Source organism: Cardiocondyla obscurior, linkage group LG08 (genome assembly GCF_019399895.1).
Source record: "Cardiocondyla obscurior isolate alpha-2009 linkage group LG08, Cobs3.1, whole genome shotgun sequence".
Classification (NCBI taxonomy): Eukaryota; Metazoa; Arthropoda; class Insecta; order Hymenoptera; family Formicidae; genus Cardiocondyla; species Cardiocondyla obscurior.
This window is the reverse complement of record NC_091871.1, coordinates 3,127,810-4,281,242: the sequence shown is the minus strand read 5'-3', so window position 1 is coordinate 4,281,242 and position 1,153,433 is coordinate 3,127,810. Positions and strand designations below refer to the sequence as shown.

The 1,153,433-nt window shown below is 45.2% G+C and overlaps 45 protein-coding genes, 6 long non-coding RNA genes and 1 pseudogene across 103 annotated transcripts; 28 read left to right on the top strand and 24 right to left on the bottom strand.

Annotated features, from left to right (window-relative positions):
- Positions 1-38,625: 38,625 nt before the first annotated feature.
- On the top strand, positions 38,626-54,593 carry LOC139104690 (uncharacterized). The gene is made up of 4 exons (XM_070660326.1): positions 38,626-39,108; positions 39,233-39,449; positions 39,562-39,592; positions 53,497-54,593. Exons 1-4 carry the CDS (start codon positions 39,047-39,049, stop codon positions 53,625-53,627), a joined length of 441 nt encoding a protein of 146 aa, XP_070516427.1. The 5' UTR covers positions 38,626-39,046; the 3' UTR covers positions 53,628-54,593.
- A 1,379-nt stretch (positions 54,594-55,972) lies between these two features.
- Positions 55,973-119,773, top strand: LOC139105126 (protein groucho). 5 transcript variants are annotated; one of them, XM_070661045.1, is made up of 13 exons: positions 55,973-57,208; positions 70,739-70,836; positions 74,377-74,440; positions 79,679-79,723; positions 94,175-94,312; positions 97,911-98,184; positions 101,709-101,734; positions 114,886-115,005; positions 115,084-115,366; positions 115,460-115,718; positions 116,220-116,495; positions 116,812-117,415; positions 117,536-119,773. In XM_070661045.1, exons 1-13 carry the CDS (start codon positions 57,149-57,151, stop codon positions 117,641-117,643), a joined length of 2,355 nt encoding a protein of 784 aa, XP_070517146.1. In that variant the 5' UTR covers positions 55,973-57,148; the 3' UTR covers positions 117,644-119,773. The 5 variants fall into 5 exon arrangements, with proteins under 5 accessions (XP_070517146.1, XP_070517145.1, XP_070517144.1 ...); XM_070661044.1 differs by lacking the exon at positions 74,377-74,440 and adding an exon at positions 72,498-72,561 and having other exon boundaries at positions 97,905-98,184; XM_070661043.1 differs by having other exon boundaries at positions 55,974-57,208; positions 97,905-98,184.
- A 540-nt stretch (positions 119,774-120,313) lies between these two features.
- Positions 120,314-124,765, top strand: Mbd-like (methyl-CpG-binding domain protein 3). Of its 5 annotated transcripts, XR_011546134.1 has the most exons (7): positions 120,407-120,676; positions 120,858-121,029; positions 121,340-121,393; positions 121,773-122,018; positions 122,129-122,995; positions 123,138-123,297; positions 123,363-124,764. XR_011546134.1 is itself a non-coding variant. In XM_070661049.1 (5 exons), the coding sequence occupies exons 1-5, from the start codon at positions 120,549-120,551 to the stop codon at positions 122,225-122,227; spliced, it is 687 nt and encodes a 228-aa protein (XP_070517150.1). In that variant the 5' UTR covers positions 120,314-120,548; the 3' UTR covers positions 122,228-123,044. The 5 variants fall into 5 exon arrangements, 3 of the variants coding, with proteins under 3 accessions (XP_070517150.1, XP_070517149.1, XP_070517151.1); XR_011546133.1 differs by having other exon boundaries at positions 123,138-124,765; XM_070661049.1 differs by lacking the exons at positions 123,138-123,297; positions 123,363-124,764 and having other exon boundaries at positions 120,314-120,676; positions 120,870-121,029; positions 122,129-123,044.
- A 5,020-nt stretch (positions 124,766-129,785) lies between these two features.
- LOC139105100 (RNA-binding protein MEX3B-like) lies at positions 129,786-165,333 on the top strand. The gene is made up of 2 exons (XM_070660999.1): positions 129,786-131,376; positions 157,925-165,333. Exons 1-2 carry the CDS (start codon positions 131,079-131,081, stop codon positions 158,908-158,910), a joined length of 1,284 nt encoding a protein of 427 aa, XP_070517100.1. The 5' UTR covers positions 129,786-131,078; the 3' UTR covers positions 158,911-165,333.
- A 41,848-nt stretch (positions 165,334-207,181) lies between these two features.
- On the top strand, positions 207,182-209,256 carry Kdsr (3-ketodihydrosphingosine reductase). The gene is made up of 5 exons (XM_070661183.1): positions 207,182-207,342; positions 207,429-207,592; positions 207,667-208,096; positions 208,188-208,429; positions 208,505-209,256. Exons 2-5 carry the CDS (start codon positions 207,482-207,484, stop codon positions 208,721-208,723), a joined length of 1,002 nt encoding a protein of 333 aa, XP_070517284.1. The 5' UTR covers positions 207,182-207,342; positions 207,429-207,481; the 3' UTR covers positions 208,724-209,256.
- On the bottom strand, positions 209,250-226,273 carry LOC139105200 (neurotrimin). The gene is made up of 5 exons (XM_070661184.1): positions 223,964-226,273; positions 218,559-218,710; positions 216,500-216,707; positions 216,135-216,431; positions 209,250-215,787 (listed from the first exon to the last, which is right to left on the bottom strand). The coding sequence occupies exons 1-5, from the start codon at positions 224,031-224,033 to the stop codon at positions 215,603-215,605; spliced, it is 912 nt and encodes a 303-aa protein (XP_070517285.1). The 5' UTR covers positions 224,034-226,273; the 3' UTR covers positions 209,250-215,602.
- Positions 226,274-241,243: 14,970 nt separating this feature from the next.
- Positions 241,244-243,353, bottom strand: LOC139104572 (uncharacterized). Its single transcript, XR_011546053.1, has 2 exons — positions 241,581-243,353; positions 241,244-241,287 (listed from the first exon to the last, which is right to left on the bottom strand). It is a non-coding gene; the product is annotated as an uncharacterized lncRNA (long non-coding RNA).
- Positions 243,354-258,759: 15,406 nt separating this feature from the next.
- Positions 258,760-277,456, bottom strand: LOC139105132 (unconventional myosin-IXa). 6 transcript variants are annotated; one of them, XM_070661057.1, is made up of 15 exons: positions 276,891-277,456; positions 274,918-275,815; positions 274,545-274,849; positions 273,841-274,458; positions 273,474-273,772; positions 273,158-273,417; positions 272,746-273,053; positions 272,325-272,662; positions 272,173-272,233; positions 270,928-271,254; positions 269,137-270,048; positions 268,985-269,065; positions 266,675-268,917; positions 265,599-266,606; positions 258,760-265,377 (listed from the first exon to the last, which is right to left on the bottom strand). In XM_070661057.1, exons 3-15 carry the CDS (start codon positions 274,835-274,837, stop codon positions 265,280-265,282), a joined length of 6,846 nt encoding a protein of 2,281 aa, XP_070517158.1. In that variant the 5' UTR covers positions 274,838-274,849; positions 274,918-275,815; positions 276,891-277,456; the 3' UTR covers positions 258,760-265,279. The 6 variants fall into 6 exon arrangements, with proteins under 6 accessions (XP_070517158.1, XP_070517159.1, XP_070517160.1 ...); XM_070661058.1 differs by lacking the exon at positions 276,891-277,456 and adding an exon at positions 276,369-276,528; XM_070661059.1 differs by lacking the exon at positions 276,891-277,456 and adding an exon at positions 276,005-276,330.
- Positions 277,457-284,155: 6,699 nt separating this feature from the next.
- On the top strand, positions 284,156-341,480 carry LOC139104579 (uncharacterized). Of its 2 annotated transcripts, none has more exons than XM_070660146.1 (16): positions 284,156-285,149; positions 296,925-296,954; positions 298,655-298,757; positions 299,526-299,754; positions 308,928-309,051; positions 321,086-321,205; positions 322,818-322,987; positions 323,254-323,447; positions 323,694-323,786; positions 324,455-324,585; positions 325,161-325,350; positions 325,431-325,628; positions 325,841-327,871; positions 327,978-328,078; positions 328,165-328,367; positions 337,202-341,480. In XM_070660146.1, exons 1-16 carry the CDS (start codon positions 285,128-285,130, stop codon positions 337,289-337,291), a joined length of 4,029 nt encoding a protein of 1,342 aa, XP_070516247.1. In that variant the 5' UTR covers positions 284,156-285,127; the 3' UTR covers positions 337,292-341,480. The 2 variants fall into 2 exon arrangements, with proteins under 2 accessions (XP_070516247.1, XP_070516248.1); XM_070660147.1 differs by having other exon boundaries at positions 284,157-285,149; positions 323,694-323,726.
- Positions 341,481-347,155: 5,675 nt separating this feature from the next.
- Positions 347,156-442,665, top strand: Unc-13 (unc-13). Of its 12 annotated transcripts, none has more exons than XM_070660131.1 (22): positions 347,158-347,976; positions 349,777-350,753; positions 380,053-386,018; positions 399,302-399,345; positions 401,837-401,927; positions 405,131-405,139; positions 408,008-408,082; positions 410,556-410,775; positions 412,664-412,784; positions 415,557-415,663; positions 425,184-425,325; positions 425,622-426,068; positions 426,246-426,396; positions 429,219-429,953; positions 430,039-430,260; positions 430,344-430,796; positions 430,864-430,995; positions 431,090-431,315; positions 431,582-431,731; positions 432,716-432,820; positions 432,931-433,093; positions 433,180-442,665. In XM_070660131.1, the coding sequence occupies exons 3-22, from the start codon at positions 380,538-380,540 to the stop codon at positions 433,475-433,477; spliced, it is 9,372 nt and encodes a 3,123-aa protein (XP_070516232.1). In that variant the 5' UTR covers positions 347,158-347,976; positions 349,777-350,753; positions 380,053-380,537; the 3' UTR covers positions 433,478-442,665. The 12 variants fall into 12 exon arrangements, with proteins under 12 accessions (XP_070516237.1, XP_070516238.1, XP_070516232.1 ...); XM_070660130.1 differs by having other exon boundaries at positions 347,158-348,020; XM_070660132.1 differs by having other exon boundaries at positions 347,159-347,817.
- Positions 442,666-442,997: 332 nt separating this feature from the next.
- Positions 442,998-443,550, bottom strand: LOC139104587 (uncharacterized). The gene is made up of 2 exons (XR_011546054.1): positions 443,412-443,550; positions 442,998-443,159 (listed from the first exon to the last, which is right to left on the bottom strand). It is a non-coding gene; the product is annotated as an uncharacterized lncRNA (long non-coding RNA).
- A 113-nt stretch (positions 443,551-443,663) lies between these two features.
- On the top strand, positions 443,664-444,593 carry Mrpl27 (mitochondrial ribosomal protein L27). The gene is made up of 4 exons (XM_070660157.1): positions 443,664-443,770; positions 443,882-443,963; positions 444,127-444,296; positions 444,372-444,593. The coding sequence occupies exons 2-4, from the start codon at positions 443,882-443,884 to the stop codon at positions 444,573-444,575; spliced, it is 456 nt and encodes a 151-aa protein (XP_070516258.1). The 5' UTR covers positions 443,664-443,770; the 3' UTR covers positions 444,576-444,593.
- Positions 444,496-446,671, bottom strand: Tsen34 (tRNA splicing endonuclease subunit 34). The gene is made up of 7 exons (XM_070660148.1): positions 446,308-446,671; positions 446,157-446,226; positions 445,908-446,086; positions 445,561-445,832; positions 445,266-445,476; positions 445,037-445,198; positions 444,496-444,965 (listed from the first exon to the last, which is right to left on the bottom strand). The coding sequence occupies exons 3-7, from the start codon at positions 445,972-445,974 to the stop codon at positions 444,757-444,759; spliced, it is 921 nt and encodes a 306-aa protein (XP_070516249.1). The 5' UTR covers positions 445,975-446,086; positions 446,157-446,226; positions 446,308-446,671; the 3' UTR covers positions 444,496-444,756.
- Positions 446,672-446,837: 166 nt separating this feature from the next.
- Mtl (Rac family small GTPase Mtl) lies at positions 446,838-451,196 on the top strand. Its single transcript, XM_070660156.1, has 4 exons — positions 446,838-447,052; positions 447,621-447,746; positions 448,212-448,548; positions 448,625-451,196. Exons 2-4 carry the CDS (start codon positions 447,631-447,633, stop codon positions 448,757-448,759), a joined length of 588 nt encoding a protein of 195 aa, XP_070516257.1. The 5' UTR covers positions 446,838-447,052; positions 447,621-447,630; the 3' UTR covers positions 448,760-451,196.
- A 1,555-nt stretch (positions 451,197-452,751) lies between these two features.
- LOC139104586 (single-pass membrane and coiled-coil domain-containing protein 4 homolog) lies at positions 452,752-454,060 on the bottom strand. The gene is made up of 2 exons (XM_070660158.1): positions 453,883-454,060; positions 452,752-453,591 (listed from the first exon to the last, which is right to left on the bottom strand). Exon 2 carries the CDS (start codon positions 453,582-453,584, stop codon positions 453,405-453,407), a length of 180 nt encoding a protein of 59 aa, XP_070516259.1. The 5' UTR covers positions 453,585-453,591; positions 453,883-454,060; the 3' UTR covers positions 452,752-453,404.
- Positions 454,061-454,325: 265 nt separating this feature from the next.
- LOC139104578 (protein suppressor 2 of zeste) lies at positions 454,326-461,719 on the top strand. Of its 2 annotated transcripts, none has more exons than XM_070660145.1 (5): positions 454,326-454,676; positions 455,363-455,484; positions 455,615-455,767; positions 455,861-456,225; positions 456,307-461,719. In XM_070660145.1, the coding sequence occupies exons 2-5, from the start codon at positions 455,364-455,366 to the stop codon at positions 460,009-460,011; spliced, it is 4,344 nt and encodes a 1,447-aa protein (XP_070516246.1). In that variant the 5' UTR covers positions 454,326-454,676; position 455,363; the 3' UTR covers positions 460,012-461,719. The 2 variants fall into 2 exon arrangements, with proteins under 2 accessions (XP_070516246.1, XP_070516245.1); XM_070660144.1 differs by having other exon boundaries at positions 454,326-454,814.
- LOC139104583 (COMM domain-containing protein 3) lies at positions 460,797-464,294 on the bottom strand. 2 transcript variants are annotated; one of them, XM_070660153.1, is made up of 5 exons: positions 464,149-464,289; positions 463,865-464,017; positions 463,522-463,755; positions 463,170-463,441; positions 460,797-463,006 (listed from the first exon to the last, which is right to left on the bottom strand). In XM_070660153.1, the coding sequence occupies exons 3-5, from the start codon at positions 463,670-463,672 to the stop codon at positions 462,839-462,841; spliced, it is 591 nt and encodes a 196-aa protein (XP_070516254.1). In that variant the 5' UTR covers positions 463,673-463,755; positions 463,865-464,017; positions 464,149-464,289; the 3' UTR covers positions 460,797-462,838. The 2 variants fall into 2 exon arrangements, with proteins under 2 accessions (XP_070516254.1, XP_070516255.1); XM_070660154.1 differs by lacking the exon at positions 463,865-464,017 and having other exon boundaries at positions 464,149-464,294.
- Positions 464,290-466,726, top strand: LOC139104581 (transmembrane ascorbate-dependent reductase CYB561). 4 transcript variants are annotated; one of them, XM_070660150.1, is made up of 5 exons: positions 464,290-464,389; positions 465,067-465,291; positions 465,365-465,573; positions 465,817-465,974; positions 466,046-466,726. In XM_070660150.1, the coding sequence occupies exons 2-5, from the start codon at positions 465,069-465,071 to the stop codon at positions 466,197-466,199; spliced, it is 744 nt and encodes a 247-aa protein (XP_070516251.1). In that variant the 5' UTR covers positions 464,290-464,389; positions 465,067-465,068; the 3' UTR covers positions 466,200-466,726. The 4 variants fall into 4 exon arrangements, with proteins under 4 accessions (XP_070516251.1, XP_070516253.1, XP_070516250.1 ...); XM_070660152.1 differs by having other exon boundaries at positions 464,356-464,423; XM_070660149.1 differs by lacking the exon at positions 464,290-464,389 and adding an exon at positions 464,454-464,938.
- Positions 466,727-471,360: 4,634 nt separating this feature from the next.
- LOC139105094 (chitinase-3-like protein 2) lies at positions 471,361-474,355 on the top strand. The gene is made up of 6 exons (XM_070660992.1): positions 471,361-471,645; positions 471,980-472,246; positions 472,361-472,642; positions 472,726-472,962; positions 473,045-473,468; positions 473,551-474,355. Exons 1-6 carry the CDS (start codon positions 471,587-471,589, stop codon positions 473,698-473,700), a joined length of 1,419 nt encoding a protein of 472 aa, XP_070517093.1. The 5' UTR covers positions 471,361-471,586; the 3' UTR covers positions 473,701-474,355.
- A 101-nt stretch (positions 474,356-474,456) lies between these two features.
- Srp54k (signal recognition particle 54k) lies at positions 474,457-477,813 on the bottom strand. The gene is made up of 9 exons (XM_070660991.1): positions 477,254-477,813; positions 476,703-476,879; positions 476,382-476,611; positions 476,145-476,295; positions 475,919-476,067; positions 475,496-475,757; positions 475,313-475,421; positions 474,974-475,240; positions 474,457-474,845 (listed from the first exon to the last, which is right to left on the bottom strand). Exons 1-9 carry the CDS (start codon positions 477,329-477,331, stop codon positions 474,751-474,753), a joined length of 1,518 nt encoding a protein of 505 aa, XP_070517092.1. The 5' UTR covers positions 477,332-477,813; the 3' UTR covers positions 474,457-474,750.
- Positions 477,814-478,003: 190 nt separating this feature from the next.
- Pmp34 (Peroxisomal Membrane Protein 34) lies at positions 478,004-481,800 on the top strand. The gene is made up of 9 exons (XM_070660993.1): positions 478,004-478,656; positions 479,041-479,283; positions 479,370-479,430; positions 479,822-479,888; positions 480,117-480,265; positions 480,635-480,748; positions 481,012-481,259; positions 481,358-481,425; positions 481,512-481,800. Exons 2-9 carry the CDS (start codon positions 479,215-479,217, stop codon positions 481,654-481,656), a joined length of 921 nt encoding a protein of 306 aa, XP_070517094.1. The 5' UTR covers positions 478,004-478,656; positions 479,041-479,214; the 3' UTR covers positions 481,657-481,800.
- A 301-nt stretch (positions 481,801-482,101) lies between these two features.
- On the top strand, positions 482,102-483,002 carry Snapin (SNAP associated protein). The gene is made up of 2 exons (XM_070660997.1): positions 482,102-482,495; positions 482,690-483,002. Exons 1-2 carry the CDS (start codon positions 482,344-482,346, stop codon positions 483,000-483,002), a joined length of 465 nt encoding a protein of 154 aa, XP_070517098.1. The 5' UTR covers positions 482,102-482,343.
- Positions 483,003-483,107: 105 nt separating this feature from the next.
- On the top strand, positions 483,108-483,949 carry Hemk2 (HemK methyltransferase 2). The gene has a single exon (XM_070660994.1). The coding sequence runs from the start codon at positions 483,108-483,110 to the stop codon at positions 483,753-483,755; it is 648 nt and encodes a 215-aa protein (XP_070517095.1). The 3' UTR covers positions 483,756-483,949.
- Positions 483,950-483,991: 42 nt separating this feature from the next.
- Positions 483,992-491,520, bottom strand: LOC139105099 (uncharacterized). The gene is made up of 9 exons (XM_070660998.1): positions 489,462-491,520; positions 489,203-489,310; positions 486,765-487,181; positions 486,351-486,647; positions 486,135-486,265; positions 485,886-486,044; positions 485,472-485,741; positions 485,040-485,291; positions 483,992-484,904 (listed from the first exon to the last, which is right to left on the bottom strand). Exons 1-9 carry the CDS (start codon positions 489,568-489,570, stop codon positions 484,566-484,568), a joined length of 2,082 nt encoding a protein of 693 aa, XP_070517099.1. The 5' UTR covers positions 489,571-491,520; the 3' UTR covers positions 483,992-484,565.
- Positions 491,521-501,957: 10,437 nt separating this feature from the next.
- Positions 501,958-506,939, top strand: LOC139104857 (uncharacterized). Its single transcript, XM_070660586.1, has 4 exons — positions 501,958-503,181; positions 504,896-505,192; positions 505,534-505,955; positions 506,050-506,939. The coding sequence occupies exons 1-4, from the start codon at positions 502,857-502,859 to the stop codon at positions 506,296-506,298; spliced, it is 1,293 nt and encodes a 430-aa protein (XP_070516687.1). The 5' UTR covers positions 501,958-502,856; the 3' UTR covers positions 506,299-506,939.
- Positions 506,940-507,210: 271 nt separating this feature from the next.
- Positions 507,211-551,185, bottom strand: LOC139105097 (frequenin-2). The gene is made up of 8 exons (XM_070660996.1): positions 551,036-551,185; positions 547,577-548,401; positions 524,097-524,121; positions 523,781-523,829; positions 523,443-523,532; positions 522,734-522,812; positions 521,886-521,974; positions 507,211-520,050 (listed from the first exon to the last, which is right to left on the bottom strand). The coding sequence occupies exons 2-8, from the start codon at positions 547,638-547,640 to the stop codon at positions 519,883-519,885; spliced, it is 564 nt and encodes a 187-aa protein (XP_070517097.1). The 5' UTR covers positions 547,641-548,401; positions 551,036-551,185; the 3' UTR covers positions 507,211-519,882.
- Positions 551,186-557,800: 6,615 nt separating this feature from the next.
- LOC139105106 (probable G-protein coupled receptor B0563.6) lies at positions 557,801-590,859 on the bottom strand. The gene is made up of 6 exons (XM_070661009.1): positions 590,664-590,859; positions 578,063-578,876; positions 562,894-563,043; positions 562,099-562,349; positions 561,455-561,742; positions 557,801-561,090 (listed from the first exon to the last, which is right to left on the bottom strand). Exons 2-6 carry the CDS (start codon positions 578,277-578,279, stop codon positions 560,836-560,838), a joined length of 1,161 nt encoding a protein of 386 aa, XP_070517110.1. The 5' UTR covers positions 578,280-578,876; positions 590,664-590,859; the 3' UTR covers positions 557,801-560,835.
- On the top strand, positions 571,402-610,486 carry LOC139105108 (alpha-tocopherol transfer protein-like). Of its 3 annotated transcripts, XM_070661014.1 has the most exons (8): positions 571,402-572,480; positions 572,610-572,650; positions 608,461-608,685; positions 608,862-609,021; positions 609,106-609,167; positions 609,288-609,481; positions 609,749-609,962; positions 610,051-610,486. In XM_070661014.1, the coding sequence occupies exons 3-8, from the start codon at positions 608,511-608,513 to the stop codon at positions 610,254-610,256; spliced, it is 1,011 nt and encodes a 336-aa protein (XP_070517115.1). In that variant the 5' UTR covers positions 571,402-572,480; positions 572,610-572,650; positions 608,461-608,510; the 3' UTR covers positions 610,257-610,486. The 3 variants fall into 3 exon arrangements, with proteins under 3 accessions (XP_070517115.1, XP_070517114.1, XP_070517113.1); XM_070661013.1 differs by lacking the exons at positions 571,402-572,480; positions 572,610-572,650 and adding an exon at positions 605,575-606,103; XM_070661012.1 differs by lacking the exons at positions 571,402-572,480; positions 572,610-572,650 and adding an exon at positions 605,576-606,195.
- On the bottom strand, positions 594,370-600,890 carry LOC139105104 (protein GPR107). The gene is made up of 10 exons (XM_070661006.1): positions 600,658-600,890; positions 599,887-600,027; positions 599,055-599,212; positions 598,815-598,966; positions 597,374-597,606; positions 597,158-597,291; positions 596,812-597,079; positions 596,349-596,621; positions 596,111-596,283; positions 594,370-595,926 (listed from the first exon to the last, which is right to left on the bottom strand). The coding sequence occupies exons 1-10, from the start codon at positions 600,751-600,753 to the stop codon at positions 595,782-595,784; spliced, it is 1,773 nt and encodes a 590-aa protein (XP_070517107.1). The 5' UTR covers positions 600,754-600,890; the 3' UTR covers positions 594,370-595,781.
- Positions 610,317-612,571, bottom strand: LOC139105105 (U2 small nuclear ribonucleoprotein auxiliary factor 35 kDa subunit-related protein 2). Its single transcript, XM_070661008.1, has 4 exons — positions 612,320-612,571; positions 611,889-612,190; positions 611,222-611,752; positions 610,317-611,130 (listed from the first exon to the last, which is right to left on the bottom strand). The coding sequence occupies exons 1-4, from the start codon at positions 612,569-612,571 to the stop codon at positions 610,752-610,754; spliced, it is 1,464 nt and encodes a 487-aa protein (XP_070517109.1). The 3' UTR covers positions 610,317-610,751.
- A 146-nt stretch (positions 612,572-612,717) lies between these two features.
- Wus (TM2 and DnaJ domain-containing protein wurst) lies at positions 612,718-616,620 on the top strand. 2 transcript variants are annotated; one of them, XM_070661010.1, is made up of 7 exons: positions 612,718-612,895; positions 613,036-613,215; positions 613,468-614,005; positions 614,275-614,422; positions 614,857-615,221; positions 615,279-615,386; positions 615,457-616,620. In XM_070661010.1, exons 3-7 carry the CDS (start codon positions 613,733-613,735, stop codon positions 615,667-615,669), a joined length of 1,107 nt encoding a protein of 368 aa, XP_070517111.1. In that variant the 5' UTR covers positions 612,718-612,895; positions 613,036-613,215; positions 613,468-613,732; the 3' UTR covers positions 615,670-616,620. The 2 variants fall into 2 exon arrangements, with proteins under 2 accessions (XP_070517111.1, XP_070517112.1); XM_070661011.1 differs by having other exon boundaries at positions 613,048-614,005.
- On the bottom strand, positions 615,752-632,388 carry LOC139105101 (uncharacterized). Of its 2 annotated transcripts, none has more exons than XM_070661000.1 (10): positions 632,298-632,388; positions 628,317-628,976; positions 626,702-627,077; positions 624,722-625,141; positions 623,698-623,885; positions 618,523-618,652; positions 617,361-617,501; positions 617,008-617,192; positions 616,709-616,920; positions 615,752-616,442 (listed from the first exon to the last, which is right to left on the bottom strand). In XM_070661000.1, exons 2-10 carry the CDS (start codon positions 628,446-628,448, stop codon positions 616,319-616,321), a joined length of 1,908 nt encoding a protein of 635 aa, XP_070517101.1. In that variant the 5' UTR covers positions 628,449-628,976; positions 632,298-632,388; the 3' UTR covers positions 615,752-616,318. The 2 variants fall into 2 exon arrangements, with proteins under 2 accessions (XP_070517101.1, XP_070517102.1); XM_070661001.1 differs by lacking the exon at positions 632,298-632,388 and having other exon boundaries at positions 628,317-628,495; positions 628,840-629,959.
- Positions 632,389-636,513: 4,125 nt separating this feature from the next.
- Positions 636,514-643,979, bottom strand: Metro (membrane palmitoylated protein 7-like protein metro). 4 transcript variants are annotated; one of them, XM_070661002.1, is made up of 11 exons: positions 643,332-643,979; positions 642,242-642,528; positions 641,852-641,983; positions 641,345-641,371; positions 639,995-640,162; positions 639,806-639,877; positions 639,608-639,732; positions 639,382-639,518; positions 638,400-638,702; positions 637,876-638,219; positions 636,514-637,763 (listed from the first exon to the last, which is right to left on the bottom strand). In XM_070661002.1, exons 1-11 carry the CDS (start codon positions 643,372-643,374, stop codon positions 637,587-637,589), a joined length of 1,815 nt encoding a protein of 604 aa, XP_070517103.1. In that variant the 5' UTR covers positions 643,375-643,979; the 3' UTR covers positions 636,514-637,586. The 4 variants fall into 4 exon arrangements, with proteins under 4 accessions (XP_070517103.1, XP_070517105.1, XP_070517104.1 ...); XM_070661004.1 differs by having other exon boundaries at positions 638,400-638,576; positions 643,332-643,977; XM_070661003.1 differs by lacking the exon at positions 641,345-641,371 and having other exon boundaries at positions 643,332-643,978.
- A 1,073-nt stretch (positions 643,980-645,052) lies between these two features.
- LOC139104531 (protein bric-a-brac 1) lies at positions 645,053-992,424 on the top strand. 2 transcript variants are annotated; one of them, XM_070660049.1, is made up of 10 exons: positions 645,053-645,201; positions 646,146-646,199; positions 671,690-671,808; positions 703,553-703,669; positions 723,629-724,798; positions 972,288-972,345; positions 982,248-982,428; positions 984,162-984,247; positions 985,323-985,559; positions 985,914-992,424. In XM_070660049.1, exons 5-10 carry the CDS (start codon positions 723,836-723,838, stop codon positions 986,423-986,425), a joined length of 2,037 nt encoding a protein of 678 aa, XP_070516150.1. In that variant the 5' UTR covers positions 645,053-645,201; positions 646,146-646,199; positions 671,690-671,808; positions 703,553-703,669; positions 723,629-723,835; the 3' UTR covers positions 986,426-992,424. The 2 variants fall into 2 exon arrangements, with proteins under 2 accessions (XP_070516150.1, XP_070516151.1); XM_070660050.1 differs by lacking the exons at positions 645,053-645,201; positions 646,146-646,199; positions 671,690-671,808; positions 703,553-703,669 and having other exon boundaries at positions 722,843-724,798; positions 982,251-982,428.
- A 1,526-nt stretch (positions 992,425-993,950) lies between these two features.
- Positions 993,951-999,574, bottom strand: Nucb1 (Nucleobindin 1). 3 transcript variants are annotated; one of them, XM_070660051.1, is made up of 11 exons: positions 999,418-999,573; positions 997,826-997,952; positions 997,650-997,766; positions 997,084-997,305; positions 996,891-996,996; positions 996,723-996,799; positions 996,506-996,608; positions 996,210-996,390; positions 995,946-996,102; positions 995,472-995,519; positions 993,951-995,357 (listed from the first exon to the last, which is right to left on the bottom strand). In XM_070660051.1, the coding sequence occupies exons 2-11, from the start codon at positions 997,946-997,948 to the stop codon at positions 994,845-994,847; spliced, it is 1,647 nt and encodes a 548-aa protein (XP_070516152.1). In that variant the 5' UTR covers positions 997,949-997,952; positions 999,418-999,573; the 3' UTR covers positions 993,951-994,844. The 3 variants fall into 3 exon arrangements, with proteins under 3 accessions (XP_070516152.1, XP_070516153.1, XP_070516154.1); XM_070660052.1 differs by having other exon boundaries at positions 996,900-996,996; XM_070660053.1 differs by lacking the exon at positions 995,472-995,519 and having other exon boundaries at positions 999,418-999,574.
- Positions 999,575-1,006,711: 7,137 nt separating this feature from the next.
- Positions 1,006,712-1,016,953, top strand: LOC139104535 (twisted gastrulation protein homolog 1-A). 2 transcript variants are annotated; one of them, XM_070660056.1, is made up of 4 exons: positions 1,006,712-1,007,966; positions 1,014,130-1,014,353; positions 1,014,587-1,014,793; positions 1,015,072-1,016,953. In XM_070660056.1, exons 2-4 carry the CDS (start codon positions 1,014,131-1,014,133, stop codon positions 1,015,380-1,015,382), a joined length of 741 nt encoding a protein of 246 aa, XP_070516157.1. In that variant the 5' UTR covers positions 1,006,712-1,007,966; position 1,014,130; the 3' UTR covers positions 1,015,383-1,016,953. The 2 variants fall into 2 exon arrangements, with proteins under 2 accessions (XP_070516157.1, XP_070516158.1); XM_070660057.1 differs by lacking the exon at positions 1,006,712-1,007,966 and having other exon boundaries at positions 1,008,146-1,014,353.
- Positions 1,016,048-1,021,291, bottom strand: LOC139104533 (uncharacterized). Of its 2 annotated transcripts, none has more exons than XM_070660054.1 (10): positions 1,020,811-1,021,291; positions 1,020,439-1,020,727; positions 1,020,149-1,020,370; positions 1,019,985-1,020,060; positions 1,019,669-1,019,847; positions 1,019,333-1,019,585; positions 1,018,692-1,018,913; positions 1,018,519-1,018,599; positions 1,018,295-1,018,392; positions 1,016,048-1,017,778 (listed from the first exon to the last, which is right to left on the bottom strand). In XM_070660054.1, exons 2-10 carry the CDS (start codon positions 1,020,538-1,020,540, stop codon positions 1,017,674-1,017,676), a joined length of 1,338 nt encoding a protein of 445 aa, XP_070516155.1. In that variant the 5' UTR covers positions 1,020,541-1,020,727; positions 1,020,811-1,021,291; the 3' UTR covers positions 1,016,048-1,017,673. The 2 variants fall into 2 exon arrangements, with proteins under 2 accessions (XP_070516155.1, XP_070516156.1); XM_070660055.1 differs by having other exon boundaries at positions 1,018,295-1,018,386; positions 1,020,811-1,021,287.
- A 9,989-nt stretch (positions 1,021,292-1,031,280) lies between these two features.
- On the bottom strand, positions 1,031,281-1,051,938 carry LOC139104537 (uncharacterized). Its single transcript, XR_011546046.1, has 3 exons — positions 1,051,839-1,051,938; positions 1,033,195-1,033,344; positions 1,031,281-1,033,079 (listed from the first exon to the last, which is right to left on the bottom strand). It is a non-coding gene; the product is annotated as an uncharacterized lncRNA (long non-coding RNA).
- On the top strand, positions 1,036,415-1,046,819 carry Fw (CUB and Sushi multiple domains furrowed). The gene is made up of 22 exons (XM_070660508.1): positions 1,036,415-1,036,478; positions 1,036,583-1,036,700; positions 1,038,500-1,038,558; positions 1,039,483-1,039,692; positions 1,039,979-1,040,074; positions 1,040,342-1,040,464; positions 1,040,576-1,040,739; positions 1,040,848-1,040,974; positions 1,041,656-1,041,805; positions 1,041,962-1,042,138; positions 1,042,391-1,042,570; positions 1,042,847-1,042,965; positions 1,043,110-1,043,344; positions 1,043,475-1,043,648; positions 1,043,978-1,044,157; positions 1,044,338-1,044,583; positions 1,044,732-1,044,911; positions 1,045,088-1,045,261; positions 1,045,475-1,045,654; positions 1,045,842-1,045,950; positions 1,046,036-1,046,218; positions 1,046,311-1,046,819. Exons 1-22 carry the CDS (start codon positions 1,036,415-1,036,417, stop codon positions 1,046,411-1,046,413), a joined length of 3,351 nt encoding a protein of 1,116 aa, XP_070516609.1. The 3' UTR covers positions 1,046,414-1,046,819.
- Sqh (myosin regulatory light chain sqh) lies at positions 1,047,732-1,050,942 on the top strand. 2 transcript variants are annotated; one of them, XM_070660058.1, is made up of 4 exons: positions 1,047,732-1,047,875; positions 1,049,669-1,049,882; positions 1,049,997-1,050,210; positions 1,050,438-1,050,942. In XM_070660058.1, exons 2-4 carry the CDS (start codon positions 1,049,693-1,049,695, stop codon positions 1,050,556-1,050,558), a joined length of 525 nt encoding a protein of 174 aa, XP_070516159.1. In that variant the 5' UTR covers positions 1,047,732-1,047,875; positions 1,049,669-1,049,692; the 3' UTR covers positions 1,050,559-1,050,942. The 2 variants fall into 2 exon arrangements, with proteins under 2 accessions (XP_070516159.1, XP_070516161.1); XM_070660060.1 differs by having other exon boundaries at positions 1,047,738-1,047,871.
- Positions 1,051,939-1,053,843: 1,905 nt separating the features above from the next.
- LOC139104924 (uncharacterized) lies at positions 1,053,844-1,108,511 on the top strand. 4 transcript variants are annotated; one of them, XM_070660700.1, is made up of 7 exons: positions 1,053,844-1,054,818; positions 1,074,543-1,074,612; positions 1,077,948-1,078,360; positions 1,082,712-1,082,852; positions 1,094,225-1,094,407; positions 1,105,126-1,105,402; positions 1,105,541-1,108,511. In XM_070660700.1, the coding sequence occupies exons 3-7, from the start codon at positions 1,077,966-1,077,968 to the stop codon at positions 1,105,667-1,105,669; spliced, it is 1,125 nt and encodes a 374-aa protein (XP_070516801.1). In that variant the 5' UTR covers positions 1,053,844-1,054,818; positions 1,074,543-1,074,612; positions 1,077,948-1,077,965; the 3' UTR covers positions 1,105,670-1,108,511. The 4 variants fall into 4 exon arrangements, with proteins under 4 accessions (XP_070516801.1, XP_070516802.1, XP_070516803.1 ...); XM_070660701.1 differs by having other exon boundaries at positions 1,074,543-1,074,616; XM_070660702.1 differs by lacking the exons at positions 1,053,844-1,054,818; positions 1,074,543-1,074,612 and adding an exon at positions 1,075,940-1,076,258.
- Positions 1,095,743-1,102,207, top strand: LOC139104931 (uncharacterized; annotated as a pseudogene).
- A 173-nt stretch (positions 1,108,512-1,108,684) lies between the features above and the next one.
- Positions 1,108,685-1,109,643, bottom strand: LOC139104935 (uncharacterized). The gene is made up of 2 exons (XR_011546103.1): positions 1,109,482-1,109,643; positions 1,108,685-1,109,295 (listed from the first exon to the last, which is right to left on the bottom strand). It is a non-coding gene; the product is annotated as an uncharacterized lncRNA (long non-coding RNA).
- A 538-nt stretch (positions 1,109,644-1,110,181) lies between these two features.
- On the bottom strand, positions 1,110,182-1,113,415 carry LOC139104933 (uncharacterized). The gene is made up of 3 exons (XR_011546101.1): positions 1,112,836-1,113,415; positions 1,112,416-1,112,560; positions 1,110,182-1,112,023 (listed from the first exon to the last, which is right to left on the bottom strand). It is a non-coding gene; the product is annotated as an uncharacterized lncRNA (long non-coding RNA).
- A 623-nt stretch (positions 1,113,416-1,114,038) lies between these two features.
- On the top strand, positions 1,114,039-1,115,378 carry LOC139104856 (uncharacterized). The gene is made up of 3 exons (XM_070660585.1): positions 1,114,039-1,114,143; positions 1,114,365-1,114,651; positions 1,115,174-1,115,378. Exons 1-3 carry the CDS (start codon positions 1,114,039-1,114,041, stop codon positions 1,115,376-1,115,378), a joined length of 597 nt encoding a protein of 198 aa, XP_070516686.1.
- On the bottom strand, positions 1,115,372-1,117,180 carry LOC139104930 (5-hydroxyisourate hydrolase 2-like). Of its 2 annotated transcripts, XR_011546100.1 has the most exons (4): positions 1,117,044-1,117,180; positions 1,116,681-1,116,823; positions 1,115,679-1,116,189; positions 1,115,372-1,115,474 (listed from the first exon to the last, which is right to left on the bottom strand). XR_011546100.1 is itself a non-coding variant. In XM_070660718.1 (3 exons), the coding sequence occupies exons 2-3, from the start codon at positions 1,116,821-1,116,823 to the stop codon at positions 1,115,964-1,115,966; spliced, it is 369 nt and encodes a 122-aa protein (XP_070516819.1). In that variant the 5' UTR covers positions 1,117,044-1,117,180; the 3' UTR covers positions 1,115,372-1,115,963. The 2 variants fall into 2 exon arrangements, 1 of the variants encoding a protein (XP_070516819.1); XM_070660718.1 differs by having other exon boundaries at positions 1,115,372-1,116,189.
- A 368-nt stretch (positions 1,117,181-1,117,548) lies between these two features.
- On the bottom strand, positions 1,117,549-1,121,693 carry LOC139104921 (MATH and LRR domain-containing protein PFE0570w-like). Of its 2 annotated transcripts, none has more exons than XM_070660694.1 (7): positions 1,121,186-1,121,693; positions 1,119,887-1,120,164; positions 1,119,543-1,119,764; positions 1,119,198-1,119,416; positions 1,118,469-1,118,918; positions 1,118,236-1,118,396; positions 1,117,549-1,118,055 (listed from the first exon to the last, which is right to left on the bottom strand). In XM_070660694.1, the coding sequence occupies exons 1-7, from the start codon at positions 1,121,514-1,121,516 to the stop codon at positions 1,117,830-1,117,832; spliced, it is 1,887 nt and encodes a 628-aa protein (XP_070516795.1). In that variant the 5' UTR covers positions 1,121,517-1,121,693; the 3' UTR covers positions 1,117,549-1,117,829. The 2 variants fall into 2 exon arrangements, with proteins under 2 accessions (XP_070516795.1, XP_070516796.1); XM_070660695.1 differs by having other exon boundaries at positions 1,118,469-1,118,915.
- A 110-nt stretch (positions 1,121,694-1,121,803) lies between these two features.
- Positions 1,121,804-1,126,121, top strand: LOC139104920 (ladinin-1-like). The gene is made up of 3 exons (XM_070660693.1): positions 1,121,804-1,121,936; positions 1,122,886-1,123,204; positions 1,123,697-1,126,121. Exon 3 carries the CDS (start codon positions 1,123,775-1,123,777, stop codon positions 1,125,743-1,125,745), a length of 1,971 nt encoding a protein of 656 aa, XP_070516794.1. The 5' UTR covers positions 1,121,804-1,121,936; positions 1,122,886-1,123,204; positions 1,123,697-1,123,774; the 3' UTR covers positions 1,125,746-1,126,121.
- A 1,170-nt stretch (positions 1,126,122-1,127,291) lies between these two features.
- LOC139104925 (mitochondrial carrier homolog 2) lies at positions 1,127,292-1,130,057 on the top strand. 4 transcript variants are annotated; one of them, XM_070660708.1, is made up of 9 exons: positions 1,127,292-1,127,827; positions 1,127,912-1,128,045; positions 1,128,153-1,128,237; positions 1,128,330-1,128,498; positions 1,128,559-1,128,690; positions 1,128,807-1,128,993; positions 1,129,097-1,129,164; positions 1,129,359-1,129,558; positions 1,129,658-1,130,057. In XM_070660708.1, the coding sequence occupies exons 1-8, from the start codon at positions 1,127,806-1,127,808 to the stop codon at positions 1,129,519-1,129,521; spliced, it is 960 nt and encodes a 319-aa protein (XP_070516809.1). In that variant the 5' UTR covers positions 1,127,292-1,127,805; the 3' UTR covers positions 1,129,522-1,129,558; positions 1,129,658-1,130,057. The 4 variants fall into 4 exon arrangements, with proteins under 4 accessions (XP_070516809.1, XP_070516808.1, XP_070516806.1 ...); XM_070660705.1 differs by having other exon boundaries at positions 1,127,317-1,127,827; positions 1,129,354-1,129,558; XM_070660707.1 differs by having other exon boundaries at positions 1,127,294-1,127,827; positions 1,129,359-1,130,057.
- Positions 1,130,058-1,133,308: 3,251 nt separating this feature from the next.
- On the bottom strand, positions 1,133,309-1,138,487 carry Rn-tre (Related to the N terminus of tre oncogene). Its single transcript, XM_070660696.1, has 8 exons — positions 1,138,218-1,138,487; positions 1,137,783-1,138,021; positions 1,137,322-1,137,645; positions 1,137,041-1,137,228; positions 1,136,595-1,136,755; positions 1,135,969-1,136,289; positions 1,135,416-1,135,551; positions 1,133,309-1,134,411 (listed from the first exon to the last, which is right to left on the bottom strand). The coding sequence occupies exons 2-8, from the start codon at positions 1,137,932-1,137,934 to the stop codon at positions 1,133,969-1,133,971; spliced, it is 1,725 nt and encodes a 574-aa protein (XP_070516797.1). The 5' UTR covers positions 1,137,935-1,138,021; positions 1,138,218-1,138,487; the 3' UTR covers positions 1,133,309-1,133,968.
- A 622-nt stretch (positions 1,138,488-1,139,109) lies between these two features.
- On the bottom strand, positions 1,139,110-1,149,912 carry Nuf (rab11 family-interacting protein nuf). Of its 2 annotated transcripts, XM_070660698.1 has the most exons (9): positions 1,149,521-1,149,912; positions 1,148,467-1,148,541; positions 1,147,598-1,147,636; positions 1,146,679-1,146,793; positions 1,141,245-1,141,409; positions 1,140,687-1,141,056; positions 1,140,351-1,140,496; positions 1,140,191-1,140,235; positions 1,139,110-1,140,105 (listed from the first exon to the last, which is right to left on the bottom strand). In XM_070660698.1, exons 1-9 carry the CDS (start codon positions 1,149,910-1,149,912, stop codon positions 1,139,983-1,139,985), a joined length of 1,470 nt encoding a protein of 489 aa, XP_070516799.1. In that variant the 3' UTR covers positions 1,139,110-1,139,982. The 2 variants fall into 2 exon arrangements, with proteins under 2 accessions (XP_070516799.1, XP_070516800.1); XM_070660699.1 differs by lacking the exons at positions 1,146,679-1,146,793; positions 1,147,598-1,147,636; positions 1,148,467-1,148,541; positions 1,149,521-1,149,912 and adding an exon at positions 1,146,009-1,146,657.
- LOC139104934 (uncharacterized) lies at positions 1,141,673-1,150,417 on the top strand. The gene is made up of 6 exons (XR_011546102.1): positions 1,141,673-1,141,970; positions 1,142,244-1,142,371; positions 1,145,971-1,146,111; positions 1,147,161-1,147,262; positions 1,149,488-1,150,179; positions 1,150,251-1,150,417. It is a non-coding gene; the product is annotated as an uncharacterized lncRNA (long non-coding RNA).
- The last annotated feature ends 3,016 nt before the right edge of the window (positions 1,150,418-1,153,433 follow it).

The following is a 1,153,433-nucleotide window of genomic DNA, read 5'->3' as shown; positions in this document are numbered from 1 at the left end:
GCGAAACGAGGAAGGAAGAGGGTACCCGCCACCGACGCTACAAAATTCTCGGATGTTACCCCGTCGTTAGCCTGCGGTTTTCGGTTCTCGTGGCTCGGCGGGCGCGACGGGTCGGAATGCCGGCGCGACTCCAAAAATTCCGCCGCTCGGCTACTTTATCCTACCTGCCTGCCTACGTCGACCGGGAAAAACGGGACTGGAGAGGCAGCGTCGAAGGATATTTCGCGATACTTTACGAGACACGCTCGGACTCCGCCCGAGATCGCGATCTCGCGAAAATTTTTTTTTTCACCGAGCTTGCGAGCCGGTTCAACGCGAAACCGTCGACAGTAATTTTGATAAAAATTCAGAGAGTTGGGTAATAAAAAAGGAAAAAAAAAAACAACGGACAGTTTTGCGATAAATGATTAACATTGTCGCGCCCGGTGGATTGAAATTTAAGAAGGTTAATTTTTTTTTTTTTTTTTTTTTATTCGATATTTCCTCGGGCTGGCTGCGCCAGCACACATCGTTATTTTCTGTCGGACACGATCGCGCCTCGCGTCGGAGAACTAACGCGATTACGATATGCGATAATGCGATTACGATTCGCATAAACTCGGCGGCGATATCGTTCCCTGTTCGTTGCGAGTGCACGCAACGGCGGCATTTATTTACTCGCGGTCGGCTTTCGATTCTCACGGCGGCCCGGTCTCGTAAAATCGCACGGGGCATCAATCGGCCAGCGGACGGGGGAGATGGACGCTTAACGAGCGTTTCTAAAAGCCTTCGCGGTAGAGAGACGTTTCCGCCGGCCGTGTATGGACGTCGAATTAGCGTGGTTAAGGCGTTTCGCAGGTGAATCGCTACCGAGCCGGAGCGATTCGCGCAGAGAAAGCCTCCTTCCGCGAGCGTCGATCCGCGAGATCGGTCGGATCCGCGATTTCCTTCTCTACGCCGATCGCGCGTGGACGATCGAGGCGAACAAAGGGGTCAATTTGTCTTGCTTTCCCGAAACGATATTCCCGAAGGGAATCGTATGTCTAAGTTAATCTCAATTGTAAATTAAGTCACGGGAGAAAAAAAAATAAAGAAGAAATCTCTTCCGGCCCACAAAGAAAAAAAGAAAAAAAAAAAGAAGAGAGAGAAAGAGAGCGAGAAAAAAAGAAGTTATTTTTATTTTTGTTATATTTTATCTTGTTGCACAGTCATAAAAAGTATTATAAATGTGCGGTTTTCGTTTTCTAATTAAATTAACTCGGTGGGATTTTTGCCGACGTTCAGGCTGTAAATATTAACGCTTGGTTGTCGCTGAAACAAGCGGGACGCAGCGGGGAACGGACGACGAATGGGACACGTTGTCTAAAATCCGAACTATTCCGCTAAAAGCGGCACGTCTGCTCGCTTTATCGATACATCGTTTATCTGCTACGACCAGCCGTATATTTCTCGCGAGTCCATCCTCTTCGTTGGCTCTTCTATCTATCGGTCGGTTAGTGATTTTGAACGTCGACGACAAGGGTGAAAAGGAGAAATGGGCCCTCTCTTTCTATCTCGCCGAGCTGAAACGGGAACCGGACCGAAGGGGGACGGGGGTGGTCGAGGGTTAGAGTTAGAGATGGGAGGACAGGCGCCGTCCGTCGGAGATACGGCGGGACGATCGTTGCTTTCGGACAAATTATTAATCCCCGAGTCTTGACCTTTTTCGCCTCTTAATCCGGATAAAGAGAGATATCTCGCGCCCGGAGGACAAAAGGAAGAGCACGCCACCCCGAGACCCTTCAGTTCTTCCCTTTGCGCACCCTCCCAGTCCCTCTAGCTTGTTCGCTCCTCTCGCTCTCTATTTTTCTTTATCCGTTCCGCCCCAGTCTTCCCCTTGCTCCCGCTGGCATTCCTTTTTCCTGCATCTCGCGCGGAAACATCTCGAGACGGTATATCGCGTTTATCCGCCGCAATTTATCGCCCCCGCCCTCGGCACCCCCGCGAATTCAGCATCCCTAGCTTTTTATTCTCCCGTGTACACGCTTACCTCTCTCCGCGCCTCTTTACACCGTGTACTCGAAGGCAAAAAGTTTCAAACCTTCAGCCGCGTTGCACTCGGGACCCCGCCATCGTTGTCCGCGTAGACGCGTATAATCTCGTATAAAGAGCCGCGCTAATTAAGATCCCTTTTGGCGGCTCCGCGCCTCCTCGACTTCGCCGAGACGCAGGGAGGCGAGCGTTCGTGTCGTTGTTTCTCGAATCTAATCGCCGAGCTATACGTCCACGAGCCGCGTGTAACGGGCTTGTTCCACGGATTGTTTCGCTTCCTCGCCTTCTCGTTCTCGGGGGAGCGCCGCGCGCGTACGCGCGCACGTGCGGCATACCGCGCGCGTGATTAGAACCGGGAGGTGAGATGCGAGGGCCCACTTGACGAGCGAGGAAACTTCTCTGCGCCGCGAAATAAATTATTCGGGCCGCGATTGAAATTAAGCGAGTGATTTAATCGACGCGCGCCGCGACTCGACCGAATTCTTTTCGCCGCGACGAATAGTTTTGCGCGTTGAAAACCGCCGGCGAGCTAATTACCCGACCACCTTGAGCTCTCGCGATTACGTCTTGCCACCTCCCGATAACGCGTTCCCGTTTCCACGAGCGACGAATTGTCGCGAACACCGTTCCGCCCGCTTCGCGAGCTCAATAGCGGCGAGTATCTCCCCGATAATCGCGACTGCCGACGTTCAGCGGTGACTTAACGGCGATCCCAGGCCTCGTTGCGACATCGAACGTACGTACGTTGCTCTTGCATCGCGACAATACGATCGGCCCGACAATAGAGAGTTCGGCCGCCAGCGAGGGAGCAGTTTATTGGCGTCTTGGGACGCGGATTTCCCTCCCGAATACAAAACTCGATAGGTACACCGAAGGACAAATATCGCGTTTTTTACGGCGACAGCGGCTAGTGTACGTAACCCTAGGCCGCAAAGGCAGGAGATGAAAAAACGGGAGGGAAAATCTTCGGCAATCCGGCCGGCGCGGTACATACATGCGGCACACGTGAAACTCTACGCACACGACGCTAAAGTCATGTTCACTAGCTGCCGTCGATGCAGTAAACGCCATATCAGCCTTCCATTGTACACATTTTTAAGGTCGTGAGCGGGATAAAACAGCGTGAGGAGTCGAAGTTGCAACGGAGCACGTGCTTCGTGCAGCCGCAGAAAGAAAAGGGAAAGAAAGAATGAAAACAGAGAAATAGAAGATCGAAATTCTTCCACTTGACTCGAGCGGCAGATAAAACAGATAGATATTTCTGAAATTGTCAAGCGCTCCCGTGTATCTCGAGCGTGTTTTAACGCGACACGCGATTTCCGCGTCGGGGAAACTCCGACTCTTTGCCGCGCGCTCTAATTTCAAAACGTCCGGGACGATTCGCCGGCGACATTTCCTTCTAGTATCGGTTTTAAGAGAGGACGCGGAGGCGACTGGGTGCTCGGGTACGTGCGGGATCGCGGTGAATGTCGGCCCTAGGGAGCCAGTTGGCAATTTCGAGTTTGGCGAGATCGCCGCAGGGCGAGAGAGACGAGGGCGGGGAAAGGGACAGACGGACACAGTACCCGTGTAACTGGTGGCGTTGTCGAGAGGAGGACGGCGGGCGGCGGTGACAGCGACTGCAGCAGTCGCTACTGGGACGATTCGACGGTCAACCGGTCGGCCAACTTCGCTGGCGAACGCTAATAACCGCCAGCTTCGCGACTGCGGCTGCGGCTGCGGCCGCCGCTGTGGCTGCGCCCGCCATACGAGGCTGCCGATGCACGCCGCGGAACCAGAACCGTCGGCAGCGGCGTGCGGGAGGTGCCAAAGATCATTTACCACAAAATGGAATTCCCGAGCCGGAAAAAAAAGAAAAAAAAAACGCGGCAAGCAGAGAAATTTTTTCGCGAAAAAATTCGACATACCGTCGCGACGCGCGGAGGCTCGTCTCCCGAAAATATTCGCCGCTCTTGAAATATCTGTGTACGTTTCGCGAAGGTATATATGTGTACGTATATATATTTGGTGCATTTCTCGCTGGAATAAAACACGTAAATTGTACGGAAAAAGAAATAAAGTATAAGGGACAACGTCGCTCGCGTTTTATCGATAAGTAATCCTCCGCGGATGCGCGAGCTATTTTCGCTCGCAATCCAAGTTACAATTCCATTTTTCGCAAAAGTTTTCCACACCGCTCGCTGTTTGCTCGTCGCGAGAGACACACGCTCGCGCATACGTGGAACAATAGAGTCCGCCCTCTTTCCGTACCTCTCTCGCAATTTCCTCTGGAGCGAATGGAAAAACGGGAATCAGGATTGCGCATGAAAAAGCACCGTATTTTTAAACGTGAAATTGACGCGTTTTACGTTATACATTACGCGGCTGCGAGGACCTCTTAAAAATTCCTCCCGTTATTATAACAATTTAATTCTAATTATAAGCGTGGAATTAAAGTTCGTACGGTAGCTCCCGATGCGTTTTTCACGGAGAGGCGAGAGGTCAGTCTATGACGTTTACCAACTTCGCGAATACCGAACCCTTGAATCATTAAATGATAAAAAAAAAAGAAGAAAAAAAGAAGAAGAAAAGAAAAAGAAAAGAAAACGTTTGGCGGCGAAGTCGCTACGATCCTGGATGTAACCCATTACCGCGATGCGCGCGGACACTTTCATCTCTCTCCACTGCCACGTGCATCCGCGTGCTCTCTCGCTTCCTGTTTCTCCCGCGTCGGCTCTCGTCAGACGGGGTGGCAGATAACATTGCTGCATGACACCGCCGCCTCTTGGTACAACTACTCGAGTACCGGAGAGCGGTGGATACCCTACCTACCTATCTACCTACCTACCTACCTACCTACCTATCTACCCACGGGGCCACACAGTCAAAGCATTCACTCTCTCGCTCTCTCATATATATACGCGCACACGAGCATGCGAGCCCGACACCGCTAACAGAACGTCCATAACTGCAACGGAGCGGCGGCGTCGCGCCGAGAGCTCTGCGCGCAGTGCATTAGGACTGGGTTACGACAGTAAATTTTCACTACCGTGCGGAGTTCTAATGGCCGGGTATGCAGCTGGTTTCAGTGGCCTCGAATCGTTCTCTCCCTTCCTTCTCTCTCTCTCTCTTTCTCTTTCGCGCGGTCTATCCTCCCGTTTGCCCGTGCCATCTCGCTCGGAGGCGCGCGGAAAAGCAAGACGGATAACCGAGAGACGCCCGAAGGGAAGAAAGAGACCGAGGGGAAAACAAGTTGTTCGCGGTTCTTCGGCGCGGGAAACGCTCGGCCTCGCCGAGATCCCTTTAATATCGTCCGCGTGTACCGGCGCGATGAAGCGTGGAAGCGGACGCGTCGAAAGAGACACGAGCGAGTCGCGATCTGTCATCGCGTTCCACTCGGCAGCCACGATCGCGCGGGATGTTAATTATAGCCGCGTTTCGGCCAAATAATCGGTCAAGCGCGCCCGAGGGGACGGGAGGGAAAGTTGCGAAACGAAGACGTTCGGCGGGGGCGGACAACTCGCGCGCGATAGCGCAACGGCCACGCGATAACGAGCCAAGTATCGCGCTACGTCGCGAAAGAGGAGAGAAAAGGGAAGACGCGGGGAAAGGGAGAGAGACGCGTTTTTACGACGAGTCAGCGCGAACGATCCGCGACGTATCTACTGCTCGGGGGCACGATAACGACGGTCGATTCGCGCCGCTGCCGGTCGTCCCGCTGACGCTTTCCAGAGCTGTTGAATTCGAAATCGCGGGTCTTCAGAACAAACAGCGGGGTTCAGCCGCGGCTCCAGACGGTCCATCCAGCGCGTTAACGGCCGGTTTGTCGTCACTCGCCCCGACAACGAGCGTTTGGGAATGCCCGGACTGACTTGCGAGTAACGGCGAGATCGGCGGGGCGTGAGGAAAAATGGGAAACAATTGCGACAGCTGAGCGGAGGGTCGTCATCGTCGACGCGTATGATTAATGACCGTGCTAAGTCAGCCAGACACAAAGTTCGCTTTCCTGCGGTCGTTACGACGCTTTCGGCAATTATCGGTTCTATCAGCTGATCGGAAGAGAGATAGCGAGGGTGGACGATGGGAAATCTAAATTCGTTGGAGGCTGCGATTTATAAACACGCAAGCGTTGTTAAAAAGCGTCTTGAAAGTGATAGAACAGGGCGCCCCGGCGAGACCGATATCGTTGGAACCGAGTTAGGCAGAGAGATAAAGAGAGAGGAAAAGAGAAGAGACGCGAGAACGGGAGAGCCACCCGGACTTTGTTAAGCCATAATAGCGCAGCCCGCAGGGAGGACAGAAGTCTGGAAAGACTCCTCCGTCTGGTCCATTCGCCCCCGTCGCGAGCAACGAAAAAAGCTCAGCCGAGAGCACCGACGAGTAGACATACCCCTACGTACTCTCCTTTCTCTCCTCTTGAGTTTTGTTTTTCCGGTCCCCCGAGAGATACCGGACACACACATAGGCCGGGCTAAGAGATGAAGGAGGAGAGCGAGAGCGAGGGGAAGAGAGAGAAAACGAGGCTCTGGCGTGGGTGGCCAATAGTTTTGCCCCCTCGGCTGGAGTCCACGCGGACTGAACGAGCAAACGTCACATGCCTGTTGCAGTGCTACGGCACAGCTCGAAGCGGTTCCGTGGAGCGTTTCGATTGGTCGAGGTCGCGTTTCCATTGGCTGTTTTTAAAAGCGGCGGCGCATCACGCGGAAAGAGGGGCACCGTTGCTTAAGAACCGGGACGATCGATTGGACAAGTCGGGTATGCGGCGTGCGCGATTGGTCGCGCTAGTCCACGCGGATTTTTCGCCGGGGCCCCGGAGGTGCCGAGGAGAGCGGGGGTCACGCTCGGGCCACCCCGACGGTAAGGTCGTCGGGGTGGAAAACGCTCAAATGGGGTGGTTTAACGCGAAGCTCGGTGCCAGAAGGACCCGCTACCGTGAGGGTCTCCGCGCCTCAACCCCGCTTGTCCTGTCGCCCCCTCCCCCCTCCCGTTGTCCCCTGGCCCCTCAACCGTTCCCCGCCGCTCTTCTTTCCCTTCCGGATTCGTGGGGGGCTCCGAGCTCGTCGAAACAACGTAACGACCAGCGAAATTAGGTAATTCGGCCTCGTAATAATGCGTCGCTGCGCCACCGTCCTTACCCCCTATCCTCTTTTCTCCTCCTCGCGCTTACCCGGTAATGAATCGGGCACGATGGAAATTAGGGGCTCGCCGGACGCCTCTCTCGCTTTCTCGCTTTCCTTCTCGCGTCGTACCCTCTGCTCCCGTTACCGGTCCGGGTTTCTTCGATGTTTGTTAAACGCGCCGGGGGCCGCGGGAGGTGTAATCAGTACCGCGAATTCAGACGAGTTTCGAACTTTCGAACCGGAATCTTATCTCGCCTCGCGATCGCCCGGCTGTTTATTACGAGCGGCTCGCTCGCGCGGCCGTCCCGTCGATTACACAAAGCGCCAAGCGAGCGCGTCCACGCGATCGACGATTCGGGGCCCTCGGCTCATTGCCGGTTGAGCGCAAAACGAACGCCACCGGGACCAGATCTGTTCCCGCCGCCTATCCCGCGAGTGCCTCGTCCGTCCGTCTCGCTTCGACGATCGCGGAGCAACCGACACGAAGAAGAGCGAAGAGATGCGTGGAACGCGGGCGTGAATTACAGTTGCTTTCGGAACGATCGAGTCAATTATAACATGCACACGTCCGAATTGCTCTCACCCGCGGTAGATTAATCGGTCGTTTTTCTTATCGCCCGCCTTCCCTCCGTACGCGCGAGATACTTCGTCGCTTCGCGGTCCGCTAGGTATCGCGGGATTTACGGGAGGGTTACCACGGTGTACCCTGTCATCCCCCCCGTTGGTGGCGCGTGTCCAAAGTTCTCCAGCGTCTCGCTCTTGCGGCGCGAAGCGAAACGCGGTCGGGCCGAAAAAAGTTTATCGCAAAATGGCTGCTGCCCGTATTTACGTGATTCGGGGGCGGAGGCTTTTTCCGAGCTTCCTCTGCCGGCTATATACCGCCGCCGTCGCCGCGACTCGACTCGGGGTAGTGCAACGGCGCGGGGGTTGAAACGACCCAACTGCCGAGAAAGCTTTTGCATAATAAAACAGCCTGTACTTTCTCCTACTCCCGACTCGCCTCCGTTCACCCGCATCCCCATTCCCCATCCCGACGACGCTACCATAGCTACCGACCTTCGTTCTCTCTTTCTCTTTCTCTCTCTCTCTCACCTTCCCCCCTAGCTCTCATCTTCTTTACGCCCGTCTCTCTTTCGTTTCGTCTCTCTCCTTTTCGCTTTTTTCCTATTTTCTCTTACGTGTCCTCTCCCTTTGACCCGCGAGAAGAAAAAGTATTGGTATGGCGCACCTGTGTGCCTGCCGCTGGTCAGATCGTAAAAAAGGGGGAGAAACGTCGATTCCGAGCGTGGAAAAGGGGGGCTGCGACGGCCGTGGAAAATGGCGTCAGTTTCCTATGCGTTTTCCGGCTGCATCGCGGCGGGCGGGCAAGGGCGGGAAAGGGGGGAGACAAACCGCCGGAAAAAACTGTTACGGCAGCAACAGCGGCGAGAGAGCGGATCATTTCGACGTTATAATATCCGACGAGATTAACATTACCTGCCCTTCGCGCTAGCGCGGCTTTTTTACCGGTCATAAATATTCCGTTTTAAAAAAGCTCCGCCGTGATTTTTCATGCGCGGCCCCGCTCGTGTTTCCCGGGTTACGCGCCTAATATAGAGGTTTTCATTCGGCCGTTGGGAAAAAGGGACGGAGAGAGCCGCCGCTTGTACGCGCATCGTATAAATTTAAAGGTACACGCGACAGACCGCGCGAATTACGTAGCGACGGCCGTATGCGTTTTTATTCCGCTTAATTCGTTCGGGATCGCGGGCGAGAACCGCATAATTGTGTCGCGCGCAGCGTCTGGATAATGCAGAAACGACAGCTCGCGCGCGCGGGCAACACGGAACACACGGTCCAGCTACCAGAGAGTATTACGGCGCGCGGTGGTTTATTATAGCGTTAATTTGAGCTTAAGAGGAATCGGGAGACAAAATCACCGCGTGCTAAACGGCTGCCGGCCAGCGCGGCGAAATGCACGGAAAATAAAAGCGAAACGTTCGACATCGTCATCGTGACGCCGATGCGAAACGGATAATCCGGGAGGCTGCCCGGAGGATTTTCGATCCGTGAATAAATAAGCAAATAAACAAACAGATAAATAGAATAATTTAAAAAAGAGGGATTAACAATGGATTGAAATTAGCGGGAATGTATGTTAATTCGGACATTCGCCATAATTCGCTCGGCCAAGACTATTACCCCGTTCAACAATCGCCGAACAACCGTCTCGTTGGTAATTGATCTCGGAATACTACCAGATTTCATGAATCTTGTCTCGGGCGAGAGAGGGAGAAAGAGAGAGAGAGAGAGAGAGAGAACGCGCCGTGGTGCTCGTATGCGTGTGTGCGTGGGATCCAACGCTAACTCATCGTTATCGCGAAACGGTTGGCCATTATTTTGTCCGATGATGCCGCGCAACTATCTCTCTCCCGCCCCCTTCCTATCTCTCTCTTTGTAATATTCTTGCTCGTGCGTGTGCGTGCCTCTCGGTTCCAGCGGGAGCGTGTGTACACCACGGTGGTTAATTTCCAGTCAAATTTCATTACTTGACCGCGGCGAGCGGGTAGATGGCCCGTGTGCGCGCCCTCGTCCTCGCCCCGGTGAACGCGAGCGGGGGGTGGCGGCCAACATTATTGTTGCACAGTTGTCCACTGTCAGGACCGTAAAATGGAGACGCGAGGCCGTGGTATTATTAATGATCGCGACCCCCGACTCTCTCGCGTCTTTGCGCTCCCTTTTGCACCGGCCGCTTCCACCGGTCGCGCGAATTAAATCCGATGACGCGCGAAACCCTCAATTACCGGCGCAAACGTGTTAAACAATGGCGAGGACGATTAGCCGGAACGAAGGGAGAAGATGACTTCGATGAAGAACGTAAAAATTAGGCCAGATACCGCGATGCGGTGTCGAAATGATAACGCAGCAAAAACGTCCTCGCGTTAGGAGATACGCGATCGAATCGTCATCTTAGGCACGCTGATCGTCGGTTTGGCCAGCGTAATTTTGTTACGATCAAACGTGCATTTCCGCGACACCCGTGCGCATCGCGAATGATAACAAAGGTAGCAGCGGGGCGGTCTCGTCGCGTTGTGATTGTCGGGCGGGCCGTATAAAAGCCGAGCGCACGGCTGGCAGGCCGCGAAATGCCGGTCGCCCGGTAATAATTTAACTGGGAGTCGAATTAGAACTGGGATAACAACGGTTTCCGGACGAGCCCGTCCACAAATACGCCATACACAGCCGCATACGCGCGTCGGATCTTTCGAAACATTTATACGCCGCTGTATACGTTCATTACGATTGTAATCGATCGACCGTCACTCTCGTTCTCTCTCCTGCCTCGCTCCCGTACGCCACCATTCCGCGATACCGTTTAATAAATATCAATTTAGTTCCGAAGGCGATTTTCATACTACACCGGCAGTGATTATCGATACCTCTCGGCCCCGGTGTTCCTTTTCGAGGAGAATCATTTTAATTCGCGCGTCAGCGCTGTTTTAACGCGCGCAAACTTGGTTTGCTAGCGCAAACCCCTTCGCGGCACTCCCCTCCTGCTTACGTCATTCATCATCGGGATATTAATTACGAATTAATAGCGCACCTCTAATCGGGTGATAATACGGCGAAATTATGCCGTTAATCACGCGTGCGTTAGCGATAGAACTTTCGACTATGGAAATCACCTCGCGATTGAAATCGATTCCAGAAAGGGGCACAGAAAATGTAAACGAATCGATCTCGCAAAGAGCAAGAATGGGGTTCGTAAGTCACCGAGCTACTCGAGGTAATTAGCGCACGACAATTCGCGTCCAAACAGAATCCATTACGACGGGCAACCAAGTTTTCCGCCCTCTCGAAACGACCTTTTTACCGCGCGTCGTCCGCAGCCTCTCCCTCGTTTCTGCTTCGACGAGAGCTTACCCCGCGGCGGTCTCGCAGACACGAGTGTCGTTCGCGCAAAATTTATTAACGACGATCGAAGCCGCGTTTTCGGAAACGAACATAGCAAAACGCCGACGGAGAAGAGAACGCGACGGATCTTCGGCTCGGGGTGTTCCTGTTTTTTCGCTCGTACGTTTCTTCTATCGGGTCCTTGCTCTCGTTTCTTACCTTTTCTCACCCCGGGGGTCTCGCGCGGCCATTTCACAAACCTCGCGCACTCCTCTCGAATTAAGTGAAATCGGCCTGGAGGAAGAACGCCCGTGCCGGGGTTCTAAGTCGAGGAAGAGAAGAAAAAAAAAAAAAAAAAGAGGGGAAGGGGACGAGAGGTAGAGACGAGAGCTAAAAGAAGGAGGAAAGCAATCTTTCGGCCCCGGCGTTTCCAATCGACTTCATTCTTCCGCGCGCCGATGTTCCCCTCCCGTGGCTCCGGGCGTTTTCTCACGCGAAAACATTTCTACCGTCGTATTTCTAGAAAGGGAAGCGTGTAAATAGCGAGGATGACGCGGCGCTCTCCTACTTAGTGATCGGACTCGCAGTAATTTACCGTCAAATACCGGCCCCTTTCCCGTAATTCCTCGTCGGGCGCTTTCGGGCAGCAGCAATTTCCGATAGCTCGCCGATAAATCATCGAAACATCGACGGCGGGGCGACGGGTCGCCGCTTATTTTCCGCGATGTATAATTTTTTTTTTTTTTTCTTACAGTCGAAAGTGGAGATTTAAAAACGCGAGAGTGCTCGTCTCTAAAAATCCACAGCGATCGGCGCGCTATTTGTAGCCAAGGTTCTCGTCAGGGTTCGTTCGGAGGGTGCAAGTCGAAAAGTACGTTTGGGTACGTCGATGCTATTTGCTCGAAAGTTTTTGGCTTTCCTGTCGAAAGAGGGGCAAGGTATCGCGTGCGTCGGACATATTCAAATACGGCGACGAGCGGGCCGCTGTTATCGCGGCCCTTCCGGCTTCGTGGAAGCCGCGCGAGAGGTCGAAATCTCGAATTAATTAGACGGCGTTACATAATTCATGACACGACCGAGCCGCGGTCCGGTTTTTTACATAATGCGTGCGCCGATCTTTTCTCGGAGGTGTCCGGCCGGCAACCGAGCGGAAGATTGTTTTTCGCACGCACGAGTTGCCCCGACGCACGCGAGACTCGCTCGGCATCTCCCTCGTCCCTCCCATCCGTTACCTGCCATTTTATCTCAAAGATCATATTCACGACGAGTCGACTGCATGTTGCCGAGGAAAACAGAGAGAAAGGGAGTGGGTGAGAAAAAGAGAGCCCTCGCGGCAAATATTTGACGGTAATCTTTCCGCTGTAAATCTGCCTATCTTCCGAGATCCGTGTTTTGGTTTCGGGACGGTAAACGCGCCTCGCGCGGAGAGACGCGTCGGTGAAGCACGAGTGGCGGCGGCGTATTGTGTGTCACCCTCTGTGTAGCCGAGATAATCGATGAATGATTATCCAATCGTGGCTAATGCGGAAACTATCCGTTTAATTACGTTTAGTACCTCGGACCCACGTCGCAATCCGTTGGCTTCGAGCTATACGCGCGCCGGCTCGTCAACGTAGGCCGAAAGAGGGGTGGCGGTTGTATCCCCTTTCGCGTATGCGGCAGTCCATGATAGTGGTAGGTAACACGCTTGTACGCTTGTACGTGTCTGTCGGAAGCGGAAGGCGAACGGACAGGGGGGGTTCGGGACGACCAAGTGGGATACGCGGGACAGGGGGTGCCAACGGGGGTGGATGGGATGCGAGGATGGCGCACATTGGCTTTGCTGGCGCGCTACGAGCAACGAGGGAGGCGGCGCGGATAGCTTTGGAAAGGGGGTTGGCTACCTCATAGCCAGAATTGAGCCGCGACCGCCTAACTGACGTAATCAAGTGTTCGCCAGTGGTACTCAAACGCGCTCGAGCGTGCCTTTTCGCGACGCGCTATTATCTAGCTGTTGAAACTCGGTAGCGGTTTATACATACCGTTAAAAAAAAAAAAAAGAGAGAAAAAAAAAGAGTAATCTATGTATGTTGCGCTCATATTAATGTACGCAGACACGTGAAATCGGCTTGACGCTGAAGAGAATTCAAAAATGCACGACGGGATAAAACGAAAATGACGCGGAAGGGCTCGCGAGATAAAGCCAAACGTGCCGTCTTTGCACGCGCTCGATCTCTCGACGGTGCGAAGAGACGTGGCTGCGATTTCGCGTGGTTATTAGTTAAGCTTAATTGTTTCTGTCGGACAGGCGTCGGTCGCCGTGTTTACAAGGTGTACTCGCGTGGCTCGCGGCGGCGTGAAACGCGCCGAGAAACACGCGCGTCCGCGGGCTGACTAGCGCGCGACACGTCCAGGGAAGAGGGCAAGGGGAGAGAGAACATGATCGTTGCGAATAGGCCGCGGATGAATGCGACGCGTATCGACACTCGTGTGCAGTACACGCGCCTGGCGTGGGTGGATGGACCGCGTGCTCGCATTCGACGTGTCTCGCGTCGCGACGATGTAACGTGTTCATTTCGGTGTCGTGGCCGCTGTTGGTCGCGGCCCCGATAACGCCGATCGACTTTTTGCCGCGGCCGATACTGCCGAACGTATTCGCGCCTGAAACGATTTTCCGCGAGTGAAAGCTGGGACTTTAAGATCATCAAAATTGCATAAACAATTGTAAACATCGATCTAAACGGAGCCGTTATAATTCCGGTCATTATAATAATTGCTTTGCATTAATCCCCCTATTATTCTATATTATCATAGTATCAATTCAGTCTTGTTAACGACGACGGGCGCTCGAAAGTGGTCCATCACGGAGACGCGTCTCATTGCACTTAACCGGGGAGAAGAAAGAAACGTTCGGCGATATGAGCGCGGGGATCCGCCGTCGATGGCTATCGTTAGGCGTCCTCGAGGAAACGCGCGCGGCTGGATATACATATCGGGACTGATATAAATAGCGGCGTGTGTGCGTTGCGTGTGTCGCCGTATCTCCCCTGCGTCGCGCCTCCCCGAGTAAACGAGCCTCCCGCGGAGCTCCCGTCGGTCACGGGCATTGAAATAAACAAACAAGCATTGGGAGCAATATCCCGCTCTGTCAATATTTGCTCGACGGTTAGTCGACTCGCGAGAGAGACGTGGAGGGAAAAGGAGAGAGGCAGAGAGAGGAGAGATTCCGCTTCCTCCGCGTTGTCGACATCTCTCCGCCCCCGCCTTTCTTCTTCCTGCCGCCGCGTTTCTCGATGTGTACCGGCACCTCCGTCTCGAAGCAACACACCCGCTTCCACCATCCGCAGAGGCCCGAGGGCTCGAGACTCTGCCGATGGTGGCGGTCGCGGCGGGGACGGGGAGGGCAGAGTAAACGGTAATGTAAACGTCGCGTTTACATTTACGTGTTTGCCGAGTAACTCAAATATTTCGTGCAGCCTGAGTGTCCTTTTCTCCATGTGTGAAAGTCTACGGATGCGCGCGACGGTTTCGCGGCGTGCAACGTTCGGTGCGAGAAAGAGGGAAAATCGCGCGACCCTCCTCTGGCTTTCCTCTTACATGTTCCCGCTTATTTATCTTCCGTTAAATAGCGCATCGTTCGCCTTCGCTCACTCCCTATCTTTTTCGGCTCGGCAAAAAGTAATTTAGGTATCGATGTCCCCGAGACTCGCGCGGCCCTCCTCCCTTTATGAATCCGAGGCTAAATCCTTGGTGGAAAATTCGAAGTTTTTCATTAACGTCTCTACTCCCGGGGCGGGAAAGTTTCGGCTCGCGGAGTGCCCGACGGCGCGGCGCATATTTCATATATTATTTTGCGCGACAAGGAGGTTGACGGCCTGCCTGCGTGGGGGATGTAGACACGTACGGTACCACCGCGGTGTCTCGGGCGAACGTCACCGCCGGCGGCTGTTTGCGCAACCCTCTTTCACGTTACACCCTGCGGCCCTCCATCGCCGCTCGAACAAAGAACCGTGCCCTGCCTCGCCGCGCCGAGAGCGCCTCCGGCGTTAATATTTTAAGCACACTTTTCTTCCACCGTGCACCCCTCGCGTCTTCGCCCCTTCTGGTCTTTTCGCTTTTCCCGTTCGTCGTTCTCCTTCCCGCCGAGAAGCCGCCACGGAAGGAAAGTACAGGCGGCGGTTCGTGCGCTCGCTCACTTCCCCGACCTGAAAGCACCGTCGTCGCGATGGTGCATGGCCGACGACGAGGGCAGCAAGGGGCGAGCCGGGGGATGAAAAGAGCCGGGCGAGATAGACGATCGGGGAGAAAAAGAGGGACTGAATTTTGCAAGGCAAATTAAGTGTGCGGTTTTACGACAGCGGCTTTCACACCGTCGCCCGCCCTTCCCTCGCGCTACCTCGTCTCGCCCTGCACCTGTGAACCCGAAGGGGATGTTTAAAGGGAACTACCCCTCGTGCCTCTCCTCGTCCGCCTGCCGCGCCCTAGGGCGTCCTTCTTGCAGACAACATTTTTGCGTCCCGCACCCGCCCGAAGATGTTCCCCGATTAATCGCGGAGAACAAGCGAAAGGGGAGACAGAAAGCGCACGACCCCCCGCGCATTATTATTACTCCGAAGGATCTCGCGGGTTCTTCTAAGGGAAATGCAATCTCCTCAAAGGAAATTCCACTTGTCCGTGATTGATTTCGGCCTACGGGGGCTCCGAAAAGTAAACGGTCCGTTAAGCTATATTAAGTTATCGCGACGTTCTTGCGTGATTCGACTAATCATCGCGAGTTACCGGCCACCCCCCCGAACGCCCCAAGCCGATTCGATCGGAGGAGGAAAAATCAACCTTCCGCGCTCACCGATCGATAAGCACGTTTACGTTGACGTCAAATATAGCTCGGCGGCACGAGAAGTTGTCCGGTGCTCTGACGTCCGTGTTGCGGTCATACGTATAAATAAATCGCGAGCGCGATTAAGAAGTCATACGTGGGGGAGAGAAAGAAGAGTCGCTTCTCGTTCAAAGTTTTACGACTTCTCCGCACGGCAGTTCTTCTTCCGTGCCACGTCACCGTCTTCCGCCGTCAATATCAGGGGGGAGGATCGGCAATATTCGCGAATCTCTGAGTGAGTCACGGCGCGCCCTGCGAAAAGTTTCAGCAAAGTCTCGAGGCCTCGAGGAGTAACGCGATGTTATCCTGGAGAAGGAAAGCACCGAGGGAGAGAATATCCTTATTGTATATTTCGCTTTCGACGCGCGATCGCGATCCGCGCCCAGGTCCCGTTGATTTTCGCGGCGACGCGACGGTGAGAAAAGACGGCGATATCGCGGCTCGATGGTAACGTTTTCTCGCAGGAAAGTTCGGCGAAGATCGAGATGGAATCGCGGTCGCGCAAGTACGCGTATATCAAAGGCGGCGTATTTCCTATCGTTTCCGTTATCGTTCGTTCCCTTGTCGCGGATATAGTTTCTGGATAGCGCGCGTTCCGAGGTCGTTGAACCAGCGGGATCCTGCCGACGACGAGTTCACTTTCGATCTCTCGAGCTGTCTGTCCGCTCGGGAGGGCTATAGCACGCGCGGTCGTTCAAAACTCAACCGACGTCGCTCATTAAACTATCACAAGTTCCAGGTCTGAAAGCACAGCTGCGGTAATGTAACTCGCCGTTGCGGCCGTGACATTTTATCATTAAAAAAAGATCTCTTAAAGGTAACGTGCCACGCGGTGATGTAAAGCCGCGTTTTCTTTTTTTTTTCTTTTTTTTTCCTCTCCTCCCTAGCTCAAGAAATTTTATTCTCGTGCACACTACGAGCTCGACGATATTCACACGCGTGCAACAATACCTGTTGTCAAACTTCGAATAAAAATTCTAAAAAATTCTTTTCAAGAACCAACTTTTTTTTTCTAATAAAAGAAAAAAATAAGAAATATTAATTTTAAAGAAATTCGTAAAATAAACTGAAATTGCGAACTGCGGAACAGGTAGCGCGTGGTCCATTTGACAAGCTTGCGCGATCGGGCGATTATCTGATGTTTCGCGTGGAGCTAGTGCATCGTGGGAAACCGAGGGCGTTATTTTTTGCCGAGGTTCACGCGGTTTTGTCGATCGACGAATTTCCGGCGCGACTATGTTTGATAAATCCGCTTGTAACCCTTCGCGCGTGTCTTCTCTTTGATTTCTACGAGAGGGAGAGAGCGACGCAGCTTCTGGTTCTTGCGCCTCCCGTTTTGAATCGCGTCGACCGAACGACAAAACCCGGGCTTGGCGTATGTACACCGCGTCGTAATCTGCTCGCGTGGGTACATATCGCGGCGGAAAACACGCCGGAGGATCCGGGGTGTGCGATATCCGGTCGCTTTCGCGCTTCGACGCGCTCGTTCCCTCGCGCGGCGCAGTTTTCATGTCCGGCGTCGCAAATGTTGTGAGACGATTTTTAAAAACGTGTTTTTTTTATATATATATATGTTTTCTCGTCTAAAACGTCGCACGATATTCGCGTGGGCTCTGAGGTTTTATCATAAACTATAACAAAAATTTTTCGCAATTTCAACGAAGGTTTTTTTTTTGTTTTCCTGTGAAGTATATAGACGAAAGCGACATGAAAACGTGATACGCGCATACAAAAACGCGTTTAGAGGTAAAAATATTCGCGCCGCCGTGATAGGAAATCCAGTTAAATGCAAAAACATTTCGGGACGCGCGGCAGTTTTCCCGGTGTACCAAATCATTTAATGCGTAGACGCCGCGGTGGAAATTTGGAACGATCTCGCGCGTAGCATAACGTTCAGACGCAACGAAAGAGATTCCGATCGTCAAAAGGCGGGCGAGGTTTGAAATCGATAAGCGCGCATTGTTCGGATAAAAATGTCAATATTCGCGCGCCAGCAGTTTGCTTTACACGGACAACGTTCGTTTCGTTGATTGTACAAAGTAATTCGGTTGGTTTAACCGGCGTGCAAATCAACAGCTTTTTTTTTTTCGGACTTCCCCTCTTTGAACGGACAATCGGTCGACGAGCCGGTCTAGCGTCAGATTGTTCGGCGTCACGATTCGCTACCAGTGTATCCGGCTGTCCGGTAATTAATTGCTCGCAATCAATAGCGCTTTAATATTAAGAGTCACGCGAGCCACGCCGGCTGCCGATGCGCACAGATACTCGTGATAAACGACGCTGCGGTCGAAACAGGCTCGAAACCGATTCGCAAAAAATTTACGAGCCCTGCCTTGTTGCTGCCGCACGTTATCAAACGCTAATTCGAGTAAACGAGATTTCCAGCCCACCCTCCCGACTGCTATCGGTCCCTGCCTGATCTCGAGGAAAGTAGAGCGGCGTTGAGAGCCACTGCAGCGAAAGAAGGGGTGCAAAATATTTAGATCCGATCATAAGTGCCCACGCTTTCGCCTAGAGACCGTCCTAACAGCCCTTGTTTACGTTTACAGCTTTGGGTTTGACGATCGCGTGTTACGTGCTCGTTCGCCCCATGCATATGCACGTGCACTTACACACGTGCATGCACGCGTTGCACACACGACCCTAATGCAGAAGAGAAGCGAATAAGAGAGAGAGAGAGCGCGGGGAGAAAGGGAGAGCGAGAGAGACGAATTTCGCCACTACGTGCGTGTAGATACCAATCTCGGTAGCAGGGGTTGAAATCGGCCGCGGTAACCTAACCCCATAAACTCTCTACGAGCCGCCGCCCTTCTCTCGGAACTTAATTCGTCGAGGGTCGGCGAAGAGCTGGGCGAGAGATTCAGGGGCGAGAAGAAGAGAGAGAGAGAGAGAGAAGCGGAACAAAGGGACGAGGGTGGCGGCAAAAGGAGAGAGGGTGCGAGAGGGTCGCGCGTTTATGGGGTGAGTTTCACGCGATGGCCATCGCCATTTATTGCCAATTTGCTAAATGAAACGTGCCGCGCGTACATCGTACGATTATTAGTACCCTCTGTCGTGTAGTCTCCCCCGCCAATCCGAACAGACTCGAAACGCGCGCCTATCGACTCCGCCGATTGTCGAGGATGAAATCGTGGATGTGTATGTTTTACCCGTCACCCCGCTAGTTTAGAGCATTAGGGTGGATCCGGAGATCCGAAACCGACGTAATCCCGACGCGATTAGGAAGGGGGCCCCGCGACCAGACGGATCGTTCGTTCGCCGCGTTTGGATTTGTAGCGTCGTGCCCATCGGGGATTTTAATTTCTATTAAAATTCTCTCGGTCAATTACGTGCATTGCAGGGCGCGAAAATATCCGTCCGTGCAAGAGGGAACAAAGGGTGAACGGGAGGGGGGTGAAAAGAAGTACGTGCGAAGGCGCCCCGGGCGAGAGGAGGAAGGACCGACGGTTTGAGTTTAGAACGGGAACAGACGCGGGGACGAGTCATAATAAAAAGATTTATTCGGCTTTTATCCCGGAGTTATTCAGCTCTTTCCGCCTGAGCCTGCGAGCCCGCGCTTTTTTTTCTCGCTCTCTTTCTCTCTTCCCGTCTTTTCTTTCTTCTTTATAAGTCTCCTCGGGCGGAGCAACCCGAGCAAGGAGCCCGAGAAGATGAGACGGAGATAAAGGAGGAAGAGGGGCAAAGCCAGAGGGTCCTGATTAAAATATACGAGCCGCAGCCTCACGGATTTCTTCTTATAACCCCGGGTCCTTATATATCCCTCCCTTTCGTTTGCGCGGAGGGATAACCGGGGCCGCGCATTCAGGGAATTCGAAATGAAGCCCCGCGCCATCGCGAATTCACGCGCCGCGTTCCGGCACGAGGCGCGGAATTGGACCGAGCGTATATATTTTACGTGCCGGATTGGAGAGGGTCGAATACCGGATATATCGGGATTATGGCCCCGTACCTACGTACGCCGCGTCAAGACGGCCGATACGCGTAAACGCACCCGGTTGCAGCGTAAATCCGCTTGCGACGGCGAGGTCCGCCTATGAGGTCCACCGGTGCCGCACAAATGACGTATGCCTAATCGAGAGGAAGATTAACGAGCGAACGTGCATGGAACGCATATGCATCGGGGATTTACGAAAGGGCCCCGCGAGTCCGTCGTTTAATTTGCACCGCTGCCGATAAATCGCAATTAGCGTCGATCACTTATTACTGGCCGTTCGCGACGCGGATTATTATTTGCCGATGTCTCGGTTGTTTCTGCATGAGATATCAATCGGTTACTCAATATTCAATCAGCATTTCAAGCTCGGCTGCACGTCCCGCTCGGTCTGCAGTCACGTTACCGATTTTGTCGACGCCAGAGAGTCCGGATAGCGTAACAAGCGTCACGTTTGCCTCGACTGCCATAACTTCGCTGCCACCGACCGGATCACCGGATCGGGAGATGCAGGTGACACCGCACCGAGTTTTACGATCGGCGACAAGAAGCGATCAGCGACGGAAATTACTCGCGTACGAGCGAAACCGTAAAATTGTCGTCGTCTCGCGGTCCCTTGTCGGATCTTGTTTCACGTCCCGTCACCTAATCGTCGTCATCGAGACTGATTGTCACGACAAAGCGGTACATATTTAAAAAAAAAAGTTTTTCTCCGAATTAAATAACTACGATCCATTAATAATGTGACGTCTGTTCAAAGCGATAAAAAATTAAATATAATCTATTAAACATTTGCACGTTGACTTAAAACCAATTAAATAATCATGTGATAAAATAATTTCTCGAATCTTATCGCAAACAATATCGATTCGCGATCGACTAACTGTGTAGGTACGGTACAAGAAACGAATGCATTAAATGGTAATGACTCACGTTACAAACGAGTCGAATTATAAATTAATAGGCACTCGCCAAGCCAGAACAAACTTCACCCAGATCTTTGTCGTAACAATGTTGTAACCGCGCCAAAGTTTGGCGTGTCGTGATTAACGACGGTCGTCGAGAAATCATACGAGGTCCGACGCGAGTGATGGATCTGCCGTACAACAGACATCGCTGTCAGAATAAATTTTTTATTATCTCAATACGCGTCTTTATGAGTTTCCATGTCGGCATAAATTTTTCGTTATACCGCCAACGTTATCGGAAAAGGGGATAGAGAGAGCGAACGCGAAAGACAGAGTAAATGTTATTTTTAACACAAGACATTAGAGATCATACATATATTTTCGGTATAAAATATTTTAATGTAATTGACGTACAGCGCATTAACTCCGAAATAATCTATGTAAAGGGTTCTTTTGTTTCGCAACGAATAACGTGACTCGCGCAATTATATTTAATAATTCTTTTTAGCTAAAGTAATCAATCAGCCACGCGAATTTTCATTAAAAAAAGATTTAATAATGTTGCGAGTAACGGAGTAGAAATATGCTATTAATAATTAAGATCGGGCCGGTTGACGTTGATAGACGTTGTCAACATTTGTTGTTTAACGCACACCAACGTCTACGCTCGGAAAGCAAAAGACAAAGCCGTAGAACCGGGAGTAATCAACGTCATCTGGACCGCGGAAATCAATAACAGGTGACAGATCGATACGCGTGTAACCGGTCAGATCTCGGTGACCAAATTCTACGCGGTAATTTCAGGATAATTATCGGCTAATTTGTACTATTCGAGAGCTCGCGTAACTTGGCCGCCCTCGCGTATTAAAGTTGGAAAAAAAAACTTCTCCAAGCGCTGTAATTAATCCTGGGAGTTGAAGTATTGTGGTTGCGGGACACCCTGTATACAATGTGGCGGCGTATGCACGAAACCGATATACACCCGGACAGTGGTCGGTGTGTGTATCGGTGTTTATGGCGATAACTCCGGGGTCCGCGCGCGATAACGATCCGCGATATACCCTCTAAACGTCGCTTCGATACGCGGCGGTTTTGTGTTTCGTAAAACATTATCGCTCGTGTTACCGATGCCGATGCTAATCAATTACCAGCTTGACCAGCGCCGCGTAATTGTACCTACAAGCACCGCTGCGCCCGCTCGTTTATTTCAGACGTCCAATTCCATCGAGGCCTTCTTCCACGTATCGCAACGAGATAGCGGAAATCTCGAAATAAGATTCTCTCTCATTAAGGCAACGCGACACTGCCCGCTTAGCCGTGCGCCCGGTAACTTCGCGGCAGCTACAATTTCAGTTTTAACAACGAGCTCCCAGGAATTAAAACGTCAACGAAGTCGAATGTGCCGAGCGCGCAGCTTTCTCGGATGCGAGAAAACACCGGCGGCGCTGAAGGGGAACGAGAACGAAAACGAAGCTAGAAACGGACGACGTTAAGATATGCGCGAACGTCAGTTATTAAATCGCGGAGGATTGAAAAATCTACGATCCGGGAAACGAGGTACGTAGCGTCCCCAGACTAGCGTCACCTAGCACCGCGTCTTGTTTATCATCGCAGTCATATCGGAGGTAGAATGGAGGCGCGCGCGTTTCGCCGGGGACTCAAAAGAGAAGAGACTCCTCTTCCACGGAGCGGAGGTCGCGCAGTCGTAACGTAATTACGGGCGCGCTTAATTTGTTTGAAGTACATTGCGAAGTACGACGCGACGCGGCGGAGGTGTTAATGGCAACGCGAGACCCCATCCACTTGCACCGCGAAGCTTGTCTAGCCTCCCCCCGACTCTTTCTGCCAGTTGCAGGATGCTGCGACGCGACTATAAGCTGCCTCTCGCAAATTGCGAAAAGCGAGGGCAAAACTCGGCGCGAGGAGGAACGGGGAGGGGGAGGGGAGGGCACGGTCGCTATCTGGCGCGATGAAAGGCTGCGTCGGATACAGGATGCCACGGCGCATACAAATGCTGTAATTAATTCTTGATTCGGAAAAAAAAAAAAAAATGACAAAATATGCGACGCAAGACGCGTCGCGAGGATCGCGAGGTCGCAGGCCCGAGCTACGAGCGCACGATCTTTGTACGCTATAAAATTAATAATGAACGGATAAGTCGCTAATGAAAGGAAATCTGATTCGCAAGAATTGAATTCGATTTTCATCGGCGTCTTCGGCAAACAGATTTCCGCCGGGTCGTAATTGTAAACACGTGGGTATTTATAGTATCAATAAGGAGGGCGTAAAATATGATCGACGTTCGTCCGACCGGCCGTTAAATAATATCGTGCAAACGGATACGCAACCGTACGTGTTCATTGTTATTTAACATCGGTCGGCACCAATAACACGAATGGACGTAATGCGCCCGGTTCGCGCACCACCCGCACAAAATTGTCCAATACGTGAAATATAATATTCCCGATAGAAATAATGGAGAACGCGTGAATCGTTAATACAAATAAAGTAATCGCTTATATAAATCAACGACCCTTCCGCTTCTCTCCGCCTCCCGCAGCGATTCTGCCCGTTAATTCCGAATTGTCGTGAATTCGCGTGCTGCGTGCCAATCTTTTGACATAACAGTATTCGCGGGACGGAGAGGGATAAAAAAAAAAGAATAATTAAAACATCATGTGATAAGCTCGCGCCTCGTGCTCGCAATAATTAGTTAATCGCGTTCGTTACCGCGCGCCCGAATAATCTCCATGAAGGAAGTCATGCCCGGAACTCGGGCGTCACTTCCGCCGCGGAAACTCTGATACATCGCGCGCCTCGTATCTCAGATGCGCGCAACATTGCTTTCGGATTACGAGGCACTAGGAGTGCAATAGCAGCTCGCCCGCGCGCGCGGAGCTACGAGAGTTAGAGGAATCAAAAGAGAAGGTGGAGGAGAGAACGCGGAGAATAAACTGGATGAGGACTCGTGGATGTGCACTTACATAACCGCACATGTACGCGGATATATCGCAGTAACGCAGGTCGGTTGCCTTTAGCCATATCGCCAGCGACAGTTTGGCCAGCCAGCGAGTTGATCTCGTTGGTGTTGGGGTGCGTTGACGTGGATGTTACAACGAAGAGAGAGAGAGAGAGAGAGGGGGGGGAGAAAACGAGAGAGAGAGAAAGAGAGAGAGAGAACGAGAGAGCGAACGGGCGAAAAGAGCGATAGTAGGCAGAGCGGTGGAGTTTCGAAAGGGACGAAAGGGGAAGAGGGTTCGTAGCCAGAGGGGCCGCTCGAGCGAGTCTGTTAATTGGACCAATTACAGTAATTACTGAAAGTTTCGGTGCGGGCTGCGAGGGAGCGAGACGGGGAGATGGGACCGTAATACGGCACCACGACGAGCACACGATTGCGACCACCGCCGTCGCCGTCGCCGACGCTCTCGCGTTCTCTCACTTCCCTCTGTTAACGCCGCACACCGATATCACACACCGTCGTTACCCCTCGACGCCCACCGCCCGCGACATGACACAGAGCCGGGTATTAGCGATGACGCGTACTGGAGGGTACTTGCGGCTGGATACGCTTGTTTTCGTATTTAACCCCTCGATGTCCCCGCCGCACACTTTGACCCTCCTCGTTTCTCCTCGCCTTTCGTTCCCCCGTCTACGTTATCAACCTCCATTAGGAGTAGCCGTACACGAAAGTGGCTCTGATCGAATTAGCGATTATCATTCGACGTTCGAGGGAGGCCTTTCGAAACGAGGATTCGAGGGTCGCTGATATTTGTCGCGAGTGGCCGTAAAAGTGTATTGGGAATAAAAAGTTACGTTCGCGAGAAAAATCATGCAAATGAGAAAAAAACGTTCTGTAGACGCGAGATCGTCGATGAGAAAGGAGAAGGACAGACGACCGGCAAAGTGTGTCGGATTTCGTGGAGGTTGCTGTCCGAATCACCGGGGGTGATAAAAACTAAATGAGGAACAAAGCCTGCGCCTTTGGCGATCGAGAGCGGAAAATACAGCTGCGGGAGAAACGATGGGGCGATTGAAGACGTGCCGGGAATAATGGTGGCGGAATTACGCGCTCGGCAACAGCTCGAGAGGGGAAAAAGGCTACGCGATAGATAGAAACGCGGGGAGGACAGGGACGAGGTAGAAAAGGGCCGGCAAGAAAATGGAGAGAAATTAATTTATAGGGCCTACACAGGTAATTAAGTTTTCAGAAGGCCCCGGCAGCCTGAGCCCTACCGTTAAAGTCGGCAATCCTGCGTCCCCTATTCTTCCGACCGGCGGGAATTATTTTCGCCTCTTTTTCCTACTGAAATTTAGACGTTCGTTCCGTCGCCGCCGCCTGCTCGCGACGACAATGGGGTGGACCGCTCTCCCCTTTCCCTCCTACCGTCGCGGTAAATCACGTTCCGTTCGGATCGAAGGAACCGCTCGGATCGCGGAGCTCGTTGATTTTTATTGCCGTCGTGCCACGATTTATTTTACTTCGTTACCACCGTATCGAGAGGCTGCACTCGCCTTTCGGGGTCGCGCGGGACGGAGGGGGCGCGAAAAAATCTGTTATATCCGCCGGCCACGCGAGACTTCTTTGCGATGATAATCTGGGAAAACGGTGTTGCCGCCCGCATTGCGAGGGCTGCGCGCGCCAAGGGATAACTTATCCTTATCTCACCCTTCGACGGTACCATCTCGTCCACGACGTCGAGGGCAGAGAGGGCAGGGCATATATCGCGACGCCCTTTACCGATAACGCTCCCCCGGGCCGCGTGTCGATGATGTTCTATTTCCGTGTTGCGTGACACCGCGAACTCGCGTGTCAAAAGTCACCCACGTCGACGCTCGCGACAGGAATCTTTCAACTCCTCGAATTAAATTGCGCCAAGACCTCTCTTATCTTTTAGACTAACTAAGGACGTTACTTTTTGATACTACGAACGCGCGGAGATGGGCCTACTGTGACACGAATGAGAAGCCAAGCGATTGTAAAATGCGAGGGAGGCAGAGTGAGAACTACCTGACTTCGTTTATGTTCATTTTTCGCATATTTCTATACACTTGAACGCGTTATAAACTATATCTATAATTCTTTCACCAAAATTATTATGTAAAACTGTTTTTTTTTTATGTACTAGAGGAAAGAAGAAATATACTATGCTTCGCGTGCGCTATTTTTTGGAAGGTTTGGAATGCGCGTCATTATAATTGGGAACATTTATTAATTATAGTCGACGATGTATTGCCAGTTTAAGAGATTCAGTTACAAATCACAAAGAAAAATTATGCGACTTACCAATCTGCACCTCAGCGGAGTTGAAAAATTCTGCCGGTGACTGTAACAAAATAAAAAATATTAATGTAGGCATATTATTATTAAAATTAATATAAAGATAAAGTTTTATTTTTATAATGATTTTCTAAAAAAAAAAATTTATATTTACCTAATAGTTGCTCCGCCGATGCAGGATGCCCGTCCCGGGCCTGCTCCTCCTCTCAGATGGGACGTGTCGAGTCATCCTTCCGCGGCACAAGTCATTCGCGCACACCCCGACCGTGATTTTATAATCGCGAAAATTACTCAGTGATCACTCTCGCGCGTTCCATACTCGGCACTCGCGTTTAGAAGTAAATCGTATGTCGAAAAACTACGCCCGAATACTCAGCGGAACTCCCGGTACGACCGACGAACCGCAGCCGGTTCGTATGATTCTTAATATCGGCGGTGACGACACTCGTTGACGACAGCGGATGCAACTGCGTTGATCTGTAACATAAAGAAATATAAAGTTTAATTGTAGTTATCGGAAGGGTTTTCGTTAAATGGAAGTGCGAATTACTTTCGGTACGGAGACATGTGCTTGCTGTGCCGTGCGTAGTACGAGTGTGCTCGCGCGACCGCTGGAGAAGGACAAAGCGAGAGTGGGAGTAGTGGGAGTATATACCTAGCGCGAGCCACGTACGCTCACGCTCGCTTATCACCCCCCTTCCCCCCGGCTACCTATCCATTACTCTTGTTCGATATAGTTACAATATTTAATTAGTATATTCAGGCAAAGACGGTACTTCCACCGAGTCGTCCTCAATCTCGACACAAAAAAATAGCGCATGCGAAGCGCTTTGCAATGTAATATATTTAATCCGGACGCGACTGGATTTCGATATATCGTTGAATATCCAAAAGCTTAAGAACCGCGAGGGAAGATTTTACGCGTTGTTTCAAAGGCTGCCAGTAACATACGCGTCCTGAATCGCGTATGCCTGCGAGTACGCAAACGATTTATACCAATTTGCCCAATAATTGTTGCCGTTATGTTAATTTGCAATCAGCGACGCCGCGCGCTTCGTGCTCGCACGCGTGACATGCAAATGCAGTCTGGTGCGTGCGCGAAACGCGGCCTGCGAGAGAGAAGCGCGGATGCAGAGGCGGAATATGAGCGTGCGAATTGTCGGAGCGTGACAGTGAACGCGGGCGGCGAGGAGACGGAAGTTAACCGGCGACGACGAGATTGGGCTCGTCGAGATGCATCTCGCTCAGCTGACAAACCGGACGGCGCGTCGAGATAAGCGAACGCACTTGAGATCGATTGTTTTGACTTCTCAAAGAACTTAGTTATCAGGTAAAATCGTCCGTTTTTATCTACTTGAAAAAAAAAAAGAAACATAGATGGACGTATGATCGCTCGGTAGATAAGTTTCTCGGAGAATTGGAATAGCCCGGCCTCAATTCCGGAAATATAAATTTCCCGAACTTCTCAAATCACAGCTGGAGAACAGGCTCGTTAATCCCTTGAGTTCCAGACGAACGATACCTCGGATACGAGGCTCTCGCGAAGCGCTGACCGCGAAGAGCACTCTCGTGACAGCATTCGCGACTTCGTTGCACCGTCCCTCTCGTTTTTCCGTGTGCTCGCGAGCCGATCGAGTGCGGATATCCAAGTTTACACCCTAGTAAAAGTTTCATAGCCATATTCCACATCCACACGTCGTTAATTTTAGCGCGAGCGAGCGGGCGTTTTATTTTTACCGACTGACCTCAACGCGATCGTTAAACCGTAGCGGATGTTTTCCCAACTTACCGTACTCTTTTTCTTTTTCAATCTTTCCCCACCCGATATCGCGACTGTATACCTCTTTCGCCATCGCGGGCGATTACGTGGCGGATCGGGATGAACTTGCGGGATGATCTCGAGTCGCGTTCCGTTCATTCTTTTTCGAGCGTAATCTTTCGAATAAAATCGTGTAAAAAAAAAAAAAAAGATGTGTGCTCCGCGCCGATATGGATATAGTAACTTTGAGAGAGCGGACGATTGCGAGATTCGGTCGATTGACATGGAGGTCGATAGCGGGCGTGTCGCCAGGGATGGCAACGTGTCAATTCCGAGGAAACAGGTGCTCAACGCCTCTGTGACAGCATGTTCGAGTTCTATCGGGTTCGCTGCGGCCAACGGAGATCGCGATGGAGGGCGCAGGGTGGCAGGGGTGAGTCCGGGGGAACGAGAGAGAAGGTGAACTCTGTGCGCGGAGAAGCGCGACGCCGACACCACCGTCGACGTCGACGCCGGCCCGCTGGATTTCAGGGTGGTAGGGGGCTAACACGGGGATCGCGTGTTGAACATACACACAGTTAGCACCGCGCTCGAGGGGGTTAGTCCGGGAGTAATGTCGGCTTGCCGGATGTTGGCAAGGGTTGTTAATAGGCCACCACGGTCCCTGGTTCCGCCCGTCCGCCTCCTCTCACCCTGTCTCTCTTCCCCCGTGCTTACTCTTCCTCATCCTCGTCCTCGTCCTCATTGGATCCCGTCGCCCGCCGGCGACCCCGCACCGCCGCACCCTCGTGATTGTATCAACAGCCTCATCAGGCTCATCCCTCTAAACCTACTCTGCGCGACCGTTGCACCTCTCGACCGCCACCTATCGTCCTCGACCCTCGGAATTTAGCGCGCGCGTCCGCGCACGTACAACAGTTAGGGCCAAATCAACGAATGAATTCACCGAGATGTCGACCCACCGATGATTCGAATAGAGGTTTAGGGTAGGTCGGAGAAGCCCCCACCGATGACGTTGTCGGGAAATTAAGAAAACACGGGTCGACCCGCATATGCGATTTAACGCGACTGCCAAGCGTATCCGAGAGCACCCCAGCGGACAAAGCGCGAGGGGTGCATATAACGAAAAGAGGGGCCCCACATGCTCGTGTGGACGCAAACTACGCGCCACCGCGGAGATAATGGATATGAGAACTCGTAGCGCTCAATTTTCGAAGGGGAGACTCACCCCGAAGAGAATCAAGAGCGCAAGGGTGAGAGGATTCACTTTCTATTTTGTATACTTTGCCGCTCCCGTATCCCGAGTTGCATTTGCCAGCCCTCGGAATTTCCACGTGAGAGAAGTTTCGGTAAAGTAATTTCGAGACGGACCGGTGAGCTCGAGAGAGGAAGGGAGAGAGGGACGCTAACGCCGATGTAAAAGTTGCTCCGGCCTCGCTAATGGTGGCGGGATGGTTTTCGAGCTTTACGTATTCGTTGCGCGCGCAATATTTGTGCATAAAATTAATAAAACGCACTCGAAAGTGCTCGTAACGCGAGTACGGTTACGTTTGTATTCATTAAAATAATTAATTAAAATAATGTAACGAACGAGAGACGTGGTCCGCAAACATCAACGAGATTAATATCAAATATAAACATCGGGCGATATCTCGAAAACGTGCGTGCGTTTCGATCACGTACGGTACGCACCCGCTCGCAGTCGTGAATTTTATTGCGCCCGCCGCCGCCACCCCCGTCAATCGTCCTTTCGCTCGACCGCAGATATGTATCCAACCAATCGAGGGCGAGGCTCATGTACGGCGGCCCTCCGACAGACCGGAAATGGTTGCCACGCGACAAATTGGCCGGCGATTGGCACTCGAAAGGGAGAAACGGCTACGACGGCCGGGCCTCTTCCTTTCTCGATCTTCCCCGTCGTCTCAATTAAATTTCTCCCCCTGTAATCACCGTCGTAATGAACGAAACGTCCCTCGCCGAGATGCCTTCTTACTTCGAGCGTTATACCCGCTGCCGTACGTGTCTCGACGATATTGGAAACGCTTTTTCGCCCGGCGCGCGGTTTAACAAAATCGACGTGTACGCACGTAAATGCCGGCCGCGTGCTGGCACGCCCGCATTGTTCGGGAATATTTTTTTTTCCCCCTTTTATCGCCCATACTGGCTGCAGGTATTATTGTGTTTGTCGTTCCCGGTATACACACGTGCATATTGACTGATTGCAGCGATTTAAAATCATACTCGTTTAAATATTGCGTGCGTGCGCGTGGCATAGCGCGCGCCTCGTCGATTTCGAGATATACGTACTCGCGCTGGTGAATATTTATATTGATAATAATTTTTGAAAACTCTGTAAAGGGAAAAGCAAAAAAAATAAAAAAAAGATTTTAAAAATACCGAATTTTCTCTTTTCACTCCTTCGCAAGATTTTCCGTCCTCTCGCGCAGTTTCCACCCTACAATTCCGGATGAGAGATTTATTTCCTTCGTGGACTGTACCCCCAGCCTCCCCTAGTTTCTTCCCCCGAAACCGGTACATCGGCACTATAGTGCACGAGGTAATGAAGTGGCAACACGGCGTTTCCAGGGGTCGAGAACGGGGGTGAGATTGATACCTCCAGTCACGTCGGACGGCAGGAAGGGATGAGGTGTCGAGAAACTGGATCGACGACGCGCGGGGGAGAACAAGCGAAGAAGAGAGCGAAGTGGAGAGAAAATGCCAATATCAGGACGGAGATAGAAATGGCGTGAAAAGCTCGGGGAAGTTGATTTCAACATCGGAGAGACGAGGAGAGCCGAACGTAGAGCGAACGGTGAGAAAAAGAGAGAAAAATAAAGAGAAGCGTGAAAGTTTTGGTCGGTTAGATGCTCCCCAAACGACGCGACGTCCGCTCGTTAATTTAAGAAATTAGAAAGAGCCGGATCGCTTCCCGCGTGTCGTGATCTTAATTGAAACTCCAAAACGAATATAAACGCAACTGTGCCATTTACTTATTCATTCGTTCAATGATTAACGGCGCATTAACGAAATAGTTGGCACTGAGTAAGTTACGCATTTTTGATTTGATTGACTGTGCCGCTCTTTATCGGCGTAATTCGTTACGTGTGCTTAATGTTCGCTAATGAACGACATGTATCTCGAGACAATAAAGAGAACACTCCGCAGTGAAGCCAGCGCTCCGCTGCATTGTTCGATCCGGCCCCGTCGAAATCGTTGCATTCGAGCCTCGAAAGAAGTTGAGAGGGACTTGGGCACGTGTACGGCGCGAGGGGGGGCGAGAGGGAAGCTGCAAATGAATTTTTCCCGAGCGGGCGAGCGTACAAGCGCACTCGACTCGGCCGAGTCGGCTGCCTATCTGGTACCAGCACAACGCGCGGAGTGGCCTTTCGTCCTCGAAAAGATGTTAAGAGCCTCTCGAGAGTGACAATGCGCCGTGGCGCCAGATACGACGGCGATAAGCCGGAGTTTCGAAAAGAGGAACGGGGCCCCGGCGGTCCCCTCGAAATCTTCGGTCAATATTGAGTAAACGAGAACGACAATTCTCGTCTCCGTTACACGGGTTGCGCGGAGAACGAGGGGGAGGGCTAATGATCGCGGATAATTGCTTTTTCCGCCGCCGCCGTATCCTTTCGCCGTCGTTTTACGCGAACGGCCGCAAACGTTACGCTTCCACGTCCGATAGTATTTGTTATTGAAACGTATCCCGTATAAAACGCGAGCGAAATTCAATTTTTTTCCACAGGCCAAAATATATTCCCATTCGTTTCCCCCCGCGCGCGCACTTTTTCCCCTCATCCCTTTTTTTTTCGCCCCCGCTGCCCTCGCCCCGATCACCCGCCACCCCTGTCCCCCGCCCTTCTCGCAGTCCCGTGCGTTCAACGCAATTAGTCCGGGAAGTTATTAAATTGCACGCGACTCGATACGATGTGACACAAAATTGCAAGCGGCAAACGCTTTGGAGTATTCATTAAATTTTGTCGCGCGCAAAACGTATTTGCGAAACAAATTAAAAACAAACAATCCCGCTCGCGGTGAGTATCGCGATACTGAACGCGGAAACGACTTTTTCCCTTCCTCTCTTTCTATCTTCCCGGCTCTTTCAATAAGTGTCTAGCGTGCCGTGAGCGACAGTACTATAAGTTCCGTTAATAAATTGACGGAAGATCGAGGCGCGTTAATTACTGTGTAAATTTTTTTTCACGGTTACGCCCGTGGATGTTTACGTGCGCCAAATACCTCGGCGTCTTGTTTATTGCGCAACATGACAATTGCATTCTCAATACTTGCAAGTACGTACTGCACGGTTCTTATCGACCCGAATTGAACTCGCGGCCGGCACGAGTCAGCGGCGATGAAAGGATCTCCCGATCGTAATGCGCTGCACCGGCGAGCACGTACGGACGCTGTAACGGTACGGCGATAATGACTCATTAATGCGCGAGATATTTACGCGCCCGAGCTCGCGGCGAGGAAAATGCGGGGCGCAGAGGGAGACAGGCTAGAGTTCAGGCGGCACTCGAGGATTGATTATCTCGCGCTGTTACAGTCACCTGCAGGCGCAGACGATGTTTATAACTACTACGTGTCCCGCGTGCGTGCGGGCGGCGAGGAGGGTAACTGCATGGAGGCAGGAATGAAGTATTATCGTCGGCAAATATTTATGTCACGCCAGGCTTTGAATCGCTTCCTCTCCCCCCTCTCCCCGCGGCATCGTCAACGGTGTAGGAGACGCTATTTGCTCGTTAGATTAGGCCGTCGCGCGAAATTTTCGCGACGCGTCGTTAGGCGCCGCGTAATAATAACCGTTTTGCGTGCGCGTCAACAGCGCCGTTTGCGTAAAGTCATCACGGGGTGCATGGAACGCTCGGCGACGCGCTGTTTACCTTTATCGACACGTCATCGATGCGAGCAAGCGCCGGAAAAGAGGTACGCGGAACGATTTTCTATTTTTCATTTTTTTTATTTTATTTTTTATTTTTGCGATGAAAAGAGAGAAGGGGTGGAAAGCGGCTGTCGCATGGCGAAATATCGGAACGTACGTCGGCCAGTGTATTAGGCGATACTGGTAGCCTTGGTACAGTTCGAATGCATGTTTTACGATGTTTAGATTGTTTATTACATATATGCAATAAAGATTTGCCGGTGTTTGGCGCAACGGTTATTTACCGTCGACGGGAACACTCGGCGCAGCGCGTTATCGCGAGCGCCGGTTGACGCTTTGGAAATTAATACGCCGATATCACATATTAATTCGGCGCGATCGATAATACATGCACGCGGCGAAACGGTAAGCGACCCAGTCGGATAAAGCCGACGACCGTGTGTATTTTTAATGACGCGCGCACTCGAAAGCGTAACGGACTCGAACGACGTCTAATAAAGGCCTGCTATTACGGGCCAATTGCTCAGTCATCGTTAAGGTTAAAAGTCCACGAGAGCGGTTTCGGTGCTTTCGAAAGGAAAGAGAAGGGAGGCGATAATTCGCAAATGAGCTCGCTACGACCGGAACGGCGTCGTCGTTCAGCTGCGAAATACTTTATACTCCGTTCAAAAATCAGTTTCGTCGCGCGTTCCGAAAGAAATCCGCATCGTTAGCGCGTTAGAGATTCCGCTGATAAATACATAAATCACGCGAGTGGTGTTAAGCTCCCCAGCGGAGCCGAGAGACGTTTTCTCGTTTGAATAAATTACCCGGGGAGAAGATTATCGCGCGTTAGAGAGGCGAGAATCCGCGGACGCGTCTACAATAGAGTGAATAGACACCTGCGATCCCGTTTAAGCCGACGATGAGGGGAAGCGCCGCGTAAGGCGAGAACGCGCGCTTCCTTCGGTCTCTACCTGCGCGTTTTGCAGAGCGCCTTGAAACGCGCCTTGAAAGGCGGGAATTATTTTCGCGAGTCCCAGGCGGTGGCTGGAGGCGAGCCTCCCTTTGTAGGCCTTCTTTCGCGCGGCAGGCAGGTGCTCGATCGGCCGTGGCCGCGCTCGAGTTCTCTCTCTACCCGCAGCCTCCGTCGCAGAAAAACGTCTCCATTCGGCGCGACGCGTTTTAATCCGCCGGCGTGTTCCCCTTTTATCGTATAGAGTCCCAGCCGGCGATTCGCCTTACCCGATCGAGACGGAGCCGGTTATCGATCGCGAAATGTTGTTGCGCGAGATTACGATTGAATCGCGCGATCCATTCCTCTCGCGGTCTCTTCCGCTCGTCTCCTTCATCTCTCCCTCTCTCTCTTCCATCGGCGATGCCAATCGGAGGCTCGCATGTACAATTACATCGCCGTTAAAAACTTTATCGCCTCTCGCGAACGAAATCGCGCGGGTGCATTAATGTGGCCCGGGGGGTCGTTAACCCAGAGCGCTCACGCTAATGGCGTCGTCGATTATAAAATTATTTTAATTCATGGATATGTTATTACGAGGGGGTGTGCTGTCTATAAAAAAAAATAAAGAAAAAACACGATGCCTGCGCGCTCGACCGGAGATCTCGTGCGTGGAAACATTAATAACGATTAATTAAAGGGCGTGTAAAATTTTCGACGGTATTTTCCGGTGTGTACGTTTCTCTCCCGAAAAGACGCGAAAACTCGCTCGGTCGGCGTTTTTGCGGCCGCGTGTACGCGACCACGATTCACTTTCCTCGTCGAGCGCAGCCTCACCTTTTTCGCTTCCCTAGTCCCCTTCGTCTCTTCAACCTTCTTGTTCCCCGGGCCCCCGTAACCTACCCTTCGCGAGACAGAAAACGGAGCTAAACAGTCCTGTGTTTGTGGTAGGGCGGTCGGGTAATAAATCGCTCGACGAGCTGGTGGAAGCCGATCCTGACCCGACGAGAAAAGAGAACATGGCTCGAAAAAGAAGCGGGCGAAAAGGAACAAAGGGAGAAAGGGAGCGAAGGGGGGCAGAAGCTCGCACGAGCTCGTGCAACGCGGCGGGAAGGAGAAAGAACGCTCGAAGGGAACGAGAATGGAAAGGATTCGGAGTACTTGTATCTTGTTACCCTGTTTGTTACGGAGAAGACTCGAGAGGCTGCGGGGGTAAGCAGAAATCGGTTTTTAGAGACCGAAGTCCCAACAATGAGGACAAACGAAACGAGGCGCGGGGAAAGAGAATATCCAGACCGTATCCTTCTGTCTTCCACTTTTTCCCTTGCGCGCCGAAGTCCAAATTCACGGGAAAAACATTCGTCCCGGAGAGAAATCCGTTTCTCGCCTCGCGGCGTCGATCGTGCATTCAGCGTGTCCCGCGGGTTGACGAAAGTACAAAAAAGGAAGAAGAAAGGGCACACGTACGCGTATCTCTATCCGCAAACACACGCGCGGCGCGCAGAGTAATTTCCAAGCTAAACAAGTTCTCGAGTCGCAGAAATTCCACGTGCTCTTATCGCGCGTTACATTATCGCCGCACTCCTATATCTGGCGCTTATCTGCTACGCGAGTGAGTTCCACGATTCAAGTCCGACGCAAATACGGCGATTCGATAAACAAATCGACGCGTTTCGATCGTCCCGTATCTCGCGCACGATAACTGGCTCTCGGAACGACATGTAGACGCGGTGCGGCCGGGGAGGTAGATGGAAACCGCGTTCTTTTTCACCGCGATGAAGTCAACCCTTCCCGTTCTATCTCGAGTGTACGCGACTCCGCGTACGTATCGCGGTGATAAGCCAGGCGAGGGGGATTACGCAAAACAAATTGACGGCGGCAATAATTGCGACTTGAATGACCCGACCAGCCGTTCTATTACGAAACCACTTACAGTCCCGATCGGCGGCAGTCTTCGGTTGGCAAATTCACGAAACAAGCCTGCCGTTGGTGTGCGACGAGGCGATAGCCGTCTTGTCTCTTGATTGCGACGCGAGGACCCTCGCAACTCCGGTTTCCGATCGACTTTCCGCATGTTGGCGACGTCAGAAAGTTTTGCGACTGCTTCGACCGTTCGCCGCCCGAACGTATAATATATTAATAGAATAGACGGCGTAAAAAGCGGAGCCGACACGGCTAGGGAAGCCTCCTCCGAATCGCGGAAAGCCCGCTATTGTTTGTTCCGCTTGCATAGCGACAGTAAGCCGATTTTGAAATTTTCCCCTCCTCCTTCCCCTCCTCACGGCGGAAACTCATGTTTCCGATCTCGAAATCGTAGTTTCATAATAAATGCCGCGGCGCGTTTACCGGGGTATTGAACAATTTACACATCGTCTCGCGCGCGCATATTAACCTGCAGCGACACAACCAATGTAATGCGTGTATATTCAATAACAATTTCGTTATTGATTCAAGGGGGAGAGGGCGAGAGTGAAGAGACGCAAGCGGCGGGAAAAAAAAAATCCCCTCGAAAGCACCGAATTGCGCAATTTTGCGGAACCATTGCGCAGCGATACGTGAACCAATCATATTTTTTCAACGGAATGTAAACGAATGTGTCGTCGCATTTATGTAGCGGACGTGTTCGGAAGCGGCGATTTACAACGGCGGAATGCGTGCGCGGTAAAGAAGCGGCGCCCTTTTTTTTTTTTTTTTTCCCCAACCAAGCGCGCAGAAGATATCTTTTCCCTCGATTATAATCAGGGCGGCGGGAGGAAGGAAAGGGGATTACGGATAAAAGACGCCACCGTCAGCAATAAAGAAGTAGCTGTATAATCTCATCTGAGCCGAGGGTATAATGTACTTACAATTAGGTATCCCTTCACGTTGTATTTGCTTTCATTGCTCTTTCTCGCTTTCTCTCCTTTCCTGCCGCCACCCGTTCTCCCTCGCGCTCTTACTCCAAACAAATTTCGCCTTCTCTCTCTTTCACGCTCGTCGACCACCCCATATATCCCTCTGCCATTTATGCTTTAATCAGCGACGCAGTCGAGGTTAAGGGATCTACCCTGATGCGATGGCCCCCCTAGGAACTTCTATCGTCTCTTTTCCCCTACTGTGTATGTACATATATGTTGAAACGGGCTTACGTCGGGCATACTTTTTTAAATATAAAATCAAAAGAAAAGAAAAAAGAAAAAAAAAATTGAGGATGAAAATTACATCGACGGTCTAACAGGTCAGACAGGTCGGATTCCGTTTCTCGGGGTGGAAATTATTTCCTTGCTCTCGTTAGAAAAACTCGGGATAAGAGAGGAAAGTGTTTCGTCCCTCCCCAGGAAGAATAAATAAACGCGAAACGACGAAGGGGACTGATGGAGTGGCGTCCGAGAGAAATCAGTTATTATAATTAAACCGTCCCGATTATTATCCCGGTTGCGTTTACCGTCGAGGCGAATCGATCGGCAGATCGGCGCGCGTTCGACACGCCCATTAATTCGCTCTCGAGCACGTAAGTGGATCTTTTAGCTCCTCCAGCCGAACACGATCGGCACGATCCCCGATCTCGCCGTCCCGTACAAACGTCTTGCCATCGCGAGGAACGATCGCTCGGCAGTTTTGCATCCGGTATCGTCACGCGGGATTAGCAACTGTACGACGACGGCATCGTCGTGTAATTACCCCGTTTTCCATGCTCGAACGGGCGCGTCTAGCTCTTTTCCCTCGGCCCCTAGGTACGCCGTCGAAGATGCGCTCTTCGTCTCTCGGCGACGACGACGATTCTCCCGACCAGTGCCCGGGTAATACACCGCTCGCCGTGGGTCACGCTTCGGCCGTTTCGGTCATTTCGCCACGCTTGGCGGCGCAATAAATCATCTCGCGGAACCGTTCGACCGGAAACCGATTTCGTACGCCCCGGACTTGTCGTTGTCGACGACGTCGCCGGTGGCAGCGGCGTCGATACGCTCAGCTTTAACGATACCTGCTCTTTTAATTATCGCGAGTCGCGATTACGCTCGGGCTTTCCCAACGGGGCTCCTTATCACGACGGAAGATAGAAATGTGGTTTTTACGTTGTGCGAAGAGCACTGCGCGCAGGTAAAACATTCGAATAACTAAGCGGACTTGGGCTTTTCATTTCCGAATTATCGAAAGAAACGGACACAAAACAGAGTAATAAATGATTGATAAAATATTTAATTAAACTCACCGTCGTCTGAATCTCAAGCTGTCTCGTCCGATGCCTCTCAAGCTGCCTCGTCCGATGCCTCTCAAGCTACCTCGTCCGATGCCTCTCAAGCTGCTTCGTCCGATGTTCCTCAAGCTGCCTCGTCCGATGCCTTTGACACTGCGGCCTCCTCCTGCCTCCGTTGTTGCACAGGTACACACGCACTCGCGAATTATGGTTCTGATTGTCTACGCACTGTTCGCCGCGAAAATCGAGCGGCCCGTTTATCGTGGCACTACGGCACTCCCGAAATTAATCGTCCCTCCCGCCGACCGATCGCGAAGAACTCAATTAAGTGATGACAAAATGGCTTCTCATTAAGCCGTGCCTGCATTAGTCGCGAACGTCGCGACGTACCCCGTTGTCGGATTAATGCAAAACGGCCCTTGTGCGAATTAATCGGCGACTCTCGACGGTCAATGTCTCGATTAATACCTCGAGCTGGCGAGAAATATCGTGCTAAACGTGACGTACGCGTCTCACAGCTGCCGTGGCGAAGGTTATCGGGATAGCCGAGAGAAATAATTACCTTACGACGTAAATCACGGAGGAGCGACGAGCCGCGGCTCCCGGTACCCACAGCCATGTTCTTTTCGACTAGCGTCTCTTGTGAAGTTGGTCGTGGCACGCGCCGTGGCGAGCTTCGGAACGCAAAGTGAGATCCCGAGTCGCGTCGCGCGGACGATCCGGTGAGTACTAACGAACAGGACGAATCTGCGAGCCCGTCGATTTCGGTTAAAGGCGCGTGGAAAATAATCGCAGGACGGCCCTCGCCGCCCGCTCGCCGCTGAAAAAAACGTCAACATCTATCGAGGTTCGAGCGAGGCACGACCGATGCCCGATGACTTTGTTTTTCTGCACTGTTATGAAATCCGAGCGCCCGACTTACACAGATGCTTTTTTCCGAATCCGGTGGGCGACGCATCCTTGACGACTTCGGCTGGCAAATATTTTTGAGTCCGATTGTAAGTCGCGAGCATCGAGAATTTTCCCTCGTTCGGCTCCGCGGCCCACTAGTCACGAAGCCAGTCGATGGTGATCGAAGCGTCGCCGAGTCACCCGAGCGAAGATGTCGCTAAACGGCTGACGTTGCCGCGAAGAATACTAATTGCGCGACACCACGGGGGGGAGCGGAGGCGTCTGGAACTTAGGCTTCAGCACGAACGGGACGTGCAAATGGCGGGGAGCTCATCGGGATCGCGCAACCCGGGGGACGTCGGCGTACGGTACGTGCTTTTGGAAGCTTCCCACTGTGTGTCTGGACCATACCTCGTCGCGGCTGGTCGTCGCGGCCGCTCGGCGTGTACGAGATGTCCCGCACCCGAGACGTCGGACGGATCTCATTGACCGATACTCGAACGATCGAAAAAAGGTGAGTCATTCAGACAGCCATTATGCCGTTGAGTGAGAAAGTACGATACGCGACCGATTTTCGTGATTCTGACCGAGAGATCACCGACGCTTTATTTTTTCTCGCTACAGCTTTTCGTTTGCAGGTGTTTCGGAAATGAAGGCTCGGAACGGACTTCGCGCGGCTCGTCCTTGGTGATTACGCTTCGTCATTTCATCGCAGCTGTAACGAGAATCAGAGCGGCGTTGGATTGGAATATTCGCAAGTGTTGGTGCAGCACAGGAGCGACGACGAAGAAAAATGATTGTGAGAGGAGGAAGCGGCCTAGGACAGGCATCGGGCGGCAGCAGATCATCTCTACGGTAAGTAATACATTATTTAAATCATTGCGTCCGTATTCGATGCACCGACGATTATTTTTGAGCAACTGATTGCTTTGGACCGCCTCTCTAATTTGAATTAATGTATTTACAGATCAGCGTGATTTGCAGTTCTACGTGCTTCGGTGAGTGACGAATTTTCAATTGAGGAAAATTGACGATATAACTTCCTGCGAGAGAAGCGTATATGTACTGGATGCTGCTTTCCTGAACTTCCCGTTTTTGTTTTGAGAAGATAACTTCTGCAAAATGTATTTGACCACCGAGCGAGAAATAATTCTTCCGTTTCTGATTCCGCGCGAAACGACCGCGAAGCTAACTTCCTGGCCGTCCGCCAAAGATCACCGAGGAACAGCGCGGTTTACTCCCCCGCCCCTTTTATTCGTCGAGCATCTTGTCAAACGTAATGTTCGTCGAACGACAAACGCGAGAATTTCTCAAACCGAAATGCCTTTCCCATCCAGCGAACGCAAACAAAATTACCACGTAAAAAGTATCTCATTTTATTTTTGCATTAACACAAATTGTCCAGAAATGTTGTTTCCATTAGTTAGGTTTCGCTTCGGTTATCTCTCAAGTAAATTGAGACCTGAAGGGGCTCGTCGTACTTACGTCAGTTTAGCAGAGATGAACTCGAACAATTTCTTACTAATTTACCTCGAGAGTTAAAATCGCGTGCTCGACTAGACAGCGAAACATTCATCGGAAATGTAATACTCGCAAAACATATATTCTGGTTGTTGGCCATTGTACCCATTCGATAGTTATCCGCCGGTTCGCTGCATAAACCCTTCCCATCGCCGATGATAAATTTCAAGCCACACATACCGAGCGGAGTATAGGTTTACGGTCTTTGTATACGCGCGAGGATTGAAAGAAGCGCGAGTGCGCCTTTTTGTCGGCGAAGGGCTCGACGAAGGGGTGCGGATCAAGGCGAAATACCGAAAGCGGCGAGAGGCGACGAACAAGAAAAGCGGTGCACTCGATCGTAAAAACTTCTCGGCGCCGCTTTGATTTTTCCCCCTGTCCCTTTCACAAACGCGCGGGGCAGATTTTCCGAAGCGTTTAAAGCGGCCTTGAGTTGGCGACGGCTCGCTCATGCATGTCTGAATGTTTAATAAAGAAATTCGGGAACCGCGTCCTCAAATTAGCCGCCGGAAATTGCGACGTCCGACGTCATTTATTTAGAGTATCGTGCTCGCGTTGTACACTGAAAAGCAAGTATGGTGTTTGCTGCGGCGACGGCGGCTGGCGTGGTGTGCGTCGAGTCTCACACGAAGCGCACATGTAGATGTATCGCGGAGCGCCGGCCGTCGAGGACTGAAGGGGAACGCGCCCACCACTACTTCGTTCTCGAGCCGTGGCAGAGGTGGGGAGAGGAAGAGTCACCTACGCTAGCCGCCGTCCCCGCAACAACGCCTGATCTGCCTTTCAGAGTACGTAAACACGAGACGTGTGCAGGAAGGCGTTCGAACAAGAGCAGGCGGGTGTCTTTAACGATCGGCAGTCGCTTAAGATTTACAAATATAACACGGATCGCGCGACGCGAAATAGGGGAGACGGAGAAAGGAGACTGCGGACGAGTGAAACGAGTGGTACGAACAACGTGGTCCTCGTCTCGGCGGCGGCGACGATTGCGTCGGCCGGTCGAAGCGAAACCAGCCGGACGATTAAAACCGCCGCCACGGCCGAGACGCACCGCGCCGCGTCTCGTCTCGTCTCGTCTCGTCTCGTCTCGTTTCGCCTCGTCTCACCTCGCCGATGGGTAGCGGTGGTCCGAGAGCTCTTCCCGAGGGTTAATTAAAACCTCTCTAATTATTTATAAACAGTCATTTCTTTTTGCCGCCTGATAATAAACGCGTAATGCCTGCGCCGCCAGCGGATTGGACCGTACGCGGCAACGGCGCGGCTCGATTGGTGGAGGCTGCCGACGATCTCGTTCGAGTCCACGCGGACTTGGACCCCTCCGTTCATACTCCTCGCTCTCTCGCACTCTCTTGCAGCGCTCAGGCGTCGCTTTCGCTCTCGTCTCTCGCTGCTCGTAGACGAGCGCTCGAGCGGGCTCGGTCTACCGGCGCGTAATCTGTAAATCCTCGAGCGTGGAAGAGAGAGCGAGACAGAGAGAAGGAGATGGAAAGAGGGTGTACAAGTCCGGTAAGTTGCTCGAACGAAATCCTCGTTTTCTTACTTCTCTCCACCTCCTCTCTTACTCTCCGCTGCTTCACTTCCTTCCTTCGCGGTGCTCACCCCGACCCCCGTCTCCGTCCCCGTGTCCCGCCGCACAGCGGCGGCGGATTCTTCCGTCCTTCCGTTGCGCGCGCTTCGCGACCAGACCCTCTTCACTTCTTCATCCTCCGCGAGCACGATTCCCACCCTCCTCGGGCTTGTACTCTATCTCTCGACTTTGAGAGAGTAAGCAGTGGCGACGACGACGGTGGCGGTGCCCACTCAAAGCAGGAAGAAGTAGGGGATTTCTTTCAGCACCGACAAAAACTTCGCCTCTCTGCCCAATATTGATTCGCGCTCTAATCCGCCGAGAAAGAGAGACTTCTTCCCGCGCCTCCCTCGTGGGGTTCTCCCTCTTCTTCTTTCTCTACGGTTTTCCGTCGCCGTCGTCGTCGTCGTCGTCGTCGTTTTCGTCGTCTCCTTACGTCGTCGACAAAATAAACCGTCGCCGATAGCCTGCGGTATAAGTAATAACCCCGCTTGAACGAGAGAAAGAGAGATGGTATCGGTAGGAACGGCATCTGGCGAAAGGACGTGTGCAACGACAAGGGGGCCTCTCGAGGGAGGAAATACAACGCCGTAATTTAGTAGTTATGGATATCGGCCCGATATCCGAACCCGGGCGACCTTAATTCGATAGGATCGCAAGGGCCAGACTTTTTCAATTAGTGCCGTGTCCCTTTGTTCTGTGCCCGAGAGTATTTATCCCGCGCTTTTATTCCCATTCATTCCGCCAGGATATACCTTACCGCGTTACTCGTTAGTCGGCAGGGAAAAATAATGAGTTTTCTAAACTGCAAGAGTAGATTCGTGAAAAAAAAAAAAAAAAATCTCGGGCGGATCTTACATCTTTGTACCCCAAGCGAAACAAAATTTCTTCAACGCTCGCGAACGATGTTTATTATATTTAGCCTGTTGGCGTTTTATAAAACTTGGCTAATAATCCTCGGCTGCGATCTACGCCGGCCTATTAAGACGGGGCGATACAAATTGCGCGGTCCAATTGAATAATCCATGAGAATCGCATCTCTCTTCCGAGAGCTCTCGTCGTAACTCTCGCAGCTGGTAATACAAATTTAAGGGAACGCCAGCGGCGTCTCGTCGTTCATTCACGACGAGGGGAGGCGAGGCAAGATGCAGCGGCGGGAAGAAGGTGGCAAGAAAGAAAGGAGGCGAAAGGAGGAAATGGAAAAGGATCGTGGTACGCGCAAGCAATGAAAAATAATAGCGGGGCACCGCCCTTGTCGTTTTCCTCTTACATCCCGACGAGAGAAGAGAGGAGCGGGAGGGGGAGGGAGGAAAAAAACTGTAAAAGAGCAGGAGAGACACGGAGAAAGGGAGGAAAGCTCGGCGCCCGTGCCCTTTAATCTTCGCCTTTAAGTCACGAACCGTTTCGCGACTTTAGCGCGAAATGAAAAATTCATTTCTACCAAGACGATGACACGAGATATGCCGCTTTCCTCCCGCTCCCTCCGTCTCCTTCTTCTCTCATTTCTTCCATCGTTTTTCCAGCCGCTTCTTAATGTTCCGCCTGTCACTGTCGTGGAATTCATTACGGCGGAGTCGCGAGAGCACGAACGATCATCTGGAAACTCGTTCGATTCGCGTAATTCGTGAAGGCTCAATTTCCATGCGAGCGAGCTCTCCTCGTCGTCGTCGCCGATAATGGCGCACGTTCCATTTCCCTTGAGGGGGAAGAAAAAACGCTCCCGAAAAGGGGCAGGGGGAATATCTCAAATGTCCGCGGAGTCGCTGGTGATTTAGACGTTTCAGGGAATAAGGAGTTACACCCTTATCGGCCTTTCTCGCGATCCGCTTTACGTAAGAGGGCTGACGCTAATTATTTCCCACGCGGAGGCGATCGCTTCGTGCCTCGCGATTTTATCGCGTACCTGAATCGCTATATTTTCCTCGGCGCGACCACCGCGGCGTACGTATTACACATGCACACGTGTGCGCCACTGCGCCACTCTTTCGCTATGCACACACGTCGCGATTTGCATGCGACGGACGGCGTTATGCGCCAGATAACGAGCGTATTGCAGCGGGCGTCGCATACGCGAGCATTAATATAACGCGACCGCCGCGATATGCACCGCGGCATGGAGGTCGATTCGTGTCGACTTTTGCACGCAGGAAAGTTTAACACGCGGCCGTACAGAGAAAGATCTGCATTCACGTAGACGTGCGACGTAGGTATTCCAACCGAATCGCGCGCGCCTATCGCGATATAATCTCGCTCATAATCATTCTTTCTGTCGTTGAAGCACGCGAGGTGTTGAGAAAAGAGGGTATAAATAAAGGATAAACCGAAGTGGGATAGAATAGGGACGTGTTGTATAGAAATAAAAAAAAAAAAATCAGAAGTCCGAGATATAAAAAGGAGACGATACCAACTTTCACGCTTTGTCTGACGCGGGAGAGAAAAAAAAACAAAAAAAAAAAGTTATCCACGGGAATAGATTTAGGTGAGAAATGAGGTGGCCGAGGGCAGAAGCGGAGAGTAGAATATTGTATTATTTGCAAATTGATCGCGGTAGAGACAGCAAGGGCGGGGGGAAAGAAGGGTGGAGGAGAGAAGGGCGGAGAGGTAGAATGTTGAGACGGACGACTAACAATCGTGTCAGAGAGGCGAAATAATTAGTGCCGGTCTGAACCCGCCGCCTGATCGTCCGCTGCGAGTTGCACGCTCGCACGGCGCTGTCTTATGCAGATGCAGATTCCAGGCGGAACGTATTAACGTCAGGTACCTACAAACTTGCCCTCGCCACCGCGCGCGCGTACCTTCGCGCGTGCATATGGCTTTAATGGATGTAATACATAACCGCGCGCGCCCGTCTACTCGGCGAGAGGGTATCGATACCGGCACGTACGTATCCACGTACACACGCGCGTCCGCCCGTGTGTGGGTATCTTTGACGTTTCTCTAATAACTCCGCGAGCAAGAAGGGGTGGGGAGGGGGGGACTATATCGAGTCGCGTCGTGTAAAGCGATTGCTTGGTCGGATCGCCGCCGGCGGGGCCGAACAGACCGGCGGACCGTTTAATTTCCAGGTTACGAGCCGCGGCGCTGTACTTACTAAATTTCACGGATCATTAGTAGCCGAGTTATAATTAGGAGGTGATTCTCTCTCGTCGAGCGCTCGCGCATGTTATTATTAGCCCCAGTATAGGCACACGTGCGTACGCGCCGTGCTGCGCGCGCTTCGTGATTTCATCGCGTAAACTCGATATCGGGACGCGAGATGCACCTCGGAAAGCGCGCGAATTAAAGGAAGAGTACCTTCGCTTAAGATAATAGTTATTACGCGGAGAAGGCTTGCCTTTCCCCCTTTCTCTCTCCTTCTCTCTTTCACTCTCTCTCTCTCTCTCTCTCTCTCTCGCTTTGTATTTCCGTTGCGCGAGCATCCTCCGCTTGCGGTTAACCCGGACCTCGCACCTCTCGCCGCCGTTCTGAAAACCGTTTCTAAACGCGAGGGCGTGTGTACGCGCCAGTATCGAATTTCGATTCCAATGCTCGATTGCCCGCACACTCCTCGACATCCCCAACTTGGCGACTAGAGTTTCTCGAGAATCTCTCGTTATTTACTGTCATCCGGTCCGGCTACTTCTTCCTTTCTCTCTCCGCTTGTGTTTCCGTCCCTCCCGCGCGTGACAGAATCGACCGGACAACCGATACCCACCGCTGAGAGACCGAGGCAGGCCGACGACCGCTGAGATAAAGATTCGGCCGAAAGCAGTTTCCACTTTTCTACAGATGTCATATTATGCTCAATTTAACGAGGACTTTTTCATAGAAATGCGACGAAGGAAAACGTACCTTTTTGCAAGAGAGATTTACGAAATTCCATCTACGCGTGACGTGCAATAATAATTTGGTGGACGTGCATGCTTTAAGAGACGGGGCGACGTAAGGGTCTCGAATGATGTATTTCGCGAAACAATTACGAGAATTTCTCAATTAACCGTTTTTCTCGGTAGGGCCGGGTTGAGGTACCGTTCTCAAATTCCTCCGGTGCGTTTTAACGGATATTTATCGGCTCTTGCGTCGAGAGGCGTTACGCATCAGCGGAGCGACCCTTCCTGCCGCTCGATCGGAGATAAACGGCGCATTGTCTCAATACTCCGCCCGGCAGGATAGCCGGTCGTTCATCGCTAGGTAACGATCGTTCTTACGGACGCGCCTCGTATGCAGATGGGCGAAGCGCGCGAGTGTGCACGAGATAGGCCATTATGCTCGCCCGGAGGAGCTCGCCGGTGAAGCGTAGGTCCGTCGCCGCTGCCTACGCTAGGCTCTGTATTATTATTTCAAGTGACAAGCCATTGTCGCGACGAGAGCGGACGTTTTCTGATCGTTATCGCGCGCGCAAAGCGAAAGTGCCACCGACAGGCGGACGACAGTCGTACCGCGGAAAGTCAGTAGCGCGTTAAACGGTCCCTGTCATCCCAGAATGCAGATGTTTGCACGCGGACTCGAGGCGCGCTCCTTGGCGAATCGATAATTACAAATAATTCGGCCACACATATTGTATCGATTCCGAAGTAAACGATGGACGAACTGGCGGGGGGAGGGAAGTACTTTTTAATATCAAACGAAAGTAGCCACGTGTTAGAGAAACGTGAGGGTCAGAAACTCAACGAATTAAACGCGATGCAGGTAATTACGTGTATTCTTCGCGAAGTTTTTGCGAATGCATAAAATGGCCGGATAAGCTAATTTGCGCGAACCGATAGTTTTAATCAGTACATTTAATTACATTTCGGCGTTCCAACGACGGGAGCTTCGCTATCTACGCACTGCGTGGCTCGAGTGGCTCGACCTTCGACAGACCCATGCGGTATGTGTCGTAGCACGAGGCACGTACTCCGCTCGCGCTCGAGCGCCCGACCTTTGTTTGTGTACATTCATATCTCGGCTGCATACCTCAAAGCGGTTTAACGCGTTAAAAAATAAAACTTAAACACCAAATTTTATTTCGTGTATTATTCCGGATTTCGCATTGAATATTATTACAATGCAGTACGAATTCGTAATTGGTGAACGCGTCGCGGTGCTCGCCGATTAGATTCAGCCACTTGTAATAGTTTTCGTAATCAACTTTAAGAATTGAAGCTAATTAATGCCCGAATGTATATTTAAATTACGTTTAAGAGGAACGAGACGCGTTTAAAGTAAGACATAAAATATCTACGCATATTTGTAGTTTGATAAAATATATTAAACGCACGACGATTCTTTTAAACGTTGAAGAAGCAAGAGTAAACGGACGCTTCGCACGCGCGCTTTGTGAAATCTGGTGAAATAAAAATAACGGAGAGTCTTTTAGTTACGAAATAGCTGTTATTTCGATCGGAGGAAGCGACGCGTTATCTCGACCGTGCGATATGACTCGCTCGAATCCGGCGAATGTCCATCGAGGATGAGACTTTGACGAAACCTTAGTCGTTAAAGAGGCGGCGGCACTCAATTGCGAAAAAGGTGGACAATCTGTTAGCGAATAGATTGTCGGCGAGGAGAAAGGCAGCGGAGAGAGAAAGAGGGGTGGGGAGGGGAAGGAGGAGAGAGCGGAGAAAGAACTTGCGGAAAAAAGTAAATTAGCGGGCTTACGTTACTCGGCAGCGTCCATTACGCTTGCGGGGCTGTTATTAAGTCACCGCCCGTCGCGATGCGATGGTTACAGATGACTTCCCGCGCTCGTGGATAATAATGACGCCACGACTTGGATCGGGATAATAATAGCGCGTTATAGACCGTACGATGGTTAACTGGGGAAAAAGGTGAGGGGGAGTCGCAGGGAAAAGTAAGAGCACGCCGGGGGACGGGGTACCACGAGTTGGAATCATGTTGCTAACGTCGAACCGTGGAGTGAAGTCGATGGCTCGAGAGGACGAGGCGGGGAGACCGATGCTCGATGACGCGGCAGTCACGGTCCCCTCAATCGGAGCGATTTGTTTACTCCGTAAACACGAGTTCGATCGAAGAGGGTCCGCCGTCTGTCGCGTACAGTGACGTTCGTTTGCGATTTTACAAGTGCTAATTGTCAGCGCCAGTTGCTAAACTTTACATAATGGAACTCTTCCTGTCTCGCGGAAAAAAATTTTTTTACACCTCGCGGTTTTAGAAGCATCTCTTATTGAGGGGGGGGAAGTCGCGCGGCTCTTTTGATGCAGATTGATAATTAAATAAAAAAAAAAAAAAGAAAAAGAAACGTGTCGCAGAATTTTAATCGTAGTCGTGTATTTTGTTTTTCTTTGCGACGTTCAGCTCTAGATTAGTCGAAGAATTCATGCGCGAAGCAATTCTACCGCCGCTCGTAACCTAACCGTGCAAATAAGCGCCGCATGAATTTTTAATTAGGTGTGTGCGTGCATTTGCGATAACACACGCTATATAACGCGCTGTTACGTTGGTGAATACAAATGTTTAACGGGAGTAGCCATCGATAAACGATCACCGGCGTCGTTTGCGTCTTTAATGTCGTAACATTGCGGGTACGAGGCCGGCCAACGTCGACAGGCTGCCGACGCAGCTTTCGAACGGATAATTATTCGTCACGCATGCCCGGCCACATTAATCGTCCCGCGCCTTACGGCTTTTGACCGGCTTACGACCTCGTGCACACAGGCCGGGGATGCATGTCTCTCGAGCTCGAATCGCAAAAGCGGATTACGTACTCTCTCAGGCAATACATAATTCGTGCTCTTGACTGTCTCGGGGCTAAGCCACGTCGATTATATTTGCGTATAACTCGCTCGAAGATATAACTTCCGGCGTTTTTGGCATCGGTCGGTTCGCTCGCTCATAATCACGAGCTGCAATAGTACGCGTAACAAGCGAGTCTCCGGGGTAGACTCGAGGTCTCAACGTATATCGACGACGAGTCGTCTAGTTGCTTAGTCGCCGCTGCCGCCGCAATTGCGTCTAATTAGCCGCTCGACCGCGCACGGAATTGAATTTCAATCGTCGTAATTCGCCGATTCGCTTCGTGCGTGCGTGCGTGCAAGGAGCGCGGCACAGCTTAAAAGTACCGTGGAGAGCGGTGAAATAGAGGTACGGAAGAAAGACGGGCGAGAGCGAAGGAACAAACGTACGGATTCGGAGAGGTGCACGGCGAAGAAAGAGCGAATCTCGTCGTTGACTCGCCGGCCTTTTACGGTTTCCCCTCCGGCGTAGGTCGTTGCAGTCGCGATTGCGATTACACCGCGGGGCCTCGGCTGTTGGTTGTGAGATGCGTGCGAGGGAACGCGGCCCGTAATCGCGAGCCTCGACTAATTAAACGTCGACGAGCGATCGTTAACAATCCGCCGCGCCTCGTCATTAAAGATCGCGCTGGAATCTCTCGAAGCGTGTCACGGTTGCTCGCGCCGTCGGGTCCGATAGGTGTTCGCCGATTCAGCGAGGTAGTGCGTATCGCGCCCGTCAGGATTAACACGCTCGTAAACGTGTACGTATTACGCGGCGAATGCGCCGGAACGCGATACGTCAATTCGATGCAAATATGACATTGTTACATCGCGAGATTAGGGGAACGGGATTTCTCTCGAGATCAAGCCGCCGCTCGGGCCAATAAAAAGGCAACTCGGGGATGTTGAGTCGAGGGACAGATCGGAGGACCGGGCCGACCTGCGTGGAACGTGAACCTAATCTCGGTAACAACAGCACGGCGGCAACAAGGGACAACGGAGGCAGGGGGTAGGTGGCTGGTGGTCACGGTGCGACGCAACGGGGGTTCGTCGATAGATTTATTTAAGGGCGTGTATTCGACGGGAGATACAATAGCGAAACGACGCGACGCTAGGCACGGAGGAAGGAAGGAAGACAGAGAGAGTGAAAGGGAAAAGACACGGACGAGGGGACGATCGGTGAAGCATCGGGTCGTGCCTGTACGAGCTTTATGGCCGACATCTGCGGCCAGTTTTGACCCCCTGGTTTGGCGTGACGAAACGCCGAGCGGTACATAGGGTAGGGACAGTTTAAGGGCACTAACTGGCCGTGGGGTGAGCGTCGCGCTGTCGCCATCGCTCTTAGCTGCCGCTGAAGAGCCGGAGAGGACGTGGCGAGGCACACGAGAGAGTTGCGCGGCAAATCGACCGTTAAAAACCTTCCACGGCCTGCGAGTATAATTCTGTTAGTCGTTTTCGCTCCCTTCGCCTCGCATTGCTCAGCCACAGCGCGAAGACCGTGACGATTATGACTGCCGTAACGAAATCGCTCTCTTTGCCGTCACCACGTCGTCGTAGTCGTCGTCGTTGTCGCCGTCGTCTTCGTCGTCCTCGTCCTCCTCGTCCTCGCTCTCGTTCTTCTCGGCGACACTGTCCTCCTCGCCGTTCTTTTTCTCTCGGCTCGAGTGTGCACAGGCGACACGATCGCCCGTTCGTTTCCCGCGCGAAAAAGCCAGTTCTCTACTTTGGCGAAGCGTGTATCGAGATTTTCGTTTGCTCGACAAATCGTTCGCGCACAGTTGTTTATAAATCTCTTTCAAAATCGGCGTGTAAACCCAGATTAGTTCCCACAGAAATATCTCGGCACTTCGGAGATATCGATAATTTTTTTATGATCGTTGCAACATAGATAACAGTCGCAGACTAACCGGGGGAAAAATCGATCGGCCCGCTTAACAATGTATAAGTGACCCCGATACGACAGAGCAGCCGTCTTACCGGAGGATCTTAAATTACCCCACGGCACTAATATCTCGTTAGTTAATTTAGACTCTCGCGACTGACCTAAAATCGAATTTTAACCCAAGCCGCGACGTCCATTTTAATCAATTAAGTCTCGCTCCAATTTAAACGCGCTCTATTACGCGCTTAGCCGCGGGCGTCTTGGTCGCGGCTATAATAATGCTTTCTCTTTCGCGCTGACATTAATATTGCGCGCTCTGTAATTTCTTCTTCCTGCTGCTATTAAAGTTGAAATGACGGTAAATTTCTCCCTTTTTTCTGTTCTCTCTTTCTCTCTCTCTCTTTCTTTCTTCGTCTTCTCCTCTTTTTTTTTTTTTTTTATACAGTTACCGAGAATACACTTTGTTTCTTCACAAAAGGTTTCAATTAAGGAAGTTACCCCGGCCGGTGAAAAATGTCTAGTCGCGGTTGCCGGGCCCCGTGTATAGCTTTACAAATGTGCATTACGCGGCTCTCCGCGAGTGCATGGCAAATGCGTTGCCGGCAATGCACACCGAGAGACCACTATATTCGAGCACGCGTTACACGCTGCGAGTACACGTGTACCACGTCCTGTATGCGGCGGGATGTGGGCCAATGGCGTCGGGCACAAGGGCGAAGCGGTGTTATTTGATTATCGCGCCCACGGCGTCGCCCGGGCGACCGATTCGGATAAAGGACGCGGGCCGACGATGAGGAATCATTACCGAGGACGCGTTTACATCGGCTGTTTGCGCCGATGCAAAATTCAGGCCGGCGTTATGAGCGCGCGGATGAAGATCGAGTCGGTCGGGCAAGGTTCCTCCACCTGCGTGTTTGCAGCCTCTCGTCGCCGAAACGAAATAAAAACGCGATCGGCAGCACGTCGCGATCATTACACCGTCCGAGGAGCTCTCATGCGAGAGCTATCGTGGCCTCGATCGCGAATGAAAATTAATGGTCCGAGCCCCTCCCTGGCAAATTTCACCACCGCGCGTAAGAGTCGCGGGAAGACGGGACATTCCCACGCCAGTGCCCCGCGCCGCTGTAAAGCAGGTAATAATGCTCGGCTTGTCCAGTCTCATTAATTAATCCTCGACCGTGGAGAAAGAAAAAGAAGCGCCGGGGCGAGATGCGCGGAGTGGGAAGCAGCGAGGCGAGGGAGAGACGGTACTTCTCGGGATATCTGGTCGGGCCTGATCCATAAATACACTTCGCCGTGTTAATTCCGTGTGCCGACCGAGGGGCCGAGCAACTACCGGTATTAACCGAGTCCACGACACGCGGTTACACCACGAAGAGTAGTCGGAAGACGCAACAGCGGCGGGGACCAGAGGGGGATAATCTCGAGCGCGGCCGTCCTACGTTCGCTGCAATTTGTCTTCGGGCGTTGGATAAAACGTCAACGGCGGTGTGTTATTTGTAATTTGGATAACGGTACACCGCTGCCAGAATCGCGGAAGGCATTTGTCAGCCGCGTCCTAGAGTCGCGCGGCTCTCAGGCGAAACGTGTACGCACGTGTACTCGCACGTCCACAATCGACTTAATATTCCGCCGAAAACGCCGGCTCGTCTCCTTTAGCGAGTTTTTGCGGCGAGGTATTAATCAAAATTCCGCTTCGTTCCGCTCCTGTCGGCCGTGTTAGCGTTACTTAATGAAATTCGCGACAAGGTCAACGATTTGATTAGAGACAACACAAAAGGTACGAGATTATGTTTAAATCCTCGGTGTCTGTTACATTGACGCGAGAAAATAATCACGGCAGAGACATACGATTTTTGCATCCGTTATTAATACATCGACAATCATTTCGGCAATCAATTAACGCACGGCAATCATTCATCAGTCTTTGCGTTAACTTTTTTTTTTTTTCTCCTCTCGTATCCCAATACATGATCTGTTAATTATTCGCTGCGACGATAATTAAAATTGATTCCTCGATGCGTATCGCGGAGCGAAGCAGTTGTTTGGCGCATTTGCATAATGGAAAAGTGTCGGAACAATAAAATTCCACGTTCCATTAAGCTCCGTGTGTGCGAGCGCCGTTAGTAGCGACGGTGATTCGGCATTTAGTTATTTTCAATCTGGCCGCGCGTGTGCGTGCCCGCCGCCGTTTCAGAAGTAAAAATATTAACGAGAGTGCTCTCACGGAGCGCCCCGTCATCCTTGCAAATTCCCGCGTCGCCAAGATCGTGGACCGCGGAGTCGTATCTCGTATTTCAGAACGAAGAAAATCGGGGAGGTTCTCTCGGCGGTGATAACGATCAATTAAAATAGCCGGTGGACGGTCACGGTCTCCAATTATCGCGCGAATTATCTCGCCCGAGGTAGCGCGAGACGCCGAGAGGGTCGTTCGGTTTCCGCGAAGGGTTCACATTTTCTCGGGGACGGGGGAAGAATGCTCTCGCGAGCGCAATTCGACTAGTCCGCTGGGCCGTTTCGAGAGAGTTGTACGCGGCGGAGGAAGCCGGTACAGCGGCTGGGTGACCGTCGTGGTCGCCGCGGGTTGAGAGCACCGGCGTGGGTAACCGCGACGACCGCAGCGACCGGTTCGTAGCCGCCTGCCGGCGCGGTACGGTACGGTACGGTACGGTAGAGCGTCGTCTCGCTCGTCGGTGCTTTTCGCAGTATATCGCGCCCTTCCTCTCGCATTCCTTCGTCTTCGTCGTGCTCCCGCGGCGCGGCTATGCGCCTCGCGGCTTCCTTCCAATTCTCCTCGACCATTCCGGCGAGCCGAGCCGGGTCTGAGTCGAACCGAACCGCGTCGGGGACACGTAGAGGCATCCACGTTGCGAGCGAACACGCAAACTGGTAGGCAGCCGGGCGAGGCGAGGTGAGGCGAGGGCGACTTCGCGTAAACCGCAGCCGACCAAGCGCGACCGACAGCTTCGCCAACACTCCACGGCACTACCTTATATTCCTTCTCGCCCCGTGAAAACAAGATAAAGAGCCGGCCGGCGAGCGAAAGAGCGCGCGATTGTGGGCGCTCGACTATGGGGATAGACTCGTCCGGCGCGCAATGCGTTGAATTGCGCAAAAAGCGCGTGGTTCCCGCGATAAATGGAACTGCAAACCATCGTACGTACATACTCGCGCGCGTCGCGCTTTGTCGCGTATTTATTATATTTCATTAAGGGAAATCTCTCTCTTTGCTTTCAGGCTCTCGCGTACGTCGGGACGTGTCAGAGGTGCACGGAGGGACGAAGCGTCGTGCATACGCGTACGCGTATTACCCATCCCGCGTTCCGCGGAGCATGACAATGGGCTTTTCTAATCCTCCTTTGGATTAAGGGTCGAAAGCGGGGATGGTTGCACAGCGCGGCGCGGTGAGGCGTGCAGCAGGCAGCGATGGAGCGTATGGCGCGGCAGGCAGGACTAAAGAGCGAAAGAGAGAGAGAGAGAAAGAGAGCGAGCTCCAGGTAATGGGATCGACGTTTCGTTATGTTACTTTTCCATTCTCATCCTCGGCCTCTATACTCTAGTCGTCCCGGCCTCCTTTCCCGACCCATCCCACGCAACCCTGACTGCACCCAGCCTTCGGTGTCTCGGTTCGTAGGATCCATCCAACAGCGCCCTCCATCTCCGCCACCTCATCCTCCTGCCTCCCTCGGGTCCGTGTTTTTCCTCGTGTGGCCCCCTATTTTTCATGTTTCGCTGCGGCTTCGCGTAGCACCTTTATTCAGTATAGGTACGTTCTCTCGCGGAGGCTGAAGGGGGGAAAACAGCGAGCGAACGATCCACGCGGACAGTACATCCGCGCGTCATTTGAAAAAGTCGCCACGCGATTGGTCGAGGTCGCGTTTTCATTCGACTCTTTGCCAGCATCGTGTCGATCGGCCGCGCCAGACAGCGCCGCGATTGGCCAAGTGTCGGCTAGGTAGACGCCGATTGGACGAGGTTGCGATCACGACAGCAGTATCCGCGTGGAGTCAGTGCCTTTACGAGGCGAGCGGACGATAGCGGCAATCAAGTAGGAAACTGCTTGGGACTGTGTGCCGCGCGATATTCACATAGGGGCACCCCCTTAGCACACACAATCGCGCGTACAGGATGGTACTCGCTACACACTCTCTCACACGCGTACACGTGTACACACACGTACGATCGCGTACACGGCTATACATATATATTCCGGTTATATCGCGTACGTGTAGGCGCGCGCGCGTGTACGTATCCTCCCCCTCTCTCGCTCTGTCGCTTTATGCGAAGCTACGTTGTATAGGGGTTGGGAAAACGGGTGGAGGCGCCATATTTGTGGTAGTGTGGGAAGTGAGGGAAATCACGAGTGGCGAGAGAGGCAGCCGGTCGACAAGCGGGGAAACGAGGCGCGGGGAAAAGCGCGACGGGGGGAGGGAACGGGAGCGCGGGCAGAGGGGAGCGAAAGGGAGTTTACGCGGACATCCGTGTCAGCCCGGTGACGGCCATTTTGCGAAAAACTTTCGATTTGTTTGCACACGCCGTAGCGAACCCGGAGGAACGACTAATACCGACGCGTATGCTCGGCATACCGCGCCTCACCCTCTTCCCGCCTCGCCGTCTATCCTCGTTTTATACCGCGAGGCCGCGTATCCGTTTGCGACCGACAACTTTTCGGTGCCCGGCGGACCCGGGCGTCGTCCTCCGCTTCGAGACGCCGAAAAAATCCAGTCTACTTACTCGTCGAGTGGAGTACCTCGACAGCGCCGGAATAACGACGCCGACGCGGGCAACGTAGTTTTTATTAGTCACCGTCTCTCACGGGATTGATACGCCGAATCGCTTGGATTCCGAAGTGCGATCGAGCGCGAATATTTGTTTGCGCGCGGTTCCGCGACGTTGTCGTCGAAGCGATAATGCCTTCGCGCAGACCGTGGCGAAAAAAAGAAGAAGAAAAAAAAAAGCAGACGGCCGGTAATCGATGTCGATAAAGCGCCGATGAGTAAGAGGGAAAAGAGCGCCGAGTCACCTTTTTGTACGTGTCCGCTGAGGAGAAAAAAAAAGGGAGAACGAATTAGGACCGCGACGCATTTCGCAATATCGTCGCGATGTCAAAATGCCGGCCGTCGCGGAGTCGAGACGAAACGCGAAATCCATGGGATACCAGGCCGCTTTAATGACAATATAATTCCATTCCGTTGAAATTGCCGTTCATCGCCGGCGAGCGGGCGCGTAAAGACGGATCGTAAAGATCCGCGCGCGGCGGATCGAAAATCACGAGCGAGTGAGAGTTCCACGTCGGAAAGGAGCTCGATAAAACGGATCGACCATACGTAAGAGAATAGCGACAGGGCAAGGGGAGGGAGGAGGGAAGAAGACGGATGGAGGTTCGTAAGAGGGGCGCGTAGAGCAACGTTTTAACGAGCCGTGATTTTCGTGCTCGCCTTTTCGAGATCCTTACGTAACGCGACTTAATTGCGAAGGAGCTATCGCGCCGGTTAATACGAGCGTGGAAGAGACGAGAGACATTCGAGGGGATGCTTGGCGGCTTTAAACGCGAAGTAGCGGGACCGATGGGCCGCGGTGGGACGAGGGGCGCTGCAGCGAACGACGAGGGAGGTGAGGAACTCGGAGCGAAGTCGTTCCAGGGGGCGCGCGGAGCGAGAGGAGAAGGGCGTGAGTGGGGAGAACGTAGTCAGCCACCATTGGCCGCTCGTCAGTCGCTCGGTGGCCGTTGTGAGGTTCGTTTGCGTATCTGACCGCGCGCGTTCTACGACGACGCTCGTCGAGATTTCTCGCGAGGAACTCGCGCGAAGTGAGCTATCGCTCCCGCGATCCATCTTCTCGTCGTGGCGTCCGGGATTCGCGTCCACGGTGAACAACGAAGTGTGCCGAGTGTGCCAGCGTGTGTGATCGCGCGTCAGTGTTGCCCGCGACGACACCGCCATCGTCATCGAGGAGAAAGAAGCAGCGGCGGAAGTGAATAACGCGGTCGTGACAAACGCGCGTGTGTGCATCGCTCGCGAAGAAACGGGCGCCCCTCGAGGAGGCCTCCCGAGTGCGTTTTCTCGGAGAGCAACGGCGACGCAACGACGCGCGACTTGGCCTGCCTTACCGACCGAAAAAAAAGGACGAGCGGCCGTCTCTCGCGTTTGCGGGACACAAAGAAAGGTGCGGGCTACAGCCACCGAGGAGATCGAGCTGCCTTCTCGTTCGACGCGTATCGTCGCGCGTCGTGCGTGACTCCGAATGACCGCGACGGCCAGCCTCACCTGACCCGGTGGACCGAGGGCGAGAAAGAGAGAGCGAGAGAGAGGAGAGAGGCCGCTACCGACCACTGCCCCGCGCGAGAGTGCAGGAGAGAAGCGTAACGCGTCCGAGCGGCTTGTGGCTTCCGCGCGCGCCCCGATGAGACGGTAGTGACGAATGGATTGGTGGCGACCGCCGATGGATTTTCGGCGGGGAAACGGCCTGTTGCGAATCACGCTCGCGTCGCACCGGAACGTAGCACGTCGTCGTGGGACGGCACGCCATCGCCGCGAGTGTCGAGCGTCCTTCTCGTAGCGGACGAGCCAGCCGCGTCGCGAGCCTGCCCCGAGGAGCCCTGGGGCCTTTTCCCTTCCCCGGTAAACACCGCTTTCGTTATCAGTTGCTTGTTCTCTGTTGTGCCGTTTGTTGTTTGGTGTTGTTTCCCGCGGGACGGCCCGGGCCGAAGTTAAGTGCCGCGTGTGTGACATGACGCGTCTCTATTGAGAAGCATCGGGGAGTCAGCGTTTTCCGCCAGTCAGCGAGAGATCGAGATAGTGAAAGCGAAGGAGTGCGCGAGATCACGTCGCACAGCCTCCGCGTGTACCTTGGTGGCCGCGTCGACCGGGAAAACCACGCGTCAGGAAGGATGTATCCCAGCGCCGGAATCAACGCAGCCGCCGTGGCCGCCGCCGCTGCCAGGCATCCGGTGAGCAGCTATTATCAATAACATAATAATAATAATAATTATAACTCGGTTGTTTATTCGCGTCCCGATAACGGCGGTGGCATTCGGCGGCAGATAAACTGCGCGAGCCGCAATTGTGTAACCATTAAACAACCATCGGGTTTAATCGATGGAAATTCTCAGCCCGAATAAATTAGGTTGGATACGCGCGCGCCTACGCCAGCGGGTTGCTTTCCACCCTCTTCCCACCCTCGTCAGAACGCGATAACGTAGTTGACGACACGACATGCATTTCGCAATTCGCCTTTCACATGCCGGGATAGCCAGAGATGGTGTCGACAGATTTTACTTGACGAAACGACCGCTCTTGTAATTTTTTTTTTTGTTCTTTTTTTTTTTTCTTTTCTTTTAATCACAAATCCCCGATCTATCTCGCGACAGGTCGTACGATAAAGCGCGGGCCGTTCAGATTCACATCGGCATTCTGCATCACCGTTGATCTCCGAATATAATACCGAATTACTTGCTTGATCTCTGCTATTTTTTTTTTTTTTTTTAATTTGAGCTTCTCGCAACACGATCCGCCGTCGGCGACGCTTCTCGAGTTTCGTCGCGCCCGGCATTCCGACGCTTCGGCCGCGCGTCCAATTCCGGATCCCGCGGAAACCGTCGGTGTTGCGTGCCGCGTGCGGAAAATGCGGAACGGATTCCGGGGCGGCGCGACCACGTGGCGTCGCCGGACGCACGTGTGCCGTCGTCAGGTCCGAAAGCTCCCCGATCTCCAGTCGAATACATTCACTTTAAATATCGCCGAATTTAATGTGCGGTATGGTCGCGCGCTCGCCTTGGAACCGGGTGCAAAAATTCGGCACGTCGCAGCCGTTGATCCGTGAACCGTGTGAGCGGTTCATCGTTCGTGTCGCGGTGGACCCGGCGCGTTTAACGGCCCGCTCGAGATAATGGCGACCTCGTCGTCGCGCACGACTCGTGTCCAGCCCTCGAAGTCGCTTGGCAGTCCCGTCACGTTCGCGCCGTTTCTCGGTTTTCTTTCCCGCTCGTCGGCATATAACGTCCGTCCGTCCATTACACAGGATATTAACGCCTCTCGGGTATATTTTTTTTTTGTTTCGCGCGGCGAAAAGAAAAAAGCGCCCGGACAAACAATTTTTTTTCGCGAGCCGTTAATCGAGTCGGTCAGTCGAACGTAACGCGAACGTGAGTCATAGATAATGGCACCGCACGCGTTTTGCTTGATCGTCGCGAGCGGCAATTGTGACGCGCGAAATGTTTTGTGCCGGTGTCGTTAACCTGAGAAAAGGGGTTTAACTGGCGGGCGTAATGAGAGCCTCGGGAAAAAGGCCCGGTCCTTAATAACAATAGTAATAATTATGGGCGGTGCGCCGCCGGATGTGGTCAGGTAGCAAGCGTGCGGAAAAGGCCCCTAAAAGGAACAGGGTTAATCTATCGTGCATGCGATCTGCTATATTCATGCGCTCGACGTGCAGAAAAATATACGCGTTGAACATTGTTCTCAATTAATATAACCCTCTTCGATTCAACGATCTCGAATCGAATCTCGTCAAAAATTAATGTATCGGCATATTAATTTGCACTCGAGTCGCCCGAGTGATTTCGATCCTTTCCGCTGAATATTACGACCGATTAAACGCGTTGAAGCCGCCACGTGTTCGGGACTCGAGTTCACGAGGGTCGTTTCCTGCGCCTAACGAGCATACTCCTCGGCATTTCTCCTGGGGGTCTGTATCCGTTCCCAAAATTTTTTCACGCAAACACACCGACCCCGGTAATCGAATATCGCGAGAGCAAGTCCGAAGGGGCGACGAGCGATCCGTAACTCCGTAACTCCCTGGAAAGGACGGGCAGGCGGACGGTGGTGCGAAGTGTTAACGTTAGTTAGCAGGGTACACGTAGCAAACGTCAACGGACAGACGGGCGTCGCTACGTACATCCGTACACACGCGCGTCGTAGAGACCGTAGCTCGCCGCCGGGTTTACTGCTGCCTCCTGTAAACTGCACGGCGCACGTTTGCGCAGGACCCCCAATTCGGTAAATATTGATACTTTTAATCGGCCTGTTTGCGCCGACACGCTGTTCAAACGCGTCCAAATGTGCACAGCTGAAAAAACCGGCGCGCAACCGGTCGTGTCCCGTTCGCCCTCCGCGCGCCTACGTCTTCGCATTTAATTTCGTCTAGTCGAGACGCGACGAGACTTCTTAATTAGTCGTATGTTAATCGCGGATGGTGCAATACTCGTAAGAGATCGCGCGTACCACGGGAAGCCCGAACGTCTCGCGTTAACAATCGCGCTACTCGTGTTCAACGCTCGAAGCGGAAGGTGTCTGGCGAGTCACGCGATTTTGGAGGGCGTCGCCGGTGTTGAAAATTCGCATTCTGGCTTTTTGAGGCGACAGATGAGTATGTATTAACGTTCGTATTAAAATCACGAGGTCAAAGCCGACGCGGGTTACTGGAATCACGGTCTCGCATCGACGAGCGGGCGCGCGCGCGCCCGTCGCTCGGAAATATGGAATCACGGTGATATCTTGAGCGTCACGTCGTCCATTATGCCGATGCGGCCAGTAAATTTCACGCATTATACTCCCATTATGCGTTTCCTGACCGAGCCGGATCGCGGGATCTCGTGCTCTCGCCCCGACGTAATTACACGGTGCCGCGCCGCCGAACGGACAGGAGGAACTCCGCGGCGGGATACCGCGGGACGCGGGCCGCGTTGCGGCTTCGCGTGTTGCGCGCCGGCCGGCAGCGACGGTTTTAATTTCCCGCTTTCCTCGCCCTCTTTCACCTCCCCGCGCTTTGCGGCGCATCTGCCGACGCGAGCGCGTAACGCGCCGGGCGTTTACTGATTTTATCGCGAGACGTCTGTATTTACTTTTAGATACAATTACACGTTAATGCGCGGCGACCGGCGTAGGAAGCGCTTTCGCGTGATACACGCGATCGATGACGAGTCGAGCGAGAGATATACCCCCTTTTTTTCCGCCCCGGCCTCCCCTCGCTGGCCGATCAACACGCTCGATACCGATCCCGTCCCCGCACCTTTTTGTCCCGCGTCTCTTCGCGCCGGGCGATACGTTTTACGACGTAATAAATAATAATCGCCGCCGCTGATGCGCGTACTCGAGGAAAAAAGAAACATGTGTAATGATTAAATATCTCACCGGAGTGTGTAATTAGTTGTTTGCGACCGATACGGTCCCCGGTGGAGATCTCCGGTGTGTCCAGTTTCGTCACAGGTGTTCGGCGAACGAAACGAGCCTCGCGTATACCTCTGTCCCTACTTATCGAAGTAATCTTCACGGTATTACAATAATCGGACGGTAGTCGGAAGGATATTTATCCCCCAATATCCCTCGCGATGTCGTAAATCGGCCCGTTAAGAGCTCGAAGGAAGGCGGAGGGAGCTTTACCTATAGATTCCTACGATCACTTCAAATTCGAAGCCTCCAGCCTCGCTCCGTTTTGACCTGAACGCGGATTTCTATTCGTGCCAGCGAGGGTACGATTTTATCGCCGGCTTTGCCGTTCAAAAACGAGCGGGATTTTCTCTTTAAGGAGGAATTCACTTCACACTTGTTGTAAAAGCGATGTTTGAATGGCCGGTGGCCCGCTGCAGTTTCGCGGATACGCATAAAGTGGCGAATACGGTTTGTGTACCTGAGTCGGCGAATAAAAAGAGAAAGAATCCCGGAGAAAAAGAAGAGAAACTCGGGGAGAAATCCCCGCGGGCCTATTCGTACATGAGAATGGCACTAATTGGCATTAGATCTGGCGGTTTGTCAAGTTGTCTCTCTACCTCCTTTTTTTTTTTTTTTTTTTTTTTTTTCTTCTTTCTTTCTTCTTTTTTTCTTTTTGTTCCCTTTTTGTCTCCCGCTGCTTGGCACACTACGGAACACCTAGTGTCCGAGATTTCTGTTTCGTAATCACGCGTGTCTCCACCTTTGTTCGTTCTTTCTTCCTCGTCTCGACTCTCGATAGAAAGTTTAGGGGTTTCTGCCCGACAAATTACGAGCTGAAAAATCAATAGGGTCCGCTGGGCGAGGTAAAGAAGCGATAGCGTGTAATTGCCCCATTCATTTGGGTAACGATTCAAGAATAATATTTGACGCTTATTGTCGGAGAGCAATCATAATTTCTTTCCCGTGCTCGCATAGAAAACTCGCTTAATATTGAAATCTTATCTTTACCGTCGCACTTCCCGTTGTGTGTTTACGGATTTTACGGCTAATTTCGAATTAACTCTTCCTTAATATTGTCGAAAGTAGGCATTATTTATTGCGACTTTCCAGTGCTTAGCATCACGAGTTTTACAACCGAATGCTGAAACCGTGGAAGTTGCCCAGGTTCATGTGAAATTAACTGGAGAATTATCATTTTATATGTTTCTTCTTGGAGAGTTTGTCTTTTCTTAGATTGTGCATTGCGTATTTACGCGAAGGGAGGGAAAAATGCTCGAGAAATAAATTTTCTGAGAACACGCGCGGGTCGAGGAAAGTGCGCGGTTGGATTGACGCGTAGCTCGCCGGGCTGTTATACAATAGTTATCCGTTATCAGCGTCTTTTGACCTCGCGGTTCGATTTCTCAACGGACGGGAGCGCGAGAGTGACGGACAGGCGGCTAGGGAACGGGGAGGGGAACGGAAGAGAGGTCGTGACCGTGCGACGACACTGTCCTCTTTCTCTCCCCGATCATCCTACGACACGAACGACCGAGGAATCGGCACGTAAACGCCGACGGAATTATTCACCGCTAATGGGAAGATGAATACCGTGGATAAATTTGAGGCCGGGTACCACTACCTGGTCATTAGACGTTCGCTACGGATTATCTCGGAATAATCGAGTTTATTAGCGAGCGTGTTTCTCTCCGATTCTCCATCTCCCTTCCCGGTTTGTCTACTCCTTTCGCCACCGACACAATGCGTTTCCGAAACGCGAGTGGCGCGTAAGTGGCGAGTAAATTCGCCCTTATTACAGATCTGAACGAATCCCGCAAAATTGCAGGCCGTCGTAAGTGGACTTTATCGGAAAAACTCGAGGACTCGGTCGAGTATTGTTTGCCCGCGACCCCCGCGGGATAATTGAAACGAGCTGCCGTCGCTCGATCTCGTATGAGCGGCGGGAAATTAGCAGTGCCATTTTCAAGAACGTTAACGCGAAGCTCGTTCGGAGAGCCGTAAATCGTGCCGTGTATAATGAATAACGTCGGTGGGAACCCTAAGCGCGTTCGAGCGACCCTCGCGTCTCTTCCCGCATCTTCTCCCCTGTCACGTAGCACACGAGTGGACGAGCATCCCTATTATTTTCCACGAGATCGTCCGTGACCACCCCGATCGTCGTGGGGTTCCCTTCTCGTGATCGCCCGTAATTTTTCGGCGAGAGGCAAGGCGCTCGGCCCCTCGAGGGCTTCCGGGCGTTAAGCCGAATTAACATAAGAGAGTGTGTGCAAACACGGAGAGTCAGCGGAGCGAGGTGGAAGGCAGCGCGAGAGACACGGCCGGGCGAGGGGCGAGGGACGGGTGAACCGAACGGATGGAGGAGAGGGAACACGATGGGAACACGTGTCCCACACGGAGATAGTTAATTACTCGTTTGTGCCGGGTCGGAGTCATCTGGAGGAGAGATGGGACGGGACGAGACGGAACGGGACGGAGTGGTATCGCGCGGAGCGCGGAACGGAGAAAGAAGACGTTGAGCGGAAACAGGAGAGCGCGCGTATATGCACGCGCGCAGGAATGAGAGAGAGCGAGACCGAGTGCATTCCTGTTTCATCGGACCGTTGAGACCCGTGCTTGTCACGGAGGTGAGGGCGGGGCGCGGTTGCGGTGGCTGTGCGCGCGAGGGGGAGGACGAAAAACGAGGATGAGGTTAATGGTATACACGCCGGCTACCGTATATACTACCGTCTCGAGCGCGGCTACCATCGTTTGGTCTTTCCCTTTTTTCCCGCACTTCCCCGAGAAGCTCCTCGCTTCTCACTTTCTCCATTTAACGTCTCTTACCGATGCACGCAGCGGCTTCGCGTATTTTACATAATTGAGATAATACCGGCGGCGTCGTCGCTGTCGGCGGACGGCGCGGTAAAAATTATCTTCCGTTTCAGGGTGGGAGGAGGGGAGAAAAGAAGAGCGACGGTTCTCGCTGCGGAAAGAGTACGGTTTCTCCGCCGATATATGAGGCGCTAAGAAATAGGAGAAGTGGCTGCGCGTGTATCGCGTAGATAAAATAGAAGGATAAAATCGGACTGCAGTAGGGATCTACATTAGCCGTTGCTTGTTCGCTAGATAAAGGCCGGCTATACTCTTAAAAACGCCCGGTCGACCGTCGAAGAGATAGCTCCGATAATGGCTTGACAACCCAGAGACACGAGGGAGACATTCTTTTCTCCTCCCTATTCGACCGCCTCGCGTTCATTTCGTTTTTCGACTCGCACTCGATAGTAGGAGCGAGGAAACGAGTCCCGCGACAATTCTTTTTCTCCGTATCTTTTCTTGTCGTTGTATCGTCGTAAAGAAAAAAAAAATAGAGGAAAAAAAAAATAACAACAGCTAATACGAAAAACGCAGTTGGTTCATAAGCCTGTTCTGTAATCGTTTCGAGTGAATAAAAAGAATATTTCTCGCATCTCCTACGATCGCACATGATGGCATTATTGCGACAATTTTTTTTTTTATTTTTAGAACGTACATTTCTCGTCGTTAAACTCCTTCCTTTATTTATAGCTCTTTTTCCCGCAATTTTCGCGCTCTTCGCGAAACGTTTTATCTTCATGTTTTCGCCACGAACTATCGACTGTCATTTTCAATTCGCCCGGCGATGCACGTTATGACTCAGCGCGATTCTGCATTTATGATCCGCAAAACGGATGGCCGGATTGGGCAGGGGCGAGGGAGACAGGGGGATGCTCAGAAGAGCGGCGCCGATTAGAATCGCAATTTAGATGCTCTCGAGAGATGTGGCCGCGTGCTCGGATTTCATTGCCCCGATGCACACTCCCTCGTCGCACGAGGGGGAGGCAGACAACAACAAGGGGTGCCGCGCTCACCCTTCGCCCTCCTTTCTCTTGGTTGTCGGCGTGGATAACGAGATTATCGTAGAAGGGAGTGGTAAGAGAGTGGCGGCCGTCCTCGTCCTTAGAAATTTCATTTTGACGTTACGCCGTGATGCGCGCCGTAAAAAAAGATGAAGAGGAAAGGAGGGTAAGAGAAACGGCGGTGTCGGAGGCTCGAAAGGGACGACATTGTCGCGAATGTCGAAAGAGGCAGGTACAATTCCGTCAGGTCCTCGGTCTCGTCCTGACTCCCGCGTTCAGTTTGCCGGTAATTATAACATATTCCCTCGATCTCCCTTTAATCCCCGAGGGAGACGACCCTCGCGCTACAGATTCCCCATTGAATATCCGCGCGACGCCCTCAAGGGCCGTTGACGCTGCGAAAGGCGTCGTGTCATCGCGATAGAGTAGGAAGATCGTCATTCGACAATCGTCAGACCGTTATTAAAAAGTTTCTAGGGACCGGCGTGCGATATTAAAGTCGCGGTGTTAATTTATCTATTGCGTTTTTTTCGTATGCGTGCCAGAGACGGCCGTTCCTACGACGTTAACGATTCCAGACGTGTGTTTTGCAAGCGCTGATGGAATCACTTTACGAAAAAAAATTGCAGAGTATGTATGAGAAAGAGGGAAAGAGAGTGAGGTAGAAAGAGAAAAGAAGTGACGAGCCATTTACGTAAGGGTGAAGCCGCTCTGCTGGGAGAAGCCGCTCGTAAAAGGGCGTCACCGTGAACGCCGGGCAGGGGGCTAGGGAGGAGAGGGTGAGAACGGGGTTTATGACTGTAACAGATTAGGTGACCGAACTGCCAGGGTGGCTCCCGCCGTGCTTCCTATTATCGCCAGAGCTTTTGTAACACCGTCGCTTTTGTCGATGCCCCTCTCGCCTTCACCGGCAACCGAGCGTTACCAGACGGCGAAAGGGAGACGAGGAGACAGGAGAACGAGGATAGCGAGCGGTCGTTCCAGGGAGAACTGGGAGAGAGACGGTGGTAGAGCGGGCCGCGACAGTTGGCCGATATTTGAGCTCCCTTTGTGCCGCTAAAGTACCACGCGCGGCTCATTCGCGCAGTTCGACGGAGTTTTCTCGTCGCGCTTTCATCCACCGTCGTAGTTTTTCTTCTCGCTCGAATCTCTTCCATTCTCCGTCTCTCATTTCCTCTCTCCCTTTTTCAACGAGGTCGAGATCCATGGTCGAGGGTAGGAAACGCGGAGAAGGAAAAGACACGAAGCTCTCTTTTTCTCTCTTCCAGATTCAACCAGTAATTACCTGGTCTACTCGGAACGGCCGAATCATAGCCCCTCGGTCCTTTTGTTTGCCCGCGGCTTCTGTTCACTTAATCCTTATTTCTACCATTTTTTGTACGTCCCTTTTTTTTCCTTCCCCCCCCCTCTCCGCCCCTCTCACAGTCTCTCGTCCGTCTGTTATCTCGTGTTTCACCTCGAACCTGTCACGTCTGACATTTCTTTTTATGGCCCTCGCGATGCAGCATCCGTCAAGTATACGGTATAACAGCGGTTCTTAACCTCTTGACTTCTGTGTGCACGCCCATTGAATCACCGCCGACGGAGATGCCGTAGGCGCGCGTATCGCTCGCAGCGGCATATCTCCGTGGGCATTTTTTATCGTTACATTAATTTATCGTCGCAGACGCGGTAACTTTGCGATTTAATTTCATCATTTTCGCGCGTTTTGTCTATCTCCTTTTTTTTTCCCCCCACTCCTACGTAACTCGATTTCTCGCACAATAGCGAACTGTCGACTGTCCGAAAGAGAGAGAGTGAAAGAGGGACGGTCACTTTGCTGCGCTCGCCAGCGGCTAAACAGAGTCTATAAACGTCAACGTCCGCGCGTTATTAAGTTAAGTCTCCCGTGCAGCGATCTCTGGCGCGCACAGCTGGCCTGTCGTCGTCCTCGCGATCGTGGTTACCGCGCATGCATGCGAGATGCCATGCAAAGCGCTCGTGTAAATACATTCGCGCTCTCGAGAGCGGGCGGAGAGAGACGGAGGCGAACAAAGGGGAACCGCGCACAGATACGGGATGAGAGACGGGAATGCCGCGCGTATCCAGCGGCGTGCCGGTGCGACGTTATTTTACGAGAGCGCGTCGATCATATCGCCTTAATTGTCCGATGGGTTAAACTGTCCGCACAGGGCCGCTCTTATCGAGGCGATCTGCTCGAACGCGCGCCGCCCCGTGTCGGCACGTAACAGAAAATCATGCGTTACGGCGCGTCAGCTGTTTTCCGAGTCTGAAATTCATAGATAAAGTTCTCTTTTGGATCTTATTTCTAGTCTTTTTTATATTTTTTTTTTTTTTAATTTCTTGTGCCGCGAGCAACGCACGTACGCGCGCCGGGATCGTGACATTCGCGCGAGGATTGCGCGAAATAGGTGGATATAACACGCCGGTAATAGTTAACGAGAATAGAACAAAATGCATGAGCCGCGGCGGCACACCGCAATTTCAGCATACCAAAGAATTACGGGCGCGAGAATCGTCGTCTCCCCGTCCCGTCTCGTCTCGTCTCGTTTCGCGATAGAGAGACTCGCTTTCGCGCGCGCTATCATTATTCTATGCATTATTTATGTCATTCCCCGTGTGCCAAGTACAATGTGGGTCTACGAATCAAAATGCATTGCTTATGCAAATAGCGGTCGTGCCCCGCAGTCTCGGGATGAATTCGCAGTCTGCTACGGGGAATAATCATAATGATCAATAAGATACAACCGCTCGTACGCCCGCTTCTCTCTCGCTCTCGCTCGTTCGCGCGCTCGTTCATTTCCCCTCTCTCCCTCTACACCTCATGCAAATCTTGAAGCGTATTGTCTGGTGATATTAAGGGAATTGTTATCGCGTTGCATAATTTCGGTATTCGATCGTGCTTAGGTTTGCTCGGGCTCGCTTGCAACGACAATCAGTTTGTCGTACACCCGATATCGATTTCCGGTATTGTTTTTCGCCTAATTTCCCGTGAAAATTGCAGGAGTTACGTAACGCCGGCTCGTTATCGTCGCCGTTTGCGATTTACGCCGCGCGCGCGATTTTACGGCCCCGCTGTTCAGGGAATCCGAATCGCGGCGGTGATTTAAGTCCCGTTGTAAGATAAATCGCGTTTTTGCCCGGCGCGATATTTCGATGATATTTCGCAACCGGAGGCTCTCCACGGAATAACGGAAGGTGGTGGAGAGAGGTTCGCTTATAGGGCGAACGCGGTCGGTTCTGGTCGTCGGGTGGTTTTGGAATCCGCGCCACGAGTCGGTGGTTTTGCGGTGCGGCGAAAACCGCCGACCCTCTCGAAGCTCTTCCCTGCCGTTCTCCCTGTTTGCGTCGTCCTTTCGCGTAATCCCACCGTGGTTTAGCGAGTTTCTCACGAGGGTCTCTAAGTAAAGCGGACGAGTGCGCGCACTGGCCAACCGATTCTCGAAACTGTCGTTCCTTTGATTAGCGCGTTGTATCAGGTACTCCAATTGACAGAGATTTAGGGGACAGTCGTTTATCTCGAACGTCGAACTAAAAAAAGCGCCGGTTAGAAAGAAATCTCTTCGGAGTTACTTCTCCTCGGAGAAGGCGAGTTCTCCTGAGATTTACGTAATGGCACCTTTGAAGTTTCAACCTTTTGGCCTCGAAACTAATCTAAATTTTTAATTACTTTACGTAAGCGAGGAGTGAATTTGAAATGCTCAGGTAGCGTGATACATACGCAAACGACCACGTGATACGCGCCGGTTTGATTTCCGTTTCGACCCCGTTATGAGCGCGATTCCCAAGTTTCACCGTAGACGACCGAGATGAGCAAGTGTTCTTGGCACTTGGGCGCACGCGTGCCTTGTGTTTGGTTATGGGCTTGATCACAGGCGGGGACATCGCAGAGAGCAGTTAACCTGTCCGATAATACGTGCCGATAATCAGGCATCTAGTGGATGACGGACGGCGGGATCGATGGAGCTAACGTAATTAGACGCAGTGATACGCGCCACTTAAGCGTACTTGAGTGGCTGCAAACGCAACTGATTGGTCCAGTTGCTATTAGCGTTAGGACGTAACGCGGCGCGACCGAGTTGTTGTCTCCTCGCCTCTCGTTCCCTTTGACGGTCGAAGAGACGGGGGTGACCGTAAACGACGACGTCGCCCCATCGTCGGGCTTTAACGAACGCCCATTGAGCTCCTCCTCGCTCCATTGAGTTGTTCGCGATAATATACTGCGAAACGGTAATCCGGTATCTGCCGGGATGTATTAAATGTCGCGCGAGACTCGAAAACCAATAAAAGCGCGATCGGTGCCGATCGTTGCGCTTTAATGCCAATTCTTGTTCGTCGTTATCCGGCCCCGGCTATCGTTTTCACGGGGGTTTGTCGGCCCGATAACGCGCTATTTGAATACCGCGCGCGCTGTATTGCGATGGCTCTCGATCGCGCGGAATAAAAAGCGCGCCGTCGAAAGAGGAACCGAGAGCGATGACGCAGGGGGGGAGGGGAGGCTATCGGATAATTAAATCGGCCGCGGCACGTAAAGGACACTGATTGACGTGCGCGACGGCTACGTTCTCTCATTATTATTCGTCGAAACGACATAATTCGCGCGCTTCGCTTTTCGACGAACGGGCGCTAGAACGCGCACCGCGCCGCTGCTTTCCCGTCTCCGCTCGTTTACGCGAAAGGCCATCCGCTATCGTCATCCCGGTCGGTGGACTTTCGAGAGTGAATAATTCAAGAAAATACCGGCAAGACGCTGCCCGGCGTCGTGTTTTCGACATATCGGATACATTAATCACGACATTTCCATATATTAGATAAATTGTGCCACGTCGATAAGCATAATTTGCAGCGATTACGCGTGCGGCGGGCCGTCAAATATAAATTCATTTTACGGTATATCGCGCGGCATCGACTCTTCTTAACGGGGCTTCTCGCGAAATGTCAGGCGGCACGTCTGACGTCCGCTACTTTGTTCCACCCGGCGAAAGCTGATAAATTAATTGGATTGCCCGTCCGCCGTGACTCGTCGCATACAAATCGGATTGGCGATCCCGTTCGCCGGCGATCAGCTGTTCGGCAATTTGCATCTTAGTCCATTCCTTCGGTCTCACTAATGCGGCAGGCGAGAGGAAGCGTTACGTCGCGTTTAAAAGTAATTTGCATGCGTCTGTGCACATATGTTCGCGAGTAACGAGCGAGCGAGATTCCGAGGCTGAGCCGTTTAAAGATAATGCATGGCCCGCCGCGTAAATCTTCGGCGTAATTCAAACGTGACCGATTGATAATGCGTCGGCAAGAAGCCTTCCGCGAAGCCGTAAAGATTAATAAAATACGTTACGACTGTGAGACCTACCGAATATTATTTATGAAGATTAGCTGTCGTTCTTCAAATGCCTCTCAGTTGTTAACAAAACGCTTCTAAGCGCATACGTCTAAAAATCAATCACGAGAAATCTAACCAAGCCGCAATTTTACGGAGCTAGACAATTAATAAACTCGCGAGGGAGAAGCACTCGAGCGTTCGACCGTGTCGTGTGCAAACGGATCGGGTGTCGCGCTTGTGAACCTATTAGCCGCGGGAGTTTGATCTTTATTCCGCGAGTTTCGGCACGATTTTCATTACGCGATCGCCGCCGGGCGGCGAGTCGTCGACAGCCCGCCGCACGGGAACATCGCGATTCCGGCATTCCTCACCCGCCGCGGAATCTAGATCGTAACCGACGCGGGGGAGAGAACGATCGGACGGCTGGGAAAAGAGAGAAGCAGGAGGGGGCGGTGGGAACTATATTCCGGCTTTTACGAGGCCGTAGTGGCGTATCCGTTTTGCGGGGCACGACGTGCAAAACGATCGATAACACGCTCGTAACGTTATTACCAACAGGTATACGGAGGCGGGTAGCGCCGGTAGTACCGGCAATAATGTGGCTTTTACGTTCGCGGACGCTGATACAGCGACCGCCAAAATCACCCGGCTTCCGCTACAGCGTGTTCCGCGACGAGGGAAAGTGACGCGTTCTGAAATGTCCGATTAATCGACAGAAATACCTACGGGTTTACAGGGACTCGAATTTCATCGAGAGTTATCGCGCGTTACACTGATGTAAAATTATAAATTCGACTTGGAGCTCGGGGAACGCGCGGTGATAAACGCATACTTTCGACCAAGCGGCATTAAAGTGAAAATTTCCTTTTTCAGATGAGAAATTAACTGACTGAAATGAAATAAATTTGGCGTGTTATTCCGCATTTAATGTTTATTACATTGCACGCCGTACGCATAACGCGATGAAATCCGCATCAAAATACACGTGATAGAATTATTGAATCAATTAAACCGATTTATATTGTTGTCATTATGCGTCGCAAAGCTACGGTGCGATTCGAAATCCATTCGCGAATCATTCTTGCTTCTTTAACGTTAAAAAATATATGTATAAAGAAAGAAAACTGTTTTATTAATTTAATAATTTGTGTTTGCAGGGTCCACCGCAGCCTGGGCAGCCATTCAAATTTTCGGTCGGCGAGTCCTGCGATCGCATAAAGGAGGAATTCAACTTTCTGCAAGCTCAGTATCACAGGTATCGCTCTTTTCGCATTTACAAACCTGTCCTTGCAGTCAATTAAAGATGTACGCCGAACTTTAATCAATATTAATGAAGACACGGCAAATGTGTCCATTGCAATTTTGTAGTTAAAAAATTTATCGAAAAGTCAATCATTCGTAAACGTACATCTTTATTACCTGCTGTGTTCCCGACATTAATATTCATATTTTTTTTATTCTTCGATTTATCGACATTTTTTTTCTATATCGACTATCAGAGTAACAGTAAAGTATACTGTCGCGGAAATTTAATAATATTGTTGATACAATTTGTCCCAAAGCTTATCAACGATTTTATCAGTGTCTTTTGTTTTTATTTATTTAATTTTTTAATTGTCTTCCAATTCCTCGACGAGAACGTATATTTCGACGTGGACAGCGCGACGTGAACTCTATTCCGCGGTCAGTAGTTTGTCGAACGGAGTAAACAATTTGCGTCCGTGGACACCGTAGGGCCCGTATCCGTTAAGCGCTCGTGCAAATACCACGTGGGCGCGCACGCGAAGCGTACAAGCTGATGTACGGACGTAGGCGGATAATTGTTCGGCCGACCGGAAGTCGTGCACACCGAAGTATGCGCCGCGGTCTCGAGAGGAAACACAAATCCCATTTCGGACAGGGCGCGTTATCACTATGTGCGGTGTACGTGTCCGAGATCGCGCGGTCCACGGCAGATTTGAAAACGCCGGAGCGTTAATCTTACTTTTTTTTTTATTCAACATGTCAAACTCGCGTCTCAGAATTGCAAACAGATAGTCGGTGTTATTCCTACCTCTTTCCCTATTTTATTTTTTTTTTCGCGCAGGTGTCGACGGTACAAAAGAAAAATAATTACAACGTCGGGGCACGTTTAAACGAGCGGAATCCTCTCGCTTAGAACGACGCTCGTAAATTACGCCGATTGAGATATTAATCGCGAAAAATTCATTCGGCCGCGTGAAACAACGCGCTATCTCGGCCACGTGTTGGCAGGCGCGCGCATTCAAGCGCGCAACGTGATTCCCGATAAATCGTCCCGTAAATCGTCGACGCGGCGTCAATCAGAAATAATTAATCGACTTTCTGGTTGGCGCGAGTATTGCCGTTTTGCGTAACGAGAGTCGCCACTTGCGCGATCGTTAATGCCGCGCTAATTTATCGCCTTATAGGCGAGATTGCGCCGCGCGGTACGCGTAGCGGCGCGCCTTTTGCGAATATTAAACACGCCGCGTCGGAAATTACAGCGTTCTATCATTTCCCCCGAGCCGAATTAAATCGCCCCCACGTCCCGTTAACGCGACTTCGGGATCTCTCCTCTCTAAAAACAAAAGGGAAAGAAGTCCGCTCGCCCGCCTGGAGCCCGGGAACTTTATTACTGCGTTTTCCACGCGCAACTCGACGGCGAAATCGACGTATAAACCGTCTTTACTCCGTTCGTTATCGTTGAAGCTTTTACAGTTGTACCGTCCCGCTTATTTTCTCTCGTTTCGTGATATATGGCGCGCGGTGTACGACGTGGCGTATTTTTGTTCTCTTTTTTTTTTTTTTTTCCAACTTAATGCGTCGCGACGAAGAACGACGAGCGGAGGGACAATGGCTCCGACGATTTCGAGGGCTGGTGGATATTAATGCTCTGTTCTTGTTCTTCTTACACAGCCTTAAATTGGAGTGCGAGAAACTGGCCAGTGAAAAAATAGAGATACAGAGGCATTACGTGATGGTAAGCCGGGAAAAAGGATAAAAACCTAGAAAGGGGCAGCGCGTTACTCACACATACACCTACATACATACACGCGTGCACACACGGTGCGCAAAAGCCATACGAATCATCCCGCCGTTGTTCCGAGATTAAAATGCATTCGTTTCCGTCGCGCTCGAATTCGAGAGATATCGCCCGGTCGCGCCCGAGCTGTTTCAATTCTCGCGAAATTGCGAGGAACTCCGAAAGGAAAGGAGATTATTAAAAAACCAATTTGACTTTATCGAAATAAATTTTTGCTGCGGCGGTGGCGGTGACGGTGACTGTAACGCTTTTATGACACGCGACGGTACAGTTAAAAGGAAAACGGCACGGATCTTCAAAGTGATGTCGGAGGTAAAATTCCAGAAGGGTTGGGAAGAGAGAAAAAAAAAAGCAACCCGGGGGGAAATTATAGTCGCGACCGCGAGCATGGCGGTCGCGCGCCGAAAATACCAGGGAACACAGGGAGAAATGCGAATCACGGGAAGAGAGGAAAAAAAAGACAGATAGATAGAGAGAGAGAAAGAGAGAGAAACACGGGGTGCACCCCGCACTCGTTATCGTAGGTATACAGTCACGGAGGAACGGCGGCGGTAACACGGCGCGATGCACTCGAGCGTTACGGGCACATACGAACGCATTCATTCGCCGCGGTACAAGCGGTTTTGTCGACCGCGCCGTCGCCGCAAGATTATTTTCCCGCGGCCCCCGGGCCGCTAAACAAAAATACAGCGCGGGCTTGTCGTCGTTAAAAAAGTTATCGTCGCCGCGCCTTTGTCTCTCCGACGTCGCTGTCGGGTAACGCGGTGGCGGCCGAGTGAATATTAATACGCGCTTTAACACGTCCGGGAAAAGCGCGACGCGACGAGAATTAACTCTTAATGAACCTGCGCAGTGCCGATCCTCGTATTGATTTCGTATCAACTTTCTTTTTGAACGGCGCGCGCGGTGCTCGAAAACGCATTTTCTGACGGTTACACGGTTAACTCTATCTCTCTCTATCTTGCGCTCGCGGGGAAAATAATTAATTATCGTTCTCGATGATGAACAGTTTTGTTGTTCAATATTTCGCTACAAGTGGTAACCACCTAACGCGCTTGCGATTGTTCGTATTTGCATACGATTTCCTTGTTAATTGAACGCGATGTAAATTCCACGAATGCGTTTTTATGAATTATTCGCTCGGAGTCGCGACGCTCCCAATATTCTCCACGGTCCACTTGGCAAACACGAAATTCACACACCATGTAAAACACATACTCGCATACACACACATACGCGATGGCCAGTATATAACAATTATTATCAATGTTTGTTGCGGCTGCACTAATTGTGTGTTTTTAATGGCTTGGCTGTGCACCACCCCTCCGCAATATCCCTCAATTTGGAGGCGTGATAAAAACGAATCGGTTTGGAAGGTGAAAAAAAAAACGAAAAAAAAAAAAAAAAAGGGAAATACGCGCTGAAAAATCCGGGACAGATTAGCGAATCGTTACACGACCGAATTGACGCGCGTTTCGAACGCGATAACGCCCTCGTTCGCCACGGAGCCGAAATCACAGACCCTCGACTCGTTGACGGCCTGATAATCTCGTTTAGCGGCGTTATTATTCCCCAATGTCAGCGAAAACGCGCCGCGAGGTCCCTCTGCGCCCTCCGGTCAAATGCGACAAAAGAGGACTCTCCCCTTCTTTATTTTGTCCTCTCCCCCTGACCCTCCCCACAGCTTTTGAATGTCGCCTGCACTTACTAATGTTTAGCTTACACGTGCGATTTCCTGCTTGTTCTGTCCAGTATTAAGTTGGAGCTGGAGAAACTCGCCCAGGAGAAGACGGAGATGCAGCGCCATTACGTCATGGTGAGTTCACACAAGCTTACGAGACGACCTTCTACCGCGGAACCTGTCGACGGCAGTCACGCCGAGCGTGTTAACGGTTTATCGACGCGGATCGGGAACCCTCGTCCGTCAAATTGCGATGCGAATGCAATGCCGAGACATGTCTGAAATGCGCGGGTCTTATCTCGCGCGTTTATCGCTTTAATGGAACTTGAATTACGTGCCCGAATTAGACGTGCGTCATTTCCGGTGGTTCAATTTGCGATGTATAAAAATGATGCACGTCGTCTGTCCCGCGGCGTACGAAAGCGGCGAAATAATTTAGGGCCGAGTCGCACGCGCCGTTCCTTCGCGGCTTCTTTTTCCAGTCTTGCTTTTCGGCCTCGTCCCGCGAGAGTACACGCGAACGCCGCCGAGAGCCACGGCTTACTTTCGCCCGTAGATCTTCGTTATCGCGATACACCGTCGGGCGCGTGTATGCATCTTCATTAAGCCGCGCGAAGCGCAAAGAGGCGCGCACCGCTTTCTTCGTGGGAGGTCGAAGGTCGCTGAGGGTACCGGTTTTAATTCTACGCCAGTTGTACCGACGTCCCGCTGGATCTCGCGATCTCTTCGAGCTATCTATCTCGACAGTGCGTTCACGCATAATGCGATAATTTCCAGGCTACGCCGCTTGTACCCAAAGAAGGACCTGAATTTTTTTTTCCTCTCTCTTCGAGATTAAGGCGCGGTCACTTCCTAGGTCTATAAATTCACCGCGAAGATATTCGTCCCGATCTGGCGAAGTTCGCTCGCAGAAATCTCGATCGCGCGACTTTTCAAAGCCGTAAGCTCGCGGTCCGTTGCCCAAAGTTCGTCGGGCGTGCATTATAGGCCGGCGATAATTTATAGGCCGCAGGCCGCGGGGTCGATGCAAATAGCCTCATATAAAATGCGCGTCGCTCGCTCTCGCGTGGACGTGGCACTTCCGCCGATTCACGCCGGCACGAAGATTAATCGCGCGATCGTCTCACGTACGTAGCGTGCACGTCGTGCAAGGAGCGCGCTTATCTCGCCGGTTCAGGTATGCACTCTCGGCTCTCCCGATCGATCTTCTCGCGCCATATCCTTTGTTCCGCGCGTGCATATCGACCGATTGGCGGCCCGCGCCTCGCGCGTATGACAGGTTTAAATGTACACATCATACTTTATTCCACTTTCGTTCCGATGCGGCGCGCCGGCCGCGCTTATTGTTCTGCCAGCTGCGCGGTAACGAACGCCGGCGCGAAACATAGCGAAACCGCGGAATGCACTTAATCAAATTTCGATCGGCGAGCACGAAAGCATATTTATTGCGCTATCGTCCTATCGTGCCGTTTTATCATTGATGATTGATTACCGACGTAACAAGAATTTATCGTAGTATCGGGTTCAGGTCGGCGTTAGCAACAGGTATTCGCGTACTGCCGGCTAAGCGCCGGGTTTCGAGCGAGTCATCGATTTCTGTGCCTCGATCGTACACACTTGCGAACTCATTCGTTGACGAATTCGTGATAGCGCTGAATAAAATATCGTCGCGGTCTTGTCGCTATGATCACCGTTAGCTTGCTCGTGCAACTCGCGAACAACGTGATTCTCTTCGTTACTAAAAAAAAAAAATAAAAAAAAAAATAAAAAAAAAAACCGATAGCCGATCTCGGTTCCCGTGTACGGTCTATCGCGAGGCACGATGACCAGGATAAATCTCGGGCGCGCGTATAAAGCCAATCCCGGAATTCTCCGACCCTTGTCGAATTTTCCGCGTGATGCCGCGAGGGCTCGGCGTTCACCAGCGGGAATCTCCCGGGACTCGTTATCGATGGAGGCCATCGCGGCCGTCGTGTTTGTGTCGAGCCGTAGGACGCCCGGGTACGACGTCGTTATACCACCGGGCGTAGTCACCCAGCCGCGTCACGGCCTTTACGACTCTTTCATGTAATTGTCGAGCTCGTGAACTTTTACGAGCACGCGAGTACGCCGGGCCGGCCGCCGAGGCGCACTTTATTCCGTCGCTCTCGCGATGGTGCCTGGTCGATGCATTTCCGCGCGAGGACGCGCTCCACTTCGTTCTTTTGCTCCGCGGTACCTTCGCCGTTCGACAAAAATCCGAAACGTTTCTGGTAATGCGAAAATAGCGTCTGAAGGGTACGCGCTTGCTCGCCCGCGAATTGATTCTCCTGGCGGAGGCTCGATTTGCCGAGTCATTTCGTAATGCGAATACACGAGCGTGAACACAAGCTATCGCAGTCGTACACGTGGGCCCGTGGTATGTTCTCGATTAAGCCGATTCAACCGCGGAGTAACGAGGTTGCGTCGAGGACGAAATTTGCAGATCGTACGCGATCGAAGAGGCGTCGCCGTCGTCGGAACGCGGAGTACGCTTGGAAGGGATTCTCATCGAGACGACGATGAAAGGCACGACGAGTATCTTTCTCTTTTTCTCTTCGCGAAAGGGGCGAGCCAGCGCGTTTTGTAGGGTAGATACCGATCGTGATCGATATCGTTCGGCTGCTCGTGAATTGAAAAGAGATTGCGCCATCCCGGAGTCGTTTTCGCGATCCAATCGGTCACGATTAGAGGACGACTATCCGCCAAGTAAATTCTCAGCTAATAATTCAACCCGAATCTTTCGCCAACTGTTTTTACGAATAAGAGCGAATTTTATACGAAGACAGATAAAAATTCAATTTACTTCCGAGCCGCGGAAAAAAAAAAGAGAAAAGGAAAAAAAAGAGCTTACCGCATCGGAAAGCATTAAAATGCCATCCTCTCAATTTGCAACGTAAAAGGACGCAGCGTTTATAAGATGCCGATGTTATAAAGTATTCGTAATCACGGTGTATCGAATTTCCGCGGTTTTCCTCTATTATCGTAACCGATTGTCGCCGTGTTCCTTCTCTCGTATTAGACGTCTCGACCGCGAGAGTAGCGTTTCCAGTCTCGTGATAATTAAGATCCTGATCTCCCGTCTCTGAGGGTTTCCCTCCCTCGGCGGTCTATTAATTAAAAACCAATTGCTCCGTCGAACGGTCTCCGGCGACGAGACCGATCTCCGTGTATCTTCTTAACTACCTTTCTCCTTCTGTCCGCGAATCCGTCGGATGTCGAGGTGAGGGGAAACTTGTTCTTCCGTCGAGCTGTTTTACACGCAAAATGATAAAAAACGATTCGTAATTAGTTTCTTTGACGGGCGGAAAATTCAATGATAAAAAAAAAAATAGAGTGCATTATTGGTAAATTTTTCATCGCTCTTCCTTTATTTTGCCCTCGACGTTTTAATAAAGTTGATGTATTTAAACATAATTAAATTTCACTATGTGCCAACATAAGCGAGCTTTCAGCGAAATTATTATTTTCGCAAGAACAGAACCGATTGAAATATACATTTCGCGATTTATTGATAATGCTCGCGAGCGGCGAATGTAATAAAAATATCGGCGGATTAATTTATATTTAAAAGCGGGAGCGCCCGCGCGCGGGCGCGGAGCCGAATTTCTACATTTATATTTTCTATATATACATTGTAGCGTTTGCAATTTACAAAATAATCGTAATTTCGAAGATAAACCGCGCCGAATGAATATCGAATTATTAAAACAAACGGGTTTAATTAATCGCAGCCTGTCCAGAGCAGGTTCGTAAAATATTCATCTGGACGAATTTGCCCCGCGTTTGAAGTATTAACGATAATTCCGCGGTATTGCGAAATAAATATTGCCGATGCCGTTGAAATCGTAACGCCGGGGAACCGTCGCGTCGCGAAAGCGCGAGGACTGTCTTCGTCGACCGCGACTCGCGACACGTCTGTTGCGTTTATTACGTTACCCGTTCCCCGCGGGCACGCGGCGAGAAAAACTGCAAACCGACTGTCGTAGCCGCGCGCCGATATATTAAAACGCGGTTTAGTGCTCACTTTACGACCGCCGGGCAATAAAGCCCGTTTCACAACGGTCGTTGATTCCGCCGGGTATAATGCGGCGACTATATTCAAGACGCTCGTTAAAATCGCGGACTGCCGGATTTTCTCTCTTTTTGTTCCCCTTCCCCCTCGGCGGGGCTTCATTACGCCACCCCGTTCCGTATCGCGTCGGCGTGGAAATCCCGCGCGCGGAAACGGAAACGCACAGACGGGACCGCCGCTGCGGCGCGTTTACGTTAATATGTAAAGCGCCGTTTCGCCGCCGAGCTCTCACGTTTGCCGATCCGAAATCTCATGCGTGCGAAATGAGAACCGCTGTTCGGTAAGCGAATTAGTTAAAGCCAGTCCGGGGCTGAGTCTTGTACACACGATGTAGAAACGATGTTACGAGAAACCGGTCTTTGGTCGACACGCATACGCACACGTGCACCCGATGGTGCACGTACAAGCCTTTTCTCCCTGCCCGGGGAAGAGGTGGAGAAGGAGGAGGGACCGCGCGCTCCTTTCTCATCCTCGTCTTCGTTTTTCTCATTTTCTCGGCGCGCTTATCCCTCTTACCGACTGACTGCGGTCTCGCATTACGGCTCAATTTGGTCCGCTTTTCGTAATCTCGTAATCTCATTTGATCGATATAATCTCAAACCCGCAATCGGCGAGGCAGACCCCTTAAGGATCTACCACGAGGATGCGCCCCCTTGGCCGTCATTACGGATTCAAGCGGCATCTTGGTTCGCGAAACTCGATAATTCGATTAATTCCGCGAAGCCGGCTCTAGCGTTTTATTCTACGCGATATATTTATACGGCGATTTCAATTATTTCTGCCCGCGGATCGTTAGGTGCGAAAATAATACGGCGAACAGGCCGGAGGATCTTTCCGCCGCCGCCGCCGTCGTCGCGGCGAAAGATAAAATCGATGCTTTCACACGAGGCTCGCGAATATCGCGTGCACGCGGCATTGCACTCGCCGCGCAAATTTAATCGAATTTTCCCCAGCCTTGCGCGCGAGAGTATAAACGGGAAATTTTACGCGGTAACGTCTTCGGGATAGGATAAAATGACAACGCCCGTAACGTAAATACGAAAATTGGATTTCGCGCGGGGAAGCAACCTTCCGGCAAAGTTCAGCTTTTGCATGCGAGAGTCGGCGTTGCGCTGCTAAGTTTCACGCACGCATCACCTTACGCTTAACGTCGACGTGGCTTCGTTAACGGAACGCATATAACGACGCAGCTACGCAATGCCACGCTTACACTAACTCCGCGCTAACATCGTCATTTATGTGATCGCGCACTAATCTTCCTGTTTCATTTACTTTTGCAGTATTACGAGATGTCTTACGGACTCAACGTGGAGATGCACAAACAGGTGAGTGAGCGCCTTGGATTATTTAAAGTATTCTGAAAATGCGGCGGGGAACGATGATCACCGTGATCGATATGCGCGAACGTCAGTCGGCGGGTGTGTGATTTATTAATCGCTCGGTTGGCACGTTGCGCGCAGCTTCGGGCTTTAATCCAAAATTAAAGGGCCGAACACGAGGAGAAAGCCCCCGATTACGGGGTGTTTGCGACCCTCCGGGATCTTAGCTATTGAATAAATATGTAAACAAGGTAATAACATGCAAATAGCAGCGCGGCTCGGGAGGTTGCCGCGTTGCCCTCCCGCGCAAAATCTTATGCGGTAAAAAAAAAAAAAAAAAAAAAAAAAAGTCTTGGCTCGCGGACTTTTATTAAGAACCACCGAAATTATCGTGCTTTCAGAAAGCACTCGGGGAAGGGAATGAGACGGAGTTTTTTACTTTTTTACGCGTTGCGCTTACAAATCAAATAACATTCGTGCTTTTCTTTTTTTTTTTTTCTTTTTTTATTCCGCGTCGTCAAACGTATTATTTCCGAACGGAGATCCATTTCGAGAATCTCCATTACAAAGATTTTGTAATCAAGCTCCTTTCGCATCCCATCCATATTCAGCGTGCCGAGCGCTTGGGCCGTTTGAATTTTTTATTTTCTCGTACGTGCGCCCATTGATGGGGCAGGCAGGCCGCGGTCGAAGCGCCGTCGGTTTCATCTTCCTTTGGGTACGTCTCTCCGCTTCTTTCTTTTTACGACGAGAGAAAGGTGGTGCCCGGTCGAATAATTTAGGGTCGACGAGTCTCGCTGGTCTCTCGCGAGAGAAAAGAAGAAACGCTAATCGATCGGCCGCGGGACTCCCTCTCTTAATTACAGGACGCGCCCGGTCGAAGTCGTCCGTCCCTCCCTCCGGGTTCGGCGCGATCTTATGCAGAAAATCTCGACGAGGAAGTCGCGCACTTCCTCCCACTGTTATCCGCGGAATGGATTTTCGATCCACCGCGCTTGCGGCGGGTCGGAGGGATATTCCCCCGCCGTCTCGAAACCGACGTACAAGTGAACTCGACGAGTTATCGACGAGCGGGCGATATCGACGACGTAGCTCTCGAGTGTCCTACAGAGGAGGCATTCTGTACACGCCACCGAACAGGAATCTCGATCGCGAATTCCGTGGAATAAATGGCGATCCCTCCTTTCTTCGCCTACTTCGATATTCTCGCCCTTCATCGACGTCTCTCCATAATCCATCCTGGACGTGGGCGCGCTGCGACGAGCGGCGCTCACGTTTATTGAATATTTAGCAGCTAAGCCCGTTATTTCCTTCGCCCGCCCCGCGCCTCCGTTCGCTCTCTCTCCGTGTCCCCCGTTCATTCTTTCTACGTTTCTCCCTTTTCCGGCAGGATGCGCCCCCCACAAATCGTGAATAAGACTCCGCCGGTAGCGACGCAAGTCAGGTAGCGGCTCGCTTATCTCTTTTTCCTGAGCGGACAGGTATTCAACCGGGTAATGGTGTTGACGTATCTGCAAGTATTTCAATCGTAACGTCGCAGTAGGGATTGAACGAATAAACCGAGTACTTTTTTTTTTTTTTTTTTAATTATTAATTTGCATGTCGTACGGTTCGTTGAAAAGTCGAGTGAAGCCGACGTTCGGGAAAGCATCGAGTTGGAGGAGAGAAAATATCGCGACGTAAAAGTGCGCGGATGAAAAGGAAGTTAGGAGAGCTCTCCTTCAGTCGACCGACCGGCAATTTTTCCGTATGATCGAAACGCGGATTTCCGCTCGCGAGGCTTACAGAGAGAACTTACATATTAAGGTCGAATGAGAAGCATAACTCTTTCGAGACCGCCCGGCAGTGAGGACATTCCTCGTCGTGATGGAGGAGGAGGAACAAGTCGCGGGATATGTGCCGCGCGCGAGATGCGATGTCGGCGCGATGGAAATATAAATTCCGATAGGAAATCGCAATACGATCGTGTCGTATACGCCGCTTTATGTCCCTCCCGGTGTCCTCGAGATAAGCACTCGGCCGGCGCGCTGAAATACGACGTTACGGTCTTGGGCGCGTTTTTCTGGATCGGAATGACGATTATTATCCGTCTTCACTTTTAATTCGGCCACGATTTATCGCCTCCCATAGCTCGGGGGGAGGGGCAGGATTTATTATTGCGGGGGCGCATTATCGCGCGCGATTTACACGCCCGCGCGCGTAGCCGCGTGTCCTCGTATTTATAAAATCGACACTCGGCCTCTTGCCACGCGGTGTCCGGCGATTAATGACGCGTCCCGCGCGTTTATGACGAGACCGGGCGTTGTCGCGTTCGCGCGAGCGCGTCGATGAAAATAAAACGAGGGGGGAAAAAGAGGGAGGCGAATGAATAACGGATCCGGCGACGCGAGAGGGCGAAATATCGCGAGCGCCCGGGAATTATCTGGTGTTACATTAACGTCGACGGCGACCGGTCCGGCAAGTGTCCACGCAGCGTGCGCGTCCGTTCGCTCGCTCTTTCTGTCTCTCTCTCTTTTCCCTCTCCGCTTCCCTCCCCTTCTCTCTGGAGGTTATTAACGTCGCTAATTCTCGGCAATTACTGTCATCATCGTCAGCCGTCTCTGACCGCAACCGAGCTGTTACGTTTTCCTGTTACACCTGTACGATAATCATTGTCAGCCGGAATCGCGCCCGCCGGATGGTTTATGGGTGTATCGCGGCGGCTGCGTAAACGCCCACGCTGGACCAAGTTCTTCGATATCGACCGCGTAATGCGCTAATTGATAAGACATTTCGCGTCGTCGGTTTCCAAACGGAGAAACGTTATCGTAGACGTGTCGATGCGTCTTCGCGCGACAGCGCAACCCTCCTTATCGCTGTTCCCGGCGTCGAAGATCGCGGATGCTGGGTCGGGGAATGCGCGGTAGTTTGATTCTGACCCGTTTCGCAGTGCACCAATGGCCACGCGGTCGCACGCGTTTCCCCGGCGTTTTTATTTGCAGGAAGCGACGCGTATTGTAAACGCTTTCAGGCATTACTCTCGATTTTACTAACGCTATTACCGGCGATTCCGCAGCTGCACGTACGTGTCGGGGCAGTCGGAAAATTCACGCATGAAAAGTATGGGCGGCCACCGCGAGTGATTCGATTTCGTTGTTTTGTTCGATTCGCTGGCTCGCTCCCCCTCGCGCGCGCGGCACCCTGCCTCACCCTCTCGGCGCCCGTCTCCCGCCCCCTTCTGGTTGTCTCTCTATATCCATCCCATATACAGCGCGCTCATTATTCATTTATCGGTTTAACGAGCACGTCCGCGATAAAGCGTCGCGAAATATCGATATCGGATGGTCAATACCCGCTCGGCTCGCTCGGTCCCTTGTTCGGCGCGTGCACCACCTTTCACTCGGAAAAACAAAAGATCGCGGCCGATCGCGATACCGCCGGACCGCTCGTTATCGTGACAGCGGCGAGAGGGAGTTGTCGCGCGTTCTCGAGATCTCGTCGGACAAAACGAAACGTTTAACATTCGCAAAATTGTACGTCACCAACATTTTTTATCGAGGGCGTCGGGCGTCGCGTCTGGGGTAAGGGGTGGGCGGAGGGGAAAAAAATACGCGACGCTCGAGGAATCTCGTTGGGCGCTTCATGAATAACTTCTCAAAAGCGTCCGGCAGCCCCGTCATCCCTCGCTCGCGCGGGAGAAGAGAGGAGAGACGGAGAGTGACTGCGCGAAATGTGTGCGCGGTCGTCGCTTTTTTTCCCCGTTTTTATTGTGTCTGCAGTGCCACTGGTTTGATCGGTCGGGCCGCGCCAGGTAGAGGCGGAGGAGCAGATGGTGATTGAGAGGGAAGCGGGCGCGGGGCGCAAGGGCGGCGAAGGGAGAAAGCGCGCGCGCGCGGCGGGGGTGGCCGTGGGCAGAAGGGAGAAAAAAGAGGGCGAGTCCAGGCCGTCGCAACGAGTGGAGGAACGGAACGAATGGGACGTTGGTGTCAGGCGGGGGGGTACAACGGGGGGTAGAACCAGGGTGCATGCCGGAAGGGGGAAACCCGGGAACAGCCGCCGTTGGGGGTGGACGGGTGGCGGTGGTTGACGGTGGGGACGCGTTGGCGGTAGCTCGGCGTTCGGGGGGAGAGTAAGGGGGGCGGGCGGCGGCGGGAAAAAGCGAAGAGCAAAATTTGCTATCGGAAAAATCGAGCTCTCCACGCCACCGCCGCCGACCTCTCTACACACCGGTGCTCCTCGCTTTTTCTCCCTCGACCTCGCCCAACCACGAGTCGCGATCCCTTCCGACCTCGTCGCCGACCCTCTTTCCCCCCTGCGAGGGCCCCCGGGACGAGAGGCGTGTACGTTGCGTCGGTGTGAGTTTGACACGCGTTCGTGTGTGCAGTGCGGCTTGGCGGAGAGCGATTCGCAATATGTGCACAATAAAATATACACAGAAATGTGTATGCTCGCGCTCTCCCGCGTCTACACGTCTCCTTTTTCTCGGTGTCGCGAAAGCAAGCTCTCCACGTAGGAATCCGCGATATCGACGAGGGCTCCGTGTACCTTGATGTACGTCTTTCACTCTCGCGATCCCTCGACGCGATAAGTTCTTTCAACCGGCACCGCGGCTCGAATCCTTCCTCTTTTGCCTTTCTCGCGGACAATATGAGCGCACCCCGGGGGTAAAAAGGATGTTCGAAGACGTCGCGACCGGCGGGGGGTGATTTCGTCCGCGGCGAATGGGCCTCCACCGACACGCCGGATTAAAGTGGTCTAGTCTGAGGCGTCTTATTGAAAACGAAATTCACTTCCCGTATGCGATCCGAATTTTTTACCCCGAAACGTAGTCCTTTCCTTTTTCGCGATACCCGCGATCTTAATCGACGTTAACCGGATTGTCTATCCTGTACGAGCAGTTCGCGTAAAAATTTCCCACGCGCACTCGCGCCAGTAATATCCGAGGTTATCGCGGTTACACGCGATACGCGACCGCGGGCGGTCATGAATTTTTATCACTTCTCCTTTTCCTCCGTCGTGCCTTCGTGCTTATGGCGGATTCAAGGCTCTAGGAGCTCGAACGAAACACGAGGAATACGCTTAATTCTCGCGTCTCCAAACGGGCACTTAAATTTCTCGCAGTAAAACTCGCGCCGCTGCAGGGAATAGCCGTGCCGTTAACTCGGCCGAGGGAGAAAAGGCTCTCTTCGACGGAGGGAGAGAGACGGGGAGATGCCATCGAGGTCTCCCGCGGGATTTAAGATCTACGTAGACCCTCTCGCGGCCCCTCGCTTCCTCTTCTCTTTCCCCGCAAAGGCGGAGGAGGGCGTAACTACTTACTACTAGCTCCTGATGTCGGTGGCGGCGCGGTCGGGATCGCTTTTATCACTCGTACATCTTTTACGACTGGTCCCCGCTTTTCTCGCCGTTCTTCCTCTTCTTCTCGCGCCCTTTCCGTCCCTCCCCCGTCTTCCGCGGTGTGTTTTCCGTGCCGTTGCGAGCGCTGTATTTAAACCGCGAGTCGTAAAGCTCGCCCGGCGCGTGTGTACATCGCGCCGCGACGCAGGTGCAGCGCAATGGGTGGTCCGACGTTAGAAAACTCACCGCCATTATTATCGTCTCGAGCTTTTAAGATTCCACCTCTCGCGAGAACCGCTATCTTTATTTGGGCCCGGCCGGTGGACGCGTGACGAGTCCCCGCGCATCTCTTCCCCTTCGTCGCGAGCGGATTACACGTCGGAAGACGACCGCGCGTCTCGGAATTTAGTCGACGAGGCGATCGTAATGAGGCCAAACACGTTTGGCAATCAAACATATTTGTTAGTTAAACATGTTTGGTAATTAAACACACGTCGGTATTTACGTGGACGTTGAGGTGTTCCTGATATCGCGAGGTAAGCGCGCGCGAGATAAGAAACTTCGCCGACCCGGCGTCGGCTCCTCGCGCACAAAAGTAGCATATCGGTGCGCGAATCTAATTTGCGCCCCGCGGGTTATAGATTGGCGACGTTACGCCTTCCTCGCGGCCACATTTACGGCGCCCTACAGCCGAAGCGGCGGCGCCCGAACCCTTCCCCGTCGGCTTTATGCAGCCGAGCTCCCGGCACTTTTATCGACGCTGGGGCGTTAGCATTATGTCAGCTATCAACGAGGGGTGGAACGAACACCCTCGAGCCCTCTTGTGCTTAGGGGTGTCATTAAGAGATCGCTCCCTTTGCCTGCTTTATTACACTACGTATAAAGCGTGCATGTGTGCGCGTACGACGTATGTATCACGTTACTCTATCACTTTCGTGCCTCGGTCTCAGCGGGTTAGAATATCGAAGGAAGAATTAAAAAAAGAAAAGACGAAAAAGGTAAATCATAAAATTCTTTATTTTTACGATAATCTTGCGTTGCGTCTCGATTCCCTCTCGAAACATTTTCTACCTGACTGACGCGGATGCAAATTTTGCGGATTCCCCGCAGGCTTCGCGGGTTGCATTTCGGATTCGTCCGCTTGGTACACAGAATTCATCTGCTTAGGTACACAATGTGCTTTATCTCGGCGTAGTTTATTCATTCACCCCTTGGTGTTTACAGCGCGGCCGCGTTAAACCGCGCGATTTCGGAGTCTCTCGCGCTGCGGAAAGAGTCAGCGGGGCGGGCGGGGGAGGAGGGCAAGAGGGAGGGCGAGAGCGAGGCATAAAGGAAACTGGCGCGGTTAATCGCCGTATCATATGACTGAGTAATTGAGTCTGCGAATTGCCGGAGGCAGGTTCCACCGAGCTCCGCTCGGTCTTCATCTCGCAATTAGCGTTAAGTTAATTGTACTTCCTGCACGGGGAGCTAACCCTCCCGCCTCTCCCTTCATGGTTGGACGGTCGGCGGGCGGTGTGGGAGGGTGCCGAGGAAGGTCTTGTTTTCTCCCGGCATTCGCCGGAGAATTACGAGGGTTGCCCGGCGACGATAATTTTCTTGGTGTTTCGGCGGGTGTGCCGAGGGCGGTCGTAAAGTCAAGTCGGCAATGCGGATTGCCGTCGACGTCGTCGTCGTCGTCGTAGTCGTAGTCGTTGTTGACGACGTCGTGGCGAATGCATTCGAGGCCCGAGGCGCCCAAGCGTCACGGTAGAGAAGTGCCAAGACACTGGCTGGTGAAGTGAAGAGAAGTGTGCGCGAGGCAAGGGGAGACTTTTAACGAGGCGTCTTAACGGCGTCCGCAGGTTAGGGCGAGACCCCTGCTCGCTGCCACAGCACTAATTTGCTCGCTTTACGCCGCGACGGATGTCATTCAGTCCCGTTCTCGAGTTCGCGCTGATTACCGTAGTCGCGTTTACGTTTCGAGACGACTGTCGTCTCGCGTGACGAAGCGATCTCGCTCGCGCAATCCGATTGTAAATAAAAATATCGACAAAAATCTTATTTTCATCCACCCTCGCTCGGAGATTAAACGTTAATCGTAAATGTCGAAACGAGGCCGATCGCAAAGTCAAAAGACACAGATTGGTCAGTCCGGGGAACGAAGACAACCACGAAATTCGCTTCGTATCAATAATAGCGAGCTGTTAGAGAGGATGCTGTACACACAGCGAGACTCGTACTCGAAAGGGTGGGAGAGGAGGAGGAGGTCGGTCGGCCTCGGCGGCTAGTCCGTTAATGTTTAGCGCAATCAGCGATAATGGCGGTCTATGGCGCGTTTAATCAAGGCAGTAGCCCGTTGCGGCTTGCGGTTCGAAAGCGGACTGCCCCTCGGCAGGGTGTAAAGGAAAGGGTCGGCGGCGGCGGAGGGCGAGGGGTCGAGTGACCGAGAGAGAGGAAGAGCGCAGTGCACTAACGACGGAGCGGAGAGGATAGGACATATCAGGTGGGCTTAGTGGTCTCTGCCGGCTCCACATCGCTTCGACCAGAGAGTGACCATCGTATATATACGCTCACAGAGCCACGCGAATACGTTGCTGCGGTCGAGATTATCAACTATGCCTCGTTCTCGCCCCTCTCTTCCTCTTTCTCGCGAACGCGCGCAAAATTTTTTTTTTTTTTTTACAACGCAAGATCAGGTGACCAACCGTCGAGATAAATAATCACACGAAAGATTAATTTCGTGGCTTAAACAGTATCCCGTGTCGCTGTAAAACGACTCTCACTCCGTGATCGACGGCGATAACAATTGTAATAATCAGCGGTCAGTTGCGCGAAGATTTGAAGAAATTTAAAGAACCAGCGGCACTCGAGGCCTTAAGTTCCTCGAAAAGCGGCTTCCGTCGCGATTATCCGAGAGCAGCGTCTTTCTAGCAGATCGATCGTACATCCCTTTTCACAGTCGAGTCAAAGTTCGCCGTTATTATTACCTGTCTGCCGATGTTATCGCGCGCATGCTGGGGGAGACGGGTGCTCTGCACGTTTAATATCCTGAGTGCCGCTAATTTGTCGACCGTAACCCACTGACACTCGTTGATCGATCGCTTTGCCAAGCCGTTCGGTCGTCTGTAAGCGTCATCTCGCGCGGCAGGAGAGCGCGAACTAAGAAGTCGGATAATTAGATACGTGACAAGTGTTTCTTCTGGCCGGCTGACGCAAACTCGCTACGAGTTTCCGCATTCTTCAAATATTCGTTTTGACGCCACGTAGGGAGCGACGGCGGCATAAGTGCCGGGTAAACCACTTGCGCGCGGTTACTTCGTTATTCCGTGAATCACTGAAGGATCGGTGATCTCCCCGCCCGTTCTCTTTTACGGCTCGAAAACGTGTCTGGAAACGACTCCGGCCACCCGGTAGATCCGCGGTATCGCACGAGATCAGGACACTCGAAGAGCAAGGAGGGTGAGTAGGGAGAGAGACGGGAAGGATGGATGGAAGCTCGAGTGCTGAGACAGCACTCCGACGTTCAAACATCCAAACATCTCGATCTTTCGGGGTCGGGCCGTCTGTGTCGGGTCTCCGCCTTGCCGAGCTGCTGCTGCTTCTGCTGCGACTCGAGTACCACTTATCCTTCTCTCCAGTTTCCCCTTTCCCCGTCCCTTTCTTCGTTTCATCTCTCGTCGGAGATCTCTAACCAGAACCGAGGTCCTTTCCGTTCTCACCCTCTCGTTTTCTCTCTCTCTTTCTCTCTCTCTCTCTCTCAGTTTGCCTCTCTGGTATCCCGACATTTCTAGCGCAACGATGTAGCTGGTGACGGCAATACCGACTGCTAGTGACAACAACGACTTCTCTCTTTCTTTCTCTCTCTCTCTCTCTCTTGGGTCACATATACCCGCTCGCGTGCACACACATATGTATTCTGTAGCGTGCTTCGTGTTCCACGTTTCACGTACGCTTCGTACACACGAGCTGCGGATGTTCTCCGAATTGCGGCTACTCCAAGTCACCCCTCGGCCACCCTCGTTGCGCGACCACGACGAACCCCGAATTGATTGTAGCCTGTTTACCCTCGAACGTTCGGTGCACAATGCTCACCCTCTCGAGCCTCCGTCGTCTCGTCGATTGCCCTCTGTGTTTTCGGAGATTGGCTCGAGCTGTGCTCGCAGGGACCCGTCTGCACATATCCCGTTCGTGCGCGACAATCCGATAACGAGGCGGAATTTCGTATATTTCACGATCTACGGACCGAAATCAAATGAATCCCGGCTGCATTAAATCGAAAACCCCTTACCGCGAGGGAAAAATTGAATTCCGCTCGAATTGCACTGGATTTATCACCGCGCGGGCAATTGTTGTTACAATACGTTGAAGCGCGATCGAAGCCGGGAACCGCATCATCGCGACAGGCAATTGCGCGCCCTTCAACTCGCGGTGCAACAACCACCAGTGTACTGTGCAGTCAACGTATCATCGTCATTCGTAACCCGTTCGTTTCGATAACCCGTTTAACGGCGATTCGAGTTATTCGAGTTGGCCATTTTGCGTCGCCGTGATTCTCTCTTTCTCTCGATTTTTTTGGTGTTTTTTTTTGTTTTTTTTTTTTTTAAATTCGCGAACGAGATCATGCGTGCCGCATCGCTTTGCAGAGGCCGCGCGTGTGCGCCGACGTCGAGAAACGTGCGAAGCGTATAAAATTTCATCGGCGAGCTCTCGGGCGCGTCTACCGCGGAAAATTAACCGAATGAAAATGGCGAGCTCCAATATTTATACAAGCAATTTCAGGCGTTGCTACTCTGCGGCCGTTCCGCGACGCGTTTGCTTCGCGCTTGCTTTTGCACGCGTTGCTCACGCGGGGCCTCCCCGGGCAAACACCGCGTGCGCGTGTTTGTCACGCGCGACGCAGGGGAATCGTTGCCGGAATGATGCTGCGAGAGAACTTTTTTTTTTCTTTTTTTTTTTGCCCTCTTTTATTTTTACCTTGTAGTTCGCGCGCGTTCTGATCGACCTCGCGATTTGACGGATATTTTCGACGAGTCGCGCGCGATATCAACGAATAAACGACGAGGCAGAAGGCCCTCGTTTCGCGGCGCGTCAAACCTCCGCCTGTTACCGGCGTTTGACCTATTTGTCAGTTAGCCTCGTGCACCGCCGACGACAATACGGACGCGCGCGATAGACGGAACGAGAGACAAGGGGGGCCGCGTTATCGATTCTTTTCACGTCGCCGGTGCGACGAGCGCGACGGAGGGACAGGACCGCCGGTAGATACGCGTCGTCTGGTTTCGCGACGCGATGAAAAGTACCTGACGCGACGTCACACGCGGGACCGAAAATTGATTTGATCTAACATCGAGTGTAGCGGGTCGCGGCGATTCGCAACGTCAACGAGCACAATGGAGTTTTCGGCCCTTCGTATAACCTTAACGGACGCTTTATCCGCGCCCTCCTCCCTCATCGCCTCTAAATCCACTCGCCCGCGTTCGCGCACACACGGCGGTCCAACCGTGTGTACACAGATGTGCGCGCGTACACACGGCCGCATCCGGTATTCTCCGCAAGCCGCGGGGTATTGCAATCACGCGGACGTTAGCCGGGCTTTGCAGGCCGAGCGAGCGAGAACCACCGCCGGTGTGCAGGGGCTTACCAGAAACCAAGGGAGTTAGCCGAACACGCCAGTTTATTTGCTCGCGCAGCATAATACCACCAAAGTCCGACGAGCAGCCGTTGGTTTACTCGTTAGCGCAAGTAACGGCTTCCGGTTAGTCGGCAGAGGTTGGCGGCGAGCATGGCTTTGTTGCCACAAACTCTCAATTTCTCTCTATCGCACCCACCCCTCTTTCTCTCTCTCTTATAATACTGGATGCTGACTCTTCGATTAAACATTTTCCAGCGTGGCGCGGAGGATAAAGTTCACCGCGCCGCGCAGAGATGTTCGCGTATACCCGCGCAATAGGAGATAAGAGATCGCGCTTCGATATTCGGTGCATAATACAGAACGCAGTCGGATTCACGGAGGCCCATCTCCCGAGGCAGCTTCGAGTATCGGATTATCGGTAGTATCGGGCCGGGCCGGGGCGGTGAAAGAGCATTCGGTTCACGTCACCGTTTTACAAGCGTGGAATTTTATCGACGGTACTCGGGCGCTTTGCATTTTCATGCCGTGAACGTTGCTGCCTGCTTTTAGACGTACGTTACCGTGCCGTTGTTTGTATGTATGAGAGAGAAAGCGTCTCTCGGTGAGTGCCTGATTCCTTTTGAGACACACACGTACCTCGTAGCCGCGTGTCCAGGTGTGCGTGCACGTGTATGCGCGAGCGCGCGACAACGGCGGTTGCCGCATGTGTATATAGAATAAGAGAGATGGCACTTTGCGAGAGCTTCTTGCGGTTTTCGCGATATTACCGTACCGAGGCATCTGCGTCTTCCGTTTCAGCGCACGTTCGCGACCGCCCGTAATGTCGCGGAGCAGCGCGGATATGAAAAATAAAAATAAAGGTACCGGGAGTATCGGGGGACTTAGAGAATTGCGCGCACCCCGCTCGTGTAAGGCTATCTCGTTTGTAGGCGACCGGTCATCACCGCTGAAAATCTCGCGGCGCTCCCGATACCTCGAACGGAGCAGGTAACAACGCCCGGCGCGAGTGCTATTTTAAGAAAAAAAGCCATTCATACTTCGTGAAAGACTCGACCTGGGAGTAGAGCAATCTTCGTCGGTCCAATTTGGCACCGCGGGGGAGAGAAAAATTCATTCTCCAGGCGAGATTTTCATCTCTCCCCCGTGCGAAATCCAGGCCAACGAAAGCGCCGTGGCCAAAACTCGGTTTCCTCTACTTCTGCCATTTCTCTCTTTCTTCTCGGAGGGGGAGGCGGGAGAGAGCGCAGTGGCCGGAGCATCCGAGCCATTCATTATTTTCTTGGTTACCTCTCACCCGGGGAAAACTTCTTGGCAACGCAATTACGTTCGCGACGACCCCCAGCCCCCGTCGTCGTCCCGACCTCCCTCGAGCCGCTACCATTTCTCGCCCACAATGTCCTTCTCCATTCCACCACTCGCTCGAAATCTTCTGGTACTACCGCCGCAAACTGCCGTGCAGTGCGCCAAGTAGATGAGACTTCGCACCGCACGTTGCGAAACACTCGGCGTGTTATCCTCGCGAACAATGCCAGTCGCGTTTGCGTTTCATCGCGATAACGAGCCCCGCGTCTCGCCGAGATGTCAATCATTAAACACGGCTAACGCGTTTTGTTATTTATTATTATTAATATTTTTTTTTTTTTAATCGGGGGCGGAGAGAAAAAGATCTTACACGCATTTTTATCAGAAGCTATTATGCTGTCTCGTAAATTAATTAAAAAGAAAAAAAATTATATATTTATACGGTATATCTAATTGGTAATCTGCAAGTGAATCCGCGTGTTGAATATTATTTTTATGAATTTCTCTTTTATTCGTGCACCCTTTTCAATGAGCCCGTACGTGCACATGCACAAAATGTACTTTTAAAATTCCGATGTTCCATAAAATTGCACGCTCTGCGCGCGGCGTATCGCGCGCCTTTTACACACCGCATAAACCTCTTTCCTCTCGTACACGATGTCTCGCGGATATAGCTCGACTCATTTTCGCGTACATTATAATTAGCGGCTTAATAACTAGCACTCGGAGGGCGACGAGTAATTAAAACAGGTCCTCCTCTTTGCGTTCCCTCTTTCATCTTCGTTCCACGTATACATACGTAACACACGTATATAATCTCATTCTCTCTTCCCTCTCTATTTCTCTCTCTCTCTCTCTTTCCTTTTCCGCTCATTCGCCGAGACGATCACGGGCGGGAACTTGCCAAGAATTTCAGTGGCCTGGCGATATTTCAATTAGCATCCGAGACTCGTTTAAGCAGCGGTGAAAACGCGTTGACGGAAGCCCCACGTTTATAATAACCGCGAATTCACCGAGACTTATATTTTCGGGGACGCTCACAAGTTATCAGGGGAATGCGGCAAAAGGGCAGGAGAAGGGAGGAGGAGGGTTAACAGAAAGGCACGTAGAAACCGGCGGTTTGCTTCCTGTTTCACGACGAATCGGCGGCTTCCGCTTCCGCGTCTCTCGAGCGTGCGAATTCTGCGCGTCGGCGGGGAAACGAGCGTCGGGGGCCGCCGCTTTGTCGAGGTAATTAAGTGATTTCATTTTCTCGACGAAAGCATTGAAAATGGTCCGCGCTCCGTTCCGTGCGCTGCCTGTTGATTCCGCGATAATTAAACGGAGTTTCGCGCTGCGCGGTGTTGCCCGTGTGAATAATTATGCCGCGTTATCCGGCCTGGCGCGTAGATTGTGCGCGATTATTTAATAACAAGCCTGGTGCCCGCTTTAATGTTCGGCAAAAAATTAGTAGATTAGAAAAAGTATTCGGGAACGCGGGTGAAAAATTACAGCACGCGTAAAAATGAGATTTGGGGGATGGGTGACGTATCCATTACTGAGAAAGGATCCCTTAAAGTGACGTAAAAAAAAGAAAGAAAGAGAAATAAAAAAAGAACAGAAATACCGTTCCTGCGACATTAAGTATGTCGGAATAAGTCAGGGGATAGGGAGAGCGAGTGAAGTAACGGCGGGAGTGCCTGCGCCACTGTGGCAATCTTGCCTGGATTTAATTTAATTCCCGGCAGTCTCTTCCAGCCGGAGGGCGTCGTAAACACCCTCGGTCGGTTATGCCGCACCTGCATCTTCACTCGTTTCCTTCGCGAGGGCGCGTTAAGCTGGCCCTTACCTTTCTTAACGATCCGGAACAAGCCGCCCGAGGGCCTCCGCCGACTACAGCGGCATAGTGTCAGATCGAACACCCTTCTGCTGTAATACGTGGCTCATCGAGGGGGAAATATTGAGCGCTTAACGAAATATCCTTCATTGGCTTATTTTATTTCTTCTTTATTTTCTCTTAACAGCTTTCTAACCGAGCAAGAGGGAATACTACCGTTGTAGCACCGTCGAATTTTATAAATGCGCGGAGGGAAAGTCGATCACGGTGGTTATAAATTTATTTCCAAGTTCCATCGTTCTTAATAATGATTATATATAGATATTAGATCTGCAATAATATATTTAATAAAATAATAATGCAATAATGTTCTTTTTTTTCTAATCGTTGCTGCTATTTTTTTTTTCAGACGGAAATAGCAAAGAGGTTGAACGCGATCGTCGTTCAGATTCTGCCGTTTCTCTCGCAAGAGCATCAGCAGCAAGTAGCTTCGGCACTCGACAGGGCCAAACAAGTGACCATGACCGAGCTGAACACCATCATCGGGGTGAGTACACGCCAATGGCGCAGCTTGTTACAGAGATGGATTTGCCGTCGCCGCGAGTATCGCCGCGCCCGCGATTCGATCGAACACGTAGCGAACCGATTCACGTGCGCCCCCGGCGTGAAAAGCATTTCGCGGGAAGCGGAGAACCCCTGCAGGGCACGCTACGTTGGCAGCCGGTGTACGTCCGAGGAATCCGAAAGCGGACGGGACGGATACGATCCTGGCGAATCCCGAATCCTCCTCAATATTGCTCGAGCACTCAATTTCCTCCCTATTAAGCCACCGGCTTCTCCGACTCCCTCGTTTCGTTCGCTGCCTCTGCTGCTCCGTTCCCGACCCCCGTCGCCCCTCGCCTCCGTCCCCTTGATCCCCGCCGCTCTCTCGGCACCTATACCTTGCTCCTCGCGCGTGCTTTCTCGCTCTCGCACGCTGAATCTTATCCGGAGTCTTCCCGCCCGGTTACCCAAGCCGTCGGGGGTAGGTTATAGTGTTACGGTTCACGAGCGCCGACTAATCAGCATTCCAGCCACCCCTTCGTCTCCGAGCCTTCCTTCCCACGCAACCCACGGAGAAACTTCCACGGATCTGCGACGTTGTCGGGGTACGTGCGGCAAATCCTTAGTAGGATTCCGGAATGCCGCTCGTCTTAGTTTACTCTCTTCTCTTAAATCCCACCAGCTATGCCGGATGGATCGAATCGAACAAGCCACGGCGGATTCGCCGGTCGATTTCGCGGATAGATAAACCTAGGAAACGTAATCGTTTCGCGGATTATTTCGCATCGCGATATAGATATCGCGGTAGATTAGCTTTACCGGGAGAAATCTCTCTCTTTCTCTCTCTCTCTCTCTCTCTCCTTCCGCTTTTGCTGCATAATAGCTACTCGAAACTGTTGTTATAACTTCCTACGAATATACAGACGGCGAACAGGATATCAGCGGTTGTAAGGCTTCGACCCGCGAATGATATTGGCTTACACGTCTACGCGATAGACTCTTGCATCTGCATTGATCGCAATTCTCCTCGTGGCGGACTGCTTACTTCAGCCAAAATACGCTTACCGAGTATGTCAACGATACGCAGTATAAGAAGGTTAAGACGATCCCCTTTAGATCTCTCGGTCGTAACTTGGCGTCTGGTCGAGTCAGCAAGGCGGCAATGCTGAAAACTGCTGAGGACGAGCACTTGGCAACCGATGCAGGTGCCGCGCGATAGTTTTCGCACGAAGATTAAGACGCGGTGACTTCGCATCCGGAAATAACGAGGAGGGTTGAGACCCTTCAGTTTCAAAAGAAGTTTTTCGCGAGCGGTATATATGTATAAAAAAAATGAAAAAAAAAAAAAAAAAAAGAAGCTTTACCTTTAATTTCAGAAACGAAAGATATTTCGAAACGTTTCACGCGATTCTTTTAACTCAGGAAAAATTTTCGCACTCTTGAACGTGTATTCACGTTCGTACTTTCTTGCTCGTTGGCGCAAACTTAAATTAAAAAAAAAAAAAAAAAAAAAAGAGAGAGAGAGAAAAAAATGCACACTTCTAAACATCCCTCGTGCAATTCATTCGGGTCGCGACGTCAAAGCGTTTCTCCGTCGTCGCGGTATTATAGGGAATCTCGGCACGAGGACGAGAGTGGTTTCCCGGAGCTGGTAAGAGGGTAACATTCCGCGTGGAAGTCGGATTCGTGAGGATAGCAGGCTCCTCGGGGTCAGGATTATTATCGCTATCAAGAGTGGAAACTCCGGAGCGTTTCCTAGGGGCTTCCAACTTCCTCGAATCACCGATCTCGTAGAAGCATGGCTTCGTGGACCGTAGAGCCATTTTCCGTTTTTCATCTTTCCTCGGTTAGCGTTTCCTCTCTTTCTCTGTCTCTTTTTTTCCTTCCCTGGCTTCTTATCTCCGTCCCGCTTCCTCTCTTTTCGCGCAATCCTCTTCGCACAAACTCAGCGTCGGCACGCTTGCACACGTTTCCTCCGTTTGTATATTTTGTGGGTGGCTCCGTTCAGACAGTCGACGCTCGACGCGAGGTTATTATATCGTTAAGCCATTTAATTATCTCGGCAAACTACTCCCCGGAATATATATTCGCCCCAGTCTGCCTTAACGAGTGTACATGGTTACAGGCGGATGTGGGTGTACTGTGCTCTCCTCTCGCACTCGCTGTCTGCGCCCAGCATCCTTCCTTCTTCTTCTCATCTCTCTTTCTCGTGATTACCTACTCTCCGCCAGTCTCGCCTGCGCACCATGATCCGCGAACCGTTAAAACGGCGTTGAACAGATCCACAATTTGTCTGGCGGCTTGGTCCAACTAACGAGGAAACTACGGGCGAGATACGCTTAAGATTTCCGCGAAACTTTTCGCCGCCGCTCGCTCGTTCGTTCGTTCGTTCGCCCGTGGAACGCGTAAGTCTTTCCACTTGTTTCGCAGCCTTTGATTTACCCGGGCGAGGTCGAACGCGGAGGTTACTCAAACTTGCCGGAGTTTACTCGGCAATTTGTATGCTTTGCTAATGGAAAGTTGCCTCCGTTGACTGTAACGAAGTGTATTTTCGCGTCGGCAGCGGCAGCGGCTGTCGGTGGCTGGCAGTAGCAAGAGAAGAAGAGAGAAAGAGTTAGGTGTGAGAGAGAGAGAATGAAAAAAGAGAGAAAGAGAGAGAGAGGGTCGGGGGAGAACGCGCGATCGTGACTGGAATTAAGCGGAGCGATTTTTCCAGCGAATTATCGTTGCGTTGCTTTTTGTTCGCCCCCTCGCTGTTTCCCTGTCTCCTCTCGCAGAAACGAAATTGTTTGATCAATTATGACGGGTGAGAGGAAGAGAGAGATAGAGAGGAGAGGTGCACCGTGGCGTGCTTTTAAATCCACGCGCGCTCGCTCGCGAACGCGATTTTATTTGCTTATGCATTTGTCCGCGCTGGAAACGTGAGTTCACGTTCGGCAAACAGACTCTCCTAACGAAGCTGCGGCAGCGTACACACCACACCACCGTGCTAAACCGATAGCCCGTAAAAATCATTTCCGAACTTCTATTGGGCTTGGCGGTCTCCTCTTTCGGTTTCCTCTCTTTTTCTCTCTTACCCGCTGCAGCCCTACCGGCCACCGCGATAATATCGACGCGCTATTAAAGTTTTCCCTCACACCACCTGTCCCGTTCAATTCCAATCTGCCGCGCTCTTAACGATGATCGCCTCGATTCTCGTGCATCGCGTTCTTTTTTTTTTCTCTCTCTCCTTCCCCTCTCTTTCTCTCACTTTTTTTTTCCTCACGTCTTTCGCGGAATAATACCCGCTCGCTTTTATCTGGTAATTACAGCGGAAATACTTGAGAGGCACCGTTACGCGCTTTCGAGCCCGTTAATTGCCTCGGCACTTATTTAATCTAATCTACGGAACTTATCGAGAGATCCGTGCGATATGTTATTCGCGCCGAGCCTCACGTATCGAACGTGCGTACGCGCAAAACACGTAATCTAGCACCGCGACGACGCCTCGGGACGCGTATCGATGCGCGGCCGACGTATCTAGCGCGAGATAACAATCGTTACGACGCGAGTTGCGCAAGCAATGTTATCGACACGTGGAATTTTTGTTCCCGCAGCAACAGAGGCCTGATCTGCCGAGGCTTCTGCAGCAGATGCACGCTCAACAGCTGCCGCCGGGAACAGCGATGGGGCCGCATCCTGGCATACCTGGACTTCCTGGATTGGGACCGGGCGCGGGCATACCGGTGCCCACTTCGGCGTCCGCGGCGCTTCTCGGCCTGGGCCTCCCTCCGGGTGCCGCGGCCACCCCCGCCGGCGGTGCCGCACATCCGTTGTCGATGCTGACGAAGCCGGAACTTCATCGTGGTCAGCCCGACGATCTCAAACCTAATGGCGGTATGTCACATTAATTAAAAATTTTTTTTTTAATTATTACATATATATATTTATTAGATATAAAAAAAAAGAAAGACGGAGTTTGACAAAGTAAGAGAGCGTCTTCTTCGTAAGTTTTTTATTTTTTTTTTCTTTTATCACGCGCTTAACATGTGTATACCCACGTCTCCCTCGACGAGCGTGTCAGGCCGATAGGAGAGATTCTATTCGTGGAAGTCCGTCGATCCCGGTGCCCCGACAGTCTCGCGCACTCAGCAGAGCTTGCCCGTGGATATTTCGCGCGCCAAACGATCCGTTTGACCGTCTCTCGTTCGCGGAACGGTTGCTCAGCTCTAGACTCGCCTCGTGTTTCGCGTAACTTGGCTACCTGCTGTTCCAATCGCTTATCTTTGCCGCTGCGAGAGCGGACCGGTAACCGATCCTCATGAGACCGATACGTTGTTGTTTCGCCACCCTCACCGTGACTCGTAATCTCATCGATGATTCAGCGATATACGCAGCGACGATGAACGTAAACACGATTAATCCGTTGAGAGCTCGTTGGCGTAATGGATGAAAACGTGAGAGCGTTTTAAGATGGGGGAGAGAGAGAGAGAGAGACCACTTGAAGAGAATATGCGATGAAACCGCTCCAAAGTCGCTGAAATTAAGCAGAACCTTTCGTGCTATTTTAAGTGCGGTCTGGAACGAACGAGCCGATGATGCAAACGACCGTGCTTAAACCCAAGAGAAGCTCCTGAAACTCTCGATCTTGACCTCGAGAATCCTCTCTGGTCTTGGTCCTCGCTCTCTCTCTCTCTCTTACTCTCTCTCTCTCTTTCTCTCTCTATCTTTCCCGCTTTCTCTCGCTTATCTTTTCTCCCCTACGTCTATCTTTCTCGTTGGCACGTCACGCGACTGCAAGATCTTCGCGCTCTCGGGGGCCTCACGTACCGCTGACGAAGACGCGCCGGGACTCCTTCAAACTCCACCCTCTCTCCCCCGCGTACGTCTTTCATTTCTCTCCTCTCTCGCCCTTATTCTCGCGCTTCTCTAGCTTTCCTCCGATGTCTCGCTCTAGCCGCAGCCATCTCTCGAGAGAGCACTCAGAATCTCCTCTCGACACGAGTGTACTTTCACAACCCTTCCTCCACCCCTTTCCCTTCCCCGCTGCCCTTACTCGCTGTCTCTATTCCCTGATGGCCTCCACTCTGACCCTGCCTATCTTTTCTCTCGACTTGCACTCAACTACGTTACTCGGGCCGGATATGTAGCCTCCGGCTAGTTAGTTTCGCGCCTTGTTTTGCATTTTCCGACCGGATACAGAAAACTTACTCGCAATTCCGTTGTCTCCAGCGCGGTCGTCGTCTTCGAGAAGGCGCCGTCTTAGAAAATTATCGGTGCCGCGAAATGATTCTCCGATTTGTCGACGCGACTATTTAATAACGCGAGAGAGGCTGCATATTATTTCGGACGTGCTCTTTCCGACTGCGTCTCTGCCATAACGTAAACTGCTTGTCCTCTTTTTCTCGTCGAAGCACGAGCACACGCTCGCTTCGCTTGAAGCAAAGGAGGCGTGAAAAAGCGCAGTCAAAAAGAACAGATCCGCTGCAGTCTACATTGTCAACGATCGCAGACACTCTTTTGAAAAGAGATTCCGCCACGAACCGGGAGACGTGTAACGGCCCCAGTATTTCTGTCGTGACAACTGAAACTTCTTTTCTCCTTTCCGGAACATTGCCCGGAGCGAATTGTTTCTACCAGCGCGCGGCGGCCCCGCGTTCTCGTTTTGTTCTTCTCTCCGACGGTTTTTCCGCGTTTCTTCCTAAAACGACTCTATCCACGGACGTATCCGCCGCAATATCTGCCACCGAGCGACTCCATGACTCCCGCGATTCCACCTCTTTTTATTCGCCGCGCAACGAGCTGCGGCTTTATGCTCGATTAGAAACCAATGTCTCAGCCTGCGTTAAGCGTTGCTAATGGCGGCATTGAACCTCGCGCGATTCACTCGACTCAATCTCCGTGTCGGCTCCTTTCCTTCCCCCTGAACAGCAAGAGGCTACGATTTTAATACGAGACGGATTCCCGCTGAATAACTCGAACGCTCGGTAACGAGCCACTCCGCTTGATAATTTTCTGAGTAACGGGCGAGCCTGTCCTCCAGTACTTTCAGTAAGCTCGTCCCAAGATGGGAGATGCGAGCACGCGAGTCCTTAAAACGTCTCTCGGAAACGCTCGACGACCTCTTCGCGCTTTAGTAGAAAATTATGCGCGCTCTTCCGCGTCCGTTTACGAGCGCGCGCGGGCGGTAGTAGTACGGGCGAGGGTGGAGAAAAGAGTTTCCTGGCCGGATAGCAGGAAGGATAAAAGGGGGATGACGGGCATTAGCGAGCTCTATAGCTCCGGCGCGTGGAGAAGGAAGATACCTCTCGTTCTCTTCTATCTCCCGAAAGTGTTCCGCTTTTGCACGCGTCTGCTCGATAACGACGTGAACGTGTATCCAGGATTTTAACCCCTGAAACGACCCGACTCTCGGCCTCCTCTCTCTTGCATTTTACGTCGGCCACACCGGGCGGCGGCGCGGAAAAATACGAGACGAGAGAGCTTTTTTTTTTTTTTCTTCGGCCCAATAAAGGCTTTCCCCGGCTATCATTCCCGTTATTTCAACGGACTACAGGGACTATAATAGTAAAATTACTCGTTCACCGCGATGTAAATGGCCGATGATACTTGAGAATATTCGAACAGAAGGGAATTAAGGTTTCATCGTGCGACGAAAACGCGTGTTTTATCATCGCGACTTATTACTGGAGAAAAGACATTCCGATATATCGCTCCGATATCAAGACCTTCACCCGCCTCCTTCTCGGGCGCGCGGCGCCGCGTCAATAAAAATATTTTATTTCCGCGGTGGTTAATGCCGCGAGAGAGAAAAGGGAGGCAATTTATGACGGTCCCGGTGCACCGGGAACATAAACGGCTCGTGTAATTCTTACTTTCGCAGCGGGGCGGGTAACGGTAGGAAAAAGATATCGTTAAGATATTTCCTACGAGACCGAAGTGTACCGAGCGGCCGAGGGTGAGACGTTGGGGAAGCTGGGGAGGGGAAAGGGAAATCGAGCGAGGGCAAACTATGAACTCGGCTTCTCGAGGACAAAGCTTTTCCGTCTGGATTTTCTCCGCTCCCTATTCCAGCCGGCTTTTCTTTTTCCCCGATCCCTCTTTCTCACCCCCGCCTTTCGGAAATCCTTGAGAAGTTCAGCCGGTCTCGCGCCCTTCTTCCTTCCCTTTTATCTGCTTCTTCCCGCGAAAAAGATTCCGTCGACATACCGCCGACCCGCTACTCCCTTCAACGCTGCAATAATAATGAAAAACATTCATAGCGCTCGTTCTATCGTGGAAATAGATCTGTCGGCGGTGATTCTCGTAACGCAGATTGCCGCGTCGAAAGTATGGAGAGAGGGAATCTAGCTAGGCGTACATCTCGATCACTTTGATCTTGCACGATTGATTGATGTGAGATTTTTGCTCTTCTGTTACAGGTCTTAATCCAGCCGAGGAGAGGCATGTGAGTATCATTTTCGAGTACATAGCGGTTTCTCATTACCCGTCGCGATTGAGGGAAGACCGCTGACACCGTCGGGCGCGTAAAATTTCACCTCATAAAGGGGATTAGATCGTCGCTTACGCGCGATGTATTATTGGATGATAGCGGGAGGTAGAGGAATACGAGGGCGAAAGAGGGAATTAGCGCGATACGCGATAGCACGGAGAAAAAGAAGGACCGGTGAGGGGGAGGGTTTGAGGGGGATGTCGGGGGTAGAGATGGTGACGAAGGTGGAGGAAGCGCGGAATGGACGTAAAAGCCTGAACACCGGAACACAGGGCCGTAAAAAGCTCGTCGTCAAAAGCACTCCCTTCCGCTTTCATCGACCACTCGGCGCTCGCGCTCTTTCATCCCGTTTTTCCTCTACCTCTCTTTCTCTCCCTCGCTCTCACTCTCGGCCTCTCTATTCCTCCGCGCTTCTCTTCTTCTTCGATAACATAAAGCGTCCGCTGGTTGCGGCGCGCGCGTTTATTAAAAGCGCTTCGGAGAGGAAAAAAGCCTCGAGAGCGCTCGAGGGCACCGCCGTTCGCGCTCTCCGCCTCTCAGGTCTCTTGAGTGTCCTGCGAGATCGGTCCTGCCGATCGCATCGATCGCTCGGCAAAAGGCTCGCGCGAGAAAGGAGAATCGATCAGCCGCGGTCGGAACTTCCGCGCCCGCCCTTCTCCCTCTTTCTCTTCCTCTCTCTTTTTTTTTTTTTTTTTTCCTCGTTCCAGGATGAATATCGATGTGCGCAGTTAGCCCGGGCGTCGATTAAACGGTCCCGCGCGTCGTAACAGCGTTCCCGCATTAACCGATGCGATGCGGCGAAACGAATGGGCGATTAAGGTTTCACACTCGTTGAAAAATTCGCGAACCGCTTGGCGAATCGAGAAAAACACAGTTTGATATTTGATTTCGTGAATATTTTCGCGCCCGGGCGAGCGATGATTTTTTGGTTATTAATCCTCTTTCGTTCGTGGTAAAATTTACCGTGTTGTGAACGAGAAAGAGAGCGAGAGAATGAAAGAGAAGGGGTGGGGAGGAGAATGCAGGAAGAGAGCGAAGCGGACCGCCGAGTTGTAACTCGTTCGATTCGATAGCGATGGCGCCCGCGGCACGCTGCCAGCCCGATAATTAGTGCCCGTTTAATATGCACAATTATTACGGATTGATAATCGGGGCTGCGCGTCCATTACATCGGTATGGAGATAGATGGTAATAGGTTGCTATCGATATTAGCTCTCCTCTTTCGCCCACCACGTACCCATCCTCTCTCATCTGCATCGCTTCCACCCCTCTGGCTCTTCCCTGTGAATTCTCTTCCGTTTATCTCCCCCGTTCGCTTCAACCAAGTACCTTCCACAGTTTCAAACTGCGACCCTGAGGCCTGTGAAATTGAAATATGAATGCTAATGGGGTTACTCACCCCGGTATCATGTAGTGTTACTGATTGCTGAAAAAGTGTGTCCCTCTTATTATCACTCTTCTTTTTTTTTTTTTTTTTTTTTTTTTATCTCTACATAATTTTTTTTTTTCTTTTACTTAACGCGTTTTTGCTCGTCTCAAGGATAGCGTCAATCGATCGATCTCTTCGACGCCGGGTTTTTTTTTCTGCTCAGTTGTGAATTAATTTTAAAACGCGTACTGTCGTCTTGAAAACTCGCCACGTCTCTTATTCTGTCAAGACGTTTTCGCTGCATGTATACCGTATTGATCGAGGGTCCGATCTCGGCGTGAAGGCGTTCTATCGCCTTCTTTTTAACGGAAGGAAGTTCCAAGCCATCGAACAAATTGACGCCGTACTTACCGAGTTCCGAGGAGCGAAGAATTACGTTCCCATCGATCCGCTTTCTCGCGTCACTTTGAATTTATACGTCCTCTCCGCGGCGCAACGTGCGGCAGGCTGCATGATAAAACTTCTATTCCGCTCGGCGGGTCGTTACCCAACTACATTTTCATGTTCTTCCTTGCGCCCCCTTTTCCCCGTGCAATCCGATCTCGTGATTGGATCGACGGGGAGGAACGCGACTTCGCGGAAAATGGGCAAACCATCGTGGGAGGCTGGATAGGGAAAAAGGAAAAAAAAAAATCTCGAGGAAGGGAACGTTATACGTATGTACAGAGAGAGAGAGAGAGAGAGAGGGGGAGAGAAACGAGAAGAGAAGAAAGAAAGGGCGGCAGGGTGGCATCTCAAACCGAAAACCGACGACAGGCGGAGAGAATGCAAGTCGTTATTATTCGCGCGCCAGTAAAGTCCTCCCCTTTCATTCCTGGGAGCTTTACCTCTCGCATCCCCCGCATTATTCTTCTTTCTCTCGTACGCGCGGCACCTTTCCGTTTTCCGGATTTTTCACGACCCGGGGAGCGTCTCCCCTTACGCGTTGCGGCAAAAACCCGGGAGCTTTTCGAGGATGCGGGAAGGAAGCCAACGGTGCCTATGGCTCGACGTTGTCGTCGGGCACGAAAAAGAGTAAAAGACGATGAACGACCGAGCTACTCTGCTACTCGACAGTCTCTTGCAGTCTTTCTTTCTTTTTTTTCTTTTTTTTTTCTTTTTTTTTCTCGGTCGAGGCGTCGACTCATAACAAATTCATAAAATATCTTGAAGCAGCTGGCCCCCCCGCGACATAAGAAAGTGAAGGTTCCGCAAGAATGAGAGGGATAATACACGACAACGAGATTTTAATTTATTGCTATTGCTTCGCGCAGACGGGTCGAAAAAACGGGCGTTTCCGGCTATTATCTGGTCCTCTTCCCACGCGTGGATGCAAGCGCGAGTTTAATTGAATTGCTCGATGCTTACGCCTCGTTTCGGATAGCTCGCGGTAAATTGTCGCGGAAGCTGGCGGTCTCGATAGAGACGAGGAGGATACTCTAGGGCCGTTAATGTTGATTCACCTCGCTGTAATGTGGACGCATTTTCGCGAAAATTGCCGCGACTGCAGAGTCAGATAAACGTTGCTGTGCCCGCGGTTCTTTTGCGCTGCCGTTTTTTGCCTCCGCGTTTGCGGATAAATAAATACCTACATTTTCGTCGAGAAATATTTGACAAATGGTTGCAAGAATAACGAACAGCTGCGATCGTGACAAGAGGAATATTTTATAATTCAATGACATTGCATTTGTTAATTAAGAATGACACTTTTTATAATTTTTTGTATATAACGTCAAATATCGGCGCGAATGTGCAGCAATGTGTACGTACGGGCATTTCTCGTCACCTGTTCAAAAAACAATGACGTCGATGCGCCGTGCCGAATGTTAATCGTGATCAAAAATCGTTCGGGGCAAACGGGGGTGGAAAAAAAAAATCGCCTCGCGTTCTCGGTGCCTGGCGGACTGGGGTATCGCGACCGCATCGGCGATCCTGATATTGCGGGAACAGAAACGATTTTAAACGTTTAATCGAAATCGATTCCGTTATTTACCGTGTGTATAATCCCTCGCGCCATCGCGATGCTGCGGCGGCGAGTGCACGTTCGGCTGCTCCGTGAGTTGAAAATCGGCTTCGAATCGAGACGCCTGCGATATCGATTGTCCGTCCCCTCTCGCCCCCTGTCTCCCTTTCGCGACCCCTCGCACGTCTCCTCGCTTTTTCCTTGGTTCAGCCATTTTCCGGCAGTTCGTTCTCCATTGGTCGCGGAGCTCGCGGTCGCGTTACTCTTTTTCCAACTTTTACGCCATCCTCTCGTCTCTCCCCCTCGCTACTCGGCCTCTTCCATCCTATCATCCCCTACCCGCCTTTTTAATCCCATCACAGAGTCGAGCGCGCACCAACGAGGCTGTCGCCGGAGGTCGGTAAATTAAATCTCGAATAAAGTGCAAATAAACGAGCAAGGGGTAGAGAGAGAGGGCGGGAGGGAGAGAACAGGAGAGAGGGGCGTTACCCGGGTGGTGGTCGAAAGTGCGGTACAAAAAAGCGACAGGGTGAGAGCGAAAAAAAGCCGAGAGGAAGGAAAAAGAGAGGCTAGAGAGGGAGAGAACACAGAGAAAGAACTAGCACGAGTACGAAGCCAAGAGAAAGAGAGAGAAAGAGAGACAGAGAGAGATAAAAGAGCGAACTGACGCGCGAGAGTGTAATTTATTTTAATTAGAGTGGCTGCATTATGTAAGCGGGTGAAGCGCCGATGAAAGGGTTTGAAAGGGTCGAGAGATCCTGACACCGACCCCCCGACCAACATCCCCCTTCCACTAACACCCTGTCTCTGCTGTCTACCCCGGGAACAGACTAATTCTCTCTCATCCAGGGCTGTGAGGATTGCGGGAGAGCATTTCGAAAAGTTGGCGACGAGATTCGCCGGTGTCGTCACGGTGATTTCGCGTGCGCAACGTTCGCTTTATGATTCCGACGCGTTCTACAAACGACGCTCTGCGCGTACGACTGGTCAGGGAGTCTCGAGACAGGTTTACATTTACGTGAGAGAGGTTTGGAACTTTGCGTTGAAATCTTTTTATTAGATACGCGACCTGAAAGTTTGATTATAACTCATGTTGGGCGGACACAAGCTGGGAAGGAGTACAGGGGATGATTCAACGCGCAGGGTACACGAGGTGCGACTTACGCTCTTGAATTTCTCACCCCCTTGGCGGGCAAAGTAGAGAACCAGCCAACCCTCCTGCTTTACCGACGCCTCTGATCTCGTTAGGAACGCATTAATTAATTTACAAGATGGCGGCGGTGGCGACGACGACGGTATAAGAGAGCAAGAGCCTCGTTGTACCGCGGAGGGGTGGAAGAGTGGTGACTAGGGGGTTGGGCGAGGGTTACTGCACGGCACGTTTTAATTACTAATTGAAACGTTCTCCTACCACCTTCCACCGCGCCGATCCCGTAATTCCGTTTCCACGTTGCTGTCACTTTCACCCCTACCTTTAGCTCTAACGGTTCTCCAGCTCTTCGTGTTCTCGCGATTTTCTCCCTCTATCTCGCTCTCTGTCTTAATATCCGCTTTTTCTCTCTCGGGGATACTTAATATTTTTAAATACTTTACATACTTTGCCTCCATCCCCGATATTACGCTCTTCCTTGATCTTTCCCTCGCGCGCGGGGTGGATGCTTCTGACGCAGGAATTTACGAGATGGTGAATCTGCGGCTTTCACAAATTAATTAATTAAAAATATCCTGGTGCCTTAACAACGCCTTGCTGCAGCCGCTTCGCGGCTTTATTTTACCGCCTCTCTCGCTTGGCCCTTTCTCGAAGTACTCACTTTTTCGCGTAAAAAATCTTGTAGAGTCATCGGTCGAAAAAAAGTCAAATTCGTTGCGATTTTGTAAAAGATAAAGACCGACTTCCTTATCTCTTCCGCATATTGACCGGCATGAGAAATCGAATCCTGATTTCTTGCACGATAAACCGGAGATGCTAATTGATCGTTACGCTATCGTGAACTTATTATGTTTTGCGCGCAGTTTTTTTATCGGAGTATAAATTCCCGCTTTGCGGGACCGTGACGGGACGCTAATCACGTTGCGTAATAAATATGGGAACACATTTAATTACTCTAAGTATCAATTATCATAATTAGAGGTACACGCGATGATACGGTAATTACGCTCTTACGAAAGTGACGGTAGCAAAAACGCGAACATGGCACTTCGCAACGCGTCCCAGTTTCACAGTCGATTGGCGGCGAACTTAATCGTCAGAGAGAGAGAGAGAGGGAGAGAGAAAAACGAAAAAAGTTACGTATGTATATAAAGACTGCGTCTCGCGCGCGCAGCGATAGCAATCAGAGCACGACGGATCGGCGGTTTTATAGACATTGCGCGGCCCGCAGCGATCGATGACGATTCCGCGAAACGGAATAAAACGTCCCTCCGATATTTATTACACAGGTTGCGATCGGAGGCAATTTTAGCAGCTCGGCCTCACCGGCGAGTCGCTCGGTTCGCGGTTCTTTACGATCGATTCTCCCTATATTTACGCCCCGTTGTTTGCCCTCGCGTTACGGACCCGTCGCGAATTCCTCGCGGCCGCAGTCGCCCGGCGAGAAATTAACCCGCGGAGAGCTTTTCGCTATTTCCTTTCGTCCCCGCCGACTTTTCGTCCGCGAATTAAAAAGCCCCTGGGCCGCCGTCCGGCGGAATTTATCGCGAAAGTTACACAAGAAATCTCCGCGTTTGTTTTTTTTTTCAGCATTTTTACTCCACGCGCTTTCGTTTTTCAACGTCCACCGATACGCGCGCTCTTAAGGGAGGCCCCGGTCTCGCGTTCCTCCGAAACGCGAAGGCGCGTTTTTCACTATTGGTAGCAGGCGCAACGGCCGACCAGGCTTTTTAATAATACGCCGACCGGTAATTAACCCGGTAATTTAATGAGACGACCGTGAAGTACCGCGCGCAGCGGACGGCCGGCGCAAAGATCGACCGTTCCGTAATTACGTTTGCGTGTATATTTCACAATATAATCGGCCGACTGTGCCGCGCGCGCTTTTCCACCGCGTCGTGAAACGCTTTTTCCGCGACGACGGGAATGAAAAAGGGACGGGAAGGAAAAAAAAAAAAAAAAAACAAGCCCTCGAGGGAAAGAGGAAAAGGGACGAGAGAAAGAGAGAGAGCAGAGGCGGAAGAGAAGAGCGGTGCCGCGAAAGCGTGGATTTGTTATTAAAACGTCCCGGTGGAAATAACGGGCGGGCGGCGCGACGGATGCAGTTTGCAAACGAGGACGCGAGATACGTAGCGTGGGATCATTATTTTATTCCAACATAACGTCCGTTACATAACGCGTCCGATGCTGCGAGCTCGCGAGGGAGAAAAAATCTGTAAAATTCGTGAGCGCCTCTCGAGCGGCGCTCTCTCGGCGCCGTGTGCGCGTTTCTTGTTGGAAATTCGTGCAAATAAATAATACGAGAGGGAGAGAGAGAGAATACCGCGGCGCGTATAATTCGGCTTTGCATTTCGAAGAGAAAATCTAATATCGTTTCGACGCGCGTTTGCCATTCCGATCGGGCGCGCCGCATTCCGTTTCGAAACTTTCCGATCTAACGGCGTGCACGTGGCCGCTTTTTGGCGAGCGTTCAAGGGGACGGCGCACCGCGGGAGAACGTTTAACCCGCTAACGTAGGAAGCCAATGAGGCTGCCGCGCGCTCTCGTCTTCCCGGTGGAAGATACTGCCGCTATAAATCAGACGGGTCGATCGGCGGCCAACCGGTCCCGCGTCGTCTTCTCTCCTTTCTGCTCTTCCGTCTCGCCTCCTGCCGGCAGCGCGGCTCGACGACGGCCATTAACTCTCCTTTTTGCGATGTGTAATGACCTTAAAGCGCCCATGGTTTACGAAGCCATTCGTTAAGAAGGGGGCTGCCCCCTCCGCGTTGGTAATCGCGCGAGAATGCACCTCCGCGGGCATTGTTGCGTACGATCCTTTTTTTTTTTTTTTTCTTTTTTCTCCCTTCCTTCCGCTCGTCTCTTCTCATCAGCTTACCTCGGCGGGCATCTGTTCGTCTCGCGCCTCTCCCCTGTCTCTCCCCCTCGGCGCTTTTTCTCCTCTTTCTTATTCCGACGTGCGGAAGGTGAGAGCGCAGCGAGGAGACGACGACGACGACGACGGCTCGACGCGAGTGGAGTGGAGTGGAAAGGGCGAGATAATAGAGGAAGCTCTGGTACACCGTCAGGCGTGCACGAGCGAAATAAAGCGACGATCGGGATGCACCACGGGCTTTTCAATTACCCCATAGCCTCCGCCTCTCTCGCCGTTCTCCTCCGTCTGTTTTGCTTCCTCCTGCTTCTCCCTGACGGGGCGATAAAAATGTTTCCTCGTTCCCTCCTCCCGCCGTGGATAACGCGCAGGCACTTTATGGCAGGCTATTCTGTTTGCCCCTTATTTCTCCGATCTGCTCTCGGACGATCGGCCCTTTCCCCTTCGCCGTTTCTCGCTGTCTTTTACCCCCGTATCACCCCTCGCGTTTTTTTTGTTTTTTTTTCGTTTCCTCTCGCTCTTCTCAGCCTCGTAAAGTACCGCTCGCGTTCCGGCGAACCTGACCGACAACGGAGTTGCATAGGCATTCTCTCTGCAAAATCGCACGTACACGCTCGACATCTGAGCCGGATGCTCGAGTGGGCAATTCATTCGCGTGGCGTTGGCATCTATCGTCAACACCGCTCTCGACCGTAATTAAAGACGTAATTAAAAGCAGCCGCAGTCGCGCGTGTAAAAGTTCGGCGGAACCTGAGCTCTCGTCGAAGAGTCGATCGTCGGCTACATGACGTTCTCCAAAAACGCTCTGTCGGATTTTCTAGAGTTACAGTATTGAAAAAATAATAATAAAAAAAATTAATAAAATAAAAAAACAAATAAACGTGAAAAAAAAATGTGTTGCCTCCGCAGTTCTCGTCGGGACGAAAAGCCGCGAGTTCGGCGCGATAACGATAACTGTTGCGTTATCGATCACGCGGCGGTGTACACGCGCGGAGAGGAAGGAACGGCGACGAGAGACGGTGGTGTGTACGCAGGGACGACGGGTCCACACGCGCGTTGCCGCATAAAATTGCAGAGCCCGGCAGCGGCGCCGAGATAGCTGCAAACAGACGCGGGTTAATTTAAAAATGCAAATTCCGCCACGGGTCTCTCTCTCTGCCGTGCCGAGGGCGGACACGGCTCGGGGTGGAGGAGAAGAAAGGGAAAAGGGGCGCAGGCAGGGAGAGGAAGAGAAAAAAAAAAAAAAAAAAAAAAAGCGCGGCGCTAGAAAACACGGCGAGTAACGTGCTGAGAGAAAGGGAATTTCGCTATTTACGGTGCCGTCATAAATCATAGCGTTGTGAATGTCCATCCGATTCGCGGCGCCGCGTGCGAGCTTTATTTGTACGTTGTCCAATTTGAGCGGGTCCGATCGTGAGATAGCGACCACTCTTCCGCCGAAAAATTCGACGGGGGACAATCCCGTGGTTAGCGGCACGGTGAACCGGCGGCAGAGTTTGTATGAATTAATAAACGACGAAAAAAAAAAAAAGGAAAAAAGTCTGCGTGAGGTGTGTACCGTGCCTGGCGCTTTCATGATTAAAATTCGCGCAAGTATAATTTAAACGAAATCCTCTAGCTGGAAAGATATCCAGTTTCCCCGTGTGTGCGTGCGTGTGGAAACGCAATATCGCCGAGCGGCTTGTTTTCGTCGTGGCGGGCCAGGTATCGATTCCGATAAAGCCGCGTACCAGGAAAAAAAAAAAAAAAAGAACCGCGGGGTGAAACACGCCGATATCTCCGCGCGGCCGCGGCGGTGATAAAAATTCGCGCGCGCACTAATTGCCGGTATGACGAATGCACCAGCTGACCCAGTGACACGTACGCGCTGAATTCCGCGAGCCGATTACCGCCGCCGTCCCGCGACGCGGTCATAAAAAATTCCATGCATTCGCGAGTAAGCTGCGACGGCCAGCGAGCGTCCGGCTCCAAAATTACTGCTCGCCGTTCGGGCCATGAATCTTCCCAGTGGCACGCGAAAGCGATCTCAGCTAATTGAATTAACTGTCCGACGAGCGGAAACGAAAATCGCGATCGGGCATCGAATATTCAGGAGCCATTAGTCTCCGAAGAGTACGAAATCGCGGGACAAGTGTCAGGGTGATTTAATGCCGCGGACATTTATCTGTTTGGAAATCAAGTTTGAAGACTTGATCGCGCCCGAGCTTGTCTAGGATCCTACGTGACACTGTCGCGATAGACCGTCTCGAGTGGAAAGGTAAATACTGCAAGACCGATAAGTATCGTCGGGAACGACTTGCACGATTGTCGCCGGTCCCAAAGTCGAAACGCGGAGCATTGTCTTTGCGTGTCTGCCGTGTCTGTCGGAGGTTCGTCGACGCGAGACGCATTAGTCGGACGTTTCCGCGTCGCGGCGCAAAGCCCCGCAATGTCCGTCAACCACGAGCATTCCCCGCAGTCAACGGGGTATCGAGCCGCGTCGATCCGTACGGAATCTCAAGTTCTCAACGTCTCCGACGTGTTCCTTCGAGAGGGCGAGTGACGAAGACACTGAGAGCCACTGGGTGCAATCTTGTACCAGCTGGGGTTTGCGGGGTCTTGGGAGACGCGACTTCGGCTCGTAACCTTCTCTCTCTCTCTCAGGGTCCTAGCCACGACGACGACGACGACGATGGTGGAGTGAGGAATAGGGAAACAGGCACCACAGGCAGGCAGGCGGACGAGGGGGGAGGGAGGGTGGTTAGGTTGGTCGACGTAGGGTGAGAGTGCACGAGTGGCAGCAGCGGCAAAGGGTGAGAGACGACATAGAAAAGAGAGGAGGAGATAGAAGGAGCCGGAGAGAAAGAGACGGAGAAGGACAGGGTGGGTGGTCGGTCGGTGGCTTGGGATATATCCGTAAGGTTAGGGTGGTTGAGTTGAGACGAGGCGCCGTGGCGAAGGAGTCGCTCACTCACTTACCACCCTCATGGCTGCGACCGCCAACCCCAATACCATGCACACGGCCAAAGCCGTCCCCCGTCCGTCTCCCTTCCATCGTCCCGCTCGCCCGTCTCACCCTCGAAAGAGCCACCCCTTTCTGTACTTCGGTGCCTGCTGCTGCTTGCCAAGTTGCTTGCCTGCCTGCCTGCCTGCTTGCTTGCTTGCGGACCAAGTCGTCCCTAACACTACAAAGTCTATATATCTACGGTATACCCGCAACTCCTCCTACATTCCGCCGCCTCCTTCACCTCCTCTATCTCCCTCGTCTTCCCCTGAGAGGTACCAACCCCCATATTGATCGTGGCACGAATCCTCTTTGTGGGAGAGGGTGATATGGATAGCCGACGGGATAGGTGTAAGTAAACTTACGTGAATGGAAGGCGGGCCGCGTGTATATCGTTTCTTCGCGGAGGTACCTATATATTCGCGTATCTCGTACACATATACGTGCACATATACGTGCGTACACTAATGCAACACGAGAAGGCAACGAGAAAGCAAGGGAAAACAGAAACGGAAAGCTCTTGCGAAACGACATTGCGAGCTATCGGCGTCTCTCGCGATGGGGTGGGGGGGGGGCGAAAGGATGCGCTTACCCTCGAAAGACGAGACTTCCGGGTACATACTTACTGGCGGTATCGACTGCGGACAAGAGATGGTGTGTGTTTCCACATGATTTTCCAGGGAACTAAATCCAGTCGCGATTTCCTCGTGGAATCGTTTTACTGTAGTTGCCAAACTCCATCCACCAGGATTGCATTTCTATCTCAATAATACCGTGTGCGCACCGATAATTATTAAATTAGCTTATTACATTTCGCAATATTCGCAAATAGTTCTGCAAATCTCTCTCTCTCTCTTTCTTTTTTTTTTCTTTTTTTTTTTTTAATTAGAATTTATCGCGCGTGGAGATTGAAATTATTCAGCCGACGCGACGATAACAAAAGCTCGTCGAGAAATGTTTATCTTAAAATCGTTAACAGAGTTTATTTAAATTTTAAGATTTTAGTCATAAAAGCGCACTTTATTTTCTAGCGTGTCAAGCGCTGTTTTCTCGCCAGATTATTCTCTTCTCACAATACGACAGTCGTCTCATCCGCCTCAGTGGACTCTAGTCGGATAAGCAGTGACCGACCGTTTCCGGATAACGAGAGGACGTCTTTTCGGAGGAAAAAGATCCCTCTTTCTCTCTGCCGGGATTCTTTCGCGAACTCGAAAGAGCGGCATGTAATACGGCTCCCGAGGGATCCTTTTCTTACCGGGAATCTTTCATGACGTGAGCTGAGCGCGTGTTTGCGAGACTTCCCGCCCGCGCGCATCTCCCCCCTCCGGCCCGGCTTTTGTCTTCGCTTCTCTTTCCGCCGCTACATCGTCGGCAGAACACGCTTCAGCTCGATTTTTCCGCACCCTCTCGCCGACACGTCTCTCCCCCGAGCAATTTCTCGACAGCGTCTGACAAGACGCGAAACCGCTTATCCGCCTCCGCGCGGCATGTAATTTCGCACGTTAATCGCCCGGAGATACTCGCGCGAACACATTCGTATATCTCAAGATCCCTTTTATTTCTTTCGACCCCCGGAGGGTTTCGGTCGACGGGCAAAGGGGGAGGGGGCGGAGAGAGTGATACCGAGGCGTCGAAGTAATGGACCGAGAGAGCGAGAGAGCTAGCGGAGATAGGCGAGGGACGAGGGGTAATTGAGAGAAGAGGAGATTTACTTCGACACCGGCGGCAGCGGCTGCAAGGGGACGCGACAGGGTGGTTTACGAGTTTGCAAAGATGGGGTGCACGCGCAAAGGGGCTACCGCGTTTATACTATACACCGAGGTATGTCGCGATGCCCCGTGCCGGCGACGGAACTGCCGCTCGTAAAGCTTCCGGTCGATGATACTCCGGCGATCCCGAGCGAGCGTTTTGCGCGAAACGCGCCTCTTCGCGTTTTATAGAGATTGTCGGCGCCGATCATCTCTTCTCGATTTTACACGATCGAGGCAAGGTCGGAGCGGCGATAAGCAATCTCCGCGCTGTTTATCGACGTCTACGCTATTCTTATCTCGCGTCGACATTCCTCATATTAAAACTCTAAAGTCTTCTTCAGCTGATTAGATTCTCGGACAGGAGAACAAAAAAAAAAGAAAAAAAAAAGAAAAACTCGTGTAAGCGATTATTGAAGAGGTGCGATAAAATAAAAGCACGAGGTCGGAAAAACCGCCGGTGACGCTCTCGGCTTTGGAAATGCAGGCCGATATTTTTCCCGGCTCTCGTGCATAATACGGTAGGGAAAAAAGAAAGGGCAGGATTCGACGATCCGTTCTATTATTCTTCGTTCGCTTCAGAGCGAAATGGAGGTCGTACGGGCCGGGAGGGATAAGTAATTCCGTCGATGCCTCTTCCATCGGCCCGACAGGAAGGTCGTTTTATTTAATCGCGAAGGAGGTTGGAAGGAATTTAGTCGTTCTACCCTCCATCCGTCGACCAACCCCTTCCCCCGTTCGGTCGCAAGAAGTCCTTTGTTCCCGATACTTTTCCAGTGGAAATCTATCGAAAAGGTGAACTCCGACGCGACCCGTAAAAATCTCGAACGAATAAATCTTGCGAATCTCCGTGATCGGATTAACCGCGCTAAACGAGATCTTATCTTTCGCGTTGATAAGGAGATCGTGAAATTCGCCAAGTTCACGTTGAACGGCAGCGTTAAAGATCTCAAATGCTGAATGCCGGCTGTTTTTTTTGTTGCAGAGAAATTCGATATCGCCCGCGGAAAGGGAGAAGTACAGACCACGCAGCACTCCCGATCCTCAGCACGAACACATTCTCGGGAAAAAGATGAAGAAAGAGCAGGACAAAGACATAGGCCATGTAAGTATCTAAGATTAGTGCTTCATGCTCCGCGAGCCGCTGTCCACCTTAACAAGCCGTGCGTGTTTTCCCCGACAGCAAAGCGATGGTGAAAAGAGCGACCAAGATCTGGTGGTCGACGACGCGAGCGAAGGCCCGACCAGTCCGGCCGCGAATGGAACGGCTTCGCCGCGAGAAAACGGCCTCGACAAGCTGGGCCCATCCTCGGTGCCTATGAGCGGTCAAGTAAAGAAAGAAGTGCCGCCACCGTCACCTAGAAGCGGTACCAGCAGTAACGCGAGCACACCCTCGGCGAAGAAAATGGAGGAGCGCGAAAAGCCAACGACGCCGATCTCGAAACCGGTCACACCGACGTCAGCAGGTACGTGAGACTCGAGATTTCTCGGGCACGAATAAACTTAATGAAGAGGAAAAACGTTCCGGAAGTAATCGAATTTGATCGGTGATATTGTAGGCAGCAGTTCCGGCTCCGGTGGTCTGAAACCGTCGAGTTCCAGCAAACCGTTGGTCTCGGCTTCAGTGGTCGGCCCTTATCCGCCGCACTATCCGCCACCACATCATCCGCCCGCGGGACCTCACGTGGACATGCTGGGTTATCCCCCGGCAGCGCTCAACGGCGGTTACCCCACGAGACCACCCCTTCAGCAGCTTTACGATCCTCATGGCAGCATGAGGGCACCGCTCGGACCGATCATTCCTCCCGGTGGTAAACCGTGAGTGCTCGTTTCTTTTTCTAATTCGCTGTTATTTATCTTGCCGCGTTATCAGCGTGTTATAAGCTATTTCTCGAAGAGATGTAGTAATCGTATTTCATTACCTGATCTTAATGTTATATCATGTGAATAAACAGTGAATATCAGTACTGAATCACGTGTTAAATTCAAAGAGGAATATCAGTAGCAGTTTCTCTATTAGTTCAGAATCGGCACTCGATCTGCGAGCATTTCAAATACGACTGATAACATAAATATTTCTGTACAGAGACACATTATTACTGATTAATCGTTATAATATATTTCGATACTTGTGATTGGCGAGTGTAATTAATGTTTTATTTATCTAAACTTTTCTCTCGGTTTTATCTTCACTTATTTTTTTGCTTTCCATTGAACATTGATATAGTGACTGTTAAATATGATTCTCTCTCTAATTTATTTCTTATGCGATGTTATATTTTTATCTTGTTACTTTAATGAGCTCTTTTTTCGTAGCAGTGCATATAGTTTCCACGTGTCCAGTGAAGGCCAAATGCAGCCAGTACCATTCCCGCAGGATGCTCTTATTGGTCCAGGCATTCCCCGACATGCTCGTCAAATAAACACTTTAACTCATGGCGAGGTAGTTTGTGCCGTGACAATCTCTAATCCAACCAAATACGTCTACACAGGCGGTAAGGGCTGCGTCAAAGTGTGGGATATCAGTCAGGGAGGCAGCGCTAGCGCGAAACCTGTCTCTCAGCTCGATTGCCTGCAACGGGACAACTATATCAGGTCAGTGATGGTAACACGTGTCTTCATTCGCAATTCGTGACACATTAACTCCCGAACGCTATATGCGGTCGATGTAATTAATTTCTGACTCTGAATTCTGGATGACATTTAGTCGTGTCCGCCGGCTGTATATCACGCCGAAGCAGCGCGGCATCGATTTATTGCATGCATTTTCCGTATGCATTTACTGTCCCCCGTCGCGTACCGTGAAACCGCGCGCGTTCGCGCGGCCGTGGTAATTATTTAAAAGCGTGCATAAGTGGCGGTGTTTAATAGAATTAATATAACGCGACGTTCATTGTTCATGTCATTACAGGTCGGTGAAACTACTACCTGACGGAAGAACTTTAATTGTGGGTGGCGAGGCGAGTAATCTTAGCATCTGGGATCTGGCAAGTCCAACACCGAGAATCAAAGCTGAACTGACTTCTTCAGCACCGGCGTGCTACGCTCTGGCCATCTCGCCGGACTCGAAAGTCTGCTTCAGTTGTTGCAGCGATGGTAACATCGCCGTGTGGGACTTACAGAATCAGACGCTGGTTAGACAATTCCAAGGTCACACGGACGGCGCTTCGTGCATCGACATCTCTGCCGACGGTTCGAAATTGTGGACAGGCGGTCTCGATAATACGGTGCGCTCCTGGGACCTTAGAGAAGGCAGGCAGCTGCAACAGCACGACTTCACCTCACAGATATTCTCATTGGGATACTGCCCGACTGGCGAATGGTTGGCTGTAGGCATGGAAAATTCAAACGTCGAAGTGCTCCATGCGACGAAGCCCGACAAGTACCAGTTGCATCTGCACGAATCTTGCGTGCTGTCGTTACGTTTTGCCTCGTGCGGCAAGTGGTTCGTCTCCACTGGAAAGGATAATTTACTTAATGCGTGGCGCACGCCATACGGTGCCTCGATTTTCCAGGTTGGTTGTTATCACATATTATCGCGAATTACTGATTTTATCTTCAACGCCAATTTTACCCGCGTAATTCGTAGTTATCGTATTTCTGCAACGTTGTAAATGTTTCCTTTCTCTTTTCAGTCGAAAGAGTCATCTTCGGTGCTTAGCTGCGATATTTCTACGGACGACAAATACATCGTGACCGGGTCTGGCGACAAAAAAGCAACAGTTTACGAAGTGATGTATTAACATATTGGCTCAAGATGCACTTCGACATACAACATCGATTGACGTTCTTTGTGACATTAAGTGTGATTGACTCATGACGGAGGAATTGAAAAAAAAAGAAAATTAATTTTTTTTACTCCTTAAGTGTGACTTTGAACGAACCACACGGTGAATTATGAAGTTTCAATAAAAACTGATAAGACTTGGTCGAAATGTGCTACGACGATCGCTACATTCGACAAAAACCGAATTAAATTTTACATTTCTGGAATCTCAAAAAAAAAAGAAACTAAATTATATTCGAGGGATAGTATATGAATTATGGGGATATAAATATATATAAAGATTACAGCATTTAGCTGTATAAGATTGTATAGAGTCTATAACCGTAAGTAGGATGAAGTGAATGAAGTGTGAAAAAAAAGAGAGAGTGAAAGAGACAAATGTCTGTACGTATCGTCTGTCTGTATTTAGCGTGGGAGGCGATAATGAAGTCGCTTGTGTAATATGTTACTGATGTAATATAGAATCTTTATAATTAGATCCTTTTGCACGTGATCATGAAAGAAGTGAAGCGAAGAATCGAGCGCATTTCGTCGGGCGAGGTCGTTCTCTCGCGATATTAATATAATATATTAATATACAGGGTACCCCAAGATCCTCTTTCAACCGCTCGTAAAATGTTAAAACTAATCGAGATGAGCATAAAAGATATCCGTTTAGCAACATTTGCAATAGTAATCCAAATACGAATTTTTAAAACAGAGTGAAACGAAAACACCTGTATAATTTAATATATTATACTGCGTTATATATTATTATTAATTAATATTGCGACTACGGAACGAACGCTACGGCGAAATACCTGAATACGTACGGAATGCTGATCTAGTGTTGTAGATTTGTCAAAGTAGGGATGTATGTTGTGTCGCAGAATTATATATAATATATTGCACACATTTAGGCAGAACGTTTACGTCATGTAGCGAAGAAACTATAGGGCTATGAGAAACCGATAAGTATCGATGACGCTAACCAGCCGTTGAACGTCGCGTCCGTTCGGTATCGAAGCCAGTGATGTGATGATCTTTGACATTTCTACTACCGATGAGAGGAATAATTTGTACTTATTACACTTTCAGTTTTAAATACAATTCTTTTATAATTATATGGCACTGTTGTGTATGCCGTTAAGACTTTATTGTAATTGAGATTTTATAAAAAAATGCGTCGAGGGAGGGCGATAATGAAGCAAAGAGGAAGGGCGAAAGATACTTTTTGATCTTTTGCAATATTACGAAACTGGCTTTCATACGCCTATTACGAGCGGTGTCGAATATAAATAGGAAACGCTATAAGTTGCGCCGAACGCGCAATCGGATTCTTGATACAATGTACATTGTTTGCGAGTCATGACTGCCATAATAGGCATATACATACTACGCACACGCATATACACGTAACAAACACGAGCGAGCGGACCACGTTCGTGGGCGGATTTTGCAGAATATTCGATAAAGTATTTTTGTGACTATTCATCGTGAGACCCTAGGCATAACCATCGAGCAATTCGGTCGAGCGTGATCGACCACGCGCCGCGCGTCTGCATCGACGATTGCAGAAACGAGACGATAATGTAAAATGAGGCGAGGCACACTTGGATTCTTACACCATCCTTCCGGTGCAGGTTACAAAGCCGGAGGTGTGTGCATCTGGACTTTTAGGGTACTAGCTAGCGCATTATTATTCGGAGGCCGTATGGTGAAAGCGGGTGATGCGTAATGGAGATTTATATTTTGTTACAGGAAGGCACATACATACACACACACACGTTAACATCCGCTGTGACCGTTCGAAACTTAATGCCACGATAATAACTGCCGCGATAAGAACTCTGCACTGTAACGTGGCTCAGCGCATTCATTCCGCTTATGGGAATCACGTCAGACTCTCGATTTTGGACGATCACAGCCCCCCCGTTCATATAGACCAATAGAAACAACGATACCTCAAGAAGACTCAATAGTTAATTATCTCTAACTCATCGACTTGTACAGAATCGATATTCTTTTACAGTTGAATAACACACGCACCGTGAAAAAGAAAGCATTACGCGAGACAAAAAAAAAAAATAATATGGTCGCATAGCCACTGACAATGATTGTACCCCTGCCTCTCCCTTCACTACCCCGTTTCCCCAGCCCCCGATTCGAAACCGTACCGTAATACCGTACCGTTGAATTTGCGTCTCCGTGCTCGCATTTTGCACTCCGCGAAAGCGTACGTAAGCCGCCGTGGGAGAGAACATACGTTCGTAATAAACGGAAGACAGGCAGCGTTAATCTTTTTCCAAGCACTGTTCAAGTTGTTCCTATAGCTACGCGAAAATTGTTTCTTTCGGCAATTAAATCCTCTATATCTATATACAAGGATTTTTATATCATTGCTGCGCCCCGATCCTCCCAGTCTTTGTGACACGTAAGTGAAATATCTCACAAAATACCTTAATAAAAAAAGAAAAAAAAAAGTCGAAGAATACAGTAGCGAGATTGAGGAATGTAAGTTAAATTGAAGATCAATATTAAATTAAAAAATTGTTTTAAAACTTTGTTTCAAATAAGATAATATTTTTTAATTCTTATCTCAGGTTTCATAAACGTAAAGCGAATGGGAACGAAGTGGTCGGGATGTCGTGCCGTTTAAAGTTTAATTACAATTCCAAGTGTTAATTTTGTTTCGCGTCGGAGTTGCGTGCTCTGTTTAACGTCAGGTGCTGCGCCCTACTGACATATCGTCCAACTCCGCAGACGCCTCAATATGGCCGACAGTGAAGCCACGGCGCCCATCAGCGCCTACGGTCGCGATACGTTCGCGGTAATTAACTTAGAAGATTTTCGTGCGACGCGAGAACCGGAGACCCGCAACGATGAACATGTCTGTGGAGAAAAAGAAATATCCCTCGGCGCTGCCGATCAACTGGCCGGCGCGTGAGGAACCGTCGAGGAAGAGCCAGAATCAGTTGGCGTCCACGGGCAAAGTTGACTACTACTACAAGTAAGTTGACCAAAACCCTCGACGGAGGTTCGTACGATTTCAGGCAGGGCTTTCGCGCGACGCGTCTTCGGCGAGGACACGCTTGAGACCGGAGATAGTTTTCACAAACACGAACGAGTTGCATTTTCACAGCTCTCGGTCAGCTTTTTTTCTTGAGCTAACGACGCGGCTTTGTTTTCAGCCGCGGTGTCAGGATTAATGACGCTTCGCTGCTGCAACCGATTCGACAAACAGCGTCGATTTTCAAGCAGCCGGTGACGCTGTATAAAACGCAGGAGGGAAGAGTGAAGGACGGGAGTGGCGGTGGGAAGCACGGCAATCAGGGCAGCTGTCAAGAGGGCAAGCCGAAGCAGGTTAGTGACTACAGCTGATCAGACGTAAGTTAAATGAACTGTCACAGTTTGATGTTTCGATAAGTCAAACTTTCTTTTTCAACACTCTTCTACTTTGCCTAGTCACTTTGGTGATATCTAGTAGTTGCGCACTTGTACTTTAATAAATATATTTATTCATTGTCTCCTATATTATCCTGTGTACGGAGACTTTTTCTAATCCCTGTATTCTGCCTGTGAAATAAATTTTGCCCACTCACACCCATTCACTTGTAATGCTCTCTTTGTTAGCTATCCTTGTAAATTCACAACTGTCAAATCGTTGCTTTAGGACGGAGCCGATAAAACTGACGGCAAGTATGGCTCCCAAGATAAGCCTAAGCAGGTAACTCTGAATATGCAATCATGAAACCATCAATAAGTTTTCTTTTTTTTTTTTTTTCTGTCTCTTTTTGTTTCCATGACCAACATTATTTATCGTTAGTTCTTGACTGTGAAAGGTATCTGTTTAATATTTAAAAACAATTGACAAAAAAAAAATCTTTTCTTGGTGTTGCACTTATTTATAGTTAGCCCCATTATTGTTAGACCAGGATTATAAGATAATTGGTGGCGGTTGGTGGTGGTTAATAAAGATTCAATAAAAACATTTTTTACTTTTAATGTAATAAATTATTTATTTGTAGCTTATATAATTTTTTTAGTACAGAAATAGGTCTAAGTAAGATGGTCAATAAATAGTAATCGAAATATAAATTTTTCAGCTATTCTGGGAAAAACGTTTGGAAGGTTTACGAGCGTGCGATCCTGACGGTTATGAATTCGACGCGATGGATCTGCCAAAGAACTTGAAACCAGTTGGACCGTACATCACAGAGGAAACATTGCTTCAAAGTGTTGCCACTGCATTGCATGTATCTACTCAGCCGGTCACAGGACAAACGGGATCAAAAACGGCTTTAGAAAAGAATCCTGGAGTGTTTCTTAATCCTGACCAGCCACTTGTACAGGTAAAGTAGACATGATTGACTGTTAATTGGCGTCGAGGATGCCCTGTAAAATAATATTAATACTATTAACACCAGTGTTATGGATTTGTAACATTTAATTAATGTTTAAGGCGGTCTCGATAGCGGACGAGGATATAAGGAGACAAGAAGATCGAGTAGCTGTTGCGAGAAAAAAATTACAAGACGCTCTACGTGCTCTTCAAACTTAAATTATTGAAATTTTATGCATATACATCACTTGCTCATCTCTTTTAGTTTTAAGTTCGTTATAAATTATATCTCATACCATTTTTGTAATAAATGTTTTTATAGAAAAAGAAAAAAAAAAAATTATAATCTAATCAGGCTGCAAGAATGTGATTATGTATTTAAAACATATTAATTATTGGTTTTAAGAGAATCGCGCGCGTGCTGAAAACTTTTCGCTGAACAGGGCCACTATAATAGTTTATATAATTCACATTGCCATCTGTCTAACATTTTTTATGACACATAGGAAATTGAGCTGACAATGTACAAATGAAAATCTATCTTTTCAGAGATTTGATAAATGTCGACAGATGGCAAAAATGCTGCGATGATTCAAACCAGTTTCCCCATTTAAAAAAAAGTGTATCGGTCATCATTCTTTAATACTCTTATTTTTGAAACATAACACAGTTCATTCAAAATTGATATTATTCATTCAATGAATGAAAAATGAAGTTAACAAAATGTTTTCATTAATTATGCAAATTTCCACGGTCAGTTTAGTCCAAACAAAGCCCCAAGGGAATTGACTGGTCTTGAAATATCGTTTCGAATTTGAATGTAGCATGCCATCGCTGTGAGAAAATATGTTTTTATGGTTTAATAAAACCTCTGCTAGGCCACTGTTTGTAGGAAAAAGTGAAGAAAGAATCTATTGAAAGTGTTCGAAAATTATTCCACTGAGAGTTTCCACATCGAATTAACTTTGGCTGTTAAAACTTCTTAAGGTATTCTCATCATAATAAATCTTAGTCAAAACTTTCCTTTTTTTATTTATTTTTTTTTTTATTTTTGAAATCTATTATTTCGATGACATGTATAAAGTGAAAATACTTTTTCGCTTTGTTTTTAATACCTTTGTCCTTTCAGAAAAATCTCCGAATTGAAAACTGATCTCTGAATAATGCTTTTTCAAAAGAACAATAAGAAAAAGAGAATTAGTTATTTCTGGATATTCCGGGCATTCTACAGCTGCAGGCTACGACCATACGATGGCCCCATGGTGCAAAAAATAAAAAATAAAAAAACAGTAAGGAAACCTTTATGGATCTTAGCTGAAGATCAATGGTTAACTGAAGACTTATTTTCTTCTAGAAGGACTTCTTACTTTTGAATGATTCTCAAAACTGTTTTCCGAAGACTTTGTTCTACACGAAACTATTTTCCAATCGTGTCCTGTTGAGAGTACCGTGTGCTACTTAGTGTTCGAGGCCGTGGTGTGCATTGTGCCGAGTGCAGTTGTGTATCGAATGCCGCCTAAGGCCCTCTGGGAATCGGTACGTGCCCAGGGTCCCTCGCACAAAAGAATGCCCGGGCAGGTATACAGGCAGGCGTCGGTTTTCAGGTAAGCGCAAGCGGGGTACCAGGTGGTAACCTCTTTTTTTTTCCCGCTGTGCCCCCGTCCCTCCGGCCCTCCCCGACACCTCTCCACCTTCGGCTAACAGCTGTTTCCCTCCGCGGTAAGGGTCGCTCTCCCTCATTGTCAACCCGGCCGAACAGCCGTTCTCGCCCTACGTTGTCGTGCACGCGGGCACATGTCCCAGTTTAAATCGTTATAACTCGTCGAACACATGACTCGGCCGACGGTCCATCCGGTCCGATCGACGATGTCGTGAGTACCGGCCGACGACGCCTCGCAACCGGAATCCAACGAGCCGAACGCCTCCTGCATCCCGCCGTCCCGGAGTCCGCATCTCGGGCGATCGATAGCGCTATCGCGTGTTCTTTGTAATAATTTATGCGCACGGGGACACATGCGGCCCGCGAGAAAAACGCAGGCGGGAGGCAACAATAGCACCGCGTTCCCCCGAAGACGCGCAAAAATCGTAACGGTCCACCCGTGATTAATAACCGGCGCTGCGAATAATCGCAGTCGAATGACGCATTCGTCCCTGCTGTTTTGCGGAAAATCTCACAAGTCCGAATCCGCGGAGAGTTATTCTAGGACGTCGCTCAAGATGTACAGAATGTAATTTAATTACACACATATATATCCGTGCATATATTTTAATGAATGTCGCGCGCGTAAATGTAAATGCGGATATCACGCGACGAATGAGGAATTGAAATCGCCAAGGGACACATCCCGAAATAATCTAACCCGCCGCCCACGTCCCGCGTGCGCGTGCATAATTCACGCTCGGGTTTTTGCATCGGTAGCTTGACGCCGCGCTTTAACGTCGGCGTATTTAATGCCGCGGTCTCTCGCGGGCATTCGGCCGCGGGGCAGCTTTTTGACGGGCGTGCCTAACACGAGCGGCCGATCCGCGCCCCGGCGGCGGCGTCACATCGCGTGTGAAGACCTTATCTGGAGCACCATCGAAGATTACATCCTCTCCGCTGTCTTGGACGTAATACAGCCGACGTATAAATAGACGCTCCTCTACGGCGCGTTATCGATCTCCCGTGCCGGCAGTATATTCGACCATCGGAAGTTGACCGACTTGACTATACTATTTGTATCGGGGTTACTGGCCGCAAAGTATTTCGGATTTATCTCCTCCGCGGGGAGACGGCGCGCGACCTCGGGTCCCTCGATTGACAATCGCGCGGCGAAAGTCGGCGCCGAGTAGGAAAACGCCGCGAATAGGCGAGGGCCTCGCGAACGAGAACGGCGGAGGAGGAGACCGCTGGTCCATCCAGGCGTTTCGCCGCGGAAGAACAACCGAGGGACCTTCGACTCCCAACAACGGCCGCTACACGTAATCGACGTCGACAAACTTTCTCTCTCGCGAATATGCCGGTGAGATGACGGGGACCAGGCGCGCCTATAACCTGATCGCGCTCTTTCCGTTTTCACCGGTGGTTCTCCACCCGGTCGTCATCGCGTTTCCGTTTTCAACGCGCCCGCGCCGTTTCAGCCGCAACAAAGCGCCGCGATAATTACGTAAAACGCAAAACGGGGCCCATTGTACGATGGAGAAAGAAGATGTATTTTTAGCCAGGTTCTCCGATCTAGACTTTCGTCGATCGACTCACGCGCGCACGATCAGGTTCCCTTGCGATATAACGATGCAAATTATGTGCATCTCTTTGACTTCCTTGACGCGCCTGCGAATTGTGTAATATTTTTCTGTACGACCGGGCGCGGAACAACGTTCGCAAAAAGCAACTATTTTCGCCGACGACTTGCGTCAGGCGGACGAGATCGCTTTCAGCGTCTTCGGATAATCGCCGGCTGGAATTTCCGTGCTTCCGTTCTGCGTAAGAAGACATGCGGGCACAGCCGATAGATCTGTCTTTCCGAAATTAACCTGACTACGGTTTCCGCTCGGACCATTGTTCGTTTACGCGAGGAAGAAGGAAGAAAAAAAAAGGACGGTTTGGTTATACCGTATGTATCGAATCGCCCAAAGAGCGAACTCACCCTTCGGCGTGTCTTCGTCGCTTCTTCCTTTGTACCATCGTGCGGTTAATCACTTTGAAGACTTCACAGATAGAAAATGGAATCGCAAGAATAACCTTTTCCGACAACTAGGATAATAACAATAGTCCACGATAAGATAAATTGTTTCAGATTTATTTTCCCATCTGTGCAGTACCTAGGTAGAGAAACATGATAGTGCAACAACAAAGACGAATCTGAGAGAGAAAAAGAAAGAAAGAAAGAGAGAGAAAGAGCCAGGTGCACGATGAATAATATTAATAAATCTGTTCTAATTATGTAAGAACCCGAGATGTTGCTTGCGCTCGTTGAATTTGTAATATTTATTTACGGTTTGTCTCGGCGAATTCATTATTTAAACTCTGCCGTTTGGTGAAAAATCTTTTCGCGAAACAGCACCTACGACGCCTCGAGCATACCTGGTCGAGAAAAAGAAAATTCCTCTTCGGCTTCCAGGCCGAAGTTTACAAAGGACTCGCACTGCCGTTCAACAATACAGCCACGGGGGGTCCGGCCGGAGTTGCATTCTCGTAAAACGTAGGAAAGACAGTGAGGAATTTTTCCGTTTGCGGAGAAAGGCTTCGTCACGTCCGGGGACGAGTAAATCTTGCATCGGGCCTCTAAAATACTTCCGCTGTATTGCCAGGGCCATGCATCCTTTAACGGGCCGTGGCGATTTTTACTTTTGCGAGAGGGATAGAAAGCGAGAGGGCCGCAACTTGCACGGGCTCTTACGAGACGGCAAAATGGAGTTTGGATTTATTATTCAAGTAGTTTTCTCAGCTGTAAGGGATCTCGGTGCAGCCCTCGTGCAGCGGCGTATCTTATTTGCGTTACGAGATGAAACGGCACGGCTGCGTGAAGCCTTCGCGGGAGAGGAGAGAAGTTGAATTCTAATAATTGACAAGTGTTGCGTCCGCGATAAAAGAACAAAGTTCCGCGAATGGATCCGCGTGGTAGTATATTTAGAAACGCGCTTTATTCGCGTTATCGCCGGGCGTACGTGCGGTTCTCGGCCGTTGCGGTCTCGGCGGTCGTAAGGACATCTCTGCCTCCCGCGTGCACGGGCGCGGGAGTCCGCGAGATTTTGCGGGCAACCGGACATCGGCAGGCTGATCGATACGTGGCCACATTGCGCGATAATTCCCTGGCATTGTAGTCCACCCGGAGCGGCCTCGGGGCAGCGCGATCACGTCTAGCTATTCGATGGTATTGTAATAGCCGCTCAATTGTAGATACAGCTTCACTGTATTTCTTGGGACGTTCGGACAGACTAATCCGTCGATTTCACCTGGCTCGAGCACGCCGAATCGATATTAGACCGGACTGGAAGTTCTCTCTCGTTTCTACGGTTCGCGTCGCGGCGATTTACGCCGCCCGGCGTCGTCATCGTCGCCGACTCAGAGGCCAGCAATGCGGCTCGCCGGCGTTGCTACACCCCGGCTGATCGAAATCGAAAGAAATATCCTCTCCGGTGCTCTCAGGCGAAGCACCGTACCTTACACACGCGCGTACATGCACGCGCGGTGCGTCTATCCGCGCTGCACATCGGCGCGCCACGGGAGTCGCCGGGGTTTCGCCAAAGCGACGACAATGATCGCAACGCGGACGGCAACCGGTTGCACGCTATAAAAATACGACGAACGACGCGGAACACCGAGGAGAAGAGTCGGTTTAACGCCGGCCAGACGCGGCGACGTCCCTCTCGACGCCGAGGACCAGCCGCAGCATCCCTTAGACGCTGGACACCAAAGACGGTCCCGTGGGAGTCGCGTTCTAAGCGGTAAGACGTGTCCGCGTGAAATTTCCCGTCGTTCTTGTCCATCGTTGAGTTTCGACAACTTTACGATTCTAATAAATTAATAATTTAATTATTTTAATAAAATTTTCTTAATCCTTGATCAGATAAAGCGCGATAATCTTTACCTCTTTTTTTTTTTACTTTAATTTATTACCGCGATTATTGCCAGTCGGGAAGATTTTATTGATAATTTCTGTCACCTTGATTAATCGACGCTCTGATTGTGTGATTGTTTTTCAGGAGTAATTCGCCTTGCCGTATATGCTTCACGTTTCGTCGCTTCGAGAGAAGAGAGACTGTGGAGACGACGACGGTTTTGTAAAATCATACGTGCGATAACACCGAGGTATTTACGAGCGAGTCGAGAGCACGAGCAGTCGGCAGGTGCTCGTGGGCAAAAGGTGGTCGGTTGTCCCGAGACAGCCTTGAAGGTAGAAAAGGAGAGATCGCCCGGCGATGTGCACGGGTCGTTGCTTTCGGCATGCGATGAGAAACAAAATTAGTCGCTCGCACCTCTGAGCGAATTCATCGTCGAGCCACGGCCGGGCCGCTGCCGCGGCCTCGTCTCGCTCTCCCGTGCGAAATGGGAAAGTCTCTCCCCTCGCGCAGATTACGTGATACGACGAGACGCCTTTTTGCGAGCCGCCGCCAGCCGATACGTGGAAAACAATGAGTCGCGCGGGTACGCTCGTGGATCCGCGCCGGCGGGCGCCCGCCGTTCCTGTGTCTGTCCTCGAGAAATGGAGGACACGGGGGCCGATCCGGCGTTGGGCCTGGCCGACTAAAAATCGAGCAATCGAGCGGCCGAGAGTGCTCGGTCGGCGAGAGGACGAAGGGTCGTCGGCAGAGAACAATGGATCACGTTTGCGCCTCCGGTTCAAGGTCCGCGCGAAGCGAGGCGAGCGCCCGTCCGTGCTCGCGTCCAGATCGGTTTAGGAGAGACGGAATCCTCTTTTCACTCTTACTTAACGAAACCGCTAGTCGGGCAGGTGGCCGGTGGTCCGAACCTTTCGTGATTCGCGAATTACGACCGGGCCAGCAGGGTGAGCGCGGGAGGGGGAGGGGAGGGGGACCGACGATTACACCGGGCCGACGGGCATTCGCTCGGCCTTGTCCACGTCGACGTGGACGAGCGTGCCGCCGCGGGCTCGTCACCCGATAAATTCCGATTACTCGCAGTTACACATCCCGCGGTATCGATTGTCGTCCATCTTTAGGAGAGAATTCCACACGTCGTGTGACAGAACCGCGTCCGTACCATGTGTGCCACGTGAATATTTCACGAAATACAGATTTCGGGAGGGAGGAAGGTAAAAGGGGAATGATTGTAAAATAGATCGCGGGCGAGGACTTAAATTAACCGGAGATTGGAAATTCGAAATCAGAAATATATCTCTTATATATAGCGTTCGGTGCAGCGCCCGTTTTAGAGGAATTCAGCCTGGAAACGGGGAACGCGTAAGGACCCCGGCGACTAAAGGGGAATTAAATCAGCGAGCGATCGCGAACGTTCAGGTGAAGCTGGAAGGAGGGAAGAAAGCGCGGTTGGGCGGAGGTTCAAGGGCGATAATCGAGGGGACTCGTTGCGACAAGTCGCGGTATTCTCGTTCGCGGATAAGTCGGCTAGGTGAATCGCGGGGGCGACGGATGCGGATTTCTCCGCGTGCTTTCCCCGGTGAGAATGTTCGGCAATCAATGCGACGGCCGTATCGAAGCGATACGAGCGCGGGATTTATTTACGATCTAAACGCGAGTCACCCGTCGGATTTATAAGCGTCTTTTCCCTCGCGTTTATCTCGCCGCTAAAGCGGAGAGATAACCGCGCGCGGAAAAGCGTCGGCGCACCTCGGATCGTGCGCGAGGTCCGCTGCCGGCCGGGGAGGAGAGAAGAGAAGAAAGAGCGTTATACGATCCGCCTAGGTCGGTGCACTTTGACCCGTTCGACATTCGCAGGGAAAATCATATATCGCCGAACGACGTTTACCTCACCGGCGGGTCTCGGGTACGTTGGAGACGTTACGTTAACGTTCGGTCGTGCTCCACGAAATGTTTCGCGATGAAGTTACGAAATCGGGGAAGCGAGAGATCGGTACGCGAGAAATGCACCCTCGGTGTCGAAAATCGGTCGTTGGGAGAAAATTCGCGGTCTTATTGCGCTGAACCGAAGACACGGCGCTTTTTCCGTCAGCTCTCTTGCGGCACCGGGAAAATTGTAAAACGCGCGGGGGTGCCTCGGCGGCGTTTCTACGGGAAAAACGCGGCGGGCACGGGTGAGCGGAAGGGGTTGCGTGGTGTGTGGAATCGGGAACGGGAGTGAACGCATCCGTAGCGGCGAAGGAGCCTCGGCAGCGCGGCCGGCGCGCTGGCTAGCTCGCTCGCACGCTCGCGTTTGCTACGCGATCAGGTCGCTCGCTTGCTCGTGTTGCGTCGCGTCGCGTTACATTACGTTGCGGCGAGCGATTTTCGTTCGGGCCGCTAGAGGCACCAGCGGCGGTGTACCGCGCGCCGAGAGTGGGAAAGGGTGGCGTGTCCCACGTGACCATCGCCGGCCAATTGGGCGCGCGCATAGCCGGCGTCCGGCACATGGCGGCGCGCCGGCTTCGACAGCCGCAGTCGCAGTACGTCGCAGTCAGTCGCAGTGGTAACACGAGCGAGAGGGTAGTTGCACGCCGCCTGCCTTCGAAAGGAAAGATCGTGGTAAAGAGAGGCGCAACCGGAGAGAGCGAGAGAGAGTGAGAACGAGCCGCGGGACAGACGGAGGGAGCGAGGCGGTGAGGATCACGGGAAAGAGAAAGAAGGGAGCGGAAACAGAGCGGACGAGCACGCGCGCGCGCCCCTTGCCTCGTTTTCAGTGTTTCGGTCTCGCGCGACGACTCGACCTCTCGGACGGCCAAGTCAGTCGGGCCGGTGACAAGGCAGCCGAACAACGCGCGACACACGAATCGTTGTTACGTCGTCCGATAGTCGGAGAGAGAGACAGAGAGAGACAGCGGGATAAGTGAGCGAGCTAGAAACATCGCGACGGAGAAGAAGTGGAAGTAGAGAAACGAACGAACGAAAGCATCGGTCCAAGACCAAAGCGGTTGCACGAGTAACACGCGAGAGTGGCCACCGGGGACCGCGCGCTACGACACGAACCCGCACAAACTAGCCACACGCGCGTTTCAGAGCCGACGAGCAAGTGGGGATATCGCGAGGACCATTTTCGTTGCCGGTCACCGCGCGGCCACGCACGACGCACGGCCGGCGTGAGTTTCTGGAAGCCCCAAGAAGTACGCGCGTCGTACTCTCCTCACCTTCGCTCGTGAGAAGGGACAGCACGTTGCGGCCGGAAGAGCTAACGGTCCAACGAAATCGAACGTCATCGCTTCCGCGCGTGGTGTGTCGAAGACAGTCTCCGAGATTTTTTTACGCGTACGCATAGTCGCAGCAGTGTAGCGCCCACCGCGCACGATCGTAACCGGTGGGAAGTTATCGTCCGTCGTCGTCGAGGCGGCGCGTACCACAACCGCTCGATCAGGAGAGGATCGCTGTGAACGTCGCGCGCTCTAGTGCTACGTTTCCCACGAACGTCGTCCAGCGTCCAGTGTACGCGCGCGAGAAGTACGAGAATTCAACCAGCGAAATGCCGACGAGCCTGTTCAGCGAGATGGACCGCGGTACGAGTGGCGGCGGCGCCGGGGTTTCCTTCGAGGACCAGCGCGCCCTGCAGCTCGCCTTTGAGTTGTCGATGCTCGGCATCCCGGAGGGTTCGTCTGGATGCCCGGGCGCCGGTACCGGCAACGGCACCACCAATGATCCGGATCCTCTGCAGGCCGCGCCGGCCGTCTTCGAGGAAGCGCGCTCGAAGAAGAGCCAGAACATGACCGAGTGCGTACCGGTGCCCAGCAGCGAACACGTGGCGGAGATCGTCGGCCGACAGGGTAAGTTTCGCTACTGCTTTACTTTCCGTTCGCGAGATCTCACGTTTCTCTTTTCGCGCCTTTTTATTTTTTTTTTATCTCCTCTCTTCGCTCGTCTGTCTCTCGCGCGGTTAAGAGCCGTCGTTATCGGCCACGCGGCCTGGCCGCTATGCTCAAATCTCCCGGAACAAGTAAAACAGATAAGATCTCAATCCTGGAAAAAAAAAAAAAAATAGAATCGCCGGAGCGCGTGTGGGCGTTCGATTTATTGCGGGCCCTCGTAGTAGGCGCTTTTCGGCGTTTAAACGACACCGTGAAACCGGCCTGAGTCCCTCAGCGCACTTCTGAAAATCGCGTCGCGACGTTGAGCGGCGTCCTTTTTCTTTTTTTTTTTTTTTTCCTCTTCTCTCCTTTCTGTCGGCCCCTCTCCCCTCGCGCGTCGGCGGAGTCGCGCGATTATAGCGCCACTGACAGTTCATTGGCACGGCCGTAAGCGCGTCGCGCGAAACTTGATACCGGCCACGATAAAGCAATTAGACCAATTTACGTACGAATTTCCGCGCGCGCGCGCGCGTGTGGACCGGGACGGAGTTCCGCTCTCCCCGCGCCTGTCGTAGGTCGCGGTCGCTACGGCTCCGTGCCCTTTTCCCTCCTTGTTCTGCTCACCGTTCCGCTGCCCGGCGACCGGACCAACGCTCTCTCGCAATAAATAAAGACGGCGCGTTACATTCTGCGCCGTGCGACCGACGACTCCCGGTCTCAACCTTGAAGCGATCGACCACCGTTCCGCGAAACGGCCAGCACGTCCTAGCGCTTCTTTCATCCGCGTCGACGTCCTCTCGGCCCTTCATTTCCGCCGCATTGCCCTTCGAAATGAAATCCGTCCGTAAAGCGACCGGAAATGCGCCGGTTTTTAATTTTTAATCGGGCAGAGCGAAATTATTAACGACTATGGACGCATCGTCTCAGGATCGCTAAATGCCAAAAATGTCGAGGAGCCTCTCGTTGCTGGCGCTATATTCGCCGGGCTTCATTAACCTTCGCGGTGTTTATCTCGCGCGATCGGCGTTATTTACGCGATCGAGATCGGAAGATCGCGGGTCTTCGTCTACTACGGGCAGGAGGCGTCTCGTTGATAAGACCGGGCCGTTCTATCTTTAATCGGACGGCGCGCGACAAGCATCTTTCCTTCATTTATCGAGCGATTAATCTGGCCGCGACGAGGTGGAGGCGGCGTCGGGAGGGGCAAGACGCGACCCCATTGTCGAATGACGGCGTTTGAGCTCGCGCGCGCGTCTCGCCGGAATGTTTAGAAATTCAAACAGCGGCGCGGCACGTGGCCTTGCCATTTAAATCTTAACGTCTGTCAGCGGCGATTGTGCGCCGATCAATACCGTTCGGAGAAGCGACGGCACGGCGACCACGACCCCGTGTAACGTGCACGTGTACGTGTAAGTTTGCGTGCGCGCGTGTGTGCGCGCACATCTCGCGCCCGGTTTTGCGAATCTGCCGCCGATCGATTGAATTCGAGGAACGGGCTGCGAGCGGAATAAAACGGACCGCCGGCAATCGGAGACGGCGCTTCCCGTTGCGCCGCGAAGGAAGGAAGCGGGCACGGCTTCGCGGTCATCGTCCACGACCGCAGCTGATACAATACTACGGAGCCCCGAGGCTCACATTGTCGCGACGTCGGAATAATCCCGGACGCTTGAAATTCTCGCCTCGGAGAGACCACGCCGCCGTACGTGCCCGGTGGCTCTCCCTTCCGCGCGCGTGCTTTTCAATCGACCGTTTTATCGCGTGAGAACCGCGCCCCTCGCCGGCGAAACGTCGCCCCGTCTGTTTCGAGAGCGCGGTCTTTGGACTTGTTTCATCACGCCGCCGGTCCGGGAAATTTTTGTGCGCGACGACGCGATCATTGATCGGCTTTTTCGTGAATGAGACATCGGTCACTTTTTTTTTTTTTTTTCTTTTTCGTTTTTATTTTTTTTTTCCTATCCCGCACGTGGACGCGCGCGAGTAGGCTCGACTCCCTCGAGACTCGCTCGAAAAATCAACGAACTTCCGGGAGACTGAATTACGCGACTCGCGTATCTCTGGCCCGGTTTCTGCGATAGGAGATGCTGCCGCGGCTCGCAGATAGAGCCGTGTGATCCCCTCGGCCAGGCCGCGTTCGCCGCGAAACCAGTTTCATGTACCTGGCGTGAATCACCGGCCGTGGAACGCGAGAGTTCCCGTGCACGCGTGGTCGAAGCGAGATTCTATTCCCTTCGAAATGACGACTCGCGGCGATTCGGCGACGAGCGTCTGACAAGTTTGATACGCCGTTCCATCGCGAGGATGTAGCTATTTGTTGATCATTTTCGTTCGCCGCGCCTCTCCTCGCATTATCTCTCTCGGTTCTTCGTTCCCTCGCGATTGGCCGTTGTTGTCGACTCCTCTCTCTTTCTCTCTCTCTGTTCCGCGCTGTCGATTACAGACGTCTCTCTTTCTCGCACGCTCGCGGCTCTCCTGGACCGGAAGTAGTAATGAGTGCTTGTGTCGCCAGACCCATAGCCTCGCGTAGCATCGTGGCCGGCGATGACGTTACTTTGGAAATATCACGGCCGGTTATCCAGGTCGTTAACTTGTGCACCGCGTGACTTCGAGAGGGAACTTGATTCACGAGGGGAATAAATAAGAAAAAAAAAAAAAACGGGGGGAGGGAAATATATGTGTAATTGCAGCTTCCAGGAATTGTGAGAGCGCGAGGAGCGATCCCGGCATGGAGTCGCTTATTTGTTTTTCTTCAATTCCGACATTTCTGTGCGTCTTATTTTCCATGCCTCGCGGTCAGTAGAACCTCATCAAAATTCTCGAAACGAAATTACAATATAAATTACATCGGGCAATAAAGAATCGCGCTGCCCATTTTCAATTCTATCGCAGCGTTCCTCGTTTTTGTAAAATAAAAAAACAAAATTTATATTTAAAAAAAGATTCAAGCCTCAGCGCCCTAAATAATTTTACAAACCTCGTTGCCGCGGCCGATGATAAGTTTCAAAGCGCCGAAAGGAATCGACGAAAAGTGCGGCGATGTGTGCGTAACGTTTTTCTCTCACCGAGTCGGTGGAAATTCAAACAAAATGGGAGAGACGAGAGGGACAGGGAGGCGCGGCCTCCGGCGCGCATTGTTCACGAGCACGTGCCGCGTTGTCGTGGTCCCGCGCGATCCCGCGGCGGACCAAGATCTTCCACAGAAACGGAGGATTTGCGTGTCACCGAATGAAATCGTGTTAATGGGCGCCGCGTAGTCGTTAACGCGTCCCCGCGAAGAACAGCGGGGAACGGGAGACTTGACGGAAAGATAGACACGGGGGATCCTTTTCTTTTTCTTTTTTTTTTTTTTACGAGTTAGGCGCACTCGGATAAAGCACACCGGTAACGTACACACGAATCCGAGACTCTGACCTCGCGCTCCAACTATGATCTCTCTTCTCTCGTGAAATATCGCAATCTTATCAGCGGAAATATATGTATCTTAGAGATAATATTTGTCGAGCGTTACCGTTATTTCCCTTTTTTTTTTCTAGTTAGAATTGTCGATGCGTTATACATACGCGACCGAGACAATGTTGCCCTTATTCTATATCTAAACTTTTTACGTTCTTCCACGCGAGACGTAACGAGTGACTAATGCAAGACGAGATACGGCAGTTAATAAAAACTATTATGCTTCTCTGAAATTTTCTTTTATTCGGCCGTGGCGTACAGACGCACGGCGCGGATTTTGGATTCCTTTTTCGCGGCACTATTTTTAGAATCGCGAATCATCGAGTGAAAAGGGAACTTTCTTATATTTTCTAGATAATCACGCGACTAACGGCCGAGAACGTAGCGGGGCTCATTTGCATTAATGAAGAGCGGCTAACGCATCGCACGAGATTCTATTATTTTTTTTTTTCTTTTTTTGATCGTTTATTTTTACGTGACGGGAACACGGCCGACCGTCCGCGTCAATCACTTTTTGCCGACGAGCGAGCTGCTTTTTATATTAATTTAAAATAAATAAATGATTATTAAGTTAAAAACGCTGTCGGTTTTGCAGCGCCGGTGGGTTTCTGGAAAAGTGTGGGAGAGTGCAGTTCCCGAATACGTTCCGCGTGTTCCTCGATGGTTTTCAAAAGCCCTGCGATCCGCCCCGGCCGCAGAAATGACGGGCAAAATGAAGCGTTTCCGGCCGTGAAAGCAGAAACTTCGTCCGGGAGAAAGGGCCGGGTTACGCGAACATTATTACGCGCGTGTTTTCAGTTGCACGGACGCGCCGATATTTCGTTACGTTACCCGACTGTCCGAAATCCGGTCAGTCTTTTTCTCTCTCTATCTTTTTCACGACTTTTATTTACGAGGACGCGCGTCCGTCCGTCTGTCCGTCTGTCCGTCTGTCCTCTCGTCGCGTCGTTCCTTCCAGTTTAATTTGCGGGCGAAGATGTCGAAACTTCCCGCGCTTTCTCCGGCGAACCTTATGCTCGGGCATGCCGACCCGTTTCTTTCCGAAGATGATCTGCGAGGTTTTGCACGCGCGAAAATTCTCCTCGTCGAAGTAGCCAATAGGTCGGAATTTATTATTAAAAAAATAAAAGTATATATGTATATGTCTTTATTTTTCGTAACGAGATTAGAACAAAGTGGCAGGGATTACATCGATACAATTCGTCGAGCGTGGGTTTCCGTTTTGGAGAATAGTTTTAATATTTTTTGCTTATACTACGATCGCGGCGTGAAAATTGCGCCTGGGCTTTCGAGATCAGCTTTTCGAGGACTGTCGTGCGGCCGCTCCCGAGGCGCAACTGCGGGATTCTTTTTTTTTTCACCGCAGGCTCCGGCTTCCTCTCTCGTATCTCGCACAAAAAGATCGGTCGGGCGCGCAACGCCGCGGCACATCTCGAGAATGGAAGTTCCTCGGAAGAAAAAACGAGAAACTGCGGCGCGATGGCCAGGCCCAGGGTGGCGTGATGGTGGTGCCTCGGCGCTGCCGGTGCCGGTGTCGGCGATGATGATGGTGGTGGTTGATGCCTTTGTTGGTCTCCGAAGCAGCTGCCGACCCACACCGGGCCTTTCCGTTCTCATGCTCGAAACTCGATCGACACTCGACCCGCGGGAACAAGAAAGACGAAAAGAAAAAGAGAGAAAGAGAGAGGGGTAGACGATAGGTAGGTCGAAGAGGAAGCGCCGGTCGCGACGAGAGAGAGATCGTGATCGAGAGAGCAGACGCGAGAGGGACAGAGAAGATGCGATCAGCCGAATTCGTTTGAGAGCCGCTGTGGGTCTCGACGTGTTGCCCCCGTCTAGCAGATGTTTATGGCGCATTGCCTGAAATGAGCGGTTTTTCTCGTTTTCTATTTATTTTGTCTGCCATGTGTGCGCGGACTACCCCTCCGGACTTCGCCGACCGGAGATCCTCTCGTCTACCGAACTTCCCTCCGGGATCCTCGAAATTTTCCTCCCGCCGTTGGATGCTATTTTTCGAGCGCCTAGTTATCGTCTAGAATGACAAACGACGCGGCGAGATTAACGGGCTCGTAATACGCGTGCCGTAACTGCCATTGATACCTAATGCGTCAGCAACGAATATGCTTGCAACGATTTAACAAGAATGAAACGATTAACGGAATTCAGGCGGAACGGCGCGATAAAGAAATTTTATTGCTCTTAATTATGCAGGCGGCGTAACGATTGCTACCGTTGAAGATTTAATCGACACGGACATATCGTATACGCGGCGCTGAAATGGATATTTCGACGAGGTCGGTCATGTGTGAAATACGTGGATTTCCGCCGGCTATTATTTCATGTACACTCAAAGCGAACCGTTTGTCGAGTCAAATTATATCGCGCGCGGCTCTTATCACTCTTACTCCGAGCAAGCCAATACAAATTAAATCCCGCGTATCAGGCCACCCACCGTCACCGCGCATCTATCATCCTTGAGCAATTTCGGGCTTTAATAATCGCCTGGTCCCTTGGCCCCCGTGCTTTTGAAGGCACCAGAGGTGTGGAGGGTATCCGAATTCTTGACGCGAAGACGAGTACCGCGAGATGACAACGGAAGAGCGCGGGTCACGCTTCCTCTCGGTCCAGCCGGCGCCGATGAATAGCGGGGGCCGTTAATTAATGACCGGAAAGTTTGGCGAGTCGAGTCAGACGTGTGTGTAAACTCCGCCGATGTCGTCGATCAATTTCCGCCGCGGCCCGATTACCGTGTCCCGCGGGAGACAACGGGGACGGGGATAGAATTTCGCGCGGAGCGCACGATGTGCGCCAGAGCCGCTTCATCGGAAGTGCCGGGCGACGTCTTTGTTGCGCGCTGCCAAGCGGTGCGGGACCAGTATTCGAGGATACGCACCGGGGTATCGAATATCCGAGAGAGCGACGAGCACACGACCGGCCGTTCGCGGCGGGCGAGATCTCGCCTAAGAACCATCCTCGGCTCTTCTGCCCACCGTCGCCACGTCCTGCCTCTCCTTGGGGTTCCTGCGGAGCTTCTCCTTTGTCAGATTCTCGGGGCCCTAGTCTCTCCGCGTTTCCTTTTCCTCTCTTTATTGCGAGGAATACACAAGCCTGTGTCCAGGACGCTGCACCCGCGCGGCGTTGCATATCGTCTCCGCGGTCCCCGTGCCTTTGCGGTTCAAAGGAACGCGCGACAAAGTAATTCCCCGACTCCCGCCGGAACGTTTCGATGCGACCATTCGGCACAAATCTTGGTATCGCGTAAGCTTGCGTACTTGCCGGCAAAGGAATGCGGGTCTCTCGACGTTTCGAGTCGCACGACTTTTGTTCGCGCGCGTATCTCGCCCGATATTTCCACGCAAGGTTAGCGCGTTATAAAAACATTTTATACGTCGAATACTGCGTCGAAATAATTATTTAAATTTATTTTAATTACATTGCAATTAAATTACAATACATTAAATATTACGATCGATACGTCGCGGTAGGTGATGTATCAAAGTCGTGAGAAGCAGGACGCGTAATTTACATTCGTCGCTGATAACTTTTGATACTTGATACCCCGCGGAGGAGAAATACTCTTGCATTCCGCAGTCGCTAATTAGCCATGATAATCACGCCGGCGCGGGGGCAATTTTTTTTTTACGATCCGCCGAAACTTACAAGCTCGCGTGAGATCGAACAGTGCAAAAAACGGATCGGCCGAAGTTTGAAGTGTGCGCACGGGAACGGGTTCCGGCACAGTTCGTGTGTGAAAAAAGTGTCATTCGAGCGTAAAGGGAACTCTTCTCTTTTTTACAACGGTGCACATCCTCTCTGCGCGGCACGCACGAGTATCCGATTATTCCGAAGACCGAGCGTACCAAGAGGAAGTGGTTCGCACAACCCACCCACTTCTCTCTCTCTCTCTCCATCTCTCTCTCTTGCGTACGCGCATGTACATTGCAGCTCCGCGATGCGAGCGTGAGCGTGTATTATGCACGGACGCGCGGGCGGTCGAGTCTCTCGCTCCATTTGGCCAATCCGCATCCCGTGCACTCCGCTCGCAACAATGCGCTCGACGTGGCACTTCCGTCCGGACGAGGAAAGCACCGAGTGCCTCTGTGAAGCTCGCCTCGCTTCTCGGAGGTTCCGCTTAACGCGTCAATCGACCGCGCGTTCTCGGCATGCTCGAAGAAAAGCGCGGTTCCCTTTCGATAAAGACATATCGCCTTCCCGCGACGTGCATTCGATATGGATTTGCAATACTTGGCTAGCGTAAAATTAAAAATTGATCGATCGTTCAACCGAAGTCCGATGGGGGGTTTCGCGGGCGCATCTCCGGCCGGGTTCAAGGAAAAGCCTCGACCTCGCTCGCCGACCTCTCTCTCTTTCTCTTTCTCTCTCTCCCTCGCCGCTCTTGGTCGGAAATCGAGTCGCGAATGTCGGCTAAGCCGGGCACGTAAAGAGAGCCTTCGCGCGGCACGACGAACTGTGACGTAGTCGGCGGTGCGTATCCTAGGTCAAGTTTCAAGAGTGACTAGTACGCTGGGCCGGTCGTATCTTTCTCTAGCCGGGTAGCTTCATCCTTTCGCTGCTCGGCTCTCGATTAACGACGTGTGCATGCATGCGTGCGTGCGTGCGTGCGTGTGCCGCGGAGGAACATGCGCGCAGCGAGACGCAGTTCGCCTCCTCTCCGTCTCTCTCACTTTTTCCCCAGCTATGTTCCCCACGACTATGTTCTCCGTTCTCTTTTCTCGTATCGCGCGTCTTCCCACTCGCGACCCGGTCGGTCGGTCGGTCCCTGTCGCACAGTCATCCGTTCACTCTCGATCTCGAGATGAGGCCAATCGGCTGTCCCAAGCCCTTTTTTTTTCTTTTTTTTTTTCTTTTTCTCTCTTCATTCTTTCACCTCGCCGACGCGCGCCGTCCTAGTTTAACGAAATCATACGTCGGGGGGGCAGCGACGTGAAACCGAATCAGTTCCCGAAGGTCGGCTGCTCAGCAATTAAGGGCCAGACGAGTGAAAAAAACGCTTTCCTGCCGGTTTATTCATTCGTTTATTTAATTTCTATATAGATTTACATTTCGGCGAGATGCTCCCAGCGCACGCGCGAGCTGTTACGAGATTACTCGCTGCTCCTACCCTATTTATAGCTTTAATTAATAAAAGTAAATAGCGCCGGGAACGAGCGGCGTTGTCGAGAATTTAGATGAGGTCACCGAAAAGACCCTTTGTCCGTAAATATCACGAGAAAGCTGTCGCCGGCACTCGCGTGCGTGGCACGTGCTGCGTGGCGGCCAGCGTTAGACACGTTAGCCGGGTCTTTAAGACTTTTGTCGCCGTTACGCAATCGCAAAAGCCGCGGAAAGGGAAAGCGACGACGGCGGCGGCATTCTGGTACCTCTAACGAGAGATGCACGGCGATTCGAGAGAGAATGACTGCGAGAAAAGGTGACGAATCGCGGCACTGACCCACTTCCGCTCCGTGCAACGTGTCGTTGTTCATTTTTTTTTTTTTTTTCCTTCTCCGCGGATAGGTGAATCTTTAGACCGCGTCTTTGTGCGAAAGAAGCGACCGGTTGTGCACATTTTTTTTCCCCAATATTCTGCCCCGCTGAGAATGAGTGCAACGAGTAAAAAGAGACGCCGGCGAACGTCCGCTTCGCGTTCGGTCGAATAGTTGTCCTCGCGAGGCCAACGACGCGCGACTCTTTACCGAACGATTCAAAAGTGCGACGACCGTGCCGCAATTTCTGCTCTTTTTCGCTCGCCTCTCCGTCGACGACGACTTGGCTGCGCAGCGGCGGCCGCGCACATACGCACATGTATATATTATGCGGCTGACGATAAGCGCGACTGTAAAGCCGAGCCTCGTTCCAATTATTCAGAGAGAAACTTTCGCTCCCGCGGTATTATTGGGACATGTAACGCGATCGGTATTAAGTTGGCCTCTACGCTCGACGTAATATTTTGTTGCCGGCCATCCTCGTTTTAATTTAATTACTTATTTGTCTATTTGTGCTAATTTTATACCACGAGAAGGAGACTCGCCGAGAGATGCATACTGTCGTCCAGAAAAAAGAAAAGAAAAAGAAAAAAAAAAAGGGATCTTGTTTGCTCCGAATGTCGGCTGCTGACCTCCTCGAATCGAATATGCCGTAACGTTCTTAACGACGTCGCCGTTCATTAACGTAAAGGTAGAACGCGCGCGATGCGGGCCAGGAAAAAAGAAGCGCTAACCCTGATTCATCGCTAATTGTTAGACGCTAATGACATTAGAGCGGCACGTCATCCGTGGTTGCGCCACGTGTTTCGCCGCCCACACGTGTCGTTCGCGATGAGATTGCCTATGAATTGAGAGAGATTATTCAAATTTAAATTTTAATACCTTCCCCCCCGGTTATGAATGGAATGGAGGCGAAGCAGGCGGTATATGCAGTCGGTGATGCCGCGATGTGAGAATTGACCTTCGGCGCGGAAGAGTCGCGCAACGGTAACGAAATCAAGTAAAATTAATATTTAATAAGGTTTGCGATTCGAAGGCTTTTGATAAGATTACACCATCTGAGCGTTCTTTTTACCGAAAAAAAAAATTTAGATTATTAAACAGGGGCATTTCGCCTTGCTTTTGTCCCTCGTACAATTCCGCGGAACGAGATTTAACAGCCTGTTGGAGAAGTATTATTCACAACGGTGTCGAAAATCTTTCCAGTCTCTGAGGTATCCGAGTGATATTTCGCCCGGGCGAGCCGAGGAGCGCGTCCGCGTCGGTGACCTCAAACTCGATTGGCGGCGAGGAATCGAGAGAAATATCGTGTCGAAATTCGCTTTTTCTCGGAACGAAGATCGAGCCGGGGCTCTTACGCGGACGGTCTATCCTAACCGACAGGTTAACGAAAAGCACGAGAGGAGGCAGAGATCGCGCGGGCGATGGGAGTGATAACGAGAGAGGAGCGGAGGCGCCTAATAGTTCGCGATTCGGCGACGTCGATTCTCGTAGACAACAAAGAGTCCCGGCGACGAGTGCGTGGTGAGGGGGAGGGGAAGGAGGGTTCTCAACCTCCGCTGCGTGCGGTGACCGCGCGGCGAAACTCGAGTCCCGGGCCCCGTGGACCTCGCATACCCGTTCCTTTGTCCGGCTTCTTTTGAAGAACCGCCGCGAAGGAGAGCAGCTCGCCTTGAGACAAAGCGCACGCACCTACCGACGCGAAAGCACGCGTGGGGGGTGCGCTACCTTACTACCCTCTTTGCCTCGCCGTGCCCCGCGTGCTGCCGATGCCCTGTCTCGAGTGTCTTTCTTCTCCGTATTGACCTCGCTATCTTCTCTCGCTCTCTCTATTATTATGTTTTTGCGATTTATTTGTGTCTGCATCGCGGTCAATTTTTAATTTTTTTCTTTTTTTTTTTTCTTTTTTTCCCTCCCGCCTACCTTTCTCCGCCTTCTTCTCGAGGAAGAAGGAGTCGTCGGCCTCGCGCTCTCCCGCGCACACCAATCCGCAGGTGCACCGGGGCCTCGCGAACTTTGTTCTTTCGAGAAGGAGAGAGAGAGATAACGGCGCACCTGCACGCGCGTGCCCATCTTTTGTCAACGTCATTCGCGCTGGAAAGCGACGCATCGGTTAATCGGCCGCGTTAAGCGACAAGGTGTACGAACGCACGTGCCGCCGGTTCCTTCGGACAACGCGAGCAGACAGGTGCCCGATGTAATTAAGCCCGACGAACCAGGTTTGTCCCTTCGCCGCGGTACCGCTCCCCGCACGCTTCGCGTTCCAACGCATCCGAAATATTTTACTCCGCCTCGATCCACCGCGTGTCCTATTCATTTTATTTTATTTTATTTTATTTTCTTTCCCTTCTAATCTACCAACGCGTCGCGCATTGGAACGGGTCGTAAAATCGGCGCGCTCTCCGGCTTCAAGTTCTACGCAATGGTTTTTCTTTTAAATACCCAGAACGGGCGAGCCTTGGATTCTCGCGCGTGTCGCGCAGCGTCGGGGACCGAGATTTTTATCTCGGGTTTTGAGAACCGTTACCGTTCTCGCGCCGCTGATTCCTACGTTGAAAGAGAAAGCGTCGGATAGAGCGGTCAGGCCGTCCTCCACAGGTAGCCGCTGAAAGTGGTGCACGTCCTTCCGTCGAGGCAAGGGGGCGATTTTCGACATTATTGTGCGCCGAGGATACGCTCGTCCCGCGGCGTCCTTCCGGACCTGACCTCGTCCTCCACCGGTCTGTCGGCGTTATAATATCTGTCCTTTCGGCCGGGGGCGAGTCTGCTCCTCGCCTATACCTGCGTTTCACGACGCTTCTCGCTCTTCGTGCGGAACGCTCCGAACGATAATGGCCCGTGTCTAACAGCTGCGGCCGGCAAAAAGTACTTTGACGGAATTTTCCAGCCCGCTCTCTCGCCGCTCTATCTCCGCGAAATCTTTTTACGTGTTAAACTTCACTCCTCTCCGGATTTCTTCTCGAGATCTAATCGCGGGACTTAACAGTTTCACGGGTCAAGAAACCTCGCGTTATCGGCTTCGAGTACATTAGACATTTATGGAGGAGGGACAAAAACGGAAATCGATGTGTTATACCGTATTTTTGAGGATACGTTACGATACCGCCGGCGCGAGGGACCCTCGGAAGTACGCAGGTGGATATCCGCGGTAATATTGCGGGATAAAGTTTCCGGTAGACAAGGGGACGTCGGACCGCGACACTTCCGGCCGATGACGGAGGAGGGCTTATTAGAAGGTGTGAGGGGAGAAAAGAAATTGGACGGCGCGGTCGCCGCCGCGACCATTAGCCGCGGCGCTAGACGATGGCAGGACGAAAGAACGGAAGGTGCCCGGATCGTGCCTCGAATCCGAAAGCTCGTCAGACTCGTGCCTCTCGCCGTACCTTCGCCGGCCGAGCGGCTCGTTTCCGAGAAATTCCGTCGATTGACTTGGCAAGAAACGCGTTTTTTTTTTTTTTTTTTTTTTTTGGTACTCGCCCGATCCGACGTTTATTAATACCTAATCCGGCGGTTTTAATCTCTCTCCCGGGAATACGGGAAATTTACGGAGGTGCGAAAAGGATACGGCCGCGGGTCCCAGCGCGAAGTAGGAGCAGGTTTTCTTGTCGAATTTCTCGCGGTATCTTTATGTCACATCTTTTTGTCCCAGGAATGTGTTGCGTTTCGATCTGGCTAACAAGCCGCTAACCCAAAGCAGATTACGAGCCTCTTCATTTACATCTGACCGGCGTGGGTGGTACGAGGGAGACAAGTGTCGGTGGGAAGGAAAGCGAAAATCTGACTTAGCCGGCCGGTCTCACTCGCGCTGTCTTATCTCGCTCAAATAATCCTATTATCAAAGGTCTCCCGCGCTCGCGTTTCGCAGCTCTGGCCCGTCGTCGTTTCGTCACCAGCTCGTCCCGTCCGCCGTTTGTCGTTCGCGTTGAGCACCGCTGGGGTCTCAAATCGTTGAACCACGGAGTGGTTCAGTGGCTCCAAGGCCGGCGGAAACCACGGGTGGGATGTGCGGGGCAGAACGGCCCTTCTTCGACTGGAATCGTTTCTCTCTCCCGCGCGGCGCATCTTCTTTCGTCGACCTCTGCCTCCGTCGTGCAGCCTTCGCGGTTCTCGCGGTGAAGGCACGGGCGGAATAAGACGAAGACGACGAGGTTTAAACCGACCAGAAGGTGGACGACGCGAGGCAGGAGGCAGACAACGACGAAGTCGAAGAGGCACCCGGGATTGGTTCTCGCGAGCGACCGAAATTGTACCGCGCGCTGGACCCGTCGTCGCCTCGTCTCGACGCTCGGCGTCGAGACGGGCGTCTCTCGTCCCTGTCGAATCACCGGCGAAGTCCGCAGTTCGTTTGCGGAAAATGCAACGCGCCCTCCCACGTGTCTACGACCTTTAATGCTGCGGTAATCGCGTCGTATATCACGCCGATGGTGAAACTTTCGTTATTGGAGCGCGCGGTGTTCAATCGATTATTCAATTATTCGGTAGCTTAATGATAGCCATGATCGAAGCGTTTCCGTTGTTTCAGCAGTGACGCCTGCCCGCTCGTCTCGCCTCGCGCGAATAGAGTTGTTCGTGTAAAGAACCCTGTCAGAGCGATTAGAGCTCAACTAGACGTAACGAGTTGAACGTGATTTGCGCTTCGCGCCGCGATATTGATTCTAGTCATTCGAAAGTTGTATCGCACGCTCTGTGCGGCCGCTCTTCGGTGAGCCGCGTTTCTTTGTAACGTCGGCGTGCGTGCCGTTGCCGGCGTCTACGGTCGGGTCCCAGGTCTCCCGCCGGTGTCTCCTCCTCTCGAACGACCCAGACCCCATTTTAGGAATGAAATTTGCGAGATCGCCGAAGCCCATCTCGCTGAACGTGCCGCCAATTTCGGCGAGGTGGAATTCGCGGAATTCCAGAGTGGACGAGGCCGGTAGTTCCTCCCAAGAATCCCGCGGGACTGATAAGAACGCCGATAAGAATTTCGCTCGTCTCGATCTCCCGGGATTTCTTGCGAGGACCGTGGACTCGAGGGATCCTCGAGTCGCGGCAGGAACGACGCTCTTAATTTCCTCCGCGCGGCGTGATATCTTGCTTCGCGGAGTTATCGCGTGCCGCCGATAATCGCGCGCGGGATTCCGCGTCTCCCGGCCCCCTGTATCAATAGTGATTAATTTCAGGCTTACGCCACGCCCGGAGGCGATCGCGCCGACCGAGAGGCCGCCGCTCGCGCCTCGTTGACAAGTTGAAAGCGGTTTCGATTCAAGTCGAAAGCGATTACGAGCGTTAGGCACGCAATTAGAAATCGTTGCGTTGGCCAACGCGCGTCTTATTACTGGACGCCTTTAACTCTGGTATTGTGCAACTCGTGCCGTTCGGCGACCGCGTTGGTAGCCCAGCCCGTCTCGTCTGCGGGATAGGTGAAATCATATCTGAATTCCACCGCCCGTTCTCCCCCGGTCTCTTGCTTCTTGAAGAAGCGACGGTTCGCGTGTTTAAATTATTAAAAACTTCGGCTACATAATTTTTCTCGTTTGGGGCACTTGCAAGAGATCGTGATAAATTTTGGAGAGATCGTCACGTTCCGAACTTTTATACCCGGTATATTTGGGTGATTGGCTTCCTTCCATTTGGTCCTTCGCGGAGGCTGCGGCGGAAACTCATTTCGCCGATGGTTCGCGAGAGAAAAATTCATAAACGAGGTCGGCCGCGCGAGGTCGCCCGTCGATCGACCAATCAGTCGGGTGTCAAAATACGAAGCTGCACGCCAGCTGCCGCGTCCCCGCGTGCGAAGCCGTTTAAAAGCGAAACGATATACGCGCCTTCACTTTCCGTATCGGCGATTTCCTGTTTATCTTTCGCGGATTGATATCGCGCACGTCAAATATTTGATTTGCCTCGGGATGCCACCGGCCGGCAGCGTTCCCGACGAAAGTAAATTACCCGTGAAGTTAATTTAAGCTCGCAAGTAACGCGCGATAAACATTCGCGACTTTGTCACGCGCGGGGCGATCTATTCGTCCCTTTTTCACCGTGGACGGAGGCATCGATCAACGCCGTTTGCGAGCGGCCGGCTCGGCTTCGCTCGCTGACGCGAAGAGAGACAATCGATAGCCGCGTTATAAATATGTCGGGGTAGCAGAGACGACCACGTATTGACAATTATTTTTACGCCGCAAAGATGCGGCTCTCTGGCGCGCGCGCGTCTCCGATTTTCTTTATATCGTGCTATCGATCTCCTCGCGTAAGTGCAAGGAACCGTGGCGCAGTTGCGGGCGCGTGTTTACGCTCGGCTCGCGGCCGCTCGTCGGATTTTGCAACGGACTCAAGGATGCGAGCCTCTTCAAGGCTTTGTCTGCCCGACGTCTGGACTCCGCGCGGACCGTGCGAAGCACGCCGATCGCGAGAGAATAGCCGCTAAAAAAAAAAAAGGAAAAAAAAACGCGTTAAAATTGATTTCCTAATCGCGTGATTAACCGGGTATCTATCGCTGGCATATTCCGACAATAAAATTGCCGCATATATCATGTTTGGACGCAGTGTGAACCGCGAGACCGCTCCGAGAAAAACATTAAGACCCGACTTATCGATAGCGTGTATCGAGTGCGATACACTGTGCACTTGAGATTTTGGTTTGGCATCGATGTTTACCCGCTGTGCGTTTCTCACGACTCGGCCGATTTTACGTCGGAGTCGTAGAACTCGCGGCGCGCGGGATAAAGAAACTCGACGTCGCGCCGGCGAGACGTCATTGTCGAGGCACGCGCTCTCGCTCGCCTCGAAGTCGGCCCCGTGCACTCCGCGGGAGCTGCAGCCGCGGTCCTCCGGAAAAATCGCTTATGCACGCGTGCTAATTGCGGTTCTCACGAGCGGGCGTGACGCAAGTAGGCTTGTCCCGACCTAGCATTTTAATTTTTTTATTTTTTTTTCTCTTCGAAAAAAAGTAGATTTTAACGATTCCTGCGTGGATCCCTCACGCATTTATTTTTCAAATTTTTTTTTTGTGTTTATATGATTCGCGTTCTAAAATACAGCTACAAAATCTCTCGATGATAACGGACCACTTCGGTGGAAATGTCAATTTCCCTCTCGTTGAGAAGCCTCCCGTTCGCGAGCGAGGACCGGTGAAACTTCGGCGGTGCAATCGAAATATCGACGGGCGCAGTCTCATCGAACTTTTTTCTTTTTTTTTTCCAACTCGCCGAAATTGTGCCAGGTCGAGTGGCCGAACGATTTCAGGTAGCATCGAGATTCGACGGCTCGCTGAGAGATCCGAGATAAATGGTCGAACAATCGCGTCTCTTTTTGTCTCCTCTTCTCGCTACTTATCTTTCTCCCTTCGGTGGAGCTTACCGAGAGTGGAGGAAAAAAACTGGGAAAAATATTTGAGGATGTAGCTCATCCGCCCACAATAGTCGAGCGTTTTCCCGAGCGTTTACAAAACGCGAACGTTTTCCTTCGACCAGCCTCTGCCCCGGTGGTTCCTCGAGCGTACCGCGCGATTTTCTTTAGGAAATACAAATGGTCTAGATTGACCTGGACTAGGTCTCCGAATCCCTGAATAAGTTCCCATGGAAACCATACATTGGCATAGAGGGACGGGGTCAGTCTTTCCTAGGCGGACGCACACCGGCGTGCATCGCACGTGCGTGTGTATCGTGGCAAAAGAAGAAAAACGGGCTCTTTTGGAGGCCAAAGCTAGTCAAAGAACGCGAAATTATTTGTGAGAGAAGTCTTGCGGGGTCGCGTAATCATTCGCGATGCACCGATTCGCGCAGTAACCCAATAGAGTTTTCCTGTTGACCTGGTCGAGAGGATGTCATGCCGGTAGATAAACTCCGAAAGCGTGCGCAGCTTCCAGACGTGTTCGCGCGACGAGTTGAATGGGCGGATAATGAAATGGGCGCGTATCGCGCTTATCGCACGTGCGAGATACGTGGGCTCAGTCTCGCGCCGCAAGTCGCGGGTAATCAAATGAATTATTGACCACGAAGCGACAATCGGCCCGATCTAATTGGCGTCTTAATCATGCCAGACGACTCTCGGCGCGGCAAATAGAGCGAAAAACGCGAACGTTTCGCCCGGGCTTCACGCGTTACGATCGAACGTGTATGTAATTTATACATATATATACATGTATATATATGTATATGTATATATTACGTAATGACGGCGTGTAATATGGTCGCGGATGATTCACTGTTAGGTCAATATCTCAGGCTGGAAACACCGGTCGAGCCTGTTACACGGCGAGGGCTGTTCCCGAGTGATCGATAAGCCACGCGTGTCTCGTCGCCGGCGTGCGTACGCACGTCGGGTGCACGTGTGGGTGCATGTGCGCGTTAGTGTGCGCCGTCATAAGGGATCGTCGGTTAGGGTTAGTAGACGGCGGCAACGAGGGTTAGGCGACGCGGGATGATAACCCTCGGTTGCGTATACGCGAATAATTAATTCAATTCTCAATACGCTCTCGCCGTTTTGACAAGCTAATGGCGTTTCCCAGCATTTAAGAGCGTAAAGTGTCTCGCAAGGTTTTTCTTTTCTTTTTTTTTTAATTTTTTTTAATTTTAATTTTACCGTTGCACTATCGATAATGCGAGGCGGTCGTAGAAGCAATTAGCACGATGCGCGCCGGATATTTTCTTCGAAATAATCGGCATTTATTCTTTCACCGATAAACCGGTAAGTTGCTGTTATCGCGCTTCAAAATTATCGCGTGTATCTTCGTCCTTAGTAAATAAAATAATTTTTTTACGACGTTCGAGTGCGACGAATAATCGACGTCGACTCATTGGTTCGTGCTGAACAAAAATATCTTTCCCGATATATCCCGTTTTTTTTTTTGTCAAAAAAAGTTTCTAGTACACATTTTTTATCGCCTGCCTTAATATTATAATTGCACCTCTCGGCGCGTACTTGTTCTCAGATTGACAGCGTTTTTATCTTTTTATTTTTCACGCGTACGAATTAGAATATCTCGTACGAAAAATCGAGTAATGCGATGAGGAGATATTCCCATTGTCGTGTTATATCTTCGTTCGCGATTAGAAAACTTGCCTCGAGTCTACCTTCCCCGCTGTGCCTTTCGTGTGAGTCAGAATGATAACGCTCGAAAAGGGGGACAGAACTATCACGAAACTACACGTTTACGTGCGAAGTGTTCTCGACACACTCGCTACACGCTTTTGCTCACGGTCCCGCGTGCTCCGCGAATGTGTAACACGCTCGCTCATTTGAATTCCCGGTAGCGTAAAGACCCAACGAGTCAGCTGCGCATTATATTAATTTTTTCCAGCCACGATATACCGTGATTCAGTACGCCAAGACGATAATTAATACAGTCTGGCCGGCAATTGCCCAATATCGATCTCTCTTCGCGGACGGGAAGGTCGAGAGCGAAATAAATCGCTTTACGGGTGACCGCGTTGCGTCGACAAAGCGTAATAAATTATTTAAAAAAAAATAATAAAAAAAATAAAAAAATAGATAAAAAATTAAATTAAAAGAAGTTATTCCGTGCATCAAAGAAATAAGGACATTTATCTAGATAACGACGCCTCTGTTCATGCGCTATCGAATATCGCAACGCATAGATATATTTGATACCGCAATATCTGAGGAAGTCTCGCGTCAGTGATGGATTACCAAGAACCGAGTTTGCCGGAGGGACTATAATTGGGCGTATAGTAATAATGAATATGTAAAATGGTCGCGGGCGAGGTATCGATTATTGTCGAAGAGGAAATGCAGGTGTCGGGCCGCAGTGAAGCGATTTCTTTGCGATTTTCAAACGAGGAAACGCTCGAAATGAGGGGAGAGGGCGGGGTATGTCGTCGAGTTTCTCTCTCGTGCCTCGCCCCGACTCGCTCGATGAATGGACGTACTATGCGCTCGTAACGCATCCGCGTGGTGTGTGCTACGCCGCCGCGGGACGAGAGACGACGGGATCGAGAAGTGGAGGGAAAAGATATGCAGCGCAACGTGGGCCGACATTAAATTGGCTCACCCACGCGTGACTTTCTAACGTAGCTTGCGTTTCCCAATTCACCGAGCTCTTATCGTCCGAATTGCGTGCGCGAATGCTAAATTCCTTCCTCTTAGACCTTATCACCGCGCGTTTTTAAACCGCGAGATTCCGCGGCCCGTGGAAAATCCGCGAGGACGCGTACTCGATTGTACTAGCTTTCAGACACAGCGAAGGACACGTCTTCCTTTCGATGATGAAACTGACCGTCAATTTAAATCGGGTTTAGGTCATGTTTTTCTGTTTTTCTTCGCCCGCATATTATAGCGAATATTGTGCCAAATATTCCCGTCGATATACCGTAACTGGTGGACACGCTGCGGTATTAATCAATTAGATGAATCGTTTATAATTTACGTTTACATTTCAGGAAATGACATTTAACGAGAAACGATTAAAATACCACGTTGGGTATGTTAATATATTCATAGTATTTCGTTAATGAAGATTATTAAATATAAAGACAATTTCTTTAACGTATGAAGAAGTATGAATAAATGACGCGCGCGCACTGTAATGTTTAGTATTGTAAATTCTCTCGGAGATTTTTTATCTTTCCTCCCTACATTGCGCTTCTCCCTCGTCTCCTCTTCGACCCCCGATCGCCGTCTCTTTTCCCGTCCACCACAACTCGCGATAACTGGCTATCGCGTTACATTTGAACGTCTTGCTGCGGTCTAATTAAAGACGGACGAGCGGCTGCAAACGCGAGATTAATTCACGAACTGTCTCTGTCTTTTCGCTACGAATCTCGCGGTTCTCGCGACGTCTCGCTAATTCATCCTCGATCTCTTTTTCACGAAATGCCTTTCGCCGTTTCCTCAAAGAGAGCGGTCGATCTCGCGCGCCGCATAAATTGCGTATCGGTGGCCTTGTTCCTTTAACGAGGTGACCCGACGTTTCCCCCCCAGCCTCCCCCCACGCTTCCCGTCGAAATAAATTTCGCATTCGGTCGGGACAGGATCGTCAATGTCGGCGTCCGACCGGGCGAGATGGAGCAGCATTTTATGCATGAACGCGCGTCGTCTTTTTTAACCGTGGATCTAAAATATTCTTCAAGTTCGATCGACCTCGCGCGCGATTACCTCTGTATAAATGTGGCCCTGTAAAAGAGTTGAGCGAACGTACGGCCGCGTAAAATCGTTCCCTTCCACCAGGGATTTCGTAATCGCCGCGGTTAGGTACGCGCTATTCGCGTTTTCGGGTCCAGAGCGGTCTCCTCCGAATCGGCACGCGCTTCCTCGCGCGAGTTCTCTCGCCGTTCTCGGGGAAATAAACGGGGCGCGTTAATTGATTCCGCTTTTCAATATTATTTTCTCGGGCGCGCAAATAGGAAGTCTGAGGGCTCGGAAGGGCGAGAAGGCAGGAACGACCGGCGGCGTGACCGATGCCCACACGCTTGAATTTATGAAAACGGCACCGAGAGGCACATAAATTAGCGAGGCGGCGGGGAAACGTGAGAATAATCTCGCGCTTCTACTCATCGCCGGTCGAAGCAGGAAATGCTAGTCGTGCACTGGGAGCCACGGCGATCTTTACGCCGCTCGTGGCGTTAAGTTATTTTTTTAGGACGATTATTTATGGGCCTCGGTGCAACGCCAATTCCTCGCGCAATTTTTTTTTTTTTTTTTGACGCTGGGCTCGAGGGGGTCCTCTTCGTCGCGTACCCCGCACTCGTGGCGAATCCTTCTCTCGGGCGGGCGCGACTACGCTTCGCCGGGGTTGATTTTCACTCGATGAATATAAATCCCACGTGGATATTACGCGGGTTATCGCGCGTACAAGAACCGAGGTCGAGAGCGGCGCGGCTCTCCGCTGGAGGCGGACGGGAGGCTGTAATAATCTGGTGGCGTGTGTGTTGGCAAGGTGAAGAAAGAGAGAGAGAAAGACAGAGAAAGAGGACGAGATAAGAAATATGAGGAGGAGATACACGGAGAAATCGCGAGGAGCGCGGTAGAAAACGGCGGTCGCGACAGAAACGAGAGTCGCGATTGGGAATTGAATCGGACAAAGAGACATTGGCGTCGATTTCCTCCCGGCGCTGTCCGGGTGAGAGGCTACCGCGGAAAAATATATCGCTCCCTCGGAAATTTACTTTTCTCTTTGCCGCGCGGCGAAGCGCGACGGATCTGGAGCACCACCTTTACGTATTGTCTCTCGCTTCTCTCGGTACGGTCGATCGGCCGGTGCTAAACCGCGTATAACCGATCCCGGAGCGTTTCCTTCACGGCCGGAGTGCTTTTCCCGCGTGTCGTCCGCTCCCTCGCAGAGGCGAGTTTGAGGTAGGTCGATCGACGGAGTGACTCACCCTTTGGACTCGGGCGAAGCGGGACTCTGGGCGGAGTGGCTTCCACGGTGGGCAAGCGCATCCCATTATATCCGCTGCGGCTCGTTAATATCGTGACATCCAATATCGCGTAATTATATACGTACTCCGTTGGCCGCATAAGTCCCGAACGGCGGCGGTGCACGCGCGCAAACCGATAATGAATCATCGAGCAGAGTAAACGCGCCCGCTGCGCCGTTTCCTTTCCGTAATAATATTTGCGCGCCTCTGTAAAATAAATTTCATAACTCGGTTCGTCCCGTGGTGCGGGAATGAAATTTTGCTTTTATCGCTTTTTATCGAGGCTGGTAAGAGAGATATATATCGCTCGATATGCTCGCGGAGAGACACGATCTCGCGCGCCTTTGTCGTCCCGGTATGGCTCGAGGGTGTCCTTACTCTCTCTTCAAGGATCATCGTCTCTCCGCATTTCCATAGAAGATTAACGGCCTGGCACAATCTACATTTTTCATCGTGAGATCGCCGACCGGACCTCTCATCGGGAGTCTTCTACGTACGGACGAACATATTATTGTGAGAATTGCCGCTCGAGTCCGAGGGAAAAGAATGCACGGCGTGCGCGGACCAGAAGGAGAAGCGGAAGAGAAAGACGGAGAAAGAGAGAGAAAAAGAGAGAGAAAGAGAGTAGGAGGGGGAGAACAAACGCCGTTGGGCCGCGGTGTCAGTGGAGTTCAATCTTAATATAGTATGACCTCCACTGCCGTTCGAGACAGTGTCGGACGCGACGGCAGTTGCAACTGCGAGCGAGCGAGTTGCGAGCGAGAGAAAGGCAAAATCCCGGGGTCCGCCGGAGGAAGAGAGAAAGAGAGAGAGAGAGGCATGGTGACGGAGCGAGAGTGATTAAAGAAGAAAGGAGAAGGACGCGAAAAGACGCGGTGGGTAGAGAAGAGAGGCAGAGACGTGCTGGTGAACGCGTGCGTGCGTTGCACCTTATTCCCCAGTCCGATGAGTGAGCCTCGCCTCGGTTATTTCAGAGACATCAGTTTCGAGAGAGAAAGAGGAGAGAGGATGCGGAGAGAATGCACGCGACGAGAGAGACGATGCGTGCGCGTGTATGCTTAGTTGAGAGTGTCATCGATCTATTTCGAGAGGAGGCTGGAATTTCTGGCCTTCGCGAGGGGTCAGCAGAGGTGAGAGGGGTAGAGGAGAGCGAACAGAGAGGGCGAGAGGGACCGAGAAAGAGAGAAAGAGGAAATCTCTCTCGCGTAGGGGGAGAGAAAGGAGGAAAAAAGACGAGGCGACGATGGACGGATGGACGGTGCGGGTCGTTACCACACCTGCGCGCGCACTCGGCGATCTGGATTGCCCGATGGTCAACGCACGAATGACTGCGTGTTCCTACGTCCTCCTTCGCCCGAGCTACCCAAAGAAGGAGACGGAGAAAGAGGGAAAATTGCAGCTGCAAGCTGTCTTGCCGAGGGAACGTCACTTCATTCACACAGTCTGCTTCCTCTTTTTTTTTTTTTTCTTTTTTTTTAAATTCTTTTTCGGGCAATAGAAAATTTTAATTGTTGGTTCGATGCATTTCATATATATTGATGCAATATTGATTTATATATTTGTGTTGGAAGAAACTGCGGTCTCGAATAATTTACATACATATATCTTTCTGAATAAGGTCTCTCATCTTGGTACCGCTTTGTTGTTTTCGTCGCGAATGCCGATACGAAGTTTCGGGAGTTTCTCAGGTGCGATATGAGAAGCGGGAAGACGAGGGGATGATGATTAATCGCCTCCAGCGAGATAAGTCCGCACGGGTAAGGGGGAGTATTTGTACGGAGGCGGCGGCGAGTTATCGGCGAGTTATTGGAGTTTTCTCGACTGTGTAGCTCGCGCGCGCGTGTCGAGTGGAGTTACGTTAGAAGGGGGCGACGGCGGGAAGAGGAAAGGGATGGCACGCGGGAGGAAGAGGCGGCAGATCTAACGATATGGTGGGGCGGAAGGGAAGGGAGAGTGGCGGTGGTGCAGCTCGGCCGTTGCATTGTGGGGGTGTTGGCCTTCAACTTGACGGCGCAGTTTCACTGACCTGCCTGAGAAACCCGCCAGCTCCATGCGCCGAGAGGACCTACGGACGCATCCACGACGCCAAAGGGTACCGCTACTTAAGAGTCCATCGAGCCCTAAACAAACCCTGCTGTCGCCGAACGGCCGAGGAAGCCACGCATTCGAGATGTTAACTTTGTAGCTTCCCGATGCAGTCCGGTGGCCCGGCGCACGTAAAATGAGACTTGCCTTTCCGAAGGAAATTTTTTTTACGAATTTCTTCGGAGGAGATAAAGTACAAATTTGTCACAGACATCCGGTTAAAATATTAATTCCGAAAAATAAAAAAAAAAAGAAAAATATAATTATTAGAATTACGAATAAACAGTACATAATTTCTCTCTCTTTTTCTCGATGATTTAATTAATAAAACTTAATTAAAAAAAAAAAAAACTGTTTTCTCGTGTTTTAAAATAATTGTGAAATCTTTCAAGTAAATCTTTGAGAAACGGGGCATCTCTTCGTGGCGTATTTGGTGGGCGCAATTAAAGCAAAGACGAGCAGATGGCCCATGAATGTTTCTGTCGGAACTTTCCTCCGTCGAAACCTATTACTTTGGCCTTTCCGAGAAGTACAGTAACAATAAGAACTGAGCCGAGAAATTTATTCGAGCGCTTTGTAACAATTTCAAATAATAATTAGGTCTTATAGGCATTATTAATTTCAGAATAATACAAATAAAAATTAGCAAGTAGGGAAAGAATTCCGATATAGGGAACGGCGCAAGGACAAATTTAGAAACGTCGACGCAGTCTATATATTTGACGCCCTATGCACTCGAGTTACACGGAGCGTCTATAATGCAGCCGTGAGGCGCGTGGAAGCCTGTAACTATTGATCCTGCAGCCTTTGGGGAGCCGCCGCTGGTGCCACCGTCGTTGTCGTTGGTGCTGCTGCTGCTGATTTTAGCAACGTCATTCAGACGCGTGATGTATCGTGGGAATGGAGAGACGCAACTCCATCGAATAGCATTCGTTCATGATTGTACTCGCATCCGGCATTCAGACGGTGTCCCGTGTGCATCAGTCACGAATGACGGGCCCGTCTTTCGCGGACAGAAAAAATGAATTTGCAGTCACCCGCGCGATTATGCCCTAACGACGACGGATTCTCGTCGCCAATCGTGTTCGCGCAAATTGAAATGACTAGTTGTTGCGTACTTTCTTTGCGCGCTCGACTCGAAGGCCGGGATTCAAATCCGGATTCGCTGGCCTACGATACCGCGGGTACGTACGATGGCCACGGCGCGGTGGATCAAGAAAGGCCCCGACCGAAAGGCCCCGGACTCGTTCCTTTCGATCCTCTTCTCGTTCTCTCGCGTCCCTTAGACGAGGCGAACAAAGCAAAGGGTCCCCGGTGCAAGCAGCGTTCTCTCTGACGGACGGGGCCTTCTTTCTTTCTTTCACCTCTCTTTCCCTCCGCCTTTTCGCCTTCTCGCTCTTTCCTTACTTCTTCTTTTCCCTATCTCTTCGTCTCGCCTCACCTTGGCCGCGGCCCTTCAACTGTCTACGACCCACGCCCCACCGCCTCCTCTTTCTCCGTTTGTACCACCACCATTGGTACCATCGCCAACCACCATCGCCACCTTCCTCGAGGCTCTACGAGAGCACGGCAACCTTCCTCGCCTTGGCGGGTCTTCGCTCTCCTGCCGCGCGTGTATACCTGTGCACGAGTTCGTCGTCTCGCACGCATGCACGCACGCGTACGCGAGCGCGCGCGCACCCGGGTATTCTCCGATTCACCTCGTCCACCTGCCTCTATCTCGACGCCGAGTTATTTAGCCGAATCGAAGTCGCTCCGATTCGCCCTAGGTAAATTTCCGGAATAAGAAGGAACGAGAGAAGCCTCTGAGGAGCGGAAACTCGGCTGGCGAACGCGCGGTTAATTGCACCCGAACATTATAGCCTGGAGGTGTAAAAGTTTCACCCCGACGCGAGAGAACGTCGGAATAATTCGAAATAACGTCGAGGAAAAAAATAAAAAAATATGCTTTACAGATATTTAATTTAATTATATACGCAAATTTCTTTGTACATTTTGCGCGAGTTGCTTGACTGTTCACAGTCACGTACTCTCCTTTCGTTCCGTATCGACATTGGGATTATGCGTCGCGGTGCACGACGGCCCTGAAGAAGCGGAAATACCGTCCGTGACATTGCTGCGATGCATGTCGCGCGCTTACGCAAAGATACACGTCTAGGCCTGGGGCACCCCGCGCCGGCATTCTATCGCGCGCGAACAAAATCATTCCGGAGAATTTATTCGTGGCCTTGCTCTTGTCCTCACGCTCTTTTACCCTGAATTCCGCCTCGTCACGTTTCGCTTTCTTGCGTCGCACGGTGCACGCGCGCTCGAACACGCGCTGGAAAACGCAAAATTTGATCGCGGGCAACGCGAAGGGAGAAATAGAGACAATTGTATAATAGCGCTGGTCGGGAAAAAGAGAGAACGAGAGACAGGGAGAGAGTGAGACGAAAAAGCTGTGCGTGGTATGCGATGCAACGTACGTTCGCCTTCTCTCCTTCCATCGCGACGAAGGAGAGAGTGAACTGAATGAAAGGGAGGTTTGAAGGGGGCCGGGGGAGATGGGACGGGGGGAGAGAGGAGGACGCAGCGAGTTCGTGGAGGATAGAGACGGAGAAAGAGAAACGGAAGGTTCCCAGGATGAGCGCGAGAAGGAAACTACGGTTAAGAGCCAGGAGCGCGAAGAGGAGGGGAGGAGTGGTTCACCTGCATTGCTAGCATTGCGCTGGCTCAAGGCCAAAGAGTCTGCGAGACCGAGGTCCAGACCGGGTCGGGACCTCCTTCCTTCCAGTTTCCTGCACCCTGCTCTCTCTCACCGCGCCGCGTTCGCCTGCATCGCGCGGCGTGCCTACTCGGAGACCTCTCCTTTTCTCTCCTCTCCGCGCTCACCACCGCGTTGTATCCCTCTATGCGCAAACAATTGCATCATGGACGTGCTGCTACTTTTGAAGGTTCACGGCGCGAGCCGGGGGGGAGGGCCCGGTGAGAAATAAAGAAGTCGCGCGGCGCGCAAACGAGAGCGCGCGGTAAATAAGCGTAGTAATTGCGATCGTGTACTTCTTTGTTACGGCGATAAAAATTGATATTTTTATTTAAAAGAATTTTAAGAGATATTTAACGTTTGAGTGGGAAAGTATCGATGCAAAATTAACGAGTTTTTTCGTTTTTTTACAGGCTGCAAGATCAAAGCTCTACGAGCGAAGACGAACACCTACATCAAAACACCGGTGCGCGGCGAAGAACCCGTCTTCGTGGTGACCGGTCGCAAGGAGGACGTAGCCCGTGCGAAGCGTGAGATTCTCTCCGCCGCGGAGCACTTTTCGCAGATTCGCGCATCACGCAAGAGTTCCCTGGGCACTCTCCTAGGCGCGCCACCTGGGCCACCGGCGACGGTGCCCGGTCACATAACGATTCAGGTACGAGTGCCCTACAGAGTAGTGGGTCTGGTCGTGGGCCCTAAGGGCGCGACCATCAAACGAATTCAGCATCAAACGCATACCTATATCGTGACACCCAGTCGCGACAAGGAGCCCGTATTCGAGGTGACAGGACTGCCGGAAAGCGTCGAGGCGGCTAGACGCGAAATACAAGCTCACATCACCCTGCGAACCGGCACCGCGCCCGGCGTCGTAGACGATACCGATCTGCTAGGCGCCCTTTGCCGCGGCGGTCTCGGCTCGGTTCTCGGTATACAAGGTATCGATCAGCCAGGATCCAACAGCTCCAGCAGCTCGAACGGAGCGTTCTCGAGCAGTGCCAGCTGCAGCAGCTCGTCCAGCAGCTCCGCCGGGATGGGAATGAACGACCTCGTCGCCATTTGGAACAATTTAGAGAGGGATGAGGGACTCGGCGAGTCGCCATCGTTCGAGTCGCAGCCAACTTCGACGTCGTCGATCTGGTCGTTCCCGAGTGTCGCGCTACCTTCGAGGCCGTCGCCGCCGGCGACGGCGAGCCCGGCGTCGCCCACAGATTCGCTTCTGGGCGGCGCACGGCGGGACTGCGTCGTATGTGGCGACAAGGAAGTCACCGCGGCGTTGGTACCCTGCGGACACAATCTTTTCTGCATGGATTGCGGCAATCGGGTCTGCGAGAGCCCGGATCCAAGCTGCCCGGTATGCGCACGACGTGTCCTGCAGGTGCTCCGTATTTTCTCCTCCTAAGAGGGGCCCCGCCGAGCCGCCGCCCGTCAGTCTCCCGTGTCGCGACGTCCGGTGTACGCAGCGGCTGGATCAGCACCTCCGACCGCTCTTCGAGTATACGGCTAATAACGCAGTTCCAGTGGGCGCACGACGACTCTGTTGGAGAAGAGCATTTGGCGCTCGCGCGACAACGACGATGCTTGCGCGATCAATCCTCTCGGCAGTTCTCAAAGTTGGCCTTTTTCCCTTCGCTGTCGTCGTTGTCGCCCATCATCGTCGGCCATCGTTATCACCATCTCACCCGTGGCCCGGTGTGGCACCGTCGTCGTCGCCGCCAGGGGACCGAACGCGCACAAAAATCTCAATTCCACGGCTGCCAATAATCTCTTTTACGCGACGGGGATTCGCCTCGACGAGTCGATCGTTCGGGGCCGATCGTCGAGTCCGTCGAGTTCCCGTTCACCGGATACAACGAAGCCAGCTTTTAAGTTCTACGAGATATATATTTAAAGAGACAGAGATAGGGATGGAAACACTCACACCTACGTCATCGTCATCGCTTGCTCCCTCGTCCAACTTTCCTCCCGCTGTACCCCCCGCATTTGCCTCTTCTCCTATTTCCTCTCCTCTCCCGCCGTCCCTTGACGCTTGCATAGATTGGGCTCGCAGCTCGTCGAGTACTCTAATAAACCACGAGATATGGGAGAGACGGTACGGGGACGCCGAACGAGTAAAACTCGTCGTACCGTCCGCAGTAACATGCGAGAGATATAAAAAAGCCTTCTCTATTGCCCGCAAAAGATCGACGCTGCAATAATGCGACTGATATTTCTAGTAGCGAGACTGATGGTTACCGAGACGCTACTCTCTTTTCTTTCCATCGCGGAGGCTGCGGTCCGAAATTAATCGATCAAGTCGCGGACCGATCATCCTCACCGCCGAATCTTTTTAGCCACGTTATCGCTGGCGTTTTGCTCTTACCTAAGAAACTCTCTGCTCGTTCCTGAGATTTTCCCTGGGTCGAACGTTTGCTGGGAACGGAGGCGGCTTCTCTAGCATGATCAATCTTAGAGCTTTTATCGAATTTTTCTTTCCGTAGCTTTTTTTATTTTTTTAACGACCATACTCGAATAACGAATGCCGTTTGAAATCGTGTTCGAAGAAATAACTTTCAATTTTTTTTTTTTTTTTTTTGAATGCTTCCGAGCTTTCCGATCAAAGCATGCTTTCGCGCGTATCTTCGACTCATTGTCAGTCTTTTTTATCGGTGATGAACGAAGGAGAAGATACGTGTTTAAAATTTTTATTTGTCTAATCCTACGATGCTTGATTTTGTGCCAAAAGGGCTAGACAAAAGGGAAGGTATCTCCGATCATTTCGCGGATACCTTCGCGATTTTCGCGAGATCTCGCGTGTTTTTTTTTTCTTTCCTGTTTTCCTCGGAAGAAAAAAAAAAAAAAAAATTGAGGAAAAGGGCGCGATATATTTTTGATCTCAGCGTTTACTCGAAACGCGCGTAGAAAGTGTTAAGTTCATCGATCCGGAAAGGGGGGTTTTCCGTTGCCGAGTGTACAATTACTCGACGAACCTGCGAGCTGCGCGGTGTCGCTAGCGCGACAGCGAAGATTACCGAGAATTATCTACACGTACACGGGGGACACACGTACACGCATACCACACCACCGGACACACTGATAGATGATCTCGCACAGACATCCTACACGTGAAAAAGAGAGGGAAAAGAGAGGGTCACGGGCCCCTCGATTCGCCACGAAATGACGTAGTGAATATATAGCGGACGGCGCGTTCGTTCCACCCGGCTTCCCTCGCCATTAGAGTATTATCTTAAAATATCTCTTTATATAAGGTGAAATAGCAATGGATAAAAAAGAAAAAAAAAACAAACATAATAGCTCTAATATATTATAAATGTAAATGGGTGTGCGTGTACACCTACACGCGCGCGTATAGGTGTACACGGACACGCGACGTCAGAAAGTCTGACAGAGAGTGGCGCGAAAGCGACGAGAGAATGTGATAACGCGTGAATGAACGAGATATGCAAGCGGCGAATGATATTTTGTCGACGGAATCTAGAATTTTGTATCTTTCGCGTATCTCGCGCGACGGGACGACGGGTGGTCCATCGCCGCGACACCGCAATTAGGGGGGGGGGGGAAACGAGTTATCGATACACTACCTAGGAATGTGCCACATGGCGCTTAGAGAGAATGGAAAATTGCAGAAAATTTATGCTGATAAAAAGAAAAAAAAAAGAGAGACTAGGGGGAGAGAATAGAACGCGGCGCGGTAAGTCGAGGGGCCGCGCGTCCGCTCTCGGGCAGGAAGAACGGGCGCAAAAAACGGGGTCGGTCGATGGCGCCCCGGCAGTTTTCTTGCGGGGCTGGTGTTTTCCAGCTCGCGATAATCGAGCGGGTCGCGCTTAAACTTTCAACGACTACGAACGACACTCGTTTCACGTTAAGGATCGACGACGCATACGTAGCGATGTCTTCTTTTAATTTTTTCGTTCGGAAAGACATAATCACATATTATCGCTATATTACCCCGCATAAGTATAAATATATATCTATATATATATATGTATGTATATCACATGGATGTATATCGGACCCCGCGTCCGTCATATACGTTCATATTAGTCTATATACATATACGATAACGCCACTGTACCGCTTCCTCTCCGAGATCGCTGGGAGGAAGGACGGAAGCGCCAAACATCTCGTTACCTTAGCGAGGTGGTCGGAATTGCGACTTCGTTCTGTCCCTTTCCCGTTCTCGCGGACTGGCATCGCGCTTTTCGCAAAGGGCGATCTTAAGGGCTCTCCGTTAGACGCGAGGGTGCGGCAGAAAAAAAAAGAAAACCGTGATGCCCGTCCTTCGCATGCAGCACGAGAGGGAGCTCGGTACGTGTCCCTACGACCCCGTTTCTGCATATATAATCTCGTTTCGAAGAAGGACGATAAGGGGAAAGAAGCTAATCAAACGGGGGCTTTGCAACGGCGGCCCTAAACGCGCGTGACAGGAGAGAACGAATGTACTTCGAAATATTTACTTGAACAACTGAACGCGATATAGCTTAGACTGTTAGCTGCAGAGAGGTGACACCACTATTCTTCCGCGCATTTCCGTTTTCTCTCGCTTCGACATCGTTGTTTATTCCACCTTCCGCCTTTCACACCCCCGCCGACTTTATTTCCCTCGACTTATCCACCTGTTCCACCCCCGGTTTCCCTCTCCCCCAGGTCTCCTACGTCGTCTGCATTTCTATTTTCTTATCAAAAGTTCTTGTCAATCGTTGCCATTTTTTAAACGAATATATGCTCAAAGTCGCAGCTCCGAATAAGTCGAAATATATAATACATATTACATATATTATATATAAATATATATATTATATATATTTAAGCCGCCCATCTCGTGATGGACGTCGATATGAAGATGAAGAGTGAATATTTTTTCGATTTTTCTGAACAGGAGTCACTCGGCCTTTTGTTTATTTTTTTATTTCTTTACTATTACTATTAATTTTCCTTTTTGATTCCTCGTCGCGCGGAAATGTCTCCGTTCGCCGCGTGCCGCTTAGTTTCGCGTTTCTCCACTCGAGTTCCTTTTATCTCCCGTATGTACCCGCCGCAATCCTCGCTCTCTTTCACGCGCTGCCCCCCAGCACGCGTGGGACACGAGCGAGGAGTTCGCGGGCTTCACTCACGCACCCGCTCCGCACGCGCTGTAGACGCACGCTAAAAATAAAATTCGCGTACGCACGGGCTCCGAAGAGCGCACGAAAGACACGCGCGGGCGACATTTGTATATTATTATTATTTGTTGTATAACCGTAACACGAGCGGACAGCTTCACAAACACACGTACACACGTACACGCGCATCGCACACACCCACGCGTGACACACGAGAGACACACCAGTGACACGTTGATGCATAACAGAATCGTATATTTATATATTATAATAATCGAGACGTAAAGAGAGAGAAAGAAGTTTATTTTATATTTAAGTTCGAAGTAAAATAAATTCTATATTTTTTCTATGTTAAGTATAAAGGAAAACAAAAAAAAAATGAGAGAGAGAGGGAGAGACAGAAAGAAAGAGATGTGGTAAAATGGTGATGTGGACGTACACACATACACACACATATATATATACATATATATAAATTATTATATTATTATATATATATATATACACACGTAATATAAAATATATTTATAGGTATTCTCTTTAGCATCTACGTTCCGAAAGACGCCGCGCGGCCGCGAGCGCGGAGAAAAAAAGCGTGGCAGGCGGCTGGCGTACACGTGCGTATATATTGTAGACCGTGTCAGATAATCTCTCATTAACTTTGCTATTATAAGTCTGAGAACCCGTTCTGGATCTCGCGGGCGTGCGCGAGATTCGGGAGGCGATGATGAAGGGAGGAAAGGGCGGTAAAACGGGGCGAAGAGAGACGGACAAGCCCGCCGGCGAAGCGGAGGTTTTTCCAGCGGGGAAAAAAAAAATCACTCCTAGAGATAAAGAGATAGAGCGGGGAGGGAATCTCATCAATTCCACGTGTGCACACTATGCGTGCGTTTATACATTTCGATTAAATCACTGAGCGTATGGAGAGAAAAAGATATTACAATAATATATGATTAAATTAGCGATCGCGAGAAAGAGAGAGAAAGAGATAAAATGAGACGCCGGCATTTCACGGCGAAAAGTGCGTTCTTTGTGGGCGCGCGAAGAGAGAAACACACGCGGGCAAAAAGAGAGAGAGAGAGAGAAACGGGCGTGAGAATTTTCAGAGGTGAAATGTTGCAGGCTGGAATTAAAAAAAAAGAAAAAGACGGAAGGTGTAGCGAAGGAAACGAAAGCAGGTTGAACCGGGATAGAGAAAGAGGGACGTGTAGAACGTAGGGTGCAGGGTGTAGGGTGTAGGGTGGTTGCCAGAACCCGGGGTGACGCCAAAGTCAATCGGAGGAAGCGGCGCGCGCGTGGGCTTGGAGCTTGAGAGGGGACGCGGAAGACGGATCAAGGTTTTTCCCTTTTCTTGTCTTGTTTTTACGGTCGGATGCTGACCGATGGCGCGGAGTTCGAGAGTTTCGAGCGTCGAGAGACGCGTGAGGCGTTTGAAAAATTCCGGCACGAGTGGTACGCTATAAATCGCGGAAAAATTCTATCTCTCGTGTCGTTATTATCGAGTGGTGCTGATAGAAACGTATCGGAATGCAAAAAAATCGGTCCGTCCGTTGTGAAAATCAGCGCGTTTAAAAACAATTTTTGATCGTGTCTCTGTCGCGCGCTGATAAACCGAGGCTTTTCGAGGGACGCGTCGTTACTCAGTCTTCCTTACGATCGGTCCTCGAGCCACGTCCCGGCCGTCTTCGAGAGCACTCTCGAACGGCGGAAAGAAGGTTCGGGTTCAAACGGTTTGGCCAATATCCACGGGGGTGAACGGAAAGGAATAACATCGCGGGAGCCTCGTCGAGAACCTCCGCTAGACTTCGGGACAATCCTGGTGTAATTAACACCCTAGCGAAAAAAAAAAAGAAAAAAAATATATACACGTACACACGCGCACAGGCATAGTCTAAGGTGGTCTTCATACTTTGGCCGAGGTTCCGACACCGCGGGATCATCGGGTGTTATCGTTTTCTCGCGATCAGGCTTCATCGTGCGTACACGTGCTCATACATGTATACGTATCTCTTTCCCGGCTTGGGTTAAAGTTGATATTCGGTCCTGAATCGTTCACGATCATAACGTCTCGATCGACAAAACGCGTGATCCTGTACGAGCTCCCGTTTGTTCGTCGCGTGAACGTAGGGCATCTATGATTGTCGCTTCATCCGCCATTTAACACCGCAACAAAGAAACGAGGGACACACGTAATTCGCGTATAATATAACATAGTGCCATACGTAAATCAAAAGCTGACCGCGCGCGCCGATAAGTGATAATAAATGAGCGGATAGTTTAGCCAGTCGTCAGTGGTAACAAGCGCGAGTTAGAGGAGAATCTCCGCTGCTATTTCGCGGTTGTTTCGAAAGAAAGAAGAGAATTTTTACATCGCTCTCGCCTATTCAAGCGAGGACCGCTCCTCTTTTCGCGCATTTACGTACGTTCATACGTACGCCCGGTACTCGCTCTTTGCGAGATAGACACTCGCGCGTTTGATGCTGTCGAGACACGCACTCTCGAACATACCGATAATACGATTAAAAAAGGACGTGGCGCGTCTAGTTTTAGAAGCGTTCTGTAACGAGTAATTCTTAACTGATAAGACGTCGCGTTACGTGAGATTTTAATAAATATAAAATATTTAAACTTTAATGATTATAATATAGCCCATTGGCTGTGACCGATAACTGCCATTTTCTTAATTGAGAAATAAAGGGAAAAATGAAAAAAAAAAAAAAAAAGTAATAAACGCGAAAGCGATAAAGTAGTAAGAGGTACCGTACTCGGGCCGCAAATATACACGATTATATGCACATACACTTGCGTGAGAAGCGAATGGCACACACACTTACATACATACATACACACGCATTATGTAAAGTACGTTATAGGGACACGAGATAACTCTCGCGCTTTTACGATCTTCGCGGAGAGGAGAAGGCGTGGAGAACGCTTCGCGACGCGAACGCGACGAATATGTCGAGCAGGATAACAAGTGGAGGGCAAACGATGAGCGTATCAAGGATAGTTTAACGGAGGTCAGTTTATCGGTGATAAGGGAGGGGAGGGAAGGGAGAAAAATGATTACCGTATATTGAGAAAGTACCGCGCGAGAAAACGTCTGTCGACCCCTCTCGGCTTCGATCCAGTAGCAACCCCTATTCACCCTCGCGTACGTTATAAATTCGAGTAAGGTAATAAAGCAAAGCATATTGTTAAGGATGTAAATGAGAGAAAGAAAGAAAGAAAAAAAAAAAACCGCAGACGTAACACACATTTTAAACACGACGATACATATCTCCAAGTATAATAATTAAATGTAAGGAAGATTATATAACTTTAGTAGAGACGGCAGAGTAATAATGGAATTTACAAAAGAGAGATGATAATTTAACTAGAAATATATCGATGGATATAAATAGATAAAAATATATATATATATAAAATATATATATATATATATTATATATATAGAAAGAGGAAAGAGAAAAAGAATAATAATCGTTGTTGCTTGATTTACTCTATTTACTATATTATTATATTCTATTAAATAGGTATATATAGCTGATGATTAATATTATATTAATACTAATTATATTAAAATTATTATTATTAATGAGTTTTTATTGCTTCAATGCTTTTTTATCACATGGATATATTATTAACGTAATTATTATTATTATTATTGGTCTATATATAGTATATATTTCATGTAGTTTTTGTTTGTGCGTGGCACGTCGCGCAGTTTTTTCGGAGAGAATTTCATAGAACGACCGACGATCTTTTAGCGAAATTGTTTTATTCGTTAGCTTTTTCGCGTTCTCATTACGCCCTCATCTCGCCCGTTTTCTCATTCGTACGTCTTTCCGGCGCATTTTTCTCGCTGCGGGAGAAAGAATCGAACGTTTCTCTCAGCCCCGCCGCCCGTTTCGTTCCTCTTCCTGATCTCCTTCGTTTCTCTTCCCCGTTTTCTACTTTGTCGTTTTCGTGGCTTGCGCGAGCTATCGACCGGTGACGATGGATAGTGATTGGACATGAGTGAGAACGTTTTTCAATATCCCTAATATATTACCTATACGTATATTACATAAAAATATGATATAACACGCAGCATGTATACACATCCCACGATAAATAACGGCGTGCGCACACGTGAACGCATTTCCACGTCGCGATCACCGTCCCTAATGGGGGGAATCACGCGCGTTCAAGAGCACCTTTTTACGATCACTATGATTATCGTTATTTGGGGGCGTCGTCGCGACTCATTTAGGCCGCTAAACTCGGTGTATGCTCAGCGGGCTCTAAAATAATCGCGGATCGTGCGCGTCGCCCGGTGAGATTTGAGGATAGGGCGGCCGCTCATGAACGCGCGTGACCCGCGTTTCCTTTTAATTACTTACCACGTATCTACTTAATTATCTTAAAGAGCGTAAGCTGGGGAAAGGGGCCGGACGGGGCCACGTTCGCGTCAAGAGTGCGTGTGTTTCTCGGTCAACGCGAGTCCCGTCGATTCGCGATCATTCTTATCGTCGCTGCCACCCGAACCGACGATAGCGCAGCAATCGGTTCAGATTCGCGGTGCTCGACGTTCGGCTGCGTTATTTCAGAGCTTTCCGCCTGCAAACTCGATCTCAGAAAATTCCACGCGAGACTGGTGGACCTTTGAGGCTCTCTCTTTCTCGATTCGCTCTTGCTTCTTCAATGTGATTTCGTGTACGCGATGTCGCGTTAATTGGCGTAACGTCTTTTTTTTTCCCCATTTTTTTTTCGCGCGCTCGTGTTAATGCGACATCTCTTCATTCCTTTTCTCGCGCCTCGTTCGTTGTATTATTTACTCGTTTCGCGCTTTTCTCGTCTAGAATTTTGCGCCGATCTTCGTCGTTTTTTTTTTGTTGTTTTACATCTTTATAAAGAAATATATAAGTTAATTATCGCGCGAGGTAAAAGATCAGGGGGGTTGCACTCTTTTCTCAGGGTTACGCAGGCGTGTGGGAGGTTTTAAAGGCAATAGGCTGTGTGACGCGAGGTACGGTAATGCGAAACTTTGTAACGCGCAATCCGAGGGAGGCAACCACTTCTGAAACTATAGAAATCAGTATTTCAGAAAAAAAAAAGATATATGAATACGTATATTGCTATTATTAATATTATTGTAATTGATATATTCTTATTGTCGTATACAACTAAAGGTAGAAAAAAATGTCTAAGCCTTGTTCCTCCGACGAGCGGACATAAAGCATGAGGATGAAATTACGCTGCACCGAAAAGTCGTGCAAAACAAATCAGTTTGTCGATTTTATTATAGTGAGATATTAGCTTTGATTATAGTGAGATGGGGAAAACGACTAAGACAAGTGTTGAGATACATTTGACTGAATAAGCATTTGAAAATAGAAGAGGAGCGAAACATTTGAGAGGAACAAAAAAGAGAGGAGGAAAAACTGAGAGAGAGAGATATATATATATAATTTTTTTTGTCTCAAAACTGACATTAGGAAAATTTTTATGACACTTTAATTATCTTTAATTATACATTATGCATGAAATATATAAACGTATTATTGTAGTTATTATCGCATTATTATGATTATAATTATTATATTATTATATCATATATCATATATATTGAATGTTGTGCTCAGTGTTTATTTCGTGGCCCCTGCAATGCGACGATGCGGGGGCTCGACGGGAGGGAGAGAGAATGAAGATCTTTTTTATCAGAGAGATTCTTAATATATGTAACGCGAAGATATTTTATGTTCGATGTTTTAATTTCAGTTTAATCGTGTATCATTTAAGTCTGTGTAAACTATTATTGCGCTAGTATTCCCGGTTCGCTTTTCGTCCGCGCTTTCATTGTTCCCCTATCTATCTCTCTCTGTCAATTCCCTGCCCTGTACATTAATTCACCCGCACCAATTTTTCCTCCACTCCTTTTTTTTCTTTTTATATTTTTTTTTTATTGTTTATATTTTTTTTCTCGAACCACCTCACGTCGACGGAAAGTCAAGTCGTCGTGAATCGACGAGTGCGTGCGTCAATCGTTTCATCGCGGCCGGATGATGCGGAAGAGAGAAGAAATGCACTATCGCAAATTGTCTGGGCATTAGTCGTGGATTGCGAAACCAAGAGATTTCGCTTCTCTTCCCTTCGTCGTTTTAGGTGGTCTCGAGAAAAAGAACGATAGAGATAGAGAGAGATAGAAAAAGAGAGAAAGAAGAAAAAAAAAATTAAGTCACACACATCTCACAAGGGAGCCCAGGTATCTCGCGCCGTCACATTGTCGAACGACGCCACCGCTCGCTCCTCGACGATAGCTATAATCAATCTCTCCTTGTAATAATGTTAATTAAAGCAGCAATAATCCACGGTGGCGTCAAGTGCGCCGCGTGACGGCAAGAGCACCCCAGTCTCCTTTCCCCCCCTTCTCCTCCACGATTCGCGTACAACGTATATGCGAGAGAGGCAAGGGCGACCATTTCCGCGGCCGATGGCCCTTGATTTCTAATTGAGAACTGTTAGGGAGCGCAAAACGAGCGACATTTGTTTCCTCGCCCGTGCGGGTGTATGCTGTACGCGTATCGATGATATTAAATGATCCTGAGCCTGCATTTCTATCCCGCTCCGCCGTATACAAACGAAACATACACTCTTCCCGTACACGATCGCGGCAAGACACATTCATACACACACACACACGACATATATGTATACTAATTAAATCTATAACTACTATTATTCCGGATACATTAGATCCTAAACGCCACAAGCGTGCGCGCGCGCATGCAGTGGTGAGAGAATGACAGAGACATGCGAGAATTATTTTTTAGAATACTGTATTCAAATCAATACGAGAGAGAAAGAGAGACAGAATGAAAGTGATGAGAGAGAGAGATAAAGAGCGAGAGAGCGAGAGAAAGAAAGAGCGTGAGAGAGGACGAGAGAGAGAGAGTGAGAGAAAGAGAGAAGTTGAACGAGATAAATTATAAAAGCAGCAAGGTTATTATTTTCTATATTTTTTTATGTAATTTTGTGGACACGCGATAATATATTACTATTATTATTATATTATGAATATTTTAATATATAATATGATTTTTATATAATGTGTACTTATGTTTTCTTTCCTGTGTTCTTGTCCGGTTGCTTGGAGCTTTGTGTTTGGTTAATCGGTCGCTACTTTTCGAGTATTAGAATCGTCTAATTACTATTCTTTCCTCGTTAAGATAATCGAACGACGATTTGAAGCAATCAAACACACCGCGCACAACCGACTGTCCTGTATTAATCAATATTATATATATATATATGTATGTAATTCATATATACATACAAGATATATGAATATATATATGTATATATATATATATATATATATATAAATATGTATAATTATATATGTATAATTCATCATATTACTATTACGTTTCTTATTGTCTTTTACGATAATTATTATTATTTCTATTATTACCGCTACGACAAATACGTTATACAGGATGTTCCATAGCTATCTCTACTCCTTCAGGAAATTTTCAACTGTACGCGACTTCTCGTTAAAGCAAAAAAAAAAAAAGAAAGAAGAAAAAGGGTGAACTGTCAACGTTCGCAACTTCCCGTAACGAAAACCAGCCGTAGCTTCTCGATTATTTTCCGATCGAGGAAGAGAACAGTGATAGAAGTGTAGCTCTGGGGCAGCTTGTACAATTGCGATCATCGTTCACGAAAGAAATGTCTGCAATGAAATAGCATCGGACTATCGCATGTTTTATCCGGAGCAATTTCCCTCCCCTTTCTTTTTCCCTTCAAGTTTATACTTTATATTTATACGCGTTAACGAACATGATATTGCGACGAGCATTGTTTCTCAATAATATTCGCCGTCTCACGTGTCAGTGGCGCCGGATGTCGTTTCACGCGCATTACTGATACACTCATCGACCATCGCTCTATCGTCAAAATACATTTATTTTTATACGATACGAATTACACGTTGTTCATTGTAACGACGAGCCGCAATGTGTAGACTGCATTTTACTTCGTGCGAATGGCGGACTTCGTGACAACTCAAACGACGAGCAAAATGGAAAGAGAGCGAGAGAAAGAGAGAGAAAGGGAGAGAAAGAGAGCGAGAGAGAAAAAGAGAGAAAGAGAGTGTGTGTGTGCCGTTTAATATACATATGTATTTAAGGATTCCTACGCAAACCCGTACCAAAAATATTTTATTAAAAAGGAGGAATATATGAGTCTAGGAACGACGCGTGCATATATACCTACTGGACAAACAAATTTAATAAAATGTTACGTGATTTTTATACATTAAAATCTAATTTTTAATTATTTTTTCTACGTCTCGCGTTATCCGCACCTCTGTTGATCGTTACCTCTTCTTTTATCTACCTCCCTTTTTACGTATATCTTCTCACTTCTCGAGCACGTATCTTTTATAAGTTTTTACACATTTTTATATTGAATTATTTTGTTACGTTTAAAAAAAAAAATATTCTTTTTATGTAACGCCTCGCATTTTATATTTTATTAAGTGCACGTGCGATTTCGGGGTTTATCGTCGTCAGTTACTCGCGCGTACATAATTCAGCGGTGCGTTATGAATACGTGGGGGATATGGGGGTGGAAACATCCGTGGTTTCCACTTGCCCGTTTCCCGATCCCGCTCGGGCGGTCGCGTGCTGAACGGTGATCGGTCGGCGGAACGGTACGCAGCAACGTGCCACGAAAATCTGTCTCGTCCACCCCTTGGGCGTCTCGGGCCGCACAAGGGCTGTTGCCCGTTGGGATGGCAACGTCGCATTGCAGCGTAGGGGTTGCGGTCGATGCCGTCCTCGTGATGGTGGCCGAGGTTACCGTTTCACGGCCCGATTCTTCACGGCTCTCCGATCCTTCGTATATCGGGATTATTACTTGCGGAGGCTCGCGTTCTGGTCGTTCATACCTCTCTACGGGCACGTTTCTACGACTTCTTTTTCCGCGGTTCTTCCCCTCTGCGGGACCGCGCGCATCTCTTTCCGAGATCTCTTTGGTCCAGGATTCTCGACGGCTGAGAAGTATCCTTGAGTTAGATATATCTCCAGCGCGCTTTCCGGAAGGAATAAAAGTTCTCCAGCGCCATCGCGCGCGTTTACGACACGGGACACGGCGCAGAAAAGCTTCCGCGTGCATTTTAAATTACCGTGAGTCATATTCCGTTGCATCAAATCGCGCGATGATAGCAGTGCGGCGTACTTTGTCCAATATACAACAGTCGCCGGCTCGCCGCCACCGCCACCGCCACCTCGTGCTTCCTCTTTCTCTCTTCGCTGTTCTCCAACCCCCGCAACATTTCGCGCGCTCTCTCGTCAGCCTCTATTGCTCCGCAGTAGATCGATAGCTGGAACGGCGCTCGCCTTTCGTACGGTTCGCGCTCTGATGTATGTATAGGCCGGCATACGTCGTCGCTGGAAAATCGCAGCAAACGCTCCGCCGCGAGGGGTTGAAAAAGAGCGCGAGAGGGTGAGACGGGGTGAGAAAGAGAGAGAGAGAGAGAGAGAGAGATAGATAGAGGACGGTTGCCTCGAGGCCGATTTCAGGCTCGTATATTGCTTTAACTATGCCACGTGGTCGTCGCGTTGATCGTCACGATCTGTCGAAGGACTCGTCTAGTTGGTCTTGTAACATTTTATCTTTTTCCGACGAGGATCTCGATGTTGGAGAATCAGATAAAAACCCGGGAAGAGTCGTCCTCGCTGTTATCAATTTATGCATTTTATTGAAATCGAATCGGGGGTTTATTTGAATGTCGAAGGAGCGTCCCGGCTAAATTGTATCTCGCGAATTTAATTTGCCTGCCGAATCGATCTCTCCGTCGCGAAGTGGTTTTCTTGCTTCAAATTTCCCTAATTACGACAGTTTCGTCCCGGAACAATTAGAGTCGCGCCGAGGAGGAAGCACGAGAGAAACACGATATTCGAGAGGCGGCTTCGAGTGCTGAGCGGCTCTGTAGGGATCTTCATCGATCGATGCCCTTAGTTTTCTTTTGGGAAGTTTTTCGGAGGTAGGAGAACGACGGGTGTACGAACCACTTTGGCGAGAGCCGCTGTGCAATAAACGTACTTGGCTCGAAATTAATTAACGAAACCTCAAATCACGTTAATCTTGAATATCTTCCGAAGCGTCGAAGTTTTTTTTTCCGATCGATAGAACGAAGGAAGTATTCGGCGATCACGATTTGCGGGAGAAAACTTAAAGATGAATGAGCACGAAATCCTTGCTCTCGGTATGAATTTTTTCGAACGTTCCATAACTTACATACGCGCCATAAAAAGACTAAGATTTTTTTTTTTCTTGAAATTTGTCGATTTCGAAATTGTTTTCCGCCACCTCTTTTCTCTCCATTCTCTTCTCTTTTTATCTTTCTCTCTTTCTCTCTCTCTCTCTCTCGCCCTCTTTGTCTGCACTGCGCCGCCTTCGACACTCTTTCTCTTTCCTCTCTCGGTCGATAGCTCGTTGGGGTCGCGGAGACGCGGCGACGCCCTGCCCGTCCATCCCCCTTACGACTTGCCACCAGGGGGTCTCAACCTTGATCAAAATATTTTGTGATCTCATTGCCAGACAGCCGTAACGGTCGCACGACGCTGCAGCTGGCTCGGCACCGCCGCTATTCGCTTATATTATTGATTATCTCGACGGCTCGAACACCGAATATCACGCGACGATAAGCGCGCCCGGTCGTGACGCTCTCGAGGCGCTCTCGAGGCCGATATCTCGTTCGCGTAAAGAATTGCCGAGTGTTATCTCATCGCCAGAAGCCGCGGCTACTTCCAATCTTTCTCGGGCTCCTTTTTCAGTTTCGCAACCTCGGCTACGCTCCTAAGTTTCGCCGCTAGATTCGTTTTGCACGGCGATACTGCGACGCGGATCGATGGTACGAATATAAACAGCTCTCGGCTAGTCGGGGGGAAATTTCTTCTTTTTTTTTTTTTTTTATAACGCAGTAGCTAGTTAAACGGACTCCGATAGTTTTCAAGACGAGCTGTCAATACTTCTTACTTTGTATTTACGGTGAATTTTAAGTCCCTTTTTACCCAGACGAGGCTAACAGTTCGCGTAGGCGGCTGGTAACACTAGCGTGTATTTCAAATGCACTTTAAGGGTGAGGCGTGTCGTATGCATATGACGTTCGATAATAGATATCTGTCGCCAGTGATTCTCAAGCTATTACGTGCGGTGGGAAGCAATGCGGTTGCAAACGCGATATGTTTATCGTCCCGCAATGCCGCGCGTTGCGACCAATCCCCATTTCCTTTGATTTAAGGAGGATGAAAAATGAAACAGACAATTCTGATTTATTACCAGGGAAAAACGTTTATTTTGTTCAAATTAATCATCCCGCAAAGGTGGAAAATGTGCCATTGCGCTGATTTATTTTGCACGGAAGGATTGCCGGAAGATCGTTCGAAGGAACAGGCTGCTCTCTCTCATTTAGTTGTAAACGGCCGACACATGTATGTCCGCGAGTATCATTAGATAAATACGACTTAGTTCCCGAATACGCAATTCATTTCACTTGTGTAGAACAATCGCGTGTGGTTTTGAAGCCGGGGAAAAAATGGGAAAAAAAAAAAGAAAAAAAAAATTAATTGGGCGGAGATGAAAGACCTGGTCTTTTAGTGGCAGCGCAGCCAGAGATATCCGAAAGGTGCAGTAAAACTACACACATAGAAGTAAGCGAGTATAAAAATATATGAGTATATTATCCACATATACATATATGATGTATGTACATTCTAAGGCGCGTATTTGCATAGATATTTATATATTATATATATATATATTATACATATATATATGATGCAAAAATTATTATATACGATAGTATAGAGCCACAACCTCTGATAAGAGAATGGGGGTTTTTTCTATTTTATTATGATAGTGATTCTTAGGTGGTAGAGCATTTTATCTATGCGACACGTTTCGACGGGAAGATGAAAAATGAAAATTATATCCCTTATATCTTACGCATATTATTACTGTATCTGTCGAAGTATGAAACACGCGTACATACATGCATATACATATACATATTCATATATACACGCGCGTATATATATATAATATATATGAATATAATTTTAAATATATATTATATATATGAACATATAGACGTTTGGAGAAATGTCACGTAAAATCTTAAAGGATGTGGGTTTTGCAAATTGTGACCGCATCGCGATAATTCAAAATAATATATAAAAACTTACAGAAGATGTTATTGAGAAAAATATTTAATGGGAGAGGCGGGGGTGAGAAAGCTTAAAGTGTCGGGGGGAGGGGGGAAAGGAAGAAGAGAAAAGTATGGATTAAAGAAGAAATCGGCAGCACACGCGGAAGCACGTAACCGAAGAAAGTGATTATTAAAACCAAAACTGGTGGGAAATCCGGTGAAAGCGAGAGGGAAAGAGGAAAGGAAAAGGAGCAGGAGAGAGAAAGAGAAAGAGACACGAAATATAATGATAAAGAATAATTAATTTTGTACTTTTTTGTGCGCGTTGCGAAATGCTCAAACAAAGAGAAATCTTATCTAACGTAATTAATAAAAAACTGGCGCGTATGTGGCTGATATATATTTGGGCGCACGATTCATGTTGGGGCTCAACGAGAAACGCGACGCTCGACGTCTTGATGGACGATAAATAATGATAGGTCGCGATGCCGCGAGTGAGATGAAATTCGACGATAATGCGTCGCTGATTAAGCGTCCAGCCGTGGGCGAAAAGGGCTCGCGGTCGGTGTACCGCGAATTTGACGATTGCTTCTAGTGATCGCGCGGGCTATGCCGTTTCAGTTTGCGATTGCGAAGTATCCGATGTGTATAATTGATTGCAAAAAAAAATCCCTTGGAGGTGGCTGGCCCGATGGAGATCCGGACAGTACCGCAAACCAGGGCAGGGACAAACCTTTGTTTCCCGATGTTACAAAGATATACGTTTTTATCGATGTAACAACGCACAAGCTATTACCAATATTTTTAGAATGCTAGCGGCCGTCTGAGAACTTCTTTTCGAGCGATACTTTCCAGCACGCCAACCGTCGCTTGGCTGTTGAGCCAAAGATCGAGAGAGTGCAAGCGGAATGGGAAATCGAGTAGAGATAAAATAGAAAAGGGCGAAGATGGAAAGTAACATGAATTGTGCGACGAATGCGAAAAAGGCGGAGGAGAAGCTGGCGGAAAGGAAAAAGAAAAAAAAAAAATTTATTGATACAAAATATTAATACCTAAATGCCCGGTTTATTTTTATATTTATTTTTCGATCTATATGAAACGTTATAAAAGTTTAAAATGATATTTAAATTTAAATATATATGACGATAAATACTATATACTTATGCTCTGTGTATGATATATATAAAAAAAAAAATATATATATATATATTGTAATAATAGATGATTATATAATTATATTGTCGACGGTACGGTGCATCGTATTCGCAGATTGTACGATGCTCTATTGCAGATTAATATTTATTATTCACGCAACATCTCCGCGCCTCAGCCCCTCCCCCCGCCCTACGTGAGAAGAAACGGAAGTGTGTGCTCTATAAGTCTACCACAATTTAATTACCTCCCTCTTAAAAACTCCAAGTACGAATTATACGAACATCGACTCGCTCGTGCATAACATCCCTGTCATAAACCCTCTGTACTACTAGCTCATAAATTCTAGTTTTGACGTAAACGCAGGTACCACGTATATATATATTTATATCAGTGTAGCGTATGTTAGCCTTTAATGGCGACAAGTAAGATGGGACACCATAGATTTTTAATTAGCGTTACGAGTCTATCGCGGGACGCTTTTCAAGGGTGATCGACTAGAGCGTGGTGTCGTAGCTGAGATACGCGGCGAAAAACGTCATCGAAATACACGCGTATGCGTAAAGATGACAGATTGGGAGCGGACGCATGAGTACAAAGGGGTGCAGAATGACGATTCCTCCCTTACCGAATCTTTTGTATCTTTTTCGGTAGCTTTCTCACTGGAATCCGGAATAAAATAGGCAAGAAGTAAGGACACGAGAGGGAAGTGAGACGGCTACGATGGCCACGGTACTCTACTTCGGCGTCCCGCGAGCGCACCATTTAAGCGAGCAATTGAAAGAATACACGAAGGAAATCTCATACTGCCCAACGCTCCTATAGCCTAGTTACTTAAGTGCGGCTGCGTAACGTGAGAGGAAGAGCCTCCGCGTGATGCAAAGGTAGCGTGTACTTGTAACAAATCTATTATATTTCATAGCCGACGTATTTGACTGTAGCCGGGAAGATATCTCATTGTCGGCCGTGTTGTGTGTGTTACTGTCTATTATCGGCAATGTGCGTGCGTGCGTGCGTGTATGTATGTTTTTTATGTGTGCGTGTGTGTGGATTACGGGCAACAGAGTTAAGAAAAAAAAAAAAAAAAAATTGAACGACAGGATAGACTGCGACAGCCAAAATAAGACGCGTCTGAGATATAATAATCGTCACATTCGATCACTTTTTATCTCATCGATCTCAATCATTTGCGAATAACAGGTTTGCTCATTCGGTCACTTCGCGTTTAATTGCCTGAGAGAGGAACGGCTGAAAAGACGACGGGCTCGCGGAGAAGTGATATGTACTTATGCACACACATACACACATATAGTATATTATATAATATACATATTATATATGCAGGATGTTTCAGGCTCCTCGCGTTTCTTCCCTTTGCGGACTCTTTGACAAATCTACAGTGACAGCTACTTTTCCGTGACAGTTTTGCCGTGACAAATATTTCCTCACGCGACTGCTCGCTTCTCAAATTAGCATTTATATACAAAATAAAATAAAAATTAAATTGCTACTGCCTCGCGTTTTCGAAAACTCTCGGATTTAACAGGAAATTTATACGATATTGTCGAATGAAATAAACGTAACCCGTGGAGTCGCGTGAAGAACCCGCGAGTGAAGGAGCCATAGACAGCCGAGACACCCTGCTTACATACATATATTTATCGTTATTCATGTATAAATATATATATATATATATATTTATTTATTTACATACGTATTGATATATAATGATATGTACTTTACGAGATATCGCATAGCTTTCTGACTGATTATTCGTAACGCGAAGAAAAAAAAAAAGAAAAAAAAAACGAAGAGGAATATCGCAGGAGAGATACAATACGGAAAGTAGGTACACCATTATATCTCCACCTTTCCTACACACAGTGCAACGTGAACGGGCAGCAACATCTTGGTAAACGTACGCCACGTTGTGTCGAATTAACAAACAAACGCGTATCAGGTCCGCGGTTAATCTCGCGGTCGCAAGGATCCGCGAAGACTCTGCAGAATCCCAAGACCCTCCCCAACGTCCGATCCGCGATAACACGTCATCGGCTGCAGTGAGGAAGCGCGTCCCATGAAAGGCGAAATAGCTTAAATGCAGTCCTGCGTGCCATTGGAACGAAAAAGAGCGAGAAAGAAAGAACGAGAGAGATAAAAGAAGAAGAAAAAAAGGGGAAAAATAAAAAAATAAAAAAACAAGAAAAAGGCAAAGAAAAGCTCCGTTCACACTAGCGGGACAATTCGTTGGCATCGTTCGAATCATTTTGACGCGTCCGGACCAATGTCGAAGAAGTATTATTTAACGATAGGTTTCCAATAGCCAAAGTGCTGAAATAATGATATATATATTTTTGTAAAGACACTATAGGATATTATACAAATGTCAGACGATATAAGGATAAATAATGATAATTCAGTGTTAACGGTGATTCGTTCAGCGATTTGTTGAGAGAAACGAAACGCGGAAGGAAATCCAGGGGGGGTTGCAGGAAAGGGGAAAGTACGAGAGAAGAGCAGAGGGTACGAAAGATAGAAAAATTGAGGAAAGGACGAAGATACGTTTCCAGCGTGAATCTCGATGCGGCAACGATCTCGTAAACGGAGGGACGATTCGGGCAAATTCAATTAAAGGGATCGGTGTTTAAACCACCGCGGAACGCAGAGCGGAAATTTTCGCGAAACGTTGCTATTACGGCAGGGTGCGAGGACCTCGCGAGACATCTGCGACACGATCGTCGTCAAGCGATTTCACGCGTTCCCGGAAAGCTCCTGTCCGCCTGTCGGCCGCCGGGCTTTCCGAGCTTTGGACACGCGCGGGCGGATGCGACTCGAGGGATTTACTGCGAGATAACGCCTCCGTTTGCGTTTACCGCGTTTACTCTGCGCAATGAGTGATTAAGGCCTAAGAAAATTCAACGGGAGAGACACAATGCGTGCGTACGCACGTACACGCTCCACGCCGGTTGCACGGATACATTACGTACACGTACACACCCGCATACACACGGTCGTGCACACGTTTATATTAAACGCATACAGAAACATGAAACTAGGTACCACACCCACACGTGAAAATTAATATATAAATAGTTATACATATATTAATAGTACTTAATACACTAATAATCTCTATAATTTTTACGTATGTTACGTGATGTCATTGTCTACACTAATTATCTAATGAGATCTCCCGCCTCCCCTTTTTACCCATGTGAATATCCCTTCGAGCCCCGGACGTCCGTAACTAGCAGCCCCACTTCTCCCCGATTTTCCCGTCCTGAAAAAACCCCGTCACATAATCTCTACCACGTTTTCTCTCGGCTCTTAGATAAGGCCGGCGCGTCTTCAATACGGAATTACAAAGCAATAAAGTAAATGAGACTATTTAAGAGGTACGCAAGGCGTGTGAATGTGGGAAAGATCAAGGAGAAAAAAAAAATAGCAACGTTGATCTCTCTTTTTTTTATTTTATTTTAGAGTGAGTGATACAACGCGATCGCCACTTGACGGTAATTGCGATTGCGAATTTCTCGTGTCTTTTTCCTCGCTATCTTGATCTCCGCCACTCTGTCCTCTCTCTTTTTCCTCTCCTTAATAATAATTAAAATTTAATTTCTTCCATCGAGCGCATCTCCTATTTTTGGACCGGCATTTCTTTCCGGAAGTGAAATCCATGATCACTTTTACTATTTCTTTACACAGTTATGTGCATCTTTTCGATCATCAGTTTCTCGCTTAGAATCGTGCACTTGACTCTCCGCACGCATTGCGGTATGAAATCGTCGCAGAGAGGTCAAAGTTTAATGAAAACTCTAGACGAGATAACGAGATTCGCATCGCTCCTGGTACCATTTTTCCTGCTTCAGCTTTCCTTAATTCCCCTTTCGGACGTTTCGGAGAGCCAACCACGGCATTCGCAAAAAAATCGAGCGCCCGAGATAAAGAGAGAAGTAGATTGCTCGTTCGGCAAAACTTTTCTTATTTAACACCGTTTCAAGCTTCTTCCTTTTCAAATGTTTGCATGTATAACGCGATATATAGACTGGAACAAGACTATGATGTCGTAATATTTTTCTAATTTATCAAAAATTTTATATTAAAGAGTAAAAAAAAAATATATATATATATATGACGTACATATGCATTTACGAGATATGCCATATGGCAAGTATAAATATTTTATAAAAAATTTCGTAGTGAATCGCGAGAAATTTGCAATAGATTTTGAGAACGAGTCTATAATAAATATTTCATAAAGAACTGCATAAAATCGCATATCCTGCCTATAATAATTAACGCACGTGTTACAATTTGAACGATAGTGTCATATATATATGTATATATATATTGATAATATATTTATAAACTGCTTTATGTATATGTAGGATCTATAATACCTATATCGAAAGAAAATATATATTATCTTCTACAATACGGTGTGATGTCATTTTCTTTTTCTTTTTTTTTTATATTATTTTCGTCGACGATCTATCGACGCAATCTATTTCTCTCGATCGCCGAGCCGATTTTTCTGCGAGAGATGGGAGATCGGGAAAAGCGAGGAAGTCTGATACGTTAAAAAAAAAGGATGTAACGAAAAGAAATATCGCAGAACACGGCAAGAGAATGATAACGGAACTAAGTATTATATACGTATATTTCTCTAAAGATTAGTAGGATGTTAACGCAAAAGACTATCTACGTAATGTGAGGACGGACAAAGGGAGGAAGGGAAATGATACAAGAGAGATTTTAAGAAGCTAACAATATTTAAAACAAAACAAAAAAAAAGAGAAAAAAAAAACAGAAGCAGATTTTATCTAGTTTTCGATGATATTTCATAGCGGGCTCGCGAAACGACGAGAGCGGCAAAATAACGCGTCTAACAGAGAAAAAGAGAAAGAGGAAGAGAGATGGAGAGGCCCGGAGATGGAATATCGATGTGCATTTCGGAAATGTATGTGAAATCCGACGCTCGGTTTCGGCGTCGCGACGACACGGCAGGAATATAGCCCGGCGGGCGCGACGACCGAAACGGCGACAAGAAAGAGAGGCGAGAGAATGCGCGAAAATCAATGGGAAAAAATGTACGAAGGGAAAAGAAGAAAAGGAAAAAAAAAATCCACTCTCGAGAGATCCCGACCCGCGCCAATCCTCCCTCCCCCGATTCGTTCGTTCCACCCCGTTAAATATACTATATATGCGATTTTAGGAATATTATCATATGTAGAAATATGATAATCTGTACGTACATATATATTTTTTTGGATCGCCAGTTCCTGACACACAACTAAAGATCTCTCTGGCCTAGTAGGTAGATCTCATTCGGACAAGTTCCCACCCGTTTTGATTCCACCTGCCCGCCCATCCTCGCACCGTTTCGCCCCCGATTTTCGTTTTTGATTAATCGCCACTTTAATCGGGATCGCTATCACTTAGGAGCATACTAATCGAGTCCCTGGTATCGGTTGGGATATTTCCGGATACGCGCGCCGGAGATTTCGACGCGGAAGCTCGTTCGATCGGCGGAGAGCTTCGAGTGTTTACTTTTTAAACGGGGATGCGTTTATCGTGGCGCGCGTACTGATCGTCGTTATCCTCAAGCTGCTTTGACAAGCTGGAGATAAACCGATATAGAAACGGACGGATCTCGCGAAAGGTGCATTTCGCGAAAAATCGATACTATTGCTCAGCCCTGCATCGATTAATTCGAGCTTGAGCACCGCTGAGCGCGAAACCCTTCGAGCAGCCGAGGGTGCTCAATCGCGAGTTTTCACCCCCTTTTCACGTCGGACTCGTCCTCTCTCGGCTTCTCGACACTTTGGGTTGAACGCGAAGAGTAAAACGCGCGCGATAATAAGAATCTGCGACGAGGCAATCAGTGAAGTAGACGGGAGAGTATAAAGAGAGAAAGAAAAGAAAAATAAGATGTGCGAGAGCCGCGAGAGAGGACCGAGTAGGTGGAACGTCACAAAAAGTCGGTGCCAAACTCTTTTTAACGTTAACGAGAGGCAACTGAAGGGTGTATCCTAAATCACGCAGCGCGCGGTGACGATTCACCATGCTCAAAACGAGGAAAGAACGATTGTAAAGGCGCACAACGCTCAGGATGTTAATCGTACGTCTGAGAGAAATGGATTTATGAGTAAGACACGTGTATTCGGTGTAAGCGATAACTATTAATATCCCGCAGTAAGCGAATATATTAATCTCTATGTAATGGGACGTAAGTAAGGGAAACGGGCGTGAAATCCGCGCACTGAAAAAGGCGTAGGAAGGAACGGAGGATACCGTTTGCCAATAGATCCTTGTAACACGTGTTAAGGAGTAGCGGTAACCCCTCCCCCGCGAACTCGGGGCACTTCTTTTATCGCATGGAATAGACTGATAATCATTAACGAGTCGAATCGGCGATTCGTTAAAGGCCACGAGGTTTAAAAAAAAAAAAAAGAAAAAATTGTTAAAAAGCGAAAAAAAAAGACAAAATGAAAATAAAAACGTCGCCGACGATCGGATAAGTATTTTTATCAAATTTTGTAACGATGAAAGAGAGAGATGAGCCCACACGGCACAAAATGAGGACACGGGTTCCTCCAATTCTCTCCCCCTCCTCCCCCTCTCCGCTAATCCTTGTTCCCCAAACGATCGAGCGTATCATCCATTCGTCTCAAATCGATCCTCTTCGATTCTCATTAACGCGCGAGTGTCATCTCCGGTACGCGGTGACCGGAAATGACGCGTCGTTGTGCGAACTCAGCAATATTTGCACCCTTCTTCCCTCTCCCACGATCCTCCTTCCTCGTCTTGTTAACTCCTCTCCTCTGATATCTGTAATCCACGTTTTATCGCGCATTCGTATCATAGTAAGCGAGTATTTTCGACTTGAGAGTCGCTCGCCCTGCGAGCGGCGGTCTGTTTCTCTCAGCCCTGCGACCGACTGATGTACTTCGGTGTGCGCGGCCGATCGGCGATAATTGGCGAACGGAAGTACCTTCTCGGCACCGAGTCAGTACCTGGACTGTCACGTTGCTCGCGTATATCGCGAAGACTCGTTTCGGCGAAATCCTACAAAGCGTGTCCATTACCGTGCAATTAACGGCCGCGTAATTAATGATCGTTGACTTGAAGCGGGAAACGAGATCAATTGTCGGTACAAGGAAGCAAAGTCCAATAAAAAGACAGTATTATAAAGAGATAAAAAAAAGAAAAAAATAATAAAAAAAAAAGAGAGAAAATAAATAGGTAAAAGTCTCCCCTCCCGTACGCTGTTGAATCTCATAAAATTAAGAAATATATAAAGAAACGCCTCTATAGCCATTTTTATAAATGTTGTGAAATATGTTGTAAAATTTATAAAGAGTCTAAAAGTGTAAAAGGAGAATTCCTTTTAGTTTTATGACTATTGCGCGTTCACTCTCGTTTCCCTCGTTCGAATCAGCGATTTGGCGAACAAATACAGAGATACGTAAGCTTTTTTTTTCTTTCTTTTTCCCCTCGACGGCGGGGATCACCGCGACTCGATCCCCGCGAATTCACACGCGGCTCCGTAAGGGTACGTTCCGTTCTTCCGCAAGTCGATCTCAAGCGCGTCCGAATCTCTCATCCCGATCGGTGTTATCGGTGTTGCGCCGACGGCGGCGGCGGTGGCGGCGCAATGTTTGTATTGACCACTCGGGTCGAGCACGTGCCGTGACCTTTGAACATCGTCGGCACGTGGCTGTTACGATTGTAGCGCGGCCGAATGACGCAGATCTTGTCCAGATGTGAGATCACTTACCGCGCTCTCCGTGCACCTGGTCGCCGAACCTAATAGTAGCGAGGGTCAGGGATTCTCGCCGCCGCCGCCGCCGTCGTCATCGTGGCAACGTCACCCGTATCGCCAACGACGTGTGCGCGTAACGAGCGCTTCGCGGATCGTCGGACCGAGAGGAGAGATTGACCCGGCGCGAATACGCACGCACGTGCGTCCGGACGCTTCATTCCGGTCGCTCGATCCCAGTCGAGTATTCATCGCGACTCGTGCTTCCGGTTTAATTAAAAGAGATGCTCAAAGCTATTTTTTTCGCGACGCCGGTCTCTCGCCGCGTCTCGGGGGACAAATCGTAGGATAAATCACGGCCGCCGAGCGTACCCGGCGCCCTAACTTGCGTATTCTTGGCAGCCGGCCGAACATCTCCGCTCGGTCCAGATCGCACACATCCTCATATTCCTTCGGTGTTTTATATATCTGTCTGTTTGTTCGTCTGCCTGTCTGGCTGTCTGTCTGTCTGTTTGTCTGTAAAAGTGTTAAAGACTGTACCGCAAATGTGTTTTAGGCGGTTAAACGTGTTTTTCTTAGTAAGGGCTAAGAGTTTCGTCCTCGAAACGTGAGCGTGCGTCTCCGTGCACGAAAGATTATTGCCGCTCGAGGAAACGGGAAGGAGAGTGGACACGGCTGAACTGAACGAAATTCGGGCCGGCTTTCACATCACGAGTTTATATTCGCGAGAAATCTATTTTTGCAATATTATCACCATCGTACAAGACATCTCGACTTGAAGGAGCAATCCGTGATCCACTCACGTGAGCGAGTAACGCTCACGCCGCTTTTGCTTTTTTTTTGCATCCTCGAGCGGTCTAAGCGTATGTAAGTGTGCACTTGCGACAGACCTAGATTAACATTCTCGATGGAAACGCGACGCTCCGTACGAATATGGAGAATTGGAAAGTTTGGCGCAAAGTTAAATTAACGTGATTTTATTTTCAGTTATCTATCGAGTTAAAAAAATTTTTTATTGCGGTGTAAAAAAAAAAAAAGAAAGAAAAAAAGCCAAGCGATTTCGTGTCAGTCATCGCGCAATAAGTACGCGATGACGGATCGTTCTTCCTCTTTGGTCGAGGAAGATGGGCCGATTGCGAATCGCTGAAACGCGACAGGAGGTCCGCGGGTGTTCGACGCCGCGGATTTTCTTTAATCCAGGCCTGTCCGCAGAGAGAATATGTGCGCTGTGCGAATCGTGCGAGTGTCGGGGCAGGTCAGGATCGGTAAAACGGCAGTGCCCTTCTATCGATCACCACCACGGGAGTCCTCTTGTGCTCGAGGCACTCGTTAGAGACGGCCGTCCTCTCTTTCCCATCAAAGGACGGTGGTCTCCCTCGCCCTCCCCCTTTCCCTCCCCTCGCGCCTGCAGAAAAGGATGATCAAAGGCGGGATTATGCGCCGAGAAAAAGTACGCTTGAATTAATCTGAATAATTATCTCGCGATGTCGGGGCCGCGTCGAGCCGATTTGAATGCTCGCCTTTCTTAACTTTCGATTCCGCTGTCGGCGCATGCGAGGCGCATCGGCGGGCGAGCGTCATCGACCGCATACGCCGTTTGTTCGCACTCCCTTTTTCCCTTTTTATTTCTTTTTCCTCCTACGCCTCTACTAGCGAGAAAAACACCCTGCCCCGTAGCTCGCGCGCTACTTCGCGACGGATACTTGCATCGGCACTGCATTTCTCGAGAGACGATATACGTCGAGTCAAACGTGTTCCAGGAGACGGTTAGTCGCTCGTGCCGTCGCTAAAAAAATTGTTACTTAAGCAAAAGTATGCGTGCATGATCGTGCGAAAAGGGCGAGAGAGAGATAGAGAGAAAGAGAGTAAGTGCGAGAGAACGAGAAAGATGGAGAAATAGAAATATGTATATGATACCGAATGGCAGAAAGGATGCGCGACGAGCTTAAGTGTAATACGTACGCGAAACTCGGTACTCGACATGTGTACGTGCATTCTAACGAACATCAGATATACTATGCATGTGCGAATGATAACGGAGAGAAAGGGAGAGAGAAAGGGAAATAACACGGTTAATCCCAATCTATCAGGGTTTCACGTATATATTTAATGATATGAAAGAGGATAAATTAAATAAAAATGGATGAGAATTATATATATAGATATAAATATATGAAATATATATAAATAAATATGAAAAATTATATATATACATACATACACTTATACATATATATGTATATATATTATAAAATACATTATATTAATAAATAATATCATATTTAACGTTCGTGTATTCATTTATCCTCGATTCCTCTCTTCTTTTTGCATGCGAAAATATTAAATATCAGCTGAATACTTTTTCTTATATTTCCTTATATTTTGCATTTAGAAAATCATAGATCCAAGTGATTCTTTCTCGTGGCACAGCCGAGGGGCAGCGTTTCGAAAATGCGTCTGGTTTCGAGTTACTTTGACTACTGAAAGAACGTTGGCTTAACGAAATTGGGCGATCAGGCTGTCTATATTTCGTTGAATGCAGAAAACACGTCGTATCAGCGCAATTTCCTTTCCGCGAGCGACGCGATGGAGAATCACTGGCAGGGGTGCAACAAACTCCGTCTGTAGGGGGTCGAAGCACTCGATCGGTCGGTGCGTTTCCCGGCCGGGTTGAGAGTCGCTGGCCCGGCGTTCTCGGTGCAACAAACGACGGACGGCTAGACGGCGGGGGTTGCGGAACGATTGGAGGGTACGGTACGATTGGAGGAACCGCGTACGCGGGGGGGTAGTTTTCGGATGGAGACGGAACTCCGTTTCGCTCGCTCCCCGCGCCCGTCTCTCTCCTCTGTCTGCGCGTCCGTACCTCCTGCTTTTTCCTTCCTTCTGCATCTTTCCGCCCTTCCGCCCTTTCCTCTTCCCCCCTCATCCCTTCTCACCCGCCCGACGCGTTTGTGTATGCGTTCCCGTCGGTGGTGGCGCGAATCTCTGTCTGGTCTGGCAGCGGAGGTTTCGTTGTCATGACGACGAACCCAGGAAACCCAGCCGCACTCTCACACCCCCTTTCGCTCTTTCGCGGTTCTCTTTTCATTCTCTCCTCTCTCTCGCTTCCTTTCTCTCTCTCGTATGTATGTTTATCATTATCCTTTTCCATCCTCATCGACGATTTTCCGGCCCGTTCGCAGATACATTCTTTCTCTCGCTCATTTTACGTTCTCTCTCTCTCTCTCTCTCTCTCTTCCTCTGTTTGTCTTTCTCTTTCTCTCTCTCGCTACTCTGCAGCCACGCCAATTTCTGCCACCCGCCTGTGGCTTCTACGCGCGCTTTTGTGCGCGCGTATTCGCGCTCCATACATCTATCACGTGCTCGCAGCGTATATATATATGCACGACTCTGCAGACTGCCGCCCGGTTCATCCACCTCCTCGGTTCTGTCCCTGGCTGCTGCACCCTGCCATCCCCTGTCTGCGAGGGTGGTAGCCCCCGGCCCTACGCTATGCGCGATCCCTGAGCCGGCCCGAGTCTGAGAATTACGGAAACGAGAAGGAGAACTGAAGAACAGGATGAGGAAAAGGATTCGACTTCGAGTGCGAGGAAATTGGAAGCACAAAGGTGACGAAATGTAACAAGAACGTATTATTTCGTGAGAATTTCTTTCTCCGTACGACACGCCGATTAATTTTATCCAGCCCCGTCTTCAAAGAATTTACATTGATCGATCGTACTTTCTATGTGCAGCCGTGCAAACGATACATGTCGCGCAAGAGACTCGTTCTGAGATCCGTAAATCGGTTTCGCGAATTCTTCTCGCGCTCGCACAAGTGCGGACGTAAGATATTATCTGCATTGCGATCAGCGTCCCGTTTCGGCTGCTCCATTTTCATCATCATGAATGAGCGCGTAGAAATTATTTTGTCAATTTGCAACAGAGGGCCAAATCGTGCTGGGATTATGTCGGTTTCAATTTCTGGCTTGCGGTTTCAGTAGCCTGTTTACGTCGGTTGATTTCGGTAACAACAGATAGTGGCCGTGTGTCGCATATTGCGCGCGAATCCCTCCCCCGCTGTTTATTGCGAGCAACTTGGACACGGCTTCGCTTATAACTGTCCCAACGATAATTCAATTCTTTTCTTTCCCTTTCTTTGCTGCCCGGCAACGATTCGCTCGACCGTTTTCTCTACCGTTCGTTTCAGATTTCTCCGTTTTCCGCGTCCCGTTGCCTCCGGCGCGACATACGTATCGGAAGGAGGGTGGCCGCTCCATTTTGCGGATCCGCACTGAAAACCGCAGTCGTTCCGGAGGGATGGAAAAGGGCGAGCGAGGGGCCTCGGTCTGTGCCACGGGCCCTGCGGGGCCAAAATTGCTCAGGTATAGAGTTGATTACGCGGGAGTGGCAATTTTGACTCGTAAATGGCCGGACCTTTTAGGGGATGTATTCTCGAATAACGTGTTTTCTCGCTGTTTATATCTTGATAGACAAATTGATCGATGACAATAAAAGTGGCCAAGTGTAAAATAAAACGTCAATAATTAATGGATAGCGAACAGCAGTTATAAATAATAATCGCTTAAAAGCTAACGTTCAGCCACAAACGGGGCGATTAAGTAAAGTTTAACTATCGCGTCCTTATTTGCGGGAAAATTCTTTCGGGACTGTCTGTTTTTTTTTTCCTTTTTTTTTATTGCAACAACTCGTGATATCGATTAGCGAATTACTGGTAATTTCTATGCGAACGACCGGACGGCTTGCTCGTAAATATCACGGGCGTCCACCGGAGAGGGAGTTCCGACGAGAGAGGCTGTGTAAGAGGGGTAGCTGCGGGGTGGTAATAGAGGGTGCGGAGGCCGAGAGGAGAGAGAACGTCGGTCGCGTCGTTTCGAACCCTTCGCAACGGGACCTCGTGAATTATTTCACCTCTCTCTCGGTCTCTCTTTACTTCTCTCTTCTCCCCAATGGACGTCGGCAGTTCAGGTAGGTATATTCGGGATTAATTAGCGCATACATGCACACGCGAGGTCCGATCAACGGAGGGCACTAAAAGGAACGCTAATTGCAAAATACGACATTGTTGACGCGGCCTTCCTTCTGAGATAATAGTCACTTCTCGCCTCGTTTTCATAATTAATTGCACACACGTAAAGAAATATCTCACCCACCCTCCTTTTTATCCCCCTTCCCGTCAGGAGTTTCTTCCAAGATGCACCCTTTTTTAATAACGCCGAACACGCAGAATTGCTTCTTTCGTAATGCAAATATTGGTTATAAGATTTAAATAGAAATTGCCGTTTTAGTTTCGGTAATCGCAATTGCGAAGCATCAAAAAGTTCACGGGACTGGATAATTGGTAATTATACCGTTTACCATGATTTATTTACAGAATTCTCCCAATTTCCGGATTTCCTTGAAATTTGTTCTACGTAGTTCAAATCCATAACATTTTCAGCGTCGCAATTACTCGTCTGGCTCGCTCGCTATTTAAATTACATGCGTAATCTGCCCTTTTGGAAATCTACACCGTTCACAAATATCATATAACACAATTCGCATACAGCCGCAGCGCGAGAGACGGGAATACGTGATGTAGTTGTCGATATTACGTCAGAACGAGAGGCAGGAAGAGACGCGATCGAGAGACAGAAACAGAGAACGAGAAGAGAAACAGAAAGAAGAGAAGAAAGGAAGGAGAAGGAAGGTATGCCGCTGGATGAAACGGGGTGCCATCGTGGATCTCGGTATCAGCATCCAGGCATTCCCCTTTATCCCCTTGCGCCGGTACTTCCTTTCAACCCCAGCACTACGCGAGCACCATCGCCCTTTCTCCATAACATTATCCATCAGCAATTTTTTTTTTCTTCAGCCATCGAAGCTAAAATGGATGGACGCTCTCGTGGCAACATTTTCTGTTTTTACAGCACGTCGCGTACGGCATATAAAATATTTAATTAAGAAAATTACATTTTTATTATCAATGTAACGAATATTTTCCTTTATTCGCGTATGGAAAAAGTATATCAACAATAAATTACATTTGTTTTTTTTTTACGTTATATTTAAAGCTCAATCTTTAATTGCAGAGTAAAAAAAAAAGAAAATAGCAAGAAGAAATGTAGAAAAGAAATATATGCTCTGAGTTTTCTTCAAATCGTTCTTCTAAGGTCCCTCGCTCGAGAAACACGGATCGGCACTACCCCTATATTTCTAACCCTCCGCCGTCGTAACGCCCCTCTCATTCTTGTGTCCAACGCTAGACTGCTAAATATTTCAAGTAGCATTTCCGACTCCCAGATACAAACGCGCCATCCGAGACGAGAACGATAAAATTAATAGATTGTACGCAATATCCCTATATTTAACCCCTTTGCTGATGATATGTTTTAGAAACCTAGCCTGCTTTTAAATTAAAGAATTTATCATGTTTTATTGTACACGTATCTCGCGTGTACACCTTCCGCAATAAACTTGTAAGAATATTAAGAAAAATTTTCTCTTTAGAAGGAAAAAAAAATATATATATACAAAGTCACAAGAAATAAGTAAACGTATCGGGAAATATGAAAAACGAATGAACAAAATTGTGAAATGTTTGCGCCTCAAACAAGATAAGCGAATTAATATCGTCTCGGGTCCGTTATAAATATTACTTTGGTTTACCCCGCCCGTTTTGGAAACGTTTCGTATAAATCATTCGCAATAATTTTTCTTTCCGTCCGAATTGTATAAGCCCGTAGAACGAGAAAATTCCGTGAAGGATTTTACTCGGCGCCTTCTTCATCCGGCGGCGACAGCAAAGGCGCCGAAGAAAATAACATAGGTCTGCCGAGCGGGCGAGCGCACCGAGCGAGGGTTGCAGGGTGCTTCTTCTGCACCGCGGGGTAGGGATAATAAGGAGCAGGTGGAGGCGCGTGCTCGTTTATACAGTCGGCACCCGTGCCACGTGGGACCGCTGGTGGGGCTGGAAGAGACTGGTGTACGTCGAAGGGAACGATGACTAAAGAATGGTGTCGTAAGAGAGACGACGCACTGGTCCACGATCTATCCGTGACGTTGTATAATGATCTTCTTTACCGCGACGAGTATCAACCGTGCGTACGCATAAAGATGCGTATATAGACTTGGCGAACGAACACCGAACTTACAGCTAACGCGAATATTCATGAGCAAATCACTGACTAAAAAAATAAAAAAAAAATACAATAAAATAAAATAATACACCGAGAAATGACTGCGGCCGCTGCGTTCGTTCTAAGCGCTATTTTTTTTTAATTAATTTAATTCGTGCGCGTCATTGTAATTGAGTAATTTATGGTTCAATGTATTATTCAGCGCGTATTTTTTATATATAGATACTTCCCCGTCAAGTTTCTCTTTTTTTTAATTACATTACTGCATAAAGTATTTCAGTTTAATAAGAAATATTTTTCGTCGTGTTACGCAATTCTGTAAATAGTTTTTCGTTATAATTTTCGCGCTTTTTGCATGTGCACTTACTTAAAAGTAATTATTTCTTACACGACGGCTTCTGTATAAATAACGCGGACGACTGCAGCCGTCATTGCTCGCTAAAGCGGTCGCCACGTGTCGGCCGGCGTGTCCTGTGCCGGATCGCGTCGGGCTAACACACTAATTATAATAATGAAAGGTGGAGAGACACGGGAGAAATGCAGCACCTGCTACGCACCGGCACCCGCATGTGGCCAAAGAGGCGATGACCATCGCAACAACAACGTGACGCGCGCCTTCCATCTTCACCTCTCGTGCAAAGCGAAGGGAACAAGGAGACGAGAAGAGAGGAGAAAAAGAGAGCGGCTTCTCCTCGACCCTCGAAACCTGGTCGGCCGTCGGGGAAGGAGGGCGGGGTAGGGCAGGTGTCTTGGCCGTCTGGCAGCTGCCTCCCACCTGGGACGAGTTGGACGCGCGAGCTGTTGTTACTCATTCTCGCTCGCGCGGTTACGTGCGAGTGCACGGTGCACGAGTACCGATGTGTCACGCCGGCATTTCGACAACAGGTATGCACGTATTCGTGAGCGAGCGCGGTATAATTCGGAGCGCACCACCTGGCTGATGCCGCTAGCCGCGGATCCCGGGACCGGAGCCGAACCCTTTCTCTCCCGCTTTCTTTCCTCTTCGCGCGCGGATCCTGGATATTTTTCGCCGCATGTTGCGGTAAAGAAAAAAAGGAACATCAGGCCGAAGAAAAGACACGGAGAGGAAACCGAGGAGTCGGCTCCAAACACCTAAGTCGCGGCCGAATGAAATAATGCCCGTGCACTTAATACCGTGGACGAGGATAATCGCAATTTCGTTGTCGAGAGCGGCAGAGGAGTGGACGGTAATAAAGTTACACGCAATTTATTGGACATAACGCGCCAAGGAACTAACGGAGAATTTCATTAGCGTGCGAGAGAGGTGCGCGACGGTTGCGGCAATTTACGACCCCCTTTTTTTTATTTTTTATTTTTTTTTTTCCTTCGCCCGCTCGCGCAAACCCGCGATCGCGCAGCCAAGATTACTAAGAAAGTATGCGAAAATACATAGAACAACGATTAAGCCTGACTCGCCCTAATAACAGGTCTCATTAATCGCTTTGGGTGTATTTGAGTTGAACCGTCGCGTTTTCTCCCTTTCATTGCGCCGATGTTTACGGCGCCGGCCACGTCAACGGGATTAATACCGATATCGCGCAACGCGGGGTTCATCGAGTACGCGACGGACTCGGGGCCGTAGTCAATTTAACGGGTGCCGCGTGACAGCCCTTCAGCTTTTCGCCACGGTGTCCTCTGATCGATTCTTTGAATTCTCCGCCACGTTGAATTTTGCCGAATACGCGCGCGGACCGCAAAACCAATCGCTTCGAGCCGGCCGGCCGTCGAAAGGCGGCCCCTCTCCCTTTCTATCGGAGAAACGCTTCGATTTCATGGGTTTTCAATTTCGTTTCCGGAAAACTTTTTAATTTGCACGCTCTCGGTGCCTTACGGTTTCACCGAGCAGCGCGCTGAGCCCCGATCGATCTCGGGAGGGATGCACGCCGACGCCGGCCACGCGCATCCGCATCTGCATTTCCATTTTGATCGCTCTTCCCTCGAACTGACCGTCCGAAAGTTCGTTGATTTACACACGCCGCTTGGACACGCGCGCTGGAGAGTTGTGCATGCTAAATATGTACGCGCGTACATGTCGTTGCCCGCTTTCACGAGGGGATGAAATCGATACGAATCCTGACGCGCGTATTGGCGAATCGACGCGCCATCGCCGTCGGCCGTCGATGCCTGATTCCCTTCTTCAGCGTACGTTAACTCATCCGCTTTTCGGTTTTTACGAGAGTATTAGCGATCGTAGGGCGCGATCGAACTAATTCTCCTTACAGGCCCCTTTTACGAGCTCCTCTCGTTAAGTCACGATCGGCGCTAGATAGCAATCAGGAAACGATAGAATAAATTAAAAAGAAATATCTACTCTTTATACGTGATTACATTTCGTAACGAACCGAAGCTAGACTCCCTCGAAGGATCGCTATCTATGTCCCGTGAAATGAGTTGCGTAAGTTTTCACGCCGCGTTATCACTCCGCCTACCTTATCATCGTTTATACTTACGCACCGGCGTCGTGTACGGGAAGAGTGAGCGACATTCTCATTACTGTTTCGCGGCGCGAACACGACGCGGGATCTCACCCGCGCGTTCATCGAGATGACGATTAAGCGTGCGTACGTGTACTTAGGCAGATGGAAACCAGTCCCTCGGGTTCCTATAATCCTTGAAAAGAAAAATGAGAGGAAAAAGAGTCTCGCGTATCACCCGCTCGCGCGTTGCCGAGAATACGCGTTATGGCGGGCCTGCGATGCGCTCCGTTTCGATCTGCTCTCTCGTTAATGCCGATAAAAAGAGAATTCGATACAGACACTCGCCCGCTGCGCTTCTCCACGCGGCGATCAGCGTCGGCTTCCGCTCAGATGTGAAATCGGTAATGAAATTAAATATTTATGACGCACGAGCATCACGTAGACATATCCGAACGCACCGGGGTCGAATCGAAGAGTATCAATCGAAGGATAGTGGTCATCTATTATTTTTTTCGGTCTATTTATTATTTACTCGTGTGCCGATGAGGTTCCTCAGCCGAGGCACGATCGGTCTCTATAATATAATCGGCCCTCACGTACTAGTTATATTCGTCGTCAACGAACCCACCAGATCAAATAAAAAGTTCTGTCGGAGCGAAATTCGCATGAGCGACCCCGTCGCTTAATTCGCAGCTCTATCGCGCCGTGAATGACCTCTCTATTCGCGAAAATACAATGGAGGCACCTTGCGCGACCCGCGCGCATAAAAATCGCACGTCGCGACAGAATTGCGCGGTCCCGATTCATCTTCCGTCATCCTCTCGGATTGCGTTCCGTGAATTATGACGCCGCGCTCTCTCCCAGGCCTGTCGCGCGGGAGCGGATGAGTAACGACTAATGATAATGCAATAATTATCGCTCTCGCAGCCGCATAACGGAGCCGGAGGAGCTCATCTCAAGCGCTCGAAAAGTCACGGGTGGTCAGCGGCGCGATCGGGTGTGGTCGTAATAATCATTTCACTGCGTTTGAGTAAATCACAGTGCGTGCGTTTACCATACTTGACATTTTAAATGCAAAAAGAACGGCTCAAGTGGCATCTCGATGCTGTAATCGGTCATAAATTAATTAATTTCACGACATGAAAATCAGACTCGCGCTAATTGCTAATATTTTATCCGGATATGTTAATGAATTCGATAGACCGTCGCCGGTTTGTAGTTTCTCGTCGCCTGCGACGTGAAATTTTGCACCCTCCCGGCTTCACAAGGTGGAACTCTTCTATTATTTTGGAGGAGAGAAACGTCGAACAAAGGGAACGGTTTGAAAACGGTACCCGTAGCGAAATTGCGGACTTCTTGTTGCTCGCGATGCACGGACTTGCCCCGCCACCGCGGGAATTCTGATCGGCCTTCTGGCTACGGAGTTCTGCGGGTAACACGAGTTGGAGAATCTCCCAAGAACTCGGTCCCGTCGGTCTCAAACTTCACTTTCGTCTATAGACTATAGCGTGGCTTGCAGGAAGAGTTTCGCGGAATAATGTCGTGTACTGGAAAAGAATCAATTTTCTTTTCTGGCACGTAACATTATTCTGCGTAAAGAAAACTGAGAGAAGAAACGAAGGCTTTTCTGAATACTTTTCGCTAATGTCAATTAAAAATGTATAAAGCACGAAACTTCGCGGAAATTTGAAATATAAAGTAGCAGACTAAATTCATTAATGTGCGAGTAGCTGAATATGTGTTGATTTCTTTTTTCGATCTTCCGAATGATTAATAAAGTAAGGTGCCTGCGGCCGGCTTGTCCTTGACGAATAAACGCGAGCACGTAGTTGTAAGGTGGGCATGAGTTCACCAGCAAACGGTATAGTTTATATTTCTGTACGTATGTCAATGCGCGTGAGATCAAAAATGCGCGAGTAAACATATATAACGGGTGGACGCGCGTAAATCGATGCTTCGCCCGTACCGATCCACGTATCGAAGAAAAAAGCGCATATCCATCCGTGTCGGTCAGTGCCCAGTGACTTCACCTGTACCATATAGACTCTGGCCGCATATCGATGCCGATGCGTGTGTAGATTGAGCGTGCAGGTAGAAACGTAGATCAGCCGTGCGAGAGGGAACGGGACGGATAAGTAGAGAGAGAGAAGGAAAGGAAAATAGAGACAGGCGGGCTGAATGAGGAAGGAAGAGAAAGAGAGAAGGAGAATGCCTGGAAGGTTGGATCGTTCGCTGCCGGTAGCAACGACCCTGGATGCATCGACTCCTGGGGTTGTTCGGTGGTAAGGGAAGCGGATAGACGGAGAGAATGAGATGACAAGAGACGAAGGGAGACAGGCATAATCGGCGAGAGGGTGTGTTGAGAAGCACGGCGAGAGAGAGAGAGAGAGAGAGAGAGAGATAGAGAGAAAGGGAGGGAAAGGGAGTAGCGGAGGAAGAGCGAAAAGGGAGCAAATGAGGGAGAGCGGGAGCGGTAAAGGTGCTGGAAACTGGGGAGTCACCCTTCGTACTCCTATCGCTCTCGCTCTCACGATCACGTCGCTTACGGTATCTCCTTTTCCGCCACCCAGTCGCTATTCCTCCGCTTTCCTTTCTCTCTTTCTCCTTCTTCCTCCGCCCTTCCCTCCACACATCCCTTTCAGCTAGATTCCCCTCTGCCGCCACGATATCTCTCTGTCTCGCTCGCCCTGTCGGCTCTTCGGCTCTTCACGCTATTGATCCCGCAGCATCCACCGCGAAATAACGACGTAGGCCCCTGTTTCTCTTGTTTCCCTCTTCCTCTCTCTTTCTCCTTAAGTATCTTTTTCTATCGGTCTATTTGTTTCCTTCTCTTTTTCATTCTCTTTCTCTGCCGTTCCCGTCTTTCTCCGGCCGCTGAAACGTTCCAGCACACCCCATAGGGACGGTGAAGAAGATGCAGCGTACCTGCGACCAAACCTCCGTCGCGATTTTCCTCAAGAACGAGGAATTTGTCTGCGCGCATATTTCCCCGCATGGCGTTTCGAAAATATTCAGATAAAAAGCGCTTTCATCTGGATCTATCATCTTCAAATCAGTCGGGAAGGAATTAAAATTTTACGTGCTCCACAAAACTACCGAAAGTCTCGTTGGCTACATTATCTAAACCAATTAAAATATTTTTAGTTGAAAATTAAAAAAAAAACAAAAAAAACTGGACGTTCTAGTTCGTTCAGAGAAAATTGAAAAATTTATCTGTTTCAAGAAGGTTGACATTTCCCGCGAATTCTCTACGACAAAATTACACTCTATAATTCAGGATGGAATTCATAACGAGGGACTTGCTAGAAGTGAAATGTAAGTCTGACATCCAGATCACGGAAAATTTAACGTACTTGCGTCAAGATGACTCGAATTTCAACAAATCGGATTTTGAAGAATCGACAGTCATTGAAGATTAAATTTCACTGCGAACGGTGGAATTTCAGAATTATGTACATTTTTCGTAATAAAAAAATTATTTGGAAAACATCGAGTGCAAAAAAAAAAAAATTTTAGCGTTGCTGGAAACCTTTGCGAACGTCCGCATTTAATTTAAAGTCCAAAATTTGAAAATATTGCACAGTGTCCACAAGCCACGACCGCGAAGTTTCATGGAGCTTATTAACTTCTCATCACCGTTACCGCGCGGAGGCAACCGGTAATATTTCTCGCGTCGATAATGATCGGCAGTAATTTCTTTCCGGCAGCGCCGCTTTTCTCTTTCTCTGTCATTTCTAACCCCCGGCTTTCAGTTCGACGGTTCCGCGGAAGACGGATGGCGGAGCGTATTTCTCGCGCGAGGCGGTACCTGCCGGAGGAAGACGAATGCGAGAAACGACGTTTCGTTTCTCGACGCGCGAAACGCCGTCCGAGAGAAAAGGAATTACTTTCCGGAACGAATGCCCCGGCGTGCGTACGCGCGCGACGATTTTCGGCGGGCCAGGTGGCGGTGATTCCGAAGAAAAGAAGGGACGAAAGAGGGTGGGAAAGGGCGCGGTGGAATGAAGCAGGGGCAAAAGACTCGGCCGGTCGGGGCCGAATTATTCTCATGATGGGTACGGTTGTCCTGGTTTCGCCCGTTAACGAATTAGCATAACAGGGAATCGGCCTGACTCGAACTCGGCTCGATTCTCCGAGTCAACCCCATCGGAAAACCCCCTGCTAAGACCGTCTCGAGTGCCTGCGGAGAATAGGCGTCGACGGAAGCCGGCTTCCGACGTTGAATGTTGCGTAGTTTGTGACGAGAATTGGATTCTGCGGGATATTGACTTAGATCTTAAAGGGCGTATCGAATTGTCCAGTTAATTGTCGCAGTTTGATCGAAAAGCTTCGCCGCTGCGCGCGTTAATTGAACGATGTAAAATCTGTTTCCGCCGGCAGTACCGATGCCGCGTATCTTTCTTTCGCCCGAGTATATACACGAGAGAAATGTTACATAAGGAGATAATTTGTAATTAAAGAAGTGTTAAATTACGAGTCACCGTAAAAGTCAAGAAAACTCACTTGAAATAAAGCTGTCATTATAACGCCGTTTTCGTGTTTCTTTTCTAATTTATTATTCTCATTAAAAGCGCCCATTGATTTATTCCTTTATATAATGATTTATCTCGGAAACGATTCCTATCGCAAATTACTGTTGTCGTTCGATGAATGCGAAGTCCGTGGCATTCACTCGGCGGCTCTTGCAACGCTTTACTCTTTCTTTAATTTTTTTTTGCGTTCGTAAGTACGTGTAAACAGGCTCTGCTTCTTTTTAATTCGTAACACGACGCGGTTTTACTTTCGAGCGAGTTTTTTGACCGACAAAAACCAACCCCACCTCAGGGTCGAGAAGGGATTTGTTCTCTTGAAGTCGCGGCCCGAGGGGTTGAATAATTCCGAGCTGCGACGCGGTAGCGCTACATGCACATTCGCGATGTGCTTAGACCTTCTGTGAATAAGACATTCTTCTATACCGTTCCTATTCTTCGTAATAAATAGCGTTTAAAATACAATGAATATTGACCACCAAAAAAATTTGATTTAATTTAAAACTGAGATTCTTATAAAAGCGATAAATATTAAGATTGATATACAGTTGATAACAATAATTAACTGCGCGATTAATACTATAAATAATATATGCGTTAAACTAGTTTGATTAGAAAGAGTCTCCATTGATGGTATATTTGTGAATGCTGTTCATTCACGAGGGTTGTAACGCGATAGCAATTCAGTTGTAATCTATGAGTGATCGAGCATAAATGCGTTCGCCAGTTGCAAATGTTTAATCTGGCCGGCAGTCCCCGTCGGCGGGAACACCAGTGGAGATTCTCTCGCCGGAATCCCGGCCGTTCGCACAAGACACTCCGCGATGCGTAAACGGTGGTCCAGGTGATTTGTGAGAGGTGGATAATGGGTATCCCGGGCTCTGGTTGCTGCTGCACCCTCATCGGCAATGCCGGGGTGGTGGTCGTGGCGGCAGCGGCGGCGGTAAGAGAGACAGAGGGAACGACGAAGCGGAGAGACGAGGATAACGCGGGAGAGGGCGGTGAACGCTCGCCGACGGGGGTGGCGGACGTCGAGGGTAGATCATCGCAGGGCTGGCTGCAGGGACCGGCGGCAGCGGCGTCGGCGGCGGGCTTCTACGGTATAACCAGGAGTGTACCCACGACGGTGCACCGGGGGGTGGTTTCCTCTCTCTGCTCGCTCGGGTCAGTGCCCTCCCGTAACATTGAACCGCCCCGCGGTGCAGTCAGGGCCGAGCGAAGGGCGCGTGCGTCGCCGTACAACCCCTCTGACATCCCGGCGCACCAACGTCCCGGCCAGTCGACAATCCTCGTCGTCTCTCTCTCTCTCTCTACTCCTCTACTCTCTGTCTCTACTCCTCGCATCCACCCTCATCGCGGTGCGACACGGCGTACGCCCCTGCCGGCGTTTCAATGCTTTAATTTTTTTTCCACCCCTTCTTGAGCCCGTTCACCGCCAGTTTCCGTTTTAGATCTCCGTCCGCCGCCAAAACATTGTTTTCCGCCCCCTCTTTATTCTACCCTCCGATCGGTAAGCACGATTATCTTTAAAATTGAGTCGCGGGACCCCGTTATTCCGGAGACGCTCCAACTCCGCGACATGAGAGATGCTGCGACCAGGACATTGCACCTTGCTCCGCGAAGGATAATGTATCTACTTGCGCGGTAGTGTGGGAAATCAATGAGAGATTACCTTCTTTCATCCCTTTATCTTTCTCCCTGTCTCTCTATTTCCGACAAACGCAAAGATAAATATAACGCATTTTGTTGATAATTAAAATAATTCAAATAATTATAGAATAATTAATATATATTCATTCATTAGCTAGTACTCATTACGTTTGTCTCATTGATTTTAAGCATAATTATTTCTGTCCAGCAAAGTGTACAGATTCACAACACAATGTAAAGCTCTAAGGCTTTAGATCTGTGAGTAACCGAGTTTGTGTGTAACATTTTGAGTTCTATAGACGACTGTAAAGATGTGTATACACTTAACAAACGAACACAGCAACTGCGACATTTCTCGGTGTGTCGTTGGTATATTATTTTTGCAGTGATTGATTTGATTATGAATGTTCGCGTTCGCTGTTCGTTTGCTAGGTGTATACACATCTTAAAACTGCTAGACGTACAGCCAGTTGAAGTTAAACTTACTACTGTAACGGCTGCATATTTTATTTTAATTAAATATGAATCTATCTTTTTTTTTTTTTTCTTAATGAACGTGGTCACGACGGTAAACTCGAAACTTTGGTAAGAGGCTCGATTAATGTACCTGTAGGGAATACGTTTTTGTCGCCATTCAACGAATCAAATTTGGAATTTTATGACATTTAAGGTGCAACGAACTCAGACGGCGAATCCGAAGTAGAAAAACCAACAGTATATTTTCGGCAAGCGCTGTCGATGATAAACTAATAAACTATAAGTAGACGCGAGGCAATCGATGCGAAATCGAGCTTAAAAGCGACGCGGCAAATTGCACGTTAATTGGCTAATGCGCGCATGATCGGCGGTGGCGCGGCGGAGACCGCAAAAATTAAATGAGATTGTTGTCGCGGGGAAAGTTTAATTGGAAACTGTGCCGTGCCCGCACGCGAATCATTTCACCGCGGTTGTCGGTGCATCGAAATCATTTCGAATAAACAGAGCGTCAGTCGGCTGCGCGGTACACTTGGGACCGTGGTTCAGCTCGAAAAGTTTCAAACTTCATTAGAATCAGGCGTTGTTCTCGCAACGCGGTGGATCCACATCACCGCGAGAGGCAGGCGAGAGGGAAGAGAGCAAAAGAGAGAGATAGAGAGAGAGAGGGAGGGTAGGAGAAAGACTCATGCAACCTCGACTACGACGGTGCGCTGAACTCTCCCTCGATTGTTCCGTTGACGTATCTTGAAGTGGAAAAAGGGGACGCACCGCACACGAGGAATACACGAGAGGCGTGAAATGGCCTCATTTCGCAGCCCGAAGAACCGCCGATGTAGCATACGTATATCGCCTCTTCTCGTTCGCGAGCATTAGATGCGAAGGCATATTTACTGCCGGGGGAACTTTTGTGCTTTTCGAGGCCGTGCACAGCCTCCGGAGCCGCGCGATGCAACGATCAATTAACCACGCCGTTTCTTATTTCGCTTAAATGCGCCTCGCAATACTCGCACCCTGTTCTATAAACCAGCTTGGGCTCGAGTTCTATCACGCGCGGATATTTATATCGAATTTTTGCGAAAACAAATATTTTTCCAATACTCCTTGATTATTTGCCGATTTCGCGGATCGAAAATATACCACGAGATATTTTTGCAGCAAACGGATGAAAATTAAATTAAGTCTAGTCACTTTATTATTATTAAAATATCAAAAATGTATACATTATAGCGTTATATTTCTTATATATAAAAGTGATTAATAATTTAATTAAACTGGCATTCCGAATTTAGAGAATAGCTGGCGAATTTTACACGAATAGTCCAGCTTTTCAAATAAAGCTTTGCTATAAATCGCGCAAAACCGCGAATTATACGGAATATCTATTTTCTAGAGGCTGTTCGAATCGATACGTAGAACGAGGTGAGTGTTTCAGAAAAATGACTCTCGCGGTGGACGTTCTAGAGGTGTGTAGGGCACTACTGCAGAGAAAGCCGAGTACTAGAATAGTACCCCATAAAGCATTTATGCGTGTTCGAGTGCTGGAATAGACCGCGTGCCGTCAACGAACATTCGAATTCTTCTTTACACCGCGACTTTTTACGCAGCGTGCATCGCGAGATCGCGATCTCATCTTTTCAACCGCGAATTAAATTTCGTCCGTGAACAATTACGCCTACCTTCTCGTTAACGTCGGTCGGGTCATCGTATTTCACGGAGAAATCGTGAAAACTCCACGACGTGCACGCGGGAGCGAAATCGCATTCCCTTCAATCTTCCCGATCCGGATATCCCGTAAATAAATCGGATTTCGGCCCCCAAGCTTTTTCGACGATGGACGGAATATGAATAAAAGAGTACTCGCGCTTTCAGCATCGGTAAATATGCGAGGCGTGCGTTTCCCCGCGCGTAAAATAATTCTGCGCCGTGAGTTCTACGCGTGAGCAAGAAGCGGCATACCCGCGGCGCCTTCCGTTGCACGGATCATCTTTTTCTCTCATCTCCGAAAGCTTCGCGTGACGTTCATTACGTATGTCGCGAGTGACTCGGGTGTAAAATGCATTCGCGCTGAATCTCCATCGCTCTCCGCGACCGCGCTCGTTCATTTACGATTCCGCGCGCTGGGACTCGCCTCAGTATTTTTCCCCAAGATTACGACGATGCGATTTCGCGGAAAATCCGCGAGTCCAACGAGAGGGTAGTCGCGTTCTCTCGCGTGCGTGGGGAGTGTCGGCGGCGGTGACGGCGGCGGCGGCTCGCGCAAACGGGGGTGGTCGAGACGTCGAGAGGGTTCGCCAACACACCGTGCAACGAATGGAGATCGATTCCGAGTCTGGGTCAGGCGAGGGCGTTCACCCCCCGGTGCAGCCCGGGAGACACGGAATCCAGGATCGTAGCTAGGCTATCACGGCAGGCGGGGGTACTGGCCGGGGGTTGGGGCCTGGGGGTTGCGAGGGAAGAGGGTGCACCGGCTCGGGACACTCCCTACAGTTGGGTGCAATGTACGCTCGCTCTCCTCTGTGTCCAAAATCGCGGCTCCGGACTGCCGCAGCCTCTGCAGCCTCGCGACGAGGTCCGCGATGACGCTCCCGTCGCAGCCCCCGTTGACTATTTCCGAATGATTTAACGCGAGCATCCCTCCCGAAAGAGGACTCGGGCCCGATCAAGACTACCGCACTCGGACGGCCGTATATCTTCCGCTTATCTGAGATTACTTCCTGTTTAAATTACGTTTCTTTGGTCGCGGAAGAAAATTGAAACTTCTCTTTCGACTTCATACGTTTCCGCAATAGATTGATGCTTATGTGCTATAGCGATATGCGATACACTGCTACGTAGCGTAAAATTCACGCTAAGATGCGATCTTCATAATTATCAACCGATCAAATCGCGGGATGTAAAAGCAGCTTCGACGATATTACTTAATTGACGCGTATGCCGTGTTTATTAAACCTACAGTTCACTGCGTTTACGCAGAAACGCGCATCGCCGCGGTTTCGAAAATTAATCTTTCTCGAATATTTGCATCACCGTACCATTTCGCGATGTCATTCGGCTTATTCGCGTCGATATTCCTGCCATGGTCGCAACGTAACGAAACTACGCGTTGAATCCGTCGAGTTTTGTTTATTTGAAGAATCGCCGCGCGGCAGCGCGAGCGTGTCCTTCGTATCTTCCGCTTTAACCTGGCTACCAGGAGCGAGTCCCAGGACGAGGTGAACGATCGACAGGGTGGTGGTACGTGACCTTTTGCGCGAAGGATAACGGCGGGGACGAGGTGGGGGGAGGTGGCGGTTTGCACTATGGTAACACGGGGGTGAATGCACGTACTCCAGGGGGCTTATCCTGCAACTTTTCGACGCATGCGTTTCGTATTCCGGAAATTTTCGCAATGCATGACGTCACGGGCGTCGCGCCGGTCTCGCGTTCCCTCTGTCCCTCTCTCCCTCTCTCTCCCTCTCTCTTTCTCTATTACTTTTATTAATTATAGTTTTAATTGCATAGTTTTTTTAACGTAGTATAATATTATGTCTGTTAGTTTGCACAGTATATTTAATATAGCAATATTATATAATATTACATATTATATAAAATAGGAATAACGCTACTTTTGCCTGATATCGTTTATGCGCAAGTTGAAAAATTAATATATACCTCATTGTTTAATTTCCGCGCTTGAAAGGATTTACTTTAAAGCGTAATATAAATAGCATTTTCCTCTTTCTTCTTTTCCCCTCTTTATTTCTCTTTCTATGCGTTCGATTGCAATCAACAAAAAGCGTACTTCGCGGATAATCGATGCAGTTTTTGCGATACCGGACATACACAGCGCGCGCGTCGTTTACTCTTACTTCTACGGCACGAAACGAGCCAGACGAGAGAATTAGTATCGCGGTGAAGTGGCAACGGTCGGGTAACAGTGAAATCTCTACATCTTTTTTTTTAAATTGGGATATATTAAATGGCAATAGCGTTACGCTCACCGCGGTAACATGATCGTCGGACCGTGTGAATCCTGCAGCGGATTATTATACGTTAACCGTAATAGATTATGAGCCGAAATCGTTGAGGTCACGTCGCGGCTTTTGTACCGTAATGAATTTTGGCTGCACTGATGGCCGTCGCCTGCGGATGCGTGTGGCCACGCATGCACGCGCAAATGTATGTATGTCCCGCCCAAAATCGCAATAACTTTTTACGAAATAAATATTCCTGTATTTTCTTGTTCTAATTTCTAACACGCGAATGCAGATCTCTCTCGGTGGAGCGCTGTTTTGCTGCCATTAGGCCGGCACTCGGTGATCGAAGAAGCGTGAGCAAGCAGCAAGGGTGGCGAGGGGTAGTTTCGTCCCTTGGTACCTATTCGTATGCAACCAGAATAGCATCGGGCGTGTAGGGATCGATGCGTGCAATATGTATCGGGTTCTCGCCCGGCGTTCCCGCTTTCTTCGTTTTTATATGTATTATGCGTAATCGCGAGAGAAAAATAAAACTTTGCGGAGAAAAATAAAATCGCCGATAATTTCCGCGTTAGAATCGTTCCCACGAGCAGTTTCCGAGAGGAATTTAGCTTGCGAGCTGAGAAACGGCCGATAACGCAGTCGGTGGCGATATCAGTCCGATATCCGTGGCGGTAAACCCGGCAGAACCTACTCTCGAGTTTATGCGCAGTTTTTATTTCGTCACGATAAAATACGCGAGTAACGAAAAAAAAAGAAAAAAAAAAAAGAAGAAGAACTGTTATCTGTCCGTTACCATCGATAAATTTTATTTATTAACGAGCGGAAAAAAGTGGGATTTTTTATGCCAAGTGGAGATCGACGTAAACGAAAGAATAGAACGAGATAAAATATAGAAATGCGAGTTATTGTGTCGCTAAATTATATGCAATTCCACTATTGTGGAAAACTCTATCCTCATGCATGGAAGGAATACCGATGACATATTTTTATAATTCAATAATTTGAAAAATTTAATGTGTATTAATCCCCCCTCAGCAATATTGTGTCAGAGTAAGAAACGATGTTTAAAAATAAAAAGCGATACGGTGAAATGTTGTTGAAGAATCCCAATTTTGGGTTAATTTAATTTCACTTTAACTGGGCTAATTTTATTTTGCCTCAAATCACCGTTTTATTGTTGATAATATTAATCTGCAATAAAAGCAGTGAAAATTGAATCTACAGTTAAATAATATATTGTAAATCGAAAAGATTTTAATTTAGAAAATAATCGATAAAGGATATATACATATATATTGCGCGTAAACAGTATGTTAAATAGAATATTCATATTAAAATAAAAGAATAACATGTAGGCATGTTAATTAATATAAAAAAGACATTTCATTTTAGATTATTATGCCATTACAAAGGAAGAAATATTCATATAATATAAAACTTTTTTCATTTTACTGTTCAGAACTTTTGTCAGAGAAACAGCCGAGGAAATTATTACATGTCTGTAATAATAAAACGGTGATTGAGTGATTTCAAATGTTAATAATTACTCTGCAATGCAAAATCATCAAAAGTGCCAGTACTGCCTAATTATTTCTTGCAAATAATTTCTAAGCTTTCGATAATGCAATAGTAAAGTCAGACAAACTTATCTAACGCTGATAGATTTCATATTCGAGAGTATGATAACTTTCCAAGCTTGATAAGGAACGTATTGCAAACTAAAGTGTGCTGACTTGACGATTGCAGATATCGTGATGATCGTAAACTGTATTCACCGTAGGTAGAGAAAAGCTGGTCTGTACTGGAGGATGATTCTCTCTGTAACTTGTCCGACGAAACTTTTTTTACTTACATATAATTTTGTATATTTACAATGTTAACTTAAACGAGTCATAAGTAGAATCATCCTTCAGTGGACCAGTCCTGAGGGTAACTGCTATATAAAAATGATTTGTCATTATTCAATGCATTGAAATGTATCCCCTGATAATTTCAATTGATTATTCTATTTAGCTAATTGTTAGATTCTCTACCTCGATGAAAAGAAATAAAATTTCTTACTTACCGATTCGATGCGCAGCGGGTGGAATTATGCGGCAACGTAGCTACGATGATACTGTAATAAAAAAGTGTACAATTTAAATTAAAATAATATTCAAAATAATAAATACTTTAGAAATAAAAAAAGATGTATTAATTATATAAAAAGGGAATGTGATCCTTACCTCAAAGTTCCTCTATCATCGCTTGATGCCTCCTAGGCTCTGCCATCCTATGCGATCCTTCAGGTTCTGGATCTCCGTCCAAGTCCAGGAGGTCCAGGATTCTTCAAATGTTAGAGCTCTCAGATTCAGGATAACCCTTGGCATGAATTTGGTCCATCGTACAATTAGACACTTCACTCGCAACGCGATGCTGTTAATCAAACGCGGCGTCGTTTCTTGCGCTTTCCGTTACAACGCGAGTCGATTCAACGTCACCGTTTAAACTCTACGATCCTTGTGCGCGAACGAAGAGTGCGTAGAGTCACTGAGGAAACGCACTTGTTAACGAAGTACTCGAATCATTTCGCGATCACTTTTTATTCGACTTTCGTAGTTAAACGGAAGATGGTGGCTGCATCTCTCTCTTTCTCGCGATTCGTCTCTCTCTTTCTATCTTACCCGGCTCGGTTTCTCGATCTAATCCAGCGCCCGGAACACCCGAATCGAAATGCCCAGACCGACGTACACCCGTTCCGGAAGGAAGACGACGTCCCGCAGCATCCACGGTGCAAAGAAGCTCGTGCGACGAACAGGTGATTGTCGCGACTGCTTTCTCTCTCTTTCTAGCGATCAGCCCCTCTCTCTCTATCTAACCCGGCTCGGTTTTTCGATTTAACCCGGCGCCCGGAACATCCGAATCGAAATGCCCAGACCGACATATACCTGCTCCGGAAGTAAGACAGCGTCCCGCAGTATCCCCGATGCCGAAAAACTTATTCGAATTACTTGATTAAACGAGTGCCGGACGGGCGCGAAAGAAAGACGGTGACCGCGGCGGCCGTGATTTTCTCGGGCTCGTGAATCGATCTTTTTTCGAACTTAATTCGGTTTCAGTATCTAACCCGGCACCCGAAACACCCAAATCATAATGCTTATATTAATGTATACCTTTTCCGGCAGAAGAACGTGAGTTTAGTACGCGTTTGTTTTATCGGCGGTGTTTGATCGACGACCTCGGCGAATTCAACGATCTTCTCTGTTAGAGCACAAACTAGCCGTTCGTGGCAGTAGCGTACGGAAGATGAACTGTCACATGACCGATGGTGGCGGTGCGACGGTGGCGTGACGACTGTGTCGACACATCAAAGTATCTAAAAAAGTGTAGAAGAAGCCGGGTAAGCCAGGAGGGAATGCTGAAATAGTTCGATGTTTTCTGCCGTGCTTGCGTGGTTCTACATACCGAGGTATATCTGTTTTTGCTTAACTTTTGTCGCTTTGATAAATATGAAACAAAGATATTTATTTAGCGTATGATATTCGTTGTTTGTAGCATTACCTTTACGTTGAATACGCCGATAATTTTCGAGAAAAGATACCGTTATCATGCTTCTTTGGCTTAGCCTGGCAATTATCGCAATCTATGCGTTTATCGTGGTGTACGAGTCTTTCTTCAGGACAAACAGAATAAAGGATATTAAAAATAAGCACGTTGTCGTAAGTCACTTAATTTTGAAGAATTTTGTCGAATGTTAGATATCTTTTAATTGATTTTGTGATTATTTTGGCAGGTGACCGGTGGCTCAAGTGGCATCGGAAAATGCATGGCTATTCTTGCAGCAAAGAGAGGAGCGAATGTCACAATAATTGCGAGGAATTTACAGAATTTGGAGAAGGCCAAGCATGAAATACTGCAAGCATGCAAGGACAGAGATGTGCCAAGGGTAGAATGTCTGTCATTAGACATTGGGATTAATTATGAAACTGTTGAGAAAGCACTGGCCGATTTGGAAAATGTTATGGGTCCAATTTTCATGCTTATAAATTGTGCCGGTTTGGCAATTGCTGGCAAGATAGAAGACACCACTGCAGAAAGTCTGGATAAAATGTTACGCACTAATTTCTTAGGCACATATTATTGCACTAAAGCAGTGACACCAAGGATGAAAGCTTCCAAGGAAGGTGTGATTGTGCTTGTATCATCACAAGCAGGTCTTCTAGGTATTTGCATTAATAATTTGTAAATTCAGCATATATTATTTATAATTTTATAATTATACTTTTATTAAAAAAAAAAAATAATGTTATACAGGTATCTTCGGGTATACCGCTTACAGTAGTACAAAGTTTGCACTGCGAGGCCTAGCAGAGAGCTTAGCAATGGAACTGCAACCGCACGGCATTTCTGTTACTTTGTCTTTGCCACCAGACACAGACACGCCTGGGTTTGCTATTGAGGAGTTGTCCAAACCGATGGAAACAAAAGCCATATCGCAAGTGGCAACCTTGGTTCAGCCCGAAGTTGTTGCAAAGAAAACTTTGGAAGATGCATTGGTTGGTGTCTGAAAATTAATATATTTAAAGTTTTTTTCACATGGCAGCTTTTATTAAATAATACATGTGTTCTAGGCAAGGAAGTTCTTCTCCACTGTGGGCTTGGAAGGTTTTATAATGACTACGTTGTGCGCGGGAATGTCACCAGTGGATTTATTTTGTCAACTGTTTGTGCAAGTGTTGTTGATGGGACCATTGAGACTTGTTGGTGCAGTTTACCTTTTCTTCTTCCAAAGAGTTATCGCGAAGTATAAGGACTATATGAATCCTGAGACTTCAAAGAAAGCTAAGTGAAAAAAACATGACTTTCTTTTAATATATTCTGTGATTTTCGGCTAAAAGATAATGCGATATTTCCATTTGAAGTTAAAAACATTTATTCTGTAATATAGTTTTATACGAAAAGTATAAAACAAAAAAAAATTGATTTTAAACTTGTCTCAAGACAGCTATTTGCTGTTATCTGTTTGACGGGAACAAGTTTACTTCGTAATAATTTTTATCAAATATATTTATATAATATAGAGGGCATTTCAAAACACTCTTGACAAGTTTCGTAAGAATTATACAACGATGTAGTTAGTTTTTATTTTCTTTTTCGTTCAACTTCTTCTCGTTGTCAAAAGCATTCTGAGACAGTTCGTATAGTGACATACAAGTGATTGATAGGGTTATCTTTATGGTATAATATAATAAGTTGTGTGTAAGAAGATAAAGACGTATGTCAGATTAATTTTATATACATATGCAATATATAGTGCCTCTTTTTCTACATGCAATAATGTTTGAAAAAGGAGCGACAGAAATAAAAGACCTCCTCAACGGTTTGGCTTACTTTTATTAGGTATTCCGTAAGTTCATAGTATAATGTTTTTTTTTTTCTTTTATTAAGCTTTTATGGTTCTTACACACATAGAACGGGACTGCTCTTCGTCCCGTTTCTCGCCACAATAAGTTAAAAACGGAACCGCTGAAACTGGTATGCAAAGAGTACTCCCGTGACGTGGACGGGGCCTTATTCAACGTCGATCGCGCTTGCATGCTTGTGCCCAGTCTCTGGTAAAAAGTCAAGCTTATGCTCGACGTGAATAACGAATAAATTTCTTCTCACGTTTTCCATCTAAAGTCCAGTGAATGGCATTGTGCAGCCGTGATCGGACGTCGAAAAGGCGTGTCGCGCGTCCAGCTTCCAAAAAACGAGACTAAACTTATGCGTAGAAACGGCGGTCAACGAAGATTTGTCTCTCGAAATTGCGAGTTCGGTAATGATGGGTTTAACATTGATTTATTATCTCGTTCTCGCTCCCTTTCTTTCTTTCCCTTTCTCACTCGCACACTCGCGTTCTTTCGTTCGTGCATTTCACACGCATATTTTAAACTTTCGCTCCGCTTATCCTCTTTTTATCACTCGCTCTAACATCCTTCGTTTTATTTTTTTATTTATTTATTTATTTTTTTTTTTTGGCATCATCTCGTAGATTCATCAAAGTCCACTTTTCTCTCGTTAAAGCGCTCGAGGTACAGACGCGAATCCACGAGACGAGGCTTGCCTCGAGGAATATTTCCAGAGTGTTTTCTTGTTTATTTCTCTTTTAACTTACACTTAATTTTTTTTTCTTTTTAACTTAATCATCCGCTTATCCGCGCGCTCGACAAATTTCGCGTCCTTCTTCCTCTCGCGAGTTTTTGCCCGCGACTTTCCGCGGCTCACCCTTCGCGGCGAAGGGCAGCCGTAAATCACCTTCGTCGAACGTTCGAATCGGCAGACGTGTTGCGTTAAGTGATTAATTAGACCCCTTACTATAGTGTGATCTGTCGCGTGCCGTCAACGAAACGCCCGTAACGTAGGATCCCGGCTTTCATCATTAATAGGACGTAGTCGAACTCGGTCGCTCGCAATGGACTTATCGAGACACCTGATTTATACGATGTCGATCGCACGCATTAGTCCGACAATGCAATATAAATAATTACCCGGTAACTTTAGTGGGATCGAATGTAATAATCTCGTTACTCGTCGAGCCTCTTGAATTGTACGTTCGGGAGCTCCGACGCTCGCGTGCAACAAATCGCGTGATAACGCGCGGCGCGGTTATCGCGAATGTCATTAGCGAACCGCGTCGCTGGCCGCCGTCTCGAGGGTGCCGATCGACGACAAACGGGTCCTCCAATACGCCCTTTGTACCCTTCACCGTCGGAAGGAAAGATATCCCCCCGGTAACAGCTGGCTCGCTTCGTTTACTCGGCGCGCCGCGTGCACATCCTTTAACTCGTGCGTGCGTAAAAATAAACGGAAACTTTGGTAGGCTATATTCGCGACAGGTGAGATTCGTTCCTCGGTGGAGGCGAAAGCGGTGGAGGGCCAAAAGTCACAAACGGTCGTGTGTATCCTCCGCGCCCTGGTATTTCGCGTCTACCATCTCGTCTGAAAAGTTTCTCGATAACACTTTGCCGCTCGTCTCGAAATTCTTTTCCGGTGACCCGTTTCTCAATCCCTTTCTTTCTCAGAGCTGCGTAATTGATTTCCGGGATGCTCTCTCGTCTTCACAAAGAATTTGTCGGGACCGTTCGACGGCGCGGCAACACAGATAGATCACGTCGGAATTGGAATTCCCGCGAGCCGATAGAGATCTATTTCTGGGTCACCGCGTCTTACTCCGTCTTTCATCTCTCCGGCGCCGACGTACGGCGGGCATCGTATCGCTCGTATCTCTCACATATACCCTATCTAGTTCGGAAAGAACACCTAGCTGGTGTTATCTACGCGTAAGAGCACATCGACGTACTGTCAGGACGGTCACAGGCATCACTCTCGAAACAAAGTGTTAATCTCCGGTGATTCGTTATCACGAGTCTCCGCGCGCGTTTTTCGCGTTCGATCGCTCATTATATTAATCAGGGAGGGTTCTTTAAAACTCCCGAACTGCTGCTGACAATCGTATCGTAACTCGCGCTCTACTTCGCGTATCCGGCATGCGAAGCGCGGTCCGGGAGTTTTAATGCGGCGATCGGGGTACTTGCGAGAGGGTGTTCCCGGCAAGTTTTACTTGCCCCGTTCCCCCGCGACGTTCTTCGACAAAAAAGAAATCGTGAATAAAGACGAACAAGCCCGGCGTCGGCAACGTCGAACAGAAAGTAAGTGTACGCAACACTTGAAAGCTACGAGATAGATTTTGGTACAAAAATTTTAATGCTGTTCCTACGACGTTAGAATTAGATCGTACGACGACGTTTCTCGACTGGGTTCTTTTTATTTATTATTATTTTTTATTTTTTTCGCCGTCCCGCCGTCTCTCCTGCTATCTCGTCTTTAAATTACTTCTCCTTTCTCGCGGTGAAATAAAAGGGCGATGAGGACGAGCGCGGTGTTCCTTCTTCCACCTCGCGAGGAGGAGGCCCGCGTTAAGAGAAGAGAAATGAGGGTGGCGAAGTACTACAATTGTGTCCGCGGCCCCGCGGGGCTGTTTTCAGCCCTTTTCGTTGCTTCAGAGGTGGGCCTCGCGAGGCGCGGGAAGAAGAAACCACAGAAACGATATAAAGAAGGCGACGTCCCCGATCGACCTTTTGTTTTTTAATCTTAAAATGTGTCATTCGACCAACGCCTTAGTATACGTCAGTCCAACGAAATTATCTCGTTACATGCGCGTGTGCGGTGTATGTATCGTGTGTATGTATGTGTGTGTAAGCTGAGAGGCAGATGTGGCATTTGTCGCCGCGGAAAATGCCATATCTGCTTCTCAGGGTACGTATGCGTATGTGGCTTATTTTCTCTCGCTTTCTTATCTCCTTTCGTACGGTCGCTTTCATCGTTTTCTCTATTTCACTTTCGCTCTTTCTTGTTACTCGTTCGCACAAAAAGAACAGATTTACACAGCACGAAGCACCAAACGTGCCGCTCGCATCCGCGGTCACGCAACACGCACGCACACAGCCGCTCGCGCATTCGCCCCGCCTGGCTATTAATGTCCGACGATATATTTGCATTTATATCCGTTAGTTCGCTTAATTGCTAGGCGTTAATTAGTGTTACATCTAGTCGCGTGTGTGGCCGGCCCGTGCTATCCACGAGCGCGCTTATCACGAGGGAAAACGCGCGCGCTCCGCTTCCATTCCCCCCCTAAAAGCGAACTCGGACGTGCCCGGCGAGATGTCCTCCTCCGTTCCCGGTCCACGTGGCCCTCGCGACAGACCCATGCGAGTTCGCTATGATTCGCAAACGCGCGACTAAAGTGCGACGGATGCTGCGACGGAGGTCTCTGTACCAAATCGCGTCACGGACGATTCGAGCGTCCGAGCGGTAGACGTTTCGTTCGAAACGGGAATTCGGACGATATCAAGGAACATCGTATACGTTAATGCGCGAACGTCTCCTCCGTAACGGGGGTAGGAAGTCCTCTCACCCGCCTCTCGATGCCGTGCATGATTACCGGAGCCGGTTAGCACGGGCGGCCAGACTCATTTCCAATGCGCGTGTTTTTACGATCCGAAAAATTACACAGTAACGTTAGTTAGTTTATTTTTTTTTCCCCCTTGTTTCTTTAGCGTAACACGTACGGCATATCATTAATTAACGTTACGTTATTTATACGCTATGTTACGTTATTTACAATCACATGAATCGTAGATATTCTAACGAATCGTTCGTCTCCTGCCGCTGTCCTCGTGGTGTATTTTCCTCCTTTTCTCCCCATCTTATCCCTTCCGCTCTTCTTTTTTTGTATCATATACCTCGTACCTCTTCCGGATATTCCCTTAAGAATTTTCTCAACGAGAACGTACGTGCCCTAGTCACTTTTATATGCGCCCCTCGTTCGTGCGAGCTGAAACTTGTTCAATATTCAACACCCATGTGCAACGTATTTGCGCGCGTACACATATACATATATATATATATTTTTCTGTCCGTTTGTATATATATATATATTTTATATATATATTTATATATATATAATATTATAAAAAACAGTATATTCCCTCCCGTTCCCTCTAGTATTTGCGAGAAGAAAGTAAATTCGCGGGGGGCGCGCGGGCGCCCACCGGAAAGCCGTACGTTCATTCGCTAAATTATACAACCGATCATGCTCGGAGGCGGCACGCCGCGGGCCAGGACCGTCGCGGAGATATCTGCGTTATCAAAAAGTATCTGTCGAAAGTATTTGTATTATTTTACGACGAGAGACGCTCGGCGATTCACGAGTAAAAAAGCAATATCGAAGGAGGAGTGAAATTTTAAGCGCGTGTAAACTTTGATGCGTATGCATGTAAATTTTATACAAAGAAAATATCCTCCTCTCTTTCAACCTCATCGTTCAACGTGAATAAACGTCTAATAGAAAACAGTCGCGTCTTTGCGAAAGTTAGAGGTGAATAAAAAACGACGATTATCGGCAGTAGTAAATTTGTTCTTTTTTTCCTTTTTTTTTCTTTTTTTTTCAGAGCAAAATGAGCGTACGAATTTCTGCTATGTTTTCTAAAGGTCCATTGAGTTTTCATAAAAAACACGGTACATCCGAAATCGCGAATAAACGATCGGGCAGTGAAAGATGCGTTGGTTCGGTTGGCCCGCGTCGCGGTGAGACAGCCCGTGCATGTGCGGACGTATGATATATTTTGATCGACGTGTGTATACTCAATGCGCATTAATTACCAAAATTTTTCATCGCGGATCGTCTCGAGACACCTGTCGCCTATTGAACGGTCGTGGTCGCGTATTTATGGAGGCAGTGACAATTCCCGTCGCGATATCCCGCCTCATTTTGGCGCGATCAATGCGCCTCCCAGATAAAAATGGTTCGTAAATTTATTCAGACTACTTGTGTTAAATTTAATATGGCGCTGGGAGTGTCAGAATATCGTGACTACGAGTTTGATATGAGCAAAATGTTACTTGATATGAATTTCTTTTTTTTTATCGGATCAGTTGTTATCTTCACGTTATTATTACGATAATAGCGATATTGTTTTTTTTTTAGTTGTTTCGAGCTCTTCGCTTCTTTTTTCCGCGTATTTTTTTTTACACGATTTCCAGAGCGGACTCACCGACTGGTAAACTAAAAAGATTCTAATTGTTTCCGGCGCATATCGACGTGTCGTCTCAGCGACGACGGCCGAGATCGCTCGGTCTCAGGACGATCCCAGATCACGCGGTAGACGTCAAGTATAGACACGTTTTGTTGTAATCGGTCGCTATCGAATATAATTAATTACATCGCATTTCGAAAATTCATCGAACAAGTTTCAATTCTATTCGAGCGGCGCGGACGAAGTTCTTCCTGCTTCTTTTTCTTTTTTCCTAGTCTCGTAGCAGTTCTTTCTCTATGTCGACGTACGTCGACGTTTTCTCTATCATTCTTGTTCTTTCTCTCTCCTTTCTCTTACCACCGTTTCTTCCCTTTCTGTATTTCTCGTTATCGCTTTCTTGTTCCTGTAAACGGGTGCTACGAAACCACCCAACGCCCTCGCGACAGGATCTCGCGGTCGCGATCGTTTATCGGGCGCTTCTTCGAAATTTCGTTTCATCTTATCGGGCTAAACTAACGGGAAATGCGTGAAACATGTTTGCGAATATAAAATGGAACGCAAATGTGACGTTTTTGAATGGAGATAATTATAAAATATTCGCTGGAACAATTCAACAGTTGTGAGAATGGATATTTTGCTTCGATGAAATTTCTATTAGATGTAGATTAATTAATTGGAATGGAAACTGTCAATTCGTTTACGGGTTTTCGATTTTGAAAATTTCCAAGACGTTCACGGACCACCCGTTGTTCAAGCTCGACCTAATTTATATTTCCGACTACGTCGAAAAATTTCGCAACTCTTCCAGCACGTATAGCTCTCGCAGCAATTTAACAAGAATTCATATAATAAACTAATTCCTAATTTCTAACGGCCGGATCACTGTCTCGATAATCGAGACGAACCTCTAACTCTTAACTTCACGCTCGCGGAGAAAAACCATACTACCTCCGGGATCATTATTCTCTTCTCCGATCTTTCTCTATTGTATTACCCTCTATCTTCCTAATCCTCTCATCCTCGCCCCCTTTTTGTCCTTGATCTCTGAAAATCGGTCCGCAACGTTGAGGATCTCTTCTCTCGAGGTAGTCGGGGTCTCGTAGCAGGAGATAATCGATTATACGCGTATACCATCCTCGCGGTCTTGCCTGATTATCGTTCCGTCGCCAAGTAAGATGGATTTTTCGAGTAGAGAACCATAAGGATCAGAAGAACGAGGACGAACAGGCGGCTGCCGTGACTCGAGTACAGTGTCACCACTCCCGCCAGCCACCACAAAGTAGGACAGCCGCCTGGCGCTGAGCTGATGCCTCTTTGTATCGCCGCGGGGTGTTCCCCTAGAAAATTATAGAACATATTTGCATCTAATAAAATAGCGATAAGCGAGATTAGATACGTCGCGACAAAAAAAAAAAAAAAAAAGAAAGAAAAACTGATTTCGTGGCCGCGTCCATGTGTTGTTGCACGGGTTACTTATCAAGTGCATCTCTTGCAAAAGTCCGCGGTGAAAAAAAAAAAAAGAAGGGGCACGATATCTCGCGGACACTGAATTACATGTAACGGAAGTTCACGAGTGGATGGGAGAAAAGTTTGAAGCTGGCTCCCGCATTTTAATTTTAATTTTTAAAAACTTTTACTTTTCCCCCCGTCCTCTCCCCGCGAAGTAATAAAATGCTTCACTCACCGTTTAACACATGCAGTTGCACGCTCGCGCTATCCAAGTTGCTCGGACTGCAAGTATAGTTACCCGAGTCCTCCCGTCTCGCGTTGTGAATCACGAGGCTGCTCACCGTGTCCTGGTCCATCCTTTTCGTCTGAATGTCGATCTTGTTCAGTTGATAATTAAGAACGCGATCGCCCTCGTGATACCAGAAGACGTAGAACGGGCCCTCGAGAGACTGCTTTATCACGCATCGTATAGCAACTGTACTTCCGGTCTTCACGTACATGTCGCGGTCCCCCAAGATCTCGATCTTTGGCACTGCAACACAATACGGTATTGTTTCGCGTTCGACGGACAATCGACATAACGCTATTCCCGACGCTCACCGACGATGTTGAGCTTGATGATGTGACTCTTTTTTGGGTCGGTCGAGATTTGGCACTCGTACTCGCCTTCGTCGCGCGCTTGGACGTATTTCACCTGCAGCGTCCACGTATCCGCCTCCCCGAAAATCGCTTGGAACCTTTCGTCCGGTATGAACATTGTTCTATCCACCGAGAGGATATGCGAGTCTCTTCTTCTGATCCAGGAAACCTTCGAATAACCATAGTGAATTGTTTCTATTCGCTCTAAAAAAATTTGTCAAAATCTCCTCGCGCGCGAGACCTCTTTTTATAGTTTTTATATTTTTTACTTTAATCTGGGTAGACGTTGATTTTGAATTTTATTAATTTACATAACCATTTGTCGTCTGTTTCCTCTCTCTTTATTACGAAGCACTGCTGAAGCATTTTTTTTAATATAGCAGAGAAGTTTTATATCTTGTCATTTATTCATCGTTCTCTCTAATCGTGTTAGCTTTACGTCAAAACCATCGCGATTATTGCGGACCCATTATTTGCGCTAAGTGAACATCGAGAGAGACGGATGAAATTGGGGCGCGCAAAAAGGACGAGCTCGTCGAGTACGAGAGACAGGAGCGAGATACAGAAAAAAGAAAAAAAAAAACTCTGGCGAAAAAATAAGAAAGGGTATATATTCGGTCCGTTCCGATTCCGAGCGATCAATCTTCCGCCCTCCTTCCCTCGTCGCAGTTAATTTATCGTTCATCGACCGGACGGCTCGCGCGCGCCCGACGGAAATCTAGATGGTGCCGCGAGCCACGTCGGCCTGGGCCCGTGCTGCGTCGAAAGAAGGCGAGGTACGAATACATTTAATTCGCCGGCCGATAAGGATCGAAAGGCGGCGACGGTGGTCCCTCAAGTACGCGCCGGGATTATACGCGCGGGTCGCGTGCTACCGGATACTTAGTTCCTGACCAGCGACGACGACAGGCCGGGTTACCCCCGCGCGTGGTTCGGGGTACGACGAATACGTCTGCGGGGTTCGTTAACGAGAGACACGAGGGGAGCCCGGAGCTTCGAGCTTTCGCGCGTGCCGGCGGTAATTTTATTACGCGCGCTGGACGGCGGCCGACGTTCCGCGAAACCGCCCTTACGCCGGTTTCCGATTACCGATTTCACGAACGGAGAGAGAAACCGAGTGAAACGCGAATCATTAGAAGGCGTTTTATTAGTGGAGTAAATTGATCCGATGAAGAGGGAACGATCGTAGTTAACAGCTCGTGACGCGCGGCCGGGTTATCTGTCGCGGACAGCTATCCGACACGCGGGAAATGGGATGGGAATGGTTTCGCGATAACGATTGAAATATACTAGTTACGACGCTTTATCGTCTATCCGGCGAAACTCATTGATAGAAGCGATCACGGAGCCGGCCAAGGCCGCGGCGATTTTACGTCGGCGGGGTGGAATGATTGATAACGGAAATAACTCGCTACTTCGCTTTGACGTACCGATAGTTCCCTCGTTAATAATAAAATACCGCCGAGCGTTTGCGTGTAAATAAATTTGGCTTGTCCGCGCGTTAACGACGGCGGGGCGGCAATCATGAGATTACAGGCGGCGGCGGCGGCGGCGGCGGCGGTTATCTTTTCCCGGACTCGCGCCCGGCTTGTAACAATTTCTCCCTGTTTTTTTAACGTCACCGTTGTGTCAAATGATGTCCCATTGTCGCTACTGTCACATAGAAATTTGGCCATTACTCGTTACTTGACAAATAAGCGCGTTAATAAATCAAGCTGTCAATACATGTAACGCGTAAGGTAACACACTTCTGTCAAAGATGCGGGGGACGATTGTGACAAGGACAAATTAGGTCTCCAATCGACGGCGCGATGACAGGTGTATCGATACGTGTGAGATACCTTTACGTAAGACTCGAGAGTGAATAACAATAGGAGACGTGTAGGATAATTAAAAGGTAGCGAATGTCTCTTGTACTCCGAAAAGAAAACTCTCGCTTTTTTTTTTTTTTTTTTTACGAGCTTTACCGTCTTCTTTTCTAGATCGAGATTATAATTGAACGGTATTACATTTAACTTACTGATTTGTTACCAAGCTGCCGCACTTTGCACGGTAGGTAAGCATGAGTGCCCAGCTGCGCCGTGATGTTCGTTGGTGTGTTCGAGTCGAAGTAAGGCCCCGTGTAAATCCCGTCGAATCTCTTCACCAGCGAATGAGATCTCGTACTCACCCCTGAAAAAGCGTGTTTAGAAAAGTATCTCGCGTGTGCAGCGACGGTGACCGTTAACGTGTAATCACGGGGACGCAGGGAAAACGGCGCAATGCGGAGAATGCAATAACGATATGAAAATGCACGTGTTCTTTTTTTTTTTTTTTTTTCTCTCCCACTGAAAGCCATCGCGGATACGTGAGACGCGCGAATTATCGCCGGGATGCGTCCTAGACACGTTCGGGTAACACGCCTGGCGTCGCCGCATCGTCGGCACGTTATGCGGTGAATTAACATGGAGGAGGCGACGTTAGCCGTCGCAATGGAATAATAAGGCGGGCCCGGGTCTTGAGCAGGGGCTATTTCACATTTGTATGCCGCATTCGTTCGCTCGCGACGCTATTCGGAATAAATCCTATCGCGGAGGACACCCTGTCGAGGCGCCGTGCCCAGGGGAAATGGATACTAATCTCGGGGATTTCGATCTGGGAAATCTAAAGGCAGATCAGCATTCAACGGGGGCGAGGCGGGCGTTATTCCAACGACCTTGACGATATCACATTCGATCTCGTGCCGGATCGGTGGCGAACAAAATCCCGCAGCCGTTCATCCGGATTTGCGCGGGCCGCTGCGGCGGCCGTAACTTAAGGGGCGCGGCCGCGCAGCCCGTCGGCTAAATGTGAAAAATGAAATCCTCAATTAGGGCGAGGGGATATTTTGCGCGGAGTTAAATCGGGAGTAAACGTTCATGACCGGCGCGTAAATTAATAAATTGCCGGCGTAAGAAGTTTCTCCCGCAGCGGCTATATTTTTTAGCAGCCCTCTTATCACGCTCTTTACCCTTTATCGCGATCCGGTGATTAAATGCGACTGATTATTTTCCTAATTAGAGGAGTTGTGTTTATAGCTGACGCTGTTAATTTCTCGTAGGCGCTTGAGTAGTTACGTAAGAAGCAAGAGCATACGTCGCGCTATCAAGATTCGCCGAAACTTTGACAAACGACAAAGCTGGTGATAATTACGCTTAATTAAGATCAACAGCGTGATAAACGCGCGGCGTGATAAGGAGTAAATATGAAATCGCCTGTATATGACGCAAGCTCTCGTTCCACGCGGTGCAGCTTATCGCGCATCGATTGTTCTACTTACGCGCAAGAAAATCACAGCCGTTGCAACGGCACTAATTATTGTTTCAGTCAACCTAAACGCGGGGTAATGAATCACGAATTAATCTCGACGGCGAATCGACGACTAGAGTAAACAATCGTGATAGAAACTTTCGCCGATCTCTTATTTTCTCCTCCGAAAAGCTCTCAATTTCTTTCCGAGCAAAACTCAAGGAATCAGATTTGCAAATTGAAATCTTTTTCACATTTACCGTTTTTCTTTTTTTAATTCTTATCGCGAGAATTTGCGTAACGCGACGAGAGCGCTGGTGATTCTGATTCTCTATCGGCCGCGATAAAAACGTCTTCTTCCATTCCGGATTCGAAAATCATATCGTCCCAGAAACGTCGTAACTGTATCTCGGTGATTCCGCGGCCGACAAATCCATCCGGCTGACACGTTTCCGCGCGAATCGGGAAAACTAGATTGGCAATCAGCGTGCGGCTACGAGTGGTGTATTGTCAAATGTGTCGGAGATACGAATTCGTGTCTGGGTGAGGGGGAGACAGGCGCTACCGGTCCTCCGCCCGTACAAGTCGATCCTCTTGATCTTGAGGGATGTGAAATCTGCGCAGCTGCGCGCACGCGCTTCTGTCAGTCTGTGGAGGTTGTGCCACCGAGCCGAGATCATTTGCCTACCGCGAAAAGGGGCACAAATAGGGCGCCCTGCTAGATACTGCCTACGCCGCCCCAAACCTATTTTTCATGCCGACGTGCGGCGAGTTGCGCAAAGGTCGCCCCGATTCGTTCCCCAGGGGTGCGTAATACCGTCGCGTTTATCTCGGGATTAAATCAGGCGAACGCACCGCTCAGGGCCGAGGGGGCAGAATGACGCGTTTGATCGCGCGGAGATGTACGTCCATGTGAAGCATGTGATTTCGCAACGTAACGCACCGAGGCGGGCTCATTGATGAACAACCGAAGGTGCCTTGCGTTTATCGTTGAGACGTCGAGCACAAATACGACGGCGACGAGCGGACGAGTGGCTGCATTATTCATGCCGACGTTTTGTAAGTCGGTATACGTCCACCCCTCTTCCTCTCCCCCCCAAGTAACTCCCAAGGGGTGCGCGGAAATCACGTTCGTCCCAGAGATTCCGATAAAAGCTGCAAAGCTGAACGACGACACGATGTTCCCCGCTGTGTATTATTTAAGGGAACGCTGAGAAAGAAATAGGCCGTTCACCGCTTCGAAGGCATAAATCATTACGAGCGTAGCGAGACAAATCGTTTCGATTATCGTTTCTACCGAGGTACCGCTTCACGCGAAGCATCTTGAGCAGTGTTAAAAAAAAAGAAGAAAAAAAAAAGAAAAAAATTAATAAATAAAACTGAACGGCATCTTCACGGAGATTCTTTCGCCAAGTATGAAAACTATTATAAAAATCCGGGAAAGTATTGCTTTATAAATCTATTCCGCTTCACGCAGCAATAAGTCGCGATAAGGTGCCTCCCCGCCGCGTAATCGAGCGTGATGGAACGTGATCGTGGGTTCGGCGGGGAGAGCAGGAAGAAGTAAATTTCTCGGAAACAGAAGGCGGATCTAAAATCGTATATTTCCCGAGAGACAATGCCACCCGATGTGTGGAAGAGACTCGAGCCGCGTCCGGCAGGGCTGCTGTTTCCTTTCCCACTTTGTCAGAACGGCACGTACACGCATGCTCGTGCAGCTTTACGACGTCATCGTGCGCTAAACTGCCACATAAATCCCGGTTTTTTAGCTGCTGAAGGTTTATTCTCCGCCGGCGTGATATGATTTTGTAACAATCTTTAGAGAACGGCATCGCGTCAAAATAAACTCCACTCACACGTGGCTCGCTCTGATTCCTCTTTCCTCGCGATAAGATTCTATCTAAAGACACGAAGCTATTTACCGTAATTTTATTACTTCCTTTTGCGTATGTATAACTTCGTTGCTCTTAAAATTGATACAAAACGTATTTCCGAGAACGAAACGGAAGACGTCGATTTATTTTAGTATTTTGCGAGAAGTGCAATTTCCTGGACGCTTTCAGGGACATCCGCGGCCACGGCTGAATTCGCGCCACGTTCCGTAAATCTATTTCGTGCGCTCAGAAATCTTCATAAGCGTAATGAGCGCGATTTGGCGCGGAAACCGTATTCCAGAGATAGTATTGCCTCGCGTCGAGTCAAGCCGCCGGCAGCCGCGTCGAACTTCTCTACGTCTGGGCGAACGAACGGAACGGGCTAATCACCGCGGTTGGGTGTAATCAACGGTTGTACAATGCACCCTCGCGCCTACCTCTTACGTGAATGTGCGAGCGGTACGCGGATCGAAAGTGCATAATGTATCGGTGAGAGTGGTGTCGGGATAAACCCGCTATTACCGGGTTCTGAAACCGCGAACTTCTCGTAGCGGCTCTCAAGAGCAGAGATAGTAGTCGAGAGCAGTTAGCGTACTTTCCAAGTGGTTCACCGCCGGCGGGGGAGGACGAGAACGGGTAGAACTACGTCGATTCTTAGGCGAGATCCCATCGGGCAATTATTCGACGAGCTGCCGCGAGTAGCCGACTGCACTCGCTAACATTTGTAGCGAGCGGTCTTTCCACGCGGCTACGAACGCGAACGATTTCGACGGCGATAATCCGATTTGATCGGCGCTTGCGGATTTTCCGCCCGCGCTCCGCTGCGCTCACAATTGATTCACGCCTCGTCGCGGGGATAGACTCGCGAGTTTCGTCCCTTCAAGCGACCCGAAACGCGTCAGATATTTCTTTGCCGAGTTATCGCGTCGTCGCGGTTAATCGCTGATACGCTTAGCGAAATCGTATATTCGCGACGTCTATTCAATCGCGACGGAGAATCGCTTTCAGAAAGTAATCCCACTGTTGGCTTCTCTTCCCGTCGGAATAAAGGCTCGCTCTCGCACTCCCGCTGGAAAGGAGAGCTTATCTCTCCGTGGTTCATAATAGACCGAATTCTACAATCAGAAGCAAGTTACATTCGACGATAGGGAGGGAACAGTTCTTCCGAGAATTCGTGTTTCTTGCAGGCTATTCATGGAGGTTTTTTCTTTCCGAAAGATTGAATCGAAACTCATGTTTAAAGAAGAGATGCAAAAATCGCCGGGTTTCTTTTTGCGAGAGACGTCTCGACGATAAACCGGGTTATCTCGCGAACAGCTCGTACTCCCAGAATGCATGAACGCATCCTCCAGAACGACGTCGTGACGCTCCTGTTTTACGGAGCGGACTTTAAAGCACGACCGCATCGCGTTGATGCAACCGCGCGAGATGAAATCGATAGACACGTCCCTGAACGACGCCACGAAGGAGGAAAGGGGGACGGCGTTTCATCTCCCTTCTCGCCTTCGTCTCTTGATGACGGAATCATCGAGACGACACGCTGCTGATCCTGCACGGACGCAGGGCGGAGAAGACGCGGACAAAGAGTAGGTTGAGAGCGCGAAGGGGACAACGCGAGAAAGGGCGAGATAAAGTAAAAGAGACGGAGGTAGAAAGAAGGGGTGAAGAGGAGAGAGAAAAGAGCGGAGCCAGAGAAAGAGACGGAGACAGCGGAATGGAGGGAGGCACAATGCTGCGGCGCGACAAACAAGGGTGGCGCTGGATACGGTCCTGGACCGGGATCGGAGGTTGCCTCTTTCACCCCTCGGCCGCCTCCGTCCTTTTTGGTCCTTATCTATTCTCGCGTACTCTAGATCCTCTCCCCTTCTCCCCTTATCCCTCGTGCGATCGTGACAGCTCGCATCCGCCGTCGGTGCTCGCGACAGCGGGAGAAACGTGTACACGAGCACGCGAGATACGTGGGTCTGTAAGTGCGGGGCGCGCGAGAGAAACATGTATGCAACGTACTGCTACACCCCAAAATCTGATCGATCCATTCGCGGCACGAGTCTCAGGGAGCCGCGCCTCCCCGCAGACCGTGCGATGATGTCAATGGCTTGATCGCCACTCGCCTGTCTACGGATAACGCGCGAATCGGATAACCGCTATTTACAGCATCCCCCTCTCCCTCGAAAGCGTCTTCTACGGAGGGTTGATCTAGTATCTCGGCGCCGCCATCTGTCTCGCGAATCCGCGCCGTGGAAATGTAGACGTTTCGACGCGATCTCGGCGCAAAGAGACTTACCGGTAATGCCTAGTAGGATCCAGCACACGAGGCATAGGACGTAGTAGTTGACGTAGGAGGACCTCCTCATGGTGATCACGACGACGACAACAACAACGGCGACGACGACGACGACGTAACTGTCCCCGACGACGGGTCCACTGACATCTCATAGAACACCGCGACGCACCTCTTTCCTCCTCTCGGCGCTCTTCCACTTAATAATCCTCCGTAGCTGTCCCGTTCATCCTCCAGGAGCAGCCGGTGCTACCAGGACTCGCGCATACTCCCGCGTAACCCGTCGCTGCAACCCCCTCGTTGCAACCCCCCGTTGCGTTCTTGTTGTGCATCCACCGATTTTCCTCGCTCTCTCTTTCTTTCTTTCCTCGCTACCTTCTGCGTCCTCTTTCTTCCAGCACTGTATCACATTATCTCGTCGTTGAATACTCGCGAACGTAGGTAGCGGAACGAGGCCGAGTTACGGACTAAATCTGGGCGGTCTCGCGCGCGAGGTTTCACCGTGCACCCCCCGAGGATACCCGGGCCTACTCGCGAGGGGTGCCGATGAAATTCTTTTTTATTACTCCGGAAGAAGACGCCAAGTGTCGCGCGCACCAAGGTCACCAAGTGGTCTGCTTGCGTTCAATCGGGGCCACCCCTCTCCCCACCTCCCTTTCTTTTACCCCGCGGTTAGGTGCCCCGTTGTGCGTTGTGTTACTCGACTCTGGATCGGTCGGTCTGTACTGTGATACGCGACCGGGTTTTCCCGCACTCGGCTCGTCCGCGGTTCGTCGTCCCGGGCGAAGCTCTGAAACCGCCGGGCCTCCGGTGGCACTGCCCGCGCCCGCCCGGGGATTCCGCGCAGGCGTGCTCTCTCTCCTCTACTCCACCGGCGATCAGTCAGCCTCCTCCTTCCTCGAGGCCTTCTGCCTTTTCCGCTGCGCGCCTTCCGTCCCCGCGCTACGGCTTTGCGCGCTCCGCTCCTCTTCGCGTCGCGCCACGTCGCGCAGCTCTGCCGTTCTGAATTTTTCTTTCCGCATTCCTCGAGTCCCCTTCATATTTCTCGACTTCTTTCTTGCTTTCTTCCATTGCCCTTCGCCTGCCCACCGCTCGTACGTGCTTTATACGGCGGGGAGGCTTCGCAATTGCTACTCGTCCCGCAAGCACAGACAAATTTCACGCTTCTTACACGACATCGTCATCCTCCGTATACCTCCCTGCCGGGGGTTGTACGGCACGCGACTTCGAACTCTGCGGCGTCTCCTGTCTCCTGCCAGCCGTCTGGAGAAACTTTAAACATCGCGTTTTATTTTACCGTGGCCGCGTGTCAGGTCGCGCACCGGAGCGTTCCCCAACCTCGTCAACGATCATCACGCGCACGTTAATAATCGTTGAAGATCCCCGATGCTCCGCGATCGCTTGCATCGCTTTAATTTATCCACTCTTGGGTTCCCTGCAATTTCGGGCAATTTTAAATATTAAAGTCGCCTTATTTCGCTTTCTCTCGTAACGCGCAGATTTCAACCGCGGCGCGACCTCGTCTAAATGAATTCTTCGAGTCCCTTTCGGGCACTCGGTTTCCTTAATTTCTCGCGAGCGTATATATAATGTTTAACCCTTAGACGCGCTCGAGTTTTCCTTCCCACATTTATACGACTGAAAAGTCTCTCGGTTGAGGCAGCTTTTCCCGCAAAGCGCGAGTGAGTAATGAGAAAGGGATCTCTTTGCAGCGCGAGATATAAATTATGGTTACGCATTCTCGGTGATATAATTACGTTTGCGGGAAATTAAATTTTTCAGAAGCATTCCGTATAATTGGATATGTATTCGTATAATGCGTTAAACAATGCCTCGCGAGTATCCGCGGCTCAGGTACCTATACAATATGCAATGCTGAAATTGAGGTAGACCGCCTGGAACGGAATGGCGGAAATGTATTTGAGTCTCCCCCGTTTCACCGCGAAGATCCAGCACGCTTCATCGTGGACAAATGTTAAGCCGCTTACGGTATGAATCTTATCCCCGGAGACTGATGTGGCGGTGGGCTCGGTTATTTAATAGGGAAAAAAAAAAAAAAAAATGCCACCATCCCTTTTGTTCGTGCTCCCCTTCAACGTGACGGACCGTTCCGTATCAGTATCAGTCTCTCTCTCTCTCTCTCTCTCTCTCTCTCTCTCTCTCTCTCTCTCTCTCCCTTCGAGACGTTTAGACAATACAACGCTGTCCCCCTGATCTTGTTCTACTTTAATTCAACTAAGTTTAATAGCGCTGAAAACTTCCCTCCGCCGTTTTATCCCGCATACTGCAAGTGATATCATATATTCTCATCGCGCTAGAATTTTTTTTTTTTTTTTTTTTTATACATTCTACTCGCGTTATCAACGAAATAATATATTGTTTTCGTTAACAGATAAATAAATATTCGGTTCACTGATTCCTCGACTTTTTATCCCAGCGGGAGCGCGCACATCGTTTCCTACTTCCAACGTTATCTATAGACGAATATCGCCACTAACTTTCATGTTCGCTCACCAAAATTAACCGCCGTCGTCTTCGGAAGTAAGTTTTCGTATCACGCTGAGTTTACGGGACACCGACGTAATTTGCATGAACGACGGTATTTGGTAAATTATATAACTTTTCTCCCCGATGATCGACCGATCCTATTCGCGTCTTCGTCCTTTTACTTCGGGACTTCCTTATCTCCTCGTCTGCATTTCCCCTTTACTTACAAGTATTTAGAAAATAAACATTAACTTACTTTTACTATTTTTTTTCTTCTTTTTTCTGAAGCGTTTATTTGACTAAAAGAGCTCGAGTGGAAATTTATCTAACTAATTCGATTTTGCAGTTAGTGGTTAGATCGCGCAGATTAAATATATTTCTTAACTATCTTTAAAAAATAAAGTTGTTATTTAGAAAAAAAGAACCAAAATCTATTTAGTATCGGTCGTCGAGTCACTGTCTAGCGCGGACCATGTATCTAAATAGATATCTTTTTTTTTCGCCGCGTACTTGTTTACTGTTGTGTTCTAAGAATACGCAATTCTCGCTCGACTGCCGAATTCACCTGACAAACCGGTTCTTGCCGTCCGCCACCGCGCGTCCTCCACCTTGCGAACTCGAAACGCGAAGATCTGCCGGCCGATGTAAACACACGCACACTACCGCGGCGATCGGCGGGCCCGGCGACCAGCAGTCTGGGCAGTCGAGCGCGCGTTAGATAGGTCAAGACGCGTAGTAAAACTAGTACGCGATGAAAAACGTTTAAATATCTAGTACGTTTTAAGTGTTACATTTCTGGCTCAGTGCTGAACAGTTTTGCTAGACATCCTCGAGATGAACCACGAATTGGCTAGCTAATTATTAGGTAACGGTGGAAATCAATTTCTATTCGGGAAATAAATGAAAAAGAGTTATCTCATCGACCGAGGTCGGATAAAATCACTTATTACGTAATTTATATCAATACATAGATGGTCTTTTTATTGTCGAAGCGGAGAAAGCCGCCGCACATCAAATAAATTATATCAACGTTTTCGTCGAATTTTGCCACGAGATCACCCGATTGCCGATCGAAGCGGACGGGAGCTGATCGGCTGTCCGTTCATCTTTGCGGCTCTCCACTTCATCTCCAGGCAGGGTTGTGTCGCCGTAGGAAAGTCCTACGCTTTTCACGGAGCATCGACCCTGGCTTTAACGTTAACGTTGATCGGCCTGGGAGCTGTGCATCCCTCGGTCGTTGGGATCGCGCCGATAAACTTCACACGCTACAAACTATCGCAGAATCGACAAAAAGTCATGGCTCGCTCGTGCGATTATTCATTTTTTACCGTTACACCAAGTTCTTCTTACTCTCTCTCTCACTTTTTTTCCATCTCTCGCTCGGACGTCCCGCTTTTGTGCCGCTTTTGCGCCGATGAAACTTTCAGATCCGCGCAGCGCTAAAATCGTTGCGCGAGAGAGCTAACGGCGCGAAGTAAAGGGAGCCCCGAGAGGGCCATTAATAAAACGTCATTCGCTCTTAAGCGATTTTCCGGATTTTCTCTCTTGGTAGGACGCTCGCGAGAATCCTTCGCCGTTCCTATCTCCTGCTAGGCCGCGCTTTGCGGCTCAAATTCCTACCCCTTGAAAGTTAGAGGAGAAAATACCCTATATCGTCGCTGCAACCCCGCCGCACGAGTCTTTACAGGTACCTTCGTTCGTGCGTGATGCAACACGCGGGGGCAAACAGCTTCGAGTGCATGTGTGCACGATGGGGGGAGTTTCGGTCATGCAGCGCAGGTACAAGGGGAGAAAAGTTTTATAAAATATATGAGCGTAAAGCGTCACACGCAGCAGCAGGTGCATCGGAGTGCATACTGTCGCGTTCCACTCCGTCGCGAGAGCCAGTCGCTCTTTTATTTTCGCGCGAGCGTTGAATCTCCTTCCGCGCCGCGGTTCATCGCACCCTCCCGACGTGGGCGAAGTTTATCTTTTATCAGGAATAATTCCCGCGACGAAAAGCGCGCGCGACCTTTTCGTAGACGTGGATTGATAACGGTGTCGATACCGCGGCTAGAAAACTTTCTTCGCGTCTCCGTCGAGCCGCCTGCTCGCGCGACAGAAAACATTATTGACAACCGGCGTCGCGACGGGATGAAAATACGTCGCGGGGCTGGAAATATCGCTGTGCGCCCTAGGGCGCGAGACTTTCTAATTCGCGGAGCGCCCGGGGAAGAAGAATCGTTATGCTTCGCTGTTATCAGTAGTCGCTTCCGCTATGAAACATATCCAGCGCATCGGCGGCGAAGAGAAAACGCGCGCCGGCTTTAATAATGAGTCGAGACTTTTTGCAAATAAATATTTTCCTAGCATCCTCATTAACGCCGGCACGTGTCCGTGGAGCTTCCCCGTCGGTGGAAGAGTTTTTGCCGCGGGCTCGGCTAACCGCGTAGCGTTACGTAGCGCACGTGATTCCGGGATAATTGGATAACACATGGTGGAACACAAAACTTTTGACGCACCTTGCGCATCTTCCATCCCCGACTTCGCCGGCCGCCCCTCGCGCTTCCTTCTTTGTTCTATCCATTTCCGCGGAAAGTTAATTTGCAGAAAGCTCGCGGGAGACACGTAGAATAAATACATTCTTCCCGTTTTAACGGCGCGACGGCTCGCGCAGGCACGCCATATCGGTGTCGTTTGTCATGCACGAAGCGCGGAGCAACGACGTTATCGCGTTCGCGATTAATACCCCTGACAAATCGAGGCGCAAAAAGGAAAAGAAACGGCGGAAGCTCAGCGGACTCGCGGAGAAAGGCGCCGGAGAGAGGAGCACGGGGAAACCGTGTGTCCTGTCCCCGTTTCGCGAGAAGTTATCGACGCGCGACCCACGCCTTGAAATTACGCCACCGTTTATAGGACGATGGTGCACTGTGCGCCTCTTTCACAATTTTACGCCTGCCGCGGGGACTGAAATTCGGGCGAAACTGCATGTAGGGTAAAGCGGTGTGCGGTAAAATCGAACGGCATCCTTTCGCCCCCTCGCCTGCATTCGACGTGAAAAAGCGAAAAAAAAAAACGGGAAAAGGATGAGGTAGGGAAAGGAGTAGGAAAATCCTGTGGGATAAAAGTGGCCGGTCAAAGTCCTGGCGAGTCACGGGCAAGATGTCGTCGCGGTTTGTAACGTATTACTTTTTCTTCCTACGTGGGCGAGTGATTGTCGGTGCTGGAGGCTGCAGCGGGCGGACACGCTCCATTTGACTCGGCTATCCGGTTTTACCCTACTTTCTCCTATTATCCTCCAAACGCGCCGCGTTCATTTTCGACGAATTTCCCGGAAACGCGCACTTGGCTATGGGGAGTTTACCCGTGGCTAAATCGTGCCGCCGCTGGGTAGAGAAACCGGGTCACTGTTACGCGCGGACGTTTATTCATCGGGCGAAACAAGTGGCAGGAAGGAGCCGCCGTGAGCGCGATAAGACGGGAGAAACGTAGAAAGCGAGACTGTGGCCATGCATAAAGGTTTGAAGGAAGGAAAGTCAAAGCGCGCCCCGGAATCTTTTGGGTAGCGCCATTCTAATTGGGGCGGCCGTTAATTAAGATGCGCGCGCTCGCGCGCTCCCGTTCAGGCAAAGACGTCGTCGACGACGTCGTCGCCGTCGTTGTCGTCGTCGTCGCGACACAGCGCGGCGACTCGACGGGACTTTGTTCGCGAAAATAATGATCTTTCCATTATCCGGCGCTCCGCTGTCCGTCCTTTCCCAACCATTGTCCTCTTCATCGTCCACGTTATCGTCTTTATTGTCCCGGCCGACGTTTCTGCTCTCTCCTTTTTTTTTTCCCCTCATCCGCGGGGCCGTATTCCAGAATAAACGGAAAAGGCGCGCGATGAAAAATGCTTCGGAGATTACGAATAAAGGCAGGGGCGCCAGATTATTTTGAACCGCCGCGTTACTTTTCGCCGTCGTTAAATTCCGTCCCGTCGTCCGCGTTTCCATCGCTCGACCGTTCCGCGGGCGCGGCGTTAATTATCGTACGATCGGCGTGACATTTACGTCTATTTACGGAGCCCGGCTACACGTGTTCGACACCGCCGGCGCGGCGAGAGGTATTGTTACTGAAAAAATTAACTGAACTATAATTAGCGCGAGGCGGCGAGCGATATTGCGTTCAAGTAACAATTGTCCGCGTGGCAAAATAAATTCTTTAAGTCGGCGCCGTTATTGATGTCGCATCAGCGCGACGACGATTCCGCGCCCGTCAAAGTGGCAATAATACTCTCCGGAGTCAACGGCTGGGCGATGGAGGATGCGAGCGGAGGTATAATTTTCGCGATGAGTCGTTCCAAAATGGCTGGGCTTGACATTATATTGACGTACCGGACGTGAGCTGTCGGGCCTAATTTTCACGCTTTACGGCTCGTTTATCGTCATATTGCGCCGCACACGGGTTCGATATATTTTATGGCCGCGTATAGGAAAGAAGGGCGCAGAGCTCACCCCGAAGCACTTCCCCTTTAAAACGCAGCGTGCGAACGCAACCATGCTGAAAATTAATCACACGTTAAAATGCCGCGATCCATCAAGGTCAGCTGTGCTGCTTCTGAAAACGAGCGAGAGATTATTAAAGCGCACCGGAGGGCGGGAGGCGAAGGCTCACTATTGCATCTGTAACGTAAAACGTCTCGCGATGACATCTTGTTATATCGGGAGGCAAAACGAAGAAGGGAATTGTTTCTCAGTCCCGTCGGAGTTACGCCGATCCGTCATCAAATAATACGACTCGATTGGAAATATCGCGCTAATGAGACGCGAAGAGACGCGTCCGAAAGATGATTAATGAAACTCGCCCGTCCCGACGGATGAAACTTCTCGGCCGGGGTTCGTGCAAAAAGGGTTTCGCATTACTGTCGCTCGGCGACAGTAACGAAGTAAAACACGCGCCTCGCTGTTTAAGCTGCGTTGTCATGATCATTAAGTGATTGAAAACGGTCTTGCGCCGTGGCCTGTTAATTACAAAAGCGCGTATCTTTTGTTTTTTTTTTATCTGCTGGCGAGGTCGATTCACGCGGCGCAAAAATTGCAACGCGCGCTTAAAAAAAGAACAAAAAAAAAGGAGAAAGGGTGCGAGAATTTTAGATTGAATTGCACACGAGAGAAGTTCGTGGAGGTTCGTTCGTGGCGCGGATAAGGATTAAAAATGCCCCCGGATCGACTTGCAGACTTTCCGGATTCGTTTGTTGTTCCGCCGCCGCCAGCCGGCACGCGGTGACTCGATGCGAGGCTTAATTATCGCGCCTCACGCAAACTTCTCATTACCGCGCGCGCCGTACTCTCGAGTGTGTCGACGGGTGTGCAATTCGAAGACAGCGATACAGCACATTGGGAGCGCATCGGGACTCATTAGTTGGGGTGGGGCTGTGCCTTACGGGAAATTAAGCGGACCCCGAGACTCCGGGTTAACAAAGCGAAGTCCGCCCCCGGCGAACTAGATATCGCTAATCGCTAAACTCTGATAATCTCGTCTCTCTCGGGCAAAATTGCAGCCACCCTCGAACTGCACGAAAATTCCACCCGCGCTCATTTTAAAGTTACGAAGATTTAATCCCGAAGCTTTGAACTTCGTTGCTACTTTCTACGCGATTTGCATAGCAGGTTTACGACAGATTAGTTTCAATGTCGTCGACGGAGTCACGCCCTTTGCCCTCCTGCCGACGTGCGGACGAACGTGGGACGGAACGCGGACACGACTTCTGGCTTTTCTCTGGCGAAAAATTCCGCGTCATTTTTCTTCGTGACGGAAGCCGACCGTACCGCGGACCGCCGTGGGCTCCGCGTAGATAAGCCTCGGATCGATGAAGTCGTTAACGGCATCGACGGCCGGGCCCATCCTTTAACGCGTCATTAGGATTAGGATCACTCTTGTTATCCCGTTTCCGCCATAGTAACGCGATACTTCCCCAAGATCATGTTCTCAAGGGATATCTACCGGAGAATCTCTGCTCAATTGCTATCCCCGAAGAGATCACGACGGTTAAGTGTAACCAGCTATGAAATAAAAATCTTTCGTCATCGCATATAATTTTTATAGAACGTTTTAAAAATATTTTTTCTCCTTACATATATCTCATATCATATATAAAACATATAAATGCATAATTTTTTAAAATTGCGAACGATGTGCGCAAGATATTTTATAAATATCGTAGATCTGAAATATTTTTACGTTTTTTGGTTAAGTAACTATATCGCAATATTATATGCGCTCAGAATAGCCCAGGAAATATCCATCTTTTATGGACATTTATTCCCTTCAAGATATATTTTAATTATAAATGTACTCGCAACAATGTTAATCGGAAGTTAATATTAGTTCGCTTGGAAGAGATTTGCCAAGAGATTTTAAAGCGCTTTTAATACCGTGTAAAACAAGCGTTCCCTCGCGCTTTCGCGGGATTAAGCGATTCCTCTATTTACCTTTTGTTAACGATTATTGGAAATTGGAACAGAGCGGATAAATGGAGTGATAATACGACAAGGTTGCGCGGCGCGGATTGTCAATACGTCGTGCGTTTCGGGATAAGATTTAGCGTGCTCCGTTGCGTTTGCACAAATGCACTAATCGTACGGCATCATAAAGCCGGATGTATAAGTGTCTGTGAAGCAAGCACGACATTCTACAAATATAAAAAAGAAACTAAAAGTTTTAATAGCACTTTGTATAGTTCTACAGTTCCTGATAAAAATTAAAAAGAGTTCCGCGTTTTTTGTATTAAAAAATAAAAATTGAAAAAATGCCGCGCTGGATTCGCGAAATTAGCACGGCATTTTTTCAATTTTTATTTTTTAATACGAAAAACGCGAAACTCTTTATAATTTTTATCAGGAACTGTAGAACTATACAAAGTGCTATTAAAACTTTTAGTTTTTTTTTTATATTTGTAGAATATCGTGCTAGCTTCACAGACACGTTAACGTATCAAGGCTTGACGTCGATGTCGATAAAACGCCGAAAATCGTTATTTTTGATACGCGTGACGGAAAAATTTGCCTTCTCAACACATTAATGCGCCGTTATCCGACGTCGTCTCGCGTCGAAAACCGCAATTGACTCCGGCTGCGACGCAGTTGCACCATTGATGAGGGTTAATTATCTTCACGCCGCGCCGCGATCTTCTCGCAGTCGGATTTAATATCCCGGTGCGGATGCGGTGCAGCTGCAGAACGATCTAATTCCCGGGGACCGACGCAGTACGTATTGTTAACGCGAGGACAACACCGCAACCGCATACGTACATAGGAAGTGCGTTACGTACTTTGTGTACCTTGGCGGGCGGGATCCGCCAAGACTCTCCTTAATCCCTCAGGCTCGTCGTCGCGGGTCGGTTAATGAAAGCAACGCGGTTAAATGCATGCCGCTTTAAATGCTACGTCGCGCTCTGTCTTCTCCCCGAATCCGGAGACACAACCACGACATTACGCAAATACGCCCGCGTACCGAGATCAAATGGGGGACGTTCTCTTGAACGTATCGCGCCCGCGGGCAAGCCTTGGGAAACAAAAAAAAAAGAAAAAAAAAATGAACGTTATAATTTACCCCGAGAAACCTCGAGGAACTTTGATCCTTTATTCGCAAACTGTAAATAAGAGTTGTATAAATCAAATTTACTCTTCTTGCCTCGTGGCCGCTCGACCCCGGGGGCGGAAAAAAAATTGGAGTTTATAATTTGCGCGGCTTTAAAAAAAAAAAAAAAAAGTTCGCGGTTTTATCCCGTGAAAAAGCTTTAAAGTTACCTTGGAAATATTTAATTAGCCAACAGAGTTTATCCCGAACCTATATAATTTGCGAACGCGTGAGAGGAAAACTCGAATTGACGCCGTCAATGCGTGTCTCTGTCATCCGCACCGCGCGCTGTATTATCAATCTGTCGTAGACATTTACTCGAACTTGATCCTCGCATAAAAAAATAAGAGCGCCGTAAAGGCGCCCGTAACGCGTGTTCGATGAAAAACAGCTCTCTCAAAACCACAGGGAAGCGAGCAATCACGGGCGCATTTCTCGGTGCGTTTATGAGCGCGTATACACGCATTACCGAGGCACGAAACTCTATCCGGTTCTACTTTTATTTTCCTTTTCTCTCCTTCGTTTTTATTTTTTTCTCTTCCTTTCCTCTGTTCCTTCCTTTATCTGAATAATTTTTCGAAGTGGAATCGACGTGTCGCGTCGGCAAAATTCGTGCACATGTTGCATTTCGCATACAAAACGCCACTGTTACAAATACCTTCTTGCAGCAACGCTTTTCTAAATCGATCTCCGTAAAATATATGTATATATATATCATCATCATCTAAATGATTAAGATAATCGATGAGCGTTAATTAAATCGTATAAATCAGTCGCTGGTTAAACAAAAATAGATGCTTTCAGCGCGAGAAATTGACGGTGACGTTTATATCCATTTGACCGATAGAAGATTACGATTTATTTTGGCGTTATTTTTGATTATAAAAAACATCCAAAAACAGACAAATTTATTAAAGTACAATTTTTTTTTTTTTGTTAGTTTAAATCGAGTAGATTAGAAGTCATCGAACTTCGTCAAAATTATGTTTTCCCATCGCGAATATTATTTTTGAAAGACCGATTCTGGTCAGTATCTATTTTCCGATGAGCGGGTTAAACGGCATCACGAAGCGAAATATATTCCAATTTCGCCAGGACTGTTTCCCGTAATGCAAGTAGTTAGTAGAAAGTTAATGTACGGCGCACACTCGAGAATTTACTTCGCGTTCTGGTTTCTCCACGCTAACCATTTATCCTGCTTTAAGGGGTTTGGAAGGGGAAGAGGAGGTCCGCGGTTTAAGGGAAAGTGGATTACCGGAAGTCCCGCTACGACCGTCCCGTTCCGGTCCAATCTCGGCTAAATTCGATCACTGGCTATTCGCGGAACGATAAGGGACGATTCAACGATATAGCTTGCCTTTCGGGAGTGTCGCTTTCTTATCTACTGCCTTTCTCTTCTCTATTTTCCTCCGCTCTTATTCCGCGCGGCCGAGAAGCCGAGAAGCAGCGACGTTATTTCCGCGACGACAGTAACGATGCTAGGAGCAGTCAAATAAAAATCAGTGCTTTCGTTAGCGCGAGACACATCGGGGGAGAACGTACGTATACCCCATGTATCGGAGAAGGAGAGTTACTCGTAACTTTATTCCGCCTCAGCAGCGGTCGTCGCAGAAAAATGGTTTATCGAAGTGCTAGGACACGCCGCGATCAATATCGTCCTTGCAAATCCGATCGTTCGACCGCGACGAATAAGTCGGAAATAGAAAAATCGCTGCGAGATCCATTCGGCCATGCAGACGCTACTCCGCGGTAAATCTATACAGTTCCGGTGCTCGCGAGGAACATGCCGTTCCGTTTCGTCTCGCGACGTTATCGCGCGATTGTTAAAAAAAAAAAAAATTTTATCTCCCATTTCGCGCGCAATGAGGCAGCGGCAGCGGGAAACTGTCGGCAATAGTTCTCGTGCGAACGGAGCGGAATCGTATTGTATCGCCGAGACACAGATGCGAGAAACGCCATGCGTCTGGGTGAATTATTTCTCCCTAACTTGCCCGCGTTGCTTATGCCGGCGCAATTTTAGTTAGCGTCTATTAATGTATATTTAGTGTAAGTAGACTTTGTAATAAGGTGACGTAATCCGACTAAAATAGTCCTCAGTGTACGTACTGCATCCTGCCAGAGTTATAACTAATATTCCGCTCCGTAATTATCATCCTCGCAATCATGTAGCTAATGCGTCTTATGCTGTACCATTATAAATACGCCTGCGAAAGCAAGACGTATTTTTAATACCTTAAAGAATTCTTGTTAAACGTCCGTTACGCGTGATTGCGTTACACACAGGTTACATTTTTAATATACGTGTAGATACTTTTTCTTATTTCTACAGAGAGAAAGATAAAGAGAGAAAGAGAAAAAAATGTTATCTCTTTGAAATTTAATTACCACAAGCGTATGTTTCTAGCGTTTTAAAATGGCTTTTAGACGTTTATATGTCGGCCCAATTATCCCGTGGAGGAGCGAGAGTAACTTTAAACGAGCAAACACGACGAGCTGTGTAAGAATAAGCCACAGGATGTTTCTCCGGCCTGTCGGATTTCGCACGTGAGCCTTACGCGCGGGGATACTTTTTGAACTCATTTTAATGGCCAGGGGTTGAAAGTAGGGTTGAAGTGCCTTCTGCTATTAGCGGGTGGGCGATTAATGATTGGGCTGTGCGAACGGAACATCTGCCTGCGAAATGGCGAGCTTACCGTGGAAATCGTTTAATCCTGTGTGTATCTTATCAGCTAAAGTGCTAACGTAGCCACCGTTTGTTCCGCTTTAAGCGTACGTTAAAAACACCGAAACAGGCATCTCGGAAATTCAACGGAAACTCCTGCCAATTTTTTTTTTTTCTCTCGGTAACTAGAAATGTCTGGCAGGTCTTTTTATTTTTATATAAAAAAAAAGAGAGAAAAAAAAAGAGGGAGCGAAGAAAGAACACAGAGAGTTTGGCACGGAGCGAGTTTCAAACCTTCTCCCTCCCCCGCTGTCGCGCGCAAGTTACTTTCAAAGATGTGCAAATTGCTCCGTTAATCCTAATCGCGGCGTATAACCGGCGTCTCCTCCGGGCGCTTCAATTTTGATCCCGCCTAAACGCGACCTGATTTGCACTGGCACGTATAAAGCACTGTGCACGTGGAAACGCAGAACTTATGTACACACCGCGCTGTGTGAGCACCGAGCATACACTTGCGTATAAACAGACGTGTGTGCTTGCGTGCGGACGTGGAAATCGGTCGCGATGAAATGACTTTGGGGATACATTTCGGGATGCCGTTGAAACGCAAAGTGATAAATTCGGGCGACGCGCGCGAGGCCGTAAGAAAACCGGCGGCGATCAGCGCAAGCCGTCCGTACTGGAATTTATTACCTGCGATCCTTCAATTTCGGAATTAACTCGTCGCGATTTAATTTCGCCACGCCTCTAATTTCTCTCGACGGTGAAATTCCCGCGACGCTCGGGCGAAATGCGAAATGTCGTTTGCCAACGGTTTGCGTATTCGCGAGCCGCGTGACGCTCGATCGGGCGCATATCGCGGCACGAGAAGTGCCGTGGATCCCAAATGGACCTGTAATCGACCGGTCTCGTCTGATGCATCGCGGACACTCGAAACACAATCGGGCGGGAATTATTGCGAGCGCACTAATGCCCAAGGATTGCTCACAATAGAATTAATGCGGTACAACGACGCGGAATTCCGCGGACTCGGCGTTAATTATACATCGTAGTGTAATATAATACGTAGTATATTAAATGATACAGACTGCGTGTATTATAATACACTACGTGTATTATAATTAAGGCGGATATAGTTAACGAACGCTTGAATGCCCCGTCTGTATCCATCTTATTTCGATCCCATTGATCCGACGATATAAACGGTATCCGGGCCAAAGAACTCACGGAGGCAAGACCGCCCGGTATCGGTCCGCCTGCCAATTGTAAGAAAGCTTCCCGACCTCTCCTCGTAATTCTCTCATCGTCCCGCCGTCTTGCAGCTGAATTTAAAGGACCACGTCGGGAGCATAAAGAAGTTCCGCGGCTCCCGCCGTGCCTCATCCGCGAAATATTTCACGCGGAATGGTATTCGTAGCAGTTACGGGCGGACTGCTTTACATAATAAAATTTAACGAGAGCAAATGGACGACAACCTTCCAGTCGTTTAAGAAATTAATCTCGTTTCTCTCCATATATATTTTTTTCTTTCTTATATTCGCGCGTGCTTACGTCATCGGATCGTCTCGCGCGAAATCCTCCGCTATATCGCGCGCGAGCGGCGCGACAAAAATGCAGATTGGTTGTAAAATACAAGGACGTAATTCCTGCGTCGGGCGGGCGGGACGGTGGTTTCCCATCCCTTCGTGAAAAATCTGACATTATAATGAGTTCCGCGGACTACCGCGCTGCGGGGATTACGTCGCGGGGAAAGTTTCCGAGGGTTCTCCTTCTCGCGCTACACGTGTAGCACGTGCTAACGACCCCTGGAATTTTTCTTGCGCTTGACGCGCGCGCGCACGTACGGTGTTTCGTCTTTTATTAAAGCCGGCGGATGGAGAAGTCGAAGATAGAGAGGAGGCGACCGACTGGCGTGCCGGTGAGAATACGTTCGGCAGTTTCTACCCGAGTTTATGGACACCGCCAACTTTATACGTGGCCGCTGTTCTCCGTCTGTCGGCGGTGCCCCGCGTCTCGAACTTCATCCCCGACGATATCCGCGAATATTTACTTAATCCGCCAGCTTTCTGGCGTCGATGGCGCGCGGTTACATATTTACATATGACCTATACATATTCACAACGGGGAATAGCTCGCGTGACTGCTGATAGCGGCGGTGTGTGATTAAACCGAGTAACATATTCCACATGTTACACGGCGTACAACATATCATATTCGCAGTTACGCAAAGGACCTCTCTGCATTACTTACGCCCGAGTGTAAATGTAAATCTTTCACCCTCCCCCTGCTCAATATTATTTCCGTCTCTTTCGCATCGGTTTTTCCGCGGGATCGAAAGTGCACTTTGTTAGTGAAGTATCGCCGAGGAAAGCAAGATGGAAGACGCGCCACTTGACTGGAGCCGTGTCCATCCGCCCTTGCCCCGCCAACTTTTACGTTCCACTTCCCACCCCGCCGGGAAGAAATTCTCAGTGGGAAAGCGGCTGCCACTTTTTCCATCTCGAGGACGCTTCACCTTGATCCAGGTAACCCCCGCGAAGAGTGGCTCTGATCGATGGATTTGAGCTCTCGACTACCACGAGCGCACCCCTCGAAGAAAGCTTAAGTTCGCGCGCGCGCAGCCCCTGCGAAATTTACGATCCTTTCGTTCCTTATATCTGCGACATTTATTTCGAACAACTCTTTCCGACGGTCGGAATAGGTATTTTTGTTCCGCCTGCTTGTCCGACAAAACCGCGGGCGAGCGATTTTCCTTTGAGCCTGAAAATGAATAGGGTCCACGCTTTCAATTCGCTCCAACTTCGCGATCTTGTTCCTGATCATCGCGAAAGTCTTAAGAAAGGAAGGTAAAAAAATCTGCGGCAGCTCTCGTAAAGAGGTAAAGGGAGGAAGGGGGCTTCCTTTGCCTCGTGGAATTCCGCTTATGTTCTTAGTTTCGGCAAAGTTGGCGTAAACAGTTTTGCTAAATGGACCGTAACTCATCGAACGTGGACTTTCTGCATGGCGTGCCGTGCAAAAAGTTCTTTAAGCCGCGAGCCCGGGAGTATATTGCATAACTTGAATTTTTGTATCCCAGGCAGCGGCGCCCGCGAAGTTAACGCGAAACGCGCGAAACTTACAGCTCTCGCGAGTTTACCTCGACCGGGGCTCTTTTTGTTTTACCTCGGCGCGCCGTGGAAATTTTTATGTTCCACGCATGGGTCCGAGACGCGGAGCGAAACGTTCCCGTTTCCGCAGCTTAACTTTCTGGTTTCACTTCAACGAATTAACCTGATTTTTCCGATAACAGGTTTCGTCTCGTAAAAAACCTTTCCTCCTAAAAAAAAAAAAAAAAAACTCTTTGAGACTCAATGACAACGTAACTAGCATCTCGCGCCTTTCATTTCCGTAAGAAATTTCGAACAAAGCGGAAGCTTCCGCGCAAGGAAAAGAAACTTGAATTTCCGCGGCGCGATAAAGTCTCCACACGTTTGCGTCAATTTCGACCGATAATCGTCGACACGCTAAAAAGGCTTTTTATGCAAGCTCGCCGCACGCTCATCGTCGTCGCCGTCATCATCGTCGCCGGCGCATTTGCATCGTCGTAAAGTCTCGGAGGAATATCATTAGGACCGCGGTCGTTCCCATCGACCCGTGAAAATCACCGCTCAAACGTATCGGCCACTAAAACAGTACGCGGCAACACCAGACGCGATAACGGCGTTTCTATTCTTCAGTGATTTATCTTTATCTTTTTCTTTGCTCGCGAAGGTTTCGACACGACGACGTTCTCGGCGCGCCAGCTGAAAACCGCGTGCATTTAAGCCGCAGATTTGAATTTGCGAGGAAAACCCGCTTCTCCACTGCGTCGTTTTATATTATTTCTGTTGCACGCTGCGGTCGTGGGATGGTAATAAAGGCATAAAAAGGAACCGCGATAATTTTATCAGATGCACAGATCGATAAGCACGTCGAAAAAATGTGGTCGGTTTCAGTTTAATTTAAAATATCTTTCGAGCTACCAATGTGCGTTTTAAAAATCACATATATCACATATTACTGCTCGTAATAGCTGGCAGTAATAAAACCGAACTGAGATTTAAAGACAACTATTTTAATTACTCACAGATATAGTTAACGTTAATTATAATAATCCACATCTTTCGCTCCTTCACGAGAACATATGTAGGGCAGACGGTCAGCCAACCAGAATCCCCATCGAATACATAAAACATATCCGGGCGCCGAGTACGAAGCGTGGACGTGCACGCGCTCGTTCTGTTACGTATGAATGTACTTAAGTAAATGCGGTAGGCCCTCAAGTACGGGTTTCATCGCAGCTCTCAGGCAACGCGAACAGATATAAACCTCTTCGGTAATTGTACGGCAAATTTCCCGAGCGTTTGCAACAGCTACAAGGAAGATTTATGAGGATTTTCTCTTTTTTTTTTTTCTTTTTCTCTTCTTTTTTTTTGTATACTAGATGAAACTATGCGCGCGCTATTTTTTAAGAGACCCCAATTACAAACCACGAAAAAATGAATTATACGACTCACCAATCTGCATGAACGTCAGCGGAGTTGTAGAGTTCTGCCGGTGACTGTAACATAAAATGGAAAATATTAATGTTTATGCCAGTATATTAGTTAATAAAATTAATAAAAAAAAAGTAAAAGTTTTTTTCTAATAAAGATTTTATTGAATAGTTTCGGCGTGCGACACTTTTCGGCAGAGTGTTAGTAAGATAATTTGTAACAAATAAATGAAAAAAATTAAATTGTAGAGATCTCAATAATTATTTAGAAAAAAAATTATATTGCCTCTAATTTTTTAACTAATTACCAGAAAATTAACTTTTAAAAACGGTAAAGATAAAAAAAAATTGATTCTTACCAGTGGGTTGCTCCGCCGATGGTCGATGCCTTTCCTAGGCCCTCCTTCTCCTCTCAGCACTGACTACTCCAACGGGGATGTCAGTTTGGTGCTTTTTCGACGAAAGTCTTTCTCTGAATTTTTATCTGAAACAAAAAAAGTTATATTTTATTAGTAAAAATTACGAAAATTAAACGTACAAGTAACGCAGTTGCGTACGTTTCACGTTTTTTTCACGTATTTTTCAAAAAATTCCAGTTGCAAATTAATTTTTTAAGATAGGAAACTAAATGAATTTTAGTTGTTTAAAGAACCGCACTCGAATCGCAACGGTAATTACAAATGCTGGCGGTTCATGGTTCATCGATCAGCGATCATTACAATAAACAAAGGCGCGCCGCCGCAAATTAGCGTCGGTCTGCCGGTGGAAATTCGGGGAGCGATTTTGCCTCATGAATTTCAATGCGGGACCGGCAGTGAGAGCTAGATTAAGATCAGTCGAAATCGGCGGTCGAAATCAACGAAATTGCTAGACTTGGAACAATTTGCTTATTTATGTAGTCTGATAGAATATTTGCAATGTAATGATATCTGCAATGCGTAGTATTTACAGCCGCGGAGCGCGCTCGATTTATTTCTTTCATGCTGCACAGCGATCAATATTTAAAAAAAAAATGAAAAAAATAAGAACGTACTTAAATGCGAGATGAGGCAACATATTTGTAAGGAGTTGCAAATGGAGCAGGTGAAATAATTGTTCGCGCCGGAAAAGGGCTTTATTTAAATAGCCGCCGAGATCTGTTACGTTGATCGGCGAAACAATGACAGATCGTTCGGGCCGGCCTTTTTCCACATAGGCACGTCGCAGACATTAATTACGGAATATTCCCGGGGAAAATCGAAGGTGCGCAAGTGCCACGTTGGATGTTATATAAACAACGGGGTGAGCGAGCACTTGGCTGCATCCCCGAGAGAACTTTCTGTGCGTCTCGTTGTAATAACTCTATTTATTGCAGTAATAACTGCTACCACCTACGTACTAGTTGCCTTCTTGCTAGCGTACAGACGCGGCGGTGGTGAGGGGCGGCCGGGGGTATCGGAACAATCCTCTTATCTGCACAAACGCGAGCTCGACGATATTCGGCCCCGTTAAGCACGCGGTCGAAATACGAGAAAGGTCGATGATACTCAGGCGCTGCGATCCGTATTTGTACTTCGTAATTGTGCGATCGATCGCGAGCTCCCGATCCTTACGGGAGGCCCAGGCATAATAGCGCCCTCGCGTACCCTATATATCAACCGTACGTGTCTAAGTAAGCGATCCAGGATCGCGGTTTGACCGACGGGCGTCGGTCGCGCGCCAGGGATATTCCGCACGAAGGGGCACAACTTTGAGACAACGCTTGAGGATAATTTGATGGATTGGAAACGCGCACGCACGCAATGGACACCGAGGGCACGACAACCCGCTTATTTTTCACCGGGACCAGGCAGCGCAACCGTTTTCCCCGCCGGGGCCGTTTCTCGATTTTATTTTACCACCCCCTTTTCCCGATTCAGACGTTCCGGCCGACGCGAAAAATATCGAGATAGACGCCGAGTGCGCTCGAGCCTCTCTCCGACGTTGTAATTGAATGCACGTTGATTGATGGCTGTTTTAAACAAAAGCAAAACATTATAACTATCACATCGGAAGAGCGGACAGGTGAAAAGCGAGAAGTTGCGAACGTGCATAAGCGAACGGTCGACTCGCGCTCCGGATTGAAGGGACGCGCGGTGTTCCTCGTTCGATCGAGGGGAGCAAAAGGCAAGTCGATGTGTCGACACAAGTATATTTCTGCGTCGCGACGAGCTATGGTGCATAAGGTGGCATTATTTAAGGCCGCGTAAATAATTGCTGAGTAATAATGCTCCAGTTGTGGGTTTAATCTCACACGGCACATCTCGGGAGACGGTGGTGTTTTTATACCCCCAATTCGCACCCCCTCATACATCCCGATTTTGCAGGCAAGCTCACGAAGGCTGAACAGGAATACATTAGGCAGATCTATTTTTCGTGTCGGACAACGGCACGATGTAATTATCTCGCGATCAACACGGTAATTTTAATTCCTGTAATAGTGAGCTTTTAATAATGAGTTTATCGACCACGGTGCGCAGCGTCGTCACGCCACTTTGCCTTCGAAAAAAAGAAAAAAGAAAAAAAAAAAGGAAAATACGCGATTCACTGGCAGCGCGAATATAGGTACGGCACAACGTGCATTATCCGACTGTTTCGCGTTTACCTTTCGCGTCGATACGGATCTCTCGACGTCGGAACAACTCCTGGAAGTCTCTGCTTCCGGGAAACTGCCGATTCTTATCCGAATGAGGGTGGATTATGGCCACCATTTCGTCGACGCGCGGCCTATAAGGCATCGCTGGTATCGGTGTGACGTTTATTAAAGCGTTACGACGCAACTTTATTGCGTCACCGCGGTCGCGTCTCTCTGATTTTTATTGTCAATTTATACCGCCCCGCTGTATGCAAATGGTGCGCCAATACCGAACGTGACGGGGTATCGAATTCACCGAACTCGTTGCGATTGTCGCAAACGGGGGAGCGTCGACCGGCTCCGCAAGAATGTCTACTCCGCCGACGGGAATTAATGCGCCAATTAACCGCGCGCTCTCATTATTCCGCGAATGCCCGGCCGATGAAAAACTCGCCGCGGCGAAGTATCGTTAGAAGCGAAGTACAACGCCGTTATCCACAAATTGCTTCATCGTACGCGGTGCACGCTCTCTTCGCGAGACTACCAAAGTGATATTAAAACTTTTTTATTTATGGATTTTCAGTAAATCTCTCTCTTTCTCCTTTCCTCCCTCTCTCTCTTTCTCGAACGCCTACCTACGTGTTCAAATTAACATTTTACTACTTCGAGAGGCAGTTCCAAGTCCTCGGGCTCGGAAGATGTAAGTGAAAATAAAAAGGAGCCCCGCCAAGTTATTTTTCTTCGTTTCGCGAATCTGCCAGGTTACCTGAGAATCAATCAACGGTGGAATACGAAAAACTCCGCTGGCGGTATATCGTGGCTACGTCGCCTCGTCGGCGCATTGTCGTCGCGTTCATCGATCCCTTCGACAGAAATTGGGCTAACCGGCCAGTCGTGACGTCACTCGGCAACCTTGATTATTCCTCGTTCCCGAGCAATTATTCGTGCGACGTGCTTCCCTTCATCTTCCCCCTTCCTTCCGTCATTTCCACGTCCCTTCTCACCGTCTCTTCGTCTTATTATACGCGACGTAACCGCGATTCAGAATAACGACCACGTGGCGCGCACTCGTTATTCTTCACCAGTCGTGATGCGTGAATCGTTAACGAGGGAAACACGGAATGGTCCGCGATAGGTATTCATTAGTCACCATTACCGCAAACAGAGCGCACGTGCTTTTTTTCTTTTTCTTTTTTTTTTTTTTTTTTTGCGAGGCCATATTACGAGTCCCCGCGAACAATTTCAGGCACGCAAGGTGACAAGACATTATCCGTGTCGAATTATCCATCGCGAGACAATCGAGCGTAATTAAACGTCATATATCCCATCTCGTTTATCTTCGTCGTCGAGTGAAGCTCGCATAAATAATTTTATATCTGTCCCAACTTGTCGCATTACAGAAATTAGAGTTCGATGAACTAAGGATCATTCGCGGCTATTTGCGTCACATCCAAACGCGCGCGGTTCGGTTCTCCACTTATCTATTCATAGATGTAGTCTATGAATGGGTAAATAAAGTCGTTAATCGAAGGGGCGGTATATCACAGTCGATCGACCACAAATTTGCAAATGTATAAATTATTTAGACGCCGAGCCGTCCGTAGGACCAAATTGACCTTACATACATAAATACAAGTTAATTTGTGTGCTCGTGATAACGTGCATGTTTGAATTTAATATTGAACAGGGCGGTCCCTTACGCGCGGGTGATATTGTTTTACTTTTGCGTATTAAGGTGTGTATGCACTTAGCGAACGAGCACAACGGCCGCGAACATTTCTCGGTGAAGTGTGTCATCGGTGTGTTAATTTTTTTTACTGATTTATTTATTTGCGATCATTGCGCGATTGTTCGATGTTTGTTCGCAAAGTGCACACACCTTTACACTAATTAGCTAAATGTTAACCATCGACGGACAAAAATAATATTCGCCGGGTGCAAAAGAGCCGTTTAAGAGCTTTTGTAACGTTCTTGTCTCACGCCATCTCAGGCGAGATTTTCGTATTCTAAATCGCCGCGACAATTACGTCGTTAGGCCCGTACAGTTCAATTAGGTTTAGCTCGCGACGACGAGATGGCCAATTAGGCGCGGGGAGGATTTAATTGCGTCGGCGCACACTACTTGAATCAGACAAGGCCGGCGACGAGTCCGATGGTTCTCATGTATAAGCATCCCGGAGGAGGTTCGCCAGAGCCTCTATAGAACGCGCTCGTTATCAAACAATATTCACGGTGGTTATCGTTGCGTACACAAAACGCATTTCGCATTGCTGCCGGCGGGCCGGCGGACTTTACGCAGACCCGTAGTACTCGCGCTCACCCGCCGAGCGGGGTTACGTAGCTTTCTCGCAGCTTTATCGCGGCTTCTTCGCGTTATACCGACGATGTGAAAAAAGAAATTTAATCGAAATTACTTTGCGAGACGCCGCCGACGGAGCGAAAGTTTTCGACCTGTCCCGTATATACGCCGAATACTAATGACACCGCCGTCTCCCGCGCGGCCGTTTATCCCCCTTCGGGGGATGATGCTCTGCTCTGTTCGTGGCCCCGTGTAACCACCGGCGCGTCTATTCTCAACGGCGCCTCAGGTCGTAATTAGTTTGTGGCTTAGCTCGGGCCCCGTCATCCCCCTTTGCATTCGTCCGACGAAAGAGGGATGACGCAAGCCTGGCTCGCTGGCTGACGGACTAGTTGGCTGGCTGGGCACCTGGCCGGGATAGCTCGAATGCGGTTTCGGTACGTGGAGAAGATTACGAACGAGGTCTCGGCAACGAGCAGCCTGAAGTTTAACGTCGTTCCGGTTAAGTTTTATGTTCGCGGAAATCGCCGTTAGATATTAACGAACGGGCCGGAGACGTGCGCCAGCCGTCGGTACGAGAATCGACGCCATAAATATCAACGAGCACGAATTCCTCGTGGAGTAAATAGCGCTTGGCGCTCTCGTAAAAATCCAATCGCGCGCGGCGGTGAAGATATAAACGTTTCGCCGAGATCGCGGCCGTGCGAATCGGATACATCGGACGATGATATAGGAAACAACCGCCACCGTCGTACCGAGTATTCATCGCGCGTTTCGCGAGCGTGAAAGATTAAAAACGGCAGGGCGAAGCATCGCTCGCGGGGCATCGGCGGGGGCAAGTTCGGCGGGCAAAAGAACGCTGACAAGACGAATGGCTCCGTTCCCGCGTTAGAGGGAACGTGACGTTTAAAGGTTGCCTCTTGGCGTTTCGCGCGCGTATATAAACTTACAACGGATGATAATTTTCCGCGAGAAAATAAATCTTGCCGGGGCATAAAATTACCTTCGCGCGCGCGAAAGATAAGCACTTATCTACAACACCCCCGTTCGGGTGCGAAAAAAGATGAACGATGCGAAATGATACATTGGAGAGGTATACTTCGCGCGCGATCACGTCTGCGGGCTCCGAGCGCGGCGATGCGTCTCTATATTTTTCGAGAGAATGGATATTAAAAAGTTCGAAGCCCATCCCGCCGGCAGATTTCGGCGTCGCGCGGCCCACGTCGGCGAAAACGTCGGCGAATCGAACAAAAGTATCCCCGGATACTGCCGGTATTCCCCGGAGAACGCCGAGTAAATTGATTCCGAAATGCAACGACATTTCCCGTTATCCCGCGCGGCCCTTTTTCCTCTGTAGCCCCGCGATCGCATCCCGTCGACTCTTCCGCCCCGGCTCCCTTTTTTTCCCTCCGTGCGAATGCACGACGCGAGATAGAACAACCCCGGTACCTAGTGGATTCTCGCGAGAAAACACCCGCACGGGAGGGGAAGGGGGATCTAACGATTACATCCTGCACCACCAATCTCTACCTATCTCCATTTATTTTCCGCGTAAGGGTAAGAGACTCGCGCGGATCGTGCTGCAGCGGCCAGGCGACACACAGCCATCTCCGGCGGCGATCTAGCGGGTTTCCACCGCCCTCTACCTCCCGTTCTAACGCAAAACAGGGTGAAACTTTCCCGTCCTGGGAACGAGGGCGACGCGGACGGCGAGCAGACGGGAGAGAGGCGGAGAGGGCGCCGGGGAAGAGAAGTCGAAGGTGTGGTGGCTAAAGGGTAAAGGGAAACGACGCTCGAGTTTGGCGGCGAACGAAGGAAAGCGCCGGGGGTGGAGTCCGGCACGGGGTTATATTCATAGCGACAGCGCCAGATGTGCAGTAACGGGGCGCCTGGACGCTGAACGTCTCACTGCTCCTCCAGAAGGACGATATTTATCGTATCCTCGAACCACGTTGCCCGTATTCGGTTCTATGCATCTGCGAAGTACCTGCAATCACGTCGCGTTCATCTCGGCACGACGAGAGCGATCCTGTCTTCCATTCCCTTCTCGATAGCCCCGCGAAATTCTCAGGCAGTGATTATTCGCACTGACTTTCGATATCGAGCGAATAGCGTCGGAACGATCGCTCTCTCCTTTACCTCTAGCTCTCTTTCTCTAACGCAGCGTCACAAATGTCGCCACGACGATGCCGCAGCAGCAGAAACTTTGACTCTCTTCGACAAATGGACGACTATTGTTCCCAGTATTATCGTTGTCGAAGAGATCTTTTCGGAGAGAGAGAGAGACACACTAGGCGAGTCTCGGATCTCAGTTTTGAAAAGCTCCTAAACGGAATAAGGTACTAACCCGTTGCCCAAGCCCTTCGTTCCTCCCGGCGAGAAGGATAAAACTTGTCGCCGAAATAGTCGCTCAAAAACATCTTCCACAGACGGAGAATTGCAGTTGCATGCAGTTTCGGCGTCTTTTTCCGTTGAAAACTGTTTCGGAAACGTGATGCGAAAGAGACGGAAAGAGGGAGAGAACGAGAGAGCTTTAAAAGCTTCTGAGAAAGAAGCGCCTTTTTATTTTTTCGATACACGTGTTTATATCAACCATTTTTGTTTGGTTTAAAGGGATAAAAGTATTTAGCCGCCCAACACTCGCTCTAAATCGCAAGCGGTCCATGTAACGCAACGCGCGGCGATGCGTAAAGGCGCGGAAAACATTCGTTGCGCAATGAGATAGTCACGGAGGAACAAATTGGGAATATTCCGCGTTTCTCTCTCTCTCTCTCTTTCTCTCTCGATCGCGCGCATTGCGTGGTATCGCGGCGTATTATTGAATATATGCGTCCCGGCTCATGTAGGTCAATTTGTTATGCATGTCGAGAAATTAACTCAAATAAATTAACGGTATTTACCGCAGCGCAGCGCCCGACGTAATGACATGAAATGAAACGGCTATTAATGGATAAGTATTGACACACAATTGAGCGATCAATTTGCCGTATTATTATACATTTGCGCGAGATGTTATCTTTAACAAAAAGCTCTTCGAAGAGGGGGTGGCGATGCCGGCCGTCGGCACGGTCAGGAGATAACGATGCCGAGGGTACGTCGGGCCTTAATAAATCCGGGATCCCGTGTACAATTTTCCGTCGTGCATAACGACCGGGTGTTACACGCCCGCCTGACTTCGTACACACGCCGAGAAGACGCGAGAGTAAATCGATAACGGCGACAAATTCGGAACGTGCACGATTACCCGCATACGTGCCCGACTCAAAATTTCCGAATGCCTACCGCACGAGATTCAATATTAAATTTCTCCGGAATTAGTTCTCGAAAGGGATAATCCACCCGACTGGAGGAGGGATCCTCGGTTTAACCCTCGGTATTCGCGGAGTAGCGCTAATGGGGGTAATCGTCCTGAATAGCGCGAAGCCGACGGCGACGCGGATATTATATTAATATCGATAGAGTGTCGCCCGCGAACGATCCGGGGTTGTTCGGGTACGTCGGCGATTACGCGAGCGTTCATTTCCGTTTCCGTTTCAAACGACACGTCGATATCCGCCGGGAATTTCACATTGAAGAAAATCGCGGGACGAATTGCCGCGCGGTATAGAATTCATTACGAGCGAGACGAGATAATTAAAAGAAATGCTCGGGGAAAAACGTCGCTGCGCGAGCTGTACCGGCATGCAAAGGAAACACAAGAGAGAGAAAGAAAGAAACACGTTTCGCGAGAGACGTAATTAGCGCGCAAGGTATCTGTTAAAATTTTTCAATCTCTCCTCTCGTCCCGAACCGCGCACTCGGCAAGTGCATAGGTATGCGTGTCGCGTGCAGTCACCCGTAAAACGCCGTAATTGGCGCGATCCGCGGCGCGATAGCAAGTTTGCATCTCGCGAATGAGATTATTATTAAATCGAGTTCTCCACAGCCGCTGGGGCCCCCGGCGTCGTTGCGCTACTACCAGCCGCAAAGGGTGCAATGACGCCGCACGCACGCGTGATGCACGCGTGCACGCGATTGCAGGTAGCTGCCGCGGGTGCACGGGGAGGGAGAGGAGAACGGAGAAGAAAGTCAGCTTCCCGGGACCACGTCTGACTCCGGCGGGGTGCCTCGCAGTTGCGCGACGCAGCTGCCGCGCGAGATCTCCTTTCTCTCCCGTGAACGTTAGGATAACGTAGCGCCGGGGCCGCGGTTATATCGGATTTCTCATCCCCCGCCGCCAACCCCCCGGGCGAAGTTCGCTTCGATGCCCGCGTCGTAAACAAGCCGTACAGACCGCACACGTCGCGCGGAGGATGAAGCGCCTACCTGGGTGGTTGAGGAAACGGAAGGAAAAACCGCGAGACTTAGAGGGTGAGGCGATCGGCCGGGACATTTTCGTCGGATTTTCTCCTTCCGTTCGTTCCTCCCTCGCGCGGGACTTGCCTTACCTCCCTGCCTCCTTCGTGCACGATCTTGATTGCAACACCCCCCGTACGCGGTCACGCTGGTTATTGGGCAATTTTCGAGGGGATATTTTCCACGAACTACTGGCTGCCCTTTTTTTTTTTTTTTTTTTCTTTTACGCGCGATCTTTCACGTCCCGAAAACCACAGCGGAAGTAACGCGACGACGGTGGAACAAAACTTAATTGCCCGGTGAGTCGTTCGAGATGTTAAAGGGGCGAAATTTGGGGTGATCGTAATAAGGGATTCAGCCGACAGATAATTGCATCGTTCGCGATAACACGGCGATCCGCGTTAACATGGGGACGTGGAGATAATCGAAGTACTCTCCATTTTGATTAATTGTCCGTATAATAAATTCATTATGGGCGCGATGTCGCGTTATACTTGTATAAAAAATGCATCGGGTTACTCCACGTCTCTCTCCGTCGACGGCGAGGCTTATCGGCGGATCGCTCACGACAGCGATGACAAATGCGAATGTGTTTTTGCGAAGGGACGAGAGAGGAGTAGTGAGGGGGGCATCTATATGCGGGGCAGTTATGTAAAGTGGAACGGCGGAAGTGGGAAAATATTGCGGGGGTGCTGGTCACGATGAGAGAGAAATTACCCACGGACAGACGTAAACGGGTTTAAGAGAAAAAGAGAGGAGAGAGAGAGAAAACGCGACGATACCGCGGATTATTATTTAATTCGTTTCCCCGTATCGGGGGTGGGTTAATTAATTAACATTATTTATGACGTTAATTTTGCGGCAGGATATCGCTTTCGCGAGCTAATATCGTCGTAATGATATTATTGCCTTTCGCGGGGACCGAGCTTTCGCGTTTTTGTTTCGGCGCGGCGGAAATTGCGCGGGGATAGAAAAGCGAGAGGGAAAAATTGCCAGGGGATGGACTCTCTCGTCGGTCTCTTTTTCGTGATAGCTTTGAAATCTTGCTTCGAAATTCCGCGCGTTATTTCGTTGCGGCTCGCCGGCAAAGGATTCAACGGACAACGAAAGGGGGGAAAAAGAGAGGAGGCGAGAGCGGACTTTTCAGGTGGCGTGTGTCATTCACCGCGTTTGTTATTTAATAACCGCGTTCGGCTGAGCCCTCGTCGAATGACCGCGGCACAATGGCGAGTATAGACATTTTTAAGAGCGGCAAGGGAATTTCCCGGCACCCCGCACTCTCTCTCGCGTGACGTATCCAGCAAAGTTTTAATAATTTCCCGCATACGTCCTCGGTCGCGTCACCGCAAGCTCGTGGCCGGCTCTTCTCTCCTTTCTCTCTTCTCCGCTCCCTTTGCTGTTCTTTTTTTTTTCGTTTTTTTTTTCTTTCCTTTGCTTTCTCTCTTCTCTTTTATTAAGCGGCGCTACTTCGTTCGCACGTGTACCGTAAGATAACGCGTTTTTGCCCGTACGATATTTCTCCATTGGACTGCTAAATTTCACCGTTCTCCGCGGGGAACGTGCGCGCGGACGGTTAAATATTATTTCGCGGCCGGGTATTGAACGTCGGTGAAATATTTTTCCTCCGCGTCGCCTTCCTCGCGAGATCGCCAAGCTGTTCTCGTTCCCGAAGGCATCGATTACGCATCTCGGCCCGGTTTTCTTTTTCGTCCCACCCTCTTTTACTCCATCGCGGATCTGGAATATCGCACGTTGATTGTAGCACGGCCGAGTGAGCAATTTTGCTCGACTAATGCGCGGACAACTGAATTAAAAACTTCGTGCGCGTATGCTTTTTCTCGTTTAGACAGATAAAGAGAGATTCAGACGCTCGTTCTGCGAAACGTTGGCTCAATCGCGAGCTATACTACTGATCGATGCTCGCGATTGCACCGAACTTGAATCGAGATTGCATTTTTTGTCTCCGTTACGCCGAGAATCCCTATCACCTCGGAAGCGCCCTTATTATATCACGCGCCATGTCGCCCTTCGATCTGCGAAGTTTTAATGAGAGAATAGCGGTATATTTTCTCAAGTGCCGGCTATAAACCGGAGAAGCGCTGTAACCAGATGGGAGAAATTGCAGTACTAGCAATTTGCGAATAGTATGCGAACAAGAGACCCCGAGGACGTTTACCAACGAGAGAAGGAATAAGATGTTCGATTCCGAATCGCTGGCCGCGACGTTTGCCCCGGGCGAAATTACGTTGTCGGAGAAACCGGCCGTGAGATCACATCTCGCGATTGTTAACTTTATACGTGGGGGAGGAGGCAATGTGTGTTCTCATACGGCGTGCACGTACGTTTGTATCGCGGAAATCAAGCGTGTATGCGCGACAGTTACAACGCGCGAGGGAGATATAAGGTCTACAACATATTTTTGAGAAAATGTGGCATCTAAATGTCGCGTCAAGCCGTCGCGACGCGGTGAAGGACGACGTGACAGAGGTGAATCACGTCTGATCGAAATGGTATTACAGCACGCGCGACGTGTGTATGTACACGTCTTGCCTTTGACAGCTGTCGAGACGGAAGCCGACTGCGGAGTGGAATTGACTTTGGTTGGCGAGGGGCTCTTTCACAGGGTGAAAATTCTTAAGCCGCGACGACGATAAGCGGCGCGGCCCCGCTTCGACGCGACGCGGCGCGACGCTGGACCGTCCGCTATTAACAGAAACCTCGCCGTCGTCGCGAAACTCGCGCAATTTTCGAAAAAGGAAAAACGTGTTCGCCAGATCCACCAGCTCGGCTACTCGAGCACGAGCCAAATGTAATGAGCGAGACTTGCGAATTACTGCGCCATCAAATGTGTGCCCGGATATACCCCGTTTCATACCCAATTTATGCTTTCGAAGTTCTCTCTTATTCTCTCCCTTCGTGATGTGACGAGTCTTAATTTCGACTCTCTGTAATTATCGAATTATCTCAACTACGCAATCTAGGCTGTATTTAGATTGTTAGGGAGAATTGTTCCCAGACACAAATAGTTATCTTCCGCGTATAGACTTAACACCGTCCTGTATAATTATAATTTTACATACGTCGCGTATAAAGGGGGAAAGGGGAAATAAAACCACGGGTACTAATTCTTCCGAAACGAATTCCCGCGCGCAACGGAAGAAATCAGGAGCGATTCTTAAATACCTTTAACGACGTCGATATGCTAAAATAATTTCCACGAGTACGAGAAGTACTCCGCCCGCTCGTCCAGGGGACGAATTTATTTAGCGACGTTTGTCACTGCGCTCGATCGATCCTAGCTTAAGGTAAAGCCCTGCCGTGTGCGCGGAGGAGACCATTGCTCGCGCTCGCTCTCGAAGATTTATAGTGTTATCGAGCAGAGGTTTCACGGGATTTCGGAAACTCTTCCGAGTGCGGTGGGGTAGTCTTAAACCTTTTGCCGCTTCGCGTTGCCGTGACAGGATCCGCTCGAATTCGACGCCGATCTCTCCCGGCGAGGATCGCAGCGAGTCGTGGCTCCAAGTCCTGCCCTCCGGCTCTTCGAAGATCTCCGAAACGAGTTGGACTAGAGGAAATCTCGCGGTTTGACAAACTCCACTTCAGTGCACGTCCAGACGACGTATACTAGGAAATATATCTTGCCGCGAATTGAATCGATTCGATCATTAATTAATTTAGGAATGTACGACAAAAACGTTTATATCGCCGCTTTTCCTTTCGCGTGATGCTAACTCGATTTGACACTTTCATTGTGTTGCCTCGGTATTAATTCTCGCTCCCATTATTTCTTGGTGCTCATAGGATTACAAAGTATTTTCAATGTATCTCGGCGCGGGTCAATTATATTTTCTCACGAATGTATTTAGTTCCGATGGCATTCGATACACTTTAATAGAATTGCGATTGTCAATTCCGAAAACAGCGATGTAATAAAAAATTTCTACAATTCTATTTCGATACTTGCGATATCGATTTTACATGCAGGTATCATAATTACTGCGGTAGGAGTTGCCAGGGCGAAATTGTACGTCTCTCGCAGGAAGGAACAATTCGTGGCTCTCTCTGAAAACGGTCGATTAAAATTTTGCCAACGCAGAGCGAATATAACATTTTGGGGGGAGGAAAAAAAATGGAAAATTGCGTTACTAGCATATAGGTATATATATACCGATATATTCCGCACGCCGTAAAACATTTATCTTTCGGTAAAGCGGGTTTCTATAACATTTAGGATGCGGCCCAACTTTTATTTCTCTTTCCTTGCATAGAAGACCGGTATATGCAGACGTAAAGCGAGATCGATCCCGCTCGACCTAAACTTCCATCCTACTTTTCGGTTTATTTCTCGAAATCCATCGTAACTTGACACAAAACGGAACGCTGCTTCGACGGGGCGGCATCGCGCACTCGGCGAAGGCAGGAAATAAATAATCGGATCTCTCTTCTCTTTGACATGAGACCGACATTCGATAATCGGATATCGCGGTGGAGAGAGAGACGGGTGGCGCGCGGAAAGCGAGGAAAGAGAGAAGGAACGGCGGAGATCAGTTCGACCCGATTTTGACGGTGGATAGCAGACGAAATTAAACGAAAGTCTAAGCTCCGCGTATCCGTAATTAATTTGTCGACGCGACGCCGACGCGGCCTTACGGAAGGAACGGTCCCGGGAAAGAGCAAGGATCTTCTCCACTTCCGTTCTCTCTTGCCTCTCTCGGAACCCACTCATCCCGGACTTCTCTCCGCCCTCCTTCCGCGCCTCGTTCCGCGGACTGGGTCGCTCTTTTCCTCACGGACCATCGGCGAAGTTCGTTCGTGGAGTTTAACCAGAGCTCGGCGCTATCGACCTGACGAGCAACCTCGGCGTCTGCGTCGACATCTGCGTCGCGCAGACGCCCCGCCGCTACGGGGGCCGGGTTCACCAATCGATTTCAGATTTTCCAGCATAACGAGGCCGACTGCTGCCCAAAAATTCCGCCACATGCATACACACCGCCGTCCTCAAACGGTGTCTGTCCATCGCCGCGTTTCTAACCGCGTCTCTATCGTCGCTCTTCGCACGCGATCGATGGGAGAAAGTGATTTTTCTTAAAGACGTTAGTAATAAAAAGAAAAATTGTGCTTCCATCGATTATTTTTAGATTCACCTTTTACGACCGTGCCTCAATATTCATTTTGTTATATCTGTCGGGTTTAATATGCAAATAGATTGTTAATTTTTTAGCTTTTAGTAATTCTGAAAAATGAATATCTCTCAGCTTTTGACAATTATTTTTACATATTTTACTCCGTGCATTTAATATTCTCGTCGCACGAGTAATTATTTCGTTGAAATTAATTTTTTGCACTTTTCCCAAAGCTACAGCCGTATTATTTTTCAGAGACATTTAACCAGCCGCTTTCCCTTTTACTCTTTCGCGCGTTTTTCAACCAGACCTCATATGATGATAGTAACTATTTGATTGTTGCCAACGAGACGGCTAACCTTTGATCAATTTTTAACAAGTTTGCCTGGAAGCCGGCCGGCCAAAAGTTTCCGCGCACACAGGAATCCCTCGCTTCTGGTTTTCATTCTATTCTCTCCATTCTTTATTACCCGTCGCCTCGAAATAGCCGAAAAAATTTGCGAGTGATATTTTATCGAAAATACCTCGGGGGAGAAGAAAAAAAAAATTTGTTCTATAAAAATAATCGACTGTAGTAACACGCTGACCAAGAATAAACTGCTAAATATCCTGCATTTTTATCGTCTACTTTATTTTGCACCTTACTCTTTAAAATCCATTGGAAACGGGACAATTACGATCAGACTGTGCCTCGCGCCCGCACCATCCGACGTGGTCCGAGATGAAAATAAACGAGTCGCCGCTCTTATTCCACGTGTTAAATTTCTCGAAATAAAATGATACACTTCTCTCGCTGAATAATCGCGTGGGAACGGGGGAGAGAAATTCATCGACCTAATTGGGACGTTGGGAATGATGCGACGCACAGTGGATTTCATCCGGCGGCGTTTCGATTCCGCCGCCCTGTCGTCGGATGCAAATTTTGCGGAATGGAAAGTCATCCGAACTGCAATCCGATAGACGATAGACGGATACGTAAACAACGGGCACGACCGGCTCCTCGTAAATACTGACATTTCCCTCCGCTTATTTTCTCTCGGCGAATATCGACGTATTCCGATTTGCGATCCATCAGGATACTAGACTCTTCCGCTCTACATTCGAGATTTTGCAAGCGTGATGTAGCCGACGTCAATCGAAGCTTTCCTGGAGTACGAAGTTCCCTCCCATCCCTCCCTCACCTCTCCTTTCTCGTTTTCGTTCTTTTATTATTATCTTTTTGTGAAAGGAGTCGTTCCTACGCAAATAAAAGTGCGCGCTAATATTACTACAAAAAAAGCTTACAGCCTCCATTATTCAGGAGACACCTGGGCGCAATCGTTCTCTTTATCCAAGGGACGTCGTCCTAATTTCCCAAATCAATCGTTAATTTTTATTGACTCGCCGAGGGCAACGACTGAAGGATCCGGGAGGCCCGGCCCGGCTCGGATCGTAGGAAGGCGGAAAATTCAATTCGATTCGATTAGCGGAGCCCGGAAGAACAATCATGATCGTGCCGTGAATTCGCAAAAGCGGTCAGATGCCGCTACGCGATAATTGCCGCTTTCGCGAATCTGGCTTTTTATTTTCGTAACCGACCGGGAAAGCGGGGCTGGGTCAAAAACCCTATCGACGCGCCGAGGAAGTTGGTTGATAATAATTTATGTTGCGGCGCGTAACGAGCGAAAACCGTGCGCTCGTCACCCCGCACGTCTGGGCTTTCGATTATAAAAGCGCCGAGCATTGAGACCATCGCGCGCCGGAGACTGTCGATATTTCCAATATCACGTCCACGTCGAGTCGGTCTCTATTTACACGTCCGTCGCGGTACAATTTGTAAGGTGCAAATTCGCTTAGATCTGCCCGTGACGCGGCACGTCATCAAGCGCGCGTCACGCGCCTCTGGAGCTAATCGACGAAGGGTCGGGCATGCTCGTTTAGCAAATTGGGTTGAATTTAAATTTGCTTTCTTTACGACCCGTATCAGATCTCTTCCTCGCCAATTATCTCGCGCGTGTTTTTCGGGAAAAAAGAAAAAAAAAAGAGAGAAAAAAAAAAGAAAAAAGTAATAAGAGTAACAAGTGCCTAATCGTCCGGCAGAAAGCAGCTGTTCAAATCCTTCGTAGAAGAATGGGAGGGAAATGGCCGGAAAAACCAAAAGTCTCGTCTGTGCCAATAAAAAGGGATCAACCTGCGCGCACGAGTCGATCGGGGTGAACCGAAGGGACCAAAAAGGGCGGCGCACGTAAAGGAAAGAAGCGGAGACCATTTTTCGGAAGGATTTATCGCCCTCAGATTGTACATATATGTGCGAGAACGCGCGCGCCCGTGAATTCGAACAGCTAAATCACCGGAATTTCATTTCTGTCCGCCGGCCGGGGAGCATTACCGTTCGTTCTGTCGTCGTCGAGGAGGGATTTTGGTTCCGGAACGGGGGTGCTCGCTCAGAATTTCATCCATCCCACGGCCGCAAGCCACCCTCAGGAATCACGGGGGCGACCTTAATTGGACGGCGGAAGCTCGCCGATAGATGTAAATAGCGCCGACGAAAGTAAAAAGGAGTCGTTATTTGAAGACTACTTATTAATTCATTTCACTTTGATGCCCCCAGTCCTGCGATTGTTCGGAACGTTCTCTTCGAAAAAATTATGTCGCGGTTGCGTAACAAATAGGCGGATTCGCCGGAACTGTTTGCTGGGATTAATTAAGCACGTGTCACTTTGCGGGGTGAGAAGTGCCTCATTGCCGATCATTGCGCCGGCATAAAATTGACGATTACATGAATAGTCTCGAAATTTCAATAGGCGCAAACGAACGGGCGCAGGCGGCATCTAATTAGGCAATAAATGTCGTCGCGGAGAGAGCGATCACAGTAGGCAATTTATCTGTGCTAATTCACAATCGCTATTTGATGGAAATCCTAATTAGATCATACGATACGCGTTAGCTTAATAGCGGGCTTGATAATAACGAATTCGACGTGCCGAATGTTCGGCGACCCCTTTTCACCTCCGGGCAAACGAATTACGAGTGCTTTCATATCGCATTTAATAATAACGATTAACGTTACGGCGGCAAAACGCGCGGCGCGGCATCGCTTCGTCCTGCCAATTTATTTGCCCGATTACTACCTAGGTACCTGAAAAGAGAAAACAATTTTTTTTGCTTTTATCTTTTTTTTTTTTACAGACATGTGGTATATAGAGATATAAGGTAGATACTTATTATTTACTGTCAGGTATGCTGTACATAATATTTAATTTGTCTTACAAATATTATATAAAATTACAATCGATCACGAAGAAGTAGATCTCGCGCGCCGTCATTCCCACGCCAAGTGATACACGACCTTACACGCCACTGGCGTGAATACACATTCGGAAGCACACACGCACACAGGCATACCAGAGAAACGAGACAGACTCGTCAATTAAATCGGTAAATCGTCGAACTCGGATAAAGGAGAAGAGATAAAAGAAACGTACGCGCGCATAAGTGATTAGCGCAATTAACGAGGCCGCGTTCGCGCACCCGACAAGAATGCCGCTCCTCGACACCGCCCTTTAATCTTCGTTTAGTTTTGATCTGCGATTGAACGTTCATCGCCACGTCGAATCGGAGGCGATCGCTACGTTTTTACCCCCGGCCGCGAAACCGGAGATCAATCATCTTCCTCCGTCAACGCGAAAAAAGGAAACGAGGAGGCCGCGCAGGGATCAACCCTTGTCCTCCTCCTTTTCTTCCCCTTTCACCTTTCCTCCACCGTCTCTCTTTGTCTTAACGTTCGGTTGTAAGGTTTTCCGTCGCGAAACGACTGGTTCGACGTACGCTTCGCCGTCGACACCGTCGTTTAGCGACGGTCCCCGACCCTTATCTTCGGCACGTCCGAGTCAAGGCGGGCACCGACTCTTCGCGCGGGGGTTCTTATTTGACGAAAGACAAAGCCCCTGGAGCCCTTTGTCCCTCGCGGAAATTATTATCCCCGGAGATAAACACTCGTACACACCGCCGATTGATCCTGAAGTATCGATTTCCGAACAATTACGCGTGATCGCATACGCGTCGATTTACGGGGTCACCGCACTACGCGTCGTTGATACTCCGGGATGAAAAAAAAAAAAAAAAAGGGAAAAAGAGATCAGCGTTACGCTTCGTAAACCGCCTCTACCGTCCCCGTCGGATTTCCATCATCCCTCCCTGCGCGCAATCTATTTCATAGTGTCCCACCCCGCTGGCGATTCTCGGTTATTAGAGTGCAAATGGTTATTAGTAATCGAACGTAAAAAAAAAAATGAGAAGACGGACGAAAGACGGGTTAAAAAAGAGAAAATCGGGGTGCCAACACGTAATCCAACCTTTGAGGAATCAACGGGACCTACCAAGACGATTTGATTCGCGAACCCGCGTTAAAGCGAGGGAGAGAACACGGAGAGGAAAAAAAAAAAAAAGAAAAATTACAAGGGACGAACGAGAGAAGGGCGGGAGAGAGAAAGAGACAGAAGTCTATTGAGCTATAACGAGTCGAGTGGACGAGTTCCGCTTTCTCTCTCCCTGCGCGTTGCACCTCTCGTGAAATCGTTCCGCCGCCGTATAAATAAAAAGTCTATAATCTCCATCGTGCACGTGCATCGCGTCGTTTCCCGTTCGAGTCTGCCGTCGCGCGAGAAATGACGCCAAAGTCCGTCGAGCATCTCTGCGAACGTCTACAACACACATATACACAGCATATGCACACACTTGACACATACATATGTCATATATATACATATTTTTGTGTGCATAAGATATATATATATACATAAGATGTGTGTGTATATATATATATATATATATATCTTTTAAGCATACACGCGTTCGAAGAAAAATAAATGTTATATGTATACATATATTCCAAGTGGAGTGCGTAGATCTTATTTAGCAAGCGGAGTCGTATTCGATGTTCCCTTAGCGGAAATTAATATCCGGAATCGCGCCGAGATTATACACGTATGCACACGTCAACACTGAAAATTTATAAATAACTGCAACGAACAATTATAACGGGTTGCGATGGCCCGATGGAAATTTTCGCTAAGGAAGATTCGTTCGTTCAATATTAATGTACTACTATTAGTGTACACTCTGGCTATACACATATATATAAATTTAACGAGCAGGATGTGCGTGTGGTGTCTAACATCTCGCTACGCCTCTAAACAATTTTGATTTTAATTTTTATTTAACTTTAGACGGATTATAATCAAAAATACACTTTAAGCCTTAGGAAAGTCGATCTTTCATAAGCACGACGCATACACGAAAAAAAAAATATATATATATATATATAAGTATATAAATATTATAGAAAATATATATATATATATATATTTCCCCGATAAAAAACATTCTATACGGTGATATCTGTGACTCGAAGAACTAGCAGACGTCCTGCTCACTGTCGCTCTTAGATTTACGTCAAGATACAAACAGGGAAGAGCATTAATGTCGCGAGTATCTCAATGATCATTGAGAACTACACTATTCTCTCCACTTGCCTCTCTTGCTTCTCTCTTGCCTGAATCGCTATTCTTTTTAAAACCCGCATCGACTGTTGTAACGCTTTCATTTCAGCGTTTTAGACTTTTTAGAGTTTCGAGAGCACAGAGAATATTCTCGTCATCGATCGGTGGATGGCTGGTGCCAGCGGGAGAAAAGCGGGCGCAGCTTTGAACGATCGGCAAACGGGAATCGAACGCGAATCATATACGCGCGCACGTTTGACACATCACGCGTATATTTTTTTTTTTTTTACCTATATTGATAATAAGCGTATTTCGAAAAAATTCGGCCGAGTAACGAGCACCGATCTCGGTTCGGCTTTCCACGTTTGCGGATGCGCTCGCCGCCGTCTCGATTCCTAAGAAGATTATATTTCGCAGCCAAGAGAGACCGCACGAGAGCGCGAGAGAGCGATGGGAGAGAAAAGAGCGCGAGAATCGCAGTTGCTGCACGGGATGTGTTCGGAGATTGCGACTTTTCTGCGGAACGATATTGTCATGAAGAATTGTTGCGCTCTGCCCTTACGGCACTACTAACCGATGCCGCCCTTCGCGTCGCGGACAGGGAGTGCGCCCCGCCCGCTGCGAAAATCCCGAACGGAGAAATCACGGCGACGAGTATATTTGGTGCGGGATCTTAATTACATTTAATTAAGAAGTGGGAGAGCGCGGCGCGTCCCTTGCGGGTTTTATTGCGGTGTTTCATTATGCGAAACGGCAAGCCGTTCGAGATTTTCGCCTCGCAAATGAGGAACGACGAGAGAAATCTCATTTCTTCGCGATCGGCATGTCGCGGCCTTCGCTCGTCTCGCGCGAGCGGATCACAAGAGCGAAAGCACTTTCCACAGTAAAGAAGCGTATGTGCTTGTGTAGATGATTTACTTTACATATACAACGATAATTTCTTTTTTTTCTTCTTTTTTTTTTTTTTTTTTTTTTACCTTACGCGACTAACCCAGTTCTGTGTTACATCGAAGAGTAATCTGTAGATTTACAATATCTATTATTAAACGCCCTGTCCACTGTCTAATAAAATTGTCGAAGAATATAGATTGTTCGGTTATTATTCACAGGATAGACGGGAAATGAATCAACAATTCGATATATCTCGATGTCGCAACAACGGACTAGCCGAAAATAAAAATAAAAAAAAAAGAATAATAAAAAAAAAACTTAGTGAAATCGAGCGTTGAGTCAACCGCGTGTCGGGAAACACTTCAATGAAACAACAGTCGCAATATTAAAATAAAAAGAACCTCTCTTAAACGTATCGCACACCGGTAGAAACCGGTGTGCTAAAATTCGCGATTAATGTATGTATTAACGCAGGACGACACACTAGAACCCTTATTCGGTGGACGTAACAAAAATATATATATATATATATATATATATATGTATATATATATATAGGTATCTTTTATAGTATATGAATTTTTTTTTTTAATATATTTTCGTTAAAATCGTTCCGCTTCGCTTGAAGTCATTTGTGCACCGAGAGCACGATGTCATGGCTTTGTAGATGAGAAAGGTAACGTTACATTTACATAACACTACGGTTTATCCCCCCACGCAAAGTGAAGACGATTTCATAACGATTCATCTTAGCTACACACCTTCCGTAAAACTTATCGATTGTAAAAAGGCAAATTTAAAGTCGTCTCGTTATCCGAGACCGTCTAAAAACGACCGAGGCTCGATTTGACGTGACGATAATCGCTTAGGACACTCATCATCGACCGAGCCCATTACTCTTAAAAAAACGAACGTAAACGCGAAGATGAGTCTACGCGAGTTGCGAAGAAGAAAAAATAAACGTTCTGGAAGAACGGAATAGTTTCTCTTTCTTGGTTTTCTTTTCCCTTTCCCTTTGTAATTATTCGACTTAATCCTAAAAGTTATCCGGATGAAAGTCGCGCGTGGTCCAGTACTCAAAGACGGGATTCAATTGAATGGAAAAAAGAAGTTTTTATTCGCGTCATCGATTGCCGATACGCGAAACTTAAAATATTCACTTGCTGTACAAACGTAACTGTCGATCTAGTCGAGAGAGGACGGAAATATAAGTTTCATTCTTTTAAAGTATTACGCGAAGGCAATTTAAAAATATAGGACACTTCGGTATTAAAAAGCGGACGATGCACGTAAAGTAAAAAAAAAAAAGACAAAAAAAAATTGTCGGATTGACGTAAATACAAGAATGAAAAATAACCGCGCGTAAGAGTCTTTGGTGATTGGATGCAACAGAATGTCTGATGTGCGCGATCAGAAATAATGAATAAAAAATTTATATAGGTCATCCTCGTAGCCGTAATGATAAATTCTTTATCCAGTCGCTGTATCCTGTATTATAACGGGGAGTATCGTTATGTTCGATCGCTAACCGAGGCTGGGAAATAAAATAAAAAGGACTCGATTCAGACCAATTCTATCCGGGATCATCATCAGGCGTAACTATTAATTCGCGAGGGAATTCAATTAAGTTCGCGGTACGTAAGTGGAGAGTTGATCTGATTATCCTTATTGGATAGAGACTTCTATTACTCGAGATCGAAATCTCTTTCACCCCTTTCCTTTCGCATTGTCGATTTTCCTCGACCGTTAGGCTACTACTCTGTGCACGAAGTGGCATGAGTTACGAATTCGTACGAGTCGACGAAGAAGACGGCGTAGCAAAAAGTGGAAATAAAGAAAAGAATCAATAAAGATCGAAGATACACCGAATAACATACATATATGTATTATATATATATTATAAATTAAAACAAAGTTTCTAAAAATGCAATAAATTCCGAGCGAAGAAGTTTGATTAGTCTCGCGCACGAATTTGTTATGTACATAAGTACTCGTGTGTAATGTATGCGTTTAATTTACATGCGCACACACCTCTCATAGATGCATCTAACATGAGAAAAAAGCGCGTTAAGTAAAAATCGATTCAGTGGAGAAACTAAAACCGGTAGAGACCCGACAACGATGTGATTACCCCTACAACGAATATCGACAGTAGAAATATAATTTGTTTTTTATTACTTTTTATTATTTTTTTTTTTTAAAACGTCTCTCGCGTAAATTCAACAATAATAATAGATCATTACGAAATTTGTTATATTGCATAATATGTACAAACTATGTTTTGGTTTTCTCTTTCCCTCCTGGTCGTCCCTTAAATTCCTGCATTCTAAACCTAACGTTTCTAATCATCGTCAGATATACGAAATACAATAAAATCATCTGGCAGGAATTCAAAGTAGCCGATTACCAATTATCTTCAAATGTGACAAGTAGATCCTTTGGGAAGAAATGATTTTTAAAGTGGCAGATCTACTTACGCTAAGCGAATTATTATAAAGGAACAGCACATTTATACACCACTGAAAGATTCTCCGTAAAAAAAAATCGTTTACTGAGAATTTGCAACATGGTGCAACAATAAATTACATTTTTATGAACATAAATTTGTAAAAACAATTCGGTATGACTCCCTCATCACTTTGACAAGCGGATTATTTCTTAAAATTTATATATATATATGTACCTTGTATATATACATTTTAAGAGGAATACACGCTTTTCGTTAAATACTTTCTAGTTTTTTTTCTGTGCTTTCAACTCTTATATATAAAATGTGTAAAGCGGCGCATTAGTGTTTCTTTTAGAATCTATAGATGAACGAAACGTTGCGCCTAAATACTTCGACAGTCTTCAAAGAAAGGAATGCATTGCGAATAAAATGATGCGACTAAGTTAAAATTTGTGCGGATTCCTTTTTTTTCCTAATATATTGTATGAAATAGTTTTAAATATCTCTACTGACTTTGATAAAAGAATGGAATTATTTCAGTCGCACAATTAAACTTTTTTTTTTATGGAGTCAACAAATTACAAGAGCTATTTATAATGCGTTCCAACCACCAATGCGTTTCAACACATCAACAATCAGCTGAATTGACCCGCAATTAAAATTATAATTATAATAATTATAATAATTAATTATAACAATTATTTATATAATTATATATTATATATATTATACATTATAAATTATATAATTATATAATATTTATATAATTAATTATAACAATTATAACAATTATAATAATTAATAATTCTCTGCCCTAATATGATATTTCGCATCATCTGATTACTATAATCATTCAGAATGCGCATTAACGTTATTCGTGGACGCTATTTATACCATTACCATGTCGTCGTCCATATTGATTATCGTCGGAAACGAATTATCTGCTGAACTTTGCCTTTGAACGGGTTTCTTCCTTACGAGTCCGTCTGTGATTAATGAAAGTACAAGATTATAAACTGAGGAATCTAGAAATCGACCTATAACTATCTTTAAGTATCCATGATTATTTGACAATTTAAAGAATTGTTTTTCAAATTAATAAAGTAATTAAAACGCTCAGTTATAAATATTTGCCAATATATAGATTCCTTGAGAAATCGTTGATCAAATTGCAGTTATATATAATTGATTCTTAGAAAGTACTTACCAGCAGATGGGAGTAGATCGTCGAGAGATCCATCGTCTAGATCTGTAGCTGACAAGAGGAGATCGTCATCCGAAGAAGCCCTCGTCAAACTGGGTAAAGTAGATGTCAAGAGGGCCTTTTCCTTCTGAATTTCTTGTATATGATCGACGAGTAACGCTTCCTCTTCGTCTCCTCGATCCCTGTCGCGATCCATCGCAGCTGCCCGTCCCGCGGCACTCGAGGCGGCCACGTTCAATTCTTCTGGGCTGAAGATCTTGGACGAACGTAAACTGGAGAGTCGGTGAGTTGCTGTGTGACAGGCTGACTCAAGAGTATTTATATCCGCTAGCGTTGCTCGAACTACTCTCAACTTTTCCTGCACGATCGTTTCGACACAACGCGTCTGCCTGCCCACATCTTGAAGAGAATCTTGCGCGGGCAATGTCCTGTTCGTTCTGAGAATGCACGGTGCAAAAACGATGGCCAAAGCTGACGGTGACATTCTATTGTCCACTTCATGTCGTGCTACTCGCGCCAAATGGACAATTAAGCGTTCCATTAAATCGTAATTTGGTTTCGGCAATTTCTTTAATATTGCGAAGAGCGTGCTAATTCGATCGTGCGGATCCGTTAAATTCGCTGCGTGTAGGAAGTCGTCATAATACTCGTAAGTCAAAAGCGGCTCTGGCATGTCTCTGAAGAAACTCTTCAATACTGCCGCTAGGACATGCACCTGATAGTTCTCGAAATCCACTTTCTCTAAATCACCCTCATCCATTTTCATTTTGAGTTCTCTCACTTTAGAACTGACACCGCTCTTCCTGTATATACCCTCCGTATAGAGACCATGCATCTCGATAGTTGTAATCAAACGATCTACTACGAGTGGTACTTTACCATCGCCACAATCTAACTTGTACAACGGCACACCGAATACTTTGCGCGAATTCATTTCGGACAGAGAACCATCTTTGCCGCACTCTGCTGATGCCTTCATGTAGCATTTTTTGTGACATGTTAATTTACAATCTGAAAACACAATATATAATTATATACATATATAATTAATTATAATTATTTAAAAAAAAATTACTTACTTTGGCAAACGAGTCCTCGCTCAATAGGCCACATGAAGAAGGACGTGCAGACTTCGCAAGCGGTGGGTATGTTAATAATAGTCAATTGAAACATGTGACTGCCATGCCGTATGGGCTCTTCCTGCTTCCGTTTCTTTTCTTTTTTCCGTTTACTCTTGCTTTGCTTTTCGGGAGCTTCAGTTTTAACCATCGCCATAAATTCGTTCATAAAACCTCTGAATGCATTCACGCCCATTGTTACAGGGAAATCTTCCCTCGTGTTCTCTTGCTTGCAAACAGTTTCCATAACGTGAAGAAAATTGGCGATCAAATCAGTATACTTGATATTGCCTTCCACGCCTTGCTGTATGGCGACGCTATACGTAATTACCAGGTCGTCCTTGAACTTTCTAAGCGCATGCTTAAAAACACGATCCACTTCGCTCGGTTTCCGACCCTCTTCTTGACTCTCCATTTTATAAATCTTCTTGGTGATAAAGTCTTGCATCAACGCTAACTCCTTGGCATCAGAAATGATCTTATCTGTGCTGTCGGAGAAGGCTGAAGTGCCGGTTAAACTGAATTTAGATGTGACCGTTTGTTTTGTAGTATCATACGGTGTGCGCGGAGGTTTTCTTTTCCGTCTACTCGGTGTATTAGCTAATAAACACGGCATTTTTAGTACTCCACCGTTTTGAATACATTTGACGTGATACAATTGCTTGCAGTCGATACATTTATAGCCTTGCGTCACAAACGCGTCCATTTTTTCATGGCAACACACGCATACGTCATCCTTCGCAAATCTTGCAACTTTTCGAAAACGATGGCCGGCCAAAGTGAACAGATTACCTTTCCACTCAAGAAGATTCATACCAGGCGCAAGTTTCAGATCGTTCGAGCTGGTGTCCTGTCCTATTTTATCCTCACTTAAACCCGAGATTTTCGTCGCTGGATCAGAATTTCTTCTTCGCAAATCGAGAGTTGTTATCGCGTTAGATCTCATGCGTTTACCAGGCTGCTGTACTTTGTACGTAGCTTCATTTTTGTTAATAGGCCAATCCGTAACAGATCGAGACGTAGTTTCGTGTGGATAATCTTTTCGGTACCATACATTCGTCGTTTTATTCAAGTCACTTTCTTTAATCGTACCAAGAAGAAGATTTCGCGTTTCTGTGTTAGTTTCGACTACGCTCTCGCCCATAGATCGACACTGAACTTCTCTCGAAGGTCTATTCCGCCTTGCGTTTCTCACTGGTACATCCGGTTCGTATTTTTCTTTTGAACGAGAAATCTTTTCCTTTGGTGATGATCCTCTTAATAAATTGCTCTTTAAAGTACTGTCATCGTTGACATCCGTGACTTTCATCCCAGTATCTCCTTCCGAATTTTGTCGCCGCAAGTAACTAAGATCTTTAACATTTTTTGTGGATCCAGGTTTGGTATGATCTCGCTTTGTCGGCGATATTGGAATATTTTCCATTCGGTCATTGCCTATGCTGTTATCATTCAGTCCGCGTTGTTGTTTATTACTCGCCAAGCTCTCCATCTGAACGAAACGATCGCTTGTGTCGAGTTTAACATTATAATTCGCCGCTTCGTTGGGCTTCTCCTGTCGGGTTTGTTCGAAAACGTTATCCGTCACATTTTTATAATAAGAAACGTTCGGAGAACGGGTAACTGTTGCTTTCTGAGGTACCGACATAAAATAATCGCTGTAATTTGCGGGCGAATAATCCACTCTACGACGCCAGATATCCGAACTCGGACTGTGCGTCAGATTTACGTTGGTAGAATGATACTTTATCTCACGCGGGCTGACGAACGGCGGGCTTGTGTTGAAAACAGGCGGAGCACTTTGCACGGCACTCGGTGTTTCGCTTTCAGTCTCACCGTCACTATATCCTGTCGAAGAACTGTCAGTTCTTCTACTCACTGAGGAAAGTCGACTGGACGCATTCAATAAATTTATATTCGATGCGACCGCTGGCGAATGATCACCACGTTTCGTCCTTGTACTCGGCACGGGCCTCGAGCCAGAATTCTCTTGCGATTCAGAACTGTTGATGCTAGCTTGAGATTCGTAACTCCTCAGACTGGTCAAACTCTCGAGACTACTTTTACGGTCCGCAAGTTCATCGTAATGATACGTTTCCGTATTTTTCAACGGCACGTCGTGCAAAATTCGTTTGTTCGGAGTAAGCTTTCGTTTGGAATACAAAATATTTGTATCCAAAGTGTTGTCTCGATATGCATTATCACCTCTGTAAAAAAAAAATTAATAATTTTTTGCAAAAGTTTTGATAGTAAAATTAAAAATTCGATATCTACCTTGTTGACGTGAGTCGATTTTGAGATTCTATTTTTCGAGGCGATTCGCCATATTCCGTCAGACTTCTATCTTCCACAAATCTGTAGATTAAAATAAAATAATATAAAATCGTTATCTATATCGTGTTATAATATGTACACATTATACTTACTCTTCGCTATCTTTGGCGCATACTTTATCATACATAAGTTCTTTATGTTCTTGAATCTTTTTGACTTCTTGAATTTTATCTGGTAAAGCTCTTTTTCGTTTTCTTAATTCAGTAAGTTTTTTTCTAGCATTATTTCCTCTGACATATGCTTGGAAGGTAATTACGCACGATTTTAATTTTTTAAACCAATTATGCTGTTTGTACGCTCTCCAGGCAGTTTGTATATGCAATGCAGCTTCAGATCGTGCACGAAGAACCTGAGCTAAGCGCTGCGCTGAGACCATCCTCCAGAAAGATTGTATTTGTACAATAGCATTCTTTAATCTAAGGAATTTTCTCCTTTCCAGACAAGCCCGGAACCATTTTTGTATCGTAGTAATGCTCGTTATGATTTGTTGATGGAGCTCAATATCTAATTTGATCTTTTCAGACTCTCTGAGGAAAACCTTGGTAGTACCCAACTGATAATTATCTCTATTGAGATTGAGAGTCAGTAAGAAATCCCTTACGTCAGATTGTGAGCTCAGAAGACCCTTGGGAAGTAGCATTCGATATAGTTGTATAAATTCCTCGTACGTTAATCGCACGTTGAAACCGGCCTGTCTTATTCTGACAGTTTCCAACATGCCTGTGTAACGCAATTGTCGTTGTACCGTTTCTTCATCAAATTCATTCGGCACTTTATTAGCGTTGCTCTTAATACATCTGATGAAGAAAGGATTTGCCTGATTCAAAGTATCCATCAGACTGTGCAAACTCTGCTGGAATTGTGCAGAGACGGTCATAGGCTGTTTTCTGGCTTTTCCCGGTCCAGTACCGTAACTCTGAGTTCTTCCTGCGAGTGTCTTCACTGTTTGTAGATTTTTCAGGCCCTTCTTGCCGCGTTCCCTCGGCCGAAACGATTTATTTTTCCTGCAAACATTTTGATCCAAATAATTTATAACATTCGATATTGTGTTGATGTACATTCGTTCTCCTGTTATTACGATTTATCAACATTATTATATATACAAATATATAATGTCTGTACAAATGACATGATACTTAATAATAATTTTATATATATACAGGAGAAGGAATTACAATCTAATTACGTGTCTACTAGCAGTGTTTTTTGTATTGAAAATGTATGAAATGTTTATCGAATATACAAAATGTATTTAATATATGAATTATAAAATAAATAGAAAATTGGTATGGTATATGACTATACTACAAGTAGAAGTAGGTAAGAAAAAACATACAGCAAGCTTAAAGATAGTATCTAGAAATATTTTAGATGAATGTTATGATATATATAAAATATCACTATGAAATCATATTACTTTTAATCTGCAATTATTTTTTAAATTAACTTAAATTATTCTATGTTACATTTGTAACCCGCGCTATAAATGGTTCATGGCCGTAAAAGTTGCAATTACGATAAACACAATTTCTTTAAAAAAAGTTTTTTTTTTTTAATTGCAAAACACTCAGCATGCAGCAGTCATCATTAAATATCAAGAACAACTGTAAAGTTGATTATAAATTACAAATAATGAAAAATAGTTCTGTGATGTATGATTTTTTTTAATGACTAAAAAAATGCAGTGGTATGTTATTAAGATCGTTCGATAAAGCCACGGAACAACGTCAACTATTAACTTACGAAAATCATCTATAAAAAGGAAACCCATCACCACCCGGTATTGCTATAGAGCACTAATTCTTGGTTTATTCAGACCAGAAATTTTTTTATAGCTTAAATTATAAGTTATTAAATGAATATCGAATATATACGTTACATACATGACTATCTGATTAGCGCGTTCCATCACGTTTGCTTCGTCTTTTGGAAGCACCCTCTCTAGCGGTGTATGAGTATCTCGCCTGAATTTATTATTACTATGGGACTGGTCTTCCCTGCCCCGCAATATGTAAACACCTTTCATTGATGTAACGTTTGACGGGTGTTGCGTCTGATTAATGTTTCTAAATTGTGGCCACGATAGACGATTGTTGTTTAAATTGTCATTTTCGGTTTGTATAGAAGATAATGTGGCAGAAGGAGTAGCCGATGATATACATATACTGCGTTGCTTCTGATAACTTGGTGGGCGAGTATGTTTGTGTGAACTGAAAAATTTTCTAGTTCTTAATTATCTCGTCAATCGACGATATTCCTTACGATTAGCTAATTATTTTATATAAATCATTAAGTACTTATTTTTAATACGCTTTTTTTTCGGTTACATGTACCGAACTTTGTACATGACGTCTTTGGAAAATGTTCCATCGACTGATGAATGATATTGAAATGTAGAAAAAAATATGAGATGACTGATATGAACAGTATGAAAGAAAATTCAGTTTTGCGTCATAAATCATGCTTAAATACAGTAACAAGAACATTGTACAATGATAGAATATAATTGTATGGAAATGTCATGAAAATGCATTCTAGTTGTAGCTAATACGAGGGATGCAAACATAAACGGAAATAAACTCTGTATACACACACAATTGGAAATATGGATTTACAAATTTACTCAGAGTATTTTACGTTTTTGTCAAAATTATTTAAGATTGGCTGTCACAGAAACATTAATATGCATTGATTTTTGTTGTAAATCCATGGGATGTATCAACAAAATACAACATTTGCGAGAATTACACATACAGTGGATCAAAAGACCACTTACGCAATTCGGTTAATAGTTAGATTGACTGTCGACAACGTCACAAGATGGCTACAAAGGGATAAAAAACATATGGCCAATATAAATATAATAGATTAATCTTACTTCATAAATACCGAAATTCTATTAGAGTGTGATGCATGTATTATTGACGCACAACGTAGATTCATACTAAATAAGACAATATGCAAACATGTCCAAAAAAACAAGCGCAACAAGCACTTTCTTCTCACACATTTGTCAATTTAATATTATATTGCTTTGTTACAAGTTACAGACAGAAGCATTTTATATTTTTTATTACCGTTAATAAAAACATCATTTAATTAAAAAGCTAAAAAAATTTTAGTGTTACCTTATTAAATTCTCGTTGGGTGTTCTATATCTGTTTTGTACAGACGCCTTGTTTCCATCAACTGAAAAAAGAAGCACATATTTTTTAATTAATTTTTTTGCACTAATCGATACATAAAAAAATATTCAAACTTGTTACAATTTAATATTTACCTCTACCATGCCTGTGTGCTCGACCGGCTTCTTGAAATGCAAAATGAGCGCGAAAGAAGGCTCGCAATATAGCCCATCTGAATACGGCAACCGGATCGGCACCAACTAATTCCCGCACGAAGGCAAGAGAGGAATTTTTCAATACTCCAACCACGCCATCGGGCCGCATTAAATCTAAATTCTTTTCTCTCATATTAGCAGCTTGGTACTTGACCGCACCGGCGTAATGACGCACAACAAATGTTGCTTCTCGACGCTGCGGCGCTTCATAAAATGGATTTTCTTTATGCACAGTGTTAAATTTCTGTAATAATGTCTCATTCGTTGCACCGGGGAAGCTGTAAGATAAAATCAAACATACGTAGATTATATTTTATAAATTCATAAAAAAATATATGTATATTTAAGCAACAATACTAACTTGCACTGATCATCAAGAAGACATAAGAGACCATTCGGTTTCCCTTCAATGAGATTGAGACATCCAGAATTGTCGCTGTATCCTATATCTGTCCATCTAATTCCCTGTTTTCTGTATTCTCGTTGTTCGTATTGGAAAACATGTTGATTAAAATAATGTTGCAATTGTTCATTTGCGTAATTGATACACAACTGCTCGAAACTATTGCACGTTTTAAAATCTTCGAAACCAAATATGTCTAATACACCTATACTATTGCCTTGATGATCTCTGAGGGTATCTTTTTTAGAAAGCAGGGCATGATTCACCTAATAAAAACGATATGCGTTATTTCACGTATCATGCAGTTAATAATCGTAATATATATATATATATATATATATATATATATATATATAAGTTCTTTTATTACCTGCAGCACAATCCAATCAAATAAAGCTCCGTACAGACACTTTGCCATAGCATCGCGTGCCGCAATCGCTTCGGGAAGTCTATAGTTAATAACTAAAGTCTCTCCAGAAGCTCTCGCACGTTTGGCAGTGAGTGCAGCCAACAGAGTTTCTTGCTTTACTCGAAGAAGTTCTGATATCAATGCAACTACTTCTGGATTTTTAACGCCTACAGCTTCATCGTGATGGTGATATGATTTTCTCGGATGAAATTCAACATTACCTAAATTAAAAATGGAGAGTTATTTTAATAACACGTATGGATAATTTAATAATTACCTAACAAAAGGACTGCCGACAGAACTGCGAAGAGTCTCCTTTGTTTCTCTGTCGTGAAGCCCACCATTTCCATAGACTGTTTTAATCTCGAGAATTCGTGTCGCTCGTCAATATTTTCCAGTCCGTAGCAGCCGCTTTTATTTAAGTAATTATACCGATCACAACTTTCCAAGTGCAATAGCTGTTTTTCTTGCTCATTTGCGCCAGCCAACAAATAATAAAACACGTGATAATTTCGTTCATTCCGTCCTTGAGAAACAATTCTTGATTTCTCCAGAAGGTATTTTTGAACCACAGCACTAAAAATGTAGATAAGTTATTTATGTTTCACCATTTATATTTAAAATGTTATTATTGTAAAACATACCCGTGAACCATTCCATTTTCTTTATAATTTACTTGAATAAATTTTCCAAAGCGACTACTGTTGTTGTTATGGGCCGTTTTTGCATTACCGAATGCTTCCAGAACAGGACCAGCGCTGAGTATGGTTTGTTCCACACCGCTGCCATGCGAACCCTTCTGACTAAGTGCCGTTAAATGATGCAACAAAAAATTTGTTGATTCTGTTTTACCAGAACCGCTTTCACCACTAATAACGATACATTGATTCTTCTTCTCCTTAAGCATACAATGATAAGCTGCATCGGCTATGGCAAATATATGAGGAGGAATGTCTGGACCCAATCTTCTGTTTTGATATAATTTGACATATTTCGGATTATAGATGGGGTAAAATTTGAATGGATTCAAGGCAATTAAGATGCTGCCGACATAGGTGTATATGTTGCCAGCCAAAAACCTTGCCCTCAAATTATCCAATAGCGTTTGCTCATTCAGATCTGGAAGTTGACATAGATCTGGATATTCCTTGTCTCGCGGTTGATAAAGGAATCTATTAAAATAGTCCTTTAGAAGTTGAGGATCCATAGGAAATCTACTGTCAGACCATAAATAGTCTGGTTGCTTTTTCCGCAGGTAAAATCTAAAAAAAAAAAAAATTTTCGTAAAAAATTATTTTATATAAAGCAGATAATAACAAAACATAATTATTAAATCCAAATAATAGACCTGTAGTATTCTTGTTGAGTATCATTTTTCGGCCACAGTAACATGAGTGCTACGGGACACTCGGCGGGGCCAAGTCTTCTTTCCTTACATTCTTGCCCAACGGAATTTCCTACCACTTCTGCTAACTCATAGCCATTCGAAACGGTAGTGTCCACCAGTCCGAGTCTTTCAATAATACACTCCACTATCTCGGCTGACGAAGTTTGTTTCGTGGCTTTTATGGAAAGCGCCTCATATTCAGGGCTCCATTCACCCACAAATACTTGCACTACTCCAGATCCACTGTTGTCCATTTTTTTTTAACCCTAAAATTGTGATATCAACGATAAGCAAATAATTTATTGCACAAATCAAGTAGTTCTAAGCAGCATACCTTGTACGGAAGAGGGTTAGCAAATATATCCTCTGTCATCTATGTAATATTTCAGATACGTTGCTTCTCCTTCTTCTTGTTCACTCGTTATGTACAACCATTGATACAAGCGTTTAAAATAATTATTATACATTTTGTTTTACAAGCTTGCAACGATAAAACGTCAGTGTTTATGATTATTTTACACGCGTTTAAACTTTACTATACTTTTGATGCAATTTGGATTGTTTATTTTTGTCAGATACACTTGCCAGTTGGCTAGATTTCAAGAGGTAATAAATTTTATATGTATCACTTAAAGTTTTAAAAATAAATTCATTTGATATAAAATAAAATGCTTTTTGCGTTTTACGTAGTCATGAATCATATCAATAAGAAATTGTAAAGCCCTTCCAAATTATTTCTAAATTTGTTCCGATATATCTTTCTCAATATGTAGAGTATTCCAACTGTTAATTATTATTAATGTAATAAAATAGAGTCATTAGAATGATTTCTCTTTTTTTCTTGTTTTCAAATAGATTTATACATTCAGTCAATCTGATAGGTCCTTGTTCCTGATTTGTTCATTAAGAGTCAGAGTATTTTTAGAGTCGTAGAGTAGCCTGTTTTATTCGAATATCATGCGTTCAACACGGACTGTCCAATGGTACCTTCTCGACGGCATTAAATTATTATCACAACATTCACTGAACAGATGACAAGCGTGGGTGCGCTATTGTTGGTAGGCAGTAACTTAGTTTCCTTGTTTTGACAAAAATCCAAGGTCTTCAGCGTATTGTTAAATATTCTCGAGTACCTCTTGAGTATTTCAGCATATTTATTGCAGTAGTTTTACAGTTGCGGTATCGTTTCCATTGCACAAAGTTTCTTTTTCTACATCAGAAGCGCGTTTTATCTGAAAAAAATATATAACGCATTAATTAAAGGAGGGGAAGCACACGACGTAGCGACGGTACGCGTGCACGCGTGTAAAATAAAGCGATCTCGGGTTTACGACGCGACCCGCTTAGGCGTGCGATGTAACGTGAATGAATGGAACAGGTGCGTTTCTATTTTAACGCGAGCACATCAAGATAGAACGCACATCGCGAACCGCGTGGGAGGCTGACAGCTATTAGAACGGCTATTAAAAGCGGCGAGGAATAATCGAACGCCCTTTCTCCCCGATCGCCCTCGAAGAGTTCGAGGTGACGGCCACTGCGCGTAGACCGTCGCGACTGCTCGCGTTTTCGGCCCGTCGTATGCACGCACGCACGCACGCACGTGTCGCGCGCCGCGAACTCAATGATGCACGACCGTCTGATGTAAAAATATCTCTTCTTCTCCGCTCCAGGTGGGTTTTTTTATTTTTTTTTCCAGCAAAGTGCACGCGCGCACGCAAATAGCCGCGCCGTCGCGCGCGCAAGGAAAATACTGGAGCAGCCTGCCAGGAATACACGGAGGTGTACCGTCGCGGTCCAGGGCACTCCCGGCCAGATCGGCGAGACGGATTGATCGGCGCCTCACGCGCGTACACACGCACACGCTCTTACAAAGGAATGCCGCGAGCGGTATTTAGCGCGTTTCCGCGATACCGCGACCGCGCGTTTCCTCGCACGGGCGAGCGGCAGGATAGGAGGGGAGGGGCAGTCGACGGCCGTGTGACATTTAGACGCACACACACGCGCACGTATGGGGATCCCGTGGCGGGTCACGGACCCGCGGCCGATCAACGAACAATAAACTGGCCTCGCACGCGAGAACTTCAAGCGAGCCGACGGTGCGATAAGACCACTCGCCGGAATCGCGCCGCGAGACGGCTTCTGGAGCGGAGGCTCTGAATCACGGGGCGCGCGGTATCACCGCGTAGGAATGCATCGTTGTGAGAGGCATGCGTGAGCGAGCGCCTGCGTGCGCGCTTGCCCGCTCGCGTGCACGCGGGTCACTCGCTCGGCCCCCCTCGCTGATACTTTCGCATCCGTTCGCATTACCTCCAACGTCGGGGGTCCACGTCGCGACGCATCGTCGTTCACCAGGAGCAGCGAAGCCCGCGCGGCGCGCTCGGGCATGCTGCCGCGGGTCTCGGTGAGCCCGCGCGCGCGCGCGTGTGTAGAACAGGAACTCGCCGCCGCCGCCGCTGCCCTATCTTGTCCTGGGTTGTCGTGATGTCTGACCGTGCTACCGTCTCTCCCTTCTCGCATCCGCGGGATGCCTCACGTCGCGGACCCGATCGCGCCCGCACCGCGACCGGCCGCGGTCCAGCTTCTTTCGCGGCGACTGTCCTCGGTCCACGCGCCTCGCTCCTGCTCCGTTTTCACCGCGCGACGACTCGCGGCCCGGCCGACGCTCCGGACGACAATACGGAACGGGCTGCTGACACTTGGCCGCGGTAAACACGCGCGCCGTCCGCGCTCACGTCCCCGATCGGGGCCCCGTCGGATCGATCCCGCAGCACCGGTCTGGCGAAGGGCCGCGCGGACGCGAACTCCCGCGGCGTATTCTACCTGCCGGCGGCACCCTCGCGCGAGATAGCACGCACACCCGCCGCGGTGGTATTTCACACGCACAGTCACCGTACACACGGCACGACGGGGGCCCTTGCCCAGGTTTATCGTCCTTCGTCACCGCACGGGATCCTGCGTCCCGATACGTCCACCATTTCGATTTTCGCGGTCACGTGGTGCGCGCCGGCGGTCACCAATTGGTCCCGCTGACCACGGAGACGTCTGTTACTAGTTTGCCGACGCACCACGGTAAAGGCGTATGCGGCGCATCCTTTCGGCAACGTGGACAAACCTCTCATTCAGTAACAAGAAGGAGATTTATCAGATGGCGTAATAATACAAAAATTGTTCGAGAAAATATTATATTATATTATATTGATTCTTTGTAGCTGCATCAGCCTGTTTTATTGAAAATTGATTTTTGATCAAAGCATGACGTTCGCCTGTACAGATATTGTCAAATTAATTCTGTCAAATAAATGATAAAAATTATCACTTATTTTGAGGATTAAAATCGCTGGATATTATTGGGAATGAGTGCTAAATTATCGAAAAGCATTGCTTTTAAATTGGAAAATTGTACAACAGCATTCTCTTCCGTTTTCGTGAACATTCAAACCGGATTTAGTTATCTGTCGAGATCGGCTGACGCTACGATTGACCGTCAGAGGGTGCGGCCAGTAATGGACTGCTACGCGCGAAGCTGACGGCTGCAGGAAGCGAGGCTCCATCGAAAATGGTATATTCTTGCTCTTATTAAACAATTGTAGACTCTATTTTGCAAAATTATTCGCATACGCGAGGCATCTTCGCATTGAGCGAGTAAAAATCTATCGAGAGAAGCGCACCCGCCGCGCTCTTCGACCGCTAGATCGATCGTCTCTCGCGTCTCTCTCTTTCCCCCTTTTTTCTAATATGTCTGCCAGAAGTATCGAGAATCCCGGGAACAGGTAGCCGGCACGGCTGAAACTTTAGCATTCGATTGCGCAAATTTAAACGGGCGCTTTCTGCATCCGGCGAGGTAGCTTTGCGACGTTGGCCTGGCTTGCCTGGCTCATGCATTTTTCACAAATGAAATCGAGCGAGACGCGGCTGGACAACGGTAAGTTGAGATGACCGTTGATCGAGGGACGGGGGGAGGGGGGGGGTGATTTTTGCGATGCCGTTCGATAGTGCGCGATCCCGTGTCGGCGAGATGCTTCGTTTCTAACGTGTGTCGCGAGGGCCGGCTGATCGGGCGGAGATCATTAATCATGCATCGCCGACAATGACGCGATGATCAAGCGGGGCAAATTTCGCGACCGCCTTCACTTCGGAAAGTTCGTCAAGTGCTGGCGCTCGCGGGAGGACGCGTAAGCTGCGCTCGCATTAGTCGCGCGTCGTTACGTTAGTTTTTACAAGTTTATTAATATTTATTTGTATTTTTCAGGATTCCCGCCTCGATCCATCGTCGGGCTCCAGCCGCAGCACCGGAAAGCGCGCGGCAGGTAATTTAACTCGTGATCGATGCCGGGTGGACGTTACGACGCCGCGATTACCTTCGTTGTCGGGATAGGCATCTCGGGATATAGTAACGGAATGCCACACGCCCCAGTATTAATGGTCCGCGTGTAACACGGAGAATTTCGGTATCGGCGTTTCTCCCCGGCCGGCGTGTCTGCATTAACGGAAGCGGCGCGTCGGTGTAGCTGATCAATACGGCTTACGACCACTGGCACATTTTGCACCGGTAAGTCGCGTTTTTTTTGCATTAAAAAGCGCATTGCCTGCATTATTCAAATGTTTTCCCGTCAAAGACGTCGTGATCGATTAAACTGACCGTGACTATTTGCAGGTGGCTCTCAGCGTATTCCTTCCCACAGAGTTCCCGACGGTTTTGCGGAATCGCCGAAATTCATCGCACCTGAAGCCAGATAACGTACCTGAAGAATCTTACAAGCTTCATCGCCAACGTCAATGAGGATTTCTATCGAAAAATTGCGTATCCCTTCCTACAGAGTTCCCGACGGTTTTGCGGAATCGCCGAAATTTATCGCACCTGAAGCCAGGTAACGTACCTGAAGAATCTTACAAGCTTCATCGCCAACGTTAATGAGGATTTCTATCGAAAAATTGTGAGACACGGTGCATTTAATATTTTATCGTACTGTGAAATTAGAGAGGTCAAATATTGTCGAAAATCGAGGAATGCATTTTTCCTCTGACAATGAGTTTTGGAATTTATAATCGTAAAAAATAATTTTTCAGAAAATGAGGAAATGTTTTACAGCTCTTAAATTTCCTCGGGCATTCGTAAAAAAAATTAATTAACATCCCTGTCTCATGTTTTTCGTAGAAATTTACAGTGGCAACAAAAATAACACTTTAAAAGAGCTTAAAAAAATATGCGCATAGGAATTACAATGTTATGGGCTTTCGATATTTAATGCGATCAATTGGAGAGTGAATAGTGGTGGAATTGGCGTGTAAAAACAATTTGACGGCTCGCACGTGTCTCTGGAAAGATTATTCGACCTCGCGAACATTTCATAGGACGTTTCAATTAATCGTGAATTCTATGGTTGACACGCCGTCCCGTGACATAAATCGGGTTGCATTATCGCAAATAATTGTATCGATTCCGGGAGATAGGCGGCCCGGCGACATCCGGGGGACGTGTGGATTAGTAAATGGCATTTATAACAATCTGATAAATATGTTGCACGTATTACATGGCGAGGTCGCAACCACTCATGCACGCGTATAGCAAATATCGCAATTTGTGCTCGTGTTCACTGAGAAACATTCACTTTTATGCATCGTACGCAGGCTCGAATTCCATATTATTTCTATCCTCTTCGTTTATCTCTTCCTACGTCGTTTCCTTTCACGACTGCAACTCGTGAAATCGGAAATACTTGAAACCCCGCGATCCCCGAGCTAAACCATTTTCTAAGCGGATGCTGCGCGCTGTTTCTTCACTTTTTTTTTTTTTTTTCTATAAAAAGTTTAACTTCACGACGCTATCCCCCGGTGTTACGATTGCGAACGCACGGAGAATTGTGGCTATTTAATAGTCTCGTAATGCAATTTCTCTTTGAATTACGTATTGATCGCGAGTAATTGCGGGATAAAATTTTTTTAATAGCAGGGTATTTGAGCGCTTCGAGGCATCATTCGTGATGTAGAAAAAGACGTCATGTAGACTCGCGATATGTCAAAGCTATACGCGAACTATAATCTTGCCACGTGTGTGGTAATCGTTATTGATAAAGACATTATCATCTGCGTCCATAGACGTGATACGCGAATCAGTAGAATGTACCGAGGCTCTCTGCAAAGTTTTAGTATTTTCAAAAAGCTTTCTTTTTTTTTCGAAACTAGCTTTCATTGTTATCGAAATGACAGTCGCTGGTTGCACGAAGCGTGGAATAAAAAGCTATCAATACGAGAGCGGCGCGCGCCTCGATATCCGAAGGAGAACATCGATGCATTTCTTATTGATAACTATGAAGCATGAAAGACTATTTATATCCAAGCCTAATGAAATCACTCTACGTCAAATCGACGTTGACGAAGTCGTCTTGGATCCTAAAGACGAGTCAATACCGTGGACTCTTCTTCTACATATAAAATCTGTTTATCAGATCGCATGCAAATACTATCATTATTTCATTTATAGTTCATTATCTAAACTACCTAAAGTAGAAACAATCTTTATGAGAAAATAATGAAAATAATCAGGTAGAGATATTCTCCTTGGAATGTAATTTACGAAATACATGCAAAGAGCGACTGATATATAACAGTATTTTTCGGATTTCGGAAAAGTAGACCAGATATTTCCCATTCAAGAGCTCTCCCGCAAATTTTTATCGAAATCGAAATGCAATAATGATCTGAATAAAATATAATATATAGGTCTATTCTATTCCGAGATCTTTCGACGGGCGTAACAAGCGAAACGCGTAGATTTTATATTTTCCAAGAGGTTTGCGAAATTCGTGGGGCGAGTGCGCAGTTTATTTTCTCGATATTTGCGTGTTGCGCGCTAGCGAGATTTACTTTTTATTGGGTCGACGCGCTGTAATGCAGCGTGACTGCTTACTTGCGCCGCACCGTACGCCGAGTTCTCGCAAATACGTTTACCGTCCGGAATAAGGGGCGGATTGAAAAATTAATTAAAAGATCGAATATCTTTGCAACGAAACGCGCCACATTTCTTACGCAACAATTACGGGGCAACATTGTTCAGCGGTGGCGTTTACGGGGGGGAGTCCGAATACCAGACATTGCGTGCACCTCGGCTCGTTCAACTCCGCATTTACGACCTTTCCTCACGCTAACGAGAAAACAGTTTACACAGGCATTCTAATGAACCAATTTTCCATTTGAAATACTAACGCTCGGGGTACCATGGGTTTAGCTAATTTCGAGGGAAGCCCGCGAGCAGGCTGTAACGTACTATTTGTTTCCAGAGGCCGCGTATTGTTTGTAGAGTAAAATTATTTCGGGCAGGTATTGTATATTATTGGGAATATGGACCGGCGAATTTTTTAATCGTACAAACTGGATCGTAAACGAACGGCAACATGAGATGGGATTTCAGTTTCCTTTTTATAGCCTCCCGCGATGGCGAAGGGATAACGTTTATTCGAAGTAACTAGAGAGATCGCCATCGCCTCGTAAAGTAATCACGGATGGCGGTGTAGGCAGCTGTTATCGAAATTAGGCATCTTACAGGGAGACTAATCTCCTCTCCCTCTCTGTCTTCCTCCCGCGGCGTTATAGCTGCGCGAAAACGAGTCCCGTTGCGCTCGCGACGTGAACTCGCTCCGGAAATTCAAGCGAAACCCGACAGCATCGCTAATTAGGATCACTTAGCTTGCACGGGCGCGAAGCGGCCGCGGAGATCGACCCGACTTCCGAGAGGTGGGCCTCTCAGCCTTTCCGCGTTATGGGAAAAAAAAAAAAAAGAAAAAGAAAAACACGCGCGGCCGAATGCCGTAAATTTATGCGATGTAATTTCGAGAAAAATGCATGAGGTATCTCGCTGGACGTTTTAAAAATTCACCGAAGGAATTTTTCGATCGCGTAAAAGCGGCACATTTGTTCGAGCGTCATGCGAACACCACCGGTGTGTCCAGCCCGATGTATTCCGAGTGACCGCTCGCGAAACGCTTTGAGGCCGCAACCCAGGGATCTTTGAAGACGTTGCACCCCTGGAACGACCGAACGCGTCGTCGAAAAAGGCAGCTCTGCACCGGCGACGGGGAAGGGTGGTCGGACCACGGGGGACCGGCGCGCGAGCGGCTCTGCACCCCCGAGAGGGGGTTGCTCCGGTGGCGAGGTTCACGGTGACTCTCGGGCGCCTCCGACGTCGCTCGGAACTGGCCGGCTTTATCAGCGCCGGCGCTATCACCCCTTTGACGTAGCAAAATGGCGGCGGCGTGTCGGAGGCGTCTCCGTTCGCACAGTGCTCGACGTCGCGCAGTCCGCGTATGTTCGTAATAACGTTCCGGCAGATCAACGTCGGCGTCGGTGTCGAGTCGAGCGGCGTATCGCACGCGATCGCGGCACCGGACTCCGATTACGCGCGTGTGCCAAGGTACTTCCTTCCGGTAACGCTTGCACGTCGCTGACGCACGTTACTACTACCCTTCTCCCCCCTCCCGTGCACGACGGAGCGAAGTCGAGTGCACGGCGTGCGGGTTACGCGGTCGACACGGAAACGGCGTGAGGAGCATCGAGCAAAGGGCGCCTTGGAACGAGGGGAGGGGAGGGGAAAGGGAAGAAGAGAGAGAGAACGGTACACTGTGTATACGTGAGATATTCTTCAAGAGTGACGCCGCGTGCTTCTTCCGATCTTAGCCCCTCATCCCCTTCTTCCTTTCTCCTTTTTCTCCCTTTTTCTCTCTCTCTTTCTCTCTTTTTCTGCCACCCGTCGCTCCGAGTTCAGCCCCGGAGTCCGCGGTTTCCCTCGTTTCTCACCCTATTTTTTCCCGTTCGACTTTCCGCTGCCTCTTCCGGGTTTCTCTCCCTTTTCTCATTGTCTCTCTTTTTGTCTCTCTTTCTCTCTCTCTCTGTCTTACGTGGCCGGCGCTCTTTCACGGCACTGTGGTGAAATGCGCGTGACCGGTCGCGCCTCGGAACGACGGCGACGACGTGTCTGGCGTCGTTGGAGGTGCACGTTCCCCTGACGAGCACGAGAGACGCGCGACAGCGACTCGGCACATCCCCCGCAGTCCTCGCTACTATGATAATAACGAGAAGCACGGTGACGGCGGCGGCGGCGACGACGACGACGACGACGACGACGACGACGACGGCGACACGGTGGCCGCTTCTCCTGAAGCGAGAGACGCTCGGTCGAACCTACCACAACGTTGGTGAAGAACGGCGATCGACGGCAGACCTACATAGCGACCCTATTGTCTCGGCAATGTTGTCTCGCGATTGCAACTGTCGCATACACGGCAACAGTAACGGCATCAGCATTCTCAACATCATCGAGCTACAGTGGATCAGCGGTAGCTGCACAGCGATCGCCTCGGTGCTGCTGCGTTATTACTATTATTACATCCAGAGCATCTCTACCATTGGCATTCTAGCCTCGTTTCTCGCCGGCGACGACGACGATTCGATAGCGGTAGGAGTTCTGGGCAAGCGGGACGACGCGGACGGTAACGAGGCATCAGCGAGCAGCGGCGATCGTTTTTTTAACCGCCGGGACGGACTCGCATATTGTTGCGCGTGACCAAGAGCCCTGACACCACTAGCCGAATTCACGATACGTAGAGAGTGATGAGTCTAGAGATGATTAACGAGGCGGCGCGTGTATATTAATTCGTGGACCGACCTCTCGCGACAAAGTGACGACCGGTTGCGAGCCAATCTGTGGTAATAACGCTTACAACAGTCATTCCGCGCGTCGATCGATCGTCATTGCGCGCCGGTATACAGAGAAAACAGTGTTACAGGGAAGCACATAGGAACTCGTGTCACGTACGGTCATCGGCCAGTGTACACACCGGGTGTGGGGGGGGTGGGAGGTGGTAGACTAGGGTATAGGAACGACGGGGAGAAGGAGCCAGGTGTCGCCGATCCAGATAAACCGCTGTATCGCGATAAGATATGGATGGACGTTACATTTCGCCGCGGCCAACCTGTAACAGACTGTAAACAGGATTTTCGCCGGGAAGAAAGGAAAATTAGAAAAAAAAAAAAAAAAAAAAAAAAAAGGGCAAACGTATTCTGGACGCCCGTTAACCTTACCCTCGAGCTTTTGACTCGCGCGTAACGAGCGTGTACGCCGCGACCATAAGCACATATTTTACACACATACATACATATACACGTGCATGCACACACTCATACAGGTACACCTATGTACGTGCGGCTGCGACACGTATCTCGCGCTTGTATATTGTACGTGATAGAGACGTATAGTGATCAAAGAGCAGGGAGATAAAGAGAAACGGAAGACAGAGAAAAGGAAAGAGAGAGGAGAGGAGTGAGACGAAGAGATAGAGGTAGAGAATAAGAGAGAGAAAAAGGATTATTAGTGAAGACGCGCGGATAGTAGCCCTATCGTATACGAGACAGTGTATCTATATGAACCGGCGTGTTTCTCCATAAAGCAGCGTAACTTCTGCACGGATCTCTACATGCCGTATTGAGTGCATCGCGCGGCCAATTAGGGACAACTCGAGAGATTGAACCAAGCAAACGGAGTTCCTCCGACCATGTCGCTACTCAGCGTAACGGGTGAGTTGGTGCACTTATTCAGCTTTCCCCGAAAACTTACGATTTATCGGACTGTCGACACGATGTAGCACGGAATTAATTAACGAAACATCTGCCGGTGCATCTGCAATCGCGCCGCAGCGAAGCAATCTGAGTCTCGAGCGGAATTTCTTAAAGTTTAAGCTCTTTGAAAAAGCTTGAAATTATTATTATTGTTCTCTATATATAGCTGCTGCGAATTTTACTCTTAAAAAAAAAGAAGAAAAATTTTTTTTAATTTTAAATGAAAATTGTTTGAAATAACAGCTATCTAATGGAAGAGAAAAAAAGTAAAGGGTCGTTAAACTTGCATGTGAGAACTTAGACGCGATTGGAAATCACATCGAAAATTTGTCGCTAAAAGCTCTACTGTTCGGAGTTTCGAAACGTGCGATACAGCGCTATTAGATTCTCGTACAAAAAGCGGCAGCTGGCTGGAAATAGTTTGGACTTCTTTACGAGCTTTTCGTCCGAGATAAAAACTTCTTCGTTGTAAAAAAAAAAATAAATAAATAAAAAATAATAATAATTCGAAGAGAATTTTCTGACCTCTGCCGGATTTGCGTGATGCGAGGAAAAAAGGGGGAAAAAAAGGGGGGAAATTCCAAAAGCGTACCGCGTAATATCAATCATCGCTGCGCGATGGGGCGAGCACGCGAGAGGGGTGAGGGGTGAGTTAGGCGCGACGCGTGATGTAATTAGTGCTAATGAAATCGCTAATCGCGTTAATTGGACACGCGGCTGGCGATGGCATGCCGCTGCGGCGGACATTAAGTATCGCGAAAAAGTTGCCGCTTAGAATTCTCGCCGGCGCTATTCTCGCCGGACGGGGTGGCGCGATGCATTTAACTTTCAGCCGGTGCCGCGGAGAAATTACAAATGCTGCAGGTGGATCATAATCTACCGGCAGTACGACGTGATACTGTTGCACGAAACGCAAATCGATCGGCCGCCTTTACCGTTATCGCGCATCTCTCGTTCTCATTGTCTCCCGCGTATCGCCCTCGATTATCGACTTAGGAGCGTGATTTATACAGCGTCTTGCGTCTCGCGGATGCATATACACGTACGCCACTAAATATGGACGCACGTACCTTAGAATCGATATCGAAACGTCATTGCGATAGCACGTAACTGTAACTTGATTTCATGATGGATGCAGGACGGTTATATCCATCATAACTTAATACCACCGCGGATATCTGCTGTTCTAGGCGGAAAATATAGGCGCGGCTGGCCAAGAAATATGATCGCGCATAAAGCGATTTCGAAAGCGGAAGCTTACTGTTTCGCGAATAACTGCGCGCGCGATACCGAAATCTGACTTGACGTTGCGAAATAATCCAGGGCTCGCGGAGGAACCGCTGGGGAGAGTATATACTACAGTAGTAGATACGTATAGAAACTTCCTATGTTTTTACATACATCGTGCCCCTGCGGACTTTTTTAAAGACCCGGAAAAGAATATAATTTCTAATATATGCGTTTCGCTAACTCGTGACCTGTTACATCGGAGATTGCGCGATTAAAAACGCCAGGAATTGTCAACAAACGATTGTCGGGATTTTCTGATTTTTCAGCACTCGCGTTTACTAGTTTAAAAAAAGCGTCGACATTTCCATTCTTGACTTCGTCAAATGGGCGCTGCGCATTTTCAAATGTTACCTCGTTCGACACGTTTTTCCGGCAGGTTTAAAACCCGACTCCGGTAGAAATAGTATTGTGTTACCTCGCGATATATCTTTCTCGGTGTTACACGCCACGGGCTTCAACATGCATTGTTCGCGCGTGGATCCAGACGGAAATATTTCCTCTCCCGAGTCCCGACTTTCTCCCGGGCGCTTTTCGCGGAGCGGAGTGTTCGGACGAGATAGCTGACGTCGTCTGGGCGAGAGGACCGTTCGAGAGAGAGGTGGGCGCTCAGAGATATATCGTTCGACAATAACGAGAAATAATGCTCGGCGTTGCCGTCTCGCCGTCCTTATCCCGCGTGTATTCATAAATATCGCCATCACGTCGACGGCAATGCGCAATATACCTGCGCAACATGTCTATACATTATACGACACGACGGCAAGGCGAGCAGGTACAACCACCTGACTCAGGTGCGCTCAGGTGGCTTCCTCCAGGCTTGTGTATATGCGTGACACGCCTAACCCGTATATCAGGGCGCGCGGGCGAATAAGACTCGTCCATGACTATGAGACACGAAGAGTATAGTGCAATGGTTGACCCCGGTTACGCGGGGTCATTCCCTCCTTCAGCTACCGCCGCTTCAACCCCACTCGCCGCCCGCTACCGCGCCACCCTCTGCCGTAGCTCTTTTTTGCCATCCCCCTGCCGTCCCTCTCGCTCTCCGCTACCCTACCGCCGCCCTTTTCGTCCTCTGCCTTCGTCTTCCTAACCGCGGCCCGCTACTATCGCAACCACTACGCGATTCACTTCCTCTCTGCCGTCCTCGGTTACCCTGCTCGTCGAGTGAACGACGAGCAGCGATGTATCTACCAGGTGGTACGACCTATGTAAGCTCTCTTGTATATATACTACCGGCTCGGGCCAACTTGGATTTTCCCGCTGCCCGTGAGTCAAGAGACGAAGTTAAGCACGGAAAACCAATGTTGTACATCGTAGCGATTGTTGTTCGCTGGGGGGGTCTCTTCGTGCCTCTCGTGCTCTTGGCGCGTTTGGAAGACAAGCGGATTACAAAGAACCCCGGGCACCGTATCGTCAGGAAAAGGCGGCAATTTGCGTGCGGAAATAGCGAACGGACTTAACTCGCCGTTGGGTACGATTAAAGCGAGCTCGCGCTTTCCATAAGGCTAATTTATCTCTCTTTAATTTTAGATTTAGATCTTCAACGGTTTGATTAAAACGACTCGTTCGTTCCGGAGTTATCTTTGAAGAGCAAATCGCTCGGAAAAGTATTCGTGGGTATTTGAGAATGCGAACGTTCTTAAAATATTTGAGGAATGATTTACAAGACATACATTTGCACCATGTACATACGTAGAAGAAGAGAGAAAGAGAGATGTAAATTCTTTTTAGAAAGAAAAATTCGCGGGCATTTGCGTAAGAAAAAGTATCGTCGTAAAAACTACAACGATAGCATCGGACAAGAAGTGATAGCGTAAAAGGCAGCGAGAGGAAGTCTGCGAGGAGCAAGAAGTGATTGAAGAGTGCTGTCACGTGAAAAAGAAGCTCTTTTCGCTCTTCAGGCTCAATCCACTCAGACTTCCTTTATACTTATAATTATCTTTACTGCCACTCATGAACAGTTCGTCGCGGCAACTTTTTACGCATCTTCTCCATATTTTTTTTTTTTTTTTGAAAGCTTTCGTTTGAGGAAATGTTAAAATTTTATTTCCATCTTAATTTTTGTTTCTCGTCTGAGAGAAAAAAAATGCGAGAGGACGAAAAAAAAAAGGTGAAAACGCTTTTCGCAGTAATAAGTGAGATTCAAGACGTTGGAAATGTTGTAAAAGCTTCGGCGAAATTGAGAAGGGCTTTAGGATAATTTTTTTTCGGTGCGCTTTTAATGCGACAGCGTTGTCATTCTAAATCTCCTCATTATGTATTATCCTTCTTCAGCAAAAATATAACGGTTTCAACGATAACTCCTTCGCAGAGACCTACTTTCCTTCTATCGTTTTCCACGCTGGCATATTTGTGGGGCCGCATATTTGTACGCTACGTCTCATCGCCGTGATGCCAGAAGTGTATTGTCGTTAATGGAGATGAAATGCTCGCAATAACAACGACAATGCGTTTCATTCGCGTTATCGCGGACTTACATTTCTCGCGCAAAGCCGTACGCGCCGCGATACTGATTGGGATAGTAATATTTTCCTTTGCGAAAACAAAAAATCTGAAAGAAGTCAAGCCTCGCCACATACCCCAGCTTTTTCGCAAAGCTATTTCTTTATATAAGATCGAGTTTTACATAATAATGCCGTGCTTTTCCGGCTTTGATTTCTGACGTACAAAATCGGAAAAGCACAAAACTGATTTTTATCAATTTGATGTACGATGTCCGATAACAAGGAGTGATTCACCTTAAAATAACTTCCTCAGAATTTTCGTGGAGAGAAGTATCGGAATATTTTTCGCGAAACTTTTTCCTGTCTCGCTATAAATAGCCAAATCTCATGTAAGTTATCAGTTCGAGCACGTATGTAGAGATATGCATTATATTTCGTATGCACGAGAAATATTATGTGTATATATATATAACTGCGGCAGGATAAAAATTTTCACCCGGCAAAAATTCCTGTAAAATGTTGATTTTCGCGAAAACGCCGATGCAAAATGACTCCTCGCGTTACTTGCATTACCTCGTCCCTTCGATTTCCCTGAATGAGGACCTTTCGGTGGATTTGCGGTAGTCTGGGCGCACTTTAAGCCGCATCCGTGCGTACATAGACGAGCGTGCGGGAAAAATTTTTCTCGGGAAGAGGTAGAAAGAACGTTATCAGGCACCCGGAAGCCACCCTCTCGCAAACCATTCGTAAACGAAGGTTGATCTTATCCGCGTTCCGAAACGAGATCTTCCGAGCTACTCCTCGAGACTGACACCTCTTAAAACATTTCACTCGTCTCATGCATTTATCGCGATGCACAAACTTTTAAAAATAACAAGCTGCAAACAACGGGCACGTATACGTATATATATATATATATATATATATATATATATATATATATATATATATATTTTCCCTGATGTAGACGCGGAAAGTTTATTCAACGAGTAGATAATAGTTATTTTAATATTCGGATAACAATAGCTCTCAAGTGACACATACGTGACACTCGCTATATATAAATTACGAGATGGGTGTATCAGTCTGGACAGTTTACAAGCGAAATAGAAGCGTAAGAAATGCGGCGAGTTGTCGCGGCGAAAGTTTCCCCGTCATTGTACCGGTACTTCAGGGTGGGAGAAAATTATAGCGACTAGCTGAAACTTGGACGTCGTTCAAGATCGTGGACGATGAGGCGAAGATATATGTTGCGATGTTAACGGCATGCCGAGATTTCAAGCAATTAACCGCGGTTTACATTTACACGGGCAGTCAAGCTAATCTCTTCTTCCAAGTAGTTGCTACAACGCTTTTAGGAAGGCAATCGTACATTTTAACGGCAAACATTTGTTCTATCGATCAACCCTTTTAAATGAGCCACAGCGACGGACGAGAGTTACTTCCCCGTAAACGTGTGTAATTTTTGATTCTCTTGAAACTTTTCCCCGTGTAAACGCCATATTCTGCGTGACGCCGTCGTCGATTATCGGCGCTGAAAAAACGACGAGTTATTTTTTGCCCGCGTTCGTCGCACTTCGGTGAACGAGAACCACTTTTCCGAGTCGATGAAGGTTTAGTTTATCGAACGAAAAATTTCACGACGTGTTAAACGGTTAGCAGGCCGGCTACTGTGCTACTTTTCTCGCTCTTTTCTCTCTCTCTTTCTCTATCACTCGGCGACCAGCGTCCCGTGTGATATTTTCGAAAGCTCGTCTCCTGACCCTTCGAACTTTTAAGTTCTCTCAGTGCAGTTTATTCAATGAGCGAAGGACGAGAGACGGTGTAAAGAAATTTCAAGGGACATTTCAAAGGTTACTGCAATAGCGACAGCTCGCCATATTCCTGACGACGATATTCCGTTTTTTTACGCTTTTTGAAGAACAGCGAACTCGGCCGAAATAAACTTCACGAATGCTTTGATCGGCCTTTCTATAGAGAGCCGCCAGCACTTTGTATACAGCGACGTCGATATACCGCGATTGATCGCAAGAGAGTGGATGCCTCAAACGGGCGTCTATTGCTATGAGAAAGGACGATGGCTGGCGCGCGAAGAACTTCCAAACTCGCTGGCGTACGATTTACGCCATGTAGGAACGTACCTCGCGGTATTTACGAGCTTCTGCTATAATCCTGCCCGGCGCAATTCTCCTTTGTCCAGTGCTTTACATGGAGTTTCGCATAAAGATCTCATTATTGCAAGTTCATTTCTAAACCGGGGCGCCTATACTGATCCCGAACTTTCGCATTCTCAAATTCTGCGAGCAACCTGCGCGAAGTTACCTTTTCGCGAAATGAATTATTGCGCAAATTTCGTATTATTACTTGTGTTACGTTATTCAAGAACACAACTGCAAATATTAACCAAAGGAAATGTATGTATCTCGAGGATCTAAGGATTCCTGACGTTCGAATTCTTTAAAATCTTTTAACTCATTAATCATTATGTGCGAATTTACTGATACCACTCGACGTAATCCATCTCCATTTTCTATCGTTTGTCGTGGTACGGCTAGCACGTACAGAAGGGATCGAAATCCAATACAGGGCTTTCCCCGACTCTCGGGAGCACGGGAAGTTTACAGAGGAGCTGCCTGGCGCATCGGGATATCGGCAACGTCATAATAAATAGGGGTCCTTGAACCTCTCGCGCCGCGGGTAGAGAGAAATGCAATACCTCCAACTATCGGGCAGAGTTGCGAGTTTTTAACACGCGGGAAAAGTTCGCCATTCTCTGTCACTCGTCGTCGTCTGTCGCCCGGGTGTCCCTTTTTTTCTCGATCGGGGAATTAACGACGCGCCCCGTCGGCGCGGGGGAAACTTGCCGCCGTTAAACCGATCTTATCGATTTCAATGGGAGACGGTAGCCGTTTTGCTGGCAGGTTCGCCGAGTACAATGCGAACTTTATAATGCGCATTATCATTGCCGCATTAATACCGGCGTCGCCGGTATAAACGCCACGGCTGTGATCCCCCGCTGACGACAGAAACTTTCCGCCTGTCGCTTCCGCCGCGAATCGCATGGGGTAGATATTAATAATTCGTCGTCCTGCCGGATACCGGCGTCGCTCGTTTTGCCGCCCGCTCCCTGACGTCATGGCCATGCCATGATCCTGTCTCCAGCCCTCCCGCCGCCTCTCACCTCTTACAGTGAATTTTCATCCGCCGCGGTGGCGCGGCATTTCCATTAAGTGGCCACACGCCACCATTGTCGAACGGTTATAGGTTTCACGGGGGTGGACGCGCCCGACGAAAATTTCATGGCAGAAGAAACGTGCACAGAGGCGTACACGCGCGTTGCCCACGGAGTTAATTATGCGCGAAAACAATATTATCGAAGGAATTATCGGATGCAGGACCCCAAAGTTTAGAGAGTGCGCGGCGAAGCCGCTGCTGATCATCGCTTTTCCGCAGGGTTAATGCGCCGCGTGGAATAAATCATTAATAGGAATGACCTGCTCTCGGATTTTGCAGGCAAGCGGGAATAATATAGAGAGGTGGCTCGAAAACGGATTATTAATTTCTCGATTTGACACATCGATAAGCAGGATTATCGGCTGCTAATTAATCGGGCATAAATACTTCTTATTAGGAAGCAAACGCAACAAAGATGCGCGAAGCGCGCGCTCTGTGATGCTTAGCGTTAGTAAAATTTTACATTAGTTTGAAGTTCATTAACGTGCAATCTAATTGCATCTCGCGATTCTGCCGCTAATAACTCTCGGGACTTTCCGCGTAGAAGAAAAAAAAAAAGAAAAAAAAAATGTTACATCGCGATAAGTAAGCTGCCTTCAGCATAAATATTGCAGCATTTGTAACGTTATTATCTTACCGGCTGCATCAGTAATTAAAGCAAAATTTACATTAATCCAAGACGGATAACAAGTTTCTAGGAATGCAATACGCTTGGACGAGTTTGAATTTGTTCATTACTGAAAATCTAGACAGCTCATTCGTCCAAGACAATACAAGTTACTTGTAAGAAGGAGAGATTGATTAATATTTGTTTTAATTAAAAACGTTTCCCGCTGTTACATTAGCGCTTTATCCGTCTGTATAACTTGTAGTTTTTATCGATGGTAAATGTAGCAGCTTACAAAGGCTTTAGGTCGACTCCAAGCAACGTCAGTCGGCGTCTCGTCATTTTGGAAACGAAACCCCGGCTGTTAGACTCGCGTTATAGTTCCTGAGAAAAACGATCTTCTATCTCGAAGCTATCTTTACTCGTTATTTTCGTTCCTAAAGTGCTGATAGCCCGATATCAGCCCGTACGAGTTAATTTAAAACTTTTATCTTCCAACGAGCGAGAAAGAGGAGTATATTTTATTCTGGCTTTTAGTTTTATGTGTTTGCGGAAATAAAGGACAGAATTAATAATACCGGGCGATGATTAAATTCTCCTAAATTCATCGCATTATCAATGGCCATATGCTCGCGACAGTGGGATTCTGGAAAATCCGCTGTATGATTATCACGTGCGTGGTTTATCTTATCACCCTCGTGTTCTCGGAGCACCGGAACACCGCAAATGCTTTCAAATCTGATTTATGGTGATGATCATTCTTTCTCACTCTTTTAAAATGTTCGATAAAGCCTCTCCTCCGTGTACTCGGGGGGCCCCCTGAATTTTATCGAAAATGTATAATCGATAATTCGTGGACCGGAATTGGCGCGGTGATTCATATGTTGACGATGATGCATACGATATTTCATGCATAACGCGAACCTTTCGATTTACTGTACGGAATACCGTGAAAATATCTCTTTCGAGCGCATATCAAAAGCAGCCTGACAATTTATTAAACTTTCCCTCTCCCTTCCTTCGCTTTTTCTCTCTCTCTCCCTCTTTTTCTTTCTCTCTCGCTCTATGTTTCTGCCTCCATTAATTGATTTCGTACAGCTCGAAACGCTTTCCGATTTGCTTCATTAAACATCTCGCATTTGCGTCAGCTGCGCATGTACTTTCAACCTAGGTAGAGATTGGTGAGGGTTAATCGACTTTGTACTGCCGTTCCACTTCTTTCCTAAAAGTTTTTTTTTTCCTCGTGCACCCCCTTCTGCGATCTTTAATTATACATTCAGAAGAGATCTCATTACGACACGCCGCGAAAGAAAATGATTAATTGAATGTAACTGGCGTAGGTGCATACATTACGAGGCACCGCTCGCGACCTATTATACACGTTACATCGATTGCACTTCGCGCAAACGCACACGAGCGAGTGAGTAAATAGCTAAATAAATACGAACATTAACTTATGCAGACATCGTGAAATTTCTCTGTCAAATTCTAAGACGTACCGATATACGGGCACACTCTCGTGCGATATATTAATTCTATTTCAAATTAACCTAATATTTCGTAACGAAATAATAATGGGTGATCGATAACGCAAAGTCAACCTTCTTTCAAAGAGCGATATGAAGTGCGAATACTCCTGCGAGAGCACCTCGAGTGAATATTTCCCGGGAAATATCCCGGAGACAGCCTGAAAATGGTTTTCGAGAGGTGGAGAATGTTCCGCATCGAAGTAAAAACTATTTTATGTTAGAAATATTCCGCGATGGTTAGGTGTTTACTCGAATGTGCCGTAGAGAGCGCAGTTACAAGGGATAGAGCCGAAGGCCCGTCGGCCGACTCACGTGTTGGGGAAAAAAAATACGTAGGACGGAATTGGCGCGTTAGGAGGAAAATATACGTCGGTCGTCCGACAGAGCCTGATCGACGCGACGCCTTGATGAGGGCGCGATAAGATATCGCGTTCACGCGTGCCGCGTAAATATTGCCTCTAATACCGGGACTGGACTATAAATAACGCGCGCCCGGCTTTCCACCCCGTTTACCCTCTTTCCCCGGTCTGTCGTCGCGTCCGCCGCTATCGTTCTGCATCCACTTGCGCGACGGCATCGTAACCGAAGGAAACTGCCGCGGGATGAAAAGTAAGCGGCGTGTCACGTATACACGCGCGTTACTTCGCGCGTGTATATGCTGCACAAAGGCACGTTTGTGCCGGGAAAGCACGGCGTAGGGACGAGTTCCGTATACGCGCGCGCGCGTGTGCGACACGATACCGCGGTCTTGGCACGTATTCACACGCCAGGCGCCCATTGTCTCGAGTTATTCGAAGGTAAAAGATCGCAACTGAAGCGTTAAAGCTGACGTCATTGTTTCACTTTTCTTTCGTCGCGCGCATGCATCGGCCTACGCGCGCGTGCATATAGCGCACGTGAGGCCGCAGCATCCCTCTCCCTCGTGTGAGGCATCGGCGCCCCGAGCTATCAATTCCGCGCGATAAAACTCCGATATAACGCCCTTCGTTTTACAATACTTTTGCGCCATTGCAACGTTCTTTCCGTCGCTCTCCTCTCGCGTCGATGCCGTTAACGACAGATCGCGGCGATACCGAGGCTTCCGGATGTGACCAGCTGCCGGAAACCCGCCTGCGCCTCGTTAGAATTAACGCAATTATTCTAAATATATCGATGCCGCACACGTGCGCGCGATATATATTTGCGTTTCGCCGCGAAGCCGTTCTAAAAGTCGATTTGATGATATCGCTATTCCTTCGCAGTTTTCTTACCGCACGTCGAACCTTGACTGGCCTGCTGCCAGGCCGCGAGCATACGGCTCGCTGTTTAATTATTTTTAAACGAACGAGAAGGGATTTGAAAAGGTTACTTAGCTGCATAGAGAAAAAAATTTTCGTATGCACACTTCTTAAGCACCCCCCCCCCTTTTTTTTTTCCTACGAGAAGAGGATGTAGCAGTCGATTTCTCATTCCTTCGACGTTACACGTCGCTCGTGGCGTACTCTTCTGTTCGCGTGACATCAGCGTTAGCTCATCCCTGCGACCGACAGTTTTATAACGGTGACGAGAATACGCCCGCGTCCGCAGGCTCTCTCCCATTAATTAATCGCGCGCGATGCGTGCAAAATAGAAAGGCGCGTCTGTCGGCCGGGGAAAAATACCCCGTCGCGAGCGAGGTGAAAAAGTCCTCTTATGAACTGTGACCTGCGGATACATGGCTGACCCGTTTCATTATCCCCGCTGTGTACCTTCCTTTCCCCTCGATCTTTCGCAGCGTACGCGGTCCCGGCCGTTGGATGCTGCGGCGTCACCCCTCGCGGTAACGAGATTAATTCTAAGGGTAGTTACTCACTCGTATGGAGCCCGGTGCTCGTGTAGACGCTGCCTGGCATTTATTAGCACAGGTCAACGCTTCAAATCGCTACCGGCACACGGCGGAGCCGCGCTCTACTTGCACGTATATACGATCGCTCAAGTCGGCGTATACATACGCACGTTCTTATAGACAAGGTCGTTCCGTGACCTATCCGCGAGACCGGTTATTAAAAAAAAGGAACTGTCAAACGCCGGCGGATTGTAATGCTCGTTCCGTTTCACTTATCCGCGTTAGCTAAATCCGTAGCGCATTTGCGGAATACGACCTTTATAAAAAATTGACGGGAAAGTCGATAGTAGCGCGATACATTTTGCAGCAAGAGGACATAACGCGCGAATTAAAATTCTTTTTCCCCCTCGGCGAAAATATTCCATTTGGAAGTCTACGCACGTGCGCCAGGTGATTACCGGCGCACTGTGGGCTTTACATCGCTCGACCTATACGTCTATTTAAATCTGATTAAACGCGACCGATCACCGCGATCACGTACTCCGAGATAATTCGCGCTATAATGCCCCGTAAATAGATACGCCGTCAATGTAAATGACTTTTGATACGCGCACATACATGACAAACGCAGTCACACGAGAAGATTAACCCGTTCCGTTGCTGGTTTACACCGATGCACCTGTGTGCGTATTTTGTCAAGGTCTACGATCTTTGAAATCAGACTCATATTGCTGAAATATTAATACACGTATTATCGTTTATGTACTTTTTTTTTATAGACTCGCAATGTATAATAATCTTTTCTCTGTTTTTTATCTGTTGCAGTGAAGAAGGCGCGGTTCGTCTGCGAGGATGGTTCGTATTCTGGAAAAATGGGAAACTATTGCGACGGGAGATGAAAGTCTCGTTCACGCAACCCGTCGATTTGTTTCCCCAAATCGTAGTCTTCTTTAATTACCAAATTAATACGAGCGAAATACTGACACGTGCGGAAACCGAGCGTGGGAAATTGAGGCCGAGACAAGCCGCAGAACCGAGGTCTTTATTCACGCTTCGCTTCTAAAGTCCGCGGACAATTTATTGCACTTTGCGATTGGAATAGTTCCAAGTTTCGGATTATGCGATCGTTCAGGCGGAATATCGTGACGTTCCGATTATGCCGAAATAATTTTTTCGCGCGGAGATGTAACGTATTCTCGCGAAGTATCGTGAAATATGTCGAATTTAAATAAATCTAAGACGATGCCGGGCACGTGTGAACCCTCGTCATGTTTTTTTTCTTTTTTTTCTTTTTTTTCTCTCTCTCTCTCTCTCTCCAAACTTTCCTAACGGGGAAAAAAAAGTAAACCGATAATTTCAATAACATCGGCAAAACTTTGGATTTATGTCATTCATTGCGTTTCCTATGATGGCGAACGTAATCTTGACAGTTTTCGCTCGTACACTCATATTATGCCTTTTTCAAATATTCATTCACGCGTGCGTCATTGTGCAGAATGGACTTATGAAGAGCATTATTTCATACAATTGTTACAAGAATTGTAAAGCGCGACGATAACGTCCACATACGCGAACGTGAATGCTGTTTGGCTTTATGAATTTATTTACTTAATGGTTCGGTTACGCTTATTCATATTAACTTCCTTTATCGAGAACACATTTAGTCTCATCGTAATTGGTCATACATTTTTGCATTCGCTGTGTTATCTAGCGCCTCTCACCTATAAGAGCACCTTACGGTTTATTCTCATGCGAACGACATTCGATTTGTTCCATATCTGGTAAATTTCTCAGGTCAAGAGGGAACCGCGCGTTATTTTCGCTAAAATCTATTTATGGCGCATCTAATTTTTTATTAATAACTACTCTCTCTCTCTCTCTCTCTCTCTCTCTCTCTCTCTCTCTCTCACTCACTCACTCACTTACTCGCTCGATGGTTAGATGCTATCAGAGATGAACCGCGGAATGTGAGTGTATTTTGCCGACTGCTTCAAAAACACAATTTTCGTGGCTCGCGAAGTAAAATGTCGAGGGTGACGCACCACCGTGCCTGAAACATCGTGTCGCGGATCGTAAAATCTCGTTCCTCCTTTTTGCACGACTTATCGAAGACGTGCAGCTGAGAATATACAGGACGTGCCTGTGGTGTGGGCGGAACTTATTGGACTTTAACAGTTTGTTCCTTTCTCGTGCGCCCATTCTCGAACACATAAAACGCGCGAGAATGTCATCAGGATCGCTATTAAATTGAGGATAAAATGGTCTTATTCGCTCACATTACACGTTTATAGGAAACTAAAATCACGATATATTTTTTTTGTTTTTCTTTCTTTTTTTTCGTTTTTTCTTTTTTTTTTTTTACTGGAATACAACTCATACGTTTTAAACGATTCCATTAAAAACGATAAGCACGAATTACTCGATCAAAATGTGTTTCGATATAACGCTTTATTTATAAAATAACGTATTTCGCTCGTATATTGAGGACTCGCGCTCTTTGAATGTACATCACATTTCGACGGGCCGATTAAAAACTGGACTGTACCGAATTTCAGCGGATCAGTTCAATTCTTACGTCACGCTGAAGCTGCAAAATGTGAAGTCAACGACAGTCACTGTGAAAGGGGCCAATCCATGCTGGGAACAAGACTTCCTCTTGTAAGTTGTCGATAATTAATTTTACGCGAACGCCCGCCAGACAGGCAGCAGTTTGAGGGACTCGTTAAAAAAAATGTCGTTAAGTTAAACGAGTTTCTAGCAATTCGAAAATTCTCCGCGCCGTTACTACGGCGTAATCACGCTTCGAAAACACACCGAACTATCGCGTGCGCACCGACACTAAAATATCTAGGACGGCCGGTAATTTGTGCGCATCTAGAGGAGTTTGAGACTAATCATACTCTTATTTAACGGGACTCTATCTCGGCTAGGACAAAGTAAATCCTGTCGACCGATCCGCGAATTTACCGACCGGAGGCGGGAATTTCGCGAATATTTCTAGCGTACCTCATAGAAGCAGAAACGTACTACTTTTTCGCAGCCCGATATTATTAACTCCGGTCTGGCAAGCCGGGCTGTTTGAAACGAAGGACTTTGGTCCATTATGGTCTTTGTTTTTTTAAATAAACTATTAAATGGATTGCTAGAAAAAGAAAAAAAAATGTAAAGAAACGCTAAAGTAAAAATTGGCTCGTGAATTAAAACGGATTGTTTTGTTGTGCAATTTCGACTTGCTGTACGTGAAGATGTATTGTTCTCGATCTTGGCTCGCGTAACGCTTAACGCCAGCAAATTCTCCACTAACGTCTCGCTATTAAATTTCATTTAATCTGCTTTGTACGGAAAGCGTAGCCGTTTACTTTGCTTCGTGACGTAATATTTCTTCGCGGTCCCGCAAAAGGTTAATGGAACTTGTTTGTTACGCAGCGAAACGAATGACATGAATGCCGGGCTCGTGGTGGAGGTATGGTGCAAGGGATTCTTGTGGGACCGCTTTCTGGGCTACTACTACATCCCGCTGTCAGAGGTGTCCTACATGAATGAGGTAACGAGAAATCAGTGCAACTTAAGTACAACCGAGGATCGACAATCGAAACAGAACACCGATATGTGTGACACCAACAGTAACACACAGCCAGACATCGTCACTGACACGGTACACTTATTCAATACATTCGCTCTACACCGCGTTATTACACCCGCTCGCTTGTATATATATATATATATATATATATATATTTTTTTTTTTTTGCGACGTTAAAGCAAGTAGAAAATATTAAAAGTGATCAAAACGTTTAATAATATTGCACAAATGCTGCCTCGCGACAGCAATAAATATTTCTTGTAGTCTGCCATAATTTGAAAAAATCGAGAGCTATTTCGCGTCGTTCAATGTTTATTTCTTTCGTCGCGAAACCTGGAAATTGACTATTTTTAAAAACACGTCGTTATCGATCACGCCAGCGCCGATTACGATTAACGAGTGACTTTTTTAGGCATCTAGCGCGCAACAATCTTTCGCAGAATCCGTTTATTATCCGCCAGATGCGCCTTCGTCGATTCTCCCTTCGTTTTTCGTATTACTTCGCGCGAAATGAAATCCGACGTGAGCTTGCACGTCGAACGGAGCCAACGGCCACTTGGCACGCTACTCAGTCATCCGTCAATTTTTGGCAGAATAAATGGATAATTTTCGATCGCGCGTTATTTTTCCGTGGCCGTCGTCGCGACTTCTCATTATCGCCGGTATGAAAATTCTCTGTATGATTTTTTCCCTTTTTTTTTGCGTTCCATAAATTTATAAATACATAAAACGCTATAAATTTAGAAATGCGGAACAGGTTATAAACACAGGGAATGCGACACAATCAATCGACGTCACGTCCAATACGTAACCGATTGCGAGGTCAATTCGACTAATATATTACACCGCGCGTGATATAAATTGAATTCGCGAGGGTGACGCAGCCGTGATATGTGCCGGTTTAGTTCGTTGTGCGTTTTCGCGAACGCAATCACACGCGAATGTGGAGTGCGCCCTGCGCTCGAAGAATACGGTGATTAACGATAGCGCGTAATTTACGTTGCTGACGTGAGAAACTAGTTGCGACAGCAGTGATAGCAATTTGTCTCTCTTTCTTCCCTGCCCACCCGTTCTCTTTCTCTCTAAGATACATTTACGATGCATATTGCGCTCATAATTAGTGCGCATAATTAGATATTAATAGCAGCCGCGGGGGGACCCAATTTCTCTTATCGCCGGCTCCATCGGGCATGCTCTCAGGCTCTTGAAACGTAAGTTACCGGAACTTCGGGATGTCGATTCGCGTAACGCAAATTACATTTTACTTGGCGACTCATACGATAAATTGATATACTCGGATAGGCATTCTCCGGTTTCGTCTCTCATACGAGACGTAACGAGGAATTTGAGAAAGATCGAAATTGAGATTCTTTCTTTTTTTTTTCTTTCTTTCTTTTTGCCGTTGCCGCTGCGGTACGCCCTTTACGGTTTACTAATCTATCTATATTTTTTCCTGCGATTCCTTTTCATTATCTTTCCGACTTCAATTGCGAAGCATTCCGTTGAATGCACTTTTCCACGATGACAAAAGTGAATTTTTGCTAATTAGATTGCCCGAATGCTCCGTCTCGGGGATACAAGAATGGGAAAAAAAAAGTAAGGTATTCATTCGGCGAAATCGCCCTGTCCCTAGAATAATAATTCTCTAGAACGTTCAGTCATTCTTTTCAATGACCAGGAGTCACTCATGCGCGACTCGGAAACGAAGAAGCAATTCTCTTTTTCCTCTACTTCTATTTTTTTTTGGTTGTTATTCAAATTCTCAGAAGACTGCCTTTAAACTCGATTTCTTGTTGTTCTCCTTGTGACGGCACGATTTCATTATATTACTATAAATTGGATACATTTTTTTTTTCCCGTGAAAGAGTATTTTGGTTGATACGCGAAATAGTTTTGCGATTGTTTCATTAAAATGCATATTTCGGCGAAGATTTTAATGAGCCAGGTAATTTGCGAAAGAATCTCCGTCAGAAAATATAAAATATAAAACTCCAGTGTGCCCGTGTAGCATCAACAAACAACTAAAATTGGACGACCGAGGCTCTGATCTAGTCCGTTTTCTTCTTCCGCACGAAATGCATTTGCAGCATTTTTCAGGGGAAAACGATCAAATCGAATTAAAGTGTAGATATTAGATAATTCTGTCACGTATGGGAGGGTAATTTCATTTACCGATACCGGTCTTTGCGAGTGTCTTTTTTAGATTACTAGAATAAACCATGCGCACGTTTCGCGTGCGCTATTTTTCGAAAAGTCCTAATTCGTGCGCGTCATTATAATTCCGTAATTTATGATCGACGACGTGTTATCGGTTAAAGAGACCCAATTACTAACTACAAAAAAATAAAATCATGCGACTTACCAATCGGCATGAGCGTCAGCGGAGTTGAAGAATTCTGCCGGTGACTGTAACATAAAAAGGAAAATATTAATGTTGACATGCCAGTTAGTTAATAAGATTAATAAAAAAAAAAGTTTTTTTTTAATGAAGATTTTATTTCAAAAATTAATGCTTACCTAAAAGTTGCTCCGCCGAAGCAGGATGCCCGTCCCGGGCCTCCTCCTCCTCTCAGATGGGACGTGTCGAGTCATCCTTCCGCGTACTGGACACTCGCGAACGCGCCCGGATCAATTATTATCGCGAAAATTATTTAACATCTTCGCACGTTATTTTTCGACACTCCCGTAAAAAAATAATCGTAATATAAAGCGCCCGATAACTAGCGGCACACCCGAAACGACCGACGAACCGGCTGCGGTTCGTATATTCTAATGTCGGCGCGCGGCACTTTAATTTATCACTGAACGATGCACAGCAGCGGAGTTCCTCTTGATCTGTAACAGATAAATTAAAAAATTATATTGTAGATATTAAATCTAATTAAATAAAATAATATAAAAACGTTATCAAAAATCTAAACTATTTAATACCGAAGAAAAATTGATACTTACCCTGGGGTTGCTCCGCTGGTGCAGGATACCCTTCCTGGGCCTCCTCCTCCTCTCAGGATGTCTGCGGGATGTCGGGTTGGTCCTCCTTCAATGATAGAGTATTATCTGAAACAGAAAAATTGCAGTTAATATGCTGTTCTGTTCAATTCAGCGCGTATTGTTTATGTCTTACCGCGTGCGTGTTTTAATCGATTATTAGCTAATTCAGGCGTCATACCAATTTTTTATATATAGGATCCTGTTTACACCTGAAAGATTACGGTTCACCCGGATTGTTCGACCGAGGAGCTTTTTTTTTTTCTCTTAGGTGAAAGCTCTAATAATAAATGAATAAAATTGCGTCGTCGCTAAAGAGCTCACATTTCGCTTTCGTATCATTGCTTCGCGCGCGAACGGGGTCGGAATCACCGTTGAAGTCGTTCTGGACCATGACATCGGCATCGGTAATACCCACGGTTCTCATCCGTCCGTGACGTCACTTGGCGCGCGGCCAAATCGCGACGCTCAATGAAACGTTCGGGGTGGCCCGGGTCGCCAAGTGGGTGATGTGGTCGACGTGAGTTTACGACAGCACTGTACTGCGTGCACACACATACAGGGAGGTTTTAGCGAAAGGCAACGACCTTGGCAAAATATTCAGCTGATTCTCACGCTTTTTCCTCTCCGTGAAGGAACCTGACACAGCGACATTTGCCGGCCGGCCCTTGAGAAAAGAGGTCCACTTCACTCTAACGATTCCTTATTCACACCCGCGAAATAAAGTAACCACCCGCCTCTCCCTCCCGCGACATTTTTATACACTTGACACCGCTACTATTACGTTTTCGTTTCCCTCTAAGCGACCACGTCGCTCTTCGGTGGAAGAAGCAAAAGTTAATGACCGTGTGATCCGTGATCCGCGGCACAAAAGCGATGCCGATGTCCTTTATTCCGCGGATGAAGGGACGCGTTAAGACGCTTTCTTTCGGTGAGATTCTTTCGTTCGGCTTCCCGCGTTAAGCCGTACGATTGCGGCAACAATAGGCGAATCCACAAATCACGCTGTAAATCGTTCCTCCGCGTTTCTGGAGCGATCGACGGGACGCGGCGGTGACATTTGCGGAGATAAAGCGTCGATGCGGAAAAGGGAGGAAAAAGTGCCGGCAAATATATGCGCGCACGTGTGCGAGGTAGATAAAAGAGCTCGGCACGTGAGGAAGAGACAACGCGGGAGGGCGCGGGGGACCGACGGGGACTCGGTCGAGAGTGGATGAAAGATGATGGACGGCGGAGATGAAGACGATATGTAGCCGCGAGACCGGCAAGCGAAAAATGCGGGCGTGAAACGCGGCGGAGTGAGGTAAACGAGCCGGGAAGTACCAATGCGCGAGGTCAGGCCGCTCTCCCTTCGCGCCGCGGAGAGGACGATCTGGGTCAGCCGCGGCTTAAAATATTCATAAAACGGCACGCGAGATCTACACACGGCTCGATATACATCGGAAATACACCCGGCTAACGCGGCATCGGAATAATCCCGGCGGTTGCCAACATCAGAGATTGTAATTTGCCAGCGGACGACGACGTCTTATTGTCCCGTGCCCGACCGTCGCTCGCGTGTCACCGACGCGGCCCTGACAGCGTCTCTATTAACGGAATTTTTGCACGATCTTTTTGTCTTTCTTTCTCCACGTCACAACGTCGTGACCCGATATTGCATAGCAACGACATTCCGGCCTCCGCGAAGACATATCGCGCGGAAGATTTTTACGTCGAGTCTCTCAGCGGCCGAATTTTTGGTAGCTGACTCAAGTCTCGCGAGTGCTCTCGTTCTCTCTTTCTCTTTCTCTCTCTTTCTTTTTTCTTTTTTCGCGTATCACGACATTATTCACGATGCTCTGATTAATAGCGCCTTGCAAGCGCATTCCGGTCTCTCAGTTTTATACGACTTTGTCTGAAGGAGAAGATAGAGCCTCTCGTTCGGACCTTCGTCCACGAGCGATTTATTTTTCGCGATTTGCATTTTCATTACTGGTTCGAATCTTTCCTCCTTTCTTTTATCTGTCTATTTATCCACCTTGTCTATCGCATCGACAATCACGACGACGACAGCCTAGATTTCTCTCCACCTCGGCTTTAACGCCGGAAAATCAATCGGTGGCCCGTTTAAATGGCTCCCCGGCATTTCCCAGTATAACTCGGACAGGAAAACAGGAACGAGACCACCGACAATTTACTTAATAGCGGCGGCAGCAAAGACACCCGCGCTTCTATTCGTCGCGCGGGTAACGTGAGAGAGGGAGTACAGCAGCCGCGATTGCGATTACTCGAGCGTCGGCTGATGGAAAACGGATTCGGATCGTCTCTGTGACTCGCGTAGAAATTCAGGCTGATGAACGATCGTGCTTTCGAAGCGCGGGGGACGGACGGAAAGAAAGGAAGGAAACGTCATGGAAGGAGTCGTCGATCGATCGCGCGGGCCGTCCACGCTTTTACCTTTTCCCGCTCCTCGGCCCTTCGCCGTCCCTGTCTAAAGTAGTTACCCTAGTCTTGTCGAAATCACGTCACGATCGCGGACACGTGGTCGAGCGCTCTCGTGTTAGGGCCCAAATTGTAGGGGCTCCGTCCGCGATATTCCTGAACGAGCTACTTATTTGCACGCTTGCTCTCGACTCTCCTGAAACCACGGCGATACACGCGGTCGAGCGCCTTTGTCCTGACCTGAAGAACCCGACGAGCCGGCGCGGTCGTAGGCAATCTCATTCCGCATCACGTCGGGAGCGTGAAATTAAGCGACGGAGGCCGCCGGGGCGGTAGCTTTTATCGGCGAAGCGAGCTCTCGGCCGTTCCCCGTGGGCGGAAAAATCGAAGCACGTATCGACGCGTGGGAAACGTTATGTACGCCGGTACTATCGAATGAACGCCGTGCTCAGAGACGTCTGGTTATATAAACACGCGACGTAATAAAGTGACGGAAATAAATCGGCGGTATTAATCTCCCCTGTTGCGCGTAGGATCATTTGGCAAGGGCGATTGGATATCGAATGTAAATTCATTGTCGTGAACGGCAAGCGGCTAAAATATTGTTATCGCTCGCGAGAACTGCGATTATCCTTTGAAAAGCGCTTTTGAGAATCTTTCTCTAACATGCATTTCACCGGCGTGAATCGGGAGCTTTATCGGTGCCGGACAGTTCGCGGATAAGCGGAAGCCGATTGGCTTCTCGCCCCCGCGACGGGGAAGCTCGAAACTTCCGAATATCCTTGCACGCGGTTCTCTGACGTCATTTGGCCATTAGCGCGCCTCAACACCCGCCGTTTCCCAGCGAGTTGAAAATCATTGAGCTTCACGCCGCAGCTTTCACGCGAGTATTTCTGTCGGCTGGTGAGGAGTCATTGTGCCGTCGGACGCTTAATTACGCGGTTGTCGTGGTCTCATTCGCTCGTCAGTCCCAGCCTCCGCGGCCACGATCATCGACTTCCATGGCAACGTCGGCAATTCTCTTTTTATCATCGGCAAGATTAAGAAACGGGACCTCGCGAAGGAGACCAGGGAGAAAAAGGGGCTGAGAAGTCGGCACGGAACCAACTATTAGCGGCCGCGTCATGCACACGTTGCAGGACCCCGCGGGGTTTAACGATGCATTTCAGAACTACTTCCGCAGTGCCATGCTATTTGTCACGCGGAGAAAATAAAGCATGCCAGGCGATAATTTCCGGGGAAATAATGACCGGTGCGACAAAATATAAATACGACCGGCGAAGTGACAGGCACGATTTCAAGACTCGTTCGTGCACCGTTTCTTTCTTTTCGAGCAAATAAGAAGAAAAAAAAAAAAAAAAAAAAAAAAAATTACCGTCTCTGGCGTGCAAGATAGAGAAACCTCGCCTACTGCGCGGCTCTGACGGCAATGGAAGTCGATAGATCGCGTGAAAACTCGTTTTCTCTGCTCTAATGTCATTGAAAAATCATATCCTCCTTTCAGCGCTCGACAGAAGCGCATATTGGACCGTCATAAGTGATAGCGGTCGATCGATGGCGCGGCCGTTTTCTCACTGGGAACGACAGCGCGAGTCTCACTTTCTTATTCTTTTCCGCGCGATGGATGCGTTAATTAGGCCGCGTTGCGCGGAAAGAGATCGAAGCCAGGAAAGTAGAGACGATTGATGTGTCACACCAATTCTCGTCGCTGCTAATTTAATTCGACTTTCGCCTCCCCAGAGCAATAGGACAGAATTAAGTGAAACGAACGACTGCGCGTCGCTGTCGAATTACCGTCTTTCTTATTTTAGTATCTCTAATGGCGAAGCTGGAACCGGCGGTTTACCAACGCAAGTAATTTAAATTTTCTCCGTAATAATAAAAAAATTTATTTGCCGTGCGTTATCTGTTAAAATTGCGGGTTTGGACGGGTAATGTGTCCGAGAAAAGAATTTACATTTTACATGGCGACATTTACGTGACACGGGATCGAAGAAGAGAGATTCGTGCCAGTAGGTGAATATAAATTGATACTCCGATCTCCGTATTTTTGTGTTACGTGTAACGAGGGGAGGAAAAAGAGCTACTGTTGATCTTTTTGTACGCTCGGCGCGGCTCGTTCCCTTTGGTCTTCAACGGTATATTGATTTCCAAAGACAAACTGCAACCTATCCCCTAATAATAGCCGATTATATCTTAACGTCTGGCCAATTGAGATCACGAGTCGGAATATAATCCTCTGTAATTTCCAATCCCGATGTCATTCGCGTACATCGGCTGCAAATTTATCGCCGTTATTTTCCACGTCGCAAAAGGAGACGGGATCACGACTCGCGCGTAATTCCTCTCCGGCCGCGCCAGCGATATTCGTCGCGAGATTGCTGCCATTGGGCACACGTGTGGGTGCGCAGCGTCGGTGAAGGGAGTCAATTCATCGGGTCAACTGGTCTAACAACCAGCAAAGTGACGTAACTTGGCAAGGGAGTATTGCTATTTCAATGTTTTCCTCGCGCGTCGTTGAAATTCGGCCACGGTTTCTTTTTCGCGTGGCGCTCGTAATTCTCGGCGAGCTTCGCGGGACAAACAGATCCGTTCGAGACAGGTCGCCGCCGCGGGATTTGTATCTTGTTTTCGAAAAATACTTTTTCGCCGCTGGATATGGCGCGGTCTCGGTGTTTTCCTCGTTTCCGTCGATACCGTGTTTGCGAGGTTGAAGTTTCCCAACGCTCAAATCATCGTCGGAAGTGCGGGGCGATAAGTCGGTCGGTCGGTCGTTTTTTTTTTTTCCACCTATCCCCGCGAGTATAAGTTATGCCTTCGTCAACTCGTTAAAGACATTTCGCGCGACTGCGATTGCGAAACTTGAGAATAACTTACAAACTAATCGGCGCTTTTTCAACTTTCCCGATCGCGCGTAACAAAGCGACGTATCGTTCCCTCGCGATCCGGGAGGGAAGTTTGTATTTTTTGGAAGGTAAGATTGCGCAAGAACTCGAATTGATACAAGACCTTCTCCGCGCGAGCGTGATTTGTTTGAATTACGGCAGTTACGGAGCTTTTAAGCCGCCACACCATCAATGCTGGAAGCTCTGTTTTATTTTATGATCACGTACCGCGTGAAGCAACAAGAAGAGAGAGGAAAAAAAAAACAAAACCAACATATCGTATTATGTGCTGCAGTTTCACTCGCCGTCTATTGATTTTGATCAAGATTTCCTTAGCTTTACAGCACTCGGTCCAATTTGCGCTCGGTTTTTCACCGCCGCTTACATCGCGAAATAGAAAGGTGAAGTCGAGAGGATTGAATACGCCCTTCCTTCTTCCAGGCGTGTCTTCGTGCCGCTGGCGCATAAACTGCACGTGCACGTCCGTAAGGTACATCATCCCTCGCGATGATGCAATATCGCATCCGCCGCGTAGACTAATTCCGTGCGAAGAATATGGGCTCGACGATTACATAAATTACACGCCGGCGGTTCGTATCTAATAATCGCACCTGCTCTCGGAAGCCGCGTACCGGACGCGGTGGGAATACGCGGCAGGGAGATTGTTGCGAGTGAATTATTTCCCGCGCCGACGGCAATGGTGCCGTTGATGGTACCGTGACTAATGCCCGGTATTAATTAATTCATTATTTTCTGCACGAACGTTGAAGACGCCGCGCGAAATTTTCCGTGATTACGCGGGAGATACGCGGACGTGGTCGTGACCATTTGAACTATCGGTAACGAGAAGCCGTGACCACGCTAATCGCAACGTACGTGACGCTTTACCGGCTTTATCGGCTTGGCGGGGAGAAAAGCTCCGAGGTTAAAGAACGACCTTTATGATTTTAGGAAACCACCGGGCAGTGGGTCAGCCTTGGCCTAGAGCTGGAGCAAAGGGGCAACGAGATCGTCGGCACGAAGAAACCGACTGGCCATTCGCTTCTGATCGACTGCCGGCTGGAGCTGCCGTATGGTAAGTGACGACACTATCCCGCTAGATTACGGTAGATGATGAAAATCGCATGGTTGACGTATGTAATCGTACATATACGAGACGTGGGAATACGTTTGACGTATATCGGTGTCATATCATGTCGGGGGCGAGCCGAGGATCCGACCTGCGACAGTCGCCGGCGCGAAATGTTCATGCAAATTCAGCCGATGTCGTTTGTCAGTTTTCGACACCGCGATCGATCTCGCGCCGTCGCACCTCCGATCCACCGTTCGCCCGTTCGCTCCTAAACCCCCTTCGAACGCCAGCATGACTGCGTTCTGAGTCGCGCCATGATTTTTGTACGCCACGAAACATTCCGCCACGAAAAGCGGCAGTTAACTCTTTACCGCGTGGCATTCACTGAGCGCGATGCGATTGCCGAAAGTGCGCTCGCGCAGCGACGAAAGGAAAGCACAGATCGTCACCCAATTTTATGGCCATTGAGTTCGAAACTCAATTCGAGACGGACTTTGGCGCTCCGTGAAAGAAGTAGAAGCCGAAAGAGTACGGGTTAAAGCCGATAAATGGGTAGGGAGGCGTGAAACGAAATTTTCAACACCTCGCGGATGAAATTTGCCGCGATAATAAGATACGAAAACAGTTTTCGTGTCAGTCAGAACGCAGGGTTGATCCGCGCCGGCAAAGGAGAACATGGAAAAAGAAATGACGTGAAAACATGATCGGCGAGGAGCCGTCGAGTGTCTCCTCGTCGAGCGACAAGGCGAACTTTTAATTGAGAACGTCTGCAAACTTGTCGAATCCGTTTGTTGGCTCAGCGCCCGCACATTCCGACTTCGTGGTTCACGCAGCTACGTGCCCCCCCGCGAATTGTTTTGTTTTTCTGCAACCCTCTGGCACGACGAAAGGTGGCCAAGAAACGGCACGTGGAATCTCGAGGCTACGTAGGGATTTCCGAGTAAATGAAAGGGACGGCGGAGTGACCCTCTCGGCGGCTCAAGTGTTTCTTCCTGCCGTTCGCCGCGAGCGGAATCTAAAATCGTTAGCTCACCTCGGCCGTGTTTCTTAATCTGAGATCTAAGGGAGCGCGTGAGAATTCTCGTGGGGATCACGCGATGAAAACAGAGGTGGAATGAGCTCGATAATCGGCTAACGCGACAAAGTCTCGACACCGCGAGCCTGTTTCGAACTTACGCTTCTCCACTGACGGTCTGCCCTTAATTCGTTGCTCGGCGAGCACTGTCAAGGTCTCGTCGGAGTTTCCCTCTTCCCCTCCGGATATCGATGCAACGCTTGCAATTTGCCGAGCTTTCGACGTGCTCGCGGGGCAGCAACAAGTACAACTTTTTCGGATTCGGCGTACATACATACACGGGTATATCAGATATACGACGGAGCCTTCCATTAATCCCGCTGTTTCCGCGGGACCGCGAGGATCCATGCAATTACCGGGCAGGCCTTTAACCAGGATTGACGTGCTTTCACCTAGTGCCCGGTCGTCGACATGCCCGCACGATCGATACGCTATCAACCTCCCGCGACAAAAAGGTCCGCGAAAAGGGGGCTAATCGTACGTTACGATTCACGCGGGCGCTCACACGTTACCGAATCCGAGCGTGTACGGGCGCACGAAGAGCACTTGACATTTTTAATGCGACTCGCGGCACGATAGCGCGCGCGATAAGTGCAACTTAATCCCTATGCAAATTCTCGGAAATTTATTTCGAGCGGTCGTAACGAGTTTCTCGTAGTAATAATATCGCGATCTAGGATCTAACGTCGTCGTCGTGGCCGCGAGTTACGCGAGCAGCTTTTCGCAAAACCCCGAAGCACCGCCCGGCGAACGCCCCGCGTACGAACGTTCCGCGTTCTATTAAACGTGCAAATTATTTTTCGCCACGCGATGCACGATTCGACCGTGTTGCGAAATACGGGAAAACGAGGCCGTTTGTAATCAACCCACCGCCACCCCTTTTATACATACGTGCTGACGTTTCGCCGCGTACGAATTCGCATACGGCTTCTCTTTTTCTCACACGCCATTTCTTTTTCCGCTTCCCGCATTTTCCTACCGTCGCCGTCGCCGCTTCCAGTTTTCGACCCGCCAACTGCGCGCCGTTTAATGGATTTTCCACCGCGTACATTTCCCGCTCATGTAATACTTTTTGTTATTGACTTTCTTTTCCGCGAGCCCACAAAGAAAGGGAGACGCTTTTTTTTCTATTTTTTATCTCGTCGTGTGGAGCGAGACCGGGAGAAGAGAAAGCAGCTGCTTGAAGAAAAATCAAGACGACTTTCGCAAAGAGAAACGCGCCACGGGAATCGTAATTAAAGTTTATTCGAGAAATAGGTTGCCGTTTATCGAAGTGTGTACGGGTAGTGCTCGGGCAGGAGAGTTTCATACTCGCGGACAACAATTTCATCGACTTTAAAGTGTCGAAAGTTGATAACGAAGTTTCTTCGAATTGCAGATAATTAATCGGTCGCTAATGAAATCAACGTTGTATTTACGTTTCTGCAGAAATGAAGACTTTTTGACGTCACCTTTATTTTTATCTTTATCTAGATTTAAATTTGCATAAATAAGAAGATGAAATAAATTTTGTAGCCCGACTTATTTCTGAGCTCTCGCGGACAGGATATTGTCATATCTATTGCCACAATTTGAGCGAGAGGAAGGCGCAAGAGAAAAATATTGGTTCCGCGCACTGTCAAAACCCTTCGCGTCTGTTCCGTGTGACTTTTCCTATCGACTGATTACTTTACGATACCTCTTTTGAACACGTGTGCTTCAAGTTCTCATTGCTTTTATCTACGAGCTACCTGTTCAATTTGCTGCTGATATTTTATTGGCAACAAATGGTTATTATTAATTTAATTATTAGCAGAGATGTTAAAAGTTCATTTTAAGAAATAAATTTTAATTATAATATAACTTCCGGTGGAAGAAAATACGAGGCGCGCGATTAGTGCACGTACGACTTTTTGCTTTCCTTTTACGCGCGGGAAAAAAGCGATAGATCGCGAGGCATAGGCGTTCTTCACTTTTGGAAATCGCAGTCGCGCGAGGTGTCACGCGCTGAAGAGCGCAAAACGATGGACATGATCGCCACTCGAATCATGCACATCCACAACCCTCCGTCTGATCAGTGTCTGACCAATCAGGAAAACGCGTACAACGAACTGGATGGAAAGCCCTGCTAACGAGCAAAACAGCAATGCAGTTGCGAGCAGCCCGGCCCATGTGTGGCTCAGGTACCCTCGTCAAGAGATTCCGGTCGCGGGATCGTTCTTGATCGCGAGATCTCTACTTCCGCTTTATCGTTTACGGCTTCACCGACCGACCTTGCATCAGAGTACCATGTGATGTAACACTCCGCCGATCGTGGATTCGCGTTTGTCATTCTGCCGCCGTAAAATTTAACGATTCCCTTTTAACGACCTCGCGATCAGAGCAGTTAATTATAATCAACGCGGGAACTAATTTCCTGTGATGGCCGAGATAAGTACGGCCTGGTCAAGGAAAATTTTCAATCCTAAAATTTATTACCCCGCCTGATTGTTCGCGATTATTTTCCTAGCATTAAAAATGCACTCTGCGTGTATAGAAATCCGATTGTTACGTCGCTAAAGATCTTTTTTTTTTGTTGCTGAGAGATGAAAAGCTAACTAAGTCTTGATATTTATTGACACACGTGTCCACGATCCGCGACAAAAAAAAAATAATATCGTTTTATTTGTACGCAATTAGCGTTAAAGGAACCCCTTCCTTGCTCGCCAGTCACTGCACCAGAAACTCCTCGTCCTAAATTTCTCGGCTTATCTTTCTACACGCGTCAGTCTTTGACTCGCGACTCGGCCGGGTAACGAGCATTTGTGATAATTACGCGCGCCGTGAGGGAGCTCGGTTCTCTCGGGGGTGTGAAATAGGACTCGTCCGCGCCGAAAGACTCGTTTACGGCATTCAGTTTTATCTGTGCATATCGCGTCTGCCGGATATCCTTTGTCCGCCGCCAGCCAATGCTCCTCTCGGCTCGTTTCATTAACTTAAGTGCAGCCGCTTTCGAGCTTCGCGTACCCACGTGCGTGTATCGAGCCCGAGGAAGCGGAGGTGTCCACGAAGTGGACGGTAGTCACGCGACTAAAAGTTGTTCCAGTCGTTAACGGTCTTTGATACGATTTTATACCTGATTAGCTGACTTTAATTACAACGTTGCGGCGAGCCGTGTCACTGGAAACCTATTAAGAGCCCTTTGCAAAAGTCGGCCGGCGACGTGCCGCGTCACCGGGAAAACCCAACGCGTGCTTTTACAATAATTCCTCACCGCTCTACGAATAATTTTTTTTTTTTGTGCAACGACACGCCGGTTTATCGTCCGTCGTTTTCGGGCTCGCCGAGATACGCGCGACGCCGTAAAACAAGCACAGCATCACCCTCCCGAATGATCCCTTCTTCACCACTAGATCACTGCGTGTGAATCTGTCATGTGTGAGTTTAGCGAAAAGAGGTAGGATGTTCGATGTTTCTGCTTTCACGTATTCTCTTTGATTGCCCTCGTCCAACGCGCTATTGTCATTCTATTCCACGGGGAAAATGAAAGTATACGGCCACGCTACTATATGCCCCGAAATATATATATATATATATATATTTATATATATATATATATATATATATATATATATATATACACATATATATGTATTTATATATATTTATATATTGTTTTGTTGCTACAAATGAGGTAAAATGTTTTTCGCGCGACGTTTTTTCAATGAATGTCCAAAAGGGTCGATGAGAAGCAATCACCGAACGTTACGTACCTTTAAAACGAGCACTGTGTTTATGAGTGACGCACGTAGTGAAAAATATATTAGCATTAACAGAGGAAGCAGATGGAAAACGATAAATTGCGATCGCTCAACAAGTACGGACGAATGACGATTTTTCGATGAAATTTTCACCGTAACGTTTCTTTCATAAACATTCGCATATTCGATTTAACTCCGAAAATGATTTGTTTGAGTTATTACGCTCTCAAATATTTGTCCATTGAAATGTACTCTCTTATCATTATTTGATCAATTATTTCGCCAACTTCTGTTTCTCTGTTTTACGTCAGTTTAATATCATTTTAATTAGCTTTGTTACTCGCACTGATGATTATTGTGACGGTTAACTGCATTATTTTAGAATACGAGTGCATAACTCGTTTAGAATACGTAGAGCCTGAAGAAAGTTTACGTAACTGTTTAATTACTAAATTGAGAAAGGAAACGAGCTTCAGATATTTGTTAACACGCTCGCGAGAGAAATATTATTGCAAAACACGCCCACAATCATTTTGCCTACGTGAATCACCGTTGCCGCTCGATTTATGCATTTTAAATGTTTCTTGTTCTCACCGACTACCGACTCCTACGTCATTAAGAAAGATAACGAGCCCTGTAACGCAATTACGTGATGCAATAATCGTTGCACCCACGGCGCCTCGCTTTTCAGGCGCCGCATTTTTGCGCATTGCATCCGTTCAATTGGTCGATATTAACGTGAATCGACTGAAGACAAAAGAAACTTTCTCTCTTCAGGTAAAATTTCTTTATCTTTTTTTTTTTTTTTTTTTTTTCGTGATTGCACACACACATGGAATACATACACACGATTTACTCCCCGGAGCACCATCGCACGTGCACGCAGTGGCGCGGCGATAGCACTATAGAGGGAACGATTTCGAATAAGTAAAGATAAGAAAGAGAGAGATTCTATTGTTCAATGTGTAGTTTTTTAAGGTATCGATACGATAAAAGAGAGGGTACCTGCAGATACATTAAGCTATGGCTGCGACACTGTAATTAACAACTGTTTGTAGACACTTCCCCTTTTTTTCCGCTCTGCCTTTCTTTTCTTTCTCTCTCTCTCTCTCTCTCTCTACCTGTCTGTCTTACATAACTATACCTGTATCTTGTAATTAGTTACACGGGAATTGTGTGCTGTGGCATTAATCGTTAACGCTCAGAATCACAAACGAACGACGATGGGGGAGCAATACCGATATTAGTGGTTAGTACACTGTCCGTCGTTACGTACGATTTCATTCGGATGCGAATGACGGGAGCCCCTTTATAGTTCAATCTTATTCAAGCATGAACAAGCATCGTGGAGTGTATACCTATTCTTTTCCTCCGCGATCGTTCTCTCGCACAATGAAGATATTCACGGTGCTCCGAGAAAGAAAGAGAGCGAAACACTTGAAAGAACGTCGAGATAAGTTGTTCGTTTATTCAATTTCTTTCAAAGATTCTTTTCGATGTACCAGAACGACTATGACGTGCACGTATTCAGTGTCATACCGACAATTCTATTTCCTCTTTCTCTCCCCTCCTTTTAAATGCAAATGTGTAAGCAATTACTTTAACTAACGTGCAATATGCGTCTTTATAATTTTTGAAAAAGAATGCACTGATAATGGATGTGTACATTGCTCGAACATTACGTACAAAAAAGTTCTTTTTTCTTTTTTTTTTTCTTTGTCGTTTTTAATACATGCACATAGTTAACGCAGCCAATGTTCTTATTAATGTACTACTTTGTAACGTTCAACGTGCGGAGCGCGTATTGCACGCGGTGCTTGCAATTTTTCTGCCTACGGCGAAACCCGGATATTCAAAATGCCCTCAAATAATGGTATTAATATTTGGACATAGCGAGCAATAAATAAATAAATAGAACATTTTCAACCGTTGCGCATATTGTTCGCTCGATATTAATATGCAGATCTAAAACGCACTAATGAAATATCGAGCCGCATGCTTATTACGGTCGTTTTGTAAAACGTGTCTTCATTCAAATTGAATATCGTGATTAATTCATTTGATTGCTATCTACAAACAAGCAATTTAAAATTGAGCGTTTTCTTTTATCCTATTAAAAAAAAGCGGTATTCAATAGATTTGAATTTATTATTGCTGCTTTTTCGCGATACTAATTTGTTCTCTTGGTTGGCTTATTTCCTACCGCGAGAGTAAACGTCAGGTTATGTGTTATTCGATGCTAAATTATTAAATGTAAAAGTTTAATTTTTACGTAGAAGAAACTAGAGTATATATAAAATATAATAACGCGCACGTAGCGCGCATTCTGTAATATCTGGTTAATTAATAAATATTAAAAAAAAAAAAAAAAGAGAAGTAACGAAGAATGCCACTTCGGCGGAAACAAACTTGTTGTTATGCAGGGCTGGGAATTTTAAAGATAATTAGAAGAAACCACGCACGCGCTATTTTTTAAGAGATCCTAATTACAAATTACGAAAAAAAAAAAATTATGCGACTTACCAATCTGCATGAACTTCAGCGGAGTTGTCGAGTTCTGCCGGTGACTGTAACATAAAATAAAAAATATTAATGTAGACGTGCCAGTATATTAGTTAATAAGATTAATTTTTTGTTTTATTTAATCAAAGATTAAATTAGATAAAAAGATTAATTAAAGATAAAAAAAAAGGTAAAAATTTTTATTTAATATACTTTTTAAAAAAATGTATACTTACTTAAAAGTTGCTCCGCTGATGCAGGATGCCCGTCCCGGGCCTGCTCCTCCTCTCAGTTTGTGTGTCGAGTCATCCTTCCGCGCACTGGACACTCGCGTGAGCCGCGACCGTGAATCTACAATCGCGAGAACAAATTACTAAACACTGTCTTTTGCGCAATTTTATACGACACTCCCGTTTTAATAAAAATCGCATAATAAATTCACTCGACCGATTACTTTTCGATTTTCGCGAAAAAACGACCGACGAACCGGCTGCGGTTCGTTTAATTACTAACGTCGGCGGTAACGGCACTATAATTTCTGTAACAGAAAAAAGATACAAAATAAAAATTAGTGACATGCTGTAAATCAAGTCAGTCTTAAAAAAAAATTCTTTACGCGTTTCTAAATCATTTATCAATTAAATAATTAACAAAAAAGTTTTCTATCATCGAAAGAGCAATATGTTATTAATTTTATGTAAAGCCGAAGTAATTTTTACCTTCAAGTTGCTCCGTCGATGTTTAATGTCTTTCCGAGGCCTTCTCCTTTTTTCAGGATGTCTAGAATTAAAATGCGGTACTTCAGGTTCTTCTCATCTGAAACAGAAACAAGAACAACGATTATTAAATGACGATATTTGTCGGTACGTCCTAACTGCGTGCTCGATCGGCAGCCAGCGCGCTTAAGATTATTACGTGAAAATACCGCGCAATGTTTTTCGTCGCGACCGCTGCTCAATCTTGCCCGCTTCACACCGGCACGTGTCGCACATTGGAATTTATACCGAATATTCTATCCCCTATTACTCGCAATATATTACAGATTTCTAACTGTTTGATACGTAGCTCTGTTAATCGGTCAAGTCTCACTTCGGCAGAGCTTCGTCCGAACGATTAATTTCGAGCATTAAACGACACTTTCGCCGGCTATGTCCGGAAATTTCTGGCCGACAGAAACACTGTTAGCAACAATGAAAGCTCATTTTCGATCGGATCACTCGGAGCTTGGCCCAAAGAGGGTCTACAGCCATCGTTTGACGAGCTAAAATATCCGCCCCGGTGATGTGCGTATGATTTATTCGTAAACGGGAATGGAACTTACTTTAAAAAGACAGGAACTGTTCGCCCGTATTCTTTGTGCAGAGAGAAGGATGGAGAATATGATTCGTGCTCAGATACGTCTCCGTAGATTTAATAATCACTTTACTTCCGGTGCGACCGCGTGCGACCTCCTGACTCCGTGCTCTATAGTCTACCTGTACCGAATGAATAAGGTGGGGGAAGTCACGTAGCTCGAGCTCACCGCTAGCCGCCTACCGCTCGCACCCCCATCACCCACCACCCACCTGCCTCCGCGCTCCCCTTGTACGTCTCACCCTTACGCAGTTTAACGCGTTGTAAAAGAACTTATTTTATTAAAATTAATCGCCATTTTTACGTGGTGGATTCTAAAGTCATTTTAATCGTTTATTTATTTATTTGCAATTTTATTTCCTTACTTAACAAAGCCAAGACTTTAAAAATTATATTTTAGACAGAGAGATAAATCTCTGAAAATCAAACGTTATGTTCCGTGTATCATTCTAAGATCGGAATGCATTGTTACCGTCTTTTGATAGCAATGTGGAGCGCGGTCTTAAATAAAACTCGAGACATTTTAAATACCTGCCGAATGAAGCAAGTCAAGTCACGTCATTTTTTTTTTAATAGAATTATTTATTCTCCGTTACGTGAGGTAGATAAATTACTCGCTTCCGTTCGGCCCGGCCGAGCTTGTGCCAGAAGTACACCGGAAATACGAGATTAGAGATAAAAGCGACGAGGGGTGATGAGTAGAACGAAGACGACTTTCCGGAGATTTAACTCGGCAATAAATCGTCACCTGTGTCGCTCGGTATATAAGACGATCCATTTAGAACGAAATATACACGAGTTCACTCTTGGTGCTAGTTCTCGACAATTCGCTGAGTTCGCTGCTTTAAGCCAGTTAAACCGTATCAAATGCTTAATTATATATTTTCGCGGCACGATTTAATTCCGCGATAATATAGAAAGAGTTAATAATAAATATTGAATATTTTATATTATTTTAATAATTTGAAGAGATTCGCCAAGACTGCAGAAACGCGATGGTAAATACGTTCTTTTATTACACCAAGCTGTGTTACATAATTACATGATAATGTTCGAGACGGTTTCGAGTATATCTCGAGACGTTTTATATTGACGGGAAATCTTTTTAAGTCGTTTTCACCGGAGAGACATCAAACGGTTATTTGAAGTCAGTTGAAGCGATTCTCTCAAGTCGCGGAAGAATCAATAGAATCTGCTTGAGAAGCACGGTAACGTGATATAATTCCTTCAAGCGGCGAGAGAACACGAAGAGGGTGGGAACTACGGTTTCGGTGCTCTATTGTGTGAAATTTATTTCGTTTCTTTGAGAATCTACGGCGGGTACGGTTGCTTCACGTTCCGGAAGGCCGCTCCGCCATAATTGTGCACAGAATCGAAGACAGCCGAGAGAGAGATAAATATATAGCAACGCGAATAACGTCTTAAAATTAACAACGTACGCCGAATACATTTGGCGGATAATATCGGATAATAATAACGTAGAAAACACGCTGATAAAAAGGCAATGTAAGAGCGATAAAACGGGCGTTTTACATCTTAATCAGATTATGCAGTACGTGAACTCGCCTCCAAAAATATTCGGCCGAGATATCGACGTCGGTGTCCCTAATTTAGTCGTCGGGAGGTGAGTGACGTCTGATAGAGAAACGAGGAAAATAACGAGCGGAGTAGAAATAGAGGGAAGCGCTTTCGAAGCGAGGAGGAGAGGCCGCTTTCGCGACGAGCATGACGCGTCGCGTCGCGAAAAGTTTATCAATATACGGCCAGCTGGTGCTCTAACGCCCGTTACCAACCCCCGCGGTTACATTACATTTATTTCACCCGAGGTCCAGCCAGGTTAGCAGCGCGGCGAGAGCGTGTCAAAAGTGCAAAATGCTTTTTCTTCCTTTCTTTCCAATTCTCGTTACGGCACTCAGCTGGATGCGCTTTCTTCCTCTATTTTTTTTTATTTTTTTTTCTTTCCCAACGGAGTCGGCGCGTAAGGCGAAAGAGCCGCCGGCTGCGGTTGCAAGAGCGTATTACGTGGGGTCACGGAAAGGGTGGAGGACAGGCTGTCGGCGTTGAGGTAGGACCGAAACTTGCGCCGGTGGCAGCGGCTGGCGGTTCTCAAAGGAGAACGGACGACACTTGCGAAACGGCCCGGCACACTCCACGCGAGGGCTTGACCCTTTTCTTAATTGAGGGATACGTGAAACACGACGCTGGATATCACGCTCCCCTGCGACGCACATGCGGGAATGTTTAACAGAAATTACACCCCGAAAGAGCAACAAGATACTTTATAACGCATCGACGAAGAACGAGACGCAAAGCGTACGAACGGAGATCGCGATATCGCGCGGCAGTAAAATAAAAATACTTACCCTGTTTGCGCGCGGTGGCTAAAAGTAACGTATGAGATAAATGCCGCGAGAAAGATTTACACGGTTGACCCGATTTTAAGCCGAGATCGATGGCGGTACTTTTATCAAAATGTTTACTGCGTTATAAGCAGCCGATCGAAGTGCGAGTTAAGCAGCGGAAGCGTCCGCAGAGACCGGGTGGAAAGCGCGATAGCGAAACGAGAAACTGATGCACTTAACGCGCGCGTGAAGTAAACGCCCGAGATCGTCCCTTTTCTTTCCACCAGGGAGTACCTTCTAACGTTGTCGGAGTGGCGGAATTGTCTGGGATGGAGTCGCGAAATAGTCCCATAATAAATCGGTTAGAGCTCTCTGGAAGCAGCGAGTCGCGCGCTGTCGTAGTTTGATAAAGTTCGCAAACCCTCCTCGGAGTTTGTTGGTTCAATATGTAATTATGATTGAGCGTAGAAAGAGAAACAGAGAGAGAGAGAGAGAGAGAGAGAGAGAGAGAGAGAGAGAGAGAGAGAGAGAGAGAGAGAGAGAGAGAGAGAGAAGGAGGAACGGGGAAAGGGATAACGCCGAGAGTTGATATTATTTATACAGAGTAATCTAGCAAGGTAGATTGCTCTTTCTGGACCACTTACCGAGATTCGTGTAGTTTTCGAGCAATGTATACACCTGATTACGGCAAACGAACACGTTTCCTATGTTTATCTACTAAACTAAAAAAAAAGAATTCGGTTAATATGTGAAGAACTGCCGTAATGATATTTTATCAAAATGCAAGATTCTTGCGGCTGTTTGATCGCGAGCTCGTTAGATAGATTACTAGTGGAACATTTGTTGTAGACACACGACATAGGCAGCATTCTATCTAGTCATTTTTTATTACTATTATTTAATAATTTATATATATATATATATATATATATATATATATATAAATTAAATCTAAGTAAAGTTAGGATGACAGATTCGTTTGAAGACGTCAGATTGTCGAGATTCGCGATTAACTGTTTCCCCATCGATATCTATCTTTTCGAAAGACCCCGAGAACACGGAAGCGGCCGATCTGCAGAGGAAGCTGGAAATGCTGAACAACATGATGGACCAGGAGGCGCGGGCCGAACAGGCACGAAGGCAGATATTGTACAATATAGGCCACTGTAAGTACCGTCAAGTTAAAGTTTAGATGGCTGATATCTTACTCGAATCGTTCGGCGCGAGCGACACCCCGGGAGTTGCCTTTTATCGAAGCGAATATGAGATTTAATTCGCGGCGAGCTTCGAGTATACCAGACGCGTACATTCCCCCTTCTGGACGTGATTTGCGAACGCGAGAATACCGCATCGATTTTCGCGATGGAGTTTAACCGGGTCGGGGGTAAAAATACCGATTTTGAATTATTTCGACCCCAGCTTTATTCCGCGTGTGTGTGCACCCTCTCACACTCGTCGCCGCGAGTTCGCGGTCGACCCTATGGTGCGCCCTTACTATTTACTCGCGCGGTACCCTCGCATCGAAATTCGCGTTCGTTTACCGCACGGTATTTCGGCTCAATTCCGGAAAGGGAGGTAAATGAAAGGATACGCGACACGCGAAAGGGATCGATCATCGCCCGGATAACGTTGCAATATTTACATCGCGAGCGTTAATTCGCCGCGGCCTACGTCACACGACACTCTCATCCACACGTCGGGGTCATTTGACATACTTGCAGTATTTTTAGAAACCGTGGCTTTCTAGGTCGTTCGCTTGAACGCTACTTCCGAGTAAGTCATAAAACTTTTACGCCCTTGTTCTTCCATGCGAGAAAAATCAATTTGGCTCCGTGTCTGGCCCCTATTTTGCAATCGGCGATTGCACGCCGCGCGCCTTACCCACGGCGAGTATGTAGCGTGCCACCCTCGAAGAAACAGGCATACGAGACGCCATTTCATATGTGTTATCGTCTATCGACGTGTCGGTAACTTACCACCCCTTGTTACACCCCCTCTAGCAACCCCTAGCCCGTGTAAACAGCTATGAAAAGGCATGCAAGCAAACTAGCTCTCTCTTTGTACTGAACGAATCATTGATGTCTGGCCGTGATCTTTACGTTCTGTGTTTCATCATACCCCACGTACGGTAATTTATATTTCCCACCGATCCCAATTTCCGGAAGATAAAAGGAAAACATACACGAGAGATTAAAAAAAAAAAGAAAAAAGGAAAAAATCGAGACGGTGCCTACATAACGATCAATTTGTCGCATGGCTGTTGACTATACTTATCTTGCTTCCTGCTATTGCACCACTTCAGTTCCCGGATTCTACCAATATCGACCAATTCTGCCCGCGGGAAGTTGCGAAACTGTCACGACGAAGTTGGAATTGGCTTCACGTTTTATTCAGGGAAACGTACCGCGCGAACCGCCGACTCGCTATTCTGATGCGAACGAAAATTTTGCGTGAAGTAGCATTATCGATTTACGTTCTAGTAAAGCAGGCCTTAAAAAAAAAAGAAAATAAAATTTAGCGGATAGTTGCAAAAAAAAAATTGTATTTTTGCCTGCGCAAAGTGTAATTTTTCTTTTTTTTTCTATTCGTTTTAATTTTATACGTTTGATTTCTCTGCCATTCTTAGTAGGAGAGTAAAATCATTTCCGACGTCGCAGAAGCGAGGCGGCGTCCCGATGTTCCCAATGCAAAAGTTGTCAGAGCACTATCGGGCGCCGTTAAAGACTCTCACTTCGATTATACCTCGCGGAACGCTACACATTCTAATCTATTTTTCAGCGGGATACTCGGAGGACTCTGACTACACGTCGGATTTGAATTATCCAGTAGGCGGGCAGGGCGCGAACAGCTCGGCCTCGCAGTTTCGTACGGCGGCTAACCAATTGGCTACACCTCAAAGATCTCTCGAGACATCGAGAGAAAACAGCTACGAGAGAGACGATCATCAGGTATTGATCGACGACAGTAAAGCTTTTCACGGTTAAATCGCGTGAATGAAAGAAATATTTTGTATTAAGAAGAAAAAAAGAATTTAAAAAAAAGAATAACTCACTGTTAAATAACTATATCTTTAACGTAAAGTCTAACAGTTGAAATTATTTAATTCCAAGATTACACGGCCTGTTATTCGATCGATTAAATTTTTTAATTCGCCCGCCGTGCTGTCGTCATTTTAATTACGCGGTAATAAATTAAGAGAGTAACGTGGGATCAGATTCCAGTCACCGTCGGAGGGAGGCTGGCACCTGGTAATTACGGAAGTTACGGGGGTTCGGGCCACAGTCCAAGGTACGACGAGCCGTATCCGGAGGATGGACTGTCGCAGCGGTACCTGCAAACTCAGCATCCCTCAGAGTCTTCCGAGCCGCTCTTCTACAATAGCAGACCGAAGCACTACAAGGAATACAGGTACTGCGCACCGGAAGATCGTGAAAATAAGTCGTTACACGACAGTAAGATAGTAAAGCAACGATAAACACATTAGCGATTTCCGAGTAATGGTCTATAACGTTATTTTATGCGAAAAAAATGCAAGCAAATATCTAGAACGTTGGTTATTCTCGAATTATATCCTCGTAGACCTTATTGTTAATTCCATAGAAATTAATGTGAGGGAGAAAAAATTCGCTTATACTATTTTCTTGCCTGATTCAGACGACGGAAGCACACATGGGATTACGACGACAGGTACGGTGCGAGCGCGGCCGCGACTTTTCGTGAGAATTTTCAGCGAGCCTTTATCAGCACGTAATTCACTCACACATACGCGACTATCAGCCTCATCCATCACGTATTCTTATCGTGCATATCACGATTGGCACCGCGTCGTGCATCACCGTCACGTTGGCTTGCGATTGCAATGCACTCAATTAATCGTATGCAATTGCAAGCACATCGGTCGTAACGTGATTACCGGTCGGACGAGCCGTACTTTAATTAAGCCACTATCGTGCTCGTTTTGCCTCAATAATTAATTAAATTAAAAAATTAAAATAAAATTTTTTTAACAAATTTTTTTAAATAAATTTTTTTTATTAATAAATTTGAAAAAAAACTTTAATAAAAAAAAATATATAAAAATCTAAGAGACTCATGACTTTTAATCAATAGCATATATTCGAGGCTTTAATTTTCGTTGCACGTGGCTTTACCTTTACGGCTCAAAAGTATCTCGCGAATTTCAACGCGCAATACACATGTCGAGGGTGTTTAATTCAAGTCGCTGTTGTTAATTCGCAAACTCGAGCGGCGCATTAACACCAATTCACAGGCATTTGCATGGTACAATTAGCAATTGCAGCTAATCATTCAGGAAGAGCGACAAACAGTCCCTAATCACATGTCATCTCATGCTCGGTTTGATCCCCTCGTTTCGACGATACCGAGGAGTTCTGATCGTTGTCTCATGCTTTCAGCCAAGACGGCTGGTACAGCGAGGGCACATACGATTATCAAGGCACGAGGATCGACGATACGAGAATTTATAGCGATAACGAATATTACTCGAACAATACGACGTCCACCTCAAGGAGACCGAAAGGAAAAGGTACCAAGTTTCTCTAATTAAACGCGTCGGTTTTTTAATAAAATCTTTCTCATTTGTTTTTATGCCTTTCATCCGCCTTTTATTTATAATTTATACGCGAGATCCTGCGGCCTACGCTCAGGACCCGCAAGATCAATGCAAATCAGCTTTCAGCTCGGTTCACCCTGCTTTTCCTTTCTTTTTAAATTCTAAAAATTATAACGGGACAGAAAGCAAAATTAAACCGAGATTAAAATTAATTCGCATTCGCAAATTCGCGGTCTTTCTAATTCGCCAATCGGCGATTAGCTTGCAATACTGCCAATGGCATTTCTGGCGACCATGCTGCGGAAACGCCGTTGGTAGTGCTGATAGTTGATACAGATGACGTATGACATTTAATTATCGTGCAGTTCTCGATCATTTCGATTTTGATTGAGGTAAGTCTCATTTTCAGTTGCAAAGCTATTAATATAGCGTGTCTAATCAATTTTTAATTGAGCTCATTATCCCGCCGTCAATTTTATCGAACGTTAGCCGACGATTGTTAGAAACGAGGACGGTGTATGTGACATTTTTCTTGCCTATTTTCCAAGCGATTCCGTACAGAAGACCGTCTCTGGAGAGACAGATGACCCTGTACGACGATCACTCGTATTACGCTGATGGATATGCTAGCGACGGCAGAGTGGGTAAAATGAGTGCCACGTATCCGGAATGCGAAACGGATATTAGATATAACGAATACTATGATACCATCACGGGATACGCCTATCAGGATGAAAGGTAAGCCGGCACGGGGCCAATAAAACTAATAAAGTCATTAGAGAGAAAACTGAAACGTTCGTTCCTCTTTCTCTCCGCAGGTATGGCCAAGATGACGAGGACAGGCAGTGGGACAGCGGAGGGAAGCGGTTCTTAGTAACAAGCACGTACTACGAGAACAAACGGAACCGAAAGACACTTCCTCAGAGACCGGCTTCTAGCATTGGTATACATCGGCCGGACTACAGACCCACCGTTACCAGACAGCGTAGCTATGAATCGGAAGAGCTCGACTACAAGTACGTCATGTTTTATTACAGTTTTTATTTTTTTTCTAGTTACTGTAATATTTAAATTTAAAATATAATTACTTTTTAATATACTTTATTTTTTATTATATGTATTATTATATTATTATATGTATATATGTTGAGACGTGCGAAAAGTAGTTGGTTAAAAAGCGCATGAATTAAAATATAAAAATATATAACTTGTAATATTATTTTTAAAGCGGATATAATACTCGTCGTCGGAAGATCTTGCAACCGCAGCAACGTCCGATGTCGCGGCAGGAGGGTGGCACCGGTAAAAAACTACCTCCAACTCCGACCAAACCGAGCAACGTGGTGATCAACCGTAAGCTCGCTTCGCTGCCCGCTACGCCGAGCAGACAACTGCCAAAGACCAGAACGCCCTCCGAGGAGAGCTACTACAAATCTGACTATAACGAGGACTATAATTACGCTTACCGTAGTCAGGACAATCTGCCGCAAGACACGTATACGGAGAACATTTACAGCCAACAGCAGAGCGGCCAGACGGACTCCGTTAACAAGACTCTGTATCCCGAAATAAATCAAGATAATCAATACGGCTACGGGACGCAGGTCGATGGCCAATACAGCCAGCCGTATCCAGAGCAGCATATACAGAATAGTTATGATCAGACAACGTACCCGCAACAAAATTCATATAAAGACGAATATCAGGAACCTTACGCGCAGCAGAATACTCAGGCGTATCAAGGAACGTACCTGAACACGACGTATCCGATTGCCAGCCAAGCAAATGATCAACAATACACGAATCAAGCGAAGAGTGAGTACGACAAGCCCGACGGCATGATAATCGAAGACAATTATCACGAAATGGGCTTTAATCAGAATAACGGTCAGTATCAACAACAGCCGGAGTATAAGCAACAAGATGTTTATCAGGAGCAATACGACGATTACGGTGTTACCGCCGTACCGACGAGTGGTTACGATCAAAATAATGTCGCGAATACGTATAGTCAGTATCAGCCAGAGCAGTATGATTCTCAATACAATATTAATACGTCGACCGATTATTCGAAAACTTATCAAGAGACGTATAATCAAGTGCCTGTTACGTCGCAGGATAATTATCAAGAATCTTATACCAAGCAGCCACAAGAAAATTTCGTAGACTATCAAACTCCGTATAGTAAGCAGAACGACGTGCCTACGACATATAAGAACAATTATCAGGAAACTTATAACGATTATCAAGAGTCGTACGATGAATATCCAGACTCGTATCAAGGATCTTTCGAAGATCAACGTTATAAAGAAGGCTCGACGACGACGACGGACAGAAGACAGAGCGAAGTGCCTGAGCTATCCGTGACCACGCCACGAGGTCAGACGAGAACGAATGGTTATCCGTCGAACGAGTCGGACTATCTTTATCAGTCTCAAGAGAACGAAGATGCAGTGAGCAGTTCAAGAAGAAAGAAGCTCAGCAACAAGCGCGAGGCCAGCCCGCTTCTTCAGCAAAATACGGACTCGCTCGAATCGAGAGATGACGAGCTGAAAGATTCGTTTGAAACGGCCGTGAGCTCTGTCGGCAGCGGTCAACAAAAGAAGGCGTTCAGCGAGTACTCGACAGCAGGTGAATCGAGTCCTGCAACCACCACTATGGTGGAATCTCCTCAGAACGTTGCTCAGTCACAAACGACGACGATGGCCAATCACGTAACGGGCAATCACGTAACCACTACCGCGATAGTCCACAACAGTACAAATCTCGTGAACGGAAAACGACCATTGGCCAGAACGGATTCCTATCAAGAGGACGTTATTGAGGACGAAGATTACCCGGAAATCATTCCTAAAGAGCCTCAACGAAAAGATTCGCAGCTGTCGCATCAAAGTCAGCATTCTCAATCCACGCTCTCACAGAAACCGAAACTCACGAGAGGGGACTCTTACATTTCGGATAATTATACCGAGGACTCTTATAGCCGTAGAGGATCGTACGCTCAACTGCCTAGAAAGGACTCTTTTTCGTCGACCACTGAAGGATTTAAACCGCCTCTCACCAGAACCGATTCGTATCAGCAGAGGGAAATGCGAGGTAGCAATTACGGGCATAACTATATCGCGCCGCAACCTATTTCAAGAGCGGAAAGCTATCAACGTGGTCACTTCAAGGATCAGGAGTCAATAGACCAAAGCGATATCGTTTTGAGCAACACGGTGAACGGTGACTATCAGATGCGGGACGAGACTCTTGAGAGGTATAAAAATTAAATTTTCTAATAATAAATTATAATTAATACTTTAAAGTAATTTCTTTTTATATATTAATTCGGATGATAAATACGTTTATTATTTTTGCCAAAGGTACGAACGAGGTGAGGAAGCCTTGCTTCGTAACTCTCGAGAGGACTCACTTGACCAATACAAAGGAACTCCGCCTATGTCACATATTGAAAGCCCGCGCGGTAAGATTTTATTAATTATATTAACTAAATAAAAGATGTAATATTATTTAACGTGTTAATTAATTAATCGGCTGACTCAATTTCAGGGAGTATAATAAAGCAGGCGTCGTTGGATGAAAGCGTACAGATGGATACTCCGCCGAGGAGTCCGCCGGAGCCGCCGCCCGACGAGGAACTTCTCGGCATGGTCGGAGTTACGCCGGTGCCCACGCAATTGAAAGAACGTCCAGAAATGACGGCGAGGCAACGGTGGCATTGGGCGTACAATCAGATCATCATGCAGCTGAATGTACGTAGCATTCAGATTTCACGAATTTGCAAATACGATTTTTATATGAAGATGACAGAATACGGAAAAATGGCGATAACTACCGAGCGTGTCCTCGATTATTTTCTTTGTTTTCGGCCATTAAACCGATCGCATTGGCATTCATTAAAATGACGGTCAACGACCACAAGTACGGCCTTTAGAAAAATGCGACGATGCCGGCGTCGTCTGTCACCCGCATTTGTTGTAGCCTTCGAAACAAGCCACAGTAACCTTGTCAATCATTACCTTCATGTAACATTGATTTGTCGTACGTGTAAATGAGCTACCCGGTTCTTTGTCGCTTGTTAACATGCTAATTGCTTAAGGACGGAAGGTCGGTGGCAGTACGTTGATCTCACCGTCGTATGCGTTAACGAGGCTGCGAGATAGGGACCCGGCAATCCCACCTACACTCGTATTATTTGCATAAACTACTTTCGTCCATATTTAGCGATCGCTGATGTTTCAATGTGTCATTATGATTGATGGAGCGCTGGCGACGTTATCATTAATGCAGAAGCAGGCGGAGTTTCGCTCTCTATCGATTGGCAGAAAATGCTTTTGCCTGTGACTGAAAAACAACACTCGACTCGGTGTACATGCAACGGTATATATACCGGTATATGCGACTTATGTATCAGCTGAAAAACCATTGATCAAATATCTCGCAAATGGCGAGCAGATAAAGGAAGCGCGACACGTGATGTTACTTTCCTGAGAAGGATGCGTCAAAACTGTTAAATAATCGGACACTCGCGTGACGCGCCGATAGCACCGCCTCACTGAAATGTTCATTTCAATCGCCCATCCGTGCTTATCGTGCTTAAAAACCCGAAACGATAAACGTAATGGTCACGGGATACGTGCATTACGACGGCCCCCCGTTACCTTTCTCACTTCGGAAACATATTTTTTCCCCCTTTAATTGCGCCGATATTCCGTATCGCGCTAATCGATGACCGTTAAGCGTTATTACCGGCATAAGCTGCGTATTGATTTAGGTGCGAGGCAAATGTTCAACGACGTAAAGTATCGTAATCGAATTATTGACGCTCGTTATCGCCTCGGCGCCGCCGCCTTAAATGTGTGCCACTCGTTGCGAGATCGTCCGGCGCCGGATTAACGTCTGGCTTACACGGAACTTCCATTAACGCAGTCTTGTCGAGTTGAACGAAAGTGCTAGAGTACGCACCTGCCGCACCGCTGGGAACCGCAACAGTCGATATATCGTATATGCCCGAGAAACTTTGGCTCCGCCGCTGGAAAATGTAAATTTGCGCGAAGCCGTGGGTGGGCCGAAACAGGCAGTTGCCGAAGCAATTGTTTGCTTTCTAACTTAGAAACCAGTCTACCAGGAAAGCCTCTTGGCATTATAATTGCCTCAGTCTGTTCAGTTAACCAATTTTTTGAAAAAAAAGAAGAACCGCGTTTTGTAATCGTAAGGAAATTACATGAAAAATCCAGGTCTCTTTTTCTCTCTCCGTTTTTTTTTTTTCTTTAAAAATAAAAAGCATAAAATACGAAACTGCATAATTACGGTATTGTTTGAGTATTATTTAATTAAACGAACGATTGCCACAAGTGCAGGTTGTCCGCGCGCGAGAGAACAATAGCTGAATTTGCTATTACTTTTACGGGGCTCAATTATCGTCCTTGCGTGGCCTCGAGCATTCGTTCACCACCCCGCGCTTCCTGCCGGAAGAACTATCCTCAGCGGAATAATCGTCCTACGGGAAACAATTTGCGATTGATTCGCCTAAAGGTTCAACTCAACATGGCTCCAGAGAGCGCGGGATTTCGCGGTGCGCGATGCAAATCATCCATTTCGAGCCGGCGCGAGGGTATTATCGTCACGATAAGAAACCGCGAAAAGCCCGCCGCGCTGTGCATCCTCACCGGGATTATTTCCCGAGCGCATCTCCGTTTTTCTGTCTCTCGTTCGTGTCCCGCGAGAGGAAAAATGATGGGGATCGCATTAGAACGGATATTTCAACGGCGGTAGGAATTTCCTCCGCTGTTTGGGCTAAAGCGATTTATAAGAGTTGAAAGGTCAGCCACCCGAGTGAACCTTCTTCCTCTCCCCCCTTTTTGTTTCTTACTGATAAAATAGCTTTTACGTGTAGACACGTTCCCGTACTCGATCGTCCCTGCCGGTAGTCACCATCGCTACGCACGCCGGCGGATTTCTCCGTCACGTTGCCGCCGCGGATTTTTTTTTATTATTTACGCAAAGATGTAGATTTCCGAGCGCGCTCACTTTGCATTTTATTCGGATTCCTTCGCGCCGCATGCATTTTGCATTCCACCGCCGAACGCCGCCTTGATAAAGCCTCATCTCACTTCCGCTCACCACGCACAATTTCCTCGCGGCTCGCGCCGCATTGTCCGCGGGGAATTTCTTTTATACCCGGGCCATCACGGAGGAATTTAAGTATGTAGCGGATCCGCATATACGTTGCGCACATTTCAATTTTCCGTCAATTATGTTAACTACGTTTAATACGGCGTATATATTCGTATTTTTTGTGTTTTATAATAATTATATAATTAATTTATATAATTTACATAATAATTAAATCAGACCGCGCGCTCGTGCACGCTCTGCATTCAGAGATAATTGTTTCCCGCGGTATCAAGCCGCGATCGAATGCGGCGTTGATTCTTTTCGGTAATGACGTACGCGATTATTTCGGGCCGCGCGTGAAACAAAAGTCGAGGGCGGCTCCTCTTTCGGACTCGCGTACGCGTTTTCCTGCGTCGGGACCTCGCGTAATCTATGTAGGCCAAGCCGGTGGCCCCCGTCGTAATCAGAGGCCCGTATGACTGCTAGTTCGAGGCATCGGTATCACCTTCGCGGCAAGGTCTTGCTTCCCGCCACTCGCTTATCGCGACTCGCGCTTGTCGACGCGAGCCGAGCCGTTTCTCTTTCAGTATCGTAATCGTCAATGGACCGACTGCCACATCGGGCGTCGTGCGGAAGAGCCGAAGGGCGAAGCGTCTCGCTCTTCAAGTTTCCCTTCAAGTTACCCACTTGACGAAGTCAGGCACATCCTCGACCTAAACGACCCGGCGTATGAAAGAGGCGGAGCAATTGTATCGATCGTTATTAGGCTTTTATTAGACGGAAGTATCGTCGTATGCCTCGCAAAGGGCGCGTCTGTGCGGGGAGTCGTGTTAACTTAAGTGAAAATACCACCGAGTGGTCCGTTCGAGGGAGGCTGACCACCACCTTCAGCGCCGGCTCTCGTGCAGATCCTTCAGCGAGTCGGATCGTGGAACTAGCTGAAAGAGGATCTACCCTTTCGCGCGAGACATTGGAAAAACTTGCGTCGAAATAAATCGCGCCGCGCGCCTCGGGTTTAAATACCGGCGACATGAGAGAATTACGTAGGAGCACGGAGAGAAAATCGTTCGGGGAAATAGTCATCGGCGAGGATAGACAGGTGTCTGTGGATTGTACGTGTCACGAAGATCAATATCGCGGGTCATGAAAAAAAAATGTTTATGTAAAAATTTTTTTTTTTTTTTTTAAGTAGTTCTAAAGTATCGAACGTTTAATTAACAAACGTGTGAAACTTGATAAGCACTGAAGCGGACGTCCTTAATTAGCGGATACGACAGTATCGCGATAACCCTACGCAGAGTTTATTTCGGTATTCTAACGGCACTACATAATGAAATGTCACGTAGAAACTGCCGCGGACGACAGAAATAGCAATTATTTTTGTCGCTGGAAAACAACGATAATGTTTTGATGAATTGCATTCCCAATTTGCGCTGAAACGAGAAGAGGAGCTGCTTTATTGGCTTTTCGAGTGTCATCAAGACGAAAAACTACAATGGAGACCCGGGAAAAGTCGACGGAATGGGCTTTATTGTTCCCTTTGAAGGCGGGTCTCTTCGCCATGAAGTCATCGTTATCTTCAAAAAGCGTGAGCCGCGGCGAGAAGGAAAGAGATAGGCTCTCGCTGAAAAAAAACCTTGCACCGCGTGCGAAAATACGACGAGGATCATCCTTGTCGGATCTGGATAAGCTGCAGAGCAAAGCGATCCTACCGGATGTTGTGAAATCAACTGAGAAATGCTGCTCCGAGTCGCTTCCGCACTCGCCCGCTTTATCGCGGACGAATCTTCAGCTGGGCAGCAGTAGCGTGAGGGGCAGCATTGGCGACTTGATGAACATGAAGAAGTACGGCGGATCAACTTGGAGCGTGCGAAGTGAAACTCTAATCGCGAAGGCCGTGCCGCTGAGCACGGTGACGACGAAGCAGAGCTCGCCAATCGACAAGAGCATGGAGGATAACCTCGAGGACGAACTGCAAGACGAGTTTCCGGTCTCCGGAAAAGCGCTCACTTGCGCCCAACGAACGCAGCGGCTCAGCAGGCTTATCAAGAAGCAGAGGCGAATAATGGTTTTTAGCCCGAGCGCTTTGAAACGAGACGCGGTAAGTCGTCGCCGATAAAACGAATCGAAACGTTGTTTTCCGCAACGCCGGCGTATTTATGTCAGGAAAGCATTGAACGTCGCAGTGCCAGAATTAGCCACCGCGATAAGCGAGATTTCGACAGGAGTCTTCGCAGACGTTGAGTAAAGGAGAGCGGGAAGTGTATTCTCGTCCTCATATTTGCGCGGATTACATTACGTCGTTTTACAAACGACCGTGGCGGTAAAATGCACCGGTTTACATGACGGACCAGCAAAGGTACAAGTCACGCGTCCACGTTTGTCTCTCGGTATTCCCGACACGTACGCGCTTTATTTCTTGACGGATCACAGAGCGAGACCGCGGACAAGAGGGCGAAATGGAAAGGATCGTTTGTTCAGCGGGACGTTGCGTTTTATTGTTTTTTATTGCGAGACGCGCGTACTCGTTATATTTTTATCAGGCCGATAATTCGCCGGGCGCTGCGTGGCAAAGTGTTACGCGAGATCGCGATCGTGGACGAGAGCTGGTTCCATCGATCCTCGTTGTCGGGCGTCGAGAAAAGGGGATGCGGGACACCCGGCGGTCGCCTCGGCTGAATTCGAAGCAGCCTCCGCGCTTTCGCAGACACTTACGAGACTTGAAATATTCATGATACATTCTCACCGCTCGTACGTCGCGGGACTTAACGCTGGATACGCTTCGTGTCTGTATCCCGATACGCGCGCGCGGTCATCACGGGCTATTTGTCTTCCGGACTTGTTATTTGAGAGCGGATGCTAACGAGAACGTGTAAAACGAGAGCGGCAACGATGAAGCGTTTCGTTTCTACCTCGCCGCGGTAAAATTCCGGCTGCGTCCGCGCGATATCGCCTTCCGGAAGTTTTGCGGACTGCTCCCCCCAAGTTTTTCAAAACGATTATGAGATACGAGCGTCCCGCTTCGACGCAATTTCCGCGCGGCGCGATAGCACTACCGTGATTTAAACTAATGTATTTTACGTGGAACGGGAAAGCACCCGCTAAAAACGTATTATTGGAATCGGTGCCGCGGAAATGTCTAGATACGCTCGTCCTGGCTGCCGCGCAAAGTTTTCCCCCGTCGTTTTCTGTAACTTCGCCTTGGAGAGTCATTAGCGTTACTTCGACAAGGAACGAGTTAAGGGAGCGCGGTTTCGGAACGTGTGTTTCGTGCAAATGTCGCATTACTTGGATGTGTCGTATCGCGAGGCGCGAGGCGAGAATTTTGATAGAGCCCTTCCCGAAGTTACTTGATTCGAAATCAAGATAATTTGTTCACAGAGAAAATCGAGACAACTCGCAGATCTGAATACGCACGATTAACTACCTGAAGAATGAATCGTTTTATTGTAATAGGCCGCGCGGTTAAGCGGTTTCTTTAATTAAAAAAAAAACTCATTATCAGCGTAGGGACCAGCTTCGTTTACGTTCAGTGTCGATGGGCGTCGAATGCCCGATCGATTGTGGATTAACCGATCTTACGGTCGCTCCGATGCTCGACTTACGCGAAGCGGGTAATCCTCTAGATACTCGTTAACGTTCTCGTTGATTGACTTACGCTATTAGCCGGCTGCAACAATGACAAATGAACCTCTCGTCAGCGGCGAAATCAGCTCAAACGCAAACGTAAGCGGATTCTTATCTCTCCGCGTGACTCCGCGAGAAAGTAATTCGTGTACGTTCCAAATATTTCCCGGCCGCGCGGCGACCCATCTAAGTTCCCTTTCTTTTCTTTTCTTTTATTCTTTTTTTTTCTTTTTCATTTAATTTTGCAGTATTTACTCGTTTTATATCGGCAGTAGGTCGACGAATTGCGTCTTGGAAAATTTCCAAGTGCCGTTGAAAAGGGATTTATTGTATGACTTCGTATCTGTTCTCCAAGGCAATCGAGCAGCATAGGCGCTTTCCTTTCAATTTGAGATTTTGTATTTACCGAGAAGATTGTGAAAAAGAATTAAAAGTAGGAGATCTTCGTCCTTTGAGGGCCGCCCGCGCCCGTTGAGCTAGGCCAATTGATACCGGTCCAGGCGCTTTCGAAACGGTTTCCTTTATCCGCTCTCGTCAGGCAAACGAGGCATCGACCCGTCCGTTTCGCCTCGCCTCCTTATCCGGCCCGCTTCGTTCCCGAATCTGGCAAAGATTCCCTCGCGCGATAGCTTCTAAGATAGCCCCCTCGATTGTCAAAAGAAGCGAGTCCGATGCTGCGATTTGATCCGCCGTTATATAGTTTCGAGTTTCCTCTATCAGTTTACATTACTCCCCGAATTACAAGGCGGGCAAAATGCGAGGCGCATTTTAAGAGACAGCCACCTGTAACTTGGCCCTTTTTATTTTCTTTATTAAGATAATTACTATTAACGCGACGAGACCATTAGCGAATTATTCAACAGACCTTCTTCGGCTTTCATTATTTTCATTACACGTGCGATAAATGTGTCAAATGCGTTGTTAGGCGAACCTTTTAACCAAGCTGTTAAATAAATCCCTGTAATTCTCCCTTTTCCACACAGACGCAACGTGATCTAATCAACGGAGTCGCGACGCACGTATCGCGCGACTTTATCGCGCTCAGTTTTATAGCTTCCCGCTTACCGGCGCACGTACACATGCACAATATGATATATATTTAACTGAAAATGTTAGAAAGCTCACGCGATCCGAGAAAAAGAGAGATTAAGTCCGATACCAGCGGACGAAACAACGCCAATTTCCGCGGCGGGTGTTGCGAAATGCTGAATTACCATTTTTTTCGACTGTCGCTTTTTGCCGGAGTGCTGCTTTGAAAAAAAGGGAGTAATCGGCCTCGGAGGCATTTAATGAGCGAGCTCGTCGCGTTAATCGTATTCCGGTTGACATCAATCTGGCTAGCCGCTTTGTAAACGGCAGTTCGCAAACATTTTCAAGCCCGCATACTGCCAACTTGTAATTCCCGCCTCCTCACCCGCCGTATCGCGAAACGAGGTTAATATCTTATAATATTCCCTTCTCTGTCCGCGAGTTATTTTCTTTTACGACAATGCTGATAAGATTAGCCGATAGAGGGGAGCGTCGGGAAAAGATACCTCGGCAGTCGTATTGCCATATTTTCCATCGTCACATCACCCGGCTTTTTGCGACAACCTCAAGTCCTAACGTTGTGAATTATTAAAATATGATAATGGCCCCCAATACGCCGCGAAGGTCATTCGTCCTGGCGAAACTTGCGAAATATTGGCAATAACGTTATCGTCGTGTTGAAAACTCGGCACGAAGCGATCGGTTAATTCCCATAAAGGAAAACTTAATAAACTTTAATACGCGCACTGCAGACGAAGTGAAATATAGGAATAAAAAGATTGACGCGACGACTGAAAGAAGGTTAAAATTAGACCGGGTTTTGCGCCGGTTGTTTTTCATCATGGAAATGAAAAAGACAACGCGAATTACTCTTTTACAAACAACAGTGCAATTTTTGAAACATGCACAGAGAAAAGCTGTAATCTGTGAGAGTGCTGTTACATGATTAAAAAAAAATCGGTACGCGCTGATACTTATTCTTTTTTTTTGGTTTTTTAATTTGTGTATTGAACAGCGCGCAGCTGCGAAATAATAAGCCCAGTTAATTTACTTTCGAAAGAATAAATCATTACGTCCGATTTGTACGCGGATGCATATATTTTAATAATCGCGCGCGGTCTTAAATTAACGTTCGCGGCTTTATTAAATTCCTAAACGATTTAAATGATTTTCTGGCTTAGGTGGTCTTCATTTGCACACTGTCGTGCAATTTTCAATCTCGGCTTCATAGAAATTCAGTATATCTTGGGTAGCTTTATTTGCGCAACGAAGATTATCCGGCCTTCTTCCTCATTGTTCCGCGGCTTGGAAGAGATCGCCGTTTTGCCGCGGCATATCGCAGACATTTTGGACGTCAGATCCAGAATTCATGTTTATTCATGAATACCAACGATATAATTAAAACGGCTGTCCCTATCTTTCTCTTGTTCGTTGTTCAACAGCAAGTTCCGCTGCATGCATGACCGCATGTTCAAATACAGTTAATTGCTAAGAGTAATGGGCCTACCGTTTTTTTTTTTTTTTTTTCCTAAACATCCGGTTAACGAGTCTTTTCCGTATTTTTGCGGGAAGATCTCGGGGCCGGATTATTCGTTAATGAGATTTCTTTCTGGCTGACTTAACCGACCGCCTCTTTCCGTTTTTGTCGTCTTCATTATCGCGTCTTTTTCGAACTGCATTGACTGCATTCGATTTCTTCAAAGTTTAGAAGAATTTAAATATGCAATGTAATTATTGATAAACAAATTAATGTTTAATTACGTTATTAGTCCGTGTAGTATATATTAATACAATATTCTTCTGTTTGTTGCAGGTGAGTATTACTGTTTTGTTAATCATCCCGGTAATTGATGCGCTGATTGCGACAGGTGAGTCCTATTTTCGCACAATGCTCCAACGTTAATCATTATCGTATCAAAACACGCATATTATCGCAATGGCGAATAAACATTTGCCGTCCGAAATTCCCCGATAAATCGGGGATGAAGAAAAATGCGATGTGTTACTAAAAACTATTTAATTATCGTTCGAAGTATCAGTTAACGATAAGCGAAGCAAAGCTTGACTTCCTCTGCGTAAGATATTCTTTTTTATTACAGCCGAGTTTATAAGGTAATTATTATTAGTATAGTTTTAACTGTAAAGGAAAGCTCGCAAGCTGTTTTTCTGGAATCGATTGTGTAATGAGAAAAATACGATTTTACTCTTGCCATTATTACCACACATCCTCTTTCCGTTGCGCTCATTGAAATCCTAGAAATGCACTCCCAACCGTTCGTGATTACGATCGGAACAATCAGTGTTAAGCGTGTGTAAAGCTCGACGACCGGCCACAGGCGTTAGAATATATTGGTCGGGAGCGCACAGAGAAATGTGGGAAGCATAGACGCGAGTGTATGCGCGTCAGACGAAGCAAGGCCAGCGATTAAATATTCATGAGACGTGGCGCAATATGCCTGATATTTACTTTTATCGTGGTAACTTTTTTTTTTATCGCCAGTAATACAGCACTCGCGGTGAGAATCGTTACAATTTTACAGTTTTAAAATTACCGGGAATCGACGGAAATTTATTCTCTCGCGAAATGTGAAACGTTATTTGCACCAAAAATTTTTTTGTTTTTATTTTATTTTATTTTTTTTTTTTTCCCCTTTTAATATAATTCCGCGTCTGTTCTGAAAGTTTTCTGACAGCGCGGCGGCTGCCTACCTCTCGAAAGCTTGATTTTAATCGTGGAAACGTTGAACATTGATTATAGAATAAAACCGTGATTTAATGCGACTTGGAACGAGCCGGCTGTCTGAGTAAACGAAAGGGGGAGGATAAACTAAGAAAATATTGACGGACATTGAAAGGGATCGACGATAGTGTGGTCCTAAAGTGCTCGCAGTTCTGAAAGGGGTTAACAGTGTCGTATGACCACCGTTCGCTTAAATAGTCTCGAAATTTGATACATTCGGAGGGTGTAGCGTGAACGTCGGCCGATAAAATCCGCATTTACTTCGCGTTACTTCGAGGGTTGCCCTCCACCTTTTGTATACTTGTCACGAGCGAGAGTGTCCCTAGATGTATATCCATCTTCTTACACCGCGAGAAGAAAACACGAATACAACGCACGACAAGGCTTACACGAATCTAACATATTCGATAAATGTTTTTGCTCAAATTTAGCATCAAATACTTTAAATCTCTAATCGTTGTTTTCATATAATTTTTATATATATATATATATTTTTTTTTTTTTTTTTTTGTGTAGTCTATTGGAAAGAGGGCAGCAATCGAATTGCAATATCGGTTTTGCGGTTAGCAGAATAGTTTTTACATCCGAAATAAACGAAACGGGGTCAATCGTATCTCGGGGAAGCTCATTTAAGGAAGTATTCGCGCACGGGAGATCAGAGAGAGCGATCCTGCCTCGTATATCGCTAATTACGTCCCTCGCACGGCGAAGCGCAGATTCTCCGACTGATTCGTCTCGTGTATTTTGATCAAAGACACATTACAAAGTGCTCGCGTATTAGATTCTTTCCAACTGTATGTAAATTCTGTCAGACTGCGCCCGATGGAGACGCGAGTTTACTTTGTTCGTTCCGTCGTATCGTGTAAGAGTTATCTGATCGTTTTGTCGAGGCGAAGTAAATTTGACGTGAAAGGCACACACGTTTGTACGTATACACTGCCAATTTATTTTAAGGAATAAAAAGAAGAGCATTACGCCCGAACGTCTTCGAAATTCCTCTCGATAATTTGTCAAACCGGTCGAGAACGCGGGACCTCGTAATATCTCCCTTCTTTTTCTTTCGTCGACTTCGAGAAATGCGACGACCTTTTTTTTTTGTCGTTTCGATTGTACGGAACGCGGTAAAGGTTGACGTTGGCAATCAAGTCGAAGTCGCCCGGTGATTTTCGCGAATGCCTCAACATTGGAGCAGATGAGCGTTTGCAATGGGAAATCGCCGGCTACATCCGGCATTGAAAAGGCGACAGCGCGGTACATCCCGCGAAATTCTCGTTGAATTGAGGGGGGAACACGCCCGAATGCTTCGAAACTAAACGAGCAAACCAGGCTTCGCTGGTCGTAAATACCTTGCGGCTTCCATGCTTTGTGAAGCTCACCTCCGGCGTAAGGAAGGAAGGAAGGAGAGCTTGAGACGGCGCTGCCGTTGCGGCTAGATGTAATAGTTTTCGCCGTATTGCAATATAAAAGAAAACGAGACGCCTTACGACCAGAAAACGCGTCTGTCCATAAAGTCAACGAATGAATACTTTCGCGGCGACGGCTCCCTGAGGTCATACGTGAAAATTAAAGACTACGATGACATGAACTGATACTTTGACTCGCGAATGTCTTTTTCCCTTTTTTTTTTTTTTGAGAATTTTTATTTAAAATTAAATTTGCGCGTTTCGTGCGAAATATAAATTTTATAGATCCTATCTCGCGTTTGATAAGATTCCTTGAACAAGATTAACGATCACGCGATGAAGCCTTATTTCTATCGCGCTAATGAGACCGATCAGAAAGAGGTAAAATGTAGCGAAATTACAAATGAGACCTATCGAATTGGAGACGCAAGAGCGACACGGGGAGAAGTCGATTTACAAGATATATCTATCGAGCGGCATTACGTTGCATAGCTTCAGACGTTCGTTTTATTACCGGCCATCAAAGGAGTTCATCGATAACCTCGAATTGCCGTTACGGGAAACTACCGCGTAAGCACTGGACAAAGACGGTACTTTGGCAAGACAGTCGACCGATCAAACTGAAACCGACTGACCGAACTTATACAATTCCCCCTTGCTTCGAAGTAATCGACGGAACGTGTCGTCGTCGATTGACATCGTCATCAGTTAACGCGACGTGTCTCTAACCGATTTCGACCTTGTGTAAATGATTTCTAAGACCGATAGTTTCCGAAACGGAGGCAGGGTCGATGCATCCCCCCAGAGATCGCAGAATAGTCTAATTGGAATTCTCTCATGAATTGCGTCTCCGGACCCGCATCCCGCGGATCGCGAAATTATCGACCGACCGGCTATTCTCGTTATTACCTTTACGTTCCCGCGCGCGCCGAGATACTTCTGTATGCACGTTATCGGGACGAAATTGAATATAGCCTATCCGATGGAACTAGTTAAAAGCGTCGCCGTCAAAGTTTCGTAACGGTCCCGGACCTCTCGTACCTCCGACTTCGATTTACCGCGGAAAATAGTATCGCGATCCAACGAGGGGCAGGGGACGGCAGGCGAGCGTGTAAATCTCGTTTCGTAAATCACGTCTGAAAATTATAATACCGGGACTCCGGCCGGGAGTAGGAAACTTCAGCTTCTGACCGCGAACGAGGTCATCGAAAATCATTATGGTCGTTTGGAGTTTATTTTCAGCCCGGCTAATGAAATGATAGTATTATACGATCTCGCTCGCCGGCGAATCGGGTGACCCGTATTGAGAAATAATCTGTGATCGATAAATCTACCCGCTGCGTGACTTCTCCTTCCCACAATCCCGGTCAGTGATCTTTCCGTTGCTGGTTAAAGTTACGGATGCATTCGGTCCACATTCGCTACGTTTCGAATGGAGCTTTTGCGCGTCGTGCAAGGACACCGTCGTCGCAACGCCGTTCAGTGTGCAAGCAAAAGAAGCCGTAGGAGAAACCCTCGTTGTGATTTACGAGGTCGCGCGAAAGTTATGACAGGGGGCCGGCTACTCATGCATTTAGCTCCCGCTTAATTAATGATTTTTGTTGAGCCGGGCATGCGCTCGCCCGATTAATTCAACGCCCTTACGTTCTTACAGCTATTGCTTTTTTCTTTTCTCTTTTTTTTTTCTTTTTACTTTATCTACCGCGTCGTTTCTTTATTTTATCTCGGAAAATGTACTTATATATATGTATATGTATCTACATCGGCGTGTTATATTAATATTAATGAAACTCTGTGGAAATTAAAGTGGCAATTACCGGTGTCTGAATATTTTCTGACGTTTTATAACGATTTCCTTTTGCCTCGCGGAGGAGGCGCGTCCCTGTCGAATGCAAATCTCTTCGAATTGTTCGCCGGGCCGCGTTTATTTCGTAATAAATGATACCGCGGGCGCTCACCCGTTTTCCCGAGATCTCATTAATTATCATTAGAAGCTCACTGTTCTGGGCAGCGGAACAGGCCCTTGCGTGCCCCGAGACAAACTCTCTAATCGAGAACAGGTGTTTTCGTGTACGCGCTCGCCTACCCTGGGGGATTCCGGTGACTGGCGAGGCATCGTCTCAAACTCTCGCACGGCGAACGGCCGAAGTGCAGACGAGCGCGGAGTCCCGAGTACTCGGAAGCGAAAAGAACAGCTGGCGCGAAACGCTCACCTCGGAAGTGATGCGGCGGAGATTTTCTCTAACTACACGCTCTAAGACTCGTGCCGGAAATAACAGGGCGGTCCCGACAGTTGTCTTTCACGTTTCGCACATTTCGCCTTCGTCCTCCCCTTCCCCCTGCATCTCGACTCTCTTTCCGCTTCTTATATTGAGTTTCCCGTCTCTTCAAGCTCGCGTCCCGGAGCTTCTCACGAACGTGTCTCGCCTCCGAACGAGCCTCGCCAATTTCATATGCTTTTAAGTGCTTTCCACTGTAGGTCCCGAAACTTTCGAAAATCCACTACTGCAACGTTTCACCCTAAATTCTAATCCCTGTATCCAGCGGAGTTTCCCGCGCGCTTATTCGACGCGGTCGCGAATTGAATTCGCGTCGAATAATGCCTCGGCTTCTTTTTATCACGGTTGTAAGACGCGCTTCGACATCTCTTTCGCTCGTTTACTTCCCTTACATCCCCCTTTGCTCTCCCGTTTAATTTATTTATCGCCCTCTGGTCCCGAATAAATATGGAGTTAAACGACTGGCTCGAATCTTCCAAATGATCGGCTTGTTGCGTTTTGACCTCTTGGCCGTTTTCCAAGCATACAAACCCGACTGTTTCGTCTGCTAAGTAATTGAGGAGGAGTCCGATCGATCACAACCGAAAATGCTGATTCGTCGTCGTCGGGAAACCGGGAAATAAGCGGGACAGTTGCCATACCGGTCGGAACCAAGCTTACGACTTTGTTACCGGCAACAAATCTCTTTCGCAATCCACAAGTTGCGAACGACGTTTGAATGACCGTACAGTATTTCTGCTCGAGCCCATTTATCACCCAGCACTTCCTGGGGGTCTTGCACTTTATTTTTTTTTAATATTTTTTTTTCTACATAAAAAGTACGCGTGATACATTTATTTTTACTTTTATTTTCTCGCAATATTTTTCGGGTATAAAGTGAGCGCGCGCGTGAAATTTGAAATCAACAGAAAATAAACTTCGTAATTGTGAGCAGAATTTACATAATAAATTTCGATGAGCGAATGCAAATAACCAAGCTTCTATACTCGTTACGTATATCGGCAGCTCGTACATAAAATTAATCCACCATTTAGAGATTATGCAGGGCTGGGATGAAACGGGGAAGAAAGTGTGCCGGAGTTTTATAAGCGCTTTTAGGAAATTTTACTCGAAGATCGTGCAAGAGAAAAAGAGAGAAAGAGAAAGAAGAAGAGAGAGGAGGTTGCCGGAAGTTGCGCTGGCTTGTGTTTCATTTTCGGAACGATTAATTTCCTCTGCTTTTAATTCATTCTTCAGCTTCGTTGAGGGATTTTACGGAGCAACCGAAGGTACTTCGCGTTGTTACACTGCACTTCCGGCTTTCCGCCAAGGAGCCGAGCACAGCTCTCTTTATCTTCATTTCATCTTTCTTTTTTTACTCGACGTTACCCGCATTTCTCATTCGCTCCGCAAATCTCGAGGCTGACCGACCTTCCGCCTCACAACTGACATTCAAATTTTTGTTCGCGACGTCGAGGACTCTTGTACGAACGCGATGCTTATCAAACAGTAATATAGACGCGCTCGTGGAATTGCCCGAGGAGATATCGAAGTAGCCGCGATACGCACCCGTTCGCGGGACAAATTATTCCTATTTAGGCTGTATTATTTTAGCGACGATACCATTTGACGAACTAAACCTACCGCATAATCATCCAATTGTAGAAAATAAACGCTTATGGCTATTTGGCCGGCTAAACCAACGTGGAACTAGCGACGATGATACGATAAAGTGGAAACAACCGCAGATTTGGGGAAGAATCGATGACCAGCTGACAAAGTAAAACGTTGGTCGTGAAACAACACTCGCAGCCACGAACATGATTGATTGTCCGCCCTTCGCGAAAATGGATAATCATTTCGGGTGCCTAAGCGATATCACTCCCACAACAAGTGGCTATTGGCATGCTCTTAGCTTCAGAACTCAGCCGCTCGGCTTCATCGATTGCTTCATCGATGTGCAATTAATTAATTACGGCAAATTCGATTCACGTCGGTTGCTAGAAATTGTTCCGTCCCAGTTGCATTTTCGGTAAATACGCGAGGGGAAAAAAAAAAAAGTGTTTCCAGCCCGGGCGAGTTTACGTAAAAATATTATTCTTTAATTTTACGGATAAACGCATTTCCATCTTGAATTTTATATTCCCCAGACTGCGGGCAAAAATGCATCTCGTGGAAAAATTGCAATCACGCCGGGGTACAAACAAAATGGATTATGTCACACGTTACCTCGATACTTACGACACGCGCTGGGAAATTAATTGCTACTTGTAAATGCCCGGGAGATTATCTTCAAGCGGCGTACGGTTGCAATGAATTATTTCGTCACCGCGTGTAAAAACGTTCTTTATACGTGCGCAAGCCTCAATGTGGTTTTCTCGGCCGATCGATACTTACGAAAAAGGAGTGGTTTAAACTTGGACAAATTTAAATATTTAATGTCATGTGAGAGATTAGCGTTGCGCAATCGCATTGTCAGGTCCCATTTCTAACGTTAACTACGCGCTGTCGCGACGTATCGTGGATCTCTTCAACACTTTAACACGTATCACCCGAGTGTTACTTACTGTAATGAGGCGGGGCGCTAGGAGTCGATTTTTACTACTGAACGTTACATCCAGCCTGCCATGTTTCCGCGGCCCTTTAATTACAGAAAAGTTTTCCAAGTTCAGACACGGGATCTATGTCCAAGCTCGAGCCATTTTAACTTTCTTTCAGCGGAACAAATCTCTTATTCTTTTCGCGACTTGGTACATGACCTTCTTTTAACGCGGATAGAATTAAAACATTCTCATTGCGTTTCTATTCCGCGTCCGACGTCTCTTTATAAAACTTGTACATCGATAAGGGAAACGCAACTACGTCCTTTGCTTATCAAATTAGAAAAATCATGATTATAATAAAGTTATTGATACTAATAAATGGCGGTTTCCGCGTTGGATAGCATTATCTAAGTATTTAACCGCAACGAACGCTATCGCGCGGTTTTAATCATTTTGAGGAGGCGAGAGTTTGGTTTGGCGCAAGATACTGCATTTCGTACACAGATATGAATTAATCATTTAATTTTGATAATGATCCATGATAACATGTGTGTGTAGCCGTAGAATTGGTTAACAAGCTCCCCATTATGTCAAGACAAAGTAGCTTCTAACTATTATGAACGATCGGATTAATACATGTCGCACTGTCTTCGGATTAGAATTGCATGCAATAACACATCAAAGCCCAGTGGGATACCTGTGTTAATAAAAAGCTCGTAACGTCATGTCGTTTTTATCTCGCGCGAATTAATAAATGTAATTGATGACAAAGTAGAAAATTTTTAGAAATCCTCTTCTCCAAAATACGATATTAATTATTTTTATGCGCTTTAAGTAATCAGCCACGTTGACAAAAGGCCGCATTATTTATTATTTGACATTTTATCGAGCCACGCCTATGACACAATCTTCATCTCTGTACGTATTATTATTCGACATCGTGTCGCTTACCCGAAAAAATAAATTGCATTTTACGTCGGCGTAAACGTCTAGATATCTACTGTCGTTGCAGTGGAAATTATTCGCGCGAGAGCAATCCTGCCTATATTTTTGCCATCGTTTGTCATAGATTTAGACCCGTTTATAGTTTTTATTCTCAATTGTGCGTGTCCAATGCCACCTCGGTAAAACGCATACGTATTTTATGCTGTACCGACGCTCGGCCTGGCTCGCCATTTTCCCCGGATTCAACCTTAGGGGTTAGCCACGGTGGTTAACGACGAAGAACCGTTCGCTCCGACCCTTCCCACCCCCGCGGATCCTCTCTCCGTCCCTTCGACTCTCCTTCGTGTTCTCTCGCTCGTCTCTCCACCTCGCGCTGTCTCTCTCTCTCCGCTATTCCAACCCCTTTCTTCCACTCGCCCCTCACCCGGAAAATCAATATGAAGTGGCGTTGGTGTACGACGTAGTGGCTGCTACCGCGCGTGCCGTCTCTTTTCCACCATCACGACCTTTCCCTTCTGCTTTCATGTTTCCTCCCCTTCTTCGTCCTTTCTCCCTCGTTCTACTTCTCGTTTCTCGTTTTCCTCTTCTGCCTCTCGGCGTGCAAACACAGCCGTCCCTAGTGCATCGTCCGGCGCTCCGCCGGTTGGCCCTTCCGCCCGACGCACCTTGTATCTTCACCATCAAATCCACCTAGGTTTTCCCCAGGGGCGCCAGAGCTCAGACGGCAGCCTCCGGCATTGCCGGCGGATTGCGGCAGTTCGGTCACCGAGTCACCAGGATTCATTCTAGCTGCCTGGCTGGTTGGTTGGTTGGTTGGTTGGTTGCTTGGCTGGTTGGCTCCGGCACGTAGGTCAACATCCACCATTCCGCCACCACTGGTTGAATATCGGCCGCGTGGCGGCGCCGTGCGTGTCATCGTACTTCGCGCTTTCCCTCGGCAAACGTGCTCTCGGCCGTTCGTTCGCTACCTCGCGTAAGAAATGTCATTTCTTCCCTTCGGTAAAAAAAAAAATTATGCGACCACCCTGGGAACCGGAGATCAGTCCGCCGCGAAGCCCTTCCGCCCTTCGCTCCACAATTTTGCGCGCCGTCTCGATCGATGCGGCGCATCGCGATCTGGCTTCGAACGCTGGTCGCCCGCGCGGTTCTTTTCGCTTTGAACTACAAGGAAGAAGCTTTCTTTCATCCGGCACGGCAATACTTATTCATCATGCGCGATACAGGGCAGAATCATGAAAATTCTACGAGCTTGAATGCATAGCACTTCGCTTTAACATTCTCGATGCAGCCACCGTGAATTTCTGAAACGGTAGATTCTCCACGGTGGATCTCGGATATTGTATTAAAAAAAAAGAAGAAGAAGAAAACGGACGCGGTATAGAAACGTAAGAAAAAATATGTATAAAGCGGAAAAGGTCAATGGCATATAAAAAAAAAGTTATGAATCGAACATCGGTTTCATAAAATTGTTCCCTCCTTCATAAATCTCACGATACCTCGCCTGCGCGTATGTAAATAAATTTATCATTTCAAGTATAACGTCGGGATGTATTTGCAGAAGAAGCAAAGGGAAGATAAGTCCAGTGTCCGCGGAAGAAAATCCTTTTTCGTTCGGGCGTTCTGCGGGGAAAACACAGCACTGCGCCATGCGCAGAGACGGTCTCGACCGACAGGGGTGGTGGTTCGTGCGCCCTAGGGGTTGATCGCTGTAGTATGGTGGGTTACGCGGGGTAGGGCGACGCGCAGGGGGTGGGTTTGGCCAGGTAGCCGTGGCGAGAGGGCTCGCGGGGGTTGCGCGAGAGTGGAGGGAAAAAGCGGACGGGGTGACGCGAGAGGACGGGCACGCTAGGTTAGTAGCGGAGGTACACGTTGTACCAGCCGGCAGTAGCGAGCGCCGTGCTTAACACGGCCTATACGGCCTTCCCGCTGCGCGCGTAGACTGTGAGAGGCGGCCGCCCTCGTCGATCCGTTTCTACTTGCGACGCGCCACGTCGCCTCGCCTCGTTTCACCCTCGGCGTCGCCTCCGTGGCCGCGACGCTCAGCCGCGTCGCGTTCCTTTTTTTTTTTTATTTCCCCCCTCGGAGGATATACGGGACGCGCGCGCCCCGGTTCTATCACCCCCCAGTGAAAGGACCGCTGTGACGAGGTGTGGATAATGGTAGCGAGGAAGTGCCGGCGTCGCCGTCGCCGTCGAGTGGCGTCCCGCCGTCGCCGGCAGCCCGAGCGACGCTACCACTCGCATCAACGACAGTCCGGCAAAGACGCGGAGTGAACGGCCTCACGGCGCGATCCGGCTCCTCGCCCTACGCGACGCGATCCGACGCTCAGGATTTTAAGGCGTGGAGGAAAGCTCTACCCGTGCGCGTCTACTCCGAGCGACGATGCGTCGTCTTCGTCGACGGTGCGTGCGCGCGCGTGCGTGGGTCCCAACGTGCTGGGGGGAAAAAAGGGCTTTTCGCACTGCGGGATAGCGTGTGTTGATCGAAAGGACCCGGGGAGTGTGAACAGCGTGTTGTTTCACGCGGCGGCGTGTTCTCGCGTGAGTGAGGCACGGCCTCGTTTGCGCGAACGGACGCTCACCGTCTTTCCTCCGGCTCGTAAGCTAGCAAGCTCGCGTGAAAGCTCGCGGAGACAGGCGTGAAAACTATTTTTCTTTTTTATTTTTTTTTGCGCGTGGAAATTCGCTAGTGCGCGAACGGTACGTGCCCGCACTCTTCTGCTCGGATATTTCCCTTTTAAAACGTAAAGGAACAATAAAATAAATGCATATTCGCTGGCCCCCGGCTTGCGGCTCGGTGATACGCCTGCATGCCGAAATCGATTAGCGTTTGATTAATAATTAAACTTGGAAGATTGAATTTCGATATTCGAGCAACTCTCGCGAACCAACGTTTTTTTTTCTCCTTTTTTTTTACCCATCTGTTATTAATTTGTACGTAAATAAAGGATTGATTAATTATTTTTGTAATTTTTTATATCTTGTTCAAAATAACAATCTAATCAGAGGAAGAACGGTAGAGGTAGATGTAGCAGATATATTCTATTTTATCGGAAAAATATTGGCCGGTTACATCGGCAAGAATCGATACGATAGACAAACAGATGATAGGCTTCCCAGATTCGCACAGTTTGCGCAAAATAAAGCCCGACAAGGCAATTTCGGCGTGCCACGAGAATCCCTTCGTGCAACGGGACTAGCTATCTTTACGACCCTTTCGGACAGACCCAGCTTCTGACTGTTTTTTTTCCAAACAAACCTAATAAAATTCTAATTCGGCTTTGCATTTCGGAAATTACCGCGCCTCTTCAACCACGGCGCGGTGGTTCGAACATTTTTCAGAGCCCCGATGAAAGCGCGGCTCGATAAAACCGGCAATTTTTCTAATTAACGAACTTGTATGGAAATATATACGAAAATTTCGTGAAAATTAATTTCGCCTCGGCACGGGCCGCTACAATTGCCCGCCATACAATTGGACAGTATACCTAGATAAATGTCTGATCAATACGCTGCAACGACATGCTTAATTTACGACGCGGCGTTTATTTTTAACAGTCGCATAATTTTTATAAACGGTATAAAAAAGCGGAGCGGAGGCTATTCAACGAGCATTCCATAAACTTTCCGCAGCCGCGAGGGTAAGGCGGGATTATTAGACGGAACGATTACTTTATTGGCAAGCAGCAATAAAAGGAAACGAGGCTGTAACTATCAAGATAAACAAGGATTACCGGGCCAACAACAATTTTTATTTTCGCGACCGTAGTTAATTACCTCGGAATTAACATAACAATTAAGCGGAAACGGCCGACGGGCAGAAGACCAGGATCCGGTTATTTATTTCGCGGAAGTTAGTTTTCCGGTTCGTGGAGAACTAGTAGCTTCTTCTCTTCAATCCTGTTTGCAATAACGTATAAACTATCAAGTTACAAGCGCGAACTTCGCCGCGGGTCTTTGAAAATGAAGCAAAATGCAAATTTGCTGATTCTGTAACTTCTACGATCGAATGGACGGAGTAATAAAATAATTTTCTCAACTTCCTTGATTACGTGAGATTCAATGCCCGCCCATCGCAACGGAAGTTACGAGTCCTTGATGATGAAATTACACGCGAAACGTTTTCTCGTAAGTTATCGGGCCGTAGGCGAGCTTCGTGTTGAAATATTAAAACGGGCTTCATTTCCTTATTAACATTTCCCCGAAACAAACTCTACGCGCGTAGGCCACGAGTTCCGCGTTCGAAAGTAAAACGCCGTGAGAGAAAATCGAAATCCCGCAGGCCTATCCGTCTTGCCTTCTCGTGGCACGTTGCCGTTTAACGTTCCGCACGCGATCGCGGCGACAACGAGCTTCCTTCCTAAGACCGGCGATAAAACCGAGAGAAGATGCGTGCACACGGCCGGCCGTCGGGAAAAAGAGCGGGAGCAATTGTCGTTTTCCGGCGTGAGCGAATTGCGAAGCGGTGACACAACGAGCGACACGTGTTTGTGCTTTCAGTGGGTACCAAAGTCCGTCTTAACCATCTAGAGATTCCTCTGTTCGACGAGAGAGAGAAAAAGCGAGCGAGAATCGTGACACACGAGAGGAGAATCAAGTTGTAAAGAGTGTGTTTTAAAATCCCAGTGTGTGCCGTTTCACCAGTGTCGCGCGGTGAGAAAAAAGAGAAAGAGAGAGAGAGAGAGAGGATCGTGTGCGGTACCTCGCGAAATTGTGAAACGGAAAAATCGGCGACACCGGAGTAACTGGAGAAGAGGAACTCGGTAATGCGAATCCAGGGGATGTACACGCAGGGGCCATCGTTGAACGAGTGATATCTCGTGACATATCGAGTGGAGGATACAATCGGGCGTGAGAGTGCTCGATGAATTACAAACTGGTCCGTGTTGATTTAACGCAGCGGCGTCATCAATAATAAAAAAAAAAAAAAGATCCTATTAATATTATAATCCTCTTCTGAATATATATGTATAATAATACTCATTTCTGTGGAGTGTGATCGTAAAATCTACCGTTTGTTTCAAGTTTGAGAGATATATCGTCGTATATAAAAAAAAAATTATATATACATGTGCGTATATGTACGTGTATATACATGTATGTCGTTGACGAAGATGATGTAGAGGAAGCACGAACGCAAGAGGCGAAGAGGAAAGGTGACGCTTAACGACCAAACGAATGTTGTCAATTACTATTTAATCGTCGTGTTGAAGTTTCCACGTTCAATTATTATAAATGTTAAAGTTGGTTCGTCTGTAGTCCCCTACGTAAAATAATCTACCTCTCTTCAGTATCGACAACGAAAAAGCACGGGAAAAGAAAAAAGAAAAAAAAAAAAAAACGGCCTACGAACTCTACGCGCTGTGTGCTACGGATATCGGTGATTGTACCTGGTTTGATAAGGTATTAAATCTCTTTCTCGGAAACTGAGAAGATATGTGAACGGCTCCCCGGTTTTTCCCCTCTGGTTTTCGAAGGTAAGATTAACGATTTCGCTTTTTAATTCGGCCGAAACAGCTCCCATGGTGACCGCTTTATTATATCCGTCGCGTCGAGTCAACTTCCTTCTGACATTGGCAGGTGGGGATTTTAATTAAACTGCCAACCCCACCGCTTTTACGCAATTGTTAGCTCCGTTTGTGTTTAATAAAACGAAACCCGAAAAGGGATGGCTTCTATAGTCGAGAGCGGCTTAGCTTACGCGCGTGTGTCGCGTGCTTGACATTTGACGTGCACCTTGTTGAAAGGTTTAAACCTCGGTTACAATTGCAGGAGGATTCGAGCGTAAACGCTTTCGCTCGCGGAACGTGACACGTCTCTTGGCACTCGGACTTTTATCGGAATCTGGCTTGGCGCGATACACGTGCGATACACGGCCGCGGCGGCCGACGTCGATTCCAACATTTTCCCCGCGGTCGCGAACGCCGAGGAGAGAAGAACAAAACGGAGTGCACCGCGGCCGATTATTGCCGCGCGCGTGTACAATAGGTTTTCACAATGGGGCTCTATGCATTTGTCATTGTCGCGCTCGCCCTCGGGCGCCGCTGCGTCCGCGAGCGAGAATATCATTCGCGCAGTATATCCATTGTTCCGAGAAAAATGTCGAAATAACCCAGCGCGTGAGTCTCGAGCTGAAGAGAAGACGCGAGTGTAACCGTCCGCGTCACTCCCGCCGTGCTCCTACGACGACGTGATTTACTGCTTCTCGAATTGCACGTTAAATACCATTAGCTGCGAACGAATTTAATCTACTTGCCCCTTAATGAGCTGCTAATTACACCGCTCTGAACTTCACTTGCATTTTATCTTAATCGCGTAATGCGCGAATTACGTAACAATTTATTGTAAATCCTAGTTGAAAAAATTTATTAGGGGGGAAACTTTACGACGTTACGTAATGACAAATGCTGTTATATTTTTAATTAAATCCGAGATGCTAGTTCTCGTTTAAACCGCGAGGCTTCCCGGCGTGGGTGAGAAAAATTCTGCGATTACGTTATTTTCTCGATGTCGGTGCCGCCCAATCGGCGCCGTGCGGAGCCGAGTTAAATTGTAATTTGCGGGCGGGATATAGCCGCGATCTCCGCGCGAGAATTTCCGCTGATATCTTTCCTTTTTCGGTCGTTTCCTTTTGTCGCCGTTCACCTGGTCCTTCCACATCGTTGGTCACAATTACGTATCAGCGAGCTTCCTCCAACGGGCGATCTCTCTATTACACGAACGCCGCCGACAAGTTAGACCAGAATGGCATTTGGTAAAACAGCCGAGTCTTCTGATCGACTTGATTCAATGTTCGCAGAGTAAGGGAAGGGGAAAAAAGGAAAATGGGATCTCGAAAACGTAGCAATTGGCAGTACGTGACTTATAAATGCATTTCTATCCTCTTCACCGAATTTAATAGCCGCGCCAATAATCTTTGATGTCGAAAGCGTGCCGACACACATTTGTCGGCACGTTTCCGACATCGCAAACGTGTGACCGTCGAAGCTCGGTATTGCGTGTCCAAAGGGCTTGTCGCGACGACTTTGATATGTTTCGGCCCTTAATGCTTCATGCAAATCGCACGATGGGGGCACAAAGTAACGCAACATCGTATGATATCGTGACATCGCGACGAGTAATATGCAGATTGCCTTGCGTGAGCAGGAGGGGTTTCGTGAATGAACGTTTCAGCACGTTGGGCACGTTAAAAACTCGGCGAAACGCGCCGGCCGAGCGGTAATTAAAATTTAATGACGTATCTCGAGGTACTGCGACAGTTAAGCGGTTCGATTCGCGTTCATTAATGCGCGATCAGCCGACCGGGAACAAATCGATGCAATTTCAGACGGGACGGCTAATTACCACCGTAGCATTCCGGCTGCATAATGGCGTGTTCTACTGAAATCGTCGGAATTCTTTCTGTTCGGAAATCGCCTTACTGGTTCTCGGAGTACGGGCGCGCACTTCCGCTCCGAGAAGCAGTAAGGTGTAATGCCGCAATTGTGCGCGAATCAAGGTACGGCCGCGAACACGTACACGCGTGTATGTGTCCCGTATTGTCCGTGCTCGCATTCACGAGCACTTTATCGATCAAGACGCGAGACCAAGCGACGAGAGGAACGTAGGCGTCGGCGCTATGAGAATCGAGTCTTGCAAACTTGGCGGCGACGTAAACGCCGCTGGTCCACATCGGACGGTTCTTACGATGATGTCGTAAACGGTGTCTCGGTCGCGACGTTACGTTCGATACGTCCAGCCTTCCCTCGTAGTTTTCCCGGAGTGCGAACACCCTCCCCCCCCCTGTCCTTCGATTCGATCGAGACACGTCGTACGAAACGTGCGAGATTGAATTTCGTATCGCCCTGTCACTCCTACCTGACCTCGCGCTTTAAATATTTGCAATCGATGCGAAAAGTTCACGAGTCATTGACTCCTCTCCCACTCCTGCTGCACTTTTCTCTGTCTCGCCCATTCTCCTCCGCTTTTGTGACGCGTCCGTCCATCTCGCTCTCGCCTCTTCATCCCCCTTATTTTCCCCTCCCCCCTGTCTCTATCGTTTCTTCAGCGATCTACTATCTCCGCTCCCCTCGCTCTATTTCCTTCTCTCTTATTGTAACGACCGATCTACTTCTCCTGTCTCTTGTTCAACCCTTCAACACTTCGCTCGATCGCCATGCTGCTTTATCTCCTCGCGCAGTCTCCCTGTTCCCTTGTCGATCGCTCTCGTGCCTGCCACCAGACTTTGGAAAAAGCCTTCTCCCTTACCGTCAAGGCCGACTTACTTCGAATTCGAGATATATGAAATGATAGCTCGTTCGCCGGAAGTTTGCTGTCGAGATTGCAAATTCCTCGCGCAATGGATATATACGTATATATAATTCAAATCCGTCCGACGAGCGTCGTCGATTAATGATTACAAGCGAATCGGACTATTTTCGCGAGAGATAACTCATCCGTAAACGCGCACGCGAGATAATGTCGGAATATTTAAATAAGATTTACTCCTGGACTTAATACGAGAACCTGGCTCGTTTTATCAACGGGTTGTCTGCAAAATGACGCCCTTTAACGAGGAATAATTACGAAACGTCCGTGGGAAATGTCACGCTCCGCGAAATAGCGGACGGCTCGAGGGTTCCTTGCGTGCATGAGGCACTTTCCGTACCAATTCCCGGAAATGAAAGATACGTCGTTACGGCCGGTAGGAGCGCAATTTGTCGCGGAAGTTGCGAAGAAATAACTTATCCCGACGAACAATTCTGGGAAGGGGGAGGAAATTTTTTTTCTTTTTTTTTTACGGCCCTCAAACTTTTCTACTCCACTACTTACATCGTATCCCCGGGTCGCACTACGAGTCTCTATTTTAAACAATTACAGTCGACTCCGAACATTCTTCCCTGTCACGTTCTACTTCTCCCTCGGCTGTATATCTTGCTGAAATCGAAGGCGACGTTTTTCCAAGGAATAAATGCGTTCGTGTCTCGGCCTCAAGTTTACTGTTATTTTTGCGACTCGACGAGAATTGTCTAGATTGTCAACGATCGTGACAGTCGTGGCCCATTTTCTTAGGAGCACTTTCTTACCGCCGGGAAAGTTCTCCCTCGGCCCCTTTCGACGACGAAGATAAGCTCGCATATTTCATAATTGCCCGTTCCCGGAACACTTTCGCCGCGGAATAATCCGGTCGACGGCGGTCCTTTTATTTCACTCCCATAACGTCGTGAGCTAAAGGCTCCGTGCTTAAGGCACGCGGGATTTCATAGCGTCGTCGCATTATCCGACGTCTCGGTCTCCATTACACTAGGGTCATTATTATCTAATTTTACAAAAGCAGATGGCGGCAGCGTGTCGTCGATATAATTACACATCTGCGAAACTGCCGAAATTGTTCGCAACGTCGTCGCGCATTTAATCGTTTGACGCAAAACCTGAATGGAGTACGTCGCGTTCAATTTGCAGCAATTTATCTTCGCGATATTACAACTGTCGGAGCACGGGGTTTTTCAGGAACATTTCAAAAAATTCGAAATGTTCCGACGTCGAGTCGTTAAAGATTTAAATTGCCTGCCCGCGGGTGTAAACATTCTTCTGAATCGCGTCAGAACTAATTGTTACGTCTCTTCAACTTTAATGTCACCCCCGGAAAACTCTACTTAACGATTTCATCGTTCAATTTATATTCGTAAATCCCGAGAGAATCTCCGCGTTATGTTTTTTTATTTTTTCTTTTATTTTATACTTTTTTCATATAAATGTTTTGTACGAAATGCATTTTCAGCTGCCCAGCTGCAACAACACGTCCCGCAAAATCAATATCGCTCTATTTGCCACTCGCTGTTTACCCTGCGTTCTAAGCGCCACGTTGCAACTCCGTTGATTTTATCATTGCAGACCCGAGACAAATGTCGAATTCATAGCGTCGTTAATTCATTGTATTCCGTCGTAATTTTGCCGCTGCCGATTGGCCGCGATGCAAAATGAAAATCTTTCGGCTGGCGCGATCGCCGCAGTGGACCTATTCGCAGATATTAAACCCGACCCCCGTTTTATACGACTGCAAATTGTTCTCGTTGATGCGAAACCACATTTGATATTATTACGGATGATATCGCGTATCTTTTGAAACCTCGGAGTCGTGAATTTCGTCTACGGGGTCATAATTTTTGTGCCATAACTCCTTATATAGCTAACACCATTTGCTATAATAAGGATAAACTGTTCTTACTCTATTTCGTCCCCGCTTCTCTCTCTCTTTCTCTCCCACTCTTTCTCTTTCTCTCTCCCTATTTTCTCCCTCTTTGACTCTGTAATACAATGCTGTGAAATTAATGAGATGCCGGGCTCTTTCAATTATGAGCTCAATAAATTATTGGATAACGATGCGAGTTTGAAAATTAATAATTTAGCAGCTGACGAATCGAACTTACGTGGCGTAGATGCATATTGACGAGAGATTCCAATGTGTGTCGCGCCGAAATAAACGCATCACTCATCGCGGGTATAACAGAAGTACGCCGATATTTGAAAAGTTTTCATTGATTCTGTATTCAACCGCGAGACTCGCCATTGTGAATTTATTGTGCAAAAGCGCATTACAGACCTACCAAACCAAATGTGCTTGGAATTTATAAACCTGGATAGAATTTTATAACGTCACGGTTTGGAGATTCAAAAGTGAAACATTTATATGATTGTACTGTGCTAAAAAGGGTTTTATTTCAATTTTTCTCTTATTCCCCCCTTTTTTTTAACACGCACAAGAAAAATCCTATAAAAAGAGAGAGAAAGAAAGAAGAGGTCCGGTGAGAATATCCAAAAATTTAACAATGCGTCGAATTTTAAACGCTATAAATACGCGGAACACGTCATAAATGAAGGAACATTTTCGTACGACTGTCGCATCGAGATTCGAGCTCGTCGAAGTGTTAAGAAATTTTGAAATGTAACCTTCGCGAGATCGGACTTTTGTATCTTTATTTAATATATACGAATGTGTCGCAGTGCCGGTACCGTTACATAATTCATCGCGCTGGTCGAGGAGAGGCGCGATTGAACACAGATATCACGGATTTCTAGCCGTTTGTTTGTCTCTGGGGCACACCGCCGGGGTGGGTTTTTTTTGGAACAGCGGTGTATGAGAATACCTTGGGAGATCAAAGGGTTTCTTGAGCACCGCGCGCGGAGCTCCGCGAACTGCATTGTTGACCTACCTCACGCCCCGCGCTATCCCTTTCTTTTTCCGCTCCGTTACATTTCGCGTGTTTGCAGTTGTCGCTTAAGACAATTACGTCTCGCACAAAAGCCCAGCTCGCCCGGCGTAATGTAAGCGACGTCTCCTAGCCGACTGACAGCGAGCCGCATCGCCGAGCAAGAAGCGGTACAAGGAGAACGCGTTTTCCCATCACGAACGTGCAAAGCTAATACCGCTATCAGTACGATTCTATCACTTTTCAATTACCTCTAACAGCGTTAGGCGTCAGGCTGACAGGCGCCGTGCTGCGCCGCGCGATAGTTAATGCATTGCGAAGGCAGATAATGATAACGATAATTACTCCGGGAAAGGAGTTTGAATTCTACAAATGGTTAGCTCGTCAAACTTATTGATGAAAGTAAAAAGCGGTAAAAAAAAAAACGATAATTTTCCTAATTCAGCTGTGATTTATTATACTGGAGCAGACCATGCACACGCTTCGCGTGCGCTATTTTTCGATAGATCCTAATTCGTGCGCGTCATTATAATTCCGTAATTTATGGTCGACGACGTGTTATCGATTCAAGAGATCTGATAACTAACTACGAAAAAAAAAATCATGCGACTTACCAATCTGCATGAGCATCAGCGGAGTTGTAGAATTCTGCCGGTGACTGTAACATAAAAAGAAAAATATTAATGTAGACGTGCCAGTAAATTAATAAAATTAATTTAAAAAAAAGTAAAAATTTTTTTTTTTAATAAAAATTTAATTTTAAAAAATTTATGCTTACCTAAAAGTTGCTCCGCCGATGCATGATGCCCTTCCTGAGCCTGCTCCTCCTCTCAGATGGGACGTGACGAGCCATCCTTCCGCGCACTAGAAACTCGCGAACACGCTCCCGTAAAAAGAAATCGTAAGAAAAACGCCCGAAAACTAGCGGCACTCCCGAAACGACCGACGAACCGGCTGCGGTTCGTATTATCACTGATATGCGTGCGGCACTTTAATGTCTCACTGACACAACGATGCGAAGCAGCGGAGTTTCTCTTGATCTGTAACAGATAAATTAAAAAATTATATCGTAGATATTAAATCTAATTAAATAAAATAATATAAAAACGTTATAAAAAATCCAAACTATTTAATACCGAAGAAAAATTGATACTTACCCTGGGGTTGCTCCGCTGGTGCAGGATACCCTTCCTGGGCCTCCTCCTCCTCTCAGAATGTCTGCGGAATGTCGGGTTGGTCCTTCTTCAATGATAGAGTATTATCTGAAACAGAAAAATTACAGTTAATATTCTGTTCTGTTCAATTCAGCGCGTAATATAATTAAGTAAAATAATAAAAAAACGTTATCTAAAATTTAAACCATTTAATTTCAAAGAAAAATTATTATTGTTCGCTAAAAACAACGTTTAAATTTTCCTGCGTGTTTCTCCGCACTTATCACTCCTGCGACAATACGTCGCGCTTTACAATGGAGTTTTTGTTTTAATAATCCGCGTCTTCGGGTGTCCGCGGAAAAATCTCGGTCGCGAGCAGTCGTGACTATGAAATCTGCATGACGAGAGACAGTCAGAGCCCGCAAGGCTAATTTGTAAAGTTGACACTGATATTAGGAGATAATTAATCTTCGCCGGTTGAAAACGCACGAAGAATAGGAACTCGTGACGTAGCTTATTATCGTCCCCGAAGATGATGATACCCGCGCCTTCATATATTATACATCAGCGCCTCGCGTCGTGCGAGAAAAAACCGCGAGAGCGCAGATATATTAGCGATCCGAGCGGTTATCAACGTCGTGCTCCTTTTATCTTCGCGTCGCGATATCGTTGTAACGACGTTACCGTCTAATGACGCGACGCGGGCTGATGCTGCAGCGACGGGAAGAGATCACGATACCACCGTCGGCGATAAACGACGTGGAAAAGCGAATATTAAAACCTCGCGCCCGTCCCGACGGCCTTTATTTTCCGGCTTTTATTTCTCCCTTGAAACTACCTCGATGCGTTACGTCCAGGTCCCGTGGCGTCGCTCGCGCCGCGTTTATATTTTTCCTTTTTTCCCTTTTTTTTTTTTTTACCTTTCGCTGTTTTCGATTTAACGCGCGGCCATCGTAAAAAGCCAGCCGAAACATCGCGGAAGCGTTTCCCATCGCGATTTAATTACGGCCGATCTGCGATTCCTCTATTTCACACTTGCAGCAATTTTGCGATTCTACAGTATTCGCTTCCGCGATGTCGAGCGGATGAAAACGCAAGGCGCATTCATCCTGCCGATGCTTCCAAGAGAGATTCAAACGTGGCCGTTCCCACGGACGGTTAGTCGAGTACGCGTCTGTCGCGAGGAAACGACAGATACGTCCGACGCGTCGGGATAATGAGATATTCTCGCGGCGTGACATTTTATTATTGGTGAACTTCGCGCGATAGTATTCGAGGCTCCCCGTCTGCGTAGTGCATTCGAAAGATTTAAATCGCGCCGGTGCATCGGAATCATCGATCACGCGCGATCTCACGACCTCAAGACTACCTCACTCGTATCTCTCAATAATTTATGCTAAGCGGGCCGGGTCTAAGATCCTCGAGAGACGCGAACACAATTGCCAAGGAAACTGTAACAAATGTCGTAAAATGATTTTATGGCCCTCTCCGTAATCGTTACCAGCCAAACAAAAATGTCTCTGCTTCCCGTCGGTGAAAATCAAACAGTGCGTCGTCGTCAAATATTTACCAGATTAACGACGCTGCCTGTTCGCGTTTATTCAATTAAAATGCCATCACGATGCCTTCAATTCGCGACGGGATCGGCACGGGCGGAGAGTAAAAGCGCCGTCGCGCATCGATTTTGGCGAACGTTTGTCCGCCCGTTAAGAAAATCACCTCCGCGCGCCTTGCATCGTTTGACAGTCCCACATGGCGCATACATTCGCGGTGTCCGTCAAGCGAGCGTTTCGTGATCGCACCTAACCACCGCGCGTCAGAAAATTTTGCAGCTTGTCGAGGAGCTTACGTATGGCTGTAATCTTAGCGAGCACGGTGATCTATAGCACGCGAGGGAGAACTCTATGGAGCACGCTCGCCGAGATATTCGCCCTTCTCGCCTCACACCCCGCTCGTTTCTTCGACGATAAATTGTACCGTATATCGCCCGTATCCGACCATTGTCTCGGACGAAATTTTTCCCAATTTTCCGCGCGGATAAAAAAAATATATATCGGCGTATATCTTTTTTTCTCAGCTCGCGCCCATCCGTTTTTCATCTTTCGACGCGGCACCTGCCGGTAAACCGGAAGGTGATACATTCCGTATGAGTGTGCTCTTTAAAATTTTCAAGTCAAGCGGTAGCAGCCGGGATTTTAGTTTTGAGTCACGTCTCTCGCTTTCTTTTCGCCGGGATGAGAGAGCCTGCGTGAGACCGGAGGCGAGAATATTTCGCAGCCTCATGGCGCACCTGTATTTATATATGGATACTTCATCGTCTTTATGTCTATTTTATTTCGCGTAGATATATGTACGTGTGTCGCGGCGAGTTTCAAAGAGACTACATGCCGCCCTTTGTGTGTGCAAGTGACACTCGGCGTTGCTGGAAGTTTTGCGAAATAACTCAAGGAAATGCATGCACAGGCCCTGAGAGCTTTTGCACGTAATGAAACTATGTAGACACCATTCTCGAATTCCCGTGCTCCCGGCGGACGGGTGTGGACGCGAATTTAAGCGTGTCCCGTCGATTACGAAATTTCGTTTTCAAACCGAGCCGTCTGTGCCGCGAAATTAATTGGCGAGAACCGTTATAACGGTCCACATCTATTGCGCTCCATGTCTTTATAATTAATAATTTGGTGCTCATGAGCGAGCAGAGGGAAGCAATTTAATGAAAATAACGGGTAAATATATACACAATGTAATATAATGATAATATTTGCTGTCGCATCCGCGTATCCGCCGGTTAACGAAATTACGAAGCAATTACACCACTTATTATTCTTCTTCTCTATCCCGTTGATTATTATTTCCTACGCTGCGGCCTGTTCTCACAGTTTAGAAGCGCTAAAGTAAAACGCGAAATGAACGACTTGTGAAATTCATTCGAAAATAAATTCTCGCCGCAGCATTAATTAAAGAAATTGAAAAATATCGATTAACGTCCGCCTTATTGTCGAGCAACAATACGTTTCAGTCTATAGTCTCAAGATGAACGATGCCGCGAAGCGATCGCGTTTGCGCAGGGAAGGGAAAGAAAAAAAAAGTCCAATCTCTCCCGACGAGGAACCATCGATCTTCCTCATGTGTCCTCGACGATGGATATGTGAATACAGCTAATAAATTGCGATCGAACGCAGCTTTAATGCGCAAGAACGTTTCGTTCAATCCCTTGGAACTAAAGAACGGTGTATAAGCGTCGACGACATATTCGCGTGCAAAACTCGATGTTTTAATAACGCGCGGGCACAATTTTAATAAAACTGCACGAACGTTATATTCGCACTATTTTATCGCCGGAAATATCCTTCGTTCTCCGTTTGCGCTTTTTCGCGAAAATAAATATTGAAGATATATGATTTCCTGTTTTCCTCACTTTTGTAGCCGGCCCCCGTGGCTTACGAAGAAAAAGGAACTCGCTACGGTTTTCCATCACATAAGCTTATTCTTCTTTGCTATTTAAAAAGGAGATGTAGAGATTTCATTGTGGCCCGTTCATTGCCACTTTTCCGCGACGTGGACTAATTCTCTCACCCGGCGCACTTCGCGGGAGTAAACGCTGGCTGAATTTTTATTATTTTGTAAGCCAACTACGTACCGCTCTGATCGACGGCAAAGAAATGCGAGAGTTAGGCCTAATATTACGCCGGATATTAAGTCAAATAATATGTCGAATATTATTAAAAATTTTTTTTTTTTTAATAATTTCAGGCTGCGTTTTTAAATTGCGGCAAAGTGTAACGATGGTATTCGACGATCGATATTGCAAAATAGATAGCTTAGAACGTTGAAATAAATTCGATGGAATATTTTCTTACATAAATTACTTGTGTCTCTGCCTAGAATTTTAATAAAGATTGTACGAAGCCGCCTTTCTAACGAAGCAAATACGCGAGCTCGTTTCTTTTTCGTGCATTATATTCGAGATATTTCTCAAATAATTCTACGACGCCTATTATCAATATTTTCCTCCCTCGCTCGCGTACCCGAACTATGAGGCTGTCGAAGATCGGAATCCAGATTAAACGGAATCCTGGATTAACGCGTTCCTTCTTCCAGAGTTCTGCTTATTGCCTCATCTATCGAAGTATAGGAAAGAGTAGTATTGGATGGGATCGGCCATCCACGGTGAAGACGTTGTTCGTTAAAAGTCTGATCGACACCGTGGCGTGATAATGATGACAAATATGTTCGCGAAAAGGAGAAAAAAAAAGAGAGAGAGAAAGAGATCAAAAACGAAAGAACGAAAGAAAAAGGAAACTGTCACAAAAGAAATAGAAATGTTCAATACAGTCGTGGATCTTGTGATACTTCAGAATTCATCTAACGATATTTTGAAGAACCTTTTCCCCTCGCGTCCCTGTAATATTGACAATGTCTTCGACATTCAAAGGCAGACTTTCGAAGAGGTATATCTCTTTTAACCATTTAGCCAGCGATACTTTGGCTCAATAAGAGGATACCGCTTTGTGCTCCGACTAAATAAAATAACTACGATTCCGTGGCTTGTATTTGCGGTGCACACTTCGATTTTTCTCAACGTTCTCTAGTATTACGCCGTCGCGTCTCTTCTCGGTTGTCTTGTTATTTAATAACGGTCTCTTGTGAGTTTTATATTTACGTTATGGCTAACGACCTTAAAGAAAGCTCGGACTCGGACTGATAATAACTTCTTTTATCTACCTCGCCGTCTACTCGTCCTTTCCGGTTCCGATAAACCGGCAAATTTAATCGGCACAAGCGGGAATATTTTACCGAGGAACTCGAGGGCAGTCGGAGACGAAAAAGCACGATTGCACGATCGCGAGGCAAGATAACAACCAGCATTATTGCGCTTCATGGATATTCAGAGCCGCGCAGTAATCTCTCCATTTGAATATCCGGTCTGCGGCATCTCTCCCGGGCCCAGGGATTGTACCGGGTACAAGGGGCAATCGAGCCACTAATTCGGCGCGATCACGTAGACAACTGAATGTGAATGTCGTTTCACATCGTGCGCGATCGTAAAATCTAATTTATCGCGTCGCCAAAGGACATCTTTACGACGCTCCTCGCGTTGGTTTCGACGGGAATCGAATCGGACGAGCGAGCGAGCCATATAGAGCCTCTCGCGTGGCCCGCATTCGCTACAATTATTTATCAGAAATATGAGAACGTAGCAAAGGGTAGGATAAGAGTCACTTGAAATAATCACCCTCAGTGAACGAGACGTCAGAGTTTTATCAAGAAACGAGTTTTTGCCCTTGCTGCCGCATTTTAATGAGCTGATCATAACACGTAGTCCCTTTCTCCTGTGTTTCCTACCTCGTTTTCTCTCTCTCTCTCTCTCTCTCTCTCTCTCTCTTTTTTTTTACAGTCGTTAGTCGCCGGTTGAACAACGGGGTGAATATCATTTACGTAACCGTAGGTTGAGAAATAAAGTTCAGCTACCGGGAAATACCTTCGTAGCTCGTTACTTGGAAGTTCGCGAGCACCTAGTCGGCCACGAGGGTTAATCGATCGGTTTCGACGGTTGATGTGAGCCGGCCGGAGATTTTCGGAAAGTGATCCGTCGTCGCGACGAGCCTGAGAAGGGAAAGACTACAATTTCGCGTGCCGAAGCAAAGGTCAACGGTCTCGTGGCTGCCCTTCGCGTTTCACGTTAATCCGCCTTGCCAGCGAGCGCGCGTCTGCGCCACTTTGCGAAGCAAAATCGATTAGCTGGATTAAGGTGCCTCGTGATTTCGAACACGCCGAGCCCCGAGATGGGTATTACACCGCGCCGGAAGTTGCGGATAACGGTACTCCCCTCGTGACCTAAGTGAATATAAAGTTTTCGATTCCACCGTGTTCTTTGAGAGAAGCCATTATACGCGTCGATTCTTCTCGCGGCGCCGTTAATCACGGCACCGTCGCGAAAACTGCGGGCCGCGAAATTACGCTTTAACTTTTACGAAATCGCGCACGAGGCTGAGATGTGACCGACAAAACAATTCGATATCTCTTGTACGAGCGCGGATGGTTTATTAATAATTGTGCCCGTTGCCCGACGAGAATCGATATCCCGGAAAGTCACCGGAAAGATACCGAGAGCACCGTCGCTGGTTCAACGGGCAGGGTCAAACCAGCCGCGACAATGCTTCTCTCGTTTGCCGGTGCGGAACGAGGAACCAAGGAACGGGCAGCTAGTACAGAGGGATGAAAACTAGTTGTTCCGTTGGTTGGTCATTCCGAAACACCAGGGACAGAGTAATGGACTGGCCGCGTTCGGAAACATATATACGTATACAGCTAGACAATTCCAGCTAGACAGCCGGCATCGATCGCGGCCAAGTAAGCTCAACGAACGAACTTACTTCTGTTCGCCACTCGGTCAGTCCGTTTCTCTGACGTGCAGAAATAATCCCGGCCTTCTCGCAAGGTCTCGCGATCAATTCGCCACGAAAGAATGTTTAAATTCCGCCGATTGTGCCTCCTTACTGCTTTAAAGAGTCGCGTACTTGTTGAGCCCGCAGGCCGAACCAATCCGAGGTAAATAGACTTTCACGAAAGATTCGAAGAGATTAAAGGAAAATCCCGTTGAGCTTCCTCGGTCTTAAATACAATCGGATGTACCAGCGATTTTCTCAAATCGCAATCACGTTTCAAGACCGCGACGATGTCCGATACCGATATAAAATTAAAAAATTATTTTACGTAGTGACCGCGCGAGGTTTGCCAACGAGGTTTAATAAATAAGCCGCGGGGTGTACGGTGGCGAATTATCACCTCATCCATCTTGTAGAACTCATCGGCTCTCGCGCCAATTTGGAATTCAGGCTTCGTTGGGCGGTTTAGGAATTCAAGGCCGCAAGTTTCAGACACCCTATCTCCCTTCCCACGGCGGAGCAAACGGGTTAACGATCTCAAGGCAGATCGATTCTCTCATTCTTCGTGCCGTTTAACACCCGCTTTCCTCGTTTTTCTTCTCGATTCGCGAATTCCATTCCGCGTAACAAATATTAATTGTCGCCGTTCGGTGAAAACGACGCGGAGAAAATGCTGCCGCATAATTAACATTTTAATTGCCGCGATCTGTCAGCGGGACCTTCGGCTCCGACCTTTTATCCCAGACGACAAGCGAAATTGGCCCCCGGAGTATATCGCGATTTAACTGCGAGTCGAGATTGATTCCGCGGCATAACTCAATTCTGTCCGCGGAATTTAAATCAAGCGGCCCGATCGCGATCTTTGATCCGCTAAAATCCGTTCGCCGATATTTTCCGCAGTCGCAATAACAGCGAATGATATTTGTTAGAAAAATATAGCAATCACGGTGATTTCTTCCGTTAACGGGGCACGTGCGGGCGGGAACGGATCGACATGCAAAACGACTTTTGACGCATATCGAGAGCGCGCGAATGGAAATTCGGCAGCCGGCGGACGCATTGATTAAATTAATTGCAAGAACGTAGAATATTCAGGCGCGCAGATACCGCTACCGACCCCGAAACACGTCGTCCAAGTGGATCAACCACTTTGTCATGCTGGACCATTTGAAAGTTTTAACACCCCTCGGCCAAACCGCTGGCGAAAGCTCGCTTTAATCCCGCGCTCGTTACCGGCGGGAAATTAATTAATGATGTTTATGGATAGGATATAACGACAGCCCACGACGCTCGCGAACGGTACTGCTAAAGGGCTTCGCCGCAGAGAAAAGCGCTCGCTTTACGCCCGATAATACCTCAACGAGTTCAAGCGTGAAAGCACCGTCAATAATAGCGCGCATTCGCGATCGGTATTTATTAACCTCATAAGGATAATGAACAAATATTGGATTTTCCCAGTCGTGAATTCCGTTTACGTGGCCCCGTTCTAGGCTGCCATCCGCGTAATCACGAGATCAGACATGCGATAACTAATCCAATATGTCATACGCGCGTGCGACGCAATCTCGCGTAGGGTCGTCTAGGGCCGCCTCTCGGCGGGACGCCGCCTAGGCTGCGACCTGGGTGTCTTATGAGAGCACGCGAATCCGCGTGTGTTCACGATTGTAGCGTCGCGGATCGTTGAATAATCAAGGATCAAGGTGGCCCCGTGCCGCGATTGGCCCGCAGCACATTTCTCCCGGCGTAATATCTACTCTCGCATTGATAATTCGCGCCGCGCGGCAAGCGGATGAACGCCGCGCCGCAAAGATACGAGCGCGCACCGGATGGCGCTCAGTGCACGTGCGACCTTGCGTCGCTGATAAAATTAATTGCGCGGGTGTATACGTCGCGGTAGCCACAAATAAATGTGCCCGAGCACCGCCGCTCGCGCGAGCGCGAGCGCGTTGACGTCGCCGCGAAACAAAGCGCGCGTTTTGCCTGGATGAGAGCGTGCGTCACTTGCGCGCCGGAACGCGCAGGTTACATCTCCGCTATTCTTTTGTGGGACGGTTAAAAAGGTCAATTAAAACTTTCGCGTACTCGCGAGGCCACGTGCGATAATTAATTCGTGATTAATGCACCTCCGTTTCGTTCGCTGTTTAAAATACGGAGAGCCTTCGAGGCGAGGCACCGCCGTCGCGCGCGGTATAATATCCAATTTAGAATTTAATTTAAATGCACCGCTCGGATGTGCCAAATTTTACGACTCGCGCAAAATAATTGGGACGCGAGAAAATGCGGGGGGAAAAAAAAGTGCCGCTTAAATAATCGTTTCTACCGTTAAATTGTCGTTAAATAGGTTCTGGAGAGCCGTAAATAATTTTTTCGGCGAGTCGCGCGAAACGTGGCTCGTTCGAGAGGTAATTTTCGAATTTTTCCTGTCGGATACCCGGCGGATTCGAATGCAAATGAAACCTTAAGCATAAAGAATTGGCTCCCTTATCACATACATGCAATTTTTTGGCTTTGCAATTTTCGAATGAATCCAGGAGCAATCGTGCACGAACGGGACTACTGCCGAGAATGCAAATCGAAGATCATCCCCCTTTCCCGTGCCTGACGGAATCGATTTTTTTTTTTTTTTTTAATTGCAATAAAGGCCACGGCTAACCGGGGCCGTCGAGGGAGAAATTGTCCCTGCGACGTGGAAAAAGTTCGAATCGCTATTTTATAAAGGAAAAACTTTTTCCCTTCGGCTACGGGGCGACGAGGAGCTCCGAGAAGAACAAAGGGAAAGGGAAAACACTCCGCGGAGTATTTTCAAAAGAAAGTTCCTACGTCTAGATACAACGGCGAAGAGAAGAGAATCTCGAGAATGTCACACTCGTCTCGCGCAGTTCTTCCGGCGGAAATTCTGAATCCCTCGATAATTTTATTGAAAGAAACGTATTCAGATCCCGATCCGACAAAAGCGTAAAATAAACCACGTCGGCTCCCTCCCGGCTTTCTCGAAAATCCTTCCCGCGCGTAACTCTTGGTTCGCATCGGCCGCTTAAGCCGCGAATACGGAGAATTATTATGCGACAATACGAGATGCGAATTGGATTAATCTCAAGTCCGTTTTGTGGAACCCCGACGACATAACGCATCGCTTATTGTCGCCGCGCTAACTTTCAAAATATCCTGAAGGCACGAATCCCGTCGCCGGCTTTAATTTAATTTAGCGCTCCAATTAACGCTACCTCCGGTGCGTTGCACGGTGTCTTGTCGTGCACTCGTGCCGCCGGGTAATCTTCTTTCGGCCTTAACTCTCAGGTAACCGCGCGCGGTTTAATGAACCGGCGTGTGTACCTTTCAGGGTGAGCGTTAAAATTTACAAATTTTACACGAAGAGCGTCGGCGCGGGGACGTCGATTTTAATAAAGCGCGATGAAATATTAACAGCCCCAGCTGCACCAACTCAACTGTATGCTCGCGAGAATCGGTCCCTAGCAAAATTTAACAACCGCCTACGCCGCGTCCAGAAATTAATTCACAGCACCGGCCGGAAGTCGAGGCGTACCGACGTCCGCATTTTTTCTTTTTCTTTTTTTTTGTTTTTGTAGTACCACGGCCCTCGTCTCGCAAACGCTCGTATATTGTACGTACCTCTGGTTTTCAAGCTGTACAAAATTCTAATTGCGCGGGATTGTATTCGAGACGGTCGAGAGTTTCGTGCAGCGAAGAATGCATCTCGCCGCAAAGTACGGTCGGCCTGTGCACTTCGCCGGAGAGTCGTAACAAGTAGCCGCGCCGCGTTTTTTCCTACGCATATATCGTTTCCTCTTTCGACGCGAGAATTAGTCGACGATATGCCGATTGACGAACACCCTTCTGCACGGCTTCCGTATCGAGTCCGCGGCCATTCATTAAGTTCTCCAACCGGAAGTTGAAGCTGATAGATCGGTTACGCGTGGCCTGGTTTTTCGCATTGGCTGCGAACGCCCACGTGCGCGCGATGAATGCGTTTTATACGCTCGTTTCTCGAGCGACGCGACACGTCGGCGCGGAGATTCCATCGAAAAGCTCGCAGACTGGCACTTTACCGGCCGGAAGCGCATACGGAAGCGGGAATGACCCTGTTGTGCTAGCTAATGAAACTGCTGCTCGAAACGAAGCGACGGCACGCGCTTATCTCGGAGTTCCGGTGGCTCGATTGACCGAGCGTGCTGACAATAACGTTCCCTTACGGTCGCAGGGTTCCTGAAAATACGCTGAGGAAACTGTTCCTTGATTGGCGCTTTATATTCCGCTAAATTAGACGTTCGCGTTGAAAAGAGATGGTCGATTTAATTTTTTTTTATTTATATTTAAATTTTTTTTTATTTTTTATTTTATTTTATTTTATTTTTACTAAAATGAAGAGATTTTATACCGTCTCAGAATACAATGGCACAGGTCTATTCTCTCTGACGTTATTAAAGTCAATAATTGAATTGTTCAAGCGCACAATGATCGTTGCTGCATTATGCAACGCTGCAAGTGCATTTAGGAAAAGCTGATTTAGTACTTGATGTCAGTTCTCGGGAAAAATTTTGCGTAAATTTATTATTATGTCGGGAACGCTCAGCTCCGCGCTTTGTAGCGCTGTTTATTAAACGGCATTATCTCGATTAATCCGCTCTTAGAACAAGGACAAGCCAAGCAGGTGACGCGCGGCGAGATTGTTCGGCTGGCGAAACTTTCTACTTGTTTCTATGCGCGATATATGGATGGTTTCCTCAATCCCCGGGATTTCGGGATCTCGGGGACTAGCCGTCCCCGACCATTTTGTCCCCGATCTGCCGGGAAAGTTCCAGTCCGGCGTGCTTCTACGGTTCGCGGCTTCAGCGGAACGGCAAAATATTCGCTAATTTCACGAAAGCCGAGGCAGTCACGCGGATTTATACTTTGCCTAGGCTCTCACCGACGGCGTTGGGAAAATTTTTAGCGAACGGCGTCATTAAGTAGGCGATTGCGTCTCGCAGAAAGACGTGAGCGATGTCCTTCACCTTTCGCCTTTTTTCCGCCCCATCCCTTGTGTGCAGCTACACCCTTCTCCGCGCCCGTTCTAACAAGCAAATAACCCACTTGTGCAGAAGAAAAAAAAAAAAAAAAAAAGGCACGTGCCGACAACAGCTGTACGTCGTGCATTTATGCACCTCGCGCTATTTACTCCCTTCATTTGCACGGTTAGTGAATAAACGAACGAAATATTTCCTGGTTTCCGCGTCACGCGCCTCTCGCCGGGACACCTGGGCTCCCTGAAAAATCGCCGAATCGAAAACAGAAGTGCCTGTAAATAATTAAGCGGGCCGAGTCGACTCGGCGCGATCGAATATAACGCATTTATGGCTGCGAAGGGTCATTAAAAAATCAAAGGCGCTCCTCTAAAACGTTTTCGCGACTTTAATCGCGATCGGCGGAGCCGAGCGTCACGATGAGTTTCAGTTTCTTTTCTGGACACGACTGCGATATTGATTTACTGTAAGGGAATTTACGAGAAACTCGCTCGAAATTACGTTCAGCGTGAGAAAAAAAAAGAGAGCAGAGTAAATTCGATTCGAGTCCATGTCGTCTTCGGAGATGCCTTTAAGGAAGCGGCGGCGTATATATAGGGCGTGTGCTTCATTTGCGACGAAGCTTGACTAATTACGAAGCACAGCTTGATCGACCTCTCCCTCTGCTTCTCTCTCTCTCTCTCTCTCTTTCTCTCTCGGCTCGTCTTCGTTCGTGGAGGCTCCCGTTAAATTCGATATTCCGTCGCTAAATAAAACGACGATCAGTCTGCCCTTTGCGCGCATCTACACACGCATACAGACAAGTCGCCCCAGCACTTACCCACTCGACCCTGATATCGATAACGAATTAATTTAACACTTTATCCGATGCTGCTGTAGGGAGCCCGTCTGTAGTCGAGGCAATTTAACCCAAAAACTTTCCGACTGGACGTCTTTCGAGCGAGTGAGTTACACGAAACCCACGAAAATTTCCGCGGCACCGTTGATACGGCCGGTTGTCTCGGTGACCCCGTCGCTAACTTCGAAATATTCTCCTCGAAAATTATTGTTAGACGCCGACCCGATTCGGAAATTCGAATACCGCGGTTTTCGCCGGCGGATCAATACCACGCCACGCAGAGAGGACTGGCTACCTCTCTCGTTCCCTTTCTCTCTCCCGTTGGACATTTTACATTCTTGCCGCGACGGCACATACGTAGGACGTGGAAATAAAAGACAACTTCCAACGGTATTTTCCGATATTCCCTTTTTTTTTTTTTGAACAGGTGAAATCAGAGCAGTTCTAACGTTATGCGCGCGTGTACGTACATACAAGCGGCGTCGCAGCTGCTCATCATTACTCGGCGGATGAGGAAAGAAAAGAGAAGCTGAACGCAAATCTCCGATTTACGTAGCGTATTTTCCTCAACGACGCTATTTGAAGAGCTTCGACCGGCCCTTCGTCGTATTCGTATATATCAAAATGATCACGAGAGCGGCTATCGGGACGAATTGACATAAAAGGGACTCGACGGAGACGAATTTGAGTGCGCGATACGTGAGATTTGATATAGAGCATTTTATGGCGCCGTTTCGCCCTCAGTTCGAAGAATTCCGCGTATCGATTCGTGAATTACCCGGCTGGGGGCAACGATACCCGTACTCGAAGGTAACCGCTATCCAGGGATGATTGCCGCCAGCGCCTTCTTGCCGGTTTATCTAACGATTTTTCCGCGGGCGGCCGCGATCGATGTAACGAGCCGGCTGTTATTAAGCCCCGCTTAATCACCTGTGTAGAAGTGCGTGCGCGGGACACGGCCGTCGTGCTGTTTATCGCGAGCTGGAATTTCAGGGTTGCACGCGTCCGTGAGCAATTGTGCTTCCACGTTTCTGAACCCCTGCCACTACTTTTTCTCCCGGATTCAAAGTGCCACCGAAAAATCGTCTTGGAATAAAATTGGGAACCGGAGTCTCGTTCGGGGCCATCTGCCTACGGTTTGCAATTGCAGTTTAGGGCACTTCGTGTTTGCGACCTCGCTTTATCTCGAGCGTCTTGGTTTAAAAGTTCAATCTGTTTAACTTCGATGATTTTACGACTAACTTTTCGATACGAGCGGTGACGTAACGTTATTTAATTTGACGACAAACGCAAATCAACTTTTCGACGGAAAATAGGATTCCCCCTCCCGTCTCTCCGATCCCGATAAAAAAAAAAAAAAAAAAAAACTCCTTGACTCTTTTCCCGCAGGGGGGATGCCGACTCTTCCCAACCACCTTTCTACCCCTAGAAATGTCACCTATCTATCCATTGATCCACCTCATTTGCATCCTTACAACCTTATTTTCGAGCAATCGATATCGGGCAAAAAGTGAAAGAATATGACGCCCGGGGTTTTTTTTCTCTTCGTCTTTCCAACGTAACGACGAAAATTAAATTGTTATTTTCTTCGTTTAATCGCCGCAGCTTTGTACCTCATGTTTTTTCATTCAACAATATTAACGGACAAAAATGAGACTTTCGTTAAATAACTTCCAAATATGCATAATTGAATGATTAATTTTTATATTAAAACGTATCTGTTCACATAAATAGAATCGATTAACATATCGCGAGATTATAACGTGTATAATTATTTAAATATTCCGAAACCGATACTGGTTAATTAATGATGATGCTGCAATTGAAGTCATGAATAAGAACGTTTTCGTTAAAGTTACTTTTTCGGTTATTTTAATTTTCATCGTGATATCGTGGCAGAATTTTATTGCCAGAGTAATAAATGATAAAATATTACAGATAATCGCAGTATAACGTCCCATTTTTTAAAATCCACTTTTTAATTAAAATTACACGAGGGAGTTCAATAATTTGACAGCAGAGACAGGTACCGATTAACGATGCAAAGTAATAATCATTTCTTTTCCGTAAACGACGTCCCGTTTTCCCTTCGCGTATACGCTGGGTTTGCTCTGAATACCGATTAGACGCAAAACCGTGCCTTGTTATTTAGTTAGAATAATGGTCCACGTAGCGATAGCGTTCGGGAAAAAAAATTTCCCCCGGGGCTCTAATCTTGAGAGAGAAACTTCCTTGACGCAAACACGTCGACGTCGTGGATTTACTGGAGCGGGGTCAGGTCCGTTGCGCATATCATCCGATTTAACGAGAGAGAGGGTGAGCGAACGATAAACAACGTGGAAAGTAAAAAAAAAATTATGAGGATCGTCGGATGACGTTATCACTTTCGAATCGCGAGCTTTGAAAGCCAAGCGATTCCGCTCGACGCCGAGATCTTAATTTCATATTTGTCCGAATGAAAATCTGAAGCGAGCTTGGTGAAAGGAGACCAGTAGATTCCGCGCACGACTTTACTCTCTCTTTCTCTCTCTCTCCTCTTTCAACTCCTTAACCTCAGAGGACGCTTTCGGTGAAAACGAGAATCGTTCGACAGAAGTGCCGATTCAAGACAGATGAAAGAGTACGCGGTAAAAAGAAAGAACAGATGAGGGATAATTTTATAAATCGCCAATTTTTCTCGATCCAAAAGAGAGGTAACATTCAAAAACGGACAAAAGGTATTCAGCGGAGCGTTGTTTAGTGGGAGGGCAGATATCGGATAGAACGAAGATTTACTCGAGGGAAAAGAAAGAGCCGCGATAAATATCGAGTTCAGCGTGATACAGGACAAGTTTCGAGAACGGGGAGGAAAAGCGAGAGAGAGAGCGAGAGCGAGAGAAAGAGAGAGACAGAGAGAGAGAAAGAGGAAGTTAGATTCGCACACGGTTTTGGAGGGCTGCTGGCGAATATTGATCCTCGACGCGCCGGAGTGAAAGCTGGGCCTGGAAGCCTCCACGGGCTCCGAGGTCCGCCTGCCCTTTACGTTGTCGGTTGTAACCGTGGGCTAATGCGGGCGCAGCTCGAAACATCAGGGAAAACGCCAGCTACACCGCAAGTGTTGTTGTAATACAAATCGTCCATCATAATTATCGTATTATCGACGATCTGGTGGGCGCGCATACGCGACATAAAACATGCAACCGCGCGTTATTATTGTCAACCCAATTGCGCGCGGCAGATCACGAGCGTATGATTAACTCGCGATATGTTTGCGCAACGCGGTCTCCGAAGGACTTCAGTTTGCGGAAACTCGAGCAAGAACGAAGTTAATACTCGCCGGGGATTAGGTTACCTTCTCGGGAACTTTAAAGCGTATTTGCATGCAGGTTTTATACGGTTTAAATAATACTTTTTTGTTTTCTTTTTTTTTTTTACATATTTCCTATGAATAGTCAAGTATCGTACGTTATGATTAAATAACGCGTAGATTATCAGATAATTTAATTGATTAGTAACATCGTTTTATCGGCCGTTCGAAACACATTGCGATTTGCGCGAACGATTTTAAGGCCGATTTTTAAAACGATATTTTCCAATGGAATTCTTCGAAACGCGAGGAGTCTGCAAAAAAGTTCGATTTTCCAGTACAATTCGGTTAGCACGACAAAAGGAAAAACTTGCGACATAGCGACGGCGGAGTTGTTTAAACTTCGAACTTCACTGGATCGTGAACGGCTCAACGGTGCGCCAATGAAAAATATATTTCGGAAAAAAAAAGAAAAAAAAAAGGAGCCATCTCGATCACGTTCGCAGGGGGATATGCTAGAACTTGGCTAAAATGTCAGAGCTTACGTACAAGGAAGTTTCGTGCTTGCCGTGAAAGAAATAATTATTAGGTCTGATGCTAACGCGATCGCGGTGTTATCTCTGCGGGTAAGCCGGCCTGAGGAGGCGATTGAAAATTCTTGTACTAACGCGGAGATCTAATACCGCGAAAGGAAATCCCCGATGAACGCAGGGATACAATGCGAGCGATTGCTTCTTAAAGTAAATTACATTCGGGACTCAATGCCCGAACGTTATTGCTCGGGCAGCATCGGGAACATATCTTCACCTGCCAGAACCTGGCTTTTTCAATTTATCGACAATATACGCGCAACATCCGTGCAGAATCGAATTCCATTTCAACGTCTGTGTCGTCCGTACACCGGTTGGGGATCGTTTCGCTCTTCCCCTGTACTTCTCGGCGAGTGTCGTAAACCAACTCATTTTTCCCCGGTAACGTCGTCGAAAGGATAATCTCGAGGCTAACTTATTGGGGGAGCGGAGAGCACCTGCGAATGAAACCGGGCAAAAAAGTGCCCATCCGAGATCCTCGAAACGCCGATCGTTTCGGATGATTGTCGTGAAAACTAGAAATTATCCCCCCGTTCAATTGCGCAATATCGCTACACGTGGCGTTATAAGGGATATTATTTCGTGTCAGTGCGTTCGGGTTATCCGGGTTATTTTCTTTAGACGGAGAACGGCGAATGTTTAGCGTTCACGTATGGAAGTCGTGCGCTTGCGAGCAAAATCTAATTCCATTTTACAGCGGAGTTTTTGCCCCCCTCCCTTTCCTTGAAAAGTGAGCCCCTTGCAAGAAGAAGCCCACGTAAATCTGCTTCTAATCGTCTCAGGTGTACTTTATGCGCCCGTGAGGACGGCGATACTCGTTTTACCGCTCGAAAGTAGTCTAAAAATTTATACGGCAAGAGAGAGGTTCGAACGTTCGTGAGGAAAAAAATTACGTTGCAGTCTAAAATATCATGAATTATAAATCTCTTAAAAATTGACTGTTGAATTAACGAAGCGGATATTAATAACCGCAGAAAAGAAGAAGGGAGGGGGGAAATAAACGGAAATGGATACGATCGCAGGAAATTCGACGCGGTTCCCAATAATGAAGACACACTAGGGTGATTTTCGTCTAAATTCCATCGGATCCACGACGATCAAATCCAAAAGCGCGATCTCCTGACTTTCGCGTAATCCGAACGTTCTCGCCGGTGCGCGCAAACGACTATTCCGGGATTACCGGCGACACCCTTGCGAATGCTGCGAAACGTCAGGCCGCGGCGTTGCACGCCGCCGAGACGGTGTCGTTAAAATTTATAAACGCTTATAAATATCCTTGGATGCCGCGCGGCGCGCATACTGTCCCTCATTCGGATTAATTATTGATCGGGACCCAGCTGGGTTCCTCGATAGTTTCCAGCCGTTCGTCCGGTTTTTACAACGGCAGGGTCGCTTATGCAAACTTGATTTGCAGGAGCGGGAAGCGCGATATCGATATATGTATATATCTGCGGAACCACGTATACAGGCCGGGGCGAAACCACCGCGAGTTGTTCCCAAGACCATAATGCCTTTCCCGACGCGGTTTATCGGACACATAAAGTGAATTGCGTCGGGGTAATCGCGATATATGATGCGTTACGACGCCGTCTTGTAAATCCATCGCGCGACAATATGCACGAGCCCCCTAAAATTTAATAAAAAGATATCTTCTTCGGTTGCGCGTTAACTTGTAGGCTTGTTTAGACATGCTTAAAGGAAGATCCCTTGGTTCCTACTTTATTCCGGGGATTTAAAACGCGTAATTTAACAGCGGTGTAAAAAAACACTTCGTTATTTAACGTTTACGCCGTATTTTTGATCGCGTTTATATTAAAGTTCACAGCGAATAGAATATTACCGGAGCTCCGGGCAGCTCGTTAAGCGTTACGAAAGCAAGGTAAAAACAGATACAATTGAGTTTCGTACTTATTATGCTTTAGCTTACACTTTAAATTACTCGCGTTAAGTCGAAATTGCGTTTACGCGTCATTAACATTTATTTCGAATATTTGCGCGATAATGATGTCGCCGTGAATAGAGAACGCAGTGGGTGAAACGCGGCGATAGTGTAAGCGCTGATGTTCGCTGCGCGCCAAAAATAATCCAGATTAATCCTTTGTCTTGCCCGCTTAGATCGTGCCCGGTAAGATCACCGCGGCGCTTTCTGTCGCGTAAGAACGGTGTTATTACAATTAATAATTCTAACGGCGAGGAAAGAGGAAGACCTGTTGCTTGATAAATTTCTCATACATGCGCGAGACATTATCTCGAAAAGCCAACTTCTGCGGCGCCGTATAAATTTCGTAGTTGACCCCGCCATCTGCGGCAGGTTGTTTTCTACGCGGTCCGCGATAGGATTAGCCCGGGTATCTCTTCCGTATCTCTACCGTATCGTATTTTCAGCACAGCCTGCGACTCGCGTGTAGATCTTAAAGGCCGAATAAAAAGGAAGAAGAGAAAGAGAGAAAGACAGAGAGAGAGATAAAAGATACGCCCGAGTGGAAGGCAACTATATTCGCTAACAGCCATCAACGTAATTGTCGCATTTATCCCATTTTATTTTTGTGCAAATTACATTATTTTCGAAGCATCTGGATATTTTATCAGGGCACAGTGCACGTACACATGTATGTTATAAATGTTTCACCAAGACGCTCGCGAGATCGATAACTACCTTTGGACAAAGAAATCACCTACTTTCTTTCCTTTATTGCAGTTTCCCAGCCGCTCGTTCGGCACGAAAATAATGAAGGAAGAAGAACGAAATTTCTTTCCACGTAGAACAAGGTTAATTACCGATCTCGTGACCATCTCGTGGAACATTTGCGCTATCGCGCTTTGTTGGAAAATATATGTATTTGCAGATTCGTTTCTCTCGTGCCGTCTTGAAAATTGATAGGATAATATGCATTATTTTGTTTTTTTTAATTTTTTTTTCTCTCTCTCTCTCTCTCGAAAGAAATATCACGAAAAAAGCGACGAATGTGCTACGATAAAATAGAAAATTAAAATTTATGATCTCATTAAAGTGCATGTAGCGAGGTACCACGCGAGTGGCAAGTTCCTATAAAGTTTCACGACAGTGCGAGCAATTACACAACTAGTTTTCTTTCTTATCCTTAGACGTTGCCCTTCTCTCCTCCTTCTCTTCTTCTTCTTCTTCTCGAGCGGGCTCGTGCACGGGTTTTCAAAAACGTTTTACTTTATAAGCGTGCGCACATAAGAAAATCTCCGGCGATAAACTGTAAAATCCCCGCAGGGTTGTCCCATTTTTTCGCATGCACATACATGACGTGTTGTGAATTAATCTCGGCCCCTTTTTAACAAGATTATGGCCTTTTACGCTATCCAGAAGCGGCTGGGCAAAGGTTTTTCTCCCGCGGGATGTTTCACCCGGTTAAAAGTGTTTTTACGTTATTTTTCGCGTTGAAAATGTTTCGTGTCGCATGTAAGTAAGCTCTTCTACAAATCACCCTGAAATACCACTTACGATACCGTACACCGTGGAAGAATAAATAAATCATTACGCTTGTTTGGAGAATATAAGAGCATATAAATTTGTACGATTTTTATGTAAAACAAAATAAAAAAAATGGACAGGGATTTGTCGCGAGATTTATGAAATAAGCCAAATTTGTGGAAAAAATAGACGAAAAATTTACAAATTTTCTATAGTCCGAAGATATTACAATTTTTTTTTTTTTTTAGACCGAAGTGTATTCTTTTTATATAATACGGTAATAAATTTTATCAAATGTCACCACGGGTTGATATTTTATCTACTTTGTCCGCGGGTCTATTAAAATCCTTTTTAAAGGCAAAAATTTCTACGCGCTGGGAGTGTCAAAAAATACAAAAGATATGAAATCGGTCGTGCAGGTGAATATATCAATTTACAATCAATTTCGCGTACATTCGCCTTCGATAAAAAAAGAAGGCACACAATCAATAACTCGGGACGATTTCGCAAATAAAATCTATTCAGCAGGCGGCAGATAATCGATATACTACGAAGTGACTTGTTGCATCGAAATACTCGATTTCCGTCCGACGGACTTCGCGTCGCCGTTCCACCGGACTTCCGTTCTTAATTAACTTCGGGGGCGGCTTAAGTCGGCTTAAAGTAAAATCCGAAAACGCGGGGAAGGCGGAGATTTGTTTCGCTGCAGCGGTGGTGTCTCGCTTATTCATTCACTTTGCGCGGGAATGTATAAAGTGCCCGGAGGAAGCAATTTCGCCGTCGAGAGGGCCGATATCGAACGTACACTTAACGTGTCGGCAACGATCGTCTTGCGATGTGAAAAATATAAAGCACGGATAGACTATCCGGGCAAAAATAAACCGCCCACAATATGCCGCGCGGGCGGTAATCCGGCTATACGAATATAGCGCAATAAACAGTTCGGTTGATACGCGAATAACAGATCGATAACCATTGGGCTCTACTGCATTTGCATGCCATCGGTCACCTGCAATTGGTACCGCGAAGACGTAGTACGACGGCACGGGCGGGAATAAAAATAGCTGGCCCACGAGGAGGCCGAGCTCTGCCTCGACGTAAATAAACCGCCTCGTATTAATAATGCCGCTATTAATTACGTGATTAACGACGATAATTGTGTACCACCACCGGCGTAGCCGAAGGTTACAACGTCGACGCGATGGACGAGGTGGGCGCGTTATATGGGCGCGATATATTATTTTATTTTCCGTCTGTCGGCACTCGAAGAGGCGTGACGAGGGGAAATATTTGCAAACGAAAGGGATCTTTCGAGTTGAATTCTCGCGGTGGCGCGTATAACCGTTCGCTTCTTTTGTGACGCTGCTCGTGAATGCCCATTTTGCGACCTGGTAGAAGAATCTCTCCGCGGTACACGTATATATTCAGCGCAATATCGTCCTGGCGGTATTCTTCCTCGCGGTATAAGACAGCTCGTTTAACCGGAAGGAAGCCGATAGGAAGCCAGCAGCACGTGAAACGACGAAGTTACATTCCCGCGTATGAATAAATGAAAAAATAAATATATAAAAAGAGCGATAAACGCACTGTGTCGCTTGACACACGATCGTAAATAGCGCGCCGTTAAGATTTTGATATCGAGACAGTTTATCTTAACAAAGTCGGCTGGGAGCTGCGATATTTTAAATCGCGACAGTTACGTTTGTCATTTTACGACTTCATCGCCATTCAGAGCTTGCATTAATGCTTTTCAATTGAAGAAACTCTAAAAGTTCACGATACGTTATTCCGAAGTTGATATTTCTCAATTTAATGTACATTTAAGTAAGAGTTCCTCAAGAGAGAGATATATTTATGTATGTATTATACATTTTACATAACAATGTTACTTACGTGAAAAATAAATGATTACAAGCGATTTCTCGCTTTTTGTGAGTTATTAGAAATTTATAACGTAGCAATCGTGGTTGTATAACTACGATTCTTCTTGCCACAGTGGCCTGTATAACGCGTACGAAATTAGGTTAACGACTCTCGAGATTGCACCATCATTTCGGGTAGCTTTAAGCGACACGTTTTCCTATTATTATATGGAATAGTAATTTCATTGCTATCATAAAATGCAGTATCTTGTCCGTGCTGCAACGCCTGCCGGCAGCGGCGGAAAAAGGGCGTGTGTGCAGAAAGAAATATTGATAACGCCGCGAGATAAAAATATCAATGGCGATAAAAAATTTACTTGTCGACAATTCATGAGAGCTCGAGATCCAGATCGATCTGGGTTTTCGGGTCGTGATAGTTATTTTCATCATTGATATCGATGCGAGTGTAATCCACGGGGAGAGTGGGTGGGTGGGAGGAGGGGGTCGTAGAGTTCTGTTAAAATCAATAAGCACGATAACGACGTGCAAATAAAGCACCTCTCTTTAAATCCTTAATTTTCATAAATTATACGACCGATCGATTTTGTCGTAGCACGCGATGTAATATTTAAGCGGCCGTATATTCGACAGAATTTCGATCTATTTCACAACGGAGTACCGTCTCGTCGCTATTAAGTTTAGATTGAGGCCAACGAGGCGCAATTAGACGGAAGTCTTAATAGCGACACACATTTATAGTTAACCCGCAATGATTAATTTTCAATAATATAATTTTCGCCTGCGTGAAATATTTTATTTCGCAATTTTCTCGCTCAGTGGATGCGACGCAAATGCCTCGACGTATTTTCTGACACCTTTTGATATTTATTTCGCAATATGCAACGTAGATATTTATCGAGATAATGCACCATGGGAGCTGTTGATGCTCGATGTTGACTTGGTATTTTCTTGTACCAAGCAGCACGGGTTGCTTTTACTATTTTACAGATAACAACGGCGGCATGAACAAGACTGGTTACAAAGTGCCATTTGCAGAATACCGCGCGATCCGGAGCGTTCTATCGAGATTGCATCCCAACGACTTCCAAACTTTGTGTATGCAGTATAGCCTGTAGAGCGCGAAAAGAGACACTTGATACATGTAGATGTAAAAGTGAACGAGAAATTGTAGGACATAGTTAGACGTGTGTGAAATGTGAACATACGAAAGCCAACATGGAGATCATCACGAAACACGACGCAACGACCAAAAACTCGACTACATCAATGGCCTCGGTGAGGTTCGCCAAGCCGCAATTCATGTTTCTTCTTGGTCCACAAGAGGGAATGTGATTTGATTTCTACGCGAGCCTCGACGATGAATCGCCTCAGGGATCGTGAAATAGAAATAGGCGCGTAACAAGCAAGAAATTAAAAAAAAAAAAAATACGATAAAGTTGCTTGCGACGCGTGCGACTAAACAACGCTGAAATATGGAGTCGACGAAATTAGGCGGTCCAACGCCGACGAGTCCACGGACTCACTCGCCAGTCCTGCCGAGCTACTCCGCGCCCGGTGACGGTAATATTGATTACATCATAGGCGATTACATGGAGAGATTAGGCACGAGATTAAACATACTTGAAACTGAGTTAAAGTACGCGTGGAGAGCGCTGGATCTTCTCAGTCAGGAGTATATTAAAATGTGGGAGAGACTAGAAAAATTGGAGGGTCTGCTGTACGAACAGCAGACGGTGATTAGTCAGTTGATCGAGTTTTATACGAGCGGTGGCGCTCATGACAACGTGAGTATCGTCGAGGAAACTTTGGCTAATCAGCAAAGCTCGGTGGGCGAATTAGACGCGATAGCAAAGAGTCTGGGTGCTGCAATAAGCATCGAGGAAACTACCGTGCTACGAGAGAAACTCGCTCAACAGGAGCTAGCGAGGATGCACGGGCTGACGCAGGACAGTACGACGGCCGCGGCTGCGGTCACTGATATGCACAGGAATGTCAGGAATTTAGATACTTTGGAGACCCTCGAGGAAGAGGGCAACATTCCTGACGAAGCATTCTATAGAAGCCTGAATAACGCCTATAGAGAAGATCTAATTTGCGGCGATACTTCTAGACCGACGTCGCAGCTGGGGATGATCTGGGAGGAGGCCGAAGACGAGGATATCAACGGCAAGAAAGAGATCGAAACCAGCATCTTCGACAAGACTATACCAAAGGAGAAGGAACTGGAAGAATTATCTAATAAGCCGACCAAAGAAGAAGTGCAAACTTCCATAATGAAAAAAGAGGACGAAGCGGACGAAGACGAAGGCGAGGTATTTAGCGCGGCCGATTATAAGAGCTACAGAGGAAATACGCCATGCGTAAGCGAGCAAGATCTCGCTCAACTTTCGAGACTCAGCTCTCTCGATCAAGTCGCGTTGGAAAAATTGCACGAAATAGATAGGCTAACCAGTAAATTGCAAAAAGATTCGCAAAATTTAATTGAATTGCAATCGAGACTGATAGATTCACCGAAGCGAAATCAATATGCGTCCGAGGCCGAAGCGAAATTGGCCGAGGAAGCGAGTAGCATAGACGAACAACTGAGAAAGATCTACGCAGAGACGGACGTGGACAGCTGGACCTTCTCCAAAAGTCCCAGCTCTACCGGCAGATCGATCTCAAGAGTCAGCACTGACAGCGGATTGGCCACTGATGGCGACTTTACAACGAGATCAATATCGCCAAGACTGACTTCTACGTCCAGGAGTAATTTAGACTCCATTTCGACTACTTATACCCCGCCTAGATTAGGATATACATCGGCTATACTAGAGAAAAGCCCGGAGCCCGTGATTCAATTGCCGATCGACGTCGGTAGCTTCGCGAAGGGATACGCAGAGAACAAAGAATTAACAGATTTGATGGCCGAAAGTTTTGCGACCGCTGTAACCTGCGCCTCGCCGAATATTTATAGCACGACCACCGAAAAAGTAACGTCGCCCACTTTATCGGTCGGCAGCGTACACAGCGTCCAGGGTCTTCGCACGAGGCAGGATGGATATTTTGGCAGCGCGGCTCGGCTTAATCTTGAATTTCAAGAAAGCCGTACTCCACCTAGTCCGTCGCCTAGTTCACCACCTCCACCAGCGCCGCGAGACACCACCGAATCTTTTCTCATGTCCGGCGTGGAACAAAGAGAACCGGACGCGAAAAGATCTCAGAGCCCGAGCTTTTTACGAAATGCAGAAAAATTAGTCACGGCGGAACAAGGTCGACTCAGCCCGCGGACTCCTCACTCTCCTAAATCGCCACGAGTCTCGCCGAAACACGCGGTTCATTCCGGCGTCGTTGCTAACATAATCACAGCTAAATCTGATTCGGGTTTATCCTCCTGGAGCAGCTTAGACAAGTCGCCGTGTTCTCCGAAAACTTCGATCGCCAAGATGTTAACTTCGTACTCGGTGGATCATACTCGCGCAAGTAATCTCGTACCTAGCACGCAGCCCGCCAGAACGTCTAGCCCGATACCGCCGCTTCCGGAGACAACTACTACAACTACTATCACGCAAGAACCTCTTTACGATACTCCCGAGGGTAGAGACGCCTTCGCGAGCACCATTAATGCGACAACGTCCGCGCATTCTTACACGACAACGATGAATCACTTGTCGGCATACACGACCGCTAATAAATCGCCAGCGAAAGAAGATTATACTTTCGTACCGCCGCCAGCTCCCGGTGCAACTACTACGAGTCAGAGCCCGAAAAAACGCAGTCGACTTCAAGCTCAGCAGAGTATTCATTACGGCTCGACGACCGGCGGTACGAGCGCGGATTATATTTACAGATCGGAGCAGCCGGCTATTTATTCCGTCGCCGGTAGTAACAGACAGCAGGCCATTACGAGCGTTTACACCAGCGGTTCCGGGAGCTACGGGCCAAAAACTACTACTTCGGCTTACTATTCTGCCTCCGAATCATTAGACCATCAATATGCTAATTATCAAGATAATTACGGCACCCTTCAATACGCAGAGTCGACGGGCACCATAATGGCCCACGGAAAAAAGCCGGTGCGCGGAAGTTCTTTCACAGACGGCATGATTAATCACGAAGGTTACAAGGCGGCGATGTATCGTACGATGTTTCCTACTGGCAACATCACGGACGCTCTTTCATATTATCCAACTAGCGCGACTAACTTGCCACGTACCGAGACAAACGAAAGCTCGTCGTGGTTAAACTCGATGGAGGAGCAGATACCGCACGACTCGACATCTTCTAGCATCAGATCTTTGACTTCCGACGGGAGCTACACTCAAAGTCCGTACACATCAGATCGAAGATATCCCCAGCCACCGGCCTATCAAGCACATGCGGCGTACCAACAGCATCATATTTATGCAAATCAGAATTATCCTCAAGCCTATCAACAACAATATCAGCCTTACAGCCAGCGGTTGAGCAGTGCCGAGAGCGCCCAACTTGCCGACGGATATCAGAGACAGTGGCAACGAGAGCATCAATATATTCAAGATCACGAGGGCGGAAGAGCGGAGCAGCAGCAAACGCAGCAAGGCGAATATTACGACGCCTCGAGTGTAATAGTTTCGCAATCCGGATATATTAGCATCTCTTCGAATTTAAAAGATCACGAGATCGATAGTAGCAAGTTATCGAAAAAAGTTCGGAGAGGATCTTCCCTGAAAAACGCGATGAGCTCCATGAGTAACTGGCTGCCCGATTTGCATCTTACTAAACGTCACAGAAGTCAGTCGTTACCGGGCGGCGTTAGAAGAGAAGATTTTGACGTGCAAGACGGCCAGCCGCCGCAAAAATCCATCGAAATATTCGGTAGAGGCCGGGGCAGAAGCCAAGCCGCGAGAAAAAAGAAAAAGCATACGCTAGTGTCGACAGTCTCCGGTATTTTACAAAAAGCGAAACGTCGCAGCCATCAATCGCAATCTCTTTCCGATCCGGAGCAATCCGAGACGGAATGGAGTAGCGGCCGGCAAAGCGGCCTCTCGGAAGATGAAGACAGCGTTATATCCGACATCGCTCAAGAACCGCCTTTTTTCGCGAAAGTAAAGACCGCGAGCACGAAGAGGAAGCAGCCGGCTCCGCAACAGATACTAGCGCAACAGCAACAGCAGCAGCAGCAGCAGCAAGCACAAATTCAAGCGCAACAAAAAGAATATATGCAGCAGCAGGCGCAGTTGCAGCAGGCACAGCTGCAGCAAGCACAGCTGCAGCAAGCGCAGCTGCAACAGCTCCAGCAGCAGCAAGCTTTTCAACAACAGCAGCAAGCGCTTCAACAACAGATTCAACAGCATCAGGAGCAATTACATCAACAAGCTCTTCAAGATACGTGGGCGAAAGAAAAAGAGCAGAGAAAAGTCGAAATTAACGAGCACGACGTGAACGATCAAACGGCTCTACTCGAAGAAGAGGCTTCGGGAAAGAGCACCGGCTCGGGATCCGGCGGATCGTCAATCTTCCAAACCATCGGCGATATTAAGAGATCGACGGGAAGTTCGGACGAAGCTCCGAACGAAAAAGCGCCGAAACTTCCTCCAGTTACTTTAATCGGTGGCTCGAGCATGGAATTCGCCGTTTCGCGAGCGCTCGGCAAGTATCGCCAGCGACAGTCTTCGACAGTATCCGACGAGCAGTCGGTGACCGACGAGAATAACGAAAAGAAACCGTGCGAAGAAGGCCCGGCGCAAACCTTGGAAACGAGTTTCGAATATCCGGAAGATATGTCGGAAAAAAGTGAGAAAAGCGAGAAATCTGGCAGCGCAAAATTACCGGAGCTCGTTACTAGCTTGTCGGAAGAAGCTCCGCCGTCGGAGGGCAGCCCGTCGGCGTCTATAAGAGGTTACAACGCTACGGGAGGATCTCGATTTTTACCTCGCCACCAACAATCTCTGGAAATTCCCTGGGCCGGATCGCGATCGGGCGAACCTGACGAAGATAATCGCAGCACTCATTCGTACAGAAGCACATCGAGAGTATCTTCGAGACGACAAAGCACCGAAGATTCGATCGATTCCGAAGACGAGTGGTATTGTTACGAATTGAGAAAACTCGAAGAGCTGGAGAGACAATCTGAGATGGAAATGACAGAAGCGCTAATCGAAGAACCTGAAGACGAGGTTTATCAGCCGGACGAAACGGTAAAAGAAAAAATGTCATTCGTATTAAAAGAGCTTAAACTGAAAGCTGTCACGAAGCCGAAGGATCAGAAAAAAGAAAGCAGAGACGAGACACGAAGTAGAATGAACGGTACGGTCATAAAAGAACATCGCTTCGAAGAGAACGACAGCAGATATCGCGACGAGAAGCCTATACCTAAACGTAAATCTGCGGAAAGCGTAGAAGCTGTATTCGCGAGGGTGACCGATTACCATACGTGGGCGCACGAGATAGAAGCGAAAAAAGAGAAGCCTCCACCGTCTACGGAAGAGGGCTCCTCTGGTGAAACGTCTGGCCCTGACAGCCCCGGACAATCGATGGACGAAGAAGAGGAAGAAGAACTGCCAAAGGATCTTGAAGAACAACAATCGCGACGAAGTTCCAACGGTTCGACCCTGCGTCATAGCGAGAAGATGCCGCAGGGCTCGGATTCTTTATCCCGTGAAGGTAGCGTAAGTGTACCACCTAGCGAAGTGTCGGTCAGCATCCCTGGAGCTTGGGATTCTGAAAGCACTGTCCTTGAAGGCCTCGAGCGCGATGGAGCCGGTAGCGCCGAGACAGCTACCACGGCGACCTTGAGTCTACCGAAGATCAAGATCGACTCCTCGTCCTGCGGAAGCTCGGACACGACATTGAAGGAGGGCCAGGTGAGTCCTGGCCCACCCGGGTCCAAGTGGAAGCTGCTCAAGGCCTTGAAGGAACGTAAGGCCGAGGAGAAGCTCAAGGAGGTCGAAGAGGCCTCTAAGGAGAACGCTATCTCTCAGGGACCCACGGCAGTGAGTATCATGATCAAGTGAGGACACGAAAACTTCTGTAAAGCGTACTCGAGATTCGGGGGCTGGGGATTAAAATCGTGAATCGCCTCTATCACATTTCGCGATCGACAGATACATTTCAACGCTATTTATTCGACACTTTCGTGTCGATATTTAATTATTGTCAAGTTCAAATTCGAGTCATCTCAATAACGACGCTCGCGCGTGCCTGAAATAAAACGACCGCCCGGCGTCGTCGGCACTTTTACAATACTCGGGTGATTTTTCGGCAGTCTGACGTAAAATTCACAACGATCGATCTCTCCCGCGTTCTTCGAATTCACTATGCGGCACACATATATCTCGAATGTCGAGTACGCGGGCACGTCGGCTCGGCTGTAAAATGGGTGAGGTATTGCGAGTTTAACAAAATTTGGCGCTAAAGTTAAGACCGCGCCGCCGAGTAACGCGTATACTCAATCAACGTAACGCGCGACACCGAAAGGAAGTCAAGCTTTGCTGTCAAAGGGAGCGACGACAATTTCGCTCGCTCTCTTTCACTAAGGTTGTTAGAAGGATGCGAGAGAGCCTCCGAGATGGTTGTGTAAGATACATGTTACAAACGGTACTAGTCAATTTAAGTGTAACACCACTGACGCTTGATCAAGCAATATTTCTAAGGGGCGAGAAAACGCCGGCTTCGGTAACGATCGATCGATCGTGATCGACGATTACTGATTCACGAGATCCGTGCGCGAAGCGGCGCGCGGGGTCGTCGGCAAGCTCATTTATTAAGCATTTTAGACGTAATTAGATGGTGCTTTATTCGTAGATGCGCTTTAAGCTAGTGAATATTAACGTTAGAATCGGCCGCTGTGTCTGGGCGACGCGAACAAGTGTTGTGAAAAATATGCCCGCGAGAAATGCGATGCGACTGTTTTCGGAATAAGTATTTCGCCCACCCGAATTAATCTCATCCCAGTTCCGTTACTCGCGTTCTACTTTTATCACCCGACCGTTCCTCAATTTCCCTCCCGCTTTCCGGTTGCTAAAAAAAATTTTTTACGATTGCACGAAGCACAAGCGCCCGCGCTGGCGCCGAACGTTACCTGAGAATCGTAGAGGGCATAATGCCGAGTCACATTATAGCGATAAGAATACACGTCGCGCAGACACCGCGGAAAATTGTATTTCGTAAAACATCGAAATTCATCGCTCCCGTAAAAACGCCTGTAAGCGCACCGGAAGCTCGCGAGTACGCGAGCCCGTTCATCATACAGAAAAAAAAAAAAGAATAAGAAGAAAATGTAACGTAAATCGATCCGAAGTGAAAATCACGCCGGCAAAAAGATCGGCGTTTCTACGATGTGAAAGAGCACGCCGCGACAAAACGCACACGTAAAGGTGCCTGAGTAAAGAAGGCGCCGAAAATACGCGCGAAGCACAATGGGTTTTCAATTGCATAACTGTTAGCGCGACTAATTGCTCAGGACGGATGAGGGAAACGCGCGGGAAGCCCAACAGCGACTAATCGCCGCCAAATGAACACTTCGCACGATTTCCGACAATGTGCGGACAGTGCGAGCGCGCAACGCAAACGGAAAATCATTCCTTCCGCGATATTCGCAGTCGAGTCTTACGCTCGGTGACTGTCGTCTTAAAACTCTACACGCGGTTTTATAATGCAATCGCCACGAGCGGTTAAATCGCAACCACGACCTAACACAGCGTTTTAAGATCGCGCCCGCCGCGCCACGAAACATCAAATCGTACTGCGAGTACCGTTCTTAGTTCCTGACATCATAGAATATCGCATTCATATCCGCCACTGTTATACATCCACACACAACTTCCTATCACCCGACGCGACTTACGAGTACGTAGAGTCAATTTTGCAACGTTTCCGATCAGCATGGACGATTGCCCGAGGCATTTCTGTACTTCACGTTCGCGTTTTATATACGTAAAGTCCGATCGAGTCGCGCAGATCGATCGCGATTAATATCCGGTTAACGGGCCGCCTTGGGTACATCCGTCGTTACAATAAAGGGACTTCCAAAATCGGCGACGCTTAACGTTGACCCCAATACTAATGCCATCCAGGAACGCGCACACGTTTAGTGCGACAATATATTCCCCGGGACGATACATCCCCTGTATTCAATTCGCGCGTAAACGCAGAAAAAGTCGATACCTCGCGTACATCCTCGTGTAACTCGCGCCGTCGCGCGAGAGACAGTATTACGCCGACAATATCTCCGCAGCTTCCCGAGTGGAAAATGATTCCCACCGTTACCTAATAATTAGCCAAATTTGTGGTTCATCTCGTGGCTGTCTAGCAAAACTGTCCAGCACTGAATAGTTTTTCGCCGCGTACTAGTCTACTGCGCGTACTTATCTATTCTTTAACACATGCTCGATTGCATAGACCGCTGGTCGCCGAACCCGCCGATCTCCGCGGTAGTGTGAGTACGTGCGTGTGTTTACATCGGTCGGCAGATCTTCGCGTTTCGAGTTCGCAGGGTGGAGGACGCGCGGTAGCGGACGGCAAGAACCGGTTTGTCAGGTGAATTCGGCAGTCGAGCGAGAATTGCGTATAGCCAGAACACAACAGTAAACAAGTGCGCGGCGAAAAAAAAAAGATATCTATTTAGATACATGGTCCGCGCTCGACAGTGACTAGACGACCGATACTAGACTGATTTTGTTTTTTTTTTTTTTTTAAATGACAACTTTATTTTTTGAAGATAGTTAAGAAATATATTTAATCTGCGCGATCTAATAACTAGCTGCAAAATCAGATTAGCTAGATAAATTTCCACTCGGGTTGTACTTCTTATCTTTTCTACACGTTCCACTGCGAGGCGAGCCAACGACGGGAATGTATTCCCGTGGATTTCCTTCCGAAACAAGATTAGGTTTTTAAACGAGGGAAAGGAGGGGGGAAGGGGTAAAAACAAAAAAGAAAAAGAAAAGACGAATAAATGAATAAATGACAAAATTTGACGAATCCCTCCGATGATTTTTACGCCGACCGCAGGCAGAGATGCACGCGAGAACGCGTAATCGCGAAAGAGAGCCGCGCGTATCACGCCGGAAGAAAATTTACCGTGTACATACGGTCGCGTGCGTGAAATTTTTTCTAACAGTCGTCAATACGTCGCGGTGCAGCTACGGCAAGGTGGAGAACGACAAGACTAATGATTGTTGTACGTCGTTGTAGTAATAATTATTATACATTATACCGTGGTAGAGTAATAGAAGTATATCGTGACGATAACGCGCCGTTCGTATACACCTGTCTCCGTTACGCGTCGAGTCTCGGCGACTGGGTATAAAAAAATATGCCGCTGAAACGAGGGTGCTCTTTTAAAACTGCACACCGCTCCGGCGAAATTCCGTTCCGGGCGACAAAAGCGAGTTTGCACACCGACGATGAATTCGAGACGATGTATACGAGCGACGGGAAGTATTATTCCAACCGTTTGATAGCTTGCAGAAATAAGCATTTTTCCTGGTTCTCAACAGACGTTGCATATTATTCCGATCGATCGCATTGCGTACACCGACTGTCGGGTCGACTTGAATAAAAAACGATACGTAATGATCGAATGAATGAACGACGTGTGTACGCTTGCGAAAGACTCCTTACACAGACACACACACATACACACACGCACAACCACGTCCGATACATATGCTTCCGTATCTAAAGACTTACAGACGTATAGCGCTGTACCTAAGCTAGGTAATATTATCCTGCGTAACTCTCGATGTGTTGTGTTAGAATTAGGTGACTGGGACAGTACCTGGTGTTCAAAGAGTGTGTAGAGACGCTGGTTTCGATACCGATACATTTACCGGACGAGAACGGGCGGTAGGAAAATTCAGAGAGGAGAAAAATGCAAAATTTATACGGAGAGAGAAAATGCTAAGATGAATATCGCGAGCGTACGTACGAAGTTTTCGCCCGACGGCGCTCAAAATTCACAAAGTTTATTAAAGACTTTTAATAAGCTGCTAAGAATTATTTTGGGATACTTTATGCAACGGAGTTTTGGAGAAACCTCATATTTCGCGCATTATTTCTTAAAGCGGATAGCAAGGTACCGAAACCGGCGTCGCCGGTGCAAGAGTCAATAATACTGAAGAATAATGCAATCGTGAAAAAAAAAAAAAAAAGAAAAGAAAAAAAAGAGTGCTGTCCTGAGAGAAAACGAGGAAACTAAAGGCGCGTTAAAAACGGAGGCGTAACCTCCGGTGATCCGTCATGGATGCATAAGTGATAAGAAACCGGGCTAACTATTTCGAAATTATATGTCGTCGAGCCTCGCACGCTGATTGTAACAATAAAAATTCAGAGGCAAGCGTACTCCGCAGCTGCATAAAAAATTTCACTTTCGCTCGTCTCAACAAGTGCCATCTCTCTCCGACGACAAATAAAATGTAAACGCGCATATTATTTATATAAATATATATAAATTTATATATTATATAAATTTTATATACTATACAAATTTTTATATTTATGTATAAATATATATAATCTAAATGTAAAATTAATTTGTGCGCACGATTTCGCGAGCTCATCTCTTAAGAAAAAGCTGAAACGGTAGCTTCCAAGTCTTTTTGAGGCAAGTCTTTAAATGTACAATTTTGCACTCGCATTTGATAATTGCAATTACTTGCTATGCATGCTCGAGACCAATTACAATTAACTCGCCGCGTAACGAAAAACGCACGCACCACTTCTCTACCGTTTGTCTTTCATAGAGGAAAAAAAAAAAAAAGAAATTATAATTTTTCCTCGCGCGCTAATTTATTTATAATTCACGGTCCGACTGTTTCCCCCTTTTCCCCGCCGTTAGAATGAACATTTTTAACAAGGCAGTAAAACCAAACGCAAATCCCGGCCGTTTACCGGCAGGAAATTGAAGGAGAGGCGTCGCTTGTTTATTACAGGGTTATACGCAGCGTTAAAACGGCAAGATTTTTATATAATGCCGAGTTTTATATAAAACGATGCACTCTTCTTTCGCGGCTCTGTTAAAAGACACGTCGTCACTTGCGCGAAGGGATTCGTAAGGGAATTATAATCGCCCATTTCGTGGCTCGGTAATACTTCATTCGCGGAAACGCCGCGGGAAAAAATTTCGCCTGTTCGCGTAGCGTTATCTGTAAACGCGCGGACAAGCTCGTTGTTTCTCATACAGCGCGCCTGCATTATGCGGTTTCCTTAATCATTCCAGTTTCTATCAACAACTAGCAAGAATGTCATGCCGCTAATTAATGGTAACCGGTGACGCACGCGTGTTGGCAACTTGTTTCGTGGGCGCTGCGCTTGCACGGGTCGTCGCGAAATAGCGCGATGCTTTATAACGACGAAGAACATTATTATATATAACTCGAGAGAATGTCGCATTTTTTTTTTTTTTTTTCTTAGATTTATTCTTTCTCGCGAATCCGCCGCTTGACTCGCCACGAGTTCTAATTATTCAAATCAAAGAACGCGAGTGCCTTCCTTTCGCTCGAGAAAAATTTCACTTCTTACCTGGCACTTTTGCCTTCGGGAGTCGCTAAAAATCACCACAAATTCTGCTAAAAAAACGTTTCGATGAAATTTCCATTTATTACATTTTATTAACGTCTAATTTAAGCACTCCGCAAATTCCGGCGAAGGGACGAGAAAGAGATGCACTCGGAGGAGCGAGAGTGAAATGCTTTTTTAATTGAACGACGTCGATGCAGGGGATTTTAATTGGAGCGAGTCTTCGAGGAGGGAGAGCGGCTGGCTCCTCGACGTTCCGTGAATCGTCTTCGAGGCAAACGGACGTTTCGACTGACGGCGGGTCGAATTCGTGCTCGCGCATAAATCAATTACCGCGTCGTGGATTTGCGCCGCCTTGGCGAACGAAAGGGCCAGTCGGAGCACCGGCGAACGAGGTCGTCAGTCGAGCCGCCACGTTTCCCCGAACGGGACCGGCGGCGATATGAAGCCAATATGCGACAAGACCAATTCTCTACCGTTTCTCACTTTTATATGAGCGTAATGCGAAAGGAGCGACCGCGTCCGCGTCGAGATAAGTAATATGCTAGACGCCTAGTAATGGTCATTAATAACTATATGTATACTGTTGTGGTACCACTATAAGTGTCTAATACACGCTCGTAATCGTCTTCTCGAGCTTTGTCGCTCGAGTCACGGTGTGCCAGGCCGATTTTTTTCTTGGCTCTCTCAGACACTCACGTCTCATATACCCAAGAGTATCGTCATAATCCTTCGCAATCGATACATCTCTCACGCACACACTCGCATACGCCTAATTTTATGCATATGAATATATACATGAAGGTATATACATGTATACATATATTACTAGCCTACGCGGTAGATTTGTGTCAATTAATACTATAACAAAATGTTTAGTCGTGTTTTTTCCAGCGGAGCGAGCGATAAAACCGTAGCATGTAAGCTTTCGTGTGATAATCGAAACAACCGGGAGGTAGAAGGAAACGTGGCTCACAGCATCTCACAAGCTCACAATCTAAAAGAATTTTTTTAATTTTCTTTTGGTGTACTACGGTCGCTAAAGGCGACGCTAAAAAAAAAAAGTTTAATAAATTTGCATGAGAACGGGACGCGACAAAGATTATTCGTCAGACGTTAAATTATGGAATTTCGACTGAATTTCAACGAACGTTCTTTTTTTTTTCTTTTTTTTTTTTTAATTTGAAATTTATTTTCCGCGACAAAGTCAACGACGTGACGAAAAGCGTTGTTCAATTCTCGTTTGTTTTGTTATAATTTCTGATCCGATTCCCCATCAGCGGTCCTCATATTTTTCTGTATTTCCGCGTCGTGCAATTGGCGGCTGGATTAATTTTAATTGATCTGTCTGGCAATCCAGCCGGGCGCAAACTTGCTATTTTTTTTTTTTTTTTTTTTTTTTTTATTGATATACCGACAAGGCGACCCAGTGCGATACGTTACAGCAACCAGCCGAGATAATAGAGTGATCGATTACGTGGATCCGATGTCCCGTCTGCGCGCGCGCACGTAGTTCAATTTTAAGATAATTATTTTAAAAACTGTCAAGTAAGTGTGGCGGATATCGTTCTCGGAAAGTTCCTTGAGTCGAGAAGCGGAAGCGCAATTTGATACTCACATACCGGTAGATTTGTTTTATACTTAATGACGCGAAAGTTTGTTCGCAGCTAGTAGATATAAGTAACCCAAGTTTATTGAAGCGCAATTAAGATCAATTAACAGCTACTTCATAGAAAGACACTCGGGGGCGACAAGTCCGAGAAAAGATTTTTACGTTCTGGCGGTTTTTCTCGCGTAAAAGGACGCATTTTGTTGCCGCGATAATAAATACGAAGTCGTACGCGAAATGGCGTAAAAACTGGCATGACGTATGTCGAGAGGGTCACATCTGGGTTAGTCTTTAAGGAAATAAATTCGCCGCCTGAAAGGGCGATAATTTTACGGAATATATCTCGCGGAGAGTTTGAAGAACGAAAAAACGTACGAACGAAAGCGTGCCCATTTGTTTTTTTTTTTTTTTTTTTTTTTTGCGCATTCATGGACCAGGAAAACGTCAAAGGGATGCAGATTGCCAGTGCAATTGAGTGACATTAGTAAAGATCCCCCTCTTGACATGAGTCTCAGTCTCGCCTAGATTTATCCAATACCTTCCCTCGCCACTCGCGACGTAATAAGATCACGAGTGACTGTCACATATTCAGCATCCCCATAACCGGAAGTTACTTCGTGCTGGAAGTTGCATGCGCGTTACGCCTTTAGTGCATTCAACTTAGTTAATCCATTAGTCACGCCGAATGGGGAGTAGCAGCTCTGATATATCGCGAGCGCGTTGAAAGGATTCGAAGCTGTAATTTACAGGGAACTTTACGGGACGTTATGGAAATATTAGATTTTTAATTACACAGAGGACACAATCTGTGCTTGTAAAAGCGCCTGTAAAGATTTCTTTGTACTCATTTTTCATTAAAAAAAAAAAACAAAAGAAAAAACAATTATTTAATTCGCAAAATACGAAGAAGGCGGAAATGTATATATATAAACAGACAAAAACTCTCATTTCACCCTCCCGAATTAATTCGCCAGTCACACAGATTACTTCTGGCTCGTCTCTTAGCAACCCTTTGACGATGCCTAGCTTAAGGAGAACGACTGAAATCACATCTGACGACTAATCGCATTCTCCATTTATTTTCGTCTTGCAATTCATTGCGGACGACCGTTCGCGAATAATCATTTCGGCGATAACGCGGACGCGTCAAAATTACACGGGACATTAAGCGCGCGATGCGAAAGGGCGCGGGACACGCGAAGGGTGCGTCGGACACGCGAAGCGGTGTCTTTCGAACGTTGCGCAATAATTATGCAGACACGTAATGGACGCAAATGAAATTAAATTGAGTCGTGTAACAAGATTTATTTTATTTTATTTTTTTTACGATATATTTATATATGCATAAAATCTTTCGTCCATACCCTCTCCGCGAAATACGCGTCCTGTGTTCTTACGTGTGTTTAGACAACGCCGCCTGTTGTAAGGCCAGGGTTATCCCAGATACATATCCTATTATCATTAAGATTATTGGTACACCAGCGAAGGTGCTCGCGCAACGGATACGGACCATAACGGTAATTTACGACGGTCGAATCGGGGTGTTACACGTATCCACGCACGGAAGCGGAAGTTTAAGATAAATCGCTGTGAGCTGTGGGATGATTAGGCGAACGTGGGATTAGGTTGCCGCGGGTCTGCAACTTGGCCGCCGGCACAGTTAGTAGGCGCATACCATACCATCGTCATACACACACATACAGCACGACATATCATTCGCAGAAGTCGCATTTACATACCCTATACACGTATACACGCAGCTCAAGTTACCGCAAAGTTACACGCATAACACATACATGATCATACTGGGCAAATGCCTCTGGTTACCTGCGGCCATTCCCAGTTTTCGACTAACGTTGAAACACTTACGGGAATTTACTCGCGCGTTAACTCGCCAGGAATTCGAATCAATTGCCCTATCGGCGGGCATCGTTTGTTCCGAAAATTCGCGGGGCCTTTCGCGGGAGTTCATAGGACCGCCGAACAATTTCTCTCCGTTTATAATTACCTCGTACATCCCAGTGACATCGATATCATCGCTCGTAATAACGCCTATTTAATACATACTCACGAATTACGAACGTTATCGTACAGCGGAGTCCGGAATTTTCGACGGCTTCTAAAGCCCTATTGTTTTAGTAGCATGTTATCTAAGTGCATAGCGCTTCCATTTATTTTTATTTTTTTTCCGTTTATTTTTATTCTTTTTTTTTTTTTTTTTTCTTTAGCAGGGCACGCATCTGCTCGCGTACTCAGCAGGTTGATGGTAGCGCCGGGACAGAGCGGAGTTGGCTTTTATGCAAAAACGCGCGCATATCGCATGCATACGTAAACGGCGTGTGGCCCGTTTCCTGGGCCAGGCTTTCTTCCCGGAGCTGTATCAGCTTCGCTCGTAGCTCGCCCCATTTCCATTTCCATTAATCACCGACGTGCGCGCACACTTTCGTATATATTTGACAATCGTATCCGTTTCCTTTCCCGAATATGGACCCGCGGGAAATCTATTCCGATCTCGTAACTTTTATATACGCGGCGCGACTGTACAATCAACTTCCAATCGCGATGCTCTCGGAGAGCCGCATAAAAGCTTAGTGTTGCATGCATAAGTATTTCCTTTCGCTAATGGCCCGTCGTAGCCGTTGCCCTTGAATTCGCGAGTGAACCGGGGCATTACTAAAAGCACCTCGCGCGGAAGCGCTGAGAAACCCGTTTCGCGAATGCGTTTTATCCCTGGTTAAATTCAGTAATTGCGAAGCTCGCCGAATATTCCGGGCGTGTTATCGCTGCAAATAATCGCCGCGTATATTACATCGAGACGATATACGCAAGTAAACGTATCACGCGCATCACATATCCTACACGTTAGATTTTAATCCCTTCCCTAGAACCTCGCATAATGAGTTTCTAATTAATCAACGATGTTACGAGTGGATGAAACGAGACGGAAATTATAACCCGCGGTATCAGACGTTTAATAATCATTCCCACCCAATTGGAGCTCGCGGCGAGTGATTTACGTAAGGGGCAATGTTCTTTATGTATTTTAATGGGACGCGCGCGTTGGCCGCGGGTAAAAGCCCCAGGATAACGGGGCACAGAGAGCGGGGAGAGAGAGCTTTATCGTGAGTGTGCCTTCTCGTTGAGACGGAACGAGACGACGGCGAAGTTTCGCATAAATTTTTCCGCGACCTCAATCCGATTCGATGCCAAGGAACAGTTTGCTCGTGAAAATAGTGCGATCCGGCTTTCAGACGACGTCCGCCGGGACGCCCGAGCGGCGTCTCGCAAGTCCACGGAAAGAATTGATTCGACATAACCGCGTGCTCTCCCGATAGAATTTGAATTTCGCAAAAGTCTCGACGAGCGGGCACCTTTAAATCGCATATCCCACCGATATCGTTTCATTAAGTGTCATATCATTAACGGGAGGGACGGACGGGCCCTCGCGCCGTCCGTTCCTCGTCAATCGATGTAGTACAGCGAAGGTTTCTTAAGGCTTCTCAACTTAGCGAATAGCACCGTCAATTGACGACTAGTCTCTAAGCGAATTAAAGCAAAATACATTGTTAAGGCCTAATAGATAAAGGGAAAAAATAAAAAATAAAAAAAAAACCTTGTTAGAGAGTAACGAGTAATGCAGACGCAAGTACACATACAGAACACGACTCACGTACGCGGTTAGGTTTCCGTTGTTAATTGTACGTAAACGCTAGCCGGAATCATATTTCGCGTAGGCGATACTATATTCTGTATAAATGCATATCTACCATTGAGTTGAACATATATATTTCCTCACCTTTGAGCGCGTCTCCGACTCTGCCATTTTCACTTTCACGTTATTTATCGAATCTCACGTTTATCGGGAGCGAATTAATTCTGACTACGCGCAAAACTTCCGCATTCTGACAAAAATTAACCTCACGTAACATCGGGACGCGACAAACGTGTCCGCGTCCAGTTTCGGGGGCGAAATTCACGAGTCGAACGGGACTAATTTGTCGTTGCGCGCTTAAATTTGCCATACATATTATGAATAATTAATCCCCGCGTCGTTCCGCTGGCAGAAAATGTCACTCCGCGCCGCAAATGCGCGATATGAATTTTCGGGAACCGCTGACGAAGCTGGTTTCCTCGCCTTTTGGAACGATGGAGCCGGTTTGCGCAAAAATAACAATTTTTGTTTTCTTTTTTTGTACACGAAATTTTGCAGTCACGCGAACATTTATTTTAAATTTTTGCAACATGTTATGGCATATTTGCGCTGTAGCGTTCTAAAAAAAATTTTTTTTTATTCATGTAATCCCTGTTGTCAATTAAAACGTTCTGATCCAACGACTCGTTACGAATGCAAATCCATACGTGAACGTACATATTACGATAATGAGATCTAATGCTTTATTTATGCGTACCCTGGTGAGACGCTCTCAAAGGCCGTCATTTCATAATTAAACGTGAAAATGAAACGGATATCATGCTCCAGTGTTATCTAAGCTTTTTAAGAGATCAGAGGAAAAAAAAGAAAAAAAAGAGAACCCTTTCCGCGAAACTGTTCAAACGAAGGAGAGAACGAGAGAACGAGCGACAGATCAGGAGAAAAAGAGTGAGAGTGCGATAGGTACGAGAGTGAAGATAAAAAATTGTAATTTGCGAGAATGAAGGGGTGAAATTGCGTGCGGAAGGCGCGAGAAAGGGAGAGAGAGAGTGAGACAGCGTTAAGGGACGAAATACCTGCGACTCTAACTCTAAATACTTATTACACTTGTTACGCTATCGATAAGTTTATATTATATCTCTATCGTGACAGAATTTACGACGTATTGTACGTGATATTATATTTATACGGGCTGTTACACACTCTATCTCCGAAACTTCCATTTCAACGCGCGGCCGAGCGAACGTGGACGGGTACGCGAGAGCGCAGGAGAATGAGAGGCGAAGGGTTGGGCGGAGGATGCCCGAGAAAACGTATGGAAGAGTGAACAGCATCGGGCATACTGTCAGCTGCTGATACGCGTATATATTCCTTTCTCTTCGGCGGCGGGTGCCGATTAGTTCTCGAGAGCCGAATGCTTATTGGGAAAAATTGTCACCGCGATAAGGAACTACGGCTAACAGATCGTGAGAGGAGGGTATTTAATGCGAGGAGAACCGATACGGGAAGGGGGGGTCGGTACCTTGAGGGCTGGCGGAGGCACGAAAACGACAGGATTTACCGCGAGTACACTGCGAACTCGTACGAACGATTGGACCATGAATCGAGCCAGCTGACAGACGACAAAATACCGGTGCTTCTTCGAGGTCGCCGGCGGGCCGAAGGTTGATTAATGGCGACAAGCGAGACGAGAATAGGTTCGACCTGTCCGACGAACGAGAAAGGGATTAAGCGGAAAGGCTCGCAGTCGGACTGCGAGCGAGAGACCGAGAGGGATGGGTACATCTACATCGATGCAGTCGACAGAGTATGGAAGATTTGCGATGCGGAGAACAATAGATGGGTGAAGAGGAAAGTGCAGCTACAAGCGCGAAGGCGGACGGAACGGGATCGTATTCGAGCCAGGGAGGAGGCCCTGAGTCTGAACCAAGCCGGATCGTAAGGGTGAAGAAGTCAGCTCTCTCCACGGTGGAGAGACCAATACATTGAAAATCATATACGAACGGATCACTTACTGCTTTTTTTTTTTTTCCTATTCTGCGATAGTTGACATAAGAAAGCAATTTTGTTATATTTTTCCCGTATCATTCAGCGATTTCCTCTATACCCATCTCATTCTGCTCTTTCGTCATATTTCTTCCTTAGATGATAGAACGAGAACGGAGCATTGTGCGTGCGCGCGGCCACGAAAATCAAAGCGAGAGAATCCATCTAGCGGTTTTGTAATTTCGAACTTTAAGTGAGAAACCGAACGACGAGAACGAGAATTTCCAAGATAGATCTCGTTCGTTATTCTTGCCCGTATTGTCTTCCTCGTGTTATTTTGTGGCCGCGCGTTTTTTACCTAAGACTGTAATTATGCGAAAATGAAAAAAAAAAAATACAATCCCTGCGCCACATATTGCGTTCACGCGATCGGCATCGCGCGCTCTCCATTTCATTTTTTGAACTGTTACCGAGCTTGTTTTTAATAAAGTTGTTTTTTTGTTTGTTAGAATGGCAGTGGGCCAGGCGGCGAATCTGGCGGACGAGCGAACGGGTGAGTTTATCAAGTTATTTCCTAATTAAGCTTTTAATAACCCTTAATAATTTTAAATTTGTATTTATTAAAAGAAACCATGCGCACGCCTCGCGTGCGCTATTTTTCGGGAGGTCCCAATTTGTGCGTTATTATAATTGGGGACATTAATTAATTATGGTCGACAATGTGTTGCCGGTTTAAGAGACACAGTTACAAATCATCAAAAAAAAATCATGCGACTTACCAATCTGCATGAGCTTCAGCGGAGTTGAAGAATTCTGCCGGTGACTGTAACATAAAAAGGAAATTATTAATATAGATATGCCATATATTATTTAGTTAATAAGATTAAAAAAAAAAGGTAAAAGTTTTTGTTTTTTTAATAAAGATTTTATTTTATAAATTCATGCTCACCTAAAAGTTGCTCCGCTGGTGCAGGATGCCCGTCCCGGGCCTGCTCCTCCTCTCAGATGGGACGTGTCGAGTCATCCTTCCGCGCACAAGTCACTCGCGAACACCCCGACCGTGATTTTACCATCGCGAATTAGTAATCACTTTCGCGCGTTCTATGTTCGGCACTCGCGTTTAGAATAAAGTCGTATATCAAAAAATTCCGCACGAATACTTAACGAACTCCCGGAACGACCGACAAACCGACTGCGGTTTGTTTAATTAATAATATCGGCGGTAACGATACTTTTGTAGACGACGGTGGGTGCAGCTGCGTTAATCTGTAACAAAAAAAAATTTAATTTAATTGTAGAGATGCTATTTAATCTTTAAAGAAGAATGCACGCGCTTCTGAACGGTATATCAATTAAATAACTAAAAATAAATTTTTCCATGACGATAAGCTATTAGATTTGTATTTCACAAAAGTGATTCTTACCTCTGGGGTTGCTCCGTCGATGCACGATGCCTTTCCGAGGCCTCCTCCTCCTCTCAGAATATCAGGTAGCCCTTCCGTCTGAGTGACCAGCTTCCTCTTATTGTTAGACCGCTTAAACTTAGTCCTCACTAGTTCCCTCCTGGTTATCTGGAAACAGAAAGCCCGGATAATGAATTAAAACTGCGCGAGTCCACGCAACACATATGAGATAAAAAGATCATTTCAGAGAGACGAACGCGTAAGGATATAACTCGCTTTACGGAAAGGAGATATACTCACACGTGCTCTCCTTACACAGATAATGGGGAGGATAAGATAGTTCCCGTACCGGACGATTTTCGCTGCACGCAATACGCAAATGAATATTACTTCCGGCACGGACACACGTGGCTGCGGTACAGTGCGTCGTGAGTACGTGTGCTTCGCGCGACCGCTGGAGAAGGACAAAGCGAGAGTGGGAGTAGTGGGGGAAAATACCTAGCGCGCAGCACGTACGCTCGCGCTCGCCTATCCTCCTCCTTCCCCCCCGGCTACCTGCCCGTTCTTAGTTGTAATATAATATTTCGGATCGACCAAAGAATCAAAAGGACCTCCGCTTTACATCGTAGTCAGTTTCTACTCAGTTTTCGGGAGCTAAATCTTATACCAAGCACCCTGTATATCTGATAAAAAAAAATATATCTACTATATAAAATATATATGACGAGATATAATACATATATAACTTTTTTCCGAAGAACGATTTGAGACATCTCAATCATTTTTATATGTCAAATGGAAGATGGGGTGAAATCATTGGTAAAATCTCTCAAAAATTTCCGACAAATTGTTATTTTGAAGTGCACGAGTAATGTATTTCATGATCTATCGTTATTTGACATAAAAAAAAAAAAAATTCGAACCGTATAAACGGCTCTTAGATCTTGGGAAAATGCAGATGCTCGTCGCGCCCGCTGCTTTTTCCCTTAAAATCGAGATTTTTGCGGGATTGCCTGTATTTTACAGGTCACCACATCGAATTTTATGAGTTCTCGTCAAGAAACGAGTTTAACATTATACATTTTTTTATATACTCTAAATTTATTGGACATTTAAAAGTGTCGGTAAAAAATAAAGAAATATATATATATATATAATTTTAATGCGGCAAAGAGCAGATTTAAACGCGCTGAAACTTAAATTTTCTAAAAACTTTCTAACGAGCGCGAAATTTCCATCGTGTGCTCCCAGCAGATTTTCCAGCGTTCTGAATTGCAGGAGAAGATCTCTAGTGGAACTATGGCTAACTTAAGCTCGCAGTTTGATTTGAAAGTTCAGTTCATTTCCAATCCACATAGAATCGATCTTAGACTCGAACAAACGCTTTGTCGCTGCTCATTGTTCGCGGTGTCCCGTTCAAACATTTGAATTTTCAATCGGGGTCTTAAAATTGCTTTTAAATTCCTTTTTGTTAAATGGATAACGCGTGCAAGGATCGCAGTTCGGACAAGTGTAATCGCGTAATAAAACTGTGGCGTTAAATTAAAAAAAAGAATAATTGATTGCGCACTGGTTGTTCGAGCGAAAAACGACGTGTGCGGACTCATACTGATGCAACTTCCGAAATCTTTTCTGTTGCAGACATCCGGGCGACAATCCCTTCTACAGTACCATCGACAGCATGCCGGACATTCGGCCGCGCCGGAAGTCGATACCATTGGTTTCCGAGCTGGTAGGTAACCGATTACCCATTAACATCATTCCCACCATTGTCGCGTACATATACATTATGTATAAGTACACCGTGTACACACATACATGTATGTACATTGCCTGGACCGTGTCCATACATACATACACGCGTCGGAAATAATTATTTGATCCGACGAAATACTCTCGTTGTTGTCGTCATCGTTACGCCGCCGCCGTCGTCGTCGTTCTCTTCCGCAAGCTAGGACAATACCGTCGAAGGTGCGAAGGATACGTTGTTCCTCGTGGCACGCGTTTGACCTTTCCATTGTGATTACGCGACCGGTTGAATTTAATTAATTCGCCCGAATGGCCGGAGGCCGTCTCTTGATACGCGCTATTTCGAGTTTTAAACGCACCGCGGGCTCCTTTGGCACGCTTTGCCATTTTCCGTTTCTGCGCCCGGCAGAACGAAAACGAAGTCGGCATTAATTACAGCGATACATGCGCGGCGTGGGCACCGCGCTAAATGCGTAAGGTTCTAGTTGAACGTCCGCGTACAAATTATAATCGCTAAATTTTCTCGGTAAATTTTTTCATAAAGCCAACTTTACGCGTCTGTACGTATAGGTCGCGTGGAATCGCCGTGCAAAAGCTCCGGGAAAAGCACCGTTGAACGCGGTAAAGTCGTTCGCGGATCTCCGCCGGTTTGAGCGAGATGGAAAATGAACTGACGCTCGACGTCGATCAATCGGGCGGCACGTGCGATTGATTATGCTAATGCCCCTCGCTGATGCATACAGTGGCATCGTTGCCATTGCATTTTACTTATCCCGCCGCGTCTACCGTCGGGAAGAGGATTGTAAACTTCGCTTTCTCTCTTTGTCAACTTCTTTTATGAATACATCAGTGGCGGGGAAAATTATAACTGCGAGTTATCCCGAGTTTAATTAGCCTGTCATCCGACGGCTACGCGAGTCCTCCCGATTACAAAACAGCCGTCGCTTCTTCCTCAGCCCTTATATCTTCATCTCGCGAGACGACGGCGACGACGGTGGCCTGAAACACCCCTCCCCCCCGTCGCGAGATCTCTAACTTTGTGTGTCACGCGCGACGCATCCGAGGATCCGCTTGGTGGAGCAAAAGCACCGGGATAAGAACGTGGTATTACGAAAAGCATTTTCGTTTAATGTTTCAAGGCGGCAACGGGAGATCCTCTGATGCGGCTCGCAGCGACCGTGTATCTCGTCGTGACCTAATTGCGTGTTTTACGTTTCAGTGTTATCGTCGTTTCTCTGCGACGAATCGAATTGCTAATTTATCTAAAACCCGTCGCAAAATGCCAGCAAGCGAAATCTGGCAAAATATGTCTCGCCTCCCACGTGCTCCTCCCTCTGCTCCCCCCTCTATTTTTTATATCCCCGAAATTTCCGAACACAAAGGACGTTTCACAGCCCGATAATTGCAATTTCCCTGGTGTCCTAAATATATTTGCAAATAAATAAGTGAATAAAAGTCATTGGTTCGTGAAATGCGAATAACACGACTGAGAGACTTCAATCGTTATTTCGACAAAATGTAATAAATTTAATCGCGACAACGAATTATGCCCGGGATCGGCAGAAGCATTTTACGGCTCAAACTCGCGATTCGTTCCCGAGCTATCCCCGTATTTATATTGATCGGTCAGAAATGGTGGAAAAGTCGTGATTTGAAATTCGGATAAGTCGTATATATTCGCGACAATTTATTCCGCCGGCCGTATAAACAACGTGTAGAGTAAAGACAAGCAGCCGCGAATCCCTTTTAAGTAAATCACTCTCAGCAATTGTTTATTCGAGCCAATAAAAATAGCCATCGAGTTTGATTTGCAAAAAAGCAGCAAACAAGCTTTATTTAAAAAAAAAAAAAAATTTTTTAATAATAAAAAGAAGAAATATAAAACTGCGAGCGGCTTACAAAGCGCGGAGGCTCTCGTTTTAACCAGATTATTACGTGCACGATAATGACGCACGTGCTCGAAACGGTAATAAATATGTCTTGTCTACGTCACGGATGCCATTGCAGGCCAGGGGGTCGCGTGTGTGCAACTAGTGCGTGATGCTTTAAATGAAATTCTTAAGTAGTTTATCGATCGCAAGAGAAAAGCACCTAGCAGGGATAAGTGTGTCGCGGAAAAAATGTGATTTAATTTAATACTGGGAAACTGACACGCGCTAATGGTAAAGTGATTTTTTTTTTAACCGCGGTAAAATAATAGAAAATTGAATTTTTTAATTAACCCGTATAATACATCTAGGGTTTCCATACATTTTCGAAATTGTAGATTTGAAACCTCGGAGCCCTGATTGCATTTTTCAGACTACGTGTTAATTTAGTGTTAAAAAAATAAAAAATAAAAAAAGGGATTCGCTAATTCCACTGTTCCTTGCAAGTAGCGTATACCCAGCGTACCCCCACGTCCTAAATATAAAAGTACATCCCCGATCGCCCCTTAGGTCCCGGGAAATCCGATATCTGTCCTTGTGTGTGTTTGTCTCCTCGTTTAATGTTAACGGTTTACATATAATTGTTGTGCATATTTCACGTAAGCCCCCCTCCCCCAAAATCCCGAAGTCCTGCGACGCGAAATACATTTTCATGTGATATCGTGACGTAAATAAAATTGTCCAGGCAGTTCGCAAAAAGCGTGAAAAGATTACTGGGCTATAACCGCGTAGCGTTTACGTTATTCGCTGGAAAAATTGCCGCGCCAGTGGCAAACCACACGCATCGTCTGTATCGATATCGAGAGAACGAAATTGGCTGACCGCGTACAAAACACGATTATCGCCCAGTAATTTCGGTCATTTAAATTCACCACGGAGACATAAACTCTTAAAATACGAGTTATTTATAGCTGTCGAGGCTTTATGTGACGTTACTTTAAAAAGAAAAAAAAAAAGAAAAGCTGCATTTTTCATGTTTGTGTTTCAGTTATCTCTTCGTGATGAATTAAATCTAATTAACGTCCGTCAACATCGTCTTTGTGCCTCTCTTTTGTCTAACTTTTAAAACTATATCTATATCATAATTAAAAAGAAAAAAAAAATAATGCAAGTGATACACGTACTAATCGGCATATAATGCTATTTTCTTTGTTTGTTCTCTGTGGCGCCCGTTGTTGTATCCACCTGAACACCTGATAAAAACAAAACCACTCACTGAAAAAAACCTCTCAAAAAATCTCAAAAACTCTACCTCCAGGTCTTGAAGGTACTAATTAAATGCCTCCTAAGCCAAGTCAATTAAAAGCTTGTTCGAACGTTTGCATGTGAATTTTTAACTCTTCTTCATTCTTTCTAGCTACGTGTACTGTTACTTTTTCTTTAATTCACATCTCGCTATTTGTTCTATGCGATTTACATTTTTTTTTCTTACTCACTTTGCTCTCGATTATTCTTCTTTTTATTTTTTTTTTGTCTGCGTTAATTCGTTACACATCTTTTTTCTACTAATTACTCGTTGTAAAGAAAATGTGCATGCTTTCCTTGCTGCAAATCGTTGAAAGCCCGTGCTCTTCTCGGCGGAATAGAGTCAACGGTGCAGAAACTTTTTGATTGCATTTTTAATTTAATACGGCTCCGTTACATGTGTACCTGCTCTCGTTAATAAAATAGATACCGAGATAATTTCGTTATCTGCGGAACGTGTAATTTCTATTTCCCGCGTATGAAATATCGAACGCGAGAAACCGTGTGTATCGAGTCCCCTGCGACTCGTAGAATTCAACAATACTGTCGCGAGAGACGGGTGATGCCTGCGCTTTAACGAGACGCATTGTCATCGTGCTTTTCCAGTGGCTTATTTATTACGCTGTGTGGCATGTGAATGTACGTCGATTAAGACATCGATAAAAATTGAGTAAAAACGGATTAGCGTTCTGGCGAACCGCTGGAACCTCGTTCGTATAATCTGTTTCGAGACCCGCGCATCCCACATGGTTCAGTAATTTCCAATTTATTGGCAAAAATGAACCTAGCCCGATCAACCAGTTTTGTTTCATAACCCGCCACGATTTCTCTGCACGCTGGACTTGTTCTCCCTTCGACCGTCAGTATATCGCATGGATGTTTGCGTAGTTATAGACATACGTGTTACAAGTTAATTATAAAAGTACTACACGCAGTCGTAAGTAGATAAATGTTTCGATTAGGAAATTAAAGACGACCCGGGTTAAACGCAAAGCTCACGTTGACTCGCCAATACTTCTTCCGGGGTTTTTTTTTTTTTTTTTTTTCCTTCACTCTTTCGTTTCTGCCTCTCGAGAAAACTGGGAAGACGAAGCGAAGGAGACGACTCGGTAACGTCATTAAGAAAAATGATATCGCGCGGGATTCTCACAAGAGACGAAATCAAATTGCCTCGGTGCCCCTCCTCCCCCGTGCTGCGTCGCGGTATCCCGAGAGCAAAGGATGCTTCAGAAAAATGCGAACCACGGACGATGAAAGTGATATTAGCATGCGAGAAATTAATGCTTGATTGTCGGGATCAAACAATGACGCGTGCACGGCTCGCGGGGGCTCCGTGCATAATATCTTAATTAAAATCTATGCTAACCACAAATCCTATCGTGCACCATACCTACGAGACATCTATAAGCTAATTAGATTAGATTTTCTCACTGTAGAGACTCACTTACACTCTATCTCTCTACCTCTCTACCTCTCCCTCTTTCTCTCTCTTTCTCTCTCTTTTAACCCCTCGTCTTTCTCACCTCGAACCTTCTAACGATTTTGCCGAACTGATTTACATATCTCCCAGCGGTTTTCCGCTCCATTCGCTTCTTTATTCTCACCCTTCACTGTCTTCTCACTATCGCTCTCTTGGTTCTAATTTCGATACAATTTCGATACAACACACGCATGTACACATGCGCGTTATCAATCGTACATGCAAATCCACCCGCGCTAGTGGAACTGTACTGTCTTATTAGGCGGGATCCGGTCTTTGATTAGCCTGCAATTTCTGCGAACTCTGGACAGCATATAATATATATAATTCACGCCGAATCGGATTTCGTTGTCGGTTTTAATACTCGCAATATCTTGCTCGTTTGACTGGCGCATTAATTTTCACTATATACGCGACTCTATACGCAAAAATAATCGGGCATGTATTATGTTAATTCGTAAACGTTTTGAGCGAATAAATATCTCTGATGGTCGTCATAAAGTATGCTCAAACGCCCGGGTAACAGATACTTGTTAAATTTGCAGAATTTCAGAAACGCGTGTATTCGCCGAGATATGTATTTCCGAGAATTATAACGAGACTGCTGTTAAATATACAATATCTGAAACGCGCTGTGCGACGTTTGCAAATCTCTTGTAGCATTTTTTTTTTACAATTTCAATAAATATTATACAAACGGGCTAACGTCGGATGTAAATTTTTTTTATAATGTCGCAAGGAAATTTAAAATATCAATTTTGGATTGAAAATAGGTAATAATGAAGACGATCGAAAAATTAAAAGGGCGGACAAACGTGAAGACTCGTATAAATACTTATATAACTCACACTTTACTATACTCGCTTTATGAAACTTGTAAATAAAAATTTAACTTATCAATATTTCACTTGGCATGTAATGTCACCGCTTCTTTTACGTCACAAGATTTCCCCTCGGCTTTGAATTTCTTTCGCAAGTTCTTAGATTACTTACGGCAGTTGCAATTTAATCTCGATGTGAAGTTGCTTCTTTAGAAATATATTTATTTCACTGATTATTATTAAAAATATATATATATATACTATATATATATCTGGTCACAGTGTCGTTACTCGAATAATTCTCGTCACTTGAGAAACGTTTATAATCTCGATGTCAATAAATTTCTGTAAATAACACCGTACGAAAAATTCTTATTTCTTTTTCTTTAAACGATTCTTCACGTCTCTCAATTTATTTATGCTTTTTATTTTAAATCTATTTCTCTCTTTCTCTCTTTATCACTTTTTCTCTTTCTTTTGATTTTTGGGTCCCAGGACTATCATTACTATGCGATAGAGAGACTGGAAGATACTACAGGCATTATTACATACTATTATCAGATGTACATTAATTTTTATTTTTCCTCAGACCATGGCAGCGACGAAGAGGAACGCTGGTCTCACATCCGCCGTACCTCGAGCGACGCTAAACGACGAAGAACTGGTAAGGACTTGCCCTTTAGTCGTTATACTTTATCATTTCGTCGTGAGTTAATAAATTACAAGAGATACGTTTACTCTGAAAGAGAAGGGTTAACCATTATCCCTTCGTACTATTATCTGCCGTTATATTAAGCTCGCTAATTTCAATACTCTTTAAAGCATAACGACCTGCTAGCAATTTTTCAGCGGTATTTTTCAAAATTATCGCAGCGTGGACGATGCGATGTACCGTATTAATTACTGTCGCGTGAATCACAAAGCGAAGCTTAATTACCCTCCCTTTTTTTTCTACGTGACGTACCCCGTTCAAAAAATCCTCACACCATGGACGAGGGACAAGAGGAAAGTTTTCGAAAGTGAAAGTAGATGACCGTTTAATTTTTAATTACGAGACAGGTAATTCCAGAAGAATTTACAGCGGTAGGTGTTAGAAAAGAATTAGGTCGCGTGTTATTTAATTCTAAGTTTCAACAGAAGAGACACAGGCGCCGAAGGAATCTAATTTAACCACTGGACCCTCTATTTCTTTTTCCATACGAACCGTGCTGCATTTTATCCTCATTTCCACGCTATTTTCTTACACGTAAGTGTGACCTGGCCTGCGTACTTTGCGTTCTGAATTCTCCTTACTTCTACTTGATCCTACCCCTCGCATCGTGTTACTTTAAAGCAACACGTAGCAATTTAGTTTTAAACACATTAGCGGACTAGGACCGTGATACGCAATCGCGTGTGCACTAAAGAAATACATGCATATGTATGCGCTAGGTGAGAAAATAGTGGATCGAACCACGCGTATACATATAGGACAACCCGTAGAAGGGGCCTTCATAGTCTATGTAGGGATATCACGACGCGGGATACCGTATCAGAGGGCTGGTCTAGTGCTAAGAGGGTCCGATTTCCGTGACGTTGGATGTTCCTCGTATATCGAGTACCGAGTGTCCCTTGCCGGGTCAGTTTGACACGCGCTCAATATTTGCAACAACGTTGACGAGGCGTCGAAACTTACCTCGCGATTTATTATAACACTTCGGCGGAAAAATTACGGGCGTAACGATTCGATATCAACCTTAATTACGTCACGCGACTTGCCGACGTTAGACGTGCCCGGCTTAAATATTCCCAGGTTGTACGGCGCTGAAAAAGCACCCTCTCGATCCCTTCGGAGACGTCTAAAGAATATCGAAGTAACGCGTTGAAAGATAATTCAGCTGTTCTCTAACACTTACATGTTCTTACATCGGGACGAAGATACACGGATTTTGAAAAATTCATGCACCGGGGAACATCCCGAGTTCACACGTTAGTACCATAGCGCTTAGCGGATCGATGCTTTTAAACCCACCGTCTTACCGGTAGATAGTCTCTAGCGGTACCCAGAAAATATTCTTCGCTCTAGAATCCCTTCGCGAAAAAATACTTACGCGAGAGAGAGAGTCTCTCGAAACGAGGTGCGGCGCAAAAATTCTAGATGTCCGATATGAAACGTGATGATCTCTTCAGGATCAAGAAGCTCACGTGCACGTATGCGCGAAGGTCTCTTAGGTGATCCCATCCCACGAGCATGAGAAAAAAAAAAAAAAAAAAAGATACCGCGAAGAAAAAGAAAAACCGATAGCGACGCCCTCGAAAATCTAAAGCCGAAGAGCCATTCTGTTTTCGAGAGGCACGAAACAAGTAGGACGATCTTAAACAGTTTCTTAGCGTATCCATTTCGCTTTTATCGTAACCCTCCGCGGGCTTTCCTTTTGTGAAACCCCGCGTACGGTTTGCGTGCACATGATTATGTAACTAGAACCCACAATGGCACTTCGATTAATAACTGAATCCGCGAGGAAGTTTTTGCAAGTGAGACCAGATGGACAAAAATGAAATGCTAATCCTTTCGTATTTCGCTTGTGATTTGAAACGCAAATTTCGCATCGGGGGGAAATGCACTTTCGAGGATCGATAAGACCGACGCGAGGCGAGTAATAAATTAAAAGCATTGCTCACTTAAAAGGTCTTGATAAAGTCGTCTCGTTTCTTCAATCACAGAAATAGTCCCTGTAATACAATTCCCGGTACAATTTAATATTACACAATTGCTCGATCGATTGATCATGCGGGAATATGAACGGGCTGATGGAGTTTTATATTACGTTAATGGAGACGGCGATAGCCGCTTTATCATGCGCCGCAAACCGGAGTTTAATATTTCTTATTCGCGCTCGGGCGAAGTGCTCGCGAAGCGGTATCTACAAATTGATAAACGACACGGGGTGTCAGTCAGTAGTGGAAAATTTCACGTGTCACGTAGCACCGACTTTTCAAAGGATTAGTAATTCGTCCGACGTCCAACGAATCCCGAGTTCCTCGGCAAAGCCCGGGGTATAGATAAGCGAATGTTTGCATAAACCCTCCCGCTTTCCTCTTTTTGATTTTTTTTCGCAATCTAACGGTAACGCAATCGCGTAATGAAACCCTCGCAGAAGATGCACGTGTACAAGAAAACGCTGCAAGCGATGATCTACCCCATATCGTCGACCACTCCCCACAACTTCGTCACCTGGACGGCGACATCGCCAACCTACTGCTACGAGTGCGAGGGTCTTCTCTGGGGCATCGCGCGGCAGGGCGTGCGATGTATGGAGTGCGGTGTCAAGTGTCACGAAAAGTGCAAGGACCTACTGAACGCCGATTGCTTGCAGAGTGAGTAGAGCGAGTCTATATTTGGATTTCCCAGGCGCAATTTCCGTGTCCGCAAAATAATCTCCGCGAGAGGCAATTTATAGAATTAAATATATATAAATATATATATTTTTTTTATTTATTTCTTTTCAGTTAATTGGCGTTGTTAATTAAAAGCTTTCGGGTGAAATTGATAATTGTCACTATCACACATCGGTACGTTTATCATCGATAAAAAATAAAAAAAATAAAAAATAAAATAAAATCATATTCACGAAGATTTGAAAATGCGAATTCCCCTTTATTCAAGTACGTAATTAAAAACTTAGAGTTGATTATGCAGTAGTAAAATCAACCTTTGGCGAAGTAATAAGAATGAAGAGAAGAGTTAAATGGAGATCGAAGTGAATGAATAAGTCCGAACAGCCGGTACGTTTGAATACTATTTTCCGTTTTCGTTGTCGCTACTTACGTGACTTTATTATTAATCTGCCGGATAAGATATCGTCGTCCGTTCGTTGTTTCTCGCATTTAATACCCCGTTTCCGTCGCCGGTGCCTTGTCAATAAGCGGATATCGTTCTTGCGCGAGATCAATCCGCAGCGGAATAATCGAACGACCGGTAAGCTTCGCAACTGAATTCCGCGGATAAATTATTTTTGCACAAGCGCGACACGTTTCGCGGGACCATTTTCTTTTTTTAACCGATAGAAATATCCGTGGTGACGCGACAGGGTTTTATAAATCGATCTCAAACGCTTCGAAATCGCGCGGTAATGACACTTTTAATGTCGGCCCGTCCATCAGACTTTCAATTTGATTCCGGTGATCTTCGATGTACTCTATAGGTGTCCCTTTCGACTGGGACGCCGCTCGCTATCGATTCGCACCGGCGAACTCTCCTCCACTAATGATCCCCCGTTTCTCTTCTCCTCCGCTCTGAATCTGTCCCGATAAAGTTTCTTTCCTTGATCGGACAGTCCGCGATTAATTTACAGCCTCCTTTCCACCCCCTTCCCCCCTCCACCTCGCGACTCACCGCACGACGGTTTGCCCCCGTAATTCCGTTTCCCAATTAATTCTCCCTCATCCGCCGCCGCCTGTTGTAATTTCAATGTACCGAGTGTTTCGCGTCACGTCCTTTCCTGTCGTTTATCCTCCCGCCGGGCTTCCTTTGTCGCACCGACGCAACCACTATCCGATTGTGCAACAGGATTTCCAGTGATAATTAAAATAGCCGGCGGCGATAGCTAGAAGAGCGGCGACACCGTGCAAAATTTGAAACGCGATCGACACCGCGTATCGGGTCGCGGCGCGAAACGCGTCGCCATCATTCTCGCGTGTCCGGCGATTATGCGTGATCAAAAGTGCCGCGTTAACGGGCGGAATAACGCGTCCATCACGACCCGCGCGCGACACGCCATATTTTCTCGTTTGCGCGCAATTTTGTGCAACGTAATACGGTCGTTACATCGACGGCCGTTATTAGCGCCGCGCTCGGACAGGGGAGGAGGACAGAGAGATAAAAAAATATCCCCGATGTTGATATTATTCAATCGCTATCGATGACGCGAAACACGATTTCCATGATACGCAAAATCCCGGGAAAAATCACGATTTTTTTTTTTTCGCCGGCGCTTTATCGGCCGGCGCATTGAAAAACAGCGCGGCATGCGCGCGGAATCGCGCAATAAATCTTCGTCGCGTGTAAAACGTATCCCTCTGGTAAAAATAAAAACGTTTTATCGATATCGGAAAGATTGAAAATTAATCGGGGAGACGAACAAATCGGATGAAAACGTTTGACCAAAAATTCAGTCGGTAATGCGCCACCGATGAACCATTTAAATAAACCGTATGGAAAACCTATGCGAGGACCGAGTGTACTTACGTTCCATTATTCCCGTAGGGGCGGCTGAGAAAAGCTCTAAGCACGGCGCCGAAGATAAGGCGATTAGCATAATCACGGCGATGAAGGAGCGAATGAAACAAAGAGAGCGAGAGAAACCGGAGATCTTCGAACTGATTCGGTGAGTATTGGCTTATCGCCCGCTTTTTTTCTTTTTCTTTTTTTTTTTTTTTCTCTCTCTTTTCTTCGCAGCGGAAGTCGATCCAGCGACAATTGCACTGTCAAAGGGTGACAGTGTGGTTCGAGGAGGAATGGCGGTCGATCGATGCGCAGATCGACCCCGATTTACCGGCCATCTGTCACCACTGCTCGCTATTTTTGAACCGTTAGTAGTCCGCCGTTCCGATACTCGCTCCTCGTGCTGCACCGCGAATGAAAGCCTCGCAAGGGAAATACTTCACGTCGCCAACGATCCGCGGGCACGGTGTGCTCTTTTTCCCCCTCCGCTTTTTTAACAAGGATAAAAAGCCGGCCGTGAATTAATTAGCTACCGCAACAACCCATTTGGATTCTATGTCCCACCCAAGACTTATCTCCATTTCGCGCGTGTAGATCGTTAATAGTCTCGCGAATAAATCGCTACGGCCGAGCTGGATCTATTTCACGAGCCTCCAAACATGGGAAATCGTTAAAGGCCGGTCAAACATCGTTCGGACGAGTATTATGCGCCACGACACACCCACGGGGTAACATATTGGGCAACCGTTCGTGAATAATGCCTTACGATAAGCGCGACAAACACAGCTTGCGTTTCAACCCCTCGCCTCTTATCTTCCTGCCATCTTGGTGAACTTGTATTTATTTTACATCGTGTGTTCCGTTACTGCAAACGTATCACGTAACATATTCGCGTGTTCGATTTTCTATTCGGCTTTCCTACTCGAAGCTGCCAGAAAATCGTTCGTCAAACCGAGGCGCAAGAATAAAAAAAAAAAAAACGCAGTTAAATAACGTTTCAGTACAATTTCGGTGCAATATTTAACTACAATAATTTCCGTAATATTATCGATTTAACGGGAAGGCAAAATCCGCTCTATTCAATAAACGTGTTATTTCCATACAATCAAATAAGCTGTCAGAGTTAAATAATCTCGCAAATTAATATTGTCCGCTCGATAATCATCACCGACACAAGCGCGTACACATTCCCGTGATTTCAATTCAAATTTTGGATCACTCGCGTCCGAGGGATTGTGAATTAAGAGTCTTTTGTGCGCTATTCTAGAATTCAACCGTAATCCGACGGATATTACCGATTTAAATAAAGATTTAAATAAATTCGGATTTACTTGCGGAATGATAAAAAGATCGGCCGTCGGGGTAAACCTGATCGTTTCCAAGTGGCGAAACCGACCTATTTGCGGTAAATGATAACACCAGATAACACACGCGGCTTAAACACGTCAGCGTCGTCATAATAACCGTCTAATCGCATTTGCGCACCTTGCGTCAATCCGTCGCATATCTGCCATAATTAATTAAGCGTCGGAGCTATTCGAAATATCTTCACCGCTCGCGCTGCATTTCGATCTTATTACCCTAGCTAGGCACATCGGCTCGTTATCGCGGCGATTATAAATATCGACGGCGGACACGAAGTGCACGGGGATTTTTGTAAAAGCCGCCGCAATGAAAATTCAACTCGGCGAGTGGCCGGCTAATGAAAGTCAACGTTAATTAATAATCGCTCGCGCGATCTGCATTGCGTGAGACCCAATAATCGCGCTGATAAACTGTCCGGTCGATATTTGTTCAATTAGTCGCGTAATTAGCATACTTTGCGAGTTTCTTATTTTAAGGCACGAATCCGGATTTGCACGCGAATCGCGATCGGGAAGTCCTCCTAGTGTGTTTCCCTTCCCCGCCGAGATTATTTTTAATCAGTTTAGCATGAATTTGATATTAAACTTAGGAAAGATTATAAATTTATTAGCGAGCGTATGAATTAAACAGCGCGCATTAATACTCGCAGATATTTTTCTCGTTTTCGCCGGTCGTTAATAATTTAGCTTGTCGGTAATTAGCACGAGCGAAATTACTGGAACAGCTGCGGCGATCGTTATTACGTGCCGGGGAAAAGCGCCGCGCACGTCCGGCCGCTTCGGCAAGAAATACTGCAGCGTTACATCCGCAATGGCTATATACATTACTGAAAATTAATTTAATATCCCGGGCGACAATAATTAGTTGTCAATTAAGAATGTTTGTACCTCGCGGCAATAGACTCGAATTAATCTGTAATTAAATGATACGCGAATACGGCGATGCAGTGGCGACAGGGCAAGTGCAATGGAGAACGAAGCAAAGCTAAAGTGAACTTTTGATTCACCGTTAAATGACCCGATCTCGTCCTTTCCAAGGGCTATGCATTAATCGCAGCCCCTTGATCGCAAACGAGTTTTGATCCTTTTGAAAATTATCTTGTTCGACGCGCGTATTAAAAATTTGTGTCGCCGAAACGCTCAATCGCCATCGTCTCTTCCTTTATTTAGGACACCGGGATAAATTGACGAGAACCGGCACTTTCTGAACAGGCGTTTGATCCCGCAAAGAGAATTCTTAAGATCGCGCAGGGATACGTCGGCAACGATTTCGCGACGTGTTCTGTTTCACGGAACGCTAACTATAAAAGCGAACGCAGTTTTCATCGGATTGCGAAAGAAACGACTAGAATCCCGGCGCGAACTCCAATTCCGCTTCCGTACTTTTTATCTTTCTTTTCAACTCTTATTGGCATCGTTTTCGCGAACGAGATAATCTTACGCTCGGAATTAGCGGCAAAGCGGCAGTTTGCTAAATAATGTAACGGCGTAATTCCGCGATCGAGGGTAGACAGGACGAGATCGCGGCCGTTGGCACAGCTTATGTGAAAGAGTATCTCGTCGGAGTTTAGGTCAGTCTTCGGGGTCGACGAAAAGGCGCACTCGGGTCACATGATGGCGGTGGAGCAGTCGGTTTTGGACGGTACCAGCAAGTGGTCGGCGAAGATTGCTATCACAGGTTTGTGGCTAGCCCGCGCTCGCCGATTTATAAATTGGTTTTGTGCACCCACCCTTTGGCGACGAGCGTGCCATGGCGCTCGTCCCGATACGTAACATTTATACATGTGCCATGTGTGCTGCGTATGCCTTACATATTTTGATCTTTGTACAGTTGCGAGTCTACTGTTGTCTCCGTATACTCCATATACCTAATGCGTGTACGCACAAGATTGATAATTTCTTATTGTTGTTACTTGCCATTTACATATTATACCCGACGGTAATAACCCGGCTCTTGGTGGCTGCCGCGCGTGTGCCTGTGTCGTATTGATTGTGCCGTGAATATTCCGATATCGAGCAACAACCGTCCTATGTGTAATTCCATACCCATATGTAATTCCGGAAGCCGTTTGACCATCGTGCCTGTCATGCGAATAGCAATTAAGCGAATCTATCTACGAGCTACCGGACGCGATCTAAGACTTAAAGTTTAATTCGTAACTCGTTTCTTTTTTTTTTTTTTCTTTCCTCCGGAGTGGATTCTATAGCTGAACCGTTGGTCGCGCTGTGAGCATGCTCTCACGATGGACGAACTACATCCACTCTCTCTCTAGTAACACCTTGACTTACATATGTACAACTGTTTCCCCGCAACTATTTCTACCCCGACCAGTCTACATGGTATGTGTGCGCGTGTACGCTATGCTGCTGTTTTACGTGTATGTGCTGGCGTTCTTGTGATCTTACACACTCGTCCGCTGGATGTAATGATACCGCGCGCTGACCGTTAGTACACAACATCCGGTTTAATTAGACATTACCCAACATCAGCCCTTTTCTATCTCATCGGTATCAGTACTTTCTTCCCCTTTTCTCTTTACGTTTTTTTTTCTTTTTTTATTTTCCTTGTCTTTTTTTTTTTTTTTTAGTTTCAACGGTATTTTCTCCTTCGCTCCAATTTCACGCCAATCCCCGGCGTGGCGACCGACCCGCTACAACGAAATCGACGAAATCGAGTTTACAGGCAGTTCTCTCTTCTCGTTCGTGCCCTCGGCGCGCGCTATTTGCAATAGCCTCTTTTCCAAGTAGAACTAGCGGAGTTTCCGTGCTACACCGGCGAAATAAAATCGCTCGCAGTCGGCGCGGGCGAATTCCTCCTAGAAACAACACCTCAATTACCGGCGCTCGGCGAGGTATTTCGAGAAATCCACGAGAACGCATCTCGGACCGGTCGTTATTTCTCGTTAACGAAATCACATTAACGAGGGCACCGGCGCGCATATTTCATGTCCACGTTCGAAGTCGCTTTGTTTATGCGTCAATATGAAGATATACGGGTCCTCCGCGGCGAGCGTATATTGAGCGTCCCGCGCTTCGTGCGATCGTACTGGCCGAGGCGTCACGCGACGCTCTTCCTCTGCTTTAACGGAATTCAATCGAAAGTCCATTAAGGTCGCGTGGCAACTTGTTGTGGCGGCAAGTATGTGCCGTTGCCATTGTCTAAGGTAAACCCGGCTCAGCTATAGCCACCGAGCTTCCATGAACGCGAGTCCCTGACCGATAGGCCAATACCGCAGCGACGGTCTATCGAAAGCAATCTACCGACCACCTGTAATCTTCGGTATATCGAGGGCACGTTCTCTTTCCCCGTTGCGTTTCGCTGCGAGATGAGAGTCGCGCGTCACAAGGCATCGATCATCGCCTCGATCGAACGCTGTCAGCGAAGCTCGGAACTTGTAACAGAAATAGGTCTCACGTGTCGAAGATGGGAGAAAATGAATTCGTCTCGGTAGATGTATTAGCTCATCTTATTACGCGGACGTGTCGAAGGATAGATAAGGGTATTTCCGCGTCCTTTCTCGTATATACGTCTTAAAAAAATGAATCGCGATTATGAAAAAAAAAGAGAGTAAAACAATGAAGCTGTACGTCACATTTTCTTTCCTCGAGAGGAACGCCACGTAGTTGCGTTCCCGCTGGGTAAACTCGAAGCCCGGCGTCGTGAATTTATTTACCTCTCGTAAACGAATCGCGCTGGTGCATGTCGCGCGTATCGATTTCTTTCCCGCCGATTATTTCCGCGTGAGATGTGCCGCGCGGAACGGAACCCCCCCGACCGAGGAAAATGCACTCGTGACCGAAATATTTCGCGCATTCCCGCCGTCTTTGTACACCGGCCCGCCTTCATTTCGCACGATGACGCGCCTTTACAGGCCCGCCGCGGCTGCGATTCAAAAGGAAGATGAAACCTTTCTTCTCTCAAACGTTGTCTCATCGCGCCAGCGGTGATGACGAAAACGTACATATATACTTCAGTATACTCGTAGCATTCTTCTCGCGGAATAATTCAACGTTTGACTGATGAACGCGATTAAAAAGAGCTTTATTGCTCCCCCTTTTTTCTGCTTCCCGAAAAATTAAGTTACCTCAAGCTCAACTTCTTTAAATCATTTATCTCGTGACTTCAAACTTCCCTCCCAACTTTTTAGAAATTTTTAAGTTTACGCAGACACCCGACTTTCGATCACGCGTAATTACTTCTCGATCGAGTAAAAAAAAAAAGAAAAAATTAAGTTTTACCCGAGTAATCAATCATTGCGTTTATGATACTGTTTATCGTCTTTGCGATACGATTATTGCCGTAACTGTGAGATCAATAGGACTCTCGTGTTGGCGGTGAGCCATGCAAGTCGAGCAACAAGTTTCTTATTCGAAGCTAGTAGACGCGCCTTCCCAGAAGAACAGGTTCCGGTATAAAACAGCGTTAATTCTACAACGACGACAGATTAACAGGTGGCATGGCAATGTGCTCGTTACCATATCAGACAAGGCGCGGGTGATCGATTCGTCTCTGTTGTGCATACTTCCGCGTGTATACTTGGGGCAAAACTTCAAGTGGAACTTTGAATGGAGTTCCGCCGCACGAAGCGCGTCATGATCGACGCCGTTCTCATTCTCTTCTTTTCCATTTATTACCCTTTCACACCCGAAGCGTCAATTCCCGTACGCTCTTTTTCCTTTATCCGTGTATATAAAATCAATTCCGTTCCTTGCAGGAGGAATTGCGATTCGAGCAGTTCCACCTGCACGTACGTTTTCGGCATCCATTATTCATACTCATACGTCAAGTTTCGTATGTTCGACTCGCGCAAAATTCGCGAAAGACACAGCGGGAACACCGGGGAGGAACTCCGACTAACAGACGGAGCTAATCCATCCTGCATTCGCGCGTAAATCTCAATACACACTTCGCTTTGCTTTCACACGATACATTCGCCCGTACATGCATACAAACAACGTACCCTGATACCGAAACACACGCAGGCTAATCCCGGGGGAAAAGAAAAAAGTACCCTAGCATTTTTGGCTGCGCGAATGTATTCCCGCTGGCATAGCTGAGCTGCCGAATATGCTGCCATCGCTGCTGCTGGATGATTACGGACGATTATCTCGCGACGATCCCGGCGTCCTTCGGTGGCCTCCGTAAGACGTACACTTCCCGGTCGTCTCGAAGCTGCCATTTTGCGAGAATCCTCCTTTCCGGAGGAATCTCCGAGGAGGAATAAAATGAAAGAAGCGACGGTGTGAGAAGGGTACGAGAGGTTGTCGAAGGACGTTCCAATGACGACGACATTGTCTTCTTTTCAGCACGACGTTTTCAGTCGATCCGGACACGCACATAGACAGCCTCGAGCAGGCCGAACAGATCGTCCTCGAGGGTACCAGCAAGTGGTCCTGCAAAATCGCTATCACAGGTGACACGATACTAATACCTTTTAGAAAGCGTTTTAACGATCTTTCACCACAATCTCGACAATAAACCTAACCACCACTCGATTCTATAACCACGTTAAGACACGCTTGAGATACACGATTACACGAAAACTTTCAAATCTCTCTCTCTCTCTCTCTCTCTCTCTTTCTCTTTCTCTCTCTCACTCTCACTCTATTTCTCTCTAAATTATAGAGATCGCCGATTACTTATCATCGCGAAGCGATGCTATCTTCTCTCACCGGGTCGCGAGGGCGAAAGTTCCGAAATTACGGAATGCGAAGGACATAATTGCGTAGAGTCTGCCGCTTACGGATTCCCTGTCGAGTTCGAAATTTCGCCGTGAAAAGTCGCCGTACAATCCCGTAATCAAGAGTGGAAGATTATACGACTCTTTCTCTCTTTCTCTCTTTATTTCTCTCTCTCTTTCTCTCATCGCGAATGAGTCTCGATTTTTCAATCGTTATTCCCGCGCGCATGGCTCCCATTTCAAAGCGAATGCAAAAGGATCCGTATCACAGAGCGCCGTTGGATTGATAAGCAACGGTGCGTGATATATGACGTACACTTTGCGTTGTGCCGCGTACTCCGCAGTCGAGTTGCCGCATTCCGATTGCACCATCGAGGGGGGGCATCTACATCGCGCGAATCGATGCACTTCGTCCGGCACAAAGTCAAACCTCGAAGATCGATCGAGCCGACGCGTTACCTGAATCTCCGGACCCGTTACTGCTCATTCTTGCGCGAACTTCCGAAATATATTAAAGGTCGGGGGGGTGGAAGCGATGTACATTGCTATTCTCGTCCCGCATTCCTGTTGCTACAACGAAAACTAAAGCAATTTGTAAAGTTCCGCCGGGGTCGATCGGGGATGAAAGGCGCGACCGTCGTCGCCGCGGCAATTTTAATCCCGAGATTTGCAAACCGCGAGCCTTGCGAAGTAAAATTGTCATCTCGATGGACGTCCTCCCGTCTACGGCGATGACTTCCGGTTTTCCTCGCGATTTTTATCACCCCCGCGTGCCGATAAAAGTGATAAGCGTACGCGGAACCGTGTAAGTTTGACGCGACGCGGCAAGTAGCGTGTGCTGGCGGAAAATTACAACCCGCCGATCGGAATTGCAATCGTGAGTGCCGACGTGGCGGACGGGAGCTGCGCACGTATGCGCTTCTCTTCGCGAAGATCGATAGTTCAACGTACAGACAAGCGTAATAGGTACGGCTCAGCCTCCGCAAAGCCCATTCACGTCATGTATGAATAGATATATTTCTCATCTACTTGGAAGTTGCATAAAAGAACAACTGACACGCACCTGAATAAGCGTGTCCCATTAATCAGGATACACGCTCCGGAATTTACGTCCCGTACCGCCGGTTAGCAAAATTCCGTCTACGTTCTATTCTCGACGCGTTCCTTTTAATATTTTAAGCAAGATATAACGGCGGAGGAAAGAACGGGAGCCTCGATCGACGCGGATCGCAGTCAATAACGAAAAGGGGGTGAAGTGCAGTCGGAGAATGTCACGTCGGCGAACGTATGTCGCGGCCGAAAACGCGAAGAGTGAAAGATCTCGTCGGGAATAAAAAAAAAAGCCCGTTGGGATTCGATTTGTTTTCTTTCGCTGCTCTCGAGGCTATTGCACAGAAATCTGCAAATTGGAAAGCCGCCCCGGGACACGGCTGCGGCAACGCTTCCACTGCAGGGATTCGCGAGCGAGAGGTGGGAGGACGGAAGATCGTAGACGCGGAGAAATTTCCCTGGCAGTTTCTCGATCGTCTTAAATAACCGAGGCTCCCAAAGGAGGACTTAACGTTTCGGTTGAGCGCGCCCGGAAGCATTTCATATCTCTTATCTCGCTGCTCGTATATCTGGCGTCTCGATAATGGCGCGGTAACAGACCGTGGCGCGTCGTTCCGGTTCCGCGTTAATCGAAGCTGCGGCAGAAAAAGCTTTCGCAAATTGCAAACGGGGACCAGCCGCGCGGGCGTATTTTAAATAATACGTAGCGCGAAATTTGGCGTGAACTGCGTACCGCTCGCTTAAACGTAGTTCAAAGGTCGGTAGAACGCTGAGGGATACTTTATTATTTACGATCAGCCGGGAAGATAAAGGGGAATAAACGATATTCGCGCCCGTGGAACGTGCACCGCGGAAAAAGTCGATAAGCAGGGCGCACAGACGGGCCGCAACGAAACTTTTTTTGCCTTGCAAAAGCTGCCGACGTATCTTAGCGAGGCGCTTTCCTAGTTCGCCGCTAACAGCGGAAGTAGCGAGGTAAAAACCGTGGACGGCTGTGAAAAAGGGAGAGCCACGACTATCCCGGTTGAAAACGAGAGATAAGTAAATGGGACGCGGTAGGTATATAAAAAAAAAATAAAGAGAACAAAGAGAAACAAAAAGAAGGAGGAATAAAATCGGCGGAATAGTCTGTTTTAGACAGCGCGTCTCTTCCCGTCTAAGCTTTTTATTTCCACTGTCGCGAGCGTTTCTTTCCGCGCGCGTTTATATACTCCTGGCGCGGGAAACGAGCTTGGATAATCAAAAAAAAAAAAAAAAAAAAAAGAAAAGGGAATGAAAGAAAATTGAGACAATTTTCTGCGGAGTTATTTCGCCGAGAAACTGCGGCTGGCTGACTCCGTTGACCGTTTTGTTCTGCTCGTGACTTTCGTTTCAATAAAGAATTACGCCGAGAGAGAAGCGACGGTTTGCACACCACGCACATACACATCACTTACGCCACAGCGAAAAGACCCAGCCGTTATTTTTAATTAGTCGAACAATTAAGAGGCAAGATTTTCTCCACGAAAGCAATTCAAAGCGGAACCGAACGGTATATTTCTCGGCGCAACGAGGGTCAATTCGATGTTTCTACGTGTGTTACCCGGGGATAATCCGATTTCGATCGTGTACCCTCAACGGGTTAACCGCCACGAAATAAGGGCGGAGATTCGAGGAAATAAGGGTGCGAATTGGGGAGAGGGAAGTTGATAACGGGCGGCCTCGCTTTCTCTTCCGCCCCAGTAATCAAATTTCTTGACTCCACTAAGGTTCAAATTAAAATGACTACGATCTGACGAGATACCGCCGCAGATTGCGCCCGAGAACCGCGGCGTCGGGAAGAATAAAGCGGAGATCGTGTTATTCCCTAGGACGTTTCTCAGAGAGATAAAAAGAAGCCGGACAGCCGTGTATATTCCGCGTGCCGCAGTGTACGCATCGCCGCAGTGTGATTAATTAAAAATGCACGCGGCCTCCAGCCCCGCAACGTTAAATTAGCGTGCGGGTGTGTTGAATCGCGAGATTAAATCTATGCACACACGTGAACGGAATACGCGGCTTTGCCACGTGGAAATATTCGTCGATAGGGATCAGCCTCGCAACGCACACGCAAGCGACGAATAACGCGTTTGATACTGACGATAATTGAGACATTTACGCTAGATCGCGGTTAATCGGTGTAAAGCGAGATCGATCCACGCCGCGAGATCGAACGCGCCGCATTGTACCGGGCGCTTTTCGAGTATTCGCGAATTAAATTCGCCAAATGCCAACTCTAATGCCGGCTGTTCGCTCCGTTTTGTATTTTACCTCGTCCAATTGCGAGGGATTTCGAGCCGATTCCGCGAGGGATCGCATACGCAACGGGACGCGCGGTCTCAATTTTTTTTCCCGCGTCACTATCTTGCACCGGCTCCTATAAAACGCGCGATTCAACCCCGCAAGCCCGACTCAATAATTATCGCGAGCAGCGATAACATTCTCGAATTAATTATTAAATTAATGAAGCGCAACGGTCGATTGGTGCACGGCGCTGTAAAACGCAACTCGTTGCGCAGATCGACACGCATACCTGCACAGACATACACACGCACACGTATACACGCAGGAATACACAGACGCCGGGACACTTGACATCTCTCCCACAGAGTGGATTGTGGCGATGACTTGATGATTAATGAGATTAGGTGTGAAATCGACATTCATCGAGGGCAGGAAGCACCGGCGATCGTCCCCCCCGTTGCAATCGGCGGATTGCGAGTGAAAAAGAGTTAGTAGCATGGGCATGTGTGTCTGTCCGTCGATTCAAATCGAAGCACGTTATCCGACACACTCGCATACACACACAAATATATATATATATATATATATATATACTTATATATTTTTAAATATTCCCTTTATGTGTCACGCGCCTACATGTATGTGTACGTATACGTGATGTCCTGACACGCATACGTTATTATTATAAAATATACATATATATGTGCGCGATCCAGAGCCAAGCTTTCTGCACGCTTTTACGATGGCTGCAATGGATATCGAGTGTCCAAAATGGATGGATGTTAAGCCTTTGCATGTTTCTCTCTAACACACGACGTACATATAATAACTGTTTGTAATTATCGTAAGGGAAAAAAAAATACTACGCGCTTCGCAACGAATATGTGACAAGGGATATCGTTTATTCGCGAAAATCGCTTAATTTATTAATTCTCTCGCGAGTATGTAGCCCTTCTACTGAAAAATTTTAATTCGTCGCGAGTTTTTTCACCTCGGGGGATGAAGCCGCTTTCGCTTGAAATCTGAAGGAGAGGTTTACGAAAAAAAAAGAAAAAAAAGAAGCAACGAGCGATTTAATAACGGAAAAGACACAATGAGGAAGCGTCGGCTTTCCTCGATTCCTCGAATATTTCGAGATAAATGCGCCGCGGGACTCAACTACCTGTTTTTAATTAAATTCTCACATAAACCGAAAGCGTATTTGTTCATTCAGAGTTGCACGTGCGAGTAGTTGAATATGGAGTATCCGCGGAAAAAAAAAAGAAAAAGAAAGAAAAAGTTTCGCCTGAATAGGCAGCTGTCTATTAATCGCAAGCACCGAAAGAATCAAGCTGATAACGAAAGAATGAAAACAATTCCTAGAATCACGTGTATACCGTCGCGCCCAGAAAAGTGTTAGTTTTCATTGTCTTTGTGGACGATAATTGATAAAATATGATTTAACAAAAACATATTTTCCTTTTCATTACTCGCTGTATAAGCAATAATAAATGTGAAATCGTCGTTCCGCAGATGTGGGCCGGCGTTAAGAATGTAAATAAAACACGTCGCGCTAAATCAGAATCAAGACGGAAGAAAATAAAATTTTATCTCCTCGACGGGAGCGGAGATGGACCCGGTGGGCCTTGATTTCGAAGCTATAATTGCGCGCTTAAAAACCAATCGTACGAACGCGCCCCATTGGCTCGAAACGACGGACACGTAGGATAGATTGTAATCCTGGCTTATCGATAAGACGATATTGAAGTACGTCAGCTCTTACCGCGCCGGAACCTTCACGTTGAGTCTCGAATTCAAGAGATTCTGTCGTATCCGTTACCCTCTATTTTACTCGCGCGATCAATTGGTACGACGGTATATCATTTTGTCGCGTTGGTGAAAGATGGAACACGAGTTCGCGATAAAATTTTTTATATATATTTTTTTTTTCGTCGACACGCGAACATATGTTCCGACGGACGTCCGGTTCTGGTTAGCGTTATTGGATTAACCCTCACGATTCTTGGACGCCGGCCAGTTGGCAAACCTCGTAATGTTTTCATTCGGCGGTATTGTCCCGCGGTAATCAAATTATGTACACCGGAAGATTAGGAAATTTACGTCTCCCGTGAATTAAGTTCTTCACGCTCAATCCGTTATGTCGCGAACTCCAGGCACTGCGGCCTCACGGACAAAATCTAATTGGATTTTTCTACCCGTCTCTAGTGATCAGCGCTCAGGGACTTATCGCCAAAGATAAAAGCGGCACATCTGACCCGTACGTGACGGTCCAAGTGGGCAAAGTAAAGAAACGCACGAGGACCATGCCGCGAGAGCTGAATCCAGTCTGGCACGAAAAGTTCTACTTGTAAGTAATTTCGACAAGTTTCTCCGCCAGCGGAATGCATTATTCTCGCCGTTCTCAATTTTGCCGACTCTAAATTTCCCTTTTTCGCAAGCGATAACGTCGATTGTTGCTCTAGCTAACGTACGTATTTACTTATCTATTGCTGAAGTGCATTAATGTAATATTTCGTGTGCCATTTTTATCGGTATAATATCGGGCCGCGGAAAAACCGACGGAAGAAATTCAATTCAGTCTCGAGAAGAGTGTGATTTAAAAATGTATTACGAGCGTCGTATAAATTGTAAATTTCTTCGCAGCGAGTGCCACAACTCGTCCGACCGGATCAAAGTTCGAGTCTGGGACGAGGACAACGACCTGAAGTCGAAGCTGAGGCAAAAACTAACGAGGGAGAGCGATGACTTTCTCGGACAGACCATCATCGAGGTCCGGACTCTCAGCGGCGAGATGGACGTTTGGTACAACTTGGAAAAACGAACGGACAAGAGCGCAGTCTCGGGCGCTATTCGATTGCACATCAGCGTCGAGATCAAGGGCGAGGAGAAAGTCGCACCTTACCACGTGCAATACACCTGCCTACACGAGAATCTGTTTCACAGCCTGTGCGAGGAGAACGGCGGTATGGTAACGCTACCGCAAGCGAAGGGTGACGATGCCTGGAAGGTCTACTTCGATCCTCCCGGCGAGGAGCTCGTCGACGAATTCGCTATGCGTTACGGTATCGAGAGCATCTACCAGGCGATGACGTGAGTACTAAACGTTATTAATCCCGCGGCCGACAATTACTAGTTATTTGAAAACAAAGCCGAGTAATATATTATGTATTTGAGATTAAAATACGCGATAAGTGGTACGAAACGATAAAACAGACCAAATAAAACGAGAGGAATGGTTTATCGATACAATCGTTTCATATTTTCCAGGCATTTCCACTGCCTCTCAACGAAGTACCTGTGTCCAGGCGTGCCGGCCGTTATGTCGACCCTCCTGGCAAACATAAATGCGTACTACGCTCACACGACCGCTAGCCCGGCCGTGTCGGCCAGTGATAGATTTGCCGCTAGTAACTTCGGGGTAAGTACGGGATATCGAAGATTGCACCGTGGTATTTTTGCCGCGCTTACCACGACCAAGAGCGAAGAAGTGAGAGATGGCGAACGCTAGAACCCGACGACGAGAGAAGCGAGAAATACTCGTGCAATTTCCTGGCAACCGGCGCTATTCGTTATCCCGAGCTACTCATCATATCCTAGGCGGTCACACGTTGACTTGCGCAAGGACTCGCTACTTCTCGCCCCCCGACTCTCTATAAATTTCTCTCTCACCAGGTCACCGGGAATAAAGGGATCAGCCGCGGCACGAATATATATAACGTTGCTTAAATAATTACTTCGCAAACTTTCGATTAAAGGATTAACCTAAGTCCCCGGCGTCGCAGCACTTTGGATAAAGCCGGAATCTCGGTGAATTGATTATTTAGCGGATCAGGACGGATTTCTTTCAAGAATCAGTTACTTAACTTCTCGCCGTATTGTCTTTGAAGGATGATAAAGGCTAAACGAGAGGGCCCTTGCGTTCGGTTTCGCGTTTTTGAAATACGTTAAGTTCTGGATTAATGCTCGCAATAAAAAGCCGCAAGGTCGCGCCCCATTTATGATTGTATTTCTTTATACTTTCTTTAGCATACTTTTCTTGAACGAAAGAGGAGGGAAAAAAAAAAAAAATAGCGAGAAGACTGTATGCACGCTACTTAATTAAGATTTTAATTAAGATTTTCTTCGACCGCGTTCTTTTTCCAACATCTGTACTTTAACTGACGGCGGCATAGCCCCAAGGCCGGGCGAATGGATTTTCCTACCGCATAGGGAATATGGAAATTCTTTTTGCATGCCACTACACGAATCGACGTTCTCCCAGGCCCCATAAAACAGTGCACGATATGTGAACCGAAATTTTGTACGAAATTTAAATTCGTAAATCTTTTAATTCGAAAAGAGGACTAGTGTACATGAGAGAGTATTCCTCATATCTTGAATTATGCATGAGGTACCTCTTCGAAAATATTATGCGAAACTTCCCAAGCGCAAAGAAATTTGAGACGGAAATAAGAACTCGGATGGAAAAAAATTTCAAGAAAAATCGCATTAAATTGGTAAAAAAAAAAAAAAAAAATTGCGAGCATTTTCAAAAGATTTGTGACTTACCGATCGGTTGCGCAGCAGCGAAGTTACAGCTTTGCCGATCCTGTAACATATAAGTAAAAAATTAAATTAGTAAGATGTTCAAATTAATATTTAATATAAAATATAAAAAGAGATTATGCATCTTTAATTAGTTTCGCAATTTAACAATCAAAAGTAAAGCTCTTTATTCATCGAATAAGATTTTCAAGCGATTGAATCTTTCTAAGAACTTCTTCTTCTATTAATTATCAAATTCGCTATTAATTTTAATTACTTCTCGTTAACAACACGATTAAAAAATACTATTTAATAGAGAAGAACTGTTAATTTTATAATTAAGAAGTGATTCTTACCGTTGGGTTGCTTCGCTGACGCAGGATACCTTTCCGAGGCCTCCTCCTCCTCTGGAAATGTCCAAGATTTTGGGGCCGGGTCTTCTTTCACTCACAAGACATACAAGACACACTCCCGAATACCGTGAAGTTACAACCGCGCGTGGGCTAATTATTTATTAAAACCTTTTACACGACAATATAATTAAAGTACTCACGTTGAAAAATTTACTAACTGTTCCATGCCCATTTACTTTATCGACACTTCCGAATCAAACCCGACGAACCGGCTACGATTCGTTATTCTGTTAATATCGGCGACGGCGAAGCGTTGGTCCTTTTTCTCATTTTCAACCTAAACAGCAAGAAAATAATGGTTAAGAAATGTCTTCGAAAACCCATGCGTCGCGACAAGGTCACATTTATACGGAGAAAATACTTTATAATACGACAGTGACCGACGTACGGAAAGAATATGTAACACCAGAAACGTGAATGCTTTACGATAAAGAAGCGGCGGTCGAGAAACTGCTTTGCGTTAAAACTGAAAGATATTGCTTAGACAACGGCGGCTAGCATACGTGAATCTTAGAGTGGTGTGCGTAGAATCTCACAGAAAACGCGCGTGTTGATGTGCTGCACAGCGTCGGTCGTAGAGGACTGAAGGGTAACGCGCCCCTCTACTATCTCTCTCGCACTCGGCGACCGAGGGAGGGGATCGAGATAGAAGAATCACGTACGCCAGCCGCCGTCGCCGCGGCAAAAACGATATTTGCTTTTCGGTGTACGTACTTACTTTTCGACGTACTTTTCGACCGCGTACGGAAAGAGCCTCATTTCCTTCTGCGTCTACGCAGTCTCGAGTGACGCTACCTGCGCCCAAGCGGCAATCCAGAGACCAGAGTTGCGACAATCAAAAGCTGCAACAATTCATTACACATGTTTCATGCGAAGTATTCACGTTCTGAATGCTCTACGGTAAAGAGCGGTGATCGAGAAAGTACTTCGCGGTAAAACCGATGGCTTTAATAATCAAATTTACTTACTTTCTAAACGCGCACGGCAGGAGCTCCGTCGTCTTCGCAGTGCTCGGTTCAAATGGCGCGAACGTCGCGAACTATTGGCGGTAGTGCGCAGACACTACGAAGCACGTTCGCCAACTGTTGGCGCGAATATTTGTTTCGTATTCTCTACGCGGTATAAAGAAATTTATATACTGAATATAATATTAAATATATATTTAAAGTGTTTAAAGTTAATTATTCAATGATAAATAGTTTTTATTAACGAATAGAAAATGTAAATTGTAGAAATAGCTCAAGTAAGTCTAGTGTTTTATAAAAAAAAAAAAGAGAAGCTAAATAGATAATTCTTATTGCAGAAAGAAAAATTTGTCAAGCTACTGGACCAGCTGCACAATTCCCTCAGGATCGACTTGTCAATGTACAGAAACAATTTCCCAGCCTCGAGCCAGGAGAAGCTGATGGACCTGAAAAGCACTGTGGACTTGCTGACGAGTATTACGTTCTTCCGTATGAAGGTCCAGGAATTGTCAAGCCCACCGCGGGCCAGCACCGTTGTCAAGGACTGCGTGAAGGCTTGCCTGCGATCGACCTACCAGTTCCTCTTCGAAAACTGCTACGATCTCTACAATCGAGAGTTCCAGGCGGATCCGAACGATCCAAAGCGAGACTCGGACGATCATGGGCCGCGACTCGACTCGCTCGACTTCTGGCACAAGCTGATCGCTTTGATAGTCTCGGTGATCGAGGAGGACAAGAACAGCTATGGGCCCGTGCTAAATCAATTCCCTCAGGAGTTCAACATCGGTCAACTGTCGGCGGCCACGATGTGGTCTTTGTTCGCGGTGGACATGAAGTACGCCCTGGAGGAGCACGAGCAGCATAGACTGTGCAAGTCCTCGGCCTATATGAATTTGCACTTCAAAGTCAAGTGGCTGCACGCCAACTATGTTAAAGATGTACCGCCGTATAAGGGCGCCGTGCCAGAATATCCGGCCTGGTTCGAGCCCTTCGTCATGCAATGGCTCAATGAGAACGACGACGTCTCGTTAGAATATCTCCACGGTGCCTTTAGTAGAGATAAAAAGGAAGGCGTAAGTAGACATACCACGGTTTTATTGACAAAGTTTACGTTGCAAAGACGCGGTTCTTTAATGATTCTTTGTTCTTTACTTACAGTTCCAGAAGAGTAGCGAGCACGTGCTCTTCAGCGTCTCCGTCGTCGATGTTTTCACACAGCTGACCCAGTGCTTCGATGTGGTGTCGAAGCTAGAATGCCCGGATCCGGAAATCTGGAAGAGATATATGAAGAGATTTGCAAAAACCATCGTCAAAGTTTTAGTGGCTTACGCGGATATAGTGAAGAAAGAATTCCCAAGCCATCTGAAGGAGGAACGAATTGTACGTGCTTCAAAGCAAACAATAATTTGTGAAAATCTAAATTAAATTATTAATTACAATTTTTAAATTGTTTTATTCCTCAGGCATGCATTTTAATGAACAACATTCAACAACTTCGGGTGCAATTAGAAAAGATGTTCGAGTCGATGGGCGGCGACAAACTCGAGGAGGACGCAGCGAACATATTGAAGGAGCTGCAACAGCAGCTGAACGGTGCTTTGGACGATTTGGCTATATTGTTCGCGAACAGTTTGGAACCGCGAATAACAGTTTCCGTCAGGGAATTAGGAGATCTTTTGTTGGCTATCAAAGGTGGAGGACAGGTAACTTTGTCACAGCCGGCACAAAGAAACAACGTAGCCGTGGAAGCCGACGACGTTTTGAGGCCGCTTATGGTTCTGCTCGACGGCAGCCTATCTCTATACGCCGAATCATGCGAGAAAACAGTATTAAAGAGACTGTTGAAAGAACTATGGAAGATAGTTATGAGAATTTTAGAAAAGACCGTCGTTTTACCACCTATGACGGATAAGAGCGTATGTATTATAAATTAAAAAAATGTATTAAGCGATAGGTATGACTAATGATTTTTGTTTTTTGCAGATGATGTTTAAGAACCTGACGGATAATGCTAAAAATCTCGCGGCAAACGCCAAGATAGAAGATATGTCGAAGCTGTTTAAGAACCACATGGCTGGGAAACCTGACGTTAAGAATGCCCTCAGCGGAGTCATGGTAACGTAAAAAATAATTGAAATTAATTTAGAATTACCTAATTTTATGGAGAAAAGTCATTTGAAACCGGTTATTAAATATTGTTATTTTTCAGGATATTTCTAAGGAAGTGGAGAAGAATCTTTCACCGAAGCAGTGCGCGGTTCTTGAGGTCGCTCTGGACACAATCAAGCAGTACTTCCATGCTGGCGGTAACGGTTTGAAGAAGACGTTCCTAGAGAAATCGCCAGAATTGCAGAGCCTACGTTATGCGTTGAGCTTGTACACGCAAACGACGGACACCCTCATCAAGACCTTCGTTACTTCGCAAGTTAATCAAGGTATGTCGATTGCAGATTATTATACAGATTACAATTTAATAAATTATTAAAAATAACTATTATTTTTATAATATGTTTCTTATGCTATGTAATTACGGAAATAATATCGTGAGACTGATCAGGAATACACACGAATAAGATAGACACAAACGATATATTCTAACGACACATTACACATTCCGTCGCGCAATTATCGCGCGAGAAATTGGTATATATCGGCGTGTGGTTACACTTACATTACGACGTAATGAAAATTGTCGGGACAGTGCCGCTGAACGATGCATCAACGCTACGTCAGCGTCAACGTTCGATGAGCAGCGAGAGAGGTGACGAAGGGGACGGAGCCGAGGGTATGGAAAGCCTCGAGGAACCCCTTCGCCAGAGCAAGCCCTCTCTTCGTCGAGAGAGCCGACAAGGTACCGCCAGAACAGACCTTAACAGGTCGCTGGAAGTGTCGGAGAGATTTTTAGGAACGTAGTGAGCTATATCGTTCTGTCGAGACGTCTTTTGATGCAACATATTTTCTTCTTTATTTATTTATTTTTTTTTTCTACAGGATAATCTTTTATTAACAATTTTAAAATAAAATAAAAATTAATCTTGCTTAATAAATAGAAATAAATAGCTGATAAAATAGATCTTTTACATATTTATGTTTCTGTCAATTTTTTACATTTTTAAAGAAGAAAAGTTTTCCAAAAACGTCTCGACAACGGTAGCTGTGTTAGGAAGCTGTGCTGTTATCACTGCCGCTGCTGCTATTTGCCGCCACTCTTGCTGTTACTACTGAGAACTTTATCGATCAGTAATATGCCTCTTTTGGTCTCATATTTTCTTAATACAACGCTTCTGACACATACGTAAATACACATCAAATAAACTGCGTCATTTAAGTCACTATACACGATTTTCTTATAGCGCGTGACACACTTGCCTAGCCATAATTGTTCTTTCGAAAGTTTGAAGGTACACCCAAGGAAAGAATTCACAGACTGGTTGATCAATTGATCGATCATCTGCACCATCGACACTTATGCCATATGCACGGAATCTTCGAAGATTATCACTTTACGAGTACAAAAGAAAATAATTAATTTTTTTCTTTGGAATAAAAATTAATAATTCTTGACATACACACTATGATTAAATCGTGAAAACTTCACTAAGGCTGACTTCGTCTTTTCTGATAATTACGCTGACAACAAGTACCTGACCTGCCTATTATCAGAGCATGTAATCTGCTCTAGAAATAGAAATCGAAAACTAGAACTCTCTCTTAGCTTTAGTTTCAGAACCATAGCATCAGATAGAATCAGACGAAGTCCGCGTAGTATCTAGATGCCATTTTAGCTTAACGATTACCGTATCTTTGCGTAAATTCTAACTGTAAGCGTTTAAAGTTCCAGATACCGCTGGTTCGGAAGAAGGCTCTGTAGGAGAAGTGAGCATCCAAGTAGATCTCTTTACACATCCGGGAACGGGAGAGCAGAAAGTCACTGTTAAAGGTACGACTGTGATTTTGAAGAGTTTATAAAACCAATCGCACAGCATTGACAATTAATTTATAATTTATATATTAATAATTTTATTTTTTAAATTATTTTATTTCTTTCAGTTGTGGCCGCGAATGATTTGAAGTGGCAATTAGCGACGGGTATGTTCAGGCCGTACGTTGAAGTGAATCTAATCGGGCCACATCTTACCGGCAAGAAAAGGAAACAATCAACGAAATCAAAAAGCAATAACTGGTCGCCGCAATTTAATGAGAGCTTTGACTTGTAAGCTTTCACTTTCAAACTTTAATATATCGATAATTACTAAAATTTGACACAGATACAAAGTTTTGCTTTATTTCTATTCACAGCATGATCGGTAATGAACAGCAACAGCTGGATTTCTACGAATTGCATATCTGCGTGAAGGATTATTGCTTCGCGAGAGAAGACAGGCTTGTCGGAGTCGCGGTGATGCAACTTAAAGACATCGTTGAGGACGGTTCGTGCGCGTGCTGGTTATCGCTTGGCAAGCGTATACAAATGGATGAGACCGGTTGGACGATCCTGCGCATTCTCTCTCAACGTAATAACGACGAGATTGCCAAGGAGTTCGTAAAATTGAAGAGCGATATTAGGCAGGAAACACCGCTGCCGAATCCCACTTGAGGAGACACGGTGCGTTAAAAAATCGATAGCGAAGTGAACCGAGTACTTCGAGCTTGGAAAGAGCCCGAAGAGGAGACAAAAAATAAAAAGAACAAACAAAGCAGGAAGAGAAGAAGAAAGAGAGCAGGAGGCCGTCCAAAGGGGGTCAGAATTTGATACCTTCGGTGCCACAAGCGAACAAATCTTTCACTATTCCGCAAGAGAGATGTAATTCGCGCGATAATCCGGCGAAAACGATCGTCCCGAACCCTTCCGCCCTTCCTCGCCGACAGGCACACGATCCAAGGAGGAACGATCCCGACAACAGGACACGATTTACCGTGGAGCTTCTTCTCTCCAGCTTCCCTCGCGCCATGGAATTCAATCGAACGCGATTCCTCTCCCTTTTTTACGAGACTCGCACACTCACATACACACAGAGCTTCAACCCCGTCCCTGGACAGCGACGACCATCTTCCACAGATCTCGAGATAGGACGACGAGCAAAGTCAACCCTGCACGGCTCGGCGTTTCGCGTCCTGCGTACCCACTACAATAATGAAAACAGGGTGATTCCGCCCGCCTGCGTTTCTAGAGAATTAAAATAACCGAGAAAACGTGGGGCTCGCGAAAACGACGACGATGCGCGACGCTCCAGCATCACACGAGGTAAGAGATACATCGGACTCTTCTTCACGCGAGTGTCGCAGGCGAAACGCGGGAGGGAAGAGACGGAGACACAAAGAAGAGAGTGTTCGCTGGACGAAAAATGCGAAATGTGAAAACAGTGCTGCCAGTACGCAATATATTTGGTAATATTCGTAACGTAAGATAGGACGAGAGATCAACCCCGCGGAGAACTCAAGTGCTTTGCGCGCAAAAGGCGACGGAGACTCTCTCGATCGGACGCGTTGTCGTTCGCCGAAAGACTGACTTCGAAATAGAAGAGAATGAAAAGCGTCCACGTATGTGGCGAGTATGTGCGGCAAACTGTGAGCGAAATCGAGTGCACGCGACATCGTAATACATAAAATTTACATATACCACGCACACACATACACACACACGTACGTTTAACACGACCGCGTCGTTTTTAGGCCGTTTGTTCGAAGAGGACGAGTTTACTGTAGATACGTGAAAACATTGTTGAGAAGAAGAAGTTTTTTCTAAATATACAGTTTAAATGTAGCATTGCGTACGACCAAATAGGCACGTCTCTGTGACGTCACGTAGCGACGTGCCGCTAGTAATAAACCAAAAGGAAAAAAAACCAGAAAAAAGTTAGTAAGGCATTGTAATTGTAAAGTACGTTCTTATTCGTAAGATTATACCAGAAATGATCGTAAGAGTCTGACTGTTGCTGATGTTGTTTTCTGCTGTTGTGAATGATGCCGTGATCCGTCCGAAAGCTTCAAAGGCTACGCGAAAGCAGCCTACCGCTGACAGATTGTTACGAGCGGGAAGTCGCGGTACCGTAAGTCGCGCGTTAACGTAACAGCGATATGTCCAGCGCGTTGCGAATCTTCGTTATACGAACCGGCGAGCGAAGTCGACAAAATTAAACTCTACACTTCTGTACTTAGTGGTGCCAGCACTCACGGATATTTCTCTGAGTATTTCGAGTATTATCTGAACTCGAGCGATTACCGCGGGATGTTATTGAAATTTCGAGTTGATTAACGCCCGAGCTAGTCAAGCGATGTCCGCGAACTACGACAGCCACTTGTAATCTCGTAGCGCGCGCAATTATACCGTAGCTTTTGATTCTCTCCTTAGCTGTCGCTGTTTTTTACGCCTATCTCGGAATGTGACACGAGGCGCTGGACGTTGCAGCCGCTATTATTAGTATAACTAACGCGATCGTCTAGCTTAATTCTTGTACACTGAAAAGCAGATGTGGCAATTGCTGCGGCGACGGCAGCTAGTGTAATGTACATGTCGCCGCAGCAAACGTTATATCTGCTGCTCAGTGTACGTCTTACCTCGTGTGCATAGTGTACGTTCGCCTGGTCCGTAGGAACGTAGAATCCATCGCGGTTTCGTCAGTCCTTTTTATCGGAAGCTCGTATCGGGCCGCCTCTTCGCTACGTCTCCTACAATCGCACGAAGCTTCGGTCGGATCCCTCCGTGAGAGTAACTCGAAGGCGCGCGACCTCGTAACCGATGAATCCAGTCATCGTCCAGCCCAGAGCTGCAGAATCGGGCGGGGCAAGTACAACACAACTCCGGAAATTACGCTATTATATTCAAAAGTTTCTACTACGTAGTACGTCTAGATTATACTTACGTATTGTGTATAGTGTCTAAAACTGCTGATGTAGCTGCGAGCGCGGGATTTTCGATCAGCAAATAGAGAAAGCAAATCAAGAACGTTTGAGAGTCGTCTCAAAACTAAACGTCCGATTATCTCAGCTGCAGGTGCTTACCAAATTCGAATATATCGTAGCATCGGATCGCGAATTGAACGGTTTCACGTAGCGGCAATCGAGTTCGGCTCTTTGAATGCCTCGGAGAATAAATTTTAACATTAAGTAATATTAATGAGCGTTAATCGATTGTAGATCAATAATTTATATTCGCTAAGTTTAGATTAATTTATTCGAGTGTTTTCGTAAAAGGAAGCGAGACGGATCTTTAGAAGTGTATATCTCGGTAATAAGACGTTCGAAATTACATTAGAGCTCGGTTAGAGGCTTTTTTAACTTCATATTAGCGATCGATTTATGAAGCACCTGCATCTGCACCTGTCGTCGACGGTGTCGAAGGATCTCCAACCGGTAGGGAAAGAAAAAAAAAAAAGAACACGAGTCCGCGATCTCGCTACCATCTTCATTTGTAAAAGTGTCTATTTTCTCTCCGCTGCCTAACACTAAGTACATTACTTAATACGAAAGGGCTAGCGAATTCGGCACTCAGATCGGCCTCGTCGACGGGCACACTCAGACGATTACTTCGATTACACACGTACCTCCCCTGCCCCCCTTCAATCGCGATCGCAGGTCCACCGCAGCCACCGCGACTGTCGACGGGGTCGGCCGCCAATTTTTCCTCCTACTCTCCGCTTCGATTAATATCTTGTAAGCTTAATGAAAATATCTCGTGTATTCTGTGATAATTACCCCTTAAAGAAAACATTTACACGCTACACCCTACACGCACAAAAGACACACACACGACACGCATACACGACAAGGGAAGAACTGCGGACGGAGTCCGCGGACTGGACACTACAGACAGACTGGAGGCAATGATAAATGCGATTACATTACACCGATCCTAAACATAGCAACCGTATTTTTCTTCTTTAAATACATTCCCATATTTCTATTCTCTGTAAACGTCCGAGGAGTCGTCGCGATACTGGAAGTAAAAGAAAGAAAATATATATATAAATATATTACATATATGATACAGAGTGATCCAGGTTCGCCTGCACTTCCTCACTTCATCTATCGACTCTCGCGACTAATTCACAGTTGGTTTCTCTTTAACGAAAGTCTTATCCTTTTTCACAACTTTCTAACAGTTAAACAGTCTAACGATAAGTCTCAATTAAAAGTACCAAGACAGTAAAGTTAAATTAAAATTAAAATAAAGAAGGCTCCGTCATCTCTTGCTGAAATTCTTAAATGACTATCACCTTGCAGTTTTAAAACTTATCGCCTTGACGCTTTTCGTTAAAGAAAAATACTCGAAATTAGTCGGAGAGTTTGTAGATGGGCGAAATCTGGAGCATCCTGTATGTTGCATCGACAAATCGTAACTTTTCACCCGCGATATTGCCAATCGTAAAGAGACGCAGGCACGAGGGACGCAAAAGTATGTAGTGCATGGCGCTTTTAGTTCTAAAAAAATAAAAATTATTTCGTTACAATTACATACTTACAATTAATAAAAAGAATTTGATTACAAAGCTTCGAAAAAATCGCATATCTCACATTGAATCATAATATTTTCACGTACAATTTGTGATTTTCTTTTTAGTCTTTCTTTGAGACACATTTTAGCTTCTTAGTGATCAGTTTAGATTCTCCGTGATTACAATTATCAATTACAAATGTTTATAGCGAAAGAAATTATCATTACCGCAAACTTTTGCGTCCAGTTGCTGACAAAAATATAGAGTCACGATCGGAAGTTTAAGGCAGACTCCAAACCGCTAAATAGCGAATCATACATTTTTCTAGCATGGAAACGAGAGAGAGAGAGAGAGAGAAAGAGAGAGAAAGAAAGAGAGAGAGAAAGAGAGAGAATCATTTAACAAAGGGAAACTAAGGATTAAAAAGATATACACAACTGTTGACAATACTATGCTTGAGAATCGTATCGACACATATGTAACGTACCTAATAAATATATAAAACAAGACGAGATGTTTGTGTTTCGTAAGTAAAAGTGTACTATGAGTAAACTCGTAATAAAGCTTTGAAGGAGGACGTGACAAACTAGCGCGAAACGCGGAACTTTTGCGTGCATCAGCGACTTATTAGGTAATTACGAGCGAGGAGAAGACGTAAGCTTCGTCGTCCTACGGGAAACGCTGTTATTGTAGCGGAGAAAATTTTCGGGCAAAGAAGAATGAAGCAAAAGAAAGAAAAGGAGATACAGGGAGAAAGATCTCCACGTCGCGGGCATGCAAGGTGGCTCGAAGCCATTGTATCCGAGTATGAAACACGCACACTCGACTCAAAGAATACCTGCGTAGCATTCCAGAGTACCGAATCTCTTCGTTAATAAAACGTTCCGTTTGTTCATTCACGCGTCGCTCGCCAGCGAGCCCAATATGCGCATAATGTATATAATATCCCGCGCCAGGTACACACACCTGTATACATGTAAACAGAGAAAGAAACACGGTACATTCATGCGGAATAGCGCTTGTGTGACTCCATATTCACACGATCGAAGCTCCGGACGTGTCGCGTTAAGCTTCCTCATTCTCGCGAACGGATCATTATCATTAATAACCATCATCATCGTCGCGAACGACGATCGCCCAGTGAACGCCAGTATTGTCTCGCTGATCGATTCGCGATACCACGATCCGTCATATCAAGCGGCGATTGTGCGGTTCGGGCAAGAGAGATAAGAGATGGAGAGACGCACGTTGCCTCTCGAAATCCTGACAATCCTGGCGTCAATAATGCACAGGGAGGCGCCATTCACGGAGGATGTCGGCTCGCATCAATCGCACCCGTTCAGCTAGATATAGAGGTTCATATATACAGTACGACTTGCCTCGTTTAAATGATATATCGCGCATCAGCCATTAAATATCGTGCCGCACGTAGCTAGCAAATAAAAGTTGAAGAACGCGAATCTCTTCCCTGGGTTATAAGAAGTTCTATTTGGTATAAGTACGTTGAGCAGCTGTTAATTCCACGATAATGACGTTAACCGTTTCCGGGTTAATGCTAAACGTGGGATACAGCTGTCGTGTAGTTAGTACCAGAGATCCACAGTTCTCGCGTCGTGTTTGGCGTAAATGCGATTACCTGAGGTCCGCGTCACATTGACGTTAAAAAGAACCCCTTTGATCAGACAAATAAAACAGCCTCGGGCGATCGCATTTTACAGGCGTCAATTGCGCCGCGAGAACGCGGTCCTATTTATTATTTACATTTATATATCCGATGAGTTTGCGCATATACTTAGAAAATAATCGGGCGTATACGGATGGATTTCAGAAAGAAGTGTGGTACATAATGCGGCGGAAAAGCGAGAAAGTGAAAAAGAGTGAGAGAAAGAAAGAGAGAAAGAGAGAGAGAGAGAGAGAGAAATAGGGGATTAAATCCCGAATGATTAGTTAGATAATTACAGGAAGACATTGTAGTCGAATGACGAGAGAGAAAAGAGACGATCGAGAGAGGGACCTATTAGAGTTATATCATCGTTAAATCATCGCACATGCATATACACATACACACACCACGTGCCATATCATCGCATTATATATATATATATTATATATTATATATTATATATATATATCAAGAGAGAGTTTAAATACTATTAATTTTAAGTCGTAGCTAAATATACGGTTGTACACACGTATGCGTATACATATACGGCGTGACAGAGTCATGCGGGTGAAAATCCAACATGTGTACAGCAATTCGTTTTGACTAACTGTGATTTGTTGCTGGTCCTTATTCGAGTAATATGATGTACATACACTGAAAGATAGATATGGCATTTGCTGCAGTTACGGCGGTTAGCGAACACTATATCAGCTTTTCAGTGTACGGCGTGACAAAGAGGCGAGTGAATGAAGAATGTATGAGATACAAAATTAAATATTCGAAAAACATTTGAACATACTAAGACATTCATCTTTGTTAAAAAAAAAAAAAAAGAAAAAAAAGTAAAAAACGTTCTGAGCTAAAACCGATTGTCTCACAAAAGTACAAATGCGATAACGCGCGTCTTCCTCATTTTCACTCGTCTTTTCAAATCAAACGCAATGTGACGGAATTTAAATTTTTGCTGCTACTCGGATATCGACCGACACTATTTGCTCGCGGTCACAATTATTTCGGTAAGGGACGAAGAGGGAGAGATCGTTACTGCGAACTTTGTTCACTCCATTATCATCACCATTGTCATGATAAGCGAGTCACACTCGCGTCGTCACGTTGACGCCGCGCAAAGCGTCTGCTCGCCGCTTGCCCGACCGAAAAACGCCCTTTGTAATTTGATTTCTCCCTTTCACATCGACAGTACACACGCACGTGTAAGATATTATCGCATCTCGATCGTGTAATCACAGAATATATTGCACATACGACTGCACATATTATATACATATTCACACAAGTGTGTATATACATTATATATACATATACATAGTCATGATCGCGATCCGTGTTGCTGTCTCACCCACTCGAATGTTTTCGTTAATTCTGTTATCACTTTCACTTTATCTTTCCTCGAGCGATTCGACGCCATTCTAAAACATATCTGATACTCAGAGAAAACGTACTTTTCCGCCCATTTTCATCGCAAATGATATTTTAAGAGTCGTATTGTATTATTATACGGTGTGTCCCTCATGTTAAGCGCGCTTCCTTTAAACAGCAAACTTTTCAATGTGTCTGAAGTTGATTTTCGTCTTTATAAAAATATTGCGCTCCTGTAAGGAGCTTAAAGTCAAGAATCACAGTTTCTTATGTTCTTTGTGTCATATGTTTGGATAAGATTCTACTTGAAAACTGCGTATACCGAAGAGTTGCGACATAAAGAGAGACACGTTTGCTGAATAAAAAGAACTCGAGTTTAATGAAAGATGCTTTGTGTGGGCAAAGAACAGTTTGGAGAAATTATGCTTAAGGAAAGATATATGTGCAAATATGCGTGCACGTAAAAAAGATCACCCACTATAACAGATGCAAGATCACATTTCGCACACTAAGAAATTTAATAATTTTACACAAATAATAGTTTCTAAAGTTGCATAATTAATTACGTGAACAAAAACAATCGTGTAATCTTTATTTAAAAAGATGTAGAAATTTTATTGTTACGTGATTGTCACCGCTTTGCCGCGATGCTGATTTATTCATCTGTCGTTATCAAATCGTTACCTCGATTTTACGGTGAAAATACTGGCGGCTCATTACAAATTTTCTCGGTTTTTTTTTTTTTTTTTTAACTTGCATAATTAATAATGAAATTTTAATAACTATTATGTGTGAACTTATCAAAATTTTTATAGTGTAATCTTACATCCATTATTGTGAATGATTTACATGTAATGTTTTTACAGTGCAAACCGTTTGTCGTTGTATCATAAACTGTCTATATCAGCCTTACTGCAAACGCTATTTTGTCGAACATCCAGAGAGAACGTAAAAAATGTATCTCAAGGAGAAATCCCGAGACAGCCACGGAGCGGTGATTTTTCAGTGTCCGTTACTCCATCAAAATTTCCCCTGCAAAAACCTCGATGTTTCACATGTATTTGCCTCCATGTGTTACAATGCGCCGTGTTTTTTCCATTGTTCTCCTCTTGTATCTCGCGCAAGTGAGCACAAACCGGCTCGAGCGAGAAGCTGAAACGGGCGAAAATGTTTCTCCGCAGTCCAATCGTTTCCGGAACAATTTTGCCTGAGAAAACGCTCCTCGTAAAGGGACGGAACGCCTCTCGCCATTTTTTATCCTCCACTTTTTCGAAACACTCTTGTCACGATGTGGCGACGAAGGCGAGATGAAAAAGTGGAACCAGGAAATGGCGGGTACTCCGATCTTCTTGGGATAATTGTACATAAAAAAAAAAGAAAAGACAAAGAAAAATATTGTTGTCAAGTATTTTTCTTTTGTTCTCGTTAATATTATAAAGCGACGGAGACAGAAAGAGACGGCTGCCGATGTTACAGCTACCTGATTGCGTTGCATTGCATCGTCGTATATACTTCCGCATTGTAAAAGTTTTTCTTTTCTTGTCCAAAAAAGTTACATTGCCTATGGTAAAGTTGTTCGCATCGCGGGGAGGAAACATAGCGGCTGTATTTCGCTCGGTAGACTCTCGGAAAATCTCGGGAAACAATTCTATCAGCGTTATTTCAATCCTCTGTAACAGTAATAGTAAGTGACCTTTCCGTTCTAGGTGATAGCGTAATATGTAGAACAATATGCGTAGTGATGAATGTAATTTAGTTAATTATAAGCCTGTTGAAGATCAGATCGGTGGAATCGATCCAGGAGATGAGTCGCCCGAGCGATCAGAACAGCCGTTATCGCGCCTCCGAGCGAATCTGTTGGAAGTTTCACGGTTGGCGTCCTAAGAAAGCAAAGTAAACGAGCTACAGGTTCGATAAGACGATTTTTTAATTTCGCGTCACCCTCCCCACATCCGCGGCCCGTTCGCGCTTCTCCCGTTCCTCGTTTTGCGATCAACGTACCATATCCGAAGGGTGCTCTTAAAAAATGGAAGTAGTGAAAGGGAAAGTGAAAGTGAAAGTGAAATTCTAGCGCGATATACTAGGACGGTTCGCCGTTCGAATGCGAGGGATAAAAAGGGATGGCTTTCTTATTGGGATAAGCTGCCTCAGGGGAAGGTAATCCAGGGACTCTAATAAACTTATCCGAAACTACTTGCCTCTGAAATTATTCCATCTGTCGCCAGGGCCGTGTCCGTGATCCTCCTTTTATTCCATCCTTTGTAATATTTTTCATGTGACCAGATTATTAAATTAAATTGAAATTCGCAAGCTGAAATATTTTAGAATACCACAATTCTGTCTTCCTTTCCTTTAGTGTTTGTAAACCTTTGTAGTGAACCTTTGAGATAACAAGTTATAGTTACCTCTTATTAAATTTTATATTATAATACATATCAATTAAAAAAAAAATTAAAGCTTAACATAATAACAGACTTTTCATGGAGGATGTGGAAATGTAGAAATAGCTGTCTTGACAATACTGTGTCATTTCAAACCAAAACTAAATTAGTGACTTATTTAAACAGCATTATCAAATAAGGATTTTATGTTTGCAAGGTGTTTCATGGATTTTTCAAACCTTGATATAAATCACAAATAAGTAACTATAAATTAGTATATTTATTGCTACATTCTCCCATAAGAAAGAAATACATATATTCACATACTGTACAGCTGAAGTTAACCAAGATCTTTTAACGTATCCAGGCAGATGGGGGTGCCTTCAAAAATGTCCTGCATTCCTCTGCAAATGCGATTTCTCTCTGCAATAACACATAATAATTATTAATTGATTTGATCTCGTTGTTAACGCCAGAAGCACCTAAGCAACTAACAGTCTAGATAAGTAGCGTTATTTACAAAAGAATTTGAGCAGTTTGAGAAATATCCTACTATTAATTTCAATTGTAATTAAAATAATTTAATTAAATTGTCAAAATTAAACCGGCCCACAAAGACTGGCACGAAATAAATGAGGAACTTGAAATTATAACAATCGCAAAGGTTACCTTTACCAACTGCTTATCCGGTATTCTAGGGTATGGTCCCCAATAATCTCTCTCCCCCCACCAGTAATCGGTGGCTAACATGACGTTCGTGTACACTAATGTTAAAATAAACCCAACACCGGCCAGTTTTCGCATTTTCGAGCTTTAAAAAGATCGCAAAATATCCTGTTACCTCACTCGGGACGAAACGGCGAGCGTTTACGTTACGTCAAGTCGAACAAGAGTGCCAACAGTAAGTATAGGAAACTGATGTTGGCATTATTTGACTATAGTTTGTGCCGTTTGTGGTTTCTTGTGTAGTGGAACTTTTCTGTAGAGAGTAGTGAAACTTCAGAGCACGGAGATCGATTGTGAAGGAATTTGAGGTTAGTTCGTTCCAATATAAAATATTAATATAACGTAATATTGACGTAACATTATTATTAATAAACTCGAGCACTATTTTAAACAAAAACGTCAACATAAATTTTTTCTAGATGACACACTTGTTATCATTAATCTGTCTTGGACTACAAAACACTCGGCAAACTTTAGTGTCCTGCAATGTTAATAACATAGGTTTGCATTATTTTATTAATATATACAGCTTAATTATATTTAATTATGTAAATTTCGTAAAGTTTTTATTAGAAATTTTGTTGATAAAATATTAACAGAAGTACATAATAAAATCTATTAAATATATATACATTATGATTAATGAAACTAATTTGTTATTTAGCAAAAGTATATGTCAGACATGCTTCAAAAAAAGCCAGTACTAGTACTAGGAACAAGGGTGGTGATTCTAGACCAAAACACAGAGGATGGAAGGTACAGGATGGGACTGAAGTACATGCTGGTAAATTATTGGTAACACAGCGAAAAACTAGATTTCATCCAGGTCTTAATGTAAGTGTAACAATTACTATGTTCTTAATAATTACAAATTGTTTACATTATATATTTCTCATTTTCATTACATAGGTTGGTTTTGGACGAGATGGATCTTTATTTGCAATGGAATCAGGCAAAGTTATGGTAACCTGTGAAAAAATTGATCCTAATTGGGAGCACACTTGGGTCAAAAAGCATTATGAAAATCGTGAAAATCAAGTTATATATAAAAAACATTTTAATGTTATTCCTACCCCACAACACAAACGATTTAAATTAATAGATAAAATATAAACAACAAAAAATATAAAACATGTAGTTTTTTTACCGTCTCAAAATTCCAATATTTAGTAAATATATTGTTGAACCTATTTATATTGTTGATTTGTGCTGTATAAAACTATAAACAATATCATCTTTTAAAAAAAACTATTAAAAATATTAATTTAATTTACAATATTAATGTAACTTTTTGTTATGTGCTATCTTTTAATACACTGCCTTCTGTCCATTGGGAAGATTGATATTTTACTACATCTTTCTCTTCGTAATATGTAGCAAATACCAATGTCTTTCTAACATGACAACTGAGTCTGCATTGAGTTATAATTTCCATGATAGATATCTCTTCGTCTTTGCGTTTACAATGTACTATGTATTGTGAGTGAAACATTATTGGATCACCTGTAAATAACAATGTCAGTCAGAGTTTGCAAATCGAAATTATAACAATGTAAGACAAAACAGATTTTTACCGGGATACACTAGAAAGTCTCCGCCAAATTTTTCCCCACTAGTGATATAATATTGTTTTTCCCATAGATCTTTATACACCTTGTATTTAAGTTGCTGATCAGATGTTACTGGATATTTCCATTCCACTGCTTTTACATCATTTTCTCCAGACCATGGATATGCTATATACGAGTAAACGATCAAATCACTCTTTCAAACGTAAGTTCAAACTAATGCTTTTTATAGTACCTGTATGTATTTGAACAAGTGCCTCATTCTTACTCAATTCTGGCAATTTAGCCAGTTCTTCTTTAAGCAAATTTTTAGTATCAATTTCAATTTTATCCAAAGCTTCCTGTGTCTTCCTATCTAATGGCTTTTTCATATTCTTTTTATTAGTATGTAAACCTAACATCTTGCGTTTCTTTCCTTCTACAATTCTGTCCATCATAGAAGTAATCTGAAAAAAATAATTCAATAATTCTGTTATATAATCTTTATATTCTGTTCTTGACATAAATTTAAATATAGGTAATAACGCTACCTGTCTTTTTCTATTGTCTTTCAAACAGTCTGCTTGTTCCAAAAATAATTTGTTTCTATATTCTTGAAATTTTTGACTTAATGATTCATCTGGTCGTATATTTAAACTTGTACATTCTACAAGGCAAGCAATTCCTTTTTCAAGTAATAAAGTGATCTCTTCTGGCAGCAACAGCAAAGGGAGACCTAAAAACACCTCTTGTCTAGTTGATTTTGAGAAGGAACCTACTAATTCTCCAACTATTCTATGATCTCGTCGAAGTTTAAGCCAATCTATAATAAGCAGAAAATTAAATTAAATTAATTATAATAATTAATTATGTACATTATGTACACACTACTACTTACCATCAGCATTCCATATAAAAACATTATTTTTGGAAGAAATGAGATGAATAACATCTGGCATACTCATGATTTTGATTTATAATCAATGCTTTTGACGATAATGTTCTCTCAAAATTTATAAATCGATGTCAAGGTGTATCTCTTTAAATCGAACACTCGACATTAAAATTCTTATTCTTCTAAAAATACCAAACATCAAAAAATAGAATTCATTATCTTGTTTTGTTTCTCTTTATTAATTTATTTTACCATTCTTCTTTTACTTAAGGTTCTTTACATTTTTTTTTCCCTTAGGTTTAGAATTTTTGCTTTTCCTAAACTAAAAATTAAAAATATATATACAAGTTACACATAAAGATTAAAGGAAAGAGATAATTGTTTGCTTCGAGTAGTTTCTCACCTTAAATCGTCATAAGAATACACTTGATTATACTTTGTGCAAAATAAAAAATTTGGAGAATGAGAATTATCGCGATCGAAGGAAAAAAAAGAGCTAGAGCGCGTGATAAACCGTGAGGAACAAATTGTACGCAGTGTGAGAAATCTTACGCGATTCATATGAGTGAAGAGTGAACGAAAGGCTTCGACGAGTGCAGCTCAAGGCGATGTTACGGAGTCGGTCTTTAGAATTGGGCGCCAATCATTGGTTGAATTTTACCGTGCGTTCCTCGTGCTAGCACGCGCGATTGGTCTGCCCTACGTGCCGGAGACACGGCCCTTCAGGACGGGTACGTAACCTCCGCAAAACGGGACGCGATGCGCACCCGCTCTCGTAGGGATAGCGTTGTGGTCCGTCACTTCCTCGAACAATAAGTTTTACGGAAAGAGGAGGGATAGGAAGGGCGGCGGGTGGCGGGAGTGCGAGGCGACTGTCGAACATCTGTCACCGAGGCGAGCTGCGTGTAACCGAGTCAGCCAGTCAGCCCTCATCTGTAAGACCCCCGAAAACCGCGGCGCACTGTCATGGCACCCGCTTTTGTCATTTTTTGAGACGTAACGAGGCAGCGACCGCGGGCCTGCGAAACATCGTACACAAACACGACACGGGACACGGGCTCACGCAAGTTCGCACTCCGCAACTCTCGCGCTTTTTACACGTCAGACTTTTCAACGGAAAATCCACCCTCTTCGCCCTCGTGCACACGGTGAGTGTGGACGACTTTTTGTGGCTGGTCAGCCTAGACTTTGTTTACTTGCTGCGCGCGAGCAACGGCGTGGTCATAGGGCGAGCCCTTCGGTACGTGGGAGCACTACGCGCTTGATTCACATACGAGAGTTTATCTGCGTTTAGATCTGCGGAATTCAGTAAAGGCAAACTTCCGCAAACTCATAGGCGGTTCCTGTGAGCACGGATTATGTTTTGATTTTATGGGATTAGGTGATCGTCGCCACCCTTATTTTGCATCTCCTAATGAGTATTGTTTATGTAAATTTTAAAGCAACATTCTGTTTTAATGCGCGTGTATTGTGTGAATATGTTATTATGTCTAATATATTTTTTTATTATGATTTATTTTCTTGAGATTTGCCAATTAGAATTGCTATTAATATCTCTCATTTTGTACATACATAATAAATATAAAATATTCAATAATTTTTAGCATAATATTGTTAAATGTATGGTATTTCGAAAATTTAATATATTAACTAAGTATAGATTAATGTTAAATAATTAGACTAGCAATTTTAATAATTTATATGCCTTTTTTGTAGATAATAAATCATGAGCTCAGGTAGACCGATAAAATGTGTAGTGGTAGGAGATGGGACAGTAGGAAAGACCTGCATGTTGATATCATACACAACAGATAGCTTTCCTGGGGAATATGTACCCACTGTGTAAGTATACTCCTGTTTCTGTTTGTGAAAATATTTACTTTGTTCTGTGAGAAGTTTTTCTACTTCTACATAGAGCCCATTAAAAAAATACTTTGTAGCATGGTTTTGGCCTTAATATCTCTTTCTTAGACCAATCAAATGGAGTGGCTAATAATAGTAACAGTATAAGATACCTAACTTCTATGTATGTACAGGAAGTAATTCATTTTCAGTCATCTTTTTGTTACTTCCTGTCCTTTAGATTCTCACAAATCTATTTTTGTTAGGTACTATTTCATTCAGCAACATCTTCATTGGTTTATATAGCTTGTGACAATTGAGAAAATAAAAATAAATAATGAATAAAATCTCTTTTTCATTTCTCTTTAACACAGATGTAAAGTTAAACACTATAAATAGTGATGAATAAATTATAAATAAAATTATATCATTAAATGTGTGTTAAGTCTATAATGTTTTGTCTAGGTTTGACAACTACTCTGCACCAATGGTTGTTGATGGAATTCCTGTTAGTCTAGGGCTGTGGGACACAGCAGGGCAGGAAGACTACGATAGATTGCGTCCTCTCTCCTATCCTCAAACAGACGTGTTTCTCATTTGTTTCTCCGTAACAAGTCCTTCATCATTTGAAAACGTAACCAGCAAATGGTATCCTGAAATAAAGCATCACTGCCCAGATGCACCAATGATACTTGTCGGAACCAAAATAGATTTACGAGATGACCGCGAAACGCTTACTGCCTTAGCTGAACAAGGCCTTAGTGCTATTAAGCGTGAACAGGGACAAAAATTGGCAAACAAGGTATGCAAAAAATCGTTTACTACCTTTTATGTAATTTTGAATAACGTATAGCAAAGCGCGATTATATTCGTTATAGATTCGTGCAGTGAAATATATGGAGTGCTCTGCTCTCACGCAACGTGGACTGAAACAGGTATTTGATGAGGCAGTACGCGCAGTTTTAAGACCTGAGCCGCAAAAACGTCGGCAAAGAAGGTGCATTATGTTATAAACGACAAATGGAATTGACGGGAATTATAGATTATACACATGCATAAAGAAACGGATCAAAATAAATTTGATCATACAAAGAAATAATATGAATGTTTTAAAGAGAGGAATAGTACATGCATTTTAACGAATTATTCTCTGGCAGCTATAGAGTATACCATATTATGGAAAGAGTACAATTTAAAACCTCCTGGTTTCGATGCAAGTCGTGATCCTAATTCACGATTAGAAAGTTTAGACAACGAGAAAGTAAGAAAACAAAGGGATAGAATAAATATTTAGCAGCATTTGCAGAAGGAAACGTACAAGTTGTTAGCTTACAGGTGTTTTTCCTTAAACTTGCATTTATACATATATTTGCATTACGAAAGGATATGTAACCATAATGATATGCAGTCAATAGTTTAGCAAAAACCGACTCGTGACATTTTTTTATATTTTACAAGAGAATCTCTGTTAATTGCGATCCTGCAAATCGATAATACAGTGTAAATGTGCTGTGATGATTAAAAGCATTAAGTACTGAAGCTTTACTTATCAGGGCTGCCAGATTTTTGACTTTTTTACATTTACAATAGTAGGAACATTGAGTTTAGTACACGTAACACGATAGCTAATCGTAACAATTACATACTGAAAAGTTTTACAAAATGTAAAACTAGGATAGAATTATTTAAATCTTTTAAACATACAGTGCCATAGCAACGAAAAATCAAATTTTACAAGTATTCTTAATCAATCAGTTCTAGACAATATATATATATACATATATATATATTTTTTACTAATACGGAAATTTTTTAAAAATGTAGCCAGAAAAATTGGTATTTATAATGATTCTTTAGACAGAAGTAGTCTGTCTTTTTGTTCTTTGGGGCATTTAACTTTTTTTATTAATTAATACTTCCGATAAGGAAATATAATAGTATGCATACAGAATACTGCCATAAAATAACGATGGAAAATTTTATACTATTCTTAATAGTAAAAAAGAAAATGATCTAAGAGAATAATTTTACACAATAATTACGCGAATTAAGTTTGATAATATTGCACATGAAACATTTGTCATTTAGAATCTCAACATGCTTGTATGTTGGAAGAAGTAATGGTATATTGTGTACTAATATTTATTTTATTTTGATAAATTAAAAGTGAAGAATATTTTAATATAATTTTATATGTGCGAGATTTTGGTAGTTTTCTATTTAACGTAACGTAATATTTTTTGTTTGTGCTTATAATGAGGTTTCGATGTTATACAAGTTTTTGCAATTAGTGCAATTTGACTTAATAATATTGTTTGAATTCACATGAATATTCTTTATAAAAATAATCAAAAGAAGTATAGCAGTTAATAATAACAATTAAACGCTGATAACAAATACACAGCAATGCAAAGTCCACCTAAATTGAAATATATAAATATATAGCACAATGTATTTTCTTAAATATCATAGTATATCTCTCTTCCATTTATTTGTATGAAAATTATTTACATAAACATTACGGGAAAACTAGTGCGAGATGATTTAGAAAGATAGATATCTTGTACAAATAAGTTATGGTAAAAAGTTAAGCTCATATCATTATTTCTAATTCATTGTCTTATTAATTTTAATTGTGATTGTATTTTTTTTTTTTTTTTTAATATTTAATGAAAGAAAGTCATGTTTAATTTATACAAATATTCAAGATGTTTTTTAAAAACTCAGTATAAATTATAGTAACTTCTTTTTAACTTGAAATATATATAAGAAAGATAGGACCTTTGTGCCATATATATTTGGTTTGTAAAACATATATAAAATATTATGTTAAAATTAAATTTTATATTTAAAATAAATTCTCAAATAATTTATAATATTTTAAAATAGATCGAAAGAAAAACATTTAAGGCCAAAGTGATTAAAAATGGTTAATTATCTCAAGGAATAATTTTAAAATTTGTTAAAAGAAAGATTATAATTGCTTTTGCAATTTATATTAACATTAATTAGTTTACAAACATGAATTTTACGATTACATAAGAAAGCTTAAACAATTAATAATTGTTTTAGCTATTCTAGTCCCAAAATCTTATAAAGAGTAAAAAAAAAGGCATATTACAGCTTGCACTAGATGTACATAATGTAGCATAGAAGCATATCCTAAATTGATCGAATCTACGTCTTTTACGACATAATTATATATTTTTTTATTCCTTAAATCTGTGCACTAGTAGGTCTTATCATGGAAACTTTATTAATGAAAATGCAGTTAATCTTTAATTTCTGTTTGGTTTGTGTGACATGTTTGAAATAAAATAAAATAATTGCTAAATAGTCATACAATTATTTGGTGGTAACTAATATTTTAAAATAATTACTATTTTCAAAAAATTACAAATTATAATGTACTGTAAATTAAAAGTATATGTCTTAAATGAACAAGTTTAACAGCTTTTATCTTCATTTATTATAATTTAAAATAATTTAAACTTTTAATATGTATATGTATACTTCTGCATATGTATAATAATGCATTAATTAACCATAATGTATTTCGGTTATGTATTATAATGTAATGCATAATTCGCATTTTTTGTAAGTAGTGCACTTATTTTACAAATTCTTAGGTACTTACACTGGCTCGTTTGCTCTTTAATATTGCGTATGTAAATTATCAGTAACGAATATTTGTAATATTAATTTTTTTTTTTTTAATTAAAATTTTATATACAAATTTTGCACATTTAATGTGGGCATAATGTAATTTAAAATACACTACTTACAACTTTTGCATTTAAAATCATAGGATGCGAATTACTTTCTCATCTTTCCTCTTTTTAACGAAATCACTAAGCGATTGCTATGAACCAAAGTTATGTATTACGATTTAAGATAACATTTATGTTTTTTTATTATGAACTATTGCACATAATAAGTATAAAAAGAATGAATGTATGAAATGTAAAGATAATCTAGTCATCACAAATCTGCTTCTAATTTTTATTTGTGTACGTGAATGCTCTTAGTTTGCACATGGACGAAATATAATCTTTAAAAGAGCAATTAGCTTATAAATGAATGAAATAAAAAAAACTGAGAACAGAAAGAAAAGGGGATATGAAAGTAAAGATGCAACTTAATACTGTCAATTTAGATAGAATGCAAAGGAAACCAAACGACGGTACTAGAAATTGTGTAGAAATTACAAATATATGTATATGTGCTAGGATATGTGAGTTTAATTACAAGTAATTTATAAACATTTTTCTGTTTTTGTACATGTAACAAAAAAAAAAAAAAAAAAAAAAAGGATGCCAGACAAACAGCCTATATACTAATAGGCATGGCATTTTCGGGTACCACAAGCTGGGATTTACAGATATCCCCAATCGTGGATTGTTTAGAGAGGAGGATCCAACGAAGACCACAGTTCTATCAAAAACTCTTCTAATCGAAAAAGCTCCAACTAATACCCGCTACAGTTTCTCAAAGTTTGAAACCCAATGGGTATAAAAGATATTTTTAATTTACGGAAATAAAAAAATGGGCTACCAGAGCTCTCTCTTTCTCTCTTTTTTTCCTTAAAAAATAAAAAATTTTGGCATCTTACAGACGTGTAACTAATCTGATTGTCAATAAATTTTTTTTTCTGTAATAACATTTATATATATTTTTATTTGTTCACTAAAAGTCAGATATGGCATTTGCTGCGGCTGGCGTACGTGACTTCTCCTTCTCTCACATCACATCAAAATCACGTACGCTAGCCGTCTCGCAGCACCATGAATACCATTCCTGACGGTGAGTGTACTTTATGTACTTTTACTTTAACATACACGTTTGTTATAGATAATAATATACGCTTTTCTAAAAAATAAAATTAACATCATACATGTATTTCAATTATTTATATTAAAAAATAAAAATTATCAAATTTTAAGTTAGCGCGCAAAATAAAAGAGAAGGGGAGGACAATAAAGTAATGCTTTACTTATATATAACAAATATATTTTCATACTGCATTGGACCCACATATATCATTATTCAAATGTTTTACATGTCACTAATATCTTTCAATTTGATTTCATTATTAAAATTTACATATTTCACAAATATGGACAGATATCTTTTGTTTTAACTGTAAAATATGTATATGTAATATTTAAAAGAATATTACATGAATAAAATATTGCATCTATATAATTCTAACCATTAGCAAAAAGCTTGCATACAAGACAGAATTAAGGAAGACACATAATCATGTATACTTACAATTATCAACTCGCCATAAATAAATGCGATTATTTATTAGAAATGCAATATATAAATTAATAAACTTTTCAGGCTGTAACAATTTAGTAGAAAACATTGACTTTTCTACGACTTATAGTCGATAATTATATACTTATCTTAATATTACATAAGTCCTAGCTTGAAAAATATTTCTTCTTATCAAATTAAATAATAGACCTTTGCAAAACCGGCATCTTGCTTCCAATGACTTAGAAGGTATTTCTCAGGACGAACAGTGGAATGTGCCTCCTTTTCGGAAAAATCTGTTTTATGCCCACACAGCAATAAATTGGCCATGCATCGTTGAAGAACAGCTGGTGTCTGAATTGAACAAGTGAATGATGAAAGTAGTGGCATATGTCGTTAGTATTCAACAAGTTTTGGACGGGTTTTGACATAAATATACGCTGCTATTATCACAAATACTGCAGCTATGGTGGGTAATACGACTGTGAATACTCTCTGCTTGTTTTCAAGAAATTCCTTTTTCCGTTCTTTCTTCTGTTTATTCGTCTCTTTCGTCTTCCCTTTTAACTGCCGCATATTTTCGCTGCAAATCAACACAATTATGCACTACTGGACGGGCATATGTACTTACAAGCATGAATTACATTTAAATCTCTTAACTATTGTCAAACTGCTGAAAAAGATGAGAATTAAATCGTAAAAAAAGCATCAAAGTGAGTTGCGAGTTTTTAATTCCGGTGTAAACATAAGCAGGTAGCCGCGCTAAAAACAATCGCAGTCTACGCGATCGCGCCTGTCTCGCATATGTTCAGAGCCAACTTACGAATTTTTTAGAATGAAGTGACAGAGATAAAAATGATCGTGATATCGGTACCTTAAGGAGATCGCACGAGGCACGAGGGAGACAGCAAGACCGCACAAAGTTAATTTCTGGTGCAAGTTGAATTTGCGCACATGACACGTAGCCAAACAATTAGCACGTAGCTGCAACCGGTTACGCTGTCACTTGCGCATGTACAGGTGATTACACCAAACGCCCGCGTCCCCAAAATCACCATTACCAGTGCAAGAACGAACCGTGATACGAAGCTTTGACCAATCGCAGTGCTCAATTACTGTTGTAGCTCGCGTTCGATTGATTGGAGTCAACGGCATTTACGTATGGCAGACGAGTGCAAGTAAACGCAGTGCGGAAGTATCGCGGCCATCGTGGGTTTACCTGCACCAGAATGCACCGTGAGGGACCTCAATTTTTGCACTCCGAGTGTACGTGCACCGAACGCGCACCACCAGCGGTGGTCTAACTGAATTTCCTGCGGCATACAGATGCGGTAACGCGGGTTCTTGGTGAGAATTGGCGTCGCGATTTCGGTCTCGCCACGTTGATACGCGATTAATTGCACGCGGCCATTTTGCCAGCATTCGTCCCTATCGGCGATCGTGAGTCCCGATGTCGGGCCCGCTCGATTTGGGGCGCTGCGCAATGTTTTCCCGAGTGTCACGCATGTACGATTGTTTATCCGCCATTTTGTTCTGCCATCGTGCGCGTAGTTTTCGGCACAGTGGTCCGCATTAAGATGAATACGAACCGCTGAGGCGTATCGAGTCGCCGTCGCCGTTCACCGATTCTACGCACAACATCGCAGGCACCGTTGCCGACCGTAGAATGTGAGTGATCAGGTTTCCCCGGGATGTATACCTGTGATGGCAACCCGTGACAAGTTACGTCTGACCCAACTTTCCTGACTTTTGAGGCCAAATGACAATTACCAAATAAAACGGACGATTTTTCGCTTCGTTCGCCAGGTAAGTTTACCCGGAGCGTTTGCGGCACTTGCTCGCAAAGCGACATCGAGCGATTAGGCATTTTCGACGCCTGCAAAGCGCCAAGAGTGACCCAAATCGGCCTCTCTACTTGCGTTGATGTTCTTTTTTTTTTTTTTCCCCTTCAATTTTCTGAACCGTTATGCGATCGTCATTCCCGTCGGAAAGAAATGGTGTCATAACTAAATCCGTTAATCTTATTAATCTTCAAACATATTCTCTCTTTTCGTGCCGATCAATTATACCGTTTGCGTTTAGCAGCTGTTTTACTACTCTACAGTTTGGTTACGTATGTTGACGGTACGAGAGTTGCGTATCGTACGTATTTTGTTTATGATAATAAAAGTACCATACTGATTCATGCTGATTAATTTGATAATTTATGTATTATTTGTATGGGATAAGTATACTTATTATTTCAAAAATATATATGAATGATCTTTGTATAATTGGATATTTATGCGGTTACTGTTGAATTTTAATTATATGAAGATTATAAATTTGCTAATGCATTTTATGTTCTCTTGTAGAATGTCAGGGCAGAGTGGTGGACGTCGAGTGCGCTTGGCCAAACTTAATGATCAATTGACATGCAAATTATGTGGTGGATACTTCATTGATGCAACTACCATTATAGAATGCTTACATTCATGTAGAGTATCTTTTTATTGCATATATAATTGCATATATTTGAATTAATTATTAAATATAACGCTGTACATAAAAACTATAATTAACAGTTGAATGTATAATATTATAAGTTCTTTAATGTCTGTTCACAGTTTGCAGGAGTTGTATTGTTAAATATTTGACGAATAACAAATATTGCCCAATCTGTGAAGTACAGATTCACAAAAGTAGGCCGCTATTAAATATACGTCCCGATCATATGTTACAGGATATTGTTTATAAACTGGTACCTGGATGTTATCAAAGTATGTATTTTTCTTTTATGGAAAATACTCAATTTCCCTGTTTTTTTTTTTTTTTAATATTATAAGGATAATGTGACAAAAATATTGTTTTAGATGAAATGCGATGTAGGAGAGAATTTTATGCAAAACATCCAGAAGTATGTACTCAATCTGTGTCTTCGGAAGCTCGTGGAGAACCTACAGACTCCCATATATATTCTCCAGATGAATCTATCAGCTTGTCCTTGGAATATTCTAATCCTTGTACAAAAGATATAAGTGAGACAATTGCTGAAAAGTCCCACGTAAGGCGATATTTCCGGTGCCCTGCAGCAGTTACAGTATTCCATTTACAAAAACTAATAAGAGCCAAGTATGGCCTTAGTGATGCAAATAGAATCGATGTATTGTATGAAGAGGAACCATTATGCAATAATTATACACTAATGGATGTGATGTATATTTATCATTGGAGGCGGGTATGTATTTAATTTATATAACATTATTTAATTAAAATTTGCATTTATCTACAATAATACCATATGTATTATATATTGCAGAAAGTACCGTTACATTTAAGCTATAGGATATTTGAAACATCTTCGAAACGCTTGAAATTATCAGAAGACAATGCAAACTTCAAAAAATCATTAATGGATGCTGGTATAGATTCTAAAGAATTAAAAGAAGATGAAAAATCATTGAAACGAGAATGGAAAGAGGTGCAATTGAAAATATCGGAAACAGGCGTAATGAGTGTAACCGATATATCGAGTGCACCACACAAAAGGGATACAGAGATCGAGATTTTGGAAGATGAAAAATCTTCTGGAGGAGAGACTATAACATCCATCACTGAAATTGATAAATCAGATTCGGTGAACATAGAAAATTGTGGTGTATCTAAATCTTCTGTAGAATTAATACCATCTACTTTACTTATTGATGCGCAAATAACGAAAAATTCAGCATTTTCTGATTCGGGCAGTGCATTTTTCGTTACAAATGATGTTAAGGTAACAAGTGACAATTCATCAGCTAACTCGAATTCTACATCGCTAAATAATCAGCACAATGGAACTGCAGCAAAGCAAATAAATGAAACGAGAAATTGCACCACTTCCGTAAAATTGCAACAGGACGCACAAGAAATAAAAGTCTGCAATCAAAGTGTTAACATCGAAAATAAATCTGAAACGGTTTTGCAAGAGCAAAAAAGTATTGATCGCGCGGTGACACAAGTTGCAGAGAAGAAAATACCTGTCAACGAAGGGACAGAAAAAAAGGATACACATGCGAAAAAGATATCAATTAATAATAATAACAACAATGCCGATTTTCAAACTGAAAGTCAAAAAGAGTGTGTAAAAAATGCTAATGAAACAAAAATAGGAAGTGCCGGATCAAAAATTGATGCATTAAGTGCAAAATTACCATTTCAACCAAAAACGGGTCAAGTTAATAATACCTCCAAGAAAACGCTGAAGGAAAAGCGTTCAACTATTCAAGAAAATACAATAAAGTGTGATGTAAAATCATCAACTGGAGATACAAAACTCATTAATATGAAAGTGCAAATAAATTCTGAGAATACACCGGGCAAAGTATCAATTTCGGCCACATCTCCTTTACAAAAGTCGGCTACATCAATAGTGGCGCCTCAAAATATTTCGAATTCTTCGTCCGGATCTGATAAACAAAAAGTTTTTAATGAAAAGGATAATCAAAGTTATAATATTGATTTACAACAAGCATTGAATTTACTGGAACAGAAAAATGCACCCGTACAAACATCGACAGAATCTGTTTCGAAAACGAGTCGTGTCGGCAATCAGAAATTACAGAACAACAATGTAGCCGCAAAAAATGAGAATGTTGCGTCTGCCGTGTCGAATATTTTTACATCTTCATTCAATGAGACAACGATATTTCCTTATACGCTTGACGACATCGTAAATAACTCTATCGTACTAAAAACAGCGCTACAGAACGCTAGTAGCATATCTCACAAATCATTAGAAGCATCGCCTGTTGTTTGTGCAACGTCAAATAATCAAATGCCTCAGTTCAGCACGCAAACGTCATCGACAAATGTGTATTCAACACCTACGTCACTGAAAAATAATTATAGTAATATAAACCAGGATGTAACTACCGTAACAGCCACGTCAACCGCAACGATCGCAGCAACGGCAATGTCGAAATCGGCGACAACTGGGCCAATACCTCCGTGTCCAGATGCGATTCCTATATCATTGATGAAACAAATGTCCATGCGTAAGCAAGATGTGACCGCGAAGGGCACTAATCTGAATGAAATTTGCGCAAAAATCAGCTCTAATAACGGTTCGAAGATTAATGATATTTGCGCGAACTTAGGGGAGAACTCGAAGGAAAAAATCAAAGCGGACGCGCATGGTAAATCAGATGTGCCGGATCTGGTAAGAATAAGTGCGAAAAAGAATTCGCCGTCGTTATCAAATTCGGATACAACGATCAAACATATACCGAATATTCCAAACGTACCGGTGTACACTCCAAGCAGTAATGCGACAACAATAGAGAATAAAATTGGAAAGTCTGCCACGTCGACATCCGCTTTGGCGGTATCGACATCGTCGGCACCGACGTCAGCGCATGCTACTCAGAGATTGGGGCCCGTTAAAAAACAGAGTCAATCGGTCGGGTACAAGACGTTGCGCGATCCACCGAAGTCCTGGAATCCTACTCTGTCGAAAAATAATTACGTAGCGGAGAAAAATCAGGCGAAGGAAATGCAAAATCAAACTCAGACCTCCATGTCCGAGGGTACGAATAAACAGATACCATCTAAGCCAGCTAAGATTTTTAAGATGCGAAATATGCCGCGATACTTGGGTAATCCTGCGTCAGGCGTGAAACCTATGTATGGAGTCACAAACGATACGAAGGAGAAAGAACAGTCGACGGTCAACGCAAAAAATGCTACTCTTAATATGATGAAGATTGATCCTAAAACATTATCGCCCGTCGTTTCGACGATTAATTCGCCACCACCTTACTCGCCGAACGCTCGAAGTTATCAGAACACTCCGTTTTCGCGAGATATATGCAGAAACACTGGCTCACCTATATCGTCGAGGAACTCGCCGGTAAATATGCTGTCGACCAATCCATTTATACCATCTCCTACTCCTAATACGAATCCTCGGATTATATTTCCTCCTCATTTTCCGCATCCGTTTCCAGACGCCAGTCAATTTCCAAATCCTTTGATACGGTCACCCATCGGTATTCCGCCTGCCAGTGCCTTCCACAGTAGTCTACCGCCCTCCATCAACAAGCTGTATCAGCGATCGAGTTATATCCCACAGACTACTGGTTATGCGCCAGTGGTTGGTCAGCTACCTACGGTGCAGAGAATACCACCTAGCAGTCATTCGTCCTCACCGAAGTCGCCCAAAACCTCGTCGCCGAGCTCAAATTCGTCTACATCGTTTAACCTTGGGAAAGCGGAGTCGCAGTCGCCGATTACGTCAACGGTGGACAGCGTCGCGCAGCTTCTTTCCAAAAACGTAACTGTGTCAGTGTCAGCGCCGATTCCAGTACCTGTGTCGGGACCGCTGCAGTGGGAACTCAATGCGTTTAATCTATCCAAAACTGGCGGTTCGTCACCAAGCCCGACTGCTAACGTCGTCAAAACATCATCCCCCAGCAATACCAGCACTGAAGTGCAGCTCGTTAAACCGAATTCGTCTTCAGCTTCAATTAATTTGCCAGCGAATACAACGAGTGTGGAAACACCCGAGAAATCGAATTCATCTAACGGCGCCAATGAAAAAAAGCAGAGCAAAGAGACGGATGGGCGAAAGATACAGGAGGCTACGCGATGTAAAGAAGATCATTCAATATCGAAGCATACAGACACCAAGTGTAACAACGAGGCCGCTGACAATGTCTCGAGTTTAAATGACGAAAAGGAGAAAAACCAAGCAGCCAAAATCAACGGCGATGTTGTTACAACGGAACAATTAACGAATAAAAAATCTAAGGAGGATGGCAGTAATAATGAAGCAATCAAGACAACAGAAACCGAACGAGATGTGAATACGAGCCAGGTGCAACGGTCCACGGCCAAAGAACGAAATAGTATTCCAAAAAATAACACACAAACCAGTATCAACGACTCGCCTGCGGACGATTCCAAGAAAGAAGATTTTGGCAAAAGTAGTGAGCAGATACAGGGTAATAAATCTGAAGTACAAAAAAATAAAGCAGAGACGTGATCGTGAGATGAAAGGATTAATCATCTTTAGATGTGCATCGCAATAGATCTTGCTATACACATTCGGTTGCATTTAATTCAGCATAGTGTGGCTCAAGTGTGAGATGAATTCTGTGCAAGCTTATATACATGGCCCATGTTCTGATGTTTACTGCCAGTAATTCTACATTTTCAACTATACGATTGAATGTATGTGTATGTTATGTGCATTTATGCACACATATGTGCACGTAAATCTACACACGGACATTTAAAAAAATTGTGCTTTGAAAATCTGCACAAATTATGAAAAATGTCAGAAGATATGCTGGTTATGAAGCTGATGAATTTTACATGTGTATCATGCAAAGAGTAAAACTTTCGATGTGAGAAGCACTTTTGATCATTGTTGAAGACGTTTCATGGTATGTTAAGATCTGTATATTTCTGTAAATAGCAATCGCAAAAAATCTAATTATTTTCTATTTTAAATGAGTTATATTATGACAACTACATTAAATATATTATTTTATAGAAGTAGATTAATAAATATACACTACTCAGAAAGAAAATAGGTAACACTTCTCATATCCTAAGAATTTTGGCTATCGTCATAATAAAGAAAATATTCAAAATTTTTAGAATATATAAAGTTCTTTTTTTTTTTTTATTTAGTAGTGTAATATGGTCATCTGAATTTTCATACGCATATCTAACTCTGCTATTAACATTAATTCTTCATGGTTATTGTACATGCATATATGTATAAATGTGTCTATGCAACATATCTCATTTTTATTGTAATACTTTTCTTTTTTTTTTTTTTTTTTTTATTTCTAAATGGACCTTTCAGTTTAATAAATGTGACTCTTTGACATCTTGTCATCGTAAACTTTAACACTTCTATGATATTAAATACTGCACAATGATTAAATTATTACATAACTTATCAAAATATATAAAATTATTTCCGTACGCGTATGAAGAAAAAAAAAAGAGAGTGAAATATGTTTCAAGTGGGAGTCTCTATGTCATATTTTTCTTACTTTGTTAGATATATATTGCAATATAATGAAATATATATATATATTTTTCACAAATACGAATACAAATTGTGCACTGAGCACTTGGAAAACAGGTTTATAATTAAAATTATATATTTAAATGAATTATATAATTTGTATTGCTTAGTGCTATATATGCTTGCTGTTAATTTGTTAAAAACGTTATGTATAATGCATTATAATATCTTAATAATATGTAATGTGCGTTCTTGTGTATATTAAATAGATGCAAGATTATTCTTTAATGTTAAGTAACTAAAAGTGTCGCAATCACTTTTTCGATAAATAATGTAATTATGGAAAAAACATTTACAGAACGTGTGAACATATATAATTACTCATAGTAGAAAGAGAGTACCCATAAACACACGAGCACATACATATGTGTATAAAAAAAAGTATTAAGCATAGCTGATTAATTAAATTAATAATGTTACCTAAATTTAAATTATACATTTTTATATCATATAAGGTTGATGAAAAAAATTTATATAGTCTGCAGCATTGAATATTTTTGAATGACCCTTTATTTCGTACAAGAATGTAAAATTATGTACATAATATTTGCAATGATATTTCTGAGAAATAATTTCGTTTTTAATTTTATTTTTTACACGCTTATATACATTTCTAATTATTATTTCTTCAAATATATCTTTATATTTTTTTATTTAACATTCCGAATAGTACTCATTAATAATTCATAAAAAATCGTAACTTTGTAAAAAAAATTAATCGAGTTGTATATCTTGAAATAATTATTTTTATTATTTAAAATATAAAATGCCATCAATTAGAGTACTCACGACAATTACTAAAGTATACTTTATTTTATATGATTAAATTTGAAGTTTCTTACTTTCAGACCGATCGATACGAAAATAATATAATTTTGAAAGGTAATTTTAAAAATATTCGAAGACTGCTAATGGTAGTGAAATATCCGAGGCCTTATCCTGTCATATATCGAATAATTAATATGGAACAATAAAAATGATGATAAAAATGTATGCGATATGATTACGACAAAAGCATTAGTTAACAATTAAATACTGTGATCATTACGTTACTTCATCTTAAATGGAAAAAATATTCTAACGAAACAAAATTATTGGTAGTAAACGCATAATAATTTTCTGTTCTTTTTCTCGCTATCCTTTTTCCTTATTCTCATCTGCTCCTTTTGAGTTCTTTCTATCGTCTTCTTTCTCAACTATCTTTTTTTAATCTACATATATTTTTATTTTTAATAATATATTTATGTATTTTGTTGTCCGTTTATATTATTATATGCATCAATAAAGAAGCAAACGATTATGAAAAGATTGAGAAAAGAATATTAACAAAATGACAAATTTTGTTAAATTATTTTAATAATTGGAGGTAAATTTTTCTCAAATATAATTTTATTTGTAAATAGTGTATTATGATTATAAAATATATGTTACGTAAAGAAAAAAAAGTTATTCTATATTGAAAGGATACTACATGTATCTTTCCGTCAAAACAAAAAATTTTTAGATGTATGCTGCAGAATAGAAAATATATTGTATTTTTAATCAATTTTTGTATATGTGTATATGTGTATGCATATACATATATAACATAAAAGTAATAATAATTCTACATGGAATTAGAAGAATATTCTCTTCGCTAATAATGCAAAAATATAATTGATTGCACCTACATATAAAATTGTATTATTCATATAGAACATTATCCTTCATATGTAAAATTGTCACAGGAGAATATATCTCAATTTCACATGATAGTTATTAGATATTTTTATATATTAGATATTTTTTCAACGTGTCTCACAATATCTTTCAACTTGTACACTAATTCTTGTAGTTGCTGTATGCTACATGTAAATATCACATGTTTTATTTGATTACACTCCTTTGTACTTATTTTTATGTTATAAATTGGTATGTTGGTAAAGCGAGTACTAATCTACAATAAAGAATACAATATTGAATTGCTATACATATATATAAAATACATAATTTATGTAATAATCACATATAGATTACAAAATGTAGTTCATAAAACATTTTTATTATCAAAATTGTACGAATATGACGAACATAATATTATTGAAGGATAATGAATTTACCTTAACGCAATGATGTAAACGCCAATCTATGTCCACTATGTGCTGCAAATTATTTCCTGTCAGTTCTAACTGAGTTTGGATATCTTTTTTATTATTCACATATTTGTTGCACAGATTTTCAATTCTTGATCCGCTAATATGTTTATTATGAAGGAAATTTTTCAGACTTTCTTCGTCGTAATCGTGTCGAGCAGCCTCTATAAAGAGGCAAGCTATATTGGCAAAAGCAGCTTTTATCAAATCTGATTTCGATGGACATATAGCGGTAACAACTGCAAAAAGATATAAATTATAAATATCTGTATCTCGAATGTTTTAACACTTCGAGATAAATTAAATGAGATTTGTTTACTTTTTTCATTGTTTACATTCTTCGAAATATATGACATTATACTATCCAACAGTTGCAAAAACGTTTCTTCAGGTAAAACATTGCTATTTTGTATGTTCGCTAAACCGTCGATAATTTCCTTCGTTAATTCCATCTCGACAGAGTGTAGCATCAATTATTTCTCCATGCATGGGAATGTAAGCAGCACTTATTAAAAGTACATCTCACATTGCAGTTTGTATTTTAATCTAGTTTCTGAAAACCAAAAATTGATTAATACATTAATAATGTTGTTTAACGAGTCGAAATCACCTAAACTCCCTAAACCAAAATTACAAAAATTTCAAATAAATCTCTACTGTACCCTTATTTAGGATGATAAGAAAAAAATGCACTCGTGACGTTTTACACTGGAGAAATTCACAGCATCGACACAATATTCAACACCGTTCAGTGTGCAGACTGTGCAGTGACAGCAGTGAGTAGTGACGCATGAATTACATTAACCTGCATTGATCTACACCGATTCAAAATTAAACAATTATTTAGTCATACCTCGTCTACATGCATTTTACTTAATTTTAAACTGAGTAAATTACAACATAATATAAAAAAAATAAAAAGAGAATTTATTAAATATTAACACACCAGAATGCGCAACCCAACTCTGACCCTTTGATTATTATAATAACCTCCAGCTTGGAGGCTCCAAGCTATTATATTACAAGTTGATTCGGCTGTAAAGAACGGACTGTATCCTCGACGAAAAATCGATAAACGTTCTCTATCTGGTGACGTCACGCGGTGCAAATTTACACGCACACATGTAGGCATTGCGAACTTGTTGATCTCATTTGACCGAATAATTTGTAAAAATATTGCACACGGGGTAAGTACGTGTGAGATAGACGGCTTGTGTCTGTGTAAGTCTTCTCTCCCCTCTTCTGTGTAATTGCCGATAATAATTATCGTGTTTATAAAGCCGGCAATTGTTGCTCTAATAGAGAAAAGTGATAGCTATCATTCGTAGTAATTTCCATATCAGCTAGCGTATGATAAAGCCAACATTATCGATGATGCATACTTGGCGCATGAAACATGTGTTTTCGTTCGTACACGTTACGATATATGCACATAAAATTAATATATAACCAAACGTGAAAATTGTATTTATATTGTTATTGTATTTAGTTAATACGTTTTAAACGGACAATCGTCAGGTTCTCACAGAACGATGTGCATTTTGTTTTCGTTTGTTTCTGCTTGTAAAGAGACGTACTTCCTACCATCTGTTCCTGACATCTGATTTGCTTTTCACCTGTTGCTTCTCCAAGTTCCTACTGTCACATTACATCCACATGAAAAGAAAAACCTATTATCGCCATTCGGATTTTATGCAAAATGTCGAATTATCCATATGAATATGCAAGATGCCTAGGTATGCTCTCAGCAGCTAAGAATGTAATATGCTTAATATAAATCGTTCATGTAGAGTTATTTAAGTATTTTGGAATTTATATTGTGTATTATTTTCTATTGTACAGTAATATATAAAATGTATTTCAGATATGGAGCAAATAAGAGAGTCTCCCCAAACGCATGCTCATTCTATGGAGGGCTTCTTTCCTCTTCTTAGTCTTACTGAAGGATGTGGAGCTCTTATTATAATTTTAGTGGCTGTATGGACAGGTCACTATAGAAATGGCTTCTCCTGGACTCATGATCCAAAGCTGGAATTTAATTGGCATCCTTTGCTAATGACTATAGGGATGGTGTTCCTATATGCCAATGGTAGTATATATAAAAATAATAAAGTCTACATTGTATAATCTACTTAAGATTTACAAATTTGTTTTGTTTGCAGCCATGCTCATCTACAGAACTCAAAGAGACGTTCGTAAACGGCGGCTAAAGCTGATTCATGCAGGAATTATGTTGTTTATTGTATTGTTAACAGTGATCGCTTTAGTAGCCGTCTTCGACAGCCACAATCTAGTTATTCCTCCTCAACCGAATATGTATTCACTACATAGCTGGATAGGGATGACCACTGTAATATTATTTTGCTGTCAGGTAAATTTTGGCATAGAACATGCATAGCAATGCAAATATGTCTTTAATACTATCCAAGATATAAATTATTAATTAATTTTATTTTTATTTGACCGTATTTTGCTTTATTTTATTTTATTTTAAAATGTGCTGAGATAGTATTTTCAACCCCACTGACAATTAATGTGTTTGCTGTCATGAGCGATTTTGACAGGCAGATAAATTTTTTTTTTTTAATAAAATGTAAATTATTTTTTTTTTTAGTGGCTTACTGGATGCATCACGTTCCTCTTTCCTGGATTGCAAACTCCATTGCGAATTTCGTATATGCCAATACACGTATACTTCGGCGTTGGAGCTTTTGTGGGCGCGATTATTTCGTGCCTGTTAGGACTTAACGAGAAAGCGATTTTCGCATTAGGGTTAGTAGCCATTAGCTTTCTTGGAAAATAATAAATTATCAAAAGATATATCTTTGCGTTTGGAATTTCAGGGAAAACTATTCAGCGTTTGTAGGTGAAGGAATGCTAATAAATTTTATTGGATTGCTGCTGATAATATTCGGAGGATTATCCGTGTATTTGGTAACCCAAGAACGTTACCGACGTTTGCCGAGAGCTGAGGACGAAGTCTTGTTGTCTGACTAAGATACAAATTGCAATATGTTGCCGAATTTACTTCTTGATGTGAAAATACCTTACTATTATTCTAAGCTTAATAAGTATTCAACAGGTACTTACAAGTCTTGTATTACCTTGTAAGTCTTGCATTATCTTTATATATAAGGCTGATCTAATCGATTGAAGCTCATATGCAAAAGAAAGATAAGAAATTATCTATTCTAATGACACATTTTTTTATTCTAGTCTAAACATAACTTTTTATTATTAAAAAAAAATACTTAAACAAGTATTCATTTGTGTTTATATATTAAATTAAAATTAATATATATTTATTAAAAGTTAATGTCGATATATATTTTATATAAATTCAGGAATAGTTGTATTTTTCTGGAAACTATGGTGCTAAGTGTACAAATATATATACAATTATGTTAAACTCCTGCATAAATTTATATTTTGCAGTTGATCTTTTTAAGTACATGACAATTGAAATATTATATGTACAAATATATAATCAATATAAAAATATATGTGAGATCTGGCAAAAGCAATTTTAATTTGTAAAAATTTATTCGAAAGGCACGAAGACCGTGTGGAAAGTAAACAATTACGTGCAATTGAAAAATGAATGAGAGATTCAAGACTTTTGAAAATCAAGTGGAACGACATTCGCGCTGTCTCCGAATATTTTCGCTCTCTAGAACTGCATATCCGAATCAATCGGCGGTTCACTGCAAAGCAACGAAAAATTGATAAAAGGAAACCGAGGAAGGCTTGACAAAAACTTTTCGCGCCGTCGTAAAGCGAATTTCACGCGTTCGTTCTAGTACAATTGTAAGCAACGCGTATATGGACCCACACGTACTCGACTAGCGCACACTCGCAGTGGCCTCTCGCGCGTCCCGCAAACGAGAATTGTGACCACTGGTCATCAGTGGTCGCAGATTTTAGACGGGCAACATACGCACACTAGGCACAATGCCGTGTGTGCCCGTAGCGCCTGCTAATGCCTCGGACGCAGAGAACCCAACTCGGAATCGCGGCTTCCACGCGTTTAGATAAAGAGGCTCGTCCGTGTGAAGCCAGCGTTTCGGCTGCCGTCGGATAGAAAAACAGGCCAGACCTATACACTGTCTGTCCTGTTCTTTCGTGGCGTCGCCGGCACATATCGCAGATCCGCTTCTCGGTAACATCGCGGAGTCTAAAATAATTTTAAGTAGTACGAAATTCGAGTCTGTATGGTCCGACATTTTCAAGGTATAATGTAATATAAGTTTTTAATGTACAATGCAACAAAAATTTTCCGTCCCACTTAAACAGACTGCGGACTGTCGGTTGTATATACTTTTCATATTTTCTGCAAGTACAACCGGTGTGGTTAAAAATTTTTGATGCATCCTACACATCATTTCACTTAAAGCAATATAATATTAGTGCAAATAAATATATTTAATATATGTATACAGGCGCGCGCCTGTATTTTAATTCAAGGAAATAAGACAGCTGTCTTATTTAATTTATTAAATAAAAAATTTGCAAAAAAAGCATTATTTCTCTGAAAATAATATATATTAAAGCATATGCATATAAAAATATATAAGTATACATAAGACATATGTAATATAACATTTAAAATAAAAAGAAATAAAGACAATTAAATAGAGAATTTGTAAAAAAAGCATTATTTCTCTGAAAGTAATATATATTAAAGCATATGCATATAAAAATATATAAGTATACATAAAACATATGTAATATAACAATTAAAATAAAAAGAAATAAAGACAATTAAATAGAGAATTTGTAAAAAAAGCATTATTTCTCTGAAAGTAATATATATTAAAGCATATGCATATAAAAATATATAAGTATACATAAAACATATGTAATATAACAATTAAAATAAAAAGAAATAAAGACAATTAAATAGAGAATTTGTAAAAAAAGCATTATTTCTCTGAAAGTAATATATATTAAAGCATATGCATATAAAAATATATAAGTATACATAAAACATATGTAATATAACAATTAAAATAAAAAGAAATAAAGACAATTAAATAGAGAATTTGTAAAAAAAGCATTATTTCTCTGAAAGTAATATATATTAAAGCATATGCAAATAAAAATATATAAGTATACATAAAACATATGTAATATAACAATTAAAATAAAAAGAAATAAAAACAATTAAATAAGAAATTTGTAAAAAAAAAAAAAAAAAGCATGCGACTCACGAATCTGCATGAGCTTCAGCGGAGTTGTTGCCGGTGACTGTAACATAAATAGGAAAATATTAATTCAGACATGTTAGTTTCTTTTTGATAAAGATTTTGATTTAAAAATTAATGCTTACCTTAAAGTTGCTCCGCCGATGCAGGATACCCCCCGGGCCTGCTCCTCCTCTCAGATGGGAGGTCGTCGTCGTCGTCGAGTCATCTTTTCGCGCACTGGAAACTCTCGCGAAATACTGTCATTAACCCCTAACGCTATCACTCATAATTTAAATTATCACTCGTTAGTTTACATTATCACTCACAGTTTAAATTATTATTAAAACACGGCACCCCGTATTATAAACAAAAACGCGAAACTGTACACTCACACTCACTCACATAATATTCACCGCGAACTTCATAACACTTCATAACACTTCATAACACTTCATAACACTTCATAACACTTCATAACACTTCATAACACTTCATAACACTATGACTCATATTCACCGCGCACTTTATTACACTATCACTCATACCTAGTTTAAATTATTATAAAACAAGAAAAAATTGTTCGAATAGGACTTTAAAACTACTAAAATACGCGTCGCACAATCCGGCGTAACGCGAATCTCTCAAGCAGCAGATGCCAATTTCCCGAATTGCGTGCAGTAGCGCACGCACTATCAGTCACGGCTAACGAAACAGAAAACGACACTCCGCGAGGGACCGACCAATACTCCGGGCTGTACGACGATCCCTTAAAAAATAAATTAAAAACGCGAATTACTATATCCCGAAAGCGCGAAACAATATTCCGATAACGAGAAAAGCGACCTTGTTTTGTAATAACTTAAACACGGCATCCCGTATTATATACATAAACGCGACACTGTACACTCACACTCACACTCACTCACATAATTATCACCGCGCACTTCATAACACTATGACTCATATTCACCGCGCACTTTATTACACTATGACTCATAGTTTAAATTATTATAAAACAAGAAAAAATTGTTTAAATAGAAATTTAAAACTACTAAAATACGCATCGCACAATCCGGCGTAACGCGAATTTCTCAAGCAGAAGATACCGTTTCCCGAATTGCATGTAATAGTAGTGACCTTTAATAACGGCATGACTCATTGCGGCAACGGCGACTAACGCGCGTAAGCTAGGGTAAAGTGTCGTTACCGCGGATCGCGTACGTGAGTCCTGAAGTACCGAAAGAAACGAGAAAACGAGGGAAAAGTTGAAGGAAGGCATCTTCATGCTCTGTTCTGTTCGCGACCGTGCATGTGAGAGAGAACGCACGAGTGATCGTTAAGAAATCATTAGAGGCGCCTATAATGATTTCTTAGCGATCACTCATGCGTTCTCTCTCACACGCACGGTCGCGAACAGAACAGAACATGAAGATGCCTTCCTCCAACTTTTCCCTCGTTCTCTCGCTTCTCTCGATACTCCAAGGTTCACGTACACGATCCGCGGTAAGGCCTAACGCACTCCACCCTAGCTCACGCGCGTTAGCCGCTGTCACCACAGTGAGTCAGGTCATCATTGCCGGTCACTATACACTATTAGCACGTCTTACCAGACAGAAAATCGACACTCCGCAAGAGATAACGCGTACTCCGGCTGTACGACGATCAATTAAAAAATAAATTGAAACGCGAATTACTATATCCCGAAAGCGCGAAACAATATTCCGATCACGAAAAAGCATCCTTGTTTTATAATAAAATAACGTTCTCCGCGCACTAGATCACTCGCGGGATATTCACGACACTTCCGTTAAATCTTTAAACACGACCCTGAGACGTAAGCGCGGTCTAACTGTCACTTTAATACTTCGGTCGGTGTAACGAACGACACAAAACTTGCACGAAGCACCGGTATAAAACGCGCCGCGATATAAAATATTCCTACTGCGGTAGACACTCGCGGGATAGTCCACGACACTTCCTATTAACCTTGAATCCCGACACAAGAATCTAACTGTCACTTCAAGCGAGGTCCACGTCACCTTGTTGCGCGGTCAAAAGTCGTCGGTAGAATGACCGCGAAAACTTCCCCAACCCCTTCAATGTTTTCCCTACTATCGCGCGGGATATTCTTTACCCCTTGTGTTACCCCCACCGGGGTATTCACTATCCCGCTTTTTATCTTTACCGTTATTCAAAACACGCAACCACCTTTTTCGTTAAATTTTTGAATTTGACTTGAGAAATCGATAGCTCAATAATAATCGAATAAAACAAAATATTAATCATAATTTCACTATCCCGCGGATATTCATTATCCCGCGTTTTATTTCTACCGCGCTTCAGAACGCGTTACCGCCTTTCTCGTTAAATTTTTGATTTTGATTCAAGAAATAAGATAGCTCAATAAGACATCTAACAGAACAGAATATTAATTGTAATTTTTCTGTTTCAGATAGTACTTTAACATTGAAGGAAGGACCGACCCGACATTCCGCAGACATCCTGAGAAGAGAAGGAGGACCAGGAAGGGTATCATGCATCGGCGGAGCAACTTTTAGGTGAGAATTAATTCTTTTTTATAAAATCTTTATTAAAATAAAGCTTTATCTTTACATTAATTTAAATGCTAACATATCTACATTAATATGTTTCATTTTATGTTACAGTCACCGACAGAACTTTAGAACTCCGCTGAAACTCATACAGATTGGTAAGACATGATTTTCTTTTCGTCTATTGTAATTGGGGTCTTCTAAAAAATAACGCGCGCATGGATTCTTTTAGTAAATTATAAAATCATTACAAAATCTTTTTATTTTAAAAAAAGAAAAGGACAGACAGTGTATAGGTCTGGCCTGTTTTTCTATCCGACGGCAGCCGAAACGCTGGCTTCACACGGACGAGCCTCTCTATCTAAACGCGTGGAAGCCGCGATTCCGAGTTGGGTTCTCTGCGTCCGAGGCATTAGCAGGCGCTACGGGCACACACGGCATTGTGCCTAGTGTGCGTATGTTGCCCGTCTAAAATCTGCGACCACTGCTGGTCATTGCCGTCTTTGGTCAGTCGTGGCCGATCGTCGGAGTGTGCTGAAGACGCTCGGCATCTTCGAGGTGCCTCAGTTTGTTTCTCATTTCTCGCGCGAGAAGCTACTTCCTCGCGGACGCTCGACAGTGCAGCGAGAACGACAATAATTATTCAATGGTTAACCAAATACCTGTGCCGCAGGCCAAGTATGAATTACTAACCAACATACGACAGTGAGTACCGTGTTAGACGCAAAAAAAAGCGTGTTTTTCACAGCTGCTTTATCATTAATTTATAATCGATGATAAGCGCGAACCGTGTACGGAGGGAAGGGGTGCGACTGCGGGGGGCAGCAGGGAGGGGATCAAGGGGATGGTGGAGAGATAAAGGAAATTTATATTGATTTCTTGCGCTACGAGTGGTACGTCATCGTTACCTTTTGATCTTCCCTGTTTCTCGGCGCGAAAAGTCGGTCGCTATTCGCGTAAATTGTAACGTTTTTGTACCGGCAAAAGTTCTTTTTCGCGTCCTAGCAAATTAATCTGAAATCTGGGGCGTTGTTTTCAGACCGCGCTGGAGAACGCAAGTTGTCTGCCTCACTTTGTCATTCCTGGTCGTCGGGGTGCTATTTATCACGCGTGCTTGTTTGGGTATACTCCTGCTGAAGGCACCACGGACCGACGAGTTCCTTGAAGAGTCGCACATTGACAATGCCAAGATTGCTACGTGGCTACGTCGGGCTCGGATGTATGCCGAATCGACGAAGGCGAATCAGAATGCGGACAGGAACACAAGTGTTGGCGCATCGGAGCAATACCTCCGTGACACAGCCGGGTAAGAACATGATTTTATATATTTAAATTTATATACTTATAAGCAAAATGTACAACTTGCTTTTAGTACATCATAGACGCACGTTATTTATTTGCGATTCTATTCTATGTTTAGCCAGGTCCTCGTTTGCTACTATACAATACCGGGGGACCTGAACTCGTCGTGGGAGCTCAGTCCGTCGTACATTGACCCTCATATTTGTACGCATATTATTGTGGGTTTTGCGGGCGTGGTAAACAGTACGCTCGACATAGGTGACAACTCGTTGATTTACAAGCGAGTAGTTGCTTTAAAAAATCTTGAACCTAACTTGAAGGTCATGATCAGCGCCGGCGGAAACAGTGAGCTCCACGACGGTTTTTCAGAGATGGTGAAAAATCACGCGAATAGAAAAAAGTATGTCACTTATACCGCTTTTCGTTATTATACATATTATATATTCAGGATATGAAAGTACATCAGCAAATTTTTATGCTCAGATTTATTCAATCAGTATTAAATGTAACCAAAACATTCCATTTGGATGGCTTTGACGTTGATTGGGAGTTTCCAGCTTGGTTAGGAGCGGACAATCGCGAAAAGATACACTTTGTACAGCTGTTACAAGAATTACGAAAGGAATTTGATCGTAGTGAAGAAAAGTTGATTTTATCAGTGGCAGTGGCAGCACCACAGGCCATTGTAGATCAGAGTTATAGTATTCCTGAAATGGCAGAGTATGTAATATAATAGTAATGCTATATAATAGAATGCTTATTAAATACTTCGAAAAAATTAAAAAAAACTTTTTTTTTTTAGGCACGTCGATTTCATAAACCTTATGTCGTATGACTATCACTTCTACGTATGGTACTTTCCGGTAACAGATTTGAACGCACCACTCTTTCCTCGTTGCGTAGAGACAGGTTACTTATCCACATTAAACGTGAATTTCTCTGCTCAATACTGGGTGGCAAAAGGAATGCCGCGGGAAAAAATTGTCATTGGTATACCAGCTTATGGTCACACTTATAAATTAGACAATCCGGCGAATCATAATTTACAAGCACCAGCCAGCGGATTTGGAGAGCTTGGCGTAAACGGTTTTGTGTCTTATCCTACGGTTTGTCAATTTCTAAAATCCGGAGCTATAAACGTCTTTAATAAAGACAGTCGTGTACCATATGCGTTTAAAGACAGAGAATGGATATCTTACGATAACGAGGAAAGCATCTTTTACAAGGTGACATATTTTATCTTACATAAAATGGGTCTATAATATACAAACGTATACTAACAGCTTAATTTAAACATTTATGTTGCAGAGTAAATGGATTCGTACTAATGGTTTCAAGGGAGCCATGATTCTATCTCTAAATGTAGACGATTGGAAAGGTACTTGCTATAATGCAAACAAAACATTCCCTTTGACACGTACTATTTCGAAAGTATTATTTGAACAGACCGACAAGTAATCAGATACCAATAGGAATACTTTGTGCAGGATGTATTGCACAGTCAATGAATTTATCTATTTAAAACCTGAAGATATTTTACATTAAAATGACTTATTCCATTGTATTCCTATTTAATGTATTGAACTTGATATTTAAACTCTACCTCAGTTGCTCAAAAATTCTTTTATATACAAATAAGTTGCTAAAGTATTTTAAAGAGCTATTAATATGCTGGCTAATAGGGCATAGCACTTGTACCTGGTTGAGTCAAATCAAAAGCATTTAAATATAAGAATTATTACGTGTGCTGAATTGTAGGTAAAAGTGTAAAGGATATTTCCTACATTATTGCTGTGCTTTATAAGCATATACGAAACCATTCTAAAATATTCTAAAAATTTAATAATTTCGGAAAAAAAATGTAATTAATATTGAATATTTTGTTGGTTTGATAATTGTATCAATTTAAAAGTGCCATGTTATTTAAAATTGCTATTATATATAACAAAATTTATTATCTGTTTTTAGAGTAAGGATTTTAAATCTGTAGTAATTTTTATTTTTTTAAGTATTATATATTGATAAAATAATTGTTATAAATATTTAAATATTTAAACTAATCTCGTTATACCAATGTCGAATTATGAAATATATAAAACTGTTTTGCCCAAAATTTACATTTAATTAGTACATTTTAAAGCATCTATTTTAAAATATTTTATATTTCTGGATATAAGGATAGATGAGAGGGCTATACACTTAAAATAAATTAGATTTTTATTACGATACGCATTGCATAGCATATTCGGATAATTTATTGCATTTACATTCAAACATATTTACGATTTAATGATTGATAAAAAAAAAAACAGATAGATGAAAAATCCACTATCAATGTTGTTTTACGTATCCACGATTTCATTATAAAACTTATTTTGTGGAAACCAAAAGTTGTTAAAGAAAAATTCTTCAATTTTTAACTTAAATACGACATAACATTCTTATGAGATGTATGTAATAGTATTTAATGTTCTCAACGGCAGAATACACACTGCCCGAAACCTCATCTCAGGATTTACCACCGAAACCACCCATTAAATTTCCCAATCCCCCCGCGCCTTGTTGTAACTGTTTCATTATATTTTGCAATCCTGGCATACCACCTAAAATAATTATGATAAATTATAAAATATAATATAAAAACATCATGTTAAATAAAGTGAGACTTTAATTCTAGTGATAAAATAAATTATGAAAAATATGCATTTTAAATAGTAAAAAAAATACTTACCCATTTGATGTAATACACGTGGATCCATCATTTTAGCCATTTGGTGATTCAATTTCGCCATTTGTGTAGGATTAACATTTTTCGCCATATCTCCTGCCTTGAACAAACCCTTTATGCCACCCATCTTCTTAACAACGGCTGCGAACTTTGTATACTGTGTAATTAAATCTTTTACTTCTTTTTCTGTTACGCCAGAACCCCTTGCCACTCTCACTATTCTTCCAGGTTGTTTGCTGAATAATTTAGCTCCATCTCTACTATCCAGCTCTGAAATAAAAATGCATAATAAAAAAAAAAATAATTACGAAGAATATTAAAAAGAAAAAATATATAACAAACCTGAGTCATTCATACTATCCATAATAGTCATAAGTCGTTTTAATCTTGCCATTGATTCTTGCTCTGTTCCTTTTGACATGAAATCTTGGCTGAATCCAGGAATCATACCCTACATGCAAAACATTTTTTAATTAATAATATTACATAGATTTAATATATATGTTAATTTTTTAGATTATTTACCATTAATTGAGAAAATGGCCCCATTTTCATGATGTTTTGAAATTGTTCATACATATCTCGTAAGGTAAATTGACCATGTTTGATTTTCTCAAGTAATTCTTCATTATCGTCTAGATTGAGTTCATTTACTTTATCAATAAGACCTTCAATGTCTCCCATACCAAGTAACTTGCTAATAAATGGTTTTGTTTTAAACGGTTCTAGATCATCTATATGTTCTCCTGTACCAACAAATATTACGGGACTTTGTGTCGCTGCAACACTGTGGATAATTAAATAATAATTATTTGTGTTAGAAGTAAAAATTAATATTTATTAACAAATTAACTAACAAAGTAATTTTTTTTAATTTGCTTAAATATATTACAAAAAATTAAACGTAAAATTATTAAATTTGATTTAAAAGTAAACAAAAAAACTTACGCGGAAAGTGCTCCACCACCTTTAGCATGTCCATCCAATTTTGTGATTATAATAGAACCGACGTTAACGCGTTCTTTAAAAGCTTTTGCCTGTGCTTCACACGCTTGACCTATCGTTGCGTCCATTACAAAGATTATATTGTCTGGTTGCTGCAACATAAAAAAAATTAACGTTAAAAAATTGACATTCTTCTATGCATATGTTTAAAACGGAGTTGTAATTTTACCACAGCATTGGCAACTTGCAACATTTCTTCGAATAATGATTCTTCCTGTTTATGTCTTCCACTTGTATCTACAATAATGATTTCATATCCTTCTTTCTTAAACATATCGACACCGTCTTGGGCAATTGCTACAGGATCTACTTCTGTATAACTAAAAATTTTTTTTATATTAACATAATATCAAAAAGATATTACACAGAAACATAATAATACATATCTAATATTTTCGATCTCTACCTTCCATAAAATGGTATTCTAGCCTTTGTAGCATTTTGTTTTATCTGATCATATGCACCAGCACGAAAAGTATCAGCGCATACTAAACATGCCTTCCAATTTTTTTTAAGGTAATGATATGCAAGTTTGGTACATGTTGTTGTTTTACCAGAACCTTGCAAACCGACAAACATAATTATATTAGGACGGCCTTTTACTGGTTGATAAGCTTTGACACCAGGATCAATTAACTAAAAAAAAAAAAAATTAGATTAAATATAATCTTAAATATTAAAAGCTATACTTTCAATATCAAATACAAATGCAAGATAACAAACCAACCTTTACAAGTTCTTTGAAAACCGCACTTTGAATCATCCTCCTTTTATTAAGACCACCAGCCATATCTTCAAAATCGATAACTTGGCGTACATTTTCGCGTAATTTTTTTACTAATCTAATATTTACATCAGCTTCAAGTAATGCAGCACATATCTCCTTCAGCATAGAATTTAGCACCTGTAAGAAAAAAAGCATTTAATATTAATAATGTATAACACAGCAAAGAATTTCGATAGAGAATTATTTTTGAAAAATTAATAGAGGAATAATTCTCTAAAACATACTATGTCATCTGTCAATTGTAACACATGGCATATTGTTACGATCTCGGCAATTCCGGCCGCCGCATGAAAATAAGTTAAAAACGTGCACGAAAATCGCTGAAGGTGAATCAAAATTTTGTGCCATCGTTAAATGCTACGCAAAAATAAGAGAAACGATAACAACAGCAGACGTCACGACGCTCTACTTTCTTTTTTTTTTGTTTACAGAATCATCTTGACGAGAATCAGTCTCACGCTGGTCGCGAGTTTACCGATAAACAGGCTCACCTCCTCGTTGATGACGGTCGCATTGCTGAGCGACCGCAAGGCCGACGTAATCTTACGTCCGAGATCCGCGAGAACCATTTTCGGACGTGTTTGTGTTTACGTGTCCGGCCGCAGAAAAATTGTGTTTCGCTTAGCGGTTAGGTTGTTAGCGTATAAAATCTGTCATCACGTTCCGACTTGGCCAACACGGCATGACGACACATCCGGTTGCGAGAGGAGACCACACGAAACGGCGTCGACGTCCCAGGTCGATCGTGCTGGAGGCGAGTACGTCTGCTCGTAATCACCGCTGATATCTCGTCGTCCCGTCAAAGAGCACGCTCGGCTTGTTTATATATGACCGAGGAAGCTCCGTACGTGGCCGCCGTCCATATCGATTGGAACGTGCAGTCGTGCACTTTGTATCAACTCGTATGTGCACTCGACGCGATCTATATATCCCTCGCCACACTTCACGTTTGGTCGGTCTGGTCAGTCACTTCCTGATCTGCGTATGTGTGCGAGAGGTTTTAAAACGTGTACACGTTTGCTCCATGAAGTAAGAGTAAAAGGAGACCGAACTCAATGGCGCGGGGAAGGTAAACCTTCCTGTTTTACCATCTATTCGTATTTTAAACTAATCTCAGATTTGGCTTTGTGGAATTAAAAATCTTCCACGATTAAAGTGCATATACAAATATATGCCTTGGATTTTAATTTGATATTAAAAATGTAAAAAAAAAAAGGAACAATTCTTTTTATAATATTTTTGTAATTTGCGATTACTCTCGAAATAACCCGAAGACGCACGATGATTGCACTTCGAGAAGCGCGGAAAATGAATTGCAAAACCACTGACAATCGCCCTTTCGTCAGTGCGCATGTACGGTACGTACGCCGTTTCTCACATCGACCTCTCTGCTTCTAAACACATGCTTTAAGAGCGCAAGCGTGCTTCCATTACATACACCCACTGACCACGTCTAGAAATACGTCGGCGGTCGCCTGGGTGCAGATAAAAACAAACGCGAACGAGCAACAGAATGCAGTTGCAGTGTATTCGCGCAACCGATGATACCGCTTGCATTTATTCTACGAAGTTAAGGCACCTGATAGTGCATCAGAACAGCCTAACGGTGGTCAGCGAGCCAGACCACAGAGGCCAACGTTGAATGCGTGTGTCATGGTTTTCCTCTTACATAAGTGCCGTTGAAAAACTACACACGACAGTCTCGGTGCGCTCGTTCGCACGAGTAGACGTGAATAGTGGACGCACTCTCCAGTACATTCGTGCAATCGTAAGATTTCCTGAAGGCTAACTCAATTTACGCTTGAAATTAAACTGAAAAATTGAGCGTAACAGTGCAATAAAATACTTGAATGTAACGTCATTTATATTTGTGTCAAGTACACAATTCGATAAGGTAACTAAGGAAATATTCATTTTATGTTAGAAACAATTGGTAAATTAAAGTGTTTATTTATTTTTTAATTACAGACTAATAACTATAAAAAAGAAGTTAATCTCGTTGAAGATATATAATTAATATAAATTAAAATTAAATTACTAATTACTTTTCTAATATTTTATTCTTATTTTATTTGAAATAAGACTGCTTTATTAATTATTAATGATATTAGTTATTAATGATAACTTTTTACATTACTAAGTTGAATAATTATGCTACCAACAAAAACTTGAAAGCAATATTTTTTATTTATATCATTAAGAATATTTATGCACATTCAATATCAGAACATTACTTTTTTTTTTTTTTTTTTTAATTAGTCTGATATGTTTTTTCTAGGCAGCTCACAAGATGTTTTGTAAACGTTGGATCGAATGAGATACGTGTCGATATGTCATTACAATACAATTTGAATTGCATTAACTACGATTTTGTTAGTCACTGTTCGAGATAACACGTCGATCGTCATTGCGTTGTTATACAACTCTATAAAATTAAAAAATCCCATGAAAAATGGAAGGCAGCCGACACAGAAACATATTTACCTACGACACGTTGGTGCATGCAATATCTGGCGCGGCGGTGAGTTTATATTTTACACGTTGAAGATTTTACACATGTTACTCTGTCGCCGTAAAATGAAGAACTCTGACATTTCGAAATTTCAGGGTAGCGTCGTGGCGATGGCAGCTTTTTATCCTTTAGACACCGTACGAAGCCGTTTACAATGTAAGTCATTTTATTCACGTTTACGGAGTACATGACAAATCAATTACGTCCTCTTTTTTTTTTTTTTTTTTTTACGCGATGCATTATAAACGCGGCGTCGGAGTGTGAGTTCTCAATTTTATTAAACGTGCTGCCACTTTTAGACAGTATCACGATATTTTTTCTTTTATCATAATTTTGTTATCGTTAATGTATTATAAACGCTTGTATTATAAATGCCGACTGTAAAAACATCATTTTGCTACTATTTTAATTGTTGAGAGAAAGGTATTACGTTAGTCAAACGTTCGTGTAATAACAGCAATCACTTTACCTTTCAAAGAAATTATTCATAATTTTATTTTTCGCTTTGCTTAGTAATCTCTTATGTAACCTACACTTCTGCTTACAGTGGAAGAAGAACGCCAGTCACAAAATACATTGGCAATCATACGAGAACTCATTGCGAAAGAAGGCTCGTACGTATATTTATTTTGTTAAACATCTACTTTCCAAACGCGAGGTTTACGCGTGTCTCGACCGGATGAATGAATCTTTAAAATGCGACGGACGTTTCAAGAAACCAGTTTCTCTTTGACTGACAAATCTAGCATAAGCATACAAAAACGAGCAGTATTTGACATACGTCATTATATTTTCGAAACACGTTTGGTATAATTGAGCATATGCGTTTCTTTTTTTTCAAGGTGCACGTTGTACAGAGGTATCGTTCCCGTCTTGCAGAGCCTATGCGCGAGTAATTTCGTTTACTTTTACACGTTCCATGGTTTAAAAGAACTAAGAAGCAAAAGAAATCAAACAGCTGGCAGCGACCTGCTTCTCGCATCAGTCGCCGGTATTATTTTTTGTTAATAAAATAAATTCCAATTTAATGTTTTACGTAGCGAGTTTTAACTTTTTCCGAAAATAATCTGAAAATGTTTTAAATATAAGTAATAAGCAAATACTAAGCACAAGCAAGTACTAACCAAGATAAAATATGCGACACTTAGAATCATATTTATTAATTTATTTCTATTGTGTAATTTATCTAAAAAGAATTCTAATCATAAATTTTAAAAAAATAATAAAGATTTGGATAAATAATCTGATTGAATACTATTTTAAAATAGACTTTTATTGAACAAAATAATTCTGTTACGTGTAACATTGACGAAAACCCATGGAATAATTTATATATATCATTTACACATTTTTGTTTCAGGTATTATCAATGTTATTACTACGACACCCTTATGGGTTGTAAATACGAGATTGAAGATGAGAGGTGTTGGACTTACTTCGGAAAGAAATAATAACGAATATAATACTTTGTGCGGTATGTTAATTTTGAAAATATTCAACTAAATACTTCAATAATCGATAACATTAATTTTTAATTAATTTTTGCGACTCCTAATCCCGCTTTATTAAAATTTTAAACCCTGCATATCGTACGCAATAACATAAATATTTTATTATTTTTTATAATGCGTACTTTTTTATTACAAATTTATTGTAATTTTTCAAATCATAAAACATTTTCGTGTAACATTAATCTATATTGTTAAACAGTTGCCTTTTAATATTCTCTCATTTCAGATGGTCTGATACACATATGGAAGTACGAAGGTTTAAAAAAATTATGGGCAGGAACAATGCCGAGTCTTATGCTTGTTGCGAATCCGGCTATCCAATTTATGACATACGAAAGCATTAAGAGAAGGGTCGTCGCGTCTTTTGGCGGTGCTCAGCCACCGGCATGGGCTTTTTTTGTTATAGGAGCGATAGCAAAAACGGTTGCCACGTCGATCACATATCCTTTGCAGCTTGTGCAAACAAAACTGAGGGTATTACAAATTTCTAATATTCTTAGATCGTTAGAGAAAAATAGAAGTTTTAAAAAGAACGTCAAGCAATTTGCAAATTAACAAACTTGAAATTTTAGCATGGTGACAAATATCCCAATCTACCTCCAGATGTAGGAACGCTGCAGATACTATTTTATATTCTGAAGTAAGCACACAAATATATATCTAGTTCATATTTTGTTGTTATTACTTATGAGAACATTGTAGTAAGAATAAAATTTTTATGCGTAGGAAACAAGGAATAAGTGGATTATATAAAGGAATGGAAGCCAAGCTTTTACAGACTGTTCTCACGACTGCTTTAATGTTTCTGGTTTACGAGAAAATCGCACGTTTCGTTTTCCGAATACTTTTATACAAACCTCGTTTAAGATAACGATTCGTCTTAATACATCACAAATTAAACTTGGGTCTTAAATCTTGAATCAAATTTGTAACATTCCTACTTATATTATCGCCATTATATAATATTTTAATATTCTATGGATAAATTTAATAAACTTTCTAAAACAAAAACGCAGAGATGTAATCAAGAGATTAAATTTGTTATTGACGCTCGTATTAACGCTGAGGCGCTGATATTAACGCTGTAAAAAATATTTCGGACTTGTCAATTCGATACGCAGCAGTGGAATTACAGGTACGATAACGCTGTAACAAAATACATAACGTGTAGATTATAGAAATGCCTAAAATAATGTCCGTTCCACGCGCCTCTAAGTTTTTTAGTTTAATAAACCAAAGTAATCTATTTTTATAACAAGATTTATACGAGATTTAATTTTCTCCAATTATATATTTTTTTCTTTATTAGTTTTATACTTTTTTTTTATTTCTAATTATACAGGCCCACAAAAATGTACTTTGCTAGCAATTTAACAAGCCTAGTCTTATGTACTTTGCATTATAATATGTTTCGATATATTGATACTTGGAGTGCTGTACTTTGCCAAATCGACACCATCCGCATTCGGGCGCAGTCGGACGCAGTCGTACGCCACCGTTTCAGGAGGAAGGACTGCCGCAGGCTTAACCGCTTAACCTCACTTCGCGAATCACCAGCATGGATGTCGATACAGCGAGTGACAATACATCTATTGACGACAAAATAGATGACTTCTGCGAAAATCCCACCCGAGATGCGTTAACGGAGGGTCTCATGAGCCTTTTGAAGCCAACAGTGGATCAGCTGGATGATAGAATTCGCTCTACAAGGTGTCAATTTTTTCTTGTTATTTTGTTACAGGGCGTGTTCATATAGTATGGATTCTCTTTAATTCGTCAACTTTGTACCTTTATTGTGCAATATTAAATATTTATTTTTATTTATTAATTATTTGTTTGAAATTGTATGTGTCAGAATCAAGAATAATTTATCAGACATATATGTTTATTCTTTTCTCGAACAGAATATGCCAGATTGAACTGAAGCAACGGATTGAGTCCTTAACAGAGGAACTTCAAAAAATCAACGAAGCATTGCAGTATCCATTGGACACTGATTCTTACGTGAAGAAACTTGTTAACGCCAAGCATAAGATTACTATTGTTAGTAATATTTTACAAACTACTCAAGAGCGCCTGAATAAAGTGCATCAAGCTGTTGAGAAGAGTACTGCCAAGCGAAAGACATTGTTAGATCATAGTTCCACATATAGCAGTACAACTAGTGAACCAGATAAAGAAGAATCAATTAAGGCCCAGACTGACAAGCAGCAATAATTTCGATATTATTTATATGATTAATAAGGTATGACCAAATTGTTACTAAAGGTTTATTACTTTGTATAAGTTTTATATAAGAGTTTATTAGATGATTTACAAGTTATGGAGACCCCAATAGTTAAATTGTCTGATGAAGAGCTTAAGACAGTTTATGATCCTTCTGAGGATTCATATCTTTTAATAGATGCTTTGGAAGTAGATTTGGATATGCTACAGGCAACAAAACCAGGGATTTGTTTAGAGATAGGAAGTGGTTCTGGAATAGTTATCACAGCTTTAGCAATGGCATTAAAAAAACATAACAGTCATTTCATTGCAATTGATATAAATCCTGACGCGTGTAAGATCACAAAAAGAACTAGTCTTGATAATTCAGTCGATGTAGATGTTCTTCAAATGAATTTGTTAGATTGTATACAAATTAAATGCACATTCGACGTTATCTTATTTAATCCTCCATATGTAGTTACTGAATATGATGAAGTATTAGATGATAGGCTTGTATTTAAAACTTGGGCAGGTGGTAAGAATGGTAGGGAAATCATGGAACAGGTATTTAATATAATTCCTGAAATCTTATCGGAATCAGGATTATTTTATTTAGTTGTTATCAAAGAAAACGATCCCAAATATATTTTGAGCACTTTCCAAAAATTGAATATGTCCGGTAAAATTGTTTATGAAAGAAAAATAAGAGGAGAGCATTTGTATATATTACGTTTTCGTAAAATTAAAAAAGTGAAAGATTGAAGAATTTCCTTCGTCATATTTTAGGTTAGATTTAGTATTTACGTTATAGTTATTACTACATTCGAAACATGTTTGATCACGCACTTTTTGTAGGTAACTATAATCTTATTTGTCTGATTTGTAAATTGATTGATATGCAACAATTCCATTTATAATAATAATACGAGTATAATAATAAATTGTTTAAATATTAATATTCTTTAGCCATATATAGTCTTATTATATTTTTAGCGGTCATTATTTAAAGATGATAATTTAAAGATAATAAAAGGGTTGTGTTTTTTTTTACAAATATAATTTATTTTTTAATACTTAAGATTTACATTATACTGATATTAAAATATCGCAATAAATACCACATGGTAACAGTATTCAAGCATTACATGAAATGAGCACACTTGTCTAAGAACTGCACGAGTAATTGGTTAGATATTTATAAAGTGATATGTAAAATATGGCTACTTCCTTCTGCTATTAAACAGAATAAATTTTTTTCTTTATGTTTGAATAAAAGTAACGTTTTATAAACATTTCTTTATAAATATCTAAAAGCAACGAAGTTGATAAAATAATTTTTGCTGCTTACCAACTGCTCGATAACGACTATAAAATATCTTGATACATGTACGTTCTTGCTCGATGCAATCAATTTTGTCGCGATTTAATAATTACGAAGCGATAAAGTAATAATCACTTACTGTTAAACAGTTTAAGTTATTTGATTACTGGCACGCGCTTGTCGCCTTCTACCCATCTCTTTTTTTTTCCTGGTATTATTACGATAAAGATATTATATAAAATAATACCATTCTACGAATCCACGAATTTCGATCTGCGAATTTGCTGTAATTTAATATAAAGCACAGCCGTGCTGATAGTTGCAACGAGGAGTGTGCTCATCATAAGAAAAAAGGTCGTGTAAAATACATTATTATCCATGCAGACTTCTTTCGTTTTTGTCATTGCCTCGACAGCAGTTTCTTCCATACTATTCAAGATCTGATTGGACGCTGCGCTCAAGTCGTCTAACATGATTACTTTAAAACGCCTTCCAACACGAACCGGATCCGATAACAAAATTGGATTCGTCGTGTTCCTCGAAGATGGTGCATACGTTACCGACCGGCGGCGTCTTCCTGGGTCGATTTGCTAAAATTAATCGATACAATGTTTTGAATAAATCATAGAGAAATGTGAAACTTTTTAGCATTTATCTTTCTATGTTAAGAATTATGAAAAACTTTGAAATTATTGTACATTGTTAAAATAATTTTTGTGCCTTACTTGATTTGCTTCAGGACAAGGTTCACAATTAGTTTTACATAGCTCGACGTTACATTCGATGAAAAGGTCCATAACGTCGGGGAATTTAAAGGCTTGGAAAAATGCATAAGCGATAATAGAAGCGCCCGTATTGCCAGTGTCGTTTGTTTTTTGGAATGCGCCGAATAGTTTCGGTTTTAATATGCAGCCTCTTTCGTCAGTAAGCTGTAACATGTTGGTCGAAGCTTCATCTCGCGCCAAACAGTCCCGGACCTTGAAAGTAATAACAAAAGTTAATTGAATTTATACGTCTTATTTTATTTAATTCGTAATTAAATCTAGAAATTCTGTAAATTAATATTATTTATGCTGTTTATTTTGTATTTTATATTAAAACGCACAAAACATTTTTTTTCATGAAACAATAAGTATTTAAAGTAGCTTAATGCTCACCTGAAGATCGAAACCAGGATCACCTTCCACGGAAACTACTAATGTCATCGTTTCCCCGATCTTTACGAGCCCATCGGCGGCAGGTGCGAATGGTCCCTTGCCCATTTGAATATCTAGTTTGGCAGTCGCAGTGTCACCACTAAAGGTAACGATCTCCTGATTCAACATATCCACTGAGAGATTTACTGTTAGGGCTTTATTAATGTTCCCTTCCCAGAGACATCGTACTCTTCGAACGGTATCCCAAACTTCTTGTATACCCGGTTCATTCTTTGCAAACAAAAACGTTTTTATTTTAAAACCTAATAATTAATTTCAACGGCATATAATTTGTTTGCGAACTAACTACAACAAATTACATCCGTGAGAGAAATAAAAAATTGCGCTTATAAATTTAATTAATTCAATACGAACTTGTAAGACAAGGACGTTTTCAAGATAGGCTTGACCAGCTTCACCCTCGAAATCATTGATGAATTGAGTGCCGCAGGAGTCTAGACTCACGGTGAAAGAATATTGCATTGAGCCAGAGTTTTGTTTAACGTAGGTGCAGTCTGGATTCATAAAAAATCCCTGAAATTCCATCACATCAAGTCATATTATTCATTGCTTTTTTTTTCTTTTTCTTTTTTTTTACAAGCAATTATTTTAATTCACGCTTACCTTAGAATAAATAAGACCGTCATAAGCACGATTAAATTCGATATTAATTGTCATCATAGTCTTACTGCACTCAACGTCAAGACTGTGAATATGCGGGGGGTGATTAGCATCGTCCTCGTTTTGAGTGGCCTCTAGAAAATAAAAGCTTCATATTAATTTTCTCGTACATTTTGCTTTGCTGCATGAAGTAATTGTAATCCCTGAATATGTGTATACCTCCGTCATCAGTATCACCTTCTGACGTAGTCTCGGAAGGTCTCGAAGTTCCGGGCGTTTCAGAAATTCCAGGAGTTTGAGAAGTTCCAGGAGTTCCTTCTCCTGCGGTAACTTCATTAGGTTCTCTTTCGTCAGGTTCACCTGGCGTAGTGAAGGGAGGGAATGGCCTTCCGGTGGACGAATATCCGTTCGCCGAGGTAAATCCTGCCCCGTTTGAAGTAGGATATCCTGAACTAGGATATTGCTTTGTCGGCGGTGGTCCCGAAGGCCCAGATGGTCTGAGAGATCCCGAGGTTCCTAAGAAATAGCATAGGCAAAGAATTTTTAATTGTATAATATTTAAATACCTTCAGACAGTATTTTCAAAAGTGTAGTGTAATTAAATTTTTATATCATTATTTAAAATAAGCTTACCGCTAGATTCGGAGAAAGGCGGTCGTGGACTAGTCGGATAAGACGGCGGCTGCGGTGGTAGGTAAGTCGACGATGTTTCTGGAGGATTTAGTGGCGGAAATGCAGACGATCCCGCATTGGAGTACGAGGGTTGGCTCGGTCGGGGGTTGTAGGACGTGGCGCCTCTGAAACCTGACGGCACGTACGTTGACGAGGGCTGCTGGCTTGGTCTCGGGGTCGAAAATGGCGTGGAGGGCTGTCCGGGTCCCGGATAACCTATATTCGGCGGAGTGTACAACGTTGACGGTCGCTGGGCAGGGTAACCCGTTACGTCGTTTTGTTGAGAACCCGTTGACGCCTGGAAAGGTCGCGGCTTTTCGGGCGGTCGTTGGGTGCTGAAGGGCGGCAAGTATGCGTTCGTATCTGATTGCTGCCGAACTGTAAATATACATGAGCTCGTCGAGAGTAAAAATTCACTGTAACTGCCGCAAACATAACGACGGCATCAATGAAAAGTATTTTGAGAAATAAAAAAACGTAGTCTCCGAATTCTTTCAAAATAATTATTTACACGATAAATTTTCTCGGCTCAAATATTCTAATTTCTATTTAAATATATTTTTTTTATTTATACCTAAAAGTATTACATAAATTAATAAAACTTTATATTAAAATTATTGCTTGAAGCTTAATTAATAAAATCCTATTTAAATCAGGTATTAAAGCGGTGATTTTGAGGTCCGGTTTAATCTTAATATTTAATTAATATGTTCCAGGCAAAGACGGTCTTCGCAATTTTACCCCGCCTCACCCCGCAACCACCAGCCATCGGCTAAGCAACAACTATGCGACAAGAGATGGGTGACCCTAGCGCCGACCAATTACAGCGCTCCATCGATCGCCTGATCGCGAACGATCTACTCGACCCGCAGTTAAGGAGACACGCCGGCCACGTGCAGAGCGGCTTTCGGTTTTCGAGACGGATATCGAGGTATCTACGTATGTTTTACGTATTCGTAGTCGGGCGACGATACGACGTGCATGAAAATCTTTCTGTCTAAGGGCCGAAGTCTCTCACGGTCAGTTCAATTGCGGAGCCTCGGGCGTGAGGACGTGTCGGTAATCGCTCCGCAATTACGCGTATTTTCGGTCGCAAGAAGAACAGTCTCGCATACGAATAAGTGTCGACGTCGTCGACTAAGAAACGGGCGATCAGATTCTGTCCTCCTGTCGTTCCACTCGTCGTCTTGTGCTCGGTTTCGTGCGTCGTAAGAGTGCTTCGGAACGACAAGGTTAGAGCGGACGCAGGGTACGAAGCGTCCGATCTGATATTAGCCGCGTCGGCCGCGATCAGCTTTACCAATCCGTTTCTTTCGCCATCTCTTTCCGCGGTATTCAGCGAGTTCCGGCGATCGCTATTGTCAGTGCATGAAATCTGCACCTCGCGCGTCTTCTCCGTCGCGGCAGAGATTCTCAACGCGTTTCGAGTAAGTGATTTTTGTAGAACTTGAAGATAAAGTGCGCGGGGGACATTTCACATCGCGACCCGTCTCATTACGCCGCACGGGAATTAAAAGACTTGGACTTCGCTTTACGTTGCAGCCTATTTTTTGTGCCGAGTTCAACGGGAGTGCCGTAGACTATCTCGCGAGTGTCCACCAGTGAGGGGAAGGATGACCCGACACGTTCCATCTGAGAGGAGGAGCAGGCCCGGGAAGGGCATCATGCTTCGGCGGAGCAACTTATAGGTAAATATAAATTTTGTTTTTTAGAAAATCTTTTTAAAAATAAAGTAAAAAAAATAAAAATAAATCTTTTAAAAAAAAATCTTTATATTAATTTAAATACTTATATGTCTACAATAATATGTTTTATTTTATGTTACAGTCACCGGCAGAATTCTTCAACTCCGCTGAAGCTCATGCAGATTGGTGAGTCTCATAATTTTCTTTTTGTACGACATGCACGAAAAGGGACCTTTGGAAAAATAGCACACGCGAAGCGTATTTAAAGTCTTTGAACGTTTTTCAGTTTTACATGAATTTGTTAGTCTTTTTTAAATAATTTAAATAGAAAAAAGATAAAAGAAAGCATATGTTTAAGAGAGTTAATTAAGAATTCATTTAAAAGTGCTTCGTAAGCTTTCGTGATATTTAGTGTCGCGTTAAAATGATGGATTAATAGGATGATAAATTATGAATTAATAATTTCATGCGTCTCGAATCGATGAGGAGCACAGATGTAGCTTTCTTTTGCGTATGTATGTCCATGGTGCTAGTTTCCATCTCTGATCATTGGCGGCACTGAACTGTCTATAAATCAGCGCGCAACGTTAGACAACTAAATTTAAGTCATAATTAGATAGAGAATACTCGTTAATTTGCGTATATGGCAAAACGAAGCAACTTCGTGTCGCGTCGACACGGTCCTGTTGATCACAACGTAACTCGGGAACCTACTTTTACGTGTGCCCTGCTGGTAGATGCCTTGAATCCACTCTAGGATATTTTGTGCCATCACGTCTGCCGGCGATAGCGAGGTAGCAGCCCGTTGAACTCTCGATCGTGCTAGTAAATGTTAAACCATTTGCTTGTAAATTCAAATTTGTATATCATCACTAATAACGTCTTTCTCTCTCTCTCTTTCTCTCTCTCTCGCTCTCTTCTTCGATAATAGCGTTAGGGACAAGCTCATAGAATCCCTTTGAATTTTTCTTACCGGTATCCGTGTCCGCAGTTCTCACAAAAAGCGCGTGACCGCCATAGTCTTGGCCGCGTATCGCTGCATCCGAGAAAGCGACGACGAGAATCGCCGCGATCAGCTTCATCTTTGGCCTGCAAAATTTTATTTCGATTATGAATAAGGCTCTTTTCTTCACGTTGCTGTATTAAGATTTTCAATTTCGAGCAAGATTTTTTATTTAAATAAAAATAAACGCCTCGCTTATAATCGCTTAAGTATAATCATCGATTCGCGGTCGGGAAGATCGAGGGTACGCTGGGGAACGATGACTCGGTACGCCGATATTTTTCGTCGTTGAAAGTAGAAAGTGGTCATTATGAAATCTATGACCATGATCGCAACTTTTGACAGTTGACGTCACCGTGCAAGCGAGATGACTTATTGCCAGAAGAGAATTGGTGAGTGAGCGCGCGCGCGATTTCTCTTCAAGGTCTTGGTTTCCGTGTTCCAGCACGGTTATGAAAATCTCCGTTCGCACGTTAGATATATGTGTGCTCAAGTATTTAGACGTGCGTTAGATGTTCCCTCAAGGTCCCGACGTGCGTGCCGGATCACGCGAGCGGTGCACAAAGAGCGACCACCTCGGGCTGACCCGCGCGTGCTTACCGTGAATTTCGAAAGTAGCACCGAAGGATATCGTGGTGGTTTTCTAATTGGACCGTAATTACCGGTGGTAATACTCAAGGTCCCCGAATCGCGGACGCGAAATGAAATTTATCTTTCCCGCGCGGATTAACGGCGAGGATTATTTCGGCAACGCGACGAGTGTACGGATAATTGTTCCACCGCCAAGTTGCAATCTCGATGATCCCCCCAAGGTCCCGAACCGTGGCGAAATTCATCGTCCGTGTAGATGAAATAGAAAAGAAACCGCAATTATTTCAACAGAACTTCGACGAAAATTTCGGGTGCTAGCAGCGGCGCTCGTTCTTTAATCTCGTATCCCGATCGCTAAATATCTTTTAATTTGGAACCGCCGTTCGTTTCCATTATTGTTCGCGTTTTCTCACGTGCTAAGCCGGGTTTCGTCAGGACAAATTACGCGCGGCATAATCACGCGCGGTCTTGTCTCACGTGTCTCATAATTCTAGACTAGTTGGAATAATTTACAAGTATGTTTATGAGCACTTAATCTTGCGTTTATGATCACTCCAATGGTGTTCTTTTTGCAGATAAATAAGATTGTATTTTTTTTCGGGTGGGCTTGTTAATTTTATATCATAGTATCATAAATCTATATTTAAATATTAATTTTATTAGCACCTTTAGCCGTATTTCGTAACGATGCCTCGTGTACGTTTATTACAGTTTGTAATATTTATTACAGACAAAATTGTACAAAACTTCTCTTTCTCTCCCGACGCAGAAAAAAAATAAATTCGTAATTTGACGTACAAATAAAATAGATATATAGTATTACTGACGATTGTATGATTAAAATTTTAATATTTAATTTGGTCAAACTCGCGATTATAATAGAGATAGTGAATAAATAACATGATTTCGATTCGCATATGATAATAATGAGGCTGTATTGAAATAATTACTGGAATGCGATAATTACAGCATAAATATACATATTACGATATTCAATCATCCGCACGATTTGACGGATAATTATTACTTGTTTGCATTACAAAATGCAGATTTCGCACGACTTTTCTCCGGTTTAATGAACGTTTCCTTCGGGTCTTCCGCCTAAACTAGTGTCATTATCTCGTTACACGGACTTGAGATCTAACGGTCACTCCCGATTAATCCGATGCAATCCGTGGCTTTGGTATATACGGGAAAGCATCGTTTATCCTCGCACGGATGCTTTCCAACGCCTCAGTTTTATGCCATGAATCCGCTAGTGAAACCGAATCGTGACGCGGCTTCGGCTTCTACCCGTACTCCCGCAATCCGATGCATTCGAACGCCGATGCCGCGTCTGGATCGGCAAGGCAAAAGATCGAGAAGTCAACAGTAGAATCGTGCTTGGGCAAGGTGAAAGGTGAAAGTCGCAACGCGCCGGTTAGAAGATTGCACAGATATCGATGGACGTGAGCTCGCTTTTACACGTGTTGAAACATATATGCACGCACGGCGAGATCTATTGAATCTTTTTATCATTTTATCGAAGTATCAAATAAATCAGTTTGCTTTTTTTTTATTAGAAATTTTTTTTCTTTTTCTACGTGTACTTTCGATTAATTTGTACGATTTTAGTTTTACTTTTAATTTAATTGATAGAAATATTCACTTTTGAGTTATGATGATAAAAATTTTTACTTCTCTTTGAATCGTACGTTTTCCTAGATTTTTTTTTTCGTATCGTGTACTTTGATACGCGGACTTGATCTCATCTCGTAAACCTTTGAATCGAAGATTTATATTTATATATTACGAAAATTAGAGTGGAAAGAAAATTGACGTTGTGATTATTACGAAATAGCAGAGAATTGACGCGGTTGCATAAATCGGAGATTCCAATTAAGTTTAATCAAATAAAAATTACGAGTACACGCATAAGTGTACATATACGACGGTAAGATAAATCATCAAAGCCATCAAAATAAAACTCAATTTAGAAATATAATTCGTGAAAAATAAGAAAAAAAAGAAAATTATGTCGCAGTGGTAGTTTTACAATTATCGTGTATAAAAAGTCATTAAAAAATTACACAAAAACATATTTAACCGAAGATGCAAATCCTAATAGAGATGCTGTATTTAAAATCAAGGGTTACGGCCGAGCGAAAATGTCCATCGACAGGTACCGCGTTCATTATCTGAGAAAATTACGTATGTAATCACTTTTATTCAGCGTAACCGCTACGCGCGTAACACGTAATTGATAATAATCACGTCGATATCATTAACCTGGTGAGCAATGAATAGTTGATTGTTGCGGTTTCGTGACGCGTGCGAATTGCAGAGAGTTTGTGCTCATTTTTTTTTTTTTCCGTAATTCGGCAAGCGTAATAACGCGCTGTAGACACGTGTGTACACACTCGGTACAATATTCTCGATCTAGTTAAAGCTCTCGCCGCATCACAAATCAAATTAACGCGCCGGTACTAATTACGCGTTAATTAACACTCGCTCAGCCTCGCGCTCACGGGAAGGCTCGTTCTTTCGAAATTTCCGCCGTCGTCGTCAACGTATTAGAATATCATAATTTGTGCCTCGAATAAAACACGCCGTCTGCGCCTTCGCGTCGTGCAATTCGTGCGAAATTCGTGTAACTTCGCGCAGGCGGTCCGGCCGTAACGTTGCTGTTTGCGGTCGCGCGATTAGGCAAGTGTAGCATGCACTTGAGAAGCTGCGGTTTTCTTCTCGCCGCACCGCCGGCCGCTTCGTTGTCGATGTCGGCATTTTAATAACGAGCCGAGACGGCACTTGTTTATTATGGAGATTGCGCAATAAGGACCGAGAACTGGGCTACTCAAAGCCATTATTATTTTACATCCAATGGATATAGCCTGGTTGGTGATCCACTGGGAATTAAATTAGAATCGAACGAATATCGTTAATACTTTTTTTCAGTTTGAGCTAGGCCGTAAATATTTTTTGTGACTTGCTTGTAGATAATTAACATTGCGCCATTCGCGATAATTTACCGCGTATATGGTTGCTGTTTTTAAGCAAATAAATTAAATTTGGTTTTGTTAAATTTTCCTAATATTTAACACGTTTTAAATATTTTATTTTTAATTTTTTTTTTTATTATACCCATTTCTATAAAAAAAAGTTTTACATTTACCCGTTTTTTTAATTTTTTTATTATCATAATTTTTATTGTTTGTTTCCATTTTATCTTAATTATTTTCTACTCAAAATAATCTTTCGAATCTCCTTAAAACAGTATTAAAAAAAAAATTATTCTCGACGTTAGGCCGGTTTTATATTTTTGCAAGTTTTACATTTTCTCGTCTTTTAATTTTTCTATGTGTCCCTATATACATAATAAAGTGAAGTTGACATTAATAATATCATATATGCGGCAGGTGGTAGATAAAGTTGCGGCGATGCGTCTTTTCGAGAAACGCAATATTTCAGCTGCGGCAAGCGCGAAATTATATGTAGCATTAAATTAAAGTCGATATCAAGCAGGGAAACAGTCATGATGCCGGACGCTAATGACGCTAATGACGAAACGATTTAAGTGTGCTGGCCGGCGGTTTGCGGCCGGACTTGGATTTCGCGCAGTGAAAACTGTTACGTCCAATAGGTCTGGGTTACCGGGACATCGATTTCCTTATACATCGGCGTACGTACGTGAATGCCGCTAAAACCGGCCGCGCGTCGACATGAAAAATCGCCGACGATTCGCGGGTGATTTTTTTTTTTTATCGTACAATGTCAGCAGCCGGCAATGCCAAATACGTAATGTCGTATAATGCGCGACACTCGAGAAAAATGGGTTTTCCTTCGGTCGTGTTCGGCGGCAAAAGTCAGAGTGGAACTCCTTGGCCGTGTTATCTGGCGAATCTTACATCTCGGCGGTTGTTATTTTTTTTTTCTTTCTTTAATTATCGTTTTGCACCATAATTATTTTTTTTGTCGGACGCACTATCAGCTTCTTACGGTTTTTTACGCTTCAAATAGGCCGTCACGTTCGAGAGGACCAACAAAATTTACGGTTGTCCGTCAAAGATTCGGCCGGTGGATTCTACGGCCAGGGAACAATTTGTCTTACGACGTACGACGTTCGCGAATTTTTAAATGGCCGCAAAAACGTGCCCCCTGGGTACGCTTGGCTGGGAAAGCGTGAACTTTACTGTTAAATTCCTCGGATGAAGCATGCGCATTTTTCAAGCCCGTTCATTGACATTTAATATATTCTTTGCTCACATACGAGCATGATCTATCTTTCTCCTTCTTTCTCTTTTTACCGTCTTCCCGCACGATCTTCTTTTCTCCTTTTTTTTTTCTTTCTTTTTGCCTAGCTCCTCACACATGTGTCTTTACTATTATGTGGTGCTGTAGAAAACGCATTTTAAGTACCGTGACTAGCGAAAGGATGTCAATACTGTAAAGTCGATATAAAATTGCGATGCTGCGAACGTTGCGAGATAATTTTGATGATTCACCGTAGAAAATATTTTTAAATTTTTTGCTTCGAAAAAAAAAGAAGTCTTTATATTAATAATTTATTTTGTTTTACAAACTCCGTATTCGTATTTTGATTTTATCTTGCAATTTTACCAAGATTTCAAACGATACATTTAGCTTAAAATTTTCATGGAAGCTGCGTTTCTGAAAGTAGGCCATCGATTTTTCCGTGAAAACCGAGTTATTTTCTTTTTGGGGCAAAATTATTTCTTCGGTATCGCGATTCATTCGATTACAGCCGGAATGTTAAATTATCTGCGTGGCATGCGCGTTGCGTTAGAAAACATATTAGGTAGAGAGTATCTTCGTGCCATTCGATTATATTTGTTTCTCAAATTGATGCCATACGACGTCGAGGATTTTCTTGTGAAGCTTGTATAGCGCGCATTTCACAATTCTTTGTGCACTGTGCTTCTGAATCTGTGTTACTTAACGCGGATAAATTTCTTTCTTCTTAGATGTAGTAATCTTGAGGACTTACATTATGAATTCCATAATTGTAAACACGAACGTGGTGACGATTTCGAGGCGTCAATTTCGAAGATTAATAATAATTACTATATTAATACAAGTAATAATGACACGGCGCTTGATACAGAAGAGGTTAAAACCTCGTCATTCTTGCGTCACTTGCGTTTATATTTTTATTCAGATACGATAGAGCCCCGAGCGTGTCGCAAACTCTTCTTGTTCCTCGGTGCGTTTCGTAACGTCTAATCCGCGAAGATAAATGTCACGAGGCGTGTGCAACGAAAACTCCAATAATCATTTTTTCTTCCGTATCTTTGCGCGAAGTCAGTCTTGTGCGGAAGACATGCGAAATGACTTTTACTATTGTACGAACGAGCTACATGATTTTATCTTCTTCCCACGTGGCGATGGAAAATAAAATACACTTGCTTTTGAACTTCAATATTATTTCCGGTGGTTTTAAGGTCCCGGTACAAAAGTGCGGGTGTTAAAATTTTTGTTATTTTTTTTTTAATAACTTTCTACATCACAATGTCTTAGAAAAAAAAAATTATACACATATGTATATATTTTTAAAATTTAATTATTAAATATTATTATTTAACGATTTAATTAAAATATTAAAAAGACACAAGTATTTATCGTGATCAAGGATGGAGATTTCGTTGTTTGCCTTTCCATATTCGATCCGTTTGAATATTTGTTATGTCAAAGATACTTCAGGAACAAGAAGAAGAGGATCTCCACGACATTTGCGTATTTACATGCGTGCAACAAGTGAGTCTCTGCATCATCATCGTACGATGCGTGCCGCGTTCGCATGTACATGTAGATATTCACACGTGTGCTCACTTTCTTTGAGGATGCGGTGACCAAAACGAGCAATCATCATTGCTCACTCTCACTCTCGCACAATGATTCTCACACTCGCTACTCTTTTCTCCTTCAACCACAGTTTACGTGCGGCTTTTGACATCGTATACGTTCAAAGAAAGTACCGCCGTGAACGAATAAAATAATTTAATTAAAAGAAAAGAAAAATACCCGTCAATCTTAGAGATCTCGATCTCCCCGTACGATATCTACGAACAATCTTTAAAAGTGCAGATGTGCAAGCACCGCTTACGGAATACCGCGAAAGTTAATATCACATTTGTTGGATAAGAAACGCGAAATAACTTGCGAACCTCCCGATTTTATTACTCAATATTTTTAATGTCCTATGCTGTAAAATTAACAAATACTATTTTTATATAGAAATAATTTTTTAACGTATTACAAGATAAAATTAAAAATCTTATTTCAATCTTGAGCGTAGAAAAGTTTGCAAGAAACATCAATTTTTTTTTTACGCGGATAATTATTGAGAATCGAGACTCACCTGTAAGTGAAATCCGTTCCTTGGAAAATTATTGCCACAAGGCTGAAGTGGATCTTCCTTCACGATTCGGCCGGAAGATTTGCGTTGCGCGCTTATGAGAAAGGTGAGAGTGAATAGCTGGGAGCATCTTCATTCAAGCTTTATATAGGTATTGTACCCCCTTACCTAGGTAGATTCTGTAGAAAGAGCGTGCCATCTCTCTTACCATGTCTACTGTAATTTTATCATCAGTGAGATGAAAAAAATACTTGTTGACGAAATTGCATTAAGTAGAATTATTTCATGTTCAAAGTTCCGCCAAAATTTTAAGTAAAATCATCCATTTCAGTCGCTAAGTTACCAAAGCAATCACGCTTTACCTATATTATCATGATATTTATACAACAAATAGAGATAAATAAATATTATTATTACTGAACTCATTTAAATTAATCCGTGTTGAAACGATAACATAAAAACTTTTGAGGTAAATTTAATTTAGGTCATCGACAAAAGACCGAGAATATTCTCTTTTGCACCAAAAATAGTTCTGCGTTCCATATCTTCTATAAAAGTTTCATTGAGCTCCGTGAAATAAATGCTAATCGATAAACAACTGATAAGTGATTTATCTGCCCGGTATTATCGATACTTAGTTCAGCATCGTTTTGTGAGAATTTTTGTTGAGGAAAGTCGAGTCACGTTCGGGAATAATGATGATAATATATGAATTTCTATGGGCAGGATATTCGTCACCCTTACAAGGAGACGAAGTCGCGATCTCTTCCGGGTATATTCAGTAATCCCTAATTTGGCGAACCTATATTTTCGCACGAGTGAAATGCATTGCTCCTTCACTCGCCGACAAAGGAATGAATTTTCCGGGCGCAACCCAATTCGTTTGTCGTGAATTTGTTTATAATTCATATGGCAGCTAAATTGTATAATGATTCTTACGCAATTGTGCCTTGAAACTTTTTCTGTGGTATTCTATGATAATCACGTACCAACCGCATTATTTGAATTAATGAGATAATAAAAAATGAAGTGTGCTTTTTATGCACTTGATACAATAAACATCGTTCAGAAATTTCTTTAATACTTACTAAGCAAAAGGCGCGAGAACTTTGAACAATGCAGATTAATTTAATTAATGCTATAATTGGTTTAACTGAATTGAAATTGAGCTGTATTTAATTAATTTTTACTTTTCCCTTACTCACATGATATTTGATATTTGTTAAGAAGTTAACTAAAATAATTACGCGTGCGCATCGCTTTAGGTATTTCTAGTCCCGGCTTTCTCTAGAGATTGAGCTATAAAACGAGGTAGAACCACAGATTGAATTTTAGTTAACACTAACTAATATTACAAGATTCGGGCCCTCCGCAAATCACTTTTGGCCGTATATGGGGTGACGAAGATTAGAGCCGTGACAAATTTTGAAGTTTTATTGACCTTTAACCGAGGGAATGGGGACTCTATAAAAGAGAAAGCTGACGTAGGAACAATACTGTTGAAAATGTATTTATAGTTACGCCAATTTCGATGTCGGACAAAAGTATCGAAGTTTACCGAGGCTATTTTATCGTGAGAGAAAGAAAAAAAAAACAGAAAAGAAAAGAGAAAAAAATTCGTTTCTAGTGGCGTGAAAAATTCAACAGCCAAATATCGCGTTGGTATCACGGCGGCGCGTTAAATATTCAACGCGTTTGCATTGCATGCGATAGACTGCCCGCAAGGGTGATGAACGACGTGAGTGCACCGACGCACCTGTGCGCCGCAACTGCCCATCATACGTCATTAGGTGTCATTAGCGCCTCGGCGCATTTCGCGAGTACATTTCGGACCTGAATATCATCACCGGCGGTTGCTGCGTGCGTACCGCGCGCAACAGCTTCGTGAAATGCAACAAAGTGTAGCGGTCGTGGAGCCGCGCTCGCCGCAGCATTTTCAATCGCCGGCCGCGACGGTTTTGCGCGAGAAACGCGTGCAACGTTTTATTAAGTTCGCGCGTTGTTACGTCGAGTTTGGGAAAAGGTTTACGGCGTGGTTAGAATTTTTTCCGTGGCCTAGCGATGTGATTAGCGGTTGAGCAACGTCGCCGGGAACTGGACAGGAGGGAACGTTCCGTGCTCTCGCTGGCGGGTCGAAAATCGCCGTAGCGTTTTTCCGGAATTCGCATTCGGGCCGTAATCTCTCCCCCTTCCCCCTCGGTCGCGTCGTTTCACCGGCGCGCTCAATAAATTTAACGAGATAATCTAGGGTTACTCACGGTTCACGCTTCATGAGCCTCATTCTCCCGCCGCGGTCTCGGCGCGCCTCGCGCAACGAATGCAAGGCCGCCGTGTGCTGTGTTTGGCAATTACGCCGCCGAGATAAATTGAATAACGAAATTAAATTGCATACGTTGCGTTTCCGCGGAATAACGATATTTTTTTATTCCGGCAATATTCTATTTCCTCCCCACCTCGAGAGACGGCCTCCCGCTGGCTTGAAGACACGGTATCCATTATCGTATAATCGCCGAATTACCGGTGCCTCTATAATTATACCTCATTACCATAACTCTCCCGAGTATCTCCGTTACGTCAAATAATAAAACCATCACGTGCCCTGGCACCAATTACTTCCATACACGCACATTGCGCGTAGAACCGCGGAGGAAAAATAAAAAAGGAAAAAAAAAAATGTCAGTAAGACTCGCACACTATTACGCCTTAAATGTGTGATTTAAAGACAAAATGAGAGACAGCAATGTGCGTCTTGCGTATGTACGCAAGTGGAAGATAATAAAAGATTGTGTAGAAAATGTACAAAAAGAAAAACTGTGGGAAAATTATAATTAAATTAAAAGTAAATGCAGATGGGTGTGTTATTCGTGCTAATTAGTTATAATGAAATTAAAGAAGAATTAAAAAAACTTTATTTCCGACAAACGTGTATATTTCCCGCGTAAACGTAATTCTCTTATGCGAAATTTATTGCTGTTCGTGACGCGGACGTTAAACAAATATATTTACCGTTAAATTGTGGCGAACCACAAATCAATAATTTGACTTGACAAATTCCGTTGATTAAAATTTTTGATAATGTGCAATATTTACCAAGCGGAATATTTATCAAAAATTTAGATACGAGCGTAAGATTTGCAATAATAATAGGAATCATTCTTCAAGTTTTGTACAAATTATCTGAGTTGTATCAGATAAGATCCCAAGAGAGTCACCACTTTTCCGCGATATTTCATGTCTCCGATCGCGCATGTTAATGCGATTATTACGTACGGTTCTCGCGTACGAAAACGCGTGCGGAATTGTAAGATAAAAAAAAGTTTTAGCCGGTCCATTACATAGCCAAGAGATGTTTGCGCAATCCGGCTGCATTACCCGCGCGCCTTATGTCCCGCGGTGCGTGTCGAAACGCACGGCGGTCGTCGTATCGGCACCGCGTGATAACCACTTGTCATCAATCACGTCGCATGATGTTCGTCACAGAGCCCGGCGTGCACACGGGTGTCCCTGTCGCAGCCCGAACTCACTCGCCGGCGGCAAGATAGGATGCACGCGTGCGCCTCCGTTTCGCGATTCTCGTACGAGATTATTAATTACCACCGCCGCTGCGCCTAAACTGCTATCAATTGCGCGGCGACACTCTGGACAAGTTTCGAGATAATTATCAAGTTCCAACAAGCACTTAATATCCAATCGCTTCCGGTCTAATTTTCCAGCATCCGGCGCGAGCCAAGGGTTTGAAAATTATTTCCAATCCCCGCGAACGTGCCGAGTACTTACCGATCTTTTAATTGACGTGGAGAGAATAAAAAAAGGCGCTTCTATAATACATTTGTATCCCAAGTTCTATTTATTTAAATGGTCGATAGTTTATTTTACAGGTTTGCGTTGTATTACAAGTAAATGCAATTGGGAGGCACGTTTCATCGCGATGCATTTAATTTTATTCGCCGGTTAGTTTGCTAGACGCGATGTTTACTAAGTAAATACATGGGGCATATGTGGTTTATTAATGAAATCATATTTCGTTGTTCAGTTATGCCGCGGTGTTTGGGGACAAAGTGCGCAGCCTTCTCTTGGCGATCGCGATTCAACGATGACGCGTCTAATTAATTCGCGACGAAAATCAATGAGGTGGCTTTCGTCGTCACTTTTCTGCGACGAAAATCTGGCAATTACCTCACGTCGGAAATAACTCTATCGAGAGTTTAGCGGGGTTAATCAATTCACCCGAGTTCCATTTATCACTTCGCCGATTTCTTCCGCCGATGCGCTTCGGGATTATCGTTTCGCGTCAGTTTGTCAACGTTACTCGTCGCATTGACCATCGAGGAATTTTGATGAAAATCCCCGTTTCATATTTTATTTATTATATCTCGTTATTTATTAGACTTCATTCTTTGTAAGGTTATTTTATCGAAAATTTATTAATCTTACTCAACAGCGCATAAAAATTGTCAAGCTTTAATTTTTTTTTTTTTTTCGATAAATGCAATATTAATGCTCGATATGCTATTCCTGTAGCGTACTTCTCGTAGAAAGCAAAGTGGATTTATGACTTTAATTTCAATCGCGAAATTCTTTCGTATCGTTTAACATCATGATTTTCCCGTGACGCTTGTGTAACGTCACGTTCGTCCCTCCTTTGCGCACTTGGATCTTTTAACTCCCGCGCGAATTTAAAGAATATATAAGATTTACGGGAAAAACCTCGGAGGTTTTAGCCGGCGAACGGGATTAGCGGGATTGAAAACCACCCGCATCGAGCGAACGGAACGGTGCCATAAAGTTGCGCGGCGCTGTTCTTATTGTATGAAAATCGATGCGAGCTGCATTTTACGCGCGATTTCGCATCGCGGCTACTTTATTCATGTCATTTCGCGATATGTACAAACTCGAGCGCGGACAATGTACCCTTAGGGAGGCTTATAACATCGCACTTTCTCGGTGCGTTAATCTCGCGCGCGTTCACGAACGGCGTTTAATTGCGATTTCGTAATATCAATATCCAAGCCGTCCCTCTCGCGATTGTTCGCGTGCGCCAATTATTCCGGTCTGCGCAATATCGGTTCACAGAGAAAGAGAAGTTCTACCCGGGAATACCTCGTTTCACGAGGGCGAGAATCTCGCTTGGAAAAGAATAAGCCGCTAAGAGGCGCTAAAGACGAATTTTTTTTTTTTTTAAGCTGGCTCCTTTGAAGTTCCTGAAGCGTGAACGATTCCCGTCCATCGATTCGCTTTCTGGGTTACCACCTGTCGTTCGGCGGAGATTATGCAAAGTCTCCGAGCGGCGGTGAACCGCGGAGAAAATGTGTAATTAATCAGCGGATATATTGTTGGGCCGCTCGTCGTGACGGTTGCGAGCCCGCGCGCATTTTACGACCTTACTACCGCCGCACAAAGAGCGGCTGTCACTTTCTCGTGACGCTCTTTTAGAATGCCGGATGATCCTAGGTTACAGATATTACGGTCGCCGCGTGCGGTGGAAAAATGGCTGGGCGGGAGGGACAGAGGGGAAATTAAAAATAGAACGAACACGCGTAGGTTCGCGGCGGAGATACGCTGGCGCCGCTTCGTTCACCGCGTCCTCCGGGATTATCTCGGAAATTATTGTTCTCGTTTTAAATGACGGGCCGCAGCGCTTATGGCATTTGTTTCATATGCCCGTCGGTTTCTCTCCCGTGCAAACAAAGCCAGCGCGCGATGGACCTTTTTCCATATATATATATATTCTTTTTTTTTCTTTTTTTCCTCGAAATTGAACGCTTCCCGAACTGTCGTAAATTGCGTTTAACTCCCGCTCGCCCGTGGCGAGATCTCTTCAGGAAGCGGTGGACGGCAAACATTACGCAAACAACGATACACCGATGTAGTCATCACGTTTGGAGACGAGCTCGGACGATAGAAAGTTAAGTGTCCTGTGGGCATACAATTACAATAGCAGCGATACGCTCCTGTAATATCGGAGGCATACGGATAAGTGCCGCGTGAAGGAGCGAGGAAGTGATGAATAGCTCGACTATATAATACCGCGTGCACACGATCATTACAATTGTTGCTACTTATTTCATTCGAGCGCGGCGTAAAAATGCGAGAATTGCGCAAGGACGGTGGTTGCATATGGCCATCGATAAAACGCCGGCGGCGCTTTCTTCCTTCGTCGTCGCGGGTCAAGCGTGTCTCAAACGGCCGTTCTTACGCGGCGGCGGGCATGAATCGCGACGAAAAATCTGCGCATCGCAGATAGCATGTTTTTGCGTGTCGAAACAAAAGCCGGGATTAAGAGCCGACTCGGTCCGCGCGGCTCGCGGAGTCCCCCCGTGGAGATCGCGGAAGAAGGCGTCGCGTCCGGCGCAAAAATTCGTGCGAAAGTTCAGGCGGGCTGAAGCCGGGAGAGAGATCGCACCGCGGGTTTTGCAAGAGAGATGAGGCCGTGCCGCTCCTCGGAGGAGGAGATGGAGGAAGAGGACAACGGTCGGCGCAGAAATCAGTTCAGCAAGGACGAGCGCCTGCATCTGCTGAACGTGATGAACCAGTACGCGCCGCTGCTGGACGACAAGAGGGCGTCGGTATTTGATCGCCGCGAGATCTGGCGCGCGATCGAGCGAGATTTTCATCAGGCGGGCTTTGCCAGCAAGACGTCGGCGCAGCTGAAGAAGTACTGGCAGAACTACAAGTATCACGGCAGGAAAGCCCAGGCGGTAAATCCGCGCGTCGTGGTCGTCGACGCGACTATATCCGCCGCGGTCCGTGAAATTAGCCATCGACAGGCGGCTTGAAACAAACGAAACTTTTTCTTTTCTTTTTCTTTTTCTTTTCTTTTTCTTTTTCTTTTCTTTTCGATTTCCGGGCTTATCTTCGTCTCGCTTACCAGCGCTCTCGCTCTCTCTCTCTCGCTTTCGCCCGGAACTTCCTCATTTTTCACTTTTAAAAGCTTAAAAATGAACGAGACCACATTTGTAAGATAATAAGTTAGACGCGCGGCATATTATCGAGCGGAAGCACGATAATTCCGTCCGATGAACATTACCGTTTCTTTTTATTTCCCGCGGGGGAAGATATTTTGCGAGAATCGCGGTTACTAATGCTCCTACTCGATTACTTGAGCGTTTGCCAAAACGTTATTTCACGTTTTGTTTTACGTTTTCCTCTTTGTATTTTTCCACCCGTCGCTACCCTCTGAGGTACGTATCGTTTTCTGGTTAATCCACTCGTGCAAAATCACGCAGGGTGTGAAGAAGCACTCGAGCGCGATTTCGAGAAACACGACGGAGGAAGCGTCGCATCCCGAGAACCGTGGTAATCTCGAGATAATAAAGATCGCCAAGGAGCCAGCCTCGCCGTGCGCTTCACCTCGCTTCGGCGCGACGCTCGGGAACATCGGTGAGCCAGGACGTCGTCAGCGCGAGATATACGGGAATAATGGAGCGTTCTTCCGGAAATTAAGTGCCGCACCGATCCACCCGACCAGTACGTTCCCTTATCTACCGTCCCTTCGAGGGAATGCCTCCGTTTTTAAGGCCCTTCGCGGCAATAGCGCGTCTAATCCGTCCAATAATCTCTTCCGAGTTGTAACTATTCACTTTTGCAAATTAAGGTGAACTCTCAACTAGACAGAGAACGTGTCAAGCGCAACGTTCGAATAACAATATGAAAAGTGAAACGATAATTACATCCGCGAACTTTTTTTTCTTTATTTTTTTTTTTTTATTGGCGTTGAATCTTGTTACGCACATAGTTTACGAGGAATAAAAGGGATAACGATTTCTGCTTTAACGTCGTCGCTTTTATGGAAGACGCGCGGAAAACAAAACCTAAACTTGTCGATCTCCTGACGTGTGTTTCGTGACGATAAGCTACTTCTACGGAAACACTCGACCGCTTTTTAAGAGACCTTAAGTTTTATTACGTTCCTTATCCTTATTACGGCTCCACCCGCTTATCGTCGACGTCGCTCTGAAAAATATTTCGTGCTTCTTTAAGCCTGTCGAGTACTCGCGAGTCGATAAGCCTCTCCTTTAGACTCGCCTGATCGCTTCAAGACCGCAGCCGGCTTTTATCGAGACTCAAGAACGCGGCCCAGCCTTTTATTTATTTAATATTATTTTATTTTTTTTTATTATTCCGATCGTTTGTCGTAAGTGTACCAAAAAATGTCTTGACTTCCTTCGGAAACCTTTCAAATCCCCGAGGGTAGCTAGCAACCGCGTTGTTAAAGGGCCATCCTTCAGCAGCCGTCTGTTGTTTTACGACTTTATTCGATCTGTATAACTTTATTCAATATGACATTTTTATTCGCGCAATTTATTATATTACATAAAACGAGACCCTTAAAAAATTTAATATTTGCTCCGCAATCGCATATTCTTTTCGTACAATGAATAAAATATATATGAAAAAGTACGGAAAGATGCCGAGAACAATAGACGTGCTACATAGCGGATTTTGTAACTTTTGAATTTAGATTCATTGGAAGAAAATCAGTCCGACGCGGAAATTTCGCAGAGTAAGAGATTCTCGAGTCAGATTCGCGAGAGGCCAAGATCATCGAGTGTGACAGACTGCGAATCGGAGAAACCAATAGGCACCGATGTGATAGTATCTAATACCGACGTCTCTGACAATAGCGTCACTGTGTCAGTGATTTGCCCTGAAAGAGCTCGAGAGCCTTTTAGCAGGAATCAGCCGAAAAGAAAACAAGAGGTCGATGCGTCGCCGGATAGATTCACTTTTCAAAGCTGCGCCGTCTCAGGTGAAAGAATTTAATTTTATTTTCGCACTCGTCAACTTTCTCAGCCGTCGCATATTAAAATAGTAATAATAGTAATAATAACAGCTGCTATTTCGCGACCTTTTTTTTTATTTTTATCGTTAACCATTAACGAGGTAAAATTGTCGAATTAATTTAATTCAGCGCATCTAATTATATTTAAATAATATTTTATCGAAGAGGAAGATCTCAATATTACTTATTGCCTCGACAAGTACATCTTTGCGACACGCGAATAAAAAGATCGCAAGAGACAAGGTCGACAATTGTAGACAAATCGGTGGCGTGTCGCAGGCGATAAAAAATTTCATCTCCCACGTTTAAACCACCAGCTGCATCGCCGGGCAAGAAACGCAAGGACGACGATCAGTCCATTTTCCTGACCGCTGCAGGCGCGGCGAAAGGACGTTGCTTCTTGCTGCAGCCCCGACAGACTGATAATCACGGCGAAGTAATTAGTAACCGAAGGAATGCAATCGAACTGCGCCGGAAATTGAAACCAGCGAAGGAGAAGTCTCCGAGTTTCTCGTCGAAATTTGCGTCTAGCGATAAAGTTTCATGCTCGGTATCAGGAAAAAAGATTCTCAAAACGGCTAAGGCAGACTCTGCGAAAGGAGATCCCACTGCTTTCGACGTCCAAGATACTATTCGAGATTCAACGTGCCGCGAAGGAAAACGCGGGGAATCGAAAATTGGCGAGTACGCGGCGCCGCGAAATCAACGAGACGATCCCGACGAGACTGCGAATGACGCTGTTAGATCGCGTGGACCAAACGCGCGATTACAGGAGCGGGATAGAACTGGTCCGATCCAATCGGGGCTCGAAGACGAGCTGAATTATCGGTTGACGCTGCATCGACTGGAAGTACGCGATTTTCTTTTTCGCGGGGGAGATTCGGCGACTACAGAGAACGATTATGTTGCAGACCGAGGAGAAGCGCCTAAAAGTGAAAATCGCTGAGATGGCTATTCAGGAGATTCGATTCAGGATTCGGGCATTGAACGAGGACATTCGGCGTGCGGATGAACTGCACGAGTTGCATCTGGCACTTGCCACGGCTCAAGCGGTAAGCCGGTTCGCATGGCGAACACGATAATGCGAAAGCGCATTCGCCAGGACACCGTCGTCCGCAGTCCAATACTTCTCTACTATTTTTTATTTTTATTTTTTTTATTTTTTAGTTCTTATTTGTTTACGCGCGATGGTCGTGACAGTCGATTTTTCGCGAGAAACTCGATAATCCGACGTCTCGTTCGAGCGAAGGGTTTTTCTATTTTTCAAACATAAATATTGTAATCGCTAAGAGAAATATTTTTTCAAAAAGCATATTTACATATGTTACTGGCACTTTGTAATATTGAATAGACGGCACATAATGCTGCACAAAAAATCCATCTCTTTAATTACTCACAATCAGATGTTGTTTGAAATTAGTTTTATTTTTTTATAAAATCTTTATAAATATTTTTAATTTTTTTTTATTTGCTATCTTTATATGTGTAGTAGAGAAAATTTATTAAAGAGCTGGAAAATTTTTTAATTAATATTTTACGAAAAGAAACTAAAAGACAAAAGGAATTAATTTAAAAACCGATAGATTAATAGAATAAATTGAAATAAAAGTATTAATTAGAGGCGAAATGCTTAATATATTTTTTACGTATAAATTTTAAAGGGATAATATATTAGATAAATTTTACTTTTATCAACAGAACACTCGAGGATTGCATGTTTAAAGATCGCACGATTAAGGACAGAAGTTCCTGAAAGAGATAAACTTTTGGAAGGTTCAAGAAAACTAGGCGCCGCAAAAAAAAAAAGAAAAACAGCTTTGTGTGCTTGAAGTTATTTTTATTAATCGCCATCATATCTCATGTCGCGATGTCGTCATTTAGAAAAAACGCATGGGACCATACAAAATAACAATGCGCTTAGATTTTTGTGATAACCGAGCAACGTCTCGAGGTCGCGTTATTTGTTGCATTCGCTCCTCTGCTTTTGTTCTTTCTTCTTTCTTTCTTTCTTTTTTTTTTTTTTTTATTTTGTCGCAAGATTGGAGCAAGTACAACCATGTCAACGGATCGTCGATCGCACAACAAACTATGGAACAATAATTTTATATCACCTAACAAGACGCCTTTCGTTTTCTCGGAGCACCCCGTGCTTCTTCGCGCCGGTCTAGCCCTTTTCTTTTTCCTTTCGCTGTGACTTTTCGCCTTTGCCTCGCCTCGCTCAGCTTCTCCACTCTCTTCGCTCCGTACTTAATATTTCTCCTCGTATTTAGTGATTGTTAATAATTATCACAGAAAGTTCGTAAAACAATGATGTTGACGTTTATTAAGTGTACGTGTTGCGTTTCCTCCTTCCGCGTACACGGAGGGAGGAACGTTGAATGTGTGCACGTGGTATACGCTCGCGTATACGTATGTGTTCACGGGCGTGTCTCTCGAGAAGTATTACGTGTATTATGCGTTTAGACGGAAAAGTTTCGCACGTAGCTGGCAAATATAGTAACAGTAGTTAGCGTTAGAGTACATACTAGCGGTAATAGTAGCGGTACAAGTAGCGATAAGTATAACGGTACACATTAGAATAGCTTTTCGTGCATCGCAGCGCTTAAGAATAGTAATATATCTTACTATAGTATAGAGAATATACTTTTTTTTTTCTTTTTTTTTCCTTTTTTACCTCTCTCTCATTTAACGTTATCGTCGAAAAGTCGCTCTCTTTATCGAGATCACCGATGCGTGAAACAAGTAAGACAAGTAGAGAAAGAGTGAGAGAAAAATGGTGAGAGTGAGAGAAGGTAATTGTAAGTGTCAGAGAAAAAAAAAAAAAATTCACGCTTATCCCAGTACATATCTCTGTTCAATTCCGTTGCAATTTCGTCGGTCTTGTCGCATTTCCAGTGCATGCGCCTCACTCTCGTAAGTGACTATCGAAGGAAACGTATGAATAATTCACGACATTGACCGTCCGTATTTACACTTGGCCATTTTGCGATACATTTCAACATTTCAGCGACGTATTTAACGCAGGGACGCTTGTAACTCAGGATCCGCCTCAGAGAAACTTAGGATTACACAGAGTAATCTCAAAACTGTTGCCGTCCCATCCACCCGGCGTAATTCCCGGGAGAAATATGTGGCTGAACGACATTTTCCTCTCTTAAATATTTTTAATATTTAATATTTGTATATTTTTAATTAAATATCTTTTCCGAATAAATAATTACCCAAATTCTTATTAGAAAGAAAAAGGAAAAAAAAAAAAATAATAAGCTCGGAGATAATTTGCAAAACGGGAAAAGCGGGCAACAGTTTTGGGCACTTTAGATAAGCGTATGTATAGATGTCCCGTTACGTCAACCTTCCATAACCCATTGGAAGGGAAATAACGTTTTAGCAATTATTTTCGCGCGATTGATACATACCTATGAAATAACCGACGCCTCCCGAATAACTGATACAGTCAGGGTGGCTCGATAACAATCGGGGAATGGGTTACAGAAGGTTAAGCCTCACAATCTTTCCCGAGGCACGTGAGCTGCAACGGATTTATCTCGGGCTATTAATAATAATGCCGAAGCGAACGAGAAGGACCGGAAATACGGAGCACGGAATCTTGGAAAAATTCTTATCGGAATCTAGCCGTGCGCGCGCGGATTCGATCGAGTCTAATCACCATAAACGCTCCATTTGTTTCCGCGAAACAGTTGGAAACACAGATGAAATTGGCAATCGCGTACGCGAGAATCGCAATAAAAATTTCGAATCTCGGAACCACCGCGACGGGGAGTGTAATACCGCGTGGACGGCAATCGGATGCAATCACCCGACAGCTTTATCCTCGAAAACGCGCCTTTTGTCTCTGTAACGTGTCTCCGACCCGCGAGCCCGTGTCTCAAAGCTTTTGTCGCAAATTGGAGGGATACCGTGCCCCGATTACGGTGCAGATATCCACGGGAAAGCCGTCTGTGAAATGACTAATTTCTCGTTCGCGCTGTAATATTGCGAAATTAAATCCGATGCCGTAGCGGCGGCTTTAAATTAATTATCGTAATGCGTTTCACGGGATCCGGAGCCGATTGCCACGTTGCATTATAAACGCGATAAATGGTTACAGGTACGAATGCGACATCGACGACTTGTTTGCCGGATTAAATTTGCATTGAAAACGCTTATTTCACAGCCATTAACGCTATCGAAAATGGAATTGAGTAGACCCAGCGGTTAAAATTATGTTAAATCGTAAAGAATAAACTACGCAACGGTACAATAGATATTCTATCGGAGCTGATTTCTCACGCGAGTAAAATGCGTGCAAACCGGCTTAACGAATACAAATGGGACAATTATCCTGGGCCGATAGTTACGTAATGACCCCCTCGGATTTCACCGCGATTACTTTTCGCGCTCGGCGTTTTTTTTTTTTTTACTTCCGTCGTTCTGCCTACTCTCGTGCCTGTTAATCGCTAATTGCCGACGTTAATGACACCCCGTTGGATAACCACCCGCGAAAAGACGCGCCGAAATGAACGCAGAGAGAAACGAGGAAACATCGCCCGGGGCGGGTACGAAGTTGGGCTTTTTGATTTCTTTTCGTGTTCCTTTTCTAGCACTTTTTCATTGCGCGCCGTTTACCTTCTCCGTTCCCTCCTCTATTGTTCCTTTCTTCCCCTTGACAAGTTACGAGAGACTTTCAAGTCGCACAAAGCGTGTACTACAAGAATTCAGTTAACACGAAAAGCGTCTAAAAATTCCACTAGGCGAAATTTCGGCTCTTACACTTATGCTTCCCGTTGAAAATTGTAAAAATTGCTTAAGACGAACTTTTTTTTTCTTTTTTTTTTTTTTTTTTTTTACTTGCGTTTTCTTATACGAAGGTAAACTTAATTCAATACGTCGCTCGCTCGTCTATTCTCTCGCATTTTTCTGCGCCATTCCGCGTAAGTCGTGGATAAGAGTCCATCGGCAGAGTTAACTCATTGCGCCAGAGTAGAGAAACAGTTATCGAAGTTGGCGTTTTTTGAGAAAATAATTAAAGGACCACGGATATAGTCGCGGATATTGGAAAAGCTAAGCTTACTAAAGCTGGTGGATTATTTCGTTCCTTATTAAATGTTTAAAATCATTCTCTCTCTCTCACTTTCTCTATTGTGGCGCATGATTACCTCTGCTGGCGCAATCTTCTCCCACCTGACACGTCGCCGCTAAGATCGATGCGCGAAACGCCGGCGATAAGAATCCCGACGAAAATCACGAAAAAATCGCTCTCGGCTACAACATTCAGCGACAACGATGTTCTCCCCCCCATTTCACACCCTTCGGCGCGATAATGCCGCGAACGTATCCAGGCAAAAATCGGCCGTGCTTTAGAAAAATAGAATTTACGCCGCGGTAACTTGATAGAAATGAAGAAAAGAGGCTCTCCTGCCGAAGCGACCGTCGCGGAAGATCATCGTTGTCGCTCTTTGTCCCGAGACAATTTTACACGTCGCTGGTGAGCGATTCATTTCCCCCGCATGTCGCCAAACCGCACGGATATGCGAGCCATCCACAACTTGGACTGAGTTGCACCGACAATCTGATATAACTAACTCCAGGTCAGCGATTCGTTATCCGCAGCCGGATTATAATCCCACTTATGCGAGGAGCCCTTTGATAAATTTGGAGATCACGTTTGATTAATGCCGACGAAATCAGACTTACGCCAAAGTGAGTTCCGCGAGCGCAAATAAAAAAACACAGAAGTGTTTTCCAACTCATCTCGCGTGCGCTTTATTTTTAAGAAGACTGAAAAATTTACAAGTCGCAATTGCCAAAATGCACGATGCCGGGAATATATAAAATTCTCTCCAATTTTATCAGGGCACGCGCTTACTGAAACGTGCTGCGAGGCTCACGCGGTGGAATTCCGCAGAAGACAGAGGGCAAACGTTAAGGTTCGCGTTAATTGATGTTGGTGCAACCAGCTCTCTGCGCTCGACGGCGATTGAAAACCCCGTCGCGATCCGACAAAAGTGTTCCACAATTATTGCTAAGGTTCAAGTGATATCCAGGCCGCGCGTTTTTTCGGAGCAGACTTTTAAACGCGATTGCATCCATTTCTTTCGGACAGGTCGGAGTGAGGAGCACCGGCTATCAGCATTCGCGTTCACGCTTACCTTTACGTGGGAAAGATCGTTTCCCTCTGGGTGGCGTGGAATCGAAAAGCTTCTCACTCCGGCCTGCCAGAGCCGGGACACGTTTCAGGCGTGCTAACAAAAAGATGTTTCACGATCGCACCGGCAACGTCCACAATTCCGCGAGGTGAGCACGTACGCAGGTTACACGTAATCGAGAATATCGTAAAGTCTTACGTGGAGTAGAGTGTTTTACCAGGAAAAATGTAGATCTTACGTAGTACAGTGAGAGAAACGTGTAGCTTCGAGCTTTAAAGCCTTACCTTAATGTAACGTAGAGGTATAAAAATAACGAGCTGACGATTCGTCCGGAATTTCCCCCGTGCGAGTAACTTTCAAAGTAAGAGACTGAAGATGCACAAGTAAGTCCAAGCGACCGTGATAAGGCTGAATCTTTTAAAACCGCAAGATATCTCTCTAGATACTATTCTTCTTTATGACTCCTACAATGGTGGTAACAGTAATATATGTATTTCTAGAGATACAAGTTCTACGTGTACGAACGATGAAGAGCCGTTACTTTCCGGGCGGGTTATTTCTTGCTCGAAATCGCACAATTATTATCACATTATTGCTCTGAGATCAATACGAAGACGACCCTCTTAGAATTTTCACGCGAGCGAATGGTTTCCAGCATTGTTATTTATTATTTTTATTCATCTGTCGAGTCGAGGAATTATCTTCGCATTTTACGGTGCATAACATTTGCGTTAGTTTGATTGCTGCATGTTAAATTGCGACGAAAAAAAAAAGAAAAAAAAACGGAGTACCCGATGGCTGCATAACAATCGTGACATCCAGCAGCGATACGCTGGAGAAACGAAAAAAAAAAAAAAGGGCAGGAGCTTTTTCACGTTTTCGATGACAGGCTCTGGAATAAATCTTCGCGACGTGACTCCGAGATGTAGGATAAATTTGCTCGCGGTGCAAAAGCGAAATACTCGCGTCATAAAATTGTCGTTATTTAAACGAGCTAGCTCCGCAGGATCTGATGAGGGACGCGCGTGCACGACACGTGTTGATTCTTGCCGATATTTAAATTTGCGTTAAGCGAACTGTCCGGGCGCTTGAAGCAGCTCGCGTGGCGTCAACGACGAGGGGTAAACTCTTGTTGTTGTTTGTCGTTTAAGGAATACGTTAAATACCGAGCGTGTGACAATTAGAGCGGATCCGTGAGCTCGGAGTCAAACGCTGAGACTTCTCCCGGGCAACGATCCACCTTCTCGCGTGTTGTCCCGGGTGGCTTAGTGCCAACCGTTTGCGAGTATCGCCAGACGATGTGCTTTGCTGCGCACGAGTAACACTTTTCGTCTCTCTGCGTGACGTCCCCAGGAATATTTTTTTAAACGCCCACTATTGCTTTCGCAACAAACTATTCGCCTTGACTCTGTCAATATTTCCCTTAGCTATTTTTCATCGGGAAGAGGGACACGTGCCCGCCGGTGAAAAGCGGCAGGAACTTTGTTTTATCGATGCGCGACGCGGTCGCGTGCCCGTCGCGGTGGCGGATGGGCGATCTGACGAAAAGCGTAAACGTAAAGCGCGACGGATCATACAATACCGAGGCATTAAAATCGCACACGGCGTTCTGTAAAAATTTATCTGTTTACGTGCGATTCGAATATTGAGGAAAGTTCGACAGCCGCGGGCACTTGGCGAGTTCCCCGATGCCGGCACGATTTGGAGCGGAACTCTGACATCGCTGCAAAGTTCGTAGCATCGCGAAAGTTAGCAGAGCAATTCTCTCAATTGAACGGATATTGAGAGCGGATCTGAATGCCCTTTACTCCGAATACGGTGTTCCCCATCCGCGTATCTGGTCCACCGAGACGCGAGCGTTATTTCGAAAAGGGAGTTACGTCGAAATGTTCGCCAGAATCGATCCGACGACGCGGCGAGCGGAGCGCGCGTCCGATTACCGCCGGCTGTCCGTGCTAGCTTTACTCCGATTCGACTTGCGCGAAAGCGCGAAACTTACAATCGAGAATGCGGGCCTGCATTCGAGTCGACCAAGAAGAACGACTGAACGGAAAGAGAGTGACTTGCTCGGGAGCCGAAGCTTAAGGACCTTATAAGGCGCTTCAAGTTCCGCGGCGACTATCTGCTTGCGTCCCTCCTTAAATCCTGATCGACGCAAACATGACGGATAAATCCTAGAGAACGAACGCGAGTTTAACGTCGGCAATATCGTCGCGAGAGTTCCGTCGCTTTCGTTCCTCCACAATTACGCTGCGAGTCAACAAGTCGATAATATCGCAGCGGCGATGCATTTCACCGATTTTTGTTCCCACGTTTTATTCGCATCGCGAAAAGGAGTGTAATTAGACAATCGCTCGCTCCTAATTTACATTTAACAATATCTTATTTCTTAATGATTGACGAGCATTAGCCTTTGTTTTCGAGGACCCGTAATTAAATTTCGCGGACGTGATAAAATACCCTCGGACCGATGCGTCATAATCCCTGACCTGCGAATTATGCAAACGAGAATCGTGGCCAGTAGTCACGATCGAATGCGGCGAGCTCGCGCTTTCGGGGAAAATAGATTGCAGGTAATAATGTTAATGCTCTGCCACGGAGAACGTTATTTGCCAATATCGTCTTCATCGGTATGGCGCTACTCCAGTTTGATCTCGAGGAAAGAGAAAGAGAGAGAGGGAGATAGATATCGACGAGATGTAAAAAATAAAAAAAAAAAAATAATAAAAAACGCCGGGAAGTTTGCCAATATCGAGTCATTCTGCGATGCCCGTCACGCGTTCAGAGAAAAGGTTCGCGCCAATTCGCCGAGGCCGGGCATGTAGCGTGCGTATCTTTCTGGTCGTCCGCTTGGCATCAAAACCCGCGGAATATCGCAAATATTTGACGCGGCTAAATAATGGGTTGCACCGATCCGAGTGATTGATATCACATCGGTTGCGACGATCCCGAGGAGGAAATACGGTTGCCGTGCCTCGCCACCGAATTTCGGGTATTTAGTCCTTTCGCTGCCGATTAATTGCGACCTCGGTCCTCGCTTGAGGGATTGACTCACCAAACGGTTTGGAGAGGAACGGTTAATATTTGTTTATGAGTAGGTCGCAGCGAGACCGCGTAGCCGAATGCAAATTCTCACCGTCCTGGCTCTGCGGCGGTATTGTTTGTCCAAACGGCGTTTTGAAATCTCATAAACGAAAGTACTGACGCATACGCCAGGATCCTAGAAAGGATAATAAGCGTCCGCGTACACGTAATTCTTAAATGGCCTTTGGAGCAGCGCGAGCCGGGCACAATGCCGAGGGCGTAATGGCTTTTCGAGTTTATCATGAGTGTAATTAATCGTCGCTCTTGGCTGCTGATGTATTGCAGTATGCAAACATTTATCCTAGAATTCGTTCCGCCGCGCTGTTGTTATCGCTGCGATTTTACCTCGCAGTGAAACTTGAATCGCTAACCGCATTACCGCTTGTATACGTTCAGTGGCGCATCTCCTCGATAAAGAAACCAACGAAACAAGAGTGGAAATAAGGCAACCGTGAAAAGAAAAATGTTCCCCGTAGGAGAGGTGGTGAAAAATATTCGACAGTTTTACGAACGGAAACCCGCGAAGGAGTGAGAGGAAGGGATGAGGAATAGGGTAAATTTTAGCCGACTGTAGATCTTAATTCGCGGGGAAATCTGCAGCCAGCCGTTCGGTGAAATTAACGGCGAAAATGGAAAGTGAAAGAAAACGTCGCGTCGCGTTATGGGGAAAACGAGTTTTACGGATCGATCGCTTGGAGAACCGGAGGCGCCCGGCCATCGTTCAAGTTTTATCCGGAAATAAACTTATCCGCACGGCCGGTCACTGAAATTCTCGCCACGTGAGAACTTAGACGAAGAAACGGCGGAGCGGTGGGGTGGCAAAATCGTCGGGGGTTGAAAACTACGGCGGATGCCGACGATGCGGGCACGCGCGTCGTGAATTTATGGCGGGCCGGCGCGAGACGGCAAGTTGCGCGGCGGTTGAAAAATTAAGAAAAGGCGAGGCGACGAGATGCAGATGCCTGTGACGTCGGGCGTTGCAAATTTAGCGACGCGACGAGGATAGATGGGACGACACACGGCTGTCGCGACGCGCGGGAAATGAAGTCTTCAGAAATATGGACGCGCGGCGTGATTCTCGTTACTCTTGTAATTTGCAATTTTAGACGTACGATTTTCGCGTCGTGGTTGAAGTCCCGCTGGGCGTTCCGAAAAATGTCGAGGGAACGACGGATCATGGCGTTTTGGAAGGAATTCTATGCAGTCAGCTATTTCGCTTCGTCGAGAGAAAAGGGGTTGAGATGTACGAGGGCAAGGTGCTGTTTATCGCAACGCGAATGCTGGGCGGGGCCGTCTATAATTTTTCTCGTGTAAAAGAACTGGGCGCAGTTACGCGGAATTCCTGAAAATGGGATAAGGGCGAGCCATGCCGTAAAGAACAGGAGCTGCGCCGCGACGTTAATGTAGTACCGAAAAAAAAAAAAAAAAAAAAAAACGACAAGTCGGGGAAAATTCATGGAACTTCATTGTGTTATTCTGCACGTTTGATAGCTACACGCGGGTGAATAAGGGTTCCTAAATCACGTGAAATAATAGCGGAGCTTTAAGCGGGCGATTTATCCCGCAGACTCGCAGCGACGAGTACGTACTTGCAAAATTAATATTTGCCTATTACACCGGACGTTCTATTACGTACGACGAGTCTATTTTTGCGCTTCGGTTCCATTGCTATACCTCCAGTGCGTGAAATTTTCGTTTTCTCGCGAATATACGTGGATATGCGCGTTATTTACAGTAATAACGTGCGCCGCGCAGCATTTACATCCCCAGAAGCATTCTGAGCTTGTGAATTTTTGCTACCGGCTACGCGACATTTTTCCTGCACGAAGTCACTTCTATGTAGGTTGGGACTCGTATCTCCTCTCGCTTTACAGCCACCCCAATCGGAGAATAGATAGCGGAAGAGATGGGAAGAGATACGGCGGCGCTTTGAAAATTCAATGCCACTGTGAATTCCGGTCTTCCAAAGGGCGACCTTTCTTCATTCACCTCGGCAAACTTATCTCTTTACCTTTCCATTAAAACGTTTAATTCTACGTTGCAGCAGGCGACTACTCTCGGGTGCACGCGTCGTAAACTCGTTTTAAAATTCGCTCATTAACGCGATTGCATTCCTATTTACTTTTACCCAGTTTTTTTTTCTTTTTTTTTTCTTCGCCGACGAAATAAATTAATTTCTCCTTTTTATATTCTCGCATATTTTAATTACTTCGCTGTCTCGCGCGCTCGTAACGCGGAATCGAGCAGTGGCCGGCGTAACCCAAGTGAAAATAGGGATTTAACGGACTATTGTTCCGTAGTAATTTTACCAGAAATTTCATTTTTACGCGTCGGAACAAGAGACAGGCGCGTCATGGAGTTTCGACGGTAACGAGCTACATATTGCACGGCCGACTCACGGCGAAAGTGCCTATGCATTTTTCATAATTCGCCGGACGATCTTTCCGGAACTTATTTAACTTGCCGTTATCTCGGTCCGACCCTCCGGTAGCCGCCTCACCCCTTCGCGGGATATTTTTCCAATTTTCTTGGCAACGACAACTGCCCCTCGACTGTGTAAACGTCGGTTTATTCTTTAAGAGGATTTCCCTCGCGGGGTTCACGAGGCGCAAGATTTATGACCCCATTGGCGGGGTCCGTTCATTGTCGAGAGGAATCCATCCTCGTGCGATCCCGCACCTATAAAAGATGCCATCGACATAGTTGACCGCACACTTTCTCGTTCTTTTTTTTTTTTTTTTTCTCCCAGCTTCTTCTTCCCGCGCACTTCTCGCGTTCCTTTTGTTCCTTCGCATAAGCCCGGCCGCATTCGTACGACCGTATTCCGCGGAATGCAGAACCGCGTTATAACGGGATCGATCGGCGCGATGTGACGCGTCTCGGCCTATCTACCTTCACCCGCTCCTAACTCCCTTTAATCGCCCTTGGCGCTCCCTCGCTCTGTCGCGTTGGATTTTCCTCGCTCTTATCGGCTGACCATCTGTCGCTTCCCTTAATATCGGAGGAATAGAAGATCCGAAATTCCGATAAATCCGCGTACCAATAATGTCACGTCCCTATTAACCAAGTGCAAGTTGTTGTTATCGTTCTTCCAGTCCTCGTCTCGCTTTATCGTCTCTTTCACACGTCGTGAAATTACAGAAAGTTGCGTCAATCGGATCAGAATTTTTTGCCGTGAATCTTCTCTTCGCCAAATCGCGAAACGCGAGGATCGACCCGACCGCGACACGCGCTTCTTAATTACTCTCTACGCTCGCTTAATTTCAATCTGATATTTTTCCTTCCCTTTCCGCCCTTTTTATCTTCGACTTCGATATGACATTCGACGGCGGCAAGTTGCAACGATGATTAATTGACTACCATTATGCACGAAATGCAAATAGCCACACTCCTTACGCCTTGTCCCGTCCCTTTTTCGCGCGATTTTATTCTCGGCAAGAATACTTGTTCTAAATGACGCCGGGTGCCCTTTTCTTTATTGATCGTTAGCTTCATTCCACTCGAGTCATCTTGAATATGAAGATTTAGGTCGTTCAAGTTCGAAAGTGGAGCATCCAAAACGTCAATGACTACGATTGAGGTGATTGTGATTAAAAAAAGGAACTCGAGGATAACAATACAAGAGATCTGCAAGCCGGACGCAACTTGCGCTCGTTAATATTCGACGATCGGTCGCTATTATGCCACAGCGCTCTTACTTAACAAGAATATCCATTATTTTTCTTAGTCCATGTTTTTTTCTATCGTCTGAGTAACTCCAAGAAAAACTCTTCAAAGAAATCATACAACAATACTATGTTTCTTATTATAATAAAAAAAAAACTAATGTATAATTTTACGGATTGTAGAACTAAAAAAAAAAAAACCACGAGAGATGTATATATTTATTAATTCTCGCGCTTTTCTTTGATTCGATACGATCAAATGAAGATTCCATTGATAAGACGTTGCCACCTGGTGGATTAGCACGGTCGACCGCTTCGTCGTGTAAGTGACGTAAAACGCTCATTAATATCGGAAAGCAGATTGCCATTATTCATCTTCCCTCTTTGCCAAGTCACCGTCTCCGTATCTCCGAATTTTTGCCACGCCGTTCTAATGCCGCCGTTACGCAAGGCGAGCCGATACTCTTACGGCCGTTTCTTAAGAAATCGCGCACAAATGACGCCGCGTCCCCGGCGTCAAATCGACGATGCAATTTCGTTCGGCGGCAGCGCAACGCTCGTTAGCACTCGACGCCGAATGCTTTTTGACATTTGAAAATGAATAATCTGCGGCACTTCTAGGCGTTGCGTAAACCCGGCCAGTTATATAAAAGTCCGTGTCGTTTAATATTTACGTTCGATGATTGAAATCCAACCGGGAAAAATTCAGTGGCGCGGGCGTTGCGCGAAAAGAAGAAAACAAGGGAGATAAAGAAAAATAACCCGTTGTTACCGTGCGCATTCATCGTCGCGAAATTTGCTCGTCCGGTCCAATCCTTTTTTTTTTCTTTTTTTTTTTACTTGGATCGTTATTGAAATACGTGCGGGCTCATTGTGGCACTCTAGAATTTTTGTTTGTAGCTCGCTACGCTACGGCGCACAATGCGTGATCAGTTCTGTGCACATTTGAATGCTTATCCCTGTGGCAATTTATTCGTCCCGCTATCGTGCATTTTTTTATCTCTCTTTTTCTTCCTCCCTAATGTAGAGCCGCGCTGTAGTAATCGGAAATAAGCTCGGCGAGCTTAGTTGAAATTCGTGCGGCGCGCTCGCGCCGAGTGTATTCGAATTTCACTCGTTACCTGCATAACTTTGCTAGCGGAATAGGGCGGAGGAGGAGCAGACGGCGACAAAAGAAACTGCTTCCGAGAGAACGTCCCGAATTCTCTGCTTCCGCAGATTTGTATGCCTTCATCGTTCGTACTAACAAAGTTATTCGTACCGTAGTCCCACATGCTCCCTAGCTAAAAATGTAATCCGCCACGTCCAGTCTTCCTGAAAGCTACGACTGCTAAAAATACCTACTGTTATATTAGCATCGAGATTTTCGAACTCGGATCGATTAACGAGGGAGGGATCGGTTCACCAACGAGAAACGAAAACCGATCGTCTCCGAGAGATACAGTATAGAGAGGAAGCGAGATAGAGTGAGAGAGTAGAAAAAAAAGAAGAAGAAAAGTAGTAGTAGACTAGTAGTAGACTTCTCCGACGAGAAGTTTCCCAAAAAATATTCCCGAATCTTGGCATATCTAATGTCTCTCTCATGTTATTGCCTATTATGTGCTCATGCCAAACCGCGCGGATGTGGACTTGCCTTTCGTGCCAAGGTCTTTCTTCATTCGACCGATTATCAGGACGCGCATGCTCGCGCCGATAATCACCGTAATTACGACGACGTGGAGACTCCCGATTTCGTAGGGTCGCGTGCCGCTAGTGACGAAAATCAGGGTTACTCGCCGCCGAGCGAGAGCGCCTGGACGATCCTCGGGTCGGCCTTGCTACCCTCCCGGAATTCCTCGAGCGTGAGCTTGTCGTCGTGGTTTTTGTCCATCTGATCGAAGATTTTGTCGACCCTCTTCTGCGGGGTATTCTCGTCTTCAGCTTGCGGCTGCTGTCCCTGAAACATCCGACGCGTTGTTCTGCGATCAAGGCCTCGCTAATTGTTAACACAAAAATAATTTTGCTCCCTCGCTACAGCAATTAAGACGAAGTAAAATATTTCTACGAACCTATAAACAGCATTCTTTAAATTAAAAATTACAATTTTTTTTTTTTTTTTTTAAGAATGTAACACTAATTTGTCGGTGGGTTTCTTGTTAAAAATCCGTTATCGTTTGCGATGTACGGGATATTTTATTTCCATTATCGAGGTATCATTATGAGATTTTATTGTCGTTACAACAACGCGCGGGAAAAACGATACGAGATATTTCGCCATTTTCGTTATTACTTTATTGCCACAAACCCATTCGCTGATAATACCATGGTTTACGATATTGATTTTTCCGTTTGATCTCACGGATTTTAATTGATATCGCTTGACACGCTAATTCTCTATATTGTGATTCGACTTTATCAATCGCATTTGGTCGTATTACGCAGTTTGGCCTGGCTATATATTGTTTTAAAGTCAAATTTCGTGCGCTTTTGTCAACCGCAGCCTGCATGAATTGCCATGTGCCATGCCTCGCCTATATACACATATTCCGTCACTATATTTCTCTTTGAAATTAATATTAACGAGACTTCTAGGTGATTAATGGCGAACCGTTGTCGCGAGACGGATTTTACCACGCTCGCGTCAAATTTTATGTTAAAATTTGCATCGGTGCGCGGTATCCATATAAAACAACTTTGCGAAACGTTCAAGTAAATCATTGAACCTCTCGAGGGTTTCGTTGCACATTCTCCGAGTTTTTCCGCGTCTACGGTATAAAGCAGAACGTACTTTTCCCGTGAAAACTTTTGATTCAAAGATGTATATCACTTAAAGCAAGGTATAAAATGTCCTGGATAAAACACAACGAATAAATCCTTAATCGAAAAAAAAAAATAAAAAATAAAAAAATACTCGTGAGATAGGTATCTAATTTTTGACAAATGCAACACTTGAATGATACGGCGATAAGTAATTGTTTCGCGCTCTCTCATTAATCTCCGGCTGTAATCAAAATGCGGCGCATCCGAGATGCGAGACGCCGGTCCGCGTCTCTGATATTCAAAACGAGATTTGCGAGTAACGGTTATAAATACGGGCTTTAAAGTTTTAGTGAAACGTCACGAGCTCGGCGAAAGATTAGAGTGCGCGTTCCATAATACGAGGATGCAGCATTGTAACTCAAAAGAAGCCGCATACATCGCGCTTGTCGTGAACAACAGCGAGGGCGAGGTGACGTTATAGTTTACGTTAGCTAACCCGCTCGGTAGCACGCCCCACGGAAACTGCGGAAGAGGATTATAACTTCCGCTAAGGTTACACGTAACACGCCCATTCGGATAAAATATTGACCCGATATTGAGCGCGCTGCGCGCGATGTATTACGATTGCATCGCAGCTAGTAAGCTGCTCAGCAAACACGAAAATCTCATCCCGCCGTGATCTTATTTGGATACAACGAACAAGCCAGACATAATCATACGTACAAATGCAAAATAAGCGAGTAAACGAACGAATAGAGTATTTATTTAAACCGTCCGGTTTTCTCATCGTTGTCGAATGCAGAGTAACACTCTTGACGTATGTTAAGTATTTCTACTGTCGTCGAATTCAGTTCGCGTAATGTCAACGGGACGGAGACAGCCATTTCGAGAAGATCGCGAGACAGGCACCGTGGTAGACGTCTGGTTTCGACAAAAATCGAGAAACAAGCGACGAGAAACCGACAAAACGTTCTTCGCCTCTGTATTGCGTTCTCGTTGATCGAAAAATAATTTGAAGAGGGATGCACTTACGACCATCTGATATATCGCGTCCACTATATTGTACATCTCGTCCCTCGTGATGAAGCCGTCGTTGTCCACGTCGTACAAACGGAAGGCCCCTGAAAAGATACGAAGAATGGGAGAAGAACGCGATTGACTTTTCCCGTTGTCGCGCCCGCGTCCGAAGGATACGCCAAATCCGAAGGTGCGCTTTGTCCGGATCCGGGAAAATCGTATCTCTCGTTTCGCGCGCGACTCTCTTTGCGAGCTCGTAAGTTGTCCCTCCGACGATTCTCCGACCGCGGACATTCTCGGCGAAAGCTGTACGCTTCATTCTTTACTTTTGCTCGGATTGCGATCACTTATTGATAAGTTGGTTTCCCCCTCGAGGAAAATAATCGCAGCTTTATCGTCTTACATTGCGTCCCTCGATAGGTCTCGAATTTTATGTGCAATAATCGGAATCCACTTCTCGAGGATAATTCTTGGAGAGCGTTAATTGATCACTCGGCGATCAATTATGAAAGTTATCCCATTTCAATATTATTTAATCCCGCCAAAGTTTACCGTTTCGATCGCTCTCGTCGTAACGTAAAACCAATTAGAATACCGCGTCTCCGGTATCAATTCTGATTTTTTATCAGCAGAGCTATCAGTGACTAGCGTATAGCTTTCTATTTTTTTTTTTTTTTTTTTTTTTTTTGAATGAGATTGAATTTAAAATTATTGACGTAATCGCGCTGGAGCAAAGAACTCAATAATCCCGACGATTGTCCGCAGTGCGTATCTACAGTAGACGGATAAACAAAGTAGCGCGCGAGAGAGACAGCTTTTTTGCATTCAAGTTTTTCGAGAAATACAAAAGACAAAGTACTCACAGTGTAGCTTTTCGTCCAGGTTGCCGCGCGACGTCACCGAGAGGGCTCTTATGAACTCCTCGAACTCTATCGTGCCGTCCTGAAACAACAACGCGACGTATCCTTATTTCGTCGCACGCGAGACGCTCTCTTCTATCGATCGCGGCGCGTTCGAGGATCACTTTTGCGATCGCATTTCTCCAAAGGCGAACAGCTATCGGGTGTGAGTCGAGCCGAGCAGTCGAGCCGATACATTGTGCAAATAGTTTTCCCGTTCCTCGGGCGTTCGGTATTTTTCTGCCACGGACTAGGAATCGAATAGTCTCGCGAGAGAGTATCCGAGGGAAATTTCCGTCTCGGTTGTTTCCCAATATTTTCAATAAACGTGCTCGTAGCGCGCGAATGCCAACGGAATGCGAGCGAGCGCTGATTAAACACCGCGACGATCGGCGCGGATTATCTCGACGACGGGCCGCGTGAATCGGTTCAATGAATTAACAGGCCTGTTCTTATCTGGTTCCGGCTAAATAAATGCCTAAGCGGCCGGTTAAACAGCAATAAAGACGTTGCGAGGGGCAGCGAGAGGGAAGAAAAATAATTCGAGTAAGACGGTCGAGAGGCGCATCGCGTGATCGCGCTTAGCACGCGAACGTCGACCTGACGAACGCGAAAAGCACATTGAGCTTCCGCGGATAACCGCCGACGTTTACACACGTGACAAGAAACTTACGGCATTCTCGTCGAAGACCCTGAAGACGAGGGAGGCGAACTTCGACGGGTCGCCCTGGGGGAAGAACTGCTTGTAGATCTTTATGAAACCCTGAAATCACGCGAGCGTCATGTACATCGCGCTTTTTATTCGTTATATCGATTATCGCGGGCGATTAACCCTTTCTTGCGCTATTGCCGCGTGACATGTGATTAATGTGCTTTCCGTCGAGTATCGCGGTCAGCTGTTTATTTTTTGCCTCGTGTTTTACTCGCGCATTACAACAGTTTTTTTTTTTTTTCCTCCATAAATTGCGAAGAAAGAGTTAATACGAATAAAATTTCACGGAGAACTCATACCTGTTCTGTCAGCAGTCCATCAGGGCAGTCTTTCAGGAATCCTTTGTGCCTGTATAACGTATAAGAATCTTTGCATAAATAATTATTTATTTAAATAATTTATAACAGAAATTTGATTTTAGTTAAAAATTACGGAAAGTTAAATTTGCTTGCCCAGATAAACTTATTATTTTATGGTACTTTGCGTATAATTTGGCATAAATTAATTTTCTTGCACATTGCTTTCTTCCGATTGCCAGTGGAATCTTTAATCATTCTGTTCAAGCTCATGCAAACTCGTACAATAGCTTATTGACGTTCTTAGAACCGAACTTACCATTGACGAATCTCCTTCTCCGTAACTGAAACAGAAACAAAAAGCGGACATTTGACGTAGTAATTAATTATCGGTCGTGCGTGCAGCGAGATCGGGTTATTCCGCGCGTGAAAAGTGCCCGCGGCGAGAAAAAACGCGGCGGAAAGAGTCACTGAGAGAGCGGAGCGGAGAATTATTGTTCTACGGCGCTCGCCAAGCTCGTATCAACTGCCGTGTGATTTACTGCGCGACGGATTTACTCGGTAAATTCAGTACGGAGGTACGTGTCACTGAAAAACCCGATTGTCCCGTGAAAGCGATCAAATTTTTATACGAACGCCGTGGGCGGGTGAGATTCGGAATCGTTTCTCTTTACGTCACCGATCGGAGAATGGGACGTTACGTTTCTCTTACACGTTTACTTGGATCATGGTTACAGACGTAAAACAAAAATGCGTTTTGATCAAAAGCGGCTGATTAAAAAAAAAAAAAGAAAGAAAAAGAAAAAAAAATGAGGGAAAAAGGTTGTCGCAGTGCAGAGACGGTTTATTTGGTGAATTGAATTTATTTCAGCGAGAATCAGTATTATAGCGAGAGAGACAATCGATAACAGCGTTTCTTCTTAAGACAAATGTGTTGCTGAAATAAAAAAAACTCCCCTTCGAGGCTTTGTATTTAAGCGAACGAATTATTCTTCGCGGTCGGAGAAAAAAGATTGGAAAAGATAGAAGGGCACAGATCAATAAATATCTCGTTGATTTATTTGTCGAATTTCGAGTTCGCGCAGTATGCGTTTGTCATAAGCGCATTTTTTTTTTAATACGTGCGAACGCGACGAAAAGTATTGGCTTCGCGCGCTGAAATCGCAAAATTGTCGTTTTGCACGCTTTCGGAAGTTCCAAGCGATAGGGTTTTACTTTCCACCAAAATATTTTATTGGAATTACATCTTAATTGGTGACCAGACAGCAGACCCACCCTCTAAAACACACGTGCCGTGAGCAAAACGCTTTGCGCTTCGCGTCAGCTGAACCGAATGTGTTATGGCAGAACGGAAAGGAAGGGACAAAGGGCAAAGGGCGTAGGAGACGCGAACGCCCCGGGATCGATAGAACTGCGAGAGAACATGAAGAGTTTTGTGGTTTATATGGTAATCTTTCGTCGTCCCAAGTATACCATTAGCTTTTGCAAACTGCAGCGGTGCTTTCCCGTCTCGCGCAGAAAAGTCCAACTGTACCGGATATCCACGTGATCTCCCGCCTGTCTAATCAGGATATTATCCCGATCGCGAGTAGTTCCGTAACTTTTTCCCGTCTCCAGAGCCGAGAGGAAAAGTATACGGTAAGTTTCTCGACATCCGCGCTTTTCTCGGGGACATGTTCTTTCGCGGAATATATTTTTATCCGCGCGAAAATAAACTAACTCGCGTCCTTCGTTAGAACTAATATACCTCTTGGCTTTTTAAATCAAGCCGTCGAACGTCGAGATGTGTAATTACCGGTCGTTATTATTCGGAGACGGTGGTGGCCTGATGGATCGATCGAAATATACCTATAACCATGCAAATAAGATTGGCGTCGAAGGTTCTGGCGCGATTGTCTCAGTTCTTCTCAGGGTTTCGCTGCGACGTTGCAAAAGAAAAAAGCTAGTTAAAACTTAAATTATTTATCTAATTGCGTGTGTAACACGCGATATCTAAATACCGGGAGATTCTTTGCACGTTTCGCGTTTCTCATTCTTGCGACGGTCGAGCGCCAGCTTCAACAATATTTCGAAGCACATCAGTTTCGCGTTTATCTCAAGTGCGATCGAGCACTTGGCGATTCCCAACATGAAACCGTCGTTCATCGGAAAAGTTTCGAAGAACGTCTAGACGAAGCGTAAGAACGAGTCACGCGACTTCGGCGAGGGGAAACAAAAATTCTCTTGATTTTTACGCCGATTGATTCGCGGCGGATACGTTCGAGATGACATGCGAGTCGCCGTTGCGTCGGTTCGTTTAATTATTCGTCGTACATACGTCAACAGCGCAACAACAACCGTCTTATGGCTTATTTAATGGGATGACGTTCGCAAAGTATAAAAAATATTGCACGGAACATAAAATTTATTCGCAAATTAGTTAATACTAATCAGTTTGAAAACCGAGAATTAATTACTTAATACTTAACATATCGACTGATTTATTGATATCTGCCAACCAAAATCTGCTTCACTTTTACGTTGGTCGTTCGCATTTTTTTTCCCCAGTTTCGCGATTTTGTTGCGTCTCTCTTAAATCTCTCGATATCTTCCTTGTCGTAAATTTTTTTTCTCAAACAAAAAAAGAAGTACACCACTCTAAATAATACGATCTACTTAATCGCGTTAATTTGTACAAATACGCTCGGAAACGGGGATTAGTTCGCGACACCAAGACTGCCATGTGTCATGGTATTTATCATTTAAATATGAAATTACTTTACCGCAACGCGCGTGCATTTAATCGTTCTAGTGAAATATCGGGGAAATCAATTGCAATAGGGAATACAAATTTTAGGGGATACCGTGTAAAGCATTAAAATACTGTCGACAATATGCATCGCTGCGTTACACATTGCGTCCATCAATTATCGACTACATAAACGGTCTTTATAAAGCTTATAAAAGGCTGACGAAATCGAATAACGTTTAATTTTTAATATAATGTTTTATCGAAAGAGCTAATTTTTATATTTAACAAGAAAGATGTCGTAAAAGAAAAAAAAGTTAAGTGACAAAAATTATAATCACCGACAACAAAAGTTAACGTCTAAAGTCGAACGCTTATTGCAATTATCGATTACCGTATTGGAACTTCTTCGACGCGGCAGTTATCGAGTTTCTGTTCTTTTATCGTCTCGTGTGCCGCTGGAAAAGCAAAGGGGATAAACACAACGCAGCTTAGTTATTCAAGACTTTGGTTAAAGGCTATATATCCGTCGCACGTGTTCGGGAAAGTTATATGGACGGTAAACTTTTCCAAGTTCCCGTCCGTCATTTCTCTGAATATTCTTTCGTATAACGCCTTACCCCGTACCGGGCATTCTTTTATTTCTCTCTCAGTCCCCGATAATAACTCCGACAGCTACTTTTTCCTAGACGAGTTTTCCGTCGCGACGGTCACAAGTTTTTTTTTTTCCTAATCTGCGGCTCAACGGCGCTCGTAAGCGAGAACGTCTGGGACTGTCGGCTTCGGAGGGAGACGCTCGTGGAAATTCCGCGATATTACTGTCGCCGCCACCGCCGCCACATGCTAACATAATCTGAGCTTATTTTCCAGTGGTTGAATTGGGTTGGGCGTTTTTCTCGGCTGCTCTCGTTTCGCTCGCCCTTTCGCCTCCCAATGAATCAATCGGCGGCTTCCTGCGCCTGGCAAATCGACGCGATATTCTTTCGCTTTTAAATACGTTCCATATGCGCGCCTATATTCGCGCGTTGGGGCTTCTCCACTCTCGGTTCGAGAAAAACGCGCGCACACGTCATTCATATATTGTACGAGCGGCGTATAAGGCGCAATCGCGCTTGGCTCTCGCGTGAGCTTGTCAAATAATCGGGCGTACGTGCGCCAAGGCCCGACGAAATTTTTTCAATGCGATATGGGACAGATGTATAAATGCGCGATATTGCGCGAGCGCACTTAGTGCCGCGCGACACGAGCCTCTGTTTAATCGCGTGCTGTGAGCACGATGCATGGAGTCTTGAATTAATACCGCGGCGGCGGCTCGGGTTTCCTCACGCTCCGACGTTATTCAAATTTGCCGTTCCACCGAGGGAGCAGCCTGCCAACTGGCTGTCGGCACTCGGGGACGGGGCGTTTATCAAAATGACTGCCTTAAACACGGCCATTCTTATTTCAGAGACGCGCGGCATTGCGTAATCTCGCGAGACACATGTGTTATTTGCATTTTAATTTCTCTCCACGCGGTTAGAGGAGGCAGATAACGAGACCAGCGTTCTAACTGAAGCTGGGCACATAAAATTCAAATCCATCGTTAAAGATGTATTAAATGCATCGCGCTCGAGTAAAAACTTAGGTAATTAAATAATTGATGCGACATTTGCAAAAGAATACCTCGAACGTAAACTAGGCGCGCGTAGTTATATCACTCTTTTCGAATAATTCACGCGAATGAGGAAGATTAAATAGGTGGCGGACGTTTTATGATAATTCGAGCACGGATGAAATTTTTATAGACCTTTCAGAAACACGGGGTTTTTATAAAACGTGCCATTTCCCTCGCGATTTACGTGTACAAATATATCTCGTGTAAGAATAAGGTTCGTAAAAATAGCGTTATCTTGAGATACTTTAATTCGTTGAGTTCCGGGGTTCATTTAATCATTCGAACTGCTGGTAGTATCGGCAGATAAGAGGAACAGCAGGACCGGAGAAGCGGAACTGTGGGAACGCGCCTTTTCAAATAGTTGCTCCCGAAAAACTCATTTCGATATATACCGCCTTTATCCCCACGAGAACGTAATCTCTGCTTATTTTCTCGGCCGAGGCGCGGAATCCCCGTCGTCGACTCATCGCCGAGTTCCGATCGATTCGGTCGGTCCGATCCTCCCGAATAAAATACACGCCACCGCTCTGTAGGAAATCAGCTCATTGATCTTCGCGTAAGTTTTATTAGCCAGTCGGTCGGATAATAGTGAGAGAGAGAGAGAGAGAAAAAAAGAAAAATTTAAATGGAAATCCACGAAAGAAATACCCGATCCGATAGCGACTGATTTTTCACGATCCTGCCGATCGGTTTCGACGGATGCAGGGTGGCCCCGGACATTTTCCTTTCTTCTTTTCTACGACCTCGAGTCCATTCTCCGCGGTGTACTTTTGCTCGCCAATCACCGCGCGGCTCCTTACGAGCGAAACGGGCGGCGAAATAAAAGAAGCGTAAAACCTTTCTTTGAAAGAACTATCCCCCTGGCCGAGTAATTTTGATCGAGCAATGGAATTATTTGCCGAGCTTGTCGATTTTAGAAAATCTGTCGGAGGTGAATCGTTCGTTTCGCTTGCGCATCGCGCATTGTCGAAAAAGCGGTAGTTGTGCTACGAAGGATCAAATTTCGGACCTTCGCTCGCGTCATCGCGCGCCGTGGAGTTTTCTGAGAAAAAGAATTCGCCGTGGGGATATGATTTTACGCGATTAAATAGATTGAACGTGAAAACGGCGAACATCTGGCGAGATAATTGCGCGACTACTTAGCCTCCGCGTAACGCTTCTTACGATAATCGCTCGTAAAAGTTCGAAAAGTCTGTGTCTTCTTCGACTCGCGTTAAGAAGTCTCCGCAAGTGGTTGGGTCGTTAATTAGAATAGCTTTCGAAAACTCCGCCGTGAGACGTGCACGATGATGATGGAGATGGGAAAACTTTCGAGCGGTGTCAACGGCTGTCACGCGCAAAAGACGATTTGCCGTGAAAGCCTACAGCCGGGTCTCGCCGATTTTCCTTAAAGTCTCGTTAACCCGGGACCGCTTGCGGAAGATGTAATTTACGCCCCGGAAGCACATAATCGAAAAACCATTACCCCCGTTTTGTGCGGAGTCGTTGGAATTATTAACAAGTTACGCTCCTCAGTTAATTAGAACAAATTATCCTTGGAGATAATATTACGGCTTCAAACTCGAATAACGTAATCGAAATACGGCGATGGAACGTACGATAATTTATTGCGGTCTTTGTTAGATTGAGAGTAAAAAAGAACGTGGCGGGGGAAAAAAAAACAAGAATATTTCAAGCCAAACAAATTTCGTTTTATTACTTTTTTTTTCTCGTATGAATTTTGAAGAGAATTATAATTCAGTTATTCGAATTATCCTGTACATATTTCTTTACGCCAGAGAAAAAATAAAAAGGTATCTTTATGCACAGCGTGTACAAATAATGATAATAATAATTTATGAACGGGTTGTTGTAAAGTGTATACCGCGCGATCGCGCGCAAAAAAATTCGCCGCGTTTATTCCGGGATTAACGATTAACGTGTTAAATGTGACTACCAACACGCGCGCAATGAGGTATTATTCCGCTCCGCATTTATCGTCCTTTTGCAAAAAATTTTTGACAAATCAGATTCCCGAGGTTTTAACGGATTTATTTATCCCACGCGTAATTTATACACCTTGTAACATAAAAATATTTAAAGTGCGTAAAATTAAGTGGACACTTCCTTGCGATCGGAAATAAATCAAATAATTAATTACGTTCAGATTCGAGTGCATTTTGAAAAATTAATCCGCCAATTAAATTCGGACGTTAAAGCGACGAGGAGACGTTAATGAAATAATTTGCGCGAGTGAAAAGAATCTCCCTAATTTAAGTGAAAACGACTGAACCGATGAGTCGTTAAAAAAAAGGGGAAAAATGAAAAAGAGAGATTCAATTTTTTATCAAGATAAAAGGCTGTCTTGCTGATAAAAAAAAATGGTTTTTTTTTTTTTCTCTTTGATACGGCTGACACGCGTGAAGGTGTGCGACATGCGGTTCGTTTAAGGTTAAGGGATATAATGCCGACGGGAATGCTCAGTCGTTACAAAATATGCGTCGTCGTAACACGCGCGATACGTAAGCTCCTGCGCGGGGATACACAACGGGTGGTTGCACGTAAATGCGGATCTGTCGCACGGCTGCACACACTCCCCGTCGAGTGTGTGCAGATATACATTCTGTTTGCACACACGCGAGGGAACGTGAACGATTGCGCAAATACGACGGACGCGCCCGGCGATGCGACAAGATGCAGCGGTAGCTTCACCGGGCGAGGAAGAGCGATATAGAGAGACAGAGACAGAGGGAGAGAGAAAGAGAAAGAGAAGGAGAGAAAGAGCGAAATTTCGGTGGCATTATGCACGTGAGTACAAATACAAATTATATACAGATAGTTGTTACGTTTACGAGTTTGCACTCGTACGACGCCGCCACCATCCGGCTTCAATCCTGTAATTGGAACGGAGCGAGCGTAGAGAACCAGGGAGTTAACTTTCGAAGTCCTTGCCGGAGATGCGGATTGGAACGTTGCGTGGATTACGCGACAAGTTTTAACGGGTTATAGCGAATCCGTAGTCGATTCACCTCGCCGCAACGTATCGCGATGGTAACGTCAAAGTCATGGGAAACCTGGTGGCCTTTGCGTCTGAAATTAATACGATCTAGCTTAACTGTCATCTATTCGCGAGAGACCCTGAAAGCGTCGGTGCGTTGCAAATCGCGCGAATTTATCTCTACCCAAAAAAATGCGCCGACCGGGCTTCCTTCGTCAGGGAACTGGCCGTGTTACGCTAATTCTCGTTGCGCGGCATCGCCGCCGGCGACGAGGATGCGGTCCCTCGACGCGGCACTCGGACAATGTAGTTTTGGTCGGTGCCGTCGGCGGACGGCCGAGCACTCTCTCTCTCTCTCTCTCTCTCTCCTCTTCGTTTCCGCCGGAATTCAATTTCCACGCGAGCACTATCGGGAATCGCACCTTCGTTCCTACGCCGTGCCAGAGCTACGGATCCGTCGCTGGGTGCATTTGCGTCCTATCGTCGCCCTTCGCCCATCGGCGGTCGACAATTTACGACGCGATCGTCCCGGTTATCCGATGCACGTGCACGTGCGTAGCACGCCCCCGCAATTTGCGACGATCTTCGGGACCGCGATGTTACACCGGGAACAACAACGACGACGATAGTGGAAAATTGTTGACGGAAGAGCGGAGTCACGCCTCTTATTAGCGGGCTGATAATCTCGCTGCTCGCGGAGAAACTTCACTCTTCGAGCTTCGTTATTTCGTATTCGTTTAGCGAAAAGGATTCTCAAACGTAACGGTCTATCTCGCTGCAAGACGTGCACGTACGGCTCGGTGTAGTTTGCAACTTTTTTTATTTTTTTATATTTTATTTTACCGATACTGCACAACTTTTACTCGAGGAATGCTTTAATTTACATTAATTCACGAATATAACAGTTTCGAACAGAAACGTAATCATTGCGGTTAAAGATAAAATTTTACTCAGCTTTTCTCGTTTATTTTTTTTTATTTATTTTAATCTAAAATATTAATTTTTTTAGTAACTTAATAATAAATTGTAATGTACCGATTATCGATTGAAGGGGAATAATAACGTTCGCGTTGAGCCTGCCCGGGGAAGCGGTTTGGTGAACGAATTCGAGGTTCCGTGTACCTCCGGTGAAACAACTGGTAGCGTAGTGCATTTTAATAGAATGCTCGAATAAACGACGCGGTCCCCGGATATAACGTGGATCGAACCCAATGGAAACACATTGTGCACGCATAACGATACTCCGCGAGAGATCTGGTAACGAGCCGCGCCAAGTATTTACGCGGACGCAATTGGGACTGCGTCCTGCAGCACTGTAACGCAATTGCGAGCGACGGTATCTCACCGAGTCGATAAACGCGAATTGAATTAAATTTTGACGAGCCTTGCATCCATTACGGTACTTTGCGCCGCGGCAAACTTGCGCCAGAAACGACGCGTTCTATTATATTATTTCGTAATGAAACGTCGCCGTGGCGAAGGTACGACAGTTACATGCGGTGTGTCATGCAAATTAAATTTCTAGCCGCTTGTACGCGGCACGGTCCAGCGGTGCGTTCTATCCGTGCGTTGTTAATGAAAAAGCGAAAAACGAGAAATGTCTCAGAAAGCTTTGATATTCTTTTTTTTTTTCTGACGTATTAATTCGTTTTTTATTTATTTATTTATTTATTTTTTTTTATTTTTTTTTTTTAACGGAGACCATGTTGTCAGCTTTAGTCATCGCGAACAATAGGCTAACCGTTGAAATTAGCTAAATTATTATTATTATTATATATTATATAGTCAGTTAATAACAATCTACGTAGCAAACAATTGACAATTAGTCGTGTACGCTCGTATAATTAATGAGTAATGTTAATTAATAGTGATAATTAATTGAATTGCGCACGAGCCGCCGTCCGTGTCGAGTTCGAGATCGCGTGCCGGTCGTGAGTATCGTAAAATTCTCGGCTAATGTATTATACTTCACCGATTTGGTGGAATAAGTAAAGAGATTCACCAGAGGTCGATCCATTCTCTGTGTTATATCCGTGTTGACTCTTCCACGCCGCTTTACCTTCTGACCCGCCTCGCTCACTCTCACGCGCACAGGTATACTTCCACCAATTACCGGGATACAGATGATGCGGCTTTGATAGACGGTACCGTTGCGGTTCGAGCTTCCGTGCGACACGAGACAGCGCTATTGTCTTGAAACGCGACAAGACAACGCCACGCATCATTCACGCGCGCAAGAAGCGCGTCACGAAACGGAGCGACGAGTCGATTTTTAATCTCCCCCTTTCAATCTCACTTTAATGACAACGGGTACGCCCGAATGCGTATGATTTATTAGAAAAAGTGAGAGAGAAAAAAAAATTCGATTTCGCTGAAATTTTCATCTAAAATTAATTCCGCGTTCGAATGAACGGGAATCGAGAACTTTATCGAGATGTATTGCACGGGACGTGGAAATCACTTGTAATTAACAATCTGATATTTATAACATTTTTGTCGCTCGCAAATATCACGGAAGTGGAGAATGTCGGGATATAACATAAAAATAAGGGCGTTAATTAAACGCGCATAATCTCGCGTAACTGTCGTATCGCATTTACTGAGTTTATTAATATTTCTTTTTTTTTTTGTTTCTTTTTTTTTTTGCCCACGCAGGCAAAAGAAAAAGACGGATTTGCGTGTAAATATGACGCACGGGGAGTGCCGAGTAAATTAACGGACTACTTCAGCGTATTAATTAACGTGCGTAATTAATCGTGTTTTTCGCATCGATTCGTGTCCGCGTGAATGAATATCTTCAAGTGGCACATATCGGGTTAGCTCGTTTGCTATAATTATTAACACATTTTTGCGGCTTTATTATCGCGAAATCGAATTGTGAAAGTACCATGAATTTATTATTATTTGTCCAGCGATATAACGTTATATAATTGCAAAACTTACGATTCAATCGCGATTGTTTTATTGTTTACTCTCACGTAATCGTTAATGCTTTCCCAACGAACGACGAGAAATGTGATTTATTCACGATCGGCGAATAGACGACGCCGGCGGCGGTCACATTTGAGAATGCACGCATGCTCCAAATACCGGATCTTATTGAAATTCTACATTCCCTAATAACATTCATACATTTCCTAAATAAAACATGGCTGTCGGAATAAATTTTTACGGGTCGCGATAGATCTCTCCCATTCGCTGTAGCCTCATAAGTTTTCAGAAAAGAAAGAAAGAAAAAAAAAACATCTCTAGAGAATGGGAAACACAGCGGGAATAATAGCTATAACTTCGCGAAAAGATCTACGGTCTTTCTCGCTCGTTCGTTCGTCCCTTCGTTCATTTCATTCTATTAGATTGTCCGTCATCCTTATTCTCCTTATCTTCATCTTCCACTCTTGGCATAAAAATGAGAATTGTGTTTGTGCGGTCATGACGGCGCGCGGAAAGGGAATTCTAAGAAGAAGCAAAGAGATGGCTCCGGCACCGAGCAAAGGACTTAGCCCGGTCCATCTGTATTCCATTTTCTTAGAATAAGGAGCTATCGTACTGCTTCCATCGGCGCCGAAGTGCACCCATGTCTTGTGATTTTACCGTTGGAGATCACTCAGAGACGCGACAGCAGGCTCGCGGGATATACGTTTGGGCAACGACAGAGAAATAAAAGAAAAAAAACCTTTCACGCAAGTTCCATTTCGATAGGCGGTATCCCAATAATAAATGCATTTCACATTTGCGCTGTCTCGTGGTTTTAATTTCGTGATAAATAAAACAGATTAATCTACGTGCATCGAAATTTCTTGCGCCTTGAGTTAATTAACATCGCGCGTGTATGAAAGACGTGCTATTTTTGCGGTAATGTAGCAACTTTGAGGTTTTCAATTAGTTTTTAAAAGAACGAAATGCATGTGTTGAAAATAAGATTTTAAAATTCTCACGCGGCTCAAAGTTGTATGCAAATAAGAGAATAAAATAAAACATTCATCTTTTTCAGTATAATTTTTATTCAATATATTTTTTAAATAATACAAAAAAAACTCTTACAATATTAAAAATTTTGAGGTTTGGTATAATTTTAACATTTAATTAATATGTTCCAGGCAAAGACGGTCTTCGCTTCCCCGCCTCACCCCGCAACCACCAGCCATAGGCTAAGCGACAACTATGCGACAAGTGATGGGTGACCCTAGCGTCGACCAATCACAGCGCTCCATCGATCGCCTGATCACGATCTACTCGTCCCGTTGCTCAGTTAAGGAGACACGCTGGCCCCGTGCAGAGCGGCTTTCGGTTTTCGAGACGGATATCGAGGTATCTACGTATGTTTTACGTATTCGTAGTCGGGCGACGATACGACGTGCATGAAAATCTTTCTGTCTAAGGGCCGAAGTCTCTCACGGTCAGTTCAATTGCGGAGCCTCGGGCGTGAGGACGTGTCGGTAATCCCTCCGCAATTACGCGTGTTTTCGGTCGCAGGGAGGTCAGTCTCGCGTACGGATAAGTGTCGACGTCGTCGACTAGGACACGGGCGATCATATTCTGTCCTCCTTTGTCGTTCCACTCGTCGTCTTGTGCTCGGTTTCGTGCGTCGAGAGTGTGTTCCGGAACGACAAGGTTACGCAGCGAGCCCAGCGGTCATGAAACATTCGATGTGTATTATTCGCGCGAGAAGGACAGCGACGATCGGACATATTGCCGTCTCACTTCTTTTACGCGGGTGTTTCTTTCTATCTAAGGGCCGAAATCTCTTACGGTCAGTTCTATTGCGGAGCCTCGGGCGTGCGGACGTGTCGGTAATCGCTCCGCAATTACACGTATTTTCGGTCGCAAGAAGAACAGTCTCGCATACGAATAAGTGTCGACGTCGTCGACTAAGAAACGCGCGATCAGATTCTGTCCTCCTGTCGTTCCACTCGTCGTCTTGTGCTCGGTTTCGTGCGTCGTAAGAGTGCTTCGGAACGACAAGGTTAGAGCGGGTACGAAGCGTCCGATCTGATATTAGCCGCGTCGGCCGCGATCAGCTTTACCAATCCGTTTCTTTCGCCATCTCCTTCAGCGGTATTCAGCGAGTTCCGGCGATCGCCATTGTGTGTGCGTAAATTCTGCACCTCGCGCGTCTTCTCCGTCGCGGGCAGAGATTCTCAACTCGTTTCGACTTAGTGATTTTTGTGGAACTTGAAGTCTTGTAAAGCGCGCAGGGCACATCACGACCCGTCTCATTACGCCGCATGGGAATTAAAAGACTTGGACTTTGCTTTACGTTGCAGCCTATTTTTTGCGTCGAGTTCAACGAGAGTGCTGTAGACTATCTCGCGAGTGTCCACCAGTGCTCGGAAGGATGGATGACACGTCCCATCTGAGAGGAGGAGCAGGCCCGGGAAGGGCAACATGCATCGGCGGAGCAACTTATAGGTAAATATAAATTATTTTAATAAAATCTTTATTAAGAAAATAAAAACTTTTATTTATTTTTTTTAATAATCGTATTAATTAATATACTTTCATGTCGTCTACATTAATATTTTCTTCTGTATGTTACAGTCACCGGCAGAACTCTTCAACTCCGCTGACGTTCATGCAGACCGGTGAGTCCCAAATTTTTTATTATAAATTTTCTAAAAGGTAAAAAAAAAGAAAAACAACGACGTGCGTCTTAAATCGTTTGTAACTTGAAGCCCGTATTTTTGCTGAATGCGCCGTGCTTTTATTTCCGTGGTTCTATACGAAACCGAGACTCGCAAAGTCGAAACGTGATCGGCATCTCGTCTGCGAGAATTACGGTACGAAACATACGAGATCTTCAATACCTCGTATCGCTAAAAGTCGGAAAAAATCTTACCTTTAATTCTACATTTTAAAGGGTTGAAGAATAAATAACCAAAATTTTTTCTCTCAATTAATTAACAATTTACGGTGAGTTACTCGAGAACGCGACGGGAGCAATTCGTTCGAAACTAAATCGGGGCAATTGATATTCCGCTTGGCAATAGCTCTTTCACGCAGAGCGTATAGATCAGGTGGTTAAGATTTTTTAGTGCATTCGACAGATATTTAATTAACATTATCGAGGAATTCTGTGTAAAGAACATTCTAATGTCTTTCGCGTTATAAAAAGCAACCGCTTTTGCCGTCGTTTGATTAAAGTTGAACGCCTGATGATGTCTTTGGGCTCTCGACTTCTCTCTCGATCGCGCTTGAAAGACACTCGTTCCACTCATTCACGTTCATTAATCGAATTTCTTCCATCGATTGCACGGTGCCCGAAGGCAAGTTTCTTTTTTTTTCGCACAGAATCGAGCGCTTTGATCTCATTAAGCTCGTTAAAGCGCTTAAAATTCTTTAAAACGCCCGGATTTTCTTGCGTTGCTAATAAATATTTTTTTCGTTTGTAAGAAGATATGAATGAACGCGAATACGGTCCCGCTGCTATGTCTCTCTCGTAAAACTATCACACAAGTAAAATATACCACGGCGCTAAAAACTTTTACGGTCTCCTTTGGATCTTAATCTCTTTGTTTTCCTCAGCGCGAGACACGACGGTATATTTTTCGTTAGATATTCTCCTTTGAGTTACGAGCATCATTCATTTTTTCCGCGGTTCAGGAAAGGTTACGCGTACTCTATCAGATCAGATCTCACAATATTCATTATGAAACGGCGCTTCTCGAATAAAAGTTGTACAGCGTCATGCGATGTCGACATTAAAGCGCGATGTTACAAGCCCCGAACAGAAAAAAAAAGTCAATGCGCCCTCGATAACTGAGGTTCCGGTAAGATTATCTCGTCGTTCCAGTATCACTGAAATGTAGATTTATCGCAGCAGTAATGGCGCCGGCGGTAATTTTATTTTTATCGTCGTCGCGCGACGTACGTAAACCAGGCAAAAAACAAGACAGTACCATTCAAATCCAATTACATCCCTCTCCGATGCAAGCTTAACTCATTCGCCATAACTTGCCGGGAGATGCAATGGTATTTTTGTTCAGTTTAATAAAAGTCTCTTAAGCACACATAGCGTGCCGTAAATCTCTTTTATGTACTCCGGCCGTACGTAGAATAGGTCTTTGCGAGAGAGCGGTGCCGCGACGCATCGAAATAGCTTTGCCGTTTCGTGCGGTATCGGGGATGGAAATGCGCGTATGTAATGCACGTACGAATTCAGACGGTTTCGCGTAATCTATATAGCGTCGAGCGATACAAAGGGAATATCTGTAAATGCTTAATGCTGGCATACGGAGGGGCAATCATGCCCGCGCTCTCTTTACCGCTATAAGGTCCCACTTTGGCTCTTACTTTTTTTTTTATTACCAAGACTTTGACCGGTTGGCTCGGCCGAAAATGTAGCTAATGAATCATTAACAGGACGCCCTATCAGTTCGGTACACGTGCGACCCGCTTCGGGCCCGCGGGGATTACGGCAACGGTCCCATAAATTCAACCCCCGTTTGAACAAAGGGCGGATTCTCGAGAGCGCATCCGGTTTCTCCGCCCAGAAACCGGGCGCGTCCCCGTCCTAGATTCTAGCTTCCACGGCGTTGTAACGAGATTATAGGGGCTGGGAATTAACATCGGTGGAAGTGCCGGTGCCGCGCGAGAAGTTCGGCGAAACTCGGTGGCGTCGCGCCGCGCATCCTCGAGGAAAGGAAACGACTGCTCGATAGTCAATTAGCGCTTGTTTAAAGGAGATCACGCGCCGATAAGTGATTCGCTCGGCGGAACGAGCATGCCTCCGTTCGCCGCCGTTCGCAGCTATTCGCATTCGGATATTCGATTTTCTCGTCGGAATAATTGCCGTTCCGTCGGAACAATCCCTCGCCTCCGCGTCGCGTATTCCTGAACGAACGAAGCCACGACTGATCGGCGGGGGATTTTGCGTCTCGTCAGCTTGCATACGGTAGACCAGTGTAACCCCAAAAGACTCATCCCGCGAGGGATGTAACTGACGTGTAAATGACGCGCGTGCAAGAGTTTGCACTCTCCCGTGCGCCCGCCGCGTCTTTGGGAAATTAAATTAACCCCATGCGCGTCTGCTCGGTGGAAAAATTTTAGGATAACAGCACTGCGAGATAAGAAAGCTGAAAGTTTTATTTTTTCCTTTTTCCCTTTTTTTTTTTTTTTTTTTTTTTTTTCGGAATGAGAACAGTCGTGCTGGTACGCGCGCGAGAGAATTTCATAAAGTATGTTTTACGTTTACGGCTGGCGCTTGTTACATTTTTATTCCGCAACTGCACGAGGCGAAATAGAAAATATAATCCACGCGAGTCTTTTCCAGCATTCGCTTTTGGTAAATTATTCCTCGCGAGAAGATCATCACGGTTCGAATCAATTTAGTAGTCATTAAATCGCTCGGGCTGCTTCTTTCGTTTGAACGGTGAATGTGATGAGTTGCGTCGGTTTTCGACGAGTTCGTCGTTCTGTATATCGAGACGATTCAAACGTGTATAGGATCGCCGAACTTTTGATCCAGCCGCTCCCATCAACTAAATGAAACTTTCAAATTTTCTTTATTTAGATACGGGTGGACGTAAATATTTTAATACAACGTAAATATCTACGCAGCTCTACGGCTGCATTAATACTTTCGAGGTGAAGTTGCAAGTTAATTTAATTTCGAACGCGCCTCCAGCGAAATGTTTAGAATCGCTTCGCGCACGTCTCGCGCTCGGGAAAGTTGACGGGCGTAACGGAGTACAAACTCGCGGCAAAATGCAAAGGCTCGACAGGCGGACGATTACATATGCGGCCGGTAATCGTCTAGCTCGCACGCGTGTGCACCTCCGCAATGGATGACGCGCGCGGCAAGAGAAAAGCATCGATCGTTTACCGTGACGGACGATCCGGTGGACGTGCCGGGACGCGGGGACGATCGGTGGGAAAAAAATGAATAATAACCGACGATGACGTCGACGTCGCGCTCACAAAGGACGGGGGGAGAAAAAAAAAAGGAAACGTTCGCAAACTTCACGTACAACGATGGTCGGAGAGGGATCGTGGAACGGGGCGGACGGGACTCGAGGGTGAAGGACGGTGCGACACACGCGGGAGGGTGGCCAGCCGGGCAAACGGTATCCGTTCTCGCGAGGAAAAAAAAGGACACCGGCTACGAGTCGCGGCAGAGTTTTAACGCGACGCCGACGCGTCGCGGAGGCGTTTTGTCGACGAGGCGAGCCAAGCCATCGTCAACTTCCGCGCGATACGCTCGTTCGATTTTTCCGTCCTGGTTCTTTTTCGCGGGAGAAGCGGGGGGTCACTGGCAAAAATAACACTCGACGCGCTCCTAAATAAACCTGCGGCCGATCTCCGCGAACTTTTCGGAAAAATTGCTGGACGCGAGTTCCTTTTTCCGTGTCCGCGATTCCCGAAGGATGAGACGTGACTTCGAGAATTTCTGGGTGATTCATGGTAGATGCGCTCGCCGGTTGCTCTAACGGCGAGATTTAAGCCGGGGATTGAAGCCGACGCGAAACTCGCCCGGCATCCACTTTTCGCTCTATCCGACGGTAAGGACCTTCCGTCCGGACGTAAAGCTGTTGCGGGAATGATGAACGCAGCGAAATGTCCACCGTAAAAGTGTCTGCGAATTTAGTATTCCCGTTGACTTTGTAACGCGGCGCGACATAAAAGCCAAGTATCCAATATTACTCGAGCACTATATAAGGAAGCCATAAGCAGGAATACGTCGGAGTCGCGTGGCGATAAAAGCCAAGTTCCTTCTCCCTTGCAGCTGCACGCGAATATTTCAATTTGTCCCGCCGGAACGAGATAGGCGGAACGAAGTGAGTATTATTAGGGCTTAACCGTGACGCCGATATTCGTTTTAAATGCTCGCGAATGAGCGAGCTCGAGCGCGTGGATCGATCAGTCAAAATTTGCTACCAAGAAGAAAAAAAAAAAGAAAAAAAAGAACGACGGAACTTGATCGTAACCGCGATACTCGGCCATTCCATCTCGACACTTTAGCCACTCACGTGGAGAGAAATTGCGTGGCGCGAGTAACCGAAGATAAATGACAGTTTGCACAGTTGATCGGCGCGATCTTCGCGGTGTATCGCGAGGAGGCCGGGTAGTTTGTCGGCGAGTTACACGTGGACAAATTGCGCGGGAGAACTTCGCCGTGGAAGCTTCGCGAGTCGAAATAAGTCGGTGAATCACGTAAGAGACTGCCGATTAGGAGTACTCGAGATAAAGGGCCGGGACAGAAGAAGTAAGGCGTGATCTCGAGTCAAATAAATTAATAAACCGCCCGCGACAGCTGTGCGTGTGTCACGCGATCGTCGAGAACCGAATGCCGGGACTTAGGCTTCTTATAATCGCTCGTAACGCAATGTGGTCGCGAAACATCGTTTCGCCGGTATGCTTATTGATTTTCGTCGTCAGATTAAATAGAAGTTCCCTGAGCCGTGCGAATGGTGCTCGAGCTGACGAGAACAGTCGTAACGTCGCGAAATGTTCGCATCCGGGCGTTTATGGGGGAATGTAAACTAGGAATAAAATTTGCTATCGCAGATGTAGCTGCGCAAGAAATGAAATAATGCCGATGTAACTTCGAAACGACGAGTATACCCGGTAGCTTTTTTAATCGTTTTATGACGAGGTGGACAATGGCGCGGTTGGAATGAATATTTATGCACCGTGCGACAGTCAAATGAATATAAAATTATTAACGAACGGAACGATATTCGATGTAATATATTGAATTTCTTATTTAGATACGACTTTTTAATTAGGTTTAAAATTATTTTATATATATTAAACGTCGGTGCGACAACGATAGACAATAGAACGAAAATAACGCCACGGTATTTTATAGTGTTTTGTATATTGACTGTTTTATGGAGTGAGGAATCCCCTATTAAGAGGAATTGCATGGTTGACCGATAAATTCTATTGTCCTGGTACATGAAGCTTTTAGAAAGCTACGAGTGCAATCATGAAATGTGTATATCGTCAATTTCATTTCCATATACTGCACGGCACATTTTTTTTTTCATTTAACGCAATAATTAACAACTATCTTGAATGCCTTTTCTCGCAAATATTATATTAACCAAGTCGTTGCTTTCATTGCCCGGGATTACGCCAAGTATACTTCGAGATTTTCCTAAACAGTTGTAAATTTATTTTCACGATCTAAGTTACACCTTCTCGGCAAGTCTATCGTCGGTTGAATATAGAAACTTTATTTACGTAGGCGAAATTGCTTTGAATTTAAGTTAGGATTAATTCGGTTTAGCAAAATCTATGTGGAGCTAATTACTCGTGTAATTAGCTTTATAGTCGGCATTAGCGTTTAACTAGGCTTAATGCGCCACTTCTTTATGCCGCTGCCGGTGTAATATCGCGTTATCGCGTAACCTAATGCGTGATACAGGATCAGAGGGCGTGAAGATCAAATCGCCATTTGCGAGCGTGACATTATCCGTCGTGATTTTATTAAATTACACAAAAAACGAAAAAAAAAAAAAAAGGAATCGGAAGATCGGCGAAAACAATGATAAAATTGCGCCTGCACGCGACACGCCACACGATTTGCCGGTTAGCTGCACATTTCGGCGTAACTTATCACGTTTAACGGGCTGCTTTTAATAAGCCGGATTTTATTTGCACGACACAGTAGCGGAAAGTTGCAGTGAATTCGATCGAGCTAAATATAATAATCGTAAACGAGGGTGCACACACGCCGCAATTAGATATTTTGCCATTTATGTCAAGGGTGCTTGCTAATGTAAATTTTATCAGAGACTTCACGTGTGCGGCGTTTCCAAACCTCGTTATTACCACTGTACACCGACAGGCAGATATGGGATTCGCTGCAGGCGACGGCGGCTAGCGTACGTGACTCCTTTCCTCTCAATCCTCTCCCTCAGCCACCGAGAACGGGGGTGGTAGTAGGTGGGTGAGTTCGCCCTCGGTCCTTGGCGACCGGCGCTCCGCGGCAAATCTACACGCGTGCTTTGTGTGAGACTCTACGCACACCACGCTAGGTCGTGTACGCTAACCGCCGTCGCCGCGGTAAACGCCATATCTGGCTTTTAGTACAACCGGCGTGATCTACGATCCTCGCGAAATGGCACGTTCTCCGTTCCGTAATTAATACTTACCGATCGTTAATTATCCGCGACATAGTTGCAGCATTAACGAGGCGGTCGCCAATCACGGTATAACCCCGATTTACGCTCGCGCGCTCGCACGACCGACGAAGGTTGAATCCGCGGATTTACCACAACGTAGCTATTTCGGAGTTATGAATTTATTAATCCAAAAGGACGACGTACGCCCCGACTGGAAGGGGGGCGTCCGCGCGTGAAATTTCTCGTGACTGGCCTCTAACGAGCTTGTAATCCGTAATAACTCGTAATTTCGTAGTTATTATTTCCATAATGAGAACACCGGTGATCCCTCGCGTTAGCACCGTCCGGCTGGCAAATTCGCGACGGTAATTTACCACAGGTATCGGGCTCCCGTAGTATCGCGTTAAATCGCGACGGGCACCGACGTAACGTTCGCCCGCGGAGACGTTATCGATAGCGCATAATTTGAACGCCACGGCGAGATTATATCCGGCTGAATCTAGCCAGCTTCATACGCCCGCGACGATTTGTATTACGATATAATTATAATATATAATCCGACGCGCGTTGCCTGCCTCGCAATTTACATGTCGCGTTATCTCCGCTGACACTTTCCGTTTGATGCATTGTGCACGTCCCTCGGTTTTGCAATTTCACGCAGCGTTTTTCATTTTACGTTCGCTCGAACGTTTTAATTTTTTTCAATATTTACCCCACCGCCTTGAACGACGAGAACAATTATCGACAGTTAACCTCGCTGTGCCGCTTCTTCTTTTTTTTTTGCGACCAATTCATCAAGGTTCTTCCCTAAATTTGAGATTAAATTTCATATAAAGTCGATTCTCGTTCTCCGATCTGTTCGCGAAGGTACTCGCTCGATGGAAACTTTCACGGTGATATTTAAGAAAATCCCTTTCCCTTATCGATCAACTTGTTCAGAAATTGCGGACTCTGAAATTGGTTTTCGGGATAAGACAGATATTTTCCACCGCGTTAAACGCGCTGAAAGCGCCGACCAGTTTAAATTCGTTTCCGTAAAGGTCTACTCTCGGCGATCGCAATTAAAGTTCAAGAGCGCGTTTAGTTTAGCGACTTTCCGAGGGACTTTTTTCCTCGTAACGTAAATAATATAAAAATCCGATAGTGATGAAACACGGTCTTCGCAAACGACGCAATCTGTGGCGAATTTCCGCGACGGGGTTTCCTTAAGGCACTCCAGGATGCCCTCGAAAGTTGCGCCTCCTGTGACCGAAGGGTCGTGCTTGCGCGATTCGGAAGTTATCGAAGGAGAGAATCATTGAAAGGTCTGCTCGCCCAGTCGGAATAATAGACGCGAGAGCGAAAGATTTTCAACCTCCCAGTTGATCACCGAAGCGTGCCTATCTCCGACAAAGGCCCCTTCTAAATGTATCCACGGTGCTCTAATAGATAAGAGATCGGGCCTCGCGTCGCGGCCACCTCAAACTATCCATCAAGCTTGGATTATTCGGGTTGAGCCTCCCCGACATTTTGTATTCCACTTTGGAATGACATTAGTAGCGGGTCGTTTCGTACAATATTGGACTGGCAAGAAATTAATTTGTCGGTTCGTCGAGGCAAGAAGAATCGCGTAATCAATATTATTATCTTAGAATATTTCAATTGTTCGATATAAATTCATTTTTTTTTATTTTGAAAGTTTCAAGAGTTGTCGAACGTGTCGCAAATATTTCCGAAGCAGTCGATACTTAAAAAACCGTTTAATTGGATAATTGTTTAATCGTAAGTGATGTATACAAGCTGTTCGAACGGACAGCGGTCGAAATTACCTTTTTACACCACGAACAAGCGAATAGATTGTCGTTGGAGGAACTGCAAGTAATTTAAAGCAAGGCTTTGATGTTCGTTAGGGGCGGTCTGCGTAAAGTTGCACCTGGATTATTCCCATACTCGGCTATAGTAGAAACGGGACGGTAAACGAGCGCGATGTGCGAATTTTACGGCACGCTGAACCGCTCTCTGTGCTTGAAAGAAAAGCGGGAAACCAGAGAATATTGTCAGACGAGATTACATTTTTTTTTCTTTTTTTTTTTTTTGGGGGCCGACGCGACTCGACGTGTTACGGCATAATAAACGCGCTCTCGACTTCCAGTCAATTCTGGCAAATAATCAAACGTTGGTTAATTAATTCTACTAGGTACGCCCAAGCAAGGCGATAACGCAAATGTCATTCCTGATTTCTTCATCGCGTCGTTATTAATTACGAACCCGCGCGCGAATCGATTAAAACTCTGCTGAACTTTTTGTTCGTTGAAAAATATTTTTGCAAATTATGTCAACGGTGCTTCGTTAAAAAACATAAGGCGAGCCGCCTCTTTACGATTAATGTAGAATGAACGTAAATGCGCCACGTGTGCGTTTTACATTCAACCTGAATACGATTAACTTCGTTCTCGAGATCAAAGCGCGACGACGCCCGACGATGACTCTAACGTTGAATGCGTGTGGCTCGGTGATAGAATACGTTGGCACGCATTATTAATGCAGGCGAAAATCCGCGAGGAGTAGTCACTTGTTTAACAAAGTTGCTTTCGCGACGTTTGTCCCCCCGCGATATCCCTCGGCACACACTTAACTTTTGTATTATTTTATACTGGGTCATTCGGTCGGTCGAATTAATAAACCGGCGATTATTAAAGTCCAAAGACAAACAAGTCGCGACAATCGTCGAAGATTCTGTACTTTGGGTATATCTGACACAGTTCTCTTCACCTGGAAATTGTCATCGCCGAGCAGACGTGTCGCCTCGACGCGTGTCTCAGATTTTTATATAACAAAAAATTCCGTACGTTTATATTCAATTTTAATTAGCACGAGCGAAAGGGAAAAAAATTTATTCGAATCTCGAGAAATAAAAGTAGAACTTTAGGGCCGATATGTTATCACTTATTACAGTAATTGTTTCGTTCACGATATAAGCGGACGGCCAAACGGCGTGGCACAAAGAACGATGTCCCCTTATCATTAATCACGATACGATCGATATCCCAAGAAGGCTTTGGAAGGGCTTTAGAAAAGGCACCGACGTAGAAAAATGTTGACTTAAAATCTCTGTCGCTGCCGCTTTATGAAAACGTTTGCCGAGTGATTTGCGGGTTTCCACGTATAATGTTTACTAATCGAATCTTACGCGCGTTAATCTGTCAGCACCGGGGACAAAAATTTTAATAAAAGTCTACGCGAAAGCTGTCACTGGTGTTAAAGCAATCACTTGGAAAATGTCCGGGCCGAAAACGCACCCAGCCCTTTGCATTTTCACCTGAATAATTTGCCGCAGAGCCCGTTGTACTTTTTATTATTATTATTATTTTTTTTTTTTGCGCGCTCGTGGCTAGGAATATTCCGCTGTTAACGACACTACAATTTTTACGTGAGAATTACGTGCGCGTTATATAATGTCGCGGACCTCGTTTATCGCTCTTGTCGTGGAAATTTTATTTTTATTTTTTTATTTTTTTTTTTAATAATTTTTGCCGCCACCACCGCTGCCCGTCCCGTTGACCGTTTTGCGAGCTACGCCGTATCAACCAGGTGTAAAACCGCGCGGTGTAAACATTAGACTTGACCGTAAATGCAGCGGACACCGTATTACAACTTTTTACTGAAAGATTAAATAGAAATCCACGGTTGTAGACGTCGCGTCGCGCTCGCTATCGAGCTCTCGTTCAGCGGAAACAAAGCCACGTGGCGTGGAACGCGCGCGGTGTGCCGTTGCTTCCGACAGGGCAAACTTTGTGGAATGGATTAAACGCGTTTTATCGAATGAAGGAGGGTATGTCGTCGTTGCGGCGCGTATTGAACGGCCGTGCGATCGATGCGCGTTTCACGTGCAGGCAGAGAGAATGTGGAGAGTTGGCGATAGTTCGGATAAAAGGAAGGGCGCGGAAGGGAAAAGGAGAAAAACGGTGAGGCGGCGAGTCGTTGATCGCCGGAGGCTGCGGTTACCTGGACCGACGAAATAACGCGGTAGGTCAGTCGGAAAGCCCCCGAGGGAGCCCCAGCGTCGTCTTTTGGTCCCTCGATCAGCTCGCCCGGAAGAATTCGCGGCTCGGAAGACCCACTTTTCGTAGCGTTCTAACGCGGAAGAGAAGCAAAACCGTTCGTCACGACCGCGCCAGACGATTTAACTTGGCGTTTACGAGCAGCGAACACGGAAATATCGCGCGCGTACACCCGGAAATTTACGGTGATCGCGATAGTCGAGGACACGCGCCTCCGTTGCGCGCGACGTAATCCGCCGGTGGCGCGATTTCGCACGCACTTGCACAACAATGACGCGATGGTGGAGATAGCGCGGCGCGTACGACGGCTAAGAAGGTTATTTGCTACTTACAGTACGTGTCGGTGGTAAGACGATCGATGGTATCCTGCTTGAGCTTGCTATTCTTTTTGCCCATCTTCGCGATTCAGAAATGCGCGGGTTTAACGCCGCGTGCGAGTTGCAGCACCAATTTCCCCCCCTGGTCAAACCGGGGATTCCGCTTCTACGTTGAATCTCTCGCGTCGCTGATTTTCACCGCGATCCGCCTCGCATCTCTCGATTTCACCAAATTGCAGCCGGTAGGCTCGAGGCTTATTCTCCGACGGGATGCGCCGGAAACGGCGGCCAAAATACGAGCGGTTCGCAAAGACAGGCGGGATTTGTCGGAGACCAAAGTTTCTCGAGGCGCGGGACGCGAATTGCCTTCCTGAGAAACTCCCTTCCCCGCTGAGTTCCTTGACTTCTCCCTGTCTCGCAGCCACGAAGATACTCTATCGAATTTCACTCGATAAGTTTCCGCTTGCCTGCTGTAACTTCCCTCCCCCTTCGCCGAGCCGGAGTCTTCCCTCGAATTCCTCCCCCGCTTCAACAAGTTCCGCTGACGAATTCAGTCCGAAGGCGAACGGTGTTTTCCAGTAAAGGCGAAAAACTTTTTCTTCCCAAGAAGAATCACGTCCGAGGCTCTTGGTGAATTCGCGCCGAGGGCACTAGCGGTGCCGAATCACGCGCGACAGAGTTTGATTTAATTTGCTTCGAGACCCGCCGGCGGGAGCGGAGGAAGGCTTTAATCGATTTAATTATAACACGGGACTCGGTATCACTCGCGTCGTCTTGCTAACGGGGTCGATTCGTTGATATGCCTCCCACGTAATTTTCTTCCCGATGATAGTGCTTTCTCTGCGGAGGAAACAAGGGGGAATTTTAATGAGGAACGCGAGCTCTCCCGTGAATCACGGTAGCGCGGCCTTCCCATTTTTCTTTCGCGCTCGATGCGCTCGTTTAGAGACGTCGCCGCGAAAATTAGAACTCGAAATTACGAACTTCAACCGCGCTCGCGTTTGCGAGTCGCATCGCGGGCGGCGTCGATAAAAAACGACGAGGGAGACACAATTTTTCTAGGGCGAAAAGTTTCGTTTGGAATCGTTAATCGTGCCGCTTGGTCTCTTCGATGAACTTTTAAAATTTACTTCAATTCGCGTAGATTCGTATCGGAAAATTAAGACGAACTCGAGGAAGGCCGGAAAATGTTACAGGCGTTTAACAAGGCAGTTACGTAGTCGAGGTATTTGCTTCTAAAGATTAAACGAATTTATTATAAAATATCCGTCAATTGTGTATTTTTATCTTCGCGGAACGACGAGATACGTCGAATGCGATGCAAATGAATGCCACGCCAGATACAATATTGCGTCAAATCGAGCGTGTTAAAGGTCGCGAGATCAGACTACCGATACAGGTTACGTTGAGGACTCGCGCTAGCCAATCCCTTCTAGGCCATTATGCGAAGGGCTTTAAAGGCCAACGGCGTTACGATATCTCCAACCTTATCCCGGGATTAAACGGAATTTCCACTAAATGTATTTCCTTAGCTCTCGCTGTCGCGATTCGCTTATTCCGCTACAACCACCTTTAATCCGATCGTTTTCTCGAACGCTATGAAAAAAGATATATCAAGCCATTTGTTACTCCGAAGCGATTAACCGTTATTACAATATTTCCTTGTTCCTTCTTCCTTCGTGTATTTTTACTACGAATTTTTCAATCGTCGGTAAAAAGTAGGTAAATAAATGTTACAAGTTATAAGTCGGACGTTCTTCTTTTAGAACAAAGAACGGCGAGAGCGATAAGTTGTCGAAGAAGATATTGAAATAACGATTTGTTTAATCGCGACAGAAGAAACGTGAGCTCGGGTTATATCAGCCTTTTTGTGAATGTCATTAATGCCGGTTGAATAATGAATGGCGCCTTTTCTCGTGCTCTCTCGCCGGCTATCTCGATCTCCTCGTATAAGCGCTCGCCGTCCGGGCGGATTAATTGAGTTCGCGATTGAAGGCAACGAAAATCCACGGCTGTAGGAAAAGTCCCGGACTCGCGAAGATTGAACGGGGATGGGAAAATGCGGGGCGACACGCCGTGTGCTGATTCGGCACGAAACCTCGTTCGTCGGGACTTGGTAAAAACTTGGGACGGAATAACAATGGGACGAGCGGGACGCGCAGTCTCCGAACAGCGGAGTGGTCCGCGAAATGAAGTTACGGCAAAGTTTCGAGGACAATCCTTTTCTTCCCTTTAACATGGAGATTCCCCCAGTTTTCCCAAATGACGTGTGCCGCGTGGGAAAGAAACGAAGGAAGAAACGCGCGAGGTCTCACTCTCGCTCGGAGAGAACTGACGGATCTGAATGCAAATTAGTTTGGCCGGTGCGAGATTCGCGTCACGTCGTGGCTACGATGGGCGCGTAGGACCGCGTAGCGTTACCGCGAAGTTCGGTTAAGCGCGTTCGATACTAGGGAAGTGGAGTTTGATTCATACGCCGTTCATGCTAGGGTCGCGCGAACAGAATTGCGAAAGTCGACCCGCGCGCGAGAACACGGCCCTGCGAAATTTGGAGATCGCGAAGGACGCGACGAGCAGAGGGTAGGGAGGGAGGGAGAGAACTTAACAGAATGATTAACTTCTGGTCGAGGTCGGGTTCCACCCTTGACCTCCTGCCTCGTATGACAGCTGGACGGACGGTTTCCTGGTGCGCGCGTTATCATTACGCCGCGATAAAATCGAACCGATGAGATGGCGACGGCGAACGGTAGATTTAAAAGCGAGCGAGGCGAAAGCGACTAAACGAAAAAATACGGGTGCAATTTCTCGTTCTCCGGCTTGTGAATTCTCTGGAGAACGCTTGTGTTGAAAGGAAACCTGATTATCGAGAGGCTCTCTCCTGACAGCAGCGGCCCATTCATAAAACAAACTGGATATCGACGAGAGAGCTGCTCTCCGAGGCATGTACACTAAAGTGTTGTATCTTCGTAGCTTTCGATCACGACGGCCGATACCGCGTGATAATCGTCGCGTGCATTAGTGGCTCGCACAACTTTCGCACAAAACATCGATAGACGGTGGAGAACACTGTCTAGAATCTAAACGAAGACAATCGAGAAAGCTAGTTGACGTAAAAAAAGATTTTTTTTTCCGCGTTATTCACGATTTGCGATCGTTACTACTGTTTAAGATTGTCATTACCGAAGATATAACCAGAGTAATCACGTGTCAATAATTGAATAGCGATATGATACGCTCGACGTGATCGAAGCTTGTAAAGGGAAATCGGCTATTTCGGCTATTTGGGCCGTATCGATTCGCCACGCGATTGCATTGCGGCGCGATCGCACGCGCGAGATTGGCTCTGTCACACGCAACTCGGCACGATTAATGAACAGATGCTGCGCTCGGAAGCTGGCGAACCAGCCCATAATCCAACTGGTCCCCCTGGTGTTCACACGGACCCCGCGCGGTCTCGCGCGTCTTCGTGCGAACCTGTGCTCGTGGTCGCGTTCCCTCGCGAGTACTCTATCCGAATATTCGGTGGCAAATGGGATTTCATTCATGAGTTCTCAACCGCTAGGCGAGGTACGTTCGTCGGCGAAGCGCGATTCAGTGACGTCATAGCGTCGCGGCGCCTGGCGTCAGACTGGCTCGGCGATGACATTACGTAGAGATGTATCGGGGGGGTCGCGATTGCGCAAACGCGCCACTCGAACTCTGAGGAGGACGCACGACTATCCACCCTCCCGTTCTTTCCTCCACACAGCGGTTCCTCCGATTCCGCCACCTTCGATCCTCCTCGCGCGGTTCTCTCCCTCTCTCGCACGGCCGTGTCCCACGCTCTCGTCGTCTCGGTCGATCGCGTTCTGCGTCGTTTTCACCCTTGTCTCTCTTTTTCCGATTTTCCCAACCACCTCGCCGTCCGCCCTCGCCGCTTCCAGCTCACTCCTCCCCCCCTGCCGCAGAAAAATTTTTCCGTCTCAGCTGCACGCGCGAGTCCTCCCTCGATTTCTCGCGCTCGCCTCTCCGCGCGCCGTCTCTTTCCGCGGATCCGTTTCTGCCACTTCACCCCCCTTTCATCCCGCGCGCAAAATGCCCTCACCACCTCACTTCCATTTGACTATAATTCTCGTCTTACAAATATTGTTAGCGCCCTTGGAGTTTTCGGGAGTAACTTCGGCCCCCGCCGCGCTTCGTAAAGTTCCATTATGAAATTAACTCGGTCGAATATTCGTATTCGTCACGGAGAGTACTCGGCTTGGTTTTTTCTTTTTTTTTCGTTATTATTTATCATAGTCTTTTATTGCATCGTCCCCGCCCTTGTTTCCAACTTTATCACGAACTGTAATAAATATCACTTTGAACGTCCGTCGTTTTACGTTTGGAATTTTTCCTCTCTCGATAAATCAGAGCAAAAAAAAGGGGGGAAAAAATATGAAAAGCAGATGCCGTACTAGAATACATTAATATTCGTATTTTCAAAATTATGTAATATCATGTAATATTACCTAATATTACGCATGTAATGATATTAACATCGTCGGAAGCATAAAATAAAATAAAGAACAGCAAAGCGTGAAGCTGTTCCTATTAACACGTTACAATGACCATATCAATCACTTGCGTTATCAAATAGATTCTATTTAATAAAATATTTCCAGCAGTCGAGAAAGATTAATGGAAACGATCGTGCTACGATCCATTAGTATTTTCATTCGAGAGGAAATAAAAATAACGAAGATACGCGCGGTGGAAGAACACGAGTTGCAAGTAAAATTTTTAAACGCTAAAGTTTTTTTCACGTGGTATTTTATCGCGACGAGATCAATCACTCGAGAACACCATAATTTTGTAGAGTTCGCGGAAAAACCGATGCGCTTGCGAAACAACATTTCTCGATCGGGTGAAACTTAAGGGAAGACGAAAGAGATACTGATTCTCGTGCGGTGTATCTCGTCGACGGGGCGGATTTTCGCAACAGTTCGCCGAGGGCTGCGCGATGAATTTCGACGCGATAGATCCAAATCGACGCGGACTCGTTGCCAGATCCATGAATAAAAGAAACGCGTTGACTCGTTGGTTCGATGACAAAACGGTTTATTTCAACCTCCACTTTTATTCGCGACGGTGTTCGAGGAGCCGCTTACATTATGCCGGTCATACAATATAATTGTTACATCGCGTATAACAAAAACTTAAAACATGAGCCGTTCTTCTGTAATATTTTTCCAGTTTTAAGTTTCTTTTTTTTTTTTCGTGATCACAATCAATCGAGTACGCCACGGTAATTAATTCTCGGCAACGTCTAATTATCTTCCAGTGATAATAGCTTAGCCAGATCCTCGTTCGAAACTTGCGTAGTTTTTCGCTGACTGTCGCTAAAGCGCCGCGGCAATTTGATTTGATCCTGCCATTATCGACTAGCCGTAAAAGTCGTCATCGTGAGCACCGGTATCGGTCTCTGGAAAACACGGCAGTTCTCCTCCCGCAGTAATGACAAAAGTGTTCGATTGCGGCGTACGTCGTACGTTAACGAACAATGCGCGAACGAAAGTGGAGCACGTCAGCAGTCCTCCGGCCGCTGGGGCCGAGTCCTCGGTAGAAAAACGTCGATGAGCCTTTTTCGCGTGAAAACGGAGCCGCGATCAACAACGATGTCGCCGACGATAACAGATACATTCCAGTAGCGCCGGGCGCGGAGGCCAATTCGTCAAACTGTTTACGGCCATCGCGACCCCAATGAATAATTGCCGCTTGCCGTCTCGCCCGCAGTGAGTGGCCGCTCCGTTTTCTCTTCGGGACGATTCCTCAACTTCAGCCATCGGCGCGGGTCCCCCGGTCTTGCAGCTCCGGCAGCTAGCTACGTTGATAAAGCGAACACGCTCCTCGTAATTGATGCAGCACCATGAAAATGATATTTTCACATCCGTGGCGAATGCCGCGCGAGTCGCCGCTTTACGCTAGATTAATTTTTATATTACCCCGCCGACAATTTGTTCGCGTCGAAAGCCTTTTTCTTTTTTTCTTTTGGTTACTCGATACACGTCGTTTTTATTTATTTAATGCGTCTTTGATGGCTAGTCGTCGTCGGTTTATTAAGATTTAAGAAGAGGGTGAAATGCATCTCTTGGGAAATAGGGCTTCTCTCCGCTGCGCTTCGCGAAATTAAAGTCGTATCTTCGACCGTTCGCACGTAGGATGGGTGAATGCTAACGAGAAAAAGGATGGAAGCGTGAAAGCTTGAGAAAGTGTTATCTTATGAATAATCGCAAGTATTCATACATGAATTTCTAACCTTCTTTCTGAGATAACAGTGTTCTTCGTCTTTTGAAATATGTAGTTAGTAAATGTTACCGTTAAATTACGAATTTGATGATTACATGCAGAGTAATATAATTACATTTTTTAAAGATTAAACGTGGGTTTATACAGCTGTTTTGCAATTGTAATATTTTGTAATTCTTCATTTGTTTACGATACCGCTTTCGCATATTTTATTTAATGAAGCGCATTCGCGGAGCTTTTTCTTGAGATATATATATCAATCTCGGTCATCCTTTTTCACACGAGGCTAAAAGAAATGTAAAATTCTGGCATGTGTAACAGGATTTTCCGTGTACGAGGCGATGAAGAAATCTTGAGGAAAATCTCGTTCGTATTTTGGCAAGTGCCGCCGTGACCGAGTATCGCGCAAAAATTGCGATAAGAACTGCTCGATTCGTCGAAGAAATAAATCGCGGGGAAACGTGACTCTCGTTCCTCGTAGGAATATATGATTCTATTTGCAACCGAGACAGGCGACGATATGAGCTCATATCAAGGGAGTGTTCCGAGCGGAAAATGGAATCTGCGCTAAAACGCACCTGGAAGCCGTTGGAATTGCGGCACCAGCCATATCCAATCTGAATATTTGTATGCGCGATGCATCGCTCGGATTTACGCACTTGTTTTGAATTTTCCATTTTATTATCCCTTTTTTTCTTTTTTTTTTTTTTGTTATTTCCATTTCCAGGCATTTTCCTGTCTTGTAAAACGGAGTTTAAATAGGGAGCAAAGTCGCAGTTATTGAATATTTCTGTAACAACCCGAGTGGAAAATAAACTTGTCATTCGTAAAAAAAAGAAAGAAAATCTGTCTAGTATCGGTCGTCTAGTCACTGTCCAGCGCGAACTGTGTTTGTAAATAGATATCTTTTTTTTCGCCGCGTACTTGTTTACTGTTTTGTTCTAACCTTACGCAATTCTCGCTCGACTGCCGAATTCACCTGGCAAACCGGTCCTTGCCGTCCGCCACCGCGCGTCCTCCACCTTGCGAACTCGAAACGCGAAGATCTGCCGGCCGATGTAAACACACGCACGTACTCACACTACCGTGGCTGTCGGTAGATCCAGCGAACTCGACAGTCGATTGTTGCGTAAAGTCAGCACACAACAGTAGAATAGTACGCGGCGAAAAACGTTTAGATATCTAGCTTTTTCTAGCTCGTTATTAACTAGCAATAATTATTCAATACCTAGTACGTTTTGAGTGTTACATTTCTGGCTCAGTACTGGACAGTTTTGCTAGACAGTCACGAGATAAACTACGAATTAGCTAGCTAATTATCAGGTTACGGTGAGAATCAATTTTCACTTGGGAAGTGGGGCAATTACGGAAGTTCGAAAATCAAATTAGCCCGTCGTTCAAAAATACGTTTAACTACTTCCGAAGGAAAATTTGATCTTTCAGGCGGCCAGGAGTTTTTCGCGTTTCCGCGAAATCGAGTCACTTCGACGTCGGGTCTATTTTTTTCGAGCCAGCTGGTTCTCTCGCAGGGGGGCCGCTTCGTGTCTGCGGCGGTTTACTTTAGCGATAGCTGCGTTAATTGCGAGGTAAATTGCCTCCACTAGAACTCAGTTAACTATCTTCGTCTTGCTATACGTGGTCGAACTAAGGTCTTAACGAGAATTACGCAGTCTGTTCGGTCCTTTGTTTGACCATGTTTGCCTGGTCCTCGTGCTACGAAGCGAGAGACAAACGGCGGTGGAGCGCTCTTTTCAAACATGTCCGAGGAACTTGAATTTCAGGAGAATCAGCTCTAAAATCACCCACGCGTGGCCGATGCTTGGTCAAACTAATTCAGTTATTTGCATTATTATCCACGCTTCTCGAGAAACCGCTTTACAGCAAGATAAAACCTTTTTTGATTTATACTTTATTTAATTTCCTTCCGCGTTTCGGAAGCGAGACGTCAGAATTTAAATAAGCTTTATCCCGCAATGTTAATCGTCAGATTACGAATTTTTCAAGAGAACGTCGAACACAGACTTTTAATCAAACGTTTTTTTTTTTTTTTTTTTTTTTTGGTAATAATTAATCCATTTACCTACCTCGATCCCTTTCAGTTGCCCGTCGACGAAGCGCGATCAACATATCACGTTCGATGCCGTTTGATTCCGTCTCTGATACGTAATTCCGAGACACGTAAATGCATCTCATTTGCGATCTGTAAGCTTTGGGACAATCGCTCGTTAACATACGGGTCTTCACAACGTGTGGTAATTAGGACGAGGATAGAATGGCGGTATTTGGTCGATCCCGAATCTCCGATTTATCGGTCTATTTCCGGTCGGGTGTTCTCTCGTCCGGGCTTCTTCATCGCGAGCGTCGCAAACGCGTACGAGCGAAAACGGCTTCGTTAGAGGCTCAGCCGAGCGGAAGAGTCATTAATTACGGGTTGAGAAGTACACGCGAGTAATTTGCACGACCGCCAATTTCGCGCCGCGCTGTGGGCGCTCCGATATAAGCAGGGTGCTCTGGTCCACCCCGTGCGTGGTGCGCGGTTCCATTTACACCCTAATAAATTTTCAACAATAATTATTGGACGTTTGGCCCCACCGGCCGCGCGTTACATTATGCGATATCGGGGCGGCTCAATCGAATTACGTTACACGTAACTCCGCCGGTCGTGCGCGCGTTTTATATTCATTCCGGTGATTCTATGCATATTCTATGCACAGTTATTAATATTTCGTTCCTCTTTATCTAGCGGACCATCTGATAGCCGGGGTTTCGAATCTGATCGCCAATTTATTCGCGAGACGCGTCTCGCAGCTTTAAGCGGCGTTATTTCACCGATAAGCGCACGGGCCGTAGTTAACCGTATTATTAAATCAAGTGTATTTGCGTATACGTGAAATAAATATTCCCGATCGGGGGCAACGAATGTCTGCATTTAATTATAAAGGGGACGCAAATAATTAATTGTATTCAAATACAGGATATTAATAGGATTCCGTTTGATTGGCGCTCTCCGAATAACTTGCGCTATTAGCTATCGAAATATTTCCCGAATTTCACCGTGCGTTTGTATTTTATTCAGACACCGCGAGCTTTAACTTGACAAATTAAAGTGACAAACAGTTCCGCCTTCGTGATCTTATCAGAGTCGTTTTAAAGGACGCGATAGCTTTTATCTGCATAAAGGAACTCTATACCGGCGTTTCGTAAGAGAAAGATAATTAATAAACGCGACGAACACCTAGCGTGCGCCTGATTGATACCTTCTTCAGCGAACAATGAATAAACGCTTTTGAGGGATGAGTTAATTCGTCAGCTGAATCGCGCGAATATTCCAGTAATCATCGGCGAAGAGGCATGCGGAAGGATAGACGGGGTGCCCGTTCACCCCGTGGTGCCTTCGACGGCGAACGAAGCCACCCTGTATCGACCCAGCGACGCCCACCCAAAGAGCGCCCCCAGCATGGGTGACCCCATCCACCGGCGACCGGTACCATTTCGCCTAAAAATTCCGGAACCCGATGCGTCGTGCGCCAAGTCGCGCCGCAACTTTTTTTTTTACCCGCGGTACCGGAATGTGGGTCCCGCATCTTGCGGTAACCGCGGTGTTGACAAGCTCACAAAACCGGCCCCGACAAATTGATTTTTTATTTTTGATGTCGACAATCGTAAGACTCTACGACGCGGTATCGCGATATTCGTCGAGACCCTGGCGTTTAAATCATAGAGCACGGTAGAAACAGAGTCGCCTTCTCGATCTAACAATAAGAAGATTCGTTGCGCAACGGCGATGCGAGAAAAAAAGAAAAATAATCAAATAACTCACGGGACAAGTTCAAACCGAAGAAGGCTGCGGGGTTGAGAGGCTGCGAGAGAGCCGAGGGTCTTTCTTTTCCGAAAAATAAGCGGTGTAAATTACCCGGCGAAATTTATCACGTCACCACGTGCCGCGGTTTGTATAAAAAAATACTATAGAGGCGTCGCTAAGCCGCTGCCGGCAAAGTGAGCGGTTTCCACTTTATCGCGTGGAGCATTGCCACCGAAGCGATTTTATTCTTTGGATACTCCGGAGAAATATCTCCTCTCTTTTTTCTTCTCCTTACGGAGAGGAAATATTAAGGTTACATCTACGGGGATCGTCGGCGGTAAATATTTCAGACGCTTATTTATTTCGAAACTTTATTATGACATACAGCACGTCCACTTCCGTGATACAGCTCTTTCCACCGCGGTGTATTTCACTGTTATTCCCGAGAAGGGTGTGCACGCACGCGTTTAAATTATCCCTCAAAACGGCGGGCGGGACATACATTTCGCCGTACACGTATTATCGTGTGTAACGTCCAGTCCGGACGTATTTATAGCAGTCGAAACGAGAGAGAGCCTCCGTGCGCTACTAGTCTAAATTATTTCTAAATAGCGGTGTACCGACGGTGAAAGGGGGGGAGGGGGGTTTTGGTCGCCGCCTCCACTTAACTCTGGCGAAAATCCCGATTGCACTTTCCTGGGGCTCGCCCGCGCTCTCCGACGTGCTAGAAACGGGTTTCCCGCAACGGAACGGAAACCATCCCCCGCCGGAGATTCTCTCCCTTCGGGCTTCCGCTGTCCGTCGCGCTTAATCGGCGCCTCTATATCGCAAGAACGCGCGTGTTACATCCCCGCGAGGCCTTCGCACGCGAGTAGGCTCATCGATCCGCGCGGTAAATATCAAAATTTCACGGGCTGACGCATGACGCAAAAATCGATCGGGAGGAACGAATTGGACGCGGCCTGTTTGCGCGAGTTCCTCCGCGAGAGTAGGTATGTACACCGGACGGACGATCGCTCGTCACGTACTCGTCATCTGGTTCGACAGCGAGCCGCCGCTGTCGCATTCGACGTGACGCGCGTCGGCTGGAGTACCTTCGTGGATATTTTTACAGGTCGTGGAAAAAAAAAAGAAAAAAAAAAGCGCTAAACCGCTCGAGGAAAATAACGACTCGGCGCGTCGCGGAAGTCGGTGGATTTTTCTTCCGGAGAATAAGGCGGATTAAAATACGTAACGTAAGGAAGGGATTAAGTATACCCTTGGTCGATGTCTCTCAATTTTTCAGTAAATTATACGTACTCTACAGCTCTTACGGTCCGTTCGCGTAATAGGAACGAGAGGAAAGACGCCGAAGATTCCGAGAAAATAGAGTAGACGTTTCTTCGAATTTATATCTACGTTCGCGCAACTTCGCCGGATCTGCCACGCGTAGACGCCGCGTCCCGAAGAGAGATACGTGTTGCGAAATATTCTTTGTTGGGATTTACGTATGCAAATAAGCGCAATAATATTACCATCGAACCGCGAACGCGGACGGAACCGTTGCGACGAATTTAATTATCGATTCCCCGGGGGAGAGAACGCCACTCGCTCTCTCGAGTGGTGCAGCATCTATTTTCGCAACGCGATGCAACCAGCGGGTAGTGGTTTATTTCGGAGGAAGTTCGATGGAATATTATTATCGTTGCCAGCAGCGGTCCTTTCGTTAGATTCAAAAGACGAGGCCAGGGCGCGGCGGCCTGCTCGTATCGCATACCCGCTCGCATCGCTGCACGCTCCCTACGTTCTTTCAATACGCGAACCTTCTTGTTGCGAAATTGAATTCTCGTCTCTCGGGAGAGGAGGGAAGGGGCCGGGAAAGCGTTACCAAGAGCCATACATAAACTGCTTAGATCTAATCGAACGTGGCTTATCGACGGCAAGAATATATCGCGGCGTAAAAGATTAATGCCGATAACACAATCAAGACGATACACGTGATTCTCGCCGGCGCTCGGTGCGCGTTTAATTATACAGCACTCGCGCGGAAATAAATCACGATGATTCATCACGCGGTGAAATACTTCTTGACGTTGCTCGTTGTTCTAAAACAGTCCAAACGTTAACGAGAAGTCTCTTCTTCGATCCTATCGCGGGCACTGTCGCAGATTTCCCCGGGAAGGATTCCCTTGAATGATCAGGTACTTGACACGTCTCGATTTCACCGTTTCTCGTCTTCTTCCGCTCCTCCTTGTCCCCCTTGAAGCGTTCTTCGTTTAATTTTCAAGCGGGATCGGCTCGCGACTACGATGCACAAGTCCTGTCGTCCCGTCTCCTCCGCGCGAGCTCTGATGAACTCTTCGCGTCGCAGTGCACACGGACGCAATGCGGCGACCTTAGCTTCTTTCCTCCCGGCGTCCCTCTCCATCCTCGCTGCCTCTTTCGCGCAAACTTCCCTCGACGACGTTAGAAACTTTTCCAGCTTGCACTTCGGAGCGCGAAAGAGTCCTAAGGGGCCGCCCCAGCAACGGCTTACACTGTATTTCCCGTCTTTATGCGCCTCCAATGGTGTTTCGCGGAGCTCTGCGTTCACGAGCGTTTTCACGTGAGCGCCGAGTGAGCATCCCGACGGCGGGCGAGATTAATCGGATATCGGCCGTTTAATCAGGCCGGTCGATTTGGCTCTCCCGGAATGGTCAAACGTTCAGATTCAACAGTAGCGACCGCGTAGACACGCCCCCGGCTTTAAGCCGCGTTTAGTACACAGGAATGTTTCGCAGATGTGGCCGTTCCCGGTGCTCTGCAACTATTTCCGGAGTTCGCCGGCGTACGGAGTATATACATTGTTGGAATATTTCTTCGCGAATCGACTCGTAAGAATAGGGAAAACGTTACTCGCAAAAAGCGCATCAAATCGACATTCTTCTCGTCGCAATTATCGCGGGAGAGAAACGGCTGCTTAATCGTCGCGTAAAATTTTTCATCGACTTATCGTTACCGCCATTTAGGCTAGTGCGCGCAAATACAAATATCTTACAACGTGTTCGTGTATCATTTCGTATGGTTTTTTGCGGAAAGTTTTTTTTTTTTTTTTACTTTTACACTCTAACTGTTTCGACGTTTACAGTTGCACGGTGCGTCAGTTCCGCGCTAGATTCGAGTCTTTTTTGTCTCTCCGCTTGGCGACCGAGCGGTTGACGCCAGAATCGATTGTAAAAAATCCGTGTTAAACACTGGCACGAGCCAGATGTCCGGGGGTCGCAATTGTGGTAGTCGGCGGGGTCGTCGTCGTCGTAGTTGTCGGTCTCGCTATCGGGGAACGTTTCATAGGCAGGTTCCTCCCGCCCTGATCGCTCTTGACCCACGGCCACTGCAATGTGCGAATCAGAGTGTTTCGGAAGTCTTCGGAAAAGAGGCAATAAATGTAAAACGTGATCGAGTAATTGATCACTTCCAGTAGATTGGCCAGCGCCCGGAACACCTGCAACCGAACGCGCTGAATTAATGGTCAGGTTAATAATTGACGAAGTCGTGTGTTGAATGCGGAAGAATACGCCGGGATATTTACATCGTTTAGCGAACGACGTAAGACGAGGGGGGAAAAAAATTCTGATCCAACGCTTTTGCGTAAAAAAAAAAAAAAAAAAAAAAAACATCGAGACTGGAAAACAAGTTAGAACTACAGCGCGGTTATTTTTGTTAATTAATTAACCTTTATTTTGAAACTCAAATCTACATATGGTTAATTTACATCGAGCAACCGCGAGTAGGTATTCCGACGGCAATCATCATTTCGAATTGGGAAAACAATATGAAGCGATAATATTCAGAGCGCATCTCCTTACCTGGTAAGGATAATGGTTAAGATTGCTTTCGCTGAGTGTGACGTTTAAGATAACCATAGGACTGACGCAGACTAGGAAGAGGATGCTGGTACTGCCTAAGAGCAGGATGAGCCTCCGTTCTTCGGCGAAAGTTCTGGGATCCTCGTCGCTGCTAACAGTTCTCGATAAGGTCATTCTTCGGCGGCGCTCGCAGGACCTTCTGTACACTATCATTATTCTCAGATTAAATCCCGCGAGCAGGAACGTCGGCGCCACTTTAAAAACAACCTCCAACACCACCTTGTACACCTGAAATACACACTTGCGTCACGGGGAGTCGGTAAAATTAGAATTTGCGGTTAAATACGGTGTAAAGCATTTTAAGCCCGCGCATACAAACAGAATATAACTTAATATGCCGTTCCAGAAATCCTGACCTTAATTTAAATGTCAGATCTCATCTTGGATTTAACATTTTTGTAAATTTGAATCAGCGGCACTGTACACAATTAGCATTGATGATATGATAAGTAGTTCATGAATTAACAGACGAATTAGTAACGTCACATTTAGTTAACGTCAGCTTTAAGTGTCAAAGTTATTGTTAGAAGAAAAAGCAACTTTGCGAGTAAGACAAAAAAGGAAAAAAAAAAAAAATAATTTACCTGATAGTACCACGACTCGAGAAACGACTGATTGTCCCTCCTCTGGTAGATTAGAGGACCGCTAGGTGTCAGGAAGCAGGTCGTAATTTCACCTCGAAATACACTCGGCAGATAAACGAGAAATGTAGCGAGCGGGATGAGCACCACTGTTAGGTGAGGTGGTCCGCAGAGTGGTCGCGTGTGTTGTCCGGGATGACAGACGCTTACGTAACGCTCCACTGTCAATGCCAGAAGCATCATTACTCCAACCCCTATGCATACAATTAACCTCTATATCTCTCGAATATAGTGCTACGACGAGCCGGCCTTAAAAGCTCTCTTTGTCACGTAGGCACCTGTGCGTTTCCACACGCTATATCCGCGGCGTCGATCGAACGAATTTTCGCAACACGTTTCGGTCTGCTATAGACATATTTAACGGCTCGACGTTCCTTTCCTCCTTCCGTTCTCGTTTTCTCTAATTTTCGTCCTCGGTGCCGCGTGAGGGCGAACTTCGCTATAATCGTGGTGACTTATGAGAGCAAGATACGAGAAGGAGCAAAAGTTTTCCGTCGCGAGCGAGAGAAGTTCCGTAACGAGAGAGCTTTTGCGTTTATTTCCCGGAAACCGCGCGGAGAGCAGATAATATAGATAAGTTGTAAATAAATTACTCCCTTTTCTACCGCGAAGATTAATTGTTTCTTTTTAAAAGCGAAGATATTCTTGAAAATACAACAAACGCGCGACGAGCAAAGATGTAGGCGCGATTTCGCGACTCGTTTCGCAAAATTTCGTTGCATGTATAACGAATCGTACCCAGGCAGCCGTTTCCAAGGAAGAGCTCGAGATGAGCGTGGTAGAAAGCCTGGAGCCAGCTGCTCCATCCCCCGGTTTCTTTGTGGATGAGCACCCTCAGGGCGAAAGGGATGCAGAAAAGAATCGCGAGGAGCGCCGCCGCGGAGTAACCTGCAATAAAAAAAAAGGGGGGGAGGTCGAGTTAAGAAGGATAATCGGACAGAGAAAAAAATAAGAGCAAATGTCCTAAGACCGAGTTAACTTAATTTCTTAAATCCGGAACAGTCAGCGAATGTTGCTCACCATTCATTTAATCATTCTCGCAACTTCCTTGAATATTCCGTCACCGCGGTGGAATTTTTCCTTCCGCCACCGTGAGACCGTCGCGCGGAACGACGGAAATGGGATTAAATCACTCTTCAGAATCTATTACGGGATTCTTAGCCATTTCTATCGTTTCGCACTCGTCGTGCATTTGATATCCTGGTGAATTCTTGCTCGTTGCGTTCCTAGTCACGTAAAATGTTAACGCCACCATCGTAATTCTCCGCTCTCTAATTAAATGCCACTTTTAAAGTAGCATGTATTCCATTGAATCGTTATGAAGTCGTCACTTCATAAACGCGCGGTTTACTACCTTTCGTGTTTTACTTCGGTGCGAAAACTCGATTGAGATCCGCGAATCCGGGCAATCGAAACGGGATACGCTTTTTTTTTGCCAATCTCCATTGATTTCCTGTTTTTGTACGACTGGCTGCGTTGTCGGTTGCGTCCTCGTCTACCGTTACGGGCTTTTATCGTCCATTGAAATCAATTAACGTTCGTATTTACCGTACCGCTCCGCGAAATTTTTTTTTGAGCACAATTAGATGTCGACGCTTCTTCTGTCATTCTGGTATAATCACAAATTGGATAGAAAACAGCTCGTACGCTCTGGACACGAGTGTGGCCGCGAGAAAATTTCTTTGAGAAACATTAACCAAATTCTGCTTACTCCACGTATTCTTTTAATAAACTATATGACATTAATACTTTGTTACAAAATTATATTAACGTGAGTAAAATTGGATAATTATTTTAGTAATTATTTCTGAATTATCCTCAACTAATATACGACGAATGTGCTTTAACCGAGGTAACTTTATCAACCTCTGCTTTCTCATACCGACCTCCGAGCTTTCGGCCGCCGATAAGCTCGGCGGGCTTGCTGGTAACGCATCCCCTTTGGTCGATGATAACCAAGCGGTGGACAAGAAGGATGGTTTCAACCCCTTCGGCCGATGCCTTTGTTACCAACCGACCTAGATTTCACATTCCGCGACCATCTCGTAGAAACCATCTCTAAGCGCTTCGCCCCATAGAGCCGGGCAGTCACTTTAATTGCGAAGGAAAAGTTCTCTCCCTCAGTTTCTTTTCTTCCCTAAAGTTTATTAAAGCTCGCGGTACACGCTCGTTGGAGTATGAAAGTCGCAAGAATCGCCCGGAAATTGGCTAATGCCGCGCGAATGAAAGTCGAGCTTTCTACCCGCGGTACCCCCGACGCGTCGTGGAAACTCGTAAAACTTTTACGTTGGAACCGTCGCATTAAAACGAAATTGCATCTTTCCATTTAAATTACGATTCCTTGCCGTCTTTCGTCCGTCAGTAACAGTCACGGAGAGCCCGGTTAGGTTTCATCGGGTTTCACGATTCCTTCGCGAATCGGGGGAGTCGGTCCAGTACGATCTACCCCTCGCTTTCGTTTACTCGAAACCACCCTCTTGTGCGGCCGGGCTCAGCCGAATAAACACGTGTATAAATCAAGCACAACAAACGTCTACATTGCCAAGATAAAGAAGCATTTAATTAAATTTCAAATAACGTTACAACGTGAATTTATCGAAAAATTATACTGCAATTAATATAAAAATATTATTAAAATAATATTTAAAATTGTCGAATTTTATATTTCTTGATTTTGATTAAAACTGAACAGAAATATTATCAAAATTAAATAATGCAATAATTGTTTTGTCTATACATTCCGTGTTTTTTGTGTGCGTAAAGACCTTTTCTTATCGCATTAATATAATGCGATGTAATTTAATGTAATAAGCTATCGTAATAAGCCTTAAAAACCGTCGATTTATCCTTTGTTACGTGCGCCGAATAAAGTTTCGAAATTAAACCTGTACGGAAAACGGTGATACAAGTCGCCACGATTTCTTTTTATTGCGGTATTATTTTTTTAAATCAAGAAATTCTACAATAACTATTGCTAGGCTTTGTAATATTTTGCAATATTTATATGTAATGAACTAATGCAATAGTTAACGTATTAGCCATCGTACTAAGTCTTAGTACCGTTGTTATCTTTTGCTACGTGCAAAGAATAGAGTTGTCAATTTAGACGTCCATTTGACGAATGTGTGCTGCTTAAAACAATCTAAGACAAGGCGAACAGCGTCAAAGTGGTCGTCGCGCCTGAATTACCGGAAATTACCGCGGCTGATTCGCGCTTTTAATTTTTCTTTCGGAAGACAGATAGACAGACGGATGGACGGTAGGCGTCGGCGCTCGTTAACGTACGCGGACACTAGAATTAATGTGTCAGTGACCTGTTTTCGGGTCACAGTTCGTTTAGCAAACCCTATCACGTTACTTAATTGGCCGGCGGTATTTTCTCGATCAACCTCGTTCATCGATGGCTCACGAAAAGGGAACGTGAAAAGGATGACAGTTCCGCGATATTTCGATTACTGAAACCGCGGGATAGCAATAAATCTTAGAGCGTGCGTATTGGTTCTGAATACGTCATTCCGTTCGTGATGTTACATTCAAAATCGCGTACTAAAATTCTCGCAACTAAATACCGCGTCGCGTATTAGAAAAAAAAATACTGTGCTATTGTCGCATCCGGAGTTAATATTTTGCATCTAAGGAAGCTGCGTGCGAACGTGCCTAGGCGGGTTGTGCGTTCCATGTGTGTCTTTACGCCAACAAATACGAAGGAATAGTGAAGAAAAATGTCGCGATGTCTCGCCGAGCTACGTTGTCGCCCGGCATCCCGCGGCGACATTTTACAAATCGCGTCTTCTCCCGGCATGTTTAATTTATCGAAATCCCGAGGAAGAAGCCAGCTGTACCGTCCATTTGTCAACATCCCCGCGGCGTAACTACGACGACGCGCACCTGAACGGGGCTACTTTAACTCCATAAAAGCGGCTGTTTTCGCGCAGATCGTTAAACGCATCGTTTATCATGTCGGAAAAGCTGTGGCGCACGGGCGCGTGTTCGAATTCGTGTTGCCGGACAGGCAAAAAAAAAAAAAATAAAAAAACGTTTCGAAAACGGGACGGTTCGCTGTAATATTGGTTTCCACCGATGTCACGGTCGAGCTGTGATATTATCTACAGGGTATCAATGTCGGCAAAAGTAATATAAGAAAAGGAGACACTTTTCTCAGATAAATTACAACGACGTGACGCGCGTTTAAACGTAATTTCCGGATAAGGAACTTACGATTCGTCCGGCGTAATTAAAGATAAGAAAATAAATTTAATTTTGGCTGGTCTCTTAAAATCGCTCTTAGCATTTATATACGTATAAGAAATAATGGCTGTATGATCCGCGGAGGTGCGCTTGAAGTCGGACGTTGAATTAAACGTGTTGTTGTTTTTTTTTCTTTTTTTTTCCCTGCAGTCTGCAATACCGCACTTATCGCATCTCCGCGCTGGTGTATTCACACCACCTGTTGAAAAACGCACGTAATACGAAGTTCCCATTACTTCTGCCGACACCCGACGCACCCTGCGCCTTACTCGTACCTCCGTCGAATGCAGCCGCCGCATTCGTCCTCGAGTTAATAAACTGCTAGGTGGATATCCCCCGAACAATAGTTATTAGACGCCTCGAGGTTTCCGCTAATATTGTCTTGGATTCAAATTCCGTTTCGGCATAATAGAACATTGTAATGATATATTGTCGACAAAACTGGACTAATAATCGGCAGGTTTTAAAAAAATCCACAGCATTCGACCGCGACGTTTATTATCCGCAAAATTGATTAACGTGATAAATCGAAAGACCTGTTGAAACGAAATAGATATCAAATGTCGAAACGGCGAATCTAAACGTAAGAAATTCATAAAGACTGAAAATGATAGTGCGCGAAACGAGAATGAGCATCGTAATATTGCACCCTGGATAATAAACTATTCCGCAATAATATCGTAGGAGGAGGACGAAGAAGGGGGTTCTAAGGATGTTATTGATGTTCACGGTGTTTCTCGAGACTCGCCGTCCCTTTAATCGCCGTTTATACGACAGAGACAAAGTTACCGGATTAGAGACGACATGCTGGTTACCGAGATTCTTTTTTCGCAGCCAGATGTATTGCGTTACGTCTTGCGCGAACGAATAAATCGCTATTTCGCGACCTGAAGATCTCACCCGGGGCCGGAAGTTCGCTCGCACGAAGCGCGAATCGATCGTGACGTTGAACGTCCGGAAATTCCGGCTCATCGATCTTGGGAATTGCAGGCGGCGGCGCGCGAAAAAGCGAGCACCGATATCGCTCACGGTTGATAAACAACTTTCGCGCACCGGACGTACGTGCACGTTTCGCGAAAGGATTTAATTCGCGTGCGTCCTCGACGCGCGCATATCCGGGGATGTAACGTAGAGTATTGCCGCAAGTGTCGCTTGATATTTCTGAGAGTCTGAAGGAATCCTTAGACAGACGAAGGCTTACGATAATTCTTTTCCTGCCTGTCGCACTCGTCCGCAGAAACATTTCCGCCTCGTGACAATATTTCGGCCGATTAAAATGCGCGAGACGATCGAGAGAAGATAACGGAAAACTTTCAAAGGCATCAAATTTTTCCTGCGGCTTCGTCCGGCTTGAATAACACGCGTGAGACTGGAGGGGAAAAAAAGATAAAAAAAATAATTTCTTACATTTTTCCGTCGTCGTGCACGAAAGTGCGCAATCGATTTGCCCTTTGACGATGAGAGAAAGGATCGTCGTCGTTAACGAGTTGGCGCGCGTCAGGACGACCGCTCGGCAGGATTTGAGCCGCGCTCGCTGGCCGGGGAGAAGTTTTAACTAGTCATTCGACATAACGAGGGGTTATCTAAGAAGACGAGCCGCTCGCTCTGTTCGTTCGGCGCTCGGGAATTAACGACCGTTCTCCGTGCGTTTGCATACAAAGTGCATTCTCCGCTCCGCCGGCCCTCGTATCCTTTTTACTGCGCGACGGCCCCGGGGAGCTCTCCGCGAATGCGAGGCCTTCCGCCGGGAATAGACTCCAGTGCGAGAGGAATTAAATTGTTATCCATATCCGGGATTCTGGGACGTCGCCGTCGACGCCGCCGTCGCCGCCGACGCCCGAGCGTTTGCTACGTTCGCGGCGCTCGGTTTATTCCCCTTTCTAACGGCACGGCGGGTTCGCTAACTTCGGGGATTCGTTTCATCGCGGCCTCATATGGGGACGGGGATATTTCTGATGAAATATTCTGCGCCACTGTTTGTCCTTTGCTATTCACCGCGGCGGGAATAATAGCGCGGCTGGACGACGCTAAGCTCGCGGCCAGATCTCATTATCGGAAAAGAATGATTTTTCGAGCTAGATTTCTTCGCGGCACGTATGTTATATCAATTAATACCCACGGCGAGATTCATTCTATTTTTCGACATCGAAAAGTTGCAATTTCCGTTTACTTGGAGAGCTTCCGGAGCACTCCGGTCCGATCCCGCGTCCACGTACAGCGTTGATATTACGCCAGGTCGGTCGCAAATTTCGATCATCGTTGCCGCGAGAGACAGGACGAGAAAGCCAGAGCTCTCGTGGAGGCAAAAAGGATCGCGAGCGGTAAAACGTGACAGCCGCGATTGAGCGCCTCACTATGTCGGACGTCAGAAAAGTTGGGCGAGTGTCGGCCACGGCGAAACTTTCCCGGAAGATTAACCGTTGTCCTACATCGCGCTTGGCAATCGGACACCCTCTGCGTATATATATATCCGCTATGAAATCTGGTTATCCTTTGGTCGTTATATCAAAAAATTAAACAACGTCAAGAAAGATGTATCCACCGGCAGAAGATCAATCTCGTTCCGCGACATCGTGGCGCAAATTCTGTTAAAAAAAAAAAAAAGCAGTCCTCGCGCCGTAAAAGATGTAGCGCATACTTTTCAACAACGCGCTAATCTTCTTAGTATCAACTTTGGATCAAGTTAAAAAGCGAACGAGCATAATCTCGCGCCCGGAAAATTTAGACCGCTTAAAAAAAATTGGAGAACGTCCCTCCGCGTAATAGTTGTAAAAATCACCGAAAAATTGAAATAACAGATGTAATTATTTTACATTCTTATTATTGCGATCTGTAATTGATTTCCGAGCCGCGAACAATTCGAAATTATCCGTTTTGTTCGAAGAATGCGCTTTGTTTGTTTTTTTATTTTTTTTTTTTCCTCCTTTTATTGTCCGAGCGAAAAGTGCGGAACGTTCTCTCGCGCCGCTTTAATCTTCCACTTTTCAAATCTTTCCAAGTAATTCCGCCAGTAATTTCCCTTCCGCGATCCGCGTAATGAGAGCGTAAATTCGCGAGCTTTCGCGGCGGCGGGGTCTCCGTTAGTAAATAAACGTCGCGGCCCTTGATGACGGGCGATGCACGTGGAAATAAGAAGATCCCACACTCGCAAGCGGCGCAGTGGTTTCGCCGTGTACGTGAAAATGTATAGCGCGCGGCTTGCGGAATGACGCGGCGTGGAATGTTAAGTGAAGCTATAATAGTCTCCCGGCGCAGTCTGCAGGCTCGATTATCACACGGTGGCAATACATCGGGACCGTAAAGACCGGAACCATCCTGAATAGAGTGCTCCGTATTCTCGCTCTTGCATTCGTCGTTAAATATGGCCATATTTGAGTTTTGTTTGCCGGCTGACGTCAATATTCGATTGGGAGTCGATTGAACGTTCGATGAAAAAACGATACGCACGCCTTCTCGCGCGATAAACGTTTTCTATTTCGGTTTCACGAGGATTGAAATTTTTATAATTCTTGTTAACGATGCACGTCTGTAAACGTTGCTGGATTTTCGAGCAAGGGCAACGTGTTGGATGTGACGGAATCGACGGAAGTCGAAGTACTCGTTTGTCCCTCATAATCTCGAGTTGTTTCACCTTAAGACCGACCTTAAGATCGGGGCCACTGAATCTCCTTAGTCGTCTGCTGAAACGCGATGTCGCCGCCATGCAAATGCACAGCTTAAGCGAACGGCGGTGCAGCTGTTAAACCGCTTCGGGAAATCTCTATCGCACTCGCGGGAGCGGCGAGTAGTATGTACAATATTATATTTTCTTTCAAACACAGAGCATCCTCAAACAAATCGTCCCGTGATAATTGCAATTATATTGTACAAGTGGCAAAAAAAAAAAAGACGTAGGGTACTAGAATGGATTATCGCTGCGAAAATACAAGAAAAACTAAAGACTCGTGAGAATTTTCCAACCTCTCCCCGTCGCTAGGCAATATGAAAATGTTTGTGTTAAAGTTTCTCTCAGATTCGTTTTTAGTTTTCTTTTTCAAGATATGAAACAAAGTCACCGCGTATTTTTGTAGTAAAAAAAAAAAAAAATTAAATAAATAAATATAAAAAAAAGAAGAAACTGACACTTTACGTGGAAACTTCCGTATCAATGTTATGTTCACCTGCGGCACGAGGAAAAACCGATCGCGACAGCGGCACGAAGTAAATTGAATTGTTAATTATTATCTTACGCGCGGTAATGTTGGGGTAAGCATGAATATTTATGGGCCAGGTAGTCCGCAATTTCTTAATATATCGCTAGACGCTATACTGAATCCTTAAATCCACGTCGACACCGCCGCGGGAAGCATTATGAATTTATGAATTTCGGATCGATTATTATTATCATTTTGCGGAAACGCAACGGCTGACGTAATTCTGCGAGTAAGGCGATACATATTCAACAGCGATATTCCGTTTCCGATCGATTTTTTTTTTTTTTTTTGTGTGCGCTCGTGTAATTCCTTCTCGCCGAAAAGACGGACGGAAGAGCGCTCTCGTTTCTTTATCTTTCATTTTAATACGATCGCGATTGCGCCCATATGGCGAATCTCGAAAGGAGATGTTACCCCGGATCGAAAGATGCAAGATAAGAGCAACCGTCTACAAATTTCTCTCCGGCCAAATTGACTGTCCTGCTCGCGAAGGGGTATCATCAGAATGACACATGGATTTCCAGGAGAGTGAATCGATCGTATCCGCTCTGCGTTATTCAACTTCGAGCCACCTGTCCTACGTGACTACTGGCAGCCTCCGCTAAGGCGAGCGCGATCTTCGTCGCATATAAATTGCAAAATCTACCCGAGATCTTCGATTTTCAGGAACGATAAGATTTACTTTTTCAACCATTTTTTAATGCTCGAACATATTACGCTTTAGTGTAGTGAATCACGCGGGAGGGAAAAAAAAAACGCTTGGCGCAGAATGCTACCGCGTCTCTTGTCTCTTAAATAAAAAAATTGGTGTGATATTTGAGATAGCTGTTGATCGATTTTATTATTGCCATTTATTGTTGCCGCTTACAAACTTAATTTTAATATTTATATATTAATATGTTCCAGGCAAAGACGGTCTTCGCAATTTTACCCCGCCTCACCCCGCAACCACCAGCTATCGGCTAAGCGACAACTATGCGACAAGTGATGGGTGACCCTAGCGCTGACTAATCACAGCGCTCCATCGATCGCCTGATCGCGAACGATCTACTCGACCCGCAGTTAAGGAGACACGTCGGCCACGTACAGAGCGGCTTTTGGTTTTCGAGACGGATATCAAGGTATCTACGTATGTTTTACGTATTTGTAGTCGGGCGGCGATACGACGTGCATAAAAATCTTTCTGTCTAAGAGCCACAATCTCTTACGGTCAGTTCAATTGCGGAGCCTCGGGCGTGAGGACGTGTCGGTAATCGCTCCGCAATTACGCGAATTTTCGGTCGCAGGGAGAACAGTCTCGCGTACGGATAAGTGTCGACGTCGTCGACTAAGGGACGGGCGATCATATTCTGTTCTCTTTTGTCGTTCCACTCGTCGTCTCGTGCTCGGTTTCGTGCGTCGAAAAAGTGCTCCGGAACGACAAGGTTAGAGCGGACGCAGGGCACGGAGCGTCCGATCTGATATTAGCCGCGTCACCCGCGACCAGCATTACCGACCTGTTTCTCTCGCCATCTCCTTCAGCCGTATTCAGCGAGTTCCGGCGATCGCCATTGTGAGTGCGGGAAATCTGCACCTCGCGCGTCTTCTCCGTCGCGGGCAGAGATTCTCAACTCATTTCGACTTAGTGATTTTTGTGGAACTTGAAGTCTTGTAAAGCGCACGGGAAACATTTCACATCGCGGCCCGTCTCATTACGCCGCACGGGAATTAAAAGACTTGGACTTTGCTTTACGTTGCAGCCTATTGTTTGCGTCGAGTTCAACGGGAGTGCCGTAGACTATCTCGCGAGTGTCTACCAGTGCTCGGAAGGATGGATGACACGTCCCATCTGAGAGGAGGAGCAGGCCCGGGAAGGGTAACATGCATCGGCGGAGCAACTTATAGGTAAATATAAATTATTTTAATAAAATCTTTATTGAGAAAATAAAAACTTTTATTTATTTTTTTTAATAATCGTATTAATTAATATACTTTCATGTCGTCTACATTAATATTTTTTTCTGTATGTTACAGTCACCGGCAGAACTCTTCAACTCCGCTGTTTATGCAGATCGGTAAGTCGTATATTTTTTCATAATTTATAATTGAGCCGTCTTTCAACTTGTGGACTCGCGGAACGCATTTAAATCACGATAACACGATTTTGAAATCAGCTGTCTCCGATTCACCTCTACTTGAGTCGTCTTCTTGCGTTTTGTTTAGGGAAATCGATCGTCGCAATCGAGCGACGCGGATTTCGCGGTATCGACTTTTGGCGTCCGGATTACCGTTTCGCGTAATCCTCTCGGTTATTTAACGTAGCGGTTGATACTCTTCGCCGAGAACGGACGACAGCGCTCATGTGCGATCGTTAATATTCATAAAGCTTAAAGTAACTCGCGCGCCCCGTTATTCAGATCTGTAACACCACTGGCCACGTGTGGATTTAATAGATTCTCCCCGTAACGGCGAGAAAACCCGCGGAAACGACCAACAGGAAGTCGGGAAGGCTGCTCGAAGAATCCGGGGGAATTTCTTTTAACACTGATATTCTTGAAATGTTTTTCTAAGTGAGAGTTCGCCACCGAGAGTAGACGCGGACGCGGGCGGTTCGATGGATAATCCTTATTTGTTCCCTCTGTTTCTCTTCGGTTCATCCGGCTTTATAAGCGTTTACTGTGTCTCCCGAGATAACGTTCCCGGTGCTCCCGTAATTACCGGTTCTATAAAATATCTTTTCAGACGAGGGAAACTTTCCGTTTTCGTCTGGATTTGTTTACAATCGTTATACACGTCTAGGTCTAATTACTTCGCCGCAGTTATTAGAGCGCGGCGTCGATATCGTTGAAAAAAGGAAACAAAGGGATCTAAAGTTTTGTAAAAAAAAAATTTGAATTTGTTTTACACGCGCGTTTAGAAGAATCCCAATTTTTGCTTCACTTTTAATCGGGTTTTCTAGAGTGTCAAAAATTCGATAAATCTGCTACCCGCGGGTGCGACGCAGGTGTTACATGTTAAAGGAATTACTTTGAGGCGGATACATGCTTTCCTCGTTCCTGATAATTCCTTTGATCAGCGCTCGTTGCGGAAACCTGATTGTCTTTACGACAGGATAATCAAACTTAGATGACCCCTTTTATCTCGCCGTCTCTCATTGTATCTCGAATGTATCGATCATAAAACTGTCGGGTGAATCGTAAAGAATTTTTTTTTTTTTTTTTTCGAGAAGAAAACACATTCAGTTTCCTTTTTTCTCAATTAAAAAAAAAGTAAAAAAAAAAAATAAAATAGAAGGAGCGTCATCGTTTGACTTTTTCAGTTCGCTTTAACGTCGCAAATCAGTAATGCGAATTTCCAGGGAGAGGTTTTATTCCCCGGGTTAACTGGTGTCTTCTATCAATAAATTCCTGGAAAAAAGTTTCCTTCTTTCTTTGCGTCACATCGCGAGATGCATCTTGACGTCTTTTCACGTTCTCGGATTTCTGGATTTAGAAAATTCCACATAAATCGCCCACGCGCAATCTCAAAATAATTTCTCATCTCGCAAAGTCGAATTGATCTGTGGAAACAAATGTGCGGGTTCGATCGTGATAAGCAGGCGCGAGTGGTAAAGCAAAGGACACCGGCCGCTTGCACGTGCAAGGCGTTCATAAAGTCTAAGCGGAAACGAAATGTGTGTCACGGCGGAAGAAATGATAACGACGCGTAGATAAGAGATCGCGGTACGATAAAACTACTCGGGGGCGGTTCCGTTATTCGGTCGGTCTTTCGGCAGCGCGGTTTAACGATGCCGTTCTCGGAGGATCGAGGGATGTTTTCCTCGTCGTTACGTAAAATCTACGGCGAAACGAGCGGGACTTCTCTGGCGAACCGCGACGGTCGAAGATGATCCCGCGATCCGGCTCATACGACCAAAGTCGTTTTTTTCAAAACGCGTTCGGCGAAATCGCATTTCCACACGCCGCGTACTTTTTTTTTTCTTTTTTGCCCAGACGGACCCGCGATTCCGCAGTATTTCCGGGTTCAAAGGCACGTACCCTCGCCCGTCTTATCCCGCCTGTCTGTATCCTCGTCCTCGACGACGTACGCGGCATATCGATGCGTCCGCTCCGCGTGACGAACACGTCGCTTATTTGCATACGCACGATGCACTCGTACGCGCGACGCCTGCCGTACGGGGCGTAAAGACTCTCGTCTTTTCTCCTCCCCGGCGTTTCCCTTCGACGCAACCGGGTGACGGCCGCCGGTGCTCTACACTCTGATATTCGACGCCGCCGGAATTTTGATGCCGCGCTCCGGCCAGCGCACCACGCGCGCGTTCACTTATCTAACGGAATTGGCGCAGACTTATCCAGAATTCTAACGACTACGGTGCAACACGTACGCGCATACGGATGACGCGAGGACCGCCGTCCGGTCGTTTCGGCGGAACAGCGAAGAATCGCTATTTCTCGTTCAATTTTTCGACCTGGCATCGATATCCTATTTACCGCGCGACATATTTTCTCACGTAAGAAAGCTTCGTTTTATCTCAACCATTTTCCTATCCGAACAGAAATATTAGGGTGATCGACGATTGATACATTTTTATTTTCGGCCCCGATTATTTTGACGAGTAAAAATTTTTCCACCTCGCACAGAGCTATCCGTAGAATATACTTAAGCTTTGTTCTTTCTGCAACGGCGTAAGATGTACGATGAAAGGCGAATCGGATCTAGAGATAGCGGCACATCTCTTTACGTATTTCCTTTGCGCGTAGGCGAATACGCAGGAAAATTCTTGCAAGATCAAGGATAGCAGTGGTCCAGTGGAAATTCAAATTACACTAGTGAGGGAATGAGATTTCAGGACTTTATTCCGCCATTCCTACACGAAGTCGGATTACATGCCGTATGTACAAAACGTACTCTCTCTTCTCATCGGACAAATTTCTCGGCGGGCTTAATCACGCGAATATCTTACATCCTCGTTACACCGATATTTAATAGTTCTCGCTAGGATTATTAATCTCCCTCCGGGTCGTTTCTATAATTATTTACCGCGCGATCGGCCCGGGTTATATTACGCAACCAAGTGCAACGCTTCTGCCTTGTATTTCTCTCGTGTAAACCTAACGAGTACGTATTACCTAACCGCGAACAATTGTAATAGATGACGTTATTCATCGCCGGCGGACCGGCCGTCATTTGCGGCGATTGTCTCGCTATTTATGGAATTCGCGAGATGAGATTTCATTAGTTCGTTGTTCGCCGAACTGCCAGTTAAATCATTAATCTTGACGAGTCCGATGGTGAAAGCAGATGAGAATTTTCACGGAAGAGTAACGTGTCGGCACACCTACTCCGGATACCAAGTTTCTTGATGGATACCGGGATCAAGGACGGCTGAGCCCAGCGTCGCGGAAACTCGAAGGAAGGCGATTAAAGTCTGGAATACGTATATAGATTGGCTATAGAGAATAGAGAGAGAGAGAGATGGGGAGGGAGAAACTGTGTAAAGAAGCTTCAACCGTGATGTGGAACAAGCGAGACTGCACCGCGATACCTCGGTCTCTCTTCCTCTTTTCCTTTCTCTCTGTGTATTTCGTTGACCTCTTCTAATCTCCTAAACTCCCTAAGGCTGCGTTCCCAACACGTGCGAGAAAATCGAGTGAATTGGAAATTTCGCGCGATCGCTTGCACGCGGACACCTCGTAATATCGAGATACCTTCGCAAGATATCGATATCGAATCAGCGACGTGCCGGCTGTAAGCGCTCCGTCGACTCTCCAAATCGGCGAATCTCACGGATATTTCTTGATCGAAATAGAAAAATCTCAATAGAAACTTTCTGGGGGGGGAAAAAATTTCGTAGTATTAAAAAACGTAAAGTTATGTTAATTTAAAATAAATTAAAAAAAAAGAAAGAGAGAGAGAATTAGCTTAAGATTACACGAGATAAATTGAGCACACGCAAGACAATGCTCTCTCGTAAACCACTTAGAGCCGGCTTTGCACCCTCGCGGCGCGATTCTGCAGAGCGTATGGCTCCAAGCGGCTGCTACTCCGCGGGTTTTACAGCCGCGGCTGCGGAATTAACCGAAAGGAAGAAGCCTCATGTACGTGGAGACGTGTTACGACCGCGGCGGGTCTATAATCCTTAAGAAACCCGGCAATAAAGACGCGGCTTCGGGACGTGCCACTCCACGGGAACGAGAGCCGTGAATCCAACTCCATTCGCGGCAACCGGCGCGCAGTCCGGTGAAAATACCAAAATCGAATTGCCGAGTAATTTCCTCTCCTAATGCGGCTGGTCACGTTGCCCCGGAAACCGGGCACGGACGGCGACGGCGCCGCAAAAACCGCCAAATCTTCTGTCCCGGGAACGGAAGCTACGGAGGGACAACTCGTCGCAGCGAGGATGAAAGCATGCCCCGGGTAACCCGACCGTCCGTATACCTCGTTGTTGTTCTTCTCCCCGAAAACGACCGCGGCTCAGTATGCGCGATATATCTCCGGAGTCACTCCCCAAATTGAAAAATAAATTAACAGTTTTTCAGGGGGCGGCGTATTTTGTACGGTGTTTGTCTCAATCTTGACAGCGCGGTATATACGTAGAAAGTAGAAACTTTACAGTACGCGCGCAAGAAAATGTTTATTTTAAAAACACGAAATCTTATTGTATTTTCGAGTTTGAATCGTTATTTTTAATCGACGTAAGAAAATGAAGCGAAGGCTGAAGTAATTTTTTTAAAAGACTCGACCGATCGAATATAATTTATAATTTCTGCAGTTATTTATTTTCCGACGAATTTTTACCTCGCTTACGTATTAATTTGCCGATATATAGATCGCCCCGGCAACAGGTTCAATGTTAATAGCGTTGTCCTTCCTCGAGGTACATATCTATAAATACACGAGGCGACGAAAGGGCTATTAATAAGGGTGAAACACGGCTAATGGTCGGATTCGTGGGCGTTCGGCGCAAATAATGGCGCGGCGCCAAAAAAAAAAGTAGGATCGTCGAGGGCGATACGTACAATGGCTCGAAATCTCAGTTGGAGTCTCTGGTGAGAACAACTCGTCGATTACTTTGGCTTCGTGTCAAAACGCTGGCATTAACAATACTATCGCTCTTTGTTACCGTAAGAAACCTGCGTAGGATTTTTATCAACATAATCGCAACGCGTTCCAACATATCTGAGATCAAATATTTATACATGTAATAAATTTCATTTTTTTTTTGTTTTTTTTTTTTAATAAAAAAAATTTTCTTTTTTTTTTACTTAAATTATGTTCATAAAGCTTTAGAGAAACATTTTATTATTTAGCTTTTAAAGACGGCTTCGTGTTAATGTAAGTTATACGAGTTAACTGTTATTAAAATTAATCAACGATCTAATTACAACGCGATAAAACGTACTTGATCTGAAGATTTTTGTCGAAGGGGAAAAAAAAAAGATCGCGCGATAGATAAACTGAAAAAACGATAGATCGACGACACTCACCTCTCATGTAGATGTAAGCAGTGCCGCGCATATTTCTTCTCGTGAGGACGACGAGGTTCAAGATATTTCCGATAATACCGAGGCAACATATAGCCGGCAATACGATACCGTAACTGACCCTTCTCAGAGTTGGTGTTCGAGGATCCTCCAGGATATCCAAGTGTTCCGGTAGCAGACAGATATTCTGTATCCCGCTTATATTGAGCAGGTCCGTCATTTTGTTGCTCTCTCGCGTTTTCCTTCTTACTTCTCAGCACCTCTCACGATTCGCGCGAAATATTTCCGCTTCGTCGCGCGCACAGATCCATCTTAGAACCCGTTCGTTCGGCCATGCGTTCATCTCGCGGCTTGCACTTCGTTCGAGCAACGATTGGGAGGGAGGAAGGGGGTGAGAAAAAAAAAGAAAAAAATCACGTTTCTCCGAAATTTCCACGCGAGGCGATAGTTTAGGAACAAAATCGGCAAGTCAGGAACAACACGCGCAAATTGAAGGCGTCTCTTCGCCGTGCGGGACTATCGGATCGTCGCGATTTGACGGCACGAGACCGCAGAAGCCGGTGGTTGATACGCCGGGCGAGAGCGCACGCATCCGTCAAAAATACACCTGTCGTGCAACAGGTGCGACAAAAGTTTCATTTTACCATGGTAGCGCCGTGAGAGTCGGGAAGTCTGAGCGAGTCCGCCGGCTCGAATAAGCGGCTTTACCACTTACGATATCCGCGGTTGCTTATTTCACCGAGGAATCCGAACGTATTCTTCCTGACAATTTGTACGCCGCCATCGTCGCGCGGCAGCTGCGCCGTTCCACGCTATCCTGAAAACAAACAGGTTGTTCGTGTGTATTCCGCAAATATCGATACATCCGCTCGCGGCCGGCAAGTATTTCCCGTATTTATTTCCCGGCGCCTCGCTCGGTGGAATCTTAATCGCGGCTACGCACGCTCGAAAAAGTTGAAAAATGAATTCGCGCGATCCATATCTATCGCACAATGGCGCTGCATTGTGGATTAAATCAATTCCGCGCGTCTAATATACGTACGAATTTGTTTGAAGAGCCTGCCTACTTCGTCACGTACTGTCGGCAAAACCGTCTTTCCGAATCGGAAGGTTGGCGAGGGACCGAAAACGCGGAATATGATAGGGAAGTAAGATTGAACATCCCGTTGCGAAAAGGAACGCTAATGAATCGGGGCTTGGCGTCGAAAGAGCGATTCTTCGCGTTGGAGCGACCGAGAGAAAATCCGGAGCGGAGTCGTCGCGTCTCGTCGCGTTCGCGTTGCAGGAAGGAAATCATTACTGGCGGCAGCAACGTGAGGATTTAGATTCATCGGGTCGACTCCTCCGCTTCCAGATTTTCGAGACTTTGCGGTTGAAGAAGCGCGACTGAATTTCAAATCCCGAACGAAAATGGATAGCGGTCCCTACCCCCGTAGGCGGGCGGTGCATCGGAATCACCCCTGCAATCGGTTTTATATTCAAGACGCTTGCCGTTTCGCGTCGCCGCGAATTCTCCTTCGGCGGCGAGATATTTTCCTTTTCAAAGGAAAAGAACCCGTCGCCGCCTGTCGTCCGCAAAACGAATATAATCTCCACCATCCGTCGTCCTGGCGCGAATCAGACATCGGAGGGCGCTTTATGCAATCTCCGCGGTTCTCCTAATGCGTCTGTCTATACACGGTATATTTGCCGATTCGCCGTCGTCACGAAATACCGAAGTGCACTCTGCACGTTCCGCCGCGCATTTTTGCAAAGTTTACGGATCGAGAGCCCGAAGTTCGGCGGGATCGCGTTTCGCTCCGATGACGTTTCTGGCCTGATTCTCGGGTACTCGGCTCGCAAAAAGTATTCCTCAAGTTTTCGGGGCGACGCAAACCGCGCGCGGGAGCCCCTGATCGATTTTCCACACCGAGAAAACAAAATATTCGCATCGATTCGCGGGTAACTTTTTGCCGTTAGCCGCCAGTCTCTTTCTTTTGAGGTCTTTCGCTTGAAGAATACTCGTCACCGTGATATTTCCGCGGCGAGTCACGAAACGCGTGTCGTGACGACGTTGCCATTGAACGGAATGGGTGCAATTACGTTACGGTATCGTTATCATTGGCGATCGACACTCGCGCCGGGAAGGAAATGTTATCCTATCTAAGTGCCGAAACGAGGTAGCTGTTCGCGGCCTATTATCTACCCTTCTGTAAGTCGTGTCTTATTGCAAAGCCCTCGAGGATCGTAAACGAAACTGTGAGGGAGTTACTTTTACTGTCGCACCCTCGTAGATTAGTCAGCTAAGAATCAGAACTCAGATTTTCACGGCGAGCAGTTGGAATTAACAGTCAGTGGTTAAATAATTTTCTCGCGATAGGATTCGTTGCGAAAACTAAACCAAATAAATGTTCTTTGTATTTATTATATTACAAATTACAGGAAGATAATGAAAATTTCGTATTTATATATTGCATAATATTTTCAATAAAATTTTCGCATCTTAGATATTTTAGGTGCAACTTACTTTGCAAGTTTTTCATATTTATTAATAATCGGAATATTAAGTAAAATGATTAATTATCCGTCGTAAGCTCGGGAACGACAGCTAGAATCCAGATTCTTCGCCTGAACGCGGAAATTATTCGAACTTCCGTACATACCAGGGGATCACTGGAATTAATCCGCGACCCCAATACCGGGATAATGTTCTGTAAATCCGCGTGTTTTACGCTTAGCTACGTAAACGTTTTGCGACGCGAACAGGCGCGCTCCTAAGATCGTAACCTTAACAGCGGAACACGTTTGCTTCCCGCCGTTTTATGGATAGCTTATCGATCACTTAACCGAGAGATATATTAGCTTCGCCACCCCGGCGAACCTTTTCACGACGGCCTTCTTCACCCCCGCGATCGCGCAATCGCGACCAAGATGATGATCGCAACTTAATGGACTTTCCTTCTCCGAGTATAAGCGATCGGTAGACCGTCAAATTGCACCGGGACTTAGGTTGATGGAACAGGGCCAAAGGATAGATAAGATCGCTCGCAAGTCGCCGAAACTTGAGAGACGTGAGAAAATTTTTGAATCATCCTTTGAGGCTCGCGCGAAATAAAAGTTTGCGAAATAATTGCATTACGTGAAAAATATATAGGTATATGAAACTCTAAATTGCGGCACACCGCAATTGTAATCATACTTTATTAATCTTATTAAATAAAAATAATTTTATAATTTTAATCCAAGTTGAAGTACGATGTAAATTATTATTTCGAATTTTTCAATACTCGTTAGCTTTTGCGTTTTATTAGTAGCTTAATTAGTAGTTAGCGTTTCTTTCTTTTTTTTTTTTTTTACTATTAATATAGTATATACGTCGACTTAAAATTGGAAAGAGCGACGCTTCTTTAAATTATTTGACGGGGGATTCGGGGAAAAAAGTCGATGACGACGTCGCGAAAGAAAGAGACTCTTTTTGCGTTCTGATGAGGTTGAACGGGCCTGACGAGCGTTTCGAGTTTTACCCCTGTAATCGCTTTCGGTCTCTATCCACGTTATTGCCAATCAAGTCAGAACGATCGTCTCGCCTCGACGCGTAAAGATCGATGCTACTTTCGGCTTATTGTCAACCAAAAAAAAAAAAAAATCTGCTGTTCCTTTTTTCGAATGAAGGATTCAACGTCGTAATGTATTTCCAATACCGATGCTTTCGTTCGGACGATTGTAAGGCCCCCGATCCTCTTCGAGCTCGCGATCTTAGACAAGAAAAAAAAAAAGTTATTTGCGAGATCGTCGTTTGCAATAAAAATGTTAGAGAATGCGTGGGACGACAAAAGCCCAGGGTGAGTGGTGCGCGTGGAGTGCATCTCGTAACGACACGCACCGATCGTTACGCTAAAACATCGCAATTCGATCCGCGTTGCGTACACACGCGTCAGTTGTTGTCTGCGTGGCCGGCACGTGGATTACAAAAATATCCCGGCGATAAATCACGAGCTGTTCCGGCGAAACAACAGCCCGCGAAGGGCTGGAACGTAAAAATAAAGCCCGCCTGCACTTTTCCTCGCGAGGTCTCTCGCGTAATTCAGCGGAGCGATATCGTCTCTCATCGATCGGCGGGGATTTCTTTTTCTTCCCCGCTTCTTTCAACTCGGCTTAACTTTATTAATAATGCACTTTATATGCGAAAGAAAGGAAGAAAGTTAGATATGAAATAATATGAAACTCCGATCGATATGATTTTACACAACGAACACGTGTGAATGGCGATGGGAGGGGGAGAGGGGGGCTACTTTAAAACTTCTTTTTTTTGCTCTTTTTTATTTCAATTTCTTTTTTTTCATTTTTTATCGATCACTATATGAAGACGGTGAGTAATTAGCTAAACGACCGTGCACCGCGAAAGAATTAATAGAACCGTGACGCTTATTCGAAAGAAGCCACCTGTTTATTTACTTTGGAGAGCTCAGAAAAAATATGAGACGGAAAATGCGAGAGGTAGACATTTGTACCGACGGATGTGTTAATATCTCGGGGTTACGGACAGCACATGAGGGACGGGAGAGGGAAAGCAGTCAGAGGGAAGGAATCGCGTTGTGGAATTGACACGTGGTGCAAAAGTCCCGTAGGAAACTTTGCAATTTCCTCGACCACGTGCGCGAGTGTGTTTCGTGACGGGGTGACAAACTCCCGTAAGTTTTGCACCGAGGGGGCCCTCCTCTCTAGTCCCCTTTTCTCGTTCGTTTCTCCTCCACCTCACCCCCGCCCCTCCCGTGTTTTCCCCGCGACCTGTGCAGCAGCTGCGACTTAAAATACGCAACGACGAAGGAGGAAACTCGGGTATGCCGAGCATTATGCATTCTCCTTCCGCCGGCGACGTCGCTGTAGGCCGCCCTCCGAATTGTCGGCATGCATTACGGGGAGAGGGTTGGGGTACAATGCGAGGGGTACAGGGGGAATGAGCCGAGGCGATTTTACGCTTACAACGCGTCTTTGCGCCACTCGGCGGGTTAAGCATAGGTCCTGCACAGTTTGTAACACTTTCAAGCGCTCGCGAGCTCCTTCCGCGGCGGAACTTTTGCTCTATTTTTCTCTGCGGAACTTCCCGTGTCTCCCCCGCCACCCTCCTTCACCTATACCCTTTCGCGGAGGATATTTGATTTTAAACTCTCAGCAATTCGGAAAGATTTCAATAAATGCCCGTTACTTGATTTTTATTTCGTCAAGCTCGGTGCTTCGAAATAACGTAAAAATCTGGATTTCGTTCAAATAAAGTACGAATATTGTTCATATTATTATACTAATAATAAATTCTCTTCTTTTCTAAAATAAAATAAAGATAATTATCTAATCGTTGACCCGGCTGGAATGTAGATAAAAAAAAATTTAGTATGTGCTTGTCAAGTAGCATTGATAGCGTAATTAAACCCGATGTTAACGCATAAAACGTCCGCTCGTGCTCATTTACTCGGCAAATGGAAATAGGTTTGCGCGAGGTAGGACTCTCGTAATCTTGTCATCGCCATCGTTACATAATAATCGCTTTGCACGCATGGAGACTGAATAATTGTCAAGAGGCTTAACTAGGTTAAATCGGCAATAACGATATCCCTCCCCTTCGTTCCTTTGCTTTTTCCGGTTCGTGTTTTTATGATACGACCCTTCGCCATTTATCGATAACGACCGCGACGAAAATGACGGTAATCTACATCGTGGATCGTTATACTCGTCACGGGAATTCGAAAGAAGGGAAGGATACTTTCCAAATGTACGCCGAGGTTTCTCGACTGTGCGTCTAATCTCGGGAAACTTGGTTTAAAGAAAAAGGTTAATCGAACGTTTAGAGATCTTATTTTCTTAATAGAGAAAAGGAGAGTAAACTTTTTCTAACATAATGTCTGTTTAAAATCATGCTTTTATTAAATACTCGGTCAAAATTTTTGAAACAATTTAATGTTTGAACGACAATAATTATTTTACGAATTTAATTGTTATGGAGATCGTGCTACTTTTTATATTTCTTTTGGACTTTTTTTTTTGCACGCAATCGTTACGTTACATCACAATTCGCAAAGAACGTATAAATAGAGTGTGCGGTCGCGTTGTCACACGCGATTCGCGAGCAGCTTTAGGTTCGTCGACCGGAAAGTCGTCGAGGCTAATTAAGGAGAACACTCGTTCTCCGCTTGTATCGATAATGGGCCAGATAGAGAATGGAGAATGACTGCGTGTCGTTGCAAACGGCGGCTACGAGGCGACGTTGAAATGGCTAAGACGTCGTGAAAATCGTTGCGTCCACGGTGGAAACGGAGATGCGCCGATTAAAATAGGACGTCAGACTTTTCACGGTGGAATTATCCGGGCGCGTGAGACGCCGACGTCTTAATTTGACAATGCCGCAATCGAATTTTTTTTCTCTCCTTTCAAAAATTAGTTGAAGATTCTCTCTCCGCGAGACCTCGAAATAAAACTCTAATACGATGCCGTTAATATTGTTAACATAATAAGAAAAAAATTTTAAGATAAATATAAACGTTCTTATCTTTCGAGCATACTGCACCTCGGGAGGAAAATGTGCTTTCGATTTTGCGTTGTTGAACTGTTAACGAGCAAAGTCTGGAGGACACAACACCGTCGTGTAACTCGATCACGAGCTTGCGAAAAAAAAAAAAAAAAAAGAAAGAAAAAAAGGGAAGAGGGAGGAAGGCGGTATAATGAAGAAATTTGAGGAAATCGTGTTTCTTAGTGATTATCGGCTGGTTACCGCGAAAGTTCGCAACCTGAAGTGGCTTTCGCGCGGCGAGATACTATCCCCCTGCAACGTCGTCGTGCAGCGTGAGCGTAGGGAATAATCCGCCTCGAAAATGAGAGCGTTACTCGCGCGAAGGACGGGAAATAGGTGCGGGCGGGGGCGCTTCGAGATACGGTCGGCGCCGCAAATCCCGGAGAAAAACTTGCGTCGGTCCCGGACAAAACTCGCAAACAGCCGAGAACGCGATTACAACTTCCCCGTCACGGAACTAATTGCGCTGCACGGTGGGAGAAACGAAGTTGGGCCCTTTGTTTTGCATGCTAAGAGCATTTGAACGAACGAATCGTTCCCGCCGCCGGCGCTAAGGATGCTCATTTTCGCGAGGGCGCCTAGCGCAGGAGGCAAGGGAAAGAGTTGAAGCGAAGAGAGAGAGAGAGACAGGAAAATCTTTATCAAGACCAGGGAATCGGGCGGCAGCGATTTAGTCGTCGGCCAAACCTGCGCGGCGGTTGCCGCTTGCGAACGGCAAATTTTCAATGCGAACGAATAACGCGATGTTTATGAAATAAAGGAGGCGGCGATGGCAACGTAAATTTTCATCCCGAACCGCCGCTCGAGTTTTATCGGCGTCACATTATACCGGGCGCGTGAAAACAAATCTTTAATTTCCCGCAACTTTCCGTGCATATTTAAGAAATGGAAACAAGACGCGCCCGACCGATGCCGTTATTTTAGCTGTAATACAACTTCATTTCTCCTCGTCTCGGAACGAAGTTGCGAACTTAAAGAAGCGGGAGGAATCCAGAAGAATTTTTCCTTTTCTTTCTTTTTATTTTTTTTTTTTCCAAAAGGCGATATCTATTCAACAGGCGTATTTATATTTCAAGAATTCTTTCTTTCTCTGATTCTCCGCCGCTTGTTAAGCCATAAAATTTAATTTTCCTGAAGAGAAGAAGCGCTTCTAAGCGTTCTTTTTTTCTCTAAACAAACGCACAACGTGCTCAGAGTCATTATTATAATTCTTTAATATTATTCAAAACTATCGTGCGCCAAATTTGGATGAGTTCGGTTGAGTTATTAACGTGCAAAGTTAAATCGACGCGATTTACGATCACCGTGCGACAGTTTACTATCGTGTTTCAGTCAATTTAATAAATACACGTTAACGAATCGATATGTCAATCGTTGAAAACAGTAACGCCTTTACAAGCGAGCCCGCCGCACGCGTGTTTTATTAGATGAAAGATATAAAGTTAACGGGAAAGGAATGAGAGAGAAAAAAAAAAAGAAAAAAACTGAAATGGAAACCGAGCGAGGGTGAAAGAGATGGGAGAGGAAAAGAGACCGGGTAAATATAGAAGGGAATATGCATGAGCTGAACTGTCGCATAGCCGTGTTAATTAAACAAATTTATAGCTCGGTGGTTTTGTTTACAATTAAAAGCCCGCCGATGGTGTCGTACTTCCGAGCCAACCCCCACGTGTGGGAGTCGAACGTTGCCCGGCGGTTAACGGGCGCGTCAAAGCGATGAAATTTATTACCCGTCTGCCGTCCTGATTGTAACGATATCGTCTTGCGAGAGCGTTAAAATGATATAAGCGAATTCTAAAAGGAATCATCGCGAACGCGTTAAATTGCAGCGGTGAATGAACGGTCTTCAACTACTAACGCACGTAACGTCCAGATACGAATATAATCCTCGATTAAAAAAATTCTCTCTCGGCAAACTAGTACGAGTGTACGAGAAAAATGTGGAGCTGATAAGATTAACCGGCGAATTTGTTGCGGAAAAAGATTCGATTAAACCGCTGTTGCGTACCGTTCGACCACTGCGACGAGGCATTTCAAAATCGGTCATCTCGAAATCCGACCGACTTTCGGCACACTTTGAGATCTAATTGTAAATCCGGAGTATCGTTTGTCGAGGAGGCATTCGGGCGCGATCGATCGATCGTTAGGCCACTGTGATAAAAATCGAGCGGGCGTCGCGTTTTCGCACGGCGGCAGTCCAGCGATGATTTTATTCCTTCGCTTTAAGATTCCACCGTTTCCTTCTTTCCATCCTTTCGCTTCTGACTCTGCGCACGAATCGGGAAGGTATCAATCGGTTGCCTGGCGTTCCACCTGCTCGATTTCCATCCTCGTAAATTTACCGCGGAATATCATCTTCCAGCGAACGACATCTGCTATCGCACATCTGTGCCGAATGTAAAACTGAATTCTTTTTTTTTTTTATTTTTTCTTTTTTTTTTAAAGCTTTTTAAACGTTAACTTCACGTAGCGTGTAAAACGTACATACTCCGAGTGGAAATTGATGCCCACCGTTACTTAATAATTAGCTAGCCAATTTGTGATTTATTTCGTCCGTTTCGTTCAAAGATTTTATAAGAAATATTGCGTTAAAGTTGCAACCGAGAAAATTGGGAAGTTTTCATTTTCATTCAGTACAAGAACACTCTCCACGAAAATTCCGGCTGGGGCAGGCAAATTTTAGCAAATTTGGTTTTTAATTAGCTGCGCAAGGTCGGCGCGTCGGGGGAATTTCTTATTAGAATCTGCTTAGAGAGCTCCGTGCAATTATCCTCAATGGCGGTTAAAACGTGATTACGTGAGCTTTTCGCGACGACGAATGTTTTTCGCGCTGTTAAAAGGTGTCCAGGGAATACCGATTTTGCGAAGAAAGATCAATTTCGCGCACCAGTTGCGCAACACTAACAGCAGTTGTTAGTACACGATTGATTTTATACGTACGTATAAACAAAAATGTGCATACGATATTTTAATGAAATTAAGATCTTTAATTTAATTAGAATCAAAATATATGAAACTTGATTTTTCTTATTATATTTTATAATATTCTATTCTAGTATTTAATTAAATTGTTAATATTCAAATAAAAGAAAAAGAACATGCTAGGGATATTAATAGATAAAATAAAATGATAAAAATAATACTTTAAAATTAAAGGAACATTTAGAATAATTATTTTATAAACAAAAGTTTTTCCAATCGTCTCATCGGTACTTCCGTTGCACGAAACTCTTTTATCGATACCGTTAATGCATTAATAATGTCACAAAGATATTATAACCTCCCGCCAAGCATTCAATCAACCCTTATTGCTTCCCCTTCTTTTTCCACGGCACTTACACGATGACATCGTGCACGAACCCCTCTTGACATCGGCGGCGTTGTGAATTTCTATTACGTCTTCTTCCTTCTTTTTTTTTTTTTTTTCTCTTTTCGACCTCAAATATCGTAACCATAACGTCTGTCGTTACTCAGATCGACATAATATGTACACGATGATGTATTCGTGCATGTACGTACTGACAGCGGGATTTATTCGCGTCACGTCGTATCTGCCAACATTTTTAATATAAGTTCAACGCGAGAATCAAATGCGGGAAGGGACAGAGGAAAAAAAAAAGATGTTTTTTTCTCGCTCGCCGCTCGCGAATCGTGGCCGGATTTCGAATAGTCGTAAACGTGGCGAGTACGGCACCGGATGCCACGAGGGAACGGACGGGAAGAGGGCGGCTTGTAAGATTGTCCCGATGCACTAGTTGCAGACATGACGCCACGATTAAATCGTCTCGCCGCCGCGGATAGTAATAATTACGCTCTCGGCGGAGCACGTTTTCGCGATAAAAAAGGGACGTTAACGAGCGCCGGCTTTTCCCCCCTCTCCCGACTTTATTAGCTTATCGTTCGTCCGCGCTATTATGCCGCTATTGTACGTACGTACGTGCACAGTCGCAGGCCTGCATACACAAGCCGTGCTTTCCGATCTCTCTCGGTAAACATCGCGGCGCATCGCGATGATAACTCCGAGCATACGTACGGTACCGAAGCCCCGACAGTATTAGCGACCCCGCCCGGTGTCGCATGGCTCCTACATAAATCTGTACATTCGTCCGCATTAAAGGTAACATAAAGTACAGTATCCGGGCGCCACGGATTTATTTTTAGGTCAGGCACCGACGACGCCCGTGTACCCGACATTACCGCGAGTCGCGCTTAGGAACAGTAAATATGATACATGCATTCTTTGTTGTATTTTACGAGTGTCCGGCGAACGAAGCCCTACGGTGGCCTCGTCCTCGCAGCGTACGTAGCGTATATACGGGGGTTTGAAATACCGTCGCCCAAGGATCGTCGCGGCAAATGATACGGACAAGCCGGCGAACTTTAAACTTAGCGAAATAGAGGCACTTGCGCTGACAAGGATCTCGCGAGTGCACTCAAGAGAATCCTCTTCGAAGCATGCGATACCGACTTGACCCTCCACTTCCCTCTTTCGTCCTCTCGCCCATTTCCAGGCAACAATCTTCATTCATCACCCGAATTCTTTCATCTCTGCCCGATCGTTTGCGGGGAGCTCGAGGCGAAGTATAATAATGCTCCGACATCCGAACACTCTTTCGCGCGGTCTAATGTACAAAACTATTTCGAAAATCGTCTATTTGAATCGTTGCGGAATAAATAACGGGCGGAAAAACACAGATGGATTAAACGAAGGAACGAAATTAAGTTCCTAAATTATTCATTTCGCGTCCTAAAAGAAAGAGCGGCGTGCACGCATCACTTTGTCCTCTTCGTAAAATAAAGAAGCACGAACGAAGCGTAAATAATCTATTCAATCAGTAATGATCCGTTGTAACGCGACGTTTGTTAACGTGACGAGATCTCTTGCAGATTTTACATCACAATTGTTATCAACGTGTCGATTGTCATGGACATCAACGCGGCGTTGATATATTAATTAATGAGAAAAATGGAATTTATCGCGTTGCACCGGAATAGTTTCGGCCTTACGGAAATGATTATACGCGTATCGCTTGTAATAAAATATATGTATATATATATACTATATGGATATATCCGATTATATTACGTGTGATTTTTAGCGAATGCCGAGCGCGCTTTTAGCCGGATCTAATTTTACGCTACATCATCAACGCAACGCACGTTTCTTTGGTATCCGCCGCTATGCATTTTTACGCGCAAATTTCCTTCGCGGCGATAAATATTCGGGGCTGGCGCGCGGATGTGCCAGCGTGAATATTCGGGCGCGTGTGACCCGCCCGCGTTGAAAGCCGCGTTACGTTTTAATTTGCGTCATACGCCCGCTTGCCCGCCGCGTGATACAATTGCGGTTTGCGGAGGGTAATCCCTTAAATATTTTATATCGGCTGAAACATTAATTTCGGCCCGCGGCCGTTTATAACGCGCGCCGAGAGCTAATTAAATTCCGGTGCCGCGCCCGAATACTTTCAATGAAAACCCCCCGCTCGATTTGTTTAAACTAAAACAAAATGCCACATGCGGATTAATACGTTTAAAATAGCGGCAGAACAACAGAGGGGGGCGGGAGGAGGAGCACGGTGTCTTTAGATAATAGAATTGTTCCCGTGGGGATTTTTATGCGACAGGAGATGAATTATCGTCATATTTATTTCCACGAAGGGTGCGCGATTAAATGGATAACGATTGACAACTGCATTACAATTTTTTTTTTCTTTTTTTTTTCAAAGCGTATTAGTTTTTAATTATCCTGATTAAAGAGTGTAAAACAAAGCGTGGACTAATACGCGGTGATGACTTAACGTTAGCGCTTTCTTGCGGCTCGCTAATCAACATAATTGATTGCCTGTTATCTTCACTCATTAATTAGAACGGTGTGCTTAACACGTGTCTGCTCTGGTGAATTGCATCGCTTTGCGCTTGCGGGAAAATGCACACCGCGTGCATATTGCTTCGCGCCAACGATCGGAGAACACGTGTCGAATCGTGGTAGAACTCCTCGAGTTGTCCCGAATCGCATTCTCGGCTTATTAAAACGTATCTGAACAGCAACGATGTCATAATTACCTCGGGATGCGTGTCGATTGCGTTGCAGTCATCTCTTGCGACTTCGCACGCGCTACTTCCGGAAAAGAGAAGTAAAAACTGACGCTCGCGTACTATTTTTTTTTTTCTTTCTCCGCTGGAATCCGTTTCCTTTATTCGTCCCTTTCGTGATTGCCGGATTTCGTCGTCGCTTCCCCGGAATACTCGTCGAACGAACAAGAGCTCCTTCGAGCGCGTCGCGGCGCCAACTGGAGAATTTTCGCGAGTGCACGAGTCCGATGGTCCCGATCAAGCCGACGCATGCGTCGCTACGGAGATTCGCGAGAAAAACAGAGCGGAGGAAAAGAAAGTAAGAAGACGGAATGATATTTCTGGTAATGTTAGGGTTCTTGAGAAAACGTTCCGTGGTATCATCGATATGGAAGTATTTCGGAAGACCGATAAAGAAAAAAACAGAAAGTTTGTTCATGTCCGATAGATACATATGAAATCGTTCTCTTCGCCGAGATATGAAAATGCAATGATGAAATTGGTGGCGGATTCCTCTCGACGACGTTGGCGACGGCGAAATTAACAAGACGAGGGCGCGAAGAGCCAGGTAACAAGATGACGCTAATCACGTCGCGAGCCGCGAGTTCTATAAATATAGTAAACCTTAATCTAATCGCGTTGTCCGCACTTGGCCGTCCACGGCTCAAGGCTCTTATCTGATATTCATACGCTCGGCGCCACCGCCTGGGAAATGCTAGGGAGTGCCTCGCATCACGGGGAGCATCGTAGATAAACTTGCGAAATAATACGGGGGAAAACGATGATTCGTACAGAAAAGAGGGAGCCATAAAAAATATCAAAGAGCTTCTTTTTATTTATTTTTTTATTTTTTTATTCTTTTGGAGCAACGTTTATTTAATTCCACGAATTTAATCCGGAATGAAACATATATATCTCAAGTTGCATCTGTAAGTTATATTACCTCGCATTTTTCTCTCGCTGGACGAAAACGTAGACGGCTCGTGGGTGAGGTGAATTAACGCGCGAAAGGAGTAACGAAATTTCGCCGATCTGCGTGATTAACGTTGTCACTTCGCGCGTGGAAAAACGTTCCGCAGAAAAAACTTTACGCCGGGCGTCGACTTTTTAACCGCGGACCCTTGCAATCTACTTTAATCGTGACGCACCGTAACTTTTATAACGAGAGAGAAAGAGAGAAAGGGGAATGTTGCTTGTCTGGGCTACCTGGACATCTAGACGCTGTTACGTTAAACTGCGAAGGTTTGAGATTTATTGCTCGTAATCATTTTCGTTCAGCGATTACGAAGAGGAGGCGTCGTCCTACATTACCACGGTGAGTTGCGTAAGGAAGCCTCCCGCGAGTAAATTCGTCGATGATCCGTCCAACTTTTTCGTATTTTCGAAACCCCTTGAGCTCCATAAAAGGATGAATCACCCCCTCGATAACCTTGATCAACTAATCCAGGTAGTCTATAACTTGGAATATTAGCTAACTAATTCCGGCATTTCGCATCCCTTTCTAAGTCGCAGTTCTAACTGACGTAAATGGAGAAAGTTCTAAATAAGATGATGAAGAGCAGGGGTGACAGTGGCGCGTTTATGTTTCCGGCATCCCCAGACGCTCCATTTGCGAGCTCTCGGGAGATTCATGATTCATATTGTTTTTTCAAATTCTTCTACCATTTTTCTTGATATAAAATTTAACTAAGACGTAACAATCATGCGTTATTCGAAAATAATATTGATTTTTGAAATGTACATATACTATTTTTTTTTTTTTAATTTTTACATTACAGAAAAATTGATAATAATATGTATTTGATTCTAAAAAGTATTTTATTTTATTTACGCGAACAACTCGATATTAATCACTTATTCTAACGGTAAGAATTTCTATAGCTTTCTTGTTTTGAGAGCAGCACGTAGAGTTACTTTGACCAAAATGGAGTGAATTATGTGCACAATCCACGGGGAGTAGAACTTACGAATCCGCGTGCCTCGGTATGGGGTCGAAAGCGAGGGCAGAGGAGATTCTGTGGAAAAAAAGATTTCTGTGTATCTCCGAGCGCGATGAGTTACTTCGTAGGTCGTAGAATCGATACTTGTTTTATCATAAGAATCCCACATTTCGTCTACATTTTACAAAGGCAGTCGTATATCGAAATTAATTTGACCTATCTACTTATCCTCTTTCAGTTTTTTTTTTTTTTTTTTTTTTTTTTCTGAGAAATAATAAAAAGAAATGTACGAATTCTGTTAAATAGTCGAAATTGTACATAATTGCCGGTAATTTTACTGCTAAAGAACAACGCCGTGTAATTAAACTCGGCATCCAGTCGCGAAGTAAAATCCAACAAGACGAAAAATACGAGATTATAGGGAACAACTAATTATTCTCTTGTGGCTCAATAACCGAAAATTAATTCTGTACGAAAACATCTACGAGGGTGTAGAAAAATTCTGAGGTCGAACAATGCAGAGCGCGGTTCTCGCAAGTTTTTTCCGCGACGTGGAAGATTACTTTGTAAAAACCCGCGCAATACTTCGTCGAAATAAAGCATTAGGAATCCGCCGTGCCGAATATTGCTGTCGTCACTGGCCACTTCGACAGAACGTAATAGTCAAAGTTGAAGTAATCGAGAACGTGCGAGAGTTCGCGACGAGCAGTATGCGCGCGTGACAGAAAGGGATAGTCCGCTAGGAACTATTAGACGACTCGTAAATGCCAAGGCTAGCCCTTGTCACGTCGGGATAAATTCTTATGAAGCTTGAAACACCGCGAGAAGACATTACCTTCTGTTCTAGTTTAATCCCGAAAGTTTCGCTACACGTATGCATATTAATTAAATTTAAACATTTATCTCGTTGCCGTTCAACTGCATTAATATTAATTTCTCCGAATTATTATTATTAATATTAATATATTCTTTCCGAGTGTTTCTTTTTTTTTTTTTTTTTTTTTTTTTTATCTTTAAGATTTGCCTACGCCCTTAAACGCGAAACATGAATATTCAATTTGCTGGCGTGAGAGTAATGCTTTTTTTATAAGTATATTGACAAAATATACGATCTATAAAAGCAAGTCGATCGCAAAGTCGAAAGCATAAAGTATTTATCAGCTCGCGTACGCGTACATTGTTACAACTTTCCTATGTGATAACTGTATCGGTTATACGGTTTTAGGTTCTCTCCGCTTTTTCCCAGATACCCGCTGCAAAAACTACCACCCCGAGTCTCGCAGGATCTTTAACTTTCGTCTTTATACGCGTTTCGTAAAGGTGAGCCGGCGATTCTCCCATTCGCGCGTTTCGATGCAAAAACGCAGGCGACGTTTATGGCGGCCGTAAAAACGTACGTTTATACGGCGAGAGCAATGAAAACGCCGTCATTCTAAATCTACTTTATCGCCTCTTGGCATCTCCGCCACAAAATGTAAATTGACTAAAACGAACTGCCGACCAGCTCTCGTTGCCAATTTGATTTATAATTCCGAGCGGACTTGACGAACAGATTATACGATAAATTATATAATCACGTGGACCCTGTCGGTTGAATTAATTGAGGTTTCGCTGAAGTTATCCCACTCGAATGGAAACCAATTTGAATTCCGGATCGTGTGGGTTTACGCAGCTTCGTTTGATATTCGTCTTCGAAGGTTCGTCCTGAAGGTTCAGTTGGGATAGGTTGGTAAAGAAATAAGAATTAACACAACGTATTCATAAAAATATCCTCTTTATTTCTTCAACTTATCGTGTTCCATTCAATATGTACGACATAATTATAGTTATAACTGTAATCAAGATCATGTTCATCTTTCGTAGAGCAATACGTTTGGAATATGCAGTTAATAGATAAATATGACCCTGATAATTACGTAATTACGTGACAGTAATATATGTACAATAATAAGTACTATATTTACTCGAGGATCTGTATTTCTAGCACACGGTGTGATGTTTTTAAAAAGTTAATGTCCCTACAAACATCTAATCTTAAAAAAAAAAAAAAAATTTTATTTATAAATACGTAACGAATTTATAAACCTATAATTAATATATAATATATACTTAATAAAATCATTAATACTTAACAAAATATAATAATTTTACTTTACGATAATTAATAAAATAAAATAAAATAAAATATAATAAATGTAAATTTTAAACCAAAAGAGCATTGAAAATGTGATGACTCAATGTAATGTGTACTTCGGTACGTTTCTGGGTGTTAAAAAACTTTCTTTCGATATCTTTCCGGTTAAGAATTATTTTTTATCCCTCATTCATTTGCGAATAAATCCGTGTCACCGATATTTATATATTAATTAACCCTAATGCACTAGTATCGCTTAATATCGCGAGAGGACACATATTATTGGATAAGTTTATTGTGCCATTTAATTCGGTTGCTTGTCTAAAAAGTAAAATTACAAAGTACGATACAAAAGTATCCGGACTGTTTGCAAGATGGGATATATGTATCAAGAAAATATTTAACCCGTGTTACGTGAGAAAGAAAGAAAAATGGAATTGTTTCTCTAAATGCCTACGGAAAACCGACTACAAAGGCGCGTCAAAAAAGCGCTCGCATCATCGCTCGCAATTTTCACGTTAGATTAATATTGTGGAACGTTAAAATGAGCAGTTATTCTAATCGAATATCTTACTAAGAAAAAAAAAAGCTAAAACAAGAAATGTCTCACTAATATTGGATTGATTGGTAACAAAAGCGAAAGAGATTCAAAAATTTTTCACAGTGAAATGCACGATTAAAGTTAAATTATCGAGAAACAAAATGTGTTAATTGGCTTTTTTTTTAACAGTATGACTTATTTAGAAATAATATATTATACAATATATTTTGTTATTTAATTCGAAGCAATTTGTTGCAAAAGTTTGCTATTTTTTTTTTTACTTCTTTTCTAAATGGAAAATTAATTTTTTATTTTCTCTAAATAATATATTATAAATTTTTAAGTAAGAAATATACAAACGTTATCTCTTTCGCTTCGCGTTCACAGCTTACCCTTGCTTCGTTTATCGTCGCACTTTTATTTTATGTTATTTTTTCTTCAATCCAAAGTATAAAGTTTCGCAAATTATACGTGCGATTTATCACGATTTATTCTCAGTCGTATTCGCGAGAAGACTTGTGGAAAAGAGCGTGCTGTTCCTTCTCAGTAGACGGGATTTTTAAAGTCGCCGATCTCACTGCCCTCGACATTTTGCTCACTGTACCGAATTCTCTTTTGATTCCGGCGCCGCCGGAGATACTGGAAAAGTTATCGAGACGTTAGCAGAATTTCAGAAAAGGCAAAGCTTACGCTAATAATTACATGAAGCTTAAATAAAATATTGCACACTAATAGATTTTTAGTGCCTTTGTTTTTAATTTAAAATAAAAAAATAAAATAAAATACAATAAATGAAAATACACCGGAATCTTTTGATACGTACACGACGTCGGTTTTGTCGTCGTCGTCATCTGGATCTACTTCGTCACTCGGCACCGTAAAGTACGTGGTCGCGGACGCCGGTCGGAATTTGTAGCCTGTTAAAACGAAGAATGCATAGGTTGCCATCTCCCGGAACGTTTCATCCAACCATTGATAGTCAAAGCGCACTGTAATCTATGAAGAGAAACGATTATCGGGCGTAGTGACGGACGTGTACTTAGCTCGCGGTTGTTGCGTACCTTGAGTATATACATTATAATACGGGTGAAGTATATGTAGAAGACTATCATAATGTAAAAGTGCTTGAACAGCATTAGCTTGCGTAAGTTCATCGCCGCTTTATCGTTTGTGCGGGCGACCTCCTCCAAATGCCGAATGCTCCACACCACCGGAAATAGAATTGCACCGCAGCACACCAGGTCGACGAGTATGAACATGTCCCGCGAGGTTTCGCGGCGCAAATTACCCACGTCGCTTTCCTCGATTATTATCTCCGCTACATTTGCCAGTACCTACGACGAAATACATTACTTTTAGCGTATAGATCGATTCTGTTATAGTACTCGTATAAGACAAAACTCGACGACGTATAACGTAACAGTAGAAATAAATTAAATAAATAAATTAATTTTTAAAAATTAATTTTAATTAATTAGTTAATTAAAAAAAAAATTAAACTAGCAAGCACAGAAAGGACTTTACTTGTAACGGTATGACCAGCATAAAGAGTTTCTTTTCCTTATCCGAAAGAATGTGCTTTATAAAATTCCATCCTGTGCCAATTAGCACGATGGTGATGAAAAGAACGGCGCCTTTAAGGAGATGAGTGATGTAGTACAAAATCGCCCACGCTTCCACGTGCTCGCCCTTGGTCTGAATGAAGTGGTAATTTATACCGTGGAACAGTAACGAGAAAGACTTCAAATATACCAGGATAGCCATTAGGTAGTGGATTTTGAATACAGAATGCCTATAAAACGAAAATAAATTTTACAATCCGCTTTTGCGAGCACCTCGCGATTACATCTCGCGCTGTCGTTTCCCTTACTTGCTCTTGTTGAGAATAAACACCCAGAAGCAACCCGACAGGAAGAAGAGTAACGCCATCGTAAAGTACAAAGCTGGAAGTGGCATCTCGCCGGCGCTTAGGAAATTGTCGTTGTTAATCTCCGCGATTTCCACCTACGAAAGAGAAACGTCTTTTAAACGTGGCTAATAGTCGTTTATGCCAATGTGTCCTAGTCTATTCTGCGGATTATCTCACCGTGAAATCCACGAACAGCGGCTCTTTGTTATTATCATAATTTCGACAGTTGTGGAAGTACAGGTTGTACAGACCCTCCTCTTCCTCGGTGGCGACGTACATAACAAGGCTCGTGTTGTACGATTTCTCGCCATTGGGCGCCGTGTCCACCGTCATCGGTAATCTTAGACGAGAACACGCGTTGCTATCCGATCCGAGCTTCGGATCATTGCGAGCGACAGCCTTCTCGAGCACTAAATAGAAAGAAATTTGATTAAACTAAGCTAGACATTACAAAGCGATAAAATGTCTACATCGTTTTTATTTTTTTTTTTTTTTAATAGGAAGAAAGAAAGTAAAAAAGAAAAAAGAGCTTCGTACTATTACTTCGGATAATCTCGCGTCGTAAACGGCAATTGAGACAAGACCGTAACTCGTGACAGATGTATTTAAAATACGAAAGAGACAGTTACCTAACCGGACCTTCCAAAATATCTAAGTTTTGTGTTATTTATAAAATCGGGGACGCGTCGCGTTAATTATAGCGTCTCTCATTTGAGGCAGCGTTCGATCACTGATGCCGCCTCGTGACCGTGTGCCTCATCGATCATCGTTAAAAGCGTTTGTTTCAAAGAAGTGCGAGAGTCATGCGTGCCGTTCGCTGTAAAATCAACCTTTTTATCGCGCTGGTTGTTCGACATTGATTTCCGAGGGGTGGAAAAATTTTATCTCGCAAATAACAAAGTTCGTATGAATTATTTAATTTCGTGAATCTATTCACGAGCCAATGATTTACGTCGACACTTGCTTGAAATGAAATCGTCAGACTAAATTTATTACGCGCGACAAATGACTCGTTTCGGAATCGTCAACGAAATCTCCAGTTTGCACCTGTTGTATTCGCAATTTGCGTCTCTAATATTAGGCGGTGAAGAAGTGTCGAAAATATCTGGCAAATGCCGCGATGGTTATTTTTGATGTACAGCACACGCATCGCTGATAACGTTTACTAGGCTTAATTTTTCGCGTATGTCCTAAATGGGATTGCGGCCGGTCTATGATCTATTCATAGCGAACAGCGACGTCAATTGGGTCGAAATTTTTCGTAACGTGATCGCGTTTTAAGACTTCCTTCGAATGCAGAACACAAAAGCTGGCGTAAGAGAGACGTCTGTCTTCTACCGCGTAATTATTCCGTTTTTAAGCGTATGCAAAGTGTTGCAGGTGCAACGCTTCTCGTTACACGTTGCGAAATGTTGTTAAATACAAACGCAACTCGGAGATGAGAGAAATATCGCCGGATCGACGTGAAAAGTCGACGGAACGTAGTTCGTGTCGTTCGTTTCGCCACGTTTGTCAGCGATATTTACTGTCGCGCTGACATACCACTTCGTACAATTTTACTACCGCCGTGGAGAAGAGTAGAAATAACCACAGGTACACGGTGCGAAGCGCAACTCACCGTGCGACGTGTTCCGTTTTCTCCGCGGAAAAAGCGCGGTATCGCTCAATCTCGCTGACAGGGAACTCCTCTTTGTTCGGTACATCAGCACCGCGCTTGGATCCTTGTAGATGTGTGCCGCGTGTATGTTGCTGCTGCAGTTCACCTGCATTCTGCAATATTGAAATTTAACGACATTGCGAGCTTCCGTTGAACGCGTTCGTTGGACGTAACATCGCGCTACATTTCCTAAATACATACGTCAAATTCTTCAGATCCATTGTAAAATATATAATCGAGCTGTCATCCTTCTGTTCCGTTTTGAGATTCGAAACGTTTTGCAACAGGCATCCATCTAGATGGTTGTGAACGTACGGGTTGATGGCGTCAATGAGTGTTCGGCCCAAGCTGAATCCGAACTACGTAAAAAAAAAAATGTGAAGATATTAAAATCGAAATTTATATCTGTTATATGAATTTACAATTATTTATACTTGACTTCTTGTTTTATTAAAAAGAAAAAAAAATTCTTTATTAGACTATAATAATTTTTATGATAAATATTAAATTTTAAATTAAGTAACTCTAAAAAGAAAAAAGAAGAAAAAAGAATTGACGCGAATAATTTTAGAAACTTAGAAAAAAATAATAATCGATGGTGATATGTGGAACAAAATTAATAGCGAAGCTTTGAATGTCAATTTGCGTCTATAGTCAACCACGAACGAGTCATTCACGAATCTAACAAGGCGATGATACGTCCACATACTCGCGGACTTATTTTTAAACACATGTGATTCTCGCGAGTGCGGAATACAGAAACAGGTGTCCGTTGGTGCACGGCGGAGCGACGTATTATTCCCACGTTCCTACCTTATCGAAACTTACATAGTTAAATGAAAAAATGTAGAGTACTTTCTAATCAAACCTTTTTTTTCCATTTATATATTTATAAAAGATCTACGATTTCTCTATCGTTTACCGCGAGACTCTTGTTCGTTTTATAATTGAAATAAAGAGGGAAATATTAATTTCAATTTTTTTAAGAAATTAAGAAAATTAACGAACGAGCCGATTATTATTAAAAACTCACCACCGCTTTGCTTGCGCTTTCTGGCGCAAGCTTTTTGCCACCGTCTGCTGGCTCGAACTTAAAATTCGTGAGATTCACGGTCAGAATGCCGCCCTTGTAGAAGCCGAATGTGCTCAGAGTAATGTAGTGCCGGCCGTCCTTCTGAAATGCGAACGACATCCGTTAGCAGGGTCAGGTATATGCGTTTCGCGAGGATAAAGAGAGCGAAGGGATCGAAGCATTCGCAGCCTCCTTTCTTTGTGAAAGAAACAGGTCCGTGCGCCGGAGAAATCCTGACGCTCCGGCATTCCCTCGATTCTCTGCAAGTCTGTGGAATATTTTCTCAGGGACGTTCCTCCACGAGGATCAAATGAATTAGTATGACCTGTGACCGAGTACGTCGCAGTATCCAAGATTGTAATTCTCGCGTTGATACCAGTCGGGCTATTAACTATCGCCAGGTCAAGAGACACGTCCAAAATTGATAGAAAAATAACTTCTCATAACGCGAAATAACGTAATGCAAGCTGAAATAAAAGACGTAAGCGTGACCTCGTCAATGTTCGTTTAATCTCCGTGATTTCATAATTGTGATATTTGCGCGTAGTTCTTGTCCCCCTTTTTTTTCGATCTACAGTTCGATAATTACCAGCTCGTAAATATATTAAGTAACAGATATACGCATTCCGGAGCACGATTCGAGACACGAGCATCTCTTTCTTCTCCGAGATCCATGATCAGGCGGTGTGATAATGATAATGACGGACGCGCCGTCTGGAAGGCGAGACTGACCCGTATGTCCAGCTTGTGAATCCTCGCGGTCGCCGTGGCCACCAGCAACAGAATTGGCAGGCAAACCCGTGCCAGGGTAATCGTACTCGACCGCATTTTAACTTTCGATTTCTCTCGCTGCCGCACCGTCACGCTTAACCACCGAGTGTCACATCACAATCGAGGAAAAACGGCGCGCGCCGCGTCGAGAACGCTCCGTTCCTAGCTCGTCGATACGCGAGCAGGAACTGAGCACGGTCCCGGCTGGCCTGGCACGGCCGGAAACCGTTTAGAATCACCAGACCGGGCTTCTGACACCGAACGCGATCTACGGAGCTGTGGAACGAATAAACACACGAGTCGAAACTCGTACAAGTGAATTTTTTCTTCAACGCGAAGGCTGGCGCGACCTTTTCGTTGTCGGGGAAAAAAAAGATCCATGCACATTTTTCTTTTTACGAGCCTTCGATATCTTAATTAGACCGACCGTGAGATTTGAGGGACTCCGCTTCGTGGCATATGTAGGGAGTGTAGGGCCAGGCGGCGATGTTTGATAGCCTGTTACTTCTCACTGTGGGTGCACTTGCACCATTCGCTTTTCGAGCAGAGTCGAGATATGAGCAAATGGGCTCGCGCTTGAGACAGAGAAGGAAAGCACCGTAAAAGTGTAGAAAGCATAGCTTAAAATAAATAAACATTTTCCGGCTCTTTTTTAGATTTGCATTTTTGTAAAATTTATTTGATGGCTCGAATACGTAGGTGTATTCTTTATTGAATTTTTTTTTAATAATTTTTTTCGTGACGACGATAATTTAAAGTGGTAGACTGCCGACAGATGTATCCTAGGTGTGAATAGGGACATCTGAATGAGCAGTTTAACAACCGAGATGGATTAGTTTTCATAACAGACAGTCGGCGTTGGTTGTGTTTCGAACACGTTGCCGAAATAACGTTTGTTGTTGCTCCCATTGCTCGTTCTGATTCAATTATAGGTCGATAATGTACGTTTTCCGATTTGCGAGACGGAGACGAGGAACAGAAACGAAAGTGGAAACGTATATTTTTGTGATTCATAGAACGCTTTATTAAAATATCTTGGTGTCTTTCTTTCAAAAAAATCTTGTTTTGATGTTATAGGCCAGGAATTAATTAAATTGAAAAAATATCGAAAATAATCTAAAAGCCAACGTCTCGAAAAAGGTTAAATCAGAAGAATCAATCGCACAAAGTGGAATACAGACCTTAGACACACACACAAACTGTTTTTGAAGGTACTTATTTTTTTTATTTACAATTTAAAATATTACACAAGTTAGTTGAAGTAGCCACGAAGCCAGATTAGTCGATTTAAGTACTAATTAATTTTATTTTAGGTCGCAACAATTGCATTGATACTTCAATGAACGAGCAACGTGTATATCAATAAGCAATTTGACTGCAGTAAATTTAAATAGTTTTATAAATCAGTCATTAATGTCTATATCATATTTGACCGACCATCCGTGCCAAAAAATAGTCAACGGGCCATGACACTTACTAAAGACAGACCAAGTAAATCTGTATTCTCAACAAATTAAGCAAAAGTGACTTTTAGAAAAGTGACAACTCTGAGGAATCCTCTTCTGTTCTTCTACATGTTGCGATAAAATCTCACGAGTTGATCCAACTAGATAAAGTATCACCTGCATTTACATCAACAGAGTCTTCACTTAGGCCAATAACTCAAAAGAAATTTAATAATCAATTATCTGTATTATTTACTGAGACAATATCAAACTTTAGAAAATTAAGCGTATTTGTAAAAAATAAAAATAATTGAATTTAACAATTTAAGAGACATCTTAGAAGAGATTTAACAACCAATCGTCTAATGTAATCTCATTCGAGAATATTTAATATTTTTAACAATACTCAGAACAACAAAGAAAAAAAAAATTGTTACTTTTGTACAAATTATTTGCAGAGAAAGATATTTTTTTTTATACATGGGAAAAATGATTATTAAGCTTGTAATAATGTTAAGAACAGATGGTCTCAATGAATGTAATCAAGATAAGAATGCCATAAGTCTACTTGGCTATATCATATCATTATTACCTAATTAAAAGATGACCTCAGAGACTCACAAAGTGGCCTTAAAAATACACTAAAATAATTTGAATGAATATCTTCAGCTCGATACATTAAATTTAAAGATAATAATTTTGGAGAGATGTGGGTCGAGTTGACAAAAAGTAATCTGTTGGTGACACGGACGTTGACAAATTATACATGTTGGAATTAAAAGAAACTCCTCTAACAGTTCAATCGATACAAATGTCCAAAAAAATTTTTTCTCCATCTATAATTGTCCGATTACTATGTATTTATTAAGAAAGTAATTATTCTTAAATTACTAAAAGTCGATTAATCATGTAAAAATATCGGATTAACAATTTCGTTAGGGAAAGTTTATTTGAACGTTCACGGTCCGTCGAACGTCTGAATGCATGATGAAATTTCCGTACGCATTACTTCCGGATTGTGGATCACGAAGACGAGCAGTAATTTTTGTGGGTGATGATGTGTGATCGCTTATGTCCGGTGAAAAGCGTATACAATTACGTACGATTACGCATTTAACTTGCGCGAATCAGGATTCTCGATCGTGCGTAATATCATGGACTTTACAACTTTCTTTCTATAATCGCATTTGGATTTATGATTATTTTTGAGTAACTAACCATGATATTACATACGGTTAAATAACATTAAATAACGACGTATTATGCCCATGTTATAAATGTTACGTTGTTGCCACCGAACACTCTTATGCAATTGAAAAATAGCTCAATTATACTTTATTTTCTGTTCTTTCTCTTAGCTACATAAGAACTAGAAAAAACATACATGAATAATTGTTTTTCCGTGAACGTAAACGTAATAACACGGAGGAGAAAGAAATTTTTTTCAGGCACATAGTCATCGTTCTAACAAATAAAAATTAATTTACGATAAATTAAGTGCCAAACTTTGGAAAAAAAAAAAAATAATTACATAAATACATATTTCATAAATATAAAAAATCGATTGCATTTTAAATAGATCTTAATCAGTCATTGATTATTAAAATGTAGAGATGATATTTTTCAGAAGCTGAAAAATAATGTAAAATTACATTTCTCTTGTGGTTAAAATACCCTCAAACAGTGCCATTTTTATTTGAGAAGTAGCGACTGAATAAAAACTCCTGATTTTAAACCAAGTTCAATAAACTCACGCGTATATCATTGTTTTATGATCTTTATAAGAGATTATTTAATCAAAGTTTGATTTTAATCTTTGTTACGGTCTATAGATTTGTTCTCTAATTAAGCTTGTATTATACGATTTCCTCATGACGCAACTTTAAACGCGACTCAATCAATTTTACAATTTTCTTTTTGTGATAAACCTAGCATTAATTTTTTTATAACTGATTAAAGTAGTTAAAAGTAAATTATTGTAAAGGGGTTTTTTTTTAAATTAATTTCTGCTGTCTCTTGATTAATAATTATAGGATGGTAATATAATTTAATTATAAAAAGAAAAGATTCGTGGCGAAAACCGCGATCAATCTTTATTTAATATATTTAAGTACAGCCGGACATTGCAGTCGGAGTCGCGCGCGTTCTTATGACTTTCTTTATTTGCCGGCTTCTTAACAAAAAAAAAACTCTCGCCTCTAACGTTACGGGTAATTTTTTTTTTTTTATCGGTTTATATTAATCCCTAAACAAAAGAGATCAGTTGTCAAGAACCATTATCGACGCTGACGTTACAATATACTAATGAACAATACAATAGCATAGGTTGCCTGTCGGATGATCGATAATATAGGTATTATACACATTTATGTACGCGATGTCTGCTTTATTCGCGCCCTACATAATATAACTTAAATTTTATAAAGACTTAAAAATTTAAATATCTATTTAAATATCTTGTACTAATTTTAAATTATTATTTCATTATTATATCATAGTGCAATACAGTTATTATGTTAATCTAATAATCTCTTGTACTGTATATTATTTAATATGTCTTCAAAAGTTTTTATATAAAAAGATAAAGAAACGTTACGTCTGCAGGGTAAAAGAAAAAAAAAATTAATATCTCTCATTTACCTCTTACGTACACCGATGAGATGTGACGCAACTGGTCAGAAGTTACGCTTGTCCTGTAACACGCAAAGACTATGTATATTACATCGTGGCACTTACAATTCACCCCTACTTCACTTCTGCGAATGTCCCGCGACGGGAAATAGAAAGTTCACGAAAACGCGCGATTAGTTTATTGCAGCGATTCTCCGCTGGTCTTTCTCCCACGGAAATCGCGAAACCTGGAAAATACGGGGAAATTTTTCTCGTTTATTACCTCGGCTCGTTCTTTCTAACGATTGGGGCAACAGAGGGACATCCTGTGTGCACACGACCATTTCGTTTGCCACCAAGGTGCCGCCAGAGATAAATGCAAATGCGACTCGACAATTTTCAGCATCGTTACCGAACATTATTCTTTACATCCTGTTTTGATGACACGGATAATGGGCACGTTCGCCGACTCGATATTTTTCATGTATCGAATTATCTTTACAACAGGTTTCTTTTTTCTTACTAATAAAAAACAGGCTACTTTCTTACTGATAAAGCGCAAATAATAATATTAAATTGTTTTTTTTTTTAATTTTTTTTTTATTATAATGACCCGCGTGAGTTGTTTGGAATAAATTTTAGTAATTTCCATGCGTTAAAAGAGTAGTCCGATGTCAATTACTAATCGATTAATTTTGTTCCAACTATTCGCGAGCTTCATTTTTATGCTCTGTTTTTCACAATTTTTTATTCCACGATGCATCATCGAACACAAGTATTGGATAATATTAAAAAAAGAACACCCGCGGTGACACAATTAAAATAAATAAACTTAGCAAAATTTCCATTTGCAAAAAGGTTCTTGTACTTTTTTGTACTAACCTTCAACCGACCGGTCGAACCGGATGTTAGCGGTCCAAGTCGCCGTAAGGACGATATCGCGCCTAGAATCGGATCCAATGTACACGTTTGAGGGTATAATCGAGGGTGTCGTTACGAAACTAATAGTGCAGGCTGTGCATTCTATGCATCGATGACTCTGTTAGTTGTACCTATAAAAGAGTGGTAGAGCATCGAACTGGCACAGTGCCCGGTTACACTTTCCCAGGAACTTTTACAAGAAAGTTCGATTTGGATTACGCTTTGATACAGGCTGTGCGCCGGGGAACAAAGGGAAGGCGAGGCCGCCTACTTGTACCCTGAAGGTTCGTGAACCACCGCGAGGACACATTCGTTCGCGATTGGAAAAGAGGAGGCGGCGGAGGAACGGCGGTGGAAATTATAAAAGAGCGATCGACCGGCAAGAGTGGGGCAGTCACTTCCAAGTGTGCACCTGGACGACCACGATCGGAGTACGTTCATGTAATCATAAGGACACTTCTAGAGGATAGTGCTTAAGATATAGATCTCACCTTCTAACACGATTTCCAGAGAAACAAATTGAGTAAGCGTAATATAATATAATAAACTGTTTTATTTAGTATAATTTAATTTCTTAAATTTTTCATTTATTTTCTCGAATTATAAAATAACTAAAAATATTTTAATTTACCTTTTAACTTTTTTTTTTAATTAAACATATAAATAAAAATAATTAATTTGTACAGTAAGTCGAGTTTCGAAACTGGAAATGGTGTGAAAAAGTTTTATTTTAATTTATCTTTATTAAAATTTTAAGCATTTGTTAAATAATTAGAATCGCTTAAAGTCATTCAGTTTTAAAGATTAAATCGAGTTTAATTTAGCGAACATTTATCGAAAGATATTTAATTTGTATAATAATTAATCATACTTTTTTTAATTTTACTTTTAAATTTTTATTAGAAAAAAAATTTATCTTGACACATGTTAAATTTAAAATTTATAATTATCAGTGCTTAAAAATAAGTAAAACATCTCTTGCCGAATAATTTATCGTGCACTTAAAATATCAATTTTTCTTAACTATTTAAGTCGCAATCATTCGAAAGGGTTGAAAGTGATAATTATGCGGCAACAACTAATGACATTGTCTGTGACGTCCGCGTTGAATTTTCCAATCACGTTTGCAAGAATAATTTGTCGAGTCGATTAACGCCGTACGAATTTCAATTGTGATCTTCAGAGCAGCTTGTTCTGTCCTTGATCGCAAAGGTCGGTATTACTGAAACTGGGAATACGGAATATCCGTCGTCATTGGTCACGCAAACTGATGTTTCAGAAGAGGGAAAAAAAAAGAAAAGAAAAAAAAGGCGTTAATAAGAAAGAACACGGGAAATGGTATGGTTACTTATTAAATAAACGAAACAATAGCATTAACTGCTCGTAAATGCCGTGACATAAGCGCTGCGAATACACGAGTGTAAGCATAATAGTTACATGATCGTATCGTAATAACGCGAAATAAAAATCTCATCTCGTAAAAACGAAAAGATGGATATACGTGATGCAATCGACGTAACGTATTCACGCGTGAAAAGAGAGAGAATTAAAAAAAAGCTTGTACGCGTAATCGAGCGCGCCCGCGAGATGAAAGCTCCGCGAGTAGCGGCGCGATAAGTGGCACTTTCTACGCGGAAGAAGACGGTGTACCCTTAACCGGCTCTATCATAATCACGGCACGGCGCACTTTGTGCGTATCACGATTACGTCTCATCGGCGCGAGATCGCGAAACCGATACAATCCAAGATACGGCTTAACGGTCGCCACTTCTCCCCTTTTCTTATTAACACTTCTCTTGAAATCTGACGTGCGTACTTCGCAGATTCGATCGCGCCTCGGTTCAGGTAATGTTTTTTTTTTTTTTTCCTACCTTCGACTCTGTATCTTTTAAACGATGACGTAATTTCGCGGATATTACGTATTCTTCACGTTAGGATTTTTGTGGGTCCAGTTCGCGATATGTAAAGGCGTTATTGCAACAGAGGGTTATACAACCCTAATTACCTTAGCTCCGACATGCGGAGGTCCACGACTTGGAAAGGGGAACGATCGAAGCTGAAGATTGAGAAGTACATTTTTTTTGGGGGGGGGGAGCAATAAATGTAGTTCATAGGAAAAAAGCAAATAGCTACGTTCGTTCTAAAATAGTTCTTGCTGAAACAGACAGCGTGTTATTAGGTAGGCAATTAGTAATGTTTCTGTCTCAGCTTTTTCAACGTGAGTCGCGTCGCGAGGGAAATTAGGCCCACTCGTCGTTGCAGTAACGTTTAAAGTGGCTTAATTATTAAGCGGGGATGATAATGACACTTATGCAGAAGTCGCGACGGTTTGTTTCTGCGAACAAAGATCGGCGAACAACCGATTCCTATTACGTAACCGGAGAAAGCGATTGCGAAACGGGCCGGTGCACACATAAGCACGTGGCTCAGGCGCGATGGTACCACGCTAATCGTTATGTCATAAACTGACGAAAGGTCCGAGTTCTCGCTCGAATGGCCGGCGACGTAACCGATACACTCTCTTTCAAAGAAGTGAAAGAGACGCATTTCTTCTTGGCGCATTCGTCGTGGTCACCGCGACTTTGAACAGAAATTGTGTCAGCCGGTCAGCAAGTGTAGCACCGATATTATAGCTAATCGAACCATTCAAAAAAAAAAAAAAAAAAAAAAAAAAGAAAGAAAGAAGTAAAAAATATACTATAAATGTACAAACTATAGAATTTTTAAAATACAATTATTATATGTTTTAAAATGTTAACAATAAAATATATAAATGTCATGATTTCAGATTTCTGAGGATTTACGTAGATCGTCTGACGTCTTTTAAACAAAAACAAAATGGGAGCAGTAAAATGGGTAGTTGAGGAAGATGATTACGAGTGTACCCTCACGGCGGAGACGCAGAAGATAGCGAAAGACGAGCTGCGGGAGGACAAAAACACCAGGGATCAGGCACTCGAACAGATGCGTAATTGGATTAAAATGAATCCCCGCATTCAAAATTGCCGTCTTGGTAAGGCTATGTTATTAAAAATGACGTTGAAATGCAAATGTAACGATTACCTTGTGGATTCACGGAAAGATATTTAACATTGTGACACACGCGGTGATTTAACCAAAGTAAAAAAAAAAACTTTCGCATGCGTTATTGATCATTGAGCGCTTGGCTAATTCGTCCTTTTTAAATAGATGCACGATTCTTATTGAGATTCTTGCGATGTAAAAAATTCAATGTCCCAATGGCTCAGGAGGCCGTTGAAAGATATCTGCTGCTCCGTATGGTATATCATCAGGCATTCCACAATTTAGACGTCACAGAGACAAATATGGACGAATTACTGTCATTGGGGTAAATTTTTTTTTTTTTTAATTAATCAATTAATCTCGTTATAGTATAAGAATGCAGTCACTTGGTTGCAATCTCTTCTTTCAGATATCTCTTTGCTGCACCTGGCCGCGATGCAAAAGGTCGTCGTGTTATAATAGCTCGACCAGGTACGATTTATTACGTTATATTTACAAAACGCTTGAATGTTATTCTGTGTATAAAATACGACTTTTACGTCTCGTTTACTTTACTTATCAATCGCTCGTTACACGCAATTTCCATCTAAGGTGTGTTCGATCCTCACAAATACACGAACGTGGACATGTGTAAAATCCACGCCATCACTTACGAAGCGTTGATGGAAGATGAAGAGAGCCAGGTTCGTGGCTTTGTGCATTTCACCGACGGAGCCGGCGTTAGTTTCCCTCATCTGACGCTTTTCACTCCTAAAGAAGCAGTGCGTATCGTAAAAAATGGCGAGGTAAGATTAAATGTTACGTATTGTAATTTGTAAGCATGCAAGATTAATAGAATCACAAACGCATTTTTTTTTAATTTACACAAAAACATTTTGTTTTCGTGATTTAAAGAAATTAATCAGATGCATATCTGAATTATGACTGGTATCATGTAATGAAATTACATAATTGAATAATGCAAAACTTTTGTATACGCTATCTATCTTTACAAGTAAGTTAAACTGCTAAAATAATTAACAGAAAAATGATGTCCATACTTTTCTAACTAGCGCACCGTCCCGATGAGACACAAGGAGGTCTACGGAATCAACGCGCATCCCTCGGTGAAATTCGCCCTGGATTTCGGAATGTCGTTGATCTCAGAGAAAATTAGAAGTCGCGTAAAGCTTTATACTAGCCTCGAGGACGCAATCAACCATAAGATGGACGTGAGCATGTTGCCGAAGGAATACGGCGGCACAATTCCGATGAAAGAAATGATTGGTAATCTACTTTGCTCGCAGTCTCTTCGAATCATACATATTGTTTTGCTGCAGAAAAAAAAATAACTAAATGTTTTTTCTCGATACAGATTTGTGGCGAAAAGAATTGTTGAAAGCGAAACCAGTCTTATTAACTCATGACAAGATGAGCGTTCACCTTGAATTGTACTCCGACAAGGCGCGAGAAGGTGCCGTCTCGGCGTTGAAGCAGGGATTCGGTTGCTCCAGCGTAGGATCGAACGATACCACGATGTGCGGTATCAGCGGTTCTTTCAGAAAGCTCGAAGTCGATTGATACTTTAAATACATATCCCTTTTAATTTTAAACAATTATATAAGTATGACTTTCACTTAGAGGTAAAGCGGCACCGGGATCACGAGATACAGATTCATTCACACAAAACTTTAGATTAGTCTTGGTAAAAGGATTTAATTTTAGTTTTGTATCAAGTAAGTAATAATACCCAGTAATAATATTCAATGTAATCTATGTTGTATTATTTGAAAGAGCACTATGGACATATATCAAGCGTTGTACATAACTTTTTTGTTAACGTGTCACGATTAATTGATAAAATAAATATGGCCTATTTCTTTTCTCTTGCAAAAATCGTCAATGTATGTAAATTAAAAAAAAAATTCTTTATTTGTTCGACGATCGCTTTAATAAAATTATATCTTCGGTATTAGAATTACAGCCGTTTATACATATATTTGTACAGTCAGTTCAAGCTTTGGATACTTTTCCTTTTTTCAGAAATATCTTTAAATATCGTTATTCTATACAGACTCAAGTATCTTTTGGCGTTTGAACATTTTCATTAAGTATCTTTTTATCATCTTTCTTTCGAGATTTTTTCCTACGTTTTTTAGAAGAGCGCTCTGAATCTTCTTTGTAATCTCCGTTGTCATGGGCTCTCTTACGATCCGAGTGGTAATGTTTCTTTTTCGACGATATTTTAATCTTAGAACTTCTCACGCTTAATTTTACGTCTTTCTTCCTTCTTCTGTCGTCCGATAAGGTTTGTGATCGCTTTCTCGTCGAATGAGAATGTTTCGTCTCCGAATCTTTCGTACGGTCCAATTCAGATTCAGGTGATTCGGACCACCTCCAGTTGCGTTCTTTCTCGCCGTCCTCTCGATCAGATTCTTCCCATTTAGATGTATTCCTAGAAACGAATAAAAGAAGAAAATTAATTTAAACCTATTCAATTTAATAGATACAAAGCGTAATTTATTATAAATGATAACAACACAAACCTATGTTCACTTCGCTTGCTATTATTTGAGTCTTGTGGTTTATTCTTCCGTCGAGAACTTTTAATATTGTACTTATTATGTGGATTTTTAAAAGTATGAAGAAAGTTACAGAATTTACTGCCTTTCGGACAGTCGGCTATGCCGCACACGGCGTTTCTCCAAGACACCATGTGTATGAACTCACAGTTGAGTTGCCTACCGGCGTACCAACGTCCCTTCAGGTTTCTCCAAGCCCTGGCTGCCTCTCTTTCCGTGTAGTATTCAATATACATATTACCCCGTAAATGTATCTCCATATTACGGCAACACTTGAGGGTTTTAATTTTGCCGAATGACTCCAGTTCGCTTATTACGTCCTCGAAAAACTCGTAGTAGTGACTCAACATTTCGGAACTTTCAAACTCCAACGCCACGTCAGTGTCGTATTCCGCTGCGTTCTTTTCCAGAGAGAAATGCGAGTAGAATCCGGGTATCATAATTACTTTGCTTAAGAAGATTTTACGATGATTCTTGGAGCACGCGTTTCCATACCTAGACATAATAAAAATTGTTGATAATTAACAAAGTTATTTTTGTCGCTTTAATATTTTCAGAATTTGTAATAATTATTATAAATTTTAATAAACTTTGATGTTATCGTATCAAAAATATTTCTGCTTGTACCGACCGGCAAGCACCAGTTTTCGTGAAAAATGGGCAGAGCGTCTTGGTAGGCTGATTATCGACGATATCGCGCAGAGCTTCGGGTGTTTTCACTCCGTTATCGATATAATCGTCGATCTCCTCTCTCAGTTGTTCTTGTTTACGAAGTTCTTCTTCCCGTCGTTTCTTTTCCTCTTCTTTTTTCTTTAAAAATGCTGCGCGCTTTTCCTCAAATTCTTCACGAATTTTTCTTTCTTGTTCGCGTTTTTCTTGCTGCTCCCTCGCTATTTGTTCCTGCAGTTCTTGCCATTTCTTCTGGGCTCTTATCTGCAAAATTAAACAAATTAAGAAATGGCAATTAATTTATTTAATATTCACAAAAATATATTTTTTTTATTTTTCCTATTTTTTATTTGACAAAGAAAGTTAAGAACTGCAAAATAATTATATATTTACTTCTTCTTCCATCCAGAGTCGCTCTCGTTCCGCGTGTTTCCTTTGTTCTTCCTCTTCTGTTTCTTTTTTCTCTTTTTCGTCCTCCGCGCAAAATTGTAAATAAGTCGTGTTACTTGCTAGTGCTGACCTCAAGCGTTCTTCATTGGCGTCACGTTCTCGTGCAACTGTTCGCCGTATACGTCTGCGACGCTCGTTCTTCGCGATGCGCCGCCACTCCTTATGGGTAAGCTTCGTCGAACGATGTTCTTCCATTCTCGTGCATCTTCAGGAACAACGGCAAGTGTAGTCGACGACGTACAAGACACTCAGGTTATCACGGTGAATTAGACCAGCCGCCGACTATCGGTGTACAATGACGCTCGTCGCCATATTGATCTCCAAACAGCTGTGATGTGATCTGCTCGTCGGTACACGAACTTTTGATACGAATAGATGCTCCTGTATTATATGAAAACAATTCGAAGAATATTACGTGTGACCTAGTGCACGTAAAGCAACGAGCTCTAACTCTTTGTTAATTTTCCATTTATTAGCGGCTACAATTTTTGTTTATTGTATTGAAGATAAATTTACCATGTAAGTTTTTTTATTTTTATTGCTAATTATTGATACTATTAAATATTGACAATTTTACCTATGTACCGGTAAATATAATTTAACTTTTGTATGTAATATTTTGTATATGGTAATAAACTTTTTACGAATGCAATTTATAGTCTTCCTAACAGATGGAGTCACCGTACCGTTCTCTGTGGGTATTTGTATGTACGTACTGCAGGCTTAACACCTACATCACTACATAATTAAACAAAAAAGAGGTCACGCACATTAATGATCGCTCGAAACTAAACGCAGTTAATAACATTACGTTTCTAAATAATCAACATTATCGTCAGGTAAGCAGTTAAAAAAATATATATATAAATATTCATTGACATAAAATTAAAAAAAAATGGCTTCTTTAATTTCTTGATTATAAAGCGATCAATTTTAATTACGATCAGCCAACTCAACGCCTTAAATGTCTTAAAAAGATTGTTTAAAACGTGATGTGCCTGATAAATTACATCTATGTCGCGTGCTAAATAATACTTCTTGCGACGAATTGCTTTATAAATTGATTAATGTTTATTAAATTTTCGTTTAAGTTTTCTTTCTCAGCATTTCCTTAATTGCACAACTTCCTTATTAAGAATGTATATACGTTTCATACTTGTTACGTTCCTGAACCGATACCGTTATACCTGGAACACGGAGCGTTGAACCAAAAACCGGTGCAGTGGAACCGTGACCGTCATTCCACGATACACCATCGTCAGGTGTGCCTGAGCACCAAGAGCATCGCCACGCGACCGATCGTAAGTGAATGAAAATGGATAATTCGTGACCTGTTGCCTCAGAAAGCAATACAAAATGGAAAATAAATCGATCCCCGTTGACGAGCGCAAAGGTACAAAGAGCAAGTTCTGGGCTTATTTCTTCTGGTTGTTCGGCGGGCTCTTCGGGGCGCATCACATATATCTCGGCAGAGACGACCAGGCTTTCGTGTACATCAGTACTTTCGGTGGTTACGTGGGTTGCGGCTTTCTCAGGGACATTTACAGGATACCTGCGTACGTGGCCGATGCGAACGACGATCCGGCGTTCATCGCGGACTTCAAACGGAAAGTCCGAACTAATCGCAAGGTAAATAAACGTACGGCGGTTTCGAACAAGCGATCGACGTCGCCGGTCTTAAAATACATTTATTAGCGTTAAGTTTACTTGTCCTCCGCGTTATCCGCTGAATTGATGACGTTACACGTCACACAATTCGCGTGAATATTTATAAGCCTGCAAATTGTTTGCTGACATTTCGCGGCAAGAATGTTAAATTAAAATTACGCCTGCGGAATATATCCCGGATAATGGGTAACGGTTTTGAATTAACAAAATTTGATGTATTTCTTTTTTAGCCGCCGTTTTCCGCGGTGAGATTTGCAGCGGAAGCCGCGGTCGCTTACTTATGGGCCGAGTTATTCAACAACGCGATCCCACAGGATGAAATATACGGCATCAATTTCAGACACCTGCTGCATTTAATACCGGCCGTAGTCGCGTTAGGTAAGAAAAATCGAAAGACAAAGGAGACTCGGAAACTTACTTAGTTCCTGTGACAATTGCTTTCTTATCGCGCTCTGGTCAATTTTTTTTTTTTTTCCTATAGATAATATTTTAAGGTCGCAATATGACTCACACGGTGGGTTAAAAATATTTATGATAAATAGAAAACTGGAAAAGCCGATGTTAAAAATTCTTTTGTTTCATATTTAAACAGATTTTGTAACACAGAGTATTTTATCTTTAGTTTGCAAAAGTTTTTTTTTTTTTGTGATAAACTTTTCAATCGTATTAACTTTATATAATTAAATTATTAATATTACATTTGTATAAATAATTAATTTTTTATTATTTATGAATTTATATAAAAGTAATTAAATATTTTAGACATGCAGGCATTTTACGAGAACCTTTATTTAGTGTTAATGCTTCAAAAGGTGTATGGGCAGTCGGAAATCTCGGGAGAGAACAAGGCTCGATATGGATGACACTCGTTACGGCGTACGTCTTTTATCCAACCATATATTACATCGGCGACGATTCTATGTGGATTTTTCTTATGGTGATCGCCTCGAGCCTGAGCTTCGACACCTTCAGCAAGGAATGGCGATTGAAGCCGAGGAAAAAACGTAGCTTCGTCCGGCGAATGACGTACTTGGGCTTAGCGGTCGTGCTTTACCTCGCTGTGATCGGCAGCTACTTGTACTTTAATGCGGTCGTCACGGATAGCGAAGGCGAGGAGATCAAGTTGTCGGAGGCGGTGCGACATTTTCTTACCTCACCCATCTGGACGGATCTCAAGGCAAGTATAAGAGCGTAAGATTATTTAAAAAGACATTACATATATCTCGTAACACAGGCAAGTCTGGTAGTCGCGTGGAATCAGGCGAGGCATCAAGGCTTCTGGGCAACGTGGGCGCAATTAATAGACCTTTCAGATCCTCGAGGCGAAATAAATGCTTACAAGGTCGGTTGTTTGTTCTAATTTCATTAATATTTTTTTAAGAACTTGAACTGACTTTACTTATTTTTTGCAGGTTCTGGGACTCTCTCAAACCGCTTCGCAAAACGAAGTCACAGCGCGGTGGAGAACTCTATCCAGAGACAATCACCCAGACAAAGTTAAAGGCTCGGAGGAGGAAAGGCTCAAGGCGCAGGAAAAATTCATGGAGATTCAGCAAGCGTACGAGATTCTCTCTCAGGCTAAGAACCGCCGGAGACGACGAAATCGTCGTTCCGACGAGGAATGAGTGCCTTCAACTTCGATCAACAAAGAACGAAACAGTCCGCCGATCTCCGTCTACGTCTAAATCCGTAATTAAAAGACACTGGTTGATTAATAAGACATTTATTTAAACAACCATCTGACAATAACTGCATCGATATAAAATCTTGTACGTAAAACGTGTGTATTTTAAGTTTGAGGGTGGCGATATAGATTTACCGCGAACCCTTTCGATAATTTTTAACATTTTAATTGGTAAAAACCCCCGAGGCTTCGCATTAAACTGTACGTCTGCAAATAACGCGATTTATAGAAGAAAAAAGTCGAGATTCTGTTTATCTGGACTGATAATCGGTGGTTTAGTGGGATCGATCGTCCTGACTTTTTTTTTTTTATCTCCGATAACGTCCTCCGGGTGAAATGCATCACTAATGTTTCCTCGACGAGGTAAAAACGAACGATCTACTTGAGGGACCGCGGCTTCGAACGACGATCGGCCAATTGCAGGCAACATCGGAATCGAGTAACATGCAAAGTGGTCTGAAATAGATCACAAACACTTCGTTTGTCTCGCTGTTCCGCGTTAAACAGGTTTGAATAACTTCCTTTCGCGCGTGCTCGATGCGAAGTGGAGTTCTAAACACGGCTCGCGGCCGCGAGAGCTTTACATTCGACTACTTGCTCTTCTTCTTCGACCGCGGTGGCTTTGCGATGGAGTTCTCGATTTTGTCCGTGAAATTCGTCCCGTACTTCTCGGAGGTTTTGTCCAGAAAATCTTGCTGCGAAACCAGCGTCACCCTGAAATAGCAGTTATTTTAGCCCTTGAACTTTAATATTTAATTTAAAGTCGATATTCATTTATCATCTGACATTTTTGATTTAAAGAAACAAGCTTAAATTTAATGTTTTAATATTAATTGGATAATTTTTAAAACTGTACTTTGTAATAAAATGTCTTCAATCTTTTTAGAAATAATTGTGAAGTTTGAATGGCAGAAAATGCGATTGTGAAACCGCCGGTTGGTGAAGCTCGAGAAGTTTTAATTCTTTGATGAACATCGCACCTTAACTGGGGCACACTCAGCGGTCGTAGAAGACTTTTTACAACAGGTGATGGCTTTGGCAGAGCCGGGCTGCTCGCGCAGAGGGCCGCGCTAGTGAGTTGCGACACCAGGGAAAAGTTTCGATCGGGGCTGGAGGTAGTGCGGAAGACTTTTCGGATTTTTGACTTCAATCCGGACGATTGTGGCAGAGGCGTCGTAGGCACGGGCGTCACCTAACATAAGTTTGCATAAAAGTTACGTTTTTTTAAACGAAAAAAGATCCGAACAAGGAGAAAAAAATTTTATATCACGTCGCGTACCTTTCCTTGTAACACTTTCGCGGCCAGCTCAGGCTCACTGCCCCAACGGCAAGACGTCGATCTTTCCAACAGACGATGCCTCGCGAATCTCTCGATCATTTCGGCGCACACGTACCTGCCACAAAACCTCGCCCATTGTTCGGCTCTCAAGCCTCTGCCGTGATCGCGTAGCGTAGGATTTGCACCTAGAAATTAAGAGATTAATTCATTCCGTGATCTCTCGCAATTATTTTATATGATATTGAAAATATTAGATTCGTTCGGTAATCAAATATTAAGAATTTATTATCTTGAAATTATGATATTTGTTGCATTGTATTATTAATTATTTATATAATTGATTGGTTGCTTACCAGCAAAGAGAAGAATCTTAGCGCATTTTGTTCTACCTTGAAGAGCAGCCTTCATGAGCGGCGTAAAGCCCAATGTATTTCTAGCGTCCACTTCGATGTCGGGACACCTTTGCAGAAGGATGTTGAGGCATTCGGTCTGTCCTGTCCGCAGACACATAACAGAAAACATGTACTGACATCACATACGTCGATTTGCCTCGTGTTCGCGAGCCACCGTTGCGCATATTTCATAATCCGCGATGTTTTGGCTCGGAACATTTTTCGGCACGCGTCATTGCGGAGCTGCGCGTTTGTTACACGAGAAACACTCCGATGCTCTCGCTATTTTCGGCGATTGTGTGACGCGACGGAGTCTCCGTCGACTCAAAATCGTGTTTTTAGTTAATTTCTCGATAATTTTTGTCGCGCATTCTCATTTGCATAAAAATGTAACGGGATTATGCTGATTAGAGAACATTTACGTTTGATAGACAAAAAGATTATTTCATTTAACGCCAATTTTTTAATCGTTACTCTTTCTCTCTTTAATTTCTTTTCGTGGAAATTTTAAAATAATGTTTTAAATTTAATTCTGTTCTTTTTTTTTTTTTTAATTTACAGCTAATCTATAATTGTGCGACGGATGTATACAATTTGTAGCCACGTGGCTATCTATTGAAAGGAACGATTGAATTTTCAGAAAAGAAACAGAGTAAACATCGAGGTAAGTTATGGTCTAAACCATTCCCGAATAAACGCATTTTCAAGATTCTTACGAAAGTTGAACTTTGACGCCCACTCATTGCCATGTTCGCGATTGATGCAACGTTTATTCTTGTCACTTTATGAATATGTGCAATCATCTACTATTCTTACGTTTTCGCGAGGTCTGTCTTCGGAACGTCAGGTATAATCGCCGTAAAACAATATTCCAAATTCCAGAAAGAAGAAGCGAAGCGAAAGAACGTTCAATCTACTTATCCGAAGGTGCTTTTATCTCGTCGACGTGCTCGAAACGATATTATCAGGGTCAGCGTTTAGATTTTGGAAAATTGCGAGATCAAAGAGATTAATTTTCGGGGACTCTGTCAAACCTTTTTCCGGCATTGTGTTTATCAAAGTCTCACAAAAACACGCAATTTGATATTCATAACTTGATATGATAATCGAATCGATCACTCACCAGCCTGGGCGGCGAAGTGGAGCGGCGTGTTGCCCTCATTGTCAGGCAAATTCGGATCCACGCCTTCGAAGGAAAGCGCCAGCTCGAGCATCGACGCCGCGCCGTTTCCAGCCATGTAACTTATGGCCGTCTGCAATGGCAAACAAATAATTCTCCCGGTTTAATTCGCGCCGAAAGCACGTAAACTCGCGTCTCGAGCGGAACTTTATTCACCCTACGGCCTTCCCCGCTGCCATATCGCCCGATGCCTCTTTCACGCGTTTGACCGTGACACGAAAAAGCACCCAACTCTACGGTACATTTCGCAGATAATCCGTTAAATCCACGTTAATATTAAACGCGAAAGGCGACAAATTTTAAATTAAACCACTCCGATTTCCGCCAGCCTCGACCGACGCGGCTAAAGTTTCTTCGATCGCGAAAGTGATCCTCGCACTTTACTCCCCGTACGAGTCGTTAATCGAATTTATTTTTGAATGGCACGCTTCCACCTATTGTTACCGCTTTCGATTGACGTGCAAATATACTGAAAAGGAACTCTGAATATCGCGTTTTATATCGCGATTGTGTTGAAAAGTGTGACATCTCGTAGGAAGACATTCTCGTCGCGACATTGTTTGCTCCCTCCGCCGACATCGAGATGCACAATGGACTATCCGTTAAGAATCAATTTATTAAGTGGCTATTGACGTTTGAACGTTATTGCTTCACTTGCGTCAGCGTGCGCCGGTATACAAACAGACGGTAAAACACAGACTATGCCAACAAACGGCCGAGAGAAAAGTTTGCCTTGAAGACGACGCGTGAATTGTAAATCGGCGCGTTCTATTTCGTTTATTTTAAACGAAACAGAACACGTGTTCGATTAAACGGCAGCTCCACACTTTCTCTAATAAAATCCTTGATTAACAATACAACCAGAATTTTACAACCAGGATGAAAATTTTTATTTTCATCCTCGCGCATTTTATACGCTTCCCGAAACATTTTCTTTCGTCAGACGCGAATAAAGTTGTAATAAAATTTTATTTTGAATTATATCATCGGGCTGCGGGTTGCTAAAGTTGCGCAAATCACGTTGAGCCATTTAGATTAAATTGAAAAACTCGCGATTCAATTACCAGTGACAAATAAATTGAAGTCCATGCAACTGCCAGCGCTTTCGCTATTTCTGCACGCGTAACGCGCTGACCTCGCGCGAATTCTTTGATCCGTATGTCTCAACGAGGGTTGAATCACCGTGCCGTTTAAGGAAATCTCTCGCATATTTTTCAGTGCAGCTGCATCGGGACGCGTAACCGATCGCCTCAAGTTCGCGATGAGTGCATTCGACGCTTTACTTCATGCAACGTAGCGCACGCGACTGATTTTTTTCGCTTCGCGTATGCAGCCTTGAAGAACGACGTTATCCTCGGGACAGATCCTATTTAATTAATTTTAATATTTAATTACTGTGCCCAGGCAAAGACGGTCTTCGCAATTTTACCCCGTCTCACCCCGCAACCACCAGCCATCGGCTAAGCAACAACTATGCGACAAGAGATGAGTGACCCTAGCGCCGACTAATCACAGCGCTTAATCGATCGCCTGATCGCGAACGATCTACTCGACCCGCAGTTAAGGAGACACGCCGGCCACGTGCAGAGCGGCTTTCGGTTTTCGAGACGGATATCGAGAAATCTGCGTATGTTTTGTGTATTTGTAGTCGGGCGACGATACGACATGCATGAAAATCTTTCTGTCTAATAACCGAAATCTCTTACAGTCAGTTCAATTGCGGAGCCTCGGGCGTGAGGACGTGTCGGTAATCGCTCCGCAATTACGCGTGTTTTCGGTCGCAGGAAGGTCAGTCTCGCGTACGGATAAGTGTCGACGTCGTCGACTAGGAAACGGGCGATCATATTCTGTCCTCCTGTGTCGTTCCATTCGTGGTCTTGTGCTCGGTTTCGTGCGTCGAAAGAGTGCTCCGGAACGACAAGGTCACGCAACGAATACAGCGCTCATAGAACATTCGATATGTATTACCCCGCGCGAGAAGAACAGCGACGATCGGACATATTGCCGTCTCACTTCTTTTACGCGGTTGTCTCTTTCTGTCTAAGAGACGAAATCTCTTAGGTCAGTTCAATTGCGGAGCCTCGGGCGTGAGGACGTGTCGGTAATCGCTCCGCAATTACGCGTATTTTCGGTCGAAGGGAGGACAGTCTCGCGTACGGACAAGTGTCGACGTCGTCGACTAGGACACGGACGATCATATTCTGTCCTCCTGTGTCGTTCCACTCGTCGTCTTGTGCTCGGTTTCGTGCGTCGAAAGAGTGCTCCGGAACGACAAGGTTAGAGCGGACGCAGGGCACGGAGCGTCCGACCTCATATTAGCCGCGTCGCCCGCAACCAGGATTACCGACCTGCTTCTCTCGCCATCTCCTTCAGCGGTATTCAGCGAGTTCCGGCGATCGCCATTGTGTGTGCGTGAAATCTGCACCTCGCGCGTCTTCTCCGTCGCGGGCAGAGATTCTCAATTCGTTTCGAGTTAATAATTTTTGTGGAACTTGAAGACTATAAAGTGCGCGGGGGACATTTTATATCGTGGCCCGTCTCATTACGCCGCACGGGAATTAAAAGACTTGGACTTCGCTTTACGTTGCGGCCAATTTTTCTTGTCGAGTTCAACGAGAGTGCCGTAGACTATCTCGCGACGGTCCATTGCGGGGAAGGATGACTCGGCACGTCCCATCCGAGAGGAGGAGCAGGCCCAGGAAGGGTATCCTGCACCAGCGGAGCAACCCCAGGGTAAGCATAATTTTTTTTTTCGAAATTAAATGGTTTAGAATTTTGATAACATTTTTTTATTATTTTATCTAATTAGATGTAATATCTACAGAATAATTTTTTTTTCTGTTACAGATCAAAAGGAACAGAACAAGAGTCTGCTGTGCATCGGTCAGTGAAAAAAAGTGCCGCACGCCGATAATTGATTATACGAACCGTAGCTGGTTCGTCGGTCGCTTCGTGGATGCCGTTAGTTATCGGGCGCTTTTCATTACGATTATTTTTGTACGGGAGTGCCAAAAAATAACGCGCGACAGTGTTTAATAATTTGCGCGATAGTAATTGATTCGGGCGCGTTCGCGAGTATCTAGTGCGCGGAAGGAGGACTCGTCACGACGTCCGAACTGAGAGGAGGAGCAGGCTCAGGATGGGCATCCTGCATCAGCGGAGCAACTTTTAGGTGAATATAAATTTTTTAAATAAAATAATAAATTAAAAAAAAATTTACTTTTTTTTATTAATTTTTTAAAATAATATACATGTCTACATTAATGTTTCTTTTTATGTTACAGTCACCGGCAGAACTCTTCAACTCCGCTGAAGTTCATGCAGATTGGTGAGTAAGCACAATTTTACCACCGTTGTCCATTGCGATTCCGCGAATGTTGGCCGCATTTCCGTTTGCAGGAGAAGAGACGCGATCCAAATTTAATTGCGACGCGACACCGCCGTGCGCGGAATGTTATTGCAGGACTCCCGTGTAGGTTCGCGATTACACGTTTTGATATCGATCCCTGAGTAGAGAAGAGCTCGGTTGGCTCAAAAGATTACGACTGAAGCACCAAATTGCGTGGTTTCGATCAAGCGCCGTGATTTTGTAAACTACAATTGCACTCTTCAAATAAACCCAAATTAAGCACTTAAGATAATTTTCCGACGTTAGATTCGTTTTTCTTTTGTGAACTTCTTCTTTTCAAATATTTTTAAAATAGCAGAGTTGACGCAGGCGGTGATTATGTTTCTCTTTGCGCATGATGTTCGACTACGTAACAGGCATGGTTGGCAAGTCTTTATACGTATATCAAACGTATATTTCCCCTCGGAGCGCGACTAATCTCACTCCTCTCGGGTCGCGATTTTACACTCGGCTTGCCGCAGAAGCGGGCAGAGCCGGGTGCCGATTTAGTACTTTTCCACGAGACTACGTGCACGAAGGGATCGTACGTAGGTGGTAATGTAAGCGCCGTAAGCGTGGAGTTTTTGCCGACATCCGCGACGAACTGGCGGTCGAATCCACGCTCGTCCGGATCGATCTCCGCCGCTCAATCCGCGTGACGGCCGGCAAACAGGCCTGGCTCAATTACACGGTGGTTGTTTCGTCAGCAATTAGAAAAGTTCGCCACTGTACTAGCTAGGCCGATTATCTGATCGAGATGTGCCGCAGCACGAGGCAGCACGAAACTCGCTGAAAATATTCATTAGATTACTAACGAATAAACAGGCACTCGGGGAAACGCGACGTTCGTGAAGCGACGAGGAAGAAAGTCGCAACGCCACTCGTCACGTTCGAAGCTATTTAGAAACGCGATATCCATTAAATCGTGCGCAAATATTTCGTCCTTTAGCGGAGTAATAACGGAGACCTTTCATATTAAAAACGGCTATTTTCTCGGAATTTTGTCGAAATCGCAAAGAGATACGGTTTTTCAGAGACAACGCGTTGCTCTTTTCGATACTTCGTATCGCTGTTAATTCTCGACCATCTGTGGTCAATCGTCGGAGCAGCCGACGCAGGCGTTGCACACATTTTTGCATAACACTCGACGAAAAGCGAAACTCACACGCCTCAAATCCCAGCCGGGCGATGTAAAAATAGATCCATTCGAAGGCGAAATTTGTTTCCTGCCGTCGCGCGCGACTCGGCCTTAATTGCACTTTCATCGATCGCGATTCGCGCGCTGTTAATTACGGATCACCGCCGGCTTTCCAATCCGTCGGATTCGTTTAGCGTAAGCTATTTTGCTCGAAAGCTCGCCCCGCGCCGAAGATATAGCCTCCGAGGAAAATCTCGAATCGCCGGACGGATAACTGGCGCAGATGAAATAACTCGCGATCCGTTTTTCCATCGTCGAACGTCACCTCGTACGTTTTTCGCTATTTCACGTTTTTTTATTCCCCCTTCGCAGTCTAACGCACCGTTGAAATGTTCCGCAACTTTATCCAAGCACACGTGTTTTTTTTTCTTTTTTTTTTCTTTCTACGGACACGTGCAAGCGCATTACGTCGCACCATTTTGCTCGTTAATAGAGTAAACGACGGAGAACGTATCGTAGGGGCAATTTTTTAATTACGGAGCTCAATGGCAATTAGAGACTAATCTAATTAATTAGAAAATTTTGTACTCACTCTGCCGCTGCTGTCGACCACGTTGACGTCCATGCCTTTCAGGCCTACTTTCCGAGCTTGGGCGACGATTTCTTTTAGGCCGGTGTCGTCCGCCTCCCGGGCGGCCCTCAGAAGGGCCGTAGGGCCCCCAGAGGGTATTTCCCACGAGGGCGGCACTTTTGATTTGATCGTTTCTTTGCGTAAATGGTCTGCAAGATTTACATTCGCCTTATCAACGTTCTCGTATTTACCACTGAACAGTCGGAGTTTTGTTAAATTTTATTAGATCGCTTGCGTAATTGTAACTGTCTAATGTATCACAGTTTATTATCGAATAATACTTAAATTTTATACGATAGCGCGCTGTTTCAGACTGTGGAATTACACAGTCGTGAATTTACGAGCTTTGAAGTTGGCGTTATTTTTAGACGCGATCTCCCTCTACATTAAATTATTCCGACATTTATTTCGTGTAAAAGATCATAATTTGCTTATTGATAAACCCGTGTCATCACCTTGTTAAAGCCCCAACTTCTTAACGCGATTATTACGTCAAAGTTTCTTTTATTTTTTTTTTATTTTTTTTAAGCACAGACGTACCTTTGCTTTTAATGCGAAACGAAACTCATCGAGATTTAAACGCTGATCTTATCAACCGGTGTGTTATTTATCAGTGATGTCATGCGTTGGAATCAATTTGCCGGCACTAATAAACGGTACACGTGGTAACGGTATGCGTCGACGCGAAAAGTTTACGCAAATAAAAACTCGTTGGCAAATAAGCACCATTTGCGTAAAAGCGACGGTCCGAGTGTCTCGCGTCGCGTTAGCACATACGACAATATAAAATAGCGAAAATGAGCAAGTCAATCTGAATTAATTCTCCCAAATAAAAGTCTCAACTATTTTAACTAACTAAAACAAATATCGGCTGTTCTACACATATAAAAGTAATTCTTACTAAGCTGCAGACTTATCTGTACGTAACGTACTAGATCGAATTTGCGAAAATCGTTATTAGCGAACGTCGTGATTGCGAACTTACCTTGAAGCACGCCCTTGCGATAAACCTTGGCCTCGTGGACGGCAGGCTTCCGATATGGCGCGCGTTTCTCCTCGAAACTAGTGTCCGAGCTGAAGGAGACCGATTTCTTCACTCCGATGCCCTTCTTCGAGCTTGAAAACGTGTCGACACTGGCCGACGGCCGTAGTGTGCGAAGTCCCGCGTTATCTCCGCTCGTTAGAATCGAAAAGTATCCCTTTAGGCTGCCGTGTCGGGAGGGTAAGCCGCGAAGCTCGTAGTCGTCCGACGGCCTGAGGAATCTGGCCAACTCGTCGTCCGGTAAATTCCTCTCGGCGAGCTTGCCCGAGGGATGATGCGCCAGGCTCGCCAAGTAAGCGGTGGACCTCTTCAGGATGCCATCCTCCGGTACCCGTTGCAAAGTCCTTTCCTTCGCTAAAAGTCCTGCGAAGGCCCGGTGCTATATTTAACTCGCGTTACTTCCCAAGATGTCTCGCGGACGGCCTGCAGTCGGCGGGCTTAAATAGATGCATTTAGTGGCGTGCAGATGTTCGCGCCGCTGTTGATTGTCGTAAAATATTTTGCGCAAGTAAACAGATCGCGTGTGCTTACACAGAGCCTCGCGCGTCACTAGAATCAATGCGAGCCGAAAGTGAACATTTATTTTATTTCCAACGCGAGCTCGAACTGACAGGCTGCGACGTGCGTGACGAGTTTTGGAAAATTAGATCGTATTAATAGAAAGACGTCGCTTTTTAGGTCGAAATAGATTATTGCGTTCCAGTGAAATAACGCACGTTTCGATAATTAACTCGATTAGCTCTTTTTTTTTTCCTTTGTGCCGAGCGAAACGTCTGCATTAATTTTTAATCAATATCGCATGTTACTTTTTTTCACTCTCGAATCGAGGACGGGTTCACCGGGATGAGAGCGCTGTGAAAAGGTTCTGTTTAACTCGTGGTTTAATTTACAATTCTTATCAGAGGCTATATATGCGAGATAGGTGATTTTCGTTCTGATTTTCGGAACCTGTTGTTTCGTTGTAGTAATCCGCGAAGGTGAATGGAGCGAAAATACAAATTATCACTACACGTCAGCATTTCTACAGCCAAGTTATTACAGAGATATATAGATGGTGCAGGAAATTAACTTTTCGAAAATAATTTTATCGTAGCTTTCGACGCGTATTTAGAATAGTCGAAAGCAATATCTCTCTTCCTGAACTGAATAAAGTGAACTACGGTGTCCGAAAAATTTAAATAATATATATATATGTATATTTAGAGCTGAAAAATGCTTTTATAAAAATTAACGCGTGTTTAGTAAAAATCGACGCCCGTCAATTAAAGTAGAACTACACTTACGTGGATAGTCAATATCCAAATTTAATGTAAACGTTTCTCGCTAAAAACGATTTACGTACATTTTAAACTTAATTTGATTTGTATAGTACTTAATTTGGCAATGCTAAAGGTCTATTTTTTCACAATTTCGATAAAATCAGTCGATTATTGATTTTTCATCAAATAATACAAAGTTTGAAGTTCCAGTAATTCACGCGAATAGTTAAAAAGCCCATATGTTCGTTCGACTTGCATGCCATAACCAATCGTTCAGTGACGTTTTTCACGTTTTTTTTCCACAAGTACTCTTTCCCATAGGATTATTTAAAAAATATGATTTTAAGGAATTTTTTTGTTAGAAAAAAATTTTACCGAAATCTTAATACCAATTACTTTTTGGTACGCGATTAAATACGATTTTCCATAACAGCCTGTATAAATTTTTATCGCGAATATCTTTACTCAGCGGTATTCCCAAATTACAAAAATTTAACCGAAGCATTTTAAGACATTAATCTATCACTTTTTAAATTTCCATCGATTTTTCAATGTTAAATCACTTCGTATGTTCCTTTCGGCGAACGAAAAAAAGCGCAGAGCGAATTAATAAACGATAGACGACGCAGTTTCCATCGACAAGTTTAGAAATTATGCAACTCACCTTCTTTCAAATCCTTCGGCACGGAAGCGGACTTGATTATACCTCGTTGAATGACCCTCGAGACGCCGGGTCTCGTCGAATCCTTTGACACGTCCTTCGACCTCCTCGGCTCCTCCGCGACGGGAATGCCGTTCCGTGCGGCTTCCTCTTTGGAATGGATCCTCCCGTTTACGATCGGCGACGCTCGTCTCTTGGTAATGACGCTGGTCGTCGTCGTTTCACTCACGCCGCGGTTATTTCGAGCAAGTTCGCCCCTAGAGGCGACGATGCTGTAGTTGTTAACCACGCAATAGGCAGTGTCCGACGACGTGCATTTCACGCGTCTGCGTGAGCCGCTTTCTCGCCACCTAGTCTCGTCAAAGATCCGCCGAACTTTCTGTTGTACGCACAAAACGACGGAGAGATTAATTAATCTCGAGATAGAAACTGAAGTCCATTCAATGACCTCCCCCCCGGCACACTGAGTCCTCGATCGAAAAATTTATTTCGCTTGTAAATTTAGTAAAACGCACCGAATAATCTTGATTTATCTTTAAAATATTTATCTTCGAATTAATTACCAAATGTAATCGCGAGGGAGCAATTAACAATTAACGCGCAGTCCGAAAGGGAACGTTTTTTCCATCGCGACGTTCAATCATGCGACGATGACGATACGATCGCTGGATTCACTTCAGTCGGCCGATCCTCCTCGGAGAGCGATCCGTGCCTTCCTGACGACTTCGCAAGACGAACACGCGGGAAAATTCTAACCGGCTCTCTTTAAACGCGCTATTTATATGTCAGTTAAGCTCTCGCGTCGACCGCTGCCTTGTGTGTGCACGTACGTGTAGTATACACGCGTTATTAAGCCACGAGTGCGAGTCACATTCACGTTTCCCTTATATATTCACGAGCGTCTTCATGAAGAACGTTTGTTATGCACTTGCACGACCCGTTACTTCCCCGGAAGCGTCGCGAAAAATAAATTAATGAGAAAATTATTATGCAAAAATTATCGAATATTTTTCATTAAACTTTAGAGCTCTTTTTAACGATAAGTACTTGAAAAATGACTAAATCTTTTTCTTTTCTTTTCGGCTGAGTGACTGTTTGGGAATAAGCAAAAAAGAGATATATTTTATTAATTAAATTATTATCAAATTAAATTCCTCGTTGATACGATCCTCACTAAACAACGCTTCTCAAAATACCTCGAAATAATATTTACGCATACACTGTCAAGAATACGTTCGAGCACCGAACTTTGATCGAAACTAGAGTGACTTACTTCGGGATCTCGATCGTTTCACTCCAAGTCGGCAGCGAGTGCCAGGTTCATTATACGTGGTTCGCGTGCACCGCACAAGCCGCTCACAAACTTTTCTTTTTTTTTTTTTTTTATTATCCGTTCATAATGTTACGTCCAACTTCGCGGCTGTTGAATGCGCGCCGAGGGAGCTCGATATCGCGCGGCGACACTTCGCGGAGGAGTCGCGCGTCCCGCGAGATAGACTACCGCTCTCGCTCTCCCGAGGCCGCGAGACGTCGCGCGGCCGACCCGTCGGCGTGATACGCGTCGACGTAATGAAAACGAGGATGCACGACGAAAGAGAGAGTGAGAAAGGGAGCTTACTTGCTGAGTGGTGGTCGGCTGCACGGTGGAGACAACGACGTTGTTGTCGCTCTTATTGGTAACGCCGCCGGTGACCGTGGACGTGGTGGTGGTTTCACCGCTCGTATGCTTCACCCTGCGGCCACCTACCATCGTCGAACCTTGGGCCTCCGTGGTCGGAGGTGATGCTGCTCGCAAATCTGGTTTACGACACTTGCTTTAGAAACGGTAACTCGATCTCGCGTAGTTCCCGACGTGAAACGAGACGGGAAGAAAGCTTCGATAATCAGCAAAGCATACGTTATACTTTTCGCATTACTTTTACTTTCTCTACGCTACGCGAATCGTCGTTATTAGAAGAATCGCGAAAGATTTTGACGAGAGAAAAGGAAGAGCGCTCTATCAATAGGACCGACGTGCAATCATTAGGGTTTTTTCTTTTTTTTTTCTTTTTTTTTTTTTTTTTTTCTTGAATAAGATTTACGCTCGACCGAGAAACCTAACGGCACTGCGGAGGCTGTAATATAAATTAAAACACACTCACTGTGAGACACTTTTATCACCGAGAACTCGAATCAGTTCCCCTGTCACGCAGACGTCGTGATTTCCGCCGAGGCGCACGTTGGAATCGCTTCTTCAACCTACATTTCTTTTTATTGTCCCGCGACTCATCGACACACGCTGAAAATTATGAGGCACACGTGACAAACTTCGATCGAGAGCTCTATATATTGATTATTATAATTTAATACGTTCTTTTTTCAAGCTGATTTAAGCCTCGTCGCAGCATTAATGTCTACTGTTCATTATTAAGTCGTCGTTGCTTTTAATATATTTTTGCCATAATTTTCTTTATTATTTTTCATGATTATTTTATTCGTTATTGCTACAAACACTTTAAATCTAAATGTATGCCGCGTTTAAACGGATACATTGAGAGCTCTTTGTGGGATTGTTTCGGGCTAGACATCGCGTTACTTTGAAGAGGAAGAACTTCCCCTTTTCATTCCTGCCTTTTTGGGGTTTCTAATCAAGCAAATGTTACGGCTCTTCTGACGAGAGCGCGTTTTCGCGGCGCAAATCGTTCCCGCCTTTTTTTATTTTTTTTTTCCCCTTTTCGTGCTTGCCCGGCTCGCCGTCAACTCCACAGTCGGCGGAAATTACTTTCCAAATCCGAGACGAAAAAACGAAGCGCGGCGGTTCCAACAGTAAATCTAACTTCGGGGCAGCCGTATAAAATCGCGCTTTCATCCGTCGGACGCTCGCACGCGGTTATTTCGGCGGTATAGCGGCGCACGATATTATCCTGTCATCGTGTAGCTCTTGGACGTTCGCCAATATTTTGAACTTTTCGATGTACACCGGTTTATCGATCCTCTTCGACATTTTCGGTGATACTCGCTTTGAACGAGGAAAGCTCGCGATAAAGACCCAAGTTTCAGCCTCGTCGCTCAAAATACTGTCGATATATCCCGAGGCTTCTTCCACCCCGTCTTTTCTGAATTCAACGTGCTTGCTGACAAGGTTCTAAGTAGGAGAATTTTAGGAGAATTAAAAATGTTTGAGGTTTAAATTTTTTTTTTTTTTTTTAATTGCAATTATGGGTATGTTTTTTTGTGATAGGCGTTTAATTCCGAATCGTTAAGATACGGTCAGTAACTGGCGCGCGAGTTTCGTGAGAGCAACGACAGTTTAAATGTCCAATACGTAAGAGACCTCGAGATTTCGCCTCGTTACGTGAGTTGGACGAAACTGGCACGAACTGACTATGGTAAATGGGTGCCGGAGTTATCGCCCCAGTTATCGAGTTTTCGTCGCTCAATTCCGCCGTTTGCTTTCTCTCTCTTTCTCTCTCTCTCTCTTCCCTGAATAGACCGTTTCACATCCAAACAATTGCATCTCTCCGTGAAAGCTTCCGTCGATGTCGACGCGAGCACACCGTATGGAACAATATCGGATGCTGTAAAATACGACGTTCGTGCATCTATCCGGCGCGAGTGTCGGTCTACTGCCGAGATGATCAATGGCCGGAAGAACGATCGCCGTTTGTCACAAAGAGAGAGAGAGAGAAAGAGAGATAGAGAGAAAGAGAGAGAGGCATCGAAAGGAAGGAAAAAGGAAATTCTTGTGCAACAATTTTTGCGTAGAACCAGCTTCCGCGGTTGACATTTTCGCGAACGACTCTTGTCCCTCGACGACCGTGCCGTCATCGCAAACGTGACGGGAGCAGGCTGATTAATCAAAGCGACGGAACGCCGCGACAGAAGATTAGTTACGTTGTCATATCTTGTAGCTAGAATTTCAATAATATGACGTCAGTCAGAATCGCGCTACGTCAATGCCAAAGCACTGTTTAAAGTGAATAAACCCGCGTCCGGGTCTGCGTACAATATCGTTCAATTCTACATTAATTAGAAAAAAAAAGCAACATTATTCTCATTATACAATTGTCTCTCTGTTCTCTCGTAGTTGTACCTGGAATTAATTAGAGAGTAACAATTCATTAGCACGTACATGCTTCCGATCGATTATTAAATTCGACGTATGAGGGATACTTGCGTAACAACGCAACTCGTTCTCACCCTTATGCAACAGATATCTAAAATAATTAAAAAAAAAAAAAAAAACAGGGTGATGCGCTTTTGATCGACGAGATTCGCGTAAGGAATATCTGAAATTTAACGCACCGGCTCTCGACCTCCGATATCGTGATCGATACACCTCGTCCGATGCGCGTAGCGTAGATTTATAAACCCCGGGAATCGTTTCGGCCTCCGCAACTCCATCGAGGAAACGTCAGTGATCAGCGCCGGGCGGAAGCTCCGTCTGATTGACTTTCAGCCGTGCGTGTGCCTTCTGACATTGATTGACCGTGCCGCATGAGAACTCGTCGTCCTGGCAGCCACTACGTTACGGCATACGCAACGTCTATTCGATAGCTCGAGCCGTTTGAGCCTTATCTGTCATTAGCCGAGCTGTTCCCGTTGACATTTCGTTAAAGACGTGAAATAATGCTTGTCAACCCTTTTCTTTTTTCTTTTTTTTTTTTAATAAACTTCAGACGCGAAATGTGGCACCGCTCACATGTACAACTGCGAGAGAAATCGCTCGAGAGGACAGTTGCATTTGGAAAGTAGATAGATATAGAGAAACAATTACCGAGTGCTGCACTGTATTAGATGTCATTTAGATTGAAAGTGACATTTACGAGTAGATAAGAGAGTATTTGATGGGGATTGAGAATTGGATGAGGAACGTGCGCGAAATGATAGAGGGATGGCACCGATAAGAGTATCGGGGAGGGTGAGGGCGCGCGAAAACCGGGCACGCGAACCTCTAATCGTTTCGTCTCGAGGAGACGCGATGCTTTTCGTGCCAAGGTCGGCACCCTCAATGAATTCGAAGTGAACTCGAACATCGGGTGATTATAGGTTTCCCTATCCGCCCTGTAAAGATATTCTTCGGTGAAGATCCACTTTGTAGCGGTCGCGAAAGCAAGGCGATCATAAATTATATATTCACGATCCTATCTTCTTTTGAAACGCCTAAGAATGTCTTTTAAAAATTAGCATTTTATAATAGTGATTAAAAAAAAAAGAAAAAACAAAGAATGAGCAAGGAGAGGCGATTTAAAATATTATTTAAGGAACAAATTTATTCAAGTGCGATAAACTTAATTTTATTGAGATTTACCAGCGAATTTCTAACGCGCTGTTACGAGCGTGACGAAAAGTCTGACTAATTTCTCTGGACATAATAGGATTTATTCAGATCCCGCCCGTGCCTATTCGCTGAGATTACTAATAAGCGTTAATAACTCTCGCGTGGCATTATACTAAAGCAACGATGACGTTTGCTTCGTAGTCACGTGCGCCGTCGTGTCGTTGACATTTTCAAGACGCGATCGCAATCTCGAGAGGCCAGTTCCTGCCGATTCGACGCGGTCTTGACGAGGCTCACAGCTCACCTTTTAATAAATATACGCAGAGATTTATCACTGACCGGTTTAAATTTGATTTTAGACCGCGTGATAGCCAAGAAGCTGAAATCCGCAAGCGTTCCGCTCAAGACCATGACCGCTCACTTTACAACTCGTTATTCCGGAATACTGAAAGAAATCAGAATCGAATTATTTATTTTTTTATTTTTTTTATTTTATGAGAAGATCGATCTGCACGTTCATTTGTATTATGTAAATCAATGTAACGTATTTATTCAGTTCAAAGACACGTTAGACGTGACTGTTTAATTAAATTAAAACGCGAATGTATATCTTGACTGCTGTATCGCGCGTGAAAATTTATTAATATGTCGATATTTGAATTGCAACCGAGATTCGAAGCGGACTTGGCCGCGGGGAAAATTTAACGCGACCTTTCCGCTCATTGTCAGACTAATCCTGTAGCTGCGCCTCTGGGTCACGGTCTGAAACGCGTTTCTTTCAAGTGGCTGTACCCGAGCCAGATATTCTACGCCATGCGTGTTCTAAATTGGTATCGCGTAATTAGGCGGGTTAGACGAGGAGCGGTGGTGTCTTCTATTCTTCACGCGGCTAGTCCGTGCGCAAAGTTATAAAACGTTATCTCGGGCTTATCACTTTACAGCGCGTATGCAAAGCGTTTTATTGCTCGCCAAATATGTTATCAAACTCCAAATAAAAAGTCGCACGTTTGAAATGCATTAATCGTCGCGCGCGCACCCGGTGTATCTGTGCTCGCGACAATAAACAGATATCCCAGATTTGGAAGAGCAGCGAGGCGATCGGATTATTGGAACGAACGTATGCACCCAACGGTCCTAAATCCGTTACCTTTGCGCAATCGGTGTTTTCTATTCTTGAATTACGATCGAAATGCGATCCCCTCGAGAAGCTTTCTTCGGACACGGCGTCCGACGGCGGCGTTATTTGCGATGTCGAGGCACACGCGTAATCGCGTCCGTTTCCACGGCCGACCGATTTCCCCGGATCGTTCGCTCGTCAAGGGGTTGATTGGCTACTGGGCTAAAGTTTAAATTGCACCCTCGCATCGAAAGTCTCACGAGGGCTGGAGTGAGGCTCCGCGGTTATCACGCAGGCGCGAATTTCGGCCAGGTGTTAGGATGCCTCGACGATGGAAAATTAGAATGTGCTTCCGCGCGAATTTCAGGCGGCGCGTCGCATTCTCAAATATATGTAAAAAGCCCCGCGGCGGAATTCTAATTGCATCGCGATTTATAGCCCGGAGGACGCGCGGCTCCGTGATTAATTAATGCAAGCCGCACTGTTTCGCGGCGAAACAAAAGCGCCATTTCAACAGCAAACTAAAATCGAGATCGGTACAATCTCGACGTATTTTATATTTACCACAAAAACGTTAATTGTACATGAATTTAACGCTTTAATTTCTTTCGAGAAGAGGCCGCGGGGATTGTTCTCGTTGTAGATTCGAAATTTCTACTTTTCCGTGTAACGTCGCGAAAGCTTCACTTTCTTTTTACGGCGATAATTTTATTTTCCGCGTCCCTATCCGTGCCGTTGTTACATCCTTTAATTGTTTAATTGTATTTGTAATTTTACGAGAATCGGAATTCTATTTCCGCTAATTTAATTTTTAACGACACGGAACGGTGAGAATATCAATGGCTGGAATATAGGTATTAGTACGTTCCGGAAATTGCGGCGCTCACTCGGAATTGTGCTGGGATAAAACAGAATTAAGCTCTTCGGTTACTTTCTCGTTTTTCATTCTATTTTTACGTAGTGGCACGCGGTCGCCGCGTTGCACGTGGTTCGCGGCTGCGTTTCGATGATTCAAGATCAATTAGAGAATACCGGCATAACTAAAAATACAGCATCCACGACCACTCACTTTTCCTCGTTCTCGTTTTTATTCCCCGAGAAGTCTCAAGATTGTACGTTTGGCTGTTAAAAGAACTTTCGACGCCGAACGAGGAAACTCGTTCGCGATGCGAATCCCAACTTTTCTAAAACCCATGGATTTTTCCCCGAATCGCAATTTTTCTCGCTGATTGCGCGCCGGCGATGTTATCACGCTTGACAGCTGAGCAAATCCAACGAAATCGATTCGGTCGATTCGGCCGAGAAGGCGCTTTCGTTGTTTCAATGTAAAAGCTCTTCGCAAACTGAGAGCGCTTTCGATATCTTTATCAACGTTATCTCTTTTGTACTCAGATAAGACTTGCGTTAAAAGCACAGAGCGAGACTTTGTAATTGCACTAAGATTTTTTAATACACAAAAATGTTTGGTTCGTTATCGATGCTACTTTAAAATTCTTTCCGACACTCTTCTTTTTTTTTTTTTATACATACGATTGGTAAGAGAGATCGTCGTTCGACGTGTGCTAAGCCCCAAAATTGAACTTATCCGGGTTTATCAATTTCTGGCTAAAAGCCGCTGGTAGTAGCCGTCAGTGTCATCGTTAACGAGAATTGTCGGATGAAAAGCATTTACATAACGTTGCTCGACGGCCAAGCGATTGATGATCCGCCTATTAATGTCGAGACGGTGTCCCAGATCACGACCGATTCGTCCTGACGTGCGATTGAATCGTGGAAATGCAACGCGCACATATAACGCCCGCGATTCGCGTCGCCGGTGGTCACTTGCGAATTATTGTCGAGCATTGTGTTTTGGTTGTGCTAAAACGATTTCGGGACCAGCGCCGTTGCTTAACACGGTGACGGGGGACGTCAGAGACCCGGGGTGCTATTTCTGCCGATTGGATCGAGCGCGATTAATAAAGACGACCGGCAGACCGGGCCGATGATCGGACTATGGCGCGAGTCAAACTAAGAAAAACATCGTCGACTAGGAGATTTAAATGTCGTTTCGCCACCGCCCGCGCGACGTAAATTCGTTTCGTAACGAGTCCACGGTGCTTTAAATTTCAGCCGCCTGGTCACAAACGGCCCGCTGCCGAGCCGTAGTGATAATAACCCTGGCTCATCACGAGAATCATTTTATTACTGAGAAACAATAATATAACACTGAACGCTTTACTTGCAATTTTAAGATTTTTTACTAGTCAGCTTCGAATACCGTTCGTAGAAACTATTTCGAGAAAGAACAAAAAGAGGGACGTTTATATTTAAATGCGACATTGATATCGTCGTAAACTTTAATGTAATATTTTAATAACGTTTTTTTTTCGAGCTTTGATTCTATTCGGGACTATTTTTGCGAAATTCGTGTGTATGTTAATCAGTTGGATGCACGAGAGTCGCGGAGCGTGGTGATAGACAACGGTAACGAATCGCAAAACGAAGCATGCGAACCGTGATTGCATCACGTGTGAAGTAACTCGCCGATTTATTCATGCAAAAAGTTGCCCGAGAAATTCTGAAATCTCGGGCGGCGTATATGAGCGCGAGCTCCCGCACGCACGCGAACGCCCGCCGTCCGAGAATCAATATTTGCTGGCGCTTCCAATGAAGGAGCTCGTAATTTTGAGAGGAAGTCGTTGGCGCGAAGAGCAAAGTGGTTTCCGTGCCTGCTCGTGACGGGCTATTAAGAGTTCCCGCTGGTTAAGTGTAAGTCGCAGTTTTGACACGGATGCTCATTCTCCTCCGTGTTTCTTTAAAAAAAAAAGAAAGAAAGAATGAGGACAGTACGTTAAATTAACCCTGGAACGACTGAGAATCAAAAGTTGCTTATAAGAAAACATTTTTAATTGATAAAAAAGTCTTTCAAGGCTACAAGCTCTCGCACCGACTTTCGTCAAATAATTAGGTTCCTTTTTTTTTTCTTTGAACAAGATGAGAACGAGAAACGAAAAAGAGCGTCATGTCACAATGCGTTTTAGCAGTCTGCGGCTCTAACGGTGCCTAGGTCGCTTATTTTTGCACAAAACTATCACTATCCGTGTAATTTTTTTGGGTCAACCTGTCACTCGTTTGACACTGACCTTGGCAGTAATGAACGCAGAAAGAAACTGCTACGCGAAATTAAGGCACGTGAAACATGTCAGCTGTCTATCAACGAGTTCGCACGAAAGCCTACTCTATTTTGCTCAGGTAGCTTCTCGGAAAATATCTTTCTCGGTATCATATTTCAAAGATGGGTCACAATTTGCTCGAATGGTCGGAAAACGAGTTCTTTTCTTTTTTACAACAGCGTATTACACACGATAACGTATAAAAAGCATAGTTTTACGGATAATTAAATTATCTATTTTATATTTAACTTGAAGGAAAGGAAGTAAATGATTTCAACTCACGTTTCAAAGTTTAATGGTATATTTCAATAACATGCAGAGTTTACATCAAGGGTGAGTTATGCAACGTCAACTCGATAGAGAGCGTACAACTCTTTTTTTTTTGTTTTTTTTTTTCTTTTTCATTGGCATTTCATTGTCATGGAAAAAGAATAAAACAGAATAGTGATATTGCGGTAACGCTGGCCGAAAGTGGAAAATACAATAAGTTCAGTGGGACGATCAGAACGATCGCCATTCTAGGTACAATACTTATTTGGCAACAATTAACAACAATCGAGATCAAAGATATCGCCCACGTGACTCTCCTGGCCCCGGTGGGCCGTCCAAAACGATTTCGGTGCAACAAGTTCCATTTCGTGAGCATTGATCCCAGGGCATGCGAGATTTTCCAAGGTTTTAAAAGATGGAATTTCACGACGTATTGATAGGACGTAGTACAGAAGATAATTCGCGACGAAGTTAGAGAGGTCGGCTTTCCTTTCGGTCGCGCAATACGAGGTGTCCCGTCGCTGGCGCAAGCGACTGGCAGTAAGGGTACTAAGATTAAGAATGCGCGGAGTGTCACTGAAACGTCTGATAGTTATCCGGTAAACAACAACTGTCGGGATTTTTTTTTTTGGACGACTTTGAATCACTTGGAGCCTATCTTCGAGATTACTTTAACATTTCGTACTTAGCTATTTAATTTAGTCGAGGAGTGGCACGCCGCGGTCCTTCCGCGACCGACGGTCGGTCGTCGGCAACGAACACGCGGCGTCCGATAATAAAAAATTTCATTTAATTCGTTTTCGAAACGGGTAAAGACGCGCGAACGCACGAGGTACGAAACTTCTACGAGTGTAAAGGCGCAATAATGCTAGGTGGTAATTGTAATTCGGTGGGACGATAGACGAAAAATACGCGCGCTCTTCGAGGAACGTCTTCCGCGAGAGCAGAGCTAAAGTGTTCGTCGAGGGTGACGAGAAACGTTTGATTTCGTCAAACGGCGACGAGTTTTCTTTTTTTCTTTTTTCTTCTTTTTCTTCCGTCTCTTCCTCCGAATGTTTTGTGTCTTGAATTCTAAAGACCACCATTTTACTGAACCCACGAGGCAGGCACCCAAAGCGGCTCAGACTCCACTCGATGAATCGCGTTGACTAGCTGCTCAAACGCCATAGAAAGATCAGCGTTCACAATCACCTCGTCGAAGAGATGAGAGTACAGGAACTCTATCCTTTCCGCGCTGTGCAGGATTTCGGTGAATTCTTCGTCCTGAAATAGAAACTCGATGATAAAATTCAGCTTGTACTTTTAAATTCGGAAAAAGACTCGACTCGCGACAATGATTCTAGGCCATTACGTGAATAAAAAGTTTTCAATTTACCGTGAAACCGCGAGAGTTGTTCTCATCAAAGGTAGATCTTGCTCGAGCCTCATTTCTAGTTTCCTTCAGCACTTCAAACGTCGGCGGTTTAATGTATATAATATACGGCCTCAATTGCGGTGTTCTTAACATCTTGAGGGCTTGATAGTGCGGGTTCAGGAGACACACGTATCCGGCGTTTACAAGTGAGCTGACGCTTTCAGAATTGGTGCCGTATAAATTTCCTTTGTACTCGCCGTACTCGATAAACTTTCCAGCCTCGAGATCCTCCTCCATTTTCTCGCGGCTCACGAAATGATACTCCTTGCCGTTTATTTCGCCTGGTCGCGGCGGCCTAGACGTATCTGAAAAAAAAAAATTCGTTTATTACTATATTATATATATACTATATACAATATATTACTATATTACTATAATAAATATTAGACAGATCAATTAATTAATTATTCTTCTATACTATTATTTTTCTTTGAGCTTAAACTCTTTGTCTTGATTAATCAGCTTCGTAGCCTCTGTAAACTTACAGGGAACTGGAGTCTTGTATTTTTCACTGTCGGTTGCCATAAGCCTCCTCTTCAGCTCGTTCCTACCAACCCCCGGTGGCCCGATAAGAACCACCGGCCGGTACAGACCCGGCCTGGGGTAGAGTTTCGCGACCTCTTCGTAGGTCGGTACTTCTTCCCGATCAAAGTCGTCGTTCTCTGCAGCGTCATACATGATTTTTTTAGTTTTAATTCCCTGCAAGTTGCACTTTGTAGGCGAGGCGTGCAAAGAGGTACTGGGACGGGGGCACAATGCGGGCAAAGGCACTGGAACAGAACACAAGCCTAACCGACGGTTAGGTCGTCAGGCCATTCGTTTGTTAAGAAAAGCGCAGCCAAGATTACAGAGATAATCAGGCAACCACCTCGGACCACTAATAAATCGCGCACACGAAACCGATCGTAAATTATGCTTGAGGTGATCACTAATAATGAACGATTTATTATGCAGCGTCGCTACTTCTGCGCTAATATTTCCAACGCCAAGCTTTCTATTAACAACAGCTTTGAAACAGAGAATTCTCGGAGCATATTTGCATTTCGTGCATTTCGTTCATTTGAATATACTTTTTAATAGATTAAATTAATTTTATCAAAAATATTAAATGCAAATTTCTATCAATATACTCCGAGAATTCACTTTGGTAACTTTAATAATGCGGATTTCGTGCAACATTGATCATAACATAATCGGACATAATTTTCATTATACTGTCACTAAAAGATTCGAAAGATCAGTTTTGGGTGGGAAATAATTGAGATAAAATCAAAACAGGCAATAATAATTAAGATAATCGAAAAATTAAAAGAACGAGAAAACGTGAAAAGTTATCTGCCGCTATAATAATCTATGAACATTAATAATGTAAGAAACACTCAATGACGTTATGACTCGACGAGATAATTGCGAAACGATATTAGAACAAGCGAGTATTTAATTAAATCAGCAATCCCGTTTACGTACTTATATTGTCTTCGTCTGACTTTTCTTTATCCTTCTCTTTCTCCTTTCTCTCGAGGAGAATTCTACGTTCTTGAAGAGCTCTGCTGGGAATCAAACCTGCTCTCATATTTCGATCGCCCTCTCGCCTAGCTTGCCACCTATAATTATTAAAAAAAAAAAAGATTAATTACTATAATTTGCTGCAAGTACGAATTACGTACAATTGCTAATTTTAAATTGTCCTCACCAGTAGGCGTCATCTTGACTGACGATATGCAGGACATCACCCTTAACAAAATCCAATCCGGCTTCCCTACAGGGAATATAAGGGTCATCGCCTGCCACATACGAAAAGTGTGCTCGCACGCGAACCTAAATAATTACAAAATATATTTAATTTTACATTATAAAATTCTTAATTGCAATTACAACTATCGGATTTTACCTTGCTCTCTCTGACTCCACTTTTGCTATCCGCGGGCACTATTTTAAAAGTGATTGTCCCTTCTGAGTTTTGCTGAAAGAAAATCAAAAAAAGATTAATAAATGACGATATTTCTTTTGTATAAAAAAAATTAGAAAAAAATGAATTAAATCAAAGCTTCTACACTGTAAGTGATTACACTTTACATACCAAAATTTGTAGGACGAAGCTAGGTGTCTTTCCCTCGACGCTGATACCGTTGACTTCGCAAACTTCGTCGCCGACGTGGATGAGACCGGATCGGTCGGCCGCGCCGCCGTGCATTATTCGCGCAATCACGATCTTGCCGGTTTCTTCGCAGGTTTTTATAGTCGCCCCCTAATGTCAAGGTGTAAAGTCTAATATTGTTAATGCACCTCGTGCGAGAACGCATACTAGGGAGCGTCTTTTTTTTTTTTCTCATAAAAAAAAAGAAAAGGGACAAAATTAAAGAGATCTCGTTGAAAAGCAAACGTAAAATGCAACATTAAAATTGGTGCTCGACAATTTCCATGCCACGATTGTTTAAGTCGTGCACAAAAATAGACGAACGTGTCGATAACATGAACGTCCAAAAAGTATAACAAAGGCATGTAAAACGTTTGATTTTTCAATGATTCAATTACCAGCGGCGAGTTTTTAAAATTTCTTTTGGAACTTCATGTTGCTCAGAGTGCTTTCTCCTAATTTCAGTTTCTCGAAACGAACAGAAATAGATATTTCAAATAATTTGCAAAATAATTGAAACAAAAGATTAATTGCGTCTCGAGAAATATATATCATAAAATGTAGTTACCCGTAATGTCATTTAATTTGGTGATTGGTTGAAGAAAAAAGTATTAAAATACCGCAAATAATGGTGGAACATATTTTTCGCGTAAGTTTTATGTGCCTAAATTTTTCTTAAGAATATCTAGTCCAAAAGTAATTATCTCTTTAAGTTTTAAGCTAACGATTCAAGGGGTAACTCCACTTCACGTACTTAAAATACAGTCATGCGGGACAATAACAACAAATACAGTGATACAATAGATTTTATTTATAAAGCAAAAACATAAAAAGAACAACTCAAACGAAACGTATGCAATAGACGCAACAGAGGCGAACAGCAAACTTAGCAAACTTTTAGCAAGGAAGGGATGGATATTTGCCCAAACGTTTTATTTACAGATGAATTTATATCCTGAAATCGCAGTACGATGACGGGGGAAAAAATTGACTAGAAATCTATGTTGAAGCGAGGATTGACCCGGTTTAATTCCAATTAATCTTAATCTGAATCTGATCTTAATTGATCTGAATTAATGAAAATTTCTCGCCCGCACAATTTCTGTGGTCTTGCCAGCTGACAGCGACGGAAATTGCGCGCGGCAGAACTCTACCGGTCTCGATCCCGATGCTAAAGTGAGCGGCGAAAACGAAAAGAATGATGATTGAGGTACAGGGCAGTTTCGTACGACGTAAAGTCAGGTGTTCATCATAGGTGCTCAGCACATGTTCTATGGCATTCAGGCGACTTACCACGATCGGTTCAACGCCGCCGTCGCCCTTCGAAGCAAGTTTGACGATGAAAGAAACACGTGATTACTTAGTTACTTTTTCCTTCGCACACTCGTGAGTCTACTCGTTAGTCTCTCTCTCTCTCTCTCTCTTTTCTTTCTCTCAGAGAATTTTCCTCACAATATCCAAATTACAAAACTACGCAGATACGTGACTCGCCTGCCTACGCCGATACTTAGGAGCGTTTTTCGCGTCTCATGCAAGTCGACGCGAAATGTACAACCATGTGTTGGCGGATAAAACGAATTCCCAACGCTCTGGCAAAAAAAAGTAATCTACCTTCGACTGTTCCCCTCATCCCCGTTCTTCAAAACGTAAACGCGTACACTCGAAACGCTACTACTTAATTGACAATTAAGCTGTCTCTCCTTTTTACGCTTTTGCTCACACTCTTGAGTTAATCGAGTCAAAAACGCTCAGAAAGACACCGTTATTGCAAATTCAGACTCAACGAACGATCTGACGTACCAGGGGCTCGTTTGATTTCACCAACTGGACAATCTTCACCGTCTCCTCGTCCTCGTCCACTTCCAACGGGATGTCAGGTAGCCTTGGGTAGTAATCTTTTTGCGCCACCGCGTCGTGAGCGCACAGGAGACCCTTTAATGTGAAGAAAATTCTTTAAATACATACTCTAAGAATTTGACTTTTTAGTATTTAATAAATTAGAAGAAAAAAAAAAGAAAATTAATATTTGAAGAAAAAATTTAAAAAATTAAAAATGCTTGCAAGAAGCTGCACATTTTTATTTCTTTGCGTCAGGGGACACCTGTAAAACTATTATTACCTCTGAAAAAGTTAGTTAAGCGTGTAGTTAGGTATCTATACAAAATTATATTTATTATTATCGTTTGTTACCTGGATGTGCGGCTTTTGCAGCAAGTGGAATAGTTCCTTGCAGTCAGACGAGACGTGCGTTTTAGTTGATAGTAGATCAAGAACCTCGATGTCGATGTCCATCGAGTTTGACAGCACGGGAAAGAATTTGTCATCTTTAACATTACTTAGGATCTTGTTGTGAACATTCACCAGGGCGTTTAGTTCCTTAGACTGCAACAGCTCGCTAAGAAATCCGAATTCCTCCTCGGTGCAGCTAGGGATTTCCGACTTGTTCTCTTGCAACGAGTTCAGCAGCTTAGATAACGCTAAAATAAAAGAACAAGTGAGATTCGTGATCTTTAACGTGATAGAACTTTAATTCGACGAGCAAAGTTATTTATTACGTAAATTGAGATTGATAAACTTTGAAAAACATTCGTCCCTTTTTATTTGCTCAATTTTAATCGCTTGCTTTTATTTTACGTTTTGCTTTACGTAAGCTTTAGTATGAAATACAACTCGCGTTATTAAAATCGAATAGAATTGAAATAAAATTTTCTCTCCCTTCACGTAATTCCGTAATTATTTTAATTCAAAGACAAGGGTTTCTCGTAGCATTCAGGCGCGGATCGAAGCCATCGATATCAGATTCATTTTTCAACGAGGATTATTCATTCGAGGCCTCTTCCGTTCAACGTATCGTAGCACGCGGAAACGTGCGATTGGAATATTACGTAGCAAGCGCGATGCCCGTCAGAAGATCTCGTTATTACTCGCACAGTCGTGTTTATTTACTCTCACTCGGGTTTACCCTCTTTTCTATATTTATAACGTACAACACTCACGCCCGACGTTTTATTAATACGTCTTTGAAGAGAGTATTCAGCCACGTATCGCGTATCGCATCTCGCAACTTGCTCCAATAACTCTTCTTTTTTTTTTCTCTCTCTCTCTCTCTCTTTCGCTGCGGAAACAACGGACAGGCGTTATCGACACGTCGCCACAATAGTCGCTCTCGCTGTTCAGGACCTCGTTATCTCGCAGGAGTCTCCCGACGTACCGTATGCGAAAACACGTGAAAACCCTTCGGATTCGATTCCGAACGCGATCTCCGTTCCGTCGAACTTACCGGGATCCCAGTTAACGTTATCCATGACGACCACCGCTGTCATATTTCGCCCCAAGGTATCCCGGTTAGGCGTGTTCCCACGCTCCCGAGGACGACGTGGGCGTCGCGACGCTCGGCGTCCGTTTGAGCGACGGGGTATCAGAGACGGCGGTAGCGGGATCCGGGTCGGCGTATTTCCGTCGGGGTCGTACGATGCGCCGTCGCTGCCGCGTCGACGGCCTTACCGCCGGCGATGCTGTTCCGCTGCTGCTGCTTCCTCGCGTCGACGTGTCGCGTTCGCGCCGTCTGGAGTATCGTTATCATAGCGAGAATAATCCGTTACGTAAGCGGCCTGTCACTCGACACGGGGTAGGATGACCGCCACCGGATTGGCCTGCAGTCCCTGCCCCGTGCGACTCCTCGGCATGCCACGGATTTCTTTCTTCTCCGCACGGCTTTCCCCCTTTTCCCCTCGGTCTACCTCGGCTCTTTCGCTCCTCGTATTCTTCCCTCCGCGGGCTCGACTCGCGGTCGCCGAGCACGTCGCTCCCGGACGACCTTCTCGTGGACGAGCGGACTCGGCGGTCCGGCACTAATGCACTTCCCTACGCGCCTCGCGCGCCCCTCGTGTTTTTCCGACGCGGCACTATCGGTGCCATGTTGAAAGGCGCCTACGAACAATGCTCTCCGCGCACCCTTCGGCCACCGCTTCGCATTCGACTCGGCCACCTCGCTCCGTCTCGCTTCATCCCGCCGCTTTGCGCACGACGCGAAAGGAGACGGGCAATTCACGTCGAAACTCGACCCTATCTGCGTGCTCGCGCCAGAGACGACGAATCACACGCCAGGCACATGGACACTTGATAACCGTACGTTCGTATGTCCGCTTTTCAGACCCATTTTTTTTTTACTGCTTCCGACGGTTCGAGCGTAACTTTTAAGTGATAAACGTACGCCCGGAGGACCGATTCAATTCCGTTTAGCGTCTTTACAATAAACGAGTAATATTAAATGTTTTCAACGCGTGATATTTGTGTAAACGATACCGTCTTTTTATCGTATTTATTATTTGAAAAATCGAGCGGGTCTCCTAAGACTTGGAAAATCCTGGTGCAATCTCTTTGCTAGATAACGATTTAATTGTTTAATACTTAATTGAAGCTTTTTGCTCTTATTAATACGGCACATCAGCTGTCGTATCGGGTACGTGGCGCCATCCGTCGGCGACTCGCTTAGTTGCGTCAACGCCAACGGTGAACGTTAACAATCAATATTACGTTGTGTCAATTTAATTGACGAATAAATTTAATTATGTATGTAATTACGTGCGATTATGTCGGGCTTATTACGTCGGCGAAGGTTGAAGTCCACCGAGGTATGATTTTTTATCTATATTTTTCTATTCTTTACTCGAGAGCCGCTTCTCGCCATATGACGAGTCCCAAGGTTTGGCAATGCTATTTTTTTTCGTTTTATGAATGAAAATGTGGAAAAGGCCGCGCGATGTTCGATCCGTTGGACGAGCACGGTTTTCGGGAATCGTGGATCTGGCGCGCTAATTGCGCCGACGGTGAAAATCGCGCGTAACGCCTCGCTCGATCTCGCGAAGCAGACGCGACGAGGGGGTTAGGAGGGGAAGATAGGTGCGAGCCGTGTTTCCTCACCGCGCCGCGCTCCGCCCCGCGGCATCGCGACGACGGCGGCGCTCCGCGTCGCGGCGCCACCGTCGGTCGATGTGCATGCAGTTGTCTGTCGCGAAACGTCTCGCCGCACGCCTCCCACGGGGTGCCGTGCTTTCCCGTTTTGATTTCCCGCGGAGTTTCCGCGCGACGTACGGCGTCGCGCCGCAGCCCACAGCCCCGCGGACCTTCGCCGGTACCCTCGAGTTTCGGTAAGCCCGCCGGTTTCTCTCTGCTCACCGCCCCGCGTGCCCATTCCTTGACATGGCGTGCGCTTGACATACACGCGCGGGCAGCGCGCGTGCCGATTTTCGCGACGGTCCCTCGACCACGGCGCGCCGTCCGTTCGCCCGACGGCACCGCGCCGCCGGCCGGGCGACGCTCGTCGTCGCCGTCCGCGCCGGCCGACTCGCCGAGATCGGAAGAATCGCGGCGACCCATCGACGGAGCACGTCGCGGCGACCGGACAATCCACAAGTGGTTGCGCCGCGACGCGCGCGCGTGCGCACGGAAAGTGTGGGTGCGTGTGCGAACGAGCGGAGGAATGTGTGCGTGCGCGTGTGTGTATGAGAGCGCGCGTTCAGCGACGGCGACGACGAAACGTCACGCCGCGCCGCGACGCGACGCGACGCGACGTTCCCGAGAGAATCGGTCGCCAGCAGGGCCGCATTCAGTTTCTGTAACTCGCGAGTCGCCGGTACTCTCGGTTAGTCTCTGCGCGGTGAAAACCTAACGCCGATTATGCTTGTTTTGATCTCGTAAACACGTCGCGCTTGAAGAAATCGTCGCGCTGCTTTTTTCTTTCTTTCTTTCTTTTTCTTTTTTCTTTCTCCGTCGAAATAATCTACGCGGTGAAGAAACAAACGGCCGGCCAATGTAGTCCGAATTTATTTATTTAATTCTTTTTTTTTTCGAGTACTTTGATTTAATTAAAATAAACTGTCAATTTGTTTCAAGCGTATCAAAGTTTCGAGCGGCATACATCGTCTTTCTCTTACAGCAATTGTTCCTTCTAATTTTCTATGACAATTCTGTATGCATTTGCAAATAAATTGTATGCATCCCGACGACCGATAAAGCGTAGTTAATTACTCGTAACATTCCCCGCAAATTTCCTGCATTTTTATTTATGACCGTTCTGTTTCCATTGTTACAGACGCCTCCCCGCAAACTTTCACACATCCCAATTCTTTTTTTATTCATCGTTTTGGTAAGCCTGATATATTTTATTTTTCTTCCTTTATTATAATTATTTTTCTTTGTTTAAAAATGTTTAAAGTATATATATGTATCTTTAAAATACTATGTACATTTAATTGTCGCTACTCGATAATAATTTTTCAGTTTGATTCACTTTGTGCTCGTACTTTGTTGTAAACTTGAAAATTGCAAGGTATGACTTTTTAAATTGTCAGTCTTGCATATATGTTTCGCAATTCTCTCCGATTACCTTTTTTTTGTACGTTTAAACGTGTCGTTATCTCTTGCATTTTATATCGTTGAAAATAGCGTAATCGATCGCAGTAGGGTTTGATCATCTGCGTTATCGCGCAACGCCGGGATGAGATGCAGCTCGTGTTGCAGCTGAAAGATGTCGCCATCAGTTCCGCGTTAACGTGCACAGCGTTTCTGCTTTCGCGTTGAAAATTTAATACGTTAAAAAAAAAAATCAGAATGCCTTATAATTAGACAAGAATTAATTCGGCAACGATATAATAGATCTATTAACAATTTCAAATAATAATAAAAAAAAGAGAAAGATGTTATTTATCTGTCGCAAAAGTTGTAATAATATCACCGCAGAGACTCGGCCCGAATCGATAAGAATAATCGCAGACTTTTATGATATTGATAGAATAAATTTTAAGTTACTCGATATTATAGATTGACCGAAGTTTTTCCATGACGAGCGATAATATTAAATTTGCAAAGCGCGTTACCGCCGGCGGCCGCGCGCGCGGCACCGGCGGTATCGAAAGAGAGATGACACTTTCAAACGTACGGCAAATCAAATTTATACGCAAAACACGACTCATTGTTAAAAATGCGCCGTCCGTTTCCGGCGTTGCTATAGAAAATATCGCGATATTAAAATCCAAACAAAAATATCGACGTTCGCCGACCGTACGGGAAACCGGAGTTGATTCGTACGTCGTGAATAAAGGGTGCGCATTCCGCCGTGCCCTTCTATCCTTCCACCGGAGAACGGACGACGGACGAAAAATAAAGCTCCGCGACGCGGTGAAAAATTAAATCGCGTTTACACGGTGTCGCGTTATTTCATCGCGGATGAGCACAAGGAGGGTTGGGTGGGAGGGGGCGGGCGGGCGAGTATCGAGATCCGGGCAAACATTTTTGGCGTCCTTTCAGGCGAATTAGCGGAAACGGCCGCGCACTTTTTTTCACCCGCGTCCGTCGTCGGGAATATTTCACGAAAATTTTTCCACCGCGGAAGACAGTCCCGAGCGACCGTCGAACATTTCGCTCGCGAGACACAACGCGGGGTGGACAAGCGAGGCACGCGAGGGGGTTGGGCGCGTGTCAGGCGAGTGTTTTACTAGCCTTAATTTCGTGTGCTTTCGTAGCCAATATGTCGGGGCAGTAAATTCCAAACTTTCCGCTTGGCTTCGCGTTTCGGCATTGCGCGTTTTTGCGATCGCGGTTTTAACGACCCTCCCCCTCCTCATTGCCCACCCGCGCCTCCCCCCTCCCTCCCTCTTTCGACTGGCGGAGGTCCGAGGAAAAGCTGCCGGATATTAATTTTGTAAATAACGAACTTCCGGCGTCGACGAGAAACTTTACGCGGCCCCCTCGTTCCCCCCTTCCGTCGTTCCATCCCCCTCGCGAGCCACTAGTTTTCTCTTACCGGGGAGGAGAGGGTTTCGCCGTATCGTTATAACTGCGAGAGCGTATCTCACTGCCGAGCCACGGAAATTTTTCCTCAGCGCAGACCGGGCGAGGCGGCACTTGCAAAACAATTACGAATCGTCGCTATTTCCTTCCGCCATTGTGCGGCCGGGGCCCGTGAAAGGAGGGCCGAACTTTGAAATTCATTGCGCACCATTGTACGCCGCCGCCCTTATTTCGGGACGAGAGGGTGAGAGGAGAGAGGCGCGTACGACGCACTAAAAATGAATAAGACAGTGCGATTAAATATTCGCCGAGTGCCGGTACAAAAATTCACGTTGGTTCCGCGCGCACATACACAGACCAGAGTTCGTAGAGAAAGAACGCAGCAGAGGGGGGCGAAGGGGGGTAGGTAGAGAAAAGAGTGTAAAAGAGAGAGAGGAAGAGAAAGAGAGAGAGAGCGAGAGAGCCGTGAATCGATTGAACCAACATAAACGCGGTGGAGGACTAATAAAAAAAAAACAGTAATTTACTTACTAAAACATAAAGCCACGTCCGTGGCCGGCGAAGGAAGGCAAACACATTAAACATTTAGAGGGCATAATAACCCGCGGCATACGTAATACGGCTGGCGCCCTTTTCACCGATAGCCATGAATAATGTACACACGCCAAGGTATGACGTAGGCTCGCGCGCTAGACTTGTGTATTTCACGGCGAGGTAGATCGACCGACCGGGCTATTTCCAATAACCGGCACCGCTATCGCGCTATCGTGCTCGCGTCGGCGAGCGTAAGACCAGCGCGAGAAGGCAAAAGGGCCCTTCTCCCCCCCGGAGTCCCTTTGTGCGCCACTTCCGTCGATTGTCGTTCGATGCTTGTCAACGCTCGCGCCACTTTGCCCTATCTGTTTTACGCGAGTTAGCTCTCGAAATAGAGTTATCAGAGGGACCGTTGAACAAGAGGGTCGTGGGGAACAAAATGTGTCTCGAGCTAAAAACTCAAATGACTTACTTTCACGTGGAATTCACCCCCGTTTATTCCACCGAGCCGAAGGGGACACGTTCGAAAAAATATCGTGGGCGATAGGTAATTTGTATCGAGGTAGTAAAAATTCGAGATTCGGCGTTCTCGACGAGAGAATCGCAACATTAAATCAAGTGCGCGAGACGGTAATTAATTATTTTTTTCAACATCAAATATTTAATAGAAACGCACACGTGCGTGTCTTTCTTGTTGAATGCCTTCTTGTCGAAATTTAATCTCTATAACATCATAATCTAATTTTTTTCAATTTAATTATTTTGTAAAAATAGATTTTACGTTTTCTCGCGTCGAACAACAAGTTCGATCCTGTCAAGTATTGGAATAAGACTTTAGAAAAAAGCCCTGAACTCGCGGGTGCGAACGTGCAGGTTGAAGTAATCGGTTAACACCGAGCTCGCGAGATGCGCACCGGTGATTAGCGGCGCGCGAGTTTGTCGCGAATTACTGGGCGCGGATTACCGGTGGGGGTTGCGGCGATTTGTACGTCATATCGGCCGCAACGTATGCGCGCGACAATGGCAAAGTAATGAAGTTCACATTCCAGGCTATCTGGAGCGTAGAATGACAAAACAATAAATCGCTTATCGCCGTCGTGGTCGGTGCTCGCGTGCCGTCTCCGCCTCGCCGTCGGTTGTTCCTCGTCGCGACGTAAAGCGTTAATTCACATAGACGCAACACGTCGCGATAAGAGTTTCGCCGTTGTTCAAAGCCTCACGAGCGTAAATCCCCCCCGGGACGTGCGATCTGCACGAAAATTAAATTTCACGCGGCTTATATACGCGTACTGTACGGGATACGTAAATTTTCTAACAGAAATCTTGGCGAAAATCAACGGGGCTCTCAATTAATTTTTATTAAATATGATCTTACGATTTTAAAATAATTCAACATCTGGTTGTCTAAGTATATAGATTGAAGTTCTGTCCGAAAACGTTATTTTGCTCTCGTCTAAATTGAGTCGGAACACAAACGACTCGTTTTATTTCTACATTGCGGCGGCAATGTAGAGAGCATTGTGAGCTCGATGGGATTAATGCAGATCGCAGTCTCGGGTGAACCGCGTGAAGAACGAAGAAGGGTTTTACCGTAATGCTTGATACGTTGGTCCTTCGCGTTATTTATCACGTGATCGCATTATTATAAGTCGTCCGTCTTACTTGGGACCTCAGTTTTTACCGATCGCAATTATATTTTCACCATCACAGCCGCTGCTCTACGCGCGACTGAAACTGGCGCCTTTATATTCTTATCCGTGAAACGATCCTTTATATAAAAAATTTACGATTACACTTATTAAAAAGAGAGCCGAACTCGAATCACAGTCGATTCATGGACGATTTAATTAGACGCGATAATTTTCTTATTTGCGTAAAAGCGCGGAGAAGCCGCGACATGTCAAACTGAAATATATAATATAATAGTTATAACTGTCGCGTAATATTGATGAACGTTATAGAGTTTCCAGAATTATAGCCAATCGATAGGTCTAAGAGTTAATTTAATCAGGGCCAATGATTTTCTTATTTCTATAGAAGCGTGGAGGAATTCATGTCACGCTCAAGTACGTAAAATAATCACGTCTATCAGGAAAAAAAAAAACCCTAACAAAAGTGGAGCTTCTAAAATTGTAGCCGCGACCGGCGACGAGCGGTTTAATCAGGAGCGATGATTTTCTCATTCGCGAGGTAATCGACATGTAACGTTGAAATTTACATAATAGTTATATACAGGGTGTCTATGGATGCCTCGGTCAATTAGGAATTGATCTTTCCTCAGGGAAATGAACTAATCCGGAGAATCCGAGACATCCTTGAGATATTACAGAATTCTGGCCATGCAAAATTTACAAAACCATCGTCGCCCGGCTGATGATTTAATTACGACGGTAATGAATCATTACGCCTGCCGGCGGGTAGCGCGATTGAATTTAATTTACCGAATTCGCAGAGAGAACTTTGAGATGCTTTAAGATTTCCGCGTAATTAAGGATATTTTATTTCCTCGCGAGCCGTTCGTCATTTCTGCGCGAAGACAAACGCGTGAAAAACAGCTCGCGATGTTTCCGGCGGCGGACAATACGAACGGAATTCTTCGGACGTTCAACAAATGCGGCCGGGGGCCGGCGTGTATTATTCAAAATCATTGTGAGTACCGACGCTGTTGATAAAATATACCGTGGCGCGGCTCGTGGAAACAGGCCGCGATAAGGATAACTAAGGAAACGAATGGGAGGCTCGCGCGAGGCCGATAAGAACCGCGTGATTTAATCCGGAACGAGTTTACCGTTCGTGAAATGAAATAAAAAAAAAAAAAAAAAAAAAAAAAAGAAAAAAACCATAAAGGGGAGAAAAGAAAAGAAACGCGGCCGCACGTAAATGAATTGCAAATGGCAGCGAATGCTCGTTTGCGGACGCTGTAATTATGTGCATCGAAGGCAACGTTTGTAGAGTCGATTCGCGAATTTTTAAATCACCCGTCGCGAAACGTCGCACGCGGTTGTCGAAATTTCCACTCTGGCATCTAATAATAAATATTGAAATAAAAGATACGCGCGTATCTGGGGGGGGGAAAAAATGAACGCGTCGACTGTAAAATTTGCGTGAGTCCGGCGTGCCTTGTGCAGCGACTACAACTATAAAATTGACGGGGCAATCTCGCAAATTTCTCTCGAATACCAATAGTTTACACCGTCATTATTCGCCGCTAATTGTATTTTCCGGATAATCCGGATTTGCACTGATTGACATTAGAGTTGGAGTATAAATTTACCGAAAAAGCCAGGGAATATCATTGCCGGTCGCGTACTCGGGCGATCATTTTGACACGCTCTCCTATATATACATTTTGCCCCGTGGTGTCGTCGCCGAAAACGTCGCGCCCTGGGCGCCGGTTGACGAAGGGGCACCCGGTCGGGCAGACCCGGATTCCGAAAAGCGGGCCAGAACGAGAACGAGCGTGGTGCCCGATAAATCGCCGTCCTCGTCCTAGGGTTTGAGGGGGAGGGACCGCGAGGGGAGGATTAGGGGGAGCAGGCGGATATCGCCATAAAGGCCAGCTCAAAAGTCAATCAAGCGGGCCGAATTACGTCGAAAAGCGCGGCGGGGCGCTCCCGCGCGCTCGCGAGCACCGATATACAACAAAATGAAAGCTATCAGAGGTGACAATCCGCGGACGACAAATCAGCGTGTATATTTAATGCCCGTGGTGCCACCCCCGCTCCCGGAAAAGCCCCTGACGCCCGACGTGGTACAGTTTTCTCTCTCTTTCCCTCCCGCCCTCTGTCCTTTCGCATCGGCATGCTTCTCCTCTATTTATCTGTCTATCTGGTCGTCTCTCTTTCTCTCTCTCCTTCTCTCGCTTGCGCTCTTTCTCTCTCGCTCTCTCCTGCACCGCGTTGCTCTCATCGACCCTCTCGACCCCCTTCTGCCACCCCTGCGCTCTCGCTCCCACGTCATCACGTTGTTGCTCTCGGATATGTCACTATGCTACCGACATAACCAACCCGCGCTCTTCTCCCTTTGCACCTCTTCTCGCACGCTCGCTCGTTCGGTCGCCCACTTCCCCGCGCTTCCGCGCCGTGTTATTTGCAACGTGTCGCACGCCCGCGCATCCCCGCGATCTAGCGCAATCAGTGCTATTATATTAATATTTATGCCGGCCCCCTTTCTCCCCCGCGCTCTGTCGCCTCGTCACATTCTCTCGCTCTTGGCTATCGGCGATGCTTCTCGCGGCGGAAAAGCCAATCGAAAACAAATCCACTGAACACCTATTCCCTTAAATTGCTCGACACTTCCGCTCGTTGATCCTCGGCAGATCGAAGAATATATCGACGAAGCCGAGGAATAAATCAAGGATAAAAGAGAAATAATAATATGTTTCCGTTGCACCCGGTTATTATCTGCCGATTAAACTCGATTATTATTAAAATATATTGCAGCCAATAATTTTAAAGAATGATAAAAATACGTAACATTAATTAATTTTTTTTTCTTTTTAATGAATTATGTATGAAGTCTTTTATTCTTAATGAGAAAATTGTTTAATGCATCGACTTGTAGATGGAACTCGTTGGTGTTTTTATACATTTTAGTTTTGTAATAGTATTTTTGAACATAGACATATATATATTATATATATACGAATGGAAAACGAGAGCGCGATATTGTGACATTATATCAGTCTATAGATATGCAATATTATTGCAATTATAATCCTGCAACACCGGTGTAATATTGCCATATGAATGTACGTCACGGCATAAGATCATATAATATCATAGTGGCATGCAGGCAATAACAATTATCCGAGAATACTAATTAAAATTATTGAAATTTATTGAAATTACCGTGTTACCGTGCGACATAAGAAACGTTCATGCGGCACAAAGCACTCGTATTAGCTTGCGACATTACTTAAAATTACCAGGTTGCGCTCTTGATAGATAGCAGCAATTATACGGGTTGTCCCAGGTTCGCCGTCTGCCCCTTTAATAATAGATTCGTCGAACTTGCAGTCAATGCTCTTGCTGCAAATTTAAACCTTAAGAGAAACAATAAACTTTATATTCTAATATTATATTGATAATTCTCTCTCTCTCTTTCTCTTTCTCTTCTACCCAGTTGTCTCGCAAATACATAGTAACGTGTACATTATTTTTTTTAATATTCGAAACTTAAATTTGATTTATTTCAAACTCAGTTAATGACGTACGCGTATTTCTCCGTTTGCAACAATACCAATCCGTTCACAATTGCAGATGCGAAGTAGGAGATAGCGAATTTAAAACGCGTTATACACGCATGAGGTACTACGGCTAAATGCGATAGCAATATTTAAAACGCTGAAAACAAAATAGCATAATAACTCGGCGGCGATTAGATCATGAAATTGTAAGAGTTTCACAATGACGTTTCACGAGCGAGTAATCTCGCGGGAAAATCAGCTCGGTGGCGACTCGAGCGCGAGATCGAAGATTGAAAATCAGATTGCCTTTACGAGGCACATAATTTTTGTTACGAGCAATTAAATAAAGCAAGACTGATATATTTGGCCGGCCAACAATATTTTATATAATATATTCATTAGCCTTGCTCGGAGACGACCCACTTGCGCCCGTATGTAAATATATGCGCGATAGATTCGATTGTATGTAAATAGTAATAGGAACTCCGGTCCTTTGCATAACACTGGGCGTTAACACACTTCTAGCTTTCCATGCGCGAAGACGATTATTATTTGATTTACATAAAAAGCGAGGACGCGTTTTTCATTGGCGTAGAGAGATTGCCGAGAAGCAAATGAGAGAGAAAGAAAGAGAGAGAGGAAAGGTAAAAGAAAAAAAAAGGCAAAAGGGGTCGCCTTCCAGGCTGTAACGTTGTAATATTATTAACGCTATAACTGTAAAAATAATCAGAAGCATCTACATAATATTCATAAAATTTTGTAATCGTTGATACTGAGATTAAAATCATTTTAATAACGCGACCCTGCCTTACGTATACTTTTAACGCTTAAAAATATTTTTACAAACGAGAATAAACGAGGAAAAAAAAATATGTACATGTATACATATAACAGTGTGCACGATTAGCACAAATATAAAATTATTTTCATAAGATTATATTCTAGTTTACCTTATCGGAAGTGCACGTGTGCAGCTCGGGCATCAAGGGCCCCCTCGAATTATTAGGGCAGGCATTCGATTCTCACGGCTCGATTAATTCGTCGGGAAGGTTTACGAGGTTGGTTTACGCGCGATTACGCATTTCTCGGGCCTCATCGGGTCTCGATCAGCCGCGAAACCGCGACAACTTTCTCACGGAATCAAATTCATCCGAGACACTCAAAGGCGGTATTACTCGGAAGCGGATCCCCGCGTCTGCGCTCCGTAGGGCACCCAAGGGGCTTACGCGATGTCGAGATTCCCCCCCGCTCAATAAAAAAAAAAATTTGCGACCCGCCTGACAGATGTACCACTCGAACACCCCGCGGGCGGGTTTTTTTCTAAATTTCCTATTGGTCAACTAGATCGGGGATAGATATTGTAATCGTCTTTCTTAATTGAGTAATCGCCCTTTATCTCCGGAGTCTGCCGACCACCCCCGGTGCCGCCACCCATTGTGCTTCACCCTCAACGTTAGTGCCGCCGACGTTGCGCGCGCCCCGCTCGATGTAAGCCAGAAACACCCTTCGGCACTTTCCTGACTAATATTTATTGCCGTGCTACGGATACGGTTTGTTTTAGCGATTGCAGATTCGCGCTGTCGCCTCGTTTTTTATTCCCCCCTTCGAGGCAAAATAAAAAGTGAAATAAAAGAAAGGTTTTTTTTTTTTTTGAAAAATCACCGTCACGAGAAGTCGCGGTCTTTCTCCCTTTTTATGAGTATTAATTGTACGTATTTATTTCATTATCTCGCCTGCTTTATTCAACCGTTCTTTAAAGCTGATTAAATTAATTGCTGTGAAATTAATTGCAATCTCAATATTTACGTTACATTAAATTTGACTTTGTTTAAATAATTATGTTAATATTAGCCGTAATATCGATACACGAAAAACTTTAATGTCTTTCACGGCTTGTCAAGTTTTATAATATATCAACGCTATTTCGTCTAACGTTATTTGCTGGAACGTATCTGTCGTACGAAATGCGATTTCGACCGAGTGTGCCTCGACTGTCGAAAGTATAATTTTCGGGACACTTGTTCTCCAATTTGTTCGGGGCTCGTTGACGTTTTGAATGCTGATTTTCGAGGCCCTCTTCCGAAGCGACCCCCAGCCGAGCGAAAATCAGTGCCTACTGCGAATTGCAGGTTAGATTACGACGGGCGGCGACGGGGCAGCCGTCGATCGAAATCGCATTTCCGGAGGTACGAATTGGCTGCCCGGGGTGCCCTGATGCCCGACGCGCCGCGCTCTCGGACCTGCCCAAATTCGATTGGGCACGTTGTTAGAAGGATAACCGTGAATTTCGTGGCACGCGCGCGACATACGCGCCTCGAACAACTCGCGGGGCTCGACGCAATAGAATCTAGAAAGCGGAGCGGTTGCCCCTAATATTAGCGAAAATTTTCAATCGAACGCTCGCGCCGCTATAACACCATTGTCTATTTGCGACGTGTTAATTGCGACATTCAGAATAATACAATCGTACGGTTGTGATAAATCCGCGCCGCTCCAACAATTTCGTCGGGAAATTCTTTGCAAATACTTTTGCTCCTCGGTCTTGCAGTTATTTCGCGCGTGCGAGGTTCTTAATCGAATGTAAACGTTAAAGGAGGATTGTGTTTTCTCGTTGAGACTCTGGCGGATTAAAAAAAAAAATGCGTTTGTACACGACTCGCGGTAGTACTTTAGTCGCGCCACAAGACAAATTGTTCTTATATCTCGGCGAAAGAGCAAAGGGCCGAGGAAGGAGCTTCTCTTCTCGCGTGATCGTCCGAAACCGCTCCAGCGAGACATTCTCGACCCCGAGCCTAACCCGCGAATCTAACTCCGCCGTCTGTGCCGACGAAAAGGAGGGAAAAAGGAGGAAAAAAAAAAAGTTCTCGCGAGGAATGAGGGAGGAGGAGGGCGAGATGGAGTCGCGCGGAAACCGCGAGTGGTCGATCGTGGCCAAACTTTTCTCGCGGAACGTTCGTAACGATCTCTCTCTCTCACGATTTCCCCTTGCAGAGGTGGATCGCCGATCGGCACGCGGTAATTCGTACGTGGTCGTATACGATAAATACGAGACGGAAGAGCGGAGGGGGGGGGAGGAGGATTCGTTCTTCTAGGTGCTCTCACGAGGTGGAAGACGGGTCCTCCTCTCCCTCCGCTCCGCGAGAATCGCGAATCACCGGCATCATCGCCACGGATGATCGGGAACCGATAGCAATGCGGCGGCGTCGAGGCGCAGACCGCGGGCCATAGAATTATGCATTATGCCGAATGCACTCGCTAAGCAGTATGATCGGCTCGAATGGCGCGGCGGCGGCTGCGGGCAGCCGAGGGGGCGACGACGAGCTGGGGGGAGGCCACGATAGGCGGAGGCTCTCGGTGGTAGATGATTCTCGTGATTTCATGATCCGCGATATATCGAGGGAGATTCGGCGGAGGAAGGAGGGGTAACCGGTAACGAGCCGATCGTGACTCGCCGCTTTCGTACGGTAGCTTATTCGCGAGAGTCGTTGCGGCAGCCCGCGCGAGCGGGATCCGTTGTCCCATTGGCGGACCAGCCTTCCTTCAAAGAGCCGCGAGATAGAGAGAGAGATAAAGAGCGGCGAACTGCCACTTTATCGCGGCCACTTATCGGGTCGGTTCACCTCTAAATCGGCCTGGCGATTTAGCCGATTTAGAGACGTGCACGCGCGAGTAAAGACGGCGAGGAGGTAGGATAGGCGGGGAGAACGAAAACCACAGCGTGAAAGTGTAATATTAAGCCAACGTGGTCTTTTGATAGAAACGTTCCCGCGCACTTCGAATTCATAGCCTGTCAATATTCTTCTGATACTTCCTCATTCCTTTTCTTGAAATTAAATTCCCCTAATCACGGGCCTTAATTTAATTAATTAATTAAATTAATAAACGACGCAAAATATAATCTAACGTCAGATTAGAACTAAACTAGAAAAAAAAAATTTAACAGAAAAGGAAAAAAAAAAGAAAAATACAGAAATAATTCTTTTAAAGACGTATTACCCACTCGATTTTTCTGATTTCTCCTCGACGTCGGTATACCTGGCTGCACCGGACACCGTCACGTTTGCTCGTACTTACACAGGCGCGCCCCTACGTTTTCTTTTCTTTCTGTTTACACGCCGCATGGTGTAAACGCGCGAGGCAGGGTCGATCGATGCCGGCAATCGATTGTGATACACGCATAGGGGGACAGAAAGTTGCCCCGCGGTACGACGGAACGAGTCCGATCGGCTGACCGACCGACTGACTGACTGACTGACTGACTAACTGGCCGGGGAAGTTTTCCATCGGATCGATACCGGGCGAGAAAGAACGACGCCAACAATACCGTCAGCGTAAATAAGGATCCTCGACAGAGGATTCGGCGCTGTCAACGGGGGTGATTTCCCGTTAAGCCACGAGATGAGGAGACTCGTTGAGCCTCTGATACCGAGGTAGGCCCACTAATCGTCTACGTCTCTCTAAAAGCTAGATTGCTTTCGACCCGACGCTCGTATATTTCCAGCCGCGGAATAATTTCTCGGGCAACTTAATGTAAATTAATGCATTCGCTGTTCGCAACGACGAATAACATAATATTATACAATCGACGGCACGAAGGCGTTTTATTAGTAGACGCGGGTTTTACTTAACGATCGGTCGCAAGGTACGATTTAGACAAATTAATCGATAATAACGAGCGCCGATATGAGTAATTAGTGTTGGTAATTCGATAACGAAGATAGGTCCACGATCAAAGCACACGGGCACTCGTTCTAATCTCCGTGCGCGACCGACGTTTTAATCATGTCGTCCGATATATAGCGCGGAGGGCATTCGTATTAACCAAACTTCAATCTACGCCCTAACGCCGAATTATCGAATAATATAACGTATTAGCGTGATCCTCGGTCGCGCGGGTATTAATAAATTAATATCGAAGGCACAGGGCGCGTTCGCGCTCGCCCTCGTTACGCATTCCTCTCGCTGTGCGATCGAAATTGTAATCTTGTCCGATAAATTGAAGCTCCCGGACCTCTCCCCCGATAGCATTAGCTCTTAGCCTAGCTATCACCATTAATTTTAATTACAAAAGTATCGTAAATTGTAATGAAAAGGAAAGCATAATCTGTGTTTTATTCGCGTGCTGGGTATCGCGATATCGCGGAGCCCTTTTAATGGGCTCCGTAAATATCGTCTAGGGCAGATATACAGAATCAACGTGTGAAAAGAAGATTCGACGATTTCTAAACCGCGCGAACCGTCTCATTCATAAGTTCCACTTCGTGCTTCGCGCTTTGTTTTTTTTTCTTTTTTTTTTTCTTTTTTTTTCCTCCTTTATCGAAGACGTAATTCACAAAGACAAATGATAATGCAAGGTAAAATGTCACGTTATTGTGGCGTGGTACGGGTCATAGATCATCGAATAATGCATTGCATTTTGTCGCTCGGGACTCAATGAATTCATACATACATTGTTAAGCGGACTTATTCCGATCGAGCGCTGATATAACGTAGCAGTGCAGCAAGGTTAAATCTGTCGTGTTTCTTGTCTTGATTATCTTTGCTAATTTCTTCCAAAGATTGAATGCGGGTCGTTAATATTCAACAAAATATGTTTGCCGATTATTCATTCCCTAAGATAATTGTTTCAGAAGTTTTATTGCCGCGTTTGTTTTTTTTTTCCTTGCCTGTTAAAGAACATTTTGTTACTTTATAAATTAAACAATAAAATTAATATGTTAATTTTTATTCGATCGAATATTCCGCCAGTTCTGTTTTAATTACAACGCTAATGTGAAAATCGACTTGAAGCATTATCCAGTTTGTCGGACTTTAGTGCGAACTTAATGAGTCTCGTCAATAACCGCGCGCGTTTCTAGCGTTGTAATAGTCGCATATTAATCAATTTGTCTATAAACCGTTACTAGATGACGAGAGAATAACGTAGCGTCGCGTTATGCTTTATCGGCGATCCGTTAACAAATTAATGCGCCGTGCGATCCACCCCGCTTCTCCGCCCCGTCTCCCGCCGTCCCGGGATCGCCATTCCCCGGTTCCGGTTTAATGAGTCGTCCGGTATACGCATTAAAATCCCTAATTCTTATTCATCCGCCTCCGTGGATCTCCACAATTCGGGATCTCGCAACAAACCGACGATTGTTTCTTCTAGATCGGCCGCGGCTGATGATACGTTACGCAGAGGAGAGGGTTGCAGACCCGGGGCGGGCGGGCGGCGAAACGGAAGAGGAGGGGGGGTGGGAGTAGGAAATCGGATCGCATGTCTACCACGAATCTTTCCGCCATCTTGCGGGAATTCTTTCCATGGCAGCGAGCGACGAGCGGGCGAAAACCGAGCTCTGCGATTACATTCCCTTATAAATATGCAAATATGGCGGCACGGTGCACGGCGTTGGGGAGGCAAAGAGGTCTCCGGGACGATAGCAGAGGAAAGAGAAAGAGGGAAAATGCGAGATTAAAGTAGAGAGACGGAGGGGTCCCTGGGCCTCTTCGTGATAGAAGACGGGCGAGGGCGAGAAGGGAGGGAGAGGCCCCCTTCGACTCTCTTCGCAAAAATGGAGAGTCTCGCGGTAATAATTATTGATTAGGTATTCGTGACCGACTCGAACATTGCTAGAGCCGGTACGGTGCATAAGGCGGGCTAAATGCATTCGGCTCCGATCTCCATCCATTCCTCGTCCTCTTCCCTTTCGCCCCTTGTCTCACTTTCCTCTCTCGCCCTTCCGTTTGTATTCCCCTCTCGCGTATCCGCGCACCCGCGTCCGGTCTTCACGTGCGTGCAACGTTCGTACACGACATTCGCGATGGAGACGTCTTGGGAATTTATCGGTCACCCTCCTCGTAAACGTACGAAATCTCCATTCTACGTAACGCCGCCGTGTTATCGTACGCGAGGATGCTCGCGCGGCGAAAGTTATTGAAGAGAAAAAAGCTTAAAGACAGCATTGGCTGGGCTGGCTACTGAAAGATTCCCCTACTTTTATACGCCGCCGCCGCCGCCGCCAGCTACAAAAAGTTTATTTTCCCGCGTGCGACTCGGCAGACTTCCTCCACAATACGAACGACTGTTAACTTCCCTATATTTCGTTTATGCCGCGCGGGGATGAGATACGGAGAAGAAATCACTTACTCAGAACTTCCCAAGCCGATCGAAATTGTTTCTCGCAAATATGAGCCTTTTTTTTTTATTTTGCATAAACTTGGCGCAATTCATAATCTTCGAATATTAATTATTAAATTATAATTTTGCGATTGATTTGTAGCTCTATAATTCGCCTCTGGCTTTATTATTATTTCGTGCATACGGATAATTACGGCGTTACTTCTGCCGCGAATATAAATATGAGACTTCCGATCTGAGACGTATGTGTTTATCGGGGGATCGACGTCGGGGAATTAGAGAGAGCTATATCAGAATTGGCGGAGATCGGCTACCGCGCGCTGCCCGATAATGCATCGATGCGCCCGGGACGACCCGAAGGTACGAATAATAAAATCGGCCGAGCAAAGACTGGTAGCCGGATTCCAGGCGGGCCCTTATCTGTACCCCAGAATTATCAAAATTACCGACGCGGTATAAGGGCAAGGAGGCGCGCATACGGCGCATTATGATCGGGCGTGTTTCTGCGCGAAATCATCCTCCTTCCTAGAATCAAAAGTGCGCGCGGGTTCGATACGCTTCGCGTGATTTCTTTAGAGTAGAGAGATAAGTATACACGTAGCGAAGAAGGAGCATATGTGCGCTGGTTTTATATAAACGCTGCCATTATTATTTAATTATATATGACCGCTCGGTCGTAATTTTTACTTAGCGCTCCTGATAATCTCTTTAATTTCCACGACTATCCGTCCGCTATCTGTGCCATTTATGGATCCTTGAGGCTTACGTAAGTGCCTCCAAAACTATTGTTTTTAACGGAAATCGCAAGCACCAGAAGCGTACCTGCAATATTTTTTTAATCATACATTTCTACATAGTTTTCATATATCTTCCTGTCACTGTCGACTAAATCTCAAGTCGGGCTTCAAAGCGTTCCGTCGCTTTTTTTTTCTTCGTTTTTGTTTTTGTTTTAAGAGATTTAAGCTGTTCTAATTTCGAACGGTTCAATCACCCGTAGCCGATCGACCGAATCTCGTGTTGCACAAAATCGAACGCCGAAGCCGTAGAGGAATGCACCCACGAGTAAGGCACGGTGTGTACGCGGCATTATCATTCACCCTGCCCCATTATCCATCCAGTAGCACCGTCGACGGGCCAACCCCTATGTCGGCTTGGCCGGTCGTCCCCTACCTCGCGTTCGACGAGATGGAAATTTAGCGGAATCATTCGCGATTTACGACGGGGCGAAACGCGCCGCCGCCCCGCGTACTTACTTCGGTTTATACGCGAGCAAGATGAACAGCGTTATCCGCCGGCCCCTCGACAATGACATAACAGACATTGCAGCGCGTTCGCGAACGAGCGAGGACGATCGTGCCGTATTTCGAAATGGCCCTGTAATAATAATGATCGTTATTATTAACGTAACGCTGTATCCACTGTGACGTTATAATAATATAATGATCACCGTTGCAATATAATTATATAGGATGATTCTCGCCGGCCGCCGTTTCTGAAATGGATAACGCTTGCTGGAAATGATTACGCGTTGTAATATATGTATATAAAGCTGTAGTAAAAATAGGCCAACGTCGGGCGTAAATTTCTATTTTTTATACCGTCGCTGGGAGATTCGGCAGATTAAAATTGCGAATAGAAAATAGTTGAGATAAAACTGAAATAAATAGTAATGGTTGAGGTGGTCGAAAAATTGGATGGACGAGCATGCGTGAAATTTCATATACGTACACGTATTTATACAGGTATATAATATACGTAGATATGCTCGACATAGAATTATTGATCATTATCGTGGATTACGTCGATGCCTAACGGCGATGTCGCGGAGGAGAGCGGCGAAATGGAAATAGACTCGAGCTTGGAGACAGCCCCCGTGCATTTGTCGAAAATCGTTCAAAATTTCAGCAGCCCGAGCACTTTAAAACTTAGTCCTTCTAAATCCGATTGGTATAGCGTTTTAACTGCGCGATCTGAAACTTAAACGTTATTCAAAATTAAAGGCCCTTGCAGAATTTAAGAATCCGCTCTCACTTAACGCAGATCACGTATTCCCGTCTTCTTAATTTCCTCTCTACAACTTCTGACTAATTAGAGTATATATTTATTTAATAATAAACACTTCGGTTTTCTGTCTCTCGCGCCGTTGTTTAAGCAACGTCGCGCACAGGCTGTGACAAAATACGCGGAGTCTTCGAGATCCACGCTCACGGAGGCAAAGAACTCGAGCTCACCGCGAGAAGTTTGAATATTTTTCGCAAAAACGCGTGCGGACCGAGACTCGATACGCGCGTACGGCGCGTATCACGTAGTGATAATCGACGCGGGCCGATGTCGGGAACAAGTCCGCGTACTTCCTCCATAGAATAACAGACGCGGATGAGCGTTCTCTCATAACACTCGCCGTGCGAATATTATCGCTCGCCCTCGACGCGCGGTGCGGCCCGCTCGATCGGCTCTGCGCCCGCACCTCGGCAACAAATAACTCGCCGCTGAAGCGGCTTCGACGCGGCCGATTCCACCGCCAGATCGCACGAATTACCTGAAATTACAACAGCTGCCCGTGGAGCAATAACAATCGCGCCGGGGAGCACTTGGAGACGAGGGCGCCGCGTCGGGATAGTGTTTCTTTCCGGTCGGTTAGTCGATCATTAGTAGAAAAATCGACGAGAGGAACGAGAGAGACTTTTAGCACGCAGTATTTATCATTTTTTTTAATCATTTTTATTTTATTTTATTTTTTTTTTATAAAAATTACAAGCATTCGGGATAAGAACTTATAAATAGCAGGTGAAAATAATACTTAAGTATTATTAGTTGGTTGATCGTATTTATTTTCGAGCTCGAGTTGCTCGGAGAAAAATATGTGCGAACGTTTAATACACGGAATATCCCCCATTTTTATCGGCACGTTCAATTATCGCGTCTCGTCGAGTGAAGCCGAGAGTGAATTTTGGTAGGCCTTGCCCCGCGTCGCCGCTCCGTCGACGACGGCGTCTCCTTTCCTTTCGTACGTATACAATGTAAAGAGGGCCGAACGTGTAAATTATTGTAACCGCGCGGTTTCGCCGAATAAACTGTAAAGTACGCTCCGGCTAGTCCGCCGCGAGGCCGTTTATTTTATTACATACTTTGTGGTTGTGTGCGAAGCACAAACACAACGGTAAATCATACGTATCGCCGGGGACGGCTGTTAAATTTCATTTACGCACGTATTTGTGCATACGACTTTATATTTCCCATTAGCGGGATAAACTGACCCAATTCACGCGGACCTCGGTCGTACATCGGTGTGCAGGCGTGCATGGCGTCGACGCGTGTTCTCACCCGGTGAAGAATATAAAGACGAGAAAAAGAACGGCAGAGAAAGAAATATATTGTATGTACACGAAGAGTCCGTCCTCTAAAAATTATTAACGGCAGAATGCAAGTTACGGCGAATGCCGACGTAAGCGTTTTAAACCGCGGACATAAATACACGGGTATATTAGTAAAATTATATTTAATTCGATTAATATCGGTGCGCGAATTCAAAAGTCGGTTGAGACAGAGGGTTGAATCTGCGGAAAAAAAAAAGAAAAAAAAATCTCTTGCCTCCGTAAAAGTTTTCACGTCGCCTGTTATTCTAATCGACGTTTTCCGAGGGAGAGGGAAAGCGAAGACGTCGGCTTATCTTTATCGTTTCCGAATTGCGGGCTCGCGCGCGGAATCGGGCGACTAGAGAAGGCGGGCCACAGATTTTAGAGCTGCAAATTTTATCGCGCTCGCGCGCCGATAAGTCGAACGACGGCTGTATACTTGTAAAGCGATTCGAGATAACCCGTGGGTATCGCGCCGCGCGTAATAGTCGCGAATACGGCTGCGATTGTTACGTAATCACTCTGTGAAATATTGCATCGATCGGTCTTATTTATGAGCGCCTTTTCAAACGGTAGACACGTGAAGCATGCGTACCGATATTTGTAATTGTAAAATGACACGTCCATAGTTCTCGACGCTCTCAAGTGCCTTAAATGTAATTTATATATACAATACGTTCGAGCATTATCTAGAAAATGCAGTACGCAACGGCTTTAATCGTGGACTTGGGAGACTTATACCGAGGTAGCACGATTCAGTGGGAAGGGATCGTTTCCGTGATTATTGCGTCTAAACGCTGCGTATAATTCCGTCGCGCAGTCGCGCCTTTTGTCGCGGCGCGTCGGTCAGTCACTCGTAAAAGTAACCGACAACGTCAATTAGCTCGCCGGCCAAAGATTCCGAGGGTAGTTAGAACGCGACGAGGAAGGAAGAGGATGGGAGGAGGGGAGGGGTGTGCAAAGTGCCGAGTAATTAGTTTACATCGTGCGACTCGCGCAAACCCTCGACGTTGCTTGTCGATTAAATGCCGCCGCCGGTGGCCGTCGTTGTCGCGCGCACGTGCGCGATTAGGTGCAGGCTCGATCGACCTAGCCGCGTTTCCTAGCCTTTGCTCCGTCGATAGAAATTGGCAGGTTAAACGTCGACAAAAGCGGCGGACCCGGTTTGTCGAGCAGAAGCGCGATTTGCCACTGTCGCGCGATTGGCGATTCGAAGAGAATCCAGCGACGAATTGCAAGCCTGACGCTTAATGACGCAATTTCGGAGAAGCGGCACTCGGTAAATTAGCCTATCAACGTTAGCTGCATTGATTTTCTTACGGCAGCGAGCAGTTAACGAAGCGGGACACTCCTTTCCGCTCATCTTTATTTTTTTTTTCTTTTTTTTTTTTTAAAGCGAGAAACTATCTCCGGAGTTTTCGCGAGTTTGTAATATGCGAGAGAGCCCACCGGAGAAAAACAGGATGTTTTATCTTTGCGCATGTACGACCGGCTTTGCGTGTCATTTTCTCACTCCGGGAGGAACGCGACTTTCGCGCGCGCGAACACCACGACTTCTCTTTCTCTACATCCACCGTGAAATTGACTTCAAAGAGTCTCCGGACGACGCGAGAGGTCCATCATTTTCCACCCCTCGCGGAAGTCATGACGCCGGTGCATCCGCACATACAAGGTGTCCCGGACGTTACGCGATCGTTCTCCCGTCGTTTGATTCTTCTTCCGATCTGACAACTGCCGCTGTTTTGTTTCCGATCTGTTTTCGCAATTGAAACTTGACATAAAAAAAAAAAATCTGACCGCGGACGATAATAAATTTAATAACTGCCGCGATCCGAAAAGATTTCGCGTCGATGCTCGGCTGTCGAGGTGGAAGCGAGCCGACGATTGATGCCTTGTTTTACAAAAATCGCTGGTAACGATCGATGTAGAATGTAATCACCAAAACAGCGCGAGGGGGAGGGAACACGTGCGGGAGCCGAAATAAAACGCGGAATTCCGGAGCGGGAAATTTTACGAGGTCGGCTTATTACATCTCGTAAAGTATCTTTATACACGGCGCCGTGTCGCGCGGAGCACCTTGTATATGACGCGTATATATTCATATATACATATAGAAAAGGGTGCGAACGGACGAGCGGGAATGGGCGGGGCTGCAGATGCATTGCCGCGTGCATGCCGGGCTTTCTAATCAGGCATAGTACTTCTCGGAACGCATCCGCCTATATTCAATCAGTCGGGTTATAAATTTTCCCGGTGGAAACCGTCGAATATACCGTCCGTCCCGGTTCGTCGAACTGGGAATCTCATTTGCGGCCGTGGCTGCACACGCAGATTTTTTCCGCTTAACGTTCCTCGTCGCTGGCGATCGGTCGCAAAAAGATGCGGGACAAGTCGCCACGATCGGCGCGCAATAATGACACACTTGGCCCCGCAAAAGTGCGGGAAATACGAAGATTTCTATAATTTGCCGTCCTCATCGGACCGATCTTATTCCCGCTATCTCTTTAAGTCGCTCGCAAATCTGAACGTACGCACGAGTGCCGGGCACTTTTCACCGCAAGCGACTGTTGACGACTGTTCACGAATACGCGACTATCTCGCGGTATTTTTGCATCATTGATAGTCTGTCGAGTGTAACGCGGATCGACGAAAATCGTGTAAATCGAGATCGGTAAGTCGTTCAAGGTGGGAAAACGAAAAGAGGCCCTCGTTCCCGGTATGAAAATGTTAAAACTATGTAGCCGATCTAATTATTCTTTTACCTTTGTTGCAACGTAGAACGTCTGCAATTACGGTCTTTATGCTAAGCATAAACATATTGTTCCGAGCCTCACACGGTTTTTCCCTGGTGCGCGGCCTCATCGTGTTACTGCCCGCGGCCCTTCATTTCACTCCGCATTTTCCGAGTAATTACTGAATGACAATTGAAGGGAGTTACGGCTGTTTCATCCGCGCCGGGAAAGGTGGGGGCGATACGATCGAATTGTAAGACGCGCGTAGCGTTACTATTTGCACACACGACGCCACGTTGTGTACATAATATTTCTGCGCCGCGAGCAGAGTACGTGGAACTGGCTGCATTATTCAGCGACAGTCAAAGCTTAGTTACGTGCATTATGATTGCATAACTGTAAAACGGTCGCGTTGCCGCGCGCGATTCTCGGGCGAAAAATTCGCACGTGAAGCACGAAGCCCGGCCGTATGTAAGTTTAATTAAATTCTACGTCGCGTACAATGAACGGGTAAAAAGGCGAGCAGACGTTATCGCTCGTATAACTTCGCCGCGAAAGTGCGCTTCTTTGAATGTCGGCCCTCCCTCCCCCACGGTGTAAGGGGGCAGCGCATAAAGAGCGGCCGGTCGGCGCAAATGCAGCCCGATTCAACGCCTCGTCCTTTCGCGGTGAGCACGGCGCGGTCCGAGCGCGCCCTGCTCGTTTTCCACCCTTAGTTATAACCGCCTATGACGTTCCCATGGCATAAACAAAGCGCAACCGCCAATTCCGAAGATGAAATATTATAAGTAATAACATATATCTATACCCGGGCAGTGAGCCGGTGCCCCGACGCCACCCTTCGTGCCCCTCGCGCCGCCTTCGAGACGAGAACGGGATAATAACACGGCACTAAACTATACCGAGGTCTGGATACACCATATACCTACATGTAATTGTATAATTATTATTAATGATATCGGGTCTCTTACCGGCTTAAACGCGCCGGAGAGATATCCGATCGAGCGACGCTTATACTTACTTACGGCTAACTTATACCCGCGTATTTCCTCGCGCCTCTTCTCTCTCTCTTTCTCTCTTTCTCTCTTTTCCTCGCCTCGTGTGCGTGCTCCAAATGGCGGTTGTCAACCTCTTCGATTCCCGAAGAACGAAAGCCGACCAGTGTGTCAGTTATCAATTCGTTCCGGATTGAGAATTTCTGAATAAACAGCACCGTCCGTTAAATATGCCCGCGAAATTTTTGACGTCAGAAAAAGGTTTCGCGTGTGCATTTTCACGATTTACCGTTCAAGTCAAAATGAAATTACGATCGAATTTTGGAAAAGCGGCGGAGAGAAAAGTATAGAATAATAAAGTTATATTCGTTTACAAAAAGAAACGTTAGAGACGAGCTTGAATTTTTATTTCCGCAAGCAAGGCTGTTTGCGTGCCGAAGAGATTCTTCATTTGATGACAGGGGCAATTAAATTTTAACGAACATTTCCATCGAAACAAATGAGAACTCGCGAAGCGGACTGTCCTCCCGAGAATATTTCGAGTTGACAGCCATCGAAGCGCTGAACTTCGCGGGCCGCGAAAGACGTCCGGTAATTCCAGGCGTTATTTATTGCGTCGATGGTAATTTTTCGATCGAGGCAGGCGGTCGATCTATCAGACGATGATAAATGGCCCCCGTTGCCAGTTCGGGCTGAGAGAAACGGCTAATGCCAGGCGGGGAATCGAGGCTGCTAAACGTAGGAACGCGCGATTTCTCGCGTCTTCGCCAACTTATTTTCCGTCCGCCGCAACGAGTCTCAGCGGTTACATAAGTTTGTCATTCCATTTTTGAGATAAATGCCTTCTGCTTTTGGAATAGAAAGCACTGGCCAAATCCTCGGAGCTCCCAGTGTACACTATGCAAGGCAGCTTGCGTTCTTGTTATCCCTCCATGTTTCATTACTTTGCAAAAAAAAAAAAAAATAATTATATTAATAATTTACTTCTACCTCTTCGTGCGGTTACTAACGCGAAGATAAAAAGTATTAAAAAAAATCAATTCGATGAGAAAGAGCCACGGTCGCGAGTTTGCGAGATGCACTCGCTCGAGAGATCTCGCGGGCGATTACACGCGACTGTAAGCGTTTCTTACGAGTCGCCGAAAGTTAGAAACGACTTGGTAACGGGTTTAGCCACGCGATCGATGAAGAGATGAATTAATTCCCGCTTTGTAATGGCAAACATTGCTCGGACGTGTCGCGCGCGGAGGACCGGGGGGAGGGAGGAGGAGGAGTGAGTAGACGGCGGATGAGGGAGATGAGGAAGAAGGAGAAGAAGAAGTCGGACGCGCGGAATATTAAGAGCTCATTAACATAAGGGGACAGGAGAGTGCGTGTCCTCCGCGATCGTGACGGCGTTATCGATTGTCGCCGTGGGTCCTAGGTACGTTGCGCACGTTACAAACGCACCCACGACAATGAGGTGGACGAGGTTAAAGACACGCGTCGTGTTGCGGTGCGCGCGGTGGGGATGAAACGTTGGCGAGGATAAAGAGTTGCGCGTGAAAAAGAATGGACGAGAAAGGATGACGATGACGACGGGGGTGGTCGGGGGGGAGGAGCCGGGGGAGGGAAACCGTGACAAGAAGTCGGCGGCATTGTCAACCGCGGGGACCTGTACGGCACGTTTACTGGTAACCGTAACTGTACACCTGCATTCCGATCTTATGAATAACGCCGGAATAATACTCCGTGGAAAGAAAAAGAGAAGGTGCCGGCGTGCGTTGGAGGAGCGTTTACTCGTCCGCGGGTATCGCTTTGCCCATTTTAACGAAAGTTAGGAATTATATTTGCGCGAGATAAAATTATTTCAGATTAAAGAGTTTTTAAGAAGAAGAAAAAACGTCCTGTAAAATACGATAGCTAAATTTATACGAGCAATACTCGAAAATCCTCGCTTGCAGTCTTATAAGAAACACAGGATAGATCCGCGATGCGCCTATTGTTTTCGTCCGTCGAAAGGGCTCGCAGAAGGTGGACGGTAGTCCGTCCTCGTGGCTCACGTAGCCGAAGGGCCCGCTCCCGCGCGGGAGAGATCGCGGTTGCATTACGTGGCGATGGCTTTCCATGGCATTCGGCTAATTCCAGGCTCGAGACGTTCCATTAAAGATTCAGCATGTAATTGCGTGTGATCGTAGGAGATCACCCTCTTGGTCCTCGCCCGTCCCGTCCATCTCCTCCACCCCTCCGCGCCGCCGTCTTCGAGCCAGACGTGCCGGAATACCCGAGGAATTATCATCGAACCGAATGATCGCGCGTAACCGTCGTACGTGAGGCAATCAGAGAATCGCGCGGCGGAAAATCTGTCCTAATGATCCCTCGGGCCCACCCCAGCCCGGTGGTCCGTCCACCCCGATCTGTCGCTAAGAGTTGTTTATAAATCTCCGCCGCCGCGCTCTTGGGTCTCGCACGATTCGCATCTAAATGCTAAACACACCGTCGGATCGGGATGGGTAGCGTATCGGAACGAAACGGCCGGCGTATACCCCGGCGTTTAATTCACGTTCTCACCGCAGCTATTATTTCTTTATTAAGCATACAAAGAAGCGATTACGTATGCCGCGTTTAAAAAGCGAGACAACGCTCCGTCTAATTTCGAGGAATATTCCTTCACGGTAGAATATCGAGTACCGGCTTAAAGTATTCTGATAAACGGTGGAATTCCTTCTCGCGCGTTGATTTTTTTTTATTTTCGTATAAAAAGGCTTGCGCTCGTTAAATAATTCAGTTATTTAGTCCACTCTGCGCCAGCGTCATTAGCCATTACTCACGTTGCGGGGGTCTTTATATTAATTATTACGACGGGGACGTAGTTCAAGCAATGAAAATCCGCCGAGGTTTCCGCCACTCTAGCGATTTAGAGCGAATCTTCTCTCCGTCCGCACGCGCGCGTCCGAGGCACCTCGGAGCGAGCGAGAGCGACTTTCCGAAATTCGAAATTCTCGACGAGAGCCGAGCGATAAAGCGGACCGTTTCCAGCGGGCACTTAGATACCGCAATTTGCTAGATGGTCGCCCAGGGCGACCCATCCACTCCGGCAACCTTTGCTTTGTGTCTCCGGCGGACAGGACAGCAGGGGAATTCGATTTAACTACCACGTGTCCAGAGACGCCCCGTATACGTGTGCACGTCTCTCGGTGTACCCTTCTCATCTACAGGGTGCGTGCGAATTTCGGGATTCAAGGCGGTCGCGGATTTCGTCTTTTACCGTTCGATCGCATGATCCTCGCGAGTCGCGGTTCCTTCGCGATCGCGTTCGACCGCGTTGTAAAGAAAAAAAAATTTTGTCTCGGCTCGGGATCAGTTATTTCCGTCCCGTGCCGGCTTTCGTGGCGACCGTTGTTTCCGAGACGACAGGGCGATTTCACGGCGGGCCACCCGGTACGCCGTTTCGGTGCATCGCGCCGGACAAAGGACAGGTATGCATATGCACCGCGTCCCTCGTCTATCCGCCATGGAAATGCAATGTAATTTAATGCGGGACGTTTGACGTCGGTTCTCGATGTCTTTGCGGCCGCAACATTATATGTATATACACATATTCCATCCCCGCGACGTAAACGATAAAGAGGTTTCGTCCCGGGACCGTTCCTCGTTCCGCGCCTTACGAGCGATTTACAAAGGGTAAGGACAGTCGAAATTACGTTCGACCGTATCGAACCAGGGGGAAAGCGGTGGAAGAGGCTCTTGCGAGAAACGTTCGTGCAATATGAATGAGGTCGACAACAGCCGTTAAACCGCGTCTTAAAAATTTTCTATGAAATTGTAACGCGTTTGTATAACGCGCTAATATTTTTTTTATACAGTTTTATGCATTTAATTATTTTATAGAATATTATTTTTTATTCTGTACGTTTAATCAGTTTTTTTTTTTTTTTTTTTACAGAAAGCTGTGCGGTAACATACTTCAAGAGATCTATCTAGGGAAAGTGGAAACTTGGCATCATCCTTCGCCGAACGATATCGAAGAGTGCTCTCGTCCTCGAAGTGAGTCATCGAGCGCAGGTTAGTAACGAGCTCTTTCGATTCTCTTTCCAACCGTTTTTCTCAGCCGTCCTCGACGGCGCTCGACGGACTTATAAAATATCATCCATCTTCTCGACTTTCGGTATCGATGGACGCCGCCTCGCAACGTGTGTTTACAGCGCATCGCGCGCGTCCGTTTAGGCGTGATTTATCGCGGCGGATTATCGGAATGCCAGAAATACCGTATCATTATCTCGCGCGTTCGCGCTCTCGCTTCGTTCGGGCGCGCGCTCGTACGCACAGAATTTACAGCCGAACGATACCGTGGACCCTCGATCGTGACGGATTATCCTCGATCCCGCGGATCGATAGGCGGGGGACAGATCCTGTTTCCTCGCGCTATCTCGCGATCCTGTTCCTCTTCAGGCGTAAGAACGCGAAATATTCACCGCGGCGTTTATCTATCTCGCCTTCCCCGCTTCGCGTTGAGTTTCCGCGTAGATGTGGCAAACACGAAGCGAAGGTAGCTCTTTTCTTTTTTTTTTTTCCACTCTCCTCCTTTCTTTTTCAACGCGGTAATTAACCCTTTGCTCCCTCTTTCCCGCGTGCGGGCCATTTGCCGCGTAGCAGCCAGTCGGCCAATTATTTCTGAAGGGCGTTTAAATATTGCAGCTGGTTTTCGCGGGCGGACGGCCGGGTGCGCCGCCCCGGCAAATTTACGATTTCTATAAAATTTCTAAGGTTATTACGATGAAATTTTTACGGCCGCTCTTTTTGAAACATCTCTTTGTGCCGCGGATCCCGCGTGTGCCTGCCCATAAGCGCACGCGTGTGCACGCCGCAAGCTCGGCCGACGTTACCGCATTCAACCGCGAGTCGCCGGGATGGGCGAGCAATGGAGGGGCGGGAGGAGGGAGGCACTCGAATCGCCACAAAAGTTAATTTGCAATTTTAATATCCCACTTTTTATTCCGGCAAAGTCAGTTGGCGGCTGCGTGGGGATTTAATGAAACGAAGGTTACGTCGCTCGTGGCCGCGCGCCGTGGCGTTACGCATCGTATACTAGTATCGTCGCGATTGTCTCGTTACGGCCCGACAATGCGGCTGACCCAGAATTCGCGTTCGGCCGTCTATTCAACGGTGCTGCATCGAGCGGAATCAGAATGCGATCGCGGAAACATCCCCTTTCCTCCCCCTCCCCTTCCGCGCCACGGAAGCTCTGACGTTGATAATTAAGAACAACGCGCGCGGAAAACAATTATTGCGCGGTGATGCTATAGTTTAGATTCTTTAGATAAAGACACGCGGCCGGTCGTTAACCACGCAGTTGTTCAATTACAATATACCGCCGTAGTTATACAAGTCTAGTTCGAGTTGCATAACTATAGTTATTTAGCTCTAGTTACTTGGCGCCGCGTCTTGCGCTTTAAAGTTCGACCCGCGTAAAACAAGATTATTTTTTCCCCCCTTGCCCTGATGAACGATTGACTAATTGAGCTGGTTTCTTGTCCGTCGATGCGAAGCTGCGCGACGTCGCGTATAATAATCAGCGTTTGCGTTACGTCCGATCGATAACAGAAGTGTCGCGATTCGGAAATCGAGTCTGGTAGGCACCAGAAGCAACTCTTTATCGCGATACGAGGACTCGATTAACCTCTTTACGTCATTTACTGAATCGTCGCGCTTACAATAGTACGCGGCTGCATTATTTATCACCCGCTGTCCTTAATATATAATATGTGGTAATACTATAACAAGAAACGATAAAAATTGCACCGCCTCGTCTCCGAAAGTTAATAAGAGATGAAGATTTTGCGGAATGTCCAGTTCCGCTCTCTCGATACCGTCAATTCTGACATCGGGGATCTTTATTTTTCATTAAGCTCATTAATATTGAACCGTCATAAAGGTGAATTCTTCTAAAACCAACATTACGTAATTTTAATTTTTTAACTGCTTGTCAATGTTTGAGAAGAGAAGTGAATCTTTATTCACGTTGCTATGTGATTTTTGCTTATAAATCGACTACTGATATTTAACTATTTACGAAAGTAAAAGAATATAAATATTTTAATCGCTTCGGTGTTATACTTGAATTTACAAAAATTTAATTTGCAAAAAGTGTACGTGATAAATTAATGTTACCCCGGGAGAAAGATTTTAATTACCGTTCTGCGTTATCGAGAAATCTTTCAAGGGTGAGGCTGGATCGCCGAATGTCTCGAACTCGGTTCTCTAAATAGGATTTCGGATTCGTGGTAACGGGTTTCCTCTCGAGATACATCTTCTCCGTCCCCTACGTGGTCTCTCGGCCTCGCTTTGGCTCCCTCGGCGGAGTATGGGCCACCTTTTCCACGAGCGCACGGTGAGCGCGCGCGTATCGATTCGTGGCCGCAGGTGAGAGACCGATGATTATATCGATCGAATCTTAGTTCCGCGGGCGGAAAGGGCAGGGAGGGAGGTAATTTCGATATTCGGCGCTTCGGTACCCGGTAGCATGATCGGCGTAGCCCTTATGCGCGCTGTTTGGACGGTGGCGGCCTCAGGGCACTGATATTACCTACCCCCGTGATCAGCGCCTACATCGAAAATCACGGCGGACGTGCGAGCGAGCGAGAGCAAAGAAGAGACTGAGATAAAGAGAAAGAGAGAGAGAAAGCGAGCGAGTATTTTGCTCTAAAAACATCAACGTCCAAGTCGACATTTTTAGCGTCTAGCCGATTGTAAGTGTAGGGTGCAAACTCCTTACGTTCAGGGGGAGGAGGTGGACGGCGGAGCCGAGGGGGGTTAGGGTGGATAGAATCGCGCGAGCTACCTATTGAATACGCGAAGCCGAGAAGTTCGGGACTTCGCAAAAGGAGGCGCAAAATGTTAGAAATTGCACGCTTCGAATGCAAATCCGCTCCTACCGTTCCCTCGTCCTCATTTACTTTCATCCCCCGGCCTTTTTTACTGAGACACCGGGTCCCTCCTTCGATCATTGAGCACTGATTCGATTTTCGGACTCCCGGGATCTTTCTTGATCTTCAAGGTCTCGAGAACACGTTTGCGAATTTTCGATGCATTTAAGAAACGTGAATTGACGAAAATAACGTTTGCTCCGGTCCTCTCTCTTATTAAACGTGCGAGAGCAAGTCTGAAAATGCACGAGCCAAGCCTAGACGCCTCAACGCGCAACGCGGTTCCCGTTTGATCAACAAGTTTGGAAAATGCAGGCTGACGTTGCGCCGACCGCTGAAACGACCCGTCCGCGTCACATCATTAACATAATTCAACTTTTTCGCGGTGTCCCGATTTCATCGTGCCGGCCGACGTGTATATAATATGAGCGCGCGATTCGGTGGAGTCAGGTGATGAGCGACGGAACGGGAGCCGAGAGGCGGGGGGAGGGGGAGGGCGACAAGGGGGATGGTCGAGTGTACAAATACACGCGGTGTATATACTTCGCCCCGTATATATTCGTTCAATCGTGGGCACGCCGAGAGAGAGCAGGTAACGCAACAAGTGGCGGTTTTCACGGGTTTTCCCGGGGATGAAACGCGCGCGGTCGGGCCGGTGGTGGAGTCCCACGCCACTTCCACTTCCACGGCAGCGAAACCGCCGGCATCACCGCCGGTTCCCTCCTCCCCCTCCCGCTTCTCCTACCCGGCGCGCCGTATCCATGCCACCCCTTAACGGCCACAAAGCTCCTGACCGGAATTTAAGGGTGGAAGCCCTTACGGCGCGGCGGCGGCGCCGTCGACGGCGGTCTCCGTCCCTTTCGCCTGCGCCACGGATTGAGATAGGTCGAGTTGCCACGGTCAAGGCTCTCGACCTCTCGCGATTAGGGGCTGCGGGAAGGACAGAGAGAAAGAGGGTGAGAAAAGAGAGAGGACCGCGACTGATTTTAAAGGGGTCGTACCGTATCTGCCTGCGCATCGCGCGCGACACTTGTTTTCTTCATCCGCTTTCTTCGCCCGTAATCCGCGTCTCGCGATATCGAAATAAACGCTGATAATGCGCTCTTCTCGTATTCCGCATCGGATTGTAATCTACGTACCGTTGGACTTATCGTCAGGAAATAAAGTGTCATATTATGATATTAATTAAATTCAATTTAAGTTTCGTCTAAAAAATAAAAAAGGGATTTTCATCTTTTCCTCGTGCTTTTTTAAAATCGTCATGCATCCTCAGGTAGAGAGACGACTTTCTTGTTTATACTCGGGATGGTCAGTCGCACGATTGTGCATATGAAATAGTCCGCTGCCGGTTATAGTTTTCTCTGAGCGGGGCATACATTTCCGAGTTTAGCGCAACTCTGCTGGAAACCATTATTCGAAATCGGCCGACGCGATTGGCCGGCACGAAGGCACGGAGAGCGGTTCGCATGATTAAGATCATCCAATGATTCCTTCTCTATAATGATAGGCTCTGGCGTATGCCCGCTCCCGCTTCCAGTCTGGTGGGGAGGGCAGCGGAGAGGAGAGAAGAGGGGCATTATGCGAGATTGCTAAAAAGAATTTTATGCTAATGAAAATGCCCCGTTCCGCCCTTTCCTTCTCTTTCTCTCTTTCGTCCTTCGCAGTCTTTGCCGGTTGAATGTCAGGACGTCTCCATCGTCGTCGGTGATCGGCCGATAATTTTTTTTTTTTTTATACCGTCGTCATTGATCATTACTGGAAACGACACGCTTCGGGCCGCGCAAACGCAAGCGTGCATACAGTATGCAAAATTGAACATATCGCCGCGGAGGCGAAATGTGTAAGGACGCAAAGGGCCGAGTGTGGAATGTTTTAAAATCGAATGCGCGCGTACACTTGGAGACTAAACAACGCACAGAGGAGCGTGGGATGTAAAGTAAAATTGAATACAATTTTTTTTATATTCGCGAAAATAAAAGATGAAGGGCACGCGAGGCTAGTTTATAAAACGGAATGCATAATGGCCTTCGTTAAAGATGAACGGGGAGAGAAGAGTTATTCCACGGAAGAGAATACGACGTCGCGCGTTTGTATCGCTCCGTTGCGAAAGTATTCTGAAACTCGAATAAGTGACTAGAGAAAGAAAGAAAGAAACGCGAGCGGCAGTAATCGAAAATAACGGGACCACGCGAGCGTCGCGCTCGGAAATGCGAAAGTTATTAATATTATCGGTATTAGTAAGTTATTACTATCCGGACGATCGGCGCGTCTAATGAACGCGCCGTGATTTCCATCAGGGACAGGACAAGTCGTTCATCAAGGACGAAGAACGCGATTCCTATTCAATGTATGTATAAAGTAATAAGGGTTGGTGGAGGAAGGAGAAACGTAGCCGAACGAAGAACGAAAGGAGGAAAGGAAGAAACAGCAAACTACACGGACTCGGATAAATGGCCTTTCTTATTATTTTCATTACGGTTATAATGAAGTATTAATGGCGAGGCGGTCGGACGAGTCGGTAGAGACGGCGTAGGGACGGGGGGGCAAGGGGAGAGAAGAATGGGAGACGAACGACCGACGCAGGCGGACGGAGATGGACGGACGGATTGAAAAAAACCATTTAGCAACTGGCCATTATAATAATACGTGATTCGTTTATCTCGGTACAGTCGCGGCCGGACTGATTACCATTCTCCCTCTGGATCACCATGGGAGATCCCACGTCGAGAAAGGGGGGTAAAAGGGGAGACGTCCGAGCCCGGCGTCGGCTCATTCGATCCGCGCTCGTCATTTCCGGTTTTCTAATCGTCGTCCCGTATCCGCCGCACGGCTGCGTGCACACACGAATGCACCTCTCTGCGCTCGTACGAACGGACAAGCACGTACGGACGATTTTGCATTTCCCCGCGACGATGCATGTTACCCGCTCGCGACCACCCATCTGGCTACGAACGGGTTACGACTTAATATTTCGCGTATCCCTGATGTTCTTTTTCGTCCCTCCACGTGTGCCCTTGGCCATTTCTAAAGGGATGCTTCGGGAAGCTCGCGTTTCGCTCACTTTCTCTCTTTCCCCCGCAGGCTTCGAACAATGAAAAAGACGTGTATGATATGTTACAATATGTGTGCGTTACATCGCGAAAGGGGCAGCGGGCTCATGCCCGTGTCACGACCGTATACGTACCGTTCCGTCCCGTGGAGCACGCTCGCGGAAGCGCAGCTACGCGGCTGCTTTCGCGGACTGTACGATAATGCAGCAGGATGGATACCTCAGCATTACAATATCAACTCGGTCCGCCTTGGTCACGTTCGCTTGACGATTGTGTACGCAGGCGTATACGTGTGTGCGAGTCGTACAAGTCGTGTGTGCGTGTGGTCCACCTCCGATTCTTTCTCGCCGCTCTTTTCTCCGTTTTTTTATTTTTTATTTCTTTTTCTTTTTCTTTTTTTTTTTTTTTACTACTTTCCCTCTTAGCCGTTTCAGCCGGACGTTCTCCTTCTCCTCCTTTCATTCTTCTGCTTAGCTCTGATGCATGTGAAACGATGAAAACTTATTTATCCATCACGCCAGGTATCGTCGAAATCACGGACGATTCGAAGAAGAGTCGTTGACAGAATCGGGCAGAGATTCGATAACTCTTGGAACGGGAATCTTAGAAGCCACGTTAATGCCTTTTAATTTCCATCATCGACCGTCGCGTCTAGGTTTACTTTACGGTCCGCTGTAGCCGCGCGATTGATCAAACTGCAGCGAACGAACGCATTATACACTGTACGACAAACGGCCGAGGAACGGCGTAATGATATTCCTTTCTGCGCGGCCACCCGAGCTTAGTGGCCACGCTAAAATAGCCGCGCGTGAAATTATGAAGACATTAGAAAAACAATCGTCGTGAAGCGGAACAGCCCGTTATCAGCGGTGAACGAAGAAGACGTGACGTCCTAATGAACGGCGACGGGCTCGCTAATGTCCATCCCTCACCCCACCTTTCCGCCCACCGCGCGTGAAATTCTCGGGATACAAAGTACGCGAGTTTCTCCAGGTTTTCCCGGCGTCCTAACGCGCAGGAAGAGGAAACGAGACCTTGGCCGGCGGGACAGGCATAAATTTTTCTTTTCCCTGGTGAAGAGTGCGTGCCTTGAAATTTACATAAGACGCACGCCGTACCGTATCATTGCGGGAGTCCGGGGCCGGCCGGGACGCATCGCTCGCTCTAATGACCGAGCGTTCAAGGATATTTACCTTTAATATTATAGAATCCCCCGACCTCCTCTTTCTCTCTTTCTCTGCCCGGCGCGCCGGTAGGCCACGGTTTGTTGGCCGTTTTCAATACGCGCAATTGGAAACCGCGCAATTTTCGCGGTGATTGCCGTGCGGCGACCGAGGACACGCCTTTTTAAGCAGCCGCTGCGTAAACACGCTCGTGTGTGCACGCTTATGCTTATACGTACGGCGGAATCGCGGTGCGATGCCGCGGCACGATCGATCGACCGGCCGAAGGAAGATCTCGTAAATTACCGCCGAGATACGCGCGCGTTCCAACTAAAACCGCTATTGCCTAGTAGAAACCGGGGGGAGCCTTCGAGGCCTCGCAATCAAACGGACGAATAAAATTCCGTCGTTCCACCCGCTGTCAGAAATTGACCCTCGACGAAAAATCTGACTTCTTCATTGATTTTAAAAGGATGCAACAGGGTGAATTAATTTTACGATTTAATACCAAGGTTTGCAAAAAAAAAAAAAGAAAAATTATTGCAAAAAAAATTTTCCTTCGTCGTTCTCGACATATTTTACGTGAAAAAAGCGAGCGACTCCTCCATTTGAAAATCGCGCTGAAAATCGTGCTCTATGTATGCGTGAACTCTATACGTCAATCAGAAATGGAATTTGTATTTTTAACGTGGTGGTAGACATAAATATGTCAAAGGTGGACGCAGTAAAATTAAATGCAATAAAAATAGGTCTATTATCATGAATTAAGAATCCAGCATTTTAATTGCTAGACAATAATAAAGCAAATGTCTTGCTCAACCTTGAGAGCGGTTGCCTGTAATTTGAATATTCATAAGGTACCTTTGCGCAAACAGCTTGTCAATGTATAAATTCTATTCCGTCGATTCGATATAAATCATTAAATACGCGTATAACGCATTTATGATTAATACAGGTCGTAACCCACTATCGCGCATAAAACGTAAAACAACGCTGCGCGATTATTTAAGTAAATATCGCCGAGTAATTTCCGTCATTAACTCAATATATAGTTTGTCGTTGCAAACTATTTTATTTGCGTTCCTTTCCATTTTCATTTCGGCCGGCTTTCACCTTTGCGAGAATTTCGCACAATGCTATATCGCTTTAAAATGCACACCGGTCGATACTCTTTGATGTAACTAACACTACACGTTTGCGTTTTACATAGAACGTCGGAAGGTGTCTTCAGTCTGGAATTGTTAATTATATTAAAACATTGCGCGCCTCGCCGACGCCTTAATTATTTACGTGACTTTTTTTTTTCCTTCTTTTTTCACGTAAGTCTTACAGTAAATTGAATTAATTTATTTACCAGAGACACGGTCGCGATCGGATTCTATTTCAATCAAACATTAATTGCGAAAGAGTGCGGCGGGTGAAAATAAAAGAATAAAAAAAATAAAATGAAACAGCCGCGAGGTAATTGGCGTTCGTGTTCCCCGCGGGGATCCAAGTTCACGAGTGAATTTATCATTAAAATATTTTTCAGTACAAGTGAGACGTCACGTAAGTTATCTTTAGCCGGCGCGCGCGCGACGTTCGGTCAGTGACGTCTCCGATATTCTCACCGTTATTCTTTGATGTATTATTGATCACCGCCGTGGTGACGGTGCTTTTTGCCCTTCGGTGCGGAGACGCCGCGTCGGCGTTCGCGCCGTTTTCACCGCCCCGCTTCCCGCCCCCTTTCGTCAAAACGCGTGGAAAATCGAAACTTGATGAAGATTTACGCGAACGAAGACAGATCGGCTGCTACGGGAATTTAATCGCCTAATGACAGCCTGCCGCCTCTGACACCCCGTGATTGGCGGCTGTGCACTTCTTCTGCGGGTGCACCATCCCTCTTTCTTTTTTTTTTCTTTTTCCATCTTTCTCCCGTTCCTGTCGCTTCCCCGGCCGGCATCGCATGCTTGTAATTGCCCGCGTTTCCGTGTCTGTTCGCGAACGGTTCTGGAAAGCGGAATAGAAACGCTAACGTCTTACTGTCGCTTCCCAACGACCGCTAAACGCGCTGAAGAAGACATAGCGAGAACAACTTTGTCGTATACGTGCTATATAACCGCAACGAGAGAGAGAGAAAGACCCAGGAATAATTCTGATAATATTACTATTGCTTTTATGACTCAATATCGAGAATTAGTATCGATAACTTCTTTTTCTATTAATTTTTCTTTACAGATCAGAGAAATAATAAAGATCAATCACACGATTTTATTTTACGTTCGTATTTTTTAACGCGGGGTAAAGGTGGGTCGCGCCTCTCCCATCGCTCATTCTCGCAAATGATCGATCGTACCCCTTTAAAATTACGTAACGTACAGATTGTGATCCGCATTAGAGTTTACGTTACATCGGTTTTTCCGTCTACAAATTTTCATCATCATTTTCGACAAGTTGTTTCTGCACCTTTACCAAATCCTCGGGATGAGTAACTGGAAGATGAGGTAATCCCCGGTTTTAATCGAGTCTTGAAGGGGAGGTACTCGCGGAACAAAGGAAGCGATAAAGGGGTAGAAGGAAGCCCGGCAAACATGACGTAGTTGTGGATTAAAATACGGAACGCGGGCCGGGTAACGCCGCCGTGATCTGCACGTGCGACCCCTCTTGCAAATAATACCGACGAATTATGTCCATAAGTCCGCGCGAATGTGCGTGACGTGTTCAGGGGAGGGAACGAAGAGGGGTGAGCGAGGAGCGGGCGAGGGTGACCCTCTGACAATGTCGATTCATCCAATCGGGACGCGCCGCCAAATGGAAACCCGAAAGTTTCGCAGTTCGCGTATCGGAAGCTTGTCCGCCAGCGGTGTGCACATGCAACGGCAGCGATGGTTAACACGCGCGCGCGCGCGCAAAGTGTTTTGGTAATATTTACATGACAAACAATATCCCGCGGGATAGAATCGTCGGGGTTTTATAATCCGCGATAGGAAAATTACGGTCCGCGCGGACCCGCTAACGCCGCGCACCGACACGTCTCGTCGGGCCGAACCGGTTCGCGCCGATTCGATTGACGCCGCGTGGCGAGAATGAAAATGAATCCTCTCGCGTAAAAGTCGCGTGAGAATCGGCCGAACGCGCTGCTAAGTGGGACCGCGGCACCGTTTTGCAAATCTAACCGATAACGCCGAGTATTTTATGAATATTGATATTCTATGAATATTTATCAATTATTTTTTTATTTATATGGGGGAATTTTTTTTTCTTTTTTTGTTTAATTTTTGTTACCTTTTTTTATTTTTATTTTTTTTTTTTATTACTCTTGCACACATCTCATAAATGTTTTATTGCGATGCAGGTGGCTCTATAGGTGTCGAGTAGTTCACTTTAATAGCACATTGTTGCTTGCAAATAAAATAACATTCTTTTCTCCAAAGAGAATGTTCAGCGCTGCGACAATGGTCGGGCTTTCATAAAGTATTCCGCGCGCATTCTTTTTCTAAAGGTTGTCTCTCCGTCGTATCTAGCGTTTAATAGTAAACTCTTTGACATATTTAAATCAATATTCTGCTTTTTTATTATACATTTGTATTATCGCGAAGCTATAAATTAAAATTCAATCAACTTAAAATCTGGGATCCATGAAAATGTCTGATCGTTTATTTTATTAGTTTTTTTTTTTTTTCCTTCGTAACTTCGTTCATCTCTTATATTTTCCATCGAAACAGGTGTCTCGATATTTTTTCATCGGGGAAAAGTTATCAGTTCAGATTGGCGAGAGAATCCGGCATAATAAAAATAATGCGACGGGGGAAAAAAAAAAGATGAAACAACAGTAGCGAGAGCTGTTCGATTTGCAGAACCGCAGGCGCGAACCGTTGCACGATGCATCGTGTGCGTGTCCTCACGGGTCCTCGCGAGCCGAATTTCGATGGGTGAAAAGCGGACTAGCTCGCGAGCCTCGGGCGAGGGAATCGCACACCCCGGTAACCCAGTGTCGTGACCCACCACTGGAAACCCTCCAATGTTTGCGATTGATTCGTCGGTCTACCCCTCGATTTTTCATTCTCGGCCTTTCAGGCGCGCCTTTCGCTGCCTCGCTCTCTTCTCCACCCTCGTTCTTTTTCTCCCTCGAATGCTATTACGGTGTCGGTCGTGGAAACAGCTCGATGAAACCATAAAAAGCCTCCGTGAACCGACTAAGAATTTTTATGAGACACTTGCGAGCGGCTCTTCCTCATTCGCGAGGCGATGATAACCCTTCCTAACTCGACGAGATGGCGAGGCCTGTGCTAATCGGTAATAAAATGTAGGCCTTGCTTTGAAATTTTTTCTTTTAATATCTTAAAATTTTATTTGTATTTTTTTTTTTACAATTTTAACGCGAATAAAACGCATTTTTTTCTTGAAAAGTTATACGATTAATTAAATTTGGAATTATCATGTAATATTGAGCACTTTAAATTGTGTTTTTTTTTTTTTTAATTTTAAAACGTTTTGATTAATAACGTCGAGACTTGATAAAAAAAAGATGAATTTTCGGCCGGTAATTAAGCTAGTTCGGTGCAATATAGTTTGAATTTATTAAATTTACCTATTCGACTGACTTATTTATGTGACATATGTCGGAATATCGTACGTCCAATTTGAGATAACCAACGATCTAAGGATTGAGTTAAAAAAGATTTCTGTGATAGCCCGTTCAATTACCTTCGGCGATCCATCCAAGATTGACGATGGCGCGGCACGATAAGAAAAAAGAGGAAACAGCCGCATTTTTCAATGCAAAATGCTGATCGCGAACGTTCAATCTCTCGCTTACAGCGGAAGAGGCTGAGAGTACGTACGCGTGTACGTACGTTTCGTATCGTTTCGTATAATGAATTGGTCCTCGATTTATGGACGATCCGGGGGAGGGGAACTCCCCTGACGCGCAGATAGAGTTACTCCGCTTCACGTAGGTGAGTTTGTTTCGATCGAGAGGAAAATAATTTAAGCATCGCGAAGCCAGTAATTAATCCGCGGGTCGGTGGGGGTCGCGGGAAAGGGGAGGTAAAGTGAGAGGGAAAGAGAGAGTGAGAGAGAGAGCGGGGTTTGGGGGCGGAAGAGGAGGGGGAGGAACGGCCCTCGCTGGCGCCCAGATACACTTGATTAGCGTTTCATTATTATCGCACAATGAAGACACTTGGAACGCATTGCCCTTTATGATTTCCCACATGCAGAAACAATCGATGCAATGACGTGTGCGCGCACGAGCGCCACGGCTATCAGATTAGAGACCGGGAACGGGAATAATTCGTCGGATCTTTGTCCCTAATCACAATTGATACACCGACGGGGCGGGTTGCACAATGGAGGCGTACCACCCGGTATATGTGTGTACATTTTACCATTCGCCGCGTGTGACACATCGGGTGCACCCTGCCCTCCACCCAGCCGCCCCCGCTCGCGCGCGAGCGCGCGCCCGCGTGCACGCTTGTTTATCGCTCAAATAGCCGCCTATAGGCGTGATCCCCACACGCCGCCCGGTATATTTAGGCTTTTCGTTTAGGCGCGCGCGCGCATATAATATAACCGCTCGATATGCATTATACACCCGCGCGCGAGTAGTGAGTCGCGCGTGTACATATACATATATAATTATACGAATACACACGCGAATATATGCATGCATGCTGGCGCACACTGAGAGTGGCGTTCTCACCCTCTTCTCTCTCTCTCTCTCTCTTTCTCTTTCCCTCTTGTTGTGTTAACCGACCCTCGGCGTCCCTCGCCACCCCGGGTATATTGATATCGATGGACGAGAGCTCGAAATCCATGGGCGCTTTATTACGACGAACGATATGTAAGCGGCACTCCAACGCGGAATCCTATTATTATACCGGACAATTATAATAATTATTTACCTTTCCCGTCGTAACAATTAATATCGCGGACTCTCGCGCGCGCGCGCGCCCGCGAGAACACACGTGGACGATCGAGCGTGTAACATCACGCGCGTACGCACCCACGCAATGCACGCACGCACGCGCGCGCGCGCTCGCTTACCTTGGTGCGTGTACACGCTTCGTAAATGCTAATTTTCCGATCGGCGAACGTACGTGTATACGTAAGCGCACGTCTGTACGTGCGCACCAATATTTACCGAGCGCTAATCACGCGACCTGCAAGACCCGCGAGTGCTCGCCCATTTGTTTAGAGGCAGTTTGGACATTGTCGGCGATTTTAATTAATATTAGCAAGGATAACGGTGATTATCGTAATTATTATGGCCCTCGTACGATTATTTTGCATCCCTTTTACATTTTGTCCCATGCAATATGTTTTTCAAGGAAGAAAGAAATATTTTATCGTACCTACAACTTTAAACTTTCCTGTCACGGTGTCGGCGATAAAAATTGACAATACTCGGTTATCAATCGTCAATTGTTATATTAAATCATCCGAAAATATTGTTCCGTCGTAAAGTACGTTCATTTTCGATCTTTAAATCTATTTACGCGCCCGTCGGCTTTGAAGAGGCGTGCGTCGGGCTGCAGGTGCTACAATGGTTGATCATAGGCAGGCCGTTCGTTTATTTGTTTATTATTTGCCAGAATAATTCCGTCGCCGAGCGCGTAATAACATTGTCTGTTGTATTATCAAGGAATTTGCATTTCCGCGCCCGGTAAAGAGTAATCAATTGAAGTATTGAGAACTGGAAGCGATCTCAATCACAATCGTTAAATCATTTGGCGGATAGACCGTTTACCATTTGCAAGCTGTAACGGAAACCCCCGATTCATTGACAAATTCAGAATTTATTTTTCCTCACGCGCAATTTTCACGGCACATCCGACGCTCTCGGCGGAATAAAACTGCAAGAGAGCAAGTATTAATTTTCACCAGCAGTTTCCCGTATCTCGCATCGCGAATAAAAATTTACGAACGCGTTCGAAAATTAAATTGTATTATCGACTCTGTATCAATTACCACAAAAAGAGAGAGAGAGAGAGGGAGAGAAAAAGCGAATCGACAATTTTAAGAAGTATTTTCCTCTCTCCGTAATTATACTATACAACACATATACGACAAATGTACCTCGGGTTGAGATTGTTCAGAGCGAACAGAAGTGTGAAATTTGGATGTTTTTCCCGAAATTCGAGCCTCCGAGAAAGTCTTAACGCGGAGAGGACCGAAGACCGTCGTCGGTGGCACTCGCAGCAATAATCTACGAAGAAAACTGCGGGGGATGATTTACTGAAAAACCAGTGGCGCGTCTCGTTGCCGCCGAGGGGGTACACGGAGGCCTGCGGATGCAAGAAGAGATGGAACGAGGAGGGGGCCGGGGGTCGGGGGTGAGGGGAGAGGGAAATAGCCGCGCGCTGAAGCCGGCGCGTAAATAATTTCTGATATAATACGGTTAAAAATTACCAAGTTTAATATTAAATAATTCATTTTAATACTGGCTGGCGGCCGCCCCCGGGGGTGGAGACCGCCGCCGTGGAGACGGCGGCAAGGGAGACGCGGGGTGGGCGCGCGGGGGTGTTGGATGGCGAGGGGGACGAAGGGGGGGACAGGAACGTAGCTACTCGCGGGGGGTCGACGGGGCCCGCGCCCAGGAGGCATCTATAAATTTCTAAAGTTAATAAATACGTAATGGCCAGCCATGCTTTGTAGCCGCCCGGCGCTCTGTAGATTTTACTTTACCGTAAAGGTAGCGCCGTCTCGCTCTGTCTCACCCTCCGGCTACCCACCTCCCCCTACCCCTTCCCTGTCCCCGCTCCGTCGTCTTCGTTTCTCACCCGGATCTTTCGATCTCGTGAAAATTTCATGAACGAAATTTTGGCCGCGTCTGTCCTCCGTCCATCTCCCGAAGAATGCGCCGTCTTTACTTGAGTAAACGACCCGTGAGAAGGTTACGGCGGCAGTAATAACGCAGCACAGAACGGACATTTTTACAATTGCTACACGCGACACGACCGATATTGTCCTAATGCTCAGATTAACTTTAAAATTTTGTTATTTAGACAATACGGTAAGCTGAATTACGTATTGCTAACGTACTCAATTCACCGTTAAGACACTCGGAAAACTGTGTCGTACACACCCACGTACCTTCGCTATAATACGTTTACTACTTATTTCTTTTCTCGTTAGCTGTCACCTTTAAAATGAATAATTATTCCTCGCATACGCCACAAGGGACTCGCGTAAGAGACCACAAATAGGTGCTTATATTATTAATTTTATTGAAATAACCCTGATTTTTCGTGAAACAAGCGCACAGTGCCATTGAAAATCGGCATAAGTTCGAAGAAGTGGAGTTTGTAGCAAAGCGAAGTCGTCGATCGTCGCGGGGAAGCCATCGGAGGGTTGGCCCGATCGCGAGTCAAGCCGCGCGCGGTAAAACGTGAAATCTCGATTCTCCCGGTGGCGTAGGTGGGCTCGATAAGAATCAGGCGAGCGTGAATAGCGGCGGAGAGAAGGGACATTAGCCAGGGCATTATCGCGTCAAGCGACGCACGGTCGAACTGCCGGAAAAGGAATGCAGGCACCGTGGCGTATACGAACGTTACCGGCACGCCGGCGTTACGACGCCACCCGGCCGGGTCCCATTGTTGCAGCACCGAGTAATATAAACAATTGGCCCTGTCCGTCTCCCGGTTTCCGGCCGTCACTCGGAAGCCCCGACATTTTTATGGATCGAGCCGACCAGCGGAGGAAGGAGAGCCGCGCGCGAGATCTCTCCTTCTTCGGGCCTTCTGAATATTAATGCATGAATTCCAAGTCTATGTATTATTTACGCGGCCCTCCCCGTCGGGCCCGCGCGACCGAGCTCCTACGGGACTCGCGATCCCGCGCGATACCGCCGCGGACGAAAAATATCTCCGAGTAATCTCGGCAGTTTTATCAATTTTAACGCGCCGGGCGGAACGTAACGCGACAACCACAATGGTAGTCCGCGTACCATGCATAATACGCGCGTATACCGGCGATACGTTTCATTACACAATTGGCAATATAATATCCGTATCGATCGCCCGTCGCCGCGAAAGCTTCGTTCGCGGCTGATCGAAGACGCGACTGAAATCACAGACGGGTAATGTGATAAAGATTCATTTAAAAAAATAGAAAAAAAAAAAGAAGGAAAGAAAAGAATTCGCTGAGCTTCGAGGAACCATAAGCACCGTCGCGTACGATCGATCCGGTCGAACGTGGCGTCTAAAAATACGCACAGTTTAGACAGTTTTAAGCACGTCGAAGGAATGATTTATAGATGGGCCAGAATTGGTGTAAAGACGCCTTTCGTTCCGGGGAACTCCGCGTGTCGTAACAAACGCGGAATCGATATATCGTAGGGTGGAGGAGGGCGTATTAAATTAATAAATGAGAACTTGGGCATTACGAATGGCACCTAATCGCCAACGTCGCCCGTCGAAATACGCGAAGGCACGTCGAATACCTTGCGCGATATTGAGGCGCAACCCGCCGCTTGTTATTTATGACGTCATCTCGCGTCTCCGTTCCGGCTTCGTAATTAAACTCGGTATTAATCGCGCGTTAACGCGACCGCGGTTTTACCCGCGGCCGCGACTCCTTTTATCGAGGGGAGGGAGAGAGGAAAAAAAAGAACGCCTCGGCTGATTATCGTGGCCGCTACAGAGTTATAGAAATATTACGATCGCGAGGTGATCAACGTGCCTTACAACGTGCGCCGCGGAAGCCCAATAAATTCCCGCTACAAAAAAGTTTTATTAGACTCTTAAATTTTTGCTACCAATTAAACTTAATGAAACTAAATTGGATATGTATTTTATTCTTTCCCTCGCCTTTCTTAAAACGGAAATTTGCCTTAACGCGACTTTAATTCGGATCTTACTCGCCGAAATACATCTCGCAATTTAACGTTAAAAATTTGTGGAAAAAGTTAAGAGCCAATAAAACTTTTATCAAGGCTCCCTCCGTGAAATTAAAAAGAAATGAAAATCCGTGGCGTGAAAAAGATGATGCGTCGAAGGAAGAGAAGCGGCTAGCGTTCACATAAGCCGAGGCGGTGTTTCGCTGTAAATTACGTTCGCGAGCTCATCGCGGAAGTAGCCTGCGATGTTCTCGAATCCTATGTAGGTCCGTCTATTGTTGGCCGTTTCTTTTTCTTTTTTTTTTCCCCCTTCGTGGGACGTAATTGCGATTGGTCGAATAAGCGAATACGCACCGACGCGGTGCCCGCGTCCTGTGTGCGTTCGCGGCTCGCCCGTTAATACGGCGCCGACAACCATAAAGCCTATCCATCTAGCCGCGGTCTGACTTTTTCCACGGCGTGAAAGGAGCGTTATTAATTTCTTGGTGCGCGCGGCGCATGTTAATGGAAACGCATGTTTCTCGGTAATTAATTCCCGCTCCTCCTCGGGCGGCCGCCGGAACCTATTCGAGGACACGTTCCTCGCCGCGCGGGGGAAGATCTCTCTCGGATCATCGTAGATCAAAACTACGCTGGCATCGATCCACGGCCGTGCGCGCGCGTCGCCGAAGGCTCTTCGGCCTCTGTTAGCCTAAAATACAGAGTGCCCCGGCGCACGCTTCGCCGAACACGCCGTGTAAATCCATCGCGTGGATACTCGGCTCCATCCCGCTGGACGCGATTTCGCGTCCGATTCTACGGCTGCACGAGAAGCGTTGAGAATGATAATCTAAGCCACACTTGTAACAACATGTCACAATACAGAGTTAACGTGAGTTAGTATACTCGGCTGTATTATGTTAAGAGATTACCTCGACGTAACGGTAACGCAACGGCACGTTGGCGCCATTAGTTAGTTAATTTGCCTAATTAAAGTAAAGTAACTTAAATTAACAGAAAGTTTGCTGGTTTACTATAACCCGCTAGGATTAGTTTCAACTATTTACCCGGATTACATGCCGTTCCTGAAAATACTATTTTTCACCCTAATAAGATTTTCCGGTATTTATCCCCGCACAATGCGATGAACTTTCTCTTAAATTAAACGCTTAATGCATGCACTTAACTTGGAGAGAAGTATACGATTCCTTTCTTATTTTAAATAACGGTCGCTTTTCATTCCTTTCAATGGGAATTAAATAGAGCTTTATATATATATATATATATATTTTTTTTTTTTGCCGAAAATTCCGCACGATCTAAAGAATGATAGTTGACCGCGGACGTACTATTATTCTCACGAAAGTATATTTGAGCTTTTAAATTAATTTCATGCAAACCGGAGTTCGCTCGGAGCTCATGGGAGGCGAAATTTTTTTTTTCCGGTGCAGATTTTTTTCCGGATGACGCGCGCGCGGTATTTCGCGATTAATTACCTGCCGATCTATCGAGACAGTCCGAAGCAAGCTTCGCCCCGTGATCCTGGGGCTGCTGCGTCTCCTCTCATCGTGTATCTCCGTCCTCCTTTCGTTCTCTCGCGCCCACCCCGTCTCTCTCGTCTCTCCGCAGCTCTCACGTTATCTCTCCCCGTCTCTCTCTCTCCCTCGTCTACGAGTCAATCACTGGGTATACACGAAACTCGCGCACATCGCCGTGGAACAGGCCGCAGCATACATTAATCACTGATGCTAATGGTATCATAGCCAGCATAGCTGGTTCGTATTCTCTCTCTCTCTCTTTCTCTCTCTGTCTCTCTCTCTTCCCTACGTGCGCGCGCTCGTTGTTCGTACGAGACAGCTACCACCGTGTATAAAACGTACACGCACAGATACGCCGGTGTACATACACGCATACATTGACGCGTAACACTCTTGTCCGCACACATGCTCGTCGGACGCCTATCTTGATCCTTGATTCGCTCGCGCACACGCAGTCACGTAGTGCAGCTCGGGGATCCAATGGATGAACAGTTAGAATGCAGTAATACTCGAGGAAATGTATTCCACTTATTCCCGCGCCGTGTGTAAGTCTCGCTACCGCGAGCAAGGAGCGATCGGGGGCAGAGAAAAACTCGGTCTCCAACAATGTCCAAGTGTTTCGTAAGACGCGCGGGAGGGCGGTAACTTCCCCTCCCCGGTGAATTCGCGGCCGGACCAGCGGCGCAAAATTTCAACCGAGGGAAAATTTTAATTATGAAACCATTTAACGCCGGGAATTATTCGCGGTTTTCATGAATGAAAAGCTCCGCCGATGCAAATAGACGGAGAAATCTTATTCATTAATTAATTTTAAATGGACATTATTTTAATGAGATCCTAAGTTGAAACTTGACGTGTCCATAAATGCATTTTTTTTTAAATTTCAGAAGCGGAGCGATTTAAGTTTAGCTCGCCGATACTTTTTTTTTTTTTTATACGCCCGTCACGTTCGTATAATCGAGTCCTAAGTTTTTCATGCGCCCGCCGATCGCCGGCGACTTTGTTTGAGGAACTCTTGCCCGTTTCGCATTGGCGGCCCGTGCCGAGAGATTAATTTCGAGAACGCGGGTATCACGGACTCGTCCGGCTTTTTTATCTTACGCTACGCCGATTGAATTACACGCCGTGTACGAATAATACGGGGATTCGATTATCGTGGTAAAATTATATTATTTGCCGCATTTGGGTAAGATGAAAATGGAATCAGCACACGAGAGAGGGTTAAGGGCCTACGAGAAGGGCTGAAAAATAGGGGGAAATATAATTACGGGCGATGTGATTCAGCTCGCGCGAGAGGAAAGGCAGCTCTCTCTCTCTCTCTCTCCGGGCAGCGGATACGCGATTATTAAACGATCGGAACGTAACGAAACGCGCCGGCCACGAGGTCTTCGATCAACGATTCGCCATGCATCATTCCTCCCTCGCTCTTACCTCGCGCCCTTCCTCTCGCGTATCGCTTCTAATTACATAAAAATACGGCGCGCCTCCGTCTTTCTCGATCGCCCCGCGTTTTCCTTCTCTGGCACGTGAGTCTGATCGAGCGCGGAACGAACGGGGACGCCTGAGTAAGAACACGACACGCGTAGTCGCGCATTCTCGCCGACGAGAAAGAAATAAAGAAACAAAAAAAAAAAAAAAAAAAAAAAAAATGCGTACGCGCGGGTGGCTGGGAGAGCTTTGAGAGAAAGAGAGAAAGAAAGAGAGAGAGAGAGAGAGAGAAGAGGCAAAGGGCATCGGCGTCAGGAGAGATCGGACGGGAGAAAGTCAGAAGGGCGCGGAGAATGGCCGGCCTCTCTCTCGCGCTCTGTCTCCTCTCGTCTCTCTTCCTCTCGATCTCTCGAGGGGTGGAACGTTACTCGTTTCGAGGAGGCGGTAGGTTGGACGAGATGGTGGTGGCGGAGGAGGACGTGGACGTGGAGGAAGAGAAGGAGGTGGAGGAGGACGGGGTTCGTCCTATCAATCACGGTATTATTATCGAGTCCGTGATTAGCAAGGCATGCTAACGATATCTCTGGCCGGAGGCAGAGGGCAACGCTAGGCCGTTGTGCTCTTGTGTACGCACGCGTATGCACGTATGCATCGCTCGGTACGAGCGTGCCGGCGTATGAGTACGTAAGTGTACGCGCACGTCCGCGAGTCTCGATCTCGCCTGTGTGAAATCGTCTATACATACGCGCGTTGTACGTGTGCGCGCGGATCGGCGCTGCCCGCAATGCAACTGGAGTGGCCGCGATGCGATTCTGGAGTAGTACCCGGAGTGTACCGTGTGTACCGTGCCGTGATGGTAGCGGTATGGTAGGTAGTCCCTGGATGGTGGTGGTGATTTCAACGACGATGATGTAGAGGAGGTTGACGCGAGCGCGCGCGCGCGCGCGTGCACGGAGGGAACGTAGAGGAGATGAACGGGCGAAGGGGGAAAGGGACATAGGTCGCGCCGTGTAGCACGGGGGAGAAGGCAAATGGAGAGAACCAGCGGGAAGAGATGGAGTAGGTGGAGGTAGAGGAGGCAGCCAGTGTTGCTAGCTGCTGCTTGCCTGCCTACCGCTGGTGCTGCTGCTGGCAGCAGTAGCCACCGCTGGCTGTTTCGCCAGCCGAGAAACGAGATGGTTGTAGGCACGTAGGTACGTCCTGGATAGGTAGGAAGGTATGTAGGTAGCCTCGGCCTCTTGGTTGTTCTCTCTACGCGCATTGATTCGAGAGACCGACCCTTATCGTTGCATCCGCAGCAGAGCACGAGACCCCGACCGGCCGACAGCCCGAATTCGGCGACTTCGATTGTCGATTCACGAAATTGCACCCGGGTTGATTTAATGCGCAAGAAGTGACCCCCCCGGCCAAGTGTCGAGGAATTGGAATCCGGACCGCGGTCTATTCTCGAGCGTTGCACACCTTGTTTTCAGAGTTTCAACTTTCTCTACCTCCCTTTCTCTTATCTCGCAACCTCAGCCCGATCTATCTTGTAGCGTTCGAAATTTAACGTTAACGCCGACTAATTCGTAATTCAACCTGCAACATTCTTTTTTAATATATTTTAGTTTAAATTAAACGGACGTGTAACTCAGGAAATAAAATTCTTTTAATTCTCGTATTAAATTCTTTAGTCGCGTGACGTAAATATATTTTTTCGAATTAGTCGCAAGGTTTCTTCTCAGCCGATCTCGGTTATTCGTACAGTCGCTTAAGTAGCCGCTTCAGGGGGGAGTTTAGAAGTTCCCAGAAGAATCCGCGGCAAAATGGAGGACTGGATCAGCATCGGGCGATGTAATGCTCGTTCGTTCCGGGGGGACGAGTAGTCCCTCGGTCCTATCTCTGGCGTGCGGCCGATATTCGGGTTATACGGATCGCTCGCAATGCGATTCGCGGCTAAACGCGTTACGGGGAACGTAATTTAGTCCCGGTCGCATACCCCGTATCGCGCGCGCTCTCGCTCGTACCCGCTTCGTGCTCAGGGTGTACGTGTGTCGCGTTCAGGTGCGCGTGTATACGTGCACGCGCGTGCCCCGCATGCCACCCCGTCCCGCGGATGCTCACGTCAGCTCGCGTCCGCCGCGCGCGTTTCCACGTACGCTTCTCTTCCTCCGTCGCTCTCGGCCTACCGAATCTCTATCATCCCTCTCACCCCCGTCTCTTCCGTCCTCTTTGCACCCTCAATAGATGCCTCTCTCTCTCTCTCTCTTTCTCCATCTCGTCGCGCGTGTATCTCTCCGTGTGCATGTGCGCGCGTGTATGCGTGCGTGTCTGCCGCCTCTATCTCCTTCCATTCGTATGCGCTCGTAACGCACGGTCACCGACGAATTCGCGCGGGCTTTGCGCGAGGGGTGGACTGCGCGGTTGGACGTAGGGGTGGATTGCACGGGCGGCGAGTAATGATATTTCGCGCCCATTATGAAATATTCGAAATGATTTGCCGGGATTGTGCATTTTGATTTGACGTTCATCCGCGTAACCTAGAGCTGCTCGTGCGCGCGCGACCGCGTATACGTGCCTGTATGCATGACACGCGAGGGGGAGGAAGGGGGGTGTACCGGGGGGTGACGTCCAATCGTCCGGGGTGATCGCGTCGGCACTTCGGTCGTGATGAGAAAAATAATTGGTTCGGTTCTTCGTTACGACTTTTAGGCGCCGAAAGGCACCTCGAGCTGCACGCGGTTTTCTCATTGCTAACGAGTTAAGAGACACGTGCGCAAGAGTATTTCCAAAATTTTATAATCCGCGTTTGCTAGAATATTTTGTTCAATATCTATAATATTATCATTATATTTATATATATTAAAAAAAAAGAAAAAAATTAGTAGAATTTAAATAAAAGCTTTGTCGGCAAATGCAATTTTAATTTATTTAACCGTTTAACTTTAGGAATATCGAAACGCTGCACTTAATTATAAACGGTATTGCAACATATTTGTACGTCTTTATTTACTAGGTTTTGAATAAGCAAAGTTATATTGATATTTCTAACTCCCACGTTCCTAATTACATTAGTTATATTAGTAATATTAGTTATATTAGAGACAAACAGAGAGCGAGCTGGTGTATTACGGACCATTCTGTAGCATTACGCCGCGTATTAATGATATATTTAATAGCTAATGATAGCGCGATGTATATTTAATAATGTAATAAACACCACGTGCAATCGCGATATGATTATATTGTAACGCCCAAGTCGTAACCATAATTTAAACCGTAATTCCGACCGGAAGCGACGCCTGCTCGCCGCCGCCACCTCTCCCGGATACGTTTAAATCCGCCAGTCATCCTCGGTCTCGATCGAAACGTCAAAAGAGTAATCGCTTTTCTCGAAAAAAAACCTCGTTTCGGTATTTTGTTAAAGTCTTTATTGTACCCTTGATACTTTCAACTCTTTAATTCGCAATCTCCTCGTGCCGTTTCATGCACAGGGCGAGTATCGAAGTAGCATTAAGTTTTCCGTATTCGGGCATTTCGCGCACTGTGACGGCGGAAGAAATATTGTACACGAGGCAATGACGTACGACCGTGAAATCGTGCTTTCCAAATGAGCCTCTTATTACGAATTTCACCGGGCGTCTTTATTTGCCGCGGCGCGCACGCCAATGGCTCAGCAAATTTATGCTATTTGTCGGAGAAATTCTCTCCGTTCCATTTTCCGCGGTTTAACATGTAAACCGCTGCACTTTGTTTACTTTCCAAGAGCGAACACGTCGGCCCCGTCTTCCTCGTCCCGTCGTCAGTGCGAGCGCAGCAAGGAAGGATAAGAACGAGACCGGGCATTACGTTATTCAACGTTCGATTATGTAATATTAACGAAACCCGCGGTAATACTTGTAATTAAATAATCGTAATCGCATCTCCGTCTCCGGTTTTAGTTACGAGAAATTGATTATATTCAAACTCGTCGTACATTCTGCATGCTTCTTTCTCCCCGCACGTCATTTAAGATAAGCGAAAGAATCAGGAAGGATTAACTGTCATTCGAGTTGTTAATATAAAATAAGAGAAATTATTATTGGAAGTCTGGGATACGCGTAATTAGGGTATATACCGTAATGAGGGAAGTCTGTCGAGGAGGTGTAATCGCGCGTTGACTCGATGCACGTCGACATCGGCGAGGAGGATTAAAATAATCCGCATCCGATCCGCGTCGTTGATTCGCCTATCGGCGAACGGTGGGTAATAAGATAGCGAACAAACCGACTAATTTTCGGCACGGTTTATCAGAATTTGCAGCGACGGGGTGGGCGGGCGGCGGGATGAGGGAGGAGGAGGAGAGAGGGCCACGAAGCGGCGGGTGTTATAGAGAGGCGGAAAAGGGGGTGGCCGGTTTAAATTCTCTTCCGTCACCGCAAACATGCATATAACGCAGCCGGACGGTACGTGTAAACGTGTAAACGTCGGACGGTGCCAACCACTAAATACAAAAATCCCCAACCACCTGTGAAGCCGGGCCGACGCCGTCGATGTGCGACGGGCATCGCGCGTGTACGCGAGCGTACGTGCGCACACGCTCCCAAGTTAATTACAGCATAATTGCGGTCGACATTTTGTTGTTCGTCGCAGTCGTCGACCGCCGGCCCGCCGCCGAAAGCGGGATCGCCTCCGACCCTTTTCGCGCCGCGAATTCTCGCGATGTCGCGCGAGCTTTAGCCCACGACGGACCGCCGATTTCCGCCTCCACCGTGGCCGCGGCTATTATTTTCACAAATTTGCGACTCGCCGCCCCGTCGCCAAATCAATTTCTAATTTTTCTTACAACTTTGGAATTCATTAGAGGCCGAAATTGATTTCCATGCCGTACGTACGACCCGCGTAATTACGAGGGGGACAATTGAGAGATCCTCGGTCCAATTTTCCGTTCGTTCCTTCGCGAGGCTTCTCAATCGACCGTAAAATATGCCTTTATAATACCAACTCGGCTCTCCTCGCAAAGTCGCACATTGCGTAATGAGCTCGAAGGGCGCGCTTCGAGGGAAGGGGGGCCGCCCGCCGGTTCTCGGAAAATAATGGTTCTTGTTCGGTGAGGCACTCGATGGCACTCGTATCGCGGCAAGGCGCAACTTCGTGACCGAGACAAAAACACGCGAAACGCGATCGCAGAAAGGAGCAGCGCGCGCGGCGGTGGTGGCGGCGGCGAGCGAAGGGCGGGCGAAAGGGAGGACGGAAAAGACAGAGGGGCGGAAGCGCGGAGATGTGGACGGGGGCACAAAAGCGCGAGATATTCAACCCTATCGGAGCGTATATATAGCTCGGCGGGGGCGGCCCTCCCAACCCCCATAAATTGATGCCAATGTACCTACGCGGCCCCGGCGCGTTATATGTCTGAATATTACGCACACTCGGCCCCCCTTTCCCCCCTTCTTCTCCTCCTCTTCCTCCTTCTCCTCCACCCTCGGTCGGGGCCGAAGGGGGCAGTGCGGCGGGAAGGGGGGCACGGCGAGGGTAACGGCAGGAGGGTAGCAGAGAGGCGGCCGCGTACCTACACGAGCCGCACCACCACGCCTCGGTTATGCCGTATAGAACACAATTAAGTAAATGAGCACGGGTTGCGCCCGCTATAGATACCCTCTATTATGTGTATTGATCTCTAGCGCGGACTCCAGTTACACGTAATACGTGTTTTGTCGTTTGTGCGTTCGTACGTGGCGGCCGAGCGTATTGCATGCGAGCGCGTGCAAGTGCACGGAATAGATATGGCGACGAGGGAAAGGGTGCGGGAACAGCGAAAGGGGAATAGGGAGAGCGAGGAAGAGGGCGGAAAATATGAGAGGCGAAAAGAGAGACGAAAGCAGGATGCGAGTGCTGTACGCCGACGGTATTCCTGAGTCGAATCCTCGCTAATGAAAAGTTTACGAAGTAGGACGCGGAATGAAGAAACGCGAACGGGTTCCATCGGTTTAATGATTATCATCATTTAGCCGGAAAAGCCGGACGAGCCGATAACATTTTTTTAAAGCGCATCCAGAGCCGGCGATTTTATGAGAATTGAGCATCGTAAAGCAATACGAATGTCTAGAACGATTCTCATCGGATTGAGTTTCAAAAAAAAAAAAAAAATATGTGCGCCGGAACGAAGAGTTTCTTAAAACTGGGCTATTTTTATTGTAGCTTTGAGGAAACGTCAGAAACAAGTACTTTATTCGGTTGGACGGATAATTGAGTGCATTTTTTTTTTTTTTTTTTTAATTATTGAAATGTTATCAGATATATCTTTGAGATGTATCCAGTCGCAACTATTTAATACAATTATCAGCAATATTTATTAAGCTAATTGGCTAATAGACACAATAGACACGAAGCTTTTTCTCATCCCTCGGTTTACGGTGATGCTTTTTGTCACTCTATGCTCCTGAGAACGCGTCCCTCTCGCGCGCGTCAACCCCTTCAATTGTCGCCCTCGCAAGCGCGCTGAAAAAAAAAGCGCATCTACCCTCAATCTCTTATGACAAACACGCCTCATTGTACAAAAGTTACGGCCTCGTTGTACAAAAATTACGTTGAGGAAGTCACTGAAAATAAAGAAGCGCGCTTCGCGGTCTGCTACAATTAAAAACTCTCGCACTCCTTGCCGGCCTGAACTCGGCGAATTCCTGGAATTCATGTGAATCGGCAGCAGTTTCGCGCTATACGTTTTTCCCGGTTTTAACAACGGGGTATCATTTCCCGCCGTGCGCGTTGCAATCTTCGCTCCAAGTTCCTCATGATATTTAATCAGGCGGACGCCGCACCGCGATCTCTGCCTTCTGCCGCTCCCTCTCCCCGTCTCCTCTTATTTCCTTTTATTCTCCTTTCTTCTTCTTTTTTTTTTTTCCTTTCCTTCCTTTTTCGAGGCAGGAGCTCCTTGCCGAGCGGTCGCTCCGCAAAAATTTTCCCCCGAGCGCGAATAATAAATTCCGTTTTACGAGGCGCTCTTAATTCAAGTGGAAATCGTTGTAGTTACGTGTTATCGCTGTCTTTGTCCTCCGCCTCCCGGGCCCCCTTTCCCTCCTCCGCGTCCTCCCGCGACCGCAACTCATTCCCTTTCTTCAACTATAGCAAGTAGGTTGCTACGACTTATGTGTATTTACTGCGGCCCGCCAGCAGGAAACGGAAAGATAGTTATCTGACGGCGGGAGAGAGAAAGAGAGAGAGAGAGAAAGACGGGGAAAGATAGAAAGAAAAAGAGAGAGAAAGAGAAGGTAAACGGGGAACGAAGAGCGAACGCGTAGAGAGGTGGCCAGGTAGACGCCATAGTTATTTATTTTCTCGCGGCTGATTATAATATTACGCAAGCCGGCGGTATACGCTCGCGTAATGCGGATGCAAATGCGACAGAGACGAGTTATACCGAGTCGACTCGGCGAAATCTTCGGCCCGAAGTCGTATTTTATTCATACGCCTGGCGCGCGCACCTGCAAGCGCAAAACGCGGCTGGATCTCCGCTTCGCGTTTATGGATATTCGAGCGTATATACGCGTGCGTGCGCATTATGCTGGCATGCATTATTGAGTGCCGGTGTCATCGCAGAAGAAAAGACGTCGACTTTGTTTGATGTCGTGCGGCTAAACAAATTTGCGAATTTTTTTTTTTTTCCTGTTTTTTTTTCGCTTTCTTTTGCGGACATTTAGGAAACGTCGCAAGTGATAACGGAACGCTCGGCGAATCTAGATCGCGAAAGAGTTTCGAGATGTGTTCTCTCGCTGCGAGTCGCGTTCGAGCGAGATACGCGCACAACTTTTAATCTGACGAATAAACATTATTCTTGCTTACCGCGAACCGACGCGACGGTGTAATCGCGGATTGCTTATTCCCGGCGAGATGCGTCGACCGTAGACGCGCGTATGTGCAAACGTACGTGCATACACCCGCACACTCGCGCGGAAGATGCCTTTATGTAATGCGCGCGGCAAAGACACGTGAATACGGACGAGAGGGCCCCCTTCCGAGCGCAGGGTTTCGCTCGTAACGACATATTATTTATATAAGCGCGACGTTGTCCCGACAAATCGTTCTACTCTCGCAAATTACTCGATAATATAGACAGGCGCGGGTAATAGCTATTCAGCGTGTGCGGGACTCGCGGCGAAATTTTCCCGTGGCCTTTTCAGGCAAATTCACGCGAATTTCGACGGAATGTCGTATCCGACGATTTGTAGAAACTCGGATTCTGACAAAAATACCCAAGCTGCCAAGTGAAAACGAACGGCGGAAATCGCAAGACGGCAAATTTCTCGTATTTATTGAGATATTCGAAAAGAAATTAACTCGATGATACTTAATCGTCCAGTGACTCGTCGGCTCGGGTCAGCTCCGGGCCGCTTTGGAAAAATATCTTACGAATAGGAAATAAAATTTGCTCGAAACTCGTGCAACCTGCGAACGAGGGGAGGGTGTAAAATTATTCGGATTACATTGCTGAAACTCTTTAGACCGAGTAAAAAAATTAAAAAAAAAAAGAAGGAAAAAAAACGGCGGCGCGAAAGAGAGACGGATAGGTAGATAGGTGGACGGATAGGGCGGATGGCGGTTTATTATGTTCCGGATGGGAACCCACGAGAACAATATACCCGTGCGGAATATACACGTAAGTGGTGTAAAATGACGGGCCGGGAAATTCGAAAACAACAGAAATGCAAATATAGAAAGACACCGAATCCAATTTGGCGACGATGCAATTAAGATGCGGAAAACAAATGAACGCAAGTAACGGCCGCGCATAAAAAGAGAGGGGAGAAAGCGAATTTTATTATGGGGAGTCGGGGGGAACGGGGAGAGAAGAGAAGAAATGCAGCGAGAGAAGTTTATTTAACGGTAAAGCGAGGGCGAGGAAAGGGAGAGGAAAAAAAGGAAGGTAGGAGGCAAAGGGAAAAGGACGCAGAGCGGCGCGAAACGCACCGAATGGAGACGGCGACCGGGCGCGTTTTAAGCGTCGTCGATCAATTAAATCTTTAATAAAAGGACTTCGTAACCAGATTTCGTTTACGAGATAATAATGCGCATTACGGCACCTCCGATGCGTGAGACTACTCGCACGCACGCACGTACACAGCGTGCACGCAATACGCGCGCGTACGCGCGCACTGGGTGTCCCGGCCGGAAGTGCGCGCGACCTCGCGCCAGCGTAACATTATTTTCTAATTTCCCATTCATGGGCTACCGTTTAGTTTCGATTTGCCGCTTCGTTACGACGCCCGGAGATTTACACGGTCAGATAGGATTGTTGCATGCCGCTTATCCCGCTAACCACCCCGCCCTCCGCCCCGCTGTCTAACCGCGTTTTATATAACCATCTTTCGTCACCGCGATTTCCCTCCTCTCCTCCCCGAGATATCTCGCGCCGCGATAATCTTTTCTTTCTGCCTGTTGTTTTTTTTTTGTTTCTTTTTTCCTCCGCACTCCTTTCCTCCTCGCTCTTTCTACGCTCGTCCGCCGGTCTTTCCTGGAAGATAATGCCCGGCCGCGCACTTTGCATTTCAAATGCGAGAGAGCCGGACGAAACCCGGGGATCGATCGCGAATCGCGGAACGTACCGAGCTAACAACGCTAAAAGGGAATAATTTCGAGGGCGATACCGGGCGATTAGGCCAGCGGCGGTAGGCGCACCGCGCGCCGCGCGGCGCGGAACGCGGCGGATTGCGCTTTCGTGCTGCAGCGGTAACGCGCGCGCCGCGAAATCCGAAGACGAGAGGAGATCGCGGGCCTCACGGTTAATTAATTTCCGCAGTGGTAAAGCGAGAGAGAGAGAGAGAGAAGGAGAGAGAGAGAGCGCGCCGGTTACCTTTTTCTTTCCTGAAAATGGAAAGTATCCTCTCATGAATATAAATGATTATTACAACAAAATTATTATAACGAAAACTCGCTTTCCTTAGATACTTAATTTTTAACGTCGACGGCCGACCTCTCGAGAATCTTCTGGGATACAGCTCTGATATAATTTAAAGTACGAAGCGCGCTCGCGTTAATTTAAAATAACGAGCCGCGGAAATCTGCGAGAAGCCGTCTGCGACTCGGCGACGCGGCCGTGCCCGCTGTTTTTCGCGAGGACGATCCACGTCGCGTCCGACCGGCGGTCCTTCCGCCATGGGTAACCGATTTTTATTGGGACTCGATAAGGGAGAAAAATTTTATCGCGTCTCCGACGACCGCGGAGCGAACGGAGGGAATGAAGGAAGATGGAACGAAGGGGTTATACAGGGTGAGCTTGAAAAGAGTAGACTCTTCGGCTGAAAATTTATAGTGGCTCGTACGTGAAATTGCATAACTCGTTTTCAGTCTAAGACCGATCTCGTAAGAAAATATATAAAATATAACATGTAAAATGTAAAGTACGTTTTTATTTTATGCTATTTTCTTGAAGGAATAACGGATGTAATTGTTTCGTTACTAGCGTATTTCCTCTTACTCGCCTGTGAATTTTCAAATTTATATATTACGCTACGTGATATTTAAATTATAATTGTTAATATATGATACAGTTGCGGCAGTTTGCACAATGAATCATTTAACGTTGGAACTTATATTTTTTATCGAATTACGCCTGTATGCGCGAGAGAGGGTAAATATTAGAGAAACCGTATTTCACAGTTAACCTTTGTCGGGCTTCTCTCGTTTGAAAGTGGATTTCGGTTTCTCATTAAATTTCGGCACATTTGACGTCAAAAAATCGAAAAACAATACTAGAGATTTTTTTATTCGGATGAAAAATTCCTCGCGACTATTGCTCAAGTTCCACCTTTTCAGACGCACCCCGTATATATTTGTCGAAAGTGGGAGGAGGCAGGGGAACGAAGACTGGAAGATAGGGGGAGGGTGGGAGCAAGGCAGGGAAAAATGGAGAAAAAGGTCGAGAGCGTGGTACGCCGTGCCCAACGAGTAATAAGTTAGTAATAATATTTTCACAATATCTCTCCTGGATTGGATGTTATTTCATTATATTTTATTGCCTCTTACTATTACTCTTGCCAGTGCGGAAACCTCCCTCGATCCTCGCTCGCCCCGCGCCTCTCGCCCACCCACTTTGCCACCCTTTCGCCACCCTTCCGACCCCTTTTCGACCCCCCTCGGCCACCAACGCCGTCCCGCTCTGTTTTATTATCTCGAGCCTCTCTCCGCACCGAGGGAATTCACTCGCGGAACTCATTATTGAGGGGTTTATTCTGCTGTAACCGTTGCTCTCGCCACTCGCTCGTCTCTCTCTTCCTCCTTCTTCGCCGAGCGGTCTCCTTCGTTTTTGGCCGCGCACGTCAAACGCACCGCTCGCGACTGTCAATGATGCGTTTCCGTTCTTCAAATTTCTATCGTTCCCTATTCGCGCGTTAAAAAAAAAAGAAAAAAAAAAGATATAGATAATAGATAGAGATATTTGTAAAAAGTCGAGAATTGCGCGAGTAAGAGATACGAGTCGCAACGAGCGGAGATCACTCGGTGCCTTCGCACGAGTGGGAAAAGTCGAGTAGGAAAAGTCAGCCGACCGATAAATCATTCTTTTACTTTGCCCTCGTCCGCGCAATCTTCGCCACCGCAACCGCGCGTTTCTGCGGATTAACGTGTCTCGGGGTGGAAACGCGAAGGGTGGCTTGTACACACAGATAGAAGCCACTTTCGATCTTTAACCTCTTTCAGCTATAAATGCCGCGCACTTGCATACGTCGCGCTGCAAACTCGGCGATGGAGAGGAGTAAAAATAGAAATATCGGGTATGAATACTGAAACGCATCGTAACGATTTCGCCAGATAATTATCGTACAGTTTTCGGATTTATTAGATGTTCCGATATTTAATTTATTTCGCTCCGAGCTTAATTCGGCCCGCGAGATATCGCCTCTTGTCGTTTGGATTTCTCAATCGCTTCATTTTTTTTTTCTCTTCTGTTTCATGACAGGTTGCAGGACCGCGGGAAAGCGGATGGACTTCGACGAGAGCAATGTACCCCGCATGGAAAAAGCGCAGCCTCTACTGCGAACGGTATCGACAGCGTACGAAGACATGTAACGTACAGGTGAGTTGTACCACTCGGGCATTACACGGCCGGGCGCACGTTGCAATTTCATGCGGAAAGTTTCGCCTTGATTCCACCTAACGTAACGAGCGGCCGCGGCCGTACCCCCTCATCGCCGGCTTCGATTTTCTCCTCCGCTTAAGGAAGCTCCGTTTTGAAAGCGAGAAACGACTCGCGTTACATGGACGAACAATACCGGCGGAGGGAGCGAAAAAAAGGAGCACGCTCGATATATTGTACAGGGTGTCCCGAATACGTACCTTTTTTCCCGTCGAGACGGCCGCGTTTCGAAACTTCCGCCGCGGGTGTGCGCTTCGGTTTAAATATTTTTTAAAAATTGAAATATCAAATATACACTCGTGAATATTAATTTTTTTTCGTGTTACACCGACCCGGCGATCGCGTGATATTTTTATCGAGATATACGATTAGCTCGCAATTAATAGGGAAATAAAAGTAGATCAATATCGCGCGTGGTTTTCTATGAATGCATTGGGTATTAATTTATTTATTAAATATTTTCATTATTGAGTAACTTTTACTTTATATGTTTTTTAGAGGAATATAATTTACGAGCGTGCTATCGTCTCGCGCATCAAATATCAAACGAGCCCATCCTTTACTCTTATCACTTTCTTATCTCCAAGATAAAATACTCATTAATATATTTATACCCGCGAGGGCATATGGGAGGCTAGCCGTAACCCAGCCGTCGCCGCAGTTTTATCCGCGCTTAGAAAGGATCGGGCGAACACCCTGTATAAATATCGGCGGCGCGTATTTGCGCGATATATTGCTCGTCGCGGCAGTCATGTGCACAAACTCGGCGACAGAAATAGCGAGTGTTGTCACCGAGAAATTGCGGCGGCCGATCATAAAAGTATTACATCAGCGGTCTGTAATGCCGCGCTCGCGCGCGCCCGTATATTATATGCGTTATTGCTGCAACGAGGCGCAGTGACACAATGTCGATTTGTCGCGACGACGATGCGATCAAACGCGCGCACGTCGCCCGCGAGGCGAAGCGTAATCACCTAAATAACCGCCGGTGACTGGTCGCTCTGCTTCTCTTTTCTTCTTTTCTCGTTTTCTTTCTTCGCGGCCCCTCTCGTCCGCCGCGTCATCGGAAACGCGTTCGGGAAACGCGCTACGCTTCGATCGGCGTGATTGCTCCCCGCCGCATCGAGAGAGAGAGAGAGAGCGAATCTCCCAGGTCTGTCGCCTGTTGCAATCTGTGTCAGGAGTAACAAGCGCCGCGAGAGAATTCGAGGATTCTCCGGGGCTCACTTAAACTCGTCGAGTCGGCGCGCTCGAGGAGGCTGCCTCCCGGCGAACGGCTCGATTCTCATCTTTTTCTCAAACGGGAACGTTTACATGAATCAATGAGAGATTAGTCACGTCGGTACGTCACGGTTATTTAGCAGAGTTTACTCATGTATCTCGACTCGATCGCTCCAGACGCTATCTTTGCAGCCGATCGACGATGTCGGATGTCGGATGCTGGGAGGATCAATTAAAGACGCGGATACGAATAATCCACACCGCGTGCACTTCCCTTTCGCGAGATCTAAATGGGATGCTTGTCGGAAAGGGAAATAGCGGGCTCGCGAGCGACGAACCCGGGCGGGCCTCGTATTAATATAAGCTTGGCGTGACTAATATAACAATTTATCCAGCCGCGGGCATTTAAATAGTTATGACCTAGGTCGCTAGCAACGAGGCGACGAGCGGCGATTTCGTCACGCGCTAACTCGCGCGAATTGAATTCGCCTCGGCGCTTTCGTGAATTAACTCCCTCGTGTCGCCCACGCGGCCCCCTCCGATCCTCCTTCTCTCTTTCCTCCGGCCCGATATTCTTTTCGCCCGTCAGGCAGCCGGCACTTCGCTCTACAAGATGTATTATCGACAGGCTTCGCGGAGTCAGCCCCCGCCACACTCTTAATCTAATAATTATGATAATATGGCGGCAGACTGAATAAGATCGGAGTGTAATAGAGTTAAAATTATTACAGACCGTTCGCATAACATCAGTTGAATTTAACTAGAATTTAACTAATTATCCGTAGACAAAATTAGAATGTGAGATAGAATTAGCTAAAGCCCCGCTAAGCAATTCTATATTTATGGAAATTGTCTCATGTAATATTTACGCGTTTAACAAACGATAAATTAAGTTTGCTATTTCTCGCGTTGGTTAAATGATTCCTGTTTTTGCGTACGTCAATCAGTAAAAAGTGGTGAAATTTTGCGAGCGATTGAAAATTCGATTCATTATTATGCCGGGTTTTATTTTTTTTTTGCTCTTTTTTTGCTTTTTTTTTTTTTTTTTTTTTTGGCGCTCCACCGCCGGAAGAAGCCCACAGCGGCAAACGGACTGCGCCCTTCTGTTTTGCGTCCTGCGTAGGGGTGCCCGCGGGGTGTCCACCCTCGAAGCAGGACGTTTGGCACTCCATACATACACACGGCCCTCTTTTTAATTGTTATATTTATAAGGGGTTGTCTCGGCGCCGCACACATGGCGGTTCCTCAGCTTCGGGGCTGGAGAACTCGGTTGTTTTTCGACACAGGTATTGGACGGACGTGCCCTTCTTTCCACCCTTCTTTCCTTTCGCCCTTTGCAAATCGATACTCGTCGTGAAGCTCGAACTTTCGCAATTGGGTGACAAAGAACCCAGAGATAAGCCTCGCGTAAGAATAAAAGCGGCTCTCCAAACTACTTCGAGCCTCATCTTCTTGGCGTTTGTTACACAAATATTTCCGGCAAGAGTAAAACTTCGAGTCGTAGATGTGGATCATAATTTTATTTAACCTACCGTTTTGTAGAACATCGAAAGCGAAAAAATTTCCGCGTTGGTCTCTTAATTCTAAACCTGCCAACGGTGAATAACGAAACTGGTTCTCGTGCGATACTTTCCGGCGACATCTCGCAGAGTCGCGCCGTCATCCGTACGTCCGCGCTGTCCGGTCAACGCGTCCGGTCAAGCGGTAGCAGGAGACCACGCGGCGGAGCAGGCGAACGCCGGGGAAGATCGCGGATAGACGAGGCTGTGGGAGGGTGCGGGGGGACGCGGCAAGGAGAGAGGAAGGAACGGTCGGATGGGGCGAATATTGGACAACTAATTACCTAATCACTCATTATCCACCGCGGACTCCGGGCGCCGGTAGTTCGGCGCGCCAGGTACGTAGATAGAGGTGGAACGGGCTTTGCCCGGAGGGCCATTGTGATACACGAAGCAGAATCATGCACGATCGTATATTATCGATGAGAGGACAGGGGGAGATGGGGGAACGGGAACGGCAGCGGCCATCCCTAAAATCCTCGTCCCGCTTTCCCCCGCGCGCTGACCCCCGCTGCCTCTCTCGCTGGCTGCGCGCGGGTGTACCGAGGGTTCGCGTTTAATGTTAGCACGGAATCGGAGCCAATGACGGGGCGGAATCGCGATGCGGAAACGACGCTTCCTTTCTCGCACCTCGCGCGAAGCCTGCCCCGACATCACCGGAATCCCTCCCTTCTCTATATGGTGCGCCTCCGACTCGCCCGGAGCGTTCCTCGCTTACCCTCGCTTTTTCGCCGTCGTCTTTGATTATACTTGCTATTTTTGGCCGTAGATGACGTCCGGAATAGATAACTGTTATCACTAATGGATCGAATCGCTTTTAATAAGGTTCTGTGGCGATAGTCTACCGCTCGCAGTGCTTTAGAAGTACCTCGATCGAGAAGAACGCGATTTCGATTTTTTCTTTTTCTTCTTTTTTTTTTTTTTTTTTAATTACGAACGATTAGAATCTGGAATTTAAAATCTCGATTAAATTAAAGTTGAAAGAAACATCAGTTTTATTTCTTCACGGATTTCGTCTCGACAAAGTTATAATTTGACGACTGGTCGCGGCTGATTAACATTCAATTTAAAAGCGCCGAAAGAAGGCTAGCGTCCGATTTAATTTTCTTCGAGGAAACTATTCCGGAATTTTGAAAGATCGTCGGAGAGAGCGGGCGAGAGAGCGCGATACATACGTAGAAATTTATCAATATGGCTCATATTTCCTACGACGCGTTCCGTCTATTTCCGCGGCTGTCATATTGGGAAAGTAATAGCTCTTCATTAAAAATTCAGCTCTCCTCTGTCTCCCTCCCCCCGCCCTCCTCCCTGACGGCCGTCTCGAAAATAACCGGCTCGTTTTGAACCCGTATCTTTTTTCCACGTCGTTTTTAATTCGATATAACGTAACGATCCGCCGATCCGCGATGATTGTCGCGAAGTCGCCTTAAAACGTTCATAGCGGCTCATTTAAATCGGCAGCTATCCCTGTCACGAGGGAGATATTAATCGCCCACCGAACACGCTCCGTGCAGATGTAACCGCGGAACCGAAATATATATCCTACTTGCAGCATTTTATACCACTTGGAGCATTAATAAAAAATAAAAATATTCTCTCTCGAATATCCTGGCTAAACTTGGGCAGCATAACTATGGTTTAATCAACGTTTCATTGAAGAATGATTGTTTTCCAGCGCGCGTTTTCGAATAATCGTTTTTCAACCGCTCTTCCATAAATATTCTTTTGCATTATCCCACGAAATCTCTCTACCTTTTAACGTGTTGCATTAACACGCGTTGCAGCACCGACGAACGAGAAGTTTTGTTTAAAAAAAAATGTAGGCTCTCATTTATTCTCGTTTATTTCTGACTTTTTTTCCCCCTTTAATTGTCTCGTTCACGTAACCGTAAACCGCGCGGAAAACGCCCGGAAGGTGTGAAAACGCTTCGAGACACGTCGCGGATAAAGTCCGGTTCGTTGGCCTTCCGATATGAGCATTCTCGATATTAGGATGCGGTAAGACAATCCGGCGGATAATCATGGTCGGGGGTGGATGTCGCGCCCGGCGTGGCGTGGCGTAGTGGTCGTCGTCGGGTTAGTCCCCGACGACCGCGCGATGCGCGTTATATGGAGGTTTAGGCCAGCGGACCGAGCTAACTGTAATCAGAGTTGCTGCGTTGTAGTAGCGTGTTTCAGTCGCGTCGGGTAGGACGGGAGGAATCCTTGGCGCTGCTGGATCGACCTGGAACGTCTCCACCACCTACCTATCTGCCCGACCAACCTACCGGCCAACGTTCGAGAGATCGTTGCGTGTCCCCGGATGCACGTGCTCGGGGTCACGGCTGTTCCCGGCCGATACTCGTCCTGGATGGTCCTTAATCCTCTTAAGTGCCGTGTGGCGCGACTAAATATCAATCACAGTTTATATCAACCCCGGCCGGCCGGTGCCCCGTTTCCCTCCGGGAACCCGGAGGGATTCTCGACGTCCTGCGGAGGCGCGAGAGGAGAAAGCTACGCGAGCGATCGATCGCGCGAAGAACTTGATCGGTGGCCCCTCGGGCAGTCTTATTCCGGCGCGATTACGCCCTCCCCCTCCCGCTTCCATTTGTCGGCAAAATTTTGCGTCCGGCGCGATAGGATAGCGATTATCGTTGTATGTAAAAAGAAATAAAATTCTTGATTCAAAGGCGTGAAAAAAAAATTTGACGATTAAACTTGATATTAGAAATGTAATACGTTATCTATTTAACACTTGTCTCGTTTCTCGCTCAGTAGCTTCGGTCTGAAAAAGTTATTCTTCAAATTGCACCTTATAAAAGTATTAGAAGACGGAAGGTTTTGAAGCTTTCAGGCCTGCTTTACTTAAAACGCCGCTATTATTTATGGAGCCTTTGTTAAAGTAAACTCCGACGTCTTTGATGGCCATATTCCACGATAATATATTCCATTATGACGCTCATTCGTTAAGGATGATTCATGACTTGCACGCGCGATCGATCGCGTTGTTTGCCGAGAGAGAAAAAGGAGCACAGGTAACAGCCTGTATTTATAGGGCGATGCGATCAGTCGCGCTATCGCGTAGATCCATTTAAATACATTTAGGAGATTGCAAAAATGGACTATTGCAACGTCGATGAGTAGTAACTACTTATATTTATAGAGCTGCATCGTCGTCGCGCGGATGCATTCGGGGTACATTTAGAAGATTGCAGAAATGAAGTTTCGCGCGCGTCGACCGACGTATAATTACGCGTTCAATTACGCGCGCCCCGGCGATAAATACGGGCGGCGCGGCTATACATAAAAGAGTTTGCGAACTTAAGCTCGATTAATCGAAGGGCTGCTTCGGGGCAATAACACGCCATGCCACATTTCACCAACGGCGGCGCGAGCTTCGCGGGCGCGAGAAGGATCGCGATAAGTCTTTTGTAACGGCAAAGTTACGGTCGCCGTAAAATTAATCTTAATTTTATCAAATACGCCGCGACGCCCCTTATCTCACGACGTTTCGCTACGAGGCGACGGTGCCGCGTCCCGCGCGCTCTTTCGGTATCGCGCCGATCTTTCGGAGTAGGATCGATCGCGCCGGAGGAATCCTTTCCCTCGTTCGCGACAGGTGCCTCTCCCACGGGATGCTTTTCTCAAACGCCATTAGAACCTCGCGAAAATAGCGGCGCGCGCGGCGCGTTCGCCTTCGGGCGCTACTATTCGCGAATACTGGCCCGGAATAATTCCGGGGTAGCGCGAGGACTCTTTCGTCGAGCGTGGAATATTTAATGGGCGATGACGAGCGCTGTAAATAATTGATCGCATTAAGATTGCATCGGGTCTATAGTTGAGAGCCGCGGCACGTGACGCATCGCGTTTCCGCGTGCATGTGCCGCGTCCGTGTGCACGTGCGTGAGCGGTTGCATGCACGGAGTTTCGTACGTGTGTCCGGTTATCAAAGAAAAGAAGATAAGGCGAATATCGAGGAATAAAGCGTTGCGGGTTACGATCGGGAATAAGCGCTCGCGATCGTAAGCTTTCGAGCTTTCTGGAGGCAGGCGGCGCGCTTCGCCCCCTCGAGACGCGGGGATGACAGCCGCTGAATAATACAGTGGACTCGCGTCGAGGTTAGATATTCTTACGATCACCGCGAACCCTTCCCTTCCGCCGATACACGGCTAAATCGTCAATTATTCAGACCACAGCTTGAGCATTTTCCCCGTTTCCGATCGCGCGCAAGTATATCAAGTCCGCCCCGGCCGGACATTGTTAACGGCATACGTAACCGCTTTCGCTTCGAGTCCTTTACGAGAAAGCGCGGATTGTTCTCCTCACTCGAAGGGATTTTCAGCAATAATGCCGAGCCACTTGGATCGAATTTTACAGCCGTGAGCAGCTGAATATCGCGATGAATCTTTAACTAGATTTAACATCCTCTTCCGCAGCTCTCGAATCTACTTCGTGACTTATTATCTTATAAACTTTTTCGATTTTTAATGATCATAAATGTGTAAGGATATTATATCGATACCACGATCGAATCGACGGATGAATAATACCTGACGATCGATCGCGCGTGATTTTTAATTTACAAGTTGCGTCTTTATGCTATTTTACGAATTAATCTGTATATTCCTACCAATATCTCTACAGCCTGTGAATTATTCATACAGATTTACTATTGTTTCTTTCACATCTTATATCACTACATTTATTCTATACCCTTATTATTTTTTGAACGCCTCAACTTTCTCTCACCTAGATACGAACTACTGTAAATCGGTACGACGGTGACGATACATCCTTGCACTTTAACTATTGAGCAATACATCCAAATAAAAATTCAACACCGATTAGGATATTTATTAATTAAACTTGCTAGTTTTAAAAACGATGAATTAAGAAAAAAAAAAGAAATAATTAATTCTCAAAAAAAAATAAAATAAAATAAATTAAATTAAATACGCTGTAGGGTTATCGATTGATAACAACACCTATCCGAGATTAATCGCGGCAATGAGCGTTTCGAGAAACCTTTCCGCCACGGTACTTCCGTTATAGATATATTAATCTTGAGCAACAATGAATTTGGAGTCTCTCTCTTCTCGCTAGTTAGAGCAATCGAATTGGTTCCAGTTGCCTTATCCCCGATCTTCGCCTCGCGGCGCCGTCTGCCATCTTCACGCTCGTTCCCTCTCGCCCTCGCCTTCCTGGGAGAGCGGGTTAACGAGATCGGGGGATTTTAAAAGGACAGAGCACCGCGCTGCCGGGAGAGGTGCCCCCTTTAATTATTCAGGCGCAATTAACACGTCAATAGGTCCGTTGCACCTGGCTGCTGTCTTCCGCCAAATATGTACGTTCGCGAGATGGCACAGCCAGCCTTCCGTTCTCAAACATTTCTCTCTTTCTCCTTCTCTCTGTATTCATTTATAAGCTTTCTTTTTTTTTTTTTTTTTTTTTTTTTATCTCCTAAGCGCGCGCTCTCTCTCTCCCTCGCGCGGGGACACAGAGAAGGGTTGTTCCCTCTCACCCTCTCCTTCCGCCCGTCCCTTCTCACTTCGCTTTACACACTTTGTGTCCATCTCATTTTTATTTTACTCTTTACTCTCTTACTGCGAGCGTCTGGTATGAAATCTTTAGTCGTCTTGCCTATGGATTATGTTATTTCGTGCTGGGTCAATGCTTTCTTTCAAACGGCACCTTTGTGCTCCGCGAGATGATAGAAGATCTTAAGCAACCGTTTGCGAACGGTATATAAAAACACGTCTTCTTATCTCTCCCTCTCTTCCTTTAATTTTTTATATTTTATTAAAATTATATAGACGTTCCTTCATTAATTATTTCCTTGCTTTTTAATTAAAACAGGTCAGTTTTTATATAGCACAACTTTCTTTACAATTTGTCCATTTTTATTTCCTCCCCCGCAGTCGTTTTCTCTCTTCTCATTTATTATTATTGTGTGTTCGTTATTTGTGCATCGTATAACTTTTTTTTTCTTTCTTTTTTTTTTTTTCGTGTATTTTTAATTTAAAGTACAATCCTCTCTAATTTTCTTTCTCGCGGGAAGAAAGGCACCAAGCTTCTGTGATTTTCGTAGCGACAGCGGCGGCGACGTAAAGCTTTTCAAATATTGATGATTAATTATTTTCATGTAGCCGTATCAGCGCGCTCCGCGACTCGTTTGGTGATTATACACTTCGAATTATCACCGCTGAGTTAATTATAATCCGCGGATCCGCGCTCGCGCGGATTAAACGCATTTCGATGTGGCAAACATAGATCGCTTACATCATTAACGTTCCCGATGTCGTTACGCGGTTCTACTTATAGAACGTTCCTCGCGACGCTTCACGTGGCAGGGACCAATAGATAGCTCTAGGTGTTAAGTTGTTCATACTTTGATGGTCGATTGCTTGTTTCCTTGAATTATTTTGTCTAACAAAATAGCAATTAAATCTTTCACTAAAAAGAAAAAAAAAGAAAAAAAAAAGGAGAAAGAGAGAGCTACATCAATGAGAGTCCAGTGCAATAAACAGTGCAGGATCTTTTCAGCGCGGTCGAGAATAGGCGTAAAACGGCGCATCGAATTTTTATTTTCGTTCCTCTCCGTCTTTCAGATATTTATAGAGATTTGTACCCGTAGAATTGCCCGTGAATAATTTGTCTCCCGGATGCTTTCTCCCTAAAAAGGACGAGCGCTGCCTTCCTCCCTCACCTGGGAAAGCCGGGGCGTTTGATGCTGTCCAAGAAGGTCCTTGCTGCTTTATTGCTCGCGACCGGTCACGCGCTCGCGTAAATAATGCAGAAAAGGGGTTGCGGAATAAACTGGGTATGAGCGCGCGCTGAGTTTTCATCGTGCTTCGATCGCGCACCGCGTCCCGAACAACAAGTCCCCGGGTCGATAACAATTTAATTCTTTTTTAACTCGTGCACGAAAAGCGGCGCGACGAAAGGGTCGTCGTACCATAAAAGTAGCATGTATGCGCGGCCGCGGATAGTTTTAACAACTTACGGGGCTTGTTGGAGTATTACATATGCAAGAGCGATGTCCTGCTGAGAATAGGTATAACGTTGTACGTACGCTTTCCCCTCCCTGAGCGGCAGCGATTGTGCGCCTGTAAGCGTCTATCTCGTAATACACATAGATTTTACTTGATTAATTAAGTAAAGACATCGTTTTGGACGAAGTCCAGCTCGCTCTCAGGAACTCGGTTCGTTCCTCCTGCCACGCGTTTTATTTGTAATAAAAGATTTTCAATCTTTAAATCGTTGTCATCTGTTACGCGAACTTTGAAATAACTAACAAATATTCCGAACATGAGATCTAGGTGATGCCGAAATATCGTCGGTTCAATCTTTGAAAGTTAGTTTTAAAAAAGAGATTTATTAATTTTTTTTTCTTAAATTAAAAAATTATTTTGACGTTTCTGTATTATTTGGTTCCGATATTTTTAATCCTTCGACCTCGCGCACGGTCAAAAATCATCCGAAACTCCGCTCTACCGATCGCGCAACGCGAGCAACTAATTTCTTAGTTGGAGGACAGGATCGAAAAGGATCTCTGCTCGGAGGCACCATAAAGGTGGCACTCGCTATCGACAACCTTGTCTTGTGGTCCTATAGGTATACAGGTCCATGTATACAGGTACATATAGTATATACAGGGTGACGCCCGAACGAGAGAGAACGCGGCGGGGGCGGCAGGGGCGAGCGGGAGGGATGAAATGCGGGGTCGCAAGTCGGTATTGTCGTCGGTTACAAATCAAATACCCGATATCATTGTTCGGTACAAACCAACCCATCCACTCGCCCTCTCGCCCCCTTCCCCCCCGTTTCTCCTGCTTCTCCCGCACCGCGCCGCGTCCCCTTCTGCAACGTTAACCTCGTGCACAACCTGCACGCTCTGCAGCAACTACGACTAATAACTACTGCTAGCGTATGCGGCCGTGTGCGTGAATGTTGCTCGAACACAATGGCCACGACGACGACGACGACGACGACACTACGACAGCGTGTAAGTGGAGAAAACATTTCTACCTGGCATACTCGGCATGAAGTCTTGTCATCGCAGCTGAAACGCGCTGTATCCACCGAGAGAACATAGTGAACAACCCTTTTAACCCTTCGCCGCTTCGCTACAAAGTACAGTTTATACAGGATGCCCCAAAACTATAATGCTTCTGTGAATTACAAATGTCAAGAAGAAGAGAGGCCTCTCTCCTTAGGTGTAAATAATAAAAAAAAAGACTAATAGTAAATTATTACGTCTAAAATGTAATTTTTTTTTTTAGTAATAAAAAATTTATAAATTTTGTATACTATTGTATATAGATCGAGCAAGAATAATTTTCACAAGCGAGAATTAAACGCCAAGCGCAAATTCGAGTTTTATTGCTTATAGAAATGAAACGATCTTCCGAAGCGCTTCGCGAGCCTGTTCGATGGTATAAAGCGCTTGTTATTTATCCATTAAAATTCTACTGGTTTTTTTTTTTTTTTTATATATTTTGTCTTACTGTTTGTCTTCGATCTGCTTTTAAGTGAGAGACGTGCTCGCGACAAATCCCGCGGGGATATACGGGAGAGAGCCTACTCACGTGCGGCCGATTATGCTCGCGCGCGGGTTTTCATCGCCGCGCAATTATCAGCCGCGAAATCGGATTTGTCTCGTCGTGCGCGAGGGATCGCCTAGGCCTTCTCGTCGTCTTCGTCAGATTCGCCGTTACGGATTAATAGAGAATAAACGCGCGTTACGCCGAGATAAATTCCCGAGCCCCGGGGGAAAGAGAGAATATGCTTTTAGGGAGATTTCCCGATTCCCTTCCCCTCGCTGATAGCGTGGGAATGTGACCATTTAAATTAGTTGCACCATCAAACGCGAAAGGCAAAGTACAGGTTGCTCGCTGGTATCACGTACTTTCTCCTGGCCGTATGATTACTCTTTGCGGACTATCGAGTTTATCCTCGGCGCTCGAACGCTATTTTGTTATTCCACGAGTCTCGAGATTTCAATTTCAGCTTTTAGAAATTAAAGGAAACGCGGCGAAGTACGCGATGCTAATCGGGGCTCGCCGACGTGATTCGATTTTTATACGCTCGATTATTAGAATCGGCGAGCTTCTCGTTTCCTCGGTACACGCGTTGATCACGAATTTATTGAACGGCGTGTACATTTCAGCACCTGATAACTTTAATCGTAATTGCGCGAGCGGAGGGGATTAAGGAGAGAATACCGTCGGCATTTAGAAGACAGCCGAACGCCTCCTCGGAAACTATAGGCTGCGAAAGGGGCGAGGCAAATGCACCGTCGCGAACGTCGCTAGCCGTCGCGAGCACCGCACTCGCATGGCCACGGTAATTAATCAGCGGGTTAATTACGACTCAGTCGACGAGTCTATTTCTGCATCGGCGAGGACTCGAAATATTCACGCGGATGGCTTTCCTAGTCGCGTTAGACGAGTTACGCGGACAGAAGGGGGAGGGGGCACGGGAACAGAGGGTGAGAGGAGAGACACGACCAGAAGCGCCGGATGGACGAGGGGGATGCGGCTGAGGGGCGGACCAAGGGTGGCGGGTGGAGGGAAGAGCAGAGACTCGGCTAGGCATCGCCACCCTGGAGCGGGCGATTAATGATTCAGGGGCAGAATTTCGCGATGCTGAAATATTAAGCGTATAACCCTCTCGTACTCCGCCACCCTTCTCCTACCCTCTCCGCTCTTACCTCTTCTCTAACCCCGCTACTCTTCGCCGGTGTCCCATGCTCCCTTTATCTCTGTCGTCCCCCTCGGCGCCTCCTTCGCACCCTCTCTTTTGGTCGCGCGCGTAGGATACTTCGCTGCCTCCCGCATTCCCCGGTTTCATCTCTCTCTCTCTTTCTCTCTCGTTTTCTCTCTCTCTCTCTCTTTCTCTCTCATGCTGTCTCGCGTCCTCGTGTCTGCCTCGCGATATACGCACGGTCCTTTCGGGTTGCACAAGCATGTACACGCGTACTGGGTGCTCCGAAAGCAGCTACACGCTCCGAAGAAACGTCGAAGCGAGTCGCAAAGAACCGCAATTATCACGGTGCGTTGAGAAAGACTTTCGGATTACTTTCGTGGGCTAAATCCTGATTACTCGACTATAATTGAAGATAAATACTTTAGAGGCACTTTTATTTGAAGATCAGAAGCAACGGGAAAACGAGAAGTCAAGAATATCGCGACGAAAAAGAAAAAAAAAAAAGAAAAAGAAATAAAGTTTCGCGATTTTCTTCCATCAACGTTTTATAAGCGAGGGTCGGTCTCAAACGCGATCTGCAAACGTTATTATTTAAGTATATCGGTGGACGAGATATGCACTTCGAGCGCATCCTGCAAACATTATAGCCTCGTGCTCTTCTCTACCGTCATTGTTTGCCGTGATAGAGTCGACGTATCGAACGGAAGTAACTGTATTCGTTTGACGAGTGGAGATAAATTAAAAATTAATTAATCAACCGGCCGGAGCCTAGTTTTTCGGGCAGTTCCGAGTGCATCCACGTGCGCTTTTATTTTTAAAAGTAAAGAAACGTGTCAGCGAAAAAAAAAATTAAGAAGAGCCAAGACAACCGTCTTCAGATTTTTTTTTTTTTTTCTCAAGGAAATATCGACTATCAATAATAAACGAGATCGCTCCGGGACACTCGGTATACGCTCGGTGTTCGTGCACGCGCCCGCCCGCTCGCGCACGCTTAGCCACGCGGCGGCAGCATCATCAATATTTCTCTTTGCTCATTGTTCTTGTACAATGCGAGCGCAAGGCCGCTGCCGTCTCTGTAATGTCGGGGGAGTGCCGGCGTCGCCGAGCAGGTAGCGATTACCGTGGAAATGGCTAATTTTAAGCCACCTCTCACGGGAGAGACACGCGTGGCGCAAGACGGCGCGAACGATCGATCCGCACGTCGCCTCGCGACGAAATAAAGACTCAATCGGGTCCAAAACTTCCCAAAGAACGCGGCGGAAAACGGGCGCGAAGTGTGCGCGGTCCATCCTCTCGCGCGGCAAATAGCGACGACGAGCGATGGGAGAAAGCGAAGCTCTTTAATATTAAGGAGGCACGATCGAACGTTTGTGAGAGTTGGAAGGAATGCCTACTTTTCTGCATAAGGAGCATTAACATAAATTGACGTTATATGTATTATCTTTCATTTTATGATTTGTTATAATTTATAATATTTATTAAGAGGATATATCGAATGCCAACTTTTAATTCTGATTATTTAAAGTTATTAAGGATTATAAAGGTATAATTTGTAATAAAAATACTGCATGTTGGACTCTAATTTTTATTTCTATTTTCTTGGAATTTACACGACTAGTCGATTAAAGTGTAATATGTTATTAATGTTGCATTTTTTTTTCTTTCTTTCTTCATAAGAGGTGTTTCATTTTTATTCGGCAAAGTTCGCAAATACGGTTCCAGGAAAACGGGGATTCTCATGATTTTACACGACGTAAACTGTTGCCAGTTTTACAAGTTATCAGCAGAATATATAACTGTTTCGCGCCATATCATAATTTCAAGTTTATTCTCTTAGTTTCGTAGAAGTTTGAGATTAACGAGAGTTGTCGTCGGGAGCCCTCCGCTTCTCAAAGATATCGCGCGGATATCGTGCCGAGAAGTAAAAGCCCGGCCGTTTAGAATGCGTTTACGGGACGGGCGTGATACGCGCGATCCGTGGACGGCCATTACCGGAGAGGAAAAAGATTTTCCGTCGCGCTCGTCAGCGACGGTGCGCGCGTTGTTACAGGTGGAAACGGTTACAGGTAGAAAATCCGAGCGCGTTGATACTTCACGCTTTTATTCCATCGTGCGTCACGCGCGCGTTCATTTTTTTTATCTCGTATTTTTTCATAACTTGCCCCCGAGAGTGCGTCCGTTGGAACGAGAAAGTACTGTCGACTCTATTCGAGCCGTGCGCTCTCCTCCTCCGTGTTCAATAAGGAATCTGTGAAAAAAAATCTCAATCTTGTGATCGCCGCCGTTTGACCGTTATCGCGCGTGCGATCGTCAATCGCTCGCGAGAGTCGGGATTTTCTTAAACAGATTTCGCCGACAATTTCCCTCGGCAGGGTCGAAATTTTTTCCGTGCCGACGGCGGTAAAGGGTGTTAGTATACTGTTTGCAGTTAAACAATATTACGTAGTAAAATTTATAGTCCTCCCCCCGGCTCGGCCTTGCGCGCCCTTACAATACGCGCGCTCGCCCTACGCTCGCAGGGGTGAAAGTATCAACGATATGAGAAATGCGGGCGTTATGGCCGGTGCCACCCCGACGCCGTTCGTCGCCCTCGTGATGATCCACGGCTTAGCGGATACTGTTCCGTAGATATTTCTCTTTTTTTTTTTCCATCTTCGCAAACGCTCGCGAAACGGTATTTCGATTGGCACGGAAAATCGTTAGGATTGCCACGGTGTCAATTACTCGAGATGAGAAACGAGCCCGCTTTCTTTTTCCGGAAGCGGAGGAAATTCGCGGAATCCAAGAAAGGAGAAAAACCTGCCGGTTGTTATAGGCGTAACGTCGGCATTTTGTAAATATGCCGGCATCAACCGTGTTACGGTAACATCAAGCTTGATATTACATATTTGCTGTTCGAGTAACAGGGACTAAAGTTGCTGCGACGGTAAATGTAAGTCGTACGTACGTGTTCGCGCTTTTACAGCCACGTTGCGCCCGGTATTTTCGCCGCGGAATATACAGCGTCATTCTGTTGTTCCGGCGGCTAACAAGTTTCTATTTGCGCACGGAAATTCTAATACAAAATTATAAGTATGTTATCTCGGCGATATTTACACTCCGCGACGGCGGAACGTCTTTTCACTCGTCCCGGAACTCTTTCGTTTATTATCCACGACTCGCGAATTCGCACCGATCTTAATAAATGAATAACATTTTGAGTCTCCATCGGCGAACTTTTTACTTTGTGCCGTCCGGGTTTTATTATTCTCCCGTGATTCGATACTTCCGATTTATGTACACGCCTAGCGGCGGACGCCGCGGAAAGCGTTCATTCCCCGAAAGCTGCAAAACGATTAATATTCGCGCAATAATGGTTCGCACCCTGAAAGAACGAAGGAAAAAGTCGCGTCTCGACGTGCGGAAGAATAACGCGCACGGTTGGCTGCGTGGTGTTTATACGTTCCGCGGCCCGTAAAGGACGGACGATATTCCTTCATCAGAAAGCCTCGCGGGCGTCGTTATTCGTCGGCGTATATCCGACTCATTCGCCGTTTGGCGTCACCGCCCTCGTTCTTTTTTTTTTTTTTTTTACGCTTCTAATATCGCGCATACACTTTTACACCCGTCCGATCTGGCGAAAAAGGGGTCGAGGGACACAGGAGGCGGCCGGTTTCGAGCGAGGACTGAAATCGAGTTAGAGACTGCTCTGCATTCTTTACGACGAATCCGCAGCACGCCGGTAAATCTATATATCGGAGAAAAAGCGAATTTCCTGGGATTTATGCCTCTAACGAGACCGATCTGTTTGCGAATTTCTATTTTTATCACCGCGCTATAATTACGTGGCCGCTGCACCTGTACTAAAATCAAATTTCTCATTAATTCTTTCTCGCGGTTCCATCATCGCTCATCTTTTTAGACGGGGCAACGATAGCGAGGATCCAACGAGCAGGAAGCCCTTTTTCTGGAACTCGTGGCGATATTTTGGAAATTCGATTGAACTTTATTATCTCCGATTCTTAAGACATCAGCGAAATAATGCACTTGTCGATTTTTATTCGGTTAAATATTATACTAAATATTCAATGACTGGAAAGTTCTTCTCCAAGACTCAAAGTGATCATTTAGCAATTTAGCTTCTAGGTTTTCTTCTCATAATTCACAAGATATCGAGAAATAAATTCTGTTTTGTCTGATTGAAATATACTGAATTGTACTTCGTCGGCAGTATTTGAGAGTGCAGCGGGAAATTTCGTGGACTCGTCCGAGGAAATTAAGAGAACATTTTTAGATGTACGGGCGACCCTAACGTAACGCTTGCTCTATTACCAAAATTCGAGTTAATAGCCAGTTAAGGGAGTCCGGCCGGCAGGTCTCGTAAGGGTCGAGCGTGGAGGACCGTCTCTCTTTGTAGCCTTAATTCAATTAAGACCGCCATCTTTCCTGGCCGGCACCGCCGACGTCGCGCTCATAACTCCGTTATCGAGGCACGACTGCCCAAATTCGATCGTCAATACCGTCTTGTTGGTCTTTGGGACACGGCAGACAGTAAAACCGCGACGACGCTGAATAATCGTCGGCTCTTTGCATCGCCAATTACCGCGCCACGTGCCGGCCGCCGGCGAAAAAGAAATAAAAAAAAAAAAAAGGTAGAGAACATCTTTGGGGATGCAGCTCGCGAGATGGTTGAGGTAACGAGCAACAATCTGCTTGCTCACTTTCGCAGATCGGAATAAATTACCGAGAGAGAGCCTATCCGCCGCGGATTTTTTTTTTTTTTTTTTCAAAATTGTATTACTAAAGCAGCATATCTGAACGTTCAGCGAATATAACTATTTAAGATCCGCTGTAGTGTTTGAAACATTATAGTAAATAATTCAATGCAGTTTCTATTACAGCCATCTATCCTCGCAATTATAGATATCTATTCCTGGACTTCCCGAACTTCGTACGTCGAAAAGACGCTCGCGATTCTTTCTTATTTCGGAAATAATTCAAAGGCGGAGAGCATCGTACCTTTTCTCGCCGCTGCTTTAAAAAATATTCAATATTGCACCGAAAAAGTCCGCTATACCCATCGTTCGTTTCGTGAATTTCTCTCAATTTTTATCTCGTCGAATCGGCGATTCTAAATCCGTTGCGGACATACGTGCTCGCAGCTTGAGAATCCTACGGCGTTAACTTCTGGGAAACGTATTCTAGACGCGGCGTGAAATATCATTCATTCGTCAACTCGGGCGCTAATTTATTACAGCTGTTTCCGAGAAGAAGAAACGCCGCGAGTAATCGACCTGTGTAACGTGGTGTACCCAGGCTCATTTAGAAGATAGAGCCAGGAGCCGCGCGTTTCTACTTGCTCGTCTCGCCGCTATCAGGACAATCGTTATTGTGCGCAGGTGCAATAAGATCCTTGCGCTTAATGTGCGAGAGACGAGAAATTCAAAAACGCCGTCCGCGTCTGTGCGAGTTGCTGCCGCCAGCGTTCGTTGAACTCACTTACACCAGCTGTAAAAGAACAAATTTACTCAACTTTTTTTCATTGGGTCGGCAAACTAAACGCTACATACTTTTTTCGCATCTTTCCGCGGCTCTCTGTAGAGGAGTAAAGTCAAGTCTATTCGACACCGACTGTTTTCGTTTTCGTCTCGAAGAAACTAAAAAAAGGAGAAACATAATTTCTCCGCTAGGTCTTGAACTCAAACCGGGAATCGTTAATATTAGTTTCGCTTTTTACGTTTCTCGAATAAATAGCAGAGTCACCTAGATAACGCGTGGTCTCTTGGACCGCGTTGGCGTCTCCGTCGATCGCGCTCTCAAAAAATACTTTCTCGTTACCCACTCGTTTAAATCTCACCGGTCACAGAGCGCAATCTACTTCCGCAGGGTGCCGGCCGCGCGATTCTTTCGTAGAACGCATTGATTCTTACGCGATACCTGAAGAAAGAGAGAGCACAGTCCCCGTCATCGACGTTCGTCGTCGTCGTCGTCGTCGTCGCCGTGCTCTCCACCTTCGCTCGGCGATACTAGTATAACGACGGAACAACCACCACCACCACCTCCGCCATCAGCAAAGCGCGGCCTCCTCTCATCATCATCAGCGGATCGCCGTTTCGGGAGGCCGATCGGCGAGCCTCGCTGGGGCCGATGCCGCGCGAGAGAGAATTCTCTCCTTCTCGGACGGCGAACAAAGCGAGACGCGTGGTCTCGCGGGAGTCCGCGAGAGTGAGAGAAGCGGTTACGAGGCGGTCTCCGGGGGCGGCGCCTGTCGGCGCGTCCGATCGGAAGGCAAGCCGCGCGATTGGCCGGCAGTTCTGCGGTGCGAGGGCAACATGAGGACGCGTGAGGGCCGTGAGGGCCGTGAGGTACGGCGGTGGGTACCTCCACCCGCGCGGCGCGCAACATAGCCGTCTCCTTGCCGTGGTACGCGTTCCTCTCTCCTGCCGCCGTCACCACCGCCGCCGTGCCTATCGTTACCGCCGGTACGTCTCGCCGCACCGCGTCCTCGCGCGAGCGCGCGCGATATCGGCCGCGCCACCGCCGCTTGCCGCCGCCGCCGCCGCCGCTGCCGCTGCCGCTGCCGTCGCCGCCGTCGTCGTCGCTGCCGTTGCCGCGAACCGCTGCGCCGCGCACGGTGCCTCCACTGCCGTTCGAGCGAACCCGCCGCCGCGTTGCCTGGCCCTCTCAGTCGCGACGCGCTCGTCACGGGGTGCAGATCGTACGTCGTTTGTCGCTTCGACACCCTACGCCGCGCGCAGCACGCGCTTCTCACGCGGACCCTCGCCGCGATCCGCATTCGCACCCGTACCGCGTAATCTTGTAATCTCGTCCCGGGTACCGCTACGTCGCCGTCGTGATTGTTGTCGTCGCGTTTCGAGTTGGTTGGTGGTGGGTGGTTTATGGTGAAATTTTATTCTCTCTCTTTTTCTCTCTCTCTTTCTCTCTCTCTTTTTCTTTCGCACGCGGACGAACCCTCAGAGTGACAGACACTTCGATGAGACTCAAGTGACGATAGGTGGAAACTGTTGAAAGAGAGGAGATATTATAAGTGAAGGGCAGAGTAAAGATCAAGTGTGCCGCGTGGTGCGTCGAAACGGGGACGGTGTCCCTCCCCCCCTCCTCCCGTCACGGGATTACCTCGATCCCTCGGGAGATTCTCTCCGTCGTGTACGATGCTTCGTTGGGGAAGACGAGGCGAACTCTAACTCGTTGAAAGCGCCGGGAGTGGATTAGAGCACGGCGTATTCCGAGCCACGTTTCGGAGCTAGGCTTAAAGATGCTCGACCGCGACGTCCCAGCGGGACGATGACGCTCGCGTCGGTTCGCGTCTGACAGATCCGCGCACGTTGTCGCGAGGCGCGCGGACGAAATCTTTCGCACTCACCCCGCGTCGTATCGCGCGGACATCTGGCGGTTTATCGTGCGACAGTGCATATTGCAGGGTGTGTTGCAGATGCGGCCACGTTGCTGAATCCGATCAGGGTGAACGTTGCCGAGAATTCGAGACGAGACGACCCACGAGGAGGAGACTGGAGGTAGAGACGAAAAGAGACGAAGAATCGCGCGGAAAGCGTAAAAAGCGGGAGTCGCCTGGCGAAATAGAGCGAGAAGAGATACCCTTCGTCCAAGGATACGAGCGGAAGGTGCCCTACGCGCGATCATGACGCAACAAAGCGGTGCTGGGTCACCCCAGCAGTTCTGTCTGCGATGGAACAACTACCAGACCAATCTGACAAACGTCTTCGATCAGCTTCTGCAAAGCGAGAGCTTCGTCGACGTGACCCTGGCCTGCGACGGGCACAGCGTCAAAGCTCACAAGATGGTCCTCTCGGCCTGCAGCCCATACTTCCAGGCGCTCTTCTTCGACAACCCCTGCCAGCATCCGATCGTTATCATGAAGGACATCAAATGGCCGGAGCTCAAGGCCGCGGTCGAGTTCATGTACAAGGGCGAGATCAACGTCTCCCAGGAGCAGATCGGGCCGTTGCTCAAGGTCGCGGAAAGTCTCAAGATTCGCGGCCTCGCGGACGTTAACAGCGAGCAGGAACTGACGTCCAGGCCTACTCTCGAGGAGGTTGCCACCGCGGCACTCCAGCGGAAAAAACGTCGTCGGATGTCTGGCGAGCGTTCGCCATCCACAACCAGCCCGGAGCGTGTTGGCTCCGGCAGCATCGGAACCGACGATCAGGATGTAATCGGCAGTAATATCGTCGTGCCCGAGATTCACAGCATGGTGCCGTCAACTGCCAGCTCGACCCCGAGATCTCTCGGCTCGCCTAGCACGCCCAGCATCTCCGTCACGCCGCAAATCAACCTGCAGGAACTTCCGGTTTCGCTGCCCTTACCGCCACCACCGCCACCGCCACCGCAGGGACAGCAGAGCTCTCACTCCCTGTCGACCCACCACGTGCCCGGCCACGTGACTTCCGGTCCGCACGCGCCCGTCAACCACCTGGGCGCCCACGGCCAGCAGCTCAGCGTGCAACAGCAGCAGCAGCAGCAGCAACAACAACAGCAGCAGCAACAGCAGCATCATCAGCAGGGCGCCGGCAATCAGCCCGGCGCCGGTGACGACCTCGAGATCAAGCCCGGCATCGCGGAGATGATTCGAGAGGAGGAAAGGGTGAGTCTTATTTAATTTTTCTTTTTTTTTATCTCCTCTATCACTTGTCACGCGAGAGAAAAAGTTTCCTGCTTAAAAAATGACGACCCGCGCGCAAGTAATAAATACGCCTAGATTATCGAGAAAATAATCGACGCCGACACGCGGAGCGTTTGTTAATATCGTTAACGTGAAATAGTGCTTTTCCATAATTCGTTGGGGGATTCAGTCGTTAAACTATAAATTAAAGGATCCGAGTGTCCCAGCGACGATTACATCCTAAACGCGTAAAAGCTCTCGCGCGTAACTGTTACGTCAGGCATTGTACACGCCTGAAAATGATTGCTAAACGAATCTTTCTTTATCGCGGTAAGAGTGATACTGTTTCTTGCGATTAATCCTCTTTCCCCGAGACGGACATTTGTCTTTGCACGCGTCAGCGCTAATATGTAATTTTCGATGCAAATTGTACAACAAGAATTCCATAATTGCATCAAGTGTTGTAATTAGAAGATTTTTATGTTCGTGATAACGTCGAATCGCTCAGATATGTATTCCGATGCGCTGAATGTAACTTTCCTGTTTTTACGACGGCAGAATATTACTTCTCTTCTTACTGGAGATAAATTAGTTGAAATAATATGCGGGAAGAACAAAAAAAAAAAAAAGATCCGTCGGAATTACACTCGCTTGTTAACGAGAATAGGATAAAAACAGCATTTCCGTCAGAAGTAACGTTAGATTTTCATGACTCAAGAAATGCACGTAAAAATGAACAAAAAAAAAATTGATTAGTTCTCTTAGATATAAATGCTGGATGGAAAGTTTTTTTCGAGCGCCAGGTGCTGAGCCGCAGATTAGATTCATACACACAGATAGAGGATATATAAAATGCATTTTCTAATTTAAATTACAATGCGTCATGAGTTAATTAGGAATTTAATTTTATTATGATTCGATGTTGAATAAACGCGCGGAAATATATTTCCGCGGCGCAGCCGGGAATTTGCGCACGCGCATAAATTTAAATTTATTCCGACAGAGTCGATCGAACGAGATTTGCGAGAGGAATCCCCAATATTTGTTTAATATTTAGAAATAATTCGACAACGGGAGAGAGTCAATTAAAAAGTTTTTCCTTCCACCGGTCAGAAACGTGCCGGTGAATTGAAATAAGAAACGACGGCGTTTTCTCTCTTTCTCTCTCACGGACAAACTCCCGGCAAACTTCTCCTACGGATCAAAACTTTGGCGCGCTCCGGGGCGGTTAACCCGAAATCGCAATTTTCCCCGATGGAAAACGAAGATGTTTCCCCGCTGACCTCGGCCGATCGTTAACGAGAGAGCCCGGTGGTCCGCGTTCCGCGCGCTTCTCGCGTCATTAAGGCACACGCGTTCGTCCTAGACAAGGGAAACGGCGATCCTCGAGGAAAGCGGCGGCTCTCCCGTGTAATTAGTCTTCGTGGCGGTAACGGAAAAGTCGCGGGCGCGCGTCGGAGAAACGACAGCCGCCAATTATACCGAGCGTGAGTTTTCGCGCCGAAACCGCCGGCGCGTTCGGACGGCCGCGAAGGGTGGACGAGTGTGGCACAGGGGTGACGCGACAGCGGAGGGAAAGAGAGGCCCGCGCGCTTTTCCGCGGCCGGAGGTGGAGGGCCATCCCAATTACCCGGCGATTGGCTTCGACGGTATGCGCTAATTGAGAGTATCAATGAACGTCAATGAGCGCAGTCAATATTTGGCCGGGGTGCATCCGGCCGAGCGTTTTGTAACGTTCTTTTTGTTAAAGCGGATGACAAATATTGACCGCGCTCGTTCGCGTTCGCGCGCGTACGTGACACAAACACACGCACGTACGCACACCCGCACGTAGCCGGCCGGTCACACGTACGCGCGCGCGCACGCCTGGGGTATCGACTGTTCTCGTTAATTACATCGGGACGACGGTGTCTCCTGCATTATTTATCGTCCGCTACCGGTGCAAGTTATTAAGCGTGCGGCTAGTTACAAGCCGTTTTGTAACTAGCACGACGACCGCCGGACGTAGGGAGGGGGAGTCAGGTTGGCACCGACTTGGGACGGACAGTTAACTTTGTTCTGACAAAATATATTCCTATGTCTCGCTCGCACCTCGTTTTCAGCAATCGCGCCCGTTCGTCCGTTACCTTTCGCGACGGCGAGCGTATAATCGCGCCATTTATTTGTATCGATAAAATGATCGATGTTAATGTAACGCTCGCTATCTTGATTAAATTTAACCCGATCGTATGCATATATTTCGCTTGTAAAAACCGTTGTCTAGAATTCTACAGTTGGAAATAATAAACACTCCGATGCATTATTCAAGGTTTATCTTATAGATGTATAATACGTATATTATAATTCACATCGGCGTTTTTATGTTGTTTATGTAACGTAATCCGATAAGTAGGATAAAAGTCTTAATGCATGAATATCTAACGTTACATGAGAATTCTCCATGAGAATATCAAGTTCCGAAGCTAATCGGAAAGTTAAATAAGTTTAATTATTATCTTACCTAATACCCCCGGACGAATGTGAATGCAATTCGATGTAGTCGAAGCTTGATTAGGAGGGCTCGTCTTTGCCCGCTTACGTGCGGCCGCGGGAGATTATTCGACGGGGATTGCGGTTTAGCGATTCGGAGGCGAGTTTAAACGCCGATATTTCTTTTCCCTGATCTTTCGGACCGCGCGGAGCCTACCGTGCTGTGGGCGGAATCGAGTCCCCGCGTTTCGAGGGGACCGCGCCGTTTACGCGCGGGAGAGCACGGATCGAGACTGATTCCGGCGCGCGTCAGTCGAGTTCAATCTAGGAAATTAAAGTGAGCGACCGGCTCGCGCGGCTAGAGTAAGCGGCATTATTTTTTTTTTTCCTCCTCCCGGGGCGCGCACACGTCGCCGGTCCCGGCGCACCGTGACGTAATCCGCTATACGTATATAATGGTTATAACATTCCGCGGAATTCCATTATGTTAACGCAACCACGTTCCAATTCTCCGGGTATGCCTGCCTGACTGCCTGGCTGCCTGCGCGCGCGTATCGTAAATGCGCGCCGTTGTAGTATCGCAACTATTCCGCGGTGCCTTTCCGATTAAAATACCTAATTGATGCGGGCGAGGGGAAGCCAATGGCGGATCGTGGAATGCCAAGCCGCGAGAGCACCGCCAAGCAACGGTCGACACGGAATTTTTTTTTTACGCGACGAATGAAAGAAGAAAAGAGAGGGGAAAAAAAAGAGAGAGAGAAAGAGAATAATTATACAAGTAGATGAAATGAAATAAAATGTAATTATGCAGATTGCAGTAAATGAACGAAATGCATTGCCATTTCTGCGAGGGAAAGAGAAAGAGGGAGAGAAAAGGGAGAGAGAGAGAGAACGAGAGAGACAAGAGGATTTGTAGAAAAAAGAGAAAGCGATGTTTTCATTTATATAAACACTATATCAGTATTAGCGTGAAAGTTCGTGGATTAATTTATTCAAGATAAAGAGAAACGTAAGTTGGAAACCACGAATGAAGTGGTGAAGTAAGTTTGAAGAAAAAGTACGGACGGATGGTACACGAGATGCTCGTTAGATTATTGACTTAAGTGCTTGGGGAATTTTGTTCTCTTTGCATCTAATTCTAATAACTTTATTTTTATTGAATTAAGAGCCGAGCTCTCGAGCGTACGATCGGGATTGAGAGCCGATTCCGGGCTTCACATTCATCACGAGAGTTGCCGAAGGTCGGTTTCATAATTTCAAATCTTGTCGTCGAAGTATTTCTTGAAAAGAGAAGATATTTCTTCTAAATATATAAAGTTTCGTCGCTCGAAGATTGGTTTCATAATAACAAACCCCGTCTCCGACGTATGTACCCGAAGTTTCTTTTGAGCCGGCGAGAATATTTTTAAAAACGCATACATAAATTATAAAGACTACACTTCGTTATGTACATCAATAACGAAAATCTTAATACGAGAATTTTTGTTGAATACCAGAACTAAATTCCTCTCAACGAATATCCGATTCTTTATCACGAAGCACGCCGGCAAACATGTTGACTAAAACGAACGCCGATCTTCTGTCTCGTCCGAAATTACCGTACGCGAGCAACAGATTCGCCAATTATGACGACTGGTGTTTCATTCAATAAGCTTCGATATTTTATTGGTCACATTAGCGTTCAGGATTGCATTAATGAACGTAACGCAACGAATTAACGCACCTCACCTTTTTTTTTTTTATTTCTTTTTAATAACGGGCGACCTTCCGCAACTCTGAAATTAGGAAATCAACGGGGAGCGTCCTAAGTTATGAATCGCTCGCCTCCGGCGGCGAAAACCGGCGACAATGATTATTTATATCTCGAACGGGCCCTGAGACCCCGGAGGGGACTTACGATAACGTATACCCGGCATTACGCAGTATAAATATAAATCATATTTCACCTGTCGCGCGTGCGAGCCTCGCGATGCATCTCTCGCGATCGCTTAATAATCGCGACGTTTAATCGTTCATATATCGAAGAACAGGTTATTCGCAATTCATTACTTATTGCGGAGAACATTATTAAGTAGCGGTTCAATATTTTCAACTGACGGCAAATATGTTTTTACAATAAACGCAGCGCTTGATCATTTACGCGCTGGAGATAAGAACAAACTTGATTAAATCAATTCCGTCAAGTCGCAAATAAATATTCCTCTTTTTTTTCTTTTTTTTCAAAGATGCGACAATTTGTTAAAAATTACAATCGCGGACGTTATTAAATATCACTTCTAAAAAACACATCGCGCCGACGTAAGAGATATCGGACTTCGGGATCGCGCAATAGAGAGTTTAAAATAATAAAAATGTTAAGATAACACGAATTATGCAGCATCAACGTGATTTCTGGAAATGATCTGAAATGATCGCGAGACTCGCGCCGTCGGAAATGGGCTAGGAGAAGCGCGATACTCGGGAAGGGTGACGACGAAGGGTGAGGGTGGCGGCGAGCGCGTCCCCCGAAAAGTGTACACAGTGTACAACACGAGAAGCAGCAAAGCGTGATCACGCGGTCGGTGGAGCTCGAAAGGGCGGGTCGAAAAAAATTTAATCTTCCCTCGCATTATCCTTTTTGGCAATAACGGCTTTACCTCCCGGATCGTTCTGCCCTGCCGTCCTCCCGTGTTCGCTCTTTCTCCCTGCTCTCCTCTTCCTTTCTACTCTCTCGCGTACGGGAGCGAGAAGAAGAGAAAGAGAGAGAGAGAGGCGGGACGAGGGGCTAGGGGAGACCGGCAGGAGAGAACGGATCCCCGACGCGTCGGCAGAGAAAAAAGTCGCGAAACAGTAAATCGTGAATTGTAGTAACCGAGCGCCATTCATCCTGATACACCGGATGTGACTACATATTTCCTTCGTTCCGTTTAAATTAGTGTTTTTGCCCGGCGCGGCCTTGATTGTGTTTTCGCGCGTCTCCCACGCTTTCGCGCGTGTGCGAGTGCATCTCGCTGGCGCGCGCGAGCAGGCCGATGGCACACACGACTCTCGTCTCCGCGTTCCCGTTGTTTCTCCTACGCCGTGGGTGTGTTGGGGCGTGCACGTACGTCCGCGGCGACGTTCCGCGGCGCGCGTAAAAACGCGCACACGTCGATCGGCCGCGTTGATCAACGCGTAACGTAAGCGATACATCAGGAGAGCGAGAGGATTGTCCCGACGGGGCTCAAAATTGAAAAGCCCGCCCCCGATGTATTAAAATGCGCGCGTTACCCCGCCGCCCGTTCGTCCCTCGCCGTCTACGTCCTACCGCCTTTCGGCCCTTCGTCCAGAAAACGATCGCGATACGAGCGCGGGCCCCGGTATCGCTCGCGTCGCGCTCAGAAGTCGATTACTGCGCTGTCAGAAGTGATCGAGAGGGCCTCCCTCGCGCTGTTTGACACGTATCGACGTTACTCCGGTGATTTCGGGCCTCCGACGCTAGTCGTGTTTTATGCGCTTCCTACTCCCGACGCCGGGCCGACTCGGCAAGCTGCCTCTTAATTTGATTAAGCGTTGTTTAAATATATCAAATTAAACCAGAGCCGACTTCTTATGAAACGAAATGAAAAATGAGATCTAATATTTGACAACCAGCTATTACTTGAAATTGAATTCGCCGCTGTCATTAGAGCTCTCGACTATGTTCGTTCGAAACCTAAGAAGAATAGGATGAAGATACGGACAAAGAAAATCACTTTCTGCCTCAACGTGCGTTAAAATTAATTGCTCAATTAGGGTTAAAATCCACCTAGCGCGCTCCTCCCCGGACGGATTCTCTCCGTTTTCTTCCTTCTCGCGGCGAGACTTCGCACTTATGCTTCGAATGGACGTCGCTCCCCGGCTCCGGTCCAGTTCCTGGCCTTTTTTGCGCACGAGTGCCCGCGTTCGCGCACGCAAGTTCCGCTCACGCGATATCTTTTCGTAGACACGTGCATTACGCGACACACGGAGCTGTAGCCGCGGGCCTCTCCGGTCAAGTCCGCGTCATCTCTTTCTTTTTTTTTTTTCGGGGCACACGCCATCGGTCGCGTCGTCCTCGTCGCAAGGACGAGTCGGAAAAAATTGGCGGGTGCCTCGTTTCGCCGCTCGCGAAAGATCTCGAAAGTAGATACGGACCTCTTTCCTCCCGTCTTCCGCTCCTCCCGGATTGTCCCGGTTCGCGTTACGTGGCCACCCTTTCGCCGCTCAACGGAGGACTATTTTATAATAAGGACCGGCTTCGCGGGCATAATGATATGTATTTTAAATATTTCGAAAATTGCCTTCCTAGGAAACTCCTCGCATAATGGCAATACTTGGAATATAATCCCGGGGTAACCGGACCGCATAGGCGCCCGAGCACTTAACTTCTCTCGGACCCTCACCCCGCGCCGCCACCGAGGGAAGCCCCTCTTTTCTCTTCCTCCCTCCCTCCCCTCCGTCCTCCTCTTTTTATATCTCCTCTTCAAACGATCCCTTTTCCCCTTTTCCGCTTTTGTGTTTTTTCCTTTTTATTTTTTATTTTTTTTTCTTTTTCTTTTTCCTCTCTTCTTCGACATTAGCTCGCCGCGTCGGCACCGCTTCTTGCCACTTTCCTTCCTCGCTTCGGAAATCGTCTCGCGCTGGGTTAACCGGACTGAATATATTCCGCGGGATTTATCTCCGCGAAATCATTGCCGACCGGCAGTATCGGGATAATACACGCAGGACGGACGGAGTATCTCAGACTCGCGTTTTTCCCTTCGTCCGCGAAATTCCTCTTTTCACGATCTGCTCTCACAACTTTGTAATACTCCACTTTAAATATTTTTCTAAGGATTGCTCATGTTAAAATTCTCCATTAAAGTTCTTTTAAAATGGAATGTAAAATAATATTTTATTACCCGGTGTTTCTTCCGCCAGATTGTAATCTTTGATGATAAATGAGTTCGCGATTCTGCCTCCGCTTTTTAATTTCCACAAAAGATTATCTCAAAATGTGAGAGCAGGGGGGAGGGCATTCTTTCTAATTGCATAGATTTTCTCAAACACTCCGCAAACACTCTGTTCCGCTGAAGAATCACTCGGGTGTTCCGAATCTCGCTCGAGAAAGTATCTCTCGGCGCAACGCTCTTGCCGGTTTACCTGCCGCCGAGTTTCTTTATGGTCCTTTATTCCCTACTTTACGAAATGATACTCGCCTTCTACCCGTTTAGGAGCCAGAATTTTCGCTGAAAACCCGCTTTCTCTATCAATTTTTAAATAATACTTTGATGCGAAATTATATGTGCGTTACAAGCAATTATTTTTAACACGGAATGATTTTGATTGGCCTCTCTCACTTTCACCCGGCATTGTTTTTAATTCAAACGGATTTAGAAAGAGATAAAAGAACGAACCTTCGATCTAGAACGAGAGATAATATCTTTACCGGGAAATAGTTACGGATTAATTCCTATCGACAGAACAAAAAAAAAAAAAAAAAAAAAAAAAATGGCTGTCGGTGTTATCGTTGGCCTAAGTGGAGTTCCACACGGAAGCTATTGTACTTTCTCGGACACTTTAGGAAATTCGATAAATCGCCCCGTCTCTTTCCCAACGAAGAGAAAGGAGGAGAGCCGCGACGTCGACGCTCCATTTTTCCAGAGCGGTGGTTACGTTAAGGCGCGCGCTGAAAATTGCAAAAGAATTCGCCTCGAGTGGCGGCGACCGCCGAGTACTCGGGAAGTCGAAAGTTACCCTGAAATCCGCGTCTGGCCTCGGTCCCGCGGGAGGCGGCGACCTTCGCGGCGTCGCTCGTTCGGGGAATGCATTATTTTGCGACATGGAAATGCCCTCGGACCGGAAATCGATGTCGGATCGCTTAAGTAATACGCGGGGAAAACGCGACCGCTTAACGTTCCCCGTATTTTTCCCCTCGACGACGACAAGCGTTTCAAGCGAAACCCCGGACGAGGAGAAAAAGGGCCGCGGGGTTGGAGAAATCAAGTGGCGGAAAAGAGGGAGCGAGACGGCCGGTCAAAAAGGGAAGGCGAAAGATCCGCTCGTTGATAAAAGTTGTATGCGCGTCCACCCGGAACGTCCGCGGACGCTATTCGTGAAACATTCAAGCGGACGACGGCTCGAAAGACGCTCCTGCCGACTTGAAATTCCCGCAACGACTTCTCCGTAATAATGTAACGATCGCGGTCTACTGCACGGCGGACCTCCGCGCCTCGCTCTTTATCGTTCAATTCCCAAGTCGCGATTTTCGCTGCGGGACCGTGTCTCCGTTATGAATTTCTCTGCCGGAACAAGCGTTTGCGCGACAAACACGAGAAGGAGAAGAAGAGCTGCCAGGAATAATTTAATTTGACCGAATAAGCGAATAAAAAAAAACCCATTTATTTATCTAATTATATCCGTGGTCAATAATCGTCAATAAATAAACTTTAACAATAGATGATTAAAATTGAGCTGCGTAGCTGCATTTTTTTATATTCACGCGATGACGAGAAACACGCTGCCCCGACATCTAAAATCTCGGCGAGCTTCGATCGACGTATTGCGCGTCCCCGATGTTCGATCGCGAGTTAATCTCGCAGCGAATCTCGCTGCTAAGAAAGATGCCGCTCGTTTATCGGAGATCGTTTATAATCCTTCCGTCAGTTTCCGCGCCCTGCAAAATTCCGCGGAACGGATCGGCCCAGCCGGCCGGTTGCGTGCAGGCTCGATCAGAAACACAGAGGCGCATCGCGTTTTGCTCTTGATGCGCGACGACGACGCGGAAAAACGAAGAGGAAGGAGGGAGAGAGAGGGGCTTTATCGTTCGCGATCACGCAAAGTCACCGTTCCGAAAAAATGGTGATCTTGTAAGCGAGTTTAACAATTTTTCCGTTTAACTTTCACCGCGCGAGTCGTCACTACCGTTGAGCTTCGGTGACTCGAGTCCGTGTCCACGTAACTCTAACGTTTCACGCATATTATCTCGGTATTTAGCTTCGTGAAGATCCGCATGCAAATTCAGAAAAAAAAAAAGAAAAAAGAAAAGCCGAGGAAATTTAATTTCCCGCGGTCTATCCGGCGAGCTCAGAAGCGGGCCGCTTTAGAATTTCAATAACGATCGGGGTTGCGCCTACTCCGAAAGAGTTAAAAGCGTCTCATCCCTTATTTACATAACCCATTTTTGCAGCCTCGGCTCTCGAAACGACCAAATTTGCCAGGCGATCTAACTTTTACGATCGCATCCGATTTCCGAGCATACGCGACGTACTCCCTCACTCTCTTTCTCTCTCTTGCTCTCTTCCTCTCTCTCTCTCTCTCTATCCCTTTTTTTTTTCTTTTTTTCTTCCCTTCGAGTTCCGTCGAACGAACGTTGCTGCAACGCTATCGCGACGGCGGGTCGGAGGGTCAGGACGAGGGGGTGGGTTTCCATTTCGAAAATGTAGCGCAGGACGGATCTCCGCGCGATGTACGGCGGGCGACAGCTCCGGCGGGCTCGCGGTAAATCAGAAATTATCTTGCGTCGCGTCCGAGTTGCGCTGCCTTTTCCCATCGAAACGCGCATAAATACCGGGCCAAAACGAGCGACAGAGACGCAGGGCGGCGGCGAGGGGGGGAAAGGGAACGGTCCTTGCAGCCGCGGCGGCATGCACCCGTTGTCGCGTGTACGTGTGCATATGCAGAACGACACGCGTGCACGTACACGGCACTGTATACGGTGTGTCCCGGGTGCATCGTATGGTACATGATTCAGTGAGGAGTAATACAGAAACACGGCAAGAATTTTATCTCGGCGCTCGGTCATTTTTTAGCCAAGAGATCCTCGTGACGCCAAAAATTAGAGATCATCAAGTAATTTAAAGAGTGACTAGAGGAGCGACGCCTTTCGCTTCGATTTTAAATTGCGGCATATACGAAATTGCGACATGTATAAAATTAAATTTTCTAACCGTGCAAGTATATTTAATATTAAAATTAAAATTTTATTAAATAAAATCAGGGAAAAGCGAGCCGCCTGCGAGAAACGGAAGAGCCGCGGGAAGCCGCGTAAAACGCAAAAAATAATGTAATGCGTTTACGCTCGTAATTAAATTATCGCAATAAAGTGCAAAGCGTGAACAATTTTTTAGACTTAAATTTAAAACGAGTAAAGATAACGTCTTGTCGTTCGAGCGTCGTCACATAACTTTATCGAAGTGAATAGAGCCGGAACAGCGAGTCTTGACAATCGCGAAGACATTAATTACAGCTGCACGTCTCACCTGGCCGTATATCTAAGACCGGCGGTACTCCCGTTTCTCGGACACCCTGTACAAGTGGCCGCACATACGCACACGTGCACGCGCACAGGCCGCCCCCGCAGATATATATTAATACGTGGACTGCACGTCGCGGTGCGCGCGACTTGATGGACGGATGACCGGACCATTCCGCAGATTGCTTCGCTCCCGATTCCGACCGGAAGGAGATTTATAACCTCTCGTCGTTATCTGCGCGAGCGGGCGAGCGAGCGGGCGGGCTGGCGAGAGAGCCGCGCGCCTCTCTGGCTGCCTACCTCTGCTCCTCGTTCCGCTCGATCAGCGATCGATCAGCGGTCCGCGCGCGATCGCTCGTCCTTTGAACTTCTGCCAGAGCGCGGCGGACACTGACGAGCGAGGACGGAAGAGAAGGAAAAAAAAAAAAAAAAAAAGAAAAAAAGAGAGAGAAACAGAGAGCTCACCCCCTGCGATGACGATAGCGCGACGCGTTCGTAATTTTTTTCCTCCCGATCGTTTTCAGACGCGCGCGCGCGGCGCCCTTTACGCCGCGCGCGGGGCTGACTTTTCTAAACGGAGTTCTACCGCGACCGCCGACTCATAATTGTAGTACTTCGACGCGTACCGCTCGGCAGCGGAGAGTAAAATAATAATAATAAAGGAGAAAAATAGGAAAAAAAAGAGAGAGAATGCCGAGTAAAAAGTTCTCCCGCGGGTGGAGTAACGCCGCATGCACGTCTAAGTTGCATACTTATCGGATAAATATAGAAATATTTCCTTCGTTGCACAACAGATGATAAGTAAATATTTATATGAAGTATAAAAAGCCAAAGTTAATAGCGATATTTGTTTCATACAAACTACGATCCGAGTTTTCTATTGAGAGGATCTTCGTTTCGACGTTAGGCGTACTTTCGATCTAACATTCTAAGACGGCAAAGGCAACATTTCCGAGTAACTCGGCATCTGTCGAACGAAATGTATAAAGGTTTGGAAAAGCAACTGAGCTTGCGTTTCGCTGAAAATGTAGCGATAATAATTTTGAAGCGAGACGTGAGATATTTTAAGGAAATAATTTGGAAGAAGATTAAGCTTTACAATCATAAAATATATAAAATAAATAGAAAAAAAAATAAAATAAAATAAAGAAATCAGTCGTCCGACAGCTGCCGTTGCCCGACGTTCCCTCGATCTTCTCCTTTCAAATTCCTCCGTTGCATTCGCACAATGCTTACTCGCGAAAGTACGATTAATTACGGCGCGCACTAATCACGCCAGAATGCGACGATCACACGGCGCTTTGCACGGCACTCCCGGCTATTAATCGCGCACGACGCGCTTCCTACGTCGCGAAGAACAGCGTGGAATATTTGCTTCATGAGCGGAGCGCTTCAATGCGAGCTGTCGCTAATTAAACGCGCTTGTCCGATAATATCGCGATAATTTTAACAATCGTAGGAAATGATCGTGAGACGCGAAACACGATACTGTCGCTAGTAGTTAAAACGATGGCACGATGACACATTAGTCGCTGTTTGTCCATCCCTGAGAATCTCAATCGCATATCTGTTCACGCGTACACGCACGTGTGCAATAATTCGCGCATGATAAAAGACAATTCAATGAAAATCCGCGTATTATAAAACAATGCAAGTCGAATGTTTCTTTTTTTTCTCTCGGGCTTCTTACGTTTCAAATCGACCGTTGCGAACAATGCGCTTTTATTATTCATTAAAAGAAACCATGCGCACGCTTCGTGTACGCTTTTTTTCGAAAGATTTTCCAATTCGTGTCCGTCATTATAATTGGGGACATTAATTAATTATGATCGACGACGTGTTTAAGAGACCCAGTTACAAATTATGAAAAAAAAAAAATTATACGACTTACCAGTCTGCATGAACCTCAGCGGAGTTGTCGAGTTCTGCCGGTGACTGTAACATAAAATGTAAAATATTAATGTAGAGATGCTGGTATATCAATTAATAAAGTTAATAAAAAAAGGTTAATCTTTTTTTTGATAAAGATTTTATTTAAAAAACTTATGCTTACCTAAAAGTTGCCCCGCTGACGCAGGATGCCCGTCCCGGGCCTGCTCCTCCTCTCAGAGTATTAAACCTCCCGTCCGATTGACCAGCTTCCTCTCAAACCGTCTGAAATTCGTCCTCGCACTGGTTATCTGCAAACAAAAAACCCGGATAATTAATTAAAACTGCGCGAGTCTACGCAAAACTTATGAAATAAAAAGATTACGTCGTGGAGATGAACGCGTAAGGATATAACTTACTTTAAGGAAAGGAGACGTGATCACACGTGCTCTTCTCACACGGAGAATAGGTTAGAGAAGATAGTTCTCGCGCCGGGAGGTTTTCGATGAACGCAAATACGTATTACGTTCGGCACAGACACGCGGTTGCTCTATAGTGCGCAATGCGTACGTGTGCTTCGCGCGAACGCTGGAGAAGGACAAAGCGAGAGTGGGAGTAGTGGAGGAACATACCTAGCGCGCAGTTCTCCTTTTATCTCATCCCTCCCTCTTCCCCGCTACTTATCCGTTCGATTTAATTGTAATATTTCTGATCGACCGAAGAATTAAAAAGACCTTGCTTTACATCGTAGCCAGTTTCTTGTGTCGGGATAAGAAACGCCCTGAAGATTCACGTATTGCTCATCACTCGACATTTTTTTAATACGCCCGACAGACGAGTCACGCGAAATATCTGTTTCGATAAACAGCCTTGATACGCGCAGGCGAGTCTTTAATCACCGAAGTTAATTAATCGTACGGCTCGATATTCATTGCTGTTCGTACGAAGCAGTCGCGTTTGGCGTCTCCCTTGACGCGTACGCAATTCCGACGGCGTTATAGCGACGACGCGGAGTAAAACACATCCCCTCGAATCGAGTCCCACCGTGTGAGCGGCAATGATCATATCGTGGTGGCCTCGCGACGACCGCTACGTCACAGGTTGCCGAAATAAACCGCAGGTACGCTACACGCTAGACATGTCTCGTCCGCAGCAGAATTTAATGTACGAAATATAATTATTTTGGGTAGGAAATACACGCCGTGTATTCTTTTCCCCGTGTATCGAATCCTGAACTGCGAACGCGCGGAGCTCACGCGTCACATTATCCGCGTATATCGCTTCGAATTATCGCCACTTGTTTCGTAATTTTGATCAATTATATTCGCTTAAGGGGATACAAATAAAATTTAATTCTGTGCGCAATCAATACTGTACGTTGGAAGAAGATATAGTAAATTGTAGCACGGAAGGCACGTGTTTTAATTTTTAAGTTTTAACTTTTATTTTTTTGTACAGAAGTCTCCGAGATCCCATATCCATCAGTGTAATGTCTACGGTCGGAATTAAATTAATTGAATAAGAGACTCGGTCTTGTGCTACATTTTGTTTTGCGCAAGCTGCGTCACCTAAGAAAAATTAATTCCGTTCGATCAAAGCCAGCGTTTTGAAACAAGAATTATACCGTTATTTAAATCCTAATTGATAAAAAGGTTGACTTCAATCTGATTAATATGTGCTACTCGTAACAAACTACAATCATTACACGCGACTGTTCTTTTTTTTTTTTTTTTCTTTCTTTCTTTCTTCAGTAACAGTTTGAATGATGACTACGTTATTTTGTTGCGCGACACATTTCTTGAAGAATTAAATTGATCTCCTTCAATTTTATTTCCATTTATGTAAATTAATTTAGTATTACTTGTAAACGTTTGTTTTGAGAGAAATTAGAACAATTAAATAAGAAATTACATCTTAATAAATGGAAATAAAATTAAATCGTTGCAAAAATTGTCGCAGTAAAATTTCTCCTGTTCCTTAATTAAAGTTACATTGTTTTTCGTTGCCTTCGAGCGAAAATTTCGAAAAAAAAAGAGGTTGATATCAAAGTAATATCCATAAATACTTTTCCGATTCAAACAAAGATAAACTTTATTGTGAGAATCTTGATTAACTTCGATCGCTTGTAACTAGTGAGCTGTTTCGACCTCGACATTTTCGTATTGGGATTTTTTGACTGTCGTGACAGCGGGGATACTTGCCTCCCGCCGCGCGGTGTATGATAAATAAAATTTTCATTAAAAATAATACGCGCAATCATAATTCGATCATAATTGCGCGATACTCTTTTGTCTCATGCAGGGCGAGGGGGGAGGACGAGATGTAATTGAAGGCTCGGATGAGTGAAATGGGACTTTTCATTAAATTGAGCGACAGCGTGGAGTTTCTTTGTATCCGTGCTTATCAACCTTCGCCATACAAGGTAGCGATTGTTGATCGCTTCAGTTGCGCGCATGAAATACGAAACGCCGCGTCAAAGGATAAATCAAAGGATTAATTTATAGTATTCAATTACAAAGGGAAGAATTACACGTGCGGGGGAAAGGGGGAACGCGGACGACCGTTGCACCGCGACAGTGCACTCCGACCGGGATGAGTGGGTGTAAAGGGCGGAGGGAACTCGGCCAAGGGGCCCGGGTTTTTTTTTTTTTTTTCCCCCTTTTTTTCAGGCCGCGTTACACCGCTGCTCCGGTGGCGGCGGAACGGGACGAGGAGGGGGGGGAGGTTGGGATCGTCGCGCACATGCCTGAAAAACGCGAGCGTCACGATAAATTAGATTTAATGACTGTCGCAAAAAAGCGCGATATGAAAGTCGGACGCGCGGGACGAACCGATAGAAATTAAATTCTAGGATATTCGATTACGGTACCGGCAGCAGCCCAGGCCCACCTCCACCCTCGCTCGGTTCCCCTTGCGTCCTCACCGTTCTCGCCGATGAAACCCTCGTCGTTCGTTGCTACACATCCGGGCGCTTTCGCCCCGGCGCTGACATCGAGCCGAAAATAGAAAAAAAAGGGAGCAAGAGAGAGAGAGAAAGAGAGGGAGAGAGAGAGAGAGGACCTCCCCAGGAATAATGGGCGCGTGCAACCTGCGGAAATAATAGATGCAATAATGCCCCGCCTCCGTAATCGCCGTATAGAAATTTACGCGCGTCTCTGTCCCCTACCTCCGTCCTACCCCGCGCCCTCTGACCTTTTTTATTCCCGCGAGTCGGCTGGCTTATAATTTCGCCTAATGGGATATCAAGGGCGAGACCCCGCGTACATGTCCTGTCGTCCTTCGCGGGTGTTGCGCACGGATTTTCACGAAAAATACTCGCGCGCGTCCGAGGCCGTCCGGTGTTCAAGTGACGTTAAACTAGGCGGTTCCACACGTTCAATTAGAACCGGCGATTCTTCCCAGCTCTTGAAAAAAAAGTATTCTCTTACAATTTATTTTTCCTTTCGAAAAGACCGGACACGCAACCATTTTATATTTAAGCCAAACACGATTGACGGCAAAGGTTGTCTAAAATTATTTAGAGATCGAGATTTCATCGTTCGTCTTCGTTGAAATAAATTCACGCGGTTTACGAGCTGTTGCGTCACCGTAAGAAGTCTATTTCTTGCGAAATTAGTCCCAGGATCGCGAATCTTATTCAATTAATTTAATTAATCGCGTAATCTTTACCAAAGTAGGTACCAGGCGGACGAAAAGCCGCTGCTGTCCCTGAGAAAAATCTGATAATCGGAAACACAGCGCCTTGTATCTATGTCGAGACGACGGCGGCGGTCGGGCGCGATTCCGTCCGTCATTTCGCGCGGATCGATCGAGATATCACGAAGATTAATCGACGCGCCGGTACACGACGAGCGCCTTACGTATTTATATATTCTAGCGGCTGCATCTAACGCTCGGGGCTGAGTCACGCGCACGCGGGCGCGAATTTGTTCGCCAGCGCGGCAAATGTTAATAACAAGTGTTGCCATTTGACGGCAGAAATATAATTTCGTTTACGTCGATGACTCACGCAGTGGAAATTTCTGAGTCGATCTGATTCATTCGGCCTGGTTCGGAGACTTCCACTGGGAAACGAAATTATATGTATGCACTATACGTATTGTATGTACGTATATATGCGTTACGTTTTATTCGAAAGAGTCAGCGATATTTAATTCTTGTGCCTCGCGTGCAATTTCTTTCATCTTGCATCACCCAGGTTCAGAGGGTCGCGGCTTCGAGGGAAAACTCGCCAAGTACGGATTTCTCGCGAATGTGGGACGGTTTTGCCTTTTTCTCCTTTCCTTTTTTTTTTCTTTTTTTTTTAAACTTAGAAAGTTGCAGCCCGACTTTATTGTCTCCGCTCTTGCGCGGCGACGTCGTTTAAAAAACTCACTTTACCCGAACGATACCCGCACTTGTGAAATTACGTGGGATCTAACGGTCCCCGGGCTGACACCTCGGTGTAACGTATGCGCTCGCGGTTTTCATGTCGCAGGTGTCGACGTTGAGTTTTCGCGTCGACGACAACGACCGCGTATCGGTTCGTATAGGAAACGCCGGGGCGAGATAAAGGAGCGCGAATCGGTCCCGAGAAAGAGCCATTGTCTCGCGCCTCGTTTCGCATTACCCGGCGGCGTATTAAAAATTCTATACTCCATTGTGTCGGCGAGATTGCGTTTCGAAGGAGGTGGTGGTGCACGCGCGTGCCGATCGTCGAACGTGAGTTTCACGCCGCTTGCACTTCACACCTGCCTGCTGGAATCTTTTCCCGCTTTCGCGAGGCAGACGTTGCAAATACAAACAGTTCGTTTCCGAGATGGAGCAATCCAATCTGTTTTTCTATATATATATATTTTTTTCTTCTTCTTCTATCTAAAAACGCAAACGTACGCGTCGCGAAAGCACGATGAAACTCTTGCCGAAAAATCGGGTCAAATCTATTTAGAAATATTCCATTCGGGAGGAAGTGACAGGCGTGAATTTATTATCGCGAGAGATCGCATCCCCTCAAAGAGATGAAATCGCTGAAGGAACCCGTTCGCTTTCGTCGTTCTACGTTTATACCCGGAAGTGTGCGCGGCGGAGATAAGCGGGCGGATACCTGTATTGTGGTCTGGATCAGATAAAAAAGGCCCAGAAAATGTGTGCGCGAAACGGCCGAATGCGTCGCCGTCAAGGTGCGGAAGACTAGAATGCAAGCGACGGACAGCTGCCTTGTAGATACGTCGGCCGGGCGGTCCGTTGGAAGGATTTAATGTTCTTCGACCGTTTGTGAAACATAATTATTTTCCTTCCGAGAAAGGAAACGATTAATCTATTTACATCTAGATTAGCGGCAGAAGCGAAATGCATTTTTATCCCACCCGTTTTTTTTTTTTTCTTCCCTCTTTTCAATTTGTGATGTTTCCCCCGAACGTAAAACCGCGCGACGGTGTGCCTTTTTGGAATAAAACGCTCGCCCGTTCGGCTGAAATAAATTATCCAATTATGTAAATGGAACTTCGGGAATTCGCGTTGATGCGGACGCGAAATATGACGCGCTATTGCCAAGGGCACGGAAAATCGTGCGCGCACTTACGCCGCGAAGAGAAAAAGCGCCGCCATTCGCCGGCCGAGCGTTCGAAAGCGGAGATAAGATCCACGGCTAGAAATATCTTAGGCAAAATAAAGGCGCGCGCGGTATCTCCCGGCAGGATCATCGCGCCATCCCGCCCGTTTTATTCCATGCGCGAAGGTGGTGTACCGGGTGGCACTAAAGGCGCCCGGACGAAACAGCGTAACGTTACGTTCGATGTATCGCCGGAGACGGCAGAGATGGCGGCCCATTGTCTGGACTACAAATTAATCTGGCGATCGATACCACGTCGAGGCGACGTCTTGCGCCCGGCCATGTACGCGGTGACTCGCGAAAAGTAAGTCGACAGCGGCGGCGACGGCGGTTCGCGTCTGCTCTGAAGGATGTCCGTCGCGAAGGATGTACCCCCCGATCGATGCACCCCGTCGGGACCTTCGCCGAGGACGTTCGCCCGCCCGGAAGTGGCGTCAATCGCAAAATTTTTAATTTTGAATTAATTTTCAAACGAATCAAGGTGTACGATAATTTTAAATTGAAATATCTCTCGCCACTTACTCGATTGGAACCTAAAACTGTCGCGATAACCCTGATCTTTGAATTTCGACGGCCCGGAAATTTTTCACCCAACAGCTCCGAGAATTAAGTATGTAAGAGCGGATTTTTGTAACGGCTACACACCCCCTCGTCGCGACAGGAAAGTTTCGTACGTAAAACTAGATCGCGAAAAAGAATTCGCCCGGCTCGGGAACGGCTGGAAAAAGTTCCTTCGACGAATGCCTTTCCTTAAAGTAAAAGTAAAAAGAATGTGTTTGCGGCGGTAGTATCGTGCGGGAGAATCTCCTTTTAGTTCGGATGAGCTCATGCCACGCCGGTCGAAGGCGAGGCCGAGAGGATCTTTATCGCTCGGAAGCAAAGTGCTACGCCATCGTGGGTTCCGGGGTGTCGTCCCCTTCCCCCCTTTTCCCTTTTCCGCCCTCCAGCCGTGAGGTTTCCACGGCGCGGTAACGCGATAGAATATTCAAACGCAAAATAAAAAAGGTTTCTCGGACGGCGGGGGGTATTGCATTAACCAAGATTGCTGACGATAAAATGAAAATAATGCGGAATGACGTGCGCGGCGAGGGAGCGGTACGCGGAGAAGACGACGGGGAAAGGAAGAGGAGGAGCAGGGACGAGGGGGTGGAAAACAGATAAAGATAAAGTACGAGCTAAAGTAGGTTCGTGGGCGAGGAAGTGGTGGGTGGCGGTTGTGAGGGTGGTGGCGACGCGGCGAGGGATGAGAGGGCCAGAGAAGGGTGCTGAGAATAGCAGGGGGGGAGGAAGGGGTTGAGGGACGAGGAGAGGAGGACGGGAGGCACGGGGGAGAGGCACCAGGAGTCGCTCGTGTAATTGCGTTAAAACTTCCGCCGTGCAAAAACACCCCCTCGAAACGTGTTCCCACTCGTCGCGGCTGCCTCGTCTCATCTCGTCTCGGATTCTTCGCTCGCGACAAGACGTTTGCGCGTGACGTTTCCGGTCGCCGCGACAGCCGAATAGTCGGGGATACCGTTGCTAATTCGCGAAAGTGGAATCGTAATCTTTCAAGATTATCTTTTGCGAACCGAGAAAACGATCTCCAGATCTAACATTCAAACTTGGAAAAAAAAAATTAATTTTATAATTAATTAATCGCGGACGACTTTAAAATTCTCTGCTTGGAGTCAATCTTTAGCGCATGCAAACTATTGCAACTATATGTATATATATATATATATATATGTATAATATTATATTGTATATCAGATCCTAAAGCGGCACTCTAGACGTAATGAAACTACTTTGCGAGCCTTATATTTCTTTGATTTATTTATCGTTAAATAAGAAAGGTACCTACAAAGTTGTCGATGCACACGACAAGCCACGACAACGTATGAAAGTAAATTTACCGACTTGCTTTCAAGAGCAGGAAGTTCCTCGGCGTCGTAAATTTTGCCGTTCTACATTTACTACGGTGGAAACTTATAAAAGTACGCAAATTAATGGCTTGTCAATAACCGTGGCGGTGTCAACAATGATATTTTTCGGCCTACGTTATTCTTCTTTTCCGTTTAGCCGCGACACCGCATCGTGTATCGTTTCGAAGAATCGATCGCGACTTCTTACGAGTTAACGCGCATAAAAATTACTTTCGTACGATTTTACCGTATAATCGCCGTCGGCCTTTCCCCGGTATGCAGCTTCACGCGCCGTAAATTCGTTGAACGCGATAACGCTGCTATTTTTTTTTTTTTTTTTTTTTTTTTTACTTTTTAAGAATACACAGTAGTCCTTTTTTCACGTTGCTGTTCAATTATGTGATCAAAGCCTCTCGCGATTCGCGGGACGCTTTTTTACGAGTTCGCGTTCACGCGGACATCAAACCGTGATTCATTTTTTCGCGCGGAACGCGACGGCTCGTATTACGGAGCCGGCTCACACGCTCTCGCGTGCTTTTATAGATTTTTGTCGGGGCGCGCTGGGGCGTGTACGTCGATTTCATGCGGCTCGGCGCCGTAAATCTCGATTTTCTAAGAATCCCCGTCATACGGCAAACATTACGTCGAGATACGTTAATCCGACGCTTGCTCGCTCGCTATTACGAAGCGCAAACCGACGACAGTACTTCAAACTGCGTTGCCGATTAAATATTAGTATTCCCGACCCGAAGCAGCGTGGCGAAGTTCGGATTAAGAGTACCGCTTCCTCCTCTTCCTCCCCCGCCGAAACTAAGAACTATCCCATGGGGGGAGGCGAAGAGGTGAGTTACAAAAACAAAACTCACTTTCTCTGCAATCGCGCGTATAGAGATGAAAAGAGATCTTTTGCACCGCCGTGTAATACCACGCCGGCACAGACGCTGACGCAATCTTGCGCAATAATCGCGTATAACAGGGCAGAAATCAGTTTGCGTTCTCGCTCGCTTTAAAATGCTCTTAGTGTTCTCACTTCTCGCGGAGGATCGCAGGCATGTAAATTAGATCACCGTGAGATCGCGTCGGTGACGAATCCCGCGGAAGCGGTGTCGAACGGTGTCGTCAGATTTTTTTTTTTAACACGAGCGCAGGAAAGCATCGACGGAAGTCGAAAATTTCATTATGCAGCCGGACTGTGTTTTTTTTTTTTAATTTTTTTTAAGCTTTTAAAGTTAATACCATTTTGTTTTATTGTATTTAATTCTCGATCCTTCGGGCTAATTTGCCGTGCCGTTCGATCGAAAAGACAAGTCAAATTGTAGACTGTAATTTCCGGTCATGACTACTTGAATGGCTAACGAGTCTACTATCCAGCTATTTTATTCACAATTTGCGAATTATTGAGCAGAGTCAGATCGCGCAAACTACGCTTAGAACTATTCCAGAACAAGACAGACAAATAGACTCTCGATTTAATTCGGTCCGACGCGACGGCATTTCTCGCACTCAATAAATCTAAATTATTTACGAGAACCGCGTCGCGCGCAATTAGGGAGTAGAACATGCACGATATTACTACGAAATTCGTAAAAAGGCAAAAGAAAAGAGAAACTGCAGGCAGCGTAAGCCCCGAACGCACAATAAAGAAATTATTAGAAAGAGCAGCTTGGAAGAATTATTTCATATTAACAGGAAGTGAAGAAAGAAAAGCTTAATAAATATTATAATTAAATCGGACAGAATTAATTTATAACATTCTCTCGAATTAAGCGAAATTCTGAATCGAGCGAACGTTCTACCTAATATTTAATATTATTATATTTCCGTTCTTTAATATGTTCTCTATTGTGCAAGAGAGGCCGGGAAATAATAAATTCGTAAGGCACGAAAGTTTAAAAAGTTCCTTAATAATTTTCAAATATCGTTGAAAGCAGCGAAATAAAATAATGCACTTTTAATTGAAAGCACACGACAAGGCGGAAAACAAGAGGGACAGAAATAATTTTTATCACGAAGATTACTCGGGCTATGCTTGAAGGTTATCCTTAAAGCGGAAGGATCGTCCGCGCGTCTTTTCCATCTGAGGGGAAAAACGTTGACCGGAAAAAAGGCGCCGGGAAAAGGCGAGAGTCAGAGCGAAAGAGCGGTGAAGAGAGGTTAATGTATTCAATCGTCAAGCGTCGATTTACCTTTACGTGGCGTTAAACGTGGAACGTGCCGCACCGACGATGCCCACGTACTCGTGCTTGTGGTCGCGTGACATCGCCCTCCCTGTAGAAAAACCGCAGGCGATTCCTCGGATTTAACGGCTCGATGACGCTCAGAGACGCGCACAAACACACAAGACGGAGAAAGACACCAAAGGCCAGGAACTTGATCGATCGGGTGATCGCGACGTGTCCGGGAGAGAGAAAAAAAAGGCCAGTTTTGCAGCCGCGGCACGAATCGCAAATCGAAATTGGCGTTTGTGGCTTTTAGACACGACGAGAATTAAGAGCGTATGTACGTACGTCGATCAACGGCTCGCGATTTTAGTGTGCAAAGCGTTTTTTTTTTTTTTTTTTTTCTATGCAAGGTTACAGTCCCTGATGCAGGCAGCGGTGATTTTTTTACACGCCTGCGCGGTTGGTAGTCCGTAGTTTTCGCGAGCGCAGCCGGCCGGCGAGCTCGCGCTCGCGTTTACGCGTCGCGTTCTACTCGAGTTTTCGTGAATAGTGGGCCACGCCAAGATCAGGCGAATACCGGGCCCGTCGTCGCGATCGTGTAAGTCGGGGCAAGTGTCATCCCGTGCCACCGACGCTAGGTCGCGGTGATTTCCGAGCGCAGCTTGCACCCGCGATTGAGACATCGTTGCTGTCCCGCACGCAGCCGGCCGGCGAGCTCGCGTCCACGCGTCGCGTTCTTCTCTTGTTTTCGGCAACGGTGGGCCACGCCAACGTCGGACAAGTGCCGTACCATTGTCGGGATCGCGTCAGTGTTGGGCGACGCGTCGTAGGAGTCTTCAGTCGCTGCGGAAGTGCTCGATAGAACGCGAATCGTGATGCCGCGATTGCTCCGTCGTTGCGAATCTCGCGACGAAAATCGGAATTTATTCACGACGGCGAGCCGGGCGAGCATATCGCATCGGCACGGAATCGAGCTTCGAAGCGGATGACCGGACAACCGGAAAAGGAATAGGCGGGAAGGAAGCCGACGCCATGAGTCGACGTCACCTTTCGCGGCCATCTTATTGTCGTGATAAGTACTGGATTTTTCTTCGGCCGAGCGACCGACAGTGCGGAGGCGACGCTCTCGAGGAGGTGCGGACAACGGGGAACGCGCGTTTCCAAGCTCGCGCGAAGCGGCCTGTCGACGGAGGGTCCACGCAGCGCCCTTTTCTCCATCGGGAGTCACGGAAGTGAAGCGCCGATATCGGAAGCGAATAATCGGGAGTACTGTGTGGGATGTATGTATGCGCGGACATACACACGTCAATGTGTGTGCTCAATGGGTTAATCTGTACTGGATGTGTTAATCTGTGATCAGGGAACTAATTTGTGTGCAACATGGAATATCTATACGCGGCAATTAGACACAGGCGACCAGTCAGGAATGCGAGATCGCAGTCTCGGTGAGTCAGTGGCACCTTCTTGTTTTTTAAGGTGATGGGATAAAAAGAAATATTTGCAATGTTACGGGACTTCCTCTCGACGTATTCAAGTGCCTCTTGTCGTATTCTCACGTTACGTTTTTTTTTTTTTTTTTCACCGCGATTCGGCGTAAAATTTTAGTTTATATTACAAAGAATTTTTTGGGGGGAGATTATTTAAACGCTGTACGTTATTTTCATGTGTAGAACGATTATTAATTTGACGACGGGCGTGTAATTGTTTTTCAAATGCAGAAAAAATTGTTTTAAAACTTTGAAAATTATAGGGAATATTATTTGAAGCAATTTAACGCAAAAATTTGTAACTGATAAAGTTTTTAAAAAAAATTGAAGATGAACGATGCTTAAAAAATACGTAGCAATTACGAATCATTACCGTACACTATACAAATTTCGCTGTGTCCGGTATCAGACCGATCGGACTGATTCCGCAAAATTATTACACGCATCGCGCATAATCTTCCAACGGCCGTGCGTACGGCAAATTGCCAAGCTCGATTGGCTCGATAATTGCTCAGGGTAATCGTTGAAATTGTTCCGAATCGTTCAGTTCCGTGCGCCGTGCCGTAACAATTATATCTAGACAAATACCTGAGCTCAGCGTTGTAGTCGCTTAGTTAGCGCGGCCGATAGGTTCGCGATGTGCAATTTTGCGAGGAAACTTCTGACGGCCGGAACGCCGTGGCGGGCGTTCGATCCCTCGTGCTTCGGGAATCTCGCTCGAGTCACGAACCGTGCTTGGGGGTTGCGTTTGCGGCCGAAGGGGGTAGAAAACGACGCGGCGTCGGGAGCGCGAACGCCCACGCGAGTCCGGTCCGCGAACGGCGCATCGCCGGCCGGCCGGCGGAACGAGCGGCCAATCGGCGAAAAAAAAGCGGGACTAAAAACAGAGGGCCTGGGTGCCGGGCGGCAGGGGTGGTACCGTAATCCTGCGCCCTGCGACGAGGGGGTGGGGTAAATGCGCGGGTGCGACAGCGCGAATTCCCGTTTGCCCCCCACTACCGATGTACCTGCACGTGCATCCCGTCCGGTCGGCTCCATGCACCCGTGCTCTGTTCTGCTCTCGTCCTCTCTTTTTCTGTTTTTTACTCTCACTCTGTCTCTCTCACCCTCTCGTTCTCGACACGTTACCGGGAACGCGCGAAATTTCCTCGGAGGCATCGACACCACGGGCCGTCGGTGTCGACGGAAGATTCCCGACGTTAAATCGAAGATCTCGGACTAACTTTTCTCACAATCCCGCGACGCGAATCGAAACGACGATCAAGAAAAAGAGCAGTAAATTTGTCCTAAAATCGCGCTCGTTGCGAGCTTCTTCCGCGATTCGTCTGATTGTAAAATTTTAAGAATCGTAATCGCAATTTGTTCTCTCCGTGAACGCTTTTATCCGAGAAATGTATACGTCGAAGTAAACACCGCGAACCTTTCCTTTCGCGATCCATCGGTCGTCCCGCTCTCGCACGCTCGGGTTCCCTTTGAGAAATTCCGATCGGGAGATACAGCGAGCCGCCGGAAAACAATGAGATCCCGCGTTCAATACGCGTCTCATTGTGGCTCGCCGAGATCCCCCGCGCCGATAGATCCGGACCCCTCCGGAGATCGCGTCGCGTTTATGCAAAATCCGACTCGCTTCACCTCCTCGTCCTAATCCACTTTCTCCTTTCTCGCCAGCAGCCGGGACCCCGTCACATTTTTATCTCGCGCATCGCGCTTTCTAACGGAACCGCACCGCACTTTTCTCCCACGGCGAATTAATTATCCGGATTTATTTCTGGGCCGATTTCTTTCCCCTCCCACGACAAACTTGATCGATCGCTCGCCGCACGTCCCCCGGCCTGTTATTACGTACGAACTGTTTATTGTATTGCGCAATGCGCCGTTCGGCATTATCCATCGTGTTATTGCAAGGCAAAATCTAATATTATTACTATTCCAATATAATCCTTTCGCGGCGAGTGTCCTCCAATTTATAATAATACGATAAATGCCAGAAATAATATGTGACGAGTGCAACAAATACAACAAGCGCGCCGTGTGCGTTCTTTAAAAGTCCCAGGCCGCATATTTTATTATCGTGTTTTATCGCGTTGCGCGTACATAAATAAATGATTCCACCCTTTCCTCGGTAAGGTGACTGAATTTCGGTTTCGCGAACCTCCGGCACGGAAACTTGGGCTTTATCGGTCGCGCGCTCTCGCAGGGCTTAAGCGCCGAGTATAAAAAAAAAAAGTCACGTCACGAGTGGCGAGTTTGTCGTCGAAAACCCTCCGCGCGCCCTCCTCTTGGCACACTTTCGCCGCCGGCGGCTCGTCCTTTTTTTTTTTTGCTCTTCTACGTTTCCTGGTTGCCATCCCGCCTCCTTCCGTCAAGGTGCCTCCAACGGTGCGCAACAAATGCGGCGCTTTCCCTCTCTTTTCGAAAACTCACACCGTGGCTAATTACGGGACTGTTCACCGTGGAAAATTAAATTTACGATCAAATATAGAGATAACGGAATCCTTCGAGTTGCTGCTTAATTTATGACCACTTAATTATCGCCGAGTCCGATATTTATTTAAGTTTCACGCGAGCCCGCAAAATAGGCGTACTGTCGTTCGGGAAACAAAAGTTCTTTCCGTGTTTTTTTATTACTATTATTATTATTGCAAACCTGTTTAGGAACGAATCTTGGGGAAGATTTATATCTCGCGAAGTCATTTAATTAAAGATGTGTCGTAAGCTTTGTTAATCGTGTTCCCGCCACGTGAGGAAATCCCGATCGAGATATCCGGCTGTTGGAACGCGGGAAAATTGGCGAGCGAGCGGTTGATCGACCCTCTTAATTCGTAACGCGGTGAACGCGGCGAATATGAGTGGCCAATCGGCGGGCGGTACACGGGAAATCCAAAATTCCTGGCACGGACAAGCGATCCTCACTGCATTAACGTTTCATCGCGCTCGGTACATACGGCAGGGCGGCACATCGATCGTTACGAAACTTTGGACTCCCGGTAGAACGTCGGAGAGTGCCAGAGAGACGGGGAGAGAAAGAGAGAGAAAAGAGAACTCGTGATGTATAGACGGATAGGTAAATAGCCGGAATGCGCAGGGGAGAGGCGGGGGATTAAAATATAGTTGTACTCGTCATTTCGAAAGTGTAAGAACAAGAATGTGTGCAGGTAAAAAATTTACGATCGTTGCGCGATATCCGGCGAGCAGTTGTAACGAATAAATCTGAAATTAGCATAGAGAAAAATAACACGGAGGTATAAAATATAGCAATACCATGAATCACCGCCGCCGAATACCTAAATTTATTAAAGCAGGAAATAGACTCTTTTTTTTTTTCTTCTCTTTTATTACGCGATATTTGAATGTCTTCGGGAAATCGTTTCCGCTAAACGCGAGATGCAGAATGTAACGGCGATAACGCGATAAGTTACGGAATAAAAGCGGACGGAGGAAACGAGAGGGGTACGGAAACAGAAAAAAAAAAAAAAAGAACCGCCGGATTGAAACAGTTTTCGCGGACTCTCGGGGGTAAGAAGCGACGAAGAAGCGTGGATAGTAAGAGAGAGACGTGTACAGGAAGAAAACAGGTTGAAAGAAATAGAGAGACGGAGGAACGGGGGAGAGAAAAAAAAAAAAAAAAGAGAAAGAAACGGCACGGCGGAAGAGTAAGTTGACTTTGCATTATTTAAGCGGCGTCCTAGCGCCGTAACACGTGTTCTTTTGAAGTCTCGCCCCCTTCAAATATTCAGGCTGACGTCACCGCCGTCATATTCCCCGCTCTCGCGGAAACCCTGAAAAGCGTGCACACGCCCGGAGCACGTATTCCGGTCGTCTCCGTTGCTCGGTTTCGCGCCCGCTCGCCTCCTCCTTGCGAGAAAGTCCGCGATCCTCGTGCCTTCTCGCTCCACTCTTTCGCCCGCCACCCTTCAACGGCGCCCTTCTCATCGCTTGCACTTTCCTCGAGGTGCATGCACCCTGCAGCCGAGTGGGTGGAATAGGGGAGATTTGCCTAGATTTTCAAGCGAGCCGACTTGATCCTTCACGTCCGTAGTCGCTCGGATCTGAAATTTATACATTCGGTATCGGGATAATTTTAGCACTCTTTTATTTAATTCTTCCGAAACACATAGAAGCCGCGTGTCCCGAGGTAATCTTGTTAAAGTTTGCAACAATGATTTTGTGCGAGCGACTACGCCAATCCAAACAAGAACGTCGAAGCGCAGTTCGAAAATGAACCCGCCGCGCTCTACAAAGGGTTAGTAATAACGATAAAATGAATTATACAGTTAATAATAAAATCAAGCTTCTCCCTCCTCTCTCTCTCTCTCTCTCTCCCCTCTCTCTCTCCCTTTTATTAATTACTTACTTCGGCACTCTACCTCTCGATTAAGTTTAAATATCTATCTTAATATATTTCCGTAATACCGTCGAGAGTACCGTCTGTCCGAGTAAAATGCAAATATAAAGCCCCATTCCGTTCCGCGCGAAGAGCCCCCTACCTTTCTTAAAAATTCATTTAACTTTACGTCGCAGTATACCTTTTTACGGTGAAGCTATAATTCTCCGAACGATAACAATTCCGCCGAGTGCAAAGGATTAAGGAAATGAATCGCGCCAATCGGCCGGCCGCGCAATCCGCGCTCGCATGTGCGAAACGCTCGGCGCGGCCGTTTCTTCAATCATTTTAACGGGTTTTCTCGGCGCATTTATCATCCGCGATGGATGGCGAGAGAGTCGATTCTGGCGGGCGCGCGTTTGTTGGCGAATTGTTTACGCGGCGCGACGCCGCCACCGCCGACGCTCTGCGGGAAGAGAGAAAGACCGGAGGGGCGAGAGGGAGGGGGCCGCGAATTTCTCGTCACGCCGGTGAGTTACCGCAGTCTGTTAACGACTTTACACTTGTTTCCGTAACAGCGTTCTCCCGATTGTATGTCCCTGCTTCTACTCAGACTTTCACAAAAGCTCCGCCGCCGGTGCTCTCCCCGTCGTCGCCGAAGTCGGCCGCCGTGTCGTGTCGACTGTGTCTAACGTCAACCCGCGCTCGCTCACTGGAAAATTCGTTTCCGCGGTGGAGAATCGTTTTCGGGCTCGTCGCCGATCGTCGCCTTCGAATCCCGAACGTCTGGAATGATTCTCGAACGCGGAAGACGTGTTCTTGTTACGTTAACTTAAGCGGAATAGACGTTAAAAAATTATTTCCGACTCGAACTGGTGAAAGAAAGAAAGTATTGTTTCGAAGTAAAATTGTTAGACCACGTAGATAGGAGCGCCGCGTTTATCTTTAATTAACTTTACGATTATGTTATAGAGATGATGGTCGAGGGGGAGGGAGGGGGGAAGGGCTGCGAGAAATGATTTCTCGCCGAGCTCAACATTTCTCATCTTTCGTGAAGCACGTGGGTATCATTCGAGATTAACGTTTCGATGGTTCGCGTTCCGCGTGCGAGGGCTTCCGACTGCTCAAGATGTGTTTATTTCGCGGTGAAATTATAGGAAAAACGAACGGCTCGTTTATTTCCGCGAGGCAATTTCACGCGATGAGATCGTGTTCCCGGTGGCGATCGGCATTTCGTCAGCGGCGAATCACGCGCAACCCTCGAGAGAGCAACGCGTCGCGCGACTTACGTCACGCCCGCACCGGAATACCGGCCTTTATTATTTAACACTTGAGAACCTCCGGCAAACGGCTGAATAGGCCATTCAGACGTGTTTCTAAGGGACCGTTAAGTTATTCTGTAGGTATAATTGACGCCGAAGTCCGCGTGGGACTTTAGCGGCGCGCGCTCTCGCGATAAACTGCTTGAAAAACATTGCGTCCCGTTTTTTTTTTTTTTTTTTTTCGCGAGTTCACCGACGACCTGTTCTATTCTTCCTTCCCGCCCTCCCCTTTCTCCTCGCGCCTCGCTTTCTCTGCGCCCGGCTTTTTCTTCAGACGGACGCTAAATCAGCACTCAGTACGGAAAGAAAAGAGGCGCGCGCGATTTCCGAGTTTTCGCGGGACAGAGAAGCCTCCAGTGTCGAATTAAAGGCCGCCGAGCGACGTAATTGAAACTTCATTCCGGCCAAGCGACAACACCGGAAACCGCCGGGAAAAAAAGGATGGAAAGGAAGGGAAAGAGAGAGAGAAAGATCCCGCAAGAATCCCCTCGGCGCATTGTTTCCGGATCGCTTAAAATCTGGCGAACCGCGAGCTCGGACAAATCTTTTTACGATTTTTGCCGTTCCTTTTTTTTCTTTTCCTTTCCATCGACGCGGCTCGGCCAAGGGTTTGTCCATGTGTTTGTCTACAATTCGTCGGGGATGAAATTCGCCCAGGGTGTCCGAGAAGTTAGACCGAAAGCCGTGCGTTTATTATTCTTAGAATAGACGAAGACATCGTTCCTGAATCAACTTCATTAAGTCTTATCGCGCTGTTAAATTGATGGCATGTGATATAATGGCGGGTAATAATTTATAAAGATAACTCGGCTCTCAAAAGAATGTGAAATACTTCATTCATCCACGCCATTATGCTCTCTTTGTATAATGCAGGTTCTATTATTGTAATCTAGGCCATTATTATAATCTAGGATCTAAGGGGACTTTTAAGACCGCCGTAATTGAATAATATCTTGATTATTTCATTTCGGCCCTCATATAACGCTTCGCGCGTTCTTGGTCTCCCTCGCCTCGCCTCGCCTCGTTGTCGTACAGAAAAGAAAATTTTTTTTTACGATTTGTTTATAGTCTTAAAATAGTAACGAGAGAGAGAGAGAGAGAGAGAAAGAGATCTGTATCGCGCCGGGATACAAAGGAATCTCAATTGCGAATTATCATCGAAAATGGAAAATAAAATGTAGATGTTATCGGAGTCACGTGTGTGATCCGCCGCAGGAGATGCACGGCGTAGTAAACAATCGGATGCACGCAACTAGATTGGACGAGCGGATTATCCGACAAAGCAACGCCGCGCGTTCACACCTCCCGTTCTTTCCCTCGCTCTCAGACCTCCTATCTTTTTCTCCTCGCGCTCTATGTATTTTGTTTTTTTTATTTCTTTATTTTTTTTTTATTTTTTTTTATTATTATTTTTTTTTAACTTCAGACGGAAAGGAGATCAGAAAAGCGACGCGCTCTTCAGAGGAGCTTCTTCACTTCGAAGAATGCAGATGTACCTGCATAGTTTATCGCGTAAAAGAAACTATAATGCGATGCATATTTTTAGCCGCGTAACATATTTTTAATACTTCTAGCTTCTTTTTAATTTAATTTAATTACTCTAATGTTAAGATAATCGGCTAATGTTCTTACCTAACTTAATGCTCTTAAATAATGGAGTTATTTTATTTCTCTCGTATACTCTACTTTTGTTTCGGTAATATGTTCTATCTTTTTCTCCCTTCCCTCTCTCTCTTTCTCTGGATTTTTCGTAGGATATAATAAAAAATTCTCTTTCAAATCTATCGCAAGGACAAGCTCTCGTGCATATATGTATCGCGAAGTGAGCTCGACGCTCTCTAGGGTTAAAATGAGAATTGTGCAAGGCGCTCTCCAGGAATCTGGGCTCGCCGAAGCGGACGCGTTGCGTGCGTAGATAGGATTTAGCTGCCGAGGACATACATACACACAATTCGAAAGCGGTGAATGTGCAACGTCGGCAACGGACATTGTGATAGATTATAAGCGAAATAAGCGAGTCTTAATATACGATACGACAGCCGTGTCCACGGATAAATATAATGCCGGCGCGAATGACAGCGCAAATACATGCTCGCGCCGATTTCATTATTATCGCGCACGCAGCGCGCCCCGCTTCTGTCCACACCGTGACGCGAAAATACACACGTACATACGTACGTACGTACGTTCTGCCGTATATCGGTGGAGATAAAATAATATTTTATCACGCGGCGAGATTCTGTCCCTCTCTCTTTCTCTCTTCACTTCATCTCCGTCTCTCTTTCTCTCTCGCGTGCGCGCGAACGTCGCGAGTGTGCGCGTCGCAGGCACCCGGTGCATCATGTATTTAACAGCCGTCCAGACATTTATTCGCTTCTCAAAAATACGTTCGATTAGGAGAGATTGAATTTGGCCGTCGGGCTATGGATTTTGCGGACGAAATTGCGACGGATCAAAATATCAATTAGCCGGGCTATTTTTTTTAACCTGCCGGAACATTCGTTAGCAATAATACACCGGCGCGTAATGTGACAGTCGCGAAAATTCATTGTCGAACGGGCCCCCTCCGTCCCCGCAGCCCTTCGTTCCGCTTCCATTCCCGGCCGTATACGGTATCCGACGCACCGCGAAAATTGTCACGTTCTAATTCGTGATCGCGGAAAATTATCTCCAGACGAAATCTCTTATTTTCCGTGTCATTAACTCGTGCGCGCGCGAACGCGATCGATATCCCTTTTCCCTTCTTCCGTTTTAAACGCGACGCGATCCTCACTCTCTAAGGATTAATCTTCTCCAAGTGGTCAATTTTTCTGAAACAGGTAAAACTTTCTTTTTTTTTTTTTTCCTTCTTGCTTAGGTAAAACCTTTAATTCTTCCCAAGCGACTGACGTATATATTTGTTGAAATAGAAAATTTAATTAGCGTGTATGATGTATAAGATGGCCCTGCGTAACATCAATAAAAACTCAAAGTTTCAGAAAAACTAACAAAAAAAAAGAAAAAAAAAAAAATTAAAAATGCTCGAAGACGCGCGAGAAATTCCAAGTGTCGCGCAAATATTTAATCTGCAGCGAATGAAATGTTTTATTGCGAGCGGTCGAAATTACACGGTAGCGATCACTTACGGCCGACATTAATCGCGAACAATCATTAGGCGTTCGTAATTATCAGCTCGATCGGCGGCTTATCTCGAATCAGCGAAGGTGCGATCAATGAAGGAGAAGGAGGCTCTCGATAGATCAATCGATCCGTCTGTCCTGTTTTCCCCTCCCCGTTATCGTCACCGCAATGACTTAACGGCAGTGTGTTTTTCAACGGTTCACTGACTGGATAATTTGCATGGCTCGTCATTCGGGTTTCTTCGGCTTTCGTTCGTACGCATCGACGGCGTGTACACTCCACTCATTCAGGATTTATTATGCGTCGTGTGTGAATCACAACCGGCCGCGCTATCATTAGACTGTTACACGGCGTGTAAGTGACAACCGGTATCCCGGTAAGAAGCCGGTGGACACGGGTTTTTGCGCGTCCGGGATCGGTATCGTGCGAGCCGCGAAATGAGATCCCCTTTTTTCTTTTTTTTTTTTTTTTTTTTTTTTTGCGCGCCGCACGGATTTTTGTGCGATGAATGAACGTGCGCGGTCGGCCGCACCAGCTGCGACCGTATGAATGAATGTAAATTGAATGCTGTGACGGATCACCGATCGGTTATCGCGTCTTTTTGCGGCGTTCTTGAACCCGAATTAATTCTGATCCGCGCGTGACGTCGTAATCTGTCTATCAGCTCTTGCAGATAAGTAGCGGTTGCGTATAGGTGATGTCTCATTTGCGAAGATGTTGATTCTGAATGAATCAGAAAGCGCTATTATCTATTGTACCGATGAGGGCACTATTGTGATCGCCGTTTCTTCATCTCCGCGCGTCTCGCTCGACGAAGCCTTTACACGTCGGAGACCGGCACATGTCAACTCGCGCGCGTTACTTTGTGTACTTTTTACAATATCGCGTTTGCAAATTGAATCGTCACGTAAAAAAAAAAAAAAACCATGTAATTGATTTGCAAGTGCTCGCGAGATAAAAAGAATTAACTTGGCAGAAGCGCTTTTTTACATTTTGACGTCTATTGCCGGCGCAGGCAAGAGTTAAAACGCGCGGCTGGTATAATTACCGTCGTTACGATTCTTGTAATGTTCCGAATAGCAGCCATGCCACCCGGTAGAGACGACGTCCGCGCGCAGCTGCCGGCAGTATCCGAGCGAGATTGCGACTTATTAAATAGGTTAAAGCTGCAAATACGATAACGATAGTAATTAGAGCCGTACGTAGCGCGCGGCTTCGGGCAAAGCATCTGCCTGTCGTTAGATTCGCGAATTGGCGCCACGTCGTCCACCACGTCGACAACGACGACGACGACGGCGGCGGCGGCGGTTCCCCGGTGACCCCGTTGGGACGTCGGTGCATGGAAGAGTCAGAGGGCGAGAAGGGTAGAAAACGGTGTGCGATGGCGCGAACAGGAGAGCAGGCGATAATGAAATCCATTACTGTAGTGGTCGTCATCATCGTCGTCGTCATCGTCGCCGCCGCCGTCGCCGTTGTCGTTATTATTATCGTAACACGCATATAATGCTGCATAATACGAGTCGTCGTGACACGAGACGTGGGTCGTCTGATATAAGCGTTGCACAAACTCTCTCGCGTCTCTTCGGCGCGATTATAAATCTCGTTACGATCGCGCGCGATCATGCGCAGCCACCTGGTTTACGTTCAGGATAGTACATGCACCTCGTCGAGGATGGCGCGTGCCGAGAGAAAGGTTCTCGCCAGGCCGGCGATCGCCGAATTGAAAATTTCTAAAATGAACGCGGAAAGTATACGTCCCGAAATTGTTATTCGAAATTACATTTCCGCGCAATTACGAGAATTCGCAATATCCGCCGTACGTTATGTGATTGCGGCGTATATTATTTAATAACGTATTCAATAAATTGTTGACCGTCGGGATGTGTTTCACGCTAAATCGAATGGGAAATCATTAGGGCTCGATTCTGCTTTTGAAATTAGAATCGCGAGTCGGTCGTTTTCTTCGTTAGATTTAATTAATCTTTTCATAAAGCGGCACGCGTTAACCCTTTTGTCGAACCTACTTTCCAACCGCGCGGACAAAGACCGGCAGATCGATTTGTTCCCGGAGGTAGGTAATAAACACTGTCCCTTATGCGAGTTCGCACCTACATATATCACAGGTTTTCGTGACGTGCGTGAGGCGAAATGGAAACGATGAAAACTCCGCACCAATCCGCGGAGCTCGGGCGTTTCCAAAGGATTGATTGACGTTTCAATTTGCAAATGCATTTATGGATAGTACGCGGGCACGCGTATCGATTCATTACAGGATCGCGTGAGCGCCGCTAAGAGCGGCCGCAATTAGTCATTAATCGGCAAAGCCGTTCGATCGCCGTTTCTGGAAAATCTCGCATTCTTATCTCGGTTACGCGTGTCTAAATAAACGGACGTAATAACGCCGTAAAACACATTCCGCTTAGCTTGGCAGCGCAATAAAATCCATAAGGAAAAAAGTCGCTATTGTAACAGCCTCGCCTGAAGTCTCGCAACTTCAATATCTTTCTCAAGCAATTAGAGTGGAACGGTTTCTTTTCATGAGATTCTCTTATCAAATAATTCGTTAGGAATTCATAGTTGATACTTAATTGCTTTATGAATATATATATAATTTTTATACGTGGTTTCTTTGACAAAAAAAAAATTTCCTCAGTCTCCGATATATCGTTTGAGCGTTCCGAGGAAGATGCGCCCGCGCGTCTTACATAATTTCGCGACCGTATTTACATAGTGTCTTAATTAATGAAAATTGCATCGGAGTGCAAACAGGCGGAGATGAATCGATTATCTCCGACGACAACGGCAATAATAAAAACGGTATACACACGCCGGTTCCAGGGCTGTAGTACGTAAAGTAACGTCCGCCAGGATGGCCCCATCAGGGCAAGTTATGATTCTCTAATTGAACCGGTCCATTCAGCCAGCCGCATGCAGAATAGAACCCACATCCTAGATCGTGCCGTCGCCATTCTAATGGCGAATTACATCAATATTATATGCAGATTTCGCCGCGGCGAACGCTCGCGCGCGCTTTATGCGTAGATAAGTTATTACGCATCGAGCTCGCGCTCGCGCCGTTAAGTACGCCGTGCAGTTTCTCTCTCTTTCTCTCTCTCTCCTTCACTCTCTCAACGGCGATTGCGCATTTCGCCATACAAACAGTCGTCGTCGAGGATACAATGCTGAAGCAATACGTAGGTACACGGATTCAGCACGCATGCATAAGAAAATATCCAGTTGCCTAGATAGAGACATTCCCGGCGCAAGACAGATGCAGAAGCAGATAGAGAAACCGAGAATCCGTAGACATGTCCAACGGACACGTTATCGCAAACAAGATTATTTGCGCTAATTTAATAATTTATGTGTAACGATCCTATACTTTATCGGAGATATCATTATGCATGCGCAATATTCGTTACGCGAGACAAGTGACGTCGAATATTTACTTAATTACTGGAAAATTACCGAAGCGAATATAATATTTCTCAGACGTCCTACGCAACGGCGCGCTACGCTAGCTTTCGTCATCATAAAAATGATTTAGTGCACTTAATCGCAATAACTCGCGGAATTCCAAATAGAGATCCGCGACGATTTATTAATTCAATCGAGAAAAATTATATTTAATTTTCGCACGGATATGGCGACGTGATCCAATCTGCCTCCCGCCCTCCCCGCGCTCGCTCCAATTTTGCAATCTGTAAAATTGGAATTTGAAACTTTGAAAGGACGCGCGCGCGGGCCGGATTTCGTGACGTGACATTTCGCCAAGGGGGTGTAAACGCACGTGACCGTGGAAAAGAGAGGACGAGAGGGATCACCCGACGATCGGCGCGCCGTGAGGCTCGCGCGCGCGGACGCACGCACCGCCGGCACTTCCTACCGATGCGAATAATATAACCCAGATTTGCGCCAATAAGCCACATCCTACCGCCGCGGCGACTCGAATACTCGCATAGCTAGCAGGCAGCGATCGCACAGTCGCGCTAGAATATAAAGTAGAAATAATAAGGCGCGGAGAGTAAATCCGACCCACTTAACGCTACTTAGCGCTCACGCTGAATACGCTTATGTTTTGCACAACATTATATCATACGGAGGAGCGTGTAATCGTGTGTGTCTTCGCGAGCGTTACGTAAGCCTTCTCCCCCGCCGCCGCCGTCGCCGTCGCCGCCACCGCGCCTCCTCTTCCTCTCGCGCGTACCGCTTTGCTTCTCTTCGCTCTCCGCGTCATTCCGTGCGAGGATCGATCGCGCTCGCCGAGGCGTGACGAAGCGTGGGCCTTATCGCGGCGCGTTTGGGGTCCCTTGGAGAAAAAAAAAAATAGCCGCGCGATTTTTTCGAGCCTCCTCCTCCCCCCTCCTTCTCGTTTCGTGATTAATAATGCGAAGCCCCAGCGCGTTCTCCCGCGAGAGAGAATTCTCCCGCAAAATTCCCGAAATACTCTCCGGAATATCCTCCAGTTGTTATTAGAATCTTCTTAGAGCATTCCCGAGACAGTTTTAGAAAAATGTGTCTTTATACTCTCTCGGATTATTCTTGGAATATCATCAGAATGTTCTTACGCGCGTACGGGACGCCCGCGCGCGAAAATACTCTCGCCGCTTATCGTTCGATCTCGAAGCGAAGCTGCACGGGAGTGAGAGAAAAAAATGACGCGATCGCGAGTAATCAACCGCGTTACAGCCGATAAGGACATTACGCAAGAGAAAGAAAAAAAGGGAGGCGTTATCGGCCGCGGGCAATAACAATACGTGATTCGGCAATTTTTATCGCGCACCAACTCACGCGGTCCGCACGCGGAGCGCGCGCGAAATTCGTGCATCCGCGGCGCGTTCCTTCTAGTTCTTTTTTTCTCTCTCTCTTTCTCTCTTTCTCTCTCTCTCTCTTTAAAATTAGAGGACACAATGCTGCGTGTAATTTATCCGGCGCTGAAAGAAACGCGTCATTCCGGTTATAAAAGAGACAATAAAGAGTATTAAAAGCGGGAGAGCCAACAATGCAGATTGCGAAGGCTGCAATAATACGGTAACCTTCATAACGTTGCGCGACGGTACGTTCGTAAAACTCGGCGCGCATAATGCACATATCATTCGTAACAGTACCAATTTTATTATGCACAATGTACAATTTATTTCTGTCGTCGGGACGACCCGGTGAGGGGAGGGGAAGGGGAGGGCGAGGGCGGCGGAGGAAGAAGAGAGGGAGACGAACGAAGAGGAGAGAAGAGCGACGCGTTGCGACGCCCGAGCGTTGTGACGGATAAAAATATTCTCTCTCGTCGCGGGCAAACTATAAAACAATGCTGCTCGCGAATTCGCCGTTCGAGCGCGTACACGCCCGCAGGAATAACTATCCTTGGCCCGACAATAATGCCGCTTATCAATAATTTACTGCGCCGTGATGCAATACCCTTTACTGCCAATCAATTAAGATAAGTGCGCGGACCGATCGGTCGCCCCTTTCGAAGGCTCGAGCAACGAGAGAGAGAGAAAGAGCGAGAGAGAGAGAAAGATACACGTATCCCTAACAATAGGACAAATTTTTCCAAGTTAATTACTCTCGCCGTTGCAGCTTCCTGCGCAAAAATTTAGTTGGAGCCTCATTTTTCTTCCGAATCTGCTAATGTAACTATAAATGCCGTCTCCGTGCTATTATTAATTTTTTTTTTTTATCGAAAGTAAGGCAATTGTCGGATTAAAAAATAAACTACGCGGAGCACAACGTGGAGTCTTACATCGTCGATATTTACCGATCTCGCGATTTTTTCGTGGTAAGCGCGGGAGTGAGAAAAAAATTTCCTCTCTCTTAGCCACGCGCTCGCAATTTTCAACAATGCAACATCTCGTTGTTCCTCTTTCTCTCTCTTTCCCGCTACCGCGCGTCAATTTTCTTCTCCCCGTGTTGTTCGCGCGCATGCCGCTCTCGCATATCGCATTTACCGCCGCCATTGCCCCCTTCCTCCCATCCTGGCCCGTGTTATATAATAAATTATTTCATAAATTAAGAGCTATTAACGGGTAATTATCCTTCGCGTGTGCGTGTTTTTCCGTGAACGCGGTTGCAGAACGTATTGCGGAAAATACGCGAATGTGGAACGGAGAGAAAGAGATGAGAGAGATAGGGCGAGATGCTGAGAGAGAAGGAGAAGAATTTATTCCTATTCCAGCATGTAAATTCCTCTAAGAACAATAGCAACATAAAATCGTAGAAAACGCAGGAGAATAAAATGCAAATAGATTAGAAAGTATGCCTGGACGTTAATTGGTTTTTATACGCGAAGGAACCGAGTTGCCAGTTATAACAATTTGTAGGTAAAGTATCGAGCGCAGTTGGTCCGTTAAATAGGTTAAAATTCACATTACTGTGCTGTAAATTATTTTTACAGCGCAATGCGAAATTGTATTTTTCGCCGTTGGAAAAGAAATTCGCGTGACGCAGAGGCGTTCGGCCGTTCCCATAAGTCGTAACACATTGTTCGGCCGAGCTCGGACATTAATTCATTCCGCGTCGCTATTACAGTATATACACATATTCTTTTCTATCGGCATGGTTAATTAGTGAGGCAATCTTCATGTCGGTCGCAGGAAACCAATGTCTCCCGGCAATAATAAATACTTCACGTCTAATAAACCAGCCTCTAGTTATCATGTCGAATTAATAATGATTGCCGCGGTATAAACGAACAAACACGCATGACGATTTATCTCCGTTACATTCTCTCTACGCGAGGCGGAGACGCGACGGCAGATTGCCTCTTCAGAAAGTGGGATGGCGAAATTTATTTTACATATTCTAGGACACATACGTGTAAATATAACGCATGCAGAATTTTCTCTCGGAAACGAAACATAACGCTCGCCACACGTGAATAAATTTACGATCGAGAAGGGGTGGAGGGGGGAGCCTCTTCTCCTCCAGCTCGCGTCAAATTTCTCGTCGCTCGTGATTGTATCTAAAAATACAAATTTAACCCGGAGTCACCGATAACTTCTATTAATTCATTCGGAGGCGCATTACTGCTTCCTCCGACGATTTTGCTTTCGTTGTAAATGAAAGGGGGGCCCCCTCTCTCTCTCTCCTCTCTCACCCGCCGCGTCTCTTGCGTATTTTTTACGTTACAGTGCACACCCGCGCGAACGGGCGAGATAACGCGGACGGGCGATAAAACGTGACTGGCGGAGAGAAAAATAGGAGGCGAAGTAAACAAAGATAAAATATATGTAAGTATATGATAATTGCGCTGCTGCTCAAACAATGACATAGTTTAGACTGCGATAAATGCACGGCGCGCATTAAATATATATACATACTATATAGATATAGATAGGCGCCCCCGGGGAAGAAAGAGGGGGCGAAAGGGACGATAGCGTTTATCACTTTGTAGAAAACTCGTTTTCCAAACTTATGTAAGCCCGCCGCGGCTGGACGGACGAGCCGACAGACACCGTCGGCGATCTACTAGCGCGTATAACGACCGTTGTTATTGTTGTTATTGTTATTTAGATAATACCCGTAACGTTGCGCAACGGACTTTCAGTCAGTGCGATAACCGACGGTGGTTTATCGTCGGCCAGGAAACTCCCGCCCCCGCCCGTCTCTTTCTCTTATTCCATTCTCACCCTCTACCTCCCCTCACCCCCTTCGTCGTTTTCGTGCGCGCCTGCGGTATCGGCCCAGCCGGAAATCAGTCGTTAAGCCCGAGGCAATTACGGTCCCGGTGGCACGTGCGCGATCGGCAACTCGTTTCGCATCTTGTTTGTCGCCGTCATTGGCGAGCGCTAGCGAGGACGTATAAGAATATTTATGATCCCCGCCGATGGGGTGTCTCGTAGAGAGAGCAAAATGATTCTAATACGTACACGTAACGTCGATTTTTTCTTCTTCTTTTTTTTTTTTTTTTTTTGACGTCTGCTGCTATCTGTCTTATCCCTGGAAACTTTGACGTTAAACATCTCCGCAATTAAACCTTTTTTCAGAACTGAATGAAAAATATACGTTCTCGCTATGAATATTTATTATACATATACAAAATTATAATGAAGCGCGATATGTGACGCGGAGAATGCCTTCGAAATACCTCTTTCCATCTTCACGAATATGTCTAAGTCGATACGAAGGAATTTCCGTACGCGATATCGGATTCGAGATGAAAGTCGACTTGCGAGCGGCGAAATGTTATTTTTGCTAGGCTTGTTGTAACTTTTCGTATTGGGATTCAAATTTTCGACCGTGGCAAAATGCAACAACGCCACCCCGGCTGGCTACTACGTCATATTTATACGCAACGATTGCTCGCTCGCGCGTCGTTTTGTAAATAGTACACGTCGTTATGCACGCTGTCGAATTTTTGTCCGCGAAAATGAGCGGCGGCGATCGGGCTCGCCGCCGCTGGAAGGATCGTTGACGGCCGTTGCAAAAGCGCGCGCGGCAGTCAATGAATCGTCCGACAATTATCGAATTGAGCAGCGAAGCGAACGCGAGCGCGCGACGTATGTGGAATAAATTAACCACCGGTGGTTCGCTGAACGAGATACACTCGTCATTAGTCATGAAAAAAAAAGAAAAAAAAAAGGAAAGAGAAAAAACAAACACCGCATCGCCGTGCGTGCACCGTTATTCTAATTTCTTACGCGCCTCGCATTTTCCCGTTATTTCCACGAAACACCGCAGTGCCGACAATTATTCTCACGCGTACGCGAGTTCGATGCGAGCTTTCCGCGGTTCGCGCCGCGTATTTGGATACCGCGCATTCTCGCGAGTACTCCGAAAATAACGACGGATCGTGTCGGCCGGCGCGTTATATCACGCCCTGATTAAACGCACGTTTACACGTCAATTAAGAAGCGAGGAACGACGTCGAATCTAGCGATTTTATAAAACAATTCTATCTGCAGTCTTGCGAAAATTTGCGAGTTTCCATTTCCTCATACGAAGCATTTTGCTCTTAAATTTTTCGCGTCGCGTACGGATTGCGTACAAATTGGAGTTGTTCTTCGGTGTTTCGCCGGTACACATGTCGCGTGCATTACGACGGCTGGGCGTGCGTGTAACACACGTGTGCGCGTAATTAATTATAATTAAGGCTGCGACCACTTAATGTGGAGAAATTCAACTTTGCTCTATACTCGTCGGCCGAATCGTTTCCGTCTCGTTTCGACAGACCGGGCGCGCGACATTTCGGCGTAATTAGACGGACGAGCCTTTGCGACGAGATATTATAAAATTATGTCATGAAGGGAGAAAGAGAGAGAGAGAGAAAGAGAGAAGAGGGGACAGCTCTAGAACTGTGTAATAATAATTTATTCCCGCGTCGCGCTCCTCGCCTCTGCGATTCCTCACTTTCGACGTAAATCCATTTTTTCCCGTTGTGCGCTTTAATTGCGGTCGAGTCATCAGAATGCGCGCAAATTAAAAATTCTAAAATATCTTCAAGATCAAACAAATTGTCGCGTGGGCAAAATCTTCGTTGGATTTGCCGAGCAAACGCGCAATTGCAAATTTGATTTAAATATTACACAAACATTTTATGCAAACTATTCAAATTGAATCTAGATATCATTTTCTGTCTCGTATTTTAATTTCACGCCCGGCGTATTAATTTCTTACCTATTTTTGTTTTAAATATTAAATTTACCGTCTATTTATTGCCAACAGTGGCGATTCTATTAGGCATTTCGTCGGGGCATCGTCAAAGCGCGTCTCTACGCACAATCGGATTTGTTTCTCGCCGAGAAACGTGTATGCGCGGAGCTCCGCACAGTTAGCGCGGTGCGAGAGAAAGAGTAACAATGGGGTATTGGGTGAACGAGAGAAAGAGAGAGAAAGAGACAGAGGGAGAAGAAGGGGTGATTTCAATGTGATCCACACCCGTGGTTGCGCACACAATTTAGAAATCGGGTCGTCAATCCGCCGTAAATCAAGTTCGGGCAATTAAATGCGACATAATTTTACGATTAAAGTTTTTAGTGGGCGAGCGCTCTCGCAGCGGTAATGGAACGCCGCGGGAGCGCGAGTGTGTATTAAATGGTAAAATCCATATCGAGCTGCCGATTTACCCTGCCCCATTCCTCCTCTCCCCCTCGTTCCTTTCCCTTCGTCAAACCGCGCCTCCCTCTTTCCGTCGCGACTCCGTGTAATGGGTATCGCCCGTCGTGCTCGGCGTTGCGTTCGAGTTGCAACAGAAGCGGTAGGCACCGGGGGAGCAGCGACCTTTGCCGCCCGTAAGTCAACGCGTAAGCTCACCACGGCTCGTCTTTCATGCGAAAGGAGTCTGCGAGTAGGCTATCGCGGCAGCTTAAAGCTCCTCGAATGCCGAATACGAGACCCCGTCTCGCCGAGATGTGCGACGTTAGAAACGCGACGGGAACATGAGACGTTACCCGCGAATGTTCGAGCGATATGTAGCATTCGCGTAATAGAAATTTGCGAATTTTTTTTTTTTTTTTTTTTTTTTTATTTTCCTGCCGGAATGTCTTCGCGGCGAACAATACGCGAAAGTTCTTAAAACGTGGACTTTCTCCGCGGCGCTCTTTACGGAGCGGCCTGTAACGTAATACGTTTCATCTGTTACGGATATAATAATATTTTTCTCGGAGAAAGGGTTTTAATCGAAAACAACGTTTTATTCTTCACCGTTTCTGTAGCGAGACGCGGAGTCGAAAAACAGCCGGGACCATTATACGCGCTACGTGTATGTCAGACAGGCATATAATTGTGTGTCTTATGTAACAACTAATAAACCGAATAAAACCGTCGTAGTTTACATTTCGAACTACGCAGATAAAAAAGAACGATTGGCTACAAAATGGTTCTCTCTCTCTCTTTCCCTCTCTCTCCCTCTTTCTCTTTTATTTTATTCATCGAAATCGCGGATCTAGATTTAAAATTGTTACGACTACCGATCGATCTGCCGACAAGAGAAATAACGTTTTCTCTCTTTCTCTCTCTCTTTGGCAGTTCGTGCGACGTTGTCTCTGTGACTTAAGCCCCGGAGATATAATAATAGCGTCACGCAGCGTACTTGCATAAATTCGCCCGAGGGTTGTCGTCTAACAATACACTCGCGATCTATTCGCGAACAGGTACAATGTTAGAAGATGTATAATTGCCGCGCTGTTTTTTCTTCAAACTACGTGTTTATTAATAAACGCAATAAAAAAAAAAATATTTAAAAAAATAAACCATTACGGAAACGAAAATCGCTGCTTGAACAGAATGTAGAAGCCAATGTTTTTTCAATCGACGCCCTCACACGCCCGGCGGAACGCCGCGACTTTCGCTGTCGATCGAAAATAATAAAACCGACAGAAAATATACATTTATATTTATTCTCCGAACGGATCCTAGGCAAACTGTAATAACCGCGGTACGTATGCAGGATCGATTATCTTCTGACGAGAAGAATTGCGAGGGTATGGGGTTCGTTTAACGCGGAGGACCGTCCGAAATAAGTGAAACTGCCGGCGTAGATCCGCGTTCGAAATGCCGCGAAAGATTGCCGGTGATGCGACGACAGAGGCTTTAAGGTTGTCGGTACCATTTACATCGTCGCAACTCTCGTCCGTCGACGGCGATGGCCCGACGTGTCAAACCACGACGACGGTACCTTCTTGGCAGTAGGACCAACACCGCGTGTCCGTACAGAGCGCATGAGAGCTTCGGAAAAGAAAAGAACGGGCACAAAAGAGGAGACTCTCGCGCATCCAGGGGGCCCCGGTTTGCTCGTTCGCGAGCGTGCGAGCGACGGGTGTATTGCACACACAGAAGGAGAGGAAAAGAGAGAGAGAGAGATAGCGGAGCCGAGCGAGCGAGCGCGCGCGTTCATTATGATTCGTGTATTTATATAAGGTCTAAAAATATACGCGCGCGCTGTGTGCCGGCGGGCCCCGCCCGGTATTTCATCTGAGAATAATATTTTAATGTACATACGTCGCCTGCTGTCCTCCCCCCATCCCCCTCTTTCTCCCCGTCGCCCCGGCCCTCCCTCGTTGTCGTCTTCCTCTTTCTCTTTCCCCTGCCGCGTTAATGTCTCTCCTTCTTTCTGTTTCTCACACAGCCTCTCTTTGTCAGCTTCTCTCCTTTTATGCCGACGGCGTCTCTCTTCTTCTGCCTGCTCGATCTCGCTCCCTCCTTCGATTCTCGCGTCTCTCCTCCACCTCCTCTTCCTTCCTCTTCCCCTTGTGTTACCGTCCCTTGCCCTCGCCGCCCCGTCGCTTTGTGCTCGGCGCGTTTTTTGATGTTTCTCTCTCCTACGTGAGAGCATATACGTTTGTTGCGCCGGAATTGTGCATGTGCGTCGTGCTCACGGCCGTGTGAGCGCGCGCGCAAGAGTACACACATTATAATGGCCTCCTTGTGTGTACCCGGCAGGCCGAGAGAGGATCTTCGAGTCTCGCTCGCACGCCGAAAGGAGATTTTCGTGGTGCCCGCTGTGTTAATTGAGGCTTTTTTTTTCTCTCCCCTCCCTTTCTCTATCTGTCTCGGTTTCCCCTTCTGTCCGCGGCCACTTTTTGGTTTATGGCGTTACGGGGCCGGCAATTCTAATCCCTTCGCTAATAAATTGGGATGACTGTCGAACACTCTTTCGCCCGTTCGGGTTTCTCATGAAAGCGATCTCTCTCTCGGTAGCGCGATGCTGATATTAATCGGAATTAGAATTAGACTCATGAGAAACGAACGCGTGACGTTAAAACCCTACACGAGGCACGTCCGGGCCGGACTAAGGCAGTCCCTTCTCAGAATATGCAGAAGCCCCTGAGAATATGTCGTTTCAGCACGTTCCTCAGATAACACAATGAGCAAACAACTATGCACCGTCCTAACGAATAGTCTTATCGTAAAACGCGTCGAGTCGACTACAAACGTCTGAATATCCCTTTGAAAAAGTAACGACGCTTTCGAAATCTGTCGATTGATAAACGAGAAAGTACGAAAAAAATAAAAAAAAGAAAATTAACGCCGCGCGCTAGATTAACGTTGCGCGGGGTAAATCTGAGACGAGTCGGTTAAATAATTTTAAAACGAGTCCGCCGGCTGCTTCATTATATTACGTTACTTACCCATCAAATTAGGAGATACGAGGCGCTCGGGAAAAAATAAACTGTAACTTTCTTATATAATAAGGAACTTCGCTGGAAGGGCAGTTCATTTTCTCACGTTTTGTGGCGTTGCATTAACCGCCTCATATGCAATTTTAATTTCTTCTCGGTCTCGCTTTGAATTCATTCTGATCGGTCAAGCGTTTTGTTTTCCCGTTTTAAAGAAAAAGAAGAGAGAAGGAGAAAAGAAAAAAAAAAAAAGAAAAGAAAAAAAATCTGAGAAATATCCCACGAACATTTAATTCCTTGCGCCATTAAAGTTATTTTTAAACTGAATTTTCTGCGATTGAATCTAAAAGTGTAAGGCCACCTGCGGCGAAGTACTTTATCAAACGCGTATAAAAAGTGAGTCATTTTCGACGTGCGCGGGCGATCGACGAGTCAGCCGTGCCGTGGATAATGAGATACAACGTGCGTGCACGACCCAGTAACCGGACGGCCGCGCTACCGCGTTGGGAGAAACTCGTCGGAACGAGATCCATCCCCCCCGTGTTTCAATTGTAAGAATCTCCGAGACCAGTTTCAGGCGCGCGCGCGCGCGCTCGTGCGTTTTTCGCGGCGTATCCGGGAAAGCGTTTCGCGCTGGAGCAGCAGCCGGCGGCGGGCGCCGAGCCATCGAGAGAGATTCAGCCGTAAAATCGTTTTCCTTCCGAGCGCGTGCACTCTGACACTCTCATCGCCGCGTGTATTATAAATGCGATCGGAGCGTCGTTTTCGAGTTCGACCGCGTCGCCTTTGACGCAGTCAAATAGTACCGAACGCTGGGGATGAAAGGGACCCGCCATTCGACGGTCAACGACCAATTTTTGCTATCGCCGGGAAATGAGTTAATCGCATTGAACTGATCTCCCGTCTCTTCGATCGCGATAAACGCGATCGAGGGAAAAAAAAGAAAGAAAAAAAAAAAAGTTTCAAGACTACGAGCATCCAGATTTCCTTCGCGTATTTATCGGACCAAGAGCGCATAGGAATCCGAAGGGCGGTGTTGGTTTTAGCCGATCTCGCGCAATGTCGGCGTAAAAAAGATTATCGTTAATCGAGTGGGGAAGGTACTCGGGGCTTAAGCCGGGCAGGAGTATGCGTGTGAGTGCGTGATATACTGCCCGGCACGAGCGGTAATCTCTAGTGTTTCAATAAATCTTATTCTTCCTATGAAATACGATAATAATAATTTATAACATAAACTATAAGCTCTCACCGCGAACCGCGTCGTTACGTTCACCTCCCCCTCCCTCCCCCGCGACTCCGCTCGCCTCCCCGGCTTTTCTCCTTCAAACTGCCGTTCGTCTTTTTCCCTCCCTCGTTCTCTCTTTCACCTCTGCCTCTTTCTCGTACTATACTTATCGGCTGGTCTAACTAACTACCTACGCGCGTACCTTCGCCTCTCCGCCCCGCAACCTTCTCCCGTTCCCTTGCCTCCACCCCGCGCCTCGCCGCGTCTCATCCCCGCTTAGAGATCGGGCGCGTATATACACGAGTGTATGTCTTTAAATAAACTTTTATTTATACGACCAGTCGGCGAGATGAATTTGCGCGATTCCTATCGTACACGGCCGGATATGCACGATGGATTCGAGTCGCTTTCGCTCCTACCAAATGGACTTCCCTCCTTCCTCCCCCGGCCACCCCCGCCTCCTGGAGTCATTGACCGTCGATCGGTGTTTTAGACAAAGCTGTTTGTCACCCGCGCCGAAGACAACGCGAGTTATTACGGAGCCACCCTTGAGCAGCGATCCGGCTACGTTCGATTGTTCAGCCGACGGCAATTACAATCGCGTAGGATTACAAAATTAGCGAACTATACGCGGTCAATCGGAAAGCCGATATTGTAGTGTTCTATTGGATAAGTATATAGTACGCGGCGGTTACCGTGGTCCAGCTGCGATTTATGTATAATTATTCTTATATGCCGCGAATACTTAATAAAGCCGGTCGAGCAGTAAGTCAAGTAGTAACTTACTCTCTTATTTGCATTTGGTATTACTTTGCGTTTATGAAAAAAAAAAAAAAGAAAAAAAGGTGAGCGAGACACGCTCCTTGAACCTTCTCGGCGACGACTTTACTTAAGCAATCAACTTGTTATTTGACCGGCCGCTAAACTGACTTCGCGTAAAGTTATAAGATACCATTAACGTGTCGTAAAACGTAAATGCGGATCTCGGCCGCTAATTGACTCGCCCTGCCGTCGCATCTCGTGTAAAGCTGGATTACTCTCCCGTTGCCTCTTATTAAAAGGGACAAGCGAGAAAATCGCCCGCGCGAAATTACCCTCGTGAAAAGTCAAGTTACCTCTCAATTATTCCCGTCTGCGGGAATACGGGCGAGTGTAACTTGGCGCTTGACCCGTCTCTGTCTATCTCTCTCTTTCTCTCTCTCTTTTCGCGGTGCGACGACGCGCAAACCCGCCGGCCGGCTGTCTGTTTGATCTCGCCTTCTCGCGCGGCCGAGACCGCGCGCAACTGAAAATTTTCGGGACGATTCACGACGACGGCGTACGACCGCGGGTATTAAGTTATACGTTCGGCACGGCGATTGATAATGCGGCCCGACGTGAACGTACACTTGCGACGGCTGGCTCGAAGCTGTGGAGCCCGATCGCTCGGGACGCGCGACTCCACTTCGGACGGCACACAATTCCACGCATACGCGCGCCCGCGACGTGTACGACCGCCCGTGCACACACGCTCTCTCGTATCAGACGCGTGCGCGCGTGTGTGTGTGCAAACGCAAGCAGCTATAAATTTCAATAAAACCCTTGCCTGCATGTAGAGACGTTGTGTGGCAAACGACGGGGGAGGAGAGCCGAGGAGAGAGGAGGGAAACCAAGCGCGGGAGGGAGAGAGTGCGTTCGACACGACTCATATACGTTCATTACGAATGCATACGAGCACGTTAGATTGTACGTTAGTGCCTTGTAATAAAATATTGTAATGGTGGCCTACTTCTGCGCGCCACGCCGCGCTCGTAGTCGCCGTATAATATCTCCCGCGGCATTCTTACCGCGACGGCGTTATTTATTCTGCGCCGTGCACAATGGCGGCGGCCTCCGGCCCCATCTACGGGGTGTGCCGTTGGACACTGGCGAGCGGTCGCCAGCGGGCTCCTCGATCTCGTCAACTCCGGGTATCTTCTCCCTTACGCCGTAAACGGACTAACTCGCGCCGAGAGAAAATCTAATTGAGACGAAAAACTCGCGAGAACCCGTCACTCTCGTGTGCGCGCAGACGTACGAGATATATTTTAGAAAGGCTAAATCAAGAAATTACCTTGTACTTATTTTAATTTTTTTTTTTTTCTTACACGTACGGAGGTTGAAGTAGGACGAGAAAATTTTTCGGGAATATAATTTTAGCAAAATTTAATTTTAAATAGGTCCCGTAATCCCTCTCGCGCGCGACTGCTTCGGTCACTCCCGTTCAGCAAAGAATTTAGAAAATCACGGGCACTCGTCTCACCCGCTACATACCGCAATTGCATTCGGATTTCTATACGGCTGATCGGCCGAGGAGGTTCGTCATACGACAATGCCGGCCCGCAATTACGTGTACACGGCCCGAGGTTGATTAATAGCTCATTATTGATATGTCTTGTCTTGTCGTTGGCGCTCAAAGGCGGCCGCGGCGGAACGGCACAAGCGCGACGGAATGCAATAAATGTGCGGCCGTGTATTTATTGTGACCGCCAAATGCGCGGCACTTTTCTGGCACCTCCGCCGCGTCCTCTCTATGGCGTCCCATAAAAATTACAGCATTGCGTTAGTATGTTAACCGGCCAGCCTCTCTCTCTCTTTCTCTTTCTGACTCTCTCACTCTCTCGGAACCGGTTTCACCCAACGCAGCCGCGATTGATTGAAGCGTTGAGAACGATATAGATCTAAGCCGCGCTTATAACAGTATTGAGTTGATACAATAGTTCTGCTGTACACACCAGCGAGGTATTCTAGCTACCAACCGCTGTGAGAATAGCGTTGCGAATACTAATATATGACATTGCTGTGACGCAAATCATTTATTTGAATAATAGAGAATAGATATATACGATGTAATTTGCAGCGTTTTAAAAAAAAAAGAAATAAAAAAACTATTCCCATTACGCGGGTTTCGTTATTCGCATCGAGCGATGTCTGCCTTCTTTGTGGAACCGCGGTGCAAAATATTAGAAGGATATTCAGTTAATTATTGTTAACATTAACCGACATGGGGCTAAATCGACCTTTGGCGCAATAAATTACATATTAACGCATCGCATTAATGTAACAAGCGTCAGAAACGTTGTACTAATATTCATATCGCATGCGTCTGTAGACGCGCTGTTTACCGCCGGTGCTGGGAAAATTTGTTCCCCCTTTCGAAACTACCGCGGTGAGACTCGCTGGGATTACGGTATGATAACGAGATAAAGGAGATAACGAAACGGATAAGAATTCTCGAAGCCCCAGCCGACGATTCCGAAATAAATTCGCGCTATTCCACCCTCCGCGAGATACGCGCGCATTTCTTTTTCCTTCCCATCCCGCGATCGCGGCTGCTGCTGGGTGGCCACGTGTTCTGGCATCCGTAACCGCATACAGGGTGTTCTTGTAAATTCTTGGCGAAGACGACAGGACTGATTAAGAACGCGCGAGTTCTCCTCTGCCAAAAACGCGGGCGGGTCTTCTTCTCTGTCGCGCTCGTGACGGATGGAACGTGTTCGTCAAATTGACCTTCTCGCGGCTCGTCTTTCCAGCTCCCTCCAACTTTCCTCGTCTCTCCCACCTTCGCTTCGTAATCGAGAACGATCGATCGATGAGGTTTCCCGTTGTTTCTCACCGCGTACGAACGAGCATATGTTTACGTCGAGACGGTGTGTCGCAGCGTCGATCGGATACTTCACAGGGTGTCCCGAAACTCGCCTCCGCGTTCCGCGGCTGAACGCTCGCAACGGCTAATACCGAAATGCCGAGGTAGGAAAAATGACCGGTCGAATCCTGGGTCTCGCGGAAAGTCAATTACAGTCAATTACGGTCGATAGATTTACAGAGGATTGGCTTTTGATAGCGAGCAAAAGTCTCGCTTCCCATTTAAGTCGAGATGACTGTTGTTTCGTTCGAGACTTAAATATCTTTTTTTTCTTCTTTTTTTTTTGTAAATAATTGACGACGGGTTAAGCAATTATTACGAAAAAATAAAAAAAAACCCCATTACCAGTGAAACTTTCACTGAGAACGAGTCTTTCGTCGAAGGCACATCCGCCGAGCCTCCGAGACACTCTGTATATATAAATGTTTCTCTCTCGCTTCTACGGCGGGCGAGTAGGTTTTCCATATGCGGCGCAATGCGGCGGATATTTTATTTGTATATCATTACACACATCGCCCCGTCGTCCCTTTCCCATCCTCCGTCTCCTCCTCTTGTCCTCTCTACCGTCTCTTTTCTCCTGCACCGCGACGGTCCTTCTTCTCTTTCCTCGTTTCTCGTTTTTCCTACGGTTCTCGTTCTCTCTTTCTCCTCCCCCTTCCTCCCACCCTTCTCTCGCTTCCCGTCGCGTCGTGTATTTATTTTATTTTATTATTAAACAAACCTCTTCCTGTCATCCTCGCGCTAACACGCGTCTTTACACGTACACGGTATCCACGTCAAACACAGTCTCCACTTGACGCGAGGGATCAGCTTACGCGACCGTCCCAGACACGAAAAATATTTTTTTCCCAACTCTCCCCTTCGTTCTAGGTATCACTCTCCCTTCACGTGTACCAAGCGTTATCTGAGAGCGTTGGGCGCTTATCGCGACTCTTGAAGGGATTCCATCTTGAAGGGATCCTGTGCACGCTCGAGGCGCAATTAAAACCTGAGACGGACAAGAGCGAGCCATAATGAATACTCTAGAAATGCACATGCAGCGTTACGCGAAAGTTCATTAGGTTTCTCGGTATATTGCGAATTGTTATTTTATTCCATTTAAATTTAATTGACTGGCCTCGCTCTTTGAAGCGCGCGTTTGCGAGATCTCGCGATATCTTCTTTCGCTTATTTTTTTTTTTTTTCTTTTTTTTTCTTTTTTCTTTCTTTTTTTTTCCCCTCCCGACCTTTTTGCGAACTCGAGAAAGAGAGAGAGAGAGAGACAGACAGCACACTCACCGCGAATCTCACTGCGGTATTCGCAATTGCATTCCGTCAGCGTCGGGCGCATTAAACAGCGTGTAACGGCCGCGCGATGACGGATGTCAAGTTATATTTAACGGTAACGGGAGTTATATTTTCGCCGCGCTTTTGAGCGAGCCTGCCTGGCTTGAATCGGAAGCGGCGCGAATTGTGAAACGATTTTCGACGACTTAGCCGGGAAACGAAGCGTCGCGACGTATTGCGAATGCCCACCTGCTGCTCCGTCGGCGAGGCGCGACGTCGTGCCGGCAAATATTCCGAAATAGAATAACACGCGTGCCGTTGGCAAGGGTCTCTCAACGCGCGAGCCACTTAAAAGAATTTTAACCGATAAGCGAATTCAGCTTTTACCTACGGCCAGTCTCGAATATCTCCGCGGAAAATTTCACTGAAAACCATTTATTTCGTAAAACACGGCGATTAATGTACAGAGATAATTGAGCTCGTGCGATTTAAATGTAATTTAGACATTGCGTAGACGCATGCGAGCCTCGTCCGCGTGCGCTTTATTTGAACGCGCGCATGAAAACCCGACGGATGCGCCGGGACGAAGACCCAATTAATTTCGAATGAGGGAAATAGGAAAATTCGAGCCCGCTATACGAGAAGTTAATTCCGTTCTGAAGGCATCTTGATTCTTTGTTCCGTCTGGCTTTACGTCGGTTGAATAATTTTTCTCTCGGCGCTGTCTTGCGGCTTTACCAGCCGGGGCATTTTGTTAAAGGTTAATTAAATCCAACGACAAAAGGCCGAGCATTTTCATTCTTTTAACGCGAGATTAACGGCAGAAACGCGGCGGATTTTCTATTTTCATGCGTTGACAGAAGGCGGGCTCGGCGCAACCACGAAGATTAAACGTTCTTCTTCGGCTGGAAACACGCACGATAGGGCTATCTGGCAACTCGCGCGCGCGTGCGAATCGCTTATGCAAGGGAGATCTCCCAATCCTGTCAGTCTTCTCGCTTTGCGGACCGCGGCGTGCTTTTCGACCAACTTATCCTCGGCTTTTCCCTAAAATATAAACGCAGGCTTGTTCTTCGACCGCCCGGCTGTTTTTCTATTTGAAATTTAGATTACTTTGCTAATTAAAATCTTTTTGAGAGCGCCCGCACACTCGCCCTTTGTTCCCGACTTTCGGGGCGCGCTAGGCTTTATTATCGGCTTCTTGAAAATTCTTACGTTTAATTATTTATAACTTAAACGTTAAATTACTACGTGGCGCGGCTGCGGCCCGCGATATTAATGTTGTCGAAGGATTCATTTACAAATAATATCGAGCGGGACCTTTCGACGGGCGCATTTGGCCTCCGCTGAAGCTATTATTTCTCTACGACCACGGCCAGTTCTAGCACGGCCGGCCCTCTGACGTTGCACTTTCGACACGCGTTTATTTTCCTCGTTTGCACTGAATCGCGGCGAATGCAGTCACGCACGTAAGCGGCGTCCGCGGCTCGCGAGAGGACGACGAGGCAGGACGAGGGGGGGCGGCAGGGAGGGCAGGGTGCAGGCAGGGGGCCGAGTTATTATAACTTCATTATCATTACGACGTTTATAGCTTATTCATTATTGATGGCGTTTTACAAGGTTATTTCGCCGCTCCGGCGGCCGCGCAATAAATTCTTATTAAAACCGCTTTACTTATTTAAACTGTATTAATTTCGTCATCGGGCCCGATTGTCGGCGCCCAGCCACCTGGGGTCCTTTAAAAAAGCATAAACCGTCCCCCATTAATAACCGCGGATTATTTATCGCGCGAGAAAACGTATAATATTGCGCTAAAATGGACGGGATTTTTATTCGCGTGAATAATACAGGCGCGCGCGGCTCGGTCCCGAAAATCGAAAAGGGGGATAACCGGCGACTTCTCCCATTGTAACGTGGTGGCCTCTCCGCACAATCGCGCAGATTTATTTGCGAATTGCTACGACCGTGCGGCAACATCGGCGCTTCACCCAGCGTCGCGTGTTTCTTCATCGGCTTTTATATTTCCTTTCCATCTTTGCTGCACGTATGCATGTATAAACGCATCGGGCTCCTCGCGTATTTACATACGTTAGCTGATTTGCGAAGCGGTTAAGAATTATGAAGGCAGGCGCGCGCAAAACGCACCGATGTTACCCGTGTAATCGGAAGAATAATACACGCGGGGTGAGCTCCATTGTTATCGAACAAATCCTGAATAATAGATTTTTCAAGCTTGGGATACATTTTTTTTCTCTTTTTTTTTTTGCCTCCTCCCCGTCGATCGGAGGACATTCCTAACGCACGAAGGGCTCCCGCGCGTAATCATCTTTGCGTTATTGTGTATTTTAAAATGTGAAGTATTTTATGAATACCCAAAGGGACTAATTACATTTTACGACTTAACGAAGAAGAAAAAGGGTGGAATCAAAATAATGGAACGCGGAGAGCATCTGGCGAGAAAAAGTTGGCGCGGGGAGCGTACGTGTGCCTGCGGTCTGTACGTGTATGCGTGCGCGCGTGTGTGTATGTGTGTGCACGTGCTCTTTACGAATAATTCTGCGTTAAGGCCGCGTTGTCCGCCTCTCGTCGGAAAGACTGCTGGCGCGTACGCGGGGGCAATGCACTCCGGAATGCACTGCGTGGCCAGCCAGTTATGCAAGTTACAACAAGTATTATAACAATAAACGAAGGAACGCGATTTGCGGCGGCAATTTTCGGCCGCGACTTTCGGCCGCAGAAGGAAGCGCGCACGAGTTAGTCTAATTTAATTTGAATATCGCCTGGTCTGGAAAATCTTACGATTATTTCGCAAATTACGCTGCCGCGACACGGAGGACTGATAGTTTTCCACGAAACAATTTTCTCCGGTAATTTTTTTTTTTAATTGCAATTATGCCCGAGCGACACCACACGCTGTTTATTTTATCCCGTCGCCGAGACTTGATAAAATGCCATTAACTCGAAGTAAAACAGAAACGCGTTCGAGAGCTCTAGAAAGTGCAGCGGGTCTGCGTAACTCGACAAGAGCTTTCCATACCCGGTCCTTTTAACTCCAGTAAGCTGTCTATAATAAACTACCTGTATCGACAAAAGAATGCGTGACTCACACGGGTGATTGCCGTCATACGAAACCTATTATACAACCGGATCACAAACGTCCAGAAGAGCCAAGACCTGCTTCTGCGCGATGCTTCAAGAACTCACCTTCGAGTACGTTGAACGCGTGTCCTGCGAATCATTCGAGCGCACTCGTTCCAAGTCTTCTTTTATTAAAAGAGGAAACTGATTCGGGCATCGACTCGAGTTAACTACTTTATGAAAATTACATTATATACGTATCACATAAATGCGTTTGCTTTTTCTGATTTCTAACAGATATTCAAGTTATTCCGTCGCTGCGAACGCTTGAACCTTCCTTTGTATCAAGTGTCGAATAATCGGACGGTTTGGGTCTTTAGAATTCTCTCGTCGTGGCGTGCGCGTATTCTTTTGAAAATTGCGCGGTTCGTAGTAAAAGTTGATTGCACTCGTGGCGATTTCGACACACGGGCGAAGGTATCGTCGCCGGCTTGTTATTGAGCGGCCGGGCGCGCGCGGCACGATAACGCGCGATATTTTTATAGACCCGCGGGGTTACGTACAATAATAAATATTGCGGTGCGATTAAATAATAAATCCCGGCACGAGATAGCGGCTGGATCGCGCGCCGATCGAGGTGGGTGGCTCCAAGTCTCCCCTTTTTTTTTTTTTTTTTCTTTTTTTTCCCCCTCGCGTTCAAGCTTGTACAATATGGAATTCGCCCGCCTGGCCAGGTCGCGAGGTTCTGCAATCTTCAAACTTTTATTTTTAATACCGCCCTAAATTCTGAATTATCGTTAAAACAGTTTTTACCGTGGAGAGCGTGCGTATAAATTGTCTTAATTAATATTTCAACTCTCGTGCTTTGGGTAATTTGCTGCTGGCAGTCAGAAAATCGAACTAACGACGAGGCCAACTATGAAGAAAGTAGTCGCGGAAAATGTAAAATAAAAATCTCTCTTACGAGACGTTTTCTGGGATATATTTCTCACGTATAAATCTATCGATTTTTTTTTTTTATAATTGTAACACTTTGTATGATTTATCAAGCCGAGCGGTTGAGTGCTAAGAATTGCTACAATTAATAAGATAAATTATTTATTCGTGTAATTGCGTGAAAAATTAGCTGAAAATTAACTGTACGTTCACCGTTGATAGCGTAAAAAAAACTTTTTTGCGTGGCGCAATTGCATCAAGAACAACGAGTGTCTTCAATTAACGTCGCGAAGAAGCTTTCGACGCAACTGTACGCGCGTTATTGACTTACGACACCCGTCGCGGTCGTATAAGGTGATCGAAATGATATGATCGGTACTGGCCGATGTGCGACACACGTGTTTTCCGTTCCGTCGCGCGAAAATATTTGCTAATTCGTCCGAAAATACGACACCCGGAGGGTGGCGAGAGGGGAAATACGGTGCGTCAGCATAATTGAATTTGCCGATTGTAACACCTAAACTGTCCAAAATTCCTTTCCGTATGCGGTATAAATTTCCAGCGATTCTCTTCTTCGTTCGATGTAACCTTCGCCGATCAGTTCAACGAAAAAAGTTCGTTTATTGACGTCAATCAGCTTTTTATTACAATAGAGAGAATTGAGAGCGTTACAAAACGCGCGTTATCGCGATGTGAAATAAATTGCGAACGTAATTGCAGTCATTAAACATAATAAGTACGGAATTTACTTTTTCTAGAGGCCATAAATAATTAATAAACGCGCGGAATATAGTGCCGAATCGAACGAAACCAATAAGGGGACTGCATTACAGAGGTATTCACACGCAGGTTTATGGATTTATTCCCGTGTAAATATGAGACTTGTAAAAATATAAATAGGATAAAGATTTTTTTTTTTTTTTTTGGAGGGTTTTTTTTCAACAATATTTTACGCACAACACGAGGCTGCGCTAAGTTTCAAAGCCTTCGTCCTCTCTTCTCCCGCCCGACATTTATCATCGATTTTCCGGAAAAGGGATCGCGCGACTCGCTCGTGTCACTGAATTCGCGCGATCGATCGAGCGCTCGACTCGCCGAACGGTAGCACCGCTTTTTAATCCCTCCTCCGCGATGGCGGAAGTGACTGGCAATTTTTTTTCGGGCGGCCCGGCCCCGCGCGCAAGCTGGAAAACGACGCACCGGGGGAAAATTGGAAACAACGGTTTGGTAAGCCGAAAAATCGCGCCGGGTGGTACGGGCGGCGCACGCACACGCGCGCGAGAACCACATGCACGCACGAGGAACGACCGGTGGTGTGCGAGTGAATGCTAAAAAGCCGGGCCTGAATAAATAAACAGTTTTTAATTGCGGCCCGCTGCTGCCGGGTAAAAACAATAATTATTGGCTTGCCGTACCAACGTGTCCGTGTGTTACGCCCCTGATGCGACAAGCCTCCACCTTTCTCTCCTCTATCTCCCTTTTTCTCCCTCCCCCTTCCCCTTTCCCCTCTCTTTTCCTCCCTCTTTCCCTCCAAATGTCCACCGGCAACGGCAACTTCCGGTTTCGGGAGCGTACTCGAGGAGGGAAGCCCGTCTAAACTTTTGCGGCGAGCTCAGCACAATGAGGAACGATACTTTGTAAAACGACGCCGTCGTTATGGCGTCAACGATAGAATGGACGAACGGACGGACGGACAGACGGGCGGACAGACTCCGCGGGAAGATTCCGCGGACATTCACGCGAAAAAAAAAAGAAAAAAAAGAAAAAAAAAAGAAAAAAGAAAAAAAAATCCGCGATGCTGCACATGGAAACTCGGCGTTACAAACGTTACGAGTCTCTGGCCCTTCGCCGTGCGTTACATTTAGGTCCTTTTACGCTCTCTCTGTCTATCTCTCTCTTTCTCTCTCTCTTTCCCTCACGCTTTTTGCGCTTGAAACGAAATAAGTGCGTATTCACTTTAAACATGAAAGACTTTTAACGTGAAAAGGTTGAAATTAACAAATTAACATTTCCATGTTAAAAGCAGGAACATGCACTTTTTCGCGCAAAAAAAGATGTAGAAATGGATAGGAGACGTAGAAAAATGCAGAGGACTTTACTGAGCCTTAACTCTCCGAAACGCAAACTCTTTCTAGTGTCATTAATATCTTCGCGATGTAGGTACATTTCCTTGTTCATTTTTACGCGCAACGTTTATTCGTAAAAATTATCTTCAATAGATTATAACATTTTCTGCATAACAAAGCCTGCGGGCTCGTAGTAGATAAGAGGCACGGATAAATGCATAATAATTTATCTAACTATCGGATAGTCATATTATACCGTTTGGAAAGTTGAGTTTCCAATTTGCTAACAAATAATTATTTTATCTAGTCTGATCGCGTGAAAAAAGCGGAAAGGAGAAACGATTATCATATATCCGCGGTAACGACTTAAGGCTTAACTTTATCAGCGAGCGTTGATAAGAAAAAAAAAAAAAATCCGCGTCGAATAATTACCGCGACTTATTGCTTCCCTGTGCAATCGTCAATCCGTGCATTCTAAGCGCCGACAACCGCCGCCGCAGTTTTCGAGATGCGTCCGCAAGAACGAGGCGGAGGATGCTGCGCGCCGCGACGCTCGTGCTCGTAATGCGGCCACGTCGCCACCGCGAAAGAAAAAGCACTTCGCGAATAATAATGCCGGCATTACGGGCCATTACGCGCCGACAGACACACTTTGGTACGAGGGCGTGAGAGATAGAGATAGAAAGAGAGAGGAAGGGGGACGGGAGCGGGATTATATTGTATATTAAGGCCGCGGCTGCTACTCGAGACTATGGTCGGCAATTAAGCGATATTCGCGAGACGACGCGTTGTAGAGAATGTTTCTGCGAGAGTGGAAACGTGCATTTCCCAAGCATCGATTCGAAAGAACACGGAGATTACTCAAAATGCAAACGTCATCTGTCTATTTTTAGTATCTTGGTAAAAAAAAAAGAGAATAAAAATAATAACGCGCTCGAATATAACGCCAGCCACGTTTTTCCGGTTGTCTTCGGTGCGGTCAGCTGTGGAGACACGTGCCGCGCATACCGCGAGCCGATTAAAAGTAATTACCGCAGTCGGCGGTCTCCTGCGGCCGATAAAGCGGCATCGATACTCGGGCGAGAGATAACGACGTTTCTTCGCGAGTGTAGAAATTTATGAACGAACGTATCGTTCCATTTCCTTGGCCGTTTCGCGTGTCATTTTACAAACAGCATTACCGTATCGCATTGCTTCGTATTTTTACTTTGTTAAATTATTATGGAGCTTTCTATTTCAGTCCCATCTTTTTCTTACGTATTTTTATTAATTACTAGAAAAAAAAAATCATGCGACTTACCAATCTGCATGAACTTCAGCGGAGTTGTAGAGTTCTGCCGGTGACTGTAACATAAAATGACAAATTTTAATGTAGACATTCTAGTATATTAGTTAATAAAATTAAAAAAAAGGTAAAAATTTTTTTTAATAAAGATTTTATTAAAAAAAATTTATGCTTACCTAAAAGTTGCTCCGCCGATGCAGGATGCCCGTCCCGGGCCTGCTCCTCCTCTCAGATGGGACGTGTCGAGTCATCCTTCCGCGCACTGGACACTCGCGAACGCGCCCGATAAATTACTGTCATATAAATTAATTTTTTATTCAACACTTTCGCACGATAGTCCACGACACTCCCGTTACAAAATTTTTATATAATAGAATGACGTCCGAATACTTTGCGGAACTCCCGAAGCGACCGACGAACCGGCTGCGGTTCGTATTCGTATAGTTTCGGCGTGCGACACTTTTCGGCGGAATGTTGGTAGGATAATCTGTAACAAATAAATGAAAAAAATTGAATTGTAGAGATCTCAATAATTATTTAGAAAATAAAAAGATTATACGCACTTCTGATTTTTTAATTAAATACCACAAAATTAAATTTTAAAAACGGCAACGATAAAAAAAATTAATCCTTACCAGTGGGTTGCTCCACCGATGCTCGATGCCTTTCCTAGGTCCTCCTCCTCCTCTTAGCACTAACCAATTCAACAGGGTTGTCAGGCTGGTGCTTCTTCGACAAAAGTCTTCCTCTGCGTTTTCATCTGAAACAAAAAAAAAGTTATATTTGATTAGCAAAAATGATGAAAATTAAACATGCTGCGTCTTAAACTTTCCTGTTTTGCCAGAGCAATAAATTCCTCCTCAGCCTTTCTTTTCTCTTTCTCTCTGCCTCCCTCGAAAAATTAAAAAAAAAAGAAAATAATAATAATTGTAGAAAAGGCTGTCTCGCACGTGAAAGATTATTGCGCCGCCTTTGAACTTCGCGCGTGACAAAGAACATCGATTAGGCTATTGATCGAGCGTGATTGCATACCCGCGAGTAATTACGGATCGCTATTGTCACGACGGGGAGAGTTTTTTTTTTCTTTTTCTTTTTCTTTCCACCGCGGTAAAAATTCGGCCGGACGTTGAACGAGCTTTTGTTGCCGTATTATTCCTGCCGTTGCATCGCTCGTTTTGTGTACGAGCGTACAACTTAGTAACGTTTTTCAGCGCGAGCGGCGAATTCTCTTTATGCCGATAAGCTTCAGAAATACTTGCGCGTCGTTAAAAATAGTTGCCTTTCGCTCGATGCGGGGTGCAAATTTCACGGGCCTTCAAAATGTGCGATTCTAGCGGAATTAATTTTTATTATATACCAGAGTGAGATATTCGATACGAAGGTCTTCACCCTTCGCGTCCCGAAAACTCCTGATAGAAAGCGACAGCTTTGTTCGACGCACGTCCGATATTCCACGTATGCGAGCGTACCCCGAGCTAATATCTTCGGGACATAAATTTTTCACACCCGTATACTCCCTCTCCCGTTTCTTCGAAGCGTCGTCGCGAGCGGGACGAAAGAACACCCTCTCCGATAAAATTGTACGGATGCGCGAACGCCGTAACGAAAATTCGCCCGCTTTCTCGTTCCTTCGCCTCATAACGCCGTGGTAATAAGCGCTCTCGCCCGCGCTCGGCGTCGCTATAAATATCGTATAGTAAACATGAGAGCAGATAAGAAGAAGAGCGAGAGAGACGAAATGGGGAAAAAGAGAGAAAGCGAGCCGACGCGAGGGTGGGAAATAGGAGAGAGAGAGAGGAGGGGGTGGAGGAGCGGAGGGTAAAGCGTGAAAACTTTGGCTATAATAAAATACAGATAAGTGCACGAACAAATAGCTCGTACCGCGGGATTTAACCGCGGCGGAAAGGAACGAGGAGGAGGGGCAAGGAGGGAAAACTGGGTGAGGCGAGGGAGGCAACGAGGAGAGAACGCAACGAGCGCGAGGAAAGGGAAACAGAAATAATCGTGGAAATTACTTACGAGCTTCGCGCCGAAGAAACCGGTGGAAACGAGATAGAAGGCAGGGAAAGGAGACCGGGAGAAGAAGAGCACGGGCTCTTTCCTCGAGACTTTTTAATTATTTATCGCGCTCGCGTATTTCTCTCCTTTGTCGCGCGAGAATAAGACAGCGATGCGATTTCGCGAACTACGAGCGGCCGCGAGTATCGCCGGGATTGCGGACGTCCGCGGAGAAGCGGGATGCGAGAAGCAGGAAGAGCCGCGGGCTCGAGAGAGAGAGAGTGTCATTAAGCGTATGGATCGGTCCGCAATAATCGCGGCCCCGAGTGCAACGAGCAAACATTTCTCAATGATAACGATCCTCGTAAAGCGGTTAAACGATGACGGCAATTAAACTATTCGCTGGAAAAATCGCGATTGCGTCACACCGTGACGAAGACTCCACGCTGTACCTTAATTGGCGCTGATTCGTCATAAATTCCGCGATGATTTTAGATATCGCGCGGGATCACCGAGCTCTCTCGCTGGGTGAGCTCTCGCGCGAGGAAAAAGGCGGCGGTTGGTCGTCGGGGGAGCAAAAACGCGCCGGGAAGCGTTTATTTTATAAACCTCTTGCCGAAGAAAATTTTCGAAGCGGCGAGGAACCGAGAGGCGGCAACGGGGGAGGAATAGGGCGAAGCGGAGAAAAGAGAGGGCAACGATTAACGTCGACGTTTTCTTGCGTCCGCTCGGCCGGCGCGATGTTTGTTCTAGGAAATGCAATCACGCTGTCATATAAAATATAACGTGCTTCCTTCTCTCCTCCCGCTCGTCGTCTTTCCTTCGCGTCTAGCTGTCTTTCTCTCTCTCTCTTCTCTCGTCTCATTCTGCCATCACGGCACATTGCGGCACCTCCTCTCAATTTCCACGCCGTCCGGAGAATACTGACATTAGGCCCCGCCGTGGTTTGTAAATTATGTGAAGTACAGGCCGTGCTATTTTTTTCTGATTGCACTTGTTTCTCGGAAGCGCGTTAACGCTGCCTTCCTCTCCTTCCTTTGCCCGCTCCTCGTCTCCTCCCCTGTCTGTTTTCCTATGCCGCGACGCCCATGTACGCACATATGCGGCAACATAGTTGCTAATGTCTACATTGTGCCGCTACGTTTCTTTTTCTACCGCTGTGGGCTCTCGGAGGGTCTTAATACGTCCCCGCGCGATGTGCAACGGGTGTAATTCTCGCTCTTTCTCTCGCCGGTTTTCGTCTCCGTCTTCCCACCGGAAAACGCGGGCGTGGATACACCTGTTCCGACCTTAACCTCGATCCGTTGGAGTCTCGCTTCGCGAGCGAGTAGGCGTTCGACGAGCGAGGAAAATTCACAGCCGCGACCACCCGTTTGAGGATCACGGGGTTCCCGAGATACGCGAAGGTTAACCCACGGAATCCACTAATTTATTACGCATTTGTTATTTCCGTTGAATCGCACATCTCGTTATTTTCTATTTAAATACACTCTTCAGACATCGCGGCGCGCGGTAGATATTATTAAATTCCATCGAGATTGAATTTATCGCGGAATCTATTAGCTTCTACTACAAAGGAAGAAAAAAAAAAAAAAGAGTATATGCTAATGCCGAGGGTATTGTACCGAAATTTGGACACCGCGAAAGCCCCACGGGGTTATCTCCCTTATAGAAATGAATTTTAAAACCAGTTTCCCTTTAAGCTTTACCAACGGCTATCTTCTCGCCTCCTCCCACACCCTCGACACAGAGTTTCTTTTGTAGACGTGAGAAGAGACCGTGGGGGAGAGGGTGTGCGGGCGAGGGAGAATTGTGGAAGGAGTGCCCGCGATTAGGTTTCATACGGAGGGCACCAGCGGAGCAGCCGCGGCGGTGGCAGCAGCTGCCTTACGACGTGAGATAACACGGGGGTCCCTTAAAACGTGCCGTAAGAGCGAGGCATGGCTCGAACGTTCGCCGTGTGCGTGCGTCAGGGCAGCGTACGTGTGGACGTGCGTTTAAAGAAAGACTCGAAAGGAGGGAGACGTCAAGGAGAAAGAGGAGAAGGGAACCCTAACCGCGAGTACGTGTGCGCTCTCGCGCGTGTGGGTATGTTTGAAGAGAAACATATTTCTTTATTATTACTCCCACCGAGCTTATTTTTCTTACCCGCCGACTTGCATTCCGGGTGGGTGGGTTCGCCCTCTCGTCCCGCGCGTCCCGTCTCTCCCCCGCCTGCTCCCCGCGTCGGAACAACGGGAAAGATTCAACCCCGAACGCGCGCGGCTGTTCCCTTTTTATGCGCGCATCGCTACGAGAAATTGCGTGGCGCGCCCAGCGGCGTGCAAGAACCGAGGAAACGGAGCGCATCTATTAACCACTCTCCCTCTCTCTCTCTTCCCCCCCCCCTCTGCGTGTCGCGCATCTCTTCTCTTTCTCCGTCTGCAATAGACCGGCCGATTGCTGCTCCAGCTCTAACGTAACCGCGCGTTGCACAACGATAATAACCGGCGAGATTAAGGCTATAAAAATTAGGCGGATGAAAAGGGTGAATCCGCGACGACATTGGCCTCGCCGCGTTCCCTCTATCTTCCAGCCGTTCTTATCGCGAGTCCTTTCTTCACGCGGGGCATTTGACCGGAAGCGGAACATTCAGACGCGCCCGGCAGCTCGAGCGCGAAGAAATATTAGAAAATTTTCAATAATCGAAGCGGCAAACGTTGTAAAAAGATAGCTTTTCTCCGGTGCAGTTATTTTCGTCTTTGGGTAGCATTTATTGTACTTGCAATTCATATAAATAATGTAATTCTGATTTTGCAATTTATATTTAATGCCCGGTGACGCTCAACGGGATCTACAGCGCGTTGAAATAAACGAAGGCTCTTTAAGTTTACGACTTTTTTATGTTAACGCATTTATTACGCCAAGTTTTTCCTTAACGAACCAATAAACGCGAGCGAACGATCGTGAACGTGCGAGCTATATATATTATTCACTTACGACATTTCTTTATCTTGCGCGATGAAAGATTCGTGGCGTCGCAAAATCTTAAGATAAATAATTCGAGTGATATAAAAATATATATAAGAAGCCGGCGAGGTGCGACATTATCGCAACAAAACACGCGTGAAATTCTTCCACTCGTACCTGCAAGCCAAATAAATTGTAAATCAAGTTTACACATGTAAATATTCAGCGCGGCACCGAGCGGCTTGCCGTTGAACAAGGCAAATATTATATTTCGAGCTCAACTCGAGTGGCGATTCAATGCCGTTTCGCGTCAATCGTTTTATCACCTATTGCTTATATAATTAAAATGGGAGAAAAACAGCATTACGCAAGAAAACCAAACCGTGAGGTCATCTATTCACGGGGATGGACTTTGCCGTCGCGGATTGTTTGCATAAGAATATTTATATATTTGCGAAATTTCTCGTGCGATTGTCTAGCGGAGGCGCATTAACATTTCTTGTGTAATATCCTGGTATGGGGCCCCTCCCACGATCGGTATTGCCTGTCCCGTGTAATAATACCGATGACGAACGTCGCCGGTTTTAACAGCGGTACGTCCACGAGGACGCGTAACGTTCGCGAGGCGGAGGCTGCGTTTAGAGACATTCAGTCTCGGGGTCCTCGCGCCTACTCGCGATTAAAGCCGCTGCTGGCTCTGAATAGCGGCCGTCCACCGTTACCTGCCTCAATCGTTCAGCGATCGCGATTCCTGCGCGCGTATTGAGAAATAGCCGGGGCGCGTTGAACGTGCTAAACGTGTGTCGGAAATAGAGACAGCGCCGGGAAAAAAAGCGTGGTGCCCGGCGATCACGTGCGTGAGTCTGCTCTCAGGCGCGATTCACGTTTCCGTCGAGGACAGTCATCACGGTCGTGCGTGAAACGGAGTCATCGTTCCCGCGGCGTTCGGCCTCGAGATTCGTCGTTTTCTTTCATCTCGCTCTCCTCGGTCCATTTTCCACCGATTCGTTTCCCTCTCGCTTCGCGCCGCGCGCTCTCTTTCCTCCACCTCGCCTCAGCTCGTTACACGATTCAACGGATCTGACTTCGAATCGGAATAATTTCGGTCACCTTTTTTTTTTCTCCCCTTCCTCTCGACTCGTACTTTCAGATGTTACCTTTTTCTTTACATTATCGCATTTATCGTATCAGATATCGCGCTCTTTGCAATTTTCATTATCTTTTTAATAAGAGACGCCTGATTATTATTTTGTGACACATATATTGCCTCATTTTTTCGTATCTACAGTAAATATGTAAGGGGAACAGGCTAAAGATAATGTAAGAATAATATTTGCTATTACGCATATATGATTAGTTTATTTTAAGAGCCGCTCTTTCTTGATATCGCCGTTCTATTCCGATTATTATTCCGTCGAAATTCTTGTCCTCGCCACCAAAGACCGGGGCGGTAAGCTTTTCGAATCCCATAATAAAGTTGCTCCTTTCTCTCTCGGCCCGGGCGCAGAATCATTTACTGCATGTAAATTATTGATGTCGCTGCGAAAATAAAGGAAAAAAAAGGAAAAAAAAAAAGAGAAAGAAGAACTCCGGGGCCCGCGTCTGCAAACATAATTGCGCGTCGGCGGCAGCGCAAATATTTGTAATGCTCGTAAGAGCGCGGGCGTCCGGGGGCGAGAAAGAGAGAGTAAGAAAAGGGGAAAAAGAGGGCAGGGGCGATAAACTCGCGGGGAGGACTATTTCGGTGGGGCCCTCCACCCCGGACCTCGTCTGGCGCTCGAAAAGCAGAAAAGCGCCTTCACCGGGCGGCGGAAACTTTCCGCGTCGACTGTACTGGCGTCAGCCTGCCGCTACGGCTGTTATTATTTGTATATTATAATTTAGATACAATTATATCGTTCTCTCCGTCGCGCGCGTCGCGCCGTCGATAGCGCCGTCTCTTCGCCGCTACCGGTCTCTCTCTTTCCCTCGTTCTCTTTTCACGCTCCCTGTTACTCTCGGTATCCCGGCCGCGCTCTATCTCGCGTTCCGCTCTTTCTCTCCTCTTCGTACTCCTCTTTCTTCCTCGCACTTGGTGTCGTCGAAATGCCGTCGGTGCCGGGGCTACGTGAGCGAAAGAGAAAACGCGGCCGGCGGCCCGAGCCACGACTGAGAAAGGGAGGGAACGAGAGCGAGACGGAGACAGAAACGTATAATAAAGTCTCCAGGGGGGGTGAGGAGAGGCGGAATTGTGTTGCGTTGTATAGTGGAGTTTCGAGCGAGGTGTTCGTAGGCACGGCGCGCGGCGGGGTGGACGAGAGGGTGCGGGAGAAAGAAAGAACGAGCGGTCGAGGGAGGAAAGGGGGGAGGGGAGGGAGAGCGCAGGTGAAGAAGGAGAAAAGGCATCGCGAAGCGGCGGCGAGGACGGTGCGAGCGAGACCGAGGTAGCAATAAAATATATTACCGGAGAAAAATGATGGCACCGCAAGACAAAGAGAGGCCGATGTGGCATTAGTGGCAGCCTCGAGGAATTCCACCGCGCGTTATTTCGTTACGTTCGCGGCAACCTGAGTTACCTGCCGCGGCCTCGTTCTCCCGATTCACCTGCGCTGGTAGAACGGAAGGAAAAAGCGAGCGCAGTCGACTTCTTGCTGCCTTTCTTTAATACGTTTTGGATCCGTCTGACCGGCCGCTTCCGGTCGCGAGGCGCTTCTTTTTTTTTTTTCTTTTTCGGCTGATCGCGAAGCGCGATATCAATCGCGAATGACGCACGCTCCGCGTATGCGTTACATCGCGTGTAACAGCTTTTATTAAAAGCGTTAAACTACAAATCTTTGTAATTTTCCTTAATTAGTTATGCTTTTGATATTCCGAGGGGAAAAAAAAGAAAAAAAAAAGAAACTAAACAACAAGGCTTATCGGCGTCGAAGGTGTGGCTCCGTTACGTCAATAATATTGCGTGTCTTGATTAACTGACCACGGCTGGTTGCCGCTTCCTCGATTTAAAATTCAGTGAACTATAATACGCAATAACAGTACGGAACTAACGAACGTTGCGTTAATAGATGCACCGGAGAATCCCCGAGATTATAGACCGCGGTCTTATTACAATCACTCGTTACTAGTTCCGCGGGCTATCGTCTGCAAAAATCAAAGCCAAGATTTCCCGATTCTCGGTAATCGCCGCCTGATCTGCTTGCTTAGCGTCCCGCGATGCCGCGCCGTTCATCGTCCCGCGATCGCATCTCGATCCGACTCGCGAGCTTTGAACCGCCCAGCGTGTTGTATATGTATATAATGCACCGGCTGTAAAAACGAAACGTCGTTTCCCGGAAAAAGAAACGCGTGCGGCCGTGGGCCGACATGGGAGGTTGGGCGCGGGGCCTCCGGAGGGGCGAGGGGAAGGGAAAGGGGGGGTGAGCGAGGGCGTTTTGTAATTTCTATAATTTAAACTCCGCGGCAGCTGGCGCGACTCGTAATTACTCTAACCCGCGTGGAGGAACGCGTGAGCCTCTGCGTGTTTACTTTTAATTCCTTCTGCCGCCGGCCTCGCGCAGCAGCACAGCCACTCCTCGATTCAACACAATATCAAACGAAACCCGGGCACCCCCGTGCCGGCACCGAGCACCCCTCGGCCCTCTCCGTAGCGCCGCGGATAGGTTAACAACGAGCAGCGGGGCTCGGCAAGAAAAAAAGAAGAGGAGTCTCGCAAACTTTTCAACTCCCCTCCGTTTCCACCCGTTCTTTCTCTTCTGCATCGCTGTCGGTCTTCCGTTCCTCTCCGCCTCATTTTTTTTTCCTCCCCCGCCTTCCCCTCATCTCTCACGGCCCCACTTTCAACCCCCGCGTAACCCCCACGCTGGTAGAAATTCCGAGAAATTAATCTTTTTACGCCGTCTCCCCGGCCGTGTCTCGCGGCTCCTCTCCTCTCGCTCGCGGATTTGTATCTATCGCGGATGTTGCACGCCGTTGCGCGGCTACGGGAAAGAAGGAAAAGAGCGCGCTTGTCGGGCGCTCCGGGACTGCGCCGGGTCCCTCAAGAGTTCCGAGTGAACGTGCACAAAGCACGAATGAGCAACAATAAAGGCGGATGGATATGTTAAATGGCGCAGCGAACTGTGTAAAAAGAGATATACATCTACATGCATCAGGGTGTGTCGGAAGTCGCGCTTAGGTGGCAGGCGATATGACCAGTTTGCATTTTTCCTTATGTTACCCGTCGAACGTCCGACTTCTTCTACCTCGGATAGTTCACACCGAACAATCGTACTTGACTTACACGGAGCCAGCGTTCGAGTTCTTCCTTTTTAAAAAATACAGGACGAGAGACCGCTTTCTTACATTTATTATATTTTTTTTTAATTAAAACGACAAATGTAATTAAAAAAAAAAAGAAAAAAAAGGAAAAAAATCCGATTTATAGTACAAATTTGCCGCTGACCTCAATCGAGCATTAGCAGACTGATAAACTGGAACTTTACGAGCTTAGAGCTTAGTGCACTTCTAAGTCCGTCGTTATTATATCTTCTTATCTCTTATAATTTGATATTAAAGTAATTGTACAGAACGCTTTTGTTCTTGATATTCCTAGAGTACCCTCCACCCTTTCCCCTCTCTCTTTCTCTCGTTCTGCCATCATAAACGACACCTACTACGCCGAGAGCAAAACTGAACATGTATCTTTAAACCTCCCTTCTCTTTTTCCCCGTGCTCTTCTTCCCTCCCGGCCTCTCTCTCTTTCTCTCCTTTCTCCTCCGCTCTTCTCCTCGCCGCGGTGGCTCCCACTCGTTTCTGCGACTCGTTGAAAAATCGTCCGTCGTAAACGGGAACAGCGGTTTTATTGTTCCGCGGCAGACAATGCCCGGGAATATTATAAAAACTTTCCGACGGAATATATTAACGTTAACTCATCGCTTTACCGTTAGGCAAACTTTTCGGTCGAGCACGCCGCCGCTTCGTCTTCGTCCCCGTCTCTCTGTCACGGCTCGTCTCCCCCGCTTCTCCCCCTTTCCCTCTTTCCGCTCCCCTCATGACTTTTTATGTCCCCCCCTCCTCCGCTCTTTCCGTGACCCTCTTCAACCCCCCTCCGCCCCCCCCTAACCGTGGACGAGAATCGGCGATACAACCCGCACGATAAATACCAACCGACGCTGGATGTAATCTAGATCGTCGCTATGTGGAGCGTAGTGGAAGAGAGCGCCATTTATGGATACCGTAATGGATAGCGTGTAACTGACGTGGCCTAACGACCGGCGACGAAAATTTTGTGCGTAGCGTGTGCCAAAAGTGAGAAACGACTTCGAGGAAACGGACTGGCGCGAAACAGATATTAATCGAGAAGAGAGAAAGAGAGTAACGACGCGACGACGGTTGTTCGCGTATAAATTAATTTATGGCGAATTAATTTTTTTTTAAGCTGTATAATCATCCCGGATTTTCGTAGACGAACTCCGAAGCGCGCGAACGTACACGTTTCTTTTTGCCAGATAGTATACTTTTATCTTATTCATTGAATTCTCAACACACTTATCTAGAGCGTAGGTCATGGTCCATAGTCCAACAACAGAAATTTTAAAATTAAAATAAGGCTATAGCCAGGCGTCTTTTTCTTTTTTTTTTCTGACGTCTTTAGGCCGTAAAATGTCAGTCGTGATTCATTTTACACTTTAGTAGGAATATTTCACCGTTATTCCATTTCCCTCATTTGCAATCGGGGAAGCTGCGCGCTAAGTCGACCTAAATCTTTCTTTCGCATCGGTTAGGTAGTTTTACATATCCGCGTAATATTTTATTTTATTGAGCCCCGGGTCATTTAAATGAATAACGCGATATTTATGCGTAATGCATCGCGAAGAACCGCCGAGTTGGAAATACTCCCGGATCGTTTCTGCGGGCGAATAGTTAGCCCGAGCCTCCCTCGAATTACCGGCTACCGCGGATCTCGCAGAATGCAAATCGAAAACTACGCGCGGTCAAGGGATTAAATATCGAGCCGGATCGGCGTGGCTTGTAATAATTAGAATCCAGATCGCGTTAAAATAAATTGTATTACATAACGGCGAGCGTCGAGGAACGAGTGCGGGGCGCATTCTTCAGCAATTTCGTCATCCGAGCATGCGTTTCACGGAGTGTATCGATTACCATAACTATGCGGTTTACGCATTACCCTGCGATATATTATGCGTATGTTCATCTCGCGGTTTCAAAGACTAATTTATTATAATTTGGGGCCGCGCTGTAACCGCATCCATATTTTAAACAGTTCTACGCTGTGAGAAAAAAAAAGACGGTTATTTAAGTAGAATCGTCCACGTTGAATAATATGAAATAACATATATCGGGATAATGATTTTAAAATGTAAATAGCTTCGACTACGAAACTAGCTACAATTTAAGCAACGGCGATTTATTAACAGGAACTCTTATCCCTTGGACGCATATCCAAGCTTCCTCCGTAATAGTAAACAAATTAATTTTACGGTTACTTGCCGAAAAGGAAGAAGAGAGAGAGAGAAAAAATGCTATTAAACCGTATGAAACATTCCACGTCACGTCGCAGGTAATATTTATATAAATTATATTTGTCTCTAGTTCGCCCGGATAATTATTCAGACTAAATATCATGGAAAAATATTACAATATTACGAGGAATTTTTTACATTTTACTCGCGATAGCGAAACGTAAAAAAAATTTTAATGCCTGCTTCAGCGAATTAAAAAAAAACTCCAAAAAAAAAAGAAACCGGAAAAGAACAATAAAAAAATAACCATTTAAATTATATGTCATTTATGAATAATATATATTTTTAGCATCGTAATAAATTTGTTCTTACACCTAGGAAGGGAAAAGGGGACCGGGAGTTCTCGTTTCTCGATTAAATATTAAATTGGGACAGGTAGAAACCCCCATGCAGATGTCACGGCGCTTCGGAATACACATTCTTCTCGACGCGACTTGTCGCGTCATTTTCTTCCGCGTACGTACGACGAAGCATCTCGTCACGCTGACTCGTAATTATTCCGCCGAAACGGAACCGAATGGATCCACCGACTTGTATTTAGGCCGGTGTTTAGGCCGCCCGACGTCCGCCCGAGCGTAGCGGAAACCACGCCGGTGGCCGGGAGAGCGACCGATAAACTTTAATGTATTCCGAATTATTAAAATATATTCCTCGGTACGCGCGGGATACCTTAGAGCGAGAAGCTCGGTGGCTGCTGCGGCGTCAACCCTACAAATTACACTTATAATAACTTATTTGAATTTATACGCGCGTAATAGCGCAGCGCGACCGGTCCGGCCGGCCGGCCGTATTTATGCGCGCGAGGAAACGAATGTGAACGCAACTTATTACGAGGCCGCGTGTTATATACACACTCGTCCGAATTTATGGGCGTCGTTGCATCGTTTGTCTCGTACTTGTACATGTTACGCGTGCACGAAGGAGCGTTTAGCGGGGCTCTTTCTCTTTCTCTCTCGCCGTCTCTCCCCTCGAATCGAGATAAGACGCTCGACGTGCGGAACGCTCGCAAGTAGGGGCCCGATGATGGATGTGCTGTGTTTCGAGAAAAAACCATGCAAATTCGTGCGTGATATAATTGTGCAATTGTTTAGCAATTCAGTCGGGACGATTCCTCAATTTATACGAACGGCGTAATGAGAGGCAAAAGAGAATTTACGCGCGTAAGCTCCAAGATTTTCCTAATCGAGAAATACGGAATGATTTCCCGAATCAATTCGGCTGTGTTCCGATAAGAAAGACAGTCTCGAGCGTCAATTAAATGTTTGCTGAATAAATAAATATTGTACGAAATAATTAATTATGTTACATAATAGCGATAGAGTGGAATAATAATTGCGTGCCAATAAATCTGAAACGAAAACTGAAATATGTTTATTCGATAATTGATCGTGTTTATCGTGAAGAATTAAAGTCGATAAATTATTCTTACGGACTTGTCTTTCATACCGCAGCGTCGACATTTAAAGAAACGAATCGAGTTTCTAAGACACTCTGTATGTTTTCGCGTGCGTCAAGTCACGCTACTTAATTTTGATAAAATTAAGTAAAGGATTGTTGCGCATAAAAAAAAACACAACAATATGGTATCTTTTTTTTTCTCTTTTTTTTTCTTTTTTAACATTTTACGGCTGTTAATTTTGCGTGCGCTGTACTCTTTTGTATCGGACAAGCCGACGCAATTGCCGTGCACGAGTCATGGATGTTATCAGCGTATGCGTACGCGCGCGATTACGAGTATCTTACAATTCCCCAGCTGCTTAGTCGAATAATTATACAGATAATCACATCGTCGCGAAGTGGAGTGCTAATAGTATAGCCGGCGATACCCGAGAGTCATTGAGCATTCGTTCACTCGGTGTATCTGTAACGTGACTCAATGCCTCTTTCAGATAACGCTGGTTTGTCGCGCTTGACACTTTAACCGAAAGAATTTTAACTACGGACGCCGGTAAGACTAAACAGCGCGCCGTTATCAAGAACCTTTCGATTTAGCGATAAGCTGATAAAATGTACCGCACGATATACAGAATTAAGCCAGGTCAGGCTCCGACTGTGAGAGTGATTTATCATTCGCGTCTTATGCTCGACAGTAATTACGACACGAATTAACATTCGGGAAAAACAAGAGTTTTGAATCTTTTTATTGTATTTCGTTTACGACTGTCTGTGATATATAGACGCCATTTACATTTCCACAATTTACGACTTCTCTTTTTTTTTCTTTTTTTTTATTTTACGGCGCGATTTTAAATTCGCCACTTTTATTTTAGATAAGGTTATTACACGAAGATTAATTATAATAATCGCATATACAAATATCGCGGAAAAAAAAATTAATGAATTAAAATAAAATAAAATAAAATCAGCTACGTGGCTCCCGGTGACATAATTAACGTTGCGCGACGTTAACTCGCACGGTCATCTAACCCGTCCGAATTAGATATTTTAATTACGCGACGGCGCGGCCGTTAATCAAGGGCGGGCACGGTCAAAAATTGCCCAACGTATTAAAAATTTATATAGGCGATCGCGGTGGCCGGGGACGCATAAAAAGCGCGCGTCGTATGTTAAAACGAACGCGATTATCGCGAATACTTTCGCGCGCCCGCGCTTATAGATATCTCGCAATTGACCGATGATTTAGGTAGGTAATTATATTCGGTGCCGCGAAGTGGGATTGCTCGCGCGGCAAACAATTAATTGCGAACGAATATCGGTAGGGGTTGGCAGCCGAAGGAGGAGGGGGAGGGTGCAGGGTATGCAGGAGGAGGGCCCGCGGAATATTACCACGCTTATTTTTCATCCGGGTTCTCGCGCGCGCCGTTTCGCGCCTGTTTTTAATATTACACCGCGGTCGCGAATGTTTTACCCTCCGTCCCCCGACCATCGCGTCTCCCTACCCTCCCCCCCTTGTTCCGCCTCGCTCTGGGTCTTCCCCTCCCTCCCCCGCTTCGGTGCTCTCCGTACGAAAGCCGCGGTATCGCGCCTCGTAACGAATTTACGATATTAATTTGGCGTGCCGCCTTGGCGATTTATTATCTACACGGTGTCGGAGAAAAAAAAACTGGGGATGAGGCGGCGGTGGAAGGAGGACAAACGACAGCGTGAGGCTGGGAATTGGCGATGGGGGAGGGAGGGGAGGGCGAGGGCCGGGCGGCCCTCGAGGGAGGCGCGACAATTCGCGAGGGTCGAAAATATATCGTATCTATATGCGAGCACCGCGATAAAACAATAATTCTATAATTTATTCGCGCGCGCGGGCGCGGCTTGCGCTGGTATGTGTGACGAGCCGGGGGAGGAGGAGGAGGTCATGGTTGTACACACCGCGTGATACATGCGTGCTCGCTCGCGTGCGTGAGTGCGTGCGAGCGCGAGAGCGCAACCCGCTCGTATTATATATCGAGCGCGCGCGCAGTTGGCGTTAATATATCATCGGACGCATCTGCCCCCAACGACGCGTTTCAATATGTTCTACGGCTGTATAAGCGTCCTATAGAAACACGCGCGCGAGCGCCCGGACGAGCGCGCGCATTCTGCATCAAGTCCTTACACGCCTGTTAGGCTCAAAAACACGACGCTATCGTACGGCGAGATGCGATAACTTATCGCGACAAGTATATACATAATATAGCAACAACTAGGCGCTATGGAAAATTTTTTTTTTTTTTTACGGGATGAAAGAGGCCTTTTCATTCATCGCTCTTCTTACCTATTCCGAGATCGGCCGATTATCGGTTTGTAAACCGAGAAGGTGAGAAAACCGCGGCCCCGATCGGGCGAGCGTTTGTGCCAAACGCGGATGATTAATTGCCGTCGGGACAATGGGAAAGCGGTATTAAGATTTTTGGAGAAAATCTTTTTTAACTTTATCCTTTATTTATAGGAATCGTTGTGCCGTTCCCTCTTCGATAATTTATTTACTCGGCTCGGTTTCAATCACGGCGATTATTACGCGCAGATACGACGGACGATTTCTCACGGATCGAGTAGCGCGCCTCGATCGATTCGACGACGCCGAATGTTTTCTAAATAGTACGTGTAGCGTTCTACTTTAATGCGCGACGATTGACAGCTCGATCGAAGGAAAGTTGTATGCGTGCGGCGGGGTGTCGCGACTCTTCGAGAGCGGCTTAGAAACTTTTGTTATTAAAGATACAGGCGATCGGAGCGATTACCCTATCTACGTGTTCCCGCGACAAATTTTATATTACTGCCTTTAATACAGACGAGACGATTAAAGGGTATTATCCGCGCACGATATCTATGTATAAAACGCGTTATCACCGGACGTAATTTTTTAAATACTAGAAGAAACCATGCGCGCACGTAGCGGGCGCTATTTTTTATGAGATTCTAATTACAAACTACGAAAAAGAAAGAAAAATCATGCGACTTACCAATCTGCATGAAATTCAACGGAGTTGTAGAATTTTGCTGATTACTGTAACATAAAATGGAAAATTTTAATGTAGACATGCCAGTATATTAGTTAATAAAATTAATAAAAAAAAGGTAAAAGTTTTTTTTTAATAAAGATTTTATTTAAAAAAATTTATGCTTACCTAAAAGTTGCTCCGCCGATGCTCGATGCCTTTCCTAGGCCCTCCTCCTCCTCTCAGTACTGGCTACTCCAACGGGAATGTCAGTCTGGTGCTCTTTCGACGAAAGTCTTCCTCTAAATTTTTATCTGAAACAAAAAAGTTATATTTTATTAGTAAAATGACGAAAATTAAACGTGCTGCGATACAAGTAAGAATAATTATAAAGGCCGGGCCTTTATAATTATTAAGGCCTTTGAATCAAATATACATATAAGTATAAAAATTACTCGATACTTAAGGAATACCGTCGTCGTAAATATCCTCGATAACTCGCCTTTTAACGACGTCGCAAGTGTTTTGACAATAAGAAGAAAGACGTTTATCTTTTTGCCATGGCATATAAATACATTGTTCCTCTTACAGTGTAGTCGTGTATCTATCTATCTATCTATCGCAAGTATTCGTTCTCAACGTTCACCGCGCGTTGGCGTTTAAAGTTTGAGTAATACTCAAAGAAATATTTCGCGGAGAAATCTCATTAGTCAAGCGATACGTTATTTTCGCCTCGCCTTAATTATCATTCGAGAGATGGAAGGAGCAGAAGAGAGGAACTCCGCTTATTACTTAGCGACGCGGGGTAGCGGAGGTGAATGGGATTTTTCGGGGATCCTGTCGACCTCAGCTTTCGGACGATCGCGAAATTGGATTATCGAATTTACCGACGACGTAATCGAGGTATCGTCGCGAGATCGCGAGATCGGTTCGGTGAAAAGAAAACGCTCGCCTACCCGCCGGATCGGCCCTTTTTTCCTGCCCTTTTTCTGCGCCCGCAATTTTGTATCGGCCATTAGCGGCCGCGGACGGGGCGCGGCTTGATGGAAATTTATGACAGCCACTTGATTGGGTTCAACGTTCCCCGTATTTCATCCTCGCGGAACGCTTCCTCTGACTTCTTTCGCACCGCGTGGCTCCTTTAGGGCCTTAACGACCTCGGCGATTAAAACGTACGGCTCGCGGTGCTCGCGAGCGATGGCTGCGATCTCGATGAGGCCGACGTGTCTAGTATGGCCGAGGCCCCTCTTTCTCCGTCTCGCACGACGAAGGTCGATTCGCTTTTAAAAGGCACGCGCACGAAAAATCGGGGAAATGCCCGCTGCGTCATCGGATTCATTACTCTCCGTAGAAGAACCGGGGTCGCGATATTTTAAATTTACCGAATGGAGATTTATATACCACGATGTTAATGAGTGTCGGATTAAATAAGTGTCGGATTTAATCGCGAAATAATGCATGCATAAAATGCGCATATCCGTTATAAATTTTACATTTTTCCATCATAGATGTAGATTGCTAAAACTATAAATAAGCTCTTATTGAACCTTATCGTTGTGTGTTGATCTGCGGAAGAGATAATGAAATAATCGATATAATTTTAATAACCTGAAGTTTTTAAAAATGGTAGTTACTAAAAAAACACGTTGATACATAAATTTTTAATTTTAATTTTTTTTTCTTTTTTTTTGCGCAAAAAAAAATATATATCAATTTCCTGGTCAACTTGAGAATTATGTATTTAATGTGTTTTTCATTCTAATGCGCCGGGCAAACCGCGAGAGCATTACGCGCGAACAGACAGTTGTCTTTCCAATAACGGAGTACGTTTCACTCGATCGTCTTAACGCTCTGAAACATTAAATGCCTCTTTTCCTTCTCTTTCTCTCCTGGATAATTTACGGTGCATTCGCTGACGAGCAGCCGCGCATCTTTCGCATACAGCGAAACGAGGGCGGGATAAAAAGCGCGAAAAAGAAAGAGAAAAAACGGGACGGCAAAAGAACCCGGCAGAATCAAGCTTCCACCAGGAACACAGCGGTAATGCAAACTCCGAGTAATAGTCGTTGAAGCAAATCCTGACCCCTGGATCTTTATAATCTGCACATTTCGGTCAGATAAGCATCGAATTAGCTTTAAGAGCTTGAATAGTTTATTCACCGCGGTGGCAAGTTTTTGTCACTAGTTATTATAAGTATATTGTATTAGATATATTTAGAAGTATCAGACTGTGAATTTTTGTAAAATCAATGTCCGCTTGCAACTTTAATCGATAAATTTTTCTTTTTCCTGCTTTTTTTTTTATCTTTTTTTGTACGAAATTTTATTTCGTCAAGTTTTCTCGATCGCCTGCGGAAGGATCGACGGATACTTTCGGATAATAATACGGAGAGAGATTATTGACGTTCTTTTCGACTTGGCTTTATTAATACATACGATATCGGATGTAATTGCCGCAGGAGCGATATTTTGCATAAACACATAAATTCCCCGATTGCCTGCGGGACGCGATTCGTTACTATTTTCGAGCCCGCGTGTTCGAGATCACTTCGGCCAATCGAGAAACGTGTACGCGCGGCAGCGAACATCGCGCACGGAAACGGCGGTTTTTATAGTTATTATTTTTTCGTGTTTATTTCTCGCGCGTATTTCGAATCGTAAATCCGCGCCCTCGTCGGCTGTTAAAACTCTCGTTCGCTCTCCCTCTCCTTCTTTCTCTTTTTTGCCTCCCTGCGTTCCTCCACCTCTCCGCTGCTCTGCATTGCTGCACTCGTGCGATTCTGGCCGCGCACACGTGGCCCGGTAAGGCCGTAATCTATAAATACACCAACGTAATTTTCCACCTCCGATCGGTTTCCCTCATTAAGCGCGATCGTTACCCGTGGCCTTGTTTGACAATTGGAAAACAAACGTTATTTTCTGTTTCACCGAAATAAAGCATTCCTCCCACTTTGGCTTCAAATGCCATTTAATCACCCGCTTGTCAGCGTTCGCCAATTTTTTTCTTTTTTTTTTTTTTGTCGACGAGATTCGCATCTACGTCGGCTCGTGTCGCCAATCATTCATTGTCGTTTTAGTGTCTGAATTAATCTTAGGTTTTCTCCGCGAGTTTTGGAAACGATAAATTAATATTCGAGATGCGAGCGAGCGAGAAGATATTTAACGAAATGTGTGGAAAACGAATGAACAAAGTCGCTCTCTGCTCGCAATTATTTTAATTACCGTTTCTAAACGCTTGGACAGGCGGGCAAACAATTTTGAAATAAATCTCCCTTCCCGTCCGGCAGTTTATCTCTCCGGTTCAATCTCCCAAAATGGAGATGTCCGACTCTCTTCGTTTCAAAAAGATCTCAATTAAAATTCTTTGACGTTTTCATTGACCTCTCCTCTTCCCTCCTCGCAAAGTAGTGAGGGGACCCGGGATTTTCGATAGCCGATGCGACGTGATTTGCTACCGCGAGCGGGATCGAGAGGCGCGCAGAGAGAGTTGCTCCCGGAATCGAAATGAAAACGCGGCCCCGGCACAAGCATCCATAAAAACCTTTTCGCCCCCGGCAATTAGCAATAAAGTTTTCATCGTTTAATAAAGGTCGGTACAAATAAATGGCACGATAAAAAATCGACGAACAATACAGGCGCCTACGCGCGCGAGCGCGCAACGTGCACGCGTGCAGCTCTTCGTATGCGTGACGCTATATCCGGCGAGCGCGCGCGCGCCCGCCGTCAGATTTTTCTGTGTCCGTTTTATCGCGGCAGCTCGGCTTTACGAGATCGGTGTATTTTTATTTTGTTTATCGCGCGTATAAAAAAAAACAAAAAAAAAAGACGGGGGGAGGGTGATTTCGCGCCCGCACAACCTCCTTTCGCGCGTGGGCGCGCATATCGAGAACCGCGATGACGGCCTCACGTCGCGGTTACGTATGAGCGAACTCGTCGCAGGAAGTCCATGCCGGCCTTCAAACGCATCCGTCATTGTTCGCGCAAATTGGAAGTACGCTCATCATCATGCACATAATCGGAACGCAATAGAAACGTATAATTTACCTAATAGAGAATCGCTGTTCGATTAATTAAGAGATTCTTTAATCGCGATCTGTCGGCGAGAGGAATGCTCCGCCTCCGCATGGTCACCGGGGACCCCGGCACTATTTACTTGTCAAATTTTTCGGAGACGAGACGCGCTTGTTTTTAGCACGTTTCATTTTTAACGCCGGCCCGCCTCTTTATTTATCACCGATTTATCACGTAGACGCCATTGACGTTTCTCGACACGCTCCTTTTGTTAGGATAAAATTTAATCGTGGTACACATGGCGTAGAGAAAGAAATATGGTAATTGCGGTGTCTTGCCGAGACGAGTCTTTGGACACGACCGTGGCTTTGCGGTTGAAAAGTACGATACCGCCGCAAATTACGGCCGCCGCCGCTTTGCACGTTTCCTGAACGGGTTTATATATGCGCTATAGATCCGGACACCGTATGCCGTTCGCCTCTTTTATTTTACTTTGCGAGTGCCGTTCCCCTCGGGTCGCAAATTCGATGAGATGCCACTTCGTATTACGGCGCGAAAAGTTTTAACAATCTCAAGGTGTCGATTTTTAATCGCTCGATATCTTCTTACCGACAACGAAATAAGAGATTCCCTCGGTCTCAGCGGACAATAATATTTGACACGTTTTAATAAAGATTCCATAAAGATTATATTATTTATGAGACGGTCACATGACGGTTAAGAGGTTTATCAGGCTGGAGCCCGCAGTCCGCCGACAACGGCAATAAAGATAAACATTTTAATGAATACCAATTAGATAGTGTTATAAAAAAAAAATTGCGCTATCTTCGCGGATCTATAATTAATTAATCGTGGGATTAGCCATTATTCGCTGCCTGGATTTATTAGCGCTATCTGCCGCGCATTACGTCACGCACGGCGTCCGAAAGAAAATTAAATCGCGCGCTGTTCCGCGACAATCGCGTGGTTCGTTTTACATGTAAATCACTCACGGGGAAAGGGTTAAACGCGAGGGACGCACGGAGAATGACGCGCGACGTGCTGAAAGAAAGCGCGGCGAGACACGGAGACGTGAAAAGAAGGCGCAGGATGCACGCTCGCGGGTTCCGAGCGCACACGAGGAGGGGGACGTGTGAGGGAAGGTGTGAATGGCAGAGCCGCGGGGCACCCCGGGAGTGAAAATCCGGAAAAATATGTCATCGTTTCATCGACAGTCATCACAAAGAACCGAACGAACGAACGACTGAATGTGGCGCGTGTTGGCGTACGTGCTTTTCCGCCACGTCCCGTCGGCCTCTCCGCCCGCACCACCCTTTCCTCCCTCTCGAATGGATACCGGTCTCCCTTTTCCGCTCCTCCTCCGCGTCCCCGGCTCTCTTTTTTCCCTTCTTCGCACAGCCTCCACCTCCGCATCTCTGCCGCCGATGCAGTCATTGTGCGCTGCTCATCCCGGTGTATTGTCGTCCGAAACAATGATTTCATAAAAATACACGCGAGAGGACGTCGATGACACGAGAGCCATGCGGGGTGGAAAGGGGGAGGGAAGAGGAGAAAGGGGTGAGTGGGCTGGGGAGCCGGCGGGATCGGCGGCGAGACCGATTTTACGAGAGAGGTTTTTCGCCCGGCGATTTTTTTCTCTCTTTTTTTTTTTTTTTTCGCAGGACGAACGAGAATCGAGTTGCCGTGCCGTTTCGGCGCAAGCAGATTTTGTCACACGTGTTACCTTCGGTGACGTAAACTTCTCGTCGGGCTCTTTTTCATTTCGCTTTATGTACTAATCGGATCGCGGGGCCTGCTCGCGCGCGCTCGCACGAAAATTCAGTTATTTTAAATTTCATTACGCGTAACTCGGAGATAAGCTGGAAATTGAATAGCGCATCGACAGCGGGTTAAAAGTTTAACCCGTTTACTCACCGGTGTATTTAGAAGTAGACGACGAGTGGGAAAGGTTAGAAAGAGAAAGAAAGAGAGAGAGAAAAGGGCAGCCACCGAGAAATTCCGTCGCGTTTCTCATTCGAGAGCTTCGTGACGCGCGGGTACCCGAAGTCTCGAGACGATCCGATGGCAAATGATGGGTTATCGAGTGTCTGCCGCCGTGGAATTCCTTGCTCGACACGGCGGCGAGAAGTTCAGCGTCGAGTTCGGGCGGCCGCAGGGGCGAAAAGGGCGGTGGATTATGAGAGGGTGGAGTAAAAGGGACGAGAGAGGCTAGAGGCGTTTTTCGGGCTTCCTGCCGCGGCGTGCAACAGGTTATAGTTTTTGGCATACACCTCCACGCTTCGTCCGCTCTCTCTCTCTTTCTCGGTTTCTCTATCGCCTCTCTCCCTTCTCTCTTTTCATTCACCCTCTCGCGTTCGTCCACCCCGTCGCGCTCTACGTTATTCTATCCACGGTATTCTCTCTACCGGCCGCCGCGCTTGCTACCCGCCGGCTGGCTTTATCCGATTGCGATTCCTCGCGAAAATTCGAGCCAAAGGGGTAAGCCGAGGTATTCTGACCGTCGCCGACCTATCTCAATAAAATCGTGCCGGCGCTTTTCGCCGCTACGTGGACCTCGCCACGATCTCTATGAATCTCTCGTCGAAATTGCCAGCGAACTTTACGGCGAGTGATCGACTCGTCACGCGCGCGGATTTTTATACACCGTTTTTATTCCCCGCAAATACTTTCGGAATAATTTTTATACGTCGCGATAGAAGCGATTGCGGTGCAATTAAATAGATATATCCGATATATGTGATTTAAAAAATTCATATATTTGATAACGTATTGCGAGATCTTGAAAGAAAATTATAGTCGAGTTTTAAAAAGGTATTATTAAAATAAAATCGTGTATGCACGTTGTAAATGTACATATGTCTGTTATCAAGATCATTTCAATACGATTAGGAGAACTGATCTCATCCGTGGGAATTGCGGGAGTAAAACTTCCGCCGTATTTGCAATCCGCGATAACAGGTGCGACGGAAAATTCGGTGGCAAATGAAAAATTTTCACCGGAGACGAGATAGTCGGAAAGTTACGGAGTAGTTTCATCTCTATTCATGGCTTACATCTCGGAGGCGCTTCGTCACTTTCTAATCTTCCACGAGAGGTTTTACGGCGCGCCAAATTTTCTGCGGTTATTCAACAGAGCTGCCGCCACACTCTGTCGGCCCTTTCCGGTTTTAGCACCCATAATTAACTCGGTAATCATATCGTTGTAGAGTCACCTTAATATATGCAATATTCTTCATACATTTTTTTAATGATTTCTATGAAAGCTGGAAAGTTCGCACGTTCTGAGAAAATCAATGCCGACAAAGAAAAATCTTAACTACTGCGTTATGTGATTTTTAAGCACAATCTTTCAAAGTTACGTTGCGCGGTAATAACTTCAAAATGCTTTAAATATTTTTATACAAAAATCTTAAAACGTGTCCAGAGATGCGATACAAAAAAATCTTGTATCTAGAGAAAAACGTAAATCTCACATTGAATCAACTACAAAATCATATTCATTGTCGCATCCAGTATTCTAACAAAAGATTACGCTCGCGCGTATTGGTGCAAAGATGTATATCGCGGCCGGTGATATCGTAGCCGAGCGAAACGCATTAACCCTTTCATCGCGGAAAAAAGAACGTCGCGTAAAAAATAGAACTCGAGCGAGAGAAAAGCCCGAGGGAGAGAGGCCTCGACCATATCGACGCCCTAGGACTCGAATTTTCAGCCACCCGCACTCCGAAACCCCCGGCAGTGTCCGCGTTGCCTCCCCGCGCCGCCGCCTCTCGTCGGCTCGCCCTCCTTTTTTTTTTCCTTTTTTTTTTTTTTCAACGCGGGTTCTCGCGGCGCTGTGGCGCGTCGAAAAAAAAGCTCGATTTTTCCCTCGCTACACTTCTGTGTTATTTGCTTTATGGAACGCCTGTTACAGATAAATATAATAGGCATTCATCGCCGCGTATTGTCCCCCGACGAAGCGCCGTGCACGCCAGGGCTTTTGCATTTTTTCCACCCTCCCCGTCCACCCCCATTTTTTGTCTCACCACGACCGTCACCGCCGTCGCTACCGCCCGCCCGCCCGCCGCCCAACGCCAACGCCACCACCACCGAGCCGTGCCTACTCGCCGACGATGACGGCGACGACGACGCCGACGTCGACACCCGCTACCAGCACACGTCGCGCGTAGGCCGACGCTGGTGCCGACACCGACACCGACGACGGTCGACGCCATCGCGCGCCGACCACCAATGCGGGACACACCGGGGGTTCGGCGCGCACGCGAGCTCTCGTTTTTATTATCCGCGTTTTTTGGAATTTTTCCAGTGGCGCCCGGCATTGTTTCACGGTTTGTCATTGTTATACGCCTACATCCTGCCAAGCGAGGGCTCTACAGCTCCGAGCTCTATGCCTTCGTCCCCCTATCCTCAGCCGTCCTCCCCGCGCTGTCACTCTCGTCCCCCCTGCCTCACCCCCCTCTTCCCCGCACCGTTGCGCACCGGTCGCCAGCCACATGTGCATACACGGGGTACATCGAAAGTCGTTCGTTTCCTCTTAAACGGCGTTTATATGTTCCGAAGTAGAAAAAAGTAAGAGAAATGACTCTATCGTATTTTATCGACGACATTGTTTGCACGAATCATATATATACATATATAACTTTTCTATCTCTTCAGATAAGTCATCGTTTATTCACCGGAACGATCATCATTAGAGATAAATTGGCATAAATGTTACTGTCTACCTTACCCGATTTTTCTTCTTCTTTTTTTTTTTCTTGTTTTTCTTTTACTCGAATATATATTTTCTTTGAGCATAATTTTTTATTAAATTTTGAAATAAAGTTCTTTTAAAATAACAGTTAATTAAAACTCAAAATTAACATTTTATTATACATTTAATTGTTTAAGAGTTGCATGAAAAATATATAAAACTGTGCAATGAAAATTAATTTTCGTCAAACTTTCGTCAATAAAAAATTTATTTCATATTTATTTTTCAACTTGAAATTCTGATACGCCTCGCGTGCGGTTCCCTTACATTTTCTCTCGCGCTGATAACGACAACGAGAAGCGTCGTCCGGAAATGCTGTCCCATCCAGGAAAGCCCGATGATGATCGCCGAATGACTTCGGGCATTGTCGATATACCGGCGTTGTCATTGTGAACGCTTTCATTCCTGTTCGATACCGTCTGTTCCGCGCACGGAACTTAATGACTCCGCTCGGATACGAATCGAAATCATGAAGAAGAACGGACGTTACCGGGAGTCTATTTTTAGCCGTCGACTAAATAAAGGCAATAAATCGCGCAAGAGTCTGTAGGTGGATTTATTTAGTCCCGCGGGAGTAAACACGGTGCGAAACAATAAGGCGAGGGACGCGATTTTATTTGTTAACTTTATCTCGATTAAGAATTCTTGGACACGCCGATTTCTTACGAATGAAAATTTAACGGCCCGCCATCCGGCGCATATTTAAATTATTAACGTTTAAACATCGCGATATCACATAAAGTTTTCCACTTTGACATTTTGTTTCCATCGTTGCGAATGTAAATCTCGAACTCGCCATAATCGAGTTAAGGCTATTGACGCTCCTCTTAGCTGGCTCTACGTTCGTTTCTTATCGATTCATGTAAAAATAGCGATATCGCGCCGAGCTGAAGTTCTTTCGCGTTCTTTGTTCCATATTCACCGTCGCGCGCATTTAGCGCTAAGCGCGGCTGTCCGTTTCGCGTGTTTATATCGGACACCGGAGATCCTTCCTGTTGAGACAATAAAACTCGCGATTATCCAGCCTTGTGTATCTATCGGGTGTACGCGTCACCGATACAGAAACGCGAACGAGAGATTTTTCGATTTTTATCTCGTTTTATTGCGAAAATACGCTCCTCTACTTAGAGACCGATCGACGATTACGTGCGATTCCAAGTGAAATCGCCGAGTAATGACGGCGAGCTATCGCGTTAATGAATCCACGATGTGCGGCGGCGCATTTTTCGATCATCCTTCGATATACACTCGGTCGCTTTTCGCCGAGGACATAAAGAATGAGGACGCGTTACACGGCCGTACCAGTCGTTAAAATCGCTAATGAAAGTGACATCGTGCGCACAAAAAGAGAGAAAGAGAGAGAGAGAAAAAAAAAAAAGGGAATCTCGGCATAAACTTATCTTCGCGGTATTATACTCGGTAGCGTTCATCTCTTCTGTTGCGCACGCAGAATTAAACGCTTTGAGCAAACCGATGGTCGTTCGAACTCGTTCCTCCAGCGACGACTTTTATTCGCGCGATCGTAAATTCTCTTCGCGGCGCTATTAAGAGCTTAATGGGGATAAACAAACGTGATTTTCCATGGACTGCCGGCGACGTCAAAGTTACATAATGCATCTTTCCTCATTCAATAATGTAATAATTAAATAGGCGGGAAATAATATCGCTGTTGCAATAGGTTACCGTGATTTATTGGGAAGAGAGCCCCGTTAGAATCTAATGAAAATTATTAACTCATTATGTCATCCTCGATTAGCAAGATAAGACTTTATTTTCCGAACATTTGAGATAGACGGAAGACTTTCAATCTGTAGTAAATAGAAGCGTTTCTCGAGAACAATTCTAATTACTGCGGGTTGAAATTCTCAACGACCATTGATTGCTTTTGCAAAACTCGGGGAAACTGGCGCGCGCTATCGGCATTTTCCCCGATCAGTAAAACGTGCGATGATTGCGCGAGACGGGCACTCGTGTCTACAGCACGCAGGCCATACGCGCGCTTCATCGCGCGTTTGCAAAACGGGCGCGTACGAAAAGTCGCTGATCCGAGTGGAGTCGTCGTCGCCCGGGGATCGGAAACAAAACGGTCATCGGCGCCGCTCTCGGCGCCGTGATCGCTCGTTAAAATCGTCGGTGAGGAACGGCCAATTAAAGAGACGCTGCGACCCGGTATCTGTCCCGGCCGCGAGCCTATCGGCGATCGCGATGGTCGATCGGTACGGGCGGCTGTGTATGACGAATGCGAAATATCGACGCGGGTCCGAATCGGCGGTGGCGGGTGGCCGCCGATAGCGTCGATCGGTCTGGCCCTAGTTTCCCTTTGCGTCCCTCACCATCACGGCTCAACCCTATCGCTCTCTATCGCCTCCGAAATGCGTAAAGCGCGCGCGATAAACGCGCACTCACATGCGCGCGTGCACTCGCGTGCCGCGCTCCTACGTGCGTGAAAAGGGGGAGGAGGGGATGGGGGGAAACGCGTACAAGGGCGCGCGCCTACCCTTTCGGAATGGCCGTACCATTAAGTATACCCGCTGCGTTTATCATTTCGGCTTTATGTTTACGTTTACGGTTACGATCGTGCCGGCGTTTCCCAATTCGTCCTCTCCCTCCGCGTGCCCTATTTTTTCGCCTGCATCCCCTTTTCCCGCCCCCCCTGCAATTCCGCGAACCCTTCCATTCGGCGAGAATGACTGGCGGTTAGCGTGGATGAGGGCCCACTCGAAAGGACGGCGCGATATCCGTCCGACCAATGGAAATCGATGCTGCGGAACAATTCAAGCGCGTATCTTGTTCCGCCATAAGTTTAAAAAAATCTCGCTGTTAGCTTTGTCTTCTTAAATTCCGCGGAAGAACGGAATTCGGAATTTCAACTCGATCTTCGTCGGCAAAGATAACATTGTCGTAGTTATCGAGTCGGTTTCTTTTTTTCTTTTTTTTTTTTTTTTTTCTCTACATTCTGCTTTCTTTACGGCGGTAGCCGGAAAGTCGCGGTTGCGCAGCGAAAGATTAACAAGGCTAACGAAGCAAAATGGTAATAATAGCGAGTAGGATATGTCCCGGCAAACTTTTTAGCGTGCTTATGCAGGTTAACGGTAACGCCAATTGTTCTCTCAACGGGCGCATAATGCAAAAAGTTACGGTGCGAACGGCCCGTCGTAAATTACAAGCGCACGAGCTGCGATATCTATCTTTCGTACCGCGATGGCACGACGATTCTCGCTGAAACGAGACCGCGTTTGCGGGGGAGGGAGGGATCGTATAACATTCTTTCGAGATACGCTATCGGTTACGTAGGAGAAAGCCACGCTCGTTCGTAACGCGCGTTATTGGCGCCGTCTCGATCGTCATCGCGAGAGCCACCCGCGCGCGCAGTCGAACGATCTCCCTTCCCTGGCCGGTTTTATCGGCCGCGATTCGCGGTTCGACAATGACAGCGTCAGCAACGTGCGGCGGCGGGCGACAAACAACGGCAATGGAATGACAAACGGAATGACAAACAGGAACGCGTCAACAAAGGACCAGCGCGTGCTGAAAAGAGGACGAGCGCGCGTCAAGCGCGGGTCGCGTACAACCACCCGGTGGAGGGAAGGGTGTTCGGCGGGTAGGGCCGGGGGTGGTAGGCAAGGACGGTTGACGGCCGGACGGCGCGCGAGGGTTGTTGCGAGCTGCGTGCGCGATGACCGGCAGCGGTATCGTATTCATAGCGGCCGCGATATTGCCGCGAGATTCGCGAATTTCCAACGGCAGGCCCTCCGCCCTCCCGTCTCTCCCTCCCGGCCGCTGCCGCCGCCGCCGCACGCGCTTCATGCATTTAGAAGCCCCCGTTAGACGGCGCGTAGTCGAAAGTCTAATTAATTGGATATAGAGCGGCACGCCGCCTGAGCGTTCCGTCGAGGGTCTGACCCTTTCATTCTCCGCGCCGAACGGTCGACTCTTTGATGAGTCCCGCGTTACGTCTCTTTGACAATCGCCATTTAGCCAACCTATACAGATATTCCCGAATTAATCTAGATTCCATTTTCAAACGAGACACACGCCGCGCTGTGATCTGCGCCGAATGAAAGAAAGCGGGAGTTCGCTGGTAATACGCGTACTTGTCGAATAAAGTTTCACGGCGTACGGCGGAGTATCGAGAAACTAATTATTCATTCCGCGCGTACAATTTCCAAGTTGTTTAGTGCCGATCTTTTTCTTACGGTGAATACAATAGAAATTGATAGCTCCGCGTATGGGGATACATCGATGTCGCGAGGAGTAATCGCGGAGTATTCTTTTCTGCGGCCCCTCGTCCTTCTCTCCCGCGACTTTCTCTCCGTGCCCGTCCTGCGGGGTACGTGTTCGTTCGCCTCCCCGCGAAGGGAGCAGGGAGAGAGCCGTGTACACCATCGCGAGAGGCATTGTGTGCAGATTTTCCTCATTTACTACCAGGCGATGCCGTCGATTGTCTAGGATGATGGCACAAATTATGCGAGTCACACCTAATTGGCAGTGACCGTGGGGTCGCGTGGGACGTGGGACTACGTCACGTACATGCACGCGTATATGCATCGCGAATCGCCGCGTTAATGACGAAGAGCGAGCGAGGGGGGAAAAGAGAAATGGAAGGAGGGGGAGATGCGCGTTTATTTTCCTAAAGCTATTCATCTGTGCGAATCGAGTTAAAAGCGCAATCAAAGGCAACGCGAGCTCCGCGACTCGTCGCATTTTATTTATCTTTATTAATTAAAAATAGGGCGTCGCATTTATTTAATGTAACAGATTTTTAGCAGGGACGGGGCAACGAGCAAATAGACGAAGGATCGACGGGATTTGAAATCAACCCGAGCAATTTACAATTTCGCGCTGAGGGGCAGGGTTACAACGTTCATTCGATATTCAATATTATAATGTATAAACTGTAATTCAATTACCGTCTGTAAATTCTAGGAGTTCGTCGGTAGAAATTCGTTTGCCTTGCCGGTGCTTATCGCTTGACATTGTTTACACCGCGGGCTTCTAAATGTTAATTAATCTCCATTTTCGCGAATCGAATAATTGGCGCCCGTCCTATTTTAACGTAAAACGTTTGCGCCCGCTAATGTCGAATTTACCTGGCGACTAGGTTGGAATTTCGATTTGTTGCATGTAATAAAATTACAATCATTGACGCGGGCCGCGCGCAATTCCGCCGACGCGTAAACGGGCGCGTTATAAAAACGCGCGGCGGCAATACCGCGAGTTAATCAGAGGAATTACACGTATAAATCGTTGCGATAGTTTGTAGATTGCTTTTTTATTAATTCACCGGCCGGCCCGGTATCGCGGACTGTGATTGGATAAATGGCTCGGTTCGCCATGGAGGAGGCGCCGGCGTGTTTTTCATCAACTTTGTTGAAAAACCCCGCTTTTGAATAAAAGTCGGTTAGAGCCCATTGTGGGACAGAGCGATCTCAATATGGATGAGTATATCGGTACATAACGCTTTGTGCCTTTACCTGGCGATAATTTGTAGCCCGCTGCCGACGATATATCTCCCACCGCGATATATCTATACGCATCAATTTTAACTTTTAAATATGTAGGGTCAATCGGGATAATTGTGACGGTGCAGCTGCAGCGGATCGGGCGTTACATTTTCCAGGGCGCGAAATTAATTGTCGTCATAAAGTTAAAAATATCGTCGAAAATATCAAATGAAATAGTCGTCGGTCAGAAGTGCCGGTGGTTAATTTAATATGCGCTATATTATGCATATAGTCGAATTAGAAAATAGCTTTTATTTATTAAAGACCGTTATCCGTAATCAATATACATGACGTCTCTTCTTAAAAATTTCCCGACGATTAATGAAGTTTCTCCTCGGGACGTTTTATTCAATGGGAGAATTTCGCGTCGCGGCGAGAGAGTCGCAGCAACGGCCGGATTAAACGACACGCGCGCACGACTTTAGGCGTGCAAAGTCCTGCGAAGCGATGTTTTGGAAATCGGATTTTCACGGGACTACCTTCGAACCGGGCAACTCGATAAATACCGCATTAACTGCATTTTACTTACCGAAAGAGCTTCGGGGAAGCGGCGCGGGTTTTTGCGGCGGTCCCGATAATTACTCGATCGCGATGCCGGGAGGGTGGGTGCTTCGTCGAGTAGCTGGCCAAGAAAGGGACCGGGAAACCGGGACGGGATACAGCAAGAACGGACAAACGAACGGCGGAGAATTGACCTCGCGTTATCGGCCGTAGTGATATTTGCATTCCACTCGTAGTCGCGAACGCACGCGCGCGTTACTCGGCTTTCATCCGAAGCGAGAGCTCTCTCGCCCTTCGCCCCCTTCCCCTATCCGAGGATCGTATCTATATCCTTCGGGTTCTCGATGCTCTCTTACCTGAGCTAAGCGCGATAGGAGATGTCCCAGTTTCCTCGAAGTACACATTATTTAAATTTCGAGCGAGCGCCGTTTAAATTTGAAAATGGAAAACGGAGAAACGGCGACGCAACAACTTTGCAAACAAAATACAAGTGGCTCGCTATAAATCCGTAGCGTCGCGCGTTATTATTTTACCGCGCATCTTTTCCGGATGAAAATCAAATATATTTCCACGCGAGGATTATCGCGGGATTTATCCGAGAATGGATTTATCGTCGGTGTAAAAAAAAAAAAAAAAAATTAATTTGATCCCGCGAGATCGATCCCCGAGATTCTTATACCGCCAAGAGCATCCGTTCGGGATATTCCGCGTCGATAATAGACACCGGGGCCGATTAGCCTGGTGGCCGATATGTATATCTACTGACCGATAAGAATCGCTTCCCGATAAGTAAATTGTCGGGCGGGCGCGTCCCGCTTAATTAATATAAGGTATTAACGAGCCTCGGGACGTCAAATAAATATTGACGTGGCCGTTAAGCCGTGCACGTGCTGTTTTTATTTATGCCGATCGCAACCAGGCGGATATTGAAATTTATTTCGCCGGGCGCGGCCGCGCGCGCAAAAGAACCGCTTTAATGCCGGCCGACCCTATTAGAAAGTTTAATGGCAGAATGCGTAAAGTTTTATTTCCGCGGAAGGAAAGGAAGGGGGAGGGGGAGGGAAGGGAAAAAAAGCGGAGCGAGGTGGGCGAGAAATTTAATACTCGCAACGTTTCGATCGCGACGGAATCGCATCGCGCGCGGCGGAGGCGGCGGCGGCGGCGGGCGTAAACGTTTATTTGCCGCTTCTACATCTTTGATGAGGTTGCGCCGTACTAAAAGTCGTAGCTGCCGGGATGAAGGAGAAGGGGGTGTGATATAAAAGGCGCGAGGGCCGCGTAATAATTTAACACGCCGTTGGCGAATCCGAGTCTTCGAGGAAAGTCCGACGCTTAAATAGATCATCCTTTACTCACGACTACCGGCGATAATGTATCGCCGCGCAATTTATTCGACCGGAAGAATAAAAGCGCAAGGCAAAAGGGCATTGATAGAACTGCTTTATCGTGTGCGTAGTAAAGCACGCAAATTACAACGGGCGTTACGAGGTTGGTACTTGGTGCGAATTCGTTACGACAATCGATAGCGGGGCAAGTCTTTCGTTCCGTTTGCTGAGAACTTCTTTGAAACTTTATTTTTTTGCATTACTTGTGTTTAATTATTAATTACAGACTATTGTTCTGTTGTTTAGACCTTTTCACGATTAATTTAAGAGCGCGTTGCGCGCCAGAACGAGACGCGGCCGTCCTTGTTTGCCGCGTCTCGTTCTGGCGAGAGCCGCGGGATCGTACGATCGCTTGAAATAAAGACGGTAGAAGTATTGTCTGCACAAAAAGAACGAGGAGGATGTAAAATCGCGAGCTCGTATCGGCTTTCTCTATCTCGGTGAGATAAGTGCGATAACGCATCGCGATGCTGCTCCGCGCATTTGCGGTGCATAACCGCGTGCCGAGTCGAGTAGCCGGTCGATGTAAAGGTAAACGTGCTTCCCCCCCGATAGCCCGATCTAATGCACTCCACGTGTCGTCTCTCCCTCTCTTTCTCCCTACCGTCACCCTTCGTCCGCCAACTTACGCCGCCCGTTTTATCTCAGCTCACGTAGCGCCATTGATTGCACCGCGGACGTGATCTCGAGTGCAAGGATTTCGGAAGTCCATAGGACGTTCAGATGATAAGTAAACTTTCGAGCGAACCTCGCGAGAACCAAAGAGAAAAAAAAAGAAAGAAGAAAAAAAAGATCTCGTACTTTGTCACGGCGTAACTTTCGCGTCTATTGGGATCGCTTCTCTATAACTTCGCTCGCAGCGTGAAACGGCACCGATATTTAAGGAAAGCGAAAGCGCGTCGAGCTTCATGGCGCCAGAGACTATTTTTTTTTTATCGTGTTGAATGGAACCGCAATGGAAATTTTCGACTAACTGTCATTTATTAACATCGAAAAAAAGATTAGAATGAGCCAATCTACTCGGCGATAACAAAAGAAAATATTTCAGAGGTTATCACGGTCGATTTACGTCACTTTCCTTCAACATAGTTGCAAATCACTCCAAAATCACACAATATTTTTTTTTTTTTTTCTTTTAAGCAAAAAATTACAGAGTTGATTCGGACAATGTTGGAATAAACATGTGAATTGATTAATAAGTTGTGGAGATAAGGCGATCGACCGGACGAAAATATGTTCATTAATAAAGATATAAGTGCGTGCACACGCTTTAATACATTTATATCATTCGAAATCTAAGTGCAAGAAGTATGAATATTTTTACGTGCTTTATCTCGGTTTTTTGAGCCCTGCTTTCGAAAACAAATTCCATTTTATTTCGCGCCACGAAAATAAATATTGAATTAATTTTTATTATTTTATAGATTTTAGTTTTTAATTTTTTTTTTTGTTTAAATTACATTTTTATTGCAAGGTTAAATTTATTGCGATACGCAAAGAAATTAAAAAAAAAAACGATATTTGTTTTATATGCGGATCGGAAATCGGTCGAAGACGTTGTCGATTACGCCGCAAGTGGTCGTGGAAGACCAAAAAACGTCTTCTCATTTTCAAACTACACTACTTTTTAAACTAAGCTATTGCCTGCGACAAATTTACGTGTTGCTATAAATTTTTTAATTACGCTGTTATCAATTACTGTAATGTTTTATATTTTATATCAGATCGTTGCTTCGAAAAAAAAGAAAATTACGACTTACCTTTGATGCGACGCAAGCGAAGTTCAGCGACGATCACAGCATGATAGAATGATATTCTGTAACAAACAATTAAAAACTACAATGAAAATTATGCATAAAATAATCATTGATTTTAAATATAATTTTTATAAAAAAAAATTTTCTCTAAAATTTTAAATCTCTTTTTGTTTGTAATGATTTCTTTAATTATTTTTGAGATAATAAAATTAGCGATGCGTATGTACGTACATTCATAGTTCTTTGTTGAAAATTATTAATTGAAAAACAGTTTTTTTTAACAATATGATTTAATTACATTCAGCTGAAAATGTTATCGCATGTGTGAGAAAAAAAAATGATTAGCTCTTCTTACGAAATTGCACAGATTCGGGTCGTTGTATTAAAATATTCGGTCCGATGGCGCGTTTCTTTGGCGACGACTTTTTCATAAAAAATACATGGAGAAACGGGGGAAGTGGTGAATATTTCTCGCGGTCAAAGGGTGGCCGAGAGTGGCGGGTGTACGTACGCGTGCATCTGCGCGCGGCTTATGCGTTGCACGCGAATGAACGGTAAAAATCATATCCATATAACCTGGAGGGTGGAAGGCACCCCTTCTCGCCGATATTGGTTATATTTAAATGGGTTTAATGCCCCAACCGTACCCTCGATCGCTTGCCCCGCGGAAAGCCGTTCTTTTTCTCTTTTTTTTTTTTCCTTCTCCATCGCCACTCTTCGCCGTCTCTCCCCTTTTCCCCGTGGCGCGCTCACCTTTCACCGCCTAAATTCGCGTCGCCTCCGATGCAAACTCGGTGCTTCGAAGGTTAAAGCACACCGTCGATAAAAAGCAAGTGCTGAGGTAGAGACGAGGCGGTGCCGCCGGTGAGGTACGAGAGAAGGGTGCGACTACGTAAGAGAGAAAAAGAGTGAGAGAGAGCTAGACGGAGAAAGAAGGGAAAAGCCTCTCGAAAGCGCCGGTGTCATTTCCATTCTCTCTTTCTACTTCTTCCTTTCGCCACCATCTTCTCTATTCTTCCGTCCGGTTTCACTCTCGACAATTAGGTATATTTCGACTCACCCTCGACATTGTTTTCGCGGCATCTCGAGTGAGCTTTTCGCTCGAGATTCCTTCCGCGCGGCGACGAGACGGCTTATCTCTACTTCAGTACCTTTCTCCAACCCTCCGCGATATCGCGATGTTGTAAAACTGGCGCGAGCGGCGATCGAGAATTCAAGCTCGTTTTCGTATGCGCCTTTTTAGATTATCAGAATAGATTGAACGAATCAGTAAAAACCGAGAGAAATAATAAAGTACGCGGGCGTGATAAAAAATATGATTGAATTTCTAACAATGGAAAATTAATATAAAGGAAATTATGAGGGAAAAGTTTCCTGTAAATTTCTCTAGCCGGAATTAAATCATAGATATTTATCTTTGCCGTAATCGAATTTTTATGGAATTCGAACGATAAAAAGACTTCGCGGTCGGACTTTTAGAGGATAAAGTTATGAAAAACGTTTTTCACATTTAATTAATTCTTATATTGTAATTAATCGCGGGCTGCGTGTTAAATTTCGAGAGGGGGAGCTACGTCTATTACCAGCGCCACGTCGATCCGCTTGGATTTCAATTTAAGATTTTATTTAGCGCCGCGAAATGACGTAAGATACGCACGGGAAGTAAAAATAAAAAGTAACAATTATCGCGACATCGGTGACGCGCGAGCCGTTTCTCGTAAAGGCATGGTCGATTTAATGCGATTTAATGGATCCTAAGTAAAACTTGGATGCCGATCTCGTGACATAATGCATATGAATTGCAACTCGCGGGGTCGCGCGCGCGCTCTCGCTCCGACGAACGTATCTCTATAAATCGCTTTTTATGGCATCTGCGAAGTGACATAAAAATTTTTCGCTCGACGTGCAAGCGTGTTTACCGAACGGCCATCTTTCGCACGTCCGTCGATTAAATAAACATGATCGCAGGCGTCACCATCGAGAGGAGATTCGCGCGGGATCGTGGCTAAAACTCGCCGCTCATCTCGAGAGCAAAGGATTGAAATGGAAAAAAACGCGCTCACCGGGCGCGATGCTTGTCGACGCAACGAAAGGGATGGAATGAAAGGGATAAAGAGGGGGGCGGTAGGGGAACGGGGGATGGAAGCCCGAACCAAATCGGCGGAGCGATCTGCCGCTAATCCGGGCTCGGCAAAACGGTATCGCATTTTTGCGCCGTTTTGCGGCTCTGGCAAAAGGGCGGAAAAAAATCGGTGCTCGCGGGAAAAAATCGGGGGCTACGGTCCGCAGGCAGGGCGGAAAAATCGAGCAAGGGGGTGGCGGACCCGGGGCGGTGCGCGGGGCGAGGTGGAAAGCCGCGATCGGACGGTGACAAAAATTGTATGTAGCGCCGGGGCGACAATAATTGAAACGGCGCGTAACACCGTCCGAATCCTCGAAACCCATTTTATATTTTAATCGCGCCCCGATAGGCTCGTCGCGAGCCGTTCCCCCGTGTTTCGCGATACTCCTGTGTACCGGCGTCCCCCCGCGGTCCCCCTGTCACTCTCTATTTTTTTTTTGTCCCGCCACCTCGCGGATCCCGGCTCGCGATTTTCGCGATCGCGTCTACGCGCGAGTAGATAACGCGGGTGACGTCCGACCGATGATCGAGAACCATCGCGCCGGGAAAGGGATTACGCCGACATTTGTTCGCGTTAATAGGGGAAAGGGGGGCAAAAAAAAAGAGAGAGAGAAAGAAGATTAGACGCGACATTTCGCTGTTTGACGTGATTCTACGATCCACATCGGTACACATTTTTTTATTTTACTCTTTTTCTACGAGCTTTCGTTGATTTGTTTCAAATTTTATCGCCGATAACACATATATTCATCTTTGTGTTGCGAAATAGTACTTGGGTTATATAACGATAAAGTTAAGATAAACGATGACCTATTTTAATTGAACCGTGATTTTCCATAATTTATTGAAAAAAAAAGCTGTTGATATGTACAGTTGAGTAAAAAGTCAAGTATACATATTAATGCGATTTATAAATGCAAAAATAGTGCCTTTTCACAGGAAGCGCCTTGGTTGATATTTGATACAACCGCACGAAATAAATAATTGTAAAAAATCAGGTCCCCTTGCGCGGTCACTGCATTATGATATTTTCCGAGCGTTAATATTAATAAAGTAATATTTGGACATTTGAAAATTTAGGGAAAAAAAATGGAATTACGAGATGCTTTCATTAAGGTGACGATATATATTATAATAATGCGTTCGCATTTATCGCGCGGGTGAAAGCATCGAGAAATATGTTCGGAAATGAAATTTTGCACGTTTATATTAAGATTTATATGACATGCATTTTTAGATGCGCAAGATTATTTTTTGCAGATCGCATGATAAATTGATATTAAAAGAAGTGTTCGGGATCGCGAAACGTATATGTACATATATATATATATATAGAAAATTGCTATAAAATAGAATGATTTATATGCGGGAGACCTCAGTCTATGAATAGTCGGGATTGTATAAATGTTTATTCCTGCCAGAAATTCTGCGAGCAATTTGAAAAAAATCTCGTGTTTAGAATCGGCAAATTAGCCCCGAGCGAAATCTTTCGTCGTGCGATTGGCACGAACCACTTTTTGGCAAGCACGTTTCTCTCGCTCGATTCCATGGGCACGCGGAAATGTCATTTTTTTTTTTTTTCCGGTCCGCAATTCGCGCATATATACTATAATATCCGAGCGCGATTAGATTATTCAGGAGTTTTAATAGCCGCACTTAACGATTTATCGTCATATCAATCTGCGGTAACGAGCGGCCCGCTCTTGCGCGGCCGACAATAAATATTTACGCGTTTCCACGTTCCATTATCTTTTATTATTTCAGTATGAAATTATCCCCGATACTTTGTTGCAGGGCGCGCCGCCGTGCCTATCGTTTAATCGCATATTTAACGCGTGTCGGCCAAACTGCTGACACCATAATGTTGTCGGCGCAGCGCGTCGATCCTTCCCTCTCGCCTTTCTCCCCCTTGCACCCCCGATTGGTTAACCGTTTAATCAACAAATTCCTCGTACTTTCTGTTGCAGGTGAGTAGCTCAACTTTACACGATGGCGGCCGCAATCGACGACACTTCATGCGAGCCGCGATCGCCCGGCGATTATCCCGCGTAATCACCGAAGGCGATCGCGCCCGTCGCCCGGCTGTTTGTGGAAAAAACTTTTCCGTAAGTCCGACTGACTCGAATTAATGCTCATTACAAACACGCGAGGCACGTCGCGGTCGCAACGGTACTCGCACGCGATAACATCGAATCGAATGACGAATGAAAGCTACGTTATATATATAGTCCGAAGTCGCGATTAAAGTAAGAAGAAAACCGCTACGTCGCGACGGAAAGATTTTTCCTCGGCGCCGCCGGACAAAACTCGCCGCGCGATTTATTTGCATTAATAGAATTTACTTTCGCTCTTTTTGCGGCTTTTAATTTGACGCAAATTATAAATGCGTGGTATAAATAAATTAAATCTCAACGAGTGCAATTAAACGCACGCTTTTTAAAAAAACTTTTTTTTTTTTTTTTTTTTTTTTAAGTTATTAATTCCCTTCGATAACACACGGTCTGTTTTGTATTTTTCGTTTTATAACATTTGATCTTTAATTTGCTGGGCAACTTATTAACCAGAAACATTTTAATTCTTTTTTTTTTTTTTAATAAAACATTAAATTATTTAATCGTTACGACGGGGGGATAAATGCTTAAAAAAATTTTTTTAATATTAGTATTAATTATCTATCACAAAATCGCTAGTGAAAACGCCGCTTAGCAAATTCCCGAGTCGCATGCCGGGAATGCACGTGTCAAAGATCGATGCCTACGTGTCTCGCGGAGAACAATTACGCCCAACCGATTGCTCTCAGCGAGCGACTTTAACGACGGGAGACAACAAAGGTGGCCAAGCCGTGGGGGGGCGGGCGAGGGAGAAAGGGGGTGGAGGGAGTTCGCGAAGAGAGGCACGGACATTAAAAGAGATTTCACGGTGCAGATTAAAATTTATCATAATCGTAAAGGCCTGCGGGGGTGAAGAGGAGAGAGAGCGGAGCCGACGCCGCGCTCGGCGTTATTTACGATTTTTAATATGCAAAGCCGTCATCCCTTCTCCCCTCCCGCCGCCGCGTCTTTTTGCCGAGCGCGCCCGGGTATGAATAAACATTAAATTCCTCGTTACTCCTTTTAATAACTTTTTATACTTCATATTTTATTAATGCCAAGACATTCCGATCGGGCCCGCTATGGCCGCAGCGCGCGGCGGGTTGCGCAACGTGATTTGCGTTTCAATAACGTCTCTACGTACGCGCTAGCTTTTCTTGCCTCTTTTGTTTCTTCCTCTCTTCTTCTGCGCCCGGCTCGGTCCTCCCGTTTCATTTCTCGATCCCGTTTCTTCGCGGTCTCTCCTCGTTTTTCCTCTCCCCTTTCCCCCCGTCGCGTGGAAGCGTCACGGTTCGATATCGCGGAGGCATTGAAAGAAAATCTGCGCGTTATCTCGGCACGCGCGACGCATCGCTGCGCAACAATTGTACGTTCGAGAGTGAATTGTACGTTCGAGAGTGAGAGTTCCCGCTACGCGGACAAATGTAACTTTTGGGGGATCTAACGATCGCGGGGATAATTTGTAAAATTGAAACTAAGAAAAAATGAAGGAACAGTTTTTAAGTAGCGCGAAAGGTGAGAATTAAGGAACGTCCCGTGTCGTTTGTAAAACGAGGCGCGCGCTTATTCCGGGGTTAAAACGCGTCCATAAATGAGGAGAGACGCCTGACTACCGGTGGTATCTGGTCAACCACCGTGGGGCGCCCACCCTCCGCGCGACGGAGAGAGGGAATGGGAGACAGAAAGGGTATAAGCGGGATAACTATATCGAGCCTGCACGCTAGCTGGATTTTAATCGAAGCGCAACGTATAAAGTTGCTGAAAATCAGATTATCTCTCATCGTGCTTCTCTAACTCGTGCCGCATCTTTCCTAATCCCCTTCCCCGTCCGTTTTGGACCTCCATTTTTTATCCCGAAAACCATCACGGCAAACTGTTTTTTTTTTTTTCTTTTTTTACATCGCAAATTTTTATCGATTTTTTCAACTCTAACGCATTTGAATCCCGATCAATTAGAAGAGGAATAACGCACTTTACATGCATGAAAAACAAAAACAAGGTTACGAAAGATAGGTTTTGAAATTATATTTAAAGCGATTATAACTATACGTGCTTACCTTAATAGATTTTTTTATTTTCTTATGTAACGAAACGCGTATCGACGACGCGCATCGCGAAACGAATTAACGTCAATTTCGGCAACGAAGCCGGAAGAATTCGCGGGCGCATCTGGGATAATCAGTCCTCGTGATTGAGAAAAGCTGACGAAAATTGTTTTAAATAGAACGGATTTATAATCGCCAATGAAAGAACATCCCTGCTTTCAGCGACCGAGAGAAGAAGGAAGGAAAAAAAGAAAAAATAAAAAAATAATAATTTGCTCGAGAACTGACACGTCGATGGCAGATCTTTCCGCTTTTACGTCCGTGGAGAAATTACACATAGATCGCAAGGTTATTTTTGCATCTTTCGTAGCCGCTATTAAATCGAACGAGATGTTCTTTCAAGTCGTGAACGAATCGAAACACGCGACATGCGCTTAAGAATTTATTCGCCGGGGAGAAAAATAGCTGGTAAATGGCGCGATTCTCGTCGTGTCCCGATAACCCTTCATCGAAGGGATAAATCGCTTGGAAAAGCGACCGCGCGGCGGCGGCGAGGAGATTTACTAATGATTTTTTGCGTGCGTGATCATAAAGAGCGGCCGCGGCCGTTCGCCGAGGAAATAACACGCGCGTTTCGTGCGTGCGTGCGTGCGTGCGCGCAAATAGAGAGAAAGGCGCGACGTGCAGCGAGGGAGGAGTAAATACATGTGAACGCGCTCTTAACCGACGCAATAATGTCGCCTCCCTCTCCGCGAGAAAGGAGAGAAAAAGAGAGAGAGAAAAAAAAAAGAAAATAATTTCCTCGCTTACTCAGCATCGCGGAAATTTCGCGTACGCGTCTCCGTGCTTAGGCCAGTGTTTTCCGCGGGGATTTTTTTCGCGAAGACCCTCGCGTATCGGGCCGGCATGACGATTGACCCTTCAATCCTACGCTGCACCCGGTCGGCCGGGTTAAATATGAAAAAGGAAGCGCGCAAAATCCGAAACTGATTTACAGAAAGATCCCGCTAGATATGCGGACGGTATCGAACGCTTCGCGTTACGACGAGATTATATAAAAATGACCCGTCTTATGTAACAAAGCAATTTCGCGATGTTTCTTACAAAACCAGCCTGGTCGGTTCGTAAATTATGCGTGTCAATTATTAATCCTGATATATAATTATTATAACTAGTAATGGAAAAATTGTACGGCACTTAGCACGCTTTTATTCCACAGAACTTGACGTAAGAGAGATAAAATAAATTCAGCAATTAAAATTCGCGCGCGACGGAGTCACGCGGCGGCAGCTAATGCGATTAAGAATCGAACAAGTCTCGAGCTTTGATATATTTCCTTAAGAAAAAAGAAAAAAAAAAGAAAAAAAAAAAAGATACAAGAATGAGATGATATGATCTATGACTGTAATGAACGTATATTACAAGACAAATTTGCAATAATCTCGTAAAAAGTGGCCTGGTCGGTTCTTGCGCGTATTAATTATCAATCTTGACTTATTCCGAGAGAGAAATCCGATGTGAAACAGATAAAAAGCGTGAGAATTGCGGGATCGCGAGCTGCGGGCGCGATCACCGCTAAGTGGCCGCGCAGAATATATGATGCGGCGTGAATTTGGATCGACGAAGCTCTCTCCCCTCCCCCCCCTCTTGTTAATTGCCGGCGCCCTGGGTCAACTTCCGACGCGGTAGAAACGCTGAATTACTCGCGGCAAGTCAACGAACTTATTCTTCGATGCCCTCGTTTTTCGCGCTTGCCGGCCGAGCCGCGCGCCGCGATTCTTCGCGGATATTTCGGGCCGCTCGACATTTAATATACCGTGGATCACGAGGCTCGCGAAATATTAAGCGACCTCTTCTGTACCAAACACACGGCCGAGATTAACTTCGCGGTTAATGATTCAGCGTTGCGGTATAAACGAAGCCTATATACGTGTGCGTTCGCGGTGCTCGGGCCGACTCGGAAGTGATGGGAAGACGCGAAGAAGTCTACTTATTTCTTTTTTAATTTTTTTTGTTTTTTTTTTTTTGTTGAGAGTTAAACTTATGCATTTCTCTATGTCAATTACCCGTGTCCACACCTTCAAATATAACATTATTTAGCTCTTTGTGATCTCTCCGCGACTCGCCAGCGGGTTTGGAATTTTGCAAGCATTCTCGGAACTAGCCATTTCTTTCGTCTATTATGCGCAATAAAATTGCGTTATACGAATAAAATCCGCTTTGACATTATAAGCTGGTTTGCATTAGAGTTTCAAGTTATCCATACAGGTGTTGGGTTTCTCTATCGCTATTTATTATATGTATATATACGAAATATACCGCTATATCTATATGTATATCCCTGAGTTATGTCGTGCGTGCTACTCGCTGGGTGCGGCTCTGTAAATGTAACGATTTCCTTTTTCGGATTTCCTTTCGCGGAGCCGAGGAAGCGAGCAACGAGACACTTGTTCTACTTGTCCGCGGCTCGAAATAAATTTCTGCTTCGATGAATGATGAGACGTCTCTGAATATCTCGGCGTTTTAGGTGCGGCCGAGGCGAGTGCCGTCCGTCTCTTGAAATATTTTGCTTCTGGCTCGGGATTTTTCGGCGTCGGCGGCGACGGCGACGCGCCGCAGAAAATCGTAGGCTCGATTTTTCACGCGTATTTGCGCGCATTAAAAATTAACGCAAGCCTTCCAGAAAGTATTAATTTATTTATGTGCGGAATATAAACGCGCTATATCTTGCGCATAATATATAAATAATAAATTTATGCTACATGTAAATTTAACGATACAATATAGCACAGTGCAGCGGGTTAAATAAGTTGTCGTGACGCACGTGGGTTTTTTTTTTTTCTAATAAAGAAAAGAAGAAGAAAAAAGTAGTCCGAGCTAAAGCACGAAGATAGAAACGCGATGTAAAAGCGGCGAGAAAGTGCTCGCGTGCATTTTCGATAATTATTCAAATAAAGAAGACAAAACCGAAATTTCAGGCTGTTTATTCGGCGAAAAGCCGGCCCCGCCGGCCGCTGAAAATTTCTCCCGAGGAAAGAAAAAGGGAGGAGGGGGCGCGCGGGCGCGACGAGAACGCGGGTGTTACAGTATTATTTTTAATAACGCCTCGAGATGAAGCGAGAGAGAGCGGGAGAGGGAGAAAGAGCGGGACGGTGGGCCGCGCGGGGGCGGAAGGCGGGCAGGGAGACGGAGAGAAGCGGAGGCCTGCTTGCCATTACGTTACGCGGTAAATAATAAACGTTTATAAGGCCTTGGAAGTTATTATACAATATATACGTTCGTATACGCCCGATGCCATTACGGGTATCGTATATTATTAATGCAGCGGCGCTCAACCGAGCTCGCGCCCGTAGATTATCCTTGAGCCTCCGCGCGCGCGCTTGTTCGTCGCATTTTTTCCTTTTCTCGAGCTCCCACCTACGAGAGAGAGAGAGAAAAAGTGAGAGAGAAAGAGAGCGCCGTTAGCTCGCGAGAGGAGACGACGGCGGCGCATCCTCGGCATTGAACTACATACGTAACGCACGTTACGCGACTTTCCCGACTTGCCCCTTTCGTCGCCGCACTCCGCCGAAAACGATTAAGGAAAGTCCGTCGGCCGTTTATCTCGCGGCGCATCCACTCGCCTCTTAAACTGTCAACAGTTGTCTCGCGAGAGCTATTGTTAAAGTTCGATGCACGCCGCGAGGCTTCGTGCTATGCGGTGCGACGTTGAGGAAAACGCGCGGGGAGATGCGCGCGGTAAAAAAAAAACCGCGCTCGCGCGGCGCGCTCCTCCGCCGACTCTGTACTATAATTGTCCAATCTATTCGTAACGATCACTCTCGATCTCGCAAATCCCCGCGACGCAGTGGCATTATGTGATTACCGTATGACATCCACTGGCCGGATGCGTGTGTGCGCGAACGTTCGACGACGACGTACGCGACAACTCTTCGCGGATACGGACGCAAATGCTACTCGAGCGTGTGCGTGAGAGTCGTCCTGCGATCGGCGGGAACACGAAATTCGTTGTACAATGAAGATTACTATAATCAATGACGTCGCGCGCGACTTAGAATGGAAATTATTCATCAAGGTGAGTCGGGCGTGAAACGACATTCAGCGCTCGCTCGCGGCCGGATCGTACGGCTGCGCCGATGTAATTATCATGTAATAGTATAATTTCACTATGGCGGATAATTAACCGTTTGAAAATAATACCGCGGAACCGCGGCAAGCACACAGCGCAACCTCGCGCCGAATCCTTTCGTCGGTTATCGGCCGCGGACTTGCAACATAACCACCCGCTATGCTCAGTCTCGGGTTTCTAATACGTATTATTATTTGCCTTCCTTTTTCGTAATCCCGTCAGCGGCTCGCAGCTCATTTCCGAGAAGCCGACTGGACGGTCGGAGCTTCGAAAAGCCCCACCTCGTCGTACGGAAAAAATTCCGCCGCGAAAAAGCGAGAGCTTGACGAAGTTCGAAGATTCGCCGAATAAAGTTCCCGCTTTGATCCGTCACGTAGAGATAAAAGTACCAAAAATAGCGGTCGGTCGATGCGGCGATTTGTTTTCGAAAAATCACAATTGACTTTGAAAGTTTCGCGAAGTTTTACGTACGGTGGGGAATCGTGCCATCGGACGGAAGCTAAATTTTACAAAGCCGCGAGTGGAAAATCCGAGATATTCCGCTCGCGAATCCGTCGACACTTTGGGGGAAAATCACGACGGACTTCGCCCGGCTGGGAAGAGACGTTGCACCGACGGCGCGACAGTAAGTTTTTGGTACCGCTCGCCAGTCTAATTGCGCAGTTATTTTGTTAAGATAAGGTCGTGACGGTTTCATGGCCGCGCTCTCGTCGCCCCCTTCTCGCGTCGCTCGCGTTCTCTCTCTTTCTCTCTCTTTTTCTTTCTTTCTCTCGTCGAGCGTAAAGATTAGACAAATTATTATTTTAATCTGCGCGCGCGAACGCGCGCATAATATCGCAGTCGCGGTTCGATAGCGCAACCTAACTTTCATATCAATATTTATTGTAAACGATAAGATTAAACGGGGAATTTGTTATTACTCTCTTGCTTCATTATTTATATTGTTACGTCACGCGCCGAGCTAAGCCGAGCCGAGCGGAACCTGCTCGTCGTCGCCGCTCCGCTTCGTATCGTGCCATATAAAATGCAGCGGTTCTCATTTGGCGCCGCCGCAAACATCCACGTTCGATCGTTATCGTCGAAGATCATTGAACGGATAAAGTCGCCGGCGAAATGAGCGTCAATTATTCGCGCTCTTCACCGGCGAAGATCGCCTCTTTAGCGCGCACGTGATTCTGTATCGATCTCCCCGCCTTCTTCCTATCTCTTTCTTCTTTCCTCCGCCCATCGACTTTTCTACTAATTGGCAAAGATAAGCCTGGGACTTCGTATAAGCATTAATATCATTATCGAATGCACGAGCCTTTCTTTTTTTTTTTTTTCTTTTTTTTTTCCTTTTTTAATTTTATGCTCGTACTCGAGGTAAGGTCGGGATTTTCTCAGCAAAATTGGAATCCTTTCTTATCCGGTAATATTTAAGTCGGGCTGTAAATTGTTTAACGTTACGGGTAAAAAATTAAAGCATTTCAGCGGATTAAGGATGCAAGTACGTAATAAAATTTCCTCGTTCAATTAACTGAAAACGCTCTTGGCGGGGTAATTAAACAGAGCTTGACTGACAATGAGAAACACTATAATAATCGGCGTCTACTTTCTCGATTTTTACGTGCTTATTGCTATCCCCGAAACGGGACGTCGCGTTCGTACCTTTTTTACTCGGTAAAGTTCTCCCCTGAGCGGCCGATCATTCGTTCGCCCCGCCGGATTCTAGAAATCATGGAAATCAGTGAGAGCCGCGGCCCGGTATATTTTTCTTATTATGAGAATAAAAGTATTGCGCAAGAAAACGGCCGAGTGCTCATGATACGACTATAAAACATCGAACCGTGTAGCATTATTAATAAACCATATAGTGGTTTATTGCGGTAACTATAGCCAAGTCGCGCTGTAACATGCGCGCATACAAATACGCTTGCACGCACGCATACGCCGGTAGAACGGACGTGTGCACTCTCACATTAGCGAGAGGCACACACACACTCGCACATGCACGGACGTTCTTTCGAGCCGTTGTAGCTCGTTGGATCGTGTTCTACGGTCTCGGGTGTCGACAAAGCCGGTCAATCAAGTTCAATTCTAATTAAAGATCGCCTGTCAGCGCGACGATCGAAGCCACCGACGATGATAATTTTCCGGAAAGGCCGCGACCGAGGAGGAGAGAAAAAAAAAAAAGAAGAATCGATTTACCTTCCCCTTCACTTTCTCGCTTAATCTCTTCCCCCAATTTTGATTACACGAAGCGATGAAAACTTACGTATGATTACTTAGAGACTAAACAACTTTTTTTTCTCTTCTTTTTTTTTTCTTTTTTTTTTCTTAGGCACGCATAAATATCTCCATACGAGAGATGGTTCTGATAAATTATTGGGGTGTGCAATCTGTTATATTCTATTTTTAAATTATATATCTATTTCTTACATCTTCCTGTCCTACTTTACCGCGTCGTATACAGCGCGGCCCCGATTTAAGTTGTAGATTCTTCAACTCCGAATCGATTTCATTATCTGCATTATTAAATATTTTGACAATCGGGGAATTAAATTTCGATTAAAATAAAATGCACCGCGCGCGAGCGCCCCGATAGAGCGTACTTAATTATCCTAAAGTTCTCGCACCGCTTATTTCGTCTAGCAATTTAATTTTCATGCGTGTTTATTATTCAAAACTTACTAATGCCTTGATGTACGGGCGATGTTATATAAATGCTAATGAAACGTACTGCTACACAATTGTATTATATTAATACCTCGGAGGCAACGCAATCAATATCACTCACTTGAGAACAAAATAGGACAGATATCTCATATCGGTATGCATATTCCTCTTCTACCTCTCCCCTCCCTCGATTTGCAATCGTCAAAGTAGTATTGCTTGTTTTCTCGCGCGGATTTCGAGGAATTGATATAAAGCGCTAATATAATCACTAATAATTGTATTTTTCCTGTCTCTGTTTCGCCTCCGTTTTTTTTTTTCTTTTTCTTTTTTGTTTCTCCTTTTCCGCCCCATCGCCAATCGCTTTCCGCCCTCTCCTTGCCGTCGACGCGCAACTACATCTGACAAATTAGAAAAAGCCTCGACCTGGCCAGCGGTAACGCGGAGCTTATCGATCGATAATAATTTAATGATAGTTATTCCCGACCGGGCTGTTATTTCTCTTGTTGGGGCGCGCCCCGGCCCGACGTGGAGTATTTTTGTTTCGCTCTCCGGTCGCCGGCCGGGGCTGGAAAGTCGATTCGTCACGAGGCGTAGAAAATATGCTACTTCATTCTTGCCGCGGTAACTCAGCAGCCCTCGCGCTGGCTCTCGATCTCCCCGGTTTTCCCTCTCGCTCTCCGCGCGCGATTCCGCGAACCGCGCGAGGTGGAGGAAAACGAGAGATCGTGGCGCGGACCGCGGCGAACAGATACCGTATACGGGAGGAAAAGAGGAGAGGAAATGAAAGAGAGAAAGACGGCCGGCCGCGGACGGACGCGCCGGGGCGGGTGAGGAAGAGAGAAGAAACGCTAACGTTTTCAGCTACACGTACGTGTGGAGACCGCGCGCGCACACACGGGCACGCAGCAGCAGCGCACGGGTACTTATGTATAGAATTAAATATACGATACATTATTCATTTTAAGTTCTTTCTCCTTGCTTGCCCGGAGATTGTATGCATTATACGTACGCGCACATGGAAGTCTGCCGACTATCTCCACCGGCGTGGCGCGCGCGAACGCGAGCGAGCGAGCGGAGGCTGATCGAGCGAGCGAGCGCGAGCGCGCAGTTATAACTTTTTATTTTAAAGATGGCAGGGGCTCATTTGCAATTCTATGCCGGACGTCGATATGCCTGATTTATCGTAACTATACTTATACCGACCCCGTACGCTTCTGCCACAATTTATATCCGGAATATAGACGTACGCGTCCGGCTGTATCCCTCCGTGTGCGTGTATACGGGGTGTCCCGGCGATCCGGGAACTGGCAGTCGCGCCTGAGAGAAATGACAGTTATTACGCGAACGTCCGAGCAATCGGCTGCGATCGCCTTACGAGCAATCCGAAATTGGTGGCCTTAAACAGACCCACGTCTCTCCGCGCACTAAATATCAAAATATTCGTCATCGTCTCGATGGATTCACATCCGGCGATTTCATTTACAGCGAACGCGACGTAGGATGAGTGTGAGAGTCGTTGAGGGTTCATAACTGGAAAGTAATATTTTTTTTTTTTTTCATCGTTTTAACCGTTTCCGAAAAGTACCGAAGGGGGACCAGACAGCCCGCGCGTATTTTAGAGACTGCGAGATGTATATTATAAAATAAATCCATGTGCGTGGTGGTGAAAGGGAGCGTCCGCACCCTCGTTTCTCCCCTCCGTTTCATCTTTCTCCTCCGTCGTTTCTCGCGTAACGACGTGAAAAAGCGCGACTTCAACTTCGCCATAGAAATCGCGTTCTCTCGCATGGGCACGAAAGACGAGGAGGATCGTACGCCGCGGCATGATATTTGAGTTTACGCGTGCACAATTAATGCCAAGTTTATCGGACGCAACGGAAAATGTGCTTTTCACGACCATTGCCGCCGGGTTTTCTCTTCCCGCCCCTTTCGCATTTCTGCCTCGCGGAAGTCACGTCGCGAATTCTCGCTTAAAACTGGCCGATCGCTATTTGAACCTCCCTATTGGCGCAACTGGCTCCTGATTACGGAATATCTTTGTACAAAAATTTGCTTTTTTTTTTTCTTTTTGTAATAAATCAAAGAGTTTACGAACAAGAAAAAAGTAGCTGCTTTTATCTCCTTTTTCCCTATTTTTTTTTTTTTCCAAGAAACATTGCTTTTGCTCTTCTCGTCGTAAAAATATAAAAACGGCAGAAAAATTATTGCAACAATTACATATAATTTGAAACTGCTGTTCGCGAGGAGAATCGAATATAAGCGCGCGAGCGCTTCTGTAAAAGGAGGCCGTAAAAAAAAATCGGCCGTAAAAATGACGTTGCTGCCGAGCAATGCGTGCATAATGCCGACTATTATCTCCGGGCGCGCACGCGCGCGCGTCTTCCTTTATTATCTTCTTTATACTCGATACGCTACAGATCGTAAAGATCGCGGCAATAAAAAGTATTATTTTGTGCGGCGTAACGTCATGCGTCTAGTTCCTCTCATTCTTCCCTTCTCCTCCCTCTCCCCAACCCTTAACTCGAACATACTTTAATTGCAACGCGCTACTGGCGCATAAAGAAAAGGACGAAAAAAGGAAATATAAAAAAAAAAAGAAAAAGAAAAATAAGCACCGAGGTGGAGAACGAAGGAGGGAGAAAATAAAACTTTTATTTTATTTTCAATGGGACACTAATTACACTTAGTACCTGGATAGCATAATTAAGGTACGAGCTCCGTCGACAAGTTCCGCGAGTTCGCCGCCGATGACGAAGTTCGCGCCCGGCGAGATAAGTCGATTCCAGAGGACACGGGGAGAGAGACGAGGGTGGCGAAGCCCGATCGATCGGCCGGCGAGATCGACCCGGGATGGACGATCGGAAAGTCCTTAACCCTCTCCCGCCCCCGCTTGCCGCCGCGCTCGCCATGAGCTCCATTGTTCGACTTATCGGCCTCTGCCACGTGCTTTACATAATGGCAGTGTTGAAAATGCGGTTTAACGATATCTAAACACGAGTAGCGGAGCGTTTTAACGGAGTTCAGGAGGCCGCCGGGGTTGGAGAGAGAGATATGGGGGGGCCTCTGGAATCATCCCCTCTGATACGACTCCATCGCGTACGAGCAGAACCGGATATACGCGTTTCTCGCACCCCCCGCGGTGCTGCATTTACCCTTCCACCTCGTCCCGCCGTAGTTCCTCGCGCGCGGAGAGCGATGCGCCCGTGCACGCTCTGCGAGGAACAGATATCGAAGATTAACACGCGAGCGATTATTACCTCATGCCGGGCCAGTCGAAATGTTACGCTAATTGAGAGACCCGAGGCCACTTTGCGTATCACCGGCGCGCCGGCGATTCCTCGCTTGAGAGACGGCGACCGCCCGCGGCACTCACCTGTCTTAAACCTCGTGTAAGCGACACCGACGTGCCGCTTGCGGTTTTCTTCAACGGAGATTTATCGACTCGTATTTGCACGCGAATTATGCAAATCGCATTTTTTCCGCGTCTTTTTTTTTCCTTCGTTCTTATTATCCTATATAGAACGTTTGGCGCTAGATAACATCTTCTGGCTTCGGCGCATTATGCAGTCGTTATCTCGATAGAAACCTGATTTCTCAATTAATGTATTTGAAAATTGAGAGATAGAGATACACGTTTTATAAACTGAAAAGAAGCCCGTCTCTCTTTACGGTCCAACGGAATTGCGGTCGCTTAGATAAGTTTAATAGATTGACAATTTTACGAAAATGTACGGACGCATCGTCGGGCTTGCTCAACCGTTAATATTTTCGATACCACGCGTGAGATGCCGACAAAGGACCGTTTTTTCCCCAGATCTTATTACGGTGAATCTTATCAATTGTTCGTGCGGTTGTTCGTCGCAACCTCGCGAAGATTTCGACGAGGCGCGGCCCCTCGTTAGAAACAGACGTTAGAAATATCGCTCGGTCTGAAACTAGGTTTAAAGTCGTTAACCGCAAATGCGCCAAAGAAGCGGGATTGGCGAGACCGCGTTGCAGCTGTTTAGCCGCGTCCGAGACCGTAATTTACGAAACGGATATATGCCCGGGCTAGGGATCAACGGGTGGGAGGAGGGTGGGAGGGGAAGAAGGGCGCGGAGGAAACGATCGGGGAAACGACCGAACGAAGGAACCGATCTCGCCTAATCGTAAATCTTATTAGCCGCGGTCGGCCCTCGAAACATTTCGTAATTGATTAGTCGGCGGGCGCGCGCAAGCGGCGGATATTCTAAATTACACCCATCTGCCGGGGCCAATCAAGCAATTATCCGTAATTTTATATCGCTCCGAATATTATATTGTATTGCGCCCACCCTTACGCCCACCGGCTTTAATTCGCGGCGCTGGCTGTCATTACGCGTGCCAGCGACACATCAAACAGCGAAATTGTATCCCTCTCCCTCCGGCCCTCTCTCTGGCCCCCGCCGGAGGCCCGCGAAATAAGAAGAGGCAAGGCGGATAGATTCGTGGACGAGTCGAAGAACTTGTTTGCCGTGGCAAGTGTACGCGTAATAGTGGTATTATGTCCCCATTTAAAAGGTCGCTTATAATGCGGATAAATTACAGATCGATACATATGTAGATAATTTATTCTCAGAATTGCACGTCCCCTCGCAATGAGAAAAATACATGTGTTAAAACAATGGAGAAATTTCTGTATTACTTTTAATTTTTTTTTTTTTCCTTTCTTACGCGTAATAAGGTTGTAATTGTATTTAATTTAAAAAGTTTTATTTCGCGGAGCAGCAGAAGCGAATTTCTGCAAAGAGGACAGTAACGCGCGAATTAAACGCGAAATAAACGCAAGTCTTTTTTTTTTTTTATTCTTTTTTTTCAGGCAAAGGTAAATGCCGGTCGCTTCCGTAAAGTCGGCGTAGGAGTTTCGGAAAAGTCCTCCGATCCTCGTTAAAGCCCGGGCATATGGCGATATGGTATCGGTAATTCGAGCGCGAGTTAATTCCTACACGACCGCGCCGGGGCGGCCGTGTCCGCGGAGTTTCATTTTCAGCTCCCGCATTATGTTGTTGGGCGGATGTAACGATTTAGGTAATTTTGCTAAATACATCGATTCGAGATAATTGGGAATTATTAATTCGCGGTATGCGCCCGCCGGTAACAGAAATAATTTCATTCCGACGCGCGGATCGCATCCGGCATACGCCGCGTCGCATCGCAACGCCGCAACGAAGGGAAATCATGACGCAGGGCGGGCCGCGTTCGGCATTCTGCATCCCTTTTTCCTTGTTGTCGGGCCTTGATTGATCGAATCGACCGCGCGATACGGCAGTGGGCGAAATGCGACCGAAGAGAGCCGCGTCTGTCGCTACCGGTTGTCATCGATACATTTGACGTGATCAAATCAGGGACATGGTACGTGATTTTAACATCGAAATTGTATACAAGCGTTTCTTACCGTCAATTTAGATACGTTAATTAATTGTACATTTTTCCGGGCCTGTGGTTACACGTGCGATACATGCTGGTAACACGTTCGGTATTTAATTACGATCACTTGTACAATCCGCGGTGATAGCCGGGTAATTTTTCGTCAAACGAGGAAAGAAGACTGATAACGATACAGAATTGATAAAAGGTTGCGTTTCAGTATGTGAACACGAAAACACAAGATCTTATTATTAACGTTATTATAGTAAAGTTTAAATACTTTTTTATTACAACTATGAGCGATTCACAATTCTTTTTCTTTTTACTCCTGTTTTTTTTTCTTTCTCTCTCTTTTATATTTTAATAGTATATGCTGAGATTAATTAGAATTAAAAATTTTAATACGAAAATGTTGAGGTCATGATAATTTTACAATTAAAAATTGGTTAATGCTATCGAGTTCGGTTGATGTGCTAAGTAAATTGTGCTACATGTGTATTAATCTGTTATATATTATTGATTTAAACAGCTAAGAAGATATTGATTTTGACTGCTCGGTTAATTTTTTTTTTTTAAATTCTCGTATAGAGATAAATTAAAAACTAAAATTTACTTTTGCCTCACGGATTATTTTTATTTAACGTAAGAAAATAAAAATCCAATTATATTAATATATTTTTTTGCAAATTCTGTACGTTCTGAGAGAAGCGAAATTGTAGGATTTTAATAAATTAAGAAGAAAAGTCGTTATATTCCTTGCAGCACAACCCAATTTAATTTTCTTGATTTACTTATTAAAATACACAATTTTATTTCTCGCGGAGCGTGCATTTTTCAAAAAGTGTAATAACAACACGTATATTATTAATACGCATAAATTGTTTCTTTTCTTTTTTTTCTTTTTTTTTTTTTAATCCAGAACGCCAGTAAATTTTAGTCTTTAAATAAACGCCGAGCACTTGATAAAACTCTTATCGCGTAAAATAGTTGATTAACTATCAAAGAAAAGAACGAAATAATTTATGTATAACGTTGTATGAAGTTGTACAAAGTCCTACTAATCATTTATTATCGATGCATGTCTCTCAATCGAGATTAATTGCTACCTCGAATGACTCCGGGTCTTTAGCTAAAGCGCAACGTGTATTAAATGTATACCGTAATAGCCTACTCGTCAAAATTACAGCGCGGCACAACGGGCGAAATAATTCGGCGTGCGTTTATTTTGTCCGTTAAATATTTCGTAGCGGTCGGTATGTGGCGGTTAGCACTTTTTCGGCGTTTGACCGCCGGTCTGTGCACACACCGTCCCCGCGTATCACTCGTGCCGCTCCGTTCTGCGAGTTATTGTCACTCTAGGCGTGGATTCTTACGCGCGATTGGCAATCAGCGACGCATTAATTAATCCCCCACAGTTAATTATAAGCGTGTACCAAGACATCGCCAAATATTATGACAAATGTTAAGCTGTATATTAATTTCAATGTATCGCGAAGCCCGTCTGACGATTAGATTAGCCGCCGAGTGTAATCGAGTCTATTATATTTATTATTAGAAATATTTTTAAATTATGATCGAGTTCAAAGGTCACTATACTTTTCTCTCGGTGTAATCGTCTTCTATTAAAATAAATCTCGCGCTAGATCTGAGAAGAGAAACCATCCGCACGCAAGGAACAAATTATTCGGTCCTCATTTACCGCGAGGTACGTCGGAGTTAGTCGCGGAATCCGTTCTTCGCGACTGTGCGGTATTTAATTCGGACAGAAACCGTACTTTGCGCACGTGTGGGCGGGATTCGAGGCACACGTCCCGCGTACAAGCGCCCGATACGAAAGCGCGCGATTGTTTTCTGCGATTATTAAAATCGGAAGATATCGCGCCGCGAGTTTAATTAACTTTGCGATTAATGACTCGTATCGAGGCGACGGCGATCCGTCGGCGGGAACGTTTCGCGTCGTTCCTTTAGCGCGCGACGTCGTAAAACGAATATCGCTGCGTTTTCATGCGGCTCGCGCGCGTGCGGCCGTAATTAACCGTGTCTTCGCGAGTGAGTATTACACGCGAGTGCAACGAAGCAAGTTGAAAGAAGGCGGAGAAGAAGGAGGATGAGAGTAAGGCAACCGTAGAGCAATCGTAAGGCGAATAACTTCTTTACCGTTGTATATTTCTTCCGTAATCGATCGCTCGTAATTATTCTTTGCGCGCGCGAGTTATATCTAACAAGCTGCGAGTCTGTTGATTATTTTTAATAATATTTATTAAAAAGAGATATTGCGTATCGGCGATTCGCGATTGCGTTAATTTTTTACGATGTAACATTTTTATTCTAATCTCTCCTGCGGCCTGTTTTCTCGGATTTATTGATAATTCGATCTGGCGCCCGTCGGAACATACTTCGCTCCGCGATTTTATCATTTCGTGGACTGGCTTTATTTGATTTTCAACGAAACCATCTGAATTGAATAAATCAGAGAAATGATGGAATAATATGCATATAAGAGCAGTTTTAGGGTGGATAAGCACGAACTTTATACATTAATCGACTCGCGATACAGATAGTTCTTAAACTTTGACATTTTTATATTGGGATATTTTCGACTTCATTTTCTGGAGCTCGTTATTGAGATATCGCGCAACGGTTATTGGACGTCTTACATAAAATTTTCTTATACATGTCGTTCTCTAACGGACGTTGTATCATTTTATTGACTGTAGTTTTTAGAAAGATCCGCGAAAGAATTGAGAAACGTTGCACGTACGTCTCGTTACATACTGTTTAATCTCAAATTTAAAAATATTCCTGCACTCGACGAAATATTTCGAGAATACTCTTTTGGAAGAACCTTTTATTTTATTTTTTTTTTATTTCGCTCTTTGGTCGCTTAAGAACGCCGCGAGAAAAATTCTTTCGTAACGAAAACGATAACCGACGCTTCGGTGGGCCCCTTCCGACGGATCTCAATTAGAAAACCGCCGCTTGTCGATCGAGTGCCTCGGCTTTTTTTTTTATTTCTGACCTAGTATCGCTCTTTTACCGATATTATTTTCCCCTTCTTTCTTCCTCTCGTCTCCTATCGTTCATTGACTTTGTCTAAGAACGAAAAGCGAATAAGCTCGCCGTCGACGTTTCGACATAAATTCCGCTCGGCTGTGTGATGAAAATTAAAGTGCGACGGGCAGAGAAAAAGAGAGAGAGAACGATAGAAAGACGTCTACATCGTACCTGATAAAAACGTGCCCGGGCGGGGCGCAGCTCATGGGCTACGTCACGAGTTAATGAACATCCGACAAGTCGAACCGAATCCTACCTTGTCTTCTCTTTTTCCGCTAGACGGGCAAACATCCTATGGAAAGCAAATATGTCGAATCGTTTAGCCCACGGCCATCGAAAAGAGACTCCCCGACGCCCCGTTTCCACGGGAGAAAAAAGTTCAAGTGCGCGGAAAAAGTCCGTCCGCGAGCCTCCTCCGATTGGCAGACGTCTACTTCCGCCTCCCCGATTTTAAATCCGCTAATTGATATTTTGCCGCGGGGGATAGGACTCTTCGTTCGCTGGCTCACGTTACCCTGCCGACGAATTTTCATTTGCCGAAGGAAATACCTCGGTTCGGTAAGACGGCGGATAGGAAGCGTCGGGCGCGAATTATCGCGAGTCACATCTCGACGCGGAAGGCTGTAAGAAACGCGATTATTTCGCGGACGCAGCGTCATTTGTTAATACGTTCGGGTTTCGCATGATCGCCGGAGAAATTGAATTTCCGTGGGCGATCATGGATTCGCGTGAAATTTAGTGGCCCGTACGGCTAATAAATTTACGGCCGATATATCGGGCCGAATTTCGAATCAATTGACATCGGAAAAAATAACAGTCGGGCGACGCGTAATTTGCGCCGGCTCGATGACTTTTATGAGGGGTGAATTTTTTTTTCTTTTTTTTTTTGTCACGGGAATACGTTTTCCATTGGCAATTCGTTAACTGGCCACGGTACCGTCATCTCGTCACGTTATCCACGACGAGTCGGAACACGTTAGACGATTACGATCGCCCGCTCTCGACGAGCGGGGCCGATAAACTCACGCGCAATATCAAATGCAGAAAAATACGAGCAATTAGGCGAGCTTGTATTGAGGTCGTCATTTTTTTTTTTTTTATTTTTACGATGAATTTTATCGGCACTTATACTTCTCGCACCGTAACTCAGACTCGAAAGCCCGAATGTAAAAACTATCCAAGTGCATATTATTATACGAAGAAACAATCGTATATCGCTCTATCATTTAATACAAAAAAAAAAAAAAACTCAGCGAATGCGTAGTACGAAAAAACAAGAGAAACGCTGCGAATCGGGGCAACGTTCATTCACAATTCGCATTGAAGTTCAGTCTGCATTTATCGCGTGCTAATATTATTTTCCATATATCTCTATCGCGATACGGTGAGTCTCTCTGGGAAGAGGCAGAATGATTCTTTTACCTTGTTTTTACTGACAAGGACTGTATAATCCGTGCAGTAAGACACGTCCGGTATGCATGCGTCTTCCCTCCCACCGACCCCTCCGCCCTCTCAGTGAGAATCTTCTCTCGGCGTATACTAATAATAATAATAATAATAACAATAATAGTAATAACGACGGAATGTTATTACGCGCAATAATTTTCGAGCACGTAATCGTTAAGAAAGGACGCCCCGCGGTAACTGCGTCCATAATCGTTATCGTTACGGTTTACGTCGCCGTGCCGGTCCCGTCTTCCACTCTCTACTCCCTGGCCCCTTTTCCGCTCGGTCGTCCCACCTTCGCCCCATTAACCGGACCTCCCCCTGCGTTCTTTGATTTCATCTCGGTCGAAAAAAAAAAAAAAAAAGAAAAAACGGGGGAAACGAAACCTGCGGCGGACTCGTCCGCCGTAAAACCTGCGAGAAACAAGGACCCGGGTATCGCGCGGGGACATTTTAGCGGCGCGTCCACCTCGTTGTTTTACAGCGCGCATTTTTCATCCTGATTATTTAGTTCGCACATAGATACGCGGAATTATATTACAGCGCCGCGGACAATATTCTCCAAGAAGATATTTTGTGTACAAGAAAAAGAAATATATTCAGACGCAGATTATTTTATTGCGAGAGATAAAACGAGCGAATAGGCGGGATTCGTTTCTAGGAAGAAAAAAAAAAGTAAGAAGCTGTTATAGCGCTAAAGGAAAACGAAAACCGTCTGTTGTAACGTTCCTTAGTCATAAATGCAGCATTTATGCCTTAGTTGTCGCCGAGACGACTTTAAAAAAATGCTTCGCGAGGTCCACGGTCATTTTCCTTCTTCTTCCTCTTTTTTTTTTTTTTTTTTTTTTTTTTGGGGTCATTCCTGCCGAAGCACTGGACGGTTCCTACTGATGCAAACGTGCGGGGGTGGCACACGTACTCGAAAAGGTGTATTAGTTTCAACGATTATTAGAGTTAGTTCTAGGCGAATGAGTTTCATAAATGCCCGAGGAAAACTCCGGCCGTATACTTGTATTTATACGCGAATGGAAAGAAGAAAGATAGAGAGAAGCAGCGACGGGGGGGAGGCAGATGACGAGGAGGGTTGAGGGAAAGAGTGAAGCGAGGGGGCACGAAGGAGGGAAAGGGGTAGGAGAGAGAAAACGACGGAGGCGAAGTATCCATCGTTCTGCTTTCGTCCCCGGGGGTTGGGCGCCTCTCCCTCCGCGTCCCCTCGCTCACTCCTCCTATTATTATTATTTTTTATCACAATATTTGCTTTTCCCACATTCTGTTTTATGTTAATGGTCGCTCCCTGCTACTACCCGCTCCACCAGCCTCTCTCTCTTTCTCTCTCTCGCCCTGTCCCCCGGTTCCCCTCTGTAGCCCCCTCATTCCATCCCGACGGCCGTCGCTTCGTATGCATGGCCTCGGGGAACTTTTAGCATTTTGTCTCGAATTTAAAAAGTTTTTCCACCCCCTTCCCCTCCCTTTCTACTCCCTCGTCCCGCCGCGTTGCGCTCCCGACCCCCCATCTCGTCGCGCAGCCCTCGTTGTCGTCGTTACGTATCTCTTCCGTTTCGTTTCGTGCACGCCTACATGCGCCCTACGCTCGATTCTGTCTCGTAAACATAAGAGGGGAAAAATATAAAGAGACGTGGAATGGAAGGAAAACCACCCTCGCTTCCTCTATTTCTCTCTCTCTCTTTTTTTTTTTGTCCCGCATTTCTCATATGAATTCGCGAAAAAATTTTGCCGATGAAAGTGCGATAGAGCAGCCGGATATACGGTTATACTTATTCTTTTTTTTTTTTTTTTTTTTTTTTACCCACTCCCGCTCTTCTTTGGTTTCAAGCCGCGAAGTTTTCCAGCAGTTGGGGGAGGAGGGAGAGCCGAAAATTTGCGAGACCGTAAATTACAAATTTTTCCGCTGCAGAAAGAAAAACTTTAGAATACCATAATGTTCCGAAACCATCGAGGTATCTTGAATATCTGATCCAAGGGAAGATTTAGGGCCGGCTACAATGTGAACATTTATTTTCTTCCGTAATTTCAATCCGCAAAGAGTTTCGCAATTCCGGAATCCGTAATTTTCTTTCTTGTAGACCGGGTGAGACGGGGAGGGGGAGGGAGGGGAGGAGAAATATCTGTTTAACATAATCCGCTCGTTTAACATAAATAAACCATCGCGCAAGGTCTACCTTATACTCTCCCGAAGTTGGACGCGATCCTTACAAAATACTTTATATATTTCACGAAGGCGGAAAGCCGATGCCGTGCGAGAATGCGCAACGCGGATTCGCGTTTTTTCTCTTAATTTCAATTCGCGATTCCGTTGGGGCGACGGGAAACGGGGGGGGAGAGGGAGGGCGGGATGAGACCGAAATCCATAAGTTAAGAATTTTTCGCCGCGAAGGGGGAAAAACTTTCGTACGGCACGGCGTTTGGAGCCCAGCCTCCTCGGGTTTCCCGAAGTTTTATAATATATTACGCGTTTCTCCGGCTCGTCGCGGCCTTAACGGCGTGCGCCGCTCCGGGAACAAATTGGAATTTTTACGTCTGAGAGTCGGCAGTGCTCCTCCGCCACCTTGTATACGCGATCGTTACGCTTCCGCGGCTTCGAAGCGGGTCATACATTTATTTCCATTTCATTTTATCACCTCGCGTTGTTTTACATCGCGCAGGGGGAGCCTCGCGAAACGAAGCGCGACGGGACGAGCGACAGGAGGAATTACATACTTATTCTCGGCATTAAGTCGTGATCGTTCTTTATATTGAAGTCGGGATTGCTTAATCTTGGATGGAACGAGACGGATTAATTAATCCAATAGTGCTAGAGCGTTCTACCTTGGCCCATTCGATAGCCATTTGAAATGGTAACAGAAATAGTAATTTCCTGGTCTAAATCCGATTCTCTAATAGAAACGAAGATATAAGCAATTTTATAAGTTTTTTTCAATTATGTACAACCGAAACTAAGAAAGCTAGGACATTCCACCTTAGCTCGTTTGGAAACCCATCAAAAATGCAACAAAATATAATATAATTTGTTTTAATATGATTTAATTAAATTATCGCCTCAGCTCCGCTTTAAGAAATTCATTTCATTAGAAAAGAATCTTTTATTCACGTGGCGTGCTCTATGATATCAATCGCGTGTTTTATTAAAGACTACATGAAAGATTGATATTTAATCTTTATATGATGTAATTGGGAACTGACGGTTAAGATAACGCTGTAATAATGTTTATATTTATTCCGTGTACTGATTTTGAGATTGTCTAACTGCTGTAGAATTATAAATTTTAATGATTGTAAAATATACGAGACAAAAATCTTTAGTTGTGTATTATGAACTAAGATGTTAAAATAGACAGGTCTCTTTCTCTTTTTCTCTTTCTCTCTCGGAGTAGAAAAATAGCTTCGTCCGTAAAAAGCCAAATCGAAGACGAAGCCTTCCGAAATCGTGAACAAGAATCGGCTTAAGCCTTCGATGTGTATAAAAATTGCGCTTTTATGCGCTCGAGGTGGATCGATTCCCGGTCTGCCATCGGGCGTTTCGACAGAGGGATAACAAAAAAAGGGGCATCGACAAAAAGAGGGAGAAAAAAAAAGAGAGCAAGAGAGAGAGAGGGGGAGAGTGCACGGAGGGATAAAAAGTAGAATAGAATTTCTCGTATGCCCGCTCCATAACTTTTGACGAGTTTCAGCGAGTCGAAACCGTGGCGAGATGTGGATATAATTTTATCCAGTTTTTTATTGCGGACATGTTGAACTGGTAAGGGCTTCGATAGCAGCAGCTGAATCGGAAATATTGCCCATAAATATCGGAGATACCCACCCACGTGTGTAACTTCACGCACGTGCAGCCCCGGCGCTGCACCGACGTTTCGCGTGTGCTCGTGCCGCGTGCATGTACATATGCGCGGGCACACGTCGCCGCGATACACACACGATAGCCGCTCGCGGAATCCACGCTCGCGTATACCTGCAGATAGGCAGATTCGTATCGTCAATCGTGGATACCCTATACAGCCGCCCTACGTCGCGTCCCGTATCTATTCCGTGGCGGCTCTATCATGAAATGGATTTTTTTTTTTTTTCCCAAAAATCGCAAAAGCGTCTCTCGCTCTTTCCCCTTTCCCTCTGTTACTCCTCCCCCCCTCGGATCACCCCGTGGCTCGCGTAGCCTATCCGTCCCTCCCCTTTCCGCGTCGGACGCCGCCGATGTCCTTGCCTGCTCGCCGGACTCACTGACTGCAGCTCGCGTCGTTGGATAAAAATGTTTCGAATTCCTCGAATCGGCCGCGATTAGTTTCTGTCTCGATTGTTTGAAACAGAGGACGGCGCGCGCGATATCGGCACGCCGTCGATATAAAGGTATCTCCTGCAACGTTATTACTCGCGAACGGCGAGAAAGAGAGAGAGAGAAAGAGAGAGGACGCGTACACCGTGCACTTTGCCGCCGGAATAAAAATAGAGAGTCAATGGTACACGAGCGACGTCGAGATCCGAAAAAACTAGGGTGTTTACGTGAGATTTAATTTTTTTTACGATTCATCGTTAATTACAGCACCGTTCGCTTTTTATAACGGACACGTTAGCAAGGTGGCTCGTCGCGGCCTAATAATGCCGGGCGCACGAAATGCGCAACGCGCTCCCGAACGCTCGAAAACGCGCGACGAGAGAAGCGTTACTGACTGCGAAAGGTAATGAAGAACGCCCGGGCTTTACTGCGAAGCTTTGACCCACGACCCCGGGATTTACAGTTAACCCATCCTTCCCAATCAGAAATTACAATCGTGCGTTTGCGACTCGCGCTCGGCCCAACTAATTGCGCGTCATATATTTAAGTTGCGGCTAGATCAAATGCAAATTGCGGCGTTCGGGTTTATACATACTGCGGAATTAATCGATGATATTTTTAATTGATTGGATCACTAATTACGGTCGCGTAATCGCCAGTCACAAATTCCGACTGCAACGCGCCGGCCACTCGCTGTAATTAGATTATAAAAATTATCGACGTGCCGTTTGGCCGGAAAAGATTTCCTCGGTCGTTCCAAGACTTCCGCGTAACCGCTCGTCGATTGTGATTTGTATAAAAATTAACGATCGCGATTCCGCCGGCTAGATTGCGGCGTAAACGGGACTCGTTTACGAAACGTGGGCCACGCTCTTACCCGAGATTCGCGCTGCATGCTCTCGTCCCGATTCACGTAGGGCACGAATCGAAATTTAAGGAGAGATTTTAACAATATATGCATCAGGGATCTCGTTTATTGCACACGCGTGCCTATGAATTTATCGGCCACTAGCGCGAATTAGCAATTAACTTGCGCGCGGCGCCGTTATCTCACGCATCAGCAATTAAAAAAACCTCGAGATGATGCTGCAACATTCAAGTTACATTTCATTATGGCACTTCGTATTGCATCTCGCAATTATCGTGGCCACGCATGAAGTTGCCTCATTAATTTCCTCGCGCATTTTTTTTATTTTTTTTATTTTTTCTTACCGAACCCCGCCAACATTATAAACGGGAATCAACGCGGTAATCTCTATTACGGCGGGGCACCGGGAATAGAAGTTGCTTTCTAATTTATACAAAAGCAAATTGAATTTGTGTCCGCGCGGCGTAAATGCTAAATTGTATCAATCCTTAATTCGCCTCCGATTCGTTTTCTCGATGCAACGTTTATTACGTGTAATAGGCCGAGTTTCTTCTGCATTATGCATCGAGAAGTAATATTGTAAACAACGAATAACAGGAACAGAAATTTGTTAAGTATTAATAATTCAACGCCCGGAGAAACTCAATCAGAGTATATTTTCAGGATGTAAGTGTGCGTCAATTTTTTTTTTTTTTTTTCTCTCCTTTCTCCGGCCCTCCTCGCGGGAATTGATTATGTCGCGGTGGGTTTTTAACATGTTGGCATTCACTTCCGCTCCCCCACTCGGGGCTCGCGAAAAGTGCTCGGCGTAGAACGAAGTAATTCTTTCAGTCGCGAAACGCGAGACAAAGACTAGGCAAGGGATAACGAAAGCCGGCGAGGGACGGGGTTATCGGGAAACCAAAGAACCTTCGCATTATTTCAAACGCCGACCTCCTTTTTTTCTCGCTTCCTTGCCACCGGTCCTCGGATTCCCGCGACGCCTCTTTTCCGCCGTCATCTCCGGCGGAGCGTGCGCTCGATTTTTTTCGGCGAAGTGAATGGAGAAATTTGCGAATAGCTCGTCGTCGTTGGGGACAAACTGTTGAATGCCACGGGTAGGAAAAAAAAAAAAAAGAAAAAACAAGAGAGAAAAGAAAGCCGAGAGTGGCTGAAGGGAGACTTCGCGAAGTGACGCGCGCCCGTGAAATGAGAACGGAGTGACTTTTAGGAGAAAATCGCTGTCACGCGTATCGGAAATGCCGCAAGTATTGCGGGGCACTTGCCAGAAACACCGACGGCGCGAGAAAGAGAGAGAAAAAAAAAAACGACGACTGAAAATAACCTTTCCTCGGCACTTCTCCCCCGGAAAAAGAAAATAGAACCGAGCTTTATTTCAGATAGAAATTTTTCGAATTTTTAGCGAGCTTCAATAATTAAGTTTGAATTAATAATATAAACGCCTGTACTTTTCCTCCTATTCTTCCAATTGCGACGCTTTTGGAAGCACAGAACAACGTCCTATAATTCTCGCAATTTTCGGAAATGTACGAGGAAACCATTATGCGCTATATATTACCTTAAAGTTATATTAGGCCATTGAGAGTTAATGCGGAATGGAGCGGGCCAGACTTCTGTTATACCCCGAGTGATTTACTCAGCGATAATAATAATCGCGTGATGCACATCGCGTACGAAAATATTAGCCCTTTACCGGTAACGTAATAGAAATAGAACGGTCGGTCGTGTCGACGTAACGTCGACAACGGATTCCAAGCCGCTCGGCGGCAATCCTATTACGCCCGGTGCACGCAATAAAACCATCTAATAATAGCTATCATAGCAACAGTAGTACATCCACCGAACACGCGAATACATAACGCGCGTAACGTTACGAAAATGAAGAAAGAGGAAAAGAAAAAGGGACAGAGAGAGAGAGAGATATGCTTCTTCTTCGGTTAACGCGAGACTTCAGCTACTGCGGTTTCTCAGCCAATTACCGTCTTCTCTTCTACGAACACGCGGGGAAACGCGGGGTCGAGGGAAGAAGGAAAAAAAACTCGGGCGAGAAGAAAGAGGAGAGAGAAAGAGAGAGAGAGAGAGAGAAAGATGGACGTAAAACGTCATTTGAATATCGCTCGAGCGCGGAATTCCAGCGAGCGAAATACGAGCGATACGCCGCCGATCGTCTCGCGGATTTCACGTTAATAAATTTTTGTTAACGACGTATACTTCCTCCGCGAACGAAATGCGGTCGGACGTGGAGCAGAGGGGGCGATTCGCGGGGTTATTCATGGGGCACGTTTTCTTGGGGGAAGAAGAGGGAACAATAACCCGAGAGATACGAAAACGATACATCATAACACCGCTCGTTCTCTCCGCTTTCCCTCCATCTCACTCTTTATCTCTCTCGCTCTCTCTCCCCCCGAAAGTTTACCTCTAATGCCCGGGGATGCTAAGTACGCCGGTTGGATGTGGGCGTGATTAATTACCGGCAAATAGGAGCCGACGTGGATTGATATATCGAGCGTTCTTGCAGCTTTCCCGCCGATTTACGGTCGCCTCTATGGGTTATGACAATAGGGAGCGGGGGATGACGATGGGAAAGGTGGCTGTCGATTCGACGTCCTGTCGATGCGCGAACGGACCGCCGTATCACCTTCGTCTCGCCTGAGAAACCCTCGCGATCTCTAACGGCGCGCGCCGCGGCTCAGAGCGGAGTTAACTTCTTAAACCCGTATTAGTATCGGAGCATTTAACTACGTCCGTCCTGTTAGATTCGCTGGCGCCAGATCAGTCTGCGAGAGAGAGAGAGAGAGAGAGAGAGAGAGAGAGAGAGAGAGAGAGAGAGAGAGAGAACGCCCCGTTTTTCGAGCAATCCAGTAAAACGAGAAACGCGCGAGCAAGCCGAGAGAAATTAAATAAACAATTATACAACATCGCGCGTTCGAACGTTTCGTTTCTACGCGGAATCTCGTCGGTGCTATTTCTATTTTCATTACGTCTTATTTATAATGGTACCTTCGCCTAGTGCATTACCGTTACCGTCGCAAACACTCGGAGTCGTCGCCGGCACTTGCGAGTTATTATTCTAAGCCGCGCTCGGTGTAACTAGGGGTCTATAATAAGATAGACCCTAGTTAATAAGAGATTAAATGCGCATTAGAGAGTTAGGGAGTCTCACGTGTTAAATTGCGATAACCTATTCCTCGGTCTGGCGTGATACTCGATACCCTCGGTGTTTAATTCCGAGACGGAGGCTGAGGGAGATTAAAATCGCATTATATGCCACGACCGTCGGCGCGGCGCGGGTCGCGATTCTAGAAAAGAAGGTACACTCACGTACGTACGTATGTGTGCGCGGTGCAAAATACAACGAGAAAGAAATGCCCGGGCGGGTCTATAGGAAATAATGATCGCTCGTTCTCCGCCCCGATCGCGCGAAGGAAACGAGCATCGTTCTCTCGCCGTGGAATTCCCGGTCGACGTAGTCGGAATAATAATTAGTCAATTAATTAACGTACACATAATTATTAGCGAAGATGCGGGAAGCAGCGATGAAGCGAGAGAGAAAGAGACCGGGGAAACGGGAGGGGGAGGGAGAGAAAGGGGGCGGAGGAGATGGAAATGCAGCTGCACCGGCATCTCGGTTGCCTGTTCCCTCGTTCAGCTTTGCCTTCGATTAGGAATTATTGAGGAAATTAATTGTGCGTGAAGTCTGCGACGCGTTTCCATCCTCCCCCTCCCTCTCCGTCTGCGTCTGCTTTGCTTGCAACGCGAAGCTCTTTCGTCGTCTGGAGCGTAGATCGCAAATAAAACGTCACTTCATCTTTGTCGTTTCTTTTTTTTTTTTTTTTTTATTTTTTAATTTCGATGTTCTTTCTCGCCTTGGCTGATATATGCAATTAAATATAATAGCGCCGACAAGGGAATAATTATGAAAATATTTCAAGCCGTTCGCCGCGCAATAGGCACAATACACTCATTTGTGTTTACTGGAACTCGTGCTCTACAATTATAGAGCGGGCGTAATTGAAAAATAGAGGCTGATATACTTTCTTGCGTAATTACGTACAATTAGCGCGACGGTGAAACTGGCAAACGGTGAAAGCCGGCTCGGCCAACTGTCACCGGAGGAATCGATGCATCGCCGCGCGCCGTCGATCCGTTTCCAATCGCTCGTAATAATAGCTACATTTAATTTGGATCGAATAAAAAAAATAATACTCGACTTCCGTTTGTTTTTCGCTACGCTGGCGATGGTATTTTTTTCCCAATTACGCGCGAGTCGCACGATTGTAAACACGAAATTTGGAATATTTTGATATACAATTAAACAATATTTGGGTTATGACCGATGTTTGAGGAAGTTGAGCGACAAAACGTCGAGGAGGGATTTTCGAATTTGGTTTGCGGCAGTGGCGGCGATTAGTGGACCCGCCGGGTCTCCCCTCACGTCGGTCGGGGCCGACCGAGTCCCCCGTCGGAATCATCGCCAAGCGTCGCGTTTTCATCGCATAAACTCTCTCTCGCGCGCGCGGAGAAACGCGCGACGTGGCCGACGGACGGGCTTGCGCGGAACGAATTGCACCTGGATATGCTGGATATGCGCCCGCCCGCCCGCCCGTCCGCCGCTCTGCTAATAATTGCACTCATCTATTTATATTAATTATCGGCGATTAGCAATACCAATTAATCGCATTACCGTGGGTGCTCGCTGGCGTTGCAGAACAAGAGGGTGAGAGTGAGAGACAGAGAGAAAGAGAGAGAGAGAGAAAGACAGAGGGTGTATTAGGGGAGAGAGAAACAGAGAGAAAGAGGAGAGGAGAGACAGTATAGTTGTTCGGTCGCCCTCTCCATACACCGGGTGGGATTGCGGCAACGGGCGACGAGTCGCTCGCTCCGCCTCGCGAGTAATTTACTGTTATTGGTCGAATTATGCCACGGTCGAATGCATATTTATGCGGTTAATTATAATTTATGATAAAGCGCCGCCGTCGTGAACGGCGGGAGATCGCGCTCGGTGGGTACCCTGAGCGTTTCCCCGAGCACGCTCGGTTTCCTCTTTCTTCCTGTCGTACCCGATTTCCGTGGAAAGCGGCCAATCGAACGGATTACGCACGGCACCGCATACCGTCGGACACTTTTCCTCGCGACGATCGCCCGCCGAGGATTTTAATACCGTACTTAACTCCTTATTTAAACAGCGACGTAATAGCGTCGAACGGAGAAACCGGAGAATAATCGAAGCGGATTACCGTCGCTCTTTTAGTTGACGCACGCGATACCGTCACTTTCTAGTAAAATCTTTCGTTATTCACCAATGAAATATCCAGAACCGCTCCACGATTCTCTAAACGTTTATAAATTGCGAAATAGATTTGTAGAATTAAAAGAAATCGAAGTGAAAAAGGGAATATATATAATTTGCCGAGTTTGTAGCCGTCGCAAATGCTCCTATCAAAACTTAATAACCGCGAAAATTCTATTTTTATATTTATCTACGATTAAGCAGACTGCTATCGAGTTCGAAGGAATTCTTTAAGCTGCTCTTTACGATACGGACGGGCCGGAATTTCGAGAGTCGCGACGTAAAAGTTAAATTCGCGCGCCGAACGCCGCTGCTTTTCCGTGGATTACACGCCGTCGCGTTCGAGCCGCGATAAAAATCTTTTTCCTGTTAACATTTTTATTGCCTCTCGGATGGCGATGTGAACGTGGGCGCGGGCCTTATCTTTGTTATCTCGCGCTGTAAAGATAGAACTTAATGCTTATCCATGCCGCGCGTCGCCGCCGCCGCGTGTTATTTCTCCGGCAAGGGTAACGACGCGCGCCGACGGACAAGGGGCAAATTAACGTTTTGGATAATTAAGTTCGGCATCTCAATCACGATTTCACGTGCCCGTGCTCGTCGATCTCCTTGCTTCCCAGAGGGAGACGTTGCATTATTGCACGAATCAACGTTACAAGCCTCACAATCGCGCTATCGCGTCCGTAAACTCGAACGCGTCTCTCCCGCTAATAAGTTAATAACGTGGAAAAGCGCGGAGCTCTATCTCAGCGTGTTTGTATCTCGTCAACGGGCCGCTGAAAGTCCGAGAAGAATGTAACGCTCGTAATAGCGGTAACGCGTCTCGCCTTTCGATTTTCAACTCTATATGGTTGGGAGAATTCGGCGCGACGAAGAAAAACACAATTGGGTCGCTCGTAACTCACGCGGTATTTTGGGGCCATCGCGAATTGTAATCGAATCTATAAAGTGTAATTGAATTCGCAATAAATCCTGCCAAATTTCGAGGTCCGATCGATTATTATTCATAGCCGATCTGAACACGCGCAGACGCGCTTCAGCTTATAACCCGAAATAAATCTAATCGCACTAAGCCTTTGTTGTCTTCGATAATATAATACAGTACGATCATGCAGTGTGACGTAATCGCAGCCGTGCGCGATCCGCGCCGTGCCATGTATTGCCTCGAAAAAGTTAATCCTCGAGCGATTTGAAACAATGCTTTGGGCTCGAGTAACAAAAATGCGGTTTATTTAAATTTAAAAAAAATAAAAAATAATAAAAAATTGAGAGAGAGAGAATGTTATGGAATGATAAATATATCACGTAACTTTTTTATTTATAAAAAAAAAAAGAACACTGCTATCGATAATGTACACCGATCCTCACGTTCGCGCATTGATAATGCATACGAATTAGTTTTTTTATTCGCGTATTTATTTTCTTTTTTAGGGGGAGGAGGCTGGCCGGGCGTAATCGTGCGAAAGTTAAATCGCGCGGCCGTGTTGTTTAGCGCGAAATCACGGTGGCTCATCTCGCGGGTCCTCGAGAGTATCGCGACTCGACCGTAAAATTCTATCCCGCGTGATTATGTGCGCGCGCAGCCTTCGCTCGTGCCCGCCGCTGCGACGGAAATATGTTCGAAAGATAATGCGTTTAGTTGCTTCAATGACGATTAATTGCTCGCGCTGGGGCGGGGGAGAGAGCGAGGGGAGGAGCGCGCGAACGTAAACGTGCGATAAATTCGACGGAAAATACCGTAGAATGGGGTGAATAGGATCACTTCGGAATTGGAAGGTTAATATTGCCGCGTTAATTTCTTTTCAACCGATGGTCTGATATATCATATATATATATATATATATATATATATATATATATATGATATATATATAACATATACATATGCACATATATTGGAGGTCTTGATACATAATCTTATTAACCACTGAAATTTGATTGATGTCTCTGCACGTATGGCGCATGCATGAGATTTATAACTTTTCAATATATCCGGCAAAAGGGAGCAAATTTTAAATTGCATACGAGGAACTTTAATTTGTTAAACTTTATAGAAAGCAATTATAGATCGTTTCGTATATATATGCATACATATATATTTCAAATGAGTGAATTACCGGCGAACGGGATTACCGTTTTACTTCTATCTTTATTACGAAAATAGATATATCCGCGCGTAGAACCACTAAAAAGTAATTTCGCTAAAACGCGGCGATTAGTTACCGCGAGACCAAAAACATTTGCGTCGCGTGTGCGCGATCAATTTTTCCAAAAGTGCACGAAATGCGAATGAAGACGAGAGAGACATGTCAACGATTAATGTAATAATCATTTGAATCGTATTCTCGCGATTATGTCGGATCGGTTTGCCTGTAAACGACCGCGCAACAATGGACAGCGCGTAGATCAGTGCGTGCACCTAATTAATGCCATGATCTTCCTTCTCGAAACGTCACTGCACGCCGATGCAGCCGCGGGTGCTGTCAGTTCGCCTGTCATCGTTAGGCGAAGAAAATCGCCGGGATTCGTGCTGGGCTTTCAGCCCGACATATTAATGTAATTATCTGTAAATTACTGCGGAACTGTAGCGCGGAACTGCACTCAAAAGTGTTGAGATGGATGAAAGAGATGGATTAGGAATGGCTTGCTTATCGCGCGATAAACCGTGTTTTACAGAAGCACACCGAGTGTTGATTTATCTGTTTCTATTTAAAAGAGAGATGTGGAGATTTTATTGTTGCCCGAAATATTACCGCGATGCCGATTGGTCTTTTCGCTTGGTTTATTTTGTCTCACGGAAGTAAATGTTACCTTAATTTTTATTATTATTTTTTTTTTCGTTTAAATTAAATCTTTCTGCAAGGTAAAATTATTACGATACATAAACGAATTTTAAAGAACGATATTTTTTATATGCGGAAATTGGTCGAAGACATCGTTGACTACGCCGCAATGTTTTTTAAATACTTTTCCGTGTACAATATGAATATCCCACCCAAGGTTTTACGCGTTTAAATATTTTATTATACAAGAAGAAATCATATGCACGCTAAATAAAAAGCTGGGACTTACCAATCTGCATGAGCTTCAGCGGAGTTGAAGAGTTCTGCCGGTGACTGTAACATAAAAAGAAATATATTAATATAGACATGTATATTAGTTTTAAAAATTAATAAAAAAAAAAGTAAATTTTTTTTTAATTTATTATCTTATTTCAAAAATTTATATTCACCTAAAAGTTGCTCCGCTGATGCAGGATGCCCATCCTGAGCCTGCTCCTCCTCTCAGATGGGACGTGACGAGCCATCCTTCCGCGCACTGGACACTCGCGAACGCGATCCCGTAATAAATAATCGTAAAAAGAAACGTCCGATAACTAGCGGCACTCCCGAAACGACCGACGAACCGGCTGCGGTTCGTATAATTTAATATCGGCGTGCGGCACTTTAAATTTTTACTTAACGATGCACAGCAGCAAAGTTCCTATTGATCTGTAACAGATAAATAAAAAAATTATGTCGCAGATATTAAATTTAATTAAATAAAATAATAAAATTAACGTTATCAAAAATCTATACTATTTAATACCGAAGAAAAGTTGATACTTACCCTGAGGTTGCTCCGCTGAGGCAGGATACCCTTCCTGGGCCTCCTCCTCCTCTCAGATTGTCAGGCAGATTCTTAGTGTGGTCCGTTTATTAAATATCGGCGACGACGGCACGTTCGTTTTTTTTCTTTCGACCTTTACCTAAAACAGAAACGGAAAGAGCTTCGTTCAGTCGCGTGAATTAACAACATGCCCGAGTGGAAATTTATCCAGTTAATTTAATTTTGCAGCTAGTAATTAAATCGTGCAGATTAAATATATTTCTTAATTAGCGACCACCTTGGTACTAGCCATAAATCATAGGAAAGCATTTATTATTTAGTGATCATCTTCAAAAAGAAAGTCATTTAAAAGGAAAAGAAACAAAGTCTGCCTAGTATCGGTCGTCTAGTCACTGTCGCGGACCATGTACCTAAATAGATATCTTTTTTTTCGCCGTGCACTTGTTTACTGTTTTGGTCTGACCTAACGCAAAGCTCGCTCGACTGCCTAATTCACCGGGCAAACCGGTTCTTGCCATCCGCCACCGCGCGTCCTCCGCCTTGCGAACTTGGAGCTCAAGGTTTGCCGGCCGAAGTAAACACACGCACGTACTCACACTACCCTGGCGGTCGGTGGGTACGAAGAAATTTATTCCAAATACTACGTTTGCTACAACTTTCGATGCGCAACGAGATTTCCATTATCGTATATGTCGCGGGACTCATCGATTAAATCTCACCTTGACCGAGCTCCGACTTAACAACGAACGATTAACTTTCGGCACCGCGAGGCGGTATTTCTGTTAGTCGCGGTAAAGATCATTCTCCCCATCGGGCTGCTCGCGGCTCGGTTAAAGGGAAGCGTGAGCGAACTCTTTACGGGTCACGACAATCGCGCCCAAAAGTTCGCGAACATGGTTAACACGTAGTGAGGTTAGGACCTTAAAGAATCACCTTAATACGTTGAACGCTTTACGCCAGTGCTCTCCGCGTGTACGGAGCATTCGTCGGGGAAATCGAATCGCATTGGGTCACATCTCCGGACCATGGAACACGCGCCTTGCTTCCGGTAAGAACGGAGCACCTCTTGCCACGTGCAGCTCGGCCGGCGAACGGAAGAAGAAAGTGGAGCGACGCAGTCGGTCTGCGCACTCACTCGCACCCGTGTTCTGGTTACCCTTACCCTAGTACTCTCTCTCTCTCTCTCTCTCTCTCTCTCTCTCTCTCTCTCTCTCTCTCTCTCTCGCTCTACGCAGCCTGACGAGGGATAAATAAATTTATGAATATTATATTCTCAAATATTATTCATTTTAATGTTTTTTAATGATAGATACGTCGCGATATTCGTCGACTAGATAATCATTTATAGTTTCCGTAAGTACTTTAATGAAATAAATATAACTAATGTCCGAATTTATTGTAATGATACATTTAAATGAACGGGAAGTTTAAAGTACCGCGTGAGATATGTAATGTACGCGTAGACGTGGCTCGCTGCTGAAAGTTATCGAATGTAAAACAGTTTTCTTTAACGTAGAAAAAGCAAGAGTAAATAACGCGCGCTTTGTAATATAATTCAGCGGATCAGTATCGCTACTTTTTTTTCTTTTAATTTTTTTTTGTGTTCTTTTTTTTTTTTTGTTGAAATAAATGTTTTATAAAAGGCGCGTACGTGTGCGGGTGCTGTAATATATAATACGCGACAACGAGCGGCGTATCCGCGCCTGTCGTGAGCTAAAATACAGAAAGAAAAATGGTTCTCGATTCATTCAGGCACTCGGATGCAATTATGCCCGGCGATTAGCGAGGGAAACGAATGAAACGCCGGTATTCTCGTCGACGCTTAAACCGCCGCGCGCATTGCGGCCGGAAGAGTAATACCGCGCGATTCATCGGCGTAACTTCTCGAACGCCGAGTTTCGCGTCATTTCGCAAAGTCGCATCTGCGTGGCGGTGAACCGGCGCGTCTAATTAACGCTCATCTTTCTCGCCGAAAGTTGGGAGGGAGGACGAATGCACGCCCGCGTACATCGCCCGGGCGTTGGGAGGCTCGAGGGGAGGAGGCGACGCGAACGCTCGGGGAAGCTCTTCACCTGGAAAAGCGCGGGAACTTATGCGTAACGCGAAAACATATGATAAACATATATATCCGAACGCGAACAGAGAAAAGCCCGGTGCGGGAAGAGGGACGGAGCGCAGGGAGAGGACGAGAGGCGCGTGGGCTCGAAAAGCGAGGCTGCAGCGGCGGCTCACGCATAATGGGGTTTTCATATTTTCGCCCGTGAATGGCATCGCGCATCGCTGAATCGCGTAAATGGAGAATGCACCGCGCGCGGCGACGACGGCGCGGCTCGTATCAACTGCCGCGACTACATCCGCGACAAATAAACGAGCGCTCGTCGAGCGATACGACAACGCGGGCGACAAGAGCTACTCGCGGGCTTTCCTCGCGAATTCACGCGCCCGAGAATCGCTGCGCGGAAGTGACGTTACGGCGGGAATCAATGCCGGTGCGTGTCGACCTGCAAACGGCGACTGACTTTTCGCGCTGCTTTATCGCGGGATCTTGATCGCGATTTTTAAAACCGCTCTGGCCTTGTGGTATCGCAATTTTAATTATTATAATGCGCCGCGGAGTTCAACTTTTACGGCATTTCCCTATAGTTTCGCGTAATATCGGATTTTATGTAGGAAGAATATACGTGTTCTTGCGGCGTGTGAAATTTATTTTGTGCCAACGTGTATTATTAAATAGTAAAAAAAAAAAAAATATATATATATATATTTTATATTCTGCTCTATTTTATAATTATGTTTTAGTTTTTAATTTCTCGCAACGTAAAGAGGGTGCTCTCGGTTCCTGAGAGAAATAAAACGTAAAACTATTCTATTAATAAATTTGCTTCTACATAAATTCTGTATAAATCCTACATAAATTTGCTTCTATGAATTCCTTCTGCATAAGTTTACGACAAGTGTATGAAAAAAACAAAACGTAAGACGGGGTGTAGTTTATCAAAACTTGAAATTACAAGCCATTTCTCTTCCAGTTGCGTTCGGGAACTTATGGACGGTAAATTTGAATTTGCGCTTTAACTTCTCGGGCACGCATCGTACACACAAATACGGGAACTACCTCATAATTTAATTTCATCCGCAATTTTCGTATTCATGCGGTTTACAAGAAATTTAAATTAGATTATACTTTAAAATAATTATTTCAGAATTAAAATATTTGCATTCCGCGTTCCCCAAGGAATACAGAGGAGAAACGTGCGCGCGTTATTTTCTTTATATTTAAAACGCACCGGGAGAGAGAGAGAGAAAAAAAAGGAAAAAAAAAAGGAGGAACCAAGTGCCATTCTTTGAACCTTCGTATCTCGAGCGCCGTGGCGTCTTTTGCTCTTTACGGATTTTAATGAATTTCTATTTAAATGAAAACATTCGCGCGTGTGTGCGTATATAAATTTTGCTAAAATGCGAAATTCAGGAAATTCGAAATGTTAAAAATTTACACATGAATGCCCGGCCCGTATAAAACACGGCCACCGTTTCCGCGATATAATAATGATAATAAGGGGCGACGCAATAAATTCCCCCCGGTAGAGAGATATTTCTAAACTACCCTTGCATACAACGTGGTTCGCGCACATACATGCACACACTCTCCCCACCGGAAGAGACCGGAAAGTTCGTAAGACAGCACCGTAAGCTACGTATCTTACGGTCGTTCCTTAATATCCCTGAAAGGCGAACGGCGACGGTAAATCGCGGGGGTGTACGACGCCGAGGGTACGTCGGAGGGGCAGTGAGGGCGATCTTGCTTGCGGGGAACGGGGCACAAACGTACCTTCGCAACCTTCCCAAGTCTCTCTCTCTCTCTCTCTCTCTTTCTCCCTCGTCTCCCTCCTTTCTCCCTATCGGTAAGCGTCATCTAATACCATTTGCATTTATATTAAAATATTAATATAGCGCGCGCTCGCGTCTTGCCCAAGAAAGCTTCCTCGCCGACGATTATATTTAAATGGAAGGCAAACGTTGGCGCTAGCTCGAAGCGACTCGCCGCGAGAAGCGGCTTTGCGACTCGATCTCGATCGAGAGCTAGTTGCCGCGAGTTTAAGACCGTCTGTTCTAGAATCAATTTCCTATGACTTCGTCCCCCTCGCGTAAATTCTTTATTAAATACACAGCTATACACAATTTTAGAATAAAATTTCCTTAACGCGACCTAATCTTGCGATTTATTTTTAATATATTTTGATACCGTGTCTACATTTAAAGCAGTGGACTTTGCGAGTGGACGCGCAGGTTTCTTTATTTTTTTTCTTGGCATTTTAGCACGATTCGCGTTTGCCTCTTTTTATTTTTAGTCATAAATATTAATTATTTTTTTTTTTTTTTTTGTAGAGATTTGTATAAGAATGTTACTTTCTATGTCGCGACAATGAGAAACACGCGGCAATAACTCGAAATCTCGATGCCGCGAGCGATATGCGGTAGCGAAAGAAGCTCGTAATGACTCTCTTAGACCAAGTGTATCCATCCAGCCGTTATTAATCGTCCGCGTAAGAAGCAACGGCGGCGCGGACGGAAACCGGGAAAACGCGCTTGAGGAAAAAGAGCACGTGTCGTGCCGCGCGGACATTAATTCGTCGCGAAGAAAGAAACTCACTTGCATACGTGCAAGTACATCCCCGTAAAATGTCGCTTTCGATTCCAAGTTAGATCACGTTGGAAATCAGCTTTTCCCGCATACATATTCATAAATAGGATACCTTCGGTTCTTACCGCACTCGAAGATCGTCCGCCCTCCGTAATTCCACCCTTCTCCCTCGCGAGGCACGCTCGAGTTTTCCTTTGCGACCGGTGGCTTTCTCCTTCGTTCTCTCGCCGACGGAGAGAAGAAAAAAAGGGGGTTGACAAGCGGGGTCGGGCGAGCCAGGAGGTAGAAAACCGGGTCGCATTTGCATGGGATTTCTATCCCTCGCCACGCGCCGCATTCCGCGTTCTCATAATTAAGACATCTGTTAATTGGTATACGAGCCAAAAATGTATGTCGCCTGACAAGATCCACTTTACTCACGTAGATAAGCGTTTTTTTTATTTTTAATTTTTTTTTATCCCTCCGGACTGGACTCGAAGAAAGGTAAAAGGGGTGATAAATAATCGAAACGTGTACGCGAACGGACCGGCGTCGAGAGGACGCCGAATAAATCGCGCGGCTGCGACGGAGAACGCGATCACGAGACGGAAATAGTAACAATCGTACGTTTTATTGTACGTTTCAAGATTACAATCTGCCCGAACATCCATGCGTCACCGACTGAGAAAAATTTTCCATTAGCAGAAATAGACTAGGTGCTGCATGTTATACAGACGTGTGTTTATATAAAGACATTTATATATAAAATGCCTTTCTTTTTCTTTTTCTCATTCTCTCTCGCTCCCTCTCTCTCTTTCTTTCTCTGCGATAAGTATAAGTTGCACGATACCGGATGGACATATCGTACCATACCGAATCGAACGGATCGATTCGCCAAGGTAACGTTTCTGTTTTTCCTTCCTCTTTTGCAATAAATTATTTCGCGTCTTGACGGCTAAGATTGCCGTCGTTATATATTATGCCGTGAAGTTGAAAAAAATTCTTATTTATATTATGCATTAACTACCTGGTCGGTAGTTCCGAGCCTCATTAAAAGTCATAACTTCTAATGAATAATAAACATCGTTCTCTCCCGAGACGAACGCGCACTTTATATTTACATTAATAATAGCCGAGCGTAATGCAAAAAACTTATGTCGTCTCATTCGGACTATTCTTTCGAGCGAGGCGAGTAACACAGCCGTGGTGAAGCAGGGGGGTGGGAGGGGAGGCGGGAGGGAGGCTCCAGGTCGATAGATTTTTCCCAGCAGGGAAACGCGGGAAAAGACTGTTTTCCCGTGCATTACGTTTTTCTCCACGAGTACGACATCCACGGGGCCGATCGTTTATTTTTTAATTTTCCTTTTGTTTGCCTTTCGACGCTTCAAATCCGCGCTACTATAACGACGTCGTGTTGCAGTCGCTGGCTCTCGATCGCCGAACTATCGAGCGTGAAATCCGATCGTGTCGCGTGGTTTTTCGCTTTCTGCTTTTTAATTTCTTCTTGCGCAATGGCAGCGACTCGTGTTCCCTCTATAAAACGCCGGACGGCGTTTTTACTCTCCGCAAGGTCTTTTTTCCCCTTCCCCTTCTTTTTTTTTTCTTTTTTTTTATTTGCCAACAGTTTCTGTTATCATTACTACTTCATGCAAATTTATTTATACTCGATCGTGCGCCGAGTTATATCTGACACGCTGTCGCGCGACTCCTCTATTAATAATAGCGTTTTATTTTACGTGCCTTTATTTTTACGCATACGTGAGTGACGCACTTGAGGTGTTTTATTAACGGATTATCCGGCAGGTTTTCGAATTGATTTTTTTTTTTTTATTCTATCCGCGAAACATTATCATAACCTCCTCGGAAATTGCCGTCTCGTAATTAAATTTCCCTTCTCTTGTTCTCCGCTCTATTTCGTGTCACTCTGTCAGTCTCCAAGACGTTGGCATCGATCAGAGGGGGAGGGGGGAGGAGGGTGGCTCTTAACACGAGAGAAACAGCGGCATCCTATTTCCCACACTTCGACAGTCCTCGACCTTCGCGTTTCCTCCGCATATCAGATAAGGTCTTCCTATTAATCCTCCTAATTATTAGATAAATTAACATTCCTAATTATCGTTCTCGCTTCCATTCCCCCGCACTTAACATTTATTGCCCGCGGTCGTAGCTGGAGCCTCGTTAGTACGGGGGTTCGTTCGGACAGACGGCACAATAATAATTATCGGTCTGTCTCGCTTTTTACTCGCTGCTCCGGCCGCGCGCGCAACGCAAAACGGCAACGGCTATTATCGCTCTTTTTACTTATTATCCAAGCCGGAGATAACTTTAATGTGAAAAATTATCATAGAAGAATGGCGCGCGAACCTCCTCTCCGCACGGCGACGGTGAATTATATAATAATAGACGACCTCGTCATTATATATCGCCGCGCTGCATGGAGTCTGTTTTTATCCGAAGACATCGAGGGACTCTCGATAAAACAAATTAATTTCGTGCCACATAATTTGCGATTTTAACCATCGAAACGATCGCGTATTACAATATCATCGCCGCGGTTCTTCCGCGAACGACGGCCGGTTTTACGAAACGTCGAGGCGAAACGCCGAGATATATGTATGTATATCGGGCAGCTTGATTGAAGCTTAAAATTAGATCAATCGCATCTCGATTGAAAGCACGCGCTCGGTGATGTTCCTTTTAACAAGCTTTGCGTACGTCGTAGAACAGGCGATAGGATTTAAAGTTTAACGCATCTCGGGATCATCTCGGAGTGCTCGATCTTGAACGATCGACCGGCTCGCCGGAGCAAATCCGCGAAGCTGCGCGAATAGAAAAAGAAAAAAAAATAAAATTCTAATTAATTTACTCCAACGAAAGCCGCACGGAAAATGTTGCATGCCGCGCGAAACACCGGTGCGCATCCACGACTGCAAGTGGTTTGAAGTATCGCGAACGCATCGGGCGTCAATGCACTATCACCGCTGTCATCTGCCGTCATTATCTCTCCGGACTTCCGATAAAATAATAATATTCTCGCGCGCCTTTCCGTCGTGCGCGTCGGCCGAGCGTTTACACACCGTCGCAATTTTATCTTCGATCTCCCTTCAGCGGGCCGCGTACGTGTGTCTCCGCATCGCGATGCGGCTAACGCGATGCAGCACGCGTTTATTTACATAATGCAGACACCACCACGCCGGCGTGAACCAGATTCTAATATAGATTGCTCGACGTTCCGAGTCAATTAATGCGTCCGCGATATTAAGAATCGCGGCGAAACGAGGCGTGGCATTATCATGCGAGTATCATTCTCACTTGTACACGGTGACTTAACACTCCGCGCGCTCCGTGTGCTCGTTGCTTTTTTTTTTTTCTTTTTCTCTCTCTCCCTTTTTTCCTTTCGCGCGATAATTCTCTCCGACTTCAACGGTGCCGCAATTATCATCACGCTTTAGGCGCGTCGCTCACATAGGCAGAGAAGGAGATTGATGTACGCGTGTGTGGGACCATCTCCCTTTCAAACGAGCGGAATAAATTGCTCGCGTACTTCCCGGAATACCACTCTCGAATTGAATAAAAACATTAGGCGAGGTAATAATAATGATTCCTTCGCGTGTTACTCCGGTATAACCCACCCCGAATTAAATATTCCGCACCTAAATCCTGTTTCTTCTCGATCTTCGTTCGTTCGCTCGCGTATTAAAAAAAAATATGACGTTCGGCATCTGAGAACGTTCTCGTTCGGGTGTGTAGCTTATCGGAAGAGATCTCTGGCGAAAGGATCGCGATTACAGGGGTGTCTCTCACTAGTTCGCGGACGTCAAGTAAACGAGCCGCGTTCTCAGGAATTTCGATGTATTCGCGGACCCGTCGTTGTTCCAGTGCATCGACGTATAATTAACGACCCGAATCTTTTTTCCTCGCGCGGTCCCACCTGCCGATCGCCGCGCTCGGGAACTCGGAAATGATGCATGCACGCCGGGGCACATTAATGCGTCGACGTGCATCGTCTCCTTCTCCCTCGCGCCCGAGCGTAAGGGATAAATTCTCCAAAGACTCCTCATCCCGATGCTCGCAATCACAATCTTTGTCATGCTAACTGCGCGACGCGCATATATGCGGCCAGATACGCAATGACCGCGCATATTTCCTGCTTAATTGCATCTTCGTATTCGTCGCGGCGCGTCGTTAATGGTTGTCGGTTCGCGAGCCTAAGCTACGTACGGCGCGAGACCGGTAAATCGGAAATTCAAAGCGAGCCGTAGGTGATCGTCCTAACGACGACCGTCGCGATCCACGATTATTACGTACTCGAGCGTACAGCGCCTCCGTTGCCGAAGGCAGGCTTCGTTAAACCGGAAGTCATTTGCGCCGAATTAATTTCTTGCCTTTGGGCATGTGTAATTTAATTCACCTCCTTGTAACAAGACACCGGAGCTGATACTAATTATATCGTACAATTTACCTTTGATATCATCGTTTTCGTTTACAATGAAAGGATAACGTCGTTTAGAAAAAAGAAAAGAGAAGAAAAAAAAGAATGTTAGACGGAACGGACGCTTGCGTACTTGAAGTTAACGTAATAACATTTACGCCAATTGTATCTCCCTGTCGTTAAGTTTTCCCGCAAACGTGCCGAAGATAACGGCGAGCACAATAGATAGAGGTGCATGCGAGCCAACGTGCAGAAACTCGGCCTGCTACCTGAGGTCCGCGATGAGGCAAACGTTGTAATTTCAACGGGAAAAGCGCAAAATTGTTTCGGGAGGAGCGCCGGAGAAGCGAAAGGACTATTCGAAAGGATGCGAGCTTCATTTCCTGATTCTCTCGGCGAGGCTCGCATTATTTCCGGGACCGGCACGCGGAAACTGAGCTTTAATTCCCGACTGCTCTCGATATCGTCGCTGATAACATACGTGGATGGGTGGTAAGGGGACACGCACACCACGATCGACGAGCTTCCGCGAGCGTTTTCGCGCGCCTTTTCGTGGCACCGATGACGACGGCGACGCCATCGCGCTCTCCTTGGCACCCTTCGTCGGCGACTAATTGACGCAGGGTGGAGAACCAAGATGGCCGACCTATTACACTTTCAATCTCGCATCTCCCTCCGCGTGTCCCGAAGGCAGAACGGTTCAAGACGAACTTAGGGGGGCTGTCGAAAATAAATATGTCTACCGCCCTTCTTCGATTCTCAAATGGGTTTCTCAAGGGTGGCAAGATCGTGCAGCAAATTTTTTTTTTTTTAACTAAAATTATTCATTTATTTTACTATATATATTTCTTCGCCGTGCAATCGGCACACGTTTCACTCGCGATAAATCCCGCGCCCGTAAATAACACGATTCAATTATATCCCAACATTTTTTGCTCGCGACGTAATCTTTTATTTAAATACAAAAAAAAAAAAAAAAAAATATGCCTGGCGCGGCGCAAAGTAGCGAAGATGCGAGATATAATTCGATTTCTTCACGCGTTCCTTTAATAATTGAGCCGCTCTCCCGGGCGATCCCTGCGAGGGTGTGGAACTTCGACTCCGTTAAGATCCTTGGGTACCACGAGACGCTCGCTCTCGCACGCACACTGTCGCGCGTGCATGTCGCGTACAAGCGCGAGGCGCTGCATTATTGAGTGGCGAGTGTAGTAAGACACGAGTAGCTATTACGAGAATCGCGCCGAAGTCGCCGGAGAGCGTCTTTCCTCTCGCCGCTTTTCTTGCTCCTCCGTTTTACCCCGCCTTGCTTCTTTCACCCTCTTCCGGCGCGCCTCTCGCGATCCTCTGCGAGCTCTTCTTTCGCGACCTCCCTCGCACGCGCGTCGTGTCATTAAGGCCGTGCATATTTATCCCGGCGCACCGCGACATTTCCTTCCTCGTAGCAATGCCCGCCCGTCCTCGCCGCATCTTTCGCCGGAAGCGAGAATCGTCGACGCGCAACCGCGACCGATCGACCGACCGTACGCCCTTGCTGAAGGTGTTGCGAAGTCACGATAGCGGTGTTAAAAATTCCATTTTACGAGATTTGTTACCGTATTGTGCGAAGCAAGCCTGATCGGTCTATTTACTAAGGGCACGAGTCCTCGCGATTGCCTAGTAAAATAAAAACGTATCTGACATTTTGTAAGGGAAGAAGTTGCGAAAAGAGAAAGAGACAATAGCCAACGATACCTTTTTACTATAACCTTTGGTATATCGACGTCATAAAATTAACGCGGGAAAGTCTGAACAACTCGCGAACGTTCCGACGTTACAATGCCGTGTCGTCGAGGCTTGCTTTTCAAGGTAAATATGAGGCATGTGCGAAGCAGGGTGATGACAGGCGAGTTAAGAAAACGAGATCGCGCACGCTCGATCGTTATTGTGCCCCCGTCGATGTCGAGATTTCGCTCAACCAATTTATTTGCCCGGGAGTAATAAAGAAATCTCGTTACTTTAACGCTTTCTCCGTCTTTCTTAGCCGACGCAGCTCACTCATGACCGCCGAGAGGATAATCGCCGGGGATGGGTGAGAAGAAGCGAGGGGTGTTAGACGCGAGAAAGGCAGCGATTTGACAATTTCTCGCCAATGACGAGCGGAGACGAGAAATTGGCGTGAAATCCGCTCTTCGCCCCCTCCGGCAGCGACTTATTTCCTATTTACCGTCCCTCGTCGTTCCCCTCCGACCCTCTCTTTGCGCGTAGATCACCCTCGACCGTCTTACCTTTTGTCAAGGGTCAGACAAAATGGCGACATTAAGATGGCTGTCGCGCAATCTTCGTCGGTTCGCGAGCGATTGTTGCAGGAAACTGCGTTCCGATCGTCGGGGAGAGTTGAAGAATGAAATCGCGGAGCAATCTCCTGCGTATCCTCCGAATGCACTTTGTCGCCGACGCATCCCCGATTACGCCGGGAGTAGATTTAAACCAGGAGGCAAGCTGATGCGCTCGATGCGTCATCGAGCTGTTCGCCGTTTCGCTCTGTTTATTTTTTCCTTTCTCAGAAAGAAAAAAAAAAAAAAAAAAAAAAAAACGGAAAAGGAGGATGGGAACGAAGTAATCCATGGATTTTCCCGGAGTGACCTTTCGACGCTCGGATTCCTGCGGAATTACCGGCCAGCAGCAGCCTCTGTTTTCACTTCCACCTCCCGACACCCTCTTCGGCGGCGGCGAGAAGGGTAGAAAACGAGAACGGGTGGAATGAGAGACGCTAGGCTGCGCCGCTCATTGTGGGTGCTAACCTTTTTATCGTCTAACCAGAGGAGAGTTTCTCCGTCTGTCTCCTCGACAGGGCTCCCGCTCTTTCTTAAGAACTAATATTATATTACCCCGTCGGTTTCTTGGTTTATAATTTTTCAACTGCTCGGTTCTTTTACCCTCCTCCCCCTTCCCCCCGTCTCTCTTCTTCTACCGCTCGATCGACTCGCTCTCCTCCGTTACGCGGCTTCTTCTCGCCTTTTGCTCGAGAGCACGTCGATGCCAGACTCTGAGAATTTTCTCAATCAGACTTTCGCTACGGAGCAATTCGTGGCGCTAACCTTGTTAAGGCGCGGCGGGCCGCGCTACGCTCGTGCTTGGCTGCTACGCGCCCTTCTGCCACCACCCCCTTCGCGCCGCGGTTATGGCTCGCGACTTAACCCCATTAATCCCCCGAGCGAGAGAAGCGAAGAGATAAGGAGATAAAGAGAGGCTAAACACCGGCGGCGGTGTTTCACGATTAATCGGCTCGCCGCGAAAATCGTCCTCGCCGTTGTATGCTTTGTACACGAAATTTGTCGTAGAAGAAAAAAAATAAGAAAGAAAAAAAAAAGAAAAAACTGATTCCGATTGCCGGCACGATATTATTATGTTCGCGGTTATTATTAGCCCCCGCGGCGAATAACATGTTATCCGCGAGTTGTTCTGTTTAACGCAGCGCTAATTTATCACGTGCACGGAAACGCGCAATAACAAATTGCAACGCGACTGCCAGTTTCTAAGGGCGAGCCGGCGGTGCGTGACGGGGCAAGATTTTTTATTCCGTCGCGCTTATTGCGGGTTGCAATTTGTAATTTGCAGTCGGGGCTCATCGGCCGCGACGTAAGTAGGACGAATAATAATATAATGTCGTACGCGACCGTTATTTACTACTTTCCGTCGAGGAAATTCGCGTAGCCGCAACAAAGTCACGAGCCCGACAAAATTATTGCCCCACGCGGCCCGCCGTAATGTTATGCATTAGCGTGTTGCTATGGCGGACGTAACCCGTGACGTATCACTTAAGGCGGAACGGCCGTGCAATCGCACCGGGGACATCGATGCGACTCGCGACGGTTTTACGCACCAGCTGCGGCGCGAACGCGACTCGCGAACGAGCGAAAGAGAGACGGGCCGCGCGAGAGAATCGAGAGAAATAAGCGCCGCTCGCGTTATTTCCGGACGCGCGCGTTTTCCTGGCGAGCGAGGAATCGTCACGTAATGCATCTCGTTTCTGCCTCTCTCTCTCTCACTCCCTCCATCTCGCTCCGTCGCTCTCTCTCTTTCTCGCGGTCGTACCTGACCGTCCTCAAGCTCGGGACGGTGCTGATGAATGAAGTTACGTTACGAAACGCGGACGCATACATTCGCGCTCGTTACACACCACACTCCGCGCGAGCGTTTCTAGCTGACCTTCGGAGCGGTCGCGCCGCTTTCCGGCCCTCGTATGCGAAGTGCGTGAGGAGAGAAGGAGAGAAATTTTTTTTCTCCCTTTTTTTTTTATTTCTTTTTTTTCCTTTCCTTTTTTGTTGAATCACAGGCGGCAATTTTCCGCTCGGTGAGTGTAAGCGACGCTTGTCACACACTTTGACGGCGTGTGTATGCATTTCAACGGAAGTTATCTCACGATTGTCGATCTTAATTAAGACCGTTTGATTTACAACCCAGTCTTTTTCCCGCCGTCTAGCTGCTACTTATCAATATCCGATATTAAACATTCCGGTAATTAATACTTTGGATTTACAATTTCTTAGAAAACTCGTTGAGATCTAATTTTGTTGGCTGTCATTAAATTATTGCGGCGTGTACAGTTCTCGAGTAACGTGAAAACTTAATGGTGCGTCAGAAACGTTGAACGAGCCGTGCAGTTGCTTTACCTTCTTTTTTTTTTTCTTTTCCTTTTTTCTTTTTTTTTTCTTTCTTCCCCTCTCTCGCGCCGCTCTCGACATTTATTTACGCGGACGTGCCGTGACGTTTTAAGGGAACGAAATTAGCGCGCGAACCGCGTTCGACGTTTACAATTTAATCGGCTAAACGGCGCTCTCGCTCGGGCGATTCATCCAACGCCCACCTAAGCATGTATCGCGGCGCATCTCGTGGCCGGAAATCGCCGCTTTAATTAAAACGCAAACTACTTCCGCGCGATAGACTCGCCGACAGATACGTGCACGTGCACACGTACACAAAAGCGAAATAATACGAAGCCCTCCGTACGTTATTTCGTACGTTATTTCGCGCGCATTACCCAGTTACAATTTAACGGGACGAACGGGGGAAGGGGGACGAGAATGGGTGGAGGAACGAGCGGCGGAGGGAGATAGAGAATACACGGGCGTTTCCGGCCTGTTCCCGGCTTTCCAATATTCTTCTCGACCGGGGCCCCGATTGGAGATCGAATTGTGTCCGTTAATTGAAATGATTAATTGTCTCACCTCCGCCGCTGTACCTCTGACGCGCCCCGCTGCACCACACCGCGACGCGCCGTGCCTGATTGCTTATTTACAAATAGGAAATACGAAAATGTGCGGAATCGCGCGCGCCGGACGGGAGGAAACGGGTCGGAGAGGACGGAAAGAGAGCGCCCTGTATTTCGCACGCGAGCAAACGCTGCATAAACGCCACCTCTCTCTCTCTCTTCCCTTTGCCTTCGGTCGTCTTCCTCTTTCTCTCTCTCTCTCTCTCTTTCTCTTCCTTCCTCACTTTTGCCTCCCCCTCTCGCGCCACGTAGCCAGCAATATTGTAGGATATTACGAATTTGCTGTTTTCCGCGGCGGCCGAATTGAAACTGGGATTGTTAATTACTCGATGATTATCGCCGGCCGAATCGCCAGAGTCGCGCCGGTCGCAATTACTTCGCCGTGAACGACCGATACTTCATCCTCTAGCTGACGAATCGGGTTTTTTTTTTTTTTTTTTCCTTTTACGGTGTCCTCTCGAAATGACGCAATCTTAATCCGTTCGCGCGCCCGTAAATTATCGCTAGCGTGGAAGGGAATATTCGAATCTTCCGTAAAATTTACTTAATATCTGACGGTGAATATTTAACGTGCATGCTTCTTTCTCCTTTTTTTTTGTTCTCGCGCATCCCGAAACAAGAAAACGTGGTGTCAAGGCGTACATCTGTTTTAACGAGATTTTTAAAGATTTTTTTTTAATTTTCGGGAATCTATTTAATTTCTCAAACTCAGCATTTTTATAATTTTTATAATTACTAGAAAAAACTATGCGCGCGCGTAGAGTGCACTATTTTTTAACAAACCCTAATTACAAATTACGAAAAAGAAAAAATTATGCGACTTACCGATCTGCATGAACTTCAGCGAACTTGTAGAATTCTGCCGGTACCTGTAACATAAAATAGAAAATATTAATGTAGACATGGATTTTTTTAAATAGGAATATTTTAAAATAAAAAATAAAAGTTAACCAAAAGTAGAACAGTAGAATAGTAAAGAAATATGTGGTACTGTGCTCGCGTATAACGACGTTTGCGTTCTAAAGATCAAACGGGATCCCCGACCTGTAGGATCAGCAGTCTTAGTTAAACCTTTGTCGTCGACAAAGCTCGAAGCTTTAGCCTTGGAGGTGTTTAGGTCAGGTGGAAATCCTCAGCTGAGCCCGTTCGCAACCCCGACGAGTATCCCCGAAGGGGTTTACTCGTCCAATCGAGACGACGGGGCTCGCCGAAGTGGTCGGTCCTCGGTCAGCCGGCACCGGCGGCGGCTTGCGGATTGCAATTCATCGATGGAGACGAGACGAGATGAGACGAGATGAGATGAGACGAGACGAGACGAGACGACGCGGCGCGGCGCGACGCGACGCGACGCGGCTCGGCGCGGCGCGGCACGGTGGCGGACCAATTGGAATGCAGAATCATACCGGAAATGCCGAGTAATGCACCAATCAGAATCTAGGAATAGTTAGAGGCTGCCGGATGATTAGGAATGCACGCAATAACCTCTGATTAATGTGATCGGTGTGTGCTATATGCTGTGTACCGTGGCGTCGGTCGACGGTTCGCTCGCTCGCTCGCTCGCAGCTCCATCCTTTGGCTTATATGCCGCTTACATGCTTACACCCCCCGTCTCCTCTCTGCTGCCCACCCCCTTTTTCCCACCTACCCCGGTGCGGCGCAACCCTTGGTTGACCACCCCTACACACAGCCTCTCGCGCGCGTTTGCACGCGCCTTACGCGCTCGTCCTCTCTCGCTCGTTTGCTATGTACCGTGGCCTGGCCACCCCCCTCGCAATCCTACCGTAAGAGGCCCTGCATACGCATACTTCTGCGGGCCCTCTATGTACATCGGGTCCGATTGCGTGTACGTGTTGACCGTATACATATGTATAATACAATGTTCACGAGAGAGGTATAACGGGTTTGTGGAAGAGCTTGCCGTCGGCCAGAGAACCCTCGCTACGCAGGCGGAGAGTAAGTGTACGCGTGTGTGTGCGACAAAGAGAGAGAGAGAGAGAGAGAGAGAGAGAGAGAGAGAGAGAGAGAGAAAGAGAGAACGCATGTTTGTATGCGTACTACCCACGAACCGACGGTATGAGGGGGGGGAGGGGGGAGGGTGGCTGGTTATGCATTTACATAAATACATAACGCGGGCGCGTACAATGTTAGTGCTATGCTGTCAATTCTACCCTCGCAGCGAGGCAATTCTGAGTTATGCCGGGATGCCGTAGCCTGTGACGGCCCTCCCCCGCCGCCATCTCCTCTTCGAACCTTCCGTTTCTCTGCCGCCTCTCCGTCACCATCCCGTTGTCCTCCCTTGCTTGCCGCCGCACCCTTAGCCCACGGTACGCGTTCACCATCCCGTGCTCGGCCCGCACCCTTCGATGCATCCCGGGATGCACTCGTGATGCGCCGCATCTTCCTTGCACCGAAGGCGGCCCCAAATTACGATTCCGATGTAAATTCGCCTTTGACTCTCACCCGCAAATCTGAAAGCTGCGCCGCGCCTACGCTCGCATTTTCTCATTTTTGTACTTAAAAAAAAGAAAAAAATCCTAAACGGTGCACAGTTACAATTATTCTTAAAGATATTTCTGACGATAATCTTAAATTAATCAATTACAAAACTGTCCACGCCGAACCGCTCTTTAATCAACTGAATTCGGCGAAGGAAAAGAAAATTTGCTCGATCGTATTATCTGGACCGAGCAAGCAGATTTTTCTTTGACGTTGAAAGCGCGAGGAAGAAGTCTCTTCCGAGACAAATGGCGTTTATTCGCGTATTTGTGGAATTCGCAGGGAAAAAAAAAGAAAATCTACCGGCAACACGGGCGGTGATTCTGTCAAAACAAGCGCTGATTAAATCACAAAGTTGAAACAGTAAGGGAATCTTATAACGTCGCCTGGGGCATGGGCATCGCAAAGTTTTCCATTCTAATGAATTCCCGATACGCATTATTATCGACGACAATTGTTACGGAGGAGGCCGGTATCGACCGTCGCCGCGAGGAGGGCCGAGCGGTCGCGGGATCGCGACAGAATTATAACTCTTGGAGTTATTCTTCTCCCGGGCGCGCGGGCCCCCGCTCTCTTATTTTGCGCGAAGGAATCCGATTAAATTTTATCTCTTCAATTAGCATCGGAATAATTAGCCGCGTTGGTAGCTCGCCCATAATAACCGGTCGAACAATGGCGGCGCGCTTTTCCCTCCCGCCGTTTGTTTTTACGGGCATCGCGATGCAGGCAAGGAACGTTTAAAATTAAAACTGCCTGGCCGGATCCTTTTTCGACCCGCGCCCGTGCCGATAAAGCACGCCGCCGTCCCCCTTTTTCCACGGTATTTCGAGAGCGAGAGCAACTAAATTTATTCGATTTTCATTAATTACACGCTATTATTCGCGACAGACTGTTTCTTCAATTAACTGACTTGTGCTTTATTTTTCTGTTGCAGGTGAGTACACAGAGAGGAGACTCTTCGCAAGTATTTTAGATAGCCTATCGATCGGCCATTAGATTTTCCGTTGATCGACCGTTCGCCTTTCGTGAAAATTAAAATGTAAGTAAATCACGAGCTGCTTCAGCTCGTACCTGCTAAGCAATTTTCATATCTAAAAATTGCGAGGTAATATATGAAATTAAGTGTGGAAATGTTAAACAAATTATTTAATCTGAAAATTGTTAAATGACAAAATTAAGTGGTAAATGGCACGTTTTAGCTTCACTTCTGTCACGTGGAGAAAGTAACGGGCTAATTTTTTTTTTTTTTTTTTTTTTAAGTTACAGAGTAACTAGATGGGTGTGAAAGAATCGTATTAATTATTCTCAAACTCGCAATGTAAGCGGCTAAATTAATATTTAAATAATATTATTTTTAATATGCGAATTCATACATAGAATACCTCTGCATTTTTAAGTAGAAACACATTCTAGGTGGAGGATAGCTTTGCAATTAGGCTGTATATATTCAAATATATTTAAATGAACGGAATTCTTATTACCCGCCTCGATATTTTATATTATAATATTTAATATTAAAGCGAATATATTATTAATATCCGTCAGGGATGCCGTGTACATGTGTTTCTTAAAAGAATGTGTGCCAAGTGCCATGCAGATTCGCGTTTCTGCTTCCGAAAATACGAGTCTGCCTTTAATCGGGTAACTAGGTGGGTCATCCGCAGCCCCTGCGCGTTTTACGTGGTATATCGAAACCAGTTCGTTCGAACTTTCATATGCTTTAATAATGAAGTGCGATCTCGCGAACGCTCAATATTAAACGGCGGCGGTGAGAGGGGCGAGGTGGTTTTAAGAATTTCAATTTTTCAGGGAAACGCCCGTTTCTGCATCTCCGCTCATCAACTATTCACCGCGCGGTGTCGGGACGGGGGGAGGGAACGGATATATCTTGAAATATATTATATTTGTCTCGGCGCCGGTCAAAGGTCGCGAATAATTCCCACGATATTAACCTCGTTTCGCCGCTCTCCTTTTTAGATCGATACAGCTTTTCGATTCTCCTGGCGACGCGGACGGGGCGCTCGGTTTCCCTTCCGCGTAAGTGGAACCGAAAGGCGATCTCGAACTAAATCGGAAATAGCCGCCCAAGTATATACGGAATCATAAATGGCCGTTCCGCAATTAGAAGTAGGGTCGCAATTAGATCGCCGAATTCCGTTGCGCTTCGCGTATTCTACGCGAACCGAGAATTACTTTCTCACGTGAAGGTCACGCTCTGCTTCATTAGTAGAATCAATCGGGAAAGAAATTTACCGGGTATCAAATTTATGCATAGTAAACTCTGTATATTATTAGTATGTAATTTTTGGACAATGCGCACTTGCGCAATATCAATTGAAGGATTACGTACGTTGGGTCCGTGCGATAAAGATAAATTAATTAATGAGTCTTTTTAAAATTATTTCGTTCGAACCAGTCGTACTTCCTTCAGTCTCGTATCCTTATTTATACTTAATTTCACGTAAAATATGTTTTTTTAATATTTTGGGGAGGGAGGAAAGCCGTGGGCGACGGTTCATATCTCGTCATCTCGAGAGACAAGGAATGCTCGTCTATTCACGACGCACGAATAAGAAATCCTTATAAATCCCCGAGAAACGACTGTGAATATACGACCCTTAAATAGTTTCAGCAAAGAACTACGTAATTCCCTGGCATATTCGCTCAGATTACCCTGTTCAAGACGGAAAGATCGTTCGTCACCCGGTATACGGAGGGTCATAGCATTCGCGTCATCCATCTCGTGGAAGACGCGCCATGAAGTCACACACATACACATATACCACACACGGTACATAAATATACACGAATGCGGACACATACGCGACTGCTTCTCCTCGGTCCCCTCTACCTCCGTGAAACAAATATAAAACATAAAATATATATTAATGTTCGCCGGTTTTCTTCGTAGCCTCCGCGGCGAGATAGCGAGCGAGCCGGGGAGCCCGGGAGAGAGAAATATTGTATGAATCATTTATCAGTCTGGCTGCGTCTGAGCGTAGCCGCTCGACTACGTATAGTTTCGTTGTACATATATAAATGTGTTCGCATATATGTGTGCGTGTCTTTTCACGTATACGGGGTGTCCCGAGAGCCGTATCCGATCCCCTCGACGAGACGGCAAGAATTCGATCGCATCCCCGCGCAAATTTCGATGATAAATGCCTCTTCAAGCGCGAACGAGTGTCTTCGCGGTTTCCTCGCAAAATATCTTAGAAACAATTAAGATCCGCCCGCTGTAAATCGCTCGGAGAATTCGAAGTTGCTCCGCGATGTCTGATTATAATTTCAATCAGCCCCGAGGAAGTCACTCCCCCGATCGCTCGAATTGTTAAAAATTGTAAAATAAAATCGACGCTTATCTTCGTGCTCAATCCCTCGGTCTCGGGTTTCCCATTCGTGACGTGAAAATATATCACTTTTCAGACACTCGGTAGACAGATCGGTCTCGCATATAACGACCTAATTTATGATACTAGAGCGAGAAGTGCGAAGGAGCTAATCCGAACGTATTTTACGCTCTCAAAATCAGACCGCCTTTACCGTTTGCTCCGCCGTTTCTCCGATACTTTTCGAGACGCGCGAGACATGGGAGCACCCTGTATGCACACGCACACGTCTGCACGCGCTCGAATATAAATATATACGCGGGCTATATACACGTATGCGCGCACGGGGTGGAAGGTAAAAAGTCGAGCGTCCCGGAAGAGAAATAAAGAGACTAGAGGGCTCTTCTCTTCTGCACTTTTTCTTTTCTCGTCTTCTTTCTTCCCTCGTCTGCTCTTTCACTCTTTCTTTCTCTCTCTCTCTCTCTCTCTCTCTCTCTCTCTCTCTCTCTCTCTTTTCTCTTTTCTCTCTCACTCTTTTTCCCGCCATCACATTCTCTTTCACCTCTCTTTCGCTCGCGCATTCGGGGTTTCCTGGTTGGAGGACTCGCAGCCTGGCAGCCACTTACCGAGAACTCAAATTGACTTTACGATGGCTTCCTGCCGTTCGTAAATAGCTTAGAACAAGTTTCGACCGTGCGTTCTCCTCGTGCAATCCTCGTCAAACGTTCCACGTAAGAAGGGCGTGCCCTTCACCCCGCTTCTCACGTCAGACTTTCCACCGGCGGAGTCTGCCGTTATTTTTTCTGCTCGTTTGGACTTCACCTTCACGTTCTTCTTTTCCTACTTGCGCGAGTTTCCAAAGGGGAGAGCGGACGGGTATACCAACTGCGCCTTCGCGAAAAATGCAAAACGACTATCGGCCGCGACTTTTTTTTTTTACATTTCACAAAATGCTTGCCGAGGGATCGATGGTAAGACAGCATTCTTTAACTCATCGATGCACCTTGCGAAAATTACATATACATATTCTTTATATAAATAAAATAAATTTAGGAAAATTTTTCTCAGACAATATACGCAACTAAAATTAAATTAAATTAAATAGAGAACACAAAGTGTCTTTTAAACGGTTAACGAGCGTACTTCAGCCACGCAGCGAGACTTCGATCAAAGCTACTTTAGCCTATCGTCTATCGCGTTGTACATAAAAACGCGATGTGATTTGTCTCGAAGGAACAAACTGTCGGATAAAGTAGGCGAGCCGTTTCTCTCCTTCCTCGCCGATAATCGCGGAAATTCCAGCCGGTCGGGAAAATCGCGGACGGTTCGCAGAGTCGCGTCCTTGCCCTCGGAAGCGGCGGCCTGCAGCTCGCCCCAGACTCTCGCCGGGGGACGACATTCGATAGAGGAGGGAAGCAAAAAAAAAAAGAGAGAAAAAAAAAGAGAGGACACGGGCAGCGAGCGCCGATAATACCGGGGCGGCGGCGGCGACGGTGGCGGCGGGGTTGCGTTGCGTTTGTTTGCGCGCGCGGGAAGGAGCGCCTGCCGAATCCCGGATACGGTATCGAAGCATCTCTCCCGGCACCGGTAGCGGCGCTTTATTGCGATTTTTATATTTCATCCCGCCGGGGTCCGGCCCGATCAAAAGCTCTCTGCAGTATGCATGCGGGGGGACACGGCTCGCCTTTCTCGTACCTGGCCGCGTGCGCACGCCCGCTCGCCGGTTAGATGCGAGGCGGAGTGAGGAAAAAAAAGGAAGCGCGCGTAGAACGGGGGGGGTGGATTGGCAGAGGGTGCCTCGAGGAGAGTGGGAGAGCGAACCGAGTTTATTGTATTTTTGGGGGGAAAAAAAAAAATTCGACGCGAGAAAGGTCGGCGGGAAATAGGGTTAGCAGCGAGAAAACGAGACGCGTATTATGCGAAATCGTATATTTCTGTAAAGGTGTTGCGACGCGTAACGCACAATCGAGAGTGCGACAAGATACCCTCCGTTCTCCCTTCTCGTTTACTGCGCATTCTTCTCATAGTAAACATGATTTTTTTTATGATAACGGTATGAAAAAAAGGGAAATTCCACCCTTTGTAAATTTTTAATTTGCGATATTATGCATTTCGAAAGGCTGGATCACGAATCAAAAATTTTGGTTAAATAAAATTTAGGTAGAATTTACATTTACTTAACTCTCGTCCGCTTCGAACATACATGTATAATATATATATAACAACTTTCATTATTAAAATTATTTTACACATATAAACAGTAATGTAATTTTTTACAATTTATATATTTCATCCATTCTCTTTCTTTCTTTTTTTTTTTTTTTTTTTTTTTTTTTTTTTTATTAGAAAACAATGTGGGGATACTCACTCTGCGTATTCACATCGAAAAAAAGCAAAGCGAGGGGCAGCGCCAATTTTTCACTCCCGAATAAAATTATTATCGACGAATGAGTAAGTGGCTCGCAGGTTGCCCCCCGGGTTGTCGGCGGGGAAAGGGGGAGATGACCGTCGAGGGGGTGGTTGCGATGGATAACGCGGCCGGAAAAGCGCAGCGGCCCGAAGAAAGAAAGGGAAGGGACGCACGAGGGATAGACGGGGAGGGGAAAAGCGGACCAGGCTATTTTTAATATTTAAAATTTAATTTACAAAATGCCACTGCCCACCCTCGCCCGCCCCCTCTCGCGTTCCCTCTCGTCCCCCCGCGCTGTCCGAACTCGTGCACACCTGTATGCGCGTGTTCGGCCACGTCGTTACACACCTGCACGGCGCCACGTCGATTATCAATATACCCCGCGAGACCGCGTGTCTTTCTTCTCGCAATCTCGCCTTTCTCTCAGTTATTGCATCCGCGATTGCTTCCGAATCTCCACCCCTCCCTTTCCCCGCGAACTCTTACCCTGTGGATTACACACTCGACAAAGAATGCGCGCTCGCGTTTTTCAATTACATCAATTTTTTCAGGCCGAACGTTTTGATCGGTCTAAACGATCGATTGTTTTAACTATTGTACCGTTAAAAGAATTTATATTACAAATTATTAACGTTTAAATCTACCGTCAATACCGAAATGTTTTTATTAAGTTAAACTTTCGTACGCACGTGTACGCGTAAAGTGCGTTGAAACTTTATAGCCTCAGGAACTCCGCTGATGTCCCTTTAACGCGTTGCAAATGATTTTAACCTCTCTCCCGATCATCGATCGCATGCGTGTCAGGCGGCGACTTGTGCGTGTAATTACGCACAGGATTAAAGCGACTCTCTTATTACTGTACTAGGTAATGATTTCGAGTTTTACGACGTAAAGCGCGTGCACGGGCGAGAAAGTAGGCGGGCTCGCGGCCGTTCTTCTCGTCAAACCGTAAAAGAAAATTCTTAAATGCGCGATCGTTCACGCAACATTCGCGTCAATTTCGTAGCTGTCGTCGTCACCCTCGGCACCGCCGTCGTTACTGCCGTTCCGCGTTATGACAATTTCACTTTTATCGATCGTTCCGGATGGACGTCGTTGTATCACCCTCTCTACCCTTCGTGCCCTTTCGTTCGTTTCTCCCTTTCCCCTGTCTCTTCGCCCGCTCACCCTTGGCCAGTCTTTTCTCCTCCTTCCGCACTCGTTTGCCCGCTCTTACGGAGTGCTCGCTCGCTCGCTTTCTGTTTACAGTACTCGTCGTGTAAGGGAGATACTGGGGTGCGCCTCGTCGAAACTTAAGCGGTCGTGTACCTTAGGTATACGCGGCCTCGCGTGTACCTACATAATACGACGTAAGTTACGACGCGCCATGTAACTTTGGCACTTTGGACAATGGCTGCCTCTCTCTCTCTCTCTCTCTATCTCTCTCTTCTCTTTTCTCTCTCGCTCTCTCTTTCTCTCTATCTCTCTTGCCACCCACACTTCCCATTCGTCCCCCTTCAAATGCCTCTCTCGCACCCGCCGACCCTGTCGGCATCGCACCGCCGTATACCTCGGCAAGGGGGAGAGAGACCGAGAAAGGAGGAGAGAAGAGAGTGAGAGCAAGAGACAGAGAGAGAGAGAGAGAGAAAACGGTACAATCAGGCACTAAATACTCGTTGGCGTATCGCGCCTAGGCGCCCAGACCTAGCGCAACCAGCCAGCCGAGCGCACTAATGGTAGCTGCCGTCTAGTATATAATGTCCGCGACCGTGATAGTAATAATACGCAGCGAGGGTGCAGGCGGGTACAGTGCGTCCCGAAAGTATCTCAACCCTTACCGAAGTTAACGTTGCATTCTGAAAATTTCGATATAATTGACAAAGTTTTCCGGCTTGTCTGTGGCGGTCGTGAATTCCGTATGCTTTTCAAGGAGAAACTACAGAACGATGCGAAAGATTCAAAAGATACGGCGATCTGTCACCGCAAAAATTGATCGAGAGATTTTCGTCGTTTACTGCCGAGACGTTAATTACTCGAGCGCAAACGTGTTTTGCGTACTGATAATATCAATAATATATATTAATTTGCTGACTGATAATATAAATAATATTAATATTTGCTTATTGATAATATAAATAATATTAATATTTGCACATTCGCTTTTTAACCGAGCTTTCCGATTTTATCGTAAGCGCGTGAAATAGATTTGATTCTTAGATCTCGAAGTACAAAATATACGATTACGTTGACACGTCTCAATGTGGGGTATCGAATTAAGGCCCGCGGAGCCCTATGACGACACCGGCCTTTGATCATCCCGTACTACTTTACTCAAACGCCATCCCAAAAGATCAACAAGCCCATGTATCAATGGAAGCCCGTCTAACTTTCGCACGAGCGCTCTAATATGGAAGGAAGGAGCGACCGTTCTACGCGACCACTCTACAATTCGCACGTGAAATCGATTCTCGATTGTACTGCCGGGCTCGATGCCACGCAGACAGCGGTCGCCACGCAGGTAATTCGAACGTGACGGAGGTTGGCGATGACGGTGATGGCGAGAGAGTTAGTCGGTAGGGCGGGAGCGCGGCGGGAATCGGGTCCAGTCTAGTACGGTTCGGGGTGGCTCGCCTCAAACGAGCGACGTATCTCTAATCCAACACCATAGAACTGACCAGTGCTATTTAGCCTGCATTGTATCGGATAAAGGGAGTGCCGTGTAGCACCACCATAGTAACACCATGCCCTCTGTCGATCTCCACCGAGTATTCGTCCCCTGTGCCAGGGTCCTGACCGAGCCTGTTCCTCCCCCTTTCCCCTCGCAACCCCTTCTTGGTCTCTCTTTCTCCGTTCCGCCTCTCTCGCACCCTTTCTCGACTCAATATATCCCGTCTCTTTCTCTCTCCTCCTCCGACCAAACACCCTTGTCCTCCACGTCGACCGTCGGCCGTCGTTCTCTCCCCCGCGCGCTCGTTCTCTCCGTTCTCTTCACCGTCCACCCTCACCCCCGTGGAATCAATTGCGGTCGCCATGACTACCGTAATGGAGATCCAGGACCAGGAGGGTGCCTTTTCCACGGGAGGTTGACCAAAGCGTATCGCGTAGTGCCTACACGTCAGGGCGAAATCAAAGACCGAGCTCGAAACCGCTAACGCCAACGAGCAGCCTCGTTGCGGCAGGCGAGAGAAGAGAGCCCCTCTCTCTCCCTCTCTCTCTCGTGTTTCCTCCTTTCCTCCTCTCTCACCACGCGCCCTCAAGCTGTCGTCCACCCTCTCGTTATGCTCGATCTACCGGAGGATCAATCCCGATGAGCTGACAATCCTCAATCGCTGTTCGCGAGCAAGTGAACGATCAAGTGAGTGAATCCGCGCCCGCGGTTCGCGTCTCGATAACCAAACCGATCAATTACTTCTATCTCAACTCCCCCTCGTTAAGCGCATAACATTCGATGTGGTTTTACGCGTGCTTGCGAAAAGAAGAGAGGGGGGAAGGAGGGAGGGAAACAATTCTCATGATACTCTTTTATAGATTATGGGCGATAACCTTTGACCTTTTTTTTTTCTTTACATTTCGAATATCACTCGGCGTGATATTTACTCGCCGCGTAAAAAAACTTGTGCCGTTAATATTTCGTGTGTAATTGGTAATTCGAAGATTAGTCCATCGGGCCGGGAATTGTATTTTTAATTGAGTACTGATTGAGGCGAATTTCTAAAGCACTACTCATTAGAAGCAGGCTAAATCAACCGAGTAAATTTACTTTGCGGTAGAATCGCGAGAAGGAACGGCAGGTATAATAAAGGTCGAACGTAATAGGTCTCGGTGGGAGCACAAATAATATTGCAGTCACGAAGCATGTATATTTAGTTTACGATATATAAATGATAAAACGATAAAAATTTACGAAGTGCTCGTGGGACATGATCTAGATTTTTTTTTTTTTTCTTCATGACTTTTAATTCTATTTATCAATTGTATTACATTAGAACGGAAATTATATTTTTTTCGTATCGAGTCGTAAATTGTTTGCGATCTCTTTTTTGAGACATTTTACATTTTTTATGACATATTTTCAAATCAAATTTAAACTCTAAGATATATATATTAACATTTTATCTTTTTTTTTTTTTTTTTTTAATAAATTGTGCTACGTTTATAAAAGTTGAAATATAATGGAAAATTGTTTCTCTCTTTCCACGCTTCTATAAATAATAAAGAACTATAAGTTGGAAATAAGTACTTTAATCTTGGAATTAAAACAGACATGTATATGATTTAATGCAGTGTGAATTATTCCATGTTAGATGTATTTACGTAGCGTATAGGTATTTATTTATACGCTGAAATAAAACATAATTGCGACATTTTAAATATTAGCAGTAATATTCACAAAGTGACAAAGAAAAAAAAAAAAAATATATATCGCGTTGAAATGGAGTGAACGAAACTACGAGAGAGTCTATCGCGAATTTATACGTCCTCGTCCGCATACAGATGGCAATTTCTGTTCTTCGCATGTCGACTTTCCTATTACTTTGACAGAAATTCTAACGAAGTCGTACACGCATATATAAGCAAGATCTCGTCCCGTTGACGGTCGGGGGAAACGAGCTCGGGAAATCCTCGACCATCCTGATCGAAGGGAGAGGAAGTGCTCGCGCGGGGAGAAGACGTACGTGTATTAATACCCTTCTGCCTGTCTATCCCGCTCGGCCGCAACGCGAGGCGGCTTTATGCACGTACGATACGTAACACGTAGCACCGGGGGGGGAAGCGAAAGGGTGGTTCGGATCACGCGATCGGAACCGGCAGTAGCAGTATCAACCCTTTTCTCTGAAATCAAATTCAAGCTACCCCGCCTGCTGCTCGTCGTCCTCTCTTTCTCTCTCTCTTACCCTCCGACTCGCGTCTACCCTCTTCTCTACTCTATCGCGCGAGTTTCCTGCCCCCCTCTTCCTCTCCCATCGTCTCTTCGTCCCCGTCAACTCTGTCCACCCCTCGTTCCTTCGTTCGTTCGTTCGACCAGCCTAGATGTAATTACATAATGGTTTTATGTAGAGACCCCTCGCCCCCGTCCGGCCGCCACCTCTTCACTCCCACCGTTCCCCTCTTACCGTTCTCTCCCTCTTACGTTGCCTCTCTTCCTCTTTCCCGACCGCCGCGTAACCGTGCAAATAGGTATCCCCGCGGTCTATCAATATTGCACGCTTGCTTACGCCGAGCGAGGGGGGTGAATGCGAAGGGTGTGTGTGCGCGCGGAAGGGTAGCCAACAGACAGTGGTAGTGACGGCGGTGGCTGTGGCGACGATGGCGACGACGATGACTACGGCGACGGCAGCGTTCTCGTTAAAAACCTGTTATTACTCGCCTAGATTCCGACCACGGCGATCAGAAAATATGCTCGTCTCCGCCCGAAGATAACACCGCGGATGGTAAAGGGATAGCGAAAGGGCTGGGGAGAGGAAGGGCGGCGCGGTTATAGTGGACGTCGCAACGCCATTTTTTGCTTCCTTATCGGCTAATTAAAAGATTTACGCGGGCTCCGCGCGGATCGTCGTTCATCCCACTTCCCGTCTCGCTTCTCGATCTCTCGTCCCCCCTTCTCTCTCGCGCCTTCCCTTTTTATCTTGCTCTTTTTCACGTGCTGTAATAGTAACGATTGCGAAGAGCGAACGACGTCGGCGACGACGACGATGACGACGGGTACCGCGGGCACACAGCACCGGCCGTGTACATAATTCAAGAAGAGAGACGAAAGAGAGATGCGCCGGGAGAGGAAAGGAGGAGAGAACGGACGCGCGACAGAGAGAGCCGAGAGGGAGGGAGAAGCCCTTCCTTTCCCGGGGTGGCGAAAGGGTTAAAACATAGGGGCCGATAAAAAATTCAGGGGGATTTCAGTGGCTAAAAAACATTGTTTAGTGTCCCTCCTCTCCTCCCAACGCATCCGTTTGGCTCGATCCTTCCCTCTCGCGCCGTCCTCACGGTAGCACGCTCGGTCGAGCCGTAGTTCATCTATTATTTCCGCGACACCGGGTAGACGCGCCGCACGAAACGCGTGTCCGGCTCGCTCCTCTTCCACTTTTGCTTCCCGATCCTCCGAAACCGTCCCCCATCCCGCGTCTCTTCTCGCGCCGCCGTTCGTCTCGATCGCGTGTACTCGCGCGCCTTTGACGCGTGAAAACGTTCCTATTTTCCGCAGAGTCGCGAGAAAGAGAGAGAGAGAATAGCGGAAAAGTCCCGAGGGCGCATCGAGCCGTCCGGGAAGTCGCGCATTCGAAACGCGCGGCGATGGAAATAAAAGTCCCTTTCTCTCTCAGTCTTTCTCTTCCCCTCCGATACAGATTTTGCATCATTTTACCCTTTCCGCCGGGGGATAATTTTGAAAAACGCGACGTTTCTACGTTTTACTCTGATTTCCAGCAGCCGCGCTTCCCGAGATAATGGCCACTTTCCGTCATTTGCAGCGTTTCGCTTGATTAACCGCACGAACGGCGTTAGCGGCGAGAAAATCCGCGTATTATTAGCCTCATTATTTATTACATGCAAAGGAATCCGATATTACTGTTTATTATTAGAAGTATTCCCTTGATTACGTCAAGTTTATCAGATGCGCTCGCAAGTCGGCTACCTAAAACTAGATCGAATTCTTCAGGAACGGAGTCGACAGCACTTTGTTAATTTCCACGGAGTTTGATCCAGTTAAGATAGTCGACATTCCAGCGCCAAGTTTACGAAGCGTTGATCAGTCGAGTATTGAAATTATCTAAGAACAACAAAAACCGCGCTTTTTTTTTTTACAAGGATGCTTATTACGAAGCAAAATAATCGCGATATCATTGCCGTTGTTCCGTTCTTGACCCGTTTCTTATTTTTGGCGCTTATAGATGGTACAACAAAATTATTTAAAAGTTGAACGAGCTGTTACAACTTTTATTAATGAAAAGCTCCCGTAAATAGTCATAAAATAATGAGCCTAGAAATGTTTTATTATGCGATTGAGAATTAAGTAAATTTAATTCATAAAGAATTAGTTAAATAACGAACGCCGTGCTCGAAGTAAATATTAAAAGCAGCAGATATTGTTTTTATCTCGTTAAAGATTAAAAAAAAAAATTGGCATTAACGTCTACATAATTATTAATTTGTATACACCGTGCAAAATGTAATAACGCTTTTAAATCCATTTTTTTCTTATCCTTTTTTAGTACCGGTATGCTATTAGAAAAGTTCTCGCCTTCATCTTGTATCTCTAAACCCTCGTGAAATGTCCCTGCGGTACGTTTCCGATGAAATTGAGTCGATAATTTGAGCCGAGTCATCCTTGGGCTGCGTTAACACTCTCGCAAAAGGGGGTGACGAATCGCCGTGGGGTTAGCCGAAGAAACGAAACGGGGCAGGAAATGAAAATTAGGACACCTCTCGAAGGTGTTCGTGAATTCTTTGACGGCGGATCGATGCTCGTAGCTCTTTCTCTCTGTCTCTGCGCCCTGCTTTTTTTTTTTTTTTTTCTCTCCTAGGCGGAAAGTTTCGATCCGCACACGCGAGTAAACACGCTGCGTGGAATTTATCGCCGTCCCGAATTCGCGCGCGGTCCGATAAACCGAATGATTTACTCGCAACGTTTCGAAATCTCGTCATCGGATGAATACGCGACCGTACAAAATAAAATGGTATCGTATTCTGGAATCGAAGAGGCTGTCTAAACCACGCGCGGCAACATAACTTTAACGCGGGAAAATAATTCTGCGCGAGTACAGGACGAGACGCGCGAGAGGCATTTCGAAGCTGTATTTCGATTGTCCCGAAGCCATCTAACGGCGGCACAAAGTTACGGATTGATCTTCTCAAATAGCGTATGCCACCAAAAATGGCAAGCAACACGATGACGTGCGAGACGTGCATCTCACTTACGGCAGCGGGAGGGGCTCGTAAAGGCTCGCGGCGAATGCGCGTCCTTAAGGGATTGAGAGAGGGCCGTAAATAAAAGCGCACGTAAGAAGGATGAGGCGGGGCGGTGGCGGGTGTTATTTATCGTTCGGCCGTGGCTTCTGAAATTAGGCGAAAGCACAAGTAAGTCGGAATCGATATCGCAAAGCGAGAGAGAGAAAGAGAGAGTGCGAGAGAAAGAGAGAGAGAGAGCGAGCGAGAGAGTGGTGGCGACGCCGACGTCGGTGGTGGCGGCGGCGACCGCGGGGTTGTATCGCGGGGGCGCGATACGCGGGGAAGGTCGGAGAGTAAGCAACAACGAGCGGCGGCGGTGGCGGGCTGCCCTGCCGCCCAACTAAATTAATCTAAGTAATTCATGTCGAAGTTTGTTCCGCCGCCCTGGCACACGTGTATAGGTGTACACGTTATGTATATACGGGACCCATACTGGCGCCCTCACTCACACGAGTTCTGGCGCCCGCGTAAGTACGGACATTATACCCTCTCCCCGCCCCCCAATCGAGTATTTCGTTTGTGTTTGATACGTATTGATAGAATATCGGAACGTTTTTTTTTCATTTTTTTTTCGCTCAGAGAACGCAAAGAGTAAATAGCTGAGCAATCGCATGTATTTTTTCGTCACTCCCCCGCTATACTCCTATCCCGCTGTTTTTCTATCCTTCGGGAACAGATCGGCTCTCGTCACGTTGCAATTTCGACTTTTTAAGCTCGTTTGGAAATACGGAGGCGTGGGAGATATTTTATATTCTTCTCCCTCTTAGTAATTATTATATTATTAATATTTATTACGGGCGTTTACCTCTTAGAACTATCGTGCATCGTTAATTATCTTTCATTTGCACATCTGTGCGGTTTGTCTTTCCATTAAGCGGCGTTCCGAGAACGACCGCGCCTGCCTTAATCTACTCCATTCCGTTCTATTCATACGGCGACTGTCGTCTAATCCGCAAACTTGTCAATAAGCGACATTTAAAGCAAACACCCCAGGAGTCACTTGCGGACTCTCACGATCGCGTCTCCCCTTTAATCAACCAGCGAAGTTTCCGCGAAGGAGTGTCGCGTGCTCGCGAAGTTCCGGGCGGGTCGCGGGCGAACGATATTGCGCCCGGAATGACGGCGGAGGCGCGTACACGCATCTCCGCGGCGACGACGATGGGAGCCGCGTGTCGCCGGCATTCCCGAAATAGTTGCGTCTTGCTCAGCCGCGCTGATCTTATCCACGGCGATAAATACCGCGAACTGAGGCTCCCCGAGCACGTCGCGACAATTACCGCGACGTTCTTGCGATCTTGCCGCCCCGATCCGGCGCGGCGTGTTCTAGCGAACTCGCGGGGAATCTAGTGGCCGAGGGTGGCCGCCTCCTCCTGAGTTCCAAGCCACGAAGTTACCCTATAACTAGGAAGCATTAACCGTACCGCGGTATTGAGCATCAACTTCTGTATTCTCGTGCTTCAACATTTATGCATGTCGCTGATAATAAGCAACGGTAATTATATGCAGAGAGCGTTCTAAATGTTTTATCCATTATGTTGAGTTGAAAGTTAAATATTATCGGCATTTAATTTATATAGGTTCCGGTTCCGGTTAATATATTTGAATAAATCCCATGCAAATCCGCCCGATAAAGTTATTAATTTTTTAAATTGCCGACTTAATGTATGCGGGGCTACGTTTACGCGGTGCGCGAATCTCCACGGCGGCGGTCGGCGTCGGCGGTTCGAATTTGCATTTGTTTTTTAAAAAGAATTCGGCCGCGTTTGCTGCAGCGGCAGGCGCGCGGCGCAAATTAATTTTTGCACGCTTATAACAACAGGCGGCACGACACGTTGGCGTGATTTATACATGCTCCGCGATGGGGCAAGACGAATGGCGCGAAGAAATTAAAAAGATGCACACCCACACGCGAACGGCGATTTATTCCCCGGGCGGCGCATTAATTAAATTAATTAGCGGATTCTCGCAGCGTGGTACTCCGCCTGCTCTGCCGTGTTGCCCGCGTCGCTTCCGTTATTTTCGAGAAATTTGTTGATTGCACTCGACCAGCACGGCCGTGATCGAGGAGGGCGTACGATAATAGCGTCGTATCGGAAGAATCCGGCGGCGAGTCGCGTGACGGCGGGCGGCCCTATTAATTCGGGCCGCGTTAATTATAATCAGCGCTTCCGCGCGAGCGGGCCCTTCTCGCAGCGGCTGATTTATGAAGACAAAATGTCGGAACTGATTTACAAAATGGTCGATCCGTATCGCCGTTATCGGACGGGGAACGGCCGATGGCCGTTATGTCATCGTCGTCGTTGCCATCGTCGTCAGCGGTAAATAACGATGTTCGCGCTAATACCCAACCGCCGGATTGTATAATCAACTGATTCTCACGAAGCTACGATCACGCGATTTCTTTAACGGGAATATCTTTCACCGCCTTTTTGACCGCAATCAACAACACGACGGGCATTGTCTTATTGCGCGGAAACTTTATTTTGCTTACGTGAAATCAACGCGCATTTAGTTTGCTATCTGCTATTTCGAAAAGTTCTTTGAAATTTTTTTTCCGGTCTCCGACGACACTGCGAGCTCGAGGTGAGTCGAATATCCTTACTTATCTGAAAAATATCGATATTTGCCGTCTGCGCGCACGTGTATCAATATGCCGCGCCCATTGCCCGTGGCGGCCGCGTTTTTACGAAGGAAGGAAGGAAAGAAAAACGGCGCCGGAGGAAATAGATATTGCTTAACGGGCCTAACCGCTCCGCCACAGTTACGGCTGTGCATACGAAGGCTTTAGGGGTGCGGCACACCCACCTGCCCTTCCTTTCGCCCTTACCCTTCTCTTATCCGTTCTCGATTTTTCTCTTTTTCTTTCGCTCTTTACCCTCCCTCGTTCACCCGCAATACGTCGGCACGCTCTAAAATTGTAAAATTGGTTAAATCACTCGAAAGGCTCTCGCAATCTGCATTTAACTCACCCCTCGCGATCGGCACTCCTTTCCTTTCTCTCCGATATCAGAAGCGACGAATTAACCACGCCCTCGCTCTCTATTCCAACTCTTCTCTCTTTTGCGTTTATTAGATATACTTTTGCGACCTTTCGCTGTGGATTTGCTATCGTATTTGACGAACTAAACATCGATCTCGTTCCGATAATATTCAAGCGCTTTAATTTATTTATGTATACGTTAAATTATATTATTTTTAATCGCAAAAAAAATTTAACAAGTAGCAGGAATATTAAAATTATCCGTGAAATTAATTAAAAGTACTCTATCGAAAACGCGCCGTGGCTGGCGGCACGAAACGACAAACGTTCCGTGATTTCGAGACCCGGAGGGGAAAATATATATTTCGTTTACAGAGAGGAAACGGATGATTACAAGAAGTAGCTGCCCGACACCCTGTACATCATACTTGGCGCGCTTTGTTCGTGCCGCGGTCGCTTTTATCTATTCACCGATGGCCACTCGTGTACACGCGCGGCGCTCGCGTGACGGCAGACGAGAAGCGTGCGCGCGAATCACTAAATTAATACAAAAATCAGAGCGCGATTGATCGCCGTTACGTAGACGACGACGACGGCGACGACGATGGCGACGGCTACGACGATGATGACAACGATAAGCGGATATCGCGCGATCGGGGCGAGTCGACCCCTCGCTCGCCGATAGCATCGTTGCTCGGCGACACGTTCTCGTAAAACGCGGACACGCAAGGCGACCGAGATAACAAGGCTCCCGAAATACGGAAAAGTAGGACGTATCGAGGATTCTTCGTCCCGAAATACCATTTTCTCTGCAAAATCGAAAACGAGTACGCTGTGAGAGAAGTACCCGTTCTCTCTCTCTCTTTCTATCTCTCTTCTCCCCTCCTCCGTCGTCATCTGTCCACGTCCGTAAAAGATTTACGTTCCGATGTCGTCAACTTTCTTAAACCAGATAACGCTTAATAAATTTGTAATGTCACCCATATGTATATATAAACGCGCGTGATCTTTTATTCCATATATCGCCGACCGCGAGCACCGGCGAATAATATCATTCTCGTTTTTAACGAGTTATCAAGAATTTAGCGGTCGTCTATTGAACATTCGTCGACGTGGAGTTCGATGAAGCCCCGACGAATTCGCTCGTTATTTATCCAGGGAGCCCGATCGAATATATATCACGGTGTCGCGCGTTAATAAATAACCCGTAGGGCTATCGGCTGTTAATAGGAGATGACGCAGCGATGGAAAAGTAGACGGTTACACGTGCGAATCTGCTGGCAATTTGTTGTAATGAAGCCGATAGGGTTAAAGGGGAGGAAGGGAGGGCCAAAAATGAGACGCCGCGAGGATTTATGGGGGCTGTTCAAGTTTTGGGGGAGAAGCTCTCGGTTTCTCCCGAGGTCGTGACGCAATTCCTCCAACGTCCGGCGATAACGGCGGAATATTAGACGCCATATTTATAAATTCTGGACGGCTCGCCGAGAGGGGGGGCTTACTTTCTTGACTGCCAGCGGCCTTTAACTTTAACGCTGATATATATTCCGGCGGCGAGAAACGGGGGTGGGCTCGGCGGGGGCTTATAGAAGCGAGCGGAGGCGCACGAGTCGCGGGCGGAGACGGTGGTGGCAGGGGTACCGACGGGGGAGGTGGGAGTTATAAATTATAAGGCATTAGAGGGCCGGCGGCGCCCGACTACGGGTGGATGTGCCTGCTCGTCGGATGTGTAAGGGGATGATTATGCCTAATGGTGAGATATTACCCGCGGGTCCCGACATTACTTGGACACGGGCGCGGTCGTGTTCTAATCTTTTCGACAGGGTTTCCTACTTTTACGCGCGGCCGCGTCCGCCGGCGGCGGCGCGGAAAAAAATCATTCGCACGTACCCGCGACGCGCCCCCATCGTCGTTGTATCCAAGTCTTGCTTACAAGTAGCTCCCGGCGGGGTGGCGGGCGCGAAAACGGGTCGCGCGGTAACACGGGTCGGCCTAATGGTGCCAGACACGCGCGGGCGACTTTCGCCGTGTTACCTGGAAATCTCATCAACCAGCTGCGTCCCGCTCGTTTCGGCGCCTCGCGAAGCGCGCCTGCTAACATGTCGCGAAAAAAAAAAAAAAAAAAATATTCAACCCCTGTACGCGCGCACACTTTTTCTTCCTTGGGCGCGGTGTAACGGCGTAAATTCGTTTGCTCGGTGACTTGCGTAAATTGGGCGCGCGAGGAATACGAGGGAGCGCGCTCTCGTTCCTCCTTTGCTGAATCAGCGATGTTCATGAACTTGCGGACGGTACGGCGCGGCGCAAAATATATATATATGTATATATATATATATATATATATATATATATATATATATATATATTCACCTAGAAAGTGGGACACTTTCTTAGGATTTAAATATATCATCTTATTCAACATTTAGCGTTTGAAATAATTTAAGACGCTCAAACATTTTCACCATTTTGTGAAATATTAATTTATAACGTCGACTGCGATGTATATAAATGATTAATATGTACCATCGAGAGAAAATATAGCGTGATTAATCCATCGGCCGTTTATAAACGCGATTCTGCGTGCGAATAAAAACTGTTCAACTCCAGAACCGAAATCGGCGGGATCAAGCCGCTCTTTTCCGCGAGTACTGCAGTCAAGTAGCCTTCAGGCTCGGGCTCATCGAGATTTTCGACATCGACAACGACGTTTAGCTGCGCGACACGCACACACGGGATATCACGCGCACGCACGCGGGAGAAAGAATCCGTAGTGTAAATAAAGACCCGTTCGCGCAACGGCGCTGGCGATGTTTGCCGAATGCATTAAGGCGGTGAGAGCAGTGCCCGCGTCCGTCGCCATGTATCGCGGACACGAAGCGAGGCGGGCGCGGGACGTAAAGGGGTAGGATAAAGAATACAGAGGGACGAAGAGAAAAAAGAGAACGGCGGCGGGAGGAGTACCGGAGGATCGGCGACGATGCAGCGGCTTAAGGCCTACGTACCGCTTCGGCGGCTTAACGTTTCGACGGGGTAAAGGGGTTGACGACGGGGTACACTCATACACACATACACACATATGTTCACACGTGCACACGTCACAGACGGTCGTACCGCGATATGCGCGCATTGACGGGCACACGAACGTCGTCAGGAGTGAGCCTTGAAGCGCCGGGTGTATCGCGCGCGAGTGTATCCTCCCTTTTGTCTACGTCTTACCGCCCGCATATAATTCCGCGTGTTTGCGGAAAAGATCGCCGCGGCGAGTAGCGCGGATTTTTAATATGTCGTCGCGAGCGGCACGGGCGGATAAACAGGCGGACGGATACGCCATTGCCGGCGCGACGATAGGGAGACGGTCCGCCGTGCTCTTGCGCCTCTTTTTTTTTTTTTTTTACCGCGTCCCTCCGCCCGGTTTTAGGGGTAGGAAAAGCGGTGTCCCATCTGCCGTCGGTGCTCCCCCGCCCCCGGTATCGCGGATCACGAGCAGAGCCGGCATAATTAAAAATTGCTCTATTTTAAAACGCTGATCGTTCTCGTTCACCACTCGCTTCCCTCCTCGACCCGCCCGCCCCCTCGTCGTCGTCCTCCACGTCGTCTGTACGCGGACTCGTTTGAGATAATATAACCGCGGGATGCATACGCCGCGCTGCGCGAATTATTGCACGGCTATACGCGATGACGCGGCGATATTTTCGACCCCGTTTCTGGCATTTGCCTGGGAAATCGCGTCGCTGAAAGACGATCCGCCGGAATGAGAGTTCGACGGCCGCGCGTCTATTAACGTCGCGCTACACACGGCAGAAAAAACGAGGGCGACTTAGGAATTTCTCTGGAAAGTGCGAATTCCTTTCGCAAACAAACCGACGCGATTAAGATGTTCGTCGGCTACCGTTTTTCGAACGCCACGAATTTTTAATAATTAAGCAATGCGTTATTCCAAATAATTAATTACCATTTTTTTTTTAATTGGAAAGGAAACAGTAAAAAAATTCCCAGGGTTTGCCATAGCTTTTAAATTTCTTAATTACGCCGAGTAAAGAATGTTATTAAAATAAAATCTGTTCCAAATTAATTGAATGATTTTCGCCGTGAGCGCAAGCTCTCGATTCGAATCTCAATCTCTCTCTTTCAATCTCGATCACGAAACGGTGACGGCCTGCGCGAAGGATACGAGTTCGCAAATAGACCCACTTAATCTGCCACGTGTAAAATGTTTGAAATTGAGTTTCGATTATCTCCTCTCACTTGACTGTCTTTCGGACGGTCTCCGTCGCCGGGCCGAGCTCCGGCTCGAGGGGGATCAGCTGAGAAGTCTTTTCGAACGAACCGACTGTATTTACCGTGCACGCGTCGAGGGCCGTTCAATTCGGACAAGTAAATAAAATTAGAGAGATTGCCGGCGATAATAATATATACATTTGATCTCTACTGATTCACGATTCATGATTCACGATTACGTCGCAGCCGGATGAAAAAAAAAACTATATGGCGTGTCGTGCAACATACGTGCAACGTAATTCGAAGTTGGAGTCTACAACTTGAATTATTTCTCTGCCGCGTTACCGGCTATTTTCGCAAACTTATGGACAAGCGCTGGCCATAAGAACAGCCTTTGATGATAAAGGTAGAAAATAGTGCCTAATGTCCGTATGCTCTGATACAGAATATCTCTCAACTTTCAAAGTACTTGGTAAAGTGCACTTAAAACTAACTGGGAAAAAAAATTTTTTCCCTTCTGATATTTATTTCATCAAAAGACTCTTCAATTTTCAACTTTGCTTATAACTGAATATTATGTTTCAACTACCGTTTTTAGACCAGATATTAGATTACGGTGGAAGCGGCGGTCGCTTTTGTTATCTCTTATTATTAAGCACTTATACTTTTATTTACCTGCATGTCGTTTCATATTTTTTAATCAATTCATGCTGCTTGTTGTTTCGCAAATAAACATTCTATGATTAATTTCTTTCTCTTCTTTTTTTTTTTTTTTTTTTTTTTTTTGTTAAGAGTTAATAAGAGTAAAATTGATTTTTGCGACAGAAGGTTCTCTCTGATGTTTTTTTTTCTTTTTTTTTTTGGTGACGCGAGGTCGTTTCTATTTTCTCGGTCACGAGCCTTGTCCAGTTTAAATCGAAACAAGTGGAAATATGGACGCGAAGTGGCGTTCCTTACGAAACACCTTTCGCTGCAAGCGGGAAGCGCGCTTTATATACGGGCCCGTTAATATTTGATGAGGACGTCAGAACGTATCGTGCTATAACGCGGCTATAGCAACACCAACCCCATATCGACGAGAACCTATACTTTAACATAACCGTGCTGTAACCATCCGCAATCCCAATAAGTACGTCGACTAGGAAAAAAAGAAAAAAAGAAAAAGAAGAAGAGAACTCTAGAAACTCTCAGAAGGATAAAACTGGCGATCTCTCCAGATTTTTATTTCGCTTGCAGATTTATATCGCAGATTTCCCTCTGAATGCGCTTATCGCCGAGTTTGTGCAGGTCTAGATTTAACGCAGCAGCATCGCACGTAATCGGATCGATTAAATTATATATTATTAAAATTAAATAAAAAAAATTTGACAGCTAATTTCGCGGTAGTAGCATCGGCTCTTTGCTCCTGTTACCTCGCCTGGATTCTGATCCGGGAAAAGTGACGCCTCACCGTTCTTCTATTTGCGAGATGACTCTTCCGCGGGGTTGTCTGAATTTAAATAATACGCTTCTTCTTCGACGAGCGGGAAAGTCGCGTGACTTCGGAAGTATTTCGCGCCCTCGAAGAGCCGCGGCGTGCCGGGACGTTCGACGAGTGCATTAAAGTGCACTCTTCTGGACTTGACTTTCAGTCCGCTCGACACATAAATCCTTCGTTTACCGCTCGAAGAGATTTCCCAGCGACGCGGCGCGTCAACCTCCCTGCCGTCTCGGACGGGAAATTTTAAGCGCCCGGTATTTGCGAAAGTGTTGCGCGTATTAAGAGATCGATCATTTTCATCGGTTCGTATTTTTTTATTTATAAGAAGCCAAGCGTTATGCTTCACGCGTTGAAATGTTAAGAAGGTATTTAGTAATATGTTTCGTTATCGTATGACGTAATTTTTTTTATATATATATTGTCGCCAGGAGGATCGAAAAATCAGTTTTAGATTAGAAATCGTTGAGATAAAACCGAAACGGGCAGTAATAATTAAGATAATCGAAAAATTAAAGAGACGAGAAAATGTGACATTTCATTGTATAGGTATTCCATATACATATATACGTATGCTTGTTTTCGCGGATGGACTTTTTAACTTTGAAATAAATTAAATTATATGTAATATATTAAATTAAATGATAGTAGCTGCGTATATAGTTGTAGTTACTTTATAATTAGTTGCTAACTTCGCAACTTTGTGAGACTTTGAAGTCTCGTAGTCTTGTAAGAAATTAGTTCGGTATTTGGAGCATCGTGGAATGTCTAATTTTAAAAAGATTTTTATTTATCATATAAATATATTTTTTAATTTCGATAAGAAATCGCTATCGCCGTCAATTCTCTCAGAACGTTAATCCTTTTAATATTTTATTCGGACTATCGTCGCGCCGCAATACTTAATGCTCATTGAAAGAGAATACGGTCAATCTTAGCCGTCGTTCTCTTCTCAAGGTTTCGCTCCCCGATGTCTGCTTCCGGTTTCGAATTTCGGCCTCGTCGGTGGCCAGTTATCAGCTCCGTTTACCTTATGGAAAAAAATTTTTTTTCCACCGCAGAGGAGAGCAACGTCGGCGAGTCCTCGTCTCCCTTCGTTCCTTTCTCCCGCTCTTCGCCATTGGCGAGAGCAACTTTAATTATACGTTACCGATCGGTAGGACGGATGGAGGAGAAAGGGCGGCAAGGGGGCAAGCAAGAGGGGCCTGGAACGAAGAGAGTGGCTCGATGCTCGGCCAACATATCAAGATAATGGCTTCCATCGGAGCCGATGCTCCGTATATACCAATCCGTGGCAAGGGGTTGCGCTTGATTTCCATTGCATCGCGTTATCCCTCACCGGGGTGGAAAGCGAGCCTCGCACACGCACGCAAGGCACGCACGCATACGAGCGCGTACGGAGGGAACACGACCGGCGGTATGTTCGATCGCTATTTTTGCATTGCTTCAACAGCTACCTGTCCCACGTTTCCGCCTGCTCGTGGAAGAACGAGCCGCCCGTTTCTTCCCTTCCCTATTTCGTTACCTCCCTTCCCCCCTACATTTAACCTTTCCTCCGATCGAACTTTTTCTTCTACTTTTAGCACGCAGACGTGCAATTTCATAGAGGTTTGATGTCCACGACGGAGCTCCTTTTCTTTCACGGTCACGTTCTAGAGCACGCCGCGAACGTTTCTAGCGCCTCTCCCGATATCAATTGTTGGACCCTTTTTATTTTATTTTCTTTCTTTTTTTTTTAGTTTTTTTAGTTTTAACGTTGTTCCAAAATTGAAGGGTAAATTATTTAATGAACAAACGGGAGACAAAGGTTTAACCAAAAAAATAAAAAGCAGTGAAATTCGTGCTTTTTTCAAATTCTAAAAAATTCAAGGATATCCTTCTGTGGTGGTTATAACAAATAGAAGTAATCCATTAAAGTTTTAGATATTTCTTTCAATAGAAAACAGTCGGATATGGTCGGATTAATAAATAAAGCCGAGGCCCCTCGTTGCGTCAGGCCGCTCGATGCGCCCGTCCGCGTGTGCGTGTGCGTATCGCATTCACGCACAACGTGCGGCAGATATGGGTATTGACCTACGACCATAGCCAACGACTTGACGGCCGTTTCGCGTGCTTCTCGGGACGCATCGTATGCCTGGGTAATCTCTTCCACCGGATCTAAGCGATTAGTGCGTAATTTTCTAGCTGATTATTACACGCTCGGGACGCGGGCAGTTGGCGGAAGTGATTTTTGAAAGCTCTCCCGCATTCTTCGCGACTCTCGCCGCGACGTGCAACTAGGTGCAAGTGGCACGGTGTCTTGAAACAAAAATAATTTCCCCGGCTATTTTTACATTTTTACCGCGACTTTTTACGCCGTTGCTTTATATGCATTGTTCACCTTCTTTGCGAGACGACGAGAGAAATCGCGCAAGTTTTTCTTTTTTTTTTTTTTTTTTCTCCGCGCGGCAAAGCATATTCTTGAATCTCGCGGTAACACTGGCCAAGTTGATGCAACGTGACGCAAGTGGCGGACTTCGCCTCCGCCGTCGTCGCGGCGTTACGCCCGTGACGATGTAACGCCACGACCAGATCCGGCGGATGTAATTCGATTGTAAGTTCTTTCGCGCCGAAAGAAAGAGGGAAGGGGAGAACGGTCGTCGCCGAGGTCGTAATATCGCGAGTTCAGCGCTCGTCACCCTCTTCTCGCGACGGGGGTGAGAGAAGGCGAGGGGGAGGGCTGGGCGCGAGGAAGGGTGTCGCCTAATAGCGGCAAATTACACTTTTTTGTTTCTGTCGCGGAGACATAACGCGAAAGAGAAAGAAAGCGAGCGGAAGAACGGACGGAGGATGAAGCGAGAGAAACCGAAGGCGCGAGGAAGAAGGAGAAGCCCGAGAGAAGAAGCGAGTAACTCTCTCGTTTTTATTTCCGTCGTTTCGCGCTTCCTACGGCCGCCACCCGTTCCCTCCGCCACCGCCCTCCCCTTTTTTTAAGTATTCCGTCCAAGAAAAACAGCCATTAGCGAGAGTTTTCGCTTTTCGCGCGAAACTTTTACTTCGCCCCGTAAATTCCCTCCCTCCTCTCGACTCCCGGCGCGAGCGGGAAGAGGAGAGAAAGAGAGAGCCGAGGGGAGAGAGGACGAAGAGCGGAGGAAGAAAACTCGCGCGGAACTCCAACTTTCGTTCGCATTTTTCATCGTCTATAAATTCTTATTTATATGCGACGCCGTGTTTCCTTTCGATTAGAGTGCGCGCGCGCGCGCGCGCGCGCGCTCTCTCGACTCCGCCGGCGGAGTTTTTCCGCGAGATATCGCGGGGATTTGTCAAAGTATTTTGCGGCGAGCGGGCGAGCGAGGGAGCGAGCTCGAAACTCCGTGAAACTTGCTAGCCGCCGCCTCTGGAAATTAATGTCGCGCGCCGTACACGTCCCTCTTTTCACGGCCCTTCCTCTCCCCCCTCTTGTTTCCAGTACCACTTTTGCCGCATCGCGCCGCGGAATATATGCCGCGAAGTCTCCCTCACGGGCGTCGCGAGCCTCGTGATTCCCTCTGCGTTCTCAGCCGCTTACGTTAGCATCGCTTTCGAGCGGGATCGCGAAGGCCCCTCGGTTGCATCGGGATACCCGCATTGAATCCGCGCATCCTGTATCTGGGATTCTTGAACCCCTTTTCGACTCGCGCTTTTATTCCTGGAACGCTGGGAATACTTAATGGCATTACCGCGGAACATAATTATTCCGCGATGCTCCAAGAATTGAATCGCGAAATCAAACGAGCTGATATCATATTTTTAACAACATTCCTTTTAATTCTCAGCCGGCACGTGCAAATTCGGATAGACGAAATGTCGTGGCGAGGCTCGGTTTTAACCCCAATATGATTAGCCGGCACAATAAGAGATATTACATTTCACGTTAGCGAGTCTCGGAGAAGCTTTTATAACGCACTTAATTAATTTCACTTCGCTTGCCGGGGAAAGCTTTTATTTGATGAACCGCGCATTGACTTGTATTTTTTAAATTACTATATTTGCTCTTATTTTAACAGCTCCGGTTTTATCAACAGCGAGAGATGCCGTATCGGCGCCGCGTTTCCATTACATTTGTAAGGTGCGCGATTATTATATCCTCGCATTAGTTTCTTTGTAATAATGTTTGCTTTTGGAGGATTCCCTTCGATCCTATAGTATTAATAAACGTGTTTGTCTCTTTCTATCTCCCTTTCGCAACTCCCTTTTGCCTACCTACCCGTTCTTCTCATACCCCTTTCTCGTCGACGTATGTACATAAACTGAGTGAGCGAGCGAGCGAGCGCGCTTACGCACACGCGTGTACGCGTGTACAGGTGTATTTAGGTAGAATTCGATACTACGGCAGCGCGAAGCATCCGCGTAGAAAGGCAGGGGGATCGAATAGGTCATTAATCAAACCACACCCTCGTGGACAGGGCCCGTATACCGGGCGTCTTTCGCGAAAAGCATTCCGGACGCGTGCCCTTCCGTTCGCCTCGGGGAGTGCTGTATCGCGTATCGGCGCCGATCGAAGAATTCTCGATGTCTACGTGCGGAAATTGTTCCTTTCGCGATCATCAAAAGCGATCGCTTGCCGGCGAGGCCCTAATGGATCTCCGCAACACGCGTCTTACTTGCGGAACGTTAATGCTGGGATGGGTTGTTCGTACTTTGAATTACATAATGGGAAAAAAAAAAGAAAAAAAAAAAGAGAAAGAGAGAAAGGGCGAGCGAGGTAATATTTCTTTTTTGGTTTATTAATTGTACCGTTAATTAAAAAATATAAAAAGCGAAAGTTGAAAGAATTCTGTATTTTTTGTTTAATATAAAATTTTTTTAATTAATATTATTTTAATCTCGGAATAAAAAATACAGGCGGATCATAAATCCGAGTAAATTTTATTATTTGTTTCGTCACATTTTGCGTACAATTATTTATACGGTCGTGTATTACATAAGAAAGCGTATGTCAAAGAATTCGTAAATTGCATTCGTAATTGCGAAAGAACTCTTTCATTTCGCGCCATTCTTTCTTTCTTTTTTTCGTGGCCTGTTGACAGTTTAGTGTAAAAATAAATGTTCAGTGCGTAGGCACAGGGATTGCGGCTTGATGCCGCGTGCACGTTTATCTCTCTTCTGCATCGTACTTTTTAAACTTTGCCGTTGTTGTCGTCGCGGTCGTCTTTTAACTGAGCCCGCTTTGGACAAGTTTCCGCGACGGCCAGGGAAAGGGCAGTATTTTATATCCTCTTTTCTCAGACGAACGGAGGAAAAGAGAAGATCGCGCATCTCTAATAGAACTCAGACTCGACGCTCGATAAATTATTCCCGCGAAGAGACGAGCGTACGGAAAATGCTATTTGACATGTGATTCAGCCTAATCTGAGCTGCGATGCGAAAGAAATTGCTCATCGACGTGGAGGAGGCTAACGGACAAGGAAGATCGTAAGGGAGAATACAATAAGGGGAAGGAACTGTCCCATTACCGATCTCATCACAGCGCCCGGGAATCGATTTAGTTCGACGACCGAACACTTAGTTTTACGCAATATATATTTAACAAAATTCCGTGCAGCAAAGCGATTCCTCTCCACTCTCCGGGTTTTCCGCTTTTCCCTCTGCAAACATCCCCGGTAATTTTTCTCCCCGTCGCACGAAGAAATCTTCGCCGCGAGTGGCGGCGTAGTCGCATACGGAGACGCAGGCGGGTGAAAAGTGCAGGGGAAAGGGGGTCGGGAAAAGAAGTCGCGTAACTCTCCCGCTACCCAGGCGACGGCGAACGAGGACGGACGGGCGGGGGAGGGTGAGGTGGCTTTCGAATTAGCGTATTTGAAACTTGGTATACACCGCTCGATGGCGCAGCACAGTTGCCAAGTGACGTATTATAATATTTCATCCCCCGTCCTGCGCACCCCTGCTCGCACTCACGTACATACACACACACACCCACGTACGCAAAGCCTCTCCAAGCCTCTCCACCCCTGGACGCGTCGCGCAACCCTCCGCCGTCACCGCCGCCGCCGCCGCCGCCGCGTTTTACGTCTCTCTGTCTCTAACATATACACGGACAGTAGGAGCGCGCGGGCGTACGCGCGCGAGTAATATCGTTAATTTGTATGTGTTCGAGTTCCAAGGGGGAGCAGAACCACCCTAATATATTCACGCGCGGGAATAGGATGTACAGTCGGGGCAAAACGCGCGTCTGCAGCTGGCAGGAATTTGCCGTGTGGGCTTTAACCCTTAACGCGGGCGCCGAGTACCATGGCCGCCGTGCAATGCGAAATAAGTGGCTCGTTTCTTTCGCGGACTATTCTGGATCACGAATACGCGGTGGCGTATACAGACACGCGTATTGTAAGAATTGACATAGCGATAGGACGACCTCGTACAAATTGACGAGAGGCCGTTGATCCGAAATTTGCCGACGCCGGCACATATTAAATTGACTATGCAATCGAATAGAGTAGCAATCTTTTTTATTATTATTATTTTTTTTTTTTAAAAAAGATTTTTCTCAATTTTTTTCCAGCTCTCGAGATTTATATATAAACTGCCTCATATATTTTTTAATGGATTGTATCGCAGTCTCTGTTTCATAAATTGCGAATTAAGAAAGTTACATTGAAGACAAAATAAAAGTTACGGATTGTTTATTATATTTCCGTTCGTTAAAATGCAATTCCAAGTTTATTCCTAAGTTACGACTCGCAGTGCGAGCGATTGCATTGCGGCCGAGCTATTTCAGCAACATTTTCAGATCGTTTCTTTTCGACGCGTATAGAACGTTGCGTAATTGATAGCGCGACCGGATAATAAATAATTTTTTATCGCACGGGATCGGTCAATTAACAAGTGCTGCTTTAAAAAAAAAAAAAAAAAGAAAACAATTTTATTCTTAAATTACGGTCAGTTGAAATTCACTGGGGGTAACGTGGTGAATTTTCAGCGCACGGCATGCAAATGCTACTTGTTTACTACTTGTTTTATCGACGGTCATAGAATCGTGATCGACTCCATTTCCGTTGTTTATCGTTGCAAGCACCAAAATCGCATGTACGTTTCATATGTTCGTAAATAACTATGACGCACGATGAGCTTTGACTGCGATAATTAAAAAAAATCGAACCTTTTCCAGAAAGGAACTATCAATTTCTGTTACACTCGTTTGCATGTGTATCTGCAAACGTTGCACGCGACGTAGCATATTTCTACGTAGAGACTCGTGGTTAAAAATAGAACCGTATTTTATTTTATTTTATTTTTAAAGATGGGAGAAATGTATGAAAAAAGAAAGAAAAAAAAATGTACATGACATACCGAGCGCACCTTTGATCGAGTGACTTTATTGGCACCGTCAGGACGGCACTGCCGCTGAATTGAGGCATGCAACTGATTTCGCGATAATCCACGTGAGTAATCAGTGCAATTTTTTTTTTCTCAGCCGGTCGTGCGGGCAGAAAAAAAAATCGTAAATCGCTCCATTATCTCGAAGGGTGAGACGACGACTTTATCGCGCGCGCGCGAGAAGGGAGGACGTATCATCGTATTGTTTTAAAGCGCGAAAATTCGCACCCCTCGGCGCGACGCGAGAGAGTAGTACGCACGCGAGGGGTTCTCGCTTTTCAGCGGCGCGATATTCTCGTGATTCGGTTATATTCGTTGCGCGTGGGATTTTCAAACGACTCGATTCGTCACGGAAATTGACATTGGCACTCTCGTTTCAGTTATCCTTAAATTAATTTTATAGCAAATGATAATTACGGCGCGTGCCCGCGGCGTGGTCATTTCAGCATCGGTGACTCCTTGAAAATAGAAAAACCGGGCGAGATCACCGAGATACAGTCGCGCCCTGCTATTCAACGAAATCGGAAGCCGCTGTGAGAAGAAAGGCACTTTACGCCGACGGTGATTTTACGTGTATGGGAAAGATTTAGTATCGTCTATATCATAATTGATTGCACATCTTCGAGCTCACTGGTTCCATAGACGCGTGAAAAATGGCGGCGCGCGTATTGGAAAAAGGGGGGCTTAACGCGCTTCTGAAAATACAATGGAAACGTCGAATTTAAATATAAGTTTCCTCGCGGGCGAGTCGCGATCTTCCCACGCTCGTGCATGCTAAATATTAATGAAACGCTCCCGCCTTGGGCGAGACACAATTTCTCGGAACCCATAAAACGGTGCGATCTCCAGATTATTTGATCGGGCAGCGTCGATAAAAAAAAGCGCCAATCAAGATAAACGCGCGTCCTCGCGCGCGGGCATTCCGCTCGGGCGGAAGCGTGTATCTGATTTTTCCTCCATCTGCGTTATGCAAGGTAATTAACATTTAAGAGTGATAATGAAACATTGGTAACTCGCGCGCTACGTGCCGTGAGTTAGATGCCAGCGCGGCAGATAACACCGGACGGGAGATTTAAGATACATGCGAGATTAGGCGAGGAAGCACCGATAATCCCTGGCCTTTTACACTACTGTGAACGATCGCGAAGGATTCCGTAGGTGCGAACGTGCGTCGCTGCCACGCGATCTCGCGTTATTAATTCATAACAGATTGATCGCCGGCATCAACGTCAAGAAAAAAAAAAAAAAAAAAAAAAAAAAGAAATTACTTCTGATTAAATCGCTAAAAGATGGAAATAAAATACTTTTAAGTAAAGACGTACGGAGAATATTCCTCTCTACTATTTTCCAACTTCTCCGGATAAAAATACTTCAGGCAAAACTATCTCGAAAGAATCCACTCTGCACGTGAAAAAGCAAACGTGGAGGTGGGCGCGAGGGGGTAAGTGAGAGGTCGGTGGTCGTAAGGGGAAGCTACAATTCGTTTTAAAAGGCTCGAAAGCGACGGGTTCCGGACGTAGTTCGCGTACGAAGTGGAACGTCGTAGCAAGGCACGCATGCATTCACGCATCTACCGGAAGCATGCCGCTGGCGGGCAAACGAACGGACGGACGGACGGACGGCGTTTCGGGCCGGAGGAAGTCTTCGCTCTTCGGTAACAACGACAACGACGACGACGACGGTAGATCAATATACCTCGAGGAGACTAAGGCTCCGCCAATGGCTATTATCTCGCGCGTATATATGCATCGCTCCGTGCATTGCTCGGTACACTGAATTCCCCGTACACACGAGCGTGCATACGTACGTGTGTATGGCCTTACTGTACACACGCGTATACACACTCGCGCACGCTCGCTCGCTCGAGCGCGCGCGCGGCCGCGCGCGCTCGAGCGAGGACACGCACACCGTGCCGCCACCCGAGTATAACTAGCGGTCGGCCATCTTGGATATTAGCCAACCAGAACAATAGTATACACAATAGTATGTGAGCTAGTGAGCGCTGTTTGGTACCAACCGCCTCCCCCTCCCTCCACCCGCGACCCTACCCACCCCCTTCGCGCGGCCCCCCTTCGTTCCCGCCGCCGCGCGTGATCTCATCCCTCCGTACACCACCCCCTAAACCCAACCCTGCGCGCCACCCGTTCACCTACACCCACCCTCCTCGGCTATTCTCCGCCGCCACCCTCTCCTGCCTACCCCCTTCGTCCTCGGCGATCCTCGGGAACGTTGCATCGTCGTGGCCGCGCGGACGTAGATAGACGGCGGGTGCATGTGCCGATGCGTCGTTAAGACAAAACCGGCGCTTTTCGCGGCCGGCTGCGCTCCCGGCCTTCGGAAAATGCCGACGGAGTTGCCGTTCACGCTTCGATGGAAGGGGTGACGAATGGGAGTTGTTGAAAATCAAGAATCACCAAGTTTCGGGAAAGTAATCCCTTCGCACGCGTACCGCTTCGAAAGGCGAAGCCTTCCCGTTTGTTCCTTCGCTTCGTACAAGTTGTGAAAAGCACAACAAAACCGACTTTATAACACTAGAAACTTTATTTCGAAAAAAAAAAAAACTTGATTTACATATATTTTACTTTTTAAATATCTATGTATATATAATTACATTATGTATATTTGATTAAAAAATATTTTTTTAACAGAAAAAAAAGAATTAAAAGAAAAAGAGGGAGAAGAAAAAAGAAAAAAATAAAAAGACAAAAAAATGCCAAATAAAAAAAATGTAAAAAAAAGTAATTCTGGAGCGCCCAATTAAGTTAAATTTAGAAGAACCTTTCAAGTACGCGAGTGAAGGAACACTTCGCCTTTTTCCGCGACCGTGTGAATTTCTGGCCGATCGGCGTAATCGATCGGCCGATTAAGGACGAGCGTTAACGCGGTACGCTGTAATTACGGCAATGCCTTTCGTGGCGCCGCCACAGATGGATACTCTTTTACGGTTTTTGCTAATCCTCGCGCGACGCGATGCGACGGTACGCGCGAGCGAGCGAACCAGCGACGATCGTTCCCGGCGCAATCTATTATTAACGGAAATTATGACGGCCATTAAAACGAGATGCGATTCTGCCCGCTTAAAGATTAAGACGTGCCGCGCGGCAGTTACGCGAAAAAGAGTTGAAATATTTAAAGGAAGGCACCGGCCGCCACCACGTTTAAACATTAAAAACAGAAAGCGAAAGAAAGAATATGTGAAGGACTCACCCCGCCTTCGCTTCGTTATTAATTAATCGAGGACTATTAAAAATCCCCCTCCAAATTGGGCATTGCGATTGAAACGTTAATATTCTCGTTCTCAAAAGCGGATTGCTATTCTTCCGAAAGCAATATCAATTACGCAACTCATATTCCTATTTATATTTTCTCGTGTTTCTTTCTCTCTCTCTCTCTGTCTCTTTCTTTTTCTTTTGTACAGCCTTAATTTTCTTTCCTGCTTAATAACACGCGTCTGTAGCGATCCGTAATTAAGCTCCTATTGCCCGCGCGAGCGTAAGAGAGAAAGGTGCATCCATTGCGTTAAATTATACCGAAATACATATGCCGGACTTCGGTTTGGATTACTACGAAGCCATTAAGACGAGACGTAAATTATTATCCAAGTTTTTCATCCTCGCCGCCTCCGTCGTCGCGGGGATAAAACTCGGGCTTTCGACGTCGTCGTGCACGCGCTTCTTTCCTCCCTTTCCTTCTTTTTTCTTCATTTTTTTTTTTTTTAACTGAGCCCGTCCCTCCGCCCGTCGCCGCGTGGCTGCGGACGTCGCCGTAAAATGTAGATTAATATAAATATTCATAAACACCGTAAAGTTTACGTCGCGCGTAGCGAGCGGCACGGAAGGACGCGGGTCGGCGCGGGGGAATGTGCGTTTCGCTCGTCGTAAAACCACCCCAGCTGCCGCCACCCTCGACCCTTTATTTCGCGTTCACCCCGCGCGCGCGGGGAGCCGATGGCGAGTCCGTGAACTTCGGCCGTTTACCCTCGAGCGGTGCACTTTTCGGAACACGAAAGAGAAAAGGGGGGGAGGGTTTGAAGGGGTTACGGACGATCTTACTTCGAATATCGAGGGATAATTCTCAATCGCGCGGGCGAGACCAGCTGATGAAATAATCGAGAAACACGAACATTAAATTCACAGCCGATTGTGCAGGCTGCGCTCCTACGAATAAGTTCGCGAATATAAACTTAATTTGTTGAGCGAGCGGAACAGAAAATTATGCAGTTTTATTGATAATAAATAGCAGCGCGGAATAACAGATAATTGATGAGCTACGGATGTAATAAATCGTATCCTGTTCTGTGCCGTACCCTGGGAAGAAATCCTTCGGGGGATCTTTTTAAATAATGTTTGTATACTGTCGCGAATAACATGTACGTACACGTAAAGCAAACACGCGGCGGGCGGCGGGCGGCAATCTCTGCACGTAAGTTGCGCTCATCATATCTCAAGATAGACAAATAAATTGTCGCCGGTACCAATGATCCGGCGGCCCTGGAAAAATACCGCTAACGAAAACCGTGTTAAAAAAATATCGTGTTTAAGCATGCTGAAATGAATACAGCCGCGCTGTTTCTTCGCGTGTGTGGATATCGAAATGATAATAAAAGGTACAGCGCGATTTCTGCCGCTCGCACTTAGCCGGCACGACGATTCTCATAATATAAAAGACTCGATAATGCAATTTATTTAATCAGACGATTCGGCGGTCACTCGCGCAAACCTTCTTTAATCGCCCCGCGTCGCGGAAAGTGCGAAAACGCTTTAATACGAATGTTACGTAAAAATTGCCAGAAGCCGCCGGGGTTCATTCCTGCCACTTTGGAAAAGGACATCTCGTTATTTTTTTACGAGCGAAAAAAAAAAGAAAAAAAAAGTCGATTACGTTTGCATGCGTCGACACTCGGCAGAAATAATTATTTAAACGACGTTTCGCGACAAATTATCGTCGATATCTTTCCCTTTGAAAATTTAACTCGGAACGAAGAGGCGACAGGCCGGGAGAGTTTATCGCTCGCGACGTCTTTTCCGAAACATTGTTGCATGCGGCTGGCAACGTGCGTGGTCTCGTAATTAACGAATTAACCGGCGATTAACGCGATCCTCGGCGGACGCGTGGCATTTTTAATCTTTACGACCACGCGACCCGGTCGCGCTGTGTGTCGCCGCTTTGCGCGGCGCCGCCGCGCCGCCGCTGGCGTGTTGTGATTTTTATCGGGCAATTAACGCGCGGCGACGACGGGGTACACGTGTTGCGCCAACGTTTACGCCTTGTTGAACGGGTGACGACAATTGGAACGAGCCCGAGGAAAAATATCATCGACGCGAGAACGTCCAATCGTCAGCCAAGCGATTTCCAGTCCGGAGAATCTAAACTTTTTCCAAGACCTCACATTTCTCTTTTTCCCTTTTTTTTATTTTTATTATTTTTTTTAATTTTATTTTCAGTTTGAGTCAATACCTTGAACTTGCGGCTATCCCGTCAATATTTAATCTCGCTGATAACGTTGCATGCATGCGAGCTTTGTGTGAGATAAGATAAAACTTTAGCACTGAATGCAAACCGCGAACGCACGCTCCGTAGCGCGCGGAAATCCGGGATTTCGAAAGTCCGTGATTTGCGCGACGAACGATCCAAGTCCGGTCCTCTCGGCTTTCAATTCCGAGGTATCGATCTATAACGTTCTAATTCCTAACGACTTCTCGTCGCGGAGAGCCGCCGCTCGTGAAAGCCTGCGGGGCTGTAAAACAAACGTTAATTATTCGCAGACACTTTGCCGAGAGCGGCCCACTCCAGACGCGTTTTTACAGCCTCGCGTTATGATGTTAAGTGCCAAAGTGTACCGGTCGAGGAAAAAAAAAATTATTAAGCGACGCCCTCGCGAAAAGAAACGCGAACCTTATAACGAACAGCGAGCGGTGTCTTAGACGTATAAATATTCAAAGGCCATCAATTATAAAGTTAATCGAGGCGGTATTACATCGTCGATTTTGCATTTCCTGCACTTGGTGTATTTGTTAGCGACGCCAGCTCGCTTATCTTATTTTTATATGATTTCTGACTGATAGCATTCGCGTCTGTCCACGTTTTTATGCATTCTGGGAAGACTCCTCGGGTCGTTGTTTGTACAATCTCGCCGAAACGAAACGAAACGCTATCGAGTGCGCGGCACTCCGGGCGACGTTATATTCCGCCGCGGCTCGTAAAGATAATGCGCGTTGCGTAAATCTCGTATCGTGGCTCGGTCAGGTGTGATAAATCGGGCTACGCCGATTTTCTGCGCTCGGCGATTGGCGGCGAACGGAGGAGCGGATAAGAAGGAACGCGAATCGCGATTGGCCGGAGTTAGCGTAATTCGCTTCGCGGATTCTTTTCTATGCCGCGCGAACCGGCGAATCGGCAGGTGCGCGGATTGCAATTATTATTTGCGGTAGGGGAGAAAGAGCTCCGGAGCAAGATGGCCGAAACCGTGCAGGTGTAGGTCTAATTCTTTGATCCCGTTAACACAATTCCGCAGAAACCCCCTTGCCAACCGCGTTAATATTACTCTGTTGTGCTCGCAGTATTTACGATATTAAACACACCATTCACGTCTGTTTGATAATATGATGTCATGTTTTGGAACATCGTGTGTAATTACGACTCTGCTTTTAGTATCGCTGCGTTCGATATTCCGGAAAAGAGATCGAATCCCCCTCTCACCTCCCTTTCTCACTTCCGCCCGGGAAAATCTTTCGGGCTTTCGCTTTCCTCCGCGGCTCCTCTCTCTCTCTCTCTTTTCACGTCAATGTTACAACATTTTTATTAAAAGTAAAATTCCAATTAAAATTTTATTAAAGCTTATCGGGCAAAGAGTGGCGGTAATAACACGTTTTCACTCGAGCGCGTTAAGTAAGTTTAGTAAATTTCCGAAGATTGCCGATACAATGCGGAGATAAGAAATAATGGGGGAAGTTGTCCGCAACAATAGCGAGAGAATTATAATAATAATATTGGACGCAGCAGTCTCTAGTTACCAACGCTGGAATTTAATACAATGTAGCATTAGGGCAACGCGATAATAATCACGGCAGGAAATTATGGACACTCGATAGTAATCCGAGATTCATTACAAGCACCGATTTCGGTTAGCCGACCTCCCCGGGCTTCTTTAATCCAATTTGAACGCCGACAAATATTCAAGACGAAATCGCACAGGAAATCTCTCGTCGGTCATTTTATTCGCCAATTATTTTCGCACAGATGAAATCCTCCTCGTAATGAGCGCGCAGCAATTATACGTCATTCAAGCATCCTTCCGAAGTACGATCGTATATCAAACAATCGTCGCGTGATTCTTAACGAAACTCGTGATATTAATTCCGGCACGTATTTTAAAAACCCGCCGCGAATCCTCTCGTCACTAATCGCTATTAATTTATATTAACGCTCTCGCGTAATGACAGGCTTATTCTCGATCGCGGCGAGGGGTTTTTTTTTCGTTTTATTTTGTTTTCCTTCCCCAAACTTATTATTCCTCGATAAACTCGAATCGCTATTACGCCGTTCGATCGCGATGGTTTTTCGCGGCCGTAAACCGCAATCATCGCCGGCGGTTTTTCGCCGGCTGCGCGTACACAAACCCTCCATCGCGCCCGGGGGTTGATAGAACGGACCGAGGGTGGCGCAGGAGCGAGAGCGGGCGAGCGGGATTCTGCACGCGTGCAGAAAGATGCGACACGTTGGAGAGAAGGGGGTGCAAAATCGCGCGATCCCGCGCAACATCGGTTTCGGCGGTCGAAACGCGAGGAGGGTTGGTCGCCGAGGGATGGAGGCCGCGGACCATTGCCGAACAGGGGTGGATTTGGCACGCGCCGAAATTGGCCGGCGATTGCCCAGAAATTGGAACGCTCTCGCGGCCCGCGCTCTCTTTCTCCCCATTCTTTCCGACAAACTCTCGGTCCTTCCGGCCGATTTGCGCCGGCTGGATGCACTTTCGAAACGTTTTCGCTTTTTTTTTTTTTTTTTTCTTTCCCCGGCGCCGTAAATGAACAGATCTATCCTCTCTAACTGACTAATCGCGAGCAATAAATTCTCGTAAGTCACACATCGTGCATATACGAGACAGTGGTTATCGGTAAAAATTTACATCTCTACAAAAAGAAGGCGAATACCTGCGAACTAGCAAATTGCATTATTTTAGGTAAACCTCTTTTTCTCTCGACATTCTTGTATTTTAATTAAACCTAGTAACAATTTTTTTTTGTTCATTTAAAGTTTTTTTCTTTTTTATTTTTTATTTTTTTCTTATTCTAAAATTTACGTTAAAGTATTTAATGATAGGTTTTTTTATTAATTACGTTTTTAAGATAGGCTTATTTCGAAAAACAAAAAAGACATTTTCTTTATCTGTTAAACATCATTTACGTTGTCGTAAAATATACATACGCTCCCTTTTCCAAAAATGTCTTTCGTTACGGTCAAAGTTGTCACGTAATCGCCCCCTTGTGATAAACGCTCGTCATTTATAAACCGTTACAAATCCTTTCTCTACGCGCACGAGAGATCGGCGCGACAGTCGAGCAACACGCGCGTAGGAGCAAAAGAGACGGGATGAAAGCAGTGTGGAGAGAGCGAAAGAGAGTGCGAGGGCAGTGAGGCCGCATAATCCGGCCGCAAAATCCGGAAGCGTTTAACATAATTAGGTATCGGGTGTCGGGTATCGGGTGTCGAGAGTGTGGGAAGGGAGATCTGCGCGGTGGGTGGGAAAGAGTGGAAACGTGGCCGAAAGAGAAAGAGAGAGCGAGAAGGCGAGAAGAGAAAACGCGCGGGGGTTGGGGACGACAGCAACACGCTCCGCGTCGCTCGGAAATGAGAGGGTTGCGCGAGAGAGACCGGGGGTGCGAGGGAGACCGCCATGGGGTCGCCGGTGGGTGCGAAAAGGACGACGCGTCACCGCACCACCGTGCCACCGCCAGCGATGCATGCGTTCTATGTTTATATCGGCTAGGCGGCAAAGGTCGCACACGCACGCACGCATGCATGCGTTGCACGCGCGCGTGCACGGGCGCGCTGCACGCACGTACGCATGCACGCGCGTGCGGAAAGAGGGAAAGAGGAGAGGTACGCGCGACGTCCACGCCGGGTTAATCGTTGGCACGTTGTCGTCGCGGTAAAACAGTTTGGCGTTTTAACTGACACCACCTGTGTAATACAGTGTCATTTCGCAGTTGCTGATATCGGGGACACGTAGGGTCGCTTCGCAGTCGGCTCGACTCGCAACGTTTACGCGTTACTTTTCTCCGTACCTCGTTGAACGTACAAGTATCGTATCAAGTACCGTGCAATTACCGTACAATTACCGACGATCCGTAGACGGTATTTTGAAATCAAGTAAATTTTTTTTTTTTTTATAAAACGCAGGGATAGACTAAAGTTACGTGTCGCGCAATATTCGATATGTTTCTCGCGGTAGGATTTTCTAATCGCTGTTACCTTTTTGCAAAAAAAAAAAACAAGAAAAAAACACGTTTAACTAACGAGCAATATTTCTCCCTTTCTTTCTCCGCAGATTTCGAACGCTTAACGGGTGTTTCCCGGTAACAAGAACTGAGCGACAGTAAATTTGGCATTGCGATGTAGCGTCGACATGCCCGTTAATCTCACCTCTATCCCATTCCGCCGGATATAAACCCCATTTGGGCTCACTATACCGCGGAATAGCCACGGGATCGAGAGATTTACGGGAAAGACAAGCCGCAATTAATAAGAACGTCGCGCGGCGAGAGGGAAAGAGGGAATAAAAAATCGCGTGGTTATTTCCACGCACAATCGAAAGGCTTGTCTTAACGATTTTGCACCGTACGCGTTCGCCGAGACTATCGACATTAATCGGTCGTTAATTATACGCGTTTTTACAAAGAGAATAGAAAAGAGAAGAGTCAACGAAAATAATTTTTTACTTTATCTCGTCCAATTGACATTGGATGTTTCGCGCTTGATTAACGAACAAGTCGATCGAGTTCTGTTCTGAATGTCTCCGTTTCCCAGACGTCGTTTTAGGAGGAAGTGTCTTGCATTTTCATAATTATTCCTATTTCCTGCGTCGAGAAAATGGCCAATTAACGGCGCTGTGACCACGACCAACACCGCGCCGATAGAATAAATAAAGCGAGAATGAACGACGGGGATGAGAAGGGAGAGATGAAAAGAAGAAAAAAAATACAGAGAGAAGCAAGTGCGGACGGGAATAACGACGCTCGATTTTCGGGAACGGACGCGAAGGGGGCGGGCGCGAATAAAATAAAAGAGTTTATCGGCCGCTTATAATCCGGCCGTTTTAGCGGGCACAACGCCCGCGAAACGATGAAATACGGCGCCGAAGGAGGGCGAGAGGCAAGGAAGGGGGAAAAAAAAAAGAGGATAAAAATATGGAGGGTTGGCCCCGCGTGCGTCGACACGAAATAACAAAGAACGGAATCGACGTGAAAATACGCGAACCCGTATCGATACCGATCGGTCCGGTTATCTTCCGACCGTTACATCGCCGAGAGCACGAGAAAACGCATCGCGCGGGAGAAGGATGAAACGTACGAGAAAAATTATGTATTTTGGAAATTGCCGTTTTGCGTTAAGCCGCGGGAGATCAATTCAACGTGTCGTATTAATGGAGTGTTTCTGATACGCGTCGTATAATTGCGCAAAAGAAATTAATGCAAGCTTCATGTAGAAGTTGCATTCCCCCGGGAACATTACGACGACGTGCAGCCGTCTAAAGAAAACATCGTAAAATTCCGAGGATATGAAAAATGTCGAAAAAAAACGTCATGTCGATTCGCGTCTCAATTTTTTCGTCTCAAATGTTGACTTTAACTTGTAAAGTGACTCAAAATTCAATTATTCGCAGCAGAAAAATTCGCTCACTTTTCAGCACCGCCGCAGGAGAGACGTTACCTATTTGGGCCTCGTGCCACGTGTACGTACAACAACCGCCCGCGCGAAAGTTCATGATTCTTCCATCGCGATCCCATATTACCCCGTAATTAGACGTAAAATCCCCGCCGGCCGGGTAACAATTTCGACGGCGACCGGAAACGGGTCTTTCTTTCCGCCCCTCCGTTTCTTCCCACGGTTCTTTTTCCATTCGGTTCTTGAGGGGGTTGTCCAGATATTATTATCCGCGGCGGAGACAATGACCGGCACACGACAATGGCGTCCGGCGGAGGCATCGGAAAGCCGAGAGGCAGATCTGTCTCATTAACAGCCTGTAATGGAACCGATACGCGTCTATTGGCGATGTGCAGCTGCGTCCCGCACTGTTTCGCAACCTCTTGGTCGCAGAAGCGAAAGGGTTGAGAATGAGTCGGGACGATAGCGGCGGTCTTCGAGAGTAGATAGCAAAACGAACGAGAAAGGGAAATAGAAAAGGAGAGAGAGAGATAGAGAAAGGGAACGCGAGTCGTTGCGTACGCGAGGCCAGTGTTTTGCATGGTGGGATGCATCGGGTGCACTCTTCGCCGTTCGTGCACACGCATTGTGCACGCGCCATTGAATGCGACTGGCCGAACAATGCACAGACATCTGGTTTTGTCTGGCGACTTCTCGCCGCGATTTCGCCGCGACGGAAAGAACGAGACGGCGAGCGACGGGCGATGCGATGTGCATCGCTTCCGATACGCGATGCATGTTTAACGCTCTACGTCAGCAATACTCGTGCTCGCGAAAAGAGATAAAGAGAAAGAAAAAGTAACGCAATTTGTTTATACAACAATTTTCTGAAAGCATTTGTAATATTCAAACGCTGTAACACAAATATGAGGAATGCATATAGAAACTTGCAATTTTTCAATTCTCAATTTTTACCTTTGAACTTTATGCTAAATTTTGTATCATTTAACCAGCGCACTTTGTCTTTCGATTCCCAGTCGTTAAAAAAAAAAAAAAAAAAAAAAAAAATGAAAGAGACATTTGCAGAAATCGGTTTCAGCGTTAAAAACCGCACGCTTAGCGAAAAAGACGTTGGGGTTAGGGCAATAAGATTGCAATAAGGAAACGTGCCGGTTTGCAGCACGAGGGAACAACGTAGTTCTCCGTTTCTGGCGCGTGGCAGACCCTTTCGAGGCTCCGTCGGAAATTTACGAGAGTTCCGAGGGCCGGTGTACGTTAAAAACCGGAGGTGCACACGTACACCGCACAGGTACACACGCACGTATGGCTACCGGAATTGCTTTGCATACCATTTCGCGCAATCGCGAGATCTTAATATTGGCTGTAATTTAGAACGCGCCATTTGGCCCTCGCGTCCCACCCTTCATATTGCTTCGCGTCCCTCAGCGCATCTCCGACCGTGATCGCCGTATCTCAAATTCCATTTTAAATTTCCGTATAATATTTATTTTAACAAAGGCAATTAATATTTCTTTTGATTTAAACGTAAAATGTAATCAACATTTTTTTTTATTTTATTCATATATTAATTCTATCGCAAAAATCTAAATTGATTTAAATTTTAATACCGCGATACAAAAATATATTTTTGCGCTATGTTTAAATAAATATAATAACGAAACAATATGTATAATTAAACTTTTCTAATTATATGCTTCTAATTATACATGCCAAAGAGGCGATCGGCCCTTTTTTTATTCATTTAAATCTTCAAAGTCCTATAAATTCAAATATCGCCGCTCCGTACACGCGGTTTATCGAAATCGAACGGCGCCGCGTAACAATAGTTTCTACAAATCGCGCGGCTGCTCTCGAAGAATCATCCCTCAGTCGCTCTTGATGGTCTACGACGGACAAAGCGAGTCGTTCACGAACGGCACAATTAGCATCCGGTGGCATCCTCTTTAGCGTGCCTTTTAGCACGACACGGCCCTTGACTGCTGGCCCTCTTAACCCGCTTCGGCGCGAAAGGGTCGAGAGAGAAAGGCCGACGGGGAAGGCAGGGGGTGGCGAACCCTCCTCCCCCGTCATCGGGTGACAGAGAAACCGAGGGGTGGCCGCGCTCGAGGCACCGAGCCGAGAGTTGTCTCCGAAGACGGACGTCTGCGCGTTTTTGCACAAAACGCGCGAGTCATCGCCCTTCCTGCCGCCCTCCCGCCCTTCTTTCTGTGCTACGTCCCCCGTCTCGGTCGGGGGCGTTTCAGGGGGTTCAGGTGCGTTCAGGCGTTCGCATCAAGAGACTGCGCCACGATGATAATTAGTATATAAGAGCGGCTGGTTGAAAAACCGACCCTAGACCACGCTGTGCTGACTTCTCTAGACCACTTACGACAGGGGTTGCGCCGGCTCGCACCCTGTCCTGCCGCTACTCTTTGCGGATAATAATTCAGACGAAAAAGACACGCAAACTGATCCATCCCTATACAAGTGAATTCCTCTATCTCTTTCCCTGCACGGTTTTCGCGTTATCGAATCTTTAAAACAGAAACCTAGCGGTTTTAATCGAATTTTTATTTGCCTAATTTTTTTCAAATAATTATTAATTGATTTATTTAATTTATTTTTAATTGCGAGTTAATTAAATGTACTAAAAATATAAGGCCTAGCGATGAGAGAAAAAAAAAAAATATTGTAAGATGCCAATAAAAAGTATGAGAAGGGAAGAAGTTTTAGTTGAAACGATCGATGGGAAGCTGGCGAAAAATCGAAGGAAGATGCAGGTTTGATCGCGGTCGTTCAGTTCGTCTTGGCGTCACCTCCACCTTGATTCGTTCTTTCGCCGCCGAGGAGCTCCTTGCTGCTGCAATCTCAGACTAAATTGCCAATCAACAGGGTATTATTTTCCTGTTAGCCCAACGTCCCGGCTGGCGGCGCGAAGGGAGGGAGGGAGGGAGCGCAGAAGAGAAAGAAAAAAAAATCCTAGATGAGACGTGGACGAGCGTCATCGTAAATTTGCGCGATTCTTTGCAATTGTAAATTGATGGCCGAAATTAAAAAGAGATATTTTTCGCACAGTTCGACGGGCAGTTCACGCAAAACGCATTCAGAGCTCGAATCTGTAATCGATACGTATTACTCCTCCCTCGAATCGATAATACATTTGTCAACTGAATTCCGGGTGGATGGGAGGGAAAACTTCGTCTCTGCGAAACTCGAAGAAGTCACTCGCGGAGTTTCCCGGAATTTGAAAACACCCCCGGCTTCCCGATCGCGAGCACGAGCCGCCGCGAAATCTACGCTAATAAAAAATTGTATTGAAAATGCGGGGCGAGTGAAAAAGAATGACGTGGCGGCCCGTGTGTGAAACTCTATTACACATTGTGCAGCCGATTCTATAGAATCGGCCATGAAAAAGTAAAGGAGTAAAAAATCGAACTCGAATTTGCACAGTTGCAATATTTATCCCGCCGTCTAAATCGACGGGTTTTTTTTTTTCTTTTTTATTTATTTATTTATTTATTTTTTCCTTGTCGCTCGTCCGGCGCTCACGGCGTACAGCGTGTTACGATTATTTGCATTATACCGTACACGACCGCTGGAATTTATATAAATCGTGCGAAGCCACGGGGAGGCGTCCGCCAGCAAATTCGCGAGCGTACGCATCGCCCACGCGACGCGGTGCGCGGGCATAACAAATTAATTTGTTATTCTTTATACACTGTTTAGCGCGCGTGAATTATCGGGCGCTTCGCCGGCGCGACGCGTCGCGTAATAGCGGATTTAGCTGTTTAATGTTCTGAATATTGTTTATACGCTGCACGCGTCAACGTGCCCGCGCTCCTTGCACATCTCTCACGCCCGGCGTTCGCAAAATTGCGCGCCTCTAACGCCCGGAAATATCGGGATAGCCCACTCTCGCCCTTCGCTGATTTACCGCGAGCGCGTCTTAACGCGCCGCGTCGCGCCCGCCGAACTGGACAATCGCCTGAAATGCCGCGCGCGATGATTTCAACGGTAACAGCTCTCGTCGTCGAGCGAACGCGCCGCGAATATAAGCGTTAATTTCGACCTCTCATGCGTGATTGCCATGTTACGTATTCGGATTTCATATCGGACGAATATACCTCGTACGGTTTCGCCCGGTGAACGTCACAGAGACGGCTTTGATCTTTTCTCTATGAGAATCGATGAGGGGGACTTAAAGAGCGCGTATGCGAATAGAATTTGCATTAAATATCAAGCGAATGTTGCACGCGCCCGCGAGTCAGAGAGGATAATAGAATTAAATCGAAAACATTTTCATCTTTCCTTCCTTTAACCGGGGGACGATAAAATCCATATGAATAAGCGATTGTTTAATATCGCCGCGCCGGGCTAGGTTGAACCGTAGCTCGCACGCCGTGTCAATTAAGACGAGGCAGAAAAAAAGAGTTACAGGGACAGTTGTCGCGATGTGCGCGCACGTTGCACGCACGTGCGCGCGTTTATTTCACGACGCAGCAGCCAGCAGCAACAACAACGTCGGGCGGCCGAAAATTTCGGGGCTAATTCGCGCGCTTTAATCGCTCGGCTCATTTGACGCGGCGCATGAAAAACGGCTGCCGATAAATTTTGACAGTATTCTGTCCATTGCATTGCAATAATACCGGACCATATATTAGGGTGGTTCGCGGGACGACGCCCGTCCGAGGGGGGCAGACGGCGAGGGGAGGCGGACCGGTGGGCGCGTGGAGGGAGGGGGGGCTTTCGTATAGTTTGCCGGTAACATATTACGAATTAATACCAACTGCTCCGGTGAAATATTACTGCAAAATACTGACCGTTATTTGCGCTCGCGTGCTGCCGAGAGCGCGAGAGCGAGCGAGCGAACGAACGAATTGCGCCCGCTCTCGAATTTTTGTCACGCTGTCCATATCCTTCCGGAATTTATTTCGTCCCGGCTCGAGACAGTATTGTGTATTCATCATCGACTACGCAGATGGGGGGAGAGGGGGGAGGGAACGAGTTCCCGAAATTAAGGTATTAATCCGCGGGCACCCGCGCGCGACGAGAGACGCAGCTTCGCGCGGCGAGCGCCGGATTAGCATAATTTCAGCGTAATTTTACGACTCGATCGCCTCGTCGTAAAGCGTTATTATTATAATATTGTAAGCGGTGATTTACCTGTCGCTATCGCAATTAAGGGTCTAAATTTATAAAGGTGATTTTCCAATATTTATAGCTCAATACTATCGAACAATGATCGCGCTAGCGCGTTTAATATTGCACAATATTATCATGTGATCCTAACTTATCGGATGTATATACGATTATTTATAATTGTATTTATGCGTTTGATTTAATTTTGAAGCGGGGTCTTCCTGGATTTACTCGGCCGCAAATCGCGCGATCCGCAAAAATCGTGAGAGAGACGCGCGGCGAAATGGCCGGTTGAAAATAGTCGAGCGCAATTACGATACACACATTGAAAATATATACGCCTACCTTCTAGCGAAACTGCGATCTTTCTTTTAAATAAGGAAGCCCGTTCGCGGTCTAGACGTTGTCTGCTAATCGCGGCCGCGAGAAGATTTTGAGGAAACGAAAAAGAAACCTCCGTCCCAAACGGGTTCGAAAGTACGTTCCTTAGTTCACGTAATAATAGAGCTTCCAGTGTTCTAAGGCCGAGGGATAATTTAGCTCTATCCAGGACCCGCGTATTAAGCACAATAAAATATTAGCGTGGAATATCGTCGAAATTTTTTTACGACGGCGTAATAACGGTTGATAAAATCGTTAGCGCGAGTGGCTTTCAATTTTTCTTATACCCAATCGTACATTCCGTACACCGCCGGCGATCGTACGGCAGTGTCGACCGGATTTTATCCCTAATGGCCTTCGATGCGCGATTTAATTGCCGCGAGAAACGGAAAAAGCGGCTGAGGGAAATAAGAACTCACTCTCTCGCCCCCTTCTGCTCTCCCGTCGGCCGCTCGAACGAAGATGGAATTCGTGCTTAGGCTTAATCAATCTGCTCGTTACCGCCCTGCCTATCCGAACGATTGAATAACTAACGATTTTTGCGAGCGAGCCTCGTTAAAAACACTTTTCCGTCGCGCGGCCGTCTTCACGTTTTCCGAAACCCTCGACTCGCTCTTTTCGACCGCGCGATAAACGCGAGGGATTTAAATTATGCCCATCGACAATTGCGCGCCGCGTTTGGGAAAGCGCGACACCGCGAAATCTTATTTTAAAGATAAAATCTAGCTGGGTGTGTAATAGGTATATTAGAATAATAGTTACGGATCGGTCGAGAGGTAATTAATCAATTAATTGCGATATTCATCAATGATGAGACTAATAACCATTATTATAATGGTTAAAAATTATGACTGTTCATTTTAACGCGCGGTATAAAATTATCGAAAGGTAATGACTGTTAATTACGTCATTGGAAAAATATTGCGGTGTCATATTTACTCCATTATCGCAATTACCCCAATTGGTTCGGATAAAAACTCCCCAAAGGTCGCGTTAAATATATTAATAGATACATTAAATCCATTAATTTAAAATATTAATATTAGTGAATGAAGATCGACGTGGCCGATAACGCGATTTCGTGATATTAATCCTTTTCATTTCCGTGATTTAAGTTTGTCTGCTATTCGCAACTTATGCACACGGGTAACCCGTGTCACGGCGCGCGGTTAATATCGACAATAATTTATCCCGAGGTAAATGCTTAACTCTTGAAAAAAATCGCAGACGATAAAAGCTTCAGTTATGAATTTAAAAAAGACATGCAAAATGACTTTTATTCGGTCGCGGATTATATTAGGAGGGTGGCGTGTCAGCCGGTGACACAATCACCGTATGACTAACGCGATTTTTTATTCATCCCCGTGTCTGCACATATAACAAATATTGATTCCACACTTATTGCGATATCTTTTTCGACGAGGGCTGAGGAAGGGGGGGAAAGGGCGAGGGCGTGGGGGTGGTGCCGCGATTAATATTCATCCGCGAATCAATACCTTTCTAATGAAATATTAATTTACATAATATACAGATGTGCGCGGACATTTTTGGCGGGTTCGATTGACACAATTAAATTAATTCGCGTCGATTTTTATACAGACTTTTATATAGAACCTCGTGCATTTTGCACACAAAAATATCGCTCGCAGCCTTGTAAGAAATTTCTTGGGGCTGCGACGAGGCGTATATATATATTTAGTGGCCAGTCGGTCCTTAAATATAAAGCGAAACGCGACAAAAATGAAGGAACGCGATAAACTTTCCGGTGGCACCGTGTATTCGATATTACAATATACCTTATATAGCGTTGATTAAACATTTGGTTTGCGGAACGATAATCTCGTGGTAGCGGGTGCGTTAATTACAGAAAAAAAGGGAGGGAAAGAATTGGCTCGCAACATTTTTACCGCTTTTATTTCCGCTTTTCGAGAATGCCGCGGAACACGCGCGTTGTTTTCGCCGTTTTATGGAGCCGCGGGATTTCTGATTTTCATTAATAAAAGTTAATTTATTTACCGCATTCATATTGCAAATCCTTCGATCGCGTATAAAACTCACGCGGTATTTGAATAATTAAAACGGCCGAATAAAAAAAAAAGCCGTCGAACTTAAATCGCGCAAATGAATCGCCGATGCATAAATATAAATTACATATTCGGCGAAATATCGCCGCGGTACGAGCGAGCGAACGAACGAGCGCGGGCACGCGCGCGCGCTTGCGCCCGCGATTTAATTTTCAATTTAATTAAAAATAATGAAGGGAGCGAGAAAGAGAGAGAGAGAAGGGGGAACCGAGTGAGAACGACAGAGAGAGAAAGAGAGAGATGACTCTTCCCTATTGTATTCGTAAAACCCACGTGAAATGATATACTGCCGGTAAGTATATAATACCCGGCGAGTCATAAATCTCCGAAGAAAATTCGGCGCTGCTTCTTTTCGGGGCCGCGCATGCATTATCGATTTCGCTTAATCGTGCGGATCGCGGATCGCCGATTTCTTTTTTTCCACCGTGGATAATTAACCGAGCGAAGGGACGCGGGAATTGTGGCCGCAACTGAGAAACTCGTTAACTAATTCCGATTAGCTATTCCTTGTGACTTACTAAATAATACTCGCAGCACGCGAGCCTGGGATTATAGTCCTAGGCGTACAGCGGGCGCAGGATATTTCATGAGGTACGCTGCGGGAGAACCTGCCTCGGATATGCGCCTAATTTCAATTGCGCCGAAAAATCGGATCGGATATCGAGTTGAGCCAGTCGCGAAACGTGGGAAGAGAAAAGGTGGGCATTCCGGCGAAAAGAAGTGCCGCGGTCGAGTGTCTCCTTGAGACAGCCAAAATCGCCGATGGGAAATCACAAGCGCCGCTTTAGGCGGATCAGGGATGCGCGGATCGGTAATTATCGGCAAACAAACTCATTAAACCGGGCCGATCTGCTTGGTCGGAGCGGCGACCGTGCGTGAAACTTTGATCATGCCGCGAATCGACTGCGGAATCAGCAGCGGCGAGAGATCGCAGGGCGCAGAGCGGGCGCAGCACGCCCGCGTCGACGGCCGGCCAAGGGGGGCCGTGGGGTCCGAGGGGGCATTAAATTACCGCATCGGTAAGCGTGTCATCCGCCAATTAAACGGCCGCTATTTTCCGCGCCGAAATTGATAATCGTGATTAAAAGCGGAAGCGGCGCGGAGCGATGACACGTGTGAACGAGCTCACGAGCGGTGGCGCAAGAACGCAATTACACCTTTTTTATTCCCTCCTTTTTCTCCTCGACGTGACAGTTCGACGGGCCAAAAATATCCCATTTTTTTCCAACCCCCGGCTAAATTATCGCGGCGTGTGACAGTTCCTATATAGGGTGTCTCGCCGTTTATGACGCAATCGCGCCCGCTGATCGCTCGATGAGTCTGCAGCCGGACTTGGCTCAGCAGAATTTTTTTCCCAAGTCTGATTAGACGTACTCATCGTCGAGTATTAACCCCGAAGGCGCTTGAAAATAATCGAAAAATAATCGAAGAAACAAAAATTGTCATTAATCTAATATTCAACTTTATCAGAAGTAAGCTCGATCCGGCAGTACAATCTCTAATTAACGCGGAGCTTAATCGGAAATTATACAACCTCGATTGTCGGTTAGCATATATATCCAGCTTCTCATTCAATTTTTCACCGACGACATCCGACAACTTATGAAAAAATCTACAGCCGGCAGGAAACAGTCTACGCGCCACCCCATATACAATTTTGACAAACAGACTTTTCTTAATAGATACGTCCGACGAATACGCGAGGGAAATATCGAGCGTTTTCGAATGCATTATCGTTGGGGACGTCCTGGCTGCTTAAACCATTTTTTTCTTTTTTTTTTTTTTACCGAGTGGGGAATGACGAAGTGAAAGAGCCGGATAAAAAAATATTCATCTCTCGACGCGAAGGGAGGAAAGGGCACGCGCGAAGGACAGAGGGGGGGACGTCGCGGTGGACGCGTCGCGGATTCGCAGGACGATTTATTCTGGTACACCTGATCCGCCGCGTTACAGGCGCCGCGAATACCATCCGCGCGCCCCGACGCCGGCGTCGGTCGCTTCGATTAAGCGAAATTATTAACGCGACGCTCGATAAACTAATTTTCATTTCTGATATTTTAGCCAATTATGAAATGCAATTATTTTCGCGCCCAGCCGCCGCTTTTAATGTCGCGCCGCTTCGGTGTCGCCGACGACGGCGGCGGCGACGACGTTGACGACGTTGCCGACGACGGCGAGGAGGACGTCCGTCGTCGACGGCAACGTTAAGTAAGACTAATGCCACTAAAGGGTAAATAAATTATAGCTACATCATGACTCGATGCCCGATTTATATTTGAAGAGATGTTAGAATAAGGTAAATTGTCGTGAATAAGTTTCGACCCTGTTTCTCTCGCAAGATTTTTGCCCCCGTAGACAAGTTTGGAAAAAAAAGAAAGAAAAAAAAAAGGAAAAGATTTAGTCATTCGAGATACTCGACAATCATCTCGCGACACGCCAGGAATTAAGCGAGCTTTACATGCACCTTTTAATAACGACTTAAAAGGAAGAGTTCAAATATCGAAACGTAGCTGCGAAAAATCAGGTGGACTACAAAGAGGCGTACCTTCGATACTAACAGACTGATACTTTCGGACGAGGGCGAGGACGTAAAGGGTATCGGGTGCCAAAAAAAATATTTCAGAACGGTGACGACCCGATGATCGATCTAAATCGAGATTCATGAATTTAATAGGGCTCCATGGACTTTTATAGCCCTTTTCACCTTTCGCTCTCTTCCTCTGTCTTTCCGCGGGTTTTTCTTTTTTTTTTTTCTTTTTTTTCGGAAATCATATCGAAACCCCATACGTTCCACTTTCACAGGCACCGGACGTTTGCAATGGTAATTCGCGGCATCGCGGTAAAAAACTACCCCGACCCGATGGGAGAAGGGGGCGGGGTTTGGTCGGTAGGAAAAAGGGTGGCACACGCAGGGGGTGAACGAGGGGGGGAGGGAGGGGTGCGGCAGCCATCGATCACGAGTCTGTTTACCGATTTTTCCGCCGGGCGCCATGTGGATATTTGTAATTACAGAACCGAAGCGGCCGCCGCAGTTTTTATTCGCGATCCGAACGACGATTTTTAATTTCGAGTAATGAAGCGCCACACACCGGCCCCGCTGCTGTTGATATTCGTTATTAATTTTTAATCGCCAGCCCCGCCCGCACACACTGGGAGAGCCCAGATGTCGAATATTGTCTCATGCTGAAAATTCGCAAAAATTCTCCGCTATTTTCTCGCCGTCCCTTCGCCGATATCTCTCCCGCGGCTGTTAATAAGTTTCCGGCAGCGCCGACCCGCTTGTACAGAATACACTTGCCTGACAATTTACGCGTTCTACTCCTCGATTAATTTGCTAAGCGTCTTAATTCCTTCCCGGCGCGTCCTTCCGCTCCCCCGTCTCGCCGCCCTCTCGTCCCGTTTTTCTACTTTTTTATTCAAACTTCACAGCTCGCGGGTCGAGAAACGGCGCTTTCGCAAATATTACACAGCGGCCCGCTCGCGGAGGCACGCGCGCACCGCAATTTGTCGGCGTATCAAAACGAAATCAAGCCCGGCAAGATAAACGTTTCGCTGTCGGACCCATGCATATTAATTTTAAGCCGCGAAAAAGCAAGCTTCTCCCTGTCCGCCCGCTTTCCCGCCTCCCGCCCTCCATCCTCTTTTCCGTCCCTCTATAAATGTTGCCCCTTTCTCTCTCTCGCTCCGCGCCGCTCTATCGTCCATCCATCTCCGGTCGAAAACGCAAAACAAAGCAATTCGCGCGATCCGATCGGGAAGCGCGCGGACCGATTATTTTCCGATCGGCGGACTTCGCGCGTAAAAACGGCCGCGCAATTACAAATTAATGCACACCCGGCCGGCCAGAAAAAATAGAGACACACCCGGCCGCCGATCATCGACGAGCGGCGAGCAGCCCCGGCTCGGAATTAAAAAAAACATTATTCTTTAGAATTATCCGCGGTAACTGCAGTCTCTCGCTCGTGCCGCGGCGGAAGCGATGCATATTGATACTACAAATATGCGTTTCCCGCTTTTTCTCCCGTCCGGGAGAAGATTAAAATTTACCGGCCTGGAGGCCCGCGAGAGCGAACGAAAAGAGCAGCCGACACCGAATCAACGACTCGTTAAAAATTACCGCCTCGTCCAGGTCACGATCGCACATCTCGAGTGCCTCGAACGACACTTTATCTCTTAATCGACTATGTCCTTCTTGCGTTGTTTTCAAGAACAACGAGAGAAAAGGATCGATTAGATAAGCAGATAGAAAATCTTATGTAGTAAAAAAAAAAGAAAATAGCAAAAGAGATGAAAGATTTAGATAAACGACTCGATAATAAGTATTTTACACTCAAATTTTTTTTTTTTTTTTTTTTATTTGATCGCGATATATCCACGTTTTTCAGCCTACTGTTTCGTATCGCTTTCGACGCACGCGAGGAGACGAAGCCGATTTCGGTCGAGGGCGGACAATAGGGCAGAGGGGTCATCGGTGAAACTCTGAGGCCGCAAGATGACGAGAGAACGGCGAGAGATGAGGGGCGGCGGGAGATGAAAATCTCGGCTTCAAGTGTGTCGCTCTTTGATGTTGCGACCTGCCCCAAACTCGGCAGCACCGCCGAGTTGCCACCCTCTCCAAGCGGCTCAGCCGGCATCAAAGAAAGTGCCTTGGGACTAACCCCCCATCAGTCGCCCACCCTCGCATTCCCGCCGGTGTTCCCGCATTATACCGCCGACAAGCTAAATTTCTTTCGCGAGGAAAAGAGCCGAGGTATCGCGCAAAGAGAGACGGAATCGAGGGATGCGCGCTTCCGAAAAATACAGGCCGGACTCGATGAATTACTTTTCGGTCCTTTGAGCGAGTTAGATCGTTTGAAAGGAAGTTACCCTCCGCGTTCATCGACTATATTTTTGTCTCTTCGAACAGTTATAAAGGAAAAGAAAAATTATCTAACTTGTTATATTTTTTTCTCGTGCTTTTTTCCCGTAATGTTAATAATGGTTGACCTAAAGATCACGCTAAAATCTATGTAAAATGGAATGAAAAGTAACCGGATAGTTTTTCTTTTTTTTTTTTCTTGATCTTTTTTTTTATTATTTCAGATTGCTTTTTAGATCATTTCAATCGCGTGCACACGAATAAAAAAGAATTGCAATCTTTCGCTTTCCGTGTGTATATGTACGCGTGTGTTTTTCAGATCGTAATCCGAATCTCTTCCATATTCATATTTTCCCATTTCCTGAAAGAAAACGTTCTTATATGCCGTTTTTTATCGGTAATTGCAGCACCGGTCGTTAACGTCGCGTAAAACGAAGAAACGCGCTGGATTCATTTCTCCATATACGGCCGTCCTCCTTAAATCGATCGATAATCCCGTGAGTGATCGCGCAGAACGTAAAAGAATTGGATTAAACGGGCGATTCTTCCGCCGTTGATGAGTATCGACCTGGATAAATCGAATGCCAGAGCCGAAACTGCGCGCCGTTTAAGAGACTTAGCCTCCGCGATGTGGATGGGTTTCGGCAGCGGCTTTTCCGGACTATTCTACACGCAATTTCGTGTTTAATATCCGAAATAACTCGACTTCCTCTTCCACGTCCGTGCCGTTGCACCTGCACCCTGTAACGGCCGCGCGCGTTTCCCAATGCTGGCCGAGGCGACGAAATAGCTCGTTCTCGATTTCTCTTCCCTTTATTCTCCTGTCCCCCGACACTTTTTCGTGGACATTTTATGCGCTGAATTCCGGCAAATACCGATAAAATTTAACAAGAAACGAGCTAATGCGCATTACGAAAGTATGCCGCGTGTTAACTGTCGCGTGATTTGAAATAATATAACGAAAAATCCCATGCAGTATTCATTACATTTATATTACGGGAATAAGACCAATGCAACTTACTTTAATGGCGAAAATGAAAAATAATATATGATGGAAATAAAAGCGCGCGCGCGGCGTTAAAGTACTTAATTAAACTTTGAAAGCAGTTACATGGCATAAATTCTATTTTATTCCGTTCCATTCTCCCTCTCGCCTCCCCCTCCCTTCTCTCCCCCTCGCAATCTATCTCTCTCCTATCGCCGTCCCTTTCCTTCTCTTTCTATCGCTGCCTCTATCCGCGGGACGTTCCATCGCCGTTTTCGTTCTCTAAAATTTCATCCCGCGTGTGCGTTATCCCGCGACCGTTAATCGTCGACCGGCCGCGAAAAATTTCACCGACCGGCCGGCAACTCTGCCGGCCCGATAAATAAAACCGCTTTTCAATTACGAAATTAGTGTATTATTAACGCGCCGATATTTTTCCGATAATTTCGTGCGCGCCGCCCTACGCGACCGAAATTGCCCGATATAAATCGTTGATTTTTCTCTTCCCCCTTCCCCTTTCAGCCTCCTCCACCTCCTCTTCCTCCTCCCCCCCCCTCCCCCTGCTCCCTCTTTTTTTTAATACGACGGAAAAACAATTCAGCCCCGCGGCGTTGCAAATCCATCGCGGGTCGGCAGGTTTTTACCGCGGAAAGCTCTATTCCCCGCTTATACTTTTCCGGCGTTACCCCGGGACCGACGTTGTTGAAACACGTCTAAAAACGCCGAGTATTGTGTTTCGCGAATCCGCGATATCTTCGCTACCCTCTCACGATTCCGTTCCCTTTGCTCCGTCGCTTCCCTTCGTCCAGCCGAGCACTTGTGCTTCGCGACGAAGACCTGCCCGCTCGCGTCTGCCCCTCGGAATTCATAATTCAAACGAGTCGGCATGATTTTTATACAATTCTTTAGAAAGCAGGTAAACCTCAAGAGTTTACATAAAAAAAAGCTGCGCTTAAGAATTGTTTTCCGTTCCTCTTCGATCGGCAGTTATTCGTGATTTAATCATTTTTATATTCGTGTGCACCAGAACCTTGGTGTAGGGCAAAGAAACGTTCTTAAAGTCTAAATAATTGTAGAAAAAGATCTCAAAGAATTAATTAAAACCGCATTGCGAAATAATATTCTACAGCGATGCAAATTGATCTGTAAAATTAAACTGTTTTTGATATCGCGTTTTTGATCTAACATTAATTGTTATTTAAGAAAAATTTTCTTGCCAGCGTTTTTAATAACATATATAATATCATTGATCCTATCGCTGATTCTCTTAGCGCATAGTTACTCTCTTAACTGAACGGAGCGCGATATCCTTTTCTATTGGAAGCGATGAAAATCCCAGGAGGTAGGATCCTTGAGAGAAACTAAACGAACGAAGACCAGACTCGCCGTTGATAGCGTATCTTAGCGGTGAATGAGGCTTAACGTCGTTTCGCCAAGCGATTCTCCGAGCGAAAAAATATCGATGAGTTATTAAGGATCCGATTTCGTTGCGCGAATGAAATTTCACCGGTCTCCCTAGTCTCCAGTCTCCCTTTCGTCTTTTTCATTATGCGATAGGTACATTATACCGGCGTCAGTCCTAAACTTTGCGGACCTTAAAACGATCGACGCGTCTAACGCAATTTATGACGATTTTTTCGCAGAATGTAAAAAACGGAGTACAAATTGGCGCTTGATACGAATTAATTATTTCATAAGTTATCCTTATAATAAAATACAGTTTCGATGTCTTTCTTAATAAATGTGGACTTGCACATAAAATTCTCTTTTTTCACTCAAATATACCTACTCTTTCTTAAAACGCCTTATTAAAAAAATCATAACTATTATGTTTCCCACCCAAAAGAATCGAACAAGTAGGTTCGAAATCTGGTGTGATTATCGCGCACGTAATCACGATTGACTCTATTTTTGCGAGTATTGTGCGACTACCGTAAAATAATTAAAAGAAATTGAGAAGAGAAGTGACCTGAAGTGATGTCGGACGACAAAGGATCTCGCATCTATGAATGCGAGAAACTCATCGCATATTATTTTATTTATTGCGTTAATTAATTTTATATTTTTAAAACGGGGGGTCGACAAATTATTTTAAAACGCACGTATTTATTGTGTAATTTTTTAAATCATTTTTCGTATAATTGTACGCTCTTGTACAATTTCCTGTAACATTAAGATAATAACCCAGCACCAAAAAAATATTATAGACTCACCGATTCGATGCGCGGCGGTGGAGTTTCAGCTACGCAGTTACGATGATACTGTAACATACAAATGTGAAATATTAATTGTAGAGACGTTCTAAATAATTTCCAATATTAAAAGTAAATTTAACACGGCTCTAATTAATTATTAAATTAAGCGATAAAAAAATTAAGACATTTATTAGCTAATAAAATCTCCAACAAATTAAAGTTTTTTAAAATATAACATTTTCTATCTTAATTAAATATTAAACTTTTTATTTTAATTCTTAATGAAACGACAAGGCTATCTAAATGAATATCGTTCAACTGTTTTTAAGTAATTAATTTTAAGTCAATATCAAATGATCCTCACCGAAACGTTGCTCCACCGAAGCCTGATCCCACCCTGGGTCTCCTCCTCCTCTCAGTTTGGATGTGGATCCATTCCATCGCACACAAGACACTCGCAAAAGTCGCGACGTGGAATTTATGATCGCGAGAGGTTAATTATTACGTACATACTCTTACGCGCGTTATTATCCGGCACTCCCGTTTACAAAAATCGAACAATAAAATTGCTTCGCCCGTTTACTGACTTCGATACCACCGACACGGCCCGACGAACTGGCTGCAGTTCGTTTAATATCGCATAGTATCGGCGACGATGTGAACATTTCCAGCTTACTCCTCTGCGTCTGTAACACAACAATAGTTTTGGCTGATTAATGACAAAGCATGGTTACACGTATAAAAGTATGCATATGAAAGTACACATATTTTTCTGCGCGCATAAACTCGCGATGTTAGTTGCTTTGATTACCATGCGCTCGGCAATCACGTACACGCCGCGCGAACACATACACCTACCGCGTGCTGACCTCTAACGTTGCTCGCCCGCTACGCAGCGGTATCGCGTTACACGAAACAATCTATGCCGAATATCGCACCCAAAATCACCCCGAATATATTACAAAGTTTTAGCTTTACTTTAACTCTTACACGTCGCTTTCTATCGTCGACGAAGGCCGACTTTGAGTGAGCTCCGGACCGAACTGACGGACGATTAACTTTCGGTACTATCAACGATATATCTGTTGGCCGTCTTACAGAAATTCCGTGGACGGCGGAAACGCCTGTCGACGATATTGAAGTTAATCGCCAATTAGCCGGCTTGGAACTTGATCGAAGTAGGTCTGAATCGATCGTTTGCAGATTATGCGACCGAACGTGAGAACCACGTGTAGCTCGCGTGTAAATGGGAATTCTAACTTACTTGGAAGGAAGGAAAAGACACGTTAAGTGCTCTTCGCGTACAGAGCTTGGATAGGAGAAGGTGATTCGGGGCCCGGGGTTGCCTCTTCGCCCGTGAAATATGCGTAGAACTTACGACCGGACTCGTGTACGTGTGCGTGGTCGGCGGGGGAATGAAGGGGAGATCACCGCAGGCTGCGCACAGTACGCCGTCGCGCAGGCGTCTGACGCGTCTCTAGCGCCTAGAAATATTAACGACTGTACCGCTATGAAATTTAATGCATTGTAAAGGTATTATACGCCGAATATCATATTAAATATTAATCGGATATTAAGTTTAATGTATCGCGAGCCTTGTAAGTAACAAATGCACCGCGTTGACCGATTATAGATCGATCATTCGTAATTTACTTAATTAACTCTAGGAAATGAATATAATTAATATCCGAATGTACATATAAATTACATTTAAAGGGCCGAGAGATGTTCCAAGTATCGCGTGAGATATGCACGTGCATCCATAATTTATTGTCGAACATTATTGAATGTAAAACAGTTTTCTTGAACGTAAAAAAAAATAAAACTGGGGCAAGAGTAAACGACACGCGCCAAGTGTTCGCTTTACGATGCTATTGCATGGCAATGCATACGTGTATAAATACGCACGTAAACGAGATTGGGTGGAGACCACGGGGAGAGGAAGTGGGCATCTGCCTCGATATCTCGAATTCGACTATCCTGGCCGGGCCAATGGCGTTTCCGCCATCGTCCAGCCACGACTGATCTCGCTGCAATAACATTATATCTATTAGCGGGCACTCGATACTATTAATAATTAATCGCGAGCTAATATCCCGCATTTGGCCGTACGCATTTCGTCTCCCCCGTCCTCCTCTTCACCCACCCTACCGACCCGTTTCTCTTCCCCGTTCCGTTCGCCCTCCCGCGGCGCAGAGAGTCACTCTAGGCTCGTCTAGGACGAGCGGATAACACGGAATGCTTCGAAAATACCTATTCCCACAACCCTCCCTGTTTGCCGGTACATATAATATATATAGATATATACGTGCATACATACAATGTACGTATGCGTCGCACCAATATACGTGTCCGATATGATATCGCGTCGTGTGATATAATATCGGTTTCCGGAATATGCGATCAAAGATACAAAGCGGAAAGCAGGTAACGGTGCCGTCGCTGCAGGGGCCACCATGCTCCTGCATTACGATATATGGAAATTAATGATTGCCTGCCCCTCAAACCCTCCTCTCACCGTCACCCTCTCCCTCGACTGGATCATTAATCCTGAGATAAATCAAAAAGACGCGGGCGGCGCGACATCTTAAAACGCGATCGATTCCTCCGCATTAATCCTAACGCGATTGATTTAAAAAGAAACACGCGATCGCGTATCTCGTATCTAGAAATTAAATATTCCATTAAACTGCAGCCGGAAATATAATTCGCTCGTTAGCTTTCCTTTCCTTTCACGAGAAAAATTGCGTGTAAAATTTTAATCTCCGCGCAATTAAGTGTGGGCGTAAAAATTTTGTGAAATTTCGTTTCAAGTCACTGACTTTCGTGAAGGAGGGAGGAGGGAAAAAAATTTTTTTTCTTTTTCCCCCCTCCGAAGCTGTGACACCTGACGGCCCGAGAATTATCTAATGTAAAAAGGATTTACGCGGGGTCCCGGTCTCGGTGTTATAGTGAATTTTCGACGCTGGCAATTATTAATACACCTACTGCAACCCCCGTCCGTCCCACTATGCGTCACTATGCCACCCGGCCAGTAAAAATGATATACATCGCCGTAAAACTCTAGTTACCAGCGCGATTACGGCTTATGGCCTGACACATGTGTTTTAATAACCCGAGCCTGTGCGAGATCGCTCTTTATGTCGCGCTTTTTTTTTTCCCCCCCGAGAAAAGCTTATGCGCGGATCATTATATGTTGTGACGCGCGTTTCATGGGAAAAAGATACGTGCGGTTGAGGTGGTTGCAGCCCGATACGCGCTATCGCGCCCGAAAGTATCTCACGAAAACTATCCGATACGGCCGACGCCTTTGGATTTTTTAACGGGGAAAATTTTTTAAGATGCAATTAAATCTATCTTCGGTAAAATAATTGCACCTCTTGGCCCGACAGTATCTCGGGGCGAAGGAGAAGCCAGCGACGGGAGTGAACTGCAGAAGGGATGACGGACGAGGGGCGGCGGAGGGATGGTGGAAGTATATATATTCGTGGCGAAAACACCTGTGGCTCCGCTCTCGTTAGATCCGCGCGACTTTTCCAAAGATAGCTAGGACCGTTTCTCTCTTTCTTTTTCTCTTTCACTCTCTTTCTTTCTTTTTCTCTCTTTTTTTCCCTTTCTCTCTCTCTCTCTCTGTCTCCACTGTCGCTCTGATTCGCCCCTATCTTGCCATCCAACCACCGTCGTCGATCTCGCGACTCTCTTTCTCTTCGTCTATCTCTACCCACTATTCCACCCTCCTATCTGTTTCTACCTTATCCCCTTTCTTGTTCGTGTTCTCGAAATAGCACCGTCGATTACTATATAGCTTCCGCGCAAGAATAGAGAGACGCGACACTTTCGTCGAAGTCGCGACGAGTCGCGGATGCGAATGCTATTCTGGGTACAACGTTTCCGTTTCGACTCCTGTAAACGAGAAGCACGCGTATTGCCAGATGGAAAACTTTATGCATCAAAGCTTAAATAGTCGTCGAATGCAACGCTCTGGTCCACACGAGGTCGATATAAAACTTAATATGATACATGTGATTCTTACGTTTAATGTCGCGTTTCTTTTCAAAAGTACAAGACGTTTTGGGTTTTTTTTTATTTATTTCCCACGCGTTATTGATAATTAAATCAAACGAGGTATTGTTCGCGCGGGGATTGAATTTCTACGAGATGAAATTTTGGAATACGGCCTCCAGGCGTCTGCAATATTTGCACCCTTGATTTACACCGAAGCGGAGGAGATCTCTTATCTCCGCAGGAATCCGGCGAAAGCCGAGGTTAACCCTCCCCGCGGGCGGACGAAGCGGAAAAGGAGCCGACATGACGGCTAATCGGCGTTAACGCGATCAAGCGGCTCGCAGCGCCGATCATCGCCCAAATCACTGCCGTTGATCAGCGAGTGCGCTCGAGTGCGATCTCGAACGGGAATCTCGAGATGCCGAACCGATGGATCGGCCGGCCTGCCTCGCGGAAAATCAATCCGACTCAGTCAAAGAGATGCATCGGGCTTGATCTGTGTCCATTACGCGGCGAAGGGGAAAGAGGGATAGATGGAAACGTGGATAGATATGAGTAACTAAGCTATTAGACGAAATAATCGTGCAATTGTTACACCCTGATCACTCTCGGAATGCCATTTAAAAGAACACTGAGAGACGTGTTCGTAAAATTGATAGAAAAACTCGACTAGATCGACGGACATGTATGTGCACGAAAGTACAATAAATTAACCTGCCAAGAGAAACTCTTTTTTAATTCTGAATTCAAATAAATTTACTGAATAAAGTCGTTTAATTAAAAAAAAAAAAAAAATCTTGGATTCTTTTAAAAAAAAAAAAAAAATTATACATATTTATCATTTACGAACGTGATCTTTTAACGGTTGATATTATGTATCGTGCTTGCCTTATCGCGGCATTAAATTAATCTTAAAGTTGTTAGAGATAAGGGAATGCTTTTCCTCACAGCTTTCTTTATCGGCATTTAAAGAATGATTAAAGGATTAACTTTGAGAATTCTTTAAGCGGTCATTTTCAGCGGCGCGCTAATTAGCGCGCGGGTTGACGCGAGTTAGCGCGATACGCTCGCGGGTTCCCCGGTGCTATCTATCTAGCCTTTCGCGTTCCCGTGTCCTAGGCCGGTCGGCAGAGATAGACCGGACGCTAATGCGCCGGAATAGATTAATACTGACCAATAGGAGCGCCGATCGAACGGCCTGGAGCACATTACTCAATTATTTACGCTTCATTAAGTATATATCCAATGCCGCCCCGTGCGGCTGTGTGCGTCCCGTACGCGTATGTGTGCGTGCGCGCGTGCAATTCCACCATGGCACAGCGAGCGCAGGGAGAATATCGCGCGCGTGTGTACGTGTGCATCCGCGCGCGCGTTACGTGCATGCGTATGTACGACCGCGGTACATAATGTATGAGAGCGTGTTGGTAGGTAAGCGACCACCCCTAGCTCGCCGAGGTCTAACTTAATTATTCGAGAAATTCAGCGATCCATTCCTGCGCCCGACCCCCTCGCTCCTCGCCGCCAGCCCCGCCGCCACCGGCGCCCGGTTTTCTCTCCCTGGCCCTTCGCCCGCCCCGGCCTCCCCCCGCGTTTCCCCCTGCCGCCGCCGCCACCGCCGAGCGTGCAGCACACGCGTGTGCGTGTATGCACGCGCACACGTTCCTCCATGTCTCCCTATCTCGACCTCTCCTCGCCCGTTTCTCACACCCTGTCGGCACTGACCTGCCGTTCTCTCCTCCCCCCCTCCGCCACCCCCTCGATTCTGTCGCGTTCCCCTGCGGAGCTGATCCCCTGAAATCGATCCCGAAGAACTCGCCTCGTTTCGTAGAGGATCCAACGTACGTCGGCTCGATTTTCCGTCAAACGCTGCCGCCCCCTACGATCGACTTTCGTTTATCGATCCCCGTCCTTCCCTGTGACTACCGTAGCGAAATTTGCCGCTTGATTTAACACTGGCACACTAACACGGAATGATTGCATCCGATTAACATTAATACGTGTTAATTAACATTAATATGTTTTGCATGTAATACCGGGGGATTATAATATGAGCGGTAAGCAGGAACACGCCCAACGAGATATATGTATAACATTAGCGTCGTTAGCAACTGGCGTAAATCTTATTTAAATTAGTTAAGAAATATACGCGAAAGCCCCAGGTTCGCTGCTCCGGTAATCTCGCTTTAACGTATTATGACGATCTAAGAATTATACGAGACTCTCGTCCGCAATTTGCGATACGTCGCGCGAATTAATTGTACTTAATTTATAGCGATCGTAAATAAAACTTGTTAAATAAACCTGTGCTTCGTTTCTTGTGTGTTTCAGGTGAGTGTCAAGGAACTGCCTTCTCGCGAGCGCGGAACCGGCAAGCGTTCTCTTTTTCTCTTCCCCCCCGTGATTGCGTAAATCAAGAAATATCTCAGGTCCGCCGACTCGCCATCATCGCGGATAATTTCTATCTCGCGGCGTGACTCGAGCATCGCGAGAAACAAGTGCGGCCAAGTTTCACGGGCAAAATCGCCCCGTGGATTTATCGCTCACTTGAGCCGGGGCACTAATTATGGGGGTCGCGTCGCGGGCACCCGCGATAAATAACGATCGGAAAATTAGCGGCAATTTATAGGAAATGGAAGGATCTACGATCGGCCGGCGAGCCGATCGGCTGTAATCTGTCGGAAAGCGGCCGATACAAATATCCCCCCCTCGACATGTAAATCTCGCTTGTCTCGCCGGATAGTTAAGGATATTATAAAAAAATATCGCGCCGTTGCGGGCAGGGTGGAGTTTTAATTGGACCTCGGGATACGGAAAGCGACCGACCGACCTTCGGCTCTTCTGGTCCTTCTTTCGCGTTCGGGAAGAAAAAAAGGTGTTTGAGAGCCGTGAAATTCAACTGCGCGTTTCAAGGTAGATCGCAATGCCGATTAACATTTCTACATGTTTTACATAGATTTCATCCCGCGCGTCTATATTTGCACCGGCGGCGCCGTGACAAACCGGGGACATATATATTTCGCAAAGATTTAATAGCGATCGCAATCGTAATTACGGACGTTCGTTTCGCCGCACAATAAGTAACGATCTAAAAACGGACGCGAATTAAAGCGAAAGGCACGATTGGCGCGACAGTAATTGAGAATCGAAGCGCTATTTCTGATATTACGCTCGGGTATCAATCTTGCGTGCCCCTGCGCATTCGAGAGCGGCACGAGGCCGGTGGATAGGCGCATTTACGACCGTTCTTACGTAATCGATTGAGAATTAAGAAAATTAACAAGGCGTGCGAGATATTGATAAAAAGGAAGGAAAAGAAATCGGAATCTATGCGCGAGGCAGTCCCGTCCGTCGTGCCGCCCTTTTTCTGCCAAGGGAAAAGTAATTTCTTTACGAGAGGGGGGTTAATTCATTCTCGATATTCGTATCGCGCCGACTGTCACGGTGTTGAAATTAACGTTACGAGAAGATAGCCCGACCGAGTAGAATAGATTCCCGACGAGATACGGCCGAGGCGTATTAAACCGAGAAATTCTTGACAACACGTGGTATTAAAGGCAAGTATTTATCGGGCCGAGAAGGTCTTAATTACAGATAGTCGCGGCGTGGCGCGCACGATAAATAACGATCGGAAAATAAGCGGGAATTAATAGGAAACGAGTGCGGGGCGCGATCGCGATCAACCGAACGGGGGGCTACACAGGGGGGAAAAGGGGGAGGGGTGGGTGCAAGAAGGCGCTGCTGCGTGTGGCTGTGTGGTACATACACCAGCCATTATATTCAGCGCCAGTTGTTCCGGCCGCATTGTGCGCGGTAGTGACGACTGTTTCGCGCAGATAGCAGGTACGTATTTAAATGAGGAACGAACAGGAGGCGGCGCTCCGTCGGTGGAAGGATATAGCAGGAGGCGTGTGTATTGCGTATACAGGGTGTCCAATCTTGTTGTACTCATTCGCGGATTTAACGACGATTTTGTCTGAATCGGGGACGCGGGACGAGAAACCGACAGCGAGATATTGACGGCGCGAGTAAATAGCGCGGCAGAATGCTCCACTTCAAGTCGGGCTGAAAATTTTATTTCCAACATTTGACTGTTCGATATATTGGACATCAAATATGTATATTTCTATTTCAATATCGAGAATGGGAAAACATTCGCGGGTGCCGTTGTAAGAGGCGGACAAGATTGCAGATTTTTCTTGACAGATTAAGCGCAAGGATCGAAGGATAAACTTTGACCTTTAAATTAATTTCGAGAAGAACGATCCCTTCGGGTTTACGCTCGGTGAAAATTACGAGGCATTGAAGAGATAGAGAGGAGGGATCGTGTATCGCGAGAAAAAAATCGGCTTCGACGTGCACAATGGAGATAAGACAGCACCTTTCGCGGGACACCCTGTATACGACTGCCCCGCCGGAGCAGATAGATCGTCGGCCCGATACCACGTCCCGAGAGACTTTAATTATCATCGCGTACGGACTATTTATATGCCAGGAAGCACTTAAATAATATTTCTCGGAGTCGCGAGGAAAGAGACGAGGCGGAGGCCTCGGGAGAGATCGGGAACGGGATATTGCGCTCTGCCTCGGCTACCGAAGGTTCTGATCCACCCGGCAGATAACGGCCCGCCTGGTGTATCCGCGCCGCGGAATACCGGACGGTGGGCGGAATCGACTTTTATCGGCCGGAAGTCGAAAACAATACGCGCGCGGAAGACGCTGCGAACCGAGGATACGCGCCGCGCCGCGCTGCCGACACAAATCGGTCTCGAATTCTAAGCCCATCGAAGTGACACGGTTTATTTCCGAAAAATAGAAAGAAAAAACCATCTCAATTCTTGCGAAACGAAATTCCGAAGGTCCACTAGTCGATTTTTTTTAACGTTAATTATTCAATCTATTATCTCTATCAAATAAAATTATTATCGTAATTTTGTGAAAACGTTAACCGAACACTTGCGTTCAGCGAGTCTCTTGCAATCGCGTAAATGAAATATTTTTCTAACCAATAGTTCAACAAGACGCTTAAGGAGGAAGTGGGAATTACAAGCGAACGTTTTGGGAAACGAGATGTTACAGTTTAAGTTAACCCGGTACTTGAATCACGATATAATTGCAGTTAGAGATAATTTATATTTTCAAGAACACGCTCGCGATGTAGGCTCCAGTAATGGATAGTAATGATGATTAAAGGGTACTCCGAGGATAATGATGATTAAAGAGTATTATAAGAGAACCAGAGGTACTAATGATCGATGGATATTTCTAATTCTCGATCCTCCATCGCACAATTCACGTTGAATACGTATCTAATATAAATATCGAGAAGGCGGGATGCGAAATAACGCGCGATAGACACGATAAATCAAATACTGCCGCGCCGCGAAAAGCATTCGCCCAGTGTGCTCTCTCGTCTAAGCGATACTTGAAAATTCGAGGCTCGCAAGCATCATTATCATAATTCCACGTTTTACTTCTCGCGATTATACCGCGCTCACCGCGTAATTTCATGCGCGAATAATGACGTGTTTACCTTACTAATATATTATATAATCGCTTCATGATTTATTACAATATCCGGGAACAAAGCTGAGAATCGGAGCGCGCTTCGCCAACAGCCCGTTCCATAATTTAATCCGGAGCGGCGTAATCCAACTTGAGGAACTAACGCGGAAAGAAAGTCAAGACAGATTGTGATATTCGCAAACTAATTACGATTCTGGAAAAACTCACGGGAAGATTGAAAAAAAGAACGCCTTATACTTTTATTCGTCCGATATTTGCGCGGGAGTCGCACGGGGCCGTTTTCTTTATTAAACAACTACGTTCCTCATTCTTTAATAATTATCAACAAATTCTTGCGTTCGGAAAATAGATCTTTGGCTGGCAATTTTCTTTCTTTTTTTTTTCTCAAACTTTTCTTGTCAAGTGAGGTTTTAAACTTACGTCCCGCCGTGCCATTCACATAAAATTTATAAATTAATCCGATACCGTTCAGAGCGATGCAGTTTCACCCGCGCTTTTGATTTATATTTACACGCTGCGTAAAAGTACCGTCCTCAGTTTCGTCCGTGAGTTCACCCGATCCATTTGCGCGATCGATTTGTACGATCCATCATATCGCTACGAGATATATTTCGCGGGTGATCGATGGAACGTTCCTCGGCTAATTATCGCGGCGGCCGAAGGTGGTCGCGGACGTTAACTGGAGAACAAAGCCCGACAACTGTTACGAAGCTGCGTGCGAGCCTTGCGCTGGCAAGGGAGAAGGGCGAGGGACGCGGAATGTGGAGGAACGGGCGCGAGTGGCGAAAGAGAAAATGCGGAATATGGGACACGGAAGTTGATCGTCGATCGTCGCCGATGCCGAGATTTCGTATTTATTCGCGCTCAGCTTCCCCGGTGTCTTTGCCGACCGCGTTCCCAAACGAAACGGAACCGCGAAGTCGCGGAAGAAGCCTATTAGCAAACACAATCAACGCGCGCGGCTAATAATTATCGCTATCCGTTACCGATCGCGGGTTTATGCTAATACTCGCGTTGCGGGCGTTTAAAACCGCGTCATTGTATTTCGTGGCGAAGGTGGCTTTTCACGGCCGCTAGCTGGCATCGTTAAAGTATCTAGGCACCGTGTCCGGGTGGATATATTTCCCCACGCGCGCGTTTGTTCTCCTCACGATCGTGATCGTTTAAAAGTCCGCAAATCGTTTCGTTTAAACAGGCTTAACGCGATAACGATTGAAAGAGAAGGAGAGAAAGAGAGAAGGAGGGAAAGGAGGGGGAAAAAAAGTCTTATTTAAACACGCAGCGTTCACGCGCGCAATCCTTATCGCACTAGCGCGGAAAAAAACATCGCGCGCGATAAGCCCGATCTTTTTCGCCCGGTAATTAAGCACGGGGCGCGCTGCTTAAGGACGCGGTTTCCCGCGAAACAATGCGCATTCTCGATTAGCAATGCTTCGGGAGAAAAAAAAAATAGCTTGCAAAACTTTATTATACCGCAATCTTGCGCGAGCGTAATCTAACGTCTCGTTTATTTATTTTATCTTTTTATTCTATCTTGACGAATCGTCGTGCTTAAGCTGCTCCGCCTTAACGAGAGATGAAGACCGAGAGAGAGACGTTCCGCGTCGTCTAAGGGCCTTTAAAGGCCGCCGCTCGAACGACCGAGTCGATTCGGAATTCCGTTATTTCTCCGGGCCACCCTGTACACTCCATCGCGGGGGCAATAGCTACTTTACGTATGTACGTATGTACGTACGATATATGTACAATACGTAGCTTATGATTCAGTCGCGCTATACATAGCAGTCTACCCCTCGGCGGCAGCCCGCCGTTGTTCGATCATAAAGTGCATTGCCTTCCTGCCTTCCTACCTAGCTTCTCGCTTCCCGCCAATCTCGGGGACAAGTCGCCTTGTGAATTACCGCCTTATGTTGCCGCGACGTGCATATCGACGCCGGGGGTTTGTCGCGAGGTTGATACCATTGTTCATCGATAGCGTTGCCACGAGCAAGCCTGACATTTTTATTATACCCGAAAGTTTCCTGCTTTACTTATGTATTACTGTTCTGCCTTTTCTCACATGTATTTTATGTATATATGTATATATATGCAGGAAATATAGAAAATCGTCTCGATAAAATTATTTAATTTCCGCTGCAACGGATCACCTGTGCGTTTGACTGCGAATATTATCCGCAAATGTGATTCCGTGATTAATGCACGGCGAGAGAATTGCAAGACGTTTTGCGACTTTGCACGGGAAACGTTTGAGTAGACAGTGCCGACAATCCGCCTTTTCGGACGGTTCGATGAAAAATTTACTTTCTCCGAGACAGTGCGAATATGCCAAAACCGTCGGGGGATGATTAACGCTCGGTCCGTTAATAGACCGCCCGGAGACTCCCGCCGACAAACCGAGTTACAGTAATTGAGACACGGAGAGCCGGGGAAACGTGGGGGATGTTAAATCGCGAGACTTACACGGCACGGAAATCCGCAAAAGTAATCGGTATTCGGGCGATTTATTCCCGAACGTCTTCCACTTCGATGTAAAATTAATGTCGAGCTTCCCTTTGCAGAATGTAACTCGCAAAGGAGAACGCGGTTGACCTGTTTAAGCTCCGAATCCACTTCTGTCGTTTCTTATCGGTTCTTTAAACGAGACTCGCGTTAAAACCGGCGTGCCGTGACCGTAAAAGAAAAAAAAAAGAAAAAAAAAACGAAGTAAATAAATAAATAATGCGCACCAGGTGGAGGATAACAATTTCTGTTTGCTTCGAGACGTCGAGGGAGTTACTAGGACGCCGTAGATGTTTCGGGAGGCAGCCTTGCTCCGTCCCGATAAACAAAGGTTGTCGAAAGGGTTTAATTCGAGAGGCCGAAGCCCACCGCGCGGAAACGAGGCGGCGTCTCGGCGGCGCGCGTCGTAAAATGTTTAGTTATTCGTCACCATTTATACCGGCGGTTACGGGCGTGTACGTGCGAGCCGCGTGTCGTGGCCAGAAATAATCTATGAGTAATTTCTACCAGGTCGCAATAATAGCTGCGGCCGAAGCGATTACACGGCTGTCAGGTAAAAGCGCAGGCCGCGGCGGCGGTGGCGAATCGCGATTATTATACTCGACGTGCCGCTTTTTGCGAGATATATATTTGGCGGACGAGGCGAGGGGGATAAGGGGATGGAAAGAACCCGCGACTTCGACCTACGGCCTCGCCCATGAGAAAAAAAAGTATTTTACTGGCTGGGCAACGACGACAGTACACGTATATTTTTTTTTCCTACCGTGAACTTCCATCTACGAATTTACGGGAGTCACTTTTCTTTTGGCTTTTTTTTTTTTTTTTTTTTTTTACGAAACACGTGCCAATAATTGACAAATATAATAGTAAAATTACAAACAAAGAGATATTTCGGTGGCATCGTAATATTTGGGAATGCTGATATATTCGTCGGCGTTTAAAGCTAAATTTAGTTAAATTTAAATTTAAAAGCGTCTGGCGGAACTCGCTTTGCAAGAACGAAGTAGACGGTATTAAGTGACGAATAAGGTTTAAAAGCGAAATGTTAGGTCCAACGTCGTGATTTAACTACAGGCTGGCGACATTCGTCAATCTCGTATTATTTTCCAAGTAATAATTCTTACTACAGCCTATTCAAAAGTGATATCCTAATTTATTTTCTTCAAAAAAAAAAAAAAAAGTGTCACATCTCGCGTAATTGCGCCATCGATACCTCGGTCTAATTATTAATAATTGTGCCGATTCAATTTAACGTCGAATAAACGGTAACTTTGAAGCGCGCTGTACAAACACGAAAAGAAAATTTGATTAACCACAGTTAGCGCTGATTAACGTTGAAAATTATCACAGTGCAGAAATGAAATCGAAATAAATTAGATTAAATAAAATTAAATTAAGTTAAATTCCTGATATATAAGCGGCTCCATAAACGCGCTACTCCAATCTCGTGTAATATGTTACCATTAACTCCCCGTGTTCGGCCGGATTTTGTCCCGCTTGGATCTTATCGTCGCGTAGTAATTATATTCGCCCGACAGTAGCGCGCCGATTTTTATCGAGAGCTGACGGGCAGTTCTTCTTCCCGCGGTTAGGAAAGACGGCACACGAGCGAAGCGAACCCGTAATTATTGATACATCATGGGTTCGCGCACGAGGAGAAGTTTGCAAGTAATTTAGTAACTTTGGATCTTACAGGCCGCGCGTCGAGTTATAGCTCAACTTAGTTACTATTGCAGAAACGACTCCGCCGAATATAACGCGCGGAGCGAGAGCGGTTCGATATTAATAAAAAGAAAAAAAGGGGGTAAAAGGGAAAAAAAAGAAAAAAAAAAAAGAAGCGCGAGAGAGAATCGCCCTCCGACAATAATAACGACCGCGCAGGCAATAACTTTGTATTATGTGGAAGATGGCGATAAATTTTTGAAAGTTTCGCAAGACAATTCCGCGGCGGAATCCCCGCAGCGGCCGCAGCCGGTCGTCGCGAGTGGCGAGTTAGAGCGCGGATCGCGCTCGGGCGGAAAACAATAATTATCGAAATTCATTTAATCACAATTTAACGAACTCGATGTCGAAATTAAATTATTTAACTTTAATTTCATTCGGTTACGATTCTCGTAAGTTCGTAGCAATATATAAAATCTATACAAATACGGCTAGATTAAATTTTCATTCGCGTATAATTTGTAAGCGCGCGCTCTCTCGCTCCCGCGTCCTCTCTCTTGCGCTCGCGCGCACGCTCACACGCGCGCACCGCGGTATCGAATTTGTGTAAATTAAAATAGATTAAATTTGCGCAAAAACGCGTACCTACCGCGCGACGTCGCGCTCGCGTTAACACTTAAACAACGAGTAGCGCAAATTGAATTGAATTTCAATTTCTTTGCGCGACACCGATCGCCGACGTAATTAATTCAATTCCGCTCGCACATAAATAATTGCGCCCACGCGGTTTGCCGAAATAGACGGTCGTGGGAGAGCTTTTTTTCGTTTTCATCCCGAACAATAGTTTCAACTACGCCACTTAAATCCGGTTTGCAGCGTCCGAGGCGAGGTTTCGTCGCCTAAGATTCTGTTATTTCGCATGTCACGGAGAAGACTCCAATTTATTCAGAGTTCAATCGAAAGCCTCGATCTTTCGCCACCACCGCGGCCCCTGTTCGCTTGTTTGAAATTGTACGTTTGATTTGATCTTGAATTTTTTAAAGAACCTACGTGGCGTGTACTCGCCATCGGGAATATTTCTGATGCCGCCTATAAGTCGAAGATCTTTGCCGGGGTTAATTAGACGATGCGAGGTAGGAAATTGCTTGCGTGCGAGAACGACGGTCCCTCCCGCGAAAACGTGAAATATCTCGCATTCCGATCGAGATCGCCCCTGTCGTCACGCGCAATCCCGGACGCGGACGTTTCTTTTCCGCAGCCGAACGAAGCCGCATTCCCTTTTTATTCTTGACGCGATGCAAATTACGAACGTGCGTCATGCCGTATGTACACTTGAGCACAAAAGCCGAGGCGCGTGACATAAATAATTGTTGCTTACGGAGAACTGACTCTTTATTAAGATTAACAATTTTTATAAAAAAAAAAAAATTTATCGCAAACGTTTACGATACTAATCGCATTTTTAGAGAGCTTTGATAATATTTTAGTCAAAAAGCAGAAATATATATAAATAGAAAGCAAAAAGATGTAAATTTTATTTTATAATAACATATTCTTGTTAAAAAAATAGTTATTTAAATTGCCGAATCATCGCAACTGGCATTATTTTTCGGTTTAAATTAAATGAATAAAAATAATGACAAGATATAAAAAAATATATTCCTGTGTAATTTTGTAACAGCGCGCTGTTATGTAAATAAGGCTGATGTAATTAAAAAGTCGTAATAAAAACAAAAAAAAGATAACAGTTTCACGAGAAAAAACGGGTCTGATATTAAGAATCGTTTCCATTTGGCAAACATAAACGAAGACCGTAAGTGCTGCTCATTTTGATTTATCTAACCGAATCAGTTCGGCGTTGTTTAATTGCCGTGCCATTTGGCAATCAGTTAGCCGTCCGTTAGGCAACGTTCTTGATTTCATACGCGCGCTTTTGCGAGGAAGTGTACCGCGGCGCACTTACCGCGGGCGCGGCTGTATGCCAGCGTTCTCCTTTCAGCCGAGGGTAGATCGCGGACGATATTTCATTCGATATTGCAGCCCCGGCATTATTTCTCTATTTCAGTAGCCGGCTCGGCGCGCCGGAGAATAAATTGTTTAATTTATATTAAAAAATAAATAGAGCCGGGCGAGGAAGGGCAGGAGGGGGAGAGCAGGCTCGCCCGCACCGCGGACGGCCCCAGAAATATTACTTTTAATATTAGCATTCGCCCCCGCCGTGTCCCACCCTCTCCTCTCCCGTCTCGTATCCGCTGCAACTTCTCTTCCTCCCTTCTGAGCGCGATGCATCCCGCTCCCCTTCGCTCCAGCCCGCCCCCGCCAGTCTTTTTGCTCTCTTTCCGATCCGCGGCTCTCGCCGAGCAACGACGCGCGACGTGTTACGCACGCGAGGCGACGACGGACGGCGACCGGGGTGAGGAAAAAAAGAATGTGGGAGTAAAAAAAAAGAGAAAAAGAGAAGGAGAGAGAGAGAGAGAGGGTGGAACCGTACTACGTCAGCGAGAAATTAGAAGAGAACGGGAAATTTATTGCGGCGGCTCGCACGCGGCGCGCACGGTTTCATCCCCTGTGCCGTGAAAGACGACGTCTGTTAAACGCGATCGATCGGGGATCTTCCTTCACCTCGCAGTAAAATATTGAAAATTAAAAGATTACGCAGAGAGGATCCTGATCGAGGGTCGGGCGTGGGAGGTGTGAACGAGAACCAAGCTCGTAAGTCGATGCGAGAATTTCTGGTTTTTTTAAAATTCTCTCCGCGCGGAACGAAATCTACGCTCCGGTGTACTTTATTTACTTGCCAATTCAGGACTTTGTATGCATATCTTTTATGAATCGAAGGAACCGGCCTCGTACTGCCAATCCGAGGTATATTGAACGAGCAAATATCGATTGTCCGAGGATTGTTTTCCTAGAGCGTCCTTGTTTGCTCGAGCGCGGCTCTAAACCGGAAAGGCCGCCGCATAGGATCCGGTTATAGCACAGCCGCTTAAGGCGCGATTAATAAATTACGAAAGACGTTTCAAATGTAGCGTAAAATGTAGGTTACCAGCCTCGCCCCCTTTATGCCGCCGACCGCCGAGGCCCATCCTCAACCCTTGCGGAACTCCAACACTGCCTACCAGAGCCCACCAACCTGCCGACGTTACTATCTTCCTACCACCCTCTACCTCGTCCATCCCATCTTCAGTTACCCCTATGGAGGCCCCCCTCCGGCCTCCTCCTCGTCCTTCTGCCTTCTCCCCCGGCCTCCGTTCGTTCCCTTCCCTTCTATGCAACCGCCCTCGCCCTCCTGTATAATGTATGGAACGAGCGAGCGAGATGAATGGCAAGATGGCGACGAATATTTCATGAGACGCATTAATATTGCAACGTCTCATCTCACGGATGTATCGGGGTAACATAATGCCCCGCTATAGATAGCTCCTTATTAAACCAAGACGTGCCGCACAACGAGCGTTGAGCAACGTTCTATCTATAATGTCCGCCGCCTGCTCGACAAAATCTCCGTCGCTTTTCGTCCGCGACCGATCCGGCCGACGGCGACGGCTGCACCCGTCCGTATCTCGTCTACTTGTCGTCTACGTGACCGTGCATCTCACCGTGGCCGTGGCCTCTATCGTTCGCGCGCGAATACCAGCGGTTTCGAGGAAACAGATGCGCTTGGGCATCGGCGCTATTTTCGCGGTTCGCTCTCACAGAAAATCGGAGCAGCGAGCGTAATAAAATCAACGTCGCTAAAACTGAGATTTTCTCCTTTTTTTTCTTTTTTTTTTTTTTGCAAAAGTACTGAAAGAGTTTAATAAATAAATTTCGGATTTGTTACGAGAATTGTTTAAGTTGCCGTGATTTTTTTTTCTTTTGTTATACTTTATTCGTTGTAAATGCAAAATAGCTTCTTGATCCGCGAGAACTAGGAATTCGGGATTCGCGATGGAATGAGATGTTAAATAAATTAGTAAATTTATGAAAAGATTATTCCGGCGGCGCGTCGAAAATGACAGACGAATCATCTAATTTCGTTTCGGATAATCCCGCGAATAATACCTGCCTCCATAATTAGTAGCTGTTTGTGTTTATTCTAAATATAGTATTGGAGATCGCGGTGTGTCGTCTGTAAAAATATATTATCCCGCTTTTTCCCGCGGAAGATTCCCGCCGTTCTGCCGGAGAAATCGATATTACACCGATAATACTAGCGGCATTCCGGAATGAATAAAGACATACCGATGCTTTATTTCATCTCGCCGTTTCTACATGGAACACACGCGCGACAAGGTCAACCACCTTCTCGCCGACGAGATTCGGGGCGAGGGAAGAGGGCAAAAGGAGGGAACAGATGAAAAGTCGATAATGAGACGATGTTAAGAGATCGCCGCTTAGCGCCGCCGAGATTTTAGAATGCTCCTCATAATCGCGGTATCAAGGAAACGTCAATTAACAATAGCGCCGCGATCCGAGGGATTTTAAGGACTAACAGCGTTAGGCGTCGTTAATTATTTGTTTTTTTTCGCCCTGTTAAAAATACTCTTCTGCGCGATGCACTTCCCCGGCGCGGTAATAATAGCAAACAGTTATTCCAAAATTCATCGTCCGTCTGTACGTCTTCTCCGCTGCCATTTGTCATTTACATCACGCTTCTACCCCGCGTATTTAGTAATACATTTAATTTTTTTTTTTATCGTTGATTGAAAACCGCGATCTCAAAAAAAAAAAGAAAGAAAAAAGAAAAAATTATGATCAAAAATTAGGATTGCTCTTTTCTATTTTTTCTCACGCGTTTTCCTTGCCACGTCGCGTACAAAACCTTTCTGAAATTGGTAGGTTACCTGCTAAAGCTACGTGCGTCTCCTTATCTCCCGTTTATTCTCACTTTCTGCTAAGCTGGGAGCTAATTAAAGAATAGAAAATTACATCGCGTTACAACGTGCCTAATTGCACGTGGGGCGGACACGCTGGATGTTTACGAAGGCACTCCGCGCTACAATTTACCTCGGCGTTTTGCCGGTTGAGGAAATGACTCGCTAACGGAGATGATCTGAATGATATTCCGAAAGATACACATGTCAAACGTCACGTCGCTTTTTCTCAGCTGGACGAATTATCGACATTATTACACGGCTGCGGATGCACGGCTGAAGTGTGCGTTATTTCGCCGGCCGGAACGAACTTTGCTATTAGCCGCGGAGCGAGGAGGGAGGACGGTGGAGATGAGCGCAGGGGGATGAGAAGAGGGGCGAAACTGGCCGCGTAATGTATTACCGGACAGAAATAGATTATTGGAAACGTTATCAAAGTTATAAACATTCCTTGCCGTTAATATTGCAATCCTGTGACGTTGAGCCATCGCACCGTCGGCCGTCGCTATTAATACCTCCACCCGCTATTTCTCCCCTGCCTCCTCCTCCCCCCCCGCCCGGTCCCCCCCTTTTCCACCTCTTTTTCTCTGTCTCTCTTTCTCACCCTCGCCCCTCTCCCGCTCTCCTTGCCTTCCTATCTGTCCACCTTTCTGTCCCGCAAACCCCTCGCCGTCATCCTATTTCTCGCACTCCCTACGTCGCTACGTAATGGAGTGTACGGGGTGTCTCATCTCCACCGGATGTTCCTCTGGATCTATATTCTTTTACCAATCTGTGATTTTCTCCTTCGCGAAAGTATCGAGCGAGGGACCATTCCCCGGCTCATTAATTTCCGGCGTACCGGGCCACTCGAGCCGCGAGCCAAGTTTCCACGGATCTTCCAAAGCTCGCTTCGACAAATCACGTTGGACGGTTATTTTACGTTCAATATTTAATCCCGCTTGCTTTACACTACCATTGTACTGCCTCGCGAAAGATACCGCGTAATCGAACCAGGTGAGAAAACGAGACAGAAGTTTTCAACTAATTACACCTCGCCGTGCATCTCGGCGCGGCCTCGAAGCCGAGGCTTTTTCCACGAAATACGATAAATCTCCGTTCGCCACGAGGACAAAGCGCGTCGATGGGACACCCTGTAGATGCACCGCGCCGCGATATGGACTCGCACGTGATAGATGCCGAGGCTGTCTTACCTTTCTCGCGCGGCGCGAAATATATGGACAATCATCCGTCAGCCGTCCCGGTGAACGCGCGCGGAAAAAAAAGGACGAGAGGAAGGAACGCGCGCCACGGGGGCGCCTAATGCGGCGAAATTAATTACCGTACCGTTGCGCGTACGTACACACCGATAAAACGAGATCGAGCGAGGTCGATCCACGGCGGCCACCGAGGAGAGATCACTCCGTCTCGGACCTACCTCATCGCATGCGCTCGACAACGATTCGATAAAAGTCCTCGTTAGTCGATAGGCTTCTCTTTTATAATATAAAATTATCCTGTCGTGAAAGCCATGTAGGTACATCAAATATTCTCCTTTTTTTCTCTTTTTTTTCCTTTCTTTCTTTTTTTTCTTTTCTTTTTTTTTTTTTTTCTGTTGTAAAAGTCGTTATTGAACTCGCGATTCCGATTGTAGACCTTGGAGTGATCACCTCCAAGTTGAGTCAACGTGCTGATAAGACATAGATCCAACGATCGAAAACTAACGATAATGTTCTGCTATAACTTTGATTAAAATTCGCATTGAACAACGTCTACCCGCGTCTTTCATCAATCATTCGAAGAGGATAGCTATCGCGATTTTCAACGCGTCACTAATGCCTATTATCGTGACCAAGACAATTACGGTTTTTAAAACTTTATCGAGAAATGCGCGTCATATATTAAGCTTTTTAATTCTTGTAAAAATATGCAATTGCGAAATTTAAGTTTTTTTTTTTAATTAGCCAGGTAAAAAATGTTGAGGTGTTACGTTCAAAATAATTGATTAAATGACGTATTTCATTCGCGACTGACCACGTTAATTGAAAAAGGAGTAAGTGGCTAAATTTCAGAGCGAGAGAGAGAGAGAGAGAGAGAGAGAGAGAGAGAGTGTGAGAGAGAAAGAGAGATAGAAACAGAGAAAGGGAAGCCACGGTGAGGGGAGAGAAACGCGGTATAAAGTGCAATCAAACATTGATCGCGCGATGCAGGAACCTCTTGCCTCTTGGTGGGTACCTACGTGCGTATCGAATGCATACCATGGGGTTGCATCGCGCATGCATGCGAGGCCGTGTTTGTGTTTTGAGGGGAAACGCCGCCGTCCCCTCCTCCTCCACCCCCCCGTTCTTCCCCCCCGGCAAGCAACCAAGGAATCGATAGACTGCGTAACTGAGGCACAGGCACGTACGAATAATGCCGCGGTGGTGGCCTCCCCCTTCGAGAGGACGATCCAGGCCGATTGCGTCCTGCTAGCACCGCCACCCGCCGTTCTGATTCTTGCGATTTCGTCACCACCGCGCTCGGAAACCCAACCGAACGGGTTACCGCCCGTAACTCGACCATTTGTCTTCAGACTCGACTTCAAAGACTTTAGGAATTAAATTAGGCACTAATTGATCCCGCCTTTTAGTTTGCGTCGAGTAAGTTTCGCTTAAGCGCGGCACGAGATGAGAAATTAAAGAAAACAGAGATTTCTTTTTTTTTTTTTTTTTTTTCTTTTTATAAAGAAAACCGAACATGACAAGCGGCAAAATATCTCTTCGACTCAAATTTCAATTTCACGCGTCTGAATCTCCTCCCGCTACATTTGATAAAAATATAACAGAAGAGTTTATCGGATTATATTTAGAAATTAAACGCAAACGGGAAAACGCGAGCCCGTATCAGTACGTGCAATAAATAACAGTGTCGGACTTCGTGCAATAAAATGGACATATCGAGTGTTATTGATCATATGTTCAAGCGATATATTGGGAAAAACTGTTATTCGATTATACACTCGAAAACAGACATTTTAACGATAATAAACCAACACAATATTATTAATTTCGTCGTAAGGATATATTTAACTGGGAGAGGTAGCCGCGCCGCGTCAAAGTTCCTAGCGAAAAGAAATAGGAAGGAAGAGAAAAAGGAAAAGGAGCGAGAGAATAAAACAATTTATATTACATACTTCTTGTATGCCAACTATTTTAAAATTGACGGAAATCGGATTTCCAGCACATTTTGTCGAAATAAATACGTCACGAGAAATACGCCATCAATTTTCATATTATTTGATATGTATGTCGCTTAAATTGGATTAGAGTGTCTCGAAACTCTGTCCGCAAAGGTTACAGAGCATAATAAAAATGCGGCATAACGTCGCGTTTTTTTTTTCTTTGTTTTTTCCTCTCCGCATGACCGCAAATCTTGCGACGCGGGTCGTCGTTTGGCCGTGTTGTTTACTATTCAAGAGCCCGAAAATTAACTCGCGGCCGCGCGCGCAAAAAGACGCCTGCGAGAGCGAAGAGAGCCGCACGCGCGTGCGGCTAAAAAAATTATTTTTTCATCTCGAGTAAAAATAGACGCGCGAATAGGTGGATATGAGCTATTCAGAATCCGAGACAGGCTCTCTAAAATTCAGGAAAGAGAGCATGTCGCAAGAACGGTGCGGGACGAACTAATTGTAATGGCAAAAAAAAAAAAAAAAAAAAAAAAAGGAAAAAACCCTTTGCCGGACTAATAAACCGGCAGAAAAATTTTAAATAATAAAATATTTTTATGAATAACACCGCGAACACTTGAATGCTCTCTCGCGAAACTCTTCCACGGCGCGCACCATTCGGCGTATTTATTTATATTCGAATATTTTTTGCAAGTTCTAAACTTCAAGTTCTAAACTTCAAATATCCGTTAAAGCTAATGTTTGACAGTTGACACGTAGCGGAGAAATAAATTTGTTGTTCCGCGGCACGGTTCGTTGAGAAGCCCTTCTTTCGGAAGGGAACGCCATCAGCTAGTCGCACACGCCGGCTTTGATTTCGCACGAGATCGTCGCGACGTGACTCTTGTGCGCCTCCTCGTTCTTCGAGGCCCTGACTAACGCGCAAGACTAACAGCACGGATTTTCTCACGGATCCTTGCGGTGTCATTTACGCGCGAATCCGCCTCCGCCGGCGTGCCCTCTTAGAGCACATAAGGAGCGAGAAAAGAGCTTCTCTCAACCGCAAGAGCCGAGTCGGGAAAGCGCGATCTCGCGGCGCGTACAGAGGAGGGGGTGTAAATCAAGACGGAAAATGAGCCGGCGATGCGATACTCGTTATTATCCTCCCCAAAGCACTCCGGAAGCCGTAACGATCTTACGTCGCCGACGTTCGCGGTTGCACTATTTCGACGAGATAAAAAAGACGAGATGGCTTAACGGTGGATAAAATAATCTCGGATATCATTGCGCGAGAATGCGCTGAATACACGGGGATGCTGCGGCCGGCGAAGAAAAAGAAAAAAAAAAAAAAAAAGAAAAATAGAGGAAAAATACGGTCGTTTGCGGATTGGCCGAGGAATTTTAAGTCGGGATTTTCTTGGCGAAAGTTTAATTGGAATTTATAATTATCGTATTAACGAGACCCCCCCCCTCTTCCTGTTAAGTATTATGACGATGAATTAGATTCTATTAAGCTAAGTACTTTTGAAATTAACTAATAGCGACGATAATAATAAGTTTGGAAAAATATCAATTTAATAATATTAAAAAATATATGTATGTACTTATATGTTTTTTTTCTTTTTTAATCATTATTATTCCGCATTTGGATTAGTTTCGAAACTTTCAATTCTTGTAACTTTGCCGGGTAAAATTTCGTACAAGGAATATCGCATCACGCCGGACGAAATGCTGACTGATTTATTAATTGAAATAAGAAACTGAATTTGCAATCGTACTATTTTTATCGACGGCGAGGCACGTCGAATCAAAATTAGACCAATAGAATTTCACCTCTTCTCGCTCGCTTTTCACGAGTCCGCCGTACAACACAGCAACATCTGCTCGCAATTGAATATTTTATCTAATTTGTTTTTCGATTAAACCGGCGTGGACGGCCCGCTTGAGATGCATTATATGTACAGGATGTTACAGAATTAGTATTGCAACGAACGTATCGAGAAAACGTTAATGGTAAACGACGCTTTATATAACAAATAAATAAAATAATAAATTTAAACAAGTGCGGGGAGAAGAAACTCTTAAGCTTCCTACGGAATCGTTGAGCAACTTTGCAGCATCGATGACGGACACAAAAAAAGAAAAAGGGGGAGGAAATTCTTCGTCTCTTTACTTTTTCGCTCTAAAGCTCGAGAGCTAATTGCATTAGTCCGAATGACTTTTTCTCGGCCATTCGGTGCCGAGGGAGGTAAGGGACCCCGACGCGAGGGGGACGCATAAGTCGCGTGCAGATGGCAAACCGGTGTGCTCGGTAATTGTGCAACGCAATAATAAGAATGACAGTAATTACGACGGCCCTTCGCTTTCTAAGGACTGACGCGAGTGAAACGTTAATTTTCGAACGGAACCGCCGTAATCTCAATCAGCCGTGATGACAATCGAAAAAATTCCAAGGGAAACGATTGTAAATAAGAATTTTTAATTAATTAAACCGCGGTTGTTAAGAAACGCAATGAAACATCACGGACGCACACGCGCGATGCTTTAACGGTTAACTCGCAAACATGAGACGATAAAATTCACCGACCATCGTTCTCTGCTAAAATACTTTCGCGACAACGAAATAATCGTTGATCAATTTTTGTCATTGAGCAGCAGCAATAGTGTCATTCACTAATTAAATGGGGCACGCAATTTTTTGACGGAGAATTATTTCCCGGTCATCACCACGGTGCGCGTCTGTCGATCGCAGGATAAAATTTCTCGAGAAGGCGAAAGATGCTTAATTATCATTTAATAAGAAGAAAATATAGGGAGGACATTCGGAGGTAAAGGCAACGGGAGAGAGGGAGGAGAGAAACCGGCGGCGGCGGCGGCGAAATACTCGGGGTTCGCCCCGAGATACGAGCGAGAGGCTCGCTATCTTTCTCGCGAAAGCGAATCACAAAGAGAAATATTGTTGAACCTTATATCTCGGACGGCGCATTAATGAAACACTCGCGCTCGCGCCATTCTGAAATTACTCGAGATCGTCTAGACTACTCTCGAGCGGGCACCGAGATGTTCTCTCGTCTCCCTCCCCCCCCCTCTCTCTCTCTGTCTTTCTCTCTCTCTTTTCACCGGGCGAGCAGAGCAGCGCTGCAGAACGGATCCCCGCGATCTTTAATGAGAATAAGAGAACACCCTCGACGACTAATATTAGAACCGGCCGACCGACTCTAAGCTGAATGTAGGAAACTCGATCAATTATTCAGTCTCTCATATAATTCCGATTCGATCCTCCGGTGAAAGAGGAAGGAAGCTGCCTGAGGAGCCTGTGTGCGCCGGTACACTACGACATGCACGCGATGCGGATGCGAGAGAATTCTTGCGAAATAAATTTAGAGTGCATTAAAATATGAATTTTTTATATGAAATTCTAGCAGCAAGCGCGCATTTATATATAATCCGGCATTCTATTAAATTTTCTCGCTCGCGCGTGTATATAGATACAGATTATTTCCCGGATCTTTATTTACATCTGCGATTCAATGGCTGAAAATGCTGTCGGGGGTGTTTCCGTGCCTTTTAAGACTTCGGATCGATTAATTAAAAATTTTTTTTCCCCTCCGCGAAAAATAATATGCATCCTGTTTGCAATTAACAAGTTTCGCGAGATCCGTGTTCAAATCGCGGAATTGAGAGCAGACTGGGAAAACGCACTTGAACAGAGCCGTGCAATAAACCCGCGAAAACGCCCGGTACTTGTTGCGCGATACCCCTTTTCACACAACACGCGTCGCCGTGCGCGAACGTGTGTCGAAACATGTAGGAAAAATTAGTCGCCGATTCGTCGCCCTTGTTCGACAGAGCAGCGTTTAATCGCGCCCTGTTCGTTCCCCTATAAAAAAAAAAAAGAAAAAAAAAATACATATTCACGTACGTGTATATTTTGACTGCGCGTAAAGGGCAACGTCCTCGAATTTAGAAGTCTATCCCACCCTTGCCCATCTCGACTTTTCGTGAACGAACAGATGCCTCTGTCTCACCGGGATTAATAATGGAGCCGCGCAGTTTTGCGATTCCAGACTCCGCAAATAGTGGGTATAATAATTCGAAAAGCACTTGGCGAAGTCGCGGGCGGCTACGTGGACGAACCGCGCCGGGCGTGCTCTATAGCCTTCGCGCGATCACCCTTCAGAAGTACAACCCCCCACGCGGCGCCGGTGCGGCACGACGGGAGTGTTCGTCAACTTGTCCGCCGTCTTAACCCTGTCCATGAAAAATGCAGTCGCTCGCTGGGGCGACGTTGATTTTTTTTTTTTTTTTCCTTTTTTTCTTTTTTCTCTTTTTTTTTTTTTCTTATCGGACGACGACCGCGGATCGAAACTTTTGCGCACTTCATTGTTCACGTTTGATTGCGACGACTTATCAAATATTAATCACGGCGTTATCGATCTCGATGGTAAATTAATCTTGATTCAAACACGCCTTGTTCTACGGCGATCTTCCACGGATCTCGCGCCACTTGCGATTTTCCAAATCTAATTTTCGCCGTTCCGCCGAATAATATAACGCGCGAAATGTTTAATCACCTCATTCGTTAATTCTCATGGCAAGAAGACACCATGTCGTCTAGCGGCTTCTTTATATCAATCGGCCCGGCACCCGAGGATTCGGTTACGCGGTTCGAGCATACCCGGCTGCGGACGAATTAGTTTTCGCCGAATTAATCGGGCGCATTAATTCAATCAAGTCGCACCGGGAATCCATTCGGATTCAATCGCGCCGGCGGCGGTGGTGGCAGCAACGGCGGCGGGCCGCGTTAAATTAAATCGCGCGGCCGACATCGTAATCCGGCTACGCTCGTCCCGCTTTTAATCGGCCCGAATTAGAATCGTTAATTGTCCGCGAGTCCTCGAATCGGAAATGCGCAGAACGCGGCCGTGTCCCGGGAAATCGAAGGTCCCGAACTTGCAGGCGCCAATGTCAGCGCTTCGAGTCTTACCGAGCCGCGGCGAGCGCACGGGGTATATCGATTGATCCTCCTTTCGTACGTATCTGCGTCGATGCGTGTCTGCTTTCGACGGTACATCTAATCACGGGGAGAATTATGGGGGAATAATTTATTAACTAGATCCGCAGGCGGTTCTCTATTGTAGACCGCGGCGCGCGAAGGGAAACGAGGAGGCGTATATTGCAATTTTTACTCCCGATATAATCAGCGTGTACGTTATTGTGATTAGCGAGTATACGTACGTGAAGGCATTATTACCTTGGCGTTAAATAATTCAATACTTAATCCCGAGCCGTATCTTCGCGTTGCCGGACGAGATTTAGCGGCGTGATTTTCCGTTCTTTTTTTTTTTTTTTTTTTTTTTTTCTTTGGTTAATTACAATATAGGTCTTTGAGAAAGCAACGTACTCTTGATAAAATCTTGACAAGGCCACGCGGGTATGAGAATATTGGAAAATAAAATTCTCGAACGTCGTTGTGTGAAGCGAGGCGGCGCGTGGGGAACCGCGGACGTGCCTCGAAATAGCCGATGCGCGTTATTGTTGAGTTTAACGAAACCGGAGTTTAAATATCTGCCGGATGTTTGGCGTGTATATCACTTCGTAAATTTAAGGTTTACGGTCGTACTTCTTTTTCTCTTTTTAAGCCGCGCCTCTCGGCGAGTGATCTCTTCGGTTTCGCCTTTCGTTTTTGCGCGATTCCCCTCGTTTCTTTCGTAGAGGAAGCGCGCGAGTTTAAGTGGAGATAAAATAAACTAAAAATATGCATAAACCTGCGAAATTCAAAGTGAAAGTCAAACTTAATTTCTCGAAAATCTCTCGGAACAATTTCAAGTGATAAGAGATGCGAAGCTCGTCTCTGAGTGGTCTTGATCAAAACGGTTGAAAAATTCATCGGGTTTGAGGTTCGACAAATCGGCAAAAAGTAGAAAAGGGACACAAGAACAGGGACAATCCGTGATAGAAACCACGGCCGAGCGCAAGTTGGGTAAAGGGATGTAAAGCCGAAGAGGGATCTACCTTAAACAAACTGCTAAACAAGCGAGGACCCCCATCCCGTCCTCCCTTTTCCCATTGGCAAGCGCTATTGTAGAGCAAACCCGGAGGGACGCGAGTCCGCGATATTTATCGGCGTTGCGTACAGCATATACGCGCGATACGTTTGCACAGAGACGATCGAGACGAGAAATCCCGCGGCGAAATTTATTAGAATCGTCTCCCGCCGTAGGCGAGATGTCGTTTAATCCTGATGCACTTCACGTCGCACGATCGCTCGCCTCTACCCTCCTTCCCTCCCCCTCCCCCCTCTCGCGAACGGAAGCCTCGTAAAGCATCGCTTCGCCGGTGATCGAAAGCGCGGATTTCGGGAGCACCCGTTGTGCAGGATTTCCAGTTGCGCACCGGTCGGTCGTCGGCCGCCGACGGCAAATCTTGCACTATACAAACCCCGGTATATCTACGCGCGGGGAAGGTACACGACTCTAATACATAGTTCAGCACTCTATCTACATACGTGCGAGCTAACATCGCGCTAGCCTTCCCTGTCTTCCTCTCTTGCTCTCCCTTGCGCGCCCGATCTCCCCTCGTTCTCTTTCCCCGGCACTTCCATCCCCTATTCCTAACCCTACTCGCCGAACACGCCCCGAAACTGCATCGTGCATGAGCCACTATGCACGCATGCACGCACGCACGCACGCACGTGCACGTGTATGTCTCTGCGCCGCGCTCGGCCGCGCGCTGCGGCCTCGAACATTATTCAAGGGATAATCCATTCCTTATATATTAAACTACGGAAGGACAATCTATTGGCGCGATAGATCACGGCTCTCGAAATTCGTCGGGAATCCTCTATTTCTCCCTCTCGCTCTCCCTTCCTTTCCTTCCCTCGTCTCTTTCTACCTCGTTTGTTAAAAATCAGATCAAATCTCTCCGCAGCGTGTAAAGATAAATTTTTACAATATTTATTTCGACGTATAAAAAAAGATGATAGAACCGATAGGTTCAATACTTTTTAATTTTTTTTTTCTTTTTTTTTTACTGCTCCATTAATTTTGGCATAAAAAAAATATTCCACGTATCTATTTTTACTAAAGAGACTAAGCTGGCGATACAACTAAACAAAGAAATGTATATTTTCGCGGAATAGACGATTCCACGGGAGAAATTATTCACTCGGCGTGTGATTATAATCTTCTCTCCTCATTATATAATCTCCAATAATAATATTTTAGTCATCACATATATTTCATAAAAATACATATATGGAAGTTTCTTCATTCTTGGGAAATTTAATTCACCGCTTGATTTAAGAATGATAACTTTAATTAAAGGCCGAGACCGAGATGTTATGACGGCGATTTTTAATTCATTCATCTGACGTTCGGTCTGTTGATTTTGCGTGTGAAAATAGTACGGGGGCCCCGTGGTTTAACGATAAGGTCCTTGATCTAGGCCAGAAATTAATCCTATATAACATTTACGGCGGGTCATTTATTTGCAAAATCAATTTGCGCGCGGAGGAGGCATTAAACTTTAATTAAATAAGATATAGTTATATGGCGATTTATTAAATTTCTATCTATTTTTACGTGATGTGCAAAATGTGACTTACGTCGCTTCTAAATGAAGGATTCATCCGATAATATAGAGACACTCTCGCGGGATTAAAATCTAAGATAATTACTTAAATTAATTTCTCTTTCATAAAGAAATCTCCCAGACGGCTGCTATCGATCAGTGTAATAATCACTCGATACTCGGGCGTTACGCCCGAGGTGTGAATATTGACTAGGCGAAATAAAATAACCGGCAATAATTGGAAAATATTAAATTTTTAAAAAAGAAGCCTGAAAGTTTAACTTAGCGAGCTTGTAATAAATCAGAGGAATACCGCTTAAACGTCACTCGCGTATAAATGTCGTTTATTATGACGCATTACAACTAAAATTGCATGGATGCGATCGTAAATTTGCAATCGTAATGAATAGCGATTGGTTTTCGGGCATTCTTACATCCGGCTTCAATAATGTACCGCGTCTTCAATGAATTTATCTGGGAATCGACCCGGTGTTAATTCCATTAGCGCGAATTCATTTATAGGATTTTCGGATTGATTACAATTTATAGGGCTAATCGTAAAAGAGCGATCGCTCGCGGAGCGAAAGGTCGAGGCGACCCGAGAGGCGGAGGTCTTTGTACCCTAATGGTACAAGGACGGTGCCCGTGAAGTCGTCGTCGATTTGGATTACGAGGTAATTTCGGTCGGATCGAGAGGCCACTCAACTCTATTGAAATAATACACAGTGTGAAGTATTTATACCGAAGAGCCTTGTTCTCTCAACGGGAGGGCTGAAGCCGGAGGATATTCGGAGGATCGGAGGGACGAGGTGCGGGAAGGGGAGGGAAGAAAGGGAAGAGAGGTTCTTGCAGCTCAAACACAAATATACGAGCCCACGTCGACGCTCACCTTGAAACTTTCCCCCGCTCGCCCCCCCTCGGTCGTCCCTGAATCCCGCGAACGCGTCGGGGATTGTCCGTGAGCCCGCGGTTCCGAGTGCCGCGGAGAGTGCGATTAGTTAAGAATAGATTGGTCGATAGTCGGACAGACGTTCATCGCGGTTCCCTGCGAGTCTCCTAAGATTCGCGTATACGTCGAACACGCGGACCGACGTAGGGAAGTTCGGCAAAATTTTGGAAACTCCGCGCGGACGTGAAACCGGCGTGAAGCCGTAGCTCACACAATTTTAATAATTTATCTAGTCGCTGCCAAAGAACGAGGAACAGGAAGATTTGAACTCGGGGGACGTTTCGAAAAATAGAACGAGATATATTTCGCGGCTGGGAAAGGGAACCAGTAACGATTCTCATTTACAAAATAGACTAGACGGCTGCTCGAGTCGCGTTTCTTGGTTAAAAAAAAAAAAAAGAAAAATTAAAGGAAATTGATCCTTTAGCTTTCCAATTGTTCTCGGAATTTTATATATATGTATATATATAGACAGCGCATTAACAATTCTAAAATAATCAGCTGTAGAACAAAAGAGACCAGACACCGGGACTGCGATTTTTCCCATCGGTCGATGTAGAGAATTACAAGCACGTGAAAAGGCAGAATAAATGCGAGAAGAAAGATTTACATCGACGAAGGAAGGGAATAAAAGAGAATATTATATTAACGGCATAAAAATGACCATGCTCGAGAAGGAGAATGTGTTCTTTTTTGAAGAAGCCTCCTGGCCGTCGCGTATGAAGTACATATTACACGGACGTAATGCTGCTATTGTTGTAAAGAATAGTGGTAGTTTTATATAGAACGCCGAGGTTTTATTCCTTCAATTTCAATCGACCCCTTCTCGCAGCCACATAAAAATTTATCCGTGCTTACATCTCTTTCTTTTATTTTTTTTTTTCCCCCTCTTTTTCTTTTACTTTTTTACTTTTCTTCACATTTCCGTAGCCCGCGCAAAAAACTACAATTAAATTAAATTAATGTTATGCTAATTCGACTGTTTTGTCTGCCGGCAAGAAGAGTATTACGTTTTATAATCCGAAAGTATGAAGGAAATGAAGATTTTCCTATTATGTGAATGACAAACCGCGAAGCGCGCGGGCAAAATTGCCGGAAACAAAGAGGTAAATCTCCGGCGACGAGTCAAATGGAAACGTTGACAAGTCCTAGATCCTTTCTATCCCCCCAAGCACGAATCCTCGAATTCGAGGCGACGAAAAACCCGGTCGCGTTATTACATTCACGGAACGCTCGGCGTTTACAGCGTCACTACCTCGCCCCGGTCGTCCACTTTCCACCCCCGTGCTGACGGGGATCCCTCTCTCGGTAGGAAGGGCGGTTCGTTTCGCTCTTCGTTTTGCTTGAAACGGCGCCACAGGTTGCCAAGAGAGGGTCCTCGCGTGCTACATTTTACAGTCCGAAACGGTTCGGTCGGGCCGGCATGAACTGTGCCACCCAGCCAACACTTTCCGATATTGATATTTTTGCTTTTAACGTTTAATAAATATACACGAAGCGTCCGAGAGGAAGAGAATAGCCGAAACGAATGCGGAATAAAACGCTTTAATCGAGAAAGCCCCGGTACCGGGGATAATTGACGGAAGGATTTTTCCAAATCGCCGGGCGATTTCAATCTCGCGATCTTTGCAGAGGGAAAAAAAAACGTTTTCAGACGCACCCATTGGCGATAACAGGCGCTGGGATTGTTTCGCTCGTCAGTTTTCGCACGTATCGTGAATTGTGCACACGTGGCGGCGCCGACGGCGGCGCCATTATTATCAGTCGCGCGAGATAGCGCGAGACGGAAGGAAACGCTAATCGGCCCGCATCGCTCGTAAACTATTTAGGCTCTCGCGCCCCGTCACCATAATGACAACCCTTTCGCGTGTCCACGATTGATAGCGGAGCGAATAAAAAATTCATTATATCAGAAACTGCGGTCGCGTCGGCGTGATAGCACAATTTATTTATTTATTTATTTGTTTTTTCTTTTTTTTCTTTTTTTTTTTTAAAGTAATCTGTGGATGCGAGGGATCACGATTGGAATAATTTTTCTCTGCCATAATATCAAAACGCATCACGTTCAAAAACAATCAATATACTCATTTAATATTAACTTGTATTTCAAATTAGAACGATGTAATATTTAGCAAAAAACAGGGAAAAATACAGAGGGAACATTTTCAAGCCGCGATTTAACGATGCATTACGGCAATTACGGAATATAGAATTATATATATATATAATTTTTTTTTTTTACTAGCATTAGTAATAATATTTTAATATAATGAAAAAGAGGTGGAGGAGGTGTTGTACAACAAGACCACATAACTCTAGATTTCTGCTGGAGCAACAAGGAATCTAATTTGTTCTTCGTAATAGCGTAATAATTATTCCACGCCGTCACATGCATAATTTGCACTTTATATTAAACGAAACGTACTCACGATCTGCCCCCGATAATGTATTTATTTAATATTTAGCAATTTAACGCGAGAGATATCGCGAAAGAAGCCTTAGATTGCTATCATGACGGAAATGTGAGAATAATTCTAATTGCCCGTGCATTAATGTTTAGGCTTCCGTCAGAATGCAATAAAGGACTGCTCTAATTTGCTCTAATTATTCGACTTGATAATTATTCATTAATAATTATATGATAATGATAATTATTCCGCGCCGTCATGTTCTCATAATTTCTACATTGTAGCGAACGCACGGTCTTTTTAATAACCAATTAAAATTTAGAGTTTTATTTAATTACTGCTGTATTAAAAAATAACGCTTTATAAAATACGACCTACGTGTATAATATATGTATAGGACATATTATCCTACGCGATTTTAGTTAATGAAACCGTATCTCACTGTCAAACTTTTTTTTCTTCTCCATTAGTTGGATCATTATTATTCACGGAAAGAGAGGGGAAAAAAAAAATTGTCATTGTTATATCCATATATTTATAATTCACCGTCTCGATAATAACGCACTGCGAATTTACGGGAGCACACACGCGCGCTTTCGTGTATGCTCGCTTTTCTATAGTTACGTGACTACCTGTGGCATCGAGAAAAGTGTAACAAGACCGAAAAGCGCGCGCCAGAAATGCGTCGGAGGGAAGAAAAGAGAGGAAAAAAGCGTACTTTTTGCCGTCCGAGAGAACACCATCTCAAGGATGAGAGGGACAAACGCGAAAGAGAACTATACATACACCGTAGCTCGTGTATAAAATGATTCGCGAATCCATACTTTAGTCTAAATTTTTTTTCGGATTCTCGCCAAATTATATTAATTTGCGAAATTAAACTAGCTTTATAAAACACTTCTTTAGACATTTTTTTTTCCTTAGATTAATCGATTGAGATACGATTGAAAATTGCCGACTTTCTCGATTCCGGAAAACGATCTTCGTGATATATGACGCCGATGTAACGCGGATTCTACTAATAATATGTCCGATAACATCGTACGAGTATCGTAAAGCATCCCTAACTACGGATGCGAATGCAACGAGCGCGCAAATAAAGCCGGATGCCGAAAAGCGTCGTCGACCGCCGGGCTGGACGATTCGTTAAGCGATAATGACGCCGGCCAATAACGGGACGCACGTCAACAGACAACGCCGGCTGTGTAAATGCGAAACAATCGGATTCTCGCGCGCGCGAATTACAATTCCAGCGATGGGGACGCCTCGCCGCAACACCTGCCGCGATTTCGAACAAGCCGACTCTTGCTAAATATAAAGATATTCGCTCACGTAACGCCGTTACTACAGACACATCCGATGCTATCCGGATGAATAATGGCCGGATATTTTTTACGCGGAGTATTTTACAACGATCGTCCCTTTTTTTTTACGAGAAGATTTAATCAATATAAATTGTTTCACGAAGAGAAGAGCGATTGAAATCGCTGTTATTTTTTTTATTTATTTTTTGTTTTACACCTTTAATTTTTTATTTCCAACCATTTATTTCTATTATTATTACTATTATTAAAAATAGATATGAATAAAATTACGAAAAGTCCGATATATAATTTCGCTTCTTTCAAATTTTAATCCTCAGAGATCTTTCTTTTTCTTTTTTTTTTTTTCGAAGGAATCTCGATTTCAAAAAGCGGAAATGCAACGTAGTTATCCCGTGTTCTGCACGAGGGTGTCGGTGCCATCACTAGCCTCTCTACGCTAAATAAATACTTCTCTCCCGTACTTGCACAGCTGCAGCTTCCCTCTTTCTCACGTCTCTATCAGTGTGCCTCCCTTGGCAATGCGCGAGCGGTCGGCATCAATTTATCGTAAATAAATAAATCTATTTATTCGGGCGCGAGGAAGGGTTCGTGCTCGCCACCGTTTTCCACTCACTTGTATGTATACGCATGCGCTCGCACGCGCGTTTCCGCGTGTACGCGGGTGTCAATGCAATAGTTTAAACATCAAATCGTTGAATAAAATAACGGATTGCCGATGAGGTTTCCCGCGCGGCGCACGCGAAATTGCGTTACGGAAAGGAAGTTATCTCTGAGATAAAAACTGAAATTCTGATTCCAAAATATTCTCCCATGCATCTACGGCTTGGATTTTCTGCTTGGACTGTCCAGCGCGGACCATGTATTTAAATACATAGACATCTAAACATTTTTCGCCGCGCACTTGTTTACTGTTTTGTTCCGACCTTACGCAACGCTCGCTCGACTGCCGAATTCGCCGGACAAACCGGTCCTTGCCGTTCTCTGCCCGCGCGTCCTCCACCTTGCGAATTTCGAGCGCAAGGTGCCGGCCAGATGTAAACACACGCACGTACTCACACTACCGCGGTGGCCCGTGGGTCCGGCGAACTCGACAGTCGAATGTTGCGTAAGATCAGAAAACAACAGTAGACTAGTACGCGGCGAAAACCGTTTAGATATCTAGCTTTCCTAGCTCGTTATTAGCTAGAAATAATTATCTAGCACCTAATACGTTTTGAGCGTTAAGTTTCTGGCTCAGTGTTAAACAGTTTTGCTAGACAGCCACGAGATGAACCACGAATTAGCTAGCTAATTATTATTAGGTAACGGTGGGAATCAATTTCCACTTGGGGTGCTTGCTCCGCGAACGTGTGTTTCGACGCGAGATAAACGCTAAATCACACGCGCTCGTCTTCCTCAGCCGTGGTGTTTTTTGTACGAGAGAAACGCCGCGTTTGTATGATTATTAACACGCGGGGCCACCAATCTGTATTTCTCCATCGCGTCTCCTTCTCCGTCTTTTTCGCGTTCTTTCGCGTCGCGTATTTGCGCATTTCGCAAGACTTATACGCCAAACGAAGCACAGAATTAATTTTTCTCCCTATCGCCAAGTAGCCGCGAGAGACACTTTTATTTCAGCCGTACCGACGCGAACAAGAACGGAAGCATTACGCAAAGCCATTTTGCAAGAACGCGAAATATATTAATTATTAATTTGATACCGCCCCGGACAAGAAATTTGTATTTCTTCGACGCGTCACGTCGTAATATACGTATAAGGCAACTTTTCCCAGAGTTAAATGACGCGAGCGAAAACCAGACGAACGCGCGTCCTCCGTTGAAAAATTTCAGTACGTCATATTGCGTATTTGTATAATTCACCTCTTTATTCCCGACGTGGTCGATTATTATTTTTTGAACGGGGATAAAAGTATTGGATTAGTTAGTATAACACAATGATAGCGAGATCGGCAGCAGAGGGAGAATTCCCAGCGGAGGCGACAACGGCGACGGTGGATAATGTATCTGCGCGATTTATTACTTTATTCCCGCGCGCGGTCCATTATTATCTTTCGCTTTTTCCTTTTCGTTCCCCTCCTCTCTTTATCCGCGCAGAACATGAAAGACACCGGAATTAGTTAGTACCGTGACATCGGGAGATCGCCCGGACAAATATGATTAGCGTAAAATCAAAGACACCGCCGCTCGTTCCGCTATTTTCGCGCGCGTCCCGTCCGGTTTATCGACAACTCGCCGAGAGGACTCGATGCGGAAAAAAGACCAACCGTAATTCGGCGAAAAATCAGAGGAAGCAAAAGGTAAAGGGTAGAAGAGACGTGGGAAGAGCGTCAAGTATAATATTACGAAATATCGCCACGAAGCATCTTTTCATTTGTTTTTTACAGATTTTCCAAAGTTTGCGGCGTGCTCGTTAATCAAAGAAAAGTCACCTTACTTCTATTATAATTTACGACTTTTTTTTCCTTCTTTTTTTTTCGTTTTAAATAAAAGAAAACCGAATCGATGAAAAACTGCTGACGCACAATATTCCTAATCAGCATTGTCTGCCGTGACTAACGTACGTAATATCACAAAGGCGTTTTTATGTTTTGCACATCAAGGAGCAGAAATTATGTTCGTGAATGCAGCAGGAGTTTCGTTATATCCGGACAGTAAAGCATTCATGAAATTTCGAAAGTTCGGCGCCTATGGGCGGAGGCACACAGGGAGACAGAGTCGCACGACCACCCTCGGCACCCCCCGTACTTCCACCCCTCCCACCCGCTCTCTCTTTCTCCACTCGACGTTAATTTAGACGAATTTCATTAGAACAAACGAACTTTGCTAATCCGCGCTAATCTGATTAGAAATTCGCCGTGGCGCCGCATTCCGCCACCGCGGCTGACGACATCGTCGTCGTCGCCGTCGTCGTCGTCGGCGGCGGTGGCGCCGGTAGCGGCTCGTCGCGTCCTCCTCGTCCTCGTTCTCGTTCTCGTTCTCGTCCTGTCGTGTTGACTGAAATCCTGCGCCTATATCCACGCCACCTTCCACACCCTTTACCGCCTCTCGCGTCTCGCCCGCGCCTATATCCTTGCCCGGCAAATATTTGCAGGAATTAGCCCCCGGGTAACGACGACTACCGAGCTACCGAGTTCCCTCGTCCCTTCGAAGGGCGGCAAATCCTACCAGCGAGAACGTACTTTCCTATGCCTTCGTTCCTTCTCGCCGCTGACTCGCGATGGGTCCGTCGCGATCGTTAATTGCGACTCATTCTTAACGACCGAATTGCCGCGCGAAAATAAATTGAGCAGCGAGATTTCGGTGTGCAAAGCAGACGCGCAAATTTGTAAATTTTTTTTTTCCTTTTTTTTTTCTAGTTTACTATCTGTTATTCTCACTGTGAAATTGAAACGGTGATAGCATCGTAAAAATATAATCTAACAGAATTTATTATTATCGTTACGAATTTTTTTTCGAATATTTTGTTGTCTTGGAAATTATCTGATAATTATTGATGTAAAAGTGGCATTTTGTATGTACTAATTACCCGGCGGGTTTTATTTTATTCATTTTATTTTATTTATCGAAGCTTGTCCCATTTTAAACGAGCTTACTCACGTCTCGACAATTTTGCAGTTTTTCACGTGTTATTCCCGTTCATTATTAACATAATGCCATATATTGATACATTTCTTTAATATAAAATAGCTGGCTGCTGCATTCAAAATGTCATTACGTCCAAATTAGATAAATCGGCTGTATCAATGTTTATTTACGTGTTTCCCAGGATGCGTTGCGTAGTGAAAAGCGTGTCTCTCGCGAAGGAAGCACAAATGTAATAAAATATCGTACCGACAGGCACAAACTGGGGAGGAAGCGGCAGGGGGATTCGGCGTTCCGGTAATTATTTTTCGTCGAAAATAACGAAGTGATAATAAACATTTAATGCTAACATTAATAATGACGCCCGTGATATTTCTTTGTGCGCGTGCGGCGTTTCTCGTTTGAGCGTCATCAAACACGAAATCAGGAATTACCAGGAGAATGAAATATGCATTTAATTCTGAATTATCGGTTGTGTTGTGACAGAGATATTACATCATTAATATTAGAAAAACAGAAAAAAACGATATAAAAGCCGTGGGGGGGAAATGGTTTAACGATGCTTTTCTTTTTTTTTCAAAATTGCACAGAATGTAATAACGGTATGACAATGTGGCGGTACTTTTATACTTTCGAGCGATTATATTTACAAAATTAATTAAGCATTGCGCTTATTATTATGTTACGTTTACGCTAATTTACGCACAAAACACGCAAAAAACTAGCTAGCGCGAAACAATGCTATTTTCTGATTAATACGAATGAAATTGAAGAGAAAAATTTCCTCGACCCCTCCCTACCTCTATCCAAATTGCGCGAATATGTGGGGAATGTATGTATAAATTCAGCTTTAAACGGAATTCACCGCGATTCGGGAAAGGGTAACGGGAGAAACTGCAATTATGACGAATAATAAAGTCCGTGCTTCTCTCTCTCTCCCCATCTTTCGCTCTCTCTTTTTCTCTCAAGGAAGTTTTCCGCTTTCGGATCGAGTTCCGGGTTCCATCTTGCCCGTGAAACTTCGATCTAGCGTGTAATTTTCCGCGTATACCTCCGTTTACTTCGATATACAGGGACGAGCAAGGCGTCGCGCGACTTCGCCACGACCGGGGGATCCACGGCTGTCGCGGGCTCTCGAACGGGGAAGCGAGACGAGAAGCGAATCTCTTTCCGACGACTCGGAGAGACGGGAACTTTCGTTCGAGGCGCGACCGAAACTTTCCGGTAACTTGTTTCGCTGGAAAATAGCCCAAGTTTTCTTCGACGGCGACGATATCCCGTGAGCCCGGATATTTTATTCTCGACGCCGAGGTGTCGGAAGGTCGTCGTCGTCATCGTTCGTAGACTGATCTCGCGACGAATCCCGAGAGATCATCCGGCGGATTTGCACATAGGATTGCGCATATGAATGAGCGTCGCTCTAATGTCTGATCACTTTACACGCCGCGTATTCGTTCGTTTTCGCGGGGCAAATATTTTTATTGCACGAGTACAACGGCCGGGAAAAGATCATCTCGCGATATTAGACTACGCGGCCGGCCGCCTTTCGGAATTCCGTCAGCCTTAACAGCTTCTGGAATTTCTGACCGCATCCCTGCGCGATCAAGGAGGTGCAGTGCCGGGTTACCGCGACGGTGGCGTTCGTGAAAAATTCAAGGCGGTCAGCCCCGGTAATTTGAAGGCGGTTAATAGCGAGCGTGTGCTCAAGAGAGGCGAGAGGAGCGGACGGCGCGAGCTCGGGAGAACGCGAGAGAAAGAGAAACTGGGGAGATTCACAAGCGGGGTAAAATCGCGCACGAGCTCGGCGCGATATTTAATTCACGAATCCCCTCGGTACCGCGGCCAGGGTGGTTCATGTCTTCTCTCCCGGTTGGAAAGCGGAGGAGAGGAAAAGGGCTGAAAGGGAAAGACGAAAGGGATGACGGAGACGGATGTACACTCCACGTCGCGAACCGAACAGAGAAGTCAAGAGAGAGAGAGAGAGAGAGAGAGAGATAGAGAGAGGTGGAGGAGGAGGAGGAGGGAGGGCCTCATTTCCATTAGCGGCATGCATCATACAGAAACTAGCCGGACTATATACACGGGTGTTCTGCTGCACGTCGAAACAAATTGAGATGCAAACTGCTGCTGAATGACGCCGACGGACGCCGTCTCTATACGCGTCGAGACGCCGCCGTCGCCGCTTATCCTACTCTTTCTCCGAAGGTGATTTTCTCCTCGTTTGCTGAAGCCCTTAAGTATGACGTTGAGAAAGGCCGGGGTATAACGTTGCCCGTAAACGACGGTCGGTCGATGAAAAATATATATTTCCAGATGCAAAACTAATTCCCGGTGATACGCGAATAAACGCGGATAATTATCTCTTTTTACATCTTAATGTCTCGAACGTCTGAATAATTTTGATTAAGTTTCGCCACGATTTTCGCCCGGACGACTCTCGAAGAGAGAAAAGGAACAAAGGGAACATTGCCATTCTTGTCTGTCCTTAATTACCCGGCTGCCACATAATACGCAATGTTTTTATTACAAAAATCTTCTATCACGTTCCATTCCCGACGCAATATGCGTCGAATAGGATTATCCGCGAGAGAGAGAGAGAGAAAGAAAGAGAGAGAGAGAGAAAGGCGCTCGGACGGGCGTTACATTCTGAACGCGACGTAAGAACGACCTGAAAGGGACGGCCTGAAAAAAAATAAAAGAAGGGGAACGGGAAAAAAAATGCGAGAAAGGAGTGAGAGAAAAAGATAGAAGGAAAGAGATAGAGGACACAGCTGGGGGTGGGCAACCGCGATATACAGGGACGCTCGCAATTTTCTCGTCAATGCACACGTCAACCGGTACGTCGCGTATGCACTCTGCACGGTGTATTCCGCGAGCTGCACCGCAGAGCGCGGCGCGGCGCGGAGGGACGCGAGACAATGAAAAATGCACGCGCCACGATATACTACTTGCGCGTCCAAGTTACAACTGCAGAGCAACCTGAATCTCTCTCTCTCTCTCTCTCTCTCTCCCTTCCCCCTTTTCCCTCCTCTTTTCCCCGTCGTCCGTCTCTCTTTTTCCTTTTCTCTCTCCTCTCTTTTGCCTCTTTTTTTTCCTCTCTTCTTTCTGTCGCCCTCTCTTGGTCTCTCACTTACGCGTCCTCCTACAGCTCGAGCGACGCTCGTCGGAAACAGCGAGCGGGCTGCTCAATAATTCTTTGTGTGGTTTAGCCGAGAGATGCGTGTGCACGTGTATTGACGCGGGGCTATTTCGCAAAATTGCTAACGCTCGGTGCCATCCCCCTCGTGTCACGATGGCGGAGACGTTATTTCGCTACACCGCCGCCGTCGCCTTTCGCTTCCTCCTCGCAGGAATTCCTACCCCGTCGCTCTGATAACCGCGAGAAACCCCCAAAAAACGATTTACGGTAACCGTATCCCGCTATGGTAACCCAGGCAAGAAACGGAGGGGAGAGTACATTTGAATAGATTTTAACAATTTAAATATACCGCGGCACGATACAAGGTTCCTCGTGTACTAACGCTTACCGTACTTTCGTAAAGTGACGTTTCCGCGTTCTTGAAAATCCAAAACCACCCATTGCACAAATAGCATTTAAATTCTTCGCGTCTTCTCCGATACTCAAACATGAGTAATTAATGCGTCTATAATAGTTTTAATCTATTCGCGTAATAGCCTTGATCAATTCAAGTTCGAATAAAAGCTATTTACATCTTTAGTGGACGAAGATAGATACTGACGCGGGTCGAGAACATTTTCCGCCCGAACGTTGCTCAAAGCGAAAATCGCAGATCTACGAAACTTTCATCTAGCACGTGGGAGAAAAAAAGTAAAAAAAAAAAATAAGAAGAAATAAAGTGCAGGGATTCAAGCGGCGATCGGGCGCATCGAGCGACCCTTAAAAATTAATTTGAAAAGTCAGACCGGAGAGAGAGAGAGTCTCGGCCAGAAGTATAATGTATACAAGAAGTATAACGGCACATGCCCGCCTACAGTATTGCAGAAATCGCAAAATTCAAAAGCACGAGAGGAAGAGGCAAAACTTTTCAAATGAGCCAACTTTGCGTGTGTCTTGCGCTCTCGCGAACCCCCTTCGGAAACCTCGCATATTAGCAAAGTTGTCGGTCGAGGTGAACAGTTCGGATTATCTCGCGTTTCCGGTATGTGCCATTTTTCTCTGGCAACTTCAAAAAACACTCGACAAGTTGCTACCGCCTTCTTGCTGTGTTGCGTTAGAAAATAAGATCCCACCCGAAATCATTATATTTGTTTCGGTTATCTCGTTAAACATCATTCGCGTTTAATTATAAATATGTGCGACGAAAACTTTACTCGTTAGATTTATTATTGTTATTATTTTATTTTTTTTGAACGTAATATATTTTTAGTAAAACGCTAACGTTATGTAAAAAAAAAAAAAAATATAACTCACCGTTCTGTTTTTTAATATCGTGCGCTACGAGCATAATCAGAATCCCTATGTTACCCACCCTAAAGAATCGGACGAGTATGTTCGAAATCTGGTGTGATTACCGCGCACGTAATCGTGATTAACTTTATTTTTACAAGTATTGCGTGACTGCCATAAAATAATGAAGGGAAATTGAGTAGAGAAATGAATGACTCGAAGTAACGGATGACAAAGAATCTCGCATCTATGAATGCCAGGAATTTACCGTGTATTAATTTTATTTCTCGCGTTACTTAATTAATTTATATTTTTAAACCGAGGTATCGATAAATGATTTTAAAATGCACGTATTTATTGTGCAGATTCCCTGATCATTTTTGTACAATTTAACGCTTATGTACAATTTCCTATAACACTGAAATAATAACCCAACACCAAAAAATGCTATTGACTCACCGATTCGATGCGCGGCGGTGGAGTTTCAGCTACGCAGCCACGATGATACTGTAACATAAAAATGTGAAATATTAATTGCAGAGACGTTCTAAATAATTTCCAATATTAAAAGTAAATTTAACACGGCTTTAATTAATTATTAAATTAAGCAATAAAAAAATTAAGACATTTATTAGCTAATAAAATTTCCAACAAATTAAAGTTTTTTAAAATATAACATTTTCTTTCTTAATTAAATATTAAACTTTTTATTTTAATTCTTAATGAAATGACAAGGCTATTTAAATAAATATCGAGTTACTGTTTTTAAGTAATTATTTTTAAGTCAAATAACAAATGATCCTCACCGAAACGTTGCTCCACCGAAGCCTGATCCCACCCTGGGTCTCCTCCTCCTCTCAGTTTGGATGTGGATCCATTCCATCGCGAACAGAGCACTCGCGAAAATCGCGACCTGGAATTTATGATCGCGAGAGGTAATTATTACATACATACACTTACGCGCGTGATTGTTTTGCACTCCCGTTTATAAAAATCGAACAATAAAATTGCTTCGCCCGTTTACTGACTTTGACACCACCGAACGGCCTGACTAACTGGCTGCAGTTTGTTTAATATCGTGTAGTATCGGCGACGAGCACTTTCTCTGGATTTTATTTAAGTGGAGCAAGTGCTCCGCTTAAATAAGATCCTCGGAGCACTACGCTGTATAAATAAAATATCAACTTATACATAAATAGTTTGTACGAAATGTATATAACTAAAACTAACTGTGAAATATTTTATTTACAAAAAACGCAATTATCTTTTAATTAGAACTATTTTGAAGCTTTGTATTAAAAATTATTGGTAAGGGAAGGGAGATAAATTTAAATTGTTTTATTTTATGTCGGGATACTAAATTAATATTTTCGCAAGTAGCGTTGAGTTGAGCCTACCCCGTACTTAAGTTAGTACTCGAAAAATGCGTACAAGTTGCCAGTTGCAGATACCGCAGCAGCAAAAGTAGAGACAATCCTGTAACATACAACAAAACATTTAAATTGTAGACATATAAAGAATAGTAATTATGTGTAAAAGATTAATAATCCTTACCTTGAGATACTCCGGCAATATAAAATGCATCTTCTAGGCCGCCTGCTTCTACTCCTCTTCCTCCTCTTCCTCTTTCTCCTCCCCCTCTTAGGTTGTGAACACTTTTAGCTTCTCCTCTGGATCTGTAATTGACCAAAAGTTTTGGTTGGTAAATGGCAAATCGTAGGGAGCACAAGTGTATGTTTTGCGTTTTGTTCAGTGAGCTTAGACTCTCAAGGTTGAGCTGCGTAGTTGATAACAGTACGCAACCCGATCATGAGTATGTACACCGCGCGCTCCATCGACCTTGGCTCGAAGCATGCCTGTTACGCAGCGACCACAGCGTGCTCGCTACGCAGGGGTAACGCGCAAAGAATTTTCACTGAATATCACGCTCAAGAATACTTTGAATATATCACGACCTTTAATTATCGCACATGTCGCGGTTCTTGTCCACGAAGTCTCACTTCGAGCGAGCTCCGATGGAACTTATTAACGATTAATTATGCTATCAACGATATATTTCTATCGACCATGTTACGAAAATTCCGTGGCCGACAAAAGCGCCGTTGGCGGCACGGAAACTATCGTCAATCAGCTTGCTTCAAACTCGATCGAAATAGAACTCTATAGAACACATTCGAAATCGCCCGAAAGAACTGAACGCAACTCACGTATAAATGAAGATAAAACTTACTTCAGAAAGAGAATTGATTGCTCTCCGTATGCAGAGCGTGGGTAGAAGAGGATGATTTGCATCAAGGTTGCCTTCTCCTTCGTCAAATTCGCGTAGAACTTCCGGCGCAAGCGAGACGTTCCTTGAGGAGATGTTGCACAGTCAGCGGTCCGTGGGGGAAAGAAAGGGAACTGGCCCAGGCAGCCAGACGGCGCGCCGCCGCACATGCGCCGTCTATCGCGTGTCGCGCTCGCAAGTAACTGCTCTCCGTCTACGAAATCTAGTGAAAGTATACCCTTAGACGTAACAATCGATTCGACAAGTGAAGCGTTTTTCAGGCTTAATTAGATCTGTAAGTACAATGAAAAATGTAATTGTATAAGCAATCGGCGATACGAAAGACATATTTTGCGCAAGAGATTGAAGCACGTAACCAGCGGCGATTATTAAAATGCGTCGATAACCTTTATCTCGCGGACGAGTTTCAACGAAGTACCGACTCCGACGGTGCTCGTTTTGCTTCCGGTTAGAAAAGAAGATTGCCCGGATAAAAGATTAAGTCGTTTTCCCAACCGGCCGTTAAATCGCCGCTAATCGCTGCTCCAACACATCGATGTCTGACCGACCAACCTTTTCTGTTTCAGGCCAAGTTGTTGGAGTCGTCCCACGCTTGGCTCGGCGCCTCCACCTCCAGTATAGCAGGTGAGTCCCGTTTTCGTTTTTCTCCTCTTCGTCTCGTTTCGATACGTTTCAGGAGATAATCGCCCTCTCGACACGGCCCCCCGGCCGGACATAACGTGGAAGCCTCCACGTTAGCAAACGCACACACGCGAAACAATGTCTGATCGCTTATTTCTACACAGGGTGTCCACGTACTTTCTTTATCAATAGATCTGCCGAAGTCAAAATTAAAATTGTAAAGTTAAAATCAAATATAATTATTCAATGCTTCGCCCGTAAAGCGTGAGCTGGAATGTTCAAGAAAATTGATTATTTAATTAAAGACATTGAAAAAATGTTAAAATAATTTTTAGAACCTTCGATGCACGCGATTGCTTTTTTTTCTTTAATTTAAAAAAAATTATTTTATTGTACTTATGTATTTTTTTTTATATTTTTTTTTTAAACGTTGACAAGGTATTTATTGTGAAAGAAAGGTACAATTGATGGAAGACACCCCATATAACCCGCTGAACGACAGTGTTTGAAGACTTCATATTCCTCTCCTACAATATCTGTTATATGATCCGCCGCTTATATCTGTTGCACGAATCCTGACGATCGGTTTCCGTAGTAAGTAGCGGCGCAACGGCCGATCATCCCTTCCGAGTTCGAGTGGAGGTTCCCTACCCTCGAACGTCCCTCGAGAACTGTCGTCCGATCCGCTTCGCTCCATTTTCAAGTTCATGGTCACGTTGTTCCCGGTTGAATTATCAGCTTCGTACGTGACGAGCCTCGTTCTGGAAACGGGCTCGTCGCCCATTCTCGTGCACTCGACCTCCACTTTGAGGATGAAACATCTGTCGCTACTCGTAGATCGATATCTCATTGCCGCTTATCCTCTCTCTCTCCCCTTTCTAAATGTTACTCGCGCGGACGATAAGGGCCGCGGAAGCCGTCGACGACGTCGTTGACGACCGCGGAAGGTGGCAACACGCGAAAGCACGAAAGAGAGGTCGCGATGAGGTGTCGAAGGTGGCGGCCGAATGGCAATAAACGATATAGAGAGTGGAACGTGAGCACGGGCTCGGCAATAATAAAGCGCGGGAATGCGTTTTGCTTTAATATAGAAAGCAATTTAGATAGACGATTGGATGGTGGACGCTGGTTAATAGCGGCGATAACACGCCCGCGATCCGCAAGCGAGAGGCTCGACGTGTAACTCTTACGCACCATCGATCGCGACTCCGCGTTATCGAACCGAAGTCCCGTATTCCGCGAACCTTTTTTGGCCCTCGTATCAAAAATAAAGCAATATTAAGGACCCATCAGTTTTATAAGTACTTTGCCCCGCGTACCAAAGAACAAAATTAAACAGCGGCAATAAAATATCCCCACCCTTTCCGAGCTGACGTCTGTATTCGAGAAATTTGACAAGTTATTTGCGGTTCCGCATAATTGCATGTTTTTGCGCCGCACATAGCGCTCGAGATCGCGAATAGAAATGCGCGTAATTTGCATTGGTGTCTTATAAAATTCCGTGAGAATTCGAACTCGATATCTTCAAAGAATAAAGGAAATATGTCTTTTATATTCTTGGCAGTCGCGCGCCTCTTCTCCCATCTAACGTAACGCGAGTTTGCGTGACGAGGAATTCCAGTCGTTGCAAAGCGGCGTGTCGAATAATTTTCTTAACCTTCGTCTCCGAGTACCGATTTGTCGCAGTGCGTGCACTCTTCGAGCGTAAACACGCATAAACGTCGCAATATGCGTTTCGAATTGATCCTCGGTATCGTGCGTGCGTGCATGCGTGCATGCGTACGTGTTTAAACATATGTCGAATGCGGGCGTAGGCGCGTATTCCCCTCTCGACTCGCTTAAATCATTTTCTTCGATTACTCCTTGACTTCTCGTGAGACCCGGCTGCCGCCGCCGGCTGTTTGCTTCTCTTAACGATCACGTTTATTTATTCCGCGCTTTTCTCGTCCGCGACGAGAGCGTTTCTCGAAGCGAACATCGAGCCTCCGCCTTTGCGCCGCGCTTACGTCTCGCAGAAATTAGTAATTTAAAATCTCGGAGATTAAAGAGCCTCGATACAATGCAGCAACTTGCAGATTTGTCATTGTAAACTGAAACGATTGAGAGTTTTTCCCACCGTGGTTTTAATGAGGCGATCAAGTTAAATATCTAATCCACATGCGAGAAGACGAGATTGCCCGAGCGCGATTGTTCGCTCGGCAAACGACGATTTGCCAATCTGAGCGAAAATGCATGGTGCAAAACTACAGGTCGCACGTGCCCCGCGACAAAACGCGCTATTGTATGATAATGTTATTCAACGCGATTATTCGCAGCCGGGATTTAGCCCACGACACCATTACACGCGGTACGTGACGATTTTTTTTTTCTTTTCAATCATTTTTCTTTTTTTTTCTTTTTTTTGTGGATTTATTGGCGATCGTTCCCGCCGGTCATGCGACGATCGATTCGCGCGCGAAACGAGATTACTCGCATTTCGATGCAATCGGATTGTTATGCTAAAAGAAAGCGACTTGCGAGCTTTCTATTTTTTCCTCCCTTTTTTTTTTTTTTTTTTCCCTGCCGAACACTAACGTATACGTCGAACGATTCAGCGTACCTATAATATACATTTACATATAGAGAGGGAAGTAGCAGATTTGCACTCGAAACGCCGTTTAATTGATTTCCAAATCGAACGGGAGTAACCCGCGCCGCGCTTACGGCGGAGGAACAAAGTCGCGCGTCTCGGCTCGTTGTCGCGACGAAGACGTATTATCATTTCTCATCGGTAGACCCTTTGGTGCCGCGCTCAAGTCTCTTCTCGCGTGCAAACGCGCACGGTTTGCGAGGCAGAAATCGGTGCGGCGCCGCGACACCGCATAAATCGCACGGGCGACGTGAGTGACGTTAACTGCTGCTAACGCGCGTGGGTGTGACACGCTCTGTGGACCACACAGTGGCCGTTCCCGCGTTTCCTCTTCGTCCTGTCCCCCGGTCTTCTCGTCGGCTCTATCGAGGCTGGTCGGCGACGAGCCGATTAACGCACAGCTAAACGGATAATTACGGTGCAATTATAATAAGTGCATCGTATAATTCCTGATAATTGCGATTAATAGCGGCCTGTAAAATGATAATTAAATCGAAATCGACGTCTTTTAATTTGGTGCCGATCGCCGAAGATCGCGCGGCTCTCGTAGCTTCGTAAGGAAAGCTCTCGCGATGCTCCTTTTAATTCGTTGCCGCCACCTCCACGTTTTAATGCTGGTGAATTATTTTGATTGCTTACTCGGGGACGAATGAATGTTGAGAGCCTCGTAAAACCCTCGCACTCGCGTTTGATATATATTTTTACTCCCAATGATTACGAAGTTATTTATATTTATTTTGCCACCTTCCAGGTCTTTGTGCTTCCTTTTCATTAGCAAGCCGCCGCTAATCACCTACTTAATGTATACGAAAAAAGACTAGCGGTGCACTTTTTTGCCGGGAATATAATTTCGAATCCTCCCCGATGAATAATTACGCGCGGTCGAAAATATTTTATTCACGCCCTCGTTCCCTTTGTCGTTCCCAAAGCTTTTTATTTATCGCCAACTCTTCCAGAACTTTTGTTTTCGCTTGCATTACTTAATTTTTGTCTCGCTAGTTTTACAATCCACTTTGAAGCGGCACGTTCTCAGCTTGTTCTCTAACCGTGCGCCAGACTCACAAATACCTTCAATTATCTCCCGCGTAACAAACTCTATTCGCTGTTTAACCGGGTGTTCAGTCAAAGACACTCAGAAAACATAGCGTACCGTTGAAGGGAACAAAAATGGAAGTGATAAAGGGCGAGGAAGCTTCCTTCGAGGTGCGCGGTTTTCGCGCCGTTTTCAGTCTTCTCTCTAGATGCGGCTTTTCCCCGCGGTTCTCAACGCGAAAAACTAAACGACGGGAGTCCAGGCTGGAGAGAGTCGAAAAGAAATCCCTGACATATTTTTTAGCTGACTATAATCTGCTGAAGCTGAAGGCGCCCACGTGGACGCGGCACGATCTCCAGGAGGCGATCGAGGCCGTGGTGACTCAGAAGATGCGCTTCACCCAGGCGTCCACGAAATACGGCATCCCGAAGGGCACCCTCTACGACAACATCCTCGGCAAGTCCAAGAGGATGATGATTCTCGAGGAAACCGCCCTCAATCCGAACGAGGAAACGGCGGTGCTCGAATTCTGCTGCGACATCAGCGTCAGCCCGTACAATCGGCGCACGAGGAAGTCCCTGAATGCGATACTGAACTTCGTCGAGCGTCTCAGGCGGAAGCACGACCCCGGCTTCGTGTTCACCGGGCTCTCGGGCTTCCGCTGGTGGTGGGCGTTTTGCAAAAAGCACTCGATAGTCTCGCTCTACATTAACGACGAGAACGAGAACGGTGCCGACTCTTCTTAACGCCGCCGGTCCCGTTGACCATCGCGATCGATAGGAAGAGAGACGTGGCTCTTCAAGAGCCTTTCCCGGAAAGCGCGTGCGATAATTTGCACTGATTTTACTTTAATTTTTTACTTTATTTCAACGCCACGGATATATTTGCGAACACTTTCGTCCATTTGTATCGTAAGTCAGTGAAAATTTGCTTTGTCTCCAAGAGGACGGTGAATTCTCGATCTTTTTGACGGACGTTAATTCTTATTAAGTAGAATTGCGCGAAAATGTAATCTGAAGTGAAATTCTCCGCCATGTCTCTCTCTCTTTCTTTCTCCGCGATTGTCACGAGACTCTCGTCGGCCGAGAACGCGGCAGTGGTCCTTTTACCTCGCGGAGAATGAAGAAAAATGTGGAAAATTTAATGTCCCAGCGACAACGAGTTCATTCAAGCGACATTAAGGCAAAGAGAATACAGTAAGTCGGATTCGAGCGGCATGCCGTCGAGGATGCCGTCGCAACATGCAACCTTTATTCGCTCTCCCGGTCGTGATGCGCTCGCATTCTCGGACCGTAAAAGAAACGACGGCGCGTTTTAAGAGAAGGCACTGCACGATGTCGTATTCGATTATTCCGAGATTAAGCACGCTTTTTGAGATCGCGTCTTCAATCTATCTTTTATAAATCTTTAATTGTAAACCTTTAATTAAGTATAAAAAAAAAATAAGAAAAAAGAAAGACATTTAACGAAACGTCTTCCAACATCGAACACGTTTGAACAATATCACGATCACGCTGTTTTCTCTCACTCTTTTTTTTTTTTTTCCTCTTTTTTTTTATCCACTTGTATGATTTCTCCAGAGCATGCGCGCGGTACCGACAATCGACGCGCAATCCGTAGACTTCAACGCGGAAAATCGCTGCACAAGCAAGGTCGCGGGAAGAATTTGCCTGCTAATTGAAAATCGAACGGCGCGTTCGCGTCGCGTGCTCGGGCAATCGCGCGAAATGATAACGCGGTGAAATCGGGAGGGGACTTTAATCGGCAAAAAATGTCTACGTTCGATTAAATTTAATATCCATCAGAATCGATTGCATCAGCGGCGATTAGCGCGGTTATTCCCTCGCGACGTTACTGCCCGATCCTTTTTCCCCCTCGGTTCTCTAACGCTTCCGAAGTAATAGAATTTCCATGACGTATTATACAATAAGAGGACTCCCGTTAATTTATTTGCGAATAACTCGATCTGCATTGAGCGCGTACGCAAGAAACATTTATATATTAAAACGAAGGAAAAGGAAACCAGGATGGGAATACGCTTTTACGAAAATTTACGTGATTCAATAGCGCGGAGCTAATTTGTCGTCGTTCGTCGTCACGTTGAAGCAATCGTGTATTTCCGCGTTTGTTTAATTGCCAAATATATAATTTTTTTTTTGTTTGTTTTTTAGAAAAAAACTGATATTTTTTTTTTAAAGAAATATTAAAAAAAAAAGAAAGAAACAGCGTTGTGAAACATTTTCGAACGTGTTCGTTGAAATTTCAAGAGCTACCGCGAGTCGCATTCTTGCGAGTCATACTCGTGAATGGCTTAGCGTAATAATGAGCTTAGTGCCCTCCACTCATCTCCGTCTTCCACGTAGTTTAATGTACGCGAGGCCGAGGTGTGCGTCGCGCCTCCTCGCATACGCTACACTTTGTACATACATACATATTTTTCCGATATGCGCCGTGCGTATCCCTGAATCGTTGGGACCAATCAATTACCGATGCTCACGATACCGTCGTAATTAGATATTTTTTCTACAAGTTTTACTATACTAGCATTCGTTTATATGTATTAATAGCGTTGCCATGCTACACCGGATCCACGTCCGGTTGCTAGCAACAATAATCGCGAGATAATTGTCTCTAGCGTGTTAAAATTAGTAAGGAGAAAGGCGTTCTCCGTTAACATTCCAAATCTATCTAATGAGTAATCGCGAAACGAGCGCGTGTCCTTTTCTTGTTAAAAAGTGGCATTGTTCGAAGCCGAGGAGGACTAGAAAGACGATTTACGAAGAGCGGATGAATGAAGGAAGTATGCCACCTACTTGCGAGAGTCGATCCAACAACGTGATAAATATCCGAGCGACAGGCAAAAATGTTTCGCGGAACGGAGACATGTGAGCGCAATATTGCTAAATAGAAATGTACGCGCGGCCGCGGGTATTTAACAGCGGCGCAAATAGAACGGGCGTAATGTGCGAAAGAAACAATCTCGGATAAGTGCGAGGAAAAGTGGAGCAAAGCGGCGAACCGTATAAAAGAGAGCTGCATCTAAATATATATATATATTTAGACTAGAATTCGCCCGCACGCGACTCAAGTGTTAAGTCGCGATAAAACGGAAGATCGTTATTCGGCCTGGCCGATAATATAAAAAACCGTCCGTAAAAATAACGCGCGGGCGACGTCGCATGTTTTTCGCAAATATGCATAATCCGACAGGCGATTAAACCGAAATCAATTCGTTCGTAACCGCGGGAACGGAATGCATGTCCCGATATAGCGGGACACGGGACCAAACTCGTTTAACGCCGCTCGAAATAGTTGACGCGGAAATTTCAGGAGCATACCTTCCTCGCGCGTTTAGCTCTCTTCTCTAACTCCGTTCGCGAGAAAAATCTCACCCCCGCGATGAATAATACTCGACGACGAAGAGCGATATTGCATTACCTTCCGCCGCCGGAGCGTGTCGCGAGAACCGGTGGCGGCACGACACTTTTGTCAACGTGCTTGCGACGGGGGAGGAAAAAAAAAAGAGACTCAATTACGCACGCGGGAAACAAGGGGGAAAACGTTAACAAGGTGCGCTTTAGACGGCTGACTTTTTGCGGCAATTATTGACGGACGCGTGCACACGCTGCGGTATCACCGGCGCATCGCGGCCAATAAGCGGCTAATGTCCAGCAATTATCGATCAACACGCGGCAATTAACGTCGAGAGCCGGCTTTCTTCAGAGAAAAACGTAACCGCTAATTCCTACCGATGTCCGATAGCGACGGCTCGAGTCAGATTACAAGATAACCCGCTAGAAAACTCTGTCGAGCAGAAACAGCCTGATATTATCGTCACTTTATGACAAAAAACGACGACGCGATGAGAGTAACGTCGACACAATTTCGCCGTTTATCAGCCGTCCCAGGCTTGATACCTTTCCGCGAAGATTTTTTTTATTGCACTAAGCTCGGGCCTTTGCCTGCGACGACGGCGTTGGCGCACTTCTCGCGTCACATTATCGTCGATCGTCGCCCTTAGGGGACTCGCGTATTTACGAGCGGCGCGTTAATTAAATCTCGGCGAGAACGATGTAATATTATACCGGTGTTATCGCGGGCCCGCTAAAAGTGCGGCACGCCGAGTGGCGGCGAGGTGCTCGCGGGAGCCGGGCGGGAACGCCGTGAGGAGAGAAAATTAAGTGTGAATGAGCGGTATTAAAATAGGCGTGCACACGACATTCCCCGATAAAGTATCGAAAGTAAAGTGAAGGCGATATCTCGCGGCGGGGCCGTAAACCGGTGCCGCCGTTACAGCCGGTGCCGTCGCATCGAAGATAATTACGTCGCGAACAGAAGCGTAATCCCGCGGCATCCACAAGCGGTTCGCGAGATAACAAGGACGGACTCTCCCTCGCGCGCTGATAAAACCCATCGGAATCAGTCGATCGAAGCGTTGCGCAACGTCACCGCGTGCACGACGTAAGAGAAGCGACAAAGTGCTCGGCGTGAAAGATCCTCTCGTGAGATTCCTGGTTGCAGCTCGCTAGTACCGCATCGCTCGACCGCGATAAGAAACCGTAAAAGGAAAACTGTACTTAGTGCCTTCTTAGATGACAGATAAGTGAAATTAATCGCGCGACGGCGGGACTTCCGCGACTCCGCGTTCTCGTCGCCTTTTCGGGGCAAATAAAAGCTCATGAAACCGAACGCGGTTTAGACCTGTGGCTCGGGGTCGTCAGCTCTCGAACGGCGTTATCGAGAAACGGGAATTCTAGAATCGAACCCTGCCGCGAGAACGTGGGTCTAAGAATAGCTGAAACTATTTAGTTGCGCGCGCGCGCGAGCGTTTTTCAATGAATTGTATTAATGGTCAAATTGGTCAGGAGGCTTAATTAGAGCCAATAACTTAACTATCAAATAATTGTTGCGAATTGAGGCCGGCCATACGTGCCATACGCGAGCGGCGGAAGTTACTGTAAATGTCCCCGGACGTTTCTTTCGCCCGTCACCGTCGCTCAAGTCCCCTGCTCTTTTCACGTCACAAATTTCTCCGGTCGATCGAGATTTTTCTTATTCGATAAACTTTTTTCCACACGCGACGCCGGGAAAAATACTCTGCTACGTCGAGGAGACTCTCGACGCGATATAATATTATGTGATATATCGGCGGCGCGAGAAGTGACGTGCAACTCTTTATTGCGAGGCTTCTGATCGCGCATGACGATATTATAACAAAGCAATTCTAAACGAATTAGCGATTAATTTTGAGTTACGAGTAACGTTTTCGCGTTACATTTATTTTAACGGCAGACGCAAAATGCCTGACGTTTGATTCGAACGCGTTCGAATCACTTATTTCGATGTTATTTTGTTGATGAAAGAAAAGAGCAATAAGGAGTTGAAGTTATTTCAAGTATAAACAAGTTGTCTGATGGATTGTGCGTTCTCACCGAGACGCTTTGAAAACTATGTTATATGTTTCGCGATTGCGCTTTTGATTTCTTTAAAATGTATTTTTCGAGGTACATTCCGTATTTTTGTAGAATCCTCTTCCCTTCGCAATAATTGTTCGCTCACATATATAAAGTTAAGCGAGGGAAGGTTTTAATGTTAAGTACGCGTTAACGCGGCGCACGCTGACGTTAAACGGTGATGCGCCAGTTTCCGTTAAGAGACGATTCCGTAATACTTATTGTTAGTAACGATCCGCGCGGCGAACGGCAATGCAATCGATATTTAGGTTTCACCTAGAAAGACGTGAATCCTTTAGATTTACCTCGTCGCAATCCATTCGCGAATAGACCACGTATACGTGCTGCCCGTGGCATACCTGTCTTTCTTAAGCGCCGTTTTCTAGGTGACTCCGCCCACGGTTCCAAGTACATACGAGCCGGCAGATGCACCTGCGTGCATCGGCACGAGCTGGTATCGATTCGGCGTGAAAATTGCATATTGCGGAATCGTTAACGCGATGACGATTCATTCCATCCCGTGGCTCGATCGCCGATCGATCGATCGCACGTGAACCTCTGAGGGCTCCGGCGAGACTTGAACGTTACGCGGCGTTACGAGCTACGATGGACGATCGATTAATAAAAAAATCATGCAATAATGAGGATATTTATTCACCCTGAATTCCACCCTCGTCCCCCTTTGCCTCCCCGCCGATCCTCCCCCGCCACATCATCTTCGACTGGTCGATCGCCCCGACTAATAGCTGCTTTTCTGTGTTTTCTCTTTTCCACGGGGGGCGTTTACTAGCAGACAGCTACCAGTACCAGCTGCAGTCCATGTGGCAGAAGTGCTGGAACACCAACCAGAGCCTGGTGCACAACCTACGCTTCCGGGAACGTGGACCCCTCAAATCTTGGCGGCCGGAAACCATGGCGGAAGCGATCTTCAGCGTACTGAAGGAAGGACTCTCCCTCAGCCAGGCGGCAAGGTACGTTTTCTCTACGTTCACTTGCCCTCCTTTCCCTTTTATTTTCGATTTTACTCGATTTAAATAATGTTACGTCACGCTAAATCGTTAATTCCTTTAAATGCAATATCAAATATTTTATATACCTGCTCGTTACGATATTTTATTCTTACGTAATTTGAATAATTGTTTTGCGATAAGAAATTTATTGGGGGGAAAAAGAATTACATATTAAAAAATATTACGATAAAAATAAAATGCCGGCGCGGCCCCGGCTGTGTATCGTGCAATATTAATATTAATATTAATCGATGCAACATATTAATTCTTAAAAATATTCCAATGTTTCCAGCGGGCTTCGTAAAAATTATTTATCTCATTTAATTGCACTTTTTCACTATATTACGCGTAATATATTAATATCGGCTGATATAAAACGCGTTAATTTAAAAAATATATCGAAAATGTCTCCGATGTATGTTGCAAAAATAATTAATTTATTCGCAATCATTTTCCGTGTGTACGATGGGTATACAGTTGACCGTGTGCCGATATGGGACCAATAATAAAATTAATAATATACTCCCCCGCGCGGCTGCATAAAACTTCGGCGCGCGACATTTAATATTAACGACGAATGATGAAATGCGTTAATATAAAAATTAAAGAATTATTTTAATTGCTTATTCCAAGAGTCCGCCTCGCGGCGCGGCGGCGGCGGCGGCCCGGTTCTTGCAACGTTAATAAGTCATGGGCGAAAGATTAATATTTTATGCGAGTTTGTGCCGCGCCGTTGTTCCCTCCGCGCCGTCGACTCACGCAATGTACCGAGTAAATAGTTAAAATTGTTATATAAATGTCTTATGATGCGATGCGTACAATAGAGCCGGGTTATTACGCAATGAAAAATTCCGGGAAATTATCCTGCATCAGGCATACCTTATCGCCGCGCCTGAATCATGCTAAATAATCGTCCGATCTGCTGCTCAAAAGCGGCGCTGCTTTAAAATCGTTTGCGCGTGGACGTCGTAAAGCCGGTATCACGTTTGCGTAACAACGTCGACTCGCCGTTAAAGGGATTTCTTTTAATTCGCGTACAAAGCGACTCAATAAAGCACGGCTTTACGAGCCGCGAGCGATAATTTTTACGATAATCGATTCGAGGATCGATAATGCTTCCCTAATACTCGCCGCCGCAACCCGCGCGTGTATTTTTATTTCAACTTTTTTATTCGCTCCGCGAGATTGCTCCATTTTTTTATTTTATTTTACTGTTATTATTTTTTCTCTTATTTATGTTGTTAATTTTATTAATATATTTCAACTTGGGCGCCGTCGACGCGACGATGAACACGGAAACAAAGCGGATGACGAGTTTCTTGCGTCGCTCCTCGCGAGAAGTTTTACGTTACTTCGTTAAACGCACGATGTCATCGCCAGTACTTCCCGCGCGATTGCATAATTCCGCGGGATTGCATAATTTTCATCGTCATGCATTCAAATATGTTGCGCTGAATCTTTCATACTCCGTCGGCATAATAAAATTAATATAAATTAAAATGAAATGCGTAATGAAATGAGATAAACGTAAAGTGGCATTAAAATACGAGCTGCCGGGATGAATAACTAAAGTCAATTAAAAGACGTAACGTAACGCGACGTAAGATGCGCGGCGGGGACGGGCCGAGCTATAAATTACGTTGATTATAATTATAAGCTACAAATCATAATTGCGTCTCGCTTCTACCTTTCAGGAAATACGATATCCCATACCCGACGTTCGTCCTGTACGCGAATCGAGTGCACAACATGCTGGGCCCTAGTGCCGACGGCGGAGCCGGTAAGTAAAGCTTGCTGTTTTTCTCTCAAAATTCCCCTCGCTCTCTCGATTAATATTTTTTTTTTTTTTTTTTTTTAAACGAAATGCGAAATCAATGGCAGCGTTCAACAGGAAAAGTTCCCACGCTACCGTTGTAAAATTCCCGAATCTGGCTAGCGTACGCTTCTATCCTCGGCTGAATCTAAAATCACACGCTAATCAGAATCAAAAGTTTTACTAACGATTGCAAAAGTGGCACATTCTGCTGAACGCAACCAATTCCCGTCAACCGAAATATAAAGGTGATGGTTATAATCCCGTGAATATTAAACGTCGCGATCGAATAAAATCGCGTGACGAAAAATTTCTGCCTGCATCTCGTATGCAAAATCGAGGTACGTTTTAAATCTCTTGATTGTTAACTTCGTAAGCTCGAGACGGGACGCGAAAACGAGTCCAAAAATCCATTAAACGTCGTACAACATCTTGGCTTTTAAAGCGTTCTTATAGCCTCAGGCCATCGCGCGAGGCACTCGCGTAATGGACCGCGACCGGTGTGGCCAATTGTAAATAGTTGATAAACGGTATTGGATCGGGAGAAGAATAAGTCTGAGAAGTCAGTTACGCTCGTAAAAGTCGCAATTACATCGCGCAATTATGACCGGACCTAATATCGAGCGCTTAGTCACGTGTCATTAGCATGTAACATCCTGTAAACACCAGCCGAGCGTGTCATTAAAACATCCTTTATTAATTGCTTAATAAAGAAACGAAGGGGAAGGAAAAGGTTTTACCTGCCGATCGGTGTCGCTTCGAGTTTCGCACTCTTCTATTTCGCGAGTCTTGCGGAACGCGTCCAGCGATTCTACGCGTAAAGATCTCGCCTCCTTTCGGAATTCGTTCAGCTCCGATCCGTCGCGAGACACCGCGAGGTTCCCTCATCGCGATTCTTGAAGAAGCGAATTTCCGCCGGCGGGAAAACGAGGAGCGGGACGGGATCGTCGTAAGAACTTGCGCGCAGAACCGATTTGCAGTGAAATGAATACTTCTTCCTCGCTCCGTCCCATTCCCGCGCTTATCTTTCTCCGTTTCGTAGATCTGCGTCCGAAGGGACGAGGACGACCGCAAAGGATCCTGCTGGGCGTCTGGCCGGACGAGCACATCCGCGGTGTGATTCGCGCGGTGGTATTCCGCGACGGGCACTCGCCCCACATCGTCAAGGAGGAACCGACCACGATGTACCCCAGCTTGGCGAACTACGCCTGCAACGGTCCGGAAGGCGCGGTCAGTCCGAATGCAGCAGCTGCGGCTGCGGTCGCAGCGGTCGCTCAAGGTAACGACAGTCTCCGAACAATTTCTCACTTTTCTCTCTTTTCTTTTTTTTTGTTTTTTTTTTTTTTTCTTTCCTCGTTCCTTCACTGAAATTACCAATTAGCGCTTTGTATGAGGAATACTTGATCGTTTTATTGAAATGCCTATATACTCTGGCAATTTTTCGCATATCAAAAGAAATTCTTTCTTTATTCTTTTACTTTTAATAAGGAATTGTGAATATTTTATATATATATATTAATTTTTTTTTTACGTACTAGGAACGTGAAAAGAAATTATTATTCTTTCTGAAAAATATAGCGCCGACTTAAAGAAACGTTTGGTGAAGTAGTTTGACCTAATCTTTTGTACCCAGGCCTGCGGCACCAGATGTGCAGCATGGTAGCAGCGGCGCACTCTCAGCAGCACGATATGATGGCGACAAACCTGTCGACAAGCCTGTCGTCCAGCCTGTCGTCGAATCTGCAGGCGGCGATGCAGGCGAGCCAGCATCATAACAACAACAATAGCAACGCGAGCGGAGGCGGTCTCGGCAGTAGCAATAGCGGTAACAACGGCAATTCCCCGTTAAATCTCGGCCTGGCGAGTCCAGGATCGGGCGGACCACCCGAGAGTCCGCTGGAGAGTCCTCTGGCGAGTCCGTTGGGCCCGCTGATGGACCCGGCAGGGCACATACCCAGCAGCGTGGAGGTCGGCATCGGTGTGAGCGGCATGACATACAAGCCGGCGCGAAGCTTCGTCAGTCCGCGCCCGGAGACTCTCTTCCAGGAGGACATTGCCGATTTGGTCAAGAGCCCCCATAGTCTCAAGGACAAGGACAAGATCCCGGTGAAGCTTGAACCGCTTACGGATTCGCGCTGCGAATAGTAAGTGATTTCGGTGGCTGCGGAACGAAGAGGAGTGACGACGATGTCAGCCGCAGCAGTACCGCCGGTCATGGAAGAACGAGGAGCGCACCGATGACCCCGAGGAGGAACTCTCTCTCTCTTCGAGGCCGTCAGCGACCGATCACGCGGATCGGTAGGCACCTCGCGAAGTGAATCGACCACTGTCCGATTCCCTTCAACCTCCTCGCGGGAGTTCATAGTATATATAAACGCATACGCGACTCCGAACGTTATACGCGAGCGCGATGTATTGTGCATACGAATATCTTAGAAGGATGTTAGAGAGAAAGAGAGGCTTACAATCAAAAAAAAAAAAAAAAAAAGAAAAAAATTAACCAAGACACAGAGTGCGGATGAGATAAGCGAGAGTATGAGATTTCTCGCCCAGTTGCGCAGCTTCGGGTAAGGACGACCGGAACGGTGGTGAAGCCCGTCCTAGGCGAAAATCGCTCGGTCGAGCCCTCGCCAGCGGGAAAAGCGGTAGAAAAGAAAGCGAGAAAAAGAGAGAGAGAGAGTAAAACTTTCTTTTAGCAAACATACTATAGCTATTGGGTCGCCGGCGCCTCGCGAGCGCGCCGTCACCTTTTTCCAATCTAGATAGTCGTGTCATCGTCGTGTCGTACAGACTATGTACATGTAATAAAGGTAAAAAAAAAAAAAAACCTACACGTCACACCCGCATACATACGAACGCGCGCTCATACGAACATAAAGACACATGCAGGCAGGGCAGACAGGCGGACACGAGCGCGTCACACATAAACGCATACACACTCGGAATTTATACCTACGCATTATACGATAACTGTACTTTTAATGCCAAATGTATAATAACTCGTAAGGGGTCGCCTACTGCCGAATGATTGATTATTCGAGACGGCACCGGCGAGAAAATGAGCCGCCTCGAAAAGAGCCGCACGTTGTACTATCGAGTCCTTACACAACGTGTCATGGATCAGTTTGTGATATGCTCTAATTTTTACGTATCGCGAAAGATTTACGTGAAATGAGTTTAAGATTACGAGAGTATGGTCTCTCTTATTAGCGTTACATATACGAATAAGAAAGTAATAAATTACAGAGATCGCGAACTCTCCATTTCATTTTCGTCCGTAAATCATTCTAACGGCATGAATCTTAACTTCTAGGCAAAGTGTAGATTTGTTTTAAGTTGCTCGTATCTGCTAATAGAAATATTTTTTTTTGTTTCTTTGCATCTTAAAATTAACTCGCGCTTTAACCCGTGAATCTCTTCGAAACCGAAAAATCTCAATTTAATCCGCGACGCTTTGTGCAAGAATACCATTCTTTCGACGCCAGGCAGTAAGCGACGTCATCGATCTAAGCTCGATAAGTAAGGGAGATGTACAAAATTCACTATGATCGTCTACCAAGCAAGCAAACGAGTAAAAAGAAGAAAAAAAGAAAAAAAAGAAGAAGAAATTAAAGAGCGAAAAAGTGAGAAAGAGAGAAAAAAGAATGAACGAGGGGAAAAAAAAAAAAGGTACGACAAAGTATTTAGAAACGGAGAAAACAAATTCAACGGCTTATAAAGCGAGCACACTCTAGGCCGAGATGATCGCTATAAAGTTATTAAGTATAATGATTGCCTTCCTGCCATATTTGGGGTATGCCAAGTATAAAAATTATAAGGTTTAGGGATTAGGGACGAGAAACTGTGGCTCGACACGACAGACCGTGTCGAAATTTCGGTGAGTTCGGCGACCACGAGTGTCTGCATCGATGTGAGATTGCGAGCCTGAATATACGAGTCCGCGTGCGAGCATGAATGCGAGGGTGAACGCGAGTGCGAATGAAGGAGCGAATGTGACCTAAGAGGGAGAGATAAAAAAAATAATAAAAGGGGGAAAAAAAAAACTCGTATACGTGTTCTTCTTTCGAGAGATCGTGCTATTTTTCAAAATTTTACACACGTCGCGCGTGATCCCGGGAAGGGATCCCGAATCCTCGACAATCGATGAACGAGCCGTGCCGATTCGTTAAAGTGACGAGGTATTTTAATACCGTGCAAAATCGAGCGGAATTATGTATCAGTAAAATTTATTGAAGCTTGTAATTAATCGCTTTTGCTAAATTCAGAACGTTTCGCGGAGCTCCAGACATGATTACCGCCGGGGTATCACTTTTCACCGATGCTAATATGAAGATCTTCCATTTGACCACTGTCACTAATAAGCAGACAATTTTTATTATTATATCGAGCAAATAAGGCAAAATTGTACGCGATTAAAATTTATCGGTCCTTGTAATAAATCATCTGCTTTAATTTCAATCTTCTATTTCAGATTTGATTATCGTACGATATTACTTTTTGATGATATAGAGTTCCTCATTTATAACATTAATTAACTATAAATGGATCGTAATTTTTCAAACAACTTAATTTCAAGCGTATATATATCGCGAAAGCGGATTTTTCGGAAAATTCTGACATCGGCACGCTGGTTCAAGAGAGAGAAAGAGGAAGAGTGCGAGAAGAATGTCAGTGAGAATGAGAGAAAGAGACTCCTGTAAGTGTAAAAAGTAAACAAAAAAAAATTCGAAGTGGCCTTCGGTGAAAGGGAAAGATCATCGCTTTTCGCTTTTGCTCGTACGAGGCTTTTGGCGAAACGAGCCATCCGTGTTATCCGTTTGTCTGGAAAACTTTACGGAAGAGAGGGTAAAAAATAAATTGCAGAAAAAAAATAGAAATTGATTCTCACGCCACGCTCATGCAGCCAGATTATTTCCGGTGGGAAAGGGAAGGGAAGAAAGGGACATGGAGAAAAGAATCTCGCGATCGCAGCACGTATCCGAGAAACGACTAGGAGACTAAACATCGGGCAAGTCAAAAGTAAAGGGGAAAAAAAAAAGTAACACGTTATTCTTGATACAAACGACTTTTGTGCGAAAACGGTGTCGCGAGGCGACACGAACGGCGATTTATTATTAGTATACGCGTTGCGAGACTCCAATCGACCACGTTTTTCATTTCGGCGAGAAATTCGGAAAGCGCGAATTCTATTTACCATTTAGGCATTAATGTGTTCAAACGTAAATTCGCGCGGGGTGTGCAAAAAGAAAAAAAAAAAAAAAGACAAAAGAGGGAGAGAGAGAGGAAAAAAATGAAGGGTTGCGCGAATTGGGTTGCCGAAATTTAGTAGGGAAGCGCGAGCCGAATCGCGAAAAAATAAAAAAAAGAAATTTCAGTGTAAAAGAGAGAGAGAGAAAGAGAGAGAGAACAGCGAGAGAAAGGGAGAATACACGAGGTCGCGAGAGCGTGGGGAAGAGAGAGAGCGAATGCGGAAGAGTTTAAAATTAAATATTGTATAAAAAGAAAAAAAGTAGTAAGTGCCTTCCAAAAAAAAAAAAAAATTTAAGTGTCCCGTAGACCGTGACCACTTGACTAAGCGACGAGAAAAGTCATTCGAAATTCTGCTGAATGCATTACTCGTGTGATTACATTCGCAGATACGTTGCGTAAGCCCCGACACCTTTCTAAATGTTCTTATTTTTTACGCGACGTCCGCCGATGTGGATTAATTTTGTTATCGATTAACACGAACATTAAGTCAAAAGTCAGAAGCCTCCGAGATAAAAATTATTTCATACTTCTGAGATATATCTTTTATTTTCTTTTGTTATCTTGCATAATGTCTAATTGCAACTGGTGTTGTTTACGCGCAGAGCGATCTATTTCTTTCTATTTTTTTTTTCTTTCGAATTTAATATAATCCCAAATCCAGATCGATCCCAGTTCGATCTAAATTTGCAGCGGCAGCGTTTTTCAATACAAAATTTTTCAACTGTTCCTGAACTGTTCGCAAAGAGAAAAATCCCTCTTTCGAGATTTTCGGTCCATCTATTTGTAAAAAAAAAAACAAAAAAAAACAAAAAAAAAACGTGATTGCGCAATAAGCGAAATATTCAGTTAACCGGTGAGAACCCTCCTGCATGTCGAATACGCAATGTATCTGCGGACTTTGTGTGCGTGTCAGAGTGAATGTCCGAAGCAACAAACTACCCGACAAAATTTGTGTTTTGGATCAATCCACACAGGTAATACCCTGAATGGCATATTCTCGAAATGTTTTCCTTTTTAGTTTCCCGGCAATGCAAATAAAGTCGACGCATTTTAGGTAGGAGGGAAAGAGAGCATAGAGGGGGAGAAAAAAAATGAAAGCGGAACAGCTGACCGACCGAACGGAGAACGGCTATTTCGAGAGGACCCTTTCGTTTCCACATTTTGATATATACATATATGTATCTGTGAACAGATGGTGAAGAAGAAAAAAAAAAAAAAAAAAAAGAATATACCTATATTACATACCTAAGACGTAAGTGAACAAAAAAGTATCTAATACGCTATTATTGATATAGAACACAAAGTGAATATATATATGAGAAAAAAGTATATTATATATATATATAAATATATATATATAAAAAATTGATATATTGACGCTGTAGGATTATACTGAGGCTGAGTGCGTTTATTGCGAAAGAGAGAAAGAGCGAGAGAGCGCGAGCGAGAGAGATAAAAGATAGAGGCCGCGGTTCTTTTTTTCCGAACGTCGTCGAGGACGAAACAAAAGTTCACGGGCGGAGTTTTGCGCTAGGCGAACTAAAGGCTGATGGTTTTAGAGTCGAGAAGTAGCTCATAGGATCTTTGTTTTTTTTTGTTTTTCGTTTTTTTTTTATATCGGGCCGACACATATAAAAAGACGAACGTGCGTGACTCTGGCGCTACCTTAGAGAGTCGGTTCAGTTTCAGCTCACGGACACGCGACCAGCTTATCGATAAACCCACTGATATATTTCGTAACGTTTCTCTATCCCTCTCTTCTTCGTTCAGTTAACTGAAGAGCAACGCGTTAAATTGTCAAAAGTTTTATAATCGCGCGCGTTCGAAAAGGGGGAAGAGAAAATCGAAATAATTGACCGATGAAGCAAGAAAATCAGTCTTGTTAAGACGTTTAAGTCTTTAAATTCGTGGAGCTCACCGCGAAAGCGCGATTATCGATACGCGAGGTTGGGTGGCCCGAGAAATTCAAATTGCGTACGCACGTAGAAACCCGATCGGCGCGGGCTTTTGTTCCACGCACGTTTGAAAATCTTTCTTTTGATCGTCGTTATATTGCCGCGGTATTGAGTGGTGAGAGAAAAAAAAAAAACTCTGCGAGAAAGCGAAGTTGCACAGCGAACAGCGACAGCCGACTATAAACAGAACATAAGTAGTCTCCGTACACACGATTTACGACTAGTTTACAGGACGCGCGGCCAGGCGACGGCGTTTTCCTCCTCGAGCTGCAAAGGCTTTCGCGCCGGATCGCGTCGTCGGGGCCGCGCGAAGACGACAACACGCCGCGTTTCCGTTTCTCTATCGTAGTTAACGTTTAAGAGACGACCTAGATGTGGCATCTTTCATTTCCGCGAGGACTATTAGTCGAGCAATAGAATCGCACACTTTTCAGAGCCCGGTTATTTAATCGCACACAGAACCCGAAATATTTATACACACGTACAGACACACACGCGTTCAAAGGCGCGATTACACGTACACGAGATACAGCTACACAGAGGAACATCTCCAAGAAGCCGAGAAAACGAGGAGGACACACGAGATTGTTTGTCTTTACTGTAAATAGAGGTGGAGCAGCATGTACGGCAAAGGTTCATCGTTATCACTGTAACGTGTAACATAATTTATTTCTCCGAGAAGTCTCTCGCCGAGACTCCTCTTTAAGTAGCCTAAGAGATCCGGATTTTATTTCGATCCTTCCGCCCGCCGGAAGTGCAGGGGCGAGCCGCACCGGACACGGGCGTCTTTCAATGAGGAAGGAGGGTGGCCCTCTTTCCTTTTCGAAAGCACTTTTGATGCCCGCCGAGGCTGTCGGCGAGCCCGCGAGTCTCTTCGACATTGTCTCGATTCAGCCGCGAAAAAAAAAAGAAAAAAAAAAAAACGTGCGACACGATACATCTGCATGAAATGCATTTGAGATTATAGCCAGGCGATGATGCGCTTTGAAGTTATTTCATCCTCTTGCCGCAACTGAGAGGACGCTTCGATTAATTTTCTAAGCAGGATTGTAATCGGGACTACGAACGCACGCTTCGACAGTTTTCCTCTTGATCCACAACGCATCAAGGATATCGCCTTTTTAATATTTATACGATGGACACGGGAAGTCTGTTAGCGCTATTTAAGAGTTTAAGATATTTAAGCAAGTATTTACAATTATGATTTAAAAGTCTATTAGGAGAATGACAAATCTCTAGTAAGCAGTGTATTTATAATCATAGTTAAGAAATTTTTATTTAAACTGACAAATTTTTAATAGTAGGAGTCATATGTACGAATATGATTTAAAAGTTTATTGGAAGGAACGTATCTATAGGAGACATTTATTACGTTAATAATTTAGGAATTTATTGTTTCGCGTGTCCATCGTATACGTGGAGTACCGAAGGCGTCGTCTTCGACGGTTTAATCGAGACAGTGGACGGCGGAATCGTTATTATCGATTGTAAGCTCGCTCGTCGCACTCAGCGTGTGCGACAACGGCGAATGGCAATATTTCGTAGAGTTACTATCGTTTTACTTTTCGCCTTTAAGAGAACAAAAAAAAATGAGAAAGCGAGCACACGCGCAAGTATTTCTGTTTCTTCTTTTTTTTTTTTTTTTTTCCAAGTAGGTAGCCCAATTTGTTTTGGATAAGTCGCCCGTATCGATAGGATTATGTCGAGATGAAGCAGACGCGTGATAACGCGCACGAGATGTAGCCGTGACGAGGACTCGTGAAACGACGTTCGTTCCCCGATTTACTTCGAAAAAAGAAGCGTGCGAGAACGTGCCGCGCATCGCGCACGATTTGTTTCAGTCACGGACGCAGAAACGCAGAATCGTTCGCCCATTATTAAACGCGTTCTCCTCCTCTCCCCTCCCCCCAAATCTCCCGGCCCCCGAGTCCTCCCCCCGAGCCCGAGCCCGAGCCCGACTTTTATTTATTACCGACTAGCTCGTAAGAAGACGTTCTACCGAGGTATGCTATACTTATAAATACACCCTATATATAGTGGAGTAAGCAACTTACATTACCTACCTACCTACCTACCTACCTATCCGCGCGCTTTGACGGGTGGAACAAACAGATGAATCACGCAATCATACATTTAAGTTGCTACTTGGCACGTATACCTAAGTAATATACTAACATAAACAGTATGCAATAACAAATAAATATGAGAAACGAAAAATGTGCCTCCTTTCACGCCCTTGCTCTTCCTTTATCACTTAAATCTTCGCCGTGGCGGTTTTAACAAAGCCAGTCCGATTCACAGCGGAACAACATTCTCACGGTAAGATATTAATTATTGAGGAGAACTTCATTCTTGAAAGGAGTTTTAATCGTCGATCGGGCCTTGATCGAGTTTCACGTGTTCCAGTTTATACAATTCTGTCCACGATCGTAAGATTACAGATGCCAAGTCACAATGTGGGCTGATGCGTTTTCGGAAAACATTTATTTAGCCATATGAGACATTTTATATAATATAACTTTAATTGGTCGAATAACAAGTAAAGAAAGACTTCTTTAAGAATAATGATAAATACTATCAATCGAATTTGCCGAATCAATGTTGCGAGCTATATAAAACCTCAACATTGTGTCGTCACTTAGTACTGCACACACAATAATTAAGACTTATAGCGTAACTACAACCATACCGAGTTATCAAATGAAAAATAGTCATGTAAACTGTTTCTTTCTTGTAATGTGTGAAAATAAATCAAATTATTCACCATCTGCGTATCATTTACGTATAGCATAAACTATACATATCAACCGTGTCGACGAAGTAACTAACTGCTCGACGAGCAAATGCATCAAATTGACAAAAATAACATCAAACTGTTTTATCGCAGTGGCGATAACTTAATTGTGGAATTTAATTTTCGTGTTAGATAACAATTTAATTCGTTATAACTTTTTTTTTTTATTTTTTAAAGATATGTCGCCAACATAAATACTGGTCAACTCTCATCGTAAATTTAATTAGTATTTACACTTTGCTAGTCTTTATTTACATCACAAGAAAAAGAGTTTACATGATTTCTTGTTTGCGATATCATAATTGAAAATGGCTAATGTGACGACATGAGCCTTAAAGATACAGCAGTAAAATTATTATTGACATTTCTAGTATACACTTTCGGAGAATTTTAGTTAAATATTTTTTACATTAAAATTATTTTTAAAACTGTTTAAAGCCGTTTTAAATCGAGAACCATGGAACTGCAGAACTATTCAATAATCTTACTGATTCACGATTTAGAAGAACAAATTATAAGTTAAAAAATTTTTATTAACTATTTGATCATCACATATCGACGTTGTCTATACGTTCGGTATACTGTTCTGACTGATTTCTTGTTTAACGGTTTTCGAGTCTTGTTGCGGAAGATTGTGGTCGACTTGTGGAGCACCTTGACTGTTTGACGAAATGTTGCTCTGAGTATTTTGTGGCACTTGATTATGCGTTTGTTGCGTTTGCTGGTTTGGAATTTGTTGCTGGATCTGATGAGGCTGGTTCTGAATCTGTTGCTGAATCTGCTGAGGCTGCTGAGCTTGGAATTGTTGCTGTGCTTGTTGAGGCTGGCCTTGGAATTGAGGCTGCTGCGGTACTGGAACTTGATACTGTGGCGGCTGCTGCTGCTGCTGGTGTTGCGGAATTTGACCAGGATAATGTTGAGCTGGCGGAACTTGAGGTTGATAATGCTGCTGCTGTGGCAATTGACCTTGGTATTGCGGCGCGTGACCGGCTATCGGCTGTTGGTGTCCTGGATACTGCTGCTGTACTTGTTGGGGATGATATTGAGGATCATATTGTTGTTGATATTGCGGCGGAAACTGTAAAACAGCAAAAAAAAAGAATATTATTCAAAGATAATCGCAAGCGTGCTAAAAAAAATAAACTAGAAATAACAATTAATTAGATATTTTATAATTCTGTAATTTACTCACCTGTTCATGTTGGACAGGTAGATGTGCAGTGTCATGAGGTGGTGGTAACTAACGATAACAACAGAAAGTGCACAAGCTAAGTTAATTAATCTAATTACTACGGATAGCATGTCGTTTAGTCAAAGCGATAGCGATGTCTACGCAGATGCGTCAAACGGTGACTCGTAAAACACGCTTATCGTGCTAGTAATTACAGTCACGCGTAATTACGTTTGCAAAAAATAATTTTCATTGGAGAAGCAATAAAGTAAAACATATTCTAATTTTATTTCAAACATGCTATCAAAGATATGTAAACGAAAGCGAGAAATCAAATCGTTTAAACAGCTTTCGTAATGTTAAAAAAAAAAAAAGTAACTCGACATATGCAGGAATTTAATCCTGTAGCGATTACTGGAATACACAATTGTACTTATATAAATACTAATTTTCTACTGAGTTTTTAAGTACACTCAAGATTAAATGATCACCTACCATTCCCTTTGCAATCATTTTCTGAATTTCTTCCTGCCTGTGTCTCTGGAAAGCTTCGTATTCTTGCTGAGAATAAATTTGTTGCTCATCCAATCCCTGCCATCCTTCATCTTGTTGAAAGTCGGGTTTTTTTGTTTGTTCTAAAAATTCTTGGTAACTGCAGTAAGTAAAAATGCAAGATATTAAATTTCTTCGTTTCACTGAATTTTGGCAATTAATCAAACATAAAAATATCGACCGCAAAATAATTTTCAAAATGCAAACCTTATGAGTCCATCGTTATTAAGATCAGCTTCATTAAACACGTGTTCTCTCATCCTTTCCATTTCTTCCCGTCTCTCGTAAATGTCATCCTCAGGTGCGCCTTCGGAGTAAAGTTTATCTAACTCTTTCAAAAACAGGGCTTTTACTTCGTCCTGATCCCAAAAGCCATTGCCATCCAAATCTAAATCAAATTATTATTGTATTTATACTTGACTTTTCCTCAAAAAAAAAAAAAAAAAAAAACTTTTATATTTAATAAATTATAATAAATTAATAAAAATGATAAATTGTTGTACCGTGAAGGTGAAAGAATGTCTTGGGATCAAAATCTTGATCTTCCATATGATCCTGTTTCTCCCATACTTCTTCCAGTTGTTGTTTGCTACCAGGATGATGTAGCTGCAAATAAATATTATTTATTAAGGTATCAAATTGTGCACGAGTCGCGTTTATAAATCGCAAATTAATATTCATATAAAAATTTAAAAACGATATATCCATTTTCCAACTTACGGGTTTGTGATCTTTATGCTTCTTCTTTAATGCTTCTAATTCTTCTTCATATTTCTTCCTCTCTTGCTCCTTCATACCTTCCAAAAAGAAAATATATTAATTTAAGAGATAATAAATATTGCATAAATTCATAAATAAGTATAGTTAGAGACATTAAAGTTTTGTTACCGGTATTACCCTTCATCTTTTGTTCCTCCTCAAATTTCTTTTGCATCTCGTATTCTTTAAATTGCTGACGTCTTCTTTGATCGGCTTCTGACAAATCTTTAGTTGTCTGTAACATTTCGAAAAAGTAATATGTATTTATTGTTTTATAAAACACGCTGTAAAAAAGCTAAATTAAATTTATAAATTGTCTCACCTTGGCAATCAATTTCTTTAGATCATTTATCTCGAAAGTATGTGTATTAGAATGATCCAAATGTTCTGCCGTATTTAAATGATCCAATTCCAAGTTGTTTATAAGATTATGCTCCTTGGTGGCGAGATGTCGTAGCCTCTCTAATTCCTCTCGTTTCAGCTCGTCGAGCTTTGTTCTGACTTGGTGATTTACAAACTGCAGCTCATGCGCTATCCTGCCCGTCTAAGATATAAAAATATCTGATAAAAATTACACAGATCGCACTCGATAACATGCAATTGATATATTTAAACGAAAAATATCCAATTTTCGACGATTAAATACTTATAAATTGCAATTTACTCGAAAATTAAATTCGCACGTAGATATAAATGTATTTAAGTTAATCGCAAAATTGCATTGTTTAAAAAATAATTATATTAAACATAATGAAAAGTGAGCCACGCTGAAATTATACAATTATAAGACAATTAAATTATTATCAAGTAATATAAAAACTTTGGCATTGATACGACTTATATATAATAACTAATTTTGATATTTAAATTTAATTTTAATATATTTACACGTATATCTTCTTCGCTGGCCTTTTCCAACTTCACGCGAAACTCTGGGTCACTTTCCAGAGCCTGGACTACTTCCTTCAGGTACCGATGGTATTCCATTTGATACTCCGGATTCGCCTGCAAGAATGCTCACGTTATAAACCGGATCGATAGATTCGTCCTAAAAATATACCTACATAATCGGAGTCATCAACTTCGTTCTCCTTATCCTTGTAACCTTCATCTTTCTTTTCGACAGGTGGTGCGACCGAAATCTGTATTATCAAAACTACTAAAAATAGTCCTGGCAAGTACCGCATCTTCCTGAAATCCGAGAAACAAAACGACGTGTAAGTAACTTATAAAATCGTAGAAAGCATCGGGAACTGTTTACCGGGGTAAAATAAAAATCGAAGAGTGCATTTACTTCGCTCGGCGACTGCGTTCAAGTCGATTACTTAATTTAACGCGGTCAGATCGCACTTTATATTCCTATCAACGACAGTTCATGCCAAGGTTTGTTGGACGATAAAGCCTCTATTGACGCTTACGATCGCGTCTCGAGGGCGAGAGACGGTCGATAAGAAAATCAGATGAGAGGACTCCGTTGTGCAGCGTCATTATTGCGTCACGGCTGATATTAAGTAGGATTCAGGATTTCGGGCGCATTGGACACGTGGATGCGAGCGTTATCGCGCATTATCGCGGTGTCGCAATTCCGGGAAGTTGATGATCGCGTCAGTGAAAACTTGCGAATCCGTAGACTCGTGCGAAAGTACTTAAATGACGCGGCCACGTCAGCTGTCGGGCAAAACTTCCGAGATGACGTAATTTTCAACCGTTTTCCGGTTCCTGGTTAACGAGGACGAGTTAAAAATAGCGCGGCATGCGTTTCGGCTGTTATCGATCATTAAAGTAACGCCGTTATACGCAGCCCGCATACGCTGCGTAAATAATAAATAAAAGCCGCGTAGATAAGAAAGCGTGGATCTCGCTGTGAAAACATCTGCGGCCGTGCGGAGTTGGCGCCGCGCTGTTTGCGGAATTTGTAATCTTAATGAACAAGTACGTCAGTTTGTAGTCTGTTTGCGTCAATTCGTCCCAATTTGTGCCAATGGTGAAACAATTTTTTTTTTTTTTCCCCAAGACGAAACCATCGCGATTAATTCCGCGGACTAGAGCCGGCTCCACGAGAAACTTACGAGCTTCCCATTTTCAATTTCTGCGAAAGACACGCGTCTCCATGTTCCACGCGGCGTGGGCTATAAATAAAATCATCTCGAGGCGGCAAACGACATGCGTTTCTCCTACAATACGGCTTTCCTTGAACACGTCCATATGCTAATGTCCCACAGCATCGCTTCCATTCTTCCGTCGCGCTTATCCGAGGCACTCGAATATTTTTACTCCTGCCTCGTTCATTCCATCGAGGCCTCCATCGCGATACGCGGCTTCGCGCGTTCTCCAAACGCGTGTGCGTGACGAAAGAAAAAAAAGAAAAGAAAAAAAAAAGAGAACAGCGCGGACACATACGCACGTACGTGACGGGCGTGGAGATGCCTGCGAAAGGAACGTGCGGACGCGCGTAAAGACGATCAAGGCCGCGCGCGAAGTATCGCTCGCGGAAGATCGCTCGCGGGTTCTGCGGTGAAAGTTCAGCGAGAGTGCGACGATCAGTTCGATCAGTGGAGACTGCGGGGATCGCTATTTCCTGGGCGAGAGTCGCGGCGACGCGGAGGATGAACGAGGGGCCGGTCAAGTGTTCAGGGACTGGGTGGTGCCGACTTACGTGAACAGGCGTCGCGACGCCAGGTGATGACCAGGTGACGTCTTGGCTGGACCGGGTCGCCGATTCCTCGCAGTCGGGAACGGACTGACGTGCAAGCGAACGACACGCACGGCGGATGTACACTGTCATGTATCTCTCGTTCTCGTTGACGATCAGCTGGTGCTGCCACCTAAGCAAGACTTGACACGTGTAGGCGAGCCGGATCGATATTTACTGCGCGTTAGACGTTTATACCTGAAATTGAAAATAAATCAATGCGTTATTTTTGGAAAAGCAGGAAAAGTGTAAAACTAAAATAAATAGAAGAGTAAGAAAAATATATATTTTGTTTTTATCAGACGTTTGGGAGAGACCCGCGGTCTCGCTTTTAGCTACTGTACCATCGCATGAATGAAGACGAGCCACGTGGTTACGCACGCCAGATGGTGACAGACGTATTACTCACGAGATTTTACGATTCTATCAAATAGACTTGTCTTATCTTTTTTTTATTTGTTTATTTATTTTTTTTATTTTTATTATTTTTATTTTTTTTGTAAGAGCAAGATTTGTAATCGACTTATTAAAAATCATTAAAAATTATGCGGATATTCTTAAATTTGTAATTTGATTACTTTTGATGATTTGAAATTAGAATTGAAATCAAATAGTCTATTGCTGTTTAAGAAAAGATATAAATGTCACTAAAGCGAAAAATATTTTTTAATATTTTTAATAATAGAGTTTTAAATCGACTACGACATAAATAAATTATTATATAAGTTTCGTCCCCAGGATCGTTCATGAAGATTTCAAAAATTTGCTTAAACTAAAGAACGAATTAAAATTATAATGTAATAAACAAACTATGTAAAGCAAGCAAAGTTCTCGCGGCGCATGAAAGGGAGTTGCAAAGAAGGTGAACCTGTAATTTGTAAAACTTACAAAAGAGAAAAGAAAAAAAAAAAAGATTAACCTTGCATGCGCGCATATATTTCAATCATTTTCTACCCAACGTTAAGTATAAACGGTTTCACGCCTGTATATCTTTCGCGTTTACAACAGATCTAAGATTAAACGAGCGAGCTCTTAAGCAACGCGATTTAATTTCGCATGAAGATAATGAAAGTGGACAATTGAAAAATACAAATACGATTGAATCAATTGTCGGTTGATCCGCTGAAAGTTATGCGTCGCGTAAGCTTATTGTGCGCCACGTAATGCAGATAATTGCGACTGTTTCAATTCACGGCTCGATAGTTACGCTGGCCGAGTGCCAGACGTAGCCGCGCGAACGTGCGGCTCATACAAACAAACCTACTCGCTGATGACTATCTTTCGACCTCAGTGAGAACTCTAATTTGTAGGGTGCAAGGAGTCGCCGCAAGCTCAGCTTCGGGCGCACAATTGCGAGGAGAAAGGGAGGAAGAAAAAAAAAGTGAGTGAATATCCACGAAGAGTCGTCGAGAAATTATAAAATTAAATTACTGGTATTTAATCTATTTATATTACCGTCTGCATTTAAAGTTATAATTCCAAGTTGATCTACGACTACTGTGATCTTACGGGAATTCTTAGTACGAATTTGTAGATCGTGGACCGATCAATCGCGCCGCGGGAATTATCCTACGATTTCTGGAAGACACGTCGAGATAATTGACGCGACGCATAAAGCCGAGTGTAAAATTCGCGAGGCGTGCTAAAACGTGGTGCCGCGCCGTGAAAAATCTATTACCGGTCTTAAAAGCACGGGCCAATAACCCCATTTACATTTTATGGGCGGCTCTGCTCTATCTTGATTTGGGCGGCAAGTAGGTCCGGTGTGTTTCTCGCCCTGGAAACCGGAAAAGGAACACCGAGAGCGCTAAAAAAGGAGAGAGCGCGTGCGAGGGAAAGAGAGACGGAGAAGGGAAAAAGGAGAGAAAGCTATGTATCGATGGCGAACGAACGAACCGACAGGCCGTGGTGGCCTCCGGAGCATATACACTAAAGTTTACGACCACGCCTCTGACTGATCGGAACCTGTGCCGGACACGGTTCTCCACTTGGCTCTAGCCCGGGGTGTCGTCACTTCGCAACCCCGTCGTCCTCGTGCCGTATCGACACAATGCCCAGAACTAATCTGCCGCGAAAATAGCGCCGCCATTCCCAAAACGTCGAATAAGGACTCGAGTATCTACGTTTTAAAATACCTCCTCTTGTCGGGGTTTAAATCTCCTTTTCCGCATTATTTAGTAGCTTACTTGTGGAATTTCATTCTACAGTATTTCGTCAATCGTATCGGCTTACGCCGTAAACGGGATTTGCCCGGCGAGGAAAAATTTCCCCAGGAATCCAAAACTTTTCCAAGTTTTTTTGTCGCATGCGAGAGATCATCCAAATAGGAGATAAGTACGGCCGCGGTACATCGTATTTCGATAACGATATCCCATTCAGCCCGGGCCACGTCATCTCGAAGCATCTGTTAGAAACGCGGCGTGTAATCGCGCCGCTATTGTCGCGGGGCAACAATAGTATTTCGGATAATGCGTTTAATGGTCAAAGAATGCGATATGGAGCAGCGCGCCGTGGGATCGTGTAAGCCCTTATTAGATTGATCCTCGAGAGTATCTCGACCCCCCGGCGATGGGCCACGGGGCAAACGCCGTGGATCACACGCGCGTTTCCGAATACGAAATGACACGAGGAAGCCAGCCCCTTCCCCTCCCCCCTCTGCCCCCGAGCCCCCCGGCGAAGGTTTGAATTCCTGGGCTGGTCATTAGGACGGTATACCTGTGTCTACAATCTTTTGTAGTGGCCTGTTACCTCGGCGGCCACAATGCCCCGGGCCCCGACAAGTGTTTTCATATCTGATTGACCCATCTCCGGGGCAGGGCCTCCGACAAACGGCTAATTTTTCTTCGAGCTAACGACCTTCATATACCTGACCTCCATCCACCTCCTCCTCCCGCCTCTCGCCCTCCCCTGTCCCGAAACCTTTTACCAATATCGCTTCTTTTGTCTTTTCCCGCTGCTGCGTCGCTTTTTACGTCCACCTATCGCGAAACTACGGAGTCACCGGAAACGCTCGCGAGCCCCGCTCATTTTTGACCCCGGGGTAGGACTCACCCTCCCTCTCATCCCCCGCCTCCTCCCGCGGACCCTTTGCGCCCCACCCTTCGTCCTTTACCTCTTTCGAAAGACGCGATTCCTCGGAGAGGAATCGAGCCGGGGCCGCACGGCGCGTTCTCCACTAGTGGACCACCTACCGCGCGGGAACGGCGTATCCTCTCGTGTCCTGTCGAGGACCCGCCGCGAGAAGGTCCAGCTTTTTTTACCGTTACTCATTTCTTCGCGGAATTTGCCGGGGAACATAAAGAGAAGAGATACGGAAAGCTTGTTGTCGCTCCGAAGCGTTCACTTTTGTAGTTCATATGAAGTTACAAGTGAAAATATGAATCAGAGGAGAAAAATCTCCGGGATTCTTCAAAAGGAAACATTTTTTTTTTTTTATTTTTGGTCAAATTCCTTTCGTGATTCTTCCGACCTTTCCCGAGCAGCTTTAGCGTGCCAAAAGTGCATTTTCTTACTTAAAAGCGCGCTCATCGAAATAATCGAGGATACTTTTTAAAGTCCTATCGCCGACCCGCGATATCTCCTTACTGATATTTTTATTACACATTATAACACATTATTATCGCGCTAAGAAGTAACTAATGAGCAATTCCATTTTTAGTATTATTTTATAAGAAACTCTACAAATTACTGATTCATCTTTTTTTTTCCAAAGCAAGACTTTAATGTGTAAAAAAATATATAATTAATTTTTAAAATGTATTAATATGATTTATATAAATTTAATATCCATCTCATTCCCCTCTCCGTTATTAGTTCCTTCCACCCTTCGCTGTTTCAAATGTTATATCTCGTCGGTTTTACTTTTACTTTACTTTTAACTTTCTCCACATGAGTCGCAATCACGACCAGATGCACTCTGAGCTCGTCGCAGGCTATCTGGCTTTACAAGATAATTTTCATCCCATCCATCTGTGCCGCTAAGTATCTTCCCTCGTTTCTCCTGTGAAGGATTCCTCAGATTTATCTCTTCAAAAGAACGGCCAAAATAATTCATGGGATAAACTTCGCACTACCTTTCTCACGTCGGCCCGAATTGTTGGAATTGTTTTTCTAAACTGCATTTTTTTTTTTTTTTTAACTAAACGTCCTCATTCTTTCACTAAATTAAAGCCTAAGAATAAAAGGTATTCTAAAAAAATAACTGAAGCAGAGATAAGAAGAGAAAGAAGAAAAAAAAAAAGAAACATCAAGAGCGAATGAAAAAATAAACATACTTGCAAAGACGTATATTCATTTTATCTTTAAACCAGTGTAATTCAAGTTTCGTTACTAATTTAACGTCCTCAAAAGTAAAGTTCTCGGACACCCATTCAAAATCGAATCAATAACAGTATCTTCACCAAAGAGCTTTATCAATGAGAACTACCTGAAGTAAAACTCTTGAGCGTTTAAAATCACTTTCGATTTTGTATTCTTCATTCAACTGAGAGTACAGTTAATTCAAAAGCGGGCTGTGTACATAAAGAGATAAACGGAGGTGCGAGATAAAATGTTTTCACCTCAAGTCTCTTGTGACGAGGACCGATTTCGAAATTCTTAAAATAAATATAATTGTACTTTTACAAGAAATTATCTTCGACGTCGTCGCGTGGTTGTTTAATTTTTAATGTCATTCGTAGCCTCGACGATTTACGAAGGAGAGAAACAGACCGAAGTCTTCCTGTACGAGACAATAGTGCGACAAATGTTCGATACTAGAGTACCAACGAGTGCCGTCGCTGGCCACCGCCTTCAAGAATGGACATGCGGAATTACGTATCGCCGTCCATCGTGCAACCTCTCATTTCCCTCCTACTGCAATCAGCGGCATTTAAGCTTGGCTTTCGAGCGTTTAAGCATTTAGCCGCTTCCGCTATATCTCGCGGTTGTCTTATACCGGGCATACTTTTTTTTTTCGCGGAACGGGATGGTTCTCCCTCGTTCGGTTCCTGGAAGAACGGACGCGGCGATGGACGCTGGTATGTCGTGACATGTTGCCGACAGGAATTATACTCGCCAACCTCGCGTCTACATCGTTCATCGAGCAGGAAATAGTCGCGAATTTAGGCGCAATTATCAGTGGACTTGTACACGGAACGAGCTTGTGTACGGTAGATACATTGATTTTGAATTATTTCAGGTATCGTTGGCTGATTATCAGAAGACTCCGAGTAATATGCACGACGTAACGACGACTAAAACATGTCTCGGAGTTAAATTTTTTTTCTTCTAATTTTATGTTAATCAAAAGCGCGTAAAATTAATATCTTTTTTTTTTTTTTAATGGAATGTGATCAGTCCTACGATGTTTTCATAAAGATGCTTCGTTACATCGAGTCAAATGCTAGTCAAGTTTTTTTCTTCTTTATACACATTGTATTAATGAAGTGTTTACATAGATGGCAAATAATGAATTGTGCAGCCTTGGAATAAAAATGCGATAATGTGCCTGGCCGGAGCGCATCCTCGGAAGAAAACGGGATAAATTACGATCGACAGTAAACGGCGATCGATGAGATACGAGCAGGCTGAATTCCAGTTAAAACGTTTGACTATATATATACTATATGAGCGCCTGTTGACGAGAGCTTTCAAGGGGTTTCGCAATGCGCAACACTTGATCCAAGTGCATACGCAAACTTCGCGAGCTTCCTCTTACGCAACGAAACGTGCGAATCGCCGATGGATTTTTCTACGCGCTCGAATTCTTGGCGTGTTTCTCTCCCGCAACGCAAAGAGAAAAAAAAAAGAAGAAAAAGAAAAACAAGAAAAAAAGAAAAAAAAGCGACCCAAGGTGTCTCGCGCGCTGGGTAATACTCCGAATGCAACCTGCACTCATCTGCATTCCGCTGCTGGCGGCGCGCAGAAACGCGCGTGAATATCAAACCAAACGTTAAGGCGGCCTGCGGAATTCGCAACCCCGGCCGCGGAGAGTATACGACGGAGGACTCTCTCGCGCGATCCGCTCGCGAGAGAAGTCTTCGGGGCCGATCGGCCCGAAGATCGCTCGCGGCGGCGCGAAAAAATATAAATTTAGAACTCCGACGCGGAATAAAAATCGCGTTATTAGTCGCGGAATGAGCGCGGCTGAGCCTGGCAAAAGCGGCGGTGAAAAATAGCGGGCAAAGCGCGACCGTTCTTTTTTCCCTTTCGCTACTCGCCTTGAACGCCTTTGTTTGAAATTAGAGATTTGTGCGATCTATCTCGCTGCGCGCCTTGCTAATGTTGCCTGCAAAAAACTGTGGAGACTCGCCGAGAGTAATATTCCCGCGTATCAGGCCGCTCGTGCGCCGACTTTGTGCCCGTTGAAGAGTGTTATTATTAGCGAACGACTAACTGGAATTAATTTAGTAGCGGTTGCAATTTAGTTTTTGACGAAGTGAAAGACAACGTTTTATTTTAGATATACGCAGAATATCCAGTCGGCGTAAAAACAAGTCGAGTCGGGTTTTGCATCGTTAATCTACACTGGGTTTCGATTGCAAAACTCATCGGGCATAAATCTTCTCGGGCTACGAAGCTATTAGCATATGCGATGTATGTTAATGACGAAAAAGCCGCTACTTTCGCGCACATGGGACAGCGCGTGTTCCTCGATTCTGCGACAAGCTGTTCGGTTTTTATACGTACGCGGCTTCGTATATTAATACAGATATATATATAATTTTTTTATATTTTAATTAATTTAGAAAAAAAATTTAATATTGACTTGAAAACGTTAATAGTCTATCTGGCATTGTCAACGATTATCGGAGCAATTTGTACGTTAATTAAAAAGAGGTCGTTCCTCACTTGACGCGTATGTGGATTAGAAATAAATTTAATTTTTATTCGACTCGATTGTTTCGATAAATATAGAGATTCGGAGCCCGACAAGAATCTCGGTCCGGCGGAGCGTCGGAGTTTTGTTCTCCGTCCGAAATCTTCTGACGCGCCCAAGAGCCGAAAGGTTCGTTACGCGGGACCATCCACGAAGAGAGAGATTCGTCCCCGAGGATTTCGGAGTCGGTCCGATCGGCCGGTGGCGATCGAGGAACGAAGGATCGACGGCGACGGCCCGGAGCTCTCGGCTCACCCGTTACTCGTCCAGTGCGCTCTGCGGGAGGGAAAAGGGGGAGGTAGAGGAGGAGAGGTCGAAGAACATGGAGGGGAAGGAGAGAGATGAAGAGAAAGAGAGAGATACGCGGTGAGACTGCGAGGCACGGCGAACAGGTAAAACAAAAAGTCAGGAAAAAATTGAAAACCAGTCTTATGCAGTCGGTAGTCCGGACTACCCGACCGTCAGCGGACTCGTTCTCTCCTTCTCTCTCTTTCTTCTCTTCTCTCTTTCCCGCCGAGGCACCTCACCGTCCTCTCTCTCCCCTGCCTCACCCTCTTCGTCGCTCTCGCTCTCTCGGTCTCTCGCTCTTCTCTTCTCCACCTCCATCGAGGAGATCCGCGACGGTATAACCACCACCACCGTTGGCCGCGGCGGCGAACGCTGGCCGCCGTCGCCACCACCTCCTTTACCTCCTTCTCTTCCTCCTCCACCTTCACCTCCTCCTTCTTCCGCTTCTCCGCGGTCCTCACGATCCACGCTCTTCCTTAATTCAGTCCAATAAGAGCCGCTCTTCGATTCGTCACACCCGCCGACAAATCTCTTTTCGCTATCTGTTTTTCCTCTCTCCTTCTCCGTCGCGCCTGGCCGTACGCGAAAAATCGCCGCCAATTTTTGAAAAAGCCAACAAACGACGGACGTTTTCCTGCCGCTTTCTCGACGTCGCTACGCGCGAGTTTCGGCCGATCGCGGCCGCGATACGGGACGCGCGAGTGCATCCGCGATGCGTCGCAGCGCGATAACGTCGTAATCCGCGACGGGTGCATCTGTACGGGGGCATCCTCCGCGCCGGATGGGGACACGCCAGACGCGCCGCCGCCAAGCAGGAAGAGGATCCCTCGCGGAAGACGGACACTCGTCGCCCCGCGACTTTGTTTTGACGACGACTCACCGACCGGCTACGTCAACGGGCATTGGTGGCCCCAGTGCGCGATTTTAGTGCGTAAGGAACGCGCGTAAAAGGTGCAAGCGCTGCACGGACGGATCTTTCCCGTCGCGAAGACATACGTTCCTATTACGATCGCGGGATATCAGCCTCGCTGATCGTCCAAGAGACCGCGTCGCCTTCTGCGCGTTACTCAGTGCCGGTGGGATATCTCGTCCCGTCTTCTCGAACAGCTCGTGAATACGAAACGGGCCCGGGCCCCTCGTACGTCGCGCGAGTGGCTCGACGACCCGCTGGTACCCGCGAAGGAGCGCTCGTCCCCTAGAGGATGCGAGGAAGGATTTCGCCTCTTGCTGAGGAAACATGTCCCGCGGCGGTCGTCGCAACACGCGAACCGGTTGCGCGCTCTTAAAATAGTTTCTCACGCGCGTAGGTAACTGGCGCGCACCACCGTCCCGCTGCTGGAACACGACGCCGCCAGAGTAGTGTCAGGTAAATATGGATCGACTCTATCACCGTTAGATAAATCCCCCTGTTTTCCTACCTCTCCTCCACCTTCTCCTCCCCCTTTCCTCTCCTCCCCCGGGTCACTCTGCCGACGAGGGCACGCGAGAAGGATCCGCCTGGATCCGGCGCGATCGCGATCGCGCCGGATCTCGGCGGCCGGCCTCCTCTCCCTGTGATCATAGAAAATAAATAGCTCGCCTTCAATTAAAGAGCCACTCCGAAATTCTGAACGCGACGAGCTATTATCGGCCGAGAAACTGCGGAGAACCTCGTTTCTCCCGAGATTCTTCTCGCCTCCTTCTACCACCCGGCCAGAAGATTGTTTCTCGAAGAGCTTGCTTATTGACGGAACACGAGAGGGGCCCCGGCCGATGAAAGTTTCGGCGAAATCCACGGGCAGCCGTTGCAACCGCTGTCGTAATTTTTGCTTCATCAATTTCCCCGAGTTTTCCCTTCGGTTTCGCTCGAAGTTGGTTAAAGGGAGACGGGCTATTTTCGACGACGAGCGAGGGGGTGGCGGACGTCGCGAAACCAAGCATTATGCGTGTAATCGGCTCTATTTGCAACGCGGCTTTCGCGGAATCGCCCGCGAGAGTTTCAAGATCATTGGGAGAAACCTCGATTTTAATATGCGTCTCACCGACTCGATATCAAAGCCGCGTCGATTGAAAGACGCACATCGGCCGGGCGCGCTCGGTCATACTTTTACGAGGACGCGATTCCGCGTCGGCAACATCAATGGAATTATCCTCAATGGCGATCTATATTCGCGGCGATGGTCAATGCACACTTTTTTTTTTCATCGGCTTCGAATTCTCGAGAAAGCCGAGGAAGACGCAAATGCATGCGCGATGAGTCGCGACCCGATCACTTAACTACATCCTTCCGAGTATTGGGAGGCCGTCCATCGAACGCTAATTCGATTAGCGCTTAGAGCGCATTGAGTCTGTCAAAATTTCGAGAAAACCGGAGTTAGTTTTCTTTAAAGGAGTTGAGGTCGTAAAGGTCTGTACGGTGACCGTAACCACGCGGAATTTAAATCAGTGATCGTACATCGGTTTGCGCCCAATTAACACAAAATGCAATTGTCTTGAATGAATATCGACGCAGGACTTGCATTTACTGCAAACAAGTAAACAGGAAGTAATAAACGAAAGCATTCTCAGCGTTAGAAAGGCGTGATGCAGAAAAGCAAGATGCTTAAAATAATTTTTTTTAATTTAATTATATAAAATATTATTTAAAGATTAATTTTAAAGCAACGTGCAAAAGATAAAACGGAAAGATAAATATTAAATTATTATCGACGGTGTATTTATACCTTTGGAAGTATCTTTCGAATAATTTTATCCAATTTTTTTCTCTTAACGATCAGCTTTTCCCACTTTCTAACACAGGAAGTGCATTGCACGGAAATTAACGACCTCGCTGTTAAAACAGTTCGACTACTCTCTGTCGCTTAATTGCCTATTATCAAGATGCTGCTCAGTGTTATCACAGGCTGTATCCGCCACGATTTAACGCTGAATGTGCGTTGCAAACGCGGGGCTGTTCGATGGCGAGTACGGCGCCGAGGCTCGATTTCGCGAGCGTGTCTCTCGTGTGCTCGGTAATTCCTGCAATAACCGAAAATAATAATGGGGCAGACGACACCGTAAATGGCAGCGATAGCGCAATAACGGCGCAATGCCAATTGACAGCGATGCTTCGATAACACGGATATTAACGCGCGAAGGAGGTCACCAGATACGAGAAATGATAGGATCGAGTTTCAGCATCCATTCTGGTTGTCCTGCATCAACGAGTCGATACTTTAATTAACTTTCATGGAATTAAAAAATAAAAAAAAGAGAGATAGTATTCTACAAAAAGCGTTCGCCGAAAGAAGAATACCATTTATTCGCCAGTCGCGCGTCCGATCCGAAGATCGGACCTGAGAGACTCGAAAATCGCGGCCTCTGCAGCGAGTAATTAACCGCGGCTTATTCCGTGAAAATATTTAATAAGCGGACCACGTGACAAAGCCCTCTCCAATCCGCGAGCTGTTGCGTCACGGCGATCGCGGCGTATAAAAAACTGACCTTCTGCGAAATTCGATTCCGATTCCGCCGAAGCTGCCGAGAATTTTAACCCTTCCAGCGATTTCAATTTACAACACCGGGTATCAAGCGCATAAATATTTTTTCGACGCCCGGTTTTTGAATATAATGTCTTTCTTATTTCTCTTCGCGGATTTATTTCCGTATTTCTTTTCCCGCGCGTCGCCGTGCGATTTTATCATTCGTATCCGTCAGAAAGATTCGTTAGCGTTTAACGGATTGCGCCGCCTGCAGCTCGCGGGAGCGAAGAACGGGTGAGGAAGGGGACGAGGGAGGTTACTCCAATAGTAACAGAAAATGATTGGAAAGTCTTCCTCCGTGTGAACGCGGTGTACGAACACGTAGGTAGAGATACCAGGCTCGCCTTCTACGAAGGCGATTGGCGTTTGTTATTGAAGTTATTCCATCGCCTCGGGGCACAGAACGCGAGAGGCGAGGCTGCCGATCGTGTGTGCCAGCAGCGGCGGCAGCACGCCTGTCCCTGGATGACAAACATCTACATTTCGCTCGCGAGCTGGAATTTTTATTAAAACCGTCCGATCCTTTTCCACGTACGCGGTGTCCAGAGCCGTATCACGTGCCGCGTTCATTCATTCCCGCCTTTGGGCTCGCACCGGACTGGAGATCGAGATCGAGATTAGATTGAAATTTGACGAATCGAAGCGAAACCAGAGGTTGGCTCTCTCTTCTCCGATCAGCTGAACTATAACTCAATCTCGATTCTAATCTGTGATACGAACCGCCTTACGCGGTCGATCTCCGAGAGAATATTGAAAAGGTAAAAGATCGAGGACAAACTGCACGAAACGAAAACAAATCCGCGCGCTTCTACTACGGTAATTGCCGATAACGTTTATTATCACGAAGATGCGACGGGCGGCACGATTTCGTCGCTTTTACGCAACGGTGGAACACGGAAGATGCCTGTCAACCGTTCGCAAAAATCTTTAACGTGACTCCGCTAGAAACGCCGGAGCAACTCAAATCGCACGGGTTTTTATTATTTGACCTGAGGAGACCTCGGAATAATGCAGTTTCCGAAATGCGTCATAATCCGCAGTAGCGATCGGCGTCCCTTTTACGGGGACGGCAAAGAAGCTTATTCAATGCCTCTCGAAAACTCAAGTCCGAGTCAATACATTATAATGTAGAATGCAGTCTAGAAGGAGTTGTCACAAAGGACATCAATTTCACACGACGAAAGCAGAACAGCCCCCGTTATTTTATACCATACATCGTAAGCGGGCCGAATACCCTTTTCTGGTACGAGCCGTTAAACAGCTGGACACCCTCTCTCGATTCGACAAAAATAATCATAAATATTTTTTTTTTTTTTTCTCTTGCCATCTCCGATCCGACGCGCGCGCACACCGGCGATAATAATTTAATTACTGTCTACCTAAACCGGACGGAGCTTTTTACCAAAATTGGTTTGCGACGTAGGTATTTAAATAATCTAAACCGCCGAGGTGTGACTGCTTATGCCGGCGCATAAAAGGGCCACAGCAGATAATTACCTGGAAGCCATCGTAAAGCCGCTCCACAGTGGTCGGGTGCGCCTTCATTTACGAATGACCCAGGACCGTTTCGAAATTAGAGTGGGGGTCGCCTACCTTAAAACTACAGTCGGTCCTGCCGTCAAAATTCTCGTGATTAGTCCACCGTAGGAATCTGCCGCGGTGGGTCCTGTCATTCGACGGCGTTCGGCGAAATAACGAGCGGCTTGTAAAACGTAACAGATCGAAAAGTGATTACGAGATACAGGACTCGGCGGACGTGTGTTAAAAATAATATTTGAGAATTAAGAATCAAATAGAATGCCAATGTCGCGAAAGCGAAGATGCAAAGAACAATATTCCGTTAACTGTTAAAAAAAAATAAAAAAGTTAAAAAGTACAAAGTTGTGTTCGTCAACGCGGGAAACAAGAAAATGCAAAACGTAAATGTGAACGCGTGTAACATTACGTGTAAGGGCAGAAGTGTAAAAAATATTTTTGTGCTTCAAATACACATGAATGTAAGAGTGTAACGAAGTAAGCCACGTGTAATAGCGGCAGATGTAATTGTGTTAAAGTGCGTCTAGGAACGAACTTTGATTAAGCTTGCTTCAAAGGTGCCAGGAAGATCGAGATTATTCAGGTTAATAATTTGAAATTAAATTTAAAATTAAATTACTAAAAAATTTTAAAAAATTGTTTTGCGAGAGTCACAGGCGAATGCAGAGATGTCTATGGATTTAGATATTACCTTTTTTCCTCCGTATAAGTTTTAAAATTAATTTTCAGTAACGTTTAATAACGTTTAATAACGTATTAATAAACGGGAGATGTGGAAAGCGAGCGTGAAAGTCGTCGCCAGCAGCGACGTGTACGAGATACATAGAGTCGGTCGCGCCTTTTCAATCACCGTATGTAACAGGTCGTTGTGTGGTGGAAATTCTTTTCCAATAATAATTCACCGGAGATATCGTAGGACGCGATTAAACGCGATATAAATAGATTTTTAATGGGCGCGCGTTCGAAAGGTGCAATTATTGCACGAACGATCGTTTTGCATTCGATTAACATCGTCGCCTTAGCCTCTCCGTTATCTTGCCGAGTATTCAACGCTCCCAGCAATAATTTGCGCCCATTTGTCGATTTATAAAGACATAATAACTATGAAAACAGGCAGGATAATCGTGACGTTCGCTCGACGAATCGTGAACACCTTGAGAAATAACTGCTCTCCGACTTGGAGCGAATTCCTGCATTTCGATTATTTGCGGCTGTATTTCTTTATAACTTTAAGAAAATCTATCGGCTAACAAATTCGATCGTTAGTGTAATAAAAACCGGTCGTATTCCGTGCAAAATAAACCCTTCGATAATACGAGATAACGTTCGTATATAATTTTTTTTCCTTTTTTTAATATTTGATTTCCCTAAAACGTAGCTTTTTTTAATTTACAACTTTGGAGAAAATCTATTTTTATATCTCGCCGTAATAAAACAGTTCCGGAATTTCCGCGGAACGCCGCCTCCGCGCGAGAAGCGAAATCACTTCCACTACCATTAGCAAAGAGACCCCGAATTTGCGAAGACCTAAACGAGTTTAATCGGTGACCTCGGAATTATCCCTGGAACGGAGAGGAGCAACATTACGCTGATTGCTCGGGTTAACACGTTGTAGCAGCGTTTGCCAGGAGAGCAGACTGAAATTTCATTCTTTTTAGCACGCGTTCCCGCTTAATGACACCCTGACTCACCGTTCGTGAATATTCTTAATAATCTTAATCGACATAATCGTTCTTCGTCTCCGTAATGCCACTCCGAGAGCGGCGCGAGCTAGGGAAAACGTTATAATTCACGTGTCGTCCAGTATCTATGAGTAAATAAACAATAGAACGAAATAGTCTTCGCGTCTACATGCGCGTGAGTCAAAAGTGCATATAAAAATCATGTGGATTGCGGTTAAACGCGGCTATATAATTTTCAGCAGTAATATGATCAAGTAGGTCTGTGGTTTAGCTTTTAGTGCCATCAGACTCGGCAATTTTTACACTAGTTTTAAAAGAAACTTCCTACACAAAAAAAAAAAAAGAAAAGAGTATCATTGCGAACATACTGTAAAGATCTCACTTGAAAATATTACAATACATCGCAAACTCGCGTTTTCTTCTATTTCTACAAAATTATTAAAATTATTAACAGTTTATTCAATGCAAAGATTTCAACACGCGAGAATACGTCAGCAGACTATTCTGTAATATGCGACTGAATATATCTTATTTACTCGTTCAGTACCATTTCTAAATATTTCTTTCAATTGAAAAATTCTGAAAATAGGTTATCAGTTATTTGTATTTGCATATCTAAGAATAAGAAATTTTTTATCTTTTTTTTTTCTGAATGAAAATTCCCTCGGTTCTTCTTCGAAATACGATAAATTTCTTTTCTGTATATCTCTATAGAGAGTCCTAAAAAATACGTATAATACCCATGAAGCGGGACGTTTCGTAGCAGCGCAAATTAACGAAGAAAAAAAAACTGAATTTCCGTTTTAAGCAGGATGCCGAGCTGGAGTGTGTTATTCATCGCGGCCGCCGTCGGGATTTTGTTGCTGACGACCGCAACAAAACGCTCGGAAGCGTGCAACGAGGCGATCTGCGCCAGCGTTGTGAGCAAGTGCATGCTCACGCAAAGCTGCAAGTGCGACCTGGTCACCTGCACCTGTTGCAAGGACTGTTTCTCATGTTTGAGCTACCTGTATGACGAGTGCTGCTCGTGCGTAGGTAAGACGTATTCCAAGCTAATCTAAACCTGATATTTAAATTTTCCAGACACGTCGAAACATCATTAAAAATAAAATTTATGAAATATTTTTAATAAATAAATTTTATAATATTAATTTAGCAGCAAGATCTCGAGATTCAGTTTTATCTGCTTTTCTCTTAAAAAAAAAAAGAGTGGGAATAATTTTCGACCATTTCACATGAGTGACGTAACATCTTTCAATGGTGTTCAGATCTGTGCCCAAAGCCGAATACCACCGACAATCCGTTGAGCAAGAAATCTCACGTGGAAGAGTTCAACGAGCCGGTGCCAGCGCTCTTCCAGGCACTCACAGCCGAAGCGGACCCGCACGAGAGATGGCTCACCTTCACGTATCCGGTAGACTTTGACATATCGACGTTCGGGCCGAAACATCCGAACGAAATGCAATATCATATGCGTAAGTAAAACGCCTGACTACTATCGCACAAAATTAAGCACCGAATATAAGAAGAACATAAATAAAAAGTGTATAAACTGATAATCGACTAATTACGTATGTAGAAAAAAAAAAAAGAAAAAAATTACTTCGCCGCAAAATACAGAGATTGTCGTAAATTTAATAACGGTGGGTAGCGTCGACAAGTTGACCCGTTAAAGATTCTATAGTTAAAACCATCGAGGCGCGAACGATGTTGTTTGAATGCCAAGAGCTTAACGATACGTTTTGGTTGGCAGAAAACGCAAACGAGGAGCTACATCCGCTGAAGCCGAACGTGATGACGCTGAATTGCACGGTCGCGTTCATGGCGCAGTGCAATTCCTGGAACAAATGTCGGGCGTCCTGCCAGAGCATGGGCGCCTCGAGCTACAGGTGGTTCCACGACGGCTGCTGCGAGTGCGTAGGCGACACGTGCCTAAATTACGGAATTAACGAGTCGAGGTGCAGGCTGTGCTCGGAAGGGAACAAGGAAGACGACCTGAAGGACCCCCAATACGACGATTACGGCCAGGACGAGGACGAGCTAAGCGAAGACGCAATGGATTAGCCATCGCGCGGTCTCCTCAAAATATTTCAAATATATGCTAGGAGAAAAAAAAGTGCCTGCGCGAAAGACATTCCGCCGATAACGAATCGCGAAGACGATTTTTCTTTGAAAGAAATCGTCGTCTTACCATCGTGTTAACAAAGTGAGAACTCTTCTATTTCGACGCACGCTTGGAGTTCAATTCCTCCTAAAATCCGGCGACTCAATGATTTTAAGACGGTAACGAGTTAGTGAATCTGGGATTTGAAATTTTCTCTCGGACGGGATGTTTGCCTCGTAATTTTCGATTTTTTGAACTCGCGAGTTCGCTCGAGGCAGCTTCGAGCTTCGGGAACCGATCGCAGTTGTGACAAGAGTTGCGAGTGGTAAAACCTAATCTTTAGTGTCGTCTTTTTAAAAAGAGATTTAATAAACTTTATTATTCGAGACACGAACTCGTTGATTAACGACAATGTGAGAATATAATAATCTATGTCGTCGAGTGCGAACGCGCGCGCGCGTGTGACCAAGTACAATCTCATTGAAGAGACTTGGTCTTTGTATATGACTGCAACGATATAATATTGTAAATGTAGCCTTTTTGTTTCTTTCTTTTTTTCTCTCTCTCTCTTCTCTTCTTTTTTTTTTTTTTTTCTTCATTAAAAATGTACTCAGGCAACGCTAGGTTATTCGTACAACATCGAAAATCTTTATTATCGCGTCCGTGCCATAAGTAAAATTGTACATACAACAAATCGCTCTCGATTAGAAATTCGGGATCGCTTTACACATGTGAGACGCTTCTCGAAATTCTAGAAAAGGATATTATGGATTACAGTACCGCTGATAAATTTCCGGACATTCTGCAACGCGACGGAACACTTTTAAAGTGCTTTCCACTCATCGTATGGCGAACGTTTTGTCTTCGCTTTATTTCAAACACTTCGTATAAAAACTTTAATACTTGTAGAAGCGGCGCGCAAAGGAAAAGTGACGGATAGACGTTTTCTAAAATGTATTCTAAAAATCGCAAATCGCTGCCAAGTGCCAACGATAATTATTTCTATTTTTATTCGCGCAGCTCCGTAGGTGTAAAACCGCGTAATGTGGGGGCGGCACGTGCGAGATGTTCGAAAATTTACGAGCGGTAGTATTATATATTTCTAGGGCAGTTGATATGCACGCAATAGTGATAGTTAGGGTAAGGTAAAACGCGCCGTTTCTTCGAGTGGAATGTGATATGCGTCGGGACCGATCGAGTATTTAACGAGATGCGTGCGAAGACACTCTCGAAATTAGCGCCGATTGAGCGCGGGAATAAAAATCACATGCGCGTGTACTTTGGTATCGAGTAGGAGTCGAGAGAACACAGAGTGATCCCCCGTTAATGAGCGAAACTAATCCTCGATTGGATCATGCGTCACATCTGTATATACGATTTTTAACAACATACAGAACGTCCATTTGTTCTTAAATAAATGCAGACGTAGTTGCACTTCGTAATACTTATTGGATTAATAAAAATCCATTAAATACGCTTTTAATACTAGAACTATCGAAAAGAATCAAAACTAGTTTGTAATCTTTTTTTTTTTAAAAAAAGAATTCAAATTTATAGTAAGGGGTATTTTGATAATTTTTTTATAACTTCTGCTTCAATGTAGAGATGATTAAAAATAATCAATTTACCTTCTAGCTTCGTCGCTCCCTTTTTTTCCAAAATTATCTATATTTAAATAATAAAAATTAATTATTAAAAGTAATATTCCTCTACGAATTCTATCACATATAATTTTCTTTATCACGCAAACATTACGAAGTGGACAGCCTGTATAACGTTTTTTATATATTTTTCTATCGTTAGTGGCACACTCAATATGCACGTACTAACTCACGCCGTCACAAATATCAAACATGTATACATCACAAATAAAATTGATCGTATCTCTAAGTGAATTCACGGGTCAACAAATCTTATTGTGGCGACGATTTATTTTTATATCACTAAACCATGTAAGTTATGAAATAAAAATCTGCCTCGAGTGTGATGACAGCCAATAGAAATTCTTCGTGTAAAAAGAAAACTTGGAACAAAATTACTTCTGTCTAAGATTTTGCCTTTCAAAGATATCTTAAAAAAAAGAGAAAAAAAAATCTCTCGGAGAATAAGAATTGCATCGAGCAGTTCGATAATTCAAAAATAAAAAAATATCTCGTCCAAGATATTCGTTAAAAAGAAATTGTTTCATGGTTCAGTGATTTAAAAGTTGATTTTTTTTTTAGGGTATGTTTTAAGTATAAAGTAAAAATATTTAAGTCGGTGGATGTTCATCTTGTATCTCGTTGCTTTCTGGCAACTTGATGAAGGACAAATCGCCGCCGCTCCACATCGAGTACAATTGCGACCTCGAGCACTCCTAAAATCAGCGACGTTTACGCCGTATGAGAGAAAAGGATGAAAGACTAATTTCTATAATAACGTCCAAGCGTTATGTAGCCTAAAGAAAGGATGTACATAGAAGAGTGCAATCACAGCGAGTAAAAGTTATTCGTACGCTATCATTATTTTCTTTTAACTGCACGAATTCTATATATGCATCATTTTGTAACGTTGTATTCTAAAAGCTCTCATATTATTTAATTTTCTTTTACATTTCTTGTATATACGTGGAATTTATCTTTTATTCCGAATCGCGAAATTCAAAGTTCGCAATATGACAATGTCAATGTACGAATATCTTTTTTTTTTTTTTTTTTTTGTTTTCTTTGTCCCTCACTAGAAATCGGTGTCGGAAAAAGACACCAGATTAATAAACTAAGATTTACTAACACTGTATTCCTATTTTCTTTCTCCCCCTTGCCGTTCACTCACTCTTTCTCGCTTCCTTTCGTTCTTTTTCTCTTTAACAATGAGAAAGTAATGATTTATTTACCCCGCCACCCGCGCTTTCCGAACCCGACCGGCTGTGTGCCGAGAGACAGGAGTCGGTCGACGAGCTGCTCTTGCGAGACGGCAGTGTATCCGCTGTACCTTCAAAAAGTTTTTTTCATCTGAGCACATGGAATAAAAATTTCGATCTCAACGTCACCTAAATAATACTTTCAACATCTAACGATAGAAAAATGTCGTGAGATATCACGATATTAACGCACTCACCAGCTTCAATTTCTCTGTGATCGCAATGGGAATGAATGCTGTCTTTGCTATCGCCGTGACTACCGCTGGCACCGCTTTGTTCTGCAGTAAGATTACAATATCAATTCCCTTCGCGGTTCTTCACGGATTTAACAACTTAATCATCGTGACCACCGACGATAAGAAAACCTTACCCGAGTCCCTGTGTTCGCTGTGAACACTGTGATCGCTATCGCGATGACCAGACTGATCGGAATGGTCGCTGGAATCCTGAGGCCAGCATCTAGGTGAACCTATCCTACGCGACCCCGACCAAATAGCGGAGTCGTAATTCGAGTCGAAATTGCAGGTCGTCAAAGTGACGCCCGGGATATGCTGACTAGCGTAAGCCGACAACTGGTTAGACGGTCGAACTCCTGTAGAACGTACAACCTTCGAATCGTAAGATTCGAAAAACGCAAAAACGAAATAGCTAGAATTTATATTTAAAAATTGCCAAATGTGCCCCTTCGACGGTGACAAAGACTAAACCAAAGTGCAAAGGAAAGAAAAATTGTTTTAAAAAAGTATCGAGTATCAAATCGAACGTTTGGCTTCAAGTAATTAATATTTCAAATTTTTAATTTTAATAAAATTGAAATTTGTTTCAAGTATAGTTTCTTAATAATATTTTTCGGCGAATATTTTTTTTACAAAGTTTTTTTTTGGTATGAGAAGAAAGAAAAATTATACGAGCTTTTACGTATTTTACGTAAAATTTTACGATCTAACGTATACGTTGTCGTCGCAAATGAAATGTCGCAAGGAATTAATTAATCTTATAAGATTTTGCTACCTGGCTTGCAAGACAATAGCTGAATGGCTTCTTGGAGGCCATCCTGACTAGCTATCGACGTTTTCCACACCGAGTCAGGCGTAGTTGATCGGCTGCGATCCTGCTGGGGTACTCTTAATCGCGACCTCGCATCCTGGTGCGGCCACTCTATAACGTGCTTGCAATCCCAGGGCATCGACCAACGCCTCATCGTGCTCTCGGCGGACTCGCCCGACATTTCCGCCGCCGCAGTTTCCGACCATCTCCTCTGAACCTTGATATACGAACGAAAGCGAGAGTGAACGCGCTCATTGCGAGGAAAAGTCGAGTGCCGAATTTTTTAAAGAGCTCAATTACCTGCAGAGGAAACAACGAATACGGCAAAGGGGACCTCCGATAATTCTGCGCCGACTGTTGAGTGGATGAGGAGGAAATTGGTACCGGCGAGCTGTAAAGACGCTCGAAGCATTGCTGAAGCGCGGCTATATCACAATCGCCGCTACCGCTTTGAGAGCAAGAGCATTCCACCATGCCACCTGAATAATCGAATCAGCGATTGAAAATAGAAATTTTCTCAATTCCACCAAATGCGAAATATAATCGATAACCAACTAAGCTTTCTACTTAATGATATATATGCTGTCTAATTTAATATCTCCTTAGAAGAGCTTACCTAAACACTCGCAACAAGCAATGCAGAATTGATATTGCAAATTTATAAATGTCAAGAGATTTTCTCTAAGAATATCCTGAAAAATTGAAATATATTTCTGTTAGGAACTTCAACAGCTAAACGACAAGAAAAATATGCCTGATTACTAACTACGGATTACTAACATGCTTGTCCCCGTCGTTGTCGCGTGACTCGTGATCTCTCAGAGCGGTAATCACATGATTTTTCACAGTACTGCTGGCTATATGCGTAGCTTTCGCCAATTCTTCCCACCCAGCGAGACATTGGCCTGTCAGGCGGCACTGCGCCACCGTGTCGTGCACAGAGAGAAGGGCTTGCAGGGATTGGGCCAGTTTAGTACCAGCTGTACATAGGCCATTAAGTGTCTGTGCAAGAGACAATTTTATTCTACACCGTGGGGGTAAAATGCGGTAGCTACCGTAAGCATACCAACCTGTAAGTACGTCAACCAGTTACCGAGGCATTCGTTTATCTCTAACTGACCCCTCGAGATCTGACCATCAATAGATTTTGGCTCCGTTCCACCTTCAGCCATAGCTCAACTCTTTTAGACCAACTGCCTGATAGACCTCATCGTCGTACTCGCCTTACGTGCAGGCATTGCGACCACGTGAAGACAGAGTGCAATACGCAGTCAGGAGGACTCATTGCGTTAAATATATGAGAAACAACAACTTCATGGTAAGCTGAGATTCGGTGCACTGGCACAGTGCAAATTCCTCCTAAAAGGTAAAGAAGTCCGTACGAATAACGCTAAATAAAACGAGCGAAATGTTGCCTCACTGGCGATAATCACGGTACTCACATCTTCCGCTAATCGAGTATATAAACCAACAATTGAGCTATCGATTGTCCGGTGGAGTCATGATTGTCCGCACTGACGTCGGCGTCGTCCCTTCGGGCGTCCGCCATATGAGACGTCGAAGCACTTGCTAGTGCCTTTACCCCACTTATCAACGCTATCCTAACGAAAAATAGTACTACGAGAACCTGTCAGATGACGCCATTCGGTACTTGGAGCAGCTGGAACGACCGAGCTGTAACTCCATCGGATGCAGCCGCGCTCTCGAGGAACCGCGCAGAATAAATTGGAAAATAAAATTAATTTAACAGCATTGCTACCACGTCAACATTAAAATTCGACCGGCATCTAGCTAACGACTAATAATTACGAAGAAACGAAGGGAAGCGAACGCGGCTCTTCCGACTCGTTGATCCATTATGTATGTTTCGTGCCTTCAATGTCTATAATTACATCTTTAAAAAAAAAAAAAGTGAAGTTTCCATCGAAAGGAGAAAGCACGTGCATTTTCTTTATGTTTGTAGCATTATCATTAATTAATAATATCATTAATTATAACTAGTTCAGACTTTGTTAAAGTGTGTTATTTTATACGAATATCTTTATCCTAATTCTTTATAGTGCAAATGTTTAAAAAACGAATTAAAACTGAAATAAATTTCTTTCGAATTACAAAAGATTATAAATTACAAAAAAAAAAATAAATAAATAAATAAAAAAAAAGAAAAAAAAAATATTATTTTTGCGATAAGAGTGAACCATAAAATCGACAATTAGAGCAAGAAATCTAGAATATTTCGTACGTTTTATTATACGAACAATTTTTTTCTAATAAATTATTAAAATCAGCTTTCTAGAATTTTGATGTTTATTCTATCTTAGGATATTGTCATGTTTTTTAATTGCATCAATTTCTTATTAAAGATGCCACACGATAAGAGATGTCCGTATACGTATGTGCCTCCATTTCGCGAATAATCTATGGAGAAGAGGTAAACCTCGTCGGAGGTGAAAGGGGCCCGAGCTGACGTAGATGATTAAAAAAGAACGGCGAACGAGCGTGGACGGGAGCGAGAGATACTGAAGTAGAAACGCGATCGCGCGGAATATCGCGGTGGTTTTACAAGGGGTCGGAAGAGAGGGCCCGAGAAGTGCCGGGAAGAGGGGACTCTTAACGGTAAAGCCGCGGTAACCTTATTGACGACTTCGCGTCACTGACCACGACTGGACTGTTCTTGCTCCGAGTCAATCAAGAAGAAACCTATTCCTCGAAGAATGTAGTTAATAAAGTTTCAACTGCTGACCTAAGTATTTGCACTCGCAAACGAAATTTAACTTCTTCTAAATTTACATTTTTTTCTGCGCGAAAAAAAATTCGTTACCACATAGTAAAATTTTGTGCTAAAGTTAACCCGAGTTATATAATATAAAGTAATAAAGCACTTTTTAGAAATCCCACGCATAAATATGTTCGGGTTTTTTTTACCGAGAATATATATACATATATGATTGCAGGTACCGTGAATAATCTTAATTTTTTGGTCGTGTTATTATCAATCAATGTTACAATCGTAATTATTCCAGATCATAATTAAAAAGCGGTTCACCCTCACGGGGTATCATTTACGATGAAACCGGTCCCTTTGAACATAATTTCTGGCTCCAAAAGCGGGTCGATCGGTCATAGACGGCAATTTTTCAGTATAATCCGGTTTTGGTCCAGAACTTAGTCAAGTCTCACATTTCTAAACTGTCGAAGGATAATTGGAGCGCAAATAGGATTTAGCATCGATTCGCACCGGAGAATTTAAGAAATTTGGAAAACTCCACCGGTTTTCTCGGTGACGTCAGGTAAGTCAGAGCGACACTCCGTAATTCTTTCCATAATAGAGAAAGCATTTTTTTTTAACGCCGCGAGAAATCTTTCGTATTTTACCGTACTTTCAAAAAAATAACTTTTACGGATTTAAAGTTAACTTTTTGATTGAAATCTTAAAAATGAAATTTTTCCCTCGATACTTCAATGAACTAGTGATTCGCTTGCAAAGCTATCGCTTCGGTTAAAAGTGGAAAATTAATTTCTCCTTGTCGAGAAAAGTAAAAAAAAAATGTGTGGTATTTTTCTCTCGGCATTTTACGTAACTAATTGTAAGACAGCTGAAGATGCACACGAACACAAAAACCCAATGAACTAGCTAACGCTAATGTTACGCTACATGAAAACGTAGCAGCAGAACATAGCTGAACGTAGTCGTTGCTTCGACTCGGCTGGTTGGCTCTGCTCGGTGCAAGACTTTCATCGGCATCGAGAGAGCAAAGGGGGCCCTGAGGCCCGGGGCACTCGACGGTCGACCGGTGAAGGGAACGGATCGTTGTCGGTTATTCCGACTCGTTATACGCCGGACAAAATCGCGAGTAAAATGTCGTCAAGTTAGTTCCGTCGTAATCGCGTAACTTTTTATTCGATTCACGTAAGTTCGCGCAAGACGGATGTCATCGAGTCCGAAGATTTAATCTGGCAAGCGCACGTCGTCGAGGATAAACAAGGGACCAGGACGCATCATGGAAAAATCCCGGAGAAACGGCAATTACCCGATAACGCCGCGGTCAGCCGGGGTGATCGTAGATTGATTCGTATTCGGTTGTGTTCGGGAACTGGCCGACGATTTGCGTATTAATCGTCGGAAGAGCGCGAAGGGATCGGTTGCCTGAAAATGCCAGCGGTGCTGGAGAATTAACCGCAAAATCGTACGGAAATACGAAAAGATCAGCCGAGTCTGAGGAATGACTCGAGAGGCAAACCTTCACTAGTGCGCGGTATTCTCGTCGAATCGTCCCACCCGACGCTTTGACATTTTTCAATCGCTTTTATCAGAAACGAAGGAGAGAAACGCACCTTCCGTGAAAGTTCACAGTGCGAGTGTTTTGTTAAGGCTTCTTATTAGTGAGCCTCACGGATGTTCGCGTGTCGAGCTGGTTCCTGGTTTCGCTAGATCGTCGATGTGATCGCGCCGTCCCGCCGATTTGTGGAGAATGATCTTGGTATACGGGATCATCCTACCCCTCGTGGGAAGTCTCGCATACGCACAAGGCACGTATATCACGGCATATGTATGTACATAGATTCGCACGTTTCGATGCGCGATCGCAGATCGGATTAAAAACCATTGAATCGCGTTAAAAATCAGAGCCGCGCGACTTGAATCGCGGATAGGCACCGCAACCTGGTGTTTTTGTCGAAGGGATTTAATGGATTCCCGCGGCTTACGCAACGATAAATACAGACTATCGATTCGCTTCTCATCTGGAAGTCATATGCGATATTTAAAAGTGATATTTCAGAGTGAAGAAACCTATAACTTCAATTGTGAAAAACGTGACGCAAGACGATTATCCTCTGCTATTAATCAACTTGGAGCACAAAATTTAACTTTTTATCTTCTTCTTTAATTCGAATAAAATTCTAATAAAATTTTCAATTCTAAGCTTATCGGTTTCAATTTAAATTCTCTTCAAGTTGATATAAAAAAAAACTTTTTTTGAGTTTATTACACGAACGTGGTAAATAAAGTCTAAAATATATATACATAAAGTACAGATTATTTAGATAAAGTACGAACTTCAGATTTTTATTTTCAACAGATTACTCGAGACTTCGTATTGCGCCACTTTCGAATTAAATATTTTCTGCCTTTGTCTCCCTCGCCTTTCTGCGAACAGGTTAAAAGACTATTGCACAATTCAGATATATATCGAGGCATTTCAAGCGAGGCAAATCCTTTCCCGCGGAAAAAAAGAAAAAGAAAAAAGGATGTGGATCTCACAAAGAGGATCTTTCCTGCTGAAAGCCTTCTATCGCTCGCGATCGATCTTTCGCGAAATGCAAAACAGACTCAAGTACGCGTGCATCCTCTCCGCGTCTCTCCAAGTTAGCGTCCTACTCGGGAGAGTGCATTCCCCGAGTGCAGCACTCCCAATGGCGAGGCTCGATAGATACATCGGAATGAAAATATCTCCTAGCATTTATTCAAACACTTTATCGGCGAGCGCTCGGTACGAAAAACTCCCGGTTGAATGTGAGAAATTAGGAATAATCGTAAACGGACGTCCGCTCGATTCCTCGGCGGTAATTGTCGACAATAAAAATACCCTTTGCCGGACAAAACATTTACAGTAATTGCTAAGCGAGAGAACATCTACTTGTTTTGCTCGTGAGAACGGCTCCCATAAAAATTGCTGCCCGGCGTAACCTCAGAATCCTAGAAGAAGGAAGGATTCTTTCGACGGACTCGGCGTTTTGTCCGCCTTGTCCCTGGCGAGCGAGGAAAGGAGAGTAAGCGAGTAAAAACAGGTACCGCCCACTCTCGCCTCTCGTCCTCGCTGGTTTTCTGGTGTCTCGAGGTCACCCGGTATATCCGTAGATAAAGTCTTGGGATCGTATCGCGTCTCCTCGCATTCTCCCAACTCGCGAAGCGGCCAAAGTCGAAAATGCTTCTCGTCGCGATTTTTTTTTTTTTCCCTCTTTTCCCGATATCGCAAGGTATCCGCTCGCTCATAGACTCTCTCGGGACCGCGTCTCTAAATGCCAAGTAAAAGTCTCGGGACACACTATCCCGTTCCACTTCATGACGTACGTTTTCGTTGCCGTCTAACAGCTGCGTTAATTCACGCGATACTATATTTTTGTCCCTCCCACCCTCCCCTCCTCCCTCACCCCGTGATTACAAATGTCACGAATTAAAAACGCTTTACACCACGCATTCCATAATATAATTATACATTTCGCCGCGACGCGAACGAGCCTGCTCGCCGTTATTTCTCGCGTGCAAAAATGCGGGGAAACACGTGAAATGGTAAATGAATTCACGCGACCTCGTGGACCTTGATTAAATACGCGATTATAAAAACAGCAACGGGAAATATGTAACGAAAGTAAACCGAGGGAGTTTCTGAAATTTAAATGTTTGCGCGAACACCTTGAATTATTTCAATGCGAAACGCGCGCCGAGCCTCGATTAAAATACCATTAAATGACGTTAAAACGTTAATTAACGAAGTCGGGGAATCTCGTTGAAACTAAGTTGCGGGCATGGACACAAATGCGCTCGCGGAATGAGTCATTGCGGAGGGTTGGCAGTTCGGGCTGTTCGCGACAGGACGTACCGGAAGTAAGGGGAGACGCACCTGTCTCAACTGCAACGCGATCCGGTGGCGACGTCCGACCTACTTCGCACTTGAAACCTTCTATTTTCTCCGTAAGAAATAAACGGGATAAAAACTAGACCGACGCGGCCAGAAACGGGATATGTAGATGATACGTTTTACGTCGGGGCGAGCCGCTTTTACATATTTCCACGAACCGTTATCCTTGAAACGCCAAGTTATCTAACAACGTCTGGTACGAAGTAGATCGTACCGATCGCCTGTTACGATCTGCTACTGTCACCGGATTGATTACGTCCTTCGTAAGCTCGTTCCCATATTTCTTCCCCGACGCACACATAACCATCGATAATTCTACCGGGAATATGCGACCTCCTTACGTAAAAGATTATATTTGCTTCGAGGGAGATCTTTAAAGTATTAAATGTAACGTATTTTATTTTGTGACAAGCGTGTTTTGCCGTACGGTAAATTATTTACTTAACGAAGTTTTTTTTTTTTAATAAAAATGATATGTAAACGCGTAATAAAAAGCAGCGTAATAAACTAAGCTAATTTATATGTGCAGCTAAATTTCTGCAACAAAAAAATAAATGCTAATAAAAGAAACGCTTATCTCGGACGAAAGATTAATTGATTAACAGAGATTTTATTCCGAAGCATTCAGGTTATTGCGAGATCTAATAGATCCACTTGGGAGTTCAATGATTGCTTGAACTTTCCGTTATATCGAGCAGAATCGAAACGTGGGAGGAGATTGGCGTTGACCGTACAGATTCCTGGATCGGGAACACTCCTGCGCGCGGAAATAATCGACTGGCAAACGATCGACGGTAAACGTGAAATTTATTTAAACGTGTAAGACTGCTCGGTTGAACTTTCAAGCTGCAGAATCTACAGAGGATTCAAACGTTGACGATAAGAATACGATTGTTCGCAGGAAAAAAAAAATGTAAATGTGCCAACAAGACCACTAAATAAAAATTAAATAAAAATTATAAAAACTAACAACACGATAATAATTAAATCTGCAGCTAGAGTCGCATCAAAAAAATTATCTCGCGCGTTTATTCGAAAATAAATTCTCACGTTATCTCGCTCGAGTCCCGACAGATGATTCGCTTGTTCACCAACGATATATATGTATATGTTTGAAATATAAGATTCACATAGAAAACTGGTCCCCGCGCAAACGATCATATGCGTATGCACGCGCACGTATGTTATACATACAGTATGTACACACGGACGCGACCGAGAAAATCGCCACTTCGTGAAAGTGCTCGCGCCGTTTCAAAATTCTGACGGCGATTCTTCTCTCCGCGGTTTTCTCCCGACCGCCGCAAAAGAAACTATTACGACTGGTAACGACGGAATTATTTAATCCACCGATTGTTCTTAAGCTATGCCGAGCGTCTGCGAAATAAACCCCACCGGCGGTTTCGGCTCTCTATTTTAAGTTAACGGCATGTTATTTAAACGCAAGTCGCCGGGGACTGTATATAATGAATCGTAATTAAGAAGAGACGCATTTCAAATCGACGCGGAGGAGAAGACCCGATAATTTATTATGGCTGCAAACTTTAATGTAGGACTCGAGGCGCAATCCGCAATTTTCTTTAATGATACGTAATGCTCGCGTGTCTACGCGCATGAAGAATGAGCGAAGGAGGCTAAAAATCCAAGTTTACGATTCAGTTAAGTGCAACTTTCAACGGCAACATTGTTCGCACCTTCGACGTGCACCGGCTCGACTGATTTTGTAATCCGCGAACCTTCTCACATCTCCCTCTCGTTTTTTTTTATTTATTTTTTTAATATTTTTTTTTTTACTTTTACACCGAGTTGGTTGTAACTTGTTCGCGCGAGGTGTCGGACGAGATAGGAGAGTTCGCACGCTGCCAATCGCTGCCGATCCGACCGGATCGGATCGCGTTCGTGCGCGGGTGGCAGGCGATTGCCCTACATAATGTAACGTTCACGCTCGCGATGGGAAGCAAAAACGTCGTCCCCGGTAAAGGGAGAGACAGGGAGAGAAAGAGAGACTTTTTTTCCCCTCTCCGTTCCGGGAAAGAGGAAGCGGACAGACGAGATACGCTGGGACGATTGTAACATTTAGCCATTAGAACTATTCCGAACGAGGGAATGCGAGGCGTGCAATGAACATAATCGAACGTACGCCTGGGTGGGGTCCTTGAGATGCGATGCAGAAGCCAGGCGCCGTGACGGGATGCAAATGAATGCATTTCTGCGCGAATTCATTTCCGTCTTTCAAGGAGAAAAGTGCCCGATTAAAAAAATAACAAGCAATCGATTTATTAACTGGAAATATAACAGTTTATCGATGCAAAATTTATAATGACGCAAGAGCATTATGCACCGCATTTTATGATTGTTGTAAACCTTGTGCAAGTGACCCTTAGTGCAATATATCAACAAATAAATAACCGTGGACTATAATATTTTAACACTTAAATCGATGACGTTTTACAATTTAAATAAAATTAATAGATTGCAAAATTGCATATACAATACGTCACCTGCGTGCTTCGGTTCTCCCTGATCGACACTTCGCGAGAGAGAAATTTCTTTTCCTCCATATAGCTAAACGAAATCGCGGACAGCGGGATTGCGTCAATAAAATTTCTAATTTATACGCTTAGTCACAAAAATTAATCCGTGCGCAAGAAGGAAAAAAAAAAAAAACAAAATTAATATCGCGAGAGACGTATGTACTTTCGTTCGTTTCCATTTTCTATCCCAGATATATAGGTAAGTTTTGCGCACACCACGACCGGCTCCCCGTTAAATAAAACAATGCATAAACGCGAAATATAATTCGCAATAAATAACGTTGCGCAATTGCAAATCTTGTAATGAATTATAAAAGATAGCGAATTCGCAGAAACACGCTCTTGCGTACACCTTTTTTATTTCCTTAAACTTGTACCAATTAAAGGAAAAGCTCGCACGTGCCCGTTTTCACGCCGTTCTTGTCGCGACGCATCGTCCTTGAAGGTCATCGAAGCAGCGAATTTGCACCCTCGCCGAATTGGCCTCGAAAGCGATTGTTCGTGCAGTTTTGACGGATCGAGCCGCTGCGCCGCGCGGCGTGTTTCATAATGTTTCACGGCAGGTTAGGCGCGGAAAGGTGACGCAACGCGGCTCGATACACCACGCGCGTTTCGCCTCGTACAATGGATTAGGAAACCTCCCCCGATATAAAGCAGACTCTTCGAATCTTCCGGCGATAGCGCTCCGAAAGAAGGCAAACGTTGCACGGAGGTAAAAAAGTTGGGAACTGACACGGCCGACAAAGGGAACCGACAATCCGTTAAAGTGTCGTAAACGGAACGCTCCGCTTCGATTACGTTATGTCTCGGTTGCAGGACAATTCCACGAGGTTAAAATTAGTTTTCCTCATATGGCGAACGTGACGAAGAATGTCGTCCACCGCGACTTTCCATCTTCCACGTCTTGTATATCTTTATTCTTTTATGTGATATCGATCTGCACTAATGAATTATTCAATAAAATCCATAATTGTCGATGAGAGAATACATGAGGCTTCAATTATCTTTGTGTGTGTGTGTGTGTGTTTTTTTTTTCAATTAAGTGAATAAATTAGTTTAAATTTTTAAAACGTCATTGATTTAAAAAGAATCAAGATCTATTAATTTTTTTTTAAGTTACGTGTGTAAGGCATTTTTTATGGCGATCGTAAAATAATAAAATGTAACACTGCTTGTCATAATTACCGGTAACGCGCGAACGTTAAATCTTTTGCCGAAAGTATAATACGTGAACGGATAAAATTGTCAACCGGTTTCGTTCGACGCGGCAGTAAAATTCGCTCTCGATAGCGTCGCTTTTACGCAAACCAGCCGCCACGTAATAAAGCTAGCCGATTACGCCAATTCAAAATCGCTGGTTAGAGCGGGAAAGAAAAAAGTGTCGCGTGTCTGATTCGATCGGCGAGCCTTGTCTTCCGCAGGCGACTTCCGTCAAATTCGATGCGATCGAATCGCTATTGTTCTCCCGCTCCCGAAAGCTCTCATTGTCGCGAGGCGTGCGACTGGCAACGCATGTCGCAAGTTTGGCAAAACCGTAGAGAAAGTGACGGAAAAAACACACAATTGTTAATAAAGAACTGACCCATTGAGAAAAAGAGATAATTGGATAAAAATACGATATTGGCATTTATCGGCGGAGCCATAAAAAGAAATACAGTTTTTACTCGAATTTTTCGTTCGTGGATTTAAATTGCTAAAAGTAAATCGGGACAGTTTTTAATCGGAATACATGACGCAGGAATACGGATATTAAATTATTACCGCTACAGTTTATCTTTAATTGAGAAACGCACGAACGTAATAAATTCGATATGATAACGTTGAAACTCATTTATCTATTTCTTTTCTTATTTTTTTTTTCTTTGACGGTGTGATTCTCTTACGATCGCGCTTTCTACATTTTGCGCTGCATGTATTTCCTCGTAAATACAATCGTCTCGTTTTAGATGCAGAAAGTGTAACAAAATGCTCGCCGAGTACAAAGATAGGGTTCGTTGTTCGCTGTACGCTCTAAGCGGTAAATTGCTCATTTGTTGAAAAAGACTAAATTGCCTGCTTAGATATATACCCGAGGTTCCTGAACTTACGTCGGGGAAAGAAAAGGCCCAGAGCCTCGCGAGCCGATCGTGGTAAAATATTGGGTGGCCCGTTGGGTAATCTACTTGACGCGAGAGAGATCGTAATGTGCGGTGCAAAGGCTCCTTCCGCTATTGTATCAGCACACACACCCGGTGGATCGACCTCTCTCTCTCTTGCGATAGATCACGGGCACGCCTACTTTCTAACTTCCTCGACAATCAGTTTTACCGATACCACCGCATGTGTGCAACGATACAGATCCCGCGGTGCATAGGTCGATCGTTACATTCAGGCTCTTACTTAACGCGGGCGAACAGCAGCGTGCCGCACGCACGGTGCAGCTATTAGAAAAGCTCGTCGCGCTTATCAGTTACACGGGGAATATTTTATACGATATGGCGCCGAGGAAACTGTGGACTATCATTTCTGACTCCAAGATGGTTCCCGCAACTACTGGGACACTGTAGAAATTTTTATCCTCGGTTGCGTGGGCCACGATTTAATAATTACAACAGCATTTTTGAAAGTTTATCTGATAATTGAACGTAAAACCGTGAAAGGAATCTATTAATTATAATTAAAAATGTAAGATAAGCCGGTAGATTCTATTCGAAAACTAGATGGGAATATTTTCTAACCGCGTATAAAGATGTTTTTCTCGCTGTTCGATAAAAAATAACTAAGACCGTGACTTGTCTCGAAACGGATCACGATCCGGAATTCAAATTCCTTTGTGTATTCGTATGTAAAGGTAACATGTATGAATGAGGGACACGTAACGGAGTTTCAGGTAACATGGTGTCAATGTTAAGAATAAAGCGGACGATAGACGACGACATACGTCTCGAATCGCTAATGACTCGAGTAACATATGCTAAACGGATCATAGAACAGAACACGAGAACGTTACGTTATTAATTAAAGGTAATGAAAGATAAATATGAATTTACATCGTAATGTGGCAGATTATTAATAAAAATACCATTAAATCCTTTTGTTTGCTACGTAGATCTTTACACAAGTATCATTTTTTTTTTTTAAACAGCACACTGAGAAAGAAGTATAATCGCTCGAGACGAAAAGATAATTACTTTTCGACCCAATCATTACTTTACGATATTTCAAACGATAAATATAATCGACTCGATCACATTTATTGGTAGAAATATCGCAAAGTTATGGCCGGGTCGAAAAGTGGTTATATTTTCTTCTCGGTGTATCTTTCTACTTTGTCGAGATTTATTATTGCGCTTAAATTATGTTGAAATTTTCAAGTTTTGTGGCATATTCTTGTTCTCAGTGTACCGTTGGAGTGACGCAGAGTCGATATGACGATCGTTATTTAATGATAAAGCGCGTGGAATTGTACCGTGACACGCGGCGTTCCGACACCGGTTAATCCCGATCAACTTCGACGCAACTCGTGGGTAAGGTACCGTTATTTCGGCTTCGAGGTTTTGTAACCGAGTGACCCAGACCCGGAGGAAGTCGCGGCGAAGACTCACTCGTGTTGCCAGCGCATCGTTATTACGCAGAAGCCGCCGACCGGTTTTTCACGCGACTTTTCTTACCTACGCCATCGATCAACCGAGGATTCTTCAGAAAGCTAACTTTTAATTACCGCTACCGAGACCCCCAGACGACCCCGCGATTAGATTTAATCTTAAACTACATAGTTTAAAAAAAAGAATTCTCGTAAAGAAAAAAAGAACGCGAATAAATATTTATTATTAATATAAAATGCGATAATATTTAATGCGATTTGTTAAAAATGTAGTTTTTTATTTTTATCTTTTTTCTTTTTATTTTAATTCAACGAAAATGTCACTTTTAAAACCGGTAGTTAGTGTGAAAGTTACTTCACGTTCAATGTCAATGCGAGGTGCATTAATTCGCACTAGGAATTGTAACATGAGACAGGCTGAATCTTTAAACAGCATGCTCCAATATATTAATTGAGAAACCAATTTAATAATTCATGTGGAAACTTTGTGAAATGGGAAAGATGCAAGAGATTGCTTCACTCTGACTATAATATATGTATAATTAGCTGAAATTTACACGGGCGCTAATCGCGTGTGAAAAAAAAAACGCAAGTTTGCCTGTGCGTACTTGAACGCGGTCGATCGCGATAAAATAGAGAAAGTAATTAGAATCCGAGAAAAAAATCCTAGAGAAGAGAGGAAGAGATATCCTATTGTCGGAATTGTCCGAAGTGAAACAAACGCCGAGTCACCCGAGTGAAAATAATTCACTATCTGAGAATCAAAGAGAGAGAGAGAGAAAAAAGTCCTTTATACGATAATTAGCAAATCGCGAATAGAAATCCAAATGTACTTAACGATTTAATATGATCGACAACGTGTTGCCGGATCAAGAAACCCAATATAAAACTACGAAAAAAAATTATACGACTTACCAATCTGCTTCAGCGGAGTTGAAGAATACTGCCGGTGACTGTAACATAAAAAGATAATATTAATGTAGACATGCCACTATAAAATTAATAAAAAGAAATGGATAACAGTTTTTATTTAATACAGATTTTATAAAAAAAAAAATTTATGCTTACCTAAAAGTTGCTCCGCCGATGCAGGATGCCCCCCGGGCCTGCTCCTCCTCTCAGTTGGGACGTGACGAGTCATCCTTCGGTGCACTAGATAGAACACAATCACTGGTGGTTGCGGGTAAGGCTCAGGAAAATCGCGAGGACCGTCTTTGCCTGGAAAAATTAATAAAAAAAAAAAATTAAATATGAAAAAAAGGCTTGTTATTCATACTAAAAAATTTTTTTTAAAGGCAAAAAAAAAAGTATGATATTCATAATATTATAAAGCTCAAGAATTTTTCCATACACCGTAGTCGCGGAAAAAAATTTGTATTTGTCCTCGACGTCGAATCTGACCGGTAATTAAGCGGTTCGCACGCATGCACAGGTAGGCATTATTACGTTCCGCTTCGTGAGAAATGCGATTCTCTCTCGAGAGCGCGTCTCGGATCGGAATATAATAACCGGAGGCTTTCACTCCGAAGATGTCAGCCTCGCGCAGAGTTAAAATTAACGAAACGCCTCCGGGAGACTCCGCCGCGGAGAAAGAATCTCTCTTCCTTTTCTTTTAACATCAGATTATGCGGTCGGCAAGAATTCTCTTGCGACTTTATTGCCTTAGAACGCGGTCCCCGACCGAAAAGCAAAAAAGTTTAATATTATTACGTTCACAAATGATAGAGCGAAATGTGAAATTAAACTGCGAATATACGTCGCGGCGCGAAAAGACTTCTAGTAGCTTCGTGTATGTTTTAAATTGCCTCTTGTTTTATATGACTTTTTCCTTTTGAAGGATATAATTAGTGTTTTATACCTACTTGTAATAATTAGTAATTAATTACTTTCGCGACAATCGTAGATCAATTCTGACCACGGTTCGTTATGGCGCCGTTTAATGTTTGGAGTGTTTATCTTAATTAATTAAAGATATCATTAACATAGCAGACTAACGATGCCAAGCCATCAAAAAAAAAATCCAAGGCAACCCACTCGGCCTTGAAAGCACAATAGAAAATTATTCCGAGAGTCGCGCGACCTCACACGTGTACTAATCGACGATGAGATCGTATCGTCTCTTCGAGAATTGCTTAGAATGTCTAGATGATAGACAAGAATGACGTATTTCAATCGGGATAATAGGATTACTTGGAAACATATTTTAGAAATATTTTAGAAATATTTTAGAAATAACGTTGGGTCCGGCGCGTTTTTTATCTTTTGCGTACGTTTACGTTTTTGTAAGGAATCTTACAAAGTAAGAAAAGACAAAGAGCAAGCGAAGTATCGATTTCGAATCAAACAATAGATAGGGCAAAGAAATATTGTTGAAAAATTTCTAATCTTTAATGCAAATTAATAGTTTTACGATTTCAAAGTATTTTTATATTTCTTTAATTGTTACTTTACCTAAAAAGTCTTTCACACGGTTTTTCTCACACTTTATTATTACAAAGCCTATCTTTAACGAAAATATTTAGTGACGTAAGATTTCGACATCTCTCTTTCTCTTTCACACACACGAAAACAATAGATGCGCCAGCGAACAAAGTAAAGTTAGTAAAGCAAGGTGCGCTATAACAGGTACATCCGAAAAACGAAATGACACACGTAAAATGTAAAGATATGTTTTGACGGAGCTACGTGGGAACGTAGATGAAAACGAAGAAAAGCGCGAGCGTGCGAGATCGAGAAAGCGGGAAAAGCGCTTTCGCGTTTAAGGGCATCGAGAGAAATGCGCGAAAAAAAGCGACATCGCGCATTTTTTCCGTGGGAAATAGGACCGGTGAATTTCACATTCGCGCGACATCGCTGCTTAACGCGATTCGGCACATAAATCAGAAGCCTTTGGCGCGTTTCCATCGTGACCCAATAGACTTTCCCCGCGGAGAAAAAGTTTGCCTTATGCGAACGCATCAGCGGACCTCTCTCAATCGGGAATGCATTATATCTCGCCTAGTTAAACGCGCGATGTCCTAAGCTCCGCGGCTTTCTCTCTGGACCGCACGGATTGCAGTTCAGATTCGAAGAAGAAAAGAAGTGTAGCAGGGGCGAAACATATAAAATGATCGTCGCTATGTAATGATAGATAATCACCATCGCGGGTTAACTGACGTGTGAATTCGCGTCTAATGCTATAGCCGTGGAAATCGCATAACTTATCGTGGATAATGGAATTTGCGTGGGATCCCGTTCAAGGTTTCTTACAATGTCCGTTCGATCCACTCGCGAGGTAACGCCCGAACGACGAGGCACTTTATTTCTTCCAGTGAATGGATAATCGGAAGAAAGGAGCGTTAATAAAGTCATTCCACGAATTTCGAAAAGGAAAATGTAAAAAGTACCTTCCTCGCGCTCTTCAGAAGCATTCTGTCATTTACGTCCGTGAAATCGGCTCCTATTTTTTTTCTTTTTTTTTTTTTTTCAAAATTTAATAGAAAAAAAGCTCTTTAGAAAACTAGATCTCCGTTGGTTTTAACTTTAGCGCGAAATGTCACAAGACATACCTGTTTAAAGATTTTAATTTTCCGGGAAAAAAAAAAAAAAAAAAAAAAAAAAAATGTTTACCCTAGTGGACTTTATTTTTATTTCACAAAATAAGGAAGAGCTAAACTTCATTAGACGTCTATCATTTACCGAATTGACTCGAGTCGCTAGTAGCAAGTTTCTCGATCCCTTTTCCCCCGAGTCAGCGATTTAAATGACGGCATCTGCGAGCCTGCGGCGATGCCATATGCATTTCTTTAAAGACTTCCTTAGAGATCGCTGTAACGGGTTCTCGCGATTATTTAAATTGCCGTCGTGAGTGTGACTCCCGTCTGCTTCCTCGTGCATGACCGATAATCTCAGCCACGCTGGATCTGCTCGATCTGGCGTCATGCCCTGAAAATTTGGCCGATCGAACGTCACGAACGGGCGAACGCGAAAGAGTAGATCGCTATTGATAGAAGTCACGGCGGTAGCGTGACAAATCTTCAAGTGTCACTGTGCATCCGTGCTCGATATACAGTTATAAAAAACCGAGTGAAACAATCGCCTCCAGTTATCTCTAAGCGGCAAGCAAAACGCCCGAGCATGTCTTTTCATCAAGCAAATTAATTGCAAGTATGAGAAAATCGGAGAGGGATCGGCGTTATTACGAAACTAATATTTGCTCAATTTATTTGCTAAAGTGCAATTTCGCGGAAATTATCTCTAGGCATTGGAAACTTCTTGAAACGTGATTACCGTCCGCAATGAGAGTCAGATGCGTCTGCTAGGCAAGGAAACCCCCGTAAATGATTTCACGCAAATTACAAAGATAATGGACGGTTATGTGCATGATGTTCGATATTTTTATCGGCGAGATGCCGTTGCCCGCGCGCGCGCAAATTCGCCTTCGGATGCTAAACGTTTGTAATTTTGCTGATTGCAGACCTAAAGTGCGGCCATCCGGCTGTGCCGATGAATGCTAAGGTGTCGTTGTCTGATGAATCTTTGACGTCTGGTACCGTGGCGAAGTACACCTGCGATGCGGGCTACGAAATCTTTGGGTAAGTGTATTTTCACGACGTTAATTATACTACACCGTAATTATTTTTTAAATAAAAAAAAAGAAAAAAAAAGAAATAAATGAAATTGTCAAATCAATGATAGAAATAATAAAAGACAATAATAAAATAATGAAACTGCGATTCTTGAATCGTGAAACTGTTCGTTGGATCTCTTTGGAAGAGAACTAGAAATCTACTCGGTATGCACTAGACTTGAAGCAATATGTCGTGTATTCTGCGACAGTACCGTTACGAACTGTACATGTTAATTAGCGCTTCATTTCTTCGGTATGTGCCGCGTCAGATCGAGTATTTCTTCGACGTACCGCGATCCCGACAGGCTTCGAGATTTTCTATTAATTTTCGAACAACGCTATTAATTCTTTTTTATGTTTTTTTTTCTTTCTTTCTTTTCAGATTTAATTAAAATATTTAAGTAATTTATCAAATAATGCGTAGCTTATTAATGTCTTTCTAAAAAGTTTATTATAATTAATATTGATAAATCAATCACTATCATTAACTGGAACGTAATAATCAAGTTTCGGTCGATTAAAGATCAAGAAACTCGACAAATTAAATGACAAAGATTTCGTAGCCGCTGCCTATTTCGCGCGATCGGAATTTCTGTTTCAAATTCGCTGCAGCGATCACCTCTGTGCCATTCTTTCGAAAATCACAGATAGAGAAGAAATATACAACGGTTCTCGTTTCTTTCCTACCGCAGAAAATAGAAAAAAGTCGGTGACTAGCGTGACGAGCAAGAAAGAAAACACCCGAGACGTCAATAACGCTTTTGTCGTCCAAGATATGAACCGCAGCTGGCAAACGAGGAAACCGGCTTTTTGTTGCGAAATGCAAGGGAAAATTAATTTCCTACCGCCTGCGGGGGCACGCGACCGGAAATTGGCGGTCGTGTTACGCGCAATCGGGCGTTTTTCTCGATGCGTGCAACGGCGTGTTCCCGCCGAGTGAAATACGCGCTGCTCGAGAATGGTGATTATCGATAATCACGATACGCCGCTGACTTTCTCCGTTTTCGCGCTCGGTTCGGGACACTGTCCGATAAAAAAAAAAAAAAAGAAAGAAAAATAAGAATGTGGAGAAAATTCTCTCACACCGCATTCCTCGGTTCGAAACTCGTGACAATGACTTACGATAAGAAAGAACCCGACGACCGCACTTTCCTCGAAAACAAATCTTCTTAACGTATTTAACGAACTCGATTCGGATTTAATTATCGGGGTTTGACTCGGAGATTAATAAAACGTGCGCAATTCTACTCGCATTTGCACGCGATGGCGCGTGACGTTAATGCATACTTCGCAAATGATCACGTCGAACGGATAATTATACGCATGGGCGTAATCGTGGCGCTGTCGAAATTTTTCTAGGACTCGATCCGCGCAGAAAGTCGCTGAAAATCGTGTCGCATAAATCCAACACTCTTGCATAATTTATCTTTTTTATTAATTAACGAAACGACCCACCTTCTTCTTGAATTTCCCCTTTTTTTCTCTCTCTCTCTCTCTCCCCCTCGGAATTCACAATCAGATAAGTACCTTGCTTTGCGCCTTATCGAAGTGTATTATTATATCGATTACATGCAGAAAGCATATGGTAATGTTTTTCGCTCCAACGGCTCGGCAAGTTTTCCACGGCGTAACACGCGCAATGGGGCGGATTGCACCTGTTATCAATTACGCAACGTCGGAAGAGAGAGTGATATTCGTGGCACGGCCTGTGATAATATACACCCGATATTCGCCTCGTCCTGATCGACTGTTATTTCTTTTCAGAACAGGCAGCTTAGTATGCAGCTCGCGAGGGAAATGGCAAGGCGACCTACCATTCTGCGGTGAGTATATCGTTCTCTCAATTTTAAAGCGGAAACAACGATATTCCGTACCGTGATATTCACGTATACCCTTATAATTTTATCCAATCACATTCGTTTTCTATCGGTCTCGATAACGGCAATCGCGAGGGTAATCGATTACTTTCTCCGTAAAGCAAAACGCAGTCCGTTTTTGCGATATGACTGCATGGTAGACGTAAACGTGAGAGAAGCCTTTGAACGAGAGTCGCATTTTCGTCAGAGACGACACCGAATTCTACCTGCCTTAAAACGCCAATCAAGTCACTTTCCCTTACTTTATATAAGGCGCCCAAAGCTGTTACTGATTCTTTCATAATGAAATACAAACTGTACCTCATAAAGACTTACGCCTAATTAAAAATCAAAGAAAAAAAAAATTTTAATTTACAAATAGTTTTATAAAATTTTAATAACGTGAATTTAATAATGTCAATTTTCAATTACAACGTCCTATTGTAGCGAAGTCGTACTTATAAAAACGTAATCCGTTTACGATAAAAAAAAAATGTTGAAAAAGTTTTTTGACGAGTCGCAGTTTGTCGTGACAATTTTGAAGAGAAAATATGCATAAGCAAAATACACATTCATCGAATGCAGCGATAACAACGGCGACAAGCAGATAATAATTAATTGACCTAAGCCGGCGGCAAATCGCCGGCGATAATTACCGTTATTGTCAAACGCGTTCTAGTGTTAACGAGTACAGTTACTTTGCCACCTTCGATATTTAAAGGCCGTGACTAAACCGCGATTAATAAGCGTTAAACAACCATTGTCTCATTGTCTCGTGAAATTCAATTGCGAAGGCATAGGAAACCGAACGGAAATCGACATTACAATTTGAAGAATTAACTTCTGGTTTAAGCTACCACGAAATCCAATGGAATAATTATTGCGCAACAGGTACAAACGTGGGTTTCCGCAAACCGGCGAATCAATCGACAACTGTAAGAGGGGGAAATGCAAACCACGGTAACGACGGTGACTTCAGCACGGAGCACGACGGGAAAAGATGCACGGAAACCCAAAGCGAGCCCAGCCCCTGGTGGAGAGTTGATCTCCTCAAGCCATATTCCGTCAAAGTTGTGCGGGTTACGACGCGAGGCTGTTGCGGTAAACTCCCGGCATTATCATATTTTCAAGCTTAAGCCGATTTCAAATTGCTGAACTCTGACGATCGTATATAATTTTTTTTGCTTTTATTTGCCTGATACTCTTTCTTCGCAAAATAAGACATTGATAAAAAAATCTGATTTCGAATAAAGAAAAAGATTCAAATAAAATAATTGATTATTGCAAAAAATTGCCTTCGAGTATTTATCGCGCGGCTCTGAGTTCGTTTCAAGACTTGGAAGTAAGTATAACTGACCGAAGGAATGACTTATCGATTACCCGGCAGGTCATCAGCCTCTTCAGGATATTGAGATAAGAGTGGGTAACAGCAGTGCTGAATTGCAACGCAATCCTTTGTGCGCCTGGTTCCCTGGCACTATCGGTGAGTGCTTCGAAAGAATTTCGAACCGTTAGCAAAAGTACGGTCGGAACAGCATATCTGATTTTTGTTACAACACCTTTTTTTTCATACAATAAAAAAAAATTACAACGTAAAAATATATTTAGTTAAATTTTAGAAACACAAATTAAGAAGACTGTTATTTATCTACTGTTCGATCTTTGTTAAAAATTAAATTTTAAACGATTTTATCAAAAATTAAAATAAATTAATAAAACGTGTTAATGAGTCGAGGACTATCAATTACAGAGGAAGGTATCACGAAGACATTCATCTGTGCCAGAGCACTCGTAGGACAATACGTCTTTTTACAACTTGTCGGTGTTGAAGGCAGTTTGAGCCTCTGCGAGGTGGAAGTTTTCGCTACTGACGGTAAGAATTCCATAAGAAAGCTATCGAGTTCGGACTTTTCTTTTTTTTTAACAAAACAATCACGCGTTCAAGAAATATTTCCTATGAAAAATATTCAATAAATGTTCGCAGAATTCTCGGTGGACAGATGTGCGCACGCCGGTACACCCGCCGATGCCGACTTGACTGCTTTCAATTCAACGTGTTACGAGTTCGTGGTAAAGAAAGGCGGCTCTTTCCAAGAGGCGAGAAATTATTGCAAGGGCCGCGGTGGAGATCTCGTTCACGGTTTCAAGGTGTTTAAAATTAATTTTCGTCTAGAGTTTCTTTAAAGAATGAATCCTTACATCGCCTACGCATATTTTCATGGACGGTATACTAAGTCGAAGGCGTTCATATTGCAGGGAATATCGTCTGTATTTATTCTGAACAATCTGGAGAGACGGAAGGATAAGCTGAAGACTCAATTGGTCTGGATCGGCGCTCAAAAGGAACCACAAATCACCGCTCGAACGTGGCGATGGGTGGACGGTAAGTTGACGAAATTTTCGGCAAATTATTCCCATCGTCGACGACCGTCCCCGCCCGTAAGAAACAAGCCCGGAGGGCGGTGTTAGGAAATCCGGGGTGAGATTCAATAACTCGACTGTCGATTCATTGTCCGGCAATTATCCGGCAATTACAGAACGATTACACGACATCGTTATTTCGGGAGGGAGGTTTCGTAAATTTCGTATTCGGACCTCGCGCTCGATAAAGCGGAGGTTTCGTTCCGTATTGATGAGCCAATCGAGTATCGTGTAATCGTCAATCAAACAAATTGTATCGTGAGTAGAATTGTTACGAAATCCGCGAGCCGGAGCATCGTATCGTGATAAATAGAACGTGAAAGTTATAACCGTGTCGAAATCGACAGGAAGTTACATCTTCCGACGTGCATGTCAATTAATTATTAATTTCTATCTAAGAAACTTATCGGTGGGTACAGCGCGATATAATTGATAGTAATGCCATTAGCGGATTTAACGAGACGATTAAATTAATAAAAGTTAATTAATATATAAATATACTGAGCTTTAATATGTAATTTTAAACACGAGATTTTACAATGACAATCCTTTCCCCTTAATAATAAAAGATCCGAGTGCGTGGACCGAATGTGTACCGGGCTTAATTAGTATATTAACATAAAATGACTCATTTCTATTACAGGCGAGATCGTGCAGAGGCCATCCTGGGGTAAAGACCAGCCGAACAACTACAACGGCGAGCAAAACTGCGTCGTGCTCGACGGAGGTCGCGGCTGGCTTTGGAATGACGTCGGCTGTAACCTCGATTACCTTCACTGGATCTGCCAGAGCAGTGAGTATTGAAGAATTTTGTTTACGCGCCGGATAAAAATCCGGTTGGGGCATTCTCGTGCAGAAAATCTCAACTAAATTACATAAAAAAAAAAAGAACAACGTCCTACAAAAATGTCGTCTCGTAAAAATTTGCATGCTATTCGTCCGTTCGCAGGGCCGCCGACCTGCGGCAGTCCCGAGAAATCGGAGAACACCAAGATCGTGGGAACCAAGAGAACGATAGGCACCACGATAGACTACGTTTGCCCGGACGGGTATATGCTAGTCGGATCGAAGAGCAGAATGTGCGGACCGAGCGGTTTTTGGAGCGGCGACGTGCCCACGTGCAAGTGTAAGTAGTGACGCACCGAAGAAGTCAACGTCCGCGTCGGTATTGCTCTCTTTGTCGCGCGGCGAAAGTGCGTTTTTAGTCGATTTTTCATTTTAACCGACGATTAATCATCGGCACGCTATTCGATATGTAAAACTGAACATTTAAAACGCTTTTGAAATACGTCCAATTGAAATCGGACGTTTGATGCTGGACACGGATGTAAATCACGTACGTCACGCGCGACCTTCGTTACCTTTCGAATATTTGCAGTTGTCGATTGCGGCACGCTACCGAATTTGGAGAACGGCATTATCACGCTGCTGGATAACAGAACGACGTACGGTGCGTTCGCGGATTACACGTGTAAAGAAAACTTCACGCTGAAGGGTGACACGAGACGGAGATGCGGCGACGGAGGTATTTGGAGCGGTCACGAACCTCAGTGTCTGTGTAAGTAGAGTAATTTACACATGTAGCAAACTCGGTGCGTTTAACGCTATTCTCAATATTTTTGAGAATTTTTCAAGAAAGTTAAAAGAGAAAAAAAAAAATTTCCTACTTGCCGGTGTGAAACATTTAACATTCGCTTTTTGCGTAAGAGACAACCGTATGCAATTCATATGAAATTAAAAATTACCGAGCTATAATTGGGAAATAATTTAACGTCATCGTGCTTGAGTTAAGCGAGAATACATGTTTCTAATGCCATTACACGATTAATTACAGTCGACTGGTGTCCAGAGCCGCCGGAAGTGAACGGTAGCGTCGTAACAACTAACGGAAAAAGAGCGGGCTCCACTGCCACTTACTCCTGCCAAAATGGATTTATTTTGTTTGGAGACAATGTGAGTTCTCGTGGTATTTAACCTAGTAATTTAACGTAGTATTTAAATTACGACTCCTAACAGTACCTACTCTTCTAAGCTTGTTTGTCTTACGACCGTTGTTTTTTTTACTTATATTGCTCTTTCGATAATGTCACAACTAAGATTCTCACGTGCAACGTCGGTGGGGAATGGTCTGGCAAGGCGCCGCAATGCCGATTCGTCGACTGCGGGGCTCCGGCCCAGATTGAATTTGGGACCGTCGTTCTAATTAACGGCACGACTACAGTAAGCAGCCTGGCGGTCTACACGTGTCAACAAGATTACTGGCTTGTGGGCGAAGGGAAGCAAGAATGCACTAAAGAGGGCAAGTGGAGTCACGACACACCGTCGTGCGAGTGTAAGAATCATATACTTTAACAAATTAATATAAAACCCTCATTTAAAATGTTAATTATATTCTTAAAAATAAAAAGTTGTGAAAGAATACTTCTTTATGGATACGCTTCTTATTATTATTTTTTTTTCAGTGATTACGTGCGAGGAACCGGAAGTTCCTACTGGAGGATACGTAGTAGGATACGATCTAAACGTTCATAGCGTTATCGAATATCATTGCGATGTGGGTTATTTGCTTCACGGCGAAGCGAGACATTCGTGCGGCAAAGACGGCGAGTGGACGGGAGAAGTACCGATTTGCGAGTGTAAGTCATTTCGCTGATATTACATTTTTTTTTTTTTTTTTTATTGAAATTACTCTGACATAATCATATTAAATTTATATGAAAGGATTATTAAATCGAGACGATCGAAGATCGTCTTTAATATTTGCAAAGGAACATTTAACGTAAATAAAATGATAATCTCGCGATAATATACAAAGTATATTTTCTTCACAATATTTAATTAATTAATTCCATAAATTATTTCTTCAGACTTTAATTTTTTTTTCTCAAATTATTAGTTTAATAAATTAGTTGAATAAATACTCTTGAAATTATTGACCAAAATAATTATATCTTTATTTATCTAGACGTCGACTGCGGCAAGGTACTTCCAGTTTTGAATGGCGCCGCGGAGTACGCGAACGACACGACTCATCTTGGCAGCGAAATCACTTACAGCTGCACTAGGAATTACAGATTGAATGGAGTCTCGAGGAGATATTGCCTCGATAATGGTCAATGGAGCGATGCTACTCCGAAATGCGAAGGTAATTACAACGGAACCAAATACAATCGATGGATCCCGAAACTGTGCTATCGAGAGAAAGGTCGATAACGTCGTAAAAATTCGATTCTAGATTCGGTCCAAATGCGTTTTCTCGTTCACGTTCCCGATAATATTTATCACATTAATAGTTCCTTTGTCACGTTTATGTTTCTCGTTTCAGAAATTCGTTGTCCGGAGCCCGTACTGGCCGAGCACGGGATTCTCTCGGTTACCGGAAACGATCGGATGTACGGAAGAACACTGATTCGCACGGGAACCGCGGAGAATTCGAACACGGGCGCGACCTCGTATAAGATTGGAGCCCTGGCGAAGTATAGATGCGAAAGAGGGTACAAGGTGGTCGGGGAGCCTTTGTCCACCTGCGAGGAGAACGGAAAGTGGAGCGGCGAAGTGCCGCAATGTGTTTGTACGTATTTCCAAATATTCTAATTACCGAAATCTACTTTAATATTTTTATCAATTAAAATTATATTTAATAATTATATATAATATTGAAAGAAAATATTAATTTAAATCCGAAATTAATGCTAAACGTAATCCGTACGTTCTCGCAGACGTCGATTGCGGCAAACCCGAGCACATCCAACACGGACATTACACGTTGACGTCGAATGCGACGTATTATGGAGCAGCTGCGCTTTACGAGTGCGACGGCAATTTCGAGCTAGATGGATTTGCTAGAAGACTGTGTCTCGAAAACGGTACTTGGAGCAGCGATACCCCCGTTTGCCAAGGTAATTGGAGATAACTTTTCGAAAGGAGCTATAAAAGATACAACGAAAGTGCGCCACGTTCGGTTGATACCTCGGTTAGATACCGAGTCAACCTCATGAATGATTTAAAACGAAACTGAGATACGACGATCAATCGCCGAACTGCGCGAATATTAATTACAACAACCGTTTTACAGAAATACGCTGCAGAGATCCGGAAAAATCGGGGGTGTTATCGACGCAGGTATCGACTCACAGTGTAGGTGGTGTGGCACACTACAGTTGCCCACGTGGGTTTTACATGGAGGGAAACGAGACTAGAATCTGCCTGCAAAACGGATCCTGGAGCGGAACAACGCCTGCTTGTTTTTGTAAGAATCAACCCGAGTGGCGAAAAACGTTTAGATATCTATTTAGATGTATTTAAATATCTAAATAACAAATATATTTAATCTGCGCGATCTAATTATTAGCTGCAGAATCAGATTAGCTCGGGAATGAATAAAAACTAGCGAATAAAAATTAATATAAATAAAAAGGGCATCGTGGCAAAACGTGAAGGGTGCAAAACTATATTTTTCTAGCGGTCGACTGTAAGCATCCGGGACCGATAGAAAACGGAAGGGTGATAGTAGTGAACGGATCGACGACTTACGGAGGAGCCGCGGAGTATCACTGCTTACCGCAGTACGAAAGGATTGGCATATTCCTAAGGAAGTGCTTGGACACCGGATATTGGAGCGGCGAGGAGCCAAAATGCGAACGTAAATATTAAATTAAAAATATTTTAAATGTGCCCTTAATATTTTTTTCAACCGCGAAGAAAATTTTCAAACTTTATCGCCAGACTTTTCAGCTTACTCGAGATACTTAAAGTTTCTTTTGTCAAATATTGGCAACAGGTATATTTATGTAATAGAGATATTTAATTAATATTTATTCGTGTTGCAGTGGCTGCGAACGAAGTGGCGGAGCCTCAAGGCGTTGGCACGAGCGTCGGCATCGGAGCTGGCGTCATTATCTTTATATTAATTATTCTCGGACTAGTCTATCTTAGGCTGTGAGTATACGTATATCTCTCGAGACAGCGGGACGCGTTGGTTTACGATCTCGCGGCGCATTCACGAATTGAATTGCATTCGCAGGCGGAAAGCCACGCCGGTGAAAAATACCGAGAACGTTCAAGCCGCGGAACGGAAGGAGGATCAGAATGCCGCCGTTATGTCTTACGCGACGTTAAACGACGGCACGCCTAACACCATGTACGAGAACGTCCCCGAGGACGGCCTCTACGACAATCCGTACAGTTTAGGCGGTAACGCGTACAGGTAAAATCCCAATCAAATACCATCTTTGTCGAATTACATTAATTATTGAAGTAAAATGAATTTCTACATAAATTAATTTGCGCCAGCAACAGATACGGCGGCCATCCGAGGAGAATGTACGGCAGATCTGGACATTACGAGGCCGAACCAGTTCCCAGAAACGGAATTACTATCAATGGCGTGTCTGTGCGATAGCTCGGATTTTATCGGCTTTCTTTATCTCTTCGCGCAACGCCGAGAATCGCGCGCGGATAAAAGCTCTGCGATCTTTTCGCACGGCTCTCGCCGTTCGCGGAACGTGTACAAAGAACACCGAAGAACTTGTTGTCATTATTTATATTATTGCCTGTTGCGGGCACGATAATTCATGTAAATAATTCCCGAGAAAAAAAAGAGAAAGGAAAGAAAGATGCGTCGAAAAGATTTGCACACCGATGACATTTTGTTTTTGTTTTTTTTTTTTCTTCTCTGAGGATCAATTATTTCGTACGGATCTGTATATACGGTGTATCGATTATTTAGGTTTTCACTATATGTAGATTCTAAGTATGTTGTAGCGTAAATTGACAATTGTGCGAATAAAGAAAGTGCTCTTGTTGTACTTGATATTTCGTCACGTGGCTCCGCTCAACTTTCCCTTCGAAGTTTAATTTATTTAATTCCCTCTGCCATTAATTTCTTTGAATTTTCGTTAATGAATAAATCTAAATTTGCCAGACAGTTTTTTATCACGGATAAATTCGTCTAACGGCTCAACGTATTTTAAAAAAATAATTTTATATAAAATAATTTGTAGAAATAACGTACTGAATAATTGTGACAGTGGAAAATTGGCAAGATTGAAATTTTCAACACCGCGAGAGATAAAATTACAACGATATAGGTATGTGTCAGTGTCGCTCGTGTCCTTATATGGCTACGAGCTGGCAAGATGAATTAATCCATGTATGGAAGCGATTCTCTCAACCCAGGGCTGTGATAACGGCCAAAAAATAATTTAAGAAAATATAATTTATTTTTATATACGCGAACTATCACCACGTGAATATTTTTCGCAAATATATTTCTTGTAATTTGTAAAAATTACATTATTTCTAATACTCGCGTCATTACTGTCTTACTACGCCATGGATATTTTAATAAATTAAAATATCTGCGTCTTTAACAAATTCTAGATTAATATTATTTCCAAAAATTCTATTTTTAAATTTCCAAATAAAAAACAGTCTAACTTCTCTATCAATCTACAATTTTTTAAAAATGTTTTTAAAATTTATTTTTAATCGTAATGCACCAGCTACATGTTTTTACCTATTTCCCAACAAAAGATCAATATGGGAAGCCGAGAATGAACTGCGAATTGGATAAAAAAATGACTTGTTTGAGGGTATAAATTAATTTTTCGCCGGCGGTTGAAAAAAAAAAGAACGAAATACGATCCTGATCGGTGACCTGAATTCTCGACACGTACAATTTTCGCGGTTCACAATTCAGCTCTCTTTAGCTCCTCTGCCTTCCAGCAGAGGCCACTGGTTACCCGGGTGTGGTAAACCAACACGGTGTGACGCGTACCGTGATTCAGTGTTCACTGTGAAGCTGAGATCCGTTCTAGCCTCCGAGGTCCGTTTCGTCTCGCTTCGCTATTCTCTACTAGTGAGTACGTATCAAGTCTTATAAACGCGAGAAGTCGGATCGAACGAACGAATTACCTTCCCCCAGATTGTAAGAAACACGCGACGCGTTTGATAGTGTCTCGTTTCCGTAAGGGTCGCCATTGCTCGATTGTGGCTTGCACAATCCACGTTTCGTTGAGATCCAAGGGTCGAGGATCGCTAAAATAATTTCTGATAACCGAGGCGCAACACCGACGAGCTATTTCGTTCGGCCAGGTTATGTCTAGCAACGCGCCAGCGGAGAAAAAGACAGCTGCATAAACAAACGGGCGCAGACTCGTGCCGACTCGAGACACAATGGGTGTGATGTAAACACAGGGGACCGAAAGTGATCGCTGGACTTCTCGATACACGTCGAAAAAGTTGACGAAAAATTCTCTGCCGCAGACGAGTTTATTTATTGTTTCGTATCAAGTTAAATTTTGTTCCGAGTTCGCGATATGTAAAAAAGAAATAGAGAGATTGTCGCTGAAGAGAAAAAGGTTATCGTCACGGTATTGGACGAGAGAGAACATCTGTGGCTCGAGGAAAAAGTAGGACGCGATTCAAAGGAAAGATGAGTAAGCGCGTACACGAGGAAGGTCTGCAGAATTCGTGAAAGCAATTACGAAGGAACTATATTTTAAAATATTATTTTTTTTTTTTTTAATTAATTAATCAGAGCAAAAAAAAAAGAAAGAGAAACACGTGAAATATATATTTCGAAAAATGCATCGCACGTAGTGTAAATTAAGTGTTATATTTAATAATTCCTTGATTGCCCACAATTACTGTGACATAGTAATTCTCAATGTATCATTTCCTCTGTGATATTTTACTTAATTAACGTACGTTATTTTATGCTATATTTTTAGACGAGTAATTTTACCGAGCGCCACACAATTCGCGACTGACACAAGATGCATTAGCGATGAGACAGCGTAACGTATTAAAAGCCGTTTAAGAACAAGCGAAGAATAACGACCCCTTAGTCTTGGCCCGAGTAATTATTTTTACCCCCCTCCCTCTCGCCCACCCTTCTCCGCGCGCCCTTCGGTCTCGGTCGCGTCGTGATATCGTGAATTGATTATCCGAAAATAAACGCCGATGGCAACTTGGCAGCCCGACCCGTCTCGTCGTGATGTTCGTTTTAATTTAAAAAGAATGCGCCTTTGTCTCGCTTAAATTCGACGGCGGACTCGCGAGGGTGGGAAAAGTGAGACCGCGGTTTATTTTTTAAATAAACAAGTCAAAACCCGCGGAATATATCGTCTGCGAATGAGTTGCACGTCGAGCATTGTTCCCAGAACGCATTGGAGATCCTGTCTGACTGCAATTTATTAGCGCGGTTCAAAAATATACACGCTCGTTTCTAGATCCGCCGGTAAACTGTCGATATTTGCGAGCTTTTCTTGACAGAGAGTGAGAGAGAGAGAGTGAAAAAAAAATGCGATTTAAAATTTATTTGACAACCTCACGAGTTCTCCGTTCGAACATTTAGAAAGAATTTTTTCTACACGGCACGTCCCGCAAAATTCAAATACATCACGTTGCAAAAAAAGACTCCGCGGATAATACTGATAAAAAAAACATTCGCTGACATTAATATTATTTAGTATTCAAAGCTGTGTACATTTTACATGAATAAAAAGTATAATATTAAATTTTATTATGCGTGTACAAATGCAATTCTAAAAGAAATAAATGTTTAATTTGTGTAACACATCAAACTGACTTGGAATGGCTCTTTTTTTTTTCTTTTTAGACCGAAACTGCGACTAACTTTTGTCTTTTTCAGCACGTGTAAGCAAGACAGTCGAAGATGTCTTCTCGCAAAACTGCCGGTCGCCGCGCCACAACAAAGAAACGCGCTCAGCGCGCGACGTCGAATGTTTTCGCAATGTTCGACCAGGCGCAAATCGCCGAATTCAAAGAAGCTTTCAACATGATTGACCAGAATCACGATGGATTTATCGACAAGGAGGATTTACATGATATGCTAGCTTCTTTGGGTGAGCTACAAATTTTTTTTTCAAAAATACAAGGAGAAATTTAATAATAGACTCTGTACTAATAATTTTATACCATGTATATAGAACGTAAACATAAATCTATCACTTTTGCAGGCAAGAACCCGACCGACGAATATTTAGAGGCGATGATGAACGAGGCACCTGGTCCTATCAATTTCACCATGTTTTTAACACTGTTTGGAGAGAGACTACAAGGGACTGACCCTGAAGATGTGATTAAGAATGCCTTCGGTTGTTTTGACGAGGAAAATACCGGTCACATTAATGAAGAGCGCCTTCGCGAATTGCTTACGACGATGGGCGACAGGTAATTTCATTTTATCGCGATTAATATTATCAAAAATATGCTAAGATTGTGAAATTATAATTTGTTGGATAAATATAGTACGAAATATTTGCGAATAAAATTTAGATTGAATTTTGTATTTAATAAATTGTCTAGTTGTAAAAGTGGCATGATTTTTATTATTAAGACACGTCTAATATTAGAATTAATATGTAATTATGCAAATCTAATTACGTTTTTCTTTTTAGATTTACAGATGACGATGTGGACGAGATGTACCGCGAAGCGCCGATTAAAGGCTCTATGTTCGACTATCTGGAGTTCACTCGAATTTTGAAACACGGCGCGAAGGACAAGGACGAGCAGTAGTGAGGACTCATCGAAAGAAAGTTGATCCCGACACAAAATTTTAGATAACATTCGAAGTTTCTCGCATGCCCCTCGCGTTTTGTCGATTCAACAGAACTTAGTTACATTCTCTTACGAATTTCTATCTGCATTTATACTTGACAAACTCGAAAAAAGGTGTTGACTAGATAACGAAATGTATTTGGAAGCGCGAGGTGTGTGTGGGTGCGTGTGCGTTATGTAGAAAAAATTTTTTTTCCACGTATTCAAGCGTAACAACTTTTTGAATGATTGCTGTACAGTCGGTAAAAGTTAAACATGTAAGATATTTATATAAAGCAAACATGTAACTTTGTTGTAGATTCAGCATTTATATTTTAATATAATATTCTATTGCGTATGAAACTCAAGCTGTCTTATTTTATTAAAACAAAAAAAATCATTGTGTAATATAAATTTAACTCCTAGTTATTCAATTTGGATCAAGCATTAATAATTTTAAACTAATAAACTGCTTTTAATTATATGTAAAGATATATGCTGTTAATTCATAATTCAATAGTGTTTAAAAGAATTTTGCCACTGCAAACTCTGTGATAGTGAAACTTTTCTGTACAAAAATAATAGATTTGAAGTTGAAGCAGATGTCTCTTTGTGACAAATATTTCATTTCTTTAATCACAAACTTTTCTTTAATAAAAAAATGTTCAGTAACTTTATCATGATAAACTTTCTAATAGTACAGTTGGTATAAAATATTTTATATGTGAAAATAATAAAGTATTGGACTCTAAACTAATTAATATTTCTGTATCGGTTGAGATATAAATGTATATATTTATTTTTTCAGATAAAATAGATCTTTCATGGAAAAAAGCAAAGGAGATTTATTGACTGCTGAGGGAAAAATGTTAAGATAAGGAAACCAAAGTTCTAAAGTCTATTGTTCCTTCGCTGGGTAATATTGTGTGACAATAATCAGCTATTACTGGCACGCAATAGTAAAAAACTATTTTTATGAATGACCAATGCATTCTCTACATTCTGCGAGTTGAATGTGTAACTAAAGCCTCTAGAGATCTCTTCCTAACAACTTCATCAAATAAGTTCAATGCAGTTTAATGATTATCACCCACCCAACATTAAATTAACATTGTTTCAATAAAGTATTAAGCGCTGGTTACATGTATGGCAATCTATGTCTCGTACAAGACATCTGTGTCTCAAAATGCATTTCAATAATCTGGTAAAGCTTGTACTGCCATAAATAAAGCAAACAAATAATTTTATTGAGTACTCACCGAGCAGCTGCTGGCAGGAAGATTATCCAGCATCCAATCTGTTGGGTCTCTCTGGTCCTCACCCTGGTCCTCGCTCTCGTCCTCGCCCTGGTCCTCGCCCTGGTCCTCGCCCTGGTCCTCACCCTGGTCCTCGTCCTGGTCCAACGACGTATTCACCAGATATAAAGTTCTTGCACTAAATCACAACACTTATAAAGTTCGGTCTCTCACAATGTTTCTTGATCACCATCTTCTCATATGCAATATTCGTCGGTATCTTTCAGCAAGGTACAGTTCTCGAGAAGACGGCGGCACAAACCGGCAGGGAACCTTTGTACTTGACGAAGTCTTCGCGTCGCACTAGACTCCGCTTCTTGTAAACGCTTCGGATGAATAAAATCCAATCTGAACGAAGACGGATCACCTCGATCTTACCTCCATCGGTCGCCGAAGTATCGCGAAAGGCCGGGATACCGAGCAACGACGATCGGAGGGCTCGGAATCTCGACGGGAAAATAGCTATGCGGCGATTGCCCTTGACGATGCTTTGTCCTTTCGAAACGACGAACACTAACACGACAAGATGGCGGCACAAATTGGCGCGATACCTCTATACTTGACGACGACTTCGCGTCGCACTCCTAGACTCCGTTTCTTGCGAACACTTCTGATAAATAATATCCGACCTGAACGCGGATGGATCACCTTGACCTTGCCTCTGTTGATCGCCGAAGTATCGCGAAGGACCGGGATGCCGAGCAACGACGACCGGAAAGCTCGGAGTCTCGACAGGAAATGGCCAGGCGGCGATGGCCCTTGACGATGCTTCGTCCTCCCGCAACGACGAACGCGAGAACATGGCGGCACAAATTGGCGCGATACCACTGTACTTGACGACTTCGCGTCGCACTCCTAGACTCCGTTTCTTGCGAACACTTTGCGTAAATAATATCCGACCTGAACGCGGATGGATCACTTTGACCTTGCCTCTGTTGATCGCCGAAGTATCGCGAAGGACCGGGATGCCGAGCGACGACGACCAGAAAGCTCGGAGTCTCGACAGGAAATGGCCAGGCGGCGATTGCCCTTGACGATGCTTCGTCCTCCCGCAATGACGAACACGAAAAGATGGCAGCACAAATTGGCGCGATACCACTGTACTTGGCGACGACTTCGCGTCGCACTTCTAGACTCCGTTTCTTGCGAACACTTTGGATAAATAATATCTGATCTGAACGAGGATGGATCACCTTGGCCTTGTCTCTGTTGATCGCCGAAGTATCGCGAAGGACCGAGATGCCGAGCGACGACGACCGGAAAGCTCGGAGTCTCGACAGGAAATGGCCAGGCAGCGATTGCCCTTGACGATGTTTTGTCCTCCCGCAACGACGAACATGAAAGATGGCAACACAAATTGGCACGATACCTCTGTTCTTGACGACGACTTCGCGTCGCACTCCTAGACTCCGCTTCTTGCGAATGCTTCGGATGAATAATATCCGACCTGGGCGAGGATGGATCACCTTGGCCTTGTCTCTGTTGATCGCTGAAGTATCGCGAAGGACCGAGATGCCGAGCGACGACGACCGGAAAGCTCGGAGTCTCGACAGGTAATGACCAGGCGACGATTGCCATTGACGATGCTTTGACTACGAGACCGAAGACTGACCGAATGACGCTGTTGAGATACGTCTCGTCTTTTCGCACGCGCGATTCTCGTCCTCGAAACCGTCTCAGTGTTACAAAAAATAATAATCTACGAAATTCATAGATACAATCGGGATCGCGCACCATTAATAAGGATTTATAGAAGTATCGGTTATTCATTAGAAAAAAGAATAAAATTCATATAGACGAGCAGTGAAATTGGTCGTTACATCGTGCCGTGATTGGCGGAAAAGTCAGCCTAGGGGCTTGCGCATGCGCGTCCCGCGCATACGGAACAACCAGCGCTGCGGAATAACTGGGGGAACTAGAGGAAAAGCACCACAGCGAGCACCTTCAGTCTATACTTAACCGCGGGGGCGAATGGATCTTCCGGTAGACGAATGAGTGCGCAGTCGTTCGTCCGATTAGCCTGCTTTCGTGCCCGCTCGGTTCGGCTCGTCCGAGTGGTTCGCTTCGGGCAGCCGCCCCCGCTTTCTTCGCGCGAACGGTAAATACGGGGCCAGCTTGCATTGCCGTGCGGATTAATCGACAGGGCTGCGGGACTCCCTTCCGCGCGAAGTGCATTGCGGTACGACGCGCCGTCTCGATCGAGTTCAGGGCAGTGGTACCAGCGAGTCGGACAAACGGCGGAGGGCAAGCTCGAGAATGAACGCGCGCCGGCCGACGTCGTCATCCTCACGTCGCAGGCACCGGAATCTACGCTCGTCACCTGGCCCGAGGTACGTCGCGTGAGTCAGCGGTTCGAGCGATAATCGAGCGATTACGCGCCGCGACGCGGGACGCTCGTGTCGTTAAAATGGACCTGCCGGGTGTGATGTTGCATCGCGCGGCTCGCCGACGAGCGCTCGTCACCGAGCACGGCGTCGTAGCGCCACGCGGACTTGCTCGTTATTGGTAATAAAGCGATTAGCGACGTCACGAAATTGAAGTCGGTCGAAGACACCTGGAAAAAGAAGCCTCGCGTATATTCGCCAGTTAAGTGATCGCGTCGGTTTTTATCGCGATGCGACGCGACCAGTGGAGTGTTCCAACGCATATCCCGGCCGTAAGTGATTCCGGAACTGAGTAGCAGGAAGTACGCGTTCCCGGAAGCCCGCGGGGACGTCGCGAGTGAAACTCGGCCATCGCGGTGCATAGGACCAACCTGAAGTACGGGCCGGAATCGTGCCGACGACGCTGTTCCTCGGTCGGTCTTCGCGAGTGCGTCGAATGCGTGAGAAAGTGCACCAGTGGCAAGGGGGCGCCGGGAGGAGAGGTTAGGCGAGGCCGACACCCACCGAGCGAGTCGATCAGCTGTTTCGCGGCGCCGACATCATCGTCGTTTCGGACACAGGTACGTGCCAGTTTTCACTTTTCTCGCTTTGTCGCTCTCGAGCGTGCCGCAATCGCGGCGTCGGTAGACAGGTGTCTGGCCCGATATCGGTCGTCGACGCCTTCGAGTATCACGGTCCGGAATTACTCCGGTCCCATCCCCAACGGCAAGCGATGCCGATTATTTTCGGACCTGTCTTGTTAACGGTAATGTCAACAGAAATCGATAGAAAATAATGAGCGTGTAATTGATCGAACACCAGAAGTAGCGTTCTCCATTTCCGTTCACAAAGATTAAATGAAAACTCGCAAATATTACCGCGAACTTTTCGCAGAGGTCGATAATTGCATATTTTCTGTACTTAATTTTATTTGACGTTCACGTCGAGTCGACGGATTGCAGCGTCGTGTCGCATACAGTTGTGCACTTATTCTTTTTATTTTTTGTCAAAGAAACGATTTGAATAAATATTTCAAGCTATCGGAAAATTAATATTTATTCATTTTGCAATTTATTTTTTTTCCAGTGATAATTATTCGCGATAATTCAAAGCGCATACGATATTTTTCAAAGAGCGCGTGGCATTAATTTCGTTCAATGCATGAAAGATAAATATAGATAATAATTGAATATTTGATTAATAACGGAATATTTGAAAATATTTTAAATTCCGTGAGGGGGAGCCGATAAATAATCTCTCGTGTCAACTGTCGCGTCCATCGTGGATTTAAAACATTTAACATAGTTGATATTCCTGGATGCACCTAGCTTTGCTCCACTTTTTCGGTACAGCTCGAGCTCAGGGCTGCCTTATCTGCTGGGCTTGATTAAGGGTACTTTCCGCTGCTCTTTCTTCAAACCATTTCACTGGAACGTAACCGCACTTTCGAAAATCTTATTCCGACTTTGAATCAATGAATTAGGAGGCAGCTCTCGTTTAAAGAATATTAATCAGATTGTCGTTAAAGATACAGTAATCTAGGTGAACAAAAGCATCGCGCGTTTTTTCCCCTTTCCATACTAATTTGCGTCGCGTGTCGTTGATACCTTTCAAACGTAACCCTCGTTTTGTACATAACGCTCGCAACGAGAAGAATGCACAGGTGGCCACTTTTTACGATGTTGGAACGTAACAGGAGGGCGCGAAGTCGCAAGGTCAAGTCGCACACACGAAGCACTCGTTATTTCCGTTTTTAGCAACTTTAACTGCGGCAAATAACGCTGAATCACGGAAAAAGATATTTCTAAATTTTTCGGGTTTATGCAGATTTTTTTTAGCAAAGCAAAAATTTTTTATTGACTCCGAATGGTTTTCTATAATTTTTTTTTCTTTTTTTTTCTCTCCTCGTTAATTTATTAGATCAATCTATTTTGTTAGACTTTGTTGGAACGCTAGGTTGCAAAAAGAGCGAGTGACTAAGCTGGCTTTTTAACGTTCAACATTCGTCACGTAATGTGTTCCCTTTTGTCGCAATAGACTACTTTCTACTGCATTCAAATTTTTGTCGAGCCGATCTCACCGTCGCATCATGTGCTATAGTGACGCAAAAAGTCGTTGCTTTCACAGTGCTTCCTGAACAATAGCGTAAGATGAGGAAATCACCAAACTAACAGCTGACATTTTTTTTTTTTTTTACCATTATTGCACATTATTGCGGAAACAATCGACAAATTACCATTTGACACACACTTAATATTCTTTTTTTTTTCTTTTCTCAACAATTTGCGTCACGCGGTTGACCCCTAGTTTGACAGCAATAAGGTGAGAACCGGAAATGATTCATTAAAACCGCACATTTTTTTTTTTTTTTAAACGAAAGCGTTTTATCAATTTTGTTTCAAATATTTTTTTTATACAAATTATTATTTCCGGCGCGTTATCTTTTTATTCTCGTGTCTTTTGGTCGGTGAAATGATGAAACTGATGGCCAATCGTACATTGCTACGAAATTAATTGATAAATTACGCGTACGTACTGTGCAATCGCGTCTCGTAGCGTAACGCGACACCGCGGCCTGTTTGAACGAAACCTCGCACGCAACGTTACGTAAGTCCGGTTCGGAAACTAAGCCGAGAAATGAATACTCGGAATCGGTCCATGCGCGAGCAAAAACGGCAATTTATAATACTGCACGCCGTCGAACAAAAAGAGCAGTCGCGTAATTTTCTTGTCGCGCGCAGTCGATGCGTTTGACGTGGAAGACTTACACGCGTTCCATATACGCTAAATATTGCACGGAACGTCCCAGTTTTCGTTCGGCAAACGATTCTGTGACATATTTTGTATCGATTTTAACGTTACGGGAACGCATCGTCTGTAGGAATGACTTGTTTGTTCCACACTCGACGGTTCAGACTTTTTTTATATTTTTTTCTTTTCTCCCGAAAATACCAGTTGAGGAATCGTTCGATTTACGATAGCAAGGTAAAGATATTTGATAGACAGCACTAAAAAGAATTCGCATTTCGAGTTACTGCTCTGATTACCGTCGAATTTCTTTCGCGAAATGGACCATTGAACTCTTGGAGTAGAGACTCTAGCGTCGGTAAAAAGACATCGTTGCGCAAAACGGGATTTCCCGATATAGCCTTCCTTCGATAATCCCAAGGGAAATAATTTCTCCCCCGTTTTCTCGTTTTATTTCTTTTCTCGGATCTTTACTGCGCGGCTTTGCTTAGACGCGTTAGAATTCCGGAGCAATTAAACAAAGCCTCGAGAAGGTTTCGCAAATGGACGCAAGCGTATTTATACGACGTAAACAGAAAGAAAAAAAATATGCGATACGTACGATAAATATATTTAAAAATCAAGATCACTTTTGTATCAATTAAAAGATTATTTAGTCGATTTCGATCGGTATTTGCTGAGGTTATCTATCGATCGATCGAAATTGATTTTTATCCGGCATCAAGAGTTTATAATTATTATCCTACGTAAAACAATAAGAACGGCTTATTATTATTTAAACGTTGTTAAGTCAGCTTATTTGCCGGGCTGTTTTTCTTTCCAGTTGCTCTTTTCTAGATTACCTTTGAGGACTTTCTAATTACTATATTTAATCGATAAAGCTTATTTCTGGCAAAGTAAATTTTATTTTAAGTTCTTATCTCGGGAGGGAGATGAAAATAGAAGAGGAGGCCGAAAGTTATCTTTGTCAAGATCCCATTACAAAATAAAAGTGACTTATCGCGGCTGTTTTTCGCGTTTGATAGACAAGGCGTGTGCGCCACGTATGCAACGAGAGATAAGGCAATCAAGTATGTAACGAGTCGCACATGTCGCGTGTTCATCACGCGAACAATAATACGGGGGGGCTGCTACCGCAACTGTGTCGCGTTTGCGAATAGGGGAACGCGGAACAAAGCGACCGTTTGCCGGCGAATATGCAACTTAAATCAGAAGCGGATTAAGTCGAAAAGGAATTTGGCGAAGGGCCATAATTTGGCTTCCTGACTTTCGGCGGAATCTCGGCGACTAAATCTTGAATTGCATTCCCGTCGCGAAATAAATTTCCCATGAAATTAAATGAAAAATAGAAGCCGATCGTCTTAAACCGCCTGACGTGATTTAACACGCCGGAAGTGTCTCAGCCCGCGGCTGTTTTTAAATGCAATTAACATACTTTTGAACGAATCACTATATTTTAAATTAAATTACAACTGTATATGTGGCAGTGCCTTCTACTTTTATATGCTCTACTTGAAAACGAATATCCTGCATAATGTTATAGTCCGTTGTTAATTTCATCAATTGACTAGATTAGATGATTGAGGCTCTATTAATATCAATTTTAAACTTGGGCAGAACGTGAGATCTGTTTTGTTGTCTGAAATAATTCTTTCGGAAAAATTAATTGTTCAATATTTATCGTTCTTGATAACGTGAATGAAATATTTTTAATAGACTTGTTAAAATTGTAATCTAGTAAACGTTTTACCCGCGATCAACTGCGACAGTTATTTTTATATTGCAAAATTAAGTAATTAACTCACGCTGTATACACTCAAATATATATACGTATTTATAATTTTGTTTGACGAAGAAAAAAAACAACTATAAATATCGGGGTTATCGAGATTTTATTCCACGCGGCTCTGAGACACTGGGGTTGGTTCTTGCATCGTCATAAGCGGAACCTAATTCACTCTCGGAAGTTCCTTTGTACGACGTCGAGCAACAATAGCAATCGCGATGAATTAATGCCTTTTTACTGCCACTTATCGTCCTATCGGCAATCGTTCCTGCAATATCACCGCCGCTGCTCCGTCGATCCCAATCGTTCTGATTACAACTCTCGCGCGAAGTGCAGCAGGCCGAGAACAATAGCAATAATAACGCGGCAATTTAAAGCACAGTTACTTGCATACCTGATTTATGATTCGATGAAAGGTAATCTGCCGTTATCGGGCGAACTTTACCGCAATAAAATTTTCGCTCGACCTAATTTTTGCTTGGAATGCTCGACGCTGAAAGCCAGGAAGTTCCACGGATTGTAGAAGAGGCGCGAAGGCGCGCGTAGGAATCTAATTAAATTATTAACGAGATTTTAGTCGGCGGCTCGCTTCATTGACTTTCCGTTTCGTCCATTCGCACCGTTCTTCCGGCACGTCCCGATGTTGTCCGCGGATTTCACAATTTTTCAACGACACCTTACGATACAATTACGACCCGATGCGAAGGGCGCGGACTATCGGTCGGGGGGCATGAATCATCCCTCGCCCTCCCCTATTTTTCGAGCGAGCAGATGGTGACAGACGTGTCCAGTCATTCGGTGTACCTTGCCCATTGGCGATCGCGAATCGGTATAATGGAAGGTTGACGCGAACGTGCGCACGTCCAATTTCCACGTTCGTATTCTCTGACGGATTCTCCCCTCGTTTCGTTTCCCCGTAGCGACCCTCAGCATTCCGAGCGCAGTCTAACCCTCCCACGGGGACTCCGGGGATGTGCACGTCGATGCGTAGCAGTTTAGCCTCCTCCTTATTTCTGTCCCGATGTAGCAACAGCGTATCGATATTACCGCGAAACGAAAGCTCGCACAAATTGACGTGAGTACTTTTCAACATGATTATAATTTAACGACTCGTCGAATTTTTGTTCATTAACTTTGGGAGAATCGTCGTCGCGTCGTCTCGTTGCAAATATCGTCCGTTACCTCTTTCATATTTTATTACTGATTTATTATATAATTTAATTTACATTAACAGTACTATTTATACGACAATTGTATTACGATACTATAATTAAAAAGTTATTATTAGAAAAACACTCGTTACGAAAAAAATAACGTTACTTTTAATAATCGCGAACTGGTTGCCGTAAAAGGCATTAAAAAATGGTATTAATTAGTGAAAATGTATTTTTTATTTTCGAATTTTTTTTCTCTTTTTTTTTCTGAATGCATAGGAAGTATGTGAGCGATGGGGGGGGGGAAGGGAGTCCATCTCGTGTGACTATATCTAGAAAGCCATTACTATATCGCCGACGCCGCGACGTCTGGCAATCGTTCTCTTTATCTCCTACTTTTCTCTTTCTCTCTCTGTCCCGCTTACTTTTACCTCCCATTCTGTTTATCGCATTCCTACCGATATCTCGCCAATATCCGGCTAATTTAGCGAACCACGCAAGATTTTTTTTTTTTTTCTAATACAAGGTAGCCGAGCGTTGAAATTGAATCATGAGTCATCGAATCGAATGTACTTTTTACGATGACGGGTAAAACGGTATATCGCTCACTTCGCTCTGACGTAAGACATGGAATAGTCGGATAAAAAATAACTAAGCGCAGAAGCCGCGTCGAAAAGCGGATGAGCCTTCAATTAAAAATTAATTAACTATTTAAGGTTGACGCCTTAGCAATTACGCGCGGTTATTTACGGGATCGGAGTAGGAACGAATCAGTGTCGAAGGTTAAATTACACCGCGAAAATGTTAACCGGTTATCTCAGGCTAAGACACTCGCTGCAGGGACGCGAAAAATATCTGAAATTAATATTCTCAGCACCATTGACCTTTTCACGCGCGTTCGCGACTGTTGACATTCCTTGAAAGCGGTGAGTGCCTTTCTCGGTCGAGCCGTCCCGATTTGACATTATTACTCGGACAAATTTACTAATAGTTGCGACGAATATTATCCCGTTTTATTTATACGCTCGCGGTGCCTTCTGCACGCACGCGGCGCGTTATCTGTTTCGAATTTAATGCGAACCTACGGCTTCTTAATTCTTTCTCGACATCCTCTTAAATTATCGATTTCAAGCTCCGAGCTTGTTCGCCACGAGCGTAACGCCGTCGATGAATAGCGAAATATTTTGCACGAAGACCCACTCGACGAGCCGAGTGCAATAACAGCTGCATACAATGAGATGCTCTGCGAACAATACGCTTGAAAATAAAAAAAATATGCGAAGACGTAACTGAATAGGCGCTTAAGCGGTAAGCGTGATTTCGAGCACGAATAGGATGGAAAACGACAGAGAGAGAATACGAGAAAGAGAAAAACGGAATCAACATCGGATTTTTGTGTTAAGGTGTTGCGGAGTAAGGTTTATCTTACTGATCTTAAATAGCGGTTTTTGTTACGCAAATATTTTTGCGTTCGGCGCGGACTATCAATATTTACTTCGGCCGACAATAATTCCTGGATTTTACGCGGTAGTCCCTGCACACCCGTCAGCCGTAAAACAATTCGCTCTGGCATGTAATTCGCGTTTAACTTACGCGGAAATTACAACGTAAAGCACGTTACGAAACCCAAGGACTGTTATAACTTGCGCCGAAAATCGCATCTCTAAATTGCATCAGCGCATTGCGCAACCGCTTGCCGCGCATTAGACACGATTAAACCTTTTTCTCCTCCCCTCCCCCTTTTCTTCCCCGCGAAGAAATGATGTCAAATGCGGCAAATAATCAAGTCGCTTTAACTCGACGTAAGCCGAGTAATAAGAGACTACGCGGCATTTGATAAAATCACTTCGTTGAATCCATTTCTTTCGTGATCCCTCCGGAATTCGCGGAAATTCGCCTCCGAGCGGCTATCAGCTGCTTGAATAAAAACCGTATCGTCGACAACGATCTCGTTCGTGAGCCCCGTAATTTCCGAAAAGAAAAAAAAAAATTACTTCCCCGAAAAATGCAATCGCATTATGCCACGAAATGCCAGATGTTTTGACCAACGATGCGGTCGGCTGGATTATTATTCAGGTCACCCAGTATATGGGTCGACCCGGTTGCAGTTTGGTGGGCTTCCAGGACGTCGTCTAGACAACGTCCTGAGAAATCGCAGTGAAAAAGTGAGTTTTCCCTGGCGGGCGTGCTCTCGAATCGTTATTTAGAAAATTCTACTTTGGACTCGCCAGATGAAATTATTATCAATCTTCAGCGAAAGATCTTTGTTGCGAAAATATTATTTATTATTTATTAAATTTGATTATTATCTCGGAAGTAAATTACGTAACTTTATTGCGTCCGTTCGAAATAATTTTATGCGAGGAATTATTAATAATCGACAATAGAACGTTACGTTTATGAGTCGACTGCTTGACAATGGCATTGTTAAGATAAGGGTGCAGTTTCCTTAGAAAAAATCCGTTCAACGAATCGTAACTCTTTTAATACTTTAGGTGTTAAAAAATTAGGCTCGAATAATAGCCGACGTAGTTGCATATGAAATAATTAAGACGTTTAACGACGCTGTATTTCTCAAAATTCTTAAGATCTAGACAGAATTTGAGAATTGCACAAGGGGGTGACTATGGTTCTCTCACGATGTTAACCTGTAGACGGCCTTGGGGTTGTACCGATGCGCAGACGCGATATTGATTTCTCGCGCGAATGCCGCGTGCGCGTGAGCAGAGGAGAGCCGACTGTCCCATCATCTACGATTGTTTCCTGTGATATCCTGGTGTCACCACACCATTCTTTCATCAGCCTCCGCAGGGAACGCGGAAGATGTCGAGCCTACAGTCGCGAGAGACAAAGACACACGGGCTCGACTAGTTACGATAACTGCATTTCGAAACAAAGTAATAAAATATTTATCGGTGTTTATGGGAACGTTATTTTTTTGTTTACTTTGCGGAATAAATCGGAATTATTATCCTTTACTCGAAAAACGAAGATACAAATAAAAAAAAAAAATTTGAACGGTTGGAGCAAATTTTATTTACGAATAAGTATCGGATCGATCCGATGCTTTTTATTGAAAAACAAATTTTAAACAATGGTACGAATAAAATTTGTTTTGTAACTCAAATATCGAACGCGACTTTTTAAGAGAATTTTATTTGAACAAATGGTCTTTGTTTGCCAAGAGATTTTCTGCTAAGGTTTTCGCGTTTAAAGGGACACTGCGACTTAGATTGCTCGTCGGCGTTTAACCTGGTAATTTTATAATTGAATTATTTCTTATATCTCCGAAGAGAAATGCCGACAAACGTTATGCGTGTAGTGTCGGAGAAGACTTATAAGAGACGTGTGCTAAAGCTATACAAGTGAAAAAATGTCACGGTTATTGAACATAATGTAGGACAGCTTTTCTCGGTTAACAGAAGTTGAAAGCATAAAGTCAGAAACGTTATTATAATTGTATACCGGAATGACATCGTTGATTTAAATAATTTTCATAGAACTTTAAAAGAATTAACAGGATAAATTTTCAGGAATGTACATTAATATTTGAGAAATAATTATATTAGTAATAATACAATTAATATTTAAGAAATTACATTGATAATAGCACCTTTTTTTTTTTTTTTACGAATCGAATTCTTTCGCCGCTGTGAGATCAACGATATAGTTCCCTTTTTTTTCGCAAATGAGTAATTGTATAACGAGGTTTGCGGCGCAGGTGTGGGTGATTTGGATTTATGTTTCCTTCCTGGGCTAATATCCGGACAACTTTGTTCGCATACGATATAGGCTTACGTGCCGCACCTGATTGTCGTAGGGTTGGGCATGGGTTTTGAAGAACGGCGTGACAATGAAACCCGATCTGATAGTCTCGATCGGCAACTTCACGGGCCACTGAGTACGCGACAATGCCAGAGGGCCCGGCGGCGACGAAGGGCCTGGGGCGTCAGTGTTGTTTCGTTAACTGCTTGAAATTCAACGCGACCTGCCCATCCTGTATATGTATGCCATACGAATACGTTTTGCATCTTTCTCTTTCCCTCACTTTTATAAATAGGAATCTTTAATCGCGACGTTTAATTACGTGCATTTACTGATAGCGTTTAATTTAAAAAAAAATTACTTTTTAGAATTTTTAGATTATCAAGAGAGTTTATATTAAATAGACTTGATTGCACATCTAATAGATTAGAATTTATAGAATTTTCTATATATATGAGCACTTTTATTTTAATAATTTGATTCAAAATAATTTTATTCTTTCACATTTTACGAGTACGTAATTTATTTGAAGATTATATACAAAAGTTGGGTATAAATCATGAAATTTAAATATGTAAGGAGCAGCTTGAAAAATTATCGCATTTTAAAAATGGAAATAGGTCAAAATAGACCTGATCCCGAATAGAACAGGAAGATTAATGGCAGATTAAATGATACGGATTTAAGAGAACGGATTTCGTTGGGAAAAATAGGTTTTCGAAGATTTCGTTACAAAACATTATTTGGAATCTCTTCATTTTTATTTTCATAGGTGTTCTCTCTTTTTATTTTCAAATGCGAACTCCAATTTTCCGAACTTTCATCTCTTTTGGTGCATTTACCAATTTCGTTCCTGTCTCTATTTTCGATGAGCCCCGAGGATTCGAAGACTTATAGCGAAGCTTATATATTCTCGGCATTTATCGCACGATATTTCTGTCGGACATCGACTTTCGGATCGCGAAAAAAAGACACGCGCCAGTCTGTCAGTATACGATTCGCACACGCGGAGAAGGCGTTTACTATAGAAATATCGTGCAATGACTGTCAGGTTCAGAAGCCGCGCAACGAGGAATTCAGAAAGGGACTTTCGCGAAGTGACGACGAAAACGAAAGCGAGGGAGAAAATTCGTGCGAGTTGTCACTTCGCCAGCGGGCAGGCTATAACGAAAGGGAAATCGTTTTACGGCATTTGTATCGTGTGATTTATGAAAATTCATAAAACTGCACGTAGCATTTTTAATAAAATTTTTTCGAAAGAAGTAAAAAATATTCTCCGAAGATATCTCGTCAACGGGTTTGAAATATAGTAGCGTTTCGAACGATACTCGGGAGTGCAATTTTTAAGATTTAATCAAAATATTTAAGTATTGCAAAAAAGAAAAAAAAATGATAAAATTTCGACTGAGGAAATGTCAGTCAGGAAATAACTGAGAATTCTATACAACCCTGTAGGCGACGCAACATAAACGCGATCATCCATCATCCACTGGCACGTTCTAATTCTGGCAACTGACCTAACTCACTGACGATATTTGCACGCGCGTGAGTTATAGTCGTTTCGTGGGAGAATTTCAGATTCTTTTTTTTGGCATTGCATATCGTTGCGTCGGAATGTAATTTTTTAAAAGTATGGAAACAACGATATTTATGCTTGGAATATAACAAAAGACTTTGTTATCGGTATATCGTTGACTTTTAAAGTATCGCTGCAACATTTTCTGAGCAAAGACATTTTCTTTTTTTTCTTTTTTCTTTTTATTGCAAAGGTTGACATTTATACATATACGTTGTTAATTTAACTTTTATTGCGCTAGCTCGGTTGTTCCTGCACGCTATCTGAAATATAGTTAGAACGCTCTTTAACACCAACGTGCACGATAATGTAGAGTTTCACGAAATGTAAATTAAACAGTATGGAACGTAAAGTGTACTCGGACGTAATGCGGATGTACGGAATAAATGATTGGCCGACCTTTGCAAAGTCGAGGTTATATCAGTATAGCGGCTCTTCGTGCGCAAAACTGACAATTATAGAAACGACGACACGTTACTGTATCGACTTCAATCTCCATTTCCCGCTGACTTACTGTCTACGAAAATGATCGACAGAGTATCTTTTTGCGTGTTATATTTATATTTAAAAAAAAATCTTAGGTTCTTTTAAAGAATTTGAAAGAATGTGAGTTTGCCACAAGTTACGAGCAATCAAAGTCGCAATAAATATTGATTTTTAAATCGTACTTAGAATTTGGGAGCTGTATATTTAAAAGCCAGATTTAACGCAGACTCGAAAGAGACTTTTTGCGTGAAAGCATAACACCTAAGTCCAGGATGTTTGTAGGAGTACCGCAGTCTAGAAAATTGTCTTGGTACGCTGACCCAGTGCGGTATACGCCTCTGGATCGAAATAACTCTCTGGCCAGCTTCCTAGAACTACCGAAATTCTACTCGCTGAGAAATTCTACGCGTCTGTACTGTCTCCATTAGCGCGGTTAAAATGGACAAAACCGGAAGCGGTCGCGGAGCTTGCGAGTCTCGCCGTCTCGCGTGAATCCTCAAAGAGTTAAGAGATTTGCCGGAGAAACGCAGATATACAAAAGTTTTCTTTAATAAACAAAATATTATATATTAAATTTATTATTACACGTACTTACAATATATAAATAAATTACGGTAAAGAATTTGACGAAAGAAAAAAGAACTACACAATTTTTCAACGTATGTGGAAGATAAAATATTTTTTTTTTTTTTTTAATTGCACGCTCGTGTTATTCGCGTAGAAAAAAAATCAAGCATTTCCTTGACGGCCAAAGCGAAAAGCGCGCTTTCGCTCGCGAAAGATCGTGTTCCCGTTCCATGGCATTTACAGCTAACGATGACTTTATTCGATTATCGTATCGTTGCACTTAACCCGTCCAATTCCGCCAATTGACTCGGCACACCCACTCTCCTCTCCGTCCCGGGGCTTCTCGCGCGGATAGATGTTTGCGTCGCCGCGACGCTTTATCCGCATTTCGAATCACCAGGTCACTCGAAACGCATCTCTTGGGAGGCGAACCCTTCAGAACTTAGCGAACTAGCTCACCGAGAGCACCGGCAAGCAGAAAGTAACTCGCGGGATTACGTAAACAGTTTCGCTGCGTGCAACACTTTAAAAAGCCGCTAAATCTCAGGTCTCGAACTCAACTTGGAAGTAGCTTAGTATTCGGAAGTGTTATCGTTTTTCAAATGATAACATTAATTAATTATTATTACTGTCATTAGATTGAACTGGTTTAACCCATATTAATATTATCTCAGATTAAAGAAGAGTTTAATCTTGTTTTTCTTTCCTTAACGAGTGAACTTGTTTTTACTTGTACTTTGTATATCGGGGATTATATTATAGGGAGAGTGTTCATGTAGTCAGCGGCACTAAACGGAAGCAGTTGGCCGTGGGAAAAAGAGGGTCCCGCGGCTGATGATTGAAGGTCGGCGACGATGTCGTGTCGCGTGTAAGATTAGCGTATTGGGTTATGTCACACGTACACAGATAGGTGCACGCAGATGTGCTATTAAGATTTATGGCTTGCTTAATTTAATATCGCGTTAATGAATAAAATATTATGTATAATATTAAGCATAATAACGTAATAAGTCATTTTATATGCATCGTGTATATTTTGTATAGATATTTAAAGAATCTATTGAAGAAATTTACATATATCGGTAGACAAAGCTTAGGTATTTTTTTTTTATTAATTTTTTTTTTTATTTATTAACTTATCTAGATCTTAATTTCTGAATATGTAAACCTTCTCTGTCTCTCCTAGTTTTATCTTCGTCGTTTCATAAATCAATCTTGCGCGAGATAACGATCGTTCTTTCTGAGTGTTTCCTTACAGCAGTTGCAAAGTAGTCAGTCATCTTTGCAACCAAGTCTGTAAAAATACAAAGTGCTCCTTTGTTGCGTCTTGAACGCTTGCGAAACGCGGCTGATTCGTTCCATTTGATGATGATGCACATATCGATCGTGTCGTTGACAGCTGGCCAAATAGTCGACCGAGTTCCTTGAAATAATCAGCCTGGTTTTAATGCGACTTTTATCTCGGCGCGCGTGATCGTAGCGATGTCTTCATTAATATTACGAAAAGTGTTCGCTAAACGCACATGCTCTCGGAATACCGAAACGGAGTCTAAAATATTTTTTTTTTTTACTATTTTATTTGCTTTTAAAGCGAGCTTAATAACCGTTGTCGATAATCTGAACGAGTTTCGAACATTCAAGTCTTACAGCCAACATTGTCGGCTATCTCGTTCAAGAGCCCGAAGCGAGATTCTTCGGTTAACTTTGTCAGCAATGTAAACGGGTCAGAGACAGTTAACAATGTTAAGACGCGCTCATAGCGAGCACGTCGCTTTCTTGCTGAACTCTCGCTAGATTTTAGCACCAACACTTTTACTTCGTAGTAACTTCAGTAGTTAACTTAAAAAAAGAAAAGAAAAAAAGAAAAAAACAGAGGTCTTTTCTCGGTATTGCTCGTAAGTTTTTTTTTTTTTTTTTATTTACCTGCCCGTCTATGCTCAAATTACCCGCGAGTTTTTTCCACGAAATATCTTTTGTCGTCATCTTTTTTTAAATGCCGGGGAACATTTTACCAATTGGAAGTCGATGATCGCACGAGGTAGATGACCGCGTAATAGTCAGTCAGAGAAACTTCAATGCCGTGTCGTCGTACGTGTGCAGGAGCCTAACTCGTTGGACTTCGCAAATTGTTCACCTCCACAGTAGCACTGTCATTATCCGTTCCGCCTGTTATTACGGTAATCGTAGTAAACGTGATATCATACGGGAACGAAACATTTTTATCCGGTAAGTAACGGAGAAGATATCCCCTTTACGATGCCAATCGATCGAGATTTAAATCGCGGTGTTATTATATTGCACCAAATATTAAAACGTTTCCGCTTTATCTTGACAAATTCCTATTTAAAACTGACACAATATTAGATTTTACCTTCGACGATTTCGTTTCAACAAAATTGTAACATTTATTTATTAAAACGTAAAAACATTGAAGCTCCTAAACCAATTAAAAATACTTAAAATTAATTTGAGAGGTAAAAAGAAAAAAAAAATATCGATTCTAAATCCGTGGAAGAATTTCTAATCGCGAAGATGCCCGGCTGTCCTGAGGGACGATATTTACGCCGCGTATATAAATTAAAGTGGACTAAATATAGCGCTTTAATCGGCAACGTGCTAATTATCGAAGAGCCGCGAGCCCTCTTAGCTCTCCCCGGCGGTGTCCAATAAATTCAAGAGCAAGATAAACGGAAGAAAGAGTTCCGTGAATCCCGTGCGTTCATCTTTCTCTCGTCGCTTTGATCGCTGCGAAATGGCTTTATCTTGTTACGGCGCGAGCTGGCCGCACAGAAACTTACTGATCTCTCGCGCGAATTGCACGCGATGCCGAGGCACACGCGCATCGTTGCACTCTCGAATCAAGCGGCCCGTAGAGATACGAACGATTTAAGCCAGACGAAACGCACTCGTGCTGTTACTCGTCGATAAAACGTCCAGCCACGGTCGCTGACCTGGGCTTATTAATGCTTTGACGCGCACTTTGGGGGTTCCCATCTATTTAATTCCCTTATCGCGACTTCAATTTCAAAGATATCACCCAGCAGACTTTCAATTTGAAAGATTAAGCAGCGAAATTAATTATGGGTATCGCTATCTCGTGATGTACTTTCGTCGGACTTTTCAGTCTTTTTTTTTTTGTATAATCTTAGCCTTGACGCAACTCTGATGTGACACTTTGTTTGAATACGAAGTAAGATCAAGATTTTCATTTCTGGTTTTTTTTTTAATCACTGGTCTTTTTATAAACGTCGCGAATAAATATTATTATTGTTGTCTCTTTCTCTCGACAATTTGAACTTTCTCGCAGATTTCTTGCGTGACGGTAAGAATCGCCCTGCGTACGGGTAATATTAGTACTTGTCGTATGAAGGCAACGGCTGCTATGTGCAACGAGCGAGAGATGCTTCTCGTATTACGGTCCGCTAATACTACAGTTACGTTAATGCTCGCGACAGAAGGAAGAGATGCGGTAGATGCAAAGCGAGGAAGATCAAGGAGAGACTGTCCGTCGAGACTGAAGCGGATTATTGTATTATCCTAATTAATCGGACTGCGGTTTCCAGTTTTTTTGCAAAAATAGAGCAGGCAAAAAATAAAATACGTTTAACTAAATAAATAAATTCTTTTTTTTTTTTTTTTTTTTTTTTTTTTTTTCCTCTAAAAAATCCAGTATAATTTAATGTCACTTATATTTTTTTTTTATTTCCGATTATCAGATGTTTCTCATCTCACATGTTTGATAAATTTTTTTCTAATTTTATTTTTACTGCGCTAACGTCAAATAAACTGAAATGCTCGACCGTCAAGATCTGAATATGTCTCGGAATATGTGTATCCTCGTGTTCCTCGGAAATTCCGATATTATAAAGTTTGAGTATCAATGAAATTCGAAATTAATGCGATATCGGGAGACAGCTAGATAATTTATGCTCCCGATCTTTATCGGCGGGTTTATAAATCCGAGAAGCGGTAGCGCCGGCGTGTCGTTCTGCGATGTGAATTCGCGGGGCAACGACGTCGTTAAAGTCAATTTCTGAGCTTCCGCCAGCGACGCGCGGAGCGGTGCTTGGGCGCGAATAAAGGCCGGAGTCTCTTTCTCTTCTTTAAAAGCGTATATCAGGTGGGAAATATCGGGATACATCCGAACGGTCGCGAATAGCGCGTTAATGAGAAGTCGTGGTAAAAAGTCTCACTTTAGAATAGCTAATTACCTTAATCACTTTATTGCTTCAAATGGCGCTTGACGAGGCTAGATGAGGCAAGTCCTCGAATGCCCGTCATAAAGCTTACTTCTTTAAGCACCACCGCGCGATGCTTTGCTCTATTAACGACGAAGAGGAAGACGCGTATAACGGTATCGTTTGAGCGCGCGAGTTCCGGTTACGATCCTCGAGAGCCGGAGGCTCCTTAGGAGTTCGTGTCTCACACCAGCCAGGAAGTCACGCCGCCGGAAATCGTGTCGCAGAGTAACGTTACCGAGCTGTGCCGGAACCACAATCGGAGAAGTAGCAGGACAGACGGACGGGTCGTAATTGAAGTACATACGCCCTACTTCTTAATCACTCAAGTATACATAAGAACACGCGTTGGTCTTTGAACATTATTAAATCAGACGTCATTACATCTGTCTGTGGAAAAATTCCTTCCTACGTCATTAAATTAAATCTGAATAAGAAACTAATCACTGGCATATTTATGTGTAGTTACTTTTTTTCGCTAATTTTTTTTATGACTTGCACAGTTTATTAATTGTATCTCTTAAAACTTTTTTTCTTTACCGCGCGTTTATTATTTGTACCTCTTAAAATTTTTTTTCTTTTTTTACGAGAAAACGTGCCAATACGTTCATTCGAAGATGTATTTATATCTCATAAATTTAAGTTTAATTATAACCCGTCTGAAAGTATCGAGTTGTTGCCTGCAATTAAAAATTTACTTTTACTTTCTATTTACAGAAAGCTCTGTATCTTATTCGAATTTATTAATAACCTCGGACGTCTTTTTGACTTCTATCGCGGAAAATTACATTATTTACTGTTCGTTGCTAGGGTGAATCTTATAAAATATACTATGTAGGATAATTTTGCGAGTATTTTCGTGGGTGGCGAGCGAGAAACTAACAAGCACCGACAGAAGGACGACTGGCTTGTAATTATCGTGTCGGATTAGATTAGATGATAGAATAATGAGATCGCGGAGGCCGATAACTTAACGCGATCTCTAACGAGAGCTCTTTCCCCCCGCCTCTTCTCTCTCTCTCTCTAACTTTGAGATCCCTGTATAGTAATAAACGTCAGTTTTCTTGACGACTAGACCGGCAATGAAAGTTGAGCAGGTTAGTCGGCTCTTCCTACGCGGCGCAACGGCTTTATAGTGATCGACTATTCCTGGACTCAGGTCGGGTCGTGAATCAACTTTGTGGCTGGAAAATATAATATATGTACTCGCTCGAGCGGAAGTGCGTTCGTAGGTGCACCGACGTGCATAGGTCGGAGAATAGTTATATTTTCTCGAGACAAGCTCCAGGTTTCCGAGTAACGCAGATAGAATTTCTGGATTTTTTACATTCTGCACGTCGCGTCGCCTGTCGCCTCTGGTAATTTTGAGCTCGTTACACAAGAGCGTCGTATATTCAAACATTTTTTTTTTCTTTTTGTTTTCTATGAAAATTAAAACCTTTGCTTGTAAAAATTCTGGTTCTTTCTGGTCGATTACGCGTTGACTCAACCGAGGGACGGGGGCGGAAGGAAACTCGGAGATCGCGTAATCAGATGTTGACGTCACCGCGATGACCTCATCCACGTTTGCAATGCACGTGTCGCGAAATCGCGCTCGTGAGTAGGCACACGATGGTTGTCGAAACTGTTTAACTCTAGTCAAGAAGTTCGTTCCTAGCCAGTTTTTACCTGGTTTTCTCGAGTGGCACACGAGGAATAATATTGTAAGGCGAAGAGTCAGATCAGAGCGATTAAAAATGCATTGAAAATAGTTGACTCTAAAGTTTAAACGCACGACGTTTTCTACATTCGAGAAAAATACAGAACATGAGCATCTGGTGCCACGGCACACATTCAAGTTAAAGTTTTTCAAGCAGTTATGGCAGTTGATGATGTCATTCGCTCATCATTTTGTACACGTAAGCCTCTCGCTGTGTTTAGAAATTTCGAAATCTTGCGTCACTTTGCTACCATAAAACTCCAAGTTTTCATAAAAGTAAAATTACTTGAAAATACGTAGCTTTTCTTTTATTGTGAATAAAATATTAAAATTAGCACAATTGTTTACTAAAGTTTTCAAAATTATGTTAAAAAGGTTACGTATAAATGTATGATCTTCGCATTTGAATGAAATGATTATCTTGCCAGAAATAAAATTTCAAGAAAAGGTTCTTCTAAATTTAACGTTTAGGTCTCAAAACTTCCCTTTGTTTTTAATGTTCTTTCGCGCAACTTCCTTTGTATATACCGATTCCACAAATAAAAACTATACGAAATAATTCTTTAAAAATTCCGTCTGGAGAAATTTGAGAATGAACTCCTTTTAATTCATTCCCGACTTCTGCTTTGCATCTGTTTTACATGCTCGATTGCACTGACATTTCGAATACTTGCAAGGGCAGATTTATCGCGGACCGCCTGCGCTTCGTCTGTATTATACGGCGCGATTTATTCCGCACTCGAGACGAAGCCCGTTTCAGTCGATCAGCACGGGGATACGCCGCACCGCGTGCAGAACGTAACTTCGGGGGGGGGCATGCAAATTTATCAATTTAGCGCCCCGGTGCACTCAAGCGCATTGCATCATTGCTCCGTAATCGCGGCGGAACCGGCGGCCATCGTTACGCGTAATTCGTCTCGTCGTGTTTAACCTTTCGCATCTCCGAAACGCGAAATGGACCAGCTGGAAAATTGGGTCAACTCGATGTCACGATAATCATTTTACTTTCGCATTAAAAAGAATTTTTAAAGGACCGCGAAATAAAAACCTCGCCTCGATCCTTATTTTTCACTCGTCAACGGTGGAAGTCTCGACGGAGAACGAACGGCCTCTCGCTCTTTTTTTTTTTTATCAGAAAACTCGAAACGATGTCCAGTAGTTTGTCGCGCAAATAAAAATGCGGCCGCCGCGCGTTTACCTTCGCCACGACCTTGGAGAACGCATCGCGAGGTAAAGTGACTCACGCATGTGATAAGCGCGGCTGGACTTATCGGCGCAACGGTTGCCCGACGCGGATTAATCGAGCGGATAAACCGGACTTTTAATTCCCCGATGCACATCACGGAAATAACCCCGCGCGTATGATTTTCTTATCGCGCGCGCGGTCTTGGAGATATCGGTTCGCTCGAGTCTTACTTTAGCAGCCGCCTTTATCGACTTATCGCGCTCGCCGCGCAATATCGGAGCTGATTCTCATCTCGTTCCGGCGTAATTATACCAAAGATACGTAACGGCTCGAAAAGGCATTCGAGCGATTTCATTTATTGTCAGCTGAGCTGGAACAGCCTCCGGGCTTACCTTCGCGGAAACTGCGACAGCTAGTTTTCCGCCGACGGGCGCAATCTCCTCGGGGGAGAATATCGTTATTCATTTCTCGGCGCGCGTCGGCGTTCGAGAAGTCATTGCCCTCCGCTCGTGCGTCCTCGGGTTCTCACGCCCGCGTGTGCGTGATGTCACCTGTCCGCGAAAACAGGTGGCCATTCAAGCGAGAGACGAAGATCGTTTCCTCTCCTCGTTTCCCTCGCTTTCCTCCGGCTTAAAGGAAAAAAAAAATCCCCGCCGTGAAACGCATCCTCTTCATCCTCAAGTAATAGACTTCTCAGCGAGCACTTGGCCGTTTCTAGGCCAATATCTAGACTTCTTTCAGTTTTAAACTGTGCCGCATTCATAGCGTGACGATCTGATGATTACAGTGCCGGCCAGGCGTTTACTCGCAAGCTATATATCGCTTTTCGAAAAATAGCCTGGATTTATTTGGAAAATTAAATAAAAATATATCGTTTACTTGAAACGTAAAATAGAATCTCTTATAACGGTGTTATAATAATAGGGGAAGGGATAAGTAAAGCGGTGCGTTATACGGTTAGAGATAATTTTACACACAACTTTTTTTTTTATATAAAACGTGTATACATATATTTTATATATTCTAAAAATAATTTATTGAAGTATAGAGAGGAGATGAAAAAAATGTTGGCACTAATCGATTATGTGTTAATGTTTCAGGTAGTCCCGATGCTACTTTATCAAGAACACATTTCGGACGTCCTTGCCTCGGGTACTTCTTGGTGCGAACGTGAGTACGTTTAATTTACATTCTTGCGCATTTTGCCCGTGATGAAAAATCAATCGATCAACCTACTAGAGGGACAAATCATTTTTAATTTGTAAAACTTTTAAACTGACAGTATTAAATTTTAACAACGTAAAAAAGAAAGAAAAAAAAATTTAATAGGGAATAAAAAGTAATATTTAGCTCTTCAAGGTCGCAGTTAATTTTCACACCTTGGTAAGTTTCGCAAATTGCTGGTCACGCGACTCGAAGATAAAGATATTGTAAAACGTACGGCGTGCAAAGTCGGTTAAAGGGTCAATTGGATCGGGAGTCCACCTCGGGAACATTCGCGGACGAGTGCGGATTCGAAATATCCGTGACCGTGATTCGCCAAAGGAAAGCCGAGTTCGTTTCGGTGTTCGTGAAGTCGCGTAACGGGAGCGGACGGGAGCTGATTCACCCGTGAAATTCTTCACGCACGGAAGGGCTTCGGGGCTCTTTAAATCAAACGGCGGCTCGCATGGGAAAGGCGCAGGTTGAATGGTTACGACGAATGCGCGTTTGCACCTGCAGTTTAGCTGCACGCGCGAAGCGATCGACCGTTTCGGTTCCGCGGAATACCTCGAGTAATGTCGCGAACCGGCGAAAGGGCGGAGATCAGAGGGCGGTGATTAGAGAAATAAATTATAAAATATTTTCTCTTTCGTACGTAGACTGTATGTACATCGCAGGACAAGCGTGTCTTGATTTAGCAATGAAATGCTCGAAAAGAGAATAAATAAAAAATTCTTTTTTATTAAAAATAGACACGACAGAGACCAAATTGTTTTCTAATTTATTTATCATAATAAATAAATGTTTTCTATCTTTAAAGAAGCATCGTATAATTTTTACAACCATCAGAATTAATAATTATCCGAATATAAGTAAATTATCAGAATAAAAAATTAATTATTAATATTAAAATTTAGTTTTGACAACGAATCTCTGTTATAAAATAAATTAGCGATTGCGAGTGGCCTACGGGTTCACATGATTGTATACATATGCATGAATTACTCGGCGTTCGTGTCAATTTTTAATTTATCGCTTTTTACAGAAACGATCCACTTTCCGCACGGTTGTAAAAACTTGCAAACCTTAACGATTTTCTGCTCCCGATGCACTATTAACGACCGGTCGCGAGTCTTGCGAGATAGAAAGTCGGTATTTCAAGTCAGTAGGGATGCGAATCCTCGTAGGCTTAGGGTAAGCGTGCAGCATGTAGGTATGCCGGCACGTGGTGCAAGATGCATACGCCTCCGGGGAACGATACTAGCTCCGAATTGATGTAAACGTCGTGGTAGCATAGAGCGAGAAACGGTGAGAGCAGCGAACGACGACTAGTTGGAGTAGTAGAGTAGACATAGCTATAGTCGGCCGTCTGTCTTGCAACCTTTGCCTCGCTTTTGCGTCGCGCTCAGTCGCGATCCGCCGTTCGTCTGGCGAGCGTTCCTTTTCTCTTCGCGCCAACGAAAGTTACTCGTTGCTGCATCGAAAGTAACAAAACAATATTCGTAGTTGCATAAAGACAGCCAGTGGTACGAAAATCTCGATGTTGCGTGTCATCGAGTTAGATTTTTGTGAAAAGTGTCATGTGCAGCTTTTTATATGAAACGTAAATTTAAGTACGTATTTTTTTTCTGGCAAGAATCGACGCGTTGGAATAAATTTGAAAGTTTCAATTTTTTTTTAATCAACCAGGAGGTGACGAGTAGAATGGTCAGGTGGATTCTCGTAGATATGATTTTATTTGAACGCGCAGATGTCGGCGCGAGCGTGTTAGGAAAGCTCGAATCGCGAGACACGAGTTTGCGACGAGACGTGTATACAAGCTGAAGTCGACGTGCGAAAATCGGGCGCGTGAGAAACGAACAGTGGGTAGTGCGTTTGGCCGTAAACTGAGACCGAGCTCAGGCGGCTCGAGAAAGAGACGACCGTCGATATATGCAAAGCTTTCGTGAGCGAGCGATAAACGTCGCGTGAGCTTGCACGCCGGTGAGTCGATCCCTCGGTATTCACATAAACATGGAAATCAGTGAAGTGGATCTTTTTTTCTTTTTATTTCTATTTATTATTTTTATTTTTCTACTTGAAAAGTCTGTAAATTTTTCTTTTTTTTATGTATATATTCTCGTGTTTATCAAAAATTAATCGACATTATTTTAAATTTTCATGATTTTTATCTCGCACGCGTCTGGAAGCTTAGATTATTTCTACGCTAATTACTGTACATTATGCAGGAGAAAATTCTTTCTCGAGTAATTTATTCATCGCGCGTTTAATGTCAAAAATCTTTAGCGTTAATCTTCGAGTTACGTCTCGAATAGTTTCTTCTGATAAAATTGATCTCGCTGTATCGATGTCTTTTCCGTTTTCTATGCTATCGCAAATTTTATCGTCGAAGACGCAGCGGCGCCTAAAGATAGGACGGTCGGGTCTATGTCAGTCAGTGACTGTGTAAACGCATTTAAAGCGGATCGTTTCCTTCGCGGCTGCTCTCGCGTTTCCGATTGATCCGCGAATGTTTGCCTAACGTCGAGGCGGACGGATCCAGTACGGCTATTCGCCAACGACGATAGTGACGATGACGATCCGTTCGGAAAAGATGCTCTCGCGATGCAGCGGAGGCATATATCGGTTTGACAGCAAACAGCTGACTTATCCCGCTAATAATAATGTTACTCACCGTACGCGCGAACTATAAGCATCGCGACATACGTGATTTCGTACAATCGCTTAACCATTGCGAGATATCGAGCCGCTTAACCCTTTAAACATTTATTTTAATATTTAAAGAACTAATCTTCGCCACTGTTTCGTGTTCTTCCAACTGAACCAAGTCACGCCGACAATTAAACTTGGCGCCTGATTGAATTTCTTGCGCAACGTTTTTCATGGTTGATCGAGGTGTGAAAATGAACGTGATACCTTATTGTCGATTTTATACTCGACTTTGATCGATTGATTTAAAGACACTGTTCTAGCTTTTTCTCTTCGCTGACACGCGATTTAGAAGTTCGTTAATTCGATTCAGACTCGCCCGAATTTTTCCCAATTGCATCGTGGATATTATTAACTTGTAATTACCCCGTCTACGTATCTACGAAGGATTAATCAACCGACTTGCCGTCATGCTCTTATTACCACGAACGGTATACTTTTTCTATCCGCTTCCGACGACCCTCGATTGATCTCTTTTGTGTCGCCTCGTAATTTTCTCACCGTCGCGCCTACCCGGTTAATGACTCCTGACGATCTTCCACGGCGATCGTATACTGCGTTTCCGCTTACGTGTTTCCTTCTCGTGTGTCTAGGTGAAGGAAAAAGGGACGATGTTGTCGTACATGCTGCCAACGGAGGACAAGCCACCGCCCGGCGAGCCCAACAGTCAGCAGAACAATTACCGCGGGACCGGCAAACTGCAGAAGAGCACCGCCGTGCTGAGCACGTCGCCCAGAAAGTGCACGGAGGCGACTAGAGCGATGATCGTGTCCAGCAGAATCGAAGATCCGACCGGCGGCGAGCCGGTCGCACGGCACGGTTCCCCTCGGCCGCTCGAAAGTCCGAAGCACAACGGGACGAGTACCGCGAGGAAGTCGACCCTGCACAACGCCAACAGGGTCACTAAAGACGACAGCCTCTACAGCATCGACAGCGTGGCCAGCACCGCCGGCAGCGAGCGCAAGAATAAGATTCTCAACGGCGCGAAGCACGCCAGCCTGAAGAGGTGAGTGGGTCTTATTAAAATTCCCGGATGGGTATACGATTTTAGAATGTCGTCGAGGTAAACTAATTGCATTTCTCGCGGGACAAAATCGCGGGATTAAATCCCGAGTCTTTCGAAATCGTTGCACCGTTTTCATTTCCGCCGGCGGGAATATCGAGATTAAGCCGCACGCGTTTATGTCTATCCTTGTCACTTTCTCGGAGCGAAGCTGTCCGTGAAACTCGGCTGGTTTCTGGCCGGCGAAGATCTGCAATTACCCCGCAAATACAAGCGCGAGTTTATCGGGTATTACGTGGTAAAACGCCTGTCTTTCGTGAAAGGAAAGACAGAGAGGGAGAGAGAAAAACACGCTATGTATCGGATCTATAGGTTGACTTTCGCAGACCGTACGAGACTTTTACGGCACTTGCACGTGGGATAGGTCAGGGTCAACCTCGCCGAGACTTCGACGGGGCGTCGTAATGCATCGAGCGGAGACTCGCTCGGTCGAGACGTACCGGGACCGTCTTCTGAGTGCACTTAATAATCCTGACGAGAGACACTCGAGATAGCGAGAGACACGACGCCGTGTGAAACTGGCGTGAAGTAACACCAAGTAGGAAAAGGGAGGCTCTATCGAGCGTGCACGTTTTTACATTTTACGCACGTTACACGCGACACCGTTCGAGCTGCATCGCTTAAATAATACTCGGAGTCGATTTAGAAAAGCTCAAACGAGTGAATTACTTTCCCGAGATGTTTACACACAAAAGCGCAGTTCTTGCAGTTTCTCGTTGCGCTGATAAAAATAAGAATTCCAGGCAGCCTTGTCGTCACGGTGTTAATTACTTTACCACGCGAGTCTATTTAGCGCTTTTAAAAACATGAGAATTCAATAATCTCATGGCCGCAGTTATGATCTCTGTGTCACTAACGATCTCGTAAGTATCGTTTTAATTACACGCGAGAAAATAGAAAAATAATGGTCGGTTTTATTGTAATGTTATATAGTATATACAATAGTAAAGAGATTAATTTTATTTAATTAAAAAAAAAGTTTTTTTTTTTTGATAAACCACGCGGTGGAATTTGTTAACGTGCGGGTTATAATACCAACAACGGTTAATACGTTTTCGAGGAAGAGCATTTATTTAGGTTGACTTCGTAATAATGCTGCTGGCAGCATTAGAGATTCGAATCACTCTAGAAAGGAACTGTATGATCTGACCCGTTGCCAAAATGCTGTTGCGTACTTAGAAAATACTGTTGCGTATTTAGCGTCTATTTTTGCAAATCAGTAGGTAGATCCTGCTTGCTTAATTCTTCGAAAAATCGCATCTTTTATTTTCCCTGTAAGCTGTTTGAAATATCTTTCTGATTGACATGCGGTTTTTTTATTTTTGTTCTTTTTTTTTGTTTAAGTTCTTTTTCCAGTCTTGCTTGTAATAATACAGCTGATATTAAAAAAATATCGTAAAAAATAAAAGTTATTGATAGCTTATCAGCGAACACGTTTAATCAATTTTCATATATTACATATGTTATATATATTCAAATCGATTTATACGCTGATAACGCTATAATTTATAAAAAAAAAGTTTAATAATACTGAATAAAACATATGTCAAAGGACAAAAAGATTTAAATAAATGTGTTTTCTCGCAAACAAGGACCGTGGGATTCCATAATCGATTCCAACCGAGCCCAGACTATACCTTCTTGCTAATCGACTACCGCCGCGGTTCGTTGCGTTCGATACTTCACAAGCCGTGAGAGTAAAATTAACACAGTTTGATGCAGCAATTTTTCCGCGATCGAGCAAGAACGAGCGTTCTGAAAATTCTTTTCTTTTGGGTATCCGTGGCACGTTTCACGGTATCGTTTACTGCTCCATTCCGTTTGCCGGTCCCGACTCAGTTGCGAGTCATGTCGCACTTGAGAAAAACGTGATTGATTCGAAATGCATACCTTTTTCTTCGTAAAATCGAATCCCTCGCCGAAGACTCGATCCGTAATTTGTTTGAAAATCACGTTGCTTTGATTATTTACAGGAATCACATATGCAACGTCAGTCTGTTCTAGTTTGCGTTAAATTAGTAATTGGTGGACTATAGAAATACCCGTCGTGGAACAAAGTGTAAGAATTATCGATCTGGAGATTAATCGATATTATACGCTGTTTAAGGAAATTAAGCGGTGTAGGAGAAGCATTATCCTGTATGCTTACGGTCTTCGGCTTCGTAGATCAAAGAGAATTCGCCGGTCAATTCGGGACCAGATCGATGGGAGGTTGCCAGCTGGGTAACCTCGACCCCGAGCCACCTCGACCCTTAATCTAGACCAGGTGTCATACCGAATTTTCTCTGTTAGTTTAAGAAAAAAAAAAAAAAAAAAATATCGGCATTATTTACAATATTGATCTCCGTGTGGCTAGTCGAATAATTTCAAATTGAAGTACTTGCAATATTAGTTTAATTGAATAATCAACATGCATCGTCTTTTTTCTTCAAATCAAATAATTCATCATTATCTAACACGAAAATATTGCGAGATAAAATAAAAACGTGGGGGAAAAAAAAACCCAGCCAGTTTTAACGTGCGTAATAATTATGTATTTCAAGTCGGGAAATATGTAAAGTAACATACAGGCTTTTGTGTCTTTAATATTAATAAAATATTTAGAACTGACCGATGGAGGCGACGTAGGGTTTTATTTATTTCGCTTATTATTAAACGATTTAACATTACATTTGTTGTGCACTTATTGGTCGTGCGTATCGATTAATTCTAAAAGCGGATAAAAATACAGACCTACTGTAGGCTTTATCGGCTCAACGCACCCATATAACTTTGATACATATTCTGGTTGGAAGACACTGCCACTCGTGGCAGCACCTTCCTACAATCCGTTTTAGCGTAGACTAGAACCAGCATCTCATTAGCACGTAACAGTTCGTAACAAATCAATTAAATTCTAATCGAACCGTTCGCGTTCGTGCAAGAACCGTCGTATAAAGTCATACCTGCGATCGATCGCGAAAACGAAGCGAGATAAAAAAGGGAAGAGGAAGCGAAGTGAAATGTATGAAAGAATATGAAATCGAAGATAACAGGGCTTGATGTTAGCGCGTTATCGAGTTCAATCTCGGCAAAGAGAAATAATGCAATCTCCCGGATAAATCGATCGGCGCGTCCGATCGATTCCTTACACCGATGTTGCGACTTAATTGATTCCTCGGCGTGGCGCGGCAAACCGCGGAAGTTTTATCCGGCTGCGAGATTAACCCTGTTGCGGTAATGAATAATGAACTGTGCGCACGAGCGCGTTAAAACTCCCAACCTCGGTCAATAATGCGAAGGAACGTGGAAGCGGGCTAACGGATTTCAACGCGCACGGGATCGCGAATGCGAATTTAAGTATATCGGCAAAATCCCGACTCGGCGTGAAGAAGAAGAGCTCGTCACCTTAGCCCGTGCTCGTTTTAAATGCCGACTCGTAATCGTTCGTCCTCGCCAGCCTGGTTCTTTACGTGAAGATGCTGCGCCAGAACCGGTTTGCACCGCGCCGAAGATCCATGCACTAATGCCGTCTTCTGTCTTATTAGCGCGAACGCTATTCGATATCCTTTCGCGAGAATCGGCACGATTTCACGCCACGTCAATGTTCCAGATGCGTTTACATCTCGCGGCTTCGTCGACGTTTTTTTTTTTTTTTTTTTTTTTTTTAACGCGCCGCAACGCTCCGAGAAAATCTTACGGAGATTTCCAATAGAAAAGAAAATTGTTTATGCCATCGTTCGAGTTCTGCGAGCTTTAATTTTTAACTCGACGACGTTCGTCAAATAATTTTTGTGCCAAGTTCAAAAATCTGTTTTTTTTTCTTGTTGTATGTATAAAATTTTTTAATATAAAATTGCACGTGACAGCGTATCTGCTAAACGACTTTGTTCGGCATATTCGGAATTTTTCTTTTCGGCGGCGCTGTTTCCGGGGCGAGTAATAAATAACTGCATGGCACATTTATTTATGTGCACGTCGATGTCTATTATGCACTCGATCGTAATGTGATCGCCGCTGCGATCGCTGGATTTGAATTTTGATATCGTTTTTGCGGTCGCCGGCTGCGGTCTCGCGCGAAGAAAAACGCGGAAAAAAACCCCTCCGAGGTATACGAGGAGTATTTTTCGTACGTTTTGCGCTAGCTGTTATTTGACCTATTTTAATTATGCGCCAATTAAACGATGTCCGAGATAAATTAAGATATCATTTAGATATTTATTTCTAATGTAATACGGAGAAAATAATTTTTCGTTGCTTATTTGCAATATTAAAAAATATATTTGCCGTTTCATCAAATATATTTATTACTTAGGGTGTCTTTCGGCTCGAGCAAAGGGTCGATGGTGGAGACCCTCGTATACGAGACCCCAGTGCAAGAGGAACCTGAGATCAATCACTTCCTGGACCACAACGGCCGCCTGCCTCCTCCTATGATACCTGTGCCTGATACTGAGTAAGTTCTAATTTTACAAAAGAAAGTTATTATCGAAAAATCCGTCCCTTTTACTCTCGTACTTTGTAAAAGATATCCTTATCTTCAGCTGCGTCGTTCAGATATTAGCTTTTCGGATTATTAAGTTCATAACTTTTGAAATAAGATTTAATTTCGCGAAATATCGTAAATTTTGCAATTTAAAAAATTAAATTAAATTTTTTTTTAGAAAAAGAAATATTTACGTGCAGAAATATTAACTTTTTTTTTACGGGATACAATTTTTGTAATATATTGCGTAATGAAAAGCACGTGGCTTATAACATCGTGAGTTTAAACATGTAACTTGATACTTGATACATGCGTCGCAACAGTTTTAATTGACGTAAAGGAGAGAACGAGATACCATTGCCACGTAGATACATATATTGAATATGACGCATGAATTAGCTTGTGTTTCGCGAGCGGTTTTCGTAGTTTAACGACAATTTGCGAATTAGCACCTCCGAGCTTCGATCGCGAGAATCGATTATCACGGTGAATCGCATCCTGAGAGTCACCCACGCGCGTGTCTGACGTCAGCCGGCGCACCCGGGACCGAAATAACGTTCGGTTTCTACGTGTGCATGCATCTAAAAGTAATGTTAACGGGACGAGCGCCGCGCGGGAATCGAATTCGTAAATATGAAATCGATTTGTTAAATCGAAAGTAGCGCGAAATCTCACCGGCGTTGCTTAAAAATCCATCTCCCGCGAGTTACCTTTCGCCCCTTGGCGAACAGATGTTCGTCGTTAACTGTAACACGATCCGAGGGTCTGCGACGCAACATGTGTGTTTCGCAATGGATCCAGCTTGATCAGAAATTTCTGCGCAAAACAAGTGTCACGCGTTTTACGTCTTTTCGTTAATTTTCTTTCGATCCTTAAGACGAGGAAAATTTTTGACAATCGCTCAGAAAAGGTTACTATAAATTCACGCGTTAATTAATTTATATATATATATTTTTTTTAATATTTTAAACTAAGAAATCTCACGAGTTCTTATTTTAATTTCGAATATAGTTGTTACATCCAATTTTTGCGGATTTATTTAATTTTCTTTTTTTTTTTCTTTTTTTTCTGTAATAATTTTTATTATATTTTTTGCAAAGACTCGAAGGCTTTCCGAGATTACTTTACGCCGCGACTGTAAGTCGTCTTATATCTCACTTCCGATCGCAAATATGCAGTGACGGGGATGTTATTAGATATTCCTGACGCGCGCATCGTCGTTTAACCGGATCAAACGCGATAAGTAGCCGGCCATTAGGAGAAATATACGTGGGCGGAAGGTACGGAGGTAAGTCTCAAGACGCGACACGTTATCCGCTAGGAATGCAGTAATGCTACATGCGTAATATACATATGCAGGAGAATGACTTTGACTGTCTCATTATGCGCTCTTTATTCGCGTACCGATAGAAATCCCAAAGAAATCCGTCTCTCGTTATATCTCAGGCGTACATTGAAAAGCAGATATAGCGTTTGCTGCGACGACTTCTTCCTCTCTCGGCCGCCGAGTGTGGGGAGATGTAATAGGCCGCGTTCTCTCTCAGTCCTCTGGGACCGGTGATCCGCAACACATCTACGCGCTCATTTCATGTGTAACTCGACGCACACCACGCTAAAGTCACATACGTTAGCCGCTGTCGCCGAAGCAAATGCCATATCTGCCTTTCAGCGTACAAGAGATGCATGAATTCTCGTGTTCCAACAAGAGAGACCACTTAAAAGACTACTAAAAGATTACTAAAAAAAAAATTACATAAAAGACAAAAGAAACTTTTTAAAGAACGTACCTCATTTAACAAATCTTTATTGTCAACGATATTCTTTTTCTTTTTTAAAGTATTAAATAAAAAATTCTTAAAGTACATTTTAATTACGTTACCACGTGCAATCGCGAGAGAAAAAAAAAATGCTTATCAGTAATTTAGCGGTGAAATTCGTGCATCTCGCGACGCTTCGACGGTTATCGTTGTGTCAATATTACGTTGGTGATAAGATTATCGTCGGAGTGATTAGACACATCTCGAGAAAGAAGATTCGATAATACTTGGCGATTTCCCTGCGTCAACTGCGATCGCGATAGCGGGATTTACACCTGCCGGCTGAGTACGGTAAGGTGAGTGCAGTTTTAAAGTCGGACTCAAACGGCGCAGCTAACTTTTTTAACGGTGTCACTCTCGCGCCGATGAGATCACCGCGATTCTTTATTCGATTCCGCGTGCCGAGAGTTTTGTAATCGCGCACGTGATTCTCATTCTCGAACGTCCGAGACCTGTTGGCAACGCGAATCATACTGTCCGCTTGACTGAGTAAGTAAAACTGACCCATTAAATAACAAAATAACACGCAAAATAAATGCATATGATAGACAACTGCATAGACCAATAACTTAACAATATTATTATTAATATTAATATTTTCTACGTATTTTTTTTATCTATTAAAAAAATTCTTTTTCCAAATTTTTCTCAAACTTAGAAAGAAGCTTTCTTTTACTCAATGAATGAAGATATAAACATTATTCTTTACCCTCTTCTTAATCTTTTTTTTTTTTTATATTTAAACTCGTCTTTGGAAAAAATTATTTAGAAAAAATAGATTTTTCTCCTTCCCCCCTTGAAAATTGATTAAAAACACCTGCGATTCGCGTAATCGATTCGAACACGAGGGATCTCGGCGGCGTGACGACAGATGCCGGCACCACCCGGGTTTCGCGTGGGTACCATAGTCGGGAGTTGTGAAGAAGAGAATGGAAGCGCCTGCGTCGCCGGCGCGTTCCGCACCGCGTTCGTTCGACGACTCCGTTTTTCCTCGTGTTAGTGGCACGCACACGTCCGGTGCCGCGGGGCAGTTCGCCGCCCGCGCTTCCTTTTCTTTCTGCCTCTCTCAGGGTAGCGAGAGAGCCACCCGATCCTCCTTAGCGCGCAAGGGCCCTGCGTGTACGCGGATACGCACGTACGTGCGCGCTCTCGCTTTCTCGCCCGCCGCCGGCCTTCCCTCTTTCCCTGCCGATCATTGAGCCAGGATAAGCGCGAGAGGAGCGCGAGACTCGGACGGGCCAGGCAGGCGAGACGTGTGTGTTCAGTACGCCCGTGGCCTTCTCTCGACGTGCACGGAGTCGCGGCGTCGCCGAGGTTGGCCCTTCTCCGGAGAAGCGTCGACTGCGTGAAGGAAAGAGAGAGATCGATCGTCCAGCCCCTGGATTAGTAGTGCGCGCGTCCAGGTAATAACGAGGTAGCGTTCCCCGGCGACCGAGTACGCGCCCTTCGACTCGGATCCGCTCCGATTCCCACCGACTACAGTGCCCGATTCGCCGATTCTCGGCTCTCATCCGAAATCCCTCGGTTTTTCGATCTTCTTGATCGACCGCAAACGGCACGCTCAGTCCCTCTTTTTTTTTTCTTTTTTTTTTTCTTTCTTCCTCTTCTTTCTGCCTGCCGGCACGAACTACGGGATGTCCGGAAAGGTGCGTACACGCCCAGTGTAGAAGAGCGAGGTCTCCGAGTGCGTTTTTCGGGCACAGCGAAACTTACGGCGCGTCTTTTTCTTCACGCAGGAATTTTTTGACGAACAATCGGGTGGTCCTCTAAATAATCCCGATAACAAATCGATCCCGATTAATTTTATCAATCAGCGTGCACGTCCCGGGAGTTATTCGGAAGATCTTTATGTATGTAAAACCGTGTTGAAATTTAGTGAGAATGTAATAGACCTTTATGGAGCAAAATTTTTATTTGCGGATTGATTACCGGATAATTGCTTGCCGCGGACGAGATAATTGCTTGTTTGCTCCGTAACAGGAAGCCAATGTCAAGGAAATAATCGTAAGTTAAACTTGTTTCATTTCTGACAAAGAAAAAAGGGATTAAAAAATAAAAATGTTTTTTTTAAAGGATTCATTAAACTTTTCCTTTACGCGGATATAATTAACGTTGGCTGGCTGAATTATGCATTGTCCACAGGATTTACGAGTGAAAAGACAATTTCTATAGTTCACACGTATACCTAGACAATTGTTAACGTTTGCAACATCATTACGCCTACGTTAATAAGACCAAGATGCAGGATATTGCAAATCTAAAGTTACATCATTATTAGAAGCCGCTGATCATTCATTCAAAATCCTATTATTCTTATTACTCGGGAATATTAATATTTAAATAAATCTCAAATTAAAATTAAAATAAAGTAAGCATCTTATAAAATATTAAATTTATTTTATTTTTAATTAAAGAATTTAATTAAAAAAAAAAATATATATATATATATGAAAATTAATTTATAATTTAATGTGCAGTTTCAACTAATGTTCACCGTTGTTTACTGAACGCTAAAAGCATTGCAATTGAATGGAATCATTTCGAGATTATAAACTCCGTAATCCCGTAATTCGTAAAAGCTACGGCACATTAAGGGTGGGTTTTTTTTATATTTAATTTCCTGACGAGCTGCGTGTCGTCCTGTATATTCTCGATCGAGCGCCGACAAGAGGTAGTCGCGTTACCGTCGATCGAATCGCGTCGCCGGTGTGTCTGTCCTTAATAGCGGACTCCCATCGATCTGGCGGGAAGATTGCGAAAGGGACAGGCTACCAATGTTGCCCGTAGGGGTGGACAAAGGTAGAAAACAGCCGGTTAGCAGGTAGTAAACCCGCAACACTCGCAGGCCATTTGCGGGTCCGAAATCGAATGGGTCTTTTTTCCAGCCGCTTCGACACCTCGATGCGGAAAATAAGCCGCGTTTCGCATTTTTACCGGACGTAATAAGCGTCACGTGCTTCTATTTGCGGTATCGTTTAACTGCGAGGCTCAAGGATTCGTCGCGGTGCCGTTCGTAGGATCGACAATAGTCGGCATGTCGACAATAGGGCGAGAGATCGATACCGGCGCGCTACAAGTATCCGATAGACCTCTTCTCACCGCGAAGCGTATCAGCGCCGGTGAGAACACGCGGAAAGAGACGCAGAGATTCCACGCGGGTCGCCATAGTAACCATCTTGACACACTGCAGCCATTCTCCCTGCCGTTCTTCCGGAAACGTCATGCGCGCCGCCGTAGAAAAATAGACTCCTCCGGTTAATAAATTAATTGACCGTCTGTTTACCGATAAAGGTTCAACTCGCGGATTCTCTCCCAACGATCGCGTGACTTCTTAAATGCCGCACGCTCGGTTACCTTAGCAATCTTTAAGTAACGCGAGCTTCTGTAATAATTTCAATTTATTTTATTTTTTATTTTATTCGGTTTTTTTTTTTTTGTTTTTTTGTCTGAAACAATCGGATTAGTTTTGCGGTTTATCGAGTTTTGGGTTGTTAATGAGGTTCCTGGTAGCATCGTTCGAATGCACCGCGCGGTGCATCGAAATGCAAATTATGACGGGTACGTACTAGAAGAAAATATCGACCGTTCTCGTCCTCGCACGAGGAAATCACGCACGATTAACTTCCGAGCGTTCTCGTCACGAAACATGCGTTACTCTGCAAGGGCGAAAGTATCGTGGACCTTTGTACTTTCGAGCAATCCACTAGAGTGTATGAAACTTTTTTTTTTTCTTCTCTCCAGAATATCGTGAATAAAAACGGACGAAATTTTAAATTGTCTCGCCTGATTATTCTGTAAAAAGAAATTGCAATGTTTGGTTTTTTTTTTTTTTTTTTTTTTTTTTAATTTTCTATTTCTCTTCGCTGCAAAAAACGGCTTTTTATAATCTCGCAAGTTATCACCTGTCACGCCAGAAAGATGCATTATACGATAAAATATTTGTTCAAGTTTTATGCATCGCCTCATAAAAGTGCGCGACTCGAGTAAACCAATTCGTGTTCGCGGCAAGAATTACAAAGAAAAAGAGAATAAACAGAAAGCGAAACAAAGTGCCGTTGATTACAATCAATACGCGTCAATTGTATTATTAATATCTTGATCAATACACAATTATCAATTAACTATTGATTGTTAAATTTTTCATTTGATCGCAAATTATTATTAAAAAAAAAATTTTTTTTTATTCTTTAAAATTATAATTTAACTTGTAATATACAGTAAGTCTTCTTTAAGGCATTCTTAATTTATTTTAATAATTGATTTATAAATTTAATTTTTAGTTAATTAGTTTGAACGACGCGTGCAAACGATTTCACTCGCTTTTTACGAGCGTGCTTATCGCGGTTTGAATACGATAGCTAAGCACTTCTTACTCACCTTTATCGATCCGCGCCGAATACAATTTTCATAGAAAATGGGCCTTTTAACATCTCGTACAAATGCATGCGTATATTTAGAACAGTATGTCGGACTTACCGCTCCGCAGTCTTGTGGCGAGCGGCTTTGGCATTTATTAATTTCGCGCACCGTGACATTGCGAGAGAGAATTCTCTCCAAGTGCGAGGGTGTACGTAATTAGCGACGTAGGCTGAAATCTCGCGCGACATATACGTATACTCACGCGAGAATATTCTACCAGAGTATCGTTTTACATTTTATTTTATAATAAATTTCTTAATTTTCTTAATGAATGTTTCATCTATTAAATTGAATCCAAGCCCGCCAGCTTGCAAGACCATCTGTATAATATTAACGTTTAATATCAGATCTTTTACATCCAAGCTTTGCGCCGACGTATCTGGCATTTTTTCCTTTTTTAATTTTTTTTTTTTTTTTAATTTGACTCGCAGTGTACCGATGTCTCGTCCTGATTACTCGAGTTTTCCTCTGAAAGATCGACGGGTAGATTGTCGCGGTGCCGTCCGCAATAGCGTCGGGAAAAATAACGTGTCACCCGACCGTGAACACGGCGTCGGATAATGATTAGGATGATGTCACGAATTTCCAAGGCCTGAGTCGTTCTCGCGAGGTGCTTAACTGCCCGATGACGCCAGGCACGACACCGCCGGGCGTCAGTGCGTAAACAACAATAGCACGTGTATGTGTGTGATTATGCAAACTGTCTTTTCAAATAAATATCGCTTGCGCAACGGTGCTTTATTCCGATCGAGCGAGGCAAGAACTTTCTCAAGGACCTCCTCACCTCGATCCACCGTGCGAGATGTGTTTCGCGCCGCTTCCCCCTTGCTCCCGGCCGATTTGCGGGGTGAAATTGAAATGTGACTTCGCGTCAAAGAGTCGGATCGCGTTCTTAGTCGCGGGGATTCAAAGGATCCCATTTAAGATATTCAACCTCGATAGATTTAGCTCGTAAAATCCAAGGGATTTAGACTCGGGACTTATATTCTCCGGGTGGGAGATTTACTCCCGCGCAAAAAGCTCCCCCCCTTTGTTCCCTCCATCAAGCCCTCTCGCGAAATGCTTGTCGCGGATGATAACTCTCGGCGCGATAACTTCATCTGGTGCGCATTCCTCGAGTTAGCGCGGGGCTGCAGCTTCCTCGCGCGTTAGAAGGAATCGTTATCAACCCGCGAGATCAATTCCACGAGCGGCGTCCGTGGCTGGAAACCGGTTTCCTCATCCGGTCGCGTTTTCGTTCACCTCCTGACGCGACGACTCGGGCCCCCACGTCGACTTCTTTCGGCCGGTAACGCGCGCCGGGATCGTCAGGATATTGCGCAAGACCACGACTCCCCCGATGAGCCTTCCGACGACCCGAGGTCTTTGCGGTGCGCGCGATCGTTATTCCTTTTTCGGTGGATCGGCAATTTCTCGCTCTTGAGTAGATTACTCCCGTGACCTACATCGACGTGCGTGTCTCCTCAAGTCCGCGCTCCGTCGAACAAAGGCGCGGATGTATATTCGATTAAAACGCACGCGTTCCGAAGATTACTTTCGCGCAACGAGGCCGGATGAAATGCCGCTTAATCTCTCGGCGTCGACTGGAATTATTAAGAAACGTTCGAGAAGCGGCTGCGAATTGCGAGTAGCCCCTGGCATCGCGCGTTTCGACGCGCTCGTAACGCGCGCGATATCAAAAGTGTCTATTCGTATGAGCGAGTAAATTCGATGCCTGGCGTAACGGAGAGAAGCGGATGAAGGTTAACACGTTCGACGCACCGAGAGAGCATCCAGTGGGCTTATCGTGAGCGCGAGATTGCCGCCGCGACCTATTTATCGTGCGGAATAAATACCTCGCTTTAATTGTGCTCGCAGCCAATTTTTTTATCGGCGAAGTGACTCATCGGGATCGCGCTCGAAACACGCTCGTGTCGGAATTTTATCGTGCGAACGGCCAGCGATGATTGCCCGCGAACTGGTGCTCGCTCGCGAGCGATAATGAATTATTAATTCAAATTTTTCTATCAGCGCGAGGTAATAATGTCGCATCGATTCGTCGACGACTGAATTTATCATTTTACCAGCGATTTACTCACTAAAATATATCTCGATAAGCTCGCGCTCCTCGCATCTCGCGGTTTCTCGTCTCGAGTAACGCGGACTTGAACATTTTTATTTTCGCTCCTAACGACACCCCGTTACTCACTTCGCGCGGCTTTCTTTTTTCCGCCAGAAGCCCGCTTGATTCGAATACCTGTACATTTTTATTTTCAGGTTTCGTGGCCGCTCTTTTCCGAAGTGTCGTTATTACAACCCCTTTCGACTAACCCCTTCGGGGATCAGCCAATTTCTCTCCTCCCGAGATCGTTTTACGTACGCGTCTACCCTCCGTCGCCTTCGTCTCTTAAAATTGATGATACAGCCCCCCGAGGGTATGCACCGGATCGAGTTTTTACGAGCATATGACGGTGGATAGATACGCTTGCACCGCGCGATCCATCGCGTGACGTCAGAACCGCGTAATTAACGGCGCTTTCAACGATCTCGAACACAAATGCGAGTTAGAAAATAAACGCCGTGTTTCTCCAATTTTTTCGTTCATTTATTTATTTTCGCGCATTCGGAAATACCGAGGATCCGCAAGATCGAAGAACAGATGGTACTCGGAACGTTCTACATGTCTGCCGTTTTATTCCCGGCCGTGTTATTCGCTTAAAGTTCTAAACGACCGGTGCCGGAGCTTAGGCGAAAGCTACGCGTCTGTAGGGAGACGTTATAATTGCATTGCCGCCCTCGTACAGGTTTCGTTGAAGTTGAAGTGTCAAGGCGAACGAAAATGCATTACGAATGCATATAGCGCTCTGCCTTTCTCAGTGCTCGCGTGCCGTGAATTTTTCATCGGTTTTCACGTGTCGCAGGGCTCAAATTCCGCGAGTAATTTCAATTGCAAAATGAAATTATCTCTGAGTAAACGTACTCGAGAGATTAAACGAGATTAACGTAAATCAATTTTCTACTTGCCTCTGCGTATTTCTGTTTTTAATTTTAAATTCGGATTGCGTATAAAAAAAATAAAAAAAATAAAAAAACCTTACCTTACCTTGGCACTTCATATTATTCGATTATTCGAGTTCTTCTATTTTCCTTTTTCGCGTGTAATTAATTCCTCTGGTATTTCTCCCGCATTCCCCGCTTTTTTGAGCCGCGTTCGCGACATGGGCACAGTAGTCATTCGTCTTATCGCCGTAGAGGAAAATGGAAGAGCACTTTAGATATTGCCGCTTCTTGGTGGAGAGCCGCCTAACGATTGTTCATTGCGCGAATTACGGGGCCCGGTTTTAGAAATTCATAACAAAGCCGCCGCCGCCGCCACTCCCGATAGCTGGCTAGATTGTATACGCGCGCTGGCGGAATGCCACTTGTGCAACACGTGTAAAGCGCGGGAATTTCCGTAAAGATGAAAACGGATAGCTGCGAGTGGTCCCGGTTTCGAGTGCCAACGACGAAGCTCCTGAGTAAATTGCGTGGCGTCGCGATCCTCCTGTTCCTCGATATTGAACGATACGTTAATCTCGGCCCGCGCTAACAATGGAACTTTATACGTTACTTCGCCGGCCGTTTTCGCGCGAGAAAGCGAAATTGCTCGCGAGAATTAATATCGCACGCGACGAGAAGCCGAGCAGCTCGGCTCGGCTCGCTGCGATTATCAAGGCAATGGGGTTAACTTTCGTAATTATTGCGAATTGTGCTTCTCGGTCGTTCGCGAGGATAAGCGCACTTGAACCGACAAATTTCACTAATCTTCGCCAACTACTTTTTAATGGCAAGGTTGGCCGATACGACTCCGCGGCGGTGTATTAATAAGCCGCGCGGGACGGTGTCTTTGAAAAGATCGAACGAACTAAATATACGTAGAATCAATATCTTCAAATTAACACGACCGATATTATTCGCGCACGTGGAAGAACAAACGTGAAAAGTCTCGGCGCGCGACGTTTCCCTTGTTTTTCCATTTCACGTCGGATAGGAAGGCTCATTGTTTCCAATCGCCGGGACGAGACGAGAAATAAATGTCACCGTTTGATTTCATCTCAAATCGAGCAGCTTATTATTAGCGGGTTGCTGAACGTAACTTTTTTTTATATTTCTTGATACCTACGACGGTGACTTTTTCGGAGTAAAAAGTTAAAGAAAACAGTTAGAATTAATTCTCGTTATAATCTTTATAAATCTCTTCCGTATTTTTTCCCGAAAATGTATTTGGTTTCGCAATAGCTCTTGGCGGGCTGTCGGTCGGCGTCAGCCCGATGCAGTCAGCTGCATCTGCGTGAGTGACGTCATCCGCGAATTATGTAAGTGGCCAACGAGCAATCAGACGACCGGCTTACGTTTCGTCGATTATACAGACGCGCATTCGGGACGTTGCCTCCGAGCTCGAGATAAGATTAATATAGATTTACGTCATCTTAATTTTTCAGAGACCTATTAGGGTAATTCTTTTTTTTTTACACCTTAGACTTTCGGAAGATCTCCAAACTTTCAAGTCGATGTAGAAGTTTTATTGAGGAAACGTGAAAATTTCAGACTTGACTTGTTTATTAAATTTGTATATTAAATTTAATTAATTCTACGGATTACGCAAAGTTGAAAAAAATTTTTTGTTCAACGTTCGACGCGTCAACCCTGCGGTCAGCCGGATCAAACGCGCCTTGTACGTGAGAGTCACACATGTGCGTGCACGACGGATATTTTCGAGGAAAGTTGCTGCACGCTCCTAGGGGGGTAGGACACGCGAGGGGGCGTGGCGACAAAAACGGAAGTTAAATCGTTAAATTTTGCTTAGCTTTTTTTTTTTGCACGACGCGCGATTGGCGGAAATCCACCCTTCACTTTTATTATCCAAGACCGGGCTCTTGGAATACAAAGGTCATCGTCGAGTGATACATTTTTAATGGAGAATGCGAGAGACAGGCAATTAGCTTGCGAATGCATCGTCGGCAAACAATTGACCTTTTCAGCTCCTTTGCAAGAACCACCCTTGAAAGCTTTTCAGCCCCCTTGAATGTTTAAATACCGACGATCGAACATCTCTGTATTAATTCGATGCGTTTCTTCTGATTTCAGCGAAGGTAGAGAAAAAGTACGCGTCTCGTTGTTAGGTCCACAACCATCGCCGGCGACTCCGGGCGTTCTCTTGCTGGAGCCGATCACACACTCGACAGGACACATAAACATGGCCAACAATACTGCGGAGCTTTTGACCACGCACACCGAGCACACCACACCCGCCTACCACACGCAGATCAGGTAAGAGCTTATTTATTACGACGAGATCTCGTCCTGCGAATAGAAATCCAGCGACTTATCAGGTTTACCTTTCGATGCGTCGTTATCTTCTAAATAAAAAGTCGCAGCGATTTTAAAAGACAGCGGAGGAAAAAAAAAGTACGAAAATCGTGAAAGATGAGAGACACTGTCCCCGGAATAATTAGCCTCCCGTGCACGATTCGCGCGACCCTTGACGATCTTAATGGGCCGGAAGTGACGTTCCTTTCTCTCTTGGTCCCCTCCGTGCCCCTTTGTGTCTCCATCGACTGGTACCACCGCGCTACCAAACTGTGCACGACGGTTCTCCGCAATCACCGCCTCTTTGCAGTAACTATTACGCATTAAAACTCCCGTGTTTCCACCGGTCGTAGAAAGGCGTCGTTGTATGGAAATTTTTTTTAACAACTTTCTGCGTCAAACGAGCGCAATACGAGGCGTCGGCGAGCGACGAAGGTCGTAAACGCCGCGTATAAAATTGCATTCTTGCGGCACCTCTTATTCTCCAAATTTTTAAGCTCCTTCAGTGACTTTATGTGATATTAAGAGGAATTCAATTTCGCGTAACATTACCGCCCAGCTCGGAAATCGTTCGATCGTCGATATAACAAAAATTATTTTTATTTCGGTACTGTGTTATCCTTCGCGGATATTATCTCTCGCGGTGTTATCCTGGCGAATCCTCGCGTTCAGCCCTTATGTAATTCAACCGGTAAAGCGAACATCGAAATGGAAGAGGAGGAAGCGTTGGGAGAACCGGTCGAGTATTTTCTCGTTTGAGAACATTTCGATTGCTTCTTTTTTTTTTCTTTTTTTTTACACAACTACTATCTTCCGAACGATGCGGCGCTCCATCGGCTCCACAGCCGCGCACCTGCAGCGTTGGCTGCATTAATGGATAAAACGTTACGTAAAGTCGTGCGAAGTCTCCAATTGCTAGTGCAAGCAGAGGTCGCGTCTACGGCGAAATACGTCTGCATTAATCACGTGTGAAGTCCCTCAACAGATCTATAATTAGTACAACCATGACTTTATTCAGGAAATGTTGACATTGCGCAAAAAAAATCTTATCGACACTCGGCCACGTGATTGCAGCAATAACGTGGTCAAGTATAATATAGCACTTAGAAGTCTGATATTATATCACAATATACATAATATAATAACTCGGAAGTCGAGCAAATAAAAAAAAAAGTACACATGAGGGAAAGCCTTCGGGAAGAAGTCGGTCCGAAATTCCTGCGGGATGCACCACCCCGTCCGGCGTTAACCCAGTGATTCTCCCGCGTATACGCGTCGCGGTCGTCCCCCGCTGTCCATTCATACATGCACAGGCTCATTCCGCGAATACATAGAATCGGGTCTGAGCTCAAGTTAGTTCTGCCCCGCCGCCACCGTCGTCACCTCCTCCGACCAGCACCAGCAGCAGTGGCACCGGCGATGCCCCAGCCTCGCCGCCGAATCGCGGATACCAGCGCAGCAGCGCGCCCGGCACCGCCGACTCTACGCCGCGTTCCTGATGCGCGCGAGTACCGGAGTAGAGAAGAGTGGCGAGGGGGCCGGTGAGGTGAGGCGCGAGGACGCCGGAGGACGGGAGAGATCGATATAGCGTGGGTGGATGTGCAGAGGTGCGGTGAGACCGCCGCCACCAGTCGTGCTGTCGGCTGCACCGCTGGACAATCGTGCGCGCCCTTTCTTTCTCTCCGTAGTGCTCCCCCGTCTCTCTCCCCTTGTCACCCTCTTACTTTTCCTAGAGCCTTCTTCCTCGCGTTAGCCCTTGATCTCGCGTACCGAGCCGCCGAGTCCGCGAGTACCGTTGATCTTAGCGGGCGTTTTATCTCCGGCGGGCTGCGGTGATAACGGCGATCGCGAGAGTGATAAGGCCGATGACACGGTGGCACAGTGAACGAACAATGCGGTGATACCTACGTAAGGATCTCTATCGATTTGGAATAATCCAATCGACGTGTGAGTCTAATGGATTTAATCGTCGGGATCCATCCCGACAGACCAATTATGGAAATCTGTGCTCGTTCTCATTCTCTCTCTCTCTCTCTCTCTCTCTTTTTCTTTCTTTCTGGTCTCGACGCACGTGCGTGCGCGAGGGTGCGTGTCGTTCATGATTTTTCTCGGGGCTGAGAAAGTTTACCGTAACTCGCTGCAATCCCTCTAACGGTCGTACGATTTCGACCGCAATCTGCGACGCAAAACGCGACACGGCCTCGCGAATAACGAATGCAACGCTGGTGAAACCAATGTTTTTCTGTGCGGCGTACTATTTTTCATATTCCCCACGGAGATCGCCGTCGCGAGGTTTTCAGCTAAATCAGTAGAAACGATTCGTAATGCGAATGGAATGCCAATTGCGAAAGGGCCTTGGACACCGTGAAGTCCATAAACTATCGGCGACTTTTCTTCGACTCGTGTCCTCTGACGTTTCATTTTTTTTTATTAAGAATCTAAACTGCATAATTAATTTTTCGTCTATCAAATTCCGTGCTGCGTGCGCGCCTTTCGTGCTTATTTCGTCAAAGCGTAAGTTAGGCAAGTAATTTTTTTATTTTTTCTTTTTTTAAATCGATAAATGGAGCGAAAATTCGCGAGAAATACTCGCGCGAGTCGGGCTTTTCCGAAAGAAAGGAAAATAGTAAACTGCTCGCAGTTATTGACTTTTCGCGTGCCATCTTGCTTCCGCGTGTATATTTCCAGCGGTCTATACTACCGTGGTCTATACAGTTTCCCTTGCCTTACCTCGCGTTGTATAAATTATTTAGTTTTCTGAAAAATCCCCATTAATTGTCGACCTCGTAACTGAATTGTTTCTCTGTAATACGCGTACGTGATTCGTGGCTGGGGTCAACGTTCGAGTCGCTTTTTAAATTGGCTTTAAAGGTCAGTGAGCCACTTTTACGAACAGATTTTCCATCTCGTACCGTGGAGGCTGCGAGAGTGCCGAGGCGAATTTCGGAATAATCCGAATACGCGTCCAAGTCGGACCGGCGCGTGCCAAAGATAGCGATTGGAGGAACGGCGACTTGGTCGTCGAGGAACCGTGACCTGCCTCAGAAAAGTTCAGCACCATACGGCGATCGACTTTGCCGAGACCACCTAATTGCTTAATTAACCGTAAACGTGTGAACCGACCTCTTGCCATATCGGACACTCGCCGGGAGCGAGCTCTTATTTATCTTAAATTATCAAATAAACTGATTCAATCAAACTTCGATAAATAGCGTCGATTGTAACATTTAATTTAATATTTATAATATTCGTTGAAATATCACCGTCGCTAAATCAGCGTATTAATATTTCGTGGTAATCTCTTTTGCGAAAAATTATTTTTTTTTTGTCCTTCTCAAAAGTTTTCTCTTCAAAATAATTGATAAAATATGACAAATTATTATTCGTTACTTAAAGAAATTAATTATATTAAAATAATTCTATATATTTATTGCATAAATTTTCCGAGACTCTTGCAATTATTTTCGAAACGAGTCTCTCGGGCATAAGTCGCTTATTGCATTCGGATGGCCGTCTCACGTTCATACACTAAAAGTGTATTTACGAGGGCGTGCCTCGTGTAAAACGAGACGTATCTCAGAGAGACGAGGTTGAGACGGCGACGATCACGGCGTGAATTTTTCAACGGTATCTCTCTCTCTTTTTCTCTCTCACCGTATGGCTAAGAAAAACGTGCATTACCACGAACAGGGTAATAATAACTCATCCTCCTAGATGCGAGCGTGCTTTGAGCTCAGCTCGTTAACGCAAAATAAGAGAAATCGCATATCTGTTAATATTGTAAACAAATTAAAACTCCCTTCAACTACGCGCAGTGCAATTAATGCTAATTGCAAAAGAAAAAAACCCCTTCGGTTTAATGCTTCTAGATAATAAATTTTAATTGCAAAATCGATCGACTGATTAACACCGCGCTCGTACTGTTTTAATCTCGCGTTGAAACGTAGCCGGACATGTCGAGCGATGTGTCGTGACATGATTTTTGCCCTCGCACTCTCACGACCTCCTCATCTGAATGACGCTCGCCCTCCGCCTCGTTGATCTCCATTAAGCTTCTTCACGGGAAATTCGGTCGCAGGTCCTCGTATTACCGTCAATTACCAATTACGCGTCGATAAACGCGAGTGAACGTTCCTAAATGGATTATATGGCTACCGCAGTAAGCGAACAATGACAATGATAAACAGGCGACGCGATTGTCGAATGATTTATCCGCAATGAATTACCATAGCTGGGAATCTTTCAACAGGGCTTTAAAATATGACACGATCATTCTTAAGCTGCCGCATTTAAATCCCGTGCGCATTTAAAAGATGTTTCCGCGAAGAAAATTTATTTACACATCCGCAGAAGTCTGCTAGCACTTTCTCTTTTAGATTGCGATTAGTTTATCTCAAACTCGAGTCGTGATGTTGATTCCGACGGGATCGCTGATTCCGCGTAATTAAGTAATCTCCGCCGCCGCTTTGTCGCCGCAACGGACATCGTCTCAGAGTTGATTTAGCTTTCGTGCCCGTTTTTCTGTTTCTCTTGCTCTATCTGCGGACCGTGGTCCAGGTATGTACGTTTAGTCGATCACGCAGCCGCACAACAGCGCGACGACGTGACGAATCCGACACGCGGCGCAACGCATGCACGCACCCCCATGCTGCGTGACCTTATAACCAGTGGCCCACATACGGCACGAATCGCGGAACTAGGCTGGTCTTATCACCCGCCTCTTCTTTCACTTTAGACTCTTGACTAACTCGATAAAAAAAAAAAAATTAAAAAAAAAAGAACCTGAAGCAGCGTACTCTTCACCGACTCGCTTGTCATCTTAGTTTCCGGCAATTACACCGATTCGAAGTCGAATCCTCTTCATGAATTCTTTATCGCTCTTAAACTTTTATTTGACTTTTACTTGACTTTTATTTGATTGCAGCCGAGACGCGTCTAGTCTATTATTTCGAATATCTCGGCCGCAAAGAAGAAACCGCCGCGTATTTACGCAGTCGCGACCCATATTATCACCTCAATTGTGCATCCCCCATAACCGTTAAGCGTGAAGGCCGAAGGAAGAGGGTGTTGTGCACCCCGCAAGGAGGGTACGTCGTTAAACGATAGGCAGGCAGGTAGGGCGAGGCCGCGTCGGTTGTTAATCGAGACTAAAATGTCAAATGACTCGAAATAGTCGCGTCGTGAAAAAGCTGCCGGCATTTCGTTACGACGAAGTCGGAAGTACAAAGTGCGGAACCATGCCTCCCGTTCACTTTTGGCCTTTTTAACCCTTCGCGATGGCACACTAGCTTTTTCAACGGCTGACGATCTCCTAGGAACACAGAGACACGAGAATTGGGAAAAGGTCGAGATTCTACCGAGTGATAGCGGCAGGTATTTCGAACGAGAAAGTTTGCACGATCGTTAAAAAGTTTACAGTAATGTTGGAAATAATTACGCTCGCCTGGTTTAGGAAAAGACAGTATTCTACTTTGAAAGTGTTAACTTGACTTTATTTAATATATTATTCACGCTAGTGAAATGAAAGTTTTGCACTGGCTTTTTTCGTTTATTTTTTATTTATATATATATTTTTTTTTGTAAAGAATATTTTTATAAACGTTTTTTTTTAATTAATATAGAAATTTATAACGGTACCGTAATTCTTGTTCTACATTTGCTGGAAAACGCTACATCTAATCGTTGAAAGTATGCAATCGTAATATACGCTCGTGTGAACTTGGGGGAAAGTATTCGACGACGAACTAAACGAGTAATGAAGATAAGTGGAGTGTCCCCGGATACGAGACGCGTTAATTGGTTGACAGAGATCCATTCATAGAGAAGAAGTCTCTGTGCGCGTTACGCATCACTGAGAAACGAATGAATCCTAAAAGAGTTCTCCGAAAGACTTACGAAAAAATGTCTCCATTCTTCGTTCGTGTCTTGCCGTTCGAACGCGCCGGTAAAAATTTTATTTCTATTCCTAGCTTTGTGGGGAAAAAAAAAGAAACAGTAAATAATATATTTTTTATTTAAAAGAAAAAAATAATTAAGAAAAAAAAAAAGAAGAATTAAATGCAATCGTCGGATAACGAACCAGCCTTTGTTAATTTACTTCAACATTTTCGCTGAAATCGTGATTCGCGTGCCGTTTCGCCAAGGAATCGTTGAAACCATACGACGTACGTAAACAATGCCAAATCGATATCGCTCGTGCTCCGCTAGGCAACTAGTTGCACAACTAAGTCGCAATCTTGGAACTCCCCCTTGCTTTCGCTCTCTTTCTTTTCCGATGAAGGATTTCATTTAAACACTGACACGAGTCGATCGATTGTCAATCCACCCTCCGCGAGACACGGCTACTTACGGAAACTTCTCTCCGCGGCCTTTATTTTTCTCCTCCCGATTCTACTCGGCTACTTTTCTCCTGCGGTCCGTTTTAATCTTTGACGCGCCGTTTTTACGACCGACAGAAGGTGGTCCCGATAAAACGGAAATTCGGACAGCCGCATTAAGTATAACCGAAGGCGCGAGTAGAATGCGTGCCCGAAGAGCCGCGCATTTCTACTTCGGGCGCTGACTCAACGTATAAATTTCCGAGCTATTTTCGAGCTGCCGCTGCGCGCATCCTCGAAAATACCATCGCAAGTGAACGAATCATCGCGCGCGCGAACCCCCCCGAAGAATGATTTCTGCTATCGAGCGCGCACGTGCACGATGTTCCCGACTAATAGCCCGATGACTCCGAGGGGCGCGATCGTCGAAGGGATGAGAAAATAGGTCACGGGCTCTCCCGAAATAGGTTGCGCCTCGATTCAAGTCGGCCGGAGCTTTCACGTGTCGGAAGCGGATCCCCGGCTTGTCCGCGTTACAAGTCTGCAAAGTCCGCTTGACGATCGAGCTTCTGTCATACGAAAACGAAGCCTCGGAAGTATCGGATAATCGATACATTTACCTAAGCGAAAGTAAAAGAAATAAATAAATGAATTTAAAATGTCAAAAACAGGCGCGCTAATCCACCGGCCGAGAAATCGCGGAGCGATCGGCGGGGATAGATAACTTTGTTCCGCAAACATAATAACACGTGAATTAATTTATACACTTGGGTGTGACGAGAGCCGGCGCGCCGTGCTTCGCAATTTCGAAACGTCCCCCGGGATAGCATCCGTTCCATCAATCATCTAGTTTCGTACGCCAGAAAGCCGAATAAATACACGATACGACTGTTTCGTATCGGTCGAAACGGAAAACACTTGATGGAAGTCTTTTCCTCTTGGCAAGCCGCGACCAGCCCCGAAATAACGCGGTTCTTTCTCGCTCGCTCCTCGCTCTCCTCTCTTTGTGGGAAGAGAAAGGAAAACGGGCGAATGTCGGAGAAAGAAAAAGAGAGAGGGAATAAAAAAAAAATATATAAAAAGAGGTAGAGCAGATCTCCCGGTATGTCACGAGCGCGCTTAAAAATAAGATCTTACGTTGCTCTTGAAGTTCGCCCGCGCGAAGAAATCGGCCAAGTTCTTCTTCGGCGCCCCTTCGCCCTGGTGGGGACGTGTTCCGGTCACTCTTCTGGTCGTGCCGTCGAGTTTTTATAAGAGTGAGAGCACGATGGTGTGCACGAGAGTCGACTTGGCACTCGGTGGAGCGTGAGAGCGCGAAGGGCCGAAGGAGAGATCTCCCTCCGCGAGGATTGTGCTGTCAAATGTTGCAAGGCGCGATCGAAAAATGACGACCACCCACGGCGGCCACGTGTACTACGTGATTAAGGTGCCCAGGGACACAGACGGCAACGAGAGGTAATCGCACTCGACAGCTTCTTTACGCAAGCACACCCCCCAGCGTCCTCGACAATGTCCTCCATTCGCAGACCCACTCGCGGTTTCTCCGCGTCGCATTTGCATTATCTTCGGCACCGTTAAGTACGAGACATCCTGAAACGTCTTTCGACTTCGCGATAGATCTGTGAATAATATTCCGCGACCGCGAAGGTATTGCAACAGCAAAGGCGAGTAACTGTTAATTTTTTTTTTTTTCTTTATTCTCAAATAAATTTTAATTCTTACATTTTTTTTTATAAAAAAATTGATAGGATTGTATTTAAAAAAAACTAACTGGATTTCTGAGTCTTATATATAATAATGTATTTTTTTTTTTTTTATGTCTCGCTAAAAGTTACTCGAAAATTTTTGATTCAGAGGCGATTATATGTATATTTTGCACGTCAGCGTTCAGCGTTTCTTCTCATTTCTGGTCTCCTCTCGTTCATTGCCTCGTCTCGCGTTTTCTTCCTCATTCCTTTTGACGCTTTCCTCTTCTCGTTTTTCCCATCTCCTTCCTATCTTCTTTTCATCGCGAGAATAGTTGGCTAGATTCGATCGTCGCGCAAGCGTGCTCGAGCTATGAACCGCGTCGGCCTCAAAGAGCAAAGAATGACGTCTCATTCTCGGAGGTCTTCAACCCCTGACCGATTGTATGTACCTAGACGAAAGTTACACATTAACCGGAGGCCCGCCGACGTATCGCGTTTCGTCTCGCGCAAAAAAACAATTTAAAGTACGTCATTATGTACAATGAGTTATAGCAAACAGCAATTTTTAAATTAAGAAAATTAACAAACAAGTTTCTAAAATTATTATTATTATAATTATTATTATTAAACTTTTAATTTATTACCCTTAAATTAAGAGGATTAATAAACAAGAATAAATCGCTAACAGCATTATAGTTCTTTGTTGCGCTATTTTAAACATTGCTGAGTCGAACGGGAAGAAGCAATCAAAAATAGACGAATGTCTCCGAAGAAGCGAAGAAAATTTATCAGAAAAAAAAGAAAAGGAGCTCAATCTTCGTTTTTACCAGAGATACCTTGAATTGATCAAATAATCTCGTAAAAGCTAGCGAAAGAAAAACGGAGGTCGATTGCGATCGATCGCGTCGTCGGAAATCCGAGCCGGTCCTCATTTCCTATCCGTCTAGACGTTATTTCTAAACGGCCGATTGCACCACACAGTTATCTCATTGACGACGAACGTACTCGCTAAACTAGTAATCGAGAAATTAGCCTGCTAATATTTTAAGAACAACAACGTTTGAAACGTAAAAATTAAAAAAAAAAATACGTACAAAAATTGCAAGCTTCCACATTATTAATTAAAGAATAAATCAAATTATTTTGTGAATAATTAATAATATTAAAAAATGCTAAAAGAAACATCAAATATTTTCTGCTTATTAAAACTTATTTGTTGTGCTCATATTTGTTACGCGTAAAATATTAAAATTATATTTGGACTTAAAAAAATAAAAAAAAAAATGTGCGATTGGAGCACTCGCGAGGGAACAGAAAATTCTGCGACTCCGACCCTCGGGTTCTAGCTGACGCGATCAGGAAGCTACGTGCAGATCGGCCGGAAGTGCGCGTGCACACATATAAGCACGTGCGCTAACCGCGAATGGGTAACAGTGCACCACGGCGCAATTAAGCGCAGCAGCGAAGCTAATGTCACGGTCATCGCGGAGCGGACGCGGTGCGATCGCAATTGAGCGTAATTTACTCACCGCGCCTGCAGCCGCCGATCGAGGGCTGAAATAAAGATGCGTTTGCGTTTAACATTCGGGACGCTAGCAAACTTTTTTTTCAGCCGACGATTGACAGACGATATGTTGATCGAAGAACCGACGTGTGACATAAACGCAGACACACCTCTGGCTTGGTTGACAGCTTTATCTTTATCTTTATTTGCCTTTACTATCTTTGATATCGGAACGTAAAGTTATAAAATAATAATAAATAATAATAAAAACATTAATAATAAAATATATAATTTTAATAATTATATTGAAATGAATAATTAAGAAAAAAGAAAATTAATATGTTTAATGTTGGTGCCACACGGTAAGATAGACGTCTCTATTCATTATTGCGCGGCACGATAATGAAACTTTCATTCAGACCCGCTTATCGCAAAGTTCTTCAAGGTGATTGCAATTATTCCACCTGGCTCGTAAGATTCGCTACCCACTTGCCGCGGCTTTTGTTATCCGCGGCGTATCTCAAGATCCGCTGCGAGCGACGCAAGGCGTGCGTGCGCCCGCGATTAGCGCTCCGTGAATCGGAATTTAATTAGATACTTGAGGAAAGGAAGCGCCTTCGAAGCTCATCTTCCGGCCCGTCTATCTCCGCGCTAGACGTCTCGACAGTTATCGACAGCGTGCGATTAACTCTTAAATACTTTTCGGCAACGAACCCACGGATGTATGTAGCTTATATGGTACTTCAAACGCTTCTCGTTTCTCTAAATGTAATACATAGATAGCGAGAGGTGTACAAAATAATAAGCGTTAGCGTATAAAATAATAATGAGCCAAACGAGAGAATCCAGTCAAGAAAAAGCGACAGCGATAGATTCGATTTCGATCTAACGAGGCATTTTAAAGATAGAATTGTTTCCCTTTTTTTATTTTTTTTTTCCCTGTGGCAATGATATTTTGATGTGTTAATTGGATTTATTTGTCTGTTAAATGAAATAAATAAGCTTGTTTTCTTGATCGCGATGATATAAATAGGTCAATATCGACAGTCACGGTCTCACGCTCTGTCGCTTGAAGAGTTCATTAAGCTGACCCTGTATTAAGGAAGAAAATGCTTGAGTGCGCAAAACTGACGCTTGGATGAATAAACTAATTACGAATTCGGATTTCAGTACGGACAGCGGCTGGGACAACCCGTTTAGGCCGGACGGCGATCTTTCTCGGGAAGCTGACGAGATCGTCGAGCTGATAAAGGGCGGGAAGCCGATTACGCCGACTCCGGGTCAAAACGCGCCGCCGTTGCCGGGATGCGATGGCAAGGGCGACTCCAGTACCAGTCCACTCCTCAACTCCGCGAATTGTCACTCGTCACCGAGGCCGGGCCAAGAGAATGGCAGCGCACATGGTGGCACTCCTTCCAAAAGCGGTAACCAGGCTGTCAATGAAAAGGTAAGCTGGAAAAGACTCGTACTCAATTATCGCTTTTAATGATGATAATGTTAATTTGAAAGTATTTAGATAGGAGAATAGGAAAGATAAAAATGGTTTTAGCAACTGTATTTGAAATTAATTATGTATCTGGTTTAGGTCGGCGCGTCCCGGACCGCGACGGTGGAAGTCGCGAGGATGACGGCGCAGGGTCCAGGCGACGCATCACAGGTCGAGCACGTCACTCTGAAGAAGAAGCCTAAGTGCAAGTGCTGCGTGCTGCAGTAATGATCGCGCGACGGAAGCGGCGGAGATGCGGACGTAAGACGAGACCCTCCTTCATTATCAAGAGCGTGACTTCGGCTGCGAAGCTGCCGAAGAAATGGCAGCTCGGCAACTCGCAACATCGAGAGCGCATCGATGAAGAAGCGGCTCGAAGAGGATGTCGGGACGCGAGGAAAGCGTCAGCATTCCAAACACGCTCGAGGCCTGAAAAACAAGTCCAGATTATGGTTTCTCTGAGCGAGAAAAGAAAGTTTCGTCTTTGAGGAAACGTGGAGTGAAATGTTTGAAAAGAATACGATTGCAAACGTAACAAAAAAAAAGAAAAAAAAAAACAAATCACGACCAGATTGTTGGAAATCTGAAGAACGAAATGGATAGTAAGCCAAACTAGATGTCAAGGAAACTTCGTGTCTTCTGATCGCGAAGAAATTTAAAAGGGAACAAGAAGAAGTACTTTAATGGAAACGAAAGCAGGGAAGCAAGATTATCGATTCTTGTTGAGGGGATTAAATCTCTCTTAAAATCTTCTGGAATATGAAGGTGCAAGCTAACTCTTGCCGTAAACGATTCAACTCTCACCGGGCTATTTCCGACACGGGAAAGAAGCGTCCACGTGGAAGACGAGACGAAGAACGAATTGTCAGTGCGCGAACATTGAACCGCTTTTCGAGTTAGTGGTATTTTACGATGTTATTCATAAAATGTTCATTTTATGATGCGAGAGACCAGAGTTAAAAAAAAAGAAAAAAAAAAAGAAACGAGGAAAGAAAGAAAAAAGAAAAAGAAATCTATATATATATTATACATACAAAACTATATTGTAGATACAGAATGGTAGCTGTATAGCTTATATGCTTTTACTATCGTGGTTAATTATCGTCAGAATTATCGTGATTTCAAGAATGCATCGTGCGCGTAGTGCGAGAAAGATAAAAAAAAAAAAAAGGAATGCGTGAGTGAAAGCGCGAATGTGCGAGAGAGAAAAAGAGAGATAACGATGAATGATATGACCATAAGGAGAAGAATGTGCGCGACGAGGTATGTAAAGTTCCGCGGGACGTTATTCGTCCGTTAGATCTCGGTGCGAGCAGATACATCGCCGTTTCTGAGGAAGCTAACTCGGCAGCTTTGATCGATCATTTTTTTAATGCACTGCAAATGGTATTCGACGTGTCGAACAACGTTATACGAAAAGAGTGTGCCTAAATGTACCGCATATTTTATTGCGAACTTCTTGATTAATTTGGAATTCATTTTCACCGACAAAATTTATTTGCAATCAAGAAGGAATACGCGGTTTTTCTTGGCACACTACGTACAGCAGGTAAGCGTTTTAGTTCATTAACAGAATCGAGGAGTTCCGCAAGTAAAACCTCCTTTTCTATTTCTCTTCTGCGTGCATTATTAATTATTGTTTTATAGACAAATAATAATAATAGGATGAGGATCCGATAGCCCTCTCACAAAGATAGATGGAACAAAGCGTAAGTGGATGGATAACCAAACAGGAAGTGATTTATCTCTATGTTTCTAATTTTATTTGCGGAACTTCAAAAAGGATTACTTTTGCGCCGGTATAAATAGCGCTTAACACGTTAAACGCTATTGCTCCTACAAAGTTCGAGTTCTACGAATCTTCACGCGTGTCTTTTTTAGAATACCGTGTTCAACATTGGATCAGTTGGTTGTCCTCGAATCGGTAAGTCCGCCCTTAGTTTTGTCCGCCGAAATTAATCTCGGAATTTTTTTTTATAGCAATTGATATATACACATGAGATTTTTTTATCGTAACAGATTGTGCAAGGTATTCGATTCGATCGTAACATTTTTTTAGTAATTTTAGGAAAATTGAATGGGGGAGAAGAGAAATTAATTATCCGTTTTCGGTAAATCGTGAACAGAATCGCGCCTTTTTGAACATGCCGAGGATTTGATTTTGAGGCCTCGTCATGTTCGACCGAATACCTAAGTGCATTTCTTTAATTATTATCATGAGCGTCGCCAGAATTTTTTACGAAGGTATACATACACTAGAATCATTATGTCTTTTGACATACGAAAACTTTTCGCCAGAATTATATATTATATATATATATAAATATTGTATATATACAAGTGCATTTTTATTATTGAAAGAAATTTTATCATTTCTCTCATTATTTTTCTTAAATAGCATTAATGGAACGACTAAAATTTTAAATTAAAAGTGCAATTTTAATTAAACTATTCTCCGCTCGTTTCCGCTTTTTGCGAGCATGTCTCTCTGACCCTTTCTAACGACGCCCATGATTTTTGTGTACCTGCGTTAATGAGTTCCGCGTTCGATTGGAGCGAGCTGGGACAAAGTAAATTATTAAAAGTTTGTGATTGCTAGCCTCAAATTCTATAATTTAAGTATACGTTTATATTTTAGACAGAAAAAACAGTTATTTTACAAAAATTAATCGTAGAATCTGTTTTTTTTTTTAATATGTAATTAAAACGCGTAAATTAGAGACACTTGATTAGCGCAGCTTGCTCTAATCGATGGCAAAGCGGAAGGGTGCGAGGTGCCGGGGTAAATGGAGCCGGATTATTCGGACGGTCGAAGATACTATTTTCCTAACTAACGAACCGCTCGAGTAGGAAAACTCGGCGCCTCCCTGCTTCCGCGGTAGCGATTTTTAATGGACGAAAACAATTTATTGTGCGAACTAGTCGAAGGTATCGGGAGGTGTTAACTCTTCGTGGCGGCGATCACATAAAATGTCTTTTGTATTATAATTGTTTTAAAGTCCTAGTTACATAGGATACATATACATATATATATATACAAAGGAATACAAAGAGAAAAGTATACAAGTGAGAAAGTACTGCATCATTACGTGGAAAGCGCGAAGCCAAGTCTACTCGGAATCCTTTTAATTTTTAATCGTACGCCCTTTTCTAAACAATACCTTATAATTTATACTGATAATTTGGTTTTAACTCTCGTTAGAAGATAGCGACAAACGTATGTGCGACGGAGTACATTTTCACGTTTCTTATTCTTTTATCTCCCCTTTTCCCTTTCCGACTATCTGCCCTTTCGTGAAACTTGCATTGATCCGTGGAGCTGCGACGAATCCGAAGATATTCAATATTTCGCGTGCCGCGAAGAGCCGATCGAGCGCAATTTGCGCAGCGCAAACGAGAGGAATCTGTAACGCGCGTACCTACACACGAGAACCTCTTAACGTCTGTTCCCACGCAAAATGTTGATTCTGCTGAGCTTACAGATATTAAACGAATATTAAATGTCTTGTTAAAAAAAAAAGAAAGAAAAAAAAAAGAAAAAAAAGAAAGAAAGAAATGGCTTGTGGAAGGTTGTATTAACTACATGTGATACGAGGCCTACGAAGATGGATCCCAGTATATTGTGAATGCTAATTGCGATTTAAAGTCTGAAATATATAAATGAAAAAGGAAATTATAGTTTCGTGAACCTTGCGTAGAAAACAATACGTTTCCACGAAATGGCACTTTAGCTTTTCCAAACGTAGAAAGCGTGTGCGGGAATGCGCGAGCTTGTTTTCGGATCTATTCTCGTAGGTCAACGTCCTCCTGATGAAAAGCCCGTCCATCTCGTCTCCTTGGTATTCCACGGGAGTCTAGAAAACGCAAATAAATTACAAAACTCGAGATGAGATGTAAGCGCGACGAGAGACGCGTCATAAAGTGCAACTATTACGCTGTTATTAATTATGAACTCGCAGCCGTGTCGATTGTAGTATTTGCATTGCACAAGGGAAATTATTTATTGAGCATGTACGAAATAACCGATCAATTTAAAATACCTCTCGACACCATCTATCAAAGTTGCGGCTTAATAATAATTAACGGCCACTCTCGCCTGTAAATACCACGCGTTGGCTAGTCGCTTTCTACCGGACGGACAAGTCCTTTTAATATTTCAAGGAGTTCCATACTTAGAAAAAAAAATTCTTAAATTATATTTGTTCGCGCGCAGGACGTTACATATTTAATTACGAGTCCTGTATCCCGCTGGAAAGCCCATTATTTTATAATCATTAACAAATTGTTTTTACAGCGCGCAGCAATTTTTATCGCCCGCACATAAGTAATTAGTTAAATTAATGAAAGGTATAATTGCGAATCGGACGGCGCGACGTGAAAATTAACGATTAAGGCGCTAAACGGCGCAGATTTATCATTTCCCGTTGCTTTTCTTGCGCCGGCAGAAAAAGAAAAAAGAAAAAAAAAGTCCGTTTATTATCGCGTGTCCGTTCGCGGCTCGCGATCCTTTCGCCGAGGCGATTCAGGCGAACATTGTGTGACGAAATCGTCGAGTCACCGGGCCGAGATTACGCTAATCGACATCGCAAACACAGGGCCAGCCGATGCATCTTGACGTGCATCCACCAGGTTCGCCCCAGATTTCCAGCTGGGATGCGTTACGCCGTGGACATTAACTAGCTCGATACTTGGCGCCTCGCCAGTGATTGATCTGTCCGAGTGCAACGGCCTCCTCGGATTTTCCATCCCCCGAGTTTCGAGTTTCCTCGCGACGTGAGTTCCTAGGAGATGCCTCCGCGCTTGTCACGCTTTTCCCGTAATCACTTTCAAAAACCTTTATTCTCGGGCCAGTGTTAATTTTACGCCGTTTAACACCACCTCGCCGTATCCCTCTTAAAGAACAATTAAGTTACCGCGAGGCCGGTTTCACGTAGGCTCACCCGTTTCTCTAAAATTAACTCGACGACCAAAGTGTCAACTAAATAAATTATTACGTCATCGTCCCTGGGCATTAATTAAGTAATTATAGGAAAATGTAACAGTTTTATATCTTCGTTCTTTTTTTTTCTTTTTCTTTATTTTTCCTGTTACGCGCGGCAATCGTGAAATCGTCATTTTATCGCGCTAATTACTATTAAATGAATTTGCCACGGTGCCATTATCAGTTTGCGGGGCGGCGCGTATTTAGGATCGATACACGAAAGTGTGTCAGCTATAATCGCGGTACTGACGTAGCGCGGGTGCTCCGGTGCAAGCCGTTGCTCGTTTCATTCACGATCCCCTCGATGATCGTCGACGATGTACTCGGGGCACCGTAACGACAGTTAAAAATAAACGCCGAGCGAACGCCGGTAGTTATCAGACCACACGCAAGAGGAACGTAACCAGAGCAGCCTGACCCATAATTAATTTTTAAATAAAGAATTTTATTTATTTCTCCCTCTTACCGTTATATAACTTAATTTTAATTAGTTACTGTAATAAATAATTGACGTTTAACGTAGCGATTAAGGTTGTGGTACATATGTTTAGAAGCCGTGCTGGCCATAGATAGTTTGATTTTAGTACTCTCGCGTGCGGACGGTCCACCAGAACACTGGCATTTGAGCACGCGTCGTGGGAAGAAACGGTCGAAGTTATGAAAGCATAATAAATCGACGATCGACTACGAAGCGGTCAGTATCGAAGACGCTTACGATCTCTTGCATAAACGGCTAAGCCGGCGGATTGACTTCGGGCAATTTTTCGCACGTTACCCACCGCGCGACAAAGATAAGAAGAGATGATAAATCAACGCGCGGCCTGACGTTTAGACAAATCTCGAAACGTTGACTTTTACTAAGAAGAAACTAATCGAGACGAGACGCGAATTGGAGTTTATCTCATTCGCAATTTGCGAGTTATTACGGATTATTTAAACCGTGCATATTTCACGAGAGCTGCAACGCAAGATAAATCATAATAATTTATTCCTTCCGAGAAATAGCCGCTTAAAGAGCCCGTCGACTGGGGACGACGTTCCGTCAAATAGTGAAAAGAGAAGATCGCGGAACGAATGGGAGTTTATCCAAATGCAGTTTTAACTTCTTTTTTTTTTCTTTTTTTTCTACTTTCCGTTTGGAATTTTTCTCATTGTAGATGCTTCGCTATTAGATTTTATCAAAGGTCGAAGGGTAAATCGGAATAATGTGATAATCGCGATTCGCTCAGTAATTTACCTTGGGGGCAAATTAAATGTTACTTTATTTATCTCATCGCGATTGCGTGCGTCGGACTATAATTTTGCGCGTACCCGTCGTGCCCGCGTTGCGTAAGGGTATTTTTGTACGTCTCCGCGCGAGAGGAGGTGTATCAAACCTTTTGCCAAAGTTACGCAACACATCGAAAGTGATGGCATCTCTTACGTTATGTTACAGTGAACAGTATAAAACCTACGATCTTCCTGGTTGCGACATCCTTGCCGAAAATCGGCGCGCTCGTTAATTCAGCACCGGTCAAAGAACAAGGTTTCGTCAGGAATTTGCACCCTTGACGTTTGACTTCTCTATTCGCGTCTTTCCTTCTCTTTCTCCTGGCGTAATCCTGCAAGAAGATGATTCAATGACGACTTGATCGGCTCGTTAAGGATTTAAATCCAAATTAATTATATTCGCGTGCTTCTCCGTGCGTTCGCGCAAACTCAGCCGTGAATGCGTCTTTTCTCTAATACGTTGGATAGAACACGAGATCAACGTTCATGCGATCGTTACCATTATTAGATCGCGGAATGCGGTGGGTTCGGCAACCGCGGTGGCATCGCGACAGAAATAAAATGTCAACGGAATAAAGTTTGCGCAGGAGCGAACGAATCCTATTAAAGGTCCGAGAGATTGCATTGTTCGGCCGCGTGCCCTTAAACGAGCCAGATCGCGGGGTCGTCGTGACAACGGTGGCCTTTAAATCGGCGACAATAAATCCACGTGTCTCTCGCTCACCACGTGCTCCATGTACTCGCACTGATCTCGCATCACGCATCCGTCCTCGTAAACGTCACTACGTTCTACGACGAGATGAAAATCTCGGAAATCTGAGACGCATCGATAAGCAGCGTAGCCGCTTAATCTCCGTGAGCGATTCAATCTGCAAAAAGAGTTTAATAAACGACCATTTGCCGACACAAATAAAAACGATGTTTAAACTAATAAAATAAAAAAAATTAACTCAATGTTTAAAGCGGTCTTATTAAATTCAAGAGGAAATAATAATAATTAATAATAAATGTATATTAATTCAATCCAAGTACTAGTGAAATAATTCCTGTTGCTATTTTTAATAAAACATTATTTGCTCGTAATAATGTTATTAATTAACAAGATTACTCTTAGTCGATTAGAGTGCTAATAATCTGAAAGTACCTTGACGTATACGAAATATACGATCGTTGGAGATACAAGCAAACGGTAGCTCGCCGATTATCTCTTCGAGGTAAGTGAGGGGGAAGAGCGCCCGATCCGTCGTCGTTCACGGGGGTATATAAGAAGAAAGGGGGCTCGTGGTGGATCACGGATTCGATATACAGTCTCGGTGTGACACAAAGGTGCCCCCCAATACGGAAGGTGTTCCTGAGCCGCGCGCCGGGCGATGCGGTGTTAAGTGTCGTATGCATCTTCATTATCGTCATCGTAAATGACAGCTACGATGGCCCATCGCGGGATTATACCCTCGCTGGTGAGTTCCACAGAAAGATATTTCTCGTCTGCACTGGGGAAACACCAAGCGCGTGAGGAAAATCAGGAATGAACTAAAATAATATTAAATATATTAGTTATTAACGTAACAACGAGACTTTGAAATTATAATATCATTTAACAAACGTTTAAAGAGGTTCTAAAGCACGTTTTATCATTATTCCGTTAAAGGATATATCTTTTAATTGACTTTACATAAAAGTTCTACATGTTTAAAATACGCACAAAAAGCAAGAAATTAAGTTTCGAGACTTGGACCAGTCAAACACCGAAAGCTATTTGTATGTCGTAAAAGTAATAATAATTTTCTAATCATTAAATTATTCCAGTTACAGTTTCAACAGCTATTGTTAAAGAAGAACGGTATCGTTAAAGAAAGAAACTTTATTCCAACTTGTTGTTTGTTAAATTGAAAATCTGTTCGGTGAAGGAATTATGAGCTTTTGACGAATAAGAAGTAAACTGTCCATTACTTCTCTTTTTCACGTTTACATTTCTCTCGCGCCCGGGGCCAGTCTCTTACATTAAGATACCAAGTTTTGCTTCTCTCGCAGATGAAAGATACCGCCGCTAAGAAAGACCCGCGTCTGTCTCCGGCGCAATATACTGCGCGGCACATCAGGGGTTGAAAGTTCATTCACGGCGCGATTCCCACCGCGCCTTCCAGATTCCGGTGCGATTGCGTCTTCGTGAACTCGCGGCCGGTTATCGGGCCCCGAAGCGTTCAAAACGGGCCTAGCCGATCGTCCATTAAGTAGAAAGTGTCCTTTTCCGAGGGATCCACCTCCATGTGTGCAGAACGAGCAATCCCTCGCTGGTTATCCAACGCGATGCGGTCGCGAGGTCATCCTCGGCAATATTCCCAGCTAGATGCGGTCCATTAATCCTCCCGAACAATCTGACATGACGGGAGAAGAAAATACGTTGTTGATTTTACAATCCGCAAAGTCCATTATTTTGAGGAAAGACGTCTCGGTGAATCTGGAAAGGAATCGACAGTCTCCTAATATTTTTTTTTTACTTGTACCAGTTACGCGACTTTTAGAGAACGGTAGCAACTTTAAATACAAATTTAACATACATTTTTCTTGCTAATTGCGCAGAAAATAATGTAATTTAAAAGAACTGATATTTTAATCATTTTCAAATGCGCTACTCCAGTTAAGAGTCATACGGGTAAAAAATAACTTGTGCAGATCTGGTGCTTGCTCTCTTTTCCGGCGTTCTTTGCTGAGAGGCTGTCTCCGGATCAAAAGGCACCCCAGTTCGCGCGCGGTTCCGGCGGCTTGATCCTGAATCCGCCCTTCGAGAGTGAACAGAGGGAACCGCGCACGGGTCCGCTGACCTCCACAAACGTCGTCGGCGAAGACGACGTCCAGAGAGAGGAAGTTGCCACCCTGAAGCTCGTAGACGGCGAGCTAGTCCGAGTAGTAGAAGGATCTTACTCTTACAAAAGTCCCGAAGGAATTCCTGTTTCCGTTCAGTGAGAATACTGTCTTACTCTTTACGTCTTTTTTCTTTCGCAACCATAAACTGTCACATTTTCTGGAATTTAATATAGAATTAATTATTTACGTACATTTAACCGTATTTTCTACAAAATTAATTTTGCAATTTATTTTTTAAATTTCTAAATCAAAGTCCTATTTTTTTTCTTTTTTAATTTGCTAAATCTGTCTTTGAAATCTGAGTCTTTCAAACCTTTCTCTTACAAAGTTCAAACCTGGATACGACTTCGGATACAGAGTCGCAATCCATTTATTGTCGGCACTTGGAATGCTTCAAAGCTCAATGAATCGAATGAGCAATCAAAATAAGATTTTCGCTTTGAAACGTGTAGCACTAATCGGATTGCAATCGAAGTCACAACTTTCCTTAGAATATTTTTCGAATAATCATTGAGCCACCGCTCACGTGTTTTTAATAAAGTATCAAGTCCTAAAATATTTAAAATCTATGAAAACAAAATCAATGTAATATAAAATACAATCTTTGCGTTCGCAAGCTACGTCGCGGACGAAAACGGATATCGAGCTGGATTCAGATTGGGGGCTGCCGCAGCCGGCACTTCAACGGGATCACTTATCAGACCTGTAGGACCCTCCATCGGGTCCAACATAGGACCCCACGTCGCATCCGTAGGATCAGGGAGTACCACATATCTGCCATCGAAGCCAAACGTTGATCGGAGTTATCTGCCGCCTCAATGATTTTAATATTGGCGTGAAAGCACGCTTCCCTTCTGTGAGCACAGTAAAATGAGGCTGCTCGACGTATCTCCCGCGAAGAGCCATAAAGCTTTTTCCCTGCGAAGAAATGTCGCGGCTGAATTAAACAAAGAAAACGAGATAAAAAAATACGCAGGATCGATATCTTGACAAACTTTCGTTATTTATTCTTAACAGCGTTGACACTTGTATATAGTCACCCAAATGCTTGAAGTAAAAAGAAGCTCACAATTCATTAAATAAAAAATAAAAAAAGAACAAGGATTTAGATAGTTTACGAACCTTCGAAAAATTCTTCTTGATAAAAAAGTTTAATTGCAAAGTACGATATTATTCTTCGTGACGTCGATGAATAAATACTGTCTTTCTTATTTTCTATAAAGTTTTCGCAAAGAGCCTTTACAGATCTAATGCCGTCGATACTTCAATTTATTTCACCGTTTATCTTCTCTCCCATTTAATATGTAGATCATGGAATTTTTTTTTTTTTTAACAAATCTTTCAGGCCGTTTTGTAATCGTCTGTCGTCGCACAAACGTGGCGAAATCATCTTGAACGTGACGCCAATCATGAACCGCGATACGTGCTGTATCCGAAAGGATTCAGCAGCAAAGGAATGTGATAGTGCTCGTTGGTATTTTGCACATCAAACATCACATCGATTAACGGATACATTGATACCGTCGCAATTCGATTGAAGTAATCATTCACCCGAAATTCGATCTTGAATCTGCCGGAACTCCGGTCCTTGTCCTGCAATAGATCCCCACAACGTCCGTTTGCATCTGTCGTGCTATAAAAAAATAAAGTAAAAATTAAAAGCAATGAGTATAAAAGAAGTAGGTTGACACGCGTCGAAGAGCCTTTCCCGCCAACACCGTAGCCACGCCCATTTTGTAATGGTTGCCGTTCGCACCAGCGCCGTGGAAAAGTTGGCGAAAAATTTAAATTTTATTTTAGTTCACGAGAAAGTCCAAAACGCGACGTCACGTTTATATGTACAGCCTTTCCCCCTTAAATCGAGGTACTGATGGGAGTCAATGACATATTATATTGTAAAATACATGCATCCGTAGTTGGTTGCCGAAAATTATTAAATATAAAAGTTTTCTTTAAGAAAAAAATATATAGAAAATAACGTACCCGAATTACGCGCTTTATAGTATTTTAGTTGTAAAACTGTGCAATAGCAAGTGCAAAAGTGTGTTTTTTTTTTCTTTCGGGAAAGAGCTCTTGAGTTATGTTAAAAATATGTGTAAGAAAAACTTGTTCGGCAAAGTGCACCTTTCTTTTAAAAGAGTCCACTTATCATTTTCAAACTTATAGAGACACACAGGTAATCCATCAGCAGGCCGACCTTTGCTAGTATCCAAAACGTGTGTAGTAATGCTCAGTTTATCTTCGCCCGGATTTACAGATTCACTCATCTGTCGTACAAAAAGAAACAAGAGAATCATAATCGCATTATAAAGTCTGCAATGAAAAGTCACAACTCGTTTCGTTTTCAACTTCTCTTTACATTATAAGGTAACAATATTATTTTCATATACTTAAAAATTATGATTTGCGTAATTCACTTTTAAAATAATATAAGACAAAATTCCATTAGTGTGGTTTTTTTGTTAAATACATTTTCAGATTTCGTACCTTTTAGTAAAGTTTTTTTTTCAACTTGTTTGTATTATATATTACGTTTTTAACAGCTTTAGAATATAGTTTAATCCACTTTCACTGACACCACGCCTAGTATTCGCGTTTCGAATGTAACTGGCTTGACTGCGCTCGGATATATGTAGTTTTCAACATTGCCTGGATATAGATAGAACAGATCAAAGGTCAAGGAATGTAGGCAATGTAATTGAAAGATTGATATTTTTCTCTAGTTCACATTCATCAAAGTTTAATATAATTTCTTGGAAAAATATACATGCTTTAAACATAAATTTACTTACCAGATAAATTAAAAATAATACTCCAGCTATTAACAAAACTTTTTATGTAATAAAAAAAAAAAGAAAATAATTTAATTTGCAGTTATAACTTTCATTAAATTTAACGTAACTATTGTCCACTTATTATACTCCAAAAGCTCATGTTACTGTTAAAACTTAGTTTAAATAATATAAGATCCAATAAAGCTTTAAATACTAAATTATTTTTTATATTATCACATACTAATATTTAATTAATTTATATATACAGATACATCTTATTGCTTTTGTGTGAACATTAAAAATAGTTTTATATTTATACGTTTCTTTTATATTTTATAGCCAATACTTTAACGCACCAATATATATACTTTAATGTAATAAATTTAATTTTTACATAAAAATAGTTATTTTCTTCTAATATACTTTTCATACAAATTGTGAATTAGTATCTTATACCTATTCGTATTATAATAATATTTTATCAGTTTTATTACACTTTTTACGTACCACGGTAAGTTGTGTAACCAAATGGACTCAATAAAAGAGGTATGTGATAGTGAGTATTCGAGTTTTTTACGTCAAATACGATTTCAATAAACGGAAACATAGTATCTATCTTTTTTAACGTGAAATACTTATCGACATCAAAATGGATCTTGTAACGACCGATAGTACCTTTCACCTTTTCCACCAAATCATTGCAATGACCTTCTGAATTTGTATTGCTGAAAAAAAATTTTACTTATTATACTTATATCTTAATTATCTTTTTATTTTCAGGATTATGCTAATATATGGATAAAATTAAGGTTTAAAATATATTAAATTTTTATCTTTCTTTTTTATTACATTAGAAAACGATCAAATAATATATTCAAAGAAAAATAGTAATTAAAGTCACATACGTTTCATTTAAGAAGGTCCATTTACCATCCATTAGTTTGTATAAGCTAACTTGCAATCCATTAATCGGAGCTCCTTTAACAGTATCAACGACATATGTGGAAATTCGCAGTTTTTTCGATGCAGTTTGTTTTACAACAGGTTGTTTTCCCAAAACACCAGTCTAAAATAAATTAAGACATTAATGAGTCTTATTATGATTTAATAAGTCAAAAATTACAGAAACTTTTCTTACTTTTTTAGATGATTTGATATTCGATTGTTGATCGATAACAGACGATTGCTCGCTAGTGCTAGGACTAGTCAGCGATTGATTAATGCTGGAGTTAGAATTCGTCCTAGTTAGAGTCGATTCTAGTTTGATTTTCTGCGGTTCGTTCGATTTTTTTTGGTCGGCCACCATTAAAGTCGTTGGCTTTCCCTTAAGCTTGGTCAATACATATTGTGTGCCCGGTTGAAAAGCGCCACCAGTTAATGTAAATGTTTTATTACCACACATCAGAGTTATAGTCTTTTGTGTCTTCATACTTGCTACATTTGGCACAAAATTAATCGCATTTGAATTCGATACAAGATTAATCATATTTTGACTCGATGCTGTGCTTGCCGAAATGTTTGTTTGATATGTCGTATTCAGTATCGGTATTGATGAAGTCACAACCAGATTATCTTTACTGTCCTCCTGCTAAACAATATTATTTCCAGATTTAATTAATTAAAGATTTTTTTAATTACATGATTTATCTGAGTATATAATTCAGATTATTTAAATAATGTAACAGACAAGTTTAATTTAATTTGTTACTAATGCTTTGCGCATTAAAAATAATTTTAGCTTAGATTAAAAAGTTTGCACATACAAATAAATGCATTATTAAAACACAAACATTTTATCAATTCTTTACCCAATAAAATAATTTTTTGCACAAGATCTAATTAAAAAAAGAAAGAAGTTACCACTTACAAGGACTTTTCCATTCTTAGTAGCTTTGATTACTGTTTTTTCATTTTCGTGTGTCTTCGACATTTTTTCGTCAGGTGACTCAGACAGAACAGACAAATTATCGTTAGTTGATTCTACCACCATTTCCATTTGAATATTTTCCTGATCTCCCACTTCTTCTTCCTCAAGATACTCACTGTGAACGTGAGCCATTGCCTCTGCTAAAGGATCTCGACATTTCTGTTACATAAAATACAAAATTATATAAAATTAAAAAACTCAACAAATCTCTCTTAAACAAAATCATTTACGTTCTACGTTTATTAAATTACTTTCCATCTATAATTTATAAATAGTATAAGTCACCTCATGTGATAATTTTATCTTCTTTATTACAGTTGGAGAATCCTCAGACTGAGTAGTATCTATGTCTTTTTCCTCATCCTCTTCCATGTGATCTTTAATTTTGTCTTTTATATCTTTAAATTCTAATGTTTCATCCTCATCTGTATCTAATCTCTCAACAACATATTCGATATCATCTTCATTGTCTTCATCTAATTTTGATTGTGAAGATTCATCAAGGGTCTAAAATATGTATATATATTTAACATGAGCATCAAATCTCTCTAATGTATATTTAAGATTTATAGAGAGACACATAATTTCAAATATATTATAAAAAAAATTAATGAAAAATGTATATTAACCTCGACTTCTTCCATAAGTCCTACTTCAAGTTCAGCATCGGCATCGGCATCGGCATCGGCATCGGCATCGGCATCACCATCACCATCAATATCATCACCATCAACATCAGTGTCTGACTTTAGTAGCTGTTTCTCCTCTAATACATATGCTAAGGCCGAGCGCTGGTGTTTCATCGTACAAGTGTGTTTCAGCAATGACAAACGATGGGCATGTAAATTTTTTTTACAATATCGGCAGTAAGCACGAGTAGGTTGAAATGGTACAGAAGTCAACCATCCTGCAAACAAAGGTAAATTTATTCAAATAAATTTAATCGAATTATCTAATTAATGCTACTTTTCATGAAGATTATGAAATAAAAGATAGAATTTAATGAATTTAATGAAGATTACGATTTTTTTTTAACTTTTAACTTTTTATATCAATTAATAAATATTATCTCATGTAGTTTTAAAAAGTTAATTAAAGTAGTTGTTCATTATATTTTTACAAAATCTACAAAAAATTGATCATATTTCATAAACAAAGCATTTTTCTAGGTTATCTATATTTGTTTGATAAACTGATAGTAATGTTATTTATGTGTAATTTGTAGGGAAAAAAAATTATCATTCAACAGTGAGAATCTAGACAGTTGGTAGGAAGCATTATCTCTTTACAGCAAAAATCACATATTTCTATTATACCTAGGCTACTACTAGCATCATAAATAAAATCAGGGCAGCCATTTAGAATTGAGCAGATTCTTATTTTACAATATACTGCTTTGAACATTTTACTACTAGTTTTATTTGAGCTATAAAATATTCATAAGCTGAAAAATAGGTCTATAATATCTAATAAATAACCAATTACAACAAGCTGCTCTGGCTTTTTCTTTTCCATACAGGTGTTAAAACATAATTCCATAACTTTTTATCATATAAACCAATTAATTTTTAATTATTTTAATAAACCTGAATACGTTTGTCATTTGTACCATAATAAAAAGCTACAAGTTATTTAAATAAAAATTAAAATCGATAGTGATCTAAGGTACAAGGGTGTTAGTAATTCAGGTATAATATATCAAAGCCCCTGGCATGAATATAAGGATCGGCTAGCGCCATCGTTGCTGTAAATATTCATCGGGAAAAACGGCCGTTGCTCTTTACATCGCAGCAGGATTAATCCAAGAATCGATCAGTGGATTAGGATGCGGAATGTTGGTCCAAGAGGAACCCTAGAGCAACATGATAAGACCCTATGTGGTGGGCTTGTGCGTAAACAGCGGCAAGGAGAGCCGAAGAGGGAGATACCTTTGAAGTCCGACATTTGCTCCCATTCCTTCCTATAGCGCTGAGTATAGACCCTGGTCTTGGCATAGCTGATCTTCCCAGTTGGCGTGAGCCGCGGGGGCGACGTTACCGACGACGGGCTTGTCTGATTCTTAGACGCAACGTCCGGCTCGTCGACAAAAGTGACAGACTGCGTCGAGTACTCCATTTTCCCAGAGTCGCTAACGAGCGTGATCGTTTGCTCGGAGCTATCTAGCTTGTCGGACTCGGTGATCAGCGTGATAGTCTCCGGCGAGTTCTCCATTTTGATGGACTTGCTGACGAGCGTGATGGTATGCGGCGGGCTATCCATTTTCCCGGGCCTGGACCGAGGCTCTCCTTTTCTCCTCGGAGCCGTCGTATTACAAATCGGTGCCGTGTATGTCACGGATACCCAAATTCCCGGCACGAAATCACTAAATAGTTTTTTCTTCCCGCCGCCGAACCACCTGGTGCAAGTGGAAAACCCGAGGAGCGCACCGGGACGGCCGTTTCACCTAGTATTCTTCGTCTAGTCTAACTCCCTAGCGTAATGGCGTACGCGCGATGTTACTACGCGGCGTGGAACCTGGAATCGCCTTCTTCCCGGCCTTCCACCCCAAAAAACCGGTGCGTCGCAGGGCCGTGCGAGTTAGCAACGTTAAACGCGCGACCGATCGGTTATTCATTTACTCGCCAAACCGCCGACTACATTGAGCAACGTATTCTTATTTCATTGAAAACTGTTGAGAAGGTAATTAATATTAAAAAATTAATTTTCTTTTAAACAGAATATACGAGTTTGGTTAGAAATAATGGCCGCCTCTCGGCCCCTGCTACCTTCGCGTTACTGTAGAAGACGCGTGATAGGTGAATTTGTCATTGATATGCGCACGCAGCTCGCAGGCGGCACTCAGCAAGTCGGTAGTAGAATTATTGTCTGCCGCTTACCGCCATCTCGCGACTTCCTAGCGCTTTCGAAATATTAACGTCTGTCTCTAGCTAGCCGCTGCCTCTCCCTCGTCTTTATTTATTTTTTTACACCAGAAACGATCCTAGTCATAAAAGCTGGAAAATTAATAATTATCAGTTTACCGAAAGGCAATTAAAACATCACTGCACGATGAGAAGATAAATTATCTTGTTATCTACTACTTTATTTATTATTAAAGAATTGTATACTTGGTACGTAACATTTTAATATAATTAATAATATTTAAAAAACTCGAGTTATTCAATTCTAAATTAATCTAAGTAATTAAATTTTTAACTATAAAGAAAAACGCTCGGGATTCTATTTAGAGAGAAAAGCACAAAATAAAATAAACCGTAAAAAAAAATCTTGAGTCTTGTAAAATTCAATAAAGTATATTAATTATAAAATATTTTATTTAATTAAAAAAAATTATTTTTGCATGTGTAAAGTTTAATTAGAATTAATTTTAAATTTCCACTCAAATGAAAAACATCGCTTTTTATTTTAAAGAGATAATTAATATATATTATTTCATTGTTTTGTTCTATATTGTTCTTTTTTTCTTTCTTACCGTTGCACGCGCAGACCGTTGAAAATCTCAATACTTTTCTCGAGCGTTGCGTCTTTTTCAATATTTTGACACGGTAGCTCTTTCATTGTCGTGTAAATCGTTTTAAAAGTCCGTTTATTGGACGTCCCTTTTGCTGCAGCTTTTTGTCTCTTACAGCCTCCTTATTCAAGGACGGTTCCGGGTTTTCATCGAGGGAAAGGAAACACATGCTTCACGCACGCACGCCCGCATATTTCACATCTTACAAGGAACGCAGGTAGAACGGCAGGGCTACACCCTCTCTGCGTGGCTCAGTGGCTGGGATTTAAAAACCAACTCAGCAAATCACGTCGCAGACAGTATCCGACCGACGAACGTAGCGGAGTATACCTGAGGATAAAACTCCAGGCGAACGTTAAGTGAGAGCTCAGTTTAAATGCAGTCGTCGCCGTAACACGTGATTTTTACAAGTTTCACCACGATTCAGACAGTACTGGTACGTAACAACAATTGTATTTCAATAATTAAACTCTTAAGCAATGCATATTAACTCCAAAACCACGAATTTTTAAACAATAAATTCATAACGTTCGTTTTTCTTTGCCGTTTTCTTGAAACTTTGCCTTCTCTTTTGTGATATATCATACATTAAAACGTTTATTAAAAAGAAAAGTGCAAATTTTTTATTTTTATTTTGTTCCTCAAATTATAAAGCTTGTTTTAATAATATTAATTTTGATTAATATATAAAGAGTTACATTATTATTGTGATGTAATACTTTTCTTTCATAATTAGACAGAATATTAATATTCTTGTTAATGAATAATAAAGTTGTAAACATTTTGGAATTAATATAATTCAGAGTTCCGGCAACTAATTGTGATTTTGATAAATAATTGTTACAATTAGTAAATGTTACGATAAAGATATAAATATACATGTACGTGTATAATTTTAATAATTAAATAATGTATATTATTTTTGCAGAAATGATCATTCAAGATAATAATTTCTAACGTGATTCTGGAAGAGTTCAAAAGACATTAATATATCGCGATATCAATCATGAAGCCAATTCTGTATAGAGTTGAGACGTACATCGTGCCAGAAACAAAGAACTTATCAGTTATTAACGATCTCAATATCATGAAACAATTAAATACAAGTGAAGGCATATCTGGGAATAATACGCAATGCGAGGAAACTATATCACGTGCCTATAATAAATGCGAGGAATTCTCAAAGTTCTCCACCGAGGGAAGCAAATTGATTGATGCAAAAATCATGAAAGATATAATGAACGAGACTGAAACCCTACTTGACGAACGTTATCATAATAACGATATTATTAAATATTATAATAATCACGACGATTCGTATAATTCTAAAGAACGGCTGAGTATACAAAAGACGGAGTTTCAAGCGTCAATTGGATCGCAGGAGACATTGTATCCCGCGAAACACTTCAGCAGAGTTAACAGTTTAATGTCGATCGACGAGAGAAGTGAGAATTCTTTAGACATGAACGTCAACGATTTTTGCCGTCACGGTTACAAGAATGGTTGTTCTGCGTCGATTCCATCACCCGAAGAAGTTAGCGAGGAGATCTTCAGAGAGAATTGGCTACATAAAATCGAGATTCTGAGAGATCGCGAAACTATCCTACGAGAAAAGGAGATAAATTTGCAAAAGAGAGAGAGAGAATTATTTAGGAAAGAGAAAGAGTTGCGAATCATGGAGAGACTTCTCAATGATAAGATGAAACTAGTAGAACAGCAGTTAAAACATCAGCAAGATATGCTCGTGGGAAAAAGGCTGGACGAAGCGGCACGAATTTTATCCAGTGATATTGACAAGTTTTTAAAAGAAAAAATCCCGAACGCCGATGTCACGACGAAAGAAAATGTATTGAAAAAGGAAGAAATTGTAAAAAAGGAAGAAGTTCCAAGAAAAGATGAGGTTCCAAATAAAGCTGAGATTTCAATTAAGGCCGAAGTTCTCAATAAAGGTGAGTTTCCGAATAAAATAGAAGAAGTTCCGAATAAAATAGAAATTTCAAATAAAACAGAGACTCCGAATAAAACACAGATTTCGAATAAAGCAGCGATTCCGAATAAAGTAGAAGTTTTGAATAAAACCGAAATTTTAAATAGAGCAGAAATTCCGAATAAAGCAGAACTTCTAAATAAAGCACAGATTCCAAATAAAGCAGAAATTACGAATAAAGCACAGATTCCAAATAGAGCAGAGGTTCCGAAAAAAGCAGTGACTTCAAAAAATCAAGCTCGATGGCCCTCGGTCGATCAGTTTAATAATTCGTATGGAAAAAAAGAAGAATCTAATAAAAAAGCAATACATCAGGCACGTTCAAGTTCATCGTCAAAAAAATCCTCTTTTTCGAGGACACACTCATATGCCACAATAAGATACAAAGAAAGACCTAAAATCAATTACGATGACTTAAACTCGACGTTGTCAGGTGCCAGCGTAGATTCTTTAAACTTACGAACGTCACAGTGGTTTAATCCATCGCTTTACAAGAAACCGAGTGCATTCACCAGAATAGGAAGCGAGCGATGTAACAGGCAAAAAACTTCCACGGGAAAGCTACAAAAAATAATAGAGGAAAAACACGATTACGTGGTCGAAGAAAATAAAATTCTTCAAAAAGTCAGTGATAATATAAGCGCTTTGCATGAAAAGGAAACAAGGTTTCAAAATTACGGACTTGTGGATGTTATTCCTGACGGTAACATGGAACGTTATTCCAACAGCGAAAGCAAGTTATCCTCGTATCTCGATATAGAAATCAGTGAGAAGAACAGTTATCAAAGTCTTGCTAGCATTTCTAAAGATTCTAAAGATCGACCAGTCTCTTGGGCCAATGAGACGAACAAGTGGCTGCAAAAAAAACACCATATACACGATTCAATGATCAAACCGACTGAAAATAAAGAGAACATCACGTGCAATACGCGTCATGTCGCAGAGACAATTTTAACGAAGCCTAAGAAAAAATTCTTCCTATTTCGTTAGCATATTGGTGATAGTACGAATAATAATATAATTTAAAATAAATCATTTACATTAAAAATTTAATAACACGAGAATCAGTGCTTTAATTACTGTTTCAAGTTTTCAAGAATCTTTAATTGCTCGTGATGATCTCTGTTAAATGCAATATATTAAACGTAACTTTAACATTTGTACAGCTCCAAGTTTGTAAATACATCGATGTCGTAACGTTAACAAAATAATTTTGTGTATTTACTGTCTGTTCACTACGAAAATTGCAATCGTCAAATTACAAAAATGCATATTGCAATTCTGTAAATACATGTTAAATTATATTGTATTGTTATTAACAAAGAAACCGATTATACGTTCTCATTCTTCAATAAGTTGCAGTATTCTAAATTATACGCATACTACATATATTAATCAGAGTGCACAATAAAAATAAAGAATGCAAATTAGTTGGAAAATTTTCATTTAAAAATACAAAATGCAAGTGTCTTTAGACAATTGAGGAACTTTAAATTTAATATTTTCTAATGAAAAAGTTTCAACTATTTTACATTTTTCGATTTTAATCATGCACATCTCTAATATTAATAAGATATATTTATAACTGTTGTGGTTCTTACTTGAACATATTTATTTATTAATTTACACGAAAACTAATTAATGCTGCAGTTTTTTTCTTTAAGATTCAACAGCTTTTAATATAAGAACAGCTAATACGGCCAGGAAGGTGGTTCCCCAGGCTTTAACTCCCTGCCATATAGTGCTGACTTATCTCTGAATCCTGACAATCTTTCTGTTTCAAGAGAGTCTAGCTTACGGCCGATCATGAAGCCAGTAAAAGGGAAAATAAGTGTCCAGTACAGCTTCCAAATGTGCCTGTGAGATGGGCCTGCCATGCTGCAATTTCAATTTTTCTGCTGCTCAGCGAGTTGATGTTTCCAATTAGCTGTACGTTTTAAATCTGCGTAAATTGCGAACACGACTACTGTGGGAAATAGCACGCTGAGTAAGTTCCGCCTGATTGCAGTCCTGATGACTTTGAGATTGTTAGCCTCCATCAAACTGGAAAAATCCACGAAATTCTCGTGATTATCAAACGGGCAAAAAATTAATTCGACGACATTCTACGGAAAAAGATTTTATTCATGGAAAATTGAAAAATAATGTAGCTGAATCATACTTTTTCTTTTTTTTTTTTTTTTTAAATAAAGAAGAATAAAACGCTTACCGTTTACAGGCTGCATTGATCAGCCGAATGTCCACTGGCTTCGAGGTTAAGATCACTATTTATTATATAACATGCGTCACACGAATTCAAGGGTCGAGACTCGAGGCAATGAATATTAGCGGAAGGACTGCATTCAGAAGAAGTATAGCTTTGTTTGATAGTGCAAATCGGCGAAAACCGTTCCTAAATTAATATTAAAAGTGAGCAGTCGGTCCCTCGAGAGTCATTAGCAAAAACTAGTATCGACGAGCAGCCGCATTTAGCGAGGATTCAAACCCCATTCGGATAATATTTTCCGATGACGCTATCTTGTGAGTACACTGGAAAATGTTCGTCTTTCGAACAATCGAGATATTACAGCGACTGACAGCGACTCAGCTGTAGATAATCAAGTGTCAAAGTAAAAGAGATAAATGTTGCTAATGTTAGTGGTGTGTCTGAAAGCTGAAGGCCTGAAAGAGAAGAGTGATTAAAAAGCACGACGCACGTTCTGAATAGTCATTCAGGCTGTTGATCGGCGATCGACTTTGCGACGTCTTCAATGGCACGAGCGGCTGAAATCGAAAAGGTAACGTCCCTGAAGCGCGTATCTGCTCTTATCTAAGACGGGCTGGACGCGACTCTGCATGGAGTGCAAGAAGCAACGTACCGGCGAGAGAAATCCTCGACTTGTGAACGAAAGCAAATGGGAGCATCGTGGCGACGTTGAGCTCGATTAGCTTTGCAATTTTACCCTGTCGACAACTGTTTCTTTCGTCGATTTCAAAAGCTGCTAGGAGAGAAACAGGTGAACTGGAAGAGAAGCAATTAATCCTGTGATATCAATTTGTGCTCTTAAACAATGAGGACCGGTATTAGAAACGGTATGTTCACGCGAGAATACTTTTTTTAGAGCAAGACTTTTTTTTTTTAATTTTCTGACGTAATTCAGGATGTTTGTTTTGTAGAAAGGAGGGTTAGAAATGTGCCAAGTGTGCCTCCAAAGTCGAAAGAATCAGAGGTCATGTGGTCAGACATAGCTGGGCGCATTTTGATCAATGCAATTTCCTATCCCATTGAATATGCAAAAGTTCTGATACAGGTAAAGACAATCTTTTAATATTAACAAAATTTTTTTAAGAAAACAGCATGATATATGAACATGAAGTATTGTTAAGATAAGGAACATTGATATTTATCTTGTTATAGATTGGATATGAGCCTATTCCACCAAAACCAACTGTAACATTGTTTGGAAAGCCAGCATTAAAACTACCAAATGCCTTTACATATAGTAAGTTTAGTTTTAATGTTCCAAAACAATTATTGTATTTTATTAAAAAGGAAATAACAATTTGTATAATTATTTATATTAATTATTTGCAGTTAAACACATTAAAAAGCTGGATGGATTGACAGGCTGCTACAGAGGTTTGGTGCCCAAAGTATGTTCCTACACAGTCAGTACAATAGCATGTGACAAAACTTTGGAGTATCTCCAGGTTAATTCTGAGGAGCAGAATGAAGATGAAGAGGATGAGGACGAAAGTGTGAGGTAAATATTCAGAAAAAGAAATAAAATATGAATAAAAAAATAATTTTTTTTTATTTTTAGACGTAAAAAGTGCATAAATGAAATAATCAAAGATGTAATCAGTAGAACGGTCGCGATCGTTGTAAGTCATCCTTTGGAAGTTATTTCGTTAAGGATGATGGCTCAATTTGTAGGCGGAGAAACAAAGTATAGGTATTATATACTTGTTACATAAATAAAATGTTTTTAAAAAAGTATTTTAAATATTTACAGAATATATGACGAATTTCTCGTTCACGAAAATTAAAATAATATATTTTCATAATTAGTAGTGTATTTGGATCGTTCCTGGAGATCTATAGAGAGAATGGGATCCTAGGATATTATGCAGGATTGATACCACGTGTCATAGGAAGTGCTGCAGTTATAGTTTTAAGTGGTATCTCTACATATGCCATAAATAATTATATCATACAGGAGCCAACAATGAAACCATACACTGCGTCAACTATGAAAGTAAACACAATTTAAATACGTATTTATATATCTCGGAATTGCATTCGTGAAATATTTTGTATCTAAGAATTAAGTATATTTTTTTAATAAAATATTTCTACAGTTTGTAGCTACAACCGTTATGTATCCATTTCTGGTGGTATCACACTGTATGGCAGTGAATAATTGTGGGTAAGTAAAATTGTATGTTCAATATTTCTATTGTACATCTAAAATAATTATAATCAATTTAAAAACCTAAATAATAATGCCTGCATTTTTATATAAAAAAAAAAATAATACAAAATTAAATATAATTAAACAAATTTTAAAAATTTTGCTATTTCGCGGAATGATTAACAAATAAATACTATGTTTAAGATTAGTAGCTGGTCTTCCACCATACATGCCGGTTTACCAAAACTGGCTGCACTGCTGGTCCCATTTGTCTACTCACAACCAACTGAAAAGAGGCAGCAGTTTATTATGGCGTTACTACACTGGACCGCAAATGCTGTTGAATGGCAAATTAATACCGATTATGGGTGACAATTTTTATCAACCCAGCTCTTAATGAGGGTCTCAAGTAAGCTAGACAAGTCTGTTATAAACCAAATAAGTTAGATACCTGTTATAAATCAAGTGAGTATCGACCAAATGTCTATTTCATGTTTTATTTGTACAGTTTGCACATATAAAAAGGAAAAGGAAAAAAAGAAAGTTTAGTTGCAATAAATTTATATAAGGTCATACAAGAATCTTGTGTACTGCACATTTTGCAAGATTAAATCGTTATCAATAAAAATAACGTAAAAGAAGATAAGCCGATTAGGATCAATCGAGATTATTTCAGTTAAAAGATCGTTGTAATTAACTGTCGATGCAACATTTTCTGACAAGAAAATTAGCAATAATTAGATCGTGAGAGATGCTCAACGAGCACAACAGTCTTAAAAAACTTATTTCTTAATCATTTTATCTATCTACAATCATCTCGATTAATTCTATTTTCAGACTTGTAAATAAAAATAAGTAAGTTGATTAATTACCACATAGTTGCACAATAAAAAATTATGCTGAAAGAAGCAAGATATATTTTTGCTATTTTGACAATTAGATTTTATTGTTTCGACAATTAATCGACTTAGTGCGCCCCCCCTTCCCCGCTCGTCGTAATTGATAAGATTTCGATGAGTATTGCATTTTCGTCGGATTATAAACATCATTCTATATATAATTCTATAAGGAGAACGGGAGAAAAATAACGCGCAAGAGTCTAAGCTACATCTCCCGCTACTAACACACGTATAAAAAAAATATTGACTCGCGCTAATGGTTCTAATAGTGTTTGTACACACTTGTTTTTCCTCAGGCATTAAATTTCGACTATAGTCTGCCTATGCAAAAGTAGCCAGTCGAATGTGAATAATGAACAGAGAATATATACAGCGCGTCTATCGTGCTACGTCATAATGTTTTAACAGTTGCATTGGAAGATCACTGAAAATTTAGCCAGTGTTTCAACTTATGTTGAAAATTGTTTCGTCAATTATATGTAAAAATCTATTTAAATTAAAATTAGTTTTCTAATTATATTTTCACTAAAAATCGTCTAAATCCAGAAATGTAAAAAAGTTCCATTAAAAAATAGAAAGTCTTTTGGACATGCTGTATTTATTGTAATTCACACACGCTCAAATTATTTCTAAATTAAAACTATTGAAACAGGTGCTGTTAAAATTATTTCTCGATTTAAATAAAATAACTATCGTATTCGCGACTTAATAATAAAGTAATTGCATTCTTCTCGCGTCGTTTACATTACTTTATCGTATTTTTATATATTTATCGAAGTTCATCGTTTCGCTTACAATTGGATAAATGCAGAGATAATTGATCATTGCTTTGTCCACGGGAAATCGCCTCTTAAAAATTAAGTTACGTAAATATAATTTAATAACACGAAACGAATATCGTTGTACACGACAGGGACCATCGCGCATTTTGTTAACAAGGTATTAATACCAATTACCAAATTTGTTTATTATATAATTCTATCAGATAAAATGTAATTAATGAGAAACGCGAATTATCTGAAATTTGTAACTACGTGATAGGTATTATCAGCATTGTCGGTCACAGTTATTGATCGATCAGTACATAACAATTCTGGTATGTTTTTGTAAAATTTCTTAATTAATACATTCTTTCTAATGACTCGGTTGGTTACATCAAGTTTGATTTTTTCAAGCAAGTTACATGAACGCGTTGCAACATCGATCAGCGCTACATCTATTTTGTTTAACAATTTTTTCACTAGTTCTTTATTACATTATTGTGTCATAGCCTGGCAAGATATTGCATTATTTTACACTATCAGAAATAGCTTGTCTCTATAAGACAGTTTAACTTGAAGAACATAATAAAATGAAAAACTGCATCCGAATTAATCTGGCTTAATATCTCGCGCGATCGTGAAGTGTCTGTTCATTGAATTAATTGCAAGATAAGGCCATCGCTGTTACAACTGTTCTGAATCGCGTCACAAATAATTAGAAAGAAATTTGTGATAGATTATATTTTAATTTTATCAACCTATTCTTGTGTAACACGATAAAGATCCGGACGATCAACATTTAATATTTATTTTATCAACACTGCCTCTTACGCATGAAGACAACTTTGTTAGGCTCTCTATCCGCAAGGGTATGTACATCGAGGAAAGTACGACGCGCATTTTCAGGAATGTTGGCGAAATATCGGAAAGCAAACTACACACATTCAAACGCGATGTTTTACAAAATAATACAAATTTCGCAGTCCAGCACATATAAGAAATTGTTCAGTATTCACATTCTACTACGAAGAGCTTAAACTCGACTACTGAGGAATTTTATTCACTTTTTGACGTAAAGTCTTATTCCATTTCTTCCATTTCGTTCTTTAAATATGTATTATGCATCGTATGTACAAAAGTATTTTTTTTTTACAACATACAAATTGCGAGACAAGAAAATGAAAAAATGAGAGACAGAAAATGAGAACAACTTAAGTTAAAAAGATATTACCAAGGCAGCATAATACTTAATAGTATGAGTAGTTTTTCCTTTCAAGGACAGGCAGATATAATTGGCTCGTGAGCGCATAAGCGGTACATTGTATTCTCCACCACTAGAAAGTGTACTAATAAATTCGTTTATCAGTTGACAATTGCCCGTAAGATCAATCGTCGTCGCTCAAATATAACACTTGGTAAATTCAACAAAATTAAATCATTCGAATCGAGATTCTGATTAGAAATTTTAGTAGCGAAACGCATCACATCCAGAGACAAATCTATTTTCTTATTAAGCTACGTTACAAAATTCGATTATATTAGAGCTTAACAAGATTTATATTACCGATTACATATATATATCTATCTAACAAAACTCAATTCTTTACAGTAGTCATGTAAAAAAAACCAATTTGCTTCTAGGTACATTTTTGTTTTATATACAGCGGGATCTTCTGCGCTTTAATTATAACAATCTAATACACTGTGGTAGAGTTCTTTTTTTTTTGTAGGAACCAAAATAAAATAACTTCAAATAAGACTGCGTGATAAATACACGTGAAAATCATGAACATGACACGAATAAACGAAGCATTGTCTTATCTTAGAAGATTATTATGCAAATGAATGGGAAGTGCTATATAATAGGAAATGTATGGACGTTCTGTTCGTCCTTTTGTGCAAATCGCTTAAGAACAAAATCGGATATATGCATCATTCCCCGTAAGATCAAGCGTCATGTAATAATAATGGCATTATGTAATTGCCAAAATAATTTGTTTAAATAAATTAATAAAAAAATTGTAATGATATCGTGACAATGTAGTATGTAAGTGTATATCGACCAGCAGTAAATATTTTTCATAACTAGATATTCTATAACATTAATATAAGTGTAGCAATACGACTACATTTGGAACATCAATATTCAAAATAGACATTCTGTTTTTACCACGCAACTAAAAAGCAAATAAGAATTATGCCGTTCAATGATTATGCACAAAGAGATAATAGAGATAATAAGCTAAACTTTCTATTTTATTGCATCATTTGGCGGTATCAGTAAAGGATGTATTGCTTCGTTTATTCTTGCTATGAAAAAATACTACGTAAGGACGCATTCATGAAACGTAAATTAGGCCAAAATGCAGCGACAATACTTCGTTCGTTTCAATCTTCAGAAATTGAAGTGTTATAAGTTTTGTATGACATCTCTTAAATTGAAACATTTATATTTTCAATCTTTTTAAACCTTCATAAGTTGTGGAATGTCATTGTCGATTCTTTTTTTTTTTTTATAGATTCTCTTTAAAATTGAGATACAATTAATTCTTATAATTTCACAACATTCTTTTTCAATTGAAATGTAATAAGAATAACGAATATCAAAGATTATATTGTAGTAATAAGTATTTAAGACGACTACGTCCTAAAAACGTACATCGTGTTAATGTTGTTTTTCTCACTTCTATATTTTAATTCATCAATTGACGCTTTCTATAAAGAGATCTCTTGAGATTCAATATTTTTTGTATTTGTCATTGCTTTTCCCGTCGCATACAGAATGTTGCAGGATACACAGGGTATACCAGAAGTCGCGCAGCTTTCTTTAAAACACTCGAATTATCTCACGATTTACAACTGTTTTCATTTTCAGATTAAATCTTTAATGTATATCTCTTTAAAAAACTCGAGTTAATTATTTTACTTTTAAAACAGATAAAAAAAATAAATAGTATATAGTATACTAAAAATAATTTACAAAAATATTCTAATAATATGCGACAATACTAAAAAATTACTAAAAAAGAAGACTTTAACGTCATGATATTGCTTTTCTCTTGATCAGGAATGCACGACTTCCAGAACGCCAAAACTATAGTACGAACATCACGGCCATTTACGACTTCACGTTCGCGTATTAGCTCGGTCGACTCACTTTTACTTTAAATCCAGCTCCACTTCCGGGCTCTCCAGCGTGAACGGTTTCAGGTTTTCAACAATCGGTGTCTGATCTGGGTCGACACGAATACGGATCTTGTTGGTATCAAGAGAGCGGGGCAATGTGCGCGGCAGGTCATCCTTGTAAGAGGCCACCGCTGACGACGTATACGTGGGCGACGTGTACGGGACATAGATTCGCACCACGTCCGGACTGGGTTGATGCGGCGTCGCCCGCGGCGTTGGTAGACCGCCGCTGCCCGAGCTCGCGTTCGAGATATTGCTCTGGGTGTCCAGGCTATTGTCTAGAGCCTGAGAACGTGTCGCCGAACTAAACACTGATAAATCGGCCGTCGATGTCACCGATGTTTCGGCTAATGATCGACGAGAGCCATTGGGAGACGCGTTTTCGTCGAGACTCGGATCGAAGGAGAACTTGCTTCCTGCGAACACAGAGCCTTCGGTTAGATACATTTTACGATATACGTCGATAAATCAATTTATATGCATACAAAAATTTCTATTAATAGCAGAGTGACGCAGTTATTTAACATATAATCAATACACGATATCAAATTTGTTAATAATACGATTTTTAAAACGATGCAGTGTTGTTAAATATGATGCAAAATACTTCCAAGAAATGAAAATTATTAAAGATTGTGTTCCATAAAAATGCTTCATGGTTATATAACGGTTGTATGAAAAATGAATCTCTTATTTATTCAAATATAAGTGCATAAAAAACGTACCATAACTTTAATATTAAAATTCAAACAGGGTGAATAATTATGTTCAAATCGATTCTAATAATGCAGGATATGCTGAGTTGCATGCATGGATAAAGTGTGTTAAATCATATAAGACTTGGCTTTGTTAATTTTGACACATTTATTAAGCATCAACATATATGAAAAGATAAAAAAAAAAATTTATATAAGATTAATAAATTATCTTCTGAGCGCATTCCTGAAATGCATGTATAAACACAATTGCATATATTATACTCTCTATTCTCTTTCGAATAACCGTTCCATTATCTGAAGTAACAGCGCAAATTAACATACTACTTGTGATATTTCACATAGAAAAATATTCTGTTAATATTTCCAGTACCATTTCCATACAGAACTGTGGTATATATCATTTGTACGATTACGTGCTACCTAACAAAACATATTCCTTCTGCTTTAATATCATGATAAAGGTTCTTTCTAAGAAAGGTCTACAAACTATATACTCTTATAAGATCTCATTGAGCAAAATTTTTATCACGCCGCGATATTCGTCGCGACGAAGCACCGCTCCGCTCACAGTCTAGTGTTGTAGATAACCGTCAGGACGATTGAGTCGGTGTCATCCTCATTCTCGGACTCGTTGCCGTGCTCGAGGCGCAAAATACTGTCTGTGCTATCGTATAACGTATCGCAGCTATCTCTAAACTCACCGCCAAGGCCACTGGTCGGCTCGACAGGCGTCGTACTCTCCCTGCCATCGTCGATCAGTGCCATGTCCCTGCGCTGCACCACAGACTCTCGCATTACATGTTGAGCTTCGCTAAATTCTTCGCTTCGCCTTCCAACCTAATAAATATAACGAGTATGTTATCACAGCAAAATTAATCAAAAACTTTGAAACATTATTCGTAACTAATTTTTTTAATAATCAAGCTTTGATCGCAAATATATTGTCATACTTACTGTAAAAAATTCCTGTATTGTAATTCGTTAAAACAATAATGTGAATAATATTGCAAAGTTAAACTGTCTATACTTTAATGCGGTGCTTCTTATTATATTATTTTTTAACAAAAATAACTGAACGCGTAATTATCGATTATATTTAAATAAAACTCCGTTATGAAATATTCTACTTTAAAAGAAGTAATATTTAATAATTTATTAGAAATTAGACGAATAAAAATACAACGTTATTGTCAAAAAAATATTGTTAATATTTATCTGCCGATAAAAAGCCAAAAAATTATATTCTAGCAATACCTTGCTGGTAAATGTAGGTTCCTGGAAAGTGCCAAACGGATAACGGGGCAATTCGTGCGGCAACGGGCTACCCGGGTAATCTAATTTGGCACGCTTTAACTCTTCCATATTGCGCTCCATCGCACTTATCACGGTGTCGTCATCAAAACGGAAATCTTTTTCCAGCTTAATTTGCAGATAGTTGCAGAATTCATCAAGGCTCTCCATCGGCATCAGATATTGCTTATGCAGTTTCATCACGGTATACGCCATTGCCGGCAATATACGATCACCATCCAACAGAAATATGTCCCAAATACGAAGACCGAGACTAACAGGAGTCTACAAAATATAGATTAATTTTTTAATATCACTAATACTTAAGAATATAAACGTTCACTAATATTACACAATACACATATTTTTACGAGTGCATTCATTAATAGGCTTTTTTTAAATTACAATAAAATTATAAAATTTTTAGTAAAATTTGTTGAGTCAGCTCGTCAGTAAAAATATTTGGTATTTGAAGCAGTTGCTATATATAACGTACAATAAAAAGTTAAGTGCTAAAAAAGTATAATAAAAAAATGTTAAATAAAACTAAAGAGTGTAATAAGATACCATAAAGTGAAAAAAAAACCTACTCTTTCCTGAAAGACAACAAAAAACCACTTTAATGCATAGAGTATGGAATCGCAGCCACATTTATCCATCTTCCGTTTCAGCTTCGGCAAAAATTTGTTCATTATCTTGTCATGGTGCTCTATAAAGCGATTTAATTTTGGAAATCCATCGACATAAAAGCCTGTAACACATATTGTACATGAAAAAACTTTAATATTAATATAAATATCAGTACCGTCCAAAGGTTCGAAAATACGATCGACCTTTAACATTTAAAACCTACATTGTGCTTTTTTTAATTCATGATACATTTATTTAGGATTTAATACATTTTTTTATTTTTATTGTTTATTCAAAAACCTGTGGACGATAATTTTTTTAAATATATGTTTTAAAGAGTATATGATATAATTATAGAAAAACGTATCGCTAAAAAATTATTTTAATATGAAAAAGGATATCTAACCGTGCATGCTGTATTTTTGATCGGCAAGTAACACAGAAAGGCCCCAAAAAGCGTCTTCCTCGTCCATGTAAAGCAACAGGAGACCAGCTAATACAGACATTCCTTGACAATACCCTACCTCCATGTTGTACATGCTGTAAGCGGCGAGTACATAAAACATGGACTTTTGTTTTATGCTATATCTCTCTCTAAAAAAATTATTAACATATTTTCAACTTTTTTATTAAAATGCATGCCTTCTAATGGCGCGTACTAATATATTTATTTTGCAGTATTTGCACCTATAGTTAATATGATCTCTGTATTGTCTGGCGACATCGGCATCAATCTGCCGTATCTCTGTGGACCATTGGCGTGCCAACTGCAGCATCTCTTCATACTTGCCCGCCTGCTCCCTTTTCAGATTTTTTATGCCTAGAAGCAGGGCCCAGACTTGGCCACGAAATCTGTCAGGTATTCCTTTACATATTCTACGCCGCAATTTCTCTTTGGTGGAGGCACTGTCCCATTGCTTCGTCATCTTCTCCCATTTCTTTACTCTTTCCATTTCCACACGCTTCAGCTTAACCTCATCCCTATCCAGCTTCTGCGGTAGTCTCTTATCGCTAAAAATGCAAGGAACTCCAGTTATCTCATATAATTAAATACGAAAGTTAAACAATTATAATTTTAACAATAAATTATAATTAATTATAAATAAAATTATAATTTTAACAATAAAAATTTTAATTTATTTGCATACTGTATGAATCCATATCTATCCGTAGTGTGATAAACCTCAAAGGCAGGGTCTTCCCAGGCATCAATCTCGACGCCCTCCCGTCCACGGTCATAGCAACTGAAAATCCTATCGCGCTCTGCGGCAGACCGTTTCAATAATTCTTCCTCATTCATCCCACGTGACGGTGCGCGGCCAGACTCTTACAAGCATGCCGTTTCGTTAATAAACCTTTCTACCAGCATCCAGCCAAACAGCTTCATCTATGCAAAAGACAGTTACCATAATGAGAGGCACATGGATAAATACAACCTGAAAACCCAGACTCCACTGGTGACCAAATGGACTCTATCAACAATACGTAACCGAGATCAATGCGTGTTTCTAATTAAATTCTAATTCGCCTATTAAAAATCCGTTCGAGTGACATAAGTGGCAAAGGGAGGAATGCGGAATTACATGGATCTCCTCGGTGTCCGTGCCGCCCGGAACGTAACAGATTTCGGCGTTGAGTCGTCACATCAGCGCGCAAACACGACTAATTGGTGGGTCCCGCCGCGGTTAAGCTCGACGTGCGGCCGGGTAACCGGGCAGGCGCGAAATGGATCTGTCCGGTTGCTCGCTGGCCAAGCGCAGACGTTGCACGCGACACAACATTTGAACTTCTCGGCTGCTCGCTTCTGCTCCTCCTCGACGAAGACACCAGCGGTAGCTTTCCCCCCTTCCCCCCCGTCCGCGACACTGGTCGCGACATCAGCGCGCTCTTGTGATGCGGGTTAGGTTGGATTGAGTGCGCCAACGTCTATCGATGGCGCCAACGCTATATGCAATATCGATGAAAATCGCCGATAGCCGGTGCAAAAAACGACCACGGACGGCGAAAAGACGAGAGAAAAAGCAAAAATCGGCATTGTACGCGTGCACCTCGACATTTATGTAAGTACCCCATATTTTTGTTGTTACCAGTTACGAAATGAAACGAGAATATTATTTCGCGTGATACTACTGAAAAACGGGACGTTTGACTCGATGTCGGTTGACTCCCATCCGATTGGCTGGTGGCGAAGATGGCGAGCGTAACGGCTCGCACCAAGTTTTTCTCGGAGCTAAAAAAATTTGCATGAAACTTGCTTCGAGATAATACACTCGAGATCAAGAGATACGGTGGGGTCCCGCTCGTATTTTTACTCCCGAGAAAATTTCAGTTTTCTGAAGGTAAGAGGATTATAAAAATGTAAAAGGAAACCTTTCGAGTTTATCTCGGCGAAAGCTAATATTCTTGGTGAAGCAAGTCAATAGCTTCCTCGAGTAGAAACCTTGGACAGGGGGAAAGGAGGCGAAACGACGTGTATTAAAATATAATGTTATGTTTAATTGCAATTTTACTAGCTTTCAGTATAAAGTTCTAAAGTACAAGGTTGTCCGTATTAGGATCGCGTGTCGCCAAGACACAAATTTTTAATTAAAAGGTACTATAATGCATCACAGTTTTCCGCGACACATGCAGTCACATTATCTCCCTTGTCGCATAACACGTGTACATACACATTCATTTATTAGGTAAATGTCAATCTTACACTGACCGTGTGGACGAATACTTGAACAATCTCGTGTATTGCAGGACGAAAGTCAATCAACGACATTCAGGGAGTCCGAGAGGCGCAATCAAGATTCGTTCATTATCCTGATGATGATACCGATACGACGAAACTTGGCGGCAGTGGAAAAGTACGGCTCGAAGATTCGTGAATGTTGAACGTCTCAGATAAATAATTAACATCAACAGAGGTATTTCTCCCTTTTATATCGTTGCCCACATTGCGACTGTATTAATCGCTTAATTTTTTTTCTCTTGATGTTAGGAGACGGCTGCTGCCTAGAGCTCAAACGTTCAAGTACTAACTTTCAATCTCCCTTGATAATAGAAAAATGTCTTCGAACGCACCTCTGAGATATTTCGAAAACGCCTAAGTTGCAGCAAAATTCTTTGGACGTCTTTCAAGGTTTCTCGCTTTTCTGTCGCCTTAAAAAGCTCAAGTTTCATTAAAATTGACTTCCGCTTCAAAGCGAAAAATTTAATATTCTAAAATATTGTTATATATAAAAATAGTAGGCAAAGTTCTAGGCAACTCCAGTCTTCCTTGATCGAAACGAAGAAAGTTAACGTACAACTGCCTCGAAAGTATTCGAATAGAATCTAATAACAGATTACGCGCGCTATGTTTCAGTGCGTTTGCTTGACTTCTAACAATTGCGGATAATTTTCCACGATATTTAATAATATCCCGTCGATGTATGTTCTCAATTGCGTGTTCACTTCTTGCTGTTCTTTCAGGGCTTGTTTCAGCTGTAACATGATACATAAAAATTAATCAAATTCTCAAATACTAGATGTTGCAATCGTGTAAGTTTAAATTCACTTTAATACGTACTTCAGCCATCGTGCATGGTTCGTTAAATTCCCCTTGACCGTCTATCTGTAAAGCAAAAGAAATCGATATTATTCGTTCAATAAATTCATTTAATTTATATTCATGTTTAATGTTGTCAATTTAAATTTATTTAATAAATTCGTCGGTCTTAAAAAAATACCTGGTCGGGATTCATGCCGGCTAATAATTCCACGGCGAGACTAGGGCCTTTTTCGGCATTATTGTTGCAAGGATTCAGCATTAAAAGTTCACGGCCTGCCTGCAATGCCACAGCAGCTTGTAATTCGTCCCGAGATTCTTCCAAGCCTACAAACCAAATATTACAATAGTCACAATAATACAACGATAATTAGATAGTCTGAAAACAAAGTTTTGTCAAGAATAATTTTGCACGTTTTAATCAAAATAGTATACATTTTTCACATAATTTTTCACATAATAAAAACGTTGTGATGTTTAGAAAGATTAAGCGGACTAACATTTGCGATAAACATACTTTTATTGAAGGCTTGAAGTTGAGCCACTTGCTGCACCAGTTCCTCGATTCTTTGCTGATCCTCATTCCGTAACGAAAGTTCCTCTTTCATGGCGTCAAGCATATGATGAGCTTCGTTAGCTCGACTTATCGCATGACGTTCACTTTCGCGCGCGGCGTCCGCTTCCCTTCTGGCTTCTCGAAGATCATTCTCAAGCCGCGTCTTATCCGCCCTCGCTCTTTCAAGCTGTTCGCGTATTCGCGCAATCTCCTCTCGCAAACTAGAACTGTCTACCTCCGCCGCTTGCAACTTGATGGCATAGTTTTCCAACTGCAATTGACGCTCACGTTCCAAGCGACTATTCAGTTCTCGATGTCTTCTTTGCTCGGTCTATGATGCGAAAAGTAATCTTTTCAATTAACTATAATAATTTCACAACTTTCATAAAAGAAGTGTATAATTAGTATTTTTGCAGAAAATTGTTACTTTATACTTTTGTTTTAAAAATTTTATTCCCTTTTTAATAAATATTAAACTGTTTAATGAATAATCTCAGCCGTTTACATTGAGCTACTCACTTGAAGCCTCTCTTCAGCCCTCGTTTCCGCATCTTTGGCTGCTTCCTCGAGCATCAATATGCGCGCCTGTAACGTTGCATTTTCCTGTTTCGCTCGAGCGTACCTTTCCTCACCGACCGACTTAGTGTCCGCTAAGGCATCCATTTGTTCTTGAATCATTTGAACCTGTGACATTTAAAAAGATTTTTATCTTTCATGAACACATCTAAGTAATCGCGTTTACATCTCACTGTAGGCTCTCCAGAGCAAAAGATTTCTAAGATAATATAAATTGAAATAAATTTTAACGATGTTATAAAAAAATAAAATTCATGAAGTTAATCTCTTAGATACAGTTGTGTATTATTTTTAAGATTAAGAATATGCAAAACATGTTCAGACATGAATATGCATTTATTATATATTTTATTTCACAGCATGAAGCAGTAAATAAATCTGGAACAGCATTTTAATACCAAGAAGCCGACATGTCGAGAATGGAAAATTTAATGGCTCACAGAGAAGACAAAGGGTTGTCGATCATGAGTACCGATCAACTGGAAATCCACGAATAGCGGTTACGTAGACGAGGAAGCGGGCGGAGAAAGTACTTTGAGGGAAACGCGCATTTCCTTTGAGAGCGTGCCCACGTCGACGCAACTATCAATGATATGGCTATCAATGGAACCTACTTACATCCTTTCTATCTCTTTACTGGGACAGCCCGCACCACTGGAGCCCAAGAAAGTAAGTTAAAGTCCCTCACCTTCACGCCTCATATCCCGTATACGATAAATTTTGCAGTTACACTGCGCGTAACATTTTACACACCACGATTGGAAATACTTGTCACTACCTTTACTCATCGAAGAGTATCGCGATAACGATAATCAGACTGATACGCCTCGTAAGCGTTAGTAATTAAAAAAAATATATGTAATATCGCATAAGCCTTGTTATTATTGCCATTTTTGTATAATGTATGATTTTACACTTAACAACAAAATGTTGAATTTGCAGCGCATAACATCGCTACAGCGCGGAAAGAGATACATGTCCTCCGGCTAGATATACGTTCCGATGATGAGAACGCACGAGAATAGCCTTCGCAGAGAACAGATACGCAATAATAGTTTCTACAACATGCAGTAAGTTATTTTATGCTTCCACGCGGAAGAATTCATGTCATTCAGACTCATTCAATTTCGAATGATTTATACACATAATGAATTGAAAATTGCAGTTATGAAATGCTTCCCGCGTCACGTTCTTCTTACTTGCTCGTTGAGCCGGTGCCCACGGCGACGAGGCTGCTGTCGCTCGTGGCTACGTGTCGGCGATTGTTGTCCCACGAATTGGAACTGGCCCTCCCACAGATCGTACTCGAGGCCGGCGCCGGGCCCGGAGGATGGCCCCTCCCCGGAAAACGACGCGCGGCCGTCGATTGTCTCCTCGCAAAAGTTCAGCTCCATCGTCGAGGCGCGCGTCGCCCTCGCGTTCGTGTTCAGGCCCGGTCGCTCGGTGTTTATCGCGTCACGTCATCGCCTCACGTATCGCGCGAGCCGAGCACTTCTCTTCGTCATCCCCGCGCGGGCTCCTCCTTCGTCGTCGCCGTCGCCGTCGCCCGCGCTGCGACGTGCGGCCGCGCCGCGCTAACGCGCATCGAAAATGCGCTCCGGGTCCTTCCTTTCCGCGTCGGAGTCACGCGCACTTCCACCACGTCCTAGGTAACTCTACGTGCCAGGAATATACTCTGAATCTCCTATTCGTTCTCACGTTTATCGTTCTCTCTCTTGCTACCTCTATCTCTGATCGCCCACTTCGAGTCTGGCGAATCTGGGGAGTAGTCATCGCCAAGACTATTTGTAGGCTCTATACCACGTTGTAGCTAACTTCGTAGTCGGCCAGACCGGAATTACGACGAACGCGACCTAGCCCGTTCTCTGACACCCACCTAGAAAAGTGTTGCCGACGCGACACGTTGCCGTTGGGACGGAAATCGATGTTCCCATTAAGTTTTCCGACGAAGATATCTTTTCTGCGATAATCGTCACGCGGTTTATTTCTGGATATCTAACTCAACGGAAGTTTTCGAACGTTTTTCCTCTTTTCTCAACGTATACTATACTGTCGGATAGAAATGTCTATTGAAGCCGTTGAATATTTCAAGTATATAAGCATTATCATGAAATATTTCATAATATTGATCGACACATTACGTATACAATTTACATACGTAAGGTATTTTTATTGCATACCGTTGACACTATATACCTTAAACGAGCTGTGCAGAAACGGCACAAAATAGAAAACGCTTCAACAACTTCCAATTAATTTTAAACCCCCAAATATCTCGTGAACAAATTTTGAAAATGTCTATTACATTTTATCGATAGAATATTAATAGAAATATAATAGAATCTACTAACAGAATACAATGACAAATTGGCAATAGAAACTAAACAAAGTAATTTACACAAAATTTTGAATAGTCGAATAAACTTCGAAAGCGGTAGCTACAAACATTGTCTCTAAAATAATAAGAGATTATTTTAGATCCTCTGGACAAATCTATTGCCAATTTGTGTCTTTTACGATTAGTTCGCTTACTAGATTTTGTACACTTGGATTTTTCAATTTCCTCTTTTTCCACAGAATATCTCCCGCCACATGTGCTGTGCCGTGACATGGTACTTCGATTGGACTTGTGTAGCATTTGTGGAGTGCAAGCGATATCACCTCGATAAGCACGTTCACCGATAAAAAAGCAATACACGCCTCCAAACCTACCAGGCGTACACGCGACTGCTATTTGCATTCCACACAATTCTTTGCACGTCGACGTAAAAGAAACAGTCGTTTTTCCCGGACCAACCCGTCCCAACTATCCATTGCATCACTGGGATGTGTGTCAGCGCACGAACGCGTTATACGTCAAAGTTATACGATGATGGAACACAAGCGGCTGCCTGCTGCGTTCAATTCTGCATTTACACAATCACGCACGCGCTACACGTGCGCACGTGTAAAGGGCGCGCGCGTTCGGGGGTTGTCAATCCTCTAGTCTCCGCCTCTTATAGACTTATATTCGATCGTTACGAACTGTTGGGTAGTTTCTAAAAAGATATAACCAAAGAGAGCTTCGGTTTTTAAAATATTAAATAATATTTTTTTAATAATTTACGCTTGACGTGTATCAACTATATTATGTCTTCTTTTTTGCAGACATGAAATTTCCGAGAACTGTTTGCTTGGTCACCTCGTTTCCGATGTCCACCTCTCGAACACTATGTACCCTAGATAAGCGATCCATCCCGTGATCAGCAGAAAACTCACGAAAGGCCAGCCCCTCCACGCGAATACAATTGTCGTTCGCGCTTGACGGACCATATTTCCTTCCGTGTTATTTCCGAAAGTATTTGTCGTGGTGCTGAAGCGGATATTGTCGATGGTGACTAAATCTTTAGTTGAACGAAAAAGAAGGATCGTTCACGTTTTTATCCACTGAGATTCCGCTTGCAACGTAATTGCTTCGAACCAGGTCGGGTCTCGTTCCACACGTAAATTACTTGGACGAGCGTTCATCTTTCGCTACGATCCGTTCGTGGGCTCACACGCAAACTTGCCAATTTAATTGACGACCCATCGTGACAACGTCGCCATTCTACATCCGACACGATAGGCACACGTTCCGCTCACACGAAATTATCTATGGTACATAAAGTATTCGCGTGTAACAGAACTATACATCGTGTTTTCGGAATTAGTACATCAGATATCAAAATTAGTATAATTTTAATGAGAATAAAAAATATTGCTATCACTTTTGCTAACTGTAATTGTACCGTTCATCATTTATGTTTAATTTTACAGTTGTTTAGCAATTATTCATTGATGCAATTTTAAACGTTTAAGTTTTAAAATCTTTTTTTTTGTTTCTTTAATTTAAAATATCGTAAAAAATTTTTTAATATCTTTTTTTATTATATAAACTTAATTCATCGAAAGTATACTAATTCAATAATTATAAACTCGTAATATAAACGTTTTTCTCGTCAAAAAAAATTGTTACTTGCTCTAGATGATAGTTGAATAGTTATTCATTCGATCACATCGTTCTTCATTTCATTTAAATAGGCTATTTAAAGTTCTCGATGGTTTCTCATTATCGTAATCACTTCTCGAAATGGAAATACCGGTGAATCGACCGAAATCTCTCGGTATCTTTCACGATCTCGCACTGCTCGTTCTTGTCTTCGTCGTTTTCGTTTTCGTCACTATCGTCGTTCTCGTAGACGGGATTTACGAACGTCTTTATTTCTATGTCGGTTAACGAAGAGGATGCCTTGTGACCTTCGCGAGAAGTACCGTGATCTTCGTTCCGTTCAATGAGTTGGAGAAATTCTACGGGATAGTTCTGAGCCGCGTCTCGCGTGGTTTCCGCCCTCGCAGTCTGCACGAGCCGAAAAGACGGACAAAATCAGGGCGAATGCTTCAAAGAAATCGACGTCTTTGCGGGACTCAGTCCTCGCCCTGTGCAATAAGGGCGGAAAAAGTCATAACTGTTTGAAATTTTATAGGATATATATATATACATGATAAACTTGTAACTTTAATTCCTGCAGAGAAAAGTTGATACCCAGTACTGACATTATTCATAACAGATAAAATACTTATGTGGGATAATTAAATCAAAATTAATCACAAGAATTTAAATTCACGATTCTAATAAATGAATTGTTTGCAGGTTCACGGCAGCAAAATAAAATCGAGAGGGCAAATTACCTGCAGTGTAAGCCTGGGCGAGCGCAGCCAAGAGATGATTTTTCGGCGAGTTTCTCGAGAGATGCAACGATAAACAATCACGAGTGAACCGATCACGAGAAAGGTGAGAATAGCAACAGTAGATAAAGCCCAACCCGTGGGCTCTTCTTTAGTAACGTCTTGATGGGCGCAATAGGGTGTTGGATAAAACGAACCAGTATAATGATACGCCGCGTATGGATCGTACGGAGGAAAAGGTGGGTAAGGAGGTGAAGGATAAAACTGATAAGGGACAGAATGAAAAGGTTGTACCGCGGAATTCAGATGATTCCTGTCGAAGTTTCTTTGCGCACCGTAGGTTCGCCGAGAACGTGACGCGCACATTGACAATAAACTTAGAATTTCCCCAAATTCGAGAAAATACCTTACATTCTAGGTTACAGAAATAAAGCGACTAGCACAAATAATTTAGGTTTTGAATATGACTTTTAAAAAGACCAAGCGAGAAACTGATGCTCTTCAAAAAATGACAAACGCATTTTTGCGTTTACGTAGCGGCTCTGTTCGCGTCGTTCCGCTTTTTCGTATTTCAGATGAAAATGTTTTGTAACGTGAAGATAGAAGTTTATTAATATTTATGAGCATAGTTTGTGAGTGTTTAAAAACTTAAACAATTGAAAGTCCTACTTACTTTGTGGCTGAGATCCATAACGTCTTCCAAAGATACGTCGCTATAAACATCATCTGTAGGATCGTAATTTGAGCCCATTCCCGTGCTGTTAAAGCTGCCACTGCGATAAAGCTGACTGTAAACATTTGTTGAAAAATTCTTAATATTCCGCGATAAAGTCGTTGACCTCGAGATAAAAATTATTCCTATACGAATCTTAATAGTACCTACGTACAATTTCAAAAAGTTATTTCAGAAATTATGCATGATAAATATGTAAAGAGATATCTTTTTTTTATTACAAAAGCAATTGTATTATAATATAATTCATTGCGAGCAATTATTAAGCAAATATAACTTGTGAAAGTTTTTTCAATGAAATAGGTTGTGAAAGTTTTGCTAATTAAAGAGATATTAAAAGATCGCTTTTCTAATTTATAAAAATAAAAAAGAAAAAAAATCCTAATTGTGACACTTGGTTAAAGTAATGTATTTTTTTCTAGGCGAACGTGACCGTAGAATCTCAACCCCTCCATTCTCCGTTTTGGCAAGCGGATAAGACACGTAGCTGGAACAGTAGCGTGGAAGGAAACGCAAATATCGAGGTAAATCGCGGATATGGAACATGAGTAACGTAACAGAAGCACGCCCACACTTTAGAAAGTTCGTCGATGCGAGTTCCGTGAAAGGAATGACTTCAGGAATTGTTAGCCTTGATGCAGAGGCATCATCCTACGACCGACAAACTTTTTTTTGTCCGAGATGTTCGTTTCCTCCTGCACGCGTGAGCATATTGAAAAGAAGTGCGAGATAACAGAAAGCAGATCGCACTTATTGTTAGAATAAGCGTACACTCGTCAATCAATTGGAAAACTGACAGTTACCTATTACATACAAAATATCGACAAGAGTTTAGTAATAGTACGTGATTTTTTCTTACCTCGCTAAAGCGTTGCTGCTGAGTCTCTTCCTGCCCGAGCTGCAAGGATAAAAGCAAAGACATTTTGTTAACGTTTCATTGCAAGACAATTATTTATAGATTACTCGTTTGCAATTGCGTTTCTATCCACGGTCACGCGGTGCCAAATTTCACGGTCAAACTTTGTACTTGATCACCAGCCAAGTTTCTAAAGGAAGCCACGAATACGATACCGCTAAATATCATATTATATTATCGTACAAAATATCGACGGAATAACAGTTTAATTGTAGCGTGCAAATTTAATTACGCGACACATATTTTAAGTATGCACATATGCATGAGTGTTGTAAATTTATATATCGCATTTCATTATATTACCCGAAAAGTAGTCTACTTTTTTATGATTCAACACTTTGAATGTTCCGCTATTTCGAGCAGATTAAGATTGCAGGAATCAAATTAGCGTATTTTTACTGTTAAGAAAGTATTGTGAACTGTAATAATTAAACTCTTTAATATTTCGATTTTACGTTTAACGAACGTCACAAAAATAGGAAGTGACTGTTTGAGTAATGACTCCGCGCGGACCCACTTCCGTCATTTCGCGTAGAAAGATGACCGCAGATACGCGGGTACGTCTCAAGAAATTTTAACAGGTTTCTTATCTCGACCACAGTATTAACGACGTTATTTAACGTTGCCAGTTAGTCGCTTTCCCACGAAGCTCTTTTCGCACGCCCCAACGCCGAGACGCGACGGAACCGTCATTGTCTCGCGTTTCCTCCTCGACGGAAATTCAGACACGAAATTACACGCGTATATAGGTACCTATGTACACGCATGCAACGCAAGCGGAACGCAATGCTCCTCAACAGTGCTCTTCTTACCAAGGAGGCGTCCTTCGTAATGATGTCCGCAGCCAGGAATGTCTTCCAACTGTGGAGTTCGGACTTCTCGGATTTCTGTAAAATCAGAAAGCATAATGGCAATCATTCGGTTTTCGTTTTGCAAAGTCGGCAGAATTTTTCCTGTAGTATTAACGAGTTGGCGACTCGATGAATGCATTTCACGCATGAATAACTGAACGGCATGTAAAACGCTAAGAATAACTGAGATGTTTTACCTGTGTTAAGGCTTTAAGTCAGTCTTTACTCGTTTAAAATGGGAATTAGTCTTGTATTAATTTTGCGTAAAGAGTGTTCTCCTTTTATTGAAATATTTTTGGGATATGTTTGAAAACTGCATATAGAACGCGTATATGCCAATCTAAAACAATTTTATTTAGCGTAAAAGTCGCGCGTTAATGTACTAACTTTTATAGGAAACGAAATGCGATTGAAAAGGAAGTCGCAATCAAGAATAAGTTGATGTGAATACAAAGCGACTGTTAAAAATTCGTAAATATTCTTATGTAACTCGTGTGACTTGCGCATGCAGATGGCAAATCAGTCGGTATTGTTTCAAGGTGATAGACATTGTATGCAGCGTGTACTCTTACGTAAACTCATCCAGCGTAAAAATGCAGACACACTTCAGATTATACTGTATTTGAATGTTTTAGCATTTACGCCGTATATTCCGCTTCGGAAATAACCCGCTATATTCCCGCGACTGATGTTACGTATCGAGCGAGTAACGGCAGGAAGTAATTGACATAATAGAAGGCCCAGTTCGCTTTTGCTCTCTTCTTGCTTAGATTAGAATTACAAAATGATTTTGAATGTTGCAGTATGTGTCACTGCACGATTCGATTTACGAAATTTTTATTAATTATTACTAAATATAACTAACTTAAAAATAAGATGCCAGATATGTCGCATCTTATTAGATATTATCTAACTATAAATTAATAGAAAAGAACATTGTTAATTCCGTAAAGTAATTTTTACTCTCTGTATGTTTAACAAGGTAATGCTTAAGAAATAAAGAGGCAGAAGTTACCTGTGCGAGTTGGTGCCAGTTGGTGAAGGTGCGGAGCTGCTACCACCAGGCGACTCTGGACCGTCGTCCACCGAGTCACCCTCGACGGAACCGAAGCCTTCGTAGCTCTCTTCCTCGTCGTGGCAACCAATTTTGATCGCCGTGGAAGTAACCGACGTAGCCTGCCGGTCGTCCTCTGGGCTTGCCGAGTACCGTCCCGAGTCAGTGAGATTCGAGCTGACGAGATTGTGCAAGTCGACCGACATCGAGAGCGAGGGCGGCCCGCTCTGATTCCACTCCCGGGCGCCGTTGGTCGCGCGGCCCTCGTCTTCGCGCGACCCGTTTGCCGCGCTGTCGGCCACGCCGTTAACGGAGGACGTGACGTTCACGCTTGTCGTGCGGGAGCTCACCATCCTTGGACCACACGATGGTCCCCGTCGGAGTGGTGCCGACGAAGGACGCTCTCATTCGCCGCCGCCGCCACCGTCGTTGCCTGTCCCTGTACTTGCTGAAACACCATGTTCATGAGTCAGTCCCGAGGTATGCCAGGAGCGCGTCCGCTTCAAGAGTAACTAGCGGTCTTGCAGACGAGAGAGAAAGGGAGATGTGAATCGAGTCGTTGCCCGCGAGAACTTCTCCTCCTTCAGTCTGCGGGAAGAAGTCGGGGTCGAGGTAAACGTGTATGTACGATGCTTTTCACATATTATTTACATTGGTCTTGAGGAAGAGAATGTTGCTTTTTTCATTTTAGGTAATGAGCAACGTAGAAACGCATTCCACGCTACAAGTTTGGAGTGCAATTTTATTCCGAGTCTCGCTACGTTCATTGTATAAATCGTTACGTTATATTACGTTAGTTCCCGACAAGATTGTGCAACAAAAGCAACATATACAAATATATTTCACAACTTCAACGTCGATTATATGTTAACAAAATAATTATGGCTGAATGGAACGAAACGACAGTGAGAATTCTCAGCGTTAATACATGAATGACTTTGCAAAAATAAGTTCACATGAAAATCTTAGATAATGCACAAGTGCGGAAATTATCTTTCAAAGATATTTTATACCTGTATAATTATTTGAGGAATTAAGAAAAATTAATTATAGCCAAATTAATTTATCAGCTTTAAACGCAAGTTGGATTTTGTTGCAAAATTAAATTTCAAATAACCAGCGGAAAAGTAATCTGCCTATTAAATGTTATTAAAAGTAAAAAATATATAACTAAAATATACATACGATACTAATAACTAAGGTAGTTTATTAGCACGTTCTATTTTTCCTAAGTGATCAAATTTATCTTAAGTATACGCCAGAAATTTCAATGCAAATTAACACAATCTGTATTGATTGCAGAAAACTCATTGCGCTACCGCTCGCCGATCAATGCAAAGGAATCTGGACTCCCTTTCCTATCTTTCGCCTAGTTCTTTGCGCAACGGTTGCTGACAGTGCTGACATCGACCGGCAAGCTGGCGATCATTATTCTAATGAGATAAATACAGATATTGCCTAGGTATGGAACGGCGGCGAAGTCTCGTGATATCTCCCAGTTTATTAAACGTATGCATTTGAGGGACGCGGAGTAGGGAAAAGCGTGAGAACTGGTAAGGAAGTCACGGTACAGTGAATGCCGAACCCATAAGACTCGTCGAAGAAGAGAACTCGTCTGCAATGAATTATTTATAATATATCCGTAGTTATAATTGGAAATAATTTGTTCTTATCTTTATCTCTTTGCGTGATTCACGGTTTCATTAAATTTTAAAGTTAAGAAAATTCTGTATATGTTTAAGGACTTTAAGCAGGATCGCGTGGTACACGCGTTCAATTTTCGACGCATTGGAACGTGTAATGAGTAAACACGTCTTATCGGACTTATCGAGAAATCCGGATGCGCCGCCGTTTGTTCTGTGCTTGAAGCACGTTAACCAACATGGAAGAACAAAGCGATTCTTACCGTTTAATGCGAAACCGTTGTTAGTGAATCACCAGTGAAAAAGCATAAAGAGACAATGTTCGTGAATCGCTAAGTAAAATGACAATGAAGATGGTCAAAGATCGAACATGTAGCACGTTCAACTTAGATGACACCATTACGCGAAGAGTCGACTATGCAAAATAATTTTGCCAACAAAAATGACAGTAAGCATAAATAAATCCCAATATATGTGAACATTCAATAAAAAAAATTATAGCAAATCAAGTTTAATGACGAATTCTTTTATTAATTTAAAAAATTATTTTTTTTAAGGTAAGAAACATCGATTGGACTTAATTTAGATATTTAGAAGCCCATTTAGATACAGACGATATTAATACTGAAAATTAGATGTTAATATCAAGTCAAACGATATTAAACGACATAAAATTAAATGCAAAGAAAGTGCAGCGACAATGATGGTCTTTATATAAATCCCGCTTAAGGGAAAGTTGAGTGTAATTCTACCAAAGAAGCTGTCATTAAAACCGCGGTTCTGGAGCAGTCTGCGGAACGTTGGAGGCATAAGTTTTAACGTGTTCCTGTGGTAACGGCATAGCGGTATGGAATGATAGTGGCTAGCATCGGCGGATCATTTTAATCAGTTGAACGGTACCGTTTACATACACGTGACTCACGATGCCATGTGCCGTGTGTGTAGCGGCTGTCAAGTTCAAAAGAGCTTTTAATGCGCGATAATCGCATTATCGTAACACGATAACCGTTAACTGGAGCACTGGCAAGTGTTCCGTTTTTGTATGTCTCTCTCACGTCGCTCTAATAGAGACAGAATATCTGTGTGTGTCTATCTATATTTAACACTATCATAAAAAATATAATAGTGTGTCATTTGGAGAAAGAAAATTACCACTTTTCTTTTAACAAAAATGTTTCTCGGAATTAAGACCTTTGAATGTTTTATTCAAATATGAAAATGAAATAAGAAGCTATTTTAACAAATATCGACCGGTTTGACGTCGAAAACGGTGTCCCCAATTGCGGACGTTGGCGTCCGATCGAAGAAACGAGGATAATCGAGAAGATCAGCTGATAATCGTGAGCATTACAGAGGCATCGCTTCGAGCAATTATTTGAAATCCATTCCTGCGCGAAAGGATTAATCGCAGTGGCGTGTTTTTATTTTACAACGAATTGGAAATCGAAATCGAATCAAGGAAATTCATCAACAATGTATAACGTCACGTAACATCGTATTGCAATATATAATATAGTACAGTAATATCGTACATGTATGTACTTCCAACAAATGTACTACCGAGCTGCTGACTAGTAGCCAACAATTACGCCTTTGCTTTATAAGAAAAGTGGATTTCACGAAGAGCCGATTTCCTCGCAGTAAGGAAACTTTTCACGTAGCCGCAACGAACAGGTCGAGATCACGAGACCGGTGATCGTGCCGTAATCTCGCTTGACGCGGCTATTATGCGTCACGCTCGGACTATTTACTAAGCGCAGCGGGACAGGACCAACGCGTTTCGGTCTCCAGGCACTTGTCACTCGGAACGGAATGCGTAGATGCGTTTCGAATCGCGGCACGAGTCGAGATTCCAGTCGGCCTATTTAGAGCGGACTCGAAAGTGCGGCCGAAGGGGGAGGGAGGATATATTTAACACGAGAGACTTTTCGATATTTAATCTTCGTTCTCTAACGGCATATCACCAGCATCCGCGCGATCTCGTGTCCTGTTACCGTCCTCACCTGAGGAACGAGTTGCCCGACGAACCGCTCGACCGATCGTCTAGCATTTTTCAATCAACTTCAAATCCGCTAATCTGACATTTTTTATTTTCACGCGCTAAAACGTTATTAAATTATTCTATAAATAATGTCGAATAAAAAGAGTTCAATTTATTCCTTAGTTAAGAATTTGAAATATAAAATGAGATAAAGTTGTAAATAGCAAGGGAAAAAATATTTTTCGAATGT

Bases quoted from the DNA above. Each gene is read 5' to 3' on its own strand.
- LOC139104690 (XM_070660326.1), top strand. From the start codon at position 39,047: ATGTCCCGCACCCGAGACGTCGGACGGATCTCATTGACCGATACTCGA. The intron at 39,450-39,561 runs GTAAGTAATACA...ATGTATTTACAG, and splicing joins GGCAGCAGATCATCTCTACG to ATCAGCGTGATTTGCAGTTC. The intron at 39,593-53,496 runs GTGAGTGACGAA...CTTTGCTTTCAG, and splicing joins TTGCAGTTCTACGTGCTTCG to GCTCTCGCGTACGTCGGGAC.
- LOC139105126 (XM_070661044.1), top strand. From the start codon at position 57,149: ATGTATCCCAGCGCCGGAATCAACGCAGCCGCCGTGGCCGCCGCCGCT. The intron at 57,209-70,738 runs GTGAGCAGCTAT...TTGTGTTTGCAG, and splicing joins CCGCCGCTGCCAGGCATCCG to GGTCCACCGCAGCCTGGGCA. The intron at 116,496-116,811 runs GTCAGTGATGGT...ATGTCATTACAG, and splicing joins CAACGGGACAACTATATCAG to GTCGGTGAAACTACTACCTG.
- Mbd-like (XM_070661048.1), top strand. From the start codon at position 120,549: ATGAACATGTCTGTGGAGAAAAAGAAATATCCCTCGGCGCTGCCGATC. The intron at 120,677-120,857 runs GTAAGTTGACCA...CTTTGTTTTCAG, and splicing joins AAAGTTGACTACTACTACAA to CCGCGGTGTCAGGATTAATG. The intron at 122,019-122,128 runs GTAAAGTAGACA...TTAATGTTTAAG, and splicing joins CTGACCAGCCACTTGTACAG to GCGGTCTCGATAGCGGACGA.
- LOC139105100 (XM_070660999.1), top strand. From the start codon at position 131,079: ATGCCGACGAGCCTGTTCAGCGAGATGGACCGCGGTACGAGTGGCGGC. The intron at 131,377-157,924 runs GTAAGTTTCGCT...GTTTTTTTACAG, and splicing joins GGAGATCGTCGGCCGACAGG to GCTGCAAGATCAAAGCTCTA.
- Kdsr (XM_070661183.1), top strand. From the start codon at position 207,482: ATGCTTCTTTGGCTTAGCCTGGCAATTATCGCAATCTATGCGTTTATC. The intron at 207,593-207,666 runs GTAAGTCACTTA...TTATTTTGGCAG, and splicing joins TTAAAAATAAGCACGTTGTC to GTGACCGGTGGCTCAAGTGG. The intron at 208,430-208,504 runs GTTGGTGTCTGA...CATGTGTTCTAG, and splicing joins AAACTTTGGAAGATGCATTG to GCAAGGAAGTTCTTCTCCAC.
- LOC139105200 (XM_070661184.1), bottom strand. From the start codon at position 224,033: ATGAGGAGGTCCTCCTACGTCAACTACTACGTCCTATGCCTCGTGTGC. The intron at 216,708-218,558 runs GTAAGTTAAATG...GGTTATTCGAAG, and splicing joins GGCAGCTTGGTAACAAATCA to GTTTCCTGGATCAGAAGAAG. The intron at 215,788-216,134 runs GTGAGTGAAGCA...ATAATTTTCTAG, and splicing joins GCAACTGCATGTGTTAAACG to GGGAACACCCCGCGGCGATA.
- LOC139105132 (XM_070661057.1), bottom strand. From the start codon at position 274,837: ATGGACAACAGTGGATCTGGAGTAGTGCAAGTATTTGTGGGTGAATGG. The intron at 271,255-272,172 runs GTAACACTAAAA...AAAATTTTTCAG, and splicing joins CCCAACGAGAATTTAATAAG to TTCACACAAACATACTCGCC. The intron at 268,918-268,984 runs GTAGATATCGAA...TTTTTTTTACAG, and splicing joins AATCGACTCACGTCAACAAG to AGGTGATAATGCATATCGAG.
- LOC139104579 (XM_070660146.1), top strand. From the start codon at position 285,128: ATGTCGCTACTCAGCGTAACGG. The intron at 321,206-322,817 runs GTAAGTACCGTC...TCTATTTTTCAG, and splicing joins ATTGTACAATATAGGCCACT to CGGGATACTCGGAGGACTCT. The intron at 324,586-325,160 runs GTACCAAGTTTC...CTATTTTCCAAG, and splicing joins AAGGAGACCGAAAGGAAAAG to CGATTCCGTACAGAAGACCG.
- Unc-13 (XM_070660136.1), top strand. From the start codon at position 380,538: ATGGAGTCGACGAAATTAGGCGGTCCAACGCCGACGAGTCCACGGACT. The intron at 399,346-401,836 runs GTGAGTTTATCA...TTTCTGTTGCAG, and splicing joins TCTGGCGGACGAGCGAACGG to ACATCCGGGCGACAATCCCT. The intron at 419,400-425,183 runs GTGACACGATAC...ACCCGTCTCTAG, and splicing joins CTGCAAAATCGCTATCACAG to TGATCAGCGCTCAGGGACTT.
- Mrpl27 (XM_070660157.1), top strand. From the start codon at position 443,882: ATGACACACTTGTTATCATTAATCTGTCTTGGACTACAAAACACTCGG. The intron at 443,964-444,126 runs GTTTGCATTATT...TTTGTTATTTAG, and splicing joins CTGCAATGTTAATAACATAG to CAAAAGTATATGTCAGACAT. The intron at 444,297-444,371 runs GTAAGTGTAACA...TTCATTACATAG, and splicing joins GATTTCATCCAGGTCTTAAT to GTTGGTTTTGGACGAGATGG.
- Tsen34 (XM_070660148.1), bottom strand. From the start codon at position 445,974: ATGAGTATGCCAGATGTTATTCATCTCATTTCTTCCAAAAATAATGTT. The intron at 445,833-445,907 runs GTAAGTAGTAGT...TGCTTATTATAG, and splicing joins TTTTATATGGAATGCTGATG to ATTGGCTTAAACTTCGACGA. The intron at 445,477-445,560 runs GTAGCGTTATTA...TATTTTTTTCAG, and splicing joins AAGACAATAGAAAAAGACAG to ATTACTTCTATGATGGACAG.
- Mtl (XM_070660156.1), top strand. From the start codon at position 447,631: ATGAGCTCAGGTAGACCGATAAAATGTGTAGTGGTAGGAGATGGGACA. The intron at 447,747-448,211 runs GTAAGTATACTC...TGTTTTGTCTAG, and splicing joins GGGGAATATGTACCCACTGT to GTTTGACAACTACTCTGCAC. The intron at 448,549-448,624 runs GTATGCAAAAAA...TATTCGTTATAG, and splicing joins GACAAAAATTGGCAAACAAG to ATTCGTGCAGTGAAATATAT.
- LOC139104586 (XM_070660158.1), bottom strand. From the start codon at position 453,584: ATGCGGCAGTTAAAAGGGAAGACGAAAGAGACGAATAAACAGAAGAAA.
- LOC139104578 (XM_070660145.1), top strand. From the start codon at position 455,364: ATGTCAGGGCAGAGTGGTGGACGTCGAGTGCGCTTGGCCAAACTTAAT. The intron at 455,768-455,860 runs GTATGTATTTTT...ATATTGTTTTAG, and splicing joins GGTACCTGGATGTTATCAAA to ATGAAATGCGATGTAGGAGA. The intron at 456,226-456,306 runs GTATGTATTTAA...TATATATTGCAG, and splicing joins ATATTTATCATTGGAGGCGG to AAAGTACCGTTACATTTAAG.
- LOC139104583 (XM_070660154.1), bottom strand. From the start codon at position 463,672: ATGCTACACTCTGTCGAGATGGAATTAACGAAGGAAATTATCGACGGT. The intron at 463,442-463,521 runs GTAAACAAATCT...ATCTTTTTGCAG, and splicing joins GAATGTAAACAATGAAAAAA to TTGTTACCGCTATATGTCCA. The intron at 463,007-463,169 runs GTAAATTCATTA...TCTTTATTGTAG, and splicing joins GTTTACATCATTGCGTTAAG to ATTAGTACTCGCTTTACCAA.
- LOC139104581 (XM_070660149.1), top strand. From the start codon at position 464,902: ATGTCGAATTATCCATATGAATATGCAAGATGCCTAG. The intron at 465,292-465,364 runs GTAGTATATATA...TTTTGTTTGCAG, and splicing joins GGTGTTCCTATATGCCAATG to CCATGCTCATCTACAGAACT. The intron at 465,574-465,816 runs GTAAATTTTGGC...TTTTTTTTTTAG, and splicing joins TAATATTATTTTGCTGTCAG to TGGCTTACTGGATGCATCAC.
- LOC139105094 (XM_070660992.1), top strand. From the start codon at position 471,587: ATGGTTAACCAAATACCTGTGCCGCAGGCCAAGTATGAATTACTAACC. The intron at 471,646-471,979 runs GTGAGTACCGTG...CGTTGTTTTCAG, and splicing joins TTACTAACCAACATACGACA to ACCGCGCTGGAGAACGCAAG. The intron at 472,247-472,360 runs GTAAGAACATGA...TTCTATGTTTAG, and splicing joins TACCTCCGTGACACAGCCGG to CCAGGTCCTCGTTTGCTACT.
- Srp54k (XM_070660991.1), bottom strand. From the start codon at position 477,331: ATGGTTCTCGCGGATCTCGGACGTAAGATTACGTCGGCCTTGCGGTCG. The intron at 475,241-475,312 runs GTTTGTTATATA...TTTTTATTTCAG, and splicing joins GGATAGTATGAATGACTCAG to AGCTGGATAGTAGAGATGGA. The intron at 474,846-474,973 runs GTAAGTATTTTT...TAATTATTTTAG, and splicing joins ACGTGTATTACATCAAATGG to GTGGTATGCCAGGATTGCAA.
- Pmp34 (XM_070660993.1), top strand. From the start codon at position 479,215: ATGGAAGGCAGCCGACACAGAAACATATTTACCTACGACACGTTGGTG. The intron at 480,749-481,011 runs GTATGTTAATTT...CTCTCATTTCAG, and splicing joins CGAATATAATACTTTGTGCG to ATGGTCTGATACACATATGG. The intron at 481,426-481,511 runs GTAAGCACACAA...TTTTATGCGTAG, and splicing joins ATACTATTTTATATTCTGAA to GAAACAAGGAATAAGTGGAT.
- Snapin (XM_070660997.1), top strand. From the start codon at position 482,344: ATGGATGTCGATACAGCGAGTGACAATACATCTATTGACGACAAAATA. The intron at 482,496-482,689 runs GTGTCAATTTTT...TTTCTCGAACAG, and splicing joins GATAGAATTCGCTCTACAAG to AATATGCCAGATTGAACTGA.
- Hemk2 (XM_070660994.1), top strand. From the start codon at position 483,108: ATGGAGACCCCAATAGTTAAATTGTCTGATGAAGAGCTTAAGACAGTT.
- LOC139105099 (XM_070660998.1), bottom strand. From the start codon at position 489,570: ATGAAGCTGATCGCGGCGATTCTCGTCGTCGCTTTCTCGGATGCAGCG. The intron at 489,311-489,461 runs GTAAGAAAAATT...AACATTTACTAG, and splicing joins AACTGCGGACACGGATACCG to CACGATCGAGAGTTCAACGG. The intron at 485,292-485,471 runs GTGAGCATTAAG...ATTACTTTCAAG, and splicing joins ATCCTGGTTTCGATCTTCAG to GTCCGGGACTGTTTGGCGCG.
- LOC139104857 (XM_070660586.1), top strand. From the start codon at position 502,857: ATGAGGCCGTGCCGCTCCTCGGAGGAGGAGATGGAGGAAGAGGACAAC. The intron at 503,182-504,895 runs GTGAAATTAGCC...TTTTGAATTTAG, and splicing joins GACTATATCCGCCGCGGTCC to ATTCATTGGAAGAAAATCAG. The intron at 505,956-506,049 runs GTTAGATCGCGT...ATTATCGGTTGA, and splicing joins ACGAGACTGCGAATGACGCT to CGCTGCATCGACTGGAAGTA.
- LOC139105097 (XM_070660996.1), bottom strand. From the start codon at position 547,640: ATGGGCAAAAAGAATAGCAAGCTCAAGCAGGATACCATCGATCGTCTT. The intron at 523,830-524,096 runs GTAAGTTCGGTT...TACGTTATACAG, and splicing joins GAGAAGGAGATTCGTCAATG to GCACAAAGGATTCCTGAAAG. The intron at 521,975-522,733 runs GTGAGTACTTTG...GTATCTTTTCAG, and splicing joins CCTGGACGAAAAGCTACACT to GGGCCTTCCGTTTGTACGAC.
- LOC139105106 (XM_070661009.1), bottom strand. From the start codon at position 578,279: ATGACGGACCTGCTCAATATAAGCGGGATACAGAATATCTGTCTGCTA. The intron at 562,350-562,893 runs GTACGATTCGTT...TTGTATGCATAG, and splicing joins CCTTGGAAACGGCTGCCTGG to GGGTTGGAGTAATGATGCTT. The intron at 561,743-562,098 runs GTAAATTATTTT...TGTGTATTTCAG, and splicing joins TCGAGTCGTGGTACTATCAG to GTGTACAAGGTGGTGTTGGA.
- LOC139105104 (XM_070661006.1), bottom strand. From the start codon at position 600,753: ATGCGGTCGAGTACGATTACCCTGGCACGGGTTTGCCTGCCAATTCTG. The intron at 599,213-599,886 runs GTGAGTTTTTAA...TTTTTTACGTAG, and splicing joins AAAGCGCAAGCAAAGCGGTG to TTCGGATTCAGCTTGGGCCG. The intron at 598,967-599,054 runs GTATGTATTTAG...TCAATATTGCAG, and splicing joins ATGGATCTGAAGAATTTGAC to AATGCAGGTGAACTGCAGCA.
- LOC139105108 (XM_070661014.1), top strand. From the start codon at position 608,511: ATGGGAGCAGTAAAATGGGTAGTTGAGGAAGATGATTACGAGTGTACC. The intron at 608,686-608,861 runs GTAAGGCTATGT...CTTTTTAAATAG, and splicing joins CATTCAAAATTGCCGTCTTG to ATGCACGATTCTTATTGAGA. The intron at 609,168-609,287 runs GTACGATTTATT...TTTCCATCTAAG, and splicing joins TGTTATAATAGCTCGACCAG to GTGTGTTCGATCCTCACAAA.
- LOC139105105 (XM_070661008.1), bottom strand. From the start codon at position 612,571: ATGGAAGAACATCGTTCGACGAAGCTTACCCATAAGGAGTGGCGGCGC. The intron at 612,191-612,319 runs GTAAATATATAA...TTAATTTTGCAG, and splicing joins GACTCTGGATGGAAGAAGAA to ATAAGAGCCCAGAAGAAATG. The intron at 611,753-611,888 runs GTCGGTACAAGC...TATTATGTCTAG, and splicing joins ACGAAAACTGGTGCTTGCCG to GTATGGAAACGCGTGCTCCA.
- Wus (XM_070661011.1), top strand. From the start codon at position 613,733: ATGGAAAATAAATCGATCCCCGTTGACGAGCGCAAAGGTACAAAGAGC. The intron at 614,006-614,274 runs GTAAATAAACGT...TTTCTTTTTTAG, and splicing joins AAGTCCGAACTAATCGCAAG to CCGCCGTTTTCCGCGGTGAG. The intron at 614,423-614,856 runs GTAAGAAAAATC...ATGCTTCAAAAG, and splicing joins ACCGGCCGTAGTCGCGTTAG to GTGTATGGGCAGTCGGAAAT.
- LOC139105101 (XM_070661000.1), bottom strand. From the start codon at position 628,448: ATGGTAGGTGGCCGCAGGGTGAAGCATACGAGCGGTGAAACCACCACC. The intron at 627,078-628,316 runs GTAAGCTCCCTT...TGCGTACAACAG, and splicing joins AGCCGACCACCACTCAGCAA to AAAGTTCGGCGGATCTTTGA. The intron at 617,193-617,360 runs GTAAGCAACCAA...CTTAATTTCTAG, and splicing joins TAAGATTCTTCTCTTTGCTG to GTGCAAATCCTACGCTACGC.
- Metro (XM_070661002.1), bottom strand. From the start codon at position 643,374: ATGACAGCGGTGGTCGTCATGGATAACGTTAACTGGGATCCCG. The intron at 641,372-641,851 runs GTACGTCAGATC...CTTGCTTCGAAG, and splicing joins TGAAATCAAACGAGCCCCTG to GGCGACGGCGGCGTTGAACC. The intron at 639,878-639,994 runs GTATGTAAAGTG...ATTTTCTTTCAG, and splicing joins GCTTCGTCCTACAAATTTTG to CAAAACTCAGAAGGGACAAT.
- LOC139104531 (XM_070660049.1), top strand. From the start codon at position 723,836: ATGACGCAACAAAGCGGTGCTGGGTCACCCCAGCAGTTCTGTCTGCGA. The intron at 724,799-972,287 runs GTGAGTCTTATT...TTTCTGTTTCAG, and splicing joins TGATTCGAGAGGAGGAAAGG to GCCAAGTTGTTGGAGTCGTC. The intron at 982,429-984,161 runs GTACGTTTTCTC...TCTACCTTTCAG, and splicing joins TCCCTCAGCCAGGCGGCAAG to GAAATACGATATCCCATACC.
- Nucb1 (XM_070660051.1), bottom strand. From the start codon at position 997,948: ATGCGGTACTTGCCAGGACTATTTTTAGTAGTTTTGATAATACAGATT. The intron at 997,767-997,825 runs GTAGGTATATTT...GCATTCTTGCAG, and splicing joins AAGTTGATGACTCCGATTAT to GCGAATCCGGAGTATCAAAT. The intron at 996,103-996,209 runs GTTTGCATTTTG...TACTTACTGCAG, and splicing joins AATAACGATGGACTCATAAG to TTACCAAGAATTTTTAGAAC.
- LOC139104535 (XM_070660056.1), top strand. From the start codon at position 1,014,131: ATGCCGAGCTGGAGTGTGTTATTCATCGCGGCCGCCGTCGGGATTTTG. The intron at 1,014,354-1,014,586 runs GTAAGACGTATT...AATGGTGTTCAG, and splicing joins CGAGTGCTGCTCGTGCGTAG to ATCTGTGCCCAAAGCCGAAT. The intron at 1,014,794-1,015,071 runs GTAAGTAAAACG...TTTGGTTGGCAG, and splicing joins CGAAATGCAATATCATATGC to AAAACGCAAACGAGGAGCTA.
- LOC139104533 (XM_070660054.1), bottom strand. From the start codon at position 1,020,540: ATGGCTGAAGGTGGAACGGAGCCAAAATCTATTGATGGTCAGATCTCG. The intron at 1,018,914-1,019,332 runs GTAGCAAAATCT...TACGTTCTACAG, and splicing joins GCTATTGTCTTGCAAGCCAG to GAGTTCGACCGTCTAACCAG. The intron at 1,018,393-1,018,518 runs GTGAGTGCGTTA...AACTTTTTGAAG, and splicing joins TCACAGAGAAATTGAAGCTG to GTACAGCGGATACACTGCCG.
- Fw (XM_070660508.1), top strand. From the start codon at position 1,036,415: ATGCGTCTGCTAGGCAAGGAAACCCCCGTAAATGATTTCACGCAAATT. The intron at 1,043,345-1,043,474 runs GTAAGAATCATA...TTTTTTTTTCAG, and splicing joins CGACACACCGTCGTGCGAGT to TGATTACGTGCGAGGAACCG. The intron at 1,043,649-1,043,977 runs GTAAGTCATTTC...TTATTTATCTAG, and splicing joins AGAAGTACCGATTTGCGAGT to ACGTCGACTGCGGCAAGGTA.
- Sqh (XM_070660058.1), top strand. From the start codon at position 1,049,693: ATGTCTTCTCGCAAAACTGCCGGTCGCCGCGCCACAACAAAGAAACGC. The intron at 1,049,883-1,049,996 runs GTGAGCTACAAA...TCACTTTTGCAG, and splicing joins TGATATGCTAGCTTCTTTGG to GCAAGAACCCGACCGACGAA. The intron at 1,050,211-1,050,437 runs GTAATTTCATTT...TTTTCTTTTTAG, and splicing joins CTTACGACGATGGGCGACAG to ATTTACAGATGACGATGTGG.
- LOC139104924 (XM_070660700.1), top strand. From the start codon at position 1,077,966: ATGTTGTCGTACATGCTGCCAACGGAGGACAAGCCACCGCCCGGCGAG. The intron at 1,078,361-1,082,711 runs GTGAGTGGGTCT...TTTATTACTTAG, and splicing joins AAGCACGCCAGCCTGAAGAG to GGTGTCTTTCGGCTCGAGCA. The intron at 1,094,408-1,105,125 runs GTAAGAGCTTAT...TTCGGATTTCAG, and splicing joins GCCTACCACACGCAGATCAG to TACGGACAGCGGCTGGGACA.
- LOC139104856 (XM_070660585.1), top strand. From the start codon at position 1,114,039: ATGCGGTCCATTAATCCTCCCGAACAATCTGACATGACGGGAGAAGAA. The intron at 1,114,144-1,114,364 runs GTGAATCTGGAA...TAACTTGTGCAG, and splicing joins TTTTGAGGAAAGACGTCTCG to ATCTGGTGCTTGCTCTCTTT. The intron at 1,114,652-1,115,173 runs GTGAGAATACTG...TGCGTTCGCAAG, and splicing joins GGAATTCCTGTTTCCGTTCA to CTACGTCGCGGACGAAAACG.
- LOC139104930 (XM_070660718.1), bottom strand. From the start codon at position 1,116,823: ATGAGTGAATCTGTAAATCCGGGCGAAGATAAACTGAGCATTACTACA. The intron at 1,116,190-1,116,680 runs GTGCACTTTGCC...ATTTTTTTATAG, and splicing joins TGGACTCTTTTAAAAGAAAG to CACGACAGATGCAAACGGAC.
- LOC139104921 (XM_070660694.1), bottom strand. From the start codon at position 1,121,516: ATGGATAGCCCGCCGCATACCATCACGCTCGTCAGCAAGTCCATCAAA. The intron at 1,119,765-1,119,886 runs GTTAATATACAT...TACATATTTTAG, and splicing joins GACTTATGGAAGAAGTCGAG to ACCCTTGATGAATCTTCACA. The intron at 1,118,919-1,119,197 runs GTAAGTGGTAAC...AATATTGTTTAG, and splicing joins CTAAGAATGGAAAAGTCCTT to CAGGAGGACAGTAAAGATAA.
- LOC139104920 (XM_070660693.1), top strand. From the start codon at position 1,123,775: ATGAAGCCAATTCTGTATAGAGTTGAGACGTACATCGTGCCAGAAACA.
- LOC139104925 (XM_070660705.1), top strand. From the start codon at position 1,127,806: ATGAGGACCGGTATTAGAAACG. The intron at 1,127,828-1,127,911 runs GTATGTTCACGC...TTTGTTTTGTAG, and splicing joins GAGGACCGGTATTAGAAACG to AAAGGAGGGTTAGAAATGTG. The intron at 1,128,046-1,128,152 runs GTAAAGACAATC...ATCTTGTTATAG, and splicing joins ATGCAAAAGTTCTGATACAG to ATTGGATATGAGCCTATTCC.
- Rn-tre (XM_070660696.1), bottom strand. From the start codon at position 1,137,934: ATGAATGAGGAAGAATTATTGAAACGGTCTGCCGCAGAGCGCGATAGG. The intron at 1,137,229-1,137,321 runs GTGCAAATACTG...TAATTTTTTTAG, and splicing joins AGAGATCATATTAACTATAG to AGAGAGATATAGCATAAAAC. The intron at 1,136,290-1,136,594 runs GTAGGTTTTTTT...TATATTTTGTAG, and splicing joins TTGTTGTCTTTCAGGAAAGA to ACTCCTGTTAGTCTCGGTCT.
- Nuf (XM_070660698.1), bottom strand. From the start codon at position 1,149,912: ATGGTGAGCTCCCGCACGACAAGCGTGAACGTCACGTCCTCCGTTAAC. The intron at 1,148,542-1,149,520 runs GTAACTTCTGCC...CTGATTTTACAG, and splicing joins ACTGGCACCAACTCGCACAG to AAATCCGAGAAGTCCGAACT. The intron at 1,141,057-1,141,244 runs GTGAGTAGCTCA...TTCGCATCATAG, and splicing joins GGGCTGAAGAGAGGCTTCAA to ACCGAGCAAAGAAGACATCG.